General features: G+C 42.5%; 13 protein-coding genes and 1 long non-coding RNA gene across 24 annotated transcripts; 9 read left to right on the forward strand and 5 right to left on the reverse strand.

The window, feature by feature from the left end:
- The first annotated feature begins 7,636 nt into the window (after positions 1 to 7,636).
- LOC137340128 (free fatty acid receptor 4-like) lies at positions 7,637 to 15,457 on the forward strand. The gene is made up of 3 exons (XM_068002462.1): positions 7,637 to 8,176; positions 13,943 to 14,071; positions 14,973 to 15,457. Exons 1-3 carry the CDS (start codon positions 7,637 to 7,639, stop codon positions 15,393 to 15,395), a joined length of 1,092 nt encoding a protein of 363 aa, XP_067858563.1. The 3' UTR covers positions 15,396 to 15,457.
- Positions 15,458 to 15,884: 427 nt separating this feature from the next.
- On the reverse strand, positions 15,885 to 25,935 carry rbp4 (retinol binding protein 4, plasma). The gene is made up of 6 exons (XM_068002463.1): positions 25,830 to 25,935; positions 25,495 to 25,629; positions 25,284 to 25,417; positions 25,045 to 25,151; positions 20,730 to 20,942; positions 15,885 to 16,102 (listed from the first exon to the last, which is right to left on the reverse strand). Exons 2-6 carry the CDS (start codon positions 25,615 to 25,617, stop codon positions 16,089 to 16,091), a joined length of 591 nt encoding a protein of 196 aa, XP_067858564.1. The 5' UTR covers positions 25,618 to 25,629; positions 25,830 to 25,935; the 3' UTR covers positions 15,885 to 16,088.
- A 10,702-nt stretch (positions 25,936 to 36,637) lies between these two features.
- Positions 36,638 to 78,575, forward strand: pde6c (phosphodiesterase 6C, cGMP-specific, cone, alpha prime). Of its 2 annotated transcripts, none has more exons than XM_068002754.1 (22): positions 36,638 to 37,114; positions 46,095 to 46,247; positions 46,341 to 46,430; positions 51,071 to 51,211; positions 51,343 to 51,417; positions 51,520 to 51,584; positions 51,679 to 51,745; positions 57,363 to 57,410; positions 60,980 to 61,129; positions 64,961 to 65,104; positions 65,201 to 65,266; positions 67,403 to 67,549; positions 69,568 to 69,675; positions 69,796 to 69,905; positions 71,163 to 71,250; positions 71,383 to 71,483; positions 75,213 to 75,320; positions 75,412 to 75,475; positions 76,278 to 76,352; positions 77,327 to 77,410; positions 77,566 to 77,716; positions 78,266 to 78,575. In XM_068002754.1, exons 1-22 carry the CDS (start codon positions 36,638 to 36,640, stop codon positions 78,349 to 78,351), a joined length of 2,598 nt encoding a protein of 865 aa, XP_067858855.1. In that variant the 3' UTR covers positions 78,352 to 78,575. The 2 variants fall into 2 exon arrangements, with proteins under 2 accessions (XP_067858855.1, XP_067858856.1); XM_068002755.1 differs by having other exon boundaries at positions 78,299 to 78,575.
- Positions 78,576 to 90,060: 11,485 nt separating this feature from the next.
- fra10ac1 (FRA10A associated CGG repeat 1) lies at positions 90,061 to 120,779 on the reverse strand. Its single transcript, XM_068002464.1, has 14 exons — positions 120,700 to 120,779; positions 118,980 to 119,059; positions 117,812 to 117,907; positions 114,710 to 114,755; positions 110,464 to 110,540; positions 108,319 to 108,402; positions 106,376 to 106,460; positions 105,713 to 105,758; positions 104,617 to 104,730; positions 102,833 to 102,875; positions 99,835 to 99,944; positions 98,862 to 98,912; positions 93,524 to 93,608; positions 90,061 to 90,805 (listed from the first exon to the last, which is right to left on the reverse strand). The coding sequence occupies exons 1-14, from the start codon at positions 120,733 to 120,735 to the stop codon at positions 90,763 to 90,765; spliced, it is 996 nt and encodes a 331-aa protein (XP_067858565.1). The 5' UTR covers positions 120,736 to 120,779; the 3' UTR covers positions 90,061 to 90,762.
- Positions 120,780 to 120,783: 4 nt separating this feature from the next.
- On the forward strand, positions 120,784 to 149,744 carry lgi1b (leucine-rich, glioma inactivated 1b). Its single transcript, XM_068002465.1, has 8 exons — positions 120,784 to 124,319; positions 124,706 to 124,777; positions 125,577 to 125,648; positions 125,754 to 125,825; positions 133,555 to 133,626; positions 137,444 to 137,613; positions 139,811 to 139,975; positions 140,060 to 149,744. Exons 1-8 carry the CDS (start codon positions 124,126 to 124,128, stop codon positions 140,878 to 140,880), a joined length of 1,638 nt encoding a protein of 545 aa, XP_067858566.1. The 5' UTR covers positions 120,784 to 124,125; the 3' UTR covers positions 140,881 to 149,744.
- Positions 149,745 to 166,681: 16,937 nt separating this feature from the next.
- slc35g1 (solute carrier family 35 member G1) lies at positions 166,682 to 213,412 on the forward strand. 2 transcript variants are annotated; one of them, XM_068002757.1, is made up of 4 exons: positions 166,682 to 167,007; positions 194,373 to 194,553; positions 200,543 to 200,919; positions 213,051 to 213,412. In XM_068002757.1, the coding sequence occupies exons 1-4, from the start codon at positions 166,770 to 166,772 to the stop codon at positions 213,134 to 213,136; spliced, it is 882 nt and encodes a 293-aa protein (XP_067858858.1). In that variant the 5' UTR covers positions 166,682 to 166,769; the 3' UTR covers positions 213,137 to 213,412. The 2 variants fall into 2 exon arrangements, with proteins under 2 accessions (XP_067858858.1, XP_067858857.1); XM_068002756.1 differs by lacking the exon at positions 213,051 to 213,412 and having other exon boundaries at positions 200,543 to 201,507.
- Positions 213,413 to 232,580: 19,168 nt separating this feature from the next.
- On the forward strand, positions 232,581 to 604,507 carry plce1 (phospholipase C, epsilon 1). 2 transcript variants are annotated; one of them, XM_068002466.1, is made up of 34 exons: positions 232,581 to 232,755; positions 250,316 to 250,437; positions 290,740 to 292,402; positions 426,508 to 426,793; positions 483,640 to 483,956; positions 516,512 to 516,657; positions 521,397 to 521,655; positions 523,098 to 523,306; positions 528,914 to 529,595; positions 532,495 to 532,677; positions 532,783 to 532,900; positions 536,363 to 536,522; positions 539,276 to 539,398; positions 539,635 to 539,771; positions 549,540 to 549,772; positions 550,889 to 550,950; positions 551,499 to 551,664; positions 553,650 to 553,757; positions 553,870 to 553,986; positions 554,092 to 554,250; positions 557,175 to 557,298; positions 568,802 to 568,950; positions 570,576 to 570,693; positions 572,639 to 572,752; positions 573,706 to 574,002; positions 576,184 to 576,344; positions 578,215 to 578,476; positions 583,663 to 583,781; positions 583,911 to 584,039; positions 585,499 to 585,708; positions 587,422 to 587,592; positions 588,945 to 589,163; positions 592,310 to 592,433; positions 600,553 to 604,507. In XM_068002466.1, the coding sequence occupies exons 3-34, from the start codon at positions 291,134 to 291,136 to the stop codon at positions 600,714 to 600,716; spliced, it is 7,095 nt and encodes a 2,364-aa protein (XP_067858567.1). In that variant the 5' UTR covers positions 232,581 to 232,755; positions 250,316 to 250,437; positions 290,740 to 291,133; the 3' UTR covers positions 600,717 to 604,507. The 2 variants fall into 2 exon arrangements, with proteins under 2 accessions (XP_067858567.1, XP_067858568.1); XM_068002467.1 differs by having other exon boundaries at positions 592,310 to 592,520; positions 600,553 to 600,640.
- Positions 604,508 to 606,248: 1,741 nt separating this feature from the next.
- Positions 606,249 to 669,252, reverse strand: noc3l (NOC3-like DNA replication regulator). Its single transcript, XM_068002468.1, has 21 exons — positions 668,457 to 669,252; positions 656,598 to 656,805; positions 655,754 to 655,877; positions 654,868 to 655,025; positions 648,737 to 648,796; positions 644,124 to 644,254; positions 641,610 to 641,771; positions 631,073 to 631,166; positions 627,177 to 627,352; positions 620,712 to 620,840; positions 616,338 to 616,469; positions 616,108 to 616,188; positions 615,076 to 615,176; positions 614,803 to 614,875; positions 614,611 to 614,674; positions 614,352 to 614,423; positions 612,217 to 612,398; positions 610,831 to 610,959; positions 610,243 to 610,340; positions 609,502 to 609,586; positions 606,249 to 608,968 (listed from the first exon to the last, which is right to left on the reverse strand). The coding sequence occupies exons 1-21, from the start codon at positions 668,463 to 668,465 to the stop codon at positions 608,840 to 608,842; spliced, it is 2,397 nt and encodes a 798-aa protein (XP_067858569.1). The 5' UTR covers positions 668,466 to 669,252; the 3' UTR covers positions 606,249 to 608,839.
- Positions 669,253 to 677,823: 8,571 nt separating this feature from the next.
- tbc1d12b (TBC1 domain family, member 12b) lies at positions 677,824 to 767,742 on the reverse strand. 2 transcript variants are annotated; one of them, XM_068002469.1, is made up of 13 exons: positions 766,959 to 767,742; positions 729,911 to 730,034; positions 709,685 to 709,800; positions 695,529 to 695,611; positions 694,160 to 694,277; positions 693,939 to 694,045; positions 692,788 to 692,868; positions 689,554 to 689,648; positions 687,736 to 687,807; positions 685,346 to 685,474; positions 683,600 to 683,709; positions 683,049 to 683,307; positions 677,824 to 679,697 (listed from the first exon to the last, which is right to left on the reverse strand). In XM_068002469.1, the coding sequence occupies exons 1-13, from the start codon at positions 767,672 to 767,674 to the stop codon at positions 679,629 to 679,631; spliced, it is 2,079 nt and encodes a 692-aa protein (XP_067858570.1). In that variant the 5' UTR covers positions 767,675 to 767,742; the 3' UTR covers positions 677,824 to 679,628. The 2 variants fall into 2 exon arrangements, with proteins under 2 accessions (XP_067858570.1, XP_067858571.1); XM_068002470.1 differs by lacking the exon at positions 729,911 to 730,034 and having other exon boundaries at positions 766,959 to 767,118.
- A 43,720-nt stretch (positions 767,743 to 811,462) lies between these two features.
- drd6b (dopamine receptor D6b) lies at positions 811,463 to 818,742 on the forward strand. The gene is made up of 2 exons (XM_068002664.1): positions 811,463 to 812,721; positions 818,697 to 818,742. The coding sequence occupies exons 1-2, from the start codon at positions 811,637 to 811,639 to the stop codon at positions 818,740 to 818,742; spliced, it is 1,131 nt and encodes a 376-aa protein (XP_067858765.1). The 5' UTR covers positions 811,463 to 811,636.
- A 5,588-nt stretch (positions 818,743 to 824,330) lies between these two features.
- On the forward strand, positions 824,331 to 838,380 carry LOC137340137 (uncharacterized). Its single transcript, XR_010966717.1, has 3 exons — positions 824,331 to 824,417; positions 833,076 to 833,387; positions 838,087 to 838,380. It is a non-coding gene; the product is annotated as an uncharacterized lncRNA (long non-coding RNA).
- Positions 838,381 to 981,058: 142,678 nt separating this feature from the next.
- On the forward strand, positions 981,059 to 983,171 carry LOC137340331 (fibroblast growth factor-binding protein 2-like). Of its 2 annotated transcripts, XM_068002759.1 has the most exons (3): positions 981,059 to 981,211; positions 981,560 to 981,623; positions 982,029 to 983,171. In XM_068002759.1, exon 3 carries the CDS (start codon positions 982,136 to 982,138, stop codon positions 982,862 to 982,864), a length of 729 nt encoding a protein of 242 aa, XP_067858860.1. In that variant the 5' UTR covers positions 981,059 to 981,211; positions 981,560 to 981,623; positions 982,029 to 982,135; the 3' UTR covers positions 982,865 to 983,171. The 2 variants fall into 2 exon arrangements, with proteins under 2 accessions (XP_067858860.1, XP_067858859.1); XM_068002758.1 differs by lacking the exon at positions 981,560 to 981,623.
- A 23,995-nt stretch (positions 983,172 to 1,007,166) lies between these two features.
- Positions 1,007,167 to 1,081,242, reverse strand: LOC137340138 (poly [ADP-ribose] polymerase tankyrase-2). Of its 5 annotated transcripts, none has more exons than XM_068002473.1 (27): positions 1,081,100 to 1,081,242; positions 1,071,055 to 1,071,279; positions 1,061,942 to 1,062,037; positions 1,061,174 to 1,061,210; positions 1,058,930 to 1,059,005; positions 1,056,627 to 1,056,721; positions 1,054,924 to 1,054,990; positions 1,053,706 to 1,053,892; positions 1,045,758 to 1,045,879; positions 1,041,876 to 1,041,967; positions 1,041,687 to 1,041,765; positions 1,041,306 to 1,041,477; positions 1,039,116 to 1,039,195; positions 1,034,959 to 1,035,104; positions 1,034,194 to 1,034,359; positions 1,033,014 to 1,033,233; positions 1,029,557 to 1,029,666; positions 1,023,027 to 1,023,215; positions 1,022,028 to 1,022,286; positions 1,021,033 to 1,021,115; positions 1,020,304 to 1,020,424; positions 1,019,473 to 1,019,570; positions 1,019,295 to 1,019,369; positions 1,019,103 to 1,019,208; positions 1,014,286 to 1,014,472; positions 1,013,321 to 1,013,477; positions 1,007,167 to 1,008,231 (listed from the first exon to the last, which is right to left on the reverse strand). In XM_068002473.1, the coding sequence occupies exons 1-27, from the start codon at positions 1,081,209 to 1,081,211 to the stop codon at positions 1,008,172 to 1,008,174; spliced, it is 3,417 nt and encodes a 1,138-aa protein (XP_067858574.1). In that variant the 5' UTR covers positions 1,081,212 to 1,081,242; the 3' UTR covers positions 1,007,167 to 1,008,171. The 5 variants fall into 5 exon arrangements, with proteins under 5 accessions (XP_067858574.1, XP_067858575.1, XP_067858572.1 ...); XM_068002474.1 differs by lacking the exon at positions 1,081,100 to 1,081,242 and adding an exon at positions 1,080,362 to 1,080,793 and having other exon boundaries at positions 1,071,055 to 1,071,165; XM_068002471.1 differs by lacking the exon at positions 1,081,100 to 1,081,242 and adding an exon at positions 1,080,362 to 1,080,793.
- A 62,855-nt stretch (positions 1,081,243 to 1,144,097) lies between these two features.
- On the forward strand, positions 1,144,098 to 1,149,665 carry ppp1r3cb (protein phosphatase 1, regulatory subunit 3Cb). Of its 2 annotated transcripts, XM_068002478.1 has the most exons (3): positions 1,144,098 to 1,144,200; positions 1,145,008 to 1,145,955; positions 1,146,137 to 1,149,665. In XM_068002478.1, exons 1-2 carry the CDS (start codon positions 1,144,187 to 1,144,189, stop codon positions 1,145,948 to 1,145,950), a joined length of 957 nt encoding a protein of 318 aa, XP_067858579.1. In that variant the 5' UTR covers positions 1,144,098 to 1,144,186; the 3' UTR covers positions 1,145,951 to 1,145,955; positions 1,146,137 to 1,149,665. The 2 variants fall into 2 exon arrangements, with proteins under 2 accessions (XP_067858579.1, XP_067858578.1); XM_068002477.1 differs by having other exon boundaries at positions 1,145,008 to 1,149,665.
- Positions 1,149,666 to 1,153,433: the final 3,768 nt, after the last annotated feature.

A 1,153,433-nucleotide genomic window follows, 5' to 3' on the forward strand; every position in this document is an offset into this window, starting at 1 on the left:
CAGACAGAACATGTGAAGGCGAGGGAAGGGATGGAATTTGGAGCAAAGTTGATGAAATTTTCCAGTTCGAGGTGAGAACAGGAAATGGTACCAATACAGCCATTAATGTACCAGAAAAAGAGGTGAGGGAGGTGACCTGAGTAGAACTGAAACAAAGAATGTTCCATGTATACCACAAAAAGGAAGGCTTGGCTAGGACCCTTACGGGTTCCCATGACGACACCTTTTATTTGGAGGAAGTGAGTGGAGTCAAAGGAGAAATTATTCAACGTAAGAACAAGTTCGGCCAGGTGGAGGAGGGTGGTGATGGATGGGGACTGGTTAGGCCTCCGTTCAAGGAAGAAGCAGAGGGCCCTCAGGCCATCCTGGTGTGGGATAGAGGTGTAGAGGGATTGGATGTCCGTGGTGAAAAGGAGACAGTTAGGGCCAGGAAACTGGAAACTGTTAAAGTGATGCAGGGTGTCGGAAGAGTCGTGGATGTACGTTGGAAGAGACTGGACAAGGGGAGAAAAAATAGAGATAGAGATAGGAAGAAATGAGTTCCAACTGGGACTCAGTTCCATTCTCCCAGTTTCTCTGTCTCCGTCACATTTGTTCTGACGATGTCACCTTCCACATCAGTGCTGCTGACATGTCTTCCTTTATCGAGGATTCCCCCCTCCACACACTGTAGTTGAAAGGGCCCTCAACCGTGTCCGTCCTATTTCCTGCGCTTCTGCCTTCAACCCTTCCCCTCACTCCCAGAACCACGATAGGGTCCACCTTGTCCTCACCTTGCATTCGACGAGCGTCCACATTGAATCGACCATCTTCCACACCTCCAGCGCGAAGCCACCACCAAACACATCTTCCCCTCCCCTCCCCTTTCAACATTCCGTATGAACCGTTTCCTTCGCAACTCCCTGGTCCGCTCTTCCATCACCCCCAACAACCACTTGCCATTTTAATTCTCCGTCCCACTCCCACTCCGACCTCTCTGTCCTCGGCCTCTTACACTGTTCCAATGAAGCTCAACAGTAGCTCAAGGAACAGCACCTTATCTTTCAACTAGGCATTTTACAACCTTCCAGACTCAACTTCAGATCATATCCACTACTCCCATTTTTTTGGACAATAGGTGCCGGTAATGGTTCTGCTGTTGCCATTTACAGCTCCTCTGAACCATCTTTTGTTTTTTAACTTGTCCCATTACCATCTCCTTCCCTTGCACCATCATCCCTTTCGTCATTTAATCACTCCTACCCTCCACCCTATCACAGACCTTAGCTTTTGTTCTTTCCTCCCCTCCTCTTCCTCCCCCACCTTTCCCTGGCTCTGTACTTACTTAAAAAGTGTTAAATCTTTAACATCTTCCAGTTCTGATGAAAGGTCATCGACTTGAAACGTTAACTCTGTTTCTTTCTCCACAGATGCGGCCTGACTCGCTGAGTATTTCCAGCATTTTCTGTTTTTATTTCAGATTTCCAGCATTCGCAATATTTTGCTTTTGTTTTAATGTTTTCTGTCAATTGGGCTGCCCCATAATTCCTTATTTGACACGTATGTGAGGTGACATGAAGATGTGATTGCAACATTAGACAATTTTATTACGACCACAAACCCAACTAAATAACATGCAAGGGACAACCAGTCCAAATCACCTTTAGAAGGACGGTACATTATTATCTCAGTTACCCATTAGCCACACAATGTCAGCAGGTTTTTGTTGCATCTTTGCAAGATTGCTTGCTCCTATTATGGAAAATTCATCAAATGCCGATCAGCTATTGACAATTCTATTTGGGTGGTGGGGGGAGGGGTGAGGGAAGTAAGTGGGGCCTCTTTGGGGTCAAGCTGGCTCTATGATGATATGCCTGGTAATGAGAGATTAGAACCAAGTTCATTCTATGTGGCAGATTCTGTAATTTGAGGCCTCGGCCAGACAGACCCGTATTACTCTAGGACACTGTTGATGACTCACCAGCACGTCAAATTCAATAATGGTAGCTGAAGGCAGACCTGTCAACAGGAGCTGGAATGAGATTCCTCCCATTCAACTCCAGAAAACCCTGAAAGACAGTGAGGGTGTGCTGGCGGGAGAAGCACTGGGAAGCTTATCAATTATCTGTGCTGCTAAGCTTCAAAATTGTACCTGGTTAAACTCCAGCAGTGTCCCTGCCCATACTTGGGGACCCCTGAGCCATGCACTTTCAACCATTGCCTCCACTGTCTAGACTTAGGTATGATGTGGAGATGCCGGTGATGGACTGGGGTTGACAATTGTAAACAATTTTACAACACCAAGTTATAGTCCAGCAATTTTATTTTAAATTCACAAGCTTTCGGAGATTTTCTCCTTCCTCAGGCAAATGTTTGCCTGAGGAAGGAGAAAATCTCCGAAAGCTTGTGAATTTAAAATAAAATTGCTGGACTATAACTTGGTGTTGTAAAATTGTTTACAATAGACTTAGGTAAGTAGGTTGCATTCGTATGAGAAGTGGGTGCACTGCATAGTGGGAAAATTGAAACTCTAACTAGCTGGTTTGAAGACTCGTAAACAAAGTACTGGGTTTCTCGTGTGTCAGACACCCGGTTGACCAAAAAGTATATTTAATTTTTCATGGGCCGTTTGGATTCCAAGAACCTAGACAGACTGTGTGATAATCACGTTCTAACAGTGCATTACTTCTTACTTATCCTGGTGGACTCGGTGGAGTGTGTCAGTCTTTCCAGACCTCTAAATCTATCTCAGCATGTTATGTTTCACCTGTTTGCCAGTGCTCAGAATGATAAAACCAAGATGGCAGCATGACAGATCAAAGTCTGAACAACATCAAAGACCATGACAAAACTGGCACCGGCAAAAATTCACAATGGACTTGGGTACATGTTAAACACAAAATCTGCCCAGCCAACAGTTACAAATGGTTTGAAGCAGGTGAGAGAGCAGCAGGATGTGGAGAGCTGGAGCAGTGAATTATAGCTGCTCTGGAGTTAAATTTCACAACTTATTGGCATTCCCTTTAGTATTTTTCCTTGTGTTTATCTAATTCCCTCTTAAATATTGTGACTGATTTGGCTTCAGTGGCTAATGGTGGTAAATGAATTCTATATTCTAGTAATCCTTTGCATGACAAGATGTCTTGTAGGCTCCCCTTCATTCTTCCAGAGTTTTTATCCCCTTTTTCCGATTCACCAAACCACTCAAACCTTTTCAAAATTTCAAACACTTCTATTAGATCACTCCTTAACCTTCTCTGCTCCAATGAATAGGGTCCTAGTTTGTTCAAATCTCTCATCATCCCTGGTATGATCCTGGTGAATCAATGTTGCACCTTTCCCGTGGCTTAAATACCCTTTCTGAATTAGGTTGTCCAAAACTACACACACTATTCTAACTGTGGACTAACCATGTCTTGTTCAGATTCGTCATCACCTCCTCACTTTTATATTCAATGACTCTGAATATGAACCTAAAATCCATTTTGCCTTTTTATGACTCTTTCTACTTTTAGAGACCTGTGTATCTACACCCCGGATCTCTCTGTTCCTCCATTCCATAAAATAAAACAATAAAAATATTGAAAATGTATTATAAACTGAATATATATTATATACCATCTGTTATCTATTTTTGATTTATTATATTTTTTATTAAGTCTAGACATAACATGAAATTTGATGAAAACACATTTTAAAGAACAATGTGTTATTTATTTGTTGCTACTGTATTTTAAAATTAATACTATCACTGTTTCATTGGTTATGGTTCAGTGTTTTCCTCTTCTGTGCAAATAAAAATTTCACAACTTAATGGCATCCCACAGATCCTGAAAGTACTGAAGTAACTATCATATACTTCCAGGTTATAATATATTGGGACTGATAGCCCTCTTGTAGTCAGACTGATAACCCTAACAAATCCTGCCTGATAACCCTTTCTCACGAAATACCATATAACCTCTCCATATGCCTTCCCTGATAAACCCTACATGCAAGCTTCCCTGATAACACACATTGTTGATACTGATCACTGCTTCTCATGTACGCTGCAGACTTTGATAGAAAAGTTTTTATCTTCACAGCTGTGTGGTCTCTTCTCCAGAACCCAACGACTTACAGTATAATCAAAAATAGATGCAGCCTTGGTAGATTAACAATTTGCAGATTGCAACTAATTGAACCAATATTTATTAAGGTGTTTGATCTCTGGCAGATATTTCCAGGGTTGTCAAGGCTGGCCATGAAAGCACATCATGACTAGGCTACTGGCTTACTGCAACTGAAAACATAAAATTCCATTTTTAATGCAAGGGATTAGGAGATTTTTTACCAATGTTTTGGGCTAGCATTCGATGATTCCATCCAATTTCCATGAACAAGAAAAACCACTGGCCTTCATCGTCAGGTTTATTTTCACCCCTTCCCCCACACAGAGCTAATTGGTTAGCTTCCTGAAATCTGTTTAGTGGGAATTTTAAAAAGAATAGATTTTGCTGTTACTTTGGCTCAGAGCATGGAGTCAAGGTGTGGTTTTAGAATATTTCATAAAACGGCAATTGGTGATAGGGAAATATAAATCAAATGTGAGGAATGTGGGTAGACGAACATCAAATGAAGAACAACTAAGGGTTTATAAAAGGAACAAATCAAACATGAACAGTCAGCAAAATCTGCTAATAAAAGGAGAAAGGGAATGAATCAAATCATTCCAAATAATTTTGGAAAATCCTCTGGCCGACATCTTGGGATTTTCCACAATGTTGAGCAGTTATTAGCAAAAATGGGGTTTGTAACATAATAACGACATTAAAAAATACAAAATTAATAATATTACCTATGCAATAGCATTTCCCGTGTGTGAAATTATTCTAGCAATGTTTTTTGTGTGAGGCCTGTGCCTATGTGAGACGCCTGAGCCACAATTCTATGCATGGTCCAAGAGCAATCACACTTAGCTGAAGAGGCTCAAACTAGAGGCTACAGCTCCCATAATACTCCTATGCCTACGACCTCTAGAGATTGTTATGACTGGCAGACTGACCAGTCATAGAACATCCCAGAAATTACTGTTTGTAGGCCCTTCCCCCCTCCAATGGAAAATTATTGAGAACAAAAAACCCCAGATTTACTATATGCTGGCTAATGTCCTGCTGGCGGACAGCTAATGTTATTCCCATATTTAAAAAGGGAGATAGAACAAGCCCAGGCAACTATAGACCAATTAGTTTAATGTCGGTGGTAGGAAAGATAATGGAATCTTTACTAAAAGATGTAATAGAGAAACATCTAGAAAATGAAAATATAATAAAGAAGAGTCAACAGGGATTTCAAAAGGGAAGGTCATGCTTGACCAACCGTATCGAATTCTTTGAAGAAGTAACAGAAAAAGTAGACAAGGGTAATGTAGTAGATGTAATATATTTGTATTTTCAAAAGGCCTTCGATAAGGTCTCGTGACTAAGGTCAGAGCAAGTGGAGTCAAGGGACAAGTAGCAGAATGGATAGCAAGTTGGCTACAAAACAGAAAACAGAGAGTAGGGGTTAAGAGTAGCTACTCAGACTGGCAAAAGGTGGGAAGTGGTGTTCCAAAGGGATCAGTGCTGGGACCACTGTTGTTCACAATTTACATTAACGATTTGGATTTGGAAATCACAAGTACAATTTCAAAATTTGTGGACGACACCAACTTGGGAAGGTATAGTTAATACAAAGGAAGAATGCGTCAAAATGCAAGAGGACATTAATAAACTTGCATAATAGGCATGTAATTGGCAAATGAATTTCAATATAGATAAGTGTGAGGTGGTGCATTTTGGTAAGAAGAAAAAGGAGGCCACATACTGCTTGAATCTGAATGGGATGGAGGAGCAAAGGGATCTAGGGGTACAGATACACAAATCACTAAAAGTAGCAACGCAGGTTAATAAGACCATAAAAAAGGCAAGTCAAGCACTGGGATTCATTTCTAGAGGGGTAGAATTGAAAAGCCGAGAAGCTATGTTCAACTTGTATAAAACCTTGGTTAGACCACACTTGGAATATTGTGCACAGTTCTGGTCTCCATACTATGGAAAGGACTTAGAGGCATTGGAGAGGGTGCAAAAAAGATTCACAAGGATGATACCAGAACCGAGAGGATATACTTATCAGGAAAGGCTGAATAGGCTGGGGTTCTTTTCTCTAGGAAAGTGAAGGCTGAGGATGACCTGATAGAGGTCTTAAAGATAATGAAAAGGTTTTCTTAGGGTGGACGTAGAGAAAATGTTTCCACTTGTGAGGGAGTTCAAAATTGGAGGTCATAAATATAAAATAGATGCTAAGAAATCCAATAGAGAATTCAGGAGAACCTTCTTTCCCCAAAGAGTGGTAAGGATGTGGAATGCGCTACCACAAGGAGTAGTTGAGGCAAATAGCATAGATACATTTAAGGGGACGCTAGATAAGCACATGAGGAAGAAAAGAATGGAAGGGTATGCTGATAGGGTTAGACAAAGTAGGGAGGGAGGGAGGAGGCTTGTGTGGAGCGTAACACCGGCATAGACCAGTTGGGCCGAATGGCCTGTTTCTGTGATATAGTTTCGATGTAACTCGATGTAGTCATAAGTATAATAAGAGAACCAACACTGATACAACAGGTGGGGAAGGACTGAGAGCAAGTCTTTATATTTTGTAATAAATTCTAAGTGGTAAAACCGCTACATTTTTTAAAATGTTTTTATGAACAGTTTTTTTAAAGTTCTGTAGGGAATGTGTCATTATTCAAGTTTAGGGTAACAGCTAGGGAAAGACCATTTATGGTATGGGGATAGTAATCTTTAATCATAGAATCATTGAAAGGTTACAGCACGGAAGGAGGCCATTCGGCCCATCGAGTCCATGCCAGTACTATGCAAGAGCAATCCAGCTAGTCCCACTCCCTGCCCTATCCCCGTAGCCTTGCAAATTTCTTACTTTCAAATACTTATCCAATTCCCTTTTGAAGGTCATGATTGAACCTGCCTCCACCAACCCCTCGAGCAGTGCATTCCAAATCCTAACCACTCGCTACTTAAAAAGGTTTTTCCTCATGTTCTTTTGCCTTATTTATGACCTCCAGTTTTGCCAATCACCTTAAATCTATGTCCTCTGGTTCTTGACCCTTCCATCAATGGGAACAGTTTCTCTCTATCTACTCTGTCTAGACCCTTCATGACTTTGAATACCTCTATCAAATCTCCTCTCAACCTTCTTTGTTCCAAGGAGAACAACCCCAGCTTCTCCAGTCTATAATGATTATGATCAATGGGATTATGATCAATGGATTACCCACTGTTTGTCAAGTTAATTTACAATGGTTTCAGGTTTCAGTTCGTCATTGGGCACCAATATAAAAGTGGTATCCTAAGAAGTGACATATTAAATATTATCCATTAAAAAAACATAATGGGAGAGCGTGTTGATAACATTTTATGAGCTGCGTAACAGCCAGCCTTTGGTAAACTTTCTATGTGCTCGTAGACATCAGTTGAAAATGCCTGTATTTGGATGAAGGTTAAAACTTAACTCAGGACAGATCCGAAAAACATTGCCAATTTTGAGGCAATATTTGCTGGTTTCGCTTCTGTAACTGTTTGCAGGTACAACGTTGTATATTATACACTTTAGCAGTCTGAAGATGGAATTTAATTCATTTAACCCACCCAGAAGCTACGAGGTGAACAGATCCTTTTTCACATTTTTTTCTGAATTCAGGTCCTCCGACCAAATCCTCGCAGTCACCATTGAGACGGTCGTACTTGCGTTGGTTTTTCTGACCTCCTTGTTGGCCAATGCCTGCATGATTGTGCTAATTATAAAGGGCAAGAGACTCGCCAATTATCATTGTTTCGTGCTGAACCTCTTCCTGGCAGACACTGTGTTCGTGGCGGTCATTCCAGTCATCATCACCATCCGTTGGATTGAATCGTGGACCCTTGGAGCCTATGTGTGTCACAATCTTTTCTATGTCATGGCCATTAGTGGTGGTGTGACCATCATCACTTTAGCTGCTATTAGTATCGAGAGGTCCATCTCCATTCTCAATCTGCGCTTAAAAGCTCCACTGCATTTCAAGTCGGTGACTGCAGTTGTGCTGACCATTTGGTTGTTTTCAGCCCTCACGTCTCTGCCACTGTACATAAATTTTCAGGTGATGACCATTCATTTTAAAGACCAGGTAAGATCGATCTCTTGATTCTGTCAAACACAAAGCAATCTTGAAATGTAATCAAAAGTTAACAGTGGAGCATTTGGATTTGTGGCATTTTTTTCAGTCTGGTTTTCAGAAAGCTTTTACATCAACACAGAAACATTTTGTTACATGAAGGCTGTACCTGGGATTTAAGTGGATCAATCCTCAGCTGTCCACTGTCTGATTACTAGAAACTCTGCTTAATTTCCTGAAGTAAACCCCAAATTTTGATTATGCCTCTGCAAAGCGCTTTGAGATGTTTTTCTACATTAAAGGCAGTATATAAATATTGAATTCCCAAATCCCAAACAACTGAAAGGATTTATTTTATTATTTTTACTTGTCAGTGGCAGGAACTGATGCATTTTGGAGCAGAAATGCCCCTTTAACTTTGTCCCACCATTGGTGGCCATGCCTTCAGATCCTAAGTTCTGGAATTCCCTTCCTAAACCTTTCTGCCGCTCTATCTTTCTTTCCTCCTTTAAAATACCCATTAAAACCTATCTCTTTGACCAAGCTTTTGATCACCTGTCCCGATATCTCCTTATGTGGCTCGGTGTCAAATTTTGTCTGATAACGCTCCTGTGAAGCGCCTTGGGACGTTTTACTACATTAACGGCGCTGCATAAATGCAAGTTGTTGTTGTACTTGCCCGCGTCTGTGGCTCAGATCCAACCCTTTGGTTGTTACCAGGACAGCTGGTTTATGGTGACTGAATAAGTCAAATTCTAATTTTTTTTGTATTGGATTCCAGGTTTTTTTTTAACCATTGTTTTGAGGATCGCATTATGTCAATTTCCCCATGACAATGAAAAAGCAACTGCCTTGACTGTAGTGGAGATCAGGAAAAATCCATATGATGGAAATCTGTAACAAACACAGAGAATGCTAGAAATACACTGAGGCCTGTCCACGTCTAAAAAGAGAAAAGTCAAGTTAACATGAAGTATCCACCCAAAGCATTAGCCTGTTTTCTCTTCATATGCTAACAGAACTGAAATGTATTTCCAGCATTCTGTTTTTATTTCCTTGGGTATCATTGGCTCAATTTGTAAAAGAGAATGGAGGACATGCTTGAGGTACATTGCACACATCCAGTCATCTGGGCCATTTGCAAAGAACCATTCCAGCTGTTCTAAGTACAGACGGGAGTGGGGAAAGTGGAGCGGCCATTGTCTTTTGCCACCTCAGTGAAGTGATCTATTTTGTAACTACTCAATCCGTGAATTGTTTGGTATATTTGAATGAAATGCCTCATTAATTCAAAGGCATTCATTTCCATGCAAGTATTTTTGGCATGTGCATATTCCAAAAGGTCTTTTTAATCATACATGATTTCCTTATGTTGATCAAGGATTATATAATTCCTTCTAAAAAGTTCACAAAATCCCACATTTTATTATATATTAAATAAATCATACAAAATAAATCATGCCGATTATTTTGAAATATTTTCCTGTGTTGAAAGTACTAAAGTATTTATATTTAAATATATGCATACACAGAAATCAGATCCCAATTACTAAATTGCACCTTGTTGATAATTTAATTACAGGAAAATGTGTAAAGTCTAGTGTCTTGCCTCTGTAGCTTGCTGAGGGTTTGTTCTGTGCTGGGATGTGCAGATGATGGTACTGATCTACCAGTTTCTACATTGCCTGAGCTCAGGCCCTGAAGATATACACGGGTCTTTTTATTTGTTCTTGGAAGACTCATTCATTTGCAGCTTCATGGAGACAAGGGACCAGTCATAGTCCTTCAACACCTGGGTCACTTCTTCGCAGACACATGAAGCAGCTTTTTCATCATTCATGGGGAGGGGACATATATGTAGTTTGGGCAGAAAGGCTGCTCAAGCAAAGAGACTGGCTGAAGTTGGGACCTTGCTGTGCGGCTCTGATCCTAACTAAGCGTCTCACCTCTTGAAACAGTTTGCAGCAGTCATCATTGCCTTCCTTGAAAAAAAAGCTAATATAAAAACAAATGCAACCCTAAGCAAAGCGAAGGAATCCATGCCAATCAGCAATGACAGTCCAGCGCTGACTCCAGGGTTGCAAGGTTTTAATTTTGATTCCAAACATCACTGGACATTGCTTCTGAGACTCCTGACCTACCCATTCCAGGCACAAGGACTTGGGCTGATGTCCATGATGTGAAGGAATCAATCCAGGATTATTGGGGGAACAATGCTTTCCAAAATTTACACTGGAGGAATGGTTGCTCCCCCCAAGTCCGGACTTATGTTGACTATACTATCACGGTAATGCATTTGCTTTGTAAGATATACAACTAGCATTTATATAACCCCTTTAAGGTAGAAAAACATCTCAAGGTGCTTCACAGAAGTGTAAGGAACAAATCCCTGCAGTTTCTGCATTGATGTGACATGATTGAGAAACAGCAGTCTAACTTTTTTCAAGTTACTGATTTGAGGCTGCTTTGAATTTTGACTGTATAATTGCAACGTGTGTAAAGCCATCTTTTCATACTTTAAAAATGAAGCTTAACAAGATGCTAGGTGTTTAGCTGGGCTGTTTTTACACGTTTAATGTTGGTAAAGATCCAACAGGACAATACATTATCCAATACCTTTAAAAATGTCACTGGCATTCAGATGTTGATGAGTTAAGCTTTGGGCCTATGTTTAAATAAGCACAGATCTCCAATCTCTCAGAATACAGAATGGTGTGCAGTTGGCTGGCAGTATATAATGGATTACTGACGGCTAGCACTGCAGTAAACTAGGTACCAGTGTCAAACCAGTTCCGCAGCATTAAGGGGTTATTAGTAACATGCGTTTACGAACATCAGCCTGACTCAGCCATCAATTCAACTTTTCACCTTCAATACATAATGCTGTTCATGAATTTATATTTCTTTGCACTTTATATGAAATATCTACATAATTAAAAGTCTTGCATCTAGCACCTGCCCGTAGCATCACGCACTTTCCAAAGGTGTCACACTTCAAAGCGTCACACCTCAAAAGTGTCTGAAGGATAAAAATTCATGATTAGCTCAAATAATCATTATCTATTAAGTTAACTATATTAATTGGCTCAAATATCTCATTGGCTGAATGTGAAGAAATCAAAAATAAGTTCCATTCGCTAGACAGTTAAGAAAAGTCAACCAATATCAACACTGCAAAACCAACCAATTAATTAAATTGTTCATTTTATTTTCAAATGCTGCCATTCACAAGCTGGCAAGTACAACAAAACCTACCAACCAAATTACTCAAAACAATTTTGTTGAAGACCTTTAAGTGTCATTGTTGATTGACATTGGTTGACATGATGTGGAGATGCCGGTGATGGACTGGGGTTGACAATTGTAAACAATTTTACAACACCAAGTTATAGTCCAGCAATTTTATTTTAAATTCACAAGCTTTCGGAGATTTTCTCCTTCCTCAGGCAAATGTTTCAAGATCTCCTTGAAGCCTACGCATTTATACATATTGAACAATAATACATGGTGTTTACAGACTGCCCCTGCAACTGCCCGTTGCCAAGGCAATCACCGTGTTCAGACAGAGAGGTGTTACCTGCAGAACCTCCGAATACACATTCAACAAAAAAACAAACAGGGAAAAAAAACAGAGAAAAAAAAACACAGAGAGAGGCAGAAACATCCGGAAGGCAGAGAGAGCCAGCAAATGACCCATTATATTAAAAACAGATAACATTTGTTCGCTGGTGGGGTAACGTGTAGCGTGACATGAACCCAAGATCCCGGTTGAGGCCGTCCTCATGGGTGCGGAACTTGGCTATCAATTTCTGCTCGACGATTTTGCGTTGTCGTGTGTCTCGAAGGCCGCCTTGGAGTACGCTTACCCGAAGGTCGGTGGATGAATGTCCATGACTGCTGAAGTGTTCCCCGACTGGGAGGGAACCCTCCTGTTTGGCGATTGTTGCGCGGTGTCCGTTCATCCGTTGTCGCAGCGTCTGCATGGTCTCGCCAATGTACCATGCTCTGGGGCATCCTTTCCTGCAACGTATGAGGTAGACAACGTTGGCTGAGTCACAGGAGTATGAACCATGCACCTGGTGGGTGGTGTCATCTCGTGTGATGGTGGTATCTGTGTCGATGATCTGGCATGTCTTGCAGAGGTTACCGTGGCAGGGTTGTGTGGCGTCGTGGACGCTGTTCTCTTGAAAGCTAGGTAGTTTGCTGCGAACGATGGTCTGTTTGAGGTTGGGTGGCTGTTTAAAGGCGAGTAGTGGAGGTGTGGGGATGGCCATAGCGAGGTGTTTGTCCTCATTGATGACATGTTGAAGGCTGCGGAGAACATGGCGTAGTTTCTCCGCTCCGGGGAAGTACTGGACGACAAAGGGTACTCTGTTGGTTGCGTCCCGTGTTGGTCTCCTGAGGAGGTCTATGCGATTTTTTGCTGTGGCCCGTCGGAACTGTCGATCGATGAGTCGAGCGTCATATCCCGTTCTTACTAGGGCGTCTTTCAGCGTCTGTAGGTGTCCATCGCGTTCCTCCTCGTCTGAGCAGACCCTGTGTATTCGCAGGGCCTGTCCATAGGGGATGGCCTCTTTGACGTGGTTAGGGTGGAAGCTGGAAAAGTGGAGCATCGTGAGGTTGTCCGTGGGCTTGCGGTAGAGTGAGGTGCTGAGGTGCCCGTCTTTGATGGAGATTCGTGTGTCCAAGAAAGAAACTGATTCTGAGGAGTAGTCCATGGTGAGCTTGATGGTGGGATGGAACTTGTTGATGTTATCGTGTAGTCTCTTTAGTGATTCCTTGCCGTGGGTCCATAGAAAGAAAATGTCGTCGATGTATCTGGTGTATAGTGTTGGTTGGAGGTCTTGTGCAGTGAAGAAGTCCTGCTCGAACTTGTGCATGAAAATGTTGGCGTATTGGGGTGCGAATTTGGTCCCCATTGGTTGAGGTTTTTCGTCTCACTGAGTTGGACTGATATTTGCAGTAGGGACAGAGGGGGATGTTTATTTGGTGCTTTGATGCTGACCTCAGCCATTGTGGCTGCACTATTAGTGAACCTGGTAAAAGTACTGGTCATTGGAAAACCTCCCAGGTGTAGTGCTACACCAATGAGTTTCATCATGATCTGCAAATCCACCATGGGAAGGGGGAGAAACAATATCTTATAATCATGTAAATAATTGAGAGAAAGGTTTATGGGGAGTGAGGAGGAAATAATAAACAATTAAACAAAAGTATTTACTTTCTAAGCAAATACTGCAAATCCGCTGTTGGAGAAAAATATATTTTATAATGTAAGTAACAAAATAAGAAGATTTGGGAGGGAAGAACAAAAATAGTGACTTGCATTTTAAGTAAGTTTTGTAAAGTATTAGGTAAATAGAGCTACAAGTGTCATGTCGGTGATGCCTGTATAGCTCAGCATTGGCAATATATCGTACTTTTTCGTCAGTCGTGTGATATACTGCTTCAGTAAAATGACTGTATTACAGCAATGACAAACCATTGTCATGTTTAGGCTGTAGTAAACATCAGAAATTGCATTCCGGGTCTCGGATTACCCACAGGCAATGCCACAGGTGATCTACTAGTACTTAATGTATTGTTCTCATTTCTTAGCACCAAGTACCATCATTCTTATACAGGCAGAGGTAAGTTTGCCTTCTATACATGCACACAGTACCAAAAGTAGTCTTCATATTTTAATATATTTCTCCATTGTCTATGTTAAGGTTCAGCATTCAATTAGTGGAATAAATCTGTTTTGCAAGTAATGTATCATTTTTCACATTTAACCAGGAATATCAAATCTGCACACTGGTGTGGCCAAATACCGTGCAAGAGATCACCTGGGATATATCCTACGGCCTGTTGAATTTCTCCATTCCAGGATTAATCATTGTGATCAGTTACACAAAGATATTAAAGGTACCTGCTACTTATTCAACTGACCTAATAACTGTGATCTTTAAATGTGTTTAGAAATGTTAGGAATAAGATTTCTATCAAAATACTTGTTTATTTTAATGACTATTGATTCTTGTGTTTGTTTCTTTATGAGCACGGAAGTCAAGGAACATAGATATACTACATTTTAGAATCTTGTTGTGTGCTAGGGGTTTGGTACCATTGAAAGTCATTGCAATAAACCTTAGACTGTCAGCAGGTCCAAGGAAATAATAATTTTTCTGCTCCTCCCCTGCTTCCAGTTCAAACAGTGCAATTACTGTGGTAAAAAAATGTTGAAAGTCAGTAGCCTTTTTATCAATGTTTGCCATTGCTAGAAATGTGCTTGTGTATACGCTGGGTGAAGGCAGGATTAGGCTTGGCTGTGGTACACTTGCTGTTGAGTAAGGAATCAGGAGAGGTAAAAGGAAAGGGAGAAAATTGGCAGAAAAAAAACCTTCACAAAGTGATGCCCTGCCTGTGTATTTACACTGTATCAACTCTAGCAAAAGTCGACAACAGCCAAAATGAATTTCAGTCAATTTATTTCAGGCCAGTAGATTCTCATTGCTAAGTACAATGTGGCCTGATGAAGTTAGCATTACACATTCTACACTTTGGTTCCCTTGATTCTCAGAATACTCACTGTGCTTCAAAGGACACTGAATGTAACCGGTGAAGGTGAGTAAGGTGGCATTGTTCAATGTCAATTATTTGCAAGCACTGGTGCTGTGATATCAGTGTAAGTGTAATAGCAGTATTGGTGACAATAACACCATGCGAAGTAGAGAAGCACATGGATAGTGGTCGTTACCACACTTTGGATGTAAGATTTCACTTTAACCCTTTGACGGTGTAATTATATGATCTCTTGCACACACAGATTACCAAAGCCACCAGGAGGAGACTGCAAGCCAGCAGGCCGAGTTTAGTTCACCAACAGCAGATCCGAGTTTCCAAACAGGATTACTGGCTCTTCCGGACGCTCCTGGTACTCATGATCTCCTTCTTTATCATGTGGACACCTATTTTTCTAATCATCTTTTTGATTCTAGCACAGAACTTTAAAAGGGACTTGTTTCTTTCCTCCACTTGGTTTTTCTGGGTCTGTACATTTACATTTGCCAACTCGGCTGTGAATCCTATTTTATATGGTGCCACTCAATTCAAGGGCGAATGGCGACACGTGCTTTGTTTCTTCCATTCATCCCACTTTAAAAACCACGGCAGAACGGCCACAGAACATGCACTAAAGAAAGTCAGAACTCAAGCGTCACAGCCAGCGCCTTCTGTTATTTCTGGCTAAATTACCAGCGAGGAAAATAGATAAAGGAACTTTCTGGAGTGAACTGCATGATTGGAACTTGATCAAGGGGCTCCGATTATGTATTCAGCTGGGAAAACCAAATGGGTTATAAAAGTCATGTGAACTCCAATGCCACATATTGTTATGAGTACTGTTTTTGGTATTTTAAGTGAACATTTTCATCACTCTTGGTAAATCTGTATGACAGTATGGAAGGAGCCTGTTCTTTGTGACACCATTACTGCAGGATTAATACAAAATAATTAACGGTTGATCCGACAATTTCCTACACAATATATATAGGAATTACTAGACGAGAAAAGACCACGGTCCATGTTGTTCACCTTCTAGTAGTCGTATGATACAATGAACGATATTTGACTATGTAGAAATGATAGAGTTCTTTTACTAAACTTTGTTTCTCCCTTCTATAGTCAGCTTGACTTACAAAATGACATGTGGACTCTAACAATTAAAATTGTGGAAACATTTATACACGAATGTTTGTCGTAACTTTATTTGAAGAGCAATAATACCACGAAAGTAATGCATGACTGGAAATCCACTTGTATTTAAAATGTGAGTTTTAGAAAAATATATTCACAAGGTGACTGAAGCTGGTCCTGGTGCAGTGCTGCAGACCGACATTCACAGCCACACAATCTTTGCCAAAATGATGTTAATCCAGTGGATCTAAGGGCACGCACCTGCACATGAAGCAAAACGTACATTAATCAGAGACTGTAACCATAAAGTCAACAACGTCTAGGATGGACTTTAATGTATTGCTATAGTTAAGAGCAAATATTCCTTTCAATCAAAGATACAAACACTGAAAGTAAAGAAGAGTCAAAGAATCAACAGATAAATCAAAAAGCATTTAACAGTGTGACGGGCAGACATTTCCCTCTCACTCCGACAGACGTGCAATCAATTAAAACATCACCTTGCAGCGCATAACAAATAAAACAAAAACATATGGAGCCCTGCTACTGAAATAGTATTCTCACAAATCTGCCTCAATGGCAAACTTTTTACTTATTCACTAATTGTTGTTTGGTCAGGGAACTATGGAGGTTGGAGTGCGGTCATTTCATTTTGCAGTTGACAAGCAGATAGCATTTTAAGATTGTTTTGCATCCATAACAAAGTGTAATGTTTGGAGCATGACACCAAGAGTGTGATGCCTGTGTGCACTGATGTACTAGTTTTAATATATTACTAGTTGATCTCTGTGGAAGGGGAGTCAAGAGCAAGTATAGTCTTCAGGTAAAGTGGGGGTAGAGGGTTAGGGATAATTGGACCAGGACACACAGATATAATTCAGTCCCCATTTTAAAGTAATTTATTTTGTACTTATTTTTATGCAATATTTTGATTTTATATCATTATTTATAATTAAATAGCAAAACTTACAGCAATTTGGGAAGCAGAAAAGTAGAGGTGGTTGGAGCAGAGGAGTTTCTGTACAGTACAGGCTGAGTTACAGCACCACCACTGGATGTAATTAAAGCATTACAAGTTTCTATTGGCAGTTTCCACTATAAATGTGGACATAGGAATTTAGAATAGGAAAAATTGACAAGAGATATGGTTTTATAGATAGGAAGTGCATGCATTCATAAGATTTTTAATATATTATAGATAATATCTACATCTATATTATTTTAAAATGGCACATCAGCCCAGCCATCACACTCCAGGTATCGCAGTTTATTAAAGATGCAAAACAATCTCAGAAAAAAAGAGAAAGAAAACAGTTAATAACTTGGAGTCTGAAATTTACAAGTAGTCACAATTGTGCTCTGATTGACCTCAAGTTTTCAATCTGCTGGAATTGCCCATGTAGACCAATTTGTCAGAGGGAATACTTAAAACAATGGCCTTAAAGGCACAGGTAAGGTTTGCAGCTAAATATCACAATCATACTCCCCATTTTACAGGGAATCTGCCACATTCTAGCATGCATTTGTCACACTTCAAAATATCTCATGCCACACTTCAAAGCATCATATTTGTACCTGCTCTATTTAAATGTCGTTTTCATAAAATATCAATAAATCACAATTAAACAGGTGCAGAACATACCAATCAACAAATAGCTAGTTGGAGTGCAAACTAACAATCATAAGTTGGCAGTTAGGGAATAGTTGTTAATAAATAAAGTATAACCAATTCAAAAGTTCAATAACCAATTCATCAGTTAAAATATTTTTGGAAAATAGTTTAGACTACCATTTTGTTTAGCTATTAGCCTGAGCAATGTTGTATTAAATAAGATTTGCAATAAAACAAAACTTAAAAAATACATAATTCACAACAAAAATCACTAAACACACCCATAAAATTGTTCATGCGCTCTTGGAAGTCTGTCCAATATGTCTCTTCCTTCTCCCCCCTCTGCCAAGGTCTACCTTCTCTCAGCTATTAAAATTCTTCCTTCAAGTTGGTTTCAAATCATTTGGGAAAACAAGAAACACACATCTTTTTACAGCATAAGAAAGGATACAGTTCCAGTTGCACTGAGAGAATAACACTAATGCATGCTGACAAATATTCCACACAGTATGCACTTAGACTGTGGCATCTTGGGAATTTCAGGCATGGAATGATTGGTGACTCCTTTCAGCTGATAAGAGTGATAGCCCTGAGAAAAATATCAACCCCCACCCCAAGCTCAGGATCTTGAGGGAGCCTGAGGCCCCTGAGTAAAAACACTAATAAAGGCGTTCAAAGACACAAAAAAACTATTTTATGGGTAAATTTAATCACGTTATTGTGAAAAAAGTAATTTTTCATGTTTCTTATGATGTTATTTTGAGCCTTGGATATTTGAGTTCATGAAAATGGTAAATGAAAGGTTACTGAAAAGACGGTTTGAGTTGCTTGATTAGTTCAGCTTTGGTTTTTATCGGTAGATTTATTTTGGGGTTTGCTGCACCAGTAGCAAGTCTTGGTGTCTAACTGTCTAACTGTGCAGGGGTGGGGATGGAGAAGGAGGAATCCTTGTGTCTGGGAATACTAGAAGGAGAGTTCCTGAGTCTGGAAGCACTGGGGAGGGGGTTTCAGGATCTGGACTCTGCATCTAGAAGAATGTGATATTCATGGGACCTGGCAGCAATGGGGAAGACATGGGTCAGGAAGCACGGGGGAGTGTCCCATAGTATGAAAGCCTTGGGGAGAGAAGCACAGGATCTGGAAGTGTTGGGGAGGGCGAGGTTCCAGGAGTTTTGTAGTACTGAGAGGAAAGCCCGAGAGTTTGAGAGAATTTGAGGGGGCCCTAGAGTATACACCATAGCTGGAGGCTGGAGGACTGTGGGGAGCTGAAGTATGGCTAGTGGCAGGAGGGCCAAGGTGTTAAAGGCTGGTGGTGTGCAGGGGGCAAGTGGAGCATGGCTGGAGGCCAGAGGGCCAGGGGAGTGGTAGAGCAGTGTTAGAGGCCAAGGGGAGCAGGGGGTGGGAGTTGTGGAACATAATTGGAGGTTGGAGGGCTGGGGAGAAGTAGAGCAGTATTGGATGCTGGGGTGAGCAGGGGAGAGGTGGAGCATGATTAGAGGTTGGGGAGAGAGGGAATGAATGGCACAGCCAGAAGAAAGATGCAGTAGATCCAGAGGAAACAGGCCAGGGGCTACTGTGGGAGCTATTGCAAATGAACCGACTGGCTGAGGGGGAGGAGATGGGGAAGGGGAAGGAATGGTGGCAGTGATGAGTGTCATTTTCCTCTGATGAGGTTAAGTGGGCAATTAGAGACATCCGTGTTTCTGGCTGCGGGAGTCATTTTCTCGGGTGCAGGGAATTGGGTCCCCCATAAAGTGCCAAAAGAAAGAATATTGAAAAATTTAAATTCAAAATGATAAAACTTACATATCTCTGTAGAAAGAAAGATTGAATATCGATAAATGGAAGCCTACAGTGACTCCACACTAACAGACTCCAGGGGGTCATAGGCAGATTGGAGAAATGGGTGGACACATGGCAGATGAAATTTAATGTAGAGAAGTGTGAAGTGATACATTTTGGTAAGAAGAATGAGGAGAGGCAATATAAACTAAATGGTACAATTTTAAAGGGGGTGCAGGAACAGAGAGATCTGGGGGTGCACGTACACAAATCTTTGAAGGTGGCGGGAAAAGTTCAGAAGGCTGTTAAAAAAGCATATGGGATTCTGGACTTTATTAATAGAGGCATAGAGTACGAAAGCAAGGAAATTATGTTAAACCTTTATAAAACACTTATTTGGCCTTGGCTGGAGTATTGTGTTCAATTCTGGGTACCACACTTTAGGAAGGATGTCAAGGCCTTAGAGAGGGTGCAGAAGAGATTTACTAGAATGGTACCAGGGATAAGGGACTTCAGTTAAGTGGAGAGACTGGAGAAGTTGGGGTTGTTCTCCTTAGAACAGAAAAGGTTAAGAGGAGATTTGATAGAGGTGTTCAAAATCATGAACGATTTTGATAGAGTAAATAAGGAGAAACTGTTTCCAATGGCTGAAGGATCGGTATCCAGAGGACACAGATTTATGGTGGTCGGCAGAAGAGCCGGAGGCGACATGAGGAAACATTTTTTTACGCAGCGAGTCGTAATGATCTGGAATGCACCGCCTGAAAGGGTGGTGGAAGCAGATTCAATAGTATCTTTCAAAAGGGAAAAAAATTGCCGGCCTATGGGGAAAGAGCAGGGGAATGGGACTAATTGGATAGCTCTTTCAAAAAGCCGGCACAGGCACGATAGGCTGAATGGCCTCCTGTTATGCTCTACCTACTATGATACAGGGTAGATTTTTTGTCTTCACTGCATGGGCAGTATTCTGGTGAGGCAGAATGCTCAACCCTATATAGAACTCGTTTGATTTTTATTCCATTGTTTAATGAAAATTAGGTAGGTTGTGTAAAGGGTGTGAATCCGCCCCACCAGATCACAGCCCACGTCATGAAGGCAAAAATCGACACCTTTGGGTGGTGGAGCTCGGAGCTGAGACAGAGGATCTACAGCGCCATCACTGGTGGAAGACCTGCAACTGCATGCTGAAGACTAGAATGATTTCAAAATAATGTATGGTATTACAGGGAGCCAGTACAGGTCATTGAGCAGGGTAACATTGGAAATCCTGTAAGAGTACCTCCTAGCATCAGAGGGAAGCATTACAACCCCCTGTGGATATTTTAACAGGTGAATCCCCACAGGAATGTTTACATAGCATTTTTAAAACACACATTATATATCTATATATATATCTATAGATATATAAATCATTTTTATAGGATTACAATTCCATCAACCTTGTCCATAAAAGAATAATAATGTTTGATTTCTGATCATCTATGATGCATTTACCTGCTTGAAGGACACGTCTGTATTTGAATGCCAGGCAAAGATGCTCTTGCCATTTACGGACTATGCGTTGTGTTTCAAGGGTCAGTCCTTTAGGATCCCGCGAGAACACAAATGAATAGCTATCTGCACAAGTTCCATTATCATTCAGCTTTCGGCATGTATATGTGATGGCATAGGTATCATAATCTGTGTCAATAATCCAGTGATCGTCATCTGGAAGAAAAAAAACATGTTGCCATGTATTTTTTATCCTAACGAATAGCAATGCAACTTAGTCCCTGATTTTTAAAAAAATATTATGAAAAACCTAGATGAAGGACCAAGGCTTATAGTGCAGGACACCCCAAGGTGAAGAGAGTAAGACTGAGACAAGATAAATCAAGAAGTAGTGATTAGCTCGAGTTTTGAAAGTGTGTAGGTAACAGGAGGAAGGGAAGGCTGAGGGAATTAAGAAGTTCTACAGTCTTGAGGTTCCCATAGAGAATGAGTTAGAGCAGCAGACAGTATGGTAAGACATTATTTCACCCCAATACAGGGAGTGAGAAGAGTATGGTATATTTGGAGCTTAGAATGAACAAGAGGGGAAATTTCAAAGACCAATGTCCATAGTATTATCAACACGACAGGACAGGTTGTTACACTTACAACATTGGTTTCACACCATCTGTTTGATTCTATTTCACAAACGTGGAACTCCAAGGCCTTAGTTTATTAGATGAGAAGGTTTTATTGTACGGTAACGTAAATAGGGATTCCTTTAGCAGTTAAACTAATAACTGAACAAAGGAGTTTGTCTTGCATTAAATAAAAGCATCGTAAATAAACCCTACAGTGGAAATTATTCTGCCAGGCTAAAGTGGCTTACCCTAGCAACCAGAACATCATCATACCACTGGGACAGCATCTTCTATTTTGGAGGTGGCCTTATAGGTTGGGTATGGTGACCTGGGCATTGTAATTAATACATGCTTGTAAGTGGTTTTAATAAAGGAGAAGTGTAATGCCATTCCTAAATGCATTGCACAACAGAGTAAAAGAGACTTTGTTTCTTTAGCAAACATAAATATTCTTAACATAAGCCATTGAGAGTGGACCATATATGCAGGCAAATATACTGCAATAAAATAGGAATAAAAAGGAATAGTAAAATGACCAGGGAGAAACACAGAGGATCCTTGGGCGCACAAGTGTCATTAGTGGAAAAATCATTCCTTTAGTTTTAAGTTCAAATACTTTCTGAGAATGAAACCAGTTATACGCCCATTAACAACCATGTGCAATGCAATATGTAGCAGTGAACATGATTGGTGGGATTCAAACATTGCAACATCATGGCAATTCAAATTATTCCCATACACAGCATTAGGGGGAGGCACACAGAAAATAGTTAATAATTGTCCAATTTCTCATTAGCAATGGCCTTTACAATCTTTACATGCTATTAATGGATCTCCTGTGATACTGGTCACTGTGCAGGTCATTTTCAACATTGCCATGAAAATCGGGCAGATTCTACATCAGGTGGGCAATCCGCTCCGCTAGGTTCCTGCCCAGGCAAGTTGAAAATTCACCCTGGTGAGTGAGAGGATATACTGATTTATGATGACAGAAGTGTTTAACATGGAATAACACGAGTGGTTCTCTCATGGTTAGGAGGTTATGCTGTAGTTGACAGGGGAGGGGGGGAGTGTGGGTGTCGCTGAATGGAGTTGGATAAAAGTTTGTCAGAGATATGCACAGAAACGGTTAGATTAGTGTTTTTGATAGTGTAGTTGCTAGATATTAAATAAGTGCTAGTTTCTTCACCCATAAATAAACAAATCCAATCTCCTCATACCATGGTTACTAATTAAATAAATGTGCATGAAACATGGGAGTGAGGGGCAGCTCAGGATGGAACAGGTGGTTCGGGGGGAAGATGGGCAGCTCTTGTGCACCACATTGTTGCATAATTCCACCCCACCCCCTGGTGAATGGTGTAGAGAATGTGGGAATGTGAACGATCAGGTTAGAGAGAATGCAGGGGGCAAGACACCTAACCCTGGGTCTGCACATTGGGAGTAAAAACCAAACTGGAGTAAAATTCCAAAGAGTGATTGGGAGCGTGGGAGGGACCTGCCTCGCGAACATAACTAAACCTCTGGGCTGCTTTAAATATAAATTACATTGTTTTTCATGTCAAAGTTACCTCAGATTAAGTTTAAAAGTTTGTGCTTTACATTGCAGTGTTTTGATATTTTTATAGAAAAAAAACAATTATTGTTACCTTTACAGTCTTAGTGATGGCTTGTTGGCTTTGTTTGTCAGTCATTTTCCATTGATGGACAAAGTGGAGGGACAGAGCATCCAAACAACAAGTTTTGGCAGGTTCTATGACTGGCCAGTTTTGCTGTCAATTATAATTTTTAAAAACCCTGGTGCATTCTATAGCTGCAAAGCTCCAGAATGTGATGGTGTTCATTAGACTCAGAATGGAGCAAATCTTAAATTACATTCTGGGAGTTTTAGTGCAGAGGTTGACTGCTTATTGGGATACTAGTACATTCTGGGAGATTTGTCCACAGGGTTTAAACAAAGTGACAGTGGTATTTGGAAGCTACAGTATGCTCCCTAATGCAGCATCTTCGTTCAGCCATAACAATGGCAGCTTTGGGGAGCCTTGACCTTAAGTCTCTCGTGCTTCTCAGAGAAAGATAAATAGAATCATAGAATCATAGAAAGGTTACAGCACGGAAGGAGGCCATTCGGCCCATCGAGTCCGCGCCGGCTCTATGAAAGAGCAATCCAGCTAGCTCCACTATCCTGCCCTTTCCCCGTAGCCCTGCAATTTTTTTCCTTTCAAGTACTTATCCAGTTCCCTTTTGAAGGCCATGATTGAATCTGCCTCCACCACCCCCTCGGGCAGTGCATTCCAGATCCTAATCTGATCTCTGATGGAAAACACTGTTGGAGACATTTCAAACATGGATAAGGTTGTTGTATAGGTAAGTTAATCAATTTCTTGTGAATCTGGTAATTTTTAATGCTTTATTATGTAAGAAACTTTATTTCCAATACTGAATCATCAATTTAGGAAGAAGACAAAATGGCATGCTGAAAGGATTTTCAAAAAGTATTTGGAGACATTTCATTACTTCTTCTCCTTGCTAAATGCTTATTTTCAGTTGGTAATTTATGAACATTGTGAATGGGTAGCTTGCTATTTGTTTATTGATAGGTTTCCTACCTGTTCAGTTGTGATATGTTGCTGTGTTCTGAATATAGCATTTGAGCTAATCAGGTGCAAGTTTGACACATACTTTGCATATGTAACAAAGTGTGACACTGAGATGTGATGAATGTGGGCTAGACATTTTTATGGATAAAGTGACTTATAATCTGTACATATAACCCTCTAAGTCTGGAGAGTCCAGGCTGCAGCTCCCAAGCCCTGCCAATCTAACCCACCAAGCCCTGCCAATCACCCCCTCCCCCAGCCCTGTGAATCTAACCCACCAAGCCCTGCCAATCACCACCCCCCCCCCTCAGCCCTGTGAATCTGACCCACCAAGCCCTGCCAATCTGACCCACCAACCTCTGCCAATCTGACCCAAGCCCTGCCAATCTGACCCACCAACCTCTGCCAATCTGACCCAAGCCCTGCCAATCTGACCCACCAAACTCTGCCAATCTGACCCAAGTCCTGCCAATCTGACCCACCAAGCCCTGCCAATCTGACCCAAGTCCTGCCAATCTGACCCACCAAGCCCTGCCAATCTGACCCACCAAACTCTGCCAATCTGACCCAAGTCCTGCCAATCTGACCCACCAAACTCTGCCAATCTGACCCAAGTCCTGCCAATCTGACCCACCAAGCCCTGCCAATCTGACCCACCAAACTCTGCCAATCTGACCCAAGTCCTGCCAATCTGACCCACCAAGCTCTGCCAATCTGACCCACCAAGCTCTGCCCACCAAGCTCTGCCAATCTGACCCACCAAGCCCTGCCAATCTGACCCACCAAGCCCAAGCAACTCTGTTCTTTTTGCCCTTATTTCTTACTCATTGGTTTGTCCTGTTTGAATTTGTGGGGGTGAAAAGTTTGAAAATGGCTGTTCTTTGTGCTGTTACCCAGAACAGCGAGGTCTTTTTAACATCAACAACTTGAGACATATAAAAATGAATGAGAACATAGGTTGAAACTTTAAATGCGGCCCCTGGTCTATGGTATAACCTGTCCAGTATCACAGGTGAAGTGCGGGATGCCTGGTTTTAACTTTTACTTTGAAACAAAACTGCTGGTGACCTTCATCCCCTCTGCACACTGGTTACTCACCGCCTTTCTGGAGGTGCTCGGCCGCTCCCCAGTATTTCAGTTTGAACTTGGCGGGGTCCTCGGTATCGTTGAAAGTTCCCATCATTTCGGCGCACACAATCCACCCACTGCAATAATAAAAGAAAGACAACGTGCAGATGGTGGTTAGAACAGAGGAGGGAGAGAGAGAGAGGGGGGGAGACAGGGAGGGGTGTGTGGCGCGCAGTACAGTAAAAGCTGGGCTGGGGACAAGTGCTTACGGTAGCAGGGTCACCAGTCCTGTCGCTTTGGCAATCATCGTCTCGTTTTCAATCTTGAACTCGGCGTGAATGTTACTCTCCAGAAAAATGCCCACCGGATCCTTCTTGGCGAAAGCGTACCATTTTCCCGCATACTGTAAAGAGAAAGGGCAGACAGTTAGGCGAGACTCCTCTCCTGCTAACACCTGAGTCACCGAGACACCCAACTTACCTGGGTCTTGTTGAAACTTCCTTTCACTTGGAAATTGTTCACGACGCAGTCGGACTTTGCGAAGCAACTGGAAATGGAAAGCAGGGCAACCAGAAGCCCCAAGATCTTGCACTGTACCACCATCCTTCAGAATCTCTATAGTAAAACAAACATCCACACAGTCACACAATATTAAATGTAATGGGACAAACCCTCCTAGACTTTTCAGGCAGTCTAGTTGCAACTGCTAACACTGGCCTCTTACATACCGAAACTCATGTACTTAATCCGTCTAGAGTGTGTGGTACAAATCTCGATTCACTCGTATTTCGATATCAATCAAAATGGGGATTTACCTTTAATCCAGTTGTGAATAAAACGCTGTGAGCAACTCTTCCGTACAGTTAGTTGGCTCCCTACACCTATATATACATCGATCACCCCCACCCCCAGCCTGTGTCGTCTTTCTTTCGTAATCTATCCTTCCCTCCCCCACCCAAACAGGGAAAAGCTTTGGAATGTAAATCATTGACACAGACCCTATTCTCAAGAGTTACATAACTGCATGATTGATCGTCAACTCAGTCCCACTGCACCCTTCACAAACACACACTGCTGATTTTTCACATTCATTTAACTCCGTGAAATATTCTCAAGTGATGCGGGATTGCTGAGTGGAGCTATGTTTCTCCAGTTGGGTTGAAGCAGCACAACTTATGCTACTCACATCTGGCAGCCATCGACAAATAATGAGGTGGTGCCTGCTTCTTGACAGAACGCAGATGCTCTCCGACTGTTTAATATTCGCTTTCACAACAATTTTTCTTGTATAATCCTCTTTCCCTTGCACAATCCTCTATATTCCACAAATAACTGGCACCAAAGTTGACAGTTCTTGGCTGTGCAGATGTTTGTGAGACTTGCTGGAAACTGGGTCAGTGCCATGTACTGAAATGTTGCACTTTGTACGAGTGGAATATATTTGTTAAAACGATGTTATCTGCACGCTGACTTTAGTTTTTGCAAGTAAACTTATTCTGGAACAAAAGCTTTATCAAGTTCAATGTGCCTCTAAGTTTATTGGTAAACTTTTTTTAGTTGCATAATTCAATAGGGTCCACGTCACAAAATGATATAACTGGGCCTTTGTTGTATTTCATTACAGGTAGGGCAGAAATGCTTCACTGGAGTATATATTTATGATGTCTGTTACTGCATCTTTGTTGCTGGTATTGCATTGAGATTCTCAGCCCACCAATGCACCTTTAAGAGATGATTTTTGCTTTGTACCATAGCAGCAAAATGACTCCCAGTGCCTGCTTTTCTCTGTCCCCATTTTCTCCTCTTACCCCTCCTTCCCAAAAGGTGGTAACTTGTGCTGGACTACAGGTCCCATTACCTTGCCCAAATAACTGCTCTTCATATCATAGCTAGACAGTGAAGCATAGATTTTCCAATCAGGCATAAGTAATAATGTGTGAATTCATGTAGTGCCATCAAGTGCCACAAATGGGGAATTTACATTCCAACAAGGAGTCTGGCCTCCATATGAACTGGCTGCAAAATGGACCCCGGTATATAGTGCTTGTACAATATACTGACATCATGCCGTCACTGAACAACACTGACCTTCCACAACCTTGTCCCTCCCTACCTCTGTAATTTTCTCCAGCCCTACAAGCCTCTAAGAACTCTGCATTCCTCCAACTTTGGACTCTTGTGCATCCCCCACTCCCTTTACCCCATCATTGGTGGTTGTGCCTTCAACCGTCTAGGCCCTAAGCTCTGGAATTCCCTTCTTAAACATCTCCATTTCTCCACCTCCCTCTCCTCCTTTAAGTCCATCTTTGACCAAGCTTTTAGCCACCCATCCTAATATTCCCTTCTCTGGTTCAGTGTCAATTTTTGTCTGATTACGCTCCTGTGAAGCGCCTTGGGACATTTTCCTATATTAATGGCGCTATATAAATGCAAGTTGTTGTTGCTTACTGGGACTGCCAGTAGTTGGGAAGACTGAGTAAAAAAAAACTAGTCTACCTGGCTAAGCTGCCAGTCTTAAACAATCAGTTGAATTTAGCTTGTAGATGCTGCAGCAGCGTGAGACCCATTAACTGGAGCCTGTGGCTTGTAAAAGTAACGTATTTTTGTATCATGTTACACTGAAGCATGCTGCATACTACAAATTATGAAAGTATGAGTATGTGTTATAATCACAGTAATAAAAATCAATAAAATATAATGCATTTTAAATATTATATGTCATAACCTATTAAAGTTATAGTGCCTTCCTGAAAACCTATTTGGTGATAACCTTTCTCTATTTGGAAGAGTAGCAGAAGAGCAGTACATGATTTTCATAATACAGCTACTTTTCCAACTATGACCACCCTACCAGTTAGGGCACTGGCTTGTGGGGTTATCTGGAGCCATGTAAGAGGAACCATGGACCCCGGGGAAGCTGCATTTTAATACAAGTTACTGCACTGGTGTTCTTTTTGGTCAATCAAGCAGATGTAGGTTTTTGCTTAACCGATATGGATTACACACTTATTCCTTATACGAACACATTCCACTTGCTCAAGACTAGATAGCTTAGGCACAGGCTATTGGAACTAAAGCTTAGGGACTATAGTTAGGACCATCCTAACAGTTGGTGCATAAATTTGCAGGATTATCTGGATTGTCCTGAGGTTGTGAAAGGCGCTATATAAATGCAAGATCTTTCTTTCTTCTTTCTTTATCTGGAGCTCATTGAGATGAATTCTGGCCCCGAGTGACAGGCCTACCCCTCTGGGTTCCATTAGCGAGCTAGGTGGCTGGCCTATCATTAGCAATGCCCCGAAGAATCACAGACCTGCCTAGTACAGATGTTGGATTACGCAGTCTACCACAGAAAGTTGACATGGTTCTGAGGTTCCATCATCAGGTGTGTCATCTTTGAACCAAAAATACCCGACTTCCCTCACTTTCCCCCCTCCCTACCCCCCCCCACATGAGGAGGACAGCCACTAGCTGATCAGTGGGCAACTGATAAGTGTTGGTTTGACCATCGCAAGGTAGGAAGCAGGTAACAGGAGCTCTTCATGAGCAGCCTAATGAGCATACTCACAACTCACCATAAGACATGTGAATCTATTGCTACCATCCCCATAGCATGGACACGCACCCTACCCCATTGGATAAATGGCCTAGCTCTAATTTTAAGATTGTGCCCCCTTGTTCTGGATTACCCACCAGAGGAAATAGTTTCTCTGTATCCACCCTATCAAATCCCTTAATCATTTTAAATATCTTGATTAGATCACTGCTTAACCTTCTAAACTGAAGAAAATACAAGCTAAGTTTATTCAATCTGTCCTCATAATTGAACCCTTTAAGCCCAGTATCATTCTGATGAATTTGCCCTGTACCCCCTCCAAAGCCAATCATTGGCACTAGACCAGTTTTAACTGTGATTGAAGACAGATTTTAGCCAATAGAAAAATAATTTAGAATCATAAAATTTTATAGCATAAAAGAGGGCCATTCAGCCCATTACGCTTGTGCCCGTTCTCAGAAAGAGCTAGCCACCCAGTCCCATTCCCCAGCCCTTTCCCCCAATCTTTAAATTTTTATTTTTCAAATAATTATCCACTTCCCTTTTAAAAGATATTATGGATTCTGTTTCCACCACTATTTCTGGCAAGGCCTTCCATTTCCTAACAAACCTCTGTATATAAAAAACAAATTCTCTGAACCTCTCCCTTTGTTCTTTTGAGGATGATCTTAAATTTATGCCCTCTAATTACTGGCTTACTGACCAGTGGAAATAGTTCTTTCCGATTTACTTCATCAAAACCTCACACAACTTTATGATCATTCAGTGTAATTGTGCACCCTTCTGGATAAAAACAATCCACTGATCCTAATTCATCTCCCGAATGATCCTCCTGACCTCAGAACACACTGGATCACCTTTGCAGACACTCTTGATTGTTTTGAAGAGTCTTCAGGTAATGCATTAAACATAGAAAACATAGAAACATAGAAAATAGGAGCAGGAGTAGGCCATTCAGCCCTTTGATCCTGCTCTGCCATTCAATATGATCATAGCTGATCCTTTATCTCAATATCATATTCCCATTCTCTCCCCATACCCCCTTGATGTCTAGAAATCTATCTAGCTCCTTCTTAAATATATTCAGTGACTTGGCCTCCACAGCCTTCTGTGGTAGAGAATTCCACAGCTTCACCACCCTCTGAGTGAAGAAATTTCTCCTCATTTCAGTCCTAAATGTCCTACCCTGTTTCCAGAGACTGTGACCCCTGTGATCCCCAGCCAGGGGAAACATCCTCCCTGCATCCAGTCTGTTTGGCCCTGTCAGAATTTTATATGTTTCAATGAAATCCCCTCTCATTCTTCTAAACTCGAGTGAATACAGGCCTAGTCGACCCAATCTCTCCTCATATGACAGTCCTGCCATCCCAGGAATCAGTCTGGTGAACCTTCGCTGCACTCCCTCCATGGCAAGTATATCCTTTCTTAGGTAAGGAGACCAAAACTGCACACAATACTCCAGGTGTGGTCTCACCAAGGCCCTGTATAACTGTAGTAAGACATCCTTGCTCCTGTACTCAAATCCTCTTGAAATGAAGCCCAACATACCATTTGCCTTCCTAACTGTTTGCTGCACCTGCATATTTGCTTTCAGTGACTAGTGTACAAGGACACCCAGGTCCCTTTGTACATCAACATTTCCCAATCTATCACCATTTAAATAATACTCTGCCTTTCTGTTTTTCTTTCCGAAGCGGCTAACTTCACATTTATCCACATTATACTGCATCTGCCATGTATTTGCCCACTCACTCAACTTGTCTAAATCGCCTTGAAGCCTCTTTGCATCCTCCTCACAACTCATGATCTCACCTAGTTTTGTGTCGTCAGCAAACTTGGAAATATTACATTTGGTTCCCTCATCCAAATCATTGATATATATTGTGAATAGCTGGGGCCCAAGCACTGATCCCTGTGGTACCCCACTAGGCACTGCCTGCCACCCCAAAAAAGACCCATTTATTCCTACTCTCTGTTTCCTGTCTGTTAACCAATTTTTAATTCATGCCAGTATATTACCACCAATCCCATGTGCTTTAATTTTCTAACCTCTTATGTGGGACGTTATCAAAGGCCCTCTGAAAATCCAAATACACCACATCCACTGGTTCTCCCTTATCTATTCTACCAGTTACATCCTCAAAAAATTCCAGTGGGTTTGTCAAACACGATTTCCCTTTCATAAATCCATGCTGACTTTGTCTAATCCCGTTGATATTTTCTAAGTGTCCTGTTATCACATCCTTTATAATAGACTCTAGCATTTTCCCTACTACTAATGTTAGGCTAACCGGTCTGTAGTCCCCTGTTTTCTCTCTCCCTCCTTTTTTAAATGGTGTGGTTACATTTGCCACCCTCCAATCTGCAGGAACTATTCCATAATCTATAGAATTATGGAAGATGACAATGCATCCACTACTTCTATGGCTACCTCTTTTAGTACTCTGTGATGCAGATTATCAGGCCCTGGGGATTTATCGGCTTTCAGTCCCATTAATTTCTCCAGTACTATTTTTTTACTAATACTATTCTCCTTTATTTCCTCCTTCTCACTAGTCCCTTAGTTCCCTAGGATTTCTGGGAAGTTATTTGCTTCCTCTTCTGTGAAGGCAGAACCAAAGTATTTGTTTAATTGCTCTGCCATTTCCTTGTTCCCCATTATAAATTCTCTCGTTTCTGACTGTAAGGGACCTACATTTATCTTCACTAATCTTTTTCTTTTTACATACTTGTAGAAGCTTTTACAGTCCACTTTTATGTTCCTTGCAAGTTTACTCTCATACTCTATTTTTCCCCTCTTAATCAATCTCTTGGTCCTTTTTTGCTGAATTTTAAACTGATCCCAATCCTCAGGCTTGCTACTTTTTCTGGCAACTTTATATGACTCCTCTTTGAATCTAATACTATCCTTAATTTCTTTTGTTAGCCATGGTGGGGCCGCTTTTCCTTTTGTGTTTTTGCGCCAGAAAGGAATGTATAATTGTTGCAATTCATGCATTTGTTCCTTTAAATGTTAGCCATTGCCTATCCACCGTCATGCCTTTTAATGAAGCTCCCCAATCTATCATAGCCAACTCACTCTTCATAGCTTCGTAGTTTCCTTTGTTTAGATTTAGGACCTTAGTTTCAGATTGGACTGCTTCACTTTCCATCATAATAAAGAATTCTATCATGTTATGGTCACTCTTCCCTAAAAGACCCCGCACAACAAGATTATTAGTTAACCCCTCCTCATTGCACAAATCTAGGATAGCCTGTTCTCTGGTTGGCTTCTCAACATACTGGTCTAAAAAACCATCTCGTACACACTCTAGGAATTCATCCTCCACAGTATTATTGCTAATTTGGTTTGGCCAGTCTATATGTAGATTAAAGTCACCCATGATTACTGTTACGTGCTTCTCTAATTTCCTGGTTGATCCCATCCCCTACATTACCACTACTGTTTAGAGGTCTATAGACAACTCCCACCAGTGTTTTCTGCCCCTTGGTGCTTCTTAACTCCACCCAGACTGATTCTACATCTTGATTTTCTGAGCCAACACCCTCTCTCACTATTGCTCTGATTTCATCCTTTACTAACAACACCCACCTCATTTTCCTTTTTGCCTGTCCTTCCTAAATATCGAATACCCTCGGATATTCAGCTCCCAGCCTTGGTCACCCTGCAGCCATGTCTCCATAATTGCATTTATATCGTATCCGTTTACATCTATTTGTGCTGTTAATTCGTCTACCTTATTATGAATGCTTCGTGCATTCAGATACAGTGCCTTGAGATTTGTCTTTTTAACATTTTTAGACATCTTAACATTTTTTTGTACTATGGCCCTATTTGTCTTATTACCATTTTTTCTCACCCGGACCCTATTTGTTAGTGCATTCTTTTGTTTGTACGCTCTGTCCCTTCCTGACACAATCTGGTTATCCTTACCCAATCACTTTCCTGCATTGCTTCCTTGTCTTTTCTCTTTAGCATTCTAGATTTCTCTCCACCGGGACCCTCCCCCCTCCTTATTTAGTTTAAAGCCCCATCTACCTCCCTAGTTATTCGATTCGCTAGAATTCTGGTCCCAGCATGGTTCAGGTGTAGTCTGTCCCAACGGAACAGCTCTCTCTTTCCCCAGTACTGGTGCCAGTGCCCCACGAATCAAAATCCACTTCTCCCACACCAACCTTTGAGCCACGCATTCATCTCTCTGATCCTATTGACCCAATGCCAATTTGCTCGTGGCTCAAGTAATAATCCAAGGATTATCACCTTTGAGGTTGTGCTTTTTCATTTAGTCCCTAGCTGCTCAAACCACCTCAGCAGAACCTTTTTCTTAGTCCTACCTATGTCATTGGTACCTACATGGACCATGACAACTGTGTCCCTCCCCTCCCACTCCAAGTTCTTCTCCAGCCTGGAGGAGATGTCCTTAACCCTGGCACTGGGTAGGCACCATAGCCTTCGGGACTCATACTCCTGGCTGCAGAGAACAGTGTCTATCCCCCTAACTATACTGTCGCTTACTACAACCACCTTCCTTTTTACTCCCCCCACTTGAATGGCTTCCTGTATCACTGTGCTGTGGTCAATTTGCTTGTCCTCCCCACAGTCCCTGCACTTGTCCACAAGGTTGCAAGAACCTCGAATCTACTGGGCAAGTGCAGGGACTGAGGCTCCTGCAACACTACCACCTGGATCCCTGTACCTGCCTCACTCGCAGTCACACCCTCCTGTCCCTGACCACGTGTCAATTCTAAAGTATTTAATCTAAGGGGTTTGGCTGCCTCCTGGAGCAAAAGGTCCAGGTAGCTTTTTCCCTCCCTGATGTCTCGCAACGTCTGCAGCTCGGACTCTAGCTCCTCAACTTGGAGCCGAAGTTCATCGAGCCGCAGACACTTGCTGCAGATGTAGTCGCCCTGGACAAAAATGTCCACAAGCTCCCACATATTGCAGCAGCAACATATCTCCTGTTCTCCCATTATTTTATTTATTTAATTAATTAATGTAGTGTTAATCAAATTATTTACCTCATTTAATTTATTAGATTAATTAAATTGAGTTTAGTTTAAAAAATGTATCTATATGCTGTATGTTAACTTAAAACCTAGCCCACAGTCACTACCATTCACTTACCTGCCTCACCTGTGATGTCACACTGCAGTCTTCTCTTGTCGCAGGTCTGCTGCTGCTTTTATCCCCGTTCTCGGTCTGCTGCTGCTCAGGTCCGCCGCCGCTCTGCAAAACAAGTTAGGAAAAGCAAGGCAAAGCAGCACCTCCTTCTCCACTTCACTGAACTCCCAAACTTACCAAACTCTCAAGCTGCTCACTCTGTGCCCACTGCACTCAGTGCCGGTTGCACTCACAGGCCCCTGTATTTCTACTGTTTGTGACTCAGATGTGTCAGCCCTGCTCTGCTACTGTTTTGGGAACCAGTTTAATCTAGCTAACTAATTAACTAACTACAGCAGCTCTCCAGTAAAGGCCTTCTGCTTTTGTTTTAGTTACACACGTAATCTTAGTTTGTCTTGGACCAATTGTTTTAGTCGTGCCCTCCTCGTAGAAGGGAGCATTTGTCAGTAACTGGCAATGGGGGAAACTGATGCCTTTTCAATGGTTCCAGCAAAATAATCCTGACTGCTCTCCATCCCTTAACAGGAGCCTGTTTAGTGGATGGGTGACTGGCACGCTCTGCATGGTAACCTATGTTTGTAAGAAATGGAAAAAGCTTGCCAATCACCTTTTTCATGAGGAAGCTGCTCCTTTAATTCCAGATATAATTGTGGAAAATTTGTTTTAACTTAAATGACGCTATACAGAAAATGTGCACCAACACCTGCACCCTAATTTCTTACACTAACTGAACTTATGCCCGAAGCTGTTAAATTTAGTTGGAGCATTAATTCATTAGGGCAGGCACTGAGACCTCTAATATGATATAGCTGGACAATGAATATTTGTATAATTATTGTTCCTTTAAAGGTATTTACTGTGAAACAATTTTTGGGTGAACACCAGTAATAAATGTCGGTGAGTTGGAATGTGATCAGATCTTGTATTTTATGTGAAGATTTTCCTGGGAATTGTGACAAACCCTGGCTGTTAGATGACATACTGGATTAGATGAAATTCCTGAAAAAGGCTGGGAGGAGATAAATATCCTTTACAAAACCCTTCTGAAATAACATTACATATATAATATATTGGCATGAAATATTATCAGTAATATTCCAAAAGAAAGCTAAAAGAAAAACAATAGTTAGAAAACTATAATAAGCACAAATTAGCAGATGTTAGAAATCTGAAACAAAAACAGAAAATGCTCAGCCAGTCAGGCAACATCTGCGGGGAGAGAAGAGACCAGCTAACATTTCAAGTGTAGATCCTTCACCAGATTATACGATTGAAATAGTTCTGCCACAGAATACATTTTAATATATATTTTTATTCGTAAAGGTTACAGATCCAATGACCCTGTGTACCGGCATACGTCTAAATCTGCTGAATTCGACCCAACGCAGAAAGCTCTTATGTAATTTGGGTAAAAAAGGTTCTTGCCTCCTCTTGACAGCTCGTATACGTTTCCTGCACAAAATTCCCAGATTACTGCAACCAGTCTCTCCAGGGAAGTGATAGAAAACCGCATGAAACCAGGTAGAAAATACCTGGAGAAAAGTGCCAGTTATCATAAGGTGAAAACAACCGTGAGACAGAACACTATTCGCATTAATTTCTCAGGACCCTGTGGCTGGCTGTCAGTCCTCTGACTGGTACAATTCTCTTGCCTTCAACCGCTAGCATTTGTCCTGTTGGAGCCATTCTCAGTAGGTTTAACTGGGTGAAGCTCTCCTATTGATCAGCGCCGATCACTACCACCGATGTACCGAGTTAGTGTCATTGTTCAATATTTAAAACGCGAAAGATTTTTAGCTATTCTCGACTTCTGATAGATTCCCAACAATAGAACGGCGCCGAGCTAAATTTGAATATTTTTTCACTCTTTTTAGATTATTGTTTAAATTCGGAAAGTACATGATTAGCGGACACTCTAATCTCCAAGGTGTAAATAGACCTTTGATCGTATTATGGGGAATTACATGAAGCAAGAAGTTTTACCTCTTCCATAATGCGGCTTCTCCAGCCTCCCAACAGTGTGACAGTCACCAACCTTTCTTCTCAAAGCACCTGACTCTGCCCCAATGGATTTAGATCGAAAAATGTTATTTTATAGTGGGGTAGAAATCATTCGCAAACTTTACAGTAACAGTGTGTCTGTTGGGTGACCATACAAGTAAACAAACGTGTGTCCGATATGGAAAATTCAACTAATGCCAAATTTACACTTTTTGTATTTATTCTTGAAAACCGCACTTTGAATGTTCAGTGCACAGTTTAGTTTGTAAAGAAAACGCGAACACCCTTTTACTATTTATATTAAGGTTGTATAGCTGAACAATGAGACAAAATGAAGCCTAGATACTGCTGCATTGCCGGGCAGGCTGTGTCCGCACGGATAGAAAGATCCCACGCAGACTGTTACTATTTATCTTTGCATCGTTTCATCTGAAATGAAAACTTCTTGAAGCACAACACTTCTGAATATTTAAACTGTAATGGTTCCCAGTTACCGGTACAGCACACATTAAAGATCAGTCTTACACGCACACACATAAAGCTCAGTTGAACAGAGGTCTAAATTTACTGTGTGAATCTCACGTAGACCTGTGATCTTTGGAAATATTAATTGGGTGCATTAATGGAATTGGTCATTCTCAAATGATGAAGATTGGGATTCACGGTCTAATGAATGATCAGGGCTTAAAGTCCTGACGTCATCTTTAGGAGCAGTCTGGAAGATGTCCCAAATCACTAAAGCCACTGCCTGCTGTCAACCGTAGGAAGATATCAGCAGCTTAGGAAGCAGTTGGCCAGGATTTCATGGCAAATGGGATACTTGGTGCCTCGAAATAAGCGTGACCCGCAGTAGGCAAAGGGGCACTGCTGATTTTACCCTGTTCTCTCTCCCCTCTTCCCCCCACATCAGTGAAGCAAATCTAAAAAGGAAAACAGCAGCAAACATGGGGGAGGTTAGCAAGGAAGCAGTCAGGCAATATTTGGAGAATAACCCACAATTTGCCAAGGAATATTTTGACCGGAAGCTCAGGCCAGAGTCACTTGGTGCAATCTTCAACGGAGCAAAGGCAGAGTTAAAGGATGGGGCTTCCTTCAAAGATCTGTGCAAATTGGAGGAATCTGAGATTGTGTTTGAGCTGGTCAGAGAGATGCAGGATGTCTCCAATATCGAGAAGCAGATACATAAGATACTACAGAGGATTGTGACCCTGGTCAATGCAGATAGAGGCAGCATGTTCACATTCAGGTCGAGGAATGGTGTCGCCGAGCTAGCCACAAGACTCTTTAATGTGACTAGAGACTCCAATTTCGAGAATAATCTTGTGGCGCCACAGGGCGAGATAGTTTTCCCGTTGGATATGGGGGTAGTGGGATGGGCTGCACACACCAAGAAGGTGCAGAATATTGCTGATGTTAAAAAGGTAGGTTGCTATTAAACTATTGAAATGATGTGATGTAACGAAAAATATTTAGTAGCTACATTTTAATTCAATTCAAATCTGTATGCAGCTACAAGGTAGCTTTCTTGAAACAATTAACTGTAAAAATATTGTTTAAAATGTTTAAACTTTCCTACATTTACACCTACACATTAATGTTACAAGGTGTGTGATGGCGCGCAGTATACAAAAGATCCTCGTGAATCTCCTGTGACATTGCTCGAGAATTCAGAGTTCGCTTACTCCCTCACCTGTCTGTGTTGTCTTCATGTTGCGTGTCTCCCTCTCATCTTTTAATTCGCTGTGTCCACTTTTGTTATTTATTTCATCTTTGTGCTTCTTGCTTCTGTGTCTGTCTTCTTTTGTGCTTCTTTCTCTATTGTGCTGCTTTCCGTTTCTCCTTTCTTTTGTGCTTTGCCTCTCGCTATTTGGCTTCTCTGTCTCTTCTTTTGACGGCGGGGGTATAGGTTATGGTTAAGGAAGGGATTCAGATAGTTGCAGGGAGCTTTCAGGTCCTGGGCGGGGGGGATTTACCTTAGATGCAGGGTAGCAGTGGAATGCAATGTGAAAAGGGTTGTGGTATAACCACTTCATTTCACATCTGCTCCCCAGTGTCACACCTTGTTTGTCCCCCCCTCACCTTATCATATACTCTCCCACCCACCCCACACCCTCACCCTATGTGGTCCTGTCTTCCATCTTCCACCTCACTGTCATCATGCACTATAGCCTGACTCCATCTCATCCTTGCTCCTTTTCCCCTTACCCTGCTCTGCCTGCTTCACATTTCCCTCCTTTCCCCCTTATTCTTTTTTCCCCTTCACCTTATTCCACTCTCCATTTGCTCTCCTCCCCACCCCTGTCTTGCTCTGTCCTCTCTTTCGCTCAATTTCCCTCCCTTACCCTACCTTTTCCTTCTTACCTATCTTCCTCCCTTCTGCTTACCTCTTCCGTCCTCCCTCTATCCCGGCCCCTCTTTCCCCATTGCCTCTTTGCACCATCCCCTAAGCTTCCTCTCCCCTCCTCCTTGCCCTCCCATCATCCTCCCCCACCTTTCCTATTCACTTACCAATGTCACCCCCAACTATCTTGGAACTGTAACCTCTACCACCCTGCCCTCCAGACCTCCAGGTTATTTTTCACCAATTTCCTAGCACTGAGCTGGAAAATTGACAGTTTGGTTTTTAAAAGTGCTGATATAATGTATTTGTTGATTGGGAGCATGGCCACAAGGTTGAATCCTGCACCAGTGAGGATGGAGACATGGGGAGCAGTGAAAAAACAGGCAGCAGGTCCATGGATGGTGGAGGAGAAATGGGGGTGGGACGTTGACATAAAGAGGTGAGGCCTGTGGCCTGAGGCCCGTGGAGGTGACTGCAGCCTAAGGCCCATGGTGGCAGTGAGGAGGAGGAGGGGGGGGGGGGAGATGCCAAACAATAGGAAAGGAAGAAATAAAACTAGAAGAAAAAGTACTTAAAAAAAATAAAACTTACTAAAAACTTAGCTGAAATTTCAGCTGAAAGGAGCAGCAGTGCCACCTAGTGTCAGGAGGACTGGACCCAGGAGACAGAGATTAGAGGAGCAACAGCATCACCTAGCACTGGGAAATCTGAAAGCTAAGTGTAAGTATTTGTACCATTTGGCTAAAAACTAGCTTGCAGACATGATGGAAATCGCTTGATCTGATCTTCCTGTACACACTAGATGTAAAACTTTATTACATTATAGACAAATGATAATATAAGCCACAAATTGAACAAAATCTCATTCTCCAAGACAATAAATTACCATTACATTACATTTCTACCCAATGCCAATAAAGCAGTTCTACCTCAGGTGCATCTAAAGTTGCATGTGCAGAACCTTGCTCACTAGCTGGAATTTTTAATGTTGTGACAGTGCAAATGGGGATGCATCTGCTTCCTCATAACATTATACAGATTCTGTACTAAGTTTATCAAGTGCAGGAGCTCCAATGGACTGCCTGAGCACTTTTTAAACCCAGCTTGACACTGGATTGGAGCAGGAAGTGCTTTGCATTTACATTAAAGTGGTAAAAGAAATGCACCCTAAAGTATTATTCCATTAGATAACTGTTATCCAATAGAACTGAAAAGTGTTCCTAACAGTATTTTGGTTTTAATAATACTGTCTGTAGTGAGAAAAGTAAGGGCTCAAATCTGATTCATTAATAATATTGTTGGGACTGCCATTTGAAGTCCACCATTGATAGATAACTGTGTTTCAGAATGGATCACGCAGATGGGCTTTCTCAGTGCAAAGCACCTCCAGACACTGTCAGTGCTCAAATATAATTTAAAAAAATTACTGTTTCTATAACATGATATTTCTTTCTATTTTCTTTGAATTAAATTGTAGTTAGAATTACAAATTAGATTACAGACACATAAATAATATTAATTAATTCTGGATACTCATTGTTGCATTTTATGTGGTGGTAATGTGTAATGGTGAACAATTTTACTGTGTTTTAATACTGAGGAATAATATTATTTCCCAGGCTGTAGTACTCTCTTCATTAAATTAATGATTCAGATTTGAGCTATTCAATTCAGTTCTATTGGATAACAATTGCCTAATGGAATAATACTTAGGGTGCATTTCTATCACTAGTTTCATGTCAATGCACCTTCTATTGTGTGTAGAGTATAGCTCAAATCCTGTGTCAAGCTGGGTTTAAAAAGTGATCAGGCAGTCCATTGAAGCTACTGCACTTATAAAAATAGCATATGTTCATGGGTAGTGAGTATGCATGGGTAGTATATTTTCATGGATAGCTTATGTGCATTGGTAGTGTATGTGCAAATAGGTAGTGGAAGTACATGGGTAGTGTATGTACATGAATAGCATATATACGTGGGTAGTGTATGTTCATGAGTAGTGTATACACGGGTAGCATATGTGTATGGGTAGTGTATATACAAAAGGTAGTGTATCTACAGAGGTAGTGTATGTACATGAATAGCTTATGTTCACACTAATATATGCATAATTATATATGCATGGGAAGTGTAGGTACATGGGTAGTGTATGTGCATGGCTAGATAAATAATCATGCACAAAATAATTTCTGTAATAGTTGTATGCATGGACCAAACAGGTCTTTTTAACTTGTTAACATCACTAAGAGCCATTCCATATGTTACTAAGTCAAACACAACAGCGATTGACTTGCAACTACTTACTGCTAAATCAAAACAGTGGTGGATAATCTTTCTAAACTCCTAAGGCTGATTCAAGGATCACAAAGATATGCATTTCTCAGGACATGCCTCCCCCCTCGCAATTTGTGTTTCTCACATGGTTAGAATGTATAAAGTAACTTCTATGATAGGAACACACTGTCACCTGAAGCATTTGGTCTCTGATTCTGGTGTTTACTAATGCAATTGAAACTGCATTATCCATATTCCAATTATCCACCTTCCTGATTATCTGTCAGAATTTTTGTGGGACTGTGCCTTGCACAAGACATCAAAATTACATGTTTCTTTTGTTAATTGTTTTGTGCGTGTTCTTTATTCTCATGCCTAGTGAATCACTATACCTCATGGGAAAAGTGATCCATCCTTTGCTAACTAAAGAAGTTAAGGGTAGTATTAGATTAAAAGAAGAGGCTTATTAATGTTGTCGAGAAGAGCAGTAAGCCTGAGGATTGGGAGAGTTTTAGAATCCAGCAAAGGATGACCAGAAAATTGATAAAGAAGGAAAAAATAATATATGAGAGTAAACTAGCAAGAAATATAAAAACAGATTGTAAGAGCTTCTACAGTATGTAAAAAGGAAGAGAGTAGCGAAAGTAAACGTGGGTCCCTTAGAGGCTGAGACAGGAGAAATTATAATGGGGAATAAGGAAATGGCAGAGATATTAAACAAATATTTTGTATTTGTCTTCACAGTAGAAGACACAAAAAAATACCAGAAATAGTGGGGAACCAAAGGCCTAATGAGAGTGGGGAACTTGAAGTAATTAATAAAGAAAAAGTACTGGAGAAATTAATGGGACAAATCCCCTGGACCTGATGGCCTACATCTGAGGGTTCTAAAAGAGGTAGCTGCAGAAATAGTGGATGCATTGGTTGTGATCTTCCAAAAATCCCTAGATTCGAGAACGGTTCCACTGGATTGGAAGGTAGCAAATGTAAGACCGCTGTTCATGAAAGGAGAGAGAGAGAAAACTGGGAACTACAGGCCAGTTAGCCTGACATCAGCAGTTGGGAGAATGCTGGAATCTATTATTAAGGATGCGGTAACCGGGCACTTAGAAGATCATAATAAGATTAGGCGGAGTCAATATGGTTTTATGAAAGGGAAATTTAGTTTGACAAATCTATTAAGAGTTTTTTGAGGATGTAACTAGCAGGGTAGATAAAGGGGAGCAGGTGGATGTAGTATATTTGGATTTTCAGAAGGCATTCGACAAGGTTTCACAAGGTAAGGGCTCATGGGTTGGGAGCAATATATCAGCATGGATAGAGGATTGGTTAACAGACAGAAAACAGAGAGTAGGAATAAATCAGTCATTTTCAGGTTGGCCGGCTGTAACTAGCGGGGTACCACAAGGGTCAGTGCTTGGGCCTCGGCTATTTATAATCTATATTAATGACTTAGATGAAGGGACCAAATGTAATGTATCCAAATTTGCTGACGATACAAAGCTAGGTGGGAAAGTAAGCTGTGAAGAGGACACAAAGGGCTCTATTTTCACACCCGCGATCGGGTGCGTTCGTGGCGGGGGGGCTGCGAAAATTCGGGATTCCCGGGGCGGGTCCGAAGCCCGGCTCCAACCTGCCCCATCTCCGGGTTCCCCAGTGACATGCTGACATGCGCGCGCAGCCCCCGCATGAGTGACTCCTGCCGGCGGGGTGCCACTTAAAGTACTTGAACAGGTACTTCAGGTTGTTTACAGACCTGATTGACCTGATATTTTAGGAGGGATCGGATTTTGCAATTAACTGAGACTGTTTCCCGTACTGGGGGAAACACTCCCAGTTGAAATGGACGTGTTGCAGCCACCAGCCTGTGGCAGCTGCAAAGGTCCATTTGACAGGTGGGGGGGGTGGGGAAGAGACCCTCACTCATTGCAGGAGGCCCCTCTGTCACTTTGGACAAAGTTTGGCCTCCACCACCCTCCTCCTAACAATCAAATGCATAAACTTGCACACTTACCCCGGTGTCCAGACACATTTACCTACCTTGCGGACCCCCTCAAAGGTACACCTTCCAGATGGGGGCCGCCGTAGCTGCAGTCATGACCTCCTTGGAGGGCGAACAGCATCACCAGCCTCGCCAGCCACGCCGTCCACCTCTGACATGTGGAGCTCCACAACAGTGCTGTGACACATCCACCTGCACAGCAGGAGGGAGGGCAACAGCAGAGAGAGATGCTTCACAGAGGGCACTACCCTCACCACAGGGTCTACAGACCGAGGCTCAGCTTCCGTAGACATGTAGTTGTGGACATCTGCAGCCTCCTTCATGCCGAGCTGCTCCTGGCTGGCCCGAGCACCATCTTCTTACCTGTCGCTGTCAAAGTCACCACTGACCTCAACAACTTCTCCTCCGCATCCTTCCAGGGTGCCCCCGGGGACATTGCTGACGTCTCTCCGTCGTCTGCACAAAAGAGCCCTGCAAATACACCTACACCCACTCTGCAGTGACACAATGGGTGGCATCAGTTGTGGGTCTTCATAGTGATCCTCAGGAAAGGGCATTATTGCACAAATCAGATAAGATTCGCAAAGACGTGGCAGTAGTGGTGCCAATATAATATGTTATGTGAGTTGATCAGAAATCAAATATAGGTAAACACCATGACAAACCCTCAAACACCCTTCATGCTCATGACACATTTGCCTTACGCTTCCTACTGCATATATGTGATGCATGCCCTGTGGCTGCAGCACAAGTAGTGGCAGCTTGAGTGAGGCTGACCGTGAAAGAGATGCATGAGAGGGTGAGTATGAGATAGAGCCATGAGATTGTATGAGGATTGGGTTGAGTGGTAGTGGTGGAATGAGTTCTGGCAAGGTGAGTAAGTGCAGGTAAGATGAGGATGAGGTTTGAGTGGGTGTGAGGAGTGATGTGATAGAGTAGCGTTGGCAGTGCAGAAGGAGGTGTGGGGGGGAGGGGCGGTGATGTGGCAGATGGAGTGTAGGGGAATGAGTAAGTGTACTCACTTCGGCTGATCTACTTAGGTGATTGAAGCGCCTCCTGCACTGTATGCAGGTGCGCAATATGTTAGTGGTGCTGGTGACCTCCTCTGCCACCTCGAGGCAGGCCTTCTTGGTGGCAGAGGCAGGCCGCTTCCTTCCGCCCGCTGGGGGGAAGATCACTGTCCACCCCCTCCTCCTCACCCCATCCAATGGTACCTGGAGCGAGGCATCATTAAACCTGGGAGCAGCCTTCCCCCTGGGCTGCTCCATGCTGCATTTTTTCCTATTTTCTGCAGCATCAGTCAGTGGAGGACTGCCCCTTTAAATAGAGCTCCTCCAGCTGACAGACCTTACTGCGCATGCGCAGTCCGCCCGACGCGCAGCTTACCAGCAGGAAACCCGGAAGCACAGGTAAGTGGCTCCAATTATCCTGTAATTGCGTGCAGAGCACCCCGATTTCACCGGGCGCGTTGGCCACGCGCCCAGTCGACCCCCCACTGAGAACCTGCCGCCCTGCTAATATCGAGCCCAAAGAGTCTGCAAAGGGATACAGACAGGTGGCAGATGGAGTATAATGTAGAGAAATGTGAGGTTATTCACATTGGTAGGAAGAATAAAAAATCAAAATATTTTTTAAAGGGTGAGAAACTATTAAATGTTGGTGTTCAGAGAGATTTGGGTGTCCTTGTACACGAATCACAGAAAATTAACATGCAGGTGCAACAAGCAATTAGGAAGGCAAATGGCATGTTGGCCTTTATTGCAAGGGAGTTGGAGTATAAGAATAAGGAAATCGTGCTGCAATTGTACAGGGCTTTGGTGAGACCACACCTGGAGTACTGTGTGCAATTTTGGTCTTCTTACATAAGGAAGTTTTTAATATAACGGGTCAATTGCTGTCTTTTCCTTCCAGATGTTTCTATGTTTCTGCCTCTCTCGCTCTGTTTTTTTTAATTGGCATCTCCACATCATCTGTTTTTTTAGTTCTGGCCGTTTGTATATCTGGTGGCCCTGTAGGTAACACCTATCTGTCTGAACACTTTGGTTGCCTTGGCAACGGGCAGTTGAAAAGACTATCTGTAATCACCAGGCATTGTTCTGTGATTTATAAATGCGATAGGTTCGAGGATTTCATTTCCACATTCACCTGAGGAAGGAGGAAGCCTCCGAAAGCTTGTGGATTTTAAAATAAAATTGTTGGACTATAACTTGGTGTTGTAAAATTGTTTACAATTGTCAACCCCAGTCCATCACCGGCATCTCCACATCATACATAAGGAAGGATATACTTGCCTTAGAGGCGGTGGACCAAAGGTTCACTAGATTGATTCCTGGGATGAGAGGGTTGTCCCATGAGGACAGATTGAGTAGAATGGGCCTATACTCTGTAGAGCTTAGAGGAATGAGAGGTGATCTCATTGAAACATTTAAGATTCTAAGAGGGCTTGACGGGGTAGATGCTGAGAGGCTGTTTCCCCTGGCTGGAGAGTCTAGAACTAGGGGGCATAGTCTCAGGATAAGGGATCGGCCAATTAGGACTGAGATGAGGAGAAATTTCTTCACTCAGAGGGTTATGAATCTTTGGAATTCTCTACCCCAGAGGGCTGCGAATGCTCAGTCATTGAGTATATTCAAGACTGAGATCGATAGATTTTTGGACTCTAAGGGAATCATGGGATATGGGGATCGGGTAGGAAAGTTAAGTCGAGGTCGAAGATCAGCCATGATCTTATTGAATGGTGGAGCAGGCTCGAGGGGCCATATAGCCTACTCCTGCTCCTACTTCTTACGTTCTTATGTTCTTATACATATGAGAACAAAGTGGGTAATTTTAACTCTCATTGTACACCCTGCCCTGAATTTGTTTTGTATTGACTTCAAAGGAAAGGAAAATCGAGTGGGGAGTACAATGGACGGCCATCGAATATTGCCTGTTTTACACTATCGCCGAAAGTTAAAATTATGCAGGGCGACTCTCAATTATCTGCCAATTTCTGTTATGCATGTGGTGGGCTCTGTACTTTGGCAAAAGATTGAAGCTCCACTGTAACTCTAGCTATTGAAAAACAGTCACGCTAATGAGTACTGACTGGCCAGTGCATCCAAAACTTGTTACTTTAGCCCTCAATTTCCTCGGACTTTCTACCACTGCGCGATGTAATTTCGCTGGAAGTGCGTCAGAAACCTCATTGACGTGTGTAGACGGGGTTCCGGCAAAATTACAACAGCGCGGCGGCAGAAAGTCCAAGGAAATTCAGGGGGTTTATTTCCAATTGAGATGATACAGAGGACTTTCCAATCAACAGCAACTGTTTTCATGAAGTTTCATTACATCTCACGCAGGATGCAGGCGGGTGCAGCTTTACCAGCTTGTCTTAGTTAAATGAATTTGCCATTAACATCTCACCCCGCTCTCCACCTGCAAAGCACATCTCTTCCAGGCTTTGACAAACTAACTTTCTCTATTTTTAACTGGCAAGAGGATGCGTGCAAGCTTGTGGTAGAGATTTCATTGAATGAAGTTCAACTATTGAAGTTATCCTGGTACAAAAAATAAAGATTTCTGTTCGATTTATCATATTCCCCATTTCCCGAAAAATTACAAAAATAAAAGTAAATACACTGCTGCATTATCAAACATCAGGAACAGAGGGAGAATCCAGCATATAGAATTATAATTAAATTAAGTAATTAAATATCTAATTATAAGGATCCTGTTGTTATAAAGATGGCCCATAACATGTTTTGGAAAGAAACAGAAATGTGACTCTGTGGTTCTATCCTAGGATGCCCATTTTTCTGAATTTGTTGATAAACAGACGGGCTACACAACCTTGAACATGCTAGCTGCCCCAATGGTGCAGGGAAAGGAGGTACTAGCAGTCCTGATGGTGATCAACAAAATTGGTGAACCACAGTTCACAAAAGGAGACCAAGAGGTAAATAGAGATAACAGGTTGAGATTTTTGTGCACGTTTAGGAAAAAGCAAATCTATTGACTGATAACATATTTATACATTTTATATTCCTAGGTTTTTACAAAATATCTTAATTTTGCATCTTTGGCACTGAAATTCTCTCATATCAATTACCTCTACAATGTTGAATTGCGACGGTCCCAGGTAATATTTTATTCTTATTAAACTTGATTCTTTCTCTAATGCCCATACATTACATTTGAATGTTAATCTACATGATTGAGAGTGTGGTATTCTAGATTTTTAAAGATCAGTACCAAGGGAAGGGCTGCAGGAGAAAAATGTCACCTGGTTGGGGGGGGGGGTGGGAGGGGGGGTGGTGGTGGAGTTTGGTCCAGGTGAGAGTTATGACTCCTGAAGCTTCTCTCTTGCAGCTGTTAATGCAAACTGAAAATGAGATGACATAACCATGTAATCATTCCCAGCTATCCACTGTGCTCCATTCATACTGCTCAAGAATCACAAAAAAACCTCCTCACTTGATTTTCAATGCAAGTTTGCAACACTGTCCACTATCAAATCTAAACATACAAATACGTACAGTCACTTTCATTATTCAGTGCACGCCCTGCCCATTTGTACCAGTTGGTGAGTGATCAGCGGTCCTTAAAGAGACTGCTGGTGGCCGCTCTGCAAAAGGGCCCCAAACCTTTATTCATTTTATTTTTGTGGGGCCGGGAGCAGCAGGAGTGAACCAATTGTTCGGAGGGCTACGTATTATAGAAATTGCTCTGTTACATAGTATTTTATCATTTTTTGATCAAAAGTAAAACTCCTCACAAGCGCCTCTGCTCCTTCTGTACCACATGTACCTCCATGAAAACAGAAAATGGTAAGAGAGACTTGAGCTGTCTGGTGCATGGAAGAGTAGTGCTGAGAAGTGTGAACCTGACCCTCACTATCTCTACAAGGAACGGAATGTGAGAGAGCCAACTCGGAATCATACATTAAGCATCTCACATCTCAGTCCAGCTGCAAAAATTCCACCCTTCACTAACAGACAAGTGTTGGAGTGTTTTAGTCAGACATGGACAGCATTACACATTTACTGATCAAGCCCCTGGATTTGGCCTTTCTGGACGGAAGACTAAGGCAGCATTTACACTGCGCTGACGCAAAGCAGTTTCACATTGCTAAAGTTGTAGTGTAAATCCAGACTCTGGGCCTGACCTGACTCTGGAGCAAAGGAGAGTGATACTTCCTGGAAGAGTCAGGTTAGGTCCTGCCTCCACTTCACATTAATACTATTGTAGTGTAAACGCCGCCTTAGAAACTACAAAACTATTACTGGCCTCTAAATCCCTCAGATTAAGTGCCACAGCTGCTTAATCTAAAGCCTAGAAGCTGAAGACCTCTAAAATGTATGTATGTGTGTGCATAATTCTCCTTACTAGCAGGGACAGGAAGCATAACCTTACTATGGCACAATATTTGTCTGGTCAGAGAGTGTCTGGCACATGTGGAAATCCATCACCATTCATAAGAATCTCCAAATCAAGCTACACAGTTTATTACTTAATATGGAGTACACGCTATATCCCTGTAAGGATACATCTCATTTACTTAAGTCTAGAGCTTAATGCAGGTTGGCAAAGGCTTTAGGGACCATTAAATGTGCATAAAGGCACCAGTGGAATTCAACTAGCTGACCGTAGAGCACTGTTAAGCTTCCTGCTGATTGTTCAGCCAGGACCATACTACCCATTAGGGCACTGTCTTGCATGGTTGTTTAGTGTTGCGTGGCAGGTGTGCCAGCTCCCAGTGATAGCTCTACCCCTCTGGATCTCTTGTGATTACTGCCCAGGCATTGTTCTGTGATTTTCAAATGCGAAGGATTCGAAAATTTCATTTCCACACCACCTGAGGAAGGAGGAAGCCTCCGAAAGCTTGTGGAATTTAAAATAAATTTGTTGGACTATAACTTGGTGTTGTAAAATTGTTTACAATTGTCAACCCCAGTCCATCACTGGCATCTCCACCTCTGGATCTCATTAGTGAGCCAGACTGGCTGGTCAGTCATTCATAGTGCTCCGCCTTACTGCAGACCTTCCTGTTTGGGCATCGGATTACCAAATCTGCCACAGAGGGTTGATTCAGATCTGATCTTCTGTTGACAGGCATGTCAGCTCAGAACTATTCTCCACTCCCCACGGAGTGTAGTCACCACTTGGTCATTACACAACTGATAAGCCCTAGGGGGAGTAGTCAATTTTTGTCTGATTACGTTCCTGTGAAACACCTTGGAACTTTTCTATGTTAAAGGCGCTATATAAATTCAAGTTGTTGGAGGTACCAGGAGCTCCTCGTAAGTGACATGGTGAGCAGCATAACTCACCATAAGATGTGTTATTTATTGCCACCATCCATCTAACCACAGCAGGGATACACACCACACACCTTATTGAATGGTAGTTCCACCAGTTGGAGATGCAGAGCTTCAACAGCAACTGCTCGCCTCTGCAACCCAATCATTACACGCATGAAGGCTGGATAAATGAGAACATAGTCTCGTACCTAGTCTCCAGGTACATAGGAACATAGGAACAGGAGTAGGCCATTCAGCCCCTCGTGCCTGCTCCTCCATTTGATAAGATCATGGCGATCTTATTGAAACATATAAGATTGTGAAGGGGCTTGATCGGGTGGATGCAGTAAGGATGTTCCTAAAGATGGGTGAAACTAGAACTAGGGGGCATAATCTTAGAATAAGGGGCTGCTCTTTCAAGGCTGAGATGAGGAGAAACTTCTTCACTCAGAGGGTGGTAGGTCTGTGGAATTTGCTGCCCCAGGAAGCTGTGGAAGCTACATCATTAGATAAATTTAAAACAGAAATAGACAGTTTTTTAGAAGTAAAGGGAATTAGGGGTTATGGGGAGCGGGCAGGAAATTGGACATGAAGCTGAGTTCGGATCGGTCAATTCCCTGTGGGTGGCGGAGAGGGCCCAGGGACTGAGTGGCCGGGTCCTGCTCCTACTTCTTGTGTTCTTTAGATTTGTGGTTGGGATCAGATCAGCCATGATCTTATTGAATGGCGGAGCAGGCTCGAGGGGCCGATTGGCCTACTCCTGCTCCTATTTCTTATGTTCTTATGATCTGTGATCTAACTCCATATACCTGCCTTTGGCCCATATCCCTTAATACTTTTGGTTGCCAAAGAGCTATCTAACTCAGATTTAAATTTAGCAATTGAGCTAGTATCAATTGCCTTCTGTTCCTAAAATCCCCAACCAGCGGAAATAGTTTCTCTCTATCCACCCTATCTGTTCCCCTTAATATCTTAATGGTAATGCCTTCCAGCAACTTTCACTCCAAATCTCAGAATTTCCTCATCAGCTGTCTGACAAAAGTCTGCCTTTAGTGTAGTAGAACAGTATAATTACGCAGAACAGCTTGCGAAATGCTAGTCACCTTGATATTCCAGATGTCCAAGCCCCACGCTGCATATTAGATTTACTCATCATTGACTGGTTAATCACGTCATTTCAGAAGCTTTGGCACAGAGATGTGCTCGCCGTGAAATTGACCCTGTCTGCAGGGTGTTCAGTGACAGGTCGGGGTAGAAGGAGGCCCTTCCTCTGTACGATTGTTTCCCCTTTCTGCCATGATTTCGCCTCACAACTTGGTCTTGGATCTTGCATGTGACCTGAAGGAAGTCTTTCCATTGAACGGCAGGAGATCTGAACCTGTGAGAAAAACTTTTGGACACATATCTTATACACTACAATCTTAATCTGCATTAGGACTTTGTTGTCAATGAAGAAAGAAGAGAAAGACCAAGCTTCTCAGGCCCGTCCCAAAGGATTGTGTCCAGGCTAAAGTTGGCATCCAGAACTTCCAGGTACCACTATGAATCAAGATTTGGGATGGATGCTCCTTGTACTTTCCACTAAATAGATTCAAGATCGCCTTTTGAGCCAATGCAAAACCATAATATCACACTTGGGGTTCCCAACACCATATCCCACCAGTCAGCCCATTGTTCAAGATGGTGATGCATATATGACACAAGACAGATCAAATTTTGTTTGATAACGCTCCTGTGAAGCGCCTTGGGACGTTTTACTCCGTTAAAGGCACAATATAAATGCAAGTTGTTCTTGTTGCTGCTCCACAATAAACATGTAGATTAAATTCTTGATATATATCAATCTGAACAGCCTCCACACAGAACTGCAGATGATCTGAGTTCCCTTTCTGAGCCCATTCAATTAGAGCCCTCCTATCACCCCTAACCTCTGCATCCCTATATTCTTTCCTATGAATGGCGTAAAGGTTGACTAGTCGGGTATACAGAGAAGATGGCAAGAACATTCTAAACTTAACTCTAAATTCCATAGAGACCATAACAACCAGACCAGCACCACCACCTTTCAATGGAAGATAGATTCTTACTTCTATGTTGGGCCAATTGAAATTTTCAAGATTGAGATCGATAGATTTTTGTTGGGTAAGGAAATCATGAGATATGGATCAAAGGCAAATAAATAGAGTTTAGGTACAGATCAGCCATGATCTAATTGAATGGAGGAACAGGCTCGAGGGGCTGAATGGCCTACTCCTGATCCTATGTTCCCACATACTCCTGCTTCCTTATGTACCCGTATGACTATGCCTTACTCCCAACAGACAACTTCAATGCCTTTACTGTACAGAGCCATGTACAACTCCCTTAATCCTTCCGTCTGTAGGCACTGTATGAACCAAGATGCGATTGCCAGATTTGGTTTGATAAAATGCCTTTTTCCCTTGGCTTCTATTAATGTCTCTTTGCTCCCCATCAACAGATTCTCTTGTGGTCTGCCAACAAGGTGTTTGAAGAACTTACAGACATTGAGCGCCAGTTTCACAAAGCTTTGTACACAGTTCGAATTTATTTAAATGTCGAAAGATATTCAGTTGCTCTTCTGGATATGACCAAGCAAAAGGTAATTACACTATCAGTCATAATTACACATCTTTCTCTTGATTATTATTTAAAAATGTCTTCCACAATTAAAATATTTATGCTTTGTTTGATTGAATAAATAAGATCTAATGAAATGCTGTTTCTTTTTAGGAGTTCTTTGATGAATGGCCAATCTTGTTGGGTGAAGTCCCCCCTTACAAAGGCCCAAAGACCCTAGATGGCCGGGTAAGTTTATACACATATATCATCATAAGTTCATGTTCAATCCCTGAAATACATCATGTGATAGTGTACGATTAACAAACAACTGTCTCTCAAATTGTGTAGGAAATCAACTTTTACAAGATCATTGATTATTTGCTGGTTGGGAAAGAGGAAATTAAAGTCATCCCGTAAGTACTATCAGCTTTTTACAAACCAGTAAAGCATATTTTATTAGACAGGACACTAACAAGTTGTAACTATCCCTTCATTTTATACTTGAAGGTCACCTCCTGCAGATCATTGGTCTCTTGTGAGTGGGCTGCCAACCTATGTTGCTGAAAATGGTTTTGTAAGTAGATTTATAAAGGCAGTGATTAGCTTGGTTGGTATTAGTTGGTTTCCTTTCCTATTACCACCACATGTGTTAATATTCAATATAGCAGTCACTGGCTTTCGTAATCAATATTCAGCTCATAGTGTAAAAGAGGTATGCATTATTCCATTTGAAGAACTTCCATCTTAGTGTAGTATGAAAGAAACTGGAAGAGAGTTAAATGTCCTGTGCTGATAATATACCACTGTTAAACTAGCAATGATACAGCACTATGGCTGTGTAACAGTATTTGGAATATAAAAGAAAGTCTATTTTATAACCAAAATCATCTCCATATGTAAATATGGCTTAATTAGCATACCTAAAGAAAGAACTTGAATTTATATACATCATTTGTAGTAGCATCTTTTGCAAAACAGATATATACATAAAGTTTCAAAAAGGCCTTTCCACTCATTCCTGACACACCCCTTTTGCAGGTGTTCATTCCCTATATCATGCGCCATTCCACAGTGCAGACTATGTGTAGCCAATCTTGTCCTGGGTACTGGAGTGTGCTGCTCTCTCTTTTTAAATCAAAGGTTTAATTTTATTTATTGTCGATTTTCTCCCCCTCTTCTCTTCTCCTGTGGGTTGCTGAGGTACAATTCTAAGGGCATTACCCACCCCCGGGTACCTCTCCCGAGTAGCCATTTTCCGTGTGTGTACCCAGACAATGAATGTCAACAGCCTATTCTACTATAGCACATTACAAAAGAATCAGAGCCTGCTCACACATACCCACTTTCTAGCAGGGCTCACTGGATCCAGTCAGGAGTAGGAACCCTTGCTGATTTTTGCACTTCTTAGCCCGCAGGCACAGGGTACAAACCTAATTTGGCGCCTTGGAACTATCAACTCAAACCGTTGGCCTCTCAGCAGCGTAGGGCTCCAATGAAAACCCTGCTAGACACATTTTAAGTGCAGGAAATGCTATTGTATAGGTCAGTTCAATCATTTTCTTGAAAAGCCTGGAACTTTTTGTGATTTTTGTTATGTTACAAACCCCATCTCCAGTGCTAATTTTCTCAGTTTAGTGAGAATTCAAGATGGCAGTCAAAAGGATTTTCAAAACAGGATTGATCAATTTCATTGGTTTACCTTCTCCTTTTATCTGGTAGTTTTTGCCGACTGCTCATTGCAATTACGGTAATTTGACCCAAAAATGGCAAAGAAACAAGGTCAGAAAACAGATGCAAATAAGTCAAATGTCTCAGCTTTAGGTAAACCCAGAAGCCATTGCTCTTAACTGAGTGCCTGCAGAAAGATTCCTGTAGGTCTGTTAATATCTTTCACTAGTTGTATGCAAAATATAAGAGGGATAACAAGAGACCTCCCTGGGAAAAATACACACACACGGAATTGCCAGAAACGTACATGTTTGCTACCACCATGTCCCTTCATTGCATCCTACTACTACTGCCACCTCTTACCTCTTGTAGAAATTATCCTACAGCTATAAAAAGCCCTGGTTAGACCACTCCTGGAGTACAGTGTTCAGTTCTGAGCGCTGCACCTTAGGAAGGATATATTGGCCTCGGAGGGAGTACAGCGTAAATTTACTAGAATGATACCTGGGTTAAATTACGAGGAGAGATTACACAAACTAGGGTTGTATTCCATGGAATTTAGAAGATTAAGGGGTGATTTGATCAAAGTTTTCAAGATATTAAGGGGAACTAATAGGGTAGATAGAGAGAAACTATTTCCGCTGGTTGGGGAGTCTAGGAATAGGGGACGTAGCCTAAAAATTAGAGCCAGGTCTTCCAGGAGTGAAGTTAGGAAACACATCTACACACAAAGGGTGGTAGAAGTTTGGAACTCTCTTCCGCAAACGGCAGTTGATGCTAGCTCAATTGTTAATTTTAAATCTGAGATTGATAGATTTTTGTTAACCAAAGTTATTAAGGGATATGGGGCTAAGGTGGGCATATGGAGTTAGGTCACAGATCAGCCATGATCTCATTGAATAGCGGAACAGGCTTGATGGGCTAAATGGCTTACTCCTATTCCTATGTTCCTGTATTCCTTGTGCCTAAAACTCTTTCCACACGTGATTCTAATCTTGTACTATCTCAATGTCAGGAGATTGTGAGGTCCAAGTCCCAGAATTTTTCCTGCATATCAGCCCCCTTAAAATGTTGGACTAGCTACTGCAATTTCTTCTCCCCCCTCAGCCCATTCTCATTAACTGATACCATGGATATCATCACCCAAAGTCAAAGTTTAGCCAGTGAACTCATCTTCTCCATCATGTAGACTCTCCCTTCTCCAATCTATCCACCCTCCCTTCTCTCCCCTCGGGTTACTGCTGCCAATGACCTCCCACTGGCTCTTTTGCCTCAGATCTCTGTGCCCTCTGCAGTTTTACCGTCTTCCTGAAATTTAAAATAGGCGTTTTGGCTGCTCCTATTCCCCACTGCCCCTGACTGACTGCCTCCTCCCTTATCTGCTGCACGTTCCGTGCTAATTCCTGGTCCCTCACCGTGACCCCGCCTTCCTGGAACCTTGTTCCATTCCTTTCCACATCCGACCTGTGGCTGCCCTTCAACTCCCTTCTCCTCTCCCTCGGGCCCAGTGTCTGAGGACGGGCTGGCCTCCCTCCAATCAGCACTCTTGTCAGCAGCTCGCGAAACATTATCCTCCCGCCCCAGAGGCCACCTCTACCATTGGCCCACACTCTGCTCAGTCGTCGCCAATTCTCCTAGACTTCTCTCTTTCAGCTCGAGCCTCCATTGCTCTTGTATTTTTGGCACCACAACTGCCGCCAATTGCCATCCGGGCTCCTGTTTCCCCTCCTTCTGTCCTCCAACATTACTTATCATATTCTCCTTTCCAAACCTCTAAAAGTCCCGGTCCGACTACTTCGGCCTTTTCCTCCCTTTTTAATCCAATGTTATCCTCCCTGGTTGAACCCAATTCTGCGTTAGCCAACCTCAAAATGATTGAGGGAGGGTCACAACCCCCTGACCCCCCACCCCCACCCCCCTGGCTCTGCCACTGCGTCTATGAGATTAATAGGGTTGGATGGGTCAATTGGCACTTTCTCATTCCATGATTCCGTATGTTCTTAAATAAAAAGCAAAATATTAAAATATGATGCTAAATTCATGCACTGCAGTTTGTGAGTGTCCAGCAAACGCACTCATAAACTGACGGCGTTAGGGACTAATAGTTCCATTCGTGTGTCATCACACCACGTGATAAATGTCATGTCATCCCGCAATGTGTAATGTTTTGTTTTGTAAAGGCATTTTAATATTTTCTCCCATTTATTCTTTGTGATTTCCCTAGCTAAGATATTTCCCTTGATCCTGTTTATAGCTTGCTCTTGCCAGCTGTCAGGAGATGCACAAAAATAGTCCAGGAGATTAATTGTCTGATTTTCCCTAGTGCTCTGTCAGAAAAAGCCTACACGAGCTTGGCACCTCCTTACGATGACATGGCTCAAAATAAGAACTTAACTTCTGAGGAATTACAGACATTAATCCACATGCACCACTTTATGGCAGGGTACCCTAGGCCTACAATGTGTCATGCTAGCACACTGCATAACAACATCTTATCGAACAGGATTCATCAAAACAGCTGTGTATAAACTAATAAACATACATTAGCCCTCCTTTGATTAAACAGGATGGATGACTAATCAGATTGAATGCAGCTAACATCTGAGTCATGAGTGGATGCCATTACCATTTAAACACTAGTAAAATTATTAAACAAATCCATTCTGTGCTATTGTTTCCATTTGTAAGAAAAGGCTTACATGAAAGTGGGTTACATGCAAATAACTTAACAGCAGTGCTCAATGAATTAGAAAAAATGGCCACTTTCTTTCCCCTAATTAAAACCAGATTAAAACTATTAAGAAATGGACTTGTGGATTGCAGTGAGTCAGAACCTTTTCTTCCATATCTGTTACCTGGCTTTGAAAGTGGCTCAGGCTGATGAAAATGTCTTTCCTCTAGAGGATGTAAGAGTCCCGAGGGGATTGATTTTCAGTGGTCTCAGTCCATTTCCTCATGTGCACGGGCTCACTGCATAAAATTGCCCATAATTCCAAACTAAGTCCTGATCTTTCTCAAAGAGACTGTAAGTATAGCTGGTGGGAGAGCAAAAATGGCAATTAGATACAGTCGGATGTGCTCTTCTGAGGCATGTTGCTGGGTAGAGTAGAAGGAGCTCACTCGGCTTCTGGCCAATGCTATACCTGACATAATGTGGAGATGCCGGTGATGGACTGGGGTTGACAATTGTAAACAATTTTACAACACCAAGTTATAGTCCAACAAATTTATTTTTAATTCCACAAGCTTTCGGAGGCTTCCTCCTTCGTCAGGTGAACGGTATGGAAATGACATTTTCGAATCCTTTGCATTTTAAAATCACAGAACAATGCCTGGTGATTACTGCCCGTTGCCAAGGCAATCACAGTGAGCAGACAGAAAGGTGTCACCTAAAAAGGCCACCGAATATACAAACCCCCAAAAAAAAAGAGAGAGAGAGAAGGAAGACAGTCAATGACCCGTTATATTAAAAACAGATAACATTTGTTCGCTGGTGGGGTTACGTGTAGTGTGACATGAACCCAAGATCCCGGTTGAGGCCGTCCTCATGGGTGCGGAACTTGGCTATCAATTTCTGCTCGACGATTTTGCGTTGTCGTGTGTCTCGAAGGCCGCCTTGGAGTATGCTTACCCGAAGGTCGGTGGCTGAATGTCCATGACCTGACATAAGAACGCTTGGATGTTGATATTGGGGGCCCAAAGCAGAAAAGATTCAATTCTTTAATAAAAAATGTTCTTTTTTTAGTAGATACCCCTCACCTCCACACCTTAGGAGAGGATCAATCAGAGACTGTTCCCTCATTCTCTAAGTCCAGATCTTGGATGTATATGGTAAATAAGAGTGGCCTCTCTGTAACACCACCCACCACGTTTCCAGTCTAAAAAAACACCTTTTAGTCCTACCCTTTGTTTTCTGCCCTCCAATGTGCTCTCTAGTCATGTAGCTACATCCCCTTTAATTCATTATCTTTGTCACTCAGGTAGTACTTATCAATGCTTTTTCAAAATCCACATAAAGCACAATACTGCATTCCCTTTATCTATCCTCTCCATTATTTCTTCAGACAATTCTATGTGTTTGGCCAAGCACAACCTGCCTTTTAGAAACCTGTACCAACTGGCCCTGATTAACTTGTGTTTTTCCAGATGCTTAATTATTCATCCTGTATTAATGACTCTAGTAGTTTACCAATTACTGAAGTGAGACCAATTGGGCTATAATTTCCTGGCGTATCTCGGTCTCCTTTTTTGTAGCGGGGAGGGGTGGTGGTGGTGGGGAGGGGTGGTGGTGGTGGTGGGGAGGTTGTGGGGGTCACATTCACAACCCTCTTGTTCTCTGGTACAGTTTTCTTTTTCACAGAATTTTGGAAAACTCCTCCTGCTAAACTTACCAAATTGATTGTGATTTTACAAAATGCCGGTTCACAATCAAGGTACTAATTTTTCCATAAAAATGCAGTAGTCATCTTTACACGGCACCTTATGTGATGTCATCTAATTGTCATTCATCTGAATTTTGGCAGATCTGCAACATGATGAATGCCCCGGCCGATGAGTACTTTACGTTTCAAGTAAGAGCAGCGATATATTTGTTCAATTTACTTATACCAGATAGCTGTATGTCACTAAGATCAATGTGTTTTTGTCTCAAGAAATTGAACAAAAATAAGGAAAAAAGTTCGTATTTATATAGCACCTTGTCGTGTCTGGCAGTAATTTGTCCAACAGTTTCACATTCAGTAAATTACTTTGAAATGGAATGGAATTTGTTATGTAGATAAATGCAAATGGCCATTATGCACAAAAGATCCCAGAAATAACAATAAGATGAATGGACAACCTATTGATAAAAACATAAAACCTTGGAAACACTCAGCAGGTTTCAGTCAGCATCTGTAAGGAGAGAAGACAGGTTGAGGTTTGAGCTATAAGGCTCCTCTGTAGAACTGAATCTGTTGGTTGAGGGAGGAGTATCAGCCAGGACACTAGGAGAATTCCCTGTTGTTCCTTAAATAACACCATGGGATCTTTAATATCTATTTGAACGACCGGACCAGGCCTGAAGGATGGCACCTTTAACAGTGCAGTACTCATTCATTACTGCACTGAGGTCCAGCCGAGATTATGGATTCAAATTGGGGGTGGGCTTAAACCCTCAATCTTCAGAGTCAGAGGCAAGTGTGCTACCAACTGCGCCAAGCCAACATAACTAGTTTGGAACTGTCATAACTAATAGCTGCATGTTTTTTCACTGCAGAATTTGAAAATATTCCATTAAGGTTGATACTAGTTGGTTTTCAGCTTAAAATCTTGTCACAGACTCTTAGGCAGGAAAGAATGAAACATTCAAAACTACACCTTCATACAGATCAATCAAACTCTGGGGAAGGACTGAATTTTTATTAGAGAAAAGAAGACTGAAAGGAAATATAGTCTAGGTCTTCAAAATGATGAGAAGCAATGGGTAATGTAGATGTAATCAGTTAATTTAACTCAGACTGTGATTATAGAACTAAAAATCATGAGTACAAAATTAACAACATCAGCTTGCATTTATATAGAGCCTTTAATATAGCAAAACGTCCCAAGGCACTTCACAGTTACCACTGTTATCAAACAGAATTTGATACTGAGCCACAAAAGAAGCTATTCGGACATGTGACCAAAAGCTTGGTCAAAGAGGTAGGTTTTAAGGAGCGTCTTAAAGGAGGAGAGAGAGGCGGAGAGGTTAAGGGAGGGAATTCCAGAGCTTAGGGCCTAGGCAGCTGAAGGCACGGCTGCCAATGGTGGAGCGATGAAATTCGGGGACGCGCAAGAGGTCAGAATTGGAGGAGTGCAGAGATCTCGGAGGCTTGAGGAGGTTACAGGGATAGGGAGGGACAAGGCCTTGGAAGGATTTGAAAACATGGATGAGAATTTTAAAATGGAGTCATTGCCGGACCGGGAGCCAATGTAGGTCAGCGAGCACAGGGGTGATGGGTGAACAGGACTTGGTGCAATTTAGGATACGGGCAGCAGAGTTTTGGATGAGCTCAAGTTTATGGAGGGTACAAGGTGGGAGACCAGCCAAGAAAGCATTGGAGTCTAGAGGTAACAAAAGCATGGATGAGGGTTTCAGGAGCAGATGAGCTGAGGCAGGAGCGGAGATGGGCGATGTTATGGAGCTGGATATCTCAAATGAGACTAGAAATTAACTAAATTTCCCCTCACAATAGATTCCCATCATCAATGGTTACTGCTGTATCAATTATTAATTTAAAAAGGAGCTGGATGAATATTTAATTTAAGACATGATAGAGTATGGATCCAATCTTGTTAGGAATTTGGGGATATTATGTATTGAATACAATCACTCATGGTTGAATGTTGCAGGTTGTAATGTTAGGTTGATATCTCAGCATTTTTGCTTGATTATATTTTGGGAGTCTGGGAGAGATTTTACCTGTGGTTATTCGCCTCCTGAGGAGATCTGATTCCACCATGCACAATCTGTTGGAAGAAATAGGCTAAATGGCTCTGTCTCCTTCCATACTTTCTTCTGTTCTAATTATTTCTGACAAGTGCATTACGGCGAAGGGCTGTACATCATTTTAATTATGAAGTAATATACAGAGCTGAATACCAACCAGTATACAGTATCATCGTCGCTGGATCAAAATCCTGGAACTCCCTACCTAACAGTACTGTGGGAGAACCTTCACCACATGGACTGCAGCGGTTCAAGAAGGCGGCTCACCACCACCTTCTCAAGGGCAATTCGGGATGGACAATAAATGCTGGCCTTGCCAGCGACGCCCGCATCCCATGAACAAATAAAAAAAATTAAGTTATACACAGATATATAGTTTATATTGCAATAAATATGAAAAGTCACCATATACTCAAACAGATATATTAAACAGATGCATCCACATGTTGAACATATTAGGTATGATTCTATTTCAGCAGTGAACTTGTCATTGCCACAATAGAACTAGTGAAATTGAAATTGTACCAAACACTTCAACATTTATTGTTCTGTTTATACAAGTTATTAATTTTCACTGACAGCCAGTTGAATTTGCAGTAACCCCCGATGAAAATAATAGTGCATGTGATCATTTTTCTCATGATTTATCATATTAGAATCATAGAATGATACAGAAGGAGGCCATTCGGCTCATCGTGCCTGTGCCGGCTCTTTGAAAGAGCTATCCAATTAGTCCCACTCCCCTGCTCTTACCCCATAGCTCTGCAAATGTTTCCCCCTCAAGTATTTATCCAATTCCCTTTTGAAAGTTATTACTGAAACTGCTTCCACCGCCCTTTCAGGCAGTGCATTCCAGATTATCATAACTCGCTGCATAAATTTTTTTTCCCTCAATTCGCCTCTGGTTCTTTTGCCAATCACCTTAAATCTGTGTCCTCTGGTTGTCGACCCTTCTGCCACTGGAAACAGTTTCTCTTTATTTACTCTATCAAAACCCTTCATGATTTTGAAAACCTCTATCAAATCTCCCCTTAACCTTCTCTGCTCTAAGGACAACAAACCCAGATTCTCCAGTCTCTCCACATAACTGAAGTCTTTCATCCCTGAAACCATTCTAGTAAATCTCCTCTGCACCCTCTCCAAGGCCTTGACATCCTTCCTAAAGTATGGTGCCCAGAATTGGCCACAATCCTCCAGCTGTGGCCTAACCAGTATTTTATAAAGGTTTAGCATAACTTCCTTGATTTTGTACTCTATGCCTCTATTTATAAAGCCAAGGATGCTGTATGCCTTTTTAACAGCCTTCTCAACTTGTCCTGCCACCTTCAAAGACTTGTGTACGTACACCCCATTCTCTCTGTTCCTGCACCCCCTTTAAAATTGTACCATTTAGTTTATATTGCCTCACCTCATTCTTCCTACCAAAATGCATCACTTCACACTTCTCTGCGTTAAATTTCATCTGCCATCTGTCTGCCCATTTCACCAGTCTATGCCCTCCTGAAGTCTGTTACTATCTTCCTCACTGTTTGCTACTTTAGAGTCCTCTTGGCATTTATGGTATAAACTGGATTTATCATTTGGACTCTCACTATACTTATCTCATGGTTTATTTATCGTTTAGACTCATTACTGCACTCTCACTTGTCATATTTCTCACGGTTTTAATAGAAAGAACCGGTGGATGAAACAGGCTGGGTTATAAAAAATGTCTTGTCATTACCAATCGTGAACAAGAAAGAAGAGATAATGGGAATAGCTACATTTTACAACAGGAAGGATGGGAAACCCTTTGATGAGTCTGATGAACAGATCACTGAAGTAGGTACCACTGGAATACGTTGTCACAGGGCTTGTAAAAACTTGATATCATTTTCATTGGGATCAGAGCTCGGTGGGTACATTTTCCTGCCCCTCCCCCGCCAGCTGGGCAAGGGTCCAGGTAAGCGCCTGTCCAGGACAACAAATGTCGGGTTTTCTAATCCTGAGCCAGTAACATGGCCACGGGGGGCACCACCATCTATTGACAGATCTGTCAATGGAAGAGGAAGGCTATTGAAACACAGGCCTGCAGCTATGTGACAGCCCTCCGAGATCAGGACCTTCTGATGGAGATCAGCAATCATAAGGTTCCAATTAGACAAAGACGTTCTCGGGTGGGGGGAGGGAGAATGTGAAACTTAAAAAAGAAAATCTCTCATCTTGGAATCTTCAGCCTGTCTCTCTGGAACTCCCACAGACCTTTGGTCAGTGGGGGGCATGACACTGTCCCACATACTCTCGGCACTCTTTGCTCGGGCCCCCAATCCAACAGGAAAATTAGATGGGAGGCCAGGAACACCCACCTTATTTGCATGGGAGCATCGGGCCTGTATCTTTTTTTCAGGTGCAGGCCCAGCTTTGCCCCCTCGCAGAAAGCCCCGAAAATTCTGGGGCAATATTAAAAGGGCAGTGATCCATTTCACTGGGTCCCGGGCCCATTCTACCCTTTGGAAGTTATTTTATTGGAAAATACTTTTCAGTTGTTTTGTTAACTGACAGAGGAGATACTCTGAACCATTGCGTAACACCACTGAACTCAAAAGTAGACATTGTAATTTTTTATTTCAACTTGTTTTAGGGTTGATTGTAATCCAAGCTTGAATAAATGGAAATAATTTGATTACAGTTGAAAACAGCTTTATCCATAACAGCATTGGCCTCTGCTTAAAAATCCACCACGCAGGCCCCTGGCTGGATCAAATTAATTGCCTAATTAATACGTTGTCAGATATTGAATATTAAGGACCACTTCTGAATTAGATATCCAAACTGATATCAAACCTGACATTAAAGCAATGGACATCTATAAATGCTCATGTCATATCATCATAGATGTTATGATGGCAGATTTGAAGGGGAACACAGACTTGAACATTTATCGCGGACAACTGCTTTAGCCATTTATTGCCAGATTTGGCTGGACCACAGAAAGCACTATCGGGTCCTGCTCTCCTCTGCCAAAACTGCTCACTATTCCAGAATCATCCTGGAATGCAAAGATAATCCCCGGCTTCTCAACCCACTACAAATTGGCTTCTTAAACCCCTCTCCCCTGCCTCCTCCACCCTCACCTCCAACAATGTGCGAGGAGCTCATGGACTACTTTGTCACTAAGATTGAGATCCTCCGTTCAGCTGCCTCTCCTGCTTCCCACCCTTCCTCTAGCCCACCAAGCCAAACTTCCCCTATGGATCCCCCCTGCCCTAGCTCTGAATTCGCATCTTTCTCTAGTTTCTCTCCTACCTCCCCTTAAGCCCTCTCCGAGCTCATCTTGACCTTGAGACCCACCTCCTACTCCCTCGACCGTTTTCCCACCAAATTGCTGACCACCCAACTTCCCATCCTGGCCCCCATGTTAGCTGATATTGTTAACGGTTCTCTCTTCTCAGGTACTGACACTCTCCCCTTCAAATCACCCCCCTCCTCAAAAAACTTACCCTTGACCCCTCTGTCCTTGTAAACTACCACCCCATCTCCAACCTTCTTTTTCTCTCCAAAGTCCTTGAACATGTTGTTGCCTCCCAAATCCGTGCCCATCTTTCCTGCAGCTCCATGTTTGAATCTCTCCAATCAGGTTTCTGTCCCTGCCACATTACTGAAACGGCCCCTATCAAAGTCACAAATGACATCCTATGTGACTGTGACCGTGGTAAACTATCCCTCCTCATCCTTCTCGACCTGTCTGCAGCCTTTGACATGGTTAACCATACCATCCTCCTCCAATGCCTCTCCTCCGTCGTTCAGCTGGTGGGACTGCGCTGGTCTGGTTGTATTCTTATCTATCAAGCCATGGCCAGAGAATCACCTGCAATGGCTTCTCTTCCTACTCCCAGTCCTGCACCATTACCTCTGGAGTCCCCCAAGGATCTATCCACGGCCCCCTCCCATTTTTCATCTGCATGCTGCCTCTCGGAAACATCATCTGAAAACATCAGATTCCACATGTACGCTGACGACACCAGCTCTAACTCACCACCACCTCCCTCGACTCCTCCACTGTCTCTGATTTGTCACACTGCTTGTCAGACATCCAGTACTGGATGAGCAAAAATTACTGTCTGAGGCTGAACCAGACCGTTCGCAACCTTGGAGCCCTGTTGGATCCTGAGATTAGCTTCTGACCACATATCTGCTCCATCACAACGACCACCTACTTCCACCTCAGTAACATCGCCCATCCCCACTCCTGCCTCAGCTTATCTGCTCCTGAAACCCACATCCATGCTTTTGTTACCACTAGGCTCGACTATTCCAATGCTTTCTTGGCTGGCCTCCCATCTTGTACCCTGCATAAATGTGAGCTCATCCAAAACTCTGCTGCTCATATCCTAACTCGCACCAGGTCCCATTCTCCCATCACCCCTGTGTTCACTGACCTACACTGGCTCCCGATCCATGATCGCCTCGATTTTAAAATTCTCATCCTTGTTTTCAAATCCTTCCATGGCCTCGCCCCTCCCTACCTCTGTCATCTCCTCCAGCCCTACAACTCTCCGAGATCTCTGCGCTCCTCCAATTCTTGCCTCTTGTGCATCCCCGATTTTAATCGCTCCACCATTGGCGGCTGTGCCTTCAGCTGCCTAGGCCCTAAGCTCTGGAATTCCCTCCCCAAACCACTCCCTCTACCTCTGTCTCCTCGTTTAAGACGCTCCTTAAAACCTAACTCTTTTGCCAACCTTTTGATCATCTGTCATAATAACTCCTTATTGGGCCCGGTATCAAATTTTGTTTTAAAATCGCTCCTGTGAAGCACCTTGGGACGTTTTACTACGTTAAAGGTGCCATATAAATGCAAATTGATTTTATTGTTGTTGATATATTAACATCTATAAGCATAACAAAACATATTGGCCCGGAATTTCCTGTAACTCTGTGTCTAAAGAAATGTGCAATCACGGCGTAATGCGATTTTGGCACTGAAGATCGAGAAAATTCGGGTGTAAGTGACTTCCGCCTGTTCTCGTGCTACGCCCAAAATTCCTTGATCTTTTGCATCAGTTCTTCAAATCCTTCGCCCAGACCCTGCTCCGTTCATTATCATAGCTCCAACCCCATGTAAAACAATGGAAAATGGGAATTTCCTGCAAGTACACTAGTTCAGAATGGGTGTAAATTTAAGCCCAAAATGTTAAATGCAGCAGGACCTAAAGTCATATTTCTGGTGTTTTATGGTGATTTATCTTTTTCTTCTCCTCACTGAGACGAGCACTGTATTTTCTGTTTCTTTGAATATATCAGAATGAGTCACATTAAAAACGGAAAAGCTGTCACAATTACATTTGCTTAAACTTGCTTTGCTTGATGTGCATAAATGATGGTTAGATGGCTTCAAACTTTAATTTTCATACTTAAGTTCTGCACTTTCCTCGGGCCCCGATTATTTATGCTGATTTCTGCTTGTGTCCCCTGATTTTTACGTTCCAGCGTATGCTAATGAGATTGGCAGGAAATATTGCCGTAAATTGCTGACGGAAAAATGGGTGTGAATTCTACGTATAATGTTGGTGTAACTTGCTGATTACGTCTCCGCAGGAAATTCCGGGCCATTATCTATTGGTAATGCTTGAGTTGTTAATCAGTTTTACTAAATGAGTTGTTTCCTTGCTTCAGACCCTGACACAGTTCCTGGGATGGTCACTTCTGAACACAGATACTTACGATAAAATGAATAAACTCGAAAGCAGGAAAGATATTGCTTTAGAAATGCTAATGTGCCATACAAAGTGCACTGACGGAGAACTTCAGACCGTTTTGGTGAGTGCAGCAATGGAATCTTTGCATCGGTTAATACGAGGGAACAACATAAATCAAAATGTTTGCAACAATATTGTGCACCCTGCCTTTCCACAGAAAACAAAAGAGAAGTTGGACAAGGACATTGCAGAGTGTGAACAAAAGGATATGATTGAGATCTTGGTAAGTTACATTTGTAATCCCTTAGAATCATAGAAATTTATGACACAGAAGGAGGCCATTCAGCCCATCGTGTCCATGCCGGCCGAGAAACAGCTATCCAGCCTAATTTCCACTTTCCAGCTCTTGGTCCATAGCCTTGTAGGTTATGGCACTTCAAGTGCTTTTTAAATGAGGTGAGGGTTTCTGCCTCTACCACCCTTTCAGGCAGTGAGTTCCAGACCCCCACCACCCTCTGAGTGAAAAAAATTCTGCTCAGCTCCCCTCTAATCCTTCTACCAATTACTTTAAATCTATGCCCCCCTGGTTATTAACCTCACTGCCCAGGGAAATAGGTCCTTCCTATCCACTCTATCTAAGTCCCTCATAATTTTATATACCTCAATTAAATTTCCCCTCAGCCTCCTCTGTTCCAAAAAAAGCAACCCCAGCCTATCCAATCTTTTCTCGTAGCTAAAATTCTCCATTCCTAGCGACATCCTCGTAAATCTCCTCAGTACCCTCCCTAGTGCAATCACATCCTTCCTGTAATTAGTTGACCAGATCTGTACACAGTACTCTAGCTGTGGCCTAACCAGTGTTTTATACAGTTCTAGCATAACCTCCCTGCTCTTATATTCTATGCCTTGGCTAATAAAGGAAAGTATACTGTATGCCTTCTTAACCACCTTATCAATCTGTCCTGCTACATTCAGGGATCTGTGGACATGCACTCCAAGATCCCTCTGTTCCTCTACACTTCTCAGTATCCTACCATTTACTGTGTATTCCCTTGCCTTGTTTGCCGTCCCTAAATGAATTACCTCATATTTCTCCGGATTGAATTTCATTTGCCACTTTTCTGCCCACCTGATAGATATCTTCCTGCAGTCTACAGCTTTCTTCCTCACTATCAACCACACGGCCAATTTTTTCTGCAAACTTCTTAATCATGTCCCCTACATTTAAATCTAAATCATTGATATATACCACAACAAGCAAGGGACCTAGTACTGAGTCCTGCGGAACCCCACTGGAAACAGCCTTCCAGTCACAAAAACAGCTGTCGATCATTACCCTTTGCTTCCTGCCACTGAGCCAATTTTGGATCCAACTTGCCACTTTCCCTTGGATCCCTTGGGCTTTTACTTTTCTGACCAGTCTGTCATGTGGGACCTTGCTAAAATCCATGTAGACTACATCAAATGCGCTACCCTCATTCACCCTTCTTGTTACTGCCTCAAAAAATTCAATCAAGTTAGTCAGTCACGACCAACCTGTAACAAATCCGTACTGACTGTCCTTGATTAATCCGTGCCTTTCTAAATGACGATTAATACTGCCCCTCAGAATTTTTTCTAATAATTTGCCCACCACCGAGATTAGGCTGACTGGCCTGTAATTGCTCGGTCTATCCCTTTCTCCCTTTTTAAACAATGGTACAACGTTAGCAGTCCTCCAATACCACTCCTGCAGCCAGAGATGATTGGAAAATGATGATCAGAGCCTCCGCTATTTCCTCCCTTGCTTCTCTTAACAGCCTGGGATAAATTTCATCCGGGCTTGGCGATTTATCTACTTTCAAAGATGCTAAACCCTTTAATATTTCCTCTCTCACTATGTTTATCCTATCCAATATTTCACAGTCCTCCTCCTTAACTACAATGTCTGCATCGTCCCCCTCTTTTGTGAAGACAGATGCAAAGTATTCATTAAGAACCATACCCATGTCTTCCACCTCTACACACAGGTTACCCTTTTGGTCTCCAATAGGCCCTACTCTTTCCTTAGTTATCCTCTTGTTCCTTATGTATTTATAAAACATCTTTGGGTTTACCTTGATTCTACTTGCCAGTATTTTCTCATGCCCTCCCTTTGCTTTCCTAATTTCCTTTTTAATTTCACCCCTGCATTTTCTATACTCCTGTAGACTTTCTGCAGTATTGAACTCTCGGTATCTGACATAAGCTTCTCTTTTTTGCCTTATCCTACCCTGTATGCTCCTTGACATCCAGGGGGCTCTAGATTAGGGAGTCCCACCCTTTATCTTTGTGGGAACATATTTGCCCTTGTACAAAACCAGCTGTCAAATAAAATATAGGAACCGCAGGACATTTACCTTCTTCAAGCATCTTACCACAGCTTGAATTTTACTTGCAGAAAGAAGAACTACCCGATCCGAATAATGTCGAGCTCTATGAATTCCACTTCAGTGACTTACCGATTTCAGAGTTTGACCTAATCAAGTGTGGAATTCAGTGTTTCTTTGAAATAAATGCAGTTGAAAAGTTCAAAATACCAGCAGATGTGAGTTTTTTTAAGCCTAGTTTTTGTTATATCTGTTCTTGCAACCAGTTACTTTGGAAGAACACAGCTAAGCTGCTTTTTACCTTCATCTTTTAATTTGGATTCTGAGACCCTGGTGTCTGGGGTCAGAAGTCTTGCAGCCCGGCGGCAGACTCTTAGACCCAGGTAAAACTGGATTGATGAGTTTGTTACAGATAAACAGATTTAACACCAGGAGCTGGCTCAAAGGCACTAGGCTCCAAGAATCTGAATTAAAAGATCATCATGAAAGCAGCTTTGATGTATTCTCATTTGTTCGTTCAAATGTTATTGAGAAAGGGATGATTAGGATTGCCACTGGGACTTTGATTCTGCTTTTGTGCAGATTCCCCAAAGCAAATAAGAGAATAGTTACAGCCTGTTGCTCTCCGCAGCTCGCTGGCTCGATGGAAACGAGGCCCGAGGCCTAATATCGGGGACGCCTTGAGCCTCACCATTCAAGCATAGGGATTGATCCGTTCGCTGCCCAGCGTGGCCAAAGATGGGCGTGTCCGAATTTCTCGGCCAGTGTCTTTTTATATCACTTAACATCTTCAGTAGAAGTGCTGTGAGGGTGAAATTGGGCCATTTGGCACCCGTTTTTTAGGCGCTATGCGGCCAACTAAGCTTTGAAAATGGGGTCTGAGGTCTGAGCGCATACTTCCGACTGGAAGTGCACAGGACGCCATCTTGGAAAGGGGTTTGCGCGAGCGCACCTAACGACCGCCAGCAGCATGCAGAGTAGGGAGCTTATGATACCAATCAGTGGGCAACATTGATTTAAAGGAACCGCTGCTATTTTGGAACTCCTCGCTCCATCCAATGCACTGTCTTAACCTCACACAGCTGAACATGACTTTAAGGCGCAAGAAGATCCCCCCACCAGCGCTATTTAAAGGGATCTTCTAGAGTTACAGGTTAGTTGCTGGATTATTTCTTCTGGCTGCTGGTTAATTTGTATTTGTTTTTGGAGGTTTCCTGTACTTGGATAAAGTTTCAATACTCTACCGGGAGTGGGCTGGCAGGCTGGCTGACAGGCAACAGCAAGGGCACTGGTGAAGTGGCAGGGATGGGAGCAGGAATGCTGTCATACTGAGAGAGGGCAGTAGGTTCATGTTCCATGGAGCCACTGCCACTTGCTGCCTCCTGATATGCAACACCTTCTCCTGCAAGAAAGAGGAAAGTGTGTCAGTGAGTGTCCTGCCAGATGTTTGGGTCATGTGGCTGTCATGGTTAAATACCTACCAGTGTGTGAGACCTGTGAGTTGTGGGTGTGAGGCTTGCAACAGTGTGTGAGGGTGAGATAAAATGAATGATTTGAACGGTTGAGTACTGACTGAAAGAGATCGTTGATAGATGGGTGTGTAGTGAATTGAGCAGTGGATGAGACTAGTGGTGCAGTTGGTGGGATATAACACTTGAAATTTGAACTCACCTTGACAACTCGTTTTAAATCATTGAACTTCTTCCTACACTGCATTCATGTTCTTGGAGCTATGCTTCTGGCATTGATCTCCTCCCCTCCTTCCTCCTACTGCCTCTTGAGCATATGTCTGGAGGGCCTCTTGCCCCACTGTGGATATAGGCTGCCCCTCTTTTTCTCCACCTCTTGCACCAAGGCCTCCAGTGCATCATCAGAGAACCTTGGTGCATGCTCTGTCCCAGGAGCAGCCATTCTTCAAAGTATCACAGCACAGATTCAGTTCTGAAACGACTCCCACCACTTCTTGCAGCTACAATGCGCCTCCCTTTTAAGAGGTGCAGGCTTCCTTTAAGAAGCATGAGCTACTCGCGATGTCGGGGCCCTCTGCTGATGCGTGCAGCCAATCAATAGCGCAGGTAGCGCTGGCTGCACGCAGCAATTATTTAGAACAGCAGGCAGCACGAATGTAACGTGCTGCCTGCATCGCATCAACCGGGCACGGGTTAATTGTGGACCGCACTCCCTGTGCCCATTTTCAGGGTTTATCCAATTTAACCCCCTATATGTTTTGTATTAGGTATTGACTCGATGGATGTACACTGTCAGGAAAGGTTACCGAGATATTACCTACCACAACTGGCGTCATGGATTCAATGTGGGACAAACTATGTTTACACTCCTAATGGTAAGATACAATGATTCAAATGGATCGGGGTTGGTAATTTCAAAACATAACCGTTAAGAAAGGATATTGTTTTTATTCAGCTTTCATTGTGTTTTTAAAAGTTTCGAATTCACTCTGCAGACAGGTAAAATAAAGAAGTACTACACAGAACTAGAAGCTTTCGCCATGGTTACAGCAGCTTTTTGCCATGATATTGATCACCGAGGCACCAATAATTTGTACCAGATAAAGTAGGTAGAACTGATGTTAATTTTTAACGATTTTTAAAAATTCATTCTTGGGATGTGGGCGTAGCTGGTATTTATTGCCCATCCCCAAATGAGAAGGTGGTGGTGGGCCTCTTTCTTGAACTGCTGCAGTCCATATGGTGAAGGGACTCCCACTGTGCTGTTAGGTAGGCAGTTCCCGGATTTTGACCCAGCGACAATGAAGGAACAGCAGTATATATTCAAGTCAGGATGGTGTGTAACTTGGAGGGGAACTTGGAGGTAATGGTGTTCCCACGCACCTGCAGTCCTTGTCCTTCTAGGTCGTGGAGCTCACGGGTTTGGGAGATGCTGCCGAAGAAGCCTTGGTGATTTGCTGCAGTGCATCCTGTAGATAGTACACACTGCAGCCAAGGTATGCCAATGGTGGAGTGAGTGAATGTTTAACCCAGTGGATAGGGTGCCAATCAAGTGGACTGCTTTGTTCTGTATAGTGAGTGTTGTTGGAACTGCACCCATCCAGGCAAGTGGAGAGTACTCAATCACACTCTTAACTTATGCCTTGTAGGTGGTAGAGAAGCTTTGGGAAGTTAGAATGTGAGCCACAGAATACCCAGCCTCTGACCTGCTCTCGTAGCCACAGTATTTATGTGACTGGTCCAGTTTATTTCTGGTCAATGGTGATCCCCAGGATGTTGATGGTGGGGGATTCGGCGATGGTAATGCCATTGAATGTCAAGGGGAGGTGGTTATTCTCTCTCTTGTTGCAGTTGGTCATTGCCTGATGCTTGTGTGGCACAAATGTTACTTGGCACTTGACACAAGCCTGATGTTGTCCAGGTCTTGCTGCATGCGGGTATGGACTGCTTCATTATCTGAGGAATTGCGAATGGAGCTGAACACTGTGCAATCATCAGCGAACAGCCCCACTTCTGACCTTATGATGGAGGGAAAGTCATTGATGAAATAGTTGAAGATAGTTGGGCTTAGGACTGGCGTGTACTTGGGTGATTTAATGCCTACTCTAAATCTACACAGAATCTTTATTATTAGTACGACTAAATATGTGATGTATATTAAAAGGAAAACAATAACTATCCTTTATCAAACTTTTATTATCTATATGCATAATGGCTTCTAAATTCTTTTCCTATTCTCCAAAACACAAAAGATATTGATCTCTGCTGTGGATATTCTAATCAATTACTGATTGATAATACAGAGGTCTATGAAGCATATTATAAAGTCTGAATCATATATTAAAATGATGCTCAACCACAGATCACAAGCACCTCTTGCAAGGCTGCATGGGTCCTCTATTTTGGAAAGACATCACCTTGAATACAGTAAAATGCTGCTTCAGGACGAGGTCAGTATGCTACTCATTTCTGACTATATTAATGTGACATTTCACATAAAATTGCAGTTATTTATTTTAAACATTCACAAGTCATACATCTTGATTTTACTGTTTTCCTTTTACTTTCTCTTCGATGGGCAGAGCATAAATATTTTTCAGAACCTGAACCAATGTCAATATGAAACAGTCATCCATTTAATGGAAGTTGCTATCATCGCAACTGACTTGGCCTTGTATTTCAAGTAAGTGTTCATTTACGTTACCTCTTCTTGTTATTCACTAATAATTATTTAGCTGAAGAAGTATAAAGAGCACATTTTCAGATGACTGGGGATTGTAGGAGACAGAACATTTCTTTTAGTCATAAAAATATATTTTAATGAATGATCCTATAAGGAAAACAAAACTTTCTGGACATACATAGAGCAGTTCTCTGGCAAAGGGTCGACACCTAAATTACGAACCCATCACGAGCGTTAGAATAGTTGAATTTGGAGGTGTTGAAGGTAAGTATAAGGGTTTCAGTGTTGGAGGGGCCAAGGTAGGGGTGGAAACGGGCAATGTTTCAGAGGTGGAAATAAGCATTCTTGGTGATGGCTAGGGGGTGGGGTTTAAAGCATAGCTCACAAACTCTGGTAGAGCAAGGGAATGGATTTGCAAAAGGATTTTGATTGGTTAAATAAGTGGCAGACACAATTTAACACTGATAAATGTAAAGTATGATATATAAATTGAAAAATTGCATAAAATAAACTTAGAATGAGTGGAATTGAATTAGCACAAGGAAAACTAGAAAGCAACCTGAATGTGACAGTACACTCATCATTTTCAATGTCCAGACAATGTGGTGAAGTGATTGAAAAGCACAAATAGAATTCTGGGATTCTATCATTCAGAATATAAATATAAATTCGACAAAAGTTATACTAAGATCTTCCATTGCACTGGTCTTTCAAACTCAGAATACTGTTCTGATAAAGTCTCACACACCCAAGATGTCATAATCTGACTTTTCTCTTTACAGATGCTGACTAACCTGCTATTATTTCCAGCATTTCCCTTTTTACCTTAGAATATTGTGTTCAATTTTGTTCACCACCTCACACAAAATAAACAACTTGCATTCGGAAGGGTGTGGAAAGGAGCAACAAGACTGATCCTAAGTGTAGAGGGGGTGAGTTATGAGAAAAGATTGGAGAAGTTCAAACTTAGAAAGAAGGTGTCATGGAGATAGATCTCACAGGAGTATAAATAATAAAATATTAAATAGTGTAGATAAGTTAAACCCAATTATTACTTCAAAGTAAATCAACAAAATAGGACCAAAGCAGTTAATGGAAATAAATTTAGAAGATATCAAGAAAAACATCTTTTCTCAAAAGAGTGATAAATGTTTGGGAATACCAAACAATATACCCAGCAAAGCAATAGAGGCACAATATTGGGGCAATTCAAAATATATTAGGTAGCATGATGAAGGAAAAGTTAAATGTACTAGAAGAAGGAACCCTGGAAAGCTAAATGGCTTTTCTGATCCATGAGCTTATGTTACAAAGGAAAAACTGTTTTAGCCAATAAAATGGTTAGAATCTAGTGTCACAAAAGCCACCTGCAGTTTGGGATGGACCCTTGTCCTCAGCTGCATGAATTACATACATTTATTCATTTGTACTGAGCTGCTTTGCTTGAATATTCAGCAATGTTGATCATATTATATACCAGTCTCCAAAATATCGATATAATAAAGGGAAGTAAACTGAATAGTTGCTTGAAGGAATTGTGATTTCAAAGTTAGACCAACACATTTACTAATCCTGGTGCTTTAAAGAGGGGAGGATTATTCAGTGCATCGCTGGGTTTCTGGTCCTTCGGAGGAGGAAAAAAACTGGCACTGTGGAGGTGAAATTCGTCTTGGGCTGTAGCACAAAACGGGCGATAGCGAATCGGCCGCCCATTTAACACCCCCCCTGTGTTATACCCGCCCATTTAACACCCCCTGTGTTATACCCACCCACTTAACACCCCCCCTGTGTTATACCCGCCCATTTAACACCCCCCTGTGATATACACACCCACTTAACACCCCCCCTGTGTTATACCCGCCCATTTAACACCCCCCATGTATTATACCCGCCCATTTAACACCCTGCCCATGTTATACCAGCCCGTGTTATACCCGCCCATTTAACACCCTGCCCATGTTATACCAGCCCGTGTTATACCCGCCCATTTAACACCCCGCCCGTGTTATACCCGCCCATTTAACACCCCCCCTGTGTTATACCCGCCCATTTAACAACCCCCCACGTGTTATACCCGCCCATTTAACACCCCGCCCATGTTATACCAGTCCGTGTTATACCGGCCCATTTAACACCCACCCTGTGTTATACTCGCCCATTTAACAACCCCCCCGTGTTATACCCGCCCATTTAACACCCCGCCCATGTTATACCAGTCCGTGTTATACCGGCCCATTTAACACCCACCCTGTGTTATACCCGCCCATTTAACACCCCCCCTGTATTATACCCGCCCATGTTATACCAGCCCGTGTTATACCCGCCCATTTAATACCCCGCCCGTGTTATACCAGCCCGTGTTATACCCGCCCATTTAACACCCCGCCCGTGTTATACCAGCCCGTGTTATACCCGCCCATTTAACACCCCGCCCGTGTTATACCAGCCCGTGTTACATAAGAACATAAGAAATAGGAGCAGGAGTAGGCCAATTGGCCCCTCGAGCCTGCTCCGCCATTCAATAAGATCATGGCTGATCTGATCCTAACCTCAAATCTAAATTCATGTCCAATTTCCTGCCCGCTCCCCGTAACCCCTAATTCCCTTTACTTCTAGGAAACTGTCTATTTCTGTTTTAAATTTATTTATTTAATGATGTAGCTAGTGTTACACCCCGCCCGTGTTATACCAGCCCGTGTTACACCCCGCCCGAGTTACACCCTGCCTGTTTTACACCCCGCCCGAGTTATACCCTGCCTGTTTTACACCCCGCCCGTGTTATACCAGCCCGTGTTACACCCCGCCCGAGTTACACCCTGCCTGTTTTACACCCCGCCCGAGTTACACCCTGCCTCTTTTACACCCCGCCCGAGTTACACCCTGCCTCTTTTACACCCCGCCCGAGTTACACCCTACCTCTTTTACACCCCGCCCGAGTTACACCCTGCCTGTTTTACACCCCGCCCGAGTTACACCCTGCCCCTTTTACACCCCGCCCGAGTTACACCCTGCCCCTTTTACACCCCGCCCGAGTTACACCCTGTCTATTTTACACCCCGCCCGAGTTACACCCTGCCTCTTTTACACCCCGCCCGAGTTACACCCTGCCTCTTTTACACCCCGCCAGAGTTACACCCTACCTCTTTTACACCCCGCCCGAGTTACACCCTGCCTGTTTTACACCCCGCCCGAGTTACACCCTGCCCCTTTTACACCCCGCCCGAGTTACACCCTGCCCCTTTTACACCCCGCCCGAGTTACACCCTGTCTATTTTACACCCCGCCCGAGTTATACCCTGCCTGTTTTACACCCCGCCCGAGTTACACCCTGCCTGTTTTACACCCCGCCCAAGTTACACCCCGCCCGAGTTATACCCTGCCTGTTTTACACCCCGCCCGAGTTATACCCTATCTGTTTTACACCCCGCCGGAGTTATACCCTGCCTGTTTTACACCCCGCCAGAGTTATACCGCGCCTGTTTTACACCCGGCCCGATTTACACCACGCCGGATTTACACCTGGCCCGATTTACACCACGCCCGATTTACACCCCGCCCGATTTTTCTTTCCATCAACAGACACAACAGTAACAGACATAGTAATTAACCATGGTGCCATCAAGAAGTCTATAGTCTGCATTGTGTCATCTCTCAGTGGAAACATATTAAATGGAGTTGAATGGAAAAACACACTATTTTAATACAATATATTTTTGAAATGTTTTATAGGAAAAGGGCAATGTTTCAAAAAATTGTTGACTATGTTGAACAAACAGAGAATGAAGAAGAGGCCATAAAGTATATTTCTTCTGACCCAACCAAGAAAGAAATTATCATGTATGTATTTTCCTCTTTATATGTATATTTTATTGCTAAGACTTTGTATGCTTTTGAATTTATTGACCAAAATATTCTCGTATCTTTGCAGGGCAATGATGATGACAGGATGTGACTTATCTGCGATTACCAAGCCTTGGGAAGTGCAAAGCAAGGTATGCAAAAATGCCATTCTTAGCCTTACTGCAGTTGGTATTATGCACTGCTTTGAATTTCCAACCAACTACATTGGGAAAAGACAATGAGCACAAGAGGTTACGATTTAAATTATTGCTCTCTAACAATTGCTTAAATCAAGAAATGGATTGGTATTGGAAATTTCAACATGAAAAATAAAAGTGATTGCAGGGCATTTATATTTATTTTGTTTTAAAATTCCCCAACCATCTTAAAAGTTTTCTACTCTTCCAAGTGTTTTAGCATGGCTCGATGTCTGTCTTTGATTAGATGGATGCCAGTGTTTTTGAATGAAAATTGATGGTGAAAGAAAAGTAAAAGAAATTATAGTCTTGACCTTATTCCATGAAAACGTAACAATTTTCATAAACCAGGATTTCACAGAATTGTAGAGATTTGGACGGAGAGAAATGTATAAAGAGCAGTGTAATTTTTAGCATGATGATGTCATATGCAAATGACAGGATGATGCAGTTTGATGTAATTTACATTGCTGTGTTTATTAACAAATGAAACTATGGTTTGCTAAACTCTTTTTCACAAAATTGTGTCTCTTTCGGGTTTGAAAGGAAACTCATGCTTTCAGTTTTTGACACGTGGAAAAGTAGTCACAGAGAATTTTATGTTAAATTTTAGTGCTCAATGTGCCCTTTGTTTGCCATGAGAGACTTTAAGCCTGTTTAAAACCCCCTTGTACAAGACCACTGCTCGTGTTAAGCCAGTCAGGTTTGCAATTAAATATTTCCTTCAGGTGTCTATCATACTGTGTTTTCATTCCAGGTTGCATTTATGGTTGCTAATGAATTCTGGGAGCAGGGTGATCTGGAACGTACAATTTTACAGCAACAACCGATTGTAAGAACTCAATGCTTAAATTAATGCTGACATAACATTGTTTCAAATCCACGATTAGGTATCTTGGATAACCTGTTAAAGGATAATTAGTGATATTATATGATATATAATGTAGGGATTCATTAAGATCCTTTGCAACATAGAATTTTTCCAGACAGAATCCCATTTTTTCAGGTAAACCAAGTAAATGTTTGAATTAAGATTTCCTTCACTTGAATGTATTCTTAAAAATGTCAAGCTTAATACAAATTGATATTTAACAATCTGGTACAATTGACTTTGGTGCACAGAGTGATTAGAATTCAAAAACTTATCTAGTTCTGCACTGGAGAATCTGATCAACCACATTGCTAGCGGATTGAGGCTTTATACAAATAAAACGGATTTCATTGATAGGAGGAGATTTGACAGAGGTGTTCAAAATCATGAACGGTTTTGATAGAGTAAATAAGGAGAAACTGTTTCCTGTGGCAGAAGGGTCGGTAACCAGAGGACACAGATTTAAGGTGATCGGCAAAAGAACCAGAGGCAACATGAGGAAACATTTTTTTCTGGGTGGTGCAAGCAGATTCAATAAGAACTTTTGAAAGGGAATTGGATAAATACTTGAAGGGAAAAAATTACAGGGCTATGGGGAAAGAGCAGGGGAGTAGGACTAATTGGATAGCTCTTTCAAAGAGCTGGCCCAGGCATGATGGGCCAAATGGTCTCCTGTGCTGGAACATACCGTGATACCACTATGATAAAAACTATCAGCTGGGAGGGGAAAGCAACTAAGCACAGCTTATGTTGCATTACATTTCTGAATTAAACATTTGTAACACTACACTAACAAAGCAGCACAGTATATGTAATGTTCAGATTCGTGGTGCACAGTGTGGTATCATATTTCAGACCAATCAATAAAGCTTTGTTTAATGAAATAAACATATCAGTTTAAAAATCTCTGCTACTGATTCTTTTGTTTTAAACAGCCCATGATGGACAGAAACAAAGCAGATGAACTCCCTAAACTTCAAGTTGGTTTCATTGACTTTGTGTGTTCCTTTGTGTATAAAGTAGGTACAATGACAGTTTTATTGTCTATCTGGTCTGAATTCTGTTAGAATAAATTGATTGATGTTATATTTTAGTTATCAATTTAATACAGACTTATTCATTAAATGTTTAATTATCCCTAAATTGACACTTAATTGCAGGATGTCTTTTGCAGGAATTTTCAAGATTCCACAAAGAAATAACACCAATGTATCACGGGCTCCAAAACAACAGGACTGAATGGAAATCACGAGCTGATGAGTATGATGCAAAGATGAAGTTGATTGAAGAACAAAAGGAACAGGAAGAAATGGCAGCCAAAAAGGGTTAGGAGGCTCTTCAATTTATCATTTTTTTCTTATTGTTTTCTCCCGTTGAGTTCCAACAAGACTCACTTTAGTTAATACAGTTCACAACAGAGCAAAGGAGACCACTGCTGTAACAATGATGAAGTTGAGGACATAGTGTGGGATTTTTTAGTACATATGATACATCTCAATGCAGATAGAAAATCTTGATAAAAACGAGCAGTGTGGTTGCCTACAATTTTTCTACAATACAAACACAATGTCTTAAGAGTGAACAGCTTGAATTAAAATGTGTTTTCTCCTTTGTGGCAGACATACAAACGGTCTCAGTGCTGACAACAGCAGAACCCAAAAAAAAACAAATATGGGCTGGAGCAGGGTCAGAAAGTATTATATGAACACTAGGATTATTATTGTTTAGAAAGGTCTTATTAGCTCTTTCTAGTTATAGACTTTATTTCATAATCCTATTGCAGAATGAAGTTTTCACTTTGAGCTTTTTAGAACTAGTTTATGTAGAAAGTCAATAAAACGAAATTAAGATCTCACTCACTTTGCTTCCTGCAGCAGCAAATGGAGGAGTAGGAGGTGGAGGTGAAGGAAATGATGAAGGCAAATGTGGAGGAAAATCCAGAACATGTGAAATATTTTAAAAACTTTGTGAATGGACTCGCCTCTCAGGGATATTGCAAACTGTTTAACAATGACCCACTGATAGATTCATTGGATTACCAGCGCAAGTTCAAGAAACCTTCAAGCAATAAAAATAACGGCGATAGCCTGTCACTTCACTGTAACAAAAAGACAACTCATAAACAAGTCATATGATTAATAAACTTTCATTTGGTAATGTCACATTGTTTATATGTAGCGTAATTATCCACATCTGAAAATAAACCTATCCGATCAGCATCTCGGCCTTTGGAACCTGTTAATTTCAGTAAGTTGATGGGCATTGCATTTTATAGTTATGTCGTTTTAAACTAATTAATAGATGCACTTAAGCGTGGAAGGCACTTGATTATTAGCTATTGAATATGTATATATGACACCCTACAAAGCTTGGAAAAGCTGACACAACACTAAAAAAGCTGGAATCAAAAAATAATTTACAATTGAAAAACAACCAGAGTTTCCAACACAACTGCTTCAAGGTGACTGAATAAGTTCGATTCCTTTTTACTACATTGGATTTCAGGATTTTTATTAGTATTTTGGGATCACATTTCATAATTCAGATTGTTTTTCCCGTGAAAACTGAAACCCAGTGGCCTTACATGACATTTTTTTAAAAAGTAGTTACAATGGGAGTGCAGTGGGACATGAACTTGTTATGATTTAAGCTGATGAATTTTACAAATTGTGATTTAATTTGAAAAACTAAGAATTAAGCACGTTAAATTGACAGTGTCAGACTGGCCGTTAAGAATGGTGAAGTAGGAAATGGAAATGTCACGCTGAAGCAGCAGTTTATGAAATTAGAATTAAGGCATGTTGTTGGGGTAGAAAGCTTTATTCTGCACCTTGGCTTGGCATTCCATGCTTGACTAGAAAGTGCTCAATGTTCATTTCCGAATATATAAGGGAACCTAAAAATAAGTAATGAGGAGGAACTTATTGGATTTAATATGTTAAAAAGATAGTAATGGAGAAAATACTGGGACTTAAGATAAACAAATCTCCAGGACCCGATTCTTTTAATACCGTGGGGTAAAAACTAATAGGTGAAGAAATTGCAAGTGTGTTAGTCATAATTTTCCAAAGATTTGAGAATAGTGCCTTTGGATTGGAAAATTACAAATGTCACTCCATTATTTAAGATGGGAGAGAGGTAGAAACCAGAAAACTACAGACCTGTCAGTTTAACATCAGTTGTTGGAAAGTTACTGGAAACTATCATCAGGGACAGAGTGATTGAGCACTTGGACAAGTATGAGCTGATCAAAGAGAGTCAGCATGATTGTGAAGGATAGGTCATGTCTGACTAGTTGCATTTTTTGAGATCATTAACATAGTGGATAGCAGAGTGTCGATAGATGTTGTCTCCATGGACCTCCAGAAGTTATTTGTTAAAGTAGAGATTATCAGCAAAAATAAAAGTGTACACAATTGGAGGTAACCTTGTGACATGGGTTGGTAATTGGTTGAGAGGTAGAAGTCAGAGATTAGGAACAAAGGGAATGTTCTCTGATTGGCAGGATGTGATAAGTGGTGTTCCCCAGGGATCTGGGGCCTTAGCTTTTCGCCATATATATTAACGACTTGGATGATGGAAGAGTATATCCATGTTTGCAGATGACACTAAGTTAGGAGGAACAGGAAGTTACAAAGGGACATAAACAAATTAAGTGAGTGGGCAAAACAGTGGCAGATGGAGTTCAATGTGGAAAAATGTGAGGCCGTCCACTTTGAAGCCAGGAAAAGCAAATTGGAATATTTTCTTCATGGTGAGAGACTAGGAACTATGGTGGGGCAAAGGGATTTGGTGTCCATGGACACAAATTGCTAAAAGCTAGTATACAGATACAAAAAATAATCAAAAAGGCTATTGGAACGTTGGCCTTTATCTCAAGGGGGTTGGAATACAAAGTTGTATACAGCCTTGGCCAGACCGCATCTGGAGTACTGTGTTCAGTTTTGGGCACCACACCTCAAGTACATATTGGCCTTAGAGGGGCTACAGCGCAAATTCACTAGAATGATACCAGGGCTTAAAGGTTTAAATTATTAGGACAGCGATAGATTTTTGTTAGGTAAGGGCATCTAGGGATATGGATCAAAGGCAGATAAATAAGGTTCAGGCACAGATCAGCAATGATCTGATTGAATGGCGGAACAGGCTTGAGGGACTGAATGGTCTACTCTTGTTCCTATGTAAAACTGTTGCTGGGCAATAGAACAACAATCCCTCGCCTTCAGAAGCCTAACAAAGTTTAAAAATCATAAAGCAAGCATTTTGAACCCTACAAGTTACTGTTTGTCAGCAGTTTCTGAAAACTATGCATATAATATCCTCTACATTTCAAACACAATCCCAATAAATTTGTTGGGCACTGCCTTTCAAAAATCTAAGCTGGTTTTGGAGATATTTGCCATCACTTTTCTCTCTGATTGCGCCAGTTTTCCGCAGTTACTATGTTGGCAGCCATGTCGCCATCAACAGTCACAATCAGCATACTCCGTATTTAAAGCAATTCTGTGTGTTTTACTACTAGAATAGATGCATTTCTTTTTAAGAAAACATATAGTTTCCCAAGATGGCATTTATTGTGTGTATGCTCAGAAGCTCACCTGTTGAGTAAATAATGTGCTTTTACTTACAACAAACATTGAAGATGGGCAGCTGAGCTACAAAAATGGGCAGAAGATGCACTGCCCAATTTGCGACTGTATAGACATGTTTATATCAGCTAAGATGAAGATACATCTGTAGACATACAAGAACAGCTCTAAGATGTGAGTATAAATAAAAGTTTCATTTTAGAATGTGTTGCCAATATTAATGATTGCACAATATTGCTTTCTACCTACAAAAGAAACTGTATCGTGTGCAAATTTATTAAACTACTATCTTTGGGATCTGACTTGTGAGCTGTGGTAATGCAGAAATGATTGCCTAAAATAAACTTCATTTACATAGATGGCAGAAGCCAGCAGAACACCTCTGCAATAGACAAAAAATACAGAACAAGTTTTAACTTGGGCATAACGTATGTGTAATAAAAAATGCTGCATAGAAAGCCATGAAGCAGATTGAGGCAGGCGATAGGTTTACCTTACACGGAACTTGCAAGAAGTTGATTTCCCAGAGTACAGGGCAGGGAATTCTGCTCATTACAGATATGCTGCTTTTTCAACAAGTAAATATCAAATTATCAATAAAACATTGCATTTACTCAATAGAAAATAATTGTGTAGGAGCTGGTCACATGCTGATATTAGGGCAGTTTAATTTTCCCATATTGCACCACAGGTCCCTTTTTCTGCACATGTAGTCACATCATGCCTACACAGCAGAGGTGCCTGCAATACATTACGGGGAAATTTACTCTATCAAAACCATTCATAATTTTGAACACCTCTGTCAAATCTCCTCTTAACTTTTTCTGCTTTAAGGAGAATAACCCCAGCTTCTCCAGTCTCTCCACCTAACTGTAGTCCCTCATCTATGGTACCATTCTGGTAAATCTCTTCCAGCACCCCCTCTAAGATCTTGACATCCTTCCTAAAGTGTGGTGCCTAGAATTGAACACCATACTCCAGCTGAGGCCTAACCAGTGTTTTATAAAGGTTTAGCATAACTTCCTTGCTTTTGTACTCTATACCTTTATTAAAAAAGCCCAGGATCCCATTTTTTTTTTAACATCCTTCTCAACTTGTGGTGCCACTTCAAAGACTTGTGTATGTACACCTCCAGGTCTCTCTGTTCCTGCACCCCCTTTAAAATTGTACCACTTAGTTCATATTGCCTCTCCTCATTCTTTCTACCAAAATGTATCACTTCACACTTCTCTGCCTTAAATTTCATCTGTCATGTGTCTTCCCATTTTACCAGTCTGTCTGTCCTCCTGAAGTCTGTTACTATCCTCCACATTCTTTACTACATTTCTGACTTTCGTGTCATCTGAAAACTTTGAAATTATACCCTCTGTACCCAAGTCCAGGTCATTAATATGTATCAAAAAGAACAGTGGTCCCAATATTGACCCCTGGGAAACACCACTGTATACTTCCCTCCCGTCTGAAGAACAACCATTCACCACTGCTCTCTGCTTTCTGTCCCTTAGCCAATTTCGTATCCACGCTGCCAGGGTCCCTTTAATCCCATGGGCTTCAATTCTGCTAGCAAATCTATTATGTGGTACTTTATCAAATGCCTTTTGAAAGTTTGATATCCTCTGAACCTGAGAATCTAATGATCTGACTCCATGGTTTCTAATCTGTACATTTTATTTACTCACGGGAACTCAGACTATAATTCTTACACTTATCTTAGCCACAACTCTGAAAACTCATAAAATATGCTGTGGAATTAGTTGGGTAAACCAAAGCCACCATTTTCGTACCCTCGCTACTGCCTCCATCCCCCTTCACAGCCATTGTCTTGGACTGTTCACAACCACTACGATTTGTTCGACTCAGAGCTGAGCTTCCAATCCTATATCCTCTCCGTCACAAAGACTGCCTATTTCAATCTCTGTAACGTTATCCACCTCCACCCCTAACTCAGCCTATTTGCTGCTGAAACTCTCGTCCCTGCCTTTGTCACCTCCAGACTCAACTATTGCAATGCTATCCTGGCCGGCCTCCCTTCCTCCATAAACTTCAGCTTGTCCAAAATTCTGCTGCCAATACCCTGTCCCACAGCAAATCCCATTCACCCAACATCCCCGTACTCACTGACCTACATTAACTCCTTGTCTCCAAGGCCACAAAATTAAAATTCTCATCTTGTATTTAAATCCTTCCATGGATTCACCAATGCCCATCTCTGTAAACCTTCTCAATGCTACAACATACCACCCCAAATTCTCTGTTCCTCTTGTGTAACCCCCCTCCTTTAACCCCACCATTGATGGCTGCACTTTCAGCCCACCAGGACCCAGTCTCTGGCATTCTCTCCCTAAATCTCTCCATCTCCCTCTCTTCCTTTAAGACCCTTCTTGGTCACTTATGACCAAGCTTTTAGTCACCCCTCTCCTAATACATTGTCCATTTTTCTCCTTATACTTCTGTGAAGCATTTTGAGACATTTTTCTATGTTAAAGGTGCCAAATAAATGCAAATTGTTGAAGAAGGGGCCTTTTTGTCCACATTGCTCCTCCAGCAGTTATTCAGCAGCGCAAATGTTGCTTTTCAGAGGAAAAAGTGAGAAGGGTGAGAATCAAACCTTTAGACACTTCTGGCTAGCCAGGTTTTGTGACTGGCAGAAATTTAGTTTACAGGCCTGATTCCCTGTGGACACTTCCCTTGCAGGGAGCCGAGGCATATTAGGGCGCAAGCCTTAGATTGCAGAATTCATTGCCTTAGGTGGTGCAGCCCCAATTTTTACAGGAGCATAAAATCATGCCTCATATTTACGTGGCAAAGTTGGGAAAGTGTCTAACAATGAGTAATGGTCAATTGCGAAAGTAATGATGACAGAGTGTAGATTTGTTATTTAAAACAGCATTGACTTCACCTCTCTGATTTGATGACACTATTAGTTAGTGCCGCTTACATATTGTAATTCTGCAAGTGTGGAGAATACGGAGGAATATAATGTAGCAAAGCCACTGAGACACACGTGTAGGTATAAGCAGATTGCTTTGAACGGAATTGGGAATTTAACCAAGCTTTAAAGATGGACTTAGATTTAACCTTTAAATCCTCTTCTTACACTCATTTTATATATATATATATATATATATATATATAGATATACACACACACACCCCTAACCTTGCTGAAGAAGGTTGGTGATATTTATTCTTCAAGGGCATTTGCGAAAACATAATACACGATTCACTGCTGTCATAAATCATGAAATCCATGCACATATAACAAAGGCAGGATTAGAAAAGGTGGCTGCTTTTTTCCCATTTGAAAGGGGGTCAGTTGGTCTTAGATCGTGTGAAGGAGATGGGATTGCTAGTTTTAAAGTGACAATGGCAACCTTCCATGTAGATACCAACCCTGTGTTTTGAATGTGACAATGGCTTTGGGCTGAATTACTGCTTATACTGAAAAGAGCCTCAACTATCACCCATATTTAACATAACGGTGTCTCACTGAAGGTAAAGAATTGTCTTCAGTAGTGTGGAACTTGTATCCGATACAAATAGCAACCTACACGAGTGTCTACAGTTTTGTTTAATATCAGGTGGAATGTGATTTGTACTTGTTGGCACACACTAAAATGGCTAGCTGTTAATTTGACAAAAATGTCTCTGCATTGGATCATTAATGGCTGAGTGTCTACATCAATGAATTGTTTCTTCTTCAAAGGAGTTAAAGTGGATACTATGTTCTCTTAGTTCTTAATCAAATTTCTAACTAAGAGTTCAATGGCTGGCTTATTTATTTCATGCAACACTCCCTAATGAGGTATATGGTAAGAGATTAATTCCAAGAGATTTCTTTATTCTAAGAGACTGTTAGAAGAAACAGAGAGGAATGAGATCTGATAAATGTTCTATGATGCATGTAGTTTAAAATACTGTTTGTACTTTATCGTATATGCCTAGTCATTTTGCTGCTATATATTTTAAAAGTGTAAATAAATGTGATTCATGGTTTTAGCCTGAATGAATCTAGTGTGCTGTGCAGTATTTTCCACCATGTTATAAAGTAAAGACAATTTGGGAACCTTACATCAACTTGCATTTATATAGCACCTTTAACGTAGTAAAAAGCCCTAAGCACTTCACAGGAGCGTTAGCAAACAAAATTTGACACCAAACCACATAAGGAGCTATTAGGACAGGTGACCAAAAGCTTGGACAAAGAAGTAGGTTTTAAGACGCGTCTTGAAAGGAGAGAGAGGTAGAGAGGAAGGGAGGGAATTCCAGAGCTTAGGGCCTAGACAGCTCAAGGCACGGCCGCCAATAGTGGAGCGATTAAAATTGGGGCTGCGCAAGAGGCAAGAATTAGGGGAGCGCAGAGATCTCCGAGGTTACAGAGATAGGGAGGGGCGAGACCGTGGAGGGATTTGAAAACAAGGATGAAAATTTTAAAATCCTGGACTGGGAGCCAGTATAGGTTAGCGAGCACAGGGGTGATGGGAGAACGGAGTTAGGGTACAGGCAGTAGAGTTTTGGATGAGTTTATGGAGGGTGGAAGATGGGAGGCCGGCCAGAAGAGCATTAGAATAGTCAAGTCTGAGGTAACAAAAGATATGGATGAGGGTTGCAGTAGCAGATGAGCTGAGGCAGGGACAGAGACAGGCGATGTTACAGAGGTGGAAGTAGGCAGTCTTGGTGATGGAGCGGACATGTGGTCGGAAGCTCACCTCAGGGTCAAATAGGATGCCAAGGTTGCGATCGGTCTGGTTCAGCCTCAGACAGTGGCCAGGGAGAGGGATGGAGAGGGATGGAGTCGGTGGCTAGGGAACGGAGTTTGTAGATGAGAAACAGCAGGGGGCCTTGGAGGACTCCAGAGATAATGGTGTGGGAGAGGGAAGAGAAGCCATTGCAGGTGATTCTTTGGCTATGATTGGATAGATAAGAATGGAACCAGATGCACACAGTCCCACCCAGCTGGACGACGGAGGAGAGGTGTTGGAGGGGGATGGCGTGGTCAACCATGTCAAAGGCTGCAGACAGGTTGAGAAGGATGAGGATGGATTGTTTACCATCGTCACAGTCACATAGGATGTCATTCGTGACTTTGATAATAGCCGTTTCAGTACTGTGGCAGGGCGGAAACCTGATTGTAGAGATTCAAACATGGATTTGCAGGAAAGAAGGGCACAGATTTGGGAGGCGACGACACGTTCAAGGACTTTGAAGAGGAAAGAGAGGTTGAAGATAGGGCAGTAGTTTGCAAGGACAGAGGGGTCAAGGGTGTTTTTTTTGAGGGGGGTGATGACGGCAAATTTGAGAGGGAAGGAGGACAGTACTTGAGGAGAGGGATCCGTTAACAATATCAGCTAACATGGGGGCTAGGGAGGGAAGTTGGATGGTCAGCAGTTTGGTGGGAATATGGTCGCGGGAACAGTAGGTGGGTCTCATGGTCAAGCTGAGATTGAAGAGAGCATGAGGGGAGACAGGACAGAAACTAGAGAAAGATGTGAGTTCAGGGTTAGGGCAGGGTGCGTCCGTAGGTGAAGTCTGGCTTGGTGGGCAAGGGGAAGTGAGGGAAGCAGCAGAGGCAGCTGAACGGATGGTCTCAATCTTAGTGACAAAGATAACTCACATAAATTACAGTACTCAATTTACTGTCAGAGTTAATGACTAAACCTGGTCTACATTATTGTATGGAAGGGCAGAAATACAGAGTTATCAGATCATTAGGGGTACAACACTTTCAGAAATGGTCATTAGCATTTGAACAGGAAAAGTGTGTTAAGAATCTGATCCGTAACAACTGTATTCTTCTGTCGTTCTTGCATACGTTGGTAATGCACAACAAACTATTATTTCATAACTGTATTTGAAACCCATAGAGGTAATATTGATTTTGACGAGAAAGGCAGGGATAACTTCCTTTAAAAAAAATTGTGTTCTCAGTCTAAAACATGTATAAACAAAAAGATCAGCAGTGCAGCAGAACAATCACATGAACACTTGGGCCCTGAAGAATGTTTATGTAAAGGGATGAACTTGGTACCTATTGCAATAGCCAACACAATGGATTGCAGAGATTTCATAGTCTCACTGCTTTAAATTACAATATATTAATTTATGACTATTCTAAGTTCAAGGCATGCAGTCCAATATTTTATATGGGAGATGCAAAATTAAGGTGCAACTGTGGCAGGAAAGAGTAATTTCAGCACTACAAATTTATATTGGTAGTTTCCATTTTAAATGTAGATATAGGAATTTATAATGGAAGGAAGTTGTCAAAAGTGCGCACAGATGTAAGATTTTTAATATATTACTAGTCAATCTCCCGTAGAATATGGCCTCTCTCTTAACGGTCTTGTGTTGCTTGTTCTCTGTCTCAGCTCTTCTGCTTCTCTCCCCATAATTTTCATTTTTGCAAATATTTGTACATTTCTTATTCCTTCTTTTTGGTTGGGAAATGATGGATGGCATGGTGATTAAAAGAGCCACCAAAGGCTGCAGGTTGCAATTGGGGTGGGTGTTGCAGGGAAAATGTGACCTTGAGTAGCTCCCTTCCCATCTCATCCCAAACCCTTCATCTTACCACTACCGTCCCTCACTCCCATTAATTCCCCTACCCACAGCCCCTTCAATTACGTGCTCTATCCCTGTATCCTCTCCTCCCAATGCTCTGCTGTCATTCACCTCACCCTTAAACCTCCATCCACTCCCCCAATCAATCCCTTCCAAAGGCAGGTGACAAAAGGCTAGAGGTCCCCTCATCCTTAACCTGTTCCCCTTCCCTCCTTTTCTACATATTTCCCTCAAAGAGGCTTTGCTTGCTGTCGAAATTCAACTTGTGCTTTTAAAAATCCTCGAAGAAGGAAAGACTTGTCTGTGCCTCTTTCTATCTGCAGATTTCTCATACACAAGGCTTAAAAGTTAGAATCTGTGTCTCTCAGGTGTAAACAATTAACATTTACCTTTCCTAAGTATACACACAGGATTTTTAAGAAGATCTAGATAGATAATACTTTGATTTTATATTAGTACTTACAGTTAAACAGCAAAACTTGTGACAATTTGGGAAACAGAACTGGTTGGAACACAGATGTTTCTCTATGCAATACAGGTTCAGTAGCTGGGAGATGCAAAATTGAGACACTACCACCTCTACATTTGCGGGAGGGTGTAATTACAGTGTGACAAATTTACATAGGTTTCCATTCTAACGGGAACAGCAAAATTTGTCAGGGACAAAGTTGACACAAAAGTGTGACAGAAACAGCAGGAAGTAAGATTATGTACACGGGAAGTGTTCACAGTCTAAGATTTTTTATACATTAGATATATATTAAAAAAACAGTTGAATGAACCAATGCATTTTGCTGAAAAACATGAAAAGAATTATTACTTTTAATACAATTTGCTCTCCAGAAATATGTTTCAGTTACTCAGCACTTTTTGGGGTTACTGGATGATGGCATTTAATTAATTAATGTGTTCATTCTGATCGGTCAATCTTCTAGATAGGTTTATGACGAAAATCCTATTACGGAAACCAGTTCTCCAACTTTCTGTCATTTAATTACACAATTGATTCTTAACCTCATTCTTCACCCTAACAGACACAGAAATAAACTTAATCAAAGTAATTTTCTGAAAACATGTCTGTGATTGGTGGCAATTCTGCTCAATTTATACCAGTGAACATTAGGCCACACGCCAAGGAATTCCACAGAATTGCAGTTACTGCAGAAACATGGCAATACTGTACCAGAGTATGCTGTACTTTTATGCTGAATCTTCTACAATAGGATTACATTTTAAGAAGGGCCTAGTGAATTAGTTTTACCTTTCTGTACTAAGTGGATCAGAAATCTTACAGCTGAGTGTTAATCCACATGCATTTTCACAGAACTTGTGGTACAACAAGACGATAATATATTATTTAGAGAAGTCTATAGGTTAGGATCAATATCAAAAGCCACAGTTAACTATTATGTTGGCAATAAAAGGTTATGTAAGACAGCACACTGACAGTGAAGTTAAGACTAAGATTTGCTTCATTTAACTGAATGAACAAATGGCAGGTATTGACTTTAAAAAAAAATGCAATGATTAGATTTGTGTAATCATAAGTGGATTATAATTATCAAGTATTCTTAATTTTGAAAGTATATATATTTTAATCATGCACTGAAAAAATAATTTCTGTATCTTTCTAATCAGTAATATAAGCAGAACTAGGGAAATGTACAGAACTAAATTTCATCAAATTTTTGAACTGCAATATTTTTCTTCAAGTATTTATCTAATTCCCTTTTAAATGTTTTTGACAGTCATTTGTAGTAAAGCATTCCATGCACCAACAATCCTGTGAAAAAATTCTTCATAATCCTTTTATGCTTCTATACTAATACTGAATTTATGCCCCCTTGCTACTGATTCACCAACCAGTAGAAATGATCTTTTTCAGAATTTTGAACACTTCTATTAGATCGCCCTTACCCTACTCTACTCTAGTGAATACAGCACTTTTTAGAAAAAAATAGTTTCTCACGAAAACGATATAATTTCCTGCCTGGCATCATCCTAGTTGTAACATCCTATGTTGTACCTCTTCCACTGCCCCAACATCCCATCATTAATGAGGTGCCCAAACCGCACACAATAATTTAAAACTGCGACCTAACCAATATCTCATACAAATTCATTTTCACCTCCTTGTTATATAACCTCCAGAATTACAAGTGACCTTTTACACCTGTAATCCTGCTTTTAAAGATCTAATTCCACACCTCGATTACTGTGTTCCTCCACTACAATAACAGCTTTAGCATTTGCATTCTATGCTCTTCTTCCCCAAAGTCTACTGCTTCACATTTGACTATGTTTGAACTGCATTTGCCTCATATCTTGCCAAGTCACCCAATCTGTACGTATTTGGCTGAAATCTTCCGCATTTTGCCTTACCCTAATTTGGTACTGTCAGTAATTCCCTCTATGATGCCCAAATCACTCGTGTATATGGAGAACAAGAAAGTATTGCCTCATGAGCCTGTGGGCAACAAACAGATTAGCTATACACTAAAAAAACTCAATTAAAAAACTCAAATTTGTGGTTTATTTATGAGGAAAGTACGACAGCACAATAAATGACATGCTGTTAAAACAAAAAAAAGTTACAAAAAAACCAGAATTCTTGTATCTGTACAGTTGGTTCTTCATTTAAAAAGAAAACCTAATATAATGCTACCTTCATACAATAAGCTGATAAGTCATTGGTTACATTATAGGATTTCATTCATAAATAATTCCCTCACCCACACTCAGAACAACTGAAAACAGTAAACAAATTAAAGTTAATAATTAAAGCTTTGTGATCTTGTTTCCCTATTTAAGGAACAAGACTATCGAGTTATTAAAAGGTATTTTCTATTCACTTGGAGCATTCTTACCATTGCAACTTAACAATTCAAAGTGGAGTATTGAAAACTTAAAAATGCCAGTGATTTCCCCAAGGTGAGCCCAACATTTCAGTACTGAACGTAGCAACTCTTCTGTAAAAACTGTGTAGATAATATTTCTAGTTATGTTCACAACTCAGTGATTTGGATTCCTGGTATTCAAACTTTATCTTCAGGGTCTTTCGATGTTTAGATTTAAATGTGAAAAATAAAATTTGTTGCCTGTAAAAATTAAGTTTGAGTCCAGAAGGTAAATGAGATATTTTTGGAATAAGTAATGATTAAGCTTCTTCTGGAATAAATTGAATGATGTGATTAACCTTTCATATCCTCTTCAAAGCACAGGTTACAGAAACATGTCTTCAAAATATTCATCAAATTCATCCTCCCTGCAGATGAAGAACAGGTTTTAGTATAGTTTTCATTTCATTGCTTGACCTCCTGTGGCAAGAAAAAGTCCCTCCCTTCCTACAAGTGTCTCTACTCACCTCCACTCTCTGTTTCTTACTGCTTTCTTCTTGTCCTACTCTTTTTGACTCCCTTTTTCCATGCTTCCTCACATCGTCATCGCTGTACCTGTCTCCAACTCTTTCATGCTCTTTCTGAAGTCTCTCTTTCCCTTGGTCACCTTTCTGTTTCCAACTATCTCTGCATGTCTGCCAGATACTCTCTCTATATATCGCTCCTTTCCCATCTTCCACTTTTTCTCTCTATATATTTGCAGTCCCATCCATTCTTTGTTCTTTTTTGAAAAATATCTTGCACCTCCCAGTGTGATCTGGAACGAGATTCACGCTTTGACTCGAATAGGTGCAGAAATTATTTAATCCGTCCATAGGTAAGAGGAAGGGGAGCAAGAGGGCCAGGGAGAGAGCAGATGTGATGCATCACCTCAGATTGGATGATCTTCCTGTAGATGTCATGCTGGATCTGGAGTTTTGGACCTGACCAGTATTAGAGTGGTCAAAAAAATGGTATGAACACACAAATGAGAGAGAAACTGGTGGGCTGGAAAGGAAAGAGGAGCCCAGGGCCTGGGGCTGCCACTGGATGTGGGTGGGATACAGTGGAGAGATAGAAAGAACCCACTCATCCACACTAACAAGGTTAGGAGGGAGAGATCAGCATCTGGAACTGCTATGAACTCGAATGGAGCTTTTACCACCTTGCAGAACATGTGCCTTCATAGTGAGGCTACCACTGCACTAGCAGGGAGGTTGGCTCCATAGGATGGCTAGGACTGCGAAGAGACTGAGCTTGGGCAAGGGGGGGCAGTACATAAGACCAAAGCTATTTGCATGGGGAGAGGCTGACAGCAGAGGCTCTGACTGGAGAATTTGACTGAGTGGGAAATTCTGCCTAGTAACCGCACGACCAATAATACATTAACAGTTCCCATGGTCTAATGATGTCTAAATACAAGACACAATCTTTATTAAGATGGATACACACCAACTAAATAGTTTTCACCCAGTTTATTTTATTCATAATCTACTGTTCGTAGGGAGCAATGGGGCTGATGCCTGTGGTTGGGATGGAGGGGGAGTGGGACAGAAAATGTTTGAATTTGTTTTCGCCATTCGTTACAATTCACATACTTGGGTGGATCACCTACCAAACTGGGAGAAATTACAATTATGCGTGTCTTTTGAAGAGGCTTCTGAGGCAGAATCACATGATTCTTCCCTTTGTGCACTATGCATGTCCCTGGATGGTTATTCAGTTCTTTTATCTCACGCTGCTGTTACCAGTATAATGGGTGTTCTCTCCACCATGACATAAGCCTTTTTCAGCTAAAATAACAACTTTGATGTTTTTGGCACAAGTTATCTCTGGACTTTTTTTAAATAAAAGTTTTGCAGGAATAAAACAGATAGTAATTATTTAAAAAAAATTAGCAATCCACACAGAAAAAGTTAACAATTGGTAACAAACATTCTAAATGTCAAAGGTTAATAGAAATTTTGCTACAGAAGGAGGATATTCAGCCTGCCGTGCCTGTATTGATGGTAGCTATGTCACTAGAGTTATCTACTTCTGCTGGAAGCACAGACTCATTAAAATCAAGTGCAGAAACTTGTTCTCCTTGGAACAGAGACGGTTGCGAGGAGATTTGATAGAGGTATTAAAATTATGAAGGGTCTAGACAGGGAGAAACTGTTCCCATTGGCAGAAGGGTCAAGAACCAGAGGATACAGATTGAAGGTGATTGACAGAAGAACCAAAGGTGATATGAGGAAAAACTGTTTTACACAGCGAGTGTGTTAGTGATCTGGAATGCACTGCCCGAGGGGGTGGTGGAGGCAGATTCAATCACGGCCTTCAAAAGGGAACTGGATAAGTACTTGAAAGGAAAAAAAATGCAGGGCTACAGGGATAGGGCAGGGGAGTGGGACTAGCTGGATTGCTCTTGCATAGAGCTGGCACAGACTCGATGGTGGGCCGAATGGCCTCCTTCCATGCTGTAACCTTTCTATGATTCTAACAGTGAAGAAAACAAACAAGATCTCAGGGTGTATAGCTAGACAGATAGAACACATATCCCAGAGAGTTAATAGTGTGCTTGTATACAAGCATTATTTCAGCTGCATGTGAAGGATTGTGCAATTTTGGTCCCATAATACAGTGGGGACATCCTGGCTTGGGAGAGGACACAGAACAAAGTAGCTGAACTGATACCAGGGGTTGGGCATCTAGTTACAAGAGACTAAGGAAATTGAAAATGCTTACACTGGAGAAAAAGCAAGATCTTATTGAAGTTTAAGATTCAGAGATAGATATAAACTGAACACTAATAAATAATTTGGCATAACCAAAAACTCAGAAGAGGGAAGGTGAACAGAGTTTAGATTTAATCATTTCCTATACAGGGTGGTGAATAAGGGGAGTAGACTGCCAAGGGAGACAGTGGAGGCAGACCATTTTGGTAAATTCATGCTTATGTGATGATCCTGAATTGTTGTGCGGCTTACATCCTTTTTAATTATCATTGCCACTGGGCTTTTTAATACCAGCATTATTTTGCAGATACTCCATTGCAAAATCTAGAATACTATGCTAGCGTTAGTTCCTAGCTTTTCAAATATAATATAAATAGTAAAACATACCTGGTCTTATCTTCAACATCCTGAGCTGGCCCTTTCCAGTATTCAGCCTCTGACGGATCATCTGCATCCTGTTTATCTTCTGACTCTGATTTAACAATTATATTTCAGAAATAAGAGCCAAAACACACTGAATAGTTACATTTCAATAGTACATCATGACAGAAATACAATGAATAGAAAATAAGCAAATAATGACAGGATTTCACTAATATGGCAGATTATTTTGCGATTTTAAAAAGTTTAATATTTTGAAGTAGCTGAAGTAAGAGCATTTGACTACATCAATTTGCTCACCAGAGGTAGGGTGCTGAACTGTTGTATTTGAGGCATTGACTCACTTCTGGGTACAATCATAGAATGACAGCACAGAAGGAGGCCATTTGGCCCATTGTGTCTATGCTACCCTTTGAAAGAACTATCCAATTAGTCCCACTCCCCTGCTCTTTCCCCATAGCCCTGCACATTTTTCCACTTCAAGTATTTATGCAATTCTCTTTTGAATGTTATTATTGAATCTGCTTTCACTATCCTTCTCGGCTGTGTATTCCAGATCATCATAACTTGCTGCAAATTTTTTCTTTCCCTCATGTCACCTCTGGTTCTTTTGCCAATTATTTTAAATCTGTATCCTCTGGTTACTGACCCTTCTGCCACAGGAAACAGATGCTAACAAGTCTATTATCAAACGCCTTTTGAAAGTCTATATACACAACATCAATCGCACTACCCCCTTTCCATTATTTCATCAAAGAACTCAATGGGTAAACACGGCTGAAGATCCTATTCATTCTGGAAGCACTGAAAGCATAGCTCACACAAGTTGCTGACTGGACCAACTTACTTAAAGAAAAGCACAACTGGATTGAACAGACACGCAATCAAGTTAATTTCTCAAACCAAGGAACAGTGATTTCTCAATGAAGCTTGTTAGAAATGACATCTAGTCCATTCTAAAGAATTGTTCAAGTTTTTATTAACATGAGAATTTTACTCAGCGGTAATTGGCTTAAATGTAAACAGCCTATTTCTAACAGAATGTTTACTGTTCCAATCTTTGCTGAAAACTGCAGTGAGTCACAACATTCCATTTCAAAATGCACTGATAATTAGTATGGCAGGCTCTCTGGAAAGATTGTAAAAGTGGCAACCACTACCTGCAGGAGCAGTCCTGCCCGTAGATGGCACTGTAAATGGCAGATTTCCATTTTAAATCCATGACAGTAACATTAGTTAGAACAGCTGGTTTCAATATTGCAAACCAACTTTTGGAAAATGTCCTGCACTTCCACGCTGTAGTCACCTGGTGGTGCTGCAACAGTCTCTTCTAGCACCTTATCTCAGGAAAGCTGAATAGGAGCCAGCCTCCTCGTCCTGAACTCAGAAAGCCGAATGGAGAATCTCTGCAAAGTTAAAGAACCTTCAGCACCCCCTCTGGAAGAATCCCTAACCCCAGAAAAATGTAAAGTAGATGTTTTTATCTTAATTCCCAAAGCTTTGTCCTTCCTAACCCCAATGTTTCTGTCATTTCAACTTTTGTAATGTCTTCACCTAGCTGCCTCTCCCAATGCGACACATCGCAAGTAGTTGAAAGAAACTTCACTCGGTGATCAGAATAACTATCATCCATTGAATCTCGTGCTCAGCGCCAAGGGCCATTGCCATAAGCAAGCCTTGCTCAAAATGAACAAAGTGTGACTCCATACGCATAATATCCGGCAACAGAGAGTTGCCCATTGTCCAAATACAATTGTAAACAATTTTACAACACCAAGTTATAGTCCAGCAATTTTATTTTAAATTCACAAGCTTTCGGAGATTTTCTCCTTCCTCAGGTAAATGTTTCAAGATCTCCTTGAAGCCTACGCATTTATACATATTGAATAATGCATGATGTTTACAGACTGCCCCTGCAACTGCCCGTTGCCAAGGCAATCACCGTGTTCAGACAGAGAGGTGTCATCTGCAGAACCCCCGAATACACATTCAACAAAAAAACAAACAGGGAAAAAAAAACAGAGAAAAAAAAACACAGAGAGAGGCAGAAACATCCGGAAGGCAGAGAGAGCCAGCAAATGACCCATTATATTAAAAACAGATAACATTTGTTCGCTGGTGGGGTAACGTGTAGCGTGACATGAACCCAAGATCCCGGTTGAGGCCGTCCTCATGGGTGCGGAACTTGGCTATCAATTTCTGCTCGACGATTTTGCGTTGTCGTGTGTCTCGAAGGCCGCCTTGGAGTACGCTTACCCGAAGGTCGGTGGATGAATGTCCATGACTGCTGAAGTGTTCCCCGACTGGGAGGGAACCCTCCTGTTTGGCGATTGTTGCGCGGTGTCCGTTCATCCGTTGTCGCAGCGTCTGCATGGTCTCGCCAATGTACCATGCTCTGGGGCATCCTTTCCTGCAACGTATGAGGTAGACAACGTTGGCCGAGTCACAGGAGTATGAACCATGCACCTGGTGGGTGGTGTCATCTCGTGTGATGGTGGTATCTGTGTCGATGATCTGGCATGTCTTGCAGAGGTTACCGTGGCAGGGTTGTGTGGCGTCGTGGACGCTGTTCTCTTGAAAGCTGGGTAGTTTGCTGCGAACGATGGTCTGTTTGAGGTTGGGTGGCTGTTTAAAGGCTCGCCTTTAAACAGCCACCCAACCTCAAACAGACCATCGTTCGCAGCAAACTACCCAGCTTTCAAGAGAACAGCGTCCACGACGCCACACAACCCTGCCACGGTAACCTCTGCAAGACATGCCAGATCATCGACACAGATACCACCATCACACGAGATGACACCACCCACCAGGTGCATGGTTCATACTCCTGTGACTCGGCCAACGTTGTCTACCTCATACGTTGCAGGAAAGGATGCCCCAGAGCATGGTACATTGGCGAGACCATGCAGACGCTGCGACAACGGATGAACGGACACCGCGCAACAATCGCCAAACAGGAGGGTTCCCTCCCAGTCGGGGAACACTTCAGCAGTCATGGACATTCATCCACCGACCTTCGGGTAAGCGTACTCCAAGGCGGCCTTCGAGACACACGACAACGCAAAATCGTCGAGCAGAAATTGATAGCCAAGTTCCGCACCCATGAGGACGGCCTCAACCGGGATCTTGGGTTCATGTCACGCTACACGTTACCCCACCAGCGAACAAATGTTATCTGTTTTTAATATAATGGGTCATTTGCTGGCTCTCTCTGCCTTCCGGATGTTTCTGCCTCTCTCTGTGTTTTTTTTTCTCTGTTTTTTTTTCCCTGTTTGTTTTTTTGTTGAATGTGTATTCGGGGGTTCTGCAGATGACACCTCTCTGTCTGAACACGGTGATTGCCTTGGCAACGGGCAGTTGCAGGGGCAGTCTGTAAACATCATGTATTATTCAATATGTATAAATGCGTAGGCTTCAAGGAGATCTTGAAACATTTACCTGAGGAAGGAGAAAATCTCCGAAAGCTTGTGAATTTAAAATAAAATTGCTGGACTATAACTTGGTGTTGTAAAATTGTTTACAATTGTCAACCCCAGTCCATCACCGGCATCTCCACATCCAAATACAATGGTTACTGTAATTTGCTTATTGGAAATAGCATGGGGCCCCTCATGTTCTCCTAGTCATCAGATAGCAGATGAATAATTACTACCAGACCATGCAACTTAGGTTATAATCTATGGATCAACTTCATTCAGAAGTAAACAATAGCAAAAGAACAGAAGCGAATTTCACTTAATTTCAGAATGTTGATCCACTGAACTTGTTACAAAAGAAACAAACAATTTTAAACTCCAGCAGATTTAAGAAACAAAAACTGTAAATGCTGGACATCTGAAACAAAAATAGAAAATATTGCCAATATACAAAAGGCCAGTAGGCATCTGTAAAGATGAAAAACATTTCAGGTGTAAGACCCATTGTCAGAATTGAAATTAGATATTGAATCCCCGTTGTAGGGCGGAGGACGGGCGGAGGACAGAGGAGGCGGGGGGGGGGGCGGAGGACGGGCGGAGGACAGAGGAGGCGGGGGGGGGGGCGGAGGACGGGCGGAGGACAGAGGAGGCGGGGGGGGGGGGCGGAGGACGGGCGGAGGACAGAGGAGGCGGGGGGGGGGGCGGAGGACGGGCGGAGGACAGAGGAGGCGGGGGGGGGGCGGACCACGGGCGGACCCCGACAGAGGAGGCGGACCCCGACAGAGGAGGCGGACCCCGACAGAGGAGGCGGACCCCGACAGAGGAGGCGGACCCCGACAGAGGAGGAGGACCCCGACAGAGGAGGAGGACCCCGACAGAGGAGGAGGACCCCGACAGAGGAGGAGGACCCCGACAGAGGAGGAGGACCCCGACAGAGGAGGAGGACCCCGACAGAGGAGGAGGACCCCGACAGAGGAGGACGACCCCGACAGAGGAGGACGACCCCGACAGAGGAGGACGACCCCGACAGAGGAGGACGACCCCGACAGAGGAGGACGACCCCGACAGAGGAGGAGGACCCCGACAGAGGAGGAGGACCCCGACAGAGGAGGACGACCCCGACAGAGGAGGAGGACCCCGACAGAGGAGGAGGACCCCGACAGAGGAGGACGACCCCGACAGAGGAGGACGACCCCGACAGAGGAGGACGACCCCGACAGAGGAGGACGACCCCGACAGAGGAGGACGACCCCGACAGAGGAGGACGACCCCGACAGAGGAGGACGACCCCGACAGAGGAGGAGGACCCCGACAGAGGAGGAGGACCCCGACAGAGGAGGAGGACCCCGACAGAGGAGGAGGACCCCGACAGAGGAGGAGGACCCCGACAGAGGAGGACGACCCCGACAGAGGAGGAGGACCCCGACAGAGGAGGAGGACCCCGACAGAGGAGGACGACCCCGACAGAGGAGGACGACCCCGACAGAGGAGGACGACCCCGACAGAGGAGGACGACCCCGACAGAGGAGGACGACCCCGACAGAGGAGGACGACCCCGACAGAGGAGGACGACCCCGACAGAGGAGGACGACCCCGACAGAGGAGGACGACCCCGACAGAGGAGGACGACCCCGACAGAGGAGGACGACCCCGACAGAGGAGGACGACCCCGACAGAGGAGGACATCCGACTCAGAAGCGATAGCGCTGCCACTGAGCCAAAGCTGACATCATATCCACAAGTTACTTTATCAGATTAAACCTGTACAGGGTTTTGTTGAAACAAATTTAGTCTTATGTATGCACAAAAGAAATTGCAACTAAAATTACTGACTGCATAAAGTAAAAAACACAAAGATATGTAACACTAAAAGCAAAAAATCCACAGAAACTATTGCTGCATCGCAGGCGTTGTTTCTGAAAAACTACCTTGGTCAGAATCATCATCACAGTTTTCTGTTCTGTTGGTGGAAGGTTTATCTGCATCAATAGAAAAAAAAATCATTTGTACCAATTGGCAACCAGTTAAACATGAGACTCAGCTGAATAATTTAAAACAGATAAAAATAGATAGAGGGCAAAGCCTCTCCCTATATTCAGGGGTGGACCACCCCAGTCCATCACCGGCATCTCCACATCACATATATGAAGGGGGCACTTTGGGCTCTCAACCAAGAGACCAGAGCTTTAATACCAAACTGAACTGCTATTCATACTCAAGCTTCCCCTGAAGGAGATACTTCAATAGTCTTATGGTCTATAATAACCCTGTTAACTGCATGGACCTTGCTATATCTTCTGTCAGTGACTGCTGCAAGGGTATCATTAGCCAGAGGAGTAGAGGGTAGCCTTGATCTCCTTACAGTCTGCCTTCGCCTTCAAATAAGATGGGCACATTCATAAAATGAAAGTATCAAGGCTGCTGCCTGGGAACCGGGCATTGACCTGTATGATAGTGTTACTGGTCACTGCCAAGTTTCACATTGATGGAATGGACCCCCTGTTCTGCTCACGTAGGCCCAGGTGGCCATATGGGTGCCAATAACCCCTGGAAAATCCAAAAATGTGGTGAAATTAGCCAGCCCCATCATACTGCTGATGCTATTGTGTGAAAAGGAGATGAAAGTGCTGGCTCTGCTGAACAATGCATCAGTCACCTGTTTGATACATTTGTGGATAGCAAACTACCTAATATTGCAAATAGCTCCTAAGCATAGCCTGGAAGGATCCAAAGGCGAGAGCCATGACTGCCATTGGCAGTTCCGTGTCTACGGTGGAAATGGTCTGCAGATGGCACAACTCAGTAAATTGGAACTTCCAGGTTGGCCATAAAATTCCTACCACTCTGTGCTTTTGTACAAAACTACTTTTGCTGACAAACTATAATTTTCTTGTCACCTACCCTTGCTTTTAGAACTGTGCTTCTCTGTGGACTTGGTTCTTTTTTCTGCTGGGGTATCAGGGTGGCATTCCTCTCTGTGTTTCCTTTTTGTTGCTTTTACTTCTTTCCTCCTTCATCAATTTTTAGTAATATAATGTAAAAATAAATATTGACTTCTGCAAAAATTGCACTGTCTATATTTTACACATATAAATGGTACTATTATTACCTCAGAGGTGAGAGTGTTACCACTGAGCCAAGGTGGTAGCATTCTCACCTCTGAGTCAGAAGATAACGGGTTTAAGCCCCACTCCAGAGACTTGAGCACAAAATCTAGGCTGACACTTCAGTGCAGTACTGCGAGTAAAATATTACATGGCACTATTTGAAGAAGAGCAGGGGAGTTCTCCCGGTGTCCTGGCCAATATTTAACCCTCAACAAACATCACAAAAATAAATTATCTGAATCTTTATCTCTGATGTTTGTGGGACCTTGCTGTTTGCAAATTGGTCGACACATTTCCCTACATTAAAACAGTGACAACATTTCAAAAATAATCAGTTGGCTGTAAAGCATTTTGAGATAATGGTAGTGACTTTATAGCACTAAGGAAGGGTGGTCCTGAAGTTGAGCAGTAGATTGGTGGGGCTTCTGCTATCTTGAAGGGAAGATGCTGGGATTTAGTAACAGGGGGAGGGGTTATGTGCTTTGGCAGTATTGAGAGTGTAGTCCGGTGGTCTGGAAGTTTGGAGAGAATCTTGTGGTTTGGGACTACTCACTGGGCAGCGATGATTTTTTTTAAAAACTACTCTTAAGGGATGATCCAAAGTTTAGCAGAATTTGGGGTTGGAATGTGGGATTTAGCTGACTCAAGAGTTTGGAAGTACTGGGGCAGGGTTCAAGTGTGGTAGTACCTGGTAGGGTACCAGGGCGTGGTACCATTGTGCCATAAAGAAGGTTATTTAGGTTGTGACAGCATTGGGAGAGGAATTCATGTTCTGGTATCACTGGGGAGAGCCATAGGGGATGGCTGAATTGACGAGGGTGGTCTGAAGGCCTGGTGGTACCGGGAGAGGGGCCAGAGATTTCCTGGCACTGGAAAATTCCTAGGGTGTGATTAAATTGAGAGTGGGGTCTTGGAGGGAGGTCTCAGGATCTGGTAGTGCTGGGGCAGCATTCTTGAGATCCAGCAGCAATTCTTATACTTGTAATTAGTTCAGTATTGTGATAATGTATTTTAAGGATATTAGGAAAATAAATGATAAGTTGAGCATGTTTTTCTGGAACATATTTTACTTTACCCTTTCCAAAAATTATGATTTATAAAGTTACATATTGGGATTAAAATAAAAGGTCGGCAAGATACTGACTCTTTAAACATGCCAGCAACTGAAGATACAAATACTGGAAGACTATATGTAAGGAGTCGCACAACACCAGGTTATTGTCCAACAGCTTTATTTGAAATCACAAGCTTTAGGAGCTTTGCTCCTTCGTCAGGTGAACTTCACCTTTTGATGAGTATATCACTGCAAGGCACGGACTTGCATGTGCTAAGGTTAGGTTTACTACTGTAATTTATTAAGCTTGTGGCCACAAGGTTTTAGTTTTACATTGCACTCTACCTCACAATTACAGCAAGCCTTTATTTCGGATACTCTCTATAACGGCCATTTGTATGTTTAACATATGTGAAACCACCACCACTTCAAAATGCCACTTTTGCCCTCAATGGGGAGAATACACAACTGGGAGCAGGACAGGAGAGATTGGGCCCAGGGCTTGGTCGGGGGGAGGGTAGAACTGTAAGCGGACATTTCCATCCTTAACAGGGAGAATGACAACTGGGAGCACGGTAAGTGAATGGGCTAGGCACAGAGATACGGGTCCGGGTCGGTGTCGGAATGGGCTGGGAACAGAAAGGGTTGGGGTCTAGTTTGAGATTGAGGCTGGCATTGAAACTTCAAGAGAGCATTTTTAACCTTCAGTGGAGAGATCGCGCAGCTGGGAGTGCAGCAAGAGAGTGCGTTGGATGGGAAACAGGTGTGTGTCGGCACAGCGACTGGAACTTCAAAAGCGCACTTTCACCCTCAATAGGAAGAGAGCACTGCCGAGAGTAGAGTGGGCAATAGCAGGCCTTACAGGTTGCGGGAGAAAGAGGAACAGGACAGGAGACAGCAGGCCTGACAGGGAGCTCTTTAAACAATTTTAAAAGCAACTGAACAGAAACTGCTAGAAGCCAAAAAAGGGAAATTAGAAATATTGCACATATTCAAAGTTCATAATTTACATTCTGCGAACAGTCACAAGTCTGTGCAAAAAAAAAATCAGAATCAGGCCCAGGCTTAGGCATTAAGTAAAAACTTTAATGAAGATATTAAAAGCCAATTTAATGGATAAATTTAATTATGTTATTGTTTAATATGTAATTATTAAAAAACCCCATTTTAGATATTAGAAATTTGAGTTACTGAAAAAAACATGACAAATGAACAGTTTTCCTGAAAGCATTCTGAGTGATTTATGGTGAAAAAATAATGTAGCAAGTATTCTTGTAACAGGTAATTGTTACAGGTCACTGTTGTCATTTAACATTGGAATTCCCATTAAAGCGCAACCTAGTAGTGTGACAATAATAGTTATAGTTAAGTGTTACAGGTAAGTGTGTTGATATTTTAACACTAAAATTCCCATAGGAAATATTTACATCACTGGTTTCAATGAAGCACATGACCCATGTAACAATTTTAATATATTGTATAGAAAGATGGCATTTTAATTTTTTTTTTACTTCCACAGAACAGGAAGGATGTTGAAATAACCTTCTTCATTCATTTCAATTAAGGTTTCTTAAGCATAAGTGAGTTACATGATTGTTTAAAAATCAGCAATTCTGATAATTTGTAAGGATGCAGCAGATATAATATGATAACCATCATTAATATACAACGTGATATAAATATAGCCCATATATCTTTGCTTTTATTTTAAGCAATAATATAGAATAAGGTACGTTACCGGTGATGATAGTTCAACTTATAGGAGCATTCTGGGCACAATCCTATAAAGGAAATATAATTTTCAATTAAAACACAATTTCAGAAATAGACATAATTGACTAATAAATTAGAAAAATTAATACCAAAATTTAGTCTGCATGGCTTGACTACATTGTTTTATTGCATTTTTGCTGAATCACAATAGTCATACATTTATACATTGTTGCTGTAGTGTACAGAAAGTTTTGTTCAATGCACAGAGTGATAGGATTTGAACATTAATTCCTCAATCAACACCACCAAAACGAATGAATTAACTGGGCATTTATCTCACTGTTGTTTCTGCTGGATCGTGTTATGTGAAAATTGGCTGTTGTTTTTGTCCACATTTCAACAGTAACAAAGTAGTTCATTAGCTGTGAAGCACTTTGGGACATTGTGATGACTTGAAAGTCAATATATAAAAGTGCCTTTCAAAAGTGCCTGTATTATATGTGGGATGTTGTTCATGTGCTAAGCAGCCTGGGGCTATAAGCCAGAAATAGAGCCTGATGTTTAATGAATTTCTACTCTTTCAGCCTCAGGTGATTAATTTATTTTTTCCAGATGGGGCTATTTTCCATAGCCTTGACCAAAATTGACTAGATGAGGAGTCTGCCTGCCACCACCAGTTAGGCTGCAGATAAATTTGTCAAGTGTCGAGTTTTGTTTACACAACTGTAATAAGATATTCTCATTACGCCAGGCTAACGTTGAATTAAGTGTCTTGTTTCACTGTTGAATGTGTACAGCAGGAGAGCTCAATGCAGCACGGGCTTGATGGACTGGATGGCCTCCTTCAGTGCTGTAACCACTCTATTGTTGTGGGAAAATCACCACTCGGAGTCAGACTTAAAGATTCAACATGCAGTTTATTGGACAAAGTACTTTGGGAGAAGAACTGGACGCTCCGCAGCGCACGCAGCTACCTTCTCAACTTCAAAATGGTTGTCATGCTTTTTTATACCTTTCAAATACAGACTTTCAACAGCTATTACATTATTAGTCTTGATTAGTTTACACATTAGCCAATTAGGCCCCTACAGCAACAATTGATCTCTAATCACATTAAAACAACTGTTATCAACTTAAGACAGTATGGTCTTTGTCTATTCAGTCTGGTTCTGTAGTTTTTATCAGCTCGTTGTGAATGTCTTTTGTAATTCCAGACTGTAAGTCAGTTTTCTGAATACACAAACTCAGCATTTTTAAATGTCTTTTCCCACAGTCGCAGAATCCATTTTGTTTAGTAGTCATATGTTATGTTTAAGCTTTTAATTATGGTTAGTCTGATCTGCGCAAATCGCATTTCAGTGTGGTCTTGGGGCATTGATCGCAGCCATGCACACAATAGTCACTTCATCTTTGCCTTTAACCCAACAGCTTAAATTTTACTCTAACACTATGAATACATAATACTACATATTGTCCTATAATTCACATGAACATAGAAGCCGAGGAAGGCAATTTTGTTACCTTTTCCTGAAAATGGGAGTCGCAAGTTTCACAACTTAAGCATTTTTACATTTTAAATTTAAGTAAATAATCATATTAGCAAGCAACGGTATAGCAGCAAAGTATGATGGTTAACAGCACAAGATCAGCTGATCAGGCAAATAATAATACAAACTAGATATGACCGCCTGGCCCCGCAGATTAACTAAGTGCAAGGGCAGCAACAGATTTGTTTCCAGATCTCAAACTAGACTAATAAACTCTGCCACACCCAAATGTAGTAATAAGATGATAAAAGATGTGACTTACTCAGTTTCACAAGGGCATTCCTTTTCTCCCCATGTTCATTGTAACCAAAGTTAACCTCCCAACTTTTCAGTCCTTCTTTCACATCACAATATTTGTTTCCACAGCAAAACTGACCTGAAGTGGGAAAATTATATTAACAAACTTTAACTTATTTAAAAAAACATTGCTACTTGGTGGTATTTTCATTCTGTCAATTCTTCTTGATATCAGTATTTCGACTGTGTAGAGTTTTAGTACTGACATTACAATGGCAATATATAAGTTGGAAGAATAGTATAACTTTTCCGTAATTGTAAATTCTCAATTAATTTTAGGTCTTGTATGTAAAACAAATGCTAGAACAACAAATTATACTATTTCTCTTTATAAAACGCATGTAGCATTAATTTCTGTTCATATGCAAGTTGAGTAAGAGAGCTGTATTCTGCATCTAGTTGTGCTATACATTAGCAGGACAACAGGAGAACTCCCCTGCTCTTCTTCAAATAGTGGGATCTTTTATGTCAACCTGAGAGGGTGGACGGGGGCCTCTGTTTAATGTTTCATCTGAAAGACAGCACCTCTGACAGTGCAGCACTCCCCCAGCACCACATTAGAGCGTGAGCCTAGATTATATGCTCAAATCTCTGAAGTGGAGCTTGAACCCATGACCTTCTGACTCAGAGGCGAGAGTGCTACCACTGAGCCAAGGTTGACACCTTGTACAAAATTTGTACAATGCTGAAAGATCCAGAAATAAACACTGTACAAATGTAGATGGTTTTGTCTGAATTTTATGTTCAAGTTGATAAATGGTAGATATAGAAGAACACAGTAGTACTGGTGCAACATTTCTCCATTTCCCTCTCCCAGATTGTCAACTTAGTGTCATTTACTGGTAATTTTGTGCTGTAGACTCATACTCTACAAAGAACTGGATTAAGATTGTCCAAACTCATTTATGTAAGACTCTTGCAACCACCAAATAGAAGAGACTTTCATGGTCATCGTAGCAGCATGGGCTGGACTTGAATCAGATTTCAAAAATGAAAGGCAAGTGTCTAACCCATTGCACCAACCAGTCCCATTGTTTATTTAAACATTGGAAAAACATTACCTTTTCCTGAAATCACTTCTTTATCCACTCGCCATCGAAATCCAAACTGTCAGATGAGAAACTGATACTAGTAAAATGGAAGATACTATAGTCAAGATAATTAAAATATAATTAATATAAGGAACATACTGGTTAATTTAATTAAAGTAAAAAGTTACCATAGAACCATTTGATGACTGACATACATTTAAACAGTATTTACCTGCAATTAGTTTTTTTGAATTTCTATTTAAAGCATTACTTTTTTATTGTAATGTTACTACTTAGTGATTCAGCCCTAGGACTAGCTTTGCTGGGTTAAGAAACATTTCTCATTATAAAAGTATAAAGGCTTGTATCACTAATATCATTAGATATCGATCTTCTATAGTGGTAACAGTCTTGCGTTTAGCTCGCATCCAGAGGATGGAGGAAAATGCTTGTAAGTGTGGGTGTATTTCTCTGACCTCCCAGGGGCCATCTGTTCAGCTGATATAGCGTCAGCCATTTTGTTCCCTCCCAGATGCTTTCTGCCTTCAGTTTATCAAACAGTTCTATCATAACATTTTAGTGTGAAATTACTACTTTTGCTTCCTTGTATAAAATGATTATAATTGCCAAATTAACATTTTCAGCCTATGTATATTTATAAATAAAGTGTCATCACATTTTTCAGATACATACCTTATTGTGTTTGTATCTGCTCAAATCAGCAATACAATATTCTTTGAATAATTTATCATAGTATTTCTTTGCCAATGTTTTCTCCCTAAAAGATGAAAAAACCTTGTTCAGAATATTCTAAAGGGAAAGGAAACCATTTTTATTTATTTATGCTTCAATGCAAAATTAGAATTTCCTTCAAGTCAACATGCTTTCCCTCAGTTTCTTGGTCTAGAACAGGCAGCTATCCATCTATATAGTTAAAATTCAGGCCTCTTTCTCCAGCAGTACAGACCTCAATCCACTGCAAACCAAGTTCCACCAGGTCCCAGACCTTCTTTTGTCTCTATCCCCAAATGTTCCCAGACTGCAGAACCACTTCCAATGCTGCTAGTCACCAGCCCCCTTCAGTAGTGCTGGTTCTCAGCCCCTCCATCCCTGAATATTACCAGATCCCAGTGTGATGAAAATGGGGATCCATCCTGTTTCAAATGATAACATTTCTATGTTATATCTTTTTATTAAAATTTTAGCTGGGATAAAAATTGATAAATTTAACCTGCTTTCTGTTAAGTGTTTTCTAGAAGAGTGTGTGTGTGTGTAGCTTGACTGAATACACACAATTCTGTCTTACACATTAATGGCAACAGACATTCTCTCCTACTTGTGAAAAATGTTGATTGCCCCAATGGCTTTTGAATTATAGCTAATCAAATTGTGGTTCCTTTAAATGAAGTGGAGATGCCGGTGATGGACTAGGGTTGACAATCAGGTGACGAAGGAGGAAGCCTCCGAAAGCTTGTGGAATTTAAAATAAATTTGTTGGACTATAACTTGGTGTTGTAAAATTGTTTACCTTTAAATGAAAGGATTATTTTATTTTGTAGACAGCAAACAGGGGTTAGAGAATGTGAGTTTGGAGACGCAATCGTCATTTTAACGGCTGAGCCATCAAAAAATAATCTCTGCGGGTCACAGGCTTGGTGTTTGATTTGCAAAGAAGTTGGTGCAGAATTCTCTTCCCAGGAAATGTCAAGGCCTTTAATCAGGCATACAAGGCCTAAAAGAGATGTGGACCATTATTCAATCAGACGATACCATGTTCAAGCTACTCCAATGTGGCTTTGAAGCTGACTTGATTACCAACTCTATTCTTGGAGGCCTCTTTAGGATGTGGTAAATACAAGACGCCGCTGGCCAAGTCTACAGTTAATTCAGATCCATTATATTTCCAGGTCATTAAGGCAAGGCACAGTCATGGCATACATTTATGTAAAACCTCATCAAAAGACTTAGTTTAAAAATTGAGAATCTCAAAATAATGTTATGTTGAACTCAGAAAACAGTTTAAAAGGTACCAATGAAAGTTGGGTACCATGCTGCTCAATTTTAATTCCTGATTTATAAACCATTCATAGTTTAGCATGAAACATGTGGTCAATCAGTGCGGTGTTTTTCTACTACTGTCAAGTCTGCATTGTGTGCTAGGAGCTTGTTGAAGAAATCAGTAGACTACAATTCCAGTTACCGGCAGCAGAACTGCCCAACAGCTCTTGTAGTGATGCTAGAACTGATGGAACAGTATTTCAAGTCTTGTTAAACGATTAAAAATTCCATTATTTTGATTTAGATCTCTACATGACTTCATAATAAGATTTTTAAACACAATGGTAATTAATACTCCTTACAAGGGTCAACATCAAGGAACTAAACAGTATGCTATTAAATAGACACACCTGACAATTATTACTAACATCTTTTTAAGAGTTTCACGAAAAAGTTGAAAGATATTGAACAGAGATACAATTTAAGCAAAAATGGTACAAAGTATTATTTTTTCCCTTTACTCTTTACTAGCCCAAGCTTATGTTTTCTGCAGAGTGTAAGCTGTAACTAAAACAGTAAATGTAAAAGATTAAAGGACAAAAACTATCCTTAAGCATTTGGTAAAAAGCACTGATTACCAAGTCATATCAGCCTCATCGTCTTCTGTCCATAAGAACCTATGGTTTTCTTTTATCACATCCAGGTCTGTTTTATCATTTATCCTGCCAACAAAAATGTTCAGTGGACTCAGTAATCATGGAGACTTAAAATGCAAAAACAAAATAAAGCATGTTGCGGGGTTCAAAAATAGCACTGGTACATTAAATCAAGGCCAAGAATTGGAGCAGCAATGTAGCAGAGAAACTGGTTCTTTTGTTGAGCAACACAAGTCAAATGGAGCCCTGCACAATTTCTGGTACAATCACAAGTCTTTACAAGACAATGCCAGCTAAAGTTTTGTACATTTTACCTCACTGGTAATATTAACTAACTGTCAAGTGTTGAAGTTTGAAATTTACACTTCCATAGTGTTCTTCTTAGGCTGCAAATTTAAAGACAAGATTCAATTAGAATATTGTCCTTTAGTGATCCAATAATAGTAAACAGATGTTGAGCTGAAGCAGCACTACACCCAACAAACTGCTTTGGTGAGGTTTTTATTTTAATACTTTGGTTGCACAGACTGGTGTAATTGACATCAAGGTTTACATATAATAATGTCTTCGTTTTTCCTCAGTAATTTTCTTTCATCCAGGTCGAATACACAGTTTTATATTACTAATAAACAAACAGTCTACAGCATTATACATACATGACTTTTTTTAAAAAAACATTTTAATTTGCTGGTGATCTAGTTGTTTTTGCTGCAGACCAGTGGATATATTTACTATTCAGTAGATTTTAATTTCAAGCTCTGATAAAGGATTCTGAACATTCTTTTTATTTGTAATGTTCTGTATTTCTTTACAGATTGATTACTGAAAGGTATACAGTAACAATAATATCACTTAAATTTTTAATACATTTTTACAAAGTACCAATTTGCATTTTACTAAGCCAAATATTTAGCCAACTAGTGCTGGTAATGCTTGTAATTCAAACCTAAATAAGAGTTTTCTACAACTTTAGGTTATGCATAATAATATATTCCCTGTAACACAGTGAAATTATTCTTGATATGATGGCTGTTCAAATAACTCTTCTATGCAGTCTGCAATGACATCTCCAGCAGCAAAGAGCCAATAGTAAAACAGTGCTAAATAGTGGCCCAGAATTTGCTGTCAAAATAACGGTGAGGCTAATGGCGATCACCGTTATTTATGTGCAAATTGCACAGCAACTTCAGGTGAGGGCAGGTGCACGGTTAAACGCGGAAATCCAGAAGTTGCAGTCCAAGATGAGCCACTCCACCATTAGCTTTGAGAAAATGGCATGTCGCTGTCTGCCTCAGCATTCAAATGCATTCAAAGGCGTGAAGTTGCTGTATTTGCACAGTTGATATGAACTAAACTCATCACAAAAAGTTAAGTCTTGTCCATTTCAAGTGTAAGTACCTTTTTAATGATGTGACAAGTGTTAATTACTGCCAGCTTGGCCTACTCCTGCTTCTATTTCTTATGTTCTGTCAACCGCTCTGGCACTGAAAATTAACTATTACAATTGTGGAGTCTCAATCCTTCAGGTTTTAGTAGTTGTTATGGATTTAAAAAAAAAATTTTTTTTTAAATTCTTTGTCTCTTTTTTTCTCCCTCTTAATCTAATCTTTCTTTCCCTCTCTTTATTTTGCTTTCTGTACCTGATTTTACGTTGAACTCACCATTCTAACTTACACGTTCTTCTCAGTCCTTGCACTGTTAATTTCACAATTCTTCAATCTGATTGGTTATAAAGATACACAGTTGCTTGCCCTGTTCACTCAGGTCCCAGATGCCTTGTAGAGGGTGCCACGCCGTTTCCATCTCGCACTTCCAGCAACTTGCGACGCAAAATATCATGGAGGTTAAACAGGCAAGAGCAAGTCTAACTAAATGCGGGCGCCGGTCGTTGACCAGCTACAGCAAATTCTGGGCCAGAGTCAAGTTTGTACAAATATTTTTAAAAATGAAATGTATTCTAAGGTAGTAACACATTTAGGGAGTTGAAATGATGTTGATAAACAGCTTGAGCATTACTCTCACAGTTGATAATATTATCTCGGCCTGTCGATACCAAGGAACACATTGCAGATTGAGCATTATCCTGTATGAATTAATTACTGAGTTGCTTCATAGTTGATTACTTACGCTGATCTCTTTAAGTCTTCTTTCGAGCCACCATAATATAGCAAATAATCATTGATGTATTTCTTGTGTCTTGCATACTTGGAAAAAAGTTAAGGAAAATGCCACAATTCTGCAGATGGCACCAAAAGACACACAGTATTACTTCTGTAATTAGAATGCAACACACAGCAACAAGAATGGAGCACTGGATGTTGATCCCACAACCTTCTGACTCAGAGGTGAAAATGCTACCACTGAGCCAAGGCTGGCACCTTATCAAGAAGTATAATACCACCACACACAACCACTGGGTAATACATCTAGTACACAATAATTTTCAAATTTTAACAATCTATCATTAAAACCAGCAAATAGAAAGCAGGGTATCTACAGCTGTTTACTATGAAGCAGTATAAAAGCTCCTCAGATAACAGAGTTTCAAGTGTCTCATCGCCAAATCGAAAACAGCGTTTTATAGAAATTATTCTCGCTGCTGAAAATACTCATTTGATCTGTAGAATTGCCATTGTGTACAGGAGACAATTACACAATATTTGTAGCTAAGATCACCATGCCTGCCCAAACCTTGCGGCAAAAAGTTATATCTCTCACTCCACCAATGCCAGATTGTTATTGTCGTGCATGCAGAGGCAAGTGATTGTGAAACAGATGTCTGTATTGCCAGATTCACCTCCTGTGTCTGCGATTTCCATCAGACTCACCGACATTGGTTTTGTTGCAGCTGAAGTATCTGGAAGTGTTGTTGTCCCAGAGAGAGATTCAAAGTCACAAGGACAACAGTTTTCCATCAACTGTTCCAACAATTTTCCCATGCTAACAAGTGCAGGCATTAAGAAAAATATCTACATCTATGTCTGAAAAACTACCTCCGGGTTCTTGCAGTGTTTCACTTAAATTATTAAACCAGCGCTCCACTATCCTGTTTCTTATAACCAAAGCAAGGACTTTGACTATAGGCGTATTCAGGGCATCCAAGTAACTATCTATAACCTTCATGGCAGCATCAGCTGTGAGATGGTTGACATCTCTACACTGTAGAACTTTTACAGCCAATTTGATTAGTTGAGATGCAGCCACTATCTGATTAATTGCTTCAGAAATAAGGACCATGTTGAAATGACATTTCAGATCAATAACATTCTTTGAACTAATACGAGTTCCCGTTTATGTTTCTTCGTAGCATATCTCTGAAGCATGTCATTTTCCACAGGAAAGTTGACAACATTTCTCATCCTTTTAATGAGAATGAATATCATCACGTACCAAAATGGTTATGTCATAAAAGTTGCAACAAAAGTGTCGTTGAGGCCCTCTCAACTTCTTCAACACTGGTATACTGATCCTCATCGCATTTACAATGATTGCTGTCACCGCTGTCCCATTCGGCTTGATCATCTACAGCTTTGGAGTTGGACTCATCGAACAACTTAGGAATGAAATGGGGATGGGGGCTACCAGCTTTGTTGCTGTTGTACAATATGTCTAGCACTACAAGTTGCATTACATGCGCCTGAGTTGCTGTTTAACTTTGAGAAGTCTACCAACTTTTACCATCATACTGCAACTGTCAATTGTGATGCATACAATGCCATTTGACAGAGGCCAAATGATTTGAGCCTCACTTCAAGCAGCTGGATACTTTTTTGGTTGCACAGTACCATTAACATTCATATATCTTCTGTGTTTCATATATCTTCCAGTTTGTGTTGAGGTCCATTCTCCCTAATTCAGGATGAATGTGCCACCTTTTCCCGTGAGCCAGTATATCAATCATTACAAAAGATCCATTCGCAATTATCTTCATAATGCGCACTGACTTTTGCAAAATTAATCTTTCATTTGTAACACTGCTGGAAGGTCAGGTGAGGAACAAAACAACCGTAATGGCAAACCATCTCTTGCAATCACATGTCCAAGTGTTGCTTGAAAAATATTTTCATCAGTTATGCGCTTTATCGTTGCAACATATGATGCAGTCTTCAAAGTAGTTATCAACAAGATTAGTATGGATAACTGTTGTTCTTTTCCATAAGTAGAACCATCACTGATCTTCAAGATTTGTTGGCATATTTTCTCTTTACTCAATTATATAAGGATAGCAGTCAACTCTTTTTCCTTAAAGTGGCATATTCCTCCTGAATTGCATTCTTCAAAGAGAGCAGAGCCATCACCAATCTTTTAAATATCTGTATTCTATGTACTTTTATTATCTTCTTCACTTCAATTTTACACACCAAATCTGCACTAAATGTTGCTGTTGGGTGAAAAGATCGCCAACAGTAGCAATGTCACTTCATATAAGGAAATTCAAAGTGCAGTTGTTTCTCCTTTAATGAACTTTGTTCCGTACATTGCTTCACTTCTAGAATCTCAAAGTCTTGGCATCGGAAGCTGCAAATCCCAAGAGCTTGGGTCCATAAAATTGGCAGAGATCCCAGGATTGCAAATCCTAATCTTTTCCATGGTCTTCAATGGGGAAACGTAGCATTACTTATTTCAATTCTTCAAATATACAGGTTCTGCATATCTTACATAAGTCTAACCAACAGCTACCACCTCTTATCCTTGATGAGTCCACTCTTTGCCTTATTCATTTATTGACATTCTTAACCTCCGCTGACCTTAAATGGGACTCCTACATCTCTTCCATTGCTAAAGCTGCCTCCAACGTGCTCAGTTTCCTCCTTTATGTCAAGTGCCTCTTTTCACCCTCAGCAACTCTTGACTCTCTATACAGCCCAAGTACATCCAAGACTTGAATAATACTCTCTTAACTGTGACAATTATTCTGGCACCTCTCATGCATGCCTGGACATGACAAGAAAAAACTGGTCAACTGACAGGCAATTGCTCATCTCTACTCTCCCACCATCTTTCTTGTCTTATCAATACTACTATGGTCGTTCAATGAGTCTCTGAACATTCTTCTTTTGTTCCTTCTAAGATGAAAAGATGCTATCCTACATGCTGTTTATCTTCCCCACATCCCCACTATGTTGAAATCAAAGTTTCCTTCTTTAACGTATTCTTTTCCAGGACCTCAAAACTATGAAACTCCTTGGGCCAGAAATCACACAGAGTGGTGTGGCAACACTCACCACAGCTCCTGCAAATTAAATTAATGAAAATACTTACTGCGGGCTCTGTGGCGTTGAAATGCTTGATTTCGAACTTTTAAAAAATTGTGCGGTATCAACTCAGCCTCTGAGCAGCATAAGTTGATGCGCATGGATCCTAACCCTAATGCAGCGCATGGAACAGTCTATGAGAATAGAAGACACACCCACAAAATCTGTCAGGAAGAGAAGTCACGCCCACAGATTCAGGCTGCATTGCTCAAGCAGGCAAGCAGACTTCACTCATTTAAAGTTAGTATTCTGGATGTCATTGTAAATAAAAATATTAAATTTATTTAATAAAAAGCCAAATAAATAATTGAATTAAAGAGACAGAAGGGAAAAACTTAATTTTTTATTTTTTAATGACTAAAAACTATTTCAATAAGGAGCAATAGGAGACTCCACATTTTTAAAATTTAAGACTAACCACGTTTTAAAACTTAGTTTAGACCTGGTATTTTTAAGCGTACTTGTTTGGTGGCGTACTTGTTTGATTTCTCTGATTGCAGCGTGCGATGACCCTTTAATTCGAATATGTCAAATCGCCAGTGAACCAGTAGGAGCAAGTTCACGATTCCCACGTTTTACTGTGCACGTGCAAACGCAAGAACTTGCTCCTCCAATTAGTCACTAAAAACGGAGAGTGCTGTTGAGCTCCTCCATTATTTCGGGAGTAATTTCTGACCCCTTTATCTCTCATAGATGTTTCCTTCAACCCACAATCTTTGGGCTTTGAAAAACTCAAGCTTGACATCATCAAATTTCATTACTTCCTGATTTGCCTCATTATCTCTACTATTTTCAACTCTGTCAGTGTCCTGCAATAAGGCCTTGATCTTTTACTGTCGTTTCTCAAAATAAAATGCATTGAAGCAGTTGCATATCTATTTCACAAGCTGATTTTTGGCCAGGTCTTACTATTTTTATAGCACCAGTAGTCTAATTACAATTGCAATTGTATTTTTGAACAGATATATGTTCTAAGTAAATGTCTGTGTTTATAGAAATATATCTTAGATCAATATATTTTTGTTAAGTTTTCTGTCGAGGGTATGACTCCTACTTAAGCTGTTTCCCTTCATACTCCTCCTTGTATTCCAACAAATTACTTCTGATTTCAAGGATACAGCATCCATGGCAATAAGATGGAAACGCCGGTTTCTTGCTTCTTCCCTGTTAAACAAGTAAAATATTACAAATTACAGAAAGAAAACATGTGTTTATATAGCGCCTTTCATGTTCTCAGGACATCCCAAAGCTCTTCACAGTCAATAAATTACTTTTGAAGTGTAGTCACTGCTGTTTTGTAGCCAAATGTGGCAGCCAATTTGTGCTCAGCAAGGACTCACAACAGCATGAGTTCATTTGTTTTAGTGATGCTGGTTGAGGAATGAATATTGGGCAAGACACAGGAGGAACTCCCTGCTGAATCAGAAACAATAGTAAAAATGATAGTTTAAAGATAAAAAAGGATAAGAGCAGACTTCAGGTCACAAACAGTGATATAGATACTACAGGTGAAGGGAATACTTTCTCCACAGATGCCGCCTCACTTGCTGAGCTTCTCCAGCATTTTCTGTTTTAATTTGAGATTTCCAGCATCCACAGTATTTTGCTTTGAAAAAGTTTTTACTATTATATTAGAAGGAAAAGGGTAGTCAAGGGCAATGTGGGCCCTTTAAAATGAAAACAAGAAAATGGCAGACTTGTTGAATAATTACTTTGTGTCCAACCAAATATTGGGAAGACTGAAGCCATTGTCTTTGGTCTCCACCGCAAACTCGGTTCCCTAGCCACCGACTCCAACCCTCTCCCTGGCTACTGTCTTGAGGCTGAACCAGACCATTCGCAACCTTGGCCTCCTTTTGACTGAGATGAGCTTCCGACCACATAGCCGCTCCATCACCAAGACTGCCTACTTCCAGCTCCGCCCGTCTCAGCTTATCTGCTGCTGAAACCCTCATCCATGCCTTTGTTACCTCCAGACTGGACTATTCCAATGCTGTCCTGGCTGGCCTCCCATCTTCCACCCTCCATAAGCTTGAGCTCATCCAAAACTCTGTTGCCCGTATCATAACTCGCAGCAATTCCCGTTCTCCCATCACCTGTGCTCGCTGACCTACATTGGCTCCCAGTCCGGGAACGCCTCCATTTTAAAATTCGCATCCTTGTTTTCAAATCCCTCCATGGCCTCGCCTCTCCCTATCTCTGTAACCTCCTTCAGCCCTACAACCCTCTGAGATCTCTGCATTCCTCCAATTCTTGCCTCATGCACATCGTCGATTTTAATTGCTCCACCCTTGGCAGCTGTGCCTTCAGCTCTGGAATTCCCTCCCTAAACCTTTCTGCCTCTCTACTTCTCTCTCCTCCTTTAAGACGTTCCTTAAAATCTACCTCTTTGACCAAGCTTGTGGTCACCTGTCCTAATATCTCCTGATGTGGCTCGGTGTCAAATTTTGTTTGACAATGCTCCTGTGAAGCTCCTTGGGACGTTTCACGACGTCAAAGGCGCTATATAAATGTGAGTTGTTGTAGTAATCTTCCAAAGCTCTCTCGATTCAGGAATTGGCCCTTTAGATTGGAAAATTGCAAATGTAACTCCATTATTTAAGAAAGGTGAGTGCGAGAAACCAGAAAATTATAGACCTGTTAGTCTAATATCTGTTTTGAGGAAGTTATTGGAATCTATAATTAAGAACAGGGTGACTGAGCACTTGAGAAATTTGAGCTGATTAGAGACAGCCAACATAGATTTGTAAAGAGTAGGTCATGTCTAACGAACCTAATTGAATTTTGAGTAAGTAACTATAGTAGTAGACAGGGGAATGTCTATGGATGTAGTTTATGTGGACTTCCAGAAGGCATTCGATAAGGTTCCACACAAGAGATTGTTAACTGAAATTAAAGCTCATGGAACTGAAGGCAAATTATTGACCTGGTCAGGAGATTGGTTAGGCGGTAGAAGACAAAGAGTAGGGACATTGGGTATGTACTCGAATTGGAAGGAAGTGACTAGTGGTGTCGCACAAGGATCTGTGCCGGGGGCTCAACTATTCACTATATTTATTAATGACTTAGATAACATAATAGAGAGCAGCATATCCAAGTTTGCTGATGACCCAAAGATTGGTGGCATAGTAAGTAGTGTAGATGGGAGCATAAATTACAAAGAGACATTGATAGATTAAGTGAGCGGGCAAAACTGTGGCAGATGGATTTCAAAGCAGGTATGTGTGAGGTCATCTGTTTTGGACCAAAAAAAGGATAGAACCGAGCATTTTTTAAAATGGTGAAAAGCTAGGAACAATGGAGTTCCACAGAGATTTAGGAACCATGTACACAGATCACTAAATGGTCAGGTATAAAAAAAATAATCAAAAAGGCTGTTGGAATGTTAGCCTTTATATCTAGAGGGCTAGAATATAAAGGGGAGAAAGTTTTGCTACAGTTAAACAAAGCCCTTGTTAGACCACATCTGGAGTACTGTGTACAGTTCTGGGCACCACACTGTAGAAAGGATATACTGGCTTTGGAGAGAGTGCAGCACAGATTCACTAGAATATTACCAGGGCTCCTAGGATTAAATTATGAGGAGAGATTACAAAAACTAGGCTTGCATTCCCTGGAATATGAAAGGTTAAGGGGTGATTTGAATGAGGTTTTTAGGATTTTGAAAGGAATTGATAGGGTAGATAGAGAGAAACATTTTCCACTGGTGGGGAAGTCTAGGACAAGGGTACATAACCTTAAAATCAGAGCCAGGCCTTTCAGGAAAGAAGTTAGAAAACACTCCTTCATGCAAAGGGTGGTAGAAGTGTGGAATTCTCTCCCACAAAAAGCAGTAGTTGCTAGCTCAATTAATAATTTAAAATCTGAGATTGATAGGTTTTTGCTAGCCTGGGGTATTAAGGGATATGGAGCCAAGGCGGGTAAATGGAGTTAGGATACAGATCAGCCATGATCTCACTGAATGGCGGAACAGATTCAAGGGACTGAATGACCTACTCCTGTTCTTATGTTCATTGATAAAATGCCACAGGATCATACCTGAACAGGCAGAGAGAGACCAAAAGAGGTTACCTCCAACAATGCAGCACTGAAGTGTCAGCTAGATTATGTGTTCAAGTCCTAAAGTCTGTAAGTCCTAAACTTCAGAAATAAACTTTCAAAATGAAAGCATATATTAATCTATCTATATTTTTTTTTCAAAATTCCAAAAATATTTTTACCTGTCCCATTCATGAGCTGCAACTTGCTTGTGAGCCAACCGGGCATATTTTTCCTTTTGGAATGGTTTTGTAAGTAGTGCAGCATCTTTACTTGCCCTAGAATTCAAACAGCAAATATGTCAAACTTCTTAATATAGTACATTGAACGATGATAAAGCACAGATGGAATGAAACTCAACAAATTACAATCAACATTCTCAATAATAAACTTGGTTACTACAAATCTTCAGTAAGATTTGGAGAGAAACATACCTCAAGCACTACTTTGTTCATATCTGTAGCATTATAAAATGGCGCAACAGAGCTAAACGTGTAAAGCTTAAAATCACTCTTCCTCTAGATAATTAAGGCACAACAAATTTCAGGGTCTCAAATAGTATTCTGGCTGAGAAATCACTTATTTTACAGAACGAGGTGTCAAATTTTGTGTGATAACATTCCTGTGAAGCGCCTTGGGATGTTTAAATATGTTAAAGGCGCTATATACATGCACGATGCTGTTGTATAAATAAATATCAAATATTGACTGTAGCAATTCTAAAAGATGAATGCATTATGAGATATCCAGAGCTTGATGCATTGAAACCCTTGGTAAGATGTTGAAATCTTTGAGGTTACACTTATAAAAGTATGGGTACTTGACTAATTTCAACAAACATATATTGTATATGGTGCAACAAAATCAAAAACTTCCAAAAGGGAACCTCTTGAAAATTACACTTTTTACCATTATAGTAAAACTCTCAATTTTCAGGTGAAGATTTAAATTCTATAGAATAACTGTCATATCCCTCATGAACATGATACATCTCCCTCTTTTTTCCCCCAATCCCAGCCCTGTGCCAAAAAGGGATTTTCTCTCAGAAAAGATGTTATAAACTGCTATGGTTCTTTTGCATGTTATAATTCAGTTATGTTCAAGCCATCATTTTGGGATCAAGGGAACATCTTCAATATAAAACAGTCAAGTTAAATCTTGAGGGGGTATTTTATAATCAAAAGCTATGTTCTCAATTGAAAATAAAATCCTGAGGCTTACAACTGAAGTATTCAATCACTGATAATGAATTAACTTATTAAAACGAGTTTAAAAAAAACAAATAAACACTCTTGGAAAATCTCTTTCTTATGATTAGGTATTTTTGGTCAAAAAGCAATGGTAACAGACCTTTGACTTTTACAGTTAGATGTCTCTGCTTCATTTTCATCCTCACTGAATTCTGAATCATAGCCCCCAAGACCATGCTCCTGTTGACAAAAGAAAGCAATAACATTTGAACAAAGATGTGGTGTGGTGTGGTGTAATTTAACTTCACATCTTCCATCTGCTTTTAGGGCTCTGTTTATTATGTGCATTGAAGTTTCAAAGCTTTGCCCATTATTACTTGTGACTCATAACTCCCATCACCACAACCCATTAATACCAAATTAGATATATCCTCAAACTATCTGAAATAAAATTACAATAACAAAGTTAAAAACATGCATTAGCTGTTCAAAAAACACACAACTTCACAATGAATCAAATCTGAATAAGTTATAGCATTACAATGTTCCAGATATGAAAATTACTTATTTTGCATAATATCTTGTCTATAAATTAGAATCAAAGTTACTGTCACGATCGCGGGGGTGAGAGTGCTCAGTAGCAGCAGCAGCCGCCCAGATTATTTTTGTGGGGCCTTCAATTTCTCCTGGCCATACAAAAATAATTTGAAACTTGCCTTTTCAGGCCCAGCATCGCCAGTGAAACTCCTAAAATGGCAATAGAGATCCTATGTACACCATAGGACACCAATTTGCACATTAAAAAGGGCCTATTGTCTGCAACAGGCAAGTGCATCGGCGACCCAGCGGTGGGCCCCTGTAAAAGTGGCAGCAGGGAGAGCATCGATGTTAAGCAACTGGTAATTATAGCGACCCCATTTTGAAGCCATTGCCACCCAGTTAACACCGATTTCAGCGAGTCAAGATAGACCCCACTGTTTAAGTTTCTGGCGAGAGAATAGACGTATCATTTTCAACTCAATTACATTATTGCAATGCAATTTGACATGACTTTCCCATACACATAGTGTTTGCCAAACATTTTATAAAAACTGTTGCTGTTAATACAAACATATTTTTTCAGCTTTTTACCCTTTCTCAATCTTAATATTTTTGGATCTGCATTTCAGACTGCACTCCCAGGGTAATAAAAAGAACCCTTTTTAGATTATTTCAGTTATAGATTCTATCTCATAATCACCCATGGTCCTTCTGGTTTTCAAAGGGCAGCAGAGTAACACTACACTAGACTTTATTTTAGGCTTTAAATGTCAACCAAATGTATTGAATAGTAATAGTGCAAGTGAATTGTAGCAGTAATACAACATATATGTTTTTCCCAAGTTAAGCTTAGCTAGTACCTTGTACAATCCAATCCTGATAATTCAGTCTAAAAAAAATCTACTAATTGGAATTGAGCAACTTTCAATTAAAAATAAAAAACAAGAAACATACAATTTAAAAAAAATACACAAATGTCCTTTCTCACCAACTATGGAAGTATCTAATTTAGCTAACATACAAGAAATTTCAGAAACATTTTCACTTCCAAGACTACAGACAGCCTCTTTTCTCCTGGAAAGTCCCCACTGATTGGAAAGCATTTATCAGCCCGTCTGTTTCCAAACAGTGACCCGCACATTGAATTTAAGAGACTATCTGCTAAATTGGAAAAGCTGCCAATTGGACATTTATTTGAACGAGACACGCACTGGTAACCCAGCGCGGTTCTGCCCGTAAACCTTTAGATGTCACGCCCCCTATCATTTCACTAGCTGCAGAATTGTATTATTTCCCCTCCCCTCAATTCTCCATTCTGACGGTTTGTAAACCCACCCGACCTGAACAAAATCGAATTTCACTCCTCGGCCGCTCATCGCTCCCTTCGCTAAATGGCAGCCTAGCGCCTGGCGCAGCCGCTCGCGTCATCGAGCCGCGACAGGGAGCGCGCGGGCTGTCGTTGGTCGGTAAACGGCCGTTGGGGCCGTGCCGAGGAGGAGGAGGAGGAGGAGGGAGGAAGAGACGACGATCTTCGTTTAAAAGCAGACTTTTGGTGTCTTGCTATTTAGAAATCCCATCCCATTCACAAGCCGCACTTGGCTGCCATAGTACTGGGGAGATGGCGAACCTGGGCCGCACGGTTCACCTCCGTTCCAAATACAAAATTCTGGGAGTTTTGGAGGTCATTCCTTTGCTCTGATGTCTGTCCTGGTTACGGTGTCGGTGGTCAGTGACGGGATGTCCCAACTGCATCTCATGGGCCATTTCTGCCCTCTGAGTTCTGGCAAACAGGCTCATGAAGCTAATATGTCTCCTTTATTGGTTTGTCCAGTTTGAATTTCATGGGTCTGGAGGTTTGGAAAGGGTTGTACATAATGCTGTTGCCTGGTTAGTTGATAAGTCCTACATCAGAACATCAACATCTGTTGGTATCAACAGTTTTAATTCTAAGCAAATCAATGGGAACATTTATGTACAGTTAATAAGTAGTACACGAGGCTCCGTGGTACACATCTAAGGGGCACATGGAGACAAAAAGCTTGGACACTTATGCTGTATGAGATTGTAACTGAAAGTTCTTCCAGAAGAGACAAGTTGTTCCCTCTCATCTGAATCTCTTGTGAAAATAATTCAGACATCTATCCATTCATTATACTAGTGGCATTGTATGCTGTAAGTAAGAGAATGTGTTGTTCTATAAGGTCCATTATACCATTGTAAAATGCAATGTACAATTCTGCCAAGGTACAGCTTATGTGTAAGTTTATGAATCTCTGGGTGAATTAAGAAAAATGGATACTGTTGCTATGCCATACAGGAGATATTGTACCAGCCATCGCTAGCTGGGAATGATGGAAGAGATGTCTCTAAGGAAGATGAGGGTTAGCAGCATGAACTGTGCCATCTTCTTTAGGAAGACCTCCCAATCAACATCTAACATCTGTATGGCTCTGCCAGAGGTTATCAATGTCATCATATGCCTTGGTCTCCTTCCAGGCTAGCACTGGGGAGATTTGCAGTGTCATCCGTTTTGCTGTTCACAGATGTATCAAGGAGGTTACATATGCATTAATCAGCAAGACTAATGACTTTCATCCCTTTCGCCATTGACCAATGACAACAATGTGGGAAAATAATGCAGATCTGCTGGCCTTCCGATAGCCCAGGCGCTCATCAATAGTATCCATGTTGCCATTCGGGCTACTGCACAACGCTGTGCCCTTAAAGTATATCAAAAGAGATTTTATTGTCTCACTGCATAGATGGAATATGATCAGCAGAAAACAGTAATGGTGAATCCCACTTCACTTCACAAAACCTTCATTTGCTGGCAATCCTCTATGCCAAGCTTATTCTCAAGGGAAGAAACAGTGGAAGGATAGCTCCAGGAAGATCAAAACAAACCTCTGCAGCCATGGCTCATGGCACCATTACAATGACCACAGACAGATGCAGAGCACAGGTACAATGAGGATAATTCTATAACCAGAATAACTTGAGCATATCATTGGCATCTTGCAACAGTGCTTCAGATGCTTCAACTAATCGGGGGGTACCTTACAATACAATAATTGTCATCAGCTCATGCTCTATTCTTTTGCCATCGTGGAAATCGACCTGCATTTTGATTGCTGCTCTGCATTAGTTGGACATGTTGATACTAAGACTCTTTCAGCTTCATCTTTAGCTATTTCTACACCATTTGTGGAATATGCGTGTCATCTATTTTCCCTTCCTATGTGTAATGTAACACTTTAAACTTCATCTGCCATTGTTTTGCCCAAGTCAATATATAGTTTCTGAGCTGCCTCTTCTGACTTCAGTGTCCAGTGCTTCAGTTTATGAGAATTATTGATTCTTCTGTTTTCTTGGCTTGTCTGCTTTTCTGGCGTGTAGGCCCACTCTTTAGCTTACGTACTGAAAACAGGAAAGTTACAAGTTAAACAACTTTCTTTGCAACTTTCAAAAATCAAAAGTAACCCTCAGTACACCAGCAGCAATTTTCAGATTGTTTCTTTGGAGTATTAATGTATATTTTAACAAAGCAACCCTTTACCAGCATACAACCAGCATATCACTACCAAAATCATCTGTACATAGAGGGCTTACAGAAGATGCAAAATGTGTTTTTATTCTGTAAACTCTCAAATTTTGCTATTAATATTACAAGATTGCCAAGGGAATTAAGTGTAATTACATGGACAGAACTTTTTATATAAGTTAATAACATCTGTGAAAGGGAGTTTTCTCTATTTTGGGTGTAGTCCAGTCATGAGATTCCCATATGGGACTGTGAGGCATTAGCAGCTTAAAAATACTCTCTTCACCTCAGTCAAGTCCATGTTCCAGCAACTGAACTTTCCACATCATTGGAGGCAAAACAGTGACCTAACAACATTTATTATTTCCTTGTTTCTGCAAATGTTAAGGGAGTTTTTAGATCACAAAGCACTAGGCACATCATTGCTGATGAAGATGAACATTCGTTTAGTTACAGTGCTGTTTCAATGCATGTTTTTGTGATTTGAAAATGGTAACTGTGACTCGTATATGGTCAGTTGTGATGGAATAATTTCTAAAATAGATCACTGCTTCTATTATCAATTGGCTGCTGAGCTATAAATGGTGGTAGAAAATAGCAAATGTTCAAGATAATAGAGAAACATCATATACTTTGTGTGATAGTTTGTCAAAGATAGTTATAGCTTGTCATGCTCCCCATTTGACTTTAGTGTATATTCAATGTACTATGCTAAAATAAATTTATAGTAAATGACTACTTTTTTTAATAAACCTGTCAGTGTAGAAATAAGAAAAAAATGCTTTTATTTAAGATTATCCAAAAGAACACAACATATTCAGGCTTTGTATAATTTATTCTTCCATTTTATATTCCAAGTTTTGAAACTGACCTGAAGTTTTCAATTTCTACTGGGTGATCCATTCCAGATTTTTGGACTGACACAAAAGTTGGGGCTGGTTCTGGACACTTACATTGGCTAAGGGAAGGGCTATTTTTTTGCATGTGTACAGAACTGGTTTTATATGGAAGGAGTTGTGAAAGTAAAGTCCTCTGTGCTATAAGGAGAAGGAAATTTGAATTGCAATGGGGAGGGAGCTTTCATGAGCTTAATGTGTGCTTAGTGGATTGTGCAACTACTGCAGTTTAATCAAAACACTCAGTGGAAGAGTTGCTTTGCCAGAAAGCAAGAAACAGAGAAAACAGCAAGAATTGTTACAGTCATTGTGCTGCGAGTGGATTCATAATGGGAAATGCTATTAAATCTGCAGAAAGATTCATTCTCTTAGTTTGGATACTGAGTCTGCTTTTTTCAAAAATAAATGCAACAAGCCCTGGACTAGTAAAATGTCCTGAAAGGTGTCTATGTATTGAAGAAAATGCTCAGTGTGACAACAGAAGATCAGTTCCTCAGCGTTTTCCCCCAGAAGTAGTTCATTTGTAAGTATTACGTCTCCAGAACTGCATTAGTTTTATTATAATCAAGAGTGTAAGAAACTTCCCTGTATATATCATTTAGTAAGTAGAGAATCTCTGCCGTTGGTTTTTGTTTGTGTGTAGAGTAAACAGTAAATGTACTGTTCCTAGCTGTTATTTTTTCAGCCAATACCATTACTTTGGAAAAATTACATATCATAACAGTTAAGAGTTATTTTAAATCATTGTCAAAGAACAGACATTTTAGTGTAATTGACAAATTCTGCTTTATTTAATATTGTTTGCAATTTTGTTTTTTTCAAAATTTATGATGGGCCAGTACATAGAGATTTACCAGTTGCTGAGCATCCCAATTTCTTTTGATTCATGTCAGTTCATTTTGTTTTTAGGTCATTCATGAAGTCTGGTTTCAATAAAATTCCAGAAGGAAGCTTTGCGAATATAAAGTCCCTCCAGCTTCTGTGAGATTGATTCTTATTTCACATTTTTTGGTGTAGTTCAGAAATGGATCTCTGTGTTCTTTTGAGAATAAGAATGAATTATCTGGGTGACTGTTCAGTGCTGGGGCTAGATTTTCCATCCATTGGCCATGAATTGGGAGAAAATCTAGCCCCAAAATTCCAATACCTTGCCTTCTGTGAAGCAGACTAATGCCAAACTGCAAACTAGCGATTTAATGCTATTAAAAGGTGCATATTGGAAAATGTTTGCTGTGCAGACTTTAGAACAGTTATCGGATGCTCCATGTGCTATGGACTAGGTTACAGAAAGTCTGCTCGCTGCAATGAGCTGCAGAATCTTAAAAAGTTATAGAGGCTATAAAGTGAAATTGGACAGATTCCAATCTATTTACTCGGGGGCTGATAATGCTAACATAGCTTGTTCATTTCCGATACTATTTATACGGTTGTTTAGGAGTTTCTTAATATTTGTGGCTCTGATAATTACAGTCGCGATCAATTAATATCAGTTCTACTGTGATCAGATTACTGTTAATGTCAAATAGTTTGGATGCTCCAGTCTACTTTTAACATTTTGAGGAGAGGTGTAAGAAGTGAATATTTTGATGCTGTATAAGTTTTTTGATCAGGAAACACTAATACAGTTCCATGTTTCGTAAGATGCACTTTTTCTTTGTCAACTTTATTTTGATCTTGTGTAGCTTTGAAATAGGAATAGTAAAAAATGGTATAAATGATATTAAGCTTAAAATTGTGTATGATTTTCTAAACTTTAATCAATTGTCAATTTTTTTGACAGTTTGTTTACTTCAAACACATTTGATTTGATTGCCAATGATGCATTCAGGAGTCTTGATCATCTGGAATATCTGTAAGTAGATGTCAGATCTTCCTGCTGGAATGAAAATCAGACATCCTACATTACTGTGATTATTTGTAATAATCAGTGTGGCATAATACTCTAATATTTCTCCAGTTTTATAGAGAACAATAACATCCATTCCATTTCAAGGCACGCTTTCCGAGGCCTCGAGTCCCTTAGTCATTTGTAAGTACATTACTGTTATTTAATCAATAAATCTTTGTCCAAATAACTTTGGTTCCAGTATGTAAAATAAATATAAAATCATTGAAATAATTAGGGTTATTCTTACACCTTTACGTAATAAGATTAAATTATTTCATTATCCATACTAAGTGTTCTGAGCATTTGCTAAATAGCCCCCTGCCTTTTGCTGAATAACCTGCAGATATATAATCATGTTGAAATTGATTTCTTAAATGTATGGTAACAGCATGTAATTGATGATACTGCAGTTATTCAAGCTAAGTGGTGAAGTGCTTTGCCCAAATCAATCAATTTATTGCTTCTAATGCTGCTGAGTTCAGGAAAATGGAGCTTGGTTGTGGAATTAAGGAGCTCTATGTCCACTTTTATTATCTTTGAACAGGGTAGCCTTATTTACTGGAGAAAGTGCATTTACAACAGAGGACTGCTGGCATATGGTAAACAATAGCAAAACAAGAGCCATGAAATGGTACTTAGCACACAGGAGTAGCAACACAACAGGGAAAAATAAAATTACAAAAGCAACTATAAAATTCTCACCTTTCTAGCAGTGCCCACCCCTGGGTCATGGGAAGAAGGCCCTGAAATTGTGCAATAGGTTTGCTTTCACTCCAAATAAAGAGGTCCAACACAGTAATGAGTTTGGGTGAGATAATATGAAATAGCATGTGAAGGAAAAAGTAGTAAACCATGCCATAGCAGTGTGTCTGCCATTTTACAAGGACCAACCATCCAGGGTGAAATAAGGAAGGAGAAGCTCAAATCTTCAGGCACAGTACATTGTTGGAGAACAGATTTTACAAATTGCGGCATAAGTCGTCCGTATCTTTATGACATGGTGCTGTTTCCAATAAGTAAATGGCCTGAAAGTTTTACTTGCTTAATAGATTTCACCCCATGTATTATAATACTATATTTGGCAGAAGTTACATTTGAGTTGCTGTTGCTGCTGTATGAACTATAAAACAAGAATATTATTAGACACAATGGGGGTAATCTCGAACTTTGCCACCTGCGCGATAGTCTGGCAGAGTAAATGAAGGCCCGTAGTAGAACCCGCCCGATTTTCATTCCGTCCAAGGTGGCCGATCTGCTTCCGCCAGGTTACCAGATGGTCAACTTTTACCCTTTGTTTCCTGTTACTGAGCCAATTTTGGATCCAATTTGCCACATTTCCCTGTATCCTATGGGCTTTTACCTTTCTGACCAGTCTGCCATGTGGGACCTTGTCAAATGCCTTACTAAAATCCATGTAGAAAACATCCACTGCATTACCCTCATCAATCCTCCTTGTCACTTCCTCAAAGAACTTAATCAGATTTGTAAGGCATGACCTTCCCTGAACAAATCCATGCTGACTATCCCTGATTAAACCATGCCTTTCCAAGTGACAGTTTATCCTATCTCTCAGTATTGATTCTAATAGTTTGCCCACCACCGAGGAAAGACTGACCGGCCTATAATTGTTCGGCCTTTCCCTCGTACCCTTTTTAAACAATGGTACTACGTTTGCAGTCTTCCAGTCCTCCGGTACCTCCTCTGTATCTAGTCAGGATTGGAAAATGATCCCCAGAGCATCCGCTATTTCCTCCCTGGCTTCCTTCAATAGCCTAGGAAACAATCCATCCAGCCCTGGTGACTTGCCAACTTTCAAGGATTCCAGTCTCTCTAGTACTTCCTCTCTCGTAATGTTTTCCTTATCCAATATTTCACACCTCTCCTCTTTAATTACTATGTCCAGATTATCCCTTTCCTTTATGAATACGGAGACAAAATATTCATTTAAAACCCTACCCACATCCTCTGCTTCTACACACAAGTTACCCTTATCTTCCCTGATAGGTCCCACCTTTTCCTTAGCTATCCTCTTGTTCTTAATGTACTGATAAAACATCTTTGGGTTTTCTTTAATCTTACTAGCTAATATTTTTTTCATGCCCTCTCTTTACTTTTCTTCTTTCCTTTTTTATGTCATTCCTGTACTTTCTATACTCCTCTAGGCTTTCTGCAGTATTTCGTTTTCTGTGACCGTCATAAGCTTTCTTTTTCTGCTTTATCTTGCCCTGTATACTTCTAGACAACCAGGGGGCTCTAAATTTGGCGGTGCTACCCTTTTTCTTTGAGGGGACGTGTCTGCATTGTACCCATAGAATTTCACTTTTTAGTGCCTCCCACTGGCTTGCCACTGATTTCTCCTCAAGTAGTTGTGTCCAGTCCACTTCTGCCAAATCACCTCTTATTTCTGTAAAATTTGCCTTCCCCCAATTTAAAACGTTTACTCCTCATTTAACTCTGTCCTTTTCCATAATAATGCTAAAACTAACTGAACTGTGGTCACTATCCCAATATGGTCACCCACTGTCACTTCACCCACTTGCCCATCTTCATTTCCCAGGACTAAATCTAGAATTGCATCCCCTCTTGTTGGGCTTATCATGTACTAGCTTAAAAAAAAGTTCTGGACACCGATCAAGAATTTTGCAGCCTCTGTGCCCCTCACACTGTTTGAATCCCAGTTGATGTTAGGGTAGTTGAAGTCCCCTACTATTATCGTCCTCTTATTTTTGCACTCAGAAATTTGCCTACATATTTGTTCTTCTATCTCCCTTTCGCTATTCGGGGGTCTATAGTACACTCCTAGTAGTGTGACTGCCCCTTTTTTTATTTCTTAGCTCAACCCATATGGCCTCGAATGATGATCCATTTAGCATATCATCCCTTCTCACAACTGTAATTGATTCTTTAACCAATAATGCTACCCCCCTCCTTTTTTATCACCCACTCTATCCTGCATGAAAACTGTATATCCAGGAATATTGAGCTGCCATTTATCCCCCTCTTTAACCAGGTTTCCGTTATAGCAATGATATCATGCTGCCATGTGTCTATCTGTGCCCTTAGCTCATCTGCTTTGTTTGTAATACTCCTTAAAGTCTATACCCTTTAACCCCATCAAATTCCTGTGCTGAACACTATTTCACCTTTTGCCTTTCTGAGTCACTAACTGCGTCACTAACTGCTTTTCTACTTCCCGTTTCCTGATCTGAATTTGTCCTATCTGGATCTGCCCTTTGGTTCCCATCCCCCTGCCATACTATTTTAAACCCTCCCCAACAGAACTAGCAAATGCCCCCGTGAGGATATTGGTCCCAGTTCTGCTTGGGTGCAACCCGTCCAGCTTGTACAGGTCCCGCCTTTCCCAGAATCGGTCCCAATGCTTCAGGAATTTAAACCCCTCCCTCCTACACCATCTCTCAAGCCACGCATTCATCTGGTCTATTCTCCTATTTCTGCTCTCGCTAGCACGTGGCACTGGGAGTAGTCCTGAGATTACTACCTTAGAGGTCCTGCTTTTTAATTTATTTCCTAACTCCCTATATTCTGCTTGCAGGACCTCATCCCTTTTTTTACCGATGTCATTGGTACCGATATGGACCACGACCTCTGGCTGTTCACCCTCCCTCTTCAGAATGTCCTGCAGCCGCTCCGTGACATCCTTGACCCTAGCACCAGGGAGGCATCATACCATCCTGGAGTCACGTCTGCGGCCGCAGAAACGCCTGTCTGTTCCCCTTGCGATGGAATCCCCTATCACTATTGCTCTCCCATTCTTTTTCCTCCCCTCCTGTGCAGCTGAGTCACTCGTGGTGCCACAGTCTTGGCTCTTGCTGCATTCCCCTGATAAGCCATCTCCCCCAACAATATCCAAAGCGGAATATCTGTTTGAAAGGGAGATGGCCCCAGGGGACTCCTGCTCTACCTGCCTAGTCCTTTTATTCTGCCTGGCGGTCACCCATTTCCTTTCTGCCTGCGTAATCTTTACCTGCGGTGCGACCACCTCACTGAACGTGCTATCCATGATAATCTCAGCATTGCAGATGTTCCACAGTGAATCCACCCGCAGCTCCAGCTCCGAAATGCGGTTAGCCAGTAGCTGCAGCTGGACACACTTCCTGCACAAGTGGTCGCCAGGGACACCAGTAGTGTCCATGACTTCCCACATAGCACAGGAGGAGCATATCACGGGTGCGAGCTCTGCTGCCATGACTTGCCTTAGATTAAGTTTACTCCTTTAAATTACTCTTAATTTAGAGAATGTTAACTACACTAGGGACCTTGATTCACTAAAAAAAATGCTACTTGCTATAAGACCTGCAGACCTTACCTTTCCTTTTACTTTAGTTACTGCACTGTAGAATAGTAGAAATACTCACCTGAACCTACTTACCAATCTACTGCCTCCCCTGCGCCGTGTCACTTTTTCACTGGTGATGTCACCTCTGGAACTCCACCGCTGGTCTCAGTTTATCCCCCTCCAATCTCGCTTAGCGCAGCTCTCCCGCTCTCGGGCCCTCCTTTATCCGCCTCCGATCTCGCTTAGCGCAGCTCTCCCGCTCTCGGGCCCTCCTTTATTCGCCTCCAATCTCGCTTAGCGCAGCTCTCCCGCTCTCGGGCCCTACTTTATCCGCTTCCGATCTCGCTTAGCTCAGCTCTCCCGCTCTCGGGCCCTCCTTTATCCGCCTCCGATCTCGCTTAGCTCAGCTCTCCCACTCTCGGGCCCGCCTCTATGAATAAAGCCCTGAATCCCGTATGCTTTTTTAACCGCTTTCTCAATCTGTCCTGCCACCTTCAAAGATTTGTGCACAATGGTGCCAACTGATTCCTTTGCTGGCCTCTGAAAGAGACTAGTTACAAAGCACAGGGCCACTTGTGATTTTTTTTCATGAACAGGCAAAGTATGGCTTTCGGCAATGTTAGAATTATGCTTCCTCTTGATAGTTCCAACATTGTGCGCATGCTGAACCATTACCAATATCTCCTGTTAACTTAGCTGGTTCAGGACATTTGCCTTAGAATGGGTCTCTCTCTCTCTCTCTTTCCCCCTCCCCAGGTGTGGTAACAAATTCACTTACCTTGGTGCCATGTGAATTTTATGGAAACATAGAAGCCACTATGTTGTATTGTATCATTCTATTAGTCTGGATGTACCAAATGTGACCCCCTCCCTTTTTAAAAAAAAAGGGCACAAATGAATTCTTAAATTAAAGATCAGTGAGCCTTACTTTGATTGTAGGTTAAATATTTGAGACTTTGATGAGGAGTAGCAAAAGGGATCATTTTTTAAAGACAGAGTCTGATTAGGCAGTCAGGATGGCTGCAGAAGGAGCGGGTCATTTTACTGGATTTCTTAGAGGAGATTGGCCTAAAAAATGATAGGCCTTTGATCCCCAGTGTAAATACCAGGATCTGCCTGCTAGTCACCTCTGGTGCTGACCCTGACAAAGTTTACACAAACTGGATGGGGGCCTGCACCACTTTGGGCGCATTTTGGATGCCAGCCATAGGAGAGATGCCGCAAAATGTGGAGTGTGCCAGGTGACAGTCTGGCCCCTGCTATAAGGGGGCTGAGAAAAACGTAAAATCTTAAAGGGGGCCAGGCTGTGTCCCAGGCCTGGACACCTCCGAGAGAGCAGCACATTTTTAGTCATGGAGTAAGTTGCAGGTTAGTTGGGGTTAGAAGGATTTATGGGTTACTGTGGACTCCTGGAGCTTTGCTTGATTACCATAGGGAGTTGGAGAGGGATTTTCCATTTTTTTCCTAAATTGCCTCTCTCAAGGTGAGCTGTACATCTACTAATGTTCATCCAGTCAGAGATGATGAAACATCCGGACTGGGAGTTCCTTCCTCCAGCAACACCCACTCTGATATAATTTGATCTCGTTTGGGCAGGTAGAAGCTTCGGCCCTAAAAGGCCCCATCGAAACAGCTGGGTAGGCCAGGAACTGCCATATTTGGGTCCCAGCCTAATTCGTGGTCTTTCTGCCATACTCTTGTTGGACTTGCAGTGGACACTGGACTTTTGGCCCCAGTAGATAAGGGTGAGGTAGTGAATGTTATAAAGCTGGATTTCATGAAAGCATCTAACGCTGTCCCACATGACAGATGGATTTGCAAGGCGCATGCCCATGGGATAGATAGAAAAGTGTAAGGCTGGAACGATATGTGGCTAGAAGATAGACAACAAAGGGTGATGCGTACAATCAAACGAAAAGGAAAGGAACAGACCGTCTTGTTCATCAAGCCCACCCCTTCTAGACATGTTGCAGCCAAGTACACCATTGATCCAACCCTTAGCCACACAGTCTCCCAAGAGAGGCAATTTAGGAAAAAAATAGAAAATTCCTCACCAACTCCCTATGGCAATCAAGCAAAGCTCCAGGAGTCCACAGTAACCCATAAATCCTTCTAACCCCAACTAACCTGCAACTTACTCCATGACTAAAAATGTGCTGCTCTCTCAGGAGCCTTTTAAAGCAGAGCAGGAAATCTGCCCCAAGAGTGCAAAGACTCTCTGTAAAAAGAAGTATTTCATAACATCTAACTCTACCTGGGGATTTTTTGTGCAGGCCACTTATTCCACATCCATTTCAAATAACCTATCCAATTGTCAGAATCTAATGTTTTCATTGTTTTAAAGACTTCACTCAAATCCCTTCTAAGTCTGCATTTCTCTAATGAAAATCAGCCTATCCTGATAACTAAGAGCCCTAAGACAGGGTATAATTTTGGTCAGCATCTTCTCTACCTTCTCCAAGGCCTCTACATCCCCCACTATGTGTAAGGACCAAATCTGGACACAATACACCAAGTATGGTGTTTTTAGGTTGTTATTAGCCATACAACCCAAAATCGTATTTGCCAAGCCTAATGGTCTCATCACGCTGCTTGTACAGAAGGTATCTAATAAAGTCCTACATCAAAAACTGGAAATTTAAGTAGAAGTAGGTCTAACCATATAGCAGTTATAACTGCTAACATCGCCCATCTCCGCTCCTGCCTCAGCCCATCTGCTGCTGAAATCTTTATCCATGCCTTTGTTGCCTCTAGACTTGACTAGTCCAATGCTCTCCTGGCCGGCCTCCTATCTTCCACCCTCCATAAACTTGAGCTTATCCAAAACTCGCACCAAGTCCCGTTTGCCCATCACCCCTGCGCTTGCTGACCTACATTGGCTGCTGGTCCGGGAGCGCCTCCATCCTTGTTTTCAAATCCCTTCCTGTTCCTGTAACCTCCTCCAGCCCTACAACCCTCTGAGATTTCTGCGCTCCTCCAATTCTTGCCTCTTGCGCATCACCGATTTTAATCGCTCCACATTGGTGGCCGTGCCTTCAGCTGCCCTGGCCCTAAGCTCTGGAATTCCCCCCCTAAACCTCTCCGCCTCTCTACCTCCTTCTGCTCCTCTAAGACACTCCTTAAAACCTACCTCTTTGACCAAGCATTTGGTCACCTGTCCTAATGTCTCCTTATGTGGCTCGGTGTCAAATTTTGTTTGATAATCGCTCCTGTGAAGCGCCTTGGGATGTTTTACTACGTTAAGGGTGCTATATAAATGCAAGTTGTTGTTGTTGTTATAACAAAGTTTAACTAAGCAAGTTGAAGTAACAGTAAACATTTAAAATTTCAAGTTCAGGCTCATTTTTAGCTAAATTGAAGTCCTGGATTCCTGATATGCCTAGGATTGAATTTATGAGCAGGCCAAGTTAGAAGTGTCAACTGGTCTTAAAAATTATAAAGCATTAGAATGAGATACATGATACTGTCTTAATAGTCATTTTAATATATGTTGAAGAGAAAATTTCTGAGCTAACAGGTTAAGAATGATACATTACTAATATATTGTTTTTCACTTTTTTTTGCTTTTAACAGAAGTTTGGCGAATAATAATCTTCGAACCCTTCCTAAAGACTTATTCAAAGACCTGGATGTATTAACTAATGTGTAAGAGTTATTTGCACCCCTTAATACTTTGCACTTTATTTTAGTATGCTGTAAGATGCATATATATAGATGTGACATTTGGGAGTTTTCTTTGTATAGCAAGCATTCTCCTGTATATAGACATTTTATGTGTTACTAAAATGGGATTATTTCAGGATCTATTAATGTGCTAAAATGGATCATCATCAATTGTTGCTTAGTGTTACCGAGGGCAATCGTATTTTGGAAAGCGTAATCATGTGCATTAAGTGCTTACAGTATATTTATCAACAAGTGTGACCATACTTGCTCTGTGCCAGTTGTGCTAATGTGCATTGGGCACAGGTGATCCATATTATCAAGCATTGAGCCCTGCTGTCCTCCTGTCAATAAAGAACCTGTGGCACCAAGGGCCTGCACATCAGGCATGCACTAAATACATTAAGGGACCATAAAATAGGTTACTGAGGTGCTGGCCCTATAATGCCTGATGAGTGCTGCAGTCTCAGCACCCATATAAAACAGGTGCTGAATGGTAGGCCCCAAAGTCAGCCATGCCTGGGCCTTTTCTTAAATGGAAGTCTGCTTCCTAGTTGTGGGAAGTACCCGTATTTTGATCCAACATTTTGGTTGCTTTGCTGAATTTTTCTGTTGCTTTCACTACTGAAGGTATAGACAGTTTCTTAAAGCTGCAACCCATCTCCCATCTGCTGTGTTTGACAAGGGAAATGTAATTGTACCCAACCCATTGCACATCCCTCTCTATCTGGATCAGTGGAGGCATTCAGTGCAAGGATCTTTTCACCTTAGGCACCCAAAAAGAAGCCATCCATATGTTGCCGCCCATGGAAACAGGCCAAGTCACATGACTGAAGAGATCTGCTTGCAGAGATAATTTTTTACTAGAAGGAAACACTCGGTAGGTCAGGCAGCATCTGTGGAGAAAGGATGCTAGGGTTAACGTTTCAGGTCTATGACAGGGACTGCTGTCTTGAAATTTTATGCCTATGGATCATTTCAAGCAACAGCATGAGACACCTGACAAATCTCCCAATCTGTAGTGTGCATCTGCAACGTGGATCCATGGATGGCCCCTAGGGAACCAAGGATATCCTGGTTCATGATTCCTTTGACACACCCAGGGTCTAAACCTGAAGAAAGGTACAATGACATGACATTCTGAAGCATTGAGTTGAGGCTTACATTGTTGTAGGCTTGATACAGTTACCAGGATCTTGGTATGGAGAACACTGAGATGCTGAAACAAAGATTCAGATGCTTTATCCATCAGGGGAGTCATTGTATAGTCTGGTCAAGATATTCCAGATTTCTGCAGTCTGCTCCACCTTATACAATTTCTGCATGGCTCCTGGAGAAGAAAGCCTACCTCAACCTGTGGCAGAAGAGAACCCCAACCAGGAGCCAAAAAAGATATCTGCAGAATAAACCATTCACTCATAAAGAATTTAAGGCATCTATAATTCAGTGCCTGAAATATATCTGCACATGACCCACCTCTCTGGCAAAAAGCAAAATCCATGCCGCTGCCCTCAGCCTTACTTCAAAGCCAATGAATATCATGGTATTTCTCCACAACGACTTTTTTCTACAGATCCCAAATGAACGTAACATGTTCGAGTATCAATTTAACTCAGATTTAATTCTGCTATTTTGGTTATGTAATTTAGTATTCTGTCACTTTGTTGATTGCTGTTGTGCAGTGATTGGACATGTTAGTTCAATTAAAACCCCTCTTACAACTTCATCTTTAACTATTTCAACACCACCCGTACTTATGTTATCTATTCTTCCTACGTGCAACACTTTACACTTGGCCATATTAAATTTCATCCACAATGTTCCGCCCACTTCCATATTTTGTCCAACTTATTTTTTTTGGTTCCCGTACACTCAAAATCAAATGCCTCTTCTAGACTGGTATCGACTGTTTGCATTGAGCATCTGAATCAAACTCGTTCACGCAAATTGGAAACATTAGGGATATGAACACTAATCCCTGGGGCACCTCAGATCTTGACTCCCTCCCAACCTGACATAGCTCCTCTACTGCTTCTCAACCTTCCACTAATTTCTTATTCATTCACATTTTTTACCCTGAATCTTCACCACTTTAAGTTTCAATAAAACTCTGCCAAATGCCATTTGGAAGTCTCGGTACACTACGTCATAGGGCTTTATGCAGTCCATTTGAGACGTCACTTCCTCAAAAAAACGTTAAGACAATTGATCAGGCAGGGTCTTTGCTTTCTGAATAGTTTGGGTCAATGATGATTTCCTGTATTGCTTCACATGTGCCTGGATGCCCATTAGTGATGTGCTATGAAATGTACCATTGCTTTGACTCTTTACCTGGGTACTTTTCCTCAGATCAGAAAACTTCTTCCACAAATTATCCCAGGTGCAGTGGGCCTTGGAAGCAGAATTCACCTCCTCTCCTATGTTGTGCCATGCCTAGCTTCTTTGAGTTTCTCTTTGATTCAAAGAGCAGATTTCTGCACTGCTGTTGCTCATTAAATAATACCTGCAAGGCATATTCTTCAAAGTGATTTTTTCTGAACTGTTCCCTTTTTCAATGTTTTGGAAAGTTGAAGTATTGCTGTGCAGCTTTCTCACAGTATTTTATACTGCTTAAGTGAGGAACAAAAGAACTTGCATTTATACAGCGTCTTTCAAGTCCTCAGGACATCCAATTGTGCAGCAAACATTATTTTTGAAGTATGCTCACTGTTATTTTGCACATAGTAAAATCTCTCAAACAGCAATGACATGAATGACCAGTTAATCTATTTTGGCAGTGCTGATTGAAGGATAAATGTTGGCCAGGACACCTCTCATACTCTTTAAATAGTGCAGTGGGATCTTTACATCCACCTGCGTAGGCAGATAAGGCCTTGGTTTAATGTCACATCTGAAAGATGACCCCTCCGACAATGCAGTACTCCCTCAGTAGTGCACTGAAGTGAGGGCTAGATTATATGCTGAAATCATGGAGTGGGACATGAACATGATCTTCTGAAGCATCGAGTTGAGGCTTACATTGTTGTAGGCTTGTTAAACAGATTAAATGCCTATCAGCGGCTATTTGCTATTGTAATGAATGCTGGGTCCAAGACAGGAAAATCTGGGAATTCATGTATTATTGGCACTGATTTTCGTCATACCAAAAAGAAATAACTTTAAACAGGGTAAAATGAAAGAAAGACTTAGGAACATAGGATTTATATAGTGCCTTTCACGACATCGCAAAGCACTTTACAGCCAATAAAGTACTTTTTTTGAAGCGTAGTCACTGTTGAAATGTAGGAAACGTGGCAGCCAATTTGCACACAACAAGCTCCCACAAACAGCAATGATATAATGACCTGATAATCTGTTTTTTAGTGATGTTGGTTGAGGGATAAATATTGGCCAAGACACCGGGGAGAACTCCCCTGCTCTTCTTCGAAATAGTGTCATGGGATCTTTTATATCCACCTGAGAGGACAGAAGGAACCTTGATTTTAACCTCTCGTCCGAAAGACGGTACCTCCGACAGTGCCGTACTGAGGGAGTGCTGCACTGAAATGTCAGTCTAGATTTTGTGCTCAAGTCTCTGGAATGGGACTTGAACTCACAACCATCTGGCTCAGAGGCAAGAGTGGTATCACTGAGCTCCGGCTGATACGTACGTGAAACAAAATTTTGGAACACTGTTCTAATTAATGAAATAAAAGCAGTATTCTCATTGCTGTTTTGAAAAAATGTAAGATCATTATAGCAATATTTAACCATGCAATCTGTATAATAAGTTACCAATTAAAACTGCTTTTCTTCACAGAGATCTTAGAGGCAATTCTTTCCACTGTGATTGCAAATTGAAATGGCTGGTGGGATGGTTGACTAGCACCAATGCAACAGTTGATCAGATCTATTGTGCAAGTCCAGTGCAATATAAGGGACGAAAGATAAGTAGCCTCCCACTGAAAGAATTTGACTGCATCATTGCAGGTGATTCACTAGGACTCAAAGATATCTTTGTATAATGAGCAGTGCTAGTGTTACAATTTCCAAATTCGGTTTGCCCTAGGTCCAGAAATTTATGGATTTCAGACAAAGTTGGGTGAACAAAAATAGATTGAGATTTTTTATGATGCTTCCCCCCTACCTATTTATCTCTAGAGCTCTGCTGTTGGTTTCCGCCATCGGTCTTCCTTCTAGTGGGAGGCATGCTGATCCGGGCAGTAGTAATTATCAGTGCTCACATATGATTGATCAACAGAAGTACACTGTTGTGGACCTGATTCTCAGTATTTCTCCCTCCCGCACCTCCAGATGAAGCAGCTTTCCACTGTATTGATATTTTAGAGCAATTTGTTTTCTATTTCTTTTTTTGGTTGCTCCCCATATGTTTTCTAAAGTAGATTCAACACTTGTGGCCCTGGTAAAATTATTTTTAAGGAAAAGCAATTTGTTCACCTTAGTTTCCTCCTATTTTTTCACCGGTTACCTACTAACGTAAGAAAGTACAAGCCTTTTGGACCATTGAGACTTGAAATGTGTTGCTCTCAATCTGATTTTCCCTAATGAAAGCAAATTCAGTGCTGTAAATCTCTGCTTACAATTTAGATTTCATTAGTCCAGGAATCATCATTGTCATTCTCTGAACACTCTCCCATATTTCAATGAGGTATATTTTCCTATGTATGTAAGGTTAAAAGGATTTTTTTTTACCAAATTCATTATAAACTAATTACAATTTAGTGAACTTTTATTTAGAAGCAAATATCGAATGTCTTTCAATGGGAGTGTGAGCACACACACACTATCCCAAAAGTTATCTAATTTTTCATTGTTATAAGATTAGAATAAATTGTTTTGATACAGTTAAATACCCTTGAACCTCAACCTAGTATTTAATTAGTTCACTGGGAGCAGTTTTGTATTGACTGAAAACTCTTTCAATCATATGTATTCAAATCCAAATCTTTTCTCTTCTCCACCTTTGCTAATGGACATCACTTCAGCAGGTGTGGCAGATTGCGGGACAGGCCTCCTCTGTCTGTCTGCCTACCTTCCAAGCCATAGTTTGCACTGGGTGACCCTTGAACAGCAACATGTGCTGTCTACCGAATCACTGGACACCTTCCATGATGGGTGGACACCACATCAAATTTTTGTTTTTATTTCCCCTAATTTTATCATTTTGATTCAGTTCGATCATTTTAGTTAATTTTGTTTTAAACATCAGTTTGGGTGGAACAAAACCTCGCCAGAAAATTCTAGTAGTGTCTCCCCTTTGGGGAGGTATCCCCGTGGGACTAGGCTTGCTAGCCATACATTTAGACTGGCCTGCCTCAAAAAACGGCCTCTTCAGCATTCACATTTTCTGTTCTCATTCCAATATGCGTTATTGTATAAGTTTGTCTGTTGTGTTCTACCCTAGAGATGAGATTCTTGAACCACTTACTAGGGAAGAGTAGCTGAGGTGTTTTATCGTTGTGTTCCTCATGGTTTTTATCTTTGCAGTACCTTCTCCTAGGTGGGCTGCACCTAAGGCTAAAGAGCCCTACCTACTCTTTACAATGGGGGGAGGGAGGGAATCGGACCCATCCGGTATTCAATTGAATACCAGATGTCAATCTGGTATTCAGTGCCGGTACTCTGCTTGCCGGGACTGTCTGAACCCATGCCCTCCAGATTAGAGTAGATAACATCAGGCTTCTTATTCTTTTAATTTTTTTTCATTAATCATTTATTTTGCTTTTATTTATATGTTTATAAAATTCTTTATTACTTTTTTCTCACCATAGGACTGTATTGTGGGTTAGCTCTTGGTAGACGGTACGAAGCAGTGTAGAATTAGTTCGGAAGGGTGTTTATTGGGGCTTCTCCCCGGTGCCCGATGGTGCGTCCCCCGGTTCCCAGTGGTGCTTCCCCCCAGTGCCGAGTGGTCTTTTCCCTGGTGACTACTCGTCCTTCCTCTAGGGCCTTCAGGTGCTTGCCCCAATTTCTAGTGTTTGCAGCATTACAAAAACTCATCTCATTAAAATGAGGTAAACTTCAGTTCACCCCAAGTTTTTTAAACTAATTAAGGGAGAAGATCTAAGCAAAACTCGATTTTCCTGTCCTAGCTTTAGTAATGCATGAATGATTAAATTCTGACAAACAGTTAAAATTAATAAATGGTGCTTTTCCTTTTTCATAGATTTTGTTGTTTACCAAACTCTGAAATTTCAGTCTATGTCAATTGAAAGCTACAATTACGTGAATGGTATTTATGTAGCGATTGCTCAACCTGTTGCTGGGAACTGCACCATCTTAGAATGGGATCATGTAGAAATGGTCTTTAGGAATTTCGACAACATTACTGGTATGAATGCCTCTCATTTAAATTGGAAAATATCATTACTGTTTCTTTGTGCATTGTTTCTGATTTTTTTTGTTCTTTACACAGGCACTTCAACAGTATTTTGTAAACCATTGATCATTGAGGGCCAGCTGTTTGTCATTGTTGCCCAGCTCTTTGGTGGCTCTCACATATACAAAAGGGATATTTCTGCCAACAAGTTTATTAAAACCCAGGATATAGATGTTTTAAAAATCAGAAAACCAAATGACATTGAATCATTTCAAATAGAAGGAGCATGGTTCTTCATTATTGCAGATAGCTCAAAGGGTGGGACTACAACTGTATATAAATGGAATGGAAATGGATTTTACTCTCATCAGTCATTGCATCATTGGTACAGAGATATAGATGTGGAGTATCTTGAGATAGCTAACAAACCACATTTGATCCTGTTAAGTAGTTCCCAGCGACCTATTGTTTATCAGTGGAACAAAGGGAAGAATGAATTTGTTTGGCGCATTGACATTCCTGAGACAGAAGATGTATATGCAGTCAAACATTTTAAAATCAAAGACAATTTATATATTTGCTTAACAAGATTCCTTGGCGACTCCAAGATAATGAAATGGGAAGGTTCCATGTTTGTGGAAGTACAGATATTTCCATCCCGAGGATCCATGGTATTGCAGCCTCTTAAAACAAACAAATGGCAATATGCTATTTTGGGAAATGACTACTCATTTACTGAGATCTTTCAATGGGACACAGCCAAAGGAAAATTTGTGAAATATAAAGAAGTCATCATCCAGGCTCCAAGGGCATTCACTCGTGTATTAGCAAACAACCGTGAGTTTGTGTTTGCCTCAAGTTTTAAAGGAAGTACACAAATATATGAACATACTATAATTGACACAAGTGGGACATAAGAAGGAGAAGACTTCTTGAAACCACAGTGGATACACATGCATAAATGGACATGATCATGAAGTCCAGGCATGATTTTGCATTACTGTATTTTAAAATGAATGCTGTTGTAATCAACACTGCAAGAAAAGCAATAATTCCTGTTACTTTTCTCTAATTTTACAGTATAGTATCATGTATAGCATTTCAGCAAGCAGGTCCTCTCTCTGAATGAACTTACACTTACTCAACTGGCACCTTTATGCAGAATCCCACCATAAGAGAGTGGGACTTGTTAAGGACAGCTATCAAAACTGCTTGGATCATCCTGCTAAGGTATGACCAGTTGTTGTACAGTCACCTAAGGGTGCCTTAATTCATGCAAATTTGTCTTGTCCCCAGAGGTGAGGAGCATTTTGCTGGAGATCTATAAAATGGCCACTGACGCACCATGCATGTTTATGGTTAAGTACACAAAATCAGATGATGAATGTATATCGCTTTTTTTTATTGCACGTAGTAAGGCTGCAGAGGCAACAAGGTTATATTGCTCAGGTCACTGTGTGTAGTGAAATCATAAATATGTTCTTTTTGAATGAATTTACAGTGTCACTACACATAGACCAGAGTAATTCTTCTCCATTACGTAGTCCCCTTTCACCGTTCCCAGTCATTACCAGATGTAAGCCTAGAAATTACTGTTGATAATATCAGTGGATGAATGCTTAATGCGTTCATGTGACATTCCTCCGTTTACTACTTTAACAGAGACTTTAACCTATTTAAAATAATCAGGTTAATGCTGTGTTAAAATAGAAGATGGAGGAGTGCTATATGAATGCATTAATTGTTAGTCCACTGATATCACAGGTTTTTGGCTTTAAAGTTGTTACAGGAATCTATGTTCAAACATAATGGGGTGAATTTCTGATGTTTATGTTTTTCCGGGGTTTCTGTGGCTCTTTTGCCGAAGTTATGGTGGACAAGCAGGAAAACACCCGTGGAAATTCACCCGCTAGGTTTTTAATAATTTCTTCGTACTGCTATATATTTTATGATGTGAAATCTCAGCATTATTACAAAACATAGGTCAGTAGTAGGCCATTTAGCCCCTCGAGCCTGCTCTGCCATTCAGTGATATCATAGCTGATGTGCGATCTAACTCCATATACCCACCTTAGCCCCATATCCCTTAATATCTTTGGTTAACAAAAATCTATAAATCTCAGATTTAAAATTAACAATTGAGCTAACATCAACTGCCGTTTGCGGAAAAGAGTTCCAAACTTCTACCACTCCCTGCGTGTAGAAGTGTTTCCTAACTTCACTCCTGAAAGACCTCTAATTTTTAGGCTATGTCCCCTAGTCCTAGACTCCCCAACCAGCGGATGTAGTTTCTCTCTATCTACTCTATCAGTTCTTCTTAATACCTTGAAAACCTCGATCAAATCACGCCTTATTCTTCTGAATTCCAGGGAATACAACCCTAGTTTGTGAAATCTCTCCTCGGAATTTAACCCTTGGCGTCCAGGTATCATTCAAGTAAATCTACACTGCACTCCCTCCAAGGCCAATATATCCTTCCTAAGGTGCAGTGCCCAGAACTGAACACAGTACTCCAGGTGTGGACTAACCAGAGCTTTGTATAACTGTAGCATAACTTCCAACCCTTGTATTCTAGTCCTCTAGATATAAAAGCCAGTATTCCATTAACCTTTTTGATTATTTTCTGGACCTGTCCATGACATTTTAATGATCTATGTATATGGACCCTGAAGTCTCTTTGGGTCTCCACTGTTTTGAGCTTTTCACCATTTAGAAAGTACTCTGATCTATCCTTTTTAGGTCCAAAGTGGATGACCTCACACTTGCCTACATTGAAATCCATTTGCCACAGTTTTGCCCATTCACTTAATCTATTAATATCTTTCTGTAATTTTATGCTCCCATCTTACAATGCTGCATATCCTTGAGTCATCGGCAAACTTGCATATGTGGCTCTCCATCCAGTCATCTAAGTTGTTAATAAATACAGTGAATAGTTGAGGCCCCAACACAAATCCCTGTGGGACACTCTCTGTCTCCTGCCGTTCAGCCAATTTCCTAACCAGGTCAATAATTTCCCCTCAATTCCATGAGCTTCAACTTTAGCTAACAGTCTCCTGTGGAAGTCCATCTAAACAACTTCCCTAGACATTTCCTGTTCACTATTTTAGTCACCTCTTCAAAAAATTCAATCAGGTTCGTTAGGCATGACCTACCCTTTACAAATCCATGCTGGCTCTCTCTGATCAGCTGAAAATTTTCAAGGTTTTCAGTCACTCTATCCTTAAGTATAGATTCTAGTAATTTCTTGACAACAGATGTTAGGCTAATTGGTCTATAATTCCCTGGTTTCCCCCTCTCACCTTTCTTAAATAGTGGAGTGACATGTGCAATTTTCCAATCTAAAGGAATGGTTCCTGAATCGAAAGAAATTTGGAAGATAATAGTTGGGGCATCTGAAATGTTCTCACCCACTTCCTTTAAAACCCCAGGATGAAAACCATCTGCTCCTAGGGATTTATCACTCTTTAGTGCCATTATTTTCTTAATTACTGTTAATTTACTTACGTTAATTATGGTCAGTCCCCGTTCCTGATTCAAAATTAGTTTCCTTGGGGTGCTAACCTTCTTCTACTGTAAATACTGACTCAAAGTAATTATTTAACATGTCCGCCATTTCCTTATTTTCATTTACTATATCACCATTATCAGTTATTAAGACCACCTTTTTCCTGATATAATTGTAAAATTTTTTCGTGTTGATTTTGATATCTCTTCCAAGTTTCTTTTCATACTCCCTTTTTGTAGCTCTGATTATTTGTTTTGTCACCCTTTGCTGTTCTTTGTATCTCTCCCAGTCGCCAGGATCTGCGCTATTTTTTGCATTTTTGTATGCTTTTTCTTTTAATTTTATGTTGTCCATTACCTCTTTTGTCATCCACTGGTTTTTTTTGGCATCTAGAGCTTTTTCCCCTTAAGGGTATAAACTGGATCTATCACGTTAAATTCTCTTTTGAACACCTCCCACTGATAATCTGTCATTTTACCCATTATCAGATTTGTCCAATTTACTGTGGACAGTCTCTGTCTCGTCCTGTTGAAGTCGACCTTACCTAAATTTAGAATTTTAGTAGCTGGTACGGGTTTCTCCCTTTCAAACACAACGTTGAACTTGATCATATTATGATCACTATTAGATAAATGTTTGTGCACCGTTAGGCTGTTGACTAAATCTGGCTCATTACATCTAATTAAATCTAATATGGCCTGCCCCCTTGTAGGTTCTAGTTGTTGCAGAAATCTGTCCTGAACACACTCAAGGAATTCGCTACCTTTCTGACATGAGCTCGTCTGCTTATCCCAATCTATCTGAAAATTAAAATCTGCCATTAAAACCACTCTGCCTTTGCTACATGCTTGTCTAATCTCTGCATTTATACATTCTGCCACTTCACAGCTGCTACCAGGGGCCTATACACAACTCCCACTACAGCCTTAAATCCTTTTTTATTTATTAACTCTACCCATAAAGTCTCCACTGCCTGCTTACCTCTCATTATATCCTCTCATCATTGAAGTAAATGCTAAAATCTATTATTACAGAGGTAGTAACAAGGCACTGAGAAAATCATAGTATGATTAGGCAGAGTCAACACGGTTTTATGAAAGGGAAATCATGTCTGACAGACCTATTAGAATTTTTTGAGGGTGTAACTAGCAGGGTAGATAAAGGATGGTATTTGGATTTTCAAAAAGCATTCGATAAGTTGCCACACAAGAGATTGTTATACAAGATTAGGGCTCATGGGATTGAGGTAATATATTAGCATGGATTGAGGATTGGTTAACGGACAAAAAACAGAGAGTAGGAATAAACAGGTCATTTTCAGGTTGGCAGGTTGTAACTAGTGGGGTGCCGCAAGGATCAGTACTTGGGCCTCAGCTGTTTACAATCTATATCAATGACTTAGATGAGGGACCAAGTGTAATGTATCCAAGTTTGCTGATATAAAGCTGGGTGGGAAAGTAAGCTGTGAGGAGGACACAAAGAATCTGCAAAGGGATATAGACAGGGTAAGTGAGTGGGCGAGACGATGACAGATGGAGTATAATGTGGGGAAATGTTCCACTTTGGTAGGAAGAATAGAAAAGCAGAATATTTTTTAAAAGGTGAGAAACTTAGAAATGTTGGTAGTCAGAAGGATTTGGTTGTCCTTGTACATGAATCACAGAAAGTTAACATGCAGGTACAGCAAGCAGTTAGGAAGGTAAATGGTATGTTAGCCTTTATTGCAAGGGGGTTGGAGTATAAGAGTAAGGAAGTCTTGCTGCAATTATGTAGGGCTCTGGTGAGACCACACCTAGAGTAAAGTGTACAGTTTTGCCTCCTTACCTAAGGAAGGATCTACTTGCCTCAGAGGGGATGCAACAAAGGTTCACTAGATTGATTCCTGGGATGAGAGGGTTGTCCTGTGAGGAGAGATTGAGTAGAATGAGCCTATATTCTCTGGCGTTTAGAAGAATGAGAGGTGATCGCATTGAAATGTATAACATTCTTAGAGGGCTTGACAGGGTAGATGCTGAGCGGCTGTTTCCCCTGGCTGGAGAGTCTAGAACCGGAGGTCATAGTCTCAAGATAAGGAGTTGGCTATTTAGGACCGAGATGAAGAAAAATGTCCTCACTCAGAGGGTTGTGAATCTTTGGAATTCTCTACCCTGGAGGGCTGTGGATGCTGAGTCGTTGAGTGTATTCAAGGCTGAGATCGATGGATATTTGGACACTATGGGAATCAAGGAATATGGGGATAGGGCGGGAAAATGAGTTCAGGTCGAAGATCAGCCATGATCTTATTGATGCACTCTGTGCTCTGTACATTGTACCTGTTGGATAGGATCAGTTCTTGTAGACCCTTGTTCTCTATCCCACCTGGGTTCTACTTACTCTGTACACTATCGGTCACACCAACCCCATTCTGATCTTGTACCTCTCTGAGGTGTGACTGAGGTCTGGAGCAAACTGTCCAGATACTTCTCTCCCTCCCTTATATGTCGAAGTGTCTCCAACTTGCACTCCAGCTCAATGACTCTGGGCTGGAGAGATTCAAAGCGGAGACATCTACTGCAGATGTGTTTGATCGGGACATTCTCGATGTCCACAAACTCCTACATACTGCAGTCCAGACACACAACCTGCTCTGCCATATCTTAGTCTATATTTATTTATGGATAATTACTTTTTAGTCTGTTTTGGGTTTTTTATTCTTTTAAAAAAAAAATTAGCACCTCCTTCCCCCTCTACACCTAATTTCCACTCTCACCAAATTCTCAAGTTCCCACTCATTTCACGATCCACTCTCTTTGTGATGCACTATGTGCTTCAGCAAATTCTTCCCCATTGCTTCTTCTAAAGTTGTAAGCAGATCTCCAACTCCTAGTCTGAAAAATGTACTTTCCTCCAAAGAGAGGGGATTCTGAACATCTGCAGTATTTGCAGCTGTTTTCCTGTGAGTTTCAGATATCACTGCCAAATATTCTTATCATGCAAATGTGATATTTTGCATTTTTCAGAAGAGATGGCGATACATTCTGATCGACTAAAACACCTCTTGCACATGAGCCAAATGCTTGTGCTGGCTTTGAGTTGGAATTTGCATCATTTTGAAAGATGCATATGTGCCTCTACCTAGAACTTGACTTTACAAAGAATTACAATTAAAGCAGCACTTAAGAAACAACAGTGATCTTAGAGAACTAAGCCACTAACATCCACCCAATGATCAACTGCTTGCTAACTTGGCAAATACAGACTGTAAATATTTGTTTACTTATCTGTTATAGTGGTAAACATTAAAACGTTAACTCATTTTTAATTCTATTTGTAACTGTCACGTACAAAATCAAAATGATTGTTTCTGTGATGAATTAATTTACAAATGCATTTTATTAACAAATATTCAATAATAATTATAATCGTTCAATAAAGTAATCACATCTATATGAGACAGACTAATGGATTACCAAAGTTGCTTATGATCAAAAATATACTGAAGTAGCTTGAATGATATGTGACTAACAAGATTTCATAATCAAAATACTGGATTAAGGATTGTCTAAGCTCTTCGGGTGTGTTTATATTGCAACTTTAGTGTCTTTGCAAAGTGGTTGCCGTTTTTCAGCAACACTAAAGTAGCAATGAAACCACTGAGATGGGCCTGACCTAATTCCAGGGGGAAGCGGTCGGTGTAAGGCTCCTTGGATGAGGCAGTCTCGCACCCCTTCAGCTTGCCACTGCATGGAGTATAACTCCAATGCCATATCAAGCCAGGATTAAAATGTGCTCAGGTGGTGGGGATTTTGCAGCTCCTGAACACTTTTTATCTTTACTGAAAGCTGATTTAAATGTTCGGAGCTCCCAGCTGCTCATTCTAAACATTCACATTTTAACTGCCACCGGGAGAGCTCTACATCATATAAGCACAGGATCAAATTCCCTTTTCATAGTGCCTGGGGCATGTTCAATTCCCAGGTCCTAAGGAGAAGGAAAAAATTGGAAACCAAATATGTAATGGGTCGCTAGCTCCTCTACCTTGCCTGGGATTCTGGCGCTTCCTAAATAGACAGACCTAGACTGGGCCTGCACCTGCAATAAGTACAGGCCCAGTGTTATAAAAACACTGACGAAAGGTCTTCAACCTGAAATGTTAACTCTGTTTCTCTCTCCACAGATGCTGCCTGACCTGCTGATATTTTCCAGCATTTTCTGTTTTTATTTCAGCTTTCCAGCATCCGCAGTATTTTACTTTTGACAGGCCCAGTGTTGGTAGGGTAATAAGGGACATTCCCAGCCCTCCCATCGCTATTTCCACTAGATACATCCATGGGGTACCCAGGCACATGGATACCCTAAGAAGCTGACAGTGATCCATGCGCCAATCTCCCTGCTTGTACATCGTCTCCCTCCAAGTCACCTGTTTCCTCATTTACTTCCTGTGGGTATTTAGTCCTATGGACCTCTTTTTGTCCAGCTGCATGCTCACTCCTTGCATGGCAAAATTGTGCAGCATGCAGCAGATGTGATGATTCTGGTGAATTTGGCTGGACTAGAGTAGTCCAAACAATGGAATCATTACTTTACACAAGCATTCCCATGGTGTGCTTGACAATAACTGGGGCGGTGCATGGGTCCCACTGTATCTGTGCTCTGCTGCTTTAAGGCTGTGCACACACAAAAGGCAAAAAAATATTGAGAGATATTGCCAGCTGAACTATGCAAGCTTTAGGAGAACAAAACTCAACCTCCAGGCTTCTGAGAGAGATTAAACCTCTTGGAGCAAAATGTATTGGATGGAATACCAATAGGACTTGTACAATTTTATGCATTTAAGTTTTACAATGTCTGTTATGTCAGAAATTGTATATTTTTACCTGAATAGTCAAAGAACATGACAACTGATAGAATCAGAAAAAATTGTTTGAATGATTTGATTGGTTCATTTTCCAGTAGTTGCGGTTTCCTGATTGGTCGGTTTGAAATAGAAAGAGCAATTTGATTTCCTGGTTTTGTGCGGGTTGGTGGTTTGTAATTGGTAAGTTTTCCTTCCTGTCGACATGTAAGTATATCAACATGGTTAACATATCAGATATTATGTAATTGAACCAATAAGATACAAGTGCAGCTTTGCGTTGGTGAGATTTTGAACTGTGACAGATGTGTGACACTTGGAGGCAAGACTTTTAGTTCAAGAGATAGCTTATTAGCAACATTGTAATTATTCATTTAAAAATTGCCTCAGAGCTTTAACATCTATAAATTAAACACTATAGGGCCAATTTTACCAAACCATGATGTGGCAGGATACCCTGCCTGCCAGGAGCTCATATTGGAAAATCACGGAGGGAAAATTGTGGTGACTGTGTCTGCAATTTTCTGACATACTTCTGGCAGCTGAGGCTCCCTGCTGGGAGTATGCAATTATCAAATCAGCCCTCATGACTGTCTTTGTCACAGTTCAATACGCTGGTCACAGGATAAATTGTACATACTAGTAAATCTCCCGTGGCATTGCTCACAGTAAATCGAATGGCCTCCCAAGGCAGCATGCAAAGCACTCGGGCATCCTTTCAGCTTTTTTGCATATGTACGTACATTTTTGCTGCAGGGCAGACTTTGTTGTCGACACTGAAATGTGCTTATAATGTTGCACATAATTCTTGAAGGTTGTGCACACAAAGGCAGACTGGAGGGCACCTGCCAAATCCACCCATTGACACAGCAGCATAATACACGGTATCTTGCCATATGAGCTTTGTTTTGAAAAGATGTCTCACTGTTAACTATCTCACATATGCTGTTCTTCTGTACCTGTAGATGTGCATGAGGCGAAAGATGTAGAGGGCAATGTGCACAAGTCCTTGGCACCTCATAACACCCTGTGTCACTCACTTCATAAGCCCAAAAATTACCGTTGGTAATATTAACGGATGAATGCATAGTGTGCTTATATGGCATTCCATTGTCCATTCGTTTAGTGGAGGGAACAACTCATTTAAAATAGTGAACAGAGAATATCATGGCAATGTGTTAAATTTTCATCCATTAATATCATCAACAGTAATTTCTGGGCTATGGTTTTCATTATGATTACCCTCTGATGCTCCAACCAATGCCACTTCAGATCAACCCAAACAACCACCCCACGATGGAACTACAGGACTCTGACACTAGGAATGTGAGTTTTCACTGAAGGGGTTATAAAGTACAGGAGGCATCTCCCTACAAATAAATCACAGTGTATTTTGCTGCGTTTTTGTGGTATGGGAGAATAAATCCCCTTTTATTTTGCTTCTTTGTGCATTTTCAATAATCTAAGGATTAATAACTTGCTCATTATCTAGATGCTGCATTTTTATTAATGAATAATCACCAAGGTATATTTTCCTGAAAGCACAGAATAAATTGTTTATTTAAAGAGCATTGCTCATACTGCCTGTCCAAATTGAATATGTTTGCATTCCATGCTTCAGCACTGACACACCTCACCTAAATCAGCACAAAAATAATGATAGGAAGTTGGTGGGTATTTAAAAACTTTCTATAAAAGCTGATAAGGGATCCAAGTTAAGTTATAGATTGTAATATTAATTGGCTAGACAATAGGACATTGAGGAAAATTATTGATGATAATTATAATTGGGCAGCAGTCATCATTAGAGCTTCCCAGCGATCAGACTTGAAACTCCTGAAACGAGCATGATGAAACTTCCACACCTCCAGCCCACGTCTAACTTAAGGGCCGTTTTAATACTTTTCAACTGCATATCCAACCTGATGTATTCTCTGACTGACTCTCAATTTCCATTATCTCAGTGCTGACCATCCAAGGCTACATTCTTCAGCTCCTGCCGGCGCCAAAACGCCTCGCCTGCCAGCACCCACTGGTTTGTCTGTTTAACTTTTTGTGAACTGTCTCCGGTCTTCAGATTCAATATCTTACTGCTTCTGTGAAAACTCTATCCATGAATAAACCTGTTGATACTACCATATTATGGTACAGCACAGAAGGAGACCATTCCTTGCCGATGACACAAAGATTGGTGGCATTGTAAGCAGTGTAGATGAAAACATAAAATTACAAGGCGATATTGATAGATTAGGTGAATGGGCAAAACTGTGACAAATGGAATTCAATGTAGAATAATGTGAGGTCATCCACTTTGTATCAAAAAAGGATAGAACAGGGTACTTTCTAAATGGTAAAAAGTTAAAAACAGTGGATGTTCAAAGGGACCTAAGGGTACAGGTACATAGATCATTGAAGTGTCATGAACAGATGCAGAAAATCATCAATAAGGCTAATAGAATGCTGGCCTTTATATCTAGAGGAGTACAAGGAGGCAGAAGTTGTGCTGCAGCTATACAAAACCCTAGTTAGACTGCACCTGGAATACTGTGAGCAGTTCTGGGCACCGCACCCTCGGAAGGACATATTGGCCTTGGAGGGAGTGCAGCGTAGGTTTACTAGAATGATACCCGGACTTCAAGGGTTAAGTTACGAGGAGAGATGACACAAATTGGGGTTGTATTCTCTGGAGTTTCGAAGGTTATGGGGTGATCTGATCGAAGTTTATAAGATATTAAGGAGAACAGATAGTTTCTCTCTATCCATCCTATTTCTGCTGGTTGGGGATTCTAGGAGTAGGGGGCACAGTCTAAAAATTAGAGCCAGACCTTTCAGGAGCGAGATTAGAAAACATTTCTACACACAAAGGGTTGTAGAAGTTTGGAACTCTCTTCCGCAAACGGCAATTGATACTAGCTCAATTGCTAAATTTAAATCTGAGTTAGATAGCTTTTTGGCAACCAAAGGTATTAAGGGATTTGGGCCAAAGGCAGGTATATGGAGTTAGATCACAGATCAGCCATGATCTTATCAAATGGCGGAGCAGGCACGAGGGGCTGAACAGCCTACTCCTGTTCCTATTCGACTCATCATGCCTGTGCTGGTTCTTTGAAAGAGATTTCCAATTAATCCCACTCACCTGCTCTTTCCCCATAGCCCTTTGAATTTTTTCCCTTCAAGTATTTATCGAGTTCCCTATTGAAAGTTACTATTGAATCTGTTTTCACCACCCTTTCAGGCAGGGCATTCCAGATCATAACAACTCACTGCGTAAAAAAAATGTTTCCTCTTGTCGCTTCTGGTTCTTTTGCCAGTTGCCTTAAATCTGTGTCCTCTGGTTACCGACTTTTCTTTATTCGTTCATGGGATGTGGGCGTTGCTGGCAGGGCCAGCATTTAATGCCCATCCCTAATTGCCCTTGAGAAGGTGGTGGTGAGCCGTCTTCATGAACCGCTGCAGTCCATTTGGTGAAGGTTCTCCCACAGTACTATTAGGAAGGGAATTCCAGGATTTTGACCCAGCGACGATGAAGGAACGGTGGTATATTTCCAAGTCGAGATGGTATGTGCCTTGGAGGGGGACATGCAGGTGGTGGTGTTCCCACGTGCCTGCTGCTGCTGTCCTTCTAGGTGGTAGAGGTCACAGGTTTGGGAGGTGCTGTCAAAGAAGCCTTGACAAGTTGCTGCAATGCATCCTGTAGATGGTATACATTGCAGCCACGGTGTGCCGGTGGTGAATGGAGTGAATGTTTAGGGTGGTGGATGGGGTGCCAATCAAACGGGCTGCTTTGTCCTGGATGGTGTCGAGCTTCCTGAGTGTTGTTGGAGCTGCACTCATCCAGGCAAGTGGAGAGTATTCCATCACATTCCTGACTTGTGCCTTGTAGATGGTGGAAAGGCTTTGGGGAGTCAGGAGGTGAGTTACTTGCTGCAGAATATCCAGCCTCTGACTTGCTGTTGTAGCCACAGTATTTATGTGGTTGGTCCAGTTAAGTTTCTGGTGACCCCTAGGATGTTGATGGTGGGGGATTTGGTGATGGTAATGCCATTGAATGTCAAGAGGAGGTGGTTAGACTCTCTGCCATTGGAAACAGTTTTTCCTCATTCTATCTATCAAAACCATTCATGATTTTGAACACCTCTATCAAATCTCCTCTTAATCTTCTCTGCTCTAAGGAGAACAACCCCAGTTCCTCTAGCCTCTCCACATAACTGAAGTCCCTCATCTCTGGTACCATTCTAGTAAATCTCTTCTGCAAACTCTCTAAGGCCTTGACATCCTTTCTGAAGTGTGGTGCCCAGACTTGAACATACTACTCCAGCTGAGGCCTAACCAGTGTTTTATAAAGGTTTAGCATAACCTCCTTGCTTTGGTATACTATGCCTCTATTAATAAAGCCCAGGATTCCATATGCTTTTTTAGCAGCCTGTGTAACTTGTCCTGCCACCTTCAAAGATTTGTGTGCATACACCTCCAGGTCTCTGTGTTCCTGCACTCCCTTTAAAATTGTAACCTTTAGTTTATTTTGCCTCTCCTCATTCTTCCTACCAAAATGTATCATTTCACACTTCTCTGCATTAAATTTCATCTGCCATGTGTCTGCCCATTCCACCAGTCTGTCCATGTCCCCCTGAAGTCTGTTACTATCCTCCATATTGTTTACTACATTTCTGAGTTTTGTGTCATCTGCAAACTTTGAAATTATATCCTGTATACCCAAGTCCAGGTCATTAATATATATTAATATATATTATCAGGGCAGCTAGAGAATTGGCAATAAGTGCGTTCTGGCCTGTGTCACCCATATCCCAAGAACAGTTTTTTTTTACAAAGTCTGTTATGAAAAATGTTTGGCACAACTAATATCATTCATCTTCTGAAATAACTTGAGATGTAGCGGAACTCCTACATACTATCTGGTATCAGATAAAGGGTTCATTGTTTGCCTGGAACATGCTGTCCCAGATTACGTTGTGCATAAGGTCATGTTTCAGTTCATAGACAGTGAAGCTTTGCAAGTGGATTTTAATGCTTGGTACAAGAAGCAATATCTGGAATGAGCTTGAATTGTAACAGTCATATCAAGCTAAATCTAGTGTACAAACTTTGAACTTTTTCTCCCCCTTGATGCTCCTTCTCAAGGGCAATTAGGGATGGGCAATAAATGCCAGCCTCGCCAGCAACGACCACATCCCATGAACGAATAAGAAAAAGATTGGTCCATTACTAAGACTTTCACCTCTGAAACATTGCCCTTCACATCCATCACGCTTCCCAACTGCCGCTGAAACCCGTGTCAATGTCATCAGCTTGAGGGTTGACTTCTCCATTCCTTTCCTCGTTAGTCTAGCTGCCTCCACCCTTTATAAACGGCACCATTTCCAAAACTCCACAGCTTCTGCTTCCTCTTCCTCACTAAGTTCCTCATTTTTGCCAAGCTCCACTGGCTCCTAATGGTTCAGCAAATCCTCATCTTCAAATGCTTCCATGGCCTCACTCAACTGTATTTGAAAGATCCTCTCTGATGATATGTCCCTGCCCACATCTTTCCTATGCTTCTCTGACTCCAGACTATTATTTGTTGCCACGCATTCTGCTCCACCATCAAAGGCCAAGCATTCAACCACTACGCCCTTCCCCTCTGGAAAATTCTTTCCCTAAACTACTTTGCCTCGTTTCCTGCTTTCAAAAACCCTTCTTTGGTTTCCCATTCTAAATTTCCTCCATTTCTTGCTTTGTGACCACATTCCTTTCTTTTTGTTAAGCACTCTGAGGCATTTTTTAATATGAGCAGTGCTATATAAATGCAAGTACTTGTTAGTATTGTAAGTGGAATGGCTACATTTACAAATGATGTCAAGATATTCGGAAAATAAGGACTTGCATTTATATAGCGCCTTTCACAACCCCGACATCTCAAAGTGCTTTACAGCCAATGAAGTACTTTTGAAGTATAGTCATTGTTGTAATGTAGGAAACGCGGCAGCCAAATTGCACACAGCAAGCTCCCACAATGTGGTAATGACCAGATCATTTTTTTTGTGATGGTTGAGGGATAAATATTGGGCAGGACACCAGGGAGAACTCCCCTGCTCTTCTTTGAAATAGTGACGTGGGATCATTAACATTCACCTGAGAGGGCAGACAGGGCCTCAGTTTAACGTCTCATCCGAAAAGTGGCACCTCCAACAGTGCAGCACTCCCTCAGTACTGCACTGTAGTGTCAGCCTGGATTATGTGCTGAAGTCTTTGGAGTGGGACTTGAACCCACCTTCTGACTTAAAGGCAAGAGTGCTACCACTGAGCTACAGGTGACACATAGATGTCCTGAGCTAACATCTATTGTTCAATGAGATCTACAGACATTAAATAACTATGTAGGTAAACGTCAGATAATATCTAGCACTGCCCAATTTGAGGCAATGCCCTCAGTTCCAGCAGGCAGAGGACAAGGTTGGGCTCAGCTATGTTCATGCTGTGGCAAAAAGCCTCGTGATGCTACTGTCAAGGCTTACACATAAATAATTGGATGTTTTCTAGGTTAAAAGCACGATATAACTGCAAGTTGTTGTTGAACAGTCCATAATACATTTTGTGGTTTCCTGAACAACTGTAGTGATGTAAAACATTGAACAGTGCTCCTAGTCCAAATGAACCCTCCCTATTCTCATTGTATGAAAATAAAGAGCAAAATGAATGTTTTATTGTTTAAATAAGGCACCATAAATTCTCTGGCGGTACAGCGTCCTCTAGTGAGAGTTCAGCATTTCATTTTTCCCCCGTTCTTGATATTAACTATTTTAAGTCCAAATACCATTTCATGCCTATTTGTTATTTTCCATAATTATATCATTAAAATCTCTTTTATTCATGAGTTACATAAGCCAATTTTCATCTCGCTACCACCCCATTTTTCAGTGTAAACGGGGAGGTAGATGTGAATTAAAAACCCCAGAAAAAATAATATTACTGCCTACTTTCTGCTTGAGGCCTGCCTGTCCATCGCAAACTTGGAGCGGGCCTCAATTTAGGAGGCCAGCGCTTCTGCCGGAAATAGGCAGGATCCTCAATACTGCATGCACATTGTGGTCTTATGATGTAGTTAGGACTCCATTGTCATTTTGTTCGCTATTGGCGTGGTGCCCACTTAGGGTTAAACCTGCCCACTATACAGAGGGCGGGAAACAACCAGGACCAGCAATAGTTAAAGTGATCGCTGCAAACATATCTGGCAGCTTTATTAATTGATGGTTTGAAAAGTTTTGAGCCTTCAACGTCACTTTAATTGCTCTCCTTGTACCTTCTTCGAAGTCCTCAGCCCTTTTATTAATGCCCTCCATTACCCCTCCTCCTAACCTGCCCAGCTCACCCTTTAAAATGCTGCTGCAGGCCATTGCCATGTGGCTGCCCTGATGGATTTATGGTCCTCCAAAAATGGTAAGCTGCCTATCCGTGCTGAAAACGGGCGGGCAGCTCACCAATTCAATGTAAATGACTGTGAACCATCAAAATGGTTTGAGCCTCTCACTGACTACATTGGATGGGCATTGTGATCGCTCCACCCATTGCCTGCAGAATGTACACCAAAGACCAAAATTGGGACCCGAGTGTCAATGATATATCAATACTATTTACAACTTGTAAATGTATTGCTACACTTCCAGCAGATATCTACCTCAGACCCAGTCACAGTAGAGGAGTTCATAGAATCATGGAATTTTACAGCTCAGAAGGAGACCCCTGTGCTTTCCCCATAGCCCTATAAATTTTTCCTTTTCAAGTGTATATCCAATTCCCTTTTGAAAGTTACTGCAGTCGCCATCGCTTATTGTTCGTGCGAACATGATTTGCCCGCTATAAGCGATGGCCAGTATAACATGGTAGTGTTAATAAAATTAAAAATCATTTCAGTTGCAGTGCTATACGTGTGTTTTGGAAACTTCCCAATGGCACAGTAGGTTTTGTGTTCTAATACATTGAGCCATGGAGTGGATATCTTTGACAAAGGACTGTAACCCAGAGTATGCACACTGGCTTGCTGCATGTACAAGTGCACAGTAAATAATCAAACAACCTGCAGAGAACAGAGGGCAGGTAGATCCAGGAAAATGAGGGTCTATGAGTCAGGCCATGAGTCATCGGATTAAGTGTGTCTCGTCACCCAAGCTTAACTCGAGGGAGCAAGTTCGGCCTGTCTGTAACCAGGTATTACACAGTGGAACTCCACTGGTAAATAATCTCAAACAGCAGCCCGACACATGAAAATATTGCCACAAAAATAACCCAATAAATAGAGCCTGTTGGGAAGCAGAAATTGGTTCTTTCTTTTAAATTTAACATGAAAAAGTGAGTAAGCACAGCTGTTTCTGCCTGAAATAAATGGAGTACTTAAGTCACAATAACCAGCAACTTTGAAATTGAACTTAATGCAAATGGCTAATGGTTATCACTTTTTGGGCGATATAAGTCACTGCCCATTTTAAAAAGTTGAGGGGACTGTATTAAATCTGCTTCCACCACCCTTTCAGGCAGTGCATTCCAGATCAGAACGACTCCCTGCGTAAAAAAAAATTCTCTTCATCTCCCCTTTCTGCCAATTATCTTAAAACCATACGGTTACAAGCAACTTGGGATCTCTCAGGATTCAGGAGAAGATTCACTAGATCCCATTGATTTAAAATTCTCTGCAATCCCATTGTGATTTAATGAGCATGTACAGTATCTTATACTTTCAGTTTATCACAATAGGATGTCACTGTGACAAAAATAGGAATTTCTTTAGTATTATGCATAGTTTCAAGTACTTAGGAATTAAAGTAGAAGCCCTTTGCTAGTTATAAAGTGGTAGGGAGGAAACAGCTAGGCTATGAGAAAAGTGGAAATGCATTTTGATCAGGGATCAGTTAAGGTAAAGTTACTTTGATAACTGGGATGGCATGTTTAAAGTGTTAATGTATCTAGTTTTGCAATTTCCCATTATGGTCAAGTATCAAACAAGTAATGGGAGAAACAGGAAGTTACAGGCAGGTTATTGTGATTTGAGAAGCAGAAAGTCACAGGCAGATTATTGTGATGGAAGAAGCAAGAAATTACAGGCAGATTATTGTGATGGGAGAAGCAGGAAATTACAGGCAGATTATTGTGATGGGAGAAGCATCAAATTACAGGCAGATTATTGTGATGAGAGAAGCAGGAAATTACAAGCAGGTTATTGTGATGAGAGAAGCAGGAAATTACAAGCAGATTATTGTGATGAGAGAAGCAGGAAATTACAAGCAGATTATTGTGATGAGAGAAGCAGGAAATTACAAGCAGATTATTGTGATGAGAGAAGCAGGAAATTACAAGCAGATTATTGTGATGAGAGAAGCAGGAAATTACAAGCAGGTTATTGTGAAGCAGGAAGTTACAAACCATTATAAACACTGCTAACATTTTGTTTGCTTGTCTATTTCAAGATAATTGGCTTTACATCAAAGAAGGTCTATGGATTAAATGTTCCAGTGCTGTCTGCACATTCACATTCTGACAAAGACACCTCTGTTCTGTGGGCAGTTTGAGACTTATATATTCTACGTGTAACATCTCACCTCCCTGAAAGATTGTGAACTGTGTATCAAGAAAAAAGGAAGCTCAGTTAATTAATTCAAAGGAACTGTTACATTCCAAAAGGTTGTAAAAATGCCAATTTCTGAAATGAGCACTCTAACACCTTATTCTCTCATGAAGTTATTGTGCAGTGTGGTATTTTGACAGTGACTTTCTGCTTCTGTGTGCTATCTTGTCTGTAAACTAATCTAGAGCAATAGTTTAGCCTGTATAAAGCAGTCGGACAGTGTGATATTTTGTGTTATCTGAAACGACAGGAGAACGTGGTAGGTTTCCTGTTGTAAGCCATTTACCATGATTGGGGTTAATATTTAGGCTGGGCTTGCCTGCTCCAGCAGAGAGTAACGGTGCAGGCTTCAGTTCATATGGATGCGGTCTGCTTATGGAAACAGGTCAAACCATTTGCACGAGGGAAAGAGATGGGTGGGGGAAGTCCCAACTGAAACAGCAACATAAAGCTGTTGTGGTCAAACGGCTAAAGTAAGGAAGTTTCAGCTGTTGACAAAATGATACTGTACTTCCAAAATCATCTCAGGATTTGTTAAAACTTCAGTTTGTTTCTTACAGGTGAATTGCAAAAACAAGTTCCATGAACTTTACTCATGATGTACAGTTAACTCTGGAATTTGTCACACTAAAGGCTAACTTTGGAATACAGAATTCAGTTTTAATGAACTAATTATAAAATCTACTGACAGATCCAGCAATCTCATGGGGAGGACTGCTGTTTACATGAATGTTGCTCTTAACCGCACAAGGAGCATGAAACCATAAAAATATTTGCTAATTCTTGGAATGGACATTTAAATATTGAAAGTTTTCCTTAGCAGTTGAATGTTCCATTCCCCCTACTGATTTAACAATCTAGCTGATTTTGTAGTAAACTAAGCTTCACTAACAAAGCCACTCTCCTCACAACCAATGTCCATGAACTTCTGAAGAATTCGGACCATTGCTCTGTTCTCTATATTTTCATCCCACTCCATGAAAAGGATATCCAATGAACCATGTCCTGATAGCAAAAGGCCAAGTGGGATTGCGTAAAAGCAGATTTGGGAGATTGTGCTGGTTGTGAGTATTCGCTTCTTGTATAAATTCAGCGTGGAAGTTGGGGGTTTCCAGTATCGTGACAGCAGCTGTTTGGCACTTCCCTTTGATCATCCGTGGTACAACTATGTCCATATTGAATCAAGTGGCGAGAAGCCTGGAAGCTCTGTAGATTCTAGAATCAGAGAGAGGCATGTTTCCTTCAAGTATACAAGGGGTAACAGTACTAAACAAAAGAATATAGAAAGTGTCATGGAGAGGTGACAACAAAGATTAGAAGGGCAATAAGGGAATTTTTAAAAAGCAAACTGTTAGAGAAGGGGTTCTTATTTATAATTTACTCCTCAAATCAATAAGGTTCTAAACATTGAAAATGAGGTGTCGTAGATTTATTAAGTGTACAGCACATGCAATAGTACTTAAACATACACTTAAAAGATAATACTTATAACTACACCTGATGATGATTAACTGGGGTTTAAACATGTTACAGTTCTGAGCTCAGTATCTTAGGCCTTTACGAATCTAAATACTCATTACAAACTGCCAGTTTTTAAACATTTCGCTTACTCCCTCTACTTGACAATCCACACAATTCTGTATTATATAATTATATAAAGGTTAAAATACAACTCTATATAAGGAGAATTCAATTGACTTAGCCCTTATCAATAACTTTAATTTTCCTTACTTAACGAGCTCGTTTTTCCATAGATCAATAAAACTTTGTTACTTTGCTATCTTATTGATAGATTCACTCTTGTTATATATAATTGCTATTCTACCAAGTGAAACCTTTAATTATAAGTCTGCATTTGATTCAGTACCATTCCATACCAGTCAATCTCCTGCTTCTACAGAAACCCCAATTCAAAAGGATGATGTGTATCCAGATGTTTTCCTTTGCAGAACTAACTGTTTTCCCACAGTTACCAAACTATTCAATGGCAGTCTTTAATTAAGCCTCTTATTACTTCATCTTGAAGCTGACTATTGCTGCAGGGTCAGCCCTGGCTCAATAGCGCAGTGGTAATTTAAATTTATTCCTACATCTGATCACTTACTAAATTCAGAAGAACCCCAGCCTTGTTTCAAGCTTTAGCCTTTAACCTCTTAGTTGTTGGAATTATCACTTCCATTAGCTCTTTTGAAATCAGGTTTTTCAAACAAACTTAACCAAATTTTATATATTAAATATAAAATCTAAGGGAGACTAGAAGTCTGAAGTGCAACATTTCCTGACAGAACTTAATCCTTTTTGCATGCAGACACAGTACTGATGTAGTAATTTATACAATTGAACATGAATTACATGACAAAAACAATTCATACTTTGTGACACTGCTGACAATGTGGGAAGCAAAGAAGCTTCATAATTATCACTCTGAACATTAATCTGGTTTAAACCATCTGAACTAAGATCCAGCAAGTAGTTGTTTTTAGTATCTCATTGAAACTGGTGTCCCGCAGTAACATAGTTACAGTAGGCAGTCTGTATTCCATTGAGATTTACACAAACAGCATGTTTCAACAAGGAGCATGTTTAAGAGACTTACATGATTTCTGCATTAGTGAGGAAATCATGTGTGTTATATTGGATGATTATATTCCAAAAAATGTTATTGTTCACTGTTATTGTGAGCTGCCTCCTACATTTAACTGGATTACTATTGTTCCTGTTCATGTCTCCTGGCAAACATATACTAAAAATGAAGAATTGAACTATTTTTCATGCTGATCCATATTGTAGGTTTGAAGAAATTACCGTGAGTTTGGAGACTTTAGTAAATTGCTTTTCAATATCTATGCAGAAGAATGTAGGGAATTATAGTACAGGTGTATCCATATTGCTATTTAGGAGTGAGCTCTTGAGATCTTGATGCATTACATTGACATCAGGTGCATGTTTTTTCTCTTCATCCTCTGACACTTTGGCACTTCTTGTGCAACCTGTGTTACATTCCAAAGGAAAAGATTTTCAACTTTAGTTTTCCATAGCACTGATCTACCATATTTTGCTTTCTCTGACAGACCTAAAATGACCGGTGATGAATAGGATCAAAATGGGGGGAAAATTCCAAGAAATTAAAGTACAGAAATGTGTTGTTTAATATTTCATTTTGAGTTCATCTTGTCCCATGAGGATTACCAGTTTACAGTGGCAATATTCATGACTAAAACATTCAGGGACTTAATTTCTTTTTTTCCCCCAGTGACAACCATAAATTTAAACAATCCAAACCAGTTAGACAGACTTGAAGTTTTGTGACAAGTGGAATATGGAACATATAATTGTGAGTCACTTTACTTAGCTGGCTTCATAATCCAGTCAAGACTATCAGTCATACTGGCTGTGTAACGAGGAAATATCTTGGACAAATCTATGGGTTTCTGTTGATGCATTGCCATTCTTGACCACTTGCTCCAATTTAATTTCAGTTGTGCTGGACTGTCGACGTGCTGAGTGCACAAAGGCTGATGAGAGTTTGGGTTTATTAAGTTACAGATGCCACAGGCTAGTGGGAGTTGGTGATAAATAATGTTTTCCACAATTGCTTTTGAGCAGGACACACTACACACAATTGCTCTTTGATCTAAAGCACCACAATGCTATTTCTGATCTTTGTGAATATTCGAGATCTCAGAACATGACAATTATTTGAATTGTGCAAAAAAAGTTCACTTTGCTAGAGTAAAATAGTTATTTTAAATGTTTTCAGCCTTGAAATGACTACTAAATATGTTTGCATATCATAAAATTGATTATTCATTAATATGCCTATTACAGTGTTTACATCCTTGTTTACAAATCCCTCTATAGCCTCGCCCCTCCATATCTGTGTAACCTCCTCCAGCCCGACAACCCTCCGAGATCCCTGTGCTCCTCCAATTCTGGCCTCTTGCGCATCCCCGATTTTCATTGCTCCAACATTGGCAGCCAAGCCTTCAGCTGCCTAGGTCCTAAGCTCTGAAATTCCCTCCCTAAACCTCTCTGCCTTTCCACCCCTCTCTCCTCCTTGAAGATGCTCCTTAAAACCTACCTCTTTGACCAAGTCATCTGTCCTAATACCTCCTTATGAGGCACTGTGTCAAATTTTGTCTGATTATGCTCCTGTGAAGCACCTTGCGATGTTTTACTATATTAAAGGTGCTATATAATGCAAGTTGTTGTTATTACTTTTATGCCTCTCTCTCTTTGTCCATTCCATGTTCTCTTATCCTTTTTCTCTTCAATTTCTATTCACTATTACTTCCACTCTCTCCAGTTTAAAATTCAAATTATAAAATTGTTTTTAACAATTATTAATGAATTATCCCAGGATTTAACAGCATTTGAGTAAGTGTGAAAAGTAAAGGCATTTTGGTTTCTGCACATCAGAATATGACCCCATTTTCACAACAGTACTTTACACATAGAAATCCAGTTTCAGATGTTGCTGGTATTGGAACATATTTACACAGCTGGAAATGCTAATTAAGCTTATTAAACCAGTCAATCAAACTCAATACAAGCTCAATGTGAAGATATTTAAGATAAATATTGAGCATTATCTATTTTAAATAATAGAGGTTTCCTCAGGTCAGTGCTGGTGAAACACTTTTTTGCACTTCTGGGACAAAGGCAAATAATTCTCGTTCACTCCCTTCTCTGCTGTTCTTGCACTTGTGCCTTTCCTCCCTCTGCTTGCTGTGTTTTTCTTCAACCTCTTGCTGCTTCCATCCCCCTACCCTGATCACCCATACATTTCCCCTCTGCCCACTCTCTCTTCCTGTTCGGACCTTCCCCTTGTGCCAGGCACTCATGTCTTCTCCCCTGCTCTGCACTGCTGACCCGCCTCCAAGAAAACCCCTATTGTGCTTTTGTCAGTGGCATTGTGCAATGCCCCTCCCATTGTTCCCACCCCACAGTGATAAGTCCCAGTGTTCCTACATCCATCGAACCCCTCCTCAATGCTCCCACACCTGCCCCTGCCACTCACCACCACTATCATTCCAGTGTTGCCACACACCATCATTATTAGGTGCCAGCCATGGCTCAGCGGTAGGACCTCATTTACATTCGCCTACATACTCGCATTGCCACCGCTCCTGCATCCCAACTTTGCTAGCCCATATGCCACCCCACTCCTCAGTATTGCTACATACCATTGCTGCAACCTATATCTTATCTATCTGCAACCAGGGACATCTCTGCTACCACCTTTCTCTGTAAACTGGGCTTTAAAAAAGGTAAGAAATAAAATTAACTGGATAATTAACGTAACATTTTTCATTAAGCTGATTTAGAGTTTCCACACGAATGCACATAATTCAAGCCCAAAATTATCACTAACACTCTTGCAATACTGTGTAATAAAAACACTCTTTAATTTATTCAATCTCTGTAAGTTGGTGGCCCTGGTAATATATTGCATGTTATATGGAATAAACTGCTACCTCTGGGAATGATGTTCACTCGGAGCCGGGAACCCAGCTTGTCTTTAGATGTTCATATGGGGATTGACAGCCTGGCTGCCTGTCGGCAGTGGAAGGAACTGCAAATCAGAGAGGGGGCTGGGAGGGAGAGAGAGATCATCGGGGAAAAAAAATCAGAGGGGGTGTGGGGAGGTGGGGGGATGTGAATGTCATCGGGGGTCCAGCCAGCATCAGGGATCAGGGGGGCCAACCAGCATTGGGGATCAGGGGGGGTCAGCAAGCATTGGGTATCGAGGGGGGGGGGTGCCAGCATCAGGGATCATGGTGGGGGGGTGGGGGTCAGCCTGCGTTGGAGATCAGTGGGGTACAGCATCGGAGGACAGTCCACCATTGAGGGGGGTTCCTGTCGGCCAGGTGAGTTTGTTGGGCCTGGATGAAACACTCGTGCTCCTCCGGGCCCACAAGCAGTGCAATAAAGGTACTCGCCTCCTGCCTGCTTTCAGCTGACGTGAATTGGAAGCGATGGGAAACCCAAACAGATAAGGTTAAATTCATTTAAATGTACAAAATATTAAGTATCTCAAGTATTTCAATGAGGTACATTGCCACTTTAAGTATCGGTCAATGTTCTGTCTAATTTTTTTTGGCCATGTGCGGAATGAGTTTGCATTTGTGTACTGACATAAAGGCTGTATGTGCCAGCATAAAAAATATCACAACTTTGAATAGAACATCTTTTTAGAAAACATTATTCAGGGTAAATAACAAACAGAACAAATGTATAAAATAATGGATAATTGTAACAAGGCGAGCTGTCAAGGATTTTTAATTAAACAAAACTACTTATAGAAATTTCAGAAGGAATGGGGACATCCTGATTGAAACCCAGAGTCTGTAGATGACAGGCCAGACGATGGAGAAGAAGAGGGTGACTGTCTCTGGTTCGGATGTTTTTATCGTGTAGATAAAGCCAGTGTCTCTGTTAGAGTCATGTAGAGAAGCTATATGGTTTAATGGTTCAGCTCAGTCTAAATGGGGCAGAACTGGCAAATAAAACGTCTGGAAAATAATGAGGCAATGAGGTGCAAGTGCATCAGGGCTTTACCAAGCCAGGGGTTTTTCGAGGACAAGGTGAAATTGTCTGCTAAAACGGCTATTGGCTTGTTAACTACCCCGATACACATGTGCCTTGGAGTTCGTTATCTTCATGCGATCAGTAATTTTTTTGTGCCTGATTTTTTAAAAATATTTGTTCATGGGATGTGGGTGTCGCTGGCAAGGCCAGCATTTATTGCCCATCCCTAATTGCCCTTGAGAAGGTGGTGGTGAGCCGCCACCTTAAACCGCTGCAGTTCGTGTGATGAAAGTTCTCCCACAGTGCTGTTAGGTAGTTCCAGGATTTTGACACAGCGTCGATGAAGGAACGGCGATATATTTCCAAGTCGGGATGGTGTGTGACTTGGAGGGGAACGTGCAGGTAGTGTTGTTCCCATGTGCCTGCTGCCCTTGTCCTCCTGGGTGGTAAAGATCGCGTGTTTGGGAGGTGCTGTCGAAGAAGCCTTGGCGAGTTGCTGCAGTGCATCCTGTAGATGGTACACACTGCAGCCCAGGTGCGCTAGTGGTGAAGGGAGTGAATGTTTAGGGTGATGGATGGGGTGCCAATCAAGGGGGCTGCTTTGTCCTGGATGGTGTCGAGCTTCTTGAGTGTTGTTGGAGCTGCACTCATCCAGGCAAGTGGAGAGTATTCCATCACACTCCTGACTTGTGCCTTGTGGATGGTGGAAAGGCTTTGGGGAGTCAGGAGGTGAGTCATTTGCTGCAGAATACCCAGCCTCTGACCTGCTCTCGTAGCCACAGTATTTATGTGGCTGGTCCAGTTAAGTTTCTGGTCACTGGGGACCCCCAGGATGTTGATGGTGGGGGATTTGGCAATGGTGAATGTCAAGGGGAGGTGGTTAGACTCTCTCTTGTTGCAGATGGTTATTGCCTGGCAATTGTTTGGTGCGAATGTTACTTGCCACTTATCAGCCCAAGCCTGGATGTTGTCCAGGTCTTGCTGCATGTGGGCACGGACTGCTTTATTATCTGAGGAATGGAACTGAACACTGTGCAATTATCAGCGAACGTCCCCATTTTTGACCTTATGATGGAGGGAAGGTCATTGATGAAGCAGCTGAAGATGGTTGGACCTAGGACTCTGCCCTGAGGAACTCCTGCAGCAATGTCCTGGGGCTGAGATGATTGGCCTCCAACAACCACTACCATCTTCCTTTGTGCTAGGTATGACTCCAGCCACTAGAGAGTTTTCCCCCTGATTCCCATTGACTTCAATTTTACGAGGGCTCCTTAATGCCACACTCGGTCAAATGCTGCCTTGATGTCAAGGGCAGTCACTCTCACCTCACCTTTGGAATTCAGCTCTTTTATCCATGCTTGGACCAAGGCTGTAATGAGGTCTGGAGTGGAGTCGAGTGGTCCTGGCGGAACCCAAACTGAGCATCAGTGAGCAGGTTATTGGTGAGTGAGTGCCGCAGAAGTGGGCGCATTGGAGCTGGGATGCGGTCCCGGTCCAAACAGTTATTATTTTAATCTTCCACCCGCCCCCAACCCACTCGTTCTTGGGGGTTAAAATTATCTCCTCTGTCTTACCATTGGCAGCATCACAGGAGATCCATGTGTACCTATTAAAGTTTTGAGGTGTCTGCCACACTTCAGGTGTCACATGCAAATTTCTGTGTCACACTAAAGAAATAAAGCCAATCATTTCCATGGTGAAGAAAAACTTCCCCACCAACAGGAAATACCTTCTACTTGGCTTCATGACCTTATCTTAAAAACAGTACAATAAAAAGAGAGAGTTGCACCTCCAACTGACCAACCTAAGAACAATTACCCTCCAGCTGACCCAGGAAGGGGCCCTCTTCGCAGCTTGTGGCTTTAAAGGGGCAGACCCATCAGACACTTTAGTGCCAGAATAATTAATTGTTTATTACATGGTACAATATTCATGTACTTAAACTCCGAGTTACCCTGAACAGCACCATTACATTATTAAGATAAAGATAAAAGCGACTGGGCAAAGTGTATATCTTGGTTCAGTGACACAATAACAACAATTGTGGGCAGCCTGTTGTATGAATTTGAGGCTGTCAATGGGTCCGAAAGCCTTTTCTTGTTTAAATTGACGTTCCTTTCAATTACTGAGCTATGGATTTCCATTTATAGCCTTTGCTTCCTCCAACCCTCAGGGTCATGCAATGAGAAGCCATTTTGTTGCTAAGCACCGCCCCTGAACTCAACTCTTCATCTGAGCCCTCGGCAGTTGGGACAGTGTTTAAATATACTAGAGACACCTTACATCATTGTGCCGGGGATGACGGGGCGTAGTGTTTAAAATGAGCGCTTATTATGGCCCGGAGGAGGATGTTGCTGTTGTTTTCGGGACTGAGCCGCAAGTCATTGAAGTTCTGGTGGAAAAGCCGAGTGGAGGAGCGGCGAGTCCCGAGTGTAACGGGTCCCCGGGCACAGGGCAGCGGGCAGCACCGAGGAAACACTTCAACTTTGCTTCTTGCTGTCAGGCTCAGAGAGTCGGGGCGGAAGGGAGAGCTGATGAGAACTCAAGTGGTGCGCCAGGTACTGATTGCACTCCAGAACTTCTCTTTTCAACACTTTTCCCCTTTACAATCTCTTATTTGTGTTGTGTAGAGATAAAGACTTTTTTTCCCTCTAATGTTCAAATTAGTTATATGAGTGTAACTTTTACATCCCACAATGACTAGGCAAAATGTATAATATTTTGGCAATGAACCATAATGTTACAAGAGCCTTTGGGATTGGGTTATTTGCCAGCAGTGATTAGAACTGTTTGTGCTGCTGTAACATGATGCCACCAACATGATCATGTCTCAGTAGGGAGCTACATTTGAGAGTTTGCAGCCCCTGTTTGATTATTTGAGGGGGCTTCTTCTCAATTTCTGGCTACACTTCAGTATGAGGCGTCTGATCTTTGGCCACCTGGTATGTGGGAGGTGGGCAAGTAGGTTGGAGCACATCTATAGATCCAGGATGGGCTTGGCTTGGGGGCAGTCGCTCTGGCTGCCTCTCTTCCGTGGTCTTGTCCGCGTGCTGGGTGGCTCTGGAGAGGGAGCATGCGGTGTCCACCTGTACGCTTGAGGCCTTCCGTGACCGGTGGGTACCACGGACTGGAGTGTTTTGTGAACACCAGGAATAATATTACAATTTAGTCTTATAAGTTTCCCTTTGTTTTGTTCAAAGAAAAAAATGATCAAAGGGAGCAAAAGTCACATCAATCTCTTTGAGAGTGACTTCCCACTAGGAACACAAGATTGTTGAAATCACCCCATAGTTTACAACTGTGTTTTTGCACTTTTCTGGTGTGGGGGACTCTCTCCAAATTCTCCAGTTTCTAGGGATCTCTGTCTTAATTTTCAAAAGTCAGTGTCAACTACCTAAAGGAAAATAGTGTCATTATTATGGAAAGCATGTTTTACTAGTATACCACAATAACTTGTATTTATATAGTACCTTTGACATAGAAAAATGTTCTGTGTTACAGACGAGTCCACCAACTGTATGTACTTGTTGGAGGTAAGGGTAGGGGACAGGGGTTTAAGGAGTGGAGAAAAGAAGCCTGTGCTTAGATCCTGGAGCAGTGGGTGGTTTTAGCAGGAGAGAGTGAAGCCTGGTAGCACTTGATGTGGTCAAGTCAGATGTGATGGATGGTTAAATCAGTTGTGTGCCAGATACACTCAAATCTGCATCCCTTGAGAGCCATACAAGGGGGAATAAACAGGATGCAAGAGAGTAAAGGTTTTGTTGGGGACAAGGGCATCAAAGGTGGAGGAAAGGGAGTGGTTCAGTAAACTGATGGCTGCAGAAGAATCATGGCTAATGGGAGTATGAAAGTGCAGTAACTTGGGGGTGGGTCTTTTTCTCCAGGGTAGATGCAGAAGGAAGTGGGGTTGGACGAGGTAGGGGGATGTGGATGTTGAAGGGTACAAGGAAGTGGTCAGAGATGGCCTTGTCTGTGATTGAGACCATGGGAGTGGAGAGATTACCGGGAGATGGCAAGGTTGAGGGGTTGGCTGTGAATATGGGTAGGATAGTTTATATGGAGGGAGAGATTTAGGGAGAAGAGGAGCTGGTGAATTCAGAGGAAAGAGGGTAAGTTGTCCTGAGATGGAGTTTAACGTCACCGAGGATAAGCAGTCACTTAGTGCCGAGACTAGGAGAGGAAAGATATCTTGGGGAGAAACCTGGGATGGGGCTTAGGGAGGTGGTCGCCAAAGAGGAATTTAATGGAGAGGCAAGGGTGTAGAACAAGGTGAGATGCTTGGAGAAGATGCCAGAGGACTAAGGGGGGAGGCCAAAGTGCAACTTGGTGATAAGGGCAACACCATCCACAATAAGGTCATGGATAGCAAGGGCCTTGTTTCGGAGTGAACACACATTCTGGAGGGAAATGCAGAGAAGGGCGGCGATTGTTGATCTGATGGCAGAGTCCAAAGGGGTAGTAGTAGGTGGGATGAGCAGGATTGGAAGGAGGTTGGTGACATTGACCTCCAGCAGACGCGCTGAGATGGAAAGTCAGCAAGGGAGGAGGATGGGGCAGTTGGGGTTGCTGCTTGAAAGGAAGTGACAGTCGGTGCCTCGATTGGCCTTTTGGAGAATGCCAGGAGAGGCCCTGAGGGTAGTTGTGAGTTTAGTCAAGAAGGATTCAAGCCTGGGATGGGAGTAGGAAGGCAGAGGAGTAGTGATTGGATGAGGTAGGGATTTTTTAAAATTTATTCGTCCGTGGGATGTAGGCGTCGCTGGCGAGGCCGGCATTTATTGCTCATCCCTAATTGCCCTTGAGAAGGTGGTGGTGAGCTGCCTTCTTGAACCGCTGCAGTCCGTGTGGTGACGGTTCTCCCACAGTGCTGTTAGGTAGTTCCAGGATTTTGACCCAGCGACGATGAAGGAATGGCGATATATTTCCAAGTCGGGATGGTGTGTGACTTGGAGGGGAACGTGCAGGTGGTGTTATTCCCATGTGCCTGCTGTTCTTGTCCTTCTAGGTGGTAGAGGTTACGGGTTTGGGAGGTGCTGTCGAAGAAGCCTTGGCGAGTTGCTGCAGTGCATCCTGTGGATGGTACACACTGCAGTCACTGTGCGCCGGTGGTGAAGGGAGTGAATGTTTAGGGTGGTGGATGGGGTGCCAATCAAGCGGGCTGCTTGGATGGTGTCGAGGTTCTTGAGTGTTGTTGGAGCTGCACTCATCCAGGCAAGTGGAGAGTATTCCATCACACTCCTGACTTGTGCCTTGTAGATGGTGGAAAGGCTTTGGGGAGTCAGGAGGTGAGTCACTCGCCGCAGAATACCCAGCCTCTGACCTGCTCTCGTAGCCACAGTATTTATATGGCTGGTCCAGTTAAGTTTCTGGTCAATGGTGACCCCCAGGATGTTGATGGTGGGGGATTCGGCGATGGAAATGCCGTTGAATGTCAAGGGGAGGTGGTTAGACTCTCTCTTGTTGGAGATGGTCATTGCCTGGCACTTATCTGGCGCGAATGTTACTTGCCATTTATGAGCCCAAGCCTGGATGTTGTCCAGGTCTTGCTGCATGCGGGCTCGGACTGCTTCATTATTTGAGGGGTTGCGAATGGAACTGAACACTGTGCAATCATCAGCGAACATCCCCATTTCTGACCTTATGATGGAGGGAAGGTCATTGATGAAGCAGCTGAAGATGGTTGGGCCTAGGACACTGCCCTGAGGAACTCCTGCAGCAATGTTCTGGGTCTGAGATGATTGGCCTCCAACAACCACTACCATCTTCCTTTGTGCTAGGTATGACTCCAGCCACTAGAGAGTTTGCCCCCTGATTCCCATTAACTTCAATTTTACTAGGGCTCCTTGGTGCCACACTCGGTCAAATGCTGCCTTGATGTCAAGGGCAGTCACTCTCACCTCACCTCTGGAATTCAGCTCTTTTATCCATGTTTGGACCAAGGCTGTAATGAGGTCTGGAGCCAAGTGGTCCTGGCGGAACCCAAACTGAGCATCGGTGAGCAGGTTATTGGTGAGTGAGTGCCGCTTGATAGCACTGTCGACGACACCTTCCATCACTTTGCTGATGATTGAGAGTAGACTGAATGGGCGATAATTGGCCGGATTGGATTTGTCCTGCTTTTTGTGGACAGGACATACCTGGGCAATTTTCCACATTGTCGGGTAGATGCCAGTGTTGTAGCTGTACTGGAACAGCTTGGCTAGAGGCGCAGCTAGTTCTGGAGCACAAGTCTTCAGCACTACAGCCGGGATGTTGTCGGGGCCCATAGCCTTTGCTGTATCCAGTGCACTGAGCCGTTTCTTGACATCACGTGGAGTGAATCGAATTGGCTGAAGACTGGCTTCTGTGATGGTGGGGATATCGGGAGGAGGCTAAGATGGATCATCCACTCGGCACTTCTGGCTGAAGATGGTTGCAAATGCTTCAGCCTTGTCTTTTGCACTCAGGTGCTGGACTCCACCATCATTGAGGATGGGGATGTTTGCAGAGCCTCCTCCTCCCGTTAGTTGTTTAATTGTCCACCACCATTCACGACTGGATGTGGCAGGACTGCAGAGCTTTGATCTGATCTGTTGGTTGTGGAATCGCTTCGCTCTGTCTATAGCATGCTGCTTCCGCTGTTTAGCATGCATGTAGTCCTGAGTTGTAGTTTCACCAGGTTGGCACCTCATTTTTAGGTGCGCCTGGTGCTGCTCCTGGCATGCTCTTCTGCACTCCTCATTGAGCCAGGGTTGATCCCCTGGCTTGTTGGTAATGGTAGAGTGAGGAATATGCCGGGCCATGAGGTTACAGATTGTGCTAGAATACAATTCTGCTGCTGCTGACCCATAGTGCCTCATGGATGCCCAGTTTCGAGCTGCTAGATCTGTTCTGAATCTATCCCATTTAGCACGGTGGTAGTGCCACACAACACGTTGGATGGTGTCCTCAGTGTGAAGACGGGACTTCGACTCCATGAGGACTGTGCGGTGGTCACTCCTACCAATACGGTCAGGTAGATTGGTGAGGACGAGGTCAAGTAAGTTTTTCCCTCGTGTTGGTTCGCTCACCACCTGTCGCAGGCCCAGTCTGGCAGCTCGGATCAGTAGTGGTGCTACCGAGCCACTGCTCAACATAGAGGAGGACTGATTCATCAGCTGAGGGAGGACGGTAGGTGGTGATCAGCAGGAGGTTTCCTTGCCCATGTTTGACCTGATGCCACTCCCTCCTGACTGTATATCACTGTACTGCCACCTCTGGTGGGTCTGTCCTGCCCGTGGGACATTGGCTGAAAGGTATGATTCTGTGAGTATGGCTATGTCAGGCTGTTGCTTGACTAGTCTGTGGGACAGCTCTCCCAGTTTTGGCACAAGTCCCCTCACGATGCTCCACTTTTCCAGCTTCCACCCCAACCACGTCAAAGAGGCCATCCCCTATGGACAGGCCCTACGAATACACAGGATCTGCTCAGACGAGGAGGAACGCGATGGACACCTACAGACGCTGAAAGACGCCCTCGTAAGAACGGGATATGACGCTCGACTTGTCGATCGACAGTTCCGACGGGCCACAGCGAAGAATCGCATAGACCTCCTCAGAAGACAAACACGGGACGCAACCAACAGAGTACCCTTCGTCGTCCAGTACTTCCCTGGAGCGGAGAAACTACACCATGTTCTCCGCAGCCTTCAACATGTCATCGATGACGACGAACACCTCGCTAAGGCCATCCCCACGCCTCCACTGCTCGCCTTTAAACAGCCACCCAACCTCAAACAGACCATCGTTCGCAGCAAGTTACCCAGTTTTCAGGAGAACAGCGTCCACGACACCACACAACCCTGCCACGGCAACCTCTGCAAGACATGCCAGATCATCGACACGGATACCACCATCACACGAGAAGACACCACCCACCAGGTACATGGTTCATACTCCTGTGACTCGGCCAACGTTGTTTACCTCATACGTTGCAGGAAAGGATGCCCCCGGAGCATGGTACATTGGCGAGACCATGCAGACGCTGCGACAACGGATGAACGGACACCGCGCAACAATCGCCAAACAGGAGGGTTCCCTCCCAGTCGGGGAACACTTTAGCAGTCAAGGACATTCAGCCACCGATCTTCGGGTAAGCGTTCTCCAAGGCGGCCTTCGAGACACACGACAACGCAAAATCGTCGAGCAGAAGTTGATAGCCAAGTTCCGCACCCATGAGGACGGCCTCAACCGGGATCTTGGGTTCATGTCACGCTACACGTAACCCCACCAGCAAAAAGGGGGGAAAAAATTATATGTTTTTTAAAATTCTCTCTCTCTCTCTCTCTCTGCCATTTTGAGTTTCTTTCTGCCTGCCTGTGTAATAGACACAATGTATATCTAGTGTACTGGGACGTGCTGTTCTCCGTGACTGGCCTGTTTGAATAACAACGACACCTTTTGATTGGTGTGATGCTGTCCCAACATAGTATAAGATATGCGATTTGAGAACCTTTTCATTCATTCATCTGACGAAGGAGATAATCTCCGAAAGCTTGTGATTTTAAAATAAATTTGTTGGACTATAACCTGGTGTTGTAAGATTCCTTACATTTGTCCACCCCAGTCCATCACCGGCATCTCCACATCATTGTATTGAATAGATCAACAATTGTTACATATCGGTGCACTAAGTACCTCGATGTTACAATAAATGTTACAATATCTAATTAACCAACTGTCAGCCCATAGGTGCCAAACATCACTGGATCAGTAACTTCATCAAACACTAAAGCACTGCACAAAGCAAGGCTCACAAATTCAACAGAAGATGTTATTGTTTAGTAAGTTTCTGTCCGTCAGTATCAGGACGAACTACTGCCCTGGTTTGAGACGCCAAGGGCAGCAGAAACAAGGGATAATAAGGCAATAGAATAGCTCGCTTAAATGAATGCTTTTTGGAGGAGAGAGTTCCAGATTTCCACTACCCTTTGTGTGAAGAAGTATTTCTTGACATCATCCCTGAATGGCCCAGCTCTAATTTTAAGATTACCTCACCTTGTTCTGGATTCTCCCACCAGAGGAAATTGTCTTTCTCTACCCTAACTTCTTTAATCATTATAAGCACTGCAATTAGATCATCGCTTGTTCTTTACTCAAGGGAATACAAGCCTAGTCTATGCAACCTGTCCTCATAATTTAGCCCAGGTATCATTCTGGTGAATCTGCACTGCACCCCCTCCAAGAGTTCATCCTTCCTGAGGTCTGGTGCCCAGAACTGAACGCAGTACTCCAGATGGGGTCTCACCAGGGCTCTGCACGTTCACCAACAAGAACTTGCATTTACATAGCACCTCTAGTGCAGTAAAACATCCCAAGGTGTTTCACAGGTGTGTTATCAAACAGCATGTGACATAGAGCCACATAAGGAGATATTAGGACAAATGACCAAAAGTTTGGTCAAAGTGGTAAGTGTTAAGGAGCGTGGTAAGTTTTAAGGAGCGTCTTAAAGGAGGATAGAGACGGAGAGGTTTAGGAAAGAAATTTGCGAGCTTAGCGCCTAGACAGCTGATGATGCGGCCGCCAATGATGGAGTGATTAAAATCGGGGATGCGCAAGAGGCCAGAATTGGAGGAACGCTGAGTTCTCGGAGGGTTGTAGAGTTGGAGGAGGTTACAGAGATAGGGAGGGACGAGGCCATGGAAGGATTTGAACGCAAGGATGAGAGTTTTAAATTTGAGGCGTTACCGGACTGGGAGCCAATGTAGATCAACGAACGCAGGGATGATGGGTGAATGGGAATTGGTGCGAGTTGGGATCCAGGCGACCTGTTTTTCTTTGATTACTCTGAGCGTACATATAAATGTAGAAAACCAGTAAAAGCTGCCTAACACGTTCAAGATAGCTAACCTGCCCCAACAAGCTGATTACTCAAGAATGGCCCTGAAGTCTGAAAACAAGTGCTTAAAGATGCTTAGTAGCTTAAGTTGCAGATGTACAGGGCATTCCTTCACTTGTAAAAGGCAAAAAAAACGGAATGCAAAACCAGAAAACAACATATGTTCAAATTTATTAAAGAAAAGAAAGATCTGAGTACTTTGGGCAGCTCATTACTGTTGCTCAGTGTCAGGCAGCTGATTGTCCTTTTGTGGTTTAACCTTGTCTGATGCTGCATTCACCTTTTTCATAATGATGAAGATAAGTCTAAAAATATGAACACATTACAGGTCAGTCAGTAACTATGGTGGAAACAGATGGGTCAGTACTTCTTCAGAAATGAAATGTGAAAGATGAGCAAAGGATTTATTAGAATCAGAAAGAAAGGGATTGGTGGAGGGGAAAAAGCAAACAAAACAAGTAGATAGTGCAGAGAGGAAATGCTGGTTAAACAAGCTGTAACCTGTAATCCAATTAAAAGAAAGAAGATAAATGATGTAAAAGATGGTCGCAGTCAGAAAATGGAGAGATTAAAGGAAAATATTAATAGCTAAAGCAGTGAGAGGCACATCCAGTGAAAAAGACAGAGCAATCAGATAATTGAAACCATAGAAAGCTTGAAGAACATGTCGGAAATTAAAACAGAAAATGCTAGCAACATAAGTGGGTTCTGAAAACAACAGGCTAATGCCAAAGGCACGGATTTCCTTTTCTACCTTCAGGACTGTGTTTTGATGAAAGGTCTCCACCCTAAACATCTACCTGGCTACCCTTACCCACTCCGAACACCAGCAGACCCATCCTACCTCACCAGCACATCCTGCTGAAAAGAAAATGGAGGCTATAGTGACATTACTGAAGTCAGTGTTGAGGCCGGAGGACTGCAGAATGCCCAGAAGAGGAGAGACTGCTCCCAAAGCTTGCGTTGAGTTTCATTGCAACAGTGTAGGAGGCCAAAGATGAAGAGGCCAGAGTAGGAATGGGCGGGGTGATAGTAATGAGCCATAGGGAACCCACGACCACACTTGTGAACACAGCAGAAGTGTTCAGCAAAGTGGTTACCTAATCTGCTTTGGTTTTCCCCAGTGTAGAGAAGACTGCACTGTCAGCAGCAAATACAGTATGCTAGATTAGTGGAAGTAAAGATAATTGCTGTCTCACGTGGAAGGAGTGTTTGGGGCCCTGGATAGTGGTGTTGGTGGAACTGAAGAAACGAGTGTACACAGAGGCCTGAAGAGGGAGATCCAAATCTTAAAGCAGAAAATTAGTGTACATTTTTTAGGGGAGGGAAATTATTATGTTTTGCATTAAAAATGGTGCATTCTGTTTAATGTTAGGCATTTTTATACTTGCAATATTAATCTTGGAGAAAAAGGAAAAACAAAGTGATATTCGAATTCTCAACAGATCAACCAGACCAAAATTTACCTGAACAGTCACTCTCCCACGTCCAACCCCTCTACAGAGCTACTCTACCCTTCAAAATCCAGTTCATAAAGACATTGTACCTCATCCAACTCCCACTCATTTACAAAGATATTTTCTCCTCCTCCAACCCTCTCAGTTCAAACTGGCAGTGTTCTCTCCCCTCCAACCAAGTTCAAGCAGGCACCTTACTTTCCCTCCTGAGTTCAAGCTAGCACTCTTTTCTCCCTCCAATCCACTCAATTAAAGCTGTTTCCTCCCCCCGCCCCCCCACACCTCTCCATTCCTATGAGTACTCTTTTCCCCTGATTCAGTGTTCATACTGGCATTCCTTGTTCCCATTCATTCATTCATTCATGCTAGCACTCGTTTCCCTTCCCCTCAAGTTAATGCTGGTATTCCCCTTCTACCCACCTCAAAGCCCCATTTTCAGCTTCTGCCTCTTCCCTCCCTCCCTTCATTTCTCAATCCCTTTCCCCTTCATTGACATCTCTTTTCCCCCTTCCCACGCTCTCCTCACCCTCCTATCTTCCTCCTCCACTTCTCTTTCCATTCCCCCTTCCTTCCTTCTCTCAAGCCCTTCCTTTCCATGTCTACCGTATCTAACTCTGGTGCAAATCGACTGCATTGGGCTCCTCTCCAAGTCACTCCTAGTGCTAACATCAGTGATTCGGCTGCTGCATTCTATAGGTGGGAGCTCCTGTTCTCGCTAGAATTCCCACCTTCCGTACATGGAGATCAGAATCCTTTTCAATCGTGTTTGGAGTATCTGAGGGGAGAGCGACCTAGTCTGGTCCACAAGCAGCTGGACTCAGGGAGGACTGTCGGGAGAGGGGCCTGATCTTTGTCAGCAAATGCTGACATGCTTACTGGGTCCCTGAAATATTGATGCCTGGCAGGTATGTCTGAGGCCCTCCAAAATATCTGAAATGTGTGCCACGCCAATCTGAAGAACCACTTTAAGGGCCACTGATATCACTGGAACACTGAGGGTACATGTACCTATTCAGCTGCCTCTTCTGAGGCAATGAAAAGGTGAGTCTTGGTTCTCGGCACTATTCCCTGAGACCGTTGTCACTTCTCATTTTTCCCCCTCCCCCTTCATATAAGAACATAAGAAATAGGAGCAGGAGTAGGCCATATGGCCCCTCGAGCCTGCTCCGCCGTTCAATAAGATCATGGCTGATCTTCGACCTCAACTCCACTTTCCCGCCCGATTTTTTCCCCCCCCCATTTCCCTTGATTCCATTAGATTCTAAAAATCTATTGATCTCAGCGTTGAATATACTCAATGATCATTCACAGCCCCCTGGGGTACAGAATTCCAAAGATTGGCAATCCTCTGAGTGAAGAAATTCCTCCTCATCTTAGTCTTAAATGGCCGACCCCTTATCCTGAGACTATGCCCCCTAGTTCTAGACTCTCCAGCCAGGGGAAACAGCCTCTCAACATCTATCCTGTCAAGCCTTCTCAGAATCTTATGTTTCAATGAGATCACCTCTCATTCTTCTAAGCTCCAGAGAATATAGGTCCATTCTACTCAATCTCTCCTCATACGACAACCCTCTCATCCCAGGAATCAAGCTAGGACAGCAGTCAAATGCTGGCATGTATGTTATCACCTCCCTGATTATTGTACTCTCCCCAGCATATTTTACATTGCTCCCTGCTGTATATCTCTCCTTGATAAATTTTACATGAAAGAAAGACTTGCATTTATTTAGCGCCTTTCACAACCTCCGGACGTCCCAAATTACTTTACAGCCAATGAAGTACTTTTAAACACAGAAACATAGAAAATAGGAGCAGGAGTAGGCCATTCGGCCCTTCGAGTCTGCTCTGCCATTCAGTATGATCATGGCTGATCCTCTATCTCAATACCATATTCCCGTTCTCTTCCCATACCCCTTGATGCCTTTTGTGTCTTGAAGTACATTTCCTGCACTGTTGTAATTGCACACAGCAAGCTCCAACAAACAGCAATGTGATAATGACCAGATAATCTGTTTTAGTGATGTTGGTTTAGGGAGAAATATTGGCCAGGACACCAGGGAGAAACCCCTTGCTGTTCTTCAAAATGGTGCCATAGGATCTTTTACATTCACCTGAGAGGGCAGATGTCTCTTGATTTAGAGATGACTCCTCCAACAGTGCAGCACTCCCTCAGTACTGCACAGAGTGCCAGCCTGGATTATGTGCTTAAGTCTCTAGAGTGGGATTTGAACCCACAACCTTCTGATTCTGAGGTGAGTGCTACCCATTGAGCCACTCCAGGAGGTTGGAAGTAGGTATGTGCCACTAGGTGCCATTTCACCGTGACCTAATGCAGGAGTGAGCCGTTTGGGTGGCTGTGCATCAACACCTGTTCCCTGCAGTGCATTCTGAGGTGCCTGAGGGAAGTGGCCAGGCAGCACAGGAGGTTTAAATCCTACGCTGATTTTCATCAACAAATGCAACCCACAAAACGTTGTCAGTAAGAAATAGTGACGGTTGGTGTGCACGGTGTTAATAGTTCAGTCTGGATTCTTATAATTCTGGAGCAATTTCTGCCCTGCAAAGGATCTAAATCTTTCCTTTACAGCACAACTATAATTGTGGTTTAACAGACATCATTGAGGGTTAATCATCAAACTTTTAATGAGTTTGATTTGAGCTTTGACCAAAAATGTATTGTTCAATCATTCTGATAATGGAGAAAGTTTGTTTTATGTTTAGTGTTGACTAAAGCAGCAACTGAATTGAGATTAAAGGTGTTGTGATGTTTTTATCTGAACTTCAGGGTCACCTTGAAGAAATGAATCTTGAGATGTCAGCAGCGATGCACCTGCGTTTATAATCCTGACTTTATTTTGCCAATCACATCTTTATTTAAAGCCTCTCATTTGTATATTGATCATCACATAGCCTCTCTCTTCTTATCACAAATTAATGTTTCTTTTATGAGCATTTCCTCTTCGGATCTGACACTGCCTCAGGCTGTGTGGTGACCACCATTTCCCAACACTCTGCTCAGCCACACCCGGCTATAGTTAAAGATGTTGCTTCCTGTTCGAGCGAATCAGATTCACGTTAATGGAGGCAGTGATTTCTTAAAAGGCATTGCACCCAAGAAGAATCTGTACATTGCTTCTGGCAGTTTCATTTAGTTTGCAGCAATTTCACTTTCAATTGGGAAAGCAAATGGTATGTTGGACTTTATTGTAAGGGGGTTGGAGTACAAGAATAAGGAAGTCTTGCTGCAATTGCACAAGGCTTTGGTGAGACCACACCTGGAGTACTGTGTACAGTTTTGGTCTCCTTACCTAAGGAAGGATATACTTGCCTTAGAGGTGGTGCAATGAAGGTTCACTAGATTGATTCCTGGGATGAGAGGGTTGTCCTATGAGGAGAGAATGAGTAAAATAGACCTATACCCACTGGAGTTTAGAAGAATGAGAGGTGATTTCATGGAAACATACAAGATTCTGAGAGGGCTTGACAGGGTAGATGCTGCGAGGCTGTTTCCCCTGGCTGGAGAGTCTAGAACTAGGGGGCATAGTCTCAGGATAAGGGGTTGGCCATTTAGGACTGAGATAAGGAGGAATTTCTTCACTCAGACGGTTGTGAATCTTTGGAATTCTCTATCTGTGGCTGCTCGGTCATTGAGTATATTCAAGGCTGAGATTGATAGATTTTTGGACTCCAAGGGATATGGGGATCAGGTGGGAAAGTGGAGTTGAGGTCGAAGATCAGCCATGACCTTATTGAATGGCGGAGCAAGCTTGAAGGGCCTAGTCCTGCTCCTATTTCTTATGTTCACTTTACTCACCTGCCGCCTGCTTCCACCTCCGTAACATCGATTTCTTATGTTCACTTTACTCACCTGCCGCCTGCTTCCACCTCCGTAACATCGCCCATCTCTGTCCCTGCCTCAGCTTATCTGCTGCTGAAACCCTCATCATGCTTTTGTTACCTCCAGACTCGACTATTCCAATGCTTTCCTGGCCGGCCTCCCATCTTCCGCCCTCCGTAAACCTTAGCTCATCCAAAACTCTGTTGCCTGTATCCTAATTCGCACCAAATCCTGTTTACGCATCACCCCAGTGCTCGCTGATCTAAATTGGCACCTGGTTTGGCAAAGCCTCAATTTTAAAATTCTCATCCTTGTTTTCAAATCCCTCTGTGGCCTTGCCCCACCTTATCTCTGTAACCTCCTACAACCCTCCAAGATCTCTGCACTCCTCCAATTCTGACCTCTTGCACAGCTCCGATTTCCTTCGCCTCTCCATTGGTGACAGTGCCTTCAGCTGCCTAGGCCCTGAGGGGAGAAATGCAGGAAGTTTATTTCTTTTATTTGTTCTTGGGTTGTGGGAAGTACCAGTAAGGCAGCATTTATTGCCCATCCCTAGTTGCTCGGAAGACGTTAAGAATCAACCACATTGTGAAATCCTTGAATCACACTTAGGCCATGATGAGGAGCGGCAGGCTTCCTTCCCCCAAAGGACATTAATGAACCAATTGGGTTTTTAGCAGTAAGATGCCAGTCATTCCTAGGTCATTTTTTCCTGCGCTGAATTACTAGATTTATTGAATTCAATTCAGTGTCACATCTTGCCACGGTGGGATTTAAACTCTCAACCTACGGGTTGCTAGTCCTGTAACATAACCACGAGACAACTGAGCCAATATGAGGACGTTTATATCCCACAGGGATTTTAAATCAAAAATTGAGAAGTGGACAGAACTTGTGAAATGTTAAACGTATGTGACCATGTCATAGTCTGGCGTGTAACAACAGCAGAATTAAAACTTGAAGGTGAGACTCTCTCCCCAGAGACTCTGGCCCCGATATTTACAGGGAGGCAGGTACTGAGCTGAGGGGACTTTTAGCGGCCTGGAAATGCAGAGGTCCTGGCGAATTTAACGGCCGGACCTCATTCGAATTGTTTTTCTCCATTTCCCAGCCGGCAGCCAGCTGGATTGAGAGGCCGTCGGGCGGGAAGGCCTGCGGTAGAAGGCCGCAGCCATAGACCGGGGGAGAACGGCGGCATAGGATCGCAGTGAGGGTGCCGGGGGGAAGCACTCCTGCTCCTCCTGACGCACAAGCAGCGCTGGAAAGGCACTTACCTGCTGGGTCTGGCTATTCTCGCCTCCCTTCAGCTGCCGAGTTTCCCGAACCCTGGGAAATCTGGCCCGCAGCAGTTAAATGTAAAAGGCTGCTAAAATCTGAGGCACGTATTTAAATTACTGACCCGCCTCTCAAGAGCAGGTTACTCGCTCACCCCTTAACCCGCCGGAGTTAAACCCTGGGTTGTGGTCGGGTTTCAGATTTTTAAGAATTTAACCTGCCGCCCCGCCTGTCCTAGAGGGTTAAAATTCCCCCCTATATTACAGTACATAATACATACATAGCATCAAGCCCGAAGTTGCTCGTTTTTAAGGAGTATTAAATGCTCTCTTTTTCTCTTTCTTTCTCTTAACTCTTAAATGCCTAACATTATTTTCTTCTTTTTGCCTCCGCATCATGTCTTTGCTCCTACTCCTTAGCTTTCCCACGTAGTATGAATTATTGAGCAACATTTATTTGATTTGGAGTAGAATTCACCAGAACAAAGACTGGGAGTGAGTGTCTGACTATGCAATGGCACTCCGCTGATTCGAACCCGGCACTGATATTGCCACCATTTTAGTAAAGACAAAGGGGTTTATGCGTGTGTATGATCGACTAGTATCTTCCTGCTAAATCGGAGACACATAGGGAGTTGTGGAAATCGAGGCTTGGCAGGCCTGAATTACACTGCGCACAAATGCTTTCAAAATATTAACAAACATAATAGATTATTTACACAGGTTAAAATTGCTGCAATGAAATATTTTATTTAAGTGTCCCAACTTTGAAAGTCAGTTGCTGTTCTGTTACATTTGCTTGGGGAAGGAGTGTGAGGGACAGATGTTAGGTGAGCTCTTTGCAACCCTCTGGCAAATCTGCTCTTGAGTCAGCCATCAGTAACTCTAATTTGTCCCTCTCAGCTGGGAAATGTCCAGCTTTCACTTGCCTCCTCCCAACATGATCGAGATAAAGACAGGCTTGCAGTGAAATCAGCTGTTGGTCACTTCATAAGAACACAAGAAACTTGAGCAGGACTAGGCCATACGGCCCCTCGAGCCTGCTTCGCCATTCAATAAAGATCGTGGCTGATCTTCGACCTTAATTCTATTTTCCTGCCTGATCCCCATATCTCTTGATTCCCCTACAGTCCAAAAATCTATCGATCTCAGCCTTGAATATACTTAACGACTCAGCATCCACAGCTCTCTGGGGTAGAGAATTCCAAAGATTCACAACCCTTATGAGTGAAGAAATTTCTCCTCATCTCAGTCTTAAATGGCCGACCACTTATCCTGAGACTATGCCCTCTAGTTCTAGACTCTCCTGCCAGAATCATCTCTCGTTCTTCTAAACCCCAGAGAGTATAGGCCCATTCTACTCGATCTCTCCTCTTAGGACAACCCTCTCATCCCAGGAGTCAATCTAGTGAACCTTTGTTGCATCGCCTCTAAGGCAAGTATATCCTTCCTTAGATAAGGAGATCAAAACTGTACACTGTACTCCAGGTGTGGTCTCATCAAAGCCCTGTACAATTGTAGCAAGACTTCCTTACTCTTGTACTCCAATTCCCTTGCAATAAAGACCAGCATGCCATTTGCCTTCCTAATGGATTGCTATACTGCATGCTAACTTTTTGTGCTTCTTGTATGAGGACACCCAAATCTCTCTGGACACCAACATTTAATAGTTTCTCACCATTTAAAAAATATTCTTTTTTTTATTCTTCCTACCAAAGTGAATAACCACATTTCCCCACATTATACTCCATCTGCCACCTTCTTGCCCACTCACTTAACCTGTCTATATCCCTTTGCAGACTCTTTGTGTCCTCCTCACAGCTTACTTTCCCACCTAGCTTTGTATCGTCAGCAAACTTGGCTACATTACACTCCGTCCCTTCACCTAAGTCATTAATATAGATTGTAAATAGCTGAGGCCCAAGCACTGATCCTTGTAGCACTCCACTAGTTACAGCCTGCCAACCTGAAAATGACCCGTTTATCCCTACTCTCTGTTTTCTGTCCTCTAACCAACCCTCTATCCATGCTACTATATTATCTCCAACCCCATGAGCCATCTTGTGTAACAACGTTTTATGTGGCACCTTTATCGAATGCTTTTTGACAATCCAAATATACTACATCCACTGGTTCCCCTTTATCTACCCTGCTAATTACACCCTCAAAAAAAACTCTCATAAATTTGTCAAACACAATTTCCTTTTTCATAAAACCATGTTGACTCTGCCTAATCATATGATTTTCTAAGTGCCCTGTTACCACTTCCTTAATAATGGATTCTATCATTTTCCCAATGACTGATGTCAGGCTAACTGGCCTGTAGTTCCCTGTTTTTTCTCTCCCTCCTTTCTTGCATAGCATACTGGAGCTCTACATTGCATCATTCTTTCATGTGCCTAAATGCGGTGTATGTAGCGCTTCATAATATGGGAGCAGAGGGACATACTTTACCTAAACTGGATGCAGCGGTTCACAAAATGAACGTACATAACACAGGTGGCCGATATGCATCAACAAAGTCAGCACATCAGGTACTGCCTGCACCAGTACCCACAACCAGTCAACGAAAATGAATTTGTCCAATAAACAAACCTACCTTTGTTGATTTCCGACAGGTGTTCCTGGTCATTCACTGCACGAACATCAAATACTTTTGATTTATTTTGAATTAGTTGTGTGGGTTGTGCCCTAATCCTGAAGTTTGATAGACATGAAAGATCACTGGTGCATGGGTGAGTTGTTAGGCACACACTTCATTCATGATTGAAGGCTTGTACAAGAAAGTATGTGCGTTAAATTTAAGCAAAGTATATATCCCGTGACCTGTTTTGATTGCAGTTTACTAGCAGCTGTTGTCAGTTTTTAAAAAGTGGAGCGGTTTATTGAATTGAAGTCAGCAAAGCAGACAGCATTGAGACACTAGGACAGAAAGCAGGCACTGGGGTCATGGTTGAATTTGCACCCTATCATTTGCAAACTATTGATTTAAGTGGAAAGGTGTTCAATAGACATGCAGCCGAGTACAGTTTGTGTTACTGGGTTTGCTATGTGGCAGATTAGAAATCAGTCCAGTTTATTGTCAAAGGCCTCGGAGAAATATATTTGGTCGGAATTTGCTGGAGCAGGGCATCTCGTGGAATGCCCAGTTAGTTAGACTTTTTTCCTGCACCTTTCAGCTCAAAAATGTTTTTCCCTGTAAGTTGCTGGAAGTGCGAGCTGATAATGGTGCGGTGAAGGCAATGAGGCATCTGGGACCTTGGTGAACGACAGGACCAACAGGGATATCTCCTTAATCAATGAGATGTAAGGATTAAGAAATAAACAGAGGAAGGGCTGAGAAGGAGGGTGAATTAGAGCGGGTGAATTCAATGTCAAATCGGCTACAGAAAGAGAAATAAAGAGAGGGAAAGAAAGATTGGATTAAGAGAGAGAAAAAAGAAACAGAAAAAGGAAAGAAATAAATTAAAAATGTTTAAATTTGATATTTTTAAAATCTCCAACAACAATTCACAACCTGAGGAATGAGGCTCCATGCTTTTAATTGTTCACTTTCTGGACCAGAGAGGTTGGTTGGCAGTCATTAACAATTATCATGTCATTAAAAAAAGCACTTCCATGTTAACTACTAGACTCAACTTTCTGTGGCGAGTTTAATGCGCAGTTAATGTGAAAATGCAGCAACTTCATGAAACTCACGGGGAGGTTAAGGATGAGATGCCGTTTTTGCAAAGCTGATGGCGGAGCGGCGCAAATCGCCCAGCAACTTGTGGCGATTGCAATTCACAGGATAGCTCTTCCTCACCGCATGTTACTGGTCGATTCGCACATCAATAACGGTGTGCGTCATTCTCACACAGATTTTTGCAGCAAATTCTGGCCCATTGAGTTTCAGGACGCAGGTCATGTATTTACTGTAGGCTGAGTCCACATTTGATCCTGTCTAGGATGCAGCCCTTCCTATAGATTCTGTGGAGACAGGCTGCTGGCTTGGTTCTGAAATTAATCAAGTGAGATAATTGCTCAGCACAACACAAAAACAAAATACTGCGGATGCTGGATCTCTGAAATAAAAACAGAAGATGCTTTAAACACTCTGCCGATCAGACAACATCTGTGGAGAGAGAAACTGAGTTCTAATGAAAGGTTATCAACCTGAAACGTTAACTCTGTTTCTCTCTCCACAGATACTGCCTGAACTGTTGTGTTTCCATAATTATTCAGCAAATGAAGAAAATCCTGACCGTCTGCACAGGTATTAGAAAGAGTTAAACCTACTCAGGGAGGAGATGAGCTAATTAATTTTGACACATCAGTAGGTGCAGTTCCATGGCAGCAGATCATCTTTGTGTTTCAAATCCTACAGATTATTCTCAGCCTGATTTAATGATGAAAGCTACCTATTTGATGTCCTTTGTCTCAGTTTGAACTTCATAGGAATAGGGTATATTTGACACCAGCCCATAACTGCTTTTTAGTTCTTCCATGCAGAGGTGGACACCTAAACACTCTGGATGCAGACACACCCTCACATCAATGTTTGTGTCACGGCCACAGGTCCAGATTCAGTATTAATAGGAGAGTTGGTGAAATGTCATGTCTTATTGTTTTTGCATCCAAGGAAGTGTAAATTAAAGAATTTTACAGCACAGAAGGAGGTCATTTGGCCTATGGCATCTGCATTGACTCTCTGGTGGAGCTATTCACTTAGTCAAATTTCCCTTCCACTTTCCCCATAACCTCTTAAATTTTTATTTTTCAGATATTTATCCATTTCACTTTTTATTGTGGAGTCTGCTTCCACCAATGTTTCTGGTAGGGCATTTCATGTTCTGAAAACCCTCTGCAATTTAAAAAAAAAATCTCCTAGCTTCTCCTTTTGGACTTTTGGTAATAATCTTAAATTTATGAACTCTAGTTACCTTTATCAAAACCCTTCATAATTTTGAACACCTATCAGATCTCCTCTTAAACTCCTCTGCTCTAATGAAGAGTGCCGGCTCTATAATCATGTGAAATCTGCTGTATTGATCTTCTGCCACTGATGCGCGGTTAGTACCCTAAGTCGTACGGTCTGATGTTTATTATATGCTATCCACAGACTAGGAGAATTCAAGAGGGCTCAGGTCAATGCCAGTGGAGCTAATTACAGTAAGAAGGGTTTCTGTTCGTCCCCTGAGTAATGCTACATTTCCAGATATCGTACACAAAGTCACACTTGGGTTATAGGGAGAAACGCCTCTCAGTCAGAAGGTTGTGGGTTCAAGTCCCACTCCTGACACCTAAGCACATAATCCAGGGTGAGACTTAGGTGCAATACTGAGGGAATGTTGCACTGTCGGAGGTGCTGTTTTTCGGATGAGATGTTAAGCCAAGGCCCCGTCTGCCCTCAGGATGTAAAAGGCCTATGACACCATTCGAAGAAGAGCTGTGGAGTTCTCTCTGGTGTCCTGGCCAACATTTATCCATCAACCAACATCACTGAAATAGGTTATCTGGTCATTATCTCATTGCTGTTTGTGGGACCTTGCTGTGCACAAATTGTCTGCCGTGTTTCCTATATTACAACAGTGACTACACTTATGGGAGTGGTCTTTAGCACTGTGAGAGGGAAAAAGCTAGTGAAGTACTAAAATTGTTAGGGGGCATTCAGTGGAAATGCAGCTGAATATGGAAAATGAATTTCAGTGTAGAAGTGGCTCCATGTTTAAATGGTGACTACAATAAGATTGACTGTCATTTAGTGGAAAAAGATGATAGAAACACATTTTCATCCACCATGTTTATTGTAGGGCCCTAAAAGTTTCGCTGTTTTGCCACTTGCCCCCTGTAGAACTGAGACTCACTTTAACATGCTTGGAACTTTTACTGAATATCAGGCGTCTTACAGTGAAGATTGAAGAATTGTGTGCAGAAATATGAAGGGAGGACTTTTATTAACTGACTTTGGATTGTCCTCGATCAGATGTTTTACTGTAAGATATAGTTGTAATTTATGTGCTTCACACACGATAAATGATTATGGACAAATACATACAGCTTTCAAGAAATTGTTACATGTTATTCATTCATAATATAGAGGTAGGTATGAAAATTGCTAGAATATTTGAGTAGAGCTTTTTTTTAAAAGTGCATTATATTAAAAAATACAGCACTTACACACCTAAATATTGTCTATAAATACTAGGAATATGAGATGTAAGCAGCTAGTAAAAATATTGGCATCATTATAGCCAGTGGACGGAAGATGGGCATAAGATGGAATTAAGAGATGATGGATTGGTTTCCATGAATAGGTCTGTTAAGATGGGTGGAGAAGTGACCTTTAGTGAGGGAAGATCTAGCAGCTGTCAAAAGGCTAATTGGGCAGAAAGGAGACAGCAGGAGCAATAGGGATAATGGGGCAATGTAATCCTTTTCTAAATGCCAATGATTAGTGGTCACGTTGCAAGCTGCGTAGGTAAGTAATAGAGAATGGAGGACATTGTATTGTGATAATCGTGGGGGAGTCCATAGAGAGAGGATCAAGCTATGAGTAATTTAATTGAGTTAATTTGGGACTACTGCCTAGCACAATGTAAGGCGGGGTACTTACTGCAAATGGTGTATTGGGAGTCAACTGGAACTGATTTAGTAATCGGAAGTAGGTGAGCACTTGGATTAAGTATTAGATTTCATGTTCTATTAAAGGCTGTAGAGGGAATAAAATAATGTAGAGGTGCAAGATTTTAGAACAACAGACTTCAGGGTGATAAGAGTTCTAGAATTTTTTCAGGTTCATCACAGGGGGTTTGGAACGTAGGAATGTATGGGACTACAAAACACCATTTGGGTCCATCTGAGCCATTCCCTGAGCTCAAAGAGAAAACACAGTTCACTGCCAATATCCCTCAGTCGATTTTCTTTAGAGACTTGAACATTTCATAGCAGTGTTGCACTATTGGAGGTGCTGTATTTCAGATAAGACATTAAACTGAGTTCCCATCTGCCTTCTCGGGTAGATGCAAAAGATTCCATGGCACTATTCAAAGAAGAACAGGAGAGTTCTCCCAGTGACCTGGCCAACAATTATCTCTCATTCAACATCACTAAAACAAATTATCTGTCATTCATTTTATTGATTTTGTTGGAACTTGCTGTGCGCAAATTGTGCGCAGCATTTCCCAACGTTACAACAGTGACTACCCCATTGACTATAAAGTGTTTTGGGATGTCCTCAAGTCATGAAAAGTGCTTCACAACTGCAGATTGCTTCCCTTCTTTCATTCCCTTCCTCCCTTTCTTCCCTCCGTTCCTTCCTTCCTCCTTCTCTCCGTCCCATCTAAAATAACTGAAGTGATCACATTCTGTGATGTGCATTCTATTCCACTTACCATACAATCTAAGATCCTATTTGCCTTTTTTACCACTACCATGCACTGTGCAGACAATTTCAACAATACAACATCCCCAAATCTTTTGATTGTTGTATGCTGCAGACAAACACCAATTAGGTTAAAACTATTAAAAAAAGTTCAACAGACACACAATTGAGAAGAATCCTGAAACTCTCTTGGGATTTCTTTGTAAAATTACAATTGGGTTTAGGACCGTTCACCTGTATTTGTCAGACGATTTACTTTTAGTAACTGCGGTCACTGTCCTGTGTTTACTACTTGAAGTCAGTTTTGTAGCAGTTACTATGCAACAGGTTTTATTGTAGGGTATTAAATCAACTTGGTAGATATAGAGGATTATTGTGAAGTTAAAATGTGTATCTTTTTTAAATCTAAAATTCTTATATGGAGAAAAAATAGCAAGGAAGTTGTACCTGTCTCAACTTGATTTAACAAAGGGTGGATTTGTAATGCAACTACAATGCCACTATTAAGATTTTTTTAAAAATTCGTTCATGGGATGTGGTCGTCGCTGGCGAGGCCGGCATTTATTGCCCATCCCTAATTGCCCTTGAGAAGGTGGTGGTGAGCCGTCGCCTTGAACCGCTGCAGTCCGTGTGGTGACGGTTCTCCTCTCAGTGCTGTTAGGAAGGGAGTTCCAGGATTTTGACCCAGCGTCGATGAAGGAACGGCGATATATTTCCAAGTCGGGATGGTGTGTGACTTGGAGGGGACCGTGCAGGTGATGTTGTTCCCATATGCCTACTGCCCTTGTCCTTCTAGGTGGCAGAGGTCACGGGTTTGGGAGGTGCTGTCGAAGAAGCCTTGGCGAGTTGCTGCAGTGCATCCTGTAGATGGTACACACTGCAGCCACAGTGCGCCGGTGGTGAAGGGAATGAATGTTTAGGGTGGTGGATGGGGTGCCAATCAAGCGGGCTGCTTTGACCTGGATGGTGTCGAGCTTCTTGAGTGTTGTTGGAGCTGCACTCATCCAGGCAAGTGGAGAGTATTCCATCACAATCCTGACTTGTGCCTTTGTACATGGTGGAAAGGCTTTGGGGAGTCAGGACCCAGCCTCTGACCTGCTCTTGTAGCCACATTATTTATATGGCTGGTCCAGTTAAGTTTCTGGTCAATGGTGACCCTCAGGATGTTGATGGTGGGGGATTTGGCAATGGTAATGCCGTTGAATGTCAAGGGGAGGTGGTTAGACTCTCTCTATTTGGAGATGGTCATTGCCTGGCACTTGTCTGGCGCGAATGTTACTTGCCACTTATCAGCCCAAGCCTGGAAGTTGTCCAGGTCTTGCTGCATGCGGGCACGGACTGCTTCATTATCTGAGGGATTGCGAATGGAACTGAACATTGCAATCTCAGCGAACATCCCCATTTCTGATCTTATGATGGAGTGGTTTCAGTGTAGCTCAGAGACCAGAATGAAACCAGGGAGAAACCAAGACACCCACACACTGGGCTCAATGTTAAAAGGGTGGTGGGATGGCAGCGGTGGGGGGGGGGTCAATGGCCTTGCGGCAAATGAGAATAGTAAAAACTCACCTTTCCCCACGCAATCATGACTTAATTGTTGGCCATTAATCTTGTTCACGGGTTTGCTGTCCAAAAGCTGCGCAGTGAGCAGACTGCGCACCCGCATGACAGGCTGTTAGCTGGAGTGTCTAGATTTAAAGGGCCGTTGCTCCAATGGATTTTGCTGAAGCAAAGAGCAGGAAGACCCAATGGAGCAGCACAGGGGCAAGGCTGCTCCAAGATTCAGCGATGCCTCGCTTCAGGTGTTACTGGCCGGGGTGAGGAGGAGGGAACTATTTTATTCGGCTGACAGGAGGAAGTGTCCTGCCTCTGCCACCAAGAAGGCCTGGCTTGAGGTGGCAGAGGAAGTCACCAGCAGCAGCAACATATCCCGCACTTGGGCTCAATGTAGGAAGTGTTTCAATGACCTAACTAGGTCAGCAAAAGTGAGTACACTTACTGATTCTCCTGCATTCCGTGGTGCACATCAGCCCCCGCCACCACCCCCCCCGCCAACTCATTCTGCACTGCCAAGACTACCCCATCACATCACTCCTGACACCCACTTAAGGCTCATCCTCAACTTACCTGCACTTCCTCACCTCCCCATTTGTGACCCCATCATTATCACTCACCCCAATCCTGATCCAATGTGATGTGTCTGTCTGATACTCACCCTCTAATGCACCTCTTTCAAGGTCAGCCGCACCCAAAGCAATGCATTCACCGGTTGGCCACTTCACACTCACTCACTCACACGTCTGTACTTTCTTCCCTTCTAGGAGAGAACCCAAAATGCATGGGAGAGGGTGAGGACTGGAGGGAGGCCTCCACAAATAGTGGTCCTCACAGACACAGAGAAGGAGGCCCTGGAGATCAGTGCCTGTCCGTCGGGGAGCCCACAAACGACTGGTGACCCAACTTTAACATTCATCACACACAACATGAATTGATGTTAACAATGATTGGCATGTTGAACACCTCAGTATGCTCATCGCAACGTAACACATCTGTGATGATGCTTAATATTGCCTTCTGTTCTCTTACAGGCCCTTCAACGACTGCAGTGATGGCAGAGGACGATTCCTCAGAGGACCTGCCGGCCTCTAAGGGTGCACCGTCACAACTTAGTGAGCCATGCACCAGTGCAGATACTCACACCTCGGTGGGTCCTAGTAGTCAGTTAGTTCGGTTGGCACCTGGTGAATCACCATACACATGTGAGCACGAGCAGACACTGGTGGCAGGAGCAGCTGTGGCGAGTCCGCGTCGGTGGGAGCACTCCTCTCCAGGCTCTGCTCAGCTGGACACAGATGCTGAACCCGGGGGGCTGTCCTTTAAAAGGAGTAATGATTGAGGGGCAGCAGCACATTTGAGAGGTACTGAAACAGGTGCCACGCACACTCTCCACAATTGCCCAGAGGACGGAGGAGTCCAACTCCTGCATTAGTGGAATGGTGGCTCAGGTACGGGAGGGAATCTCTGAGATAGTGTCACAGGGACGTGAGCAACAGTCTGAGATAGTGTTGCGTGTAACTGCAGAAATGCCTAAGATAGTGTTGCAGGTAAGTGTGGGAATGTCTGCGATAGAGAGAAGGCTAGCCTCCGTTGAGCTTCAAGCAAGCCTCACAAATGAGTTCATTCAGGCCCTGACAACAGTCTTGCGGACTTGGTGAACAACATTCTCCGCCTTAAACAGGCTGACAGATACTTCAGAAGTGGCCTTACAAGACTTCACACATGTCCTCCAAACTGTTCTCCAGCTGGGTGGTAGAAGTGGTGTGGGCCTGGCCCAGGAGAGGGATGATGGTAAAAGGGGACATGGAAGTGGGGACGCCACTCAAAGCGCTCCCACTTCTCACCCGTTGCCCCCCTCTCAACCAGTACCTACAATGCTGCCTCCTTTCCAGCTGGCCGAGTCAGCCCCTGCACAGGTGCAGGTGGAGCAGTCATTGGAGGGGCCCTCAAGGGCACCGAAACCCAGAGTACGTAGGCCAAAAGCATCTAAGCAGTCCGAACAAGAGCAACCTGCCACTACCTCTGCTGCCACCACAGGGGATGTACCACGTGGAAGTGATAGGAAGAGAAAGGCTAAGGATTTGTGATCATGAAGGGTATGCACAAGCGTGTCTGACAGACTGTCATGTTTTTCATTTATATTTGGTTTATGTTAAAGTCACATTAAATGTTATCATTCTCACCACTACTGCCACATCTTGCCCATTCTTGACTGGCTTGTGTGATAGCGCCCTTTCATGTGCGTTACCATGAACAGCAACACTTGATGCCACCCAGTGGGTCACTTTACAGTGGGTGTATGTGTAGTTGCAGGACTGTTTTGTGCGGGGTGGGGGTGGGGGGGGTGCTGGTGTTGACGCTGGTCTTTCCAGGTGGTGTGTGGACTGGACTCTTCACCCTTTCTGATCTTACGAGAACCGTTCACATAGGAGTGACTACTTGGCCTCACGAGCAGCCTGGTGAGCCGCTGGCTCTGCCCATGAGTTTGTCCTCCTCCATGTGGATGATGGATGAGGGGATGGGGCTCCCTCAACCGGTACCCCCCACCCCCCCTCCTCTGTTGTGCAGGGCACAATACGATACTATAATGTGACCCACTCTTGCTGGGAGCGTATTGAAGTGCTCCCTCAGAACGATCAAGGCACTGAAATCGCATCTTCAGCAGTCCTATCGCACGTTCAGTTATAGATCTGGTGGCGATGTGGTTGTCGTTATATCGATGCTCGTTGTTCAGAGATGTCATACCCACTGTTTGCAGGAGGTATCCCTTGTCCCTGAGGAGCCAGCCCTTAAGGGTGTTCGGCGTGTGGAAGAGGCCCGGGGTGTTGGATTCCCTCAGAATGAATGAATCATGGCAGCTGCCAGGGAATCTGGCGCACGTGAAGAAACGTTTTGCGGTGGTCACAAACGAGCTGAGTGTTGATGGAGTGATACCCTTTTCTGTTGATGAACAGTCCTGGCTTGTGTGGAGGTGCTCGGATTGCTGTATGGGTGCAATCGATTGCACCCTGTACACGTGGGAAGCCAGCTACAGAGTGGAATCCCACTGCCCTCTCCGTTTGGCTGAGGTCGTCCATGGGGCAGTTGACATATTGCGAGGCTCTGCAAAACAAGCAGTCAGTGACCTGCCTTATGTACTTGTGTGCAGACAACTGAGAGACCCTGGCGATGTCCCCGGTGGCACCCTGGAATGATCCGGAGGCAAAGAAGTTGAGGGCAGTGGTGACTTTAACTGCGATGGGTAATGAGATGCCGCCAGGCCCAGCCGGGAGCAGCCCGGCTGACGGAGGCTGCAGATGTCCGCGACCACCTGGTGACTCGCTCTCACCCTCCGTATGCTCTTCAGAGAGGTCCAGGAAGCTGAGCCTCGGTCTGTAGACCCTCTGACGAGGGTAGTGCCTCCTGCGATGTCGCTCCCTCTGTTGTTGCCCTCTGTGCTCTTGTGCAGGTGCCTGTGGCGCAGCACTGTGTTGTGGAGCTCCAAGTGGCGGAAGTGCATGCCCTGTCTGGCGAGGATGGTGATGTTCCTCATCCTCTGATGTACTGGTGAATGCAGCCATGGCATCCCCCCCATCCTGATGGTGTTAGTTTGAGGAGGTCCGAAAAGTTGGTAAATATGTGTAAACAGAACAATTCTGAGTGGAAACCAAGAATTTTCAGTCTAAGCACCAAGATCTCCCAGCTAAAATTTTGTCTTGAGAGAACTGAGTGCCCTGCTGCAATAACTCACCTTTTATCCCCATCTGTCAAACAGGGATTTAAATGTCCAAATGGCTGCCGGCTGAAACACGACTCCTTCAACACGGCGTGTTTCACACAGCACGGGAAGCATGCTGAGGCAGTGTTGAAATCGCTTGCCAGCATAATTAATTACGTTCATGCACATTTCAAGTACTTGAATTGTTGGTTAAAATATCATCCCGCTGGCTTTAATTGCCGGTGGGACTCCTGGGTTCGGGAACAGTGCGTGCACCCAGATGACTCTGGGTCATGCGTGTTCTTCAGCGTGTTGGAGCCGGGATTCCTGCCCGCTCCAGAAGATCCCGATTTTCTTTATCCCTGCCCCCAAAGCACCCGGACTTTCATTTTAAAATTGAGCCCAGTGGGTTTGACTCCCCATGGAATATAACTCGGTGCAGATTGGGACTGGTCCCTTGTACTCCTTGCGCACTTTTTAAACTTAACTTGAAGTTGATTTAAATGCTTAAGAGTGTGGGTGTGCTTACCTGCGCTTTCTTAAACATTTAAACTTTACTGGCTGGGAGGGGAGCTCTGGGCAGGAGAACTGGAATTGGAGTCAGGCAGTATAAACATGGTACTGCCTGACTGGAACCCATCTCCATATAAATGCACTGTAAAGTTACTATTTACAATGCATATATTGATTATGTCGATAGGGTTAGATGAAGTGGAGTGGGAGGAGGCTCATGTGGAACATAAAAGCTGGCATAGACCATTTTGGGCCGAATGACCTGTTCCTGTGCTGTAAATTTGATGTAATTCTATAAAACTCCTACATTGTAGGTGTTATATATTTATTGCTAAAATATTTTTGTAAATTAGTTTTCTCATTCCTTTCAGTAACAGAGAAGAAGCCCGAATGTGTGGGCCTTGGTTTATGCTACGCATTGTTGTCCTGTTTATTCTTTTCAATCGTTTCACTATTGGTGAAGAAAATCGAAGGCATTCATGCTCTGGAAATCAGTGGGATCCGATGTTTGTTTCAGTGGTTGTTTACATGTCCCATCATTATATACAAGGAGTAAGTACAAAATAAGCATATTGTGGTTTGCTATATATTACATGTATTATGTTTGTTGTTACCATAGCATAAAGTAATACATATATCATGTGCAGAATCCCATATGTGTGTAATTTATGTAACAACTATTTTTGTTGTTAATTTTACAACCCTCAAGAATCCATAAATTGCCATGCTGTCCCTTTTTTAATTACCATTAATATAAAGTTTGTTACATTTGTTCACCTGCACTGTTTACCTGTGCATTTATCAAATTCAACCAATTTGACTGGTTAGCTGAGAACTAAAGACTTTAGCTGCTAAAGCATAAAATTGTTTTGGAATTGTTTGCACCTTTTATGTGATGTTCTTTTAGACCTTAATGTGATTAGGCTTTCAAAAAGGTAAAACATCAATTTTTAATCCTTTTTTTTAAAATGTATGTAATGCAAAGTTCTCCTGGTGCATTATTGAGGTAAATGTTCCTACTGGGTAATTGTACTTCAATCTGTGGTATTGAGCCATACAGAAAGGGAGGAATGCAGGTTGTGGTGAGAACAATACGTTGCCCTAAATGTCCCAGACAAACTCATGGACCAAGTACTTACTGCTGGATCTACAGTGGGAGAGTGGCAACTCACAGGCATATCATATTGAGTGATCACCCGTCATTGGTCTAAGATAACTCTGCCCATCTTTAAACATAATTATTCTCCTGTTAGTTCAATGCTCAAAATATCCAACCCCAGTAGTCCAAGAGTTGGGGCAGAACAGCATAATTCTAGTATTTGATTCAAGAATATCCTCTGTAAGTACCTTCTAATCATGCTGGTTATTTGAGACATTCAAAATTGAAGACCACAGCAAAGATAAATATACTCAAAGTTGCTCTTAGAGTTGCTTATTTTGTTACTTGAAAAGATAATAGCAAGACATATTGTCAGATCAAAGCTGGGCATCAGGGGAGCATTTCATAGAATCATAGAAATTTACGGCACAGAAGGAGGCCATTCGGCCCATCGTGTCTGTGCCGGCCTCAAAACTGCCATTCAGCCTAATCCCACTTTCCAGCTCTTGGTCCGTAGCCCTGGAGGTTACGGCACTTCAAGTGCATCTCCAAATACTTTTTAAATGAGTTGAGGGTTTCTGCCTCTACCACCCTTTCAGGCAGTGAGTTCCGGACCCCCACCACCCTCTGGGTGAAAAAATTTCTCCTCAACTCCCCTCTAATCCTTCTACCAATCACTTTAAATCTATGCCTCTTGGTTATTGACCTCTCTGTTAGGGGAAATAGGTCCTTCCTATCCACTCTATCTAGGCCCCTCATAATTTTATTCACCTCAAATAAATCACCCCTCAGCCTCCTCTGTTCCAAAGAAAACAACCCCAGCCTATCCAATCTTTCCTCATAGCTAAAATTCTCCAGTCCTGGCAATATCCTCGTAAATCTCCTCTGTACCCTCCTAGTGCAATCACACCTTTCCTGTTATGTGGTGACCAGAACTGTACGCAATACTCAAGCTGTGGCCTAACCAATGTTTTATACAGTTCTAGCATAACCTCCCTGCTCTTATATTCTATGCCTCAGCTAATAAAGGAAAGTATTCCGTATACCTTCTTAACCACCTTACCTACCTGTCCTGCTACCTTCAGGGATCTGTGGACATGCACTCCAAGGTCCCTCTGTTCCTCTACACCTCTCAGTATCCTACCATTTATTGTGTATTCCCTTGCCTCGTTTGCCCTCCCCAAATGCATTATCTCACATTTCTCCGGATTGAATTCCATTTACCACTTTTCTGCCCACCTGACCAGTCCATTGATATCTTCCTGCAGTCTACAGCTTTCTTCCTCACTATCAACCACACTGCCAACTTTTGTATCATCTGCAAACTTCTTAATCATGCCCCCTACATTTAAGTCTAAATCATTGATATATACCACAAACAATTTAGTTCTTAATATACTTAAATTGAAGTAACTTAATATAATGCAAAGGAATTTAATATCTTAATTAAACACACACACGACACAGCTGACCCCTCTCAGACCCCAACCTGCAGACAGCTCCTAGTGTTCCCAACCCTGGACTTTGGGCCAGATTTTGACTTTTTCAGTGGGCTGCACCTCTGACCTTCCCAAAAGACCTTGAATCTCTGACCTTAAGGCCAATCCTAGACTTTTTGAACTTCTCATCGGGCCCTGACCATGACTGCAGACTGGCTCAAATGAACCACTGCTTTGACCACTGCATCCCTCATCCAACAGTGAAAATGAAAGTCATTTAAAATGTATTTCCTATTAAGGCTGCTAGAGTTCTACTGAAACATTCTTGGATTGGCTTGTTTATGGAAATCTGAATACCTCAGGTGAAGTTCAGAAAGATTAGAACCCCCCCCCAGGAAGCTGACCCCTGAGCTCAAAAAAACCAAATACACTGTTCATTGCCGAATATCCTTCAATCGATTTTTCTCCAGAGACTTGAACATTTCAGTGCAGTGCTGAGGAAGTGCTGCACTGTCGGACGGCCGTCTTTCAGATGAGAGCTTAAACCGAGGCCCCGTCTGCCCTCCCAGGTGGTTGTAAAAGACCCCATGACACTACTTCAAAGAAGAGCAGAGGAGTTTTTCCTGGTGTTCTGGCCAATATTTATCCCTAAACCAACTTCACTAAAAGAAAACAGATTATCTGGTCGTTACCATATTACTGATTGTGGGACCTTGCTGTGTACAAATTGGCTGCCGCACTTCCTACATTACAACAGTGACTACACTTCAAAAGTACCTCATTGGCTGTAAAGCACAGTGGGATGTCCTGAAGTTGTGAAAGGCACTATATAAATGCAATTTTGTTCTGGAACAATTGAATCTGGAGTAACAAAATAACAGTTTCAGCTGCAGATGGGCTGAGGTAGAGGCAGAGACGGGCGGTGCTACAGAGCTGTAAGTAGGCATTCTTCGTGATGGATCAGACCTGGGGTTAAACAGAACACCGAGGTTGTGAACAGTCTGCTTAAGCTGGGGAGAGAAATAGAATCGGAGGTAAAGGTACTAGGGCCGATGACGATGGCTTTGGTCTTCCCATTATTTAACTGGAGGAAATTGTGGCTCATCCAAGACTGGATGTTGGACAACACCAAGGCAGTGGAGGGGATGAGAGAGGTGCTGCATGGTTAGAGCTGGGTGCTGTCAGCTTACATGTAGAAGCTGACTCTGATGTTTGCAAGGGGCAGCATGTAAATGAGGAATTGGAGGGGCCCAAGAACAGATCCTTGGGGGACTCCAAAGGTAATGGTGCAATTATTGCCATTCATAATCCTGCAATAAGCCCTCAAGAATCCCACGTTACTGCACCTTAGAGTTTGTGGAACGCTCTGGTGTTTGAAGCTTCTTTTGCTGCCTGCTTTGGTCTGTTATATTCTACTAAATCCTAATCCAATCTACTGTTGTGGGGCCAGGAGCAACAGAAGTGCTCCTCCAGGCTTCAAAAATATAATGTGGGCCGCTGCCGTCCCGGGCTCTCTTTTTATCCCCCACCCCCCAGCCATACCGCTGGCGGCCCAAAGCCCTGAGTCATGGCTGGGCACTTGTTTTCCGCCTACAAGCGGTGGGTGAAGGGGCCAGCGGGAGGACGAGTCCAATCAGGCGGGCAACTGGTGGACTGCCCCAATCGACCGCCTGGTAGTTAGAATCTCGGCCTGTTGTCTGCTGTTGTTATCCTGCAGTACTCTGCAACACCACACCGTGGCAGATTCCTTCCTGTGAAAGGGCAGGTTTTCGGAAATCTGCTCCAGGATGCCAGGACTCTGTGATATCTGTTCTGTGAGACATTCAGAAATAATTGTTAATTCATTCCAACAGTTGGCTGGGGCAAAGAATTAGTTGTTTTCAAGTGTTTAGAGGTTTCACTGATGCATGGTCCAGAGCCTGTAATATATAGGTCAGGATGAGCTGCTTTTAGGATTTTTATTTATTAACTGATTAATGAGAATTGTCCTGAGAAAATTGATGGTTTGGGGAGGAAAAATGTAGATAAATGCATTTTAAGTTGTGGTACTGAGCCACACAGACCAGGACCATCGTACTATAGTAATCCTCAATGTCTCTGGGTTAGGGAGGAGAAAACTCAGCCATGGATCCAGCTCCAGATCATTAATGGCACCTGCTGAAAGGTATGATGGGTGTGTGGATGTTGGGATGAGCCCAGAATTGGGTTTGGAACATAAGAACAGGGGGAGGCCATTCAGCCCCTCAAGCCTGTTCGGCCATTCAAATAGATCATGGCTGGTCTGTATCTTAACTCCATCTACCCACCTTGGTTTTGTATCCCATAATACCCGTGCCTAACAAAAATCTAACAATCTCAGTTTTGAAAGTTTCATTTGACCCCCAGCCTCAACAGCTTTTTGGGGGAGAGAGTTCCAGATTTCCACTACCTTTTTGTGAAGAAGTACTTCCTGACAACACCCCTGAACAGCCTAGCTCTAATTTTAAGATTATGCCCCCTTGTTCTGGACTCCCGAACTAGAGGAAATAGTTTCTATTTACCCTATCAACTCCTTTTAACCATCCTAAAAAATCTCAATTAGATCACCCTTTAATCTTCTCTACTCAAGGGAATACAAGCCCTGTCTGTGCAACCTGTCCTCATAATTGAACCCTTTTAGCCCCGGTATCATTCTGGTGAATCTGCGCTGCACCCCCTCCAAGACCATTTCCAGATGGGGTCAAACCAGAGATTTATATAACTGTAACATAACTTCCACCCGTTTGTATTCCAGCCCCCCTGAGATAAAGGCCAGTGTTTCGTTAACCATTTAAATTATTTTTTGTATCTGTCCACTAGCTTTTAGCAGTTTCTGTATATGTAGTGGGGGGGTGGGGTGGGGGGGAAGGCTCCTCCGTGGAGGGGGGGGGGGTGGGGGAGGCGAGGTACCTCCGTGGAGTGGGGGGTGGAGGGGAGGTACCTCCGTGGAGTGGGGGGTGGAGGGGAAGTACCTCCGTGGAGTGGGGGGGGGAGGGGAGGTACCTCCGTGGAGTGGGGGGGGAGGGGAGGTACCTCTGTGGAGTGGGGGGGGGGAGGAGGGGAGGTACCTCCGTGGAGTTGGGGGGGGAGGGGAGGTACCTCCGTGGAGTGGGGGGGGGGGGAGGGGAGGTACCTACGTGGAGTGGGGGGGGGAGGGGAGGTACCTCCGTGGAGTGGGGGGGGAGAGGGGAGGTACCTCCATGGAGTGGGGGGGGGAGGGAGGTACCTCCTTGGATTGGGGGAGGGGAGGGAGGTACCTCCGTGGATTGGGGGAGGGGAGGGAGGTACCTCCGTGGAGTGGGGGGGAAAAGGGGAGGTACCTCCGTGGAGTGGGGGGGGGAGGGAGGTACCTCCTTGGATTGGGGGAGGGGAGGGAGGTACCTCCGTGGATTGGGGGAGGGGAGGGAGGTACCTCCGTGGATTGGGGGAGGGAGGGAGGGGAGGGGAGGTACCTCCGTGGAGTGGGGGGGGGGGGGGGAGGTTCCTCCGTGGAGCGGGGGAGGTGGGGGGGAAGTTCCCCGATTCCCCCTCCCCCCCCCCACTCCACCTCCGCACACTTGAATGACATGCTAATGTTTACTGTGTAGGTTCAGGATGAAGAATGCTCACTTGGGCTGGCACCTCTGGGACCAAACCTAGAATGGGTCACCACCATTAGGAGTGAAGGAGAGAGCACTGAAAGAAACAGGAAAAAAGTGGGGGGGGGGATAATTAAGATTGTGAGGGGGGGAAAAGAAATGATTCCACGTCACCCACTGGGAGTGGCGCATGTGGGAAGCTGTGGGTGCACTCCTCACTGTCGTCTATCCATTCGTTTGAAAAATGGAAAAATCGGCCCTTAAAGTAAAGCTAAGCCAAAAAATGTTTCCAATTTCATCTCTTTTTAACTAAATCAAGAAAGCAAAAGTAGAAATATTTATTAAAGGTAAGAGAAACACTTGCACTTAATTTTAATAAGTTAAAAATCTTTCACATTGCTTTGCAGACTAGACTTTCTGGGACCAAAGGGCAAAAGATACTTGCTTTACATGCGAGGGATCCTTGGTGCTACAGCCATGATGCTGCTCTTCTATGCCATTAAACAGATGCCTTTGGCCGATGCCACTGTCATTTTATTTAGCAACCCGGTCTTCGTTACCATATTCGCATGGATTTTTCTGAAAGAAAGATGCACTGTGTTGGATCCCATCTTCACAGTCTTTACCTTAGCTGGGGTAATCCTTATCGCCAGACCACCATTTCTATTTGGCTCTCGCGTTTCTGGAATTGAAAACGAGTACAAGAATCACATCAAAGGGACCATTGCTGCTTTCGGAAGTGCTATCTGTGCAGCAATGACGTTGATCGTGATCCGAAAAATGGGTAAATCAGTAAATCATTTCCTTTCCATTTGGTACTACTCGATGATTGGATTGGTTCTGTGTGTGATTGTGGTCTCAATCATTCAAGAATGGCGCCTGCCCTTCTGTGGGATAGATAGAGTGTTTCTAATCCTGATCGGCATCTTAGGGATAGGAGGTCAGGCATTTCTCACAAAAGCTTTGCAGATAGAGAAGGCTGCGCCGGTGGCTCTCATGAAGACAATGGAAGTGGTCCTGGCCTTCATATTGCAATACTTATTCCTCAATCGTCCCCCTACCTGGTGGAGTTTGGGAGGAGCACTTTGTGTGACAGTTGGCACCACTGGAGTTGCTATCCGGAAATGGTACGCCAGCACCAGAAAGGCAAAGTCAAGTCAAAATTAACAGAGGCCTATTTTATTTTGAAATGATGTGGGGAATCTGCTCAGGAACATAACGGAAATTTGAATGTAGTTGCTGGTAGAACACTGAAACAACTCTTTAAAGGGCAAGGTTGATCGATGTCCTGCTTTCTGAATACACTGACTTAATACTCATACCTTACCTAAGTTTTTCTCAGGAAGATAGTTAATAATCAGAGCAATTATTTAAATTGTGCAAAAAAAAATATTATTTTTAAAGAATAGAATTTGAAATTTTTGTGATTTTTATACTTCTGATAGATGAAACACTTGTGACAAGGTTGTCTAAGTAAGTTCATATTAGATTTTGCACTATGTACTAACTTTGGAAAATGGCTTTCATGCTCTTTGAGTTCAGGAAACTGTCCTTGAATTTACTTGAGTTTCAGCTGTGGGTTGAATCCATGACCTTTGAGTCAGAAGGTCATGGATTCAACCCTCTCTCCAGAGACTTGAGTACATAATGCAGGCTAGCACTTCAGTGCAGTTCTCGAGGGAGTGCTACACTGTCTAAGGAGACGCTAAACCGTGGCCCCGTCTGCCTTCTTGGGTAGATGTAAAAGATCCCATCGGTAATATTTATCCTTCAATAAGCATCACCAAAAACAGATTATTTGGTCATTTATTTCATTGCTGTTTGTGAGACCTTACTGTGCACAATTTCGCCCCAACCAATGACTGCACTTATGGTCATGAAAGGTGCTCTATAAAAGTTTGTTCTTTCTTAGTATCCTGATGAGGGCTCGAGAACAATATTGATCACAAATACTGGTGGTGAACAATTCTTTCATAATGCTTTGTTTACTCAGTTTATAAAACTGCACTTTAGCCTTTTCTGTTTAGATGTGTGATATGCAATTAGAACTCACTACAGAATTATTTATTTTTAAAATGTTTGATAAAAGTAGATCCTTTTTGAATTTTCTCATTTTCAACATTTAAAAAAAAAACAAATAAAACTTCAGTGCAGCATGTGTGAGAAATTGAAATATGATTACAGTTTAATGTAGAGTAACAAGGGAGAACCTTCACCACACGGACTGCAGCGGTTCAAGAAGGCGGCTCACCACCACCTTCTCAAGGGCAATTAGGGATGGGCAATAAATGCTGGCCTTGCCAGCGACGCCTACATCCCATGAACAAATAAAAACAAACAATGTTCATTTAATTTACACAATACAGCCATTCTACACATGTCCAACAGTCATCCAGCAACTTATAAATGTACTGATTTTAAAACAAATGACTGAAGGTGCTAACCCACAAGCCTTCTGTAGCACTTCCCAAACAGTAACCAGAACTGCTGAGTGCACAGAGCTGTTAAGTTCCAGCTTTTCCCAAATAGAGCACAAATATACAGCATAAAGTGCATTCGAAATAATCAATCAGGACATTGTGGCCCACATAGAAAAGGACCGTTGAATTTACAAAAGAGTATTTCAATACTTTGGGCAATTCTGCACCTACCTTTCTGTAACAAACACCAAAATGTGTATGTGGAGCATCAATATATAATATTGAAGCCAATGACATTTATACTTGCACTAAATTGATGATTATTTATTTCTTCTAATGTTAAATAACCTGAGTTCAAAGAGCACAAGACAGAACAAGAGTTTTGTGTCAATTACCATATTATAAGATGGCTTCGGAGTGCTAAAGGACTCCAAAGCACTGTGTAATTTTTTTGGCCATTTTTCACCAATTTTTGAAGTGAACACTTCCTACCAGTGGGCTAGAAATGACTGAGTGATGTGTTAAGTGTCTGTACGATAACATTATATCAAATTCCTCTCTCCACTATTTTTAATGGAAGTGTTGACCCTTTAAAATAAACAAGTTAACACCTCCATTAAAATAGCAGTGAGAGGAATTTGATACAAGTTTGCTGAGTCGTTGTACGATAACATCGTTCACAGTAATTTCCAGGGCTCTGGTGTTTCTGTTTCTCCTGTCATAGTCTGCCACAAACTAATTAAACTATAGGCTCGGCTAGAAAACTGTTCCCATAGTTAGGAGATAGAGGAGAGGTACGTGATGAACTTGTTAAGAGCACGGTTCTAGGAGTCTGTATTCACCAAAGATTGTAGACGTGCTGTTAAATATCCAGCCATATAGATTAAATATGTGTTTTTACATTATCACAATCTGTGGGCTAAATATCTGGTTAGTTTGCAGTGGATTTTTTTTGAACCCACCTTTTGACTGTTGAACTATTTACAGGTGACAATACTTTGACTTTCCACAATTACATTTTAAAAAATCATCAGCAATCTCGAACCCCACCAAGAGAGAGTTTCGCATTGTTTCCCTTTCGCTCTCATTTATTTTTATCCTTGGCTCCTTTTTATTTTATGTTCCTCTTCTCCATTCTCTGCCCTGCAAACCACTGTTCGTTTTTCACAGTGGTTGTTTAATCACCTGTTTTTATTTGTTTCTGTCGTCCCTGTCTCCTGCTTGCCTCACTGCCTTTTCCGTTTCCTCTGCCACGTCGTTTCTGCAAAGTTTACTGTTGCACATGGCTTCAGCTCGCTGCGCTCCTCCAATTCTGGCCTCTTGCGCGTCCCCAATTTTAATCGCTCCACCGTTGGCGGCCGTGCCTTCAGCTGCCGAGGCCCTAAGCTTTGGAATTCCCTCCCTAAACCACTCTGCTTCGCCACCTCTCTCTCTCCTCCTTAAAACCTACCTTTTTGACCAAGCTTTTGGTCACCTGCCTTAATATGTCCTTATGTGGCTTGGTGTCAAATTCTGTTTGATGACGCTCCTGTGATGCACTTTGGGACGTTTTACTATGTTAAAGGCGCTATATAAATGCAAGTTATTGTTGCCCGTCTCTCTGTGGCGGTCTAGTCTGTGCCTGGCTGGCCTTGGAGAGGTAACATGCGGTGTCCACTGGTATTCTCGGGGCCTTCCACAACCAGTGGGCACTGCAGGGAGTAGGGTGTCTTATCGACATTATTAATAATATGATTTAAATTTAGTTTCTTTTAGTTTCATTAGATTTGATGTTTAATTATGAGTGGTGCCTCCTGACTTTGTGGGCCCACTTGTACCGCTGCCTTTCTGTTAGTGACCTTGGTTTATTTAAAATAGACAGCTGAAGCCCCTCTTTCTCTGCAAATTTCACATTTAAATCGTAACAAGCAGTCGCCATGTCTACTTCCCAACATCCATTAATGCACACGGAAAAAGTTTTTGTGGAGAAAAAGGAACAAAAAAAATGTCTTGCTGCAAACTTTTGAAATGAGCCACGTGATGGGTGGTATAAACAAAATATACTTAGAGACTCGGGCTCATGAGACGCACCACGTGTACCTAATGTCATTCAGTGGTTTATTCTGTGTATCTCTAGTCATGCAGCTTTCAACAGGCACAGCAAATATGTTGCCAACATTGTTCCTTAATGACACTTGTTCCCTTGCTAAATACCTGATAAGACTGCCCTCTATTAACCAGTCATTTGCCAATGATATTCTACCTAAGCAATCCATCTATAGGTAGGGGTAAAGATTCTGTTGTGCCAGCTGCTAGCGTGCACCAGGGATACGTATCAGGAAACTGCGCACTCCCAGCCTGTGATTCTGTATCCGTTAACTCCAATAGACAAGAAATCACGGAATGGGATTGTGCAATTTCCCGATTTTTGCGTTCCTGATGTGCGCCAGTAGCCGTCAGTGGAAATGGGAAATGTTACCCCCCCTGTATCTCTCTGCTTCAGTCTCTCCCTGCCCTGCAACAATGATTTAACTTGACGTAAGGCAGTTGTATTTTTACCCTTTTATTTAATCTTTTAATTGTGATATTTTCTATAAAGCCAGTGAATTGTGAGCAGGAGTGTTTCTGAGAGTTTCAGAGATACAAAATGCTTTGTTGAAGGAAAAAAAAGAAGGGATCCTGAAGTAATCACTGACTCACTGCTGGCTTTCTATTCTGTATATCATCAAATCCCATTTATGTCAGTGTAAAATCAATGTGAGATATAAACAAACTTAATTTAAATTATAACAACATAATGGCTTTTTTTCTGAAAGCAATCCTCTGGTAGAAGGTTGCTTGTGTGCCCTGTGATACCGATTTACTGCACTGGGATATCACATGGCAGTTGGGGAGTTCAATGTGCATGAAACTGGGCTGTCTGATATGCACAGTTTGGACTAGCTGACAATAGTGGGTGACATGTTCATGTTTTTATTATATAATAACAGTAATTATCAGGAAATAGCTGCAGCAAAGATTACATAACTGACATGAAATGATGGTTCGAGGAAGGAGAGTTTAAAAGGCTGTCACAATTGGTTCCGCCTGTGCGTGATTTCAGGAGCCATAATGTGCAGGTATCCACCACGAAAACACCGTCAATATTCAGTCCACACGCACCAAAGAAATAATTTTAACAGTCTTATTTTATTTAGAAGCTAATTGATCTCCCAGGGCATTGCTCCCGGGTCTGTGAGTTGAGTTCTTGCCTCCCCCCACTGCTTGGAGGGTAGTTCTCAGAAGCGAGTCTTTTCTCTCTCCCAACTTACTCTCCCTCTGTCTTGAAGTCTTCTCTCTTTATGAGCTTGCCGCCGGACACACGCTCTCTCCCTCTTCTGATATTGTTTTACTTAATAATTCCTCCTGTATGTTTCTCAGCTGTGTTGCGACTTGATTTGCTGTAAACCTGTTTTTTTTCCTCCTCTGGTTGCTGGCCAGCTCTGCTTTCTGTTTTTTTTTCCTCATCAAATTAAGTTGGGGATTCAGTGACGCACTCCCAACTTTAAATAAAATCAGTGCACTCCTGATTTTATTTGATTATTTGTCCCCACGGAATAATCTGACAAAATCCAACATGGCTACAGTTTTCATTTTCGGCAGTGGTGGAAAACTGACCGCCCGTCACACACACACTGATTTTCCTTTCCACTTAAGTCAATGGAGAGGAAATTCAGGCTAGATCTACAAATGGTGGCCGATCAGCATTGATTCTGTGATCTGATTCGTGCTAACCACATGATACTGTTTTCATGGCCAGCACTGACCAATCAGCAACGGAAAGAGATGCGACAGTCATATATTTGTAGGGGTCATCAATATAAGATAGTCACTAATAAATCCAATAAGGAATTCAGGAGAAACTTCTTTACCCAGAGAGTGGTTAGAATGTGGAACTTGCTACCACATGGAGTAGTTGAGGTGATTGGTATAGATGCATTGAAGAGGAAGCTAGATAGGTATATGAGGGAGAAAGGAATAGAAGGATATGCTGATAGGGTTAAATGAAGTAAAGTGGGAGGAGGCTTGTGTGGAGCATAAACACTGCCATTGACCAGTTGGGCCTAATGGCCTGTTTCTATGCTGTAAATTCTATGTAACATCTGCAATCATATAGTCAGACAATCATAGATACAAAACTTTTATTAATGTTAGCGCACCTAAGCTAGCATATCAAGGTGGATGCAAAGGAGTGAGCAAATGGATGGGCTTGAGGGAAAATGGGGGGGTGAGGCCGATCAGACGAGAGACCATGGAGACACATGGGCAACTGAGCAGAGAACAATATGGCTGCATGGTGTGATTTTTGTGGATATGATTGGTCTGTGCTGCCCATGTGACTGATATAATGGTAATCATACAATGCGGGAAGCAGTTTAACATCATACAATTTTATATTATTACAATCTTATAGATACAAAGCTTTTAATAATATAGACGCTTAACTTTCAGTCCTGATAATTAAAATTATTTTAAGGTATTTCCAACAGTTTTTTTAAAAATATATATTTTTGAGGAAAATGTGATGTATTTTCAATTAATACAGTTTGTTTGTAGACTTTACATTTTAATTAAACTTTTCAATATGAGAAGCCTATTTCTAATTACTGGGCATAAATACCTGCAATAAAATTTAGTGTTTGTATGTATTTTTCTCAATAAAAATGAAACATTTGTAGTGGAAATTGTGGTTGATTTTTGGTTGTTTTATTTGTGTGATGATAATCACATAGTTGGAAAGTTCCTTCTGATGTTCTGTATTTCCTTGCCATTTTGGCATTTGTATTCTGCTTCTCTGCGTCACTCCCTCTGCTTTAGCTTCGTGATCTTAGAAATAAGCACTCCTCTCTGGATGGTTCAGTATCAGCTGAACGGTAATAAGTGGCCTGCAGAAATAAGGGTGCGACCCATTTCTGCCCTCCTTCGCTTCAGAACACACTACGCGGGAGCCTGTTCCAACTTGTCATACTTTTACCTTATTTAACCTCGCTCAATTTAGTATTTCACTGATTTTTAAATCTCCGATCTACTTGACTGTGTCTTGACTTCACCAGATATTTAATTAACATTCTTTGATATACCCTCTGTGACCGAAACTCTGCGTCCCTTCTGGCTCACTCATACTGTAATCCCAGGCCGCAGATTAGGCGAGGTTACGCCAGGTCCTGGAGCCTCCTGTTTGGGGCCGGCCCAAGCAAAGCTGTTGACACAGGAGAGGGTGGGCCCAGGGCCGGGGACTCACAAGTTGGGAATTAACTACAACCCCAGCCCTCAGGGATCACCATGTGGCACTGGCAGTGATACCGCCCAGCCAAAAGGTTCAAGTGGGCCCCACTTCCCCATTATAGAAGGGGACTACTGGGAACACTTTAAACTTCTTTCCAGGGGAGGACCCAGTGCCCGCACTCACATCCCACCTGCAGCCAGGTTTTCCGGACTTTTAGATGTGTCCCAGTGATGCAGGCGCCTACCATTGACTTCCCTGACCCAGCGTAGTTTGATGGAAATCCCAGGGGGTACATTCCAATACTTACACCAGGATGTGTCATTCCCCCCCCCCACCCCCGCTCTGTTTGCCTGTCTGATTCCATCCAAACTGCTATCCTTCAGCCTCATGTCAGTTTGCTGTTCCTTGTCATTCTTCCTAGATTGTGCTCCAAACTAATGCTTCTTTTGCCTTAATTATAGTCGTGATGTAAATGTCAGTTTGGCTCAGTATGGTAGCACTCCTGCCTCTGAGTCAGAGGGTTATGGATTTCAGCCCCGCTCCAGGGTTTGTGCTCATAAATTAAGCTGTCACTTCAGTGACTTACTGGGGGAGTGCTGCATTGTAGGAAGCGCTGTTTTTTTGATGAGACTTTAAACCATGTCTGTCTGTTCAAGTGAATGTAAAAGATTCCATGGACATGGTAAGGTGCTGTATAAATGCAAGTTTGTTCTTTCTTTATTCTTTTTAAACTCTTCTGGAGCTGAAACTATTAAGTTTAAAAGGATTCAGCCTGTCGTACATTACCTGGCAAGATCCCAGTACATGAAGGTTAACACAAGCAGAAACAATTTATTTAAATACAAGTTGGTTTTAATTTAGTGCGGTGCATCAGATAGAATCTGGAGCTAACCATTCTATCCAGGTACATAAGTCTCGGTACTATCTTAACAATGCATGTTCTCTGGCTTGGTTGCATCAGGTTCCACATTGACAGTTTTGGTTTGGATATTACAAATCGTTTTACCCTTACTTATGTTCTGACTATTTGCAAATCTCCCATAGAGCCCATGATTGAAGCATGTTTTTATCAAACATATTTTGACTACATATGACCTAGCCATGATTGGCGTCATTAACTGTAAGCGTGAAGTCTGTTTCCACATGTATGTTAATGACACCTGGTACTACTTCATCACTTCTCCCAACTCAACTGCTTCAGCACTGGTTCCTGCTCTCGCCTGTATAAGACCAGTGCCCAGGGTTGCTACGGGCTAGAGAGAAGGTTAAAGAGCTTCAAAGTTTAAAACATTAGTTTTAAACTTACTTTGGACTCATTTTTGGAGGTTTTTTTTGTCTTTTTGATGTTCCGACCTCCTTTGACATTTGCTGTGGGATTGCCACTTTTTCCTTCACCTTTTCACACCAGGCAAGTTGCGTTTCCCATTGGGAATTTTGTATCCTTGCTCTTTAGAGGAAGACAGTCACGCCAGAGGTGCATGGCACCAGTCACCAGTACCCCACAACAGAATATATACAGGTAAAGGTACACGTAGCTACATTTGTCACAGCAGCTCTATCTGTGGGGACTTTGCTTTACCAGGGATGCCATTACTGCTTTTCCACCACATGCTAGCAGATCTAGAGCTCACCTCCACCACCTCTCCTGAAACTTTATGCTACAGGGTCGTTCCAGGCTGCCGATAAGGACATCCCCCATGGACAACTGGCGGCAGCAGGTGAGGCCACTTTGCTTTTACAGAGTGGCAGGTGTTGCAAAGGGTTGTAGGTTGCCTCTATATGCTCCCTTGCTCAACGTCATGACCTGTGGTGAGAGAAAAGGATTCCACCCTCAACGAGCAGTCTGTTTGTAACTACATTGTGACAAGTGAATGCTCAGTTCCTTGAGAATTGCCACCATGCCATCACTTTCCGGCCATCCCCTCTGCCAGCTCTCATTGATTCAGTAAGGCGAGTATCTGGGCTGTGAAATGAGGCTCGCCCTGGAACGTAAGGTGAAGTCATTACTTGGAATGCTGGATGGGTGTGATTCACACTTTACTTCCAGTTGGGATTGTTTCTGATTGGAAAATTTAGGTTTCAGTTTTATAGAAGCTGACTTTTTGCGGGCTGGGGAAGGTGCAGAGTAGGTGGATCGCCTGTCATGCTGGAAAGGGTGGAGGGGTATGGTGCATAACCCAAACCTTTCAGGATTCTGCCCTGTCTGAAGAATGGCCCAAATTCTGGTCAGTAGGGGGAGCTGAACAGTCTGCCTTGCGCCCCCCCCCCCACCCCATCTCGCAAGATAACTTTTTATGGGGTTATGTCTGGTGACGTTCCCAGGCCACCCTAGGAATTCTGACCAGCCCAGCCAAGCAGACGTGTCTTTAGCTCAGAACAGGAGTGACTTCTGCAATGGGTCTTCTAAAAGCTTCAAAAGGTTCCCAGAGCGAATTGATTACCTCAAATTTGAGATCTTCATTTTATTTCATGCATATTAATAAAATAATTTGCATATGCCTATTTGGCCCTTCCCGGGTGTCTCACTCCTCCATCAGTATGGCGTGACACTGTTCCAATGTTCCTCTTGACAGTTGTGGCGGATGCCGCTGTTACACCCATCCTGGTCTGGGCTGCCTGCCCCTATTGTGGCAATAACCCTTTCCCTGCTTTCGGACAGTACCTACGGCATTGGCTGCAGGTGGATGGGACTCCTGTTCTGCTGCACTTCTGGTGGCGGAATAGGAATCCCAGAAGTTCAGTCCCATTTTCTTCGACTCGTGGAATATATCAGAGAAACATACTTCAACATTTCTCTAGATGGCGCTGTTGGGCACCATGTGATCAAGTCTGCAGTTCATTCTCAAAACTGTTCAATCAGAGATGCTAACTGGTAGGAGTTAATGTGGAGACTTGAGCTTTTCAGTAAAATATGACTGCCCAAGTTTTCTTGCCACGTATCCTACATTACAACAGTGACTACACTTCAAAAGTACTTTATTGGCTGTAAAGCGGTTTGGGACATCCTGAGGCCGTGAAAGGTACTATATAAATACAATTTCTTTTTCTGAGTGTATGGGGAGAGGAGGTTGGAGTCAATGGCAAGGGAGCAGAGATTATGGCAGGGACTAAAAATAATGGCTGCGACCTTCCTGCTGTTCAGTTGGAGGAAATTTTGACTCATCCATGACGATACCAGTCAGACACTACGACAGTACAGAGCTGGTCATGGGGTTTGAGGAAAGTGTTGGAGAAGTGGAGCTGGCTGTTGTCAGCATAACAATTGAAGCTGACTCCCATGCCTGCAGATTACATCACTGTGGGGTAACATGTCGATGAGGATGGAGAGGGATCAAGGAAAGATCCTCGGAGGTCTTTGCAGGTGATGGTGTATGGGCGCAATGTAAAGCCATTGCTGGAGATGCGCTGGCTGTACTGGGACAGGTATGAGTGGAACCAAGCATGCCAGTCCCACAGGTCTGCACAGTAGAGGAGATATAATGGAGGAGGATGCCGTGGTCAACCATCAAATGTTGTGGAGCGATTAAGGAGGGATAATGCACATTTAAAGTCACAGAGGATGTTGTGAGTCACAGACGATGATGGTGCTAAAATTAGTGTGATTGCTGCCAAAGTGTATTGTGTCTCCCATTCTCTGTAATATTCAGCTTTGTAAATGTACAATAGGTGGTTCCCCCTGATGGCTGATCCATACAGACCAGGAAGGTCTTTGCTGAATTAGTTGATGTCAGCTGAGGATGGGAGAGTGCCACATTTGGCCTTAGCAACCTTGGATTAGAGTGGGGTAAATTGGCCAGAGTTCCAGCTTGTGATCTGGTGCCTGCTGGAAATACATGTGTACGCATTGGGTGGCAATAGCATTGGGCTTAGCTGTGATGCTTTTTGCAGCGCAATAGCTGCCAAAACTTACTGCCAAGGCCCAGACATGAATGAATGGCCTGTGGCCACATTACAGTTTTAGCATCATCATTGTAAAATTATAACATAAATAAATGTTTTAGTAATTGCTTCTTGAGAGGATGTGCATAATTCAATGCTATAAGGTTGAAGAAATTTGTGGTTTTATAATAAGTATTTTGTGAGGGCAAAATGGTTGCCCATGAGTCTTCAAGTGGAAATTCTCAATCTTGTGCTGTTAAAAGAGGGAAAGACAATGGAATGGTGAGTCACGTGTGGTTGAATTGCACATCTAACAGTACTATTGGAAGACGCCTGGGAGAAGGTTGTCTGCCTCTGCTTTCAGGTGGGGAATGATACATGGTGTCATGAGCTAAGGAGGTGGAGGAAAACAAATGTAATAATCAGAAAATAGCTGAAACATTGTGGAATAGCTGTAATGGATTTTGTGTGTGGATGTCAGTCTTCATGATAACATTTAAAAAGATTAAAGCAATGGTATGAAGCATATGAAAATGGTCATGGAATACCAACCCTCTTGAATAATCCTGAGTGCTGCCAGAAAAATACAACATTTGGATTTTTCTATGTACTTACACAGGGACTCACCGTGTGCATATATGTGATGGTGTCATCACTGGTACCATCACACTGCTGTTGTTCGGACAATGAAATTGCTGGACCCAAGATAACCGCTAACAGGCGGGAAGACCTAATAAAAAAAAATGGATCTTCCAGTCATTGGTCTTAAGAAATTCAACGTGTTTAGCTGGCTGATCAAGACCCACGCAATAGCGATATAAAAGCAGCCATTAATAGATTAAAATACAGTAAAGCAAGAGTAACTCATTCTATCAGCCACTTCCACTATTTTAATAATCTACAACAATTTCCTTCCACCTCCTAAATAGGAAAAAATTAATGAGTTTATGCAGCTGCTGTTTATAGATTTGGTTTTAAATGAGGCCCATTGTATGAATCAACAATAGATATCTGTGGAATTTTAGGCAGTTCTTACTTTGGTACTACAGTGTTACGATGGTTGTCTCCCTCCTGGGTTAAGTCTACCAGAAAATAAAGCTTGATGTCTAAGGCCTTCAAGTTACACTGTGCAAACTTCTGTCTTTATTTTATGTGATTTGAAATGGTCAGAGTGAACCCAAATTTTACAAATGGCCTCAGCAGCCGTGACTCTGGGGTGTCTCTGTGAAAACTTCCTTTGTTCTGTGGCAATGTTAGTCTGTAGGTGACCATTGCACATAGGTGGCTGTCAATGGGTTACTCAGCATTGCTAGTCTATGTCCATTCCTCCTGTTGGTTGCTTTCCCAAAATGTAATTTCCTCTTTTATTAGGTGTCAAAAACCAGGCTAAGTGGGAAGGTGTGAACACCACAGAGCAGAGAGAAACCTCCTGGACCATGAACTCCCCTTTACTATGATGGGTATTTTCTTGGATACAGTTTGTTAAGGAAAGTCTTCAAAGAGACTGCTTTTACTTCGAAAAAAAAGATTTCCTTATAATCCAGGGACCCACTTATGATCTCTAGTCTTTTATTTGCCCCTCACTAAATAGTGCCGTATAGGAACTCCATGAGCAACCATTTCATTTAAATCATCATCGGAGATTGTGTGAACAAGAACTTGCACAAGAAATCTGCATTCTGTCTTTTTGTTGTTTTAAACAGTCAAACCAGACAATGAAATGTGCAGGTTTGGTTATTGTAAGTACTAGTATACTGCTATTTTTTTTTGCTTTGATACATTCTTTTATCTGTTAATAAATCTGGATAAGTACTTTTAGCTCTACACATTAACCTGTTATTTTTTCAATTCCTAAGGTGACAGGAGATAGTGGTGGGAATCCCAAGTATTGTTCACTAAGCAATTTACTGCAGTTCAAGGTTAATAGTTAGACCTCTACTATGCTAACCCATATCCAGCAGAGAATAAAGACATAAGCTTTGGTTTGTAAGACACTTAATGGTAGATTCCATGTTCAGACACTCCCAACGTGAAATAGCATTCACAGGGAGTACTGGTTAGCAAAGTGCTGGCCTGCAGCATCTGGTTTTCTATCCATTCATTTCAACTGACAGAAAATCAGGGGCTGCAGACTGAAAAAAATAAGTCTTTTTATAAAGCGCCTTAGATTTCTGGCTCTTCAGTTTTTAAATTCGCCTCCCAGCATTGGTGTTCCTTGCACCCAGCATTGCTAAAGCAAGAAATATGGCACATGATATATTCCCATCATTTGCATCTAATTATAATGCACCCACACATATCTGGGCAGACTTATTATATGCCTGGCATCACTTATAGTGGAAAATTGCAGAGGTAGCAGGGGAAAAGCGGGGAACTGACAGAGCAGCCCCTGAAGAAATTTCCATGTGTAACTCCAGAGGAAAATTAGGTTATAGTTTCTGAAATGTGCACCAAGATTACTGCAGATTTACAACTGGAAGTTTTGCAATATTTACATCTTCCAAGTGCTTCACATATCAAACCATTGTAACTCAAATATGGCCACTTTCTGACACCCAGAATTGGCTTCAGCTTGGTCACATGGAGGTGATCAACGATCCCTGGGACTTTGGAAAATTGCATCAGTGCAGTTAGTGGGCAGCTGTGCCACACTCTTCAGAGGGAAAGGAGACTGCAGCACTGACTATGCTGACTGATGCATCAGTCGCCTGTTTGATTCAGGTCTGAGCAACACGTTAGCTGAGATTGTAGTGCCAGTCAGGAATGGTCCACAGACATAACAGCTGAGTGCAGTGTGACTTTGCCAACCAGTGGCAGTGGTGTTCCTGTTGACTGCAAATGGCAAAGGACTGCAACTGGCTCCCCGCTGACCCAGCCAAACTAAAGCGGTTATCTTCTGTCACTGACAAGAGCCAAGATCTGCAGATATGGTTCGATGTTTGCTGATCTTCCTTGCATGCCATTTTTTATCTTGCACGCCTCAATTGTGAAATACTGTATTTGAGACATTTTTAAAAAACAAATTTACCATAGGAACTAATAAAAATTGGTTCCCGAAAAATTATTCCGACAGTCCACATTGGAGCTGATACTCTGGTCCCCGCACACCAACGACAGGGCTGGCACTGTTCAGGGATTCCATGTGCCTGCATACCTCATCCCAAAATTTAAGGTTGGCCCGGCTGCATAGTTTGACAATGCTCCTAGCCTGATGCATTGGGAATGCTAGCTGCCCTTAAACCTGTTTTTCTTATTGAACTACCGAAAATGACTGGACACACTATGGCACCACTTTGCCACATTATCTGTTGCAGTATCTTCCGACAACAAAAGGTGGCCCTATTTGGAAAGGGCCATCCAGCTGTAGAGTTCAGCAGAGCAGCATGGATGGAGGTGACAGAGCACATCAATGCAGTTTCACCTGTGGCCAGAACCTAGGAGCAGGTAAGTGATACATTTTTTTTTGCCAGCACTTGGATGCCAGTGTAAGTAAGCATACATGTAGCAACATCTCAATGGGTTGCATTGCCAAACTCGTTTATTGCTCCTTGCTGTAAGCTTAGTACAGCACCAGAAAGGGAGAATGCTGGGCACTCAGCCAACTGCTGATCTTTGTGAATGCACAGCCATGCTCATTATCTTCTACTTCACTGGGCCATGTTGCCATGTCACAGTGCTGCCCGTGTTGGTTATTAAATGGGTCAAGTATCAAGCACCAAGTGGTGTGCCGGCACAACATTCCTTCCAGCTGCATGTTCCTGTATTCACACAAGGAGGCTGCTGTCATCGGCACTTCGATACGACTCATCTCACAATCCTCTTACATATAGCGTTTTTATATCTGGTTGCAGGAGATGGCCGCACATAAGAGGGCAGTGCTTGCAGACAGGAGGAGTGTCACCAAACTTATGAGGACAGAGCCATCGAGATTATGGGTGTGGAAGCAATAGAGGGGTTGAGGAGGTTGGATTCGGAGCCCCCCAAACTCATGGCTAGTATTCTTCATTTTTCTATTGCCTCGTCTCTTTATTTACTTATACATTAATTTCGGTCCATATTGCAGCACTGCACTCGCTTGCCGCGTACGTGTGTGTTTCAAAGGGTTTCTTCCTGCATGTACTGTAAAGTTTATTCTTATTCTGTTCCCCAAGGCAAAGATCGGGTCAAACCGCCTGAACAGGATTTTTGGAGCAGGCTCCGGTAAAGATTAGATCAGCTGAAGCATTCAAAGGGGAATTGGATCAATTCGTGGTTCAGCAAAGGTGGTGAGAAACGGATTTGGACTCAAAACAGGATTTGGTTGACGGCGAAAGCCTTTTCCCATTCATATATTCCTGTGCTGTATATTTCTACCTGTGCTCGTTGTTATACTGAACTACAGTTGAAAGAACACAAGAATCAAACGCCAGCATTAACAAGCTAAGAATCTCAGTTCCAGTGTTGCCCTGTGTATTTGCAACTTACAATTTTTGCCCTATTCTCAAACCATCTTTATTTTTACTTTCCGCCACTTTCAATGTTTTTTTTTAGACCCTTCCACTTTTCCCAGTTCTTTCTCCCGATTGCTCTTATCTAATTACATCTGCAGCGAAAACTCCCACAATTTGCTTAGGTTAGAGCTGCTGCCCCGCCCACTGGACTGGGGGAGGGGGGAGGGAGAGTGTCAGTGGGGTGGGGGTGGGGGGAGGGAGAGTGTCAGCGGACTGGGGGTGGGGGGAGGGAGAGTGTCAGCGGACTGGGGGAGGGAGAGTGTCAGCGGACTGGGGGTGGGGGGAGGGAGAGTGTCAGCGGACTGGGGGTGGGGGGAGGGAGAGTGTCAGCGGACTGGGGGAGGGGGGAGGGAGAGTGTCAGCGGACTGGGGGTGGGGGGAGGGAGAGTGTCGGCGGACTGGGGGTGGGGGAGGGAGAGTGTCGGCGGACTGGGGGTGGGGGGAGGGAGAGTGTCAGCGGACTGGGGGAGGGAGAGTGTCAGCGGACTGGGGGTGGGGGGAGGGAGAGTGTCGGCGGGGTGGGGGTGGGGGAGGGAGAGTGTCAGCGGACTGGGGGTGGGGGGAGGGAGAGTGTCGGCGGACTGGGGGAGGGGGGAGGGAGAGTGTCGGCGGACTGGGGGAGGGGGGAGGGAGAGTGTCGGCGGACTGGGGGAGGGGGGAGGGAGAGTGTCGGCGGACTGGGGGTGGGGGGAGGGAGAGTGTCGGCGGACTGGGGGAGGGGGGAGGGAGAGTGTCGGCGGACTGGGGGTGGGGGGAGGGAGAGTGTCAGCGGACTGGGGGAGGGAGAGTGTCAGCGGACTGGGGGTGGGGGGAGGGAGAGTGTCAGCGGACTGGGGGTGGGGGGAGGGAGAGTGTCAGCGGACTGGGGGTGGGGGGAGGGAGAGTGTCAGCGGACTGGGGGTGGGAGAGGGAGAGTGTCAGCGGACTGGGGGTGGGGGGAGGGAGAGTGTCAGCGGACTGGGGGTGGGGGGAGGGAGAGTGTCAGCGGACTGGGGGTGGGGAGAGGGAGAGCGTCAGCGGGGTGGGGGTGGGGAGAGAGAGAGCGTCAGCGGGGTGGGGGTGTGGGAGGGAGAGTGTCGGCGGACTGGGGGAGGGGGGAGGGAGAGTGTCAGCGGGGTGGGGGTGTGGGAGGGAGAGTGTCGGCGGACTGGGGGTGGGGGGAGGGAGAGTGTCGGCGGACTGGGGGTGGGGGGAGGGAGAGTGTCGGCGGACTGGGGGTGGGGGGAGGGAGAGTGTCGGCAGGGTGGGGGTGGGGAGAGGGAGAGTGTCGGCGGGGTGGGGGTGGGGAGAGGGAGAGTGTCGGCGGGGTGGGGGTGGGGGAGGGAGAGTGTCGGCGGACTGGGGGAGGGGGGAGGGAGAGTGTCGGCGGGGTGGGGGTGGGGGGAGGGAGAGTGTCGGCGGACTGGGGGAGGGGGGAGGGAGAGTGTCGGCGGGGTGGGGGTGGGGAGAGGGAGAGTGTCGACGGGGTGGGGGTGGGGGAGGGAGAGTGTCGGCGGACTGGGGGAGGGGGGAGGGAGAGTGTCAGCGGACTGGGGGTGGGGAGAGGGAGAGTGTCAGCGGGGTGGGGAGAGGGAGAGTGTCAGCGGGGTGGGGGTGGGGGGAGGGAGAGTGTCGGCGGGGTGGGGGTGGGGGAGGGAGAGTGTCAGCGGGGTGGGGGTGGGGGAGGGAGAGTGTCAGCGGGGTGGGGGTGGGGGAGGGAGAGTGTCGGCGGACTGGGGGTGGGGAGAGGGAGAGTGTCAGCGGACTGGGGGAGGGGGGAGGGAGAGTGTCAGCGGGGTGGGGGTGGGGGAGGGAGAGTGTCAGCGGGGTGGGGGTGGGGGGAGGGAGAGTGTCAGCGGGGTGGGGGTGGGGAGAGGGAGAGTGTCGGCGGGGTGGGGGTGGGGAGAGGGAGAGTGTCGGCGGACTGGGGGTGGGGAGAGGGAGAGCGTCAGCGGACTGGGGGAGGGGGGAGGGAGAGTGTCAGCGGGGTGGGGGTGGGGGAGGGAGAGTGTCGGCGGACTGGGGGTGGGGAGAGGGAGAGCGTCAGCGGGGTGGGGGTGGGGGGAGGGAGAGTGTCGGCGGACTGGGGGAGGGGGGAGGGAGAGTGTCAGCGGGGTGGGGAGAGGGAGAGTGTCAGCGGGGTGGGGGTGGGGAGAGGGAGAGTGTCAGCGGGGTGGGGGTGGGGAGAGGGAGAGTGTCAGCGGGGTGGGGGTGGGGAGAGGGAGAGTGTCAGCGGACTGGGGGTGGGGAGAGGGAGAGTGTCAGCGGGGTGGGGGTGGGGACAGGGAGAGTGTCAGCGGGGTGGGGGTGGGAAGAGAGAGAGTGTCAGCGGGGTGGGGGTGGGGAGAGGGAGAGTGTCAGCGGGGTGGGGGTGGGGAGAGGGAGAGCGTCAGCGGGGTGGGGAGAGGGAGAGTGTCAGCGGGGTCGGGGTGGGGGTGGGGAGAGAGAGAGTGTCAGCGGGGTGGGGGTGGGGGAGGGAGAGTGTCGGCGGACTGGGGGTGGGGAGAGGGAGAGTGTCAGCGGGGTGGGGGTGGGGGAGGGAGAGTGTCGGCGGACTGGGGGTGGGGGAGGGAGAGTGTCGGCGGACTGGGGGTGGGGAGAGGGAGAGTGTCAGCGGGGTGGGGGTGGGGAGAGAGAGAGTGTCAGCGGGGTGGGGGTGGGGAGAGGGAGAGTGTCAGCGGGGTGGGGGTGGGGAGAGGGAGAGTGTCAGCGGGGTGGGGGTGGGGGAGGGAGAGTGTCGGCGGACTGGGGGTGGGGAGAGGGAGAGCGTCAGCGGGGTGGGGGTGGGGGGAGGGAGAGTGTCAGCGGACTGGGGGTGGGGGGAGGGAGAGTGTCGGCGGACTGGGGGTGGGGGGAGGGAGAGTGTCGGCGGACTGGGGGTGGGGGGAGGGAGAGTGTCAGCGGACTGGGGGTGGGGGAGGGAGAGTGTCAGCGGACTGGGGGTGGGGGGAGAGAGAGTGTCGGCGGGGTGGGGGAGGGAGAGTGTCGGCGGACTGGGGGTGGGGGGAGGGAGAGTGTCAGCGGACTGGGGGTGGGGGAGGGAGAGTGTCGGCGGACTGGGGGTGGGGGGAGGGAGAGTGTCGGCGGACTGGGGGTGGGGGGAGGGAGAGTGTCGGCGGACTGGGGGAGGGGGGAGGGAGAGTGTCGGCGGACTGGGGGAGGGGGGAGGGAGAGTGTCGGCGGACTGGGGGTGGGGGGAGGGAGACAACCACCTGGAGCTTGAGTGGGTGGGGTGGGGTGTGGAGGCAGGGACTGAGGGTTGGGCGTGGAGAGGGGGGGATTGGGGCTCGGGTTGGGGGGGGGGATTGGGGATTGGGGCTCGGGTTGCGGGGCGGTTGGGGCCTGCGGCTCACGCAGGGTAGAGAAGGGGCTGGGAAATAGGGGTCGGAGACCGGGGCCTCAGGCCGGAGGGATGAGAGGGAGATTAGGGAATGGGGTGGGGGCGCGGGGACCAACATTTCCTGTGGAGCTGGGAGCAGTAACAGCAACCTGATGAGTGGAAGTGGTGTCGAGAGAGGAGCAGTCAGTAAAGGGGTGAGTGAAACCTGGGGACTTTACTGTGGGTAAACAATGAAAGATTGTTTCCACTGGTGGATGAATGGGGAACAAGGGGATGGAGACTGGGGGATTCTCACTGGAAGAACCTAGGGAGAAGGAAGGGCTTTGAACCGAGGCCTTGAATCATGGGGTGCTTTACCACAAGTGGCTATTGAGACTAGAATATCATTTAAAAGGGATTGGGATAAGTATTTGAAAAAGAGGAATATAAAATGTTCTGGGGAAAATGGGGGTTACAGGAGAGAGCACAGGCACTGGGGGCCGAATGGCCTTCTCCTTTGCTGTAATTTCTATCATTTTATGAAACTCTCCTTTTATTGAGTGGTTTAGAAATGTTGGTGCAGGGTTGAGTTTAGGACGATGTGCCCTGCGAAAAGACTCGCAAACACTCAGCCCACCTGATTTCGTCCTGCGAGTCCCTCCCCCGCCCCGGGGGACCCCCTCTTCCCCCGCCCCTGGGGTGTCCCCCTTTCTCCACCCTCGAGTGGCCTCCTGGTTCTCGGAACTTTTCGCATAACAGCTGCTGGCGTGAAACCATGAGCAAAGATATTCAACTACAGGAGACCCAACCGTTATGAGGTAAATGCAGTAACGTTTGCAGATGTCACGTGATCAGGCGTCTAGGAATACCCCCAACCAGAGTTGCCAACCCTTGCTACAAAATTCCATACCACTGAAAAGCCTCAGCTCACCTTATGTGAACTTTCAAACAGTGAATGGCTTATTTCTGAAAATAACTGTTTACTTTCACCAGCCTACGGGAAGGCATGTGGCTGTTGGAACTCATGAATCCATCTCCTATGATGTTGCAATATATGATATTCTCCATTCTTGTTCTTTGATATCAGATTGCTTGTTTTATCTTTTTTGTTCAAGTACTGATTGATGTGTGATTTCTCAACCTGCAGGAACCACATTCACTTTGGGTCAGGATGAACTGACCAGTCTTACAATTTCCCATCAGATTTTAACTGAAGTTTGACTTTACTCATTTTACACACAGAGAAGTGGGAAGTTACCTGCCTGATCTATCCATTGAATTCCAGATCCAGTCATTTCGCCTCATCAGTCTGCAACACAAGTAGACATGTTTTAAAGCACGTGACGTGAGAGAAGATAAAAGCTTTGGTGTTCCTGGCACATATTGGGAAATTACCTCCAGCCCCAGATTTTCTGTTCATTTAAAATTAAGTGAAAACTTCTTGGTGGAGCAGAAAATCCAGCCCTAATAATAGGTGGGGTGTGGGTGGGGAGTGGGAATGTAGGAACATTAGAAACAGGGGTAGGCCATTCAGCCCCTCGAGCCTGCTCCGCCATTCAATTAGATCATGGCCGATCCATATCCCGACTCAATTTATCCGCCTTAGCGCCAAATCCCTTGATACCCTTATGGGGAGATAAGACTCATGACTGGGGAGTGCAGAGTGAGATTGAGAGAAGTTCAGGAGCAGTAGAAAGTGCAAAAGAAACCTGAGGTTGGAGGTGGGGGGATGGGGGGAAGAGATTGAGAGCTTTTGGCAGTTAATTGAAGGATGTTTTTTGAAAAAACAATGTAAGTCTGCAGGCTCCCAACGTGATGAGAGCAGCCAAGGCGAAGTGGTCAGAAAGTGGAGAGATACGCTTAAGTTCTGATTTGAACCCAGCCCCGCGCGAATGGGGTGGGCGGGTAGTTAAAATGGTGGTCGGGGGTTTGCACCATGTTCCCACCCAATGCCATTTTAACTAGGGACATTTCAGGCACGGGAGGGCCGTCCACCCCAAGCAGGCTGGGGCCTACTTAACATGCTAAAGTTGTGGCCTGAGAGGCACCAAACCCGTCAGCGAAACATGGCGGGAGGCAGCAGAGTGGCCAGAAGAGGCTAAGATAAATAATTTTTTAAAATTTGATGCGGATTCCTTGTAGGCCAGAAGGAGCAGGACTGTTCCCCTGGGCCCAACAAGGAGTCCTTGGGCCTCCTCAACCCCAGCCATCCCTCTGCTTCCCACCACCAGAAGTTCCTTTCAGATCCACCCCCCCCCCCCCCCCTCCCAGCAGTAACCTTTCTGTTGGAGACTGTTCCCTTAGGTACTCGGTGACATTGGGCTCCTAGTAGAATTTCTGCTCTAGCCCATCGGCCCTGACGTCACTCCCACTGGTTTCGGGCGGGAGGCAGGCCCGGGAGTTAAAATGGCCCAGGCCTCACGTTCAACTCACTGCGCGAGTTTCCCAATAGCCCGCACCCCACCTGCCCGGAACATGCCCTGTGTTAAATCAGATTGGATTAAATTAATTAATCAATTTACATGTTGCTTCTTTGTGGTTGGAGCCCAATTGGGGAATCAGCCCTTATAACTCCAGCCACATTTTCAGTGTAAGGGCTATGACAGCTTCATAGAATTTCCTGTAATTAGAATATGTCAGCCATGGCTCAGTGGTAGCACTCTTGTCTCTGAAGGGAGTGGGTTCAAGTCCTACTCCAGGGACTTGAGCATATAATCTAGGTTGGTATTTCAGCGCTGCACCGAGAGAGCACTGCGATGTCACTGGCACCGTCATTTGGATGAGACATTAAACTGAAGCCCTGTCTGCTCAGGTGGACGTAAAAGATCCCATGACACTATTCAAAGAGTATGGGAGTTGTCCTGGGGAGGCGGGTATAGAAACAAAGAAAAGCTGTAACAAAAGAAGTGTTGCATCAGTTGTTACTGAGTGATATGTTGAACAAGACCTTGAACTCTGTACAAAAATGTAAGAGCATCTCACATATCCCATAGTCAACACATTCACTGACACAAGACTGGAGACCTTGGTTAAGCTATGTGTCTGTACAGAGTGTGGGTACTTTTAACCTAATCCTCAAATGCACCACATTTTTAAAAAAAATAATCTTGGGATGCAGGCAATGCTGGCAAGGCCACATTTATTACCCATCCCTAGTTGCTCTGAGAATGTGGTAGTGGGCCTCCTGAGATGCCTGCGGTCTTTGTACTGATGGTGTTCCCACAACGGTATTCGGTAGAGGATTCAAGGATATTGATCCAGTGACGATCAAGGAACGGCAATATATGTCCAAGTCAGAATGGTGTGTGACTTGGAGGGGAACTCGGTAATGGAGGTGCTACTGAAGGTCAGGGGAAGGTTTAGCTTTTTCTTCTTGTGGTGGTCTGCCAGTTGTCAACCCAAGACTGGATGTGTCCAGGTCCTACTATAGTCTGGAATGGGTTGCTTAATTGTTAGAGGAGTTGTGAATGGAACTGAGCACTGTGGAATCATCAACAAACAAACCCATTCTGAACTGATGATGGAGGTAAAGTCATTGATGAAGCAGCTGAAGGTGGTTGGGCTGAGGACACTTCCCTGAGGAAACTGGGGCTGTGATGACTGGAATCCGACAATTGGAACCATCTTTCTTGGTGTTAGGTACGATTCCAGCCACTGGAGAGTTTTCCCTTTGACCTCAGTTTTGCTAGACTTCATGGTACCACACTCAGTCGAATCTACCTTGATGTGATTTGAAAAAAGATATCCTTAATCTCTCTATCATTTTTGATTTAGTTTTATTCAAAATTAGACATTAAGTTGGAATCACAATAGTTACAAGGTATGTTATATGGTGGGAAAATTGATGTCCCTTAGGAACAAAACTCTTTTCATTGCAAGACTTCTCGGTCAAGTGATCAGTAAGCACTTCAGTTCGAGAAAGCCTTTGGAGCAGGATTTGAAAGAAATACTTACATAGCACCTTATCACATCTCTCAAAAGCTTCACACACAATAAATGTTGAAGTGCAGTGGCTGTTGTTACATCGGCAAACACAACAATGGGCCACAAATTACTCAGCAGAGGATGTTTAATTGCCATGGTGAATCCATGGAGTAAGTTTGCGAATGTGCATAAAACCAGGAAATCGCGAACTTGCTCCCATTGGTTCGCCGTCGGTTTGACTTTTCCGAATTAAACGCTGAAATCAATAGAAATCTGTAAACGTACCCAGCTGGAACAAAGATACGCCACCAAAAGGTACGCTAGAAAATACCAGCTCCACACTACATTTTGAAAGCGCGATGACTGTGAAACAACAAAAAATTAGATTTTAAAAATGTGGAATATCAAATTACTCTCATTTTAATATTTTTATGATCATTAAAAAAATCAAAAATGTTAATTTTTTTTACTTTTAACTTCTGTAAGTTTCATTACATTAAATCATTTCCTTGGCTTTTTATAAGATATGTTAAATTTTTATTTACACTTTCAGAGAAATTCACTTTAACTGAGTTTTACTTGCCTGCTTGTGGGCAGGACTTCCATCCTCACAGAGTCGATCGGGACGAAGGAAAGTGTGCTGAATTCACGGCGCTGAACTGAGAAAAAATTTAAAATGGAGCAAGTAGACGTTGGAGACCACGAGTTAAATACTTTCATAGTCTTTGTAGGATGTGCGGACAGCCTTGCCACGCCAGTCGGAGCAAGTTCTGGCCCATTAATTTTACAGACAATTCGATCTCTTGAACACCAGTTAATCTGGTGGTTTTTTTTGGTGGTGCTGGTTCAGAGAGGAATGTTGATTAGGGCACCTACCTGCTCTTCAAAATCGTGTCACTGGATCTTTAATGCCCACCTGAACCATTGAAATAAGCAGACAAGGCCGCAATTTAACAACTCATCCAAAGAGTGGTACCTCAGTGCTGCACTGAATCAGCCTAGATTATGTGCTAAAGTTTTGGAGTGGGGTTTGAACCCGTAACCTAGTGACTCAGAGCCAACTAGAATCATAGAATCGTAGAAAGGTTACAACACGGAAGGAGGCCATTCAGCCCTTCGAATCCGCACCAGCTCTATGCAAGAGCAATCCAGCTAGTCCCACTTCCCCGCCCTATCCCTATAACCCTGCAAATTTTTTCCTTTCACGTACTTATCCAGTTCCCTTTTGAAGGCCATGATTGAATCTGCCTCCACCACCCCCTCAGGCAGTGCATTCCAGATCCTAACCACTCGCTGTGTGAAAAAGTTCTTCCTCATGTCACCTTTGGTTCTTTTGCCAATCACTTTAAATCTATGTCCTCTGGTTCTTGACCCTTCCGCCAATGAGAACTGTTTCTATCTATCCTGTCTAGACACTTCATGATTTTGAATACCTCTGTCAAATCTCCTCTCAACCTTCTCTGTTCCAAGGAGAACAACCCCAGCTTCTCCAGTCTGTCCACGTAACTAAAGTCCCTCATCCCTGGAATCATTCTAGCAAATCTCTTCTGCACCCCCTCTAAGGCCTTCACATCTTTCCTAAAGTGCGGTGCCCAGAACTGGACACAATACTCCAGTTGTGGCCAAACCAATGTTTTATAAAGGTTGAACATAACTTCCTTGCTTTTGTATTCTTTGCCTTTATTTATAAAGCCCAGGATCCCTTATGTTTTTTTTAACTGCTTTCTCAACCTGCCCTACCACCTTCAATGATTTGTGTACATATACTCCCAGATCTCTCTGTTCCTGTACCCTTTTTAGAATTGTACCCTCTAGTTTATATTGCTTCTCCTCATCTTCCTACCGAAATGTATCACTTTGCATTTTTCTGCGTTAAATTTCATCTGCCATGTGTCCGTCCATGCCACCAACCTGTCTATATCCTCTTGAAGTCTATCACTATCCTCCTTAATTGATGAGAGTCATTTTATGAGTTTGTGATGCCAGTAGGAAGCCTCCCCTGTGGGCAACGAGTAATGGGAAACCATGGGCATACTGCACACTATTTCCCATCCATTCATTTTAATGGATGGAAAGTCCTGGGCAGGAGCTCATGATTTCCCAGTACGCATGGCCAGCGGGTGAAGTTTCCCGCTGCCAGGGCTTACACAGAAAATCACCTCCACTATAGAATCATAGAAAGGTTACAGCACGGAAGGAGGCCATTCGGCCCATCAAGTCCGCCTCGGCTGTAGCTCTATCATAGGAACATAGAAATTGCTGGATGAAGAAAGCCTAAGTTCAATCTAGTTCGCCTTCTACCATCTTGGTAATCGCATGATACAACAATAATGGATTTGTTGAATAATTATGGCAATCAATCTCTATCAATTAGTCTACAACAGACCCACGAACTCCGAAATCGTCAGTAGCGAAACTGTCCCGTCAAAAACAAACATTCCAGAAAGTCGGACTTTATTTGTTAATCCTTCAAGTTAGTATTAACTTTCTTCATTTCTTTCACTGATAATTTACTGGTTGGTTTTCAGAAAGGCTTCAATAAAATGGTTATTCATTCTTTTCTGTTCTCCAGAAGCAATGCCCACAGGTCTCCTAAGGGAGAAATGAAACACATTTCTGCTTTTTAACAAACACTGGCTATTTTGCCACGAGTAAAACGAAGAAAAGATCATTTTCTGGCACGGTTTTATACTGTAATGCAAAATAGAATATTTGTCGCTTGGGAACGGAGATGAAAAGCTTTTATCTGCATAAATGAATTACACAAGAATGTGTGTGTGTGGGTGTACAGAATAATGAGTTTCGCTGAAAATGCCAAAGTGAAAAAGCAATTTTCAGCACCCATGTTCTTTTATCCTGTCTCTCCAAAGCCAGTGTAAAATGCTGTACTAGTGCGACTACTACATACACTCTTTTTAGCAGACAACAATACATCAACCAGATTCTTTAAAGAATCCCTTAAAATCAAACCTTTGATTATTTTGGATGGAAATAACAGGAGAGCGCCAAAAACTTAAAGCTCTTTGTCAGCTGGATTCTCACTTGCAAGAGAATCGAGTCTGCTCTCTCCACGCTGAAAGACCTTTTCTTTATACCTTTTCTTTTCAAACGACGGTTACAAGCATGACTTTTTTTTTGTAAACGTCTAATTGAAGCTGGCTAAATCACAAATGGCTGTTTCATCAAGGATTATATTTGAATCAGAATTTCTAGAAAAAAAATGGATAGAAAGAGCCAATTTTCGCTCAGCAATTCAATCTAATCAAAAATAACGAGGACGCAGAGCCAAAACATACTTTGCCTTCTCTAGGTGACGTTCCACAGTGGATTCACTGCAGTTAGCCTGATGAGTAATAAAATTGGATAATGGGAACATTGCTTGGATCAGGATTTGATATTCAGGTACTTTGCTGCTTGGATGGAGGATTTTATGGAAAAAGAATGAATAGGAATGAGGTTCACTTGTTTAGAACTCGATATAATAGGAGTGAATGGGAAGTCCATTGGTCCCTTGGTATTCTACGCATGGACAAAATGACACTTGGATCGGTTATCTCAAGTTAACTGTTTAAAACAGAATGAGAGAAATGTAAATAAGTGCTGCTTTCCTCCCCAGTGTAGGCGCTTTTCTTCTGACATATTGATTTTCCACAAACAGAAGCTAGAAAAAATGATTCCTTGCATGTAGCACACAAAACAACGGACAGGTTTAAATTGCAGATGTACATGTCTCCCAAGTTAGACTATTGCCAACAATTGGATCATATTTGAAAAACAGTGACAAGGACAGCAGACCTATTGAGATGAATGCAGTGGTGCAAACAAAGCATCGGGGTTCATTTCTAGAGGGATAGAATTGGAAAGCAGAGAAATTATATTAAATTTGTATTGAATCTTGATTAGACCATATTTGGATTACTGTGAACAGTGCATATTAAAACAGAATGTAGAGGCATTGGAAAGGGTGCAAAAAAGATTCACAAGGATGATACCTGAACTGAAAGGATGTATACTTATCAGGAAACAGGCTGGGGCTCTTTTCTCTAGAAAAGAGAATGCTGAGGGGTGACCTAATAGAGGTCTTTAAAATTATGAAGGGGTTTGAAATGATGTTTCCACTTGTGGGGGAGACCAAAACCAGGAGCCATAAATATAAGATAGTCACCAATAAATCCAATAGGGAATTCAGGAGAAACTTCTTTACCAGTAGTGTGGTTAGAATGTGGAACTCACTACCATAAGGAGTAGTTGAGGCAAATAGCATAGACACATTTAAGGGGAAGCTAGATAAGCACATGAGGGAGAAAGAAATAGAAGGATATGCTGATAGGGTTAGATGAAGAGGGGTGGGAAGAGGCTTGTGCAGAGCATAAACGCTGGCATAGACCAGTTGGGCCGAATGGCCTGTTTTTGTGCTGTAGATTCTATGTAATTCTATGTGCTTATTTTTACAGTTTTGATGTCAGCTGTGGCTCAGTGTTAGCACTCTCACCTCTGAGCCAGACAGTTATGGGTTCAAGTCCCACTCCAGAGACTTGAGCACATAATGTAGGCCAGCATTTCAGTGCAGTACTGAGGGAGTGCTACACTGTCGGAGGTGCCATATTTCAGATGAGACATTAAACCGAAGCCCCGTCTGCCTTCTCAGGTGGATGTAAAAGACCCCATTTCGAAGAAAACCAGGGGAGTTTCCCTCAGTGTCCTGACCAATATTTATCCCTCAATCAACATCACTAAAACAGATGATCTGGTCATCCCCACATTACTGTTTGTGGGAGCTTGCGGTGCACAATTTGGCTGCCGTGTTTCCTACATTACAATAGTGACTACACTTCAAAAGTTATCTATTAGCTGTAAACGCTTTGGGACGTCCTGAGGTCATGAAAGACCCTATGTAAATGGAAGTCTTTCTTTTACAGTGAGATACATACTATCTGTGAGATTTGAATTTAAATGAGACTGGACTAATATTGTTCAGGCTTTTTCCGTGGATACTTTTGTCGTGTGATCATGACAAAGCAGACCAAATCCCCTGTGATCAGAAACCTGTGCCTTATATGTCCTGTGTCTGAGGTAGCATGTCTACGATTGTCAATCACCACCTATTTATGGTATGATCACTGGAGATCATGTAGCATGTCCAACACATTTCTCTGATTCTTTTGAAAGGTGGAAATAACATGCTGTCACACCAGCGTGTACAGGTTAAAACTACTGCTCAGATTTATTTACAGACTGAACACCACATAGAACTAGTAAGTCACAACAAAATGAGAGAATAATACTTACAAACAATAAAAAATTAGTCCAGTGGGGATTATATTACCATTTTCAGAATGTATTTCTTACACAGTTTGATAAATGATAGGATTTGTAGGTGAAACAGTCTTTTGTAAACCTTCAGAATGCAGTGATGTGTATGGATGCTGCAAATTTGCAATCCATCCATGAAGTCCATATTTCCGGCCTTGCACTAAAGCGTTGGCTGGAAATTTGGACTTCATGGATGGACATTATGGGTGAACTTCTTGGGTGGACTTCTTGGGTGGATATCATGGGTGAGCTTCATGGGTAGAGCATTTCCCAGATTTAAAGGGCAAAAACCTCTGAAATTAGACCTGTTGTTTATCTATGAATTACAACATTATGTTAGGGGATGTTACATATCGTGCTAATGAGCCTGTGATCATACATTCGTCCATGACTCTCTTACCTACTAATGTTTGACCATGTATAATTTAATTATCACATAGAACTAAATCCCTGTATCCTGATTAATTTCCAGACCAATCAAACTGGTCTGCTGCTATAGGCAGTTCATCTCCATGACTCCATTTTGAAGCTGGATTAGGAAAAACAGCTTCCATTTTAACTCTAGCCATATTAAGTAAAATAGAGAAATTCTCCTATGTCATCACACCATATATGAGACTGGACATCCTCTCTATTACAAAGACCGTCTACTTCTACCTCCGTAACATTGCTCGTCTCTACCCCTGCTGCAGCTTACCTGCTGCTAAAACCCTCATCTATGCTTTTGTTACCTCCAGTCTTGATTATTCCAATGCTCTCCTGGCTGGTCTCCCATCTTCCACCCTCCATAAACTTAAGCTCATCCGAAACTGTGCTGCCCGTATCCTTACTTACACCAAATCATGCTCACCCATCATCCCTGTGCTCGCTGACCTACATTGGCTCCCGTTCCACCAACGCCCTGATTTTAAAATTCTCATCCTCGTATTCAAATAACTCCATGGCCTTACCCCTCCCTATCTCTGTGACCTCCTGCAGCCCTACAACTCTCCAAAAACTCTGCGTTTCTCCAACTCTGGCCTATTGTGCTTCTCCCACTCCCCTCTCCCAACCATTGGCGGCCGTGCTTTCAGCTGTTTAGGCCCTAAGCTCTGGAAATCTGCCCCAAAACCTCTCCACCTCTCCTTCTTTAAGACTCTCTTTATAACCTACCTTTTTAATCAAGCTTTTAGTCCATCATCCTAATATTTCCTTCTGCGGTTCAGTGTCAATCTTTGTCTGATCACACCCCTGTGAAGCGCCTTGGGATGTTTTCCTACATTGAAGGTGCTATATAAATGTAAGTTGTTGTTGTTGGAGAGATCTGAGCATGTATAGGAGCTTACATGCATGAATGGTATCTAACTAAAGCCTCATACCTCTGTGATTCACCCATGTGGACAAAACATAGAAGTATTGGCTTGAAATGTAATATATAAGTTAAACATAGGATAATGTATAACAACTGGGTAACCCAAGTGACTGAAGGGAATATAATCAATTGAGTGGAGATGGAACTGGTAACACGAGAGTTAAGGAAATATAGCCCAACCAGCCATTTCCATTCATTCCTATTGGATAGAATTCCAGTGGACCAAGTTAATTCTCATTCATTTTTATTGTTGAACGCTCAAAGCTTTAAAAACTGTCACGAGCACTGACTAGCCCACAAATTAATCTTGCTAATCTATGTTTTACTCAGTCATTGTGAACTTCAGCTTTTTGATTACCCAGTGTTGATATCACTCAGTGAGTTCTGTTTCTCTACGTGGGTTGCTCAATTTTGATACTAACCGGTAGACTATATTCACTTCGATCAGATGGATTACCCAGTGATGATATGACTCGTGCATTACACTTCCTTCAGATTTGTGGGTTAGTCAGTGCTAGTGACAGTTTTTGAAGCTTTGAGCGTTCAACAATTCTGATCCCACTCCATACACTCTGTTCAACCTTGTGTATTACCCATTCCCATTCCCCCTCAGTCAATTATCAGTCCTAAATATACACTGTAGATTGTACACTGAGGATTGTGCATTACCCAGCACTCGGGTCATCATACACCCCTTAATCTCATGCGTTATCCAATCTCGATGCCAATTACCTGATTTCATTTTCTCATCTCTTGGGTTACCGAGTCCTAACGACGTCCAGGGTTTTATTTTCCAGCAATCTGCTGCTCTCTGCCATTTATCCTCTTTTCAGTTCTTTTAAGGTCAATTAACCTCTACGGTATTTGCTAATTGGACAGTTTTATTTCTGCACAAAACGGGTGCATTTGAAAGTTTCATCTTACTGAAGTAATTTGTTCTAATTTATTTTGAAGCTGAGATCAGACACAACACATTTTTCCGAAACAATTATCTTTGATGGATTCACAATGAAAACATAGTTGTGTGCAAAATTCCTGACAGAAAACAATGTCGGTATTGATACAACAGAGCTGCTAAACAGTCTGCACATAGAGAGGAGCTTCTCCCCACTTCAAATACAGGTGCAGAATTCCTGATATCTTTCTGTCGAGTACAGATTTACAGATTAGTTTTTCCAAAGTGACTGACAATAAACCTCTTATATTGGGCAAATAGATCTTATTCTCCAAACAGGCGCAGTAAAAATGCGCTTGATACTGTGCAATTGTGCAAACCTAACTGCAATAGCTAAGCTAATTTAAATTCTGTTTTTTTGCAAGTCCTAGTAAAAAAAGTGTGGAACTGAGCGACTTTTTTTCCCTCTTTTTTTTCTCTAAACTAAAAGCCTTTCTGTCAGGAGAGAATGGTTGGCAACCCTGAGTGGAGTAGAGGTTGCAGCATTGCACTTCTGAGGAAACTCTTGAATCGAGGCATTGTTTTCTTGAGATAGCGTACATTTTTCACTGGACAGGGGGAGCAGGGTTGAAAAAGGCACCTTGTGTGCGACTGCTGGCAGAGCATTGGCAGCGAATAAGATCTGAACAAGGTCTAGGCAGCCCAGCGCTGATCACTATTCAAAGCCCCTTGCTAGTGGAGTTAGCTCAGACATTCCAAAGTTCTGACACAGCCCAGGGAACTCTGCTTCACAGCTTATCTGAGGTTAGCCTGGTATTTCACATGCTGAATCTGCCACTGAACTTTCACTCACTGTAGTACAATGGCTGCAGCTCAGTCTGCACTGTACCGTCTGTAAAGAGCAGAGCAGTCACCCCTGGACAGAGGCACACAGCAGCGCTTTTTATGAAATGGGTTACAACTGGAAGGTAAGAGCTCAGGCACAATAAGACTGAAGGGATCATGGGTAAATAAGGTGGCTTAAGATGGATTTTAGTAGATTCTGGACCTGTTGCTTTATTGTTTTAATTGTATTGGTGGTGGCCAAGCAGTGTGCTAAAACGCAAGATATGTCAAACTAGACTGACGTGTATGATAAGGGTTTCCGGATTTTTTTTATTAAAGAGCAATTCATTAGGCTTCTGTTTAATCAATGTTAAATTGTCAAAGAAGAACTGCAAAATTACAATGTTGAACATCATAGCACCAAATACCAGTGCTCCAATTCCTCTGAATATTAATAGAGTTTAACATGCAATAATCCAGATACTTCACCACAGGCACTGTGCTTTTAACACCAATAATTGTTTAATTGGTGTGTACAGAGCAGCATTCTGCTGTTTCTCTCTGGAGCATCACTTATTACTTTAGCAACAATTAGTGCAACAGAGAGGTTACAGCATTTTGTAACTGTCAATAAGCCTTTTAACTACAAGCACAGATCTTCCGCTTGCTAGTCTTATCTAACCACTATATTACTTGGAATGACTTTGCAGTATTTACCAGGATGTGTGAAAAATATCTAGTATAATTATTGCCCCTCCTTCCTTCATTTTATCTGGTTAACTACAGAAGCAATAGAGAACAGAATATTTTTCTGCACGTGTAGGGTGGGGAGTTGAATGTGGAATATCATACTACAAAAGTGGAAAATGAATATAGAAATAGCACTGAGAGGAACAGTTGGAACTTTTACAGAATGTGTTGCACAGTGTATTCTCTGGATGGATTCACATTCCCCCTCGACTTTTATGTATCCGCAGAAGGTATGTCCAATCTCCAAACTAACGTTGTTTTCATATTGGCAGCATCGATAATGTTTACCAGTTGTGGGATAGTTACTGATTAGTTACTGTGTACTAAACCTCATTAATACTATGTACACATGTACTTGGGGCTCGCAATCTCAGTTCTTAAAGGGGCACTGCTTACATAAGCAAACTCTTCTTTGTCAACATCCAGCACAATGATGTAAAGCACATCACTGTGCCACTGGCGTGTGATGCCATTGTGGATAAATTGTAAACAATTTTACAACACCAAGTTATAGTCCAGCAATTTTATTTTAAATTCACAAGCTTTCGGAGGCTTCCTCCTTCGTCAGGTGAACGATGTGAAACGATTTTCACATCGTTCACCTGACGAAGGAGGAAGCCTCCGAAAGCTTGTGAATTTAAAATAAAATTGCTGGACTATAACTTGGTGTTGTAAAATTGTTTACAATTGTCAACCCCAGTCCATCACCGGCATCTCCACATTGTGGATAAACAAATTGATGCACCTCTCATCTGGTTGTTTACTCTCTTGAACAAAAATTAGTTAGTTAAACATTTTTAAAGAAGATGGTGCCCCTTTAAGTGTTAGACTTGTTCTACACTTAATTGATTTATCTTCTTGCACAATCAGATGTACTTTGGCTAGCATATGATTGTCGCTGATAGTTGTTGGAAGTGATTTCCCTGAGGCAGGAGGTGGGAATGATAGCATGTACCCCACAGGCAGGCTTTCCAGCCCTTGCTTTGCACTCCTTTGTCATTCTTGAGTGTCTGTCACATCTCATGGTGTGTACAGTGCTGGGAAGGCAGGTGGTGCATGGGAAACTTGGGGGATAGCAGGCTGGCCAACAGGGAGCGAACACTTTGGAGGTAGTCCCTAGTGTTCCAGTAAGGTAAGTTACTTCTGATTTGGTGTTATAAAGTGAGAACTTATAGTCGTAAGATTTATAGATTTAAGATAATTGCTAAAAGAACCAGAATGAAGATGAGGAGAATTTTTTTTACCCAGTGAGTTATGATCTGGAATGCACTGCCTGAAAGGGCGGTGGAAACAGCTTCAATAGTAACTTTTTTAAAAAGGGAATTGGATATATACTTGAAAAGGAAAAAATTGCAGGGCTACACTGCAAAAGCAGGGGAGTGGGGAACTAATTGGATAGTTCTTTCAAAGAGCTAGCAGAGGCACGATATGCCAAATGGCCTCATCCTGTGCTGTGCGAATCTATGTATAAAAATTTATAGGTTTCCTTGCCGAGCTTCCGAGTTTTTGGTCTTTGCTGTCAGTGTGTTTCTATTAGATTTTACTTGTCAATTTGAAGGGTTTTTGTCCTTCTACATATGCCCAGCTAGCTAGCTAATGTAGTTGCCATTTCAATACAAGGGGTTATGATAATGCAGCCTAATCAGTGTCTGGAATGTAAGGTTTGAGGCACCACTGTCGCTAACTCTTCCAAATTTGTCAAATGCTATTGTTTAAGCCCACACTCGGAAGCTGAGTATTTATTAGTCCCTGTTGCAGTAACAGCAGATTTCAAACTATTCCTCACCGCTATTCATTACTGGCATGCCACTGACATCACTCCATTGAGCTGTGGTTGCCAGGGATTGCGAAGAACGTTTTGCTGTGTTAGAATCTTAGAAAAAGTCTTTTAGTAGCTTTGTCCTGCTAGTGTTTACCTAAAAGGGATTTAAAATGGTTTAGTCCAAATAATATTCCCTCACCCCATGTGCCACACAATGGGAATATTTTAAAAAAATCTGAAATATGCCCCTTATTTTTGACACTGTGATGTGCTAAACTAAAGACATGGGGTATGGCTTGTGTGTGGGGGCTTTTATTTACAGTGATGCTATAAAAAGTATTTTCAATTTGCTGAAAGAAAATAATTACCACCTTCATTGCAAATATATGCCAGTCTTGGCAGTAATGGAACCTATTTAAATATTTTATTTTCTTGTCCACTATTTACAAGTGGTTTTATGGTCAAATTAAGGAATGCTTCCAGCTGGCAGGGAAGGAAGAGGCATCTAGCCCAGTAGTGAAGGATGGGCTGGGATTCTTGGTATCCCTTAGTGTTGTGAATTTTTGAGAGGAGAAGTTTGAGAAAGTAATACTGTTTGGCCCTTATCATTGATCACTTTTAAACTCAGGCGGTTATGAGCAAGTGTCATTTATCGCTGGCCTCCTTTTAACATAATATAGCCAAAAAACAGATAAGCTACTGCTGCTTGTGTGGGCCCCCACACGTGAAGGACCGATAAGGTCATTTAATAAATACTGTGGCACCAATGCTGCCCATCTGAAAATAGGTTCCGTGGTTTTCCAGAGTCTGAAACCTTTCTGCAACGATACCGTGTGGAATATGTGAAAACATTTTGGACGACAGGATTTTTGTGGCTCTTGGTGAAGAGGAGCCTCTGATAACGACTGACAGTGGGTGGCAGGAAAACAGATTTTTTTATTCGTTCATGGGATGTGGGCGTCGCTGGTGAGGCCAGCAGTTATTGCCCATCCCTAATTGCCCTTGAGAAGGTGGTGGTGAGCTGCCTTCTTGAACCACTGCAATTCGTGTGATGAAGGTTCTCCCACAGTGCTGTTAGGAAGGGAGTTCCAGGATTTTGACCCAGCGACAATGAAGGAACGGCGATATATTTCCAAGTCGGGATGGTGTGTGACTTGGAGGGGAACGTGCAAGTGGTGTTGTTCCCATGTGCCTGCTGCTCTTGTCCTTCTAGGTGGTAGAGGTCACGGGTTTGGGAGGTGCTGTCGAAGAAGCCTTGGCGAGTTGCTGCAGTGCATCCTGTGAATGGTACAAACTGCAGCCACGGTGTGCCTGTGGTGAAGGGAGTGAATGTTTAGGGTGGTGGATGGGGTGCCAATCAAGCGGGCTGCTTTGTCCTGGATGGTGTCGAGCTTCTTGAGTGTTGTTGGAGCTGCACTCATCCAGGTAAGTGGAGAGTATTCCATCACACTCCTGATTTGTGCCTTGTAGATGGTGGAAAGGCTTTGGGGAGTCAGGAGGTGAGTCACTCGCCACAGAATACCCAGCCTTTGACCTGCTCTTGTAGCCACAGTATTTATATGGCTGGTCCAGTTAAGTTTCTGGTCAATGGTGACCCCCAGGATGTTGATGGTGGGGGATTCGGCGATGGTAATGCTGTTGAATGTCAAGGGGAGGTGATTAGACTCTCTCTTGTTGGAGATCGTCATTGCCTGGCACTTGTCTGGCGCGAATGTTACTTGCCACTTATCAGCCCAAGCCTGGATGTTGTCCAGGTCTTGCTGCACGCGGGCTCGGACTGCTTCATTATTTGAGGGGTTACGAATGGAACTGAACACTGTGCAGTCATCAGCGAACATCCTCATTTCTGACCTTATGATGAAGGGAAGGTCATTGATGAAGCAGCTGAAGATGCCCTGAGGAACTCCTGCAGCAATGTCCTGGGTCTGAGATGATTGGCCTCCAACAACCACTACCATCTTTCTTTGTGCTAGGTATGACTCCAGCCACTGGAGAGTTTTCCCCCTGATTCCCATTAACTTCAATTTTACTAGGGCTCCTTGGTGTCACACTCGGTCAAATGCTGCCTTGATGTCAAGGGCAGTCACTCCCACCTCACCTCTGGAATTCAGCTCTTTTTTTGTCCATGTTTGGACCAAGGCTTTAATGAGGTCTGGAGCCGAGTGGTCACTTCCAAAGATGTACCGTGACGCACTACCCACTTTCAAATCTTTCTGGAAACATTGGCATTCATCTCCAATGTCGAAGAGTCAGACACACTCCAAGGGGTACTGACTAGAGCAGGACAGTTAAGATAAAGCCTTATTTCCACTTTTTCTCCCCCTACAACCAATTCAATTTTGGAGCAATGCTGTTTCACTTTCTCAGTATTAAAAAAGCCTTCCTGAACCACATTCTGGTCTTTTAGGTTATTCGAAGAATTTTATAGACTGAAAAACAGTGTCCAGTCTCCCCTACTTCTGCTCGATGCCTGTTCTGCTCCCCTTTACTTTTAAGGTGCTGTATAAATGCAAGTTAAGGTAGAAAATTGCAAAAAAATAACTCCTGGAGTTGTTATAGCCATAAAAATGCACAACTTTTGATGGTAGAGGACACTGAGAGTTTAAATCCTTTATTAAGCAAGACCCTAGCGCATACCTGTTAGAGAGCCCTGTTAAAGGAGCATTATGAAAAGGGAAAAATTGTTTAGGCACAGATCCATTCCAAATCAATTCTGTTGGCAAAAGAACTGTTGTATGGGAACTCTTTAGACTGTGGGTTTTGTGACATGTGCCTAATTCTTGTACTGTGGTTATAGTAAGGCTTGGCACTTAACCCCAGCTGAGTGCTGTGAATCCTCGAAGTTGGGTTGTATGCCACTATCTCTCTAAGCATTTTCAGTATAATTATGCAGCATAAAACACTTTTCAGGAGCTCTATTTTTACTGTGTACATATCCACATGAACAAATTATTTGTACATTTTATTGTTAAGCTAGTGGCCTAGAAATGTTGCCTTGTTTTTGGTGTCCTTTCAGCATAAAATCAGGGTAAGTAGCTTTGTTTTTTGCATCAAAATGGGTTGGATGCTGTTTGCACCAGTTTTCTGCCACAAGTTCGACCTTCCTGTATTCTCTCGTGCTTTTTGGCCCTTCCTGTGGTCTGTTCGCTAAGTCCCAGTGAGCTCATTTGAATAGATTATATTGCTGGCCAGTGGTGTTGCAGCTCCGAGTTTCCTGCTTTTCTGCTTACAATGTTGAGTTAAAATGAGAATTATAAGGTACAGCTGTTGCCAGGGTCAGTTAAGACGGGTGCAAGTGAGTAGTTTGTGAGTTTGAAGAGTGTGAAGAGTTTCATGAGTGATTTCTGCAGCTAAGAAGCACTTTTTGAAGCAACTTTTTGGCATTCTGTCCACTCAGACCTGGACTTTCTTCTGACCATGTGAGACTTTCATTTCCCTGCTCCCCCAAGCCTACCCATGGTGAGGGTTTCTCAGGAGCAGGCATGGCATTCCCTATGGGCATACCCTTGAATGCCATTAACATGGAGGAGGAGCAGCACAGGATGGAACAAAGGAGAGTCGGGCAGCATTTAAGGAGGATGGGCACCACCAGATAGAATATATGGGCAACACCGGTCACATGCGGACCTTTAGTAAAGAGATGTGTATAAGAAAAATGTGCTTCAACAATGGGGCAGCTCTGCCACCTATTGTGTGGGGATATGAAGCCATGGTCATCTACCCTCATTGTTCTCTATGTGGCTCTAAAGGTGATGACTACAGTCAACATTTACAGCACAGGCTCATGCAGGCAGACACAGATCTACATGATATCAGCCAGGAATGCAGTACATGCTTGTGTTTGTCAGGTGGTTGATGCACTTTACAGGAGAGCTGAGGAATTCATCACCTTTGGTATCACAACAAGGTAGCAGTGAAATAGGGCTGTCCAGTCATATGGTGTTACTGGCTTTCCCAAGGTCCACTGTGCAATAGATGGCACATGTGTTGCTTTACAAGCTTACAGAGAAAATCCTCTCAATTTCTTCAGGAAGGGCTTTCGCTCCCTGAATGGACAGATTGTGTGTGACAACATGCAAAGGATCCTACACATCAATGCAAGAAGTTGTCATGATGCATTTGAACTTTGAAATTCAACCCTCCCTGACCTCTTCAGGGAAGAAAATCATGTCAATGGATAGCTTGTTGGTGACATACTACCCCCTGTTTTCATGGATAATGGCCCCACCAGGAGAGGCAGCAGAGTTGCTTTGCGACAGGGCACATGCTCCTACAAGAGTTGTCATCGAAAGCACCATTGAGGTCTTACTTCCTCCACATATTCACTAGGAGAGATACTAACAATATACCCTTTTCTCAAAAAAAAGAGTACCGAGGCAAAATTCAGGACTTCAACATAAATGAGATGGAAGTTCTAGACAATCTAAAAGGGTCAGATGGTATTTGTGCCAGTGTTGAGAGAGACTAGCAAGGAGATTTGTGAGGCACTGACAGTCATTATGAGGGAGGTATCAGTACATTGGAAACAGGCTCATATTCAAAAAGAGTAACAGAAGTAACATGGGTGACTGCAGACTCATTAGTCCTTCTTCAATTCTGTGTAAAATAACAATCATTTGTCAGGTGTAAACTTGAAGATTATCTGTACAACAGCAACCTAGTCAACATAGCTTTACAAGAAGAAGATGATCTATGCTGTCTCTGAGGAAGTGACAATCCAAATCAACTGTGGTCGTCCCTATGTCATTATTTACCTAGACTTTAAAAACAAATTTGATGCTAAAGGTCCACACAAAAGGTTACTAATTAAGCTCAAAATCTGTGGGGATTCAGGACAAAGCCTGGGTATGGATAAGAAATTGTATAAGTGTCGAGAACAATGGGTACTGGTTATGGGGTAATGTCATGGTTGGGGGGAGCAGGGGGGAAGGGGGTAGTAAGGGAGTACTGAGTGAGGTGGCCCAGGCTTCCATTCTGGGGTCACTACTATTTCTAATTTACATCAGTGACTTGGATTCAGAAATTCAATGCAAATTGGTTAAATTTGCAGATGATACCAAACTAGGAGGGGCAGCTCAGAAATCACGTAATTAGTTGGACAAATTGTTAGTGGGCAGAACAGTGACAGATAGAATTTAATGCAGACAAGTGTAAAGTATTGCACATTAGAACAAAAAAATAGGTGACACATGAATGGTATTGAAATAACTAAGGATAAGGTTGAAAGAAATGCAGTGACTTTGACTCAACACTCAACATATCCAACCAATGCAGAGCAGCAACCAACAAAGCCAATAGAAAGTAAGTCTAAGGAAGTTATGATCAAACTGTACAGTGTTCTGGGCACCTTGAGTACTAGGTCAAGTTCTGGTTGCCAAGAAACGAGGGAGGCACTCAAGCACTGGAGGCAGTGCAGAGAAGAGCCACATGGTTGACCTTTGGTGTCAGAGGTCTAAGATCTGAGAAAGACTTCAATTTTCAACCTGGAAAAAAAGTTGTCTGATAGGTCATCTTGTTGAGGTATATAAGATACTAAGCGGCATAGAAATAATTAATCTGGAATACTACTTTAAAATAAACAGCAGGAGTAGGACAAGGGGACATGGGTTCAAACCAGTGAAAGGTAACTTTAGGACTGATATCTGCAGGTGGTTCTTCATGCAGAATGATCAGCCCTTGGATTGGACTTCAGGGCAGAGTGTTTGAGTCAAAAACCCAGGAATTATTTATGAAACAATTACATGCAGTAATGGGAGGAGTGTCTGGCTGTTCTGGATGAATTAATTAAGATGGGCTGAATGGCTGTCCTCATCTGTAAGTATCTTGTGATCTTGAGCAATGTAGCTGAGAGAAATTGTAGTCCAAATACAGTTACTTACACAAACATCTAAAAATCACACTGCACTCAATCAGCTCTCAAATATCATCACAAACTTCCTCTAGGCAAGGCACTTTACATTCAGGTTATGCATAAAGCCACAAAACTGTTGCCTAAAATGTACAGCATAAAACATTTATTCATTTGGCTGACTTTATTTATTTTATTTATTTATATCGTTACTGGAAACAACTGCCTTCAATAGAAGACACAGACTACAGACTTCACCCCTTTCAACGATATTATCATGGAAGTCTTCGGTGGGGAAGCTGTATATGGTGTGAGTGATGTACAAGCTGGAGGAGACTAATATGGTCCAGGCTTGTACAATTATCATCGCATACCCTTTTAGTGTAACTGTGTTTCAGCATTTGTAAAGCATTGACATCAAGCTTCCCCACTATACTCCGTACCTTCAAGACATGAACAAATCATCTCGAGAGTTTGTGATATTAGAAGACATGGCTCCAAATGTTGCAGGGACCATCTCATGGGTGTGGGAGGGGCCGTGGAACAGCTTAAGAAAGGTTGGGTGCTGCTAAACAGAAGTGTGGCTTCATCATGGGACCTATTGAGTTATTTTGCGATTTTTGACCTTGTGAAGTCAGATACAAAATGGAGGATGCTTCAGTAACCTGAATGGGTGCGTCCAGTACTTGCCTCTGCAGTGTATGATCTCAGTGGACAGATTTTGTGTTGAAAAAATTCTTTGCTCTGTAGATTGACAACTGATCTCATCAATTCTTCTGCCATTGCCTGCAAGGAGGCTGTAACAAAAAGGATACAACAACAACCCAGTAAACATCAGTCAACATGGTTTTACAATAACAACAACAACTTGCATTTATATAGCACCTCAGTTACAGGTCTGGTTCTAGGAGATGGTATTATTCATCTATGGCTTCCTTGGTGAGGTACAGCATCAGCACAACTTAGAGATGTGCGTAAATTAAACTTTAGAATATTACTAAAGGTGGATGTGCTTCTTATTACAGTCACCCCTTGATGAATTGTGACCTATATCCCATTAACTTGTGAATTTGTGCAATTCATAGGGTAAATTGTGGCTTCTAGCCAGGGCTGTGGAGGAGGCTTGGCTGCCAGCTGATTGATGAAAAGAAAAATTGAAACTGATTTTAGAACAGTGTAACTGTGTTATGAGGTGTTACGTTTTGCATTAAGTCTTGGCCTGGACTTGTTTGATTTTGCCATTTGAGTGTCAACCTGACCTTTAACGTTAAGCTTGGGCTTGTTGGTCATACTTGTTATTGAGTTTTCGTCTGGGCTTGCAGGTTCTTTTCAATCTTGGTCTGGGCTTGTGCGTGTGTAAATTGTGGACTTGGCAGAAACAATGGCCTAAAAATTAGTTGACGTCACACCTGTTTTATAGGTGTAAAACGGGCGCCAAAGCATCCAATGTGTGGACAGCATGTGTGCATGCATTTTGCTCGAAAGTGCGCCACCCGCTATACTAGGGCAGTGTCCTAGGCCCAACCATCTTCAGCTGCTTCATCAATGACCTTCCCTCCATCATAAGGTCAGAAATGGGGATGTTCGCTGATGACTGCACAGTGTTCAGTTCCATTCGCAACCCCTCAGATAATGAAGCAGTCCGAGCCCGCATGCAGCAAGACCTGGACAACATCCAGGCTTGGGCTCATAAGTGGCAAGTAACATTCGCGCCAGATAAGTGCCAGGCAATGACCATCTCCAACAAGAGAGAGTCTAACCACCTCCCCTTGACATTCAACGGCATTACCATCGCCGAATCCCCCACCATCAACATCCTGGGGGTCACCATTGACCAGAAACTGAACTGGACCAGCCATATAAATACTGTGGCTACGAGAGCAGGTCAGAGGCTGGGTATTCTGCGGCGAGTGACTCACCTCCTGACTCCCCAAAGCCTTTCCACCATCTACAAGGCACAAGGTAAAAGGCGGGAGGTTTAGAGGGGATTTGAGAGAGAACTTTTTCACCCAGAGGGTGGTTGGAGTCTGGAACTCACTGCCTGAGAGGGTTGTGGAGGCAGGAACCCTCACAACATTCAAGAAGCATTTGGATGAGCACTTGAAATGCCATAGCATACAAGGCTACGGACCAAATGCTGGAATATGGGATTAGATTAGACTGGGCTTGATGGCCAGCGCAGACACGATGGGCCGAAGGGCCTCTATCCGTGCTGTATAACTCTAAGTCAGGAGTGTGATGGAATACTCTCTACTTGCATGGATGAGTGCAGCTCCAACAACACTCGAGAAGCTCGACACCATCCAAGATAAAGCAGCCCGCTTGATTGGCACCCCATCCACCACACTAAAGATTCACTCCCTTCACCACCGGCGCACTGTGGCTGCAGTGTGCACCATCCACAGGATGCACTGCAGCAACTCGCCAAGGCTTCTTCGACAGCACCTCCCAAACCCGCGACCTCTACCACCTAGAAGGACAAGAGCAGCAGGCGCATCGGAACAACACCACCTGCACGTTCCCCTCCAAGTCACACACCATCCCGACTTGGAAATATATCGCCGTTCCTTCATTGTCGCTGGGTCAAAATCCTGGAACTCCCTTCCTAACAGCACTGTGGGAGAACCTTCACCACACAGACTGCAGCGGTTCAAGAAGGCGGCTCACCACCACCTTCTCGAGGGCAATTAGGGATGGGCAATAAATGCTGGCCTCGCCAGTGACGCCCACATCCTGTGAACGAATAAAAAAAAATACTGGTAAAGGCTGAAGTATAGGCATCTCAGGATCATGCCTGAAACAGACGTTGGGCCCTTTGCATCGGGAGCCTAAGGTCAGTTTCAGGACCCCTTCCTGAAATTGAACTGCCCTGAACGCAGATAGCACCATAACCGAGTCTACATGCAGCCTGGCCAACGGACCTTAAAGGGACTGCTGGGGGCCGCCACCAAAAAGGTAAGCTTTCAAAAAAAAACTTAGCTGAATTTGGAGCCAGGAGGAGCTGAAGTGCTGTCTCGAAGACCATTGCCAGACACCACTTGGTCCCAGGCTCTAACTGAGGGCTGCTGCTGAAAACGCAGTGGCCTGAAATTTACATCGGCTTCGCCCGTGAGCTGCCTAAGGAAGAGCAGCAGGTGCCCGCTGCTCGCCCGTCTGATTTAATTGTTGCCTGTGCCCAGTTCACAGGCCGGTGCTATCCAATTTCACCTCCCATATTTCTGCAAACAGCAGCGGGAATCCAGATTTTCCCTGACAATATACAATCATTATTTAATGTTATTTGCCTTTTACTGCCCGTTTTGTACACACTGCCTGTGCAGATACCCCAATTTTGCTGACGTAAGCCACTCCGTGAGGTCTAATGTGAATGGGTCACTCAATAGGCCGGATGCCTATTCTTGCATTCTTCTTGGCCTTTGAAGCCCAAAGGAATTTCATCAGTCTCCGCTATAACTGTGACAGGACATCAGAGGAATCCCCGTGAAAGCCGGGCAACATCCGAAACTCCCAGAAATGGTGGCAATCTGAAGAGCCTTGTAAGGTACGGAAATTCTGTCCATCCTTTTCAAGGCAAATAACGGGCTGGGTTGGAGCCAAGGGCCGAGACTGCCTTTGCCAGGAATTCCCAGACTTGGCCATGAAAGAGAACCTGGTTGGTACACCAATTGAGGTGAGACATACTGGCCTCCACATGTGCGCACGTAAGCTGCATCAGTCAGGTGAGATCCACGCCCGGCAAATGGCCTGGACACCTGAAGAGGACATTTTCTTTAAAATTTCTGGATTGGTCCCCTTGCTTAGGGGCCAATCAGGGTTTGGAAGGAGGCAGGCATCTGGGTTTCCAGGTGCATCGGACAGGCAGGTGGCAAAGCTGTGTCCAAAGTGGCACTTGCGCCCACCTGCCTCGTGCAAATCTGCTACCTTCCTAGTGACCCCACAATCTCCGGTGGGGAAGGGCATCAGTGGGCACAATTCTAGCGCAATGTCGGCCATGGAACCTCGGAGCCCTTTTATGTTGTTAATAGTCAAAGTGAAGTGAAAACTGAAGATGAGGCCTGTTAGATGGTGTAGACTTTTTCAAGAACATGTGGGAATCTATTTTGATGGCTAATGCAGCCTTTCTTAGCAAGAATCACCTGAGCTGGAAGCTGACCTGCAGGCCTGCTTTCTCTATATGGCAGCTTAGATCACATTGTGGCACATTAGCTTCTGAAAAGAGCTGCTGGAATGGTTACTCTTAAGTCTTGAATCTTGGAATGGAGCTGAGATTGTCTGAAGTAATGGGGCTGCTTTGTCTAGAACTAAGTAATGCCCAGTCCACACCACATGAAAAGAGTTCTGTTTTTGCAATCACAAAACTTAGGGGGAAAAGTTGGATAAGGGCTGTTTTTGGGCGCGGGTAGTGTAATGCGCTATTACCCCGCGCCCAATGACCCATGCGAAGGCAGGACCCGAGTTTCGGCCAGCCCGATTACTAACTTGCAATCAGCATTACGTTCCGGGCCTTGCACATGGCATCAATGCAATTCATACTTTCCACCAGCAGGGAGAGCACAATCTCTTAAAGGGAGGATGTTTCGTAGCTGGCATCTGTTATTTGCTAAAAATAACAGCCTGCTGTCTGCACGGAGTCTGAACGGAGATCAGAGTTGCACACGTAAAACACGGATGCAGGTCCCATCCCTATGTTTACACACTGATGAGTTATGTTAAAACATTGCATAAAGGTTGCGCAGTACTAAATCCCACATCCTCCAATCTGCACGCCAGACCTCACCAATCTACCGATCTGAGTTGGTACCAGGCCTGTGAGAGTGCGTGCACCAAGGTTCTCTGCTGATGCATTAGAGACCTTGTGCAAGAGGTGGACCGAAGGAGGGACGACATATATCTGCGGGGGGCGTAAGAGGCCCTCCAGACATATATCCAAGAGGCAGCGGGGGACAAAGTCAATGCCAGGCACACAGCTTCATGAACATGGATGCAGTGCAGGAAGAAGTTCAATGCTTTGACATGAGCGGTCAAGGTGAGTGAGGTCAACTGTCAAGTGGCGTCTCCTACCAACTACACCACTAGCCGCATCCACTGCTCCACGCTCTACACCCCCCATCACTCACCTACCAACAAACTCTTTCCATCAGTACTCAACTCTTCCAACCAGATGCTTCCTCTCACATTACCACTGTTGCAAGCCGCCCACCCACAACAGACAGGCCACACACACCGGCAGCTATTCAACCATGACGGGCACATCACCCAGACACCTCCCGCTTTCTTGCAGGAGAAGGTGGCCCATATCAGGAGGCAGCAAGTGGCGGTGGCATTTAGCCCCTCAAGCCTGTTCCGCCATTCAATGAGATCATGCTGGACCCGTGACCTAACTCCATATACCCGCCTTAGCCCCATAACCCTTAATACTCTTGGTTCACAGAAATCTATCAATCTCCGATTTAACATTCACAAGTGAGCTAGCATCAACTGTTGTCTGCAGAAGAACATTCTAGATGTCTCCCACCCTTTGCGTGTAGAAGCATTTCCTAACTTCACTCCTGCACGCCCTGGCTCTAAATGTTAGGATATATCCCCGTGTCCAAGTCTAGGAGACCTCCAAAAACAGTTACAAGTGTCTCGGCAGCCAGAAGCAATAATTCAGCCACTAACCTGTAAATCCTGCATGGTCCCTTTAAATAGCACTGCTGGGGGGTCCTCCAGACTCTCTAAGACACGTTCAGATGGTTGCGGTTAAGACTGTGCGTTGAGTTGAGCATTAGGGACTTTTGGGACTTATCACTTTAAATCAGCGTTGCACTCTGAAGCCATTTTCTCCCTACTTTACATGATTCCAGTGTTCATTATCTGCGCCTGCGCAAACTCCTATACCAAGATGGCGTTTGGCGCACGTCACTTTGGAAACGTGTGTGCGCATCCAAGACGCCATCTTGGATGTCAGAGAGGCTGTGTAGCGCCTGTTGTTTCGGCACTACATGGCCCAATTTAGCGCCCTTACTATTTAGGCAAAAAATGTTGCTAAATTTACTAAAAATGGTAAGCTATTGATTTAGAATCTTTACATACGTACCCAGGGTGCCTGGTAGCTCAATGGATATAAATGTATAATGTGATGTGACACTAAGTTATACAAACCAAGGTCCCAGGTTGAATCCCAGTTGTGTTCTGAACTGGTCAGTCTCAGCTACAATTGGCCTCAGTGTCTACAGGGAGGGAAAAAAAAAATCCAGGTTTTCACTGCTGTTTTGCTGCCCACTGATCGATGCTGGAAGTATGCGTTTGTAGATGTTGGGCAAGTTAGTGAATAGCGTTGGCACCCATGGAACTGCATCCCGGGACGAGTCATCCCCTTCAGAGGAGGAATAGTTAAGGATGGAAATTGAAGTGGAGAATCTAAAACAAAACAAAGAATGCCTGATCCATTCACACGTGCATTTTGGCTGCCTCTCAGGACCTGAACCAATTACTTATATCTCCCTTTCTCTTTTCTCTTAGCCCCTCTTGAGCCCTTCTCTTCTATATCCATTCCTTTTCTGTCACCCTCATTGCCACTTTTCATTTCTCCATTCTCAGTACTTTACCCTCCCTCCAATCTCTACCCCAACCCATCACTACTCCTCTGCCTTCTTACTCCTGCTGCCATCCCAGACTTGATCATCACCTGCCCTTCAACACGGCTACCTTCTGCCTCTCATGACATTCCCCAAAGAGCCTATCAAGACACTTGATGAACAAAGTCCTTGCCATCCATCACCTTATTGTGGATGACTGCATTGAACCTGCTGGCTTTGACTGAAACTTGGCTCAAGGGTGGCAACACCTTGCCCCTTGCTAAAGCTTCCCTGCCTGGCTATATGTTCACCACCTGACCTGCCCAAATCACACCTTGGTCACCGCCCTCCTCCTCCTCCTTTTGAACATCTTACTTCGTTCCACTCCTCTTGCCTCTCCTTTCAAAATCCCTGTTGTCTACTGTCCCCAAGCCCCAATCCAAGTTTCTCATTGCGATATCCTCCCTCCTTTCCTCCCTCAGAACTTCTGCACTGAGCAACTCCTCATCCCTGGTGATTTCAGTCTTCATATCAGTTTCCCTTGCCCTCTCTCCTCTGAATTCACTGCCCTTGTGTCTGCCCTAAGCCTCTCGCTCCGTATAAACCCACCTACCTGTATTTGCGGTCACCCCCTCAAACTTGCTATCTCCCATGTCCTCTCCTCCTATGGTCTCGATCACAGAAAAGGACATTTCTGACCGTGTCCTTATATATCTAATTTCTTTTAAACAACAAAGATTAGAATTTTAAAGCTGATGTATTCAAGTTAAATGATATTCACATTTTTAAAAAACTGGTAAGATTTTTTTTGTACTCCTGAGGATTGTCCATAATTTCAAAATAATTATTTTCTTCAGTAATCTTTGAGGCACGTAGCAACACAGAGTAAAATTCAGGCGGTGAGCTTGGTGTGGACTCACTCTGCAGCTGCATCACTGGGAGTTGTAAACTGATAGATGGAGATATTCATTTGTGATAAGAAAAAAAACTGTATCTGAAATTTAAAAAACCACAGGAAGTGTTGGAGAAGCACACAAGGTGAGTCAGCGTGTGAAAGAGAAAGATAGGTTGGCATTTCAGATGGGACCCTTCATTGTGCCAGTTCTAATCAGGCTGGAGAAACCCCTTGAAAGGATTTACTAAAATGAAGTGGGGTGGGAAGGGTGACATTAATGTATTTGACAGCTTTTTACAGCAAGAGGCGTATGATTCATTGTCACAAGCTTGGCTGCAGTACCATATTTTTCTTGCGGCTACTTTTGTTTTGAAGTGACTTTGATCATTGTTTCTGTGTGAGATTTGTCTCATTATGTTAATACACTTATTGTTGTATGTCTGGCTTTGTTGGAACCTTTGATCAATGATTTTTTTTTTGTTTTGTTTACTGTTTTATTCTTGAGGGATCTCAATGTTTCTGTGATCAAACACGCTCAGGTTAGTGTAGCTGCGGGTCACAGTGCCAGGGGAACTTGAGGGTGAACGTTCTGCTTCTGCACTCCTGCTGCACATAGCCAAATTGCAAACTCCCACCTCTGATTTTCCATTTAAAGAAAAAGTGTTTTTTGCAACCTCAGGATGTCACAAAGTGTTCTACAGCCAATGAAGTACCTTTTGAAGTGTGCTCACTGTTGTAATGTAGGAAACTTGGCCAATTTGCGCACAGCAAGATCCCACAAACAGAAATGACGACCAGATGTGCTGGTTGATGGATAAATATTGGCCAGGACACCGGGGAGAACTCCCCTGCTTTCTTCGAATAGTGCTATGGGATCTTTTACGTCCACCTAATAAGGCAGACAGGGCCTTTGTTTAACGTCTCGTCCAAAATTAATGGCCAGAAAATCACTTAGCCGCCAGTGATTGTCTTGAATATTTTCATACTGATTTCTCTTCTTCAGGAATATTTTGTCGTGTTATGTGCATTTCTTTGGTGCCAGTGACCATTCATTTGCTGCTCTGTGGTTTGTACATTGGAGTGGGTCCTGTATGAAATGGGTGTGGAGAGCTTACTTCATCTCTCCTGCCTTTCCTCTTTCCCAATTGAGCGTTTCTTTTACCTGTCTTTCTCGTTTTTCTACTCTCCACTGCATTCTGATCATATCTTCTGTCTAGTAAGGATGCTCATTTGAGAAACGTCCATCTAGACTGAGCTTTGAACGGCCTGAAATTAGAAGTCTCAACTGTTGGGTGGTGGTGCTCATGCTGAAAGTGTGGTAGTTCTTGCGCACGCTCCTTTGAGAAGGTGAAGCCCCAGCCTATGTGGTAATAGAATGGTTTTGCTGCCATAAGGGGAAAATTGAAAAGAGTGAGTTAATTCACTGTCAAATCTGATTATTTTGGTTCAGCATTAACCTAATGTACAAGCTGTCTTACAAGTCTGATGAATTGGGAGCTAATATCCCATGAGCCTTGGGTGTGGTAGATATTGAGCCAATAAGATACGGTAGTTTTTTTTCTTTGACCTATATACCCATCAGAATTCATATGTGGAATTTCAGAAAAGCAGTTATTGCTGTATCATGAGCTGAACTTCAAACTGCACACCCTAACCATCACCTCAAATGCCCTTTTCTACTTCTGCAACATTAACCAACTCTGACCCTCCCCTCAATTGGCACTGTAACCCTTATCCACTCCCTTGTCAATTCCAGCTTCCATTGCTCCAATGTCCTCCTGAGTTCCACCCTTCAAAAATTGCAACTTGTCCAAATCTCCACCAATCGATATCTTACCCCAAATTAATTCCTGCTCTCCTATCAACCCTGTCCTCACCAACTTTCACTCGCTTGCTATCTGCCAACCCATTGATTCCAAAATCTTTCCTTCTTCTCTCATTTTCTCCATGGCCTTGCTCCTCCTGGACTCTGTAACTTCCAGCTCTATGTTCCTGCATATGCCCTCCAGTCTTACAACTCTGGCCTTCTTTGCATTTTCCCCTCTGTCCACTGTACCTTTTTGGTGGCCGAGTTTTCAGCTGTCTCACTTCCACACTCTGAATGTGGTGAATATTTCATCTTTTGTATCTTTATTGTGATGCACAGATTTGTGGAGGTAAAATAAAAGACTGGTGTTGCAATGTTTTTGGAGGATTTAGTTTCATTGCATTTTTTTTATTGAGTAAAACATTTAGGCTTCCATTCACTGTCATAGGCTTCCACACAGAAGTCTATTACTTAAGTTCAAAGCTGTAAGGATTCGTGGTAAATCTTGGGAATGGATGAGAAACTGGCTGAGGGATAGAAAACAACGGGTACCAGTTACCGGAGTTTTGTCAGGGTGGAGGGGAAATTATTGAGCGGGGCGCTCCAGCACTCTGTGTTGGGGCCATTAGTGTTTTAAGAGTTAATGTAAGCATGGTCAATGTGGACTTCTGGACTGGTTTCGATCGGCTGAGGGGTTGGAGAGGAATTTTCCAGATTTTCTTCCCTCTTTGGCCCTGGGTTTCTTTCTGTTTTTTTTTTTTGCTTCTCCCAGGAGATTACAAGGCTGCGGGAGGGTGAGGGGGAGTGGGTATGAAGTGGCTAGTCATAATGCTCCAGGCATCTTGAGTGTGGGGCAGGCTTGATGTACCAGCTGGTCTTTTCCTGCTCGTCATTTTCGTTTGTATGTTTAATTTACAGCAGTGACTTGGATTCAGAAACGCAAAGCAAATTGGTCAAATGTGCAGATGATACCAAAAGTGGAGGAGAAATGGAACCAGAGGAGACAACTCAGAAATTAAAGAAGGAGTTGGATAAAATATGTAAGTGGGCAGAGCAATGGCAGATGAAATTCAATACAGAGAAATATAAAATATTGCACTTCAGCAGGAAAAATGATCTTCACACGTACTCAACAAATGCCAAAACAATAGAATATAAGTCAGAGGAAATCGAGGTGCATATTCGCACAGTATGGTTACTGCTTCAGCACCCTTGTTCAAGAGGTAATGGTTAACTGAGCTGAACATCTGTGCACGAGGGCATAGGTCCAGGTGACAACAATGTAGCCTAGATTTTCTGGTCAGTATTATTTTAATGCCGACGATGAACCATTGGGATGTCACTGGTGTTAAAATAACACCAACTGGAAAAATCTAGGCTTCACTATCGGCAGGCAGGAGAATCAGTGTGTGGGATTCTATGTTGACTTTTTTGGACAGATGCCAAATGCTGAGGTGCAGCAGCAACGTGATTTCCTGACTGTTAATAAGTCTAGAGAAGATAACCCTTCATTATCTTCCATTTAATCTGTGAACTGTGTCTTTAATATTCTTGAACTGCTAGAGATATTTGATTATTCTAGTGACGTCCTAGTTCTCCTTGATTTTTTCCATATTTTCTTCCATTGTTGGTTCAACGTGTTGCATGAAGTATCGGTAATCACATGGTAAGAGCCTATTTTTTTCTATATAGCTCACAGGCAACTCGCCCATTCAGCACATGAATTTCGGGCCACTTAGTTCGCCGGCCGGGGTAGGGGGAGGGGAGGGGGGTTGGTTGATCGCGGCCAGATGGCGATTGAGTCAGAGGTGCTGGAGAAGAGCGAACACGATTATAATGTGGCCACCACATCTCTTGAGGGGCCAGGAGCCAGCGATCAAGCAGGTGGGCGGCGGGAGGCATTTTGTCTAAATAATGCTATCTGTTTTATGATTGAGTAAATCAAGCAAAAGTGTGACAGAATTTAGATGGTGTGTGACATCTATATGAATTGTGGCAGGCAGAACGTGTGCATATAATTAAAGTTTGTATAACATTAGTAACACATATGTAAGTCAGAAATGACAGGAAAGTTCTACTTTGCAAAACACAAGGTATTATTCTTTTAAAGTGTAAGCATGTGTCTTTTTAAGGCTACAAAATCTAATTGTTTGTAAACATTGGATGACTCCATACAGAGATCCACTAAGAGGTTGCAGACATTCTGGATCTGGTATTTTGTGTTGAAGTATTTCTTTGTATACTTTTCAAAAGTAAAACAGAAAGTACGAGAGAAGTATGATGGACAAGAAATGCATGCTGCATGTACTGATTTAATAATAATATAGAAAAATATATGTTAATATTTTTTGATCGAAATGGCTCGATCATTATGCTGATAGCAGTTCTGCAGAAGGCACGGATTAGTAATAGATTTCTAAATGTGAATTAGCCTTGAATTTAATTTATAGAATTTGTGTACAACAGTATAGAAAACGCATTAGAAACTATTTTAATGCCCTCTGCCTGCCGGAAATGGGGTTGTAGCAGAGTTAAAATTGAGGTGGCTGATTTACTGCCCGTTCCTGCTCCACTGCCATTTTAAGTCATGCTTGAATCGGGTGGGAGCCTCATTAATCTATGCAAATCTGCACCCTATGATGTACATAGAACCCCAATGCAATTTAGAGGGCCCACTGGGTGCAGCGTGCACTTGTTTACCTCGCACCAGGTGCCATCTTATCAGGCACATTCTGGCCAGCTAACGAGGGCCTCATGGAAATACAAAAGTCAGGGTCTAATGACATCATTCAGGCCCCGATGTTATTTTAACGCTCAGTGCCCAGTGCCGGCCTTATCAAGACGGCCGTGAAAGAGGGCCGAGAAGGTAAGGAAGTGTTTTTTTTGTAAAGGGTGGCCTTGTTGCCAGGAGGAGCTCCTCTGGACCCCACAAGGAATCATAGGGCCCCGGGCTTCCCTCCCTCCGATCACCATTGCCAACCCCTCTCGGCATATACCTGACAGCCGGGGATCATTCCCTCTAGTCCTCTCCTGTGTACTCCCGTCTGCCGGCCTGGTGTTATTGACGCTGGGTTAGGCTGGGAGTTGGGCCTGGTATATTTAAATAATTGTAAACAATTTTACAACACCAAGTTATAGTCCAGCAATTTTATTTTAAATTCACAAGCTTTCGGAGAGTTTCTCCTTCCTCAGGCAAATGTTTTGTCTGAGGAAAAACATTTGCCTGAGGAAGGAGAAACTCTCCGAAAGCTTGTGAATTTAAAATAAAATTGCTGGACTATAACTTGGTGTTGTAAAATTGTTTACAATTGTCAACCCCAGTCCATCACCGGCATCTCCACATCATATTTAAATAAGGCCTGGGAGTCAAATGGCCCGGCCTCACTTCGGTGAGCTGGGGCGAGCCTGATGCACCACACTCTCCCCTCTCCCAATTAAAATCGGGCAATAATATGATTTTAAAATGGAGACTGCATGTCCTGGTCCAATTATCCCCTCCCTCTGACCCTGCTGCACTTTATTTGGCCTCGACTCGCCGGGGGATTGGCCTCTGTTGAAAAAATTGCAAGTGTGCATCACATAAATATGAGGCCGTTTTAAACGGTGTAAGTTCTCAGTTACTGACCTTTTTGTTTTTGTATTTATTTGTTTTCCAAGTGCTGTCAGACTAAAATATTGCACTGTACAAACATTTTTAAAATGCCAACTTATTCTGTATTTCTCGCAGTGAGTCGGTTACATATCGACAATCTAAAGAACCCCACTGGCGGGGCATTTAGCAGAGAGATTAACTCATTTTACAACAAGTGACTTAAGAAATGCTGAGTCATGTGGTCAGCGATGTGAATTTGTTGGTGTTTATCTCCTGATCTAGTGATGGGCTGTAAAATCTGTCAAACAGAGGTTATTGGCCACAATCCCGATTCTTGCAGTCTGCTAGAGTGGACGCTGGTGAATGGAGTGTTGTCACAGTAACATTCAACCAGTTAATGAGCTCCAGCAATTTGCTGTGACAAGTTATTATAGAACACAGCTGGACAAATCATGTGACTTGCGATTATTGCTGTGTGAACTGCAGCCCATTGTTGGATGCCCGAATGTGTTTTGAGCTGTTGCTATGGGAAACATTATTTACAGAACACAGTGCACCAGTGTTCCCACTCCAACAGAACCCCCCCCAAAAAACTTTAAAACAATAGGTCCAATATTCTATGGCTGTAATATTTCATAGTACAGCAATAAGTCTACAAAAAGTTAAAAAGCACCATTAAGAATAATGAATCGCATACAAAATTTATTGTAATGTGGTTTGATCCTTTGGAATCTAAATCTCTGAAACATAAAAATCAGTGAAATGCGAGGTCAAATTTATGAATAGTTGAACAGGTAACTCAATTTCTGCCTTGGAATGCCAATCCCTTTCCCTATCAGTAGCACAGTAAGTGCTTATATAGGTCAGTGAATAAGATCAGCTAAAAGATTTGTGAAGATCACAATATAATTATGGATGAGAAAGACCGTATCATCCATCCAGAAAGACCCTAAATCTGCCTCACCCCCACCTGCCCAATTTCAGCCTCCATTGTTTCTGATATGGTTGCAAGGTTTTTACCTTCACTATTCTATTTGGGAGTCCATTTCATTTTGCTGTTTCCATGTGTTGATCACTCTTTGTGTGATGAACAACTTCCTGATATTACTCCTAAATTTGCCTTTTACTAGTTTTAGACATGTGTCTCCTTGTCCTACTTTTGCAATTTAATTCAAAGTAATTTTAAAGATGAAGATTTTCCATATCATTTCCTGTTTTGTATACCCGTATAAGATCTTCTCTCAGATGTCTCCTTTCAAGGCTGAAAAGCCTAGATTTCTCCCAAGGTTGCCTCATAAATCAGACTTTTGACAGTAGGGACCTGATTTTAGCGTGGAGCCGAGAAGGGAGTGGGATGGGGGGGAAGATAATTGGAAACGAAATCCGGAAGTAAAGTTAGCGGGTCGCGATTGTAAATGTTACTTCTGGGTTTTGCGCCTGGCAGTGAACCTGATTGACAAGCTGGCTGGCTGTCGGGCAGGAATCAGAGTGGGGGGGTGGGGGAAAGAGATCATTGGCCTTGGAGGACATCGGGCGGGGGATGGCCGTGGAGGCCATCATGGAGGGAGGGAGTGGTGGAGTGGAGCAAATTGCGGGCCGGGAGGTGATCGGGTGGCCAGAAAATCAGAAGTTGGGAGGAGTTGGAGGTCGTCGGAAGATTGGAGTTCGGGAGGAGTCGGAAGTCGCCAGAAGATCGGAGGTAGGGAGGTAGTCTCAGCCATCGTGGGGGGAGGGGGGGAGGTTTCTCAACCATCGGGGGCGGAGTCCACCATCAGGGGCGGAGTCCACCATCAGGGGCAGGGACCACCATTGGCCGGGGGGGGGAGGAGATCAGCCAATTGCAGGGGTCCAATCGCGCCGGGTGAGCTTGTTGGGCCAGGAGAAGCAAGATCCACTCACCTCATGGATCCAGCCCTTCTTGCCTGCTTTCACCTGACTAGAATCAGAAGCAATGGGCAATCTGTGCAGGTAAGGTTAAATTCATCTTACCTTTCTAATACAATTAAGTGCCTCAACTATCACAGAGGTGCATTGCTCCTTTAACAAGCCGCCTTTTTTAAATTCATTCATGGGATGTGGGCCTTCTTGAACCGCTGCAGTCCGTGTGGTGAAGGTTCTCCCACTGTTAGGAAGGGAGTTCCAGGATTTTGACCCAGCGACGATGAAGGAACGGCGATATATTTCCAAGTCGGGATGGTGAGTGACTTGGAGGGGAACGTGCAGGTGGTGTTGTTCCCAAGTGCCTGCTGCCCTTGTTCTTCTAGGTGGTAGAGGTCACGGGTGTGGGAGGTGCTGTCGAAGAAGCCTTGGCAAGTTGCTGCAGTGCATCTTGATGGTATACACTGTAGCCATAGCGCGCCGGTGGTGAAGGGAGTGAATGTTTAGGGTGGTGGATGGGGTGCTAGTCAAGCTGGCTGCTTTATCCTGGATGCTGTTGAGCTTCTTGAGTGTTGTTGGAGCTGCACTCATCTAGGCAAGTGGAGAGTATTCCATCACACTCCTGACTTGTGCCTTGTAGATGGTGGAAAGGCTTTGTGGAGTCAGGAGGTGAGTCACTTGCTGCAGAATACCCAGCCTCTGGCCTGCTCTTGTCACCACAGTATTTATGTGGCTGGTCCAGTTAAGTTTCTGGTCAATGGTGACCCCCAGGATGTTGATTGTGGGGGATTCGGCGATGGTAATGCCGTTGAATGTCAAGGGGAGGTGGTTAGACTCTCTCTTGTTGGAGATGGTCATTGCCTGGCACATGTCTGGCGTGAATGTTACTTGCCACTTATGAGCCCAAGCCTGGATGTTGTCCAGGTCTTGCTGCATGCGGGCACGGACTGCTTCATTATCTGAGGGGTTGTGAATGGAACCGAACACTGTGCAGTCATCAACGTACATACCCATTTCTGACCTTATGATGGAGGGAAGGTCATTGATGAAGCAGCTGAAGATGGTTGGGCCTAGGACACTGCCCTGAGGAACTCCTGCAGCAATGTCATGGGGCTGAGATGATTGGCCTCCAACAACCACTACCATCTTTTTGTGCTAGGTATGATTCCAGCCACTGGAGAGTTTTCCCCGCGATTCCCATTGATTTCAATTTTACCAGGGCTCCTTGGTGCCACACTCGATCAAATGCTGCCTTAATGTCAACGGCAGTTACTCTCACCTCACCTTTGGAATTCAGCTCTTTTGTCCATGTTTGGACCAAGGCTGTAATGAGGTCTGGAGCCGAGTGGTCCTGGCGGAACCCAAACTGAGCATCGGTGAGCAAATTATTGGTGAGTGAGTGCCGCTTGATAGCACTGTCAACGACACCTTCCATCACTTTGCTGATGATTGAGAGTAGGCTGATGGCCTGCCAGCATTAAGTGGGGACGGGAGACTTCTGGGTTTTGGATGCGAGCTCACATCCAAAAACGCCTGGGTTAAACCCGCAAGTGGCGCGTTGGAGCTGGGTTGTAGTGCCACTTCAAAAAACTGTAATTTTTGACCTCCCACCTGCCCCGAACCCACTTGTTCTTTGGGGTTAAAATTACCCCCTAGGGATCAGCCTCCCGGCTCTTCTCTGCACTGCCTCCAGCATTGCAGTGATTAAAACTGCACACAGTCCTGAAAAATGTGGTCTGACCAAAGCATTATACGTTTGATTATGACTTCCTCAGACTTATATTCTACTGTTTTGGCTACATAGTTCAACATTCTATTTGCTTTGTTGGTTGCTGCTCCACATTGACTGCTGAGCTTACTGATATTCCTCGGTCTCTTTCAACTTCATCTGTAGCTATTTCAACACACCCCCTCGTTACTCCCACCTCCCCCGCACTGACATAACTCCTCTAACAAGTCCCCGTTGTTTTCTGCCCTTCAACAGTTTCTCAAGTATTGCTTGGTATCCCTGTAGCTTTGAGTTTAACTAATTCTTTAACTCAAACATTGTTCTTATAAACTTTGTTTTTAATCAGAGCAAAGGATGAAAGAAAATAGATTTTTTTCCCTGCCTTTTTATGCTCATCAGTTTGAAGCTCAGTATTAGAGGAGACTGGCTATCTGCACCTCAATCTTAACATCAGCCATGCACCCTATTGGCAGAATACAACATTCCTACTTCACATGGTTATTGTAATAGCATATGAGGGAGGTTTCTCAAATGATATCAAATTATTGATTGATCAGGTGACGCTGGCGACTTTTGATTGGTAGCTGGATTGAGTCTACATGAGCGGATTTGGTTTAGGAGGCTCGAAACTTTCGTAACTTTTACCTTCAGCTGGCTCCACGCCCATGTCTCTGAAATGGCCAATGTTCACACCTCTTGTGACACTCGACAAATGAGCTTACATTATATAAATACCTTCAAAACTCTGTGATCCTAGGCTCCGATCCACCTACCACAGCCGGATGAGTGTCTGGCTAAGGCACAAAATAGAAAATACAGCATGAAGATAGTCTCACGTTTTGTAGGCAGGATGAGCAAGGGAAGGGTGAGCAGAGAATTGGTCTTAATGACGTTCATTCTGACAAAAGACTTTTTTTTTTACTTGCCACAATATTGTTTAGAAATAAAACATTAGAGGAACTGAAGGAGTTGAGTATCTTGGTTTAAACAGGAATGTTTTATTGCCTTTATCATAACTTGTATTGTCCATGATGACTGATTTGATTAATGGAACCATGCAGTTGTTTAGGGGAGACATTTACTGATGCCAAGCCTGACCTAGTTCTGACCCAACACTCTCATGTCAATGGATTGTGATCAGGACCAGTACTCCTGGCCAACTTTCCTACTGTAACCTACTGAACCTAATGGTAGTGAGGCCAATTGTAGCAATTCTAACACCACCGTCTTTGAAAGCAGCTAACTCAGCACAGGCTGGGAATCAAACCTGGAAAACAATTACAGAAAAAAGCTGGAAATACTCAGCATGTCAGGCAGCAACTGTGGAAAAACAGAAGTCAGTTGACGTTTCAGGTCTTAAAAGTTTCAGGCGTTAAGACCCTTTCTCTGGATCGGAAGGGTCTTAAGACTTGAAATGTCAACTGACTTCTGTTTTTCCACAGATGCTGCCTGACCTGTTGAGTATTCCAACTTTTTCGGTATTTGTTTTCAGATTTCCAGCAACTGCAATATCATCTTTTCTGGTTCTGTCTGACTAGTAGGACTCAGCTACTCACTGCCATAACCAGCTGAGAAATTGGGAGAGCTTTAGAAATGACAGGCCAGCAAGGCTGTATTAATATATTGCACATAACCTGCTGCATTGAAGTGTAGTACAGCCAGTATTAAAGCTCAATTTGGTAGTTTAGATTGAAAGCACAGTTTAGCTGGTTAGTAGGCGTAAATCTGTTTTAATTGGGTTAACTCTTAGATTTAGCGCAGCAAACACGAAGAGCCAAAGAAATGTTGGTATTTAGAGGGATTTGGGTGTTCTTGTACACAAATCACAAAGTTAACATGCAGGTACAGCAAGCAATTAGGAAGGCAAATGGTATGTTAGCCTTTATTGCAAGGGGGTTGGAGTATAAGAGTAAGGAGCTCTTGCTGCAGTTATATAGGGCTCCGGTGAGACCACACCTGGAGTACTGTGTACAGTTTTGATTTCCTTACCTAAGGAAGGATATACTTGCCTTCGAGGGAGTGCAATGAAGGTTCACTAGATTGGACAACCCTCTCATCCCAGGAACCAATGAGGAGAGACTGAATAAAATGGGCCTATATTCTCCGGAGTTTAGAAGAATGAGAGGTGATCTCATTGAAACATATAAAATTCTTAGAGGGATTAACTTGGTAGATGCTGAGAGGCTGTTTCCCCTGGCTGGACAGTCTAGAACTAGGGGTCATAGTCTCAAGATAAGGGGTTGGCCATTTAGGACCAAGATGAGGAAAAATGTCTTCATTCAGAGGGTTGTGAATCTTTGGAATTCTCTATCCTAGAGGGCTGTGGATGCTCAGTCATTGAGTATATTCAGAATTGAGATCGATAGATGTTTGGACTCTAAGAGAATCAAGGGATATGGGGATAGAGTGGGAAAGTGGAGTTGAGGTCAAAGATCAGCCATGATCTTATTGAATGGCGGAGCAGGCTCGAGGGGCTGTATGGCCTACTCCCGCTCCTATTTCTTATGTTCTTATGTATGTAGTAGAATGGAGCCACTTCATCATTGCTTTTTGATTTATCCTGCTGTTTTTCAGCTTGATGGTGTCCTGCACTATAAGCTTTGGCTTTGCACCTAGGTGTCTTTATAAAGAATTGTTTTTACATTTGCAGGTTAAGGTGACTTTTGTAACCTGACCCTGAATGCACCCTAGCCTGCTGAAACAGAAACTCCACAAAATTAACAAAGTGTATCATTTTTGGGGGGTGAGGGAAATTATTCCACTTCACTTTCAAAACATTCTCCAATGCTGCCAGAAATTAAAAATACTGTAGGTTATTTGCTGTGTAGAGATTATTTGTGTATTAAACAATCGGTAGTTATTACCTGTTTCAGAGTATGTTCTGCTCCTCCCAGATTGAATGGGATCAATATGCCAATGAAATTAATTGACTTTGACCCTTCAATTCCAAAGAAGTTTCCATTATTTTTAGTACACTTTGGATCTGAGGGAAAAATAGGCCAGTCAGCTAGTGAAAGCAATACTCATTTAAACAATGACAAACTGAACATATTGTATTAGTGAATGTGATCTCATATTTATCTGTGCGTCTTGTACTGATATTCATAGGGATTTAGTGCTCGAAGCAGGTTCTAATACTGTGCTTTTGATTCATTTCTGTGGGTTATTTTTCACAAACAAATTTTCCTTTTGCAACATGCAGGAGATCACAATGGGAGTTAAAACAGGGAAATTTATTCTCTACCTTTTTTTAATGCAATTATTCCATTTTGAGGTGTGATTCTCAAAACCAAATGCAATATTCTAAGTGTGGTTTGTAAAGTGCATTGTAAAGCCTTAGCATAACTTTATAGAGTTGTATTTTAGTGTTGTGCCATAAATCCTCCTACTCTAATGTGTTTTAAATTCTTTGCCACATTGTCCTGACATACAAAGTGATGAGCCTAATATTACTATGAGGGTCTCTTTCTAAGTCTTTCTGTGCTACTTCTATTCTGTTGTTTGGAAACTTATTTCTCATGTTTTTTTTATTTATATGTGTAATACTTTACACTTATCAATGTTAAAATACACCTGCCATGAGCGAGGTGCTGGGGATGCTAATACCTGTAGGACTGTGTTCATTTGAGGTGTGCCCATATCTGTGGGACTGTACTGAGGGGGGGTGGGGTGTGTCGGTATCTGTGGTACTGTAGTCACTGGAAGGGTGCAGTACGAGTAGGAGTGCTAGTACTGTACTCGCTGGAGGGGCGTCAGTTCCCGTGGGACTGTACTCGCTGGAGGGGCGTCAGTTCCCGTGGGACTGTACTCGCTGGAGGGGCGTCAGTTCCCATGGGACTTTACCCCAGCAGCAGTCACCATGTTCAGCAGAGAAAGAAGGAAAATTAGGGGACCTTTTTTTAAGAAAAAACTCCCACCGCTTGCTATAGAAAACATCTGACAAGATGGGTTTTATAAAGACTGCTAACTAATGTGTGGCTTTTAAGTACCTTGCCTAGACTGTAGAAGGATTATGCTACATTCAGTATTCTTGTAGGATAAGGATGGATCAAACTTCGTCTTGGCCAACAGTCTGTCATTCCACCCCAGATATCTGTCATCTGTTTTGAGCCCTTCCAATGGCCCAGTGAGTAAATGCACTGTGTGGTACAGAGCAATTCAGACAAAAAAAACTACCAAGTTTATTCCCTAGGCTATGCTGCACTTGAGGGTGGCAATGGGAGCACTAAAATTGGTCTCTGTTTTCCTAGCCTATGCAGATAAGGAAAGAAAAATTGGCCAGGCTCCTTGCTCCTCATGGCTATCCAGTGTCCCTTGCTGGAAAGTGCATGCTTATGGACATCAGTTGAGGACAAGAGGGGGACAGTATAATGCTCCACAGTGCAACAGTGACGCTCACCGTCACAGGAAAAATGGATGATTTTCAACTGTTGGCCTTCCGTTTTTTTGCCTGAAAAACCATTGGCCAACAATTGAAAATCAGGGATGCATTATTCAGACAGACCTGTAAAAAGCCAAGCATTCTGCCTGCTTGAATCAGGTGGGAGGCTGCTTAAATATATAAATTGGGATCTTACACTGGTTGTAGAACATCGATTGAATTTTCAGATACAGATGTCGTGTATGTCCTGCCCACTTGTACAAGACATTGAGTAACCCAACTAGCGGTCTTTAAAGGGACTGTTGAAGTCTGGACAAAAAAAGCAGCCCAGGAAACTTTTTTCTTTTGTGATCTCCGGAGGAATCCCTTGGACTGACTCTCCCACTCCTGGCCCAACCTGCTGGCCAGCTCAATGTGGAAGCCAGCCATTTTCCCACCCTCCCAGAACTGGCGAGCTGCAGCAGGGCACCTACGAGGCACGTGCAGCTTGCTGGAGGCATGCTAACGAGGCCCGGGTCTCAAAATGGTTTGGGCCTCATTCTAGCATGAACGAGCGATTGGGCACGACTTGAAAATCGCCCCCATGGTCTCGAGCCAAGTGCTAGAGGGCTCCCTGTACCTATGGACTCATAGGCCAATATCGTCACCCCTCCAGGAGAGACCAGATAGGGACAAAAAGATTGGAGAAGAAAAGCACACTGTAATAATATCACGCCCATATGATTTTAGGATTCAGGCAACAGTTACAAAGTGCTTCAGGTTGACTCTCACTGTTTGCATTGCCATCTGAACTCTGATTTGAGTGTAATCACTCCTAGGTATCCATTAAACTTCATTTTTTTTAATTAAAAAGGAAAGATTTTGCTTCCGAGATGGATCTTAATGAATACATGTCCTGCCTATGTTATATTCACTGTTCTGATAAAACTGGTTTGAAGATCACATGTCACGGTCTAGTTTGTAAATTTTCCCAACAGCTGCAGATATTTTCTTGGAGTTACCGTGGCTAAAAGAATTTGGCACAATGTAATCAGTAAAATACTATGCGAAGCTACTGTGGGAATGTTGGCTGTGCAGCTTGTGCAGACAGTATGGTAGGGGGGGGAATGGCTGGATGCCATCAGCATTTCACAAGCCTGCGCCGAGAGGATTTGGAGGAACCCTGATCGGGTATTCAATTCCCACCTGGAGCCCCATGTCTGAATCTTACTGTCAACTGACATTGAACTGAAGGTCTAATTGGGTGAATTTTGTCAGTTCTTGGCCAGGTACGAAAACCTTGCAGTTGTGAAAAAGGAGAAAGCGAGAGGAAGCTAACTGACTAATCTTGTCTTGCGAAAACACACATCTCATCGCTCGGTTACAGTGCACTGACTCCGGACCTGGACCAGTCTGTAGCTAAGACAATCCCATTCTTTCACCTGTGGGAAGAAAAAGTGATGGAAAAGGAAAGAAAAGGCAGCCTTTCAAACATTTTAGAAAAGAGCTGATTTGAAGCATCAAATCCTTGCATTTGGCAGAGATTTATATCCCGGAGATGCACTTTCCAGGAGAAGTGTTGCACAGGTTTTTATTTTATTAGCATATTTAATAAAGTTAATCCTTGTAGCTCCTGAGGTAAAGTCAAAGTACATAATACATACAAATTCTGGACAAAACAATAATATAACTTGGTGTATTAAAATGATAAGGAGTATTATAAAAGATAGAACTAAGTTTTGACAAAGTTACGTGGATCATCCATCATTGAATTGGTAACCGCCAAAGCCTTTGAAGAGGATCTGGCACCATATTCTTTTATACCAAGATGGCATCATCTCACCAAAGCTGTGTTCATCGTTATAATTTCCTCTCCAGTAACTCACTGTGTACTGTGGTTTACATTTTTTCCATTAATTCCAGGTTCTCCGGGCATCTATCTCTGCCCCCACTCAGTTCCTTTTTCATATCAGTGACCTTGTTCACTCATCACCCAACCCTATCTACTTGTTCTCTGATGTTTCTACGCAACATTAATCAGCTTCCTTCAGAACACACACCCTCACTGTGTACCACTTCCAATCCATTTGAAATGAAATGGTTGCATTGCTACATCTTGATCTCTTCCATGCTCTTTCTGGCATTGAAAATGCTGCTTTTTTTCAATTCTTCAAAGGTATGTTATCTTTGTTGCTCGCCAGTCAAACCAATAGCTACCACCTTTTATGGTCCTACACTTAGTCCTTTTTCATCTATTCACATTCTTGGTTCAAGGAACACTGGGATTTTCGCTAGAATGCCTTAACATCTCCTAGCTTGCTATAAAGCTGGACCCAGAAATTGCATTCCATTTTGGACACGGAATCATTGTAATCTGTGTGAGGGAGGGATCTGGGATCTGGGGCAGGGTCTGTTTCCATTGGGTTTCCACCTTCTTCTATCCAGACTGATAAATTCGGATGGGTTGTCGGGGGGGGGGGGGGGCGGAGAATGCACTTCCGTACCACCCCATAGTCGTAACGTCCCTTTCGAAGATGAGACTGGCAGGATGATCCTCCAGAAATCCTGCTAGTTCTGCTCAGCATATGTCCTGTAAATAGGCCCCACAATACTGTATCCCAATGGCAATGACTTTCCATAAGGAGACACCAGCACAATCTCCGTGGAGAAACTTTCAGTTGCGACCTTTAGCTTTTGACATTTAGGCCAGATGGACGGAGCAGCAAGATGTTGCTCTGAAATTCGGATGCCCCCATTGGGCAGGTGCTCCAGTGGAACTGTGAATGGTGCGGGGGGCTGTCCTTATTAGGCAACTGACTCCATCCATGGGATTCGGGGCAAATAGGTGGGCACTTACACTGGGATGTCGCCCTGCAGATTCTTCAGGCAATACTGCCACCAAGGCAGCATCGAGGCGGGGTGGGATGTGGGTGGTAATTAAATCCGGAAGCACTTTATTTCAACCATTTCTTCTGATGGTGCAGGATAAGGTATTATAGATCAAAGGATGGGCATCCACGGTAGTTGAGATGGTTTGGAGGACAGTATTGTGTATGGTGTTTTGGCTCACTGTTAATGCATTGGGTGGATATAGTTCTTAGTTAAAGGATTTTTCTATGCGAGACTGGCATATCACTTTTGCTGCCTCCTGTGGTACCTCAGCAGGGACATCTAGCTCCTTGTCCATGGCTACAGTTACATCTCTGCTCCTTTTCCTCCCCCACCTATTTTTTTCACCCATTAATTGAAGCAGTTGGGGACTGAGTGGAGTAGGAAATTGGTCTTTGAATAAATTATGAAAGTACTATAAGATCATTGAATAATTAAAATGTACTCCAGTCTATAACCTTCCATGTGGAGATATAAACATATATGCAAATTTTGTAAGTATGTAGACTTGAATGCATGATTTCATTTAAAAATGGGGATAATTTGTTTGTCTCTTTGCCAATGTGGATTAGACTGTTTAGCGGCATCTATGGAACCACTTCAAAGGTAATATGGGGTGTTTGTTCATTGTGCTTATTTTGAGGTGTTTATTATCAATGACTCAGTGACAGTGGAAAGCTATACAGTATGAGCTCAGGGTGTGGACAACGTAAGTTGCTGTGTTAACAGTGGTCATATTTAGTGAACTGCACTGCTCATTTCTTATAAAAGATTTTTTTTTCTGCTCATGTGCTGAGAGTTTTCAGTGATCATGTTCAGTGGTAACAACGGTTGTGCAAATGGTACAGGCTCAGTGTTATTCAAATATTAGTTTAAGATAGTTAACCATTATAACAAGGCTAAACAAGCACTGATTGAGCCATAAGTTCCCCAGCTATCTTGTGGAAATATTTGCTTTGCTTAAAGGGTCCTTCTGCATGGTTGGTGATAAAACGCAGACCGGATGGCAGGTGATCATGTTCGAGCTCAGGAAATGGTCTGAATCGGCAGAGTCAAAGACCTTGTTTAATATTCTGAAGTATTACTGAGAACCATGGAAATGGAATGGAGGAGAGTCAACAATGTCATGAAGGCTGATGACTGGTCAAATGGATTACTCGCTTTTGCTGTGTGCAAGTACAGTAGCCAGTAAATGATACTGGCTCTTAATGGCATTTTAAAAGAAAACTTTCAGTAAGAATTTAGTGTGAGAACATGTTGTAACTTTGTTTAGTATATAACCATTTGTGCAACATGTCTAGAATAGAATCATAGGTTACAGCACGGAAAGAGGCCATTTGGCCCATTGAGCCCATGCCGGCTCTATGCAAGAGCAATCCAGCTAGTCCCACTCCCCTGCCCTATCCCCATAGCACTGAATTTTTTTCCTTTCAAGTACTCATCCAGTTCCCTTTTGAAAGCCATGCTTGAATCTGCCTCCACTATCCCATCGGCCAGTGCATTCCAGATCAACTCATTGTGTGAAAAAGTTTTCCTCCATATTACCTTTGTTGGTTCTTTTGCCAATCACCTTAAATCTATGTCCTCTGGTTTTTGACCCTTCCACCAATGGGAACAGTTTCTCTCTATCTACTCTGTCTAGAACCTTCATGATTTTGAATACCTCTATCAAATGTCCTCTCAACCTTCTCTGTTCCAAGAAGAACAATCCCAGCTTCTCCAGTCTATCCATGTAACTAAAGTCCCTCATCCCTGGAATCATTCTAGTAAATCTCTTCTGCACCCTCTCTAAGGCCTTCACATCTTTCCTAAAGTGCGGTGCCCAGAACTGGACACAATACTCCAGTTGTGGCCGAACCAGTGTTTTATAAAGGTTCATCATGACATCCTTGCTTTTGTACTCTATGCCTCTATTTATAAAGCCCAGGATCCTGTTTTAACCGCTTTCTCAACCTGCCCCGCCACCTTCAACCATTTGTGTATATATACCCCCGATCTCTGTTCCTGTACCCCTTTTAGAATTGCGCCCTCTAGTTTATATTACCTCTCCTTGTTCTTCCTACCAAAATGTATCACTTTGCATTTTTCTGTGTTAAATTTAATCTGCCAAGTATCCGCCCATGCCACCAGCCTGTCTATATCCTCTTGAAGTCTATTACTATCCTCCTCTCTGTTCACTACACTTCCAAGTTTTGTCATCTGCAAATTTGGAAATTGTGCCGTGTACATCCAAATCCAAGTCATTAATATATATCAAGAAAAGCAGTGGTCCTAGTACTGCCCCCTGGGGAACACCACTGTACACCTCCCTCCAGTCTGAAAAACAGCCGTTCACCATTACTCTCTGTTTCTTTTTACTTAGCCAATTCTGCATCCATGCTGCCACTGCCCCTTTTATTCCAGGGGATTCAATCTTGATGACAAGCCTATTATGCGGCTCTTTATCAAACGCCGTTTGAAAGTCCATATACACCACATCAACTGCATTGCCCTCATCTACCCTCTGTTACCTCATCAAAAAACTCTATCAGGTTAGTTAAACACGATTTGCCGATAACAAATCCGTGCTGGCTTTCCCTAATTACTCCACACTCGTCCAAGTGACTGTTAATTCTGTCCCGGATTATCATTTCTAAAAGTTTCCCCACCACTGAGGTGAAACTGGCTTACAGTTGATGGGTTTATCCTTACAACCTTTTTTTTGAACAAGGGTGTAACATTTGCAATTCTCCAATCCTCTAGCACCACCCCCGTATCTAAGGATATTTGCAAGATTATGGCTCGTACCTCCTCAATTCTCCACTTGCCTGGATGAGTGCAGCTCCAACAACACTCAAGAAGCTCGACACCGTCCAGGACAAAGCAGCCTGCTAGATTGGCACCCCATCCACCACCCTAAACATTCACTCCCTTCACCACCGGCGCACCGTGGCTGCAGTGTGTACCATCTACAGGATGCAGTGCAGCAACTTGCCAAGGATTCTTCGACAGCACCTCCCAAACCCGTGACCTCTACCACCTAGAAGGACAAGGGCAGCAGGCACATAGGAATAACACCATCTGCACGTTCCCCTCCAAGTCACACACCATCCCGACTTGGAAATATATCGCTGTTCCTTCATCGTCGCTGGGTCAAAATCCTGGAACTCCCTTCCTAACAGCACTGTGGGAGAACCTTCACCACATGGACTGCAGCGGTTCAAGAAGGTGGCTCACCACCACCTTCTCAAGGACAATTAGGGATGGGCAATAAATGCTAGCCTTGCCAGTGACGCCCACATCCCACGAACCTAGGATGCATCCCATCCGGACTGGGTGACTTATCTACTTTAAGTACAGCTAGCCTTTCAAATACTTCCCTCTGTCAATTTTTAGCCCATTCAGTATTCTCACCCACATCTTCCTTTAATGAGTCTCTGGCAGCATCTTCTTCCTTGGTAAAGACAGATGCAAAGTGCTCATTTAGTACCTCGGCTACGCCCTCTGGCTCTGTGAGGAGATCTTTTTGGTCGCTGATTGGCCCCACCCCTCCTTATTACCCGTTTACTTTTCACATACCTATAGAAGATTTTTGGATTCCCTTTTATGTTGGCTGCCAGTCTATTCTCATACACTCTCTTTGCCCTTCTTATTTCCTTTTTCACTTTCCCTCTGAACTTTCTATATTCAGCCTTGTTCTCACTTGTATTATCAACCTGACATCTCTGATATGCCCCTTTTTTCTGCTTCATCTTGCTCCCTATCTCTTTTGTCATCCAGGGAGCTCTGGCTTTAGTTGCCCTACCTTTCTCCGTCGTGGACTGTACCCGAACCATCTCCTTCTTAAAGGCTGCCCACTGTTCAATTACAGTTTTGCCTGCCAATCTTTGATTCCAATTTAACTGGGCTGGATCCGTTCTCATCCCACTGAAATTGGCCCTCCTCCAATTGAGTATTTTTACTTGAATGGTCCATGGCCTTTTCCATAGATATTCTAAACCTCATGCTACTATGATTGCTGTTCCCTAAATGTTCCCCCACTTGCTCCACTTGGCCCGCCTCATTCCCCAGAACCAATTCCAGCAATGCCTCCTACCTCGTTGGGCCAGAAACGTACTGGTCAAGAAAGTTCTCTTGAACACACTTCAAAAATTTCTTCCCCTCTTTGCCTCTAATATTATTACTATCCAAGTCTATATTAGGATAGTTGAAGTCTCCAATTGTCACTACTCTATGGCTCTTGCACCTCTCTGTAATTTCCCAGCAAATTTGCTCCTCTATATCCTTCCCACTAATTGGTGGCCTATAGAATGCACCCAGTAGTGTAATTAACTCTAACCAAATAGATTCTATCCTTGACCTCTCCAGGACATCCTTTCTCTCTAGCACTGCAATATTCTCTGTAATCACGACCGCCACTCTCCCCCCTCCTTTCTTTCCTTCCCTATCTTTCCTGGACACCTTGTATCCAGGAATATTTAGTACCCAATCCTGCCCTTTTTTTGAGCCTGGTCTCCGTTAATGCCACAACATCATATTCCCATGTGGCTAATTGCGCCTGCAGCTCACCAACCTTATTTAACACGCTTTGTGCGTTTACACACATGCACTGCAAACCAATCTTAGTCTTTCTTGTACTCTCTCTTAGTCTGATCCCACCAAATACTGTACTATTATTCTAGTGCTATTTTCCTCTCCCAATCCTCTGTACACCTTGTTTCTCCTTTCCAATGCTACATCCTGGTGCCCCCACCCCCAGCACTAAGAAACCTCCCCGCGAGGACATTGGTCCCAGCTCCGTTGACGTGCAACCCGTCCAGCCTGTACAGGTCCCACGTCTCTCAGAACTGGTCCCAATGCCCCAGGAATCTAAAGCCCTGCCTCCTGCATCATCTCTCCAGCCACGCATTCATTTGCTCTATCCTCCTATTTCTATACTCGCTAGCGCATGGCACCGGTAGCCTTTGAGGTCCTGCTTTATTAATCTTTCCTAACTCCTTAAGAAATGGCTGCAAGTCCTCACCCCTCTTTCTACCTATGTCGTTGGTACAGATATGGACCATGAACTCTGGCTGTTTACTCTACCCCTCCAGAATGTTCTGTAGCCGCGTAATGACATCCTTGATCCTGGCACTAGGGAGGCAACATACCATCCTGGAATCACGTTTGCGGCCGCAGATATGCCTGTCTGTCCCCTATCGCTATCCCTCTCCTGACCTTTCTCCTCCCCCCCCACTGTACAGCTGAGCCACCCATGGTCCTATGGTCTTGGCTCTGGCTGCACTCCCCACGGGAACCCTCTTCCCTCACCAGTATTCAGAACTGCATACTGATTAGAGAGCAAGATGCCCTCAGGGGACTCCTGCATTACCTGCCTGGTCCACCTTGTCTGTCTGGCGGTCACCCATTCCCTCTCTGCCTGCACTCTCTTAAGCTTAGGGTGACCAACTCTTGAAATGTGTTATCCATATAGCCCTCAGCCTCGCGGATACACTGTAGTGACGCCAGCTGTTGCTCAAGTTCCGAAATCCGGAGCTCCTCCAACTGACGACACTTCCTGCACATGTGGTTATCCAGGACATGGGAAGCATCCTGGAGTTCCCATATGGCACAGGATGTGTATTCGATGGGACTGAGGTACCCCGCCACGCCTCAAGTTTAGTTAATAATAAATAAACAAAAATAAACTTTAAAAAAAAACACTCACCAGAAAAAAAATATTCACCAAACAGCTCCTTCCCTTGTGCTGACCTTACTGTAGGTGTTTTCTCAGCTCTCTCCCTGCTCGCGGTCTCCTCTCTCACTCTAGAGGTAAGTGAGATACATAACGTGCTAGTTCCAATTTTTGTTAATATAGTATAAAGCCGAGACCTATGTTTGGGATTTACTTTAACTTTATAAATGTCACCATTGACCAGAAACTTGACTGTGGCTATAAGAGCAGGTCAGAGGCTGGGTATTCTGTGGCGAGTGACTCACCTCCTGACTCCACAAAGCCTTTCTACTATCTACAAGGCACAAGGCAGGAGTGTGATGGAATGCTCTCCTCTTGCCTGGATGAGTGTAGCTCCAACAACACTCGAAGCTCGACACCATCCAGGACAAAGCAGCCCGCTTGATTGGTACCCTATCCACCACCCTAAACGTTCACTCCCTTCACCATCAGCACACCATGGCTGCAGTGTGTACCATCCACAGGATGCACTGCAGCAACTCGCCAAGGCTTCTTCGACAGCACCTCCCAAACCCGTAACCTCTACCACCTAGAAGGACAAGGGTAGCAGGCACATGGGAACAACACCACCTGCACGTTCCCCTCCAAGTCACACACCATCCCGACTTAGAAATATATCGCCATTTCTTCATCGTCGCTGGGTCAAAATCCTGGAACTCCCTACCTAACAGCACTGTGGGAGAACCTTCACCACATGGACTGTAGCGGTTCAAGAAGGCAGCTCACCACCACCTTCTCAAGGGCAATTAGGGATGGGCAATAAATGCTGGCCTTGCCAGTGACGCCCACATCCCATGAACGAATAAAACAAAATGTGATAATTTTCTTTAGGGAATGTGTCTTATTTAACAAATTGCATTCATATTTCTAATGATGGGCCTCAAGGACTAATGTAAGTTCATTAACTATAGCATGCCGCTATGGATATGAGATTGCTCCTCATCAAGTAACATGCTTCCCATACATGTGCTTGTAAATACTATTCAAAGGCTTTGAGGAGAACTTTGTTGAGTAATGAACTCTGGGGGTGGGGGGGCGATATTCGCATCTTTCAGCAAAATGGGACAGGATCAGCAGCACTGAGTCTCAGCCGTGCTTCTTTCATGATTACTGAAGTGACCTAGCCAAATGAGGCATTTTAAGTCAAAGGAGCCACAGTTAATTCTGGCAAAGCATACTAGATAATTCAATGTGGTATTAGGATTCATTGATCCATTTAGGCCTCCCAGATTTACTGCAGTGATTTTGCAAAGTGCACCATAGACCAGATTACTCTCTTGGCCAAGGAACCAAGAGGCACAGTGCAATGGGCTATCAGTCCTTAGTCACAGATTGGCCAAACAACAAACTTTCAAAGTAAGTCTAATGATACATTACAGAAAAATTAGCATATCCATTTCAAAAATCAATCATATATGCTGCTTAAAGTCTCTGTTTCTGATAGGATACAGGTTATTTGGTTTCCAAACTGTGTCCTGGACACTATTTTGAAACACATGCAGCTTTTCAGAGCTTCAGAGCAAATTTGTACTTGTGTTGGGACAGAATGCAGTTGGAGTAATCTTAAGAACTGTTTCCATGTTTGCATTGGTACAGAACAGGTTTGAAAAGAAGTGAGTTTTTAATGTGTGTTCTGTTTTTTCTTTTGTTAGTCACATTAACACTGTAGCCTGGGTAGAAAAAGGAAATGAGTGAGAATAATCCATTCCTAAACCAGGATTACTGAGGAAAATTATAGCATCTTGTAGCTGGTTAATGCAAGTTAAGTGTATTAGTAAGGTAGGCTGAATAGCTCAGATATTCCACAGGCATAAGTGCCATAAGCAATTCAGCTCTTCCTTGCATTAAGGTAGCTTGATTCCACTGAATTCATTGCTGTACATTCTTTGCACTTAGATAGAAAAGCAAAGATAAAGAAGAAAGTCACTAAATAATACAAATGATTAGGCTTCCATCACATTCAGTACTGCTAGGAAGATCAAAGGACATGGGGATAAGGTGGGAAAATGGAATTGAGGTAGAAGATCAGCCATGATCTGATTGAATGGCGGAGCAGGCTCGTGGGGCCGTATGGCCTACTCCTGCTCCTATTTCTCATGTTCTTATGATTAAGTGCAAGCATTAGGTGCATCGATTGCAGCAAACATAGTCTATTGATTGATCATGTCTGGAAAGGTCTACCAATAATTTGATGCTGGGGTTGTAAAGCCCTCCTTAATGTAAATATTTCCTGCAGCTTCTTAAGACAGCTCTTAATTGTTTTTCTAAGAATAAGTGGTGGGAAATCCACAGTATTCATTCGATTAAACAAAAGTAGCATATTTGAAGGGCCAGAAACTTCAGCCTTTCACTATATATGACAAAACTCTATACAAGTCCATGTCCACAGTGTTGACTCAGGACAAAAACTACTTGACCAGCCTGTCACTCCCCCAGCTGAGTGGCATGGAGAGGAATGCATTGGACTGTCTGTCCTCCCTCTTCATCGCCCAAGAGGAGATAACGCAGGTGATTTAGGTCATGAAAAGAGGCAAAACCCAGATCTCCATTGGGTTCTCAGTAGAGTTTTGAATTCCCCCCACTGCCCAACACTTGCTGCATGAGTTCAGCACTTGCACATTCTTAAGCAAGTGGTGTGGTGCAAATGTTTCACTCATCCACAAATAGGACAAAGACAGGCTGATCTCCATGTTGAACTGTGACTCTAAAATGTTGATCAAAGCACAAGATCTGCCGGGGTGGCCACATCTAATTTTATTGGTGCAAAGTCCCGAAGCTATGGTGTAAAAACCATAGGTGCTTACTAGATCGGGACTCCAAAACTAGCTGTGCACTTAGAGCCTGATCCTCAACTTGGAATATAGAAAACAGATGGGCTTTATCTGTCAGAGCTGCTTTGCTTACCATGTTTAATGTCTCCTCAACATTCCCTGCCAATCTTGCTCATTGCAGGAGCCCACCCTTGTGCTGGATGCTGTATAGTATTTCATAGTGGACTGAGCCTTACTAAAGGGAGTGCAATAAAGACACGGCCAAACTAGAAAAGAGAAGGCTGAGACATGACCTAATAGACGTCTTTTAAAACTATGAAAGGGTTCGATAGGTCAGACATGGAGAAAATGTTTCCACTTGTGGGGGGAGTCCAAAACCAGGGGCCAAAAATATAAGATAGTCACCAATATATTCAATAAGGAATTCAGGAGAAACTTCTTTACCCAGAGAGTGGTTAGAATGTGGAATTTGTTAGCACATGGAGTAGTTGAGGTGAATAAAATAGATGCATTTAAGGGGAAGCTAGATAAGTACATGAGGGGGAAAGGAATAGAAGGATATGTTGATGGGATTAGATGAAGAAGGGTGGAGGAGATCTACTCTTGCTGATGAAATGTGCTGGGTGGAATCCAAAAAATCAAGCAGGTAATGAAGCCAGACCCAGTGACCTGCCTTCAGGGCCTTTCAGTAGTGGGGAGCCAGATGATATCCTTGCTGGAATATCATTGCAGGCTGCAAAAGTCATATGCTAGGCTCTCGTAGAAAAGCCCTTTAACTAAGTGCTATGTCCCACAAAGGTGATGGCAGGTGGGCCCTCCACCCGGTCATTGTGGACTGAGCACTATGGGAAATAACCCAGTCTGAACAAAATCATGTACTCTGCAACAAAGTGAATTGATGTACTTCAGCAGCTAAAACTTGATCTCATCCAAAACTCTGCTGCCTGTATCCTCACTTGCACCAAGTCCTGTTCACCCATCATCCCTGTGCTCGCTGACCTACATTGACTTCCAGTCCGGCAACGCCTCAATTTTAAAATTCTCATCCTTGTTTTCAAATCCTTCCACGGCCTCGCCCCTCTCCATCTCTGTAACCTCCTCCAGCTCTACAACCTTCTGAGATATCTGCGCTTCTCCAATTCTTGTCTCTTGTGCATCCCCCATTTTAATCCCTCTTCCATTGACAGCCGTGCCTTCAGCTGCCTAGGCCCTAAGCTCTGGAATTCCCTCCCTAAACCTCTCCGTCTCTCTACCTCCCTCTCTCCTTTTAAGATGCTCCTTAAAACCTACCTCTTTGACCAAGTTTTTGGTCACCTATCCTAATATGTCCTTATGTAGCTTGGTGTCAAATTTTGTTTGATAACGCTCCTGTGAAGCACCTTGGGGCATTTTACTACATTAAAAGGTGCTATATAAATGCAAGTTGTTGTTGTTGTTGTTGTTGTTGTTGTTGTGTATATACCTCCAGGCAAGTGCTATATACATGAAGGTACTACTCTTAACAGCTAGGAGCAGCGCCTGACACAGCAAGGAATGATGTTGTAAATAAAGTCTTGTTTTAATATACAACCTTTAACTTCTTGATATTAGAACCAGAACACAGTAAAACATACTCACTGAGGCTGAACCAGGAGGAATCCTCCAACAGCTAGTTTTCCTTCTTGGCCTACTGCCAGTGACAAGCTGGCACACCAGCTGCAGTCTCCAGATAAACCAGACACGAGAGAGAGAGAGAGAGGGAATGCGCTCGATCACCTGCCTATGCAAAGTCACCAAGTTATAGTGACACAGCAAAAAACATCCAGTGCACAATTGACGTTGCTGCAAAAGAAAGCTACACCAGTTAAAAACCAATACCACTCACCAGAACCAGTTTTAAGCCACTATGGATGCTTCCCTCTTTACCACCCTGTGTTTTATCCACTGAATCACATATACTGTACACTAAAATAGAATCATAGAAAATTTATGGCACAGAAGGAGGCCGTTCAGCCCATCGTGTTCCCGCCGGCTAAGAAACGAGCCACCCAGCCTAATCCCACTTTCACGCATTTGGTCCGTAGCCCTGCAGGTCACCGCTCTTCAGGTGCACATCCAGGTATTTTTAAAATGAGTTAAGGGTTTCTGCCTCTACCACCCTCTCAGGCAGTGAGCTCCAGACCCCCACCACCCTCTGGGTGAAAATTTTTTTCCTCATTTCCGCTCTAATCCTTCTACCAATCACTTTAAATCTATGCCCCTTGGTTATTGACCTCTCCGCTAAGGGAAATAGGTCCTTCCTATCCATTCTATCTAGGCCCCTCATAATTTTGTGCCCCTCATAATCACTCAAACAAATCACCCCTCAGCCTCCTCTGTTCCAAGGAAAACAACCCCAGCCTATCCAACCTGTCATCATAGCTAAAATTCTCCAGTCCTGGCAACATCCTCGTAAATCTCCTCTTCACCCTCTCTAGTGCAATTACATCCAACACTAAGTATGAATGTATGTCATATATTGTATACTAAGTGTGAATTTATGTCATCTACTATATACTAAGCATGAATGTATGACTTAAATTAGAATAATTAAAGCATTCATCTGGAATTCCCCCCTCCACTATTTTATTAAAGCATTTAACATAAATAGGTTAATGACTCTGTTTAAAATAATAGTCTGAAGTGCTCATATGCTAGGATTCCATGGTGTAATTTCAGGGCCTAATGTGTTGTAACTGAGAACAAGTGCAATATAAACAGTTTCATTTGTATGGGGTCCCTCACACGTGGGAACATTTCATGGCACGTATCAATGAGGAGAAAGAAAATAAAAAAGGAGCAAAACACATTCCTGTTAATTTAGTTTCCACTTCTGAAGTATCTGGGGGAGAAAAAGGAGGGGAAGGCCCGAACTGACTTTAATTTAGGTTATGAGTTCATGAGAGCCCCACACATCCAACTCCAGCACTAAAATATCAGAGAATTAAAAAAAGGTCTCGGAAACCATTTGTGTTATTACCCTAGAAGGTGAATAAAACGTTTTAGTTTCACACAATCACTATGAGAGGGTGGTTAACCTCATTAAGGCCAAAAGGAGTTTAAAAAGAGAATATGCTTAAACACTTGACCAGGTTAGTCTGTAAATGTGGATCTTTATTTACATTATTCACATTTTGATACTTCATCCATAATTGGCACATCTGAAGCTAACTGTGAAGCTGCTTCGGGTAAAAGGAAAAATAAAGATTAAAAAAGTTATTTATGTTGTTCCCCTCAAATTGCTACTAATGAACTCATAGAAGCAAATAAGCTCGAGCCAATAGTAATGAGTAACACTGGTTGTAGTACATTGGTTCTGTTAAATACAGTGAGAGCTTACTGTCAGTCCAGCATCAGGGTTCGAATTCTCCATAGTTTATACTAATAGCCCAGTGGTAAAGCTGTAACTATACCCAGCTATACTAATCACATATTAACAGGCAAAAGTCCATTAATACCAAAACACAGACTAAGAATGAGAAAACCAGGAACTTTTTGGGAAAAGCTCCATTTGCTCATTTGAATAAGTACAACACACACTTATTCAGTGCTTTTAATGTAGATCGAACCTCCCAAGGTGCTTCAAAGAGGAAGAAAGGAATACTGAGCCTTTGAGAGTTGCAAGGTGACCAAAGACTTGCTCACAAAGTTCTGCTTTCAGGAGGCTTTTGAAGGTGGAGAGAAAAGCAGAGAAGGGGAGGAGTTTAGGGAAGAAATCCCGAGATGACTGAAGGCCCGGCCATCATAAGCAGAGTGGAGAGTTGCGTGGTGGATGGGAAGGAGGCGGGAGGGACGCACAGAAGGCTGGTGACAGGATGAGTGGCACAGAGGATGTAAATTTGGAGGAATTTGTGGAGGCGGGCTCAAGTGAGACTATTTTGAGATGAGGATGAGGATTTTAAATTCAATGCATTGGAAGGCAAGCAGCCAGTGTAGATCAGTGAGGACTGGAGTGATGGGCAGGCTGCCAGTGTAGATCAGTGAGGACTGGTGCGACGGGCAGGTCGCCAATGTAGATCAGTGAGGACTGGAGTGATGGGCAGGCTGCCAGTGTAGATCAGTGAGGACTGGAGTGATGGGCAGGCCGCCAGTGTAGATCAGTGAGGACTGGAGTGATGGGCAGGCCGCCAGTGTAGATCAGTGAGGACTGGAGTGATGGGCAGGCCGCCAGTGTAGATCAGTGAGGACTGGAGTGATGGGCAGGCCGCCAGTGTAGATCAGTGAGGACTGGAGTGATGGGCAGGCCGCCAGTGTAGATCAGTGAGGACTGGAGTGATGGGCAGGCCGCCAGTGTAGATCAGTGAGGACTGGAGTGATGGGCAGGCTGCCAGTGTAGATCAGTGAGGACTGGAGTGATGGGCAGGCCGCCAGTGTAGATCAGTGAGGACTGGAATGATGGGCAGGCTGCCAGTGTAGATCAGTGAGGACTGGAGTGATGGGCAGGCTGCCAGTGTAGATCAGTGAGGACTGGTGCGACGGGCAGGTCGCCAATGTAGATCAGTGAGGACTGGAGTGATGGGCAGGCTGCCAGTGTAGATCAGTGAGGACTGGAGTGATGGGCAGGCTGCCAGTGTAGATCAGTGAGGATTGGAGTGATGGGCAGGCTGCCAGTGTAGATCAGTGAGGACTGGAGTGATGGGCAGGCTGCCAGTGTAGATCAGTGAGGACTGGAGTGATGGGCAGGCTGCCAGTGTAGATCAGTGAGCACTGGAGTGATGGGCAGGCCGCCAGTGTAGATCAGTGAGGACTGGAGTGATGGGCAGGCTGCCAGTGTAGATCAGTGAGGACTGGAGTGATGGGCAGGCTGCCAGTGTAGATCAGTGAGGACTGGAATGATGGGCAAGCAGGACAGGATGCAGGTGGCAGAACTTTGGACAAGTCAGTGTGTGTGGAGTTGGAGATCAAAAGGCCAGCGAGGAGCAATATTGGAGCAATTGAGTCTGGAAGTGATGGAAGTAGGGATAAGAGTTCTCGCGGTGGTAGGGGTGAGGTACGGGCAGCAGCAAAGGACGTTGTGAAGGTTGAAGTAGGTGGTCTTGGTGATAGACAGGATATAAGGTACAACAAAAGCAGCAGTGAAGAAAACCCACTTCTATTAGGATTTCAAACTACGACATTTCATTACCTCAGACTAGCTGAATGCACTTGCAAGAACGGTGAAATCAAAACGTTAGTGTTCCCATAGGAGCCTATTTCACACATCTTTAAATGATGTTAATTTTCTGCTGTTGTTTCTTCTAATGGAATCCCTGCCAGACAGCACTCCTACACAACAGTTTGAGTTACCTGGTATAGCTGCCATTCACAAGTGTATACAAGGCTCCTGCATTTCCAGTGCTATGAGTTTGGATCCCTGTACTTAGTCCTTTAGGAAAACTTGCATGCTCTCCCAAATTCTCAGTTGGTTAAAGCAGTGAATAACCTTGCTATACAGAGCGGCAGGTCCCAAGTTCAATTCCCAGTAGGAATGCCACAATTGGCCTGAGTCCCTGGGATGGGAAAAATCATCCAGGGTGCCTGTTCTTGATCACTTTCCAGCGAATCCAGCCAGAAGTGCACATGGATGGATGTCAAGTGAGGCTGGGGATGAGGCTCTGCTATGACATCCCTGGTAGTCCAAATGAGAAAAAAAAGTAATTGTGAATTATTTTTTAAAGTGCATCATGGAACTGTAGGGTATGCCTTATTTCCTGTGATTCTTAGAACTGGACGAATAGTCAAGCAAAGAAAATAACCCCCACTCACGGTAATCAAAAGTAATTATTTAATTATGTTATAATTCATATGAGCATTAATGAAGCAAAATTAAACCATACATATGACTTTCCTCCAGGCTTAGTGGTTCTACAGTAGAGGCAGAAGTGCTTGTAATTACTTTTAAAGGTAATCCCCATATTTTCCCCTCCTCGAGCACTCTGTCTCCGAAAAATAACAAATAATCCTGAATTGGTTAAAACTGACCCTTTGAGAGGCAAGGTCTCAGTCCAAATGTCATCATGCTGTGACATTTGATATCTGCCTGATATCTGCCGTGTCTGCTGATAAGGTCTTAAATTCTTAGCGCCACTGGATCGCTTCCTGCACCAACACCTCTGCGGTCCCGAAAACCATAGTTCCCTTTGTAAAAGAAAAGAAAAACAGGAAATCAATTTTGGCAGTTCTTGAGAGCCCAAGGGGTTAATTTGTCAATCCATGGTTTCCTTCTATCACAGTGGGGAAATACCCATTTAAATTAAGAAACTTAAAAATTTTATATGCTTGACTAAAGTACTGTGACAAAGCACTAAATGATCTAATTTAAAGAATGATCCCTTTAAAACAAAAGTACTTTAAAGAAGTTCAAATGATCTTTTTCCAAAAAGTCTTTGTGCTTTTATAACAGTGATAACTTGCACAAAGATCCTAATACAATTAAACTCTGGATAATACATTTCAGCTTCTCTTGACTTCCAATTTTCAAAACGTGAGCCATGAAGGCACAAAAGATTTACCAGTTAGTCATTGAAAATCTGTTAAAACAGTAGACATTAATAATATTTCCTTCCATTAACTTTAAACATTCTATGAAACAATTCTGCAGTACAATCTAACTACTCCAGATCGTTATCACAGAGACAAGGCAGAGAGCCTTTAGCTGTTCTTTTTTTATCCTTTTTCATGGCCACTTTGTTTTGACCACAATCAATCACAAGATCAAAGGGTCAGTTTGTTAACAGCTATCACATTCCATGCACCTTTAAAACATGATTAAACAAATAGAGCTTCAAAATGGCCCACTATTCTAACACATCAATTCACGCTCACCAATACTCAACACAACTTAAACTTCAAAGCACTTGACATTTACTTCAAATCATTAAGAAAACAAATCATTAAAGCATTTAAGAAATTCAAAATGCCAATTTGTTATATATATGATAATTTCATGTCCGGAATTAGAAATCATCACATAAATTATCATAACCAGAATTTCACCGTAGTCACACTAAAAGTCTGGTTTTCAGAATTTAATAGGTTAATTCACTTCGATAACTCCATTTTCACTTAGCAATATCTTAGACTTAAACACAAGATAGAGCCCATAAAACTATCAAAAGCAATAAATCACATCGTCTTTCTTTTTGTTCGTTCTTTGGGCGCCTTTCTAAAACAATGTAACATAGTGAATATCACTAAAGGAGAAGTTAGTTTTCATATTTAAACAAAATCATTGTAACATTTCTTTGTCTTGAAAAAGAAAGAAAGAGCAGCCACAGCCAATGGCCTCAAAGATTCACGCAATTTTTAAATGAGCTAGTAAAAGCCACACAGGCTTTTTAAAGAGACAGTGCAGCCACACATGCTTTTAAAGGGACAGTACACTGACAACAAAAGAACACATTTTGTATCTTATAAAACGGTAGAAAATGGATAGGATCTCCCCCTTTCTCTTCTGTAGTCCATCAGACTAATTTATCCTTGATACAGTTTTTCACGTCTGTCGAACTGGGATAGAACTTGGCTAGTTCTTCCCCTCCCCCAGGTGCTGCCTCCTTGTGGGGGTGCTCCAGAGTCTCTGGCAAAATGACCCTTTTTACCACAATTGTAACATTTCTTATCAGTGTAGGTGTTTACTCTATGGGTGTGGAACTGGGGGGGGGGGGTCCCTCTCTTTTGGGACCCTCATTTTTTGCATGGTTTATACTGGTTGTTTTATTTTACCCAATGTTCTATTCTCCCATTTAAGTACCATCCGCCTCATGAGTACAGCATCCACCTGAGCTGCATTATCTTGGCCAAAGTCACCCCATGCTGCTTGTAAATACAGTTGTGCATGACTAATCAATGTTACCAGGTGGTTGAAGACTTTATGACGAGCCCCCAGGTTACCTTGGTCTAATCCTGGTCCATAGACTCTATCATAGTATTGCCATAAGCGGTGGGCATATACATCGGATGTTCATTGGGTTCTTGTTTACAATTTGTTAACACCTCACTAGGATCGCCCCTAACAATTCCAATGACTGTCAGTACGGCCTCTTGCATTTGTGCCCGAGTTCCTTGTACAAATTTCCTATCCTGTGGGAGTCCGCCAATACCTCTGGACCTAACGTCCATAGTAATTATTTTTTCAGCCGTGTCCAATCCGCTTACTGTCGCAATTTGGTCAATTTGGGCAAAGTGTTTAAACACCACCTTTACCGTCAAATTTAGATATGGCTATCTTGCATTTGTTGGGGGAGGGGTATATGGAACAATAATTCTCTTTGCTATGGTTGTTCTTTCATGTGTGGCGGGACCCACATTATATTTAATCTGTACCATTCCTGCCATAGGGGGACCTGCATCCCATGTGGGTTGATCATCATTTTGTCCGTATTCAGTAGCTTTCCTGTTTAAATTATCCCACTCTTGTTCATCTAACTCACTATCACTATCATCTCCCTTCATGGTGTCGATAATTCCTGGTTTTAATTGCAGTGCTTTTTCTAATTCAGCTATCTTACGTTTACAATGGGAATGGGATATTTCTGGTCCTCAATGGCTTTCTTTGTTGGCACTCATCTGTACTCGCATGGCTGATTTTAGGTCGTCCCTCTGCAGCACTACTTTTCTTAATCACTCTAATAATTCATTTTGAGTTGCCTCATTTCGGGTCAAATCATTGTCTTTAACTACCACCTGAGTTTGAAAGTACTCTACGTGGCCCTCTAAAGTATGAATGCATTTTTCACTATTCTGTCCCTCCTGTTTCCAATTATCAAGTGTCTTTCCCAATTGTTTCTTTACCTCTTTCAGTTCCCACTTTAGATCAGATACTTCTGTTTCTAACCTTTGCTTTTCCTTCTCATCACTTTTTGTTTACTGAAGGCAAGTAGCCATACAGCTTTAGTCCGTCTTTTAAGTGTCGGCTGCTCTTTTATGATATAAGCCCACCTATCGTTGTACGCTTCAAAGGGGTCTGACTGATGGTCCTCCATCTGGAACCATTACTTATTCCTTGGTAATTTCTTTGCTATGTATCTCGAAAATTGCCGCTTCCATTTTTATATTTCACCCATCTATACCGGTTTCTTCTCAAACGTTGTCCTTTAACCTTCCTATTATACCCTCCACCCATCCCTGCCCAGAAAACTATGTTCCTGTCTAAACATTAGCTCCAGTATCTTTCTGCAATACTTTCCACTCACCTCTGCTCAGAAAACTATGATCCTGTGATGTTAGCTCCAGTATTTTAGTTAACTCGTTCTATTATACCTTCCACCCTCCCTGCCCAGAAAACTATGTTTCTGTCTAAATGTTAGCTCCAGTATAACCCTTTCTGCTAGGACACAATATTTTAACCCCTTCTGTTATACACTTTCACTTTCTTTGTCCAACTATGTCAGTGTCCCATCTGGGCTGCCAATTATGTAGGGTATGCCTTATTTCCTGTGATTCTTGGAACTGGACGAATAATCAAGCAAAGAAAGTAACCCTCACTCATGGTAGTTTTGTTAATCAAAAGTAATTATTTAATGTTATAATTCATACAAGCATTCATGAAACAAAATCAAACCATACATATGACTTTCCTCAAAAAATCCTGTTATACACTTAATAATTTGCAACATTATTATGTAATGACTTAACAATTTATACACACATCAGGCAAATCATTAATGTATGCAACCTTAAACCTAGGATTTTGCTCATTGGGCCTGAATGTTGATCAGCTCTTCAGTCCCTGAGGTCCTCTTCTTCATGCGTGATGTTCGACTGCAGTGTGCGTTACTTGTGGCTGCCGTGTGGTGAAGAGGTTGTTCTCCTCTCAAAGTCCTCCTTTTATATTGTTTTTACCAATAGGACGTAGGATTGGGGAGTGTCATTCTTTTTGTCCAATCGTTCCATGTTACTATGCCTCAATCATTAATATACCTCAATGATTGACAGGTTAGGTTTTGATCATGTGACTGGAGACACTTTGATGTAGAAAATGGTTAGGGTTAGGGTGTACTCGAACCAGGGAATGTAAAAGGCCCCTTTATTATCTATGTTTATGGCCTTTCATGTAGAGATACCCCTTTCATTTCTATGCACAGACATTCTTAATGGTCCTGACGTCTCCAATTTTGATTGCTTCAGTTGGTTTCAAATCCATTCCTTATACCATTTGATCATATGCTGGATGCAATACTATTTGATGTTTTACAAATCCCAATTCTTTGACCAGTCTACCAGATAGGAATGAGAGGCCCATGCCCTTTTCACACCTATCATTGCTTTCCCAATCCAAAGCCTTTGATGTATGCCCTTGTTGCCTTTTCTTACATTATCCCTTGCTGTGTTGAAAAGGTTGTGTTTCCAAAATCCTTTGTGTTTTGAAAGCCTGACAATGCTTTAAGGTCAATATTATCCATCTAGCTTATTTAATAATCTTGATATCTATCCGCAATACAATGTCTTCGATTCCGAAACTCATAATTCTCCAATGCTATCAGCATCATCGAGGGAAAACAAAATTTGCGAGAACACAGTTTACTATATTACTGTGTTTACAGGTTTTCAAATGCCTTTGTTTAACAGGGGTGCAGTTAACCCTTTCCGTCAAATATTAAAGGGGTTTTGAACCCCACAGAACCATATTCTAGCAAAGAGTGCGCTTAGACAGAGGAGGAGGAAAGGGAAAATTGGCATAAAAGGAGGAAGCAAATAAAATAAAAAATGACCTAAAATCTTTGGAAATGCTCAGTCCATAAAATTTACCCCGAGATCAGGACTACAGCTTCACTTCTTGTAAACATTTATCACATTTTATACAATTGATATATGCTACTTCTGTGACTAGAATAAGTGCACCTTTGTACAAGGTAATGCTGTCAGCTTGTGAAAATAACTTTCCATAAACAGGTGGTTTAAAAAGGCATTGATTCTTTGGCAAATTTCAAAATTACTGTTTAATCACGTACTGTATCCAGCTGGTGTACAAATACTCTCTGTTAAATATTAATTTGATGTTCCAACAAAAGAGAGGGATCAGATAGACTTGTAGAGTTCTTTGTGTACTTTTCATTTCAGAAATAATCCCACCTTGTCAAGATTTTTTTTTTATTCGTTCATGGGATGTGGGCATCGCTAGCAAGGCCAGCAGTTATTGCCCATCCGTAATTGCCCTTGAGAAGGTGGTGGTGAGCCGCCTTCTTGAACCGCTGCAGTCCATGTGGTGAAGGTTCTCCCACAGTGCTATTAGGTAGGAAGTTCCAGGAATTTGACCCAGCGACGATGAAGAAACGGCAAAATATTTCCAAGTTGGGATGGTGTATGATTTGGAGAGGAACGTGCAGGTGGTGTTATTCCCATGTGCCTGCTGCCCTTGACTTTCTAGGCAGTAGCGGTTGCGGTTTTGGGAGGTGCTGTCGAAGAAGCCTTGGCGAGTTGCTGCAGTGCATCCTGTAGACGGTACACACTGCAGCTACAGTGCACCGGTGGTGAAGGGAGTGAATGTTTAGGGTGGTGGATGGGGTGCCATTCAAGCGGGCTGCTTTGTCCTGGATGGTGTCGAGCTTCTTGAGTGTTGTTAGAGCTGCACTCATTCAGGCAAGTGGAGAGTATTCCATCACACCCCTGACTTGTGCCTTGTAGATGGTGGAAAGGCTTTGGGGAGTCAGGAGGTGAGTCACTCACCGCAGAATACCCAGCCTCTGACCTGCTCTCGTAGCCACAGTATTTATGTGGCTGGTCCAGTTAAGTTTCTGGTCAATGGTGACCTCCAGGATGTTGATGGTGGGGGATTTAGTGATGGTAATGCCGTTGAATGTCAAGGGGAGGTGGTTGGATTCTTTCTTGTTGGAGATGGTCATTGCCTGGCACTTGTCTGGTGGGAATGTTACTTGCCCAAGCCCAAGCCCAAGCCTGGATGTTGTCCAGGTCTTGCTGCATGTGGGCACGGACTGCTTCATTATCTGAGAGGTTGCGAATGGAACTGAACACTGTGCAATCATCAACGAACATCTCCATTTCTGAACTTATGATGGAGGGAAGGTCATTGATGAAGCAGCTGAAGATGGTTGGGCCTAGGACACTGCCCTAAGGAACTCCTGCAGCAATGTCCTGGGTCTGAGATGATTGGCCTCCAACAACCACTACCATCTTCCTTTGTGCTAGGTATGACTCCAGCCAGTGAAGAGTTTTCCCCCTGATCCCCATTAACTTCAATTTTACTAGGGCTCCTTGGTGCCACACTTGGTCAAATGCTGCCTTGATGTCAAGGGCAGTCACTCTCACCTCACCTCTGGAATGCAGCTCTTTTGTCCATGTTTGGGCCAAGGCTTTAATGAGGTCTGGAGCTGAGTGGTCCTGGCGGAACCCAAACTGAGCATTGGTGAGCAGGTTATTGGTGAGTAAGTGCCGCTTGATAGCACTGTCGACGATACCTTCCATCACTTTGCTGATGATTGAGTGTAGACTGATAGGGCGGTAATTAGCCGGATTGGATTTGTCCTGCTTTTTTTTTGTGGACAGGAGATACCTGGGCAATTTTCCACATTGTCGGGTAGATGCCAGTGTTGTAGCTGTACTGGAACAGCTTGGCTAGAGGCGCGGCTAGTTCTGGAGTACAAGTCTTCAGCACTACAGCCGGGATGTTGTCGGGGCCCATAGCCTTTGCTGTATCCAGTGCACTCCGCCGTTTCTTGGTATCATGTGGAGTGAATCGAATTGGCTGAAGACTGGCTTCTGTGAAGGTGGGGATATCGGGAGGAGGCTGAGATGGATCATCCACTCAGCAGTTCTGGCTGAAGATGGTTGCAAACGCTTTAGCCTTGTCTTTTGCACTCACGTCCTGGGCTCTGCCATCATTGAGGATGGGGATGTTCACAGAGCCTCCTCCTCCCGTTAGTTGTTTAATTGTCCACCACCATTCACGACTGGATGTGGCAGGACTGCAGAGCTTTGATCTGATCCGTTGGTTGTGGAATCGCTTAGCTGTGTCTATAGCATGTTGCTTCCACTGTTTAGCATGCATCTAGTCCTGTGTTGTAGCTTCACCAAGTTGGCGCCTCATTTTTAGATACGCCTGGTTCTGCTCCTGGCATGCTCTTCTACACTCCTTATTGAACCAGGGTTGATCTCCTGGCTTCTTGGTAATGGTAGAGTGAGGAATATGCCGGGCCATGAGGTTACAGATTGTGCTGGAATCTAATTCTGCTGCTGCTGATGGCCCACAGCGCGTCATGGATGCCCAGGAATGGGCATGATATGTACAGGGATTTAGAATCTAATGGCTGCTGCAGTCTTTTTGTTAAATCTCTGATTACAAAATGATTTGAAATATTACCACCTCCGTGTGCTCGTTGATATGTTGTGAAAAGTTTTGTCCCTCGGGTGATTAGCTGGCCATTAGACACTTTCACAATCTTTTATGTCCCAGGAGTGTTTACATTCCGAGGTTTTTATTACACGCACAGATAGTGTTTATGTATAACCTGAGATCATGTTTGCTGAAGTTTCTAATCCAACAGTTGATTTTCTGTTTATGGCCACATGCTTCAAAGATCTTTTTCAAGTTGGGCAAAAAAATCTTCAAGTTGTATTAAACACTCAGTCAAACAAACACTCAAGTCACTCAAACATCACAGTCCTTACCACAGGCATGTAGAACTACCTGTTTACTTCCGAACTCAGCTTTGCAGCGCAGTGTAAGATCGTTGTTAACAATGCTCTGACTCACTTCATGCAGCTACAGATTGTGATGGATGTACAAAGGTGAAATTCAAGTGAGTGCAGTCTTTTGAGTCTCTTTGGAAACAGGTAAATCACACGGTAAGATAGTTTTCATACATCGCACTGGGTTCTTCTGTTCTTCAAAGAATTCAGAGCTGTGCAGCTCTTAATTAAAAGTTGATATATTCCTAAAATTTGGATTTACGTTCATGGGAAGTTGTGGGGGGAAGGTTGGGCTTCACATAGATGTGTTTGGAAAACTGACTCTCCCTCGTTATACTGCCAGGCTATTTTTGTGTGATTGTACAACAAAATCCACATCACATCAATGTGAAAGTGGCAGTAAAACTGCCTGTTTGGGGAGGTACCTTTTCAGTGTGATGGAGACATGTTAAAAAGTAGACGAGTATGGAGTAAGGAGAGAGGTCAGGCAGAACCTTTTTTTTACACATAGGGTAATTGACTTGTGGAGTAAGTTACAGGGAAGGCCATTTGATTGGATATATAAATGGGTTCAAGAAGTAACTGGATGCTTTTCTTGCGAAAGGCAAATGGTGAGAAGATGGGTGGGTGGGTTTGAGATCGACCAAAAAAGGGACAGGCTTGTTTGGTGATATAGTTTCTATCTGTTTCTAGTCCTAGAAGTTGTTATGTTTTTCTGTGTAGGTGAGTATTACTCCACTAATGTGAATGAGGCGACCATGTTTAAATACGTAGTACAAGGAACTAAACTGAGATTTCAGTACCAGGAAGCAGAGACCTGGTGCTCAGCGACGAAGTCACTAATCAACCATAGTTACACTTAAATCCTCCTAGATAAGCATTCAAGTGTTGCTTTATATTTCTTTTATGAAATCACCAACATAAAGCTGAGTGTAAGAAGTATATAAATGCAAATGTGCTGTAACTATTTATTTCCTTAATATTTACTTCCAGGAATCAGTGACAGGAAATCTTATTCACTCTTTTTATTTTACAACATATAACAAGAACCAATTTATATATTTATATAATGCATTGTATGTAACCAAATGTACCACAGAGCCCAGTGAAGAGGAAACAGAAGAGATGCCAAGAGTTCCTGATTTCCACTATTCTTTATGTGAAAAAGTACTTCCTGATTTCAGTCCTATATGGCCTAATTTTAAGATTGTGCCCACTTGTTCTGGAGTTCCCCACCAGCGGGAATAGTTTCCCTGTATCTACCCAATCAAATCCCTTAATCATTTTAAACACTTTGATTAGATCGCCCCTCAACCTTCTGAACCTAAGGGAATACGAACAACAATAACAACTTGCATTTATATAGCACCTTTAACATAGTAAAACGCCCCAAGGCGCTTCACAGGAGCATCATCAAACAAAATTTGACACAGAGCCACATTATGAGGTATTAGGACAGGTGACCAAAAGCTTGGTCAAAGAGGTAGGTTTTAAGGAGCGTCTTAAAGGAGGAGCGAGAGGTAGAAAGATGGAGATGTTTACGAACATACAAACATACGAATTAAGAGCAGGAGTAGGCCACTCGGCCCTTCGAGCCTGCTCTGCCATTTGATAAGATCATGGCTGATCTGAATGTGACCTCAACCCTACTTTCCAGTCTACCTACTATAACCTTTGACTCCCTTGTTAATCAAGAATCTATCTAACTCAGTCTTAAAAATATTCAATGACCCTGCCTCCACCGCTCTCTGGGGAAGGGAGTTCCACAGACTCACGACCCTCTGAGAGAAAAAAATTCTCCTCATCTCCGTCTTAAATGGGAGACTCCTTATTTTTAAACTGTGGCCCCTAGTTCTAGTCTCTCCCACAAGGGGAAACATCCTCTCAGCATCTACCCCTTCTAGTCCCCTCAGGATCTTATATGTTTCAATAAAATCACCTCTCATTCTTCTAAACTCCAGCGTATACAGGCCCAACTTGTCCAACCTTTCCTCATAAGATAACCCCCTCATCCCAGGAGGGATTTTAGGGAGGGAATTCCAGAGCTTAGGACCTGGACAGCTGAAGGCATGGTCGCCAATGGTGGAGCCAAAAATCGGGTTGCGCAAGAGGCAAGAATTGGAGGAGCGCAGAGATCTCGGAGGGCTGGAGGAGGTTACAGAGATAGGGAGGGACAAGGCCATGGAGGGATGAGAATTTTAAAATCAAGGTGTTCCCAGCCTGGGAGCCAATGTAGGTCAGTGAGCACATGGGTGATGGGAGAACAGGACTTTGAGCAAGTTAGGAAATGGGCAGCAGAGTTTTGGATGAGCTCAAGTTTATGGAGGGTGGAAGATGAGAGGCCAACCCGGAGAGCATTGGAATAGTCCAGTCTAGAGGTAACAAAAGCATAGATGAGGGTTTCAGCAGTAGATGAGCTGAGGCAGGGGCAGTGACGGGCAATGTTACGGAGGTGGAAGTAGGCGGTCTTGGTGATGGAGCGGATATGTAGTCAGAAGCTCATCTCAGGGTCAAGTAGGATGCCATGGTTGCGAACGGTCTGGTTCAGCCTCAGACAGTAGCCAGGGAGAGGGAAGACAATGGCTTTGGTCTTCCGAATATTTAGGAAATTTTTGCTCTTCCAGTACTTGATGTTGGTCAAGCAGAGTGAGAAATGAGAGACAGTGGAGGGGTCGAGGGAGGTAATTGTGAGGTAGAGCTGGGTGTCGTCAGCGTACATGTGGAACCTGACGTTTTTTCAGATGATGTCACTGAGGGGCAGCATGTAGATGAGGGGGCCAAGGATAGATCCTTGGAGGACTCCAGAGGTAACAGATTGGGAGCGGGGAGAGAAGCCAATGCAGGTGATTCTTTGGCTATGATTGGATAGATAAGAATGGAACCAGGTGAGCGCAGTCCCAACCAGCTGGACGACGGAGGAGAGGTGTTGGAGGAGGATGGTATGGTCAACCATGTCAAAGGCTGCAGACAGGTCGAGAAGGATGAGGAGGGATAGTTTACTATCGTCACAGTCACAAAGGATGTCATTTGTGACTTTGGTAAGGGCCATTTCAGTACTGTGGCAGGGGCGGAAACCTGATTGGAGGGATTCAAACATGGAGTTGCGGGAAAGACTGGCATGGATTTGGGAGGTGACAACACATTCAAGGACTTTGGAGAGAAAAGGGTAGTTGAAGATGTGGCAGTAGTTTGCAAGGACACAGGGGTCAAGGGTGGATTTTTTGAAGAGTGGGGTGATGACCACAGATTTGAAGGGGAAGGGGACGGTACCTGAGGAGAGGGAACCGTTAACAATATCAGCTAACATGGGGCCAGGAAGGGCAGTTGGATGGTCAGCAGTTTGGTGGGAATAAGGTCGAGGGAGCAGGAGGTGGGTCTCATGGTCAAGATGAGCTCGGAGAGGGCATGAGGGGAGGTAGGAGAGAAACTAGAGAAAGGTACGAGTTCAGGGCTAGGGTGGGGGGGGGGGAACCTTAGGGGAAGTTTGGGTTGGTGGGCTAGGGAAAGGGAGGGAAGTGGCAGAGGCAGCTGAACGGATGGTCTCAATCTTAGTGACAAAGACGTCACTCTGTCTCTGATGATAGATTCCAGTAACTTCCTCACAACTGATGTTAAACTGATAGGTCTGTAGATACCTGGTTTCTCCTTCCCTCCCTTCTTAAATAACGGAATGACGTTTGCAATTTTCCAATCCATAGACACAATGTCTGAATCTGGTCCGTCCATGGTAAAGAAAATCAGGCGTAGCGTAAAATGGGCGGACGATTCGTTATCACCCATTCTACGCCACCTCCTAAACTTAATTCCTCTTTCTCTCAATATATTGGTAAAAACTTTTATGATTAGCTTTGATATCCCTTGCAATTTCTCTCATATTCTCTTTTTGCACCTCTTGTTACTTTCTTTGTATCCCTTTGTTGGCTCTTTGGGAATTTGTGCAGCATAAGTTATGCACCACAGAGTTTTGAATGAATTGGCTGTAGGGTGGAGGCTGGTGAGAGCATTGGAGAAATTGAGCCTTGGGGTAATGAAGGCACGGTTAAGAGTTTCTGCGGCAGATGGGATGGGGTATGGCGGCATATGCAGGTGATGTTTAGAGATGGAAGTAAGAGATCCTAGTGATGGACTGGATGTATGGATTGATACGCAGCTCTGGGTTGAACAGGACACCAAGTTGGCACACCAAAACAGTTGAGGGAGGTGGAATCGGTGTGAAGTTTCTGGCAGTAGTGAACGGGATGCCTTCCACCCTGCCAGTGTTGAGCTGGAGAAAGCTCTCGCTCAACCAAGACTTGACTCGGGAGAGGCAGTCAAACAGCGCGGTAGTAACCATGGCAAAAATGGTGGCGGTGGGAAGGTAGAGTTGGGTGTCATCTGCATACCCCATGTTTGTGGATATTGTTGACAGAAGGCAGACTATTGATGAGGAAAAGGAAGAGTCCAAGGATGGAGCCTTGGGGCACACCGAACGTGAATGTGCAGGCATTATTCAAATCTTAATGCCTGTTTTTATACTTTTTGATGGGAGGTAAGTGGGTAGAGAAGAGAGAAGAAATAAATCTCTGAGGGAATATAGTTTTGCATTCCGTCAAGTACACTCTTACAGTTGAATATATAATCATGCTAGCTCACCAACTTGCAAGGCGATTCCTTTATAAAGCACATACTGTACAATGCTCTTCTTTACCATTCTGTTTTGGAAGATGTAAACTTTCCAGGTAATGTCTGTAACGCTTCACATTAACCTTTTTTTCCCCCTTGTTTTACAGAGAAAAGTAATCTGAATTTGGAGACTGCTCTAGGATAAACCATTTTCTTGGGCCACAAAGGAACAAAATACTTTTTCACTGAATGATTTGTAACATCCGTCGTTAAGGAAGCAAAATTAATTGATAGAGCTGCAAAATGACTGATTTCTCACAGTAAAGGATCCCTAAAGTACTGAGCAGAACATTCCCTTATGTCATACAATACTTGTGAGTCCAGCTGCTCACGGTTTGCACCATCATTATTCTCTGTTGGGCTTTATCAGCTGGTAAAGTTTTTCTGCCTATAAGTAAGACATCTGTAAAGAGGAAAGATTCACTTAGAGTTCAGACTCACTACTTTTACAGAACTTCAGCAAGGACATTTCCAGACTGCTGTTACTGTTCAGGCCATGCTATGACAGTCAAAGAAAAGAATCAGAAGAATATTGAGTGTCACTGTTTCAAGATGACCTCTGAAGAAATAGCTGCTTCTGTGTTTGCGACCACGGGACCAGGAAAGATGATATCTGCCCAGTCAGCTATAGATGAAAATAGGCCGAGTAATTCAGGCTGTGATGTTAAAATTAGGCATGTTGCTGATGAAGGAACGTTGCCTGCAGATCCAGTGTCAACCCTGCGGGGTCCTCCAGAGGCTTCTCTAGAGTTGCAGGCCACAGTGTCTGTAGCACAACTGACTGCGAAACACAATGCTGAAAGTGCAGAAGAACTTGAGGATAGTGAAATGGGGACGTCAAGCTCAAAAGTGGGACATTATAATGTAAACAACTGCAAATCTATCCAGGGAAATTGTGACTCCAGTCTGTTTTCAGATCAATCGCCAGAGGAACTTAATAAATCATGTCATTCACAAACAGATGAAGACACACAATGGAAGCCCAAGATTCTCCCCTCTTTCTTGGGAGGAGGGAGCAAGGGAGATGAGAAAGACTCAACAGAAGAAAGGTCTTCTATGGAGCTGCCATCATTGTGCAGCCTAACAGTAATAGAAGACAGTAGTCCAAATGGTGGTTTGAAGATAAAGCACCATATCAGCAGTGAGAATAAAAAGTACCATGTGTTTTGTCCTGGGCAGTGTTCACAGGAAACTTCAGTTTGCCACATTGAACATGACTATGGATCCACAACCTTTAGTTGTGCATCAAAAGCGCTATTACAATTTCCAAAGGACTACGTTGGTGAAAGAGTACACAACAATAGTGATAGTTGCCCAGGCTTGCATGCCACGCAGGCAGGATTAGGTAGAGTCCAGAGAAAGCTAAAGGTGAAGGCCTCGACTGATAGGTCTGTTGCAGGCCATTCGATGAACCGTTTTTCCCTAAAGCCTTCCATTAGCTACCCTGAAGATTCTGGCTACGGTTGTGAGGAAGGGATGGGAGACGAGTTTGACAGAAACAAAAAGGAGCGCTCCACTTTGCTGTTTAGAAGATACAATAAGAATAACCGAGAGGTGAAGAAATCCGTTTATACTGGATCCAGGGCACGGACAAGGAAATTACCTTCGGGACACATAGGTGCAAAGGCCAGGAAGGCTGTCAACCAAAAGAGGAACATTAGTCTTGACGTCAAACTTCCCAGGATTCCCGATGAGAAACTGATGATATGTCAAGCTATGCTGATGAGAGATGACTGGGATTATTCCTGGACCAAATCCAGCAGGTGCGAGGTAAGATATCTGCAGACAGTGCTGCTCAAGTTTGCTGTGTTTAGTTCACCTTTTTTTCTTTTATTTGAAATGAGATGCCAGGAATTCAATTGCTGATTAGAGAATCTACATTAAGGAACGACTGCAAAAGGTTTAAGAAGTCAACACTTGATGGTAACATTGACTAGCTGGTTGACTTAAGATGTTTCTCCTTGTCTATGCAGATCAATTCTAGTGCAGAAGCAGAGAAATAGATGTCAGCTTGGTCTTCAAACATTCCCATGCCTGAATCTATAGTAAAGCACAATTCATGTACCTGAATCAACAGCTCAAATAAGAAACCTTGATCTGGGCATGCACCGTATTTAATAAACTAATATTAAATACAGTGCAGTTATCTTTTTGTTTTTAATCCAGGAATATTAAACCAGTAACAATTGTTTACTATGGGCTAGGGTTTCAAGGAATGTTGAATTGGTTTCATGTGTAATGAAAACATGTTTTGTGACTTTCCCAGTAATTTATTCCTTCAATTCCAATTCAATGAATTGTGTGCAATATGTAAAGAGGGAGTTTGGGTTTGTGGTTTGTGGCTGACTGAGTGAGTTATCAACATAGCTGAATTAAATAGTCGGGGGTGGGAGGGGGGACTGGGATATGAAGGAATCATTCGAACAAAATTTAAATGAAAACCATAACAATCACAGGTCACAGAATTCCATTATGGTACCATTTTCCTTCCAACAGGAATGTTCTTTCTGTAGTTGCATTTAAATCCTTTCTTCCATTGTATCCAAACTTGGTTACAGTTTAGCTTTTCACTCAAAATATTCTCAAAAGTCCAACACATGATATAGTTCCATTAATTTCTGGAATTGTCTGCATTGAAATTTTGTCTTCACGAAGGAAGTGTGTTGCCATTTTTTGAGCTTTGTTCCCAGTGCTCTTTCAGACTGTTCCTGACCTGAACTAGAATAGTAACTCTCCTGAGTGGGATGTGAGGTTATGTGGTTACAACAATGTGCACTGGTGTCACAATGTACATCCATGTTTACATACAGGACTTCTTGTCTTGGAAGATTGATCTGAAAGATTATATGCAGGTCCCTTCAGCTTATTTTAAAACTGACCATTCTGTAGCTTTTGACTTACTTTTATTTAGGAAGAACTGACTCAGAGATTTGTACAAACTACACAGAAAACTTTATGAAACTGCAGCAAACAGTGTTTGTGTCATTAAAGTCACATCAGTGACGGTTTAGGCTTCAAGTATCTGCAAGGGCTCAACTGATTCTGTTTGACAGGATGCTGAGGTGTCTCAGAACAGATTTAAACAGCTGCACATTTCAGTAGTTGTTAAAGTAAAAATGAAAAGTACATAAAACACATCTGAGATGACCCAACCAAAGTGCTAGGTCATTAGAGCAGTATTACACAGTGAGAAATAACACCCTATTCAAAGCTTTCCAGTCTGGTTTCCATTCCACTCTTAGCACCAAATCCTTCCTGGCCAAAGTCACCAGACGACTAACCTGGATTATATACTTATGTCCAGGCCTGGAGCTTGAATCACAAGTAACAAGAAAAATCAGGATAGGGATAGGACCACTAAGGGACACACATGATAAACTCACAGGTAATGACAACGAAATGGCAGAAATATTAATTACTTTGCCTCAGTGTTTGCCAGGGAGACTAACATGGTGCACATGATATTAGAAGAAGAAATCAAAGAAGATATAAAGATATTTAAGATAGAAAAGAGGGAGATAATTGATAAACTAATCAAACTTAGAGAGGATAAAACCCCTGGTCCAGATGGATTGCATCCGCGCATATTAAAAGAAGTTAGGGAAGAGATAGAGGCACTATTACGTAAATATAAAAATTCATTAGAAAAGGGAGTGGTGCCAGAGGACTGGCAGACAGCTAATATGATTCCTATATTTAAAAAGGGTGATAGACCAGTCCAGGGAACTATAGACCAATTAGTCTAACGTCAGTGGTAGGAAAGATAATGGAATCCATACTCAAAGATGTAATGGAGAAACATCTAGAAACCGAAAATATAATAAAGAATAGTCACCACAGATTTCAAAAGGGAAGGTCATGCTTGACCAACCTTATTGAATTCTTTGAAGAAGTAACAGAAAGAGTAGACAAGGATAATGCAGTTGTAATAATATATTTGGATTTTCAAATGGCCTTCACTAAGGTACTGCATAGTAGACTCATGACTAATGTCAAAGCATGTGGAGTCAGGAGACAAGCAGCAGAATGGATAGCAAGCTGTCCACAAAACAGAACAGAGAGTAGGGGTTAAAGGTAGTTACTCAGACTGGCAAAAGGTGGGAGGTGGTGTTCCACAAGGATTGGTGCTGGGACCACGATTGTTCACCATTTATATAAACGATTTAGACTCTGGAATCGGAAGTACAATTTCAAAATTTGTGGACGACACCAAATTGGGGGGTATAGTTAATACTGAGGAGGACTGTGACAAAATACTGGAAGACATTAATAAACTTGCAGAATGGGCGTGTAATTGGCAAATGAATTTCAGTGTAGGTAAGTGTGAGGTGGTACACTTTGGTAGAAAGAATAAGGAGGCCACATACTCCTCGGAAAATAGGAGTCTAAATGGAGTAGAGGTGCAGAGGAATCTGGGAGTACAGATACACAAATCACTAAAAGTAGTGACGCAGGTTAATAAGGCCATAAAAAAGCAAACAAAGCACTGGGGTTCATTTCTAGGGGGTAGAATTGAAAAGCAGGAAAGTTATGCTAAACATGTATAGAATCTTGGTTGGACCACATTTGGAGTACCGTGCACAGTTCTGGTCTCCATATTATAAAAAGGATATAGAGGCACTGAAGAAGGTGCAAAAAAGAATGACTAGGATAATACCAGAACTGAGAGGTTATACCTATCAGGAAAGATTGAGCAGGTTGGGGCTCTTTTTTCTAGAAAAGAGAAGACCGAGGGATGGCCTGACAGAGGTCTTTAAGATTATGAAAGGGTTTGAATGGGTAGACGTAGAGAAGATGTTTTCATTTGTGGGGGAGACCAGAACTAGGGGCCATAAACATAAGATAATCTTTAATAAATCCAATCGGGAATTCAGGAGAAACTTCTTTGCCCAGAGAGTGGTTAGAATGTGGAACTTGCTACCACAAGGAGCAGATGAGGCGACTAGCATCGATGCATTTAAGGGGAAGCTAGATAAACACATGAGGGAGAAAGGAATAGAAGGATATGTTGATGGGATTAGATGAAGAAGTGTGGGAGGAGGCTCGAGTGGAGCATAAACACTAAATGGATCTGTTGGGTCAAATAGCTTGTGTGCTGTACATTCTATACCATTCCATGTAACCTGTTGATCCAGAGGTAGAGGAGTTACCTATTGAACCGAGCGGACACATGACAAAACTGGTCAGTGCCACTCAAATAGACCATAACCAAGATAGGTGATGTACAAAATAGAAGTGTAAGGCTGCTCAGCAGTGGAAGCTCTAATATGTCAAGTGTTAACACACTCTTGGGATAGCTATAGATGAAACTCTAGCCACGCTGCATCACATCTGGAGCTTTTGATATTGTCAACAGGTGTAAAGGTGAAAAGTGTTATATTCCCCAGCACAGTTATACCACCTGAATAGAGAAACATCAAGTCGAATTATATGTAAATAGGTCAAAATTTGTTAATGTTAATTCTAGAGCGCTGCAGTCAGTGCATTAAACTATTATTGCCTGAAGGGGCAAAGGTCTTTAGGAAAGCTCGGCATTGTTTTCATTGGCTTTGCGGGATGTAGTAACGGCCCTGTGGGCCAACCCAACTCTATGATATACATACAGAGGCAGCTGTAGAATTCTACCAATAATGTGGCCTTACAAATAGCACCCTGTTACAGATTGAGGCTCTTCTCCTCCCTACACTCCTGATCTCACTGAACAACTCAAGTTTGTTTCTACTCTGAATCGGCCTGTTTAAGTTTGTCTCCTCTCTGTTCCATTTTCAGGACCTGTTTTTAATAAAGATAAGAGCGATATATTGTATAATGATTAATGGAGTGTAAACACACTGTTGTGCGAGTATTTCAGAGGTTTAAGAAATGATTGACTGTGGAAAGAAGTGACAGCTTTGTGATAGCTGCTTTTAAGATGGGCACAACAGGAACACAACAAACCTTTATCTCTTTTCCCTTCGCTTGCCTCTTTTTGCTGTTTCTATCTAATGTTTGTGAATATAGTTTTCTCCAGGGACCTCGGCTGTGCACACGGATTGTACAGTTACATGATGCAGCTGACACAAACTTGCTGTTCCTTGCCATGTTCCTGCCAAAGAAACTATTGAAAGGTTTTCTTTTTTAAAAAAAAGTAATCTTATTTCATTTTTTAAGTGGGAAAGTTTGCCATTTGACACAGCCTTTTAAAAACATTTGCCCACCACTTTCCTGTTTCAACTCCATGCCACGCAGCACTAAGATGCTAAGATCTTGAGGTTGAATCTAGCCCTGCCTTTCGGGAGCGGTGGTGGGTTTATGATCGGGTTTGGAAACTTCCCCCACCGTTTACGGCGGTCGCCATTTTAATTCGTGACTTTTTGGCTTCGGGAAAGGCACCCGCCCCATTCCAGCGGGGGCCTAATTTAAACAGCAAAGTCGCGTTCAGCTAATGTCAATCGGGCGCACATGCCATTTTAACTGCGAGCCGACCAAGGGCCGTATAGTCCCAGACTTGCCAGCAGAAGATAGCGGCAGATAGCATCCTGGTCAGAAAAGGCCCAGATAAGCTTTTCTTAAATTATTTCTTTAATGGTTCCTTGTGGGACACACGGAGCAGGAGAGCGATTTCCCTCTCTCGCCTGCCGCCCTTCATTCCCTTCGGCTTCGGGCGGGAGTCGATGTTGGGAGTTGCAATTGAGGCCTGGGAGTTAAAATCTCTGTGGCTTCATGCTCGTTTGCTTCGGCCCTCGCACCCCCGATTCCTGCCCCAAGTTAAAATCAACTCCCTCTTATTTCCCTCCGTGCAGATCATCACAGTCAAAGTGGTATTATTGCCTGGTAAAGGTCTTCAGGATATGCCTTAGCGAGTATGAAAACCAAAGGGTACACAGCAAAGTTACCAGTGAGAAGAGGATGTAATTGTGTGGCTGAATACGTGCTCTGAAAGATTCCGACTGCTCCAGAATTCAGTCTGGTCACCACCCCATCCCCCTGAATTTCTCCATATAGTGACCACAGTTCTTTTAAATTCTTTTTATTTGCATATTGCAGCAACAATAGTTCAGTGGCCATTTCTATTGAGACTCACTTTTATTATAGTTTTAAATGTAGCCTATCCTGATGTCCCTTACCCTTATATATAAAAAAATAAACTCAGCTCTATGGATTTAAATCCAGGCTGATACTCCAGTGCAGTACTGAGGGAGTGCTGGACTCTCGGAAGTGCTGTCTTTCGGATGAGACATTAAACCGAGAGTTTACCCTCTCAACGATGTAATAGAACGACATCTAGAGAACGTAAATATAATAAAGAATAGTCAGCATGGATTTCAGAAGGGAAAGTCACGCTTATTGAATTCTTTGAAGAAGTAACAGAAAGAGTAAACAAGGGTAATGTAGTAGATGTAAAATATTTGGATTTTCAAAAGGCCTTCGATAAGGTACTGCATTGTAGGTTCATAGCTAAGGTCAGAGCAAGTGGAGTTGGGACAGGTAGCAGAATGGATAGCAAGTTGGCTACAAAATAGAAAACAGAGAGTAGGGGTTACTTATAGCTACTCAGACTGGCAAAAGGTGGGAAGTGGTGTTCCACAGGGATTGTTGCTGGGACCACTGTTGTTCGCAATTTACATTAATGATTTGGATTCGGGAATCAGAAGTACAATTTCAAAATTTGGAGACGACACCAAATGGGGGGTGCAGTTAATACAAAGGAAGAATGTGTCAAAATGCAAGAGGACATTAATAAACTTGTAGAATGGGCATGTAATTGGCAAACTAATTTCAATATAGATAAGTGTGAGGTGGTGCATTTTGGTATGAGGAATAAGGAGGCCACATGTTGCTTGGATAATAAGAGTCTAAATGGGGTAGAAGAGCAAAGGGATCCAGGGGTACAGATACACAAATCACTAAAAGTAGTAACGGAGGTTATTAAGGCCATAAAAATGCAAATCAAGCACTAGGGTTCATTTCTAGAGGGATAGAACTGAAAAGCAAAGAAATTATGTTAAACTTTTACTCACACATGGAGTATTGTGCACAGTTCTGGTCTCCATATTATAGAAAGGATATAGAGGCATTGGAGAGGGTGCAAAAAAGATTCACAAGGATGATACCAGAACTGAGAGGATATCCTTATCAGGAAAGGCTGAACAGGCTGGGGCTTTTTTCTCTAGAAAAGAGAAGGCTGAGGGGTGACCTGATAGAGGTCTTTAAGATAATGGAAGGGTTTGATAGGGTAGACATAGAGAAAACGCTCTCTACATCTTGTGGGGGAGTCCAAAACTAAAAGTCATAAATAAATATAAAATAGATGCTAATAAATCCAATAGGGAATTCAGGAGAAACTTCTTTACCCAGAGAGTGATAAGAATGTGGAACACTTTACCACAAGGAGTATTTGAGCCAAATAGCATAGATGCATTTAAGGGGAAGCTAGATAAGCACATGAGGGAGAAAGGAATAGAAGGGTATCCCGATAGGGTTAGATGAAGTAGGGAGGGAGGAGGCTCGAGTGGAGCATAAATACCGACATGGACCAGTTGGGCTAAATGGTCTGTTTCTATGCTGTAGCTTTGATGTAACTCAGGTGGACATAAAAGATCCCACAGCACTATTTCGAAGAAGAGCAGGGGAGCTCTGCCCGGTGTCCTGGCCAATATTTATCCCTCAGCCAACATCACGAAAACATGATCTGGTCATTATCACATTGCTGTTTGCGGAATCTTGCTATGCACAAATTGGCTGCTGTGTTTCCTACATTACAACAGTGATGACACATCAAAAGTATATCATTGGCTATAAAGGACTTTAGGACATCCTGAGGTCTTGAAAGGTGCTATATAAATACAAGTCATTCTTTCTAAATGGTTTTGTAATCTTTCTCATTCATTTTGATTGTCAGTCTCAGTCCGGACACTTGCCTAGTGTTGACGGCCTGCTTTGTTCAATGAGACTTTGGAATTCGAACTAATTTAATGCTGCGACGAGCCAACAATTCACTGTGACCTGTACTTATTCTGCTACAGAAGTATTGTTTTCCTCCAGAAAATAAGTCCCTAATCATGTTTGAGAGGTAGTACGAAGCTCTTTGTTCGTTTAAACTAATTATTGAGCCTTTTAGCCCAAGCTATTTGTCATTGCTGTATCCCAGCTTTCCAGAAACAAAAGACCATTCATCTTGCATTATTGTTGATGTAAGTTATTATTATTAAAATAGAAGAATTTGAAATCTATGTAAGTGCTGCCATTTATCAACAAATAGACTGCTTATTGTAAGTTGCGCAAATAGGCTTTTGTCATTCTTCCATGTGACCTGCATTTTGAATTGTTCTCAATTAAAATCACAAGGAAAACGATATAAACTATTAAATATCACTGGTAATTTTGTGTGCGTGTGGGGGTGTGGAACAAAGATCAGCCAGATACAAGCCTGTTGTCTCCTTTTTGGTGACTAGTCCTCTCTTTATAAAGTAGATGCTTGTGTATAATGAGGATCATTTGGGACAAGCCATAGGGTGTCTACAGTTTGGTAATGCTAAGCCCACGTAAGGAAAATGACAAAAGTGTTGAGGAGGATTAAAGAGGTGGAATTTAATTCTTAAAACCCATCCCACGTCCCTGGATACCGCCTCTGTCAGTACGTACCCTCTGTGACCCAATTGTTTGGTAGACTGTGGAATTGACTGCAGTGTATAATAAAAGATAAACAAAAGTTTCTTCTTCCCAGCAGAGTCTGGGATGTGTACAGAGATCAGGAACTGGCTTTCAAACTTAATTTCCAGGGCCCTGAATTGAAGCTTAAAAGCACTGAAAAGTTGTAAATGGACCCAACTCCATATTGCCAAGAATGGACAGGATATAAAAGATCTAATGTTTAAAATTACTTGTACCTCATCCTATTTCAATAATTCATTGCGCAGTTCAATTTAAATTAAGCCACAAAGCATTGTCCTTTTATAAAAATGTGATGTTAATCTTCTTGATGTTCTTGACTTGATGCCTTCAGGTATAATTAATGTAGCATGTTTCATGTAGAAAAACATCCCAAGATGCTTTTCAGAGGGAAAATAAATAGACACGGACATGAGACATGAACATTTCCAGATGTAGAATCCCATGAGCGCACACAGCAGTTTTCTGTGAACAGATTAATTTGGTACATTTGAAATCTCCTTGGATTCAAGTGCTCTGTGAATATGATACATGCTTACCTGGGGTCAGCGTTATGGAAGCTATCTATACTTGTTTCCCCAAAACATCAGTAGCCCAATGATAGAGCACTGGGTCCACTAAACACTCAGCATCAACGTTTGTTAGAATTCTGAAAATCACATTAAATAAAAGCACTAAATAATTATTAACACATCACGGCCACTGCATTACTGGGGGCAGGGGCAGTGGACACCTTGAGAGAACGTCTTAGGTTGTGCTCAGTTGTTTGGTTTGGTGTTTGATTTGAAGGGGGGAGGGATTGAAATCTGTAGGACACTTTTCCCACACATAAATGGAAGTTCCCAACAAGACACGGCTTTGTTTCTTTCGTCCCCATTGATTATACGGAGTAGCCTATAGAGACTCATTTATTGGTAACTGGAGCCGATCTAGTGCAGTAATTACTTATAACTTCAGTAACTTTTTAAGCTCTCTGATGGTAATGCAACACGCACTGGGTCGCAATAAAATGAAACTGCAGAGTGTGAATGCATGCACACATAACGACAACAAATAGCAGCTTGCATTAATATGGCATGTTTCATGTAGAAAAACATCCCAAGGTGCTTTACAGAGGGAAAATAAATAGACACGGACACCGAGCCATGGAGGAAGAGTTATTGTGGAACTGAAAATGCATTTTAAGGTGGAGGGAGAAATGGAGAGACTGAATGGTTGAGCTCGAGAGTGACAGAGGTCTCTGCTGATGGCAATTGAGTGTGGGGGTGGGGGAACGGAGGGGGGGGCGCGGGGGGGGTGGGGGATGTTGTGGAATGCACGGATAGCCAGAGTTGCAAGACCAAAGGATGCGGGCAGGAATGCAAGTCTGGAAGGAGTTACAAAGATGAAGTGGAGAGAGACCATGAAGGGATTTGATGTTTCTAAATTCAATGTATTGGGGAACAAGGAGTCAGTGTAGGTTGGTGAGAACAGGAATGATGGGTAAGTGGGACTTAGTTTGGGACAGGATCCTGGCAGCTGAGTTTAAAATGAGATGATATTTATGGGGAGGAGAACGGTGAGGCCGGCAAGGAGGATGTTGGAGAATTTAAGCTCAGTTTGCGCACAGCAAGGTCCCACCAACAGCTATGGGATAAATAAGCAGAGAACTCCACTGCTCTTCTTGCTGCATGGGATCTTTTATGTCCACCTGTGAAGGCAGAAGGGGCCTCGGATTAAGTCTCATCTGAAGGACAGCACCTCCGACAGTACAGCACTTCCTCAATACTGCACTGGAGTATCAGTCCAGACATGTGCTCAAGTCTCAGGAGTGGGGCTAGAATCCACAACCTTTTGACTCAAAGTTAACCTACATTGTCCTCCTGGCATCTCTGTGAAGTCTCACATGGCCACAAGCTTCCACTGTCTTCTCTGTTTCCTTAATCCCAAGGGGGTGATGCTTACCCATTCTTTTACTCTCCTTTTCTTCAGATCCAGCACAGCAATGGGTGGCACATGAGAAGGAGAAGGAGGATGATGATGAGGACCAGGCCACCCAGGAGTTGCCATGGCATGATGCTGATGTCTCAGGACAGCAATGCAGGCCGGGCCCCTGCCCCTGCCCTTCTCCCTCAGCCCACCACACTATTGGAATGTAGGAGGTGGAATCAGGCTGTGCAGGAGCTCCCTCCAGAGATGCAGCCAGCAGCGGCTCCATGCCAGGAGCCAGCTGCCATAAGACGATGGCCACCTCAGTCCCATATCTATTGTAACCACCACCACCCGTCATCTGTGTCCTCAGGTGGCACTTAGAAGGAGCATTAGCCCATCCTCCCATTGCGCAAAGGCAGCAGACTGGCATGCAGATGAGGCCCAGGCATTTTGCTGGGGGTGGGGGGTGGGGGGGAGGAGTTTGGTGCTCACTTTGAGGTTTGTATTTCTCTAGTTTCTTTCCTTTCTCCCCTCATGTAAAAATTTGGCTGATAATTTTTCTAGGGAAGGAAACTTTCAATTGTCCAGGCCATCTGGGCTATACTGTAAATGGATTATGTCAAATGGGAAACAAGAATCTCAATCGTTTAAATAATGACTATTTTGGCTCAAAATGGTCAATGTCTGAGCTAAGGTGGGCTGTTGGAAGATAATCTGAATGGAGATAAATTGCTTAAAGCAGAGTGAGGAAAACTGAAGTTCCAGTTAAATTGTAGTGCTCTGTCACTTAGTGAGGAGCCTGAGAGCTCATGGAATGGTGTGTGGTGCAGTAGAGAGTGTCAGAAGCAGAGAATATAAAATTACAAAATTTGAGGGGTGGGACAGGAAGCAATAAAAAATTAAAATGTTTACGTAGTCAAGAGTGTACAAAGTTTCTTCTGAGACTAAAGCAATCCCCCTGTTTGAGACCTCCGCTCCATTCTGCATTGCAAGTCTGAGAGATCACAGTGGTTGCCTTGTCCTCTGTAATGGTGCTATATAACTTTCCACAGAATTTTGGCTCCTAAATTAAAAATAATATTTATTATTCTTTCCTGGGCCAAAACTCCGTGGAAAGTTATATTGCACAGCTGCAGGTCAATCGACTTGGATGATGTCACCCTACTTGGAGTGCACTAAATTGTAGGAAGAAGAAGCACAGATACGCCTGCTGGTGAAATGGATGAAATGTTCCCCTAAGGACAGTTAAGCATGGCTCTGACATACTTGGCAGAGGCGTTGTTGATGAGTACTCTATTTGTAGCAGCCTGCCTTACCCTTTACTCCAGTTCCAATTGCACTGTTGTTATTAATCACACACGCTTATGTTTCAACAAACACAAACAAAGCACTGATCAACAAGATAAATGGGAAAGGGTACTGTTTAACAAATCCAGCAACCACTGAGCTAAAGTGCAGTGGAATAGGTCCTAACTGGATAACTCTTTTGAAGAGCCTGCACAGGAGCGATGGGCCAGATGGCCTCTTCCTGTGCTGTACCTACTACAATGCTATGATACTATCCTCTAGAATGAGCTGCTCGTAGGGCGCAGATTCTCAAGAAAAAAGAAATGGTGCCCCGTCTTACTCTCCGACAAGCTCAGCCACTTTGCTGTTTGTGGAGCCATACTGTCGGTGGTTGTGAACTCTGCAGCACAGATTGTCTCCCCCTGCCCCAACCCAATAGAAAGCTGCGTGAGAACAGGCAGTACCTGCAGGAAGGCAATGGGAGAAAAGTCTAGGATTGAACAATAAATAAAATATCTCCAGTTGATTTGTCTATAGTTGTGTAATAGTTACTAGTAATGAAGTCGTTTTTTCCAGGAAAAAACTGAACACCATTCTGTGCTTCCATTTGGTTCTGGAAGAACGCCTACGTTGGCTGTGCTCTGAATCATAAATGGAGCCCCTCTCACAGAAGGGGATTTCTGGGTTAGGTTCATAATTTTTTCCAGCTGCCAACTGAGAAAACATTTTGTGTCCAGACACAGTGCAACACGGTCACTGAATGGTGTCTCCAGACAGTCTGCAGTCACTTGATTGGGAGGAATACTTAACTACAAAACTCTCCGTATGTTAAGATCACAATTTCATTATGTGCTGGGAAGCTGTAAGTTTGAAACTCTGATTCTTAGAATGGAGACATTTAAAAGCCACACAAAGACTCTTCCTGGAGCATTAGATTACTTGAATTGGACTAAAACAGTTGAACTACGCATGATACATAATGTAAAATCTTTGGGCTTTTTCAAGATTCGGGAGACTGGCAGAAGAAACCACACTGTCGTGTTGGTAAGTAATTAGCATCGTAAACCTGCAGCTTTTCACCTTGTTATTGAACAATTCTTTTGTGTTCTGTTTAAAAAGTTGTTGAACCAATCACATCATTCAGCAGTATCCTGGGCCTTCAATTGTTGCTCCTGTTTGACTGACAGATACCCTTGTGATGTTTCAGTACCCACAGATCCTCCACCAGCCCATCCACCATCGCTGTGTGTTTATTGCATAGCCTGTTTGTTTCTGTGGTGTGTAAGTTTTGTGCATGAAATTAATATACTTTATGTTATAAAGGGAGGGATGCTTATTAACTTGACCTGGAGCTAATTTAAATGTTTAAATGCTGCTGTCACGCCCACTGTTTAAACATTTAAATTGTAACTGTTGCATGCTTGTAATCATCCATATGCAAAGTGCTCTCCTCACCAGGAAAATCAGAGTTCCTGCCAGGCAGTGGAAACAGGGTAGTGGCTGGCTGGAACCCACACTCCATCTACTGGTCTCAGACCAGTAGCTGTCGTATAAATGCAGCAGGTACAATCTCGATGAGATACTCATCAATCTGCCTTTATTTCATGGCTAAAGTGCTTCAAGACATCCTCTTGCCTGAAACAGCAGCTTTCTGTCCCTCCTCATTGTTCTCCCCATTGTCTTGGATACTGTTCAAAATTCTAACAGGACTAGACAGACTAGATGCAGGGAGGATGTTCCCGATGGCTGGGGAATCCATAACCAGGGGTCACAGTCTCAGGATACGGGGTATGCCATTTAGAACCGAGATGAGGAGAAATTTCTTCACTCAGAGGGTGGTGAACCTGTGGAATTCTCTACCACAGAAGGCAGTGCAGGCCAAATCATTAAATATATTCAAGAAGGAGATAGATATATTTCTTAATGCTAAAGGGATCAAGGGATATGGGGAATAAGCGGGAACAGGGTACTGAGTTAGACGATCAGCCATGATCATTTTGAATGGTGGAGCAGGCCCGAATGGCCGAATGGCCTACTCTTGCTCCTTTTTTCTATGATTCTATGATTATTCTGTCCTCATTAAGCACCACTCTTCGGCATTCCACTGTTATCTCCTAGTTTGATTCATACCTGTCCCAAAGGTTTCCTCCAGTGGTTTTTCCTGCCATCTTCGGAGGGTCACTGCTCCATCCATGGGTCTCTCCTCTTCATTGGTTATATGCTACCCCTTAGTGAAGTCATCCGGCTGCATGGTTTCAGGTTCCATATGTTTGTTACTTACAACTTTAACCTTCGATCTCCTCTCTTCATTCTAAGGTGGCTGCTGACCCCTCCAGCTGCCTGTCCAATGTTAAATTTTAGATGAGTCAAAATTTTCTCTACCTTACTGTAAGCAAAAATGTTTGGCTCCCATCAGCTATTTCGTGCCTTCGCTCTTAACTCCATTAACTTCCCCGGCTGCCACCTGAGGCTAAGTCTAATGGTGTCGAGCCGGGACATTCTGCTTGATCCTCAGCTGAGATTCCTTTCCTACATCTCCTCCGTCACTAAAGCCACCTCTTCCACCTTTGCAATGTTACCTACCTCAACCCCTACTTGTCCCCCACTGCTACCAAGACTCTGATCCATGCCTTTATCGAAGATCAATTTCTCTAATACTTTTCTTGCTGACCCCCCCACTTCCACCCTCCACAAGCTGCAACCCATTCTGATTGCCTCAGCCTGGGTCCTTACCCACTAAAAGCCCTGCACTTCGATTACCCTGATACGTATCAAGCTGTACTGGCTCACTTACACTTATAAATCACCCTACTTCAAAGACCTCCTTCAGCGCTGTGTCCCTGCTCGCACTCTTCCCTATTCTGACAGTCTGTTCCTCATTCCCCATTTTCTTCACTTCATCAGAGGCAGCCACTCTTTCAGCCATGATGCTGCTGCCCCCGAGTCCTCCCCTCCCTAAATCCCTCTTCCCTCCCGCTGTGCATATTAAAGACTTTTCTTTTCAACAGCTCTTTCTTCCTGCCTCTTAACTCCATTCCACCTATTTTTCCCCCTGCTCAGTGTCCATTTCATTCTCCAGTCTGTAAATTATTTTGGGATCTTCTGATGCGGGGAGCATTAGGTAAATGCTAGTTGTTGTAGTTATAGTAGTAACTTTCTCTTGTCTTTCTTTACAATTCACTCCTTGGATGTAAAGGTTCAAACTTGTGTCTCTCATCACTTCCAGGGGCTTCAATGTCTTTTTGTGTCTGGTGACCAGAAATGGACACAAAACTCAGGTTGTGGTCTGCCCAGAGCACTGTACAGTTTAAACATAAGATCCTTTGACTTGTGCTCTACTCTTTCAGCTAAAAATTCAGCATTCTATTTACCCTGTTGATTGCTGCTCCACTGCAATTAAACATAAGTAAATGCTAAGTCCACTAAAAGCCTAGGATCTCTTTCAGCTATTTCAACACCCCACTCGTAGAATCCTAATGATGCAAATTTTTTTCTATCTATAATACTTTGCACTTATCCATATTTAATTTCGTGTACCACTGCTCTTTCCACTAACAGTGGGTAGAAATTTCCACAGGGATTCTTCCAATCTCCTGATGTACCTTTGGCAGGAGATCAGCAAAAACCCTGGAGAACCGGTGTAAACGGCCGTTTACTCCATTTCTTTGGGGTTTCTGCTGAAGTTACGGAAAGTGATTGGGAGGTCCCCCCCCCGCACCTGGGAGGTCCTCCCCTCCCGCACTCCCACCATGGTCATTCCAGGCAAGTTATTGTACTTCAAAAGTACTTCATTGGCTGCAAAATGCTTTGGGATGTCCTGAGGACATGAAAGACACTTTATAAATGCACATTTATCTTTCTTTCTTTGTATATTTTATCTAAATTCTGTTGCTTTCCTCTGTTTCAGTTGCCCCATCTAGTTTGGTATTGTCTGTGAATTTGACCAGATTGCATTGAGCTTGTGAACCCATGTCGTTAATTTAAGTTAGAAACAGCGGGAATCCAACACCAATACCTGGGGCACTCCACTCAGCATTCCCCCCTGACCGGCCATCCTGACATCCCTCCCTAAACAGGAACAGCTGCATCCTGTTCTTCAGCCAATTTCTTGTCCAGTCCCAAGTTTTACCTTGAATCTTTACTGTCTTTCTCAAAGGCTTTTATCGACGTTCCCCTCTGCCCTAGCTTGAACTCGCATCCTTCTCTAGTTTCTGTGTTATCTCTTCTCATGCCCTCTCTGAGCTCATCTTGTCCATGAGAACCATCTCCTATTCCCATTCTCATTAACCTGCTGACCACCCATATTCTCTTCCTGGTCTTATGCTAGCTGACATTGTAAATGGTTCCTTCTTCTCAGGTACTGTCCCTTTCCCTTCAAAACTGTCGTTATCACCCCTTGTTCAAAATAGTCCACCTTCAATCGCTGTCCTTGCAAATGACCATCATATTTTCAACCTCCTATTCCTCTCCAAAGTCCTTGAATGTGTCAACGTCTTTCCTTCAATTCATGTTTGAATCTCTCCAATCAATTTTCTGTTCCTACTACAGCACTGAAATGGGCTTACCCAAAGTCACAAATAACGTTCTCTGTGCCTGCGGCTGTGGTGCACTATCTCTCCTCCTCCTCTACATCCCTGCAGCTTTTGACAAAGTCGACCACACCAGCCTCCTCCAATGCCTCTCCTTTGTTGTCCAGCTCAGTGAGACTGGCCTCATTTAGTTTCACTGTGATTATATTTGATCATAGCCAGAGCATCTGCAGCAATGGCTTCTCTTCCAGCCCCAAGCTGTTACCTCTGGAGTTCCCCCATGGATCTCTCCTTGGACCCCTCCTCTTCCTCATCCACACGTTGCCCGTTGGCGACATCATTAGGAGACATGAGGTCAGCTTCCACATGTACGTTAATGAAGACCAGCTGTATCTCTCCACCACCCCTCTCAACACTTCCACTGCCTCTGTGTTGTCTGACAATTTGTCCGATATCAAGTCTTGGATGAGCCGCAATTTCATCCGGGTAAACATTGGGAAGACTGATGTAATCATCTTCGGCCCCCGCCATGAGCTTGCCACTGATTCCACCTCCCCTCTCCAGCTACTACCTTGGGCTGAACCAGACTCTTTGCATCCTTGGCATCCTATTTGACCCTGAGCTGAGCATCTGACCCTGTGTCCCTCACAAAGACTGCCTACTTCCACCTACATAACGTCGCCCACCTCCGCCCCCTACCTCAGCCCATCTGCTGCTCATCCATGCCTTTGTCATCTTCAGACTCCAGGCCTCCAATCCTCCACCCTCCATGAACATCAGCTCAGCCAAAACTCTGTTGCCCATATTTTATCTGGTACCAAGTTCCGCTCACGCATGACCCCTGTCCTTGGCTACATTGTCTCCTAGTCCCCCCAAACCTCCAATTTAAAATTCTCATCCTCTTTTTTAAATCCCTCCAAGACCTCACCCCTCCCTATCTTTGTAACCTCCTCCAGTCCTACAACCATCCCCTCCTGAACTCTCTGCTCTTCTGATTCTGGCCTTTTGTGCCTTCCTCCCTCCTTTTGCTCCAGCATTGCTGGCCATGCCATCAGCTGCCTAGGTCCCACGCTTTAAAATTACCAGTCTACACTCCTCCACCTCTGCCTTCCTCTCTTCCTTTAAGACCTTCCTTAAAACCCATCTCTTTGACCAAGCTTTTGGTCACACCTCCTAATATCTCCTCCTTTGGTTCTGATTACACCTCTTTTAAGCACATTATCTATGTTGAAGGCGCTAGATGAATGCAAGTTGTTGTTTGTTACATTCATTCCTATTACGAGATAGGTGAAATGGGTATTCGTTCTACATAAAATTATTAAAATTAATAATACGTAGCGAAGTGATGGCCTTGAAACTGGTGTAGCCCATTTACCACCTTGAAATAGTGGACAAAGAACTGTACCCAGTGGATGAGAGGTTCCCACTAACCATCCTGGAGCTTGTATGCCATGGCAATTGCACGGGTAGGAAAAAAAAATCATCTCTTTAACCCTCTTGCGATTTGAGGCTATTTTCTTCTGAATGCCCAAACGTACGGCAGTTCTGTGAACCAATCTGAAATGTGGCCGAAATGCAGTTTCAAATAATCCTGCAACTATTTAGTCACTAGTTCTAGAATCACAGTTTAGATTACCATGACACTGAGAAATAAAATTTAGCTCAAAAACTCCTGGCTGAATAACAACTACTAACTCATACATGAGAAGTGGAGGATCTAGATGAGTAATTCCCTGGCTCGGTCTTTTGTCTTTTGAAAAACTATTTGCCTAAAACAAATTTATTGGGAATCCGATTTTATAAATTGGGCTTCAATGGTATTCAATGCTGAAGAATTAAAAATTTCAATAACTGCGGTCTGTAGACTCTGAGGTTCTGTATAATATGTCTTCAGCTGAGTCATCTCCCAGGAATGCCTGAGATCTACAGTCTCTTCAAGCTGCATCCTCTACTGGGAGTAATAATGCAGCATTATTCTACAGTGGGTTTACCTGGTCTCCACATTATGCATCCATATTAGTAATCCTCACCATTCATGTGTCTGTATTTTAAGATTCTATGATTCTGTCCTGTATGTAAGGAATATATTATCTGAATTTCCAATATTTTATCTACATATACATGAAAGGATATCAGACCAATCTTTTCCCACTTTTTTTTTAAACATGTACGTATAGGAAAAACTGGACTGGGACTTACCATTCTAGGCTAACATTTGTAAGGAGTCTAAATTAGCTCATCTTTGGATCATCTCACACTACCCAGTTCAAATGATGTTAATTGTATGCAAAGCAATTCTATCACACCAGAATTCAGTACAACATTGAATGAAATGAGTTAACTTTGAAGGAGTTCAGCAGATCAGCGTTCAACAAACGAGAGCTGGACCTGTTTTTGGCTCAGGCGGTGATCACCTTGTATAAAATCATGGCCAGAGTGGTCTCCTGGACTAGTTTTGATTGCCTAAGGGGGTCAGAAAGGAATTTTCCAGATTTTTTCCTCCCTAATTGGCCTGGGTATTTGAATCTGGTTTTTTGCCTCTCCCAGGAGATCACATGGCTTTTGGTGGGGTGGGGTGTGTATATATTGTAATGCACACGGCATCACAGTAGTGTGGGACAGGCTGGATGGACCAGTCGGTCTTTTCCTGTCTGTCATTGTTCATGTGCACCTTCTTGCCAGAATCATCAGAGGTGAAATCAGACGCCGTGAAGCATTAACCAGTACTTTATTTAACAACATCTATGATAACCTTGTACTGGTATTAGTTATGTTAAGCTTGTACTTTGTCTTATATTTTAAATAGCCGAGACTAGATCATCATAGACACAATTGTGACATAAATGTATCGCAATATCTCAGCATTAGCTAGGTTCTGTTAATTCCAGTACAATGAAATTATGTTCAATTCCCAACATTACACAACAGTTTAGCAAGGGAACCCTAAAGTTTGTATTCATTGGTAAATTTCCAACTTTGAATATTCAGGCTAACCCTCTGTGATATGGGCACAGATATACATCCATGTCCTTCCAGTAGATTGGCTGTTGTAGCATTGGCTGTTCTGCCTTCCTCTGGGATGCTCAGCTTCACCTCTGGCGACACCTGTCTTGTTGTCTTTCTTCAGTCATTGTCTTCTCACCCTAGCTTAACTAAATTTGCATGTACATGTTTCTCTATTATGCTACTTTTTACTCTCACACTGAGCTCAAAGACTTGAGTTGTTAAATAGCATTTGTGACAAACTTTACTTCTGTCAGTTTTAAAGCTTAACCTTTCAACTTTCATTCTCAACACTTTCTCTGCTTAAGAGATTTACCTCCAAAGGCACTATGCGTTCATCTAATCTTTCCCGAACTTCTCAAAAACCTCCTGTTTCAAAAAGCTTCTAGTTTGAATGGGCCAAACATTCTTTTATCTTTTTATTTTCCCTAATCAAATCCCACTTAGTAGGGCATGACTATTAATGATCAATCAAGGTGACACGATCTGTCGCACGGATTTTTTCCAAGGTGTCATTCAAATGGACAGACACATGTTAGAAACTTACAATGGTCAAATTTCACGTATCTTGATGGTGACCAGTCCTTTCAGTCAGGTGCCATAAACTCGAACTCTTCCAGCACCTAAATTATGAGAAGAAAACCACCTTCTGACATTAATGTCCTCTTAAAATCGTCTCTGTTTATTACACAGTTGTTTACTCAGACACCATGACCCATCAATTAATCTATTAGGTTTGCAATCTTGACAGATTTAGCACAATGTGGCTCCTTGCTTAACTAGGAACATTTGGTGTCTGTCTGTGTGGCGGACGTTTCTTGGTCTTCCTCAACTTTATCACAGAGTTCCAAACCTTTTGAGTTTTCCCAGAGTTCAATATTATGGTTTAGCAAAGCAAAAGGTCTATCATTCCCCCTGAATATGAAGAATTATTGGCTGCTCCTGACTTTGTCTTGGTGCAACTTCAGGACCTTTTAAAATTGTTGTTGTCAATGACATGCTAGAGTCATATCCTCAGTGGGTCAGGATCTATTTTATGTCTCCCTCTTACAGAAACTGGAATATTTTAGGATTTTTCTTTAACATTTTATCACTGGAGAAAAGGGACAGAGGGTAAGATTAGATACTGTGTTGTTGCACCTAATGCCTGTTATAATAAACCCAAAGTGAAGGAGGACAGGAATAGATGCTGTGGTGTAACACAATGGTAGTCATAGTAAACATCTTGGAATGAAGGACACAAGAAGACTTGATGTGGAGATGCAGCATTGACTGGTGTTTTTATTAATTGTCATGGACTGCAATTGGAGTCTTTTAGAAATGTTAACACACCACACTGAGAAGTTATCCAATTGTTCCTGACTGAATCTGAGCTAGCAGCTGGGGAGGTTGGTAGAGTCAAACCGGAAGCACATAGGTGCTTGAGTTGGAGGAAATTTTGGTTCATACAGGTCTCGAGGTTGGAGGGGCAGTTCAAGTGTGTAGCAGCATTGGATTGATGGGGGAAGCAGAGATGTACAGCTGGGTGTCATCAACATGCATGTGGAAGATATCAACATGCTCCCTGATGATGTTGCAAAACGATAGCATATAGATGGTGAAGAGGAGTGAAGCTCTGAGTAGACCAGAAGTGACTGTGCATGCAGAGAAGGAGAAGCTGTGGGAGGCCTCTTGGGCAACAAGGTATGAGTGGAACCAGGAGGTGGACTGCAGAAGAAGATGGAACAACAAATGGTGTTGAAGGCAGTGGAGGAGTCGGGCAGGATGAAGAGAGATGGAAAGCCATGGTCACAGTCACACAAGATGTCATTTGTGACTTTGACGAATGTGGTTTTGGTGCTGTGTGTGGGCTGGAAACCAGATTAGATGATCTTGAATAAGGAGTGGCAAGAACTCGACCAGCACTTTGGAGAGAAAGGGAAGGATGGAGAGAAGGCAATAGTTGCAGAGTGTGAAGAGAGTAAGGGTAGGCTTCTTGGCAGGAATAATGATAACAGAATGTTGAAGGAAGTGGGGACAATGCTGGAGGATAGAGACAAATCTTAATATATAATAATTGCAAGAAAATACAAGGACAAAGCATGGTTTGAGAACATTATTGTGTCCAATGGGATTAAATTTACTGCCTTTGAAACTCTCTTTCCCCCAGATGTATTCTGTACTACAAAAAAACAAATTGTGACGTATTGCTGAAGGGTTACACCATCACATTCTACTTGCTACATTATACACAGAAGCCTAATTGGAAACATCGATTCAACTGATCCGCATCGGAGTTTTCGGGAACTTTGTCCTCACTACCTGTTCATGTATAGAATCAATTCCTTTGCTTACTTTAACTAATGTACCTTTCAGTACATATTAAAGCTTAAGTGATTTTCAAAAATCCCCAATCCTTCCCATAATACCCAAATGCACAAGCAACACCTGCTGTTACTATAGTAACCTAAAACACAAGTGATGATGAAGATTCTCCCTGTAATGTTTTCAAACTTTTGTAATTGAGAAGAGAACCTGATTTACGAAGTGAAAAACTGTCAGTCGAATTCTTTATCAATGCTGCTGCTCTCAGTGTGATCTTCACCTTCTATTGTATTTATTTCTTGCTATAAATTGCTTTTCCAAGGCCTCAAAAGTTGTGCAGTCTAAGCATTCAGTCTCCTCCCTATAAGGATGGGATTATATAATGCAACGACAATTCAGCTATTTCCTGATGAGTTGTGTGGGTCTTTTTCAATTTTTTCTTCTTCCAACTTTTCATGTTGAAACAACATGATGCCTCATTTATTCAGGGTCACTGTGAAGAGCAGGGTTAGCAGAATTCAAATTGATTCAGTAAATGTGTGGGTGTTGTAATAACTGAAGCTTGAGTCATTCATTCTTTTACTGAGACATTTAGATAGACCAGTGGCTTTTAGAAAAAGGCATTTAAACCAGCCCACTCATTGCCATTTATCCATGTATATGGTATTTTGGGCCTTATTTCTTTTTTGATTATTATATTCCCTTAATTATCCCAACAAAAAAACTGCATTATATGTATGCATTTGGTGTAAGATACTTTGGAGATGTTTCGTATTCCCATAAAGGCCACATTCAAAAGTACCCAGTCGTTGGTTGGACTTCTTTCCATCGATTCCAGAGGTGAGAGAGCCCTGTTGCTGCTCTGAGCTGACAGCCATCTTATTTCAGAGTAATGGGAGCAAAAGGTACTCTCCTAGATTTACAAGGCCTTTGTTCAATTTCGTTCACATACCAGGCATTATTAAAGACGCATTCCACTGTACACGTCAGAGCCCTCACTTAAAGGCACACTCCACAGCAAGCACTTCAGGTTGGTCATTTAAAGGAATAGTCATGAGAAGGCTGTACAATGCCCTTATCATGCAGCCCATTTTAATTTTAGTTAGTGTGTTTTTGTTTTTCTCGTGGAACGAAGAAAGAATAGAGCTGTCACTGATTCTGTGCTTGCCTCAGCTGGCTGTTTTGTGTGAAGCCTAATCTTCCCAGTCCTGAGAATTCAACATTACTCTCATACAAGGGGATCATTGACCACCTTTGAAAGTTTGACCAATCATAAGTTGCATTCTGCCAAGTCTGAATGAATTCTATTTGATAACCTTGATAGGAGGAGCTACGGAACCAGATCATGTAATGTGGCTGAAACAGTATTTCGTAAAAAAAAATTGTCTATTTTTAGGCTAATTAAGCCTAGCTCTCTGAGCTCCCTCAATGGTTTAGTGCAGTAAATGGCCCATGCAGTGTGATGCTAAGTGAAACCAATTAGAAGGTCCAGGTTCAATTCTTGCTCTGTGATCAATTTGCTGCTCTTAGACAGAAGGCAATAAGGATGTTACAATTTAACTCAGCGTCCTCGACGAGGAATGAGAGAAATCGGCCAAGACTTCTATCTTGATCACTATCCAATGACCGCTGTTGAAAGCGTGTGTGGAAATAGTGGGTGAGAACAGGATTGGGCTTGACTGTCATGCCCTCCACAGTTGAGTAGCCTGTTGGCAATCACTGACCACGCTCACATATCAAGGATGGCCATTTTAGTGAGGTTGGCAGGGGGGCAGCTGATACCCGTGGAACCTGACTGCATTTATTAGTCATCACCTTCAGGAGAGGAGGGCAGCAAATTGGGGGGGGAAATGTAATTATGTGGAAAAGGGATTAAGAAAAATTGTAAAGAAAGGTTCCTCACATTGCTGGGCTTAGTATTCCCTGATGAAGTGTTGAGGATTCCCTCTATATTAGCATAAAGGCATAAATAATAAAGGGATGATTGTAATTTGTATTTTTGTTAATGAAAATGATGGTGCTAGTAGCTTTTCCATTTTGAAATTCTTATCATTAAGTCATAATAGATTTCAGAACGAGTGGCTTCCTGTTTTAAATATTTAACTAAAACACTATAAACCTGCTGGAAGGGCAATTTTGAGATATAAGTGCACAGCACATGTGCTGTTCTGGGACATGAGAATGAGTTACTACAGCACTGCAAGCAGGATTGTGATATCAGCGCAATAAAGATCATTCAAATTAGAAGTATAGCAGCCTGCAGATTGCAGACAGGAGCACACACAGGACACCAAACGTGACCCCGACCGACACACGACCAATGAAAGCTGGAAGTGTCGGGTGTGTGAATTTTTAAAATTTGACATTATGTCAGGGCCTGTGCAGTCTAATTTATTAAGTTTTAATTTTTAATAATTGTTTAAAGAAAGAATTTGAAGGAACTAGAGGGAGCTACCTTAAATCACACACACTGTTGAGAAGGAAATAAAACCAGAACATTTTGGAAATACTCAGCAGGTCAGTCAGCATCTGTGGAGAGAACAGACAAGTTAATATTTCAGGTGTGGATCCTTCATCAGAATGAGTTCCGACAAAGGGTCTGCGCCCGAAACATTAACTTGTTTCATCATTTCAACATTAAGTATTTCCAGCTTTTTCTGATGTTGTTTCAGATTTCCACATCTGTGATATTTTTGTTAATATTGCTGAGAATGAATATTGTGAGTAAGCTGTTTGAGACTATGGTAATGGTTTGGGAATGAGGCTTGTGGGAGATAATTTTTGATAATTTTTCATCAAGTTATATCATTGTTGCAGCGATTTATTGAGTGCGATTATTGCTTTAATGCGCACAATTCACAGGGTTCAGAGAAACAATGAGGGTGAAATTTGTCCTGGGCAGGGGTGTAAAATGGGCGCGAATGAATCGGCCGCTTGTTTTACACACCCCCCCGATTGCCTTTCCCATTGACTTCAATCAGGCTGTCGATTTGCAAGTGCCCATTTTGCGCTAACGCCCGTTTTGCACTCCCGTCCGAGATGAATTCCATCCCCTATTTTACTTTCTCGGTAAGTTTTCATGCAATCACGAGTATTGACAATGCCGTTCTTGAATGAAGAGCGAGTGTTGCAGTATGATAACGCGTCAAGTACTGAAAACAGCCCTGAGGGAAACGATAAAATACTGGTGTTATCACACCGGTCCGCACCCATTGTACAAAGAGAACTGGTCTGCTGTACGGCGGTACAGTGGTATTGTGTTATTGCATAATTAACCCTTCAGTTTGAACGCCAGTTTTTGCCATTGATTTACTGTGTGTACAGGTTTGATTGAGCAAACTGCTGATTTGTTTTCCGACCTTTGACAGTCCAGCAGAAGTTACAGAACATTTGTGTCATGTTCTATGGAAATGTATTTGTCTTCAACCAATGTGTTCAGATGATTGAATCACTTTTGAACAGGTCATTGCTTATCTGCAAAGCATTATACATGCTGTTCTCTGGCAGAGCCAGACAAGAACAGCTGATCCCTGCTGGATTAGAATGTGTCACTAAATTAGGTCTGGATTCTTGACTAGCTCTGCATTCTATATTGTTCCTGTCTGGCACCTTTACAGCACTTCAGAAGGGCAAGAGTTATCATAATCTGCAAAGTTACCAACAATTTAGGGTGGATTAATGATGGCACAGCTGGTTGGAGCACCAATGCACAGACAGTATCATATATCTGATGTCCCTATATTGGTGAGCTCTCTTGGCTGTGGGAAGATGCAAGATGAACACCAGGGGAACCCTATAGGAGGAGAGAAACTGGAAAGGATACTGATTGCTTGCTGCTGTCACACACCTTCTAATGGCTAGCTGAACAGTGACTTTGACGGAAATGTGGGAGTAGGTTGCTTGTGGTTAGTATAGGGGGACGGCCTGGTGAGACCAAATGATATTTGGGATTTTACCGAGCCCCCTTAATGATCAAAAACAGGTTCATGTTGAGCTTGATAAAAGTTGTGGCCTAGTAATCATTTGATGTTTATTTAAATATTATGGGCTGCCTTTCTTTCATAAATCTGTTATAGAAAATCTGTGCAGTTCTTCACTATAGTTGCTTCTTCCTCAGTAGCAATTTTCACGTGGTTAGTGACTTGGTCTTGTTTAAAATTGCAGTACATGTGTTACATAAATGCTGTAAAAGTAGTTTTACACAAACCTTTAAAATTTTTTAATAAGCTGTTTATAGAAATGTTACAAAAATAAAACTGGAACAAATACAGATGGAAAAAAAGTCATTCATTACAAATAACATCCAAACCAAATGGGAAACAGTCAAACTGTTAATATTTAGCAACAGCAATCAAGGTAGATACATTTGGATATCTCTTGGATCCATAGGGAGAAGTCTGGGAGAATCAGGAATAGTGCAGAGTACAGCAGGCATAAAGAAAGTTCTGGGAAACTAAAAGAAGGATGTGAAAGAAAAATAGAACAGCTGCCAAATAAAATGGGGAGAAGAGTCTCAGCGTCACAATAAAGAGAGGGGACAACTGCTATTAAAAGAACCCTATTGGGTTGGTGGAGAGGAGCAACACAGTCTGACAGAGCAAATCAAGAAACACAGTGACTAGAAGGCCTGCAGCTGGGTGGCAACAAAACAAGGGCCACCCATAACTCCACCAAGGGTCAGCCAAAGTAGAACCATATTGACATTAAACTAGACGTTCTCCCCGGTCACCGCCCTCATGAGAAAATACAGGATTATTTCTGATTGGGCTATCCACCATAATCTCTCTGGATTGCAGAGGCATGGTGGTACTGGAACAAGAGGATTTCCATTGGTACTCCAGCACATAGTGAAGTAGGTTGGATTCAACTGTAAGTCTTGTGATCACTTTTACCATATTCAAAATCATATTCGTGGACCCCTGGATATGTCCATAAAATGTGCAAGAGGGTGTCGATCTGATCAAATGTAGACAGCGTGTTGGGAAGTTCGAATCATCAACAGTGCAGACAGTTTGGTATTTGGTAGATCCTGCAGATAGGAGAGTACAGGGCTAGAAACAACTCTGAGATCCACCTGGCTGATCCCGAAATCGAACACTCCTAATTTCCCTCAACTATCTACCCAATTCTCATTTAAATTTTTCCACGTTACCTGCCTGCACTGGCTCCTGGGGCAGTCCCCTCCACACATTTACCACCTTCTGCATAAAGTATTTAAATCTAAACTGCCTGTGCACAGCACTCTTCTGAGCTTGAGGCCGCATCCCCTGGTTTTAGAGTTTGCAATCTCAAACATATCCAAGTTTAATTTACTTATTCATAAGAACATAAGAACATAAGAAATAGGAGCAGGAGTAGGCCAATCGGCCCTTCGAGCCTGCTCCGCCATTTAATAAGATCATGGCAGATCTGATCCTAACCTCAAATCTAAATTCATGTCCACTTTCCTGCCCGCTCCCCGTAACCCCTAATTCCCTTCACTTCTAGGAAACTGTCTATTTCTGCTTTGAATTTATTTAATGATGTAGCTTCCACAGCTTCCTGGGGCAGCAAATTCCACAGACCTACCACCCTCTGAGTGAAGAAGTTTCCCCTCATCTCAGTTTTGAAGGAGCAGCCCCTTATTCTAAGATTATGCCCCTTAGTTCTAGTTTCATCCAACCTTGGGAACATCCTCACCGCATCCACCCAATCAAGCCTCTTCACAATCGCCTCTCATTCTTCTGAACTCCAATGAGTAGAGTCCCAATCTACTCAACCTCTCCTCATATGTCCGCCCCCTCATCCCCGGGATTAACCGAGTGAACCTTCTTTGTACTGCCTCGAGAGCAAGTATGTCTTTTCTTAAGTATGGAGACCAAAACTGTATGCAGTATTCCAGGTGCGGTCTCACCAATACCTTATATAACTGCAGCAATACATCCCTGTTTTTATATTCTATCCCCCTAGCAATAAAAGCCAACATTCCGTTGGCCTTCTTGATCACCTGCTGCACCTGCATACTAACTTCTTGATTTTCTTGCACCGGGACCCCCAGATCCCTTTGTACTGCAGTACTTTCCAGTTTCTTGCCATTAAGATAATAACTTGCTCTCTGATTTTGCCTGCCAAAGTGCATAACCTCACATTTTCCAATATTGTATTGCATCTGCCAAATCTCCGCCCACTCACCCAGCCTGTCTATATCCCCCTGCAGGTTTTTTATGTCCTCCTCACTCTCTACTTTCCCTCCCATCTTTGTATCATCTGCAAACTTCGATATGTTGCATTCGGTCCCCTCCTCCAAATCGTTAATATAGATCCCTTGAATACCTCCCCTGAATCTTCTCTACTTCAGAATAAACAATCCCAGACTTTTCCACCTCTCCTAATAACTCAGTTGCCTTTTGCTGGGTATCAATTTGGTTGTCCTTATCTTCACTGCCTTCAATGCCTGGGTATCCTTGCTGACAGCGATCAGAATTGTTCACCATACTCCAGGTGTGGCTGTACCAGTGCATTGTAGAGAATCATCATTATTTTCTTCTGTTTTTTGTGCCCCATCTCTCTGGTTATATATAACTAGATCCAGTTAGCTTTCCTTATTGCTGTTACAAACTGCACTGTTGGTTTCCATGAACTATCCATGAATATCCCTGATTCTCCTCCTGTGTTTTTAATTCATTCTAGGGATGTGGGTGTCGCTGGCAATGCCAGCATTTATTGCCTATTTCTAGTTGCCCTTGAGAAGGTGGTGGTACCTTCTTGAACCTCTGCAGCCCATGTAGTGAAGGTACTCGCTCAATGCTGTCAGATAGGGAGTTCCAGGATTTTTGTGTCTTTTAGCCTAAGCCATTTCGTTTACATTCCCACTGTTTATTTCCCATTTTTAGTCTCATCACTTTTTAATTATCCACATTAAATGCTACTTGTCACTCATCAGCCCCTCTTCCAGACCTATCCAGATCCCATTATGTCTGCACAGGATCCTGGACTTCCTCTTGGGTAGACGTTTTGGGAATGACCTCCAAATGCATGTCTGAAATGTCCATGTCAAAATCAGTCCCTCAATTTTCATAAAAATGAGAGAATCTCACAGGGCCCATAGAAAGCTGGAGCTGTAAAGAAGTGTACAATCGAACTACTTCTCTCTCCAAAAGAGGGGAGGGGGTGGGGTGCAAAAGATCCAAGTCGTGCCAATGACCAGAATCATCATGCCACGAAGGTAGAATTCTCAGAATTGACCCACATAAAGGAGCAATTGGATAGGACCCATGGAATGTGGAAGTGATGACAGATTACAGGTGTTCTCCAACAGAATGGGATCTCATGGATGTTGGAATAGTAGAGTTCACAACAAATGGCAAATAAGTGATCTGATTAGCCACAGATTTTATGCAGATTTACCTATTCCTTTGTCACCCAAAAATGCACTGAGGAAGTAGAGTGCCAATCCAGGGACGGTCCTACATTGTACAGTCCAGTAGTGAAAGAAAAACATGGGCGACCCGCTCCCCCACTCAATAGATTATTAATGGGGGCACCAGGTGTAAAACAATATCCAGTGATCAGGAACAGAACAGTAAATGTTGGTATATGGACCGGGACCATTTGAAATAGATAAGGTAAACTGGCTAAAATATTCAACTCTGTAACATCAAAGGAGATAGTGGGAGGTGAGTCCCATGATCCATGTCCTCACAAACTACCTTAAAATGGGAGAAAGGTTGGCACAGCAGAGATACAGAGGTCAGAAGTAATCTGCACCCCTCACTACTGAAACCCTGAACTGGTCATGTGAAGAGAAAAAGAAAGGATGAAACCATAGCTTCTGAATTGGTATATTTGATCTTACGCTTGACAGATAGTCAAACTACTGCACAGAATCCAAAACACAAGGTGGGGTGGGGAAGTGTGGGTGAGAGATAATACAAAGAATCTCCAGCAATGAGTGAGATTTTTATGTTCTTCATTTGCCACACAGTTCCCTCCAATGTCTTAGTCTGCTCAAATGCAAAAGCAACAAGCTGTTAAATTACCAAAGCGTATGTATTGTTTAAGGAACTTTCCATCTAATATTTATCATTTGATAAGATGTTCCATTTGGCAGTACGCCGGCCTTTGTGGGTTGTTCTGCTTAGTTTCAGTATTATTACAATGTGAATTATATAAGCTGACTCTGTTTCTCCTATGATTAAACACTGAAGTGCCAAGCACAGAGTTCAAGTTGAACTCCCATACATGACTTGACATTCAGATGCCACACTCCCTGTAGATGAATTGTGTCCATATATAACCCAGCTCGCAAACAGAACACCAAAGTAGTCCTTCAATGGGGATGGGGAGCTTGGAAGTCCAATCCCAGCTTAAGAACATAAAGCATGGAACAAAAAAAGGGCCATTTGTTCTGTAGAAGGAATGCTGTACCTATATAGAGACTTTATCCTGTCTATCTACATTATGGGGATGGTATCCATAGGGACTCCACCCCATCAAAGGACATTAGTGAACCAGTTGGGTTTGTAGAAATATCCAGCAGATTTCTTGGTCAATTCTGGTGCTAGCCCATAAATTACCAAATTTATTGAGTTGAGATTTTATCACATATATCAATGTCAACTGGAATAAATATATTAAAAAGAACATTGTGGGTACAGCAGCTGTAAGATTAATTTCAGTTTGTTGGAGTAAAATTTGTTCTTAGGATTTGTTCTTCGAAGAAATGTAAACATTGCATTAATAGTGTTCATACAGGATTGATATTCTTACGTTAGATTGCCTGGTAGCTTTACAAATACTTTAGAGCAAGGCATCTTCAGCCCTTTCCAAAGGCGAAGAGTGCTACTAAATTGATATTTCATGCAGTTTATCTCAATTCACCGAGAAAGAAAACCTCACAAAGCATTTTACATTATTTGGAATAAAACAGGCACAGCATTCACCTTGAATAATCCTAGATGAGAGCTAGTGTACACGTTTTATTGAAACAAAGATTTCATTGTGTGGGGGTAGGCTACGCAAAATAAATTACATTGCAGTGAATGGGGATGGCGAATTTATTTAAACAACATTCCATTTAATTGGAGCTTATCTGAAGTGGACTCCATCATGATAAGCCCACTAGGAGCTGGATTGGGACTGCCCACTGGGAGCTGGAATGGGACTGCTCACTGGGTGCTGGAATGGGACTGCTCACTGGGAGTTGGAATGGGACTGTCCACTGGGGGCTGAATTGGGACTGCCCACTGGGGGCTGAATTGGGACTGTCCACTGGGAGCTGGATTGGGACTGCTCACTGGGAGCAGGACTGGGACTGTCCACTGGGAGCAGGATTGGGACTGTCCACTGGGAGCAGGACTGGGACTGTCCACTGGGAGCTGGACTGGGACTGCTCACTGGGAGCAGGATTGGGACTGTCCACTGGGAGCTGGATTGGGACTTCCACTGGGAGCTGGAATGGGACTGTCCACTGGGAGCTGGAATGGGACTGTCCACTGGGAGCTAGATTGGGACTGTCCACAGGGAGCTGGATTGGGACTGTCCACTGGGAGCTGGATTGGGACTGTCCAGTGGGAGCTGGATTCGGACTGTCGTCAACATTGAGCAAATTGTTGTACAAGTCTCCGATTCTGCTACAACCAGAGCAAAGTTTGTGCATTAACCCATTGCAAACCCTATGTAAACAACCTCCTGGAACAAAGTAGCAAATATGGCAAAAAAATAGTCAAATATTCTATGCCTATGTAAAGAAAACAAAGGCTGATAGCATGAAAAATAGGAACTTTAATGTTTAAATGGATTAATATAACTGTTTTCTGATGAACCACTAGTTTTATTCACCTGGTATTCTGCTTTATTTTGGATTGATTTGAATCACAAGTAGCTTGTTTGCAGATTTGACTTCAATTGTTCACATATCTGTGACTGTAGACAGAGGCAGTTAGTAAACTCTTGGGAGAGCTTCACTGGAAATACTGTATTATTACAGAAGGGAGGCTACTATACATTGTTCTATTAGTGGCCAATTTGGAAACCCACAGCTCTCGGTTTGCGACCGTGTGATAGTCAGGATACCAGAGATTTATTAATTTATTACGCTCAACAACACTCTGGTATATTTCCCCACAAGAAATAGAACCTGTTTTTTTTCAGCAACATGATAGACTAGTGAAGGCTGCTTATTCTGTTTATCTAGGTTGGCTGGTGGTGTTATAGTGAAGCAAGTGGACTGTTAAAGGAATATATTAAATATGGAAATGGACAGAATTCCCAGAACATACAGGTGAGGGTTAGAGGGTAATAATCCACCTCCCCCCCCCCAAACCACAAATCCAGTGCCAAACTCTCTCTCTAACTCATATAGCAAGACATGCGTGGAGTGCAAAGGGCAAGTAAAGTTCAGCCTCATTTTGTGTGAATGGGGTAAGTACTACATTTTTCATTTATTGTGTTGTATTTTGACTTTCATTTTAGCTGTTCAATACTAGGAACTGTTTATTTGAGCCATTAATAGGTGCCTTCAGCGTCCTAGGCCTTAAGCTTTGGAATTCCCTCCCTAAACCTCTCCGACCTCTCTATCTCTCCCTCCTCCTTTAAGACGCTCCTTAAAACCTAACTCTTTGACTAAACCTGACTTCCTATCTCGTGTGTGACTTGGTGTCAAATTTTGTTTGATATCACTGCTGTGAAGCGCCTTGGGATGTTTCACTACGTTAAAGGTGCTACATAAATGCAAGTTGTTGTTGTAGTTAGTTGATTAATTAGGTAGGTATTGCAATTGGCTGTTCTCTGGCTTCTTTTCCTCTGATAGCTGAGCTATCGTGTAAATTAAGAGATATAATTTTGAGTTTACGACCAAGAGATTAATCTTGAGCAATGAGGGAGCAGTGGTGTGCAAAGGTCCAATGGAATTCAGCCTCAGAGGGAGCTCAGCCTTGAGATACAGTTGGCCTAAAATTATATTTGAGGGGTTTGTGTTTGATTTTGTTTTTTTCTTAAATGTTTAATGGTTTAGTTTTGGGAGAGGAGAGCTGATGTCCATGATGTGTGGTACCTGCAAAGTATGCTTTGTGTGTCAGTGATGATCACACAGCATCTTCACTACTTCTGCTCAAACTCATAATAATTTCTGAGCTTTGAGGAGACACTGGAGACACTCTGTCACATATGGGAGGCTTAAAGGTTCCTAGAATGCCAAAGTTAGTGAGGAATGGAAATAGGAGACCATCCATTGGGATAGGAAGAGGAGGCTGTTCAGGGTTCTTCTGAAAGTGTTAAATTGATAAACAAATATTCAGTACTGAGTACTCTAACAAAGACAACAACTATGAACCATGAGCAACTCCACAGCTGTATGGAGCAAATGGTTGCCAAGGGGGGAGGGGAGGAAGTGAATTGCATTAGTAATAGGGATTCCATAGATAGGGGAATAGATGGTTTTCTTTGTAACCACAGCTGAGGCACTTGAATGGTGTTTTGCCTCTTAGTGCCAGGGTAAGGGATATAGTGGAGTGAGTTCAAAAGATTTTGGATAGGGAAGGGGAAAAGCCAGATGTTGAGATTCATGTTGGAACCAATGACGTAGGAAGGAATGTATGTGAGGTCCTGCAAAGGGAGTTTCAGCAATTATGGATACGTAAAGAGCAAGGCAGCAAGGATGATAATTTCAGGATTATTCCCAGTGCCACGCACTAGTCAGTATAGGAATAGCAAGGAAAATGGGGGCTGGAGAGATGGTGTAGGATGGAAGGACTCAGATTCTTGGACATTGGAATTGGTTCTGGGTCAGGAGGCGCCTGTACAGTAGTGAAGGGCTTCACCTGAACAAAGCTGGGACCAGTGTCCTCGCTAGTGTTGTGGGGAGTGGTTTAAGCTAATATGGGAAGGGAATGGGAAAAAACAAGATGGGGAAGCAGAAAGGAAAACAAAAAGAGGCAATGGGTATAGGAAAGATAAAAGAGGAAAATAGGAAAGAACAGAAAATCATAAACATCAGAAAGCGGAGGGATTAAAAAGAGTAAGATTGCCAAACAGACAGTGGCTGGTTTGAATTGTATGTACGTATGTAAATACACAAAATATTTTGGTTAAAATTGGCGAGCTAGAGGTACAAATTGCTTTAGAGGTATGATATAATAGCATTACTGGAATGGTCGCTTAGCCTGGGGCAGGACTGGGAGCTAAACATTGCTGGTTAAAAAATATTCAGGAGGAATAGAGTAAGAGAAAAAGGCCATATTATTCAAAGTTTCTATTATAGTGCTACAACTAGTGGTGAAAAAGCTGAATCTAGTTGGTTAGAGTTAAGGAATGAAAAGGGAACTCTTACTTTGTTGTGAGTTTATTATGGACGACCAAACAATGGAAAAGAGGTAAAGGAAGAGGTATGTGGACAAATTAGAGGAAGATGCAGAAACAACAGGTGACTTTAATTGTGCAAAGACAGATTGGCATAAGAGTAGTGTAAGTGGCAAAGAGAAATGGCTGTGAACACCATAACAAGGCCAATATGGTTCCTGCAGCAGATTGACGATTGAGCATAAAGTGCTAGCAAGGAGACAAAGTTGCAGTGAACCCTTAAAATGTTGCCTGGTATTAAGCCACCAAACTTTCTCTTGCCTACTCTCTCAATGGCCTCCATGCTACTCCTCCTATTGGCTGAGTTGGCAGAAGTTATATGGGCCAACCCCTCTGGAGATTCTCTCTCAATGATTATAGACAGTCTTCTCCTACAAAAACAGAGAAAACAGATCATTTCAACATTAGAATGAAAGACTAGGTGTTGCCCTATGTCCAGCTTATATGCCACCCGAAGTGAAAGGAGGAATAGAGACTATGCACGTGGGGCGGAATTTCCTGTGCATTTACGTCCAGGGAAAAGTGTAATCAAGGCGTAAAGCAAATACCCTGCGTAAAAGATTGAGGAAACTTGGGCACAAGTGTGTTATACACGTAATTATGCAACGCCTGAATTTGCTTGCCCTTTTACGCATGTCTATCAATCCCTGCCCCCGTACTCATCTCATCTCGTTATAATAGCTCCACCTCTAGGCTAAAGAGCCAAACACATGTATGTCCTGCAGTTACGCTGGTTCAAAACAGTGTAAAATTGAACTCAAAATTGTAGGCGCAGCAGGAAACATAATCATTTTTCTGGTGTTTTATTGTGATTTTTTTGGGCAATTATATTTTATTTATCCTCGCTGAGACCTGCACTGTATTTTCTGTTTCTTTGAATGCATTTTTATGGCAACATTAAAAACTGAAAACCTTCCACAATTCCATGTTCTTAAACATGCTGGAATAGAAATTCGATGCTGAAAAATGGACTCCAAAGCATCCAAAATTGTGGATGCGGTGCACATGCTCATTACGTGCCAGAAGTGCGCCCCCCCCACCCCGCCATATTGGTGAAGGCAAAAAAGAGGCGTCCAGGGCCCACGCCCAAAACAGGCGTTAGGCCCTTAAATATATAAAATAAGAGGCCTCCCGTGCAAAATTGAGCTGCCCTGATCGCTTCCTCCCCTCTCCTAGTTGCCCCCTCCCTCCTGATCGCTTCCCCCTCCTCCAAAGGCCTACCGGAGGGCCACTGCTGATGATACAGCGGGTCGAAATTGAATTCGTCTTCGCTGGCGAGTTGCCTGAGGCTATCCAGCAGGTGTCTGCAGCTTGCCAGTCTCATGTAAATGAGTGTAAGGAGTCTTACAACACCAGGTTATAGTCCAACAGCTTTATTTAAAATCACAAGCTTTCGGAGGCTTCCTCCTTCGTCAGGTGAGTGTGAACCCGGTTGAGGCCGTCCTCATGGGTGCGGAACTTGGCTATCAACTTCTGCTCGACGATTTTGCGTTGCCGTGTGTCTCGAAGGCCGCCTTGGAGAACGCTTACCCAAAGATCGGTGGCTGAATGTCCTTGACTGCTGAAGTGTTCCCCGACTGGGAGGGAACCCTCCTGTCTGGCGATTGTTGCGCGGTGTCCGTTCATCCGTTGTCGCAGTGTCTGCATGGTCTCGCCAATGTACCATGCTCCGGGGCATCCTTTCCTGCAACGTATGAGGTAGACAACGTTGGCCGAGTCGCAGGAACATGAACCATGTACCTGGTGGGTGGTGTCCTCTCGTGTGATGGTGGTATCTGTGTCGATGTGTCATACTCCTGCGACTCGGCCAACGTTGTCTACCTCTGTCTGAACACTATTCAACTCCTTTGATTGCCTTGATAACGGGCAGTTGGAAAGATTATCTGTAATCACCAAGCATTGTTCTCTGACTACATATGTGGGACCTTTCATGGAATCCCACACTCACCTGACGAAGGATGAAGCCTCCGAAAGCTTGTGATTTTAAATAAAGCTGTTGGACTATAACCTGGTGTTGTAAGACTCCTTACATTTGTCCACCCCAGTCCATCACCAGCATCTCCACATCATGTAAATGAGGCCCGAGGCCCAATATTGGGTGTACCTTGGGCCTACCTGTTCCAGCACAGGGATTGTTCCCTATGCCCAATTTAGCCAATAGGCTGCCGTGAACCAATTTGTGGGTGAATAATAGTTAGGTGGCTTGAAAAAATAATTTTCATAATTAAAGAAGGAATATATGGTGTGAATTCTTTGTGTAAACTTTGTTTTCCATTCAATTTTCTCCTCCCCTCCTTACCCTACGGGCTCCTGCAAGTGGCTGTGCAACTGCATCATAATTCTGTAGGGCAATTTATCAATGGAATGAAAATTGATCCACCTTGGTAACAAATTGATTTAAATAAAAGTTTTTTTGTGAACAATGGGAAATGCTTTTTAAACATTTTTATTTCTAGAATTTTACATTCCTTTGCTTTTGCTGTTCATTCACCAAATAATATGGCTAACCTACCCCAAAAGAATGTCGACTATGTTTTCTGAACTACAGGGAAGCCATTGTTTGTTGGGCCACTCATGAGCTATAGTGATACTTAAGATCACAACAATCGAGAATCACATTGCCAGTCCAACCAGTCTTTCACTTATAGGTGGTTAAGATGGCAGCCCAAAAATAATGGGTATAATTTTCACCTTCATTGCCTGGGCGGTAATAGATCTCCTGGCCATTGTAGAACCAGCCTGACTTTCATCCTAATTGAAATCAATGGGATGAAGCCGGGTGGCTCCTAGAACAGGGGGTTGATCAGCTGCACCAGATTACTGCCCAGGGAGTGTAGGAGAAAATGCCCCCCAATGATTCCATACTGCATTTTCACCATTCACTTGTCTCTTTAGACTTTTCTGATGAGACCTTTCAAACAGCAGCCATGGCAGTTGTTCAAAAATCTTGAACACAAAGAACCACAAGGAACATTTAGGCAAATGTAAAACCTCCCTGCCTCTATGGACATCCAATCGATCTCTGTAACCTGCTTCCTCGGTGTTTAATGGAAGTCTACAGAAAACTGCTATTCCCATCACCCTCTGCAAACTATCCAAATAAATGAAAAGTGGTGATTTTTTGTAAAACGCAGCTGAAAAAATTACTATTCTTCAAATCAGTCAAGAATGTCAACCAAATGTTAGGAAAGCTTTGATTTTGCATGTAAACCAAATAAACCCATTTCCTATCACAGTAAATCATTTAGTTTTCAGGGAGAATTAATTACTGGAAACCAAACCTTGTGGGTCCTGTTGCCAGAAAAATAAATCTGGTAGTGAGGAAAATGTTAACTTGTCTTCAGTATCTTCTACCAGTCTCAGTCTCTCTTTCTCTCTCTCTCTCTCTCTTTGCTTGTCTCTTTCTCGGTCTCTTTTTTTCTCTCTCTTTTCATCTCCCTCTCTCTCTGTTTTGCCACCCTCCCCCCACTGTAGCAATGCCGTCTCAACCCTCTAAAATTACATTTTCAGCATCATGGCACTGCAAATTCAGCAGAGATTTACCTTTTAGAGGTTCTCTTCACTGCCGAGGGGTTTTCTTCGACAACATACATCAGCTTGTTGCCTGTATTTTAATATGTGTTTTGGTCATTTTTCTGCGAGTGTTGTTTCACTTATAAGTCTGCCCATTGTTAACTCATTTTCTACATTATTCCAGAAGTCTCTTGCATCTTAGAGATTATTTTCTCCTGTATTTTTTTTCTCCAGTTGCCACTGGTCCTGAACACACACGACCCACCCCAGGCCTCTACTAAAAGCACAATCTTTCTTCAGTACCATACAATATTAATAAATGTCATGGAATTAAATCATGCCATCTTTTAAATTATTGTTTCATGTTTTTGTCTAGTGCAAAACACATGAATTTGTTTTTGAAGTGACCAGTTCAAATATTTTGCATCATTCTATGTATATCTCCTGCCACTGTCTAACGCAGTGTGCATTCTTCCTGATCACATGTCACCCATCCCAGGCTGTGCACCTGCAGTGTTAATATTTATACAAATCCTACCCGGCACTGATTACTCAGACTGCAACGCAATCCTCAGCCCAAAGGTGCTTTCGGTCTGTGCTGGGAGAAGATGTCAGTAAGCATTATTGATTAACAGGTAGGAAGCTTTCTCTTGGTTAAAAAGTGCTTTTAAATCCTTTTAATTGAATTCCAAGGCTTTGTGCCAATCTAAATCAAGACTCCCCCAGTGAATAGTGACATTTAATTAGCAAACAGCAGCTGTTACGCTGATAAGCTGATATTTGCAAGTTGGACTGTTTGTTTGTGGAGTGCACTCATGGCGTGAGAGCGTTTAGGGAACGTGCTGGCTGAGCTTTGTCTAAAGGGCCATAATTGTTTGCAAAGGATGCATTTAATCATCGTAAAGTAAAGGGAACACCAATTTAGATGAAGGAAAGACATTTTAAGTATATCCTTTTTTAACTTAAATGCATTAAAAATAATACATTTGTTTGCTTGGTTCAATGAAGGAAATCTCAGCATTGATGTTGATCATACCTGTGACACATAAATCGTGTGCCTCTCGTTGCACTGTGATCACAAGAGGTTGATCGGCCAGATTTGGGGGATGGAGTGCCCTATTTTTGCTGGTGCTCTTTGCGTGTTTACAGACAAGTTATCACGGGCTGGTGGGATGGGGGAACTGACCTTCTAGTGTTCATGTTACTTTATGCCATAGTCATTGGCAATTGTTTGGTGTGTCAAATTTAAAATAAATCTCAAGCAGGACTTGATTTTAAGTGGACACCAGTAGACTGGTGATCTGATTTTCCACACAACACGATGCGTTTGGATATGGGCTAGTTATTGGCTGATTGATTCAACTTTTTCCCAGGCATATGTGGCCATAGTATCAGATACGGCACAAAATATTATCATTCTCTTCTAGGATTTAGACTATTCCAAAATACTGGTGGATGTGTGTCGTTGGACAAACTACAACCACCATCAGATCTCACACAGTTAGACTCCGGAAACCTGGGCAGTTGGATTCTGCAAAATTAGCTGCTGCCTTATAAAAATCTATGCTCGGAAAATAGAGCTGAATTGAATAATTCAAACAGAAATCAAATAACATGCACTCTTCCAGCTGCTGGTTTGAAATCAGTTAGGATCTGGTTTTAATTAACATTCTGTCCATATAAATGGCCCATTCATAGGGATATTGCTCTACATGGTCCATAATTCTTTGTCTGATGCCAAATGTGTGAACACGATACAGATGTACTGTATAAAGTAATGCATTACACACTCTACAACCAGCCAGCCAAATGCTTTTGAATTGTAATGGCTTTTGTAAGTGGCACGAAAAGAAGATTGTACATTAGATGGAGCTTTCCCCTTGACAAGCTCTGATTTTGCTTTGTTTTTATTCAATTGCATAAATTGTATAAATATTCAAGAGTGACTGTCACTATAAATTACCCCTTATCAAAATCAAAGGATTACAAAGAATTTTAATTAATTTTAATACTTGTTTTTTTTACCCATCTCTGTTGATTTTTAAAAAAGAATAGTTTTAACCAGTGACAGCACCATTTGTGGGTAATGGTCCGGTGAAAGAGCTTTGTTAATACACACAGCTGTATTTTCAAGTCTTTGGCTTCCTTCACGCTGTTGGGCTCCGTCATGATATCACCAGCGTTCACTGTAAACAATCATCATCAGAAAGAAAAGACAATGGTATATTAAAGTGAATGATAAACTCCGCCCGTGTCATCAGCTGATATAGCACGAAACCATACCGCCCAAAAGGTCCACACTCAATTCCTGGTCCTCTTAGTCTGTGCTGACTTCACCGACTTCAGCATAGGCAGCAATTCTGGTGCTGCAATGGGCCCAAGCACTCTAGAAAAATTGGTCCGAATTTCCACTCCTCGTCACCACCCAGTGACCCCTACAGAAAGTGCATGTGGTGAAGGACATGATGGGCCATGGTACCAGAGGACTGCTGGTGCCCATGGAACATATTCCAGCAAGGATAGGTGTCTTCAGGAGGTAAGGGCAGATTATAAATGGAGCAAAAATCATTATATTAGAATAACCAACTTAGTCGAACCAAGTTACTGCAGGGTTCTGTACGGTCTTGTTATTATGGTGAAAAGTACACTGATAACTGAAATGGGATATTAGTTGTCATTAAATAAAAGCAAGACCAATGAAAATGATAAAACTGATAACTCAGGAGAAGGATTTGAAGATGAATGACCATGCTTTTGAACATTGAAAGCTGGATCAGCTTTTTAATTATGTTTAATTGTGGAATGTTATGAAGTTACTGAGAGGTTATACCCATCAGGAAAGCTTGAGCAGGTTGGGGCTCTTTTCTCTAGAAAGGAGAAGATTGAGGGGTGACCTGAAAGAGGTCTTTAAGATTATGAAAGGGTTTGATAGGGTCGACGTAGGGAAGATGTTTCCACTTGCGGGAGAGATCGGAACTAAGGGCTATAAATATAAGATAGTCATTAATAAATCCAATTGGGAATTCAGGAGAAACCTTTTTGTCCAGAGACTGGTTAGAATGTGGAACTCGCTACCACAAGCAATGGTTGAGGCCAGTAGCATGGATGCATTTAAGGGGAAGTTGGATAAACACATGAGGGAGATGGACTAGAAGGATATGCTGATAAGGTTAGATGAAGTAGGGAGGGAGGAAGCTCATGTGGAGCACAAACACAGGCATGGACCAGTTAGGCCGAATGACCTGTTTCTGTGCTGTACATTTTATGTAATTCTAAGCAAGAATTGGAAAAATCTATAGAAACTTAGACCATTTATTAATTCATAGCATTTAGAGAATAAACCTGAGGAAGTAATGCCTTTTTATTCTCTACCTTTTTCCTCCTCTTTTTGAGGAGATGATTCATGCTAGAATACATAGTTTCACCAGTAGCAGCAATTCTACAATATCTGGGGGAAAATGGTCATTCTTTAATTGTGAGTCTGAATGGTGAGTATTGATTAGCAATCCAATTATGGGAGCTATTCCAGCCAATTCCAATCTTGTCCTCTCATGCCATCCACACACTTGCACTTTCACCATGTGTTATCAGATAATAATGAAGTGTAGGAACCTTAGCTCATTTTATTCACTTCCCTACCTTGAGGACAGTGAGGCCTGTAGCAGCATTTCTACTGTTGTCCAGTCAATGTGAATCAACGGCACACGGTGTGGTGCAAGCCACTGGAAAGGTAGGGACAGGCAGAAAACTTCGCACTGTTACCATAATAATGAGACATATTGAAGTGTAACACGGCAACATTATGTTCAGATTTAAAAATATGAACTCTGTACAGATGAAGGGACTCCTTTTGACTTGTCCAACATGACTTTACAACCATCTTTCATCCTCCATATCGTCCAGGCCCTTTTGAGATTCAGAATTTATTGATTGTCCCTGACACAGCATTATTAATGATTGACTTGACACATCCTTCAAATTTCTTGGATTGTAAACTAAAGGAGCTATAATAAAATAATTATACAGTCTTAACATGACACCCCTCTTCCTCCGCTATAAGTCGGGCTCAGCAATGGATTAAATTCACCAACTCAGTCACTCTTTAGGAGCTTAGCTTTGTAATTAAATAAAATATTCTACGATAGGGCACAATAGTAACTCAACTCTCTCATTCCTTACTGTCTGGAGTAATTTGAAATTGGCAAATAACCTGTAATATCATGAAAGAATTTTTTTTAAAAAACAGAATACAAAGAGCTCCATTATACCAATGGCTCGTGAAACCCAACTTAGTCCTTCTTTTGCTTATAGTGTAAGAATGATACTTTAGTCTCAAAGAATTAACGGTAGTGTAATTTTTCCCAAGGACATAAAGCAGTTAATGCACAGTAACTTGATTCAACGGAAAACAATGGTTTCTCTGTAAGCTGAATTCTGAATCCAAGAAAATTCACATATATTTGTGCCTAACACATGATTTTTTTGTTTTAATAAAAGGGGCGATGAATCTGACAGAGTGAGTTAGAGCTTGTGTAGAATAAAATGCTTGGAAATGACATGCATGTCTGTCTAGGAACAGTGTTGAAAATATTAGTGCAGTAAATCACCAATTGGTATGTGTGGATCAATGTGGCCATCAGTGAAACTCAATGTTACCAGAATGCAGTTTTCCTGTTCGCACTGTACTCATGAATTTATACAGTGATGTGTATATATACAGTGTATAAATAAATGCTGCATGCCCATGAAAAGCCAAAGTAAGCTATTAAGTCTCTTAATATACCCCAATACTGTTTGTATCCAATGGTCCAAACCGTCACTGCAATGCAGCTGCAGAAAGCTGTTGAATAATTCCGTCCACAGCCGCACGCAATGCTTGTAGTTAATATTAAATCTATCCGTCTTAAGAACACCATTGCTGCAGTCCTACTAAATGTTTACATTGTTTTCTAATACAAGTGGCAAGATTTGTGTTAAGATTTCCAGCTTGTATTGTTTGCAGGGAGTATACAAACACAGGGAATGAAAAACAAAATAGAATGTGAATTGGGGTGGCTAGCTATTTTTTAAATGTCATGATGCATGTCACCATGAAAGATTTTCAACATCGTAATTTTTTAAGGTGAAAATTGACAGCTTATTTGAAGGAATGAAGAAGAGTGGGACCCAGCAATGTGCAGCTCATACAATAGGAAAACTCAGGGTCACAGTTAACAGCACCATGAGGTGTACGATCAGGGACTGACTGATTCAGCCCAACGCTGTTGTCGATTTATTGGAGAACAAATGTTTATCTAATTCATCATCTACAATTAGCATTGAAAATTCTTGTAGTTTTGTTATTCTGTATCTCATTCTGCTCCATACATCCTACTGTGTAGAGAAATAATACATACATAGGAGTGGTTCTAAGTCAGTAATCTAATTGAAGCGTTGGTTGAGCTAATTCCCTGATCAGGCGCTCCCAGTGCGGAGCGGTCTTTGCAGGGACTGCTAGTTGGGTAATCACAGGCCTGCAGCCCCTAATTGATGTCTTGCCTGCTCCTGGACACTATAGGCATTAAATTCAATAACTCCCGAATCCAGGCATGGGGATCATGGTGCACGATTAACCTACGCCCGGTCGCTTGAGTTCCAGGCTGCCTGGTCATTTACCTGATATCTGTGAGCAGCCAGCCCTAGCTGCGCCTTGGCTCACCAGCTAAGGGAGTGTGGGGGGACGGGGGGGTGGGTGGGGGGAAGAGGGGTGGCCTGATAGCGTGCGAGTGGCTAGCACCTCTTAAAGGCAGCCTGCAGCTCTTAAAGGCAGCCTGTATCTCTTATTTGCAAAATATAAAATACGAGTCTGAACGGGGATCAGACATTGCAAACATAAAAGGCAGATGCAGCTCCCGTCACTATATTTACAAACTGTTGAGTTATGTTACAACATTGAATATAGGTTTAGTACTACTAAATCCCATATTCTCCAATCTGCACGCCAGACCCCACAAATCTGCCAATCTGAGTTTGTACCAGGCTTGTGAGAGTGTGTGCACCGAGGTTCTCCGCTGATGCACTAGAGACCTTGGTGCAAGAGGTGGACAGAAGGAGGGACATCCTTTTTCCGCGGGGGGGGTGGGCGATGCAAGAGACCTTCCTTACATGTGCTCAAGAGGCAGTGGGAGGCAGTAGGGGACGAAGTCAATGACAGGCACATAGCATCACAAACATGGATGCGGTGCAGGAAGAAGTTCAATGCTATGACACAAGTCGTTAAAGTGAGTGAGGTCAACTGTCAAGTGGCATCTCCTACCAACTGCACCACTAGCCGCATCCACTGCTCCACACACTACACCCCCCCATCACCCACCTACCAACAAACTCTTTCAATCAGTACTCAACTCTTCCAATCAGATGCTTCCTCTCACCCTTACACATTACCACTGTTGCAAGCTGCACACCCACAACTCACAGGTCACACAGACTGGCAGCTATTCAACCATGACTGGCACATCACCCAAACATCCTGCAGGACACTCACCGACATACGTCCCACTTTCTTACAGGAGAAGGTGGCACTTAACAGGAGGCAGCAAGTGGCAGTGGCTCCATGGAACATGAACCTGCTGTCCTCTCTCAATATGACAGTGTTCCTGTCCCACCCCTGCCACTCTGCCAGTGCCCTTGCTGTTGCCTGTCAGCTACCCAGCCCACTCCCTGTAGAGTATTGAAACTTTATGATAGGAACATAGGAAGATAGGAACAGGAGTAGGCCATTTAGCCCCTCAAGCCTGTTCCACCATTCAATGAGACAATGGTTGATCTGTGACCTAACTCCATATATCCGTCTTAGCCCCATATCCCTTCATACATTTGGTTAACAAAAATCTATCAATCTCAGATTTGAAATTAACAATTGAGCGAGCATCAACTGCCATTTGTAGAAGAGTGTTCTAAACTTCTACCACCCTTTGTGTGTAGAAGCATGTCCTAACTTCATTAGAATATAAGAAATAGGAGCAGAAGTAGGCCATACGGTCCCTCGAGCCTGCTCCACCATTCAATCAGATCATGGCTGATCTTCAACCTCAACTCCACTTTCCTCCCCAAACCGAAAAATCTATCAATCTCAGCCTTGAATATACTCAACAACTCAGCATTCACAGCCCTCTGGGGTAGAGAATTCCAAAGATTCACAAACCTCAGTGAAGAAATTCCTCTTCATCTCAGCCTTAAATGGCCGACCCCTTATCCTGAGACTATGCCCTCTAGCTCTAGAATCTCTAGCTAGAGGAAACATCCTCTCAGCATCTATCCTGTCAAGCCCCCTCAGAATCTTATATGTTTCAATGAGATCACCTCTCATTCTCCTAAACTCCAGAGAGTATAGGCCCATTCTACTCAACCTCTCCTCATAGAACAACCCTCTCATCCCAGGAATCAATCTAGTGAACCTTTGTTGCACCACCTCTAAGGCAAGTATATCCTTCCTTAGATAAGGAGACCAAAACTGTACACAGTACTTCAGATGAGGTCTCACCAAAGCCCTGTACAATTGTAGTAAGACTTCCTTACTTTTGTACTACAACCCCCATGCAATAAAGGCCAACATGCCATTTGCTTTTCTAATTGCTTGCTGTACCTGCATGCTAACTTTTTGTGTTTCTTGTACGAGGACACCAAGTCTGTCTGGATACCAACATTTAAAAAATATTCTATTTTTCTATTCTTCCTACCAAAGTGAATAATCTCACATTTTCCCACACTATACTCTACCTTCCACCTTCTTGCCCATTCACTCAACCTGTCTATATCCCTTTGAAGAACCTTTCCTCTGTCCTCCTCACAGCTTACTTTCCCACCTAGCTTTGTATCGTTAGCAAATTTGGATACATTACACTTGGTCCCTTCATCCAAGTCATTAATATAGATTGTAAATAGCTGAGGCCCAAGCACCGATCCTTGCAGTACCCCACTAGTTACAGTCTGCCAACCTGGAAATAACCCGTTTATCCCTACTCTCTTTTCTGTCCCTAACCAATCCTCTATCCATGCTAGTATGTTACCGCCAACCCCATGAGCCCTTGTATTGTGAAACAACCTTTTATGTGGCACCTTATCGAATGCCTTTTGAAAATAAGGCATTCTGCAAGTCCTGGCTCTATTTTTTAGGCTCTGTCCCCTAATCCCAGTATTCAAGTATAGGAGACCTCCAAAAACAGGTAAAAATGCATCAGTAGCCAGAAGCAATAACCCAGCAGCTAACCTGTAAATCATGCATGATCCATTTAAATAGTGCTGGTGGTGGAGTGGGGTGGGGGTGTCCTCCATGCTGTTTACGACCTGTTCAGCTGTGTGAGGTTAAAATAATGCATTGGTTGGAGCGTTGAGTTCCAAAATCCTATCTGTCCCTTTAAATCAGTGTTGTGCACTGATCTAACACATATTCTCTCTACTTTACATGCTGCTGGCGTCCGTTACATGCGTGTGCGCAAATGTCATTACCAAGATGGCGTCCGGCGCACATCACGCTGGAAGCGCGCATGCATTCCGGACGCCATTTTGGATCCTTAGGAGACTGCGTAGCGCCTACAAAACGGGCGCTACACGACCCAATTTATAGCCCTATGTTCAGATATTCTCTCACCACCTGCCATGACTGCTGCACCGAGCACTTCTGGAGGTGTGTGGTCACCATTCCCATAAAGTGCGTTTCCCCCCCCCTCCCCTTGCCTGGCCAGTAAGAGTAACACCTCATTCTTCTTCAACTTAGTTCAGTAAAACTCTGTCTTTGCTTCCCAGTGCTGTTTTAGCTGTTTAAATGCCTCTTAATTGCAGCTCCCATTTGAGAAACTGGGGTTGTTCTCCTTAGAGCAGAGAAGGTTAAGAGGAGAATTGATAGAGGTGTTCAAAATCATGAAGGATTTAGATAAAGTAAATAAAGAGAAACTGTTCCCATTGGCAAAAGGATTGAGAACCAGAGGACACAGATTTAAGGTGATTGGCAAAAGAACCAAAGGCAATGTGAGGATAAACTATTTTATGCAGAGAGTGGTTATGATCTGGAATGCACTGCCTGAAAGGGTGGTGGAAGCAAATTCAATCATGGCTTTCAAAAAGGAATTGGATGAATACTTGAAGGGAAAAAAATGTGCAGGGCTACAGGGAAAGAGCGGGGGAATGGGACTAACTGGATTGCACTTACAAAGAGCCGGCACAGGCTTGATGGGGTGAATGGCCTCCTTCTGTGCTGTAACCAGTCTATGATTCGATGATTATGATGATTATTGGCTCATCCTTTTCATTAGCTGGCCCGTTGAGTTAAAGTCCACTTTTTAGCTCCATCGCTGAAAAATGGCAGTCTTGTAACCCTCAAAAACCAAGATTAATCCCTCAATGGAGCACAAACAGCAAATTCCAGGTTTTTGTGGTAATTACTTGAAATTAAGAACTAATGTGCAGTTGACTATTAGATTATAAATCTGTGTGTTCTGTTATAAGAAGGTAAATTAATAACATGAAGTCTGGATAAATATGTTACTGCCCTGAAGTACTTTGATATGGGATATGAGACAGCAATATTTTTATTTATTCATTCATGGAATGTGGGCGTCACTGGCGAGGCCAGCATTTATTGCCCATCCCTAATTGCCCTTGAGAAGGTGGTGGTGATCTGCCTTCTTGAACTGCTGCAGTCCGTGTGATGAAGGTGCTCCCGCAGTGCTGTTAGATAGGGAGTTCCAGGATTTTGACCCAGCGACGATGAAGGAACGGCAATATATTTCCAAGTCGGGATGGTGTGTGACTTGGAGGGGAACGTGCAGGTGGTGTATTTCCCATGTGCCTGCTGCACTTGTCCTGTTAGGTGGTAGAGGTTGTGGATTTGGGAGGTGCTGTCGAAGAAGCCTTGGCCAGTTGCTGCAGTGCATCCTGTGGATGGTACACACTGCAGCCACAGTACGCCGGTGGTGGAGGGAGTGAACGTTTAGGGTGATGGATGGGGTGCCATTCAAGCGGGCTGCTTTGTCCTGAATGGTGTCGAGCTTCTTGAGTGTTGTTGGAGCTGCACTCATCCAGGCAAGTGGAGAGTATTCCATCACACTCCTGACTTGTGCCTTGTAGATGGTGGAAAGGCTTTGGGGAGTCAGGAGGTGAGTTACTCGCCACAGAATACCCAGCCTCTGACCTGCTCTTGTAGCCACAGTATTTATGTGGCTGGTCCAGTTAAGTCTCTGGTCAATGGTGACCCCCAGGATGTTGATGATGGGGGATTCGGCGATGGTAGTGCCGTTGAATGTCAAGCGGAGGTGGTTAGACTCTCTCTTGTTGGAGATGGTCATTGCCTAGCACTTGTCTGGCGCGAATGTTACTTGCCACTTATGACCCCAGGCCTGGATGTTGTCCAGGTCTTGCTGCATGCGGGCTCGGACTGCTTCATTATCTGAGGGGTTGCAAATGGAACTGAACACTGTGCAGTCATCAACGAACATTCCCATTTCTGACCCTATGATGGAGGGAAGGCCATTGATGAAGCAGCTGCCCATATAATGGTTGGGCCTAGGTCGCTGCCCATATAATAGGTAATCAATAATCTTCTTGGTGTCAAAACCTTTATATATAGAGTACTTGAGTCATTCCAGTAATCCCCAGTATCAGTGTTCTTGGGAGCTCATTAACTTAGGCATCAATAGCAAAATCTAGATTTCCTTTAATCAGCTCAACAACCATCTGATATGATGTTTGAAACACTGCTTCTGCAGTGTTGTCTCTGGGCAATGCGATAGGCAGGGATTCCCATAGTCTATATTTCACTCCAGTCAGCGTTTGGTTTGCATGTGTTGCACACCTGGGAATCCTAGTACTGAACCTCCATATGCAAGCATGCATTATCTATTACACAGGAAAGGAAGATCAGCACGTTGAACCTAAGATTTGTGCGTGATGTCCTACTTTTAATCCTGTGCCATGTTAAAATGGAAATCTTTTTAATGCTTAAATATGTCTATTGAGAGAGGGGGTATGATCATCATCCTCCATATCATCCAGGCCCTTTTGAGAGTGTTAAAATGGAAATCATCTTAATGCTTAAATATGTCTACTGAGCAGATGATATAGATGGAAAATTTTCCGTCTTGTCTTTAGCACAGCTCACCAATCAAATACTTTAAACTTCCTCAATGGGCAGTTCTGATGCTATCTGCTTAAGATACGGTCAGTGTTTTCAATTTACTGGCAAAGGTCTGCAACGCATCAATATTCCAGATGCAAGTTCTCTTTGTAGTTTGTGGAGATAGTTTTGAATGATGAATTTTAAATAATGCATGAAATATTGCGGTATTAAAAAAAAGTAAAACGCATATCAATCACCTGAAGATTGCACTGCCTTAAACTCCCAGTGATGTATAGTTAAATGTTAGTCACACCAGGTTCCATTAAGTGCATGTCAACAATTAGAAATCTAGACTGCAACGTGTGCACATTAATCATGATGTCCGTGTACAGTTGGCTGTGGTATAGATTCACGGAGTCTCAATTTGTTTATTCTCCATAGTTTGAGCTGCAGCGTACCCTTGGGTGGTTGCCATGTTAGACCATAGATGGTAAAGTGGCCATAATGTTCTGCTCATTATCACGCCTCTGCTCCTATAACAGAAAGAATCAGGTTGGGCTGGGGGATGGCAGAAGGAGAAAGGAGGCTATTGCATAAGATGACTTAAGCCTGACTTTAACGACAAACTTTTGAAAGCCCTAAGGTCGCAGGGGAAGGCTCTAAGCGGCTCTCAGCAAAGAAATAGACACATTGCTGTACAATATTATAGCATTTCTACTGTCATAGAGCCTCCAGTGTTTTGCCCTAAGATTAATGTTTAATTATGCCCTTATTCATTGTGACTAGTTATATGTGTGAACAGGCACCCTGTTCATACTTTCATACCCAAACGATCACATTCAGTTTGGGTCAGCATGGCCTGGACTGAATGTGTTCCCTTTCGGTTCATACTGACTCCTTCTTGAGAATTGGTCCCAAACTACAGGTTCCAAACAGCACAGAGTTAACAGGGTAGGGCTACATGTTCCATAGTTTAGTTATGTAATAACAGTGTAAATAGTAATAGGGTGCAGAGTTGTTAAGATGAATTAAAGATTATCGTGTTCCTACGTTGCAGATTTCAGGTGCTAATGTGGTGGTAACGGCCAAGAAATTTAGTGGAAATCAGTCCCGCCGGATTCCTGCTAGTTTAGAGCCCCAGTGCCTTTTCCGCTTGGACTTGGAGCAAGCTGGAGCTTCATTATCCCATGTAAAAGGGAGGGGGGGAGGGGCGCTACTTCATTTCCTGCTTCCCAGGTGTGCTGAATGCCAAGTCCACAGCACGCCCATAGAAACCTGGTGGGAAGGAGGTCTCGGCCTGACATGCAGGTCGGAGGTCGAAAATGGTAGTGAGCCTCTTACTGCCCCGTTGCTGCTTCCGATAGGGCCCCCCCCCGCCATTTCTGACCTAATCGTGGAACTGGGCAGCAAGAGCAGTCATCTTTTTCAGTGGGGAATCTACTTGTAGGATCCTGATTGGAAATATTACGTCAGTTGTAAGAGTCCGATGCATTGTCGCGGTATTAGCGGGCGAAGCATGCACCAGTGGTACTAGGCATTGATTAGTGTGACCAGTGGACCTTAAAGGGACCGCTCCAGAAACAGGTAGTTTCTTTATCATTTTTTTTCAGATTTCAGGATGAATGCTGCGCCAAGCCCCACAAAAAACCTTCTGGCCCACAGCCTCCCCCCCACCATGATTGCCCCCATTTAAGATTAAACTTTGGACTCGGCTCCATGGAGGAGCCACCAGATTTCTTGCTCCCCACTCGTTGGCAAGCAGCCTATAAGGTTTGTTCAAACTAAATTGTGAATAAAAAAACAATGCTATTTTGACTTGTGACAACTTTTTCACTCAGAGGGTAGGAGGTCTGTGGAATTTGCTGCCCCAGGAAGCTGTGGAAGCTACATCATTAAATAAATTTAAAACAGAAATAGACAGTTTCCTAGAAGTAAAGGGAATTAGGGGTTACGGGGAGCGGGCAGGAAATTGGACATGAATTTAGATTTGAGGTTAGGATCAGATCAGCCATGATCTTATTAAATGGCGGAGCAGGCTCGAAGGGCCGATTGGCCTACTCCTGCTCCTATTTCTTATGTTCTTATTAAGATCACAGATTGTCGTCATATCTTTCAAGGATTAGATCCCAATATTATGGAGGAGCTTCCATTGAACGCTAATAAAGAAGAAAAAACGCATTGTCTGGATTCAATAAAATCTTTGCAAACAGCATAATAGTTGCATTCAAGATGCATTTGTCTGATTGTTCAATCGGTTGAAGTTCACACAAACTCAGCCGCGGATGTTACTTAAAATACAACAATATGACCGATTCAATGATATGAACATTTTCAGAGTATAGAAAGAGGTAATCTTGATACCAGTGATATACTAGGCTGATTTGCAATACAAAAGAATGATGGAAAAACCAATGGCTGACATTGATCCCATTGTAAACTTCTTGTAAACAAAACTCCAGGTGCAGAAATGTATTGGCCAGTATAGGATATAAGGTTTCACCCTACTGAGGGCAATTTGTTTCTTTTGCAGAGAATTAACTAATTACTAATTAATTAGGATGAGGCCGTTGAGCCTCATTGAGGTATAGACCATAGGATGAAAGCCCAGAATAAAACACATTCCTATTTAACCTCCAGCTAGCCCCAGCTGGCATTTTATTTTGATATACTTAGAAGAATAAAACAGCACATATTTCACATTTTTTGACAGATATGGAATGATTAAAGGCAAACTGATGGATGTTACAGATTCCATGGTGTTAAATGTATCCATGTGATTTATATTAATTAGTGTTAATTGTATTCAGGTGTTGTGTATCAATTGGGAACGCTCTTGTATCCGTTTATAGAGAGTTGATCTAGGGTGTGGTGTGTATAATGTGGAGCTCAGTGAATAAAGGCTTGGAAGCAACTGAAGTCCAGGCTCCAGTATTCTATCCTTCACCACCAGGCTATCCAGCTTGTAACACATGGCACTACTTAAGGACAAATTGGGAGTTCTCCCAATATCATGACCAACATTCATCCCTTAACCAATACCGCCAAAAAAAAGCTTAGTTGTCCATTCATTTCATTGTTGCTGCCACGCTCATAATGACAATAACTGTAATTCAAAGCAAGTCATCGCATGCAAAACACCTTTGAATAATTTAGAGAGATGTGATATGGTGCTGTATAAATACAAGTTCTTTCTATGAAAGGACATTTTAAGTCTAATTTCAGGTAACTGTTGTAGATATGTGAGAACATGTTCACTGATATGGAAATGATTGTTCAAAGGAAATTGTCTTTAAATATTTTTATCCTTTTAAATGCCTGGAGGTAATTAAGGTGTAAAACAAATAAAGTTTGCATCACTTTTTCATGGTGTAGAAACATTGATGTGTAACCAGTAAGCTTTGTTTTTGTCATTTTATTTAACTCCATGCAGTTTGCCAATTTTTGAAAACTGACTGTCAACTGTGTTTGAATGTTAAAATTGATTGATTTTCAACTCCTGTGACTCTTATTGGGTGAGAGCTGCTTAGCTAGCTAGAGCATTTAGCAAATTCAAGTACCCCTAATGTCCGGCCAAATTGACAACAAAAAGCAAATTAAAATCAAAATGCTTCTCTTGTCTCAGTAATGTACCTCATATTGGTGCTTCAAAAGAGTCAAAGTCAAGCACATACATTAGGATAAAACTCACAGGATGAGATTTTTTTATAACTAGCATTCAATTCCTGATTTAGGAAAAAACACTTAAATCCACAGGCATTGTTATTGAGTGTTAGATTTTTAACATCACTAATGACTTTCTGTGGGGCCAGTCAATGTTATGATACAGTAACTCCATGAGATCACTAATGCTTGGTGATACTGACGTGATTGAAAGTGACATTACAATATTGGCGGTGGTTAGAAAAGCAGGTGTTGGATAAGGCTGGATCTGTGCCAGTGACACAGCGGGTGTGAGTCATGGTTTACTTTAATGCTAAAGCATTGCTACCAGCCCCCACGCTATTTCACACTCATATCATAGCCTCTCGCAGTCCAAATACCACTGCCAGCACCAATGAGCACTGAATAAACAGAACATGATAGGCCACATCTGAGCAGTAGGATAAGGTGTTGGTGGGATCTTTCATGAGTGTAAGAAGTGGATTGGATCCAGCCGAAAGTATGGAAATGATGGGTAGGGAACGACCAGCTGGTCCATCAAACCTGCTCCACAGTCACGATGGCTGGAGAATCACATCCTACGCACCCCCCACCCCCCGCACTCCTGTAATCTCCGGAGAGAGGCAAAAAGACAGAAAAAAAAACAGGGCCAATAAGGGCAATGAACACAGCCATTTTTTCCTGTGTCAAGTAACCTGAATTTTAATGACAAAATTGAGATGAATCGTTGTTGTGAATCCAAAGTTTGTTGACAAATTCTCTAATGTTGACTATAAGGTAGTAAATAATCAGGCCTTTTGATGTTCTTGGATTTAATTCACCACTTAACTGACATTGATTCTCTTTTGGATAAACTTCATCATAAAGACTCAATTATTCTCAGCTTGCTTTTTTAAAGCCACCAGTTTCTGTTTACATTAAAATAAATGTGGCTGTATTCAATTCAATGAGTTTGCAGTGATTCTCATTGTTCTAATGAAACCAACTGTTGACAACCGTCTGACCTTGATAGCTATGGAAGTGGAATGGGATAAAATAGTTGTATAAAAACATAAGGATACCGTAAGCCTCTAGATGGAGCCAGAGATTTCCATTGGAGAACTATGACTATGAATGTGTGCTTGCTGGAGGTTTGTTTTGTTCTGTGGCCATTGTTGGAGTTTCTCAGTTGCTGACTTGTGACCCGGAATTACTCTTAGCAAAGTGTGAGAGAGCCCAGGATGCCTGGCATGGTCTCTATCACTGCAGTTAACCTGAGATTCCACATCTAACTTCCACAAAGTTCCCACTGACCAGTTCCTCATTCACTGACCTCCTCCATATCAGCATTCATCAAATAATTAGTCTCCACTTAAATTCACTAACTCCTGGATGCATTTTATATTTAATAAAGGTACATAGGAAGATATTTGAAGGAGGACTAGGTGATGCAGTGAGTTTGAATGTTGTCCTTTGATCTCTGGGACTGGCAAAGTCCAGACTGATGGGATGAAAGGCTTCTGCATGAAATGAGCTTTGTTGCTACCTAGTTCCCAGCACAATACTTCTCAACAATACTGTCCCAACTGGCAGCAGTCTCACACAGTGAGGCCACATAGTGTGGCTGATGTGGAAAGTGGAATTGTCACAATTCTTCAGAACTTCTGAAGTTTAGTTTAAGGAATGCTGCTGTTGCATTATAGGAGCAGCTTTACCTTGCGTCTAATACCTGACATGGGAATTCTTGATGGTGACATGAGGAGCAAAAATTGGAAAAGATTTTCCATCCCCCAGCAGTGACATTCATCACCTCAATAAGTACAGAACCCTTCTCCCTCACCTGCGCCCCCACCCCCCCCCACAAAAAGAACTTTCAGGTTCAGGTGGCAATCACAAAATCACAAACCTTGAGCTCCACTCTTGTGGATTGTGGCCTCCTTAAAACCATATGATGTTATCTGTAACATATTCAGGCTGGAGTGTTCAAGGGCAGTAACATTTTGAGGGGCATAGTCTAGATGATGTCATTGACAACGATAACAAAACCCAAGCAGTTTATCTGTGCCATTTAAACCACCCTGCAGTTATCTTTAAAATACACACAGATGGAGTTAGAGTGTGGAGGGGGAGGGGGAGAGGAGGGAAGAATAGGGTTTGTGTTGTTTCTGCAAACTATTTTTTTCTAGCAGCAAAGTTCTGGCATATAGCAATAAAGGCACTCGTGCAATTCGATTGTCTAATTTGAACTGAAGAGATAATGACCCCAGTTTTGCTGTAAAAATAACGGTGAGGTTAACAGTGCTCACCGTTATTTTTGTGCAAATCGAACAGTAACTTCTGGTGACCACATATGCGCAGTCAAACACGGAAATCGGGAAGTTGCTGTACGAGATGTGATGCTCCTCCAAAAGCTGCATGGAAATGGCATCTCGCCGGCCGACTCACCGTTCAAATGAATTGAACAGCGTGAAGTTCCTCCACTGACCTTTTAACGGCATGGTAAGTCTTCATTACTGCCAAACAACCTCTCTAGCACTGAAAATTAACTTTCACAAATGTGGAGTTTCATTCCATTAGCTTTTAATTATTGTTGGACATTTTTAAAAAAATGAATTTTTTAAAAAACTTTTTCTTTCTGTCTCTTTTATCTCTGTCTCTTAATTCAAACTTTCTTACCCTCTCTTTATTTTGCTTTCTGTACCTGATTTGACACTGACTTCACTATTCTAACTTACACTTTCTGGATCAGACTCTGCACTATTATTAACGATTCTTCAATCTGATTGTTTAAGGAGACACACAGTTGCTTGCCCTGTTCACACAGGTCCCAGATGCCCTGTAGAGGGCGCCACGCTATTTGGCTGTCCCGTTGACAGTAACTTGGCGTGCAAAAGCTCATAGAAAGTCTATGGGTAAGAGCAAGTCTAACAAATGGCTAACGCCATTCCTTCGGCTTTCAAAGCAAAATCCAGCTCATTAGGTTTTAGTTCATTGCATGTTACAAAGGAGTAGATCAGTCTGCTATGTATAATTTACATTCTTGTAATACAATCTGAATTGTCTGTTTCATGTACAAAATAGCTCTTAAAAATCATACAACCTAGATTATTGAAATAATTTCTAGAAATAAGCATGTGTTTGTTGATGTGACAATGGTTGTTTGAAGATTTTGACCTCCAGCTCAGGCGTGTGTGAAGAATATTGTGCAGAAAATTTGATTTGTTATAATTGTAACCTACAGAGGGAGGCAACAAGCTGGTATTGATGTACATTGAATTTTGAGCTCATAATATACCGTTTGCTGCTGCTAAGAAAATTGTGTTTAGATGGCATTAAGGTTTAGGGTTTAGATAAATTCAGACTTTAGATCTGAATGTTTAAACCTGAAATGTAAACACTCAGGTCACAGCAGAAAACTGAACTATTTTTCTTCCTTGGCCCACCAGGGATCTAGACAATTGCTCGTTGCCAGATTGCTCCCCAATTATAAACTATCTGGGACTGATGCGGATATAGTTACAGGAACATAAAGGTTGGCCTAATCCCATTCCTCTATATTCAGCCAGATAACAGTATGATTGGAAAATGATATGATGGCACAATTTACAGCGAGGACAAAATGGACAAATGGGATTTTGCTGGATGAAAATGTTAGGAGGAATGTGGATTCTCCCCCTCCCTTCGCAAGATTAACACCACTTCTAATGTCTCTCATACTAAAATAATGGCACAATACATTTGTACAACTGTATTTTGAAACTCATGCCTCTCATCTTGATTTCTTGCTTGGCAAGTGATAAACAAGGTGTATTATTGTGGAGGTCACAGCATATCAGAGAGCGTGCGAGTGACAGAGCAACCCTTTCACATACAGAGTGCACCCGTCTCTTTAATTAGTCTGACTAATCCGCTCTGTCCTAAACCTCTTACCTACCATTTGCCAGATGGTAATATTTGAAGTTCATGCAATGACATCAGTATAGGCTGATGAATTACCCAGGTGAAAGCACGCCTTTCTTGTTGTGTAACATGCATGGGTATCCTTTATACTGTGGTGCTCAGGCTAACATGCATACTTTAAATGTTACTTGTTCTTAAAAATATTCATTCCACATTACAGTGTAATGCCTGATTTCACTGATAATTGTTTCACTGTGTAGATCAAAGTTGATATGCCAAACATTATCGAATTGCACTGTTTAATGTGGTCTATGAGCATCGTGACTGGGGTTATCTCCATATCTAAGCATAAACAAGTTACATAATCCTGAATCAAAGGCAGAGGGAAACAAATAGAAAACCAACAGCTCTAGATACCACCAATAACACTGCCGATATCACCAGTAACACTGCCGATACCACCAGTAACACTGCCAGTATCACCAGTAAGTGTCGATACCACCAGTAACACTGCCAGTATCACCAGTAACACTGCCGATACCACCAGTAACACTGCCTGCACCACCAGTAACACTGCCTGCACCACCAGTAACATTGGCAGTACCACCAGTAACGCTGGCAGTAGCACCCGTAACACTGCCGATACCACCAGTAACACTGCCGATACCACCAGTAACACTGCCAGTAGCACCAGTAACACTGCCGATACCACTAGTAACACTGCCAGTAGCACCAGTAACACTGCCAGTAGCACCAGTAACACTGCCGATACCACCAGTAACACTGCCTGCACCACCAGTAACACTGCCTGCACCACCAGTAACATTGGCAGTACCACCAGTAACGCTGCCAGTAGCACCAGTAACACTGCCGATACCACCAGTAACACTGCCGATACCACCAGTAACACTGCCAGTAGCACCAGTAACACTGCCGATACCACCAGTAACACTGCCGATACCACCAGTAACACTGCCGATACCACCAGTAACACTGCCGATACCACCAGTAACACTGATGGGTGCCACACATAACGCTTGGTACTTCCGAAACTTAGAAAGGAATCTTTTTAATCTATGAAACACTTCTGCCCACTCTCCAGCATTACATGGTAGCTGCAAATGCAAGTTGTTGTTGTTGCTCCAGCAGCTGAGCAAGCCTTAAGCTCATATGAGGAGCTCCTTTGTCATTGATACCCGTAGAGAGGTGCAGCCAGGAGTATAACTCTGGACTGCCAGCCAGGCATCATGCTATTCAGGTACTTATTTCAGACTTACTCTAACAGATTTCCCACTCCCCACCCAGCCAAGAACCTCAAAACTGTCACTCCTTCATTGCACAGTTTTCTCTCCTCTAGCTGTCTTCAGGCTTTTGCAGGGCAAGCTGGGTGCCACATGATCATTACTACCAGATTAATGTCATCCCTTTTTAACCTTGAGGTGTCTTGCACGATGAGTTTTGGCCCTTTGCCCTGGTTTCTAAATAAAACAATATTGCTGTATAATGTAATTGAAAAGCCAAAAGCACAGCAGTAAGGATGAGCAAGTTTACAGATATTTTATATCTTATAGTGTAAATGAGGAGAAACTGTTCCCACTGGCAGGAGGGTCGGTAACCAGAGGACACAGATTTATGATAATTGGTAAAAGAGCCAGAGGGGAGATGAGGAGAAATTTTTATACGCAGCCAGTTATGATGTGGAATGCACTGCCTGAATGGGTGGTGGAAGCAGATTCAGTAGCAGCTTTCAAAAGGCAATTGGATACATACTTGAAGGGCAAAAATTTGCAGGGCTATGGGAAAGAGCAGGGGAGTGGGACTACTTGAATAGCTATTTCAAAGATCCAGCAGAGGCACTGGTCCTTCTATGCTGTATGATTCTATGATTATAGAAAGAGCTGTGCATTGTCCTCTATTGCTATTAGTTAAAAAGTCACTGTTGGTATAATGTGAGGCAACCATTTTATCACAGGCTTCATTGAATGATGGAGGAAACTATAGCCAGTGGTGACCATTTAGTCCAGTCCACTTCCCTTTTAAGTATGAATTATGGAGGCTGGGAAATTTGAGGCACGCTTCATGTGATTTATTCTAAACTGCTGCTACATGTTAGCAACATGTCAGCACAATCTGGGATATGCACTGAGCTTGGGAATGATTTAAACACCAAGAGAACCGTTCTAGCTATGTGATAGGCATCTTATACATCACATCTCATGGTAATATAAAGTTAGACATTTTTCATTTTCTCTCGTGCATGATAAATAGCGATGTTCCATAGTGTGTTCCCATTGTGCAACATTCAGCATTCTGTTTTAGGAACGTACCATTTCAGAAAGGTTTGAGAGTGGATGCATTATTCTTATACAGGGATGGCTGTTTAACAGCACTTGCTTCCTGTCTAACAGTTTGTGGACCAAATCATTGTGTCAGTCATACTCTTCTTGATCACAAATCAGCTTTATAAGCAAGTTATGGTGCCGCTCTTTGTAGTATAATATTCGCTATGGGCTGTCCAGTTGGAATTTCTTTCACTTTGTCCTAATGATCAAATTCTGCTCCACCACATCACAGATCATCCCGCAGTCGAGAGTGTGGAGCAGTGATCTGTTCCATGATGTTTTAAATTGTAGCACCATGTCGGTTTCTAGGAGATGCTTGAGAGCAACTCCAGACAAATGTTCCTTTCTTTGGAAGAATCTTCCAGCTTTCAGTTAATTTCTCTTCTATCCAACCCTGCCCCCACCTCACCCAGCATAACACTCCTCCACCGAGACAGGGCACCCCCTACCCAAACTTGGCACCCCCTACGCATACATGGCACCACCACACCCAAACGTGACACCCCTCACTCAAACGTGATACCCCCTCACCCAATGACACCTCCTCACCCAAACATGACACTCCTCCACCCAAACATGACACTCCTCCACCCAAACATGACACTCCTCCACCCAAACATGACACTCCTCCACCCAAACATGACACTCCTCCACCCAAACATGACACTCCTCCACCCAAACATGACACTCCTCCACCCAAACATGACACTCCTCCACCCAAACATGACACTCCTCCACCCAAACATGACACTCCTCCACCCAAACATGACACTCCTCCACCCAAACATGACACTCTTCCACCCAAACATGACAGCCCTGTTACAATGAGCAATTTGCCAACATTGCTGCCACCCTGCTGTGTCTGTATTCTATTTTAAACCATAGTCGTATAAAAACTGGAATAAAGCTCATTGTGCATGCCGATCTGATGCCAATCTAATGCCTCCATTGAACTTATAATGCTTCTACAATACCGGTTCCACGCTCTGAATCTGTCAGCAAGCTCTTGGGATTAGGTTAATTCCACTCGTGTGGGTGCTGTGTCAACAGGACTCCATGCCTGGGACTTACTCCTCCATACACAGGCAGAAAAAGGTCTCCTCTCTGAATTGCATATATGTAACACCATTTTTAAAAAAGCAATGAACTCTTTTGCCATTCTTTAAACAAACCAGTGCACTTATTCTAAAGTACAAGCAGCTCATGTCACACTCTCTCCACTTTATAGCTCAGTTAATCCTGAAATTTTCACTCTTGACCTGAACTGTCGCTAAAAGCCTCTCCCTCTCCCTTGAAGCCAAGTTTGCAGTCGGACTGTAGCTGATATAAGGAGAAATAGCTGGGGAGGTGGCCTTGCTTTTGATAACACAAATGAGTTTGGGTTGGCACAAGCAGCTATACGCTGTAGACTGGGACCAAGTTTGTGAAAGTAACAACATAATAACAGGAAAAGCCTAATTCCTGTTGTATAACAGGAGTTCAAACCTCAGCAAATCATGTACCAGGATTTCGGGCAAACTATGTATCCAATCAGGTTGCAAGCAGCCCAGCTGTGATTTCCGGTGTCAACAGGCCCAGTTCTGTTCAATGCTCAAACAGGAGATTGCAGTCTGAAATCCAATCGGTAATGTCGTAATGCAAACAAGCCTTCTGTTAGCTAACACTGTAGAGACAGAAAGACTGCAATAATATGGGTGAAGGGAGAGACCATTCCGTCTTTTAAAGGAAAAGTGGATCAATATTTGAAGCAGGAAAACATACAGGGTTATATGGAGATCAGGGCAGGGGGATTTGTTTTGGATTGCTCTAGCAAAGAGTTGGACAAGATGGGCTGAATGGCCTCCTTCTGTGCTGTGAACCTCTCTGGCTCTTCATTAAATTCAATGCAGAGAAAAGCAAAAGATCCATTGAGATTAAAATCTACTTTGGGTCAACTTTCTTTCTCAGCAAATGAGAACTGAACTGATAAAGGGTTCCAGTGAAATTCTCACAGCAATTATTAAGAATGGTGCCCAGTAACAAGAATATTAGCTGAGGTGACCCAGCATCAGTTGGGAGTAGGGAGTTCCTATCCCAGGGGCTGACCCCTGACATCATTGACCTTGTAAGGGGCAGATGGAGCTTCCTCCCCATACAAGGCCGATTGGACAATCCTGTTTTCCAGTGGATTTGACTGGATTCCCAGCAGAGCTATGAGGAAATTTGGGACTTTTTTGGGAATAAAAACAAAATCGTGGAATATGATCACCAGAAAACTGGTGAAAATCTCATATATAATAATTACATGTAATAAAAACTGATATTTGATTTAATCAGTCACATATGAAACAGTGGGCCGAATTCTAAATGGATAGAATCACGGAAAATATTCCCCAAAAAACTAGTTAAAAATCCCCAACACCCATGTAATAAAGATAGAATTTGATTTATTCAGTCACCAAAGAACAGTGACCCTGACCATGACCAAGAAAATCTGTCTTGCAAGCCATAAATTCCTGACGGTAACAGACTGCCCAGACAGCAGTTTGCAACATACAGGTTGATACTGATCTCTTCAGCATCACTATTTTAAATGGCAAGTTTCATGTTGATGCTGCTCTCCAAAGGTTACGTCATTGTAAACTGCTTGGCTGAGATGATGTCAGTGGCCTTGGAGGCCTCCAGAATGCAAAGTAGTGATACTACTCTTGCTCATTATCAACTCCCTACTTAGATGCCAAAATTCCTTTTTAATTCTTCCTTTATGGAAGGTTAGATATTTTTTAATATATGTGTGCTTGCTGTTTAACTAGTAATTATCTCTTGATTCCCTTTTTACTCGCCTCTTTAGTCTTTAAAAGTGTGATGACAAGCTGATAAAGCGTTAGCATTCAAGATCCTAGATTTTATAAATATGGTTCTTGAATACAAAAGCAATAAGGTAAACCTCTACAAATTGTTGGTCAGGCCACATTTAGACTACTGTATCCAGTTTTGGGCAACCTTCTTTAGGGAGGATGTCAAGGCCATGGAGAGGGTACAGAAGAGATTCATTAAGATGATACCAGGGCTATAATCTTTGTCTCTTTTATATCCCATTTTTCAAGGTTAACAATTTTACAACACCAAGTTATAGTCACATCGTTCACCTGACGAAGGAGGAAGCCTCCGAAAGCTTGTGAATTTAAAATAAAATTGCTGGACTATAACTTGGTGTTGTAAAATTGTTTACAATTGTCAACCCCAGTCCATCACCGGCATCTCCACATCATTTTTCAAGGTGTTAGTGGGGAGAAAATAGCAAAAATAAGGTAGTGTCGACTTTTCGCCTGAGGCCCACCAATGTGGTTTTTGAGGGGACCTCGATTTAGGTGGCCGGTGATCCTGCCAGAAACAGGCAGTAGCCTCTACATATAGTTAAATCGGGGGGTATGACACTCTTCTTACTAGAACAGAGAAAGTTAAGAGGAGATCTGATGGACGTTTTCAAAATTATTAGGGGTTTGGATAAGATGAATAGGGGGAGAAAAATATTTCTTCTGGTCGGTGAGTCAGTAACTGGAGGATATAAATTTAATATCATCAGCAAAGGAATGAAGGGAGGGGTTAGGAGATTTTTTTGGGGGGGGATTGTTAGGACAGGCAATGCCCAACCAGAAACGGTGATGGAAGTAGAATCCATAATAGTTTTTTAAAAAGAAGTGGAAATTTAAAAATTCTACATGGTTTGGGGAAAGGGCGGGCAAATGGAAACCTTTATCGGAGAGCCAACACAGGTGCGATGGGCCGAAGGTCACCTACTGTGCTGTCAAATTCTCTGGGGGCGAAGTTCTTCGGAGCTTCTTCTGCTCCACCTCTAACTTCGGTGGAAACCCCGTCTACACCCACAAACGGTGATGGCCTTGGCTCAGTTGGTAGCACTCTGGCCCATAAGTCAGAAGGCCGTGGGTTCAAACCCCACACCAGAGACATGAGCACATGATCTAGGCTGACACTCCAATGCAGTACTGAGAGAGTGCTGCACCATCGGAGGTGCCACCTTTCAGATTTTTTTTTTATTCGTTCATGGGATGTGGGCGTCACTGGCAAGGCCGGCATTTATTGCCTATTCCTAATTGCCCTTGAGAAGGTGAGCCACCTTCTTAAACCACTGCAGTCCGTGCGGTAAAGGTTATTATGACTTTTCGTAGCAAGATTGTACAACTGAGTGGCTTGCTAGGCCATTAAGAATCAACCACATTGCTGTGGGTCTGGAGTCACATATAGGCCATTGAATGCAGGAGTTGGGATGTCTTGTTGAAGTTGTACAGGGCATTGGTGAGGCCACACTTGGAGTACTGTGTACAGTTCTGGTCACCCTATTATAGAAAGGATATTATTAAACTAGAAAGAGTGCAGAAAAGATTTACTAGGATGCTACCGGGACTTGATGGTTTGACTTACAGGGAGAGGTTAGACAGACTGGGACTTTATTCCCTGGAGAGTAGGAGGTTAAGGGGTGATCTTATAGAAGTCTATAAAATAATGAGGGGCATAGATAAGGTCGATAGTCAAAATCTTTTCCCAAAGGTAGGGGAGTCTATAATGAGGGGGCATAGATTTAAGGTGAGAGGGGAGAGATACAAAAGGATCCAGAGGGGCAATTTTTTCACTCAAAGGGTGGTGAGTGTCTGGAACGAGCTGCCAGAGGCAGTAGTAGAGGCGGGTACAATTTTGTCTTTTAAAAAGCATTTGGACAGTTACATGGGGAAGATGGGTATCGAGGGATATGGGCCAAGTGCAGGCAATTGGGACTAGCTTAGTGGTATAAACTGGGCGACATGGACATGTTGGGCCGAAGGGCCTGTTTCCATGTTGTAACTTCTATGATTCTAGGCCAGACCAGGTAAGGACATCAGGATTCCTTCCCTAAAGGACTTTAGTGAACTAGATGGATTTTTATGACAATCCGGTCGTTTCATGGCTACCATTACTGATACTAGTTTTTTTTATTCCAGATTTTATTTAATTAATTGAATTTAAATTCCCCAGCTGCTGTGGCAGGATTTGAACTCATGACTCCAAATTATTAGTCTGGGCCTCTGGATTACTAGTCCAGTAACATAACCACTATACTACCGTACTCTATGCTACTGTATAGGGTGTTAGATAGGGTGTTAAATGTTAAATTGAGACCCCATCTGGCCTCTCAGGTGGAAGTAAAAGATCCCATGGCACTATTTTGAAGAAGAGCAGGGGAGTTCTCCCAGTGTCCTGGCCATTATTTACCCCTTAACCAAAATCACTAAAACAGATTATCTCATTGCTATTTGTGGGATTTTGCTGTGTGCAAATTGGCTGCTGCATTTCCTGCATTACAACAGTGACTACACTTCAACAAAGTACTTCACATGCTGACGTTGTGACTGGCGCTATTTAAATGTAAGTTCTTTCTTCTGCCGATGGAGTGGGAGAACCTCCGAGGAAGTTCACCCCAGGATTCTATGATTCAACAAAAAACTCCGCACTTTAATGTAGGGGTAAGTACCAGGAATGGGAACCACTACCTCAAGATGATTCTGTGTAGAGTATTTTGTGGGAAGTTACTTGGATAAGTATTTGTATTTGCACAGTTTCTCTGTGAAACCCTCTCCATCCTCCGTTTCAGTCACTAATGAGTGGAGGAGGGTGGAATACATCCACTTTTGAATACTGCAGACTGTCTGATTGACCTCCTCAGAGACCTGTGTGTTTTCTTCATTCTCTGCCCAATGTTTGCTTTGTTTCAGTGTTTCAGTAAATACTTGGTGGCGACTGAAAAAGCAAACAAAAAAACAAAACAAATCAGCCCACACTGTCCAAAAATACTGATTTGAATATGCTGATGAGGGGCCTAGTGCCTGTTTAAGGACTCCACAGCAGCTCTGAGTGGGACAGAGCTGCTTCACTCTGGTTTTAATGGGATTGCTGCGGCTAAGAAGCGGCCACCACCAGAAAAGTTAGTATTTTCTTTCTTTTACTTACCTCCTTCTGGTCCGAGTGCTCCTCTTGGCTCCACAGCACTCCTGAGGGCCGCCGTTGGTCTGTGATAGACCCCGTCCTGTCCTTCTGCTCCACCCCCCACCCAGGACTTACCTGAGGGCCACTTCCGGTGAGGCAGCAGGCCCAAATTTAATTTCTGACATTGGGCGAACTGCTTCTGTGATGCCCGAGGCTCAATTACGGGTGAACCTTGGGCTCTCTGGAGTACGCTTGCAGCTTATTTGCTGTTAAAACCCTCATTCATGCTTTTGTTACTCCAGACTTTACAAATCCAGTGCTCTCCTGGCTGGCCTCCCATCTTCCACCCTCCATAAACTTCAGCTCATCCAAATCTCCGCTGCTCGTATCTTAACTCACACTAAGGCCCGCTCGTCCATCATCCCTATGCTCGCTGACCTACATTGGCTCCCGGTCCATCAATATCTCGATTTTAAAATTCTCATCCTCGTATTCGAATCTCTCCAGGCCCTCCTTCCTCCCTATCTCTGTAATCTCCTCCAGCCCTACAACCCTCAAAGATCTCTGCGCTCCTCCAATTCTTGCCTCTTGTGGCATCTCCGCTTTTCATCATTCCACCGCTGGCAGCCGTGCCTTCAGTCGTCTAGGCCCCAAGCTCTGGAATTCCCTCCCTAAACCTCTCCATCTCTCGCTCCTCCTTTAAGACACACCTTAAAACTTATCTCTTTGACCAAGCTTTTAGTCAACCTTACTAAGACCTTCTTCTTTGGTTCGGCGTCAGTTTTTTCTGATTGCGCACCTGTGAAGCATCTTGGGGATTTTCTTACACTAAAGGCGCTATGTAAATGCAAGTTATTGTTGCCTACTGTGAGCCTGAAAACGGCCTAAGACCAATTTCTACCTGACGGCGTAGAGCAGCAAAGTTATGATGACACATCTTAAACAAAGAGTTTCACTGAGATTTCCCATAGCTCCTGGAATCTGGAATGGCTGAGAGTCCAAACATGTGTTATGTTTTCTCATTTGGCTATATGCCAGAGGCTGCCCCCGCCCCCAGTGGCTTCAATCCTGGGAAATTTGGAACTCTACACTTCATGAGAACACACTGTCATGCTGCTGTGATTAGATGACTGGCCAGATTTGGATTCCTTTCAAAACACCAGCCGGAAGACATCCCATCATGCAATGCTCTGCCAACATGGCTACATTCTCAGAGAAATTGCTACTGGTCTTATTCTTTGTCATCTCACCCCGTAATGAATCTTCTTCCCACATCCTCACCCACAAAACGAGTTGCTATTTATTTATGCTGATTTTCCATATGGAAAAAATAGATCATTTGGGGGTGAAATGAACAGTGCACATGCAATAACTAGGCCACATTGTCAATTGTACGTATCATTTGAATTAACGTTAACTGGTTGGCAGGAGCTAAGTGCTATGAAGATAGGTGTCATTTTGTGTCCAAAGCACAAAGTCTAGCAACAGAACTGGATAAGAAAAAAAGCATTGCCAGGAGCTGCTCTCAGGTTTAATTGAATCTGTTTGTAAATTAACAGCGGAGAGTGAGGGGCAGTGGGTCAGCAAGACAGCTGCAGGCAACATTAAATGGAGTCAGCATCGAGGAAGCAGGGGAATAAAGCTTGCAGAAATCGGCGGTTAGAAGGCAGGAGAGATGGGCGGTGTGGGAAATGATGTCAAGATAGGGACAATAGAAATTTATCCCATTACAAAGTCACAGTGAGTGGGTTGCTGAGGTATTTAACTCATTTTCACTTAAAAAGTGCAATTTGAAAAATACTGGGAGATTTAGCATGCGATTGAGTTTGACGCTATTGTAAAACGCAGCCAAGTCACAATGGGTTGGTGGAATCCAGGGTGTAATGATGGGCGCTAAATTGGGCCCATCATTACACCTGGATTCCAAACTCAAACCACGTTTCCAGCGTGACATGCGCGGGACGCCATCTTGGTATAGGAGTTAGCGCATGCCCAAATACCGAACGCCGGAAGCATGTAAATTAAGGAGAAAATGCGTGCAATCAGTGTGCAACGTTGATTTAAAGTGATATACACCATTTTGGACATCAACACTCAACTCAAAGCACTGTCTTACCCACGCACACCTGAACGTGTCTTACAGTGCCTGGAGACCCCCCCCCCCACCAGTACTATTTAAAGGGACCATGCAGGGTTTGCAGGTTAATTGCTGGACTATTTCTCCTGGCTGCTGGTGGAATAAGAAGTGTTTTTTGAAGCTCCCTATACTTACTGAGAGTTCCTAGACTACATTTGAGAGTGGTTTGGCAGGTACTGCCTTACGGTTCGGAAAGTTACAACCATGGTTGAACAACATTCTTGGCAACCATGGGTGGTCTGCCAGGGCTCCCGCTGGGCATTGAGCACGACTGGGAGTATGCGGAGAGGCTGCGCACAGCAGATCAAGCTGCGAGGAGAGAGAGGACGAGGAGGCGGAGGGCACTGAGCAGGAGGCCATATCCAATGAGGGCCTTGCAGGACCAATTCTCTTACCTCAACATGACATAGGAAGATTGCATCCGATGCCTGAGGTTCACCAAGGAAGCCGTGACCCAGATCTGTCAACTGGTGCAGCCACAACTGCAGCCTCGGAGGAGGGTAAGGACAGCATTGCCTGTGGCTGTGAAGGTCATCATGGCGATGAATTTCTACGGCTCAGGATCATTTCAGGCCTCTGCTGGCGACATGTGCAACATCTCTCAGTATGCAGTGCACTACTGCATAAGGGAAGTCACAGACGCACTGTACCAGATGAGGAACAGGTTCATCACCTTCCCTCTTGACAGAGACAAGCAGAACGAACAAGCACGGGGGTTCACTCACATTGCTGGCTTCCCCATGGTGCAGGGTGCCATTGACAGTACAAATATTGCCCAGCGTGCCCCGCATATCAACTCGGCCGTCTTCGTCAATCGATAGGGCTTCGTCTCTCTCAATGTGCAGCTGGTGTGCGACCACTCGCATTGAATCATGGAGGTGGATACCAGCTGCCCTGGGAGCAGTCATGATGCCTTCGTCATGCGACTGTCCAACTTGCCAGCTATCTTTCACCCGCCTCGGCAGGTCAAAGGCTGGCTACTGGGCGACAAGGGCTATCCCCTCACGCCATGGCTCATGACACCGTACAGGAAGCCAAGCACATGTGCACACCAGGCCTATAATGAGAGCCATGCTGCTACATGCAACATCATGGAGCATACCATAGGCCACCTCAAACAACGCTTCCGCTGCCTGGCTCCTGGAGGAGCCCTGCAGTACTCCCCTGAGTGGGTGGGCAGACTCGTGATGGTATGCTGCATGCTGCACGACCTCACCACCATGAGGGACCAGCCTTTGCCACCAATGATCGGAGGAGACCCTGAGGCAGAGGTGGATGAGGAGGAGGCTGAGGAGGAAGAGGCTGAGGAGGAGGAGGAAGAGGAAGAGAGTGAGGAGGGGGTGGAGCTGGAAGAGGAAGTGGATGAAGTCGCAAGGGTGAAACAGGGACTACACGCCTTGTCTGCAAGGACTCTGCGTGCTCGCCTGATCCATGCCCGCTATCAATAATATCAACTACGTCCCCCAAATCACCAACAATCCTACACTCCCCACCTTTCCGTTCCCACAAGACAATCAAATCGTCCTCCATCTGATTGCACATTGGTTTCCCCCTCAACTCATCGCACAAATAAAACCCACCACCAAATGCAAATTCAAAGTCTCATTTATCAATGAATAAATAAAATTATGGAAACAGAACAGAACCATTTACCCTTGTGCATTGCCTTAGTGCTTGTTGTTCGTGTGCCTTTACCTATCCTAGTGCTCCTACGATGTGCTACCCCAGTGGCTGGAGCTTGCTGGCCTTCAACGGAGGAGTGTGCAGATGGCCTTGGAGGACATGCTTGAGCAGCTCTGGGCTGGGAGGGCCTGGATTGAGACTGCACCATCTCAATATGGGCTGCAGCAGTCTGGCCTGGCTGGCCGATAGTCAACAACAGGGGCACTGGCGGAGTGGCAGGGGTGGGAGCAGGAATGCTGTCATCCTGAAAGAGGATAGCAGGTCCGACAGCCATAGTGCCATTGCCAGTCACCCGGGGCGGCGCCTCAGCAACCCTGGTGATCCGCTGGAGAACGGATTGCTGGCGACCTGTAACGCCCTGGAAGCCCCGTTCTGCAGTGGTCTCCAGAGCCACGATAGCAGCAGTCTGAGCTTCCATTGCAGCAGTATGAGCAGCAACTGTAGCTTGCAGACCTTTGATGACATCAGTTTGTGCTGCCATGGAAGCTGTGACATCGGCCATCAGAAGTTGCATAATGGTGGGTTCCACAGATGTGCTGATGGAGGTGACCACCCGTTACATGTTGGAAAGGATGGGCTCCAAGCTCTGAGCAAAGCCCTGTGCCAAGTTGGAGCTGGACTCCTCCATGCTCCTTGTCGTTGTGCACAGGCTTTCCAGTGCCCCAAATATTTGTTGGTGTATACCCATCAGCCGTCTTCTGTAGCCTGGCCCATGGAAGTCCTCATCTGACTCCTCTGCAGCAGAGCTAGTGAGCAACCTCGCCCTCCAGCGAGCTGGCACCTGTGGTATCCGTTCCCCCCGCCCCGGCTCCTGCACACTTGTGCCCGGTACCTCACCACATACAGATCCCTCCTCCTACCTAGCTTCTAAGGGACGCAAGTTTCAGCCTCTGAGCTGGTGGAAGCAAGTGTCAGATCAAGTGTCGGTGTGGATTCAGTTCCACCTCCTCCTCCTCCTCCTTCTCCTCCTCCTCCTCGGACGGTGCCGTCACGTGTTCTCGGGTATCTGCAATGACAAAGTGAAACAGGTTGAGTTGTGGAGTGGGGAGAGGAGTAAGTAAGATATGCGTGCTGACAGCATCTGCAGCACATGGGTCAGTAAAGATTATGGGAGGAGGGAGATGTGGGAAAGGAAAAGGAGTATTAAATATGCAGACACCCCCTTCATTGGGATCTCCAGCATGTCACTTTGTCATGGCTGCAGTGACAGCCCGCCCAATGATCCGAAGCACTGTCTCCTCGAGGTGGGTGAGGACATGTAAGCGTCCCCATCCACTCTCCGTTCTCTCCTGCTGCCGGCTGTTATGCGCAATCTTCTCCTACAAGACAGAGGACAGTGTATCAGTGAGTATCCTGCAAGGTGTGTGGGTGATGTGCCCGAGTGATGTGCCTGTCCTGGTCAAATAGCTGCCAGTGTGTGTGACCTGTGAGTGGTGGTTGTGTGGCATGCAAGTGTGGTACTATGTGTGGGTGAGATGCAGCATGTCAAGTGCAGCATTGTGTATGGATGGGCAGTGTTTGTTGGTGGGTGGGTGACGGGGGTGTGATGTGTGGAGCAGTGGTGCAGTTGGTTGGATATGGCACTTGACACTTGCATTCACTCACCTTGACCACACGTGTCAAGTCATTGAACTTCTTTCGGCACTGCACCCACGTGCGTGGTGCCGTGCTCTTGGCGTTCACTTCCTGGGCCAGCCAATGCCTGTGGAGCTACAGACTGGAGGGTCTTCTGCCACACTGCGGGTACGTGTTGGCCCTTCTTTCGTCACCCCTTCCACCAGGGCCTCCAGCGCATCATCGGAGAAACGTGGGGCCCTCTCTCGCGCTAGTTCTGCCATCCTTGCAGCCATCTTTCCTTCCTCCTAGTGGACTGTGCATGTCCTATTTAAAATGTGCACCTTTACCTTTAAGAGATGCAGGCTGCTGATGAATGATGGTGCACTGAGCACGCTCCATTTCCGACTTCCTCATTCTCTGTGCAGCCTCTCAGCAGTGCAGGTAGCGCTGGCTGCATGGAGATATCATGGTAAGTGGCAGGCAGCTCGAAATTCATGTGTTGCCTGCGTGGGGGCCATCGGGCACGGGGTAATAGTAGATCACGGCACCCGCGCCCGAAAATGGGCCTTATCAAACTTTTCCCCCAATATCTCTTATTCACAGTACACCCGGGAGGTGCTTTAATGCTTGATGTTTATTTCTATACAAATATCTTTTTTATTCTTGGGATATGGGTGGTGCTGTCAAGGCTGGCATTTTATTGTCCATTGCTATTTGCCCTTGAGAAGATGGTGGCGAGCCTTCTTCTTGAACTGCTGCTGTCTGTATGGTGAAGGTGCTTCCACAATGTCGTTAGGGAAGGAATTCCAGGATTTTGATCCAGCGACGTTGAAGGAACTGTGATATATATCTAAGTCGGGATGGTGTGTGACTTGGAGGAGATTGTGGAGATGATGGTGTTCCCATACACCTGCACACACTGTGCGCCATAAATTCCCAGCGGACCTGGGTGAAACCTGGGCAGGTCGTCCCGCATGGGGCACAACCTGGTTCCAGCGGGATTCCACCCCATGTTTTTCATTCTGCCATGTTCTGGTGGAGGGGGCAGTAATGGGCAGATTTTCCTCCCGCCTCTCCTACATCAAGTGGATGCATCAGGGGCGAGTTCCTGGCCAAGCTTGGGAATTCTGCCCTTTACGCCCTTAAAAGGCCTCAGCAGGACTCTTGGTAGCTGAGAGCGGGCATGAATTCCAGAAAGGTCCCAGACTTTCCAGGACTAAGGTACTGGAGAGGTTTGATTACCTTAATTTAAACATTATTGGCTCCCATTGGAGCTGAAGTTTTTTTAGGTCTCTTCTCTCTCCGTCCTGGGAAGGGCATTGCAACCCTCCCAATGGAGCCACTGGCTGCCGTTCCGCTTTCTGTCAAGGGGATCAGGGCAAGCCTCTCTGACATACCTTTACAGGTGCAAAGCACCCACCCTATGTCATGCTAATGACTCAGTCCCCACTATTTACAGTGAGGTCAGTGGCCTTCACTTTGGGAAGCCATGGACTCTGTGCCGCCGCACACGTGCAAAGGTCAAACCAGTTTAGATATTTAACATAATTTTATGCCATGACTCCACCGGCTACAACAGATAATGATCCCCAGGCTGGCCGCGACTGTGCCCGTTGAAGTGGCCCTGACTGTGCCCGTCGAGGTGCCTGTGACTGTGCCCGTCGAGGTGCCTGTGACTGTGGCCATCGAGGTGGCCGTGACTGTGCCCATCGGTGGCCACGACTGTGCCTGTCAAGGTTACCGCGACTGTGCCCGTCGAGGTGGCCGCGACTGTGCCCATCGGTGGCCATGACTGTGCCCGTCGAGGTGCCTGTGACTGTGGCCATCGAGGTGGCCGTGACTGTGCCCATCGGTGGCCACGACTGAGCCCATCGAGGTTACCATGACTGTGCCCGTTGAGCTGGCCGTGACTGTGCCCGTTGAGCTGGCCGCGACTGTGCCCGTCGAGGTGGCCGTGACTGTGCCCGTCGAGGTGGCCATGACGTAGTATTCCAGTGTTACCTTGTACACCTCTGTGAGGTCCCTTCTTGGTTGCCTCCTTTCAAGGATGAAAAGCCTACAATTCTCTTTCCTTATAACTCAGTTCTCTGATACTAGGGTTCAGGTTCATTATTATACCGTGTAACGTCTTCAGGGCTTGACTATCTCTCTTGCGTCCAATTCTGGTCACGGAGACACATCAGTCTAACCAGATCACTGTTCAGTTTAAAGATGACTTCCTTCAACTCCACTACTTTAGTGATATATTCAGCATTCTATTTACTTTGTTGATTGCTGTTCCATTGTGCTTGGACATGTTTAGTGCCAAGTCCACCAGTACCTCTCAATCTCTTTCAACTTCACCCTGAGTGATTTAATTCATGGAATACGTATTTTCTCTTCCTACTGTCAATATTAAATGTCATCTGGCACTGTTGCACCTACTTAGATATTTTATTTAGTGTGTGCACTAACTCTAACACATTGAGTGTGTGCACCAGTTTTCACACACATTTAGTGTGCGCACATGCTCCAATTCACAGAGGAATTTAATTCTCTGGGTGTGTAAAATGTCTCTTGCTGATATCCCTTCCTCTCACTTATAAACGTGGCATCAGTCCAGTTGAACCTTCACAGCAGTCGAACGGCGTTCCCTGTAAAAAGGTTCTTTATCATGCTCGGAAGGTATGTGTGTGCTGGGCGGCCACCTATGTGACTGTACTACTGTCACAAATCAGGAACCCTTTAATGTTTTGCATTTTGCTTCCCCAATGAAACACTGTAAATGGTATTTGTGGCAGAATGAAAAGAACGACTGCAGCATTAGGTACACAAATGTCTAATTAATGTCTTTTAATACATTCCTGCTAAAATGGTTTGGCAGACGTATTCATTAGTCATTTATCACCCAAACTCATGCCATGTCTAAATTGCTCAGTGATTGCAGTGTGACTCTCATGCTGTGTTTTGAACAAAGCATATTTGCTAGCTGTTATATAGATTCTCAAGTGTAATGACTGATGAACTTTAACTCAGGAAATTACTTATAACAGGGCTTGACGATTTGAATACATTAGGCAGTAAAACAATGGGAATGGAGCCAGAAACTGTCCATTACTTTGATATTTTCCCAGACAACTGGTAACAGGCAGTTTAGAAACCAAATGAACTATTATATCATATGATGTCTTACTTAGGATTTAATAGAATTCTGTAATGGTAAATGGGAATCTTCATTAAAAGGTTACTGGCATCATTGAAAGCTCGAAGGGATAATTCTTATCACCAACAACAACTTGCATTTATTTAGCACCTTTAACATATAAAAAAGGTCCCAAGGCTCTTCACAGGAGCGATTATCAAACAGAATTTGACACCGAGCCACATAATGAGATATTAGGACTGGTGACCAAAAGCTTGGTCAAAGAGGTAGGTTTTAAGGAGCGTCTTAAAGGAGGCGAGGGAGGTAGAGAGGCGGAGAGGTTTAGGGAAGGAATTCCAGAGCTTAGGGCCTAGACAGCTGAAGGCACGGCCGCCAACGATGGAGCAATTAAAATCGGCGAAGCTCAAGAGGCGCATGTATCAAAATTACATTGAAATGCCATATTCTTCTATGCATGGATGTGAGATGTTGACCGGATCAGACTGGGGCTGTGGTGCTGGTCACAGACAAATAGTCAGCCAATGCTGAATTTCAAAGTTCATAAGTGAAGAATGGCCACTTGAGAAAGGGCTCCCAGCAACTGTAGATCCTGACCCCAGCATGACACAGTGGTTTTTGGAAGATGGAGGAGAGAAAAGAGAAGAGAATTGGGGAGGAGGTGGAGAAAGACCAGATTTTGAAATTGAACCTTGATTCTTGCCATTAACCCTGTCTTCATACATCCATAGCGTCACATGATTCAGTTGATAGAATCCCATAAACCAACATGAAAGTGTAGCGAGACCACTAACCTGTGTCTTTACCTGTGAACATGATGACGTGTTTCTTGTCAGTACATTCAGCTCGAGGACACTCAGCTCGAGTATATTCAGTTGTGCAGTCTGGCAAAAGAGCAAGATCTCTCGGCTGAAGCTATTTAATTTTGAGTGTTTGTTCTAAGTGCAGACATGTTGCTCTGTTGAACAGTGGAAACTGCCTCCAATTCAATCTCACTCTATCCCTCTATACTAAATTCTATTCAACACAGTGTGATTTCACTGATCTTCAGTCTAGCGGCTGATGTGAAATGGGAACAGTCAAAATAGCAGGGAATGGTAGAGGAACAATTGGAACCAGCACAGCAATGTACACACTGGAAAACTCAAGATGGAAATTCTAAAAATGGAATTTCAATGTGAGAGTTGTACTTTCCTTTTATAATTTAGATCTCGACATTGATCTATTCTCACACATATTTTCTCTTTTCAAGAACTGAAGAATATTTGCTTATTTCTAAGAACCAAAAAGCGTGGAATGAAAAAGCAAATTTTTGTAATTTGATATTCCTGTTTTTTTCCCACCAAATTTCTTTCTTTCTCTAGCTGATGTCTTGAAGATACTAACACTCCCCATAGCTACAATTGGTCCTGCTCCTCAGGCATTCCATGTTTTGTATGTGGGGGCTCCTGCAGATATTGACACACTCACAGTGACCCCTGCAAATACAGATGCATTCCAAGGGACCACTGTGAAGGTAGTATCAGATGCTCAAAGGAAAACAGTGGTATTATTAAAAAAGTGCTATAATTAAATAGGGCCATTATTAAACCATGCTATTATGAAAGAACACTATTAAACCGTGCTATTATTGAAAAGTGGTATTGTGAAACAGTGATTTAAACAGTGGTGGATATTGGACAGTTTTATTGTGAAACATTACTATTTTAAAAAATTCATTCTCAGGATATGGGCATAGTTTATTATACCATTTATTAAACAATTATATTATTAAAGGTGTACGCCGTGAGATGCCTCACACCTGCAAGTTCCGGCCCATTAAAATTGTAATGTATTCTGTAAATTTGCTTTCGAAGTGTAAAATCATTCTGTTATTCGTTTCCATAACTGACATAATATCCCCAGTCTGCATTGTGTTTAATGGCATTTCAGCACTGCTTTTAATTCATCATTAGTATAGCTTTCATTTTATTGGGAAAGTGGAATAATAGATTGTAGAAAGCAAGTAACGTAAGATATGGGTTCAGATAATATAATTTTGTATGAATTGGGAAAGCAAAAATACATAGTATTTTTAAAAATATTTTCATTGGTGAACTGATGATCAATCACAAGTCACTTAACTGGTGAGAACACTTTTCACAATTCATCTTCCTCTCTCCATACAGCTTTCTGTTTATCCCACATTAACTAATATCTTAACATAATAGATTTAGTTCATTTTCTTTTCTAAATTTTTAGATGGCCCAATAACGAAATGGTACCTTCTTCAAACACCTCATGATCCAGAGGCTCGTGGGTTTTGGTGTGTTTTACTATTAAAGTTTACAGGTGGGGAAAAAACACTGGGTTCCAAAGTCCTTCCATGGTGGTGCCATGGTGGTGCCATTGACCATTCTGAAGGGTTTGCATGCCTTTGCCATTCCTTGCTTCACCTGGGCTCCCAATATCCATCTAAGCATGTAGTATCACATTATCAAAAATCCAACAATAAGCAGGACTGTATGCTGGTGCAATATTGAGTGGTAGCACTTACTTTATGTTCTTGACTCCCAACCTGTCAGAGTCCTGTTGTTGGCTTTTGCATTGGTTGCGATCTATAGGAAAGAGGCCAGTCAAATTTTTTTTTCCATAGAGGAGGAAGCAAAATATGAATATTATTCAGCCCTTAATCTTTCTTCACCTTTCAATATTCTTGGCCTCATTATCTCCTCTGATCTCAAATGGAACTTTCATTTTTACACAATTCCTAAATCTGCCTTCCAAAAGCTTAGCTTCCTCTTTCACATCAAGCATTTCATTTCCTTTCAACGATTATTAACTCTGTATAAAGCCCAAGTCTTCCAGGATAACTTGGTTCTTCTAACACCTCTGTCACAAAAAAAAAGGTTGTCACTGGACAGGCAATCTCTCTCTCTCCATCACAATCTTTCTTGCCTTCCTCTCTTTTAGCAGTACTGCTCTGAACTGTCTTCTCTTGTTCCTTCCAAACTTCTAACACACCATCCTATGCTCTTCCCCTCCCTTCATCACCGAGTTGGAATCAAGACTCAATGTTCAGTCTCTCACTCTGACTCATTCTTCCCCAGAACCTCAAAAACGTGCAACCCCTTACCTTCCTAAGTCTTTAGCCAATTAAAACCCAAGCTTGATGTCATCTAATCACTACTTCTGATTTACTTAATCTCTTTTACTCTTCAACCTCAATGGTATCCTGCACTATGGGCTTTGGTGTTTCATCTTAACTTCTTAAGGAAGAAATATTTTAATAAGACCAGCTTATTTTGACTCAGGCAGCTCAGGGGTGGAATTGTCAGAAGCCTGGGAGCAGGTTGGCTGCACACTGGTGAGCATGGTCAAAAGTGGACCTGAAGGAAAGAGTAAAACATAAAATAATGTTATTGTTACTGGATGAAAATTAATAAAACAATGTTTTTTGTAACAATGGGGAGTGAGCACTAACCATTTTGTTTTTTTATTTGTTTCACATAAATGTTCTGAAGGTTAGGGTGTGGTTCCATGGGCACTGAGTGCCCTCCAGCACCTTGCCCAAGTGGCCATTATTCGTGTGTGACCATTGGCAGCGAGTGCCAACTGCTTGACGACTGCAGAGACATTGGAGTCAAGCCCAATTCTATCCTCACCCAATGCCCGCAAGCACCCACTTCAAGCAAGGGCTACTAGATAACGATTAGGAGCTGGAACAGTGGCTGACTTCCACTCCCTAATCCAGCAGTGCTGAGGTTAATTGTAGTGCACCCAACACCACCCCAGATAGATCAAATAGCTCAGCACAGACTGAGATTAAATCTGGGGTCTTAGAGGTCCACACGGCTCCGCTGCTGAATGGGATAAGTTCTCTGGACCATTAAAGGGGCCACATAAAATATTTCTTTCGAGCAATATTAAAACTACATCTGCAGTGATATTCTACCATGTGACTCAAACTGCTGTGATCTGAACTTTTACTTTGCCTATAACACAGAGAAATGAAGCCTCCTATATTTGGTCCATTCATTGGCAAAGAATGAATCGACTTGAAATTAAAATTGGCATGCGTACAGTGCAGAGAAAAATCATTTCATAAGGTTTTCAAAGCTGCTTCAAAGGACCATTCATTTGGCAGATAGAAGATGGATCCTCTAAATCAGTAAATACTGTATGAATCAGGGCCTCTGCAACACATCTAAATTTTTATCAGCTCTGTGGATGTCACCGAGTCTTTTACTCCCACAGATCTTCCAACTGGAGGAAATGTTTAGAAGGTGAAAGCCCAGCATTAAAGGTCTTAGGCCGCTGGAAGCTCTAAGATTATAGATGGCCTCCAGTATAGTCTGCAACATATCTCAGACTCCGAGATGCATTAAGTTGTAGTGAAGTTATATTTAGAACATAAATAATTTTTGTGGTCAAATATCTCACGAGCAATAAAGGACAAAATGACAATCCAAGATAATAGTATTCAACAACTGGGGGATCAGATGAGGAAACCTATGTACAAAATCTGTTTGGTTGCTTTTCAATTAAAACCACCTCAGCTTTCCTTGTTTGAGAGAAAAGCCAAATGATAAAATGAATTGTTCCAACTCTGAATCTATTCAATACAAACAATCACAACACACCAACAATATCTGACTCAATTTAGTCACAATGTAATAAATCCCACACAACACACTTAGCAGGCAGCGCTTTCTGCATCAAGAGATTGAAAGAGAATATACATATATAAAATATATATAAATCAAGGGTATAATATGTAACTAAGTCCCCCAGTCTCAATCCTACTGGACATTGGCTCACAGCATAAATTTATCCAGTACTGGCTGGTAATCTCACCCATAGAAGCAGTTGTGTGAAATGGAAACATGTGACACTGGTGCACATTATGAGGTTAACGCTCTTATAAGGTTAAGTTAGAAGCACGTTGTTGGTACAGAGTGGAGGGAGCATTATTCTGTATTTAACCATGCTAACCATACAAATGTCAGCCGTGACTCAGTGGTAGCACTCTTGCCTCTGATTCAGAACGTTGTGGGTTCAAGTCCCACTCCAGAGACTTGAGCACAAAATCTAGGCTGATACTTGAGTACTGAGGGAGTGCTGCATTACCTTCAAATGAGACATTAGACCCTCTCAGGTGGACGTAAAAGACCGCATGGCCGAAGAAGAGCAGGGGAGTTCTCCCTGCTGCTGTGGCCAAGATTTATCTCAACAGATGATTTGGTCATTTATTTAATTCCTATTTGTGGAATTTTGCTGTCACGTTTCTTCTATTACAACGGTGACTACCCTTTAAAAGAATTTCATTGGCTGTAAAGCGCTTTGGGACGTCCTGAGGTCATGAAAGGCACGATATAAATGCAGGTTCTTTCTTTCTATGCTATGCCTGAGAGTGCTTGATGTAGACATTTGGGGCTCAATTTTAACAGTGGAAAACGGGTGGGTTGGGGGCAGGGGGGGGGGGGCATTGAAAATTGCCACCATTTCAAACCGGTTTTCACCGGGACGGGAAGAGGGGCGGGCGACCAACCTGCTCCCAGGAAGCAGGTCGGGCCTTAATACTTTTCAAGGAGGCTTCATGCCTCCATTTTTCTGGATTTCCCAATTTCAACCCCAGGGGGCCGGGATTCCCGGGCTTTCTGTTTTACGCCTCGTGAAAGGAGGTGAGAAGGCCCGAGGCTAATAGGTAGGTGCCTAGAAAAGCACAGCTTGTGGGCCCAGAGGAGCAGGAGTGCTTCCCCCAGGCCCAACAAGCCTACCTGCACCGACCCCCCAATGATCGCGGACCCCCGATCCCCGACCCCGATCCTCCACCTCAATGATCGCGGACTCCCGCGATGACCCCCCGATCCCGACACCCACCCCGTGATTGACCCCCGACCCCTTCCCCCATGACTTGCGATTCCCGTGCCAACCCATGCCCCCACGGCCCCCACCCCCATCCATACAAACTAAGACTTACCTGAAGACTTACTTGAACACGTTCTCTCCCTGGCTGGTCTCCTGTCCGACTGAGACCAGCCTGTCACTCAGGCCAGTCAGTCGGATGGGAAACTGACAAAAAAAAATAAAAGATGTCCTTACGTCAAATCGTAAGAGCGTCCGGGAAACCCGTACTTCCGGCTCGGTTTTAAAATTGAGCCCTTGATCTCCCTGGTGCAAAGTGTTGTATTGTCCAACATTAAAATCCCTTACTTTGATGAGTGCAAATTCACACAAAGTAAACAATTCCCTCAATGTTTCTCGGATGAATCATATTATGCAATTAGGGGTAAATTGTGCCTTGGGAGCTTGGTGTTCAGGTCCCTCCCTGTAGGCACACTGCTTGCTGCTGGATACACAATGGCAACATTTCGAGTGTATTCGAGTCCCCGCTCTGCACCATGGCCTCCCTCTGCTCTAACACGTGCATCTTCCATCACCCTTACTGCAGCATGTGCTGCTGACTCTCTCCGAGAAGTTACCCAAACTGCTTCACTCCCCACTCCTGATGCTCGCACTGCCTGTCCCTGGGGATTAACTTCTCCCACCTCCTTTTCATCCCTCTGTTAGCCTCCTCCCCCAAACTACCTCCTTCTGACCCCCCTCTCCACAAAGGGTCTTTCCACACTCCCTCTGACATCTCCCATTAAAAGAAAGAAACAAAATATTGTCTGGATTAAAGAAAAACTTAATTTAAAACATCGAAACAGAACAGAGTCTACCTAGACACAAAGATTAGGTGATAAATGAATCCGTGAAACAAGGTTGTCTGAGAATGGACTTATTGCACCTCATATACATAAGTGATTAGAGGCGCTTTGTAAAAAGTCAGTGGAATAAAGTGTTTTATGCTTATAGCAGCAGGGCAGAGAATATGAATTAGCCTTGGAATCTATTGCTCTGTTGCTAATTCTACTGTTCTCTGTCAAGCAAACCAATGCTAATTTGAGCCATGGATAATCAGGTGCTCAGTGTAGCGCATAGTCTCTTGTGGAATGGCAATCCATAAATAAATGATGAGCCAGAATAATGAACACAACTTCACCCCGAAGAAATGGAAGTTAGAATTTTATTTTATTTTCTGGAAAAATTTTCTGATCTAATCCTATTCCTTGTTCTGCAGTGTACGTTGTGATAGGCACACGGTCTTGGTTTGTCATAGCCAGGTGCATCTGTCTTTGAGAAAGCTATTTATAGTGTGAGTTTTAGTCTTCACAAATCTTCCTGTTCCTTTTGCCGAACAGGCCTTGTGATCCCTTTTCCCCTGCTTCCAGTAGCCATGTAAGTGCCTTCCCTCTAGTTGTTTACAATGTTTGAGGTTCATCTGAACTCACTGTGATGATGAGTTTTTAAGGTACGAGTACATGCAGTTAATCCTTGCTGTTGCGTTGGCAATACTGATTTACATTTGTGAGAGTGCATTAAATTAGTGCAAACTAAAGAAATGGCGCAGTACACCTCTACTCAATTGATGGCTTCCAGATTTTCTGCTTCTCTGCAAATTTCCATTAAAGTGATACCGGTAACCAGTAAGAGAAGATTTCTTTTTCACAGAGACTTAAGAGGTGAGGCAGTACTGTGTGAAATTCAGCATGGGATTAAAAGTTGGCAAGAAGTTCACTTCCCTCCAGGCTGCTAACACTGCCTCTGCAGGGGGAGTAAGATCAGTGCCTTTGTGTAGTGGACTGCAGCTCAGTAATATCTGTGAGTCTTCTTAATAACCTTCAGAAGATTGTCTGTACAACGTAAATATCCAGTCGCTTCAGCGTAGACCGTGCAGGTAAGCGACAGGTGTCACCAACTGTTGTTTTTATACTAACTGTAAAGTGAGGCAGTCTTTTCCTTGTACAGTACTGTACAGTATCTCACCATATACATCAATGTACCAGTGTGAACTAAACAAAGCCTTTACCACAGCAAATGTATCATTTCTCTTTAGCCCAAAACACATTCCTGTTTTTAGTTTCATAACGTTATACGTTTGCAGTTTAAAAGAATAGCTGTTGAATTTTAAAAAACATTAAGCCTTTGTAATCCGGTTTGTTAAAAAACAAAATTATTAAAATGTCTGCAGTAAACATTGCTGGCTTTGGCTAACAGTGGGACATGCTTAACAAATCCAGTAGAAGGTAAAGTCTAACTTTCTGCCTGGAAATGAGCTGCTATTTGGGGGCAGACAATGTCAAATACTTTAAACAGTCAAGCCGATATTTCTCAAGCATCTTAATTTAACTGTATTTTTGTTGAGTTTGCGTGGTTACTGTTGAAATTCTGACTGTTTTAAACATTCTGGCTATAAGTACCTTTTTTGCATTGCTGTTGCATTTCCTAAGTTTGTTCAGTGCACTCAGACTTCAAAAGCAACAATTAATGTAAAATCAGCCTCTGACTTAGATGACTGTTTTGCTTCTGGATCAGATTAATGTTCTGATTTGAACATTCTGAGATGCAAGTTGTCAGATCATGCTGTGTGAAGCTGAAGAGTTCTGAGAACTTCAGTTCTGCAGCTGTCCAGACACAGGACTGGTGCTACACCTTCCTTTGCCTGAATATGCTGGAGTTGGTCAAAACAATAATTTTTACTCAATCAGAAATTTCACTGGACTTCCTATAGTTATAGCTAGGCAATAAAAACAATGCAAGGAGCATATATTAGAGATTACACGACACTGAAGGCTGGTCTACTTTGCTGCGAAATTTTCCTTTCAGGTGATTAAGAGTTATAATATTTGTTGTTCGATCTGATCTATAATTGAAATGAATCTTTAGTCCACATTATATGTTCAAAGGGATAAAAATGTATGCAGTGTTCTTAAAGGAGGCTGTCGTGTGGCTATTTTACAATGAGTGCTTTGTGGTTTTGTTCATAGCAGACAGTAGGAAGTTCTCAGGCAAAGAGAAAACATTGATTTGAATGGTGATATTCTGTTTATGGTTCTGTTCGCACAGCTGGATGAGTTTAGATAATGGCAGCTGTGGTCAATCAACTTGGTAATTCAATGATGATGTGGGAAAATTTGAAATCATCAGGTTTGTCCTGGGAGCAAACAATGAAATTCCACAGGGAAGAACTGGCTGAGTGACACTTTGGGCCAGATATTGTACAGTCACATTATTGAGGGGAGGGGAGGTTCTGGAGTTAATACCAACAACCACTGCAAACGCTAAAACTGATCTCAAACTGAATAAAACCACCCCAGGAAGTTAAAGCCGAAGAGATCCTAAAATACTGGGAAGGATTTAATGGCGGTAACTCGATCTTGAGGTTCAATTGAACCACTGGTGTTTATTGTGATTAAAGTCATCTGAACCCTTCAATCAGATTACTGCCCTGTAACCACTCACAGGTACCTATCAGTCTCTGTATAAATATACAAATGTGGCAGCATTTCCAATCTGTAACCAGACAAATCATGGAAAGACTTACACTTGTGTGCATGTATATTAGCTTCCCTCCCTTTCGGTGATAGTCACTTTTCTTTGATTTACAAAAAAGACACCCACAAATCTGTCATTTAAAAGATCCTCTCTCTGCCCCAGTATAATCACTGTCACTGTTTTTCTCAAACCACTTCCATTGTTTTCAAAGGTTGGGAATGCAGCATTGGTTCAGTTAATTCTGGCCATTGGTCAATCACCTTTGACCATGAGAACCCTACTTGACGTTCAATAAAAGGACAAAATAACATTTGACCAAGTTTTACTGTATTTTCTTGCCCTCTCTGGTACAGTACAGAAACAATATAAGGACAAACAAAATAAATTCTGTACATCAAAATATTGGACAGTGGATGCAGTGTTGATTTCAATATAGAGGAGAAAGTAACAACTTTGCAATTTATGAAGAACCAATAACCTGTCAGCATTTTATTTAGATTTATATTAAAAAGCAGTCCAAAGAAGTCCAACTAAGGTTTTCATCTAAGCTATATTTGCTTGTATCCATGCTTTGAATCCACTGGTTGTTTCCATCAGGTCGGTATTTCAGTGCTTTAGTGCTAAATGTGCCCCAAAACTAACAAAGGGTCATTGGCAAGTCAACAAAGATTGGACGGCTGTTTGTTAACAAATTCTTCTTTTTATGTGAGTGTTTCTGCAGTGGTCGGTCTCGGCGACGAGTAACTGCTTTAATTGTGCTGCAGTCGCATGCTTGACATTCCTTCAGATGCCAAACACGCAGCATTGTAGTACATGTAACATCTGAGCACCAAATCACTTTCACATCTCGCACGACCCCACTCATCTCTCCCGTGAGTAGCCTGTGTTTGGCTATATCACAATATCCTGGAAATATTGACTTTAAAGTGCTGCCCAGTTCCCGGGTGCTGTGATGTCATGTAGTGAAGGGGAGACTGTAACCAGCAGAGTTACCACGACTAACGGATTTGCAACAATCCCAGTGATTACTGCAGCAAACCAGCTCATGGTCTGATCTGGAAATGGTTTCAAGTGTCAGACTTTACAAGCTTGTTGTGGACATATTTTTCTCCTTATGCATAAATTGCTTTACTGTTGTACATTAGATCTACATATATACTCTCCCTCTTTTGCATGGCTCTCCATGAAAATGATAAATCATTGAGTAAATCCTCCTCCAATTCATGGCAAAACTTAAGCCTAATTAAACAGTCTGGTTGTAAACTTTTCCTTCAGCCAGTAGTTTACATGACATTTACTGTCATTCTTAGCCACTTCTCTATCCGCACAACAGCCTCAGTTTCATGAAGTAAAGAGTTTGGAATTCTATCCATATCTTAGCAAATTAATTAACCGCAGTAGTTTGAATGGAATCACTGCAAGCTTTAAATCTGGTTCACATTGGTTACTTAACTGTTAAAGCAACTTCACAAAAGTTACCTTTAAACGTCAGTTGTCTAACAGCTCAAATGCAAGATGGATCAGATAATAACAAGCACAGCATTTACTGATGGGAGGCAGTATTGTGCCACATGGAAGCCTGTGTAGTTTTCCCTTCCCCCTCTTTGTTACTTTCCCAGCCCCCTCTTAAGCTGAGTGCTGGTGTCCTATCACATTTTCCATACCCTATAGGTGTTGCTCTCCTTTTTATCATTACAGCCCAATTTGCTTCATCCTCACACCTCTTCCTACAGCTATTCTTATCTGAATGTTACCTGTTGCTGGACTGACCTTGGATTTTGGTGTGGAGAGGAGATTGACTGACTAACCCCTCTGAAAGGGAACATCGCCTAATTGACTTGATGGCTGATATCCCATTCGTTCTGGCAAATGGAAGTCACATTCATTAAGAAGTCCAGTGCCATTTGCCATTGTAAAGTGTTCCAAATCTGTACCAGAGTAAATCACAAAACTTGTGGCTGATGCTGCCCTGACTGCAGGGATTCAGTGTGAACAACGACTAATTAGTAACTAATAAGAACATGAGAAATGTTGAGGATGAGAAAAGGTCATTTCATCCATCGAATTTCTAAATGTCCCGTTACAGAATCTAACTGCATTTTGAACATGACTAAGGTTTTGTCTCCGCCACCCCACTAGCAGACTATTCCAAGCATTTCTTGCTCTTTGAATAAAGAAGTGCTTCCTGATATCTATTTTAAATTTACTTTTTACTAATTAAGAATTGTATCACTTGGCCCTACTTTCGTGACTTGTTTTGAAATAATTTGGGGGTTTACCTTAGCTATCCCATTTTAATATTTTATATGTCTGATGATGTCCCCACTTTAACTACCTTCACCCCAGATTATAAAGCTTGAGCTTCTCTCATTTTTCCACATAGCTCATCCCCTGTACGCTTGGATTCATTCTTGTGGCACGTTCTCTGTTATACCTCCCCCAATGCAGGTCTCCATTTTTTGGTGTGATAATCAGAGTTCAACACAGCAATGGCATCTGATAAATGAATTGTAAAGCCTTAGAATAATTTGTGAAGACTTATACTCTACAGTTTTGGCTATATATATCCCAGTATTCTACTAGTTTTTTAATTGATTGCCACATTTTCTAGACATTGAAAGTGATGAGTCTGTTTCTCTTAGAACCCTGTCTAAAGACCCCTGTAATAATTCAATTCTATTCATTATATATTAATGACAAACATTTTTCAAGGAATCTTTGTGATAATTCAATCCTATTGATTCTATATTTATGACAAACGTTTTTCAAAAAAATCCTGTGATCACTCAATACTATTTATTGTGTCCTTTTGATGCAACCAATATGTAATGCTTTACATTTATCAGTGTATAATTTCATTTGTCTATTTAATTGCTTAGCTAATCTAAATATGCCTGCAAATCTTTTGCTCAATCCTCTGTCTCTATTTCTCTCTGTACTTTAGTGTCAGTAAATTAAAATCCAGTTTATTGATGTAGTTTGTAAATAACAAAGGTATAAGGTCTGACACTTGTAGGTTTTATTTAACACTACCCCAGTCTGCCATTGCATCTCTCATAATTATACTTCTTATCCAATTTATGTTCTATCCTGGATCCCTGCAACTTTTAATCTGGTTAGAAGGCTTTCATGTGGAACTTTATCAAAACTTTCCAAAAGTCAACATAAACTGTATCAGGGAGAGTTCTTCAATCCATTATATCTGTAACATGTGAAAATAATTAGAAGAGGCTTCTCAGGCAAGATGTTTTCCTTCTACATTCATGCGGACTATTTCTTCTTATGTTATTGTTGTACAGCTATCCCTCCAGCCTACCCCGTTAAATAGTTTCTATTATGTTCCCTGTTATTGATGTCAGGGTAATAGGTTTTACTTACCTAGGTCAAATTTATTGCCCTTTTTAAACATAGGTGCTATGTTTGGTTATTTCCACTCCTGAGGAACTTCACTAGTGCCAATAATTCTTCTTGCTGATGGGCAATACCTGACATGTCCCTGTCCGCCCCACCCCATTCCCACACCCCCAGCCTCCTTCCGAACCCTGGCCCATGGGATTTTTTAGTCTAAGGTCCCTTTAACTTATCAAATATGTCTGCCATACTGACTCCAAAATCCTCTGGAATACATAGCTAGGTGGGAAAGTAAGCTGTGAGGAGGACACAAAAAGTCTGCAAAAGAAATAGACAGGTTAAGCGAGGAGCAAGAAGGTTGCAGATGGAGTAAAATGTGGGGAAATGTGAGGTTATTCACTTTGGTAGGAAGAATAGAAAAACAGAATATTTTTTAAATGGTGAGAAACTATTAAATGTTGATGTTCAGGGAGACTTGGGTGTCCTCATACAAGAAACACAAAAAGTTAACATGCAGGTACAGCAAGCAATTAGGAAAGCAAATGGCATGTTGGCCTTTATTACAAAGGGGTTGGAGTACAAGTGTAAGGAAGTCTTGCTACAATTGTACAGGGCTATGGTAAGACCTCACCTGGAGTACTGCATACAGTTTGGTCTCCTTATCTAAGGAAGGATATACTTGCCTTAGAGACGGTGCAACAAAGGTTCACTAGATTAATTCCTGGGATGGGAGGGTTGTCCTATGAGGAGAGGTTGAGTAGAATGGGCCTCTACTCTCTGGAGTTTAGAAGAATGAGAGGTGATCTTGTGGAAACATATAAGATTCTGAGGGGGCTTGACAGGGTAGATGCTGAGAGGTTCTTTCCCCTGGCTGGAGAGTCTAGAACTATGGGGCATAGTCGCAGGATAAGGGGTCGGCCATTTAAGATTGAGATGAGGAGGAATTTCTTCACTCAGAGAAGTTGTGAATCTTTGGAATTCTCTACCTCAGAGGGCTTTGGATGCTGAGTCGTTGAGTATATTCAAGGCTGAGATAGATAGATTTTTGAACTCTAGGGGAATCAAGGGATATGGGGATTGGGTAGGAAAGGGGAGTTGAGGTTGAAGATCAGCCATGATCTGATTGAATGGCGGAGCAGGCTCGAGGGGCCATATGGCTTGTCCTGCTCCTGTTTCTTATATCTTATGTCTTTTGTCTTATGGACACATTACAGAATTTGGGTAACAATGTATCTTCTTTGGTCAACACGTAAATAAATATTTATTTCATAATTTAATAGTTGTAACCCAGAGACTGTCAGCTGTCGACACCTGTCAACGGAAAGAAATGGTTCTTTTCAGCCTATGCAGGAAGTTTAAGATATATCAAGAAAATCGAACTGGAACACAATATTGTTTGCATATAGTTCATCTTTGCCAAACAGTCTACACTACTTTAGGAACATAGGAACATAGGAACAGGGGTAGGCCATTCAGCCCCTCGTGCCTGCTCCGCCATTTGATAAGATCATGGCTGATCTGTGATCTAACTCCATATACCTGCCTTTGGCCCATATCCCTTAATACCTTTGGTTGCCAAAAAGCTATCTATCTCAGATTTAAATTTAGCAATTGAGCTAGCTACTTTGAGCAAATCAAATCAATAAGCTATTCAGGAATGGTGCAGTGGGGTTTTTGAATCCAAAAATTAATTTTAAAGAGACCATATTTAGTTATTCCAATTTGTATGGATGCTTCCCACTTGCACTGTCAGTGAGAGTAACCGTCTCCTTAAGATCTCTATATTTTACCATTTGTATGGTTGTCACACTAAGCGTTTGCTGAAAATTTGGGCTGATTATTGTACCTAGCTAGTTTGAAACTATTGTTTATAGTGAAGCAGCATGATGAGGGCAAAGGGAATAGGGCATGGAGGAAAGACTTACTGATATATTGGGAGGGGCCAGTAAGCTTTGTCCACTCAGTCATTCGGCTGATATTCCCTTTGGTATTGTTGGTAATTTGTTGGTGTAGGTCTTGCTGTAGTGAGTGACAAAGCATTATAATTGAGTCGAATGATGGATCTGTATAATAGTCATTTCACACTTAAACTGAACAGGCTTGGGTAAAATATGTGCAGTTGTATTTTCAGGTTCCTGAATTCAAACTTCAGATTCTGATTCTTCTATGTTGCAGTTGTTTTTTCATTTGTTTTTAAAAGCCTAAAGCGTCATTTACAGATGAGACCTTGGTCTCATCTGCCTGTTCAGATACATGTAAAGGATCCCATGGCACTATACGAAGAAGAGCAGGAAGTTCTCCCGGGGTCCTGACCAACATTTCACCCCTAACCAATACCACCAAATCAGATATTTGGTCATTTATCTCACTTGCTGTTTCGGGGACCTTGCTATGTGCAAATTTGCTGCTGTGTTTCCCTACAAAACATCCGTGACTGCACTTCAAAGTAGTTAATTTGTTGTGAAGCACTTTGGGATGTCCTGAGGATGTGAAAGGCGCAATATAAATGTAAGTTCATTCTTTTTATTCTTTTTTCATTCTTTCCTCATACCAGTCAGTGTACACTATACAAAATTCTAATCTGGCTGCTTCTGGATGAGTTTTGATTCTGTACTGAGTTCAGAGTAACTTGCAAACTGTGGGTTAAAAAACAATTAGGCCTGTTAGAAGTCTAAAAGAATAGATAGGTGAAGAACAGAACAACATGCTCAAAAGTAAAGTTCACTCTTCATTTGAAGCCTTTAGAGTAGTAACATCATTTAGAGTAAAATCTGTAACAAAAAAGGAAATTTTCTCCCAAAACACAGTTGTTTTAACAGGGTTCTGTTGAGTAGTTGTGATTTCTGAATTTTCAGTTACTACCTAGGTGGGCTACGGAAAATGAATATCAGTGCTTTAACTCGAAAAATGTTAGTCATTTAATTAACTGCTTGAATATAAATAATCATTGCACTCCTGTGATTTTACTGCTGTGAAAAGAAAGTAATTGAGAAATGATCCAAACATACTGTTCCAATATTTTGTAATTTTCTCCCCTCCTCCTCCTCCGCCCCCCCACACCCCACCCCCGGAACAATTTATGTGTTTCATTTCTTCTGTCAGTGTGCCAGATGGAAGGAGTTCAGGCACGGACTGAGGCTCTGAGCTCACTCTCAGCTCAGATAGAAAAGCTGTTCTTACAGTGGACTTGAGGTTATCCATAATGCATCCCATCTAAATCAAAAAGATTAACTTTTTTCCCCTCTGTTTTCTCCCTGTTTCCATTCACCTAGTGGAGTGTGTACAGGGATTTTCATTGCTGATGCTCAATTATATTCCTGAACATCCCCCGTATAGATTAGATGTAGGGCCCTTTTTTTCAGTGTGTGTAAAAGGAACTTTTCACTACTTCATTTTGGGGTTGTTAGCTACCCTTTGGGCTTAACTTTAACGTGCGAAGAAATCGTTCATAATGTCCTCTAAGTTTATTTATTGCATGGTTTAATGAATATGCTATTCATGTAAAATCAAAAAGCAAACAGTTGAATTATTTGAGGGGATGGAGGAGGGGTGGGGGGGTTTTGGACAGCTGTGCTGTAGTTGATTGTTTGCAGATGTTTGCAACTGGAGAGATGTGCTGTGTTCGCTCCCTTTCCCTCAAGCCAGAAGCAAAGCTTGTACAGGAAGGTGCAGCATGTGAAGTAACTTTCAAAGTAGAGCATTCAGTCACTTTCCTAAAGGTAATCGTGGCTTTAAGAGTATTTGCTGATGTTGAAAATCAGATTTAACAATATTTTGTAGCTATAATAAAAGCATAATGTAGCACTGGGCATGCTTTTGAGTAGGGACTGAAGAGGTGTTTAAAATGGTTTCTATTAATTGATTCAGTGGGAATTAATAATGGTAATATGAAACCCTCCCCCCAAACCCTCTCTTATGGTATCCATCGTCAGCCTTTTATATTTGACAGGAATCTGGTCCTAATGGTTTGAAGGTTTTTATTTTGCTAGTGCATAAATCATTCAGGTTAAAGGTCAATTTCTGTTGTAATTAGTGTTTGTACTTGTCAGTCTGTGTCAGGCAGAGTTCAGCAAACTAACTTTTCACACAGCAGTCATGTTGGATGTAAGTAAGTGATTTCTTTCCAGTAATCCCTTTTGGGTAGCCCGATTGCCTGAAGGCTCTGTGGTTTGCACTGCCATCTCTCCATGGGGATGCTTCAATTTTGCTTAACCCCTTTTTGTGTAGTCTTAAAGCTCGCATCTTTTTAAAACTCGCACCTCCTCTTTTGCTGAAGATTCTTACAAAGGCAAATTGTAGACCCGTGAGACTAACCTTCTGAGATTGTTTCCTTTTAGTTTGGCGGTATCACTGTACTGAAAGGGTCAGTGGCATTAAAGCCTTGCTGGAAATAAGTTCAAACAGTAGTTTTTGCGACAGTTTGTGTCCTAGCACATTCTTAAAGGGGTGCTGTCTTGGAGGAAAAAAAGTGTCTGCAGACCTTTTTCTATTTGTTGGTAATCAATGGTACAGTGGGATATGTCACTGAAATTCATCACTAGTGTCCGATGTCATCTTGACAGCCATAATACATGACTTTTCCTGTCTCCTTTCCAAAAGTTTTGCCAAAGTTTTTATTTGATCTTGTTCGAAATTAAAGTAGTTGAACTTTTTTTTATAACTCTTTGAAATTAATCAACTGTTAAAGAATTGTAGTTTTACTATTGCAGCAAATAATACTTGGGTAGAATTCTCTTGAGTTTACTATAAAGAAAAACCAAATCAGTAACTATGATGGTGGAGAATTCAGTAGAGCAATCCCTGTAATCTAGTAAGTGAATTTGTCACTCAGCTAAGCCATTTTGGGAGGAAGGGAAGGTAAGGAAAATTACCCAGTGTGAGACTACTCTGCACCAATTTTGCACCAATTCTTTGACATTGGCTGTGGAGATTTTCGCAGTTGGACCAGTTCTGACTGAGGAGAGATATTGTGGATGTGAATTCAAAGCACTAGAGAGATAATTTTATGGAATCACCCTCAGGAATATGGGTACACGCTCCGAGCCATTTTCTTTCCAAACCTTCTCGGCTCATGGTAACTTCAATGAGGTTTTGGGGCTTACTTGGATTGATGAAACTATATCTGAGCATGCCAGTGTCTTGATGTGAGGAGATGGTAAAGGGGAATAAAGGGAACAAAATGATATCTGCAAACCTTTCTTGTGTGTTTCAGTGTGATGGTTCCCTAATCCCTTAGTGTGTTTCAGTCTAATGGTTCCCCAATCCTTTAGTGTGTTTCAGTGTGATGGTTCCCCAATCCCTTAGTGTGTTTCAGTGTGATGGTTCCCTAATTCCTTAGTGTGTTTCAGTCTAATGGTTCCCCAATCCCTTAGTGTGTTTCAGTGTGATGGTTCCCCAATCCCTTAGTGTGTTTCAGTCTAATGGTTCCCCAATCCCTTAGTGTGTTTCAGTGTGATGGTTCCCCAATCCCTTAGTGTGTTTCAGTCTAATGGTTCCCCAATCCTTTAGTGTGTTTCAGTGTAATGGTTCCCCAATCCCTTAGTGTGTTTCAGTCTAATGGTTCCCCAATCCTTTAGTGTGTTTCAGTCTAATGGTTCCTCAATCCCTTAGTGTGTTTCAATGTGATGGTTCCCCAATCCCTTAGTGTGTTTCAGTGTGATGGTTCCCCAATCCCTTAGTGTGTTTCAGTGTGATGGTTCCCCAATCCCTTAGTGTGTTTCAGTCTAATGATTCCCCAATCCCTTAGTGTGTTTCAGTCTAATGATTCCCCAATCCCTTAGTGTGTTTCAGTGTGATGATTCCCCAATCCCTTAGTGTGTTTCAGTGTGATGGTTCCCCAATCCCTTAGTGTGTTTCAGTCTAATGATTCCCCAATCCCTTAGTGTGTTTCAGTCTAATGATTCCCCAATCCCTTAGTGTGTTTCAGTGTGATGGTTCCCCAATCCCTTAGTGTGTTTCAATGTGATGGTTCCCCAATCCCTTAGTGTGTTTCAGTCTAATGATTCCCCAATCCCTTAGTGTGTTTCAGTGTGATGGTTCCCCAATCCTTTAGTGTGTTTCAGTCTAATGGTTCCCCAATCCCTTAGTGTATTTCAATGTGATGATTCCCCAATCCTTTAGTGTGTTTCAGTCTAATGGTTCCCCAATCCCTTAGTGTATTTCAATGTGATGATTCCCCAATCCTTTAGTGTGTTTCAGTCTAATGGTTCCCCAATCCCTTAGTGTATTTCAATGTGATGATTCCCCAATCCTTTAGTGTGTTTCAGTGTGATGATTCCCCAATCCCTTAGTGTGTTTCAGTGTGATGGTTCCCCAATCCTTTAGTGTGTTTCAGTGTGATGTTTCCCCAATCCCTTAGTGTGTTTCAGTGTGATGGTTCCCCAATCCCTTAGTGTGTTTCAGTGTGATGATTCCCCAATCCCTTAGTGTGTTTCAGTGTGATGGTTCCCCAATCCCTTAGTGTGTTTCAGTGTGATGGTTCCCCAATCCTTTAGTGTGTTTCAGTGTGATGATTCCCCAATCCTTTGGTGTGTTTCAGTGTGATGATTCCCCAATCCTTTAGTGTGTTTCAGTGTGATGATTCCCCAATCCTTTAGTGTGTTTCAGTGTGATGGTTCCCCAGTCCTTTAGTGTGTTTCAGTGTGATGGTTCCCCAATCCCTTAGTGTGTTTCAGTGTGATGATTCCCCAGTCCTTTAGTGTGTTTCAGTGTGATGGTTCCCCAATCCCTTAGTGTGTTTCAGTGTGATGGTTCCCCAATCCTTTAGTGTGTTTCAGTGTGATGATTTCCCAATCCCTTAGTGTGTTTCAGTGTGATGGTTCCCCAATCCCTTAGTGTGTTTCAGTGTGATGGTTCCCCAATCCCTTAGTGTGTTTCAGGTTGATGGTTCCCCAATCCCTTAGTGTGTTTCAGGTTGATGGTTCCCCAATCCTTTAGTGTGTTTCAGTGTGATGATTCCCCAATCCCTTAGTGTGTTTCAGTGTGATGATTCCCCAATCCCTTAGTGTGTTTCAGATTGATGGTTCCCCTTTTCTCTGGGTACACTTTGTACAGTGTACAAATTTGATAATCAATTGAGGATGAATGGTATACTTTCAAAGGCAAATGGAGGAGCCTGCAAGAAAAGTATTTACCGAAGATTAGCAAGTGTAGATGGGCTAACAGGACAAATAAATGGGAAAATTAAAATAAAAATGAGCGTTACAGAGCCTGAGGAGAGATGGGTGAGGTGATCCACTGGCAAAAATACTGAAAACGTCAGAAACATATCAAAAGGGTGATTAGAACGGCAAATGAGTAGCTGCTGAATGCAACAGCAAGAAAGTCTTGCATACCATAGGTGCAGTACTGAGGGAGTGCTGAATTGTCGGAGATGCCATCTTTCAGATGAGACATTAAACCGAGGCCCTGTCTGCCCCCTCAGGTGGACGTAAAAGATCCCGTGACACTATTTCGAAGAAGAGCAGGGGAGTTGTCCCTCAACCATCATCACTAAAAAAAACAGATTATCTGGTTGTTATCACATTGCTGTTTGTGGGACCTTCCTTTGTGCAAATTGGCTGCCGCGTTTCCTACATTACAACAGTGACTACACTTCAAAAATACTTCATTGGCTGTAAAGCACTTTGGGACATCCTGAGGCCATGAAAAGCACTATATAAATCCACGTCTTTCTTTCTTACTGTAAGATAGTCCTGGAAGGGTTGAGCAGAGAATAGTTAATACACTCAGTGATTACACCCTTGAAGTATTCACTAGAGGATACTATAATATTCCCTCCATTAATACAAATAATTCAAGCAGATTTCTAAACTTTGACATCGATATGACAGAGATTTTAGATTGGTTTAAAGGGCTTATTGCTTAGATATTCAGTGAAAGTGAACTCTGATATAATGAGGCGAATCTGGAATGAAAACGTGCCAGTGTCCCAATTCATGACATTCCTGTTGTAGTAAAATGACTACTGGCTAAATTCTCACCTGCAGTGCTCCCTGTGCAGAGCTTCGTGTTCACAGTGAAAATCTGAACAATTATTGTTCAGGCCTAAGAATGTACCTCACAGATCAACAGAAACTGAAACCTCAAGTCACAAGATAGTTATCTCTTCCTGTATGTTCACTAATTCTCTTAATTATGCTTTTAAAAGGGCACCTCCCTCAGGAGACGTGCCAAGAAAATCAGGTTTGCCAAGCACATGATGCCATGACATAAATTATATCAAAAACACATCATTGCGCCACTTGGTTTCGACAAAAATGTAGTACAACTGCTCTGGCCCCAAACAAAATAACAATGACAAACATTTTTTCACAAACACAAATAAAGCATTAATTCAAAGTCAGGTGCAGAAAATTGCTAGATTAAATACTTGCAGGGTTATCAGAAGCAGAAAGAGCAGAGAATCCTCTTTTAATTAAGTTTTGAATTATTCTTTGCAGCATTTTCACATTCAGATTATTGTATCTGAACTTGCCCTGGTTGCTTTCTCTCTTTTGTCAAACTAGGGTTTATCAATTAAAGAAAGGAAGATGCCTTTATATAGCACCTTTCACGACCTCAGGATGCCCCAAAGTGCTTTATAACCAATGAAATACTTTTGAAATGTAGTCACTGTTGTAATTATGCTCAATCAACTGGCTGCTGATATTTCGCAAAGAATTTTCTTATAGTGAACAATGTACTCCGTCAGTAATGTGCTGGTGCAATGCATGGTAACAATGAACTGTGCCATTAACTGGTAGCATGTGGATGATGGGTCAATTGCAATTTTCAAGACTGAGATCAATAGACTTTTGTTAGGTAAGGGTATCAAGGCATATGAGCATAGGCAGGTAAATAGAGTTAAGGTACAGATCAGCCATGATCTAATAGAATAGCCGAACATACTCGAGGGGCTGAATGGCCTACTCCTGTTCCTATTTGTGCCCAAAATTCACTATCCATGGCACTTAGTTCATGGATATGAGCTGAATGCCAGAGGAGAGGTGAAAGTAACTGTCCTCAATATCAAGACAGCATTTGACCATGTATTGCACTGAGGAACACTAGTAAAACTGAGATCAATAAGTGTCAAAGGAAAAACCCTTCAGTGGCTGGAGTCATACTTGAAACAAAAAAAGATGGTCTTGGCTATTGGGAGGCCAATCATTGCAGTCCCAGGACATCACTGCAGGAGTTCCTCAGGGCAAAATCCTCAGCCCCGTCATCTTCAACTGCTTCATCAATGGCTTTCCCTCCATCATAAAGTTAGGAGTGGGCCTGTTCATTGACAATTCTACAGTGTTTATCTCCATTCACAACTCATCCAATAATGAAGCAGTAAATGTCAGCCTTCAGCAGCACCTAGATAACAACCAGGCTCGGGCTGACAAGTGGCAGGTAACATTCATGTGACGTAAGTGCCAGGCAATAACCATCTCCAGCAAGAAAAGGCCCAACCACCTCCCTCTGACTTTCAGTGGCACCACCAACTTCCTGGGGGTCACCATTGACAAGAATCGGACCAGGACCAGCTATATCAGCAATATGGATATAAGATCAGGGCAGAGATTGGGAACTCTGATATAAGCAGCTCATCTCCTCACCTTTCAATGTCTTTCCACCATCTGCAAGGCTCAAATCAGGCGAGTGATGGCATAGTCACCACTTGCTTTGATGGATGCAGCTGCACCAGCAATCGAAGCCCTACATCGTTGATGCTCCTGCCACTGGTCTAAGTATCTGCTCCCTCGACCATTGGCCCAATGTGGCTGCTGTATGCACTGTCTACAGGGTGCACTGCAGAAATTTAGCAACTTACCACAACTGCATCTACTGGCCCCATGACCTCTACGACCGAGAGGAAGAGCAGTAAGATCATGTTAACACCATCACCTGCAAGTTCATATCCAAGTCACACACCATTCTAAGTTGGACATGTATCGTCGTTCCTTTAATGTCGCTGGATCAGCATCCTGGAATTCCCTACCTTACACCACTGTGGGAGCGCCATCAGTTCAAGGACTGCAGTGATTAAGGAGAAGGCCCACCACCAACTTCTCAGGGCAATTAGGCATGGAGAATCAATGCTAGCCTTTATAGTGTTGCTCACATCCCGAGAACAAATATGAACAACATAGAAACTTACCAATCTCAGCCAGGCTGTTAGGGGAGGAGCTAGAACTTTCTCCACAATTGAAGAGTAAAGAGCTAATTTTACAAAATCAAGGAGCACGCATTGCGAATTCAGTTACATTTTATAAAATGACCCCTTGTATCACCATGACCTGGTCTTGCACGCTCCTTGCAGCCAGGTTATCGAGGTGCAGGATCAGATCCCAGCCTCACCTCTCTGTTGGGTTTATGTGCATTGTATGGAGAAGTTGTAGTTAATGAGAGTGGGAGAACTACAAAATAATGTACTGGAACAGTTTTAAAAAGTCTTTCTGTAGTGACAAGGTAACGATAATGAGACAGGGTGTAGTATTGGTGACCAGTTATTTTCATGGGCATCTCACTTTATGGCACAATTTTTCTTTTATTCACCCTGTTCTGGTCCTGGTCACAATGTTTCATGTTTATTTTCTGCTCTGGGGCCTTCACTATTGCACACACCTTATTGTAATAAACAAAGACCCTGAAATTCCTCAAGGGTTCAGCCAGTCTCCTGCCATAACTCTGGTGGGAGACCAGCGGAATTCCAAGGACAAGGCCAGGTCTCCGCTGTTTCCAGGAATTTCCTGGTTGCCTAGTAACAGGGAGAGCTCCCACTCCTTAGGTTAGGCTGGGATCTAGCGTATTTGTGGAGGCCGGTATGCTTAGTGAATGGTGGGTACAGTACTGCAGGGCACTGGCAGGCGCAATCCCAGTGCAAATATCAGGATTACAACTCCTGGATTTTCAGCCCCAAAATGTTTGTTTCCCAAGGAAGTGTGGATGGAATGATTCTTTACCTTAATTGCTTCCCCTGAACTCTGAACTAACTCAATATTTAAGAATTAAATAACCATGAATCTGAGGAACACGCATTACACTGCAGTACATTTTACTTTTTGAATGTAAGTCAGTTGTTATTAAAGCAGGAGTGTATTTGAAGGATCTGTCCTGCATGTCAGTGTTTCTTATGTCATCTTTGTGGAATTGAAAACACAGAAGTTAATTGGATGTTTGGGAGAGTCGGTGGCTGTGCTGATTTGGTTCTACAAAGTAATGTCACATATTGCCTCATTAACTATGCATTATGGGAGCTATTTTCATGTGTCAAAAATAATGACCCATAGGCCCATGGACTTCTGCACAAATAAATAAACGTTTGCACTTTGGCATTAATAGTACACAGTGTTTTACTTATTTTATGATTTATATTTTAAACATGTTGTAGAGTGTAGCCTGGCATGTGACCTATGAAAGGATAACTAAGCAGCATTCAAGGCACCAGAATTAGTTCGTTGGCCCTCAGGACTCTGGCTCCTGATTGCTGTTCACTGAAAGAAAGACTTGTGAAAGAAAGAAGGATTTATGTAGCGCCTTTCATGACCCCAGGATGTTTTAAAGCGCTTTGCAGCCAATGAAATACTTTTGAAGTGTAGTCACTGTTGTAATGTAGGAAATGCAGCAGCCAATTTGCGCACAGCAAGATCCCACAAACAGCATTGAGATAATGATCAGATCATTTGTTTTAATGATGCTGGTTGAGGGATAAATATTGGCCAGGACACGGGGGAGCACTTCCCTGCTCTTACTGGAATAGTGCCATGGGATCTTTTACGTCCCCCTGAGAGGCCAGACAGGGCATCAGTTCACAGAGGTGAACAGAGGGTACAATTTAGATCAGCTAACACAACCTGGCCTTGTGATTGTGCTTGGCCGTAGCAGCACATGGGAGAGAGGGAAAGCTTGTACCTTGGCTGGTTCACAAGCCTCATTTCAATACAGAAAATAATGTTTAGTGAAGGACATTTTTCAGAGGTTGGAGTTATAATAAACAGACTGCATCTCTCAGGGGCACCGTGAGTGAGAAAGGAATAATTCTCACTGCCACCCTGTATCAGTGTGCCTGAAGAGGCTTTGTACAAGAGAAATAGGGGAACGGAAGTCCCACTAATACCAACGGCAGCAATCCTGAGCTGAACCCTCGGGCTTAACCAAAGACTACGGGGTAAAGATTTGTCTTCACCGCCTGGGCAGTTATCTGGCGAGATGATTTGCCCCCCTCCCCCCTTTGTATAACTGGGTTCCCTATGAGGTGAGCGATCTGCCTTGCCAGAAACTACCCGAGGCAGTGAAGATGAAAATCCACCTCCACATGTCACCTAGGAATTTCAGATCTCCCACAAGTGCCGTGCTGTGGGATCATTACACGGACACGCCGGTGTCCTTAATGATGTATAGGTGGCAGCAGCGGACATTGCTTTTCTGTGCTAGTTAAATGGATGCAGTGGTCAGTATTTACAGTTTGTTGCTATAAAAATACATAAGGATCAGTGATGCAGTTGACACCCAATCTGACTCTATTCCAGAACTGTGGTAATTGATTCCTTATCATCTCTTTCCCCTCCTCCCCTATCCTTTCTCCCACTGTTATCAAAACGTCTATAGGAATCTTCAGTCTGCATCTAACCCTAATGTTTCCAAGGCACACAGCTCTCTCTCTCTCTCAAGTTGCGTTCTGCCCTGTTCCCTGCTCTCCCAAGGTAGGCACTAAGTACGGGCTCTGCAAGCAACTAGGGAGTGTACAAGACTAGCCAGTGATTGCTGTTCCTTTTGATTTTTACTTCAATCTCCTGTGGGGAAAAAAAAACTTGACCCCAATGTGACAAAGCTGGAACACGGTGCTGTGGGAAAAATCCAGATACAAACCACTGTGTGATGTTCTAATGAACTTTAATCCTGTACATTTAACACACACACATGCACCTGGCATAAACTGTAGTCATGTCAACCACCTTATTTTTCCCAAGGGTTACTTCCCATTACAACCTCTTGGATAAGACTTCCTGCCCCAGACTTTCTTTAATGAGGGGTTCCTGTTGCAGGTTGTCTAATCTAACAACTTTGCACTGAACAAAGCTTCCCTTTTGCCAGCACTTCTATATTTCCTGCAGAATGGGCAGGCTTCATCAAGCAGGATTTCTCAGCAGCTTCTAGAGCAGAGGCTCTTAAGCACATAATCTAGACTGACACTCCAGTGCAGAACTGTGGGAGTATTATATTGTCTGTGGTACTGTCCGTCAGGTGTGACGTTAAACCAAGGTTTTGTCTGCTTGTTTAGGTAGTCATTAAAGATGTTTTGGCACTATTCAAAGAAAAGCAGGGAGTTTCCTGTTTTTTTGGTCAATATTCTTCCCCAGCTCATTCTTATTGCTGTTTGTGGGACCTTACTGTGCTAAAAAGCCTGCCACTTTTCTCTACATAATAACAGTAATGCACTTCAATGTAATTCATTATATGTGGAGTGCTTTGGGACATTTCTGAGCTGTGATAATGTGCTGTATAAATGCAAGCTCTTACTTTCTTCCTCTCTCAAAGACTCATTCTGGGCAATGGTGAACTTTCCTGAGATTTCCTCTGCTTTTCTTCTTCTGCTATTTATTTCTCTTTTGTTGTACTATTCACTGGTTTATGATTGAATGGATGACCTGTTTATAGGCTTCTACAAGTATTGCATTCTCATCATTTTCTTGGAGATTCAAGCACAGTTTGCCTTACCAATAGAATGCCCACTCTATTTCTGCGGGGCATTAGCTGGCACCCGGGACCTATCGGAAATTAGAAAGGAATTATGGGCATAGATTTACATTTTACTTCTTCAATTTTCTTCTTTTAAGAGCCAGTACTGATCTTATAAATGTAAAGCTTGATTCTGGGCCTAACCCTGTTTGGCCAAGTTCCAATCGGTTCTGTTATTTGACCTCAGTGTGCACTTATCCCCAGAAATTTATTCTCAAGCCTTTATTTTAACTTTTCAAAGTGCTGCGGTCTAAATATTTTGCAAAGCTCCTTGCAGATCAATGAATAGACAATGACATCATCATCAGATAGTCAAAATGACAAATTGCGTGTAAACCACCTACTCCATTTCTTATAAAATATTTTTGGTTTAAAAGAATCCTTCAATATGGATGTGGGATGAACACAAAGGTTACCAGCTGAGACCTACAAAGGTCTGATGTTTCCTTAAACAAATAACTGTCCATGACCTAAATTTGTCTCATTATCTAAGATCCAATAGTAGTGTCCTGCTATCTTGACATGCAGAAAATGTCCCTTTTCATGTGCACTCTAACAGCTGTTTATCATTCATCATCCTTTCGGCATTCCCTGCAGTCTTTAGTTTCATTCTGGAGACAGAGCTAGGCACCACATGTACTAAAATTGGAACGATACAGAGAAGGTTAGTACAATGTTGCTGTACCAATGAGTGCTTCAGATAACAGAACTTTTGACTAAGTACAAACTAATCTGAATTCAGAAATATAATTCTAATCATACATTAAGTTTTTCTAAAAAAAATAAATCCATACTAAAGGTTTATTTTTTTTTGTAACCTGGGGGAGCACCATCGCCTCAAAGACTACAGCAGTTTAAGGAGAAGGCCCACCACCTTCTCAGGGCAACTACGGATAGGCAATAAATGAGACCTTGCCAGTGTCGCCCACATCCTGAGAACAGGTTAAAAAAAGTTTGTAAAGAGAGGTGTGTGCAGTGATGAGATTAGTCGCTGTGTTTGCTCCGATAATTTATTTTCAACCTTTAATTATAAGGACAAAGAATCTGTGACCGATTTGGAAAGGTAGCAACAGTGTGAAGGGTTTCAAGCACATCTGGCCCACGACTGGTCTAATCATTTATCGCCAGATTTGGCTCAGCCATGTCGAGTGTTACTGTACCTCATTCCTTAGCCAAATTCTCCTATCACTCCAGCAACACCTCCAAATTCAAGAATAGCTCAGGGCTCCTTTTCTCCATAACTAAGTGCCTCCTGAAGCCCCTTTCCCACATTACTTCCACCCTTACCTCTGATACTAAGTGTGAAGAGCTCATGGATTTCTTCATCTCCAAGATGATTCATCTCACATTGTCCCTGTCACTACAATGATCAATGATAGGCCTATAATGACCAGTGACAAGTCTGTAACCACCATTACTTTACCCTAATGTAACAGAACTGAACTGGTCTTCCCAGAAACAAACTAACTTTGGAAGGATACAATATATAATGCAGAATCTATAATTGTACTGCGGTATTTTTTTAAAAATTCATTTTTGGGATGTGGGCATCACTGGCAAGGCTAGCATTTATTGCCCATCCCTAATTGCCCTTCAGAAGGTAGTGGTGAGCCACCTTCTTGAACCACTGCAGTCCATGTGGTGAAGGTTCTCCCGCAGCGCTGTTAGGTAGGGAGTTCCAGGATTTTGACCCAGCGGCGATAAAGGAACGGCGATATATTTCCAAGTCAGGATGGTGTGTGTCTTGAAGGGGAAGATGCGGTGGTGTTGTTCCCATGCGCCTGCTGCCCATGTCCTTCTAGATGGTAGAGGTCGTGGGTTTGGGAGGTGCTGTCGGAGAAGCCTTGGCGAGTTGCTGCAGTGCATCTTGTAGATGGTACACACTGCAGCCACTGTACGCCGGTGGTGGAGGGAGTGAATGTTTAAGGTGGTGAATGGGGTGCCAATCAAGCGAGCTGCTTTGGTTTCTGTATAGTGTACACAGTGTGAAAATTAATGCTTTATGGAAATCCCAGTGGACAAAAACACCCACGAAGCAGCTGAGTAAGTATTTCACATAACTACTGTTATGTTTTATTAAAATTTTCGTGACAACACTGGGTTGGGAGCTGAACTATTTATGTAGACAGTTCTTGGTTTATTAGAATATTTTAGAAACTAATGTGGAAGCTTTATATTAAAATTACCTTAACTTAGATTTTCCCTGCTTTGCTAACTTTGTGCTTGTGTGTGTAAGAGAGACTAGTAGGAAGTGAACAGCACTTAATGCAATGCCCTATAACACTTGGAAGCTCTGAGTTATGCTGTGGCTGAAAACTGACTTGGTAACGTCTGGAGAGAATCATGAGGGATAGAAAGTGAAGTTGGAGAAAACCACATTTTCTAGTATTGTGAGTGATGGTGGCAACAACAGAATGATTATATGAACATTGAAACTGGCTGACGTTCATCGACAGAACAGCAGTGACTACACTTTAAAAGCAATTCATTGGCTGAAAGAGCTTTTGGACATCCTGAGAACATGAAAGGCACTATATAAATACAAGTTCTTACTTTGTTCTTTCCTTTCTTTCTTCCTCCATCTCTCTTTCCTGCTTTCCTCCTTCTCTGCATTCCTGTCCTTCCATGAACCCCCTCCTTTCTCCCTTTTCCCTCATTTTCCTCCTCCCTCCTTGCCTTCTTTCTCTCTCACCCCTTCTTCCCTCACTCTTCCCTTCTTTCCTCCTTCCCTCCACTTCCTCTCTCCTTTCCCTACCTTCCTCGTTCCCTGTACCTCCATCTGTTTGTTGCACCTTTCTCTTCCCTTTGCTTCTTCTCTCCTTTTCCTTCACTTCTTCTCTCCCATCAGTTCTCCCTTCCTTCCTTTCCTAACTTTCCCCTGCCGTGACCATCTTGTCAGTCACCCATCACAGAATGTGGAATACTATAAGAAGTCAGGCAAACTCTGCAGATGTGAGAGGAAAAACATTATTGAATGACAATTAATTATTCTTCTCCCACTAACTCAGCAGAAAGAAAAACCTGATGATTTAATCTGCACAAGGCTGTCATGGATCACACTGTAATGATTCAGTTTTCCTCACAATACTTTTAATTTATGTCCATACCAGGAAGTCACTTTCCACAAGGAGACTGAGTCTCCTGTGAACCAAAACCTACAGCCCTATGTGCCTGAATGGGATAGCATAGCACACGACTTGACACTTAGCCTTTTTACTATGGTATAACACACCAGACATAATGTGGGTTGCCATATTCTTCTGTCTACTCTGACAGGCAGTAAATACTACACTGTCATCCGTTATGTTCAGGCCAAAACTAATAGTCACATTTATTTACAAGTAAGGTCATACACAGAAACAGACATACACAGAAATGTTCTGATGGGATAAATACTTAGAAAACAAGATTGAATCAATCCACAAAGGCGTAAAATATCTTCTTCAGAGCTGTTACTCACACAGTTGATAATCTCGAGACTTTTGGAGCAAACAGTCTTTTGTAGACATCCCAAGGTGATGATTATATGCGGGCGAGGCAATATTCTTGCCCATCGCATGGAATCCAAGTGATTCCACAGAATTAACCAAATTGAACTGAAAGCAAAATTTTGAACACATAACTAAAGAAATTGAGGAAGCTCTCTCTCTCTCTGCCCCTCTCTCTGCCTCTCTCTCTCTCTCTGCCCCTCTCTCTCTCTCTCTCTGCCTCTCTCTCTTTCTCTGCCTCTCTACCGCTCTCTGCATCTCTCTGCCTCTCTCACTTTATCTCTCTCCCTGCCTGTCTCTCTCTCTCCCTGCCTCCCTCCCTATCTTTCTCTGCCTCTCTCTCTTTCTCTGCCTCTCTATCTCTCTCTGCATCTCTCTGCCTCTCTCTCTCTGCCTCTCTCTCTATCTCTCTCTGCCTCTCTCTCTATGTTTACATTATTTCTCTAGGATTTCTGCCAATCTTCTGCCGAAGTTATGGCAGGGGTTTGGAAGAACCCTTGTGGAAATTCCAAGCAGTTAATCCTTAATTGAAAGGCAGTCTCTACATTCCATAATGTTAAATGGATTTTCACTGATAAAACATAGCTAAATAGATACTGATTGTCTCAAGTCTCCTCTTCATTTCACAATAGGTATAGTTTCAACGCTGTATGGACTGACAAGTACACCTAGGACTGATCAGAGAAGTGGGGAGCGACTGCCAGGCTGCCTCTCTTAGTCTGACTGCCACCAGAGGATAACACGTCTATACCATAAATATAAACCCCATTAAAACACTGTCTCCTGTTCTTTCAACTAGAGCTCATTTTTCATTTGCAAACCAGTATTACAGTTCCCCAATGATTGCAGTAGCAGTGTTCTAATTAAAAGACCTGCTTGCTTGTACATGTTTACTGCATTGTCATGTTAAGTGAAAGCTTTGTTGAGGTGAAATTTTCCCTTATCCTTTCATGTCCTTTTTAGTGAAAGTGCCACCACTTTGACTTTGAAATGACTTGTTATCACTCGGAATATATTTGAATTGATATGCTTCAGCAGTTGGGTACTGGAGTCAGAGGATGGGCTATGTGTGCACACCGAAAATTAATAAATACAGTAATGAAGACTGAAATGACTGGACCTTATAAATGCAATGAGTGTTTCAAGGACCCTGAAATGTGTCTCTTCAGAGTCTCTCTTGAGAAAACTACAGCAACACCCTGAATAAAATGCTATAGATTTAGAAAATTTCCATTTTCTTCAAAGAGCATTTTGAATGAAACCTATATTTATCTGCTTGCTTTCTTCTGAATATGTGTTGTAATAGTTAACGTTGTGGTATTACAGAATAGGCTTTAAAAAAAATGAAAACATTCCTTTGCTAAATGCTTTAGGACAAATAGCTGGTGTTGCCGATGAAGAATAGGCGAGCGGGGGTTGGGAAATCTGGCGGAAATCGGAATCGCCAAGATTGCCGCCCATTGTGTGCAGCACGCAGTCTTCCAGCCAGCATTTTAGCTGCTTAAAGTGCCATCATACCAAACGTACAAAAGCTTCATTTAAATATTAAAATACATGGTTTTTTAGTATAATGATCGCAAGTAGAAAATCGTCCCTTATCCCCAAATTTCAAAACTGAGACTGATAGATTTTTGTTAGGTAAGGGTATCAAGGGTTTTTGGACCAAGGCGCGTAAATGGAATTAAGATACAGATCAGCCATGATCTAATTGAATGGCAGAACAGGCTCGAGGGGCTAAATGGTCGAATCCTGTTTCTATGTTCCTATCTTACAATTGTAAACAATTTTACAACACCAAGTTATAGTCCAGCAATTTTATTTTAAATTCACAAGCTTTCGGAGGCTACCTCCTTCCTCAGGAAGGAGGTAGCCTCCGAAAGCTTGTGAATTTAAAATAAAATTGCTGGTCTATAACTTGGTGTTGTAAAATTGTTTACAATTGTCAACCCCAGTCCATCACCGGCATCGCCGCATCATGACTACCTATCTTACAAGACAGTTTGCTCAATGACAGAGGAAATTAAGGTTGTGAATGCTTTCAAGTTAAGGATACTTTTGGAGAATTCTTTCTAATTAAAATTTGGATGATTTCAGAGATGCTTTAAGGTTTTTGAGAATTAGCTGTGTGTGTAGTTTAAACAATAGCATGCCTGTTGTTAAAATGGTATTTCCTTTGAGTGTTTAATTTTTATTTTGCACATGGATGAATTATCTCATTCTGGTCAGGTTATGTACCTTCCAGAATATAATCACTAATTTTCGACTCTTGTTCCTATTGAGAACATAAAATCATACAGCACAGAAATAGACCATTCGGCCCATTGTGCCTGTACTGGCTCTCTAAAAGAGCAACCGATTAGTCCCGCTCCCCTGCTCTTTCCCCGTAGCCCTGCAAATCTTTTCTTTTTAAGTATATATCCAATTCCCTTTTGATTAAGTTCCATAATGGATCTGCCCCTTGTTCTCTCTATGGGATGACATGGTGTCCTAGTTACATTCTACAGCAGAGCTGATACAGACATTGGCGGAACTTGTGAGCTATGGCCTCAAGCTTGCTTGTGGGGTTTTCTTTTTCTTCACTTGTGGGTGTCACTTCTTAATGCCTTGCCATTTCTGCCTCAGCAAAGGCTGCTAACAGGTTGAGATGGCTCCTGAGTCCTTCTAAAGACGTTCAGAACTTTTGCCTCCCCGTTGTGACACTCTCCATCAAGTGTCCCCATACCCTTTGGGGGTGAAATTGGTCTTCAGCAGTTTTACATCCCACCCTGAAGTCAATGGAAAAGAAAATCAGGCAAGGTATAAAACGCGCTGCCGATTCGCTATCGCTCATTTTGCACTACTGCTGGAGACCAATTTCACCCTCTCTAAATTTCAGTTACACACTTGCACCACTAGCGTGCTCCCTACACTTACCTGGGTCTGTACCTAGAGCCGTGAATAATGAAGCAAATGAGCTGAGCCAGGAAAATTTGAATATTATTAGCACATTACCAATCAGGCAAAATTAACATCACCTTTTAGACCTGACTTCCAATAATAGAAGAAAGTTGGCCCCCATGGTTCCTGTGTTGCTGGTTAGGGACGAGGGGAGTGACCATTGTCTGTGGAGAACAGCAGGCCAGGGTTGAATAGTGGAGATCTGAAGATGGATTGCACATAATAAATCTTTAAGGATCAGGAAGTACTTATTCAGAGCTTTCCCTCAGGACATTAAATCAAATGGTGGAATCCAAGGCAGTGTAAATTGTAGAGGGTCAGTGAAAGGAGTGGGCTTGAAGGGCCAAATGGCCTTTTCTTGTTCTGTGCTTTCTTATATTCCTATAGGGGAAAGACTTGGTATTCACTGGTATTTTACTGAAAATAAAACCCTGCTACAAAGTCTAGAGTACTGAGGACTCAACGTTGGCCTCTTATTCACACTTTATCAGTTAGCTGCAGATCCATCTTTTGGATGAACTGAGACCTTCCCCTACTGTGATCTGTACTGTTGTGTTCTGGAGTTGCACATCTGCCTGGAGGGGTGCCGGCTTGAATATTTAGAGCAGCTCTACCGTCTGAGCCTGATCCAGAGAGTTAAGGCTACATGTGTAAATTGGAAATTGGTAGTGACACTCCCGATGGAAATCAGGAGCCTGAATCTGCTATTGTAATACCACCTCAGTTTAGCTGGATATGCAGTTCCAAACTCTTGTCCAGTTCTATTACGGTGTGATCTTGTATCAAAACATTGAAACAGATGTACTGGTAGCTCAAACAAAATAGAAGTGAAATGGTACGAATGTGACAGGGTTCCTAAACAATATTCTGTGCAGTAGAGGAGCCTTTGAGACTTTTTAGACAAAGTTCATTTTGATCAAATATTGTAAGTTGCGCCAAGTATTACACATGGTGTGATTCACAGCGGCACCGTTAGATTTCAGTGGCCCTGCCAAAACAGCAGAAGGGGGAAAGATTATTACACGACAAGAGTAGGAATAAAATTAGGCTTCTGGGTATTAACTTGTATAACAATTCTGATTTAAAACCCAGAAGGAAATCTGCAAAAAAAAATTCTAACATGTGCCAACAACCAATGAATCATCTCTCTGCGACTGTTGCACCATGTCTCCTTTTATTTCCAGGTGTCTGACACAATATTCTTTGCCTCGTGGAAATCTGTCAGAATCAACGACATTTAGGGTTTTTAGTAGCTTTCATGCGGGGCAGTCCTGAAGTAGATTTAATGTGGGAGGACTGAGTCTAGTTGGTGAGCAGGGAGGATGTTTAGACTTGTTTAGGGGGTTTCCTCTAATGTCAGACATTGAAGAGTGGATTCTGGAACGTACAAAATGTGTATAACAGTGTCCTGCACCTGAACTACCATCAGGGAGGGCATTTCATGTCTCCTTTTTTGCCAAGTAGGATAGAAACTTGCTGCTTGATATTAGGTTATTAGTTTTTCCACCCTTACTGAATTACCCACTATTTCACATTAAAAGACCTCAAAAGTTCACAGATTCCTGTCCACTTCCCCCTGTAAAGGCATCCCTCAGTGTCACACAAGGCTATATACTGACCAGAAGGTCCTAGATTCGATTGTTGATGTGTGGTGAATTAGCTGTTTTCAACTGAGCGGTAGATAGGGTGCTACAATTGGCCACAGCGCCCCTGGATTAGGGAGGGAAAAAATCAGCCAAGGTTCCCGCTCCTGATCACATTCAATAAACCAATTGGAAAGTGTGCACATGTGGACATCTGGTGCGAATCTGGAGCAGGCAGTGGACCTCAAATTGCCCCTGAGAGGGTCGGTATGTCTGGATAAGCTGTAATTGGCCTTAGTGTCCACCCTATATTTGGAAATGATCTTGATTCTAAGAAATGGGTGGTAGTTCTGACCCTCCAATGTTCTGACCCCATTCTGTCCCACAGGAATATCAGCCCCCGTGTGTTTAGTGGTTTTAATTAGCTCAGTAAAACATTTTTAAGCTACTACTGGTTGGGTTGATGCTTGAGAAATGCCTCTTAGTGCCTTGAGATACAGTCATAGCTTGGGCCTGTCCCTGAAACTGCATCAACTGAAACTCTGTTTGGTCCAGAATTAATTCCTCCTTGGGGAGAGGGTTGTTTATGGAACACTGAGAGGCCACGTGAGAGCAGTAAGTGAGCCATGTAGAGTACTGCAAAAGGCTGTGTGGTAGTGCTGAGAGACTGCATTGGAACAGGCTGTGTGGGGAATGGTACTAGAGGGTGCAGCAGGATCAATGAGGTAGGCTGCGTGGGAATCGCTGAGATAGATTATACGTGTGTGCGTGTGGCTGGGTGGTCCCGAGAAGAGAAACTCTGGGGATTGCCTGTAACGGTTAGCTACATAAGGGCAATACAAGGCTGTGGTTTGCCATTTCCTTTCTTCCTAGTCAGTACGTTCCACTCTGAGGATGTGGATTGTATCATTTTGTATCTGGATTGTATAATCTTTATTTCTTGGTGCTTTGCCATGCCAATTAGCCAGCCATGGGTAAGAGACTTTCAAGTATAACTGGGCTATTCTATATAAACATCTATTTTAGAGTTAAATTTGATCGTGCACTTCATATACTTCCAGTTGCTATGCATTTGTATTCGTTCTAGTAATTAATTGTGTTATCAGTAGATACAGGCTATTTGTGGAGCTGATTGCTGGGTGTACACAGAACTGAGGTCCATCGGTGAGGTTTATGGATTCAAGAGTAGGAATGAATCTGAACATTTGCCAATTGTCTTCTGTTGCCATTCTACAAGTTGTTCAAAAAAGGGTGTAAAGATAAACCCAGCAACTACAGGCCAATCAGTTTAACCTCAGTGATGGGGAAGCTTTTCAAAATGATAATCCAGGACAAAATTAACAGTCACTTGGACAAGTATGGATTAATTAAGGAAAGCCAGCACGGATTTGTTAAAGGCAAATCATGTTTAACTAACTTGATTGAGTTTTTTGATGAGGTAACAGAGAAGGTTGATGAGGGCAATGCGGTTGATGTGATGTATATGGACTTTCAAAAGGTGTTTGATGAAGTGCCACATAATAGGCATATCAGCAAAATTGAAGCCCATGGAATAAAAGGGGCAGTGGCAGCATGGATACGAAATTGGCTAAGTGACAGGAAACAGAGAGTAGTGGTGAATGGTTATTTTTCGGACTGAAGGAAGGTATACGGTGGTGTTCCCCAGGGCTCAGTACTAGGACCACTGCTTTTCTTGATATATATTAATAACTTGGATTTGGGTGTACAGGGCACAATTTCAAAATTTGCAGATGACACAAAATTTGGAAGTGTAATAAACAGTGAGGAGGATAGTGATAGACTTCAGGAAGACATGGACAGGCTGGTGGAATGGATGGACACATGACAGATGAAATTTAATGCAGAGAAATGCGAAGTGATACATTTTGGCAGGAAGATTGAGGAGAGGTAATATAAATTAAAGGGTACAATTCTAAAGGGGGTGCAGGAACAGAGTGACCTGGGGTTATATGTGCACAAATCTTTGAAGGTGGCAGGACAGGCTGAGAAAGAGGTTAAAAAAGCATACGGGATCCCGGGCTTTATAAATAGAGGCATAGAGTACAAAAGCAAGTAAGTTATGTAGAACCTTTATAAAACACTGGTTCGGTCACAACTGGAGTATTGTGTCCAATTCTGGGCACCGCACTTTAGGAAGGATGTAAAGGCCTTAGAGAAGGTGCAGAAAAGATTTACTAGAATGGTTCCAGGGATGAGGGACCTCAGTTATGTGGATAGACTGGAAAAGCTGGGATTGTTCTCCTTGGAACAGAGAAGGTTGAGAGGAGATTTGATAGAAGTGTTTAAAATCATGACTGGTTTAGATAAAGTAAATAAAGAGAAACTGCTCCCATTGGCAGAAGAGTCGAGAACCAGAGGACACAGATTTAAGGTGCTTGGCAAAAGAACCAAAGGCGACATGAGGAAAAGCTTTTTTACGCAGCGAGTAATTATGATCTGGAATGCACTGCCTGAAAGGGTGGTGGAAGCAGATTCTATCGTGGCTTTCAAAAAGGAATTGGATAAATATTTGAAGAGAAAAAATTTGCGGGGCTACGGGGAAAGAGTGGGGGAATGGGAATAACAGGATTGCTCTTACAAAGAGCTGGCACAGGCTTCATGGGCCGAATGACCTCCTTCTGTGCTGTAACGATTCTATGATTCATTCTATGAATGCCAGGACCAGAGAGAAATACTCCTGTCTGCAATTTTCTCTGCTGGTGCTTTTTCATAGCTTTGTGGATCACAGAGGCAACCTGAAGAACAGGTCTTCTAATTAATAACAAATCTGACTGGTAGAACAGATCCCACCTTTCTATCTGGAGGAGTGTGGACTGATATATAGATTAAAAAAATGAAATCTCAGAAATCTTCACAGGAAAACTCCAGGCTCTAATACAATTCCAGTTTATTAAAAGCTCTGCTCATTCCCAGCATTTATTTTCCTGAGTGTTTTTTCTCTTTTGTGCCCTGGGTTTCTTTTTCTGTTTTTTTGCCTCTCCCAGGAGATTACATGGCTTTGGGGGGTTAGGAAGTGTCTAGCCATGGTGATCATGAGTATGGGGCAGACTTGATGGACCAGCTGGTCTTTTCCTGCCCATTATTTTTGTATGATATAATAGTAGAATTTGAGTGCCCCCAGTTATGTTGTGTTCACAGTTGGGCAGTTCCTCATCTGGTGTCCTTTTTGCTGTATCAGAATGGTAGTTGGTTTGTGGGTGTGCAATGATGACAGGTGTTGCAGTCCATGCTGGTAACAGGACGCATTAGATCTATCTGATCCCTGCCCCCATCATGGACTCAAAGAAACTAAAACTCTGCAAGAGAGCGGTGCAGCACTCTCCACCCCTGCAGTAGGCCTTGCACCCCGTCCCAAATTGTGATGGGGGGGGGGGGGGTCATTTTCATGGGCGGGATGATGAGCCGCTTGGCTAATTCGGAGTTGCCTCCTCTGATTCGGCCTTGTATGGCAGAGCTGCCAGCAGCATTCCCCCCCCCCCACCCCCCCACGAGGTTCCCCCAGGCCTATATGGACTGAAGATAAAAAGAAACTTTGGTATCCGAAAAAAGCCATTTTGTTTCCAGGTAGAAAACAATTGATCCCCTCTTCCCTTTAAGGGAATAAAATGTGGTAGTCCAGGAATGCCCTACTGGCATGACACTGTAAAATTGCGGGGTGCGGGCGGAAGATACGGCCCTCCATCTCAAAATGATTGGAGTGAAAAAAAAGGCGGAATCTCAATGGAACCGGGTCCTCTTCCTCCCCTTAAAGGAAAATGTGCTATTGTAAATTTGAAGAGTGACGTTCTGGATAATCAGACTAAATATTTAGGGATTATTATTAATGCCTTAAGGCACATTCACCTTGCACTTCATCCAAGTTAATATACAAACTGTTTTCCAGAAAATGTCTATGAAAACTGCAGCTTTGTTTTATAAACTAATTCATCTACTGTTCGACAGCCCTAGTCTCCCTTTGGGTGAATCTAGGTCTGGTGAAGCCATTTTACACTGCATGATAGACAGTAATTCTTATTAAATGTAGTCTTGTTCTGTGAGATGTGTCTATCTTGTAGATATAACGGCCTTGAAATTCGTGGGGGGTTTCCTGCTGTTTATGTTATTTGTCTGGGATTCCGCTGATCTCCCACTGGAGTTAAGAGTGAAAGGTTGGGAAAAACCCTGCAGAATTTTGAGGCCATCATTTTAAAGTTGTGATAACCTTAAGGGTAAATGGGCAGTAGCGGATCGACTGCCCATTGTACACCCCACCCAATTTGCCTATCCACTGAGGCAGGAATGCTCCTCTGGGCCCCACAACGAAACCTTGGGCCTTCACTGTCCTGGGCTTCCCTCCCTCTCTCCCCACCGTGATTTCCTCTGGTCCCACCCCCTCCACACTACTTATGCCAGGGACCGTTCCCCTTGGGTGCCCAGCGGCGGCCTCCTGCCACATGAAATCCCGCTCCCGCCCGCCAGCCACCTCGCCATTCCCTCTGAGTTCGGGCAGGAGTCCTTCCTCCTACATGCCAATAAGTCCCTGGAGTTGAAATGGCCCGGATCTTATGCCAGCACCCTCATGGGCGCTTCCTGCCTTTTCCTGGCCCCCACAAGCTGCACTCATGCGCTGAGTTAAAATTGACACTTTGATTTGCACCTGGTTAAGCCATTTACCGACAATATCTGATAAAGTCTTCATTTACCATCACTGGCTTACTGAGTCAGGTATTTCCCTTCGATTATTTCTTAATAGTTCAGTGACATCTAATTACAAATGCTGTTATAATTTGGTGCCATCAGATTTATAGAGCTATCTTACCGAGTCTGCATTAAATTCAAGATCTCCTACTCAATTTATGTTCAACCTGAAATGTGGACAGCGTTTGATAAACGTACCTTTTTGTTTCTAGTGTTATTAATAACTACAGTGCTAACTCTTCAAATACTGAGTCATTAGATAATGGCAGTGGTTTTCCAGCAATCTCGAGGTCAGGTATTGTTCATAAGTACATACGAATGCAGCCACTCACTGAATTTTCTTTTGCTGTTGTCTCTGTATTCCTCTGTCAATGACTCATTTTCTTATTCCTTCTCTTTCTTTAAGAAAAATAGGTAGACATTCACTTTTAAATAAATCCAAATGATCTTTCCATGACCCATTCGAAGATGTCATGGCAACAGTTGTGCGCATTACTGCAAATGTCTTCCTTGGCAAAGGTGCACCCATACCTGTGAATGCCACTTTATCTGCTCCATCCTGGATATTTTCCCTACTGCTCACACTGTGAAGTTTGCTATCAACTGAGGTACACAGGGAGGTCACATTTTTGATTTGCCTTTCTGTGGGAAAGAAATGTCCTGAAGCATTGCCAGAAGATGTGTTCTATCTCATGTTACCAAGCAAGAAGAATTATTTGAACTGCTGCCATCTCCTCCAAATCTCGTCACCTGTCAGGGCTACTGTCCACTCTCCAGTGGCCCACAGCTTTTCTTCTCTGATTGTCTCTTCCACTTGCCATTTTATATCAAATGTTATTTCACGTGATTGCAGCCACTAATCACAATCTCTCTCGTCCTCTCACAAACGTACTCTCAGCTGGCCTCTGTCGTCTGGACACCACTTACCTGAGGTAATACCCTACCGTAATATCAGAATGGAACAGAGACATTGCACAGCGAGAGGGACATTGCTCCCGTCGAGTTATAACCAAAAATACAACTTTTAGAGATCTAGCAGCGGAGTGGAAATAGGATCTTTGTAGATTAAGAAAACTTAAGAAATGTGATAATATCACCCCTTTAATGCCCCATTATCTAACTTTGTACATGGAATTACTTAAAACATCTGCATGACAAATTATTAACAATAAGTGTGTCAACCTATTGCATTGCGCTATTAGTAATAACTGTGCAATCACTCCAAGGCTATAAACCTCTGGGGAACAGTGACATTTTATGAGCACTGAGAGTTTTCTACATTAATTTATAAAATGTAGACCTATATTCATGTTTAATAACGTCAACATGTAGAAATGTAACTTACTACATCTTAGCAAAAAAATAAACATTTCTTCCTTGTTGGAGGCAAATCTCTGGCTTGTGAAGAGACCCGTAGTATTTTAGTGAACTGTAATAATAGAATCTTGTCAAGAAGGTGCTTAGACAATGCAAACTATTCAGTTGGTTACGCTGAGTTCTTGTGAAGGTTTTCGGATATGACTGAAGTTCTACATTATTTGTATAGATCTGTAGCTGGTAAAATTAGCTCCTGTCCCACAGGTTTCATCCTCTAACCTATAGATATAGCTGAGCTGATCCTGCTGTGAGTCCCTTCTCTTGGTGAGGCTGTCTGTCAATGATAACCCTGGGCAAGGGCATCAGTAAAAAGGACATCAACAAAGAGAGTTCATAAAATGAAGTCCTTTTTTGGAGGAACCTATCATTTTTGCTAGTACTAGATTCTTTCGGCATGGTTTATTTTCGTTTATAGGTTTTGGTGAAGTTTAACATTCATCAAGAATGGAATACTTTTTCTACGTCAGTGTCAGAATTGTACACTCTGAGGTCAGGTGTATTACAACCAGACGCAGAGCAAAGTTTATTTTACTCTGCCCCAATAATGTGTCTTATCCCCAACCTCAGAAAAAGATCCCTAGGGATAGAAGTGGGATTTTTTTCCACTTTACATGGCAGCTATTTTTCCAGCTTCCCTGAATTACACTGGGGTAGATTTTTCGAACAGCAAGATCAATGCAACTGGTGGGTTTTGGGAGTGTAGAGGCCAGGAAATGGTACGGTGACACATTTTACCTGCTCCCCACTCTCTTTGCACATTGAGCAGTTTCCCTTTTACATGGAGTTCTTCATTGTTCAGAGATTTGAGTGTCCTCATACAAGAACACAGCAAGTTAGTATGCAGGTATAACAAACAATTAGGAAGGCAAATGGCATGTTGGCCTTTATTGCAAGGGGGTTGGAGTACAAGAGTAAGGAAGCCTTGCTACATTTGTACAGGGCTTTGGTGAGACCTCACCTGGAGTACTGCGTACAGTTTTGGTCACTTTATCTAAGGAAGGATAAGGAGGTGGTGCAAAGAAGGTTCACTAGATTAACTCCTGTGATGAGAGGGTTGTCCCATTAGGAGAGGTTGAGTAGAATGGGCCTCTTCTCTCAAGTTTAGAAGAATGAGAGGCGATCTCATTGAAACATATAAGATTCTGTGGGGGCTTAACAGGGTGGATGCTCAGAGGTTGTTTCCCCTGGCTGGTGAGTCTAGAACTGGAGGGCATAGTCGCAGGATAAGGTGTTGGCCATTCTGGACTGAGATGAGGAAGAATTTCTTCACTCAGAGGATTGTGAATCTTTGGAATTCCCTACTCCAGAGGGCTGTGGATGCTGAGTTGTTGAATATATTCAAGACTGAGATAGATAGATAGATAGATTTTTGGACTCTAGGGGAAATGAGGGGTTTGGGGATCTGGCGGGAAAGTGGAGTTGAGGCCATAGATCAACCATGATCTGATTGAATGGCGGAGCAGGCTTGAGGGGCCATATGGCTTGTTCTGCTCCTATTTAATATGTTCTTATGTTCTTATGTGTGGACAGTGCTCTCACACGAATGGCAATGAGCTGTTGTGCAATGCACTTATCCCAACTTATCGATGTTGGAAGCCAGTCGCACTCTTCCTTTTCAGGAAGTACTTTCTTAAAGGTGAACTGTTTGAATTTCGATTGCTGCCACCAAAATCTGGAAAATGGGTATAGTATTTCACGCTCCTCTATCCCTGAGTTCTTTATAGAGGATGAACAAAAGGATTCTAGAGAGGTTTGTCTGCACAAGATGTGGTTTGCGCAGCCCTGTAATTATCCATTGAGCTGTGTTTAAAGCCCAGGTGCTGCTACCTGGTATTGGTAGAGGTGAAATATCTTCACAAGCTACGTTTCACCAACATACAGGGCTGTAAACCGATCTGCAGACAGCCTGAACTTTGCAAAATGTTCTGCCTGCAAAGAAAAGACATTTTACTTTAAACTGCAACCCTTTAAATAGCTGCTGCAATGCCAGATATCCCACGCCCAAATCAGCCATTCCATTGCAACTAGTGAATTACAATGCCGGGAGCTCACTCCGACCGTGTAATTGGGGCAGATTCAGGAAGATTCATCAGAGTTGGCCATATTTTCACTCTGGTCGATGATAAGCCTGTACCACAATGTTCCAGCACCACTTGCAGCCAGTGCAGAAAATTTATCCCACCATTGTTTGATACTAATCCATACCTAAATAGATTGGACTCCTTATAGCTGACAGATTGAGGAGACTTTCATCTCATTATCCTGGATTGGATTCAAACCAATGCTTCAGATTCGAAAGAAGAATGTGTTAATCTTTTGCAAGATCCACTCTCCCTCCTATCAGTTTTTAATGTTCGATATTAGAAGGAAGGATTTGAGAATGGATTAGACTTTAAAAAAATCCATGAAATGCCACATTTTAAAAATTTGAGTGCAGTAATGATCAAGTCTATAGTTTAACGCCACTTCTAAACTGACTGGAATACCACATCACTTGGTAAATATTTTACCCAGCTGAAAGATAACTGAAAACATTAAATGATGTTGTGTTATGGGCAGATAGGTAGGTCGTGGGAAATTGTTTAAATTATCTGTTGAATACTAGCAGAAAAAATCAATAGATTTTAGATAATGAAACTCTCCAGAAAACAGAGACATTCAAACAACACGCAGGTTTCGATTGGAGATTAAAATGTAGAACTCTCAATTAGAGGCGACATGTTAATATGTGTGATTCGAAAGACCGACAGTAACTAATGGTTAGAAGTCTAGTCTGCTGGATTCCTAAGGAAATTGACTGTTCTGTTGTGTGCCAGGAAATAATTGTGCAGTGTGCACTGCGATTTTAGAAATAGGAAGAGACTCCTGTAATAAAAGGAAACGCTTGTAACAGCACAATGAGAGCCCCAGGCACTGGAAATGAAATGACTTTGAGGGTTTTTTATGTTGCTGAAACAGTAAAGTAGTTGAACACAATTCCTTATATTTTACTACTTGCATGTCACTGCAAGTTACTTTGTTTGTATAAAATTGATTTCGGGTGTCAGCCTTGACTCAATAGTAGCACTCTCACCTCTGAGTCAGAAGCTTGTGGGGTCAAACCTCACTCCAGAGACTTGAGAACATAATCTAGGCTGGCACTTCTGTGCACTACTGAGGGAGTGTCGGAGGTGCCGTCTTTCTGAGGAGATACTAAACCAGGGCCCCATCTGCCCTCTCACGTGGATGGCATGCAATTAGGAAGGCAAATGGTATGTTAGTCTTTATTGCATGGAGGTTGGAATATAAGAGTAAGGAGGTCCTGCTACAATTATATAGGGCTCTGGTGAGACCACGCCTGGAGTGCTGAGTCTAGAACTAACGGTCATAGTCTCAAGATAAGAGGTTGGCCATTTAGGACCAAGATGAGGAAACATTTTTTTACTCAGAGAGTTGAGAATCTTTGGAATTCTCTACCCCAGAGGGCTGTGGATGCTAGTCGTTGGAGTATATTCAAGACTGAGATAGCTAGATTTTTGGACTCTAGGAGAATCAAGGGATGTGGGAATCGGGCGGGAAAGTGGAGTGGAGGCCAAAGATCAGCCATGATCTTATTGAATGGCGGAGAAGGCTCGAGGGGCCATATGGCCTACTCCTGCTCCCATTTCTTATGTTCTTATGGTCTTATGGACGTGAAAGATCCCTTGGCATTATTCGAAGAAGAGCAGGGGAGTTCTCCCGGTGTCCTGCCCAACATTTATCCCTGAACCAACAACTAAAACAGATGATCTGGTCATTTATTTCATTGCTGTTTGCAGAGCATGCTCTGGGTAAATTGGCTGCCATGTTTCCTACATTACAACTGTGACGACACTTCAAAAGTACTTCATTGGCTGTAAAGCGCTTTGGAATGTCCTTAGGTCGTGAAAGGCGCTGTATAAATGCACGTCTTTCTTTTCTTTCTTTCGAATATTATATACATTTTGAGAGATCCCATTCTTATCAGTGTGGTTAATTTTCTGCGTGGCCACGAGCACCATTCCCTCATTCCGTTTTAGTCATTTTGTTCCCAAGCTCGATTGGGGCCTCAAGTATTCACTGTATTTATTAACAACTTAGAAGAAGGGATAGAGAGCCACATATCCAAGTTTGCCGATGTCACAAAGATGGGCAGCATTGTAAGCAGTGTTGATGGAAGCATAAAATTTCAGAGAGATGTTAATAGATTGAGTGAATGGGCAAAACTGTGGTGAATGGATTTCAGTATAGGCAAGTCTGAGGTCATCCACTTTGGACCTAAAAAGGATAGATCAGAGTACTTTCTAAATGGTGAATAGCTCGAAACAGTGGAGATTCAAAGAGACTTCGGGGTGCATGTATATAGATCATTAAAATGTCATGGACAGGTACAGAAAATAATCAAGAAGGCTAATGGAATTCTGGCCTTTATATCTAGAGGACTAGAATACAAAGGGGTAGAAGTTATGCTACAGCTGTACAAAGCCCTGGTTAGACCACACCTGGAGTACTCTGTACAGTTCTGGGCACTGCACCTTAGGAAGAATATATTGGCCTTGGAAGGTGTGCAGGGTAGATTTACTAGAGTGATACCTGGATTCCAAGGGTTAAATTACGAGGAGCGATTACATAAAGTAGGATTGTATGCCCTGGAATTTGGAAGTTTAAGGGGTGATTTGATCGAAGTTTTTGAGATATTAAGGGTAGATAGAGAGAAACTATTTCCACTGGTTGAGGAGTCTAGGACTAAGGGACATGGCCTAAAAATTAGAGCCAGGACCTTCAGGAGTGAAGTTAGGAAACACATCTACGTACAAATGGTGGTAGAAGTTTGGAACACTCTTCCGCAAACGGCAGTTGGTGCGAGCTCATTGTTAATTTTAAATCTGAGGGGCTAAATGGCCTATTCCTGTTCCTATATTCCTATGTTCCTATGATTGATGTATTTCATGAACTGGTTAAATCCCTTCCAAGGGGCAGTTTACTGAGAAATAGGCCAACTCATGCTGTTGAGAATCAAGCAACCCACTCATCCCTCTAAGTCAGATGTTGTGTACTTACTACTTCTCAATTATAATCCATCATTTACTTTCTGTAAACCACTGCTCACTCTTGTTTATCCTCTATATATGATCAATGTCAGTTTATATTTTAGAATGTCTGTAAGGAATAAGATAAAGCTCCATGCACTGCCCTGCTGATTTTACGCTTAGCACATGGTGCAAACCCACTACATTGTCCTTGTTTGTAATCACTGCCTCTAAAATACTGTGTTTAATTATTTTAAAAGCACCAAGTTTAGAAAAACAATAATTAATGTTTCAAAACTAATTAACTGATTAATCAAGGCAGCATTTGGCTGAGTGTGGCATCAAGGAGCCCTGGTAAAATTGAAGTCAATGGGAATCAGGGGGAAAACTCTCCAGTGGCTGGAGTCATACCTAGCACAAAGGAAGATGGTAGTGGTTGTTGGAGGCCAATCATCTCAGCCCCAGGACATCGCTGTAGGAGTTCCTCAGGGCAGTATCCTAGGCACAACCATCTTCAGCTGCTTCATCAATGACCTTCCCTCCATCATAAGGTCAGAAATGGGGATGTTCGCTGATGATTACACAGTGTTCAGTTCCATTCGTAACCCCTCAGATAATGAAGCAGTCCGAGCCCGCATGCAGCAAGACCTGGACATCATCTAGGCATGGGCAGATAAGTGGCAAGTAACAATCATGCCAGACAAGTGCCAGGCAATGACCATCTCCAACAAGAGAGAGTCTAATCACCTCCCCTTGACATTCAATGGCATTACCATCGATGAATCCCCCACCATCAACATCCTGGGAGTCACCATTGACCAGAAACTAAACTGGATCAGCCATATAAATACTGTGGCTACAAGAGCAGGTCAGAGGCTGGGTATTCTGCGGCGAGTGACTCACCTCCTGACTCCCCAAAGCCTTTCCACCATCTACAAGGCACAAGTCAGGAGTGTGATGGAATACTCTCCACTTGCCTGGATGAGTGCAGCTCCAACAACATTCAAGAAGCTCGATACCATCCAGGGCAAAGCAGCCCGCTTAATTAGCACCCCATCTACCACCTGAAACACTCACTCCCTCCACCACCGGCGCACAGTGGCTGCAGTGTGTACCATCTACAAGATGTACAGCGGAGGCTTCTTCGACAGCACCTCGCAAACCTGCGACCTCTACCACTTAAAAGGACAAGGGCAGCAGGCACGTGGGAACAACACCACCTGCACGTTCCCCTCCAAGTCACACACCATCCTGATTTGGAAACATATCGCTGTTCCTTCATTGTCACTGGGTCAAAATCCTGGAACTCCCTACCTAACAGCACTGTGAGAGAACCTTCACCACACGAGCTGTAGCGTTTTAAGAAGGCGGCTCACCACCACCTTCTCAAGGGCAATTAGGGATGGGCAATAAATGCTGGCCTTGCCAGCGACGCTGACATCCCATTAATTAATCAAAAGAAACTTAAAACCGGTCTGGCTCTAATAGATGTACAATGTTGACTCAAGAATTAGACATAGGGAGACCTTTGGCCTGTAGGAATCATTTAAAAAAAGTTTTAAAAAATGATTCTGGTTCCTATGGAAGCACTAAATTGGAATTGTAAGCTCCTTTTCCAAGAGATGATATGTGCTGATGAATCCTAATCAAGATAAATGTGAGCAAAGTGGATCAGTGGCCAGATGGAATTAGCCTTTGAGATAATGGAACTCTGATTCCCCAGCGACATGATTGGCACTTCACTGCCCAACGTGGAATTAAACCATACAGACCAGGGAAGGTTCCCATTTTGATCCCCTAGTTTGTCTGCCTAAGCAGTCATAGTGCCAGTGAGTTTCTCTGGACTAGGGAGGGGAAAACTCAGCCAGGTTTCATGCTCTCAGTCACTATCCAGTGGCGTCTGGTGGCAAATGTGTGGCTTAGTAATGGTACCCCACTGGGTACATATCGCATTAACGCTCAATGTTTTGTGCATGAAAAATTATCACTTCCGTGAAGTAGTAGACAGTGATTGGGGAACTGTATGCCAGCATTTTATCAGTCTCTTGACGACATATGGGAAGAACTTTGATTGGGGGGCGGGAACAAAAGTAAAGAATGGAACTATTGTGTAAATTTCTCCTATGACGCCGTTTTCGTGAAGCTAATGGCGGAGCGGTGCATCTCGGACATCAACTTTTGGATATCCGCATTTAGCTGCGAATCTGCCCCTCACCTGAAGTTGCTGTAGCATTTGCGCATAAATAGCGAGCGCCATTAGCCTCACTGTTATTTTGACAGCAAATTCTGGTCCATTATCTTGATGTTTACCTTCTCCTCAACCCCAAAGTGAGAGGTCCCACTTATTTAAGTGTGGCAGCCAAGGATCAATCTCTAAAAAACACAATCTGTGTTCAGATTGGATAGGTGTAATTGACTTCAACCTCCAGCACTTGCCTTGATGTTTCTTGGCTTAATTCTATGGTGAAAAAGAATGAAATGAGGAAAAAAAGGAACCATAACAATAGGAGGTAGCAAAGAAACAATGTGAGGTTCTTGTAAAGTTCACTTAAACACTGTTGCACTTACACTTGGGTTTTAAATTGAGACCACAAGCATGATTACACATAGAAGAGATTTTTTACTGTGGGAAATAAATATCCAATTAAATAACCTGCTCTCGTTTAGCTCTGGGCAGCTTCTGTCTCTCTCTCCCATTTGCTGCCTCTGCGTTAGTAATTTCCTGTTACAGTGATGCTTTTTTAAGTGTGCAACTATGGCGCATATATAGAACTGTGAAGCAGCAGTCCCACTTATTTTTGTTTTAGAAATCACAAAAAGGAACCTCTGCAAAATATATTACCATTTGTACAAAAATACTGTGGTGTAAATTCACCCAAATTTAATCCCTGCAAACCTTACAGTTCAGGCTTCCTCCCTCCATGCAATAATCACGCTTCATAGACAAGCCCTTATGAGTGAGATAATGTGTTATTACGGTAAACAATTTAACTGTATACTGCTGGGTTGTCAATTGACACGATGCCAGCATGAAGGTGTTCATCTCCCCATGAGATGCATGGGGAGACGAGGCTGGTATCCTCACAGTGTAATGGTACTGGTCTGATATCTGAATTGGCTTGTAACCTTTCACAGGTCTGTGGGTAATGAAATGATTCCGATTTCATTACTCTTTGTGCTCCAGTGCTTGTCCAATTAAAAGGGGCTGAATTCTCTAGCAGTGTAAACACTGGAGATCTCGGAATGTTTTAAAAACAAATGTAAAGGTTTCCTCTGTCTTTACCTGCTTTTTATGTGATGATTATCACGAGGCACTGCAGATTTAATGCACAGTAATGTTTGTATGCTTAAAGGATTACTGTCTTCAAGAAAAATGTTCAGCATACCGTTTTTTAAACAGAAGAATTGTGCACCAATTCTATAATGGTAACAAAGCAGGTGAGTGAATCAGAGGTGTCCCAATGCACTGTACACCAGTGAATTGTTTGCTAATAAATATTTTTTAAAAATGTGCCAATTTTTTAATGAAAATGGTGCCCCTTTAAGCATTTGAAAAGAATAGTTTTGTAACAAAGCCTTTTTTGTAACCTCAAAATTATTTTCTTCTGTCACAAAGCTATAATACTAATGCAGCAACATTGTTATGTGAAAGGGCTGCTATTTGAAAAGATTTGACGAGTGAAACATTTGGAAGTCCATTTTTATGCAGTAAATTTCAATGATTATACAACTTCTCGTATCTTGATGCATATCTGTTGATTACATTTCTGGCTAGAAGAAAAGGATTCCCACCTGGAAGTGCTTTACTTGAGTGTATTCATCAAAATGTTTCCTTTTATTTTAGATACGTTACACTGGTGGCAACTTTTTGACCTTTAGTCAATTCCCAACAGTACAGCTCACTTAGTTGCTATGCAACAAACAAAATGGCAAACCTCCATGTTTTTTTAAAGGCTTAAATTGTCTTTAAATGATTCAACGGGAATTCATAAAGCTTGGGAAACTGCAAGTTGATCTTGTTTAGGAAGTACTTTCCAATTTACATGGTAATAATAACTGTACTTGATGTATCTCTAAACTATAAGACCATAATAAATAGGAGAAGGAGTAGGCCATACGGCCCCTCTAGCCTGCTCTACCATTCAATAAGATCATGGCTGATCTTCAATCTCAACTCCACTTTCCCGCCCTATCCCCATATCCCTTGATTCCCTTAGTGTCCAAAAATCTATCGATCTCAGTCTTGAATATACTCAATGACTGAGCATTCGCAGCCCTCTGGGGTAGAGAATTCCAAAGATTCACAACACTCTGAGTGAAGAAATTTTTCCTCATCTTGGTCCTAAATGGCTGACCCCTTATCTTGAGACTGACCCCTAGTTCTAGACTCTCCAGCCAGGGGAAACAGCCTCTCAGCATCTACCCTGTCAAGCCCTCTAAGAATTTTATACGTTTTAAACTCCAGAGAATAAAGGCCCATTTTACTCAATCTCTCCTCATAGGACAACCCTCTCATCCCAGGAATCAATCTAGTGAACCTTTGTTTCACCCCACTCTAAGGCAAGTATATCCTTCCTTAGGTAAGGAGGCAAAACTGTACACAATACTCCAGGTGTGGTCTCACCAGAACTCTATATAATTGCAGCAAGACCTCCTTACTCTTATACTCCAACCCCCTTGCAATAAAGATAATAACATACAATTTACCATCCTAATTGCTTGCTGTAACTGCATGTTAACTTTCTGTGATTCGTGTGGAAGGACACCCAAATCTCTCTGAATACCAACATTTCTTAGTCTCTCACCTTTTACAAAATATTCTGTTTTTCTATTCTTCCTACTAAAGTGAATAACCTCACATTTCCCCACATTATACTCCATCTGCCACCTTCTCGCCCACTCACTTAACCTGTCCATATCCCTTTGCAGCCTCTTTGCGTCCTCCTTACAGCTTACTTCCCTACCTAGCTTTGTATCGTCGACAAACTTGGATACTTTACATTTGGTCCCTTCATCTAAGTCATTGAAATAGATTGTAAATAGCTGAGGCCCAAGCACTGATCCTTGCAGCACCCCATTGGTTACAACCTGCCAACCCGAAAATGACCCGTTTATTTCTCCTCTCTGTTTTCTGACCGTTAACCAATCCTCAATCCATGCTAATATATATTATCCCCAATCCCATGAGCTCTAATATTACATAACAACCTCTTGTGTGGCACCTTATCGAATGCCTTTTAAAAAGCCAAATATACTACATAAGAACATCCACTGGTTCCCCTGATCTACCCTGCTAGTTACACCCTCAAAAACCTCTTAATGGATTTGTCAAACACAATTTCCTTTTCATAAAACCATGTTGACTCTGCCTAATCATTTTATGATTTTCTAAGTGCCCTGTTACTATGCCCTTAATAATAGATTCTAGCGTTTTCCCTATTTCTGATGTCAGGCTAACTGGCCTGTTGTTCTCTGTTTTCTTTCTCTCTTCTTTCTTGAATAGCGGGGTTATATTTGCTACTTTCCAATCCCCAGGGATCACTCTAGAATCCAGGGAATTCTGGAAGATCAAAACCAATACATCCACTATCTCTGCAGCCACCTCTTTTAAAACCCTAAGATGTTGGCCATCAGGTCCAGGGGATTTGTCAGCTTTTAATCCCATTAATTTCACCAGTACTTTTTCTTTACTAATCTTAATTACTTTAAGTTCCTCACTCTCATTAGCCCCTTGGTTCCCCACTATTTCAAATATGTTTTTTGTGTCTTCTACTGTGAAGACAGATACAAAATATTTATTTAATGTCTCTGCCATTTCCTTATTCCCCATTATAAGTTCTCCTGTCTCTGCCTCTAAGGGGCCCACATTTACTTTCTCTAATCTTTTCCTTTTTACATACTTGTAGAATCTCTTACACTCTTTTTATATTTCTTGCCAGTTTACTCTCATATTCAATTTTCTCTCTCGTTATCAATTTCTTGGTGATCCTTTGCTGATTTCTAAAAACTCTCCCAATCCTCAGGCTTACTATACTTTTTGGCAACATTGTAAGCCTCTTCTTTTAATCTAATACTATTCTTAACTTCTCTAGTTAGCCACGGTTGGATCACTTTTCTTGTGGAGTTTTTATTCCTCAAGGGAATGTATCAATATTGTAAGCAATGTAAAGTAGGTAGGCTCGGACGAGTTCAAGGTATGCTAAAATGGCCCAAAATAACTGTAATGAAATGTTGCTTTATGCTATTATTCTGCAATGTGGCACCTCTGATTAACTTGTAGAAAGTACCATACAAGTGCCTTAGATGATTGCTTACCAGAATTTGGGGCTCAGTGTTAAACAGTAAGCTGCTTTGTGCGATACTCTCCTGATGGTAGGTGCCTATCATGCTGCACCGTGGAGCTGTGGGAAGTGCCACCTGCCACCTCATATCTGATTTCCTACATAATTAATTCCCAACCATACCTGGGTATTTTGGGCCAAGTGCTTCCTGAAAAGGGCGGAGAGGAAAACTTTTCTCCTCCTTCCTACAGCCACTAGTTCTTTCTGGGTTGTGTTTCCATGATCTTCAGCAGCCTTCCAATACCTTATTCAAGTGATCATTCTTCACGAGTAAACCTAGACAGTGAACATCTGCAGGTTATTTGAACGTGGGAGGATATCACAGGCAAGTCTGATCCCCTTTTCACCTGAAACAGGCGTCATTGGCTGGAGATCTCGAGTGGAAACCCTGGCTGATTTCTTCCCCTTGCTAACCCAGAAGCTAGGTTTGATCAGACCATTGTGGTGCCAAAAATGTTGCCCCAACTGAGATTAGCTAAATCAACACAGACTGGAATCAAACCTGAGACCTTCTTGTTTATGTGGCTTAGTACCACACTGTATAATGCCTTTACCCACCAGGCCATCGGAAGAGTTGGGTGAGAAAGATTTAAGGGAAAGTTGATCCTATACACGGCCTAGCAGATGGATCAAGAATGTCACTGGTATATTTACAAAGGCCATAGAGTAGATGAATAGTCCACACTTTCAGCTGGAAAGGACACATGGCACCCAGTGGGAGGACCAGTGAGGCAGGAGTAATGGGCCTTCCCATTTTTGTGTGTGATGTAAGTCAGGTCTAAAAGGTTAAGAACTGGTGTTAATCAGCTTGAATGGTAACATGCTAACAGCACTCAAATTTCATGGGTCAGCCCATCTGCCTCATTGGTCAAGATCCACGTGCAGGTTTGGGTGGGTGCAGACAACAGAATAGTGGCGGGAGCAGAAAATTGCATGAAAGTGAAATTTAAGGGGTTGGAACAATTAAAGGAAATTGTCTCAACAGGGTGACAACAATTCTGCCAGCCTTTGGAAAGACTCAAGACGTATTCAAACCCGTTAGCAATCATTTAAAGGGCAGGGGTTAAGGAGTCACAGCATAGAGGAAAGGAAAGGAAATCTCATGTGCAGGTTTGAGTCTGCAGGCAAATGAGAGAGTAGCCCACACCTAATTCTCTGTCTGATGGCTGCTGAAGGGGAGATGGTGCTGCGTGAGGTGGCTGTGAAGAGGGTTCTTCTCTGTGCCTCTCCAGGACACCATTCCCATAAGTGCATTACATCACATCTAGAAGAAGGTGGAACCAGGCTTGTAGGCACAGTTGCTCAGTCCTGTCACTGGCTGTGCCAGCCCTAATGTGCATGTTAACATCAGGTGACCTTGCTGCTGCAGGCACAGCTCTGCATCTGGCTTCCAGTTAACCTGGGCCCCGTGAAACCAATATGGTTGGTGGCATTGTGGCTGGTACGGCCTATCAGGTAACGCTAGCTGATGGTTATCCTTTATCACCTTTGTTCATACTGTATCATATAAGGCATTATGTGCGGTGATTGGAATGCTTCAGAAGAACCATCCAGCATTATGGTTAATCAGGCCTTCATGTAGTGTACCTGTGCCATCAGGCCTGCTGTCACAGGCTCCATTCAAACTTGGAGCCTCTGCATGCACTGATCAGCAGTCAAGTGAGATCCAGTCATCTTTGCCTGTCGGAAATATTTGTCATGCACAAAAGAGACAGAGACCCAGCATTATGGGTTTCACCCCCACCCTCCCTCCATTCTTTTCTGGTCCGTTATGACCTCTGGCCTGCCACATGTGGGACATTAAGGACAGGAAAATCTCACCCAACAAATTTCCTTTCTGTTGAAGAAATGTAATTTTTTTTATCACCACGTAGCAAAATGCAAAAGCAAAAACCCCAGCCAATTCCAGCAGAGCGGTGTGTTTATACTGTGCAGAATGTTTACCCAGATTTATTAGTGTGCAAACATTGCAAATCTGCAACATCAGTGCCTTTATGCAGCTGTCAGAAATAAGTTAAAACATCTTTCCTTCACAAAATTCATATGAGGCACCACTGAATACAACACTCAGCTCATGTGGATTTTTGAAAGTAAACTCTGTACTCTGATTTTCTGCTCCTAACAGCAAGCAGCAGCAAGTGATTTGTACCTATTTGTTTTCTTGATTTTGCACCGACAGTTTGGCAAACAGACTGATTCAAGCTGCTGCTGAATGCTTTGTTGTAGCAACATGGCAGTGTCAGGAATGGCAAGTTCTGAAAGTGAAATCTGAGAGTCTGGACTGGGCCAAGTCAAGGACATTCCTCCATATCCTCAACTACAATGGCATGTTTCTATAGCACTCGCATGTGCGCTTTACATTAGGAGGACAAACAGTCAACAGCAGGAGGCAAAACGGGAAAGGGGGCTGGTGGGGAGACGAAAGACACAATCAAACAGGAGGGTTTAAAGGAGATTTTAAAAAAGCAGGGCGGCAGGTGGTATGGAAGCGGGAACTGGGCAGAGAATTCCAGAGGGCAGGAGTGTAGTGGCTGAATCAACCAATGCCAGTGGTGGATTGCAGGGAGTGAAGGGACAAGACGCCCAGTGTTAGAAGAGTGAAGGGTCAGTGCAGGGATGTAAGGCAGGGAGGGTTCTTTAAGGGAGGGTGGAGTGGGGACATGGAGGGATTTGAAAGCAAGAACAAGAATTTAGAAGTCAATGCGGCGGGGACGGAGAACCAGTGGAACTCGGAGAGGACTGAGGTGATGGGAATATGAGATCTTGTGTGGGTGGGGATGTGGGTTACGGTGTTTTAAATGAGTAGAGGCCTGTACGGGGTGGGGGGGTGGTGGGGCACGGAGGCCAGCTAGAAGGGCATTAGAGAAATTGATCCTTGAGGTGATGAAGGCACGGACTAGGGATTTGGCAGGGGATGGGAATGGGTAGGGGCGGGGGCGGGGGCAGAGGCGGGCAGTGTTGCAGATGGGGACGAAATAGGTTTTGGTGATGGAATGCATGGGAGAATGGAAGGAGAACTCGGGGTCAGGCAGTTAATCAATGATCCATACCTCCTGATCCGGCCTGAGGTGGCAGCCAGGGAGGTTGATGGAGCCAAGGCCAGTGGCTATGCCAACTTTTGATCACCATGGCATTCCTTCTTTCATTTAGCACCTCTGAAAGAATGGCAACCTGTGACTGGGGTACTTCTGAAGAACCATCCAGCAGTACAGTCAGTCAGGCCTTCACATATAATATTTATGATTCTGTGATTCGAGTAGGTTATGATATTGCAGGGATTTCACCTTCATTGATGACCATCTGACCTGCCTCTCACGACATTGTGCGGAAGATTCTTACTGGAAATAGTTTGAACTATTAAATGTAGCACCGTCGGTAATGATCAGCAAGGACCTAACACTCAACCAGAATCAGGACCTTGTGTCATTAATGCAGGACCCACAACAGGAAAACACCACAGCGAAGCATGTCAGAATAGCTCACAGCTCAAAACCACAATGGCTTTGAACAAATGTAGAGAATCGTACAACACCAGGTTATAGTCCAACAATTTTATTTGAAAATCACAAGCTTTCGGAGGCTTTCTCCTTCGTCAGGTGAATGTGGGAATCCTTGAACGTTTCGCATTTATATTCAGAGAACAATACCTGGTGATTACAGATAATCTTTCCAACTGCCCGTTGTCAAGGCAATCAAAGTGTTCAGACAGAGAGGTGTTACCTACAGGACCACCAAATATACAAACGGCCAGAACACAAGACAGAGAGAGAGAGGGAGAAACATCCGAAAGGAAGAGAAAGACAGAGAATGACCCGTTGTATTAAAAACAGATAACTTTTATTCGCTGGTGGGGTTACGTGTAGCGTGACATGAACCCAAGATCCCGGTTGAGGCCGTCCTCATGGGTGCGGACACATTTACATATGTATCATCACAGAGGGTGAAATTGGTCACCACTTGGAAAGACAAAGGCTAGTCAGGGAGAGAGAGAGAAAGAGAGAGAGAGAGTCAGCATGAGAAAAGTCAGAGAGAGAGAGAGAGAGAGAGTCAGCACAGGAATAGTCAGAGAGAGAGAGAGAGAGAGAGAGACAGAGACAGAGAGTCAGCACGGGAATAGTCAGAGAGAGAGAATCAGCACGGGAATAGTCAGAGAGAGAGAGAGAATTACCACAGGAATAGTCAGAGAAGAGAGAGATTCAGCACGGGAATAGTCAGAGAGAGAGAGAGAGTCAGCACGGGAATAGTCAGAGAGAGAGAATCAGCACGGGAATAGTCAGAGAGAGAGAGAGAGAGAGAATCAGCACGGGAATAGTCAGAGAAGAGAGAGATTCAGCACGGGAATAGTCAGAGAGAGAGAGAGAGAGAATCAGCACGGGAATAGTCAGAGAAGAGAGAGATTCAGCACGGGAATAGTCAGAGAGAGAGAATCAGCACGGGAATAGTCAGAGAAGAGAGAGATTCAGCACGGGAATAGTCAGAGAGAGAGAGAGAGAGAGAATCAGCACGGGAATAGTCAGAGAGAGAGAGAGAGAGAGAATTACCATGGGAATAGTCAGAGAGAGAGAGAGAGAATTACCATGGGAATAGTCAGAGAGAGAGAGAGAGAGAGTCAGCACGGGAATAGTCAGAGAGAGAGAGAGAGAGAGAATCAGCACGGGAATAGTCAGAGAGAGAGAGAGAGAGAGAGAGAGAGTCAGCACGGGAATAGTCAGAGAGAGAGAGAGAGAGAGTCAGCACGGGGCTGTTTCCAGTGGGGTTCTGCAGGGCTCAGTACTAGGTCCCTTGCTTTTTGTGATATATATTAATGATTTAGAATTAAACGTAGGGGGCATGATTAAGGAGTTTGCAGATGATAGAAAAATTGGTCCTGTGGTTGATAGTGAGGAAGAAAGCTGTAGACTGCAGGAAGATATCAATGGACTGTTCAGGCGGACAGAAAAGTGGCAAATGGAATTCAATCCGGAGAAATGTGAGTTAATGCATTTGGGGAGGGCAAACAAAACAAGGGAGTACACAATAAATGGGAGGATACTGAGAGGTGTAGAGGAAGTGAGGGACCTTGGAGTGCATGGCCACAGATCCCTGAAGGTAGCAGGATAGTAGATAAGGTGGTTAAGAAGGCATACGGAATACTTTTCTTTGTTAGCCGAGGCTTAGATTATAATCCAGTGAGGTTATGCTAGATCTTTATAAAACACTGGTTAGGCCACAGCTTGAGTACTGCGTACAGTTCTGGTCACCACATTGCAGGAAGGATGTAATTGCACTCGAGAGGGTACAGAGGAGATTTACAATGGTGCTGCCAGGACAGGAGAATTTTAGCTATGAGGAAAGATTGGATAGGCTGGGGTTGTTCTCTTTGGAACAGAGGAGGCTGAGGGGTGATTTAATTGAGGTGAACAAAATTATGAGGGGCCTAGATAGAGTGGATAGGAAGGACCTATTTCCCTTAGCAGAGAGGTCAATAACCAGGGGGCATAGATTTAAAGTGATTGGTAGAGGGATTAGAGGGGAGCTGAGGAAAAAAAATTTCACCCAAGTGATGGTGGGGGTCTGGAACTCACAGCCTGAAAGGGTGGTAGAGACAGAAACCCTCAACTCATTTAAAAAGTACCTGGAAGTGCCATAACCTACAGGGCCACGGACCAAGTGCTGGAAAGTGGGATTAGGCTGGGTGGCTCATTTTGGCCGGCACGGACATGATGGGCCGAATGACCTCCTTCTGTGCCGTAAATTTTCTATGATTCTATGATTATGCCAACAGGACTGTTGTCTTTGAAATTGGAGCCTCAGCATGAACTAGTCCTCTGCCAAAAGGAGGTGCGTCAACTTTTGTAGATGTAGATGTGGATGTGAGGGTACTGGCGGCATGTATGGAACGTCACTGGTGCAACCTGACCTCCACTGCTCTTTCACATCTTTCTCCAGAAAGCTTAGATGGGGGATTCCCATTGGTGACAGCAGTGGATTTTCAAAAATTTCAAAATATACTTTATTCATAAAATTTGTAAAGGTACATATAATGCAATTCAAGTCATGCTTCAAACAATACAATACAGGTCATACAATTTGTAACAGTACATACAGTACCATTCAACGGTCCCGGTACAATCAACACAGTTACGCACCATACATTGTATGTACAGTTCATAGTGTACAATACAAGGTGGGGTGGCCTTACACGGCGGCCTTTCCCCATAGAGCCTTTGCATAGGTCGCACCTCGCCTCAGTGTGTCCTACAGCATGTACTCCTGGACCTTGGAGCATGCCAGCCGCCAACACTCGGTTGTGGACAGCTCCTTCAGCTGGAAGACCAGCATGTAGTGGAGCTGTGGAGAAAAATAAAGCAGCAGAGCAGTTACCATTAGGGTTCCTCAAATCCTAACTGGCAGCAGAAAAAAAAACTCCAGAAAGTCAGGGTGAACTAGCCTGAAAATATTTAAAACAATATGACTGTGCCCTTTAAATGAACTCCGTATGCTCCTAGAAAGATTGAGTGCCATTAAACCTGGGCATAACTATCATTGAAAGTTTCCCACACATGAATGTTGGGAAATTGTGTGCAGGATATTCCTCACCTAATTTAAATATTTTAATGAAGCTCTCATCCATTTCAGGTGTTTCTTGCCATTGTTTTCCCTGCCACCAGAAAGATGCGCAATGTACAGAGTTGGCAAGGATGTGACATATAGGATCTCCACCCATCTCTCTACTGACGTTCACCCAATTTATGTACATGTATTGGGTGAATCCATGTTCATGTGACCAAGAGGGTTCACATGCAGCCTGCTCGGCCCACCCACATGGTCACTCCAAAGCCAGACCTCCTGGTACTGGGAAATGGGAATCTTTTCCATTTCAGCTTCCCAGTATCCCTGGTCGGGCAAAGGGTGAATATAGTTCACTCTATTCGGCCCCAACAATGTACCACAGCCTCAAACTCAGAAGAGCACCCCTGATGCATGTATTGTAATATTTTCCATTTTCTCAATAGCCAAACTGTGACATCTCTGAATTAGTTTGCCAGTATAATGGCAGTTGATGCTAAAGTAGGAGCAATTTTCTACTTCGGGCCTGTAACCATTGGGAACTGGTTTGAGACAATCACGCACATGGGATCCTTACAGGAAACAGAGAGATGTTACATCCCATCAGTCTGGGCTGGATTTGAACCTAGAGGTGAAGAGCAGTGTCCTAAGTCTTATTTTTAGTTTATTGCAGTATTCAGTTCTCCTACTCTGGTTAATTATAAATTGAAATTAAATGTATATATGTAATTGGCAGTGGGTTGGTGGTATGATCTCAGTGTTAATGATTTTATTGACCTCAACTCAATTAAGGCAGCTTGCTAATTTAATACAATCTAATTGCTCTGTACATAAAGGAAATGTTGCTAGGATTTTCAGAATTGGCCTTTGGTTTTATGTTGGGTGAGTCATTGCTGGTCTCGTTATGGAATGCTGTTAGCTCAGTCTGGGATTCAGATGAGGGCAGATTTTGTGGGAGTGAATGGCATTTTCTTCCCCAACATGAGTGCAGCTCTAAATGAGAATGGACTGAGAGTCATTATTAGTTAACAGCTGTCAACAATACATCAGACAGGTGGTACCGAACACTTCCCTGGGTGCGATTGTTTGAGGTTTTTAATACTTGGAGCAAGTTAAAGACAGTCTGCCCAGTTCACGTGAAGCAATTTTTTTTGTTTAATTTTAGAGGTTTTTTTTGTACTGATCAAGATGTGAGTTGTGCGTGTTGGGAAATGGATCATCTTTCTAGTTTTGTGGCGAGTGTCAGCTTTAGGTGTAGCGCAGTTTGGATGCAGAGTGAATCTCGTTTTGCTCTGCCCTAATTGCAGCCGGTAAAGTGACGCTTCCTCCCAACTAGGATTTCCAATACATGAGATGGCTTGAAAGATATGGCTAATTTGCAAGTCGAAACTTCCTAAATTCATTCTATTTGGGATCTGCACATCTGGAACAGAGGAGACTTTTGTTCCATCAGTCCAGGCTAGATTCAAACCATTCCCAGAAGTGAAAGGACAGGGCTGTACTCTGTTCTGCCACCCCTCCTAGCATAGTGTGCTAACCCATTTTACCACCTAGTCACTCCGATTGAAATAATCTAATGATGAGTAGTTCATAAAAATAGGGATGTACAACATATGGACTATATGTGATGTGGTTTCATAATTGATCAAACTAGTCCAATCTGATTGTGATCATGTGGAATTTAGGTGCAATTGTTGTACAACATATGGAAAGGAAACCAAAGACTTGTGGACTCAATTTCCCAACAGCACAACTCAGATGTGCCTAAAACGGTTTATCATTTTCCTTCAGTAATGGGTCAAACCTGCTGATGACCATGTTATTTTGCACAGGAGTTGCTTCCAGATTTCCAAAAATTTTGAAATAGATAATTTTAACAATAAACCAAAAATTCTTTCAGAGCCCTCCACTCATTGTTACGTTGACGGCTAATTTATACATTCAAGTCACATGTACACTTGCTTTAGCAAGAGCTGTGCCCTATCTTAGCAATCCCTTTCCTTATCTGTTAGCCAGACGTCTAACTCAAATGGTTATAAATCACTTTATTTAGACCAAATGTATTATTTGGCACTTTTGAAAAAAAATATTTTGTATAAACAAATTACTAAGATTTTTGCTTTTAATCTTTGGACATGATACAAAAATGTTACCACACAGAGCTGCACAGAGAAAATAAAAAGACAAGGGTTTGGATTGTTCAATCTTGACCCAATTAATTAGGAATCTCATTGACAAATCCTAAGAGTCTGGGTCACTGCACTGGAGAGGGAGAGTAACCCTTCAGCACTTTGTGAAAACTGATAAATGGAGATCTACTTCGAAGCATATCTACTGTGGAGACTCTCCTGTATTCCAGTGTTAGTGACTGCAAATTTCTACTGTGGAGACTCTCCTGTATTCCAGTGTTAGTGTCAGTGCATTTCTACTGTGGAGACTCTCCTGTACTCCAGTGTTAGTGTCAGTGCATTTTTACTGTGGAGACTCTGCTGTACTCCATTGTTAGCATCAGTGCATTTCTACTGTGGAGACTCTCCTGTACTCTATTGTTGGTGTCAGTGCATTTCTACTGTGGAGACTCTCCTGTACTCCAGTGTTAGTGTCAGTGCATTTCTACTGTGGAGACTCTCCTGTACTCTATTGTTAGTGTCAGTGCATTTCTACTGTGGAGACTCTCCTGTACTCCAGCGTTAGCATCAGTGCATTTCTACTGTGGAGACTCTCCTGTATTCCAGTGTTAGCATCAGTGCATTTCTACTATGGAGACTCTCCTGTATTCCAGTGTTAGCATCAGTGCATTTCTACTGTGGAGACTCTCCTGTACTCCATTGTTAGTGTCAGTGCATTTCTACTGTGGAGACTCTCCTGTATTCCATTGTTAGTGTCAGTGCATTTCTACTGTGGAGACTCTCCTGTACTCCAGTGTTAGTGTCAGTGCATTTTTACTGTGGAGACTCTCCTGTATTCCAGTGTTCGTGTCAGTGCATTACTACTATGGAGACTCTCCTGTATTCCAGTGTTAGTGTCAGTGCATTTCTACTGTGGAGACTCTCCTGTACTCCAGTGTTAGTGACTGCACATTTCTACTGTGGAGTCTACCCTGTACTCCAGTGTTAGCGTCATTGCATTTTGCACCTAATGTTCCAAGACTCTAAAACCTGAGTTACAGGAAGCTCTGACTGAACCACAGACACAGCAAAGAGAGTGTTATATAGTTGAAAGGATAGTACATTATTGCTGACATGTAATTGTCAAGGAGTGTAACAGAAAAATATAGGCTACACTTCTCGTGAGGATCTATAAGCTGGTCACTTCTGGATCTCAGTCGGGTACTTTCATTCAGGGCGCTTTATACCTTTTATTTTTTGTAAGCTGTAGGTTATGGTGTTAGTTTTTCAGTGTCTTCAATTTGATTTAACAATCAATATTTTCATTAACATTCTGCAATGATCTGTTGATGCAATTTTTTGCAGATTCATAATGCACTGAGAGGAGTGGGAACAGCAGAATCACTCGATTACCTTCTGCATCGTTCGAGAAAGATCTTGGCTTCGGCAGTCATCTACAGAAGCTCTGGAGGTGGGACTTGCATTAAACTATGTGCCCATGATGCTGTGCCTGAGCTCCGTGCCACCCTGCACAGGACTGCTGTTTCTGACTACGTTGCTGGCGCTCTGCTAGAAGCAACCGTATCCTCTGGGGCAAGGAGTGCGCTTCCGAGTCCTTCAGGGGCACCCACTGGAAGAGTGATGCTTAAAGGTAAGTGTGCCAGAAAAGTGTGTCATTTCCCCAATGCTAAGTGTTAGCACTGGGGAGACACGGGTCTGTGAGAACATTGTCACATTGGGTCTAACTAACTCAGCTCAGGCAATGTATTTACCTTTTACCTCATTAAATAATTTTTAATTTCTACGTTTTAATTAAGCAGGAATTAAATAAACTCTTATTGCTAACAAACATTGGGATTTAAAAAAAAATCTTCACTTATACCTTTCTGCTAGAATGATCCTTTTGCATATTGAACCTCTCCTTTCTGGAGAATGAAATGCTCCCCCTCATGTTTTTTATTTCTTGTTTGCTGTTTAGATTTTCCTGCTTGCTCCCAACGGGTTGCTGCAGAATGCATTCGACTTGCAGATTTATCAAAATTGCTGACAATGTTTCTGGTGTTAATTAGGAATTCTGCTAAAAGTCCTGCACTAAACAGAGCAAAGAAGCCTTTAATTACATTAATGAAATGACAGATATAATCCATCCTGCTCCATTGCTGGTTTGTGTAGAAAATTTCTATTATCTAGTGCATCTTCTGAAAATGTTGAGACCAAAACACTAAAGGCTTCAAAAGAATCTCCACCACGAAGGGGTTAAGGATTGGTTGTTCTCTTAAGATACTAAATTGATCAATGAAATAGTGAGGTATTTAAGGGCTGCATGCTGTCTGAGGATGAAGAGATGAGGTTGACATTTGTCATTGCAGATAGAAACAAAATGAGATCTGAAAAGGAGCGTCACTGGGACAGTATACTAACTGCTACAAACCCCGTTTCTAATAGGTGGTATATACTGAACAGTTCCCTCTTTCCCAGCAGAAGCGATTCATGTGACCTTTGTGGGTTTATGCATAAAATACTAGCAAAAGCAGTTAGTTCATTAACAGGTGCTAATAATTCTTTCAGCACAGTTTTTCCTATCTGGGCCACACTGTGCAACAGAGCAAGGCACTACCAGCGGGGTTTAGCTTCTGTGGGGCTTAATAAAAAATTGTTGGCAGTGAACATGTTGAATAAATCCGCCAGCTGTACTTGGAAGTGCAAGGAAAGTGCTTGTCTTTCCTTCCCCTTAATGGGGCTTCATTTAATGAGGTAAAACCAAAGTTATTTCAGCCACCTGGCTTGAGATAAACACTCCCAATGTCTTTGAACCTAATCCTTTTTTCATTCCATCTGTTCCATTTTGACTTTCATTGCTGTTGTCAAACTTATCCTGCAAAATGTCATGGACTTGCTAGAAATTATCATATCCCTGATTCAGTAGAGTGTGCAGTCCAGCACAGTCTGATGTGTGTGGGTAATTGATGTGCCATGAGATGGTAAGATATGGGTAAGTTGCCTGCCCGCTTGGTAACTGGCACGGGTGGCTTAACGAGAGGAGAGCTGAAATTCCATGACCCAGGCAATGTTCTGGCAGCGATGTCTGGGTGGATGGAGACAGAATTTTGGTCAGCATCTGGTTACGCTGGATCTCCGGTACGTTTTTTTTGTTATTTTGCCAAATTCCACCAAAGTGGAAGTGGGCGATTCTTGAGTCTGCTCCTGCCACGTGGCCGTTACAGAAAGAGGCATAGACTGGCAAAATGATGCCACTGGAATTCCCATTGGTTGCCTCCAATGCCATGTGCGCCTGCCTGAAGGCGAATTAGTGTGCTAGGACGTGAGGCTGCTGGGAGTGTTGTCACTTCAAAGGTCAGGTTCTGTACGGCAATCGATCACAGGGCGACTGACTGCAACCGAGAAAGTGGCAAATTAGAAGCGGTAGCAGTTCAAAAAATGTTTTGCTGGCATAGCTGGCCCACTTATGCTGTGGCAAGTTGCCCTATCAATACCCCACCGCCAGGCTGAGGCGGACTCACCTGTTATGCCAGAAATGGCATGGTAACCCACCCAAAATACTGATTGCGGGACATGCAACAGTGTCCTGGGGGGCATCCAGGGTGGGAGTTCCTCTCTGCTCTAGTTCTGTCCCAAAGAGGCTGTCATGGGAATTTCTAGCCCAGAATCTTTTTCAATTTTGAATAGAAGAGAGTGGGAATTATATTTATAATGATTTGGTATAGATTTAATTCAAATATTTCAAAATATGTAATCAAGTATTTTATGTTATATCCTAAATTAAGCATGTTTGTGGTTAAATCCCCCCACACACAAAATTTTGTAACTATTCAACAACAGCTTGCATTTATATAGTGCCTTTAACATAGAAAAAAGTCCCAAAGCATTTAAATTCACGTGAAGGATGGGACCGTAAGTAATTTGAACTTTTCACACAGTTTAATGTCTGACTGGGATTTTGATGTATGACTTCTGAAGGCAGGATGTTGTGTGGAATTTTAATTCTTAAATGAAGAGTTTTTAAATGTTTTAGTTTTAAAATGCCAGGAGGAATTCATCACTCTTTACAAAAAGAGTTCTTGGAGAATTTCAATCTCTGCATAAAGGTCACATTTTAAACTCTCCAGAGTATCTGTATAACAAACATTGTGGCAGAGTCGTGAATGGGGAAATCCACCCATAATCCGCTGTCTATATTCATGGTGGGATGTTAGTGTCCCACGACGGGATTTCCATACTGAAGGGATGATTCCTTGGTCTCACGCTCCCAGATAGGGAAGTACACTCAAGGGGAGCATGGTTCAGAGAATCAGGTTGTAGCCTAAATCTGTAGCTCACATTCTCTGCCAGTGTGATTCCCTGCTGTGGACATGGAATTATCCCTTAAATGTCTGCTCCCAGGCTGACTCCACCTACCAGTCCTCATGAATAAAACTGTGCAATGAGTGGTAGCTGAAAGATGCCAATAAGTGTACAGATAACTCCTTTTATTACACGTAAGGCCAATTCAGTCGAATTTACAACCTTTTTTTTGAAGAGCTTTGATCTTGATAATAATGCAATTGTCACGCTGTTCAAATGTTGCAAAAATAATAGTGAAAAACCATTAGTAACCAGTTGAACTGTTCAGTGCTGTTATTAATGTACTACTTTACCCTCCCCAGTTCCTTTTTCCTGCACCTTGGAAATTACAGGTTAAAAATCCCAGCGTGCCACTCCTTGACGCACATGGGAGCACATATCATAAAATAGTGCATTCCCAGCCTGTGCTCTTCCGTCCATTAAAGGCAATGGCTTGTAAACTTTATGTCCCATTCAAAAGATTAAAATATCTTATTGATTCTCTTTTGCATCGGGTTAGAAGTCCAATGCTTTGTTTAAAGTTATAATTTAAAAAAATCTATCAACAGATGGTTTGAAGTCTCGTACAACAAGCCTCTTCCTTACCTTATTTGGCTGTGTGTACAGTGTTTAAGCAGCAGAAAAACTCAAAGCAGTGAGCAATCACAAATGTGTGCTGACAGGCTGTGGCCATTCCCTCCATTGTGCCAGCAAGGTTCATAAGGAGATTGATCATTTTAGTTTCCTGGTTGAATTTTATTGTGCTGTCGACTACACAGCAGTAAACCTCGGCCCCTGTTGTTTTGCAACCTCTTTCAAAGTTCTGTTAAAATTGGGCAAAATAAAATCCTCTTCGAAATCATGAGGTGCAGCACTGAGTGCTTGTCAGCACTGGCAATGAGGGCCCTGCTGTATTGCAGTGTTCTGCCATACCAGCATATTATACTGTGAAATCCCTGAAACCTACAATTCATGAACATCACAATATTTACATCTTAAGGACAGCGGCTACTAAACTGAACCTACAATTCCCACAAGATCCTGTTTTGTGGAGAGAGGATCCTGAGTCTTGGACCATGGTATTACCTAGGGGCAGGAAAGCGAGTGGGGTTGGGGAGCAGCCCGGAAGTAAGGGCTTCTCACAGGTCCTACTGAATTTAACAGTAGGACCTGTTTTAAAATTTTTGAAAAGGTTTCCCGCCTTTAGAAAGGCACAGATTAATCAAGGACAGTCAGCATGGATTTGTTAAGGGAAGGTCATGTCTGACTAACTTGATTGAATTTTTTGAGGAGATAACAAGGAGGATCGATGAGGGTAGTGCATTTGATGTAGTCTACATTGATTTTAGCAAGGCTTTTGACAAGGCCCTACATGGCAGACTGGTCAGAAAAGTAAAAGCCCATGGGATCCAAGGGAAAGTGGCAAGTTGAATCCAAAATTGGCTCAGTGGCAGGAAGCAAAGGGTAATGGTCGACGGATGTTTTTGTGACTGGAAAGCTGTTTCCAGTGGGGTTCCACAGGGTTCACTACTAGGTCCGTTGCTTTTTGTGGTATTTATAAATGATTTAGACCTAAATGTAAGGGGCATGATTAAGAAGTTTGCAGATGATACAAAAATTGGCCATGTAGTTGATAGTGAGGAGGAAAGCTGTAGACAGCAGGAAGATATCAATGGACTGTTGAGGTGGGCAGAAAAGTGGCAAATGGAGTTCAATCCGGAGAAGTGTGAGGTAATGCATTTAGGGAGGGCAAACAAGGCAAGGGAATACACGATAAATGGTAGGATACTGAGAGGTGTAGAGGAACAGAGGGACCTTGGAGTGCATGTCCACAGATCCTTGAAGGTAGCAGTTCAGGTAGATAAAGTGGTTAAAAAGGCATATGGGATTTTTTCGTTTATTAGCTGAGGTGTAGAATATAAGAGCAGGGAGGTTATGTTAGAGCTATATAAAACACTAGTTAGGCCACAGCTAGAGTGGAGTTCTGGTCACCACATTACAGGAAAGATGTCATTGCACTAGAGAGGGTACATAGGAGATTTACAAGGATGTTGCCAGGACTGGAGAATTTTATCTAAGAGGAAAGATTGGATAGGCTGGGGTTGTTTTCTTTGGAACAGAGGAGGCTGAACGGTGATTTAATTGAGGTGTATAAAATTATGAGGGGCCTAGATAGTTTGGATAGGAAGGACCTATTTCCCTTAGCAGAGGGGTCAGTGATCAGGGGGCATAGATTTAAAATAATTAGTGGAAGGATTAGAGGGGAGCTGACGAGAATTTTTTTCACCCAGAGGGTGGTGGGGGTCTGGAACTCACTGCCTGAAAGGGTGGTAGAGGCAGAAACCCTCAACTCATTTAAAAAGTTCATGGATGTGCACTTAAGGTGCCGTAACCTACAGGGCTACGGACCAAGTGCTGGAAATTGGGATTCAGATGGATAGCTCTTTTTTGGCCAGCACAGACATGATGGGCCGAATGGCCTCCTTCTGTGCCGTAACCTTGTATGATTCCATGATGGACAGCTTCATTGACAGGCGGGCTGCCTGTCTGGGGGGAAAGCAATCAAGGAGCGATCGGGGTTTGGATGGGGTGGGGGAAGTCGGATATCGTTGTGGGGGTGTGAGCAGCTGGAGATCGCGGCAGGGGGTGGGGGAAGTCGGATATCGTTAGTGGGTGAGTAGCCGGAGATTGTGGGGGGGGGTGGGGGAAGTCGGATATCGTTAGTGGGTGAGTAGCTGGAGATTGTGGGGGGGGGGTGGGGGAAGTTGGATATCGTTAGGGGGTGAGTAGCTGGAGATTGCGGAGGGGGGTGGGGGTCGGATAATGTTGGGGGGGGGTGAGCTGCTGAAGATCACCGGGGTGAGGGGGGGGAGGAGGAGTCAGACATCACGGGGTCCAATCGCGGGGTGTGTAAGGAGGTTAGCTTGGGAGGGCCGGGGAGAGCACTCCTGCTTCTCCTGGCCCACAAGCAGTGGTGTTACTGCACTCACCTCATGGATCCGGCCATTCCCTCCTCCTTTTACCTGCCAGAAATACTGCGGCCCAGGAAACCCGGACTCCAAGTGTTGAAAATAGAACTTTTGGTAAAATGGAGGCACGCAGCCTCCTTAAAAGATTTCACTGACCAACCCGCCTCCTGAGAGTGGGTTGGTAGCCCGCCCCATGACCTGCCTCCGACCCGCCTCCATGAAACCTGGAAGTTGGAGCCGGGTTGCAGTCGCGCTGCTAATTTCTATTATTTTAACTTCCCATCCGGCCCCCAACCCACTCATTCTTGGGGGTTAAATTCCCCCCCCCCCCACCCAGGTTCCTAGCCTGCTGCTCCCACCTGCTTACTGGAATGCGGTTGGCTGTCGAGCGGCACTTTCTCCCGGTGGTGATTTTGAAGGCGGGCCTGGTGATACTTTTGTTACTGGCTGAGCTTATTGATTAATGATTGCATCTATTCGTTATCAACTGTGCAGTGAGGGTGATTGATTGCTTCTGCAATCTGCTGCAGATCATTTATCAGACTTTATGTGGAGCTGCCCACAGCTAACCATGAAACAAGCTGCTGTTCGGCACTTTTTATGACCATTTATTACGCTTAAAATGTGCTTCAAGGGCAAAATATTCTGTTGTAGATTTACTTTAAAATAAAATCTAATTTGCTTCGTAAGCAATCCCAGATAAGACCAGATATTAAAAGAAAAATTTTCTGAGCAGGAATGAAACCATCTAAAGGTAGTAAATTAAATGTGTGAATATTCTCTGGTGGTGAATTCAAAATATATCTCATGCACCTTAAAGTTTTTATTGTGTATATAGTGACAGTATATATTTTAATTAAAATATTGTTTTGTTTTTAAAATGACTTAAATAGATATCATTTTGACATGAATACTCTGGCTACATCAAAGATGACAACTTTGGAACATTTTGCTGGCCAAAGTTCAGAGGACATAATTCATGGGTTTGTCGTTCCATTTAGGAGATTGACAAAACAACAGCTGACAGCGATGTAGGCTGGAGCATGGCGTATCCAGTGCTGTCAAGGATGGTACGGCTGCTGTGTGACAAGGACAGATAAATGAATATGTGCAATACCTCAGAGTAAAGGATTGTAGGAAAGTCCTTTCTGCAATAACATTACACTAAAGCTCATTTGAATTAAATCAATGGTTAGTACAATGGAATATACAGTTAATCCGACTTGTGCTCTGGATTGCATGGTGTAATGGACTCGTCTCACTGTATATTCGAGAATTGTGTGGTAGTGTCTCACAATATAAAATGCAAACATTGAAGGTGACCATGTTATAGCTGGAGCACGTCAATAATCAAAGTGATATTGGACTGTTGGATTCGCAGTCTTTCATTGAAGCTAGTGCTCTTATATTAGCTTTGAGAGGTTAATCCCTGTGTCAGTGAGGATAATTTTGACTTTGGGTGACAATGTAAAATGGGCAATATCAGATCGGCCGCCCGTTATAGGTCTTCAATGAAATGAAAATGGGGAGAGATGTATAACGAGCAGCTGATTTGATATTGCCCGTTTTACACTATCGTCCAAAGTCAAAATGACCCCACGTGAGTCTAACAAATGCAGAGATGTGGACACCTTACTCTTTTGTTGATCCACTTCTTCAATTATCACACAAAAAAAAGTTAGCATAAAAATTTCAATTGTGTGTCTGTGATGTCATCATGTAGAGTGTACTGGCCTCCTGGGTACCTCTGGTAGAGAACTTCTCTACAAACTTTACATAGAATGTACAGCACAGAAACAGGCCATTCAGCCCAACTGGTCCATGCCGGTGTTTATGCTCCACATGAGCCTCCTCCTAACCTTCTTCATCTAACCTCATCAAAAATCCTTGTGTTCCTTTCTCCCTCATGTGTTTATCTAGCTTCCCCTTAAATGCATATATGCTGGTCGCCTCAACTACTCCTTGTGGTAGCGAGTTCCACATTCTAACCACTCTCTGGGTAAAGAAGTTCCTCCTGAATTCCCTATTGAATTTATTAGTGACTATCTTATATTTATGGCCCCTATTTCTGGGGTCCTCCACAAGTGGAAGCATTGGGGGGAAAATTCGATAAGGGCCATTTTCGGGCGCGGGTCGCGTGATGCACTATTACCCTGCGGCGGATGGCCCCTACGCAAGCAACATGTGAATTTCGAGCTGCCTGCCACTTACCATGATATCTCCGTGCAGCCAACGCTACCTGCGCTGCTGAGAGGCTGCACGGAGAATGAGGAAGTCGGAAATGGAGCGTGCTCAGTGCACGTCATCAGTAGCCTGCACCTCTTAAAGGTAAAGGTGCACATTTTAAATGGGACATGCACAGTCCACTAGGAGGAGAGAAAGAGGGCTGCAAGGATGGCAGGACTGGCGTGAGAGAGGGCCCCACACTTCTCCGATGGTGCACTGGAGGCCCTGGTGGAAGGGGTGGACAAAAGGAGGGCCAACATATAGCTGCAGGGTGGTAGGAGACCCTCCAGACTGTAGCTCCACAGGCATTGATGGGCTGCGGCGCAGCAAGTGAACGCCAGGAGCATGGCACCATGCACGTGGGTGCAGTGCCAAAAGAAGTTCAATGATTTGACACGAGTGGTCAAGGTGAGTGAATGCAAGTGTCAAGTGGCACATCCTACCAACTACACCACTGCTGCACGCATCACACTCGCCGTCACCCACCCATCAATAAACACTGCCCATCCATACGCAATGCTGCACTCAGCATGTTGCATCTCACCCGCACATAGTACCACACTTGCATGCCACACAACCACCACTCACAGGTCACACACACTGGCAGCTAATCATCCACGACAGGCACACCACCCACACACCTTGCAAGAGACTCACTGACACACTGTCCTCTGTCTTGCAGGAGAAGGTGGTGCATAACAGCTGGCAGCAGGAGAGAACTGAGGGTGGATGGGGACGTCCTCACCCCCTAGAGGAGACGGTGCTTCGGATCATTGGGCAGGCCGTCACTGCAACCGTGACAACATGCCACGCTGGAGGTCCCGATGAAGGGGGTCTCTGCATATTTAATGCTCCTTCTCCCATAATCTTTACTGACCCACGTGCTGCAGATGCTGTCGGCACGCACATCTTACTTGCTCCTCTCCCCACTCATAACTCAACCTGTTTCACTTTGTCATTGCAGATACCCGAGAACACGTGGCGGCACCGTCCGAGGAGGAGGAGGAGGGGGTCACTGAAACCACACCGTCAGTCGATCTGACACTTGCTTCTATCAGCTCAGAGACTGACACTGTGCGTCCTTTAGAAGCTGGGTTAGAGGAGGGATCGGCACGTGGTGAGACACCGGGCACAAGTGTGCAGGAGCCAGGGTGGGGGGAACGGATACTGCAAGCGGCAGCTCGCCGGAGGGCGAGGTGTCTCACTAATTCTGCTGCAGAGGAGTCAGATGAGGATTTCGATGGGCCAGGCTGCAGAAGACAGCTGATGGGCGTCATTGCAGCACAAACCAATGTCATCAAAGGTCTACAAGCTACGGTTGCAGCTCAGACTGCTGCAATGGAAGCTCAGACTGCTACAGTGAAAGCTCAGACTGCTACAGTGAAAGCTCAGACTGCTGCTATCATGGCTCTGGAGACCACTGTGGAACGGGGCTTCCAGGGTGTCACAGTACTCCAGCAATCCATTCTCCAGCTGATCACCAGGATTGCTGAGGGGCCACCCCGGGAGAGTGGCAGTGGCGCCATAGCAGTCGGACCTGCTATCCTCTCTCAGGACGACAGCATTCCTGCTCCCACCCCTGCCACTCCGCCAGTGCCCCTGTTGTTGACTATCGGCCAGCCAGGCTAGACTGCTGCAGCCCATGCCGAAATGGTGCAGTCTGAAGCCAAGCCCCCCCGGCCCAGAGCTGCTCGAGGTCGTCCTCCAAGGTCATCTGCCCACTCCTCCATTGAAGGCCAGCAACCTCCCACCACCCATGCTCCAGCCACTGGGGAAACACCTGGTAGGAGCACTAGGATAGGTAAAGGTACACAAACAGCAGGCATAAGGACAATACACAAGGGTGAATAGTTCTGTTCTGTTTCCATAATTTAATTTATTCATTGATAAATATGACTTTGATTTTGCAATCAGATGGAGGGCGATTTGATTGTCTTGTGGGAAGCGGAAAAGTGGTGAGTGCAGGACTGTTGGTGAGTTGGGGGATGTAGTTAACATTATTGATAGCGGGCACGGATCAGGCGAGCACGCAGAGCCCTTGCAGACAAGGCGTGTGGCCCCTGTTGTATCCTTGCGTCTTCCTCCACTTCCTCTTCCGGCTCGGCCCCTTCCTCCTCCACCCCCTTCTCCTCCTCCTCCCCAGCCTCTTCTTTCTCAGCCTCCGCCTCGTCCACCTCTGGTTCAGGGCCTTTTCCAATCATTGGTGACAAAGGCTGCTCCCTCATGTTGGTGAGGTTGTGCAGCATGCAGCATAACACCACGAATCTGCCCACCCGCTCAGGGGAGTACTGCAGGGCTCCTCCAGACCGGTCCAGGCGGTGGAAGCGTTGTTTGAGGATGCCAATGGTGTGCTCCATGATGTTGCGTGTGGCAGCATGGCTCTCGTTATAGGCCTGCTGTGCATGTGTGTGTGGGTTCATGACCGGTGACTTGAGTCACGCCTTAAGGGGATAGCCCTTGTCGCCCAGTAGTCAGCTTTTGACTTGCCGAGTCGGGTAAAAGTTAGCTGGCACATGGACTGCCACATAACAAAGGCATCATGACTGCTCCCAGGGTAGCTGGCATCAACCTCCATGATTCGATGTGTGTGGTCGCACACCAGCTGCACGTTGAGGGAGTGGAAGCCCTTTTGGTTGACGAAGGTGGCCGAGTTGATACATGGAGCACGCAGGGCAATGTGCGTGCAGTCAATGGCTCCCTGCACCATGGGAAAGCCAGCAATGCGAGCGAACCCCCGTGCTCGCTCGTTCTGCTTGGAAGGTCATGAACCTGTTCCTCATCTGGTACAGTGTGTCTGTGACCTCTCTTATGCAGCAGTGCACTCCATACTGCGAGATGTTGCACATGTCTCCAACAAAGGCCTGAAATGATCCTGAGCCATATAAATTCAGCGCCACAGTGACCTTCACAGCCACAGGCAATGCTGTCCTCGCCCTGCTCCGAGGCTGCAATTGTGGCCGCACCAGTTGACAGATCTTGGTCACGGCTTCCTTGGTGAATCTCAGGCATCGGATGCAATCCTCCTCGGTCATGTTGAGGGAAGAGAATTAGTCCCGGAGGCCCTCATTGGATATGGCCTCCTGCTCAGTGCCCTGCGCCTCCTCGTCCTCTCTCTCCTCGCAGCTTTACCTGCTGTGCGTGGCCTCTCCGCATACTCCCAGTCATGCTCACTGCCCAGCGGGAGCCCTAGCAGACTGCCCATGGTTGTCAGGAATGTTGTTGAACCATGGTTGTAACTTTCCAAACCGTAAGGCAATACCTGCCAAACCACTCTCAAAAACTCAGTAAGTATAGAGAACTTCAAAAAACACTTCCTATTCCACCAGCAGCCAGAGGCAATAATCCAGCAACTAACCTGTAAATCCTGCATGGTCCCTTTGAATAGTGCTGGTGAGGGGTCCTCCAGGCATTCGAAGACACGTCCAGATGGTCGGGATTAAGACTGTGCATTGAGTTGAGCATTAAGGTCCAAAATGGTGTCTATCACTTTAAATCAGCGTTGCACACTGATTGCACACATTTTCTCCCTACTTTACATGCTTCCGGCGTTTGGTATTTGCGCTTGCACTAACTCCTATACCAAGATGGCATCCGGCACACGTCACGCTGAAAACGCTGGCCTAATTTAGGGCCCAAGTTCTCTACATCTACCCTATCAAACTCTTGCATAATCTTAAAGACCTCTGCCTTCTCTTTTCGAGAGAAAAGAGTTCCAGCCTGTTTAATCTTTCCTCATAGTTATAACCTCTCAGTTCTGGTATCTTCCTGGTAAATCTTTTTTGCACCTTCTCCAGTGCCTCTACAGCCTTTTTTTGATATGGAGACCAGAACTGTTCACAGGACTTCAAGTGTGGTCTAACCAAGGCTTTAAACAAGTTTCACATAACTTCCCTGCTTTTCAATTCTATCCCTCTAGAAATGAACCCCAGTGCTTAGTTTGCTTTTTTATGGCCTTATTAACCTGCATCACTACTTTTGGTGATTTGTGTATCTGTATCCCCAGATCCCTCTGCCCCTCTACCCCATTTAGACTCTTATTTTCGAAGGAGTATGTGGGGGGTTAAATTGGTTAACCCCCGAATCCAGGCGCGGGCTTCACAGTGTGCGATTAACCCGCACCCGGTGGTTCCAATGCAGACCTGGTCACTTAGCTCATTAAAGCTCAGCATGGAGGCTGAGCCATGATGTTTGCACCAGGTTTGCACTTCTCACCAGCAAAGGGGGGCCCAAATATTGTGTGATTTCCTCGCATCTCTTAAAGGCAGACTGCACCTCTTATTTGCAAAAAATTAGATACGAGTCCGCATGGAGACTGAACAGAGATCAGGCATTGCACACGTAAAACACAGATTTAGGTCCCGTCCCCATGTTTACAAACTGTTGAGTTATATTAAAACATTGAATAAAGGTTGCGCGCCACTAAATCCCACATCCTCCAATCTGCACGCCAGACCTCACCAATCTGCCAATCTGAATTTGTATCGGGCCTGCGAGAGAGTGTGCACCAAGGTTCTCTGCTGATGCACTAGAGACCTTGGTGCAAGAGGTGGACAGAAGGAGGGACATCCTATCGCCGCAGGGGGGCAAGAGGCCCTCCATACATGTGCTCAAGAGGCAGTGGGAGGCAGTAGAGGCCACAGTCAATGCCAGGCGTATAACATCACTAACATGGATGCAGTGCAGGAAGAAGTTCAATGCTTTGACACAAGTGGTCAAGGTGAGTGAGGTCAACTGTCAAGTGGCGTCTCCTACCAACTGCACCACTAGCCGCATCCACTGCTCCACACAATACACCCCCCATCACCCACATACCAACAAACTCTTTCAATCAGTACTCAACTCTTCCAATCAGATGCTTCCTCTCACCCTCACAAATTACAGCTGTTGCAAGCTGCACACCCACAACTCACAGGTCACACACACTGACAGCTATTCAACCATGACAGGCACATCACTCAGACATCCTGCAGGACACTCACCAACACACTTCTCGCTTTCTTGCGTGAGAAGGTGGCGCATAACAGGAGGCAGCAAGTGGCAGTGGCATTTAGCCCCTCCAGCCTGTTCCGCCATTCAATGAGATCATGGTTGATCTGTGACCTAACTCCATATACCCACCTTAGCCCCATATCCCTTAATACCCTTGGTTCACAGAAATCTATCAATCTCAGATTTAAAATTAACAATTGAGCTAGCATCAACTGCCGTTTGCAGAAGAGCGTTCCAAACTTCTCCCACCCTTTGCATTTCCCAACTTCACTCCTGCAAGTCCTGGCTCTAAATGTTAGGCTTTGTCACCTTGTCCGAGTATTCAAGTATAGGAGACCTCTAAAAACAGGTGCAAATGCATCAGCAGCCGAAAACAATAGTCCATCAACTAACCTGTAAACCCTGCATGGTCCCTTTAAATAGTGCTGGTGGGGGATCCTCCAGGCACTCTAAGATGTGTTCAGGTGTTCGTGGCTCAGACGGTGTGTTGAGTGGAGTGTTAAGTGCCAAAATGGTGCCTATACCTTTAAATCAGCATTGTACACTGATCTAACACATATTCTCCTTACTTTACATGCTGCCGGCGTTCATTATCTGCGCGTGCGTGAAACCCTTTACCAAGATGGCATCCGGCGCATGTCATGCTGGAAGCGTGCGCACACATTCCGCACGCCATTTTGGAACTTCGGGAGGCCACGTAGCACTGATACAACAGGTGCTACATGGCTGAATTTCTAGCCCGTGGTCTCCTTATTCTTCCTACCAACATGTATCACCCCACACTTATTTATTTTGAAATTTATTTGCCAATTATACGGGCATTCTTTTTTTTTTATTCGTTCACGGGATGTGGGCGTCGCTGGCGAGGCCAGCATTTATTGCCCATCCCTAATTGCCCTCGAGAAGGTGGTGGTGAGCCGCCTTCTTGAACCGCTGCAGTCCGTGTGGTGACTGTTCTCCCACAGTGCTGTTAGGAAGGGAGTTCCAGGATTTTGACCCAGCGACAATGAAGGAACAGCGATATATTTCCAAGTCGGGATGGTGTGTGACTTGGAGGGGAACGTGCAGGTGGTGTTGTTCCCATGTGCCTGCTGCTCTTGTCCTTCTAGGTGGTAGAGGTCGCGGGTTTGGGAGGTGCTGTCGGAGAAGCCTTGGCGAGTTGCTGCAGTGCATCCTGTGGATAGTGCACACTGCAGCCACGGTGCGCCGGTGGTGAAGGGAGTGAATGTTCAGGGTGGTGGATGGGGTGCCAATCAAGCGGGCTGCTTTATCTTGGATGGTGTCGAGCTTCTTGAGTGTTGTTGGAGCTGCACTCATCCAGGCAAGTGGGGAGTATTCCATCACACTCCTGACTTGTGCCTTGTAGATGGTGGAAAGGCTTTGGGGAGTCAGGAGGTGAGTCACTCGCCGCAGAATACCCAGCCTCTGACCTGCTCTAATAGCCACAGTATTTATATGGCTGGTCCAGTTAAGTTTCTGGTCAATGGTGACCCCCAGGATGTTGATGGTGGGGGATTCGGCGATGGTAATTATTAGTGTCTTCCTGTATTTTGTCACAGTCCTCCTCAGTATTAACTATACATCCCAATTTGGTGTCATCCACAAATTTTGAAATTGTACTTCCGAGTCCAGATCGTTTATGTAAATGGTGAACAACAGTGGTCCCAGCACCAATCCTTGTGGAGCACCACTTCCCATCTTTTGCCAGTCTGAGTAACTACCTCAGGCCACTTCACACCATAGCAAGGTTCAAACATCAAAACATCCAATATGGCTTGGGAATCTCCAACCTGTGCAAAACATGTGTCATGAAGAACTCAAATCATAACGTATTTTGAAAGCACCTGCACCAGATGGCGCACATGCTTGAATCCTGAAGTAAAAGAGCAAGGATTGAGAACTGGAAGATAGATGATACAATCTAGATTTTGAAAATTGAATGAGACAAATGTCAGAAAATCGTACAAAAGCAAAATACTCGATGCTGGAAATCTGAACTAATAACAGAAAATGCTGGAAACACTCAGCAGGTTAGAGAATCATAGAATCATAGAAATTTACGGCACAGAAGGAGGCTATTCGGCCCATCGTGTCTGTGCCGGCCGAGAAAGAGCTATCCAGCCTAATCCCACTTTCCAGCTCTTAGTCTGTAGCCTTGTAGGTTACAGCATCTCAAGTACACACCCAGGTACACTTTAAATGCGATGAGGGTTTCTGCCATTTCCACCCTTTCAGGCAGTGAGTTCCAGACCCCCACCACCCTCTGGGTGAAGAAATTTCTCCTCAACTCCCCTCTAATCCCTCTACCAATCACTTTAAATCTATGCCCCTGGTTATTGATCTCTCTGCTAAGGGAAATAGGTCCTTCCTATCCACTCTATCTAGGCCCCTCATAATTTTATACACCTCAATTAAATTACCCCTCAGCTTCCTCTGTTCCAAAGAAAACAGCCCCAGCCTATCCAATCTTTCCTCATAGCTAAAATTCTCCAGTCCTGGCAACATCCTTTTAAATCTCCTATGTACCCTCTCTAGTGCAATGACATCTTTCCTGTAATGTGGTGACCAGAACTCCACTCCCAGAACTCCACTCTAGCTGTGGCCTAACTAGTGTTTTATACTGTTCTAGCATAACTTCCCTGTTCTTATATTCTGTGCCTCGGCTAATGAAGGAAAGTATCCCGTATGCCTTCTTAACCACCTTATCTACCTGTCCTGCTACCTTCAGGGATCTGTAGACATGCACTCCAAGGTCCCTCTGTTCCTCTACACTTCTCAGTATCCTCCCATTTATTGTGTATTCCCTTGCCTTGTTTGCCCTCCCCAAATGCATTACCTCACATTTCTCCGGATTGACTTCCATTTGCCACCTTTCTGCCCACCTGACCAGTCCATTGATATCTTCCTGCAGATATCTTTCTCCAAAACTAGCCGCGCCTCTAGCCAAGCTGTTCCAGTACAGCTACAACACTGGCATCTACCCGACAATGTGGAAAATTGCCCAGGTATGTCCTGTCCACAAAAAGCAGGACAAATCCAATCTGGCCAATTACCGCCCCATCAGTCTACTCTCAATCATCAGCAAAGTGATGGAAAGTGTCGTCGACAGTGCTATCAAGTGGCACTTACTCACCAATAACCTGCTCACCGATGCTCAGTTTGGATTCCGCCAGGACCACTCGGCTCCAGACCTCATTACAGCCGTGGTCCAAACATGGACAAAAGATCTGAATTCCAGAGGTGAGGTGAGAGTAACTGCACTTGACAGCAAGGCAGTATTTGACCAAGTGTGGCACCAAGGAGCCCTAGTAAAATTGAAGTCAATGGGAATCAGGGGGAAAACTCTCCAGTGGCTGGAGTCATACTTTGCACAAAGAAAGATGGTAGTGGTTGTTGGAGGCCAATCATCTCAGCCCCAGGACATTGCTGCAGGAGTTCCTCAGGGCAGTGTCCTAGACCCAACCATCTTCAGCTGCTTCATCAATGACCTTCCCTCCATCAGAAAGTCAGAAATGGGAATGTTCGTTGATGATTGCACAGTGTTCAGTTGCATTCGCAACCCCTCAAATAATGAAGCAGTCCTTGCCCGCATGCAGCAAGTCCTGGACAACATCCAGGTTGGGCTTATAAGTAGCAAGTAACATTCGCGCCAGATAAGTGCCAGGCAATGACCATCTCCAACAAGAGAGAGTCTAACCACCTCCCCTTGACATTCAACGGCATTACCATCACCGAACCTCCCTCCATCAACATCCTGCGGAACCCCACTGGAAACAGCCTTCTATTCACAAAAACACCCCTGGACCATTACCCTTTGCTTCCTACGTCTGAGCCAATTTGGATTCAACTTGCCACTTTTCCTTGGATCCCATGGGCTTTTACTTTTTTGACCAGTCTGCCATGTGGGACCTTGTCAAAAGCCTTGCTAAAATCCATGTAGACTACATCAAATGCACTACCCTCATCGACCCTCCTTGTTACCGCCTCAAAAAATTCAATCAAGTTAGTCAGACATGCCCTTCCCTTTGCTTCCTGCCTCTGTCTGAGACTTTTGAAAGATACTAAAGCTTGTATAATTAATTGCAAGTTATCATGCTGACTGTCCTTGATTAATCCATGCCTTTCTAAATGTCCATGTCAGGCGACAGCTGGAGAGACAGTTTTCTCCACAGATGCTGTCTGACCTGCTGAGTGTTTCCAGCATTTTCTGTTTTTATATCAGAGAATTGTAGGACACTTTGCTTCATATTAATGGTGGCAGAAATGCTTAAGGGCATTTTACATGGTTTGGTCATAGGTCATCTAAAACAGGCAGAGGCTGTAAGAAGTATCTGCGTGGATTTAGAAGCAACACGTAATGACTCATGTCTGACAAATCTACTGGAATTCTTCAAAGAGGTGACTAAATTAGCAGATGAGGGCTATCAAATGGATATAATTTACATGCATTTTCCAGAAGTTATTTTTGAGAAAGTTTCACGTCTGAGACTTTTGAAAGATACTAAAGCTTGTATAATTAATTGCAAGTTATCTAGCTGGATGGCGAACTCCCTTGGTAATTAAAAAGGTAATAACTAATGAATGTGGCTTGGACCACAACAGCAGCAAATTAATCCCATTGTAGAAGTAAAAAGGTATTGATAAAAAATAAAACTTTTTGATGATTTGCTGATCATTGGTGAAAGAGTCCTAATAAGAGTAGCTTGTTGTTATTAAATGACTGGAATTGTATTTAGTGCACAAGGATTGGCGAGGCAGCATTATTTTGAAGTCTTGCAGACAGTAAGGTAAAATGGAAATACTGCACATTCCCTGTGTTAAAGGGCGCACATTAAGGTGAAGGAAAGGATATCAATGCCAGTGGATGGAATATTTTTTTCTCTTTTTGCTCTGACTGTATATGACCAGGGTTAACCAAAGGGTAAAAGTTCCTCTACATTGTCCCAACAATGTGCTATAACTCTAAACCTCAAAAGTGAACTCCCTACTGCATTAGCATGAACTGTGGGCCAATGGTAACTCGGAACTAGGTTGAGAATCCCCAAACTAATTTCATGCAGAATTCTTATAGCCACCGGAGAGAAGACATTTTTAGCCATCTTCCAGATGAAAGATATGTTTTAATCACTGTGCCCTGAAAATTATCCTTTTACTGTACGCTGACACGGTGAAACCAGTTCACTGTTCTGCCACCTTCTTGTATTTGAGGTAGGAGTGTTCATTTCCCACAAGAGTATATAAATTTAAATCCACTTTATAGGTTAGTCTCCTAAAGAGAGGGATAGAAGAAGAGCGAATTATACACTTAACACTTGTCAAGTGCATTGCACCATTTTAGTCAGTAACATTGGCAGATATGCATTGCATGAGCTGTCCTAACTCTATATGGGACTCCACTTACAACAAATAACTATTCCAACAGGGAAAGCCTGATAGGAAAGTATGGTAAATCAAAAGAGCAGCTTTTAAAATAAACTTTGTTCTATTCCAATAAGGCCTCTTACATCAAATTAACATCCTTGAGAGGGCTGAACAGCCTCAGATTTTGCCATGATCTCCATCAACCCACAGTTCTGTGTTCAGGTAGCAGGACCTGTACAGTACTTGAACTGGAAAAAAGACAAGACAAACAATGACACTGCAATTTCTTTGTCTTCTGGATTTGATTGTCCATCATTCCTTGCTAGTATGAGTTTGAAAGAAGTAGCCACTGCTTTGCTTTCCCTGGGACGGCGGACATTGTGGGTCTAGGTTATCCTGTTGTTGTCATCCCACTTCTTAGCGAAAGTGGTGGTGGTCCTCTCCCGATGGAGATGCACTCCAATTACACAAAGTCTGGGCTTAGTATTTATGATTTCAGTGGGGGTTCTCCCACTTGCCCGCCATAACTTTGGCAGAAGAGCAGCAGGAGCCTCAGGAAAATGGGCGTTTACAATGGACGATCAGGAGAACTCACACAGAAATTCCCCTGATATTTTTGCATTCAAAGAAATTAAGGCTATTTTAATACCCCAAAAGGAATATTAGATTTAATAGAGGTGTTCAAAATTATGAAGGGTTTTGGTGGAGTAGATAGGGAGAAACTGTTTCCACTGGCAGGAGGGTCAGTAACCAGAGGACACAGATTTAAGATAATTGGCACAAATGCCAGGGGGGAGATGAGGAGAATATGTTTTACACAGCGAGTTGCTCTGATCTGGAATGCACTGCCTGAAAGGGTGGTTGAAGCAGATTCAATAGTAACTTTCAAAAGGGAATTGGATATATACTTAAAAAGGAAAAAAATTGCAGAGTTATGGGGAAAGAATAGGGGAGTAAGACTAATTGGATAACTCTTTCAGAGAGGCAGCACAGGCACAATGGGCTGAATGGTCTCCTTCTGCACTGTATGATTCTATGATTATGAAATGCATGTGTATACTGACACACAAAGGATATATCGACTGTGTTGATTGTCCCCAGGCTGCAGGCCTTCAGCAGATCAGTGTATCAAATGGACTTTCTTCTGAATAGGTGTTCTCTTGATAAATCATTTTTTTCTTCCTCACCAGGTGAGGAATATTAGCGTTGGGGAAATACAGCACTTTTTCCACTTTCAGCATTCAGTATCAGAAGTGAGCACACTCTGGTCAAATATATCACAGGACAGATGCAAGCTAAAGCTTCTTCAACTCCAACTCAACAATGTACTCCAACCCCTGCCCTAAAGAACAACCACTACTGCACCAGAATTAATTTTTACATTTTTGGTTTCTCTGATTGAAACTACCAATTTGTGTGAGAGTAGAAATAAGGGCAGTTTTATGCCTTGGGCCTAGAAAATGGGTTGAGATTATCTGAAGTCCTTTCATGTGGGGCCCTTACAGCTAATGGAGAAAGAGGGGGAATTTTTCTCCTATCAGTCTGGGGTGGTTTGAAACCCAGGTCCCTGACATTAAAGAACAATGATCTGGCCCCACCGCGCTGCTGCTCATCCAAGAGATTTACTAACTGCTGTTTGAAAAATAGCACATAAAACTATTGCTGGGAGATGTACTTTTGGCTGTACAAATTGTGGCTGAATACTGTACAAGAGCTTTGCTTCATGCACTCTGAGGCAGATTGTCAAAGCTATCACTGCTAACGTGACTTGAGAGAACAATATTTGGGAATCTGCTAAAAATATATTTTTTTTCTTCTTTCTTGGCTTGTCTGCAAAACGAACAAGGCAAAATGACTGGGAGTGACTCCAAATAGGAAAGCATGCTGGTGGGGATTGGTGGCATGGCTTTTATTTATTTCAAGCTTGACTGCATGACGTCTTATGATGTCGCAAGGTTAAACAAGATCTCATTAAATATACTGCAATTAAAAGAACTTGGTATCCGAGGGCACGCCTGTCCTTTCCAAGTACTGTGGTGTTTATCTAAATGTGGAGATGCCGCTTAGTATGTTTGCAACTCTGGCAGAAATGAAACCCTTCTATTGATAAAATTACATCTGCTGCTTGCTTGGATTTATTGTAAAGCTCAAACTTCACAAACAAACCTTAAAAGGACTTTAACACCACCAGGCGTTAGTGTAGGTTTGGAAGAAGAAGCATTTGGGTTCTGAAGCGAATAACTGGCATTATCACCATTTCTTTTTAGACATTTGTATGAAAGAAAGAATGTGCATTTATACAGTGTCAGTCACAACTTCAGGACGTCCAAAAGTGCTTTACAGCCAATGAAGTACTTATGAAGTATTGTAGTCACTATTGTAATGTAGGAATGCGTTTCGACGAAGAAATAATTTGAGATATGCTTTTTCACAAAAAAAGTATTTAGTTAGAAAAATCAGGATTTGCATTCGCAGTAATAGGACCATCCAAAAAAACTTCAAGGTTCACACTGGTTATCCTACTAATTGGTTAGATTTGGTTAGCTCAAAGTGGAACCTGCCATCATGTTTTTATTAAGTCCCTTTGATGCTGGCCAACAAGTTAAGCGGGCTAATGTACATTGAAAGTAAACTCCACAAATAGCAACAGCAGTTTCCTTCAGGTGCCCCTGGAGTGCAGGGGACAGTCGGTCACCTCGAGGAATCAGTGCCCCATTCTTCTCTCTATTATATGATCAAAAGATACTGATGTAGTGGATCTGTCTGTCTGACCCACTCTGCCTCCTGTCCCTCTGACCCACTCTGCCTCCTGTCCCTCTGACCCACTCTGCCTCCTGTCCCTCTGACCCACTCTGCCTCCTGTCCCTCTGACCCACTCTGCTGCCTGTCCCTCTGACCCACTCTGCCGCCTGTCCCTCTGACCCACACTGCCGCCTGTCATAGAATGGTTGCAGGACGGAAGGAGGCCATTCGGCCCGTCAAGTCCGTGCCGGCTCTCTGCAAGAGCAATCCAGCTAGTCCCACTCCCTGCCCTCTCCCCGTAGCCCTGCAAATTTTTTCCCTTCAAGTACTTATCCAATTCCCTTTTGAAAGCCATGATTGAATCTGCCTCCACCACCCCCTCATGCAGTGCATTCCAGATCATAACCACTCACTGTGCAAAAAAGTTTTTTCTCATGTCTCTTTTGGTTCTTTTACCATGATGGGACAAGAAGGAATAGGATACTTCCCTCTGTGGCAATGTTCCTTTTTAAGTATATACACCCATGTTATAGATACCAGATTCTAATAGAAACTGTAGGGGTTTAAAATTTTTAAAAGGAAAAAAAATAATTTGCTGAATTTTGTGCTGTCTCCAGCCAGGAAGACCTGCTAGAAGATGCACAGGAGTGGTTCGGGGGACACCCTCCAACTTTCCTTTCCTGTGGGGATATAAAGCTTTCATTTAGCATCTACTTGACAATACTGTGCACAAGTAATATTGGGAAGCTGTAGTGTAGAGAAACACAGGGGTAAACCTCTATCACAATATGATTGAATTTCACATTCAGTTTGAGGGAGAGAAAAGTAAATCTAAGACTAATGTTTTAAAGTTAAATAAGGGCAATTATGAGGGCATGAAGACAGAGCTGGCTAAGTTGAACTGGGAAATTAGGTTAAGGGATATGTCAGTAGAGATGCAGCGGCAGACATTTAATGAGATATTTCATAACACTCAGCAAAGATACATTCCAGTGAGAAAGAAAGACTCTGGGGGAAGGACGTACCATCCGTGGCTAACTAAGGAAGTTAAAGATAGTATCAAATTGAAAGAAAAAGCATACAATTCCATGAAGATTAGTGGCAGGTCAGAAGATTGGTCAGAATATAAAAAACAGCAAAGAATGACTAAAAGAATAATGAGGGAGAAATTAGAGTACGAGAGAAAGCTAGCTAGAAATATAAAAACAGATAGTAAGAGTTTCTACAGGTACATAAAGAGGAAAAGAGTAAGTAAAGTGAGCGTTGGTCCTCTAGAGAGAGTGAGTCTGGGGAATTAATAATGGAGAATAAGGAAATGGCGGATGAATTGAACAGATATTTTGCGTCCATCTTCACTATAGAGGATATAAATAACATGCCAGAAATAATTGTGAATCAAGAGGTGAAAGGGAGGGAGGAACTTAAAATATTTACAATCACCAGGGAAAGGGTTCTGAAAAAATTATTAGAACTAAAAGCTGTCAAGTCCCCAGGTCCTGAAGGACTTCATCCTGGGGTCTTAAAATAAGTGGCTGCAAAAATAGTAGATGCATTGGTATTAATTTTCCAAAATTCCCCAGCTTCTGGAAGGGTCCCATCAGATTGGAAAATAACGAATGTAACTCCTCTATTCAAGAAAGGAGGGAGACAGAAAGCAGGAAACTACAGGCTTAACATCTGTCATAGGGATAATGCTAGAATATATTAAGGAGGTTATAGCAGGGCACTTAGAAAATCTCAATGCAATTTGGCAGAGTCAACACAGCTTTGTGAAAGGGAAATCGTGTTTGACTAATTTATTGGAGTTCTTTGAGGAAGTAACAAGCAACATGGATAAAGGGGATCCTGTGGATGTGGTGTACTTGGATTTCTAGAAGGCTTTTGACAAGGTGCCACATCAAAGGCTACTACACAAAATAAGAGCTCATGGTGTAGGGGTAACATATTAGCATGGATAAAGGATTGGTTAGCTAACAGGAAACAGAGAGTAGGCATAAATGAGTCATTTTCAGGTTGGCAAGATGTAATGAGTGGAGTGCCACAGGGATCAGTGCTTGGGCCTCAACTATTTACAATCTATATCAATGACTTGGATGAAGGGACCGAATGTACGGTTGCTAAATTTGCTGATGACACAAAGGTAGGTAGGAAAGTAAGTTGTGAAGAGGGCATAAGGAGTCTGCAAAGGGATATAGATAGGTTAAGTGAGTGGGCAAAAATTTGGCAGATGGAATATAATATGGGAAAATGTGAACTTGTCCACTTTGGCAGGAGGAATAGAAAAGCAGTATATTATTTAAATAAAGAGAGATTGCAGAACTCTGAGGTACAGAGGGATCTGAGTGTCCTAGTACATGAATCACAAAAAGTTAGTATGCAGGTAGAGCAAGTGATTAGGAAGGCAAATGGAATGTTGTCATTTATTGCAAGGGGAATGGAATAGTCTCTCTGACCCGCTCTGCGGCCCGTCTCTCTGACCCGCTCTGCGGCCCGTCTCTCTGACCCGCTTTGCGGCCCGTCTCTCTGACCCGCTCTGCCGCCCGTCTCTCTGACCCGTCTCTCTGGCCCTCTCTGCGGCCCGTCTCTCTGGCCCGCTCTGTGGCCCGTCTCTCTGGCCCGCTCTGCCGCCTGTCTCTCTGACCCACTCTGCCGCCTGTCTCTCTGACCCACTCTGCCGCCTGTCTCTCTGACCCACTCTGCCGCCTGCCTTTCTCTGATCTGCTCTGCCGCCTGTCTCTCTCTGACCCTCTCTGCTGCCTGTCTCTGACCCACCCTCCCTCCCCTCTCTCTCTGAGCCGCTCTGCGGCCCGTCTCTCTGGCCCGCTCTGCCGCCCGTCTCTCTGACCCACTCTGCCGCCCATCCCTTTGACCCGCTCTACCGCCCGTCCCCCTGACCCACTCTGCCGCCCGTCCCCCGGCCCACTCTGCCGCCCGTCCCCCGACCTGCCCTGCCGCCCGTCTCCCTGACCCACTCTGCCGCCCGTCTCCCGACCCACTCTGCCGCCCGTCTCCCTGACCCACTCTGCCGCCCGTCTCCCTGACCCACTCTGCCGCCCGTCACTCTGACCTACTCTGCCGCCCGTCTCTCTGAACCACTCTGCCGCCCGTCTCCCTGACCCACTCTGCCGCCCGTCTACCTGACCCACTCTGCCGCCCATTTCCCTGACCCACTCTGCCGTCCGTCTCCCTGACCCACTCTGCCGCCCGTCACTCTGACCCACTCTGCCACCCGTCTCTCTCTGACCCACTCTGCCGCCCGTCAATCTCTGATCCACTCTGCCGCCCGTCAATCTCTGACCCACTCTGTCGCCCGTCAATCTCTGACCCACACGGCCGCCCGTCTCTCTCTGACCCACTCTGCCGCCCGTCTCTCTCTGACCCACTCTGCTGCCCGTCTCTCTCTGACCCACTCTGCCGCCCGTCTCTCTCTGACCCACTCTGCTGCCCGTCTCTCTCTGACCCACTCTGCCGCCCGTCTCTCTCTGACCCACTCTGCCGCCCGTCTCTCTCTGACCCACACGGCCGCCCGTCTCTCTCTGACCCACACGGCCGCCCGTCTCTCTCTGACCCACACGGCCGCCCGTCTCTCTCTGACCCACACGGCCGCCCGTCTCTCTCTGATCCACTCTGCCGCCTGTCTCTCTCTGATCCACTCTGCCGCCTGTCTCTCTCTGACCCACTCCGCTGCCTGTCTCTCTGACCCACTCTGCCGCCCGTCTCTCTGACCCACTCTGCCGCCCATCTCTCTGACCCACTCTGCCGCCCGTCTCTCTGACCCACTCTGCCGCCTGCCTTTCTCTGATCTATTCTGCCGCCTGTCTCTCTCTGACCCTCTCTGCTGCCTGTCTCTAACCCACCCTCCCTCCCCTCTCTCTCTGGCCCGCTCTGCCGCCCGTCCCCCGGCCCGCTCTGCCGCTCGTCCCCCGGCCCGCTCTGCCGCCCGTCCCCCAGCCCGCTCTGCCGCCCGTCTCCCGGCCCGCCCTGCCGCCCGTCGCCCGACCCGCTCTGCCGCCCGTCGCCCTGACCCACTCTGCCGCCCGTCTCTCTCTGATCCACTCTGCCGCCCGTCGCCCTGACCCACTCTGCCACCTGTCTCTCTCTGACCCACTCGGCCGTCTGTCTATCTCTGACCCACTCTGCCGCCCGTCTCTCTCTGACCCACTCGGCCGTCTGTCTCTCTCTGACCCACTCTGCCACCTGTCTCTCTCTGACCCACTCTGCCGGCTGTCTCTCTCTGACCCACTCTGCCGCCTGTCTCTCTCTGACCCACTCTGCCGCCTGTCTCTCTCTGACCCACTCTGCCGCCTGTCTCTCTCTGACCCACTCTGCCTCCTGTCTCTCTGACCCACTCTGCCTCTCTGACCCGCTCTGCTGCCTTTCTTTCTCTGACCTGTTCCGTCGCCTGACTCTCTAAACCCACTCCGCTGCCTGTCTCTCTGACCCACTCTGCCGCCCGTCTCTCTGACCCACTCTGCCGCCTGCCTTTCTCTGATCTACTCTTCCGCCTGTCTCTCTCTGTCCATCTCTGCTGCCTGTCTCTGACCCACCCTTCTTCCCCTCTCTCTCTGACCCACCCTTCTTCCCCTCACTCTCTGACCCACTCTGCCGCCCGTCCCCCGGCCCCCTCTGCCGCCCGTACCACTGACCCACTCTGCCGCCCGTCTCCCTGACCCACTCTGCCGCCCGTCTCCCTGACCCACTCTGCCGCCCGTCTCCCTGACCCACTCTGCCGCCCGTCTCCCTGACCCACTGTGCCGCCCGTCTCCCTGACCCACTGTGCCGCCCGTCTCCCTGACCCACTGTGCCGCCCGTCTCCCTGACCCACTCTGCCGCCCGTCTCCCTGACCCACTCTGCCGCCCGTCTCCCTGACCCACTCTGCCGCCCGTCTCCCTGACCCACTCTGCCGCCCGTCTCCCTGACCCACTCTGCCGCCCGTCTCCCTGAGCCACTCTGCCGCCCGTCTCCCTGAGCCACTCTGCCGCCCGTCTCCCTGAGCCACTCTGCCGCCCGTCTCTCTCTGACCCTCTCTGCTGCTTGTCTCTGACCCATCCTGCCTCCCCCTCTCTCTGACCCGCTCTGCCGCCCGTCCCTCCGACCCGCTCTGCTGCCCGTCTCTCCGACCCATAGCAAATCATTAGTGACAAGCCTGGGAGGGACAGGAATTGAGGGCATGCGGTATTCCAATGGCATCACAACCAACAGATGGGGAATTTATTTCCTGCTGGTTTTAAACACAATCCTCATTTACTGCCAGCTTAATAACTGAAATAAAAAAAGAAGCAGGAAATACGCAGAAGGTCCTTCAACGACTATGTGTATTTTCTTAGGGCCTTAAATTCAAAAGGTATCTCAGTGCACTTCACAGAGTGGGGAGAAAAAATATATAAAAGGAATAAAGGAACAGATACGATGGTTAGGAGAGATCATCAAAAACTTGGTTCAAAAAATGACTTTTGAGAAGGTTTTTAAAAAGGATGGAGGGATAAGTGGAGGAGATTAGGGAGGGAATTCCAGGGAATCGGGCAAAGACATTTTAATGTTCTATCGCCAATGGTGGGATGAAGGGGATACACGAAAGGCCAGAGTCAGAGGACTGAAGTTTGTAGGTGGGGATGTATGGCTGGAGGAGATTGCAAAGATGGGTGGGGCAAGGCCATGGAGGGATTTAAAGACAAGAACTTTAAATTGAATGTATTGGAGGACAAGGTGCCAGTGCAGACCAGGGGGAATTGGGTGATGAGCGAGTGGAGCAGTGCGAGACAGGATGGGTTTTGAACAAATTGAAGTAGAGGATGAGACACTTTGAAACGTGTCAAACATGCATGCAATCAATCTTTGTATCTCTGGCACTTGATTGACTTAAAAATGGCCAATGGTGACATTTATTTTCAGGAAAGCGAAGGCCATTTTTTCCAAAGTGGATCATGGGAATAGTGAGGTACAGAAAATACAAGAGAAACTAATTGATGTTATTTTTAAATAACACACAACATAAATATTTTCCAATTGAAATTTTGCTCTTGCTTTTTGATCTCAGGGAGGAACTGGCCTCTGCATGTGTTGAGTGTCAGTGTGATGCTGTTTCCTCCAGTTTCTCTACAGGGTTCCAGCACACTTAAATGAAGGTGTTCATAAAGTAGCACTTAAGGAGGCCAGTCAGCCTAACCACGGTGCTGGGCAAATTGTTGGCAAAATTGTGAGGGACAGTATTAATTGTCATTTAGAAAGGCACGGATTAATCCAGGACAGTCAGCATGGATTTGTTAAAGGAAGGTCGTGTGTGACTAACTTGATTGAACTTTTTGAGGAGGTAACAAAGAGGGTCGATGAAGGTAGCATGTTTGATGTAGTCTACATGGATTTTAGCAAGGCTTTTGACAAGGTCCCACATGGCAGACTGGTCAGAAAAGTAGAAGCCCATGGGATCCAAGGGAAAGTGGCAAGTTGAATCCAAAATTGGCTCAGTGGCAGGAAGCAAAGGGAAATGGTCAACGGGTGTTTTTGTAACTGGAAGGCTGTTTCCAGTGGAGTTCTGCAAGGCTCAGTTCTAGGTCTCTTGCTTTTTGTGGTATATATCAATGATTTAGACTTAAACGTAGGGGGCATGATTAAGAAGTTTGCAGATGATACAAAAATTGGCTGTGTGGTTGAAAGTGAGGAGGAAAGCTGTAGACTGCAGGAAGATATCAATGGACTGTTGAGGTGGGCAGAAAAGTGACAAATGGAATTCAATCCGGAGAAGTGTGAGGTAATGCATTTAGGGAGGGCAAACAAGACAAGGGAATACACAATAAATGGGAGGATACTGAGAAGTGTAGAAGTACAGAGGGACTTTGACTGCATGTCAACAGATCCCTGAAGGTAGCAGGACAGGTAGATAAGGTGGTTAAAAAGGCATATGGAATACTTTCCTTCATTAGCCGAGGCATAGAATATAAGAACAGGGAGGTTATGCTAGAATTGTACAAAACACTAGTTAGGCCACAGCTAGAGTACTGTGCACAGTTCTGGTCATTACATTACAGGAAAAATGTGATTGCACTAGAGAGAGTACAGAGGAGATTTATGAGGATGTTGTCAGGACTGGAGAATTTTAGCTATGGATAGGCTGGGTTTGTTTTCTTTGGAACAGAGGAGGCTGAGGTGAGAATTAATTGAGGTGTTTAAATTATGAGGGGCCTAGATAGAGTGGATAGGAAGGACCTATTTATTCTTAACAGAGAGGTCAATAACCAGGGGCATAGATTTAAAGTGATTGGTAGAAGGATTAGAGGGGAGTTGAGGAGAATTTTTTTCACCCAGAGGGTGGTGGGGGTCTGGAACTCACTGCCTGAAAGGGTGGTAGAGGCAGAAACCCTCAACTCATTTAAAAAGTATTTGGATGTGCACTTGAAGTGCCGTAACCTACAGGGTTACAGACCAAGAGCTGGAAAGCAGGATTAGGCTGGATAGCTCTTTTTCAGCTGGCACAGACATGATGGGCCGAACAGCCTCCTACTGTGCCGTAAATTGCTATGATTCTATGAAAGGAGTTAATATTAATTTGGCAGAACAGAGTGGCACAGAATTCAGCGGCACTTAATAAAATAGTCGAAGCAGCACCCGGGGACGTTGAGGCAAATTCACTGGATTGGGTAGACACAGTAATCAGAAATAAAATTCAGCCCAACATCTTGTGATATAACAACTAAAAACGAGCATGTCAAGCTTCTAGCTCTTGGATACACTGATGTTTGTTCTACTGATTCCTCCGTGATCCTGCTTTCCTCCCTGGAGCAGCACGTTTGTGTTCTGTGTCTGATTGAACAATAAATAAAATTAGAATTAAGCAACGTTTGTTGTTGATGTGAAGGGAATAGTTTGGCACATTGGAGGTAATTATTAACTTCGACCCAAAAGGGGCACTGAGTTGGAGTCTGCCCAAAGCCACCATCGGTGGCCCATTTTCAGGTTCGTGCCTCATTTCCATTTAACCGCCGAGCTGCCCATCTGCAGCGTGCCGTTTTTGGAAGGATGCTGTAGTTTTGTGGGGCCCGGAGGAACACTCCTGCTCCTCTGGGCCCTACAATAATCACACCTACCATCACCCCCACCCCCCCACCGCCCAAAAACAAATCTCCCAGGTTGTTTTTAGAGTGGTCATTAGCAGCCCTAAAAGGACTGCAGGTAAGGCCGCTCAATGCCTGGTACGACTTAGCCTAAAGTACACGGCACACGCCCTGCGCATTTGTACATGAAGATTGCACTCAGGGCCCTATAACCATCATTGGACACTGATTTACATATTTAAACAACCTTCTGCCTGTTTTGGGTGGAAATGCTGGGCGTCCATGTAAAAGCCTGCCTGAAAATTCAATTAAGCGGGCGTTGGGCGTCAAAGGGGTGTCCAAGGTTCCCACCCGGTTTTGCTTTGCTAGTCGCCCATTTTTCAGGTGAGAAACGGGCAAGTGGCAGTTGAAAATCTCCCCATTGTCCCATTACCTCTGACTATCAGTCCAACAAGAGTGGTGAGATGGAAGTCTCCCCTCTTGGTGTCAGCCCATGGCTCAGTGGGTAGCACTCTCACCTTTGAGTCAGAAGGTCATAGGTTCAGGCCCCACTCCAGAGACTTGAGCACAAAATCTAGGCTGATACTCCAATACTGAGGGAGTGCTGCTCTGTCCGAGGTATCGTCTTTCGGATGAGACATTAAACTGATGCCCTGTCCGACCGCTTAGCTGGATGTAAAAGATCTCATGGCACTATTTCGAAGAGCAGGGGAGTTCTCCCCGATGTCTTGGCCATTATTTATCCCTCAGCCAACATCACTAAAACAGATTATCTGGTCTTTATCACATTGCCATTTGTGGGACCTTGTGCGCAAATTGGCTGCAGTATTTCCTACTTTAGAACAATGACTACACTTCAAAAATACTTCATTGGCTGTAAAGCTGTAAATACTTCATTGGATGTCCTGAGGTTGTGAAAGGCCCTATATAAATGCAAATGTTTCTTTCTCCCTTTCAGCTCTAACTTGATTGAATTTTTTGAGGAGGTAACAAAGAGGGTCGATGAGGGTAGTGTGTTGCATGAAAACTACCTGTAGTTCAGCACAACTTGGTACTAAACTAATAACCTCCCTCAGAGGAGCCACGCGCAATGGGAAACAGGCGCATCACTCCTGGTGCAGGAAGGGGTACATTTTTGAGGCAGGAGTTGAAGCATATTTTTGGGTCAGGATAGAGAGAGTTTTTCTTTGCATCTGGCCATGGTATACCTGACCTCACAATGTCTGGTGCTGACACTGGCTGCCCAAAATAGGCAGTAAAGCAGTTTGGATGTCCCACTGCCATGACTGCTTGAGGAGATTCAGCACAGTGAGGTAACCATCTAACCAACCCAATGCAGTGGACAAATGACTATCATTCTTCAGAACTTCAGTATCAATAGGAATTCATTTTTATTCAAGAGGGGGTTGGAACAGTACTTGCCTTCAATCTTACCTCCCCGTGTAAGGTCTTTCTAATACTGTCAGTAATATAATTATATAAAGAACATTTTTGAAAAAAAGAATAATGTACTTAATTTATTTTATATATATTTTTTATTCGTTCATGGGATGTGGGGCGTCGCTGGCGAGGCCGGCATTTATTGCCCATCCCTGATTGCCCTTGAGAAGGTGGTGGTGAGCTGCCTTCTTGAACCGCTGCAGTCCGTGTGGTGAAGGTTCTCCCACAGTGCTGTTAGGAAGGGAGTTCCAGGATTTTGACCCAGCGACGATGAAGGAACGGCGATATATTTCCAAGTCGGGATGGTGTGTGACTTGGAGGGGAACATGCAGGTGGTGTTGTTTCCATGTACCTGCTGCTCTTGTCCTTCTAGGTGGTAGAGGTCGGAGGTTTGGGAGGTGCTGTCGAAGAAGCCTTGGCGAGTTGCTGCAGTGCATCCTGTGGATGGTGCACACTGCAGCCACTGTGCGCCGGTGGTGAAGGGAGTGAATGTTTAGGGTGGTGGATGGGATGCCAATCAAGTGGGCTGCTTTGTCCTGGATGGTGTCGAGCTTCTTGAGTGTTGTTGGAGCTGCACTCATCCAGGCAAGTGGAGAGTATTCCATCACACTCCTAATTTGTGCCTTGTGGCTGGTGGAAAGGCTTTGGGGAGTCAGGAGGTGAGTCACTCGCCGCAGAATACCCAGCCTCTGACCTGCTCTTGTAGCCACAGTATTTATATAGCTGGTCCAGTTACATTTCTGGTCAATGGTGACCCCCAGCATGTTGATGGTGGGGGATTCGGCGATGGTAATGCCGTTGAATGTCAAGGGGAGGTGGTTAGACTCTCTCTTGTTGGAGATGGTCATTGCCTGGCACTTGTCTGGCACAAACGTTACTTGCCACTTATCAGCCCAAGCCTGGATGTTGTCCGGGTCTTGCTGCGTGCGGGCACGGACTGCTTCATTATTTGAGGGGTTGCGAATGGAACTGAACAATGTGCAATCATCAGCGAACATCCCCATTTCTGACCTTATGATGGAGGGAAGTTCATTGATGAAACAGCTGAAGATGGTTGGGCCGAGGACACTGCCCTGAGGAACTCCTGCAGCAATGCCCTGGGGCTGAGATGATTGGCCTCCAACAACCACTACCATCTTCCTTTGTGCTAGGTATGACTCCAGTCACTGGAGAGTTTTCCCCCTGATTCCCATTGACTTCAATTTTACTCAGGCTCCTTGGTGCCACACTCGGTCAAATGCTGCCTTGATGTCAAGGGCAGTCACTCTCACCTCACCTCTGGAATTCAGCTCTTTTGTCCATGTTTGTAATGAGGCTGTAATGAGGTCTGGAGCTGAGTGGTCCTGGTGGAACCCAAACTAAGCATCGGTGAGCAGGTTATTGGTGAGTAAGTGCTGCTTGATAGCACTGTCGATGACACCTTCCATCACTTTGCTGATGATTGAGAGTAAACTGATGGGGCGGTAATTGGCTGGATTGGATTTGTCCTGCTTTTTGTGGACAGGACATACCTGGGCAATTTTCCACATTGTTGGGTAGATACCAGTGTTGTAGCTGTACTGGAACAGCTTGGCTAGAGGCGCAGCTAGTTCTGGAGCACAAGTCTTCAGCACTACAGCCGGGATGTTGTCGGGGCCCATAGTCTTTGCTGTATCCAACGCACTCAGTCGTTTCTTGATACCACGTGGAGTGAATCGAATTGGCTGAAGACTGGCTTCTGTGATGGTGGGGATATCGGGAGGAGGCCGAGATGGATCATCCACTCGGCACTTCTGGCTGAAGATGGTTGCAAACGCTTCAGCCTTGTCTTTTGCACTCACCTGCTGGACTCCGCTATCATTGAGGATGGGGATGTTTGCAGAGCCTCCTCCTCCCGTTAGTTGTTTAATTGTCCACCACCATTCACAACTGGATGTGGCAGGACTGCAGAGCTTTGATCTGATCCGTTGGTTGTGGAATCGCTTAGCTCTGTCTATAGCATGTTGCTTGCGCTGTTTAGCATGCATGTAGCCCCGTGTTGTAGCTTCACCAGGTTGGCACCTCATTTTTAGGTACGCCTGGTGCTGCTCCTGGCATGCTCTTCTACACTCCTCATTGAACCAGGGTTGATCCCCTGGCTTGTTGGTAATGGTAGAGTGAGGAATATGCCGGGCCATGAGGTTACAGATTGTGCTGGAATACAATCTGTAACCTCATGATTCTATAATTCTGCTGCTGCTGATGGCCCACAGCGCCTCATGAATGCCCAGTTTTGAGCATATATGGCCGCCTGAAATATTTTTGCCTCATTGAAGCAAGAGAATTTAAATTATGAGGCATTGAAATCATTAACCAGTTTCATTCTGGAGCATGAAACATTCTTGACATAATCGCAGAGTAGTCTCCATTGCTTTACTACTGGGATTGGTGCTGCCAGTGCTATTGGGATTGGTGTTGACACGGTACAGAGATTAGTGTTGGCAGTGGTATTGGGATTGGTGTTGACACTGGTGCAGAGATTGGTGTTGGCAATGGGATTGGGATTGGTGTTGACACGGTACAGAGATTAGTGTTGGCAGTGGGATTGGGATTGGTGTTGACACGGTACAGAGATTAGTGTTGGCAGTGGAATTGGGATTGGTGTTGACACTGGTGCAGAGATTGGTGTTGGCAATGGGATTGGGATTGGTGTTGACACGGTACAGAGATTAGTGTTGGCAATGGGATTGGGATTGGTGTTGACACGGTACAGAGATTAGTGTTGGCAATGGGATTGGGATTGGTGTTGACACGGTACAGAGATTAGTGTTGGCAGTGGTATTGGGATTGTTGTTGACACTGGTACAGAAATTGGTTTTGGCAATGGGATTGGGATTGGTGTTGACACGGTACAGAGATTAGCGTTGGTAATGGGATTGGGATTGGTGTTGACACGGTACAGAGAGTGTTGGCAGTGGTATTGGGATTGGTGTTGACACGGTACAGAGATTAGCGTTGGTAATGGGATTGGGATTGGTGTTGACACGGTACAGAAATTGGTTTTGGCAATGGGATTGGGATTGGTGTTGACACGGTACAGAGATTAGTGTTGGCAGTGGTATTGGGATTGGTGTTGACACTGGTACAGAAATTGGTTTTGGCAATGGGATTGGGATTGGTGTTGACACGGTACAGAGATTAGTGTTGGCAGTGGGATTGGGATTGGTGTTGACACGGTACAGAGATTAGTGTTGGCAATGGGATTGGGATTGGTGTTGACACGGTACAGAGATTAGTGTTGGTAATGGGATAGGGATTGGTGTTGACACTGGTACAGAGATTAGTGTTGGCAGTGGGATTGGGATTGGTGTTGACACGGTACAGAGATTAGTGTTGGCAATGGGATTGGGATTGGTGTTGACACGGTACAGAGATTAGTGTTGGCAGTGGGATTGGGATTGGTGTTGACACTGGTACAGAGATTGGTTTTGGCAATGGGATTGGGATTGGTGTTGACACTAGTACAGAGATTGGTGTTGGCAATGGGATTGGGATTGGTGTTGACACTAGTACAGAGATTGGTGTTGGCAGTGGGATTGGGTTTGGTGTTGACACTGGTACAGAAATTGGTGTTGGCAGTGGTATTGGGATTGGTGCTGGCAATGGTGGGGCAGAAGGAATTCAGTGGATGCAGTTGTCAATCCAACTCTCTCTTTGCTGCCATCCTAAAGGTGAGTTACCTTGGTGCTGAATAGATTTAGGTGAGGTGTCTGAAGATGTGGTCCAAGAAGTAGATTTTAAGCAGGCTTCTGAATTCAGGGAGGGTTTAGGAGGAGAATTCCAGAGTGCAGGAGGTGTAGCGGCTGAAAGCTCTACAGCCAAAGGTGGAGTAAAAGGAGGGGGGACTACAATATAAACCAGAACTGGAAGAGCAGAGGGTGCATAGTAGGATGTGGCTGGAGGAGTTTGCAGAGGTAAGTTGAAGCAAGGACAAATAAGGATGAGGATTTTGAAATCAGTGCATGGCGGGGGTTGAATCGGTAAGGCGGGGTAATAGGTGAGTGGAATTTAGCACTGGAAAGGATATTTGCTGTATATTTCAAAAGAGTGCGTCCTAGTTTATAAATTTCCTACAGGTAATGTTATTAAACAAACACCCTGGAATGTCAGGAGGCATGGCTTTGTAGGATTTTTTGAATAAGTGAAATAGTGTTATCTTGTCAGAATCATTATTTTAGCACAAATTTGCATCTTTAGTCCTGAGAGAAATATTTGATTATATTTTGACGTAATCCAAAATATAAACTGATTATATCAGGCATGGGCCTTTCTAAAGGAGGGGATGGAAAGCAATTGAGTGAGTCAGCCCTCTCTGCTTCCTCACAGGGACTGGCTTAAAGCAGTAATGGCTGAGCTGGGGGTTTGAGTCATATATCCACCCTTTGGTCAGCGGATTTTTCAGTTTAGGAAACTTGGAGAGCTGAGAGAAAATTAATTTATAACTTTGAGGGGGGAGGGGGGGTAGTGATGATGAGGGAGAGGAGAAGGGAAGACAACAGCATGATGAAAATAAGTGGACGAGGCTTATTATGAATTAACCAGTCTGCAAATTAGTTGTAAACTGTGACGCATAACCTAAAGTATAGTGTGATGTATTATAAATCTTGCAATACCGAGTGCGGGCTTAAGTAGGACATGAGTCAGTGTTGCGATGTGTGATAGCCCTCTTTGGAGTCACCCAATCTGTGCTCTTATCTGTAAGTGCTGGTAACCTGATCTACTTTAGGGCATCTGAATGCCTGTCTCCTTCATAGCTTGTATGAAGCATGATAGATATGTGTTTTTGTCACAGTGTGATGCACTGATCTAAGCAGCTGCAGCCTGACAGCTAAACGTAGACCAAGTGTAGTGTGTTGTCATTCTGTGAGCTCGAAGTACCTGCCTCTCGGTGGCTTTACAGTGACTTGTGGTGATTTGCTATGTGAGCAGGATGGATGATTCCTTCATAAGTGAGTTGGTGCGTTTTTCATTAAAAATCTGATTTTGTTTTTTGTAATCTGTGGTGTTCAATTGATAAAACTTCAGCACTGCCCTTTGAAAGGAAAGTTGCATTTCACTGACTGACGAATTGTGATTTGGTTTTTCGTTCTGTTGAATGGGAGAAATCCCTGTCTGTATAAAGTACAATAAGGGTTGTGTCAAATGTGGGGCTTCTTTTCTAAAACCCTGTCTTTTATTGATGCTTTTCCATCACATTGACATGTTTAATCGGAGCAGAAAAGTAATCTTTTCAGTTGGAAATTCACAAAGGTGGACGTGAATATCTGGAATGCTTATCGCAGTGTGATGAATGGCACTGCCTGCGAGTGAACTCCATTCACCTTAGATTCCACCTGTTTTCTCATGTCTGTACAGTCCTATTGTGCAAAGCTGAACAAAGGGGTTTGTTGATTTCACAATGAATATTTAATTACTGTGAGAATATTACAATGTCGGTAATAATATCTCCTGCTGCTGTCTTTCAGTTTGTTCTTGGGATGTGGGCAATACATTTATATTACTCATCCTACGTTGCCCTGAGGATATTAATCACCTAGTGCAGGACTGAAATCAAATGTAACCAGCTAGGGGTTTCTGGTCCCTTCCCTGTCAGCACATGAACCAATGGATTTTTACACTGGCACTAATTTGTTGAATTCAATTTTGCAGCTTTTCAGAGTGAGATTTGAACCCATGACCTCTGGGTTGCTAGTAGAATAACTGCTACTATACCCAGCTAATGTAGCTCACTCTCTTTTTTCTGCTGCAGTGCTCCAGCAATACCTTCCTATTCTGAAAAGAAATATTTTGACAGCAGTATTACTGATACAGTGAAATGCGATTTGTCAAACTGTTCCTATCTCTTTTCCTTGACTATTATCTCATTGAAACATATAAAATTCTGACAAGGCTAGACAGACTGGATGCAGGGAGGATGTTTCCCCTGGCTGGGGCGGGGGGTCCAGAACGAGGGGTCACAGTCTCAGGATATGGGGTAGGACATTTAGGACTGAGATGAGAAGAAATTTCTTCACTCAGAGGGTGGTGAACCTGTGGAATTCTCTACTACAGAAGGCTGTGGAGGCCAAGTCACTCAATATTTTTAAGGAGGAGCTAGATAGATTTCTGGACACAAAAGGCATCAAGGGGTATGGGAAGAGAGCGGGAATATGGTATTGACATAGAGGATCAGCCATGATCATATTGAATGGCGGAGCAGGCTTGAAGGGCTGAATGGCCTACTCCTGCTCCTATTTTCTATGTTTCTATCCCTCCTAAGGAATGGTTTTGATGTTTTGTGTAACTCTTCTAATTATTGGGAGAGCTTTTTTTAAGTCTCCCCCATAATCTCTGCATAAATATTTCTGTGGTAAATTTCTAATGATTTATGTAACAAGACTGAGTTTGCGAATATACATTGAAAAGCACAAACTGATCACAACGCTCTGGGAATAAACTGTGTAGAAAGGGCAAAGTGCCACTACAGCAGGAAACATCTCCTCGATACGACATTAATATTGGAAAAAAAAGTCCAGCCCCAAAGTAACAGTTACTCAGTTAGTATATATAATGTGGGCTCACAGATGGATATACTAGTGCTGGTTATTGGGGCTGTCAAATGGGTGCAGCACTGTATCACCTTGTATTTTGTGTATGTGTTACATAGAATTTACAACACAACCAGGCCATTCTGCGCAACTGGTCTGTGCCAGTGTTTATTCTCCCACCCGAGCCTCCTCTCACCCACTTCATCTAACCCTATCTGCATGTCCTTCTGTTCCTTTTTATATTTTATATTTTGTAGGTGAATATGAGACAGATTCTGAATGAGATAATTAATGTCACCTGTAATGCACTGCTCTGTAATGGGAAAATTTTCCAAATGTTTTCTATTTTCAGTGAAGAATTGATGATGACCCTAAACAAGTGTTTTTGAAAAGACTGTGTCGCTTTACTTTGTTCTGATGCACAGCACAGCGCCATCTGGTGTATGCACAAGGGAGCATGTTTAGACTTTGGAGGGTACTGTCGGTGACAGGCTCTCACTTAAAAGTCATATAACTTCACCATCACAATCTGCAGACATAGGCCCAGATTTTTCTGGAGCGGGGCATCTCGCGGTGTGCCCTGTTAGTTAGACTTATTCATGCATGTTTAGGTTTTAACATTTTTTGTCCACAAAGTTGCTGGAGGTACAAGCTGATAACGGCGCAGTGAGGGAAACAGGGCATCTGGGACCTGAGTGAACGACGGGACAAACAGTGAATCTCCTTAACTGATGAGATTTAAGGATTAAGAAATAAACAGAGGAAGAAGGGTGAATTAGAGTGGGTGAATTCAATGTCAAATCAGGTACAGAAAGAAAAATAAAGAGAAGGAAAGATTGGATTTGATTTTTTAAAAATCTCCTAAAACAATTCACAATCTGAAGGAATGAGATTCCACACTTATAACTGATAACTTTCTGGGCAAGAGAGGTTGTTTGGCAGTCATTGACAATAATCATGTCATTAAAGGGTACTTGTGCTGTTAATTATTAGACTTGACTTTCTGTGGTGAGTTTATTGGGCAATTAATGTGCAAATGCAGCAATTTCATGAAAATCACAGGGAGGGTAAGGACGAGATGCCATTTTCACGAAGCAGCGGAGCAGCCCAAATCACCCAGCAACTTGTGGCAATTCGCAATTCACGATGTATTTCTTCCTCGCCACAAATTGCTGACCGATTTGCATATTAATAATGGCATGTGTCGTTCAGATGCCGTTACTTTTTCAGCAAAATCTGGACCATAAATTACTGAGTAGTGATTCTGTATGTATGAGCGGAAGCAGGGGCCTTGAGAAGGGTAATGGCAGATGGAGGAGAGAAGCAATAGTATGGAGGCCGGCTAAGATTTGCGGAAATCCAGCAGATGATGTTTCAGTCTGATCTAAATAGGACCAGCTATTTACCTATTTAACTCTCCGTCACCTGCTGTTGGTCAACCAAATGTCTAACACTTGCACCATTTCAGCCAATCGCCATTGGGTAAGAATGGTGAATATCAATTCCATTTTAAGACTAATTTTGTCTGAATGTAGCCATTTCAGATCTATTCATAAGGATTCCAATTTGGACACATTACTGTCTGGTGCGTATTCTTGTGAAAAAATATCTCATTCATTTGTAGCACTATTTTTGGTGCCCAGATCAGTTCCTACTTGCAAGACAGGGATGAGCTTCTGGTCTCTAAAGCTGTAAGCACAGCAATAAAGGCAGGTCTTGCAGAGGCTATGAATCTCATCCTATGGAAGGGGGATTCTATAATTAGAGGAGAATAATTCATGCAGTGCCCAGTAGCTCAGTGTTTATGGTATTGGGATATATATATATATATGTTTGTGTATGTTAATTGCTAATGGGGAGATGGTTGTGTCCAGTCTTTGGTACTTTTCTGGTGGTGTGGGAGGGATAGGGCTTTGTATGTAATCGCTAGTAGTCCAATGGGGAGAGGATTTGTAACACAGTCTCTCAGTCAAGCAGTAGTGGTGGTGAATAGGGATATGTATACAGTTCCTGGTAGTCCAATACTGGGGGAGATGATATATATTCAATCACTAGTGATGGGGATCTGTCTGTAATACCTGATAGCCTAATAGGGGGGAGAGAGGGTATGTATTCAGTCACTTATAGTCCAGTGAAACCAATGAAGTACTTTTGAAGTGTAGTCAATGGAATGTAGGAAACGTGGCAACAAATTTGCACAAAGTGAGGTCTCCCTAACTTCAATGAGATACATAATCAGATGATCTGTTTTAGTGGTATTAGTTGAGGGCTAAATGTTAGCCAGGACGTTGTAAGGTTGTGAAAGGTGCTATATAAATGCAAGTTCTATCCTTCTCATCCTGTAACTGAACTGGTGACCTGCCCCATGCTATTCATTATACCCTGAGCAAACTGGTGACCTGCCCTGTGCCAATCATTATACCCTGAGCAAACTGGTGACCTGCCCTGTGCCAATCATTATACCCTGAGCAAACTGGTGACCTGCCCTGTGCCATGTGTTATTCCCTGATCGAACTGCTGACCCGCCCCCAGGCCTTTGTCAACACCACTTTAACTGGCCACTTAAAAGAACATGAGAGAGGTTCGATCATACAGAAATAATGGAACATAAACAAATGTTTGCACACAGATGTAAAGAGATTTCTTTTGCACCTTTGTCTTGCCTTGTTTTCTCTCCAATGTAAATCTGAATCTAAAGTAGACTGAATTTGCCAAATTTGGATCTGTTCATGTAGAACCAAAATAATGGCCTATTTTGTATGACTTAACGTCTGGAATTCATATTGGTGCTCAGCCCTGTAACTGGGCATCAGACTTGTAATAATTGGACCACTTTGGGTTTTTATGTTTCGTGGTGACTGTTGTTCCTAGTAACAAAAGTAGAGGGTTTAAGATGATAAGTGGCAGGAGAGGCTGCAGTATTATGATCACTGTTCTCTCAATACATATTTTAACCTTCATTACACAGTCTACTCCACTGTGAATACCTATTACGTGCCCGCACTACCGGTGTGTAGCTCTTTACAAGCCGATGATTCCCAATGTGTTTCTCTGGAGCCCTGTTCTGTGACATGTAAAACAGTAAAGGCTGTGTGTAATACTGCAACACAAAGGTACACTCTGGCAACATGACAATCACCCTCTTATTTTTGCTAATACTAATTTGTTAGTTGTTCAACCAAGTGATTCATCTCACTTGAATCTAATCAGGATAAATATATTTTCACTGGCTCCAAACTGCCCTGTCATTGAACTGCAATGGATTTTAATGCATATCCTGGATATAAGAATGAAATTTATAGAAGGTTAAATTTATAGTATAAAATATTCTGTAAAATTCTAAAACAAAGATCAAGCCATGATACCTCTGTTGATTCATCACTTCCAATATAAAACAACTGTTGTCAGTCTACAGTTTTAATAAAAGCCTAGACCTGTATGTTTCTACAATATTAATTCCGGCATTAAATGAACCCATATTTAATTTGATCCCATTGGCCCAGGCTTCATGAATAAAAAAGGCATCAAGATCTCAAAGAGAATCTTATGTTTGAGATATGTTATGCCTTATATTAATTCTTCGAGCAGCACAATAACATATGTAAGTAGTTTTGACTAAAACGCTGTCTGTTGTTAAGCCAAGTATTTGACAAATTAGATAATAAATGAAGGGTAGAAGTCAAATTCCGAACTGTCCTGCATTCCTATATTTTTTAGTAACCTGCAGCAGTATTCGCTTTTCATGTGTGTCCTCTGGATATGTTAATTGCCAGATACGGAGCACAGCACTCAATTGTACCCTTGTCCATGTTGTTCCATTTAACCTTTCACTTTAAAAAAAAATTGTGACCACTTCATTTGTATGAATCTTAAAAACAAAAGTGTCTCGTGGATAACAGTGACAGCAGCTATGTGGACTATCAACAGTCTTCAGTTTAATTTAAATTAAGTGTCTTGCTTATTTCTTTAGGCTGATTTGAAAAAGCCTGTGAGGGAAACAAATCAATAAAAATAATCAATAAATACACAACACATTAAATTCACCTCCTTTCAGGGGATATGGTGGGAGTCTCCTGGTTATTAAAGAGCTCAGTGATCTTAATTCCTGTAAGCCACATATTAATGGCGACCAAATTATTTAACTTTTTTGTTTTGCTTACTTTGTTTTTAAGCATCTCTTTAGTCAATGCTCCTTTTTAGAAGAACAATTTTATTGAGCAACAAGTGACAAAACCAACTGTGTGCAGCAAGTACAACAAACATTTTACTAGAGAGAGATGCAGCTCTTAACAGTGGAATCCAACAGCTAAATACAATCATCATAACCAGCTCTATGTACAAATGAGAAGCAGTACCTGTGCTTGTTGACAGATATATCTCCCTGTTATCTAAATAAGAACAGAAAAAAATGGGGGGAGCTGAGTCAGCAAGAATTTAGGCACCATAAGTTGCGGCATGTCGGAAGAGGTGGTGAACAGCCCAAATACGGACCAACAGGGACACTGTCCTCAGCTTTCAATCAGAAAAGGCAGTTAATGAACCATTTCAGGACTGGATAGGCCAGGACTATACTGAGAGAAGACCATATTTTTCCAGATTTATCCTTGACCACATTCTTTGATATTTATCCTTGGCAAAAAGTGTCATTCTATCACATCTCAATTAGGACCAGTTTGGAAAAATGGCTTCCTGGTAATTAGGTCCAATAATATGCTGATGTTCTTAACACGCTTAAAGAAACTGTTTTTGTTTACTGATTGGCATTAACGTAATATCATTCCAAAGGTAAGCAATGGCTGGGGCCCTTCTTATCATCAACTCAGAACCACATCTGCACTTTTGCTATTGTATGTTACCACTACAGAGCATCATCCAGTAGTTAGGACTTAGTGCAATATTATGCAGTATTGTTGAAAAAAAATAGGCAAAATACGGTTTTAATCAAATCTACCATCCATGCTAACCCATGTGTAATTATATCTTGTCAGGATGTAGTAATACAATGCTGCAAAATGTTAAACATTTACTTGTACAATGGTGACTTTATCTGTGTGCTTTTATCTCACTTCCATGAACTTAATTGCATTTAATCATGCTTGTTCACAGAAAAGAATCCTTATATTTATGAGAATTCTGAATTGTGCTTTCTACCAACCAGTTGGAGTGCTGGGATCCAACTGTTCTTTCAAGGAGCTGTTTCAAGGTTAACCAGAACAATGCTCTTAAGGGCATTATTGTGGTGCTGCTCAGTATGAATAAAAAGGGGTTTGTAAGTGCATTGCTAAGCAGACCAGTTCCTGTAAATGTGTCCTGACGAGTCACTGTTTGAAGCTTGTTACCAATGTTATGTACAATTCCTGGATAAAATCAATGAACGAGCTCAGCGCATCACACCTGAGTGTATTGAGCCTGGTGATTCAAAACCCGACTGCAGTTGAAACTAGTCAGATGATAAATAAAACTCAGGTACCTGAAGGGAAGAGTTTACCCTAAAAATTGCACATTCTATTGCAATAATAAAAGTGCAGCGATCATATTAATAAATGTCACAGGTTATCCCATTATGGGATGTACATACTTCCTCTGCCTTACATACAACGTGACACAATGACTGATGTATTGGTCAGAAATGCCATCTCCATTGAGATGAGTAATCTGTCAGATAAAATCTGTCATGTACTTGAAACAACTGTGAACATTTATACCGAACAAGCAGAAACAAATAAATGTTTTGAGTTGGTCATGTTGCCTGTCAATAGAAGATGACAAATCTGCCACTCACCTGATTCCATTCCTTTACATAACTCTACTGGTCTGGAAGTTGCTTTGATAGTAATAAGGGGGTAGCTGTCCGTGCTAATGTCAGCTAGTTACAAAGTCCACATAGGTACTATAGACTCGGAAATGCAAGGCTCGGCCAATGGTGCAGGGCCTCGCCGTGGTTGAGCATGAGTTGAGATTTCGGGCATGCACAGTCATGCACCAGGATCATGTGCAGCGCCATTCGGGCAGGAAAAAGAGTAGGACACAGGAAGGCTACTTGTGGGGGGTGGGGAGGGTTAGTTATGTTAATGAGGTTCCACATCAAAATTTACATTGGACAAAGCTCCGCCCCTGACGTCCTCCCAGCCTGTATAAAATAGGTGGGTTAGTAACCCAGGGGCCTGCCCTACTGTAGGTGGATTATTAAAGCTATCTTTCCCTTCTGAACCTACATTGAAAAGTTGTGTTTGTTTGGTGGAAGCAGAGATATTGAGCTACATTTTGCTTCCTGCATTATTTTGATTTGGAGCCTGCCATATTTGCATCTTTCCTTAGTTTCTTTACCAACCTGTGAGTGTATTACAGTTAGTGGGAGGGGCTAGCCTCGCAATTCCCAGTGGCTCCAGCCCTCCCCACTGCCAGCACAGCTGCCCTCAAAGGTGCTCACTTGGTAATTTTGGAGCTAATGTCTATGCTGGAGCAGAACAGGATGTGCACGCCGTGCCAAGCTGGGGATTCCTCCCATCTGATCTGAGATGACCCTGATGCATTGTCATCTTCTAGAGAGACACGAGTTGGCCTGAAGCCAAAGTGAGGACACGTCACCAGCAAGTGTGAGCCTCATTTAAATTGAATACTTGTGGCAGCTCGGACCCTTGCCAGAATTCCACACAGCAGATAAGGGGACCATCACCGTGTGCTGCTCACCCAGTTGAAATCGGCTGGGAATCCTGGGACCTGTCCCCTTCAAGCAGGCCTCCTAATGGCAGATGGATGTCACGACCACCTGAAATATTTTATTTTTGAACTTTCTGGCCTGTGTTGCTGCATTTTGCTCCAGCTATTAGTTTTTTTTGTGCTGGAAAATGTGCATTTTTGTGTTTTTTTTGCTGTCAAAGCTTTCCTTCGTTATTCTTTTTATCGGCAACATTTCATTATCAAACCAAAAATGGTTCCTGCTGCTGTTGAATTCTCAGATTTCTGAGAAGTTGGAGAAAACTGAGAAAACACATTAGTCTGGCTACGATGACATAACCTGATTACAGTGCAGAAAAGCCAGGCAGTAATTACAATATTTCAGACTGTCTCCTCTTGTATCGCTGTTGTGATTTTCACATAACACAGATCAGGGTTATAAATTAATCATGGTTCTTGATGGAACAGCTTTATTAGCAGTGACGAGGATTGTCAGATCTGTTATTTTCTGAAATGTTCCCCATTACATTTAAGGGAGAATATTCCATTCCCATGTACTGTCCTGGGGTGGGGAGAGGCAGAATTACAGGCAAAGGACCAGTAATGTGCAAGGAATGCAATGCCTAGTATTTTCTGACCTGGCAGTTCTGGGGGAGCGGGGGCCCATGCTGCTGGAGAGTTCAAGGGGGCATTAAACCTTCAAATAGTTTGTAAATGAAGGTGATGACTTCCCTGCCCCCAACCCCCATTTTCCATTGGTTTGCTCCACTTGTGGGACCTCCTCCCTTCCCACCAGTAGCAACCATGAGAAGTGACTTCATGTGCTACTTAGAACAGTGTGGGGTAGATGTTAATACTCGTTGCGCTCAATTTTTGGGCACAAAGCACACAATGTAGCAGTGGGATAGCCTGTGACCAATCAGCGCAGGCCTTGCTGCCACTGCCAAATTCATGGGGCTCATTTTTTAGCAGGCATTAGGCCACTTGAATATATAATTTAGGGGCATAACACCTCTTAAAGGACCCCTTTGACAAATTAGTCAAGTGTCGAGCCTGCCCTGTTCGGGATTCCTCAGCGGCTGCTGCGGCCGCCAAGCGAAGGTAAGTATTTGAAATAAAAACAGAAAATGCTGGAAAACATTCCACAAGTCAGGCAGCATCTGTGGAGAGTGGACCATATGGTTAACGTTTCAGGTCAATGACCTTTCATCAAGAGATTTTTGGAAGATATTTCCAGCACCTTTAGCATTTTGCTTTTGCCTAAGTTTTTGAAATTATTTTTCAAAAGACACCTTCCCATAGAGCAGGAAGGGCAGGAGTGCTCCCCTGACTCCATAGGATTTGGGATCGGACCCCGTCATAGCCAGCTCCAGCCCTGCCCGGGACTTACCTGAGGCTCGCTGCCAGTGAGGCTTGTGGCCCGAAATTAGTTTGTCCCGTGGGGCGAGCTGTGTGTGAAGGAGCAACTCGTGCCGGCAGCTCGCCCCGAGTGTGCACATGAGGCTCAAGGAACAATTTGTATCGAAACTCGGGCCTCTTGCTTTGGGCTGCCTTCACAGTGCTGAGTCCAGGCCCAGGCTAATCTCTACCCCTGTGCCTTTTGTTCTGAATTTGCTTTTTTTTTGCCTTTTGTTGCATCCATTTAGGAGCATTTTACTTTTATGTTGCCATTTACTTGTTTCTGGTTTCCCCACCGACCAGTCAGAAGAGTTTCAAGAGCAGCACCCCCTTGCTTTCGGAATTCTTCTTGCCCTCACATAGCTAAAAGGACAAGGAGGAGTTGCAGAGGAATGGCCAGGGGGAAGTTTGCCTCTACCTCAAGCGGGTTGCACAGGACCACTGTTACCCCCTTGAGCATGTCAGAGATATGTCTTTGCCACTTGGCCTTTCTTCAGGTTGGAATTATGCCCTTGAGGTGCCATCTTGTATCTACAGAAAAATAGCCTTGAGGGGTTGGAAGTTGTATGAGCACCTGCACAGTGACAGACCTGTGATGCTGGCTAGCTTTGTTCCAGCAGTGGATGCAAAAAGTCTCAGTCGCGTTGGGGAAAATCTCCCCTTTAGTATTTCCTTAGTGCCTTTGCTCACTCCTGTACCTTCAAACCATTCAACCGAGTCGGCTGGGATTCCCACTGGGAACAGCCGGGACCTAATGAATATACGCAAAGTGGGGTCAAGAGCTCCGACGCCATTTTCATCTCTACCCGCACTGATACTGCCAGTTCCTTACTCCACCCACACACCGCGGGGTACAGGTTAGGAGGTGGCCATTTCTAGCAATATTTAAAGGGATCCTCCACTGCTCTCAGGAAAAACGCTGCAGAGTTTTGGGAAATGTTTTGCTTGTATTATATTGTAGTTTGTTGCTACTTAAACCATTTCAAAGTGGTTGTAGTGGCTATAGAACATTCTAACTCTTAAGGGGCTTCTGGCAATACACTTTTTTCTTCATGGGAGTCCTTCTGGTAATTCTACTATAGTAAGAGGAGACGGAGAGCCTCTTTCCTGCTGCTTTGGTCCATGAGTATCCCCATGGCTGCATCAGAAAATCTGGGGGCCCCGGTTAAAGCTGCTCCAGAATATCACTGTTCATGGTCCAGCACCAAAGAGTGCACCTCCCCTTTAAGGGACTGAAGGCTGCTGCAAGTAGCGACCACCCCACTGGTTTTCCCACCCTCCCAATCAGCGAGCGGCCTATATAATGCCCACGATCCGCGCGTTGACAGCTCACCAATTACATCTCCATTAAGCCCAGCCATGAAAAGGGCAGAGGCTGCCCCCCCCCCCCCACCCCCCCCGGCCCCCACCGAGCTATCTGCATCGGGCTGGCAGAACAGGCACCCCGCCTACCGCCCATCGCCCTCCATCCTCTGCCCTCCACCCTCCACCCTCCAACCTCCGCCCGCCACCCATCCCCCATTGCCCACCTGATTGACGCTGCACGTGAAAATCGCCCACCACGAGTTTGAATTTCACTCAGACCTGATGAACCACATCAGATAAATTCACAAGTTCACCGGATTTATTCAATTCATCTGAAGAAGGTGGAAGAGGAAGAAGAGAAGTTAACAGGAGCACCATTTGATATTTCAGACATGTTACTTTTCACAACCTAATTGTGGGACTCTTCTTAATTCCTTGAATCATTTTCCTTGTAAAATATTTCATTTATAACAAGGTCTTGACATTTATCACTTAATTCTGTTGTTTTTGAACCCAGGAGCCATAATCAACAAATTTTGACATTCACGAAGACTTATGTCATTCAGCTCTCACCAGTGTAACTCTTTGACTGTTTGCTGTCATAAATATAAAGCTACATTTTTCAAAATGATTTACTCTTACAGCATTTTACGTCTCCATTTATGGTGTAAATTTCATAAAACTGAATACAAAATTATAAAACACCTTTTGTAGACTTAACGTGTTCTGTTGATAGATGGAAACATAGTTGTACAGTGTTGTACAGGGCTTAAAGGGTTAAATTATGAGGACAGGTTGCATAACCTTTACTTGTATTCCGTTGAGTTTAAAGGGCAAGTGGTGAAATAATGGAGGTGTTTAAAATGATTAAGGGATTCGATAGGATAGATACAGAGAAACTATTTGCTCTGGTGGGGTGTTTCCAGAACAAGAGGGCATAATCTTAAAATTAGCAGTGAAATCATAGAATCATAGAATGATTACAGCACAGAAGGAGGCCATTCAGACCATCGATCCCATGCCGGCTCTTTGTAGGAGCAATCCAGTTAGTCGTGTTACCCTACTCTTTCCCCGTAACCCTGCAAATTGTTTCCATTCAAGTATTTATCCAATTCCTTTTTGAAAGCCACGATTGAATCTGCTTCCACCACCCTTTCAGGCAGCGCATTCCAGATCATAACTACTCGCTGCGTAAAAAAGTTTTTCCTCATGTCGCCTTTGGTTCTTCTGTCAATCTCCTTAAATCCATGTCCTCTGGTTCTCGACCCTTCCGCCAATGGGAACAGCTTCTCTTTATTTACTTTATCTAAGCCTCTTAACCTTCTCTGCTCTAAGGAGAACAACCCCAGCTTCTCCTGTCTATCCATGTAACTGAAGTCCCTCATCCCTGGAACTATTCTAGTAAATCTTTTCTGCACCCACTCTAAGGCCTTCAACATCCTTCCTAAAGTGCGGTGCCCAGAATTGGACACAATACTCCAGTTGTGGTCGAACCAGTGTCAGGATGTACTTTTTCACAGAGAGGTAGCGGAAATCTGGAACTCCCTCCCCCAAAGGCTGTTGAGGCTGGGGGTCAATTGAAATAGTCAAGACTGAGATTGATAGATTTTTGTTAGGTAAGGGTATCAAGGGATACGGAACAAAGACAGGTAAATGGAGTTGAAGTACAGATCATATTGAATGGCGGAACAGGCTTAAGGCGCTCAATGGTCTACTCTTGTTCCTATGTTTCATTGGTACAGATTGTGTAGGTTACAGATGCAAATATAAGGGTAAATCTTCTGAGTCTTCTCTTGTGGCAAGGTACCTCACACGCTGCCAGCACGCTTTGGTAAATCATGAGCCCACTGCTCGTTCTTTTACATCCACTGTCGTTCAAAAAAGAGGTAGAAAGGAAAAGTATGGAAAAAAAAATTACAAAATTTAAAATTTTTAATATTAAAAATCTCTAACAACAATTTACTACCTGTAGAAATGAGACTCCAGAGTTTCAGTTATTCCCTTTCTGGGCCGGAGAGGTTGAGTAGCATTGCAGGAACATAAATCTCATCATTAAAAAGGTACTTACACTGCTAAATACCAGCCCCAACTTTCTGCAGCAAGTTTAGTTGTGAATTAATGTGTAAATGCAGAAATTTCTTCAAACTCACTAAGAAGTTGAGGGCGAGCTACCGTTTTCACAAGGCTAACGACGGAGTGGTGCAAATCGTCCAGCAACTTGTGGCGATTCGCAATTCACGGAGTATTTCTTCCTCGCCACAAGTTGCAGGACGATTTACAAATGAATAACGACGAGCACCATTAAACTTGCTGTTATTTTGGCAGCAAATTGTGGCCCAATATGTCTGCATGTATTTCTTGTCAATGTTGCAGTACCACCACCACTGGTGGGAGTGTGTAATTACATGCATGACACGTTTACATGGGTGGTTTCCATTATAAATGTGGACATAGGCATTTATAACGGGACTAGAAAAAGAACAGAATATATGACTTTTAAATAGGGACTGTTGTCCTGCAGGTTGATTCAAGTGTCAGACAGCTTTGGGACTCAAACATACAATGATTTGGGCAGAAACTGTGTTGGAGGGGGACATTCTGTGTGCAATTAAATTACAAATACAATGTTTATCCCTTTGTCTTTTCCGCAGATTGAATCTGACATTGTGCATTACAAAGTAATTACACCTTAGTATCAATAGCTATAGATACATCATTCACTGTGCAACACAGTCGGATGTGTCTACTTAACTGTTTTAGCAGCAATATATTAGTCTGGTTTGGAATTTGTTTTGTATTCTAATCCCTATTCACTTTTCCAACCTCTCAGCTTGTTTTAACAATATAGACATGGGCTATTTCATTCTGTTATATAAAGTTGCCTGCTTATTTTGACAATATTCTCAAAAATAGAATAGATCTCTGCACTTCAAAACTAGTATATGTGTACTTAAGTTTTTACTTTTAATGAAAACAACTTTTATGCTAAACAACAGCGTAAAAGAAAATTGTCACTATTATCTATTGCACTTAAGGGGTTACCTGTTAAATGTATCCCTAATGTGAGTGTTTAGAGTCTAAAAACTAGAATCCAATAATTCCCCTCTTATTTCGATGGAATGTTGCAATACTAAGTATATAACAAGAGTCATTGTTCAGTATTCGTGTGCCTTTCTATGTACAAAATGAGCAATGACTCTTATACACACAATGCAGTTTTCGGCAGCAGATTAATATCCACTTCTTTTACATTTGCAAATGTTAATCTGTTCATTTTTCATCTATATAGGAGAGTTTAACACCTCATTATTCACTAACCAATATAAATGCATTTGGCCTATTGTCTTGGCACAGCACATAAGAATTGCATAAATAAATAGTTTTTTATACTGTGGGTAAGTACATCGGTTTTGTGTTATAGTGTTCTTTACGTATGCAGAAAAAGGTGGGATATTACCGCTGCACTTTTAAAGCATACACTCTAAATGCCACTGAGCCATTGTATTCTGCAATTGTTTTACAATATATTCTACAATATGCCTTGCAGTATGTACAGTATGGCGAATAAATGCTAATTCAGGTTCATTTTTTTTAGTTGAGCAACATTAAATTGTCCTCATTGGTGTTTTAAAAGACAATACCAAGTCAGGAAATGTGCAGTTTTTGCAACAGCAAAGATTCATTTGTCACCACCCGCCTCGTCAGGTGGAGTGGGATGGTCCAGGGTGCAGACTGTATTACCTGGCTAGAGTTGCTGCTGCTCCATACTGAGCCAGTTGGAAGTTCACTTACAGTGAGATAACATGGCTGTGCATGTTTTCAAACCAGGGCACTCTGCCATCCTGAGTCACTCTGAGTGGCAACAGTGCTGTTGAAAATGCTAAGATTCACAAGATGAGGAAGACTATGTAGCTTATTTTAAATCATCTGTTCAAAAAGAGAAACCTGGAGCTCACCACTCGCACCATCCATTGGGGTTTTCAAGGACTATAAGGTTTTTACTTTCTACTGCTCTTCTTGAATCCATTCTATTTATTACTCTATGTGAAGAAATTCTTCCTAACTTCAGTCATGATTTCACCTGAACTATTCTGAATAACTTAATATCTGATAGATTTCTATAAGGTCCCTCTTGGGTGCCGCCTTTCAAGACTGAAAATCTCTAATTTTTCCAAACTACCCTATTAACTCAATCCTTTAATGCTGGCGATCAGTTTCTTAGCTCGTCTCTGAACTTGAATGTTTTTCTTGTGTCTTCATGACCAAAACTGAACACAGTACCCAAGATGTGGTCTGACCACAGCACTAAACAGTTTCAGCCAAGTGTCTTCTGACTCATGCTCCACTGATTTGCCAATATAATTTAGTGTCCTAATTGCTGCACCACAGTGACTAGATGTGTCATGATCATCGTTGGTCGATTATCGTCAGAGCATGTTGCTCTTTTGTTGGCTTGTTCTGTACGGTAGCTGCGTCACGGCTTGCAGGCTGTGGACGCCATGGGCTAATTCAAGGATTAGCTTATCTGCCTTATGACGGCATTTCCTACGTCAAGGGTCCTACTCCCTCCTCCAGGTGTTCATCATCCAGCTGCTCACACGTTCTGGAGGTGGCCGGGTTACTTTACTGCCGCTCGGCACTCTATCTTGACCAATCACAGGTAGAATCATCTGCTGTTATTATTGTAGCAGGTTTTAACAGGTGACCTGACTGTAACTAGACGTGAGGTTGCCCTCACCGCCTGCCATTTGCACCCTTCACTTTAATGGTGGAAAATTGTGGGCTGGCGATTGCAGCAATGTAAAACCTAGGCCGTTAAGTGCTGAATACCTCTCCAAGAGTTCGACCTCACTTTCGTCATTTTTACACCATTCCTGGAGTATGTAGATTGATCTTTTTTAATTCCAATGTGCACTTGCTTGTACTGTTTTCATTTCATGTACCATTAGTCCCCACATTTACAGCTTTTATCTAACTCCCATTAAAAGGTTCCTGACTGCTTCCTGATTCAAGCCCTAGTCTTCCCTCCCCTGCCCCCATTCCAAGTTTGTTATCATCTGTGAACTTGACCACTTTGCATTGAATTGAGTCCAAATCAATTGATATAAATTAGAACAGAATGGAGATTCAAACAGATTCCTCAGGTATTCCACTCAGTACTTCACAAACATTTAATACCTTGATCTCATTTAAAGCATTTTAATTGCTAGAATGTATATTTTTCTCATAAAATCAGTTTTCATCTCTGATCACCATTTTATTGCCTAATTATTTACATTTTTCTGTCTAGTCTACCCTTTCTGCCCTATCTGTAGTACTTTTGTTCGTAGATGCAGCTTTGCATTTCAGTATTCATGCCACAGTGCACTCTTCACAATAGATAACAGGTTTGCTTTGCGACAAAGTGGATTCTCTGAGCATGATCGCAAACAAGCTCTCTGCTATTGAACTGACCTTTCTGTCAGTTGGTAAAGATGACAGGCCAGCTGACTGAGGGACTGCTGCCACACTGCTGTTGAACAGTAATTAGCACCGCGGACTGTACAGAAATATGCATCCAACCCTCTGTAGTGGAGTTTTCAATTGGTGGTAAACACATTAGGTGCACTCCACTATTATGAAAGAATGTTTCCGGTCCGATCTTTAAAATTCTTTACACTTGAAGAATGTAGAGACATTTGTCAAACTGACAAAAGAACCAAAAGTAAACGTTTCTACTTAATCACAATGGTCTTTATATTTCAGTTTGAGTACATTAGTAATGAACTTCAAAACAATATTCCTGTACATGAGATCTTATACATTGTTCTCACCATTATCTGTTAATTATTCTTCCTGGATTCATGAAAGCAACAGTGGCCATAAAGCTCTGATTGCTAAAACTCATTGACTAGGTGTAATATTGCAGATTATGCTAGGTTATTAGTGTTGATCGTGTTAGACGATTGTATGGCATGGATTGGGCCATCTAATTGTGCAGATTAGTGGTGTAGTGCAGATCAGGCTAGGTATGATGTAGATTGTGTAATATAAGTCCATTGGTACATTTACATGGAAAAAGATAGTTTAAAGTTATGCTGAGCCTACCTTTCATATTCATTTGAAAATGTGTTTATCACTGCTCTTGGCGCCCAATCAATAATTAAAGATATTTTTGGTAAATAGATTATTTAATTCTTTATTATGAAAGAGCTGCATAGAACTAATTCATTTCATCTAATAGTAATATTTGAGTAGGGCAGAAATAAAGTTAATCTAATAAAATGGTTATTTTTAAAGACTCAAGCATTGGGAGATCAAATTAGAAAAGCCAGGGATAATCCAGAACAGGCACCATAGATTTGTCTGAGGCAAGTTGTGTTTGACGAATTTAATAGTTATTTTGAGGAGTAAGCTGTAAATTTAAAGGGAATGCAATAGATGCAGTGTATATGGATTTTCAGAGGACGTTCAATAAGGTGTCTCTCAGGAGGCTTCTACAAAAAATCAGGTGTATGGTATAAGAGGAAATGTAGCAGCATGGATAGAAAATCAGTTGACAGACAGGAAATAGAGTTAGGATAAATGGTTGTTCTTCAAATTGGAGATGGGTTGGGAGTGGTGTACCCAGAATTAGTGGTCAGTACTGAGCTCACTTTTGTTCTCAAGATATACGGATGATCTAGACTTGGGCATGGGGAGCACAATATTGAAATTTGCTGGTGACATAAAAGTAGGGGGTTTACCAAATAGTGACATACATAAATTAGTGGAATGGATATAGACAGGTTCAATTTAATGTGGAGAAGCATGAGGTAATGTATTTTGAGAGGAACAACGAAGAACTGGAGTAGAAACCCAATGCAAAGACACAGAAAGGTGTGGAGGAACAGAAGGACCTAGGGATTCAAACACATAATTCCTTGAAAGTGTGAGTGCAAATAGATAAGGCCATACAAATGGCCAGTGGCATTTTAGGTTTTATAAATAGGGGCCTAGACTACAACAGCAAAAAGGTGATGATAAATTTGTATACGGCAATGGTGAGGCCCCAGTTAGAGTATTGTGTGCAGTTTTGGATGCCTCATTATAGAAAGGACATTAAAACCATAGAATGTGTACAGTGCAAATTCATCGGGATGATACCAGAGATGAGAACGTATGGTTAGGAGGAGACAGTTGAGATACTGGGATTATTTCCATTGGATCAGAGAAGGCTAAGAGGAGATTTAATTGAGGTTTTTAAAATTATGAAGGGTTTTCATAAAGTGACCAGAGAAAGACACTTTCTTCTAGGTGGGGAGTCAATGACGAGGGATTGTCAATTTAAATTTACCATGAGTGAGGACAGAGGTTTAGAGTAATTTCTTTTCACAAAGAGTTGTTAGAGCATGGAATGCTTTGGCACAAAGATTAGTTAAGGCAGAGACCAACGCACTTTTTAAGGGAAGAGCATTTAAACAGTTGAAGCAGAGGAAGATGCAGGGCTATGAGGAGAGAGTGGGGCAGCGGAATTTGTTTCAGATTGCTTTAGCAAAGAGTCAGCACAGATACGATGGGCTGAATGGCCTCCTTCAGTGCCGTAAACCTCGATGGTTCTATGGAGCTTTCCATGTCGTATGGTATTGATGTGATGATTTATTGAAATCAGATGTTTTACCACTTTGCAGTAATTAATCTATAATTGGCATTAATCAATGCGCTAGATGCTAAACCACATGTACAGTTTGATTTAATGAAGAAACTTCTGAGAAACCGAGCACATGTTAAATAAATTTGACAAGCTGATATTTCATTACCTCGAAAATAATTACAAATCCCACGAAAAAGAATCTGGCATCTCAGAACAGGTTGTTTCTGTAAATAACTTTGCAATAAGAACATAAGAACATAAGAAATAGGAGCAGGAGTGGGCCATATGGCCCCTCACGCCTGCTCCACCATTCAATGAGGTCATGGCTGATCTTCGACCTCAACTCCACTTTCCCATCCTATCCCCATATCCTTTGATTCTCTTAGAGTCCAAAAATCTATTGATCTCAGCCTTGAATATACTCAAGGGCTGAGCATTCACAACCTTCTGGGGTAGAGAATTCCAAAGATTCACAACCCTCTGAGTGAAGAAATTTCTCCTCATCTCAATCCTAAATGGCCGACCCTTATCCTGAGACTATGCCCCCTAGTTCTAGACTCTCCAGCCAGGGGAAACAGCCTCTCAGCACCTACCTTATCAAGCCCTCTCAGAATCTTTTATGTTTCAATGAGATCACCTCTCATTTTTCTAAACTCCAGAGAGTATAGGCCCATTTTACTCAATCTCTCCTCATAGGACAACCCTCTCATCCCAGGAATCAATCTAGTGAACCTTTGTTGCACCACCTCTAAGGCAAGTGTATCCTTATGTAGGAGACCAAAACTGTACACAGCACTCCAGGTGTGGTCTCACCAAAGCTCTGTACAATTGCAATAAGACTTCCTTACTCTTGTATTCCAACCGCCTTGCAATAAAGGCCAACATACCATTTGCCTACCCTATTGCTTGCTGTATCTGCCTGTTAACTTTCTGTGTTTCGTGTACAAGGACATCCAAATCGCTCTGAACACTAACATTTAATAGTTTCTCACATATTTTTTAAAATATTCTGGTTTTCCATTCTTCCTACCAATGTGAATAACCTCACATTTCTCCACATTACACTCTATCTGCCACCTTCTTGCCCACTCACTTAAACTGTCTATATCGCTTTGCAGGCTCTTTGTGTCCTCCTCACAGCTTACTTTCCCACCTAGCTTTGTATCGTCAACAAACTTGGATATATTACACTCGGTTCCTTCATCTAAGTCATTAATATCAATTGTAAATAGCTGAGGCCCAAGCACTGATCGTTGCGGCACCCCACTAGATACAGCCTGCCAACCTGAAAATGACTCGTTTATTCCTGCTCTCTGTTTTCTGTCCATTAACCAATCCTCTATCCATGCTAATATATTATCCCAAACCCCTTGAGTCCTTATCTTGCGTAACAACCTTTTATGTGGCACCTTATCGAATGCCTTTTGAAAATCCAAATATACTACATCCACTAGTTCCCCTTTATCTATCATGCTAGTTACATCCTCAAAAAACTCTAATAGATTTGTTAAACACGATTTCCCTTTCATAAAACCACATTGACTCTGCCTAATCATATTATGATGTTCTAAGTGCCCCGTTACCACATTCTTAATAATGGATTCCATCATTTTCCCAATGACTGATGTCAGGCTAACTGGCCTGTAGTTCCCTGTTTTCTCTCTCCCTTCTTTCTTGAATAGTGGTGTTACATTTGCTACCTTCCAATCCACTGGGACCATTCTGGAATCTAGAGAATTTTGGACGATCACAACCAATGCATTCACTATCTATACAGCCACCTCTTTTAGAACCCTAGGATGTAGGCCAGGGGATTTGTCGTCTTTTAGTCCCATTAATTTCACCAGTACTTTGTCATTACTAATATTAATTACTTTAAGTTCCTCACTCTCATTAATCCCTTGGTTCCCCACTATTTCTGGTATGTTTTTTGTGACTTCTACTGTGAAGACAGGTACAAAATATATGTTTAACGTCTCTGTCATTTCCTTATTCCCCATTATAATTCTAAGGGACCCACGTTTACTTTTGCTACTCTCTTCCTTTTTACATACTTGTAGAAGCTCTTACAATTTGTTTTTATATTTCTTGCTAGTTTGCTCTCATTCTATTTTCTCCCTCTATCAATTTTTTGCTCATCCTTTGCTGGTTTCTAAAACTCTCCCAATCCTCAGGCTTACTATTCTTCTTGGCAACATTATAAGCCTCTTCTTTTAATCTAATATTATCCTTAACTTCTTTAATTAGTTAGTTAGTTAGTGTGAAACTGTTCATATGATTTGGTTTGTCAATAGATAGGGTTTTTGCTCATTAATTGGGACTAACAGCAGAGTATAGTTGGAGATAACCACAACCAGGGCAGACACCTTGTCAATGTGTCCATGGTGGTTGCTGGGAGCACAGAAAGACTAAATTACACAAATTCAAAGAGGAAACTGTTCTCTCAAATATTGCTGAAGATAATTTGCTGTGAAATGTTTTACATTAATGTTCACGGGGAGGTAAAAAAAATGACTGATTTTACAAATATTTCCAGGTTTGAATTGTCCTGAAATATCTTGAAGGTTTGTTAGGTCCTTGTACATGGAATGGGAGGGGGGTTTGAATTATATCACTACTATATTGTGTGTGTGTGTGTGTTTACACTCTAGTCTGTTGCATAAAACCTTGTTAGATATAATGACACATAAGGTTATAAACTGTTACCCACTCTTGAGTTTCAGGCGATATTTAATAGTTTACGATTGAGATTAAAAGGCTTCTAACTCAATCTCAGGTATCTACTATCCTGTACATTACACCCAGGTGATGGAGCTCATGGCAAACTTTCTTTATTTTCTAGAGCGGCAACTCTGCATGACCATGGCTGGCTCAAGCACCCTGCCATCCAGTGTGGCTGGCATCAGCAAGGAGCTGGCAGACCTGCGGCACCTGATCCAATTCCCTGAAGAGATTGCTAGTATTCTGACCGAGCAAGAGCAGGAACTCTATCGCAAGGTCCTACCGATTGACTACCTCTGCTTTCTGACAAGGGATTTGGCTAATCCGAGTTGCCCCAACAGGCCATCCCCCCTCAAGACTTCCACATCGGCACCTGCGCTCAGCAACAAAAATGGGGAGCACAATGCAATTGAAGATCTGGTGGCAAGATTTAATGAGGTAAGATGATGCTTACCTTCTGCATCAATAGGGGTTCAGCTCTATTTAACTGGCTGAAGCTGATTTGATCCAACTTGACTTACTGCCGTTGAAAGTTTGAGCAGCTGAAGTCAGGGGCCCGGAATCTTCTCGCAACTTCTTCCGCTCCGCCTCTGCAACTTTGCCGTGAGTGCAGTGGAAACTCCATCTGCCGCGCTTCCAGCAAAGCTACGGTGGTGGGACGGGAGCAGTTCCAAGAAATTCCGGGCCGTGGTACATGTTGTGGTAATTATTTTCCCTCAAAAACCTTTAAACATCATTAGGGAGTAAAGAAACCAACATTGTTTTCATATCTGAAGCATATATAGAACGTAAGACCTTAGAAGCATAATAGTGGCTGGGTTTTATCATTTTTTTTCTTTCTCAGCATTTTTTTTTCCGTTGGCAACTCTCTCCCCCTTTCACCCAATCCCAACATCATTGATTCCTTACCTAGGTTATGTTTCCATCGGTGATGGTCATCTGTCGTATCTCGCCAAAGTGACTGTTATTCATGTGTGAGCCTTGGCAGAGGGTGTTGGCAGGTTCTTGGGGGTGAGGGGGAGGCTTAATCCTGTCCACACCTAATACCTGGACTTCCAGTGGATCACTGGCTAGTGAAGTGTTAACAATGACAGGAACAAGTGACAATATAGCACCAGTTTAAAAATGCTTGGGCTGTGAAATTGGTCTTCATTGGGAAAAGAAAATCAGGCGTGGTATAAAACAAGCTTGATTCGTTATCACGCATTTTGCGCTACCTCCGAGAACCAATTTCGCACCCTTGTTGTCCTTTAGCTGCAATCTTGCTACTATATTTTGTTCCTAGTAATTAATAAATGATGACGTCTGCTCGGATATTACCAGGGGATTGAGAGAATACTGTAATATAAAGGTATGCATTTGGCACCTTTCAGCTGTGCTCTGCTATGTGAAACACTATGTACTTTCATACTTCATTTACTGCTTTGCTAAGCCAATAGTGATGAACAGAGGTAAATGTCCACAACTTTGAATGCAAATCCTTTCCAAGTGAGGTCTCAAAATAAAAATAGGTCGGGATTTTTTTAATTAGCAAAACAATAGAGGAGAAAGAATGCTGAAGGGAGGTTTGAATAGAAAGAAAGAAGTGAAAGAAGGAATGCAGATAAACTAAAGGAGGAAAAGCCAGAGTCAAGAAAAGGTGTTTCTGGTTGTTTCACCTTTTCTTTAATTTGCTTAAACTTTTGCTTTGTAGTCTTTTTCATTCAATTTATTTTTCCAGTTTATCTACTTATCTTTCACACTCCTGATATTTACTGTTTCTGTTTCACTATAGTTCATGTTATATTTTTTCTTTCTTTTGGCTGCGATCTCTCTCATTTCTTTGTTCGAATCCCAAATCCCTCTTTCATTTTGGGTTACTTTCCTTCTGTACCAGTCCCAGAATAAGTTCGCATGTCAATGGAATTTTGTGCACTTGCCAGCAGCAAAGAGTAAGGCTTAACTTGTGACCTACTGGCAGAAGTGATGGAGGTCAAGTGGTTTGCCTTAATCTGTAATGAAAGTACTACTGACAGCCTGATGAGCTCTCATAAATATTTGTGTTGAATCAGAGATGTCCCTAAACATTGTAGGCTGTGTTTTACGATACTCTGTAGTAATTGAGCTTGGCAATAATCTTAGTTTAAGATTCTATTTCACAGTTAAGATTTGTTGGTCCATCAATGGTACCTTGCAGCTTACAGATGTAGGGATGAATTTACAACAGAGAGGGACTTCACATAAGGGGCAGTGGTATATTTGCTGTTGTTTGGTCTACTACTGTTTCATTTGGTAATGTAAAATATATTTCTAATTGCGAGATTCTTGGCAGTTGTCATGTTCCATAGTTACAATCGCCAAGGTACAGTGGATATTTTCTCTTTGAATGTTGAATCATTATTTTATCAAATACCATAATTGTAATACCTGTGCTACACATTCTCATTTGTTTGCAATCTGTAGCATAATTATAGTAATTGGAAAATGTAAACGCTGATAGATTACTTACTCCAATCGCATTTTAGAATCAAAATGCACATCGCTTGCCCTCAGTTTTGTTTGCGGTGATAAGGTTCGTATAAGGTGACTGACAATCTCCCGAGGAACTGAATTGGATAACATATCAGGCTACATATTGGTCAAATAATTTGGTTTAACTCTCAGACTATTATCAAGTCTCAGAAAATTCCTGTATCTCTTGTCAGTTGTGTATGTTTTCAGCACAGTTGCTATGACAACAAAAGACTAATATTACAGTAATAAAGCTACTCAAATGTCAGGCATAGCTTTATTGCTCTAATATGAGCACCTAAAACACAATTTTTATATAAATTTTAATCTCTAATTCTACTTACACTGTTTTGTCTTCTCTCCCAATTGTCTGTCCTCATTTTATTTTTTTTACTTTAATTTATACAGCCTTTTTCCCAGACCTTGTTTTTTTTAAAAAAAACCTAAGTCCTGATTTTAACCTCACCATCCCAGCAGGAACTGGGCGGATTCTAGTCCGAAGCCAGTTTTAGTCCCCATCGATTTTACTCTCTGTTGAAGTCAATGGAGCATTCTATTCAGCACAGTGTAAAATGGGTGTTCAACCCAAACCTGCTGCGCGGGCTGGGTTAAAATCGCGCTCCAATTTTAAAATATTTTTCTTATCTACCTTCCTTCTTTCTCCTGTTCTCACCATCCATTTTGGAGGGGATAGCAGCTTTTTAAAAAAAAATCTAGGTTTTTATTGGTTGAGAACTGGATTAAATTCCTAAATTTGGAGATGTGTCTTTGATGCCCATAACTGAATGTGGAAGGATCTTTGGCCTTTTGACAGAGCTTGGATAAGTAACTCCTCTGTTTTGCTGGAAGGGTTAAAATTTCCTGTCGTGTGACGTTAGGTTACTCTTGTTATAAACCCCGGAGGAGCGCATTCAGTTGGGGGTCACTGTGACGCAAACTCAATGTGATTTCATGGGTCAGTAAAGTTCAAATGTAATTAAGATTAATTTAATGTGAAGGGCAGGAATAGCCATATTGTCACATGCCCAGGGTTTCCATTACTTTTTTTATAATTTTATTAAGATATAATTTTTTTACATGGGAAAACAGTACAAAAATGGAAGAAAATATATATTAGCTATTGAAGCCTCACCTAATTGCATTGTAAATTTCTCTCACACCACCCTTCACCATGTAAACATTGACTTGTTTCTTAACTCTTCACTGTTCGTAAGAACATAGTGTTTGGAGTAAGAAAAGGTCCTGTTAACTCACCTTGCTTTCTACATCCACCGTCCATGTAGGATTAATCTATCGTGGTCTCTTCACCCCACCCCCCATTACCACTGCTTACGAATCCCCTATTTTAAGGAACACTAAGTTTGTTCTCATCTCTCTCAACCCGCCCCCAGTAAACAAAATCAAGCCTTAATATCTCTCTAATGCTCTATGTCCCCTTCCGGGCAGATATTGATCCAATTGAAACAGACCGGGATGTGTTTTGTTCTCGAGCTGGATTTTCTAAATACAATTATCTTATGCTGGCAGCTAAAAAACAAAACACAATAGATTTTTCAAGTGATCACTTTTATCATTCTCCCACTGTCAAAATCTGAGTCAAAACCGTTAAAACTTGAAATTAATCGGCAAGACCTCGAAGCTGCCAAGGAGTACACTCTGTTCTCTGAAGAAATGCACAGATAACATCAGTTTAGTCTCCACTTTATCCAAGATAATTACAGGCTGAAAGTTAATGTATATATGGTACTCTCCACTTACCATCTTTCCTTCATGGCCAGTTTCCAGGTCTTGTCAACTTTTTATGAATTCCAACCATTAAACAAAACTCAAAGAGAGAGGTGAAAAAGACCAACAGTTGCTAGTTTGAGCAGAGCCTGTCCAGTTAGAGTCCTGCTCTGGCTCTCCGAACCAAAACTAGAGCCAAGCCAAATTCAAGACTTAGAAGTCTCCTCTTATATAAATAAATTACTAGGAGGCAGAAATATTTCAGCAGCTGCACAATACATTTTGAACACCACAATTCACCTGGGTGGAAAATAATTTTGACATTGCTGTGACGTGTCTATGTCAAATATTAATTTGCTAATTTGAGATTGAACATGGAGCCATCAAGTGTTTAACTGCCAGTGGATTTCCAACGGCAGAACGAGCTCATGCCGATTTTAACTGCTGGGCCTCATTAATATGCTGCTGGCCGACTTCCCAACTTCAATGGGCAGGAAGTGGCTACCAGCCTGGAGAATGCCGGCCAGCCCTTAGCCTTGGTGTGTGGAGATGGGGGTTCCAAGGTGGGGTCTTGCATTAGGGAAGGGTGGGCAGTTCGGGTCAGGGGAGGCCTAAACGTTCCTTACGGGGCACCACAAAAGGAAGTAAAAAAATTTCCCCGCTCAGATCAAAGTTGAAGTAACAGTCGGAGCCTGATGACTCGGGCCCATTGGACTCCGATCTACATATTTAAAGAAGGACCCTGCTGGTTTTAGGCGGGTGCTTTTGCTGCCTTCTCAGAAGAGCAGGTTAAAATGGAAGACAGTGGGATTTAGGCGGGAAATTGGTGGCAAAGTCACTCAGTCGATTTTAACTGTCTACACACCTGGTTTCTGCCAGGCGGGTAGGGTCAAAATCGAGCCTCCCCCACATACCCAATTTAGATAGTAATTTGAGACTTCATTGTGTACATTTTAATGTTACCATGTGATGCCATAATAGTGCTTTAGAAATAATGGACCCGCTATTAATGGGGGTGCGGGGGAGCGCGGAGAAAACCCGGCAATGCCGGGGACGTGGAGGCCCTGCTGATCTTAACGGCAGGGCCTTTATAGAATCATAGAAATTTACAGCACAGAAGGAGGCCATTCAGCCCATTGTGTCTGTGCCGGCTGAAAAAGAACTATCCAGTCTAATTCCACTTTCTAGCTCTTGGTCCATGGCCTTGTAGGTTACAGCACTTCAAGTACACATCCAAGTACTTTTTAAATGAGTTGAGGGTTTCTGCCTCTACCACCTTTTCAGGCAGTGAGTTCCAGACCCCCACCATCCCTGGGTGAAAAAGATTCTCCTCAACTCCCCTCTAATCCTTCTACCAATTACTTTAAATCTATGCCCCCTGGTTATTGACCTCTCTGCTAAGGGAAATAAGTCCTTCCTATCCACTCTATCTAGGCCCCTCATAATTTTATACACCTCAATTAAATCACCCCTCAGCCGCCTCTGTTCCAAAGAAAACAACCCCAGCCTATCCAATCTTTCCTCATAGCTAAAATTCTCCAGTCCTAGCAACATCCTCGTAAATCTCCTCTGGAACCTTTCCAGTGCAATCACATCTTTCCTGTATAAGTGAATCTTCCTGCGCATGTACTGCTCACCTGCTCAAAAGAGCAGGTTAATATGTGGGCGTGTTTGATAGGAAGTGGGCTCGGAGGGAGTAACTAACTTGTGTTATTTTAACTGTCCTCCACCTGGTTTCCGCCAGGTGGGAGTTGTTATAGTCAGGGCCAATGTGTTACATAAAGTGTTTTACTTCAGCAATCAGTGATGTAAGTATGCAGTGGCGACAGGTGATTTTCATGTTTTGGGATTTTTAGCTGTTTGGCCCAGGAGGAATTTTGCATTATTTTAAATTAAGACGTTGCTATTCAGCTCACTACAGATTAAATCCACACAACATGCAAGCTTCTGGGAGTGTGGATTAGGATCAGATGAAACGCTGGTCCAGAATTATACATCCACCATACCATTTTAGTTTGAGACAATGGGGTTTGATGGAGTGGCATGCTTTATTATTTTCTATGTTACAAGGAGCATTATGAAATAGATTGAAATTCACTGAAAACTGCATTCTGTTCATTCATATATTACATGCAAAGTAAACTAGCTTGCTGGTTTACAGTTAGTCTTATCTCACTAAAGTGTGTTTTTTCTAATTAATTCTTGGGATATGGGCACCGCTGGCGAGGCCGGCATTTATTGCCCCTCTCTAGTTGCCCTTGAGAAGGTGGTGGTGAGCTGCCTTCTTGAACCGCTGCAGTCCGTGTAGTGAAGGAACTCCCACAGTGCTGTTAGATAGGGAGTTCCAGGATTTTGACCCAGTGACGATGAAGGAATGGCGATATATTTCCAAGTCAGGGTGGTGTGTGATTTGGAGGGGAACTTGGAGGTGATGGTGTTCCCATGCACCTACGGCCCTTCCTTATCCTTCTAGGGGTTAGAGGTTGCCGGTTTCGGAGGTGCTGTTGAAGGAAAAGGTTTATCATTCCACCTTTTGGAAGATAGGAGAAACGTGAGATTGCAGTATCTAGTACACACAAGGAGGGCTTCCATTGTTATGACTCCGAGGTCTCACTATTGTAAACTCCTAATCGTGGGGGCCATTTATGGGAGAGATCCAATGACACTGAACCCAAGGGAATATCTAGTCTAAACCCAAAATTTATAACCATTACAAGCATGTTTTGTTTTAATATTCAACACCTAATTTTCATGTATTTTTTCCCATAAATTCATGTTTTCCAGTATATTGAAATGCAGCTTAATACATATTCTCAGGCATCACTCTCATTCATAATCTCTGCCTTCCTCCCATCAGTAAAGCTCAGAATTCTGCTTCCATTTAATATAGAACAAATAGAGCACTGCCAGTGAACTTCAATGGATACATGCTCCAGAAGGACCCTTGACGTGGGAAGAGGAGAAAATATTTTTTAAAAGAAAATCTTATCCTTGACTTAAAGAAAAAGGCCACTAGTGCTTTGATGAAACTGTTCATTCTTCATTACATCCCTTTGCAGTTATCCCTGATCAATATCCGGAATATTGAAACTCTTGACATGAGCAATTTATTTTGCTATCTGCTCACCTTAATCCCATAATTAATAGCACTTGCAATTATTAATTTGTCATTACAATCAAAATATCAACCCAGATTACTTCTGTTTTTTTCCTTTAACAGCTTGGCTTGTGTTCCATTCGATTCCGTGCAATATGAATTTTGTTAGCCAGAATAGCCAGTTCAACGCACCTGAAATGATGCTTCTTTCACATTTCTCAAGCAGCTAATAAACTGCTGGATTAATCCAGTTGTGGAGCATGCAAGACATTAAAGAAATGGCACAACAAAACGATAGTAAATCCTGTTACATTGACTGGGCCTTTGAGGTCCTATTGGACAGTGTTTAAAGAACATGATGAGCTTTTTAGATTGAGGGGTGGAGAAGCCCACAGGTTGAGTTAACACCTGATCCATTAATTGTGCACCTGGGAGGAGGTCAAGAAGAAGTTTCATAACTTGAAAAAAGGCACCCTGTAGATATTACCCTGTCTTAATATGGAGATAAAGGACACGTATGGATTTTAGTCCATTACTCCATTCTTAATTAGTCAATGTCTTCAGATCTCAACTTCTCGTTGCCTACTGAAGGTGTCAATCAAACCAGAAACTCATTGACAGATACAGAACTTTTTCGGAATTTGTGACGGTACATAAATGGGTAAAAAGATTATGTTGAAACATTTTTTAAATAGAAGATTAATAATTTCATGAGGTAAAGTATTGATCAAGAAGTATAAATATTGCCCAGATGATCGAATGGGGGCTTTAACTCTTCCCGATTGGCGGGAAAGGAGCAGGGGAACAGTTAAAATGCAGCAACTCCACTTCCTGCTCAGTTCCCGGTAAGTCCCCATTTTAAAGCTGCTGGTTTTGGTGGCGGGTGAGGCTCCCTTCGGACTATGGCAGGAGTCTCATTAATAAATGCAAATCAGGATCCCTTGACATAGGTCAATAGCATTTTAAACCGCTCCTGAGGGGGGCGCCCACTGCGGTTGCCCCACCAGGTAAAGCTGTCAAGGAAGCCAGCTAGGCCTTCTGGAGTAGGAGTGATCCTCTGGGCCACACAATGAAAGTCCAGGCCTCTGCTGCCCGGCTTCTCCCACTCCCAGCCATGAGACTCTCACAACTCCTGCGCCCCCCCCCCCCCCGCCCCCCTGCCACCCCTTCCTGGACTTACTTTGCTGCCAGCAGCCTTCTCTTGGTGCTTTGTTCCCCCACCGACCAGCTGCCGCTTCCCGCCCAAAACAGTTGAGCAGCTGACGAGCAGCATTCGAATGAGGTCCAGCGGTTAAAATCTGCCGGGCCTCGGTGAAGATTCCCGCGCGAGGTTGCCGTTTGCTTCCGCCGGACTCCTGCCGCGACTTAAAGTCGGCCCTAGTTGCTGATTCTTGTACATACCCGGCCTCCGTGGGAGAACTTCCCAGCTTTTCTTCGAATAGTGCCATGGGATCTTTGACATTCGCCTGATGTTTGATGTTGCATCTAAAAGATGGCAGCTATGATAGTGCCGCACGCCCACAGTACCGAACCGAAGTGTCAGCCTAGGTTTTGTGCTCAAGTGCCCAGAGTGCACAACCTTCTGACTCAGAGGTGAGCGTGCTACCACTGAACCAAGGCTGCCAAAAGTACACAGAGTTTTCTTGCTCTCACCGAAAGGACATCCAGAATACATAGCGGGGAAATGGGGAAAACAATGAGTGGAATAAAAGATTAAAAGATTCAGTCTGATGTTGCCTCTCAGTTTGTTACTAGCATACATCAGAGTTGGCACTACACCTGAGTTCAGTTTGGCTCAAATTGGAAAAAATTTGATACACATAATTCACCTGATTTTGACTGTCAAATGTAAGTTAGATTTTGGAATAAAATGAGCCATAGGATTTGGAATCTTTTTAAGCTGTAATCGCACTTCCTCGGGCCTGCTAAGGCAAAATTAGGCAATAATAATTTGTTCATCCTTGCTTTTCAGCACGCTGCTGTTTGTTTTGACATTAGTGAAACCCCCAACAGGCGGTTAAAAGGCACAATAAGTATTCACTTCATTATTTTCTTTGCACAGTCATTTGTCATGACAGTGCCTTCTTTCACTCACTGCTAAAGGATTTGCTCCTTATCTCATTATACTGCAGCTCTTGTAATCCATCATTTGTCAACATGTCAGAGGAAACAAATCTCTCCTGCAGCATTGTTTGAAGTGCTGCCACCTTCACTATTCACCATTGAGCATGTCCCCTGCATTTTGTAACTGCACAATATGGTGCAATTGGAGGTACTTGCAATAATAAGGATAGATTTTAAGTAACAATGAGCCCAAGTCCCGCTGCGCTTTCAATATAGCTACAGACTGCAGGCTAATATTCAGGACTGTTTTTGAGTTGTGCATTTTTGAAGCTGTTGGTTAGCTTTTTGCTAGTGTTCTAGGTTGGCACCTGAGGTGAAATGCAATTGAAAGCTCCTCATTCCAACAGTGTTCCTGAATCCCAGCTTCAGAAAATCACACCATACCAAAACAGCATGTTATCCCCATTTCCCAACCTCTACATTTTTGACATCTCTGAATGAGATGGCTACCTAGTGCTTAAGAACATATGAAATAGGAGCAGGAGTAGGCCACGCGGCCCCTCGAGCCTGCTCCGCCATTCAATCAGATCATGGCTGATCTTCAACCTCAACTCCACTTTCCTGCCCGATCCCCATATCCCTTGATTCCCCTAGAGTCCAAAAATCTATCTATCTCAGCCTTGAATATATTCAACCACTCAGCATCCACAGCCCTCTGGGATAGAGAATTCCAAAGATTCACAACCCTCTGAGTGAAGAAATTCCTCCTCATCTCGGTCTTAAATGGCTGACCCCTTATCCTGCGACTGCGGCCCCTAGTACTAGACTCTCCAGCCAGGGAAACAGCCTCTCAGCATCTACCCTGTCAAGCCCCCTCATAATCTTATATATTTCAATGAGATCACATCTCATTCTTCTAAACTCCAGAGAATATAGGCCCATTCTACTCAACCTCTCTTCATAGGACAACCCTCTCATCCCAGGAATCAATCTAGTGAACCTTCGTTGCACCACCTCTAAGGCAAGTATATCCTTCCTTAGATAAGGAGACTAAAACTGTACACAGTACTCCAGGTGAGGTCTCACCAAAGCCCTGTATAATTGCAGCAAGACTTCCTTACTCTTGTACTCCAACCCTCTTGCAATAAATGCCAACATGCCATTTACTTTCCTAATTGCTTGATGTACCTGCATGCTAACATTTTGTGTTTCTTGTACGAGGCCACCCAAGTCTCTCTGAACACCAACATTTAATTGTAGTGCAAAATGTGAGGACTATTTTATCCCCTGATATTGCATTTACAGAGAACTAAAGTGAGAATGTGAAAGCTCATTTACCTGGGAAGCTTAGCCACCATCTGTCTGGTTATGGTAGATTTTCTTTGTTATTTGTTCTTGGGATTTGGGCGACACTGGCAAGGCCCATATTTTTACGACTCACCCCTAGTTTCCCTAAAGGCGTAAAGAATCAACCACATGGTGCGAGACTGGAGTCATGTGTAGGCTAGAGCGGGCACCTTTCTCTGAAGGACATTAGTTAGGCTTTTACAACAATCCCGCAGATTTTGTGGTTATTATCTGGTGCTAGCCCACAAATGACCAGATTCAATCAATTCTATTTCATAATCATCGTGGTGGGATTTGAACTCATGGGGCTCGATTTTCCCGGGAAATTGCGGGTGCGTTGAGGGTGGGGGGGGCTCCGAAAATGGGGGAAATCCCGTTCAGGTTTGGAGTCCGCTCCAACCCACCGACTTCCGAGTTCCCCACGGACGCACCTGTGTGTGCGCGGGCGTCCCGAATCCGGAAGTCCCGTCGGCAATTAAAACCGGCGGGATGATAGTTAAAGAGCCAAATGAGGTACTTAAGGCACTTTACTTGTGACATATTAAGTAGTTAGGACGATTTTTAACTTATTTGGGCGGCTTTCCCACGGTTTCTGAAACCAGGCGTGAAGGGCCGGATCAGGCAAAAAGAAACAAAATAAATTAAATAACAAACCATTGCGTGAAGTTAAAACACAAAATCAACCTACCTTTCCACCCTGCTCCGATGACCAATGTCTCCCTCTCCGATCTCCCCCTCTTCACCCCCCCACCGATGGCCCCCCGATCTTCTCCTTCTTCACCCCCTCGATCTTCCCTATCTTCACCGCCCCGATCTTCCCCTTCTTCACCCCCCCGATCCTCCCCTCTCCCCCCCCCCCGATCTTCCCCTTCCCCCCCCCCCACAATCTTTCATTTTCCTCCCCCCACCCCGATCTTCCGTTCCAGAGCCGGATGAAGTATCGCTCTCTTTCTCTCCCTCTCCCCCCCCTTGCGATGCAGCTCCTGCTGGCGGCCAGTCTGTCAATCAGGGCTGGCTGCCGGGCAGGAAACCCGGAGAGCACATCAATCACCATCAATTACGCTGTGATCGAGTCGGAAACGGTAAATTTTGTTTATTTGGGTTTGCCACGCGCACCTTCACCCCCCCCACCCCGCTGCCAATCTGCCACCATTTCAAAATTGAGCCCATGACCTCTGGCCTGTTAGTCCAGTCTCATAACCGATTACTGTCCCATACTTTAAACCAAATTTCAAGAGTGGGACAAGGGGACACAGATTCAAAAAATTAAAAGGTGAATTTGGAACTGATACCAGAAAGTGATTCTTTCCACAAGGAGTGATCAATACATGGGATAGATTTCTGATAGATTAGTGGAGGCAAAATCCTGAAATCATTTAAGAAATAATTCGATGTGCAACAGGTGGATCTTAAGGTCTTTTTGGGTGGATGAACTAAGATGGGTCAAATGGCCTTCTACATCTTGCGATCTGAGAAAAGAGACTTTTGTTCTATCTGTCTCAGCAGGATTCTAACCCAAGTCCCAAACCTTAAAGTCCTGTGTACATCTAATGTACTGCCGCACCACTTTCATTATTGGCATGAGGTTGCAGGGCTCTGCGTTCCAGCACAGCTGGCTATAATTCATATGGATCCTTTGATGATTTGTGTACTACATCTTTTTTGCAGAAGTGCAAACAAAAGAAAAAGGATATCAAACAACTCTGAAAAGTTCTACAGTTATGACATTTTATGTACCATTGCCATTTTTTGTGTACAATATAGTCGCAGGCTGCTGAACATTGCATTTGTTAAACTTGTACGCAGTCGCAACACTCTTGTCCTTATGATGTGCCACTGGTTGAATTAATGTACATATTTAGTGAATAGTATTCACATATCATGTATTTTTTATTAGCTCCAGCCTCTGTGGTTGAGGTACAGTGTGTATTGATTGTGACCTTTAACACAATTTTCAAATGATCCAAATCCTCCTTTAACAATATTCACAATCAATAATTTAAAGTGTACACTTCTCATCTAATGTGATTTAGTTACTACATACAGGCAACCTGTGGCTTGCTTTGAAATGCAATTAGACCTGAGGGCAGAGAGAGATGTTAAATTTCACATTGCGGAGGAGGAACTAGTTTAAGAGATTTTTAAGATACAACTGCAATCGGCACCCTACAAAGAGGTAAATAGAGAGGGGAAAAGAACTGCTGCTGGAGACAATCACACAAGCAAATACTGCCCTTCTCCTGTTACAACAAGCAAGAATCAGCAACCACAAATAAGTACCCTGCAACTGGGATCGTGTGCTCAACATTATAGATAGTTACCTTTTTTCTCAGCCCAAAAACCGGCCAAGCCAGCACTGTGTCTGTATGTACAGGTCTAATAGTGCATGCATGTAGGAATTGAAAATCGGGCTTTTTCTGTCTGGCTTTCGATTTTCAAACTGGACTATCCAGTTGAAAATTGGACTGGGTCTTTAAGATTATGAAAGGGTTCAATAGGTTAGATGTAGAGACGATGTTTCAACTTGCGGGGGAGACCAGAACTAGAGGCCACACTTGGAGTACTGTGAACAGTTCTGGTCTCCATATTATAAAAATGATATAGAAGCTCTGGAAAAGGTGCAAAAAAGATTTACTAGGATGATACCAGAACTGAGAGGTTATACCTATCGGAAAGATTGAGCAGGCTGGGGCTCTTTTCTCTAGAAAAGAGAAGACTGAGGGATGACCTGATAGAGGTCTTTAAGATAATGAAAGGGTTTGATAGGGTAGACGTAGAGAAGATGTTTCCACTTGTGGGGGAAACCAGAACTAGGGGCCATAAATATAAGATAATCATTAACAAATCCAATAGGGAATTCAGGAGTAACTTCTTTACCTCGAGAGTGGTTAGAATGTGGAACTCGCTACCTCAAGGAGTGGTTGAAGCAAATAGAATAGATACATTTAAGGGGAAGCTAAATAAACACATGAATAGAAGGATATGTTGATAGGGTTAGATGAAGTAGGGAGGGAGGAGGCTCGTGTGGAGCATAAACACCAGCAAGGACCTGTTGGGCTGAATGACCTGTTTCTGTGCTGTACATTCTATGTAATTCTATGCAATCTGGAGGGGATATTGTTGATGTAATTATTATGTTTTAATTTTAACAGGTGGAAACAGAGACGACTTGCCTGATACACTATCCTGGAATTAGGCATGAGCAGTTTTTCCAGAGTTCCAGTGTATAGAGACAGGCTATGATTTATGCCACTAGTGTTATGCATGAAAATCATTCACTTGTTATCCAGTTTATTAACACTCTTCCCTCATTCAACTGCAAGCATTTGCTTCTCCGTCTCAATAAACATTATCTTAAATTGTCAGCTTAACCCAGTTGGCGCACACTTGCCTCTGAGCCAGCTAGGGTGTGGGTTTAAGCCCAGGTCCAAGACGTGAGCATATGGTCTTAGGCTGACGCTTCAGTGCAGTACCGAGGGAGTGCCTCATTTGTCAGATGTACCTCCTTTTGGATGAGACATTAAACCCTGTCTGTCTGTTCAGGTGGATGTAAAAGATCCCATGGTACTATTCAAAGAAGAGCAGGGGGAGCTCTCCCAGTGTTCTAGTTAACTTTTATCCCTCAACCAAATGCACCAAAAACAAGATTTGCAGGTCATTTATCTCGTTGCTGGGCTATTGGCTTATGAATCAGTTCCAGAAGAAAATCTGAGCATCCCTACAGTAGGAACGCAAATCGATAATTGAGCACATGGCCCCTTTAAGAAATAAAACTGAACAGATTTGTTTTGCAGCAAAAGCAGTTTAGATCCTGTTTACGCCTTGGTCACTGTGAAATTTAAAGGCAAGCTTCCAAACTCTGATACAAAATCTGCATTAATGCAAAAACATAGAACGCAAAGACACAAAACATAACTTGTGTGTTCTCGCTGCCTTTATTTGGAAGGCAGCTGAAAATGTAGGGTGGAGAAAACAAAAAAGTAAAAATTAAATTGCACTGCTCAACCCTTTTCTCTGGGGAACTGAAAAGTAGTGTTTAAATAAACAGCACCATGTAGAAACCAGCCTAGACTCTGAACGCCTGTAGCTATAGATTGCATTGAGCAGTGTCACATTCCTAAATCCTATAAGAAACGGCAAAAATTGCCTGAGTGACCCTCCCAACAGCTCAGTGGGTAGCTACCCAGCTACTGTGCGGCAATACCGAGCCATGCAGACCAGAAAGTTCCCAACTTCTGTCCCTGGTATGTGCTGAGTTATGTGTAGCAGTTAAGGCCCTGTGATTGACTTCAGTATCCCTTGGCTAAAGATGGGAAAAAGTCAGTCAGGGGGTTCCTGCTCCTCATTGTGATTCAGTGAGCCCTACAATCATAGTTATCAGATGAGGACAAGATCAGACTCAGGTGTGATGCTCCTGTGGTAGAATAGTCTGCCAAGATTGATCGTTGTACCACATATAAGGACAACAGGCATCTGAATGAGGCACCTGGGGAGGGGAGCAGCCAGCATCTGTTGAACAGGATTAAAGCAGGAGTTACTGCCTTCAGGACATCAGCAGAAAGATTAACAGGGGCGGGGGGGGAGGGAGAAAATCGATAAAACAAAATTTGTTTGTAGAAACGCTGGTTGGAAAACAGTTTGAAGAAAGAATAGAATATGATGGATAGATGGCCAGAACTGCTAGCTGAGCATGTGACTTGTGTTCAGGGTCAGGTATGTGTGCGCTTGTGGAATTTAACAAACTTTGTGGTGGCATTGAATAGAGGAGCTGAAAACAACTGAGGTATCCCTTAGAAACTTGCTGTGATGGAACAAAACAGGAGCAATCCTGGTCAAACTGGGACATATGGTCATCTTAATGACATTTGGTCATCTTAATGACATTTGGTCATCTTCTAGATAATCCATGAGGCAGAAAGGAACACAAGGATATGTTGATGGGGTGAGATAAGGTGGGTGGAGGCTTGTGTGGAGCATAAACACCGGCTTAGACCTGTTGGGTCGAATGGCCTGTTTCAGTGCTGTAAATACTATGCAATTCTATGTAAGGTAAACTCAATCTAGTTGGGTGTGCAGTGCTAGCATCCGCCATCACTGAATGAGATGGTGTTGCCCTTCCCTATCTCTGTAATCTCATCCAGACCTGCAACCCCCTCCCCAAACTATCCACTCTTCCGACTCTGGCCTCTTGTGCATACCCTGCTCTTTGCCCCACCATTGGCGGCCGTGCCTTCAGCTGCTTAGGGCCCAGGCTCTGGAATTCGTAAACCTAAACCCCCTTTGCCTCTCTACCTCTCTCTCCTTCTTTAAGATCCTCTTTAAAACCCATCACCTTGACTAAACTTTTAGTCATCCCTCCTAATATCTCCTTCTTCATCTTGGTGTCTATTTTTAAAAAAATTATGCCTCTGTGAACCACCTTGGGACATTTTTCTACATCAAAGACGTTATATAAATGCAACTGAGATCAGAGCGGCTACTGTTGGTGTGGGCGTTAGTATATTTGGATCAAATTTATGGCATCCTGAGTGTTGTTATTTGACAGAAGGTATGAATATGGCAAAAATGGAATGAGAAAACCACGTGGTTCAAAGGTTGAATTCTGTAGGTTGTTTCATTGTACAAGCCTGCGTGTGACTGGGGTGGAAAATTTGCCTGAAGTAATCAAAGGCTATGCCCTGAGACTAAAATCTTTTCCAGGGTGAAGTGCCAAGCTGATTATCGGAGCAGCTGACTTATGTATCAGAGATTAAATAATTTCTGCATTTTTGGCACTTTAATCCTTAACTACAGAAGCCGTAAATGCCAAAATTGCAGGGAGCAGCAATTTATTTCAGCAATAATTGAAAACTGCCTCATCATTACCAGATGTAGCTTTAAGTCTGCAGGACCATTTTCAACACTTGGACAAGCTTACCTAAATATACAGCATCGACTTGGCTGCCTGAGCAAAGGGCTGGGGACAGTACTGGATTTCATAGTGTCAAGTTTACTGTAGACTATACAAGGCTGGATTGTAATTTTGGATCTCGTGCTTACAGAGTACATTGCTTGATTTTGATTTGTCTCTTTTCATCCATGCACTTTCTTTGGTTTACATAAACATTTAAAGTAAGCTTGTTGTTCTTTTTGCAATTAAGCTTATATCTATTTTGAAATGTGAGGTGGATTTATTGCCATGTGCCTTCATACTGCCACTCGTCCGTGGTTCTGTTCAGCTGCTGTATAAGTTACAGCCTGAACACCACAGTGATGTCTGTTTGTAAGAATGTAATTTGTGGCACTAGTGGTCACTCCAAGTAAGTGTTCTGGCTCAACATATAAAAAGGATGGATTACTTCCAGTATTGCAGAGAATGTAGCTGGTAGGCCATTAAACAATTGAACTCGGAAACATGTTTCTCACAGTATTAGGAGCTGTGTGTGAAAATAATGTAACAACCTTCAACAGTGAGAACATCAAAATAAAAGGGTGAAAGCAGATCCAGCCGCTTAGCTGATGAAACTTGTTCCTTTCCACAGGCCATATAGTTTTGCCGATTGTGGACTAGTTTACTCAATCCATTCAATCTCCCTATCGAGGACTAGTTTACTCAATCCATTCAATCTCCCTATCGAGGACTAGTTTACTCAATCCATTCAATCTCCCTATCGAGGACTAGTTTACTCAATCCATTCAATCTCCCTATCGAGGACTAGTTTACTCAATCCATTCAATCTCCCTATCGTGGACTAGTTCACTCAATCCATTCAATCTCCCTATCGTGGACTAGTTTACTCAATCCATTCAATCTCCCTATCGTGGACTAAGAACATAAGAACATAAGAAATAGGAGCAGGAGTAGGCCAATCGGCCCTTCGAGTCTGCTCCGCCATTCAATAAGATCATGGCTGATCTGATCCTAACCTCAAATCTAAATTCATGTCCAATTTCCTGCCCGCTCCCCGTAACCCCTAATTCCCTTTACTTCTAGGAAACTGTCTATTTCTGCTTTGAATTTATTCAATGATGTAGCTTCCTGGGGCAGCAAATTCCACAGACCTACCACCCTCTGAGTGAAGAAGTTTCCCCTCATCTCAGTTTTGAAAGAGCAGCCCTTTATTCTAAGATTATGCCCCCTAGTTCTAGTTTCACCCATCCTTGGGAACATCCTCACCGCATCCACCTGATCAAGCCCCTTCACAATCTTATATGTTTCAATAAGATCGCCTCTCATTCTTCTGAACTCCAATGAGTAGAGTCCCAATCTACTCAACCTCTCCTCATATGTCCGCCCCCTCATCCCCGGGATTAACCGAGTGAACCTTCTTTGTACTGCCTCGAGAGCAAGTATGTCTTTTCTTAAATATGGAGACCAAAACTGTATGCAGTATTCCAGGTGCGGTCTCACCAATACCCTATATAACTGCAGCAATACCCCCCTGTTTTTATATTCTATCCCCCTAGCAATAAACGCCAACATTCCGTTGGCCTTCTTGATCACCTGCTGTACCTGCATACTAACTTTTTGATTTTCTTGCACTAGGACCCCCAGATCCCTTTGTACTGCAGTACTTTTCAGTCTCTTGCCATCAAGATAATAACTTGCTCTCTGGTTTTTCCTGCCAAAGTGCATAACCTCACATTTTCCAATATTGTATTGCATCTGCCAAATCTCCGCCCACTCACCCAGCCTGTCTATATCCCCCTGCAGGTTTTTATGTCCTCCTCACTCTCTACTTTCCCCTCCCATCTTTGTATCATCTGCAAACTTTGATATGTTACACTCGGTCCCCTCCTCCAAATCGTTAATATAGATTGTAAAGAGTTGGGGACCCAGCACCGACCTCTGCAGAACACCACTGGCTACTGGTTGCCAGTCCGAGAATGAACCATTTATCCCAACTCTCTGCTTCCTGTTAGATAACCAATCCTCCACCCATGCCAGAATATTACCCCCAATCCAGTGATTCTTTATCTTGAGCAATAATCTTTTATGTGGCACCTTGTCGAATGCCTTCTGGAAGTCTAAATACACTACGTCCACTGGTTCCCCTTTATCCATCCTGTACGTTATGTCCTCAAAGAACTCAAGCAAATTTGTCAGACATGACTTCCCCTTCGTAAAGCCATGCTGACTTTGTCCTATTAAATTATGTTTATCCAAATGTTCTCCTTAATAATAGATTCCAAAATTTTACCCACCACAGATGTTAGGCTAACTGGTCTATAATTTCCAGCCTTCTGCCTACTACCCTTTTTAAATAAGGGTGTTACATTAGCAGTTTCCAATCTGCCGGGTCCTTTGGAAAATTATTACCAAAGCATCCACAATCCCTACTGCGACTTCCCTCAAGACCCTAGGATGTAAGCCATCAGGTCCAGGGGATTTATCCGCCTTGAGTCCCATTAATTTACTGAGTACCAATTCCTTAGTGATTTTAATCGTATTTAGCTCCTCCCCCCCTAGAGCCCCCTGTTTGTCCAGTGTTGGGATATTCTTAGTGTCCTCTACCGTAAAGACTGAAACAAAATATTTGTTCAGCATTTTTGCCATCTCCATGTTTCCCACCATTAATTTCCCACTCTCATCCTCTAAGGGACCTATGTTTGCCTTAGCCACCCTTTTTCTTTTTATATAACTGTAGAAACTCTTGCTATCTGTTTTTATATTTTTTGCTAATTTATTTTCATAATCTATCTTCCCTTTCTTAATCAATCCTTTAGTTACTTTTTGCTGTCTTTTGAAGACTTCCCAATCTTCTATCCTCTCACTAAGTTTGGCTACCATATATGTCCTTGTTTTTAGTCGGATACTATCCTTAATTTCTTTACTTAGCCACGGATGGCTGTCATTTCTTTTACACCCTTTTTTCCTCAGTGGAATATATTTGTTTTGAAAGTTGTAAAATAACTCCTTAAATGAACACCACTGCTCATGTACCGTCTTACCCTTTAATCTATTTTCCCAGTCCACTTTAATCAATTCCGCCCTCATACCATCATAGTCTCCTTTATTCAAGCTCAGTACACTTGTTTGAGAACCAACCTTCTCACCCTCTAATTGGATATGGAATGTAACCATGTTATGGTCACTCATTCCAAGGGGTTCCTTAACTAGGACATTATTAATTAATCCTGGCTCATTACACAGGACCAGGTCCAAGGTTGCTTGCCCCCTTGTAGGATCAGTTACATACTGCTCAAGAAATCCATCCCTAATACACTCAATAAACTCTTCCTCAAGGCTGCCCTGCCCAATTTGATTTGTCCAGCTAATATGATAGTTAAAATCCCCCATAATTATAGCTGTTCCCTTATTACATGCCCCAACTATTTCCTGATTAATACTTCTTCCAGCAGAGTTGCAACTATTAGGAGACCTATATACTACGCCCACTTGTGTTTTTTTCCCCTTATTATTCCTTATCTCTACCCAAACTGTTTCATTATCCTGATCCTTTGTCCCAATATCATTTCTCTGTATTACAGTGATTCCTTCTTTTATTAACATAGCCACCCCACCTCCCCTTCCTTCCTGCCTGTCCTTCCTGATTGTTAAATACTCTGGCATATTTAGTTCCCAGTCGTTGTCACCCTGCAGCCATGTTTCTGTAATGGCCACAAGATCATACCCATACGTAGTTATTTGTGCCGTTAACTCATCCATTTTGTTACGAATGCTACGTGCATTCAGATAAAGAACTTTCAAATATATTTTGTGACACTTAGTTCCTGCTTTTTCCTTTTTGTCCCGATGTTTGTCCTGGATCTCCTTCATCTCCTCGGCGTACTTGCTGAAGGTGCTGCCGAACTTGGACCAGGCTTTATAGGGGATGGTGATGGAGTTCCTGTAAGAGGGCTTCATCTCACTCACTCGCATGAACACGCCGTACTTGTTTACTCAATCCATTCAATCTCCCTATCGTGGACTAGTTTACTCAATCCATTCAATCTCCCTATCGTGGACTAGTTTACTCAATCCATTCAATCTCCCTATCGTGGACTAGTTTACTCAATCCATTCAGTATCCCTATCGAGGACTAGTTTACTCAATCCATTCAATCTCCCTATCGAGGACTAGTTTACTCAATCCATTCAATCTCCCTATCGTGGACTAGTTTACTCAATCCATTCAATCTCCCTATCGAGGACTAGTTTACTCAATCCATTCAATCTCCCTATTGTGGACTAGTTTACTCAATCCATACAATCTCCCTATCGTGGACTAGTTTACTCAATCCATTCAATCTCCCTATCGAGGACTAGTTTACTCAATCCATTCAATCTCCCTATCGTGGACTAGTTTACTCAATCCATTCAATCTCCCTATCGTGGACTAGTTTACTCAATCCATTCAATCTCCCTATCGAGGACTAGTTTACTCAATCCATTCAATCTCCCTATCGAGGACTAGTTTACTCAATCCATACAATCTCCCTATCGTGGACTAGTTTACTCAATCCATTCAATCTCCCTATCGAGGACTAGTTTACTCAATCCATTCAATCTCCCTATCGAGGACTAGTTTACTCAATCCATTCAATCTCCCTATCGAGGACTAGTTTACTCAATCCATTCAATCTCCCTATCGAGGACTAGTTTACTCAATCCATTCAATCTCCCTATCGTGGAAGCCCAATATCTGGAGAGCCATGGACCTCACCATTCAGGGGGGAGGTGCACGAACTACCCCCTATACCTTCTGTGCGCCCAATAATGGTCACTGCCCAACCTCGAGGCCATTATATTTTCTTTCCTAAAGTGAATGGGTAAACAGTGAGTTTCCAAAGGTGAAAAGGTACACAGTGAGTTTCCAAAGGTGAATGGGTACACAGTGAGTCTCCAAAGGTGAATGGGTACACAGTGAGTTTCCAAAGGTGAAAAGGTACACAGTGAGTTTCCAAAGGTGAAAAGGTACACAGTGAGTTTCCAAAGGTGAATGGGTACACAGTGAGTTTCCAAAGGTGAATGGGTACACAGTGAGTTTCCAAAGGTGAATGGGTACACAGTGAGTTTCCAAAGGTGAATGGGTACACAGTGAGTTTCCAAAGGTGAATGGGTACACAGTGAGTTTCCAAAGGTGAATGGGTACACAGTGAGTTTTTTTTTTATTCGTTCATGGGATTTGGGCGTCGCTGGCGAGGCCGGCATTTATTGCCCATCCCTAATTGCCCTTGAGAAGGTGGTGGTGAGCTGCCTTCTTGAACCGCTGCAGTCCATGTGGTGAAGGTTCTCCCACAGTGTGGTTAGGTGGGGAGTTCCAGGATTTTGACCCAGCGATGATGAAGGAACGGCGATATATTTCCAAGTCAGGATGGTGTGCGACTTGGAGGTGAACGTGCAGGTGGTGTTGTTCCCATGTGCCTGCTGCCCTTGTCCTTCTCGGTGGCAGAGGTCGTGGGTTTGGGAGATGCTGTCGAAGAAGTCTTGGTGAGTTGCTGCATTGCATCCTGTGGATGGTACACACTGCAGCCGCTGTGCGCCGGTGGTGAAGGGAGTGAATGTTTAGGGTGGTGGATGGGGTGCCAATCAAGCGGGCTGCTTTATCTTGGATGGTGTCGAGGTTCTTGAGTGTTGGAGCTGCACTCATCCAAGCAACTGGAGAGTATTCCATCACACTCCTGACTTGTGCCTTGTAGATGGTGGAAAGGCTTTGTGGAGTCAGGAGGTGAGTCACTCACCGCAGAATACCCAGCCTCTGACCTGCTCTCGTAGCCACAGTATTTATATGGCTGGTCCAGTTAAGTTTCTGGTCAATGGTGACCCCCAGGATGTTGATGGTGAGGGATTCGACAATGGTAATGCCGCTGAATGTCAAGGGGAGGTGGTTAGACTCTCTCTTGTTGGAGATGGTCATTGCCTGGCACTTGTCTGGCACGAATGTTACTTGCCACATATCAGCCCAAGCCTGGATGTTGTCCAAGTCTTGCTGCATGCGGGCACGGACTGCTTCATTATCTGAGGGGTTGTGAATGGAACTGAACGCTGTGCAATCATCAGCAAACATCCCCATTTCTGACCTTATGATGGAGGAAAGGTCATTGATGAAGCAGCTGAAGATGGTTGGGCCTAGGATACTGCTCTGAGGAACTCCTGCAGCAATGTCCTGGGGCAAGATGATTGGCCTCCAACAACCACTACCATCTTCCTTTGTGCTAGGTATGACTCCATCCACTGGAGAGTTTTCCCCCTGATTCCCATTGACTTCAATTTTACTAGGGCTCCTTGATGCCATATTTGGTCAAATGCTGCCTTGATGTCAAGGGCAGTCACTCTCACCTCATCTCTGAAATTCAGCTCTTTTGTCCATGTTTGTAATGAGGCTGTATTGAGGTCTGGAGCCGAGTGCTCCTGGCGGAACCCAAACTGAGCATCGGTGAGCAGGTTATTGGTGAGTCAGTGTCGCTTGATAGCACTGTTGACAACACCTTCCATCACTTTGCTGATGATTGAGAGTAGACTGATGGGGCGGTAATTGGCCGGATTGGATTTATCCTGCTTTTTGTGGAGAGGATATACCTGGGAAATTTTCCACATTGTCGGGTAGATGCCAGTGTTGTAGCTGTTCTGGAACAGTTTGGCTAGAGGCATGGCTAGTTCTGGAGCACAAGTCTTCAGCACTACAGTTGGTATTTTGTCGGGGCCCATAGCCTTTGCTGTATCCAGTGCACTCAGTCATTTCTTTATATCACGTGGTGTGAATCGAATTGGCTGAAGACTGACTTCTATGATGGTAGGGATATCGGGAGGTGGCCGAGATGGATCATCCACTTGGCACTTCTGGCTGAAGATGGTTGCAAACGCTTCAGCCTTGTCTTTTGCACTCACGTGCTGGACTCCGCCATCATTGAGGATGGGGATGTTTACAGAGCCTCCTCCTCCCGTTAGTTGTTTAATTGTCCCCCACCATTCACGACTGGATATGACAGCACTGCAGTGCTTTGATCTGATCCATTGGTTGTGGAATCGCTTAGTTGTATCTATAACATGTTGCTTCCGCTGTTTAGCATGCATGTAGCCCTGTGTTGGATACACAGTGAGCTTCTTTAGGTGAATGAGTACACTGTGAGTTTCCAACAGTGAATGGATACACTAAGAGTTTCCAAAGGTGAATGGATACACAGTGAGTTTGCTGAGTTTAATGGGTACACTGTGAGTTTCCAAAGGTGAATGGATACACTGTGAGTTTCTTTAGGTGAATGGATACACGGTAAGTTTCCTGAGGTGCATGGGTACACAGTGAGTTTGCAAAGGTGACTGGATACACAATGAGTTTCCAAAGATGAATGTGTACACAGTGAGTTTCCAAAATGGGTACAGAGTGAGTTTCCTGAGGTGAATGGGTACAGAGTGAGTTTCCTGAGGTGAATGGGTACAGAGTGAGTTTCCTGAGATGAATGGGTACAGAGTGAGTTTCCTGAGGTTAATGGGTACACAGTAAATTTCCTGAGGTTAATGGGTACAGAGTGAGTTTCCTGAGGTTAATGGGTACACAGTGAGTTTCCTGAGGTTAATGGGTACAGAGTGCGTTTCCTGAGGTTAATGGGTACACAGTAAATTTCCTGAGGTTAATGGGTACAGAGTGAGTTTCCTGAGGTTAATGGGTACACAGTGAGTTTCCTGAGGTTAATGGGTACACAGTGAGTTTCCTGAGGTTAATGGGTACACAGTGAGTTTCCTGAGGTTAATGGGTACAGAGTGAGTTTCCTGAGGTTAATGGGTACACTGTGAGTTTCCTGAGGTTAATGGGTACACTGTGAGTTTCCTGAGGTTAATGTGTACACTGTGAGTTTCCTGAGGTTAATGGGTACACTGTGAGTTTCCTGAGGTTAATGGGTACACAGTGAGTTTCCTGAGGTTAATGGGTACACAGTGAGTTTCCTGAGGTTAATGGGTACACAGTGAGTTTCCTGAGGTGAATGGGTACAGTGAGTTTCCTGAGGTTAATGGGTACAGAGTGAGTTTCCTGAGGTGAATGGGTACACAGTAAATTTCCTGAGGTTAATGGGTACAGAGTGAGTTTCCTGAGGTTAATGGGTACACTGTGAGTTTCCTGAGGTAAATGGGTACACAGTAAATTTCCTGAGGTTAATGGGTACAGAGTGAGTTTCCTGAGGTTAACGGGTACACAGTGAGGTTCCTGAGATTAATGGGTACACTGTGAGTTTCCTGAGGTTAATGGGTACACTGTGAGTTTCCTGAGGTTAATGGGTACACTGTGAGTTTCCTGAGGTTAATGGGTACACAGTGAGTTTCCTGAGGTGAATGGGTACAGTGAGTTTCCTGAGGTTAATGGGTACAGAGTGAGTTTCCTGAGGTTAATGGGTACACTGTGAGTTTCCTGAGGTTAATGGGTACACAGTGAGTTTCCTGAGGTGAATGGGTACAGTGAGTTTCCTGAGGTTAATGGGTACACAGTGAGTTTCCTGAGGTAAATGGGTACACAGTAAATTTCCTGAGGTTAATGGGTACAGAGTGAGTTTCCTGAGGTTAACGGGTACACTGTGAGGTTCCTGAGATTAATGGGTACACTGAGTTTCCTGAGGTTAATGGGTACACTGTGAGTTTCCTGAGGTTAATGGGTACACTGTGAGTTTCCTGAGGTTAATGGGTACACAGTGAGTTTCCTGAGGTGAATGGGTACAGTGAGTTTCCTGAGGTTAATGGGTACAGAGTGAGTTTCTTGAGGTTAATGGGTACACAGTGAGTTTCCTGAGGTTAATGGGTACAGAGTGAGTTTCCTGAGGTTAATGGGTACAGAATGAATTTCCTGAGGTTAATGGGTACACAGTGAGTTTCCTGAGGTTAATGGGCACGGAATGAATTTCCTGAGGTTAATGGGTACACAGTGAGTCTCCTGAGGTTAATGGGCATAGAATGAATTTCCTGAGGTTAATGGGTACACAGTGAGTTTCCTGAGGTGAATGGATACAGAGTGAGTTTCCTGAGGTGAATGGATACAGAGTGAGTTTCCTGAGGTGAATGGGTACATAGTGAGTTTCCTGAGGTGAATGGGTACACAGTGAGTTTCCTGAGGTTAATGGGTACTCAGTGAGTTTCCTGAGGTGAATGGGTACACAGTGAATTTCCTGAGGTTAATGGGTACAGAGTGAGTTTCCTGAGGTTAATGGGTACACAGTGAGGTTCCTGAGGTTAATGGGTACACTGTGAGTTTCCTGAGGTTAATGGGTACACTGTGAGTTTCCTGAGGTTAATGGGTACACTGTGAGTTTCCTGAGGTTAATGGGTACACAGTGAGTTTCCTGAGGTGAATGGTTACAGTGAGTTTCCTGAGGTTAATGGGTACAGAGTGAGTTTCCTGAGGTGAATGGGTACACAGTAAATTTCCTGAGGTTAATGGGTACAGAGTGAGTTTCCTGAGGTTAATGGGTACACAGTGAGTTTCCTGAGGTTAATGGGTACAGAGTGAGTTTCCTGAGGTTAATGGGTACAGAATGAATTTCCTGAGGTTAATGGGTACACAGTGAGTTTCCTGAGGTTAATGGGCACAGAATGAATTTCCTGAGGTTAATGGGTACACAGTGAGTCTCCTGAGGTTAATGGGCACAGAATGAATTTCCTGAGGTTAATGGGTACACAGTGAGTTTCTTGAGGTGAATGGATACAGAGTGTGTTTCCTGAGGTGAATGGGTACATAGTGAGTTTCCTGAGGTGAATGGGTACACAGTGAGTTTCCTGAGGTTTATGGGTACACAGTGAGTTTCCTGAGGTTAATGGGTACACAGTAAATTTCCTGAGGTTAATGGGTACAGTGTGAGTTTCCTGAGGTTAAAGGGTACACAGTGAGGTTCCTGAGGTTAATGGGTACACAGTGAGTTTCCTGAGGTGAATGGATACAGAGTGAGTTTCCTGAGGTTAATGGGTACACAGTGAGTTTCCTGAGGTTAATGGGTACAGAATGAGTTTCCTGAGGTTAATGGATACAGAGTGAGTTTCCTGAGGTTAGTGGGTACAGAATGAGTTTCCTGAGGTTAATGGGTACACAGTGAGTTTCCTGAGGTGAATGGATACAGAGTGAGTTTCCTGAGGTTAATGGGTACACAGTGAGTTTCCTGAGGTGAATGGGTACAGAGTGAGTTTCCTGAGGTTAATGGGTACACAGTGAGTTTCCTGAGGTTAATGGATACAGAGTGAGTTTCCTGAGGTGAATGGGTACACAGTGAGGTTCCTGAGGTTAATGGGCACGCAGTGATTTTCCTGATGTTAATGGGTACAGAATGAGTTTCCTGAGGTTAATGGGTACACAGTGAGTTTCCTGAGGTGAATGGGTACAGAGTGAGTTTCCTGAGGTTAATGGGTACACAGTGAGTTTCCTGAGGTTAATGGGTACACAGTGAGTTTCCTGCGGTTAATGGGTACACAGTGAGTTTCCTGAGGTGAATGGGTACACAGTGAGGTTCCTGAGGTTAATGGGCACGCAGTGATTTTCCTGAGGTTAATGGGTACAGAATGAATTTCCTGAGGTGAATGGGTACACTTTGAGTTTGTTGAGGTTAATGGGTACACAGTGAGTTTCCTGAGGTGAATGGTTACACAGTGAGTTTCCTGAGGTTAATGGGTACACTGTGAGTTTCCTGAGGTTAATAGGTACACTGTGAGTTTCCTGAGGTTAATGGGTACATAGTGAGTTTCCTGAGGTTAATGGGTACACAGTGAATTTCCTGTGGTTAATAGGTACACTGAGTTTCCTGAGGTTAATGGGTACACAGTGAGTTTCCTGAGGTTAATGGGCACACAGTGAGTTCAGCCACTATCCTTTTACTTTTATGACCCATATTGAAATCCAGCCGAGACCACCCATATGACAGTCTCCTCTCTCCAATGGTAGTTGAGCTGTCTGAAATGAAATGAGTTCAGGCCTTCTGAAGCCAGGTTGTAGTAAATTAGCTTCCACAATTGGCCTCCCAATTTCTAACTGACCCCAAACAAAAACCCACCAATAAATAAAATAAAAATCATAGCAAAAACTAGCTGTTCTTTTAAAAGCTGGTAAGCGTGTTCTGAGTTTCAGTATGTTTGGAAAGTGCTAATGAAGCATGTTTCTTTGTTTGATCAGTTACCCAATCCTGTAAGCTGAGAGTGCGGATAAATACTTTGAGGATGCCAGGGTGGAGTTGCATATCTGATCCTGCAGAGTAATATTAGTCTGTCTCGTTAAACTTTCTGAATGCCAGCTTGTTACATTTCATTGACATGAGGCATGGTGACTGCTGTCCTTCTTTATTTATTCAGCATTAGAAAGATGTTTGCAACTTTCTTAACTGCTTTTCCACTGTGGCCTTGGTCCCAGGACAGCGGCCGTCTGCATTTATTTTGCGATGTTCGGCCGGTCTCCAGTAAAATGGTCGCACTGTCCGTATATGTGCATGGGCTGGACATGACCTTTTGACCTGTGTGCCTACGTGGAGTGGTCACATTGCATCACAAGATCACCCCAGAGATGATGGGAAAGGTTTATGTAACTTGGTGTCCTGTCACACAAATTCATGACCTCACCCCTCGAAACAGGCTGCTGCCATCGCAGTAGTGAGTTTACTGGCTGCAGTAAGTATGATGGCAGCTATGGAGACCCAGTGAGAAACAGGTCTTCCTCGTCGATGATTTTTTAAAAATCCAACGGCTACAGGGACCCAGCAGCAAGAGCAAAATAAAAGCAGCTTTAATCTTTACAATGATGGGAAGTCACTCAGCAGAACACTCCTTGAATAAGTATGCCATTAACATGTCCTCTTCATAGCTCTGTGGTGGCAAGGTTGAGTCTGATGGCTGCCTGAGATTTGAGTTCAACAGACTGTATTTTATTCTACTTGTTCAGTATTATCTCATTTAAGCGCAGAGTTTCTCAAAAGCCAATGTTTCCCTCCGTTGTTACCATGGCAGCCTGTCCTATAATGTTTACAATAATGTGGGTAATCTTCATTTAACTTTGAGTTGTGCAGTCCTTATGCACTTAATGCCTCCTGTTCCACCTCTGTAAATGTTAATCTATTGTTCTTCAACTAATTGTTTAGCTAATGCCTCAATATTCGGTGTACACTGAAGTCCAGTCACAGCAAATGTCATGGAGATAATTAAAATAAACAAGTGTTTTTATGTGAACTTTGTTGATTAGAATTTCCAACCCCGTGTCTCAAATCTTCAAATTGATCTGTCTTGTCGTTGTAGCTGTGCAAAAAAACACAGCACTTTTGTAAATAAGTCAGCTCACTTTTGTTGTTTAAGTTCATTTAATTTCCATGAATGGATGTGAGAAAGTTGACACAAGGGCCCTGATTTTCCTCAGCCCTCCTCCCCAGCGTGAGTCAGGCAGTGTGCTATTTGTGTGCACCCAGCCATGGCCTGGGTGTGACTACCAACTGGCACCAAATCAGGGATGGAAGTTATGCATTGCTGCAGGCCTTAAAGGGTTGTAGCAGTGCAAATTCCCAGCTCTATTCTGGCCAGCAGGTTGCTCTCAGAAACAGCAGTTAGATGGAGCCCAGCTCCACACTGCAGGCCCTCGAATGGGGAGACAATACTTTCCTGAATTGCTAGAAAGTCACTGACTGCCGCTTTGAAGATCCTCCAATCTGAAGGGCAGCCCACGACCTCTAATGCCCAGTTTGTTTGGTGATTTTTGGAGCAGTGTCCACTCAGCAGAATCCCTAGAAAATGACACGGGAGACGTTATGAGTGACATACATAGAATTTAAGTGTTTCTGCCTGTTTTAGGTGAGAGCCTTCCTTCCACACCAGGAATATCTCAGGAAATGTGTGTCAAGCACAAAGTGGGTGTAGAACTGGCGTTATGGTTCTGCATTCCTATTTCCTCCATTTAATGCGTTGGGAACTGGCAAACGTAGATTGTTAGGCAGAGCAAAATGGGCCTGAGTCTTTTCCACATTGGATTTGGCTGACGGACCAGAGTGCTTATTTTACAACTTTCTTATGAAGATGTTGCACTCTTGCCTCTGAATCAGAAGGTTGTGGGTTCAAGTCCCACTACAGGCTTGAGCACATAATCTAGGCTGACACTTCAGTGCAGTATTGAGGGTATGCTGCATTGTTGGAGGTGCCATCTTTCAGAAGAGACGTTAAACCAAGTTTCCCTCTGGTAGCTCAAATGGATGTAAAAGATCCTATGACGCATTTATTTTAAGATAAGCAGGGAGTTCTCCCAGTCCTGATCAACATTTTCTCCCTCAATCAATACCACCAAAAACAGACTATCTGATCATTGATTTATTTGCTGTTTGTGGGAGTGGAGAGTATTCCATCGCGCTCCTGACTTGAGCCTCATAGATGTTGGAGAGGCTTTGAGAGATCAGGTGAGCCACTAATTACTCAGTACCCAGCCTTTGTCCTGCTCCTGTGGCCACAGTGTTAATATGGCTGGGCTAGTTAAACTTCTGGTCAACTCTTGAACCCCAGGATGTTGACGGTGGAGGCACAACGATGGTGGTGCCATTGAAGGTCAGGAGGAGGAAGGAAAACTCGCGTTTATATCGTGCCGTTCACATCTTCAGGACATCATGGAGTGACATCAATGCCGATTAATTATTTTGAAGTCTAATGACTGTTGCCTAAGCAAACACAGCAGCCAATTTCCACATATCAAGGACCACAGACAGCAGCGAGAAAAATCACCAGATAATCTATTTTGGTGGTATTGGTTGAGGGAGAAATATTGGCCATGACACTAGGAGAAGTCCCTGCACTACTTTGGAAAAGTGCCATGGGATCTTAACATCCACCTGAGCAGGGCCTCGGTTGAATGTCTCATCTACAAGATTGCACCTCTGACAACACAGCACTCCCTCGGTGCTGCACTTAAGTGTTTGCCTGTATTTTGTGCTTACATTCCTGGAGTGAAACTTGAACCATGAACTTCTAACTCTGAGGCGAGAGTGCTACCGCTGAACCAAGGTGACAGCTAATACACAGGAGTTTTGAACCTGAGTGCATAGAGTGCAGTGGCCATTGTTTGGTATCCTGCATTGGAGAGGGAGGAACAAGAGAGGGCAACCTGGGAGCAGAAAGGGCAAGAATGGCAGCAAGTTCTGCCCCATACAATGCATCTACTGTAACCAAGGCAGCTACCTAGGCATGATGAAAGAGCAGTGCATGAGGAGATTTAGTGTCAAGAGAGAAGACTGACCTGAGGTATGCCAAAAAAGTCTACCATCCACACTGCAGTACCAGAGCCCTGCAGTGCCCTGAGTGTTAATGTGACAAGGACCTTTCAAGCACCATCAGCCACATTGTGTTTTGTTCCATTAAGGAAGTTCTACATCATACACCTCACCACACACATTTAGCAATAAGCAGAGGCAGAAAGGTACCAGTAACTGTCTAAATAAGAAAGGTATCATTCCGTCATGTGCAAATGGTGTGCAACCAATCTAGAAAATAATTTACCTCAATGCATAGTTCTAAAGAATGTCATTCTGAGGCAATCAAATGTGACAGAGCTCTTTGAAGAAGGCACAATAGACAGCAGGCTTTTTGGTCATATGGGTGATGTGATGTAGCAATGGCTGATGATGGCTGAGCGCTCCTCGTAATACCCATACAATAATGTAGTGGTTATGTTACTGGACTAGTCATCCAGAGAACATGAGTTCAAATCCCACCCATGAAGTTGGTGAATTTGAATTCCATTTAATGAAATACAATCTGGAAATAAAAAGCTGGTATCAGTAAAAGTGACCATAAAGCTGTCAGATAGTCATAAAAACCCAATTGCTTCACTAATGTTCTTTAGGGAAGGAAACCTGCTGGCCTATATGTGCACACCAATGTAGTTGACTCTTAACTGCCTCTGAAGTTGTATCACCACCCTCTCAGGGCAACTGGGGATGGGCAATAAATGCGGGCCTTGCCAGCAACGCCCACATCCCAAAAATAAATTTTTAAAAATCCCAGCAGAGAATAGCCAGACCTCTGTGAACCAGGGTCCTTACTGAGTTGTTTTGAGTTGGGGAGGAAGATTACAATATGCCTGAGCGAAAATTACGCTGCACAATATTACCATTGGCAGAGATTTTGCTTTGGATATGGATGAGGAGGAACTGCCAGACATTAAGGCCCAGGAGGACAGTGGTGCACAGCAGCTACCAGAATCAGAACAGTCACTGGAGGCAGGGAGACTGGTACATGAGGAGCTCACTGCCCAATTCTTGTGATGAACTCTGCAACTGGGCACCAGCACTTTATGTTGGACATATTAACGATAACGGAAGTTCTGATTGCTTTACCTCAGGTTTTTGTAGAAAACTGCCTATATTCTGGTAGATTTATTCTTGGACTTCTCATGCTTCCTTTTCTAAACCACTCAGAATAATCCCCGATATGACCTGTTTTCGGCACTGCTTTACACAGGAATAATGTTTTGTATCTGAATACGTTTTTTAGATAGGTTGTCCCTCAATTACTTTTCCAGATTTTGAACATTTATTTTTGAACAGTTTCTATTTGTTTAAAAGTTGAAAATGCACAGAAAATACAGAACATTTGTTGCACAATCGACATTCACCCAGTTGCTTTAATTGCACTCCCCCAGATTAAATCACCACAGTACATGTTAATTGGACTCCTATTATTTTTTATACAGTAAATTTCTCAATCAATATTCATATTAACATTGATGTAGAAGTGCAATGGGTAGCATACTGGTTTGGACACTGGTCTTTCACCTGTGGGACATGAGTTCAAATTTGACCTAGACTGATGAGATGAAAGTTTCTTTGTCTGCTGCATGGCCTACATGAAGTGGACTGGAATCAACACAATTCCCAGCCAGCAAAAGTAATTCCCAGTGCAAAACTACCTCTGATATAGCACTAAATTGGCAATGTCATTTGGAAAGGTCACCGCATGGCTGGTGTGGGAAATGAAGGAGTGGGAGTTGACCTTGTGGGGTTATTGAGGACAGAGTAACGGCAGATTTAGTCTCCATTTGATATTGCTACACATGACCCAGTTGACAATGGGTGTCCTAAATGCAAAGTGTTCTATTGCCCAGCACCACCATCTCTCACTTTGATAAGTATTAAAACTCACAAAAAAAGAGAGAAAAAGATTCAGCAGGGAACAGAGTTTCCATCCATTGGGGATAGTTAGCATTGCCAATTGAATTCTGTGCTCTCACCAGAGTAATGTACAGATCAAATGTGTATGTTCATCTGAACGTTACTGTGGCACAAATGGTACAATTACTAGATTTGATAATGGACGGAACCAGTTAGGTATTTAGTGCCTCACTAAAAGCAAACCCGTCATGTTGCAGGTGAGCTCCTGGGTGACGTGGCTGATCCTGACTGCTGGCTCCATGGAGGAGAAGAGGGAAGTGTTCTCTTACTTGGTCCACGTGGCCAAGTGTTGCTGGAACATGGGTAATTACAACGCAGTGATGGAATTCCTGGCAGGCCTCAGGTATTGTTGATTCATTCCTCCACTGGAGAAGGTTCAAAGTAAGATCAGAATGCATTTTTCCGTATTAAATACAAGCCACTTTGATCATGAATTGGCCTTTGGCATTTGCTCAAACATCGCTTTAGATTAGTTAGGTCAAACGAGCTCCAGTTGGTTTGACAGGAATTGAAAGAAGAGTTTAGTAGAATTAATAGATTGCTCAATGCTTTTGTATTAAAAGAAGCAGTTTTGTGCGACAGTGGATTTTGCAGCCAAACAATTTTCCCATCATTATTTTCAGCCCAAGTATTACACATTTTGCAGGAAGGAACTTTTTCTGTGTTTCCGCTGTGCAGTTTCTACATCTTGAGCCCAGTAACTTTCCCCCTGTTTTAGGAACTGTATTGCCAACATCATGGCTTTTGTGTGGTTGTGTTCTCTTTCGAAGAGCCAATGTGAAGGGCCAAGGCTCATTGTGCAGGACACAACCAAGGTTGAAAAGATAAAGGATAATGGAGTAGAAACTGGTTTGTTCTTCGGGGGCAAAGCATACCAATTTAGCAGTGGATCGGCCTGCACCCAATCTCCATAGGGTTCATTTTCTTAGGCATCTCGGGCAGAAGCCTAAATCAGGGGTTAAGCCACTTGAATATGTTAATCAAAGAATCATAGCATGGTTACAGCACAGAAGGAAGCCATTCAGCCCATCGAGCCTGCACCGGCTCTCTGCAAGAGCATTCCAGCTAGATCCACTCCCCCGCTCTTTCCCCGTAACTCTGCAAATTTTTCCCCTTCAGGTACGTATCTAATTCCTTTTTAAAAGCCACAATTGACCCTGCTTCCACCATCCTATCAAGCAGTGCATTCCAGATCCTAACCACTCACTGCATAAAAAAGTTTTTTCTCATGTCGCCTTTGGTTCTTTTGCTAATCACCTTAAACCTGTGTCCTCTGGTTCACGACCCTTCCACCAGTGGGAACAGTTTTTCTTTATTTACTTTGTCTAGACCCCTCATGATTTTGAACACCTCTATCAAATCTCCTCTCTACCTTCTCTGCTCTAAGGAGAACAATCCCAGCTTCTCCAGTCTATCCATGTAACTGAGGTCCCTCATCCCTGGAACCATTCTAGTAAATCTTGATTGCTCTCCTCTCTAAGGCCTTCACGTCCTTCCTAAAGTTGGACACTTTATTAGAATTGGACACAATACTCCAATTGTGGCCGAACCAGTGTATTGTAAAGGTTCAACATAACTTCCTCGCTTTTGTACTCTATGCCTCTATTTATAAAGCCCAGGATCCCGTATGCTTTCTTAACCACTTTCCCCTCCTGTCCTGCCACCTTCAGTGACCTGTGTACATATACCCCCAGATCTCTCTGTTCCTGCAACCCCTTTAGAGTTGTACCCGTTAGTTTATACTGCCTCTTCTACCAAAATTAATGAGGGGCCTAATGTCTGCAGATCGACCGGAGTATGTTGATGAGGCAGGAGGACCAATTTTTTTTTTGATCTTCAGGCCTCTTGGTTTGGACGCAACCTGGTCGCATAGCCCCGAATCTAGGCCCAAATGAGTTTTTACCCTGATGGGGGTTAAATTACTCTTTGGCAGTAGAGCAAAACAGGCGATAACAAAACGGCAGCCAATTGACTTCAATCGAAAAGAAAATCTGGCGGGGTATAAAGTGAGTTGCTGATTGGCTGATCTCCATTTTGCGCTACTGCCAATGACCAATTTCACCCCTGATGAGGTAAGCAGCCATGGTGACTGGGATGTCACAATTCTGTCTTTGATAATTTTAGTAACAAGGAACATGTGGTGGTCTTTTTAATACAAGTACAGGCCCATCCCCCCCAATTCCAAATACAGGCCCATCCCCGCCCTTATCCAAGTACAGGTCCACCCATACCCTAGTCCAAGTATAAGCCCATCCCCAACCTTATCTAGTTACAGGCCCATCCCCGCCCTAGTCCAAGTACAGGCCCATCCCCGCCCTAGTCCAAGTACAGGCCCATCCCCGCCCTAGTCCAAGTACAGGCCCATCCCTGCCCTAGTCCAAGTACAGGCCCATCCCCGCCCTAGTCCAAGTACAGGCCCATCCCTGCCCTAGTCCAAGTACAGGCCCATCCCTGCCCTAGTCCAAGTACAGGCCATCCCTGCCCTAGTCCAAGTACAGGCCCATCCCTGCCCTCGTCCAAGTACAGGCCCATCCCTGCCCTAGTCCAAGTACAGGCCCATCCCTGCCCTAGTCCAAGTACAGGCCCATCCCCGCCCTAGTCCAAGTACAGGCCCATCCCTGCCCTAGTCCAAGTACAGGCCCATCCCCGCCCTAGTCCAAGTACAGGCCCATCCCCGCCCTAGTCCAAGTACAGGCCCATCCCTGCCCTAGTCCAAGTACAGGCCATCCCTGCCCTAGTCCAAGTACAGGCCCATCCCTGCCCTCGTCCAAGTACAGGCCCATCCCTGCCCTAGTCCAAGTACAGGCCCATCCCTGCCCTCGTCCAAGTACAGGCCCATCCCTGCCCTCATCCAAGTACAGGCCCATCCCTGCCCTAGTCCAAGTACAGGCCCATCCCTGCCCTAGTCCAAGTACAGGCCCATCCCTGCCCTCGTCCAAGTACAGGCCCATCCCTGCCCTAGTCCAAGTACAGGCCCATCCCTGCCCTAGTCCAAGTACAGGCCATCCCTGCCCTCGTCCAAGTACAGGCCCATCCCTGCCCTCGTCCAAGTACAGGCCCATCCCTGCCCTAGTCCAAGTACAGGCCATCCCTGCCCTCGTCCAAGTACAGGCCCATCCCTGCCCTAGTCCAAGTACAGGCCATCCCTGCCCTCGTCCAAGTACAGGCCCATCCCTGCCCTCGTCCAAGTACAGGCCCATCCCTGCCCTCGTCCAAGTACAGGCCCATCCCTGCCCTCGTCCAAGTACAGGCCCATCCCCGCCCTAGTCCAAGTACAGGCCCATCCCCGCCCTAGTCCAAGTACAGGCCCATCCCTGCCCTAGTCCAAGTACAGGCCCATCCCTGCCCTCATCCAAGTACAGGCCCATCCCCGCCCTAGTCCAAGTACAGGCCCATCCCTGCCCTCATCCAAGTACAGGCCCATCCCCGCCCTAGTCCAAGTACAGGCCCATCCCTGCCCTCATCCAAGTACAGGCCCATCCCCGCCCTAGTCCAAGTACAGGCCCATCCCTGCCCTAGTCCAAGTACAGGCCCATCCCTGCCCTCATCCAAGTACAGGCCCATCCCCACCCTAGTCCAAGTACAGGCCCATCCCCGCCCTAGTCCAAGTACAGGCCCATCCCTGCCCTCATCCAAGTACAGGCCCATCCCCGCCCTAGTCCATGTACAGGCCCATCCCTGCCCTCATCCAAGTACAGGCCCATCCCCGCCCTAGTCCAAGTACAGGCCCATCCCCGCCCTAGTCCAAGTACAGGCCCATCCCTGCCCTCATCCAAGTACAGGCCCATCCCTGCCCTAGTCCAAGTACAGGCCCATCCCTGCCCTCGTCCAAGTACAGGCCCATCCCTGCCCTAGTCCAAGTACAGGCCCATCCCTGCCCTCGTCCAAGTACAGGCCCATCCCTGCCCTAGTCCAAGTACAGGCCCATCCCCGCCCTAGTCCAAGTACAGGCCCATCCCCGCCCTAGTCCAAGTACAGGCCCATCCCCGCCCTAGTCCAAGTACAGGCCCATCCCCGCCCTAGTCCAAGTACAGGCCCATCCCTGCCCTAGTCCAAGTACAGGCCCATCCCTGCCCTCGTCCAAGTACAGGCCCATCCCTGCCCTCGTCCAAGTACAGGCCCATCCCTGCCCTAGTCCAAGTACAGGCCATCCCTGCCCTAGTCCAAGTACAGGCCCATCCCTGCCCTAGTCCAAGTACAGGCCCATCCCCGCCCTCGTCCAAGTACAGGCCCATCCCCGCCCTAGTCCAAGTACAGGCCCATCCCTGCCCTAGTCCAAGTACAGGCCCATCCCTGCCCTCGTCCAAGTACAGGCCCATCCCTGCCCTCGTCCAAGTACAGGCCCATCCCTGCCCTCGTCCAAGTACAGGCCCATCCCTGCCCTCGTCCAAGTACAGGCCCATCCCTGCCCTCGTCCAAGTACAGGCCCATCCCCGCCCTCGTCCAAGTACAGGCCCATCTCCACCCTAGTCCAAGTACAGGCCCATCCCTGCCCTCGTCCAAGTACAGGCCCATCCCTGCCCTAGTCCAAGTACAGGCCCATCCCCGCCCTCGTCCAAGTACAGGCCCATCTCCACCCTAGTCCAAGTACAGGCCCATCCCTGCCCTAGTCCAAGTACATGCCCATCCCTGCCCTAGTCCAAGTACATGCCCATCCCTGCCCTCGTCCAAGTACAGGCCCATCCCTGCCCTAGTCAAAATACAGGCCAATCCTCCCAGTTAAAGTATAGACCCATCCCCACCCTTGTCCGAGTACAAATCTTGTATGCAATATCATGACCTCCTTGTGGGTAACGTTCTATTGGGGAAAATGTATTGAGCCTATCAGAGGACTTCTGTAGTTTCCTCTTTCTCTGAAGTTGAACCAAACTTGAAAGTGCATAAGTTTGTTCATTGACTGTGGAGTTGACCTCATGGACGTACTGTGAACTATTACTTTCTCCCTCCAGCATTATCTCAGAGTTGTGACAAATAGAGGAATAAATGTTCTGGCCTTTATACTCACCAACATTTTGGGGCTCGCCATCAATGGAAGGTGCTTTTAATATCACTTGATAGAGTTTGATAGTTTTTCTGTTGCAGGTCTAGGAAGGTTCTGAAGATGTGGCAATTTATGGACCAGTCTGATATTGAAACTATGAGAAGCCTCAAAGATGCTATGGCACAGCACGAATCATCGTCTGAATACAGAAAAGTGGTAAACCGCGCTCTGAATATCCCTGGCTGCAAAGTGGTCCCCTTCTGCGGAGTGTTCTTGAAGGAGTTGTGTGATGTCCTGGACGGTGCAGCCACTTTGATAAAATTTCACTCACGCTGCGATTCTCAGGATGACACCATCGAGGTAAGAATTCTTTACACTGATAATGAAAACAAATGGTGCATGAACATCAATGTACTTCACCCAACTGCAGAATTTACCCTGACAGGTTCTGGAGGCAATTTAAACCAAGTTAGGAATTCCTTGCAAACTTTTCTGAGACATTTTACTTCTTTAATTGTTCTACCCAAAGCAGCCAAAAGTGGTGATAAATTCGGATTGAAAATAATGGATTTCTAAATTGATAACGAATAAAATATAAAAAAGGAATATGTTTTTTTGTCCTATTGTTTAATTTATGCTACTTTTGCATGAGAAATACTATTGACAAAATCAGCATTTCTCAGTTCATTTAATGGGGTGGGGAATATTCATGCATAAACACTTCCTGGAACGATTAGAATCTCTTGGAAAATTCAGCACCTTATTAATTACTAGAGACATTTGTGTGTTAGCAGACACAGGGTTTCTGGGAGGAAAGATAAGGGAGATATTATTGGGATGGTAGATCTAATTTTTGGTTACCTTATCTTTTTGTTCCTTACATGTGGTAATAAACAGTACAGCTGACCTGTTAAGTCTGTGCAAGAATGGTAACTTGCAACTTTCTTAAGCTTTGTGTAGACAATAGGATTCCACTGAACTTGCATAGTGAATTTTATATAGGGGACATTCAAAGCTTGGAATGTAAAGGGATTAACTGTTTACAAGCAGCAGCTCCATTTGCTGCCCTAAATACATGGAATTGTTCAACATTAACAATAATAACTTGGATTTATATAGCGCCTTTAATGTAGTTAAACATCCCAAGGCGCTTCACAGGAGCGTAATCAAACAAAATTTGACACCAAGCCCCATAAGGAGATATTAGGCCAGGTGACCAAAAGCTTGGTCAAAGAGGTAGGTTTTAAATAAAAACAGAAAATGCTGGAAATACTCAGCAAGTCAGGCAGCATCTGTGGAGAAAGAAACAGAGTTAACGTTTCAGGTCGGTGACCCTTCGTCAGAACTGGTTTTGAGAAGTGTCTTAAAGGAGGAGAGAGAGGTAGAGAGGCGGAGAGGTTTAGGCAGGGAATTCCAGAGCTTAAGGTCTAGGCAGCTAAAGGCACGGCCGCCAATGGTGGAGTGATTAAAATCAGGGATGCGCAAGAGGCAAGAATTGGAGGAGCGCAGAGATCTCGGAGGGTTGTAGGGCTGGAGGAGGTTACAGAGACTGGGAGGGGCGAGACCATGGAGGGATTTGAAAACAGGGTTGAGAATTTTAAAATCGAGGGGCTGCCAGACTGGGAGCCAATGTCAGCGAGCACAGGCAAGGGCATTAATCTGCACTGATAGGGAAATTGCTAACTGAATTTGATTTTTATCTGGTATTCAGTCCTTCTCAGATGTCTTTTCTAGGTTTACTGTGTACTTGTCACCTGAGTTATCAGCAACAGAGACTCACTAAGGGATCTGGGTGTTCACAGTTTGTTGCAGACTACAATGGCCAAGACCATTTTTTGCAGCGGATTGGAAAAGACGGACTAAACAACACAGAGAAAGAGTCCACTGTAAACAACATTCTCCAAACTATTCGAAGCTGTAACAGAAGCCTGGAGTGCGAGGAAGGAGAAGAAAGTAACAGTGATGGCTGCACTTCACGGAAGAACTCGTTCAAAGACAGAAGCAAATATCAGTAAGTATTGGAACAGTTTCCTAATGGCATTCATAATTTCAACCATTGCAGTGTATGAAATATTCCTGCAGAGACAGCTCACTGAGAGAACCAATCAAACAACACCCCCACCCAATAACAGACAGAGGTTTGATGTAACACATTATGCTACTTATCGTACTGGTGCTTCATTTTCTCATGACATTTTCATTGGCTGTTGGACCTCACAAGATTCCGAAAAGATTTCCTGGCTGAGCCATCTTGCCATTCTGCCGTTCCCTCTCACTTTGCCGTCACTCCTGGCAAACCTTTTGCCACTCCCTTCTGTTTTCCTGCTGCTCCTGGTAGCCTTATAATCTGCGGTCAGGACAAAACCTTCCTGGTTTATGGTTAGGGAACTTTTGGGCTTAGGGCCGTGCTGGTTAGGGTTAGTGTAGAGTTATGGTAAATTGATTTCAGGGGGCAGCTTTATTTCATTGAAGTGAGGTGTTTATTTTGAAGGGGGCTCTATCCCTTTCCCTGCTCCCACAACATTTTTGCCACCTAAGGAGTTGTGCCTGTCCTTTATTTTTGACATCCTGATTATTTGGGCAACCAGAAATAGTTCCCCTCCCCTACATTGGTGCTATTCCCTTTAAGTGGCTGCTGCAGCCCTTTACAGAGGTATAGTAGCACAGGAAACTTTGAGCTCTCCCCCGCTCCCCCATTCCCACTGAGCGAGCTTCCAGTGGTAGGGGTGCATGCCATGTAGGGGGCTTGCTCTGCATACTTCAGCAAGGAAACGCTGGAAATTTCTCAAATGGACTGTCCGAAGTGTGGGGGAGTGCATCCATCACTCAACCCAAGTGCCAGGACTGGAAAAGGTGCCTCTTTCTGTGCTAATGCAAGGGTATGGCAAGGTAACGCATGGATATCTTTCAGCTGTACGTTAATCTGTTTACTATCTGAGCCAGCATGCTGTACCACAGTTTGTTTTCGGGATAAATTGGCAGGGACATTTAAATTACTCACTCTTTGTAATTAGGTCCTTTGATCCTTTCATGTTTATCAGGGCAGATGAATAGGACCTGTTTAACTGAATGGCACCACTGAAGGTGCAGCAATCCCTCAGTACTGCACTGAAGTGTTAGCCGAGATTTTATGCTCAAGTCTTTGGAGTGGGGCTTGAACCCACAACCTTCAGAGGCAAGAGAGCAGTAGCTCTTTTTAAACCTGCACTGAGACAACTATGTTAGGTATGTACAAACCCTTAGGTTTGAGCCAGCAATATCCTGGTCCAAAATCATCAGTATTGCAACTCAAATTTTTTTTTTTAATAAGCATTCACACACAGTTGGATTTTCTCAATTGGCATTATTATCATGCTGATGGTAACTTGCTTAAAATAATAGGATTACTTCCAGGGTTAGAATAACAGGGTTACCACCAGTGTTAAAATAAGAGGGTTACCACTGACATTAGACTAATTGGATTACTGCCGGTGTTAAATTAAATGAGTTCCACTGATGTTAGAATAACTGGGTTACCACCAGTGTTAAAATGCGAGGGGTACCACTGACATTAGAATAACTGGGTCACTGCCAGTGTTAAAATGCGAGGGGTACCACTGACATTAGAATAACTGGGTCACTGCCAGTGTTAAAATGCGAGGGGTACCACTGACATTAGAATAACTGGGTCACTGCCAGTGTTAAAATGCGAGGGGTACCACTGACATTAGAATAACTGGGTCACTGCCAGTGTTAAACTAATGCCAATCGGGAAATCTAGGCTTGCCTGCATCTTTTTTTAAAATTTGGACATTTTTGTGATTTATTTTTGGAGGGGTGGAAGAGGGGTTGATGGCTGAATAAATTTTAGTTTGGGTTTATTGAGCCTGAAATGCCTCAAGTTTTGACATTAATGAATACGGTCCATTAAACTATTCCAACAGAGTCCTGAACACTTGGCAGTCAAGTGAAATTTGTACATAACCGTGACATTTTTAACTTCTTAAATCCCAAGTTTAATATTGTTGCTCTGCGAGATGTTTGTGTTGGATTTCCAGTGAGAAAAATCAGGCCATTTCTTTGCTGTGTGTAGATACAGAGCTACAGAGCAATGGAGAAGGTTTAAAAATGTCAGATCCTGTTTCCCATGTCAGCTGTGGCTCACTGGTAGCACTCTCACCTCTGAGGCAGAAGGTCGTGGGTTCAAGTCCCGTGCCAGGAACTTGAGCACAAAATCTAGGCTGATGCTCCGTTTCAATACTGAGGGAGTACTGCATTATCACAGGTGCCATTTTTTGCATGAGAAGTTAAACCAAGGACCCATCTCCCCTCTCAGGTTGGATGTAAATGATCCCATAGCACTATTTTGAAGAAGAGCAGGGGAGTTCTCCCTGGTGTCCTGGCCAATATTTATCCCAAAACCAACATTAAAAACAGATGATCTGGTCATTACCTCATTGCTGTTTGTGGGAGCTTGCTGTGTGCAATGTGGCTGCCACGTTTCCTACGTTACAACAGTGACTACGCTTCAAAAGTACTTCATTGGCTGTAAAGCGCCTTGGTACGTTCCGAGGTTGTGAAAGACGCAATATAAATGCAAGTCTTTCTTTCTTTACAGAGCAAGGGAGAAGATATAAAAATGTCAGATCTTGTCTCCTGACTGACACCATGGATTTATGCAATAAAGCAGAAATTAGTTTGGTCCAACATAATGGTCACAAATAAATGCTTTGAAAATGAAGGCAGTTAGCATTAAACTATTCTAAACGAGCATTATTTCATATCTCACATTACCTCTGGCCAACCTCTGGGAATCATGTGCAGCTGGACACAAATTGAATCCAGGCATCCAACAATGAGGCTAATGCAAAACATACTTGTCCAAAAGTTTGAGAATTTTTTTTACTACATTAGTTCCAAAGGTTTTTGGTCTGTTGGATTATTTTGCACCCCTTCACCTAGCACTTATTTACCTTCTCGGCTGACTAACTGACTTTTCTTTCATCACGATCCTAGTGGCCTTCTGTTTCTATACCTTATCTTCTCCTATACTTTTATTTCTGAAGCACCACAACTAGAGTGAAGAAAACTTCAGAATCAAATCGGGTGTTGTAAGTTGATCTTCTGCCTTTCTGCATTACCTGCAATCAAAAAAAAGAACTAACAAATTTGTGTGTAGTCGATGTTTTCAGGCTTGTTTAACCGTCTGCTATGACATTTGAATTTGTGGTGTTTCTACGCCCAAAGGCCAACTGTGACCAAACTGAAGCCCTGATTTTAAACCCCCGCGCCCGATGAGAATGAGCTGTGCGGTGGGTTAAAATAGGGTGGAATACTTACCTCCCCGTTCGCATCCTGCTCCCACCGCCGCCATTTTAACTCCTGGGTTTCAGGCGGCAAGATGGGGAGCCATGGGATCAGTCCCCGGCATTATGGTAAATGGTGATTGGGGGGAGGGGGATTGGAAGGGGGAAACCCAGCCCACAGTTTCATTTCCCCTCCCTCCCCTGACCTCAATGTCCCCCTAACCACCACCCCCCCCCACCACCCCACCACAACCACTTACTGAAGTGCCGGGGGCCATTCCCGCGGACCCCAGCAGCTGCCTCCTGCTGCCCGAAATCCCGCTCCCGCCCACCAGTCCGGTAGTGATTCCCACCATGTTTGGGTGGGAGACTCGCCTCCAAAGTTGAAATGAGACCCAGCAGTTGAAATCATTCCAGGCCTCACATGACGCTGGTCCGCGGGCTTCCCGTTTGCCCCAGACCCCGAATGCTGCACTCGTGCCCCAAGTGAAAATCGGGACTTGAATGTACTCACGATAGGATTTCAACTACATTCAGTTTTGAGGCTTCTTTCCACTTTGCGTTTAGAAGATATTCTTTTGGATTGACAATCATCGCAGAATACAAATTAGTGACACAGTAGAGGTGGGATTCCCATTTTGAAAAAAATTAGTGTAGTGCTAACAAAATTAGCAGTAAAATAAAATTTACTCAATGTACTGGCAATAATGATCCTTTAATGCTTCTCAAGCAGATGACAAATTGGTGTAACTGTTGATCCAGGTGTGGAGCGATCAACTGTAATAGGAAATAGCTGAATACCAGCGGAGAACATTTTGATTGACCCATCAAGCAAGGTGTGACCTGCATTGTTGGTCAAGGACACAGAAAGGTGTAGGTTTCTGACATTGGCAGCGGTTTCTGTGCTACTAAGCGTATTTTCACACAAATAGTAGTAGAAATCAGGAATTCTCTTCCCCTTAAAAGCTTGTGGGTGCTGGAATTGGAGCTTTCAAGACTGAGATCGATAGATCTTTGTTAGGTAAGGGTATCAAGGGATTTGGAGCTAAGGCAGGAAAATGGAGTTGAGGTACAGATCAGCTGTGATCTAATTGAATGGTGGAGCAGGTTCGAGGGGCTGAATGACCCCCTCCTGTTCCAATGTTTCTATCTTCCTAATATTTATTTTGGAGTGAAGTACAAGTATAAGATGAAACATCCATGTGCATTTTATGGGGAGAATCTTCACAGGGTTCTCCTGACCTCTCCCGCTGTTAACTTCAAAATAAGGTCAACAGAAACCTTGAGAGAAGGCAGAAAAGGCCGTATCTGCCGTTTCTCAGGACTTTCTGCCAATCTTCCTCCAGAGAATGCCGACAGAAATTCGGCAAAGTTACCTATTTGGTGCTGGTAACTTTGGGACACTATGGTAAAATTGTCGACCAAAAGGAAAATAGTGTTCAAAAGTATCCCAGGCCTGGACCCCCAAAAGGAGACACACAATCACTATTCCAGAGGCTGGTATGCCTCATTCTTCTGAATATTTCACCTGCTGTTCCCATCAGTGGCATTTTACAGGCTGGGGATGCAGAATCGCCTGGAAGTCCCCACCTCCCAGCCCACTCCTCCTGCAGGAACATCCAATGTTAGGCCGGGACCTAGCATATCTGTGTTCTGGCCTAATTTCAGACCCTTCTGGCGCACTCATGCCAGAGCTATGACAGGAGGGTGCGGGAAAGGCTGAGGATTTATGGACTATGTAAGTAAAACCTGGTCCACAATTGAATATTGAATTTAATATTATTTCATGTCATTGTGCTATTATTAAATGCTTCTAGTTTCAATATTTGTCAGATGGATTCAACAGCCTTAAGCAATAGATTTTGTTCAGTCCTGTAGGTGACATTTAATACAATTTAGAGTGTGTGGTGATGCACAACGTGGCTTCCTTTCACCTCCAGCACTTATGAGACAATAACCCCTCAAGTAACAAACCAAGCCAGAAAGTTCTCAAGTAAAAACTTAACACTGCTCCTTTATACTATTGCATTTTTACATTGCACTCGTACATGAACTAATTATGAAACTAGAAGTGCTATTTAATAAATAATAACCCGGTGTGTCCTCTGTGCCTTATGAAAAATGATTGCAGAACGATTCCTGTGCTGTACTTTTGGCTCCTGTGAGCTGAGCTTGGAGTGGTGCTGGTACCGAAAGCCATGGAGGAGACCACAGCTCATTGGCCCCACTCCCAGCCGAAGAAGCTGGTGTGAGCCTTGATCAGAGGCGGCAAAGGGAACTCGAGAAAAAACATCAGTGTACAGCTCTAAGTTTTCTTCTCCTTCATTGCACAGGTTCATTGTTGGAGATCTGTCTGACTCGGAAAGTGATTCCTTGGAGCAGTCCAGTGAGTGGGACCTGAGTGGGACCGAGGACCAGCAAAAGGCATTCAGTCATGAGACGGAACTTATTCCTTGGTATGTGCTGTCCATTAGAGCTGATGTCCATCAGTTTCTCCTACAAGGGGCAACTGTCATACATTATGACCAGGAGGCTCACCTTTCGGCGCGCTGTTTACTCAAACTGCAACCTGACAACTGTACCCTAACCTGGACAAAACCACCTACAGCCAGCCCAGCCAACACCAAGGTAAAAAGCATGGTGGTGGGAAATAGCGTGGACCTTTGTAACAGCAAGTTTCAGCTGTATGGGCACATAGCACTAAATGGACTTGTGGAAGGTTTCTTGGACATGTCTGTGGTGAAAGCTGTCTACATGGGACATACAGGAATTGATCTGAATACTGTATGCATTCAAAACAAGCTGTGCCATATGACCCTGGAGGATAATTGCGTGACGCTACTCTATGGGGTCCATACAACTGATAACCGATTGTTACACTTTGTGGCCCCTAAGTACACTGCTAAGATGGTGCATGACGGATTACAGGAGTTGATGACGGCTGTGAGAAAAATGAAGAGGTTTCCTGACCAGAGACTGCAGTGGCTGAGGAAGCAGTACGTCAGCTTATATCAGGTACATGGACAACAATCACATGCACTCAATCTTTCTAAACAACATCAAATAACGTAGGCTTAGAAATTCCTGTCGGTGAAATTAGTAGACAAACACTAAGTATATTTGCATAACATTCCATTATTTTAATTCTGGCATTAACCTGCTTACTTTATTTAACAGGTAAAGGAATATCAATCAAACACACTAGGCATTTGTTCATTAATATTGCCAAACACACTAGGCATTCATCCATTAAAATTCTAGACTTTAATATTAGGAGTTCAAAATATCTGCCTTTACTGACAAATTTTCACATTTATTTATGTTTATTGTGATGTTAAAGCATGAAATGTATTAAAAGAAGTAAAAGTAAATTCTAATTGCCAAACTTTAAGATCAACTCAATTTTGCAAGGGAAAGGGTTAGGTTTAAATGTATTCATGTTCAATCTCTCAATGAGGCATGGGGATTGATGTTACACATTATTCATGGTGATAGAAGTTAGAAGGTAAAGAAGTTCGTCTGAACAGAGTGAGATATCTGACTCTTCATAATATCCTTCACATTCCTTTACCGTTGACCCTCAGAAGTCTTCGTATTATGTCGTGAAGAGACAAAGTACTGATAAGAAAAGGGGGATTTGATCATATATAAAACTGATGAAAAGGGGCTGGTAATTCTTGCACTTAGTATTGGGCTCTCAACCCACAGTGGGACTAACTGAAAAGGCTTTTGATGAAGTATTGCATGAGAATCTCCTTTACAAACTAAAGTGAATGGGTAACAAAGATACTAGATATGAATTAGTAATTAGCTAAGAGGAAAGAATAAAGGGATAGGCAGCTAGGTTAAAATGAGGGGAGCTATTGAGTGGGATGGTCCAGAGATCCATTTTGGTACCCCTCCTGTATCTGGTATATGTAAATACCCTAGACTCATAATAAGTAGTTAAATTCACAGATGACCCTAAACAAGAGGAGGTCGATGAATTAAGAGGAGGCAGCCAAGATCTTACAAAGAGAGCACCACAGGGCTTGCACCTGAGTTGATCAGTAGCAAATTAAGTTCACAGTAGTCAAAGGCAAGATCCTGCATATTGGAAGCAAAATAGGAGCGACATGTTCTCAATGGGTGGGACAGAAGTTGCCAAGGGGAAGTTGAAAGAGATCTAGGCATGTGAGTATGCTGGGTTATATTGCCAAATCAGTTGCGTTCATATTCTCATTAGCTGAAATGTTCTGGTCAGACCACATTTGGAGAACCAGGTATTGTTCTGGTTGCTATGACATTGCACTAGAGCTGGTGCAGTGAGACTACTCCTTGGTGTTAGAGGAATGAGCTATTAGGAATGGATTATTTAAGTTATTTAAGGTGCTTAACAGGATAAATAAAATTTGTGTTAAGCCAATATTGACAGGATGTATGTGTAATTACAAATTTTGGTTTGGGGTTGTTCCTCCCTTTGTAACGATGTAATTAAATACAAGAGTTTACTGTTGAGAGGAGAGGATTTTCTCTTTTAAAGAAAAATGTGTTCATGTATCAATGTGAGAGATGTTAATACTGGGGAATGGAACTCTTCCCCTTTTGTTAGCATCAAACATTCCCTGGTGTAGAATAAAGCTCTCTCTACTCTGTCTCAACAAGTTGCTTCAGTGCCTTACAGCACCAGTGTAACACTTTGTCCATTCTCCGCACCAACCATCCACTGGTTTCTGAGAATCGCAATTCATGGCAGCTCGGTGCTGTCCACTAGGAACTGGATTGAGACTACCCAGACTAACTAGGCCAAGCTCTTGAGAAAGATGGTCTTTATAGTGCCAATATTTCACAAAAGAAAACATAGTCAGAGGAGACTTTCATCCCACAGTATGGGTTGGATTTGAACCCAAGTCCCAGAGGTGAAAGGCCAGTGTCTAACACACTTCCCCTGACAGGAGTTTCTGTGATGCTTCTTCCATAGTCTCAGCTGTTCACCTCTGTCATTTGATGTGTTTATAACGGGGACTAAGTGTTACAATTACGTTACCTCTTCTGAGGAGGAGCCCAATATGATGGCACTGTAATCTTCAAAGACTTGAGTAAATATCATAAATAATCTGAGCCCAGCTATACACACTATTGAAATTAACTATGTCTGTGGGCTTTTATTTTCCAGATCCAGTCATCATTTTAATTGTAAGCTCTTTTTCAAAAATAAGACTGGAGTCTCTTTTAATATATTTTAAGAAGAATATAACTATACCAGACTCAATCCCGAAAGGACAAAAGTATTATTATTATGGTTGTGTCTTCTAATCTAAATCCAACAGTTTAGCATTTACTTTTATGACAATCTTTCTGCAAATTCAGGATTGTAAATTCTACCCCTCACATCACATAGGAGCGATATCATGTGCAATTCACTTAAACATCTGTAAAATAGTAGAAGAGATAAAATTAGCTTTAACTGTTAAAAATTATACAAATGAATCCACTAAAAGATGTTGGAGATACTGTTTTGAAAATTGCTGTTCATTTGTTTCACTTAATGTGGAGTTTTACTTGAAATCAATTAAAATTTTACAATAACTGTTTCTGCCACTGGGGAAAGATGACCTGATCAGGAAAGTTAACTTTATCTCTGTGTAAGAGTGTCAGCAGAGAGTTTTAATTGAGAACAACGCCTCAACTTTCTTAGTTACTAGTGGTTAGCCTATACCTGTAGGAACCGCTAAATGTGTGAGTAACATGTTAAGATTGATAACGGGGAAGTACATGAGGGAGAAAGGAATAGAAGGATATGTTGATAGGGTGAGATAAAGTAAGTTGGGAGGAGGCTCGTGTGGACCATAAACAGCAGCATAGACCAGTTGGGCTGAATGGCCTGTAATGGTGCTGTAAGTTCTATGTAATTCTATGTAATTATTCCGTGTAGGAGGAAGGCAAGTTTGAAGGGCCAACACTGGCTCAGGTTATTGAGCTCTTCGGAGGCAGGCGATGGATCACAAGAAACACAACCACAGCGACTTTGAACAGAAACACTGAAAAATCGAGCCTACAGCGCAACAACACACTGGGAATGAGCACGGCCAAAAAGATAAAGAAATCGCTCATCAGGGTAAGAGACGCTGTCCAGAGCTTCCAATGTCTCCGCTCGGTGTGTTTCTGGCCAAGGACAGATCAAGTCTAACTGAAAAATTTACATTTTGTTCTGACTGCTCAGGGAGACAGTGGGGACATCACTGATGAGGAAATTTGCACTCGCAAGACCCGAAGCTGCAAAGAACCTCGAAGCCGGAGTGGATCTGATCCCGCAGACTTTGATGAACAAGAAGAATCAGGTAACAAATATCCACCCATAATATCTGCAGGCCTTACGGACCAGGAAATGTCCAGAGTTATTTAAAAGATCAGTGAGAAAGCAGTAGTTAATATTTTAAGAAACTCTGTAAAAATAGGGCTGTGTCTGTGATTGGAGGATAGCAAATGTTAACATAATATTCAACAAAGAAGTGGCTGCTTGTCTGGCTGTGGTAGGGTGCCTGTGATTGGCTGGCTGTGGTAGGGTGTCTGTGGTTGGCTGGCTGTGGTAGGGTGTCTGTGATTGGCTGGCTGGCTCTGGGTGAGCAGGTTGGCTAATTCAGGTCTCTCTTTCTCATTTTGCTGCTGTCTCTGCTTCAGCTGCTATTCTCTGTTTCCCCTCCTCCTCATCAGAGTCTGTATGCTCACAGATCAAGTGTCGTTCCCCTAAACCTGTGATTTTTTTTAAATTTAAAAATTGCTACTGTTACACTTTTCTCAAGACATGAATATACATAAACCACTGGGTGAAGTGCAGCAGAATCGAGAATCCCTTGCAGAATTTGAGGGGGCTTGGTGCAGAAATTGGCCCTGAAGAGGTGCAGAACTTAGGAACTCTAGAGTGTTATTGCAGAGCTGGCAGACCGAACAGCAAAATTAACTCTGTTGAATGCCTTCCTTTCCCAGGATCAGGAGAAGGCGTTCAACAGGATAGATCATGGATGTTTATGCAGGAAAAAACTTCAAAATGAACACGCTTCAAGCAAGTTTAGAAACATTTACTTTATCCCCCCATTGGGCAATAAACAAATTATCCTTCAATACAACATGCTCTTTTACAGTGCTATTTTGAATAGTAAAATTTAATTTTAGCTTTAAATTAAAATGGTTTTCGGTTTTAAACTGAAAAGATTGCGCATTGCTCCATGAGAGAACTTCTTATTAGGTGCCATTATTGATCAATTCAATGACTCGATTGATTAATTAAACTGAATTAATTAATTCTTGCAGATCTTCCAAATTAAAGTGAACAAAAAGTACAAAAGGCATTCTCTGCAATTCCTGAATGTCAAACACAAGGCCAGTTTTCTTCGAAATGTTCCTTTCATTGTGTCTTTTATTAAGAGAAAAGTAACAGTAATATTATCAAAGAGTCAATTTTGCATATTAACATATTAAACAGGGGAGGGATCAATGGTTACATTAACATATTAAACAGGGAAGAGATCAAGGTTGCATGTGAACCACATCAAATGGGGAGATTTCTTGATCTGCTCAGAGCTGAAGTGGATGCAGCTAACCATCACAGTTGTCAAGTAATTACTGTACTCGGCCTCTTACATGATACACCTGGCTATTTAATGCATTAAGCCACCATGGAATCCAGGCAGAAACCGTCTCACTGAACTGTGGCTACTGATTTGCCATGGGTTTGCTGCGTGTGGATTGCATGTCCATAGAATGGTCAAATGGCACTAATGGGAATTCAGGACTGAAGGCTCTCGCTATTATATGCATTAAGTCTAATTAGCAATCAATTACTTCCGCACAGTGCAAATTTTATTCTAATCCTTTAATCTATTTTCTGTCTCCTTAAGCTCAGACTTGGTTTTGTTCTGTTACAAATAGATCTAAGTCCATTTCCTGTGCAATATTCTGGTTATCTTGTACCTAACTCAGCTGCTCTGCTTGCCACCTCACAGTTTAAACTCTGTGCGCACTGCTCTGTTTTCCTTGTCTCCTGGGTATAGTGTTATATGGAGGGACAGATGAATGTGGAATTGGCCCCTATCAATAGGAATTAAAACTATTTTGATGAAGTCCTTTAAAAAGAAGCTGGACAAAAGACTGGCTAAATGTTGGATTAGCAGTTATGAATAATTTGTGGAACACATTGGTTCCTGTGCTGCAGCTGGTCAAGAGTGAGTAATATGGGGTTTAGTGTAGAATTGTGACGTTAGATTGTGACGTTAGATTGTGACATTTGATTGTGACATTAGATTGTGACGTTTGATTGTGACGTTAGATTGTGACGTTTGATTGCGACGTTAGATTGCGACGTTTGATTGTGACGTTAGATTGCGACGTTAGATTGTGACGTTAGATTGTGACGTTTGATTGTGACGTTTGATTGCGACGTTAGATTGTGACGTTTGATTGTGACATTTGATTGTGACATTTGATTGTGACATTAGATTGTGACGTTTGATTGTGATATTAGATTGTGATGTTAGATTGTGACATTAGATTGCGATGTTAGATTGTGACGTTTGATTGTGATATTAGATTGTGATGTTAGATTGTGACGTTAGATTGTGACGTTTGATTGTGACGTTAGATTGTGACGTTTGATTGTGATATTAGATTGTGATGTTAGATTGTGATGTTAGATTGTGACATTAGATTGTGACGTTTGATTGTGACGTTAGATTGTGATGTTAGATTGTGATGTTTGATTGCGACGTTAGATTGCGACGTTTGATTGTGACGTTAGATTGCGACGTTAGATTGTGACGTTAGATTGTGACGTTTGATTGTGACGTTTGATTGCGACGTTAGATTGTGACGTTTGATTGTGACATTTGATTGTGACATTTGATTGTGACATTAGATTGTGACGTTTGATTGTGATATTAGATTGTGATGTTAGATTGTGACATTAGATTGCGATGTTAGATGTGACGTTTGATTGTGATATTAGATTGTGATGTTAGATTGTGACGTTAGATTGTGACGTTTGATTGTGACGTTTGATTGTGACGTTTGATTGTGATATTAGATTGTGATGTTAGATTGTGATGTTAGATTGTGACATTAGATTGTGACGTTTGATTGTGACGTTAGATTGTGACGTTAGATTGTGATGTTTGATTGTGACGTTAGATTGTGACGTTTGATTGTGACGTTAGATTGTGACGTTTGATTGTGATGTTTGATTGTGACGTTTGATTGTGATGTTTGATTGTGACGTTAGATTGTGACGTTTGATTGTGACGTTAGATTGTGATGTTAGATTGTGATGTTAGATTGTGACATTAGATTGTGACGTTAGATTGTGACGTTAGATTGTGACGTTAGATTGTGACGTTTGATTGTGACGTTAGATTGTGACGTTAGATTGTGACGTTTGATTGCGACGTTAGATTGCGACGTTAGATTGTGACGTTAGATTGTGATGTTTGATTGTGACGTTAGATTGTGACGTTTGATTGTGACGTTAGATTGTGACGTTTGATTGTGACGTTTGATTGTGATGTTTGATTGTGATGTTTGATTGTGACATTAGATTGATGATCTTGGAGTCAATGTTCTTCTGTTTTCTGCTTTTAACAAAATTATTAATTTTTATTGGTTTAGAGAATTAAGAAATGCTCTCAGGTTCTCCACAATTTGTTGTTTTTTTTAATATATGACATTTGAACTTGAAGAAAATATATGATGTGAAATACAAAACAATGAATTAAGTACTACCTATTTCATTTATCCTTTCAATCCCTTTTTAGATTTGAGCATCACAATGAGTTCTCCTGGCTCCTGTACCCTCCCAATCAGAGCCCGTTCCCTCACCACCCCATGCTCCACCTCGTTAGGCCCTCCAACACCCACCCCAGCAAGGCCTGCCTCCTCTCCAGTCCTGTCAACAGTCAGCAAGGCCAAACCAGGGTAAGAGAAAATAAATGATCATTGATATTCTCACACTTTCTTGACTATTAATACAACACTTATTATAATAAGAAAGATGTGAAAAGCCAACTTTAAAAACTGCGGAGGCAGCCAAAGTAATTTAGAGCTAATGTGTCACAAAGCCTTTATTTACTTGCTAATACAATTCATTATTCACTGTGTAAGTGATACCAGGGATGAGAGGCTCTCATTATGAGGGGAGACTTGAGATATTAAGACAATTTACACTGGGGCAGCCTAGGCTAACAGAAGATTTAAACTGAGATTTTGACAATTATAAAAGGTTTTGATAGGGTGAATAGGAGAGTCAGTGATGAAACGGCAGCAATTATAGTCACTATGTGCGTCGAGAGGTTAGGAGAAATTTCTTTATGCAGAGGATGACTGAAGCATGGAATGTTTTGCCACAGGGACTAGTTAAGGCAAAGGCCATCACATCTCTTACTGGAAAAGTAAATAAACATTTGAAGCAGAAGGTGATACAGGGCTATGGGGAGAGATATGATTAATCGAATGGCTGCCTTCTGTGCTGTAATCTTCTATAGTTCAATGATTTTAGTGTCTGCCAATAGATAAGAGTTTCCATAAGATACTCATCAGCCATAAACAAAATACAAGATCATCTGTATTTAATTTTGTGCAGTTCAACAATGCTTCAGTATATTTAAGAAATAATATCTATTTGACATGTGGTAGCATGGTTATTAATAAATCCAATTTTGCTATTTTCTATTATGACATCCTTGTGTATTAGGGGTATATTATAGGTCACCATTATTATCTTAGTCAAGCTACTAGCCGCTTCAAAATAACTAAACAACTACAGTGGAACCTTCAAACAGAAGCAAAATACTGCAGATGCTGGAAAGCTGAAATAAAAAACGAAAATGCTGGAAATACTCAACAGCTCTGGAGAGAGAAACAGAGTTAATGTTTCAGGCCGATGATCTTTCATCAGATCTGGAAGAAGTCAGAGATTAAACAGTTTATAAGCAAGTTCAGTACCAGGGAAAAGTTGGGGGTGGGGGTCGGAGAGGAGTAGGAACGAAGGGAAACTGTGCTAGAGTGGGAGGGCAGGTGTGATTAAATGACAAAAAGGATGATGGTACAAGGCAAAAGGGGATGGTAATGGGACAATAAAGAAACAGAAAATGGGTCCAGTGGTGGTGTAAATGGTTACAGCAGAACCATTACCAGCACCTGCAGTCCAAGAAAATGGGAGTAGTGATTATGATCTAAAGTTGTTGAACTCAATGTTGAGGAAGGCTGTAAAGTGCCTAATCGAAAGATGAGGTGATGTTTCTTGAGCTTGCGTTGAACTTCATTGGAACAATGTGGGAGGCCGAGGACAGAGAGGTCAGAGTGGGATTGACAATTAAAATGGCAAGTGACCGGCACTGAATGGAGGTGTTCAGCAAAGCGATCACCCAATCTGCGTTTGGTCTCCCCAATGTAGAGGAGACCTCTCCCCTTTCAGCATTCTGAAGGGACTGCTCCCTCTGCAACACCCTGATCCACTCTTCCATCACCCCCAACACCCACTCCTCTCCTCCCGGCAACTTCCCATGCGAGCGCAGGAGATGCAAAACCTGCCCTTTCCCCTCCTCCTTTCCCACCGTCCAGGGCCCAAACATTTCTTCCAGGTGAAACAGTGATTTACTTGTACTTCTTCCAACTTAGTATACTGTATTCGCTGCTCACGATGCGGCCTCCTCTATAAAAGAGGTTCCTCTGCTCCACTGATCACTACAGCCCTTTTCCTGATCCTGAACCTCTTTCCCGCAGCAATCCATCCTAATTACTGCCACTGCTCTACAATCCCTTATGCCACATGGATCTCCTTACATTCTATATCTTTTATCAGCTTGAGAATAACCAAAGATTTGAAAAGAAACAGCTCGTAAGGAGAAGAGTATAAGGGAGACTCCTCTATTCCCCTCCCCGCCCCACCCCATCCAGCTGCTCAGTGCATTCCCCTCTCTTGCTACCTGGTAGCAACATAATGTGAGTGGCGAGCCACTGTCGGTTGGGTTCCCCAAGAATGCAGAGAGAGAAAAAAATCAATATTGTCCATGTGCTCACCTCCTGTTATCTGAATATAGACCAACGACCGAGAGGACTCCAGTCCCATCGTTCTGCTCTAGCAGCTTAAGAAAGGTGGGAAATGCCAAGAAGGAAACTCCTAATACAATAAGCTGTTCTAACACCAGTCTATAGTGAGGCCTGCGGGCCTTTCACTGTTGCAAAGGGAATGCTGCCATTATTTGGTTAATATCTGGTCTAAGACTTTTACAGAATAAAATTCTGTTCAGTAAATTTGTTCTGTATTGGTGGTATCACTATAGGAGAATAATGAACAGACCCGTGTGACAGATTTTTAAAATCTGTAGTTTCACAAGTGACCTTGCTGAAATGAACGTCAAAGTTTTAACAATTAGCACTTCACCAAATTCCATTCATGTACATGAAGTATTATAACGGTTATCAGTCGCAGATGAAACAGTACATTGTGAATGCGAGTTTGCAGTAGTGAATTCTTTCAGATTCTATTAAAAATGGCATTTCAGCAGTTAACTGAATGTATATTTTACACGGCCAACATGTGTTGAGGTTGACGTGCCTCATAGAGTTCAAGATAATAGGTATTTTATTCAGAGGCGGTCGCTATTCATTCCATGTTGTCCCGACTGTTTTATGTTCGTCATCTAACGCTGTTTTTGGTCTCCTTGTAGCACAAGAGGGAGTAACAGTTGGCACGGACGGGTGAAAGGAGGGCTGAAAGGATTCCAAGACTTCATGGTCTCTGACAGTAACATGAGCTTCGTTGAGTTTGTTGAACTTTTTAAATCATTCAGGTAAATATGATCACACTGTACAGCCATGACTAAAATATTCTTACCATTTCCATTTGATCACAAGGTGATTAATGCCAGTAAACATTCGCTGAAGCTGGGTAATGCTGCTTTGTGAAGAATGTCTGGTTTGAAACCAACTGTTTATAAAATGTTCTTACTTCAGTGGAGTGTTAATTCATGCTGAGTGAGTGTGTACGTAGAACCAGGACATTCACTCTTTTTGTTTGTGGAATTAGTGTACGAAGTCGGAAGGACCTGAAGGATCTTTTTGACGTTTACTCCGTGTCGTGTAACCGCTCTGGCTCCGAATCCACCCCACTGTACACGAACCTGACGATAGATGACAAGATCAGCGGGCTGCAGCCTGACCTAGGTCAGTGATCGCCAACAATGTGGCTTCCATCATTTACTTGGTGCACTTCAGGTCTGCACACTGTCCATTTTGGGATTTGTAATGTTATGAGGGGCACAACCTTCGTGGAAGAAATGTTCAGAAAATAGAGGGGTAATTTTAACCCCAAAGAACGGGTGGGTTGGGGGTGAGTGGGAGGTTAAAATAACAGCTAAACAACAAGCGGGAACACAACTCTGCTCCAACGCACCCACTTCCGGGTTTAAGGTGGGTGAGTTTGGATGTGTGCAGCTGAAACCCGGAAGTCGCGTCCCAAATTAATGCCGGCGGGCTGATCAATAATGGGGCAATATACCTGCTTGAAATACTTGAGGTGGGTAATTTTTTGTTGATTCTGAACCTGAAACAAATTTAACTTCACCTGCACAGGGTTTCCCATGGCTACTGAATCTCGCCATTAAAACGGAGGCGAGATGCAGCCGAAGTTGATTTGACCCTTTAAACCCATGATGTCTCTGCGCCACCCCCACCCACCCCCACCCCATCTCAGACTTACCTGGCATCCGCTCCCTGGCTGCTTTCCCTCCCAACAGGCAGCCAGCCTGTTAATCTGGCTGGCTGTCGTGCGGGAAACCCAGAAGCAATAACAATGAGTTAAATTCCACATCGTGGCATCACTTGCACCTGACATTGTTATTATAAAAATGATGCAGGTCTCTTCTGGCTCCTTCCCTTCTTAAACAATATATAAGATTTGCCAAATGCTATTTCTCCAAAGGGAATGGCTCTGCATTGTTTATACACTAGGATCCGGTTATAATGCTGTCATTGGGAATCAGAAAAAAAAAGTTTCACTGTTCAACTTCTGGGAGTTTGGCCCGACTATTTTATTCATTTCTAACTAATAAGTTAAGCTCTCTTCTTGGTGCAGTGGGTAAGTGCTGCATGCAGTACACTAGTGAGCTGAGGTCTGAGCCCTGGTCCGTGCTGCATTAGCTGATCTCACTAGGGGCAGCAGTTGGCGTCAGCACCTCTGGACTTGTGAGCGTGAAAATCAGTCAGCGTTCCCACTTTTCATAACTATCTAATGACCCCCAAATGAAAGGGGTGTGTGTGTGTGTGTGTGTAGACATTAGAATCAGTAACCCCGAAAATCTGCAGACATTGGAGGTTCGAGGCGGGGGGATCTCGGCCTTCACACAGAGACGTGCTGCCCCATTGATATTTGGGGTGATAGAATCATACAGCAGAGAATGAGGCCATTCAACCGATCGTGCCTGTTGCCTGAAAGAGATACCACTTAGTTCTTTTCCCCGTCCTTTCTCCATGCCCTTTTGTTTTTCCAAATATTTAACCTTTTTAAAAGCTGTTGTGGTTTCTGCTTCCACCATTGTTCCTGATAGGGTATTCTGATGTCTTAACAATCCTCTGCATAAAAGTGTTCCATTAACAGATCCCTTTATTATTTAGCAGGAGAGATACATACAGAGAGAGAGAGAGGAGAGATACATACAGAGAGAGAGAGGAGAGATACATACAGAGAGAGAGAGGAGAGATACATACAGAGAGAGAGAGGAGAGATACATACAGAGAGAGAGAGAGGAGAGATACATATAGAGAGAGAGAGAGGAGAGATACATATAGAGAGAGAGAGAGGAGAGATACATACAGAGAGAGAGAGAGGAGAGATACATACAGAGAGAGAGAGAGGAGAGATACATATAGAGAGAGAGAGAGGAGAGATACATATAGAGAGAGAGAGAGGAGAGATACATATAGAGAGAGAGAGAGGAGAGATACATACAGAGAGAGAGAGAGGAGAGATACATACAGAGAGAGAGAGGAGAGATACATACAGAGAGAGAGAGAGGAGAGATACATACAGAGAGAGAGAGGAGAGATACATACAGAGAGAGAGAGAGGAGAGATACATACAGAGCGAGAGAGGAGAGATACATATAGAGAGAGAGAGAGGAGAGATACAAAGAGAGAGAGAGGAGAGATACATACAGAGAGAGAGAGAGAGGAGAGATACATATAGAGAGAGAGAGGAGAGATACATACAGAGAGAGAGAGGAGAGATACATACAGAGAGAGAGAGAGGAGAGATACATACAGAGAGAGAGAGGAGAGATACATACAGAGAGAGAGAGGAGAGATACATACAGAGAGAGAGAGGAGAGATACATACAGAGAGAGAGAGAGGAGAGATACATATAGAGAGAGAGAGAGGAGAGATACATACAGAGAGAGAGAGAGGAGAGATACATATAGAGAGAGAGAGAGGAGAGATACATACAGAGAGAGAGAGAGGAGAGATACATACAGAGAGAGAGAGAGGAGAGATACATATAGAGAGAGAGAGAGGAGAGATACGTACAGAGAGAGAGAGAGGAGAGATACATATAGAGAGAGAGAGAGGAGAGATACATATAGAGAGAGAGAGAGGAGAGATACATACAGAGAGAGAGAGAGGAGAGATACATACAGAGAGAGAGAGGAGAGATACATACAGAGAGAGAGAGAGGAGAGATACATACAGAGAGAGAGAGGAGAGATACATACAGAGAGAGAGAGAGGAGAGATACATACAGAGCGAGAGAGGAGAGATACATATAGAGAGAGAGAGAGGAGAGATACAAAGAGAGAGAGAGGAGAGATACATACAGAGAGAGAGAGAGAGGAGAGATACATATAGAGAGAGAGAGGAGAGATACATACAGAGAGAGAGAGGAGAGATACATACAGAGAGAGAGAGAGGAGAGATACATACAGAGAGAGAGAGGAGAGATACATACAGAGAGAGAGAGAGGAGAGATACATATAGAGAGAGAGAGAGGAGAGATACATATAGAGAGAGAGAGAGGAGAGATACATACAGAGAGAGAGAGAGGAGAGATACATACAGAGAGAGAGAGAGGAGAGATACATGTAGAGAGAGAGAGAGGAGAGATACATATAGAGAGAGAGAGAGGAGAGATACATATAGAGAGAGAGAGAGGAGAGATACATACAGAGAGAGAGAGAGGAGAGATACATACAGAGAGAGAGAGGAGAGATACATACAGAGAGAGAGAGAGGAGAGATACATACAGAGAGAGAGAGGAGAGATACATACAGAGAGAGAGAGAGGAGAGATACATACAGAGCGAGAGAGGAGAGATACATATAGAGAGAGAGAGAGGAGAGATACAAAGAGAGAGAGAGGAGAGATACATACAGAGAGAGAGAGAGAGGAGAGATACATATAGAGAGAGAGAGGAGAGATACATACAGAGAGAGAGAGAGGAGAGATACATACAGAGAGAGAGAGAGGAGAGATACATACAGAGAGAGAGAGGAGAGATACATACAGAGAGAGAGAGGAGAGATACATACAGAGAGAGAGAGGAGAGATACATACAGAGAGAGAGAGAGGAGAGATACATATAGAGAGAGAGAGAGGAGAGATACATACAGAGAGAGAGAGAGGAGAGATACATATAGAGAGAGAGAGAGGAGAGATACATACAGAGAGAGAGAGAGGAGAGATACATATAGAGAGAGAGAGAGGAGAGATACATATAGAGAGAGAGAGAGGAGAGATACATACAGAGAGAGAGAGAGGAGAGATACATATAGAGAGAGAGAGAGGAGAGATACATATAGAGAGAGAGAGAGGAGAGATACATACAGAGAGAGAGAGAGGAGAGATACATACAGAGAGAGAGAGGAGAGATACATACAGAGAGAGAGAGAGGAGAGATACATACAGAGAGAGAGAGGAGAGATACATATAGAGAGAGAGAGAGGAGAGATACAAAGAGAGAGAGAGGAGAGATACATACAGAGAGAGAGAGAGAGGAGAGATACATATAGAGAGAGAGAGGAGAGATACATACAGAGAGAGAGAGGAGAGATACATACAGAGAGAGAGAGAGGAGAGATACATACAGAGAGAGAGAGGAGAGATACATACAGAGAGAGAGAGAGGAGAGATACATACAGAGAGAGAGAGGAGAGATACATACAGAGAGAGAGAGGAGAGATACATACAGAGAGAGAGAGGAGAGATACATACAGAGAGAGAGAGGAGAGATACATATAGAGAGAGGGAGAGGAGAGATACATACAGAGAGAGAGAGAGGAGAGATACATATAGAGAGAGAGAGAGGAGAGATACATACAGAGAGAGAGAGAGGAGAGATACATACAGAGAGAGAGGAGAGATACATACAGAGAGAGAGAGAGGAGAGATACATACAGAGAGAGAGAGAGGAGAGATACATACAGAGAGAGAGAGGAGAGATACATACAGAGCGAGAGAGGAGAGATACATATAGAGAGAGAGAGAGGAGAGATACAAAGAGAGAGAGAGGAGAGATACATACAGAGAGAGAGGAGAGATACATACAGAGAGAGAGAGAGAGGAGAGATACATATAGAGAGAGAGAGGAGAGATACATACAGAGAGAGAGAGGAGAGATACATACAGAGAGAGAGAGAGGAGAGATACATACAGAGAGAGAGAGGAGAGATACATACAGAGAGAGAGAGGAGAGATACATACAGAGAGAGAGAGGAGAGATACATACAGAGAGAGAGAGGAGAGATACATATAGAGAGAGGGAGAGGAGAGATACATACAGAGAGAGAGAGAGGAGAGATACATATAGAGAGAGAGAGAGGAGAGATACATACAGAGAGAGAGAGAGGAGAGATACATACAGAGAGAGAGAGGAGAGATACATACAGAGCGAGAGAGGAGAGATACATATAGAGAGAGAGAGAGGAGAGATACAAAGAGAGAGAGAGGAGAGATACATACAGAGAGAGAGGAGAGATACATACAGAGAGAGAGAGAGAGGAGAGATACATATAGAGAGAGAGAGGAGAGATACATACAGAGAGAGAGAGGAGAGATACATACAGAGAGAGAGAGAGGAGAGATACATACAGAGAGAGAGAGGAGAGATACATATAGAGAGAAAGAGGAGAGATACATACAGAGAGAGAGAGAGGAGAGATACATACAGAGAGAGAGAGGAGAGATACATACAGAGAGAGAGAGAGGAGAGATACATACAGAGAGAGAGAGGAGAGATACATATAGAGAGAGAGAGAGGAGAGATACATACAGAGAGAGAGAGAGGAGAGATACATACAGAGAGAGAGAGGAGAGATACATACAGAGAGAGAGAGGAGAGATACATACAGAGAGAGAGAGAGGAGAGATACATACAGAGAGAGAGAGAGGAGAGATACATACAGAGCGAGAGAGGAGAGATACATATAGAGAGAGAGAGGAGAGATACATACAGAGCGAGAGAGGAGAGATACATACAGAGAGAGAGAGAGGAGAGATACATATAGAGAGAGAGAGAGGAGAGATACATACAGAGAGAGAGAGGAGAGATACATACAGAGAGAGAGAGAGGAGAGATACATATAGAGAGAGAGAGGAGAGATACATACAGAGAGAGAGAGAGGAGAGATACATATAGAGAGAGAGAGGAGAGATACATACAGAGAGAGAGAGAGAGGAGAGATACATACAGAGAGAGAGAGGAGAGATACATACAGAGAGAGAGAGAGGAGAGATACATACAGAGAGAGAGAGGAGAGATACATACAGAGAGAGAGAGAGGAGAGATACATACAGAGAGAGAGAGGAGAGATACATACAGAGAGAGAGAGGAGAGATACATACAGAGAGAGAGAGAGGAGAGATACATACAGAGAGAGAGAGGAGAGATACATACAGAGCGAGAGAGGAGAGATACATATAGAGAGAGAGAGGAGAGATACATACAGAGCGAGAGAGGAGAGATACATACAGAGAGAGAGAGAGGAGAGATACATATAGAGAGAGAGAGAGGAGAGATACATACAGAGAGAGAGAGGAGAGATACATACAGAGAGAGAGAGAGGAGAGATACATATATATAGAGAGAGAGGAGAGATACATACAGAGAGAGAGAGGAGAGATACATACAGAGAGAGAGAGAGGAGAGATACATACAGAGAGACAGAGGAGAGATACATACAGAGAGAGAGAGAGGAGAGATACATACAGAGAGAGAGAGAGGAGAGATACATACAGAGAGAGAGAGAGGAGAGATACATACAGAGAGAGAGAGAGGAGAGATACATACAGAGAGAAAGAGGAGAGATACATACAGAGCGAGAGAGGAGAGATACATACAGAGCGAGAGAGGAGAGATACATATAGAGAGAGAGAGGAGAGATACATACAGAGCGAGAGAGGAGAGATACATATAGAGAGAGAGAGGAGAGATACATACAGAGAGAGAGAGAGGAGAGATACATACAGAGAGAGAGAGAGGAGAGATACATACAGAGAGAGAGAGAGGAGAGATACATACAGAGAGAGAGAGAGGAGAGATACATACAGAGAGAGAGAGAGGAGAGATACATACAGAGAGAGAGAGAGAGAGTAGAGATACATACAGAGAGAGAGAGAGGAGAGATACATACAGAGAGAGAGAGGAGAGATACATACAGAGAGAGAGAGAGGAGAGATACATACAGAGAGAGAGAGGAGAGATACATACAGAGAGAGAGAGGAGAGATACATATAGAGAGAGAGAGGAGAGATACATACAGAGAGAGAGAGGAGAGATACATACAGAGAGAGAGAGAGGAGAGATACATACAGAGAGAGAGAGAGGAGAGATACATACAGAGAGAGAGGAGAGATACATACAGAGAGAGAGAGGAGAGATACATACAGAGAGCGAAAGATACATACAGAGAGAGAGAGATACATACAGAGAGAGGAGAGATACAGAGAGAGAGGAGAGATATATACAGAGAGAGAGAGGAGAGATATATACAGAGAGAGAGAGGAGAGATATATACAGAGAGAGAGAGAGGAGAGATATATACAGAGAGAGAGAGAGGAGAGATATATACAGAGAGAGAGAGGAGAGATATATACTGAGAGAGAGAGGAGAGATACATACAAAAGAGGGCACTTTTGTTTGTTTTTGTTTGATGACACTGGGGCAACCTGGTGTCTCCTTGTGGTTTTATTAGAAAAAGCAGAGAGAGAGGAGGAGCAGGAGAGACAGATATAGAGAGAGGAGGAGCAGGAGAGACAGATAGATAGAGAGGGAGGGAGAGAGATGGGGAGCCGGAGAGACAGGTAGAGAGAGAGAGGGGAGGAGCAGGAGAGACAGATATAGAGAGAGAGGAGGAGCAGGAGAGACAGATAGAGAGAGAGAGGAGGAGCAGGAGACAGATATAGAGAGAGGAGGAGCAGGAGAGACAGAGAGAGCGAGGAGGAGCAGGAGAGACAGATAGAGAGAGAGGAGGAGCAGGAGAGACAGATAGAGAAGAGAGGAGGAGCAGGAGAGACAGATAGAGAAGAGAGGAGGAGCAGGAGAGACAGATAGGGAGAGAGAGGAGGAGCAGGAGAGAGAGAGAAAGGAGGAGGAGCAGGAGAGACAGATAGAGAGAGAGAGAGGAGGATCAGGAGAGACAGATAGAGAGAGAGAGGGGGAGCAGGAGAGACAGATAAAGAGAGAGGAGGAGCAGGAGGGACAGATATAGAGAGAGGAGGAGCAGGAGAGACAGATAGATAGAGAGGGAGGGAGAGAGATGGGGAGCCGGAGAGACAGGTAGAGAGAGAGAGGGGAGGAGCAGGAGAGACAGATATAGAGAGAGAGGAGGAGCAGGAGAGACAGATAGAGAGAGAGAGGGGGAGCAGGAGAGACAGATAAAGAGAGAGGAGGAGCAGGAGAGACAGATATAGAGAGAGGAGGAGCAGGAGAGACAGATATAGAGAGAGGAGGAGCAGGAGAGACGGATATAGAGAGAGGAGGAGCAGGAGAGACAGATATAGAGAGAGGAGGAGCAGGAGAGACAGATATAGAGAGAGGAGGAGCAGGAGAGACAGAAATGGAGAGAGGAGGAGCGAGAGACAGATATAGAGAGAGGAGGAGCAGGAGAGACAGATATATAGGGAGAGGTGGAGCAGGAGAGACAGATATAGAGAGAGAGGAGGAGCAGGAGAGACAGATATATAGGGAGAGGAGGAGCAGGAGAGACAGATATAGAGAGAGAGGAGGAGCAGGAGAGACAGATATAGCGAGAGGAGGAGCAGGAGAAACAGAAATGGAGAGAGGAGGAGCAGGAGAGACAGAAATGGAGAGAGGAGGAGCAGGAGATACAGATAGAGAGAGGAGGAGCAGGAGAGACAGAAAGATAGAGAGGAGGAGCAGAAGAGACAGAAATGGAGAGAGGAGGAGCAGGAGAGACAGAAATGGAGAGAGGAGGAGCAGGAGAGACAGATATATAGAGAGAGGAGGAGCAGGAGAGACAGATATAGAGAGAGGAGGAGCAGGAGAGACAGATATAGAGAGAGGAGGAGCAGGAGAGACAGAAATGGAGAGAGGAGGAGCGAGAGACAGATATAGAGAGAGGAGGAGCAGGAGAGACAGATATATAGGGAGAGGTGGAGCAGGAGAGACAGATATAGAGAGAGAGGAGGAGCAGGAGAGACAGATATAGAGAGAGGAGGAGCAGGAGAGACAGATATCGAGAGAGGAGGAGCAGGAGAGACAGATATAGAGAGAGGAGGAGCAGGAGAGACAGATATAGAGAGAGGAGGAGCAGGAGAGACAGATATATAGGGAGAGGAGGAGCAGGAGAGACAGATATAGAGAGAGAGGTGGAGCGGGAGAGACAGATATAGAGAGAGGAGGAGCAGGAGAGACAGATATAGAGAGAGAGGAGGAGCAGGAGAGACAGATATCGAGAGAGGAGGAGCAGGAGAGACAGATATAGAGAGAGGAGGAGCAGGAGAGACAGATATAGAGAGAGAGGAGGAGCAGGAGAGACAGATATCGAGAGAGGAGGAGCAGGAGAGACAGAAATGGAGAGAGGAGGAGCAGGAGAGACAGATAAAGAGAGAGGAGTAGCAGGAGAGACAGATAGAGAGAGAGAGGTGGAGCAGAAGAGACAGATAGAGAGGAGGAGCAGGAGAGACAGGTAGAGAGAGAGGAGGAGCAGGAGAGACAGAAATGGAGAGAGGAGGAGAGGAGAGACAGATATAGAGAGAGAGGAGGAGCAGGAGAGACAGATGTTGAGAGAGGAGGAGCAGGAGAGAGAGATGTGGAGAGAGGAGGAGCAGGAGAGACAGATATATAGAGAGAGGAGGAGGAGCAGGAGACAGATATAGAGAGAGGAGGAGCAGGAGAGACAGATATGTAGAGAGGGGGAGCAGGAGAGACAGATAGAGAGAAAGAGAAATGGACACACAAAAGACTCAATAATTGACACAGAAATAAATAAATATTGAGCTTCCGACTGATTTAAGAGTAGAAAGTACCACTGGTAATTTTTTAATATGAACACTTAACCAAGTTGTACCTAATATTTCTCTCTCTGGTATTTAACAGAGGTTTTCATCTATTTGTTTTAGAAGAGATAACACTTCTGTTAACATAACAGAAAGAGGAATTTGGTACGAGCAGGTTACGTGTTCATTTAATAACATTACTTCCAGTAATTATTCTTTTCTTCTTATTTTAAACCCACTTCATTTTCAACTAAGATCGATCTCCTTCTCAGTCACTGAAGGAACATTACAAATAATAATATTGATAAAATTAATTAATTAATGATATTTTGAAGCAGGTCACAAAACTCTTAACAAGAATTGATTAGTGTCGAGTTCCTTAACTAAAAACCAATTTATACAATATTTTTAGCAGTTGACATTGAAATATAACATTTGTGGTTATTAATAATAAGGAATAATAAACTTTACTCTTGTTTGTCCAGACCTTTTGACAAGGAATGTATCTGACCTTGGTTTGTTTATAAAGAGTCGACAGCAAATATCAGACAATCAGAGACAGATTTCAGATTACATCGCTGCTACCAGTATAGTGACCAATCGAGTGGAAATTGCCTCTCTGGGAGAATGTGGACTGGGAATTCAGCAATTGAATGACTTCCTGGTCAACTGTCAAGGAGAGAACCACACTTACGATGAAATCCTCAGCATCATCCAGGTTTGAGAGATTTATTGTTCTAAAGATAGCTCAGCACTGTATGTAAAATGGGAGTGCACAACTGAACTGGATATTCGCCCCATTTTAAGTAGTGTCGGATTGATACTGTATGGGTGTGATGTGTGTAATGTAAATGTAAACACACTAATTACTGCACTAACTATTGTTATCCTCCTGTCGAGGTTTAAATTACTCTATGTTAGTCTCCTGATGGGTGATGTGTACCTCTTTATGTACTTCCCCCCATTAAGAGGTCGGACAGTTACAGGACTAGTGAATGGAAATAATTCTTCACTTTGCATTCAGTGGCAGCACTGGATACTTGAAGTGTAATGGAACTCTCCAGAATTACCCTCACCGTGCAGTCAAGGTAACAGCAGAAGAGCATCTACTATTGCATCAGTGAATCTTTCCCATTTTTCATCCGGTCGATCGTTACAGCTGATCACATTGAGATCGCCAGGTTAACGTTAATTGTGCTGAATCTGGCGATAGTTTTGTTCTGTAGATTTATGCCTCAGGAAACTGGGTAAAATATGCTGACTTATTTTACATGGGACTCTCAATAGTAGACGGACAGACAGAGAAGATACTTTCACCCTGTCAGCCTGAGCCAGATCCCACAAGAAAGAGGGCAGTGTGCTGGGGTTGTCTAAACTGCCACCCGTGGCCTACTTGCTGCCCCTGAACCCTGACGATCAGGCCCTCGAAGCCCAGACAGCTCAATCTTGTTTTACGCATTTTTCTCATTCATTGGTGCGTCCTGTTTAGGATTTAGTAGGTCTGAAGATTTGAAAAGGGCTGCTTTTAGCACTGTTGCCTCATAAATCTTAAATCAGAACAACGAGATCTATTGGTGAGAAATATGGTAACTAACAAGAACATTTATATGTGGCCCTTAAAGCTCCATCAATGCAGCTCGCAGACAAAAAGCTTGGACAACCCATTGCAATACCCAGTGCCTATGGTAGTCATTTGTTTGAAATGATAAAATTAAACATTATTTTATGTGCATTTATGCTGAAAACTGCTATGTATTAACTTGATGTAATTCTTCATATCAAATAAACTGTATTTCGCATTTTGTTGAGAAATAATATATTCATTCCCTCCCAGAAATTTGAGCCATCAGTCAACATGCGTCAACAGGGACTGATGTCGTTTGAGGGCTTTGCAAGGTAATGCTTGGTTTTGTTAAACTGCTGATTTATTTGAATTGTGAAGCATCAAGCCCATAGACTCTTGGTCCCGTCCTTTAGCTGATTTCATCCATGTGCACCACCCAGTGTTTTATTGGTGTTTACCAGACATGTTTTCACCCATTGTCAATAAATGGATGGAACATCTAGCCCTGGTCAAAATGTACTAGAAAATTACCACATCGACTACCACCAAACACCTTCCCTTTCAGATTCCAGGACATCACCACCCCCCACCCTGTGACCGGCAGCATTTTGGCACAGGATGATGCCAACTAAAAATTCATGTGGAGGATTTGCCCAATGTTCATTGCTCTTTCTTTAGAACAGAGAATGATGCATGAAGTAGAAGGGGGCTGGGTGGAATGTAATGGAGAACGAGAAATATGGGGAATGGTAACACCTATACATACTTTATAACATTAGTGATAGCCGGAAACAATTTAGTTTGTTTATATAGAAGGTGCACTGTAATTTTTACATACTGGGTTTTATATATGTATCTTTTATAAAACACTATAATTCAGGTTTCTAATGGACAAGGAGAATGTTGCTTCAAAGAACGATGAATCCCAAGTTAATGTTGAAGATTTGCAGTATCCACTTTCATATTATTATATTGAATCCTCTCATAACACATACCTCACTGGGCACCAACTTAAAGGAGAGTCTTCAGTGGAACTTTACAGCCAGGTATCAGATTTTTAATATCTGGAACTTTATCTGTTTACCTTTTTTCAGTTTTTTTTCTGTGTCTCTCTGGCTGTCTGTCTCTATCTCTGTCTCGCGCTGTGTCTCTCTCTGTCTCTTTGTCTCTCTGTCTCTATCTGTCTCTCTCTGTGTTTCTTTCCTGTGTCTCTCTCTCTCTGTATCTCTTTCTCTATCTCTTTGTCACTTTCTCTGTCTCACTCTCTTTCTCGCCTTTTCTCTCTTGCTCTTTCTCGCCCTTTCTCTCTCTCTCGCCCTTTCTTTCTCTCACCCTTTCACTTTTACCCTATCTCTCTCTCGCCCTATCACTCTCTCTCTCTCGCCCTATCTCTCTCTCTCTCTCGCCCTATCTCTCTCTCTCTCTCGCCCTATCTCTCTCTCTCTCTCTCGCCCCATCTCTCTCCCTCTCGTGCTATCTCTCTCTCGTCCTATCTCTCTCTCGTCCTATCTCTCTCTCTTGCCCTATCTCTCTCTTTCACCCAATCCCTCGCTCCCTCTCTCGCCCGATCTCTCTCTCTCGCGTCCTATCTCTCTCTCTCGCCCTATCTCTCTCTCTCGCCCTATCTCTCTCTCTCTCGCCCTATCTCTCTCTCTCGCCCTATCTCTCTCTCTCTCGCCCTATCTCTCTCTCTCTCGCCCTCTCTCGCCCGATCTCTCCCTCTCTCGCCCGATCTCTCTCTCTCTCGCCCTATCTCTCTCCCTCTCGCCCTATGTCTCTCTCTCTCTCGCCCTATCTCTCTCTCTCTCTCTCGCCCTATCTCTTTCTCTCTCTCGCCCTATCTCTCTCTCTCTCTCTCTCGCCCTATCTCTCTCTCTCTCTCCCTATCTCTCTCTCTCTCGCCCTATCTCTCTCTCTCTCACCCTATCTCTCTCCCTCTCTCGCCCTATTTCTCTCTCTCTCGCCCTATTTCTCTCTCTCTCGCCCTATCTCTCTCTCTCTCTCTCTCTCGCCCTAATTCTCTCTCTCGCCCTATCTCTCTCTCGCCCTATCTCTCTCTCTTGCCCTATCTCTCTCTCTCTCGCCCTATCTCTCTCTCGCCCTATTTCTCTCTCTCTCGCCCTATCTCTCTCTCTCTCGCCCTATCTCTCTCTCTCTCTCGCCCTAATTCTCTCTCTCGCCCTAATTCTCTCTCTCGCCCTAACTCTCTCTCTCGCCCTATCTCTCTCTCTCGCCCTATCTCTCTCTCTCGCCCTATCTCTCTCTCTCGCCCTATCTCTCTCTCTCTCTCGCCCTATCTCTCTCCCGCCCTATCTCTCTCTCTCTCCCTATCTCTCTCTCTCGCCCTATCTCTCTCTCTCTCCTGCTCTTTCTCACCCTTTCTCACTCTCTCTCCCACCCTTTCTCACTCGTTCTTTCTCTCTCGCTCTTTCTCTCTCGCTGTTTTTCTCTTTCTTGCTTGCTCTCTCTCTTGCTCTACTTCTCTTTCTCGCCCTATCTCTCTCGCCCTATCTCTCTCGCCCTATCTCTCTCGCCCTATCTCTCTCTCTCTTGCTCTACTTCTCTTTCTCGCCCTATCTCTCTCGCCCTATCTCTCTCGCCCTATCTCTCTCTCTCTTGCTCTACTTCTCTCTCTCGCCCTATCTCTCTCGCCCGATCTCTCTCGCCCGATCTCTCTCGCCCGATCTCTCTCTCTTGCTGTACTTCTCTCTCTCGCCCTATCTCTCTCGCCCTATCTCTCTCGCCCTATCTCTCTCGCCCTATCTCTCTCTCTCTTGCTCTACTTCTCTTACCCTTTCTTGCTATCTTACCCTTTCTCTCTTTCTCTCTGTCTCCTGCCCTTTCTCTCTTTCTCTCTCTCTCGCCCATTCTCTCTCACCCTTTCTCTCTTTCTGTCTCTTGCCATTTCTCTCTCTCTCTTTCGCCCTTTCTCTCTCTCTTGCTCTCTCATCCTTTCTCTCTCAATTTCATATACTTCATGAAAACGCCATTCTTTCTCTGTTTACTTAGTATTCCTATTTCCCATTTTCAGGTGCTGTTGCAGGGGTGCCGGAGTGTGGAGCTGGACTGCTGGGATGGAGATGATGGGACGCCAATCATATATCACGGGCACACTCTCACCACAAAGATCCCATTTAAGGTGCAGTTAGATTCAGTTTCTTTTTAAATACATTGGCTTGTGCGTTATATGTGAATATATGCCAATAATTACTGGTATCATGGCTTTTCAAATATTGTACATTCCCTCACAGGATGTGGTTGAATCAATCAATCGCAGTGCCTTTGTAAACTCCGACATGCCGGTCATTTTGTCCATAGAGAATCACTGCTCGTTGCCTCAGCAGAGGAAGATGGCAGAAATTGTCAAGGTAAATATTACGACTCTGTAGCCCCTGTACTGGGGCAGGTGACCTATAGCATCTGCTGGCCGCACTCAAACCTGCATTCACTGGAGCTTTCTGGTTTTTTTTTAGACTGTATTTGGAGACAAACTGGTGACAAAATTTTTGTTTGAGAGCGACTTTGCGGATAATCCAATGCTCCCATCGGTATGGCAACTCAAAGGAAAAATCCTCCTCAAAAACAAGAAACTAAAGGCCCATCAGACTCCAGTGGATATACTTAAACAAAAGGTAAGCTTTGTTTAAGCTTTTCAGGTGGATCATAATGACAGTAGATATTATCTGTTAGCCTCGCAATTTCATCACGTTGTTGTATTTTATAACTGTTGTTATGAAATTCGGGGTGAAGCCATGCTAGGACTCACATCGCGGGGTGACCAGACTAGGATTGGGTGGGGTAGAAATCTGGCTTGGGCGGCAACAGAAAACAGGCTAAACTTCGGGCGGGGCGTATACCGGGCGGCCCGTGCGATACACTGGTTTTATGGAACCGCCCAAGATGGATTTCTACCCCGGTGAAGGTAACGGGACAGATTTTCCTGTTCCTGCACTTGGATGCATTGGATCACTTGGGTACAGTATACAGAGGAAAATCAAGCGGGAATGATCGCACGTCAGATTTTCCATCCATTCATTGAAATGGGCTGCAAATCTGGCGTTCGGCCCTCCCCCCACTGATTTGGATCCAAGCTCCATATCCAGGCATTCCGATGCAGTCTGACAAAGGAACAGGAAAATCTTTAAGGTCTTGTGTGAGGGAAGTAAAAAATTTTGCACTGTGGCAGTAGGGGCTGCTTCCCTGAGGTTAAGTTAAGGGGAACAGTAAAGATATCTTTACTCTGCGGCTGGTTTATATCTGACTTGGATAGACTCGATGACCAAACTGGAAAAGATGTTCCACTTTCCGGAGTTCACACCCTAATAAGCACCAACACTCACCCTAATTTTTAATATTGTTCAGGTTTGTGTGGCTTTTCCCTATTCATCAATGAACTTGAAATAAGTGCGGAATGGCTTATAAATAATCTCTTAAAGGTAAAGGTAAATTCAGTTTTTGTAGCCCTATCTCCGACCCGTACTCCCTTCCAGACCGGCTACCCTGCTGGGAATGCGGGATTGCAGATTTTACCTCCTATAGTTTGCAGGAACGGGACCATGTAGCATGATGATTTCTGGAGATTCTCTCAACCCACCAGAGCTCCGAAACAGATCATTTCAAGCCTTTTTAGGAACATAGGAACAGGAGTAGGCCATTCAGCCCCTTTAGCCTGCTCCGCCATGTGATCCTTTTTTTTTATTCGTTCATGGGATGTGGGCATCGCTGACGAGGCCAGCATTTATTGCCCATCCCTAATTGCCCTTGAGAAGGTGGTGGTGAGCCATCTTCTTGAACCGCTGCAGAGCGTGTGGTGAAAGTTCTCTCACAGAGCTGTTAGGAAGGGAGTTCCAGGATTTTGACCCAGCGACGATGAAGGAACAGCGATATATTTCCAAGTCGGGATGGTGTGTGACTTGGAGGGGAACGTGCAGGTGGTGTTGTTCCCATGTACCTGCTGCTCTTGTCCTTCTAGGTGGTAGAGGTCGCGGGTTTGGGAGGTGCTGTCGGAGAAGCCTTGGCGAGTTGCTGCAGTGCATCCTGTGGATGGTACACACTGCAGCCACAGTACGCCGGTGGTGAAGGGAGTGAATGTTTAGGGTGGTGGATGGGGTGCCAATCAAGTGGGCTGCTTTGTCCTGGATGGTGTCGAGCTTCTTAAGTGTTGTTGGAGCTGCACTCATCCAGGCAAGTGGAGAGTATTCCATCAAACTCCTGAATTGTGCCTTGTGGATGGTGGAAAGGCTTTGAGGATTCAGGAGGTGAGTCACTCGCCGCAGAATTCCCAGCCTCTGACCTGCTCTTGTAGCCACAGTATTTATATGGCTGGTCCAGTTAAGTTTCTGGTCAATGGTGACCCCCCAGGATGTTGATGGTGGGGGATTTGGTGATGGTAATGCCGTTGAATGTCAAGGGGAGGTGGTTAAACACTCTCTTGTTGGTGATAGTCATTGCCTGGCACTTGTCTGGCGCTAATGTTACTTGCCACTTATCAGCCCAAGCCTGGATGTTGTCCAGGTCTTGCTGCATGCAGGCTCGGACTGCTTCATTATCTGAGGGGTTGCGAATGGAACTGAACACTGTGCAATTATCAGTGAACATCCCCATTTCTGACCTTATGATGGAGGGAAGGTCATTGATGAAGCAGCTGAAGATGGTTGGGCCTAGGACACTGCTCTGAGGAACTCCTGCAGCAATGTCCTGGGGCTGAGATGATTGGCCTCCAACAACCACTACCACCTTCCTTTGTGCTAGGTATGACTCCAGCCATTGGAGAGTTTTCCCCCTGATTCCCATTGACTTCAGTTTTACTAGGGCTCCTTGGTGCCACACTCGGTCAAATGCTGCCTTGATGTCAAGGGCAGTCACTCTCACCTCACCTCTGGAATTCAGCTCTTTTGTCCATGTTTGGACCAAGGCTGTATTGAGGTCTGGAGCCGAGTGGTCCTGGCGGATCCCAAACTAAGCATTGGTGAGCAGGTTATTGATGAATAAGTGCCGCTTGTTAGCACTGTTGATGACACCTTCCATCACTTTGCTGATGATTGAGAGTAGACTGATGGTAATTGGGGTGGTAATTGGCCGGATTGGATTTGTCCTGCTTTTTGTGGACAGGACATACCTGGGCAATTTTCCACATTGTCGGGTGGATGCCAGTGTTGTAGCTGTACTGGAACAGTTTGGCTAGAGGCGCAGCTAGTTCTGGAGTACAAGTCTTCAGCACTACAGCCAGGATGTTGTCGGGGTCCATAGCCTTTGCTGTATCCAGTGCAGTCAGCCGTTTCTTGATCCAATTAGATCATGGCTGATCTGTACCTTAACTCCATCTACCAGCCTTGGTTCCATAACCCTTGATACCTTTACCTCACAAAACTCTATCAATCTCAGTCTTGAAATTTTCAATTGACCCCCAGGCTCAACAGCTTTTTGGGGAGAGAGTTCCAGATTTCCACTGCCCTTTGTGTGAAGAAGTGCTTCCTGACATTTTTATGCTTGACATCTTGTTTTGTAAGTCTACGTGCAGATGTTGCTTTACTGACAGATGTGTTATGTCCTGCAGGCGCATCAGCTCGCCAACCTGCAGGCGCAGGCCAGCAATGGTGGCCTGACAGGCACCCCCACCAATGACGAGGAAGAAGATGAAGATGATGAATACGACTACGACTATGAATCTCTCTCAGACGGTACAAAACATGTTGTGTTGGGTCCTTTTATTGTCGGGGCGGTTTGGGGGGTTCGAGCGAGTAACCTGCTCTCGAGAGGTGGTTGGGTAATTAGAATATGCTAATGAGGTTACACGCCTCAGATTTTTGCAGCCATTTGGATTTTATATAAGAAATAGGAGCAGGAGTAGGCCATACGGCCCCTCGAGCCTGCTCCGCCATTCAATCAGATCATGGCTGATCTTCTACCTCAGCTCCGCTTTCCTGCTCGATCCCCTGCTGCAGGCCGGGTTTCCCGAGACTCAGGCAGCTAAAGGGAGGTGAGAACTGCCGGATCCATCAGGTAAGTGCTTTTCCAGGAGGAGTAGGAAGGCTTCCCCCTGGCCCCCCAAGCTACTCTGCCTCCCTCCCCGCAATCTCCAGACCCTCCTCATGATCTCCAGACTTTTCTCACAATCTCCAGACCCTCCCCGCGATCTCCAGACCCCCTACCCGCAATCAGTCGACCCTCCCCCCATCTGATGCCAACCCCGCCCCGATACGATCTGATCTCCTCCCCCCCACCTGATCTCTTACTCCCAACGAGCTCTCCCTCCATCCCTCTGCTCCAGTCCCTGGCTGCGGCCTTTTACTGTAGGCCTTCCTGCCCAACAGCAACCAGTCTCTCAATGTGAATGGCTGCTGGGCGGGAAACTGAGAAAAAAAAATTCAAACAAGGTTAAAATCGGCAGGATATTCGCTTTTCCCATGTTTCCGGGTTTCCTGGCCACTGGCAGTCACCTCCACTCCCTCCCCACCTCCCCATAAATATCGGAGCCTATATCTTTGCTAAAAACAGAAGAGTTCTCTCATTTTCATATACGTGAGTGTACATTACTTGTTCGGATTGACATTCTTTGGAAGTATGTGTATATACTGGGTACGTTATTATAATAATCTCCTATTCCTTTCCCCTCTTGCGGTAGATAATGATAAAACTACCAACAAGACAAAACAAAGTGGGAGAACTACTGGTACTTTAGAAAGATCACACTGCGGAATGTATGTGAGTGTGACCTGAGTGAGGTAGAGTTTGATTTCCCGCCACAGATAGTGCACACTATGTAGTTCTAGGAAATGGATGCCTGCTCACCATTACACACACAGAAGTTCTCAATCTCAGCTGCACTATCTGAGACCAGCTGGGGCCATGGATGGGCAGATCATCCCTGCAGGAAGGGAGGTGAAATCAGAAGCGAGGGGTCCACAGGATCTTGTACCTTCCCTCCTCTGGTTACAGAGTGGGATTGGCAATGCCTGCTCCCGCCCCCCACCCCCCGCCCCCAGCCCGCCTCTGAGTCAGAGAAGGGAGAGAAAAGAAACTGGGGGAAAATCTGCTGCTTGAGTATTATTCAGTCTTCCTTCCTCCTATAATCTAATCTAAACAACAACAATGTGCATTTATATAGCGTCTTTAATGTAGGAAACCATCCCATGGCGTTTCACAGGAGCATTATCGGTACAACAATTGGCACCAAGGAGGTATTAGGAGGCTTGACTAAAAGCTTGGTCAAAGAGGTAGGTTTGGAGGGTGGTCTTAAAAGGGGAGAAATAGAGAGGCACGGAGGTTTAGAGAGGGAATTCCAGAATTTAGGGCCTAGATGGCTAAAAGTTCAGCCGCCAATGACGGGGTGAAGGGAGTGGGGGATGCGTACGAGGCAAGAGTTGGAGGAATGCAGGGTTCTCAGAGGGTTGTAGGGCTGGAGAAGGTCTGACAATATAATATCATTTTCAGACCATTTTGGACACTAAAGGAATAAAGGGATATGGGGATAGGGCGGGAAAGTGGAGTTGAGGTAGGAGATCAGCCATGACCTTATTGAATGGCGGAGCAGGCTCGAGGGGCCGTTTAGCCTACTCCTGCTCCTATTTCTCATGTTCTTATTTCATTATCACTGAAAAAGTTACAAGGATCTCGCCACCAAAAATGAAAGAAGTATGAAAACAAGTAAATGGAGCTGGCCAACAGAAGTACAGGAAGGGTGGGCAGTCTTAAGAAAAATGGAGAAAACCAAAATAATTGAATGGAAAGTAAGAAGCTCGAAGTAAAAGGGAGGGGGTGGGGGGATAGATTGGAACATTAGAAAGCAGATATCTCTCCTAACTCCTACTAATGCTCACAACTCACTTCATCCTTGGGATACTTTCTATATTAAAGTTGCTTAAAAAATGTAAATTGTTGCTATTAGACATGGAATGGTTTGGGGTCCATTACCCCTAAGAACAGAGTCCTCATAGGTTTACAGTCCTGTGGTGGGGGTGGAGGATTGGCATTTATATCCAGGAGGAGTGAAAAGGGGGAGGCAGTGAGCAGAAATCACTGGCACGCTCCAGGCCCACAGAATAGAGCAAAGGCTGACTGTAGGCTGCCTGCAAGTACAGTCTAAGTCATGGATTCTGCTAGTAAGGCAGTGATGCTGGTATGAGGTGCATAGGTGGGGTTTTGGACTTGTTACGTTGTGGAGTCTATAAGAAAAAATTTCTAGCAAAATTCTTGGGTATTATCATTCTGCAAAAAAAATTAACCACATGCACAGATTCAATTTGGATTAAAAGGAAAAGTGCAGCTCCCTCCCTGGCTCAGCAACTTTATGAAGTGGGTAGCTGAGTTATACAGACCTGAGCAGTCCCCATGTTTGTTCCTACTCTGTATTGAGTTAGCTGATCCCAGCTGCAGTAGCAACGCAAGTGTGACAATCAGCCTCAGCACCCCTGCCATAGAGATCCAGAATTCCAACTCCTGAACTATCTGGTGAGTGTGCAAACATTGGGTGAGGACATAATTGGGCAGGACTGTAGTGCATCCCATAGTTGAATATCCTGCTAGTACTCACTGTCAAGGCTCACACATAAATAACAACCACCTGGTTAACGTACAGAGGGGCATCTGGTACCGATGGTATTAAACCCTATGGAGAATTCAACACCTTCAGGAGAGGAGAGGTGAAAAAATACTGTGGTGGGGAAAAACCTCCCAAAAAGGGAAAAGTCCTTGAAATTAAAAGTGTGAGAAGATAGGCCATCAATTCAACCTAAAGTACATTGCCCCTTGGTTTACTTGCATGTTTCTACTTTTGTTTCATTTAACACATGGGACACATATAATGAAATGTTCCACTTCACTGAAACAGCTTCACTGGGTTTTCTGATGCCTTGTGGGTTCTGTTTGGATGTGGTTTTTCTTTCCTTTCTGTTGTACTTTTCCGCGCGCTTTGCTTACGCTTGACTTAACGAGATAGCTCCCAGTGTTTGTAAATGAAACGGCAGTGACAATGTGATTGGCGGTGAGGCAATGACATCTTTCAAGTCGGCCTTTATAAACCTTGACCAGAAGTTCTAAAAACAGGACAGTGACATGCTAACATGGTGTGCTGCAGCAAATGTGAACTTGTCCCAGTGGGCGACAGGATGACACTTAGTCAGAGATATTGGAGTAAATTGTTCCAGAGATTTAACCTGCCTAAAAATATCGGTGTGGCAATAACACCCTTTAAAAATCAATGTTCTGATTATCACGACCATCAAAAATAATTATCTAGTCTCTAAACCTCTGCCTGTTCAGATAATTGTAAACAATTTTACAACACCAAGTTATAGTCCAGCAATTTTATTTTAAATTCACAAGCTTTCGGAGGCTTCCTCCTTCCTCAGGTAAATGTTCAGGAGCTCCTCGAAGCCTACGCATTTATACATATAGAACAATACATGGTGTTTACAGAATGCCCCTGCAACTGCCCGTTGCCAAGGCAATCACCGTGTTCAGACAGAGAGGTGTCACCTGCAGAACCCCCGAATACACATTCAACAAAAAAACAAACAGGAAAAAAAACAGAGAGAGGCAGAAACATCCGGAAGGCAGAGAAAGCCAGCAAATGACCCATTATATTAAAAACAGATAACATTTGTTCGCTGGTGGGGTAACGTGTAGCGTGACATGAACCCAAGATCCCGGTTGAGGCCGTCCTCATGGGTGCGGAACTTGGCTATCAATTTCTGCTCTACGATTTTGCGTTGTCGTGTGTCTCGAAGGCCGCCTTGGAGTACGCTTACCCGAAGGTCGGTGGATGAATGTCCATGACTGCTGAAGTGTTCCCCGACTGGGAGGGAACCCTCCTGTTTGGCAATTGTTGCGCGGTGTCCGTTCATCCGTTGTCGCAGCGTCTGCATGGTCTCGCCAATGTACCATGCTCTGGGGCATCCTTTCCTGCAACGTATGAGGTAGACAACGTTGGCCGAGTCACAGGAGTATGAACCATGCACCTGGTGGGTGGTGTCCTCTCGTGTGATGGTGGTATCTGTGTCGATGATCTGGCATGTCTTGCAGAGGTTACCGTGGCAGGGTTGTGTGGTGTCGTGGACGCTGTTCTCTTGAAAGCTAGGTAATTTGCTGCGAACGATGGTCTGTTTGAGGTTGGGTGGCTGTTTAAAGGCGAGTAGTGGAGGTGTGGGGATGGCCATAGCGAGGTGTTTGTCCTCATTGATGACATGTTGAAGGCTGCGGAGAACATGGCGTAGTTTCTCCGCTCCGGGGAAGTACTGGACGACAAAGGGTACTCTGTTGGTTGCGTCCCGTGTTAGTCTCCTGAGGAGGTCTATGCGATTTTTTGCTGTGGCCCGTCGGAACTGTCGATCGATGAGTCGAGCGTCATATCCCGTTCTTACTAGGGCGTCTTTCAGCGTCTGTAGGTGTCCATCGCGTTCCTCCTCGTCTGAGCAGACCCTGTGTATTCGCAGGGCCTGTCCATAGGGGATGGCCTCTTTGACGTGGTTAGGGTGGAAGCTGGAAAAGTGGAGCATCGTGAGGTTGTCCGTGGGCTTGCGGTAGAGTGAGGTGCTGAGGTGCCCGTCTTTGATGGAGATTCGTGTGTCCAAGAAAGAAACTGATTCTGAGGAGTAGTCCATGGTGAGCTTGATGGTGGGATGGAACTTGTTGATGTTATCGTGTAGTCTCTTTAGTGATTCCTTGCCGTGGGTCCATAGAAAGAAAATGTCGTCGATGTATCTGGTGTATAGTGTTGGTTGGAGGTCTTGTGCAGTGAAGAAGTCCTGCTCGAACTTGTGCATGAAAATGTTGGCGTATTGGGGTGCGAATTTGGTCCCCATGGCTGTTCCGTGTGTTTGGGTAAAGAACTGGTTATCGAAGGTGAAGACATTGTGATCCAGGATGAAGCGGATGAGTTGTAGGATGGCTTCCGGAGATTGGCTGTTGTTGGTGTTGAGTATTGATGCTGTCGCAGCGATGCCGTCATCGTGGGGGATACTGGTGTATAGTGCCGAGACGTCCATCGTGGTGAGAAGTGTTCCTGGTTCAACTGGTCCGTGGGTACTGAGTTTTTGTAGGAAGTCTGTAGTGTCGCGACAGATGCTGGGGGTTCCCTGTACGATGGGTTTCAGGATGCCCTCGATGTATCCAGAGAGGTTCTCACACAGGGTTCCGTTGCCTGATACGATGGGACGTCCGGGTGTGTTGGCTTTGTGTATCTTTGGGAGGCAGTAGAAGTCTCCCACGCGGGGAGTACGTGGGATGAGAGTGCGTAGGATGCTTTGAAGGTCTGGATCGAAGGTCTTGATCAGTTTGTTGAGCTGGTGGGTGTGTTCTTTGGTCGGATCTGCGGGTAACCGTCTGTAGTGTTCCTGGTTGTCCAGTTGTCGGTATGCTTCTTTGCAATAGTCTGTTCTGTTCTGTATGACTATGGCTCCTCCTTTGTCCGCTGGTTTGATGACGATGTTGCGGTTGGTCTTAACCGGGATCTTGGGTTCATGTCACGCTACACGTTACCCCACCAGCGAACAAATGTTATCTGTTTTTAATATAATGGGTCATTTGCTGGCTTTCTCTGCCTTCCGGATGTTTCTGCCTCTCTCTGTTTTTTTTCCTGTTTGTTTTTTTGTTGAATGTGTATTCGGGGGTTCTGCAGGTGACACCTCTCTGTCTGAACACGGTGATTGCCTTGGCAACGGGCAGTTGCAGGGGCAGTCTGTAAACACCATGTATTGTTCTGTGATGTATAAATGCGTAGGCTTCGAGGAGCTCCTGAACATTTACCCGAGGAAGGAGGAAGCCTCCGAAAGCTTGTGAATTTAAAATAAAATTGCTGGACTATAACTTGGTGTTGTAAAATTGTTTACAATTGTCAACCCCAGTCCATCACCGGCATCTCCACATCATGTTCAGATAATGAAATTCAGGCCTCCCTGATCTAACACTGAGTCAGCAATTGAATCCATACCCATAATGCCCACGGCAACGGTCTAAACCATACTAGCTGTTTGCAGACGTCAGTACGTGTAACACTGTGACACACGATCGGCTCACAGCACAGATTCCCACATCGGAGCATCACTGTTGCTTCTGCTTTGAGAAAATGAACTGAAAATGAGAAGTTCGGGGAAATCAGCTTCAAGTAGCTTCAAAGACACAGTGTTAGTAATGACCGTGCTGTCATTTGTATACAGGTATTGTGGGACTGGCTTCTTTAGAACCTGAAATCATTGGGGAATGTCTCTAAAATCACTTAATGTGCTGCTGTTTCAATGACACTCCTGATGATTGCAGCTGTCAGTTAATTAAAACAACAGTTCTGGTGCTGTTGCAAGGGGTAGGTGTAGAATATACAGCAAGTTGCTGTTTTCCTTCTGTCCTTTACTTTTCTTTCCGACCTTTCTTTCTCCTGCTCAGTGTACTAGCCTTCAAAAAGCAAATATCTGGGATTGTAACTTTTTAGGACTTATTGACAGTTTTAACTGAATTGGAACCTTGTCTACATGTTCTAAACTTAGAGCATCTCGACTTAATTGTTAATGCTGCTACTCGGATGTGTGTCCCTTGTGTGTTCTATGATTAGAGCAGTTATTAATTTTGATACAGTTTGACTAATATTTAATCTTTCTTAAACTCGCTATGCCAACTAATTTCTGACTCTTTGCTCTTATTCCCTCTCTGTCTTACGGTCTTCTCCTGTAGCTGATGCCCTTATTGCTTCCTTCTCTCCTGCCACGAATGGCCAAGAAGGTAAAAGCCCCAGTTTCGACACTAACTAATGCCAAAGATACTCTGAGTGCTGCACTGTGGGGGTGGGAGGGGAAGGGGAGGGTCTGACATTAATATTAGTTTTAATACTTTTTTTTCTCTGTTATCAAATGTAAATTTAATGCAACTTCATCCAATATGGAGATACTTTACCTTTTTTAAGGTAGACAGAAATATATGATTTGTACAATTAGGGAATTGATTCTCCAATCCAGCCTGCCTTCAGGTTAGCTGGTTTGACGGATGTGATTAGTGAGCCTGTCGCTACGATTATTATTACCACGTAATGCTTGGGAAATAGAGGGAGGCTGCGTGTGAGCTGAGATGCACAGTGGCAGACCACACGGCCTGCCTGTACTTTAAGTGGTGCCCCCATGGGTACCAGAAGTGCTGATCAGCTTGAAGTTTTTGATAGACTGATATTACATTTATACAGGATAAGAATGGATGCTTGGGAGTAATTACAAGGCAGTAGTTTCATTGGGTTGCCTGCATTATGAGATGAAATTTCATCTGGGAAATCATTCCTCTTAATATTTTTATAATACAAATGTCAGTAGTTTATTTATTTATTGTTCTGTGTAGTTAATGTCTGGTAATGTCCACACCAAATGGTTAATGATTGTGGCAGAAGCACTGCTAGTTTATCCAGTGATAATTATCGGTTTGATATAATGCAAAGGGGATGAGACCTGAACAGTGAGAATGTCATGCAAGCAGCTTATTAATATCTTCCCTCCTATTATTACTGCCTTGATTTAATCTATATAATATATTATAAAAAGCCAACTGACATTTGTAATTTTCTTTACTTTTTTCTCTGTTCAGTTTACTGTTTTCTGCTTTTGTTTTTCACCCAACTAATGCCAGTGACAGATGTTCAGCTTCTCCTTGATCACCACATGATTGGGCCAGAAGTGATACTAAGATGGATGTTACTGGCTAACACATGGAATAATGTAGCCATTGTACATAAATATTTCAGTTGCCACATTGTTGGCAGAATATTCGCAACATTAATCATTCTGTCACCAACAGTGCCAGTTAAGGAACTTTTCCATTATAACTGTTTTCCAAATGCTCTTACCCGCAATGTTTGCAAAAAAAATATTAGCTAGAGTAGATCAAGCACATCCAAACGTCCCACTCTAGACTCCATACTTTGTTATAGATGCAGAATAATCTGAAAATGCTGGGTGCCTCTGACACTGAACAAACACATTCCAATCCACAAAATGCCCTGACGAAGCCATAATTAAACTCTGACTGACATCAGCCTGTGTTTACCTAACAACAATTAGACCGTGCGTACTTAAAGGGATGCAGCTGCACCTCAGTAGAAAAGCACATTGTGCCTTAGATGGTGTAACATTCCTGTCCTTGTAAATCAGTGTATCCTCTAATTTACCGTGGGTGATCCTAGTGTACAATCCGTCCTTCACACTTCAGGCATCTCATCCCATGCACATCTCAGGTGTCAAGTTTGATATACAAATCATGTGACACACAATGTGCCTGATTAACTCAAATTGCATATTATTAAAAGAGCAACAGATCATAGGAATCTACCAATCAGCAAGTGGCAAGCAGGAATGAAAACCACCAGTCATGAAATTCAAAAAACAAAGGGGCATAAATGCAACATCATCGTGCCTGTTTTACTGGTGTAGTACGGGCGCAGTGATGTCGAATTTGGCAGAGCGATGGCCATGGAAGTTTTTTTAACTTAAGTTAATGTGGAGCCCGGTGGAGCAGGAGTGCTCTGTCTGCCTTCACATTAATACTGTGGGCCGCTGCTAGTCCACGTTCACCCCCCTCCCATTTGCCTCCCCCCACCACCTCGGACTTACTAAATTTGAAGTGTCCAAATTGCAAGCTGCATCAGGGCTCCTGATTGGCACCCGCAGCTCGCTGGATTTATTCCAATGAGGCCCGAGAAAAATCTATGATGGCTCCCGGGCCTCTCTCTTGGCGTGCGAGTTCAGTGCACCGATCATTTCGCTGCTGTTATTTGGTGCTATTGAATTTAGGTCCCCAAGAACCATAAATGGACAGTCAGCAACTGCTACCAATAAAAAAAGGCAAATCACTCAAATTGTTCTATATATTCTTTGAAAATCCTTTTAGCTGCCATCTTACTTTCTCCAATAAGCTGAGCACTTACTACTGGAAATAGAAGTTTGTAATATGATAAAGATATTAAAAAATTACCACATTTACAATAAATTGATAATAATATTTTTAAATAATATTTTTCTGTCTTTGAAATGCCTGCAACTGTGTTTTCTATTAGAGGCCTGTGCCTATGTGAGAAGCCTGAGCCTTGAGTTCATGCAGGTCCTCACATTCGTCACTGTTGTGTCGGAAGATTCAAACTAGCAAGCTACAGCTCCCAGCATACACCTGCGCAAAGAACGTCTAGAGTTTTTTAGGTCTGACAACGAGCCTGGCTATTCACAGGATGCACCAAGATTTTTCCACCTCCTCCAATGGAAAACTATTTGTAGGAAAGTAACTAGAATTCTTTTTGTGTAGAATATTAAAGAAAGGGTAAGCATGAACTTTTGCAACTTTTCTGAGGTAATTTTCCTGAGGGGAAGTAAAAAGCTTTTTATTTTACCATATCACATCACGTTCCATGTGTTTACATCATGTTCCATGTGTGACAAATGAAACTTTAAATAGTGTCAAATTTCAATGGAGGAGGAGGGGGGGCTTTAGGTTTGTAACATATTCTAAATGGTTATAGCAGCTGCCTTATTTTCTTTAATTATACTGAGAACATGAAAACAACAATTACTCATATAAACAGTTTGGACTCAATTTTGGAGGGAAATTCTGAATAAATGTTTGTTTTAACAAAAGTGTCTTGTTGCAGAGATACTGAGTAAAGAAAGAAGCATATAGAGAAGAGATTAAATTAAAATTATATCTTTTTTTTAACCCTTTGCTATAAAGAGCCATATCCTAAACAGATGGAGCTGCTCCCCATATAACACTTAGAGATTTGTTTATGGAATGCTGTTCCATTCCTAAAAATGATTGACAATGTTATCTGATAGCAACTGGAAGAAATAATGTTCGGGAAAAATAATGTTTAACATTTCTGCTGTTGCAAAATCAACCATCACATTTCCATTGTCTCTCAAGTTGCTTTTTGTTGGTGCCGTTTGGATGATAGGCACTGCAATTTTTACTGCAGGTTCCAGTTTACAGCGTTGCAAAAAGGATTGGTCTTATGCAGTAAAGGAGATAATAGATGGCTGACAGTTACAAGACAGTGACTCAGTCAAGTAGGTCTGATGATGCCCTGTTATGGGAAAGCATGGATTGTGCTATGGAGGACCAGTAGGAACTCTACAGTTGGTCTCAGTGTACAGTTACTTCTCCTGGAGAGTGTGCATGTGTGGGCGTTAAGTGAGGCTGGATTGGGCTTGGCTGTGATACCCCCATAGTCAAATAGCCTGCCGACACTCACACACATGGGCAAGACACTGGAGGGCTACCGGCACCCTAGCCTGACTCAACATCTTCAGGGAAGGTGAGGGTGAAGTTGATGGGATAAAAAGCCTCACCATGAAACATTTGCAATTATTTCTGTTATATATATAGTACCATTTGTTTTGAAACAGAAAAATAACTTTATTGCCATTATGTGGCAGGCATGATATAAATGAATGGGGTAATAAAGATACTATTGCCTAACAACTTAAAAGTTCAATGCAACACATTGAGATTACCAGTAAATAATGTATGCCATAAAGGCAGCTGTTATGTCCTATTGGTTTTACTGTATTTCTTAACTGCTTGTGTATTACTTCACATTGCACCTAAACAGGAAACTAAAGATGAATTTTGTCTGGGAATGAAGTAAGGGATTGAACAAAACAATGCTAAAAAAGGAATGTGTCTATGCACTTGGTAAGCCAATCGCACCTTCTGCCAAAGCAGCTTGAGTGACAGATGTGACAGTGCGCTTATCGCTTCTGTCCCTGTACCATGTGCTGCCTGGAAAGGAGGTCAGCTGCAGGGGGCTGAGAATGTACAGCTGCAGTCTGCTCAGCCCACCCACACTTCAGACGCAAGATTGTTACTCCATTTGTTTTAAATTGAAATACATTTTTCTTATATTCTACTGGGTAGAATTACAATATTAGTAAATATAATATTGGTAACTAATGCAAATTTACTCTGTTAAATCTAGTTTTCACAAACCTTATGTTGGACACCTGTTGTCAAAGTACCTGCTCATCCACTGAATGACTGATGGCAGCTGTCCAATATAAGCTTTTGAAAACTATATTAGTTAAGGTAACTTCACATTAGTTGCCATATACTTGAAAATATCTTTGCATGTTTTATGATCAGGAGTAATCTTCTCAAATCACAATGTTGCATTGGTAACATTTTGAAAATAATGTGAAATCATCCCATAATCTGTTCTTTCCTTTCTAGACAATATCCTCGACGACAAGCCCGAAAACAAGCCATCAAGTGATAAATTCCACTTTGAGTACACGGAAGAAACTCCACGGAGAATTAAGAAAATATCGACTGATGCAATGTTGCAGAGCAAAGAAAAGGCAAAGCAAAAAAGATTTATTGTAAGAAGTGGCATATTTACATTACTACATCTAGAAATCACAATTAACAATGCTCTTTTCTCTCCTGCTGAGGAAAAAAGCTGCACAATAATGTAAGAATATAATGATAGCACTGGGCATCATTGTGTCGCAATCGCTTGCACTGCTGAGGTTCAATAGGACTGGAAGCAAATAAAACTAAGGGTAGAAATCACTGTTAGTAGACAGTGCATAATGGTTTCTTTGACATTGCTCCATCTGCTTTTTTAACTGAGTAAATAGCAGACAGAGGAATATCATACGAACATATTAATTGTCAGCCGTGGCTCAGTTGTTAGCACTCTTGGCTCTGAGTCAGAAAGTTGTGGGTTCACCCCCACTCCAGAGACTTGAGAACAAAATCTAGGCTGAAACTTCAGTGCAGTACTGAGAGAGTGCTGTACTGTCAGAGGTGCCGTCTTTTGGATGTAACATTTTGGATGTAAATTGCTCTGAGCGGCGAAACAGCAGTGGTCGCTGCTCATGAGATTTAAATTCGGCCACTAAGCTATCGAGCTCAAAAAACAGCAAAGTTTTTTACCGGACTGTGTGAGCGATGAAAGGATCTCTATGTCCCCTTAACCAATCAGCTTGAAGCAAGCATGCTGTGAGAACCAGGAAGTGAAACTCAATTGACAAACCACGCAGACTAAAAACCAGGAAGTGCCCGATAAGGTTAGTAAATGTACAATAAAATGAGATAGAGAAAGCGAAAAGAGAGCGTAAGATTTAAAGACTACGGAAGAGACAGAAAGAAAAAGTTTTAAAAAAACATTTTTTAATTTTCTAATTAAATTTTTTTTTAAATATCCAAAAATTATTAAAATCAGGAATAATGAGATCTGACATGTTTAAAAGTTAATTTTCAGTGCTGGAGAGGTTGTTTGGCTGTCATTAATACTTGCCATGCCATTACAAATTTGTATAGACCTAAAAAAAACTCAACGTACCTTTTTTGTGGCGATATTAGTTAGTTTCCAGCTGGGCAGGAGAGTAAGTTGGCGTGGGTCTTTTGATTGCAGCCGGCGAGGTCCCTTCAACGGCAAACTTTTCAAATCACTGGTGAATCAGGAAGAGCAAGTTCCGGATTTCCGAATTTGACTGTACATGTGCGGTCACTGGAACTTGCTCTTTGATTTGCCCATTAATAATAGTGAGTGCTGTTAAGCTCACCGTTATTTTACGAGCAATTTCTGGCCCATTAAACTGAGGCTCTGTCTGCCCTCTCAGGTGATCCCGTGGCACTATTCGAAGGGGAACGGGGGAGTTCTCCTGGTATCCTGGCCAATATTTATTCCTCAACATCACTAAAAAACAAATTGTCTGGTCATTATCTCATTGCTGTTTGTGGGATCTTGCTGTGCGCAAATTGGCTGCTGCATTTCCTACATTACAACAGTGATTACACTTCAAAAGTACTTCATTGGCTGTAAAGCGCCTTGGGGTGTCCTGAGGTTATGAAAGGTGCTATATAAATGCAAGTCTTTTTTACGTAAACTTGGTGAATGAATCCTACTAAATATTGAAATGAGGCACTGCTGACGTTCTTAGGGTAGCAGTGATGAGCTGTGTGTTATGGATTTACTTCATGTTTGCTTAATTCCCAGGTTTATGACATGGAATTGGGTGAAGAGTTCTACCTGCCTCAAAACAAAAAAGAGAGCAGACAGATAGCACCCGAACTCTCGGACCTGGTCATCTACTGTCAGGCCATCAAGTTCACAGGTCAGCACATCTCGCTGCGTCTCACTCAGGGGCTTCTTGTAGGCAGCAAGTTATACATTTCTGTCTATCCAATCTCCTTTGTAGATGATGGTTTTATTCAACAGTATCATCAGAAATTGCCAATCCACAGAATGATTAGGAGGCAAATATAGAAGTGTGACTCACCTGAATTCTGATAGGGAAATTCTACTGTAAAACACACAGATCAGCAGGAGAAAGTAAGCTGTGTATATGTGGGAGGCTGATATATTAGTCCTCAGCATATCCACCAATTGGCCCAAAATCAAGATGATTGCTAAAATTATTTCTGAAATATCTGATGAGTTCACGTAATACTCTGCATGAAAGGATATGAGATAAAAATAAATTAATTGAAACGTATATTAAAAATAGTTCCTAATCTCCCCAAGCTCTAGCGCATGAGACACAAGTATATCCTGTGCTTCCAGTGAACAAGAATCATGCACTTTCTGGGCCATCATTACTAGTAAATCCCGGGATCCCAGTACATGAGATACCAGTTCATCCCAGGATCCCAGTACATGAGATACCAGCTCATCCCAGGATCCCAGTACATGAGATACCAGCTCATCCCAGGATCCCAGTACATGAAATACCAGCTCATCCCAGAATCCCAGTACATGAGGTACCAGCACATCCCAGGATCCCAGTACATGAGGTACCAGCTCATCCCAGGATCCCAGTACATGAAATACCAGCTCATCCCAGAATCCCAGTACATGAGGTACCAGCACATCCCAGGATCCCAGTACATGAGGTACCAGCACATCCCAGGATCCCAGTACATGAGATACCAGCTCATCCCAGAATCCCAGTACATGAGATACCAGCTCATCCCAGAATCCCAGTACATGAGGTACCAGCACATCCCAGGATCCCAGTACATGAGGTACCAGCACATCCCAGGATCCCAGTACATGAGGTACCAGCTCATCCCAGGATCCCAGTACACGAGATACCAGCTCATCCCAGGATCCCAGTACGAGATACCAGCTCATCCCAGAATCCCAGTACATGAGGCACCAGCACATCCCAGGATCCCAGTACATGAGGTACCAGCACATCCCAGAATCCCAGTACATGAGGTACCAGCACATCCCAGGATCCCAGTACATGAGGTACCAGCACATCTGAGGGCCGCAGTACACTAGATACCATCATATCCCAGGGCCACAGTACACGAGATACCATCACATTCCGGGATCTTAGTACACAAAATATTAGTGCATCCAGGACTCCTAGTGCATAGGGTAGGTTATTCTGAGCTCCTGGTGCAGAAGACTGATGAACATCTTGGGCTCCTATGGGGAAGTTTTGTGAGGTGTTGCACCCGACGTGGAGCCTCAGTAAGTGGGCGGGAAGTCCTGAAAGACGATACCTTCGTGTACAAGGCACGAGCGAGGATTAAATTAGTGGAGCCGCACTACGGTTGCACTCACCAATTGGTTAACAATAGTACCAGTCCTACTTGTCTGAGGTATATGTGATAAACCTTCAAACTGCCATAACCAATGCTGTTTTCATGAGACCTACCCCCCCCCTATAGTGGCACATCACTGGGCCCCTGTTCCACTGTTTTGTAGTTGAAATACAGTGCTGGTGCTTAGTGTGAATCTTATCATTATGGCAAAACCAATTGGCTTTGAAGATAAGAGAAATAAAATGGAACTGTGCATGTACACTAGGATTAACACGAAAATTGATTCGGCGACTTTCTGTCATTTTCCTGTGCCACTTGTTGATGTAGGAAAGGAAATTGGTAAATGTAAACAATGTTACATAAAAAAACTCCGCAAGAAGCAACACTTTCACATAGGCTACAAGGGCAATGATGCAAATAGCTTAAAATATAAACCAAAAAAATATCTTTTGGAAAAATTTGAACCCTTTAGTTTTGACCCTTTCCTCTTTTTAATGGGAACAGGCCTTTCAACTTTAAATGCAACAGGATCAAGCAGAGGCAAAGTGAAACCCAACAGGAAGTCCAACAGAATGAGCCCTGGGGAGTCGATGACATCAATTAAGGCATCTGGAAGAGGTAAGTGGCACAGCTAGCTGTTTCCCACAACAAATGTGGATCTGGTCACAAAATTATTAATTCAAAATGATCTGATTTGATTTAAAGTATGTAAAAAAAACTGTTAATGATGAATTGGTATTCTTAAATTTGTTGCTATCATTTTAAGGCCCTGTTTCAGGCAAGCATAAAATTCCTGTTAAACTTTAAGGATCTATCTGCTAGCATGCAGATAGTAGACAGATCCTTGAGTAACAGCAGGGATGGTGGTCGGCAGATAAAGTCTGCTCGCATTCTGAACCATCTTAGCAGCAACTAATCTTTGCATCACCAAGTTTATGAGGGTCAGTAATTGAGACTATTCAGCAGCAGCCATTCCTGTGTAATCTTCTATGTTGCTCTGTCAGACCTGTATTACTTTATTGCTTACATCTGTATGGTGCCTTTGTCACGTAGAAACGTGGTCTTAGGGGCTTTACACAACCAAGTATGAAGTAGACCGGCAAAGATAAGATGTGAAATGTCCTTTTCACAGTAAACTAAACGTGTCGAATATTTTCCTTTTGCTTCTAGGGGGAGGTGATATAATAGGTGGCCTGACCATTGTCTATCTGAGCCAAAATAGTCAAAACAAATAGAAACTCCAGAATGATTTGGTAGATTGTCACCAGATGTTCTAGATGAGCCCCCTAGTGGAGATGATTCACTCTTTTCCAGATGGTGTTGGGTTTATAAAGTTGGACTTCAGCAAGGGGTTTAATACAGACATCTTGGTGTTTAGTGAAGTAGCAGTGTATTGTTTAGTTACAATATCAACCATAGGCACAAAATCAATTTGAATTGTGGCAGAGAAGCTCATTTTTAAATCTCCATTATTTTAAAAGATTTAGATATTGGGGATTTTTTTTTAGTTTTTGGAAAAATCTGTGGCATTCTTTGGTGACCTAAATAAAACAAGTTTTTTATTTGCACAGCAACCTCTTTTGAAGGTATAAGAAAGAACTGTGAAGAGCCATCTTCTCCTCCGTTTAATCCAACCACCTCCCTCAGTGCTATCATCAGGACGCCCAAGTGTTATCACATCTCGTCAGTGAATGAGAACACTGCCAAACGGCTGTGCAGACGTTATTCCCAGGAATTGATCCAACACACAGCCTGCCAGCTGCTCCGAACGTATCCTGCTGCCACTCGAATTGACTCCTCCAACCCATCGCCTCTCATGTTCTGGCTCCACGGGATACAGTTGGTTGCTCTCAATTATCAGACAGATGGTGAGTGACTAGGTTTATGAGCCTCTTTCGAAAAAGTAATTTGCTTGGAAGTGTTCACTGGAGGTTCCAACAAGCACATCTGCGACTGTTAAGGTGAAACATAATTTGATGGTTTCTGAAAAAAGTTCATTTTATTTACATCTCAGTTTGAACACTGGAATCCGATTTCCAGCTGTCCTTCAATTTCAACTTAAGAACCATTAAACTCAGTTGTGAAAACCAAACGATGTTATGTGACATCCTGGTGAATTCAAGCATAAGCATTGGGCGGGGAGAGTGCTTGTTACAAATTCAGGTCTGCCACAGTACTGGCTTGGGTTCAGTGGTGTCACTGCTCCCTTAAGTGGGTTAGTTGCCTGTTTTAATGGACTGTACACTGCCCTGTATCTGCTAGCACAGCGGTGGGAACTGGGAGTGTAACAATGAAACTCCCTCGTGATCTGGACTGGATTGCTTTCTTACGCACACGTACACCTTTAATCCCTCCAAAGACAGGCTGAGTTAACACTGGGTGAGGCTGAGTTTTGTTTGGTGAGGCGTTCTTTGGCTTGGTTCATAAGCTGTTTTATTCCACGGTAGACAAAACATGCAGAGCACGGAATATGATGAAAGTCACTTGGTATAATGAGTATAATTTCTGTTTGCATAATGTTATAAAAAATATAAAACTCTTGTTCTATGAACCCACCTCAGGGAATCTTGTCTTAACATCTATCTCTGCTACTTCTCCTAATAACCAGGGCATAGGTTGCTTCTCCCCTACAGCTTTTCTGCTGACTGGCCTGACTTTTTGGTGTCTGTGTTGATTGTTAAAAGGTGGCATATAGTGACACCACAAATCCCGGTCAGAATGGAGATGATTGGGTAATTCCCCCGCTGTAAGTAGCTGGGATTGATTTTACACACATAATTTGGATTATGTAACAATTTTCCACTCACTGGAGAAATAATCCTGCTGTACTCGGGAGACCCTGCTGTAGTTTCAGTCATGAGGTTAGAGACTCTCAAGTCCTGTCCCGCCTCCAACTTATTGGTTGCAATATTCACTCCGTTCTTAAAACGCCTCTCTTCAAAGACTAGCAAAGATCAAAGAAATTTGCCAACAACTAGGTGGTGGGATGTCACCTGAATGACCAGAAAGTGCCACGAATTGGGTCATTGTTTGTAGACTCTTTAAAACAACTGCCCATCCCACATTTAACATTCCTTTCGACCGCCACTGGATTGACAACGCGACATGGGACTGTCCAGGGCAGCTTACCACTTCAGGTGAGCTTCTGCTTGAAATACATTTTACGACAGCTCATGTCTTGAGTCTTATTTATGGGAAAAATGGCCATAGAATCCTGTATTGTGACCGTGCTATATGTAAAAGATTAGAATGTCAAGGACATGTGGTTGTATACAAAGTGTAACTGCAATTTGACTGAAAATTCAATCCTTCAGTCAAGCACCTATTTTCTATAGTTAACCAACTACTCCCATGTGACCATGAATGCTCATTTACTGCAAATCATAAAGTTCATTGCAGTTTTGCGATCGCTGGAAATATCTGCAATAAATATAATGATCCATTTTGAAGTAATTACCAGTGAAAGTGCTGACACCATCAGGTTGATTGGCTCATTAAGTCACACTTTCCCTAAGTTTATAACAGATATATAATGTCAGCCCAACAGACAGGCAACACAGCATTTTAGGAGTTGAAACATGAGGTGAAGGAGACAGCTTTAAGGGCCCAGTTTAATGGAGAGTTTTGTTGATGATCACTGTCTCTGGATGAAAGCATTGACTGTAGACTTCAACCATTTAAAAAGTATAAAATCCGATTATTAATGACACAAGCGGTTTCATTAAATAATCATAGGCTGAATTTTATTAACTAGTTTGTCAGAGTTCTTCATAATGCCTCAGTAATCAGTTTTATAACTGATTGGCATTAATATAAATATTAATGAACCAACTTGCCCCTATTTTCAGTGTGCTTCCCTGATGAGTTTCATTTGACCATCGGAGATGAAATCAGAAATTACCTCACCCAGCGCATCACAAGTGCAGAAATAAAAGGAAGGCACAGATTTTTAAGAAACAACAGCTTACCAGTGATTTACCTACTCCTGGGTCAGCCACAGTATACTGTATGTCATTGGGATTACAGTGTTCTCTCTCGTCTCTCCTCAGATCTCCCAATGCATCTAAACTCAGCCATGTTTGAAGCCAACGGTGGATGTGGCTACGTCTTAAAGTCACCAGTCCTGTGGGACAAAAACTGTCTAATGCACAATCAGTTCTCTCCTCTGGAACGAATAGAGACTATGAGTCCATCCCTACATTCTCTAACGGTAAGTGTTGAGAGATGCTCTCATTTCCCCACAGCAAGTACTGAGGCAGTTGAGCTGATTAACTGGGTTTGCGATGTAGCCAATTTATTGCTCTGTTGGCAGCGCGAGACAATCTGTCGTTTTGTTGCATCTGTTTTTTTGGTGTTGTTACAGAATGTATCGGATAACTTCGCATCTTGGAGCTTTTTTCCTTAATTCAAATAAACTCTCTTCAGCTTATTTAGTGTTATTAACCTCTCACAGTTTACATAGCTGCTTGGCTCTTTCCTCACTCACATTAATCAAATCTTGTGTCGAAACAGCTTGTGTCATTAAAACTTTTTAACGACCTTTGCTCATGGAGAATCATTAAGCGAATAATCTTTAGTTTTTTCTGTGCTTCTGTGTTCTTTTAGCAGCCATTTTATATTTCACTTAAAAAGAAAGAAACAAATTAACAATGTTAAGGGCTACAGGGGCAGTTAGGTTATCACTTAGTTGAATTATTTGAACAGATATAATAACTATCCTCCTGCCACATAATATCCATTGTAGGTCAGTTTAATTAATTGCTGCAACCCATTTCAAGCTGTGTGCTGACACACCTATCCTCTGAGAACACTGCATTCCTCCAACTCTTATGCATCCTCCACTTTCTTCGTCCCACCATTGGCGGCCGTGCCTTCAGCCATCTAGGCCCTAAGCTCTGGAATTCCCTCCCCAAATCTCTCTTCCCCTCTAACTCTCTCTCCTGCTTTAGGAGGCTGCTTTAAACCTACCTCTTTGACCAAACGTTTGGTTACCTGTCCTAAAGTCTCCTTATGTGGCTTGGTGCCAGTTTTTGTCTGAATATGCCCCTGTGAAGCGCCTTGTGACGTTTTACTATGTTAAAGGCGCTACATAGATGCAAGTTGTTTGTTGTGGATGATTGTAAGTGCCACTGTTTTCACTGGTCTTGTGCTGATTTGAGTCATCATGTAAGCGCGTCTGTCATTGAAGGAAAACTCCAATGAGGGAACTCAGGAAACAGATCCCAAAGGTTTACTGACAATCTCCGTACAGTAAAAACATGCCAGTGTTTTAAAACAGAATCCAGACCCAAAAGCAATTGCTGTTAGGCCATTCAGCAAGTTATAAACAGCCTGAAATTGGAATCTTCCTTCCCCCATTGCACAAATACACATCGAAAATAGCAGGGCAGCTGATTCACAAAATCAAACTCCTGAGCGTGCTGGTATACTTTCTTCAATGAGCAAAAAAATCTGCCCCTCTAGATCTTTGCCATTTATTTTTATTTTCTATTTGAGGATCACTGTAACAGGAGATTGTCATGTCAGCTAGTGAGTGACAATCAGATAAACTCTTTGGATAAAATTACCAGAGTTTTCTTGTGATATGTGGATGGCCTGTGGTGTATCGCGTAATTCTCATGGCAGCTGGGCCAAAGACATTTTTAAAACGACGTCAGCATCTCCTTGACCCAGAACTTTCCCCTAGTGCAGTGAGCCAGACTGTTTAGCTACACACTTTTGTTTCATTATAACAAATGATTTTTTTTTTTGTCTTGACTATTGGGTCAGATTGGACCTACCAAGAATGAAGACAACAGCACAAAAAACAACCGCAAGTTCTTTATGTTTTTACCAGTCAAATAATTTGCTCTTTTTACCTATCCACATCTTGTTAAATAGAAAACATATGGGGAATTTGGTAGATCCACCAAAAAGCATATAGATCTGTTGCATACAAAGCCTGTATTAGGACTAGCACTCAGTCAGAGCTCAAATTTTCACCCTTTGTGTTTTAACAGTAAACTGGAGTTAATTATCAAACATCTCTTTCCCATCTGATAGTGAAGCTCATGTTCTTTTCCTCTTTAATTTTTTCCCAGATCATTTCTGGGCAGTATGTGTGTCCCAGCAACACGTCAGGGAGTCCGTGCATTGAGATTGACGTGCTTGGTATGCCACAGGACAGCTGCCACTTTCGCACGAAGCCCATTTATCGCAACACCCTGAACCCCATGTGGAATGAGCAGTTCTTCTTCCACGTTTACTTTGAAGATCTTGTTTTCTTACGTTTTGCGGTGGTGGAGAATAACAGCTCCACTGTAACAGCTCAAAGAGTGATCCAGCTAAAAGCACTTAAAAGAGGTAAAAGCCCTTTTCACTGACCTCACTGCCCCTCTGCTTTCAGGTGTATGATCGAGCTGGGAACATGCTGACTGCTGGAAGATGAGTAAAATAAATGTCGAAGATCGAGGCATTTAAAACTTATATAAACCTGTCACAATGAAAATGAGTCTAAAAGAACAATCTCGAGAACCAAGTTTAACTTCATTGTGTTTTTTTGCTGCCACTCTGTTTTATAAAGGAACCAGACTATAACATATTTATACAGTCTTTAAAAATGACTTCAAAGGAATACAAAATGAGTTTTAAAAAGTTACAATAATGTTTGGGAGATCTACAGTAGAAGGTTGGAATTATTTAAGCAAATGTTGGCGAGGATACCATCCAAATTTGCTCCAGCCAAATCAGACCAGGTTCAGGGGCAATGAAGGCCAATGTAGTTAAGTAGGGTGTGAAGAATAATCTTAGGGATAAGCGCATAGGGGTTTCAAAATGGACAAAGGACTCTGGTAGAATTGGGTGAACTATAAAGACAAGCAAAAGGAAGCAAAAAGGTTCGAAGAGAAACACAATGTAAGATTGTTAAGAATCTCTTAAATAACAATACAATGGGGGTGAGCACAAAACAGGCGGTAGCGAATCAGCAGCCCATTTTAGACCCTGCCTGATTTTATTTACCTAAGTCAATGGGCGGAGTGTAAAGCAGGCCGCCGATTCACTATCGCCTGGTTTGTGCAATTGCCTAGGACCAATTGCACCCCCATTGTTTTTCAAATTATACATAATAAACAAAATATGAAAAAAGTATTCCTCCACTTAAAAGTGGGAAGACGGAACCCAGAGACAAAGAAATAGCCCAATTAATAACTAGTCATGCCATATATATCTTTACCCAGGAAGAGGAGGGAAGTTGCACAGGTTAGATGCCATGTTTTGGAAACAATAAAGGAGGCGCTGGAGAATGAAAATAAAAAGAATATTATTCTTAAAAGGTAGATGCTCTTAATATAGACAAAGTCTCTCATCTGGAGAACTTTGCACCCATGAGTCTTACAGGAGGTAGGGCCTGTAATTGCTGAAGCTGTCCATTACACTTTGGTAAGTTCAGTACATTCAGAAGAAATTACTGAGGATTGGAAAGTAGCTAACTTAACAATAACAACAACTTGCATTTATATGGCAGCTTTGAAGTAGTAAAACATCCTAAGATGCTTCATAGGAGCGTTATCAAACAAATTTTGACACTAAGCCACATATGGAGATATTAGGACAGGTGACCAAAAGCATCTTAAGGGAGGCAAGAGAGGTGGAGAGGTTGAGGGAGGGAATTCCAGAGCTTAGGGCCTAGGTAGCTGAAGGCACGGCCTAATGGTGGTGTGATTAAAATAGGGGATGCGCAAGAGACAAGATTGGATGAGCGCAGAGATCTCGGAGGGTTGTCGGGCTGGAGGAGGTTACAGAGATAGGGAGGGGCACAGAGATAACCTAAATTATTTTTTAAAATAAGGGTGAAGAGACACCCCTTTAAACAAAAGACCACTAAATATGACAACTGTTGTAGGAAACGTCTTTGAAACATTCTTGAGAGATCTGGCGAGTGAACACTTGGAAAAGCAGAACTTGTTAAAGGAGAGTTGGTGTGGATTCGAAGAAGGAGGTCATGTTTAATTAACCTACCGGAGTTTTTCAAAGACATTCTTGGTATGGTGTATAGGGGAACACAGCTGATGTTATAACTTGAGTATTCAGAAAACTTTTGACAAAGTTCTACATCAGCAATTAATGGGTAAATTAAGGAATGACGTAACAGAGGCTGGATAGAAAATTAGTTTAAAAACAGGAAACAGCGGCTAATCACGAATGAGAACTTTCAAGCTAGAAAGAGATTATGAGCAGGGTACTCCACGGATCAGTATTGGGAACATTTCTATTATTAATATGCATTAATAACATGGATGAGGGATTAATTATAAAGTAAGCACGATGTTCAAGTTTGCAGATGATACTTAAATGAGGTCAGGGCAAATAATGAGGGACAATGTAACCAGATTTAGAAGGATTTTGTACTTTTTCATAATTGAGCCAATTAGTGGCAGGTTATTCAATGTGGATAAGTATAAAATAATTAAACTGGGATCAAGGCATATAAAAAGGGAGTACGTGCTAAATGGAACAGTGGTATGGCATGCTGATCAGGAAAGGGATCTAGGGGTTATAATGCATAAATCTATGAAACCATTAGCTACAGCTGGAATGTCAAGAAGGCACAGTTGTCTTTAATTGTATTGGATGTGGCTATAATGGACAAAATCAGAAAGCAAAACTATTTATTGCCTTCTGTATTAATGCAAGAACCGTGGTTAAAATCAGACATTGGAATTGGTTTTAATGGGACAAAACTTCTCAAAGCCTAACTTTAAAACCACTGCAGCCTCTGTCCGTTCCACTCCTGATGCAGCCGGGACCAGACCAGTCGGTTTAAATATACTCTGACGCCAATGAGTGCAACATATGTTGATGGTAATGTTAGCTGGTTCTGGCCCCAGCTGGTGTACATTTGGAAAATGCTCTGCTCACCAGCACATCTTGGTTACATCAAGAGTGAAACAGGCAGACTCTGCAATGATTTTAAAGCTGCCTTCAGCGTTACAAATTTAAACTAGAGCACTGGGATCAGCTGTCTCGCGATGGTAGCATCAGCTGTAGTCATTCTATGGCTTGCACCGTATTACAGCTGTATTACGCGGGCAGTATGGACTGTAGTCATTCTGTGGCTTTGCGCTGTATTATGCAGGCAGCATGGGCTGTAGTTGTGTGGTGATGCCTCATGTTATAGCTGCAGTTCATATTACAGGAAATCCTAGTGTTCGAGTTTAAATATTCACAATGAATGTAACTGCGAGTGATAAATTGGATGATCATTTATGATATAACATGCATGGAAAAATCAGTCTGTTGGAAGTGACTGACATGTACTAAACTGCCTTAACAAAGGGATAGATCACAAATCTAAGGAAGATGTTTGGGGCCGGCTTGCTGGACCAGCTGGTCTTTCCTCCCCGTCATTTTCGTATATTTGTATGAAGGTGCATTGTGTTGAATAAATTGCTGATCAGATTCCACTTGGAGTACTCTGTACTGGTTATCTAATCAGTACAGAGTACAGAGAGAGTAACAAAGATAATTTAGGTATCAGGATTTATTTATTTATTTTCTCATTCCTCCCTCTTCTGAAGCCATTGACTTCTTGCTGGGCTATGGTCTCACAGGCCTCTCAGCATCTCATCCAATTGGCCATTATTAATGTATGAGCCTTAATGGTGAATGTCAGTCGGCTATTCAACTGCAAGGGGCCATAACAGCTGAGCCCAATCCTTTCCTCATCCAACATTTATGCAAAAGATTTGAAAATCCCAGGGATTTTTGGAAAGTGATCTAAAGTTGGAATCCAGCCCGGTTTTCCCCTCCTCAGCCTATGGGCGCTGAGGATGTTTGTAGCACAAACACAACATAGACTCAGATCTTCCTGGTTCGCACAGCTAAGCTATTCACCGGCTTAACTCATTGAGGCTTCAGGGGAATGTATCAGGATATCTGGAGTTTAAGTTATGAGGAAAGATTAAGGAAATTGGCTCATTTGAAAAAGAGGTTGATCTAATTGGAGTTTTGAAGATTGTGAATGAACTTGCCAGAAGTGAACCAGGGGGACACGTTAAAAATGAGGAAGTTTGGAGTAATGAAAGAAAATAGAGTTGTGGAGTAAGTTACCAGGAAAAGGCATTAAAGCAAACAGTAAAATTGGTTTTAAAGGCAATTGGATGCGTTTCTGGAGAGATGGAATTGAGGGATATGGTGAGAATGGTCGGTGGGGTTGATTTCTGAAAAATGGACTTGCTTATTTGGGCCTGTTTTTAAAAAAAAATTACACTTTAATGGAATGGCAGTTGTATGGTACGAGAAGTTTCCCTAATTAACAAAAGAAAAAGACAGAACTTGCAATTATCTTACCACAATCCTTAGAACATATCAAAGTGCTTCACGTCCAATGAATTATTTCTTGAAGTGCGGTCCCTGTAGACAAACGCAGCGATCAACTTGTGCAGAACAATTGAGATAAAGAAGCAATGGTATTGGTTGGCCAGAGCGCTTAAGAGAAGATTTTCTGCTTCAGTGATCATGATACACCCTCAGCCTGTGGTTGTCAGTCCATTAATTTTAATGGGTGACAAATCACAGGCTGAGGTAATTCTCCTCTGATGGGTATGAGTGCCCCATTTCCATTTTTCCACTACCTGCAGAGTTGTCAATCACCACATACACGTGGCTGGGATCTGGCAGCCAGCAGGCTGTGGCCTGAAGCCTAAAGCACAGCCACATGGTTGGTTCACAGATCTAAAGGCAAATAAACACAGCAAACTTTGTATTATTATTTCGGTATGGAAAGAAAATTGGAGGCTGTTTGTTTTTAAGTAAGAGTTATTTTTACAGTTCTATAAAATTAAATAATAGAGCGTGAGATTGTGCAGTTTTTAATTAGACGATAAAAGGGAGCATGTTTTAAAAACTCTATTATCTGTTGTCCTCCAAATTGTTAAGTATAAGGGGTTTGCACTACACCTGCCAGGAATTCAGCCATGGAAGCCAGCAGGCTGCACAGGATATTCCACCTGTTTGGTTTGATAGACGGAGGTTCCTATGGGGCCCGTGACCTCCTAAACTGACCGAAGCTCTCTTACAACAACAGAATAATGCTTTTATCTCCCTTACATGGTTAATTAGTTGACTATGCAATTGTTTAGCTGCATAAAAACGATCACAGTAACAGGAGTAACCATTCTGATCTCAATGGCTGATTTCTTCAGAATTCCTTTTGAGCTGTGTTAAGTGAAAGTGATTGAAGTGTTATTTAGTGCACTGAGATTTTCAGAGGCACCGATCGGAGGCCAGCGTCATACTGATCCGATTTTTTAATAGCCAGCTTCAGAGTGGCCTTAGCTTAGGCCTGTCAACAGGTCATGTGCCCAAGGATAGTGAGTATATCAAGGAAAAGCAAGAATGGAAAGAAAAGGCTCAGAACAAAAGTTATTTGACTTCTGTTTTCATGTCATAAAGGGACAGTCATAGATTATTTGATGAAAAGTAGTGATGACAAAGATAAAATCTGATGCCTGAAGTATTTAACTTTGTCACTGTTTTATTTTTGTTAGGGTACAGACATCTACAACTAAGAAACTCTCATAATGAACCTTTGGAGATATCCAGTCTCTTCATTTACAGCCGCAGAATGGAAGAAAACAGCACTGGAAACCTAATACCTGCATCAGTGGTAATTCAAGTGAACCTATTCCTCCACAATTATCACTTCATGAACCACAGACTTTAATTGGAATCCAATTGAACAGTTTGTTTATAAAATGTATCAAGGCAGAACTAACAGTATTTTTACTCGTAACAGCTGTTTAACACAGAGGACCACAGATCTGGAATCAGTTATCAAGTTACAGTTCATGGAGTTCCAGGTCCCGAACCATTCACCATTTTTGCTGTCAATGAGAAGACCACAGCCAGGCAGTTGATACACAAAGTGAGTCACTATATGGTCAGGTCATCCAAAAGGTCAAGGGAACCAATGGAAAGTTGTGCCTAATAACGGAAAATCAGCATGGAAACTTTGCTGGGCAGCCATTTATGTTTTCTTTAATTTGTTTAGGAATTTTTAAAAAAATAACAACTAGCCTGAAATGTAATCCAGATTTTGTGTTTTTGCTCCTTAAAAGGGTTGATTGAGATACATCAATGGAAGTGCATCAGATTGATTGAACGGATTTAACAATTCACCGATGTTGTTACATGAGTCTGCTTACTGCAGGAAGAGATGATGGTCACATCTTAAGTTTATATTTTTATGTTATTTTCTGCTCATCAAGGTGGGATGTAAATGCTGGAGAATAGGATTCTTGGGTCATCCAGTGCGTGAATCAACCACTCCTTAACCACATGTAGCGTGGTCAGATGAATGAAACTTTCTCTATTCTGACTCAACAGTGTGCTTTAGCTTAAATCTCAGAAGAGTGGCTCCCACTGCGCTTCCCACACCATCCCTCTGAGCTAATTGTGGGCATTTTGTGCTATGAAATATGCCCCAAGCTCATTTTATGAAAGTCCCTTAAAGCTGGCCAATGAAAATAGCTTCATCCCAGCAGCCTGTGCTGTGTTCGAACCCAGACGTGAAAGGGTAGTGTTGTAACGTACCGTTCCTTTCTAGTCCCACTTTGGTTACATCTTGAAAGTTCAAAGATGTTCAGATAAACTGAGAAGAATTTGCATATGTTGGTTAAATAAAAGATGCATAGCAGGATCACAATGGATCTGATTTATAAAGTGCCAAAACTGACAAAGTCACAAGGCGATTGTGATGTTGAATTCCCGAGATGTACAAAAATTGCATCTACTGGGACCCACAACATTTTCTGAGTACTGGACAAATCTAAGAACCAAATCTGAGGAAACATGTTGTTTTAGGTTTTTATTGTAAAGCACTAGCAGATGCAAATCTTTGTTAGAAATAATCCCATGGGAAAAAAAATCCAATGGAAATTATCCAACAGGTCCAGAGGCCAGAACCGTGGTGTGAGTAACAGAATACAACCAGGACTGTTTTCCCAAATGCCCTTAGAAACTGGAACAGTTATAGCAACATGGACGAACCATTTACTATGAACTCCTGAGCCATTTTTTGCTTCACATAAACTATCAGACTGTATACATTTGCACTGTTTAAACTCAGAGCTCTTGCCAATTGGGAACAAATTAGCAATTATACCTGGAACATCAATGGGGGTTAAAAGGCAGCCTAGCAAGATTTGAGCATAATGAATGATTTGCACCGTAAGGGGCATTTGAACCGGAAACTCGCTGAACTTAATATTGGTTTACAGCAGTGAGTTGTATTCACTTGAAAATCAAAACTGAATTAAGGTCTCCTTTTTTTAGTGACACCCATTCTTCTTTAGGAATTGAATTGTTCTAATTGATCCTTGCAGATTGTAGGTACGGTGGGTGGCTCGGAGGCAGACACTACCGATTACTTTCTTCTGGAAGAGAAAACTTCCCTTTCTAAAGAGAAGTATGAATGCAAGAAGCAGCCATTCCAGAGAATCATTAGTCCAGAGGAGGAGATCCTGAAAATTCCGCAATGCTGGTTCCTAGAGGAAGGATTTGTAGGGAAAATAGTCTTCAAAACCAAAGAGGAGGTATGTCAATTTTTCTTGTGCATCACCATTTTATGAATTGTGCTATTAATTATTCTGCAGCACATCTGATATTTTTCGGATACTCTGTAACACCTCAACCTGACAATGGCAGATCTCCCTTTTGGATTCATAAATGACCATTTGGGGTTTTGTGTCCTGACTATTTGATTGGATAATTTTGAATATCCAATCACTCACATGACCATCGCATACCAGGACCCCAGATAAACAGCACTTCGCATATACAGTGCTAGCTCCCATTTAGAAACCTTGAGGAAAATACATTGCAAGCTAACCAATCCATTTGGATGTTATTTCAGAACTAAGAAAGACTGAGATAACTTTTTCCTAAAACAAAATACCATTTTAAATTAATACGTAGGTTGTCTCTTGGGGCTGAAATTCCACTATGGGTGCACCAACAGTGCAGAGAGGCCTTCCCCGGGTTTTCCACTTGCCCCTTATTTACATTGTGCTAGTTCACCCTCAGCACAGTTTGTGCCCTGTGCTGGGAGAGCAAAGGTCGGCATTTCCTGGGCAGGAATGTAAGTGAAGCTTCCTGTTGGTGGGAAAGTTTGAAACTGGGCATTTCCTGCTGTGTTTTGTGCTGAGATGAGGCATGAAACTGTTTATGTGCAGGACGGTTAGAGAGGATAGCCAACATCAGGCAAGGAGCTTTAAATGGTGGGGTCCAGCAGAGCTGTTGAAACCGAACAGAAGAGATCAAATAAACATCCGATCCAAAGAAACAAGCAATGATACATTACCAAGAAACCAGAAATGTCAAAAAAAAAACAAGGACTAATCTCACCAAAAAGTCAGTCCTGACAGTTTTAAAGTGATTTGTGGTTTCTGTACACCTGCAGGAATGTGCTTTTCTGCAACTTTTAGGGGCACGTAGTGCTGGTCTGGTGCCAACAGTACAACACATCAGAATTCCTGGGGCAGCAAGGACAGGGCCTTATCAAACCCAAATGAATGCTGTACGGGCCCCTGTGCCATTGCAAGGCTCCTGTAAATCAGGTGCACTAACTCTGAAGCCAGTTTTCCCCTCCCTCTGATGGCTGCCTGCACTACTGGCACCAGGGAGGGAATTTCAGGCCCTTTGTTGCCACACCAGTAGGAGAGTTCATACCTTTAACTGGGGACATTGTTTCAGAATTAATGCACCTTCTGGTAGGGTGAGAAAACTACAATTTAAACACCACATACAGATCACTTCACTAAAACAGTACCACTGCCCTGAGGGCAGGTTTTATATTTTCTGAAAACCTGAACTGCTTTCTCGTGCTTCTCTTGTGACTAATTCAGAGTAGTATTGGCAGAGCCCAAGGAACAGGCTACTTGGCCACATTTGGTGCATGGGCTGCTTAGAGCAAGTAAAAAGGGAAAATAACTCAGTGTCAAAAGAGTTTGTGCTCTCATATGCACACATACGCATGCACAGCTACTTAGCTTGGAATTAATTAAACCTGAATGCCAGAGCCATTTTTTAAAAATTAGAACTTGGCTAACACACTGGAAACCAGTTCTGAACACTTTCTATGAACGTTGCTATGGAAACTGGCCTCTCTCTGGTTGTGAATGTGGATTGGAGGTATCTTTTCTTTGCATGCTGGAACTGAGAGGAGAAACAGCACTCGTGAATGATTAGTCGAATTTGTAAAGTAACAAAGTGTAACAGAAAGTCAACTGATGTTCAACATGTTACAGGAGTTGAATCAAAGGAACTCCATGAATGAAGAACGAGATGATGTGAGTTACAACAGCAGTCCAACAGAAGGCGATAGTTTCTTGGTTCAGGTACACGATGTCTCTCCAGAACAGCCACGTACGGTCATCAGGGCATCAAAGTTCAGCACAGCCCAAGACATTATTCTGCAGGTTGGTCAAAATATACAAGGAGTAATAACTGGTCAGGGTGAGTTATAGGTGTGTGCCTGAGTCAGCTGTGAGTCAATATGTGATGCAACATTAACTATGTAACCTAGATCTAAATCTGTATCTTTGTAATTTATCCTAGTAAGTCAGTATTTTATAGACCAAAGACCTGTTTTCACTCTTTTCATGGGGTTTTGTACCCATTCAAGTCAAGGACGTACAGCTGCTGTTTCTTTCCAATAATTTGAAGTTAATTTTTAAATAATTTTATGAGTGTAGTCCTAACCCATTGGGTCTTATTTCCTTCCAGCTGCCTCCAGTACCAGTATAGATTCACTTACTTTACAGGAGGTTGCAACAGACCCCAGGTGGGTGGAACACACAGCCTCAGTTTTGTCAGCCCTTTCACTTTGGAAACAGTCTCCCTGGTGCAGTAGCAGGGGGTCCACCCAGCTTTCAATAAAATAATTATGTTCAAGATAGACGAGGTGGCCTGCTCAGGAGTCAAGACCAAATGTCATTTTCAGTGAAACAGGGTCAGCAGGCCAGGGATAACTGAACAAGGCATTAAAGATTAATAGTAAGATATAGATATATAATATAAAATGTGCACTTCATTTTACCCCATTTTAAAGTCATACATTGTGTTCTTATTTTTTATTTATAATTAAATAGCAAAGTTATGGCAACTTGGGAAGCAGAGAAATAGAGTTGGTTGGAGCACAGATGATTCTTTGCAGTACAGGCCGAGCAGCTGGGAAGTGCAAAACCTATGTGCTGTAGCACCAGCACTGGTGAGAGGGTGTAACTACAGTGTGACAAGTTTACATAGGCAGTTTCCATTGTAAGTGTGGACTTTTAATGGAAAAATCTCACACAGAAGTGTAAAATAAGCGTGTAAACAGTAAGTGTGCACAGACATAAGAATTTTAATACTATGTATTTTTAACTAGTGGATTACCAGAGAATTCAATATTAGAAATGTTGAATGATAAATTGATGCACAGCACAGCTTTAAGAAGTGTACACGATTGTGATACTTGTTAAAAGTAAGGTGCAGGGAATGTCAGCTACAGTGTGTTGAAGGTACATTCCTTTAATTAACTTCTATTCATCTTCAATACATAATCTTTGAAGTAGCTTTAGCACTAACGTGTAGGATATAATAGGGATAGGATCATAGTGGGGTTTGCTAGGGGACTACATATACTGTGCTTGCACTAGATACAGGATTGAAAGGAGACTGGAAGTCTGCAGCAGAATCTGTTTAGATTTAAGCATTCCAACAACATGGAATATTTATTTAGTGTTAATTGCACTGCGAATTACAGAGTGCATTTTGATTTATTCGACAGGCATTAAGTAAAGCCAAATATTCCTACAGCATCCTGAGCAACCCAAATCCCAGTGATTATGTCCTTGTGGAGGAAGTCACCAAAGAGCCATTAAACAAGAAATCATCAATGGTGAAGCCTGTTCTTCGAATCCTTTCTGAGCATGAGAGTGTGTTCGTAGCTCAGAGCAGGTGGAAAGGAGCAGGAAAATTCATCCTCAAGCTGAAAGAGCAGGTGCAGGTGAGCAGTGATCAGTCATTGATACCCAAGGGGGTGGTGAGCAGTGATCAGTCCTTGACACCCAAGGGGGTGGTGAGCAGTGATCAGTCATTGATACCCAAGGGGGTGGTGAGCAGTGATCAGTCCTTGACACCCAAGGGGGTGGTGAGCAGTGATCAGTCCCTGACACCCAAGGGGGTGGTGAGCAGTGATCAGTCCCTGACACCCAAGGGGGTGGTGAGCAGTGATCAGTCCCTGACACCCAAGGGGGTTGTGAGCAGTGATCAGTCCCTGATACCCAAGGGGGTGGTGAGCAGTGATCAGTCATTGACACCCAAGGGGGTGGTGAGCAGTGATCAGTCCCTGATACCCAAGGGGGTGGTGAGCAGTGATCAGTCCCTGACACCCAAGGGGGTGGAGTTATTACTTTACAGCCATTGAAGTACTTTTGAAGTGTAGTCACTGTTGTAATGTAGGAAACACAGCAGCCAATGCGTGCACAGCAAGCTCCCAGAAACAGCAGCGAAATAAATGACCAGATCATCTGTTTTAGGTGTTGGTTGAGGGATAAATGTTGTCCAGGACACCAGAACTCCACTGCTCTTCGAATAGTGCTATGGGATCTTTTACACACAACTGAGAGGGCATATGGGGCCTCGGTTTAACGTCTCATGCGAAAGACAGCACCTCCAACCGTGCAGCACTCCCTCAGTACTGTACTGAAGTGCCAGCCTGGATTATCTGCTTAAGTCTTTGGAGTGGTGCTTGAACCCACAATCTTCTGACTAAGAGACGAGTGCTACCACTGAGCCAAGGCTGACACCTTGTATGTACATACAAATTCCAAAGCAATGAAGGATCTTATATATCAGCTAACCCATCATTTTGTACCATATATACAAGTTTATTTGGATAACATGATGCTTGACCTTCTCCAGATGTCAGTGCGTATTTATATTGCTAACTTCTTCCCTGTACTGTTATTAGTTGCTCAGTTTGATCAATATATCGCTGTTCCTTCTTCATTGCTCGATCAATATCTTGGAATTCCTACCTAACATCATTGTGGGAACACTATCAGTACAAGGACAACAGCGGTCGAAAGAGAAGGCCCATCAGCTACAACACTGGCATCTACCCGACAATGTGGAAAATTGCCCAGGTATGTCCTGTCCACAAAAAGCAGGACAAATCCAATCCGGCCAATTACCGCCCCATCAGTCTACTCTCAATCATCAGCAAAGTGATGGAAGGTGTCGTCGACAGTGCTATCAAGCGGCACTTACTCACCAATAACCTGCTCACCGATGCTCAGTTTGGGTTCCGCCAGGACCACTCGGCTCCAGACCTCATTACAGCCTTGGTCCAAACATGGACAAAAGAGCTGAATTCCAGAGGTGAGGTGAGAGTGACTGCCCTTGACATCAAGGCAGCATTTGACCGAGTGTGGCACCAAGGAGCCCTAGTAAAATTGAAGTCAATGGGAATCAGGGGGAAAACTCTCCAGTGGCTGGAGTCATACCTAGCACAAAGGAAGATGGTAGTGGTTGTTGGAGGCCAAGCATCTCAGCCCCAGGGCATTGCTGCAGGAGTTCCTCAGGGCAGTGTCCTAGGCACAACCATCATCAGCTGCTTCATCAATGACCTTCCCTCCATCATAAGGTCAGAAATGGGGATGTTCGCTGATGACTGCAGTGTTCAGTTCCATTCGCAACCCCTCAGATAATGAAGCAGTCCGAGCCTGCATGCAGCAAGACCTGGACAACATCCAGGCTTGGGCTGATAAGTGGCAAGTAACATTCGCGCCAGATAAGTGCCAGGCAATGACCATCTCCAACAAGAGAGAATCTAACCCCTTGACATTCAACGGCATTACCATCGCCGAATCCCCCACCATCAACATCCTGGGGGTCACCATTGACCAGAAACTTAACTGGACCAGCCATATAAATACTGTGGCTACGAGAGCAGGTCAGAGGCTGGGTATTCTGCGGTGAGTGACTCACCTCCTGACTCCCCAAAGCCGTTCCACCATCCACAAGGCACAAGTCAGGTGTGTGATGGAATACGCTCCACTTGCCTGGATGAGTGCAGCTCCAACAACACTCAAGAAGCTCGACACCATCCAAGATAAAGCAGCCCGCTTGATTGGCACCCCATCCACCACCCTAAACATTCACTGCCTTCACCACCGGCGCACTGTGGCTGCAGCGTGCACCATCCACAGGATGCACTGCAGCAACTCGCCAAGGCTTCTTCGACAGCACCTCCCAAACCCGCGACCTCTACCACCTAGAAGGACAAGAGCAGCAGGCGCATGGGAACAACACCACCTGCACGTTCCCCTCCAAGTCACACACCATCCCGACTTGGAAATATATCGCCGTTCCTTCATTGTCGCTGGGTCAAAATCCTGGAACTCCCTTCCTAACAGCACTGTGGGAGAACCGTCACCACACGGACTGCAGCGGTTCAAGAAGGCGGCTCACCACCACCTTCTCGAGGGCAATTAGGGATGGGCAATAAATGCCGGCCTTGCCAGCGACGCCCACATCCCGTGAACGAATAAAAAAAAAGCACTACCTTCTCAGGATAACTAGGGATGGGCAATAAATGTGGCCTTGCCAGCATCACCTAACTCCTGAGAACAAATTTAAAAATGTTTGATTTGCTCCTGAGCTTTAACATGGCAGTGATCACTTAATTAAGGGTCTGGGTAAGAAGGAAGTGCCACATCACCATATATTAATAATGGCAAAGGAAAAAAAGTACAGGAAAGAAAACCAGAACACCCAAGAAAGAGGATTTGCATTTCAGAATATACAGAGGGATTATGGTATCCTGTATATATTACAAAAATAGAGAGGACATTGCAGATGTTCAGTATTATGTGTATTATTTCCCCAATAAACTGCAATATGCTAAATCCCATCCTATAACTTTTAAAGATAGTTCAGAACTGGTAACATCTGCAAACGCAGCCTGGATAACTGTTGTTCCTTTGTTTTCATGCCAAAAACTGAAAAGAATTCTGCTTAACTTTTATTTAAATAACAGGATGGTTGACCTTCTCCAGATGTCGCAGTGTATATTTACATTACTAATTTCTTCCCTGTACTGTTCTCAATTGCTCAGTTTGATCAATAAATTCTGGAATGTGTTGGCAGGCTGCACAGGAGAAGAAAAAAGGCCTTTCTTTTGCTAACGAACTGAAGAGATTCACAAAATCGAGTAAACAGAGTCGGAGTTTTTCAATCCCACTTCAGGCGACCTCCCCCGAGAGCACCCAGAGTAAGGATGAAAAAGCTGCATGTAGTGTGTCGTTTGCTGAGATCACTGAGTAAAACCTCTTACGTGGTTGCACTATGTGACGCCCAGGTATGGCTCAGCACTTAACTCCTTGTTGACTTTGACCACGTCAGTTTTTCGGATGGATGGTAGTTTATAGAACACTCTCAGATGCTAAAATAGTGAGTAGAAAAGTGATCAGCCAACAGCACAAAAAGAGACACATTTATACTGGGGGAAAATCCTTCCCACTCCCCATGGTAGCAGAATGTACAGTGTTTGGCAGAAATTAACAAACTATTTCAAAATTGAGTGAGACAGATTCTTACTGCGGATCGAGAGTTCCTACCTCTGCTGCCGCTCATTGGCAAACGGTTCGTGTTAGGGCTTATGGGATTGGGGGTAATATATTAACATGGATTTGGAGCATTGGTTTACTGACAGAAAACTGAGTTTTTTTTATAAAAGTGTCCAGTGTTGAAAAGCAAAGTATTTTTAAATATAAAAAAAACACAAGCACACACAAGTAAAAGCCCACCTTGGTGGCCAGTTTTGCAGTCTTTGTCTGAATATATCTTTTCATTTTCTGGAAAGGAATAAATGGGTCATTTTTGGGTTAGCAGGTTGTAACTAGAGGGATGCCGCAAGGATCAGTGCTTGGGCCTCAGCTGTTTACAATATACATCAATGACTTAGATGAGGGAACCAAGTGTAACGTATCCAAGTTTGCTGATGATACAAAGTTACGTGGAAAGTAAGCTGTGAGGAGGACGCAAAGAGGCTGCAAAGGGATATAGAGAGGATAAGTGAGTGGGCGAGAAGGTGGCAGTTGGAGTATAATGTGGAGAAATGTGAAATTATCCACTTTGGTAGGAAGAATAGAAAAGCAGAATATTTTTTTAAAAGGTGAAAGACTAAGAAATGTTGGTAGTCAGAGGAATTTGGGTGTCCTTGTACACGAATCACAGAAAGTTAACAATCAGGTACAGCAAGCAATTTGGAAGGCAAATGATATGTTAGCCTTTTGTTGCAAGGGTGTTGGAGTATAAGAGTAAGGAGGTCTCGCTGCAATTATATAGGGCTCTGGTGAGAACACACCTGGAGTACTGTGTACAGTTTTGGTCTCCTTACCTAAGGAAGGATATACTTGACTTAGAGGGGGTGCAACGAAGGTTCTCTAGATTGATTCCTGGGATAAGAGGGTTGTCCTATGAGGAGAGATTGAGTAGAACGGGCCTATATTCTCTGGAGTTTAGAAGAATGAGAGGTGGTCTCATTGAAATGTATAAAATTCTTAGAGGGCTTGACAGGGTAGATGCTGAGAGGATGTTGCCCCTGGCTGGAGAGTCTAGAACTAGGAGTCATAATCTCAAGATAAGGGGTCGGCCATTTAGGACTGAGTTAAGGAAAAATTTCTTCACTCAGAGGGTTGTGAATCTTTGGAATTCTCTACCCCAGAGGGCTGTGGATGCTCAGATGTTGAGGGTACTGTCAAGACTGAGATCGATAATTTTTTTAGATACTAAGGGAATAAAGGGATATGGGGATAGGGTGGGAAAGTGGAGTTGAGGTAGAAGATCAGCCATGATCTTATTGAATGGCGGAGCAGGCTCGAGGGGCTGTCTAGCCTTCTCCTGCTCCTATTTCTTATGGGGTTAGACAGGCCTAATCACTGCAACCTGTGCTCCTGTCCAGTGAGTTCTGTGCTCAGGGAGTGAACCTTCACAGTGTTAATCCTGTAACGTTATACTCCAGACACATTTGTTGTAAGGCATTGCTAAACTGTTACAACAGGGGGAAAAAAGCATCAACGTTTATCAGGACTCCTGGGAATTATCAAGTTTAATAAACTCTGAGATAACAAAGATCACAAGATATCACTGAAATTAGATGAGTCAGGCATTTTTGCTAAATAAGGTTCTACAAGTTGAAATGTGCGTGCATTTTAATAAGTACAGATAACACGTTCTGGAGCGCATGCTGGCATGTAGCAACATGGTCCCTGACTTTAACCAGTGATATTGGTGACTGATCTCCCCTGCTGTGCACTACATGTTTGCTGTAATGCTGAGTTGTTGGTCCATTTACATTGCTGCTTCACTGCTGACAGGAACCCTGAAGTTGGTAACTAACCCCCAAAGTAAATAGTGCCAGTGGAGGCAGTGAGCAAGAGGCTTGGCGTGGGCATCTGGCGGTAGACCTGCCTCTGATAGCTCAGCAGTCCACCACTGGAGAACGAGGCAGCGACTTTATGGCTGCCAGCCACTGGGGAAGGTAGTGGCCCCTGGGAAACAATCACAAGTAATAGGATTAAATCAGCTGCACATGATTTAGTTAGCTGAAGAAACTGCTGTGCAATATAAACAAAGACAGTAACAGGAGCTGCAGCTGTATCGCAAAACCACTTCGGGTAGTGGATCTGCAATATAAATGCAGCAGTAACCACTGTAAGCAGTAATCAATGAAAGTAAGATGCTGACACTCTAGCGCCAATACTGGGAACTGCTTTTGGCCTGATGCAAAAACCATATGCAAATGATATACTATTGGATCTGCCATCTTAGTCCCAGTGGTGGGTGGAAATAGTCACTTTATCCATTGGATGACTAAAAGGGCTTTCCCCAATATTTTACATTTTTTTGTTCTACTTCACTGATGGGAAAGATGTTCTGTTAAAGTTTTTTTGAAATAAATCATTTGCAGTTAATAGTGATACAACTATATGATCTAAAATCCAGTCTAAGTAGCAACAAAAAATTAATTTAGCACCCTCATGAAGAATATAATTGATGACAGCGCGTGAATTGTTGATCTGCCCCAAGTTCCCTCAGCCTCTCAGATGTGATTACAGTCAGAACCATGGGCACAAAGTATGATTGTTCTAAAGAAATGGCATCTTGCTTTGTGCTTTTTTTTCCATGTGTTTTCTTTTTGTCTATGTTCCTGGCCCCAGATTGAGTCACTGTGCCATTTTATTTGCACTAAGAACAAAGCCCCTGCTTGGTTTCCATAGACAACCTATCTCACATCCTGTATTTTGCAACCTAGTGAGGAGAGCCCACTTCCATATTAATCCTAGCTATTTTGACACACTGTATGAAACAAAGACACAAATTGTCACATGGCTGTTTGGATTCCTGGTTGCTCTTGCTTTATCGAACTGTAAAATTTTATAGCACAGAAGGAGACAATTTGGCCCATTATACCAGTGCCAGCTTTTTGAGAGAGCAATCTAAAACAGTATCATCATCTGCTATCTGTTCTTTACTGATACTTTACTTACTGTTTAATGCCAATTGCCAATTGATTTTTATTTATCCTGCTATGCTGGTCCATAATAGTTATCCTTTTAAATATTTCAATGCCATTTGCAAACCTAAATCAAATTGTTACAACGTTTCAGTTTATTCTGAATCAATCAATTAGAACTTCCTTTCTCCCACTGCTTGGTTACAAATGAACTTGAGGCAGAAAAACATTTAATAAACTGATGGTTTCTGAGAGTTAAAGTTACGGTTGTGCTTTAATGTTTGTCGCAAAAGTAATTATATACAACACACAAGTTGCTAAAATATATTTTAAAAAACATATTTTTTCTGAGAAGATTTCTGGGCCTGCCTGGCTGTTGATTTATTTGAAGGCTAATTGTCTTCAAGACTGGTTGCAGCCACATTTTTGAGATAAGGATGGTGTCCTTGGTGTGAATACATTAACTGGATTTATTTGAGCCTTCCTGCCATTTCACCTGCAGAATTGCCCAATTGGAATGAAAATGTAAGTGGATTGGAATGATAATAAGCTTTACATATAATCAAAGGTTACACTGAAATTTACACATAAAATTACACTGTTGCCTGACCCTGCCCCAGAAAAATGAAATCTCACATCTTCATCTCTCCATGGTTCCTAATTTCTCCAATGCTGCAAGTTCCATTTTTGTGTACTGAAATCAAAGTCCTAGGGTACACTTGCAGCTTAGACTGAAAGATTTTTCATAATTTAACACCTTGTCTTCATGTGCCAGAAGACCTATATTGAGTGCTGTTTTTGAGCTGTAAACTTTTTTGGTAGATTGTATCAACTTTTTTAAAGTAGTTAGTTAGCCTTTGTTAGTATTCTAGGTTGCCATGTCTGGTTGCTAGGCATGTACAGGTACTCAACTATCTTTGAAGTGATATTTACATAATACAGCACTGTTAATACTCAACATTTCAGCATCTAGCAGAGCATTTGGTTGTCGTGCATCATGAACATTGAGGAATTAACTTTAAGTATAAATGAAAACAAGACACCATGGAGTTTTATTTTCTCTGCACTTTTTAACACATTGCTTAAAGTGTTAAAGTGACATAGACAAAAATCTCACAATAACAGTCATTAATCCATTGCCATACTTTGGGATTTTTTGACCATTTTCCCATAGAAAGGATTTGGAAAAAAGAGTTACCTTTAAATATTGGGTTTTTAAAGTAAAGTGTATTCATGTGAATGTTTTTTTTAAAAAATGCACTGAGAAGATAGTTGATTAAAATGTTAATGTTAAGTTTTGATGTTATTTCCCTTGGACTCTAAATATGCAATTTGTTAACTGTCTTGGTAATCGATAAACACCACACACATTGTATTGAAAAATCTCTAGTCCTTTAAGGCTGTGAACTTGGGGCGATCAAAAACAAAGACAGAGCTACAGGCAGTCAAGTCAGGTCCAGCAAAATGAAAAATATCAAGGACAAACTTTGGTCAGGCTCAGAATTATAGCATGTAGGTTGATAGTTAGGAGTCATTTTAAGTCAAGTAAGATGACCCACAGATATGGGGAAATATAATATGTTCATTATTTTGTTTTATAGTTCAAAAAGAACTGGTATTAACGGAATGAAATTAATTCTTGCTCTGTACATTCATGTGCTCTGAAATAAAGCAGCTTAGTGATTTGAGTTTGACACATGTACCCAAGTTCAGTTCACAAGGAGGTACTATTGTTACATCCCTAGGTAATATTATTCTATAGTCAGATATTAGGCAGTACACTGAAACCCCTAAATGTAAGATACTAAGAACACTTATGGGAGTAAGTGGTCTCTACCTGAAAGAATATCTAAAGTAAGACCCCAAACTTGTAACACCCACTTAAAATAACAGGTAAATAACAGCATTAAAATAGCACAGACAGGAATTTTATGCAATTGCGTTAAACAATGAACCAAAAATAGCAGAGGAACAGTAAACCCATGAGTTAAACTTTTGAATAGAAATGCTAAATTAAAATCAATCCCATTCACAGGCTGTAAAGTAAATTTCTGAAATTCACAGTCCTTTAGTATCATAGATTGGGAATTGGTGTGGTTGTGATCATGTAGTTTATTTTACACCACAGCACTGTTTTGTGAAGAGTAGATATTGTACAATCTTCCAATGTTTTGTGTTTATTTGAAAACCAAAATTGTATACATCAATTTAACAAAAAGTAGTTTGGACAGTACAGAAAAAGTAGTATGCACTCAACAGAGCAATCGTGCATTTTGGGCATTAACCCTTTGGATAGAAGTTCATGTTGGAGTCACATATAGATGGCGGTTCTGCCAGAAGCACAGAACAAGTGTAATCTAATGAAAAATAAGTACAATTTGCAGCAGTATTTGTATATGAGTAACCTACACAGATCCAGAAAGCTGTATATATTAATAGTTGCATTTTACAAGGGAAATACTGTATTGCACATAATAAAGAATTCCTTACATTTAGAAATTATAGAGCTTATTATAGAACGCAGTAGTGTGCAAAACTTTATTTACTTTAACACAAAAAGTCAAGAAGGAGAACGTAAGAGGACTAACTGAACATGGGCTTTCGTGTTGTGTAAGAACAGGAGCCATAGGAACCACTTTCCTCACTGAAGGAATGGCTGTCTCGATTCCTGCTTGCTCTTGGTCTATCTGTTCTTAACTCATACTTTATTAACCCTGCTTAATGTCAAATGCCATTTGATTTTTATTTAATCTGTCATGTTAGTCATTAATTTATTAATGCTTCAGTATTAGGATAACACTTTTAACCAAAATCAAATCTGAACTGTTACTAGGTTCAGTTTAGCTAGGGAGTATATTTCAAATATTTCTCATTGTTTGTGGAGTATTGAATGAAAAAAATCCATCCTTGCTTCCTTAGCTTTCCCTGATCAAAGTCCTTTTTTGTGATTTATGTAACACGAGATTGGTTTCAGATGTAAACTCGGGGCTGAACAGATCAGGTCATGTTAGGTAGAAACAAACCAACTGAGCAGGTTTATTATACAATGGTAATAAAAAATGTGTAAAAGTGACAGAATCTATGAAAAAATGTTTGGCAAACAATTTTGTCCATTTATGTACCTCTAACACATGCACGTGGCAAAAATTGGACTAAAATAATGCACAGCTGTTCTGGCTCTGGTCCCTCTACCAAAGTTTGTCAGACACTTTCTTAATGAAGGCGGGCCCCCTATAGTATGCACATAGCTTCTTTGATAGGTGTCTAATTAATTTTGAGTCATTGATCTAAGTATGTCTAATGTGCCTGCCCAATTCTTTCCCAGTATATTCCTATGATTAGTTTTTTAAATGGATTATGGAGGGGGAATTTTGTGATATTCGAAGTGAAGAATGATGCTAGGAATGTGCCATTTACCCATATTTTTAACCTGGTGTCAGCAGGACATTCCCAGGTCAGGTACAGCCCAAGTTAGATGTATGGTAATTGTTTTACCTTAAGTGCGACCAAGATGTTTGTGGTTACAGGAATCCCTGCTGAATAATTTTTAAAGCCTCAGTCAGAACCCAGTGTGTTGCTGTGCACGGACTCAAAACTATATTTAATTGGTTAAACTCCTTTCACTTGAGGCGAGCACAGTCTTACAGAAAGAGCAGACTTGCATTTAATCAGTCATGGCTCAGTTTGAATCTAGGTCAAGGGACCATGTTCCATTCATTCACACAGATTCAAGGTAGCGTTTCTCTGTCAACCTATGAGAAATGTAAGGAGTCTTACAACACCAGGTTATAGTCCAACAGCTTTATTTTTTTTAAATAAAGCTGTTGGACTATAACCTGGTGTTGTAAGACTCCTTACATTTGTCCACCCCAGTCCATCACCGGCACCTCCACATCAAACCTATGAGAAGGCATTCTACAATTGTTCTCTTTTCTCTCAAGTCTTTGAACGTTGTTTCACCTCTGATGCATGTCCAGCTGTCCTGTAACTCCCTGGTTGAATCATTCCAATTAGGTTTCCACCCCTCCCATATCACAAAAACAGCCCTAACTGTCATAAATAAACTCTGTGACTGTAATCTATCATCCCTCCTCAATGTTTTTAATCACTAGATAAATGTGCTGTCATAGTGGAGGAAAAGGCTCTTCACTGGCTCAACATTCAGTGAGGCAGGAAAGGAACTCACCCACTTTCCCACTCCCCATCCAACCCAGCCAAAACTGGTGCATTTTGCACTTTAGTGAAGTCCTTAGTCTTTTCAGTCAAATGTTCCTTTTTTTTTGTTTTGCCAATCGAAATTATGCAGCCTTCCAGCTATGAATAAAAGTGTAGTGACTTGGCACTAAGTGCTATTTTGGCTACAGCTGGCGTTAGTTAGTGTCCTTTTTAAAAAAAAAAGAAACTTGCAAGCCTGCCTTTGTAAACATACCCGCAATAATTCTGTTTTGTAAACAATATGTTTCTGTGGCTGCTATCTTTCCAAAATGAACAAGTGGTGCAATTAATGGATGAGACCAAAGATACAATCTGTCGGGCAGTCACACCTCAATTTGGCAAGAAGGTACACAGGAGTCATTTTCTGACTCCCATAGGCGATGGGAAGAATAGTTGTTATAAATTAGGACTTTTAAAAAAAAACAAATATTGATCTGAAATACCTTACTACTTAAACTTTGCTATAAATTGGTCAATTTCACAAATACATTAACACAAATTAGGGATGAAAAAAGAAAACCACATTATAGATTAGTTTCATTAATTGTATTTTGACATATTATGACAATTCTCAATGACTGAATTCTTTTATGCTTCTCACCCTTTCTTCCAGGTAATATTTACAGTCTAAAATTTTTAAAAATCCCTTTTCCCGCAGGCTGTTGTAAAATGGACCTCAATAATTCTTTAGTTGTACTGTGCCAAAATGAAGCACAGAAACTTTTAGTCAATGATGGAGAAAACCAGAAACAGTATAAACTCAGCCCTTCCTCTGTCTCCTGGTATTTTGCTCTTCTGAAAAACTGGAAATTGCACAAATAACTTAAAAAAACGAAATCCAGTCATTGGAATGAAACACATCACCTGGTATAGGTGACACACAGGAGAATGAGTCGGCAACAGGTTCCAAACAAGCGGGCTTGTTTCAATGTACTTTGCTTTAACAAGGAAGAGGGCATGTGAGCAAACAGCCACCAACTTTTGGACTTTTCAGAGACACAGGCGAGATGTTGACTTCGGTTATACTGGGTATGGAGACATGCAGGTGTACAACCCGGAGAACTTTTCAATTTGTGAGTTGTAAAACATTGTGCACTTTCCCAACCACTTATTTCCTTACAGTCATTTGAAGGTTTTGATGGTCCTATGTTCTTCTTGAATCGGGATCATGCTAGAAGCCAGCGTTGACAGTAACATTGATACTTAAGTTGAATTGTCCCACAAAGTTAGTTCATTTTAGTTGATGTTTACAAGATATTTAAATTTGAGATAGGGAATAATTCCTTATAGAATGTGTTGGAACCTTGCATAAAATCTGATGAAAAGCCTGTGTTCATACAGAAGCTGATGATGTAATTTTACTGCAGTAGAAAATCATGTAAATTTCTAGGTATATAAAACACACTGCTATGTTTGTATTAAAGTAATTATTAGATTGAATTATTTATTTAAGCAGAGATTTAACACTGTTTGCAGTTAAATTTACTATATTCTCATGTTTCAGTTCCATTTTGATACTGTATAAGACAACTTGTAATTATTTTTATTTACAATTGCCCCACTTTCGTCACATACATATCTAATAACTGTATGTGAATATATATATATGTATTTTAATTTTTCTTTTTTGAAAAATGAAATCAAGCAGGAAAAGAAATTCCCGTAAGTATTTGTGGGCATTTTTCCTTAATTGTTGACTATGTATTTTAATTTCTTTTTCTTTGCATCATTATGTGCTGTCATTCAGGAGACAATTCTTTTTAAAAGAAAACTTACAAAAAAAAGACCATTGAAATGTGCAAAAACTGCAAGAGTTTTGTCAGCGTCTGTAATGTAAGTTGCTGTAATGGGGTGACTAAACAGCTGTGGTGTCTGACTGCTTCACTAAATCACATTATGACTTTGAAACACAGAAGGCAATTAGCAACTGCTGGCTGAATACAGCTACAACATAGGGAAATTAGCCACAGGGTCCACTACAGTATATGTACCAAATAACTAACCTACCCAAACAGCAGCAGCAGGTGCTGATGGAAAGCAGTTCCTCTCCTTAAAGGCTCCCAAAGCTGCCATTGTCGGAGTTTATTTTTTCATGTGCCTGACTGGGCGATAACTAATTTATCAATCCTGCAGCTCCGACAACGAAAGGGCAACTCTAGAATCAAGGACATGACAAAGTGATCTATTAATTTGGTAACAAATATTAAATGTTATGCATTAAGTAAATTGTTTGAGATGCTGAAGAGTAAAATCTGGAAACAGCCACTAGCTATTGCAAATGATATAGTTTGTAAGTCACCTTTAAAAACAATCGTTACTTTTTCCGCATTTTCATCCATGGATTATGTTCAGGTTTTTCTTGTATTCTACATATAGTTTCCTTCTTGCATTTTCTAGTTAAAATAGCAGCAAGAAAGCACAAGGCATGAGCTGAAATTCTTGTCTTGCTGAATATTAAAAATAATATTTCTGCTCTAGATTAGCTCAGAAACTCTACTAAAAAACCCAGTTTAAAAACTGACTGGATCATTCTAATCTATAAACTAACTATTAATTAGACAAGAGAATTTTAGTTGAAACCTTAGGGTGCTGTCAGCACATCAACATAGCAGGCAGATGATACGTCATAATGGTAGCCACCTCATGATGTAGCTCTTTGTACACCATTTTAGTAGTAGAGGTGGAGGAGTAAGTGCTGTAACTTGCCCATCTACCTTCCTCCCTTAACCTGTACCAGGCAGGAAAATCTGTTGTTTGGAGAAGGACGTATTTTTTTTAATGTTTGAATGAAATTAAAATGTTAAGGAAAGTGAAGTCACCAGGTGGCATTCAATAGAAAATAGCACTACTTGCCAGTGAAAAAATATGGCCCAAGGTCAAAGGATTTGTCCCAACTAGTGCACAATTGGTCTGATTTTGCTTATCCTCACACAGATTGTGGCAGTTATTTCTTTACTTCCTTTTGAATTTCTTTACTAATGAGTTGAAATCTCACTGTGTGATATTAGTAACCAACAATTGTTACAATCATATAAAATTCCTGTTATTTTAATAATTTAATTGGTTGAATAGTGGATAGCGGAATTGAATGAATGTTCAGTACTGATATTGAACAGTGGGATTTCACTTTTTTTTGACCAACATAGGTTCCCTGTCTATAGGATTCTTTACTGAAGCTTTTTATGTTTTTTCCCCTTTCTCTCGAGGGCTGGAAGTTATATTACAGGGTGTACAGAGCTCTGGTTAGACCCCATCTGGAGTACTGCATTCAGTTCTGGGCATTGCACCCCAGGAAGGATATACTGGCCTTGGAGGGGGTGCAGCGCAGATTCACTAGAATGATACCGGGGCTAAAAGGGTTAAGTTATGAGGACAGGTTACATAAACTAGGCTTGTATTCCCTTGACCATAGAAGATTAAGGGGTGATCTAATTGAGGTGTTTAAGATGATTAAAGGATTTGATGGGGTAGACAGAGAGAAACTAGCTCCCTCCAGTGGGAGAGTCCAGAACACAGGGGCATAATAAAATTAGAGCCAGGCCATTCAGAGGTGATATCTGAAAGCACTTCTTCACGCAAAGGGTAGTGGAAATCTGGAACTCTCTCCTCCAAAAAGCTGTTGAGGCTGGGTCAATTGAAAATTTCAAAAACTGAGATTGAAAGGATTCTTGTTAGGCAAGGGTATTAAGAGTTTCAGAACCAAGGTGGATAGAAGGTGTTAAGATACAGACCAGCCATAATCTAATTGAATGGTGGATCAGGCTCGAGGGGCTGAATGGCCTACTCCTGTTCTTATGTTCCTAACTGATACCTGCCAATCAATGCTAGTGTTTTTTTTAAAAAGACTACTATCATTGCTCAGTCTGAAATGAAGCTTCATGCTCCTCTACATATCAGATTAAATAGTTTTTTCCACGTATTAATTATGTATTTTTACAGAAGTTTTGTTTTACATTAATTTTAACTTTTTTTTCTAAACACAGTCTGTTATTTTACATATACCTTTTCGTAAGGTCAACGAAAGCCAGTTAAAACAAATTTAAATGGTGCACTCTAGCTATTTCTAGCTATTTGTACCTATGCACATACATATAATGGAGACTGTGCATGTACCGCAAATATTGGTGCCATGAGTTGATTTCAGACTTGTTCCGGTTGATGTCAGAGTACATTCACTGGAGATTTGTAGTAGATGGCTGGTAAGTATCTGGTCTTAAGTTTTGTAAATACTACAGTTGAACTGTATAATGCATTTTTCCTTGCAGTGAATGTTTTATTTATCAGATTGAACTGTTGAAGGTAAAGACTAAAGTAAATTACTATTGTCAGCAATTGTGTGCGTGAAATCCATAACTCACCTATTAACTTTACTGTATTTAGTTCTGTCGATATATAAAGGACATTTCGTGATTACTGAAGGTGTTGATGTTTTGAGAATTTTAAGTGAAATGTTATCTTTTTAAGGGTTGAAACATTGTGCCAAAAGAAATGTCATTTTTTTATACAAATCATTTGTGTTTTCAGATTGTATATGAATTATGTTGTGAATTAATGTGATGTATTTATATCTATAACTGACTTTGAAAATTAGTGTATTAATGTTGAGTTGATCAGAATAAATATCAAATTGGTTCATGTTTAAGAAAAAGTCTGTAATTACAACTAGTTTACTTGATCAGCGCAGAGGTTGGACTTAAATGTTTCAGCACCAAGTCACAGTATGGCTTCACAAACAGATCAAAAAGTGGTTCCTTAGTTCCTTTTTCTATCCACCGTTCCTCATCAAATCACATTCAACAAACTGCCTGATAATCTAAAGGTAATCCAGAAAATAAAATGTTTCTTTGACTGACTGAAGAATCTGAAAATTGTGAGCTGCTAACATAGGCCCAGATGATCAATGTTGGTTGCTGAATTATGGGAAACAGGTTAGCGTCTGTGCCTCCAGGAAAGATATTGAGCAGAGAGCAATTACTTTCCTAAAGGGAAAAGGGGAAGTCAGAAGTGTCTCTTGCACTGCTCTCATGCACCATCTAGTGGCTGGCTGAACATCAACATTGGTAGAGAAGACTAGGAGTTAATTATCATTGTATGGGTTAGAGATTGTGCTGGCTTTTTCAGCGCAATCCGGATGAATCAGCGCAAACCATTGCTGAATTTTGATTTATACCGGGCGTAAATTACACCAGCGTAATTCGAGTTCATACGATCTTTTGCACTGGCTCAAAAATTATTGCGCTGAAGCCGGTCCTGCCCACAAAGCTGACCACGTCCCCAACTGAAATAACAAGGATTGCGAGTTTCCGCTGATTGCGCCCTTCTGCGGCTGTTTAGGGCTTAGGCACTAATAGACATGTTTTAATCGATTTTAAATATTAATATTTAATTTAGTAAGAAACTGACTACTGTACACCAATGAAAGTAGTAAATCATAGCAGGTACAGCACACGAAGAGGCGGCCATTTGGCCCATCATGCCTGTGTCGGCTCTTTGAAAGAGCTGTCCAAATAGTCACATTCCCCTGATCTTTCCCCATAGCCCTATACATTTTTTCCCCTTCAAGTATTTATCTAATTCCCTTTTGAAAGTATTCAATCTACTTCCACCACCCTTTCAGGCAGGGCATTCCAGATCAATAACTCACTGCAGAAAAAACTGTTTCCACATGTCGCCTCTGGCTCCTTTGCCGGTCACCTTAAATCTATGTCCTCTGGTTACTGACCTTTCTGCCACTGGAAACCGTTTCTCCTTATTTACTCTATCAAAACCGTTCATGATCTTGAACACCTCTGTCAAATCTCCCCATAACCTTCTCTGCTCTAAGGAGAACAACCACAGCTTCTCCAAATAACTGAAATCCCTCATCCTTGGTACCATTCTAGCAAATCTCTTCTGCACCCTCTCTCCGGCCTTAACATCATTCCTAAAGTGTGGCGCCCAGAATTGAACACAATACACCAACTGAGGCCTAGCCAGTGTTTTATAAACGTTTAGCATAACTTCCTTGCTTTTGTCCTCTATACCTCTATTAATAAAGCCCAGGATCCCATATGCTTTTTTAACAGCCTTCTCAACTTGTCCTGCCACCTTCGAAGATTTGTGTATGTGAAACCCCCAGGTCTCTCTGTTCCTGCAGCCCCTTTAAAATTGTAGTCTCTCCTCATTCTTCCTACCAAAATCTTCACACTTCTCTGCGTTAAATTTCATTTGCGAATTTTACCAGTCTGTCTATGTCCTCCTGAAGTCTGTTTCTATGCTCCACATTGTTAAAGAAGGAGCTTGCATTTGTACTGCGTCTTTCATGTCCTCAGGAAGTCTCAAAGCGCTTCACAGGCAATGAACATTAATAGAAAATTTGGTCAATAACTTTTATTATTCAAAAGTAATAAATCAACATTTTGAAGCATCACAAAGTTTACAGGCTGAAAGTTTTCTCCTCGCTATATATTTCCAGGATTTAAGCAGACAAGATACTCCTTGGGCTCGAATTTAGCAGGCCTGCGGGTTCCCAGCAGGTGGTCCTCCGGGAGCGTGGTCAACACGCTCGGCGAAATTAGTGGGTTGCCCGCGCGATCGTAGCAGGCAACACACTAATAGGAATCAATTACCTGCTCCTCCGGGGTCCACGGCGCTGGTCTGCGCGTCGGGCGGGCTGCGCATGCGCAGTACGATCTGTCAGCTGGAGGCTCTCTAGTTAAAGGGGCAGTCCTCCACTGACAGATGCTGCAACCAATGGGACAAATTGCAGCATGGAGCAGCCCAGGGGGAAGGCTGCTCCCAGTTTAATGATGCCTCACCCCAGGTATCATCAGATGGGGTGAGGAGGAGGGGGAGGACACAGATCTTCCCCCCGGCGGGCGGGAGGAAGCGGCCTGCCTCTGCCACCAAGAAGGCCTGGCTCGAGGTGGCAGAGGGGGTCACCTGCGCCACCAACATATCGCCCACCTGCATACAGTGCAGGAGGCGCTGCAATGACCGCAGTAGGTCAGCCACAGTGAGAACACGAAGTCTTTCCCCTACACTCCGTCTGCCACAACACTGCCCCCACCTCACATCTCCTTCGGCACCGCCAACACTACTCTGTCACATCACCCTTCATACCCACTCAAACCCCATCCTCATCTTACCTCCACCTACTCACCTCGCCAGTACTCATCCTGCCACTAACACGCGACCCAATCCTCATACAATCTCATTGCTCCATCCCATACTCAACCTCTCGTGCATCTCCCTCACGGCCAGCCTCACTCAACCTGCCACCACCTGTGCTGCAGCCACAGGGCATGCATCACATATGTGTAGTAGGCAGCGTAAGGCAAACGTGTCGTGAGCATGAAGGGGGTGCACAAGGGTGTCTGAGGGTTTGTCCCGGGTGTTACCTATATTGAATTTCAGAGCAACAAACAGCACACATTATATTGACACCACCACTGCCATGTCTCCGCGAATCCTGTCCGTTGTGTCCAATAATGCCCGCTCTTGGGTATCACTATGAGGATCCACCACTGATGCCACCCATCGTGTCACTGCAGAGTAGGTGCAGGTGTATTTGCAGGGCTCTTCCACGCAGACGACTGAGAGACATCGGCGGTGTAGCCGGCTGCACCCTGGAAGGATGCGGAGGAGAAGTTGTGGAGGGCAGTGGTGACTTTGACAGCGACAGGTAAGCAGTTGGTGCTGGGGCCAGCCAGGAGCAGCTCGGCATGAAAGAGGCTGCAGATCTCCACGACTACATGTCGAGCGAATCTGCGCCTCCCTGTGCACTGCTGCTCGGAGAGGTCCAGGGAGCTGCGCCTCGGTCTGTGGACCCTGCGGCGAGGGTAGTGCCCTCTGCGATGCATCTCTCCCTGCGGTAGCCCTCCCTCCTGCTGTGCAGGTGGGCGTGCAACAACACCGTGTTGGGGGGCTCCACGTCTCTGCGGCGGACGGCGTGGACTGCGAGGCTGCTGGGGCTGGTCATGCTGTTCGTCCTCCGAGGGTGTCCACGCACCACCCATCTGGCAGGTGTTGGTCTGAGGGGTTGTGCAGGGTAGGTGGGTGGTTCCTCGCACTAGGGCTGCGGTTTCGTGTCGGTCTGTCCTCTGGCTTGGCGGGGGGTGGTGAAGGGCAGGGGTTGCCCTATGTGACGCGGTGGCCTCCTGCGTGGGTGAGGGCTCTCCCCCGTGGAGTGCACCTTGGCACCTGCCACAGGCTGTTGGCTGCAACACGCCTGGTTGGAGAGAGACTGTTTCCCCCAGTGTGGGAAACTCACTGCCTTGAACCCAAAATCCCACACTTCCTCTTTTGACAGCTGCTTCAGCTCATTAACTGACCTCAACAAGCGAGGTAAGTACTCTCAAGTGGAACCCCGCTGGCTTTAATTGCCTGCGGGATTCCCACCAGCGGGGCTTGCGCGCGCAGCCCCGCACGTCAGCGCGGTACCCGGAAGTGGGCGGGATTTCGGCGCGATCCGGTCACGTGACCGGATATCGGGATTTTTGGGGCCCCCCCGCTGGAAACCCGCAGGTAACCCGACGCGAAAATCGAGCCCCTTGTGTTTTTTTTTGATTGTCACAGTTGTTAGACCAGTCCGTTGAAAATACTTGGTAACACCTGCTATTTTTACACTGGATGGCACTGTAACCTCTAAAAACCAATATTACAAGTCTTGCTTGCTCCAGAGGTAGCACTACCATGCTTAGCCTGTAACAACAAACATGGCTAATAGACATGTCATTTCCTCTAATTGTGAGCAAGGCCATAGGAGATTTATTAATGTTTTACATTTATACATTCACTATGGATACCATAGAACTGTAAAGTAAACCACTAATAATAATGACTTAATACAGGTAATCTGATTTTCAGTTATACATATTACTCTGTTTAGAATGTTTTTGTTTTGTTTGAGAACTCCCATTGTGCATCAGTGCACAATAAACACCCAACAACCTCCTACCCTTCAATCATATGTGTGATTTTGCTCGGAAATCTTCAGCAAATTTGAGATCAGCGGTGATGGAGGGATTCTCAAGGACCTGGCTTATCTGATTTTGTAGATCTGAATCAAGGAATGCACTCTGCATTGCAGACTTCTGAAATTAAAGCATCAATCACAAGCTTAATAGAGCCACAGACTATAAGAACTACCTCTCATTAAATTCTTTAGACTTAAACTTTAATAAATGCTTAACACCAATACAAAAAGCACTTTACATTTTCTTTGCCTATCAGTGGCTGATAACAACAGGCTGCAGTCAGAACCAAGTGGCAACAAGAAAAGATGTTTCATGAATTTGAACAACAGCTGTTGGAAGTACAGGCAAATTTGGCAGAAATTGTCTTAAGGTACTAACAGCACATTTGCCAAAGCCTAATATATGTCTGGTAACCATTTCAGCCAGCAATAGCTGATCCTACATTTACAATTCTACAGGTAAAGACCAGAGTTTCACAGGCAGGAGAAGCAGTGTGCAAAATCTTTCACCTCATTGCAAGATTTCTTATCACTTTAATGTTTGTTTATGTGTGCTTAACCTAGCTAAATACTACTATTATATCAACCAGTATAAATATACAGCTACAAACTGGATAAGGTAGTATAAATGACATTTCTAGTTTATTTTACCTTTTTGTTTGATGCAGAAGGTGTGATTGGAGGATTGAAGGTCATCTCATTCATGCTGAACTCCTCAAAAAGCTCTGTAGCGTGCCTGGATCAAGCACATAAATGCATTCAGTCTCCGAAGCAAATCAGTTTCTGCTCAAATTTTAAAATTTGGTACACAAAGATTCAAAATAACAAAGTAAAGAACAAATATACAGGCAATTTATATAGCACCTCATCATGTTGTCAGGGCAACCCACAGAGCTTTGCAGCCAATGGATTAATTTTGTAGTGTAGTTAATGTTATGTAGGCAAAAGCAGCCGCCAATTTGCACACAAATAACAAATGTCCTGCCTTTGGTTGAGGCAGGACACCAGGCAAACTTTCTGCTCTTTGAATAGTGTCATGCGATTTTTTATGTCCACCCGAGCGCAGACAGATGGGGCCCCAGTTTAATGTCTCATCCAAAAGTTAGCACCTATGACAATACAGTCCTTCCTCAGTACTGCATTGAAGTGTTAGTCTTCATTATGTGCACTGATGTTCATTGAATAGATAAATTTTTAGGAGATGCTGCATCACAAATTGTTACACTGTCCTAGAATCTTCAAGGATTCGTGAAGTAGGAAAAAGTGCTTAATTTAAGAGAAATTAACTGTTAAATAATTACAAAACACAATTTTCAAAGCTGAAGCTGTGTAAACCAGAATTTGTAACAATGACACTACACTTTGTCTATGTAAAACAATAAAACCCCTTACTTTCTGCTTAGTTCTGCTCTAAGGGCTCCGGAGCCCTCTGATGGAGCACCAACACTAAGATGCGTTGCAAACCTTCGCACCACAGGATGAAAATGTCTCTGCAATAAAAGAAAGTGGAGGGCAGTGAAGATCTTGTGGGGTGAGTCTGGATTCCCGTTCCATGGAAATGCTGGGACTAAGAGACTGATTACAGACAATTTATCTATAACAGTACATCTATCCCAGTACTAACCCGAAACATAACATCTGGCAATGACATGCTTAATTCAGCAATTTTATTGATAAACATTCCAAATATTGTCATGCAAACTTAAAAAAAAGCACCATAAATATTCAAGTAAAAGCTTCGTGAGATAAAGAGTACTGAATTATACTGTACTGTAAATTTAGAGTTAATGTACCATAGAAAACACTCCATTTTTTTTACTCAATGATATTGAAAAGGAGCTTCTATCTAATTCGTCCTTATGGCGCGTGTAGATTTTTACTTGTCTTCATATTTTTATAATGTTTCAAATTTACTGTGTACTTGTGCGGTACCAACAGGGCTAGATGTCTGATAAGAGATATAGCGCAGAATGAGTTTACCTGGAGATAATGTAATTCCCACAATGCAGTGTTCTGTGCATTGCAGTATTCAGGTTCATCAAACTCTGGCAGATAAAGTCCACTACCCTGGGACTCATTGTCGAGCAAAATATCTGTCTTAGGAAAAGTCTGGAGGAAATAAAAAGCTTTTTTAAAGAAAATAATTTTGCACATTGTATATGGCTTGGTTCAACATTAATCCCCCTGTAAGGAAACAGCCCTCAGACTATAAACAACATATATGCAACTGCAACAATTAAATACAACTAATAGTAACCATTAATAATATGTAATTGGGTTTCTCAATAACATAATAATTTGTTTTCACTTTCACAATTTGATTCTTTTAACTCCTACTTCTTGCAATCACATGCTTTTTTTGTTGTTGAGAATACTGCAGTCCCAGCAAAGTGCAATGGTTTTATAGGTAAATCCTGGCATTCACTTAATCTGCCACAAAGGTAACATTTCAACTGATAGAGGGCATATTGTGATAAACCTTCCACAATCAAGACTAAGTGTATAACTCATGAGTAACTACACAAGCCTTCACTAAGCAATGCCAGACATAAAAAAAGCATAAAAAATAAAATTAAAATATATTAATGCTGCTAAACTAAGGATTGCGTACTACCCTGTTCAAGAATTGATATCCTAATATCAGTAACAACAACAACATGCATTTATATAGTGCCTTTTACTTAAAAAAAAAACACCCTATGGCATTTCAGAGGCGAAAGGAAAAAATAAATGCCGAGCCAAAGAGGGAAATATTAGGAGGGGTGTCCAAAAGTGTAGTTGAAGTAGTAGGTTTTAAGAAGGGTCTTTAAGGAGGAGAGGGAGGTGAAGGGATTTAGGTAGGGAATTTCAGAGCTTGGGGACAGGCGCCTGAACACACGGCCACCAATGATGGCTTGAAAGGGGGGTGAGGAGATAAACAACAGACCAGTGTCAGATAGTCAACGTGTTCAGTAGTAGGGGGGGGGGGGAACAAGAGGGGTTGGAGGTTACAGATAGGAAGGGGATAGGCCATAAAAAGATTTAAACACAGAGATGAAAATTTTAAATTTAAAACGTTGGGGGACCAGAAGCCAATGAAGATCAGTGAGATCAGGGGTGATGGATGAGTGAAACTTGATAAGGGATAGGAAATGGGAAGCAGAGTTTTGGATGAGCTGAAGCCTACGGAAGGTGCAGGATGGGAGGCTGGCCAGGAGAGCATTGGAATAGTCGTCTGGTGGTGACATGGATGAGGTGAGCAGAATATGGGCTGAGGTGTTAAAGAGGTGGACGAAGGTGGTCTTTCTGATGGACAGGCTGTGGGGTCAGAAACTCAGGTTAGTTATAACTGGAAATAACCAGCTTCTCCAGTAAGGGAGCACTTACATTCATTAACACTCTGTTGGTTGCCAGGATACCAATAGTAGAATTGGGTAGAACATTAAGTGCAAGTGTAGTCAAACGTTTAATATAAGCAACAGCACGCTGCAAAGAAACTTGCTTTCTGCGTTTTGTCAGCATCACATCTAGACAATGCAGCACAATCAAAACTTCTTCATTTGTGTCTCCTGAAAAACAAAATCAATAATGTTCAAAAAGCTTTCAAAGCAACTTGTTTCAAGAACGGTTGTAGGACTGGTATTGAGGTATTCACACTATGAGCAGAGCAGGGCCAAACTGTTTCAATTTGCAGTTCCCAGGACCTTTGCACACACTGCACCAGAAATTACCTTGCTACTTATTGATCCCAAAGATGTTAGTGATCAGACGGGAGAAAGGAATTGCTGAATTACCAAACTGTCTTTTCATTTTTGCTGGTTGAAGGGTCTAACAAGAAATGAGTATCAGCATTCTCAATCTAGTTTATATTAGACATGACACATAGCACAAACCACTTGCAATTTGATAAATATAATTCAGATCATAAAGAAGGTTGGTGTGAAAATTGGAATCAAAGAAAGAACCAGCTATTTGTAAGTGAGTCAATTCCAACTGGTTTCAAACCATGAAATGATCCTTCAAACTGCTGTAATGGAAAAAAACAGAAGATTCTGAAAAATAAAAGGAAAGTCCAACAAAAATATGTATTGATATTTTCATTCTCCATAGTAGCACAGAAACAGAAGCAGGCCCTTCAGCCTGTTTCACCATTCAATTAGATAATGGCTGATCTGCATCTCAACTCCATTTATCCACCTTTGTTCCATACCCTTTGATACCCTTAACGAACAAAAATCTATTGATCTCAGTCTTGAAAATGTCAATTGACCCAGCATCCACAGTCTTTTGGGGAGCAAGTTCCAGATTTCCACTACCCTTTGTGTGAAAAAGTGCTTCCTGATTTCACTCCTAAATGACCCAGCTCTAATTTTAAGATTATACCCCAGATTTCCCCACTAGAGGAAATAGTTTTGCTGCATCTACCATATTGGATCACTTAATCATTTTAAATACCTCAATTAGATCATCCCTCAACCTTCTAAACTCAAAGGAATACAAGCCACGTTTATTAAACCTGTCCTAATAATTTAACCCTTTAAGTCATGGTATCATTCTGGTGAAGCCGTGCTCTACCCCTTCCAAAACCAATATTTTTCCTGAGGTTTGGTGCCGAAAACTGAATGCGGTATTCCAGATGGGGCCTGACCAAGACTGTGAACATCTGAAACATCACCATCACTTTTGAATTCCAATCTCCATGAGATATTTTTTGTACCTATGCACTTTTAGTGATGTGTGTACATGGACACCAAAATCCTTTTGCGCCCACCCACAGCCCCTATTCTCTCACCATTAAGAAAATATTCCGATTTGTTTTTCTCAGATCCAAAGCAGATGACCTCACACTTCCCCACATTATCTCTCATAGTTTTGTCCACTCACTTTGTCTGTCTATATCCATTTGTAAATTCCTGCTCCCATCCACACAACTTACAGTGCATCTTAACTTAGTGTCATCTGCATGGATGTATAACTCTATATTCCTTCAACCTAGTCATTAATATATATGGTGAAAAGCTGAGGCCCCGGTAGATGCCTGGGGAACACCATTTGTCATATCCTGCCAATCAGGGAACAAATCCTTTATCTCTACCCTGTCTCCTACCTCCCAACCAATTACCAACCCGTATGAAAAGGTTACCCACAACTCCATGTGCTCTCATTTTTGCGAATATCTTTTTGCTGCAAAACTAAACCAAATTAACATCGTAATAGGCTTAATACTAATAGTCATAGTACACTAATCAGCTTTCAAAGTTTTTATGTAAAAACCTTTCATTCGTCCACTGCACAGTCTCCGGGAACTTGCAAAGATGGCCTCCTTGCAAAGATGGCCTCCTTATTGATCAATGAGTTAAAATTCAAGAGGTGGGAGCTATCTTACACCGGGTCTCTCTCTCAGGAACTGGAGCTCACAAAATTCTGGTGGGGAGTCAAGTGTAGCACTTGACATGTTACAGCCTTGCTGTTTGTTAAACTGTTATTACTAAGAAAAATCAAAGAAGCCTCATTTAACTTACCAGCATGTAGCACAAACAACATTTTGTAAAGGTGAGTGTAGAATTTCATAGGGTCAATGTTCAGCACATCACCTGAAGAACAGAATAGAAAGTTAAACATTTGAATTGGCAGAGTCAGAATTGCTATTAAAAGTTTCAATTTGAATAGTTTTAAGAAAAAGAGAAGCATAATGATAAGATGTATTCTGAAACACAGGAACGATGACCATCTTTACAGTTTCATAATACATCTGAAAACCTGCTTGACAAAGGAGCCTACCTTGACCAGAAAGTACATGAAAGGCAGCCTGAATACAGTGAAGGCACTCTCTGTAATTAAGATTCTGTAACGAGAAAACCGGAGTTCAGACTAACGTACATATGAATCAATACAGGAAGAACAAAATACCTGACCCGCCAATACCTAATTTAAAATCTGTCTGCTTGAAGTAATGGAATAACTTGCACTCACCCCCGAGTCAATGAGAGAATACAGTACCATCAGGAGATCATCAAAGAATTCCACATTAATAAGGTGAGCAAATCTGTGAGAACATTTGTAAGGTTAGTTTCTACATTTGGATAGAACACTGAACATTCAGCTGAATTTTAGGCGGTTTTAAGTAATCAGAAATTGTAAGAGTCAATTCACAAAACTTAAAAATTGAAGTTGGAATTCTAGTTTTAAACAGACAAGCGCACTGTTTCCCTGCAGCATACAAATAAATTAAAGGTGCTCCCTTACTTGGCAAGGCCTTCCAGAACTCCAGGAAGAACAACAGATTTTTGAGCTTTCTTCAGGATTCTGAAGTACGTCAGAAACACAATGTTTAGGATTTCAGTGTGCTGTCAGCAAGAGAGAAAAATCCATTAGTAATATCTTACTTTGGACTAATTAAAAATAAATGGGAATTACTACAAAAAGCATAGAGGAAGTTATAACAACTTTTGTAGAGGTAATTCATGTACACAACTAACTATAAACAACATCATTTCTCAACTGAGCAACAAAGAAAGCAATAGAAACTGAATTCAGCAATTCACTAATCATTGTAGCATTCTGGTTACTTGTGGTCATAAACACACAAAAGACTTACAACAGGGGATGAGGTGCCTTCCCTCAGAGCAAGCAGTCCTATAAATTGATACTGGCTATCAGGTTTTGATTAGGAATTAGAGCTCACAAAGTAGCACTGTCCCTGTGCCACAGTTAAATTGCAATGCCAATAGCACACACTGAAATGGTTGTACAACATGAGGACCAACGAATCAGTGACTGCATACTACACAAACAATGCTTAATTCAGATGATGTGCATGTTGCCAACAAGCCAACTAGTACATTACCTTAGTGAAGTCTTCAGAGTAAATACAATTTTTGAAGTTCTAGAGATGTTGGATATTTATTCATATTTTCTGTCTTCCAAATACGCATACTCCCCTTCCACTTGTAACTCACCCACATCATCTTTCAGCAGCTCCACCACAAACACTAGCACTTTACTGTGGTATCATATATTTTATATTTCACTCGTTTACACCCGTTTAAAATCATCACCTCATCACCAATATCAGCAGCAGACGAGTGGTTTGTAGAATTCCAACTGTGACAGCTTCTTTTTAAAATTTCATTACCTTTTTGATCTATTGTACATCTCAGTTTCTGACTTGGTTGGATGAGAGATTTTGGTACAGTACTTTCAGAGATCACTTTTCAGGAGTAAGTCAGAGATACATAGGCATTTTGCACTAAGGACTGCAACACAGAAACCACATACCAGTTTTAGTTTTTTGTCTTTACTTTCTGAAGCTTCTGTTTCTAGAAGTTCTTTCTCCAGTTTCTCCTCTGCTTTTTTCCACTGAAAAATAGACATTTTAAAATCAAATTGATTAAAGAATTGGTTTACTTGTAGAAGCATTAGGAATCACCATTTTAATCCAGAGTGAAAGGATATTTTCTACACATTTGCCTGACGCTGCAACAAAAATTTGACAGTGGAAACATTACCTTTCTCTGCATCCTGGATAGATTTTTCCTCTTCTCTTTGCACGTCATAAATCTTTTTTTAGGGGCGATGTCTTCTGAATCTTTTTTAACCTCCACTTCCTTAATCCGCAAGGTAAGAAATGTCTTCAGCACCTGATTAGAGAAACAATTATATTTTAACAATGTACCCGATTGGGAATTCAGATGGAATATTGCATCGTAAGGGTAATAAAAGTGTGGAATAAGTTACCAGGGAAGACCATTAAAAGGGAACAGTACAAATGGGCTCAGCAAAATTAAATGGATTTCTGAAGAGAGTAGGATGAAAGGATATGCTGAAAAGACAGGTAGGTGGGTTGGTCTATAAAAAGGACATGAGGACAGGCTTGCTGGACCCAATAACATTTCTGTACATTTTAGAATCATGATGTTGCTCCCTAGTGAATCAATATACTTCACATCAGGAATGGTGTGATGCAATACAGTACCATACAAACTGAATCAATTAATCTCCAAATAATATTTCACTATACAGATATATCTTTTGAATCATTATTTCTCTCAATTTATTTTTTGTGTACCACCCATGACCATCAAGGCTGCAGAGATGGATATACAACTTGGTCCCAGACACTCAAAGCAAGCATGAGAGCAACCATGATAACTGAGCAATATTCCATCTTGACCTGAGGAGATGAAGCAAGACTACACTAAGCACTTTTAATGCTGACACAGAGATATCACTTGAACAAAGTACTGAATAAAAATGCTTACAACCATAATTTCATTATCAGCACTTTAAAAAAAGTTATGATAACCAAAATACTTTGGGATTTGGATGCTACCATTTTTATTCTTTAAACCTCAATTTGCCTAAAACAATTACATAATACCTTTTGTATAATGTATTCAGATTATCCCAGCATAAGGGAAGGCAATTCAGTTCTTATGGGTTTAGGATTATCTCTGTACAGCCTAACAATATGACATCTCTAACATTCTCAAAGAATTACACTGCATGCTTGAAGAATTAAGCCTTTAAAAGGGATGATTGAATTTTAAACATTTAAAATGCAATCTTTAAGTTACAGCACCATTCTGTAAATTAGCAGTACCCATAATATGGCTCAGGACTCTACTTGCAGCCCATCCTGCTGTCACATATGGACTAAACTTATTGTTCCATGCATCTATGGGCCTAAATTGAGAACCCACCAGCTTTTCGTGAGAAGAGAAAGATGTAAAAGTGTGAGAAGTAAATTAAGCACTCTATTGTAGATCTGCGAGCAAGTCACTGCTCATACTTCGGGCCCTTAACAAGTGCCTTGCAGTAATTTGCAAAATGTTTTTTGAATTTTGAATTCACAAATTTTAATTATGGTTGGATAAATCAACAATGGGGTAATGATGCATTTATGTCACTGGAATAGAACTGTGTTGTGACGTGAGGGGGAGTTTTACAAAAAATACCTGTCCTCAGGCTATCTCTAACACTAATTCTAAAGGATAAGTCAAGCTAAGTGGTGATGTTGAGACATTACTAAGTTTGCAGCAAACTCCCTTTGTAACATAAGAACGAGTCAATTCAATATATACTTCCCTTTTACAACCACCTCATTCTGTAAATTTGGCTAAACCAGAATTAGATGTGCACAAGTCAAAATAAGTTTGTTTTTATTTCTAAATTACAACCCGAAGGTTAAACCAGTTTATGTCTGCAAGTAAATACTCGACATGTGCATCAAAAATCTAAAAAAGTTTAAAAAAAAGGGTAAGAAAACTGATTTACGGACCCGAGTTGGAATATAGTTCCTTTAAATGCAATTTTTTGGCAATAACTTTTTTTCACTCTGATTTTTATGGGTCATCAGCTTTAAACTTGACATAATATTTCATTTTTTAAAAATAGTTCATGATTCTGTTGACGTCCTTTCTATTCAGACCACCACGAGGGACGCCTTCAAAGAGGAGATAGTTTGGGTACAGACTAGACACAATCCCAAGAGGGGGAAAGGAAGGGCATCCAAAGCTAGAGCTCCCTGGATGACTAAAGATATAGAAGTTAAAATGAAATGGAAAAAGGAGTATTATGATAAATGTTGATTTCATAATTCAGTAGAGAACCAAGCTGAATACAAAAAGGACAGAGGAGAACTGAAAAAGGAAATAAGAGGGGCAAAATGAGTATATGAGAATAGATAAGCAGGTAACATAAAAGGGAACCCAAAAGTTTTTTTAATAAGCATATAAATAGTAAGAGGGTAGTTAAAAGAAGGATGGGGCCGAGTAGGGACCAAAAATGAGATCTTCTTGTTGAGACAGAGGGCATGGCTGAAGTACTAAATGAGTACTTTGCATCTGTCTTTCACTGAAGAACAGGATGCAGCCAATGTCACAGTAAAGGAGAAGGTAGTAGAGAAATTGGATAGGAAAAAAATAGATAGAGGTACTAAAAAGGTTGGCAGCGCTCAAAGTAGAACAGCCACCGAATGGGTTGGATCCTAGGTTGCTGAGGGAAGTACGGGTGGAAATTGCGGAGGCTCTGGCCACAATCTTCCAATCCTCCTTAGATATGGAAGTGGTGCCGGAGAATTGAAGGATTGCGAATGTTACACCCCTGTTCAAAAAAGGGGAGAGGGATAAACCTGGCAATTACAGACCAGTCAGCCTAACATCAGTGGTAGAGAAACTTACAGAGACAATAATCCGGGACAAAATTAATTGGCATTTGGAAAAATATGGATTAATAACTTTATTAGCATATAAATAGTAAGATGGATTTGTTAAAGGCAAATTGTGTTTGACTAACTTGATTCAGTTCTTTGATGAAATAACTGAGAGGGTTGATGATGGTAGTGCGGTTGATGCTGTGTATATGAATTTTCAAAAGGCTTTTGATAAAGTACCACATAATAGATTTGTTAGAAAAATTGAAGTCCATGGGATTAAAGGGGTAGTTGCTGCATGGATATGAAATTGGCTAAGGGACAGAAAGCAGAGAGTTGTGGTGAACAGTTGTTTTTCAGACTGGAGGGAAGTGTGCAGTGGTGTCTCCTGGGGTCAGTGTTGGAACCACTGCTCTTTTTGATATACATTAATGACCTGGACTTGGGTATACAAGGCATAATTTCAAAGTTTGCAGATGACATGAAACTCGGAAATGTAGTAAACAGTGAGGAGAATAGTAACAGATTTCAGGAGAACATAGGCAAACTGATGACATGGGCAAACACATGACAGATGAAATTTGAAGCAGAGAAGTGTGAAGTGATTCTTTTTGGTAGGAAGAATGAGGAAAGGCAATATAAACTAAATGGTACAATTTTAAAGGTGATGCAGTAACAGAGATCTGGGGGCGTATGTACACAAGGTGGCAGGTCAAGTTGAGAAGGCTGTTAAAAAGACATACGGGATCCTTGGCTTTATAAATAGAGGTACAGAGTACAAAAGCCAGGAAGTTTTACTAAACCTTTATAAAACAGTGGTTGGGCCCCAGCTGGAGTATTATATCCAATTGGAGTATTATATCCAATTCTGGGCACCACACTTTGGGAAGGGTGTCAAGGCCTTAGAGAGGGTGCAGAGGAAATTTACTAGTATTGGTACCAGGAATAAAAGACTTCAGTTAAGTGGAGAGGCTAGAGAATCTGGGGTTGTTCTCCTTACAGCAGAGAAGGTGAAGGGGAGATTTGATAGAGGTGCTCAAAATTATGAAGGGTTTTGATAGGGTAAATAAGGAGAAACTGATTCCAGTGGCAGAAGGGTCGGTAACTAGAGGTCACAGAATTAAGGTAATTGGCAAAAGAACTAGAGGCAAAATGGAGACATTTTTTTGAACGCAGCAATTCGTTATGATCTGGAATGTACTGCCTGAAAGGGTGGTGAAAACAGATTCAAGAAACATGGAAAATAGGAGCAGGAGTAGGCCATTCGGCCCTTCGAGCCTGCTCTGCCATTCAATATGATCATGGCTGATCCTCTATCTCAATACCATATTCCCGCTCTCTCTCCATACCCCTTGATGCCTTTTGTGTCTAGAAATCTATCGAGCTCCTTCTTAAATATATTCAGTGTCTTGGCCTCCACAACTTTCTGCGGTAGAGTAATAATAACTAATAATTCAAAAGGGAATTAGATAAATACTTAAAGTGGAAAAATTTGCAGAGCTATGGGGAAAGAGCAGGGGAATGGGACTAATTGGACAGTTCTTTCAAAGAGTCAGCACAGGCACAATGGGCCGAATGGCCTCCTTCTGTGCTCTATCATTCTATGATTTTATGGTGGCTTCAAATGTAGTGCATGAAATAATGCCAATCTAAAGCTTTGGAGTGGCACGATTGCTAGGGTTTCATAAAACAACTCTCACTTGCAATTTCTGAACCTATTAGAACTTACCTCAGGTTTGACCTCATAGTTTCTGCTTTTAACAAGACCGGAAATGATTTTCACCACAGCAAGCGAGGACTGACCGATTTTGTCCTGCTTAAAAAGCTTTTCCACAGCTCCACAACACATTTCTGAAATCTGAAGAGGCATTACTGTCAAACATCACAAAGAAGCATAAAACAAATATCCCTACCCATTACAGAATAGAATCGCAGAATTTTATGACGCTGAAACAGGCCGTTGTCCCATTCCGTGCCTTTTCCCATACCCTTTATAAAAGTTTTCTTTTTCAAATATTTATCCACTTCCTTTTGAAAGCTAACATGGATTCTGCTTCTGCCACTGTTTCCAGTAGAGCACATTATTTTCCCAAAAAAATCTCTAACTTCTCTTTTTGTTCTTTTGGTTATGATCTTAAAAATATGCCTCTAGTTACCAACTCATTGACTAGTGGGAATAGTTTATCCCTATTTACCCAGGTGTCAGCCTTATTAAGCCAGTGGTAGCAATCTAGCCTCCGAGTCAGAAGGTTGTGGGTTCAAGCTCCATGTTAGGTATTTGAGCACGTAAGTACTTAATTCACTGTGAAGCTTTTAGGGACGCCTTGAGGTCACGAAAGGCATGATATAAATGCAAGCTATTTCTTTCTTATCTTATGAAAACACTTCATAATTTTGAACACCTCTGCCAGATCTCCCCTTAACCATCTCTATTTTAATGAAAAGAATACCAGTTTCTCTAGTCTCTCCTCATAATATAGTCTCTCAACCCTGATATCTTAGTGAATCTCTTCCGAAACCTCTCCATGACTTTGTCATTCTTCCGAATTGGTGCCCAAACCCGGATGTTTAAAAAAAATTTCATTCATATGATGTGGGCATCGCTGGCAAGGCTAGCATTTATTGCCCATCCCTAATTGCCCTTGAGAAGGTGGTGGTGAGCCACCTTCTTGAAGCGCTGCAGTCTGTGTGGTGAAGGTTCTCCCACAGTGCTGTTAGGTGGGGAGTTCCAGGATTTTGACCAAGCGTCGATGAAGGAATGGTGATATATTTCCAAGTCGGGATGGTGTGTGACTTGGAGAGGAACGTGCAAGTGGTGGTGTTCCCATGTGCCTGCTGCCTTTGTCCTTCTAGGTGGTAGGGGTCACGGGTTTGGGAGGTGCTGTCGAAGAAGCCTTGGCGAGTTGCTGCATTGCATCTTGAAGATGGTACACACTGCAGCCCGGTGTGCCTGTGGTGGAGGGAGTGAATGTTTAAGGTAGTGGATGGGGTGCCAATCAAGCAAGCTGCTTTGTCCTGGATGGTTTTGAGCTTCTTCAGTGTTGTAGGAGCTGCACACATCCAGGCAAGTGGAGAGTATTCCATCAAACTCCTGAATTGTGCCTTGTAGATGGTGGAAAGGCTTTGGGGAGTCAGGAAGTGAGTCACTCGCCGCAGAACAGCCAGCCTCTGACCTGCTCTTGTAGCCACAGTATTTATATGGCTGGACCAGTTAAAGTTTCTGGTCAATGGTGATCCCCAGGATGTTGTTGGTGGGGGATTCGGCGATGGTAATGCCGTTGAATGTGAAAGGGAGGTGGTTAGACACTCTCTCGTTGGAGATGGTCATTGCCTGGCACTTGTCTGGCACGAATGTTACTTGCCACTTATGAGCCCAAGCCTGGATGTTGTCCAGGTCTTGCTGCATGTGGGCTCAGATTGCTTCATTATCTGAGGGGTTGCGAATGGAACTGAACACTGTGCAACCATCAGCGAACATCCCCATTTCTGACCTTATGATGGAGGGAAGGTCATTGATGAAGCAGCTGAAGATGGTTGGGCCTAGGACACTGCCCTGAGGAACTCCTGCAGCAATGTCCTGGGGCTGAGATGACTGGCCTCCAATAACCACTACCATCTTCCTTTGTGCTAGGTATGACTCCAGCCACTGGAGAGTTTTCCCCTTGATTCCCATTGACTTCAATTTTACCAGGGCTCCTTGGTGCCACACTCGGTCAAATGCTGCCTTGATGTCAAGGGCAGTTACACTCACCTCACCTCTGGAATTCAGCTCTTTTGTCCATGTTTGGACCAAGGCTGTAAAGAGGTCTGGAGTCGAGTGGTCCTGGCGGAACCCAAACTGAGCATCGGTGAGCAGGTTATTGGTGAGTAAGTGCCGCTGGATAGCACTGTCGACGACACCTTCCATCACTTTGCTGATGATTGAGAGTAGACTGATGGGGCGATAATTGGCCGGATTGGATTTGTCCTGCTTTTTGTGGACAGGACATACCTGGGCAATTTTCCACATTGTCGGGTGGATGCCAGTGCTGTAGCTGTACTGGAACAGCTTGGCTAGAGGCGAAGCTAGTTCTGGAGTACAAGTCTTCAGCACTACAGCCGGGGTGGGGTGGGGGTGGAGGGGCTGGTGTGGCCGCTGCTCTATCCAGGTGGTGAGGACTGGACTCTTCACACTGTATGATGTTAGGAGAACCGTGCACGTATCAGTGACTCCCTGGCCTCACAAGCAGCCAGGTGAGCCGCTGTTCTTCTCGTGGGTTGCTCTTCCTCCTCCTCCTCAAGCGGCACCCCTCCCTGTTATGCCATGTTGTGCAGGGCACAACACATGACTATGATGCGTCCCACTCTGTCTGGTGCGTATTGAAGTGCTCCCCCAGAACGATAAAGGCACCTGAAGCATATCTTGAGCAGCCATATGGCATGCTCAATTATAGACCTGGTAGTGATATGGCTGTTGTTATATCGATGCTGTTGCTCGGTGGTGGGGTTCCTAAGTGGGGTCATGAGCCATGTGTGCAGGGGGTATCCCTAGTCCCTGAGGAGCCAGATCTTGCGGGTGTTCAATGCATGAAGGAGGGGTGGGATGTTGGACTCCCAGAGGAAGAAGGAATCGTGGCAGGTGCCAGGGTATCTGGCGCACACATGAAGGAATCTCTTGCGGTGGTCACAAACAAGCTGAGTGTTGATGGACAGTCCTGGCTTGTGTGGAGGTGCTCGTATTGCTATATGGGTGCAATCAATTACACCCTGCACCCGTGGAAAGTCAGCCACAGCGTGAAATCCCACTGCCCTCTCCGTCGGGCTAAGGTCATCCATAGGGAAGTTGACATAGTGTGAGGCCCTGCAAAACAAGCAGTCGGTGACCTGCCTTATGCACTTGTGTGCAGACGACTGAGAGACTCCAGCTATGTCCCTGGTGGCACCCTGGAATGATCCCGAGACGAAGAAGTTGAGCGCAGTGGTGACTTTGACAGCGACAAGTAAGGAGATGCTGCTCAGCCCAGCCGGGAGCAGCTCAGCATGAAGGAGGCTGCAGATGTCTGCATCTACCTGGCAACTGACTCTGAGTCTCCCTATGCACTGCTCCTCAGAGAGGTCCAGGAAGCAGAGCCTCGGTCTGTAGACTCTGTTGCGAGGATAGTGCCTCCTGCGACGTCACTCTCTCTGTTGTTGCTTTCCGTGCTCTTGTGCAGGTGCCTGTAGCGCAGCACTGTGTTGTGGAGCTCCATGTGGCGGAGGTAGAGGCTGGTGATGTTGCCTGTCCTCGGATGAAGTGGTGAATGCAGCCATGGCGCCTCCCCCCCCACCCCCATCCTGATGATGTGAGTTTGAGGGGGTCCGCAAAGTAGGTAAATATGTTTGCACAGCAGAGTTTTGGGTGGAAAGTAATAATTTTGAGTGAAAACACAAAGGTCTTGCAGCCAAAACTTTGTTTGAAGTGACAAGAGTGCCCTGCTGCAATAAATGAGGTTTCCCCCCACCTGTCAAATAATCATTTGCATCTCCCACTGGCTGCTGGCTGAAACACATCTGTTGCAACAGGGAGTGTTTCCCACAGCACGGGAAACATGCTGAGGATCCTTCAAAATTGCACCCCTAAGAAAATGTCTACTCAATCAAGCATTTCAACTACTTTAACTATCTGTCAAACTATGTAAATGATCATCCCGCCGGCTTTAATTGCCGGTGGGACTCCTGCATTCGGGTGGCACGCGTGCACCCGAACACGTCACTGGGGAACCCGGAAGTCAGCAGGTTGGAGCCGGGATCCGAACCAGCTCCGGATTTCAGCAATTTTCGGAGCCCCCGCCCCCAATACACCCGCTCCGTCATCCGAAAATCGGACCCTATGTATCTCTTTCTCCCTCTTCCTTTACTTTGTTTCTCTTATTTTCCCTTTCTTAGTCTTATGTTCTTACCTCTTGCTTCTGTTTGTCTCTGGAACTACAGCTGAAGAGAAGCACCAGCATTAAGCTCAACAGCGTTGTTTGACAATAGTTTTAGGTGAGAGCCAGTGGTTAGAAAGTGGGATGCTCCCAGCAAAGAAAAATATGAGTGACATTTCTTTTAAAAAATGAAATCCTTTCACCTCAAAAGAAACAACTGCTTTTCCAATGGCCATTATTCATATATGACCGTCGACAGTGAATGCAGGCAGGCTATTTAACCTTGGGGAGATCACAGCTGAGACTGATCCTCTTCTCATCCAATATCCCATGCATAAGCAATTTAGCATAAGTTGCTGAATAGTAATCAATCGTGGGAACCCTGCCTAATATTCCCCATCCTAATCCAAGGGTTCTAAGACCACTGTAGTACCTCCACTGCTGTCGTGGCTGAGATCAGCTAACTCAACATATTGAAGCTGAGATTCACTAGTCTTCACAGCCCAGCTACTCACTGGAATATCACACTAAGATGAGCAAATCTATCTTTAAACCAGCCCCAAAACTGTCGTATAACGGAGGATGCGTATCACATTGTTTAACGAGGCATTAGAAATACTTTATATTTTAAGAAAATACGGAACAACCAACCAAACAAAATAAGTGCCATGAGACTAAAAATAAATGACTGGCTTGTTATTCATATCCTTGGAGGTTCTGATTTATTTCCTGATTCTTTTTGGGTATCTTTAAATGATTGAGGAGTTACATGGACAGTCCATTGAAAGAACTTTCTGAGGTTATTATGATATAGCAACTTCAAAAAAAAATTTCCAAGTTTATCACAGGAGGTAATGAGAAAGCAGAGGTTCTGTAACATGAAGCCCAGGGCTACAAGTAGTCCCCCAAGTCCTAGCAACTCAGTCCTAGATTGGAAAAGACCATTTTAAGCACTATGATTTAAACTTTGTGGGTGCCTGGCTCCACGGTATGCACCTCTGTGACCCACGAAGGCAAAAGCTTGGACACCTCTGTGATAAAAGGGATTTTTACTGTTGTAGAGGAAAATTATAGTGGAACCAACAGTCTAATATGTTCAATCCTAAGCTTCTTTTAAACTATTTATATTTTAAATATAAAATTGTAATCATAACCCTTAAAGATTAGTACGATCTTTTCCAAACATTGTAGGCAAATAACGTGTTGTAAAAGAAAATCCCCTGCCGATAGTGATTCCACCCTAATTTTGAAATTTTCTACATCAGGTTACGAATAGAATTAAAACAGTTCTCAATTAAGATAAATACCGATTAATAAATGACTGGCAATGAGTTATAAGTAAATCAATCATGTGGCTTAGATATCATAAAGACAAAACCTATCCTGAGTAGTTTATGAAAATCGATTAATTTGCTACCAAATACACATTAGAATCTTTCGCTAAATACGTATGGGTGAATTTCCAGAGGTTCTCCTGTTCGCCCGCCATAACTTCGACGGAAGAGCTGCGAACACCCAGAAAAAAAGGTCCTTTTCACCATTTTTCCGTGGCTCTTCGGCTGAAGTTACAGCGGATGAGTGGAAGAACCCCAGTGGAAATTCACCCCCATAATATTAGACTGTAGTTTAAAAAACATTTTTAATCATTATGTTTTTTTTTATTCGTTCATGGGATGTGGGCGTCGCTGGCAAGGCCAGCATTTATAGCCCATCCCTAATTGCCCTGGAGAAGGTGGTGGTGAGCCGTCTTCTTGAACCGCTACAGTCTGTGTGGTGAAGGTTTTCCTACAGTGCTGTTAGGAAGGGAGTTCCAGGATTTTGACCCAGCGACGATGAAGGAACGGCGATATATTTCCAAGTCGGGATGGTGTGTGACTTGGAGGGGAATGTGCAGGCGGTGTTGTTCCCATATGCCTGCTGCCCATGTCCTTCTAGGTGGTAGAGGTTGCGGGTTTGCAGTGCATCCTGTGGATGGTACACACTGCAGCCACAGAGCGCCGGTGGTGAAGGGAGTGAATGTTTAGGGTGGTGGATGGGGTGCCAATCAAGCGGGCTGCTTTGTCCTGGACGGTGTTGAGTTTCTTGGGTGTTGTTGGAACTGCACTCATCCAGGCAAGTGGAGAGTATTCCATCACACTGCTGACTTGTGCCTTGTAGATGGTGGAAAGGCTTTGGGGAGTCATCCAGCCTCTGACCTGCTCTTGTAGCCACAGTATTTATGTGGCATATATGATGGTGTATGACTAATACTAAACCACAAGGTTTTTTTTCTATCCGAGTACAGGAATGTACATACAGAACTGATTTACCTTTCTTGATGCATCATTCATAAGTGGTACGATCATCACAGCAATGTTGTTATGGAAGTTAAAATGTGGCAAAGCCACTAGCAGTTCACATAGGCACTTTACAGCCACTTCCGCTAGGCCTTTGTATGCTTTTAACGAAACTACATCACTCTTCTTTTTCTTCATCTGCTTCCAGTCTGGGTGAATAAAAAGGAAAATATGTTTAAATTCAAGAATGGCAAAATGCCAATAAAGGCTAAATTCAGCATGCTTCCTTTATTCCTCTACTGTTCTAATTTCTATGGCAACAGCCAATATCATACAACACAAAGCCTGTTCTCAGATATGGTTTGAAAACATCATCTTTCATCAGCAGCAACTGAACATGTAACTCATTCACGAACTCACGGCATTAAAACAGAGGCCTTTTCTTTACTGAATTAAGCTCTGATTGCTAGAGGTCTGAATTATATAGATTTATGCACAACTCATCCACAAAATCCTTGGAACACTATATGGCAGCTGAAGCTTTGAATCAATGGCCATTAGGAGGCATTTGATTCTGATCAAAATACAGATCAGTATCTACAATTAACTATTCTTTGTCTCCACAAAAGTGCCAATTTGAATTTTCCATTTCCCAAACTCCCTATTCTTGTGGCTGCTCAGTTACATTTGAAGGTAATGTTCTTGGCCACTGGGAAAACAACTGATACTGGTCAATCTCATGACATACAGGGCCATTTAGACTCATCAGATGGGTAAGACTTTTATTTCACAAAAGGCGAAAGATCAGTGTAACTCATTCCACACCTAATCCCCAATCAGCAGGATTAATGTTGATACAAGATTCTTGGAGTGTGGTCACCTCCCAGTTATGTGCTCAACTCGCACAACTCCCTGTTCAAATTCCTTCAGTCCAGGTACCATCCTGCTCCAGAGCATCGAGACCACCCTGGTTAAAGTTACCAACAACTGCTGCTTTGTTAGAACGACTGTCCAACGCAGAGTCGTGGCACAGCCAGAATTTCTTTCAATTATTAGGAAGATTAAAGACCCCTTATTTGGTTCCTGCATAAAACTCCATACCTTTACTTCCAACTCTATCCCTCTTCCCAACTGCTCACTCAGACTCAACCAAACAGCGCATAACCTCAGAGTCTGGTTTAACCTAGAGCTAAGCTTCAAACCCCATAATGCTGTCCATCTCCAAATTCACTGGCTTCCACCTCTGAAAAATTGCCTGACTTCTCCAATGTCCTCTGCTGATCTCCCAAGCTTCGCCATACAGAAAATGCAACTTGTCCACATCCTGTCCTGCATTAAGTCACACTAGCCCATCACCCTGCTGCTCACTGGCCTCCTGTTCTGCAACACACTGAATTTAAAATAATCATCCTCATCTACAAATGGCCATGGCCATGTCCTGTAATTACTTACGGCCTAATGACCTTACCCTTTATTCCTCCGACTCTAGCCTCCACTGCATCCCTGCTACCTCCATTCCATCACTGGTGGTAAGCTGTCAGCCCTATTCTCAGGAACTCCCTCTCTAAACTTTGTTGCACTCTCCCTCTCCGCATATCAGTGCAGTCCTGAGAGTGCTGCATTTATTTAAGGTGCTGTCTTTCAGATCAGACATTAAACTGGGGACATGTCTGCCTGTTAAGGTGGATGTAAAAGATCCCAAGTCACTAATAAATCCAAGAGGGGATTCAGAAGGAACTTCTTTACCCAGAGAGTGGCTGGAATGTTGCACCTTGCTGCCAGAAGGAGCAGTTGAGGCAATTAGCATAGATACATTTAAGGGGAAGCTGGATAAACACATGAAGGAGAAAGGAATAGAAGGATCTGCTGATAGGTTTAGATGAAGTAGGGAGGGAGGAGGCTCATGTGCAGCATAAATAATGGCATGAACTTGTTGGGCCGAATGGCCTGTTTTTGTTTCAGCTGATCAGAGAGGGCCAGCATGGATTTGTAAAGGGTACGTCATGCCTGACGAACCTAATTGAATTTTTTGAAGAGGCGACTAAAGTAGTGGACAGGGGAATGTCTATGGATGTTGTTTATATGGACTTTCCAGAAGGCATTTGATAAAGTCCCTCATAAGAGACTGTTAGCTAAAGTTGAAGCTCAAGGAATTGAGGACAAATTATTGACCTGGTTAGGAAAGTGGGTGAGCGGCAGGAGACAGAGAGTAGGGATAATGGGCAGGTACTCAAATTGACAGGATGTGACTAGTGGTGTCCAACAGGGATCTGTATTGGGGCCTCAACTATTCACTATATTTATTAACTTAGAAGACGGGATAGAGAGCCACATATCCAAATTTGCCGATGACACAAAGATATGCAGCATTTTAAGCAGCGTAGATGGATGCATAAAATTACAGAGAGATATTAATAGATTAAGTGAATGGGCAAAACTGTGGCAAATGGATTTCAAAGTAGGCAAGTGTGAGGTCATCCACTTTGGACCTAAAAAGGATAGATCAGAGTACTTTCTAAATGGTGAAAAGCTCAAAACAGTGGAGGATCAAAGAGACTTAGGGGGTCCATGTACATAGATCATTAAAATGTCATGGACAGGTACAGAAAACAATCAAAAAGACTAATAGAATGCTGGCCTTTATATCTAGAGGACTAGAATACAAGGGGGCAGAAGTTATGCTACAGCGATACAAAGCCCTGGTTAGACCACATCTGGAGTACTGTGCTCAGTTCTGGACACTGCACCTTAAGAAGGATATACTGGCCTTGGAGTGAGTGCAGCGTAGATTTACTAGAATGATACCTGGATTCCGAGGGTTAAATACGAAGATCACACAAACTAGGGTTGTATTCCCTGGAATTTAGAAGATTAAGTGGTGATTTGATTGAAGTTTTCAACATATTAAGGGGAACTGATAGGGTAGATAGAGAGAAACTGTTTCTGCTGGTTGGGGAGCCTAGGACTTGGGGACATAGCCTAAAAATTAGAGCCAGGAATTTCAGGAGTGAAGTTAGGCAACACTTCTACATGCAAAGGGTAGTAGAAATTTGGAACTGTCTTCTGCAAACGGCAGTTGATGCTAGCTCAATTGTTAATTTTAAATCTGAGATAGATAGATTTTAGTTTACCAAAGGTATTAAGGGCTATGGAGCTAAGGCAGGTATATGGAGGTCACAGATCAGCCATGATCTCATTGAATAGTGGAACAGGCTTGAAGGGCTAAATGGCCTACTCCTGTTCCTATGTACATTCTATGTAATTCTATTTGAAGAGGAGCAGAGGAGTACTCCTGGTGTCCTGGCCAATATTTATCCCTCAATTAATACCACTAAAACAGAATAACTGGGCATTTATCAATTTTGTGGGATCTTGCTTCCATGTTTGCTTACAAAACAGTGACTACACTTCAAAAGACAATAAAACATATGATATTCTACAACTGGTTAAAATTATTTCCAAATCACTGATTGTTTATTGTGAAGAATATACATTGAACCTTTAGCTGCTTTAAAATAAGCATCCAGAATTATGATGACTAGAAAATGCAGCTTAATCTCTCTGACAATATATTATTGAGTTCTGCAAAGGGATTGGGTTCTATTCTCCTTGTCACCTAATGGACCAATTATATCACAGAAAAATAGCAAATGGACCAATTAGCACTAAATTAAGCTAACTCTAGGTGAATTAAACTCACTTAGTTTCTCTGTTTTGTCTAATTTGATGCACATTTCCTCTCTGCTCCAAGTGGCAAGGTCCTGGCCTGCTCAGTCTAAAAGCACTGTTGCATGTATAATGCTCTTGTATTGATGTACAAGTCTTTCCTGGGCAGGTATCTCTGCTCTAGTTTTAATTAATAATTTCCCCAAGAATGTTTCAAAAATATGTAAATATAGTTCATAGTGGTGTTGTAAGCATTCAGGTACCTTTAACAGTTTGTTCAAGATTTTCGAGGTAAAACTTATATTGACTCACTAATCCTTCTTCAAATTCTCTCAGATGTTGGGTTTCTTTTTTAACCTAAAAACAAAAGATCCATTACTTTTATAGCTTATAAATCTTTTTCCCCCACACTGCAGACTGGGGTCACAGCTCAATTACCTTACTGCAACAGTTAAAATTGAGTCGGAGTTGCAACTAAATGGAATATTGTAATACAACAGGATGATCTCCATTGACATTGTATAAGGAATTCATGTAAACAGGCACATCCTCAGGTTAATTAATTAGTGGTTAATTAATTAGTGGCTAATTGTTGAGGAAAATCTCAGTAGGATTTGCATTCAGAAAAAAACAGCAAGAACCGATTTGCTTTCTTTCCGTACAATTTTGACACTGGAGAGTGACGTCCAAAATTATATATAACAGGCCTCCTGTGGCATTGATCATAGCGAATTGAATGATCATGCTATCAATCCTTCCAAGCCATTCTTTCCTGCCACATCAGGTAGTCTCCAGTGCACACGTATATTAAACAAGTGATAGACTACTGTGTTTCCAAGAGCAACACCCTCATTACTTTCCCTGTGGAAATATATCCAAAGAAAAGGTTTGCAATCAATTAATGTTCAGTTGGTATCTGACCATAGAAATATCAATGATGGCGGAGTCCAGCACGTGAGTGCAAAAGACAAGGCTGAAGCGTTTGCAACCATCTTCAGCCAGAATTGCCGAGTGGATAATCCATCTCAGCCTCCTCCCGATATCCCCACCATCACGGAAGCCAGTCTTCGGCCAATTCGATTCACTCCACGTGATATCAAGAAACGGCTGAGTGCACTGGATACAGCAAAGGCTATGGGCCCGGACAACATCCCAGCTGTAGTGCTGAAGACTTGTGCTCCAGAACTTGCTGCGCCTCTAGCCAAGCTGTTCCAGTACAGCTACAACACTGGCATCCACCTTACAATGTGGAAAATTGCCCAGGTATGTCCTGTCCACAAAAAGCAGGACAAATCCAATCCGGCCAATTACCGCCCCATCAGTCTACTCTCAATCATCAGCAAAGTGATGGAAGGTGTCGTCGACAGTGCTATCAAGCGGCACTTACTCACCAATAACCTGCTCACCGATGCTCAGTTTGGGTTCCGCCAGGACCACTCGGCTCCAGACCTCATTACAGCCTTGGTCCAAACATGGACAAAAGAGCTGAATTCCAGAGGTGAGGTGAGAGTGACTGCCCTTGACATCAAGGCAGCATTTGACCGAGTGTGGCACCAAGGAGCCCTAGTAAAATTGAAGTCAATGGGAATCAGGGGGAAAACTCTCCAGTGGCTGGAGTCATACCTAGCACAAAGGAAGATGGTAGTGGTTGTTGGAGGCCAAGCATCTCAGCCCCAGGGCATTGCTGCAGGAGTTCCTCAGGGCAGTGTCCTAGGCCCAACCATCTTCAGCTGCTTCATCAATGACCTTCCCTCCATCATAAGGTCAGAAATGGGGATGTTCGCTGATGACTGCACAGTGTTCAGTTCCATTCGCAACCCCTCAGATAATGAAGCAGTCCGAGCCCGCATGCAGCAAGACCTGGACAACATCCAGGCTTGGGCTGATAAGTGGCAGGTAACATTCGCGCCAGATAAGTGCCAGGCAATGACCATCTCCAACAAGAGAGAGTCTAACCACCTCCCCTTGACATTCAACAGCATTACCATCGCCGAATCCCCCACCATCAACATCCTGGGGTCACCATTGACCACTTAACTTAACATTCCAGCCATATAAATACTGTGGCTACGAGAGCAGGTCAGAGGCTGGGTATTCTGCGGCGAGTGACTCACCTCCTGACTCCCCAAAGCCTTTCCACCATCTACAAGGCACAAGTCAGGAGTGTGATGGAATACTCTCCAGTTGCTTGGATGAGTGCAGCTCCAACAACACTCAAGAAGCTCGACACCATCCAAGATAAAGCAGCCCGCTTGATTGGCACCCCATCCACCACCTTAAACATTCACTCCCTTCACCACCGGCGCACTGTGGCTGCAGTGTGCACCATCCACAGGATGCACTGCAGCAACTCGCCAAGGCTTCTTCGACAGCACCTCCCAAACCCGCGACCTCTACCACCTAGAAGGACAAGGGCAGCAGGCGCATGGGAACAACACCACCTGCACGTTCCCCTCCAAGTCACACACCATCCCGACTTGGAAATATATTGCCGTTCCTTCATTGTCGCTGGGTCAAAATCCTGGAACTCCCTTCCTAACAGCACTGTGGGAGAACCGTCACCACACGGACTGCAGCGGTTCAAGAAGGCGGCTCACCACCACCTTCTCAAGGGCAATTAGGGATGGGCAATAAATGCCGGCCTTGCCAGCGACGCCCACATCCCGTGAACGAATTAAAAAAAATATATTAATGGTTGTGGGTGCCATCAGTAAGCAGCAATCCATGGTGACTGCATCTTTCGAAGAAGAAACACCCGCGGTGGGGGGGGGGGGGGGGGCTGGGGCGCGGGAAGAGGGCTCTTGGGAGACCAGGGCTAAAACAGAAAGTGCTAAATGGCAATCGATTTAGAATGTTTGAAATGATGCTTTCCATTTACCCAACTTAGATTGGAGTCATGCTTGATGGACCCCACAAGAAACGTGTAATAGTGAGCCTTCTTCCTGATACCAGCAAACTTCTTCCTCATTTGCAGTCACGTGCAAGAGACCTGGGCGAATGCATGAACCCGGCTGGCAATCTCCCTTGATGCAACATTATCTTTTACTGGAGGGTGGTTTTCAGCTTTACATACAACTACCCTTCTTTGGTGCATTCCCTGCAGCAGGACATCCAGCTCTTCAGCATCAAAGGGAACAATGTTACCTACGTCTTCACCATATCACTGCTCCATTTTTATGTCCCCAATACAAATTTCCCTGCTTTGGCTAGCTGCAGGCTTGTCAGATCTTCTGATCCTCAACCAAGTGTGATGCAGGCCAAGCTTCCTGGGTGAGCCTATCCTGTGCCTATAGCCTAATCGAATTAAGACTAAATTGGATCAGGCCAGCCCTATCTGCTGTAACAAGTGAGCTTGCACACCAGTCTAAACTTATTTTCCTAATTCTCCAAAAATTGGGGCTAGTGTGCGATGTCTGAAGTGTGACAGGCAGGAAGAATGCACTAGACGTACCATTTTTAGAATATACTAGTTGATCTTCTGTGGTACATGTGAAGGCAAGGTTAAGTGTTGTCTTCAGGTGAAGCTGAGTTAGAGGGTGGACCAGGGCACACAGATAGAAATCAGCCCATGTTTTAAAGTCACACATTCTGTATTTCTGTACAAATTTTTGTATTTCCCTCAAATTCCTACTCCCACATTTTTGATAGAAACAGTTTATGTAAACTTGTCACGCTATAACTACACCCTCCCACCAGTGATGACAATGCAGCAACGCTACTGTGGGGAAAGAGTAATTACATGATAAGTTTACAGTCAGTTCCATTATTATGTGGTCATAGAAATTGATAAATAGAAAATGTTGACAGGAAGTCAATGCAGATGCAAGATTTTTAAATTAAAAAGAACTTGCATTTATATCACACCTTTGACGACCTCAGGAAGTCCCAAAGTGCTTTACAGCCAATAAAGTACTTTTGAAGTGTAGTCATTGTTGTAATGTAGGGAAAGGTGGTAGCAAATTTACAAACATCAAGTTCCCACTAACAGCAATGAGATAATGACTGTATAATCTATTTCAGTGATGTTGGTTGAGGGATAAATACTTGCCAGGACACCGGGGAGAACTCCCTTTTCTTCTTCAAATAGTGCTATGGGATCTTTTACATCCACCGGAGAAGGCAGAAGGAGCCTCAGTTTAACGTCTTATCCGAAAGACCTGGTATTATTCTGGTGAATCTGCGCTGTACCCCTTCCAAGGCCAATAAATCTTTCCTGAGGTGCAGTGCCCAAAACTGAATGCAGTACTTCAGTTGGGATCTGATCAAGGCTCTGCACAACTTAAGCATCACTTCTTCACTTTTGAATTACAATCTCCTTGAGATAAAGGCCAACATTCCATTAGTCTTTTTGATTCGTTTTTGTATACGTGCACGAGCTTTTAGTGATTTGTAATCCCTTTCCTCCTCTACAGCTCCTAGTCTCTGACTAGTAAAAAATATTCTGGTTTGTTTTTCTCAGATCCAAAGCTGAAGACCTCACACTACTCTACATTGAACTGCATCTGTTATAGTTTTGCGCACTCACTTAGCCTGTCTGTGTCCCTTTGTAACCACCTCTTCCCATCCACACAACTTATTGTGCCTCTCATTTAGTAATCCTCATAGGAGGAGGGCAACGCAGAGACACCTACTGATGCAAGTTGGAAATTCTGTAGACTGCATGCTCAAATCTGCTGATGCTGTTAGTGACTTGCTTCAACTGTTCTGTGAAAATAACAGGCTCTGTAACCTCCTCCAGTCATACAACCGTCTGAGATCTATGCACTTCTCCAATTCTGGCCTTCATCGCTCCACCATTGGTAGCTGTGCCTTCAGCTGTGTAGGCCCTAAACTCTGGAATTCCCTCCCTAAACCCCTCCGCCTCTCTGGTCTCCTTTAAGACGCTCCTTAAAACCTCTCTCTTTGGCCAAGTGTCCTAATATCTCCTTATGTGGCTCGGTGTCAAATTTTGTCTGATAACGTTCCTGTGAATTGCCTTATTACGTTAAAGGCGCTATATAAATGCAAGTAGTTGTTGTCGAGACAGGCTGAGGTATTAAAAACACAAAAGCCAAGTCAATGGGTAAATCTAGACATTATTTTGAAATACGTAATTTTTTTGTTTAAAACCTCAATTGCTTAGACATTTCAGTTACTAAGAAAAAAAACAGATGACGACTCCCCCCCCACCCCCACTCCTAAAGGCATTTAAGTTACTTAACCTTTCCCTACATACAATGACTACACTTCAAAAAGTACTTCACTGGCTGTGAAGCGCTTTGGGATGTCCCAAGATTGTGAAAGGTGCTATATAAATGCACGGTCTTTCTTTTATTGGTACGTTTTTCAGACTGGTCATTCAGGATTGATTGTTTTCAGGAGGTGCTTAGTAGTTTGAGTGGCAGTTTTTGAACTGCTTTCCTCACTTTTGACTCATAGGTTTCTTACCTCTCGAGTTCTGATCTGCTGCTGTTTTGCTTCAAGCCAAAATATGACAAAGAAAGTGTGACAATGAGTAAGTAACACATAAAGGGAGCGTGCACTGTATGTAAGATTATATGAGGTAGGTAGATAGATGGATTGATAGAGATATAATTTTATACAACTTGTAAAATGTGATGCCGACTGTAGTTAATGGGTTGGGTTCAGGTTTCAGGATCATGCTAATTCAATCATGAGAGGAAAAAAATAATTGTAAATGCTGGAAATATACAGCACATCGGTCAGCATCTGAAATAAACAAGAAGAAATGACAGATGCTAATGATACTGCTGATATTTCTAGCATTTTCTGTTTTTATTCAATTATATGATCATGGCTGCCCAGAATATTACAAATTCAAACAACAAAGAAAGATTCAAAGACCTATCACAAACCCATGCTAACCTTTTCTTATTAAATGTTTCTGAACTTCCTGGAAGAAGCTTCACTGTAATTAGCAAACGAGCTAACAGCTCAGCGAGATGAACTCCAAACTTGTAATAATACTTGTACTGACTGTAATTAGATTTACAACAATTTCATTCACAGCTCACAACGCAGTTAATCAATCTTATATTGTAGAACTTTCCCCAGAGTAGTCTCCAAGCAAACCATATTCTAAACAACAAACTAAACGCTGGACAAGGTTCCAGTAATCCTTAGGGTTGTGTGTCTACAAGTGCTATGTAAATATTGCACCACTAGATGGAGACAAGAGCAAAGCAACAATTCTTTCATACACATTGTACAGTACATGCAAAAACTTGATTAATGAAACAAGTACTCAAATGAATTGGTAAGCAATCCCAAATCCCAATTAATTTTTTTCAGCCAACTTCCTTCTTTATCTGTTCTTTGAAAGCAGCTATTTTACTCAGAAAATAATATGTACATTTTCTGAACATCGACACCTTTTTAACTCCCCAATGCTGTGTCCAAAGTCAACACATAAACATGAATTGCAGTTTTGGCAGACTTGGATGAATGGCAGGCTGCCAGGGACATTTTCTGAGTGGGGCTTTTCCAGCTGAGGCTACTTTTCCACTTCTACACACCGAAATAACTCCGTCATACAGGAAATCATTAAAAAAAAAGTTTCATGGTGGGACAAGAAGGAATAGGATACTTCCCTCTGTGGCAATGTTCCTTTTTAAGTATATACACCCATGTTATAGATACCAGATTCTAATAGAAACTGTAGGGGTTTAAAATTTTTCAAAGGAAAAAAAATAATTTGCTGAATTTTGTGCTGTCTCCAGCCAGGAAGACCTGCTAGAAGATGCAAAGGACTGGTTCGGGGGACACCCTCCGACTTTCCTTTCCTGTGGGGATATAAAGCTTTCATTTAGCATCTACTTGACAACACTGTGCACAAGTAATATTGGGAAGCTGTAGTGTAGAGAAACACAGGGGTAAACCTCTATCACAATATGATTGAATTTCACGTTCAGTTTGAGGGAGAGAAAAGTAAATCTAAGACTAATGTTTTAAAGTTAAATAAGGGCAATTATGAGGGCATGAAGACAGAGCTGGCTAAGGTGAACTGGGAAATTAGGTTAAGGGATATGTCAGTAGAGATGCAGCGGCAGACATTTAATGAGATATTTCATAACACTCAGCAAAGATACATTCCAGTGAGAAAGACTCTCGGGGAAGGACGTACCATCCGTGGCTAACTAAGGAAATTGAAGATAGTATCAAATTGAAAGAAAAAGCATACAATTCCATGAAGATTAGTGGCAGGTCAGAAGATTGGTCAGAATATAAAAAACAGCAAAGAATAACTAAAAGAATAATGAGGGAGAAATTAGAGTATGAGAAAAAGCTAGCTAGAAATATAAAAACAGATAGAGTATTTAAAAAGGAAAAGAGTAAGTAAAGTGAGCGTTGGTCCTCTAGTGAGAGAGTGTTTGGGGAATGGAGAATAAGGAAATGGCGGATGAAATGAACAGATATTTTGCATCCGTCTTCGCTGTAGAGGATATAAATAACATGCCAGAAATAATTGTGAATCAAGAGATGAAAGGGAGGGAGGAACTTAAAATAGTTACAATCACCAGGGAAAGGGTTCTGAAACAAATATTAGAACTAAAATCTGTCAAGTCCCCAGGTCCAGACGGACAGCATCCTAGGGTCTTAAAAGAAATGGCTGTAGAGATAGTAGATGCATTGGGTATTAATTTTCCAAAATTCCGTAGATTCTGGAAGGGTCCCATCAGATTGGAAAATAGCCAATGTAACTCCTTTATTCAAGAAAGGAGGGAGACAGAAAGCAGGAAAATATAGGCCAGTTAGCTTAACATCTGTCAGAGGGAAAATACTAGAATCTATTATTAAGGAGGTTATAGCAGGGCACTTAGAAAATCTCAATGCAATCAGGCAGAGTCAACATAGCTTTGTGAAAGGGAAACAGTGTTTGATTAATTTATTACAGTTCTTTAGGGAAATAACAAGCAACATGGATAAGGGGGATCTTGTGGATGTGGTGTACTTAGATTTCCAGGGGGCTTTTGACAAGGTGCCACATCAGAGGCTACTACACAAGAGCTCATGGTGTAGGGGGGGTAACATATTAGCTAACCAATCCTTTATCCATGCTAACAGGAAACAGAGAGTAGGCATAAAAGGGTCATTTTCAGCTTGGCAAGATGTAACGAGTGGAGTGCCACAGGGATCAGTGCTTGGGCCTCAACTATTTACAATCTATATCAATGTCTTGGATGAAGGGACCGAATGTACGGTTGCTAAATTTACTGATGACACAAAGGTAGGTAGGAAAGTAAGTTGTGAAGAGGACACAAGGAGTCTGCAAAGGGATATAGATAGGTTAAATGAGTGGGCAAAAATTTGGCAGATGGTGTATAATGTGGGAAAATGTGAATTTGTCCACTTTCTTAAATAAAGTGTAAGGAATCTTACAACACCAGGTTATAGTCCAACAGTTTTATTTGAAAATCACAAGCTTTCGGAGGCTTTCTCCTTCATCAGGTGAGTAGACGAAGGAGAAAGCCTCCGAAAGCTTGTGATTTTCAAATAAAACTGTTAGACTATAACCTGGTGTTGTAAGATTCCTTGCATTTGTACACCCCAGTCCATCACCGGCATCTCCACATCTTAAATGAAGTGCCAAAGGACACAATTGCCTTGGCGGCGGTTCAGAGAAGGTTCACTAGACTGATTCCTGGGATGAGGGGTTATCTTATGAGGAAAGGTTGGACAAGTTGGGCCTTTATACATTGGAGTTTAGAATGAGAGGTAATCTTATTGAAACATATAAGATCCTGAGGGGACTAGAAGGGGTAGATGCTGAGAGGATGTTTCCCCTTGTGGAAGAGACTAGAACTAGGGGCCACAGTTTAAAAATAAGAGGTCTCCCATTTAAGATGGAGATGAGGAGAAATTTTTTCTCTGAGGGTCGTGAGTCTGTGGAACCCCCTTCCCCAGAGAGCGGTGGAGGCAGGGTCATTGAATATTTTTAAGGCTGAGTTAGATAGATTCCTGATTAACAAGGGAGTCAAAGGTTATAGTAGGTAAGACAGGAAAGTAGGGTTGAGGTCACAATCAGATCAGCCATGATCTTATCAAATGGCAGAGCAGGCTCGAGGGGCCGAATGGCCTACTCCTGCTCTTAATTCATATGTTCCTATGTAACCCATCTTCTACCATTCAGCTTTTGTCTGTGAGCTGTTAATATTTCATTAAATCCTCAAATTTAAAAAAATACATACAGTATTAAATCAATGTTACATTTATTATTTGATGCATTCTTCTAAATAACAAAGTATTGAATCAAAATGGTTTAAAACATTTTATAGTTTAACGTCTTGACATGAGAACAAAAATTTACCATTCAAATCCTGCACAGAATGAGATTTTTACACAAACAGTAAAATAAATAATTTGCATTTATATAGTGCCTTTAACGTGGTAAAACATCCCACAGCGCTTCACAGGAGTGTTATCAGACAAAGTAATAGTACAATACAAAATCTCCCTTGACATTATTCACAGATGCTGATCAGAAGCGGAGTTGGAGGAATTCAGTGGGGCTCCAGGAAACCAACTAAACATTTTCAATAATATGAGCTGGAACACCCAGCTGCAGGGTTGGCTCTTCGCCAGGCATTGAGGTTGTGCATATACAGAGGTCTAAAAGGTCATATAAGTGTCATGTTTCCTACTTCAAAACCACTGAAATTCCAAGAGCTGGAGCATGGGTGCCACTCCACTTACACCGGCGAAATGAGGCCCTCGGAATTTCCAGGCCCAGGTCTTTATGACACTGTATTTTGTGCCAGGCAGATTTTCTATTTTTTAAGTACATATCTCTCTCTCCAACACAGAAGTCACCTGGGTATGGTTCAAACAACTGTGTTAGTGAACCACAGGTAGTTTCATCAAGGCCAAGTCAACACTAGCAGAAGTATTATTTGGCAGACTGCCATATTCAGTCATTTTCTCAAATAAAAAATCAAAATAACAAATTTAAACTAGATCACACGAACCATTCTACGGCTCTTTATTTTAACCAAAAGTGTTTTTCAAACATAACTTTAGATAGTAATGTATTTCCTTTCAGCTCCTTCTATATTTCTTTCACTGCTAAAGATATAAAACATGTTTTGAACATAATAAACACACACATTATAAATAAGGGCAACACTTCAGCGTGTAAAATTTAATCTAAAACATTTGTGCAGAGGCCTGAAAAATATTGGAAGGGAAGGTCGAAGCTTAACGTGGCAAGCTCCAAAGAAAGGAGCAAAACTCAACACAGGCCACTAAGAGATGGTAGGCCTCTGTGGAGAAAAATATATTGGACAGGTTTTCAAGAAACATGGACAGCTTTTTGGGTATGTTTAAACGTTTGTAAGTTTTCATGTATGTTATGTTACAACTCTTATTTTTCAGTATTATATTTTCAGGTTAACAAATAACATGATTTCCAAAAAGTATTTTGAAAAATTTCATTGGTTTGCTTTCTCCTATTTTCCAGTTCTTTATTGACAGCTGTTTGCTAATTCTTCATTGGTAATTTTTCTATCTGCTTGTTACCTCTCCATTGGTAGATTTTCTACCTATTTAGTTATATTTTCAGCAGTCAGCTTTGTTCGGTTAACAGTGATTAGTTTTTTTTATGAACATGACATTTGAGCCAATCAGGTTCAAATGTCACATACATTTTGTACATGCGAGCTAGATGAGAGAATTCTAAATATATACAATAACCAGTAAATATAGATTTTCCTAAATTTAATATCAGCACAACCTTCACAACATGAAGTATTTTATCATATACTGTTGCACTGTTTTGAACTTTAATCCGAATTTATTCAGTACCTTTGTAGTTTTCTCAGTTTCAGTTAAAGGCCGAATCCTATAGAATGGTGTGATGTCTTTAAAGAGCTCCAACAAAGATACCATCACCAGTTTTCGCACTGTTACTGCAACATTTGGATCCTTTTCCATTAGCATGGAACGCAGTTCCTTCACCTTTTTAATCTGTGAACAGAGTAACAGCTTTAAATCAATTTTAAAGCATTTTCTCCCCCAAATTAAACATTTCTCCAAGCTATACTTATTTCCTTCATATTTCTGCTCTTGTACACTGACACGATTTTAAAGTTCATATTCAGTTAGCCATTATTAACCTCTCAGACTAGAGGCATGAAACTCAATTATTTTGCATACACAAAACTACATTTAACAGTCATCAATTATCCACGGAGTGCTTAAGTTTTCCTTCAGGAGCCATGGATTTACATAAAATCAAAACTCATACCAAGTATGTGCATGACAGACTGCTGGATATATATTTTTGTTATTTCAGTTTCTAACATACTAACTTATTTAGCTGTGAGAGCTTGAAGTACTTTATTAAATGCTGAGAGCGCTAAAAGGAGATACTTTTGAATAATTTGTCATGAGACACATTGTTTCTAACTTGTGACACACTGACAGTGCAATTAACACAAGAATGTAAATAGTAAACCACACCATTATGTTCCTTGTCCTAAAGGAAAGCAGGCAGTAAGAACCATTACAGGTTTTTAAACAATCCTCAATCTAGCACCATTACAATTTATTTATCTTGTTATGTATACATTATCAGTACATTCAAGTTACAGCCGTAGTGTTGGTATTAGGGGGCTATTCATCAACCCAGTGTTTGAAATGTAGGGTAAATGCAGCCTGAATCTAGTATCAAGACCAGGTCTGACAATGGAACAAAGCTGTACAAGTCTCTCTGGAAGATGGAGTCTCACACCTCTTTGGAGTCAATTCAGGCCTTCATACCCAATTTACAGTCCAACTTTAGCATCAGTGCATAATAGTTTTGGATTCATATCAATGCTAAACTTGTGCAGTGTAAACACACAGTTAGAAGGCCAATGTGTCACCAAAATATTAAATGTTAAAATACTGGATGAACTGCAATTTCTTTCAATTAAACACTGGAAAGCCGTTGTCTTCGGCCCCCAGCACAAACTCTGTTCCCTGCCTCTGATTTCACCCTCCCCAGCCACTGTCTCAGTCTGAATCAGACTGTTCTTAACCTTGGTGTCCTATTTGACCGAGCTGAGCTACCAACTCCATATCCTCTCCATCATAAAGTCCGCCTACTTCTATAACTTTCATAATATCACCTATGTCCGCCCCTGCCTCAGCCCATCTGCTGCTGAAACCCTCATGCATGCTTTTGTTACTTCCAGACCCAACTATTTCAATGCTCTCCTGGCCAGCCTCCTATCTTCAAACCCTCCAAAAACTTGAGCTCATCCAAAGCTGCCAGTATCCTAACCCGCACCAAGACCGACTCACCCCATCTACCCCTATGCTCGCTGACCTACATTGGCTCTCAGTCCACCAATGCCTCAAATTAAAAATTCCCATCCTCGTGTTCAAATTCCTCTAGGGTCTTGCCCCTCCCTGCCTCTGTAATCTCCTCCAGCCTTATAAGAACATTGCATTCCTCCAACTCTGGCCTCTTACACAGCCCCTCCACTCTTTGCCCCACAATTGGCAGCCGTGCCTTTAGCCGTCTAGGCCCCAAACTCTAAAATACCCTCCATAAACCTCTCCACCCTCCTTTAAGGTGCTCTTTCAAACCTACCATTTTGACCAAGCTTTTAGTCATCCCTCCTAAGAGTGCCTTCATTGGCTTGGTGTCAATTTTTGTCCGATTACATTTCTGTGAAGCACCATGGGATGCTTGCCTACATTAAAAGGTACTATGTAAATGCATGTTGTTGTTGAGACACAACAAGCAATTAAGTTATTTTTTGGAGGCTGTATCTGTTCTCCATGTCTAACTGTAACCCCTACTTATGAGGTCTTCAAGATAATGGGAAAAAATCATCTCTCTCTCCAGGACCTAAGAGGACTTGGAGAGTATTAAAACACATCTGACACTTAAAATATATCCAACTGATCTTATTTTGAATTAGATTTCAAATAATTTTATACCAGATGTGTCATATAAAAGGGTAATTTAATTAAATTTATTTCATGCATGAGCTACACAAGTCAGTTGTCTTGTGCATGAGATTAATTTTGCATTCAGTGGCTTGTTGTCAAGTGTTATGCATTGATATCATTCAAAGGTTACCTGCAACATTGTGATACCACTTCCATAGGTCCCACAATGTCCCAAGAGCAATACGAGATGCTAGCAGGTTCTTGCAGAGCACCTTGTTCCATGGGTCATTACACAGCAGCTCAAATACAATCTACTCTACAATGCCATCAAAAACACAAGTAAAAACTAGTCAGTCTCTCAGAAGCAGTTCTCACTTCACTTATTTGGTTAGTGAGATTATTTTCTATAAAACACAAAAGTGGGTCTCTGCTTACGTTCTTGTCTGGTTCAGTCAAGATGGACGATGCCAAAGTGGCTATGCGGATCTTTCTTTCTTGTAATGTCTTTCTTCGCAGAAGTAGTAACTCCTCTGTGGTCAACATTTGAAGAGGCTCCTTTGCAGCAACTAAATGAAAAGGAAAACAACAGAATGAACGAAAAGAGTCTTTGCTTAAAGAAAACTGTTGGAAGCATACTTTTGTACATACTTTATATGGAAATAGAAATGAATTGAACTTGCTGCTCATCACGTAGTGTATGCTGCAAGGGAGATACTTGCAATTGGCTATCAATAAGGCGGCTACTTCTTGAGGAAAAAAACAATCTTATTCCCAATGGAGACCTGGTGGATTAGACTACATCAAGGATAATTGTTTTGCAAAACACCTGTCCCCTCTTGCTAGTTTTGTCTTTCTTGTTAATTTTTGATGCTTCTTATTTTCTTTCCAGTACATTTTTAAAATTCTACTGTATTTTTCCCCTCAGGTAATCAGCATTTTATTCTTGTCTTATCATAAATTCATATATCCTAATCAATTTTAAGTTTAGTTCAGAATTTTCTTTGTAACTCTTTTATTTTGTTTTTTTACTTTTGCGGCAAGAAGTAATTTTTCTGCAGACAGACTAAGCAGAATTCAAACTCAAGTTCTGGAGGTGAAAGGAAAACACCACTCAGTCCCATAATCTCTGCAAATTATGGACAATCACAAACTCGGATTAAAAGGAGGGAGAAAATGCATATATACTTTTTCAAGTAGTAGTGTTTCAGTTACTTGATAAAATAAAACTACTTGAAAGTTAACTCAAAACTGTGCTGAATTACTACTGTGTTTGAGGCAGGCTGAATTACACTTGATTTGGACTAGCTTGCTTATTTAAAAAAAAAGTCTGGACCAAGTTTTATCTATAAGGAAAGACCTCCTCCACAAGTAAACAGATCTCTGCCATTCAATTATATGATGCAATGGCAATCATATTATTTATAGTATATATTTATTTTAATTCCTTTCTCCCCTTTTCTTTTTTGTATCTGTATATATCTTTCAATTTATGAAAGGCTGCCAATAGCAGTTGGACAAATAGGAAATTGGTGTGGGAGAAATGGGTTTCGATTCATGGGGCACTGGCACCAGTACTGGGCAAAGTGGGAGCTGTACCATTGGGAACGGCCTTCATCTGAACTGTGCTGGGGCTAGTGTTCTGGCGAATCGTATAACTAGGGCGGTAGAGAAAGCTGTAAACTAAATAATGGGGACAAGGGATCAAGTAAGGGAAAATGTGATAAATTAAAGGAAGAAAACAAGGCAAGAGAGCAAGGTAGCAATAAGGGAAATGATAATCATAGAGTGGCAGGAAGGGACAGAGCATGCAAACTTAAGAGGGTGCCAGCAGATAAGACTAGAGGTTGTAAAAAGACAGCACTAAAGGCTTTGTGCGTAGCATTCGTAACAAAATGGATGAATTGACAGCTCAAATAGAAATAAATATGTACGATCTGACAGCCATTACAGAGACATGGCTGCAAGATGACAAAGGCTGGAACCTGAATATTCAAGGGTACATGACATTTCGGAAGGACAAGAAACTAGGAAAAGGTGGAGGGGTAGCTCTGTTAATTAAGGATGATATGAATATAATAGAGAAATGACCTTAGCTCTAAAGATCAAGATGTAGAATTAGTTTTCTCTCAGAATCGTGAGTCTGTGGAACTCCCTTCCCAGAGAGCAGTGGAGGCAGGGTCATTGAATATTTTTAAGGCTGAGTTAGACAGATTCCTGATTAACAAAGGACTCAAAAGGTTATAGTAGGTAGTTGGGAAAGTAGGGTTGAGGTCACAATCAGATCAGCCATGATCTTATCAAATGGCAAAGCAGGCTCGAGGGGCCGAATGGCCTACTCCTGCTCTTAATTCGTATGTTCATAAATTTACCGTTCCAGTAATGGCAGGTTGGGACAGAACTTGAATTGTAAGACTGAAGCAGGACAGGAGTAGAGTGTTACTTAAAGAGGTATGTGTACTGCTTCCTTTCAGAGGCTCAGGGCGGATCACTGGCGACGTATCAAAAACAGGTGATTGAATCCCATTTGAGGAAAATCAGTCTGCCCTACCAAAGACAGTGTTCTGTCAGAATGGTAGAAGTGGGGAGGCTGGCAAGAAGAGCACTAGAAAAGTCCAGTCGTGACGAAAAGTCAACAAGGAGAGGGGAATTCATGTTTGACAAACCTACTGGAGTTTTTTTGAGGATGTAACTGGTAGAATAGATAAGGGAGAACCAGTGGATATGGTTTATTTGGATTTTCAGAAGGCCATTGATAAAGTCCCACATAAGAGGTTAGTGTACAAAATTAAAACACATGGGATTGGTGGTAGTATAGTGGCATGGATTGAAAACTGGTTAACAGACAAGAAACAGAGAGTAGGAATAAATGGGTCTTTTTCGGGGTGGTAGGCGGTGACTAGTGGGGTACCACAGGGATCAGTGCTTGGGCCCCAGCTATTCACAATATATATCAATGATTTGGATGAGGGAACCAAATGTAATATTTCCAAGTTTGCTGAGGACATAAAACTAGGTGGGATCGTGAGTTGTGAGGAGGATGCAAAGAGGCTTCAACGCGATTTAGACAAGTTGAGTGAGTGGGCAAATACATGGCAAATGCAGTATAATGTGGATAAATGTGAAGTAATCCACTTCGGAAGGAAAAACAGAAAGGCAGAGTATTATTTAAATAGTGATAGATTGGGGAATATTGATGTACAAAGGGACCTGGGTGTCCTTGTACACCAGTCACAAAGCAAATATGCAGGTGCAGCAAGCAGTTAGGAAGGCAAATGGTATGTTGGCCTTCATTGCAAGAGGATTTGAGTATAGGAGTAAGGATGTCTTACTGCAGTTATACAAGGCCTTGGTGAGACCACACTTGGAGTATTGTGTATAGTTTTGGTCTCCTTACCCAAGAAAGGAAAGACTTGCAATGGAGGGAGTGCAGCGAAGGTTCACCAGACTGATTCCTGGGATGACAGGACTGTCATTTGAGGAGAGATTGGGTCAACTCGCCCTGTATTCACTCGAGTTTAGAAGAATGAGAGGGGATCTCATTGAAACATATAAAATTCTGACAGGGCTAGACATACTGGATGCAAAGAGGATGTTTCCCCTGGCTGGGGGTCCAGAACGAGGGGGGTCACAGTCTCAGGATACGGGGTAGGACATTTAGGATTGAGATGAGAAATTTCTTCACTCAGAGGGTGGTGAACTTGTGGAATTCTATACCATAGAAGGCTGTGGAGGCCAAGTCACTGAATATATTTAAGATGGAGCTAGATAGATTTCTAGACACAAAAGGCATCAAAGGGTATGGGGAGAGAGCAGGAATATGGTATTGAGATAAAGGATCAGCCATGATCATATTGAATGGCGGAGCAGGCTCGAAGGGCCGAATGGCCTACTCCTGCTCCTATTTTCTATGTTTCTATGTAATAAAAGCATGGATTAGAGTTTAGGTGGAGGAGGGGGGAGATGAAAGAAAGTGATCTTGGTGACAGATCGAATGTGGGGGAGGAAGCTGAGCTTGCGGTTGAGCAGTATGACAAGGTTCTACACCTCTAAGCTAAGTTGAAGATGGTACCTGGGTAAGGAGATGGATGTGAGTCTGGAGGCTTGTAGATGTTTATGGGAGCTGAAAGATGGCCTTTCTTTTTTGTTGACATTAAGTTGGAGGAAGTTTTGGCTCATCCATGTCTTAATGTTGGATAGGCAGTTGGAGATAGAAGCAGTTGGTGAAGGAGTTGGCAAGGTGGGATAACCCACAACTTATAACTTTACATTATTAGGGATGGACTATCAACATATAAACACTCTTTATATTGATGATGGCACCTTATTACACCCGAGAAACTTTTCAAAGTCCACTTTTAGACTTTTTGTTGCAGGCAACGGACATGACCATTTTTACGTTGACATTTGGAAATCTGATGGACCTCAAGTTACAATGTTGAAGCAGGGGGTATAGATAAGTACATCTCTGCTTTTTGAGCTAGTTCTCCCTTGGCGTTGGTCAAGGTAAGTAGGAAGATATAGTATTTAACACACATCCTTCCAGATAAGATATGAAACAGAGGCCCTGTCTGCCTGAAATGTTGGTTCAGTTGGATGTCAAAGATCCCATAACATTATTGAAATAAGTACAGGGAGATCTCTTGACCAACATTCCTCAACTGATACTACCAAAAAACAGCTTAACTGTTCATTTGTCTCTTTGCTGTTTGTGCGTTCTAGCTGAGCGCACAAATGGCTGTGCAACTGCCTACCAAACAATTCACTACATTTCAAAAGTAATTCATTATATGTGAAACGCTTGGAATATAAGAGATGCATTCTTTTTTCTTTCAACATTATATATGTAATATAAATGAGCAGATGTTTGTCTTAATAGGCTTTTCCTGTGATTTGTTGCTGTTTTAGGAATATGATATTTAAGTTAATGAAGTGCCAGTGTGACACATGCTTCACATATGTGAAGTTCAAATGTGACACTTTGCACATACCAGATGCAAGCATTTTTTAAATATGTAATATAAGACAGATTTGTAAAATAATTTTCTTACCTGCTTCATGCTGTTGATTTACCTCAGTCATTTCTTCTTCTTCTCCTTCTTCCATTAGAACTAGAGAAAGCATGCTACAGTTAGTATCTGCAATGTAGTTAGTCACAACACAGTCGATTATATACAAAATTACATATTGGCAAGATTTCAATAAAACTACTGTGATCACGAGGTACTAGGGCACTTGGGAAATCAACATGTTTAGACTATAACACAAATATTATTTGACCCAGCAACATGCAAAAAGTAAAATTAGCAAACACTGAGTTTTCACTCCATTCCTACAAATCTCCTAATCACCCGATTTCTTTTCCTGACCCCCATACTAGTCAGACACTTCAAAAACCATTATCATCTCCTCTCTCAACCCCTCAGTCCATATTAACTATCACCCAAACTCTAACCTCCTTTTCCTTTCCAAGCTCTACTGCAACTATATGTTTGAATCCTTCCATTCAGGTTTCTGCCCATCCCACAGCATTGAAACGGTCCTAAGCAAGTCATGAACGACATTCTCAGTGACTATGACCATGGTGTATTATCGCCCCTTGACCTCGCTACAGCCTTCAACAGATTGAATGCACCATCCTCCTCCAATGCCTCTCCATTGTTGACTAGACCGTGGAACTGTTTGGATCCACTCTTTCTTATCCAAGGGCATCTCCAGCAATTGTTTCTCTTCCTAACCTAAGCATCATCACCTCAGGCGTCCCCTAAGAATTGAACCCTGACCCCTCTTTTTCACCATGCAGCCCCTTGGTGACATCAGCTACAGATAAGCCTCCATATGTATGCTGATGACACCCATCATGACCCGTCCACTGACTGTGCTGGGAAACCCTTTAATCTGACATCCAGCCTTGGACGATCTGTAACTTCCTTCGGGAAAACATTGGGAAGATCAATGTTTTCAACCCCCACTACAAACTCCACCCCCTGACCACTGACTCCATCCTCCTCGTTAGCTACTGTCTCAGGCTGAACCAGACTATAGCAACCTTGACGTTCTGTTTGACCCCAAGCTAAGCTTCGGATCCCATATCCTTTCCATCACAAAGACCGCTTACTTCCACCTCCACTCCTACATCAGCCCACCTGCTACTGAAACTTTTATACATGCTTCTGCTACCTTCAGACTTGATTACTCTAATGCTCTTCTGGTCGGCCTCCCATCTTCCACCCTCCATAAACTTCAACTCATTTTCTGTTGCCCATAAGCCCTGCTTAGACCACACCTGGAGACAGTGTTCCATTCTGGGCACAGCACCATAGGAAGGATATATTGGCCTTGGAGGGAGTGCAGCGTAGATTTACTAGAATGATACCTGGACTCCATGGGTTACATTACAAGAAGAGATAAGTCCATAAGAGATAGGAGGAGTAGGAGTAGGCCATTTAATGAGATCAAACAATGTGGCAAACATTTAAAAAGATATTTTATGACTCACAACAAAAAATATATCCCTGTGAGGAGGAAAGACTCCAAAAAAAAAGGGTGAACCAACCATGCCTAACTAAGGAAGTCAAGGATGGTATCATGTTAAAAGAAAAATCATACAACATGGCAAAGATTACTGGTAAGCCCGAAGATTGGGAAAACTTTAAAAACCAGCAAAGGATGACTAAAAGAATAATAGAGGGAGAAAATAAATTGAGAGAGTAAACTAGCAAGAAATACAAAAACTGACAGTAAAAGCTTCTACAAGTATATAAAAAGGAAGAGGGTAGATAAAGTAAACATTGGTCCCTTAGAGGATGAGACTGGGGAAATAATAATGGAAAACAAGGAAATGGCAGTGAAATTGAACAGATATTTTGAATCTGTCTTCACAGAAGACACTAATAATATACCAGTAATAGTAGAAAATCAAGGGGCAAAGGACAGGGAGGAACTAAAAACAATCACTATAGAAAAAGTACTAGGTAAACTAATGGGTCTAAAGGCTGACAAGTCCCCTGGACCTGATGTCTTGCATCCGAGGGTCTTAAAGGAAGTGGCTACAGAGATCGTGGATGCATTGGTTGTAATCTTCCAGAATTCACTAGATTCTGGAAAGGTCCCAGCGGATTGGAAAACCACAAACGTAACACCCCTATTCAAGAAGGGAGTGAGACAGAAAGCAGGTAACTATAGACCAGTTAGCCTAACATCTGTCATTGGGAAAATGCTAGAATCCATTATTAAGGAAGTAGTAGCAGGACATTTGGAGACTCATAATACAATCAAGGAGAGTCAACATGGCTTTATGAAGGGGAAATCATGTCTGACAAATTTATTAGAGTTCTTTGAGGAAGTAACGGGCAGGGTGGATAAAGGGGAACTAATGGATGCAGTATATTTGGATTTCCAAAAGGCATTCGATAAGGTGCCACATAAAAGATTACTGCACAAGATAAGTGCTCATGGTGTTGGGGGTAATATACTGGCATGGATAGAGGATTGGCTAACTAACAGAAAACCAAGAGTCAGGATAAAAGGGTTATTTCAAAATGGCAATCTGTAACTCGTGAGGTACCGTAGGGATCAGTGCTGGGGCCTCAACTATTTACAATATATATCAATGACTTGGATGAAGGAACAGAGTGTCTTGTGGCCAAATTTGCTGATGATACAAAGATAGGTGGAAAAGCAAGTTGCAATGAGGACACAAAGTGTCTGCAAAGAGATATTGACAGGTTAAGCGAATGGGCAAAAATTTGGCAGATGGAATATAATGTGGGAAAATGTGAAGTCATCCACTTTGGGAGGAAAAATAAAAAAGCAAAATATTATTTGAATGGAGAAATACTACAAAATGCTGCGGTGTCCTCGTACATGAAACACAAAAAGTCAACATACAGGTGCAGCAGGTAATCCGGAAGGCAAACGGAATATCGGCCTTTATTTCTAGGGGGATGAAGTATAAAAGCAGGGAGGTCATGCTACAACTGTACAGGGTGCTGGTGAGACCACACCTGGAGTACTGCGTACAGTTCTGGTGCCCTTATTTAAGGAAGGACATACAAATGCAAATTGGAGGCAGTTCAGAGAATGTTCACTGGGTTGATTCCGGGTATGGAAGGGTTGTCTTATGAGGAAAGATTGAACAGGTTGGGTCTATACTCATTGGAGTTTAGAAGAATGAGAGGAGATCTTATTCAAACATACAAGATTCCGAGGGGACCCGATGGGGTAGATGCTGAGAGGATGATACCCCTTATGGGGGAATATAAAACTAAGGGGCATAGTCTCAGAATAAGAGGTCGTCCATTTATGGCGGAAATGAGGATGAATTTCTTCTCCCAGAGGGTTGTGAATCCTTGGAATTCTTTACCCCAAAAGCTATGGAGGCAGAGTTGGACAAATTTTTGATCAGCAAGGGAGTCAAAGGATTTGGGGAAAAGGCAGGAAAGTGGAGTTGAGGTGAAAATCAGATCAGCCATGAACTCACTGAATGGCGGAGCAGGCTCTAGGGGCCGAATGGCCTACTCCTGCTCCTTTCTCTTATGGTCTTATGGTATCATGGCTGATCTGATTTTTACCTCAACTCCACTTTCCCGCCATTTCCCCATATCCTTTGACTCCCTCGCTGATCAAAAATTTGTCTAAGTCAGCCTTGAATGTATTCAATGACTCAGCCTCCACAGCTTTTTGGGGTAAAGAATTCCAAAGATTCACGACCCTCTGGGAGAAGAAATTCCTCCTCATTTACCTCTTAAACAGGTGACCCCTTATTCTGAGACTATGCCCCCTAGTTTTAGATTCCCCCATAAGGGGTAACATCCTCTCAGCATCTACCCTATCGAGTCCCTTCAGAGTCTTGTATGTTTCAATAAGATCTCCTCTCATTCTTCTAAACTCCAATGAGTATAGACCCAACCTGTTCAATCTTTCCTCATAAGACAACCCTTCCAAACCCGGAATCAACCTCGTGAACCTTCTCTGAACTGCCTCCAATGCAAGTATGTCCTTCCTTAAATAAGGGCACCAGAACTGTACGCAGTACTCCAGGTGGGGTCTCACCAGCACCCTATACAGTTGTAGCATGACTTCCCTGCTTTTATACTTCATCCCCCTAGAAATAAAGGCCAATATTCTGTTTGCCTTCCGGATTACCTGCTGCACCTGTTTGTTCACTTTTTGTGTTTCACGTACGAGGACACCCAGATCCCTCTGTACCGCAGCATTTTGTAGTATTTCTCCATTCAAATAATATTTTGCTTTTTTATTTTTCCTCCCAAAGTGGATGACTTCACATTTTCCAATATTATATTCCATCTGCCAAATTTTTGCCCATTTGCTTAACCTGTCAATATCTCTTTGCAGACACTTTGTGTCCTCATCGCAACTTGCTTTTCTACCTATCTTTGTATCATCAGCAAATGTGGCCACAAGACACTCTGTTCCTTCATCCAAGTCATTGATATATATTGTAAATAGTTGAGGCCCTAGCACTGATCCCTGCGGCACCCCACTAGTCACAGATTGCCATTTTGAAAATTACTCTTTTATCCTGACTCTTGGTTTTCTGTTAGTTAGCCAATCCTCTATCCATGCCAGTATATACCCCCAACACCATGAGCTCTTATCTTGTGCAGTAATCCTTTATGTGGCACCTTATCGAATGCCTTTTGGAAATCCAAATATACTGCATCCATTGGTTCCCCTTTATCCACCCTGCCCGTTACTTCCTCAAAGAACTCTAATAAATTTGTCAGACATGATTTCCCCTTCATAAAACCATGTTGACTCTCCTTGATTGTATTGAGTCTCCAAATGTCCTACTACTACTTCCTTAATAATGGATTCCAGCATTTTCCCAATGACATCACACATACTAGGGTTCTATTCTCTGGAATTTAGAAGATTAAGGGGCGATTTGAACGAAGTTTTAAGATATTAAGGGGAACTGATAAGGGAGATGGAGAGAAACTACTTCCGTTGGTTGGGGGTCTAGGACAAGGGTACATAGCATACAAATTAGAGCCAGGACTTTCAGGAGTGAAGTTAGGAAACACGTCTACATGCAAAGGGTGGCAGAAGTTTGGAACTGTCTTCCGCAAACAGCAGTTGATGGTAACTCAATTGTTAATTTTAAACCTGAGATTGATAGATTTTTGTTATCAAAAGGTATTAAGGGATATGGGGTTCAGGTGGGTATATGGAGTTAGGTCACAGATCAGCCATGATCTCATTGAATGGTGGAACACGTTCGAGGGGCTAAATGGCCTACTCCTGTTCCTATATCCCATCCCACACCAAGTCCTGCTCACCCATTATCCAAATCCTCGTTGACCTACATTGGAGGCATTGGGGGATCTGGAGCCAATTAAAATGATCATCCTCGTATTTAAATCCTATCATGGCGTCACTCCTCCCTATCGCCAAACCCCTCCAGTGCTACAACCCCCTCACTCCTGATCTCAATTCTTTGACTCCGGTCTCTTCTGTGTCCCCCACGTTCTCCGCCCCAGCATTGGTGGCCAGGCCTTCAACCACGTGGGCCCCGTGCTTTGGATTTTCCTCTCTAAATCCCTCCATCTATCCACCTGCCCCTCCTCCTTTAAGACCTTCCGTAAAGCCCACTGTTTTGACCAAGCTTTTGGTCACCCCTTCTTTGGTTCAGTGGCCATATTTTCCTCATGTCCCTTTTAAGTGTAGTGGCATTTTTTTTTAACGTTGAAAGTGCTATATTTATGCAAGTTGTTATTTCAAAATTTGTGCTTTTCACAATATTGATATAAACACAATTTAAAAATTGTAATATTTATATTACAATCAAAATACAAATCACTTTAAGAAAGCAATCTTTCAACTGCCAGTCCATCTAGTAGACCTAGATTTAAAAGACATTTTACAAGCTACTTCCATAATATTAATACAGTACACAATGCCCTGTTTAAAAATTAGAGGCTACTTTTCTCCATTAATTTGAAGACTACCATGTGTTAACTAAACTGTATCATACAATATTAATCTTAATTCTTCTGTGAAATTATTTAATGCCATTGCGTGATGGGGACCAACAGTTATTCAGGAGTTACATCCACCAGCAAAGATATTTTATTTAACCTGTACACTTATTAAAAATAATATATAACCGTATCAAGTTTATATTAAAAGGAGCACAAACAAAATAGTATTTTCCTACTTGGTCTCTCTATTGACTGAGGAATGATACCCCGCTTGTCTTTGATAGGCAACAGGTGGATAAGCTCCTTCTCAGGTTCAGTTTGCAAATCTCTTGGCACCTTCTCATACTGTTCCACCATATTTTCCTTCTTTCGTTTTTTGGCATGGATTGGTTCACTGGAATATAACAAATAATTACATCAGTTTAACTATGGACCAATATTTAGTGCAAAAGAACAGATTAGCAATTGTGGAGAAAACACAATATATTTGCAGCTTAGAATAAAAAGGCACATATTCTAAATATAGTAAACTAAAGTAATTCCACAGACATGCTTCACTACTACTTGAGGTTAACTTCCCAAACAGATCAAAGCAGTGTTTTATAGTTAGAAAAACTAAAATTAACTTGTTATACTTAATAATTCACTAGTAATAAATGTTTGCTAAGATATAGGAAATACTGTCCTGACCCAAAAGGACACCTCGCACACATATGATGCCACTGTAAGAAAAAAAGTTAACTCTGGGACTGGAGCGTGCAATCTGTGTTGGACTACAAAATAAAAACCAGAGTAAGAGTCGGACCTTCTAACCACATAATAACTAAGACAGCCTGGCAGTGATACTGCAGTAGGACTGTCAACTAGGGGATCCAAGCATGGATATCACAGTATTGACATTCACACAAAACTTGGAAAGTGCTTACCAGTCTCAGCCAGATTCTCTGAGAGAAAGAGAAAAATTAACTGAGCACAGGATACTTTTCTATATTACTCAAGTACACCTCATATCAGATCTTTAACTGCAAATTCATGATATAACTGGAGCTCATATAATCGCCTCTAAAATATAGTGAATCAGCACAATGAAGTTAGTGAAAAATGAAACTATAAAAATCTAACCTTGAATGAAGATCTCTGGTGAGAAACGATGCCCTTTGACCCATGCTTTGCATATATTCTAAGTCATCATCTTCCAGCATATCTAAAGGAAGAGCATCCTCTTCCATTTCTTCCTCCTCCTCATCTATTTATGTTCATGGACAATGCAACTGGTTAATAATCTGCAGTGCTACAAGATATTTTTTGGGGTAACTTAGCATAAAATACAATGAATAATTCAGCAACATCATGCCTAAGGGCACACAATCACCATTTGAAGTCTCTTCATTGACCCCATTGTTATATTATTTCGACTTTCAGAACTATATACTTGTTATATATTTAGTCAGTGTGCAGCATTTAAAAAAAATTAAACAAACTCGCTTTTTAAAAAAAATCATACATACAAATTTGCCTGGCTCAATTAGTAGTAAATAGATGTTCTGCACTTTTACTTCATGAAGAAGAAGAAATGCAAACATGACTATCACTACACCAAGGTATAATGTTGTTGCGCCTAATATTTAAATTAACAAATGGTAAGAAACTAGAACATAAACTGAACTGATTGGATTGAATCCTAAAATGAGTTAAATTAGCATTTTTAAATAAATGCACCTATTTGATGGACATGGTCAAAGATAAGGGTCATTCTATACTAAGATCATTGACTCATGGTTTTCTTCCATGGAAACATGGATGGAATCATGGCATACAATCACCAATTCAGTAGAAAAATCCTGTAATCTCAGAATAAAAATGGAATTTTAGATTTATTCAGCGATTATAATCAGACGGTCCTGCCTATACTATATGCTGCATTGAGGCCATAAATAATAAGTCAACATAAGACTATGGAACTTGCCTGGCCTTTTCCTTTTGGGCTGATCCAAAGGCGTTCCTGTTTTAGCTGAAACATCTCGAGCAGCTTGCCGAAGCTGTTTCTGTTCTTTCCTGTATTTCTTCGCCACACTTTGCTGCTTATACTGTTTATTCTTCAATTTATTTGCAAGCTTCACATTGCTAGTTTTCAGCAGCTTGCGAAAACTTGGAACTCTCTTTGTGTTTTTTCTCTGTAACAGAAGACAGATGTTAACTTTAAGATTAAAAAAATAAGATATACAGACTGATGTCTCAGCAAGTTTATTCAGTCAGTAATCATACAGACCAGGAAGGTTATTGCTTTGTGCAGTTTGTTGATCTCAGCTAGTGTAGTAATAGGGATACTACAACTGTTCACAGTGCCTTGGAGGTAGGGAGGGAAAATGGGAGAGATTTCATGTACCTGATCGCTATCCAGCAACTCTTGCTGGGTGTTGCTTGAGGACCAGATTATGTTTGGCTGTGATGCCCTCTATGGTCAAACAGCTTTCCAACAATGCATGTGAATAATGCTGTTTGGGAAGTGGTATGACAGTGACTGGAGCCTGTGGAACCCTACCCAAGCAAACATCCAACAACTTCAGGTGAGGAAAGGATGGAGGAACACGTGCAAAAATATAGACATTAGTTTATAATGATCACTGTAAAATAATGCTGGTAACAACCATTTGCACTATTCCAATTTTAGCCACCCATACTACAGTACTAGTTATTACATTTTCTTCTTAATGGTAAAACATAGATTTTCAAACTAAAATCTGCGAGAAAGAACAGTTTCTATCTGTCTGGGACCGGGCATACCGTGTGCTGTGAGCACTTGCTTGATAATTCTGTATTTTTTTTATTGTTGACTTACTAACACATCATTTCTACTGTTGTATAGCAATAAAAAAAGTTTTCTACAATGAAGGCACTGTTTTCCTTTGTGTAACTAGCACTGTCTTTCAATAGTTACAACACAGGGTCCCTGGGATGGCGTCAATAATTGTGGGGGTCCTTGGGAATGCATCAGTATTTACAAGGGGTCCCCCATATAGAAAAATTTTTAAAGTTTGTTACAGCAGTTAATTATGATAATGTTCACCATCCCACAAGATCATTTACGTAGGCTTCTGCTGTTCCTCTGCTTTGGCCCAACACCAACTTTTAATCAACATGAAACAGGAGGTCAGTATCAAGTGGGATGTAGGAAAGGTTAACAGAGGTATTACGAGGTCATGGATTGCTGGGGTCACTATATCAAATATCTTACAATAGGATAACTAATAAGTACATAAATACAGTAATTAAAATAGTTTGGAATGAGTTACACATTGAAGAAACACAGATTGTTGTGTATTATAATGCAATAATATGCAGAAGCCATAGTATTTCTCAGTAATATGCAGAAAATAAATTTCAATATCACTGCCATTCAAAACTTGTGGTATAATAACACTTCTGTTTATGTCATGAGCTAATATGGAGTGTGATCCAAGGCAGTAACATTGAATTTATCAATGCCATCTCAAACCCGACATGCATTCTATCTCTAAAATACACTTCCGGCTTACAATCCCCTATAATATAAACAGGCACATTTCATCAGGAAATTTATTCAGTTCCCAGTAAGTTTTCTTTTACATTTCCGCCTTTTCTTGGCCAGAACCAGGAGTTACAGCAATTGGCAAACTCCTGCAACTGAATCACATGACTTTAACTGGTCTTGTGCCACATGATCTGAAGTTCAATTATATCAGGGTATTTCACTGTATCTGTAAGGGATTAGAATTCTAAGAGTTTTGAGAGCATCCTATATATACAAAAAAAGGGCATGCTGTTTTTGTCCTGATTTGGAGGCAGAAATCTATAAGCACTGGGCAATCTGCAAACTTCCCTCACCAAACACAATTAAACTCTGACTGACCCCAGAAACTATTTAAATGACTATTTAGGTGCCATCTACTCACTAGCAAGTACTCAGATCTTTGGAATCTGCTTGGAGTCTTATAGCTTCACTTGAATATATGTTTCTGGTTTTCATAATCGCTGCATCTTTAAACTTACTTAAAAACCTTCAGGAAGCACTGGAGACAGCACAGGATTGGAGTCATTTTGGCCACCTCTTTCTGGCTGGAGGAAGAGAACAAGCAGCAAGTAGGGGAATGTTAAGGAGCTGCACAGGCCTGTAAGCAGTCCACCAAGGGGGTGGGGGAACTACTCAGAGGTATTCTTACCCTGCCAATGTGGCCTAGAATCATCTACCTCCACTTAAATTAGCAATGCATAAGAAGGTTTCTCAAGAGAGGCTATAGCAGAACTTTGCAACCTGTTAGTCGGGCCTGGAACCCACTGCCTCAAATAGCACTCCATGGCATGTGGCAGTGAAAGTCATGGCTGCACTCGATTTTTTTTCATCTCAGGCATTTTCCAGGTTTCAGTAGATGACCTATGTAACATTAATCAGTCTGCAGTCAATTCCTGCATCAAGCCGTTCATTGAGCCCTCTTCTCAAAGGCCAATGAATACATCAAGTTCCCCATGGACACCAGGAGCCAGCAGGAAACAGCTGTGGCTTTCCCCACCGTTGCAGGCTTTCCCCAAGTGCAGGGTGTGATAGACTGCACTCTTGTTGCCATCAGTACACCTGCCAACGAACCAGGACCCTTGATGAACTGTAAAGGATTTCACTCTCAATGGTCAGCTGGTCCGCGACCATTGCCAACAGTTAACGCCGCACCCATTGTGTCATTGCCACCACCATGGGGCTGCGGCTCAGCACTTCCACTGATCTGAGGGAGAGCAGAATGTAGGAGGCCTGAAACACAACTGAAGCTCTATCTATTCATTACCCCAGCCTTCTGATGGCGGAGGACATAATGGAGCCAAGAGCCTGAATGATGCCAGTTTGAGCAGCCCTGAGAGATGCCAGTACTGGTGCCACAGACTCCTGGGAAGAGGGCCCAACTGCAGCCTTCATGAAAGATCTTTCTTTTAAATGCTGAGCCCCTAAAGTCTGCATCTCTGTCCTCTTCAGCAGAGCAAGGACCTGAGGTTGACATCTGGCAGACCCTTTTCTGGTCCGACCTTTTCACTAGTACCAGCTTATGCTCACTTGTGCTGTGTGAATCACTGTGCAGACCCTCTAGCTCACTATCTACACCAGCCATGGTGCTGATTTCTGTGCAGATGCTTGGAAAGGTTGGAACGAATCTTTGCAAGGATGGTCCCCATCTGTCACTTTAGCTGCAGGGCCCAAGTCAACAGATGGACCTAGAAAAAGGGGAGAGGGACAAGGGTCAGCATGACATGGGGAGGGGGGCTAAGCATTAGCAGATGAGTGGCATTGCAATGCAGCACCAGGTTGCTATGCTGCCTGAACGTGTGATTGTTTGAGGAAAGAACCCTCCGAGAACTCTGCATTCCTCCAATTCGGACCTCTTGTGCGTCTCCGATTTCCATAACTACTCCATTGGCAGTTATGACTTCAGCTATCTAGTGCCTTAGCTCTGGAATTCCCTCCCTATACCTCCCCTCCTCTCTCTCCTCCTTTAAGATGCTCCTTAAAACCTACCTCGTTGCCTGACCTAATTATCTCCTTATGTGGCTCGGTGTCAAATTTTGTTTGATAACGCCCCTGTGAAGCACCTGGGGCTGTTCTACTATGTTAAAGGCGAGTTAGTGATGTTGTAAGAAAAAAGGTAAGGGCTATAACCAAACACTTTGCTATACTTGCTCTCCAGCCTAGTCATCTCCAATGTTTTGCATCGTCCCTGTGCCAATAACCTCCAAGGCATCTTACTCCATTTGACTGGTGGGTTGGGTGATGTCTGGAACTCCCCCAGTTCTGGTTCTCTTCCTTGTATTGCTCACCAGCTTGCCCTCCAAGAAGTTAGTGTGTGGTCCTTTGAAAGGCTGTGCACATGTGTGATGTAGTTTCATAGTGTGCATGCTTAGAGCAGGAAGCAGAAAATTGTGAGTAAGATGGGGTCGTGGTTATGTACAAGGAAATGGTTCAGTATAAATTGTGAAAGCAGTTAGAACATTGAAATGCATTCCAGTTATAATTATGTAAAAGCGGAATGTTGTTGGTGCATGTTCTGAGAGCAGCAGTGGTGCAGTGTCTGGTTGTGATTGGAGTATAAGCATGTGCAGTGGAGGAGGGAAGGGTTGGGTATGCTATGGGGAAGTGTGTAGTGGCAATGCACCATTCTGACAAAAGACACCGCATAAAATTCTCATCTTTGTTCTCCGGCTACGGTTACTGAACTTTTCTTGACATTGCAGCCAAGTCCTTGGCATTATGCTGCAGGCATTGACATCCTCTGGTCTGAAGCTTTGTCTGAACTGGGGTGTGGATGTGTCAGGTTCAGTGGATAGCAGCACTGGCATGTAAGTTTCTATGGAATTTTTGCAAATGTTAAATGACATCTTTCCAAGCCTGCTGGATCGTCTGCCATCTAAGGGGCAGAGAACCTCTGTCTGGCTCCACTAATACCACCACCCCCTCGGGCAGTGCATTTCAGATCCTGACCACGCGTTGTGTAAAAAAGTTATTCTTCATGTCACCTTTGGTTCTTTTGCCAATCATCTTAAATCTATGTCCTCTGGTTCTTGACCCTTCCACCAAAGGGAACAGTTTCTCTATATCTATTCTGTCTAGACCCTTCATGATTTTGAATACCTCTATAAAATCTCCTCACAACGTTCTCTGTTCCAAGGAGAATAAACCCAACTTCTCCAGTCTATCCACGTAACTAAAGTCCCTCATCCCTGGAATCATTCTAGTAAATCTCTTCTGCATCCTCTCTAAGGCCTTTACATCTTTCCTAAAGTGCAGTGCCCAGAACTGGACACAATACACCAGTTGTGGCCGAACCAGTGTTTTATAAAGGTTCATCATGACTTCCTTAATTTGTACTCTCATGCCTTTATTTATAAAGCCCAGGATCCCATATACTTTTTTAATTGCTTTCTCAACCTGCCCTGCTACCTTCAACGATTTGTGCACATATACCCCCAGATCTCTGTTCCTGTACCCCTTTTAGAATTGTGCCCTCCAGTTTACATTGCCTCTCCTCGTTCTTCCTACTAAAATGTTATCACTTCGCATTTTCAGCATTAAATTTCATGTGTCCGCCCATGCCACCAGCCTGTCTATGTCCTCTTGAAGTCTATCACTATCCTCCTCACTGTTTACTACCCTTCCAAGTTTTGTGTCATCTGCAAATTTTGAAATTGTGCCCTGCACACCCAAGTCCAAATCATTAATACATATCAAGAAAAGCAGTGATCCCAGCACTGATCCCTGGGAACACTACTGTACACCTCCCTCCAGTCCGAAAAACAAGCGTTCACCACTACTCTCTGTTTCCTGTCACTTAGCCAATTCTGTATTCATGTTGCTGCTGCCCCCTTTATTCCATGGGCTGCAATCTTGATGATAAGCCTACCATGCGGCACTTTATCAAACGCCTTTTGAAAGTCCATATACATGACATCAACTGCATTGCCCTCATCTACCCTCTGTTACCTCGTCAAAAAACTCTATCAGGTTAGTTAAACACTATTTGCCATTAACAAATACGTGCTGGCTTTCCCTAATCAATCCACACTTGTCCAAGTGATTGTTAATTCTGTCCTGGATTATCCTTTCCAAAATTTTCCCACCACTGAGGTTAAACTGACTGGCCTATAGTTGCTGGGTTTATCCTTACACCCTTTTTGAACAAGGGTGTAACATTTGCAATTCTCCAGTCCTCTGGCATCATCCGTGTATCTACGGATGTTTGGAAGATTATGGCCAGCACCTCCGCAGTTTCCACCCTTACTTCCCTCAGCAACCTAGGATGCACCCCATCCAGCCCAGGTGACTTATCTATTTTAAGTACAGCTAGCCTTTCTAATTCCTCCTTATCATCAATTTGTAGCCCATCCAGTATCTCAGCTACATCTTCCTTTACTGAGACTCTGGCAGCATCTTCTTCCTTGGTAGAGACAGATGCAAAGTACTCATTTAGTACCTCGGTCATCCCCTCTGCCTCCATGAGTAGATCTTCTTTATGGTCCCTAATCGACTCCACCCCCCCCCTCTTACTACCCGTTTACACGCTTGTAGAAGACTTTTGGATTCCCTTTAGTTTTGGCCGCCAGTCTATTCTCATACACTCTCTTTGCCCCTCTCATTTCCTTTTTCACTTCCCCTCTGAACTTTCTACATTCTGCCTGGTTCTCACTTATGTTATCAGCCTGACATCTGTCATATGCCCCTTTTTTCCATTTTATCTTACTATCTCTTTCGTCATCCAGGGAGCTCTGGCTTTAGTTGCCCTACTTTTCTGCCTCATGGGAATGTGCCTAGACTGTGCCCGAACCATCTCCTCTTTAAAGGCCGCCCACTGTTCAATTACAGTTTTGCCTGCCAATCTTTGATTCCAATTTACCCCGGCCAGATCCATTTCCATTTAAATTGGCCCTCTTCCAATTGAGTATTTATATTTTAGAGTGGTCCGTGTCCTTTTCCATAGCTATTCTAAACCTTATGATACTATGATCGCTGCTCCCTAAATGCTCCCCCACTGACAATTGCTCCACTTGGCCCGCCTCATTCCTTAGAACCAAATCCAGCAATGCCTCCTTCCTCGTTGGGTTGAAAGGTATTGTTAGAGATTGAATAAAAACGTGTCCACTAAATGCTACTGTTGCAGCCCAGGAAATTGTGCACATTGCATATGCTTAGACTGCAGGATCTACCTTCAGCTCTGGGCAAAATGTAAAGGCTGAGGCCTTCAAGTAAAAACTTTAATGGAGGTACTAAAAGACAAAATACAAGTCAATGAGTAAACTAAATCATGTTATTATGAAATATATATTTTAAAATATTTTTATTTTGTTTAAATCCTTAATTGGATATTGGAACTCTCAGTTGCATAAGAGACTTTTTTTGTTCATAAATAATTGTGGGATCTGATTGGTTTGGCTTTTAAAAAAAAATCAGTAGGTTCTCCCAACTGGTCATTTGGGATTGGTTATTTTCAAAAGTCCTTATTAGCTTCTCATCAGCAGTTTTCTAGCCAGTTCCCTTGCTTTTGATTTGTACATTCTTTACCTGTTCAGTTCTGATTGGCTCAAAGTAAAAGGCAATCAATCAACAAATAGTAACAGGAAATAAATGTGACAAAAGGAAAAGTGTGACAAACAGAAAAGCATGCTAGACTCAAAGTTTTTAATTTATTAGATACGAGTGGGTAGATAGATATTCCTTGCTTCTTTACACTTTGTGGCACAAAGTTGATAGTGAAACGAAATGTGACAGGACAGGAAATTTACATTTTAATTTTATCAAAAGATCTAAAGACAGATTTTCTTGAAGGGAAAGGTCAGGCCCTGGGTCTCACGTAACACTGTCCATGCTAAATTGAAGTAGACGTTTTATAAGGACAGAAGCATCCCACCATGTAACTGACATCTGTAAGAAACCTATGGCTTTCTTTATCTTTTATAATTTCTAAGACTGTTTTGCATCGGTATATCTTAAGTGTGATGGACTATATCACACTTAAGTCGTAGATAGGGCTTTAAACTAAAAAGGCGGGGGGGGGGGGAAAGGGTTCAGGTGAGGGGAAATTTATAAAACTAAAAAGGAAAGTCAAGGCCATAAAGCAGTGTAGCGATTTGGGTAAAGATAAGAGTGTGACAGGAAGAGACAGAGAATATAACGGTAATAGTGAATACAGTCAAATCAGAGAAAAATAGTAAAAAGTTAAAATTAAAGGCGCTTTATCTGAATGCACGAAGCATTCACAACAAGACAGATGATTTAATGGCACAAATAGAGATAAATGGGTTTGATCTAGTAGCCATTTCTGAGATGCGGTTGCAAGGTTGGGAACTAAATATTCCAGGGTACTTAACTTTTCAAAAAGACAAACAAAATGGAAAAGGAGGTGGGTTGCCCTGATAATAAAGGATGACATAAGGACAGTAGTAAGAAAGGATCTTGGCTCAGATCATCAGGAAGTAGAATCAGTATGGGTGGAGGTAAGAAATAACAAAGGGCAAAAAACACAGGTGGGAGTAGTTTATAGGCTCCGTAACAGTAGTTATACTGTTGGACAGAGTATTAATCAAGAAATAAGAGGAGCTTGTAACAAAGATAATGCAATAATCACGGGGGGACTTTAATCATCATATAGACTGGGCAAATCAAATTGGCAAAAGTAGTTTGGAGGACGAGTTCATAGAATGCATTCGAGACAGTTTCCTAGAACAATACGTGGTGGAACCAACCAGGGAACAGGCTATTTTAGATCTTGTCTTGTGTAATGAGACAGAGTTAATTAGTAATCTCATAGTAAGGGATCCTCTGGGGAAGAGTGATTATTATATGATAGAATTTCACATTGAGTTCGAGAGTGATGTACTTAAGTCTGAAACTAGAGTCTTATATTTAAACAAAGCCAATTACATTAGGTATGAGGGGCGAGTTGGCTAAAGTAGATTGGGAAATTAGATTAAAAGATATGACGGTAGATAAGCAATGGCGAACATTTAAAGAAATATTTCATAATTCTCAACAAATACATATTCCATTGAGAAATAAAAACCCCACGGGAAAAGTGATCCATCCGTGGCTAACTAAAGAAGTTAAGGATAGTATTAGATTAAAAGAAAATGTTGCGAAGAAGAGTAGTAAGCCTGAGGATTGGGAGAGTTTTAGAAACCAGCAAAGGGCGTCCAAAAAATTGATAAAGAGGGAGAAAATAAAAATCAGAGCAAACTAGCAAGAAATATAAAAACAGATTGTAAGAACTTCTACAAGTATGTAAAAAGGAAGAGAGTAGCGAAAGTAAATGTGGCTAAGGCTGAGACAGGAGAAATTATAATGGGGAAAAGGGAAATGACAGACGTTAAACAAATAATTTGTATCTGTCTTCACAGTAGAAGACACAAAAAACATACTGGAAATAATGGGGAATCAAAGGTCTAATGAGAGTAAGGAACCTAAAGTAATTAATATTAGTAAAGGAAAAGTACTGGTGAAATTAATTGGACTAAAAGCAGACAAATCCCCTGGACCCGATGGCCTACATCCTAGGGTTCTAAAAGAGGTGGCTGCAGAGATAGGGGATGCATTGGTTGTGATTTTCTAAAATTGCCTAGATTCTAGAAAAGACTCAATGGATTGGAAGGTAGCAAATGTAACACCGCTATTCAAGAAAGGAGGGAGAGAGAAAACAGGGAACAACAGGCCAGTAAGCCTGACATCAATCGTCGGGAAAATACTGCAATCCATTATTAAGGACGTGGCAACAGGACACTTAGAAAATTATAATATGATTAGGCAGAGTCAACATGGTTTTATGAAAGGGAAATCGTGTTCAACAAATCTATTTTGGGGATGTAACTATCAGGGTAGCTAAATGGGAACCAGTGGAGGTAATATATTTGGATTTTCAAAAGGCATTCGATAAAGTGCCACACGGAAGGTTGTTACACAAGGTAAGGGCTCATGGGGTTGGGGGTAATATATATCAGAATGGATAGAGGATTGGTTAAAGGACAGAAAACAGAGAGTAGGGATAAATGGGTCATTCTCAGGTTGGCAGTCTGTAACTAGTGGGGTGCTGCAAGGAGTGGTGCTTGGGCCTCAGCTATTTATAATCTATGTAGTTTAATGTATTCAAGTTTGCTGACGATACAAAGCTAGGTGGGAAAGTAAGCTGTGAGGAGGACACAAAGAGTCTGCAAATGGATATAGACAAAATAAGTGAGTGGGCAAGAAGGTGGCAGATGGAGTATAATGTGGGGAAATGTGAAGTTATTCACTTTGGTAGAAAGAATAGAAAATCAGAATATTCTTTTAAAGGGTTAGAAACTATCAAATGTTGGAGTTCAGAGGGATTTGGGTGTCCTTGTGCACGAAACACAGAATGTTAACATACAGATACAGCAAGCATTTAGGAAGGCAAATGGTATTTTAGCCTTTATTGCAAGGGGGTTGGAGTACAAGAGTAAGGAAGTCTTGCTGCAATTGTACAGGGCTTTGGCGAGACTACATCTGGAGTACTGTGTACAGTTTTGGTCTCCTTACCCAAGGAAGGACATACTTGCCTTAGAGGTGGTGCAATGAAGGTTCACTAGATTGATTCCTGGAATGAGAGGGTTGTTCTATGAGGAGAGGTTGAGTAGAATAGGCCAATACTCTCTGGAGTTTAGAAGAATGAGAGATGATTTCATTGAAACATATAATATTTTGAGAGGGCTTGACAGGGTAGATGCTGAGAGGCTGTTTCCTCTGGCTGGAGACTCTGGAACTAGGGGCCATAGTCTCAGGATAAGGGGTCGGCCATTTAGAACTGAGATGAGGAGAAATTTCTTCACTTAAGAGGTTGTGAATATTTGGAATTCTCTAACCCAGAGGGCTGTGGATGCTCAGTCGTTGAGTATATTAAAGGCTGAGATCGACAGATTTTTGGACTCTAAAGGAATCAAGGGATATGGGGATCGAGCGGGAAAATGGAGTTGAGGTCAAAGATCAGCCATAATCTTACTGAATGGCGGAGCAAGCTTGAGGGGCCGTAAAGCCAACTCTTGCTCCTATTTCTTGTGTGTGTGTGTGTGTGTGTGTGTGTGTATATACACACATACACTTAAAATTTAGCTGGGGTGCGATGGCCTCTGGGAGATGGGGGTTTCACACAGCTTGCCTTTAGTGTGTTTAGGAGTCAAGATTAGGATCTTATTTCAGAGTTAAACTTCCAGTTTGTGTGTTTATGCACCAGAAACTGCTTCACGTCAACACAAAAATTTGCACAACTACACTCCTTCAAATCACTGCAGATTTGAAATTCCAAAGTTTTCCATCGGTCTCCTGCTCTAACTCAGGAGCCCCCAGGGAAAGAGTAAGCAGCTGATACGGCTGATTACGCCGTCTTCCCTGGGGTTCTGCTAGTCTCCCGCTGAGACGTAGAATCTCCCATGGAATTTTAGGGCCATACAGGCACTGTACGTTTGATGTATAATGTCGTACAGCTCCTGGATGCATTTTCTTTTGTGCAGATAGAGGACATCGTGATCGGCATCGGCGACACACTGCAATTAATCTTACGATTGTGGTGCAAATACGGCAACGAATTCTCCATCATCCAGAAGAAGAGCTGCGGAAACCCCAGGAAAATGGTGTAAATGAACAGTATCAGCCTTGGCTCAGCGGTTGCAGTCATGCCTCTGAGTCAGCAGGTTGTGGGTTCAGGCCCCACTTAAGCACATAATCTAGGCTGATACTCCATTGCAATATTGAGGGAGTACTGCACTGTCGGTGGTACCATCTTTCTGATAAGACGTTGAACCGAGGCCCCCTCTGCCTCACGGGTGGGCATAAAAGATCCCACAGCACTATTTGAGTTCGCCCCAGTGTCCTGGCCAATATTTATCCCTCAACCAAGATCATTAAAAGAGATTATCTGGTCATTGTCACACTGCTGTTTGTGGGACCTTGCTGTGTGCAAATTGGCTACCGCGTTTCCTACATTACAACAGTGACTACACTTCAAAAGTACTTAATTGGGTGAAAGGCGCTACGTAAATTAAATGCCTTTGTCTGGGGTTTCCGTGGCTCTTTCGCCAACATTATTTCGGACAAGCAGGAGACCCACCCCCCCACACCACTGGAAATGTACCCCCGGCAGCTCACCCAGTGATGACCCGGGTGTTACACCCCAAACGTTAACCTGACTGACCTGCTCGGCATTTCCATAACTTTCTGTTTTGAGCCCGTGTGAGCGCAGCTTCACTCGGGGATCGCCGGCTGTCACAGGCCGCTGGAACCTTTACCATCACCGCCCGCCTGACACTCACTTACCGGCCCCATAATGCACCGACTCTCCTCGCTCGACGAGTCTCCAAAGAATTTCAACCTACACCGGAGCACGGAGCTCGGGGTCTGCGGCCTGTGGCGGGGGCCGCTCGGTCACCGCGGCCTGTGCCCGGGGCCGCTCGGTCACTGAAGCTCGGGCTCTGCGGCCTGTGCCCGGGGCCGCTCGGTCACTGAAGCTCGGGGTCTGCGGCCTGTGCCCGGGGCCGCTCGGTCACTGAAGCTCGGGGTCTGCGGCCTGTGCCCGGGGCCGCTCGGTCACTGAAGCTCGGGCTCTGCGGCCTGTGCCCGGGGCCGCTCGGTCACTGAAGCTCGGGATCTGCGGCCTGTGCCCGGGGCCGCTCGGTCACTGAAGCTCGGGGTCTGCGGCCTGTGCCCGGGGCCGCTCGGTCACCGAAGCTCGGGCTCTGCGGCCTGTGCCCGGGGCCGCTCGGTCACTGAAGCTCTGGGTCTGCGGCCTGTGCCCGGGGCCGCTCGGTCACTGAAGCTCGGGGTCTGCGGCCTGTGCCCGGGGCCGCTCGGTCACTGAAGCTCGGGGTCTGCGGCCTGTGCCCGGGGCCGCTCGGTCACTGAAGCTCGGGCTCTGCGGCCTGTGCCCGGGGCCGCTCGGTCACTGAAGCTCGGGGTCTGCGGCCTGTGCCCGGGGCCGCTCGGTCACTGAAGCTCGGGCTCTGCGGCCTGTGCCTCACGCTCACGAGCAGAACGTTCTCCTCTTTTTAAAAACCGAACGGTTTGAAATCAGAGCACGTGCCACTTGATCCATGGAGATACAAACAAGTACAAGCGCCACCAAGAGCGGCGCTATACCGTACACCGCCCCCAGCTCCTGGAGGACTGAATCCATCTCGTTGGAGGACTAACCTGCTCAGGAGCACTGATGGCGTTTCACTGCAAAGTTCAACATGTTAGAACGCTGGAATCTCTTTTAAACAAATCGAAAGAGAGGGAGCCACTATTCAGTCAAAACAGGCCGGATTTTGGAGCATCTAAAAACAAAATACCATCAACTCAGAACAACTTTAAAACTACCTAAAACAAAAAATGACCTCTATTGACTACTTGATCTTCCAGGCGGGCTCCTGGGAAGAGGGATGAAGAAAATCAGAGCTAGTGGTAGATGAGCCTAGAATTTTTAGAATGCGACCAAACGAATTTCAAGGTGATCGACAACAGCCTGTTGGGGTGTTCTGGCAGCAGGATATGGTCTCTGGGAAAAATTCACAAAGGAGGACAGCCTTTTATGCTACTGGATGTCTTAGTATCCAAGCGCCCAAGCACTGGTTTATTTTTGGGTATTCAAGATCTGCTCTCCTTTTACATTTGTAACTCAAAGCTATCACTTTAATTGGAAATGTATTCATACTAGATCATCTCCCATAGCATTACCCACAGAGTCTGGAGCAGTCATGATATTTCACTATTATGAGGATGCTCTGTTTAACTTAGCCTGTGCCTTTAAGGGCACTGTTTAAGTACTCCTTGTAGAGAAGTGGTCCAGGGAACCATAGCTTCTTGTCACTTATGATAGATTGCAGAATTGTCTTTTTTCATGACGAGACTCTATACTTAATAAAATAATTAAGAATCTATTACATGTCAATTCTGGATGAGTATAATGACTCCTGCAAGCGTCATTTTGAGGGGAAATTCTGTTGCCTTGATTTCTCTGTATTGGAGGAAATCCACAGTGCTGGCTGTTATGCAGATTGCCACTTCAAGGTGGATACATCAGACCTGTCCAGGTCAAGGGTGTCAAACTCAATGTAGATAGTGGGCCTGATGCAACATCCTGGCACTTGGCATAGGCAACATTCAGCAAAAGTCATTTGGACACTGGGATACAAGATCGGTATTAATTTCACCCATTTTTTGGACGCAAGGTCCTGCACCTAAACTGTGCCGCCACCATATTGGTCCTGACTTTTTTTTTTAAAAAGGTGTACCCAATGGCTGCCTGAAATCAGTGTTAGATCAGTTTTATTATACAAAGGGCCCTGTGTTTCACAGCCCCTTTGCAAAATGTTTGTACAGAACATGACCGGACAGATGGTCTGAGAAAGCAGGGCAAAGACCAAGGGAAGTCTAGATTAAACTGCATTTATTTCAATGCAAGAAGTCTGATGGGCAAGGCAGATGAACTCAGGGCATGGATGGGTACATGGGACTGGGATGTTATAGCTATTACTGAAACATGGCTAAGGGAGGGGCAGGACTGGCAGCTCAATGTTCCAGGGTACAGATGCTATAGGAAAGATAGAGCAGGAGGTAAGAGAGGAGGGGGAGTTGCGTTCTTGATTAGGGAGAACATCACGGCAGTAGTGAGAGGGGATATATCCGAGGGTTCGCCCACTGAGTCCATATGGGTAGAACTGAAAAATAAGAAGGGAGAGATCACTTTGATAGGATTGTACTACAGACCCCCAAATAGTCAACGGGAAATTGAGGAGCAAATATGTAAGGAGATTACAGACAGCTGCAAGAAAAATAGGGTGGTAATAGTAGGGGACTTTAACTTTCCCAACATTGACTGGGACAGCCATAGCATTAGGGGCTTGGATGGAGAGAAATTTGTTGAGTGTATTCAGGAGGAATTTCTCATTCAGTATGTGGATGGCCCGACTAGAGAGGGGGCAAAACTTGACCTCCTCTTGGGAAATAAGGAAGGGCAGGTGACAGAAGTGTTAGTGAGGGATCACTTTGGGACCAGTGATCATAATTCCATTAGTTTTAAGATAGCTATGGAGAAGGATAGGTCTGGCCCAAAAGTTAAAATTCTAAATTGGGGAAAGGCCAATTTTGATGGTATTAGACAGGAACTTTCAGAAGTTGATTGGGAGAGTCTGTTGGCAGGCAAAGGGACGTCTGGTAAGTGGGAGGCTTTCAAAAGTGTGTTAACCAGGGTTCAGGGTAAGCACATTCCTTATAAAGTGAAGGGCAAGGCTGGTAGAAGTAGGGAACCTTGGATGACTCGGGAGATTGAGGCACTAGTCAAAAATAAGAAGGAGGCATATGACATGCATAGGCAGCTGGGATCAAGTGGATCCCTTGAAGAGTATAGGAGATTGCCGGAGTAGAGTTAAGAGAGAAATCAGGAGGGCAAAAAGGGGATATGAGATTGCTTTGGCAGATAAGGCAAAGGAGAATCCAAAGAGCTTCTACAAATACATAAAGGGCAAAAGAGTAACCAGGCAGAGAGTACGGCCTCTTAAGGATCAACAAGGTCATCTATGTGCGGAACCACAAGAGATGGGTGAGATCCTGAATGAATATTTCACATCGGTATTTACGGTTGAGAAAGGCATGGATGTTAGGGAACTTGGGGAAATAAATAGTGATGTCTTGAGGAGTGTACATATTACAGAGAGGGAGGTGCTGGAAGTCTTAACGCGCATCAAGGTAGATAAATCTCCGGGACCTGATGAAATGTATCCCAGGACGTCATGGGAGGTTAGGGAGGAAATTGCGGGTCCTCTAGCAGAGATATTTGAATCATCCACCGCTACAGGTGAGGTGCCTGAAGATTGGAGGGTAGCAAATGTTGTGCCTTTGTTTAAGAAGGGCGGCAGGGAAAAGCCTGGGAACTACAGACCAGTGAGCCTGACATCTGTAGTGGGTAAGTTGTTAGAGGGTATTCTGAGGGACAGAATCTACAGGCATTTGGAGAGGCAGGGACTAATTAGGAACAGTCAGCATGGTTTTGTGAGAGGAAAATCATGTCTCACGAATTTGATTGAGTTTTTTTGAAGGGGTAACCAAGAAGATAGATGAGGGCTGTGCAGTAGACGTGGTCTACATGGACTTCAGCAAAGCATTTGACAAGGTACCGCATGGTAGGTTGTTACATAAGGTTAAATCTCATGGGATCCAAGGTGAGGTAGCCAATTGGATACAAAATTGGCTTGACGACAGAAGACAGAGGGTGGTTGTCGAGGGTTGTTTTTCAAACTGGATGCCTGTGTCCAGCGGTGTGCCTCAGGGATCGGTGCTGGGTCCGCTGTTATTTGTTATTTATATTAATGATTTGGATGAGAATTTAGGAGGCATGGTTAGTAAGTTTGCAGATGACACCAAGATTGGTGGCATTGTGGACAGTGAAAAAGGTTATCTAGGATTGCAACGGGATCTTGATAAATTGGGCCAGTGGGCCGATGAATGGCAGATGGAGTTTAATGGTAGATCGAATCGGGCCAGGACCTACTCCGTTAATGGTAGGGCGTTGGGGAGAGTTATAGAACAAAGAGATCTAGGAGTACAGATTCATAGCTCCTTGAAAGTGGAGTCACAGGTGGATAGGGTGGTGAAGAAGGCATTCAGCATGCTTGGTTTCATTGGTCAGAACATTGAATGCAGGAGTTGGGATGTCTTGTTGAAGTTGTACAGGGCATTGGTGAGGCCACACTTGGAGTACTGTGTACAGTTCTGGTCACCCTATTATAGAAAGGATATTATTAAACTAGAAAGAGTGCAGAAAAGATTTACTAGGATGCTACCGGGACTTGATGGTTTGACTTACAGGGAGAGGTTAGACAGACTGGGACTTTATTCCCTGGAGAGTAGGAGGTTAAGGGGTGATCTTATAGAAGTCTATAAAATAATGAGGGGCATAGATAAGGTCGATAGTCAAAATCTTTTCCCAAAGGTAGGGGAGTCTATAACGAGGGGGCACAGATTTAAGGTGAGAGGGGAGAGATACAAAAGGATCCAGAGGGGCAATTTTTTCACTCAAAGGGTGGTGAGTGTCTGGAACGAGCTGCCAGAGGCAGTAGTAGAGGCGGGTACAATTTTGTCTTTTAAAAAGCATTTGGACAGTTACATGGGGAAGATGGGTATCGAGGGATATGGGCCAAGTGCAGGCAATTGGGACTAGCTTAGTGGTATAAACTGGGCGACATGGACATGTTGGGCCGAAGGGCCTGTTTCCATGTTGTAACTTCTATGATTCTATGATTCTATAAGTGAAGCATGCGCTGTGCAAGCTCCAACTAGTTTTTCCTAGTTCTACAGCGGGTTAAACAGCGGTAAAAGGGACCGCTAGAAGCCACTGAAGAAATGGTAGGGAAAGTTTTTTTTAAAAAAACTTCCCTTTCTGTAGAACCGGGAGCTGCAGGAGTGCTCCTCCCAGCTTCACAGCACGACTATGTGCCATTGCCGGCCCGCATTTTCCTCCACCACCACCTTGCAGCAGTGCCGCAGGCCCAAATTTGATCTCCCAACATCGGTTGTTTCTGCTTCTGGAGGCCTGACCGACGCCGGCGGCTCACCACTATTATTAAAGCGAGGCCCAATTTCGGATGAGCCTCGGGCCCCGGCTTCTGGCGCACACTTAAGTTTCCACCCCCACTATTTCTGCAGCTCATAGCAAGCAGTTCTTCAAAAATTCTCCCTCAGAAAATGGTTTCGATGACAGCTATTTTATGGGCAATCACATAGCGTGTCTCAACAGCAGTATCACTTACATGGCAAGCATTAGCAAACAATGATCGCTGCTTTTTAAATGATGATGCTAACTCTGAAAATTTATCTTTACATAACTGTGTACAAATCATATTACTCACCCTGGTTTGCTTCATGGCATGTTCACAGGTTTAATTGTTTCACCACCACTACCTGTTGCTTACAAATCAAACACATGGCCTTTCCATTCATACCCACAAAATTACAAAATTAATTTCATAATTCATGTGAATGTTCTGGTAATTTACCTAATTGGTGCAGAGTATGTTCTGGGATACAAACTCCAGTTTAAGAGGGGGTGTACTAAAAGTTACAGCAAAGCCTATTGTTAGAGCTTAATAAACAATTGTTTTTGTTTTTGAAAAAAAGTCAGACTTTGTTTCGTAACAAAGGCACCGAAGCGGTTAGTAATTGTTTTTCTCAAGTGAATCGGTTGCACGGGTTCGGATGAGGAAAAATAACTTTAAATTAAAATATTGGATTGTTAGATTTATCATTAGTAAGGTAAATGGTGGAAATAAGCATATCATTGGATTTAGGCATGAACATACCTGCCTCTCCAAGATTTATGGATTTGCATCATTAAAATCCCAGCCACCGGGACAGTCTCTCCCTCCAATCCCATCTTTCAGTTGTTCCCCTTTGTCAGACCCTCCCATCAGTCATAAAGTCATAATTGTGTAATTATAACAAAATCACATAAGTGCATTTTTCTTTTGAACTACAGAATGCAACTCCAGCATTTTGTATATTCATTATTTGTTGAGTTTTCTGCTTTCATCTCTCTGGATTCTATTTCAAAGAGTAGGCTTATTGGGCTACTAGGCCCAAGTTACTTTAGCTTAGCCTGATCTGGACGGTCTTAACAAACTTACCTTTTCCTTATCTTACTGCTCCAAATCAAACAAAATGGGCAAGTGCCTAGGAGTGTAGTGTGTTGCTACTTTGATGTTCTGTACAATATGTACTGTAGAATCCAGACTTATCATCACCTATTCCAAAAATAACTTACACCTGGACCTAACAAGACAATATCCCAGAACCAAGGCTAATTTGACTTTCTAAGCAGGCTATGCAGGATTGACGCACACAAGAGATAAATAACCAAATTCATTCACATTACATTTTTGAAAGACATGCAATCCATCTTGCTATCATTCCAAACATTTGACAAAAGAATACATGGAGGAGTGAAATGCTCTTCAAAAGATGATTACAAATGTATTACTCAAAAATAATTTAGAAAAATAATTGCTGCTGCCTGAACAGCCAATCTCCCCCTCAAATCTCATTGTTCAGCTGTTCCCCTCGCTCCTGATTGAAGCTTGAGCTACAAACTCTGCAAAACCCTGGGCGAAGAGCCAACAGGTGAGACGGGGAGTCAGGCTCGGGGTTGTTTATGGGGTTTGTTGCAGAGAGAACAGGGCTGCGGCTGTAGTGATTGGCGCTTGCGATATAAATTTAGGGTGTGCAGCTCCCCGTGGGCAGTAAGCATCCCTCAGTCTCCGTCTCATTGTTCCCCATTCATCCACCAGTGGAAACAATCTTTCATTGTTTACCCACAGTGAAGTCCCCAGGTTTCACTCACCCCTTTACTGACTGCTCCTCTCTTGGCACCACTGCCACTCACCATGTTGCTGCTGCTGCTGCTCCTATCTCTGCAAGAAATGCTGGGCCCCATGCTCATCCTACCTCATTTCTCTCTTCCCCCCCACCCCCGAGTCCCAATCTCCTGACCCCTAGTCTCTGTTCACCCTTTACAAGTCAAGCCCAGCCCAACACCTCTCCCCTCCATCAGTCGGCTCTGTTTCCAGTCACCCTTAAGTGGGTGTTGGTCACTGCTGTGGTGCAAAATTTAAAAGGCGCAGTTCTCCCAGGCTGTTCGCAGTGCTCAGGAGATTGATGTCCCATTCCAGGATACTCAGCAACCCTAAGCACAGCCAGATGAAACTGTTCCACAGGCCATACATTTGACACCCCTGGTCTAGGTGGGCTGCTTAAATGATTGTTAGATTCAAGGTTCCCCCGATGTTGGAAACAGTTAATATCGATTACTGGGCTGCGAAAAATAGACAGGAGCTAACTGTTCAGCCCACCAAAGTTGCTTGGTTTACACACGTGAAACAACTCATGCAGACTGTGCCTAACAACACTATTTTAATTGATATAACTATTCTGAAGCTATCCCCTTTTGATCTATCTTGGTGCCAGTTTGGACTTCATAGCAATGAAGGGATATAAATGTCCAGTGTCTTTGCTGAATGACCATTTCACAAAGTGGTTGAATGAGCTAGGGTTAATGGGAACACAGGAAATATCTAAACTGACATTGAAATTTTCCCTCATAGATGTGTTCCAAGTTACTAGAATTCTTAGTTTTGAGTTGAGAATTGGATTAAAAATGCAGATGATAAATCAAGAATAATTCTACTGCATTTAGCGAAATCTGCTGTGTTTGCACTTGCTTTGGTTTAATTTTAATATGTAATAACTTGATTCGTAGTTTATAGCCTGAAATATATGATCCCTTAGTGTTATTTGTCCCTCAGATGGAGAGATTGAGAGTACAAAGCATTTCACACCATTTCCAATAAGCCTAACAGCAGCATAAGGGATTTATTGTTCATCCTGGCACATTACCTCCCAGATTACTGTGAGCACAAAATCATGTTTTGACTCAAAGGAAGTGTACATCCATGGAGATGGTCCTTTTTGCTGGGCACTAGATAAAGTTCTCTGTTGAGAGTCTGATTCACAATAATTATAACTGCCTGTAAATATCTGACTTTGGGTCAGAAGAATCCAGCATAAAATGCCTGCCTTTTTAAAAAAATCACTTTACACCTGTAATAGAGTATAACAGTTTGAAATGCATTCTCTGGAGTTTGACATACATGCTATATTCATCTATATTAAAGGGCAGATTTTCCTGCATTGCCATTGGACAGGAGGGCTGAGATTTCCTGACCCTGGCCATTTACATGATTCGGCGGCACCCCTGCAGCAAGGTCTTGCACCAGTAGAAGGGCCGGAAAAGTCAGGGGTAGCTGCAGGATGTTTAGGCCTCTGAGATCAGGACCTTATGGCTGTTACCTCCAATTTTGTAGGAGAGCCTTTTCATGTTTCAGCCTAGTGAACTGATGCCCCTCCCCAACAGGCTGTGCCAGAGTGTCAGAATGCAGATTTGTATCTCATTTGAGCTTTGCCATTAGGTGCATAAATGAAGATCTAGGGCTACCCCACAGGGAGAGGCATTCCCAAGACAAGTCATTCCAAGTCTGCCTGCTAGTGGCCAGCTGAACAGCCGGATTGCCATAGATCTGCCACCAGGTCACCTTCCAGCCACCTTGGCTGCCAAGCTGGAGTGGCCAGGGAGACCCAAACAGCATATAAAAAAAAATGGAAGTAAATAACTAAAATTCATGGAACCTCCTTTCATTAGACAAGAGTTATGTTAATATCCAAATCAATGGAAATTCAAAGCTAACAATGTGCTTAACACCAGCTGTTAGCTATTGAAGAAACGTTCAGAGTCTCAGGCTCTTAATATGACACTATTCAGTATGCTAGGAAGTTCTGCAGAAGGTGGAAAAAACAAGGGAGGAAGATACACTAAGGAAATATCATTTTACTTGCTTTTATTGGTGTTTGATGGCAACAACCTAATTTTGTGGAAAATATTAAAAATCAGCCCCACACAAAAAAAATGGACAGGGGGAGGAAGGTGGGCAAGAAATGCCAACGTTTTGTCTGTATGAGGGAATGACAACTGCATCTTGTCGCTTACTGCCTCACAGAACCAACTGTTGAACACTTATCCATGTGATGCTACAAGTCCTATTTGAAGAACACCAAATAGGATTACCCTACTGAAAGCCACGCAAATCAGAAAAAGCACACATTTGAAGGCACTTGACTTCATACTTTATTTACATGTGAAACTGGAGTCTAGTGGTATTAGCTGTGGACTGTTTCCCTTCTATTTACAATTAATTTGCATATACATTACACCTGTAGTCAGTACGAAATCTGTACAATAGAAAGCAAGATAAAGAATTTCATTCAACTAAATGAAAGGATACATAAATAAAAAAATCTTACAATTCAAACAAAGTATTTTGCACTCTCTAGTACACTATTGTTTATGTAACATGCCAATTCCTTTAATAGAGATTTCAAAACACACTAGTAGGTAAAAATTCCTACACTTCATATTTTTATACTCCAGTAAGATAATTTTCAATACAGGCAATACAGGAACTGGTTTTGCTAAGAATACAAGAAAATAAAGTACAAATCCTTGCAAATAAAAAAGAAACAGAAAAGTGTAAGAAAGTATACTTTGTAATTTGAACACGAGACAAATCTCAAATTTACACAAACATCCGTCACAACACTCACTGCAGAAATTACAAGTCAGGTTAGAAAAAAGCCTGATAATTAGTCCTCTGCCCTTTTGTGATTACTGCCAAATAATCTCACTATCTTTCCATTGTGAGCAGACAACAGCCCTGAGCAATGTAATGTAGTACTCATTGCTACAGCTTGTAGCTGTCATCAGTTTCCATCACCTGATTTGAAATAAAGGTTACTGAATGTTATCATGGTTACATTCCAAGACTTGTGCAAAGCACTGTGCCATTTTGGAGTTTTCTGTATTGCACATCATAAAACATACACAGTTACTAAAGTCAAGCCCACAGCACCTGTCTGAGGACGATCACAAAGGCTTCATCAGCTGAGACACACTGACTTTTAACTGTAGTAGTACAATATTTGGAAGTTTCTAAACTTGGACGTTTCACAGTTCTACCATTCTGTTTGCAGTTCACCCCTAGGCCTGGAAATGATACAACACCCCTATTTCTATTGTTGAAAGCACCAGAAAAGCAGCTAATTACTGAAATGAAGGTCAATAAAAATATTTGTAGTACAGTTCAGTAATTGAATAAAAAATGCCACAGTTCAGTAATTGAATAAAAAAGATCCTTCTCAGGTTTGCAAGGAACAGGAAATGCCTGGAAATATTAAAGAGGGTGTTGTGGAATATTTCAAAACCAAGCACATGTAGGTTGCTAACAGGAATGGTGGTTCTGTAAAGCAGAACAGTACTGGTTTTGATGCTCTCTCAGCCTTTGTCTTTTACTTCAGAACCTTAGAAAGCAAAATGACCGCATTAAAAAGTAAAAACCAGCTATTTCCCAAACAGGACTATCACTAAAAAGCTACACATAATGGAGGAAAGTAATTCAAAATCCATTTGGTCCACATCAGGTAGTTTCTGAGAATCAGCTGGCTTTGGAGGTATTCTGTGCACCTGAAACGTGGTACAGCAAGGTGGTTGGTCGATAAGTGCTCAGAAATTTTACATCAGTTTTCAATCAGCTAATAAATGCAGAATAAACTACTTTGCACAGGACTCTATTTTTCCTTTAATACTGACACTAGTGTAAACATTTCTTCATTTTGTTGGACGCAAGCCACAAAAGGATCAACTGCACTATAACTCTCTTCCCATCAACGGGATAACATACACAGATCTTTGGGTCATTCGCAGTCCAACAATTTTCAGTTCTTTTAACTCCAACAGACATCAATTTTAAATAGATGCACTGAAGAAATTTACATATAGTATTGCTACACCATTAATTCTAATAAACTCCTGCTCACTGACTGTCGCAAACATCAAAGGTCCTCAAAGGAATATTAACTTTTCAGGGCAGGGCTGTGATTTTTCTCAACTTCCTTGTTATCCTTCATCAGTGAAGCAAACACCTGCAGGTTATAAAAAGGAAAGAATGAGGCTTTTTGTACAAATGACCTAAAACTCAGTCCAATTTACAAATTAACTCGAGAATGGAGCTGCACTGCAGCATTAATAGTTACTGTAATTACATACTTATGGAGTCAAACAGCAGATAAAACCCCTCAGTCCTGAACCCAGCAGACTCCAAAATCCCTCGGTCCTGAACCCAGCAGACTCCAAAACAATAGTGAACTTAATGAGAATAGTTTACTCCATGCCAGAGTCTACCCTGGAGAGTATGGGAGAGATGTATCATGTAAAGGACAGAGTAGCATCACAAGAATTGCTAGTGCTTAAACCAGGCTACCAATGTTAATGGCAGGAACACAGCTGCACTTCAACATTCTGCATCAATCCAAAATCCAGATGGAGGGCCAGCAGCAAAGCTTCACACATTGCTCCTCTAATCTGTTAAACACTCTCATAACTACTGGAGGATGGGAGGAAGGGGGAAAGATACATCTCCCAGTGGTAGTATCCCTCTGGGTGCTGGAATGTCCATTCACCTGCATCATGAGCAGAGATCATTTCCAACTTGTCAGATAGTACTCCAGCACTAACTGATAAGTTTTTCTGCCCTCTTAGCAACCAGTGCCAATTTTGCAAAACCCTTTCCCTCATCATATTTGCCTTTGACTTTGAAGTGTTATAGTTCACAAAATAAAATAAATAATTCTGGTTTCTTCTGGCCAGCTGCTATCTAATTCCTGTGGCTGTTTCACACATTTTTAGAGATGATTAATTTTTTATAGTAGAACACTCTACACAAACATTAGCTTTCCATGATCAGTAACAGAATTTAAAAAACAGTTTTCTTTACAGGTTGAACTGTTGGTGCCAATAAATTTCTATTATAAACAACTTTAAATTAAAAAGCAAACTATATTAAATCACAACCAGTACACTACTTTCACATCAAAAGCAAAACATTGCAGATGCAGGAAATATGAAATAAAAACAGAAAATGCTGGAAACATTCAGCAGGTCAGGCAGCATCTGTGGATAGGGAAACAGTGTTAACATTTCAGGTCTATGACCTTTCATCAGAACTGGAAGATATTAGAGATGAACAGCTTTAAAGCAAGAGCGGTATTTTCGGACCATAAAAGTAATCAATTAACAGCGCAACCTCGCTGTCCTATTCCACCCCGAGGTGAGCTTCCAAGTCCATACCCTCTCCATCACGAAGACTGCCTACTTCTCCCTCCATAACATTGCCTGTCTCTGCCCCAGCCCATCTGCAGCTGAGATCCTCATCTTTGCTTTTGTTAGCTCCAGAGTCAATTATTCCAATGGTCTCCTGGCCAGCCTCCTATCTTCCACCCTCTGTAAACTTCAGCTCATCCAAAACTCTGCTACCCTTATCCTAACTTGCACGAAGTTCTGCTCATCCATCACCCATGCTCGCGAACCTACATTGGATCCCAGTCCACCAATGCCTCAATTTTAAAAGTCTCATCCTCGTGTTCAAATCCCTCCATGGTCTCGCCCCTCCCTAGCTCTGTAACCTCCTCCAGCCCTACAACCCTCCAAGAACTATGGGTTCCTCCAACTCTGGCTTCTTGTCTATCCCCCACCGTTGGCGGCCGTGCATTCCGCTGTCTCGGCCCCTCTCTCCTCCTTTAAAATGCTCCTTAAAAATACTCTTTGACCATACTTTTAATCACCTGCCTTAACATACTAATATCTCCTTCTTTGGCTTGATGTCAGTTTTTGTTTGATAACACTCCTGTGAACTGCTTTGGAACGTTTTGCTACATTAAAAGGCACTATATAAATGCAAGCTGTTGTAACTACATTGTTTAAACTGGAAGAACACCTTGGAGAGAGGTGCAAATTCACCTCAGGCTGGAAAGACAAAATCCCCTCAAACCTTTCACCCCCTATTTTGCTTTAAATAATCATAATTTTCATGATCTTGCTATTTCAATTAACTAGAGTCTCATAACATCACAAATTCTGAAACTTCCTACCACATTACATTTTTTCCCCATGGGATTAAAAATTCTGAGTAAATCCTCTGTAGCGCTCATCACTCATCCCACTTTTTTTCCCTTTATTCCACCCTGCCTTCTCTATTTCTTAGATTATCACCTTCTAATAATCCAATTATTGAAATTACTTAATCACTCTTGCTTCTCCTCCCAAATGTACAATTACAGTATCCTACTCTCTAATGCACCTCATCAAGCTTCTCTTTTCCCATAGGTTTTACCCAAAGGCCCCATAGCTGGAATGTCATTTCCATCTTTATTCAGCACACGCCCTATTACTGCTGCTATTACTCATGTCCAAATGATTAGTCTCAGATAGGACTGAAGATTAATCAAGTGACTAATGTACAGAAGGACTGCTCTTAACCCATAATGAACAATGGCGCCTGTAGTACACCATATGCATGAGACACCAAGAGTGAGCACGCACACACCTAGATACACACACTACAAAATGTCCTCTTAAATTAATAGAACAGATTTGATTATTAGGTCTATGGAGGAGTTAAAATGCCATAAGCTATAAACTGAAGAACATGGATAAGAACCATAAGAGAGCCTGAGTCTGTGGCAGCCTGAAAATTATAGCATGGGAAGAGATTGCCTGTCTCATTAACGTCAATCACAAATGAAGCAAGAACATATAATGTGACTCTCATTACTGCTCAAAACTTGAGTTTGATCCATAATCATTATGGGCCTTGAGTATAGTAATTATGTCCAATAATTTAGGGAAGGAAATCAGGGCTACATCATTCCATTCATTGTACTCAGTCTTGAAAACCTCCCAAGATTTTGTGAATACATCCATAAACATACAAGATTACAAGCAAGATGGTTGTGAGCTATGAAAGCAGAAAGCATAGACACAAGTTAGATGAAAATACAATGAGAAACGTTTCATTATTGAACTGCTGCATAGTATTTAAGGGGCTATTACTTCACAGGAAAAGTGATAAATGTTGCCAACATATAAAGGCTAAAAACATTTTTTTTAATCTTCACTTGCAAATTCAGAAGGCTTTAACACCTGTGCAAAACACCTGTTGTTGTCAGTTACAAAATCCTACACAAGCAGAAAGCAAGCTAAAAATCAGTTTTAAAAAAAAAATTCCCAAATCTCTCCATTTCAGAGAACACACTAGATTATATTTCAAAGCAGTAACAGATTTTGTGATTGAGAATATGATATGGTGACCGCTGATTGCTTTGAAACATATCAAAGCCAGTGTTGCTGAAATAAAGATCTTCACATATCAAGCATTTTCCACATTAATTATACATTCTTTAAACACTTAATACTCAGTTAAAGATGCATTTACTCACCTGTGTCCATTTTTTGTTACTGCCATGCATCTGAACAGTAGTGATGCATGCAAAAAGCTTTTCTGATGTTATGTCTTCAGGCAGTTTGGTAAGGAATTGAGCTATATGAATAAAGTCCATTTGCACTAAAATGTCCTCATACAACTTGAGGATGCCCAATGCTGTCCGAAAAAGGAACTCTTCTCCATCACGGCAAAAGACATCCCAGACTCGACAAGCCAGATCCAGGGGCAGTGACTTGCTATAGAGTGTGAATATCCTGCAATTTGAAGAATACAACAATCAAAAAGGACTGTGTAGTTCAGTGGCTGCTGTAGCCATGCACAATTCAAACAAGTACTACGATGCAGTCCGTACTCTTACCAATTATATATACTCGTGCAAGGAATGGGGTATAATCTGCCGATCAGTTTTAATGAACTATTTCAAAAGGTTAAACACATACTCTGGATATCAATCTAACAACAAGTATACTACACACTGACCCTAAACTGCAAAATTTTCATTCTTACTGAAAATTCAACATCCAAGCAAATGATTATTGCACTTACCAGTCTATAAGGTAGATATCTGGAGTCAAATTATTTTTCATGAAGTGTGCAAAAAGTTTTGGGAGATTTTCCTCAAAAAACACTTCAAATGATGCAAAATATTTCAGCATCTGAGGAGAAGAATATTTGTTCAATAGTTCTTTAAGATTTCAGTTGTTGAAGTTAAGAATATTTTAAAAACCTGACAACCAATTTTAACAGTTTCATGATTTAAAAAGTTATTGCTTTTTAATGATTTGTCTCAAAAGGAACACTCCAGCTGTGGCTCACAAAAATCAAATTTTGAACCTTTTTCTGTATTTGACTTAAATCCGATTAAAATTGGGGTGATTACGGCCAAACTACAGTACACAAAAACACACCGACATAATAATGCTGGATACCAGTTTCATTGTTAAGCTGAGTTGACCTGAGCAGTTACCATAATGACATATTGTACCTCCCAGTGGGCAGTCCATTTCATTAAAAGAAAAGACTGCTCCATTGGGAGAGTAGTGCACAATCATATGGTTCACATACACGATATTTATGAATGTTTCCTGGAGTATTCCTTTGATTTCTTTTCTTCAGTTTTCTCCCTCTGTCCCATGGTGTTCCCTCATTTATGAAGTACCGTTCCACAGGTCCCGTCAGACCTGCAGCCTTGCCCAATTTTCATTGGAACCTAGACCTTGAGTGTGTTGTCATGTTACTTGACTTCTAGGAGGGATTACATCCAAGTCCAATCTGACCTCACTTGAAGTTCACACACATACTTTCCAAGAGAGATCATGAATTAGCAAACAAGAGCAGTAAAACCTGATTTTGTTCCCCTCTCTAGCCCAAGGATGCAGAGGTCATTATAGCATCCCCATTTTTTTGCCATGACCAACATCTGCTAACTCGAGGATAGACCACGGAATGAACTGGGAACGTTCTGATCCATATGGTTCATTACTACACTGTCATATACTCAGATACTGAGTCTCAGAGTCCATGTTCCACTAATTTAAGGATTTTTTGCTCACCCATTTTTATCATTTGAGTTCTCCTGCATTCCAATTCCCCGCCCGCCCCCTCAGAAATCACCCTGCCTTCACAGAACACCTAGTACACAAATTAAGTTGTAAAATGGTGCGTTCATTAATATTTGGGTGCCATGTTCAATGCATGCTTTGCCATGGTACAGGAGGATGTGAGATTGTAGGTGGGATTTCCCCATGCTGTGCACCCCCTGATCAAGTCAGCAGGAGTAATGAGCCACAAGGGTTAACATCCATCCTTCCACAGAGGGGGAGCAAAAGCAGAAAAAGACAAGTACATGCACCATGTTGTGGCTCCACAGCAGAGAAGTGAGAGCAGGCTTTTCCAACCAATTATGTCATGAATGTCATATGTAATAAATTTTCAACCTTGGTGTTGTTTGACCTCTCTGCCGGACTCCAGTACTTGACCATTTATAAGACCTTCGCTGAAATGTGAGAATGGAAGAGGAATGGTGCAACTTTAACAAAAAGGGATGGGCACCAACGCTTAAAATGTCACTTTAAACTGACAACTGTGTACTTTACATTTGTTAAGATTCTATGGCTTAAACAGTCATTTTTTCTACAGCACATCTGAAACAAACCAAATGCCAGTGTTATGGACCAGATGTCAGTGATTCCACAGTTGGTTTGAGGTAGCACTAACCCTTCCATAGGCAACAAAAATAGCATCATGTAATATCATCCGTTTCAAAATATCTGTGCACTGCAATATCCTTACCATGCCATGATCCACACGGAAAAATGCCAGCTGACAGGGTTTGTTCAATAGGTTGGCAAAAGCTATGAAAGCATCTGCTTCTTCCAAATTAAGGATAAGCACTGCAGCAACAAAGGACATTCCTTGGACCTGCAGGAAACAGCATGTTTATGACAAATTGCTTTATTGAAATTTAATGATCAACTGATGATCTGGCTTCCACACTGCCGAGTCAGAACGTGTAGAATTTCATGCAGTCACTTTTCTTTCTTTTTACCAAAGATTTTAACACCTCCTGCATTTCCCTTTGCAGTTTTGCCAATTGCAAACTACAAAGTAGTTTAGAATCTGTTCCAGCAACAGGGAGCCAAGAAGCCAGTTTTCTCCAACCTTGAGGAACAAAATTGAAGTAACAGATTGGAGGGAGGTAATCATCACGCATGGTCACAGGGAATATCTCAGCTATAACTAGCAACAGCACTGGCTATTACAGAGCGTAGGCTTCCTAACGATCCTGTCAAAGGAACCACTCACCTGCCACTCATGACTCTTAGGTGCACCTGCATTCTAATCAACACTCCTTGCTAGTCCAAATGGGAAATCGGTGGCTGTGAAGTGGCAGCGTGGCTCTTTATCCTTCATGTTTGAGAGAAACGAGTAAGTTTCCCCAGTGTGGTTCTGTACCTGAGGGCTATTTAAACTAATAATGATTTCCATAACATCTAAAACCATCCAGTTTACTACATGCAACGTATGACTGAGTGTCTGAGGGATTAATTACACATTACTGCAGTTTGCTGTGTGTCTGACTGCTGGAATCTGATTTTGTTTCTGACCCTGCTTTGAGAGGTTGGCCACCACTTGCATAGCTTTTCTACACCTCCCAAAAACGATGGTATTGGGCAGAGTGGTGGAAGACCAAGTCCTTCAGATTCAAAATTTGCCTGTAGACTACCGTAATGTAAATAAGCCCTGACAGAATTAAATGTTGGGCCAGCAAATACTGAGTTATCTTGAGTGATGAATAAATCAAGTCAACAACTATGTAGAAATGGTAAATCTTTATGTTGTTAATCCACCTCTGCCTTCAGTTACAAAATGTTCATTTCTTTGGCTTGGTGTTGACCTGATCTCTCAGGGTAACAAGTGAAGACGACACTTTCTCCTGCTGATGAAACTCTCTTCCAAACAATGTTTGTCGTTGGAACTCTATCCCCACCCACAGAAGTTTAAATGCAGAACTAATCACCACTTTAATCAGAGCTGGAGATCAGAATTAATAAAAATGAGAAAAAGAAACATGCTCAGGTCTAATAAACGCTGCAAGATGGCAGGTCTTGCTCGAGCTGGGAATTAAAATGTAGCTGACCTGAAAGGAAATAAAATTAAAAACTGAATACTCTGTCCACTCTTCAGTATAGTGTACAGCGTTTTGTGTTGTCACAGGAAGTGTTGTTGGAGAAATACTACTTTTGTTTAGCCACGCGTACTCAGCAAAATTAACCAGTTTCTTGATTTATCATCGGCCTCAGCTTACCATAGTTTTCTTCAGGGTATGATAGTGTAATGGTTGTGGTAACAGACCAGCAACCCAGAGGTGGAGAGTTCAAATCCTACCATAGCAAATTGTCATATTAATTTTAATAAATCTGACAATTTGTGGGCTGGCATCAGAAAAATTGACCGTGAAAGCTGCCAGATTATTGTAATGTCCTTAAGGGAAGGGAACTTGCACCCCTACCTGGTCTGACCTACACTCTAGTCCCATATTACATGGTTGACTCTTAATGCCCTCATGGCAAAAAGGAATGGCAGTAACTGTCATCCATATTACAAAAACAAACATTTAAAAAAAGTTCTGCCTATCAAAAGATTCATCACACATGCGAGTTTACAATATCTACTTTGGACGTCAAGGGGGAAGTATTGTTACATCCCCTGGGTAATGCTATCATACGAGAAGATGCACGTTAACTCCAGACATAAGAAACATAGGTTCCTTTATAAGGAGCTGACCACAACCGCTTACTGGAGCAGGTGATGCCACTAAACTCGAGAAGGTAAACCATAAACTTGTAACAAGCGGTCTCACTGTTCTACTGGGAAGGTTCTAGCCTACATAAATAGCAGATATAAGGAAGCCTTAGTGGACCATAATAATCAGGCACAAAGGTTTATAATAGCCATGGACTAGAGAGCAGAAATATCAAAATCTTTACAGTTTTATTAGTCTGAATTTAGATATTACAAAACCTATTTTACAATTTTCGTGCCTGTGTTATGTCCTCGGAATATAAAACATATGTACATCAATATAACTGTAATTAGCAAATAGGAGAATGACTTACAAACAGTTACGGTCTACAAACCAAATTTTACAAATACGTTATTGTAAAATGACAAATACTTACATATCCAACATCAGGCCTGTAGCAGGTATATGCCCCAAGGATACTGTGCAAGAGATCATGATATGGTCCACCCTTAAAATATAAACACATGACTTTCAGATCTTAATATGAATTACAAAAAAACAATTAGAATTAACACGTTTCCTTTTTCACAGTAACATCGCCCCCCACCCCACCCACAAACTGGCTGATTCTGTCCTCCCTGATGGCTGGCTCATGCCTTAATCACCCTATCCCCACGGATTCGAATTCCCCTTCCTCAGCAACCTCCCCCCACCCCTGCAGCAATTAGCACCTCCCGATGTCATTGAGGATTTCTCAGCCAGAGACGCACACCCTCCTATACCTCTCTCTTGCATTCCTTCTCCTCTACCCTACCCTACCTGACCCCACCCCTTCCCTATCTCTGCTCCTCTATCTCCCCCCCCCCCCCTCCCTCCTCACTGCTTGACCTGAAAAATAATTCAAATTGGTCTTGACTATCAATGTGCAAAGCCACAGGAGATTGGCTAGTTATACAATACAGATGTTGAGAAATGCAGCTAACCTGCCAGTCAAATGGCAGCTGATAAAAGTTTGTAAGGCTTAACTTAAAACAATGATAAACCTAATATGAATATTAAAGGGTATGCGAAGCGAGGAGTGTGGGTTTTAACTAGGTGGCTTATGTGAGAAAAACACTGGCAAAGACTTGAAGGGCCAAATGGCCCGTTTTTGTGCTGCAACATCCCGATTGATACAGCGATTGTTCTTTTGCTGTGTGGACACATTTCATAAATTGGCACACTCAGTTGCCAATTCACCATCACAATAACGGCTCTCTCTTTGAATGTGGTTTAACTGTTCCATTGGCTTTTGCCATTTTGTGATGTCAGTTTAAGTGCACGTCTTTCAAATTCAAAAATATCACAACCAAAACCTTTTCGTAAAAAAACCCCAAAGAATTGCAATTAACATTGTTTGAATTTAAGGTGCCTAGAATTAACCCTTAATCAAAGGCTGGCAATGGAGAGAGTGCTCTTCTCTTTCATTTTCCCTAGGGCCAGGAATATGCAATTACAAGCCTTCGTCCACAGGATTATTATTCGCAGCTTAAACAGGAAAAAAAAGATGCTTAAATTACAGAATCAATGATTTTTTTTGATTTTATAAGCGAGATAACAATAGTTAACCTTGATCTAAAGAGGAATCACCGTTGTGAGCTATTTTGACCATTTTATAAAAATCATGTCTAAATGTACACAGAAAATGCTGGAGAAGCTCAGCAAGTCAGGCAGCATCTGTGGAGAAAGAAACTGAGTTAACGTTTCAGGTCAAAGACCTTTCGTCAGAACTGGAAGATGTTGAGAGTTAAAGTTTTTGAGCAAGTACAGAGCCAGGAGCAAGGTGTGTGGGGGGGGGGGGGGGGGGGAAGAGAAGGGAAGAACAAAAAGGTGATGGTTAGAGGGCACGAGTGATTAAATGACAAAAGGGATGATGGTGCATGGCAAGGAAGGTGGTAATGGGACAGGTTGAGAAACAAAAGATTGATCAGGAGTAGCTGTAAATGGCAGCAGCAGAACCATTACCAGCACTAGCTGACCAAAAAAAAGGGAGCAGTGGTTATGATCTGAAGTTATTGAAATCAATGTTGAGTATGGAAGGTTGTAAAGTGCCTAAACGAAAGATGAGGTGCTGTTCCTCGAGCTTACGTTGAGAGCTTCATTGGAACAGTGTAAGAGGCCGAGGACACAGGTCAGAGTAGGAGTGGGAAGGGGAATTAAAATGGCAAGCGACCGCAGGTCAGGGTCATGCAGAGCTCTAAGTAAAATTGCAAACCTTTTGGAAAATGAAGAGAGAAGGGAATGTACGGGAGATGTCCAGCTTTATCAGTTCAAGACTGGCCTCTCGGTCAGCCCCTGATGCTCCAGGTTCTAGAAAATCAATAACAGTAACAAATCATTACTGGAAAGTGCAACATGATCTTGAGTCTACATTGTGTCTGCACTGACAATAGAATGGATTTTTTGAGATGGAATTTTTCCAAACCAAGTTAGTCAAAAATGCGTCGGCTGCCTATTTTATTTACATAATCTTATACCGTGTGCGCAATTTACCTAGACTACTGTGAATTATTTTTGTATTTATGGTAATTATGCTACAAGGAAACATAAAAGCTATGATTTTCATTCAGCACTGTGAAAGGCAAGAATCACAAGCTCATACAAAACAATGTTTTCAATTGTAAAATTGCACAAATGCTCTACGTGCATCTCATATCAGAAAGCAAGATAAAGGATACAGATAGAAAAATGTACTTAGGTTACAACTTTATATTTCACTTCCAGGCATTTATTTGCTTTAGGTCATGTCTCCAGCATCTGCCACATGGAAACTTCACACCCACAGTAGATGGAACACTACTTCTGGTTTTTACCAGAACATGCATTTACTAAAACCAGCCTAAAATTTACCTAACAGCACACACAGAATTACAGATTATTCTGTGATTACCTTTCATTTTGCATTTGCTGCCATGCATCAGAGGAAGGTGCAAGAGTGTGACACTTCACAGAAGATGCCCTCTAAGACGCTCATAAAACTACAATCACCAGATTAGCCAGTATGACATTCACACACAATCAAGAACTGGGCAATAATGCTTCACCACCCACAGTTCCAATCATACATCAAAACAGTATCACTTGTCTTCAAAATTGAAGAAATCCTTTGTAATCATAGATTTTTTTTTAACTCAATAGCTTAGATCATTAAAAGACAGGCATAACAATGTTACATTATGGTACACAGAATACAGAAACCATTTAATGAGGAAGCTCGGCCAGCATTTGACTTTACCACACATGGGTGTTAAATATCACTCAATCACTACTTGGTTATAAAAAAAATGAGCATCAAGTGAGTTGGACCATGCAGGCAGAGCACGGGGGATGGTGGGGAAGGGAGGGGATCAGTACAAACAGTTTGAAGAGCTTTTGGTAAAATGCCGGATGTACTGATCATTGATCTTTTTTGGTTTGGTCTGATTTAATCTATTTTAACATTTAAAACGTGCTTCCAATATATTTCTTTTACATTGATCACAGGTGTTGAGGTGTAAAAACTGAAATAATAAATAAGATAGTGGAGAACAAAGTTTATCTATTGTATACATTGATGCACAGTACATTTGTAACAAAGTTTTGAAAACAAAAATTTTACTTCAAGCAACTTTCCAGCACTTGGCTACTTTGTTATCTAAATTTGAGTAAAAATATTCATAGATCTTAAACAGTGTAACATCAGGAAAGGTGGAAAAGGCTGCTAGGAAACACTGCATCAGTTCCCACATGCACAATGGTGCCTTGATGGATCAGCAGGAGTTATTAGCAGCTCTTCTACTTCTAATTAAGATGTGGAGATGCCGGTGATGGACTGGGGTTGACAATTGTAAACAATTTTACAACACCAAGTTATAGTCCTTGTGAATTTAAAATAAAATTGCTGGAGGCCTGAGGAAGGAGAAAATCTCCGAAAGCTTGTGAATTTAAAATAAAATTGCTGGACTATAACTTGGTGTTGTAAAATTGTTTACAACTTCTAATTAAAACATTATTTAGCATTTTTTGATGCTAAGATTGCAATAATAGCAATTCTCTCACCAACAGCTAAATAATGCACAAGCTCCAGCCAGTAAAAAGTTGATAAGAAGCTTCAACTATAAAAGCTCAATGTTGTACTTGTTTTGTTTTGCAGCTTGAAAACCAACATTAAATGTCGACACCCAAATTAGTCATCCGCTCTATGGCCTCTGGTCATGTGGTGCGAGTAGAAGCTATTCTTGCACGAAGGATCTTAGCCAACAATGGTTCCCAAGATGCTCTATGGTTTGGATAGCTTCTACACAGTCTCACCTCAGGCTATACTTCCTCTTCCCTTTATGTAGCAGGTGGTTGCAGTGACCATATGAAGTTCTCATGCGGTTCACGGTGACCCATATTTTACATGGTGTGGTGAAGCCAGCGGTTGAGCCACGGGGTCCACGATCAGGCCCTGATTCTTGATCCCACTGGTTTCCCACATCCTCCGCCACTTGTCTTTAGGTGAGAGTTCCATGGTTGTGTGTGTTTTGGCCGCTAACTAGAAGCAGTCCCTGAACTTAATCTCTGGAACTTCTGGAGATCTTCATTAATGGGCAGATCTGAGTTTGCTAGGGGCCGGTTGCATTCTCTGATCAGTGCTGCTTTTCTTCTGAGAGGTGGTGGTGGCAAGATGTGTGCAAGGACAGGAAGCCAGACAGTGTTGGTTTCAGCACTCCTGTGATAATTCTCAAAGCGGTGTTCAGTTGCATATCAACAAGATTTGTATGTGCACTTCCTGCCCATGCTGTACTGAAACATCATGATCCATAATTACTGGGGACATATTACTTGAAGAAAAAGTGTGCGCGCTTGGATGGATGGTGCACAGGTTTCAGCTGTTACCACAGAAGCACTCAAGGTTCATTTAGTTTCCAAAGATTATACAAGTTTTTCACCTTGAATAATTTAAATTTTTTCCCTGAATATTTTGAAAAGCAAAATATGAAACATGAATACCATCCACGTTTGTAGTTCAAGCTGAATGAAATGTTAAGCTTTAAAAGCCAAATTGTAATTTGCATAGCAGTTTTAACCACATTGGTGACTTTTTGAAAGCTCACACTTATTTTGCATTCAAAAATACTGCACAGTGAAAGCAGATGGCGTAAGGAGGCTTCCAACATCTGTAATAGAAGCATTTTCAATGGATAGCGAGTGGGGTAGTCTGATTGGATCACCAGCGCACAAATAAGAGAATGACAGTTGCAGATTTAAGCTATCAAAGGCCTAGTAAAGGAGAATAAAATGACCAGGGCACAGAAATAGTAAATCACAAGTGGTAGAGTAGAAGTGTCACCATTTCAGCATGGAGCACTGATAAAGACAGACCTGCAATATTTCAAGGAGGCAACAGTGAAGAGGACTGCTTTGTTTTTCTGCATTGATAATTTAGTGATTTTTTCCATGTGAGGTCATTAAAAGCCAAATTTACCTTCAGTTTCATTTTCTGATCCAATCTCACTGAAGCTTTTCCATCGCTCCTTAGCTCTAGACAGGAAGATTTCATAAAGCTCTATGAAATGGAAAAACACTATAAACAATTAAGGCAATTTTAAAACAAGTTTCTTTCTACCCCTTCCAACATGGAGTCAACTTGATTCTGGGCATCTAACAAAGCCACTCCATAACTTGTCACTACGAAGTGTGTGACTGGGAAGCCATGGCCCTCCATTCAGTGTCTCCCCAGTAGTACAGCTGAAATCAGGAACTAATCACATGAGGAATTGTGGGCACAAACTCAATTTTCTGTTCCTTTCTGCTTGCCATTTCAGTTAAAAGGTCTGTATATTGTGTTGAAGAAAATGGTAGATCACTTTCAGACCTAGTTTAGTGTAAAAGCTTAATTTCCTAATCGTCACTGGACCCAATGCTATTTATAAACAAGCTAAAATTAGATTTAGTTCAGTTGTAATCATTAGTGGATTATTATATTCCTACTGCCACCCCAACTGAGATCCACTGACATTAGTGGATTATATGCTGCACAACCATATCATGTAACACTGATATGACTGACAGCAAATTTACTCCTTTCTTGATTAACCTTACACACAAATACCTGCAGACATAGTAACATAGTCATTATCTTGTGCCAGTCAGTATTGGTTATCAAAAAACTGACAACACTTCAATCAATAATCTCAAACTATAATAGGTCAGTGGGTTAATGAGCTCCCCCATAGGGCACTGAGCCATACAATCTCAGGTTTGATCTTTATCTGCACTGACATAGTGGATCTCAGTTGGGGTGGCGGTAGGAATATTATAATTGGCTTCAGTTCCCTGGAATTATTGGGGATATCAATCAGCAAGAGTTCCTTTTCCTGGTCTAAATTCAGTGACATCTGCTGAAATAAACTAAGGCCATTCAGTTAGACCTGTGGTGTCACTCGCAGTTGAATAGCCTGTTGGCACTCACCAACTAGGCTCACCTAAGCAGAAAGGTCTCTTGGCAGGTACTGGAGGGCTGCTAGAATAGTGCATTTGTTAGAATGTTTCTGAAGCTGAACATTTTTCCTTCCTTTCCCCTAACAGTCATCTTAACAAAATCAAGTAATTTATGTAGATTCATAGTGTACATACCATGAGTAATATTCAGTTCATTACCAACAGCCAAGCTCCATACTTTCCCTCGAACACTTGGGGGAATACCCTGCCACCACAGTTCACGCACCTTCCGTGTATTTCGACTAAGTATGAGAAACAAAAAGGAAGGCAGTATCACAGATATGCACAACTATCTCAATTAAAAAGGTAGCTGCTTTTCACCAGTGATTCATTTACATGGAAGATGCTTCACTTACATGCTCTCCCAGTTGGGAAGAATATCCGTATTCCAAATAATCATAGCATGAGCAATACTTTCTTCCTGTCTGAATCGCTCCTTCATCATTTTTTTTCTTCGTTGTGCTTCTTTCATCTCTGAATAAAATCAAAGTTCCCCAAAACATTCACAAGTTAAAAATTATTAGTGTCCAAGTCTGCCTGGATTCATACCTTTGAGGGGGCAGACAATTAATCTATTTTCAGAGCTCTGACAATTCCATCTTTGGTCGCCTGAGAGGAGACATGAGCTACTACCCTGGAAAGACACCTCCCTCCAATTTTCCTTCTCGCTCTCCCCCTTGTTTCCCCCCCCATGGGGAAACAGCCATGTTATGCCTAGTGAAGACGACTAAGATCAAGAACTGAACTTGCATTTTATCCTTCCAAGTCACTGACCGTTGGTGCTCCATTGATATCCCTTTAATAGACAACAGCACCACCCAGGGACGAAGGGCACAAGATTACTGCAATTCTCAATTGGTAAATGTACCATACACAAAATCTATTTTGATCACATTCTGTATTGTCCCATTTAATTCGTTTTTTGCCCTAAAAACATTTCATGTAAATGAATCTTTGTATTGATCAGCAATTCCTTCATTAACATATAAATGTTTCCCCAAACCCTTTAATACTTTGCATATGGATTGCATTATTGTTCTCCACAATTTTTTTTGTACTCTAACCAACTATTTCTTCTTTCCCTGAAGGTGCTAACTCCCTTCTGGATTGTGGTTGCACAGATCACCCTTCAGTACCTTGCCCAAGTGGCCATTATTTATGCAAGCCTTAACAGTTGGTGCTGACAGCCTATTTTACCAGAGGGCACATTACAACTGAACCCAATCCTGTCCTCACTTCACATCCATGCACACGTCCTTCCAACAGGGATTGCTGGGTAGCAATCGGGGTGGAAGCCTTGGGTCAACCCATTCCCAAACCTAGGGAAATTGCAACCAGTCACCTTGGATGAGATGAGCTAACTCAGCACAGACCAAGGATCAAATCTGGAAACTTGAGTTTCATGGCTCAGCTTCAGGATATCAACCTGCCAACTACCCATTGATGTAATTGTGAGATAACTCAATTTAGGTATTCAGTCATTCTTCACAAGGACAACATTAACAAGGTCCAGCCATTTTTATTGGCAGCAAATGTTTGCTGATTAGAAATCCTAAAGGTGACAAAACAAAATGTGTAAAATAGGTTAATTTTGAACACCACACAATCATAAGAACACTGTTACATAGCATTTTGTTTGAAGTACTAGGGGATGAATCTCAGATTGTTTCACATAAGTCATTGCATTTTTCCTAGTAAAGTAAATGAAGTAACTAAATGGAGCACCTCGTTTCTTTGCCTCTGCCACCATCTCATCATATTCTTGTCTGTGCCTTTGAGCCTCCTCTGCAGACTTTGCAGGCAGGTGTCTGCAAAAAGACAATTTTCTGGTAAATACAGGAGTGAAAGCTTCAATGTCAAATGGCAACACCCACAAACATACACACACTGTACTTTCCTTCACTTCAAACCTGTCAAATCCCAGTATATTGTACTTAAGATTCTATACATAATTCACCTAATTTACAGTACAGAAACTCCTTCAAAATCATCTATGTACATTCGAGTTTCATCTTCCTGCTATTCAAAACCTATCTATAGGGGTGGTTTTAACAACTGGAGGAAGACGTGATCATAAGCAGACATGCCAATCGAGGTCTCAGAACCCAAACCCCCACCTGCTATAAGTGCAAGTTACACAAGCATTTAATGGGACAGCGCCTCGTCCAAACCCACAGAACGTTGTATGGGGCCAAGAAAGTAGTTTTTAAAAGTGCATATACAAAGCATGTACACTTTGTCACAAGCATGCTTTTGTTGCCATTATGTATAGTGGCTGGAAAATGGAGTCAAGCTGTTTTCCAAATAGTCAGTTAAATGGTGGCACAATGTGTTCAAACGCTATCTTTTCACACCTAGGCCATGGACCTGGATAGGGACTTCAATATAGGTATCCCTCCCTTGAATTTTATACTAAAAATGCAACATTCTGCTCATTTTTAACTGTTGATAGATTAGATTTTTAAATTAGCATTGAGAGTCAATTTCGGTCAGGTTAGAGACTAAAGTACTTTGAATCAGATAATGAGGCTTGTAATGGCAGGGAACATTTTTGTCAATTGGCTGAAAATAGGCAGAGATAACATTTTAGATAGTTAAATTAAAGGTGGATTAAATAGCAAACTATATGGTACCAATGTCTATTACTAAAATTTAATACTTTTCTACTTTATCACTAATCAGTAAAGAAATCAGGTTGTCCTCCTACAATTGAGCCTAGATTTTCTGATCAGTGTTAGTTTAATGTTGCCAGTTATCACCAGCATTAAGACAACACCAATTGGAAAATCTAGGCTTTAAACTCAAAATCCCATGCAGCAGTAAAATGCTGTCTGTCAGTTTCTTAAAATACCATTAAACCCTAGTGTTTAATTGATGAGAATTTAGTTTAATAACTGGTTATGAAACATAAATGCTTGGGTTATTTTCCGACTAGCACACTTGCTAATCCATCATTTATACTCATAGAAACTGACTACTTAAAAAAAACAGTACAAGTGACTTTCACCCAATTATTTCATTGCTACACTATGGGCATCTAATCCATAAACGTAGTTAAATATGGACAGCGTGATTCAGTAAGAATCAATTTGATTGTCAGGCCAACCAGCATCCATCAAATTTCAACCGTCAGATCAAAGGGGCGCGTGCTTTCCATTACATGTAGTTCTCACGACTGGGATGTAAATTTATTTTGATTTATTATTTCTGTCTTTCCGATTTGGATGAAGTTACCAGATCCAGTGAAATAGTCATGTACATTCATAAGCATTCAGATCCACTGCAGAATCAAAATACGTTCCTAGCATTTTAATTTTATCAACCATGTGATTCTTATCAACCATGTGATTCACTGAAGCAATAAAAGCTAATGTTGTAACAGTTTCTTGGTTTCTGCCTGAATGTCTGTTCCATACCCTTAGAGCTCAACGTCTTTGACATCATCAGGAGAGAGATTTCCAAAATCTCTTTCCGGCTCTGAAAGCGCCATCTTTCCTCTCACTCCATCTTGCCCTTGGGATCTGGATGTCTGTGTTTATGCCTAACTTTTTTCTCGCCTCTACTCCACACATTTTGTTCTCAGCATTCCTGTATGAGCCTGCAGTGCTTTCCCGTTGGTGCAGGCCCCGTTCAGTCATTTCACGATGCTCGATAATGCATGCCCTACACTGCCAAGTTCTTTACACTGGGTTGTTTGACCTGGTCTTTGAAAAGATGCACACAACCATTTGTGTGGTCTTGTGAGCACACATGCTGTGCACTGCACTCACTCAGATCCACCACCAGACACTACAAAAATGTTGCAAGATGGCATCGCAACCCAGAATTGACTAAATGTCAATTAGGAAATTGCAACTGTGCCAAAAGGAAAGAAATGTACACTTTTGCATATAGCGCATACACCTGCCTATGCTCTTGTCCCAAACAGAGATGAAAGTTTCCTCTCTGCCAACTGGCTAGCTACAATAGGGAAGAAGTTTCAGCAATCGTAACTCAGCATGAGGCCACAGCATAGAACTGCATTCATTTGGCAACCTCACTTAGGCAAGAATTCTATAAATTGGATAATGTTGCAAAAACATTATAATTTTACTTCCATATAACTTCACAATGGAGTTGGAAGACAAATCTTCATCCTGCCCAAACTGACAGCAATCTCCCAATCAGGCCACATCCTTGGTCGTGGCACCTGACAGGAGTGGTAGATTTGGGTTGTTTCTAGTAATTGATCCTTCCCACTCCTTTTACTTTTTCTATAGATTCCATTATCTGCCATTTGCACAGGGCTTCTAAGCTGCTCATCCCAATACGTGAAGTACACCGAAATTGTTCCCCCTGCCCCCCCACCCCAGCAAGTATGGTGTGAAATTAAAATAAACAGCAATTTATTGTGCTGAATTTTAAATGAATGCCTCAAATTCAAGCGCTTTTGGAAAAGGGCTAATTTCTCCAGGATTTCAAAGCTGCATGGCTGCACAATATTAATGGTATAAATATGTACTATGCACACATCAGGTTCTTTCTCTCCACCCCTAACAGGGTAAGCAATGACATGCTATATTTCATCAGTTAGCTGCACATGCTGTACAAGTGAACACATCATTGCTCTGTTGATTATTTAAATATTTGAACTGTTTCAGTTTCATTCACTTTTATCAGTTTCTTATGCTTTGTTAACTGTTTGACTAATTGTTGCTGTTTCTCTGAGATAAGCTCAATGACCTTCACAAAGGTGCCGTTGGGCTGCACATAGATAATGGGACCGGACCAGACTTGATAGTGATACTTTCCAGCTTCTTGGCCACTGAAGTCAACCATTGGGAGCTTTTTTAAAAATTAATTCTCGGGGTATGGGTGTCACTGACAAGGCGGGCATATATTGCCTGTCCCTCGTTGCCTTTGAGGTGGTGGTGGGCCATCATCTTAAACCACTGCAGTCCGTATGAACATGCTCCCACAGTGCTGTTAGGTAGTGAGTTCCAGGATTTTGATCCAGCGACAATGAAGGAATGGCGATATATGTCCAAGTCAGGATGGTGAGAGAGACTTGGAGGGGAACTTGGAGGTGATGGTGTTCCCATGCACCTGCTGCTCTTGTCCTTCTAGGTGGTAGAGGTTGCGGGCTTGGGATATGCCACTGAATCAACCTTGGCCTCCAATTAATTCATGATCTACTTGTCCCCATCATCAGGTAATACATCCACCATCTCAGTCACTCCTTCCTCACAGCAACCTGCACGTACATAAACAGGCACCACTTGTTTTCAAGTCACTCCATGGCTTCACCCCTCCCTATTTCTGCAACCTCCTCCAGCCCTACAACCAGTCGAGATCTTTTTGCTCCTCCAATTCTGGCCTCTTGTGCATCCCCAATTTTAATCGTTCCACCATTGGCGGCTGTGCCTCCAACTGCCTAGGCCCTGAGCTCTGGAATTCCCTCCCTAAACCTCTCCACCACCCTCTCCTCCTTTAAGGCATTCCTTAAAACTTACCTCATTAGGACAGGTGACTGGCCAAAATCTCCTTATGTGGCTCGGTGTCAAGTTTTGTTTGATAATCACTCCTGTGAAGCACCTTGAGACGTTTTACCACGTTAAAGGTGCTATATAAATGCAAGTTGCTGTTGGTGGTAGTGGTGGTGGTGGTGGACCACGAACTGCTTGGCAGCACACTGGCACAGGGCTCAAGCTTCTGCTGGCCAGATGTTTGGAGCCATGTTTCTCCTTGGTAACAACTCCTACAGTCAGCTTGGCATTAGCGTTTTTGGGAAGTCCAACATGAATTCCAAATTCCCTGCCAATTTTTCCTCCATGGTGAAGGTGGCACCTGGATTAAGATGCAAATTAACCCCTTAATTTCTGATTTAAAAAAAATCTAGAACGGGTGCAGTAAAGATTAATTGGCTTCTACAAAAAAGTTATATGGATGTCATAAGCTTCAAAACAAGATGGAAAATTCAGGAGCACGTGTGCCAAGGTTTAAAAATAATACATTGGGATTTGCTTTTGTTTGCTGCTTGAGTTAACTAAAAAAAGCAAGCAGTGCTCCAACTGCCTGCTTCACCCAAGATGGTGCCACTAATGCCACTTCCAGGTGGTCACGTAGCTAGGTGTCAGCTGTGGCTCAGTGGTAGCATTCTCACCTCTGAGTCAGGCGGTTATGGGTTGAAGTCCCACTCCTGAGATTTAAGTACAAAAATCTAGGCTAACACCAGTGTAGTACTGGGGGAGTGCTGCATTGTCGGAGGTGCCATTTTTCGGATGAGACGTTAAACCGAGGCCCCGTCTGTCCTCTCAGGTGGCAGTGAAAGATCCCATGGCACTATTTTGAAGAGGAGCAGAGGGGGGTTATCCTTGGTATGCTGGCCAATATTCATCCCTCAACCAACATCACTAAATACAGATTATCTGGTCGTTATCACATTGTTGTTTGTGGAACCTTACTGTGCGCAAATTGGCTGCCCGCTTCCTACATTGCAACAGTGACTACACTTCAGAAGTACTCATTGGCTGTAAAGCACTTTGGGACTTCCTGAGGTCGTCAAAGGCTATATAAATGCAAGTTCTTTCTTTTTTTCTAACTTTGTGACTAGATCGAAAACAACACTTAAATGTATATTTAAAACAGTTTCAAGAGAACCAGAAACAGACGATAGCTCATATTAAGAATTGAGCATGTTGGTTGGGGAAAGGAATGACATGGTAGTTGCACTGGTGTTTTGAAATGAAGAAGCTGTTCCTTTGCAAATATGTTGGATCAGTGTTGTGGTGGCTTCTGGCAACTGTAGCCTCATTAGGGACACAAATTGGAAACCAGTGTGCACGGGACCTGTGGATGAATGTATGGAGTCAGCTGGCCGGTTTGCGTATTAATTACAGGCCCAACGTGTTCTGAATTCAATCTTGTTGGGGGTTCACAATGGAACACAGGGATGTGTGTCAGCTGACACAGTGGGAATCATGAGGTTTAAGCACGGGGGCAGGGTATCTCGAGTCCAGGATGTTCAGTGGCGGAGTGCATTATACACTTTGCTGGGGGAGAAGGTGGAGAGGGGATTTCATAGGCACGTTTATGGGTAAGCTTGGGAATTTTTTTTGTCTTTGTTATGTGATAAATTTATTTGGCAGATATGTAGTAGGTGGGTGACGAATTGCCATGATGCCTGTATTCTTTATGCTTGCTTGTTAGGTGGATTTTTTTCTGGTGGAATGTAATTGGGGAGAAGGGTTTTGAATATATGATTGGTAGACAACATAAGCTGAAAAGTGCCAATTAGAAAGTTGTAAAAGATGTAAAAAAAATCAACCAATGAGGAAGAAGTAAATTGAGGACTTCAGGCAAATGACAGATTTATCAGACAAAAAAAAATGCAATCACAAGGTAATTTTTCCCTATTTCCAAATTCCGTAATACCCCCTACTCAAAATACATCTATACATGATCCTAACCTACGTGTAGTGTACAGGTGAAGTAGAAAGGATAACATTCAAAAGGATCTGGGTCAATTAAGTAGATTTATTAAATAATGGCAGATGGATTTTAATGATTAATGTGAGGTAATTCACATCAAAATAAAACACATAGCACATAAGCATGTGATGCCTATTAGCAAAGACATAAAATGGTTTGGGTATTATTGTTGATTTATGGCCTCAAAACATCCAGTCTGTGTAAACCAGTTAGCAAGGTTAACTAAGTACATTTATTTTGTTAATCTTGTAGAATACTGTGTGCAGTTTTGGGCTTCCTGTGAGAAAGATGATGATGCACTCAAGAGGGTTCATAGAAGAGGATGAATCCATGACTTTGCGACGGCTGCAAATGAGGAAAGATTTGCAATACACTAATGCTTTTCTTTGGAGGAAACATGATTGAGAGGGGACATAATACTTTAAAATGACAAGCATAGATAATAGATATAAGTGGGTTACCTGGCTTGTATTGCGGATACAAGAACGGTGGAGGCAGGTATTATTCAAAAAGCCTCAAGACTAGAGGCTAGATCATTTTTACCCCATAGACACATGGATATGTGGAACAAGTGCAAAGCAAATGGAAACAGAGTTAATGTTGCATTGATTAATTTATTAAAACAAGTTAATATTTTGTTAGGAATGGGATTGAAGGTTTATAGGGATAACTAGAAGCATAATGGTTACAGCACAGGAGGCCACCATTCCACCCGTCAAGCCCGTGCCAGCTCTCTGCAAGAGCAATCCAGCTAGTCCCGCTCCCCCACCCTTTCCCCCTAACCCTGCAATTTTTTTTCCTTCAAGTACTTATCCAATTCCCTTTTGAAAGCCACGAGTGAATCTGCCTCCACCATCCCCTCAGGCAGTGCATTCCAGATCATAACCACTCGCTGTGTAAAAAAGATTTTCCTCATGTCACCTTTGGATTTTTTGCCAATCACCTTAAATCTGTGTCCTCTGGTTCTCGAACCTCCCGCCAAAGAGGTACAGTTTCTCTCTATCTACTGTCGAGACCCCTCATGATTTTGAACCTCTATCAAATCTCCTCTCAACCTTCTCTGCTCTAAGGAGAACAATCCCAGCTTCTCCACTCTCTCCACATAACTGAAGTCCCTCATGTCTAGAACCATTCTAGTAAATCTTTTCTGCACCCTCTCTAAGGCCTTCACATCCTTCCTAAAGTACGGTGCCCAGAACTGGACACAATACTCTAATTGCGGCCGAACCAGTGTTTTATAAAGGTTCAACATAATTTCCTTGCTTTTGTACTCTATACCTCTATTTATAAAGCCCAGAATCCCATATGCTTTTTTTTTTAAAAAACAACTTTCTCAACCCACCCTGCCACCTTCAGCAATTTGTGCACATATACCCCCGGTGTCTGTTTCTGTACCCCCTTTAGAATTGTACCTTTTAGTTTATATTGCTTCTTTGTTCTTCCTACCAAAATCACTTGGCACTTCTCTGCGTTAAATTTCATAGTCACATGTCCACCCATTCCACCAGCCTATGTCCTCTTGAAGTCCATCACTATAGAATCATAGAAGTTTACAACATGGAAACAGGCCCTTCGGCCCAACATGTCCATGTCGCCCAGTTTATACCACTAAGCTAGCCCCAATTGCCTGCACTTGGCCCATATCCCTCTATACCCATCTTACCCATGTAACTGTCCAAATGCTTTTTAAGACAAAATTGTACCCGCCTCTACTACTGCCTCTGGCAGCTCGTTCCAGACACTCACCACCCTTTGAGTGAGAAAATTGCCCCTCTGGACCCTTTTGTGTATCTCCCCTCTCACCTTAAATCTATGCCTCCTTGTTATAGACTCCCCTACCTTTGGGAAAAGATTTTGACTATCTACCTTATCTATGCCCCTCATTATTTTATAGACTTCTATAAGATCACCCCTAAACCTCCTACTCTCCAGGGAAAAAAGTCTCAGTCTATCCAACCTCTCCCTATAAGTCAAACCATCAAGTCCCGGTAGCATCCTAGTAAATCTTTTCTGTACTCTTTCTAGTTTAATAATATCCTTTCTATAATAGGGTGACCAGAACTGTACACAGTATTCCAAGTGTGGCCTTACTAATGTCTTGTACAACGGGCAGTTGCAGGGGCAGTCTGTAAACACCATGTATTGTTCTGTGATGTATAAATGCGTAGACTTCAAGGAGCTCCTGAACATTTACCTGACGAAGGAGGAAGCCTCCGAAAGCTTGTGAATTTAAAATAAAATTGCTGGACTATAACTTGGTGTTGTAAAATTGTTTACAATTGTACAACTTCAACAAGACATCCCAACTCCTGTATTCAATGTTCTGACCAATGAAACCAAGCATGCTGAATGCCTTCTTCACCACCCTATCCACCTGTGACTCCACTTTCAAGGAGCTATGAACCTGTACTCCTAGATCTTTGTTCTATAACTCTCCCCAACGCCCTACCATTAACGGAGTAGGTCCTGGCCGGATTCGATCTACCAAAATGCATCACCTCACATTTATCTAAATTAAACTCCATCTGCCATTCATCGGCCCACTGGCCCAATTTATCAAGATCCCGTTGCAATCCTATATAACCTCCTTCACTGTCCACAATGCCACCAATCTTGGTGTCATCTGCAAACTTACTAACCATGCCTCCTAAATTCTCATCCAAATCATTAATATAAATAACAAATAACAGCGGACCCAGCACCGATCCCTGAAGCACACCGCTGGTCACAGGCCTCCAGTTTGAAAAACAACCCTCTACAACCACCCTCTGTCTTCTGTCGTCAATCCAATTTTGTATCCAATTGGCTACCTCACCTTGGATCCCGTGAGATCTAACCTTATGTAACAACCTACCATGCGGTACCTTGTCAAAGGCTTTGCTGAAGTCCATGTAGACCACGTCTACTGCACAGCCCTCATCTATCTTCTTGGTTACCCCTTCAAAAAACTCAATCAAATTCGTGAGACATGATTTTCCTCTCACAAAACCATGCTGACTGTTCCTAATCAGTCCCTGCCTCTCCAAATGCCCGTAGATCCTGTCTCTCAGAATACCCTCTAACAACTTACCCACTACAGATGTCAGGCTGTAGTTCCCAGGCTTTTCCCTGCCGCCCTTCTTCAACAAAGGCACAATATTTGCTACCCTCCAATCTTCAGGCACCTCACCTGTAGCTGTCGATGATTCAAATATCTCTGCTGGGGTACCCGCAATTTCCTCCCTAACCTCCCATAACGTCCTGGGATACATTTCATCAGGTCCCGGAGATTTATCTACCTTGATGCGCGTTAAGACTTCCAGCGCCTCCCTCTCTGTAATATGTACACTCAAGACATCACTATTTATTTCCCCAAGTTCCCCAACATCCATGCCTTTCTCAACCGTAAATACCGATGTGAAATATTCATTCAGGATCTCACCCATCTCTTGTGGTTCCGCACATAGATGACCTTGTTGATCCTTAAGAGGCCGTACTCTCTGCCTGGTTACTCTTTTGCCCTTTATGTATTTGTAGAAGCTCTTTGGATTCTCCTTTGCCTTATCTGCCAAAGCAATCTCATGTCCCCTTTTTGCCCTCCTGATTTCTCTCTTAACTCTACTCCGGCAATCTCTATACTCTTCAAGGGATCCACTTGATCCCAGCTGCCTATGCATGTCATATGCCTCCTCCTTCTTTTTGACGAGGGCCACAATCTCCTGAGTCATCCAAGGTTCCCTACTTCTACCAGCCTTGCCCTTCACTTTATAAGGAATGTGCTTACTCTGAACCCTGGTTAACACGCTTTTGAAAGCCTCCCACTTACCAGACGTCCCTTTGCCTGCCAACAGACTCTCCCAATCAACTTCTGAAAGTTCCTGTCTAATACCATCAAAATTGGCCTTTCCCCAATTGAGAATTTTAACTTTTGGGCCCCACCTATCATTTTCCATAGCTATCTTAAAACTAATGGAATTATGATCACTGGTCCCAAAGTGATCCCTCACCAACACTTCCGTCACCTGCCCTTCTTTATTTCCCAAGAGGAGGTCAAGTTTTGCCCCCTCTCTAGTCGGGCCATCCACATACTGAATGAGAAATTCCTCCTGAATACACAACAAATTTCTCTCCATCCAAGCCCCTAATGCTATGGCTGTTCCAGTCAATGTTGGGAAAGTTAAAGTCCCCTACTATTGCCACCCTATTTATCTTCCTCACCGTTCACTACACTTCCAAGTTTTGTCTCATCTGAAAATTTTGAAATTGTGCCCTGTACACCAGAGTCCAAGTCATCAATATGTATTAAGAAAAGCAGTGGTCCCAGTACCGACCCCTGGGGAACACTACTGTATACCTTCCTTCAGTCCGAAAAATAACTGTTTACCACTTCAGTTTCCTGTCACTTAGCCAATTTTGTATCCATGCTGCCACTGCCCCTTTTAATCCATAGGCTTCAACTTTGATGACAAGCCTATTATGTGCCACTATATCAAATGCCTTTCGGAAGTCCATAGACACATCAACTGCATTGTCCTCATCAACCCTGTTACCTCATTAAAAAACTCAATCAAGTTAGTTAAACACGATTTGCCTTCAACAAATCCATGCTGGCTTTCCTTAATTAATCCACACTTGTCCAAGTGACAGTTAATTATATCCCGGATTATCGTTTCTAAAAGTTTCCCCACCACCGAGGTTAAACTGACTGGCCTGTGGTTGCTGGGTTTATCCTCACACTCTTTTGAACATTTGTAACATTTGCAATTCTCCGGTCCTCAGTCACCACCCCCATATCTAAGGACAATTAGAAGATTATGGCCAGTACCTCCGCAGTTTCCACCTTTACTTCCCTCAGCAACCTAGAATGCATCCCATCCTGACCTGGTGACTTAACTATTTTAAGTACAGCTAGCCTTTCCAGTACCTCCTGTCAATTTTTAACCCATCCAGTATCTCAACTACCTCCTCCTTTACTGTGACTTTGGCAGCATCTTCTTCCTTGGCAAAGACAGATGCAACGTATTCATTTAGTACCTCAGCTATGCTCTCTGCCTCCATGTGTAGATCTCCATTTTGGTCCCTAATCGGCCCCACCCCTCCTCTTACTACCCGTTTACTATTTATATGCCTATAGAAGACTTTGATTCCGTTTTATGTTAGTTGCCAGTCTATTCTCATACACACTCTTTGCACCTCTTATTGCCTTTTTCACTTCCTCTCTGAACTTTCTATATTCAGCCTGGTTCTCATTTGTATTGTCAACCTGACCTGTCATATGCCCCTTTTCTCTGCTTCATCTTACACTCTATCTCTTTCATCATCCAGGGAGCTCTGGCTTTGGTTGCCCTACCATTCCCCCTCGTGGGAATGTACCTAGACTATACCCGAACCATTTCCTCTTTAAAGGTCGCCTATTGTTCGATTAGCTATAGGCTAATGATCAAATCGTCCATGGTTTCTCTGTTGCCAAGATCATGGAAAGGTCACCTGCAGAAAGCAAGCTAACAGGGTTGAATAATATAAATATGAATAGATATTCTGGAGTTTCAGTTGATTAGGGGGGAAAGTTTTGCTGAATTGTCCATCAGGGTCTGTGGAAGGAGCAGGTTTGATGAGCCAAATGGACTTTCTGCATTCCATGCTTAATGTTCATTCCACTAAGTTAAGACTATCTAGCCTATGGATGTCACTGTAGATAGTCAAAGGTGTTCAAACAGCCTGTGAGGAGCTACATTCAAGCTGTACAAGCAAAGCAGTTTTCCCTGACAAAGTACAAATATTAAATGAGCATCTAAGGTTCCATTACTGTAGCTATCAGACTACCTGATATTATGTAATTTACCTGGACCCCATTACATACAATAGGGCTTACTACTATAACTTCATTGCACAGCCGTAGTCAAACCAAGTCACAATCAATTTTGGGCTTGGGAAAGATTTACATGCAACCAGACGACCAGAGCTGGATGTATTTTGTAATAGAAGCAGATCTGAATTTTGTAAATTTCAAAAAGAAATTCAGTGGCTGAAGTAATAAATAAATTTATTGGTCACCATTGATGGGAGTGGTAATAAAAGCAAAACTGCACAACATCGATCCTTGGAAATGTGACTTAAGACAATTTTTAAACTTTCTTTTTATCCCTTTTGAAAGTCTCATGCCACAAAACAGGATGACTTAAGTGACAGACTGCTAATCCATGATTTGACATTCAAGCAACATTACATTTCCTCTATCTATCTGATGAATGCCGATGAAAATCCCCAGATCAATTCAACAAAGGAGCATTTTTCTCCTGTGGACCAAAAGACCTCGAGCTTTGATAAGGACAAGAAGCCAAGTCTTATTAGCTGATGGGATGGTGTATTAAGCCCTAGAGACAGAATTTTTAGTACAGCATGCCATTTTACTAATGTCCCCACGTAATGAATGCACGGGTACAAGCTTTTTTATGTAATAAAAGTTAAACTTGCCTGCACTATTACAGTCAGGACTTTTAAAAATTGTATTTAACAGTTGTATCAGAAGTGACCATGCCTTTTATGGTCCAGTAGTCTGCATCTTAGGTTGCATAGCTCAAGGCTAACAACGATACTTTTTAAACAGCAAAGTTGTGTTCTAGCATTTTTATAATGTTCTCAGCATTTCCTGTCACACCAGAAGGTGGAAAATATCAAACACTGGACCCACTTTATGTGGACCAAAATAATCCAAATTTGTTTACAATGAAGCAATTTGCAGAAGTGAAGCCATTGTGGAAGTACGATACAACACAATAACTATAGAAACAGTCCACAAGAGGTTAATGTACCCTTTCAAGCTTCAAATTTCCTTTATTTAAAGCATTCTACACCAGCAATGTCTTTCAGTTCTGTGAAGTCCCCCTTCATGAAAATAATTTAACACTGGTTTTTGTTATGGAGTTTCTTCTTTCTGACATGCTCAGAATGAAAAAGAACACGGACAAACTGAGGTCAAGGACATTTTTCTCTCTGAAGGCAGCATCAAGCTTGGTTAAGCAAATATAGTAACAAAGCTGTTTTGCCTTATTACATATGCATAACATTTCCAAGATTAAAATACATTATAGGAGCTGACCACTGGACATAGTTGAATACTTTTATAGTACAATGGTACAACTTAGAGTTGTCAAAGCATTGGTAGGCTATTGGCACCTTGCAGTCACTTGCATTTTAAACATGCTATCAAAAGGGAGCCTTTATCTTAATTAATTCTTGATCAAAGAGAAACTGCCTATCCATGCAGATATTAAAACAAACTACTTCCATTCTGTGGTTTAGAAATCCAGTACAGCATCCATTTTAAAAATATACAAAATTAAAACAGGACTAAATTTCCATATTAGTCAGTGGTACAATTTCCAAAACATGTTTGTATAGTGGAATTGTACTTGAGACAATGTATGCAAATAAATTTGTTTGTTATGATTGGTCAGACCATTTGACATGATGTTCACTGTAGATGAAAGTATTTAAGATTGAGCACTGTGCAAAGAAAGATAGAAAGTGAAAGAACATTAGAGGAAGGTCTTAGCAGCTGAGGGGAGAAAATTGCTAGTCTTCAAACTTCATTCATCTTGCTGTTTGTGAGATGCTGCTGGCACAGAATGCAGTCTGTCCCTTTTCCTTTCCCAGCTGTTATTGCATCTCATTCAAAAGTAATTCATTGTGAGAACCACTGGGAATGTTTAATAAAGTACTACAGTATATAAATATAAGTATCCTATCTTCAGGAAATGGCATTCAGTAATGTATTTATAAAGGATAAAAATTAAAATTTGAATTAAAGGGAAAGATTAATTTATAATTAACCCAACTTGCAACCAAATCAGGTCTGATGAGCATTATTTTATCTGCAGCATAAATCTCAAAGGTTCAAATATGAAGCAAAAAAAAGAGACGGAGTATAAAAACTAACATGCTAACCATGGAATTGTTGGCTTCATGCTGGCAGTGGAAACACTACCTGCTAAATTCTCAATTCTAGCCAGAGCCGTATAGCAAGGCTGCTAGGAACAAGGTTCTGCTTACTCTTTGGTCGAAGGTGAGTGCATTGAGAGAAAGAAATAGAAACCTAAAAGGGATAGATATTAAAATAAGGTGTGTTCCACAAACCAACTAGTTAATGAAGAGTACTTTTATACAGAACTATTGAACAGAAAGAATCTGGTTTAAATGCTACAAACAGCCAAATTTTCATGGTATTGATAAGTTTGAGAATTGCAAGAGTTGATGTCTTCTTCCAAAAATATATTCTTGTAAAAGTAGATTGAATGGTAACAGAATTAGATACTATTACTAGGTGCTATGCATGGTAATTAGTGCAGTGTGTGACAACATTCAAGGAATACAAAACGGTAACAGTGAATTGTACTATCATCTTTGTAGAATGTATAACAAACTTTACTTACGCTGGCCGATCCTCTAGGATTAGCGCCGTAGTAGACAGTGGCTCAAATTCAAGATTTCGTCGCCGCGCAGACTGGAGTGAGATTTTGGTCATTCGGCCAGTTCGGGCTTCATATTCCTATATTCAGCAGAAAAGAACAAATCAACACATTGCAAATATACATTTAACAATTTAATACAAATGGTTTAAAGAGTTTGCTCCCCTCTTTAAACCAAAGGAAAGAAATAGTACAGCCAATGGACTCTGAGCAGCTGACCAACAGTTCAAACAGTAATTTCTGAGTCACAGTCAAAGGAAGTAAACATTTCTGTAGTTCTGTTTTAAGACACCATGTTTTAAATAGCAGGACAGTTACTATTTCAGGATAAAACATGTCTTCCGAATTAGTGGTCAAGATACATTCATTAATGTAGATTTCATTGCAAAGTGCAATAACATCCATTTCACAGTAGCACAGCAATTATTTCTATGCTATTTCAGATTATAAACTAGGAGATGGAATTCTAATTCACCCACCCTCTCCCCACCCACCAAATTTTCAGCAGTAATTATAGCACATACTGTGTCCTTTGTTCAGGAAAACAACTGTAAGTCAGGCTTAATTCCATTGATTATAGTACAATTGTGTTTTGGATCGTCACTAGAGCATGCTAAGTATCATGATGATTTCTTTGGGACATTTTAATAGATAACTCATTTTTTGTCAGTGGTCTTGGGCTAGAATTGAAAAACAAAATATTCTGATCTATTCAACATGCTTTGTGAAATATTTTGGTGTTTCTCTTCTCTTGTCGTCCCCCGCCCCCCAGTTAGTGCGTTGTTGCAATATAAGGCTACTCCTGTTAATTCAAAGTTGCTTAGTTCTAATCTAAGTGCTTTTTAAGCACTTTCACTTTGCTGTGTTGTTTATGTTGCTTAATTAAAATTATTCCCTAATTCAATTTTTTTTCTCAGAAAAAATAACTCCAAATTATCAGTAGACTATAATTGGATATATGAGAATACCGCAGTTTTCACAGATTGGGGAATTCTGTCTCAAATTTAAGCTTAAAACTACATTTTTAAGCAAACTGCCTACAGAACAAAGTTATTTGGCTTTTGTTTTGCCATTTGCATATTTCTCGAACAGGCTACTTGTTTACTAATATTTGACTACCCAATACGAACATTTAGCAAAATAAATCAACAGGAAAAATAGGAAAAGTGGAAACACATAAGTATACTCAATGGGGGAAGACATGCAAGCATACTCTTAATGGAGGAAAAACACAAGCATACCCTTCCTGGGGAGAAGAGGAGGGAGCAGATGATTGGAGATTAGTAGATAAATACATTGAACAGACATTTTGTGGAGTCAAGGCAGTTTAACTTTTTTTAAAAAAACAAAATGAATACTTAAGGAAAGGCTTACAAAGGATATTTAAAACATAAAATAAATCTAAAATTACACTGCTGCATTTGTTTAAAATAATCCAATTTCATGCCACATCAGGACAGCTGTAACCATTACCCCATTCCTGTGCTCTTGACAGACAAGTGGGCCATTGGATGCCCTATCCATGAGATGAAAAAAAAGTTTTAAAATATGGTCTACTGGGAATGCAGACAACTCACAGCAAAACTGCATTGCAAGTCATGGCTAGGTTCATTACTGAAGTGGGAGAGAGCTAAGACTTTATGTTTAGTGCTTGCAAATTAGTGCAGGAACAAGGTAAGCGATGCAAAAAAAACTGATTTGACAAATTTTTAATTATTGAAACTACCTTTGCTGCGGCTTTCTAAGAATTTGTAACTGTTATCTGCACAGTCAGTTGGGGATTTTCTGCTGCCAGGATGCAGATACACTGCTTTTGAGGGTCTGCTTGATCTTGTCTGGACGTCTTCCTTGGTATCCAGGCCTTCTCTTCAATTCAGAGCAGTTTTATGGTTTTTTATTGGTTTGAGATTAGTGTTTCCCTTAGACAACATGGATGAGCTAGCCACTCCAAGAATACAATCCAGTTCAGTAAATCTTTTAAGCATGCTCACATGTAAAAGACAATAAATCCTGACATCAGATGAGTCTGGGGAACCTCATCACCCCACGTGAATTTCAGTAATTTCAATGCTTGCATGATTTGTGGTATCACTGTTAAACGACTGCCATTCCATGATGTTTGCTTAGAATTTTTGCTTACATGATGCATTGCTTTTGTTATACTGTTTAGATTGTGAGTGAACATTGATCTAATAGCGATCATATGATCGAGTTCAACATTGTGTTTGAAAGGGAGAAACTCGTAACAACTAAAATTAGGTAAGGTCAACTTCAACGGGATGAGACACAGGCTGTCCACAGTAAACTGGACAAATCTGGTTAACGGGTAGAATGACAGATGATCAGTGGGAGGTGATGCAGAGCCAGTTTATATCCCTAAGGGGCAAGAGCTCTCTTGCCAAAAAAAAGCAGCCATGGATGACAAGAGGTAAGGGACACACATAAAACAAAGAAAAAGCATGCAAAAATGCAAAGATCCTGGCAACTGGGAGAGATAAAGAACAGCAAAGGGTGACAAAACAGATAGTAAGAGCTACAAAAAGGGAGTATGAAAAGAAACTTGCAAGGGGTATGAAAATCAACACAAAAGAGTTTACAATTATATTAGGAAAATGAGGGTGGTCAAGAGCAATGTGGGCCCCTTAAAAACTGATAATGGTGATATTGTAAATGAAAATAAGGAAATACTGGACATGTTAAATAATTACTTTGCGTCAGTAGTTACAGTATAGTTTTCAGCTGATTAGAGAGAGCCAGCATGAATTTGTAAAGGGCAGGTCATGCCTGATGAACCTGGTTGAATTTTTTGAAGAGGTGACTAAAGTAGTGGACAAGGGAATGTCTATGGATGTTGTTTATATGCCTTCTGGAAGGCATTCGATAAAGTCCCTCATAAGAGACTGTTAGCTCAAGTTGAAACTCATGGAATTGAGGACAAATTATTGACCTGGTTAGGAAACTGGCTGAGCAGCAAGAAACAGTAGGGATAATGGGCAGGTTCTCAAATTGGCAGGATGTGACTAGTGGTGTCCCACAGGGATCTGTGTTGGGGCCTCAACTATTCATCAACAACTTAGATGACAGGATAGAGAGCCACATATCCAAGTTTGCCGATGATACAAAGATAGGTAGCATTGTAAGCATAAAGTTAGAGATATTAAGAGATTAAGTGAATGGGCAAAACTATGGTGAATGGATTTCAATGTTGGCAAGTGTGAGGTCATCCACTTTGGACCTAAAAAGGATAGATCAGAGTACTTTCTAAATGGTGAAAAGCTCAAAACAGTAGAGGCCCAAAGAGACTTTAGGGGTCCATGTACATAGATCATTAAAATGTCATGGACAGGTACAGAAAACAATCAAAAGGACTAACAGAATGCTGGCCTTTATATCTAGAGTACTTGAATATAAGGGGGTAGAAGTTATGCTCCAGCTATACAAAGCCCTGGTTAGACCACACCTGGAGTACTGTGTTCAGATCTGGGCACGGCACCTTAGGAAGGATATACTGGCCTTGGAGGGAGTGCAGCATAGATTTACTAGGGTGATACCTGGACTCCAAGGGTTAAATTACGAGGAGAGATTACAAAAAGTAGGGTTGTATTCCCCAGAATTTAGAAGATTAATGGGTGATATGATTGAAGTTTTCAAGATATTAAGGGGAACTGATAGGGTAGATAGAGGGAATGATTTCTGCTGGTTGGGGAGTCTAGTACTAGGGGACATAGCCTAAAAATTAGAGACAGGACTTTCAGAATTGAAGTTAGGAAACACTTCTGCACGCACAGGGTGGTAGAAGTTTGGAACACTTCCGCAAACGGTAGTTGATGCTAGCTCAATTGTTAATTTTAAATCTGAGATTGATAGATTTTTGTGAACCAAAGGTATTAAGGGATATGGGGCTAAGGCAAGGTATATGGAGTTAGGTCACAGATCAGCCATGAACTCAATGAATGGCAGAACAGGCTCAAGGGGCTAAATGGCCTACTCCTGTTCCTATGGTCACTTCCACCTCATTTATAAAACTTTAAAAGAAAGTGGCTGCAAATCCAAGTTTACATGTTTTATCCCGCTTATTATCTTACAGTTCCAGAAGGATGGCTCGCAAATGATTTTTGGAACCTTCGTTGGAGTATATTCCTTTAAAAAATGATTTTTTGCACATTTCTCAAACTCAAAATGGTCAGGTGAAATCTGCAGTCCTAAAAATATCATGGCAGTTGGAAAACACAGAACAACTTGTTGTAATTCAGCAACTCGAGTCTGGGAAACTGATAGACGTGGCTTGTTGTATGCCAACAAAAGAGATGCAGTATCTTTACTGTTCTTTATGTAATGGACAAAGGAAGAAATATTCATTGTAATATTCAGAATGAAAAGCATGTTGTTATTTTTGGGATCCTGCAATAAGAAGTTAATTTTTTTTTAAAAACATAATTTAAAACTGACTCTTCCCCTCTCTCCTTAACATAAGAACATAAGAAATAGGAGCAGGAGTAGGCCAATCGGCCCCTCGAGCCTGCTCCGCCATTCAATAAGATCATGGCTGATCTGATCCTAACCTCAAATCTAAATTCATGTCAAATTTCCTGCCCGCTCCCCGTAACCCCTAATTCCCTTTACTTCTAGAAACCTTGCCACCCACCCTCACAAATATACTTTAAAAAGTTAGGAATATTTTACAATATTTGTTCTGAGTGTAGACAATCAGGCACATCATGCTGGCCCCAGGACAGGTGCAATCAGAAGCCTACTCTGTTTATCCCTGTACTATGCATTGCCACAGTGACCTTAGTTTGTGCAGATTCTAAAATGACATGCCTGGTTGAGATACAGGAGCGGCTGCAGCAATTGTTATAGCAATGCTTTTTGTTTCATTGTTTTTTCCACTCTTCCCAATAGTGCTTTACTTTTGGAGGCACAGAAGCAATGTTAAGGTGTTAACACTCAATATCAGAAGTAATAATTCTGTTCAAAATACTTGATTGATATCAAAATATCGAACCACTTCCATGTAATAGTGATACTGCATTGGAATAAGTTGCACAACTTGAATTGACCAATGAAGCATTATGGGGTAGGTAGCATTTTCACCCAAGTACCACATACGAAAATGCTTTTCAGGTTAGTTTTTCCAGGTACACCAAAAATGTTACAATTTGACATACACTGATTAGAAATATAGATGAGTGTCAAACACTATCAAATGTTACAAACTTGGAAACCCATCAGAGACTTAACTGTCAAGTTGGCTGAAAGAAAAATGCAGGAATAGCACTGTCTGTATTCTGATACAACTCAATAAAATAGCTAGAAGTAATTCTAGGTGAATGATGCAATTACAGAACTATCAAAACCACAGAAACGTAAGTATGACTTTGATGTGAATATAACAGCATTCAGAACAAAGGCACAATAACGGAGTCACACATATTAGAGCACATAGTACATGGTGCCAGTCAGCTCATCAAACAGCTGGTGCCTATTATTCATTTCCATTCATTAGAAAATATCACAGCTTTTAAAACTACACCTTTTAAAAAAAAAATTCCTTGATCTGAAGCCAATTAAATATAGCTCAATAGACCATTCAGGGTAGGGAAACCACCAAGTGCAACAAGCTGGTATTGCAGTATTTCAAAGAACATATGTAGGCTATTACTCATTTGAAACATTTCACTTAATGCTAAAAAAAAATCTATAAAGAAATGACTGCACAGATAATTGAAATTAGGGTCACTTATTTGCATTTTGGAAAGATTTCAGGAGCAATGAGATGGCATGTCTGAACTCAAACGTTTAATTCTCCATTGGAATTTACTAGATAATGCAATCATCCTGCACAGAGGAAATGAGTATACACCAAGCAGCACAGCATCAATATCTAGGAAATCTACAGTCTTTGACTAAAAAGTGGACTTTTTTTGCCTGTGAAGTTCGGAAACAAATCATGACAGAACGTTGAAGGTTCTGCAATCTGTCTGCGAAGACTGCACAAAGCAACAACGTGCATTTATAGAACACCTTTAACAAATGCCCCACTGCACTTCACAAAAGCATAATTAGATAAAAATCGACACTAAGCGAAAGGAGGAGATATGATGAGGGGGGACTAAAAGCTTGGCCAAAGAGGCAGGACTAAGGATAGATTGTTGTGGGTGGGGGGGGGGTTCCCAGAGGTAACGGTGCGAGGGCAGGAAGAGAAGCCATTGCTGGAGATGCTCTGGCTGTGAATGGATAGGTAAGAGTGGAACCAAGCAAGGGCAGGCCCGCTGAGCTGGACAAAAGGGGAAAGGTATTGAAGGAGGAAAGAGTGGCCGACGTCAAAGGCTGCAGGTAGGATGAGAAGAGATAGCGCATCATCGTCACCGTCAAAAAAGATGGCATTTATGACTTGGATTACAGCGGTTTCAGTGCAATGGCAAGGACGAAAATCTGACTGGAGAGATTCAAACATGGAGTTGCAGGAAAGATGGGCATTGATTTGGGAGGTGACAAAACATTCAAGAGTTTGAAAAGGAAAGGGAGGTTGTTGATGGGGCAGTGGTTTGCAAGAACGGAGAGGTTGAGGGTCTTTTTTTTTTTTGAGAATGTGAATATAGCAGTTTTGAAAGGGATGGGGACAGTACCTGAGGAGGGGGAAGCATTTATAATGTCTGCTAGCAGGGGGCAAGGAAGGGAAGATGGGTGGTCAGAAGCTTAATGAGAATGGGGTCATCGTGGCAGTAAGTGGGTGTCGTGGACAGGATGACCTCAGAGAGGGGAGATAGGAGAAAAACAAGGAAGACTTGGATTCAGGACTAGGGCAGGGGAACCTTAGGTGACATCTGGCTTCCTGGGCAAGGGGAAGAGGCAGAGGCAGCTAAACAAAGTCCTTGAGCTCCTCACACTTGTTGGAAGTGAGGGTGGTGGGGGTCAGGGAAAGGGATTTAAAGAGACGCTTGGTAGTGGAGTAAAGAAGCTGGGGGAGTTGGGTTATCTTGGCTTTCCAGAACGATCCTGAAGTAGTGAGCAGTTTTGCCAGAGGAGTGCAAGGCACAACGGTGCTTGATGTGGTCCAGCCATTTCTGGCGATAGATGGTTAAACCAGTGCCGTAAATCTTTCCAATGGGATTTCAGCTCAAGAGTTGCAAGGCATTGTGCTTTTCTCTAATCTTATCTGAGAAATTCCAACAATATAGCCATAACAATGTAATATTTTACAATAAACACATCAGCCAAGATACACACTTGCAATAACAACTTGTACAGAGATGCTCCTGGAATGTTCTGTGCCTGTGTATTCTATTTTAAATTTGGACGTATAACTTAAAATACATTTAATATAAATCCATTTATAATATTCTGTGCTTCAACATTCTCAACCTGGAACAAGGCAAGGCAAAATAAAGATGACCTCTAATTAAAAGCTGTTAACGTGTTAATACTCAGTAGAATCAAACCTAAAATTGACTGGTAGGCTAAAGGTCATTAATCCCTGGCAAAGGGATTGGGACTGGAAAACAAATGTTATTAAAACACTAAGAACACATTTAAAATTTCTGCAAACAAAAAAGTATCCTTCCCTAAAGCAAATGTCAAAATGGCTTATCCTGAACCATGAGCACCGTTAATAGCTATAGTGAATGGTCTGCCATAAAATGTGCTGGAATAAGACATTCAACTCCTTTATTTTAATTAGCACTATTGCAGATTATTTTTGAGAATACCGTTTTTTTTGTACGATAAGCTTTAGATGTAGTACATTGACATAAAATGAGAATGGTTAAACAAGTAGTACTAATGGGAGCAGATTTTATTCTTTGAGGTAATGCAGTCAAGCTGAAACATTACATATTTTGTCCAGAAACAGCTTCTTCAACCTCTTGATAAATTTAACTTACAGGTTTGATTTTAAGCTAAGGAAGCAGGAGGGAAAGTGAACAGCTCCCTTCCCATCAGCAGGAACAAAGTTTATTTCTCGTCATGCAGTTTTAAGCAGTTACAATGACAGCAGCCTGTGAGGATTGGTAGACACTGGCCTTTCATTTCTGGAACCTAAGTTCAAATCCAGCACAAACTTCTGACTGGCTGAGAGGATCCTACAACAGTGTTGTCATGGGGATATTAGTAAATCAGAATGGTATATGAAGAAATTTTCATACTAAACTGAAAAAAATCTAACAGTACAATCAGCTTATTATTTCACCCTTCCAAACTTACTTGTTTCTGAATCAAAAGTATTGCACAAGCATACTGGAATATCTAAAGTTAGCTGATTAAGTGCAACATTTCCGATAGCATATTGGTACCAATACTCCAAACAAGACCAGTGACAACACTGAAAATGAGTTCGGGCTGTCTCAATTCCGTTCGCAATAAGCAAAGATCACAGTACAAAACTATCTCTAATTCAACGTGGTTACCTTCAAGGCATTGGCTAAGTTACAATAACCTACCTGAAAGCAAAGTATAACATTTCTTTTTTTAAAAAAATTTCCCAATATTAGAATATTTTATCTATATTGTGCTATCAATGTAAAGTGCATAAATGACTGGGTAAATGGTGTTTTAGTGATTAAAGACAATAGTGAGTTCAAATACATTTCCTATTGCATTCCAATGGGTGTTTCAATGTTCTAATGTCAGTACAGTAATATGAATTGTGCTCATCATGCTAAAATAAAGAGATGTGTAGGTGAAAGACAAACACATTTCAACAGTAGTGTCATGCATGGTTTCAAAATTGACTGGAAGGAAATGTAGTAATTTCATACCCCTGTATTGAACAGGTTAGGTGCAGACACTGACGCAAGACTGCAACCATAGCTGTCCTGATGAGAGAAACAGAGTCCAACTTTAGTCAGTGACAACAAAAATACAGATAAACACAATTACATTTTTAAAAAATATTTTAAAAGCACAAGTGTTCGTAGGTATAAAAACCTGCAAGAATGAAACAGTAATTTTACAACAGGGTGACTCATTACAAATCAATCTAAAATGTATGACCTAGGGTCCATTAAAAGACTTTATAAAATTAGCCATAAGTGTATTAAAATGTAGCTTTATTTATATTTGTTGTTTTTATTCCATCTTTAATCCCCCCCAAAATCAGCCCAAAGTAAACGACAATTTTGAAGTAAGACCCAAGGAGTCCTCCCTGACAGTATAATACAACCTGCTCATTACATCATTTGCATCACAATTCTATCTCAGAATGACAACACCAAACCAAATATTTCTACTTTCTGCATCATTTACCACATCTGAAATCATATTATAAATCAATCCTTTTCATTTGAAATGGTGTCAAACAGTGTCTGATGCTTACAGTTGTGTATTATTCTGTCAGTTGTGCTGATAGCCAGAATTGCTGATTACTTGTTTTTGTATATGCACTACCATGTCAGCAGGGCTTCTTGTCAATACTGTGAAGAAAGTAGCAGCCTATACGAGTCAAAGATGAGAGATAAGATCCATAATGGGGGCCATGGTGTCATACGGACTGCTAACTGCTTATAAGCCTGGCAACAATTATTGAGCTAATCCAATAATACTGAACAAATCAACTCAATTAGTGCTTATTCCTCATCCCTCTGCTCTACCATCTGAATGTGGAGATGCCGGTGATGGACTGGGGTTGACAATTGTAAACAATTTTACAACACCAAGTTATAGTCCAGCAATTTTATTTTAAATTCACAAGCTTTCGGAGATTTTCTCCTTCCTCAGGCAAATGTTTCAAGATCTCCTTGAAGCCTACGCATTTATACATATTGAACAATAATACATGGTGTTTACAGACTGCCCCTGCAACTGCCCGTTGCCAAGGCAATCACCGTGTTCAGACAGAGAGGTGTTACCTGCAGAACCTCCGAATACACATTCAACAAAAAAACAAACAGGGAAAAAAAAGAGAAAAAAAAACACAGAGAGGCAGAAACATCCGGAAGGCAGAGAGAGCCAGCAAATGACCCATTATATTAAAAACAGATAACATTTGTTCACTGGTGGGGTAACGTGTAGCGTGACATGAACCCAAGATCCCGGTTGAGGCTGTCCTCATGGGTGCGGAACTTGGCTATCAATTTCTGCTCGACGATTTTGCGTTGTCGTGTGTCTCGAAGGCCGCCTTGGAGTACGCTTACCCGAAGGTCGGTGGATGAATGTCCATGACTGCTGAAGTGTTCCCCGACTGGGAGGGAACCCTCCTGTTTGGCGATTGTTGCGCGGTGTCCGTTCATCCGTTGTCGCAGCGTCTGCATAGTCTACCATCTGAAGCCAATCTTTCAGTCATGACACACTTCACCTCTGGAATTTGTTTTCAAAACTACTCTGGCTTGCTACCATCCAGTCATTGCCCCATGAATCAGTGTGCAAGGTGAAGCAAGCACATCTCACCAATGACAGCACTAGCGTGCCTAATTGCACTAGCATATCTCGAGAATTCTATATTTTATTTTTGTTCTTTTCTGTCTTTGTTAAACATTGCTTCTGTTGCCAGTGCTAATTTTGAGCCTTTTTTTGCACTGGCAGCGTGGTTTACTTTTGGGCAGCTGACACTGTCTTCAGAATTAGGACAGAGGACTGTGTCAATATTTGCAGGGGTCACATACCTAAATGTTTGAAAACTACTGCTTTAGAATGGTTAGACATTTGGATATAAATGATGGGCAGTGATTTTCTAGCATCAAAAGAATGTAAGTACTGGGAGTAGAACACGTTTTGACTCTTGCCACCCAGTGTCCACATCAGGAATTCCCAGGTCAGTTATAGGACTGGTTAAACCCAGATTAAAGCTCTGCTGATCTACCCTCGTAGTGTGCTTTGAGGCTAGAATGGTACCATCTGCTGCAGCTGTAATTTCCATTTCCAGTATCACCAATCACCAGTTTAAAACATGAAGATTTCTAGTCAATTTTAAATTTATTTCTCTACTGTCAATTCTCAACATATCAAATTTCTAATTTTTGCATTACATTTTGGGGGGGGGGGGCAGGGGGAGAAGAGCTAGAAGGGCCATAAAGGACTTGAAAAAGGCCAATATTAAGCCCAAGGGCCTAGTTCTTTGCTCTCCGGAATTCAACACTGTTCTTGATGGTATCCCTCCCATCATCCTCAAGATGTATAATTTACATTCTCCTTATTCCTGAGGACAGTAATCCCTCTTACTCTTCAAACTTCACCCTACTGCCTGACATCAATACTTTCGAAAACTATGAAAGTTGCTAATTCTCAAATTATCCATCCTTGAAAGTTCTGACCAAGTTCAGTATGATTCTCAGTATGGCTGCTTCACCACTGATTTTGCTGCTTAGGTTAGAGGCACCCTCTGCTCTTGGGTATTTTGGTCAATTATCCATCAATGCAGTGGATGTCTCCAAAGCCTTTGCCAGATATGACAGTTCACTTCTGAACAAATTATTATATGGTCTGTCACCAGACTTATATTCATTGCTATCTAATCTCCTCTCAAATTGCTCTGTGCTGTCATTTAATGGCTTATCTGCCGGCTCTTGTTCAATTAACTCCACGAAACATTATCCTCTCCCCCACTCTCTTCCTTCATATGATCATCTCCACCTATCGTCCAAACCTATCCACTCTTTTGCTGATTATTTCACTCACTCATACACTATTTCCAGTTCCCTCTCAATGCAATGGTTGAATCACTTGGTCTGGATTTCCTCCATGCTCTGAGATTAAAAATCTAATTTCTTTCAATTCTTCAGTCTCTGGATATCTCTAGTCTAACCAACAACTACTACCCCTTACCTTTCATGACTTTTAGTCCTTCTTCACCTATTGACCTTCATGACCTCACTATCTCCTCCAACCTCAAATGGAATTCACATTTTTAATGCTGAAGCTACCTCTAAGAACCTCTCTTTCATCCTAAATTCTTCTCATCTGAACAACCCTTATCTCTGTCTAAAGCTCAGATTTGTCTAAGACTTGAATAATGCTTTCATATTGGAGAGGCTCTTACACACCTTCCACACATTCCTGGATAACAAAGGCTTGATGTTAGAGTTGACCCCCTCATGTCAAGCCTCCACCTTCTTCCTGTCACATTTCTTTTTGTAACTCTTAATTTTGTTGATATTATGGATTAATCCTTCACTGAACTTTTCTCTCGTTCCTTCCAAGCTCCGAATGCACTGTCCTACAAGCTTTTCTCATTGTGTTGAAATAATGATTAGCACATGGACTCTTGCTCCAACTAAATTCTTTCCCAGGACTACAAAACATAGAACTCTAACCTCCCTCAATGTTTGCTTCCTTCTAGGATCTTCAGGCTTTTAAATCCGGCCCTGCCATCTCTTATCCATTACAAATGTATTTTACTATTCATTTTATTTAATGCTTCATGGTTCTGTATTTTCACATGACCTTATAGGGAAGGGCCATGGTATGCATCTAACCAGCCAACAGACAAAAAGCTTAGACGTTCCTACTATTCTCCAGACCAAATGAGATGGTGTGGTTCAAAACATCTTACACACTTCAGAACCTCAGTATAAGATTAATTATACATTCTACTTGAATATTTCAGGCACACAGCTCAGGCATTTTAAGGGTCCTTAAAATAGACAAATAGTCTGTATTTTTGTTTCTCCAGCTTTTAACTTCAATACAACGTCCCCAACTTACAGCTGAATTTTAATACAGGTAACCAAAATACTGTATACACAAATACTTATGAAATATTATTTGTCTGCTTCTAATGAATTCAATTATCCTTGCCAAGGCAACCAGCAAGAATGCATTTACATCAAGGTGTCAGGTTATTACTCAGCCATATGACACGGTAAGGATCAGTCTAAAGCAACCTTACTGTAGAATGGTCATATTAAGTTGAGTGCTGGAGTACATTACACTAAGAATGGAGCAATAGGTAAACTTATCTTGCACAAAGTCAAAAGAATGCATGCAATAACTGCTGGCAACAAGTGTAGAGTTTTCCATCTTGCTGTTATCACAAGGAAAACAGTTACTGTAAACTACATTCTTCACACTCTGAAGATTAAAATAAAATTACTGCTGCCATGAAGCCACAGACAAAAATGATCTAATTATACAATGAATGCAATTGTCCAAACAATTGGGACCCAACTGAAACAATGATGTGTATATGTATATATTTTTTAAAAAGTATTGTACAATGATGTGTATTTTTGTATTATGGATTGAAAGCTGATCCAGAGGACTGGCTCATAAAGGCCTGCTCCAGGTCGCTAAGTCGTCCTGATATAAGCTGGCATTCCAAATGTGTAGTAATGTACCTTTAGCACAATTGCTAGAGTGGTTAATGTCTTTACTTGCAGATAATACATTTAAGTTCAATGGAGCCTGGAGCATCATAATACTTCTAAAACAGAAATAAAAGAGAAAAAAAAAGATATTTAGATTGAAGATGAGAGAAGGATCACCATCAGATGAAAAGCTTTTTCTTGTAAATGGTCCAAAGTGCAACAGAAGTGTACCAACGCCTCATCAGGTCGGGAACTCTTTTTCAAGTCTTGCTTTTTAATTGAGTTAAAAGCTGCAAAAAACATTTGGCCTCAGACCCTCTTAGAAAATGAATCTTGTGCCTTCAAACATGCATATTCCTTCAGGTGTTCATGTACTGGTAAAAAATAAATCAAATACATGTGAAGGAATTTTAGGTATACCTACAGCTTAAGTTGTATGTCCTGCTGTACTTTTAGTGCAATTACTTGTTTTCAAATGTCATAGGCTTATATGTGAAATTATTTTAGAGTTGTCAGCTTTTTTGAAGCTGGTGGTCAGCTTTTGCTTATTTTCTAAGCTGGCATGTACAATGGACCCATGAAAAGAGGTGGCAGCTGTTGGTGGGACTTGAGAGGCAAAGAAACTCAGAACAGTATGGCCATTCAAAAACTTATATGGTGACTGTCTAAACTATTTACGGGTTGAGAATGTTTTGTGGCCATAGAAATTCAGGATCTGGCAGTATTTGGAGATTTGGAACCAAAGATTAAAAGTGGAAATCTGCTCAGTATGGTACCAGTGCTTGTAGTCTTCGGCAACTCGGGAGAGCTTTCAGTAATCAGAGCGGTTGGGTACTTGCAGCAGGGGCAGCAGACATTATTCTAATTTTCTTCCATGACCAAGTAGCACGTCTGAACTTTTCATTACAGCTATTAGTCAATTGCAGACACACAATGTGTAAAGCTAATCTTAAAAATACAACCAAGACACTTGCTTTAAACTATTCTAACCTTAACCCTGCCACAAAAATGAACAAAAGGCTTCTGAAGAGCTGGTAGCAAATCTCCATTCGCTAAGTTTCTCAGACACATTCCAGATCTTTGCACCATTGAGACCAAAAGCAAAGGCTCAGTTTACACTAAGTATTAGAATTTTGACCACACCGATATCTAATTTTTAAAAATAAATCCACACTATACTGATTAGACTAAAATGAATCCATACCTATGCTGGACTTGGCTCATGACCAGTGTCATATTGATATTGCTGTAATCTAAATCCTAGAAGTCAAATCTTGGTTTATTTATTTCAACAGCATTCCAGTTCACCTTAACAAAATGAAAAACAAAATCAGGAAGATTTCTGCATGCTATGGTGGCAATATTGCATGGATACTACTTAACATCTAAGTCAAAGTAACTCTCTTCGAAGTTGGGTGAATTTTTATGCCCAGTGTACACAAGATGGTTTGGTGGGGGGGGGGGGGGGGGGGGGGAGAAGGGAAATAGAATCTTTCTAGACTACAAATAAAAGTTTTTTTGTTGACATCAAGATCTACTAGTTGTTTCATCAACATGTCAAACCTACTATAGGAATATAATTGCCTCTTATGATTCCTCAATTTAGATACTTTTTATAAACGTAGTGTGGAGTACCACAGGCAAGAATGGCAACAGCCCAGATGAGAAAGCACAGAAGAATTTCAACTTCATTTTGAAGGAATTGACAGAACTTTCTAGTGAGATTATGTGCACTGCACTGTGTTGATCAAACATGCTTCTCTTCAAAAGATACTACACTTATTTCAAATGATTCGCAACATACTTGCTATTAAAAAGTTCAGAATTTATTTTTCCTACTCTTACTTGTATTTAATTTTAATATAAAAGTTTGGTAACGGTGTACAGGCATCTCAATCTGGCTACCAACATGTATCAAGGACATAATTTCTCCCATCAACTTCTGAGCAGAATTATGTGGTATGCATGCAACTCAAAATAGAATAGTTGTCTTCTTACCATAAGTCTGATTCACTCAGGACTGCCTTCATATAAAAAAAACCTCCTTGCCAATCTGTATAATCACACGGTCACTGATACTATATTGAAATATGCAAATCAGTACAGCTGATTCTTCAGCTTCGCATAACCGAAAATTATATTTTAGTTTGATTTATAGATTACTAGAGCACACTCCTACAAGTTTTCTGTAATAAATCAGTGTTTCTTCTAGTGTTCCTTCATTAATTTCAATGAAAGGAACAAAGTTTTATTCTTTACAAGAGATACTGTATCTTGAGTGAAGATTGAATGTAACAGGAGAAAACAAAAATTAACCATGTTTAATTATTAGCAGGTGGGGCAGCACAGAAAATCATTTTCAGAATAGTTTTATCTATCAGCACTTTTTCACTCACTGGATGTTCAAGATTTCATCAGTAAAATGAGAAATTCTTTTGTTCAACCGATTTAATTGAATCACATGCTTGAATTGAGGAAATTAAAAACTTCAGCCCAAAGGCATGGCTTTGTTTTCTGAAGCACCCAGCCTTGAACTGCTATTATCTGCAGAAATATGCCACTTCATCCAAAATCAAAGTCAAAATAATATTGTTTAGCAAGAACTTGGTCTTTCTGCCTTTTACTCTAAGGCAAGCTTCCAGTCATGGAAACAACTGAAGTAGCACACATGGGAAAAGTCACTGAACAGTAACATAACAAAGAATGGTTACTAAAGGTCATTACATTTTGCACATCAACAACCCATCCAGAGTTAAGCCAGGTCATGTGATTTCCCCCCTCCTCCTCTCAAGCAGTGGGTGGATCTAATCACATTCAGGGATCTTTACAGCTGAAAATGAGAATTAAATCAGTTTGTTTTTACCCTGCTGGTGTTCAGTGCTTGCCTTCATCCTTCTCCCAAGATATTTTACACTCCAGGAGAATCTTCTCATTGGGTGATCACAAAACTGTTTCAAATAAGTTATCCTGAACACCTGTGGCAAAAACAACTTATAGGCAGCTACAAATTCCAACCTGGGTCTAGTCTATCCCCAAAAGTAATAGATTATGGTCTTCTCCATCCGCTAACCTAATGTCTTAGGAATATTAGGAACTTGCATTTATATAGTGCCTTTAACGTAATAAAACATCCCAAGGCTCTTCACAGGAACGTAATCAGACAAAAATTGATACTGAGCCAAAGAAGGAGACATTAGGACGAGTCATCGGGATAGTCCAGTCTGGAGGTAATAAAGCATGGATGAAGGTTTCAGCAGCAGATGGGCTGAGGCAGGGGCAGAGATGGGCAATGTTACGAAGGGAGAAGTAGACAGTCTTGGTGATAGAGAGGATATGGACTTGGAAGCTCAGCTCGGGGTGGAATAGTCTGGTTCAGCCTGAAATATCGGCTTGGGAGGGAGATGTAGTCGGTGGCGAGGGTATGAAATCAGCCTCAGGAATACAAGCAGCTTAGGATGAAGTGTCTTGTGCAGGGTTTGTTCACGTATGAAGAACGATCACTTGGGAAGTTATGTTACTCATGCAGAGGAATGCTGAGCTCAACGATCAACTGGCTACACTCCACACCATACATGGGGAGACAGTACAGGAATAGTCTGTGGATAAAATTGGCACCAAATGTCCTTTCATAGATGGGTCAATGGCAAATCGTACAGCATTTGGGGAGGGGGTAAGAATAAGAGGGTATATAAGGTGTCTGTGGTGTTGTACCCCAGCCGCGGTCAGCACCTTAAGGGGACGAAGGATTTTTGAAAAAGACTGTACACTCAACTGAATGGTGATCAGCCTATTGTTGAAAGTTAGAACGAAGGATAGTCTACATTTCAGTGCAGGAAAGAAAATTGAGAGATTTATAGTAACAAATCAATAAAAGTTTGATTTCTGTTTATTCTTTGATCTGTGGACAACAAAAATTTATTTCAGTAAATACATCAGTACTGGGACCTACTGTTTTCCGTGGCTAACCTGTCTGAACACCAATGACACCTTTGATTGGTGTGATGGTGTCCCAGCTTAATAAGATATGCGATTTGAGAACCTCTTATTCACTCACTCACCTGACGAAGGAGATAATCTCCGAAAGCATGTGATTTTCAAATAAAATTGTTGGACTATAACCTAATTTGATCCAGTCAGTGGCAGTCAGACTAGAGGCAGGTTGCAGCATTCATGCTCTGCTTGACAACACAGATAGTTACTATTGTATAGTGACACTGCAGGCATAACCCCTCAGAGTTCAGACAACGCACAGCGCTAACAATCGCCACAGTTCAGACAATACACAGTGTTAACACTCCCCACACTTCAGGCAATGCAGTGCTAACACTTCCGAGTTTAGATAACACAGTGGTAACATTACCAAGCGAGTTGCCACTGTCCCATCCCAGGAAACCTCCTCCATCCAGACTGTCCACTCATCCTCCAGGTTTGGAAGGGTTTTCTTAATGAGGAAAGATTGAGCAGGTTGGGCCTATACTCACTCGAGTTTAGAAGAATGAGAGATTTTATTGAAACATGTAAGATTCTGAGGTGACCTGATGGTGTGTAAATGCTGAGGGGATGTTTCCAATCAGAACTAGGGGGCATAGTCTCAGAATAAGGGGCCATCCATTCAAGATGGAGGTGAGGAGAAATTTCTTCTCTGATGGTTGTGAACCTTTGGAATTCTTTGCCCCAAAATGCGGTGGAGGCTGACTTATTGAATATATTCAAGGCTGAGTTAGACAAGTTTTTGATCAGCAAGGGAGTCAAAGGATATGGGGAACAAACGGGAAAGGGGAGTTGCGGCCAGAATCAGATCAGCCATGATCTCATTGAATGGCGGAGCAGGCTCGAAGGGCCAAATGGCCTATTCCTACTCCTACCTCTTATGTTCTTTACCTAGCACATAACTCCCTAGATGAAAAGGAGCCTTTAACTTCTGATCTTAATCTCTGCCAGAAATATCTCTTCCCAAAGTTCACATACAGCTAAAACTTTCTCTCTCATTCTCCCTTCTTGCTGACTCCATGTCAGGGCACAGATTTGGGTGTATCCTGCACACAACAGACACTGACATTAGAATAGCTGCCATCGGTAAGTTGTGTACTTGCAATTCATGGCACTACAATTTATTCATAAACTACTAGCTGTATGATTGTAGTGGTATCAGTAGTTAATCTCAGAAGTGATATTAATCTCAATAGTTTGTGCGTTCCTAGTAGTGCACAGCATCTCGTGCAGCTATGTGGTCTTGTGGTGCTACAATTGATTGTCTGATTAACTGCTTCAGTTGTATATAAATGCAGTGCTAGTAATCTCAGCAGTGACTTGTGGTAGTATCACCAACGACTAAAGCCCTGTGCCCTTTGTCTACTGAGTGCCTAGAGTTGTGCTCCATATGCCACTCCCCCCGTGCCAGACAAAGAGCACAGGGGGAGGACATGGAGGAAACCTCGGTGCGCAGCGGATAAAAGACATAATGGACCATACCAAATGTACTGCGGCTTTACACGCAGCGAAGGGCACAGGGGGAGTACATGGAGGAAAGCTTGGTATGCAGCAGGCAAAAGGACATATTCCAAACATGCTGCAGCTTTACGTTGCAGCAGACAAATGGCACAATTAGAAAATAACCTGTTTGTACTATAGGGCAATACATTTTAAAATGCTGCAAATTTAGATTGATAAAATAAAATTGAAAGCTAATAAACTGAATTCCACAGCTAGTATGTCACCCTCACCCGAACTGGGTACTTGCTATTCCGCGCCTCCCCCCCCCACTCCCAACACCCTGCCACCGCCAGCTCTTACTCAAATAAGACACCTCACTTCCACATGGCTAAGTGGGTAACTAAATTGTTCACAGAAAAAATAAAATGTTCCAAGTAACTTTAGCAGCAAAACATAAGCAACATATTTACCAAACCCAGAAAAGTGAACAAAGACCCATCATCAACTACTGGATTATACGACTATATGCATTGTCCTCTCTTACGGTTAGAGCTAAATTCACTGACAATTCAGCATCAGTCTGTCGCTGTACTGACCACAAGGACTTTAAAATGTAGACTTTGTAAAATTGGAACAGCACTCAACATGCTCAAAGCCTGGGACATGTGTTACTTCACTAATCTTGTTCTATAGAATTCAATGAAGTTCTCCAAAAATTAGAAAAAGGAAAACATTTGAGAGGAAGTGCCATTTCAGGTCCAATTAGGCTTAAGATAGCTTCTCCAATACATGGTCATCAAATAAAACGGAAGTACTGAGACAACACTAAAAACCTATTTCATCTCATTGAATGAAAGAAGATATACGATCTGGAACCAACTCGAGTACACCACACAGTATAGAAATTAAATCACTCAACACAAGACGATGTCTCATTTCATGAAGGGAGATCAGTTGCTGCCATCTTACACCACTTTGACTTCAGATAAGACATGGTAAGCCATGTGAAAGACCTCCACTACATAGTATAATACAAGGTTACTAATAAAAAGTGTTACAGCATATTAGAATTCAATTTCTGTAGTTTCTGGAGCAATAATTTTCAAGGTACATGTCAAATTGTGTAGTTAGTCTCCATTTACCAATCAATGTTTCTGCCCTCTATCCCAGTGATTTTTTTTGTAGAAAATTTGCAAATTTAATTTTTCCTGCTTCATGTCCCATTCTATTTATCTACAGCATAATTATACAGGTTTCTGTTAACATTCATACTTTTTAAAGTGATTGATGTCATTCACATAAAATATTTATCACTATGGCAAATCATGACCAGAGATTTTGCAATGAAAGCAAAGTGCAACCAACTGGTTAACATTAAATGACTGAAATCTACCTAATTGGATAGTGACATTCTATATTTACAGGCTATGCAGCAAACAGAAGCTCATTTTCAATCTAAACAGCTTGATGGACACTATGTAAGAGACATGATACATTTAGAATTCTTTTAAATGTATACCTGCTGTATTGTTTTGGAATCCTTCTGTGGATTTTCCCTTGGGGGGATTTTCCCAAATAACTTCCAACCAGGAGCACTAAAAACAGAAGGAATGGGTTCCTTTGTCTTCTTGGTAAAAAAGCTTCTAAGAAATAAGAACAAAGGAACATTGATCAGTGATTTCACTCACTTCAAAAATTATTGCAGAGAGAATTTCAGATTTGTTCTGTACAGTAATTAACATAAAAGGCAAAACAAAGTTGCTTCAACAGTTCTGCATGCCACAACTTTTGTATCCTACAAGAAACTTCTTTAAATAATGGAGTTATGTTGGTATGTCTTTGACCCCATGTGCACAACCTCCAAGTGGGAGAGATACCTGTAAATACACCTTCATTTTCTTAGAGCATTAATTAAAATAAATGAACAAAAAAGATCAGTTGCTGTACCTTTTAATGTAAAAAAAAGTCACAGGGCACATCAGAGGAATGCGGGGGGGGGGGGGGGTGGAGAACAGGGCCCGACACACAAGTTTAAACTGTCTTTTCTCTGTGCAGATGCTGACTGACCTCTGTATTCCAACAATTTCTGTTTTTATTTTATAACAGTTAATCTCCTGTAGCATTGAATATGGGGAGTCAAGATCAGTATGGTCTTCAGGTCAAGTATTTTTATTTTATATTATTTGTGGTTATAAATAGAGAAACTTTTGGCAATTTGGGTCGGAGAGAAGTAGAGCTGGTTGGAGCGTAAGAATTTCTCTTCACTGTGGCCAGAGGAGCTTGGAAATGCAAAAGTTATGTGCCATAGCACCATTACTGGTGGGAAGATGTAATTACAGGATGTTTACATGGGCAATTTACATTATAAATATGGACATACAAATTTATAACAAAAATTACAAAATGATGACAAAAACTTCACAAATATTGCAGCTTGGAAATACACGCAAGCAATTTTTTAAAAATCAGATATAAATGGAAGCAAGAACAGAAAATGCTGGGAACACTCAGGTCAGGCAGCATCTGTGGAGAGAGAAACAGTTAATGTTTCAGGTCGATAAACTTTCATCAGAACTGGAAGTAGTAAAGATTTAACAGTTTTTAAGCAAGTACAGAGCCAGGGAAAGGGGGATGGGGAGGAAAGAACAAAAGAGAAGGTCTGTGATATGGTGGAGGGCAGGAGTGATTAAATGACAAAAAGGGATGATGGTGGTAATGGAACATGTGAAAAAACAAAAGATGGGTCTAGAGGAGCTGTAAGTAGCAACCTTTACCAGCACCTGTGGTTATGATCCACCCCCTTTGTCTTGCATCATCCCTTTCGTTATTTAATCACAGACCTTCCCTTTTGCTCTCTTCTCCCCCCCCCCCCTTTTCTGGCTGTGTACTTATTTAACAGTTTTTAAGCCTTTACTTCTTCCAGTTCTGACGAAAGGTCATCAACCTGAAAAGTTAACTCTGCTTCTCTCTCCCCACAGATGCTGCCCGAGCTGCTGAGTATTTCCAACATTTTCTGTTTTTAAAATAAGATTTCCAGCAACCACAGTATTTTGCTTTTGTATAAATGGAAGCATTTCTTTCTATCCAAAACAATAACAATCTTGTCTCTTCAGATGTGGATGGGCCTGCTGTGCATTTCTGAAATTTTCTGTTTTTGTAGTAATTTTTGTGATTTCCAATTTTACAGTGCATGACACCTCCTTTTATAACATTTTACAACCTCTCAAAATAAATCAATTCAGTGCATTCACAATATAAGTTTCAGCTTCACATCAACAATAAACATGTACAATGTAAATCAGGTGCAAGGACTGCTCTTCAGTCTGGTACAGTTTCTACAACAGGAATACCAGCCAGTTTTGGAGAACTGCTTCCTGAAATGAGAAATGCACACACTGAACAATTGTCAATTTAAACCAAATTATTGGAAGGTTTTGTTCCTATTTATTTCATATACTACAGTTTTTAAAATCTGCATTTTCAGTTCATAATCTCACCAGGTCACATTTGTTCTACAAATTCTACTGCCACAGTACTTTGAACGCTCAGCTGTACCAATGATCTTCAAAAGCTACAATTATGAAAATGAGCTTTAAAATATCAGATCAAATCTCATGATTATTCTTAATAAACACAATTTCTAAATCAAGAATTTAGGATGCAGTAGAAATGTGGAGAATTCAGTAGATGAGAGTGGTTGAGCAGTTTACTTGTGCAACATAACTGTACAGACATTAGTCAGTACTTTTGAAATTAAATTTTAGCAGTGAATGGGCTGAAAGGCATTTTTACTTAAAAAAATAATCACAAAATTAAGTTCTACTATTTGGTTGCTCAAACATCATGTTAGTAAACTTTAAAACTGTTGTACAATGTGTCCCAGATAGGTACTGGGAAAGCCAGTCGATCTTCAGGTAGGACAACTAGTTTATTAGACGAGGAAACTTTTAGTTATGTGTTGGAGACAAAAGAATTGTGGACTACCAGTAACTTGCAAATCAGCAAGGATGCTTCTGGGCCAGACATATATAAACTTACATTTATATAGCACCTTTAGTTCCAAGGCACTTCACAGGAGAGTTAACGAACATAATTTGACACTGAGCCACATAAGATTAGGACAGGTGATCAAAAGCTTGGTCAAAGAGACAGGTTTTAAGTAGCATCTTAAAAGGAGGAGAGGGGTAGAGAGGCAGAGAGGTTTAGGGAGAGAATTCCAGAGCTTAGGGCCTAGGCACGGCCACCAATGGTGGGGTGAAGAAAATCAGGGATGCGCGCGAGGTCAGAATTGGAGGAACGGAGGGATCTCAGAAGGCAGAGGCCATGGAGGGATTTGAAAACAAGGATGAGAATTTTAAAAATAGAGGTGTTGCCGGACCAGGAGCCAATGCAGGTTAGCGATCACAAGGATAATGGGTAAACAGGACTTGGTGCGAGTTAGGATACAGGTAGAGTTTTGGATGAGTTGAAGTTCACGGAGGGTGCAAGGTGGAAGGCTGGCCATGATTTTTTTAAATATATATATGCACCATCCCTTCAAAACACAGGAACGTATCCATAAAGACTGATATTCTTGCTATTTCCCCTACACTAACAGCTACCAATACCCTAGTCAGTACGATATCACTACTACACTGATTACAGTGGTACTTGTACAGTGTACTACTTGCAATATAGTGACATGTCTGCAAAGATCACCATGTGGCAATAAGATCCAGAATTTCCTTTTGAAAGAAAGGGGTTTTTGATATAATACTTGAAGCCCCTCCAGGTTAGCCCACTGTAAACAGTACTCTTCAGTTTTTCAGAAACTGTATAATGGATGGTAAATGACAGCACAGAATGACTATTCTGAAAACTGCAAGTTCAGTTGGAATTATTGATAAACAATCACCATAGAGGAGAAAACATCCATAAATATTGTTGAGATATTATATTCTATATTGTTATATCAAGTATATAAAGAAACTGAATATCACTTGATGGCTTAAACTATATCGTTAAGGAAATCCAAATATAGTGAAACACATACAGCATTAGATCTTTGAAGAAAAAGCAAACCAAGAACTAAAGAGCAGTTCACGCTACTGAAAACAAAGCTCCACTTGGATATGAAATGGATTACTAACAAGTAAGAGTCTTGTCCAAAGAGCAGCATTTGCATCCTGCATCACTCTGGACAGCCAGCGTCAATGAACACAACCATCTGTCCACAAAGACAGCTTAAGAGAACGTCACTGTCTTCCTGATTCAGGACAGCGCTCTTAGTTAAGTAATTAAAGCAGAATAGGAGTAATTCTACATGACAAGGCAAATTTTATTTCAGCAAATGTAGGCCCTGCATGGCCAAACATACCTACAGATTTCACGACGAGTTGCAATATTGACAACATACTTACAGTAATACACAGGACATAATTTCTTCTGTGGTTAATTACATATAAAGCATAAAATAATTGGACTCTAACAATGTTAAAAATACAGTGCTGTAATTGTATTCAGTTATGACACCCAGTGCATTCCTATTGAGCATCAAAACATGCAAACACAAGGGGAAATCTACATGCTTACTTTTACAGTGCTAATGTTGATCACTTAAAAATATAAGATTTTGTTCTATGTACATGCATCAACAATTCATATTATATAGATTCTATCAAGCAATCTACTGGGCCTTCAGATACTGTACATCTACTGCAGTTTTCATATACAGGATTTGTTTCCTTAAACTATTTGTGTATACTACTGTAATGAAAAGAAAACCTATGAAGCATACACAGTAGCTTTAACAATGTCAATATTTCCTGCAACTGTAAAATAGCTTGGCACAGAAATTCTACCACAGCCCTCAGAGCTTAATCAGAGGATCGCCACAGTGATATTAAATTTCTTCAAATACTTGACATCCATTTCGATGGTTTAACAATAATACCTCTAAAAACAAGCCAGGTGAACATTTACAGAGAGGATATTTAAAGAGCTTGCCATGAATCAGATAATAATGCAGGTAAGATTCTTGAAAAACATAGGTAAGGGGAATTCGTCCAATGGCTCACTATACAAATCTATAGATCCATCTTGTGCTGTGCAACACAGAAAGGAAAGTTTCATTTTTGATCATTGGTCTGTACTGCATTGGCAGAGTTCAGCTGAGGCAACAATGCCAATGCCACAATTAAAGAATAAATGAACTTGCATTTATATAGTACCTTTCCTATCCTCAGGATGTCCCAAAGCATTTCACAGTCAATTAATTATTTTGAAGTGTAGTCACTATGATGTGGACAAACGCTGTAGCCAATTTGTGCACAGCAAGGTCCCAGAAACAACAATGAGATAAATGACCAGGTAATCTGTTTTTAGTGGTGGTTGAGGGATAAATGTTGGCTAGGTCACCAGCAGAATTCCCCAACTATTCGTTGAATAGTACAGTGGGATCTTTTATATTCAACTGGATAAGCAGATGGGGCCTCAGTTTAACACCTCATCCAAAAGACACCTCCCTCAATTCTGCGCTAAACAAAGTGTAAGCCTAAATTATGTGCTCAATCTTTGGAGTGGGGCTTGAACCAATGATCTTCTGCCTCAGAAGAGACTGCAACCATTGAGCATACATATCCCAGGCTTGTTTTTTTTTTGGGGGGGGGGGGGGGTGGAGTTTGCGGCGGGTGTAGAAATATCAGCTGGAGTTCCCACTCCTGATCATAATTAAATCTGTTGCTTGTTGAAAATATGCACGTGTGGATGCTGGCAAGATGATTTGGCTTGACCACGATAATGCAACGTGCATTTGCACCTACTCTCCATTGAATAATTCTATCAACATTCACTGTCCAGAGTCAAACACATAACTGCCATTTGGATAAGCTGACATCACCCACAAGTCAGTGTCTTCAGAATAGGAGAAAACTAAATAAAAAAGTGTACAAGGATAGCATTGCAACTAAACTCCAAAAACTATAGATATCAAGCCTAGTTAATTTTTTTTAGTTAAACTTGAGTGCCAATTCTACCAATTTTACAATGATGTTCTTAAAATGTAAAGCAGAGAGCTATGCTGAGGTTTAAAATGTCCCTCAGCCCACTGTAAAAAGGACTACTAGAAAGACACAGGTACATATAGTATAGTACTGTCTTTGCACCAAAAGGAAAATATCAGGAGGAACAAAGCAAGTCATGCTGCAAGATTACATCAGTAATGAAGAAACATCCATTAGAATCCACAAGAGGAGATTCACTTGGTAATGACACAGCCAAAACTGTGCACAGCCTGCCTTTCCAACCAGTAGTCAGAGCTTACAAACAAAAACTCCACCTCCAATATTAGCACCCTAGGAACAATCACTTGCATATCTCAAGATGCCACATCAAGATATCAGTGGAAATACAACTGTGCTGCAGTACACTATAAAGCTGTACAGTTTAGGAATCCATATGGCCCTTTATAAAATATAGTTAATAGTATCTAAATTCCTCTACAAGAAACTACTGCATGAATGATCAGACATCAAAATTGATTCAGTAGGACAAACACACAATGCAAAGTGTGCTTTGATATATTTGCAAATCAAAAAGGTATTAAGAACAGGTAAAGTTGTCCTGCAATTTAAATGAATTCTTATTTTAAATTATTTCTCTGCTCATGTTAGAATCTTTAGAAAATAGGAGGTACATTTTACTCCAAGTCAGTCACTTAATTCAATTACCTAATGACTCAATTTTTTTCGGCACTAAATTCATATGTTCCTATATTATTGCCATTGCTTAATCTGAATTACTGGATAATTCAAGCTTCTTAGCAAAAAAAAATACTTTTGATTAACGGCAGAGTGTACAATGGAAAGTACAGATGACTAACAAATGGAAAACACTCATGCTGGTACAATCAGGGATAAATCAGATTGTTAAGAGCCAAAGGAAGCTTCACTCTACATCTGACCATCTTTCCTATATCTAACCTGGAGTTGTACGAAGTGTGATTTATGTCACAGAACTAAAACATTCATGACCATCAAGTATAAACATTTACTAACAAGATACAACGTAAACATGTAAATATCATTTTGGAGCACATTTCTGAACTAATTCGAACTGTTGCACAACGATATTAAAAAAGCATTGTTTATATGGCCCAAAAATAAAAACACTTCAATCTAACCCATGAAAATCATTCCCCAAGAACAGAAAACGCAACAGACAAAAATGTGCAATAAAAAAGGTAATCTCTGACAATGGTTGGATACTAGATCTAACTCAGGAGTAAAAAAGGGAGACACTCATCAATCATATCTTTGGCACTCAGTTTCCCATTCAACTGATGCACACAGCAATACATGATGGGTATGGTTCCCTGTATTTATACAATGCAGTATGGTAACACTAATACCACTTTCCCAGGACCATTCTCAACCACTGTCAGGTGTGTAACCCGATCAGAAAATTCCACTTTCGCTTCACAATACTTTTCCATTCATTCTAGGATCAATCTGAAACAAAATCTCAAAGCAAACCATCGCAAACATAATTCACAGAGATAATGAGCCATAATTTGCTGTCAAAATAATGGTGCGCCTAATGCCGCTCGCTATTATTTATGGGCAAATGCAACAGCAACTTCAGTCAAGGGCAGATGCGAGGTTAAAGACAGAAATGCAAAAGCTGCTGTCTAAGATGCGCCGCTCTGCTGTAAGTTTCACGAAAACGACATCTCACTATCCGCTTCACCGTTGAAATGCATTAAACGACGTGAAGTTCCTGTATTTTCGTGACGGATACGAACTAAACTAGCCACAGAAAGTTAAGTCTTGTCCATTTCAGTCTAAGCACCCTTTTAACAGCATGATAAGTGTTAATTACTGCCAGTCAACCTCTCTGGCATTGAAAAGTGTGGAGTCTCATTCCTTCATGTTTTAATTGTGGTTGGAGATTTTAAAAATGTAAAATTTTAAGTTTAAAATGTTTTAACTTTTCCTTTGTCTCTTTTTTTCTCTCAATCCAATCTTTCTTTCCCTCTCTTTCTGTACCTGATTTGACATTGAATTTACCGACTTTAATTTACACTTCCTTCTCAGTCCCTGCACTGTTCATTTCACAATCCTTCAATCTGATTGGTTAAGGAGATACACAGTTGCTTGCCCTGTTCACTCAGGTCCCAGATGCCCTGTTTCCCTCACTGCCCCGTTATCAGCTCACACTTTCAGCAACTTACCATGCATAATATTTAAAAACCTAAACGTGCAAGGGTAAGTCTAATTAATGGCAGATGCCATTAAATGCCTTGCCACAGCAAATCATGGCCCAAAGTGTTGAACCTTCCATAACAAATATCGACATGCACTTTCAGGCATTTCCCAAATATTAGTAAGAGTAAAACAAGGCAGTGCTTTCCTCATTAGTGCTTCCCATCTTTACCCACCAGCCAATTTTACCAAATTCAGTTTAATTTTCTTTTTCATGAAACCAGTATTAAGACAATTTACCAAATTTAATTCATACCATGTCAGTTCTACTGTACAATCCCCAGAAACACAGGACTGTAGGCTCAAAGGTCCCAAATGTCAAGTCTTGGATCAATTTGTAAGTAGAAATATTGAACAATGATAACTCATCTATAAAGATTATATGTGCACTGTAACCAATAAATGAAAGCAGTCTCAGCATGTTACAAACAAAATTACACTAACATACATGCACAGAATCGAGGACTATACAATACTGTATTAGCGTTCATTTGCCATAGCAACTCCATTCTTCAGTTCCATCAGCATTACCCGATTAAAATTCTTCATATACCACTTCCTTAAGTAACAGTATCGCACATTACAGACAAACCACAAATTACTCTGCAGAAGTTCCAACCTCACCCAATATTTACAGTCACTCCCAAAATGGAACTTAAATACTTACCACAGACTGAACTCTCTCTAAGCATGCCACAACAGACCAACAAAATTTATACAACTTCCAGAACAAAGCCTTCAGCAATAAAAGCTTTAAATGGTTTAATTTTACGACTTTCACATATGGATCAGGTCCCATGTTTGATTCCCTGTCGGTGCTGAGTTTGCTGAAATTACGAATGCAATTGTTGGGGCCTCTGTGCCCCTAGGTTGGGGAGGAGGAAAAAAAATCAGCAAGGGTGCTTGCTCTCAATTACTACCCAGTATCCTTTACTGCAGAACTAATGTGTGGATGGTGGTGAGAACAAGGACAGGCTTGACTGACCACTTTCATGGTAAATAACCTGATATTCTCAGCGCAACCTTGGCTTAGTGGGTAGTGCACTTGCTTCACAGTCAGAAGTTTGAGAGTTCAAGCCCCAGTGCAGGACTTCAGCATTGATCTTAGGCTCAGACATGAGTGCAGCACTGAGGAAGTGCTGCATTGTCAGAGGTCATCTCTTTTGGACTAGATGTTAAACCAAAGCCTCATCTGCCTTCTCAGGTGGATTTAAAAGATCCCATGGCTCTTTTTAAGAGATCAGGGGAGTTCACCTAGTAACCTGGACATCATTTATCTCAACCAACACCACCAGAAACAGGTTTATCTAATATACAGTTTGTGGGATCTTGTGCACAAATTGACTTGTTTACCTACAAAATGACAGTGGCTACACTTCAAAACTAATTCATTTGCTGTGAAGTACGGTGTGACATCTGGAGGATATGGAAGGAACTATATCAATGCAAGTTCTTTCTTTGTATAGGCTCATTTAAACAATTATTTGGACGAGATACCTGGGAGCTATCTGTATCGACAGAATTGTACTACTGCAGGAATCAGCGGCTTCGAAAGAGAATGCAAGAAAAATGGGTAAAAAAAGTTTTGAATTCTTTTCAGACATTAACGATCAAAATAATTTTCAAAAAGGTGCAAACAGACCCATTTTGTGAAGCTGCTGTATTTCTGACTGCATAGGATTAACAGAATAGCATACAGAATTGCAATCTGAACCTGTAGGATCCTTTTCTACTAGTTTCTCCAACCAAAGAACACACTTCCTTTCCCCAGAGCAGTTTCAATTACATCATGCCCCTTATACAGTTGGGGTAATCAGCTGGGTGGCAGGCTTCTGTATAGAACTGAAGTTGTAAACCCAATTTAATTTCTATGCAGCAGTGAATCATACATTTAAATATAAATCTGAAAATTCACACTAGGTTCAGCAGGAAGTAAATGAAGCAAATAGTACTTGGTGCCAATATGAGCACATAATTGCAACTTACTTCTTCTGTAGAGAATTTTAATGGTAAGAAGCAAGAGAGTCTGGATGGAAGAGTTATCTACTACAGCACATTATCTTTTCACCTCAAATCTTGGTTTGGATCAGTTCAGACCACTGGGATCAAATTCCCTTTGCTGGAAATACATTGCAGGCCTATCAGAAGAGAACAGTGTATACACCCAGAATGTTAATCTATGTTTCTCTTTTTGGATAATGACAAATCAGCTGTGTGTTCGTATTTTAGATTTGCAACATTTGTAAGTTTTTTTAAAATTTCTTTACTGCTGTAAGAGTCACACGAGAAATGAAATCGGGCAGTTCAACAGCACAAAACTACCCACAATAAGACTGAACTGCCAATCTGAATCAGAGGCCACAATGATCGCTGGAAAAGGGGGAAATTCCTACTGGTGAAGTAAGCAAAAATGATTTTCTAAAGCCCATTTCTGCAGCCAAGTCAAACTACATCTCAACTGGAAATTGCTAATTTGATACACCAGCTAGTAAAGCTACTTACTGAAACTTGGGGCCAAAATGTAAAAGGTTTTCTTTCCTTCCTCATCACTAGAAAGACTCCCAAAAATAATAAAACTTGGATAATAGTTCTCAATGTAATGGGGGCAATCAAGAGTGTCCTTCACTTTTAATACTCCCATTTAGAAAGAAAAATAAATTCAATAAACATGTCAAAAATAACCATGCATATTTATGCCCTGATGAAATATTTCCACTTAAGAGGAGTGCATAAATCATTCATTTATGTCCCTTAGTACTTACTTCACTCATGGAAATATTTATCAGACAGCGATCATTCATTTGTTCCCACTAGTGATTTCACACATTGCTACTTAGAAATAAACAGTGCCTATGCCTCTCATTCAGTACCAGTGTCTCATTTGCTTTTAGTACCAGTTACAGTATAAGAAGCATTGCTGCCTCCTGCCCACAAACCAGAAGGGCCTCTTATAATGGTTTCTTTCTTCTTTCCCACACTCTGTCTTTGTCTGTGGGTTGCACTTTTTCTCATGGTCCCATACGAACATACAAAATTGACACGGAGGAAAAGACTGGCTGGTTCATTAAGCCTACCCCACACCATAATGGCTGGACCATCGTGACTAAACACTTCCTTCCCCCCCCCCCCCCACCCCCCACCACAGCTTTACAATCTAAGAGACTTTAATTATTCTTTCATTTGTGTCTTTCTGCAAGTTGCTCCTACCCACTCTTTTCTCCATTCCATATGTCTCCCAATCAATCTCTGACTATCACATGTCCCTTTACTGATGCACTCAAATCTCTCCAATTTTAAAAACCATAGAGCACAGCAAAATGGCAGCTAAACTATACTGAATGAAAAGCAAATATCGGCATTGGACAGATAAGAGTGCATGCTAGAACATGACCAAAAGAGAGAAAAATTGGGAGGGCTAGGTACGAGAAGGGAGTTGAGGAGCCAACTAGAAGGAAATGGGTAGTCTAGAGTTGGAGCTTGGGGAACATAGTGGGCTCAGCTTGCAAGTACTCAAGGGAGGGTCTGAAGGAACTACAGGAGTCTGCCAGCATGAGTCGAGGGGGAGCTTGCAACGGTCACTTTTTTTGGTTATAAGGCCCAACCAGTGAACCTGTTTGATCCAGAACCCAGACAATCATACTACCATACTAAAGGTACCTTGGGAGCTTCACCTAAAGGACTAATCATTGTTGGGATGTGACATTTCAACTACTTTAATAGTAGAGGTATATATTGTATTTAACCCTGGAGGTTATGTTCTGCATGCTAAAAAAAAAATCTATCCTTCACCTTTGAACACTAATAAAATTTAAGTTACCAAAGCATGTTACTGCAACCTGTACAAACATCTATTTACACAGGCCAAGAAATTTAAAACCACTTCTTTACCCAGAGAGCGGTTAGAATGTGGAACTCGCAAAAAGCTTAAATGCATTTAAAGGGAGGCTAGATAAATATGAGGGAGAAAGGAGAAGGGATTAGTTGAAAAGGGATGGGAGGTGGCTGGCTGTGTGCTGTACATTCACTGCTCGGAGCGATTTCTAGCCCATTATTTCTTTTGCTGCATAACAACATTTTCTGCAATTAAGGCACCATTTTCCTAACTGACACTGACTCTCAGAAGTTAGCATAAGGAATTCCCAAAGCGGTGGTTATATTTGCAGAGGGTCCTCCGTGCTAAACAGTTGAAAACTACTGGTGGATAACAAGTCCATTGTGGCTGATTATCTGGCAAAGTATGCATCCAAAGATCCAGTAACTATTTTTACCAAAGGATACCAACTCAGCTACTTGGACAAATTACAGTCCTTCTAAATAATGATCATATCTTTCCCCTTGACAGTAGCATCGAATTACCATGTGCTGGGGTACGTTTGCTTTAACAAAATACATCGAAGTTATTAAATGTGTTAATGGTCATAGAAAGGACTCATTTTTATCGTTTGCATTTGACAATATTGGCAGTTTTATGAACCAAGTAATTTCTTCCTTAGAACACAATACAAAAATGAATCCTTTTACACAACTGCAGGAATCACAGTTGCTTAAAATCAGTTAAAGCCAACTCATTTTGCTGAGCAAGCATCTACTTTAAAACTTGGTTCACAATGTACAGCTGGAAAAGCACTGGATATCAAAGGTGGCCATGTGTGGATTTGATTAAGTTACAAAAATAAAAGTATTGGAAAGGGTATGGGAAATATTCTGGGATGACATAACTCATAAGAGCTAAAGTAACAGATGGATAAGTTTGTATACAGATCATTATGACTTGTATTTCATAGTTAACCCCACTATCTATTACTATAAACAAAAAAGTGTTGCAATACAGATTACCTTAAAGATTTTAAATATTGTTTTCCATCAGGTATTTGCACCTGGGAGTGGGGGAGAGAGGAGAGAACAAAAAAAGGAAGCTGATATCAGACAGGCACAGTTTTTATGCCTTGCTGACTTGCTCCTAAGTCCACATGGAGATGAAAGGGGAAAAAACAAAAAGGAAATGCTAGAAATCAAATAAAACACAGCAGGTTCGTCGGCATTTGAAGAGTGAAAGACACGTTTCAAGTGTAGAACGAAAATCAGACCTAGTCCCCAGTTCTCACCAAAGATTATATTTGAAACATTAAACTCTTTTCAAATACTAACAGAACTGCTGTGTATTTCTAATGTTTTCTGGATGGCTTTAACATATGGTTTTCAACTGGTCATAGGAACTTTCAGAGCAGAAAGCAGAAAATTACTGTTTATAATAACAGCTGAACCATGTGATTTTGCACGTTAATTCCCCTGGCCCTCATCAGGCAGTCAGTGGAGGTGCTGACAAAAACAGAGCTAAGTCAACATGTTCTCTCATGTGCATCTTAAAGGTTATGTCCTAAATGCTCCAACTTATCTCCAAGCTGGTAAAATTTCAGCTTCAATTGAGAAGCCTATTTATTCATAATTTTATGCTGAAAATTTTTATTAGAGAAACTCAAATAATTTAATTGCGATTTGTTTTACATTAATAAAGTGCTATCATCTACAGGAGGTGATGGCACTACAATATAAATGACCTGGCCTGCAAAGACTCACATTTTTGCAGTTCACACAAGCAGATAAAATTAAAAGCACACAGTCAGATTCCCTCCCTTTTAACAATGGAAATCATGGACCTCGGAATTGAATTAAGAACACTACCAGGTAGAAAACGAGAGGTGCAATAACGGGTGGCCGATCAGATATCGGCCATTTTACCCTATTGCCCAAAGTTAAAATTACCCCCACTGCTGCTTTAAAATATCTCACTTTATTAACCCACTTCAGGTATTCATTCAGAACACATGCAACAATCTGATTACTAACTAAACAATCTACAAACCTATAGGGTAAAAAAGGAGAAAAATAATAGTGGTTATGGAGATTCCAGTACCAACTGAAGCTTTTAAAAAAAACTACTGAAGCTCTTACCAGACAGGAGATTGCAAGTTGCTAGCTTTACAATCAGCTCTCGTTAACAATTTAAAAGTGGGTATCCACTGGGATACTTGCATTGCAACTTCTGTAACAAAATGTCTTACAATATATATGTTAAATGTTGTGGAATACCCATGGCATTAATGGCATGATCTCAATGTAATCAGAAACTGATGTGGAAATCAGAAACTGTAACTGCAGTAACAGCAAGTGCAATGTTGACAGCAGAAATAAAAACTATTCTAACGAAAGGTTATCAACCTGAAACATAACCCTTCCTTCCTCTCTCCACAGGTGTCTGATTTGCTGAGGCAGCATCTGTTTTTATTTCAGATTTCCAGTATCTGCAGCATTTTATTTTTTTGGGTAATGTTAACAACTATCTCTGAAATTGCTTGCTGCTGTTTATATACCACCACCATTCCAAAAGCCAGGGCAATTTCCAGTGTGAAAGCCCTTTAAAAAGGTCACTGTCTTTGCAAAATGTTTACGAAACCATTTTGTTTGGAGTCTTGTACCCTTTTTTGTCATGACATCATATGCAACTTATAAAACACTACAGTGATACCTTTTAATCAAGTTGACGAAAACACGTTTGCCATATACTTCATGAATATGGTGGGTTTTAGTGTTGTAGAAAACCTGAACACTTCCCTTGCTGACTAACCACAAGTGTGGCTATGGCGACACCGTTTTAGCCACATGCACTAATTTTAGTTAAAAAAAACCTTACATACAACTTGGAAGATAAGAAACTAAATGGGGTAAAGGAGCAAAGACAATAGAGCAACATGAAGATACAGTTGTGAACCCTAGCTAATGTTTTGACCATTTTTCCACAGAAATGATTTGGGGGAAAAAGTTACATTACAGTTAAGAGTTGTGTTTTAAAGCCAAGTGCATTGAAACAAGTTTTAAAAACACTAAGACAATAAGTGGTTAAAATACTAATGAGTTAGGCTTTAAAATTATTTCTCTGAAGAGTGTAAACAATAAACAATGGCCTATCTCCGTATCAATAAATAGCTCACACCCACTGTGTTGGGAGGTCCCTGGTCCCAGGCACTCAGCACAGATTGTCTGGCATTATTCCTCCCCCTCAGGTTGTGAACACGGAGATTTTAAAAAGATACAGAGCCACACACAATCAGTCAGGTGTTGAACCAGAAAGCTGCAAGGGCAAGCTTTCACCAGGCACAGAAGGTTAGAATGTAGATTTGCTTGAATGTAGACTTGTATAATGACATAAGTTATTTTGTTTGAGTCAAGCAAGTCAACCCATTGACGTGCAGAACCACCGTGTTCAGTATGTTGTATTACACAAGTTGTACTGATTGATTTAAGTGAGTCCAATGATGACTGTTGCTCTGTATGTTAACTTATGAAATAAAGCAGCTTAATTTATATTCAGCCTTGTCTTAGCATATATTTTCACTGTCTGCATTCAAAAAGATTGGAGACACATGTGCGGGCATATGCAAAAGACACTGGTACCTAGTTAAAATAACGAGGTACTGTTACATGCATGGGTTACGTTGTTGCATAACAAGATATTAGACCATGTGAGTCAACTCTGGCACACAAGTGCCTTGGGATCCACTTACGGAACGAGTGATGCTACTGAAGGTATCTATAGCAAACCCAAATTTGTAACATATAGTAATACATATTTCTTATAAATTATCTTTAGACAATTGGTTGTCTTGCAGAGACCGACCAGCCTCAGGTGACATCACCAATGGAAATGGAATGAAGTCCCAGAGTGACTTTATTCACTTCAGTGCTGGCCATCATTTCGGACCAGCCTGCACACTGACCTGGTGCAGTCAATCCCCAAAAAGCTATCTACTGACTGTGTGCAGCAGCACTCTGCACAGAAAATTGTCTAAGCACTGTCTGTGGCTATTGGAGAATATCCAACTGCAACTTATCTGCATTAACTCTCAGTTCATGGAAATTTAAGACAAATCTGTGCATACACTATATTAGGAGTCTGTGAAGGCAACAGACAATGTCAAAAAGAATGGCATGCCTTTGTAAGTGCAATTGTGTAACTCACCCTTTAACAAAATGAGAACTGAAAAACCAAAAAGTATGCATGAAATCCAAAGCATTTATAGAAAACATTCTATTCCTCAAAATAGTAACAATCTCAATTCCCCTCTATTACATACACATGCAGGCGTTATATAGTGCAGCAGAAAGTAAGACAAAGCAGCACACTCGTTTTACTAACTTTCAAAATCAATACACAGTGAAGACTGGTAATTCAGATATTCAAAACAATAGATTTCCTGCCACTGATTGTTATCTTCCTTTGCAGCAGAATCCCACAGGATCCAACTGTATGCACCAGATCACAAAGACTCCAAAGTAGTCATACAGGTTTCAAAAGTTGTTGCCTAAAAATTTCTTTACTTATCACTTGACAGATGACACTTCATATATGCCTTGAGACTTTTATTTAAATTCAGCTTCTACAGTGAAAAGTGCAAATAGGCAAAATTGATGTTAAGGCCTTCAGAACTAGAAAATTATAGGTATTTTTGTTTCAGTTTTTACCTACAGCTGTATTGGATGGTATGCAACCCTAAACAAGAAAAAAAAATTGCTGGTGAGAAAAAAAGTGAGCAGTCACGTAAAGGAGTTGCACCCAATATTTGTGGCGGCCCTTTTCCCAGTCAAATTATAAAAGTTCAATGACATTTTCTGAACTACATTTTGTCAAATCAAGTTGAGTACAATTACAATAAAGGTACGCCTGTATTTATGGTATCAGCAGACAAATTTGTAGCATAAAGTTTAGCTTAAAAGTTTAAATTAGTCATAAAGTTCCCGTTTTAACCATCATAGAATTACATAGAATATATAGCACAGAAACAGGCCATTCGGCCCAACTGGTCCATGCCGGTTTTTATGCTCCACACGAGCCTCCTCCCTCCCTACTTCATCTAACCCCATCAATATAGCCTTCTATTCCTTTCTCCCTCATGTGTTTATCTAGCGTACCTCCTTGCGGTAGCGAGTTCCACATTCTAACCACTCTCTGGGTAAAGAAGTTTCTCCTGAATTCCCTATTGGATTTATTAATGACTATCTTATATTTATGGCCCCTATTTGTGGTCTCCCCTGCAAGTGGAATCATCATCTCTACGTCTACCCTATCAAACCCTTTCATAATCTTAAAGACCTCTATCAGGTCACCCCTCAGTCTTCTCTTTTCTAGAGAAGAGCGAGCACCAGTCTGTTGAATCTTTCCCAATAGATATAACCTCTCAGTTCTGGTATCATCCTAGTAAATCTTTTCTGTACCTTTTTCAACACCTCCACATCCTTTTTTATAATATGGAGACCAGAATTCTTCATAGTAATCCAAAGGTTCTATACAAGTTCAACATAACTTCCCTGCTTTTCAATTCTATCCCTCTAGAAATGAACCCCAGTGCTTTGTTTGCTTTTTTTATGGCCTTATTAACCTGCATCGCTACTTTGTGATTTGTGTATTTGTACTCAATTTTTTTTATTTCAAAATATACTTTATTTCATAAAATTTAAGGATACACACAGTTCAAAATAAATACACAATTACAATTCAAAACAGCCCAATACAGATCGTACACACTCTGAACCAGTCATTACGATTCAAAACACAGTACATATCTTCTAATACATTCCATACAATACAAAGTGGGATGGCCTTACATGGCGGCCTTTCCCCAAAGAGCCTTTGCGTAGGCCACTCATCGCTTCAGTGCGTCCTGCAGCACGTACTCCTGGACCTTGGAGTGTGCCAGTCGGCAATACTCAGTCGTGGACAGCTCCTTTGTACCCCAGATCCCACTGCTCCTCTACCCCATTTAGACTCATTTTCCAAGGAGTATGTGGCCTCCTTATTCTTCCTACCAAAGTGTACTAACTCACACTTGTCTATATTGAAATTCATTTGCCAATTACACGCCCATTCTGCAAGTTTATTGATATCTTCCTATATTTTGTCGCAGTCTTCAGTATTAACTACACTCCCCAATTTGGTGTTGTCCGCAAAGTTTGAAATTGTACTTCCAATTCCATTTATGTAACTGGTGAACAACAGTGGTCCCAGCACCTACAGTTCCAAAATTAGTCAGGGTAGTTATTGGTCATTATTTCTTTTATTTTGTCTTGAACAAAGTCAATCCATAGAATTGCTTGTTTTGCAGCATCAATGCATTTTATTGAGTTAGTCGGATAGGTTCCAATTTCAATGACTGTACTAAAAACCGATAAGTCATAAAACGATCAGAGCCGTATGCTGTAGGAATGGTGACCAACAATAACAAACGATCTACCTGTAGAATGTCTGGCATATGGTGCTCAACTATGACTTCAGCCAATTTTTTTGGTGATTTGGCTGAGCCTGCTACTTCAAAATCCGTAAGACAAAAAAAATTGACTTGCACCGCCCCCCGCAAACACACATCTCACTCACTACGCAGGTGTCTTGCCACAACTGGGAATTATGGTCACAAGCCGACTTCTCTTGACTTTGCAGCAACTTGTTATAGACCAGCAAGCAATTTCAACTTGCTTTTCCCAGGAACACACTACTTACCTGGTTTCATACTTTGGCAGGGGAAGGGGCGAATCCAGAGAGTACTCTCGAAAACTGAAAAATTGTATTTGCAGTCCATACTGTTTAGGAAGCATCTGCGCAATCATTATCTCTTGGGGTCAGCTCACATCAAGCAATTTAAATAAGCTCAGCTGGTGCAGTACAATAAAAAGAGATTAGTTCAGTTTATCTCTAATAAAGCTGCACAGTTCTTACGTTTGCAAATGATTTGTATTCACATTTTTAAAAGACCTCAAAAGTATAAGAGCATTTGCTGAACAATAAGTTAAAAATATCATTGTAAGTTTATAAAAAACATCCAATGTAATTAATACAGAAATACACTGCAAAGAGAAGACAGCATTTAAAGATTTTAAAATTACCAACTGCCTACATACAAAGAATGTGAATACTCTCCAAAAAGTGTTTCCATTTTTTTTCACATTTCTGTTAGGAAATAATGTTATTTGGAACACTAGATTGCAAACAAAATAACCAGGCACTTTTACATTGACGCTAGATACTGGCAGAGCTCTGCTTAAGCAATGGCAGGCGAGCTTGGAACATTGCTGCTCTTTATGATCCCATGGGAGGGCCAATAGGAACCAGATGAATTTGCCATGTTTTTAAACTGCTGTTCCTGGGGTCCATGAAAAACTGTGTCCAGGATGCGGAGGCATGGAGTTTGCCGCCTTTATATGATCATAGTTAGCACACTTGGCACAGATGTTGCATTACCAGTATAAAAGTGGCTTTAGGTAACTTTGGCACTAAAGTATCTGGGCTTTGAAGGGAAAGCTTTTAAACCAGTGTGTTCAGACAAAGGACCTACATCTGAAATGTTGATCTGTTTTTTCTCAAGTCATTCTGACGGATCTGTTGTGCATTTCCTGCATTTTCTTTTTAAAACCACTAATCTGAGCAACAAACTGTTACTCTGGCAATTAATTGCCAATGCTACAAAACAATGGCAAATTAGCTTTAAATGAGCTATTACTTCATCTGCTCGAGGCATTACTATTGGGACTTTTGCACTCAACATGGCACCATTGCTGCTGCTGACATCTTATCAGTGTAAAACAGATAAACTGCATGACACCAAGACTTCATTTTTTATGGGTCCTGCTATCAGGTAGTTCAAAACACTGACCGTTAACAGGTCTGAATGAGATCAACAGCGCACTACAAAAGGATTAAGAGCGGCGCTTTCAGCACTCCTCTTTCTTTGACACTGCCTGAATGCCTTTATTCTGGTGCCCCACCATCAACATAAAAGCAGCTTTAATCATGTAACCACTTTCAACAACTTGCAATTATATAGCGCCTTTTACGTGTAAAATGACCCAAGGCGCATCACAGCAGCATTATCAGACAAAATTTGATACCAAGCCACATAAGGAGACATTAGCAAAAAGCTTGGGCAAGAGGTAGGTTTTAAGGAGCGTCTTAAAGGAGAGGTGTAGAGAGGCAGAGAGGTATAAGGAGGTAATTGCAGAGCTTAGAGCCTAGACAGTTGAAGGCACAGCCAATGGTGGCACAAAGGATATCAGAAAAATTTAAAATGTTTCATGTCCTTATTCTTAAAGCAACATTTGTTGAGAGTTTTATTTATTTTGATGACCATTTGAAAAAGACACAAAATATAACTCCTGTATAAATTTACAATAACCACATGCTCTGATCATTTTGAACACTTCAGCTGCAGTGTAAAACCACAAAAACCAAATTCAACAGGTGGTTCTTGAAACGGATTAGTGAAATTTGAAACGGGTAAAGACCACACAGGAACACTGAACTGACATTTTCTGTAGCACCTGGATCACAAATCAAGATTGAAATCTAAGTTTGAGGCGATTCTCAGGAGGGAAATGCCTCACTACACCCGATGCTGCGGTAAATGCATAGTTTCCACCCCTCATACACATAGAAGTAGCCACTAAAAACAGGAAAACAAAAAAGCAGCAATTAGGCTTCACTGCTCAGAGCAACAGCTGAGATTGTATGAAGCAGCAACTGAGATCTGCTCTCTCCTACATGACAACCTAGGAAGCGGCAAAAGTTGACCCACTGCTTCAATAAAGCTGACATAGCTGCCAACTCGCTGACAGACTAAACCAGCTGTATGTATAGGTCTAATGACAGATGAAAACAAAGTTAGACAGAGTGCAGTGGAGCATAGGCTTGTCATAAGCTACAGGTATACCCAACATTACATCACTTTTATTGTAGGAGAAAAGGAATTTGAAGTAGAGTTTGCAGCAGTAATGGATTTAGAACTTATTGAAGAGAAGTGCTGAGAGAGAGAGATTTATTTTCTACAGGAAAATTATAATTTTAACACTTATTTGGTACTTTTTGATATTTGCAGCCTTCTGCCTTTCAAAAAAACTCTTCTGGAAGGGTTACAGCGATTTTAAATTTGAAAATAAAAGTACTTATTAGAACTTCAATACAAATTTACAGGGTCCAGTAAATTGGATCCCAGATACAGCATATTAATGTGAACTGAAATCTTTACAGTACATGCCTACAATATCCCCAAGCAGTAGCATGTTCTACATGCACAAAGAATACTGGCTCAGCATCACTATCCTCATGGCAGCCCAGAGGCTGGTGCAGCATTACATGCATTGAGGTCATGCTCATTTAATTATTTTAAATAAACAATTATTTTAATTAGCTTTAGAAAGGACCAGGATGAATCAATATTATAACATAACCTTAGAAGTGAGTTCTTATGAAGGATCACACACAACCATTCACCGACCTTTTCTTTGAGATGCTGATCAATATGCTACGCATTTCAAACATTTTCTAACATGGGGCTAGAAATTTCTGCTGGTGATAATAGATGAATGCTTAACGTGTGACATTCCTCTGACTATTTTAAAGAGGAGTTTACCTAAAATAAGTAATTTTAGTAAAGTAATTTTTAGCCTATGCTGCTCTTTTGACTGTCAAATGTTTATTTTCTTGCACAGGGAATAACAGCATTGTGCAATTATTAACAAAACTAAGATGCACAAAACATGCATTAGGGAGAGTGAATTTCATGCTTAGGTGGAAGAGAGAAAAAGGGTGATGGAGGTCGGGTGGGGGAGGGTAGAATATTTTTCTACTCATTATCTAATCTCACCAAAAAAGGGGTGGCTCAAGACCATGTAGTTGCATAATTCTTTTGTCCAGTGGAATTGTGTAGTGTATGATGGCAAAGTGCCAATGTGCTCGATTCAAATCAACTTGAGAGAGAACACAAGATGCCTAAAGAACTCCAGACACCTAAACCCAGGCCTGCATTTATTGGGAATAAAAATGCAACCAGGGTAGTATTCCTGAGAGGGTGAGGAGTGTGACTGGGAGTGCTTCAATAAACAAACAAACCTTTGTATGTAAGCCATTTTTCTACTCAAATATTACCTAATCACACCAAAAAGTTATGCTTTACATATGGATGTTTTTAAGCCAAAAAAATTCATATTTCTTCCAATCAATAAAATTCTGGGGACTGTAAACACAGATGCATGCTGGACCCTTTTAACTGACAGCAAAGGTCTGCAAAGCCCCATAAACTCAAACCTTAGGCTTCTCAAGAGAAGCACAAGCTTCTGATGGAAAACATTACAGGCACTTCATACACAAAATACTCTTTTGCATAGGCAGTTTCATAATTTAGGGTTTTGTAGTTTTCTACAAACCATATTTCTAGTTTAGTGATTTCCGAAAGTATCTGAGGTGATTTCATTAGCTTCACTTTTCTTCTCTTCAATGGTATACTTCCAACGATTGCTTATTCTTGATTTGTCGTTTAATGCCTTTAGCAGTATCTCACTGGTGATTTTTGTTCCCACTTTTCCCATTTTGATTGGTAAGTTGCTGGCCTGCAATTTACTGCTGTTTTATGAATATAAAATCTGAACCAATCAAGTGTGATAGACATTTGCAGAGAACCATGATACCTTAAGTTGACTCAATTAATGTATATACTCAGGAAGCAAGCTTGTTGCAAAGCTTTCTGAAAGTCCACGTTTTCTCTTCTTTTACATCCTTATTCGGCTCAGTGTTTATTTCTTCATGCGACCGTATTTAAGTACAGTATATCCATTAGTAAAATGTATTTGGAATTATTTTCATGTTACTTTACATTCAAAAAGTCTGGACATTCCCTTACACAGAATTTTTAACATGTGGATTTGTTCATCGTAGTTACAATTGGCTAGTCCCAAAATTTTATTTCCTGTTCAAAGAAAATTAAAAACAGACCTTAGACAAGCATACTTTAGCCAGTTTATATTACCCACAAGACCGAAGAAAATCTGCAAACAGTTCCACTATAAAGCAAGCCCATTATCTCTGCTTTTTCTGTCGCCAATAATCAGCAAGGGAAGCCAGTACAGTACAATACCATTACGCCAGAAGCGGAGATGCTTAACAGGGAATAGAGAAATAATGGAAAAGGTAAAGATAAATTCAACAAGGTACAAAATAAAAACATTAAAAAGCAATAGAAATAGCTTTTCTTAAAGGAAAATAGGTTATAATGCAAACAAAATCTAAATGAGACAGAATTCAAATTGAAGTGTGAAAAATACTAGAAAAAATGATAAGTTAAAACGTAAATCTGAAAGGATGAATAAAAAAAGATTTGAACATCTTGCTCTTGAATTAAAATTGTTTTATTTTTCTTCAAGGGCAACACCACAGGAGATCAACTAGTCTAAAAAAATTAGTGAACATTTAGAATTGCATGGATTAATCAAAGACAACCAGCATGACAAATTTAATAGGTGTTTTGAAGAGGACTGACTGGATAGTTAAAGTGAATGCAGCTGTGGTGTATGGATTTTCAGACGGCTGTTGATAGTGATTCAAAAAGAGGATTGCTCGAAAAACTCAGGCGTATGGTATAAGAGGGAATATTCCAGTGTAGAAAGAAGGTTGGTAGATGGACAGGAAACAAAGTTACAGCAAATGTGCATTGGTTAGAGTGGCGAAGGATTGGAAGTTGTGCACACCACAGGCTGGTGCTGGGTCCACTTTTGTATATATTTTTATCTGGACTTGGGCATAGGGAGCACAATCTCAAAATCTATACTGGTTGTCCTTGGTTAACATTTCTAAATGCTCACAAATTTCATACACTAGTTGATCTCCTGTGGTGTTGCTCATGTGTTTAGCAACATTGATGAGGGCTGCAAAAGACTTCCGGAAGACAGTCAGGTTAGCAGTGTGATCAAACAGGTGGTAGATGTAATTTAATGTGGATAAATGTGAAGCAGTACATTTTGGAAGGAAAAACAAGGAATGGCAGAAGGCGGTGCTTAATGGAAAGACGCTGAAGGGTGTGAATGAACAGAGACACCTATGGGTCCCTGCAACGTATATGCAAATCGATAAAGCCATAAAAAGGCATTTGAGGATTTATAATTAAGCGCATAGATAATAGTAAAGTACTAATGATAAATCTGCACAAAACCTAGAGTACTGCATACCCCAATATAAAAAGGATATTAAAGCCATAGAGATCATGCAACACTGGTTCATCAGGATGATGCCAGGGATGCGAATCAGACTTGAGATACTGGGATTATTTCCACTGAAGCAGAGGAGGGGGAGATTTACGAGATTTTTTAAATTACGACAGGATTTGATAAACTATTCCTTCTGGTTGGGGAGTCAGTGACAGTGTCTCAATTTAAAATGGTCACTAGGAGTGTGAGGGATGTTAGGAAAAATGTCTTTATGCAGGTGGTTGTTGGCACATGGAAAGCTTTGCCACTGGGATAGTTAAGGCAGAGACCCTCGCATATTTTAGAGAAAATTAAAATATTTAAAGCAAAGATACAGGACCGTGGGGAGAAAGCAGAGCAGTGGAAGTAGTTCTGCATTACTCTGCTAGCAAAGACCTGGCACAGACTTGATGGGCTAAATGACAGCCTCCTGTTCTGTAAACTAGTATAGTTCTATATAAATTACTGTGTTCAGTTTGTCAGTGAGTGAAGAGTGAAACACCACAAAAAGAGGAAGAGTGTTCAGTGTTAATGGAGGTAAATGCTCTATTTATATAAAGCACTAAACAAGCTGCAACTACACTGCTGCCTTTGTACAAGGCTGTAAAATAAACACACAGTTTTGACATTTGCGTACAAGCTGCAAAAGGAAATATGGCTTTGCACCAAAATGAAGTACAAGGCCCATAGCCCAATTTGCTTCATAAATAAAAAGTGGAAAGGAAACAAAATATTTAACTGTTTTCCCTTTCTATTTTAAATCACTGAAGAGTTAATATTAAAATTCCAATTCTGAGCTGTATCACTGCTCATCTAGAAACTATTTTCAAAAGGCGAGGGGGCTAATAATTCAACAGACGTGCAAGTTGGGCTCCAAGGATACTATATATCTTTATTCAAAAAGTCTAAATTGGATAGTCAACTGAAAATGAACAGTCGAATCTTTAAGCTCTCCTGGCATATTCAACTGTCTGTCATTTACTGCTCTCCTTCATCTCAATCCTATTCTCAGGAGCCATGGGTAACATTTCTATAGTGCTCAAGTACAGAAAAGTCCTGAAGCACTCTAAGAAAAAGGAATGTGAATGCCAAAAGCAAGAGGGAAGAAAGGGGAAATTGAAAATTGTGGGATGGTTAAAGGCACGGTCAGAGTGCTTTGAGGAACTTTTTGAAAATGGGGAGGGAGGAAGCATGCTAGAGGGCCTTGGGACAATTTTCTACATTTAAGGAAGGCACTATATAAATGCAAGTTAATGTTGTAAGATCTGGAGAGGAAGTTTCAGGGGGTGGATTGGTAGTGGATAAAAAAGTGGTCACTAGTGCCAAGAAAGCATGAAACAAGATGTAGTCAGAGTAGCATAGGACATGGTGCAGATGTATGGCTGGACAAGATCACTAAGGTAGGTTGGGACGAGAACATGGAGATATTTGAAAGTGAGGTGGATAATATTAGAAGTCAATTCACCAGGGCATAGGGAGCCAGTAGAACTCGGAAAGGGAAAGGGGGAGAAAGAGAGAAGAGATTGCAGAACTTGGTGCAGATGAGGAAATAGGCCAAAGTATTCTGAATGACTTGTACTCCGTGGAGGGTGGCAGGCTGAAGGATTTGCCTTTAGTTAGACATGAAGTCCATAAGGGCCACACAGTGAAGATAGAGGGTATAAAGGAGAGAGATCAGAGTTGGTGGTGATAAAGAGGACCATGGAGGTGCTTCTGTTCTCCAAGATGATCTTGGAGTAGTGGCAGATTTGGCCGCTGTGGAGGGTGGCAGGCTGCAAATAGAGAACATGCTTGTGAGGAGATCGCTTTAATTCCGCATGCGGAAAATTGAGTGCGGAGAGTCTGATATTGGTAATCGGATGTGTAGAATGGAGGGACTGCTTAGACAGAATCCTGCTGGTGATAGAGACTTTGAAAATATCAATCATGTGTAATGACAAGACGAGAGGTAGACATGTGTGAAGGTGGGTATCAATTGGGAGGGTACAGGGAAATAAGCAGGACAGGACAGTAGGAGATGGAAGTGGGTGCATTCAAGTAGAGGTTGTAGTCACCAATGCAAGTTTGCAGTACAAAGACTGAGGTTGGGCAGGAGGAAGGCAAAGGCACAAGGTGGGGCAGTAGATAAAGGGGATCTTGAAAGAGAAGTTGGAGGGGCAAGAGGGTGAGTTATTCAAATATGGAGAAGGAGCCAGAAGAATAAGGGAATAAGCCAAGGTGGGATCTGAAGACGAGTGCTCAACTGCTAATGCCGCACAATGGATGGGAGATGAGATGGAACATGAAGTCAGTTGGAGCAGCCTCAATGAGGCAGCACAGGTGCAGGAAAATGGGAAGAGGAGGAGATTTGAGAAAGCAGAATAAGGCAGAGAGAGTAACTGCTGAAATGCAATAAGTGACGTATGCATTGAAAAATGCCCAGGTTGAGGAACAGCAAAGCTGCATGACAGTCCAGGAGGGCAATAAGTTGCAGCATGGAGGAAATGCACTTCAGCTAGGGTGTAGCAACAGGTAGAATTGTGCATAGGGTTTGTTGGTTTGGGGGGGGGGGGGGGGGTGCAAGAAAGGTGACAATTATATTGAGAGGTGTTGCATATGTAACCCATCACAAAAACTGTACATAAGCTGCAGTTATCTCGTCAGCTTGCTAGCAAAACTCTGTTTGCACTACCCAACTGCAAATCTGACTCATCCAGCTTTGTGTTTAGACATATTGTATGGCTCTGCTACCTCCCAGAAAATTTTAAAATGTTTTGAGAATACTGGAACCACTCAGACTCAAAACATTGAAATCCATGCACAATTTAAAACCAGCCTCAACACTAACAGCAGTTTATGTCAAACCAGCAAATCAGTAACTCGAGAAAAAATAAAATCACTTGTGTTGCCTGGCTATTCAAACTCAACTCTACAAGGGTTGCCAACTTGCTTCAATCCCCAAAATTTCAGCTGCTTGACTTCATAATCAAATATACAAAACCCAATGTTATAACTAGGGTTTCAGCAAAACACAATAATGGTTGTATAACATTTTCATGCTACTGACACTTAAAATTGTTAAATAAAAAACATTCAGCTATATAATCATAGCCTCTGTCCTTTCAAACTTGGGTTTTCAGTAGGGAGCATTTTGAACTATACAATGCTAGGAAGTAATGGTGTTGCCATTTCTCATATGACTCAGTGAAGCAGTATCATGACAATTTTAAACACTTACGCCAGAACTCCATCTTTATACAAGTACAGTACACAAAAGCAGCTGCACCTGCACATCAACATTCTGCGTCAATCCAAAACCTCTTACTTTCTATAAAACTATTTCCCAAACAAGCTAGAACTCTGGCTTGTACACAAGTTTAAACGCAGAATTAGACATAACTTGGTTACCCAGTACTGATAATAAAGCACAGAGCTTTGGGAAATTTGTTGCCTACTGTTACCCCAGTACAGTTTGTCCAAGTCTTTGTCTTCTCAGCAACCACGAGCATTATCTTCGTCCCCATGTCATCACCAGCTTTTGTGCAAAAAAGCATTCCAGGAATGATTGAACTACAATAATAGAACTTTATTACACTATTAACATGAGAACAGAAAAGATGACCAAAACTGTCTCCGTCAAATATTGTACATTGGTGCTTATAGCCACATAATGTGCTGATACACAGGACAACAGAGAAAGAAATATTGCATCTTCAAAAGAATCTCATACTAGATGATTCTGCTGTAAATAGAGACAGAAATTAGAACTTATAAGGTCCCTACTGTGATTCCCTTTGAGCTGCATTAATGGTGAATTTCATGTGAAATGTCCCACAAGTAAAACAAGTTGCACTGATTTAGATTAAAACATATTAAAGAAAATCAACAGGGGCTTGTAAAAGGACCACATTCTTTGTTTGGTCAACTATAAACGGAAATAAATTTTAGAAACGGCAAACACTGGAAACACACACCTCGGACACAGGGTTTATACCCAAGACATTAACTATCCTTCTTCTCTTCACAGATGCTCCCAAAGCTACTGTGCAATTCCAACATTTTCTGTTTTTTATAAATTGAAACTGCATATTTATACTAGAAAGTTGTCTATCAAAATACCATGGGACACTCCATCAGGATAACAATATTAGAGTATCCATCTGCTAGCATCCAGTATATGTGGGCAAAACTCAGTCAAGCTATTAGTGGGAAGCAGATTGAGAACTGATCAAATAAAATAAAAAGAAATTAGTCAAGAACAGCTACTGTAATAGCAAATTTAAAAAGTGAGCCATCCATTAAAAAAAATTATTTGGACTACATGTTAACAAAATAATGTCCTTTTTTGCTCTTATGGTCCATTTAGTTCATTGTACTTAGCACTGCAATCAAAATTATGAATCACCTTGAAATGAATCACTTCCACTTCCTTTATCCTAATATAATTTATAAAGATATATTTTAAACTTAGCACTATTGAACATAATGCTGAGACAGGAAAAAATATAAATTTTCTTAAAATATGCAACATGTCACAACAACATTTTTTACTCAAAACACAGCTTAGAAAAATATGATTTCAAAACAGCAATCTGGGATATTTCTTTATGAAGGTTACTTATGCAAATATGTATTTGAGGGTACAAAGCTATATACTATGACCGCTTTGACTTTTCATTATCGATCATTGCATCCGTCCGATAGTTCCCACAAGGACTTTAAGGCCCAGTAGTTAAACCAAAATCTGGTATCAAATATAGCTTGAATTGTACTTTTTAAACAAAAGTGGAAGAGTACACAATGGAAGGGGCCACAAGTAAAATGCAATATCCAGAAAGACAAGGTTAACAGTTTTTTTCCCATAGCAATGATCCTGTGAAATCACAACAATTTTCCTAAAAATAATTGAACTTAAATCAATACACTCAAGCCCAAACAGTGGCACAGGCTGAAAAGTACAAATACAGGGATGCTGGCTGAGTAGACATTCAGTACAGTAGTAATTGATAATAAAGACTCTACAAAGGAAGAACTTAAGTCACTCATGCACACTAAACTCAATTTTAGAAACATTAAGTATTATTCTACCCAAATATTCAGTCATTTCATGACATTAGAACCAATAAGCCCCAACAACCAGCATTTCACATGTTTCATTAAGTTAGGCATTTTTAGAAAAGATGAAGTTATTAAACAGGCACGTCCCTTTGAGTGGAGGAAAAGAGAAGCAAGCCATCAGAAAAAGTGATAAATACTTCTCTGACCGAAATACTATTGCCGCATCTTGCGTGAAAGCAGTTTATGGAGACTCATGGCATCTGTTCTCCATAAAGAAACAGTCTTAGCATAATGTATCCAGTTAAGTCCCTCTATATACGGCTGCTACTGAGCAAAGCCAAGATCAGCATCCTTGCTCTAGGATGCTAAGGCCAGCAATGAAATACATGTCAATGAGTTGGCATTGGCAAGAGTAGGTGACTCCCCAGCTTGTACAGAGCTCTTCACATGCATTTCAAGATCAACATCCAGGAGTAAGAAGTATTAATAATGATCTCAGCAGCAGCCAGCTGGATAAGTCATCTCAGTGGGTCTTTTGTGGTCAGGAGATCTGACCTAATTTTGGAAATGTGGAAGTAAACATCTCTTCCCCAAAGCAGGCCTCTTCTGGGGGGCTGGAGAAGAGGCAGTTTCTCCTCTTAATGACAAACCCATCAGATTATAATCACTGAGCAGCCTCTGAAGGGAATATTCCAAACATTCTACACCCATACCACACAACTTAACAAGCACTTGCATAGCTTAAAACGCACTGGGTCAGCAATCAAAGGAACACGCTGCACCATTAATCATAATTAAATATACCTAATTTTGATGGATAGTATAACCAAAATACATTATGAAGACAGAAAGGATGATTTATAGGCACCAACCACAGGTTGCTTGAAACCATTAGGTTGGACTGTGGAACGGTATCACTGCATCAGGAGAAAAGTAACTTACTCTGTGCTTAAAAGTTTGGAGTCCATTGGACTGGTAACAGAGGGAGCAATTTGAGGTGATGAATTATTCCCAAACAATTCATCAGCACATGGATCTACTTGCCATTTCAATTGGATAGCACTGCTCTTTCAATATGGGATTTTGAAGCCATTTATAGCAGTGCTGCGTTTAGAGCAGAGACTCCCAAGAGTTCATTAAGCAAAGCTCCACTGAAATTACCGTTGTTTGCTAGTAACTGCTTTTCAATTAAACAAATGCCACCATTGCAATATTGGGCACATTAAAAGCAGATGTTGCTAACACTGGAGGTTTATTACAGAACAAATCTTTCTATTGAAGACTGTACCAAAGTCCAGATAGAATAGAACTACACTGCTTTTATACTTCCAATCTATTGAGATCAGAATGTAATAATTCACATTTACACAGCACTTTTAACATACAAGATGCCCCAAGACATATTACAAGAGAAATAAAGTAACACAAACCAAGCCATAGGAGGTGACTGAAGGCTAAGCCGAAGAAAGATTTTGATCCTGATAGTTGAAAAGACTCAAGTGTCTCAGGACAATCTCCTTCTGGTTAACAAATGTGTATTAGTCAACAGCAGAAAAAAAGCACTCAATTTGAGCATTAATTGGCATCAATTCATAAACTCCTCATATAAATTAGATTACGAAAAAACTCCTGCACTTGTCCAATCAGGATATTTTCTCAGATTGTACTAAGCTGTCAATGATATATGGTGACATTTGCACTCCATCTGGCCATAACCACACCTACAAGTGATAGATGGTGTTATTGGATGAGAGGCAGGAAAATATTCCACTTCATGACAGTAAAATCGTCCCTCACAGCAGGCACAAAGATATTTCTTCATTACAAGACAGTGTAACAAGGTGGATCTATTTCTTTTACTTCTCTACATGAGTTAATTCAAAACAACAAGATATCAAATGCCCCATAACCCATAATTAGTAGGACATCTGGATTTCTTGAAATAATAGAACTATTGTACAATAACACCATTGTTTAATTTACAGGTTTACAGTATGTTTTTTTAAAACTGGTTGAAGATCAAGGCATTTTAAGCATAATTTTAAAAATTAAACAGAAATAAGATGGCTTACCGTTACAGAAAATGGAGAGGTAGGAGGCAGCTACCGACCATTTTTAGTTTATCACAGTGTAATCATTAGGATTTCACTAAAAAATAACAGTGGGTGTGTGACATTTTCATACAATGCTCACCTAGACCGCACACTCTGTTGTAATAATATAATTTTGATTTTGCCCATCCAAACTTGGTCAGTGTCAGGAGAGCCTTTTCAGATGCATATTGAGTTGAAGTACCAGTGCTGGTTGTGGAGGGGACAATTTGAAGTGATGAATTAAAAGCATCACACAAATGGGAGAACATTAAAGGCTTCAGTGAAAATTTTCCAATCAGCTTGGTGACAGCAATGCAAGAAACAAACTTTAGGTCAGAAAAATCTGTTCTATTTAAAAAATTATGAAAATCTTGAGCTTTTGAGTATACATATTTCATCAGGTCAGGGGATGAAACAATTCTACTTTCTAGTATCCCACAGCAATGAACATTCCCAGGTGCACAAAAAAAAGTGTCTTCTACTTGTCCCAACATCAGCACAGTGAGCATTCTTACTGCACCAGTATAATATGTGCCATCTTTGTGGCCACTCAAGTAAGCTTATCAATTTAACATCAATCTGTGCAATGGACCCATGCCCATTAGATTACAGTTCAGACAGCCTAATTTAGTTAAACCTTTTTGGCTGTTAAGAGTATAAATTCATCCATTAACAAGTGGATTCAAACCCAGGTGGCAGGGATAAATGTGTACAAAACCACTTAGCCACCCAACTCCTTGTTCTATTTCAAATCTGTTAGAACACCTTTAGGCTACCGCGATCACTACAGATTATTTACCCTCAACCCAGATATTTTCACAGTACACCAGTGAAAACAAATATGCACATTTCAGTGCTGGAAATAAGGCAGTAGCTGAAATAAGACAGTCACTGCAGTAAAAAGCACTGGCCCACTATAAAGTAAAAAAATTGTAATTTCAGTACTTTATGGACAAATACCCACTATCGGTGTTTTCTATAAAGCAAGTACAAGAAACTTCCTGCAGAAAAATGCACAGAACAAACATTGGATTTTGTTCACTAATCCATCAGTGCATCATAAACATAGAAAATAGGAGCAAGAGTAGGCCATTCGGCCCTGCTCCGCCATTCAAAATGATCATGGCTGATTGTCTAACTCAGTACCCTGTTCCTGCTTTTTCCCCAAATCCCTTGATCCCTTTAGCACTAAAAAAAAATCTATCTCCTTCTTGAATACATCTAATGACTTGGCCTCCACAGCCTTCTGTGGTAGAGAATTCCACAGGTTCTCCACCCTCTGAGTGAAGAAATTTCTCCTCATCTCGGTTCTAAATGGCATACCCCGTATCCTGAGACTGTGACCCCTGGTTCTGGACTCCCCAGCCATCAGGAACATCCTCCCTACATCTAGTCTATCTAGTCCTGTTAGAATTTTATATGTTTCCATGAGATCACCGCTCATTCTTCTAAACTCTAGTGAATATAGGCCTAGTCGACCCAATCTCTCCTCATACATCAGTCCTGCCATCCCAGGAATCAGTCTGGTAAACCTTTGTTGCACTCCCTCCATGGCAAGGACATCCTCAGATAAGGAGACCAAAACTGCAAACAATACTCCAGATGTGGTCTCACCAAGGCCCTGTACAACTGCAGTAAGACATCCCTGTTCCTCTACTCAAATCCTCTTGCAATGAACGCCAACATACCATTCGCCTTCCTAACTCTTTGCTGCACCTGAATGCTCGCTTTCAGCGACTGGTGTACAAGGACACCCAGGTGTCTCTGCACCCCCCTTTTTCCCAATCTGTCACCATTCAGATAATAATGTCTCTGTTTTTACAACCAAAGTGGATAACTTCACATTTATCCACATTATACTGCATCTATGTTCTTGCCCACTCACCCAACTTGTCTAAATCACATTGGAGCCTCTTTGCATCCTCCTCACAGCTCACATTCCACCCCAGCTTTGTGTCATCTGCAAACTTGGAAATGTTTCATTCAGTTCCCTCATCCAAATCATTGATATATATTGTGAATAGCTGGGGACCAAGCACTGATCCCTGAGGTACCCAACTAGTGAAGAGGAGAGAGACTCCGCAGAGGGAGTAGTCTCTCACCACTCCCGTCTGATACCACATATAAGTGTGCATATATTTTAATAAATAATGACATTCAACACTCAAGAAACCAGTAGATAGAGTTGGGAATTGATTGTACTTGCCTTTCAAAAACTGTCATACCACAGTATTCTCATTGTTGCTATCAGTGATTTTCAATACCAAATTCATATCAAAAAATAAAAACTTGCAGAAACAGACTTGAATACAAAGTAACCCAGAGCACAGAATCGGTTTTCAAAGATATTATATGTATTTTAATTTTAACATCTCTGCTCAATAATTTTTTGCTTTTCAAATATTGGTTACTGTAATTTATAAATTATTTGGTGCTGCAGCTTTCAGCCTACTAAATGTTTGATTATGGATATAGGATTGCAAGATGTAACATCATGCCTTGCCTCTCTGTTCAAACAGATTGGGTAGCAAGACCAGTGTTCAATCCCCTGCTTCTACTGTTACACCACTGCCAAGCTCCAACACCAACAACAGATTGAAAGGATGACAATCCGTTAGCATTTAGTGGGAACTAGAAGCTTGATATAACACACTGCTCTTAGACAGCATTTTGCAAAGAACTCATTTGTAGCCATTTTTCCATATGTTTTTGAACTTCTGACGAGTGTCAGACATCTTTGATCAACAAATTCTTAAACTACAGACAAATGTTCTTCTTTTAGTTGGTGGTGGTTGGGGAGGGAAGGGCACAGATATTTGCACATTTAGTGGAAACAAACCCGATGTCCTATAATATTTTATTATAAATCAATTGCTTTACAAAAAGATATGGAACATAACTAATTATTTTCACATCATCTCAAAACTTTTAGTTTGGTAAAAACATGTTTTGACAACAGTAGGTGGCTCAAAATAAAAACAGCCAGCGGATGCTGGGATGTGTGGTCATAAAACTATAAACAAATAAAACTTCAAGATAAATATTTCTGCATGGCAGCTAAAATCAACTGAATTATTGCTCCAAAAAGTGCTCACTTGTTGTTCAATTGAAAAATGATGAAAAACAAAATGGACAGCAGCAAAAGCTGAACAGTTCTCAATATAAAAGGCATAAAAATTAGGTTTGGCTCATGTGCTCATTTTTCTGACACCTGCTTCTCTGACATAGGGATTACACTAAATAAAGAACATCTACCAGGGACTCATTTACTTAGAAAGAGATCAACTACAACAACTTGCATTTATATAGCACCTTTATCGTAGTAAAATGCCCAAAGGCGCTTCACAGAAACACTATCAAACAAAATTTGACACCAAGCCCATATGGAGATATTAGGACAGGTGACTAAAAGCTTGATCAAAAAGGTAGGTTTTAAGGAGCATCTTAAAAAGGAGAGAGAGGTAGAGGGATTTAGGGAGGGAATTCCAGAGCTTAGGGCAGAGGTAGCTGAAAGCACGGCCACCAATTGTGCAGCGATTAAAATAGGGGATGCCCAAGAGGTCAAGTGTAGGGTGTGCACTTAAAGTGACCAGTTATGTCTATACTAAACAGCAGTGTTTAACAAAGGATCTCACTGGTGAAAATAGGTACCTTTCCCACCTGTACGTGAAACAGAGCTCTGTAATGTACCTCTCTAACCCAGTGCTCTTCACAGAGTGAGCACACTACCCTTGTTGAATTTTACCAATAAATGTTTTCCCCCTTTTGTGTTTCTGAATATCTCACCTTGCCTAGCCAAAAAGATGGGCTGGCAACCCGCACTTAAGTACCTGCCCTTCAGGCCATGTACTAACAAGGTAATCCAGAGTGGACTTGAGTGACGAGCTCCAATTTTCTCCATTTCTTGTATGGATGCATCTGACAACTGTTTAACATCTCCCCAACAGCACAGCCAACAAGCCTGCTGCATAAGGAATTGCAGTTATTAACCCACATCCTGATACTTTGATACAAAAAACAGTGGCCCTCATGCACTGCACCACCTCACCTCCTTTTAACACCCTAGAATTTTATGAGAAAATACACATTTGAAAGACATTTGAGTTAATGAATAGTTTCTTATGCCACTAAAGGGATAGAGCAATCTAGGCTATGGGCACCTGCACAACTGAGTGTTCCATCGTCACCCAACATGTCTTGGGCCACGCAGATCGGATTCTCTGTTTTCCCAAGCATGAGATGGTCCCACAAAATGCTCCCATCTAGTGGCCCAACAGAGAACTGTCACACTTCACCCACTGATGTGAGATTGTTGAAGCTGGGGGAAAAAACTCAAACCCTCTGCAAAAGGTGTCAGGATGCCCATTATAAACAACTTTTAAATTTACAGATTAAAATGAACATGAAAATATTTCACAGAATCATTCAACCCACCGTGCAGGTGCCGGCTCAAAGAGCTACCGATAAGTCCCGCTCTCCTTTTCTTTCCCCATAGTGCTGCAAATTTTTCAATTTTAAGTAGATACACAATTCCCTTTTGAAAGTTACTATTGAATCTGCTTCCAATATCCTTTGAGGCAGTGCATTCCTGATCATCATAACTCACCAAATAAAAAAAATTTTTTCCCCTGGATTTTTTTGCCAATTATTTTAAATCTGTCTCCTCTGGTTACTGACCCTTCTGCCAGTGGAAACAGTTTCACCCCATCTACTCTATCAAAACCCCTGAGAATTTTTAACACCTCTATTAAATCTCCCCTTAACCTCCTGTGCTTTAAGGAGAACAACCCCAGCTTCTCTAGTCTCTCCAGATAACTCAAACCCCTCATCCCTGGTACCATTCTAGTAAATCTCCAATGCACCCTCTCCAAGGCCTTGACATCCTTCCTAAAGTGTGGTGCCCAGAATTGGTCACAATACTCCAGCTCAGGTCTAAACAGTGATTTATAAAGGTTTAGCATAACATCCTTGCTTTTGAACTCTATGCCTCTATTTATAAAGCCAAGGATCCCATGTGCTTTTTTTTAAAAAAACAACTTTATAAACTTGTCCTGCCACCTTCAAAGATTTGTGTATGTGAACCCCCAGGTATGTCTGTTCCTGCACCCTCTAAAATTGTGCCATTTAGTTTAAACTGCCTTATAGTCAATTTTCCTTCCAAAATGCATCACATTTAATTAAGTTCTAAAATTAAATATATGCCAAAGATAAGTAAATGTTCAAATGTTTTGGAGTTGGATTCACTAACATTTAAACAGCAGGCACCCAAATTCACTTTATAAACTGCACTAATTAGATTTGTAAAGTCGAGAACTGTATCTTTCTCCTTATTGTAGATGAAGGAATCTAGGAATATTTTCAACAAAATTGTTACATACCATCTATAAACCGTCTTTTATTAAACAAGAGCATATAGAAAGCACTGCTGGTGGAAGGAGTGATGCTTTATACATACTTGTAAATTAACATTTAACAATGTACTTTTGGAAAAGAGGTAACCAAAAAACATTTGGTTCACAGGGGAAAGAGAAGATACTGTTCCTTATACAACTTTGCTAAAATGCGAAAACTACATCTTGTTGGAAATCTGGGGTTCAAATACGGTGACTCCATAATAGAAGAATGAAGACGCAACGTTGAAAACAACGATCTTGTGATGAGAACTCCATTCACTCTAGCCGTGTAAACGAACATTTGTACCTACCACGCCTTGTATCTAGTTACAATTAGCCTAACACAGAAATACAACTTACGATTTACTGAGAAAAGACAAGAAAAATACTCACATTTGAAACAACCTAAAACAAATATCATTAGATTTTCCACAAGAAAAGCTCATTCTTAGCCCTGCCCAGGTTCAAGTTATTGTTTTTTCCCCCCCCCAGCAGATGTGCAATCAAAACAAACAGGGCACTGTTTTTTTTTCTGCTTTATTTTAAATATTCCTGATCACTAATTGTGGGAAAACTTTCCAGCGGTGTTTTAGTAACTCACTGCTACTGAAGTAACCAGAGGTCGTGTGGTTGCTAAGTTTTACCGGGCTTATGCCGGGTTGTTGATGCCAGTGAGAGCAGTGCTGGGTGCACGGTTCGCCCTTTGAAGGGTCTTCACCTGCAGTGACGGCCAAGCCTCGACAATTTACCTGCTGATGTAGTCGGCGATGCCGAGTTTCTTGGGCTTGGCCCCCTCGTCGCTCGGTAGTGTCGGTGCCGGGGAGTCGAGCCCGTCCGCCAGCTGCTCGGGTGCGCTCTGCCTCCGATTGAAGGAGTTCCTCGAATTCAGACTGACGTCCATGAACTCCAGCACGGTCGTGTCAGCGGGGCCGGGCTCGGCCTCGGCCTCGGGCCCGGGGCTGTCGGGATCCGGGCTGGCAGTATCCTCGCCGCTGGTATCGTCAGTCCTGAGCCCCGGGGAAGGAGCAAAGGGGGAGCCGCCCTCCCGGTTACTGAGTCCATCGGGCCCGGGCGTGGAGGTAGTGGTGGTGGGAGTGTTAGTGTTTGGTTCCCTCGGGGGGGAGGAGGAGGAGGAGGACGACACGGAGAGCGAAGAGGCCGAGGAGGAGGATCCGGAGCCCCCGCCGCCGCCCGGAGCCAGCGGGCTGGAGGCCGGGCTCTCGCTCCGCACAACCCCCGGGGAGCCGGGAGGAGCGGGCTGGAGCGCGGCGCTGTCACCGCCCGCGTCTCGCTGCTTCGCCGCCTCCCCCATGGAGCAGCAGCCGTTGAAGACGTCCCCTAAGGCGGGGTCGGTGCGGGTGTGGAAGCGGGCCGTGGCCGTGGCCGTGACCGCGGCCGCTCTTTGTGTGTCGGGGCCCCGCAGGCAGCTCTCATGGTTACTGTGGAGATAAATCATTCCCGACATGAAGCGCCCGCTGGACTGCACTGGGCTCGGCTACAGCCGGGTCCTGCCGCCCGTGCGCACCGGAACTGCTGCCGCGCTCTCAGGAACCGGAAATGGAGAGAGGGGGAGGTGGTGATGACGGTGCGGCAGGAGGAGGCGGGACTTGTCTGGCCGTCAGGTGACCAAGTGGAAGCTGCCGGGGCCCGGGGTCTCCATCACAAGCTGCAGGGCCCGGGGTCTCCATCACAAGCTGCAGGGCCCCGGGGTCTCCATCACAAGCTCCCCAGGGTCTCCATCACAAGCTGCAGGGCCCGGGGTCTCCATCACAAGCTCCCCAGGGTCTCCATCACAAGCTGCAGGGCCCGGGGTCTCCATCACAAGCTGCAGGGCCCCGGGGTCTCCATCACAAGCTGCAGGGCCCGGGGTCTCCATCACAAGCTGCAGGGCCCCGGCGTCTCCATCACAAGCTGCAGGGCCCGGGGTCTCCATCACAAGCTGCAGGGCCCGGGGTCTCCATCACAAGCTGCAGGGCCCGGGGTCTCCATCACAAGCTGCAGGGCCCCGGGGTCTCCATCACAAGCTGCAGGGCCCGGGGTCTCCATCACAAGCTGCAGGGCTCGGGGTCTCCATTACAAGCTGCCGGGCCCCGGGGTGTCCATCACAAGCTGCAGGGCCCGGGGTCTCCATCACAAGCTGCAGGGCCCCGGGGTGTCCATCACAAGCTGCAGGGCCCGGGGTCTCCATCACAAGCTGCAGGGCCCGGGGTCTCCATCACAAGCTGCCGGGGCCCGGGGTCTCCATCACAAGCTGCAGGGCCCCGGGGTGTCCATCACAAGCTGCAGGGCCCGGGGTCTCCATCACAAGCTGCAGGGCCCGGGGTCTCCATCACAAGCTGCCGGGGCCCGGGGTCTCCATCACAAGCTGCCGGGGCCCGGGGTCTCCATCACAAGCTCCCCGGGGTCTCTAACTCAAGCTGCCGGGCCCCAGGGTCTCCATCACAAGCTGCCGGGCCCCAGGGTCTCCATCACAAGCTGCCAGGCCCCGGGGTCTCCATCACAAGCTGCCGGGGCCCGGGGTCTCCAGCACAAGCTGCCGGGGCCCGGGGTCTCCAGCACAAGCTCCCCGGGGTCTCTAACTCAAGCTGCCGGGCCCCAGGGTCTCCATCACAAGCTGCCGGGCCCCAGGGTCTCCATCACCAGCTGCCGGGGCCCGGGGTCTCCAGCACAAGCTGCGGCGGCCCGGGGTGTCCATCACAAGCTGCCGGGGCCCGGGGTCTCCATCACAAGCTGCAGGGCCCGGGGTCTCTAGCACAAGCTGCAGGGCCCGGGGTCTCCAGCACAAGCTGCAGGGCCCGGGGTGTCCAGCACAAGCTGCCGGGGCCCGGGGTCTCCATCACAAGCTGCCGGGCCCCGGGGTCTCCAGCACAAGCTGCCGGGGCCCGGGGTGTCCAGCACAAGCTGCAGGGCCCGGGGTCTCCATCACAATCTGCAGGGCCCTGGGGTCTCCATCACAAGCTGCAGGGCCCGGGGTCTCCAGCACAAGCTGCCGGGGCCCGGGGTCTCCATCACAAGCTGCAGGGCCCGGGGTCTCCATCACAAGCTGCAGGGCCCGGGGTCTCCATCACAAGCTGCCGGGGCCCGGGGTCTCCATCACAAGCTGCAGGGCCCGGGGTCTCCATCACAAGCTGCCGGGGCCCGGGGTCTCCATCACAAGCTGCCGGGGCCCGGGGTCTCCATCACAAGCTGCCGGGGCCCGGGGTCTCCATCACAAGCTGCCGGGGCCCGGGGTCTCCATCACAAGCTGCAGGGCCCCGGGGTCTCCATCACAAGCTGCAGGGCCCCGGGGTCTCCATCACAAGCTGCAGGGCCCGGGGTCTCCATCACAAGCTGCCGGGGCCCGGGGTCTCCATCACAAGCTCCCCGGGGTCTCTAACTCAAGCTGCCGGGCCCCAGGGTCTCCATCACAAGCTGCCGGGGCCCGGGGTCTCCATCACAAGCTGCAGGGCCCGGGGTCTCCATCACAAGCTGCCGGGGCCCGGGGTCTCCATCACAAGCTGCCGGGGCCCGGGGTCTCCATCACAAGCTGCCGGGGCCCGGGGTCTCCATCACAAGCTGCCGGGGCCCGGGGTCTCCATCACAAGCTGCAGGGCCCCGGGGTCTCCATCACAAGCTGCAGGGCCCCGGGGTCTCCATCACAAGCTGCAGGGCCCGGGGTCTCCATCACAAGCTGCCGGGGCCCGGGGTCTCCATCACAAGCTCCCCGGGGTCTCTAACTCAAGCTGCCGGGCCCCGGGGTCTCCATCACAAGCTGCAGGGCCCGGGGTCTCCATCACAAGCTGCAGGGCCCGGGGTCTCCATCACAAGCTGCCGGGGCCCGGGGTCTCCATCACAAGCTGCAGGGCCCGGGGTCTCCATCACAAGCTGCCGGGGCCCGGGGTCTCCAGCACAAACTGCCGGGCCCGGGGTCTCCATCACAAGCTGCAGGGCCCGGGGTCTCCATCACAAGCTGCCGGGCCCCGGGGTCTCCATCACAAGCTGCCGGGGCCCGGGGTGTCCAGCACAAGCTGCCGGGCCCCGGGGTCTCCATCACAAGCTGCTGGGGCCCGGGGTGTCCATCACAAGCTGCAGGGCCCCGGGGTCTCCATCACAAGCTGCAGGGCCCGGGGTCTCCAGCACAAGCTGCCGGGGCCCGGGGTCTCCAGCACAAGCTGCCGGGGCCCGGGGTCTCCATCACAAGCTGCAGGGCGCGGGGTCTCCATCACAAGCTGCCGGGGCCCGGGGTGTCCAGCACAAGCTGCCGGGCCCGGGGTCTCCATCACAAGCTGCAGGGCCCGGGGTCTCCATCACAAGCTGCCGGGGCCCGGGGTCTCCATCACAAGCTGCCGGGGCCCGGGGTCTCCAGCACAAGCTGCAGGGCCCGGGGTCTCCATCACAAGCTGCTGGGGCCCGGGTTCTCCATCACAAGCTGCAGGGCCCCGGGGTCTCCAGCACAAGCTGCAGGGCCCGGGGTCTCCATCACAAGCTGCCGGGGCCCGGGGTCTCCAGCACAAGCTGCAGGGCCCCGGGGTCTCCAGCACAAGCTGCAGGGCCCGGGGTCTCCATCACAAGCTGCCGGGGCCCGGGGTCTCCATCACAAGCTCCCCGGGGTCTCCATCACAAGCTACCGGGGCCCGGGGTCTCCAGCACAAGCTGCCGGGCCCCGGGGTCTCCATCACAAGCTGCTGGGGGCCGGGGTCTCCAGCACAAGCTGCAGGGCCCCGGTGTCTCCAGCACAAGCTGCAGGGCCCGGGGTCTCCATCACACGCTGCAGGGCCCCGGGGTCTCCAGCACAAGCTGCAGGGCCCGGGGTCTCCATCACAAGCTGCAGGGCCCGGGGTCTCCAGCACAAGCTGCAGTGCCCGGGGTCTCCATCACAAGCTGCCGGGGCCCGGGGTCTCCATCACAAGCTGCAGGGCCCGGGGTCTCCATCACAAGCTGCAGGGCCCGGGGTCTCCAGCACAAGCTGCCGGGCCCCGGGGTCTCCATCACAAGCTGCCGGGGTCTCCAGCACAAGCTGCCAGGCCCCGGGGTCTCCATCACAAGCTGCCGGGGCCCGGGGTCTCCAGCACAAGCTGCCGGGGCCCGGGGTCTCCATCACAAGCTGCCGGGGCCCGGGGTCTCCAGCACAAGCTGCCAGGGCCCGGGGTCTCCATCACAAGCTGCCGGGGCCCGGGGTCTCCATCACAAGTTGCAGGGCCCGGGGTCTCCATCACAAGTTGCAGGGACCGGGGTCTCCATCACAAGCTGCAGGGCCCGGGGTCTCCATCACAAGCTGCCGGGGCCCGGGGTCTCCATCACAAGCTGCAGGGCCCGGGGTCTCCAGCACAAGCTGCAGGGCCCCGGGGTCTCCAGCACAAGCTGCAGGGCCCGGGGTCTCCATCACAAGCTGCAGGGCCCGGGGTCTCCATCACAAGCTGCAGGGCCCGGGGTCTCCAGCACAAGCTACAGGGCCCGGGGTCTCCATCACAAGCTGCCGGGGCCCGGGGTCTCCATCACAAGCTGCAGGGCCCGGGGTCTCCAGCACAAGCTGCCAGGCCCCGGGGTCTCCATCACAAGCTGCCGGGGCCCGGGGTCTCCAGCACAAGCTGCAGGGCCCAGGGTCTCCATCACAAGCTGCCCGGGGTCTCCATCACAAGCTGCCAGGCCCCGGGGTCTCCATCACAAGCTGCCGGGGCCCGGGGTCTCCAGCACAAGCTGCCGTGGCCCGGGGTCTCCAGCACAAGCTGCCGGGGCCCGGGGTCTCCATCACAAGCTGCCGGGGCCCGGGGTCTCCAGCACAAGCTGCCGGGGCCCGGGGTCTCCATCACAAGCTGCCGGGGCCCGGGGTCTCCATCACAAGTTGCAGGGCCCGGGGTCTCCATCACAAGTTGCAGGGCCCGGGGTCTCCATCACAAGCTGCAGGGCCCGGGGTCTCCATCACAAGCTGCCGGGGCCCGGGGTCTCCATCACAAGCTGCCGGGGCCCGGGGTCTCCATCACAACCTGCAGGGCCCGGGGTCTCCAGCACAAGCTGCAGGGCCCGGGGTCTCCAGCACAAGCTGCAGGGCCCGGGGTCTCCAGCACAAGCTGCAGGGCCCGGGGTCTCCATCACAAGCTGCCGGGGCCCGGGGTCTCCATCACAAGCTGCCGGGGCCCGGGGTCTCCTTCACAAGCTGCAGGTCCCGGGGTCTCCATCACAAGCTGCAGGGCCCGGGGTCTCCAGCACAAGCTGCAGGGCCCCGGGGTCTCCATCACAAGCTGCAGGGCCTGGGGTCGCCAGCACAAGCTGCAGGGCCCGGGGTCTCCAGCACAAGCTGCCGGGGCCCGGGGTCTCCAGAACAAGCTGCAGGGCCCCGGGGTCTCCAGCACAAGCTGCAGGGCCCCGGGGTCTCCAGCACAAGCTGCATGGCCCTGGGGTCTCCAGCACAAGCTGCAGGGCCCCGGGGTCTCTAGCACAAGCTGCAGGGCCCGGGGTCTCCAGAACAAGCTGCTGGGCCCCCAGGTCATGATCCAGAAGAGCCCTCCCACCCTCAGCCAGGAAAAATGGTGCCTATGGACGTTGCCTGTGCTGGGACTTTGGGCGAGTCACTGCCTTCAGTGGCATTAATTCATTGCCCTCGCCCCTGAACTGTGCGCCAATCTCAGTCCCAAGGAGTTTCCCACCTTCTGTGCTTGTAACCTGATTTTAAGCCGTTTGTTAGACTTGCCCGTTTAATCTCGACGACATTTTGCCTTGTAATTTTTTAAATTTCAAAATATACTTTATTTCATTGAATTTAAAGGTACACACAGTTCGAAGTAAATTTCACAATTCCAAACCAGTACATTACAAACCAAGAACACCACAGATCGTACACAAAACAATCTCATTATTACAATTCAAACATAGTATTTCTTATGACTCATGTTGTATAATACCCATAGAGCCTTTGCGTAGGTACGCCTCAGTGCGTCCTGCAGCACATACTCCTGGACCTTGGAGTGTGCCAGTTGGCAACACTCGGTCGTGGACAGCTCCTTCAGCTGGAAGACCAGCAGGTTTCGGGTGGACCCAAGCTGATAATTTCACAGCGAGGGAAACCAGGTATCTGGGAACTGATTGAACCGAGCAAGCAACTGTGGATCTCCTTAATCAATTAGTTTGAATGCTTGTGAAATGAACAGCACAAGGACTCAATGTCAAATTAAGTACAGAACAAGAAATAAAGAGAGGGAAAGAAAGATTGGATGAAGAGGGAGAGAAAAAGGAGACAGAAAGGAAAAGTTAAAAAAAAATTAAGTTAGCATTTTTAAAATCTCCTTTTACCAAAACCTAAAGGAACGAGACTCCACACTTGTAATAGTTAATTTTCAGTGCCAGAGAGGTTCATTGGCAGTAATTGACACTTAACACATCGTTAAAAGAACCTCTTGACAGCTAATCCAAGCTTAATTAAATATTCACGGACTCTAAATTGCTCCAAGACAGGCTCTTTGCATCACATCAGACCAGCTCTAACTTCCTGTGGCGAATTTAGTTTGTATCTACCGTGCAAATATAGCAACTTTAAGCTATTCATTGGTGAGTCAGTCAGCAAGATGCCTTTTTCGCGAAGCTAACTGCAGAGTGGCGCATCTCGGACAGTAGCTTTTGGATTTTCAGGCTTAACCGCGCATCTGCCCTCGCATGAAGTTGCTGTAGCATTTGCGTATAAATAACGGCGAGCACCATTAGCCTTGCCATTATTTTGAGAGCAAATTATGGGCCAATACTAGAACATAGATTCATTTTTGTGGAGTTTGTCAAACATGTACAGCCCTAAGAATTCTACATACGAACATTACAAATAGGAGCAGGAGTAGGCCATATGGCCCCTTGAGCCTGCTCCACCATTCAATCAGATCATGACTGATCTTCGACCTCAACTCCACTTTCCCGCCCTATCCCCATATCCCTTGATTCCCTTAGTGTCCAAAAATCTATCGATCTCAGTCTTGAATATACTCAATGACTGAGCATGCGCAGCCCTCTGGGGTAGAGAATTCCAAAGATTCACAACCCTCTGAGTGTAGAAATTTTTCCTCATCTCGGTCCTAAATGGCCGACCCCTTATCTTGAGATTAACCCCTAGTTCTAGACCCCCCCCAACCAGGGGAAACAGCCTCTCAGCGTCTACCCTGTCAAGCCCTCTAAAAATTTTATATGTTTCAATGAGACCATCTCTCATTCTTCTGAACTCCAGAGAATATCGGCCCATTCTACTCAATCTCTCCTCATAGGTCAACCCTCTGATCCCAGGTATCAATCTAGTGTACCTTTGTTGCAACCCCTCTAAGGCAAGTATATCCTTCCTTAGGAAAGGAGACCAAATCTGTACACAGTACTCCAGATGTGGTCTCACCAGAGCCCTATATAATTGCAGCAAGACCTCCTTACTCTTATACTCCAACCTCCTTACAATAAAGGCGAACATACCATTTGCCTTCCTAATTGCTTGCTTGCTGTGCCTGCATGTTAACTTTCTGTGATTCGTGTACAAGGACACCCAAATCCCACTGACTACCAACATTTCTTAGTCTCTCACCTTTTAAAAAAAATTCTGCTTTTTTAATCTTCCCAGCAAAGTGGAAAATTTCACATTTTCCCACATTATACTCCATCTGTCACCTTCTTGCCCTCTCACTTAACCTGTTTATATCTCTTTGCAGCCTCTTGACGTCCCTCACAGCTTACTTTCCTACCTAGCTTTGTATCGTCAGCAAACTTGGATACATTACACTCTGTCCCCTCATCTAAGTCATTGATATATATTGTAAACAGCTGAGGCCCAAGCACTGATCCTTGCAGCACCCCACTAGTTACAATCTGCCAACCCAAAAATGATCCATTTATCCCTACTCTCTGTTTTCTTTAACCAATCCTCAATCCATGCTAATATATTATCCCCAATCCCATGAGCCCTAATCATGTGTGGCACCTTATCGAACGCCTTTTGAAAATTCAAATATACTACATTCATTGGTTCCCGTTATCTACCCTGCTAGTTACACCCTCAAAAAACGCTAATAGATTTGTCAAACACGACTTCCCTTTCAAAAAAACAATGTTGTTTCTGCCTAATCATATTATGATTTTTTAAATGCCCTGTTACCACATCCTTGATTCTAGCATTTTCCCTACTACTGATGTCAGGCTAACTGGCCTATAGTTCTCTGTTTTCCTTCTCCCTCCTTTCTTGAATAGCGGGGTTACATTTGCTAACTTCCAATCTACAGGAACCATTTCGAAATCTCGGGAATTCTGGAAGGTCAAAACCAATACATCCACTATCTTTGCAGCCACCTCTTTTAAAACCCTAGGATGTCGGCCATCAGGTCCAGGGGATTTGTCGGCTTTTAGTCCCATTAATTTCTCCAGTACTTTTTCTTTACTAATCTTAATTGCTATAAGTTCCCCACTCTCATTAGACCCTTGGTTCCCCACTGTTTCCCGGATGTATTTTGTGTCCTATTCCCCATTATAATTTCTCCTGTCTCTGCCTCTAAGGGACCCATGTTTACTTTCGCTAATCTCTTCCTTTTTACATATTTGTAGAAGCTCTTACAATCTGTTTTTATATTTCTTGCTAATTTACCCTCATATTCAATTTTCTCCCTCTTTATCAATTTCTTGGTCATCCTTTGCTGATTTCTAAAACCCTCCCAATCCTCAGGCTTACTACTCTTTTTGGCAACATTGTAAGACTCTTCTTTTAGTCTAATACTACCCTTGACCCATTTAAAATAAACAGGTTAATGCCTGTGTTAAGTATCAGGCAGAGGTGTGAGTTAAACATTCATCTGCTAATATCACCAACAATAATTTCTAGGCTAGTTTCTTTAGAACCAATTTATGTTTTTTAGCTTCTGGGCAGAGCCATTGTTAAACAATTGTGTTGATACCTCACAACTTGGATGGTACAGAGATGCAAATGGCACAATGGACTTTGCTGCCGTAATGTATGAAAGACAACATTTGGTTCACTTCTTTGACTCCAAGCTTTGCATTGTGTTGTACTGTGGCACATACACTGTTGTTTATGTAAACAACCATTTAAATCATGAGGCAAGTCTCTGCTAAATTAATGAGAATCAATGCATTGGGTGGAATTTGTTACAACTTACTAGCAGAATAAAATCTTCCACTTGTGTCAAAAAGGTAACAGTGGGAATGAAGGTTAAATTGCAACATCGCCTTAAATGCAACAGTAATGTTTCATTATACTTTAAAATGAGCTATTTGCCATATTTTTGTTTCTAAAATGCTTTAACTGCTTTTTTGCAGTACAAAGCTAATATATTGTCAGTGCAAGACACCATAGTGCCATAAGATATCAGTGTAGGATAGTGTACCATGACAGGCACAAATGGCTTGGCATTGGCTTAGCATGATGGGATATGCACAAGTATGGGGAGGTGCTTTATCATGCCTCCTTGACAGACAACACACACCCCTCCATCCTATCCTTTTACATTTAGTAAATAAGCAACTTGTAGGAAACAACAATTAATTAAAAAAGGCAAAAATAGTAGAGATTTCTTAGTACAAAACCAAAGTAATGGCAAAGTTGTCATTACTGAACTTTTATCTGGACACTAAACAGTGGTCACCATACACCTAAGATTGCAGCTGTTCCTGATCCACACCTGTTGGGCAGCGTGAAGTTATCTTTGGTCACCAGACAGCTGAAACTGATAGCTAGCTATTTGTTTGTTGTAAACTAAAGTGGTGTTTGGCCACCATCTATTTGTATCAAAATCAGGTTTAATCAGCATAATACATATTAACAACCCAATACAGTCAACACAGGCATAAGAATTCTTGAAAAAACGTTTTAAATATTCCAGTAGAGTACGGCAGCTGGGGTTAAGGTGCAGATCAGCCGCAACTTAACTGAATGGCGGAACAGGCTCGATGGGGGGAATGGTCTACTCCTGTTCCTATGTTCCTAGTACTTTTTCAGAGATAACTACATAAAATTTCTATTGTTTTATTATTCCCACGACGGTAAACCTTTGTTATAAGTTACGAAATGGTATTTAGAAGCTAGCCAAACAACACATTATACAAGGAGGGATACAATGAGGAACCAATCCACTATTTAAAATGACAGTACCTGTAATATACACTGCTGTCTTGATGTTCAAAGTTAAATTTCCACTACTCCTGATAGTTTAAATTTAGCTCAGTGTCCATACTTTAATTTCTGATGTAACAAGCTGCTTGTCAAAATGATTTATGAATTTTATAGTTTCAATTTGTTACTTGCTGTCAAATTACAATACAGTACAATACAGCACTTAGCAAAGCCTGCCCACAGAATTGACAGTGGGAAGAAGCAAAAATAGGACTGGGACATGGAGCTGAGAGTAACAAAGGGAGAGGGGCTGAACGAAAGCTTAGAGCAGAGAGTAGGAAGGGGAAGGGCTGAACGGAGGCTTATGGTAGAGTAGGAAGGGGACAGGGGCTGAACGAAGGCTTATAGCAGACAGTTGGAAGGGCAGGGACTGAACAGTGGCTGAGAGCATAGAGTAGAAGGGCAGGGGCTGAACGGAGGCTGAGAGCAGAGACTAGGAAGGGGACTGGGGCTGAACGGAGGCTGAGAGCAGAGAGTAGGAAGGGGACTGGGGCTGAACGGAGGCTGAGAGCAGAGAGTAGAAGGGCAGGGGCTGAACGGAGGCTGAGAGCAGAGACTAGGAAGGGGACTGGGGCTGAATGGAGGCTGAGAGCAGAGAGTAGGAAGGGGATGGGCTGAACGGAGGCTGAGAGCAGAGAGTAGGAAGGGGACTGGGGCTGAACGGAGGCTGAGAGCAGAGAGTAGGAAGGGGATGGGCTGAACGGAGGCTGAGAGCAGAGAGTAGGAAGAGGACTGGGGCTGAACGGAGGCTGAGAGCAGAGAGTAGGAAGGGGATGGGCTGAACGGAGGCTGAGAGCAGAGAGTAGGAAGGGGATGGGCTGAACGGAGGCTGAGAGCAGAGAGTAGGAAGTGGATGGGCTGAACAGAGGCTTAGAGCAGAGAGTAGGAAGGGGACTGGGGCTGAACAGAGGCCTGGGGCAGAGACTAGGAAGGGGACAGGAGCTTAATGGTGGCTCAGAGCTGAAAGAAGAAAAGGGACTGGGGCTGAACAGAGGCTGAAAGCAGAGGGTAGGACGGGGAGTGGCTGAACGGAGGCTTGGAGCAGAGAGTAGAAAGGGGCGAAGAGTTAAACCCGGTCTTGAAGCTGAAAGGGCAAACAGAGACATGTAGATGAGAGTGGGAGAAGCAGCAACTGAACAAGAACAGAGCTGAGAATTAGAAAATAAGCACCAACAACTACAACTGAAAAGACAATCTGTTTTGAGAATTGAATTTGAAAAAAGTGGGAGCTAGTTAGAAACTATATTTTAAACAATATTATGATGTTGAGGTACTTTTAACAAGGGGTTAATGTACTCGTACTGTGCTGTTCTTCTATTAAGTTCTCTTTGAACATCTTCAACGAAGCATTACATATGTCATAGTGTTCACATTAATCATTAAAAAATCCAGTTCTCAAAATACAATTTGTTGCCTTTGCCCATTTTGTAAATTATTTTCTACTGCCTCTTTAGTTTTTTTATAAGTTGTTTCATCTTTGATTCTCCACCTCTATTGTTTATTTTAAAGTTATGGGTCAGCATTGATGAACTTTCATTTTAGAAGAGAGTTCTACGTACACCCATGTTGTAATTTGGACATCAGTGTTGTAAGAGAGAATCTGATACCTTAGAACAACTCATGGATTTCAACTTCTCTCCTTATAGCATGAAAAAGATAATGGGATAAATTTTAACTGTGAAGAATGGGTGGGTTGAGGGTGGGAGGGCAATGAAAATTCAGGAGCGGGACCGCATTCCGGCTCCAATCCGACAACTTCCGGGTTTGACCCAGATGCATCTGGGTGCGCGAGCTTCTGAAACCTGGAAGATCCACCGGCACTTAAAGCTGGTGGGCCGATATTTAAAAGGCCAGTTGAGATGCTCAAAGATGTTAAATTTTTGTGGTGTGAACTACACAAGCCATTTTAACTGCTTCTGAATATGTCTCCCATGACCTCTGAAACACGCCATGGAAATGGAGGTGAGTTGCAGCCAGCACCCATTTGGACCTTTAAACCATCGATTGACAAATGGGGATAAAAGGTGAGTTTTTGCTGCAGGGCAATCAATTCTCTCAGACAAAACTTTGGCTGGGAGTTCTTTGTGTTTGGTCTGAGATTTCTTGGGTTCACACTCAGAATTCTTGTGTTTGCACATATTTACCTACATTTTGGACACCCTCAAACTGACACCATTACAATGGGGGATGTGTAATGGATTTTTTTCAGCAGTACATCTGAGGAGGAGGCACATCACCAGGCACAGCATGCAATTCTGGGAGTTGCAGCTCCACAAGACAGAGGTGCGCCACAAGGACCTGCGGAAGAGCAGAGAGGGGATCAACGGAGGGGCCGACGTCGTAGGAGGCACTACCCGTGTGAGAGGGTCCACAAGCAGAGGCTGAGATTCCTGGACCTCCCTAAGCAGTATCTATGAAGGCTCAGATTGAGTCGCCAGGTGGTCGCAGACATCTGCAGGCCTGGCTGGCCCTGGTGGCCACACATTGCCCGTCGCAGTTAAACTGACCATTGCCCTCAATTTCTTCACCTCTGGATCCTTCCAGGGCACCACCAGTGAGATCACCAGGATCTCTCAGTCATCTGTCCATAAGTGTATATGACAGGGCATCCCACTATGTCAACTTCCCCATCGACGACATCGGCCAGACTGAGAGGGCAGTGGGTTTCCACTCTCTGGCTGGCTTCCCACGGGGTGCAGGGCGCAATTGATTGCACGCACATAGCAGCCCGAGGACCTTCACGTGAGCCAGGAATGTTCATCAACCAAAATCAATGCGCAGCTGGTTTGCGACCACCGGAAAAGGTTTCTGCAGGTGTGTGCCAAATTTCCTGGCAGCTACCATGATTCCTTCATTTTGCACGAATCCAACATCCCGGCCCTCTTCCACGCACAAGACAGATTTAAAGGATGGTTCCTTGATGTCAAGAGATACCCCCTGCAGATGTGGCTTATGACACCTCTGTGAAATCCTATCAGCGAGGCACAGCAGCGGCACGACTGTCACATCACCACCAGGTCTGTCATTGAACATGCCATAGGACTGCTGAAGATGCATTTCAGATGCCTGGATCGATCTGTACTCACTGGCAAGGGTGTGTTGAATAATACTCATGCGTTGCATCCTGCACAACAACGCTCAACAGAGAGGGTTATGGGTGGATGAGGTCCCATGTGCTCATGAAGCATCTGCACCTGCCATCAACATTGAAGATGAGGAGGAGGAGGACAATGGGCAACCCATCGGCAGAGCAGCGGCACACCTGGCTGCTCGTGATGCCAGGGAGTCACTCATATTTGATAGATTCTCATAAGGAGATCTGCGAAGTGAAAATAGTGAAGTAGTCAGACCACCTGGTTTGACCCCACCACCAACGCCAGCCCTCCACTCCTTCTCCGTTTGTACAAAACAGTCCTACAACCACACATACACCCATTGTAAATGTGCCCAATGGGTGACATTATAGAGTTAGAGAGTCATAGAGTTATACAGCACGGGTAGAGGCCCTTCGGCCCATCGTGTCCGCGCCGGCCATCAAGCCCTGTCTAATCTAATCCCATATTCCAGCATTTGGTCCGTAGCCTTGTATGCTATGGCATTTCAAGTGCTCATCCAAATGCTTCTTGAATGTTGTGAGGGTTCCTGCCTCCACAACCCTTTCAGGCAGTGAGTTCCAGACTCCAACCACCCTCTGGGTGAAAAAGTTCTTTCTCAAATCCCCTCTAAACCTCCCGCCTTTTACCTTGAATCTATGCCCCCTTGTTATAGAACCCTCAACGAAGGGAAAAAGCTCCTTAGTATCCATCCTATCTGTGCCTCTCATAATTTTGTACACCTCAATCATGTCCCCCCTCAGCCTCCTCTGCTCCAAGGAAAACAAACCCAATTTTCCCAGTCTCTCATCATAGCTGAAGTGCTCCAGCCCTGGTAACATCCTGGTGAATCTCCTCTGCACCCAAAGCGATCACATCCTTCCTGTAGTGTGGCGACCAGAACTGCACACAGTACTCCAGCTGTGGCCTAACCAGTGTTTTATACAGCTCCATCATAACCTCCTTGCTCTTATATTCTATGCCTCGGCTAATAAAGGCAAGTATCCCATATGCCTTCTTTACCACCTTATCTACCTGTTCCGCCGCCTTCAGGGATCTGTGAACTTGCACACCAAGATCCCTCTGACCCTCTGTCTTGCCTAGGGTCCTCCCATTCATTGTGTATTCCCTTGCCTTGTTAGTCCCTCCAAAGTGCATCACCTCGCACTTTTCCGGGTTAAATTCCATTTGCCACTGTTCCGCCCATCTGACCAACCCATCTATATCGTCCTGCAGACTGAGGCTATCCTCCTCGCTATTTACCACGCTACCAATTTTTGTATCATCAGCGAACTTACTGATCATACCTTTTACATTCATATCCAAGTCATTAATGTAGACCACAAACAGCAAGGGACCCAGCACCGATCCCTGTGGTACCCCACTGGCCACAGGCTTCCAGTCACAAAAACAACCTTCGACCATCACCCTCTGCCTTCTGCCACTAAGCCAGTTTTGTATCCAAAGTGCCAAGGCACCCTGGATTCCATGGGCTCGTACCTTCTTGACCAGTCTCCTGTGCGGGACTTTATCGAAGGCCTTACTGAAATCCATGTATACCACATCCACTGCGTTACCCTCATCCACACGCCTAGTCACCCCCTCAAAAAATTCAATCAAATTAGTCAGACATGATCTTCCCTTGACAAAGCCATGTTGACTATCCCTGATTAATCCTTGCTTCTCCAAGTGGAGACTAATTTTGTCCTTCAGAATTTTTTCCAATAATTTTCCCACCACTGATGTTAGGCTCACTGGCCTGTAGTTCCCCGGTTTTTCCCTACTCCCCTTCTTGAATAATGGTACTACATTAGCGGTTCTCCAGTCCTCTGGCACATCCCCTGTGGCCAGAGAGGTTCTGAATATATGTGTTAGAGCCCCCGCAATCTCCTCCTTTGCCTCACACAGTAGCCTGGGATACATTTCGTCCGGGCCTGGGGATTTATCCATTTTTAGGCCTGCTAAAACCGCCAATACCTCCTCCCGCTCGATGTTAATATGTTCGAGCATATCACAGTCCCCCTGCCGTATTTCTATGTCTACATCGTCCTTCTCCATAGTGAAAACAGATGCAAAAAATTCATTTAGAACCCCTCCTACATCTGCCGGCTCCACACACAGATTGCCATTTTTGTCCCTAATGGGCCCTATTTTTTCCCTAGTCATCCTCTTACCCTTAATATACTTATAAAACATCTTAGGATTTTCCTTTATTTTGCTCGCCAGTGTTATTTCATGGCCCCTCCTTGATCTCCTAATTTCTTTTTTAAGTATCCCCCTGCACTTTTTGTACTCCTCTAGGGCTTCCTCCGTCTTTAGCCTTTTGTATCTGCCAAAAGCCCTTCTTTTTTTCCTAATCCATTCTCGTATATCCCTTGACATCCAAGGTTCCCTGGAATTCTTGGAACCACCCTTGACCTTTACGGGAACATGTTGCCATTGTATGGTCTCAATCTCCCTTCTGAAAGACTCCCATTGCTCCGATGCGGATTTTCCTACAAGCAGCTGATCCCAGTCCATTTTGGCCAGATCCTGCCTTATCCTATTAAAATCGGCCTTCCCCCAATTTAGAACCTTTATTTCCGGCCCCTCCCTGTCCTTTTCCATGATCACCTTAAATCTCACCGAATTATGGTCGCTGTCACCAAAGTGCTCACCTACTAGCACTTCTTCCACTTGGCCGGCCACATTCCCTAGAATTAGGTCCAGTACCGCCCCCTCTCTTGTAGGACTTTCTACATGCTGGCTCAAAAAGCTCTCCTGGATGCACATTAAGAATTTTGTACCCTCTAAGCCTTTTACACTCTGAGTATCCCAGTTAATATTGGGGAAGTTGAAATCCCCCACTATTATTACCCTATTATTTGCACAATTTTCTGAGATTTGCCTACATATCTGTTCCTCTATCTCCCCCTGACTGTTTGGGGGCCTATAGTACACTCCCATCAAAGTGCTTGCCCCCTTTTTGTTTTTAAGCTCCACCCATATGGCCTCATTAGAGGAACCTGCTAATATATCATCCCTCCTTATGGCAGTAATTGATTCTTTAATTAATATTGCGACCCCCCCTCCTCTTATACCTCCCCCTCTGTCTCGCCTGAAGATTCTGTACCCCGGAATATTGAGCTGCCAGTCTTGCCCCTCCCTCAACCATGTCTCTGTGACAGCAACAATATCATACTCCCATGTGTTTATCAACACCTTCAGTTCATCCACCTTATTCGCAAGACTCCTTGCATTAAAATAGATGCCATCCAGCCTTGCCCTTACATATTTGCCCTGTCTTCCAAGCTGACTTGTTTTTTTCTCTATATTTGGCTGCACATCACCCCCTATTGTAGCTCCACTCTGTATCCCATCCCCCTGCCAAGTTAGTTTAAACCCCCCCCAACAGTGCTAGCAAACCTCCCCGCAAGGATATTTGTCCCGCTCTGGTTCAGGTGCAACCCGTCCGACTTGTACAAGTCCCACCTTCCCCAGAAGCAGGCCCAGTGATCCAGGAAACTGAAACCCTCCCTCTTGCACCAACTCTTTAGCCACGCATTCATCTGTTCTATCCTCCTATTTCTATACTCACTAGCCCGTGGCACTGGGAGTAATCCAGAGATTACAACCTTTGAGGTCCTGCTCTTTAATCTGCTACCTAGCTCCCTAAATTCTTGATGCAGGACCTCATCTCCCTTCCTACCTATGTCGTTGGTCCCAATGTGGACCACGACCTCTGCCTGCTCACCCTTCCCCTTGAGAATGCCCTGTAGCCGCTCAGTGACATCCATGACCCTGGCACCAGGGAGGCAACAAACCATCCTGGAGTCATGTTTACGGCCACAGAAACGCCTGTCTGTTCCCCTTACGATAGAATCCCCTACCACTATAGCTCTTCCACTCTTTTTCCTCCCAGCCTGTGCAGCAGAGCTACCCCTGGTGCCAGGAAGTTGGCTGCTGCTGCCTTCCCCTGATAAGTCATCCCCCTCAACAATATCCAAAGCGGTATATTTGTTTGAGAGGGGGACGGCCATAGGGGACCCCTGCACTGCCTGCCTGCTCCTCTTACTCTGCCTGGTGGTCACCCAATTACTTCCTGCCTGTACAACCTTTACCTGCGGTGTGACCATCTCACTAAACGTGCTATCCACGACGTTCTCAGCATCGCGAATGCTCCTTAATGAATCCATCCGCAGCTCCAGTGCCGCAATGCGGTTTGTCAGTAGCTGCAGCTGAATACATTTCCCGCACACATGGTCGTCAGGGACACCGGAAGGGTCCCTGATTTCCCACATAGAGCAGGAAGAGCATAACACGGGGCTGGGCTGTCCTGACATGACTTACCCTTTAACTAATTAATTCAAATTAAATGAATCCCACCAATTTCACTTCAATTAAAAAGGTATACTCAAGGGCCCTTGCTGAACAGCAGTCCCCCACTACACAACAGAGACCAGAGAATCCACAAACTCTAACCTTAGACAAATTCAGCAGGAAAATACTCACCAGCCAATCACTTACCTCTTCCTTGGTGACGTCCCACTTGGATTACTTTGTGCTTCTTATTTATCTTAGGTCCAGGAGTTAAGTCCCTCAGGCCTCCGCTGCTCCCTTTATCGACTCGCCACCGCTCCCGCCGCTCCAACCAGGTCCGCTCCTCCTTCCCCGCTGCCGACCGCTCTGTGGGAGAGAGAAAGAAAGGCTCCTCCTCCGCCGCTGTCGACGCTGGTCTGTGTACAGACCTGGAGTCAGTGACATTAAGTCTTGTCGTTCATGATGAGGTACATGCAAGGGCACTTTCATGAAAGGGACTCAAGAATGGTCAAGACGTAGCAGTGGTGGTGACAAATATGACATTTATTGTGAATATAAACAAAACAAAGAGAAATTAAAAACATGACATTTAGTCAGGCACCCTTGTGCATACCCTTGGTAATTATAAATCCTATCGGCCTACTACTTTTACGGGGAGCATCCCTTGTGGCTTCAGTAGAGGTAGTGACAAGTTGCTCAGGTCCCTGTCCTGACTGCTGAGGTGCTCTCGGCCGACGCCCTCTGGATTTTGGAGCCCGTGAGGATCCCGCCAAAGACTGCTTCACCTGCACCTGTGCAGGGGCAGAATCGGCCAATGGGAGAGGAAGCAGCATTGCGGGTACTGGCTGGGTGGGGGCGGGGTAACAGGTGAGACGTGGGAGCACTTTGATTGGAGTCCCCACTTCCATGTTCCCTGTTGCCATCATCAGTCTCCTGGGCCAGGGCCACATCACTTCTATCACTCTGCTGGACAATAGCTTGGAGGGCATCTGTGATGCCTTGTAATGCCACTGCTAATGTATCTGTCTGCCTATTTACGGCGGCAGAATGTTGGTCACCTTGAGTCCACACGGCCGTTGTCAAGGCCTCAATGGATTCATTTGAGAGCCATGCTTGAAGCTCAATAGAGGCTAGCCTTCTCTACATCGCAGACATTCCCCCACTTACCTGCACCACCAGTCCACTAATGCTGGAGGTAGACTCCTCCATCCTCTCCGCTCTTGTGGACAGTGAGCATGGCAAGTCTTCCAGTACATCACAAAGGTGCATCTGTACCTTGATCATTCTCCTTTTCAAGGATGGCCCCCAGGGTTCAGCATCTGTGTCCAGCTGAGCAGAGCCTGGAGAGGAGTGCGCCCACTGACGCGGACTCTCCCCAGCTGCCCCTGCCGCCAGTGTCTGCTCGTGCTCACTTGTGTGTGGTGAATTACCAGGTGACAACCCAACTAACTCTCTAATAGGACCCACCGAGGTGTGAGTATCTGCACTGGTGCATGGCTCACTATGACGTGACGGTGCGCCCTCAGAGGCATGGAGCTGCTCTGAGGAATCGCCCTCGTCCACTTCGTCAGCCTCTTCAGCACTCTTTGAAGGCCCTGGAGGAGAACAGACAGCAATATTAAGAATCATTGCAGAAGTGATGGTGCGATGAGCATCCTGAGGTGTGCAACAGGTCAATCATTGATAACATCAATTCATGTTGTGTGTGAGGGAAGTTAAATTTCTGTCACCAGATGTTTGCGGGGTAGCAGTCTCGGCATCTCCGACAGCCAGGCATTCCTGCGTCCAGCTGAGTTCCAAGACCTCCTCCTCTGCCTCTGTCAGGGCCACTATTTGTGGTGGCCCCCCTCCAGTCCTACTCCTTTCCCGTGCATTTTGAGCTCTCTTCTCCTACAAGGGGAGAAAGAGCAGAAGTGTGAGTGAGTGAGGGTGACGGGGACACACGATGGATGCATAGCTCTGGGTGAGGCTGCCCAGGAAAGAGATGCAACTAGTAATCCAAATACGCCACATGCACTGGTTCCCCCTTATCTATTCGACTAGTTACATCCTCAGACAGATTCATGACATTGCATCAGGATTGAGGTGAGTGGGAGTGGTGGGTTCACAAATGGGGAGATGAGGAAGTGCACAGGAAGTGAAGCTAAGTTAATAATGAGACTTATGTTCGTGTGAGGAGTGATGTGATGGAGTATACTTGGCAAGACAGAGTGGGGAGGGGGGGATGTTGTACACTACAGGATGTAGGTGAATCTGTAACTGTACTCACTTTTCCTGACCTGGCTAGGTCATTAAAGCACTTCCTGCACTGCAACTACGTCCTTGCCGCGGTGCTCCTGATACTCAGCTCCTCTGCCACCTCGAGCCAGGCCTTGGTGGCAGAGGCGCGGTGCTTCCTCCTATCACCCAGATAGAGTATGACCCTCCTGCTCCTCAGTAGCAACTGAAGTGAAGAGTCATTAAACCGGGGTGCCGGCTTTATCCTTTGTTGTTCCATGTTTTTAAATTCCTCCTTTCTCTCTCAAAATCCATGGTTGCAACGTCCATTTAAATACTCCAGCTCCCTGCATGTCATTTGGGTGCACAGTACGCCCGCTGCGCAGCTTGGAGACGCGAAAACCAGGAATCATATTAAGGGCCTTCAATTGAGTCGTGATCGCTCCAGATAATGCATGAAAATTTTTTCCTCATTTTCCACCTGCATATTAACACCCCCACCTCAGATCTCGCCGCTATGTTAAAATTTACCCCAATGTGTGTGGAAAGTTATGCTTTACAAATTGTTACATTTTGAGCTTCTTCCCAATACTTTTTACTCATGCTCAACACAAAAAGTCGGCTTCCACAGACAGGCTGCACTTTCTATGAACTGAAACTTGACGTATACGAGATAGAGTGCCACAGTGAGCAATTGAAACCTTAAATGATTGGGATAGGATCTGCCCACTGTGTCTCCAGATCTTTCGGAATTGGTGGAAAACATCACACTCAGCCTAATCTATTAATTTAAATTTATTGCAAGAAGTAAGATTATACAGAAACAAGAATAAATCTGCAGAAAAACAGAAGAAATAAACTACTTAACTTTACACCATCTTTCCCAACAAATAAACATTCTGAAACCTTAGCAAAGATCTTCAGTTAGGTTTGAACATGAGTCAATGATGAAAAGCTTTGTGACAAATAACCTCATGGAGCCCCTAACTACTCTCAACTCAGATATGGTATAGCAAAATAGAAAACTGAAGAACATCGGGCACCAGCCCAGTTATATGTCTCTTTCCTTTGATGTTCAAGATGATGCAATAGAAAATAAAAAGATATTCTTCGTAATTAATCAAAATGATTGCACCTCAAATTATTTGTGGCAGTGACAGACCAGAGACAAAGAACTATACATATAAACATAGTCTAGCCAAAGAGGATTTGACTTAATTAGGTTCAGATACACTGGTCAGGGGCGGATTAACGGGCCCATGGGGCTCGTGCTCAGGGGCTCCAGCCAATTTTGTGGCCCCTATTAGGGACACCATGCAAATATGTTTCATTTAAGTGTAGTATATTGTGATATGATTTGCTTTATTATTAATGCAAGATGTAAACATTCTACAGGCTTATTTCTTTATGCATTTTTTTACATGTTTGTGTGTTAATAGACCGGGGGTGAGGGCAGAATATTTGGAGTGGCCCCTAATGTTCTTGGTACCCAGTGCCTAAGAGTTTTTAATCTGGCTCTGATGCCAGTGGGACTCCCTATTATAGATAGTGTTTCTGACTCTTTCTTATGGTGACAAACTCACATACATTGTCCTAGGAAACAAACCATTTTGTCCTGACAGGGGAAAAGTAGTCAACACAAACAGCAGCAAGTCATCTCTCTCTGATGGTCAATGATGGGCTCAGTGGTAGCACTCTTGCCTATGAGTCAGAAGGTTATGATTTCAAGCCCCACTCTGGAGTACATAATCTAGGCTGATACATCAGAGCAGTACTGAGGGAGTGCTGCACTGTTGGAGGCAACATTTTTTTGCATGAGGCATCTGCCCTCTCAGGCGCTGCAGGACATCCCATGGCATTATTTGAAGAAGAGCAGGGGAGTTCGCCTGGTCAACATTTATCCCTCAACCGACACCACCAAACAGATTATCTGGTCGTTTATCACTGCTGTAAGTGGGACCTTGCGGTGGGCAAATTGGCTACCATGTTTGCCTACATTATAACAGTGACTACTTGATTTACTATAAAGTGTTTTGGGATGTCCTAAGGACATGAAAAGTCCTACGTAAATGCTAGTTCTTTCTTTCTTTGTAGCACCCGTCTACAGTCTTGCATGATTTTTTGGTATTGAAAGTTTGTGTAGTATCAAGATCATACCACTGGATGTCACTATTGTGCTTTGCAAAAAATATATCAAATCCATTTTGATTTAAAGTATGAGGCAATTAAAATGAATTGTGGTGGATAAATGAAGTAAACAACCTGAGGTAGTTATATATTAGTATGGAAGATTTGTACTCAAAATAGATTGGTTCATAATCTATGGGTCCATAGAATCCAGTATCAGTGATCATTGCTAATCCCCATGAGTATATAAATTATATCCCATGGATCATTGTTAATCCCCATGTGTATAAATCATATTCCTTGGATTATTTCAATCCCAAAAGTACATAAATCATATATGGATCATTGTTAATCCCATGAGTATGTAAATCACATGGAATCTCTCTAATCCAGAGATTATTACTCTTGGTCCTGCTCCCAAATCTGCTTCCTTATCTTCTAAACTCATTTTGCAGGACTTCAGGCCTTTCCGTTCTTATATCGTCGGCTCACATATCGGTCACAATGACTGGTTGCTCTCCGTCCTCTTTCATAATCTTTTTCAGTTTTTCTGAAATGTCCTTTTCCACAGCACCTGGGAGGTAAGAAAGCAGCTGGGACTCTCTGTCTGGACTGCAAAAGGTAGTCTATCTAGTTTCCTACAACTACTGCATTCCTAGATAAATTGATAATTCTCCCTAACCCCCACTCCCACCCCCAACCCGAACCATCTCATATTGTTTGGTGTCATTGTATTCCGTTTGATGGACCTACCCAGAGTCCTCATCCTCCCCACAGCAAGCCAGTGTTTCAAACTTATTGGAGAGGATAATTTGCTCTGGGCATGCCTGCTCCAGCCCGTCTCTCCTCACTTTCTCTGACGTGCGGATAGTCATTGCTTCTTCCTCCACCACTGTCAGCAATTTAAAGTTCAGTTAAAAAAGGAGAGAAAAATGATCTGAACTACTTACACCTACTCCTATTTACCACTAAATTCCCAGTCTAGCCAAATTCCTCTTGTAGAAGTACTGTTCTCACCCTGTTCCCACTTCACTCCAGGACCAGCTCACTCTGTGATGTACTCTCCGTATGAGCAGGTGTGCCCTTGCTACTGCCTCTCTTTATACTCCTACCAAAAACATAGGCTGCATGCCAGGAAATTCTGCAAACCAAATATGTTCAAAATGTACTCTCCGAACTGTTGAGGTAAAAATATCTAATCAAAGCCCAGGCGTTTGTGGCAGGCTGAGGCCTTAATGAAGATATTGAAAGACACAACAGACAATTCATTGGGTTAACTTAATCACGTCATTGTGAAATAAGTAATTTTCTTCAATTTTAAGATTTTTTTGTTTAAAACCTTATTTTTAAACATTGTACATTTCAATAAGAGAAAATATGACATCAATTTTTTTTTCAAAAAGCATTTTGAGTGATTCAGTTAGTTCATCAATAAAGTTATATGCAACTGTTCACATGGGGAAGTTCAATTGTAAATGGTATTGGTGGTCTTCACATGAAGTGTGGTTATAGGCCAGGGTATAATTGATCAGGGTGTGCAATTGTAATTCATTCCCATTTTAAAGTCAGACATGGTGTCCTTATTTTCATGCAATATTTTGATTTGATATTATTTATAGTTAAATAGAAAATTTAATGACAATTAGGGAAGCAGAGGTAGAGTTGGTTGGAGCATAGGAGTTTCTGTGCAACACAGGCCGAGGCACTGGGAGACACAAAATTGAGGAGCTACAATCCCATCACGAGTGGGAGGGCGTAATCGCAGTGTGACAAGCTTACTACAAGTTTCCATTCTAAATATGAAAATAGGAATTTATAATGGAAAAAGATGACAGACATTATGCACAGGCATAATATTTTTAACATATTACTAATCAATCTCCTGTGGTATTGCACTGTGGGGTTAATTTTCAACCTTGCTGCCTGGGCGGTAACCTGGCAGAGTGGATCACCCGCCCGTTGTAGAATTGGCCTGATTTTCATTCCGTGGGTGAGCAATCTGCTATTCCACATTATCACAAAGGCAGCGAAGTTGAAAATGACTAATTACAGGTAACTAAGAGACTATGGTTTCTATCTTACCCTGTCTCTGCTGCCTCTGTTTTTCTCTCTTTCCTCTTCTGCCTCTGTCATTTTCTCCTCAATTCTACATTTCGCTTTTCTCTGTCCCTCTTTTCTTTTTCTTCTTTCCTTTTGGGTGAGAGGTGGTGGGTGGCATGGTATGGTGTGGTGAGGATAGGAGCCACAAACAGCTGCATTTGGAGCTGGGGTGCTGGGAGAACGTGATCCTCAGCAGCTCCCTTTCCATCCCCTCCCCAATTGCTTGTGCCTTCCCCACCCCTTCATTTTCCACTACCCATTCCCCTTCCTCACTCCCATCACTACCCTTATCTCTTCCCTTTTAAAACTACCTGCTCAACCCCTGTATCCTCCTCTGCTATCATTCACCTCACCCTTCACATCCACTTACCCCATTCCCACTCACTCCACTCCAAGGATAGGTGGCAAGGAAGAATGAGGAGAGGCAATATAAACTAAATGGTACAATTCTAAAGGGGGTGCAGAAACAGAGAGTCCTGGGGATATATGTGCACAAATCTTTGAAGGTGGCAGGACAGGTTGAGAAAACAGTTAAAAAGCATATGGGATCCTGGGCTTTATAAATAGAGTACAAAAGCAAGGAAGTTATATTGAACCTTTATAAAACACTGGTTCGGCCACAGCTGGAGTATTGTGTCCAATTCTGGGCACCCCACTTTAGGAAGGATGTGACGTCCTTAGAGGGGGTGCAGAACAGATTTACTAGAATGGTTCCAGGGACGAGGGACTTCAGTTATGTGGATAAACTGGAGAAGCTGGGATTGTTCTCCTTAGAGCAGAGAAGGTTAAGAGGAGATTTGATAGAGGTGTTCAAAATCATGAAGGGTTTAGATAAAGTAAATAAAGAGAAACTGTTCCCAAGAGCGGAAGGGTCGAGAACCAGAGGACACAGATTTAAGGTGATTGGCAAAAGAACCAAAGGCGACATGAGGAAAAACTTTTTTACGCAGCGAGTAGTTATGATCTGGAATGCGCTGCCTGAAAGGGTGGTGGAAGCAGATTCAATTTTGGCTTTCAAAAAGGAATTGGATAAATACTTGAAGGGAAAAAAATTTGCAGGGCGATGGGGAAAGAGCGGGGGAATGGGACTGACTGGATTGCTCTTACAAAGAGCCGGCACGGGCTCGATGGGCCGAATGGCCACCTTCTGTGCTGTAACCATTCGATGATGCTATGAAATTAAGTTGTGCAGACAGAAAGTGTGTGTGCATACTTAAGATATTTTGATATATCATAGAAAGAAAGAAAGACTTGCATTTATATAATGCCTTTCACGATCTCAGGACGTCCCTAAGTGCTTTACAGCCAATGAAGTACTTTTGAAGTGTAGTCACTGTTGTAATATAGATTTTAAAAAATTCATTCATGGGATGTGGGCGTTGCTGGCTAGGCCAGCATTTATTGTCCATCCCTAATTGCCCTTGAGAAGGTGGTGGTGAGTCGCTTTCTTGAACTGCTGCAGTCCGTGTGGTGAAGGTTCTCCCACGTGCTGATAGGTAGGGAGTTCCAGAATTTTGACCCAGCAATGATGAAGGAACGGCGATATATTTCCAAGTCGGGATGGTGTGTGACTTGGAGGGGATCGTGCAGGTGGTGTTGTTCCCATGTGCCTGCTGCTCTTGTCCTTCTAGGTGGTAGAGGTCGCGGATTTGGGAGGTGCTGTTGAAGAAGCCTTGGCGAGTTGCTGCAGTGCATCCTGTGGATGGTACACATTGCAGCCACAGTGCGCCAGTGGTGAAGGGAGTGAATGTTTAGGGTGGTGGATGGGGTGCCAATCAAGCAGGCTGCTTTGTCCTGGATGGTGTTGAGCTTCTTGAGTGTTGTTGGAGCTGCACTCATTCAGGCAAGTGGAGAGTATTCCATCACACTCCTGACCTTGTGCCTTGTAGATGGTGGAAAGGCTTTGGGGAGTCAGGAGGTGAGTCACTCGCCACAGAATACCCAGCCTCTGACCTGCTCTTGTAGCCACAGTATTTATGTGGCTGGTCCAGTTTCTGGTCAATGGTGACCCCCAGGATGTTGATGGTGGGGGATTCGGTGATGGTAATGCTGTGGAAAGTCAAGGGGAGGTGGTTAGACTCTCTCTTGTTGGAGATGGTCATTGCCTGGCACTTGTCTGGCGCGAATGTTACTTGCCACTTATCAGCCCAAGCCTGGATGTTGTCCAGGTCTTGCTGCATGCGGGCACGGACTGCTTCATTATTTGAGGGGTTGCGAATGGAACTGAACACTCTGCAATCATCAGCGAACATCCCCATTTCTGATCTTACGATGGAGGGAAGGTCATTGATGAAGCAGCTGAAGATGGTTGGGCCACGGACACTGTCCTGAGGAACTCCTGCAGCAATGTTCTGGGGCTGAGATGATTGGCCTCCAACAACCACTACCATCTTCCTTTGTGCTAGGTATGACTCCAGCCACTGGAGAGTTTTCCCCCTGATTCCCATTGACTTCAATTTTACTAGGACTCCTTGGTGCCACACTCGGTCAAATGCTGCCTTGATGTCAAGGGCAGTTACTCTCACCTCACCTCTGGAATTCAGTTCTTTTTTCCATGTTTGGACCAAGGCTGTAATGAGGTCTGGAGCCGAGTGGTCCTGGCGGAACCCAAACTGAGCATCGGTGAGCAGGTTATTGGTAAGTGTCGCTTGATAGCACTGTCGACGATACCTTCCATCACTTTGCTGATGATTGAGAGTCGACTGATGGGGCGATAATTGGCCGGATTGGATTTGTCCTGCTTTTTGTGGACAGGACATACCTGGGCAATTTTCCACATTGTCGGGTAGATGCCAGTGTTGTAGCTGTACTGGAACAGTTTGGCTAGAGGCGAGGCTAGTTCTGGAGCACAAAACTTCAGCACTACAGCCGGGATGTTGTCGGGGCCCATAGCCTTTGCTGTATCCAGTGCACTCATATCATGTAGAGTGAATCGAATTGGCTGAAGACTGGCTTCTGTGATGGTGGGGATATCGGGAGGAGGCCGAGATGGAAGATCCACTCGACACTTCTGGCTGAAGATGGTTGCAAACGCTTCAGCCTTGTCTTTTGCACTCACGTGCTGGACTCCGCCATCATTAAGGATGGGGATGTTTATAGAGCCTCCTCCTCCCGTTAGTTGTTTAATTGTCCACCACCATTCATGACTGGATGTGGCAGGACTGCAGAGCTTTGATCTGATCCGTTGGTTGTGGAATCGTTTAGCTCTGTCTATAGCATGTTGTTTCCGCTGTTTAGCATGCATGTAGTCCTGAGTTGTAGCTTCACCAGTTTGGCACCTCATTTTTAGGTATGCCTGGTGCTGCTCCTGGCATGCACTTCTACACTCCTCATTGAACCAGGGTTGATCCCCTGGCTTGTTGGTAATGGTCGAGTGAGGAATATGCCGGGCCATGAGGTTACAGATTGTGCTGGAATACAATTCTGCTGCTGCTGATGGCCCACAGCGCCTCATGGATGCCCAGTTTTGAGCTGCTAGATCTGTTCTGAATCTATCCCATTTAGCACGGTGGTAGTGCCACGCAACATGTTGGATGGTGTCCTCAGTGCGAAGACGGGACTTTGTCTCCATGAGGACTGTGCAGTGGTCACTCCTACCAATGCTGTCATGGACAGATGCATCTGCAACAGGTAGATTGGTGAGGACGAGGTCAAGTAGGTTTTTCTTTCATGTTGGTTCGCTCACCACCTGCCGCTGGCCCAGGCTGGCTGCAATGTCCTTCAGGACTCGGCCAGCTCGGTCAGTAGTGGTGCTACCGAGCCACATGGACATTGAAGTCCCCCACCCAGAGTACATTCTGTGCCCTTGCTACCCTCAGTGCTTCCTCCAAGTGGTGCTAAACATGGAGGAGGACTGATTCATCAGCTGAAGGAGGGCGGTAGGTGGTAATCAGCAGAAGGTTTCCTTGCCCATGTTTGACCTGATGCCATGAGACTTCATGGGGTCCAGAGTCAATGTTGAGGACTCCCAGGGCCACTCCCTCCTGACTGTATATCACTGTACCACCACCTCTGGTGGGTCTGTCCTGCCGGTGGGACAGGACATACCCAGGGATGGTGATGGAAAAGTCTGGGACGTTGGCTGAAAGATATGATTCTGTGAGTATGGCTATGTCAGGCTGTTGCTTGACTAGTCTGTGGGACAGCTCTCCCAATTTTGGCACAAGTCCCCAGATGTTAGTGAGGAGGACCTTGCAGGGTCGACTGGGCTTGGTGTTTTGCCTTTGTTGTGTCCGGTGCCTAGTGGTCCGATGCCGGGTGGTCAGTCCGGTTTTATTCTTATCATGAATTTTTTTAGCGAGATTTTACAACTGAGTGGCTTGCTAGGCCATTTCACAGGGCAATTAAGAATCAACCACATTGCTGGGGCTGGAGTCACATATAGTGGAGTCACATATGAAGGCGCAACACCAGAAGGTCTACATAAGAACATAAGAATTAGGAGCAGGAGTAGGCCAATCGGCCCCTCGGGCCTGCTCCGCCATTCAATAAGTTCATGGCTGATCTGATCCTAACCTCAAATCTAAATTCATGTCCAATTTCCTGCCCGATCCCCGTAACCCCTAATTCCCTTTACTTCTGGGAAACTGTCTATTTCTGTTTTAAATTTATTTAATGATGTAGCTTCCACAGCTTCCTGGGGCAGCAAATTCCAGACCTACTACCCTCTGAGTGAAGAAGTTTCTCCTCATCTCAGTTTTGAAAGAGCAGCCCCTTATTCTAAGATTATGCCCCCTAGTTCTAGTCTCACCCATCCTTGGGAACATCCTTACTGCATCCACCCGATCAAGCCCCTTCACAATCTTATATGTTTCAATAAGATCGCCTCTCATTCTTCTGAACTCCAATGAGTAGAGTCCCAATCTACTCAACCTCTCCTCATATGTCCACCCCCTCATCCCCGGGATTAAATGAGTGAACCTTCTTTGTACTGCCTCGAGAGCAAGTATGTCTTTTCTTAAGTATGGAGACCAAAACTGTATGCAGTATTCCAGGTGCGGTCTCACCAATACCTTATATAACAGCAGCAATACCTCCCTGTTTTTATATTCTATCTCCCTAGCGATAAACGCCAACATTCCGTTGGCCTTCTTGATCACCTGCTGCACCTGCATACTAACTTTTTGATTTTCTTGCACTGGGACCCCCAGATCCCTTTGTACTGCAGTACTTTCCAGTTTCTCACCATTAAGATAATAACTTGCTCTCTGATTTTTCCTGCCAAAGTGCATAACCTCACATTTTCCAATATTGTATTGCATCTGCCAAATCTCCACCCACTCACCCAGCCTGTCTATATCCCCCTGCAGGTTTTTTATGTCCTCCTCACTCTCTACTTTCCCTCCCATCTTTGTATCATCTGCAAACTTTGATATGTTACACTCGGTCCCCTCCTCCAAATCGTTAATATAGATTGTAAAGAGTTGGGGACCCAGCACCGACCCCTGCGGAACACCACTGGCTACTGGTTGCCAGTCCGAGAATGAACCATTTATCCCAACTCTCTGCTTCCTGTTAGATAACCAATCCTCCACCCATGCCAGAATATTACCCCCAATCCAGTGATTCTTTATCTTGAGCAATAATCTTTTACGTGGTACCTTGTCGAATGCCTTCTAGAAGTCTAAATACACTACGTCCACTGGTTCCCCTTTATCCACCCTGTACGTTATGTCCTCAAAGAACTCAAGCAAATTTGTCAGACATGACTTCCCCTTCGTAAAGCCATGCTGACTTTGTCCTATTAAATTATGTTTATCCAAATGTTCTGCTACTGTCTCCTTAATAATAGACTCCAAAATTTTACCCACCACAGATGTTAGGCTAACTGGTCTATAATTTCCAGCCTTCTGCCTACTACCCTTTTTAAATAAGGGTGTTACATTAGCAGTTTTCCAATCTGCCGGGACCTTTGCCGAGTCCAGAGAATTTTGGAAAATTATTACCAAAGCATCCACAATCCCTACTGCCACTTCCCTCAAGACCCTGTGATATAAGCCATCGGGTCCAGGGGATTTATCCGCCTTGAGTCCCATTAATTTACTGAGTACCAATTCCTTAGTGATTTTAATCGTATTTAGCTCTTCCCCCCAAGAGCCCTCTATTTGTCCAGTGTTGGGATATTCTTAGTGTCCTCTACCGTAAAGACTGAAACAAAATATTTGTTCAGCATTTTTGCCATCTCCATGTTTCCCACCATTAATTTCCCGGTCTCATCCTCTAAGGGACCTACGTTTGCCTTAGCCACCCTTTTTCTTTTTATGTAACTGTAGAAACTCTTGCTATCTGTTTTTATATTTTTTGCTAATTTATTTTCATAATCTACCTTCCCTTTCTTAATCAATCCTTTACTTACTTTTTGCTGTCTTTTGAAGACTTCCCAATCTTCTATCCTCTCACTAAGTTTGGCTACTTTATATGTCCTTGTTTTTAGTCGGATACTATCCTTAATTTCGTTACTTAGCCACGGATGGCTGTCATTTCTTTTACACCCTTTTTTCCTCAGTGGAATATATATTTTTTGAAAGTTGTAAAATAACTCCTTGAATGAACACCACTGCTCATGTACCGTCTTACCCTTTAATCTATTTTCCCAGTCTACTTTAATCAATTCCACTCTCATACCATCATAGTCTCCTTTATTCAAGCTCAGTACACTTGTTTGAGAACCAACCTTCTCACCCTCTAATTGGATATGGAATGTAACCATGTTATGGTCACTCATTCCAAGGGGATCCTTAACTAGGACATTATTAATTAATCCTGGCTCATTGCACAGGACCAGGTCCTAGGTTGCTTGCCCCCTTGTAGGATCAGTTACATACTGCTCAAGAAATCCATCCCTAATACACTCAATAAACTCTTCCTCAAGGCTGCCCTGCCCAATTTGATTTGTCCAGTTAATATGATAGTTAAAATCCCCCATAATTATAGCTGTTCCCTTATTACATGCCCCGACTATTTCCTGATTAATACTTCTTCCAGCAGAGTTGCAACTATTAGGAGGCCTATATACTACGCCCACGAGTGTTTTTTTCCCCTTATTATTCCTTATCTCTACCCAAACTGTTTCATTATCCTGATCCTTTGTCCCAATATCATTTCTCTGTATTACAGTGATTCCTTCCTTTATTAACATAGCCACCCCACCTCCCCTTCCTTCCTGCCTGTCCTTCCTGATTGTTAAATACCCTGGCATATTTAATTCCCAGTCGTTGTCACCCTGCAGCCATGTTTCTGTAATGGCCACAAGATCATACCCATACGTAGTTTTTTGTGCCGTTAACTCGTCCATTTTGTTACGAATGCTAAGTGCATTCAGATAAAGAACTTTCAAATATGTTTTGTGACACTTAGTTCCTGCTTTTTCCTTTTTTAACACTTTACCTTTTACTCCATACCTTCTGTCCCTTCCTGACACGCTTTCCTCTGTCTCCCTGCTCAGGTTCCCAACTCCCTGCCACAGCTTTGATGCTGGGTTAATCGCTTTACGCCTTCTAGTTTTTATTTTATCTGTCGTGCCTAAAGTATACTTTCTTTCCGCTGCTCTACGCTTTTCCCTTTCACTATTTCTTGAACAACTGTTTGTACTATTTGTATTGTAGATTTCCCCTGGGTCTTCCCCTCTCTTGCTGCTCTCAACTTTATTCCCTTCTGATTCCCGCTCAGGTTCCCATCCCCCTGCCACTCTCGTTTAAACCTTCCCCAACAGCACTAGCAAACACCCCCGCGAGGACATTGGTCCCGATCCTGCTCGGGTTAACCCGTCCCACTTGTACAGGTCCCACCTTCCCCAGAACGGGTCCCAATGTCCCAGGAATCTAAATCCCTCCTTCCTACACCATCCCTGCAGCCACGCATTCATCCTGTCTGTTCTCCTGTTCCTATACTCACTAGCACGTGGCACTATTGCGACATTGTTCACAGTCAGCCAGTAAACAAAATATGGAATGTTTAAGTAACCATCTTTAAACTGGATTTGGGGAAGTTCTATGGAAAATCACCAAAAATTCTTATTGTATAAATATAATTTCTTCAGGCATGTCTTTGTTGAGGCACCTGAGCAATATTACATTTCTTAACCATCATATGTTTTAAAAGTTGTAACAAACGTGTTGGTGCAGAAGTCTCAAATCATGGCCATCTAGGGAGGTCTGAGCAAAGGGTAGGAAGTTCTCCTGAATGACAGGGCAAAATAGATCCAGTTAAACAGTGATTCCACTGTCAAGTACCCTGCCTGAACCACCTTTGGTGGTGGGGAAAATACGTTTGAGGTAAATGATCTAGCTGTGCTCTCAACAAAAGAGTGACATGAGGGACGTTAGGGAGCAGGGGGAAAGAAAACAGAAAAATGGCAATGATAGAAATAAATACTGTATGTAAAAAAACTTCTTAAATAAGGTAGATTATCTTGCATTTGTTTCAGTGATTAACATTTACCTAATGGAAATTTCACAAATTAGTTCCTGGGCATGTTTTGTGATATTACAATGCAATCGTAATCGCGTTAATAGTAAAATACCATATCATAATCATTTAATAATAAAATGCCATAAGAGCATTGGTTTTTTTACAAAATCATAACTTCTTCAGAAAGTGTATAGGCTTGGCATGGTTAAATGTGGTTAGATGAGTTTTACAAACTCATATACACAAGGAATATTAAAAACAAGCATTTTGATCATTATAAATTTCCAGTAATACCACTATACTTTACAGGTAGGAATATAGATCATCGATTAAAAATTATTTTTTCATTGAGTCACAAAAAGATTACACGTATAAAAATCCAATAACTGTGGAAAGCATATATTATATTATATATTACTACAATTTGCCTGTCTCAATTTATAAATTGTAACTGATAATTTGGATTACCAAGATATGCACATAGCATTGTATTCAAAGTACAGTTTTACATATATGCAATTCTGAAGCTAGCAATGTGTTCCAGTTTCCATTATTTTGTAAACATTTCTTTTACATACTAAGTGCAATGGTTTTGTTCAACTTCCAGTTAAGTGTGAGAGAATGGTTCAGTATGAATGGAACATAATAATGCAAAATATATTAAAACTGAGATGTGAGACATGTTTTCTTCGGATGTACCGTCAAGGAATTGTGAATTTGTATTACTTATGCATTAGTCTCATCTTCCAATTAGGAAGATATTAAAGAAATCCCAAATGTTTACTTGAGCAATTGTCTTAGTTCATTGGGTTTTTGTGAGACAATAATTGGCTCCTGTGTCAAAGGATATAAACAAAACCTGGTTGCAATTTATTGCCAAGGATCTTCCAGAAAAACTAAGGTCAGTGCTATTTTACATTTTAATAAGAATTGATCATTTAGATGTTCCAATTCAGATTTTCTTCCAACATGTTCAAATTACATTTATGATAAAAGACAGCTTCCATAAGCAAACAAATACCCATAATTTCCTGATCAGCCGCCATAACTTCGGCAGAAAACCTGTTTATAAGTCTATCAGGGGTTTCAGCCGATCTGCCACCGAAGTTATGGCAACTAATTGGGAGACCATCCCCCACAGGAAATTTCTAGTGGAAATCTCCTATTAACTGAAACCTGCATCCTTTGTACTTGTTGCGAGGGAGTTCATGGACCATGGGACTAATAATTATCCCTTAACCATGAAATATCACACTGGGGACCGTGGGACATGCCCACCACATTCTTCTGTCAACTGTAAAAGTGAGTTAAATATCATAATACACATCAATGCATAAGGCTAAAACCAGTAAAATTTATTTACAAGTGACACCATACATAAAGGCAGTAGGGTACAGTGAGAAACTAAAAAGTACAATACTGGACTTAAACTGTTTCAAAACAAGAGTCCGAAATCCTTGTAGTTCTTTTCAATCTGTGATGGATGTTATGTAGGAAGGTGACTCATATGGAGTTTCTCTTAGCCCCATAATGTGGCATTGGCAGAGCAAAGCAGGGAACTGAAAGCCAAGGATTGGACCATAAGTTACTGTGGGTATTTCTTCTTTGATGTAAAGGCAGGCTCTTTATTGTTCATTTGCCTTTGACACCTGCTTGTACGGTTCTCACATACCTGTCAACACTTAAACAATTCACAACCTGAAGCCTCTTGGACAAGAGCTTCCTTGATGGCTTAGCAACTTAAGATATAAGCAATCGTTTGTAAGCTTGCACATTTTGCCAGCAACTGATACCATTTCTATGTCTAACTGGCATGAGTTGGAGTGTGCATATAAAATATCCATTGTCCTTCAGAGCTAGAACCATGTTTCTGCAACCTGGCTCATCTACAGTCAAATACCCTACCTGCCTTCTTGCAGAGAGCTGAACATCAGTCTCCATTTTGAAATTTAGTAAGAAAAGACAACTTCCGCATTTACTCTAGTTATTTCAAAATAGTATATCACAAATTTTCTCTATCGGACATAAGATAAAAACTCTGCATTTATTACAATAGATTTAAAAAGCATAGTTCCATATAATTTTATCATGAGTAATGTAGAAAAGGGTATATTTTTACTACCTAAAACATCCGTCCCATATTTGTCATACTTCAGTGTATTAGTTAATGACAAAAACAGGTTATGTCCATTTTCAGCAAACTTCGGGTCCAATTTTATATTTACTGTGACAGATTCAACATAGTTTAACAGCATCAGAATTAAAGCAGCAGTTTTATAAATCAGTTTACTAAGACCCTAAAATGTAATGCTCAAGCACTTTGGAAGGGATTACTTTGGTGGGGGGGAATGAGGCCCCGTTGTATGTCGAACATTCTTGTGGATATTGTGTTGGTTTCCAATGCCACTGACATAACACTATTTTGGTGAGATAATTTGTACCATCACAGCTTTTTTGGTAGCACTCTTGCCTCTCAGTCATAAAGTAGTGTGTTTAACCTCCACTACGACTTCAGCACATAATCAAGGCTAATGCTCCAGTGTGTTAATTGTATCCTTATGATTTATATCAATTAGTGCTAATTATGCTCAGTGGTGCGTATCAATTGCGGACTCTCTTGTATTCATTTATATGAGAGCTTTTCTAGGGTGTGGAGTAGGTAATGTGGATCTCTGTGAATAAAGGCTTGGAAGCAACTGAAGATTGGGCTCTAGTATCTTGGCTAAAAGGGTTGGAAACTACGATTTTTTGGACATAACAAAAAACTTGAAAGCCTAGTAGCCATTGTGGAAAATGGCATAAAGCAAGTTTAAATTGTCGAGGTACAATTTCCCTCTGATGTTCTCAGAGTATGACCAGTAGAAGAATGAGGTTGATATGTGGATACCGGTTACTAGTCTGCCAAAGAGAAAACAAGGCATGACCTTGGCGTTGTCACTTCCTGAATGAAGTAAAATCAGAAGTAAGGTATTTTCTGAGATGGATGCAGATCTTTTGGATAATGATGAAGATTTTACCTTTCTAATAGAATTTCTGGATCAAATCTACAAGAAGAAAGATGACCTGTTAAGTGCCTACGAGGCCAGGTAAGCATTTGATAGATTTTGGAAAATGGACGGTCATTCAATGGAAGAATATATCATGGACTTCAATAAATTGTACAAAAGGTTGACAAAGTTCAAATTGGGAATTCCTGGATCGGTACTAGTATTTAAATTACTAGATTGTGCTAAGGTATCTCATATGGACAGGCAACTGGTCCTAACTGGCATCCAGTTATCGGAAAAGGAGACTCTGTTGAATCAAATGTCTGCTGCCTTAAGAAAATTCCTGGGGAAACAGTCATTCCCTTCGGCCTTCATGGAACAAATGAGACCTTCCGCTGTGACACAAAGAATAGAAGGTTCGATGGTTACCAAGTTTTGAAATGTTCCAGATACTAAACGCAGGCGCCAGACCAGGTTTCAAAATTTTCAAGAAACGGACGCATGGATTAACGGAAGGATTAAAGACAGCCAGATTGGTGATGAAAGCAGCTACAGCAAATCCAGTTATATCAACAGAAGTCAAAATTGGGACAGTAATAACGAGTGACTGGATTTCAGGAATGCCCAAGGAAAAATCAGTAGATGCTTTAGATGTGACTCTAAGTATCATTATGAGGTGAATTGCCCAGAGCAAAGACGCAGGGTCTTTGAAATGACGCGTAAAGAAAGTAGTTCTGAGGAAGGGAATGAAGATAATGATGAATATGAACAATTATACTGGCCACAAGGAGTTTTAATCCTGTGACGAATGTATTAGGCGCAGATTCCTTTAATTGTGCATGTACTTCAACTGTGTGTGGGGTAGATTGGTTAAAATGTTAACTTGATTCACTAAGTAGTGAGGATCGACACAGGGTTATGGAATATTAATGTTTTAGGTTTGGAGATGACAACACCTTGAGGTCACTGAAGAGAGTGGTAATTCCATATAAGATAGCTGGAGTAAGCCATTTTATAGGTACGGATGTAGTTTCTAGTGAGATACCGATGCTTTTGGGTAAACCTTCCATGAAAAAGGCAAAAATGAAACTTGACATGGAACACAATGAGGCATTCATTTTTGGGAAATCGGTTGATTTGCAGTTTACCCAGTCAGGATATTATTGTATCCCCTTAATAAAACCTGATGTTTCTCATCGGCATGTTAGACAAGTATTAATGGCATCAGGTGATAAGGATAAGAGAGGAAAAAAACAAATGATCTTAAAGTTACTTAGGCAATTTGCTCACCCTACTTGTCAACGTTAAAAAATCCTGCTAAAAGATGCAGGTGTAGTTGATGAGGAGTATGCGAGGCTAATAGAAGAGATTAGTGAGAACTGTGACATCTGTAAGAAGTATAGACGGATGCCCCATGTCCTATTGTAAGTGTTCCATTAGCACATAACTTTAACGAGGTAGTTGCCATGGACCTAAAGTTATGGGACAAAGACAGAAATGTTTCCCTCTTACATTTTATTGACCTGGCTATGAGATTTAGTATTTCTACACTAATATATAGTAAGGAGAAGAAGGTTATTCTGGATAAAATTATGGAAAAATGGATAGGGACTGGACTTGGGACACCAGTAAAGTTTTTGACCGATAATGCAAGTGAATTCGCTAATGCGGAGTTCAGAGATATGTGTGAGAATATGAATATAATTATCATGAATACAGCAGCTGAGAGCTCTTTTAGCAATGGTCTTCGTGAAAGGAATCATGCTGTGATTCATAGCATGGTGCATAACATTTTGGTTGATTGAACAGAGTGTAAATTGTCAACTGCCCTAGCATGGGCAGCTCATGCATAGAATTCTCTTCAGATGGTTGGAGGATATAGTCCTTATGAACTAGTCTATGGGCACAATCCCAAATTACTTCTGTTCTTTGTGATAATCCTTCTGCATGCAGGAAGACAGGCTTTTTATCAAGGCTGAGGTATCTAAGAAAATTCATAGAGCACTGAGGCATTGTATTAGACCATCTGAGACAGAGTTCAATTCAGGAGATTTGGTATACTATAAAAGAAAATGTCATAGGGAATGGAAAGGCCCTGGTAAGGTAATAGGTCATAATGGTTCGACAGTACTTGTCCAACATGGCAATCAAACCGTTAAGGTTCATTCCTCATGATTAATTGGAATTAATTATAGACTCTGAGCAGTTGATAGAAGTAAACGAGGCAGCTTGTGCCTCAGATGTTCATGATTTTTTTGATGAGGTTCCTGAGGTACAGACTGAGGTAGATCAGGGGCTGGACAGTGGTAATGTCAGTGATCAAGAAACACATGACAGAGCTACCACATCTTCAGAACAATTACCCAAAGTGGGTACACAGGTGACATATGTTCCAGAAGGGACTAATGAATGGAGGGATGTAACACTATTGGGACATGCAGGCAAAGCTACTGGTAGGTTTAAATTTTGGTTCAATGTTCAGGATGATTGCCATGAAGCGAGATCCATGGACTGGCAGAATGGGGTAAAAGAGTGGAGAGTACGAAAGTGGAGTACAAGTAGTGATAGGGAGTCCGGAAGTGAATCGCACCTCAGAAAAAGATCGCGAATTAGAGATGGAAGAAGGAGATCTCGCAGTAGTAGTCTCTACAGACATAGAAGTGGAAGTAGAAGACGTCGCTTGACTAGGTCAGACAATGAAACAAAGACCACAGAACAGTCATGTAACAGAACTAGAAGCAGAAGTCTTTATGATCGTGAAGTTTTGATGGCTGCTAATAAACTTGAGGATAAACGAGTAAGAGAGGCAAAACAAAGGGAGTTAGGTAGCTGGAAAGAATTTGGAATTTATCCTGAGGTAACAGATAAGGGTCAATCAGCTTTGTCGCATAGATGGGTTTGTACTGAAAAAGTCCTTGCAGATGGGACTTATAAGGCTAAAGCGAGGTTGGTAGCTACGGGTTTTGAAGAGAAACTGGGTGATACAGATGTTCGAGTGGATTCGCCCACTGCTGGAAAGGTAATCTTAAAAATCTTTTTGGCTCTTTTGGCAACGTATTCATGGGAGTGTAGATCGATTGACATAAAAGCCACATTTCTGCAGGGCGATACTTTTCAGAGAGAAGTGTTTCTGAAATCGCCTAAAAAGGTAGCAGATGCAGAAGGAAAACTATGGAAACTAAACAAATGCATCTATGGACTGAATGATGCTTCCAGGGTATGGTATTTTTCAGTGAGATCTGTTTTGCTGAAAATAGGTTGTGTTCAACTAAAATTAGATCCCACAATGTTTTATTGGTATCATAAAGGAAAACTTTCAGGCATCTGGGATGGATGTTGATGATTTTTTACAGGATGGTACTGCAGAATTTGAGAAATTCATCATTAATAAGATTAGAGTAGAATTTAGAATTGGGAGTCAGGCCTTTGGGGCTTTTAAATATATTGGTTTAGATATTAAGCAGAGTGGGTCTGGTATTACTTTAAATCGACAGTCCTGTTTAGAGAGTGTTACTCCCATCCTGGTGAATCGTACTAGGTCATCACAGAAAGGTGATGTTATATCTGAAGAAGCGACAGAGCAATTACAAAGTTTGATTGGTCAGTTGAACTGGATGTGCACTCAGACCAGACTAGATGCTAGTTTTGGTGTGTTGGAGTTAAGTACTTCAATGAAACATCCCATGGTAGAGAATGTTTTAAGGGCAAATAAAACATTACAAAAATTAAATATAGATAAATGTGTACTTAAGTTCCCATCCTTAGGTGACCCAAAGAAAATGAAGTTAGTTCTGATGGGTATTCTAGTGCAGCTGGTTTCATAGTCTTTCTTATGGGTGAGAATGTTGTCCTTTAGTTTGGGAAGCTAAGAAAATAAAACGGGTTGTTAAAAGTACTCTGGCTGCTCAAACACTGGCTCTCTTCGATGCAGTGGATATGGGATTCTATTTAGCAAATATTTTGAGTGACATCCTGTACAATGGGAGTACTGAAGCTAGTATATCCATTGAATGTTAGGTAGACAATCATTCATTGTGGGATAATGTACACTCTACGAAAAATGTGAGTGAGAAAAGATTACGGATTGATCTTGCTGGCCTGAAACAAATGCTGGAGAGAAAGGAACTCTTTAAAATTAAATGGGTGGATTCAAGCCATCAACTGTCGGATTGTTTTACTAAAATAAATACATGTACGAAGAAATTATTAGAGGTCCTAGAGAACAGTCACCTCACTTTGAATAGTATAAGTTGTACAGAGTATGGAAGTTTTTGATTTTTAAAATTTTTGTTTGTATTGTATATATAAAGTTTAATATTTTTATTTAAAAAGAGAGAAGGGAATATGTTAATTGTATTCATATGATTTATATAAATTAGTGTTAATTGTATTCAGGTGGTGTGTATCAATTGGGGACTCTCTTGTATCCATTTATATAAGCGCTTATCTAGGGTGTGGAGTGGGTAATGTGGATCTCTGTGAATAAAGGCTTGGAAGCAACTGAAGATCAGGCTCCAGTATTTGATACTTCACCATCGGGCTATCCAATTTATTACACAGTGCACTACTGGGGCACTACTGAGGCAGTCCTAATTTGAATGAGGGTTTCAGCAGCTGATGGGCTGAGGCAGGGACGGAGGCGGGCGATGTTACAGAGGTGGAAGAAGGTGGTTTATGTGATGGAGAGGATTGTACTGTATTGTACTGTCTTTTGAATGAGGCATTAAATGTAGGTCCTGTTTGTCAGCTCAGATAGATGTAAAAGATACCATGGTATTTATTCAAAGAGCAGCGAGTTCTCCAGATGCCCTGGCCAATATTCTTCCTTAAACCAATGCCACCAATAAAAAACTGGCAGGTCATTCATTAATTTGCAATAAATTGACTGACTTTTTTCTACACAACAGCAGTGATTTCACTTCAAAAGTAATCCATTGGCTGTAAAGTGGTTTGGGACATCCTGAGGACTTGCTTTAGGCGCTACATAAATACAAGATCTATAACCATACTAAACAGGTTTTTTCTAGGGGGGGGGGGTGAAATAAAATCTTGAACAGTGGTGGGTGGGGCACTTGGCTTTGATTACAGGTAGACATTCCTCCCCACTGTCATGGTGGCTTTAGTGTAGAAGCATGGGAAACCGCAGTTTGAATGTATTTATATATTTATTTGGCATTGAAAACCAGCATGCTGGAAAACACTATAAAAGGCAAATAAAATGTTTTTTTAATTCAATGAAAATACACTGGATGATCTCTATACCAGCATCAATATAAAATTCAGCCCTTTATCTTAAGGTAAACATTTTTTTAAAATGTAAAAGTTTCCAGCTCAATTTTCTGCTGTGGTAACAAGTAATTTAATTGATGAACCATGAATGTGATTGTCTGGTTTTACTGTGAAATATCAAATGATTTGGCAGCAATTTAATAAATCACATGCTTAAGATGATTTTGGCCTCACACTGATGCTAAACGTGTGGACCTAAGCGGTTTGTTTATTTTGTTTGCTTTGGGTTTTTTTGCTTTGAATCATGTTTTGACCTGAGAGAAGATTTTCTAATATTGAAAAATATTCTGTTGCTGATGTCACAGTGGAGGGGATGAGAAATGTTACATTTCAAATTAACCTTTGATTAAGTAATATAATTGTGTCTCCCTTACAACCCACTCCCTCCTGTGGACTTTGCTGAGACTGTATTGAGTTTCCAATCCTAAATCCTCTCCATCACATAAACCACCTACTTCCACCTCCGTAACATCGCCCGCCTCCGTCCCTGCCTCAGCCCATCAGCTGCTGAAACCCTCATCTATGTTTTTGTTGCCTCCAGAATCGACTATTCCAATGCTCTCCTCACTGGCCTCTCATCCTCCACACTGTAAACTTCAACTCAAACAAAATTCTACTGCCTGTATTTTATCCTGCACCAAGTACCCATCACTCACCCATCACTCCTGTTTTTGCTGACCTCAAATGCTTCAAATTCAAAATTCTCATCCTTGTGTTTAAATCCCTTCACGGATCCACCCTGTCTATCTCTAACCTCCTCCAGCCCTACACCACCCCCTCCCCAACTCTCTGTTCCTTTGTCTTTGGCCTTTTGTGCATCCCCTCCCTTCCTTTGCCCCACCATTGGTGTCATGCCTTCAGCCATTTAGACCTTCTCTCCCTAAACCCCTCTGCCTTTCTACCTTTAAAACCCTTCTTAAAACCGACCTCTTTGAACAAGCTTTTGACCACCCCATCTAACATCTCTTCCTTGGGCACAGCATTTATTTTTGCCTGATTACAGCTCTGTAGAGCACCATGACACATTTTTTCTATGTTAAAGGTGCTATATAAATGCAAGTTGATATTGTTGCCTTAACAGTGAGAAGTCATCAAAACTCAGAAGATGTTGGGGTGGGGGGCAACACGTGGATGTAGCACCAAACTCAGTGATTCGATAGCGCTGAGAAGCATTGCCCCCACAAATGTAACAATAGAAGAAACATTTGTGGCAAAGAAACTATAAGAAAATTGCCCCACACAAACACACGATAGCATGCTCATCAGCTCTTGGGCAGTAACATTTTTTAAGTGTTTCAGCTTCATTTTCTAAAATATTTCCCTGATAAGAGTAACAGATTATAATATACTCTGATATTCAAACATACATTAAACCCTCTTTAAACAATTGTTACCTCTGTTCTGTTTATAGAGTTGACGTACCTCGCTAATGGTTGGTTGAAATTGTATATTTTTTTGTCAATCAAAAATAGGACATTCGATTCGAGTATTGTGTAGCTAACACGTCCCTTCTCTCAGCGTCAGTTTAAGAAACCCTCCGGCAGTTCCCTTTCGGCTCCAGACACCAAATCAACTCAAGTGTCAGTTTGGGGGGCACCTCACGCCCCTTGTGCGGTATCGCATCGAACAGCAAGGGCCAAACAGGAGAAGGTTCACAATGTCATTTCATAATGAATATCCTCATGTGGACTGAGATCATAAAATCATCACCGTGTGTACTCCAGTTTAATGTTAACTGTGGCTGGGTTCGAACCATGCCGCTCCATCCCTTCCAGCTGGTGTGTGTACAACAAGCTCAGAGTGAACAGCTAAACTGTCCCTATTTTGATTTGTTTGGATCAATGCACTTGTAACGCAATATACTGCAAGCAGATTCCTGCGGATCTCCGCTTGTGTGTTTCTGCAGTCGTTCACCGGTTCCACGCGAAAGACGGCTCAATGTTTTCCAAGCTTCAAATAGGAGACCAGGTCAAAAGAGTCAAATTTAGTTTCTTGTAAAATTCGGGATTTTGAGCCTTATTCTGAACAAGCTGCCCTCATTCTTCGACCTGTATGTACAGAGTGAAGCCCAGCTTTAGCTCTCCACCGCAACTCCGGATTTCACGATCGTCCCCCTGATGTCCTAGCTGCCCATCTCACATCAAGCTGTGGACGGGCCAAAACTTCCTCCAGCTTAAGGTTGGCCAGACTGAAATCACCTTCAGCCGCCACCAATTCTGTTGGTTCAATTTCACATGGACCCGTCAGGGAGATACGAGTTAGTCGCACTTTCAGCTCACTATTGCTCATTCCAAGAATTTACAGAAATCCTGCTACTTATTCTTTCTACATATCTAACCAATGATAAACAAGGGAGTGTGCATGTATGAAGGAATGGTGCGCCCCGGGGGGAACCTGTGGTGTAAAAAGCGGAATTATTTGATATAATTATTTAATTGAACGATTCTCCGTTCAAAGTGTATCGCTTGTTATTTATTACAAAACAGCTATTGGTTTAACTGCCCTTCAACTGCAGGGTCAGCAGAGCTGCTGGTCTTGTTTTGGGGTTAGATTCTATTCAGGGGTAAAATGGGCACGGTCTATTACAGTGGTGGAAATGACAGTCCATGGTCCTGAAACGGTCGATTTATTCAGCTGCTTACTATTCCGCTGTAATCTTTAGTTCACACAATTGGCCATTGCAGCAAAGGGTATGGAGTTAATGTATAGTGTGTGTATAGTAAATGTATAATGTATGCACAGTATACAACATATTTAGCGTATATCGTAGTTAATGTATAATATTGCATAGTGCAGTTGATGTACAGCGTGTTTAAGATAGTGTGGTTAATGTATAAACTACATATACTCTAGTTAATGTATAGTGTGTATGTATAGACTATAGAGCAGTTAATATATAGTGTTAGTACATCTTGTATATATGGTGGAGCGGGTGTATAATGTAGTTAATTGATATTCTATGTGTAGTGCAGTTAATGTATATGTAGCTAGTGGATAGGGAAATTTATAGTGTAATGTTTAATTCCATTATAGTGCAGTGAATGTATAGTGTGGTTAATGAATGGTGTATTGTAATATTGTGTGCAGTGTAGTTCATGTATAATGTGGTTAATGTATGGTATTTAATATATTATAGTTAATGCATACTGTCCTTGCAACTAATGGTTGGGAAGTGTTTCTTTTAACTTAGATCTGTGAGATACAACTGTTTTTTTTAAATAACGCGAGCATCACCGGACTGAGAACGGCTCCGTTATCCATTACTGAATATATTTGCGTTACAAAAACATAACCCAATCGACAGGCTCGTAGTAAAACCCAATGCTCAAGGGGGCGGCAGTCAGATTGAACCTTCCTCTTGACTTTGCTCCATCATTGATGGGACAGGCGATACAGGGTCTCGGTCCCAGAAGCCGAGGTGCGTTGTCTCATGTTCAGGAAGAAGTAACGGTGCGAGAGAAAATGTGGAATGATTTTGAAGATCGGGGAGCTGTACAATCTCCTTTGCGCTAAAATAGAAGCGGTGGATTCTATAAAGAGAAAAAGGAAAAATCTCCATGGGAAACCTAACGAACCATACCACGACCTTTGGAGAAGGTGAAGTTGTGAGGACGGAGCTGAGCCTGCGGGCGGTCACCGGCTGCCTGCTTTTCCTTCTCATCCTCTCCACCCTCCTGGGCAACACTCTGGTCTGCTTGGCTGTGATTAAGTTCAGACACCTGAGGTCGAAAGTCACAAACTTTTTCGTCATCTCGCTGGCGGTGTCCGACCTTTTCGTGGCCGTGCTGGTGATGCCCTGGAAAGCCTTGAGCGAGGTGGCTGGATACTGGCTTTTCGGCTCCTTCTGTGACACCTGGATCGCGTTTGACATTATGTGCTCGACCGCCTCCATCCTCAACCTGTGCATCATCAGCCTGGACAGGTACTGGGCCATCGCAAGTCCCTTCAGATACGAGCGGAAGATGACCCAGAGGGTGGCTTTCGTGATGATCGGGGTGGCCTGGACACTGTCCATCCTGATATCCTTCATCCCCGTGCAACTGAACTGGCACAAGGCAGAGGCGGACTTGCTGCAAGAGTTGGAGGGCGAGGGCAGTAATAGGACGGGGAACTGTGACTCCAGCCTGAGCAGGACTTATGCAATCTCCTCCTCCCTCATTAGTTTCTATATCCCGGTGGCGATCATGATCGGCACCTACACGCGGATCTACCGCATCGCTCAGACCCAGATCCGGAGGATCTCCTCTTTGGAGAGGGCAGTGGAGCACGCCCAGAACTGCCAGGACCACACGGCCGATTGCCCGCACGAAGCGGCATTGAAAACCTCTTTCAAGAAAGAGACCAAGGTGCTCAAGACTCTCTCTATAATAATGGGGGTCTTTGTCTTTTGCTGGCTCCCCTTCTTCGTCCTGAACTGCATGGTGCCATTCTGCGACCTCCACCTGTACCAAGCCGGGGAGCCTCCCTGCGTCAGCGAAATCACCTTCAACATCTTCGTCTGGTTCGGCTGGGCCAACTCGTCCCTCAACCCGGTCATCTACGCCTTCAACGCGGATTTCAGGAAGGCTTTCACCACCATCCTGGGCTGCGCACGTTTCTGCCCCAGCAACGCGGTGCAGGCTGTCAACTTCAGCAACGAGCTGGCCTCCTACCATCACGACACCACCCTCCAGAAGGACGCCACGCCGGCTGTGGTCAATGCCAGCGGTCTCCCCAACCAGCTTCCCCACTCGGTCACCGAGCCCGAGGAACACGAGGTCACCTTCGACAAGGTCTCCAACATTTCATCAGCTCAGAGCCCCAGGGACCACAGGAACCTGCTGCTCCCGGCCGGGGTCCAGTACGAGTGCGAGGCAGAGATCAGCCTGGACACCATCACCGCCCTTTACCGCTGAGGCGATCCACAGACCCACCCGGCAGTGACAATCGCCACCTTTAATGAAACATTAAATCTGCAGATAATGACACCCACCAGGCACATAAATGATCCGTTTGAGTTTAATGGCGCTTTCGCACTACAAACTGAGTATGGATGTGAACCGTTGTAGCGTTCATGCAAAGCGTTTTCAGCTTTGCACCAATACCCTGCAGTTATTGGTGTGGATGGAGCTTGAATCCAATCAGGAGTGAGATTTCCTCCCCCTGGACAAGGGAGTCTCACTCCACTTTGGCTTTCACAGAGTACCACTACACAAAACCGTTGTTAACCAAGGATACTTCAATGGATCCTCTCACTTCAACTGTATGTGTAAATTCATTCACTGTCAAGTTCAGTAAATGTCCTCAGTAAATACCTCCAGTAATGTAGCCAACACTAGAGTTCAACCAGAGTCTATCTACTAAGTATATATGTAATAGTTTTTATCACCATATTGTACTTCATAACTGCATCCAACATCTTAGTGACTGTAATGTGGTTGTGAAATATCCATCAATTTTCTTCTTCCTCATTGGTTATGTATCTTTTTTCCTCATTGGCAAAGTTTCTGTTTTCTCCTTTCTAATTGGTGAATAGTGAAAACAGACAATAACCAATCATACTGCACAATACTTTTCTGCCTCTATAAAAAATATCTGCCTAATAACATTGCAACAAAAATCTTTTGAGGTTTAGTTACCATGCTTATTCTTCAGCTACCCCACTATAACTCAAAACTTTACCGCATACGAAAAAGTCAATAATTCACAAATAAATCTCAAACATACCTTCAAACTTCCTCACCCCATCTTTGAATCAATGTGACATCACTTCATTTATAATTGACAGTTTAGACTCTGATTATAAATGCTTGAAAAGGAGGAATTTGCAGGGCTATGGGGAAAGAGCAGGGGAGTGAGACTAAGTGGATAGCTCTTTCAAAGAGCCAGGACAGACAAGATGGGCCGAATGGCCTCCTTCTGTGCTGTGTGATTCTATGATTCTCTCTCATTAGCAGACGGCACAGCCCACATCCAAGTTCCTGTACTCCACAGCTTGGCCCAACTTATTCCCAATGTATTGAAGCTCAACATGGAGAATGCAAGTGCGTGTGCAGAAAATTAAAGGCATGATTTACAGATGACTCCATCCCTCCTGAGCCAATTCTGGCCACTCCATGTCCTCCCACTTGCTCCTTCCTGAGGCTTGCTGGTTTCAACCCCCTCCTGGCTTACTTCTTCCTATGGTTCTGATCCTGGCTCCCCATGCTTTGGCCCTGCCTCTTGCAGTTCTGGTCCCATTGTAAGAGACTATTGGAGGAAAAGAAAGCAATTGAAGATCACTGAAGGAAAAAGACACAATGGGCAGAAAACACTGGAGTAACAGACAAAACAACAGGGGTGATGAGTTACAGAGAGAAAACACAGAACACCTAAAACAGATTAACCAAGAGAAATGGGGACAGTAACAGAGGAAAGAAAAAACAAAAAAGGAGAGTAACAGGCACAGTAAGAGAGTAATGGAGAAATGAGAGGATGGCCGAAAGTAACAGAGAAAAAAAGGAGTAACATAGTCATGGGGAAAGCCCATGTTTCAAGGAGCCTCAAAACTTTGATGCAATTGTGCATAATGGCTATCTCCAAGATGAAGATAAGCAGTGGCTGTGAAGACTGAAGGCAGAATTAACTGCTAACCTTGTCTTTCCATTTAAGGCCACTGCTCAGGCACTCCCTGTGGCCATATGAACTGAATAGGTTCCTAGGTCAATTAGAGGGCAAATATTGTTGGAAGTTTATTTAGATTGGCAGCTGCTTGTCTCCGTCCCCTCCCCATTATTTCAAGGTCAGAAAAAACAGCTGGAAATAACTACTACTGTTTTTTTGCATATTTTTTGTGGTTTTTTAAGATTGTATAAAAGACCAACAAATCCCAAATGAACAATTGTGGCAACTGGAATGTGATGTCTGGAATGTGACAGATGCTCTCAAAACCTTTATATAAAATCAATACATTTAATATGTTTACTGGTTTTCACTTTTTTCCCCAATTGTCAGTATTTATTTTGGCCATATTTTTTTAGTTGTGATATTTTTGATTCTTTTCTGTGCTTTCCTTCAAAAAAAAGTAAAAAATGGGTCAAATGTTTTAATTTGAGTCACCTCACTAGGTTGGACATGTGTAAGGAATCTTACAACACCAGGTTATAGTCCAACTGTTTTATTTGAAAATCACAAGCTTTCGGAGGCTTTCTCCTTCGTCAGGTGAGCGAGTGTGGGATTCCATGGAAGGTTACCGCATTTGTATTCAGAGAACAATACCTGGTGATTACAGATAATCTTTCCAACTGCCCGTTGTCAAGGCAATCAAAATGTTCAGACAGAGTGATGTTACCTACAGGACCACCGAATACACAAACGGCCAGAACACAAAACAGAGAGAGAGAGGGAGAGAAACATCCGAAAGGAAGAGAAAGACAGAGAATGACCTGTTGTGTTAAAAACAGATAACTTTTTTTCGTTGGTGGGGTTACGTGTAGCGTGACATGAACCCAAGATCCCGGTTGAGGCCGTCCTCATGGGTGCGGAACTTGGCTATCAATTTCTGTTCGACGATTTTGCGTTGTCGTGTGTCTCGAAGGCTGCCTTGGAGAACGCTTACCTGAAGATCGGTGGCTGAATGTCCTTGACTGCTGAAGTGTTCCCCGACTGGGAGGGAACCCTCCTGTCTGGCGATTGTTGCGCGGTGTCCGTTCATCCGTTGTCGCAGTGTCTGCATGGTCTCGCCAATGTACCATGCTCCGGGGCATCCTTTCCTGCAACGTATGAGGTAGACAACGTTGGCCGAGTCACAGGAGTATGAACCATGTACCTGGTGGGTGGTGTCCTCTCGTGTGATGGTGGTGTCTGTGTCGATGATCTGGCATGTCTTGCAGAGGTTGCCGTGGCAGGGTTGTGTGGTGTCGTGGACGCTGTTCTCCTGAAAGCTGAGTAATTTGCTGCGAACGATGGTCTGTTTGAGGTTGGGTGGCTGTTTGAAGGCGAGTAGTGGAGGTGTGGGGATGGCCTTAGCGAGGTGTTCGTCGTCATCGATGACATGCTGAAGGCTGCGGAGAGCATGGCGTAGTTTCTCTGCTCCGGGGAAGTACTGGACGACGAAGGGTACTCTGTTGGTTGCGTCCCGTGTTAGTCTTCTGAGGAGGTCTCCACATCATAGGTTGGACATGTTCAGCCCAAACAAACGGATTGGCAACCATCAGTGCTGGTGCAAATAATGATCTTTTGTAGTCATTTTTTATTATTTTGGAGGAAGCTCAGAAACATAATCCAGATTATTAAAAGTAAAGTCATATAAATTATTACAAAATAATCAAATATAAAGAAAGAACATTAGGTTTCTTCAGTGTGAACACAAACACTGATGTCTAAATTTTTCAATTGTAGTGGTCGGGGAAGCAGAAAAATGGGGGTTATCAGTTCAACCTGAAAACTGGATAGCCTAAATGCCATACACTGCTGAGAAGACATGTGTGAATCTTCTGCTGTTACCTGGCCAAAATTAAAATTATGATCATCTGAAGAAGTTACAGGCTTGGATATTTCACTTTGCAGAATGGGGGGCTTATTTTTGACTCGGTGGGGTATCTGCCTGCCACGAAGATGGCCGTGACCCTCTCAGCACCCTCAGTCCTCCAGCTTCAGGTTCATGTACATTATTTTGGCAGGTTGGCCCCTCCAGGAAATCCACCTAACGGAGTGGGGGAGGGTCGTAGATTGGCTGCAGCAGGCTTGAGAAGCCCGTGCCAGCCTAGTATTACCTGCAGGTAAAAGTTCTGAAAAAAATGTTCACATTTTCGAATTTGGTGTCATAGCCTGTGCTTGATTACACAAGCTATCTGTGATTTTAAAATTCAATCCTTACACTGTCAATAGCAATGCTGGATGCCAGGGCATACTGCACGACCTCTGCCACTTCCAGCAGGAAATCTAGCATGGAGCTGGTGGAATGGCTCAGAAACAATTTCCCTCCCACATCTGCTGGAGTTACACTGGTTCCCTGGTATTAATATAGTGGAAAATCTACCTCACAGTGTTCAATTCCTGCCAACAATTTTGTAATATAATGGGATTCAGTGTTATAATGTTGAACCCTGTACTTCAGTGCTGATTTGAGCATTGAGTACAAATAAAGTACTACTGTAAATGTATAGTGCCCTTCCAGCAGGCAATGTTTTTATACTTCTCATTTCATGAAAAGACTGGCAAGACAATGACCTCATAAAATAACATTTTATTTGCACTCAGTGCTGAGTTCAGTGATGAAGTGAGGGAAGTGCTGGGTTCAATATTCCCACAGTAAAGGTGGTTCACTTTCAAGCATCGTAATGCCCTGATTAATGTGGAGATCCAGTGGTTGCTGCATTCAGGGAAAGCGATTAGAGGATTAAAGAATTCAATAATTCCTGTAGGTAAGTTTCAATTTAATTTTGGGCCTCAGGAGATGCCAACTATTGTGGAAAGCTCACAAGAACTGTTTTTGAAGTATTTCACATTTACATGGCCTGAGCTTTTGAGTGGAAGCGATTTTTAAAAAACATTATGATTGCATTGTGACAAAATTAGAATCAGTGAGAGCGATGATGTATGTAAAATAGCTGAGAAATGGTCAAATTTGCAAATAGAATATACATAATGCAATGCATATTCTACATTTTTTGTAAGGTGGAGCACTGAAAAGAGGAACAGTCATTATATTACCTTGTAAGGTGTCTGTATCCTAAATCCCAGTTTTGTTTCTCTGGAAGTCTGTTTGTCATTTGTATACAAATAAGGATCCCTTCAGTCTGTAGTGTTCGATTAAATTGTACACTATGAACACTTCAATGGCAGGTTAACAATTCTGACCCGTAAAAATGCAAATCTATTAAATAACTCAGTCTAACACATCATGTTCACAGAATAATAATCTGAACAGTCTAAATATGACACTCTCTTAATTCATTTTTCTGCCCATTCATTGCGAGTATCAGTAAATCTGCTGTTGCCTTGCTCATGGATGGCCCAGGACCTAGAGTCTAAATGCGATTTGGCCATCATTGTAATATAGCAAACACATCGAAGCAATACCTCACAAGGCAAAAATATTACACATCTTACAGATACTGAAAGATGCAGGTCTCATGGTAGAATATTTGTAATTCTATTCATTTACCATTTAAAAAACAAACTTGTTTAAGATGCAAATAACCTCTTATTCTCAGTTATTTATATCACACAATATATAGATTTTACTCCACATCCCACAGTGGATTTGCAGTATTTGCTGAAGATGAAAGTACTTTTATTTATTTGTTTATTCTTCCCTTCTCCCCTCCCGAAGCCTTTGTTCTCAATTATTTACGGGATTATAACATATACATTTTTTCTTCCACGGGGGAGTCTGTATTCCTTGTTGAAGCTGCCGTTTATGAAGCAGTGGATCAGAGAGATCTTCCCACTGTCAAGGGGTTCATTCCCCATGGTACAGACCTGATTCACTCACTCACTCTGTCTCCAAAATCCGAGCATAGTATCAAAGCATCACCCTTCTGGCAGAAGCATCTGTCTCTCTCACTAATAGAAAAAAAATTTCATCCCAAACACTCCATTTAGCTTAGAATATTCCGTGGTTTAAATGATTTAAAACCCAGGGTAAAATTATTTTTTTACTGTTGCTTGTAAATTTCCAAAAATGAAACCTTTTTATTTGTGATTTTTTTTTCTACTTCTTGTAACTCACCATTGTTGTCTGTAAATTTTCTGCAACGTTATCATTTGACATCAATTGTTGTGGGGAGCTCCTTATAAATTCCTGAGGAGCCAGACAGAACCTACAATTTCCCTAGTCAGTTTCTCTATTCACCAGTGTTTTAATTTAAACAACGACCTTTATATAGGGCCTTTCACAACCTCGGGTCGTCCCAAAGCACTTTACAGCCGATGAAGTACTTTTGAAGTGTAGTTACTGTTGTAATGTAGGAAATACCTGTGTTGTACTTCTCTCCACCTGCCCAACACTGAAGTAGATTTCCTGCTGCTTAGTGTACATCTGGCCTTACAGTCGGCAAATGCTCAGCTCCTGGCATGAAGTGCAAATAAGCGTGCGTTGAGTCTGTAAGAGCAGCTGGTTACCATTAAGTCAAACTATAGTTTGCAAGCATTCAGTTCAGCTCCACTCACTGGCAAACTCTAAATTTAAATAGTGTTGATAAGTTTGCCAATCTTAAGAGCAGGTTTACAATAACCATCTGGAAACTTATTTCAATGTTAGGTGGGCAGAGAGAGCACAACACTTGTACTTTAAAACAGGCTGATTTAGATTAAAATAAGGAGAGACTAAGAACAGAAACAGACTGGATCCACATCTGCAAAAAAAAGTGTATCCCCTGCAATTTTCACCATTTCCCCCACGACTGTTACATGATTCTTGGCGCTCTTACTGCATCAAATCACCTGCCTAACATATGCAAAATTGTATTGTATATTTGCATAGAATGTACAGCAAAGAAACAGGCCATTCAGCCCAACAGGTCCATATCGCTGTTTATGCTCCACACGAGCCTCCTCCCTCCCTACTTCATCTAATCCCCTCAACATATCCTTCTATTCCTTTCTCCCTCATGTGTTTATCCAGCTTACCCTTAAATGCACCTTTGCTAGTCGCCTCAATCACTCCTTGTGGTAGCAAGTTCCACATTCTAACCACTCTCTGGGTAAAGAGGTTTCTCCTGAATTTCCTATTGGATTTATTAGCGACTATCTTATACTTATAGCCCCTAGTTCTGGTCTCCCCCGCAAGTGGAAACGTCTTCTCCACGTCTACCCCAGCAAACCCTTTATAATCTTAAAGGCCTCTATCAGGTCACCCCTCAGTCTTCTCTTTTCTAGAGATAAGAGCCCCAGCCTGCACAATCTTTCTGATAGGTATAACTTCTCATTTCTGTTATCATCCTAGTAAATATTTTTTGCACCTTCTCCAGTGTCTCTATATCGTTTTTATAATATGCAGACTAGAACTGTTCACAGTACTCCAAGTGTGGTTTAACCAAGGTTCTATACAAGTTTAACATAACTTCTTTGCTTTTCAATTCTATCCCTCTAAAAATGAACCTCAGTGCTTGGTTTGCTTTTCTCACGGCCTTATTAACCTGCGTAGCTATTTTTAGTGATTTGTGTATCTGTACCCCCAGATCCCTCTGCTCCTCTATTCCATTTAGATGTATTATCCAAGCAGTATGTGGCCCCATTATTCTTCCTACAAAAATGTAGGGCGCAAAATTGGGCCATGTAGCGCCCGTTGTTTTGACGCCACACGGCCTCTCCCATATCCAAGATGGTGTCTTGGATGCGCATGCATGTTTCCTGCGTGACGTGCGCCAGACACCATCTTGGTGTAGGAGTTAGTGCTGGCACAGATAACGAACGCTGGAATCATGTAAAGTAGGGAGAAAATGGCTTCAATCAGTGTGCAACGCAGATTTAAAGTGATAGACACCATTTTTGGACTTAACGCTCAACTCAATGTGCAGCCTTAACCCCGACCATCTGAATGTGTCTTAGAGTGCCTGGAGGAGCCCCCCACTGGTGCTATTTAAAGGGACCATGCCGGATTTACAGGTTAGTGGCTGGATTATTGCTTCTGGCTGCCGAGACATTTGTAACTGTTTTTGGAGGTCTCCTAGGATGCAGGGACATTTAGAGCCAGGACGTGCAGGAGTGAAGTTAGGAAATGCTTCTACACGTAAAGGGTGGGAGACATTTGGAATGCTTTTCTTCAGACGGCAGTTGATGCTAGCTCACTTATGAATATTAAATCTGAGATTGTTAGATTTCTGTGAACCAAGGGTATTGGGGGATATGGGGCTAAGACGGGTATATGGAGTTAGGTCACAGGTCCACCATGATCTCATTGAATGGTGGAACAGGCTCGAGGGGCTAAATGCTACTGCCACTTGCTGCCTCTTGATGTGCACCACCTTCTCCTGCAAGAAAGCGGGACGTATGTCTGGGTGATGTGCCTGTCATGGTTGAATAGCTGCCAGTGTGTGTGGCCTGTGAGTTGTGGGTGGGTGGCTTGAAACAGTGGTAATGTGTAAGGGTGAGAGGAAGCAACTGATTGGAAGAGTTGAGTACTGAGAGAAAGAGTTTATTGATATGTGGGGGGTAGATGTATGTGGGGGATGGGGAGTGTAGTGTGTGGTGCAGTTGGTAGGAGACGCCACTTGACAGTTGACCTCACTCACCTTGACCACTCATGTCAAAGCATTGAACTTCTTCCTGCACTGCATCCATGTTCATGATGTTGTGTGCCTGGCATTGACTTCGTCCCCCGTTGCCTCCCACTCTCTTTTGAGTATATGTCTGGAGGGCCTCTTGCCCACCGCCCCCCCACCCCCCCCCCCCCCCCCCACCCCCGCGGATATAGGATGTCCCTCCTTTTGTCCACCTCTTGTACCCAAGGTCTCTTGTGCATCAGCAGAGAACCTTGGTGCACGCACTCTCGCAGGCCTGGTACCAACTCAGATTGGCAGATTGGTGAGGTCTGGTGTGCAGATTGGAGGATGTGGGATTTAGTAGTGCGCAACCTTTATTCAATGTTTTAATATAACTCATCAGTGTGTAAACATAGGGATGGGATCTGCAGATGTGTTTTACGTGTGCAATGTCTGATCTCTGTTCAGACTCCATGTAGGCAGTAGACTGTTATTTTCAGCAAATAAGAGGTACCAACTACCTTTAAGAGATTTCTAAGAAACATCCTCCCTTTAAGAGATTGAGCTCCCTCTGGTGGTGGAAAGTGCAAATTGCATTGATTCCATGTGCAAGGCCTGGTAAGTGCTCCCGTGGGTCCAAACTTGCGTCCTGCCTGCGCAGGGTCCATCAGGCGCAGGGTGGTAGCGCATCACGCTACCACCGCCCAAAACGGACCCTTATTGAATTTTTCCCCCATAATATCTCACACTTATCTATATTGAAATTCATTTGTCAATTACACGCCCATTCTTAAAGCTTATTAATACCTTCCTGTATTTTGTCACAGTCCTCCTCGGTATTAACTATATCCCCCAATTTGGTGCCGTTGGCAAATTTTGAAATTGTACTTCCAACTCCCGAGTCCAAATTGTTTATGTAAATGGTGAACAACAGTGGTCCCAGCAACGATCCTTGTGGAACACCACTTCCCACCTTTTTTCTAGTCTGAGTAATTACCTTTAACCCTTACTCTCTGTTTTCTGTTTTGTAGCCAGCTTGCTATCCATTCTACTACATGTCCCCTGACTCCACGTGCTCTGACCTTAGTCATGAGTCTACTATGCTGTACCTTATTGAAGGCCTTTTGAAAATCCAAATATATTACATCTACCACATTACCCTTGTCTACTCCATCTGTTACTTCTTCAAAGAATTCAATAAGGTTGGTCAAGCATGACCTTCCCTTTTGAAATCCAAACTGACTATTCTTTATTATATTTTCAGTTTCTAGATGTTTTTCTATTACATCTTTGAGTAAGGAATCCATTATCTTTCCTAACACCGACGTTAAGCTAATTGGTCTATAGTTCCCTGGACTGATTCTAGCTCCCTTTTTAAATATAGGAATCTCATTAGCTGTCCGCCAGTCCTCTGGCACTATTCCCTTTTCTAATGAATTTTTATATATATGGAATAGTGCCTCAGCTATATCTGAAGTCAGGTTAACTTGACTCTAGAGGGAAGTAGGTTGATAGTACCTCTTCCAAAGATTTTTCAACTGCTTTGCTCTGGAGTCAGGGCCTGAATGGACCGAGAAAAATAAATCCTGTTACTTAAAAGAAACGGCAAGGTAAAGTTCCAGGGTTCCTCAATGAGATGACTGTTGCTAACTCTGTTACTGTCACTTTGTGACTTGATGTGATCTTCATCTTGTCACTCTTCCTACATTTAAATGCAATAGTGACCTGGACTTTAACAAGTGAATACAAATCTATTCCTTTCTACAAATGTTAACTTGCAATTTACAAACAATGTGGAATATTTTATAAAATTAGCAATTCTGGCTTTATGGTATATTTAAGATCATAATTACGCTAAGACAGTTAAAAGGAAATGGCATCCAGTTCAGATTTTTCCTCTAATTTTTGGGTAAGCTCATCAGGATGAGAGGTTATCGTAAGCAATGGAACACTGTCCCAGTGTCAGCATCAAGCACTCCCAGGTAAGATATTTCATAGCCAGCTGCTCAGTAAATCTTCTGTAGTGCCTAGAAATATATTTATCTTCATCTACAAAAGAACAGCCACTACTGCACCAATATGATATTTCATTTTCTACACTAGCCATCCCAATGGCTCCTCTTTGTAAGATTTCCAGTTTAGGGTCAGATAGTGGCGAATTAGGGCAGCTTGGTGTTATGGGTCCACACCTACCAGGACTTGGTACAAACTGGCCAAATTCAACTAGCATAACAATTTCAGCCAGTAGAAGAAGGAAACTTTCACCCATTCGAACAATTCCTCACCACCTAGTCGTGTATCTTAATTCATATGTTGTGTGGAAGATGTGAAGAGTGGGGACGTGCGTGCTGAGAGTAGGAGGTGCAGAGTGCGTGAGTATGAGGAGAAGGAGGTGGAGTGAAATGTAGTGCAGTGATTGTACAAAAGTAAAGGGAAGCAGTGGAGCAGAATATTGAGAGTAGTGAGACTGCAGATGTTGCAGGTGTGAGGAGAGAATAGTTGAGCTGAGAGGTAAGATTCCTACCTTGACAACTCTGGTGAGATCGTCGAACTTCTTTTGACATTGCAGCCATGTCCTGGGAGCTAACCTCCTGCTATTAACCTCCCCAGCAACCTCTTCCCACTGGCAGTGGAGGTGTTGCCTGGAGGGCTTTATGCTCCCCGGGGGACATAGATCTCTCTCCTCCTGTCCACCACCTGGACTAGGGCCTCCAACACTGCATCAGAGAACCTGGATGCCCTATTGCAGCCATCTTTCAAATTGTGAAATTTCCCTGCTGTCTGCAGCCAGAGTGCACCTCCCCTTTGCTGGCTGTCTCTAAGTCATATCAGTCAAGGGTTCATCGGAGTCCTGCCCGAACCCGGTCAGATGCACTACCTGGCCAGAGATTGGGGGGGGGGGGGGGGGCGGAGAAGCTCGGGTAAGGGAGGTCCAAAGCTTCCTTGTGAGGCCTGGAGGAGCATCCTTGCTCCTCCTGGCCAACTAGGAAACCTAAACAAAAATTATAAACTTGCCTGCCTGGGCATTTTCTGGCCCACGATTCATGTCCGGACAGGTACTACCCTGCTTAGGCCTCAGACTTGAATTGCAGATCAGATCCCAATGGCCTCAAAAGAGCAGGTTAATATTCAGACCCGGCAGGAAGGCAGCGGGATCAGAGGGGGTAAATCGTTCCCCTTATTTTAACTGTCCCCCGCCCGGTTTCCGCCAGGAAGAGGGAGTTAAAATCGTGACCAATATTCGATTTTAACCCCCCTCCCCCCCGAGGGCCTACTTAACATAGTGAAGTCGAGGCTTGATGACATCATTGGTGCCGTGACTTAAATTTAACAGGAAGTGAGGGGGAGGCTCGAGCTGTGGGATTCCTGGCAGCTGAACCGAGGGAGGAACTGCCAGCTCCCTGAGGTAAGTGGCTGTTTCAGCACTCCTTGTGGGCCAGGAGGATCAGGACTGCTTCCCCCAGGCCTCTCAAGGAAGCCTTCAGCCTCCTTCAGCCTTGATCTCCAGCCTCTTCCCTCTAGCCTTCCTGAACGCGAGCCTCCTCCCCCCCCCACCCCTCCCGATGGCAGGCTTCCTCCTCCCACCCCTCCCAATCACGAGCCTCCTACCCCCACCCCTCCCGATCACGGGCCTCCCCCCCCCCCCCTCCCGATCGCGGGCCTCCTCCCACCACCCTTCCCAATTGCGGGCCTCTCCCCACCCCTACTGATGGCAGGCCTCCTTCCCCCAGCCCTCCTGAATTCTCATTTACCAAGTACATTTTCTGTTGGATTAATCTAAGTTGCATGATATAGTTCAGATTTTATGAACAAGAAGTTACTTTCTTATTCTGCAGTTTCCCTATGCTTCACAAAAACACAGATTCTTATAAAGTATTGGGGATTATGAGGCAATTGGGAAAAGCCATTCAAAGATTGAAAAGATTTCATATGTTGATTTTAAATACATTAATAAATTACACAGGACATTTCATGCTTCTAGCTAATACATTTTTCATGATGTTTCAAAAGACGGTGACAGTAATTGCAGCATTCACTTGACGCTACGATGTTGGACTAGAGTAATGTCAGGCAACAATTTGAGATGCTGCCGCTAGATTGTAACCACATATACATTAACCATCAGTTATCACCTACGTCTATTCAAGATTTATCAGTGGCCTGACATATTAACCAATATACAATCATACATACTCAATTATCTTTTTACTTTTGCAGACATTTAGAAATTTCTCTTCTTAGTAAGTTTTCAATGTAGCCATTCATTTAATTCAAAAGTAACATAAATGGTTAGGGGACAAACATGGTTAGAGCTCATAAGAACAGCACTGGCAGCTAAATATTGCAGGATATAACATATTTAGAAGGGATAGGGAAGGAAGAGGTGGTGGTGGGTGGGGAGGGGGTGGGGGGTGCTGGTGTAGCTGTACTAATTAGAGACAACATAATGGCAATAGAAAAAAGGGACATAAGCAATATTAAGCTAGAAAGAGAATCCATATGGATTAAGACAAATGATAAGAAGCGATCGATTACATTAATAGGCACATTCTCCAGACCATCTAATAGTGGAAGGGAAGTGGAGGAAGAAATATGTAGGCAAATCTATGAAATGAGTAAAAAACATCAAATAATAATCATGGGAGATTTCAACTACCCCCAAATAAACTGGCAAGAAGTGGTAGGGAAAGGGGAGTAGAGTTTATACAGTGTGTGCAGGTCTCCTTTCTTACCCAAAATAAGAGAGGAATCATTGCTGGATCCAATAATGGGAAATGAACCAGAGCAGATAAGAGAAGTAAGCTTGGGGAACATCTAGGCAATAGCGATCATAACCTAATAAGGTTTAAAATAATGATTAAGAAAGACATAAGTAAGACAAAGACCAAAATAATAGATTGGAAAAAACAAATTTTGAGGGGATGAGAATGGAACTAGGGAAGGTAAACTGGAAGTAAAAAAAATTGATAGACAAAGAGATAGAACAGCAGTGGGAATTAATCAAAACAGTGATCAATAGAGTTCAGGAGAATTGCTCTATAAAACAAGAACAAACTAACCAATAATGAAACACAATGGATGAATAAAGAGATAAGGGCAAAATTGAAACTAAAGAAAAAGGTAAATTCCAAGTATATAGACAATAAAGGAGAGGATGACAAAAGGGAATACGAAGAGGTTGGGAAAGAAGTCTAAAAGACAATTAGAAAAGCAAAGAGGAATTACGAAATTAAATTATCAAAGAATATAAAACAAAACAGTAAAGTATTCCACAGACATATAAATAACAAAAGAAAAATCAGGATAGTGATAGGACCACTAAAGAATGCAAGAGACAAACTCAGAGGTAATGACAGCGAAATGGCAGAAATATTGAATAGTTATTTTACCTCAGTATTTACCAGGGAGCCTAACAAGGTGGGCAGAACTTTGGAAAAAGATCAAAAAAGATATAAAGACATTTAAGATAGAAAGGGGGAATTAATTGATAAACTAATCAAACTTAGAGAGGATAAAACCTCTGGTCCAGAAGTATTACATCCACGCATATTAAAAGAAGTTAGGTAAGAGATAGCAGAGGCACTATTCCATATATATAAAAATTCATTAGAAAAGGGAATAGTGCCAGAGGATTGGCGGACAGCTAATGTTATTCCTATATTTAAAATGGGAGATAGAATCAGTCCAGGGAACTATAGACCAGTTAACTTAACCTCGGTGGTAGGAAAGATAATGAAATCTTTACTCAAAGATGTAATAGAAAAACATCTAGAAAATGAAAATATAATAACAAGTAGTCAGCACAGATTTCAAAAGGGAAGGTCATGCTTGACCAACTTTAATGAATTCTTTGAAGAAGTAACAGAAAGGGTAGACAAGGGTAATGTCGATGATGTAACATATTTCGATTTTCAAAAGGCCTTCAATAAGGTACCGCATAGTAGATTCATGATTAAGGTCAGAGCATGTGGAGTCAGGGAACAAGTAGCATAATGGATAGTAAGCTGGCTACAAAACAGAAAACAGAGAGTAGGGGTTAAGGAAAGCTACTCAGACTGGCAAAAGGTGGGAAATGGTGTTTCACAGGGATTGTTGCTGGGACCACTGTTGTTCACAATTTACATTAACGATTTAGACTCGGAAATTGGATGCACAATTTCAAAATTTGTGGATGACACGAAATTGGGGATGAAGTAAATACAAAGGAAGAACGCGTCAAAATGCAAGAAGACATTAATAAACTTGTAGAATGGGCGTGTAATTGGCAAATTAATTTCAATATAGATAAGTTAATTTCAATATAGATAAGCAATAACACATTGCTTGGATAATAAGAGTTTAAATGGGGGAGAAGAGCAGAGGGATCTCAAGGTACAGATACACAAATCACTAAAAATAGCGACGCAGGTTAATAAGGCCATAAAAAAGGCAAACCAAGCACTGGGGTTCATTTCTAAAGGAATAGAATTGAAAAGCAGTGAAGTAATGTTAAACTTGTATAAAACCTTGGTTAGACCACATAAAAACATAAGACTCAAGAACATAAGAAATAGGAGCAGGAGTAGGCCATACAGCCCCTCAAGCCTGCTCCACCATTCAACAAGATCATGGCTGATCTTCAACCTCAACTCCACTTTCCTGCCCGATCCCCATATCTCTTGATTTCCTTAGAATTCAAAAATCTATCTATCTCAACCTTGAATATACTCAAGGACTGAGCATCCACAGCCCTTTGGGGTAGAGAATTCCAAAGATTCACAACCCTCTGAGTGAAAAATTCCTCCTCACCTCAGTCTTAAATGGCCGACCCCTTATCCTGTGACTATGCCCTTTAGTTCTAGACTCTCCAGCCAGGGGAAACAGCCTCTCAGCATCAACCCTGTCAAGCCCCTCAGAATCTTATATGTTTCCATGAGATCACCTCTCATTATTCTAAACGCCAGAGAGTATAGGCCCATTCTACTCAACCTCTCGTCATAGGACAACCCTCTCATCCCAGGAATTAATCTAGTGAACCTTTGTTGCACCGCCTCTAAGGCAAGAATATCCTTCCTTAGATAAGGAGACCAAAACTGTACGCAGTACTCCAGGTGAGGTCTCACCAAAGCCCTGTACAATTGTAGTAAGACTTCCTTACTCTTGTACTCCAACCCCCTTGCAATAAAGGCCAACATGCCATTTGCTTTCCTAATTGCCTGCTGTACCTGCATGCTAACTTTTTGTGTTTCTTGTACCAGAACACCCAAGTCTCTCTGGACACCAATGTTTAATAGTTTCTCACCATTCACCACACTTAGGAGTACTGTGCACAGTTCTGGTCTCCATATTATAAAAAAGATATAGAGGCTTTGGCGAAGGTGCAAAAAAGATTCGCAAGGATGATACCAGAACTGAAAGGACTTACTTATCAGGAAAGACTAAACAGGCTGTGGCTCTTTTCTCTAGAAAAGAGAAGGTTGAGGGGGGACCTGATAGAGGTCTTTAAGATAATTAAAGGGTTTGATAGGGTAGTTGTAGAAAAAATGTTTCCATTTGTGGGGGTGTCGAAAACTAGAGGTCATCAGGGAATTCAGGAGAAACTTTACCCAAAGAGTGGTAAGAATGTTGAACAACCTACCACAAGGAGTAGTTGAGGCAAATAGCATAGATGCACTTAAGAGGAAGCTAGATAAGCACACAAGGGAGAAAGGAATAGAAGGGTATGCTGATAGGGTTACTTGCTAGAATCTATTATAAAGGATGTGATAACAGGACACTTAGAAAATAATAAAAGGATTTGGCAGAGTCAACATGGATTTATGAAAGGGAAATCATGTTTGATAAATCTATTGGAGTTCTTTGAGGATGTAACTCGTAAATTAAATAAGGGGGAGCCAATGGATGTGGTGTATTTGGATATTCAGAAGGCTTTAGATAAGGTCTCACACAGGAGGTTGGTGAACAAAGTTAGAGTGCATGGAATTGGGGGTAATATATTGGCATGGATTGAGAATTGGTTAACAGACAGAAAATAAAGAGTAGGAATAAACGGGTCTTTTTCAGGTTGGCAGACTGTGACTAGTGGGGTACCGCAGGGATCAATACTTGGGCCCCAACTATTCACAGTCTATATCAATGATTTGGATGAGGGGACCAAATGTAATATTTTCAAGTTTGCTGATGACACAAGACTGGGTGGGAATATGAGTTGTGAGGAGGATGCAAAGAGGCTTCAAGGGGATATAGACGGACTAAGTGAATGGGCAAGAACATGGCGGATGGAATATAATGTGTAAAAATGTGAAGTTATCCACTTTGGTAGGAGAAACAGAAATGCAGAGTGTTTCATAAATGGTGAAAGATTGGGAAATGTTGATGTTCAAAGGAACCTGGGTGTCCTTGTATATGAGTCACTGAAAGCTAACATGCAGGTGCAGCAAGCAATTAGGAAGGCAAATGGTATGTTGGCCTTTATTACAAGAGGATTTGAGTACAGGAGTAAAGATGTTTTACTGCAATTATATAGGGCCTTGGTGAGACTGCACCTGGAGTATTGTGTATAATTTTGGTCTCCTTACCTAAGAAAGGATATACTTGCCATAGAGGGAGTGCAACGAAGGTTCACCAGACTGACTCCTGGGATGGTGGGATTGTCGTTTGAGGAGAGATTGAGTAGACTAGGCCTGTATTTTCTAGAGTTTAGAAGAATGAGAGGTGATCTCATTGAAACATACAAAATTCTTACAGGGCTCAACAGGGTAGATGCAGGGAGGATGTTTCCCCTGGCTGGGGAGTCTAGAACCAGGGGTCACAGTCTCAGAATAAGGGGTAGGCCATTTAGGACTGAGATGAGGAGAAATTTCTTCACTCAGAGGGTGGTGAATCTTTGGAATTCTCTACCCCAGAGGGCTGTGGAGGCTCAGTCATTGAGTACATTCAAAACAGAGATCGATAGATTTCTAAATAGTAAAGGCATCAAAGGATATGGGGATAGTGCATGGCGTTGAGGTAGAAGATCAGCCATGATCTTGTTGAATGGTGGAGCAGGCTCGAGGGGCCGGATGGCCTACTCCTGCTCCTATTTCATTTGTTCTTGTGTTATGTTCCTATGAAGCAGTGAGGGAGGAGACTCGTGTGCAGCATAAACGCCGGCATAGTCCAGTTGGGCCGAATGGCCTGTTTCTGAGCTGTACACTCGATATAACTCAAGTAAAAGTGACATTTTTATTGCACAATTAGATAAAATTTGGTTTCTTTGAAAGCAGCTCCAATTTTTTCTTTTATTTATTAAATAGAACTAAGGGAACAAACAGAAACTAAAGGCTCTGGATTTAATTATACAACTTTAAGCTGTGTAATCAAGGGTTGGCTATCACTGTATTTTATGAAATTAAAATTATTTCATTGCAAACATTAAACCTCCAATGAAGAGGTTGTCATACATCAACAGCACAAAGGGCACTGGTAGTTGGCATCCATTGTGACAGCTGTTGTTAGCAAAATAAACCCAAAACTGAATAATGTTATTGCCAGGAGCTACAGAGTACTCAGGAATGGTTTCCAGGGTGTAATTTCAAGTCTTTCTGTGCTCTCAACAACCATCAGGGTCAAATTCACGAGACTTCCATTGTTATAGTTGTCTCTAGATGCCCCCTGTAGATATACCACTACTATGCAGAGATTAAATGGTTGATTTAAGCTCTGCCTTGGGAGTGGGGCCGGGAATGATGCGGGCATGATGTTAAGATGGTGGGCGTTGGATGCTGCCTCCACCACCATCTTAGATCAGGCACAAGAGGGCCGCCCGCCCCATGGAAGCTAAATATTCAGGGTTATTTAATATTTCAGAAGGATACGAAAAAAGGTGAAGGTGGTGGGGTAGCTCTGTTAATAAAGGATGAAATTGGTATAATAGTGAGAAATGATCTTGGCTCAGAAGATCAAGATGTCGAATCAATTTGGGTGGAGGTAAGAAATAGCAAGGGAAAGAAATCACTGGTGGGAGTAGTATATAGGCCCCCTAACAGTAGCTACACTGTAGGGCAAAATATAAATCAGGAAATAAGGGGGGCTTGTAAAAAAGGTAATGCAATAATCATGGGCGATTTTAACTTTTACATAGATTGGACAAATCAAATTGGCAAAAATAGCCCTGAAGAGGAGTTCATAGAGTGTATTAGGGACTGTTTCTTAGACCAATACGTCAGGGAATCAACCAGGGAACAGGCCATTTTGGATCTGGTAATGGGTAACAAACAGGGTTAATTAATGATCTCAAAGTAAAGGATCCCTTGGGAAGCAGTGATCATAACATGATAGAATTTCACATCCAGTTTGAGAGCAAGGATCTTGGGTCTGAAACTACTGTATTAAACTTAAACTAAAACATTTGCCTGAGGAAGGAGAAAATCTCCGAAAGCTTGTGAATTTAAAATAAAATTGCTGGACTATAACTTGGTGTTGTAAAATTGTTTACAAAACTTAAATAAGGGCAATTATAAAGGAATGAGGGCGGAAATGGCTAAAGTGGACTGGGTAAACAGATTACATGGTATGATGGTGGATAAGCTGTGGCAAACATTTAAAAAGATATTTTATGACTCACAACAAAAATATATCCCTGTGAGGAGGAAAGACTCCAAAAAAAGAGTGAACCAACCATGGCTAACTAAGGAAGTCAAGGATGGTATCAGGTTAAAGGAAAAAGCATACAACATGGCAAAGATTACTGGTAAGCCCGAAGATTGGGAAAACTTTAAAACCCAGTAAAGGATGACTAAAAGGATAATAAAGAGGGAGAAAATAAATTATTGGAGTAAACTAGCAAGAAATATAAAAACTAACAGTAAAAGCTTCTATAAGTATATAAAAAGGAAGAGGGTAGATAAAGTAAACATTGGTCCCTTAGAGGATGAGACTGGGGAAATAATAATGGAAAACAAGGAAATGGCAGAGGAATTGAACAGATATTTTGTATCTGTCTTCACAGTAGAAGACACTAATAATATACCAATAATAGTAGAAAATCAAGGGGCAAAGGGGAGGGAGGAACTAAAAACAATCACTATCACTAGAGAGAAAGTACTAGGTAAACTAATGGGTCTAAAGGCTGACAAGTCCCCTGGACCTGTAGGGGGTGGTGGTGTGTGTCAGCTTCAACTCTGAGCGGTCCGAATCGCTCCCACTCCCTGGGTTCTAGACCTTGGACTTATTTGGGGGTTGTGACAAAAAATGCAGCAGACAACTGGTTTTGGTACAAGAAAAGAAATTGGGTTTATTGAAGTCACAAATGAACTTATAATATTAGGATAATACTGAGATACAAAGTACACTTAGTTAAGAATGGGGAACACACGGCATAACGAGGGAAAATCACCCTACTAATCCCCTTACCCTTGTCCCACCCCCAAAACCTAACTAAATTGAACTAGGAGAGGTCAGGGATCATGCTCACCAAACCAGGGTTCCTTGACAGTTCGAAATCCAGCCAGGTAAGCCGGTTGCAGTTTTGGGGTACGCTCTTTGTGTCCTCTGGGCCCTGCCGTCCCCACGTGGTCCTGGTCTGTGGAATCTGCGAAGGTTCTTCAGTTGGATAGAGTCTGTTGGTACGGTAAGGCGCAGTTGTGGGTGGGCGATCTTCGTGCAGGGCTGCGGCTGCCTTCTTGCTGCTTCAAAACTGCTGTTTAAAGCTGAACTGCTTAGAACCTGCTCCAAAACCAATCTTTAAACCTGCTCCAAAACTGCTGCTTCCAAACTGCTGTTTAGAACCTGCTCCAAAACTCACCCCCTGCTTCGTAACTGGTCCCCAGTTATACTGATTTTCGAATTTCTTATCTGATTCCCAAAACAAGGTTAGTTCTTTGTCTGATTATGGTGGGCTTCTTCCGGTGATTGTTGGTTTCCTGTCCCCATAGCTGGGCTTGAACTGAAAGCCATTGTATTGATGGGTTTGCATAATTGCATTGATTGATATATGCAAGGTTTTGATGGGCTTTAGTTTCGTGTAAGCTGAAGTCTTTCTCTGGGTTGATTGTTTTAAAGGGAAGAATGCGTATTCTGTCTACTCTCATTGTCTGGTTTTCAGGAACAATCCGCTCTGTCCCAACAAGCCCGGGCATGTCTTGCAGGGATCCATGTTTAAACCTAGCAGTTGGTTCGTCTTCAAATAAAATTCCAAAAGTCATATCCTCGTTGATGATATGAAAAATGTGGGAATTTTGAGAACCCTTCAGACCCGATGGCTTGCATCCGAGGATCCTAAAGGAAGTGGCTACAGAGATAGTGGATGCATTGGTTGTAATCTTCCAGAATTCACTAGATTCTGGAAAGGTCCCAGCGGATTGGAAAACCGCAAACGTAACACCCCTATTCAAGAAGGGAGTGAGACAGAAAGCAGGTAACTATAGACCAGTTAGCCTGTCATTGGGAAAATGCTAGAATCCATTATTAAGGAAGTGGTAGTAGGACATTTGGAGACTCATAATACAATCAAGGAGAGTCAACATAGTTTTATGAAGGGGAAATCATGTCTGACAAATTTATTAGAGTTCTTTGAGGAAGTAACGGGCAGGGTGGATAAAGGGGAACCAATGGATGCAGTATATTTGGATTTCCAAAAGGCATTCGATAAGGTGCCACATAAAAGATTACTGCACAAGATAAGTGCTCATGGTGTTGGGGGTAATATACTGGCATGGATAGAGGATTGACTAACTAACAGAAAACAAAGAGTCGGGATAAAAGGGTCATTTTCAAAATGGCAATCTGTAACTAGTGGGGTGCCGCAGGGATCAGTGCTGGGGCCTCAACTATTTACAATATATATCAATGACTTGGATGAAGGAACAGAGTGTCTTGTGGCCACATTTGCTGATGATACAAAGATAGGTGGAAAATCAAGTTGCGATGAGGACACAAAGTGTCTGCAAAGAGATATTGACAGGTTAAGCGAATGAGCAAAAATTTGGCAGATGAAATATAATATTGGAAAATGTGAAGTCATCCACTTTGGGAGGAAAAATAAAAAAGCAAAATATTATTTGAATGGAGAAATACTACAAAATGCTGCGGTACGGAGGGATCTGGGTGTCGTCGTACATAAAACACAAAGTCAACATACAGGTGCAGCAGGTAATCCGGAAGGCAAACGGAATATTGGCCTTTATTTCTAGGGGGATGGAGTATAAAAGCAGGGAGGTCATGCTACAACTGTACAGGGTGCTGGTGAGACCACACCTGGAGTACTGCGTACAGTTCTGGTGCCCTTATTTAAAGAAGGACATACTTGCATTGGAGGCAGTTCAGAGAAGGTTCACTAGGTTGATTCCGGGTATGGAAGGGTTGTCTTATGAGGAAAGATTGAACAGGTTGGGTCTATACTCATTGGAGTTTAGAAGAATGAGAGGAGATCTTGTTGAAACATACAGGATTCTGAGGGGACTTGATAGGGTAGATGCTGAGAGGATTTTACCCCTCATGGGGGAATCTAAAACTAGGTGTATAGTCTCAGAATAAGGGGTCGCCCATTTAAGAGGGAAATTAGGAGGAATTTCTTCTCCCAGAGGGCCGTGAATCTTTGGAATTCTTTACCCCAAAAAAGCTGTGGAGGCTGAGTCATTGAATACATTCAAGGCTGAGTTAGACAAATTTTTGATCAGTGATGGAGTCAAAGGATATGGGGAAAGGGCGGGAAAGTGGAGTTGAGGTAAAAATCAGATCAGCCATGATTTCATTAAATGGCGGAGCAGTCTCGAGGGGCCGAATGGCCTACTCCTGCTCCTATCTCTTATGGTCTTATGGTTGGGCCACGGCCCGATGATGTCATCAGCATCGGATCCCCATTCCTGCCAGCTTCGGGTAGGAGATGGTGCAGCCTTATTTTAAAGAAGTTAAAATGGCCCAGGCCTCATGTCGAGGAGTCCATGAGGGCCTTGCGCCAGCCGCCCCACCCCAAGTTAAAATCGACCCTCAAGTTGGGAGGCTGATTGTTCCAAGGAGGAGGGAATTATTACATTTGACCCCTAGTGAGGCAGATGTGAGTGTAGGTACAGTGGGGGATTGTTTCCATATTTGCTGAGCAGGTGTTGAGTCTTGTGAACCAGCAGCTGGTTTGGGATCTGACCCTGAGATTCAACTTGATGTTCACCTGAAGCATTGATGTCAAATTCGATGCTGAGACTCGGTTTATGCTGAGCAAACATTTTTGATTTTCTTTTTGCAGATTGGCACATTTGGGATTTGTTAACATTTTTACACAAAGATTTTAGGAAAAAAGTTAACTTTAAGTGGTCTATTTTAAAGCACAGTGTATTCACACAAGATAAAACAAGGCACTGAGGTGATAGATTGATTGTTAAAATGCTAATAAGCTTTGATGTCGGTTACCCATAAGCTGCAAATAATAAGCAATTTGTTAGCCTGTCTCAGCATTCGATAAACACCTCACACCCTTCCTGTTGAGAAGTCTTTATTCCTTTTGGCAGTGAATAGAGGGAGATATTACTGCTTGATCAAAATAGGCACTGTCAGAAATGTTGCATCATAACACATGTACACAATATGTGGTGAATATACACCTCATGATACAAATAATGACTTACTAAGTTTTAAACATGCATAAATCTCAATTGATTGCAGTCATGTCAGAGGTATTCTACTGTAATATAAATTAAATACTTTAAAATGAGTCTGTCTGGTAGCTGGAACACCTCACTCCACTTAATAACGCTAAGCAATTCTCCACATCAGTAGCTGAGTTGAAGTTTTCATGTTCAGTATCAATAATAAACTTATTGCTGACTGAAGGGCTGATCATTCAAGTCACAATTATCTGCCATCCTCCGTTAGCAGGACTGTCTTTATATTTGCAAAATGTACTTTCTCACGTGGCAGAAGTTGTTACTCAGATGAGTCACTCTGTAGCTTTATGCAGTCACCACAGGGTACTTCACTGAATTCACTGCAGTAGTTAGATGAACCTCTAATCTAGATAGCTTGCTGTTTTAATGTGTTATTTTAATTCAAACTCCCAATTAAACAATATTAGACGGCAGGTTCTACCTTGCACCAAAAATGCCATGATAATGATAAAACCACTGAAAATGCACCTTTTGTAGTTCATCACTGCCGTTTTGTTCCTCCTAATTGCCAACACATTATCCTCACACTCATCCATGTCCCTCCCATACTCAATAGCCTAGATTTTCTTGATTTGGTGAAAATCCAAGCAGAGAAATGGCAGTCGTGCCCATCCATCAAGAAACAGGTTCCCACGGTCAGCCAAATTTGCATAACGATGGCAAGCTCTCGGTGTCAGGGACTCCAGTCATTGAGAACTCACCATTTGGGGGCAGAAACTTGCATATTAATGTAGGAATTTAAAGGTCTGCAGCAGCTTAAAGGGGCAGCACACACGAAATCATAAATTGCAGATATCTCGACAACAGAAAGGTGTCCAATAGATCATGAATGCTCCCAGTTTCATTTTGAAGTGGTGGAAATACTTCTCAATGCAATACGACAAAAGAGAGAGGCATTATTTAGAACATTTCAACATTATTCTGCAAGGAGACCTGGATACCTTTAGTGGCAGGAGGTGCCCAAATCAGTCAGTGGCAATTTGACAACGCCTTGCATGACAACTCAGTGTCAGACAAAGCTTAAGGACCTTACTAGGTCTGCCAAGATAAGAGGAGCCAACCACACCTTCCAAGAAGGGAATTGAGCTAAGCATGTTTGTAACTTACAATCACCTCACCATCATTGTGTTGAAGTGCTTCAATAACTCAATGTCAATGAGGTAGTGCAGGGTCCCTTCCACCCAGCCTTCCACTGCACGTACTTCTTCATTCACATCCTTACATGCTTCCATCGACTAAAAGCGTAGGGTGGAATTGTTTAGTTCAAAGGGAATCCAAAAGTCTTCTAAAGGCATGTAAACAGTAAACGGTTAGTAAGCGAAGGGGTGGGACCGATTAGGGACCAAAAAGGAGATCTACGCATGGAGGCAGAAGGCATGGCTGAGGTACTAAATGAGTACTTTGTATCTGTCTTTACCAAGGAAGAAGGTGTTGCCAAAGTCACAGTAAGTGAAGAGGTAGTTGAGATACTGGATGGGCTAAAAATTGATAAATTTGAGGTACCAGAAAGGCTAGCTGTACTTAAAGTAGGTAAGTCACCAGGTCCAGATGAGAGGCACCCTAGGTTGCTGAGGGAAGTAAGGGTGGAAATTGCAGAGGTACTGGCCATAATCTTCCAATTACCATACAGCCCATAACAACAGAGAGATTGTCCACAGATGGAGGACCCCCCTCCCCCTCCCCTCCCCCCTTCCAACTATCACTTTATCAGGCCTCTGAGGAGGAAGCATTGGAGCTTCTGGTGAGAGAGTGTCTAGCAGCAGTCAGACATAATGGAAGTAGAAAGGCAAGTCCCAGCTGCAGGTTTGTCAGGACATTCTGCATCTCTTCCACCTCCCTCTATTATACCCCACATTATACCGGTCAGCTAACTGGATCATGAAACTCTATCATTCCTTCTACTGAAAGTGACATGAACTCTGTTCCTCGGCAACCCATTGTAACCTTTCTTCCTTCTCTAGGTGTGCCTGGGGAAGTAGAAACGGGCCCCTTTGCATCCTGCTCTGCCAGCATTTCAGAGTACCCACCGTCACTCATTCTTTACTTCTCAAACACCAGCCCATCCAGACATCCATCTAGGGGGAATTAGAGAGGGGAGTAGACTAGATGCAATATGGATGACGAGTGAGCAGGAGCAGCTGAGCATGGAAGATGAGGAGCTGCTGACCAGAGGATTGGGTGATATCTCCCTTTGGCTGATAATATGAGAGGTCCTGATTTCAAAAGAAGGAAGCTTGTAGAGAATCAAATGTAAATACAGGCGCTGGGGGATGGTTTCCAAAGTGTGCAGCAGATGGCAGGTCAAATAGAGGAGTCCCCGTATCCGTGGTACCGTGAGGGATGCCTCTTAGAACTGTTCTGATGAAGGGTCTTAACATTAACTTGTATTTAATTTTTATAGCTGACCTGCTGTGTAATTTTAGTATTTTCTGTTTGTATTTTATTTGTCTTATACAGGAAAAATATTGAAAGAACTGAAAGCTCATCGGAGGAGGCTGCTGACATTTAAATTAAATATTCAAAATTAAGGCTCTGAGTGAATATGCCAGGGAATTTATACTATAATGATGGACATTCATAACATTGCCTTCACCAAGAATATAATGAAGCTTTTAAAAATAGCTCTTAATAAAATAAAAACTGTGAGAATTTTGATGACTTTGATTATTAAATTTAATAAATTCCTGGTGACATTGCACATAGCGAGCCAATGCCAAGTGAGGTCTTCAGAGGAAGTGAGGATCGAGGCTGGGGGATAATTGCATCAGGGTCTAGAGACATAATTCAGTACCCATTTTAAAGTCATATACCATTCTTACTTTTATGTGATACTATGATTTTATATTATTATTTATAGTTAAATAGCAAAACACACATCTATTTGAGAAACAGAGAAGCAGAGTTGGTTGGAGCATAGGAATTTCTCTGCATCACTGGCTGAGGAGCTGGGAGATGCAAAACTGATGTAATGCAACAACACCACTAGAGGGAGGGTACAATTACAGTGTGACAAGTTTACATTGGCAGTTCCCATTATAAATGTAAGCATTGGAATCCATAAAAGGATAGGTTACAAAATGCATGTTAATCTGGTGGAGCCACACAATATAGCTTAGCCAGAGTCTCAGGGATCCTTGTAGCATGATGTGTACTATATGGCATCGCCATGAAGAAAGGCTTGCTACTTCTGGAGGCTGAAGGCAACGATAATGAAGAGAGAGGCGAAGAACCTCCCATCCCCACAGACTGAGCAGAGTGCACAGGAAGGAGAAGATGTGGAACACAACAGCCAGCAGCCAGAGAAAGGAAGGCACAACTAATAGCCTAGTGCTTTCAATAAATAAAGGCTGAGTCACCAAATAAAGTCACTTCACACCTGCCTGTTTTCCCCCACACCCTCACAAAGTGTCTCACTATCAAGGACTTGTTCTTTCATAAGACAGAAGTGTCTTTATTTTCCTTGTCATGAATTCAAAACTCTCTGTGGTCCAGCTGTGAACAACATTCACCAAAAGGTGCCAACCATCTACTGACCTTATCTACAAGTACCTTCTTAACAGTGGTTCTACCATTAGTGCCACCTAACTTACTTGCTCAAATTCCTAATCTGCTACTCCTACAAGGTGCTCCCTGAGTGAGATGAGCAGTGAATGACCAATTTGAGTTCCCTGGAGCCTTAGAGGTCTCAGGTGACTCTTGTTCCAGTGAAGCTGATGTTCCAGAGGGACCAGTTTCTGGCAGTCTTTCTCTTGCAGGGACAAGGGGTGCATATCCCTTATGTCCAGGCATTGGAGCGGGCCTTAAGAAAGCAGGCAAATTGCCACTCTCTGGCATGACAGTGACATTTGTGACCACTCCTTGCAGCATTCAATCTACAAAAGCCATCAGGGAATCTCATCTGAAAAGTTTTGAAGAATACGAGACTCAAATTTCTCATTTCAATAAAACATGAGCATAATCATTATAGAAACATCAGAGAAAATGGTAATAGTCCTTATAATGCCTGAAAGCATTAAGGGAAGGTGACATTTAGACGCGATTCACTGTTCAGTCTGATTGAAAATTCTGGAAAGATGATTACTTTTGAAAAATAACTCCACACACTTCACAGACGTGTTGGAAGTGACGGCTGTTATTTTGTTTCATCACGTGCGTGCTGTTTGAGGGACATTGCACCGCCTGTATCTGGAGAGGAGATGTGGCACTCAATACAATTACAGCAAACAATCTTATTTCCTTAAGAAAAACTGATGAGCACGGCACATTAAAGTGGGTTTTTAAAAGGAGAAGAGAAAGCAGAACAATTCTCAAACAATTCTTCATGCTTCTTAGCCATTTCTAAACAATTGATCATTTAAAAGCATCCTAAATGGCATCATTATCTCCTGATGCTTGAGCTGCTAATAAGATTGAAGTGAAGTGGAAAACCCAATTCCTTTTATTTTTAAATTTTGTCACCAGTTTGGAAGAAATCAATATAATTTTCATCATTATCATATATTGAAATGATGAGAATAATGGCCTTGAAATTATACTGGACAAAATTAATGTTGGAATGGTTAATATGTTCAACTGCAATGTCTCTGCTATTTTAAGAGGTGTTAACCCATTTAGAAGAAACTAAATGCTAAATAAAAACTCTTTGTGATTTGATGTTTTTGGATTTCTGAGGGTATTTATTTTTTAAGTATCTACATATGCAGTTATTAAAAGTAAATATACGAGGCTCGAAATCTGCTTTTGCAATAAGAAAGCATTCACTAAGTGTGGCTTAAGTTGTCACAGTGTAATTAAGACTGCAATATTGCTACTTAACTTGCCTGAGATAAAATATGCACAATAGCAAACGTGCAACAGGATACCCAATAGAACATAATGATCAATTATTGTGGCCAGTGCCTTTGATCAGTATAAAGCTGCTTGAATTCTGGAAATAGCGCATGGGAGCCCAGTGCAACTGTTTACTGAACAAGTTTCCTGCAGAATAGAGCCTAGGCAGAAAAGGAAATCCTGTTCTGATGACTGGGTGCTGAAAGTACTGCTATGAAGAAGGAACAAAAGAATGGAGAGAATAAAATGGCAGGGATGGCTAGCTAATCTCCCCTGAAGCAAATGGTGACAGTGTGCATGGAAGCAAAGGGCTACTGCTGCCTCCCAAACCTGCAGGATCTGTCAGAATGTGAGAAAGAATATGACAGACCTCAAGAAATCTGCTAATGAATGCCAAAGTACTAATGCATGACAAGCACCTGTCACAAGTAGACATGCAAGAAAGTCAGCCCTGCAAAACTGCTGCCTTTTCCAGCCAAAACATCCAAACCAGTGAGAGGATGTTAACAAGTGCAATATTGGCATGGGAGAACCAGAACAATGAGTGCTCAGCATAAATAGGAATGATACAGTTAAAAAGTGCAAATGGCAACCTGTTCACACAGCAACAATACTATAATAGGTTCACATAAGGAATGCTTACACAAGTCAACCTGTAGGGTGATGGCTGTTCAATTTGAAGTATGCAGTATGCTACTGAAGCTGTATGATCGGTGCTCTATGTACTGTCAGTATCTCAATATCATTCTCCTTGCAGGGCACGATGGTATTTGCTTGGCGAGAGCAATAAACACTAAGGCCCTCACTCCATATAAGGAAGCCACCCTAGACAGTGCCGGGAGGGAGAGCATCAATGGAGTATGGAATGGCTAAGCCTGAGCCTTCCCCCCCACTCCCCAGCTCATGACTAGTACCATAATGCCCATCTCATGTAACATGGAGTGTCACAGAGGCACACACTGAATTTGAGTAACATCGCAGAGAGTATCAGGCAATGAAAGCAGTACTACAATGAGGTTAATTAAGGTGATATTTTGACATTTTGTCCTTTTTTTTCCAGAGCAATAAAGGAACAGAGGGAACACACAGCCAGGGTCAACAAGCCTATGCCTGAAAGCACTCTGTGTCACAATCACCACCTCTGGAGGAGAAAGCACAGCTTAAGTTATACTTAAATGAGGAGGAGCAAGTGGTATTGGCTGGTCAAGGTCAATCGCCTGCTGGCCAGAGGTCCAGCAAGGTTATTGACTCTGCTGCAACACTCAAGGATTCTGAACTCAGAGGGCTTGTTTACAGAGACTGTGTGAGCAAAGCACACTGCAAAGTGTTGGGAGAAGTGTGAAGGACTTCAAGACCCACATTCTCACAGTATTGCATGAGTGGTTGTCTGTTCTGTCTTTTAGATGAGACATTAAACTGAGGCTTGTCTGCCTTCTCAGGTAGTACAAGATCGTATGGCACTATTTGAAGAAGAGCGGGGGAGTCCTGGTCTCAATCAACACCACCAAATCACAATACCTGGTTATTTATTTCATTCCTGTTTGTGGGACCTTGCTGTGTGCAAATTGGCTGCTGAGTTTGTCTACATTATAACAATGACAACAAAAGCACTTCATTGGCTGTGAAGTGCTTTGAGATAATAACATAAGAATATAAGAAATAGGAGCAGGAGTAGGCCATACGGCCCCTCGAGCCCCTCCACCATTCAATCAGCTCATGGCTGATCTTCAACCTCAACTCCACTTTCCCGCCCGATCCCCATATCCCTTGATTCCCCTAGAGTCCAAAAATCTATCTATCTCAGCTTTGAATATACTCAACAACTCAACATCCATAGCCCTCTGGGGTAGAGAATTCCAAAGATTCATAACCCTCTGAGTGAAGAAATGCCTCCTCATCTCAGTCTTAAATGGGCGACCGCTTATCCTGCGACTATGTCCTCTAGTTCTAGACTCTCCAGCTGGGGAAACAACCTCTCAGCCTCAGCCCTGTCAAGCCTCCTCAGAATCTTATATGTTTCAATGAGATCCCCTCTCATTCTTCTAAAATCCAGAGAGTATGTGCCCATTCTACTAAACCTCTCCTCAGAGGACAACCCTCTCATCTCAGGAATTAATCTAGTGAACTTTCGTTGCACCGCCTCTAGGGCAAGTATATCCTACCTTAGATAAGGAGACCAAAACTGTACACAGTACTCCACGTGTGGTCTCACCAAAGCCCTGTACAATTGTAGAAGGATGTCCTGAGGTTGTGAAAGGTGCTGTATAAATGAAAGTTCTTTTTTCTTTCTTTACAGCAGGCTGCCTTAGCGTGTGTGGCAACTCCCGTGGCACTTGAGGCAGAGCCCTGAGAGAAGCAGGTAATAGGCACAGTGGGAGCATCTCCTATGAATGCTCACGCCACTGCTATAGAGGCCTCCTGCAGCTAGCTTCAACATGCTTGGATATCAGATACAGACACCTATAGGCCATGGATTCACAGATTTCTCAGCTGGTCAAAATACTGCACTCAGGTAGATCAGTGAACATGTTGAGGGACTGCCCAGCAGCAGGGGCATGCCTGTAGTAATCGGCTCTGAAGGTGATGGCACTATTACATTTCCCTCTGTCTTCATCCTTCTGCACTCTGTTTGGCTGCAGTGACACAAATTCCCACATAAGGGCTGAACAGCTGACTCAATGAGCAGTTTCACCAATAGGACATCTTGCAGCATCTGACTTCCCACCCGTGCAACGGTTTGTTAGTGCTTGCAAGTGCGTAAAATGATTGACATGATCAACTAGCTACTTGAGAGTCTTACCTTCCTGATCATCTGGAACCACTTCCAAAAATCAATCCCTCGACATTAGATGACAAAGATCTTATAATCTCTTACATTCTCACACTATAGTCAGATTTTCCAAATGTCCCCATATTCTATGGCTGATTCTTTGTATGTAGTAAATGGATTTTTCCTTAGCTTCTAATATTTTTGTCTATATACTTCAAGCATTAAATCATATGCATCAAGAATGGCACATTCTACAACTTCATAGATCATACCGTTAGACACAAGGATTTAGCTATGAGTGGTTCAGTGATCAGTATGAGATAACTTTCCCATATATCTTTGTTCCATTTATGAAGGCTCACCAATAATTTAGAAGCTCAAATAAAATTTTCAATGTCATCTCCTTCTTTGAAGTTTGAAATTAAATTAGTTGCAACAAAACTCTGGGCAAAATGTTCTGCACCCTCACTTATCAGATTCTCTGTCGCTATGTGTTCCTCCTCTAATTCAAGGACACAATGATGCTGTCTCTCTTTCTTGTTGGCTTAATGCTGGCACTGTTTCTCCTTTTCATTGCGCTCGAATTCATGTTGTTCTCTTTCTTCATCCTATGAACAATGCTCTTTCTCTTCTTCCTGTTTATAATGCTCTTTTTCCTGCCTACAATGGTTTTTTTCCTGCCTATGATTGGCTTTCTCCTGCCTACGATGAGCTTTCTCCTGCCTACGATGGACTTTCTCCTGCCTACGATGGGCTTTCTCCTGCCTACGATGGGCTTTCTCCTGCCTACAATGAGCTTTCTCCTGCCTACGATGGGCTTTCTCCTGCCTACGATGGGCTTTCTCCTGACTACGATGGGCTTTCTCTTGACTACGATGCTCTTGTACTTTCTCAGCCTCCAGTTTCAGCATTTCTGAATTGAACACCCGCTCTTTATCTTTTGCCTCTGCAGCCAATTGAGCTAACTCTGTCTCTTTATTTAAGTTTTTCCCAGCTCTTGTCATCATTTTTAAATACCACTGTTTATTACTGTTCAATACACTTTAAATTGTAAACATTTAAATCACCTTCAGTCCATGATTGCTATTCAGATCTCACAAAAGCTGCCACCACTGTCGTGTTTTTAGGGTTTTTTACACTAGATGTTTCCTCTGGTTCAGCATCACTGGGCAGTCCTGCAACCAGACCTCCCTTCCTTAATGATCCAAAGAATGCCGTTACCTTCCCAATATCTAGGGAAACAATAATAAAACCCAGGGATTGCAACTGAGAACCCTTACTCTGTACACTGACTAGTGGAATGTATCACATTCTGTCATGTGATTCCCCATTTTTCAAAAAACAACTACAGAGGAAACCAATGGCGAGATGGATCAAATACATACAAGATATTTTGCAAAGAGCAGTGAGGCTGTGTGAAGAGATGTTAGCGGATGAATTAACAATAGAGTCTGGCTGACATAAATTCAATAGAGGTTCCACAGTCTAAGGTGTAATTTTGACAGTAGTATGGTTTTATTGTCATGATGCGGTGAAAAAAGTTTTGATGTTTTGTAACCTCTCATAATTCGAATGATAAAATATAAAGCTGAAAAGATGGCATGTGGAATTATCATTGAGATGGTGGATTGTGGTAGGAAGAATAAGGAGGCCACATACTGCTTGGATAATAAGAGACTAAATGGGGTAGAGGAGCAGAGGGATCTGAGGTACAGATAAACAAATCACTAAAAGTAGCGACGTAGGTTAATAAGGCCATTAAAAAAGCAAACCAAGCACGGGGGTTCATTTCTAAAGGGATAGAATTGAAAAGCAGAGAGGTTATGTTAAACTTGTCCAGAATCTTGGTTAGACCACACTTGGAGCACTGTGAACAATTCTGGTCTCCATATTACAAAAAGGATATAGAGGCACTGGAGAAAGATTCACAAGGATGATACCAGAACTGAGAGGATATACTTATCAGGAAGGGCTGAGCAGGCTGGGGCTCTTTTCTCTAGAAAACAGAAGGCTGAGGGGTGACCTGATAGAGGTCTTTAAGATAATGAAAGGGTTTGATAGGATACACATAGAGAAAATGTTTCCACTTGTGGGGGAGTCCAAAACTAGAGGTCATAAATATAAGATGGTCACCAATAAATCCAATAGGGAATTCAGGAGAAACATCTTTACCCAAAGAGTGGTAAGAATGTGGAACGTGCCACCACAAGGAGTAGTTGAGGTGAATAGCAGCGATTCTAGAGAAGCACGAGGGAGAAAGGAATAGTAGGACGTGTTGATAGGGTTAGATGAAGAGTGGTGGGAGGAGGTTCGTGTGGAGCATAAATGCCAGCATGGACAAGTTGGGTTGAATGTCCTGTAGACTCTATGTAACTCTATATATCACATGATATTCTACAGCTAGCATGGCAATGTTAAAGAAGTGCATTTCATGGTTCAGACTTGTAGCACAGCTTAGGAGGTCCTATGGATTGTGCTATAAAGATGTAGGAAACAGTCTCCACAATTAGCAGTTTCAACTGTGTCATCATGGAGAAATATCGGGGGGGACGGAGGGAGATTTTAATAGAAACCAGGTTGGGGGGGGTGCAGTTAAATGGAGTGGGGGACTTACCCACTGGCATCCCGCCCCAATCAGGCTGACTGCAGTTTTAAATTACAAGCGGCGAGGACACCGCCTGAATCCTGTGGGGGTCCCTCTTTAAATATGACGTCATCAGAGCCCGACTGCAATGTTCTGCTGAGGCCTGAGTGGGGGAGCAGTAGTGGTTTCTCGGCCAGGTCAAAGCTGTTGGGAGGTGGAACGAGGGCCAAAGGAGGTTCAGAAAGATCAATTTCAATTTTTAATAAAAAGTTTCTTTGGATGGCCTGGAAGAGCAGGAGTGCTCTTCGGGAGTCCCACAAGGAAACTTTGGGCCTCCTCTATCCCATGCTTTCCTGTCCCTCCCCTCAGCGTGATCTGTGTCAGACCCCTCCCCTAAAGACTTACCTTAGTCCCTTTGGTCCAGTTTCCTGCTGCCTGATTTTAACTGCTGGGCAGCCCATTCCTCCCGACTTCCTGGCCATTTGGTTGGCATGCTAATGAGGCCCAGCTATTGAAATCGGCTGAGCATCCCTGCTGATGCTCTTGAATGGGACAGGCGCTTGCTAGGCTTCGTGGCCAGCCCGGGACTAAAGATCGACCCCATCAAGTTGAGACAAGATACCTCCACACATGCAGGAAGGGAAAAATGAGAGGGATCAATCATTCAGTTGATGGGTGAACCTTTCTTTAGATGCAGTCGTTGGCACACTTTGCCTTAATCCCCCTGCCAAGGAAAGGGGAGTACAGGGGTGCAACCTTCTATTTGTCCATGTCAAAACAATGGAAGTGAAATCTTTTAAGAATGGTTTAGTAACTGACATGAAATTGTATGAGTGAGACCTCTCAAGGGCCTGTTTCTTATTTCAGTACCAGATCCAATCAGACGGGCTTTCACACAAAAGTGGGGTAGAGGGCCATTGCTGCCTCCTTGGTATATCTCAAATGAGTTTATCTATGAAATGGATATAGCTTATCAGGTATATGCAATTTTTAAAGAATAGACATATCTTTACAGCAGAGGTACTCACTAACTCATTGGTGAAGGACAACAGTCCCAAACAATGGCTTGCTTAAGGGCTGCTCTGAGAGACCACCATATGGCTGGAAATTACAATTAGTCTTAGAATTAACACTTGTACTATTGGTGTGTTAGATAACTGCAATTTCAGGAGTGCATAACAGTGCATGTTTAACTCTTAGTACTTGTACACTGCTAAATTACCCGTGGGAAGGAGTAGTTTGTCGATGAAGATGTACATGAGACGTATTGACCTCATTAATGATGCATAAACAGTGTTTAAATCCTAACCAAACCATTTTCCAAGGCTTTTTGCATATGCAGTGCATTCCTAGCCATCATTTTGAAGTGTAGTTGCAGCAGAGGCAGAGGTGCAGCTTTGCAAATTTAGGGTTTAGGCCAGGCTGACATTGTTAATCCTAATATCCGTCATTTCTGCTCCTGCCTCACTTCATCTGCTGCTGAAACTCTCATCCACACCTTTGTTACCCCTAGACTTGACTATTCCAATCTCTCCTGGCCCACCTCCCACCCTGCATAAACTTGAGCTCATCCAAAGCTCTGCTGCCCGTATCCTAACTCGCACCAAGTCCCATTCATCCATCACCCCTGTGCTCGCTGACCTACATTGGCTCCCAGTCCAGCAATGTCTCAATTTTTAAATTCTCATCATTGTTTTCAAATTCCTCCATGGCCTCACATAGAATTACTTAAAATGTACAGCATAGAAACTGGCCATTCGGCCCAACAGGTCCATGCCTCTGTTTATGCTCCACATGAGCCTCCTCCCTCCCAACTTCATCTAACCCTATCAGCATATCCCTCCATTCCTTTCCCCCTCATATGTCCATCTAGCTTCCCCTTAAATATATCTCTGCTAGTCGCCTCAATTACTCCTGGTTTTCCACATACTAACCACTCTCTGGGTAAAGTAGTTTCTCCTGAAGTCCCTATTGGATTTATTAGTGACTATCTTATATTTATGACCCCTAGTTCTGGTCTCCCCCGCAAGTGGAATCATCTTCTCTACCTATCAAACCTTTTCATAATCTTAAAGACCTCTATCAGGTCACCCCTGAGCCTTCTCTTTTCAAGAGAAAAGAGCCCCAGCCTGCTCAACCTTTCCTGATAGGTATAACTTCTCAGTTCTGGTATCATCCTAGTAAATTCTTTATGCACCTTCTCGAGTTCCTGTATATCCTTTATATAATATGGTGACCAGAACTGTTCACAGTATTCCAAGTGTGGTCTAACCAGGGTTCTATACAAGTTTAACATACCTTCCCTGCTTTTCAATTCTATCCCTTTAGAAATGAACCCCAGTGCTTGGTTTGCTTTTTTAAAATGGCCTTATTGGCCTTGCCCTTTCCTATCTCCGTGACCTCCTCCAGCCCTACAACAGTCCGAGATCTCTGTGTTCCTCCAAATCTGGTCTCCTGCACATCCCTGATTTCAGCTGCCTAAGCATTGGAATTCCCTCCCTAAATCTCTTTGCCTCTTTACCTCTCTCTCCTCCTTTAAGACTCTCCTTAAAACCTATCACTTTCACCAAGCTTTTGGCCACCGGACCTAATATCACCTTATAAGGCTCGGTGTCAAATTTTGATTGATAATGCTCCTGTGAAGCATCTTGGGATGTTTTACTACATTACAGGTGCTGTATTAAAGCAAGTTGTTGTTGTTGTTGTTGTTGTTGTTGTTGTTGTTGGATCCACCAATCTAACATGAGAAACTATAAACAGTGGTAACTTTGAACAGTGGTTGAGGAAGGTTGATGTTGAAATCTGAAAGGTGAATTGCTGTGTATCATTGTTGGATTGGTGCTCAAAACTCTACTTTGGCTTTGTCTTCTGTTAAAATGTTTTTGCTCTTTATTTTTGAGGCTCCCAGCTTTATTTGGAAGTGCCCCTCAAGACTATTTCTTGTTTGGGAAATTTTCCTAAAATGAATGGGAAGGCGGCAAAAGCTTTTTCCCCATAGGAATTCCCCAAGAAGCCAGGCTCATAAGGCAGCACTGCAGGAGATCCAGACCTTCATGCAGCTATCCAGGCATCAGTGCGTGTAGCTCACACTCTTATCTGCCTGAAAGATATAATTGATTAAAACTTCTTTACCTACCTGTTCAGAAAAGATCTGTGGCTTCTTCAAAGAAACCTACTTGGTGAATAAAAGGCTCTTTTGATTTGTGGCGTGAGAAGCTGCCTGGAACATATATAATTACTGTAGGTTTCACCATGTCTCGATTTAAATGTATTTCAAGGCAATTGTGACTGGATAGACGTCTCTGAACACTGAGGCATGTACAATAAATCTGATTATAAGTGTTAGCCTGAACAATGTGGTCTGGCAGCATGATCTTTTTCCACCTATCAGAGAAGTCAGGAGCGTACGGTAGATTACCTCGAGGTACAATGATGGTCTGTTACCTCGGAGCGATGGGATGGCATTCCCAGTCACTGCACACAGAAACTTGAGTTTCAATTCAAAGGAGGTGCAGGCCTGCCTTTGGAAGCTGCTTTTTTGCAGTAAGCAAGAATACAGATTATGGAGGGACAGCCTGAATCATAATAGTTTAGCTGTCCTGCAATCTCTTTGGCAGGTTCCCTCATTCACATTCCACCCATTCCCTTCCATTTTGGAGCTCTCTTACTCACCTGGTGTCTCTTCACAGTCTGACTGAGATGCCTTTTGTATATCGTCTGGCACTTTTCACCTTTTTGTTTCCAGCTTTTTAAGATCTGCTCACAGGCAATTAAACTGTCTCTTTGTAAAAGCAGCCTGTGTTTCTGTACTCTAGGGTTTAAAGTGTTGTTCTTTCTTACTCTCTTTATTTTAGCCAGCTGAATGTCGGGGGGATTCGCCTGCTTCCTAGTTGAATGCTGATGAGGGGTCTTCACTTCGGGCATCGGTTCCCATCCCCCTGCCACTTTAGTTTAAACCCTCCCCAACAGCACTAGCAAACACTCCCCCTTGGACATTGGTTCCAGTCCTGCCCAGATACAGACCATCCAATTTGTACTGGTCCCACCTCCCCCAGAACCGGTTCCAATGTCCCAGGAATTTGAATCCCTCCCTCTTGCACCATCTCTCAAGCCACGTATTCATCCTAGCTATCCTGTCATTCCTACTCTGACTAGCCCGTGGCACTGGTAGCAATCCTGAGATTACTACCTTTGAGGTCCTACTTTTTAGTTTAACTCCTAACTCCCTAAATTCAGCTTGTAGGACCTCATCCCGTTTTTTATCTATATCGTTGGTACCTATATGCACCACGACAGCTGGCTGTTCACCCTCCCCCTCCAGTTCTAAAACAATGCGCACTACCTATTATGGCCTCTATGATCTTTACATAAAAATTGACAGCAACATGTAAAATGTTCTCAAGCAATATTCCCACAACTACACTGAATGGTTTATATGTCTCAAATTAATCTCTCACTCCTTTTTTTGTAGATTGTGATTGTATGAGCCATCATTTAGTTCTCAGGTGCTTAAAATATGCCTCATTAATCACAGTGTTACTTACTGCAACACTCATGTCCTTAAGGGTTCCAGAATGTATTCAATTTCACCCAGGTGCCCAGTGGACACATGATACATTGAATTACTTTGTAATAGAAGTTTCACTGATTGCCAAGAGATTCCTAAGCCCATTTGACTGGATCTGGAGTTAGTTCATATTCGAGTTTACAGCTAATAACCCAGCTGACAAACTCAAAAAGAAAAGAGATGTTTCGTTCAACGTGCGGAGAGAGACACTTATACCAAAACAAGAGGGAGATGAAAGATGCCTGAATGGTTCTTCAATGAGAATCTAAACAATGGGGAGAAGTATATGGCATAAATGGTCTTTCCTTGATCTTATATTCTTATGTTGCTATGCCTGAATCCTTATTATGAAATATTAGCAGATCTCCTGCAGCATTACTCACTGTGAGTCAGAAGTTACACTGCTGCAAAGGAATCCTAGATTGTGGAAGTGGGGGATGGGTGCACATCTCTACTGAAAGAATTTGTAAAGATCTCTTCAGACATTATGCAACAAGTGTTTTTTGATTGGTTCCTGAAAAATAAATGGAATTCTGTTTTCCCACTGCAGGTAGGTAAATAAATTGAGGTCTCCCGTCAGCGACCTGCCTGTGGAGGCTCGACCAGCACAGATGATGCGCCCAATTATTCAAAGGAGACCCAAGGACAAATTCCTATCGATCCTTGGGCCTCTTGCTTCTAGATAGACAATAAACATGTGGAAAAGCAATTACACTGGGAATTTACAACACGACAACTTGCAGTTATATTGTACCTTTAATGTAGAAAAACATCCTGAGGTGTTTCACAGAGAGGTAATTAGACAAAAAAGGATGCCAAGCCAGAGAAGGATATATTAGGAATGGTGACCAAAAGCTTGGCTAAAAAGTAGGTTTCAAAAAGGATCTTAAAAAAGGAGAGGTGTTTAGGCAGAGGGGTTTAGGGAGGAAATTCCAGAGCGGGGGGTTTGGATGGTTGAAGGCACGGCTGCCAAAGGTGGGGCAACGGGAGGGAGCGTTGAAGGCCAGAGGTGGAGGAACAGAGAGTTCTAAAGGGGTTGTGGTTGTAGGGCTAGCAGAGTTTAAAGAGATGGGGAGGGGTAAGGCCATGTGGGATTCAAATACGAGGATGAAAATTTTAGGATGGAGGCATGGGGGGCCAGAAGCCAATGAATGTCAGCAAGAACAGATGGGTGAGAGGGACTTGTTGTGGGATAGGTTAAGGGCAGCAGAATTTTGAATGAGCTAAAGTTTATTGGGGGTGGAGGATGGGACGCCTGCCAGGAATGCATTGGAATACTCAAGTTGAGGTCACAAAGGCATGGATGAGAGTTTCAGCAGCAGATGGGCTGAGGCAGGAATGGACAGGATATACCTCATATGGGGTTGGGAGCGCAGCTTCGGGCCAAATAAGATGCCAAGGTTGCAAACAGTCTGGTTTAACCTAAGAGAGTGGGAGGGAATAGAATCATTGGCAAGGGTACAGAGTTTGTGGTGGGGTCTTAACCAATGTTTAACTGGAGGAAAATATGACTCATCCAAGATTGGATGTTGGACAAGCAGTCTGACAGCACAGAAGCAGTGGAGGTGGTCAAGAGAGGTGGTGGAGAGGTAGAGCTGGGTGACATCAGTGTGCATGTGAAAGCTGACCCCTAAGCTGCAGATGATGTCACCAACAGGCAGCTTGTAGATGAGAAAGAAGAAGGAGCCAAGGATAGATTCTTGGGGAGTACAATGGTAACAGTGCTAGGGCAGGAAGGGATGCTCTGCCTATTATTGGATAGGTAACTGTAGAACCAAGCTAGGGCTGTCCTACTGAACTGGACAATGAAGGAATCTTACAACACCAGGTTATAGTCCAACAATTTTATTTTAAAATCACAAGCTTTCGGAGATTATCTCCTTCGTCAGGTGAGTGAGTGAAAGGTTCTCAAATCGCATATCTTATATTAGGCTGGGACACGCTCACGCTCACGAAGGAGATAATCTCCGAAAGCTTGTGATTTTAAAATGAAATTGTTGGACTATAACCTGGTGTTGTAAGATTCCTTACATTTGTCCACCCCAGTCCATCACCGGCATCTCCACATCATGGACAATGAAGGGCAGGTGGTAGGGGAAGTGTTATGGTCGACTGTGTCAAAGGCTGCAGAGAGGTTGGGGAGGACAAAGATGGATAATGCACCTTGGTCATAGTCACGGAGGATGTCATTTGTGACCTTGATAATGTATCTTTAGAGCTATTAACTTTTTTTAAAAACTGTATAATATTCTGCAACATTATCTGTGTAGAATTTACAGTCATTTTCTTATTTACTCTTGTCCGTATTTGCTGGATTTATAAAAAGATTTAATTTTTTTCATTGATAACTTTTTCAAATTTGATACACTTTGGGGGTAATTTTGACTTTGAGTGATTGTGTAAAATGAGCGACATCGGCTCGGTCACTCGTTAAACACCTCTCCTGATTTTTATTTCCATTGGATATCACACATTTTACTATCTAAAGTCAAAATTACCCACTATGTATTTTATGTAAGTATGTTTCTATGAATAGAACTTCTTTATGATTTAAAGCAAATAAACCTAAATTTCATTGAAATTATATAAAAATCCCAACAAAAGGCGGTTTCTAATGAATATATATTATAAAATTGCCAAATCTGGTTGTACTTACTGAGTTAGAAGAAACAAGTCTACAATCGATATCGAAGTTTAAGATACCACAGATTCCAGCACAGCATCAACATTATTTTTTATTTATGTCAAGCTCTGCATATGTGGCTCAGGTAAAATTGGAACTGATTACATTGGAACTGTCTTCACTACTGCACTGTTTTAACAATGATGTTTGCTGTACTATAGCAAAACTCAGCAGGAGCTGTCTTAGAAGAACAAAGATGGCTTTGATCAATCTGTAAAATCTTTTCATTATAGCAAAAAGTGGGAAACATAAAGCATAAAATAACAAAGCTATGAACATAGCCCCCAGTGTGTCAATATGTTAGATACTCACAACAGGGATAAATAGGTGAATAGGATAAATGCTGGTACGAGAATTATGGCTTAACAATAAATATCTTAATGTGCGATGTTTATTTTCACTGGCAGCTTCTATAAATCTCTTCTACCAGCACTGGATCTGAAACAGAACAGCTTGGACTGTTGTGGAATGGGGGATATTTACACAACTAATATTCAACTTAGGAAAGTGCAGCCACTATTTGCCTTTAGCACATTACAGTTGACCTAATAGTCTGCTTGTGCCAGGATATAAAAACTGGAACAATTGTAAGTTTAGGTCTGTTTACAGCAATCAAATGAGACTCATACAATACTGCTGGATTTTAAAAGTAAACACATTACTGCTGAGTTTTGTAGGACCAGTATAACCAGCAGATGTGGATTGTGTGGATCAATACACATCACATTTTCAGTAGGAGCATTGAAAAGACTTTGGCACAAAGCAGCAGACACACAGTATGACTGGTGGATTTAATGATTTATAGCTTTGGAGGTGATGATGTTAGATCTGCAATTCAAATGATTGGAAAACAGAATGAAGATTATGGTGTGCTGACATGATTGATGGAAGATCACTTGTTAGTGGTTTGAACACGTGTGTTGCACTGCCCTGGTGAGCTTTTCGGTACAACATGATAAAATACCCCAAAGGAAACACTGTACGTTAGTTTTATAGAAGGAAAAAAAAGAACGCTTTAATGTATAATCTGTTTAATTCTCAGCTTATAATAAAACTATCAACAAAAAATAACCACACAGTTACAGTGCAATGCGAACATCTCAAAACAAACGCACAGTGCAATATGTGAACATTATCTATAGACGTGCAATACCCGAGTATTACCCATCCACAGGACAAATAAGCGTTAACCATGCACAGTGCAATGCAACAACAATAACCATGCACGTATGATAAATGTCCGAAAGTGCTTCACAGACAGGTAGTCAAAAAAAGATGGAGGTCAAGCCAAAGAATGAGATATTAGGAGTAGTGACTAAAAGTTTGGTCAGTGAGGTGAGTTTCAGGAAGGGTCTTAAAGGAGGAGAGGAAACCACAGCTACCGATAGTGGGCAAAAGGGTGGACGGATGCACCGGAGGCCATGGATCAGAGGAACGGAGAGTTTGGGGGAGGTTGTAGGGCTGGTGGATGCTACAGAGATATGAAGGGGTGAGGCAATGAAAGGATTTAAACACGAGGATGAGAATTGTTCAGAATGAGGCATTGGGAGACCAGGTGCCAATGTATGTCAGCAAGGACAGGGGTGATGGGTGAGTGTGACGTGGAACACAATAGGATATGGGCTGCAGAATTTTGGATGAGCTGAAGTTTATGGAGGGTGGAGGATGGCAGGTCGGCCAGGAGAGCATGAGCGTAATTGAGTCAACAGGTGACAAAGGCATGGAATAGGGTTTCAGTAGCAGATGGGCTGAGGTAGGAGTGGAAGCTTGCGGTGTTACAGAGGTGGAAGTAGACAATAGCTTCGGTCTTCCCAATGCTCAAATGGAGGAAATTGTGGCACTTCCAGGACTGGATATTGGATAGAGAAGCAGTGGGGGGGTCGAGAGAGGCGGTGGAGGGGTCGAGAGAGGCGGTGGAGGGGTCGAGAGAGGTTGAGAGAGGCATTGGAGGGGTCGAGAGAGGCAGTGGAGAGGTAGAGCTAGATGTCATGAGTGTGCATGTGAAAGCTGATCCCTTGGATGTGGATGATGTCACCAATGGGCAGCCCATAGATGAGGAAGAGGAAGGAACCACAGATAGATACTTGGGGAACTCCAAAGGTAATGGTGCTAGGGCAGGAAGGGAAACCATTTCTGGATGTGCTCTGGCTACGACTGGTTGGCAAGAGTGAAAGCAAGCAAGGGCAGTCCCACCAAACTGGACAATGGAGGCGAGGCATTGGAGGAGGATGGTGTGACCAACAGTCTCAATGGCTGCAGAGAGGTCAAAGAGAGATAATGCATCATGGTCACTATGACAAAGAATGTAATTTGTGACTTTGGTTAGTCCTGTTTCGGTTCTGAGGGAGGGGAAGAACCTGATTGAAGAGATTCAAGCATGGAGTTATTGGAAAGATGGGCATGGACTTCGGACAGGAAAGGATGGTTGGAGATGGGTGGTACTTTACAAGGACAGAGGGGTCCTTGGGTTTTTTGAGGAGGTAGTGATGATGGCAGTTTTGAAAGGGAGGGCAATGGTGGCTGTTAAGGAAAAGAAGCATTGGTGAGCATTACCACGCACAGTACAAGTAAGCATTAACCATGCACAGTACAAGTGAGCATTAATGCTGTACAGTACAAGTGAGCATTACCATGCACAGTACAAGTGAACATTAACCATGCACAGTACAAGTGAGCATTAACCATGCACAGTACAAGTGAGCATTAACCATGCACAGTATGATTGAGCATTAACCATACACAGTACAAGTGAGCATTAACGCTGCACAGTACAAGAGAGCATTAACCATGCACAGTATGATTGAGCATTAACCATACACAGTACAAGTGAGCATTAATCATGCACAGTACAAGTGAGCATTAACCATGCACAGTACAAATGAGCATTAACGCTGCACAGTACAAGAGATCATTAACCATGCACAGTATGATTGAGCGTTAACCATACACAGTACAAGTGAGCATTAATCATGCACAGTACAAGTGAGCATTAACCATGCACAGTACAAATGAGCATTAACCATGCACAGTACAAATGAGCATTAACCATGCACAGTACAAGTGAGCATTAACCATGCACAGTACAAGTGAGCATTAACCATGCACAGTACAAATGAGCATTAACCATGCACAGTACAAGTGAGCATTAACCATGCACAGTACAAGTGAGCATTAATCATGCACAGTACAAGTGAGCATTAACCATACACAGTACAAGTGAGTATTAATCATGCACAGTACAAGTGAGCATTAACCATGCACAGTACAAATGAGCATTAATGCTGCACAGTACAAGTGAGCATTAACGCTGCACAGTACAAGTGAGCATTAACGCTGCACAGTACAAGCGAGCATTAACGCTGCACAGTACAAGCGAGCATTAACGCTGCACAGTACAAATGAGCATTAACCGTGCACAGTACAAGCGAGCATTAACGCTGCACAGTACAAGCGAGCATTAACCATGCACAGTACAAATGAGCATTAACCATGCACAGTACAAGTGAGCATTAACCATGCACAGTACAAGTGAGCATTAATACTGCACAGTACAAGTGAGCATTAACCATACTCAGTACAAGTGAGCATTAACGCTGCACAGTACAAATGAGCATTAACCGTGCACAGTACAAGTGAGCATTAACCGTGCACAGTACAAATGAGCATTAACCATGCACAGTACAAATGAGCATTAACCATGCACAGTATGATTGAGCATTAACCATGTATACTAAATGTGAGCATTAATCATGCACAGTGCACTACATGATCATTAACCAACAACAACTTGCATTTATATAGCGCCTTTAGCATTGGAAAACATCCCAAGGCGCTTCACAGGAGCGATTATCAAATAAAATTTGACATCGAGCCATGTAAGGAGATATTAGGACAGTTGACCAGAAGCTTGGTCAAAGAGGTAGGCTTCAAGGACCGTTTTAAAAGGAGGAGAGAGAGGTAGAGAGACGGAGAGGTTCAGGGAGGGAATTCCAGTGCTTAGGGCCTAGGCAGCTGAAGGCACGGCCGCCAAGGGTGGAGCAATTAAAATCAGGGATGCGCAAGAGGCAAGAATTGGAGAAGTGCAGAGATCACGGAGGGTTGTAGGGCTGGAGGAGGTTTCAGGGATAGGAAGGGGTGAGGCCATGGAGGGATTTGAAAACAAGGATGATGATTTTAAAATCAAGGTGTTGCCGGACCGGGAGCCAATGTAGGTCAGCGAGCACAGGGGTGTTGGGAGAAGGGGACTTGGTGCGAGTTAGGATACGGGCAGCAGAGTTTTGGATGAGCTCAAGTTTATGGATGATATTAGATGGGAGGCCGACCAAGAAAGCATTGGAATAGTCAAGTCTAAAAGTATCAACGACATGGATGAATGTTCCAGCAACAGATGAGCTGAGACGTAAGAACATAAGAAATAGGAGCAGCACCACTACTGACCGAGCTGGCCGAGTCCTGAAGGGCATAGCTGCCAGACTGGGCCTGCGGCAGGTGGTGAGCGAACCAACATGAGGGAAAAACCGACTTGAGCTCGTCCTCACCAATCTGTCACAGATGCATCTGTCCATGACAGTATTGGGAGGAGTGACCACCGCACAGTCCTCGTGGAAATGAAGTCCCGTCTTCGCACTGAGGACACCATCCAATGTGTTGTATGGCACTATCACCGTGCTAAATGGGATAGATTCAGAATAGATCTAGCAGCTCAAAACTGGGCATCTATGAGGCGCTATGGGCCATCAGCAGCAGCAGAATTGTATTCCAGCACAATCTGTAACCTCATGGCCAGGCATATTCCTCACTCTACCATTACCAATAAGCCAGGGGATCAACCCTGGTTCAATGAGGAGTGCAGATGAGCATGCCAGGAGCAGCATGAGGCGTACCTAAAAATGAGGTGCCAACCTGGTGAAGCTACAACTCAGGACTACATGCATGCTAAACAGCGGAAGCAACACACTATTGGCAGAGCTAAGCGATTCCACAACCAACGGATCAGATCAAAGCTCTGCAGTCCTGCCACATCCAGTCGTGAATGGTGGTGGACAATTAAACAACTAACGGGGAGGAGGAGGCTCTGTAAACATCCCTATCCTCAATGATGGCAAGTCCAACATATGAGTGCAAAAGACAAGGCTGAAGCGTTTGCAACTATCTTCAGCCAGAAGTGCTGAGTGGATGATCCATCTTGGCCTCCTCCCGATATCCCCACCATCACAGAAGCCAGTCTTCAGCCAATTCAATTCACTCTGCGTGATATCAAGAAACAGCTGAGTGCACTGGATACAGCAAAGGTTACAGGCCCCGACAACATCCTGTCTGTAGTGATGAAGACTTATGCTCCAGAACTAGCTGCACTTCTAGCCAAACTGTTCCAGTACAGCTACAACACTGGCATCTACCCAACAATGTGGAAAATTGCCCAGGTATGTCCTGTCCACAAAAAACAGGACAAATCCAATCCGGCCAATTACCGCCCCATCAGCCTACTCTCAATCATCAGCAAAGTGATGGAAGGTGTCGTTGACAGTGCTATCAAGTGGCACTTACTCACCAATAACCTGCTCACCGATGCTCAGTTTGGGTTCCGCCAGGACCACCCGGCTCCAGACCTCATTACAGCCTTGGTCCAAACATGGACAAAAGGGCTGAATTCCAGAGGTGAGGTGAGAGTGACTGCCCTTGACATCAAGGCAGCATTTGACCGAGTGTGGCACCAAGGAGCCCGAGTAAAATTGAAGTCAATGGGAATCAGGGGGAAAACTCTCATACCTAGCACGAAGGAAAGTGGTAGTGGTTGTTGGAGGCCAATCATCTCAGCCCCAGGACACTGCTGCAGGAGTTCCTCAGGGCAGTGTCCGTGGCCCAACCATCTTCAGCTGCTTCATCAATGACCTTCCCTCCATCATAAGGTCAGAAATGGGGATGTTCGCTGATGATTTCACAGTGTTCAGTTGCATTCGCAACCCCTCAGATAATGAAGCAGTCCGAGCCTGCATGCAGCAAGCCCTGGACAACATCCAGGCTTGGGCTGATAAGTGGCAAGTAATATTTGTGCCAGACAAATGCCAGGCAATGACCATCTCCAACAAGAGAGGGTCTAACCACCTCCCCTTGACATTCAACGGCATTACCATCGCCAAATACCCCACCATCAACATCCTGGGGGTCACCATTGACCAGAAACTTAACTGGACCAGCCATATAAATACTATGGCTACAACAGCAGGTCAGAGGTTGGGTATTCTGCAGCGAGTGACTCACCTCCTGACTCCCCAAGCCTTTCCACCATCTACAAGGCACAAATCAGGAATGTGATGAAATACTCTCCACTTGCCTGGATGAGTGCAGCTCCAACAACACTCAAGAAGCTCAACACCATCCAGGACAAAGCTGCCCGCTTGATTGGCACCCCATCCACCACCCTAAACATTCACTCCCTTCACCACCGGCGCACTGTGGCTGCAGTGTGTACCATCCACAGGATGCACTGAAGCAACTTGTCAAGGCTTCTTCGACAGCACCTCCCAAACCCGCGACCTCTACCACCTAGAAGGACAAGAGCAGCAGGTACATGGGAACAACACCACTTGCATGTTCCCCTCCAAGTCACACACCATCCTGACTTGGAAATATTTTGTCGTTCCTTCATCGTCGCTGGGTCAAAATCCTGGAACTCCCTTCCTAACAGCACTGTGGGAGAACCTTCACCACATGGACTGCAGCAGTTCAAGAAGGCGGCTCACCACCACCTTCTCATGGGCAATTAGGGATGGGCAATAAATGCTGGCCTCGCCAGCGATGCCCACATCCCACGAACGAATAAAAAAAAGTAGTCCACATGGCCCCTTGAGCCTGTTTTTTTTATTCATTCACGGGATGTGGGCGTCACCATTCAATAAGATCATGGCTGATCTTCGACCTCAACTCCACTTTCCCGCCCGATTCCCATATCCCTTGATTCCCTCGAGTCCAAAAATCTATCCATCTCAGCCTTGAAAATATTCAACGACTGAGCATCCACAGCGCTCTTGGGTAGAGAATTACAAAGATTCACAACCCTCTGAGTGAAGAAATGTCTCCTCATCTCAGTCTTAAATGGCTGACCCCTTGTCCTGCGACTATGGAGGTGGACGTAGGCAGTCTTGGTGACAGAGTGGATATGTGATTGGAAGCTCATCTCAGGGTCAAATAACACAGTATAAGCATTAACCATGTTCGGTCCAAGGGAACATTAACCATGTACAGTACAAGAGAGGATCATAGTAAGAGAGCATTAATCATACACAGTACAAGTGAGGATCATAGGACGAGAGCATTAATCATACACAGTACAAGGGAGGATCATAGGACGAGAGCATTAATCATACACAGTACAAGGGAGGATCATAGTACGAGAGCATTAACCATACACAGTACAAGGGAGGATCATAGAATGAGAGCATTAACCATACACAGTACAAGGGAGGATCATAGAATGAGAGCATTAACCATACGCAATACAAGGGAGGATCATAGTACGAGAGCATTAACCATACACAGTACAAGGGAGGATCATAGTGCGAGAGCATTAACCATGCACAGTACAAGGGTGGATCATAGTACGAGAGCATTAACCATGCATAGTACACGGGAGGATCATAGAATGAGAGCATTAACCATACACAGTACAAGGGAGGATCATAGTACAAGAGCATTAACCATGCATAGTACACGGGAGGATCATAGAATGAGAGCATTAACCATACACAGTACAAGGGAGGATCATAGTACAACAGCATTACCATACACAGTACAAATGAGCCTTTATAAAACACTGTCGTGCCCTTTTTGCAACCACACAGAGTGCAGTATGAGACCATCTGAAAGGAAAAGGTGCAGTATGAACATCTTCAAAACAAAATGTCTGTGAGCATTTAACAAGCCACGCTGAACACTCTTGCCCAAACTCTGCCATACTGTACATAGTTTTCTATCTCTGATCGCACCTGCTGCTTTTCAATTTGTCTTTCTAAATAAGGCTAAAGTAGGTGCCTGACCTGATTTGGTTAACAGTGTCAGCTGGGTTCTGTTGGTAGCATTCTTATTGCTGAATCAGGAGGTTGTGAGTTTAAGACACATAATCTAGGCTGACACTTCACAGGAGTGCTGCATTGTTGAAGACGCCACTTGTCAGATGAGATGTTAAACTGCGGCTCTGCAAGTGAGCTCAGGTGGATGTAGAAGATCGCTTGGCATTATTTTGAAGAAGGGTCCACACCCAAAACATTAATTTGTCTGCTCTCTTCACAGCTGCTCACTGGCCTACGTGTTCCTAGTATTTTCTGTTTTTTTTTACTATTTGCACATTGGCTACCATATTTGCCTAACTAACAACAGTGACTGCACTACAAAAGTAAATCATTTGTTGCAAAGTGCTTTGGCATGCCTTGAAGGCATGAAAAGGCTCGATATTATTGCAAGTTCGTTCTTTCTTTTTACAGCCATTTTTTTTTGGAGGAGGCAAAGACTTCTAGACCAGGGCCTTGACTGTGTGGCAGGGAGCCACATAAGGGAGGTAGGCCCAGCACTAGAAGGCATCAGTGAGTGTGGATTATAGAGTCATAGAGTTATACGGCACGGATAGAGGCCCTTCGGCCCATCGTGTCCGCGCCGGCCATCAAGCCCTGTCTACTCTAATCCCATATTCCAGCATTTGGTCCGTAGCCTTGTATGCTATGGCATTTCAAGTGCTCATCCAAATGCTTCTTGAATGTTGTGAGGGTTCCTGCCTCCACAACCCTTTCAGGCAGTGAGTTCCAGACTCCAACCACCCTCTGGGTGAAAAAGTTCTTTCTCAAATCCCCTCTAAACCTCCCGCCTTTTACCTTGAATCTATGTCCCCTTGTTATAGAACCCTCAATGAAGGGAAAAAGCTCCTTAGTATCCATCCTATCTGTGCCCCTCATAATTTTGTACACCTCAATCATGTCCCCCCTCAGCCTCCTCTGCTCCAAGGAAAACAAACCCAATCTTCCCAGTCTCTCTTCATAGCTGAAGCGCTCCAGCCCTGGTAACATCCTGGTGAATCTCCTCTGCACCCTCTCCAAAGCGATCACATCCTTCCTGTAGTGTGGCGACCAGAACTGCACACAGTACTCCAGCTGTGGCCTAACCAGTGTTTTATACAGCTCCATCATAACCTCCTTGCTCTTATATTCTATGCCTCGGCTAATAAAGGCAAGTATCCCATATGCCTTCTTTACCACCTTATCTACCTGTTCCGCCGCCTTCAGGGATCTGTGAACTTGCACACCAAGATCCCTCTGACCCTCTGTCTTGCCTAGGGTCCTCCCATTCATTGTGTATTCCCTTGCCTTGTTAGTCCCTCCAAAGTGCATCACCTCGCACTTTTCCGGGTTAAATTCCATTTGCCACTGTTCCGCCCATCTGACCAACCCATCTATATCGTCCTGCAGACTGAGGCTATCCTCCTCGCTATTTACCACCCTACCAATCTTTGTATCATCAGCGAACTTACTGATCATACCTTTTACATTCATATCCAAGTCATTAATGTAGACCACAAACAGCAAGGGACCCAGCACCGATCCCTGTGGTACCCCACTGGCCACAGGCTTCCAGTCACAAAAACAACCTTCGACCATCACCCTCTGCCTTCTGCCACTAAGCCAGTTTTGTATCCAAAGTGCCAAGGCACCCTGGATTCCATGGGCTCGTACCTTCTTGACCAGTCTCCTGTGGGGGACTTTATCGAAGGCCTTACTGAAATTCATGTATACCACATCCACTGCGTTACCCTCATCCACATGCCTAGTCACCCCCTCAAAAAATTCAATCAAATTAGTCAGACATGATCTTCCCTTGACAAAGCCATGTTGACTATCCCTGATTAATCCTTGCTTCTCCAAGTGGAGACTAATTTTGTCCTTCAGAATTTTTTCCAATAATTTTCCCACCACTGATGTTAGGCTCACTGGCCTGTAGTTCCCCGGTTTTTCCATACTCCCCTTCTTGAATAATGGTATTACATTAGCGGTTCTCCAGTCCTCTGGCACATCCCCTGTGGCCAGAGAGGTTCTGAATATATGTGTTAGAGCCCCCGCAATCTCCTCCTTTGCCTCACACAGTAGCCTGGGATACATTTCGTCCGGGCCTGGGGATTTATCCATTTTTAGGCCTGCTAAAACCGCCAATACCTCCTCCCGCTCGATGTTAATATGTTCGAGTATATCACAGTCCCCCTGCCGTATTTCTATGTCTACATCGTCCTTCTCCATAGTGAAAACAGATGCAAAAAATTCATTTAGAACCCCTCCTACATCTGCCGGCTCCACACACAGATTGCCATTTTTGTCCCTAATGGGCCCTATTTTTTCCCTAGTCATCCTCTTACCCTTAATATACTTATAAAACATCTTCGGATTTTCCTTTATTTTGCTCGCCAGTGTTATTTCATGGCCCCTCCTTGATCTCCTAATTTCTTTTTTAAGTATCCCCCTGCACTTTTTGTACTCCTCTAGGGCTTCCTCCGTCTTTAGCCTTTTGTATCTGCCAAAAGCCCTCCTTTTTTTCCTAATCCATTCTCGTATATCCCCTGACATCCAAGGTTCCCTGGAGTTCTTGGAACCACCCTTGACCTTTACGGGAACATATTGCCATTGTATGGTCTCAATCTCCCTTCTGAAAGACTCCCATTGCTCCGATGCGGATTTTCCTACAAGCAGCTGATCCCAGTCCATTTTGGCCAGATCCTGCCTTATCCTATTAAAATCGGCCTTCCCCCAATTTAGAACCTTTATTTCCGGCCCCTCCCTATCCTTTTCCATGACCACCTTAAATCTCACCGAATTATGGTCACTGTCACCAAAGTGCTCACCTACTAGCACTTCTTCCACTTGGCCGGCCACATTCCCTAGAATTAGGTCCAGTACCGCCCCCTCTCTTGTAGGACTTTCTACATGCTGGCTCAAAAAGCTCTCCTGGATGCACATTAAGAATTTTGTACCCTCTAAGCCTTTTACACTCTGAGTATCCCAGTTAATATTGGGGAAGTTGAAATCCCCCACTATTATTACCCTATTATTTGCACAATTTTCTGAGATTTGCCTACATATCTGTTCCTCTATCTCCCCCTGACTGTTTGGGGGCCTATAGTACACTCCCATCAAAGTGCTTGCCCCCTTTTTGTTTTTAAGCTCCACCCATATGGCCTCATTAGAGGAACCTGCTAATATATCATCCCTCCTTATGGCAGTAATTGATTCTTTAATTAATATTGCGACCCCCCCTCCTCTTATACCTCCCCCTCTGTCTCGCCTGAAGATTCTGTACCCCGGAATATTGAGCTGCCAGTCTTGCCCCTCCCTCAACCATGTCTCTGTGACAGCAACAATATCATACTCCCATGTGTTTATCAACACCTTCAGTTCATCCACCTTATTCGCAAGACTCCTTGCATTAAAATAGATGCCATCCAGCCTTGCCCTCACATATTTGCCCTGTCTTCCAAGCTGACTTGTTTTTTTCTCTATATTTGGCTGCACATCACCCCCTATTGTAGCTCCACTCTGTATCCCATCCCCCTGCCAAGTTAGTTTAAACCCCCCCCAACAGTGCTAGCAAACCTCCCCGCAAGGATATTTGTCCCGCTCTGGTTCAGGTGCAACCCGTCCGACTTGTACAAGTCCCACCTTCCCCAGAAGCAGGCCCAGTGATCCAGGAAACTGAAACCCTCCCTCCTGCACCAACTCTTTAGCCACGTATTCATCTGTTCTATCCTCCTATTTCTATACTCACTAGCCCGTGGCACTGGGAGTAATCCAGAGATTACAACCTTTGAGGTCCTGCTCTTTAATCTGCTACCTAGCTCCCTAAATTCTTGATGCAGGACCTCATCTCCCTTCCTACCTATGTCGTTGATCCCAATGTGGACCACGACCTCTGCCTGCTCACCCTCCCCCTTGAGCATGCCCTGTAGCCGCTCAGTGACATCCATGACCCTGGCACCAAGGAGGCAACAAACCATCCTGGAGTCACGTTTACGGCCACAGAAACGCCTGTCTGTTCCCCTTACGATAGAATCCCCTACCACTATAGCTCTTCCACTCTTTTTCCTCCCAGCCTGTGCAGCAGAGCTACCCCTGGTGCCAGGAAGTTGGCTGCTGCTGCCTTCCCCTGATAAGTCATCCCCCTCAACAATATCCAAAGCGGTATATTTGTTTGAGAGGGGGACGGCCACAGGGGACCCCTGCACTGCCTGCCTGCTCCTCTGGCTTATGACTGGAGACATTGATCATGGACCTTGGGATCCAGAATTCAAGGCATCAATGGCAAAGCAGGATTCAGGCAAGCTGCAGGCCCTTAGCACAGATAGATGATGGAAGGGCTATGAAGCCAGGAAGCTTTACAAAGTGGACAGCCCAGGCCTGCATACAGTTTTGGCCAACATGACATAATGGTCCATTCATTGCCCTAGAGGCAGAAGAGGGGAGAACAATGTGTCAGTAGGAAGAGCTGTGAGAAATGACTTGATAACATAGCGGTCTTAAGCTTCAAAAGAACAACACTGCAGAAATATATAAGATATTTAATGGGATAGAAAAGTACATCCAAAAGAATATTTTCAGATATCCCAAGGGAGCAGGACAAGACGAGACAAATTCAGAGTTGTGAAGAGACAAATTTAGGGCAGATATCAGGAAGTATTTCTTTACACAGCTGATCAACAGCTGGGACTGGAAGGTTGGGTGAGGCCAGGACACTGGACTCATTTACGAAACAGCTAGATGTTGTAATGTTGGGAAGATGGTAGGATTGGTATTCTGGAAGAAGAGGGATCAAGTAGTCTGAACAGCTTCCTCATTCAAAACTATTTTATGATGTTGTGGCTCAGGCATTAATAATGACGGCAGAGCAGGGGATCGTGAGATCTAAGATTTGAGTTGTCAATCCTGCTGCGGTGAGGTTGGGGACACAACAGACATTGATGACGGGGTGGGGGCTGAATTCAACAAGGTGGCGACATGATTCTGCAGCTAGTAAACAACAATTTCAAAACACACGTTGCCCACACCATTCATTAATTTGCAATAGCTTACCGGCCTGAATCTGATCAAGTAGCAGGGAGGAGCATGTGGGATACAAAGCAGAAAGATGTTGTCCAATAAAAGATTGTGCTCAGTGCATTGTGATCGGCAACATCTCACAATTTGCACCAAGCATCACTAAATCATGACCTGCTCAAGCTCCCCCTCCCCCCACCGTCTTTTTTGGTGCTCCTTACACCAAGATTGTTTATGCCTTAACTTGGCCCTGCAGACTGCTCCAAGGCTGCAGGAAACACACATTCATATTGTAATGTGCTCCTGTACCGTTCTGAGTGCATTTAAACTAACAAAGGAAGTCTGTTGATTAAATACACCTATTTTCGGCAAATACAACTCTACAATAATATTAACATGTATATATATTTCCTACCTTTATTTACTGTACATTTAAGAGACGATATTCCAACAAAGTTATCAATGTTGCCAATTTCAGTTAAAGTAATAACATCGTAACTGAAAATAAGAATTGGGCACTAAAAAAAAGCCATGGATATTCTGGCAGAATCCCATCATAAATTAGAATCATAGAAAGGTTGCAGCATTGTAGGAGGCCATTCGACCCATCGAGTCCACGAGCAAGAGCAATCCAGCTGGTCCCACTCCCCCGTCCTATCCCCGCAGCCCTGCAAATTTTTTCCTTTCAAGTACTTATCCAGTTCCCTTTTGAAAGCCACGATTGAATTTGCCTCCACCACCCCCTCAGGCAGTGCATTCCAGATCCTAACCACTCGCTGTGTAAAAAAGTTTTTCCTCATGTCACCTTTGGTTCTTTTGCCAATCACCTTAAATCTATGTCCTTGACCCTTCTGCCAAAGGGAACAGTTTCTCTCTATCTACTCTGTCTAGACCCTTTATGATTTTGAATACCTCTATCAAATCTCCTCGCGACCTTCTCTGTTCCAAGGAGAACAACCCCAGCTTCTCCAGTCTATCCACGTAACTAAAGTCCCTCATCCCTGGAATCATTCTAGTAAACTTCAACGGAAGTCTTTTGGATCATCTGGAAACTAGGCTAGGACTTGAATATGCCAGGTCTCAAACCAACGCCCAAGTTTCGGGGATGACTTTGGCAATGCCACTCTGATCCTGATGGTCACCTTTGTGTGTGGCTGCCTCAGGATGTGTGTAGAGCCCCAGTACGCAAACACGAAGTGTCACTACATGCTGAGTTTCTACCTGTCCAACACACTAAGAAGCCTGGGTCTGTCCCAGGTGGAGAATTCCTGAGCAGGAACCCTTTCAACCACAAGGTGGTCAGACAATGGTCGACACGAAACATCCTGAGGGTCCTGGAAGGAAAGGAGCGAGTGGATTCGATCGGGCTTTTCCCCGACCAGACGGGCGATGCCATTTGGCAGAACGCCTCGTCCCCAGAACTGACAAACAGGCACTAGGATGTAGCCTGGATGGTGGTGAGAAAGGCCCTCCCAGTGCGGTCCTTCCAACACGCACGGAACCTCAGCATCATCGCGAGCTGTCCTCGTGGCTGCGGCAGGAAGGAGACTGTCCTCTACCTCCTGATGGGCTGCCCCTTTGTGCAGAGGATGTAGAGAGATGCGTTGGTATCTGTCCCGGTTCATCCCAAACAGTTCAGTTACACAGGACGCTGTGCTCTACGGACTGTTCCCCGGGGGGACCAAGTCAGATATCACCTGCGGCTGGAAGACCATCAACTCGGTGAAGGAGGCCCTTTGGTCTGCCTGAAACCTGCTGGTCTTCCAGATGAAGGAGCTGCCCACAACTGAGTGTTGCCGACTGGCACAATCCGAAGTCCAGGAGTACGTGCTGCGGGACGCACTGAAGTGAGGTGCGACCTACATAAAGGCCCTAAAGGGAAAGGCCACCGTGTAAAGCCACCTCACCTTGTACAGAATGTAATTGAAAATATGTACTGTGTTTTTAAAATTGTAACAATGAGATCAGAGTTTGTACGATCTGCACTGTATTGCTTTGAACTGCTGTGGTGCATTTTGTGCCCTCTATTTGAACTGTGCGTAAACTGTGTATATCTTTAAATTTTATGGAATAAAGTATATTTTGAAATTTAAAAAAAGATTTTGTGCAGGCAAATACTCCACCTACCTCTTACAAAACCATCGATGTGAGTATTGGGGAGTGGGGTGGGACAGAGGACGGTGCTGGGGATGAGGGGGGGACTCCAGATATGCCCCAGGCCTTAATAGGGACTCATCATATGGTTGCCGCAGGTACGTCTGGTTAGACCAGGCAGACTGGCTGATCCACTGGCAATTGTGGGGACCACATCAGGGTCCAGGCCAGGATGGTGGCCTGACGGTTGAGCACAGAACTTTTTTTTTAAAAATGGGGTCACCTTTTTGGGATGGAGGTTGGGGGGAGGGGGTGGTAGCCACAGTACAATCTGCCCCCTGCCGTCCTGCCTCTACTAGACTTTCCAGCATTCAAACAATGGCAGGTGCCCCAAATATGTCTCCACTGATGATTGCCTGCAGATGCCAATCAAATGAAGGGACCTCCCCTGACCCACAAACTTTAGCGGGGTCAGTAGCAGAGGTCCAGGGTGGGCACATCTCAGCACTTGCTCCTAGATGCACCATCCCATGGATTTTTGGGGCTGTGGTATTTTTGTACAGAGGTATTGAATTAGATATATTTGTTTTGGTCTTGTGTGTAGTCGTTCATACAGACATGATTACTTTTTCCTTTAATACTGGATAAAGATTGTGACTAAATTAAGTGCAGGCCTCAGCTGGAGAAGATGTAAGAATTTCACTTGAGTGTTTCTCAGTCAATGAATCTTCGGTGAATTTTGTAATTGCAGCATCTGCTGCTGTTGCTTGTGTTTGGAGAAAAAGCTCCATGTCAATCTGGACAGTTGTGAGAAAGTATTATTTCTCACTGTACAATGACTCCTTTAATCTGTATCAATACAGTATCCACTTAAAGGGGTTACTTATATTTAGGTTTTTTTAAAACTCAACCCATATAAAAAGGTACAATACCTGCCTTGAGGAGAAGGTTATTTCTTGGATCAATGACAAGGCTCAGAATGTGAGGTAAAGAGGAAAGAATCGGACTGGTATAAGGACAGTTTGGGTTACAGTCAGTGTACTCTGAAGTGCCTGCATGTTTCACATTTGGGGCTCGTGTGCCTTTTGTCTTAAGGGATGTAATTCTGCAAAACTCTTAAGCCTTCCAATTTTCTTCTACAACTAGTGTCCTGATATAATTTCATTGCATGTCATTTGCATACCTTGCAGGTTGGTACACTGTCACTAGCAGCGTAATCAAGAAAGTCTTGACCTGAGTTCAATACTGTACAACCTGTTGCTGTAAGATGTGTGCAAAAACCTTCTGAAACCAACAGAAAATTTTAATTTAAATGCAATTATTGTGTCGTTGTCATATCTCTTCCTTAGTTTACAAGGGTATGAAAAGAGTTTTAACACTTCTGAGAAATTAGTGACAATCACTGATCCCTGAAGAAATTAAACCTGCACATTCAATTTACTAAACTTGTTTTAGTTCCAGCTGTGTTCTGATAATAGGTACAATGCCTAAAATCCATTATTGGTTAAGATAGTGATGGAGATTATAGTGTGAAAAATAATGGGACCCTCAGAATGCACGGTTTATACAAGTCACTGTATATATTATAGTTTCGCAGATGGTAAAATTTAGAAAAGTGGTCAGCATTTTGAGGTAACTGGCTGGCAGTGTAAGGCATCATTTAGGAACAAATGAATCGATCTTAGCAGCTGGTAGAAAATTATGTTTCAAATCATTTTGGACTAAGATTTTATGATAATTACAGTGTGATGGATGGGACTAATCATATGACACTCTTTTGATGACATTAACACACAAAAAAGTTTAATTTCCATCTGTTAGAAAACCCAAACTAAACTTTGTCTTAATTTGGTTGTACAATGCATAATAAGCCATTTAATTTCGGAATATCTTTACCAGGATCCCACAGGGCTACAATATTCAATGTAACAACATTTTTATTGCACATCAAAGTTTTGCTTGTTTTATGTATGATGTTAAAGAGGAGACAAAGTTAAACAAAATGATATAACTATAATGTACTTCCACTCTTCCACTTAAACAATGTCCAAAAACTGAGCACAGGCAGGTTGAGCACAGCATTAGACCACAGGTGTGTGTTGCTGTCCTCCATTCCTCATACAGTACACACGGGTCGATTATTCCTGTTCAGCCATAGGGTAATTTTATAAAACAGTCTTCTTGATACATGACCTCAGCCTCTGGCCTGCACCGACCCCCACCACAAACTTCATTCCCTCACCACCAATTCCATCCCCCTCCCTGCCACATCCTCCAGCCACCTCCATCCTCTCAAAAACTGGTCTCAGATGCTATCTCCCACCCATTGCTTCTAAGCTTCAGATTCCAAGTCTCCCAGACCCCATTCCCCATGAGCATTCCCAGATAACAATCTCCCACAATTCCTCAGGCCTCAGTCTTCTGTGCCTCTACATCCCAGGTGCCAATACAAGCCCACCCATCTCTATATTCGCCCAGCTCTCATCACCACATTCCTGAAGAAAGTGAGGGCCAGGAACAGAACTTTTAATTAAAATTGGAATAGATTGAGATCGAGACTGTGCAAGTTCATTGGAGCAGTAAGTCATGAAGGAAAGAGACTGGGGTGGGACACTTACCTAGTGGAGGCTCCTGATGGAGTCTGGACTCCTGATCCACAAAACAGAGCTAGGAACCACAATGGGGAGGATTAAGAACGAAAGATGATCACATGATGCAGTTGGCCAATCAAGGATAGGTAGTTGGGAGGATCATGCCAGAGTGTGAATCACATGTCAGGAATAAGCCAATCAGAAGTAGTGATTCTATTTGATTCAGGTAATAATAGCCTGCTGACAAAAGCAATAGAGAGAATAACAGAAGACTATGTATCATTCAATATGAAATTTACCATAATTGGGATTAATTATTGGCACTAGACAGTGTTATCTTTACAAGGACAGAATTATCAAGAAGCACACTTCCTTACACTGGAGGGCAAGCTTTGCCTAGGAGAACCACTGTGAAAATATTGGGATGAGAAAGGAGTGTTTCAAAAGTCTGTACCATAATGTATATATTTAGGTGAAGGAATAACAGACAGGATTTAGTAGTAATCCTGTAATGGACTTTTGTTGGCACTAAGCCTAATCAAAAATCCATTACAGAATTATATAGCCTCTCATTTAACATTTTTGCCCATCTAGCCAGTTTGTCTCTAATTCCATGTGCCCTGCTTTAAGAACTCAGACTGAGAGCCTTAGCAAATGTCCTCTGAAAGGCTAAGTGCATTGATATATAGATGTTTGTACAATCTTGCATTAAGGGAACAGTCAAACTGAGTTCAGCATCAATAGCTGCAGTGAACAGAGAGAAAAAAACACACATAATTCCATTAATCAAATGACCATTACAAATTAAGTGCTAATTTTGTTATCTTGTTATAGTGACTCTGCTAGAGTCTTAAAAATTTGGATGTGTGAGTTTTAATGGATCAGCCTCCTCAATTGCTATCATTTGTACTTTTAATGTACAGAATAGTCTCTGAAAGCCTACATAACAGTTATTCAAATTGAATTGAAACACTGTCCAAGAGAAGAATGATGCTAGAAAGTCATAAATTACTTTTTGAAAGATAAACAAAGTAAGTTAAGAATAGACAACACAAATGTTACAAGTACTGCCATGGTAAGACATGTAGAGGTGAGAGCTAACCTTCTAGGTTTTGGATGGAAGGGAATAATTGGTAGATATTCCATTGGTTTTCATTAAAAAAATCCCCATCACAATCTCTGCCAAGACATGCACCACAAGTATTTCTATCAAAGGAAAAATCTTCCTGCTGGCGATAAAATAAGAGATGTAGTCAGAATTCAGGAGCAATAACTGAGTTATCTCCTGAACTACAGGAAATAAGCCATTTGACCTCTGAAAACAACTTTTCCCGCACTCTTCACAGGTGATGAATAAAGAAACATGGTACTATATTTTCTTCCTCAAAAAAAAGGGTTTGGATGCTCCTTTTTATGTAGATTTTGATGATCCACCATCAAAATGATGGATGCATTTTTTTTGGGTGATTTTGTGCAACAAACTGTACACGCACATCAGAAATGATAGAAAATAGGCCAATCATGACAATCCTGTATTAATTATCCTTTACAATTTTTCAATCAGTTGATGAGTCACATAACTCTGGACTATGCTAGAATCTTGGAGAAATGGCAAATTACTAAAGCCCACTCCACTGACCAGGCCATGGATCTCCCTATAGATTGTGTCATGGAGAAACAGTAGGGCTGATCATGTCAACTCAGTGTTGACTTTCATGAAGATCCAGAGAGGTCTGGTAGAAGCAATTTAGGAAGGATATATTGGCCTTGGAGGGAGTGCGGCGTAGAATGACTAGAATGATACCTGGACTCCAAGGGCTAAATTACGAGGAGAGATTACATAAACTATTCCCTGGAATTTAAAAGATTAAGAGGTGATTGATTGAAGTTTTCAAGATATTAAGGGGAACTGATAGAGTAGATAGAGAGAAACTATTTCCACTGGTTGGGGTGTCTAGGACTACAGGACATAGCTTAAAAATTAGAGCCAGGACTTTCAGGAAACACTTCTACATGCAAAGGGTGGTAGAAGTTTGGAACTCTCTTCTGCAAAGGGCAGTTGATTCTAGTCAATTGTTAATTTTAACTCTGAGGTTTATAGATTTTTGAAAACCAAAGATATAGAAGGATATGGGGCTAAGGCGGGTATACGGAGTTAGGTCACAGATTAGCCATGATCTCATTGGAACAAACTCGAGGGGCTAAATGGCCTACTCCTGTTCCTATGTCCTATGTTCTTATAACTTAAAAAAGACCACACTGCAAGGTGGGAATATCACTGGAGATGATTTTTAAATGGTTGTTATAGATATTTGCAAAAAAGTACTGTACTCACAGAGAAAACCATATTGTAAGAAAGGTAGGACAAGTGAAAAGTGAAGACTAATGAAACTGAAATTACAAATGTAAATGCTAAATGCAAAACTCAACAAATATATTCGCGAGAAAGGTGATGGACTATCACAGGAGCATTCCTTAGCTGAATACGAAATAAGAATTGTGGAATTAGTAGTGTGGAAGTCTTTGTAAGGCATTGGGTCTGAAGAGATTAGATAGATATTCAGACCTGCTGGTATACACCATATTAATCATTATTCTATGATTAGCACCATATGTTCTATCAATGTGTCCATACACACTAGTTATGCACCAATGCTTAATAGTTCAAGTAATGAGAATGCATTACCCAATGTACTCTCAATGTCCCATCTGTTCTCTTCACAGTGATGCACTCCAAGAAGCAGTCCAGGCTGGCTGGCTTCAAATTGTTTGTAGAACATTTACAGCCAACCATGAGGGATGGATTCAGACACCCCATGTATGCTGTATGTTCTGTGCGCTGTTCAGTGAAACCCCCAGCCTCGAAATGTTCAATGTGCACAGCTGCGGAAGACCTAGACATTTCCATGGCTTGCTGCAGCTCGCTCAGGTTCATGAGGTTAGCTTGGAAACAGGCCACTGGCTCCTGGAAGTGGGTAAGTTTCCAATTCAATGGGAAACCCACAGGTGTGACTGTAATGAGGGTGGGGAATTAAAATACACGGGGTCTGTTTTCACCTGAAGAGGGTGAGTGAAAAACTGAAACCAAAACTCACCTGCCCAAAACTGACCTGGACTTAAAATTGGGCCCTCTGTATATGAATCCTGGTACCTGAATATACCCTGTTGCAGCTGCTCCACCTACACATGGTTTGGTGCTGGAGTAGCACTGTGTTGGTTCCAGTACAACATGATGCACATTGAAACCACCCTATCAGCATGGTGACCTCCCTGGGGATGCTAGACTCACACCAATGAGTAGATTTAAGTTGTGTGTGGCATAGTGAAATAGGCCACAAAGATTGGGTGGTCTAGTTTTGTTCAAAATTCAAAGAAGTACAACAACATGTGCAGGAGCAGATATACATTATACACAGTGCAGTGGTTCTACATATACACACTTACACCGACCGGTACTCTAATTAGCTTTAACATCATGTTGATTTTCAAAAATATTTTTTCTTTTCCGATTTACCCCATTTTTTCCTGAAGGTGGAGTGTGGTTGAATGGGGAGCAGCAGTCCTCCACTATATCACACAAGTGGCTACTCTTCATGTGTTACCTGGACACTTAGTATTGGTAGGTTATTGAAAAGTGGGGCATCACCAATGAGCTCATCCTGTCCTCATCTATACATACGTGGTTCCAGTATTGTCACAAGATAGCACAGAGGAATCGGAAGCCTGGCTATTTTTTTAGTCCTAGCAGGGAACGAGGAGGCCATAGCATGCCTCCACAGCTAAATTTGACTAATATCTATTTACTTACTACAGACCAGGGATCGGACCTGCAGCTCTCCTCGTTTATGTGGCTCAGTAGCACGGCACATTGTCCTCAGAAGCAGGGGCCATGGTTTTTTCAAATATCACTATTGAAACAGAGGGTTCTGGTATCATCATCAGGGATGCAGCATTGATGCAGTTTTAAATGAATACCAGTAGAAATATAACTATTAACCCATCTGTCCATGTTAATCAGCTCCATCTTACAGTCGGGCTTAGTAACAAGACACTTTAGTCTCTGTGGAAATAGAGAAATTGGTGGTATGCAGGTAATGGCACATGTACAGAGAAAACTGATTTTCATCTCTTATTGGTTTTTTGAGATACCCTGAACAATATATGCTTAAAAGATGCAGCTGTAATTTTCACCAGTTGTCTCCATACCTCAGAGAGATGTGACGTGAATCAAATAATAATAAGCAGGGTTGGAGCTTGTGTTAATTTGGTTCTGTTGTAGAACAAAAGATAGTTTAGCAGTACTGTCTCTGTTATTTATGTTAAAATCCCATCGGCTCTGCACGTTGTTTCCACAAGGATAAAACTGAACCTAGAAGACATGAATACAAGATTAGAGAGTCTCAAGCAAGATAAGATTGAAAGATAATTTTTCCCTGCTCATTACTAGATAGGTAGATTAGACTCCTACTTAATGTTGTGTTTATAAACACAGGAACAGGCTCGAGGGGCTATATGGCCTACTCCTGCTCCTATTTCTTATGTTTAAAGCACTTTATAAAGAAATTGAGTGAATAGGTTTGGTTATGAAACAGATTGAAGGACTAAGTTAAAAGGAGAAATAGTTTACAGAACACATATAAAATTTCCAATCTGTGGGGAAGGTCCCATGGGTGTTAATCTTGCACGCAAGAACTGGAAAGTTGTTCTGTTGTGAAGTCACTGGATCCCTGCTCCAAATGTGCACCATGCCATTTCACAGCCGACCTTTCCTTTTAATGGATGCAGCTCTCGCAAAGGATGTGAATGCTTAATGTAGCTAAATGAAAGCATTGGCATTTAAGCTTCCCTTCCCAGCCATTAACTCCACTTATTCAAAATGGGTGTTAAAGGCACCCACTTGCATGAGGGGAGGAGAGCTCTTAAAGGTAAAGTGCCATTTTCTCAAATTGTAATTTCCATTAAATATGAGGTTTGCTTTCAAAGCCTCCTACCACCATAGTCAATGTTTGAGGATGAAAGAAGGCATGCCAGGGATATCATTTAGGTAGCAGAAGCCTTCCCACACGCGCCAGTAAACCATCGGTTATAACTGAGGGCCCTGGCACACCCACTTGGCAGTGACTGAGGGGAACTGTCTCCACAGGTTCCAGGTTAGCACAGCTGCCACTGCAGAGCTATGCCATCTGCTGTATGGATGTCTGTAGGTAACTGCCACCACAGGCTGACACTGCTAGTGTCAGTCAAGGTCACCACCCCCTCAACTGCTATGTTTTTTCTTCTTTCCAGGCTAGCAAAGCATACATGCCAACCTAGAATACTAGAAAAAGTTGACTAACAGCTTCAAAAAAGTTAACACAGCCCCAGAAATCTGTTAATGTCCAAACTGTCTATGATTATTAGCCTATGACATGTGTAAAGAAGTAATTGCACTGAAAGTGCAATGGGATATGGGTTTGTATCTTGAGAAGTGAGTCAGTTTGCAAGTTAGCAGTGAGCTACTGCCCATTTTCCGCCATAATAAATTAAATTGTTTTTCCTTTTATTGCTCAATGGTGGAGTGTTAGAAATTCTAACGACAGTATGACGTAAGTAACACATGTAGGATGATTTCCTTTAGTAACTGTGGAGTGACGACGTGAACCTTAGGGGTTCTCCCAATCAGCTGCTGTAACTTCAACAGAAACCCCGTCTACGTGATTTATCCCGGGTTTTCGCTAATTGTCTGCTAAAGTTACAGCAGCTGATTGGGAAAACCCCCATGGGAAGCTATTGGAGCAAATGAAAAAAACAGTTAGAGGAAAGTATCGGGAAGATGCATATTTACAATAACTTTAACATTGAGAAAGGAGAGAATAAGGTTCTGCATGTGATAATAAATAGGTTTGTGAAATACTGCAATCCTAAACAAAAAGAAAACCTATGAATGATGCATATTTTTCACACTAATGGAGAAACCATTGATCAGTAACTATGTGAAGAACTCTCAGTAAATCCTGTAAATCTGGTGAACTGAGAGAATCATTAAGAATTTGCAGAGTATCAGATTGTTCTCTGACAGAAAGGCTACTGAGGGAGTAAGAGCTGACTTTAGAAAACATAGTACAGATAAGTAGGGCAACAGACCAATACAAAAGCAGGTAAAGAGTTGTGTAATGAGGAAAATGGAATCATTAAGGCAGTGGTTAGGAAAAAGATCCATCAAAGTTAAGGAGAAAGAGAAAAGAGAAAACTGTATGGATGACAGCATTGGCCTAAAAGTTGCCCAATCTATAAGAAAGCAATCATAAATTCTTGCAAAAATCCTCAAATGTTACAAATCACAGCACATAGAAAATCAAATGAACACTGTGGAAGAAAATGAATTTTACATTAATATAGCAACTGCAAATCAAGCAAATGAGAGAGACTTGATTCTGCCATGAGTAGTAAATATAAGGGTGATAACCATTTAACTTGTTAGCTACATCTTTAAGTTGATGCAAACTGAGACTGAATGAAACAAATTCTAAGTTATGTATGTTCAAAGCTGTTTATGGAAGATGCAGTTTCCCTTTGGCATTGATTCATCTTCAAAAGTATATCGCAGAACTGTCCATATGACACATCTGCACATTAAAAATGTTAACACATTAGGTGACACACTAATGTGGGAGGAACATGATGTCAGTATTTGGAAAGCACTTGAAGTTAATGGACAAGTCATGTTCACACTTACAAAAGATAAATGTGCTGCTGGAGTCAATGAACCAATTGATATTATTATTACTAGTGAAGGCATTAAGATAAACGAGATAAAAATCTTGTTGAGCACAGGCCACTCCCACAGTGCAAGACATGCACAGACTCTTCCATATTGTCAATCAACTGGCTAAATTCATATCAAGTCTCCCAGAAAAAGTATTTCTGGGCAAACAAGGTTTAACAGTGATTAAACTGAAAAATACATTCAGCTTCCACCAACACTCAACTAACAACAGTCTAAATTTTTTTTGTGCTTTAATATGTTTAATTTCTGCTACATGTTTAATATTCTGCCATTTCCAGAAAGAGTGGTATTGAAGCATGAGCTTACAGTTAATGCAATATGCAGATTAATGCAAATAGGATCATTATTAATTCTATGAGACACAATTCCACAAGTGAAGAGTACTGAAAAGGCACAGATTCTAGATCATAGGGGACAAGCTCCAGTTACAGAAACAGCTGTAAAACTGTTGAGTGGCTTGAGGCTGAGAATCTTTTGTTCCAGATTTTTTGTGATCAATAACAGCAAGTCATCTCAGCAGATGGAAGATGAATACATCCTATTAGCAATGCACACACAATCATCATATGCACAGCGAAAGATTTGGCTGGAATTTGAAAGATATTGAATCAAGACTTACTACAAATTAGTGCAAAGCACTAATACTAATGGGTGAGAGACAGGATAGAAGCATACTGAAATTCAGAAGTGGCATAAATAGGCCAGCGACTAGTCAATCAGGACAGATATAAAGAGTATTGATGTAGAATGAAAGTTAATGCCCTTACTAATCTCTTTGTTTTGAAACATATTTATCTGGTATGCTTTGGTGGAAATTTTGTCATCATTTAAATAATTAAGCTTGGACTGTTGTTATTTCTAATCTTTCATATGCTGTAGATGTTAGGAATGTCAATTTTGTTATAATATAGATAAAGGTTGCAGTCCTATGCTTACATGCCAAAGATGAATTCTTGGACAAGGAGTCCAACACTTGCCATTTATTAAAGATTAAATGTTACATATATACTCATGACCAACACCGAGATAACATAAAATGCTGTCGTGGAAGGTACATACATTACAGTCAGTTGAGCTCAACCCTCCAGGTGCCTCCCTTCTTCATCTCCCAATCTATGGCCATGATTGCACCCTGTTCATACTGTTGTTAGCTCCATTCTATAGGCTTCAGCATCCATATCCCTTCTCCCACTCTCAATCTCCATTCTGATGTCGTATATTCTTGAGTTGTATAGAAAAACATTGGTGTTTTGGGGTTAGCATAACACAAAAGCAGCCACGCTATAAAACAATGATACTTAGAGTGATAAAGTAAATCTAAATGTAAACACATGCAAGCCCAGCCCAGAAGCAGGTTATAGTTAACCTTTGTACAAACAGTGTACTGTTAGTTGCTTTTGCAGTCTTTAATTCTAAGATTTAACTACAGAACTTAATATAAATGAATTATTTACGTAAAATGATCTCCCTTACTATTTCTCAATCTTAATCTCTAATATAGACAAGCACAATCATATGGACATATCAGCAATAAGCACATCACCAAGTAAATTAACTGCATGGACCTTGGCAACCAGAGATCTCGGTATCCACTGTTCTAGAATTCAACAGAGAAATGAAGAAAGAATATCACAGGAACGGGTTCCCCACCAGAGGTAGCACAGAGTTAAATACTTTATAGGAAGATTGTCCCCAGATGGCTTCACCAACTGAAAGCTGGGAGACAGAATGTTGTAGTTGATATGCAAAAATATACAATGTATGGAATATAAATAGGTATTACATTATAAAAATAAAATATGGAATTTTTGTCATATAGGTCACATCCTCTTAACTCCCACACTAACTCCAATAAATTTTAAATAGCACAGGATTATAAATTCTTAGGGCAACTCTTGCTAAGTGAAGTTTATCATTAATCTTTTGATCTGTAACAGGAAATTCATCATTGCTAACATATTTGATCTAAACACAGAGTTTAATAGCATAAAACTATCCCTACCAGGCTACATAAACTATATTAATTGGTAGTGAAAATTTGAATTGCAGTAATGGACTAAGCACATGTGATAACTCGTGCAGCACTGTGTCTATCTCTCCTGCTGAGTAGCCTGAACAGCCACCCATGTCACCTGCCAAAGCAATCAGTCAAGAAATAAGTCCGATGAACCTCGGAGGCTGAGGGAAAGCAATATTGGTACTGCCTATTGGTTATGAGAAACTAAGTGTACCTGCTATTTATTTTTGGAGGCAAGAGTATACCCACTTTTTGGCAGCATATAATCAAGGTATAGAGAATATATACAGAGAAATGACTGTAGGAGACAGTGATGTGCCTGAAGCCACTATCCATTCTGTCTTCCAGTCTGTCTAAGGCGGAGGAGATGGTGGAGCCCAGAGCCTGCATGACTGCAGTATGAGCATCCCTGAGATCCCATTTACTGGTGTCACACACCTGCAAAGAGCCCAGCCAGTGGCTGGAGTCATACCTAGCACAAAGAAAGATGGTGGTGGTTGTTGAAGGCCAATCATCTCAGCCCCAGGACATTGTTGTAGGAGTTCCTAAGGGCAGTGTCCTGGGCCCAAACATCTTCAGTTGCTTCATCAATGACCTTTCCTCCATCATAAGGTCAGAAATGGGGATGTTCGCTGATGATTGCACAGTGTTCAGTTCCATTCGCAACCCCTCAGATAATGAAGCAGTGCGTGCCCGCATGCAGCAAGACCTGGACAACATCCAGGCTTGGGCTGATAAGTGGCAAGTAACATTCGTGTCAGACAAGTGCCAGGCAATGACCATCTCCAATAATGATGTGGAGATGCCGGTGATGGACTGGGGTTGACAATTGTAAACAATTTTACAACACCAAGTTATAGTCCAGCAATTTTATTTTAAATTCACAAGCTTTCGGAGGCTACCTCCTTCCTCAGGTGAACGATGTGGAAATGAACTTCATTTGTGGACTTCATTTCCAAATGTGGACTTCATTTCCACATCGTTCACCTGAGGAAGGAGGTAGCCTCCGAAAGCTTGTGAATTTAAAATAAAATTGCTGGACTATAACTTGGTGTTGTAAAATTGTTTACAAACATCTCCAATAAGAGAGAGTCTAACCACCTCCCCTTAACATTCAACGGCATTACCATCGCCGAATCCCCCACCATCAACATCCTGGGGGCATCATTGACCAGAAACTTAACTGGACCAGCCACATAAATACTGTGATCACAAGAGCAGGTCAGAGGCTGGGTAATCTGCAGTGAGTGACTCACCTCCTGACTCCCCAAAGCCTTTCCACCATCTACAAGGCACAAGTCAGGAGTGTGATGGAATACTCTCCACTTGCCTGGATGAGTGCAGCTCCAACACCACTCAAGAAGCTCAACACCATCCAGGACAAAGCAGCCTGCTTGACTGGCACTCCATCTACCACCCTAAACATTCACTCCCTTCACCACCGGCGCACCGTGGCTGCAGTGTGTACCATCTACAGGATGCACTGCAGCAACTCGCCAAGGCTTCTTCGACAGTACCTCCCAAACCCACAACTCCTACCACCTAGAAGGACAAGGGCAGCAGGCACATGGGAACAACACCACCTGCACGTTCCCCTCCAAGTCACACACCATCCCGACTTGGAAATATATCACCGCTCCTTCATCGTAGCTGGGTCAAAATCCTGGAACTCCCTGTGCAATCATCCTCACCACCGCCTTCTCAAGGGCAATTAGGGATGGCCAATAAATGCTGGCCTTGCCAGCGACGCCCACATCCCATGAACGAATTTTTAAAAAACTGCGGCAGCATCCATTGAGATGACCACACCCTCCGTGGTTGACTGCAGAACGCTGATACCATGCACCAGAACCCCACACTAGTTGATAACGTTCCACCATGTCTGACACAGGGCACTTGCTCCTTGGAAGGCTGTCCAATACATTGATCAATTGCTGGTGTGCAGAAAGCACATTTCTTTTAGAAGATTGGTCCCGTAAAGTCTGCATGTTTGTCCCCTTTCCAGAGCTAGATGCTAACTTGCCTTCCGGTGAGCCATTCCTTGGGCTGTCCTTTCCACTTGAACCTTCCCTGCTCACTTGTGTTGATCAAACCAACCTGCGCAGAACCCTCTAACTCACTAATCTATGCCACCTTGGTGCCTGTCTCTGTGTTGGTGCTTGGGAAGATATGAGTGAGTGACAGTTCCCAATCTCCATCTGCATGGTTCGAGTCGTCGGAAGGGCAGAGGGACAAGGGTTAGGACATAATGGCAAGGGTAAGCAGTAGCAGATGAGTGGCAGTGCAATGCAACCCCAGGGCACCATGTTGTGTGTGGGTGTGGGATTGAGAGTCCAGTGGAAAGAGTAGAGGTGGCGTAAAATGGCCAAACACTCTCCAGCCTCGCCACGTCCAATGCTGGGTGTCCTCCCTCTGCCAATGATGTAGATGGTGGCGTCTTCCATTTAAATGAGAGTTTGCAATGTGCCCGCACCTCCACCAGTTCTTGCAGTCTCCCTTCTGTTGTGTGCAAGCTTGTTCTGTGAGAAGGGTGGGAGTAGCAGAGTATGTTGAAAACTTGGCATAGTGTACACGCTCAGAGAAAGAAGCATCAAGTGTGTGCAAGAGGGGGAGGTCGTTGGATGAAAGAAAGTGTATAGAGTGTGACATTATCAAAGAGCTTAACAAAGATATGAGACGTAATCCAAGTCCAAACAAAATAAAAGACGAATGCTGTTTGGGCCAGTTTTGCGATGTAGCATGTGTTGTGTGTGTGTGAGAGCAGAAGAAGTTATAATGAAATCTTCCATTGTGATTGGAGGTAAAGCTCCTGCAGTGGGGGAGGGAAGGATTGGTAGTGCTGGGCGGTGGGCGGAGGGGGGTGGGAGTGTAGTGTTGCAGGACTGTGTTCAAAGTAAGAGAGATGTGAAAAGGAACCTTGGACGTCCTGGTAAAGTCATTAAATCTTTTGCAGCACTGCAGCCAGGTCTGGGGAGTGATGCTGCTGGCAATCACCAGCCCAGCCATCTTTCTCCAGGCCTGCTGATTTATTTTTCCTGGCACCTGTCTGCCATCTGAGGAAACAGAACTTCTTTCTGGTCCTGACTTCAATAAGCACCTCCACCGCAGTATCAGAACATCGGGGTGCCCTGACCATAGACAATGTGCTTTCCTCACACCACCAATTAAAACAACACCTCTCCTCCAAGAGGCGGAGGCTGGCTTTAAGAAGCGGCCGGATTTCCCAAGCTCCCAAACAGCGAGCTGCCTATAAGCAGCACGATTAGCCAATGTCATCAGGTGGGCGGAGTAGCCACCCTGCCTGATCTGCGTCAGAAACAGACCCATATTTAAATGAGGCCCGATCACAAAAATCGATTGGGCCTCCCGCCAACGTCATCAGGCGGGTGGAGGGGACACTCCGCCCACTGTCCACCCGATTTACACCAGGAATGAAAATCTACCCTTGGAACTCAACTGCTGCCTTTTTTTGGTCATTGCTTAATTATGTCTTTCCTATGACTTACCTTTGTGTCTTTGCATCTTTTCTATTGTTTTCCTTTTTAAGCCCTTTTTTTAAAAACTGCATTTTCTTTCGTCGACTAAGCTTTTGGTCACCTGTACCAGTATCTCCTTATGTGGCTCGATGTCAAATTTTGTTTGAGTACACTCCTGTGAAGCGCCTTGGGACGTTTTACTACGTTCGAGGTGCTATATAAATGCAGGTTGTTGTTGTTGTTGTTGTTGTTGTTGTTGTCGTCGTCGTCGTCGTCGTCGTCGTCGTCGTCGTCGTCGTCGTCTCTCTCGCTCTCTCTCTCTTTCTGTCTTTGTTATCTGACCCCTTGTGTATTCAGTATTCTTGGATGTAATGTTTCCCTGCCTAACCTGTCTGAACACCATCCACTCCTTTGATTGCTGTGATTATCTCTCTGCCGAGGTGTGATAACGGGCAGTTGGAAAGATTATCTGTAATCACCAGGCATTGTTCTCTGACTATATATGCGATGTCTTTATGGAACCCTTCACTCACCTGATGAAGGAGCAAAGCTCCGAAAGCTTGTGATTTCAAATAAAGCTGTTGGACTATAACCTGGTGTTGTACGACTCCGTACATTTGTCCACCCCAGTCCATCACCGGCATCTCCACATCATTCTATTAATTATGTTAGCATATCATTTGTATTAATTTCATTTTGAAATTTTTAACATGGAAAAAAAATCGAAGGATCGTACAACTTCTGAAAGCACGCATCAGGAAAAATAATTAAATATAAGTAAATCAATTTGTCAAATTAGATATTTATGTGTTCTCTGTAGCAGTTAATTGGACTCTCAGTAGCAATAGGAGTCAGTACGTAGAGGCAATATCATCTGATTCTCATTCACTGATCACAAGTTAGGTTGGTGACTTCATTAGTCCATAGACTAAATATACCCTAAATGAGAAAAAATGCCTCTTGAATTTATTATAGTCAAGAGATGTTTCCAGCTTCAATTTCTATGCAGAAAGATTGATCAGATTGATTGAATAAACCTACCTGGTTCTGTATATAACTGGGAAATAGCCAGAAATAAGTTAGGGCATCTGAATGTACATTTACACATCAGATTAAGCTTCATATTAAAAATCAAAAAAGTTGTTATAATGGAGAAACAAAGGATCCCTGATGGATCAGCAAATTTATCCAGTCAGTACCTGAGCCATATAGACCAGCAAGATCCCGACTATGACTCCTGGTCTGTGCCGTGTTAGCTGATTTCCTGAGTGGCAGTAAGGGCGCTACAATCATACATGGGTTAGGAAGAGGATTTTCAACCTGCAACCTGCTCCTGATTGCTGGACATAAACATGTGTGGATGTTGCACTTGTGAGGAGCGGCTCAGCTGTGATGCCTCCACAGTCGAACAAAATGTCAACACGTGAATAATGGCTGCTGGAGTGAGGCACTGGAGGGCGACAAGCACCAGTGAAATTATATCCCAGCAAGGAGTCAACATCTTCAAAAAATTAAAGAAATAAGCATGAAATAAACTGGACCCGCTCCAAAGGTCATTGTGGCTTCATGGACATCGACAATGAAAACGAATACATTTTCTGATAGACTGGGGAAACCCAGTTTCTGCATATGTCTGCTATTTCATGCATCCCCCTTCCCTTGATGGCAGCTTACTTGGCTGTCAGATAACGCTGATGTCGGTACTCCCTCACTCTCCAGAAATACAATGCTACTTGAAAGCGGGGCTGCCCTTGTATCCTTCCATGGTGCAACGAAATTGATAGAGCGCTTAATTAAAGATTAAGGCCGCTTACTCCGCACATAGGGTGTGCGAGCCCAGGGCGACGATGGTCTCTGATTTATATTTTTCTCTCTCTTTCAAGTACTTGGCCACCATTTAGCAGCTTCACAAACCAACACAGTTGAGGTGAGAGGCTGATGTAGGGAATGGAAATTGCAGGCACAGATTCGGTGGTGCAGCATTCCACAAACTTTCTGCTACTGTACACTTATTTATCTCTGTTTAATAAAAGCAGTGAGAAAAATATTTTAAAAACTTGAAATGTTTGTGCTACAAAAAATGTAATGCACACTCCAGTGCAAACTTTCCACCATTAGAGCCCCTCTAAGCCCCCTTACAACACAATGATTAAATACTAAATTAACAGCAAATATTTTTTCAAAACAATTAAGAACACGAAAAGCATGGAAGAGGAAATGCTAATTTGGGCCTATGTAGCCCAATTACAATATATCCCATGCTAGATATCCTACTCAATTAATCACTTGAGAGAAATTTCTGCTCAATCCTGCTTGATTTCCCAAAGTTAATTAATTTTCATCCATCCTCACACCTCCACTATTCAGCCATAAAACATAACTATTTCATCTTAGAATTCCCTATGAAATCTGATCCCTGCACAGGCCTACCCCTACCTTTGTGGCTTAGAGTTAGAGTGGTACCAGATTTCCACTGCTTTCCTGCTGATACTTCCTGGGCTGTGAATACGATCCACGTATTTTCAGTCTGTGTTCGCAGCCTATGATCACTAAGAAGCTGCTGTTCTCATGCCCGCCAAAATCTTCCACAATAAATAAAGTTGGAAGATTGTAAAATTCAATTCATTTTTGAAATCTCTGTAGACCAGCCAGCCTAAAAGCATTAGTGGTGAAGCTTTTAGAGGCCATAATACAGGATAAAATTAATACTCACTTAGAAAGGCTTGGGTTAATTGACGACAGGCGGCGTGGATTTGTAAAAGGCAAGTTATGAAAGGGTTCTTTGAAGAGGTAACAGCATGTATCGATAAAGGAAACGCAACAGATCTTGTGTGTATGGATTTTCAAAAGGACATTGGTACACATAGGAGGCTTGCTGATAAAATTAAGTCACATGGTATTAAAGGGAATGTAGCAGTAATGATAGTAAGTTAGTGACAGGACAGAAAGCTAAGATTAGTGGTAATAGATGTTTCTCAAACTGCAGGGATGTAAACAGTGCTGTTCCCCCCAGGGACCGTTGCTGTTCTGAATATATATAATTGATATGGACTTGGCTATAGGAGTCACCGTTTCAAAATTTGCAAATGGTACAAAATTAGGCAGCCTGGTTAACTGTAATGCGGACTGTAAGTGACTTCAAGAGAACACAGATAGGTTAGTAGTTTGGGCAGATTGATAGCAGCTGAAATTAAAGTGGAGAAATGTGAGATGAAACATTTTGGGAGGAAGAAAAGGAGAGAAGGATATACTAAACGGTAAAAGTTTAAAAGGAGTAGAAGAGCAGCAAAACTTAGGGGTTCAGATACACAAATCTTTAGAAGTGGGAGGACAAGTTGATAAAGCTATAAAAAAAAGAATAGGGAGTTATAGATTTTATAAGTGGAGCAATAGAGGTAATGCTAAATCTATACAAATCATTGTTTAGGTGGCAGTTCGAATATTGCGTCTAGTTTAGGGCACATCATTTTAGGGAAGATGTCAAGGCCATAGAGATTCACTAAAATGATGACAGGGATGAGAGGCTTTAGTGATGAGGAGACGATGGAGAAACCAGGGCTCTTTTCATTAGAACAGAGAAGGTCAAGAGGTTTTCAAAATTATGAAGGTAAATGGGGAAAACTATTTCTACTGGTCTGTGAGGTGATAACCAAAAGAATAAAGGATATGGTTAAGAGAACATTTTTTACACAGAGGGGTATTAGGACATGGAATGCTCTAGAAATAGAATGGATGCAGAATCCATAAGAGTTTTTAAAAGGCAAGTGGATAAATATTTGGAAAAAAAAAATCAGATATGGGGAAAGGGCTGGGGAATGAGACTAAGAGGCTACCTCTTTCAAAGAGTCAGATTAGTTTAAATGAGTCAAATGTTCTCCTTCTGTGTTGTAAAATTCTATGATTCTATGAAAAGTAGATGAAGATAAGGAGAGACTTACACAAAGTGAAAGAGTAAGAAAGAGAGTTGGAGAAACCCAGAGATACAGAAACAACAATTAACATGAGAGAGGAGAGAGGGTGAGTGAGAGACAGAGAGAGAAACAGAGACAGAAAGAGAGGGGGACAAACAAAAACAGAGAGGGGGGACATAACAACAACAACTTGTATTTATATAGCGCCTTTAACGTAGTTAAACGTCCCAAGGTGCTTCACAGGAGCGTTATCCAGCAAGATTTGACAGATCAGACACTGCAAGACAAGAGTGATAGTCACAAGAAGAGAGAGGCACAATTATTTTGTAATGTTGCCTGTGAGCCATGCCATAGAAGAACAAGTAATTAATTCTAATTTGTCACATGTTTTGGAATGGCTGAAGTTTGTACCAAGATATCTTCCCAACAAGTAACATTCCACAAAATGCTCAGAGATGATGGAACACAGACATGGAGCCGTTTACATTTCACAAGGACTCAGCTCCGAAGACAGGCATTGTGGCAGTGAATGTTTTCAGGGGTCACAGATCATGGGAAGATCTACATGGAGCTGAAAAGAAAGTTATAGGCTGTTACACAACAGGTGTGGAGAAATTAAAGAATTAACTGAGTGCTGAAAGGTATTCACATGCTGATATAATCATGGCGCTAAAAATAGTGTAACCTAAACCTGGGCTGCGTGTGAAAAATTTTAATTATCCTTATACATAAATTCAGATTACTGTTGCTACCTGAGAGTTGTTCTAATGAGTGAAAGTTTTAGTATAGATCCTGTGAATCTTAAGTACTTAGTCCTAGATGTGCCCAGTGTATTTTTCCTGTAATCTAATTTGAAATAATCCTACTTTAAAGCTACTCTGTGGAGCAACTGTCCCGTTTACTCAGTGCAACAATGAGCCAGCTGTACTTGAATGACATCAACCTAACACATCATCTTGAAGAGCATCTAAATCCAAGCTTTGTTATCACTGCCTTTGGCCTGCTTGTATGCCAATTAAAAGTTTTTTTTTCTTAATTCTGCTCTTGCAAAGGTTTGCTGTTGTCAGGTTTTGGGGTCTTTCCAAATCTTTTTATCCTACACTGTTTAGGCTCCCATGTTTTAGACCACTTTCGTGGGCAAGTCCCGAGTCATCAAGCCTTCGAGTGCCTATCTTTGGCTGGAACGTTTTCAGCAGTGTATCCAGGCTAAACAACAGCAGATGCTGTTCAATAATTGCTATCACGTACGGGTCTCTCTAATGCCATAATAACATTTCTATTCAGTCTTTGAAAATTAATAGAGGCACACAACGGGCCTTTCTTAAAGAATAAAACATAAAGCAAATTTATTAAATAAATGATAAACAAGCAAATGATCTATGTGATGCAATATGGTTATAAGTTTACTGTATGATTAACATAGAAACATAGGGGTCAATTTTCGGATGGCCGAGCGGGTGCGTTCGTGGCGGGGGTGGGGGGGCTCCTAAAATTGGGGATTCCCGGAGCGGGTCCGGAGCCCGGCTCCAACCTGCCCACTTCCGGGTTCCCCAATGACACGAATCAGTGAGCGTGCAGCCCCCGCATGCGGGACTCCCACCGGCAATCAAAGCCGGTGGGATCCCACTTAAGATCATTATCTGGGTACTTGAGGTCGTTTACAGACCTCATTAGTTGGAGATTTTAGGAGGATTCGGATTTTGGACTACCCAGAGCATGTTTCCCATGCTGGGGGAAATACTCCCTGTTTAAACAAACGTGTTGCAGCCGTCCATTTAACAGGTGCGGGGTAAACCCTCATTCATTGCAGCAGGGCACTCTGTCACCTCAGACAAAGTTTTGCCTGCCACACCATTGTCTCCAAACTCCAAATTATTAAATCATACCCTAAACTCTGCTGTCCAAACATATTCACCTACTTTGTGGATCCCCTCACATTCACACCGTCAGGATCGGGAGGGGGTCCATTGCTGCATTCATCACTCCATTAGAGGACGAGCAACATCACCAGCCTCACCAGGCATGCCGTCCACCTCTGCCACGTGGAGCTCCACAACACAATGCTGCGCAACAGGCATCTGCACAAAGTAGTCGTGCAACTACACATACACCCACTGTAGGGTGACCCAATGGGTGGCATCAAGGGTGTTCATGGAGAACCTCATGAAAGGGCATTATTGCACTAGCCAGTCAAGAATGGCCAAGATGTGGCAATAGTGGTGACAATATAATATGTAATGTGAATTGATCAGAAATCAAATATAAGTAAAAACCATGACAAACCCTCAAACACCCTTGTGCATCTCCTTCATGCTCACGACACGTTTGCCTTATGCTTCCTACTACACATATGTGGTGCATGCCCTGTGGCTGCAGCACAGGTAGTGGCAGGTGGGGTGAGTATGAGATAGAGCCATGAGATTGTATGAGGATTGGGTTGAGTGGTAGTGGTGGGATGAGTACTGGTGAGGTGAGTAAGTGCAGGTAAGATGAGGATGAGGTTTGAGTGGGTGTGAGGAGTGATGTGATAGAGTAGTGTTGGCAGTGCAGAAGGAGATGTGGGGTAGGGGCGGTGATGTGGCAGACGGAGTGTAGGGGAATGAGTAAGTTTACTCACTTCGGCTGACCTACTTAGGTCATTGAAGCGCCTCCTGCACTATATGCAGGTGCGCGATATGTTGGTGGTGCTGGTGACCTCATCTGCCACCTCAAGCCAGGCCTGCATGGTGGCAGAGGCAGGCCGCTTCCTCCCGTCTGCTGGGGAGGAAATCTCTGTCCTCCCCCTCCTCCTCACCCCATTCGGTAGGACCTGGAGTGAGGCATGATTAAACCAGTGGAGCAGCCTTCCCCCTGGGCTGCTCCATGGTGTAATTTTGGCTCCTTTCTGCAGCATCAGTCAGTGGAGGACTGCCCCTTTAAATAGGGCTCCTCCAGCTGACAGCCCATGATGTGGGTGCGCAGTCCGCCCGCTGTGCAGCTTTCCAGCGCGAAACCCGGAAGCCAAGGTAAGTGGCTTCAATTTACTTACGATCGTGAGGGGAACCCACCGATTTTACTGGGCGGGTTACCCACCCGCCCAGTCAACCCCCCCACTGGCAACCTGCCTCCCTCCTCATATCGGGCCCATAGAAACTAGGAGCAGGAGTAGGCCATTCGGCCCTTCGAGCCTGCTCCGCCATTCAATATGATCATGGCTGATCCTCTAACTCAATACCATATTCACAATCTCTCCCCATACCCCTGGATGCCTTTTGTGTCTAGAAATCTATCCATCTCCTTCTTAAATATGTTCAGTGACTTGGCCTCCACAGCCTTCTGTGGTACAGAATTCCACAGGTTCACCACCCTCTGAGTGAAGAAATTTCTGCTCATCTCAGTCCTAAATGTCCTACCCTGTATCCTGAGACTGTGACCCCTCGTTCTGGATCTCCCAGCCAGGGGAAACATCCTCCCTGCATCCAGTCTGTCTAGCCCTGTCAGAATTTTATATGTTTCAATGAGATCCCCTCTCATTCTTCTAAACTCTAGTGAATACAGGCCGAGTCGACCCAATCTCTCCTCATACAACAGTCCTGCCATCCCAGGGATCAGTCTGGTGAACCTTCGCTGCACTCCCTCTATGGCAAGTATCAACTATCATCTAAACTGCTCAAAAGATACAATAATAAACAGATCAAAACCCGAATAACTAATCTAAACACTTGTACTTGACAGAATTTATCTAGTCTACCTGAGGTTCTATGCTGTCACACACTCCTCCTCTTGAAATCTTTCAAACCTGAGAGAATTCTTTGACTGTTGTTATAACCCGCCCACCTCCAGCTGTGATTTCATGAGACTCAGCCAATCTGACTGTCTTTCCTTCAGAGAGAACCTCCAGCTGCTGCTTCTAGACAGCTTCCCTGTCTTTTTATACCCAGAAGTAAGTGGGCCAGAGACTTCCTGTGATTTGAATAGCCAGCTTCTAAGGTTTAATAAAAAAACTATTGAAATATAAACTGAATCAACTAAAAACCTGTGTATACTTGTAAACTGAGTCAGATATCCCTCCAAAACTCAGCACCCTTTGCAACATTGTATGAAAAGACTGAGGTTTTCTGGCAGCTTACAATTTTCTGTACAACTGAGATTTAAAGTGACAGCTACCAGAACAACTTCCTTTTAGTCATAGCCAGGTTTTAAAAAAAACTGTGCGGAAACCCGAGTGGAAATGTACTCAGCACGCAGCTCGTCATGGGTCTGAAAGCAGATGCCAGTATGCTATGAGGTGGACACTCCGAGGGCATCTTCTTGTCTAAAGTCATCAGTACACAACCATTTAATTCAAGAAATGTAGAACTAACAGTATCCATGAAGGATCCACTAAAGTGGAGGTAGATAAATAATTAGCTAAAAGAGAGGGAACAGTGGGTGATTAGTTACAGCAGCGATGTTGGGCTGGCAGATGTACTGACTGATATACCCCAGGTATTGGTATTGGGTCCCCTACTATTTCTAATCTACATAAATCATCTGTATTTAGAAATGCAATACTAGTTGGTCAAGTTTTCTGATGACACTAAACTAGGGGACAGTTGAGTCTGACGAAGAAGACATGGAATTACAGAAGGACCTAGACAAAATTTGCAAGTGGGCAGAACTATAACATGGGGACCATATTAATGAATGGCGTTGAACTAGCTGAAGGAGAAGCTGAAAGAGATATGGGACTGATAATAGACTTAATGTTTACCATGTCCTGTAGCAATCAACAAAGCATTTATCAAAGGAAACAAGTCATAACTTTCACAATTCAATTATTGCTTCAACATTTAGGCTCATGTTCCTATGAAAGCTGCATTACAGATTAAGGTCACCCAATGTATTTATTTTAAGGTTTAGATGTATTAGAAATTCATCTAACCTTTTAAGAGCTTACTGCAAGTTATTTGGCTGGTATTGCAAGACTTCTGTATTATATTTTTATATGACTTAAGATGTTCAAAATAAACATGTTTTAGGAACAGTTACTAATAAGTTGTAGGCAGTCTTTCCTTACTAAACTCCAGAATGGAGAACTGAGCCTATCCATCTGCAAGATGCAGGCAAGCTCTTTGATCTGTAGACTGCACATGGTGCAGAGCTTAGTTACAGTTGCTAATTACATTATCAGTCTGTTGAAGGACAATGGCTATTTTATTTGTAGATTCTAAACCCATGCCAGTCGGACAGAGGAATAGTTTCAACTGGTGGCAAGTGCCAACGTACGTGAGGTTACAGATGAATGAGTTACATCTAAAGTAGCTGAACCAACAAGAGAGTCAAAACTGTTTAGAGCACCAGCAAGACCTGAGTATCAGTCGATTGCTCATGAGTATGGAATGTAAACATCTTCTACCATTGTCTGAACTTGATTGATTAACAGCTGTTTTGGATCTGGAATATAAACTGTAGATTCTTCTCAATATCTAAGTGTCAGTTCAGTTTTTGACACTGGCACTTGTCCTCTGTGGGCCAACGTACAAAGCTTGTTGCTCATGGGTAGCGGCGTATTGTTGAAGATCATCTAAAAGCTTATTGCATAACTGTGTAAGAAATACATTTAGAAAAAGGCATTTAACCCACTATGGACTGATTCCGTCTTTATTATTCTCTATGTATTTGTACCATCAACATCTTGCTGTGCCTTTGTACCACTGTGTATTATCTTACCTGTAAATAAATTTAGCGTAAGATGTGGTATTTACTGCATTGCAGTGTAGACAGGAGAACATAGTAGGCATCCCACTTCATCTCTGGTGGGATATATCGTAGTTATGTGGTGACTGGTAGTCCAATGGGATGCTATCCCACTCATGGGATGTATAAATGATGCAGGTTTCAATTCACAGGATACTTGGTCTCCTTATGGAAACTGTGTTTTTGCTATAAGTAGAAGTGTTGGGAAAAAACCCAAACCATAACAGTTCATTGAGATGAAAATCACAGTAAAGTTTGTTGAGAAATATAAATTTAGCAGATTTAACTGGTGAACTGGGAAAATTGGCATCAAATATAATGTATTGCATTTTGTATCTGTATTTACTGAAGAAAGGTTGGCATTCATCTTGTGTAGCAAAGGAAGCCTCACTGGAATTGCGACTGAGTAGACTTATCTCCTGCCCTTTGGAGTTATGTACGTCCCCTTTCTATATTTTTTAGTATTTTAATGAGCTGTTGTTCACTGGAAGCAGTAAATATTGGAAGACCTATAATGGACTGATTAATGTGGGTTGTAACGTTAGATTGATATCCTGCAGCTATCTTGTAATGTTAGATTGATGTCTTGGAGTTTCATTAGTTTACCTTGGGATGAGAGGAAATTTTCACAGAGCTTTTCTTCTTGAACATTTTACCTGGAGTTTACTTGTAAATCTTTGTGAAAATTCTCCCTCCATCCCTAAGGTAATCTAATGAAACTCCAAGACTTGAATCTAACAGTCACCTGGAGATTATATAAATAGGATGGAATCATGCAAATTGTATATGGTCAGGGGAAGGAACTTGAGGGACTGATCATCCTTTTCTTGTTTCATATTCCCTTATGTTCGTATGATTAGCCTGGATGTTGTCCAGGTCTTGCTGCATGCGGGCTCCGACTGCTTCATTATTTGAGGGGTTGCGAATGGAACTGAACACTGTGCAATAATCAATGAAAATCTCCATTTCTGACCTTATGATGGAGGCAAGGTCACTGATGAAGCAGCTGAAGATCTTTGAGCCTAGGACACTGCTCTGAGGAACTCCTGCAGCAATGTCCTGGAGCTGAGATGATTGGCCTCCAACAACCACTACCATCTTCCTTTGTGCTAGGTATGACTCCAGCCACTGGAGAGTTTTCCCCCTGATTCCCATTGACTTCAATTTTACTAGGGCTCCTTGGTGCCACACTCGGTCAAATGCTGCCTTGATGTCAAGGGCAGTCACTCTCACCTCACCTCTGGAATTCAGCTCTTTTGTCCATGTTTGGACCAAGGCTGTAATGAGGTCTGGAGCAGAGTGGTCCTGGCGGAACCCAAACTGAGCATCGGTGAGCAGGTTATTGGTGAGTAAATGCCGCTTGATAGCACTGTCGATGACACCTTCCATCACTTTGCTGATGATTGAGAGTAGACTGATGGGGCGGTAATTGGCCGGATTGGATTTGTCCTGCTTTTTGTGGACAAAATACCTGGGCAATTTTCCACATTGTCGGGTAGATGCCAGTGTTGTAGCTGTACTGGAACAGTTTGGCTAGAGGCACAGCTAGTTCTCGAGCACAAGTCTTCAGCACTGCAGCCGGGATGTTGTCGGGGCCCATAGCCTTTGCTGTATCCAGTGCACTCAGCCGTTTCTTGATATCACGTGGAGTGAATTGAATTGGCTGAAGACTGGCTTCTGTGATGGTGGGGATATCGGGAGGAGGCTGAGATGGATCACCCACTCGGCACTTCTGGCTGAAGATGGTTGCAAACGCTTCAGCCTTGTCTTTTGCACTCACTGGACTCCGCCATCATTGAGGACAGGTATGTTTACAGAGCCTCCTCCTCCCGTTAGTTGTTTAATTGTCCACCACCTTCACGACTGGATGTGGCAGGACTGCAGAGCTTTGATCTGATCCGTTGGTTGTGGAATCGCTTAGCTCTATGTATAGCATGTTGCTTCCACTGTTTAGTATGCACGTAGTCCTGAGTTGTAGCTTCACCAGGTTAGCACCTCATTTTTAGGTACGTCTGGTGCTGCTCCTGGCATGCTCATCTACACTCCTCATTGAACCAGGGTTGATCCCCTGGCTTGTTGGTAATGGTAGAGTGAGGAATATGCCTGGCCATGAGGTTACAGATTGTGCTGGAATACCATTCTGCTGCTGCTGATGGCCCACAACACCTCATGGATGCCAAGTTTTGAGCTGCTAGATCTGTTCTGAATCTATCCCATTTAGCACGGTGGTAGTGCCACATAACACGTTGGATGGTGTCCTCAGTGTGAAGACGGGACTTTGTCTCCACGAGGACTGTGCGGTGGTCACTCCTACCAATACTGTCATGGACAGATGCATCTGCGACAGGTAGATTGGTGAGGACGAGGTCAAGTAAGTTTTTCCCTCGTGTTGGTTCGCTTACCACCTGCCGCAGGCTCAGTCTGGCAGCTATGTCCTTCAGGACTCGGCCAGCTTGGTCAGTAGTGGTGCTACTGAGCCACTCTTGGTGATGGACATTGAAGTCCCCCACCCAGAGTACATTCTATGCCCTTGCTACCCTCAGTGCTTCCTCCAAGTGGTGTTCAACATGGAGGAGGACTGATTCATCAGCTGAGGGAGGGCGGTAGGTGCTAATCAGGAGGAGGTTTCTTTGCCCATGTTTGACCTGATGCCATGAGACTTCATGGGGTCCAGAGTCAATGTTGAGGACTGCCAGGGCCACTCCCTCCTGACTGTATATCACTGTACTGCCACCTCTGGTCGGTCTGTCCTTCTGGTGGGACAGGACATACCCAGGGATGGTGATGGAAGAGTCTGGGATGTTGGCTGAAAGGTATGATTCTGTGAGTATGGCTATGTCAGGCTATTTTCTCTATAATATATACTATTTTCCTTCTGTAAATAGTATATATTATAGAGAAAAGAGAACACTTAAAAACCATTTGTACCAATACAGCCAAACTTGCCTCAGAATTCTGCACTGCCTTTAGATAACTTGCACCTGAATTATATTGATGGTCCTGTCACAATTGCACTCTTTCTCCAAACCTCCAGTAGCTTTCCTCACCTTTCCTTGCTTTGCTCTCGTTCTATTTAACCTTCTTGCTCATCCTGCCCACTCATGCAACCTCTTAGTCTTAACAACTTAGTCTTCAGATGAGCAAGAGTAAAAGTTATGATTTGGGAGTTGGGCTGTACCTCCTGAAGTAACTCTGTAACCTTATTAGACCCATTCACCAGTCTTACAGTCTTAGAGTAAGGCCCATTTACCATAGTGTAACTCTGACTCTCTTTTATCTAGAGAGAGGGAACAGAAGTGGAAAGCAGACAGGAAAACTGGCAGAGCAAACAAGAAGACAATGAATGAGAGAGAAGGTGGAACAGTGAATGAGAATTGAGGAAGGCAGGACTAAGTGGAAAGTCAGAACAAACCTGGGAAGACAGCAGAACACACTGTAGTTTGCATGTTGTTACACTGAACCAATAAACAAACCACAATTTATGAGGCAGGGTTGTGGTCAAGACCCATTTAAACACTACAGGAATTAAATTCCTATTATTAAAAAATTGAGTTTGCCTGTTTTTTCTGTAATTAATGACCCACTGAAGAAATGTCATTAGTTGGTCATTAATTATGAAGAACAAGCATTCTTACATGTTTCATTAAGGTGGTCAAAGTGAGAACTCACAATTATGAGGTGATTGATCACAAAATATTTTTTAAACTCCCAGTTCTTTGGTTATTTAATTGAATAATTACTTTGCAAAATCGGCTAAATGGGAAATTGTAGAATTCTGAAGGTAGATTGTACCCACAAATCATTGTACTTTCAAAAAATTCATTCTCGGGATATTGACATCGCTGGCAAGGCCAGTCCAAGCCTAAATGTTGTCTTGCTGCATGCGGGCATTGACTGCGTCATTATCTGAGGATTTGTAAATGGATCTGAACATTGTGCAATCATCAGCAAACAGCCCCACTTCTGATCTTATGATGGAGGGAAGGTCATTGATCAACCAGCTGAAGATCGTTGGGCCTAGGACCAAATAATTGGTCAACGTTATTTTTCATGACATCAATTCTGACTTCTGCTGCAATGTGATCAATTTATTTAAGGGGGAAGGAAAGCTTAAGTACTCCTGCATATTATTTTGAAAAAAAAGGTATACTTGTAAAAATTTTGGCCCAAAAATTACTCATGTGAATGCCGTTCCTCAATGGTGTCCTCTGTCTCCGCCGGCAAATCGAAGGAGCAAGTTCACGCATTTGCACATGCGCACTAACACCCGGAAATCGTGAACTTTCTCCTATCAGTTCACCGGCGATTTGACAGCTGCGAATTAAAGGGGAATCGCACGCTACAATCATGGAAATCACAGAAAAATCATAAACTTGCTCATCTGCCCAGCTGGAATGTAACTATGTACACCACCAAAAGGTACACTGAAAAATACCAACACTACACTACTTTTTAAAAGCGCGATGACTCATAATGACTGCCAAACAACTAAAATATAATTAAAAAAATTTGGAGTCTCATATTACTCCTTATTGTAATATTTTTTGGTCATTAAAAAAAATTTTAAAATTAAAGAAAGTAAGAATTTCTTTTTACTTTTCACTTCTGTTTCTTTAATTTAACTAAATTACTTCTTTGGCTTATAATGAAAAATTAAATTTTTTATTTACAATGACTTGCAGAATATTACTTTAAATGAACGAACTTTGCATGCCTACTTGTGGGCGTGACTTCTCTTCCTGACAGATTCTGTGGGCGTGTCTCCCATTCTCACAGACATTTCCCATGCAAATCAACCCACGCTGTTCACAGGTTGGGTTGATGTCGCGCATTTTTTAAAAACTTCCAAATTATCCAAGTGTACGCCATGGAGTCCGCAGTAAGTAAATTCGTACATTTAATTTGCAGGAGCTGCAGCGAACGTTGCCATGCCGCTCTGAGCAAGTTCCAGCTCAACGTTTGATAGTAATATCTCACCAACACGAAGATGTGTCAGGTTGCATCTCCTTGTTGCTAGGCTGCTCTGATAATATAATTGAGAGAAAGACATCCCAAAGCAGCTCCTTTGAAAGCAGGGGACTATCCTACGAACTGATCCAAAGTTACCCAACTCCTGGAAAACATGCTAATAGGTGGGTGTGCTCTGGATTAGCTCTCAGACTGGTCCATACTCTCTAGAGTATTGGATCATCTACACTCATACCTTACTGGGACCAGCCAGATGAGGATAAGGACAGGAGTAGACTAATCAGCCCCTCAAGCCTGTTCCGCCATTCAACTAGATCATGGCTGATCTGTACCTCAATTTGCCGTTGATCCATATCCCTTAATACCCTTACCAAATAAAAATCTGTCGCAGATTCACCAGAACGATACCAGGGCTTACAGGGTTAAGTTATGAGGCCAGGTTGCATAAACTTGGCTTGTATTCCCTTGAGTTTAGAAGATGGAGAGGTGATTTAATTGAGGTGTTTAAAATGATAAAAGGACTCGATTGGATAGATACAGTGAAGCTATTTCCTCTGGTGGAGGAATCCAGAACAAAGGGGCACAATCTTAAAATTAGAGCTAGGCCATTTATGTCATAGGGAGAAGACCTGACCTGGTGGGTCTTTGTGAAGATGAGAGTGCTGACATGTAAAAATTTAAAATTCAGAGGACGTAGTTAACTCTTTCATTTTTTTTCTTGCGATTAGCCTTTTTTAAAATTGAATTTTGTTTCATTTAAAAACTGAGAGGAATATGTCCACTTTATGTTAACACACAGAATTATTTTCAACTTTCTCAGAATGGTGCTTTTGAAATAATTTGTTCTATAAACAGAGACAATTCAGGTAAAACTGCACATGGAGTATGTTAGCAGTCAAAACATCTCTGAAAAATGTCTTGGAACCTACTTAAGTGCATTACAATAAAATAAATTTTATAATGCATAAAAGCCTATGTGGCAGATTACAACACAGCAGTCACTTTGTCTAGATATTGCATTAAAAAGTTTGCCAATGATAAAGCAATTTCAAGTATTAATTTCACACTGGTTAGCAATGCCTACATTCACAAAGAGGCATTTTGCTGCTTTTTGGCCAATCTTCTCTGCTTGCCTTCTCCTAAATGTGCTGAGGTATGTTTGCCCTTGGTAACTCACCCAAGTGGATAGTCTTCATATGTAAGTCTAGACAGTGAGCTATTCAGCTACTGGGGAATCACTTCTAAGCCTGATCCTATCCTCACCAAACATCAACATATTTATTTTTTTAAGCAGGGGGGGTCACTGCATAGAAATCAGGAGCAGGAACCCTGTCTGATTTTTGCTGTCCAGTTTTTTCCTGTATTAGTAACTATCTTGCTTTCCAGCGGGAAAAAAAAGAAAATCAACTGAAAAGATTTCTGTGTGATTGTAGCCAGCAACAAGCAGTGTGAGATTGTAGGTTTGGGGGTTTGGGACAAGACGCAATTAGCGACTTCTCCACAGCAATCACTGGCTGCTTTTATTAAGTGAAAGACATTCAATTTTAAACTTGCTTTTACTGTACAGAGAAAATGATAAGGGATGATTTCCTATACATTAAGCTTTTTTTTTCTTTAACTTCAAGGCCCGAAGTGGAGAATATGCTTCTTAAAATCAGTGCCACTTCACCAAAGTTTACATAGAAACATAGAAACTGGGAGCAGGAGTAGGCCATTCGGCCCTTCGAGCCTGCTCTGCCATTCAATATTATCATAGCTGATCCTCTATCTCAATACCATATTCCCGCTCTCTCCCCAAACCCCTTGATGCCTTTTGTGTCTAGAAATCTATCCATCTCCTTCTTAAATATATTCAGTGACTTGGCCTCCGCAGCCTTCTGTGGTAGAGAATTTCACAGGTTCACCACCCTCTGAGTGAAGAAATTTTTCCTCATCTCAGTCCTAAATGTCTTACCCCATATCCTGAGACTGTAACCCTTCGTTCTGGACCCCCCAGCCAGGGGAAACATCCTCCCTGCATCCAGTCTGTCTAGCCCTGTCAGAATTTTATATGTTTCAATGAAATCCCCTCTCATTCTTCTAAACTCGAGTGAATACAGGCCGAGTTGACCCAATCTCTCCTCATACGACAGTCCTGCCATCCCAGGAATCAGTCTGGTGAACCTTCGCTGCACTCCCTCTATGGCAAGTATATCCTTTCTTAGGTAAGGAGACCAAAACTGCACACAATGCTCCAGGTGAGGTCTCACCAAGGTCCTGTATAACTGCAGTAAGACATCCTTGTTCCTGTACTCAAGTCCTTTTGCAATGAAGGCCAACATACCATTTGCTTTCCTAACTGCTTGCTGCACCTGCATATTTGCTTTCAGTGACTGGTGTACAAGGACACCCAGGTCCCTTTGTACATCAACATTTCCCAATCTATCACCATTTAAATAATACTCTGCCTTTCTGTTTTTCCTTCCGAAGTGGATAACTTCACATTTATCCACGTTATACTGCAACTGCCATGTATTTGCCCACTCACTCAACTTGTCTAAATCGCCTTGAAGCCTCTTTGCATCCTCCTCACAACTCACAATCCCACCTAGTTTTGTGTTGCCAGCAAACTTGGAAATATTACATTTGGTTCCCTCATCCAAATCATTGATATATATTGCGAATAGCTGGGGCCCAAGCACTGACCCCTGTGGTACCCCACTAGTCACTGCCTGCCACCCTGAAAAAGACCCATTTATTCCTACTCTCTGTTTCCTGTCTGTTAACCAATTCTCAATCCATGCCAATATATCACCACCAATCCCATGTGCTTTAATTTTGCACACTAAACTCTTATGTGGGACTTTATCAAAGGCCTTCTGAAAATCCAAATACACCACATCCACTGGTTCTCCCTTATCTATTCTATCAGTTACATCATCAAAAAACTCCAGTAGGTTTGTCAAACATGATTTCTCTTTCATAAATCCATGTTGAATTTTTCTAATCCCGTTGATAATTTCTAAGTGTCCTGTTATCACATTACTGGCTCTGAAACTATATAAAGGTAACAAAAAAAACATTAACTTCTTTCCTCCCACAGTCTATGTACAAACTGCCTTATTTGCATTCTACCCAATTTATTTAACGTCCTAAAGTAAAACCGTCAACAAACAATTTGCAAAACACTGCTCTTAATCCTTAAATTTGTTTAGCAAAACATCAGGATATCAACATTGTAGCATAACTAAATGAACTCTTACCAGTTTGATTCTACAGAGGGCAATCATAGACACCAAAGGAACCATAATATTTTCTAGAGAATTAGACCATCCATACTCATACTTGTAACCTTCAATCCCTAGTACAGGGTTGCTAGGGGTGGACCATCAGGCAAGTGATCATTTAAAGGTCCCTGAATGTTACACACAAATACGTTTTGACCATTTCTGGGCTGTTTTAGTTTTTGTTATCTTCTGCTACATAGTCTTTCATAATCCTTTGTGCCAGTTATCCTTAACTTTTACTCTTTGCTCCCAGCACCTTTACTGGCAAAAATGGGATGGGCCAGTAGGAATCCTGTGAACTGACATGTTCCGAAAAGAAGGGAATATAGAGGGATGCCAGAAAGGTCACACTGCCTAAGAGGTGCTCAAACCCATATCTGCAGAGAGAAATGAAATGACCTCTCTTTGGTAGACATAATGCTGATAGAGGCTTCTCTTCCCAAAGGGGGCTGTACCCTTCGATGTGTCACCATAAGATGTGGCTACCTGACTAAGCATTACACTGGAAGATTCTTCAGAAGCAGCCCAATTATAGAGTGTTGTGCTTTGTATGGTACTCCATGAAAGAAGGGTGATCATGGGCCAGTGCTGTTTGATTGGCTGCACCTACCTGGATGCCACCAAACGTTTCTGCAGGTGTTGGCACATCTTTCTGGAAAATAACCATGGGGACCTGTCTTCTCTGGATCTGCCATGAAGCACAGGACTGGCACATGCCAGAAGCCTGAAAATTGGCTGCACTTCCTGGCAGGCATGTGGTAATGCTGACCTATGGGAATGGTACCACGAGCAGCACAGAGGGCAATTCTTCTTGCAAGCACTTCATGCAGCACCAGCTTGTCTTCAGCAGGGGGTCGGGTACTTGGCTGCTCTGTTATTTGTCTGCAGACTCATGCCCGCACCTGGGGTTTCATTTCCATTTTGTTTCATGTTGACCAGCCGCTTCTCACAAATAAACCTATACCAGATAACTGAGTGTTATTTGCAGTTAACCTTTCTGCACCAGTTCCAGAAGTACTTTAAAACTTAAGATAAAAATTAGCCCCTGTGTATTTACAATAGCTGCCATATCTCCACAGCAGACAATGCAAAATGCCTTTGCGCTACTGGGAGCAAACCTCGCCCACTGGAAGGCATGCTGGAAACACAGATGAATACTGTACATGATTTACTGATCATTTAAACTAATGGTTAGTAATTCGTGTGCAGTGGCACCCAGATTTCTGATAGGTGCTGCCAGTGGAAGAGGGTCCCCACCGGGAGCACAGAGTCAGAAAATTACCCCAAATATACCAATGAAAGGATAGCTAGAACCCTTGTGATGCCAATCCTACATCAATAGGCGTTAACCATTTGGTTTATGAATCTATCATGAAATCTATTAAAACAATATATCAAGGAGGTAAAGTAGCCTGTATCACAAATGGTTCACAATGCTCAGTGGTATTTCTCAAAAGATTCCAAAAATCTGCAAAACAGCTGTAATGATATCTTTGGACTGAGAAAAGAATTCATTACGTATTATGATGAACTGTAATTATTTTAAGTCGATGTAGCAAAATGTTTTAGTTGGGTGTTAATATACAATTTTAGAGTTAATAATTGGTTTGCTACAGGCAGTCAGCCAAACACCTGCCAAACAGGAGAGAATCCATTGTTGAGGAGACTTGAAGCAATCATATGTGAGGCTCAATGATCTGAAAGTAATGCACTAAATACTGCAGACAAAACAAATGCAGATTTCAAGGTTGTTATAAATGCATCGAGGTTGCTTAAATTATCAACAGAGCATTGAGAATTTCAAAAAGACAATGCAGACTGAGTGTAATGGTGACAAGATCATTTGGTACTTTCTTCATAGCAATTACCAAATCTGAGGTTCTCCTTATTCAAATAACCCTCTCAGGGGAGGTAGTGATGCAGCTGGTAATGTAGGAGAAGAGCACACTAAAGGTTAGTCATAGAGTCATAGAGTCATAGAGTTATACAGCACGGATAGAGGCCCTTCGGCCCATCGTGTCCGCGCCGGCCATCAGCCCTGTCTACTCTAATCCCATATTCCAGCATTTGGTCCGTAGCCCTGTATGCTATGGCATTTCAAGTGCTCATCCAAATGCTTCTTGAATGTTGTGAGGGTTCCTGCCTCCACAACCCTTTCAGGCAGTGAGTTCCAGACTCCAACCACCCTCTGGGTGAAAAAGTTCTTTCTCAAATCCCCTCTAAACCTCCCGCCTTTTACCTTGAATCTATGTCCCCTTGTTATAGAACCCTCAATGAAGGGAAAAAGCTCCTTAGTATCCATCCTATCTGTGCCCCTCATAATTTTGTACACCTCAATCATGTCCCCCCTCAGCCTCCTCTGCTCCAAGGAAAACAAACCCAATCTTCCCAGTCTCTCTTCATAGCTGAAGCGCTCCAGCCCTGGTAACATCCTGGTGAATCTCCTCTGCACCCTCTCCAAAGCGATCACATCCTTCCTGTAGTGTGGCGACCAGAACTGCACACAGTACTCCAGCTGTGGCCTAACCAGTGTTTTATACAGCTCCATCATAACCTCCTTGCTCTTATATTCTATGCCTCGGCTAATAAAGGCAAGTATCCCATATGCCTTCTTTACCACCTTATCTACCTGTTCCGCCGCCTTCAGGGATCTGTGAACTTGCACACCAAGATCCCTCTGACCCTCTGTCTTGCCTAGGGTCCTCCCATTCATTGTGTATTCCCTTGCCTTGTTAGTCCCTCCAAAGTGCATCACCTCGCACTTTTCCGGGTTAAATTCCATTTGCCACTGTTCCGCCCATCTGACCAACCCATCTATATCGTCCTGCAGACTGAGGCTATCCTCCTCGCTATTTACCACCCTACCAATCTTTGTATCATCAGCGAACTTACTGATCATACCTTTTACATTCATATCCAAGTCATTAATGTAGACCACAAACAGCAAGGGACCCAGCACCGATCCCTGTGGTACCCCACTGGCCACAGGCTTCCAGTCACAAAAACAACCTTCGACCATCACCCTCTGCCTTCTGCCACTAAGCCAGTTTTGTATCCAAAGTGCCAAGGCACCCTGGATTCCATGGGCTCGTACCTTCTTGACCAGTCTCCTGTGCGGGACTTTATCGAAGGCCTTACTGAAATCCATGTATACCACATCCACTGCGTTACCCTCATCCACATGCCTAGTCACCCCCTCAAAAAATTCAATCAAATTAGTCAGACATGATCTTCCCTTGACAAAGCCATGTTGACTATCCCTGATTAATCCTTGCTTCTCCAAGTGGAGACTAATTTTGTCCTTCAGAATTTTTTCCAATAATTTTCCTACCACTGATGTTAGGCTCACTGGCCTGTAGTTCCCCGGTTTTTCCCTACTCCCCTTCTTGAATAATGGTATTACATTAGCGGTTCTCCAGTCCTCTGGCACATCCCCTGTGGCCAGAGAGGTTCTGAATATATGTGTCAGAGCCCCTGCAATCTCCTCCTTTGCCTCACACAGTAGCCTGGGATACATTTCGTCCGGGCCTGGGGATTTATCCATTTTTAGGCCTGCTAAAACCGCCAATACCTCCTCCCGCTCGATGTTAATATGTTTGAGTATATCACAGTCCCCCTGCCGTATTTCTATGTCTACATCGTCCTTCTCCATAGTGAAAACAGATGCAAAAAATTCATTTAGAACCCCTCCTACATCTGCCGGCTCCACACACAGATTGCCATTTTTGTCCCTAATGGGCCCTATTTTTTCCCTAGTCATCCTCTTACCCTTAATATACTTATAAAACATCTTAGGATTTTCCTTTATTTTGCTCGCCAGTGTTATTTCATGGCCCCTCCTTGATCTCCTAATTTCTTTTTTAAGTATCCCCCTGCACTTTTTGTACTCCTCTAGGGCTTCCTCCGTCTTTAGCCTTTTGTATCTGCCAAAAGCCCTCCTTTTTTTCCTAATCCATTCTCGTATATCCCCTGACATCCAAGGTTCCCTGGAGTTCTTGGAACCACCCTTGACTTTTACGGGAACATGTTGCCATTGTATGGTCTCAATCTCCCTTCTGAAAGACTCCCATTGCTCCGATGCGGATTTTCCTACAAGCAGCTGATCCCAGTCCATTTTGGCCAGATCCTGCCTTATCCTATTAAAATCGGCCTTCCCCCAATTTATTTCCGGCCCCTCCCTGTCCTTTTCCATGACCACCTTAAATCTCACCGAATTATGGTCACTCTCACCAAAGTGCTCACCTACTAGCACTTCTTCCACTTGGCCGGCCACATTCCCTAGAATTAGGTCCAGTACCGCCCCCTCTCTTGTAGGACTTTCTACATGCTGGCTCAAAAAGCTCTCCTGGATGCACGTTAAGAATTTTGTACCCTCTAAGCCTTTTACACTCTGAGTATCCCAGTTAATATTGGGGAAGTTGAAATCCCCCACTATTATTACCCTATTATTTGCACAATTTTCTGAGATTTGCCTACATATCTGTTCCTCTATCTCCCCCTGACTGTTTGGGGGCCTATAGTACACTCCCATCAAAGTGCTTGCCCCCTTTTTGTTTTTAAGCTCCACCCATATGGCCTCATTAGAGGAACCTGCTAATATATCATCCCTCCTTATGGCAGTAATTGATTCTTTAATTAATATTGCGACCCCCCCTCCTCTTATACCTCCCCCTCTGTCTCGCCTGAAGATTCTGTACCCCGGAATATTGAGCTGCCAGTCTTGCCCCTCCCTCAACCATGTCTCTGTGACAGCAACAATATCATACTCCCATGTGTTTATCAACACCTTCAGTTCATCCACCTTATTCGCAAGACTCCTTGCATTAAAATAGATGCCATCCAGCCTTGCCCTCATATATTTGCCCTGTCTTCCAAGCTGACTTGTTTTTTTCTCTATATTTGGCTGCACATCACCCCCTATTGTAGCTCCACTCTGTATCCCATCCCCCTGCCAAGTTAGTTTAAACCCCCCCCAACAGTGCTAGCAAACCTCCCCGCAAGGATATTTGTCCCGCTCTGGTTCAGGTGCAACCCGTCCGACTTGTACAAGTCCCACCTTCCCCAGAAGCAGGCCCAGTGATCCAGGAAACTGAAACCCTCCCTCCTGCACCAACTCTTTAGCCACGCATTCATCTGTTCTATCCTCCTATTTCTATACTCACTAGCCCGTGGCACTGGGAGTAATCCAGAGATTACAACCTTTGAGGTCCTGCTCTTTAATCTGCTACCTAGCTCCCTAAATTCTTGATGCAGGACCTCATCTCCCTTCCTACCTATGTCGTTGGTCCCAGTGTGGACCACGACCTCTGCCTGCTCACCCTCCCCCTTGAGAATGCCCTGTAGCCGCTCAGTGACATCCATGACCCTGGCACCAGGGAGGCAACAAACCATCCTGGAGTCACGTTTACGGCCACAGAAACGCCTGTCTGTTCCCCTTACGATCGAATCCCCTACCACTATAGCTCTTCCACTCTTTTTCCTCCCAGCCTGTGCAGCAGAGCTACCCCTGGTTCCTGGGTAGTTGGCTGCTGCTGCCTTCCCCTGATAAGTCATCCCCCTCAACAATATCCAAAGCGGTATATTTGTTTGAGAGGGGGACGGCCACAGGGGACCCCTGCACTGCCTGCCTGCTCTTCTTACTCTGCCTGGTGGTCACCCAATTACTTCCTGCCTGTACAACCTTTACCTGCGGTGTGACCATCTCACTAAACGTGCTATCCACGACGTTCTCAGCATCGCGAATGCTGCTTAATGAATCCATCCGCAGCTCCAGTGCCGCAATGCGGTTTGTCAGTAGCTGCAGCTGGATGCATTTCCCGCACACATGGTCGTCAGGGACACCGGAAGGGTCCCTGATTTCCCACATAGAGCAGGAAGAGCATAACACGGGGCTGGGCTGTCCTGACATGACTTACCCTTTAACTAATTAATTCAAATTAAATGAATCCCACCAATTTCACTTCAATTAAAAAGGTATACTCAAGGGCCCTTGCTGAACAGCAGTCCCCCACTACACAACAGAGACCAGAGAATCCACAAACTCTAACCTTAGACAAATTCAGCAGGAAAATACTCACCAGCCAATCACTTACCTCTTCCTTGGTGACGTCCCACTTGGATTACTTTGTGCTTCTTATTTATCTCAGGTCCAGGAGTTAAGTCCCTGTGATGTCGCACAGTAGTTGTCTCTTGGTGCAGGTCTGCTGCTGCTTTTATTCCACAATCTCAGTCTTCTACTCTCAGGTCCACTACCGCTCTGCAGGAAAAGTTTGGAAAAGCAAGGCAAAGCAGCACCTCCTTCCCCCACTTCACCAAACTCCCACACTTACCGAACTCTCAGCACACTGTGTAATATCCGCACACCGTGCAGTCCGCACTGACAGACCCCTGTATTTCTACAGTTGAGACTCGAATTAGAATTAGATGGTTGAATTAGATGGTTAATTATTTCAAATCAATTCAATTCAATTCAATTAATATCAGCACGGAAGTCGTACTATCAAGAATAATAAATGAGCAACATAACTAAAAAAAAAGGTTTTGTTTTAATTAATCTTGTGATCAATGATTTAACACTATATGGGCAACTACGTAGATAAAGCGGACATAATGGGGGCTAAATTGGGCTACCTAGCACCCCAAGCACCGAAAATGGCGTCCGAGATGCGCGCGCACACTTCTGGAGTGACGTATGCAGGACGCCATCTTGGCAAGGGTGGTTTAACTGGAAGCATGTAGAGCAGGGAGATTATGATGTAAATCAACGTGCAATGCTGATTGGAAGCAGTCAGTGCCATTTTCAAACTCCCCACTCCGGCCAATGCACTGTCCTAACCACGCGCAGCTGGACAGGAATAAAAGGGCATGAAGAACCCCCCCACCAGTGCTATTTAAAGGGAGCATGCAGGAGTTACAGGTTAGTTGCTGGATTGGTTATTCTGGCTGCTGGTACGATTGTACATGTTTTTGGAAGTTTCCTATACTTGGAGAAAGTTGCAATATTATATAGAGAGTGGTCTGGGTGGTCTTGCAGTACTGTTAGTGGCATTTCAAAGAATCATAGAAAGGTTACAGCATGGAAGGAAGCCATTCGGCCCATCGAGTCTACGCTGGCTCTATGCAAGAGCAATCCAGCTAGTCCCACTCCCCCACTCTATCCCCGTAGCCCTGCAAATTTTTTCCTTTCAAGTACTTATCCAGTTCCCTTTTGAAGGCCACGATTGAATCTGCCTCCACCACCACCCTCCCCCCCCCCCCCACCCCGGGCAGTGCATTCCAGATCCTAACCACTCGCTGTGTAAAAAAGTTTTTCCTCATGTCACCTTTGGTTCTTTTGCCAATCACCTTAAATCTATGTCCTCTAGTCCTTGACCCTTCTGCCAATGGGAACAGTTTCTCTCTGACCAGACCCTATTTAAAATAGTGTGCTGAACAACATTGCTTCCAGACATGGGTGGCCTGCTAGGGCTTCCTCTGAGAATTGAACATGATTGGGAGAATGAAGAGAGCCCACACAGAGCAGGACAGGCTGCTAGAAGAGGGAGGAGGAGGAGGCGGCACAGGGCCCTCAGCAGGAGGCCATATCCAAGGAGGTCCTTCAAGGACCAATTCTCCTACCTCAACTTCAGCGACGACCAGTGCATCCGACGGCTTCGATTCTCGAAAGAGGTTGTGACTGAGATTTGTCAGCTGCTGGAGGCACAACCGCAGCCTCAGAGCAGGGCAAGGACAGCATTGCCTGTGGCTGTCAAGGTAACTGGGGCGCTTAATTTTTATGGCTCTGGCTCCTTTCAGGCTGCTGCTGGCGGTATAAGCAACATCTTGCAGTTTGAAGTGCACTGCTGTATAAGGATGGTCACTGAGGCTCTGTATGCACTCAGGAACAGGTTCATCACATTCCCTCTTGATCAAGACAAGCAACAGGAGCGAGCACGAGGGTTTGCTCGCATTACAGGCTTTCCCATGGTGCAGGGTGCCATTGGCTGCATGCATATTACCATGCGTGCTCCACACCAGAACTCGGTCATATTCATGAACAAAAAGGGATTTCACTCCCTCAATGTGCAGCTGGTGCGTGACCACAAGCAGCGCATCATACAAGTCAATGCCAGCTATCCTGGCAGCAGTCATGACTCCTTCATTCTGCAGCAGTCCAATGTTTCACCTGTATTTCAACCAGCACGGCAAGTCAAAGGCTGGCTACTGGGCGACAAGGGTTACCCCTCATGAAGTGGCTCATGACTCCGGTCAGGAGCGCATGCACACGTGCACTGCAGGAATACAATGAGAGCCATGCTGCCACACGGAACATCATCAAGCACACCATGGGCATCCTCAAGCAATGCTTCCGCTGCCTGGACCGCTCCGGAGGAGCCCTGCAGTGCTCAGCTGAGTGGGTATCAAGATTTGTCGTTGTATGCTGTATACTGCACAACCTTGCCATTATGAAGAAACAGGCCTTGCCATCACCTATCAGGCGAGAACCTGAGCAAGAGGCAGAGAAAGAGGCAGAAGAGGAGAAGGCAGAGGTGGAGGAAGAGACGGAGCAAGAGGAAGAGACGGAGCAGGAGGAAGAGACGGAGCAGGAGGAAGAGACGGAGCAGGAGGAAGAGACGGAGGAGGAGGAAGAGACGGAGGAGGAGGAAGAGATGGAGCAGGAGGAAGAGACGGAGCAGGAGGAAGAGACGGAGCAGGAGGAAGAGACGGAGCAGGAGGAAGAGACGGAGGAAGCAGTGGAGGAGGAGGAGGAAGTGCAGCAGGAAGTGGAGGAAGAGGCAGGGAAGCAACAAGGTAGACAGGCCCTGTCTGCCAGGGCTCTGCGTGAACAGATTATGAATGAGCAATACCAGTAACCTCAACGACACCTCCCCATTCACTAATACTCCCACACTCCTTACCTTTCCTCTCTCACATGACCATCAAATCGTTCTCCTTATGATTACACATCACTTCCTCCCTCAGCTCATCACAGAAATCTTAGTCAACACCAAATGCAAATCCAAATCTATTCAATTAACATATGTAATAAAGCAAACAAAGTGAGACTATTCACCCTTGTGCAGTCCCTTAGTGCATGTCGTCCATGTGCCTTTTCCTTTCCTAGTGCTCATACGAGGTCCATCCCCAATGGCTGGAGCTTGGCTGGTGGAAGGCTGCTGACCTTCAATGGAGGGGAGTGCAGATGGCCTAGGAGGACAACCTCAAGCAGCTCTGGACCGGGAGGGCCCGGCTACAGACTGCACCATTTCGGCCTGGGCTGCAACAGTCTGGCCTGGCTGGCTGACAGGCAACGGCAAGGGCACTGGTGGAGTGGCAGGGGTGGAATCAGGAATACTGTCATCCTGAGAGAGGACAGAAGGTTCGTCTCTCATGGTGCCACTGCCACTCTCCTGGGGTGGCGCCTCACCAATCCTGCTGATCTGTTGGAGAACAGATTGCTGAAGTGCTGTGACGCCCTGGAAGCCCTGTTCCACAGTGGTAGCCAGAACCACGATAGCAGTAGTCTGAGCCTGGAACGCAGCAGTCTGATCTTCCAAAGCAGCAGTCTGAGCTCCAAATGAAGCCTGCAGACCTTGGATGGCAGCTGTCGGTGCTGCAATGGAAATTGAGACATCGGTCATCAGACGCTGCATCATAGTGGGTCCTACAGGTGTGCTGATGAAGGTGACCACTCATTCCATGTGGGAAAGGATGGGCTCCAAGCTCTGCGCAAAGCCCTGTGCTAAGTTGGAGCTGGACTCCTCCATGCCCCTTGTCGTTGTGCACAGGCTTTCTGACAGGCTTTCCAGTGCCCCAAGCATTTGATGGTGTATGCCCATCAGCCGTCTTCTGCAGCCTGGCCCATCGAAGTCATCATCGAACTCCTTTGCAGCAGAACTAGTGGCTAGAGGAGTGGTGCAAGGAGGAGGGATTCAAATTCCTGGGGCATTGGAACCGATTCTGGGGGAGGTGGGACCAGTACAAACTGGACGGTCTGCACCTGGGCAGGGCCGGGACCGCTGTCCTAGGGGGAGTGTTTGCTAGTGCTGTTGGGGAGGGTTTAAACTAAAGTGGCAGGGGGTTGGGAACCTGAGCAGGGAGACAGAGGAAAGCGTGTCAGGAAGGGACAGAAGGTATGGAGTAAAAGGTAAAGTGTTAAAAAAGGAAAAAGCAGGAACTAAGTGTCACAAAAAAATATTTGAAAGTTCTTTATCTGAATGCACGAAGCATTCGTAACAAAATGGACGAGTTAACGGCACAAATAACTACATATGGGTATGATCTTGTGGCCATTACAGAAACATGGCTGCAGCGTGACAACGACTGGGAATTAAATATGCCAGGGTATTTAACAACCAGGAAGGACAGGCAGGAAGGAAGGGGAGGTGGGGTGGCTATGTTAATAAAGGAAGGAATCACTGTAATACAGAGAAATGATATTGGGACAAAGGATCAGGATAATGAAACAGTTTGGGTAGAGATAAGGAATAATAAGGGGAAAAAAACACTTGTGGGCGTAGTATATAGGGCTCCTAATAGTTGCAACTCTGCTGGAAGAAGTATTAATCAGGAAATAGTCGGGGCATGTAATAAGGGAACAGCTATAATTATGGGGGATTTTAACTATCATATTAACTGGACAAATCAAATTGGGCAGGGCAGCCTTGAGGAAAAGTTTATTGAGTGTATTAGGGATGGATTTCTTAAGCAGTATGTAACTGATCCTACAAGGGGGCAAGCAACCTTGGACCTGGTCCTGTGTAATGAGCCAGGATTAATTAATAATGTCCGAGTGAAGGATCCCCTTGGAATGAGTGACCATAACATGGTTACATTCCATATCCAATTAGAGGGTGAGAAGGTTGGTTCTCAAACAAGTGTACTGAGCTTGAATAAAGGAGACTATGATGGTATGAGAGCGGAATTGATTAAAGTGGACTGGGAAAATAGATTAAAGGGTAAGACGGTACATGAGCAGTGGTGTTCATTTAAGGAGTTATTTTACAACTTTCAAAAAATATATATTCCACTGAGGAAAAAAGGGTGTAAAAGAAATGACAGCCATCCGTGGCTAAGTAAAGAAATTAAGGATAGTATCCGACTAAAAACAAGGACATATAAGGTAGCCAAACTTAGTGGGAGGATAGAAGATTGGGAAGTCTTCAAAAGACAGCAAAAAGTAACTAAAGGATTGATTAAGAAAGGGAAGATAGATTATGAAAATAAATTAGCAAAAAATATAAAAACAGATAGCAAGAGTTTCCACAGTTAAATAAAAAGAAAAAGGGTGGCTAAGGCAAACGTAGGTCCCTTAGAGGATGAGACCAGGAAATTAATGGTGGGAAACATGGAGATGGCAAAAATGCTGAACAAATATTTTGTTTCAGTCTTTACGGTAGAGGACACTAAGAATATCCCAACACTGGACAAACAGGGGGCTCTGGGGGGGAGGAGCTAAATACGATTAAAATCACTAAGGAAATGGTACTCAGTAAATTAATGGGACTCAAGGCGGATAAATCCCCTGGACCTGATGGCTTACATCCTCGGGTCTTGAGGGAAGTGGCAGTAGGATTGTGGATGCTTTGGTGATAGTTTTCCAAAATTCTCTGGACTCAGCAAAGGTCCCGGCAGATTGGAAAACTGCTAATGTAACACCCTTATTTAAAAAGGGTAGTAGGCAGAAGGCTGGAAATTATAGACCAGTTAGCCTAACATCAGTGGTGGGTAAAATTTTGGAGTCTATTATTAAGGAGACAGTAACGGAACATTTAGATAAACATAATTTAATAGGACAAAGTCAGCATGGCTTTATGAAGGGGAAGTCATGTCTGACAAATTTGCTTGAGTTCTTTGAGGACATAACGTACAGGGTGGATAAAGGGGAACCAGTGGACATAGTGTATTTAGACTTCCAGAAGGCATTCGACAAGGTGCCACATAAAAGATTATCGCTCAAGATAAAGAATCACTGGATTGGGGGTAATATTCTGGCATGGGTGGAGGATTGGTTATCTAACAGGAAGCAGAGTTGGGATAAATGGTTCATTCTCGGACTGGCAACCAGTAGCCAGTGGTGTTCCGCAGGGGTCGGTGCTGGGTCCCCAACTCTTTACAATCTATATTAACGATTTGGAGGAGGGGACCGAGTGTAACATATCAAAGTTTGCAGATGATACAAAGATGGGAGGGAAAGTAGAGAGTGAGGAGGACATAAAAAACCTGCAGGGGGATATAGACAGGCTGGGTGAGTGGGCGGAGATTTGGCAGATGCAATACAATATTGGAAAATGTGAGGTTATGCACTTTGGCAGGCAAAATCAGAGAGCAAGTTATTATCTTAATGGCAAGAAACTGGAAAGTACTGCAGTACAAAGGGATCTGGGGGTCCCGGTGCAAGAAAATCAAGAAGTTAGTATGCAGGTGCAGCAGGTGATCAAGAAGGCCAACGGAATGTTGGCTTTTATTGCTAGGGGGATAGAATATAAAAACAGGGATGTATTGCTGCAGTTATATAAGGTATTGGTGAGACCGCACCTGGAATACTGCATACAGTTTTGGTCTCCATACTTAAGAAAAGACATACTTGCTCTCGAGGCAGTACAAAGAAGGTTCACTCGGTTAATCCCGGGGATGAGGGGGTGGACGTATGAGGAGAGGTTGAGTAGATTGGGACTCTACTCATTGGAGTTCAGAAGAATGAGAGGCGATCTTATTGAAACATATAAGATAGTGAAGGGCCTGATCGGGTGGATGCGGTAAGGATGTTCCCAAGGATGGGTGAAACTAGAACTATGGGGCATAATCTTAGAATAAGGGGCTGCTCTTTCAAAACTGAGATGAGGAGAAACTTCTTCACTCAGAGGGTAGTAGATCTGTGGAATTTGCTGCCCCAGGAAGCTGTGGAAGCTACATCATTAAATAAATTTAAAACAGAAATAGACAGTTTCCTAGAAGTAAAGGGAATTAGGGGTTACGGGGATCGGGCAGGAAATTGGACATGAAGCTGAGTTCGGATCGGTCAAGGCCCTGTGGGTGGCGGAGCGGGCCCAGGGGCTGAGTGGCCGGGTCCTGCTCCTACTTCTTGTGTTCTTTAGATTTGAGGTTAGGATCAGATCAGCCATAATCTTATTGAATGGCGGAGCAGGCTCGAGGGGCCGATTGGCCTACTCCTGCTCCTATTTCTTATGTTCTTATGTTCTTATGTACCTTGCCCTCCGGCGAGCTGGCACCCATGGTATCCATTCCCCCCGCCTGGGCTCCTGCACACTAGTGCCCGGTGCCTCACCACGTGCAGATCCCTCCTCTATCCTAGCCTCTAGAGTACCCACAGTTTCAATATCTGAGCTGGTGGCTGCGAGTGTAAGATCGAGTGACGGTGTGTCTGCATCATCACTAACATCGACCCCTACCTCCTCTGACTGTACCGGTTCCAGGTCTTGGGTATATGAAATGGCAAAGGGACACGGGTTGTGTTGTGGTGAGGGGAGAGGAGAAAGTAAGACGTGAGTGCTGACACCATCTGCAGCCCGTGAGTCAGAAAAGACAGTGGGATGAGGGAGAAGTGGGAAGTAAGAAGTGAGAAGGAGGATGAGGTATGCAGAGACCCGCAACATCGATACCTCCAGGACCAGCAGTAGCCACAGCAACGGACTGCCCAATGATCGCCAGCACGGTGTCCTCCATGAGGGTGAGGACGTGTAGGCGTGCCTGTCCTCCCCCAGGTCTTTCCTGCTGCCTGTTGTTATGCTCCATCTTCTTCTGGAAGAGGGAAGTGTGTCAGTGAGTGTCCTCAGTGATGTGGCTGTCATGGTTGAATAGCTGTATGTGACCTGTGAGTTGTGGGTATGCGGCTTGCAAGGGTGGTAATGTGTGAGGGTGAGATGCAGTATCTGATTCACAGGGTTACATAGTGATTGAAAGAGTTTGTTGGGGGGTGGGTGATGGGGGGTGCAGTGTATGGAGCAGTGGATGCGACTAGTGGTGCAGTTGGTAGGAGATGCTACGTGACAGATGAACGCACTCACCTTGACCACTCATGTCAAATCATTGAACTTCTTCCTGCACTGCATCCATGTGCGTAAAGTGATGCTTCTGGCATTGACCTCGTCTGCCATTGCCTCCCACTGCCTCTTGAGGATGTGTCTGGAGGGCCTCTTGCCCCCCTGCGGATATTGGATGGCTCTCCGTCTATCCACCTCTTCCAGTAAGGCCTCCAGTGCACCGTCCGAGAACCTTAGTGCACGGTCTCTCGCAGACGCAGCCGTTCCTCAATATCTTACAGCCCAGGAATTACTTCACATCACTTCCTGCAGACACAGTGCACCTCCCCTTTAAGCGGTGCAGGCTGCCTTTAAGTAGTGCTAGCCACTCCCAAGATCGGGGCCGCCTGCAGGTGCGTACATCCACTCAGCGCAGGTAGCACTGGCTGCACGCAGCAATCATGTAGATCAGCAGGCAGCATGAATGTTATGTGCTGCCTGCATCTCAACGACTGGGCACGGGAATTGTCTAACTCAACAAAAGACAAAGGGATTTATTCTCTTAGGTCATGTGCTGTGCCTGTAGCATTGATGTTTACATAGACACAAGTTGAAGTGATGTGTACAGTTTCTGGCACATTAGTCCGGATCAATAAGGGACAAGGAGGAGATTTATTCTCTCTTGTCTTGTGGTCAGCAATATTAAAATTTATATGGATAAAAATAAATGTGATAAATACAATTCCTGGTACACATGTCCAGTTCAATGAAAGACAAAATGAGATTTATGTCTCTAGGTCTTGAGGCTGATAAAACAGTGTAATTTAAATCCTTAAAACAAAACAAATTAAGCTGTAAAATTTATTTTATTATACTAATTATTTTGATGTTTACAATTTTGCAGAGACCTTTTCTACAACAACAACTTGCATTTATGTAGCACCTTTAAAGTAGTAAAACATCCCAAGGCGTCGGGCCTCACCTAAATAATCTGTGCAATATGCCGGCAACTGTTGAGCCTCCACAGGCAGGTGGCAATAATACATTAATGAATTCAGGTCGCCTGCCTCACTGGCAGCGGCCTCAGGTGTTCAGGTGATTTGGGACTGCGGGGTGGGGAGGGAGGGAGGGACTGTGGGGGGAGGGAGGAACATACATAGGAACATAAGAAATAGGAGCAGGAGTAGGCCATTCGGCCCCTCGAGCTTGCCCTGCCATTCAACAAAATAATTGCTGATCTTCTACCTCAACGCCATTTTCCTGCACCATCTCCATAACCCTTGATGCCTTTAATATTTAGAAATCTATCGATCTCTGTTTTGAATGTACTCAATGAATGAGCCTCCACAGCCCTCTGGGGGAGAGAGTTCCAAAGATTCACCACCCTCTGAGTGAAGAAATTTCTCCTCATCTCAATCCTAAATGGCCTACCCCCTATTCTGAGACTGTGACCCCTGTTTCTAGACTCCCCAGCCAGGGAAAACATCCTCCTTGCATCTACCCTGTCGAGCCCTGTAAGATCACCTCTCATTCTTCTAAACTCTAGAGAATACAGGCCTGGTCTACTTAATCTCTCCTCATACAACAATCCCGCCATTCCAGGAATCAGTCTGGTGAACCTTCGTTGCACTCCCTCTATGGCAAGTATATCCTTTCTTATGTAAGGACACCAAAATTGTACACAATACTCCAGGTACGGTCTCACCAAGGCCCTATATAATTGCAGTAAGACATCTTTACTCCTGTACTCAAATCCTCTTGTAATAAAAGGCCAACATACCATTTGTCTTCCTAATTGTTTGCTGCACCTGCATGTTACCTTTCAGTGACTCATGTACAAGGACACCCAGGTCCCTTTGGACATCAATATTTCCCATTCTCTCACCATTTAAAAAATACTCTATTTCTGTATCTCCTACCAAAGTGGATAACTTCACATTTTTCCACATTACATTCCATCTGCCATGTTCTTGCCCACTCATTTAGCCTGTTTATATCCCCTTGAAGCCTCTTTGCATCCTCCTCACAACTCACATTGCCACTTAGTTTTGTGTCATCAGCAAACTTGGAAATATTACATTTGGTCCTCTCATCCAAATCATTGATATAGACTGTCAATAGCTGGGGCCCAAGCACCGATCACTGCGGTACCCCACTAGTCACAGTCTGCCAACCTGAAAAAGACCCGTTTATTCCTACTCTCTGTTTTCTGTCTGTTAACCAATTCTCAATCTATGCCAGTATATTACCCCCAATTCCATGTGCTTTAACTTTGTTCACCAACCTCCTGTGTGGGACCTTATCAAAAGCCTTCTGAAAAACCACATCCACTGGTTCCCTCTTATCTAATTTACTAGTTACATCCTCAAAGAACTCCAATAGGTTTGTCAAACATGATTTCCCTTTCTTAAATCCATGTTGATTCTGCCAAATCCTGTTATTATTTTCTAAGTGTCCTGTTATCATATTCTTTGTAATAGATTCTAGCAGTTTCCCTACTACTGATGTCAGGCTAACAAGTCTGTAGTTCCCTGTTTTCTCTCTCCCTCCTTTCTTAAATAGTGGGGTTACATTTGCTACTCTCCAATCTGTAGGAATGGTTCCAGAATCTATAGAATTTTGGAAGATGATAATCAATGTATCCACTATCTCTATAGCCACCTCTTTCAAACCCTGGGATGTGGATCATCAGGTCCTTGAGATTTATCCACTTTCAGTCCCATTAATTTCTCGAGTACTATTTTTTTTTACTAATACTAATTTCTTTCAGTTCCTCATTCTCTCCAGACCCTTGGTTCTCCAGTATTTCTGGGAGGTTTTTTGTGTCTTCTTCCGTGAAGACAGACACAAAGGGCTCGATTTTCGCACCCCTGAGCGGATGCGTTCGTGGCGGGGGGGGGCTGTGAAAATCGGGGATTCCCGGGGCGGGTCTGGAGCCCGGCTCCAACCCGCCCACTTCGGGGTTCCCCAGTGATGTGCTGACATGCACGTGCAGCCCCCGCATGTGGGACTCCCGCCGGCAATTAAAGCCCGCGGGGTGCCACTTAAAGTAATCATTAAGGTATTTCAGGTCGATTAGAGACCTGATTAACATAACATTTTAGGAGGGGTGGGATTTTGCAAACAACTGGGACTGTTTCCCGTACTGGGGGAAACACTCCCAGTTCAAATGTGTTGCAGCTATCAGCCTGTGGCAGCTGCAAAGGTCCATTTGACAGGTGGAGCGGGGAGACCCTCACTCATTGCAGGAGGCCACTCTGTCACTTTGGACAAAGTTTGGCCTCCACCACCCTCCTCCTAACAATAAAATTCACAAACTTGCACTCCTACCCCGGGGTCCAGACACATGTACCTACCTTGTGAACCCTCTCAGATGTACATCTTCCGGATGGGGGCTGCCGTAGCTGCAGTCATGACCTCCTCGGAGGACGAACAGTATCACCAGCCTCGCTGGCCACGCCGTCCACCTCTCTCACGTGGAGCTCCACAACACAGTGCTGTGACACATCCACCTGCACAGCAGGAGGGAGGGCAACGGCAGAGAGAGATGCGTCACAGAAGGCACTACCCTCGCCACAGGGTCTACAGACCGAGGCTCAGCTTCCTGGACCTCTCTGAGCAGCAGTGCACACGGAGGCTCAGAGTCACTCGACATGTTGTCGTGGACATCTGCAACCTCCTTCATGCCGAGCTGCTCCCGGTTGGCACGAGCACCATCTTCTAACCTGTCGCTGTCAAAGTCACCACTGCCCTCAACAACTTCTCCTTTGCTTCCATCCAGGGTGCCACCGGGGACATCACCGACATCTCTCAGTCGTCTGCACAAAAGAGCCCTGCAAATACAGCTCCACCCACTCTGCAGTGACACAATGGGTGGCATCAGTTGTGGGTCTTCATTGTGATCCTCAGGATAGGGCATTATTGCACAAACCAGACAAGATTCGCAAAGATGTGGCAGTAGTGGTGACAATATAATATGTTATGTGACTTGATCAGAAATTAAATATAGGTAAACACCATGACAAACCCTCAAACACCCTTGTGCATCCCCTTCATGCTCAAGACATGTTTGCCTTACGCTTCCTACTGCACATATGTGATGCATGCCCTGTGGCTGCAGCACAGGTAGTGGCAGGTTGAGTCAGGCTGACCATGAAAGAGATGCATGAGAGGGTGAGTATGAGATAGAGCCATGAGATTGTATGAGGATTGGGTTGAGTGGTAGTGGCGGGATGAGTACTGGCGAGGTGAGTAAGTGCAGGTAAGATGAGGATGAGCTTTGAGTGGGTGTGAGGGGTGATGTGACAGAGTAGTGTTGGCTGTGCAGAAGGAGATATGGGGTGGGGGCAGTAATGTGGCAAACGGAATGTAGGGGAATGAGTAAGTGTACTCACTTTGGCTGACCTACTTAGGCCATTGAAGCGCCTCCTGCACTGTATGCAGGTGCACGATATGTCGGTGGTGCTGGTGACCTCCTCTGCCAGCTCGAGCTACGCCTTCTTGGTGGCAGAGGCAGGCCGCTTCCTCCCACCCACCGGGGGCAAGATCTCTGTCCTCCTCCTCACCCCATCCAATAATACCTGGAGTGAGGCATCATTAACCTGGGAGCAGCCTTCTCCCTGGGCTGCTCCATGCTGTAAATTTTCCTATTTCCTGCAGCATCAGTCAGTGGAGGATTGCCCCTTTAAATAAGGCTCCTCCAGCTGACAATCTATGCTGCGCAAGCGCAGTCCACCCGCTGCGCAGCTTACCAGCGGGAAACCGTGAAGCCAAGGTAAGTGGCTCCAATTAGCCTGTGATTCCGTGTGGAGCACACTGATTTCACTGGACGCATTACCCACGTGCCCAGTCGACTCCCTGCTGAGATCCTGCCGCCCTCCTAATTTCGGGCCCAAAGTATTTGTTTAATTTCCCTGCCATTTCCTTATTCCCCATTATAAATTCTCCCATCTCTGTCTGTAAGGGACACTCATTTGCCTTCGCCAGTCTTTTCCTTTTTACATACCTATAGAAGCTTTTACAGTCCATTTTTATGTTTCTCGCTTGTTTACTCTCATATTCTATTTTCCCTTTCTTTATCAATTTCTTGGTCCTCCTTTGCTGAATTCCAAAATGCTCCCAATCCTCAGGCTTACTGCTTTTTCTGGCAACTCTATATTCCTCTTTCTTTAATTTAATACTATCTTTAATTTCTCTTGTTAGCCATGGTTGGACTACTTTTCCTGTTGGGTTTTTGTGCCTTAAAAGAATATATATTTGTTGCAAATTATGTATTAATTCTTTAAATGCTATCATTGCCTGTTTACCATCATACCTTTTAATGTAGTTCCCCAATCAACCACAGCCAACTTCCGCCTCATACCTTCATAGTTTCCTTTGTTTAGATTTAAGATCCTAGTTTCGGATTGGACTACATCACTTCCAAAGTAACGAAGAATTCTATCATAGAATCATAGAATCATAGAAGTTACAACATGGAAACAGGCCCTTTGGCCCAACATGTCCATGTCGCCCAGTTTATACCACTAAGCTAGTTCCAATTTCCTGCACTTGGCCCATATCCCTCTATACCCATCTTACCCATGTAACTGTCCAAATGCTTTTTAAAAGACAAAATTGTACCCGCCTCTACTACTGCCTCTGGCAGCTCGTTCCAGACACTCACCACCCTTTGAGTGAAAAAATTGCCCCTCTGGATCCTTTTGTATCTCTCCCCTCTCACCTTAAATCTATGCCCCCTCGTTATAGACTCCCCTACCTTTGGGAAAAGATTTTGACTATCTACCTTATCTATGCCCCTCATTATTTTATAGACTTCTATAAGATCACTCCTTAACCTCCTACTCTCCAGGGAAAAAAGTCCCAGTCTGTCTAACCTCTCCCTATAAGTCAAACCATCAAGTCCCGGTAGCAGCCTAGTAAATCTTTTCTGCACTCTTTCTAGTTTAATAATATCCTTTCTATAATAGGGTGACCAGAACTGTACACAGTACTCCAAGTGTGGCCTCACCAATGCCCTGTACAACTTCAACAAGACATCCCAACTCCTGCATTCAATGTTCTGACCAATGAAACCAAGCATGCCGAATGCCTTCTTCACCACCCTATCCACCTGTGACTCCACTTTCAAGGAGCTATGAACCTGTACTCCTAGATCTCTTTGTTCTATAACTCTCCCCAACGCCCTACCATTAACGGAGTAGGTCCTGGCCCGATTCGATCTACCAAAATGCATCACCTCACATTTATTTAACCTTATGCAACAACCTACCATGCGGTACATTGTCAAAGGCTTTGCTGAAGTCCATGTAGACCACGTCCACTGCACAGCCCTCATCTATCTTCTTGGTTACCCCTTCAAAAAACTCAATCAAATTCGTGAGACATGATTTTCCTCTCACAAAACCATGCTGACTGTTCCTAATCAGTCCCTGCCTCTCCAAATGCCTGTAGATCCTGTCCCTCAGAATACCCTCTAACAACTTACCCACTACAGATGTCAGGCTCACCGGTCTGTAGTTCCCAGGCTTTTCCCTGCCGCCCTTCTTAAACAAAGGCACAACATTTGCTACCCTCCAATCTTCAGGCACCTCACCTGTAGCGGTGGATGATTCAAATATCTCTGCTAGAGGACCCGCAATTTCCTCCCTAACCTCCCATAACGTCCTGGGATACATTTCATCAGGTCCCGGAGATTTATCTACCTTGATGCGTGTTAAGACTTCCAGCACCTCCCTCTCTGTAATATGTACACTCCTCAAGACATCACTATTTATTTCCCCAAGTTCCCTAACATCCATGCCTTTCTCAACCGTAAATACCGATGTGAAATATTCATTCAGGATCTCACCCATCTCTTGTGGTTCCGCACATAGATGACCTTGTTGATCCTTAAGAGGCCCTACTCTCTCCCTAGTTACTCTTTTGACCATATTATGGTCACTCTTCCCTAAGGGTTCCTTTACAAGATTATTAATTAACCCTTTCTCATTGCACAATACTAGATCTAAAATAGTCTGCTCCCTAGTTGGTTTCTCAACATACTGATCTCGAATACCATCTCGTATACAGTCCAGGAATTCGTCCTCCACAGTATTAATGCTAATTTGGTTTGTCCAACCTATATGTAGATTAAGTCCCCCATGATTACTGTATTACCCTTGTTACATGCACTTCTAATTTCCTGCTTTATACCGTGCCCTACATTACCACTACTGTTTGATGGCCCATAAACAACTCCCACTAATGTTTTCTGCAACTTGCTGTTTCTTAGCTCCACCCAAACTGATTCTACATCTTGATCTTCTGAGCCAAGATCCTTTCTCACTATTTTACTGATCTCATCCTGAGGGAGGGACTGCCGGGGGTGGGGGGGTGGGGGGAGGAGGGAGAGACTGCCGGGGGTGGGGGGGAGGAGACTATGGAGGGGGGGAGGGACTGCCGGAGGAAGGGGGAAAGGGGGTGGGGGAAAGGGAAGGAGGGAGAGGGACTGCGGCTGTGGGGGGGGAAGGGAAATGGTTGGTGGGGGAAGGGAAGGAGGGGGAGGGACTGCAGGGGGGAAGGGGGAAAGGGAGGTGGGGAAGGGAAGGTGGGAGAGGGATTGTGGGTGGGAAGGGTGAAAGGGGATGGGAGAAGGGAAGGAGGTGGAGGGACTGCGGGGGGGAAGGGGGGAAAGGGAGGTGGGGAAGGGAAGGTGGGAGAGGGACTGTGGGTGGGAAGGGTGAAAGGGGTTGGGGGAAGGGAAGGAGGTGGAAGGACTGCGGTGGGGGGGGGGACTTCAGGGGGGAAAGGTGGTGGGGGAGGGGAAGGGGGTGATCACAGCTGTCAGAGGCTGTCAGGAGTGTTATGGAGCCCAAAGGAGCTCGCCTTTTCAGTGGATGCGGTTCCTAGGCATTATCCATTCCAGGTGAAGCTGAACGAATCAGGCCAAGCACCTGCTCCATTCCTCGGGACACCCAATTTCCCAAAGGTTCTGGAAACAGTAGTTAGGCCTCTCATTTACATACATAAGGGACCTAATGCCTGCTTCGGTTAGACGTCTTTCAGGTGTCCAAGGCTCACAAGATGTTGGTACCTGAAAATGGGCCTCTTTGCATCCGCTTTATGCCCGTAAAATGGGCGCAGCGAGGTCCAGTTTCTACCTCCCTATTTTCTGTCTCAATTAACACTGAAATACTTCCATATTTCCACTGGGACCAGTAGTTATCCACATTGGTGTTCAAGTTAATGCAGGAAATCTGGCCAATCCTAAGTAATTAATGATTAGTTTAAAATAGTGTGTAAAAGTTCTACAAGGAATGCTAAGTCACACTTATGAGGTCAATCCAACCTGGCTGTCATCGTAAGTGCAAATTTGTAAGGAAGCCATACGATGTATATGAAACATACAATGTTTCACATTGGTACACTGTATGTGCACCTGCTGTCACTCATATCCTGCATTTGAAAAGTTGTCTTCCGGTACAGTAGGACATAAATGGCAATGTTGTCCTGTGAGTCTAAATTACTAACCCTGACTCCCCCACGTATATAAATCAGCTGGAGCTATGTGCCTTTCTTTATCAATGGCAACTTATACAACTATAATGTTTTGCTTCTTTTCGGCCAAGTTATTGTTCAACGGCAGTGTCAGACATGGGACTTGTGGGAGAAGGGTGTGCTGCACAGCGAATCCTGTTTAGTAGAATTGATTAGACATGAGACCCTTCTGGGAGGAAGTAACCCTGAGAGGGGCGGTCAGCCAGCACAAGAAGTTAAGTGCCTTATACTATTTATAGTACACGTGTAGTAAGTGTCATGACACACTGCTATTATAGAGAGACATGCAGGAAGCATGGATTTCATTGACTGCACATTAATAACACCATGCCGTCCAGTCCTTGTGATGTCCCATGTGCTGTTTTCACAGGTGGCGTGTCCAGAGTTACAGCCCTCTGAACTTTCCACAACCATGGTGCCGATGACATGGAGGTGCTTTCTTTTCCATATTACAGTGATAGTACATGTATATAACTTGCTTCACAGGTTAGGGGTGTGAAATATGGTTCATTTGGCAAAGGGGGCAGCATGATTTGGTGAGACGGTGTCACTGGGGGATCCTTCCAGAGAGATTCAGAGATGCTAAGTGGAGGCCGAACCATTCAGAAGCCTCTCATGACATGCCTGAGGATGTAAAACTCACAGCAGAATTCTTCAATCAGAGAATGGTGGCCCATGGACTTGGTATGTCCATTTCATTTTTATCTGCAACAAGTAGCGTGATGCTCGAAGAGAGTCCATGTCCCAGCATGGGTAATGTGATGGTGAAGATATCTCTAGCCTGAGGTTTGAGGTACAGCGAATGATACAAACTATAGCACCCTCAGTGAGTGAGACCATGAGCACAGATCACATCTCATACACGTGCTCTTACTGCAGCTATGGAGGGCTTGTCGGACAAATGACAAGAAGCTGCGAGGGTGGCTTCAACTTTTTAGGAGCTACAACGCAGGTTTCCATCTCTCCCCCAATCTCCTCACTTCCTGCCGCCGCTTCAAATCAAGAACCATTAGAGGCCAGAGACTCATGTTCGAGGGGTAGAAGATAATGGAAATCTAGTTCTACGAATTTACATTCAAGTGAAGGTTCAATAGGAACTCCAGGAACATATGGAAATGTGGGTCTCAGATGCAATTGAGACAATGGAGGTGCCCTGTTGTATATTAGGATGTGCAGTGATCAGCATTCCTTCAACCTCAAAGTTGTTTCAGGCAGCATTGAAATGAGGTTTAAAAAATGATACTAGCTATCCCTCACTTAAAACACCCTGGGGGTCATTTCCTGACACTGTGCTATTAGCGGTGAACCTTACCCACAGGAGCACATATTGAAAATGTGGGTACACACTGTACATGAATTCCCAAACCATTTTAATTAATGGTTTGAAAATCACACAAAATTAGTCCAAATTTCTGATATGTGCTTCTAGTGGGCAAGGCCCCCAACTGGAAAATTACCTTTTCCATGTCAAAGAACTAGTGAAAAATTCAAACTTCAACAAATCCAAGAGAAAATGCAAGTGGTCCTGAAAAATCAACATTTCCAACATTGACAGGAAGTAATCTCATATAAAGAACCTGACCATGGTCATAAAGGGGGAAAAAAAACATTTGGATAGTGGCCGTTTTTGGGTGTAGGTAGCGTGATGTGCTATTACCCTGCCCCCAGTGACCCCTGTGCAGGCAGGTTGCAAGTTTCGGCCCACCCAAGGACTTGCCTGCAATCAGCGTTCAATTCCAGGCCTTGCATGTGGAATCAGTGCAATTCACACTTTCCACCACCAGGGGAGCTCAATCTCTTAGGAACATAGGAACAGGAGTAGGCCATTCAGCCCCTCGTGCCTGCACCACCATTTGATAAGATCATGGCTGATCTGTGATCTAATTCCATATACCTGCCTTTGGCCCATATACCTTAATAGCTTTAATTGCCAAAAAGCTATCTATCTCAGATTTAAATTTAGCAATTGAGCTAGTATCAATTGACGTTTGCGGAAGAGAGTTCCAAACTTCTACCACCCTTTGTGTAGAAATGTTTTCTAATCTCACTCCTGAAAGGTCTGGCTCTAATTTTTAGACTGTGCCCCCTACTCCTAGAATCCCCAACCAGCGGAAATAGTTTCTCTCTATCCATCCTATCCGTTCCCCTTAATATCTTATGAACTTCGATCAGATCACCCCTTAACCTTCGAAACTCCAGAGATTACAACCCCAATTTGTGTAATCTCTCCTCGTAACTTAACCCTTGAAGTCCGGGTATCATTCTAGTAAACCTACGCTGCACTCCCTCCAAGGCCAATATGTCCTTCCGAAGGTACGGTGCACAGAACTGCTCACAGTACTCCAGGTGCGGTCTAACCAGGGTTTTGTATAGATGCAGCATAACTTCTGCCCCCTTGTACTCTAGTCCTCTAGATATAAAGGCCAGCATTCCATTAGCCTTATTGATGATTTTCTGTACCTGTTCATGACACTTCAATGATCTATGTACCTGAACTCTTAAGTCCCTTTGGACATCCACTGTTTTTAACTTTTTATCATTTAGAAAGTACCCTGTTCTATCCTTTTTTGATCCAAAGTGGATGACCTCACATTTGTCTACATTGAATTCCATTTGCCACAGTTTTGCCCATTCACCTAATCTATCAATATCGCTTTGTAATTTTATGTTTTCATCTACACTGCTTACAATGCCACCAATCTTTGTGTCATCAGCAAACTTAGATATGAGACTTTCTATGCCTTCATCTAAGTCATTAATAAATATTGTGAATAATTGAGGCACCAAGACAGATCCCTGCGGGACTCCACTAGTCACATCCTGCCAATGTGAGTACCTACCTATTATCCCTACTCTCTGTCGCCTTTCGCTCAGCCAACTTCCTAACCAAGTCCGTACTTTTCCCTCGATTCCATGGGCTTCTATCTTAGCTAACAGTCTCTTATGTGGGACCTTATCAAATGCCTTCTGGAAGTCCATATAAATAACATCCATTGACATTGCCCTGTCCACTACTTCAGTCACCTCTTCAAAAAATTCAATCAGGTTTGTCAGGCACGACATACCTTTCACAAATCCATGCTGGCTCTCTCTGATTAACTGAAAATTCTCGAGGTGTTCAGTCACCCTATCCTTAATTATAGACTCCGGCAATTTCCCCACAACAGATGTTAGGCTAACTGGTCTATAATTCCCTGGTTTCCCTCTCTCTCCTTTCTTAAAAAGCAGAGTGACATGTGCAATTTTCCAATCCAGAGGGTCAGCTCCTGAATCTAGAGAACTTTGAAAGATTATAGATAGGGCATCTGCAATGTGCTCACCTACTTCCTTTAAAACTCTGGGATGGAAACCATCTGGTCCTGGGGATTTGTCACTCTTTAGTGCTATTATTTTCTTCATTTCTGTTGCTTTACTTATATTAATTTTATCGAGTCCCTATCCCCGATTCAATATTAGTTTCTTGGGATTTCCGGCATGCTATCCTCTTTTTCTACTGTAAATACTGACTCAAAGTAATTATTCAACATGTCCGCCATTTCCCCATTGTCAATGACAATATCCCCACTTTCAGTTTTTAAGGGGCCAACACTGCTCCTGACCAGCCTCTTTTCCCTAATATAACTATAAAAGTTCTTTGTATTGGTTTTGATATCCCTTGCAAGTTTCTTTTCATACTCTCTTTTTGTAGCTCTTACTATCTGTTTTGTGACCCTTTGTTGATCTATGTATCTTTCCCATTCGCCAGGATCTGTGCCATTTTTTGCCTTTTTGTATGCCCTTTCCTTATATCTTATACTGTCCCTTACCTCTTTAGTTGTCCATGGCTGTTTTTTTTGGCAAGTAGAGTTCTTGCCCCTCAGGGGTATAAACCGGTTCTGTATCTCGTTAAATGTTTCTTTAAACATTTCCCACTGATCATCAGTCGTTTTACCCATTAACAGATTTGCCCAGTTTACTGTGGACAGTCTCTGTCTCATCCCATTTAAGTCGGCCTCACCCAAGTCTAGAGATCTTAGCAGCTGACTCACTTTTTTCCCTTTCAAACACTACATTGAACTCGATCATGTTATGATCACTATTGGATAGATGTTCACGCACAGTTAAGCCGTTAACTAAATCTGGTTCATTACTCATTACTAAATCTAGTATGGCTTGCCCCCTTGTTGCCTCTAGGACATACTGCTCTAGAAAACTATCACGGACACACTCAAGAAATTCACTACCTTTCTGACAGTTGCTAGTCTGCTTTTCCCAATCTACGTGAAGGTTAAAGTCCCCCATTAAGACCACTATGCCTTTCTTACATGCTTGTCTAATCTCTGCATTTATACAATCTAGCACTTCAGAGCTGCTGCCAGGGGTCCTATACACAATTCCCACTATAGTCTTAGATCCTTTCCTATTTCTCAATTCAACCCATAAGGTCTCTTAAAGGGAGGATGTTTCTTAGAAATCTCTTAAAGGTAGCTGGTACCTGTTATTTGCTAAAAATAACAGTTTACTGTCTGCACGGAGTCTGAACGGAGATCAGACATTGAACACGTAAAACACAGATGCAGATCCCATCCCTGTCTTTACATACTGATGAGTTATGTTAAAACATTGAATAAAGGTTGCACACTACTAAATCCCACATCCTCCAATCTGCACGCCAGACCTCACCAATCTGCCGATCTGAGTTTGTACCAGGCCTGTGAGAGTGCTTGCACCAAGGTTCTCTGCTGATGCACTAGAGACTTGGTGCAAAGGGTGGACAGAAGGAGGGACATCCTATATCCAAGGTGTGGGGGGGTGGGGGTGGGCGGCAAGGCAGGATATCTGGCGCACACATGAAGGAATCTCTTGCGATGGTCACAGGTGAGCTGAGTGTTGATGGAGTGATAGCTCTTCCTGTTGATGAACAGTCCTGGCTCGTGTGGAGGTGCTCGTATTACTATATGGGTGCAATCGATTACACCCTGCACCCGTGGGAAGCCAGCCACAGCGTGGAATCCCACTGCCCTCTCTATCTGGCTGAGGTCATCCATGGGGAAGTTGATATAGTGTGAGGCCCTGCGAAACAAGCCGTCGGTGACCTGTCTTATGCCGTGGTGTGCAGACAACTGAGAGCCCCCAGCGATGTCCCCAGTGGCACCCTGGAACGATCCGGAGGCGAAGAAGTTGAGGGCAGTAGTGACTTTGACAGCGACAGGTAAGAAGATGCTGCTCGGGCCAGCCGGGAGCAGCTCGGCATGAAGGAGGCTGCAGATGTCTGCAACTACCTGGCGACTGACTCTGAGCCTCCGTATGCACTGCTCCTCAGAGAGGTCCAGGAAGCGGAGACTCGGTCTGTAGACCCTGTGGAGAGGGTAGTGCCTCCTGCGCGCCGCTCTCTCTGTTGTTGCCCTCCGTGCTGTTGTGCAGGTGCCTGTGGCGCAGCACTGTGTTGTGGAGCTCCACGTGGCGGAGGTGGACGGCGTGCCTGGCGAGGCTGGTGATGTTGCTCGTCCTCGGATGAAGTGATGAATGCAGCCATGGCGCTCCCCAACCTGACGGTGTGAGTTTGAGGGGGTCCGCAAAGTAGGTAAATGTGTTTGCACAGCAGAGTTTAGGGTATAAATTAATAATTTTGAATGGAAAGACAAAAGTGTTGCAGTCCAAATTGTCTGAAGTGACAGAGTTCCCTGCTGCAATAAATGAGGTATTTCCCCCAACTGTCAAAAAATCCTTTGCCTCTCCCACTGGCTGCTGACTGAAACACGTCTGCTCCAACAGGGAGTGTTTCCCACAGCAATGGAAACACACTGAGGATCCTTCAAAATTGCACCCCTGCCAAAATCTCCAGTCAGTGAGGTCTGTCAAGTACCTCAACTACCTAAATAAGTATCTAAATTATCATCCCGCCGGCTTTAATTGCTGGTGGGAGTCCCGCATGCGGGAGCTGCACACGCATCATTGGGGAACCCGGAAGTGAGCAGGTTGGAGCCGGGCTCCGAACGCGCTCCGGGTTTCCGCCATTTTCAGAGCCCCCCCGCCCCCAACGCATCCGCTCGGCCATCCGAAAATCGGCGTCAGTGTGTGACTGAATCACTGCAGGCAGTTACAAAATTGGAAAGTGGCTTAACAAATGGTTAGTTATCTTCACTGATGCGACCAAGTCTGTGAAAAATGTTCGACTATGAGGTTGCCAACCCTTCATTTTTCTAGAAGCATACCAAGTTCATTTCCATACCTCAGCTTGGGAATAGTATTTGGACTGTTCTGAAGCAGCAAGTGGAAAAGTTGGAAGAAGATTGAGAATTCTCAAGAATGCTTGGCTTTTCTTGTCATAGTCGGCAATATTGATGTTCTACAAATTTATTATATGCCTAATGTTTAAATATTGTTGACCTGTTTGGAAGTTTGCAGGAAAATCTATCCCTTGCCCCCACTGTTCAAAACGAATACGCCAATTGGATAGGATTGATGCCAACTTCATGCCAGTGTAGATCTTACATATATACTTACATACATTGTATTTACAGCACAGAAACAGGCCATTTGGCCCAACGGGCCTATGCTGGTGTTTATGCTCCACGCGAGCCTCCTCCCAGCTTATTTCATCCCACCCTATCATCGTACCTTTCTATTCCTTTCCCCCCCCAACCCGTGTACTTATCGAGATTCCCCTTAAATGTATCTGTGCTATTCATCTCAACTATTCTATGTGGTAGCAAGTTTCACATCCTCACCACTCTGAGTAAAGAAGTTTCTCCTGAATTCCTTATTGGATTTATTAGTGACCATCTTATATTTATGGCCCCTAGTTTTGGACTCCCCACTAGTGGAAACATCTTCTCTACATCTACCCTAACAAACCCCTTAATAATTTTAAAGACCTCTGTCAGGTCACCTCTCAGCCTTCTCTTTTCTAGAGAAAAGAGCCCCAGCCTGCTCAGTCTTTCCTGATAGTTATAACCTCTCAGTTATAAGAGATATCATCCTTGTGAATCTTATTTGCACCTTCTCCATATTCTATTTGTAATATGGAGACCAGAACTGAGCACAGTACTCCAAATGTGGACTAACCAAGGTTCTAGATAAGTTTAGCATAACTTCACTGCTTTTGAATTCTATTCCTCTAGAAATAAATCCCAGTGCTTTGTTTGCAATTTGTTATGGCTTTGTTAACCTGTGTTGCTACGTTTAATGATTTGTGAATCTGTACTCCTAGATCCCTTTGCTCCTCTACCCCATTTAAACTCATTTTCCAAGGAGTAGGTGGCTCCTTATTCTTCCTACCAAAATGTACCATCTTGCACTTATCTATCTTGAAATTTATTTGCCATTTACACGTCCATTCTGCAAGTTTGTTAACGTCTTGTATTTTGTCGCAGTCCTCCTCAGTATTAACTAAACCCCCCCAATTTGATGTTGTCCGCAAATTTTGATATTGTACTTCCGATTCCCGAGTCCAAATCATTTATGTAAATGTTGAACAACAATTGTCACAGCAGCAATCCCTATGGAACACCACTTCCCACCTTCCGCCTGAGTAACTACCTTTAACCCCAACTCTCTGTTTTCTGCTTTGTAGCCAGTTTGCTATTCATCCTGCTGCTTCTTAGAGTTTTTTGAGGATGTAGCTAGCAGCGTAGATAAAAGGGAACCAGTGGATGATGTATGCTTGCAATGTGCTTTACAACCATTTCTGAGACCACGGCTAGGAATTTCCTCGCGGCTTCTCCTGTGCCACTGCCAAAACGTTGGTGGAAATCCTGTAAATGGGGTTTTTACCGAACCCTGGCCAATGCTATGGCAGAGGAGTGGGAGACATACAAAACATAGATTGAGGGGTAAATTCTGTAGACTGCACCCAGCATCCAGCTTCCATTTAGACAAATGTGTTGAGTTTTTTTAGTCACTTGATGGTAATTTTTAATGTTGCTGTTTTTCTTTAAATCTGTATGTGATGATTTTTGATTAGATTCTATACACAGTTCTAACATTTATGGTGCAGAGATTCTCTCGATGGGAGCGCGAGTCGGAGGACCGGAGCAGAGGTCGGCACGCCCGATTCGCAGCCTTCACAACTTTTCAGTCATTAGAATTAATGGCTGAAGAATCAGGACTGCTACAAACCAAGGCGCCTGACCTCAGCACACAATTCTCGACTTTGCACTTCTGTCGAGTGAGACTCTGCACCAGGAGACAATTTACCCCTAAATTTAAAAAATGTGTTGTTTTTTGCGAATATAATTTCTGCATTTGGAACATCTTGATTAACACCAGAGTTTTGTTTATTTATAATTTTGCTCATTGTGCTAATTACTGATATAGATTAGATGTACATGAATTAATCTGTAGTGATCAGGACTATATACAGTGAACAATAATACTTTTTTTGAGAAACAATTAAATGGCATTTTTCTAGGATCATCTTAATTTGGGGAGAATAAGATTGTCAAAGATGTGCTGGCTGCTCTGCTGCTCATTATGGTGCAACGCCAAACAGACAAGGAAGATGCTGGGTCGAACTCTGCAGAGTGGTGGGATAGCTAATCCCAGATGGTATGGCCAGAGTTGGTCTGTGTGGTTGTTGGGGGGGGTGGGTGGGGAGTGGGAGCGGACAGAGAGAAAATAAATCAGCCAGTATTACAGCTCCTGGTCCAGTGACCCCTTGCTGGAAAGTTTGTTAATTCGGGCATCGGGTGAGTACAGGATTGGGCTTAACTGCGATGCCCGTCACAGTTGGATAGTCTACTGACACTCAGGGATGAATTCCCTCGCCATTTCAGCACATTAGCGACACACATATGGCGCAGGAATTATTCTCAGGCAGGAGAATTGAGCAGGAGCCATTCCTGCCAGATTTCCGCCGTTAAAATGCTTCCGGGTTCCCTCGTGCTTTTTGAACCTTCTCATGATCCGCAGTCTCGACTGGCCTCATTTGCATATGCCAAAATGAGGGCCAGTGGCACAGGAGCTCCGTGTTTCCTAGTTTCACACTCCTCATGTACTCAGAGTAATCTAGACTGGGGATTTATGAGGCACAGCATCTGTCGGGATCAACTGATCCAGGTGGAAGGGAGGAGTTTCTGAGCACGGAGAGTTTGAATAACAATTTCCGCAGCTGGGAAACAAATTTTTTTTGTGATTTTTTTTTTGCCATTCTGCCTAAAGACACCTGCATTTGCTTCTTGCCGCTTCTGACAAGGTCAACCCGCCGTCTCGGACGTCCGAAAATTGAGCCCCATGCCTTTGATATGATAATTGTAGCTTCAAGCTTTTATCAAGAGCAGTAGTAGGAGGAGTATAGAGACAGTATAAGAAAAACAACTTTGGTCTAAAAGCAGAAAATGGTGGAAATACACAGCCAAAAGATAGAGGGTGGGCAATCTGCTTCAAACTCTCTAACTCTCCGAAACTAACTGCTGAAAGAATCATAGAATCATAGAAGTTTACAACATGGAAACAGGCCCTTCGGCCCAACATGTCCATGTCGCCCAGTTTATACCACTAAGCTAGTCCCAATTGCCTGCACTTGGCCCATATCCCTTTATACCCATCTTACCCATGTAACTGTCCAAATGCTTTTTAAAAGACAAAATTGTACCCGCCTCTACTACTGCCTCTGGCAGCTCGTTCCAGATAGAATGAAAGGAGAACGGTATGGGGTGACTCTGCCTTCGATTTCCATCACTTTTGGGAGGTGCCTAGTTCATACTCAGTGTCTCCCCATGACAATCTTCCAGAGATCAAGACCTCAATGTGGAGAATCGACAAGTTTTATCCTGCACCTCCTTTGTTCAGGTTTTTCTATTTCGATTTCTATTAAACCAGCCCTTTTTTTTGTAGCCACTTTTCTCACTTGCTTATTCTCTTTGTTTTTTTCTCTTATATGCACTGAGTTTTCCTACTGAACAAAGTAATCCATCTATATGCTCCCAAACACCAGCATCTCACTCTGGACAAGCTGAGTATTGCCGTGACAAAGGTAGCCTGCCGATTCGAGTTACTCAGCACAGGCTTGTTAGCAGTGGGTTGCAAAATAAAATAGGATGAATAATACAGCTCACCCACTGACCTGAATGAACAAAATCACACCACTTCATACAGAGTAATGATATAAACAATTCATGAATATCTCATTTTGTATATCTGGCACTGTAGTTTGATAAAATCAGCAAGGCTGTTTTGCAATGCATGTGTGACTCAAATTGCAATAGCAACTCTTGCAAAACTCTCAATTTGTTGATGCCACAAGTAGGGAAACATATGCAAAATAAAAGTAAAATGAGATGATTAAAATGTTGCAAATATGGCAATGAATTGTTCATTAAAATATCTTCCAACTCAAATATTTGGAAACAAATTGTATGGATTTTAAACATGCTGCATACCATTTCCATCAAGGGAGTTCCTCGTCCATTTTTGACCCCTTAAGAAAGACACCTATGCTCATCCTATTCTTAATACACTAGCTGCTATTAAGGTTTGGCGGGATTCTGTCAGAGAGAAGTTTTTTTGTTGTAAGAGCCTCTAAAAAAAACTCTTTCAGCTTTGTTTTCTGAAAAATTCCAAATTGAACATTGAAGTATAAAAATGAATTTATTTTATTTAGGTCAAAACTGAATCTCTTCTGAAAATTAAAACATTCAAAAACTCTCAGAAAATCAAATAAAACTATCCAGAGAAATTAATTAAATAAGAAAAATAAATTCTGGTAAGTTAAGTAAATCACTGATTTAGTCCCAAAAATAAAAGATTCTCAGAAATTTAAATGGGGACATTTTGCTTTTAAAATGTGTGAGCTGTCTTCGGGGATATATTCGCCGTAACACATTTTACTTGGCCTTAGAAAGAAGGAACAGATAGTTCTACAACAATTAAATAAAGCCCTTGAGAACAGCAGTACTATTTTCATGGTATTGACACCATAAATTAACATGGGAGGAAAATCATGAACGTGGGCCTGAGTTCCCGATGTGCAGTCCCAGTCCATGAAGCTTTGCACCAGGACACTAAAGATCATAACTGTTTTTTGTTCCTTCTGAAAATCATACAAATTTACAAATTTCACATTTCTTCAGTTTTGCCAATGTTTCATAATAGCAAATGTATTCTAAGAGAGGAAAGGATTAATAATAATCGATGGGATTTTTTTGTAACAGGGCATGGGCACACGCACAGAACAGACAGAATATTTTTGTACCATTTTTTAAATCCCTTGAATCCATAATTACCATCACTGTTTCATTAAAACTCGGGTAAATGGGAATGAAATTAAGATATCCTGACATTTAAAAGCAATTATTTTTGCATTTTGTTTTAAAGAAACATTTACTGTAATTCATTGGATTTTTTTTTAGATCTTCTAAAGCTGAAACTTTTACCTTTACTCCGAGGAACATCAGCAGTAATTGGAAATCAGAACTTACGTCATTTTCAATTTTCGCAAGCTGGAGGGATTTGGTGATGCAGTGCATTACCACACTGCTTGTTTACCTCTGGGACTTGATTGAATCCATCCCAGACTGATGGGATGAAAATCTCTTTCTCTGGTGTAAGGGTGCGATGTAAAATAAGATTGGGCAATTTCAATCCATTTCCTTTTGGGTTGTGAATTCACAGCATCAAATGGGCCATTATTTTGAAATAAATTAGTTTTAAATTTGCAGTCTCGTAAAGAGAAATTGGTGCAGGAAAGGGTGGTTTTAGGAGGTTAAGGCACATTACTGGTGTACCTGCAGGCAATTTATGCTGACATTGGATATACAAAATGGGAAAGTATTCAATTTTCCAGCAACGACATCCCTCAACTTGATAACAAAAATTAACTCAGTATAGAAATTCATCAGTAGAAATTACATTGGACGGAACGTTGTGAGATCCTGTACTTTCAGTGGGGCCTTGCACGCAACAGCCAGATTATCAGGTGCATTGCTTGCAATTTTCTGATACATTGCCCGCTGCATGTGAGGCCCCACCAATGACGAGGGATCTTGGGAAAACATTGTCTATAGTCTACCCCACATGCTAAAGACAGCTGGGGGTTCCTTTCCCCTGACAGTGCACTAGTTTACCTTTTCATCTGGTGGGGGAGTCCAGAACAAGGGGGCATGACCTTAAAATTAGAGCTATGCTGTTCAGGGGTGAAGTCAGGAAGCAATTCTTCACACAAAGGGTAGTGGAAATCTGGAACTCTCTTCCCCCCAAAAAGCTGTTGAGGCTGGGAGTCAATTGAAAATTTCAGAACTGAGATTGATATGTTTTTGTCAGGCAAGATTATTAAGGGTTACAGAACCAAGGCGGGCAGATGGAGTTAAGATACATAACAACCACGATCTAACTGAATGGCGGAACAGGCTCGAGGGGGTGAATAGCCTACTCCTGTTCGGATGTTCTTAAGTTTGTGTAGAATTCCTTTTTAAAGAGAATTTTCAGGAATGTGTTAAAATAATGTGCAGCCAAAAGGAGTTCAACAACTTGGATGCTATCCATTGTCTAATTCTGCCCTTGAGAGTTATGTATGATTGGCAGGTGGAGGTGTTAGTTACGGTTGTTTCAGCCATTATCAAAGTTTCCCCTGCTGTCACTTTGATATCCCAGCCAGCATTAGACAGACTCATCAGAGTGACACCCAGAAACAATTCTACAAGCAGCACTGTTCCTATGGGAAGGAACCATGATTTCATGCATGTCACAGATAACATCTGTGTGCTCAGAACCAAAGTTGGAAAACCAGTTGTCGTCATGATTGAGGTGGTATATCATATAAGGGAGGAAATTTCACCATTTAACACATGATTTTGAGCACTAGAAGCTGCTGCTCTGCCCCTTTACAACGTTGCTAGAAATAGTGAACATGGGAAATTTTTCACCATGTTTTATAATGTCCCTGACACACCAAACAGAGGATATCATACTCCTATATTATTTATGAAGCTTCAAATTCCAGTCTTCAATATTGCAACATGATACAAGAAACCAAATTTCATTTTGTTGGCTGTCTCACCTAAGATGTAATTTCAGCTATCCATCTGTGGTATTTTAGAATGCTCACTGTGGATAATAAAAGTGGTTCTGAGAATACTAATGAACAATAGATTAGTCAAGCAGTTCCTTCAAATAGGTATTATTTTCCCTGCCCTGTGCAATCACTGTTCAATCCTCTGCCTTGGAAGTACAAGTGTAATCAATAACTGTTACCTAGGTGGCAAGCATACAACCTTACTTTTGCAGTATTAACTGCCGCTTTAAATAATTGCTCCATTTTATCCTCATAGAAAATTTACGGCACAGAAGGAGACCATTCGGCCCATCGTGTCTGCGCCGGCTGAGAAACGAGCCACCCAGCCTAATACCACTTTCCCGCATTTGGTCCGTAGCCCTACAGGTCACGGCTCTTCAGGTGCATATCCAGGTATTTTTTAATATGAGTTGAGGGTTTCTGCCTCTACCACCCTCTCAGGCAGTGAGTTCCAGACCCCCACCACCCTCTGGGTGAAAAAAATGTTCCTAATTTCCGCTCTAATCCTTCTACCAATCACTTTAAATCTATGCCTCCTGGTTATTGACCCCCTCTGCTAAGGGAAATAAGTCTTTCCTATCCACTCTATCTTGGCCTCTCATAATTTTGTACACCTCCCCTTGTTTTCTTTTTTAAATCCACTTTTTAATTATTCTTTAGTTCGTTCTTAGGTCTCTTTCATTTCTGTACCAGTGTTGGGCTGTAACCAGCCACTAGGAGGTATGAAAGAACAATCCAAGTAACTTTTCCCTCAGATTTTTCCTCCTTCTCTGTGGGAAAGAATGACCTGGTTGACATCAGGAACTTTATATTGGGAAGAATGGCCTGGTATAAGCCTGTCTCCTACCATATTGGACAGTCTGATGTCTTCTTCTACTTTCCATCCTCAAGTTCTCATGTAGGCTTTTTAAGGAAGTCTCATGGAATAAATAGCAAATGCATTTGCTGGATTGAAATCTGATGTAGCAATAGGAAGCAGAAGGTAGTGATAAGTGGAAAAGAAAGTTCTTTCCGGGAGGCAATAAGAACATAAGAAACAGGAGCAGGAGTAGGCCATACGGCCCCTCGAGCCTGCTCCACCATTCAATCAGATCATGGCTGATCTTCAACCTCAACTCCACTTTCCTGCCCAATCCCTCATATCCCTTGATTCCCTTAGAGTCCAAAAATCTATCTATGTCAGCCTTGAATATACTCAATGACACAACATCCACAGCCCTCTGGGGTAGAGAATTCCAAAGATTCACAACCCTCTGAGTGAAGAAATTCCTCCTCATCTCAATCTTAAATGGCTGACCCCTTATCCTGCGACAATGCCCTCTAGTTCTAGACTCTCCAGCCAGGGGAAACATCCTCTCAGCATCTACCCTGTCAAGCCTCCTCAGAATCTTATACATTTCAATGAGATCACCTCTCATTCTTCTAAACTCCAGAGAGTACAGGCCCATTCTACTCAACTTCTCCTCACAGGACAACCCTCTCATCCCAGGAATTAATCTAGTGAACCTTCGTTGCACCACCTCTAAGGCAAGTATATCCTTCCTTATAGAAGGAGGCCAAAACTGTACGCAATACTTCAGATGAAGTCTCATCAAAGCCCTATACAATTGTAGTAAGATTTCCTTACTCTTGTACTCCAACCCCTCGCAATAAAGGCCAACCTGCCATTTGCTTTCCTAATTGCCTACTAAACCTGCATGCTAGCTTTTTCTGTTTCTTGTACCAGGATGCCCAAGTCTCTCTGGACACCAACGTTTAATAGTTTCTCACTATTTAAAAAATATTCTGTTTTTCTATCCTTCCTAACAAAGTGAATAACCTCACATTTCCCCACATTATACTCCATCTGCCATCTTCTTGCTCACTCACTTAACCTGTCTATATCCCTTTGCAGATGCTTTGTGTCCTCCTCACAGCTTACTTTCCCACCTAGCTTTGTATCATCAGCAAACTTGGATACATTACACTCGGTCCCTTCATTCAAGTCATTAATATAGATTGTAAATAGCTGAGGCCCAAGCACCGATCCTTGCGGCACACCACTAGTTACAGCCTGCCAACCTGAAAATGACCCGTTTATCCCTACTCTCTGTTTTCTGTCCGTTAACCAATCCTCTATCCATGCTAATATGTAACCCCCAACCCCACGAGCCCTTATTTTGCGTAACAAGCTTTTATGTGGCACCTTATCGAATGCCTTTTGAAAATCCAAATATACTACATCCACTGGTTCCCCTTTATCTACCCTGCTAGTTACATCCTCAAAAAACTCTAATAAATTTGTCAAACATGATTTCCCTTTCATAAAACCACGTTGACTCTGCCTAATCATATTATGATTTTCTAAGTGCCCTGTTACCAATTCCTTAATAATGGATTCCAGCATTTTCCCGACGACTGATGTCAGGCTAACTGGCCTGTAGTTCCCTGTTTTCTCTCTCCCTCCTTTCTTGAATAGTGGGGTTACATTTGCTATCTTCCAATCTGCTGGGACCATTTTAGAATCTAGGGAATTTTGGAAGATCATAACCAATGCATCCACTATCTCTGCAGCCATCTTTTTTAGATCCCTCGGATGTAGGCCATCAGGTTCAGGGGATTTATCAGCTTTTAGTCCCATTAGTTTCTCAAGTACTTTTTCTCTGCTGATAATAATTACTTTAATGATTAGGAAGCCTACTAGTATAGACAGGGATATTAAGTGTTAGGGGCAAAGAGGGGGATGAATTTCTGAAGCGTGTTCAGGAGAACTTTCTTGATCAGTATGTTTCCGACCCAACGAGGAAGGAGACATTGCAGGATCTGGTTCTGGGGAATGAGGTGGACCAAGTGGAGCAAGTATCAATAAGGGAACATTTAGGAAACAATGACTATAGTATCATATGATTTAGATTAGCTATGGAAAAGGACAAGGAGCAATCAAGAGTAAAATTACTTAATTGGAGGAGGGCCAGTTTCAGTAGGATGAGAACAGATCTGGCCCGGGTAAATTGGAATCAAAGATTGTCAGGCAAAACTGTAATCAAACAATGGGCGGCCTTTAAAGAGGAGATGGTTCGGGTACAGTCTAGGTACATTCCCATGAGGGGGAAAGGTAGGGCAACTAAAGCCAGAGCTCCCTGGATGATGAAAGAGATAGAGAGTAAGATGAAGCAGAAAAAGGGGGCATTTGACAGATGTCAGGTTGATGATACAAGTGAGAACCAGGCAGAATATAAAAAGTTCAGAGCGGAAGTGAAAAAGGAAATAAGAGGGTCAAAGAGAGAGTATGAGAACAGACTGGCAACTAACATAAAAGGGAATCCAAAAGTCTTCTGTAGGCATATAAACAGTAAATGGGTAGTAAGAGGAGGGGTCGGACCGATTAGGGACCAAAAAGGAGACCTACACATGAAGGCAGAGGGCATGGCTGAGGTACTAAATGAGTACTTTGCATCTGTCTTTACCAAGGAAGAAGATGCTGCCAAAGTCACAGTAAAAGGGGAGGTAGTTGAGATACTGGATGGGGCTAAAAATTGATAAAGAGGAAGTACTAGAAAGGCTGGCTGTACTTAAAGTAGATAAATCACTAGGTTGCTGAGGGAAATAAGGGTGAAAATTGCGTAGGTACTGGCCATAATCTTCCAATCATCCTTAGATACTGGGGTGGTGCCAGAGGACTGGAGAATTGCAAATTCTGCTTTTCTTGATATGTATTAATGACTTGGACTCAGAGGGACAGGGCACAAAATGCAAATTTCAAAATATGCAGATGTCACAAAACTTGGATGTGTAGTGAACAGTGAGGAGGATAGTGATAGACTTCAAGAGGACACAGACAGGCTAGTGGAATGGGTGGACACTTGGCAGATGAAATTTAAAGCAGAGAAGTGCGAAGTGATAAATTTTGGTAGGAAGAATGAAGAGAGGCAATATAAACTAAAGGGTACAATTCTAAAGGGGGTGCAGGATCAGAGAGATCTGGGGGTATAAGTGCACAAATCGCTGAAGGTGGGAGGTTAGGTTGAAAAAGCATACAGGATCCTGGGCTTTATAAATAGAGGCATAGAGTACAAAAGCAAGGAAGTCATGATGAACCTTTATATAAAACACTGGTTTGGCCACAACTGGAGTATTGTGTCCAATTCTGAACACCGCACTTTAGGAAGGATGTGAAGGCATTCGAGAAGGTGCAGAAAAGATTTACTAGAATGGTTCCAGGGATGAGGGACTTCAGTTATGTGGATAGACTGGAGAAGCTGGGGTTGTTCTTCTTAGATTAGAGAAGGTTGAGAGGAGATAGAGATGGTCAAAATCGTGAAGGGTCTGGACAGAGTAGATAGAGAGAAACTGCTCCCTTTGGTGGAAGGGTTGAGAACCAAAAGACACAGATTTAAGGTGATTGGCAAAAGAACCAAAGACGACAGGAGGAAAAACTTTTTTTATGCAGCGAGTGGTTATGATCTGGAATGCACTGCCTAAAATTGGGATGGAGGCAGATTCAATCGTGGCTTACAAAAGGGAACTGGATAAGTACTTGAAGGAAAAGAATTTGCAGGGTTAAGGGAAAAGGATGGGGGAGTGGGACTAGCTGGATTGCTCTTGCAGAGAGCCAACATGGGCTTGATGTGCCTCCTTCTGTGCTGTAACCACTCTATGATTCTATGATAATAGGAATTTGTCTAATGTTATGAAGTTATGTGACAAGTATATAGGAAATAAATTGCATTCCAAAAAATCCAAACCAAGTTAAGTCATCAAGGCTGATGAGGTAATTCATCTTGTTGTAGTTCCCTCTATTTGGCACTTCAGAAACGTGTCAAAAGTTGACCTGGTTGTGCCTCTGACATCACCATGTCAATCTTAGCAGCCTTGAACTGCAATTGGTTGGTTTGCAACCAACCAGAGACAAATTCTGAACAGTGTGATTCCCACTTCCTGAATGAATGGTGAGACAGAAGAAAACAAGTATTAAAACTTGATAAGTTAAAAAAAATAAAAAGCATTAGAAAGTTAGAATAGCTTATATTAGGAAAAAGCAAGAAATGTAAACTAAAATAATAAAATTAGAGGAGATAAAGGGGGAGAAGAGAGAATGGGAGGAAAAGACAAGGCATGCAACAATAAAATGTTTAAAATATATTTGTATTTAGAATTGTTTAGAAGTGTATACTTTAGTAATAAAAGGTTAGAATAATAAAGCTACTTCTGACATCCAAGTAACTTTATTACTCCAGAATTGGTGTCCGTTTCAGTGTTAGAGTGTGAGCTGAAAAAGCTGTTGTCCCATGGAACTTGGAGTTGCCTAGATGTGCTGACCTTGTAAGGGTTAAGCTGATGAGCTAAATAATGGTTGGTAGATAGATTGGAAGCATGTGTGCACAGTGAAAGGGGGGGGTCCATTAGTAAAGGTGGAAACAGGAAGGATCTGGGTATAATTATTGATCAATGTAAAGTTGTTAACAAGGTTAACCAAGTACTATGATTCATCTCAAATCAATGTATTCTGACCTTCTTTGGCTGACTGGGAGGTCACATTTGGAACGTTCTATGCAATATTGGACATTCTACCATCAAAAATGGATGGAGGGGTTCAGGGAGCAGCAGCAAAGATGATATTGGGCATAGAGCTCTAAGTTATGAAGTGAGACTTAGAGTGCTGAAGTTCTTTTCAATGGAGAAAATAATGCTGCTGACCTGACACTTCTTCTAACCCCTAGTACCAGCGGTGGGAGGAGCAGATTCCAGCCTGGTGCAATTGCTATTTGTGTGTACACCAGTAAGTTTTACTAATTGCATATGAGGAGATAATTGAAGCCATTTGAAAGAAAAAAAATTGAGTTGGTAAAATGTATGAATAAACATCCAAATGCCACTAACTTACTGAAGACTGCAGCAGCAATTTTGCATCAGAATGACATGGAGAAAAAAACAAGGTCACAAATTGCAGCTTATTGAGAGAACTGTGTAAATATAGAAATGTCCTGTTACATAAATTGCTTTCTGATTTTCAGTATCATATTGTTTTACAGATAGCTGTATATGGGAATCTTATTTTGTGACCGACAAATAAAATATTATTTTGAAAAGAGTTTACCTGGAGCCTTTTCTCTTTCATAAAACAACAGCTTCAAAGTAATTTAAGAGAGAGTGATAGCTATACAAAGGTAGATTTTCTGATCAGGCAATGCACCTGTGACTGTTTGATACGTGCTTGCAGGCCAGGGGGTGGAGAGGAGAGGGAGAGTGAGGACTCAGAAAATCTACCTCCTAATGTAAAACTGCAAGTGTATTCCGTATCTTAGTGATGGTCCTCTAGATATCTCTGAAGCAGGGAAGAAGTAACAGCATTTAAAAATCAAGCTACTTCACATTGATTGATAAAAAGTCTCAGCTGAAAGTTGCAAACTGTAGCTATGGAAACCTTCTTGTGGCACCCCATTCTCATTGTTGTCATACAGAATCTCTTTCATTCTCCACAGCCTCTATCAATTCTGAGCTGTTATTATATATGAGTGCATGATGGAACCAGACCTTTACAGCTCAATCAGAGTCTCATCATTGTCAATGGGTGCTGATGAAACACCACAAGCTTGAGAGCATGACACAAGCGCCTTTGATTGAAACCCATCTCTTTGTGCTGCCCTCCTGAAAGGCCAAGCAAGTAGATAAAATGAACCATCATATCATCAAATTTTAATTGGACTATAGATATTCCATGGAGTTTGTCATCATCCACCCTCAAACCTTAACTCATCCATTTAAAAAAAATTAACATAGCACAAGTACAGAAATACAAGATACTCACACCCTAAAGGTGAAAAGAATGGATCAAACAGCTCTGTACATCGAGCAAGATGAAAGGCACCTTTCCTACCGACAGTAAGGGTGCTGGCAAAAATCAGGACTGATTGATCATGGCATCCCATATTCATTCAACAGAGCAAAACATCCTTTGGTTCAAAGAAGAGTGAAATCGTGATGTGAAAATAATAGATTGAAATGGTTTTTGAACAGCCTGCACCATTATGTATGTTTCTTACTCCTCCATCGATGCACAAATACTGTTGCTACACTCTCCAACTGGGTCCGTCCAACATGATAACCTGGACAGTTCCAAATTTCCTGCAGCTTAATGTCAGCAAAAGCAAGCCATGCTTTTTTAGTTCCTGCGAGGCTCTGTCTGCCACCTCCATCTGGGTCAGGAGGTGTGCAGCCCCAGTGTATTAGGAACATAGGAACAGGAGTAGGCCATTCAGCCCCTCGTGCCTGCTCCGCCATTTGATAAGATCATCGCTGATCTGTGATCTAACTCCATATACCCGCATTTGGCCCATATCCCTTAATACCTTTGGTTGCCAAAAAGCTACCTATCTCAGATTTAAATTTAGCAATTGAGCTAGTATCAATTGCCGTTTGCAGAAGAGAGTTCCAAACTTCTACCACCCTTTGTGTGTAGAAATGTTTTCTAGTCTCGCTCCTGAAAGGTCTGGCTCTAATTTTTAGACTGTGCCCCCTACTCCTAGAATCCCTAACCAGCGGAAATAGTTTCTCTCTATCCACCCTATCTGTTCCCCTTAATTACTTATAAACTTCGATCAGATCACCCCTTAACCTTCGAAACTCCAGAGAATACAACCCCAATTTGTGTAATCTCTCCTCGTAACTTAACCCTTGAAGTCCGGGTATCATTCTAGTAAACCTACGCTGCACTCCCTCCAAGGCCAATATGTTCTTCCGAAGGTGCGGTGCCCAGAACTGCTCACAGTACTCCAGGTGCGGTCTAACCAGGGTTTTGTATAGCTGCAGCATAACTTCTGCCCCCTTGTACTCTAGTCCTCTAGATATAAAGGCCAACATTCCATTAGCCTTATTGATTATTTTCTGCACCTGTTCATGACACTTCAATGATCTACTGCTTGACAAAATTCTCAGCTTCCTCCCCTGGGTCCACTCTATTACTAAGACTGCTTTCTTCCACCTGTACAACATTGCCTGGCTCCACCACCACCACTGAAACCCTTGTACTTGACTTAATCACCTTGAGATTTGGCTTCTCTAACACACTCCTAGCCAGCCACTCTACCTCAACCCTTTACACGTTGCAACTCATTCAGGATATCACAGCCCACATCCTCATTCACACAAAGTCCCACATTTCCATCGCTCAGCCCTCTCCAAACTCCATGAGCGAACTGACTTCAAAATTATTGTCATCACTTTCAAAACCCTCCATCACCTCACCCCACCCACCATAGAAATCTATTCCACTCTTACATCCCTCCATTCACTAAGGTAGACCTTGTTCCCCTCATTCCGTTCCACCTTTGGTGGCCACTCTTTCAGCCACAATGCCATATCCTCTGGAGCTCTCTGCCTACTTCTTTCTACCTTGGCATCTCCTTCACTGCCTTCAAAAACATTCTCAAAATAATTATCTTCAGCCGTCCCTTCGTCCCCCCCCCCTCCCCTATATTCTCAGTGTAATGGAATCAGAGTTCTGTCATAGGCAGTAAAATTTCTGTATTATGTCATCTTTATTATATCACATTGGACCAGCTATTGTCTTTAGATCAGTTTAAGCATTGTGTAAGTATAGTATCGTATTGCACAGCTACATTAAATGACTTTAGGTACAGTAATGAGTTTTAAAATCAACTTCCGTTAGCTAAGGCACATTGGTAAATTCACAGATGACGGGATCCCAACAGGGAGCCACATTTCAAGAGACTGCAGGTCAGTGAAACGACTACAACTCTGCAGCATCAACTCTTCGACCTGTGCTCACAGCGAGTACACTCCCCATCGGGAGTGTGGGATTGGTGAAATTACCCTGTAGAGATCTCTTGTGAAGGAGATAAGAGATACAGTGATGGAGGGGTTATGGAAAAGACTCCCAAAGGGTCAAGGAAGCTGAAGGATGTGTCACTGAAGGGGGACACGAAGGAGAGGGAATGCATACAAGGCCAGAGTCAGAGGACTGGAGGACATCGGAGAGCATGTAAGATTGGAGAAAGTTGCAGAGGGAGGGCGAGATGAAGCTGTGAGGATTTGTAGGTGAGTGTGAGGATATTAAATTCAAATTGTTGGTGGACATGGAGCCATTTTAGGTCAGCAAAGATGGTGAAGTGATGGTCAGGCAGAACTATTTTTTTTAAAATGGGACAGGATTCCGACATTGAGTTTTGGAATGATTTGGACTTTATGAAGATGGATTCAGGAGGCTGACGAGGAGGACATTGGACAAGTCGAGTATAGAGGTGATCAAGACATGAGTAAGGATTTCAGTGCAGTGGTGTCAAGGTAGGGGCAGACCCTGGCAATGTAAGCAATCAAAGTAGCAGATAAGATATGGGGTTTGAAGGGAGCTATGGGTCAAAGAGAATGTCGAGATGACATGCAATTTTATCCATCCCAGACAAGCGGTCAGGGAGGGAGTGGAGCTGATACCAAGGGTGAGGAGTTTATGGCAGATCCCAATGTTCACTTTGAGAAAGTTCTGCCTCATCCATGACTTTTAAAATGAGGCAGCACAGAGGTAGTCATGGGGTTGAGGGAAATGGTGGAGTGGTAGAGTTGAATGTCGTCAGTATACTGAAGCTGATCATCGGAAGCTGACTCTGTTTCTACAGATGATGAAACCAAGCGGCAGCATGTAAGTGAGGAAGGGCAGAGTGCTGAGGATGAATGATTAGGGAGCTCCAGAGGTGACCATGTGGGAGATGAAAGAGAAGCAATTGATGGAGATGGTCTGGCTGCGGGCTGAATGGCCTCGTTCTGTGCTGTAACCTTTCTATGACTCTATGATTCTAACCATTAAGAACAGGTCCTGTTGTAGACAGATGTTAAGAGCAAATGAACAATCATCCAAGAGACTGCTAATCATACCTTATCTACTTTAGTGGTAGAAATAATTAATATTCTGGTTGTCTGACTATTGGGAAGAACACCTTTGATCTTCAAATGTGCTTGCTGGACTTCGAAGAACTGACAAGAATATAATAGCGTCACAACCCTGTTCTAGCTAGTTTCCTGCTTTGCATTGTCTATTCCATGTGAAATAGTGAAGAGGAGCTCCGTAACGGTCATTGCTCACATAAATCAGAGACTCAGTTAAAACATTTTGAAATAACTACAAAGTTTTTGACCCTTTATTGATCTTAGAACAATTTAGGCATTGTGTAACTCTGGTATTGTACCGCACTGCGAGTTACTTGCGATGTGTCTTCAATTTCTGCTCGCTGCTCCATAGATTTATATTCACCCACTAACTTACCACGGTATTTACTGCGGGCACTTCCCCTAAGGAAGCTGAGGAGAGCCCAGTCCAGAAGGAAAAAGTTAACTCCAGCGAAGCTAGGACCCGTGGAAGAAGAGAGAGGATCGATCTCTCCCCTCAATCGGATTGCAGCATCCTTGAAAATCCGCGAAGAGTCAAAACCTTGAAGTACAAGCGGCAATGTAAAGACCAGGAAGTGAAAGCTACAACAAAAAAATCAATTGTAAAAACAGCTATAGGCAGCGAAAAAGAGAGGGTAAGAAATAATCAAATTAAATAAGAAACAGATGGAAAAAGTTTTTAAAAAAATTAAATTAAAAAAAAAATTATTGACCAAAAGCTATTAAAACATGGAGTAATGCGATGCCACGTTTTAAAAAGTTTTCATAGTTGTTTGGCAGTCATTAAGACTTACCACACTGTTAAAACTTAGTTTAGACCTGGCGTATTTAAGCGTACCTATTTTGTGGCGATATTAGTTTCCAGCTGAGCAGAAGAGCAAGTTGACGCTGGTCCGTTGATTGCAGCCTGCAATATCCCTTTAAAGTGAACCTGTCAGATCACCGGCAAACCAGGAAGAGCAAGTTCTGGATTTCCACCTTTGTCTGTGCATATACGAATGCTGGAACTTGCTCTTTCATTTGCCCACTAACACCGTTGTCCACTGTTAAGCTCACCGTTCAATTTAAAAGAATTTCCAGCCCAATGTAATGGTCAGGCACCATGATGTTTACCACATTTTGGAATGAACAGAAGAGTGTGGTGGGAATCCCATGTGATCTTCACTGTGTAATACTATGGTAAAAAGGTAATTGCCAATCCTGTGACACACTATTCCATTCATATCATGCATAAAAATGCAGGTTATAGTTCATAGCAGGTGCAGTATTAGGAGACAGAATGGTAATGCTCAGTGCTATGCTTTTCACTTCATTTTGACAGATAGTCATACAGTTTAAAAATGATATTGTGCAGGGCTGCCATTTTGGAATAGTTTTGTTTACTTGAGCGCAGTTAGGAATATACAAATTCCATCAAAATATGGAGCTTAGGAATTTTGCTCACTAATTTTTTTGGTATTTTGGATTTCAGTTAAAAACTCCTGAACTTCAAAGCACAGGAACAAAACTGAGTGATATGCCTGTGTTGAAAGAATTCAAAAGCAAAGCACAGACTGAATAAACATGGGTCATGGGGGTTGGTTACAAAAAAAACCTAGTATAATAGTTTTAAAAGTAGAACAGATTTACTAACTAAATAGATATTTTATCCTCTGTCTCTTCCAGCTGACACTCGGACTACAGTTTCAAAATGTTCCAAACACTAATACCAAAAACCTCTCAAATCTTACAATCTCTAGTGTTAACTTAAGAGAACAGTGAAGCATCAAAGCAACATAACACTAAACCTGACAGATGAACTAGACAAAGTTTTGTGCTGATGATAAACACGCATAACAAGCCTTACACAACAAATGGCCTTAAATGGATATATTCTTCAAAAGAAAAAAAAATTGCAGGGCTATTGGGAAAGAGCAAGAGAGTGGGACTAATTGGATAACTCTTTTAAAGAGCTGGCACAGGCATGATGGGCTGAATGGCCTCCTTCTGTGCTGTATGATTCTATGATTCCATTCTATGACACTTGGACTATTGGGAACTGAGCTCAGATTAGTTAAATATTTAGATTTGACTAACATATTGTGCATTCAGTAAGCACATTCTTAGGCTGAACTTGTCCACACATAGCACAACTATAACAACAACTTGCACTTATATAGCTATACAGAAAATTGGCACCTTTGTATAAAAGTTAATTCAGTGCATTTGATTCCATAATGCTGGCGGGCCTGTGATTTCCTCAACCAGTGGTCCTACAGCCTTATTTTCAAGTGTAATTCACTTACTTTCAGTCAGAGTGTAGTTTTCAGCAATGACTACCATTATGTAATCAATGAACCTGACAATGTACTGAAAAATTATGACAATCTGATTAAATATTTCAGTTTTGAAATATCCTTTTGGTTCTCATTTTGCCAATTTAGCAATTTAATAGTTTAATTTTGGTCAGTTGCTAGCCAGACTTTGGGTAGTTGACCAATGCTTATGAGATGGAGTGCCTTATCTTGTATTGCTGCTGTTTGGCTGGATCAGTGTGTGGCTTTAGTGTCTGGGCCATGGTGAAATCATAGACGGTGCACCTCATGAAGAGCCTGAAGCAGGAAATGCAGAAGCCAAAAGTAATGAAGAACTAAGAAAACCGTTTAGTCTGAAGCAGTGTAGCTTCCAATTGTATGCCTTCTAATTGTACCGTTGAATATTGATAAATGGAAACTGGTCTCCTGAGAAAGAGTTCTATAAACCATAGGCTATAGAATCTTTCACTGAAGTATCTTTATCTACTCAGCAATTCAATCTAAAGAAATGCTGCAAAACAAAAAAATATATTATTTTAATTAAAAGTAAGTCAATTTCAAAAATGTCCTGCTGGCTGTAGGAGAAAGTTGGTAACAGGTATTTAAACAAAATAAAATAAACATTTGGACTTGTATAGCATTATAAAATCCTCAAAAGGTCTCAAAGTGATTTGCACAATGAACCACTTTTAAGCACAGTGACTTTTAATTAGTCTAATCATTATAATATTAATAGTTTTATGATGGATAAGGATTGTAAACATTTCTATGGGACTGAGAGTCCATACAACAGAAATGAATAAGAAATTCTAATTTGGAAATGGTCTGTCTGAAGGGGGTGTAGTGGGAACATTCTATAGTTTAGGAAATGTAATGGTAAATTGTACTGTATGAGATCATCACCTTGAAGAACTGAAAACTTATCGATCAAAGGAAAAATTGGAGCACTGTATGATGTTATCTTAGGTGATTATAGCTGAAGACTCATATAATGGGACACTCAGTCAAACAGTGCAATGTGAAACCAATTCATATTTTGCTGTCATGGTTTCCTCACAAACCTATCGCCTATATCTGACTAAAGTCTGTCTTTATTTTCGCCATGACAAAAAGAATAGATCTTGCAAGAATCCTCATCATTATTCATAGGATTTAGCAAATTATTAATAACTGAAAGTCAATGCTACAAGATTCATTTTCTGACTACACACCCTACCAGGAGGCCTCACCCACCAGGAGTGGACTGTGCATAGTTTTCTAACCATTGATTTAAGTGGTTGGAAAATCATGTTGCAGCACATTCCTAAATTTCCAATATGCATTCCTAGTCGATGAGGCTCCCTGCTGGGAGCACAAAGTTAGAAGGGTATCCCTTATTTATTGAATGTTTATTGCCAATTTATTATGAATCTCTCGCCATGTCAGGGCATAACTTTTCACTAATTGGTCTATTTTTAAAGGAAGAGTAACCCTGAACTATTACTATGCCAAGTTGAACTATCATTGTGTTTTGTAAATTGCAAGGAAAATGCACACAAACCATCCAGGTCTTGGAAAGCTTATATATTATTGCCTCTAAATCTATCCATCTCCACCTGTATAATGAAAAGGCTTGCACCTATTGCACATCTCACCTTAAATCTGTATGCCACATCTTAATTCTGTATGTCAAATTTTCATAGTTGATTTAAACAATCAGTTAAACAATCAATCAATTAAAAGACTCATTCTGTTTCAAAGCTACCATTTGGAAGCAGCAACTATCAGAAAATGAATCAATAAAGTCACTCAAACAACTTTTTCAATGCTCACATTGGTTTCGCCACTCAGCCCACTCTATACTGCAAAAAGTATCACATAGAACATAATAAACACATTAAAAAAATTAAGAAATTCTGCAAAAAACCCAATACTTATCCATAAATACATCTCTTCTTCCAACAGCTAAAGAATATCTGCTGAGGCCTCCCCTCTCTGTTGGCTTTGGGCTTGCTGTCTGCTCCATTCCAGAGCTTTGATGCTTCACTGGAGCTTTAATCCTCCCTCAATAGCAGCGAAGGACTCAGGAAACGGCTGAGTGCACTGGATACAGCAAAGGCTATGGGCCCCGACAACATCCCGGCTGTAGTGCTGAAGACTTGTGCTCCAGAACTAGCTGCGCCTCTAGCCAAGCTGTTCCAGTACAGCTACAACACTGACATCTACCCGACAATGTGGAAAATTGCCCAGGTATGTCCTGTCCACAAAAAGCAGGACAAATCCAATCCGGCCAATTACCGCCCCATCAGTCTACTCCCAATCACCAGCAAAGTGATGGAAGGTGTCGTCGACAGTGCTATCAAGTGGCACTTACTCACCAATAACCTGCTCGCCGATGCTCAGTTTGGGTTCTGCCAGGGCCACTCGGCTCCAGACCTCATTGCAGCCTTGGTCCAAACATGGACAAAAGAGCTGAATTCCAGAGGTGAGGTGAGAGTGACTGCCCTTGACATCAAGGCAGCATTTGACCGAGTGTGGCACCAAGGAGCCCTAGTAAAATTGAAGTCAATGGGAATCAGGGGGAAAACTCTCCAGTGGCTGGAGTCATACCTAGCACAAAGGAAGATGGTAGTGGTTGTTGGAGGCCAATCATCTCAGCCCCAGGACATTGCTGCAGGAGTTCCTCAGGGCAGTGTCCGTGGCCCAACCATCTTCAGCTGCTTCATCAATGACCTTCCCTCCATCATAAGGTCAGAAATGGGGATGTTCGCTGATGATTGCACAGTGTTCAGTTCCATTCGCAACCCCTCAAATAATGAAGCAGTCCGAGCCCACATGCAGCAAGACCTGGACAACATCCAGGCTTGGGCTCATAAGTGGCAAGTAACATTCGCGCCAGATAAGTGCCAGGCAATGACCATCTCCAACAAGATAGAGTCTAACCACCTCCCCTTGACATTCAACGGCATTACCATCGCCGAATCCCCCACCATCAACATCCTGGGGGTCACCATTGACCAGAAACTTAACTGGACCAGCCATATAAATACTGTGGCTACGAGAGCAGGTCAGAGGCTGGGTATTCTGCGGCGAGTGACTCACCTCCTGACTCCCCAAAGCCTTTCCACCATCTACAAGGCACAAGTCAGGAGTGTGATGGAATACTCTCCACTTGCTTGGATGAGTGCAGCTCCAATAACACTCAAAAAGCTCAACACCATCCAAGATAAAGCAGCCCGCTTTATTGGCACCCCATCCACCACCCTAAACATTCACTGCCTTCACCACCGGCGCACTGTGGCTGCAGTGTGTACCATCCACAGGATGCACTGCAGCAACTCGCCAAGGCTTCTTCGACAGCACCTCCCAAACCCGTGACCTCTACCACCTAGAAGGACAAGGGCAGCAGGTACATGGGAACAACACCACCTGCACGTTCCCCTCCAAGTCACACACCATCCCGACTTGGAAATATATCGCTGTTCCTTCATCGTCGCTGGGTCAAAATCCTGGAACTCCCTTCCTAACAGCACTGTGGGAGAACCGTCACCACACGGACTGCAGCGGTTCAAGAAGGCGGCTCACCACCACCTTCTCAAGGGCAATTAGGGATGGGCAATAAATGCTGGCCTCGCCAGCGACGCCCACATCCCATGAACGAATATTTTAAAAAAATTACACTTCCCCAAATGCCCAAGCTTCCAATTACCAGCCCAGGGCTCTCATGCTCCCAACTCACTCCTGCCAGGTTCCACAACCCAGCTCTCCTTTATTACTGCCAAACCCCTCCCTTAGTGCTGCTTGTGTCATAGCTCTTCAGAGGATGGTCCTCCATTCCTAAAACACCACCCTTAACTCCAGCATACCCTACTGCATTTTGGAAGGATGCTGTACATTATCCAGGTCTTGCTGCAGCTCAATAGCAGGAAAGCTTTAAGACAAAGTCTTTTTACTTCCCCTCAGTCACTGGCAATGTATAACCTATTTTGGGCTGCCTCTCTTGAAATCAATCTCTTGAGCTTTAAATTTCTGCAGTGGTTGAGGTGGTTGACTACTCCATCATCCTCCTTCACCTCTCCTCCATGACCCACTTCTATAATTCCATTCCTAGCTGTCCCAACCTAGCCTTCAATGTCCTGTAATAGCTGTCCTCCTGTGCCACACTGTCACCTCAGGAATGGCTCAAGTTTTCATTCTTGGACTCCTGCTATTCCTCATCTATGTGTTAGCTCTCACTGACATTACTCGTAAACACTGGGATCAACTTCCACGTGGATGCTGATGATAATTAGCTTTATCTCTCCGCCACCATCCTCAACTCCACGACTCCTGCTGTACTGAATGATTGTCCAACATCAAGTCTTGGAGAGGCAGCGCTTTCTCCAACTTAACAATGGCAAAAGTGAAGCCATCTTGTCTCGTTCCTACCAGATACTCCACACTCCGGTCCCCTAATTCCATTCCCCTCTTTGCTTAGTCAGGCTGAATTCAATGGTGCAAAAACTCAGTGTCCTTTTTGATCCTGAGCTGAGTTCCAATCTCTGTATCCTATCTATACTAAGACCACTTTTTTCCACCTCCATAACATCGTCCACCTCCACCCTTACCTCAGCCCACTACTGAAGCCCTCATCAATGCCGACATCACCTCCAGGCTCAATTCTCTGATACTAAACTCAACTTCATTCTCTGACCTACATAAAATTTAACTCATTCAAAACCCAATTGCACCCTATCATGCATTAAATCCTACTCACTGCCATTGGGGTCCTCACCACCAATACATTGGGCTCAACTTTAAACATAAATTGCAGGTGCGTCGGGGGCGGGGCGGGGGGGGGGGCTGTGAAAATTTCAGAAATGCAGAGCGGGTTCAGAGGCCAGCTCCAACCCGCCGACTTCCGAGTTTCCCAAAGACGCACCTGTGTGCACACAGGCATCCTGAATCCGGAAGTCCCACCGGCAATTAAAGCCAGTGGGATGATAGTTAAAGAACCAAATATACCTCATTGAGGTACTTAAGGCACTTTACTTGTGACATATTAGGTAGTTGGGCGGCTTTCCCACGGCTTCTGATTCATGCCTGGTGAAACTAGGCGCGAAGGGCCAGATCAGGCAAAAAGAAACTAAATAAATTAAATAAAAAACCATTGCATAAAGTTAAAACACAAAATCAACCTACCTTTCTGCCCTGCTCTGATGACCGATGTCTCCCTCTCCGATCTCCCCCTTTTCCCCACCCCAATCTTCCCCTCTCCCCCAACAATCTTCCCCTCATCTTCCCCTCATCCCCCCACGATCTTCCCTTCTCCCCCCCATGTCCCCACAATCTTCCCCTCTCCCTCCCTAATCTTCCCCCCTCCCCCCACAATCTTCCCCTCTTCCCCCCATGTCCCCCGATCTTCCCCTCTCCCCCCCGATCTTCCCCTCTCCCCTGTCCCCAGGATCTTCCCCTCTTCCCCCCTCCACCCATGTCCCCATGATCTTCCCCTTTCCCCCCATGTTCCCCCGATCTTCCCCTCTTCTCCCCACCCCGATCTTCCCCTCTCCAACCCCCCACCCCGATCTTCCCCTCTCCACCCCCCCACCCCGATCTTCCCCTCTCCACCCCGCCACCCCGATCTTCCCCTCTCCACCCCCCACCCCGATCTTCCCCTCTCCACCCCCCACCCCGATCTTCCCCTCTCCAATCCCCCACCCCGATCGTCCCCTCTCCACCACCCCCACCCCGATCTTCCCCTCTCCACCCCCCCACCCCGATCTTCCCTCTCCACCCCCCCACCCAGATCTTCCCCTCTCCATCCCCCACCCCAATCTTCCCCTCTCCACCCCCAACCCGATCTTCCCCTCTTCACCCCCCCACCCCGATCTTCCCCTCTCCACCCCCTACCCCGATCTTCCCCTCTCCACCTCCCCACCCCGATCTTCCCCTCTCCACCCCCCCCACCCCGATCTTCACCTCTCCACCCCCCACCCCGATCTTCCCCTCTCCACCCCCCCACCCCGATCTTCCCCTCTCCAAACCCCCCACCCCGATCTTCCCCTCTCCGCCCCCCCCCACCCCGATCGTCCCCTCTCCACCCCCTCGATCGTCCCCTCTCCACCCCCTCGATCGTCCCCTCTCCACCCCCTCGATCGTCCCCTCTCCACCACCCCCTCCGATCTTCTGTTCCAACGCCGGATGACATCTTGCTCTCACTTTTTTTCTCTCCCCCTACCCCCCTCGTGTTGCAGCTCCTGTTGGAGCCAACCTGTCAATCAGGCTGGATACCGGGCGTGAAACCTGGAAAGAACTTTAATCACCATCAATTACATTGCGATCGCGTCGGAAACGGTAAGTTTTTTTAAAATTCGGGTTTGCCACGCGCACCTTCACCCCCCGCTGCCAACCCGCCACCATTTCAAAATTGAGCCCATTGAATTCAAATTGTTTATCTTCATTTACAAATCTTTTCATGCCTCATTCCATCATACCACTATCACCTCATCCAGCCCTACATCTCAAGTTGCACCCTCTGTTCATCCAACTCTGGCCTACTGTACATCTCACCCTCCCTCTGCTCCACAATTACTGACCGAGCCTTTAGCTATCATGCTTCTGAACTCAAACTCTCTTCCTATGCTCCTGCACCTTGCGGCATCTCTCCCCATCTTCAAAAGGCTCTTCTACTTCTCCAACTACACCTTCAGCCACTTTCTCCAACTCCTCCCCTATTTGGTGTCCCTATCCCTTCACCTTTTCATAGGACATCAATCATCAGAGCCTATTGATTCCCCTTAATTTCTGTGTTTCTATTCACCCTACTCTCAGCACTTCTTCCCTAAATTGCCTTGTTCATCTTAAGATAATTTATCGGCCATCAACTTTCATTAAGAATTCCTCGTGTTCACTAAAACATTAAGCAGCTAGGCTCACATTCTTATTAGCCCTATCAGATACACTCAGCATTTCAGACTTCCACCTTCTTAGGTTCTCAGTACCTGCTGCAGTTTCACTATCAGAGCATGACTTATTCCTGGAAAGGAGGTTTTACCTTTACCTCATTAGGGATTCTCCAAACCCTGGTTTTGTATTCTTTCCTGCCTGGATGTTTTCTTAGAGAGGTCGGCAGAATGTGGGCATAGATACACCTAACAGTAATTTGATTTTAAGGTTGAATATTAATGGCTATTGAATTAATGCCATGCTTGCAGCTGCAGTTACCTACACTTCCATGAGTGGTTTGTACTCAGTGATGCTTCAGTTAGTAAAGAAGATATACCGGATCTGAACTTAGCTATCACCATGGTGATAGCTATCATATATTTCTGTTCTCATACTTTCAACCAATTCTGTCAGAGAGCTTCCAAACTGGAGCAACAGTTTTACAAAAATGACTATTATGTTTGTACCACAGTATATCACACATTTAAGTCCATCGAGTAATGGAATTTTCGTTTACTGTGAATTTATAAATGAATAAAATATTTTCTCCTAAAGGCGGAAGTAATTCCAATTCCCATTTCACCATCTCCCCGGGGTCTGCCCGAGGTCCTTCAATCTTGACCTACCTTCCGTCTCTTGCAGTAGATTATGTCCATAGATTGCTGGTCCTTGCCGATCTTATAGCTTCTTTTCATCCTTCAAATATATTAATTGTTAATATATTATTTTAAATTCATATAATTTGAATAATATAATTAGTAACTTTATTTTAAACCTATTTCACATAGCGATACACTCACACCAATCTGTATTACATTGTGATGAATTGTGCGTTGTGGTACATTCACTCGTGATAAATTTAGTATTTGTTTTAGTTTAGTAACTGAAACTGGTTCAGTAAAATATTAGAATATTGCAGATGGTTCTGTGGGAATTGAAACGTGTCAAAAGTTCTAGGCACAATTAAGAAAATGACAGGTAATTATTGCACTGAATTTGAGTCGAATTATTCTATGCAACCTATCGGGTGACTCAAGGGAATGTAATTGTTTTGTGTGAATAATTTGTATGAGTGTAATTGTAGTTTGTCAGTCAGTACTGAGGGCCACCTTGCAGAGCCATTCTTCTATGTATTGTTGTTCTTTAAACCAGTATTGTTGCTAGTTGATCCATGCCTAATGACTTGACTTAATACTTGAGAATGAGGTACCACCATCCCTTAACATTGTTGTGTATATTAACTTGTAACTTGCTGGCTGTGCAGATTTGTCAACCACAACTGTTGCTAGGCAATGCAGCCCATAAAGTTATCGCTTATTAAAGATTGGCACTTTGATGTTTTCTTAGAATGAGATCTCACAGCTGTCATTCCCCCTTTTCAGCGTTTTTGTGGGATGATTGAATCCATTCAAGTAAGTGAATCGTAGGAATGATTGCCATGGACAATGTCTTTGACATGATCTGCGATGCATAATAGCCTTGAGAAACAGAAATCATTGACCAAGAACATTGATGCTGTTCACAGGACTTGTAAATGTTTCTGTAACTTTGGAAACCTCTGAACAGCTGAGGCAGTTCCATAAAACACTTAAAGTGCAAGAACACTGGCTAATGCAGGATGTGACAACAACTGGACACAACCTGGTTCATAATAGAGCAAGTTATCAAAGTTCTAAATTTTCAAACAGTTACTTTTAGCAGTCAGGAAAGCCAGACTGGATGAACAGAATGAAACGATTGTAACTTGAATTAAGACAGAGAGTAGCTATGGGTACAAAATCAGACTAAAACTGGAGGAGAAAAACAAACTGTTGCAGTTTCTCTTACCTTGACTCATGTTTATTTTCCACAACCATTTTCGATATAGAAAAGATCAGTCTTATCCATGAGATTCATACATTTGCTATAATGGGCCTGCATTGATTCCAATTAAAGCAAATATTCAAAATGAAACAAGTTCACTCATCCCCTGTACCAACTTTGAAAAGAAAGCCTATTAAAAGGTGTTTAAACCTTAAGCGAAAACAATCTTTTAGGACTTGTGTGTTACAAAAGCAATACCAACAAATCATCAAGTCTGGGCAAAATAAAAACGTACCTGCGGCAATCAGAAAAAAGTGAACATGTGGTTGGGGCAAGAAATTGAATAGGTTTAAAGTTGCAAGTATTTTCCTCATTTCGGCTAGCTTCATGGCCCTAGGGTACAGGCTTTTTGTGGATGGAAAAATACTTTTCTCAGATAAGGAGCTTCTTAGCCAGGAGCAAAAAATATTTGGTAATTAGTGAACTTTATTACTTCTCTTGAGGCAATTGATTTACTATGTTACAAAGGCTGTAATGGCTTGTGAAAGGCCACTGTTGAAAGGGAATGATTATAGGTCCTGACAACATGACTCAAAAAGTGTAGAAAATATAGGAGACCAAGACTAATTAACCTTTACTTTCAGCTGGATGTTATATGTCTTTAAACTCTGGATATGTTTTGCCCTTTAAAATATGGGAGATAGAACATTTTTGATTTTTTGCACCTTCTGATCTTTTTTATGTAGAAAATGGTTGTGGAAAATAAACATGAGTCAAGGTAAGAGAAACTGCAACAGTTTGTTTTTCTCCTCCAGTTTTAGTCTGATTTTGTACCCATAGCTAAATACAGCACAGGCGGATGAAGAGCAAGTTAGAAAGAAGGAACTTGCATTTATGTAGTGCCTTTCATGACTTCAGGACATCTTAAAGTGCTTCACAGTTAATGAAGTACTTTTGAAGCATAATCACTGTCGTAAGGAAACGCGACAGCCAGTTTATGCACAGCAAAGTCCCACAAATAGCAATGAGATAAATCACCAGATAATCTGTTTTAGTAATATTGGTTGAGAGGTAAATATTGTTCATGACACTAGGAGAACTTCCCTCTCTTCAAATAATGTCATGGGATCTTTTACATCCACCTGAGGGGGCAGATAGGTTTAACCTTTCATCTGAAAGATGGCACCTCTGACAGCGTAGTGCTCCCTCAGTACTGCACTGAAGTGTCAACCTAGATTATGTGCTCTGGAGTAGGTCTTGAAAGAGAGAGTGGTACCAAAAACTTCATTAAAACAATAATAAAGAGCTCTCGCCAACTCATCCTTTATTTATTATCTCCTTCGATGTTTCACAGGGCCAAGGCTGCAACTAAAGCTTCTACTCTGTCTAACAATGTACTTTAATCTAACTTCAGAAGTCACCCTTACTGTACCAGCAAGAATTTTCCATTTTGATCAGCTTAGCTACCACTAAAATGTTAATAAAATGTCTAAAATTTAAGAAACCCAAGATTGGAGAAAATGTATAGACAACATCAAAAAGGTACAAGGAATAAAGTTATGTTCAACACACATCAAAAATGTTGTGCACACCTAAAACACATTCATGTGGCTTGAATAAGGCAGGATTAGTGATAGCTGAACTGTTCAAGATATGCCACAAAGGATAAAGTACATCCTCTTGCTGGGCAAGTCAGCAATGTCCAAAGGTAAATAATTACTGCTTTGCACAAGAGGATGCATTGCCATATTAACTTCCTAACAGTCCTACAAGGAACCAAAGGCACTCTTTGCCATTGTTGACTTTACAATTATCTTTGGACGCATTGGCTCCAGTCACAACTCATCTCTGCCCTTTGGAAGAATACAAGAGCCTATGTTAGCAGGAATGTTTTCTGTGAATCTGTAGCTGATCTGCATTGCCAAGAACACCATAATAGATATGTTTGCCAACTGTGGCATCAACACACATAACTCATTCTCCTTGCCAGTTCAGAACTAGGTTGAAAATTCTGTCTAAGGTTTTGGCCAGACAAATTATATGTTTGTGATTGATAAAATAATAAAACAGCCTGAAGATATGAGCGATCTAATTGAAAAAACAGCCCTTTGTTTTACTTCACATAATGATGTACATCAGTAAACTAGAGGGGGGGATAGGTAGTAAGAAACACCCAATGGGTACCAATGGGTATTACTGTCAGCTTCTAAGACAAAAGTCCCACTGTCCAAAAAGGTTCTTTTCCCAATAAGATGTGCTTTTATAAACATCCTTAAATTCACAATCTCAGGTGCAGCTGATAAGGTTCTTGCATAACTTGTTCCTTGAAGACGTATAACATTTTCAGGCCATAACACTAATGTGGTAATGACCAACAACCATGTCATTTTAGGAGCGTAATTTTGACTTTGTGCGATAGTGAATCAGCAGCCCATTTTACAAAGTCAAGATCTACCCCATTGACTTCAATGGAAATAAAAATCAGGAGAAATCCAAAAGAGGCTGCCAATTCTCTATCACCCATTCTACACTATCACACTAAGTCAAAATGATCCCTACAGTATTTCACCAAATCCAGTGCATGACATGTTACTACTGCCAATGATCTTTCCACTTTACTGATTTGGCTGTTCACGATTCCGTTTTTAAAGAGCATTGTTACATGATACATTTCTTGCACGACACCATGCCAGTTTACAAATGCAAGTGTATGTATGACAAGAGTACTGATGAAATTATGTTATTACATTTGTTCTGACAATTTGTTTTAACGGCAACATCTTTTAAAAGAGCATAAGAAATAGGAGCAGGAGCAGGCCATACGGCCCCTCGAGCCTGCTCCGCCATTCAATAAGATCATGGCTGATCGTTGACCTCAATTCCACTTTCCTGCCCGATGCCCATATCCCTTGATTTCCCTAGAGTCCAAAAATCTATCAATCTCAGCCTTGAATATACTCATCGACTGAGCATCCTCAGCCCTCTGCAGTAGAGAATTCCAAAGATTCACAACCTGCTGAGTGAAGAAATTTCTCTTCATCTCAGTCCTAAATGGCCGACCCCTTATTTTGAGACTATGCCCCCCAGTTCTAGACTCTCCAACCAGGGAAAACAGCCTCTCAGCATCTACCCTGTCAAGCCCTCTCAGAATCTTATATGTTTCAATGAGCTCACTTTTCATTCTTCTAAACTCCATAGAGTATAGGCCCATTCTACTCAATCTCTCCTCATCGGTCAACCCTCTCATCCCAGGAATCAATTTAATGAACCTTAGTTGCAAAGTCACAAACCTTACCACTGTTTCAGCATAACAGGCTTCACCTGAGTCTTCAGACCAGGTTTCCTGGCTGCTTCAATCCTCTTTATAACAATACCCCTCTAAATTTAAGCATGATGCCAAGTACACATTAGTAAAAGCAAGCAAAGCTAGTTTTTTTGCAAGATTTTATTCATATTTGATTTGTTCATGCAAAATGAGCATATGGAATGTTGTAGTTATAGCCAAAGGCAGTTTTTGTTTGACATGTAGCTTAAAACCAGAATATGGGCAGTTTTACGGGTTATGATGTCAGCTCATTTCTTACTTGAGAAGACTACTTAGCAGTAAAAATCTTGCGAATAGAACTGATTGTCTTAAGTTTGAATTTAAAAATAGTAAAAAGTAATCAAGTGTGGGTTGGTTGCTATCAGCAACAACAAAAAAAATCAAGAATTAAGAAATCTGGGATGAGAAATGAGGCAAAAACAAATCACAAAGCAGAAAAAAGGGACAACGTTGTTACCAAATATTATTAGAAATGATGGAACAATCAGTTGACTATTAAATGGACATAAATTGGGGGCAAGAACATGAATACGTCAAAGAAAATATCATCCAACACCTTATACAAAATAGTTCCAGACCCTGTTTATAAAATGATAATGGTTCTCCCAGGCATTGCTCAAATCTTTATACGGATACAGCTGAGCTACATAACTTTGAAGCCAAATATATGGATGAAAGCAGAGATTTCTGAATATAGAAAACTTGCCATGTGGAACTGTGAGTGTAGCATAATAGCCTTTTGTGCCATTGGGCTGTCAGTTTATTTTTAAGTAAGCTTTGAGGTTATAAATAAGACAAACTTTGACTGGTTGTCCGTTGGCAAAGCCTGTTTATTCAATGAGTGGTTGAGCCATGCAGATTAGAGATGCTCCAGGCTCAATCATTGATCTGTGCTGACTTAGCAGAGATTAGCTGTGGTGCTGGTGGGACTGCTACAGTTGGCCTCAGTGCTATTGGGTTATAGAGGAAAGAAAAACAAGGAAAGTACTGCTCATGATTACTCTTCAGCAGACCCAGTTGAAAGTGCTTATGTGTGGATCTTGGTTGAGGACAGGTTTAGACTCAGCTGTGATGCCCCTGCAGTCAAATAGCCCACTGGCACTCACTGTAGAGGCTCAAACATGAACAATGGCCACTTAGGCAAAAAGGCGACCACCACCCATGAAACCATTTTCCAGCAAAGAGTCAACACTTCAGGGGATGAAGGAAGAGAGAAGTGGAGAGAGAAAAAATAAATTGTTGGTGAGGCTACAATTGGAATTTGTTCTAGGAACTGGTGAGAAAAGAGGATTAAAAAAAGACCTAAACATTGACCTAAATTTAGAGAATGTTATATTTTCCCCTTTTTACATTTTAGACCTACTTTTTAGTGCATCTTTAAAAGTCGCCTTATAATAAACTCTAGCGTTACTAATGGATTGGAACAGGAACTGTGAGCTCTAACCTGCCACAATATCAGGCACTGAGATTGCTCATTTTCAAATGTTGGTGGTCTTGGATGAGGGTGAAAGCATTTTGTTATAGAGTTTACTTCACGTGTTAAAGAGCACGGGTTGAAACATACACTATTTGGATTTGCGCACTATACTTTCCTTGGCATAGCTGAAATTGCTCCAAAATGGAACATATTCACCTATATTTTAGGATTATTGCAGTAGGCTGAGCAGAAGCCTAATGATGATGGGTATGAGACAGCACAGGGCACAAAAAGTTAAGATTGTACATCAAAGCAGCTCCAAACTTGATCTGTGTTGAGCTTTATTCCAAGCCACCATTTATAACGTTACTGTTGGCCTTGACTAGACTGGAACTCCGGTACATTCAGCAGAGGATCTCAGACTTTAAGATAAGCCCCTGGTAAGAACTTATTTCCTGCTCTGCACAATAATCCTTCCAACTTTTTTTTTATTCGTTCATGGGATGTCGGCGTCGCTGGCGAGGCCAGCATTTATTACTCATCCCTAATTGCCCTTGAGAAGGTGGTGGTGAGCTGCCTTCTTGAATTGCTGCAGTCTGTGTGGTGAAGGTTCTCCCACAGTGCTGTTAGGAAGGGAGTTCCAGGATTTTGACCCAGCGACAATGAAGGAACGGCGATATATTTCCAAGTCGGGATGGTGTGTGACTTGGAGGGGAACGTGCAGGTGGTGTTGTTCCCATGTGCCTGCTGCTCGTCCTTCTAGGTGGTAGAGGTCACGGGTTTGGGAGGTGCTGTCGAAGAAGCCTTGGCGAGCTGCTGCAGTGCATCCTGTGGATGGTACACACTGCAGCCACAGTGCGCCGGTGGTGAAGGGAGTGAATGTTTAAGGTGGTGGATGGGGTGCCAATCAAGCGGGCTGCTTTGTCCTGGATGGTGTTGAGCTTCTTGAGTGTTGTTGGAGCTGCACTTATCCAGGCAAGTGGGGAGTATTCCATCACACTCCTGACTTGTGTCTTGTAGATGGAAAGGCTTTGAGGAGTCAGGAGGTGAGTCACTCGCCGCAGAATATCAAGCCTCTGACCTGCTCTCGTAGCCACAGTATTTATATGGCTGGTCCAGTTAAGTTTCTGGTCAATGGTGACCCCCAGGATGTTGATGGTGGGGGATTCGGCGATGGTAATGCCGTTGAATGTCAAGGGGAGGTAGTTAGACTCTCTCTTGTTGGAGATGGTCATTGCCTGGCACTTGTCTGGTGCGAATGTTACTTGCCACTTATGAGCCCAAGCCTGGATATTGTCCAGGTTTTGCTGCATGTGGGCTCGGACTGCTTCATTATTTGAGGGGTTGCGAATGGAACTGAACACTGTGCAATCATCAGCGAACATCCCCATTTCTGACCTTATGATGGAGGGAAGGTCATTGATGAAGCAGCTGAAGATGGTTGGGCCTAGGACACTGCTCTGAGGAACTCCTGCAGCAATGTCCTGGGGCTGAGATGTTTGGCGTCCAACAACCACTACCATCTTCCTTTGTGCTAGGTACGACTCCAGCCACTGGAGAGTTTTCCCCCTGATTCCCATTGACTTCCATTTTACTAGGGCTCCTTGGTGCCACACTCGGTCAAATGCTGCCTTGATGTCAAGGGCAGTCACTCTCACCTCACCTCTGGAATTCAGCTCTTTTGTCCATGTTTGGACCAAGGCTGTAATGAGGTCTGGAGCCGAGTGGTCCTGGCCGGAACCCAAACTGAGCATCGGTGAGCAGGTCATTGGTGAGTAAGTGTCACTTGATCGCACTGTCGACGACACCTTCCATCACTTTGATGATGATTGAGAGTAGACTGATAGGGCGGTAATTGGCCGGATTGGATTTGTCCTGCTTTTTGTGGACAGGACATACCTGGGCAATTTTCCACATTGTCGGGTAGATGCCAGTGTTGTAGCTGTACTGGAACAGCTTGGCTAGAGGTGCAGCTAGTTCTGGAGCACAAGTCTTCAGCACTACAGCTGGGATGTTGTTGGGGCCCATAGCCTTTGCTGTATCCAGTGCACTCAGCCGTTTCTTGATATCACGTGGAGTGAATCAAAATGGCTGAAGTCTGGCTTCTGTGATGGTGGGGATATCGGGAGGAGGCCGAGATGGATCATCCACTCGGCACTTCTGGCTGAGGATGGTTGCAAACGCTTCAGCCTTGTCTTTTGCACTCACATGTTGGACTCCGCCATCATTGAGGATGGGGATGTTTGCAGAGCTGCCTCCTCCCGTTAGTTGTTTAATTGTCCACCACCATTCACGACTGGATGTGGCAGGACTGCAGAGCTTTGATCTGATCCGTTGGTTGTGGAATCGCTTAGCTCTGTCTATAGCATGTTGCTTCCGCTGTTTAGCATGCATGTAGTCCTGTGTTGTAGCTTCACCAGGTTGGCACCTCATTTTTAGGTATGTCTGGTGCTGCTCCTGGCATGCTCTTCTACACTTCTCATTGAACCAGAGTTGATCCCCTGGCTTGGTAATGGTAATGGTAGAGTGAGGAATATGCCGGGCCATGAGGTTACAGATTGTGCTGGAATACAATTCTGCTGCTGCTGATGGCACAAAGCACCTCATGGATGCCCAGTTTTGAGCTGCTAGATCTGTTCTGAATCTATCCCATTTAGCACGATGGTAGTGCCACACAACACATTGGATGGTACCCTCAGTGCGAAGACGGGACTTTGTCTCCACGAGGACTGTGCGGTGGTCACTCCTACCAATACTGTCATGGACAGATGCATTTGTGACAAGTAGATTGGTGAGGACGAGGTCAAGTAAGTTTTTCCCTCTTATTGGTTCGCTCACCGCCTGCTGCAGGCCCAGTCTGGCAGCTATGTCCTTCAGGACTCGGCCAGCTCGGTCAGTAGTGGTGCTACTGAGCCACTCTTGGTGATGGACATTGAAGTCCCCCACCCAGAGTACATTCTGTGCCCTTGCCATCTTACCTGAAGCCTACATCTTTTTTTGTGATCAGCTGTATGTCTATATGTTTTCATTCTACTGTGTGAATCATTCCAATGATCATAAAAATGAGCAAATTGTGGAAGTGATTTCCTGTGTCGTTTCTCTTCCTCTTAAATATCAATAGGCCAGATCTCAGCTGGCATCCCCAGTAAATGTTTTTGTTCCCATCAATACAAACATAGATGCTGAACGTTAGTAAACTTTTAAAAAGGGATACACTCTTCAAATAAAGTCACTTAAGAAATATGTATCCATTTATTTACTCATTCATACCTTTAATTATGATGGTGCCTGCAGCACGCCCTGTCACCGTTTACCCCAGAGCGACATCTGAGTGTAGTCGTGCTGTAGCTGTGACACTTTTTCTTTTTGAAACCTGGAATACAGAGTGTTTAATCCATAGAAAGCAAACAACTTGTTTCCATTTCTGAGTAACAAACTTCCTGTGTCTTTTTAAAAAATCTACATTTGTATTCTGAAAAACAATCACAGAAACAAGAGTCCAGTATAAGAGTCACTGACTGGGGTGTGCACTTATACTAAAACTTGTGTTGCTGCAAAACATTGCAAGATCTCAAAAAAAGATAGTCTCACACCCCTTGTGTTTAGCATCCTACAGATTATAACTCCAGTGCAGTGTCAAACCTGGTTTCAACAGTCCTCAGCAGACTATTGGTGTCATCTATTTATATAACAAAGCTTAGAATGGAATCTTCTTGGACATGATAAAACATTATTTTATCAGGAGCTGGTTGATTGAGCATTACTCACAGACAGTTTCAGAAGAACAAAAAAATAATAGTGCTCTGCAGCCTATAGTACTGACTAAATGTGAATGTATGGTTATTTTGAACTTCACCTTCCTATCAGGAAAGAGCATTTACACAGTCATAATTCCTTCATACTGTTTCAATACAGCTAATAATAATATGCATAAACATAAAAATTCCAAAACAAAGAGAAAATAATGTCATTAAGCTTTCCCAAAAAACAGTTATTTAATGTTGGAAATGCATTTAGGAAGTTTCTTCCACACAGACCAATCCTTCTATCTGGGAGTGGGGGCTTGAATTCTTGTTTGAAATTTCACCTGAGTTTTGGTTGCTGTGGATTTGCAGATCATGTGCCTTGGAGGGAGATGCATTATGGGAGTTGTAGTGGTCACCCTGTTTGTGAGGAACTACAATACCCATAGTGTATGTTGCGAACCTCTGTGCCTCATGACAACCAAACAAAATTTTTAAAACCTCAGCTGAGATATAAGCATTAGAAAGAACATCAAAAATAAAAGATTTGATTGTTTTCTGCATTTATACACCTTAAGTATTAAATAAAAATTCTGAGCTAACAGTATTGTTTAGGTGAGGATATTTTTGTGCTGCTGAGGGAGACTGAGGCGAGAAGAGGATGTTCACGAAGTGTTTGGTGCTGATCTTAGATATTATGGTTAGAGACAGTCAGCCAACCAGGCCTGGACCATAGTGAATAACCATCTGTTCGAAGTGCTGGTCATTGGAACCTCAACAGTCGGAGAAACCTCCTGGGACAGTGGTATATTGTTGACAGCTACAGCAAGAACTACAAATCCACCATGGGATGTAAATGAGACAAAATAAAATACATACTAGGAATAGTCCAGGCTCAATCCTCAGTCTGTGCTGACTTCGCTCAGCTGGAGTACTGGTGAGACTGGCATCTCAGGCAAGTTTTTTTAAGTGGTCAGTCAATTATCTAACATAGTACATAGAATTACACGAGTCTACAGCACAGAAAGATGTCATTCGTCTGTGCTGGCATTTATGTTCCACATGAGCCTTCTCCCACCCCTCTTCATCTAACCCTATCAGCATATCTTTCTCTTCCTTTCTCCCTCATGTGTTTATCTAGTGTCCCCTTAAATATATGCTATTTGTTTCAACCACTCCTTATGGATGCGAGTTCCACATTCTTGCTTTGGGTAATGATATATGTGTATATCTATATATATATATATATATATATATGTATCTTTGAGTGTCAGTAAGGTGTGTAATTTTTTCACTGATAGTCAAACCATGTCATATCTAAGCTGCAGCATGATAAACATCATAAACTACCTGGAGCAATGCCACCAGAGGTCTAATAGTAAGTATATCTTTATTCCTGTTTTCAAATCTGTGCTTGCAAGTTATGTGTCTTTACTTTTAGAGTATTAAAACACACAAGATTAGAAGGTTGTTTAATCAGTGTTTCAGCTCTAGCAATCATTACCAGCTAGACTTGTTTTACAGAATGTCGGCAGTATAACACGGGCTTTCAGGCTTCAACCTTCAGAGAAGACCTAAGAGGAGTGTTAATGGAGATTTGTAAAATGATGAAGGACTTAGACAGAATGAATAGGGAAAGACTATTTTCTCTGGTTGAGTAGTCAGTAATAGGCGTTCATCAGTTTAAAATCATCCCTAACAGGAAGGAGAGAAGTTATTAGAAATGTCTTTATGCAGAAGATTATTGCAGCATGGAATGCTTTGCCACAGAGAGGCTGAGGCAAAAACCATTGCATCTTTTAAGGGAAAATTGTATAAACATTTGAAGCAAAGAAAGATACAAGGCTATGAAGAAAGAGTAGGGCAGCGGGATTAGTTTAGGATTGCACTAGTAAAGAGCCTGGCTTCCTTCTGTGCAGTAAACATTTATGGTTCTAAGTTTCTTTTTAATATAAAGGCATTGTTTTTTCATTTTATACCAGACATTCGGGAGACACAATATAAAATGTAAATGAGATCTATTTTGTCTATTATGTGCAGAAAAAGAAGCAATCAAAATGTAAGTTTTATTTGTTCTATAATTTTCTCTTTAAACCTGCTTTTCTGTCATTAATGGGACAGGATTCCATTTTTACATTATTTTTAAGTCAGGAAAAAATAACACCAGAGTAGCCCACAGATAAGGCATTTGTTGAAAAATCAGGAGAGACTTATCCTTTCTACCTAGATGTGACACTAGCTTCTGATCAGCAGGGCAAGTGGTGAGAGGGAGGAATTTAAATTGCATTATTATTGCTATGTTTTTTGTATTTGCAATGAGCACTAATGACCATTGCCTCAGACAAAAATAATCGAGTCTGATTCTTTTATAGCTGCATAGGTGCAAAATGTTTTTCACTTCAATAGGTAATTTGTTGGACAACTTGATAGTACAGTATTATACGTCCTTGTGCATTGCACCACGGAATATGTGGATGTGGGTTTACCCCTTTTATTCCCCAGATGATGTGTTCCCCATTTCAGTCAAGCTGTCAGCACATTGAAGGCCTTTCCCATAGGGAGGGGAAATCAGAGGGAATGTTACCCTGCACCATTTACATGCAGATTCTAATGGTAGGTTGTGGCCTATGAATAGGTCACCTGCCCATACAGGTGGTTGGGCAGTAAAGGATCCTCTGGGAAGAGTGATCATAATATGATAGAATTTCACATTGAGTTTGAGAGTGACATACTTAAGACCAAAACTAGAGTCTTATACTTAAATAAAGCCAATTACATAGGTATGACGGGCGAGTTGGCTGAGGTAGATTGGGAAATTAGATTAAAAGGTATGACAGTGGATAAGCAATGGCAAACATTTAAAGAAATATTTCAAAATTCTCAATGAATATACATTCCATTGAGAAATAAAAACTCCACAGGAAAAGTGAATCATCCATGGCTGACTAAAGAGGTTAAGGATAGTATTAGATTAAAAGAAAAGGCCTATAATGTTGCGAAGAAGAGTAGTAAGCCTGAGGATTGGGAGGGTTTTAGAAACCAGCAAAGGATGACCAAAAAATTGGTAAAAGGGGAGAAAATAGAAAATAAACTAGCAAGAAATATAAAAATGGATTGTAAGAGCTTCTACAAGTATGTAAAAAGGAAGAGAGTAGCAAAAGTAAAATTTGGCCCCTTAGAGGCTGAGACAGGAGAAATTATAATGAGGAATCAGGAAATGGCAGATGCTTTAAACAAATATTTTGTATCTGTCTTCACAGTAGAAGACACAAAAAGCATACCAAAAATAGTGGGGAACCAAGGGGCAAATGAGAGTAAGGAACTTAAAACAATTAATATCACTAGAGAAAAAGTACTAGACGAACTAATGGGGCTAAAAGCCAACAAATCCCCTGGACCTGATGGCCTACATCCTAGGGTTCTAGAAGAGTTGGCTGCAGAGACAGTGGATGCGTTGGTTGTGATCTTCCAAAATTCTCTAGATTCTGGAATGGTCCCAGTGGACTAGAAGGTAGCAAATGTTACTCCACTATTCAAGAAGGAAGGGAGAGAGAAAACTGGGAAGTACAGGCCAGTTAACCTGACATCAGTCGTCGGGAAAATGCTGGAATCCATTATTAAGGAAGTGGTAACAGGGCACTTAGAAAATCATAACTTGATTAGGCAGAGTCAACATGGTTTTATGAAAGGGAAATCGTGTTTGACAAATCTATTAGAGTTTTTTGAGGATGTAACTAGCAGAGTAGATAAAAGGGAACCAGTGGATGTAGTATATTTGGATTTTCAAAAGGCATTCGATAAGGTGCCACATAAAATGTTCTTACACAAGATAAGGGCTCATGGGGCTGGGGGTAATATATTATCATGGATAGAGGATTGGTTAACGGACAGAAAACAGAGAGTAGGGATAAATGGGTCATTTTCAGATTGGCAGGCTGTAACAAGTGGGGTGCCGCAAGGATCGGTGCTTGGGCCTCAGCTATTTACAATTGATATTAATGACTTAGATGAAGGGACCAAGCGTAATGTATCCAAGTTTGCTGATGATACAAAGCTAGGTGGGAAAGTAAGCTGTGAGGAGGATACAAAGAGTCTGCAAAGGAATATGGACAGGTTAGGTGAGTGGGCGAGAAGATGGCAGATGGAGTGTAATGTGGGGAAATGTGAGGCTATTCACTTTGGTAGGAAGAGTAGAAAAACAGAATATTTTTAAAATGGTGATAAACTATTAAATGTTGGCGTGCAGAGGGATTTGGGTGTTGTCGTACTGGAAACACAAAAAATTAACATGCAGGTACAGCAAGCAATTAGGAAAGCAAATGGCATGTTGGCCTTTATTGCAAGGGGGTTGGAGTACAAAAGTAAGGAAGTCTCACTACAATTGTACAGAGCTTTGGTGAGACCACACCTGGAGTACTGTGTACAGTTTTGTTCTCCTTACCTAAGGAAGGATATACTTACCTTAGAGGCAGTGCAACGAAGGTTCACTAGATTGATTCCTGGGATGAGAGGGTTGTCCTATGAGGAGAGATTGAGTAGAATGGGCCTATACTCTCTGGAGCTGAGAAGAATGAGAGGTGATCTCATTGAAACATACAAGATTCTGAGGGGGCTTGACAGGGTAGATGCTGAGGGGTTGTTTCCCCTGGCAGGAGAGTCTAGAACTAGGGGGCATAGTCTCAGGATAAGAGGTCAGCCATTTATGACTGAGATGAGGAAGAATTTCTTCACGCAGAGGGTTGTGAATTTTTGGGATTTTCTCCCTCAGAGGGCTGTGGATGCTCAGTCATTGAATATATTCAAGGCTGAGATAGATAGATTTTTGGACTCTAGGGGAATCAAGGGATATGGGGATCGGGCGTGAAAGTGGAATGGAGGTTGAAGATCAGCCATAATCTTACTGAATGGTGGAGCAGGCTCGAGGGGCCGTATGGCCTACTCCTGCTCCTATTTCTTATGTTCTTATGTTCTTAACAGTAACACACAAAAAAGGTAGGAAAAGTACATTTCTTATGATCAATCTAATGCAGTTACATAACTGAGTTCACCAGAAGAAGGAATCATATTTTATATGGAGATAATGAATGCCTGGGAGTGAGCTACAAAGCGATAGCATACTTCGGTGGTTTGGAAGATATTTTTTAGGAACTTCATTCCAGTCACTTCAATATGTCACACCTTCAAAGCTCATTCAAAGATTGTTTTATATTCTTTATAATCAGTACCTACTCCTATGTTTTTTTAATTACCGAGTGGTTTTCCTGTTTGAGATTAACCATTGAAGATGATATCTTCTGCTGTCGTAACCCATGTTTCCCATATCACTGCTAACCAGCACCTTTATCAAAGCCAGAATTTCCTGCATAAAGTTGCATCATGTGATTAGAAGAGTTTGTTTCACTGAAAAATAATGCACCTTCTTCTAATGGGTTATGCAGTAATATTCTTATACTTATATATTGCATTTTTAAAAATAAATATTTCACCATGTCATAGTGCTGTATTTTGGTGCAGTTTTTAATACATTTGTTTACTGAGAAACCAAGGTCTGTAGTGCAGGATATCAGCAAGGCTTGAAACAATAAATGAGGAACAATTATTTACTGTAACACAAAACATAACCACTTGGTGGCCCTATCTTCCTGGACAAGCAAACGTCCCACAAAGGGAAAACAGCTCTATGGAATAAAATATTTTATGTCACAAATGGGTATCTAAAGTGTGAGATGCATTTACACTATTCCATACTTCCTCATTTACACATTTTAATCAGGTGGTGAAGCTGTTACTATTTGCATACTAAACACTGATTCCAAATCTAGCTATAAAAATGAATCTTAATTTGACCAAATCTCACTATAAACAACAACAACAACTTGCAATTATAAAGCGCCTTTAACATTGTAAAACGTCCCTAGGCACTTCACAGGAGCGTTATCAAACTAAATTTCACACTGAGCCACATAAGGAGGTATTAGGACAGATATCCAAAACATTGGTCAAACAGGTAGGTTTTAAGGAGCATCTTAAAGAAGAAGAGAGAGGTAGAGAGGCAGCGAGGTTTAGGGAGGGAATTCCAGAGCTTAGGGCTTAGGCAGCTGAAGGCACGGCCGCCAATGGTGGAGCGATTAAAATCGGGGATGTGCAAGAGGCCAGAATTGGAGGTGTGCAGAGATCTCAGAAGGTTGTAGGGCAGTAAGAAGTTACAGAGACAGGGAGGGGCGAGACCATGGAGAGATTTGAAAACAAGGATGAGAATTTTAAAATGAAGGCATTCCTGGACCGGGAGCCAATGTAAGTCAGCGAGCACGGGGGTGATGGGAGAACGGGACTTGGTGCGAGTTAGGATATGGGCAGCAGAGATTTGGATGAGCTCAAGTTTATGGAGGGTGAAAGATGGGAGGCCAACCAGAAGACCATTGGAATAGTCCAGTCTGGAGGTAACAAAGGCATGGATGAGGGTTTCAGCAGCAGATGAGCTGAGGCAGGGGCGGAGTCAGGCAATATTACGGAGGTGGAAGTAGGCGGTCTTGGTGATGATCGGAAGCTCATCTCAGGATTAAATAGGATGCCAAGCTTGCGAACAGTCTGGGTCAGCCTCAGACAGTGGCCAGGGAGAGGGATGTAGTCGGTGGCTAGGGAACGGAGTTTGCAGAGGGGACCAAAGACAATGGCTTCGATCTTCCCAATATTTAGTTGGAGGAATTTTTTGCTCATCCAGTACTGGATGTCAGAGAAGCAATATGACAAATGAGAGACAATGGAGGGGTCGAGGGAGGTAATTGTGGGGTAGAGCTGGGTGTCGTCAGTGTACATGTGGAATCTGATGCTGTGTTTTTGGATGATGTCGCCGAGGGGCAGCATGTAGATGAGAAATAGGAGGGGGCCAAGGATAGATCCTTGGGGGACTCCAGAGGTAATAGTGTGAGAGTGGGAAGAGAAGCCATTGCAGGTGATTCTCTGGCTACGTCTGGATGGAATGGAACCAGGCGAGTGCAGTCCCACCCAGCTGGACGACAGAGGAGAGGCGATGGAGGCGGATAGTGTGGTCAACCATGTCAAAGGCTGCAGACAGATCGAGAAGGATGAGGAGGGATAGTTTACCATCGTCACAGTCACATAGGATGTCATTTGTGACTCTGATAAGGGCAGTTTCAGTAATGTGGCAGGGGTGGAAACCTGATTGGAGGGATTCAAACATGGAGTTGCAAGAAAAATGGGCACAGATTTGGAAGCGACAACATGTTCAAGGACTTTGGAGAGGAAAAGGAGGTTGGAGATGGGGCGGTAGCTTGCAGAGGGGTCAAGGGTGGGTTTTTGAGGAGGGGTGTGATGATGGCAGATTAGAAAGGGAGGGTCACAGTATCTGAGGAGGGGGAGCCGTTAACAATATCAGCTAACATGGGAGCCAGGAAGGGAAGTTGGATGGTCGGCAGTTTGGTGGGAAAACGGTCGAGGGAGCAGGAGGTGGGTCTCATGGTCAAGATGAGCTCGGAGAGGGCATGAGGGGACATAGGAGAGAAACTAGAGAAAGATGTGAGTTCAAGGCTAAGGCAGGGGAAGCCCTAGGGGAAATTTGGCTTGGTGGGTTAGGGGAAGGGAGGGAAGCGGCAGAGGCAGCTGAACGGATGGTCTTAATCTTAGTGACAAAGAAGTCCATGAGCTCCTCACACTTTTTGTTGGAGGTAAGGGTGGAGGGGGCAGGGGAGAGGGGTTTAAGAAGACGGTTTGTAGTGGAGAAGAGAAGCCGGGAGTTATCTTTGCATTCCAGGATGATCCTGGAGTAGTGAGCAGTTTTGGCAGAGGAGAGCAATACCCAATAGTGTTTTATGTGGTCCGGCCAGATCTGGTGATGAATGGTTAAACCAGTTGTCCGCCATGAATGTTCAAGTCTGCGTCCCTCGGACTTAAGGGAGCGGAGATAAGGGCCATACCAGGGGAATGACCAGAGTGAGAGTGATTAATGGTTTTAATGGGGACAAGGGCATCAAATGTGGGAGTGAGAAAATGAAGAAAATAAAATCTATTATAAAATAAAAGAAAGTGTAAAAGTGCTTTCTGCACTTATACCATGGCCGTATTAGAATTGTATACCAAATCACCATAAAACTCTACATTAACTTTAAAATAATATTTGTAACATATTTGTGGTATAATCAGAATACTGCCTATCTGGACAGTCTATCCAGTATTTATCTCGCAAATGAATAAGACTAACTAGAGTTGCATACAATTACACAGAATCTACAGCACAGAAACAGGCCATTCAGCCCCACGAGTCTATGCCGGTGTTTATACTCCACACGAACCTCCTTCCTCTAATTACTTCTTCCCACCCTGTCCCCATATCCCTCTATTCCTTTCTCCCTCATATGTGTATCGAGCCTCCCCTTAAATGCATCAATGCTATCTGCTTCAACCACTCCATGTGGCAGCGAGTTCCACATTCTCAACACACTCTGTGTACAGTAATTCCTCCTAAAGAAATGTTTTGATCTGTTAGTCGCTATCTTATATTTATTCCCCTTTGTTTTGGACTCACGGACAAGTGGAAACCGTTTCTCCACATCCACTCTATTGAACCTCTTCATAATTTTAAAGATCTATATCAGGTCTTCTGTTAGTCATCTCTTTTGCAGAGAAAAGAACCCCAGCTTGTTCAATCTTTCCTAATAGTCGCATCCTCTCAATTCTGGTAACATCGTTGTAAATCTTTTCTGCATTTTCTCCAGTGCTTCAATATCCTTTTTGTAGCATGGAGACCAGAACAGCGCACAGTGCTCCAAGTGTGATCTAACGAAGGTTCTATATAAATTTAACATTACCTCCCTGCTTTTGTATTCGATTCCTTTAGAAATGAGCCCCAGTACTTTGTTTGCACTCTTTATGGTCTTATCAACTTGTGTTGCTACTTTTAATGATTTATGTATCTATATTCCCAGAACTCTTTGCTTCTCTACCCCATTTAGTTTCTTACCTCCAAGGAATAAGTGGCCTCCTTATTCCTCCGACCAAAATGAACCACCTCATTGAACCTATATTGAAATTCATTTGCCATTTATCTACCCTCTCTGCAGGCCTGTTTATGTCTTCCTGCAGTCGTCCATATTATTAGCTATAACCCCCAATTTGGTATCGCCTGTAAATTTTGACACCATACCTCCAATTTTTGAGTACAAATCATTTCTGTATATGGTAAATAACAGTGGTCTGAGCACTGATCTCAGCGAGACACCACTTCCCACCTTCTGCCAGTCCGAGAAGCTTCCCTTAACTCCTCCCCTCTGTTTTCTGTTTTGTAGCCACCTTTCAATCCATTCTGTTACCTAGCCCCTGACTCCACGTACCCTAACCTTTGTCATGAGTCTCTTATGTAGGACCTTATCAAAGGCCTTCTGGAAGTCAATGTATAACACATCCACTTGCCTACTCTTTATGTCATTTCTTCAGAGAATTCAATACGGTTGGTTGAACATGACCTTCCTTTTAGAAATCCATGTGGACTTTTTTTTATTATATTCTCTGTCTGTAGGTGTTTTGTTATCTGATCTTTTAACAAATATTTGAGCATCTTTCCTACCACGGATGTTGAGCTAACTGGTCTGTAGTTCCCTGGGTTAATTCTATTTCCCTTTTTGAAGATAGGAATTACATTTGCTGTTCACCATTCTTTTTTAAATGAATGTTTATATACCGATACTAGTGCCACTGCTATCTCCTCCCTAGTTTGTTTGAGTATCTGTGGGTGCAATCCATCTGGATCCTGTGTCTTGCCCTCCTTAAGTTTGTCTAGTATCTCCTTTCTATCTTAACAGTTGTACTATCCCTCTTGACTTCTACTGTTGTCATTTCCTCTTTGGTAACCTCTTCAGTGAACACTGAGGCAAAGTATTGAGTCTGTACCTGGCCCATTTCAGTATAATCTCCTGTGAGTTTATCTTGCTTAGTGGCCCTTTCCCAATCTTAATTCTCCTTTTGCTACTTATGTGCATATAGAATATTTTACTAATTATTTTTATATTTTTTGATATTTTTACTTCATATTTCCTCTTTGCCTTCCTAATTGTCTTTTCAACCTCTTTCCTAAGCTCATCATATTCCGTTTTGACATTCTCTCCTTTATTGGTTATATACTTTGCATATGCCTTTTTCTTTAGATTCAATTTTATCCTCATCTCTTTATTTATCCATGGCATCTCATTCTTGGCTAGTTTGTTCTTATTTTTTAGTGGAATATATTTATCTTGAAATCTATTCATCTCCCCTTTTTATTGACAACTGTTATAGAATCATAGAATCATAGAAGTTACAACATGGAAACAGGCCCTTCGGCCCAACATGTCCATGTCGCCCAGTTTATACCACTAAGCTAGTCCCAATTGCCTGCACTTGGCCCATATCCCTCAATACCCATCTTCCCCATGTAACTGTCCAAATGCTTTTTAAAAGACAGAATTGTACCCGCCTCTACTACTGCCTCTGGCAGCTCGTTCCAGACACTCACCACCCTTTGAGTGAAAAAATTGCCCCTCTGGATCCTTTTGTATCTCTCCCCTCTCACCTTAAATCTGTGCCCCCTCGTTATAGACTCCCCTACCTTTGGGAAAAGATTTTGACTATCGACCTTATCTATGCCCCTCATTATTTTATAGACTTCTATAAGATCACCCCTTAACCTCCTACTCTCCAGGGAATAAAGTCCCAGTCTGTCTAACCTCTCCCTGTAAGTCAAACCATCAAGTCCCGGTAGCATCCTAGTAAATCTTTTCTGCACTCTTTCTAGTTTAATAATATCCTTTCTATAATAGGGTGACCAGAACTGTACACAGTACTCCAAGTGTGGCCTCACCAATGCCCTGTACAACTTCAACAAGACATCCCAACTCCTGCATTCAATGTTCTGACCAATGAAACCAAGCATGCTGAATGCCTTCTTCACCACCCTATCCACCTGTGACTCCACTTTCAAGGAGCTATGAATCTGTACTCCTAGATCTCTTTGTTCTATAACTCTCCCCAACGCCCTACCATTAACGGAGTAGGTCCTGGCCCGATTCGATCTACCAAAATGCATCACCTCACATTTATCTAAATTAAACTCCATCTGCCATTCATCGGCCCACTGGCCCAATTTATCAAGATCCCGTTGCAATCCTAGATAACCTTCTTCACTGTCCACAATGCCACCAATCTTGGTGTCATCTGCAAACTTACTAACCATGCCTCCTAAATTCTCATCCAAATCATTAATATAAATAACAAATAACAGCGGACCCAGCACCGATCCCTGAGGCACACCGCTGGACACAGGCATCCAGTTTGAAAAACAACCCTCCACAACCACCCTCTGTCTTCTGTCGTCAAGCCAATTTTGTATCCAATTGGCTACCTCACCTTGGATCCCATGAGATTTAACCTTATGTAACAACCTACCATGCGGTACCTTGTCAAATGCTTTGCTGAAGTCCATGTAGACCACGTCTACTGCACAGCCCTCATCTATCTTCTTGGTTACCCCTTCAAAAAACTCAATCAAATTCGTGAGACATGATTTTCCTCTCACAAAACCATGCTGACTGTTCCTAATTAGTCCCTGCCTCTCCAAATGCCTGTAGATCCTGTCCCTCAGAATACCCTCTAACAACTTACCCACTACAGATGTCAGGCTCACTGGTCTGTAGTTCCCAGGCTTTTCCCTGCCGCCCTTCTTAAACAAAGGCACAACATTTGCTACCCTCCAATCTTCAGGCACCTCACCTGTAGCGGTGGATGATTCAAATATCTCTGCTAGGGGACCCGCAATTTCCTCCCTAACCTCCCATAACGTCCTGGGATACATTTCATCAGGTCCCGGAGATTTATCTACCTTGATGCGCGTTAAGACTTCCAGCACCTCCCTCTCTGTAATATGTACACTCCTCAAGACATCACTATTTATTTCCCCAAGTTCCCTAACATCCATGCCTTTCTCAACCGTAAATACCGATGTGAAATATTCATTCAGGATCTCACCCATCTCTTGTGGTTCCGCACATAGATGACCTTGTTGATCCTTAAGAGGCCCTACTCTCTCCCTAGTTACCCTTTTGCCCTTTATGTATTTGTAGAAGCTCTTTGGATTCACCTTTGCCTGATCTGCCAAAGCAATCTCATATCCCCTTTTTGCCCTCCTGATTTCTCTCTTAACTCTACTCCGGCAATCTCTATACTCTTCAAGGGATCCACTTGATCCCAGCTGCCTATGCATGTCATATGCCTCCTTCTTATTTTTGACTAGTGCCTCAATCTCCCGAGTCATCCAAGGTTCCCTACTTCTACCAGCCTTGCCCTTCACTTTATAAGGAATGTGCTTACACTGAACCCTGGTTAACACACTTTTGAAAGCCTCCCACTTACCAGACGTCCCTTTGCCTGCCAACAGACTCTCCCAATCAACTTCTGAAAGTTCCTGTCTAATACCATCAAAATTGGCCTTTCCCCAATTTAGAATTTTAACTTTTGGGCCAGACCTATCCTTCTCCATAGCTATCTTAAAACTAATGGAATTATGATCACTGGTCCCAAAGTGATCCCTCACTAACACTTGTTCTATTTCTCCATTTTTCTCCATTTACTTTCCTCAGCTCCATCCTCATTTCCTCATTGTTTGCTTTTTTCCGAACTATTACTTTAGTACTGGCTATATCTCTCTCAATCATTATCTTAAATGTTACTATATTGTGATCACTACTCTCTAGATGTTCTCCCACACTCACTTCTCTTATCTGCTCTGGTTCATTTCTCATTACTAACCATTTGTGTTGGTGCCACCTTGGAGATTTTGGTTCTTCATTCATTCTACCTAACACCAAAGCACTGAACATCCTCTACACGTTTCAGGAAGACTGGACCAGCACATTAAGAACTGTAAATTGTACATAATAGATTATCAAAATGTTACCGCTCATCCTTTAATGAAAACTGTTACATTTTAGAACTAAAATCATAGAACAGAATAAAAGAAATAGGAAAAAAAGGAGAAAGAAAATAGCTCCTTTGAAAGAGGATACAGAGCTGTCTGCAGTCATCACTTTCTGAGTTGTGAGATGTTTTTATGTTTATTTTGTTCCTTGACAAATTTATGAGTTGGGGAAGATGCGGGATTTTTATGTAACCATAGAATCTTTAAACAGACATAGTTGTGCTTTAGAAGATTTTTATAGAAGTCTCAGTTCCCCATAAAACCAGGAACCTGGCCCCAAAGCTCAACAATAATGTAGACATAGTATTATAATATGTAATGATTAAAGTCTCGGGGGAATACTTCTTGTTCTCTATTTTTGTAGAAGAAATCATATTCTCCCTGATATTTCTTTGATCTTTAAAAAAAACATTTTATTGTGACGCATTGAGTGGGCACCGTGGAGTCTACAAACAATCCTCGAACTTTGGATAAACACTGCAGCTTCTTGCCTTGTCCAAAAGCTAGTTTACACTGGTTGCGCCCTCTATCTGCCCTGAAGTTGTGTCCTGCTGTTTGCAATGGAGCCATTCCAAGAAACTGCTCCAAAATTACATCACTGCAGAGGGCTAACAGGAAATCAGCATTTTTATAAAAGTTTAATATTTGGTAAAACAATGATTTACTTCTATAGAAAGGGGTGTACTTCAAACAGAAAGTACCCCTCTTTACACTAATTAGCAGCACCTACGATGCGTCACATCTGTTGTATATATATGCAACCAGTATAAGCTAGCTTTTGGACAGTTTCTGAAGGGCAACGAAAGTGAAGTGTTTATCCAAAGTTCTGGGACTGTTTGTAGACTCAAAGTAGTATGAGACAAGTTTGCATTGTAACACGTTACCACTGTTCCAATGTGAATATTTCACAGCTTTGACATGTTTGTTAATTTTTGAATATGCTTTCAATAGAGTGCAAACATGATTACCAATACTTTCACTTCATTGCATACTCTTTTACAAACCAGTTTAAAATTACATATGCCCTAAAGCAATGGAAGGTGTGAGAAAAACGACCATATGGTAATATTCTAGAGGCAAAACGCTTTCCATAGGTTCCGAGAAAGAATTTGGCATAGAGCACTCCCATCGTTAAATATGAAGCAAGCTGTGTGGAGGGAGGCCACATTTAAGGAGAAATAGAGAGAACTTGTTCCTTACAGCTCCTTCCAAAACTTTGACTCTTATTTAATCTGTGCCATAAATTCTTGTTAGGATGTGGGTTAATGCACCTTTTATTGAGGAGTAGATATATGGGACAGGAATGGTACCCCGGGATTTATATCCAGCAAATTAACACCAACTCCTTTATACAGGAAATTTTCTCAGGCATCATTTTCTGAACAATTGTTTAGGTCAGTCCACATAGCGATTGATTGACTGGGACAATTTGATAACCCTAACCCTAATGCAAGGTAGCCTAGTAAGAGGTTTGAAGTGCACTTTTAGCAATACATGTATTCTACCTTGTCACGTACACGAAGTGTCAGCATGGACCTACACTGACCTTGGCAAAATCACTACACGATAACAGGTAATCTTGGTAACTGGCGGCGTTTAAGATCACAGGGGAGATTGGTTCTGTGTTATGTGCAATGAAATCATAATCTTTCTCTTTATAAACATACACACACATTAAAGAACTCCGAACTTTCATGTGCATGAATTACTTTGGTCTTTCTAAGCTGATTGCTGATTGTAGTTCTTTCATCGTTTTCTATACGGTCAGATAGTAGATAAATAATTGTTCTTCAAATTTGCCGACAACTTCTATTCTACCCGATCATATCTACATTCTAACTGGGATGCTTTCAATATACTATGAGTGCTGAAAAACACATACAACATAAGCCCTTACTGTGACTCCTTGGAAAACATGGTAAAATCGTGAGATTGTTCTTGTACATCGGGTGTGACCTTAATTTTAACCGCTAAGTTTAAACTTACACTCAATGTATTTACTTCCGTATTTAACAAACCTAAAAATCTTTTTGAACGCCTTTTACATTGAGAGTCATTCGCATTTACGGTGTACCGTATCATACAGAGAAAATCCGCACATATGCAAAGCTGAATTGCATAAAATTGTATCCTTGACTCACGATAATCTGATTAAATAAACATAGCTTTTCTATGTTTAACTTGAAAAATCGTCTACACACTCCGAAAACTTAGGGGAATAACCTTTCTGTATTATGCGGGGGTGGGGTGGAGTTTGACTTTTTCATTTAGAAGTGATCAGAGTGTGTGTGTAGAATTATGGAAAATGAGTTTCATGGGACTGGCAGGAGTGAGGAGGGAGTGGCTTCCTGGGAGCCCTGTCCAATGAGCAATGCATTCAATCGCTGCTCTTATACAGCCTGCACTCACTGATAGTGGGACCCCGGCTCTGAACCCCTCTCACGGGGTAATTTACTGGTTACACGGTAAGTAAACACACTTCGATGCACCCGAGAACGACCTAGTTAGTTTACAATGATGCCTTTTGAAATTGCTGATAAGATTTCACTATTTCCCACACATTAATATTAGTTGTTCAACTTTTCCAAACAACTTGTCAAAGGTTTCGATAAAAAATGAATGGGAAATAAACAGCGACTTACAGAAACTTACAACCCATTTATTTAAGTGCGGGGCTGTGAGATTGCGATAGTCAAGGTGAAAATTGTATTGCAAATCCTGATCAGTCACGATCTGGATTACTTGTGGGGTGAACGATTCTCTCTAGTTTATTTGTTTCTCCCTAAGTAGTGAGATGGTGGCTTGCTTTATAGATGCACCATTGGAGATCTGACCAGGTTCCATCTGGCTCAACTTTCCTGACTGGGCGACTGACAGGTAAATGCTGAGAATCACGTTTTTTAAAATGATGTTACAAAAATATTCCTTAATTGATCGATTCTGTTACGCTCCCACTTTTGATCGAAGTAGTCCCCAATGTTCCGTGTACACTGTCACGTAATCGGCCCAATGTTTTGCCGGGAAGGGGAGGGGGCAATTTCTACAGAATATGCCCCCTGCTCTCAATGCAAGTGTACCCCAGTTACCAAATCCTTTTACTCTCAAACAATTCTCCAAAATACAAGTGCAATTGGAAACAAATTGATGCATGGTTCTAACTTCAACAGACTCGAATTAAAAGGTCGGATTCATTATCCGATCATATAAATTCTATTAATAAATAATTGTTATTGTTAACATGTTTATATTTCAGATTAAAGTGGATTTTTTTTTCTCTCAAAGGATTATTTGAATAGAAAACGTCACATTCGTCTCCCGCGCTTGGACGGATCATTAAAAGTTCGGACGCTTCCTGGATCCCAGCTCCTAAATAACAAGGACCTGATGATATGAAGCTGTTTTGCGTGATACCGCTGCTTGTCTTCCTGCTGTGCCTTGTCTTATCTCCGGGAGAAGGGGCGAAGAGCGGAGATGGCAACGAGCAGGTAAATCGAGCGAGTAAAAAGCGAAAAGGCAAATCGTTGCCGACCAAAGGAGCACTGACCACAAAGGATAGTCATGCGTGTTCCTGGAATATCACGGGAGAGGAAGAGTTAACTCTTCAGGTCGGTTGCAATTACCAAGGCGGCAGCTACTGGTGTAAATACACCGGGAGGCCGCAGACCTGCCCCACTTACAACACCAAAGCTGGCCAGTACTGGAAACAGGTCATCGGCAAAGTGAAGAGAAAGAAACACGCCTGCGAGGGAGATAAAACCTTAAAGACAAGGATCTGCAAGAAGGGACCAACAGAATCGCAGTTGAAACTGAAGGAAAAGAGCCTGGACCCAAGCAAGCGGGGGGAGAAAGTTTATTTAAAGGGGACTGGACGCAAGAAAGGCTCTGTAAAAGTGCCGACCGAGAAGACCACCGCCTCGGACCAAGCTGACACCACCGAGAAACCCTTTAAAAACAAGAAAAATTCCAAAGCGCCCGAGTCTATGAAAAGCGAGGAGCCAACCACAATAACTGAAATGAATGATGACGACCCTGAGTTGCAGGAGGAGCTGTCCCGGGCTTATTGTGCTGAGAAGTGGCATTCACTCTGCTCATTCTTCGTCAACTTGTGGAATGGCTAGCTAAATACACGCGCTTTCTTTACATATAGCAACCCTAGTATTCAGCCTGAGGTGTATCCATACGAAATACCTAATTCCTCCAGAGCGATTAACATTAATTAACGAAGACCAGAAAAAAAAGGAACTTCGGATCCAATCTCCTAATACAACTGACTCTTCAAATACTAAACAGACTTACAGTATCAAGTTAAACCTCTTTAAATGGCGAGTTTTGAACATTATGGATTTAACCATTTAACATTTAAATAAAATGCCCTTTTGTATTTTTTACTTTACCCTGTAAGACATAACAATAAAGATCAGTGAAAGCTCATTTGAGTTTTTCTGCTTGGTTTACCTTAACATTGCCTGGAATCTGTGTTATGGAGCATTAATCATATGAGAATGAAGGTGTGGTGGTGAGATATGGAGCTGTGTTTACCTGCCGGGCTCATCAATAACTCAGGAGGGATGAGATGTGGAAATAATTTAATTTGTTAAATCATATTTCATCCCTGTCCATTACATGTCCTATTTTTGTGTTTAATTTTATATTTGATAGGATTAACTTCTTAATATTCTTTGGTGAGAATCTAATGCACGATTAATCACACAGCATGATGGATGGTCAGGGCAGTGCCGCGCTGGAGAGCTTTCAGTGTGTCAGTGTGGGACTGTCAGTGTGAAAAGGATGTGGGATCAGCAGCCAAGCGGAAGCAAGGAAAGGTTTAATCTCCCCCAGCGTGAGCGCTCGCCGTCTATAGCAGAGTTCCTACTTTCAACAGAAAGTTTTAGCTGCCGTTATATCACTACTTTTTGAGTCGATGCAAAATACCTTTGGCTGCGCATTGACGAAAAAATGCTGGTGTATCTCCGGAGTCGCACCCCCATCCAGCTTCCGAGAGCACTGAATCTGGTCTCACTGAAATCTCACACCATCTGGGTTTAGTACCGGAAGAAGTCAGGGTGTTCCTTTGGATATCCTGAAAACCTTTTCAACTTCATGTGGAATATTTAAAATAAAAGAATGAACTTGCATTTATATAGCGCCTTTCACGACCTCAGGACCTCCCAAAGCGCTTTACTAGCCAATGAACTCCTTTTGAAATGTAGTCACGGTTGTAACGTAGGAAACCAGGCATCCAATTTTCGCACAGCAAGGTCCCAAAAATAGCTGTGTGACAATGACCAGATAATCTGTTTTAGGGGATGGTTGAGGGATAAATATTGGCCAGGGCACAAGGGAGAACTCCCCTGCTCTTCTTCGCATAGCGCTGTGGGATCTTTTAGGTCCACCTGAGAGGGCAGAGGTTGCTTTAATGTCTCATCTGAAAGATGGCACATCCGGTGAGAGGCAAAATCACTGCACATACACCCAAGCATGCATGCTCACAGCTGCTTTGTCAGCGGGCTCAATAAAAGGTGCAGTCGGCAGTGTAACTCGGGTCTGACAGTGTTACTCGTCTCTCTCCAGTACAGGACAGCAGGTGAAGTGATGTATAAAAAACTGCTGTACTCTCTACAAATAACCTTCAAAGAAACTTTGTCAATGGCAAAGCAGCAACCAGCAAGCACTTTGAGGATGTTTTGGCAGTGACTCTATGATTTGTTTTGACACTAGGAATACTTGTGTTATAAATAGAGGGCAATAACCAGCAGCTTTATATCCCATGGGTTGGGCTGACTTTTCTAACTGTTACACATATTGTCATAGGTGGGATCTCTGGACTCCTCCTTTGGTATTCTGCTTATACCACACATCAGTTATGTAATTAACATTAGAATGATCGTAACTGATGTAACTTTTAATTTTAAATGGCAGTTAAGTGATTGTGCTGTTTGTGGAGTGCTCCTGGTGACATCATGGTGAAACTTTTTTTCCCAAGTGCCATCTGTTCTCAGTTGTGATGTCATCTCCAGGAAATATGAAAAATATTTCATAATATCTGATAGAAAACAGAAAATACCAGAAATGCACAGTGTGTCAGCATCTGAGGTCAACAATTCAGATAGAGACCATTCTTCAGCAGGGCTCCAACTGAAATGTGTGCCCTCTTTTCAGATTTTTTTTTAGATTTCTAACATTAGTAGATTCTCGATCCATCTCATGATACCTGACCGCTTTTATTAAGAGTAATTTTATTTTTTAATCAGAAGACTTTCTTAGTTTTATCACTACTACAGATACTTGGTATTAGACAGAAAATAACATGGCAGAGCATATTTTATAAGACTGCAATCTTCAATGGGTTTGGATGGCAATAAATACGGTTTTATAAACCAACTACTTTTTGGTCCTAGTAATGCATCTCATCTGCACCACACCAGTGCCAACACAATATAATTCTGCCAGCATCTCCCTAATTTCAAGAAATGGTGGATTGGTACTGCCAGCGCTGGACAGTCATTGCAGTATAACTGCAATCAATGTATTCTTAACCTCGCAATGTGCATGGGATTATCACAACATCAGTGTGCATCAATGCACGTGCTTGAGCATGATTATGTATCTGCATACTATGTAGTATGTAAAGGTACAGTCTGAGAATATATTTAATCAGAGCAGAGAAGTTTGGCTAATTGCTCAACCTAACAAATGTCCTGCTCCTAGATTCCTGACAGGGTAACGAGTATCTACATCAGCAAATACTCAGCTGTTGCTGGTTTGTTATTTCTCAGCAAAGATACAATAATGACCAATCCTGAGCTGATCTGTCTCTTTGAGAGGATTGATCTCGATAATATTGGGCCATAATTTTCTGTCAAAATAACAGTGAGGCTAATGGCGCTTGCTGTTATTTATGTGCAAATAGTACAGCAACTTCATGCGAGGGGCAAATGTGCCATTACACTCAAAAATCTAAAAGCTGCTGTCTAAGTTGCCACTCCGCCATTAGCTTCGTGAAAACGGCATCTTGTGCAGTAGATATGAACCAAACTCGCCACAGAAAGTTAAGTCTTGTCCATTTCAGTCTAAGTACCCTTTTAATGACATGATAACATAAGAACATAAGAAAAAGGAGCACGAGTAGGCCATATGGCCCCTCGAGCCTGCTCTGCCATTCAATAAGATCATGGCTGATCTTCAACCTCAACTCCACTTACCCACCCTATCCCCATAGCCCTTGTTTCCCTCAGTGTCCGAAACATGTTAATTACTGCCAGCCAACCTCTATGGCACTGAAAATTAACTATTACAAGTGTGGAATCTCATTCCTTCAGGTTTTAATTGTTATTGGAGATTTTAAAATTGTAAAATATAACTTTTTTTTTAACTCCTCCTTTCTGTCTCTTTTTTGTCTCTCTCTTATTCCAATCTTTCTTTCCCTCTCTTTATTTCTCTTTCTGTACCTGATTTGACATTGAATTCACCCACTCTAACTTACACTTCCTTCTCAGTCCTTGCACTGTTAATTTCACAATCCTACTATCTGATTGGTTGAGATGCACAGTTGCTTGCCCTGTTCACTCAGGTCCCAGATGCCCTGATTCCCTCACTGCGACATTATCAGCTCGCACTTTCAGCCACTTGCCATGCAAAATATTAAAAACCTAAATGTGCAAGGGCGAGTCTAACTAACGGCAGACACCATTAGATGCTCTGCTACAGCAAATTATGGCCCACTGTTCCAGAGTTCAGGCAGAGCTGTAGAACAAATACAATCTCTTACACATCAACAAGAATAAGCAAAAATAAAACTTACATCTCCCACCCCGTAAATGGTACACATAGACAGTATAATTTGCTGCTTACATCACTATCATCAAAGTACAATACTCACCAGTACCATCAATATATAAAGATAGTAGGAAGCTGTGAGTGAAATTGAAGCAGCTTATGAACATCACCAGAAACTTGTGTGCTTGGTCCTTAAATTTACTTTTAGCTATTTCTTATTTTGACAATATATGCTCTAAATCTTCTTCCTTTGATAATATTTTTCGATCAAGATTGGAGTTTACACCTTGTATATTTTCTGCTAATTGTCCCTTTCTGTCAGTTGGCTTCTATGATTTTTCATGTGGCATTATATCATATAACAGGAAGGGAGATTTTAGTGCAAAATACAATGTTTAGTCTTCTCATGTGATGAGGACAAAGCACTTCAGCTGAAAAATAACTCAATCTTTATTGGGTTATAACACTATGTAGATATTCTGTAAATGCAATGCATGACACCAGAATTGAGATTTCAATGAGTTATTGTTTTATTTTCTATACTTTTGTTAAAAAGTAGACTAGTCGTGTGACTTTGGCTTGCTCTCATCAGGCAGTGCAAGGTAGTGTTAACAATAATCGGGAGATGCCCTCAGCTCACAGAGGGCTAGGAGTTCTTGTTTTCACAGGTACATGAAGGCAGAATAGAAAGTAACATAACTTTACAAAGCCTCAATCCTGTTGTGCTTTTCATTTATTGATTTTTTTATTATGTACACTATACATAGTCATATTATTAACTGGGTTACAGTGGTAAATTATTAATCTGAAGCTTACAAAGAGTGTTCATGTCACCTAAAGTCAAAGACTGAAAGTATTGGTGCACATTGAAAGTCACTTATATAAACCGAAGAACAAAATTTTAACTCATACCATGAAAACTCCAGTCAGTTATTATATGCTCAGACTGATATTTGTTTCAGAAGTGGGAAGCCATGCGTTCATTTATCAGCATTGGCAGCAGTTGGTATGTGGTCTCAGAGGATCCCAGAGAAGGATGGTGGGCTAGATAGAGAAAGAGCTAATAACAATACTGCAGCTGCACAATTCAAGAGAGCAATTGAGAAACAATGTACGAGACAAAAGCCAGACTGGGGGAAAAAATCTGGCTTTATAAAATTCCCCAGGATAAGAAAAGCCTTTGTTGTGCTGTCCAGTATAATGTGCAGCATTTCTGTTTAAGAGTGTAATATTTATTATACCCAGGACTGAAACACTACATGCAATTGGTTGAAGTGCCATTATGTGTGAGACAACAGCTAAGGCAACTGCCTGTTAATGACATTCTGCAACAGGACCCAGTGAGTGACATTGATGGGCAATAAAACTGAGACTATTGCCCAATGATATCGACACACAGGTTTTGCGAGCACAAAGAGATAAACAGACTCCTATTAAAGGATAAACTTACATCAATGCTGACCAAAATGTTCATAATAGAAGGAAAACAATTATCTGAGAGAATCTGAGGTGACCTTGATATTGCTTCATTTTCAGGCACTATAACACATGCCGTTAATTCAGGAACCACTGATTCAGTAATTTATTGCTTTAGCTGGAAAGTGCACATAATATTTGTATTATGGATATCTCGGGCAAGAAAGTCTCTATATGATTGGGAAAATAATTCGAATGCAAGCTTTCAGAAGCTCATTGGCTGGTCCTGAGAAAAGATTTTGAAAACCAATTTAACTATTATTATAAACAAAGAACTTGGATTTATATAGTGACAATCACATCCTCAGGGTTTCACACCCAATACTAATGAATTGCTTTTGAAACGCCGTGAGATATTTTTCATCCTTGGTTTAATGTCTCATCTGAAAGGTAGCATCTCCAACAGTGCAGCTATCTCTCAATACTGCCCTTGAGCCTATATTATGTGCTCAAGTCTCTGAGGTGGGACTTGAACACACAACCTCTGACTCAGTGGAGAGTGCTACCCACTGAACCATGGCTGACACTCTTGTGTCAATAAGTGTGGTATAGTTTATCGTTATTAGGGCTTTTTTGGTATGGAACACTATTTTCTCCCTTCCAGGTCTTGAGCTCTTTTGCGCCATCTACCATCAGTAGTGAAGATAGTAGGGAGCCAACTTGCCATTGTTACTCCTTGTGCCAATGCTGTTAGAAGATGTATAAGAGATGACTATGCTGATCCACCCCTTTGCTTTTTCCTTCCTGTAGAAAAGCATCAGGGAAGCATTTGCTTAGTATTATGCACAAAGACAAAATTGAGATTAGGAACTCAATTGAGATGACAAGGCACCAGCCTCAGATAGACTTCATACAAGGGTACTTGAAGAAGGAGGTAGTGAAATCTGTCACATCCTTGCCATGGAAAATGTTCCTCTCCTCACTACTTAACTAATGTTTTGAGGTTTAATAAAACTGCACAAAACATAACTCGATTAGCCTTAATGGGACTAGTAGAATTCCTATTCTGTACAGCAGACCAATTGAAAGAGATTACTCTCCCAATGCATCCTCTCTACAAACTCTGCTCAAACTAGAACTCCACTAGAGACACATATAAATGAAAATTATTAAAGAATGTACATTGGGAAAGTGTCTGAAATGAGGGAGGATCCTTACTGGTAAATATCTATCGGAAATCATACTTGCCTGTAAAGTAATCTTGCCTCTTAAATGGCAAATAATCTGACCACAGGCTATTTTAATGATATACTGAAACACCAGGTATTAATCTATAATTAATCTATGAGGTAACAGAGAGGGTAGATGAGGGCAATGCAGTTGATGTGGTGTATATGGACTTTCAAAAGGCGTTTGATAAAGTGCCACATGGTAGGCTTATCATCAAGATTGTGGCCCATGGAATAAAGGGGGCAGTAGCAACATGGATACAAAATTGGCTAAGGGACAGTAAACAGAGAGTAGTGGTGAACAGTTGTTTTTCCGATTGGAGGGGGGTGTACGTGATGTTCCCCAGGGGTTGGTGCTGGGACCACTGCTTTTCTCGATATATATTAATGACTTGGACTTATGAATAGAGGGCACAATTTCAAAATTTGCAGATGACACAAAACTTGGAAGGGTAGTAAACAGTGAGGAGGATAGTGATAGACTTCAAGAGGATATGGACAGGCTGGTGGCATGGACGGACACATGGCAGATGAAATTTAATGTAGAAAAATGCAAAGTGATACATTTCGGTAGGAAGAATGAGGAGAGGCAATATAGACTAGAGGACACAACTCTAAAAGGGATACAGGCACAGAGAGATCTGGGGGTATATGTGCACAAATCGTTGAAGGCGGCAGGGCAGGTTGAGAAAGTGGTTAAAAAAGCACACAGGATCCTGGGCTTTATAAATAGAGGCATAGAGTACAAAAGCAAGGAAGTCATGATGAAGCTTAATAAAACACTGGTTCGACCAGGACTGGAGTATTGTGTCCAGTTCTGGGCACCACACTTTAGTAAAGATATAAAGGCCTTAGAGAGGGTGCAGAAGAGATTTACCAGAATGATGCCAGGGATGAGGGACTTTAGTTAGGTGGATAGACTGGAGAAGCTGGGGTTGTTCTCCTTGGAGCACAGATGGTTGTGAGGAAATTTGACAGAGGTATTCAAAATCATGAAGGGTCTGGATAGAGTAGATAGAGAGAAACTGTTCCCTTTGGTGGAAGGGTCAAGAACCAGAGGACATAGATTTAAGGTGATTGGCAAAAGAACCAAAGGTGACATGAGGAAGAACGTCTTTACACAGCGCGTGGTCAAGATCTGAAATGCACTGCCCGAGGGGGTGGTGGAGGAAGATCCAATCATGGCCTTCAAAAGGGAACTGGTTAAGTACTTGAAAGGAAAAAATTTGCAGGGCTACGGGGATAGGGCGGGAGAGTGGGACTAGCTGGATTGCTCTTGCATAGAGCCGGCACGGACTCGATAGGCCAAATGGCCTCCTTCCGTGCTGTAACCTTTCTATGTTTATATGATTCTATGATAATGTATCATGATGATAATGAGAATGTGATTTAGTTCCTATTCAAGTTTATTTTGTGCCAGAACATCATGGATTAGCTGGCTTCTTTACTCATCTGCCCAAATGATCAAAGAACTGGTATGCAGCTCCTTTGTGCTGCAGTAGGGTGTCTAATTTGTATGCGTATCCTGACTGTTCATGAATGTGCATACTTTTTTTTAATGTTAACCTACCATTCTGAATATTTGGAGATCACATACTTCTAAATAAAACTTGTAACAGAACTTGCAAAGTATTAAAACGTGCACACAAGTCCTTTCAGAGGGGCCCAAGACCTTGAACCACTGCATTCTTCCCACTCTGGCACCCCTGACTACATCTTCTATTTCTGTGCCCCCCCCTCCTGCCACACCCAAAATCGTGAAAAGCAGGGTATTATCCTGGCTGGGTAGCTAAGGAAACCATATTGGCTGAATGGACATAAACAAATACTTTATACAGTGTGCAAACCAACTTAATAAATATTCATTTCTAGGCAATTTGGCTAACGTGCAGATGTAGTCCCAGCTTCCCATATATTTGGCAGTGACTTTGAACTTGGTTTAATCTCTGAAGCTTTTCACATTTACTTTGCAATCCTCCCACTAAACTCATTTGGATTTTCCTTCTGTCTTTCATTGCAAGCTGGTTGAGTAGGGCCTCAGCATTCCTCAGTGAGGAGACTTACAATCCTCTTATTATTCCAGTGTTATTTATCCATATGTACACATCCCTTTACCTCTCAATTATCTGTTAGATCAGCACAGAGCTGTACAACTTCTGATCTTTTCCTTGTTAGATGAGTACAGGAGGTTTAGGATTTCATTTACATTATAAAATTGGTTTAGAACTTTAAAAAAAAATGTAAACTTTAAAATGTGATATAAATTTCTTTAGAGCTGTACAGCATCACAGTTTTTTTTCCAACATTACCAATTTTCTCCCTTTCCCTCCTCTGTTAATGGGACAGTTCCATGGACACTGACTGCTCTCTGGTCACTTGCTCAATATTCATTATTTATGAATACTGACTGCAGTAGAAGTGACAGCAATAAGATAAATCCACACTCACCAGCTGTTGGCCCTGCTCATTGCCGATAGTCCTGGTCCTCACCACCCTTTGCTGCTAATGTTTTTTGTTTGTTATTTGAAAGGCAGCTGGAGCGTAAATGTTGTAGTTTTATTCAGGTTTCAAACTAAGTGCTTAATTTTTACTTTAGAGAAGGAGCCTGTCTTCCAGCACCTTCTGTCTCACATCCCCTTGCAGTATAGTGAAAAAGCATGAGGGAATTTTTTTTAGTGTAATTACCTGATGACAATGTGAAGCACTCACTTTAGGACTCTTTTCTGAGATAAATGATTATCAGAGGAAAATTCTAGAAATTGTCACAATTGACAGCAAAACGGCCATTCTGAGCAGACCAGAAACAAACTGCGGGATTAATTTTAAAAGCCTTCTTAAGATCGAGTTTCAGACTTTAACAATCAAATCTTCAGAGACAAAGTTTAGCTCTGAGAGAAGGTGTCTTTTCTCACACTGCCAGTGAGTTCTTTTATTTTTCCAAAAAACAGATTAATTCAATTTTGAAAGATTTTCAGGTAATCACAAATCCTTTGTTTACCGTCACCTGTGTCTTTTGGTAGTTCAAAAATGTAAACATTCTAATTAATCTCAGCTAGACTGGAGAGACAGAGATTCAGACCAGGAGAGAGACAGGGAGACAGAGAGAGAGAGAGATAGACAGAGAGAGACAGAGAGCGAGACAGAGAGAGACAGAGACAGACAAAGAGAGAGAGAGAGAGACAGAGAGCGAGATAGACAAAGACAGACGGACAGAGACAGACAAACAGAGAGAGACAGAGAGACAGACAAACAGAGAGAGACAGAGAGACAGACAAACAGAGAGAGACAGAGAGACAGACAAAGAGACAGAGGAGACAGAGACAGAGACACAGAGAGAGACAGAGAGACAGGCAGACAGAAAGAGACAGAGAGAGATGGAGAGAGAAATGGAGAGAGACAGAGAGGGGAGTCGGAGAGAGAGTGAGAGAGAGAGAGAGGGAAAGAGAGACAGAGAGGTACTGCAACAGAGAGAGACAGACAGAGACACCGTGACAGAGAGGCAGAGAGAGACAGAAGGATACAGCAACAGAGAGAGAGAGATACAGCAACAGAGACAGAGACAGAGAGACAGACAGAGATACAGTGACAGAGATACAGTAACAGAGAGAGAGATACAGTGACTGAGACAGAGACAGAGAGACAGACAGAGATACAGTGACAGAGATACAGTAACAGAGAGAGAGATACAGTGACTGAGACAGAGAGAGACAGAGACAAAGAGAGAGAGAGAGAGAGAGAGACAGACAGAAAGAGGCAGAGAGAGAGACAGAGAGAGAGGGAGAGAGGCAAAGACAGAGATAGAGAGAGACAGAGACAGTCAAAGAGAGAGACAGACAGAGAGAGACAGAGAGAGACAGAGACAGAGAGAGGCAGAGAGAGACAGAGACACAGAGAGAGAGAGAGACAGAGAGAGAGAGAGAGAGAGATACAGAGACGCGATTTTAATCCCCATCGCCCAGCCAGAATGGGAGGGGTTATGATCAGGCCACATCCACATCAGAGAGAGAGACAGAGTCAGAGACAGAGAGAGTCAGAGTCAGAGAGACAGAGTCAGAAACAGAGACAGAGAGAGAGAGAGACAGAGAGAGAGAGAGAGCCAGACAGACAGAGAAAGAGTGAGAGAGAGCGAGACAAAGAGAGAGACAGAGAGAGAGTGAGACAGAGACAGAGACAGAGTCAGAGAGAGAGTCAGAGAGAGAGACAGAGTCAGAGACAGAAGTCAGAGAGAGAGAGACAGAGAGACAGAGACAGCGAGAGTGAGAGACAGAGACAGAGAGAGGCAGAAAGAGTCAGAGACAGAGAGAAGTACGGATTTCCCAGACATCCTCACAATTTTGACGTAAGAACGTCTTTCATCTTTTTTCTGTACGTTTCCCGCCCAACAGGCCAGCCAGATTGACAGGCTGGCTGTCAGTTGGACAGGAGAGCAGCCAGGGAGTGGATGCCAGCAGGTAAGTCTTAGATGGTTGGGGGGGGTCGGTGTTCGGTGGGGAGGCAGTCGTCAGGGAGTTAGGGGTCACGGGAGGGTCGGTCATCGTGGGGGTCAGTCATCGGGGGGGTCAGGGTTTACAGGGGAGTGGGTCATGGGGGTCGGGGGTCATTGGAGGGGTCGGGATCATTGGGGGGGTTGGTCATCAGGGGGTCCGGGTCGGGGATCATCAGGAGGGGTCGGTCATCGGGGAGTTGGTCAATGGGGGTCGGAGTTGGGGGTCATCGGGAGTGGTCGGGGGTCATTGGGGGTTTGGTCATCAGGGGGCGGGTTCGGGAGTCATCGGGGGTTGGGGTCATTGGGGGGTCAGTCATCGGGGAGTCATCGGGGTCGGCGGTCATTGGGGGAGTCGTTAGGGGCAAAGTCACGGGGGAGTCGGACATCAGGGGGGTCGTACATCGAGTGGGGTCGGCGATCGTGGGGGGGGTCGGAGGTCGTGGGGGTGGTCGGATCGTAGGGGAGAGGGCGGCCGATCGCACGTGTGGGATCACGGCAGATAGGCTCGTTGGGCCTGGTGGAAACACTCCTGCTCCTCCAGGCCCACAAACAGTGCAATAAAGGAACTTACCTGCTCAGCCGGGCCTTCTCACCTCCTCTTACATAGCGTGAAGTAGAGGGTCCAGGATTACCACCCCCCCCTTGAATTAAAGATAAAAAACCTGTCAAAATGGAGGCCCGCAGCTTCCTTAAAAGATTTTACTGACCAGCCCGCCTCCAGAGAGCGGATTGGTCACCCACAACGTGACCCACCTCCATTAAAACTGCAAGTGGGTGGGTTGGAGGCTTTTTTTTACGATTTTTACTTTCCCACCCCTCCCCAACCCACCCGTTCGTGGGGTTAAAATTTACCCCAGAGAGTCAGGGAGAGTGACAGAGACAATCCTAAATTTTCTGATTTGTTGTAAGTCCGGCCAGATGTTTGGCTGTATGCACACAGCACCTTCCTGCCATGCTCAGTGCTGACCCAAACTAATTTCCATGTTCAGCTAATTATAACGATGTGGGCAAGCTCAAGGTTTGGAGAAAACATCTCATCAGGAACTTGCCCATTAGTGAGCAGGAAATCACATGCTTTCACAGGATTTAAAAACCCGCAACAACTTAAAGGTGTAAGCATCCATTGCTTTTGAACAATTTCCAACTTCAGAGCTAAGAATAATGTCAACAAGAAGGGCAGGACACCGCAGAGTTGCTCAGTTCTCCAATGGTACCATTGAGATTCTTCTCAAGGAAGTGAGGCTGAGGATGGGAGCTCTCTTCAACATTGAATGCCAGTTGTTCTCAAGAACAGCAGCCCAGGGAGAATGGGAAGGGGTTAATTCCAGTGTCTGTGCCGCATTGATCAAATCATACACTTAGAAACAATGCAAAAAAAGTTCCATTACCTTATCAGGTGAGCTAAGTTATGAGAACCCACCATCACAAAACATTAACACAGTGAACTAAGTATGTGTGGCACTTAACATTTGCCTCCCGCTCAAATAATAGTAAAGTACTTGCAAACCTTTTCATAAATAGCTGTAAGGTAGTTGGGCGCACGAGACACCCCGAGTTTCCACCAAGAAGTGTCCCTCCACTCACATCCTTCCATGCATGCAGCCAAAAAGAGTCCTGCCATCTAATGTAGCATGTACAATTTGTCATACCCACTACTGACTGCAAGCCGAACCTCAGGTATTACCGAGTTTTGTCTTTTTCTTAACAGAAAAGAAATGCTTTGAATTTTGAAAGCTTTTTGGGTAAACACAAGATTTTGATTTCCATTGTGTGTGGTTCATTGATAGTTGGAAATGTATACATTTTAATCACAGCAGTGCGAGCTAGATATCTAGATAGCGTACAAGCAGAAATGCTCCCCGCACTATCCAGCGCACACAACCCCCAATGCCCACTTTACTTCCAATGCCTATTGCCCAGCTGCCAACTATTCACTTTCCCAAGTACCAACAGCTCAAGTTCCTATTGCTTACCCTCCACACTGCTCATTCACCCCCTCAATTGTCCACCACCCCACAATACCCGCTATCCATCCCCTAAACTACTCATAAAAGGAGCTGAACCCTTCAAATTATTCCAAACATTTTGTGAAGTTGGCTTGAGCTGCCATCTTGAACTGTCCCCGTCTGAAAATTTGGTGAAAATATTCGCAGCGTATTCCAGGACTGGTTGCTTGTTAGCCTCAGTTCTTTGCAATCCAGTGATGGAGAGGTACCAGAAATTTTCCGGTACAAAAATCTGACGGCAATGTAAACTATGAACCGCAGTATTCAATTTTCAGTTAAAAAGAAAGAACTTGCATTTATGTAGTGCCTTTCACTACCTCAGGACATCCCAAAGCGCTTTCCAGCCAATTAAGTACTCTTGAAGTGTAGTCACCGCTGTAATGTAGGAAATGCAGCAGCCAATTAACGCACAGCAAGCCCCCTCAAACAGCAGTTAGATAAACGACCAGATCATCTGTTTTAGATGTTGGATGAAGGATAAATGTTGGCCAGAACATGCGGGGAACTCCCCTGCTCTTCTTCGAAATAGTGCGTGGGAGCTTTTATGTCCACCAGAGAGGGCAGACGGGGCCTCGATTTAAAGCCTCATCCATTTATTATTTGATTAACTGAAAATTAATCAACTAATCTTGGTGTACTCCGACAAATTCAGTTATATAATTCAAGATAGACTGGATTATCTGATTGCTACATTTTAAATAAGTCACTGTGCACCATATACTGTTAATTCTGATTGGTTTTAACATTGTCTTACAGATCCAGGAGAAAGGATAAAGGGATTTAAATGAATCCTTTTCGGGGACACTAAAAGCAATGATACAGATTTAACTGAAAGAAGAATTACTCCTTAAAATGTCTCTGAAATGTTGCAAGTAACTGGTATCCAACTTTGAAGAGAGTTGCTGGGTGACCATGCTTTTTTTCCCGTGCGTTTGAGTGGCTTGTAATTTGATACTGTGACAGTTGCAAATATTGAGATTGGCAGTCACATGACGCTGACTGCTCTATAGAATCTCCCATCTTTGATCAATATGCTGTTTTGTTCTCGATTACAATAATCACAAAGGGTATTATTCGTCGCTGGGGCTAGCGGTGGCTACATTTCGGATTCAATTTATTCAGTCAGATACAAGAGAAGTGCAGGATGCAGTTAAGATTGTATTGTGTGTTTAACAGTGCAGAAAGCTTCTTGAGGGTGGCTACCATTGTTAGGTTTCTGTCACATATGTGCCTCTGTATTCAAAAGGGAAATTGGAATTTCAAGCAATCAATTAGGCTGGTGTCACAATCTGGAAATAGTTGGTCAGCAAACTGAATGAAGTCTATAAGGCAGAGGAAAATGTTTCCACTTTTGGTTTTGTTATTTTAAGTGAATATATTTAGTCTGTCTATGTAGGAATACTGGCTGTGGTTGAAGTTATTGCTGTATAATGTGATGGTCTTGCACAGCGTACTCTACAGTTGCACAGTTCATAACCATTATTTTCAGCATGTCTCAGTATGATAATAAAAATCAGCTGATACTTTAGAGTATTACCCACTTTCATTCATTAAGCAATAAAATAACGACATTGCTGTTATAATTTATTTACTGGGTAGCATGTAGTTGGGCAGTAACTTTTCTCACGTGCTATTTTTTTAAACAATATTTGAATTCATACTAAATTATAACCCGGGGTTTACGATTGTGTAGCCTAGCAGTGTAAGTGTTTCAATTTCAGTGCCAAAAACTCTTGATTTTGTTGACGCTTCTTCTTTGAGTTTCCTGTCTGATTTTATGATAAAGTTAAAAGACCCGTTTCCTGGGTACAATATTTTGAACAGAAATGTTTCTCAACTACAAGTTATCAAAATAACTCGAATATAGAATGTAAAAGTCTGGTAACATTCCCATATCAGCAATCACAAGAATGAATAAAAATTTTCATTACTTGGTCTTTTTAATGTCAGAGATTGCCGGTTCATTTTAAATATTATCTTTTTTTATGAGGTGTAAACAACTGAACGAAAATAATATTCCTAACCTCTAAAATTCCTGAATTTCTTATTTCAGCAAATTGCAAATGAGATTTCTGTTACTTTCGAATTTTGTGAAGCTGAAATGTTATTTTGAGAAGTATATAATGAGATGTGTGTTTGTGTATTTGTGGAATGAAGGCTGAAACCTGGAACCGCCCACAACAGAGTTACTGAATAGAGGAAATCGCCTGATAGTTGTGGTGTGATTTTACCCATTCAGCTCCTCCCTTCTCCCTCCTCCTCTTTGCAATCTGGCCATGAGCACTCTAATCACGTCAACCCAAGGATTGGCACACAATCTGCATTCTCCGTTAATCGGGACAATTCCATCCAAGGCATTATTCCTACTGCTTTAAACCTAATTAATGCTATATTTTCTATGTACCAAAGTGAACAGTCTATACATTATTTCTGGATTACAGCTCAATTCTATAAACTAGCTACATATTTTGTCGTGTGAATATTCACAATGTTGCAATGTAATGGTATTGTTTTGTTTACATGTAATGAGTTTAAAATGAATAGTGTACACATTCTTTAAAAATATGTAAGGTCCTTTTTGTTCTTTACAATGTGCATGTGAAGCAGTTACAGATTATAGATGAGAACTAGATGTGGATTAAGCACATATCAACACTCAGAAGAACAAATAAAAATTTTCATTACTTGGTCTTTTTAATGGTCTGAGGGAGATCAGCTCTTTTTTGTTGCTGAAATTATGTGCTCCACTATTCACTGTAAGGTGTATCTCAAATCTCGTGCTGGTTTTATGTTACTTGTTACAATGTCCAGCGTAACCAAGTCGTAATTCTGTTTTACGCTGTGTTTTCATATTTACAATTTTTAAAAATCTAGTCACGTCTAGATTCCTTTCTTGACTTACAGACCTGAGCATTTATTCCTACAAAGCCAGCAACATTGTGTAGAAATAAACCCAGTTTTGTATTGGTTTTCTCTTTGCAATCTTTTGTAGCAATGGTGGAATGAGTAAAATGGATGTGAGTTACTTAAGGCATTGTCTACATGATCGGGATAACCATAGCTCTTCCCAAGCCGCAAAGTCACCTTCAGACCACCACTACTGGAGGGGGAAGTAATATAAATGATTGAATTCTCAGGTTTGGTCAGGACTAACTGAAAAAGGACACCTAGACAGCAATCAAGACAACCCTGTGTTCCTTTTGTATACCTGGTATCTGATGGGAGAAGTCTAAGAAGGTGAGGAGAGTTTAGAGTTTTTTAAATCATGAAGGGTTTGTGATAGAGTCAATTGGGAGAGACTATTTCTGCTGGTTGATGAAAGGGTCATCAATTTAAAGTGCTGACTAAGAGGGGAGAGAGGTTAGGAGAAATTTCTTTACGCAGAGGTTGCCGGAGCATAGAATGCTTTGATGCGAGGTGTGGTTTTAAAATAAAATTGGATAACTATTTGAAGCAGAGGAAAATACAGGGCTATGGGGAGAGAGTGGGGCAGTGGGATTACTTTTGGATTGCTCCAGCAAAGAATTGACATAGACACCATGGGCTGAATGGCCTCCATCTGTGCTGTAAACCTCTATGCTTCTAAGATGGGGGCATTCCAAAGCCACTGCCTGTTTGTGTTAGTACCATAGCACAGCAAATTGGAGCACCTGCATACAGCACCATAGAATGATGGGCACAGGTTTAATGCCCCATTCTGCTGAATTCCTGCTGTCAGCCAAGCAGGGAGAGTTAAACCAGGTCACAATCATGTGCCTCATAGTGGCTAAATCAAGGTAGCGTTAGCAGAGGTAGGAGTCAGATTCCCATCTATCCCCTTGGGTGCAGTTTGTGGTCAGTCCAAGAAACCCAAAAATAAACATTAGGTAGACTAAGGAGGGCTGGGTGGTGCAATGGTTTAAACATTGGCTTTTTCACCATTAGGAACAGGGTTCAAATCCAACCCAGGCTAATGGAAAGAAAGTCTCTGCTGGCTGTATGAGTTCTATATGAAATGTGTTTGGATAGTCTCAATCCTGTTCCTAGTAAACATAAACCCACAGCACAAAACTACCTCTAATTCAGAAATCTTATTCAGAGAGTATACAGCAGGGCTTGTGTGGAAAGGAAGTGTCACATAGTGCAGTACTGGGTACTCTTCTGTGTTTTGGACCTGAGACATAAAGTAGAGAGAGCTGCATTGAATTCTGCTATACTTTTCCCAAGACTGCTTGATGCAGACATTGGATGTCTCAAATGGAAAGTGTTCAACTCCCCAGCACTGACATCCCTCTTTTGATGAGGACAAAATTCACACCAAGAAAAAAAAATAGGAATTGAACTTCTCAGGTTTGATAATTTGTTACGTGTGTACCAATGAAACAACTAATACTGGTCCTTTGTCATGAACTGTTCATTTGTATTAATTTCTCATCATTAATGCATTTTTGAAATTAGTTACTGCAGATTAAATATGGTTTTAGTTTTGCTGGTGCACTAAACCTGTTTGCCTGAAGTTTATGTTTGTACAAATTAACAAAATGGACCAGTGAATAAAATGAAGCAATCAGTATTACAGCCAGTGTTTTAGGACATGAGGAAAGCTGTTGTTGGAGGAAATGTGGTTGAAGTGTATTTAAAAGAAACATAAATACAATATTAGTAAAATTATATATGCAGTTAAAATCCAAACAGGTTATCTGCATAAAATTTTGTCTATGCTAAACTCTCTAAACTTTTTAAAGTCATTTGCAGGTCAAACTCTGTAGGAACGACAGTGGCCATGAAGTGATTTTGCTGTGCAATGTTTGCACAAGAGAGAGCCAAAGATGGGGGAAACAGATGTAAAAAATGTTTGATGATCACCAAATTGAAAGAAAGGATTATAACTTTGAAGAGGAGAGAAAGGAAACTCAAAGGGCCAGATAAATGTGAGTGGAATATTAACGGTGAGTGGGTAGTACTGGCCTCGTCAGATGAATCACCACAAGTATGTGAATTGGACGAGATAGTATTGTACCTTGAGGGTGAGTCATTAGGGACCAGTACAACCAGATACTGTTTAATTGGTTCCAAAGAAAAATTAAAAAATTAGGGATACTATTTTAGGAAGGAGTAGGAGAGGTAACCCAGCCAGAGAAGCTACTCAATAAGTTATAATAAACAAATAATAGCACTGGCCCATTATGCAGGAGACCAAATAATTGATGAAGAGGTAGTCAAAAAGCCAGAGAAGATAAGTTAGGATAAATGTATGGGTATATTGAAGTCATTGAGGGTTTATTGCACAAAAAGGTAGATAGCCATGTGTGGCATAAGGACAGTGTCTACAGGATGACACTGACAAGTTTACTTGGAGCTAGGATGACACACATTGACAAGAGAAGAGCTACTAAAGGGAGCAGGGAGCCGGTACTAGTAGTCCATGTAGAAATCAATGATATGATGAGAAATATTGCTTGTATTTTGGTTAAGAGAGAAACTTACCAAGCAAACGGAGGATATAAATAAGTGGATGGCATGCTTGTGTAAAAATAATTAACTTGCATAGGAGTACAGGGGGCAGAACAAAATGGATCCCAAATTAGCTGGATTAAAGAATGGATAATAGTAAAAAGACAAGCATTAATACAATAACTCAGATATTCTGCAACCAGTTACCAACAACAGGCAATGAGATGCAAATCTACAATAAGAGGCACATACATGAATGTTACAAGCATTGAATGGTTGAACTTGAGGCTGTTGTGACAGTGGGGATTGATGATATATAGGAATATCGGGAACATGGCTACGAATTATACGAAGGTTATGTGAAAAGAGGAAGGCTATTTTGATGGCGGACTTCAACCAACTGAATATAAATTGGGAACCCCAAGTGGTTTTGAGTCTGAGTTATTGGGGGTGAAATCGGTCTTGGGCTGTAGCGTAAAAGGTGTGATAACGAATCAGCTACCTGTTTTACACCCCGCCCGATTTCCACGCCTCCCGTTGAACGCCCCGCCCGATTTCCACGCCTCCCGTTGAACACCCCGCCCGTTTTACATGCCTCCTGTTGAACACCCCGCCCTATTTCCACCCACCCGTTTTACACGCTGCCCGATTTTCCTTTCCCCCATTGAATTTGAGCCAACTAACTGCTCATGTAATGGACAAAACGTGTGCTTGCACATAATGGCCTAGAAAATCCACGGAGACTCAATACCGACCAATGCTGGAACCATGCCGATAACCTCCTTTGACCCCAGAAACTTTGGTGAGGAGCCTCTGGAAGTAAGCCTTCAGCAATTTTGGGGGGGGGGGGGGGGGGGGGGGCGCTTTCCCAATATGCTGGAAATGCTAACCTGCATTTAAAAAAAAAATTCTGCTCCGCTGAGAACTTTCTCATATAAATTGACAGATATTGACAAACTATTTGCAATTTGGTGTTGTGGGGATATTATTCAATTGTTTAGGGGGCTATGGCTAAGCCAGTGATATCATCACAGCAGATTACTATAGATCAAGCAGCAGTGAACTTTCTTCTGCAGGATTTATTACATTACTTTAATACAACTGGTATTCTAATAAGAAACAACTTTCAGTGCAATGCAATCTTAAATACTGGGCCTACTACAGTATATATAGAAACAAAATTAACTTTTTTCAGTACTGAACAAATTTTCAGCCACAGCAGTGAAATATCCTGTTTCAGTTTAGTCACTTTCACATTTTTAACAAAGTGAGTTTTCATGCCATTTCTTCATTTGAGAAGTCTTTTTGATTACCAACAATTTTGATTATTCACAAGCCAAGAAAGGCATGCTAAACAGGCCACGTAGCACAGTATCATTGCACATTAGTTCAGACAAGATGTAAGGATTATAAGTTAGTCTTTTGTCAATGTGCACTGACAAACAGTAATAGATTAGTATGCATACTTTTGTCTTGCCAGCAAGGCTGTTCCTAAAGCTCCCTTATTCAGGGTTAATAGCTGCTGGAGATTCCACCATCCCATACAGTGCTAGCCTAGCACCTTGGCATGAAATGGTCACTTATCATTCATTACCTCTGTAGCTTCAAGCACCAAAGATACAGCACCATTGTAAAAAAAATTCTTTTTGCCCACTTCGGCAGCTTGTCTGCAGTTCTGCTCGGGACCACATAGTGTGAACAAGTTCTTTGCTGGGAATTCTTGACAATCTTTAACAGTCATTCAGACAAATTGAACAGCACATTCACAGCGGGGCCATGATGTCATACCACCCATACATCGTTGAAAGGAAGAAAGTAAGAGAGAAAAACTATGTTGCCCTTCACATTGTATCATGAGGCCTGAACACGTGAGAATATTGTTAAATAGAAGGTGGATAAACAAATGGACGTTTTAATGGACAACTCTCAGGGCTCGATATGGAAGTAAAAATAAATAGTGGTACTAAATAAAAACAGTAGCCTGTGCGCACACAAATTATAGACTCCACATTACATGCTCTATAATTGATATATAAAAGGGTAAAGTTTTGACTCTCCGCTACTGGCACAGAGCTTCGCGGGTGGTGGGCACGGGTCAGAAAATTGGGTCTCCTACCCTCATGGCCTGATTTGTAGTGTACTCAATTTTCCAAGACGGGATATTGGGCTGAGCAAGAAGGTGGCACTGCAGAGCCTTATTTAAGTCAAAAATTTCTGTAAATCAAGTCCCACCTAGTTTCATGACTTTGGGCGACGTTCCACCCACAGCATGCACCTTGCCCATAAAAACTGGAGCATGGCAGGAAAACAGGCCTGGTCTGCTTTGCAGCGTTTCTTGAAGAAAGGTTGCTGTTGTTTCAGTTACTATCGAAGTTTTTTTTTGGCCTGGGAGCATTTGTTTACTCGTGCATTGAACATCTTGCACTTTTATTTCCATCTATATTTCTGACTTCTTGCTGAAGCCTTCAGTTTGCTAAGCCATACTTTACTGTGGTCTTCCCAATTACTGCTGCACTACAAGTGGCACCTAAGTTCTCTGAAGGAAGCGAAGGCTTGTATACAAAGGTTGGTAAACTTACCTTGGCACGTCACCTGATTCCAGTAAACAACTTCTTGTTCCCAGGTATAACAGACCTGAGACTGTGTTCGCACTCACAGGTTGGACCTTTATTTTAACAGGTGAATGACCTTCAGCTCCAGAGAGGGTCACTGTCCTTTGTTGCACCTCTTGCAGTGGGATCGTCAAGGAATTGGGGCAAAATACTGGAGTCTTCCCCATTGCTTTCATTGCACACATTTTGGCTAGGAAACCATGCTCGATTTCCACCTAAATGCGACACTCAATTTAGATTTTAAAATTCTGGAATATCCAAACATTAATCCCAAGTGTAAAGCAAAACAGCCATTGTTACCCAATGGCCCAAACAGGAGACAGGTCAGCTGTTAACATTCCTTACATTAAAAACTAATGGGAAGTCAGTTTTCCCCCCACTGGTTCTCTCATGAGAAGGCTTGGAGGTAAAAATGTCATCTCTCCAAGGAAGGTTCATGTCAAAACTGCCCCTCCCTGAGGAAAACTAAAGAATTGTCCACCCAGTTTGTTTCTATTTTCAGGCAGTGTGTGTCACAGTGCCTGCTGCTTTGTACCAGTTAGGTTAACAAGTGAATGTCAGTAGATAGCAATCCCAGCCACGTGGAATTATTGGGTAACAGCACAAAATAGAAATCATCACCGCTAGCCCATTTGCAGTGAAATTTTAACTACAAATGGTTACTCAGCATTTTAAAAACACCTGGAAATAATTTAAATTCATGTGAAAGCTATACAAATGACATCCTAAATCCTGAAAGCAGGGCAGCATCTTATTATTGGAACCATGAAATTAGATTGCTGCCTGTTTTTTATATATATATATATATATATATATATATATGCAGATCTCTTGTGGCTTTGCTCAGCTTTAAAAAAAAATAAATAGGAGCGTTTATTACCACATCGGGGTAACATCAGGATCAATGATTCACAGTGCCTGAATAAGTCAAATTCCATTTTCATTAAATGGCAGAGATTTACTGATGCTTTAGGGTTTGCACTCCACGATTTTGTGAAAACCATAAATTTGTGCCCTTTATTTTAAATATATTCCTTTACCTAGGTATTTAATTTTTAAGCCTGAGATTTTAAAGCTGAGAATACACAGCAAGATAGAATGCAAGATGCACTCTGGTATTTAGCAATACCAGGGAAGGAGTGATAGACACTTCTACTACAAGAAGAGACTTCTTGCACTTGGTAGCAGTCCTGGGATTTGGTAGCACTGTGGAATGGTTCTAGGCTTTGGCAGAACTGTGGTAGGAGTCCTAGAGTTTAGCAACACTGAGGTGGGGCTGCTGGTTTGACAGCTGGGAGAATCCTGGGTATGACAAGACTGGTTTGTAAAACACAAATGTTGAATTTGGTGTTTTGTGATTGGTTCCTGGATATATAATGTGTGTCTGTCTGATTCTGTCTTTGTATCTGCTTTCTTTTTTGTGTCTATTGTTGGACTATCACCAGTGTATTTTTTCTTTGAGTCTTAAAATTTAAGTTTCAACTCATTTAAAGACTCATGCACATTAGGCACAGCATGTTTAAGAACCAACAACTGTGGAAACTTTTCAATTTTTAATGAGTTATACTTATGCCATAAAAATGCATTAAAGGAAACAGAAAATATAGATGGATAGACATAAAAGATCAAGAAGAGGTGGGCATATTGTAGTTACATGTCTAACTCACTTCTGCCCAACATTTTTTTTAAGCCACTTCATTTGCTTGTGGGTATATCTGGGTGCTAGGAGAAATTTTAAGTTCTTAGGAAATTTAAAAGAATATTAATTTTTTGAATGAGAAAAAAAACTCTGGGGAGTTCTTCCCCATTTTATGTTGGAAAAGGGTATGAGAACAAATATTGACCGTTTAAATTGACAAATTACCACTAGAGTCTCAGCAGTTTTTTTTTCTGCACTAAATGACAGGTAACATCCCAGCACAGTTCCATCAAAAACAGGAGCCACAGGTTTAGGCCTGGCTGAAGGTTGACCCTGAGCTTGCTGACCCCAGAAAATCATGTTGGGGCTGCAGAGATTTCGACCAGTAATATACTTTCTAGAATTGGCACGGTCTTAAAGGTTCTTCAGGCAGAGTTGAAGACATGCTACACCCTTTCCCCTAATTTCTTTTATTATAAAGAAGTTTGAAAAATATGGGAGATATTGAGTATGTTTATTGTAACATAAGAAACTTCTGCTCTGCCAAATTCCTTATTCTGCTGGAGCTGTCAGATTTTTTTCTTAACATTTTCTTACTTGAAATAAATACTCCCAAGACTTTCCATCCCTATAAAGGTGGTGCACATATGACTAAGTAAGTGCTCCCCCAATAATTTCCTTCCTCTAATAGCCTTTATTTTAAACCTGTGTTATGTGGTGGGTGCAGTAAAATCACATGACAGATGTTACAGGGTCAATGATATTAGCAAGCAGATTTTTTTTGGGGAATGGGGCTCAAGGCATCAAACAATGGGAATGAAGTTTAAGCTGTTTCTAACACTCATTTGAACATCACATCTTGAAAGTAATATTTGAGAACAGAAGATGTAGAGCTTTACAGTGTTTTTTGCAGGTCAAGGTACACCACATTGTATGGCTTTCAATAGCATATTGTGCCATAATTTCCGTAAAAATGTCAAGGGGTTTGGTCAAAGCTAGATTTTTTTTGCTGAATCTTTGCGAATAATTCTGCAAAAAAAAAATCATGCTCAGAACTGTATTCAGTGTAAGAACTCTCAATATGTCCTGAACATACTACACTTACTATTCAACTTCACTGGGCTGATTTTTTTTAAAAAAACATATTAAATGACATGACAGGGTGCAACTAGAGACAAATGAAACCAGGAGAGTTGCTAATTAATTCTGACCCTAAAGGACCCCCCCCCATTATTTAATGAGAAACCTAAGTGAAGGGTCATGGATTATAGCACGGAACACTAGGCTGAAAAGACTTAGTCAATCAATATTGATTAGATTAGATTAGGTGAAAGACCAAGGCTGTGAAGGGCAACCAGTATGGATGAAAACTTTGGCAAAGAAATGATAAATTGAGAAGTGCTGCTTAGGTGATGCCAAGCTTGGGTTTTAAAAAGTAAGACTGACAGAATCAAGGAGATCCACTATTTTGATACAGTAGGAGACTGCGATGAGTCTTAGTTTAAATATAGTAAGGATGTATGACAATACATTTGCAACAGAGATAAAAATTCAAAGAAGCACTGACTAGGAGCTGTGTAAATAAAGTAGAGACATAAAAGATTCCGAGGGTGTAAGAATGAGAGAGAAAATTAACTCTCATCAGTACATGTTCAATAAGATTTATATTGATTCCAGATATACATATTAGAAACAATTCAGATAGACCTGACATACAATGAACCTAACATTTGGGATTGTTTTTAATTCAAGCATCCTTCTTACTAAAAGTAGCCCATTATAAACAACTTTACGCTTTGCAACAATCATGTAACACAGAAGTATACAATGAAATAAAATTTAATGAATTATTATAAATGTGGAAGAACTTTTAGGTGCAAGACATTCTTAATGGATAGATTCCACTTACTACACAATGATCCTGTAAAACTGTATTAGAAATGTAACTTACAATGCATGTCATGTAATAAGTCGTTGTCAAAGCACTGGAGATTTGTCAATATACATGACCACGGGAGAGGATGCCTTCTTTCATGCAATTAAAACAGCAAGTCAAAACTATATATAATATATACACAATCAATCATGGGTCTTTATTTCACCATGCCATATTGAATATGAGTAGCCAACTTCATATACTATGATGTTCTGAATGGTATGACAACTCATTAATATAGCTACTTCATAGCAGCCCTTGCTACTTTTTGTTTTGTTTTTCAAAGGCTACTCATTAAAAACTGTTTTCTCTGGCATGGTGATTACTTCAGTAGACCAAGTCTTGATTATAGGTTACCCTAAATTTGTAATGCACCACTGCCCTTGCAAGTCTGCATTTTGAGAACAGTACATTCATATTACATAAGCAGTGTAAATAAGTTACTGAGCCAGTACAAAATCACTCTTATTTACAATTGTTTTACAACAAGAACATGGCATGGTGCTTTTAAGTGAAGCAGCATGTAACTTTTTGTAGATTGTGTGGAGATTGAGTGTCAAGATATGACATGATAAAGTACAAAAGAAATCAGTATTCAAATACATCAATACAATTATTTCAAGTAACCGCATAATTTTACCAAGAGCAAATGCCAGTTTCCTTTTGGAATGGTTTCTACTAAAGTGCTGAAATATGGGAAGGCAAATTCGTTAGAAAAGTTATTTTGAATAGTATTTAAAGCCATGTGGGTTACACGATTAAAATAATTTTAGTTTAAAAAAAATGTAATGCATTCTCCTCCAAAACTAATAGAAATGTAAAGTTGGAGTGTATTGGATCTATTTCTTGATATCCTGTATAAATACTATATCTTGTCATGTACACTTCGGTATCAATCAGTTGAGTTTTCTGGCTTCACAATCTGATAAGTTATCAAATATTCTGGATAAGCCTGACAGGAGGGGGAAAAAAAAGCTGCAATCAATTTTAAGGGTTATGTTCAAAAGGTTTTAACTTCATGATTAAAACAGTTCGAAGTATTTATCAACATTTTGAAACTCTTATTAAAAAGATACCACAAGATCAAACACATGCAGGCACAAAACCAAGGGATCCAGGAATTCTAAATATAAGCATACTTGAATTTAAAAAGCCTGCTAGGAGTGGGGAAAGCAAGATTACGAATTTATAATTAAAACAAAAGCCTGTACTATTTTTAAAAAGTACTTTTTAATACAATATATCTTCAGCAAGACTATAGATAAGCATTGATCTGGGAAAGAAAACCAAACACCTTAATTTACTGAACTCACTTGATTATATAGGCTCAGTTTCTCTTAGGGTACATTTAGTGTCACTGTGGCTTCACAGACAAACTTGTATTGGAAAGAAGCGTCAAAGACTGAAGTGTCAGCAAAGCAAAATGGAGTAAGACTCTTATTTCCTCCACCCCCACCCCAGAAATCTCAGTCCACTTTGCTCTGGTGTCAGGTTAGGCTGACTCCAGATGCAGACTGCATTCAAACTATAACTGCACATTGGTGCAAAAGGAAACTTCACACTAACACTACGGTTGTAAATACCGTAAAGAAAACTTTAGTGTGGGGCAGTGGCAGTATGGATATGAAATTGGCTAAGTGAAAGGAAACAGAGAATAGTGGTGAACAGTTATTTTTTGGACTGGAGGAAGGTATACAGTGGTGTTCCCCAGGGGTTGGTACTAGGACCACTGCTTTTTAAAAAAATATAATGACTTGGACTTGGGTGTATAGGGCACAATTTCAAAATTCGCAGATGACAAAACTTGGAACGATAGTGAACAGTGAGGAGGATAGTGATAGACTTCAAGGAGGATATAGACAGGCTGGTGGAATGGACGGACACGTGGCAGTTGAAATTTAATGCAGAAAAGTGTAAAGTGATACATTCTGGTGGGAAGAACGAGAGGCAATAGAAACGAAAGGGTACAATTCTAAAGGGGGTGCAGGAAAAGAAAGATCCGGGGGTATATGTGCACAGGTCGTTGGTGGCAGGGCAGGTTGAGAAAGCGGTTAAAAAAGCATACGAAGGGGATAATCTCCGAAAGCTTGTGATTTTAAAATAAAATTGTTGGACTATAACCTGGTGTTGTAAGATTCCTTACATTTATAAACAGAGGCATAGACTACAAAAGCAACAAGGTTTATGATGAACTTTTATAAAGCACTGGTTCGGCCACAATTAGAGTATTGAGATCAATTCTGGGCACCGCACTTTAGGAAGGATGTGAAGGCCATAGAGAGGCTGCAGAAAAGATTTATTAGAATGGTTCCAGGGATGAGGGATTTCAGTTACGTGGATAGACTGGAGAAGCTGGGGTTCACAGAATCATAGAAAGTTATGATACAGAAGGAGGCCATTCGGCCCATCGTGTCCGTGCCGGCTGAAAGAGCTATCGAGCTTAATCCCACTTTCCAGCACTTGGTCCATAGCCCTGTAGGTTACGGCACTTCAAGTGCACATCCAAGTAGTTTTTTTTTTATAAAGTGAGTTGAGGGTTTCTGCCTTTCCCACCCTTTCAGGCAGTGAATTCCAGACCCCCCACCACCCTCTGGGTGAAAAAATTTCTCTTCAGCTCCCCTCTAATTCTTCTACCACCACCACCTTCTCAGTGGCAATTAGGGATGGGCAATAAATGCTGGCCTTGCCAGCAACACCCACATCTCACGAACGAATAAAAAAATTACTTCAAATCAATGCCCCCTGGTCACTGACCCCACTCCAAAGGGAAATAGGTCCTCCCTATCCACTATCTAGTCCCATCGTAATTTTATATACCTCAATTAAATCTCCCCTCAGCCTTCTCTGTTGTAAAGAAAACTACCCCAACCTATCCAATCTTTTCTCACAGCTAAAGATCTCTAGCCCTGGCAACATCCTCGTAAATCTCCTCTGTACCTTCTCTAGTACAATCACATCTTTTCTGTAATGTGACGACCAGAACTGTACGCAGTACTTAAGCTGTGGCCTAACCAATGTTTTATATAGTTCTATCATAAACTCCCTGCTCTTGTATTCTATGCCTCAGCTAATAAAGGAAAGTATCCTGTATGCCTTAACCACCTACCTTGCTACCTACAGGGGTTTGTGGACATGTACTCCAAGGTCCCTTTGTTCCTCCACACCTCTCAATATCCTCCCATTTATTGTGTACTCCTGTGCCATGTTTGCCCTCCCCAAATGCATTATCTCACTTCCCTGGATTGAATTCCATTTGCCACTTTACCAGTCCATTGATAAATTCCTGCAGTCTATAGCTTCCCTCCTCACTATCAACCACAAGGCCAATTTTTGTATCATCTGCAAACTTTTTGATCAAACCCCCCACATTCAAGTCCAAAACATTAATATATACCACAAAAAGCAAGGGACCTAGTACTGAGCCTTGCGGAACCCCACTAGAAACAGCCTTCCAGTCACAAAAACACCTGTCAACCGTTACCTTTTGCTTCCTGCTACTGAGCCAATTTTGGATCCAACTAGATACTTTCCCTTGGATCCCATGGACTTTTACTTTTTTGACCAGTCTGCCATGTGGGACCATGCCAAAAGCCTTGCTAAAATCCATGTACACTACAAACATTACCCTCAGACCCTCCTTGTTACCTCCTCAAAAAAGTCAATCAAGTTAGTCAGACAAGGACCATCCCTTAAATCCATGCCGAGTGTCCTTGATTAACCCGTGCTTTTCTAATTGATGATTTATGCTGTCCCTCAGAATTGATTCCAATAATTTGCCCATCACCGAGGTTAGACTGACAGTCTATCCATTTCTCCCTTTTCAAACAACGATACAACATTAGCAGTCCTCCAATCCTCCAGCACCATGCCTGTAGCCAGGGAGGAACGGAAAATGATATTCAGAGCCTCCGCTATTATTCTCTTAATAGCCTGGGATACATTTCATTCGGCCCTGGCGATTTATCTACTTTCAAAGATGCTAAACCCCTTAATACTTCCTCTCTCGCTATGTTTCTCCCATCCAATATTTCTCACTCCTCTTCCTCCTCCTTAACTACAATCGCTACATCATTCAGAAATGGGGTTGTTCTCCTTAGAGCAGAGAAGGTTGAAAGCAGATTTCATAGAATCATAGAAGTTACAACATGGAAACAGGCCCTTCGGCCCAACATGTCCATGTCGCCCAGTTTATACCACTAAGCTAGTCCCAATTGCCTGCACTTGGCCCATATCCCTCTGTACCCATCTTACCCATGTAACTGTCCAAATGCTTTTTAAAAGACAAAATTGTACCCACCTCTACTACTGCCTCTGGCAGCTCGTTCCAGACACTCACCACCCTTTGAGTGAAAAAATTGCCCCTCTGGACCCTTTTGTATCTCTCCCCTCTCACCTTAAATCTATGCCCCCTCGTTATAGACTCCCCTACCTTTGGGAAAAGATTTTGACTATCTACCTTATCTATGCCCCTCATTATTTTATAGACTTCTATAAGATCACTCCTTAACCTCCTACTCTCCAGGGAAAAAAGTCCCAGTCTGTCTAACCTCTCCCTGTAAGTCAAACCATCAAGTCCCGGTAGCATCCTAGTAAATCTTTTCTGCACTCTTTCTAGTTTAATAATATCCTTTCTATAATAGGGTGACCAGAACTGTACACAGTACTCCAAGTGTGGCCTCACCAATGCCCTGTACAACTTCAACAAGACATCCCAACTCCTGCATTCAATGTTCTGACCAATGAAACCAAGCATGCTGAATGCCTTCTTCACCACCCTATCCACCTGTGACTCCACTTTCAAGGAGCTATGAATCTGTACTCCCAGATCTCTTTGTTCTATAACTCTCCCCAACGCCCTACCATTAACGAAGTAGGTCCTGGCCCGATTCGATCTACCAAAATGCATCACCTCACATTTATCTAAATTAAACTCCATCTGCCATTCATCGGCCCACTGGCCCAATTTATCAAGATCCCGTTGCAATCCTAGATAACCTTCTTCACTGTCCACAATGCCACCAATCTTGGTGTCATCTGCAAACTTACTAACCATGCCTCCTAAATTCTCATCCAAATCATTAATATAAATAACAAATAACAGCGGACCCAGCACCAATCCCTGAGGCACACCGCTGGTCACAGGCATCCAGTTTGAAAAACAACCCTCCACAACCACCCTCTGTCTTCTGTCGTCAAGCCAATTTTGTATCCAATTGGCTACCTCACCTTGGATCCCATGAGATTTAACCTTATGTAACAACCTACCATGCGGTACCTTGTCAAATGCTTTGCTGAAATTTGATAGAGGTGTACAAAATCATGAGGGGTCTAGGCAGTAGATAGAGAGAAACTGTTCCCATTGGCGGAAGGGTCGATAAGCAGAGGACACAGATTTAAGGTGATTGGCAAAAGAACCAAAGGCGACATGAGGATAAACTTTTTTTTACGCGCGAGTGGTTATGATCTGGAATGCACTGCCTGAAAGGGTGGTGGAGGCAGATTCAATTGTGGCTTTCAAAAGGGAATTGGATAAGTACTCGAAAGGAAAAGATTTGCAGGGCTACGGGGAAAGGACGAGGGAATGGGACTAACTGGATTGCTCTTGCAGAGAGTCGGCACGAACCTGACGGGCCGAATGGCCTCCTTCTGTGCTGTAACCGTTCTATGATTGTGTGTCTGGTTATAAGCTAATTATTTAGTTTACTTTGTTAAATGTTTTTGGATACATTGAAAAATTCCATTCTTTTAGGATCAGAGCTAGATCTACATAGTTGTGATGTTCTGTATTAAGAATTTTTTGATTTGCTTTTCTTTTCTGCTTGATTCATAAACTATTTATATGTTTGAATCAAACTTAGTTTCCTTTCCCTGCCCCACTCCCAAATGAAACTTCTAATTAAAATAAAGCTAACAATAGACCACCAGTTATGGTTGCCTCCCATTTAAAATTGTATGCCCATATTATAGGAAGTGAAAATCATTTCTATGGTTATCAGCCAGAGAAGTACACTTCAGAAAAATACAAAATATATTAAACACACCTGTTCACCTCTATAAATGACATACTCTGCCAATGCTAATCCATTCACGCTGGGCCGGCCAGTAACAGAATGATGACCAGGGGGAGCATGAGCCATTTTCATTGCACTGAACTGCAAAAATGATTTGCCTAGCGTAACACGGCAGAACACCATTTGCCTGTTAAATACAAGGGGATGGGAGGAGAATGAAACACAAAAGAAAAAAAAACACAATTATAAGTAGTCATAAGTAGATGCAATACTCAAATCATTGCTAGTGGACTTTGAGTTCATTTACTGCACAAATTATGAAATTCACTATAGCTGTCTATTTTACTACCACTGAATGTTTGTGCAATCAAGTTAAAACAGTAGATAATTTGGATATAGAGGACCAGAGTCATAGATCACGCTTCATACTCATGTCTATATAAAGTCATGAGTATTAAAAGTCAAGAGTTATTCACCCAATGGGATAACATTTCAAGTGCTGCACTTCAGAAAGTTTGACTTTGAAAATATGTATTGCAAAGTATCCCCAGCCAAGTTAGTTACCATTCCGTAGTTGAGAAGTTAAGTGGGCAACATGCTCCTCTTGTCCCCTTGATCAAAAAGTTGACCGATGGAGGAATCCTGAATGCAACTCCCATCCTAACATTTTATGCCATCGATTTGTCAGCACTTACCATACACTTACAGAACTGCTTGAAATTATACTAGTTACAAATCAAGTCTTGTTTCAATATGATCTATACTTAAAGGGCAAAAATGTTCAAATCACTAATGGAATCAGGATACTAAAATAAAGCAGTATTTTAAAACTGAATAAATCTGCATTGTCTCCCAACTCAACTCCCCTCAGTAACTGATAAAACATTTACTACACAAGCTTTATTGTGTAACACAAACTAAACTCAAATTCACACAAAATGAGAGAGAGCTTCTGTTATTTAAAAGAAAACAAACACACAGATAATGGATCTTACCTATGACAAATGTAACAGGACCTATCTTTATGTGTTGGGCAGCCTGTGCCACCACCTATTCCATAAACATACTGGTTACTTTTGGACGAATTTTCAGCAAAATATATGCCAGCTCCAAACATTCCTCCAATGTAAGCATGCCTTTCATCAAAACCCTTGTGAATTATGGCATTTACAAAGGGGGATCCTAGGAAGAGGGAAAAAGTTACATTTACAATACAAACCAGAAACTAATATTGTAAACTCCCGACTAATGAGACAATTATACTATGCACCTTCTCATGACCATCTTTCAGAGCCATATGAAATTTGTGGTACAGTAAATCAAATGCAGATTCTTTAATAGAAAAAGAACCAGAAGCAATGCAAATTGTATCAGCGACTGTAGTAACTCAAGCATTACACTGTAAGGTAATATATATGCATAGTTACAAAAGTACAAAAAGTTAACATGACAAAAAACATTTATTGCAAGTTACACCATATTACAATCGAGCCTAGAAATTATTGTTAGTGCACTGAACTATACTAGTCAGGGATTAACTATGGGTAACTAAAAGGTTTACATATTGGCCATAATTTGTGGTAGCAGGGCATCTGCCGTTAGTTAGACTTGCCTGTTTAGGTTTTTAAGATTTTTTACGTGGCAACTTGTTGAAAGTGCGAGCTGGTAACGTCGCAGCAAGGGAAACCGGGCATCTGGTAACTGAGTGAACAGGGCAAGCAACTGTGTATCGCTATAACCAGATTGTAGGATTATGAAATTAAGAGCGCAAGTACTGAGAAGGAAGTGTAAATTAAAGTCGGTGAATTCAATGTCAAATCAGGTACAGAAAGAGAAATAGAGAGGGAAAGAAAGATTGAATTGAGAGAAAAAGTTAAAAAAATTAAAATTTTGCATTTTTAAAATCACCAAATACCTGAAGGAATGAGAATCCACACTTGTAATAGTTAATTTTCAGTGCCAGAGAGGTTGATTGGCTGTAAATAACACTTATCACATCATTGAAATGACAAAACTTAAGTTTCTGTGGTGAGTTTAGTTCGTATCTACTGCCCAAATACAGCAACTTCACTACATTCGGTGCGTGTCAATGGTGAGGCAGACAGCGAGATGCCGTTTTCCCAAAGTTAACAGCGGAGCGGCGCAACTCGGACAGAAACTTTTGGATTTTTGAGTTTAACCGTGCATCTGCCCCCTCACTTGAAGTTGCTGTGCCTTATGCGCATATAACAGCGAGTGCCGTTATCCTCACCTTTATTTTGACAGGAAAATCTGGCCCATAATTTTGCTGGTTTCACCTTGTAGGCTATTTTAACTATACAGTCGGGTCCAGGCAATTGAAAGGGAGAAGCACTATTCTTCTTAAATCATCCGTGAGGCATTAAAACAGATCAATTAGTGGAGGAAAGGCAAGTGCAGATGTACACTGAGCAAAATTGTTATAGAATTGGATATTCGAATGAGGGAAGAAAAGGTTAATGGCTTGATGCTGGAGTCAGGGAGATAAGGAAGATATTTTGAGACTGGCCTTCCACCCACCTCCTCAGAAGTGCTTAGTGTACAAAGGCATGCAGCACCAGTCACCCACTATAGTCTCTGATATGGCTGACACATATGCAAGGCCCTTGCAGTGAAAGGCCCAAGGAGAGCTAGGATTACCAAAATCCCAAACAGGCCGTCAGTGAATCCAAGCAGCCAATCAGCACACTTAAATCCTTCCACAACAAAATTTCCTCGAAGTAGTAGGTTACATATCAATGTCTGAAACAAAAAAAACGTACATTTATAGCACTTCTCATGACCTTGTGGCGTCCAAAAGCGCTTTACAGCCAATTAAGTACTTTTGCGGCGTAGTCACTGTTGTAATATAGGAAACATGCAGCCAATTTTTACACAGCAGGGTCCCACAAACAGCAATTAAATAAATAGCCAGATCATCTGTTTTTTCAAGCATTGGTTGAGGGATAAATGTTGGCCAGGACACTGGGAGAACTCCCCAGCGCTTCTTTGAATGGTACCATGGAATTTTTACATTCACCTGAGGGGGCATCCAAACAGGCCATTTGACCCCACAGGTCCATGCTCCACGTATGCCTCCTCCCACCCTTCTTCATCTAACCCGATCAACATATCCTTCTATTCCCTTCTCCCTCCCCCCTTAAATGCATCTATGCTAGTCACCAACTACTCCTTGTGGTAGCAAGTTCCACATTCTTACCACTCTCTGGGTGAAGAAGTTTTTCCTGAATTCATAGGAACACAGGAACAGGAGTAGGCCATTCAGCCCCTCGTGCCTGCTCCGCCATTTGATAAGATCATCGCTGATCTGTGATCTAACTCCATATACCTGCCTTTGGCCCATATACCTTAATACCTTTGATTGCCAAAAAGCTATCTATCTCAGATTTAAATTTAGCAATTGAGCTAGTATTAATTGCTTTTTGCAGAAGAGAGTTCCAAATGTCTACCACCCTTTGTGTAGAAATGTTTTCTAATCTCACTCCTGAAAGGTCTGGCTCTAATTTTTAGACTGTGCCCCCTACTCCTAGAATCCCCAGCCAGCAGAAATAGTTTTTCCTCTATCCACCCTCTGTTCCCCTTAATATCTTATAAACTTCGATCAGATCACCCCTTAACCTTCGAAACTCCAGAGAATACAACCCCAATTTGTGTAATCTCTCCTCGTAACTTAACCCTTGAAGTCCGGGTATCATTCTAGTAAACCTACGCTGCACTCCCTCAAGGCCAATACGTCCTTCCGAAGGTGCGGTGCCCAGAACTGCTCAAAGTACTCCAGGTGCGGTCTAACCAGGGTATTAGATTTGTTAGTGACTATCTTATATTTATTGCTCCTAGTTCTGGTCTCCCCCACAAGTGGAAACATCATCTCTACGTCTACCCTTTCATAATCTTAAAGACCTCCATCGGGTCACCCCTCAGTCTTCTGTTTCTAGAGAAAAGAGCCCTAGCCTATTTAATCTTTCCCGACATAATCTCATTTCTGGTGTCCTAGTAAATCATTTTTGCACCTTCTCCAGAGCCTGTATATCCTTTTTATAATAGAGACCGGAACTGTTCTCAATACTCTGTGGATAAATGATATCTAATTAGCACAATATATTGATTATTCTTGTCAGAAAAGTAATGAATTGTGTGAAGTGTTTTGATAATGCAGTAAAGCCCTTTATAAATGCAAGTGTTTCTCTATTTTCCAGGATAAGGATTTGTCAGCCATGGCTCAGAGTTAAAAGGTTGAGGGTTCAAATCCCACTCGAGACTGAAGCACAAAATCTAGGCGGACTCTCCATTGCAGTACTGAGGGAGTGCTGCACTGTCGGAGGTGCTGACTTTCAGAAGAGATGTTAGGGCAGACGGGAGCCTCGGTTTATCAGGGGGATGTAAAAGATCCCATGGCACTATTTCAAAAAAGAGCAGGGGAGTTCTCCCTGGTGTCCTGGCCAACATTTACCCTTCAACCAACAGATTATGTAGTCATTTATCTTATTGCTGTTTACGGGACCTTGCTGTGAGCAAATTGGCTGCAACGTTTCCGACACTACAACAGTGACTACACTTCAAAAGTACTTTATTGGCTGTAAAGAGCTTTGGGATGTCCCGAAATCGTGAAAGGTGCTATATAAATGCAAGTTCTTTCTTTTCTTATGGTTCAGCTATCCATGCAACTGTGAAAAGTTACAAAGGCCTTTTCTTCCCATGTTACAGCTCACCTTATAAATAAAAGTAACAACTTGGAAAACTGTACTTTGCAGCACCAATTCAATAACTATAAATTCTGCCCCGTCTCCAACTCATTGGCTGATACAGTGGTGTGAATAGACACACTGCCATTTAAAGGCACCCTTACTGTCCCCAGTATGCTATTTTTTGTTTCCATTAGTGAGCATTTTCTTAAACTTTTACTAAACCATGGACCATCAGCTGTAGAGGGTCCCATGGCTTCTGCTGAATGTGAGTTGATGCAGGTTGTGATTCAGTGGGTGCTACAAGTGATCAGCTATCATTTTCTAGATTCAATTCTCTGTCAAACCTGCAATGTTTGTGTGTCAAATGTGAAAAGGGTTCTAAGGTAAGGTTTCATTTGTGGTAGGCCCAGGAAAATGCTCACTAATTCGAGGGAGATACTTTTCAGATTTTGAAGTACTGTTGGCAAACTATTCACCAATCACGTCGAACAATCCAAGTGCTGCAACAAATCATGATGGAAAAACTAAACATAATTTGATGTGAAGGCCATGTAGTAGAATGGGTAATTTCTAAATCCAGTTTTGGGCATCACAACACAGACTTTGGGTTGTAGCAAGCAGTAACACTTATTCAAAACATTCATCAACTGAAGAATGTGATTTAGGAAATAGAAAGTTTGAGTATAGATACTAATTTCTAAGGAGAGTGGAAAAAGTACATTAAAAATATTACAAGACCACACAAATAGGATATGCTTACTGACAATTTAGATGTTTTTGAACCGTTAATACCAAAAATTAGTTTCATTGTGCAGAATGACTGCAGAATGCTTTAATGTAGAAAGTGATATGTGAATTCAGAACAAGGCATGGGCTACTGGAGGTTGCATGACAATTGCAGAGTAAAAACGAGAAAGAGACTGTGTCCCGTAAATTTCCATATTTAAATGATGATCTATTGATTTTTATGTAGAGAACAAAGAGAGAAAAGAATGTGTTTGGGAAGGCAGAAATCATTTTTCTGGAGGAAAACGAGAGAGCAGGGAGAACACAAAAATTCTGATTCCAAGTTAAATATACTTCATGGGCTTTCGATGCTTGTTGCTTACCATGGAACAGCATTCTTTCATTTGAATGGTTGTGATTTTCTTCAGACACTTCTTTCCTTCGGTGTGTATATCTCTCCCAGAGTCTTTTATTACATACCCTTTGAATCTGAAATCATTTTCTGGTGAGTTACTGATTCCAATTTAATAGTTAAAAGCCAAAAGCAGAGAAAAAAACAATTAGTAATGCAGTACCTTCAAAAAATTGTATTTATTAAAGACTCCTCCAGCATGGCCACCATCTCTGTGCTCTCTCACTGTACTCTGCATCTGTAAAATGTTCATAAATGAATAAAAGTATAACCAGAGAAGGCATTGTAAATAAAAAAGTGTACTGAATATATTAAGTATCACATAAAAAATGCATGATCACCTCTTCCTCTACAGATTGGAATTCCTTATCCTCTGGTAACAAATCAATCAGAATTGTACCACTGCTGGAAGTATTTAAAGTTAGATATGGGTTGATGCCTAAATTTTAAAGAAAAGGAATCAATTACTTTTGATGTTTTGTGTGCTTGTTTTTTGTCTCCAAATTGCATTCCTTTTAACATTACAGTCTACTCCTCTTAATTCAATGTCACTTAACTCAAATAAACTTACCAGGGTTAGACTGTACTGTAGATTTAGTTCCAATCTTTAAACTTTTTCAATAGAACACAAATAGCTTGACCAGCAATGTGTATATTACATATTAAAAGACAACAGACAGGTTATGCAAGGGGTGGGGGGTGGAGGGAGGGAGATGAAGAAAGGAGGAGTTAACAGATGGCATCAAGTGTTTATAATTCTCTGTGCATATTTCATCTTTGCCCTATTTTTAAAATCAGATATAGATCAATGATAGAAAAGCAGTAAAACAGCAACAAAACATTGAACAGAACCAGTAAACATGAGGGATGGAGGTAAAGACTACGTTTTTAGTTTATTGGCACATAAACAATTTTTTTTTTGGAAATACATCAACCCAAAAACAATTGAATGCTCTGGGTATTAAAAATGTATTTAATTATAAAACTTAAGAAAATTAACAGCCTACGGTCATGCTCACTGGAGAGTTACAAGCATTTATGTATGCGCTAGTTTTTTTTTAAAAAAATGTTTTATTTGAGAACCTCAACTTGTTTGTGTTCTATTAATGACTGAAGCACTAGTAACAGTTTTTCCAAAATAAAATATACTGGTCTATAAACAAACGCTTTACCTTGCTGTCCAGCTATTAGTCGCTCAACCCCTTTGATGATTTTATGTCGATGGCCGTAAGCATTTATTCCAATTTCTTTTAGCTCTTTATGACCCATTTCAACCAATACATCTAATGTGATCTGCAAAAAAAAATCACAAACATCAATCAACAAGTAGTGCTAAAAGCTAAAGCTATCAATATGGCAGCAGTTCAAGACTAAACTGGACAAAAGAGCACAATCCTAAATTAACCAATTGCAAGAAAGATTATAAAACTGATTAGAATGCATAAAGGTCAGTTCGAAGGCAGTAATTAAACATACTTTTGGCAGTGGGACCTGGGTTCAAATCCAACACTGCAAACGAGATGAAGGTTTCATGTCCGATGGCTGGTAAAGTATCAAAATTAAAATATCTGTAGTTTAAGTCCAGTTGCCATTGTAAGTGTAAAATCAACATGCTCTTCAAGGTTAACACAATTTGCACCAACTCAGCAATCATACTCAGGTGTACCATACAATGAACATAGAAAATGAAAATGTCATGTTATTGGAGTGCGGTTGAGATATTGGCACATTGATCAGGTTACTGGAGACAGGATTTGTACTTCATTTGGCTTTGCCATATCTGACCCATTTATCATGCATAATAAAGTGGAAAAATACACCGTTCACATCTTTAACAAAAGTAAGTATTCACAAACGGATACAAGGAGAATTCGAGAAAATGCATAATGCTATAAATCTACCTGTTCTCTTTCAAAAATGTCACAGAGACGTTCCAGGCCCAAATTCCTCAAAAACTGATTAATAGTCATATCTATTCCTGGAACTGTAACAGAGAAAAAAAATCACCCAATAATAAATGTCAAAGTAACTACTGAAGGAGTACCTTCACACATGTTTACATTATATCCTCGATGTAGAAATTTGTTAGGAATATACATGTAATGTTTAATGTTGACAGCTTTCGAAAATCAGTTTGTATTAGGAGCATCCAACTTTTCCTACCATTTACATTAGAAAATATTTCCCCATTTTCAATGGTAATGATTTATAACACCTCTAACAATACAAAAAAATGCAGTTTTAAAATTAAATTTCCAGCTTCTTTAAAGAAGAAATGTTTGGTTGGGGTGAATGAAGTCCTTTTAATACCAATTATTAAAACAACTGCTTAGAGAAAATTGAAGTTGTATGCCCCAGATAACTGTTTTATTCAAATTAGTCACTTTCCTTTCCACAGAAGGCCATCATTTTGGATTTCAACTCAACTCTAGCCATTCCAAATACTTCTTTCTGTGAGAAGTGTTTTTTTAAAAAATATGGGTGGGTATATACTCTGTATTGAAAGAAAATATTTCAGACTTTCATTTGTTATAAAAATCAATTCCTGTAACAGAAATTAATTGCAAAAGGAATTAAAAATCTGCGAAAAAAATTAAGTTTAAAATGTGCATGCTTCAGTATGATATCGCATATTATAATTAACATGAAAGTATGTCACAACATAGGAAACCTAGATAATGGCAGTATAAAATTCTCAAGCAAGAAATCAAAGCAGTCCTTGCACTTTAAAAAGGTTAGTATATTATTCAAAACAGACCTGGATATTGTCTGTACACAAATGGCAGCATTAAGTAGTTTTAAAAATTCAAATATGACCCAGCTCCACAGAGGAAATGTCACATAAGGCTCTGTCCATTATTTAAAATGAAGTTAATTAACATTAAAATTCCTTTACCTTCTTTTTTCTCTAAGGTAGCAATTCCTTCTGCACCACACAAGCTGCCGCTGGAAGCTAGTTCAGAAAAATTAGTTGCAAGATTGTCTAGACTACTTGCAGCAGACAGATTTGCTGGACTGGATGGAACAGAGGGTAATGATGGGGCTGCAGGTCCTGCTGTTTGGGATGCATTGATAACAACAGCTTGAGGCTTGTAGCAAGATGGCAATGCAGAAGGAGGCATTGCAGCAATCAGCAAGGCACGGACATCATCTGCCTGTGTACAGATGGCAATTTAAAAAATATTACTTCAAACTATATTCAATTAAAATGACAAATTTTCCCAACATAAAGCTTAGACCTTAATAAAATTAGTGAATGAGAGGGCACAGTACATCTCAATGACCAGACTTTCATAAAACTGTAAAATTTTCTAACAAGAACATTGTAGAAAGCCATTTTGCGGTCAAGAAAAAAATTGTTCAGGAATCGGCCCTATTTCTATCTATATTTGGTTATGGCAAATCAGGTCATACTTTGTAAAAATTGGTATTAAAAAGGTTTCTTTCTGCTTTATAATGTTACAGCAGAAACTTTTTTTTAAATCTTTGGTCTAGAAAAAAGATAATGGCTATCATTAAATTGCTTAAATGAAACAGTAAACCATAATACTCAAATACAAAAATAATTTATTTAAAAATGTCTAGTCCTCATAGAAACCTATTGCAACATTATTCTAAGATTAGTAAGAAGATAAAGTATTAATACTACTGACACCTTGGAAACTAATCACGTGAATCACTTACATGCAGCTCCAGTTAGCCATGAAAAATAAAATGTAAAAATATGCTCGGCCCCATCCAATATACACAATGAAAACAATTACACAACTGCATATTATGTAATTATTTCATTTTTAGTCAATTTTTAATATAAATGACAATTTAAAAAGGTCATATCACAGGAATTCTAAAATATGTGTTATGGATAATAATTTTATTTTAATAGAATACCTACAGTGACTAGGTCTAACGGTGTTTGCCCTTCCTGGTTTTTCATAGTGGGGTCAGCTCCATGCGCTAGCAATAGCGCACACAGTTGTGTACGCCCTTTCTGGGCTGCTTCATGAAGGGGAGTAAAAGCCCATTTGTCTGTTGCATTTACGCAAGCATTATACTTTATCAACAATGCTGCTACATCCACATGCTGGAACCAAAAAAATAAAAATAATTTACATTTCAATTACTGTGGTGTTTAAAATTAAATAAAACAAATACAGTGCATGCCAGATAACGGGCGTTCACATTGTCTACAACAGACAACAGTATATAATCAGAACAGTCTGGAATTCAGTACACAAAGCCAAAAGACTAAACTATTACGCGTTTAGAGTCTAACTGGTTTTCATCTAGACATTCCCCTTCCTCTCAAGGTTACGTACTGTGATAAAAGGGGTACAATGTATTATTTTTCTTTCAATGAACAAATATTTTAAAAAGATCACAGCAACATTTGCATAAAAGAAAAAATCTGGATCACGCATGGCTTATTAACATGCTGAAGTTAGGCTTGTGGTGTTTTGAGAATAGAAATGTCCTATGACTCACTGAAGGTGTAGTGGTCATTGTACATAATGTGAATAATGATTTGGCCCATAATAGCCCATAGGAAACCTTGTCAGGGTGCCAGTCTCCAAGAGCATATGCATCTGATCATCAAACCTGTCTTTTCTCATGCCCATGAGCTATAAAGAAGCCCCATTCACTCATTCTACTTTCAACCAATGGATATTCCTATCACATTTACCAAAGAATAATCAAATGAACGATCTTAGATGAGCTATTTCTTAAGAGTGCTGGAATGAGATCCTAGGTGACCGAAATGATGGTTAATTTTACTCATCTAGCTTTAATCATCTACTGTGCCACTATTATTAAGCAACCTGATTGAGTCTTGGTGGAGTAACTAGAGATCTGCTTCCTTATCAAATTATACCTCTTATTGACAGCAAAGTATTAGATTGCCTCTTGGTTTCGGTCCAGGTCAGCTCCAGACAGTGGAAACATACAATTGATGATAGAACCTCAAACTGGAGTTATACTACCATTGCTTCTTATTTCTATTCAACATTTAATAGTTCAATGGTTGAAGGACATGTCCGATTGATTAACATAATACAAATGTCATCACAGTTCCAAATGCATATATGCCACGTCAACATCTCACATTGATAACCACAGTTTTTAGGCTGGTGCATAATTGCTAATGTTTGCTGACAAAAATCAGGATTGGATTTAAACTTTTGGGCTGCATGGCCTGTTGCCTGGAGTCACTGCAGAATGCTGTACAAATCTCTTCTGCGCTGCATGAAACTTAAGTGCATACTTGGCAGCGCAATCATGTGGCTCTCATGAAGGGTCGTGATGAAATGGCACCCGATGACATGGTAGTTCTTCCAATCTTCATGGGGCGACGGAAAGGATAGAAGGAGGAAGATATACAGCAGAGATTGATCATGTAAATTGTACTGGAGATTAAGTGACATAAAACTTTCCAAGCAGAGATGTGGAGCAGAGATTGATGCAGAATATTCTGAAGAGTGATATGAAATATATAAATTAGGGAGGTAATAAAAATGTCAATTATCAACGTTTGACTGCTGCTGTAGGCAAATGGGAATATGGGGGATGATAATGCAATAATGTAAATAGGCTGTAGGCTTGCTTATAAAATTATTGAAGGAGACACGTATATTTTCAGTCCAATTAAGATTGCTGTAAAGAGAACAGTGACGGGAACAATCCAATTGCCTTGCAGCTGTCTCTTCTGAAGCTGATGATGGATTCTATTTGAGGGTTGCATGTCCTTGGTGCTTGAATGCAGTTGCAGTTTCTAAGAGAATGGATCCTAGTGAGCTTAAAAACAACCAAAGAATCTTGCTGACACAGTGGGTCTGAAAACGATTCTTCAGATTTTTGTGGCACATATATCAAATACTTTGGAGCCCCTCTAAGCAATCAAAGAAATAGGCAGTATTTTACTTTAATGAGGAATCTGTAGGGCTTTATACAAGACTCTGGAGCATCAGATAGCTCAGAGAAACCTGCCTACAATGGTTTAATCAGTTTCTATAAGATTGAGTGCCTAATTTGGCTCCCATGAAGCAGCTGAAAATTATGAATGCGCATGATCAAATTTTGGATTTTTTTCTGGGATATATAGTTCAGCTCCAAAATCCATACAACAGTAAATGGGATATGCACTGAACCTCTCTCTCTCTCTTGAAAATGGAGTGAAACAAGATTAAATTTGATCGGTAACAGTGGTCAATGTCTTCAATGTAGTACTGAATGGCATCGGTAATTGTTATTTTGTTTTCTTTACATAAAATACTTGAATGGCCCTCATGCACCAGAGAACATAATAGGAATATAAGTTATATTCATAACAGCCATCTTAATTGGATTTAAAATACACCAGCATCAGCTTCAATAATTTTAGAAGTAAGCCTACAGCCTATTTACATTACTACATAATTTAGCTACGATACATGCATGAGTAGGCCTGCTGTGTGACACTATGGGTCAGAATTTGTCAAAATAACAAGGCTAATGGCGAGCACCATTATTTATGGGTAAACGGTACAGCAACTTCAGATGAGGCGTAGATGCGCGGTTAAATGTGAATATCCAGAAGTTGCTGCCCGGGTTGCGCTGCTCGGACATTAGCGTTCTGAAAATGGCATCTCGCCCTTAGCCTCCCCTTTTCTATTTTAGGAACTTGCTGTATTTGTCCATTAATTGCCCACTAAATCCACGAGAGAAAGTTAAGTCTCGTCATTTCAAGCGTTACGACCCTTTTAACGATGTGATGTGTTAATGACTGCCAATCAACCGTCCTGGCACGAAAATTAACGATTACAGGTGTGGAGTCTCATTCCTTCAGGTTTTTAAAATTTTCGGGGGGATTTAAAAAATGTTTAAATTCTCTTTTTTCTCTCTCAATTCAATTTTTCTTTCCCTCTCTATTTTTCTTTCTGTACCCGATTTGACATTGAATTCACCCCCTTTAATTCACCCTCCTTGTGTTTATTTGCCAATCCTTAAATCTGTTTGGTTAAGGAGACACCCTGTTTACTCAGATCCCAGATGCCCTTTTTCCCTCACTGTGCCATTATCAGCTTGCACTTTCAGCAACTTTGTGGGCAAACATTTTTTTGAGCTGAAGATTGTTGGAACAAGTTTAACTAACGGCAGACACCATTAGGTGCCCTGCTACAGCAAATTCTGGCCCTGTCTTTCATTGGCACAAAAATCAATTGTCACTTATGATAAATATTTGTACTCTTCCAGGATAAATAATTTTTGGCTTCAAAGTCAATACAGTGGATTTTCAAATGTTGGAAAATGCACCAAAAACTTCTAAAAACTCAATTTCCTGGACAGCATGTCCCCAGGGCTGCCTAGAAAATAAATATCACACCTACTGCACTCACATTAGCTTGAGAAATTTCTAACTCTACCCTGCAATAGAAGTGACAGAATACTGAGTATGACAGCTTAAATTACGAGAAGATCCTATCCTACTGCAAGCACCTGTTTTTAAATGTTAGATAAGGCCGATTAGATCTGTTTTTAACAAATTTAACATTCAGTCACCATAAAAGCATTGGCCTATATTCAAACATGTTTGAGTTGCTGGTTGTTTTCCTTTTTTTTCCCCCCCCCTTGAGTCGTTAGCTTTTTTGTAGATGCTTGTCACTTTTTGCTAGTGTTCCAGGTTGGCATGTTTGCGAATGGATTGCCAACTAAGGACATAAAAATTGACTTTCAGCCCACCTCTGACAAGTCCCACAAGTAAAATATATGAAGGTGAAGTCTACAGATGAGTGTTTGATCAATTCTTCCCTTTTCTCTATCCAGAGCAATTCAGCTGCTTAGCTGTAGCTCTACAGTCACAAGATAACTACAGATGAATGTGGCGATTTGGCCTCATCAATTCATCCATGCAGAAATACCCAGGGTCCATCATATCATTCAATTATCTTTTAAATCATTCCAAGATTTATGCCTACGCCACTCGGTTCGTTCTTCAGGATGTGAATTCACGTAGGAATGGAAGAAAATAGTGTGAAATCTATTAAACTTTGCAAGATTACTACACATGGCTGGGGGGGGGGGGCCCCCGAGAGCAAGAAAGAGCGAGAAACAAGTGTTAAATGTAAATGCTATTCTCCTGCATTACTGCTGTGCAGTAGAAAGTGAAAAACTGAAGGGCTAGCCACATTGCTCTCTATGCCAATTGAATTTGCCAGCAGTCTTTTTAGGAAGATCAGATTCCCTGCAATAAGTAATCTTCACATGTAAGCTCAAAGAGGATGGATCATAGCAAAAGGTTTGTATCTGCATTTTAGTGATCAAAGTACTCCACCTGTTAATTCAACCAACATTTGATCTCTCGAGTCAAGTTTTCTACCTTCCCTGAAACTTTTGGCAGAGCTCATACCATCAAAAGCTGAAGGTCAGTAACAGGATCTGAAGGGACCAGCAGTGATATAGTCAGGGAATTAAAATTCAAAATATTGTTGTTAATATTTGACAGAAATTAGAACATAGATGAAATAATCCATCCCCAAGGCCACAAATGTACAGGATACTGTAGTCTCTTCAGGTTTGTGGAAGCTGTTAAAGGAACTGAAGAAAATGACAAGGGTTGCTATATAGGATATTGGCATGGTGATCATCTGATGGGATGATGCATCCCTTTTAGGGAGATGGCCATGCTGTAAACTTTCCACATAGGTTCCAGTTTTTGGTTTATGCACAGTATGTGCAGAACTAATGAATAATACAATAGAAGCATATGCCGATAGGGTTCGATGAAGCAGGGAGGGAGGAGGCTTGTGTGGAGCATAAACACCGGCATGGACCTGTTGGGCTGAATGGCCTGTTTCTGTGCTGTACATTTTATGTAATTCTATGTAACAATCCAGTGATAATTGACAGTGCAATGTTAATTGCACCATTCAACACAATTTCTTCTTGTTCGTGGTACTCACCATGCAAAACTGTGGACATTCAAGTCCAATGCTTTTCTGCAGTTCTCAAAAGAATCACACCATTAAGTGCATACAGTAGGCACATAACAGAAAGATTTCCTTCAACCATCCACCGAGATCCAGGATCAAGCTAGGAGGTGGATTTGTGACAAAAAAATGGTGAACTGTTACAGGGAGGGAGACTTTAGCCTACACCAACCTGTTGCTAAGCCTCCTGGAGGGAAAGTCAAGCTGACATGTCTCTGCCAAAACCGGTTACATGAAGACTTGTATTAAGCAGCTGGTGACAATTAAAACTGGCACACAATTAGACGTGGACATCTAGGTGGCATATAGCAAGCTGCCCTGGGCAAGTACTTTTACTATACTGAAAACAAATATCCATCAAATTACTAATGAGGAAACTCTTGAGGTTTGGGACGAAAGATCTGGGAAGAGACAACCTGTGGGCTGGGTTTAGGAACATGTGCTCATATATCCAGGGTCTACTTTCATTGCATTGCAGAAAAGCAACTGCGGCTGAAGCATCATTGGATTATGGGGCATTTCCAGTACTATAGTCAGGAGGATGGTGACTGCACACACATTTTATGAGTTTTTCTCCTCACATTACTACTTGGAAGGAATTCCTCAAACCTCTGCCCACCTAGTGAAGGAGTGTCAGTTATCCAATAACCAACTGGTGACTATTCACCCAGAGGAGTTAAGTGAGGCTTTTTTAGTGCCAAGGTCGCTTCAAGGTGATGAGCCTGTCAAGGGGAGACTGGGACTGTGTAATCAGATACTTAAGCCAGGCAGATCCACAGTACTTTAACTGACCAACCATTATGGCTCACTAATGAGACCTAGAGGGGTAGACCTTTACTATGGGTTGGGATATTTCCCTTCCAGATATCAAACAAGCCAGTGGCCTAACAGGTAGGTTGGCACTAGCTGGATAAGCAGCAGTCCCCTATGTTTAGTAAGCTAGGTGATCTTAGCTGATTAAAAGCCTGCAGTATCACTACACACACTTGGGTTTCTTGCCAACTTGTGTGCTTCAGGCTTATGTAAATAAAGTCTCCCCCAATACTTTGTCAAGTATAAATTCTATGTAGCCTGATTTTACGATAAGTTCCCTTGCATGCCAAACATTTGTCTAACAAAAAAACAGGACAGTTTCAATATAAATACAGGACAGTTTCAATACATCATGACCTTGCGACATGATATGCATTGGAATGTTGACAGTTCCAACTGGAGCTAACATAACACAATTCGACTGCTTAGCCACCTATGGGGCGACTTGGTACAAGTAGAATAGCCAAAATCAAAGAGAGAGAACATTTGTGTTAAAAATGCGGTCAGCGCCGTCCTTAAATAACTTCACACCGACATTGAAGCATATATTCTACTCCTTCATAAGCAGGCACGATAACTTAATCAACCAGAACACCATTTACTACTGAGAGAGCAACTGGAGTTAGCACGGTGCTGCGTTTCATCTTACCCCATATGAAGCAGCATTATGTAAAGGAATCAGTCCACCTTTGTCTTGAGCATTCACATCAGCACCATGTTGCAGCAGATATTCTGCAACTTCTAGATTGTTGTATCCAGCTGTTAAACATAATACCATAGTGAATCACAACCAAAAAGTTATATTCATCACAATGTCCAATATATGGCTAATAAAATTAGTTTATCATTTGGAAATCCTTGAGTTAAATAGGCTAGATTTAATTTGCAGGTTGTTCATTCTCACTGCAGTTTCAAACAGGATTATGTATTTTTCTAGGTACAGTGCAGCAGTTTTAACTTGATAAATACACACCTACTATTCCTAGCTAAATTTAGATTATGACCAATCTAAAATTTTCAATATTCATGCCTTATGGGACTACAAACAGGACCCTCTCATTTACATCAATTATTCAGAAATGAAAGTAGACAGACAATTTATACTCATTTGCCCTGTTAATCAAATTGTATTTTAAAATCTTCATTAGGTAAAAGTCAAATTGGGAAATATGTCACTTTAATGGCAGTTGGCACTAAGGACATATCACCACTGATTACATATAAAGCTAAAAATTCAAACTTGCAAGGCTAACTCATTACAACATACAACAGTTTGAATTGTAATTTCTAACCTCCAAATGATAAGCAAAATCTTGGAGATGACATGACAACTGCTTTATATAAATGACACAATGTAGTGAAAACTACATTTATAATAGGCCAGACTAAATGCAACAGATACAAAATACAAGCACAAGAAAAAGTATCAGTTAATCTAAACTATTAGGTGATTTCACTAGGTGAAATCTATCACTGCTGCACTTGCGAACAAGGCCCACACAGTTCACAATTATTAATTTCAATTGATGGAAAATTGCAGGGAAGGGTCCTGCTGCCAGTACATACTCAGAAAATTGCCCAATAGCACAAATTCAGTTTTCAACAGTATCCCATTGAACGTGCTCTACTGTTAGAGAAAAGTGGATTCCTGGGAACGATTACAGAGCAATAATCTAAATTTAGATGGTTCAGATGTGAATATCTAACTGTTGTCTGAACTTCAAGATTAGACTACAGTTCTGAAATCACGAGCATAATTTATATTTGTAATACACAATATTGTGAACTTCATAGATTTTATTTATTGAGCTTTGGTCAGCTTTTGTGCTGGCTGTGGCGGTCAATGACTACATGAATTGTCATTGCGTGCCCAGTCACTGAAGCATGACAATATTCATATTCATGAAGACATTACGCAGGAAATTTTAATCAAGAAACAATTTAACAGGAAATTCTATGGTCAGTCTATATATTTAAAGATTACTGTTCTTAATAGATAACAATTGTACAGAACATAGGCAAGTTTATGAAAATTCTGTCAAGCATAAATTACCAAGATGAAAAGCTGGTTCCCAAGATATACTCTCCCAGTTTTCAGTTACATTATATAGAATTTACAGTACAGAAACAAGCCATTCAAGCCCAACTGGTCTCTGCCGGTGTTTTTGCGTCACACGAGCCTCATCCCACTATTTACTTCATCTCATCCTATCAAGATATCCTTCTATTCCTTTCTCCCTCCTGTACTTATCTAGCTACCCCTTAAATGCATCTGTGGTATTCGCCTCAACCACTCCCACCACTCTCTGGGTAAGGAAGTTTCTCCTGAATTCCTTATTGGATTTATTAGTGACTATCTTATATTTATGGCCCCTAGTTTTGGACACCCCACAAGAGGAAACATTTTTTTCTAAGTCTACCCTATCAAACCCTTTCATAATTTTAAAGACCTCTATCAGGTCACCTCTCTTTTTTCTAGAGAAAAGAGCCTCAGCCTGTTCAGTCTTTCTTTAGATGATGACCAATACACTGACCATTGCCAAAAATGTTAATTTTTAAAAGCAATCCAGACAAACCATTGTTCACTGCTCCAATCACATTCATTTTCAAAAGAAATCAACATGACAAGAGGAATCATTTAAATCCCTGACAGCTCCATATAATACCTTTAAAAATGATTAAAGTGTCACAGAATCATAGAAAGGTTACAGCATGGAAGGAGGCCATTCAGCCCATGGAGTCCACACCAGCTCTATGCAAGAGCAGTCATATTATTGGCTGAGGACATTGAGAGTTACAAAGATCCAAAAGTCCCTAGAACAGTTCCAGTGGATTGGAAGGTAGTAAATGTAACACCACTCTTCAAGAAAGGAGGGAGAGAGAAAACAAGGAACTACAGGCCAGTTAGCCGGACATCAGTAGTCAGGAATATGCAGGAATCCATTATTAAGGATATAGTAACAAGGCACTTAGAAAGTCATAATATGATTAGGTAGAGTCAACATGGTTTTATGAAGGGAAATAGTGTGTGACAAATCTAATGGACTTTTTTTTTGAGCACGTAACTAGCAGGGTAGATAAAGGGGAACCAGTGGATGTAGTATATTTGGATTTTCAAAAGGCATTTGATAAGGTGCCACATAAAAGGTTGTTACACAAGATAAGGGCTCACGGGATTGGGGCTAATATATTAGCATGGAGAGAGGATTGGTTAATGGACAGAAAACAGGTTGTAGGAATAATCTGGTCATTTTCAGGTTGGCAGGCTGTAACTAGTGGGGTGCCGCAAAGATCAGTGCTTGGGCCTCAGCTATTTACAATCTATATTAATGACTTAGATGAAGGGACCGGGTATAATTGTAATATATCCAAGTTTGCTGACGATACAAAGCTAGGTGGGAAATTAAGCTGTGAGGACACAGACTGCAAAGGGATATAGACAGGTTAAGTGAGTGGGCAAGAAGGTGGCAGATGGAGTATAGTGTGGGGAAGAACAGAAAAACAGAATATTTTTTAAATAGTGAGAAATTATTAAATGTTGGTGTTGTGAGCTTTGGATGTCCTTGTACACGAAAGACAAAAAGTTAACATGCAGGTACAGCAAGCAATTAGGAAGGCAAATGGTATATTGGCCTTTATTGCAAGGGGGTTGGAGTACAAGAGTAATGAAGTCTTGCTGCAATTGTACAGGGCTTTGATGAGACCACACTTGGAGTACTGTGTACACTTTTGGTCTCCTTACCTAAGGAAGGATATGGTTGCTTCAGAGGCAGTGCAACAAAGGTTCACTAGATTGATTCCTAGGATGAAGATGGTCATCCTACGAGGACAGATTGAGAAGAATGGGCCTATATTCTCTGGAGTTTAGAAGAATGAGAAGTGATCTCACCGAAACATAATATTTTGAGGGGGCTTGACAGGGTAGATGCTGAGAAGCTGGTTTTCCCTGGCTGGAGAGTCTAGACCAGATTCTGAGCCGTTGACTGCCAACGCGCAAACTTAATGTGAAATTTCTAATTTTGCTCCTAAGCCCTCAATTAGCAGCATTTCTGCAATATTTCACATGCACACACACGAAACACAATACTGAATTGATGAAAGCAGACCTGCTAAATGCAAAGGTGTTGAATGTCTGCCCTGTGTGTCTCTGCAGTTAACATTGTCTATTGTACACAGTTTTTTCACCCTGGCCAAGCAACCCTTCTTTGCAGCATCAAGTAAAGCAGCATCTCCACTCAGCAGGTCCTGAATGTCTGTGTCTCCATCCTTGATCAGATCCAGAGCAGTATTTCCATCCCGGTTTTTCTTGGTTGGATCAGCACCATGCTAGTAATTTAATCAAAATTAACACTAAGCACGTTGGATAACATTACTCCAAAGCCAAAAGAATCAATTAGCTTAAAGTCAACTGTGAAACTTTTTCTAAGTTATCTTGTGTCTCACATTTTCTGCCCCACATCTCACCGTGGCATTGATTACTTGATGGACTATGGTTCTAAAGGCGCTAAATGTTTTCTGGCACAGTGTCCAAATAGTCATTATTCATGCGTGAGTCTTGACAGTGACTGTTTGCAGGCTATTCAACTGCAGGGGACGTCACAGCCGAGCTCGATCCTATCCAAGTGTACTTACAGCTTGGGCCGCTGTTAGCGATCATGAGTCAGGACCCAGGCTGATTTTGTACCTCTGGCTCAGGAGAGCTGAGGGCAACGATAAAAGAGATTAGGTAACTTCAGCACAGATCAGGGAGTGAACTTGGGTGCCAGCTTGGCTTAGTTAGTCACACTCCTGCCTGAGTCAGAAGTTGTGGGTTGAAGCTCCAATACATACCTGACATACTCTGCCACTCCAGTGCAATACTGAATGAGCGTTGCATTGTCAGAGGTGTAACTTTTCAGGTGAGATATTAAAACAAGGCACCATCTGTTTGCTTAGATGGATGTAAAAGATCTCATGGATCTTTACTGGAAGAGTATTTTCAGTCCTGGCCAACATACCATCCTCCATCAAGTTATCTGGTCATTCATTTGTTTATGGGACCTTGCCATGTGCAAATTGACTGCCGCGTTTGCCTACATAACAGTGGCTGCAGTTCAAATCAAATTCATTGAAAGTTAAGTACTTTGGGTTATCCCAAGGATGTGCAAGTTCATTCTTTGTGATTTTCATGGCCTGTGTGTCATAGCTACCCACTGGACAAACTTGCTACGGCATTGGGGAATCTTGTAATACATTTTAAATTAATGTCAATATAATCAAATAATGTTATATCTCAGGCTCACTTACCAGTAACAAGAGTTTACAAATTTCATATTTTCCCTTGGCTGCAGCCTCATGCAAAGGAGTAAACTTCCACAAATCAGCTACATTTACCACTGCACCATGTTTAACAAGCAGCTCTGCTACTTCATAATGTCCATAGGAACACGCATTGTGCAATGGAACCAATCCCCTGAGAGAGATAAAAGGAACACCAAAATAATGATGAGAGAACTAAAAGTCTGAAAATCAGGATGGAGCAAATACTGCTCTCACCAGTGTCACAATATCATCTTGATTAACTACAAACAAGCACAATTTAACTAAAACCATATCGCTTGAGAATCCTGCATTCACTACATAGTTACAATACTGGCTTCTTAGAATCAGATATTGGAAATGATCCTGAATAGTGCCCCTTCAGTGTATAATCTCATTTTGATATGACCATGAAAATTTTTCCTTTTATCATGCTTCTCTTTCCCTCTCTAACAGTGCAATTAACCAACAGGGAAACTTCATCCTGAGCGATTGGTGGATATGGATGTATGTGTGCACACACGTGTGTGTAGGAAAGGAAACAGCAATATAACAATTAGTATTACAAAATCGCATTGCAGCTAGTCACTAGAACTATCACAATCACTACTGCATATTGTAATTGACAAGATCAAAACTCCTTCGCCCTTAAATGACAAACAAATTAAGTTTAAAGTCCAAATTGAGCATCACTAACAGCTTAGAAAGCTTTTTCTAAAAAGCAGAAAGCCTTAGAAAGTAACTAAATATTACCCTTTGTCCTTGGCATGAACATCAGCTCCATTTTGTAACAAATATTCCACCACTAACACTCTGTTGTAGCCAGCTGCAAAGTGGAGTGGTGTAGACTGGCGGCCTTCTATATCTCTGCAATTTACATTCTGAAGTGTGCAGAGTTTCTGAAATGGAAAGTACCATTAGACAATCCATTTAAATATACTCTCATGAACAAATAGTTGCAGTTTTCTCAGCATAAGTTTAAAAAAAAGCAAAAATTCTCAGGTTAGTAGGAAAATACCTGAAGAAACAGCAACATAAAAAGTTGTAAAATCCATCAGTGAAGAGACAAGACATTGCTGGTCCAAAAGAGTTTCCTGCACCTATGCAAAGCTATGCCACCATTAAGGACTAATCTAATAACCAGCTACCCCTGCTGCAATGTTACCGTCATACAAAGTTCAAGTATGCCTCCATTTCAGTTTCCAATATAAAGCATTAGGTAGGTTTGATATTGTACGTTTACAGAATCTGCATGATGTACCAGCCAGACTCTCCTATCCCAGTACCAATTCACTGCCATCTTTAAATAAAAATATGAAAAAAAGCTATCACCAACTCACTGAACATTATGGAGCAAGCAACTTAGTAGTAGCATTTCTGCCTATGAGTCTTGGTTCGGAGCGGTGAGTGGAGACTGGAGCTCCTGCTCCAAATTTTGGGTTCGCTCCAGTGGGATACTTGCGTCCGGTGGGTGTCCCCTCCACTCTCTAATTGTATGGATTGTGCAAGCCTATAAAACCTTCCGGCCATAGGACTAATCACCCTACCAGCTGGTATTAAGTATAAGAGGTAAGGGACAGTATAAGACATAAGGAAAGGGCATACAAAAAGGCAAAAAATGGCACAGATCCTGGCGAATGGGAAAAATAAAAAGATTCACAAAGGGTCACAAAACAGATAGTAAGAGCTACAAAAAGAGTATGAAAAGAAACTTGCAAGGGATATCAAAAACAATACAAAGAACTTTTGTAGTTATATTAGGAAAAAGAGGGTGGTCAGGAGCAGTGTTGGCCCCTTAAAAACTGAAAGTGGGGACATTGTCATTGACAATGGGGAAATGGCGGACATGTTGAACAATAACTTTGCGTCAGTATTTACAGTAGAAAAAAAGGATAGCATGCCGGAAATCCCAAGAAAACTAATATTGAGTCCCTGTCCCCGGTTCAATAAGATTAACATAAGTAAAGCAACAGTAATGAAGAAAATAATAGCACTAAAGGGTGACAAATCCCCAGGACCAGATGGTTTCCATCCCAGGGTTTTAAAGGAAGTGGGTGAGCACATTGCAGATGCCCTTACTATAATCTTTCAAAATTCTCTAGATTCAGGAACTGTCCCTCTAGATTGGAAAATTGCACCTCACTCCACTTTTTAAAAGGAAGGAGAGGGAAACCAGGGAATTATAGACCAGTTAGCCTAACATCTGTTGTGGGGAAAATGCTGGAGTCTATAATTAAGGATAGGGTGACTGAACACCGAGAATTTTCAGTTAATCAGAGAGAGCCAGCATGGATTTGTGAAAGGTAGGTTGTGCCTGATAAACCTGACTGAATTTTTTGAAGGAGGTGACTGAAGTAGTGGACAGGGGAATGTCAATGGATGTTATTTATATGGACTTCCAGAAGGCATTTGATAAAGTCCCACACAAGAGACTGTTAGCTAAGATAGAAGCCCATGGAATCGACTTGGTTAGGAAGTTGACTGAGCAAAAGGCGACAGTAGGGATAATGGGTAGGTACTCACATTGGCAGGATGTGACTAGTGGAGTCCTGCAGGAATCTGTCTTGGGGCCTCAATTATTCACAATATTTATTAACGACTTAGATGAAGGCATAGAAAGTCTCATATCTAAGTTTGCCGATGACACAAAGCTTGGTGGCATTGTAAGTAGTGTAGATGAAAACATAAAATTACAAAGCGATAGATTAGGTGAATGGGCAAAACTGTGGCAAACGGAATTCAATTTAGACAATTGTGAGGTCATCCACTTTGGATCAAAAAAGGATAGAACAGGGTACTTTCTAAATGGTAAAAAGTTAAAAACAGTGGATGTCCAAAGGGACTTAGGGGTTCAGGTACATAGATCATTGAAGTGTCATGAACAGGTGCAGAAAGTAATCAAGACTAATGGAATGCTGGCCTTTATATCTGGAGGACTAGAGTACAAGGGGGCAGAAGTTATGCTGCAGCTATACAAAACCCTGGTTAGACCGCACCTGGAGTACTGTGAGCAGTTATGGGCACCGCACCTTTGGAAGGGCATATTGGCCTTGGAGGGAGTGCAGCGTAGGTTTACTAGAATGATACCTGGACTTCAAGGGTTAAGTTACGAGGAGAGATTACATAAACTACATAAACACAACTCATTTGTGACCTCTTTATGCTTTGTTGAGTGGTCCAGTGATGCCATTGGTTAAGGCTTCTGTCCTTCTGGTCAGTATAATCTTGAACTGTATTCAGTCAGTTCCGCAATTAAAGCAAAGTGGTACAGTGAAGTAAAATTGGCAATTGGAGTTGTATTATGACCAGAATACAGTTTCACTGAATGATTAACACTCCATAGCTTTGCTTCCACCCCTTAATATGTTCTTCCAACAGAGTGAAGGGGCATTTAAATTTTGCTTTTCTCCCCCCTGCATTTTGATATTGGATTTACACATGAAAGTAGAATTGTGAAAGAGATCATATTACTTGCATTCAGTAAATTTGCCATGCATCTAGAATCTAGTCTGTAGCACTAGTTTTCCTATTTAAGGATATAATGTTTTGAAAGATGAAATATATTTACACAAATTGGGGTTGTATTCTCTAGAGTTTAGAAGGTTAAGGGGTGATTTGATTGAAGTTTATAAGATATTAAGGAGAACAGATAGGGTGGATAGAGAGAAACTATTTCCGCTGGTTGGGGATTCTAGGAGTAGGGGGCAGTCTAAAAATTAGAGCCAGACCGTTCAGGGGTGAGATTAGAAAACATTTCTACACACAAAGGGTGGTAGAAGTTTGGAACTCTCTTCCGCAAAAGGCAATTGATACTAGCTCAATTGCTAAATTTAAGTCTGAGATAGACAGCTTTTTGGCAACCAAAGGTATTAAGGGATATGGGCCAAAGGCAGGTATATGGAGTTAGATCACAGATCAGCTACAATCTTATCAAATGGCGGAGCAAGCATGAGGGGCTGAATGGCCTACTCCTGTTCCAATAAGGATGGTTACGGCCATGGAATGAGCATTCACTTTGCCACCTGTCAAACCGCTAATCAGCCTGTGAATCCCTCCACTACTTCACACAATTCTCCAAGGGAAGAGTGCAAAGAAATGAAAGCAACTCCACATTGCACTCTTTACAAATCAGTGCAACAGCTATGGGCATCCCAGGAAACCTAAAATGTGGAGATGACACTCCAACAGCAAGAACAATTTTTAAAAAATATATGCAAAGACATAGGACCCAACAAACCTATGCATCAATTGATCTCAATCCCACCACTCCACCTTTTTAAACAGATTGTTCAATCCCTGTTCTCTGGAAATGCATCCAGTTGTGCTCACTTTACATTATTTGCTTCAATGGCAACTTGTAAAACAAAAATCATCTATTCTTCTTACTCCTAGCCTCAACTTTTAATTTCTGTCCCCTGGTGTTTCAACCCTTCACCATAGTTAACTTGCCTGGATCAACTTTGTTAATCTACTTCATAATATTAAAAAATTCTGGAACAAGCTCCACTTTCTCTGTCACCTCTCAATAGTAACAGTATTCTTCGGATATGACCAGAATTGCATACACAATGGTTATTTTCTTATACAGCCATATGTCTTTTGATTTCTACTGTAATCCTCTAATGTAGCTTATTTGTCTTTTTAAAAAAAAACTGCATTGAAGAGTTGGAATTTGAGTATATTTATCCAGATTGAACTCCAGATCTCTTTCCCTAGCAACAAAGTGCAAGGTTATACTAAATGGAACATGTTCACCTTTATTTGGTTCTTTGCTCCTTTACTAATTTTACAGTTATCCAGACCTAATTACCAAGTTGCCAAGATCCAAATCTTTCTAATTCTTCTTGCTCTTCTATTGTAGGAGCAAAAAAAAGCTTGAATTTCTGTATACTATTCTGACAAACCATTACCTTGACAACATCCAAGTCCCCAGCTTTGGCTGCTTCTAATAACTGGCGATCAGTGTCGAAGTTCCCAACCACGATACCTTCTATTCGGAGTGGGTGTGGGAAGGAGGAAAAAAAATAGATTTTTAACCAAGACAACAAAAAGGTGCAATATAAAACTCATACTTCTAAAAATAACAGCAATATGTTCAGTATGAAGCAAAATACTGCCCGTTTGGTAATAGTTTTGCTTCAGCCATTAAAACACCAAATAATCCTTAAATGCAGTCAGCATTTGTATATTAACCAATACTTACTTACTGTTTCTTTTATTGCACTTGTACATCAATTATTTTTTTTTACAAAGTAAAATGTCCCAAGATGTTTCACAGAAAAGGTGGGTGGGGGAAAATCAGCACCAAGCAGCAGTAAAGGAAGAGCAGGGCATGGACATGTTAACTGAAGATTCTGCCACCAACGCTGGAGTAGGAGACAGGGAAAGGGGAGGAATGCACAGTAGGGCAGAGTGTATAATGCGAGTTGGGATATAGAAATTTAGAGACTACCAACCTTAAGTCCATGGAAAGATTTGTACACGAGCAAAAGGATTTTGAAGACAATGCATTGGACGACAGAGAGCCTGTGGAGGTCTGTGAGGACAGGGCAGCAAAGTTTTGGATGAGCTGGAATTTATTTGTGGCGCAATTTGGGAGGTTGGCAATGGGGGCTTGAGGTCTCAAGTCTGGAGGTGACAGGGATGGATAAGGGTTTCGGTGATTGTGAGGTAAAAGCAGAGGCAGGTCATAAAATTGAGGTTGCTACAGTTGTTTGTTGATGGTGGGGTTTGAAGCTCAGCTCAGGCTGAAAAAGGAAACAGGGTTCAGCATGAGCAAGCAACCGGGAGAGAGGGGGGGGGGTGGTGGATCAGAATCGGGATCTAGGCAGGTAAGGATTTGGTCTTGCCACCGCCCACCCACAGCTTGATGTCAGAGACAAGCAGATAGCATAGCAGCTGTCAAGGAGTTACAGTTGATAGAAAGAGGTAAAGCCTGGTATCATCTGACTCTGCATTTAAAGATAATGGCTTGGAGTTTCCGTTAGGGGCGCAATTGGTAAAATGTATCCAGAATGCGCAGGACACCGGTTCTGCCGAAGTGGAGTTATGGCCAAGTTTCTGCTCAAATTCATTAGCATAACCCCAAACGTAAAATCTCCCATGAATCAGCACAATCAAGCAGCATCATTGATTGTAATCGATTATTGACTAGAACGTGGCCAAAGGGGCCTCAAGATGACAAACAAATTTTCAGTTTAAATTAAGTATTTGCTGCAACTGAACAAACAGGCCAGTGGTTTCAATTGACTGCCAGTCAAAGGTTTTATGTACCATGGGCAGACCAACTGACTGAAATTGAACTGATTTAAACTGAACTTAAAGTAATTGTAGCATCAATATGAGAAACAGACCTGAGTGGGGCTTCAACTGATTGCTAGTCACTGCAGCTGCAGGTCATTAACGATGGATTAACGTGACCATGGGTCCCTGCGTGCTCGAATATCTCGGCGCAACGTGAAGAACACCTTCAAGCAGGTACAATTGGTGGAAACTCACCATTCCATCCTGGGGGCATGGCCAGTTTTGTGGGTGGGTATTGGTTCCGGGGGGGGGGGGGGGGGGGGGGGGGGGGAAAGAGAGAAATGGACCTTTGAAGCAGCGTAAAAGATCACGGAAACTCAAGCGTAAAGTGGTTAAGGGCATAACTCACTTACCCTTAAAATGCCGCAATCTTTTGCGCTATTTCATTTAACGCCACCCAGATTCTACTGTTACCTGGGCGGAAATACTGGGCCAGTAGCATGCAGAAAAGGAGGAAGGGCAGGAGGGGGTAAAAATGGAGCCCCAGGTCACACCTGAGCCTACAAAAAGAGAAGGTATAGCAGGATACACTGACATAGGTAGGAGGGGAGCCATGCGAGGGTAGCTTGAAGATGGAACATGGAGAAACTTTGCAAGATAATGGAGTCACCCGCCATGATGAAAAACAGAAAGATCAAGGAGAGATAACTTGTCAACTGCACAGCCACAGAGGATGCAGATAGTTGAGTTTAACCAAGCAGGTCTCATTGCTGTGGGCAGGATAGAATTCAGACTCAGTATTTGACAGGAAAACCATATACAATGTAGCATTCATATTATTAACTAGATCTCTCTACCTTGTAAAATCTGCTGCACACTTTCATTACCCATCTGTGATGCAGTGAAACCCTGCAGAGATACTATTGATGTGTCAGATCCAGAAGTCAGCAACAAGCGACATGTGTGAAGATGACCACAATGTGCAGCCCTGTGTAAAGGTGTCTGACCAAGACTGTCCAAGGCATTCACCTATTAATCATAATACATTATATGGTGATTTAAGAACTAACTTCCAGCAGTTTTTCTTAATTAGAGCAAACTACAGAACATTGCATTTTCAGTATTTCACAGGAATAGTAATGGAATAAACATTTAATAGGCACCTTCCAATATGACAGAAAAGTTATGCACTATATAATGTACTCATTATTGTTTTGCTAAGAAAAAACAATACATACCTTTGTTTCATTTTTTATAAGCACTTCAATTATATCATTATGGGCCTTTTCTGATGCCACATGGAGAGGTGTTAAGAGGCTAAGAGAAAGAGTCAGAAAGAGACAGGTGTTGAGGAACATCTAAATAAATACAACACGATTTTAAAACATGTAAAAAAGGTCAAATTGAAACTTTCCAAATCATCTTACTCTTTTGTCTTTTCATCGACATTAGCCCCTTTTCTTAATAATAACTCAACCACCTGTTTTCGTTTAGGGTATGGAGAAGCAGCAGCACAATGCTATAAAGTTAAAAAAATTTAGGTATTCTGTTACATACACAGATTTTATATATGTATTCTACAAGCCTAGTTAAAATATAGAACAGTAAATAGAAAGTGACATTTTTAAAATGTACAAACGTAAGAGTACAAATGACATTAAACATACGTGAATATTTCTCATGTAAAAATTATTTTAAGTTATACAATTTTCCAGCAATCAACTGCCGATTTATAACTTGACAGTCAATCAATACCAGTGTCAAAATTATGCATTTGGGATGTGCAGTATTTAACAGCATTAAAAAGAAATAAAACAACATGCTAATACCATAGAGGTCAAGCTTGGAGTGGAAAATTTTGATGTCAGAACAAATGGTACCAGAAATCACCTAGTGTTTCACTCAGGGTTATGTTAATAGTGCCATTATACAATTTCACATCAGTACGATGATGTGGAGATGCCGGTGATGGACTGGGGTTGACAATTGTAAACAATTTTACAACACCAAGTTATAGTCCAGCAATTTTATTTTAAATTCACAAGCTTTCGGAGGCTTCCTCCTTCCTCAGGTGAACGTTGTTGAAAACATCAGTACGATGCTGCACACAGGAGCTCAAGTGCTTTTTTCTTTGTCTTGCACAAAGCATGTTTTTAAAAAAAATTTTTAAAAGGCATTCTAAACTAATTGAATTGAACATAGCAAACAGAGTTGCTTCAACAAGAATTTGAAGTCCGACATCAACATGTTGTGGTGATGTTAGATACTACAAACACGATTCTTGAACTCAAATTCAGAACTGCCAATAACTTAAGTTTTTTTTGGCCAAACTTGATAAAATCCTCTGTCATATAGGTTTCATGGCTTTGCTAACCAATTATTATTTTTAGTCACCAAGATGCCACCAGTTTTTTCTTATTCATTCACGGGATGTGGGCGTCGCTGGCAAGGCCGGCATTTATTGCCCATCCCTAATTGCCCTCGAGAGGGTGGTGGTGAGCCGCCATCTTGAACCGCTGCAGTCCGTGTGGTGACGGTTCTCCCACAGTGCTGTTAGGAAGGGAGTTCCAGGATTTTGACCCAGCGACAATGAAGGAACGGCGATATATTTCCAAGTCGGGATGGTGTGTGACTTGGAGGGGAACGTGCAGGTGGTGTTATTCCCATGCGCCTGCTGCCCTTGTCCTTCTAGGTGGTAGAGGTCGCGGGTTTGGGAGGTGCTGTCGAAGAAGCCTTGGCGAGTTGCTGCAGTGCATCCTGTGGATGGTGCACACTGCAGCCAGTGCGCCGGTGGTGAAGGGAGTGAATGTTTAGGGTGGTGGATGGGGTGCCAATCAAGCGGGCTGCTTTATCTTGGATGGTGTCGAGCTTCTTGAGTGTTGTTGGAGCTGCACTCATCCAGGCAAGTGGAGAGTATTCCATCACACTCCTGACTTGTGCCTTGTAGATGGTGGAAAGGCTTTGGGGAGTCAGGAGGTGAGTCACTTGCCGCAGAATACCCAGCCTCTGACCTGCTCTCGTAGCCACAGTATTTATATGGCTGGTCCAGTTAAGTTTCTGGTCAATGGTGACCCCCAGGATGTTGATGGTGGGGGATTCAGCGATGGTAATGCCGTTGAATGTCAAGGGGAGGTGGTGAGACTCTCTCTTGTTGGAGATGGTCATTGCCTGGCACTTATCTGGCGCGAATGTTACTTGCCACTTATGAGCCCAAGCCTGGATGTTGTCCAGGTCTTGCTGCATGTGGGCTCGGACTGCTTCATTATCTGAGGGGTTGCGAATGGGACTGAACACTGTGCAGTCATCAGCGAACATCCCCATTTTTGACCTTATGATGGAGGGAAGGTCATTGATGAAGCAGCTGAAGATGGTTGGGCCTAGGACACTGCCCTGAGGAACTCCTGCAGCAATGCCCTGGGGCTGAGATGCTTGGCCTCCAACAACCACTACCATCTTCCTTTGTGCTAGGTATGACTCCAGCCACTGGAGAGTTTTCCCCCTGATTCCCATTGACTTCAATTTTACTAGGGCTCCTTGGTGCCACACTCGGTCAAATGCTGCCTTGATGTCAAGGGCAGTCACTCTCACCTCACCTCTGGAATTCAGCTCTTTTGTCCATGTTTGGACCAAGGCTGTAATGAGGTCTGGAGCCGAGTGGTCCTGGCGGAACCCAAACTGAGCATCGGTGAGCAGGTTATTGGTGAGTAAATGCCGCTTGATAGCACTGTCGACGACACCTTCCATCACTTTGCTGATGATTGAGAGTAGACTGATGGGGCGGTAATTGGCCGGATTGGATTTGTCCTGCTTTTTGTGGACAGGACATACCTGGGCAATTTTCCACATTGTCGGGTGGATGCCAGTGTTGTAGCTGTACTGGAACAGCTTGGCTAGAGGCGCAGCTAGTTCTGGAGCACAAGTCTTCAGCACTACAGCTGGGATGTTGTCGGGGCCCATAGCCTTTGCTGTATCCAGTGCACTCAGCCGTTTCTTGATATCACGTGGAGTGAATCGAATTGGCCGAAGACTGGCTTCCGTGATGGTGGGGCTATCGGGAGGAGGCTGAGATGGATTATCCACTCGGCACTTCTGGCTGAAGATGGTTGCAAACGCTTCAGCCTTGTCTTTTGCACTCACGTGCTGGACTCCGCCATCATTGAGAATGGGGATGTTTGCAGAGCCTCCTCCTCCCGTTAGTTGTTTAATTGTCCACCACCATTCACGACTGGATGTGGCAGGACTGCAGAGCTTTGATCTGATCCGTTGGTTGTGGAATCGCTTAGCTCTGTCTATAGCATGTTGCTTCCGCTGTTTAGCATGCATGTAGTCCCGAGTTGTAGCTTCACCAGGTTGGCACCTCATTTTTAGGTACGCCTGGTGCTGCTCCTGGCATGCTCTTCTGCACTCCTCATTGAACCAGGGTTGATCCCCTGGCTTGTTGGGAATGGTAGAGTGAGGAATATGCCGGGCCATGAGGTTACAGATTGTGCTGGAATACAATTCTGCTGCTGCTGATGGCCCACAGCGCCTCATGGATGCCCAGTTTTGAGCTGCTAGATCTGTTCTGAATCTATCCCATTTAGCACGGTGGTAGTGCCACACAACACGTTGGATGGTGTCCTCAGTGCGAAGACGGGATTTCATCTCCACGAGGACTGTGCGGTGGTCACTCCTACCAATACTGTCATGGACAGATGCATTTGCGACAGGTAGATTGGCGAGGACGAGGTCAAGTAAGTTTTTCCCTCGTGTTGGTTCGCTCACCACCTGCCGCAGGCCCAGTCCAGCAGCTATGTCCTTCAGGACTCGGCCAGCAGAGGTGCTACCGAGCCACTCTTGGTGATGGACATTGAAGTCCCCCACCCAGAGTACATTTTGTGCCCTTGCTCCCCTCAGTGCTTCCTCCAAGTGGTGTTCAACATGGAGGAGGACTGATTCATCAGCTGAGGGAGGACGGTAGGTGGTAATCAGCAGGAGGTTTCCTTGCCCATGTTTGACCTGATGCCATGAGATTTCATGGGGTCCAGAGTTCAAAGATATGAAGCCGTGGAAAAAATATTTGGTGCTTTGAGGTATATTTAATAACTTGCATGTTAACTTGTCAATGTACTCAACTTATTCAATTACCATATTTGAACCTATATCTAGTGCTCAGCCACAAATAGACAAGTTTGTAAATTAATTTCCATCAACAGAAAACTAGTTAGAAAACCCTTTCTTGATTCCTTTTAAAAACTGAACAAACAAATTAGGGGACAAGGAGGAGGAAAGAAGTAAACAATTACAGCAAAAACAAGCACAATTCTTACCAATGCAGTCTCATGAGTCTGAGGATGCTTGAAATTCACATTCTCGAAAGAAAGATGTTTTTTTACACGGGCAACATCTGCTTCTTTTGCAGCTTGTAGCAATGCATGTCCTTTGAACTCATCTAGAATGGTAATTTAAAACAAAACACCAACAATTTGCTTTGCAAAAAATTTAAACACTGTAAAAAGCTAAGCATATTACTGAATGTTTTAATTCCCTATGTTTCACAACAAGAGTCCAGGATTGTTTTAATTAACCTCATACTATTTGAATAAAGCTCACCTATTATGCCTAGTTAGCTAAGAGTCCATTACATACCCAGAAACTTACAAAACCATAGTATCAGAAAAGACTCTGCAGTGCATCTGGCTGGTCCCAGGAACTAATACCTCTCAACTGAAGAAATAATAGATTGATCTACGAAAGTGCAGTAGATGTTGCATAAATAGATTTTCAAAGATGTTTGATAAGATTCCTAAAGGTAGTGGCAAAGACATGAACAATTTCATTAGCCACTTCTTTAAGTACCAATGTATGAAGCCCTGCTAGGCTTGGTGTCTTGTTTTCTGATAATTTTCTCAACCTACCAGTGATTGCCTTTTCAACAAGTGCTGGGGAGACTGTCCACGGTCTCCTCCATTCGCAGAGGAAAAATCATTTAGTGTATATGTTATCCCTTGGTCACTTGATTTTTTCACCTTTGGTGTCTTTCAATGATCCTGCGGTTTCCTTTTTCACATTCTTGCTGCAAATATATTTGTTGAAATGCTATTTATTTTCTATTTTAGCTCTCCTGACCAGTTTCTTAACTTCCATTAACTTGTTTTTATATTTGATTCAGTCCACCTTGCCATCCATAGCTTTGTAACTTTGGACCAATCTTTTCTTTGCCCTTATTCCCCATGATACTTCTATTGTTACCCGGTAGCATAGTAATCCAGAGGCCTGGACTAAAATCCAGAGTCATGAGTTCAAATCCCGCCACGGCAGCTGGCGAATTTAAATTCAATTAATTAATTAAAAATTCAATTAATTAAATAAAAATCTGGAATTAAAATACTAGCATCAGTAATGATGGCCATGAAACTACCGGATTGTCGTAAAAACCCATCTGGTTCACTAATGTCCTTTAGGGAAGGAAGCCTGCGGCCTTACCCGGTCTGGCCTATATGTGACTCCAGACCCACAGCAATGTGGTTGATTCTTAATTGCCCTCTGAAATGGCCCAGCAAGCCACTCAGTTGTAAAATCTCGCTACGAAAAGTCATAATAAGAATAAAACCGGACGGACCACCCGGCATCGGACCACGAGGCACCGGACACGACAACGGCAAAACACCAAGCCCAGTCGACCCTGCAAGGTCCTCCTTACTAACATCTGGGGACTTGTGCCAAAATTGGGAGAGCTGTCCCACAGACTAGTCAAGCAACAGCCTGACATAGCCATACTCACAGAATCATATCTTTTAGCCAACGTCCCAGACTCTTCCATCACCATCCCTGGGTATGTCCTGTCCCACCGGCAGGACAGACCCACCAGAGGTGGCAGTACAGTGATATACAGTCAGGAGGGAGTGGCCCTGGGAGTCCTCAACATTGACTCTGGACCCCATGAAATCTCATGGCATCAGGTCAAACATGGGCAAGGAAACCTCCTGCTGATTACCACCTCCCGTCCTCCCTCAGCTGATGAATCAGTCCTCCTCCATGTTGAACACCACTTGGAGGAAGCACTGAGGGGAGCAAGGGCACAAAATGTACTCTGGGTGGGGGACTTCAATGTCCATCACCAAGAGTGGCTCGGTAGCACCTCTGCTGGCCGAGTCCTGAAGGACATAGCTGCTAGACTGGGCCTGCGGCAGGTGGTGAGCGAACCAACACGAGGGAAAAACTTACTTGACCTCGTCCTCGCCAATCTACCTGTCGCAAATGCATCTGTCCAAGACAGTATTGGTAGGAGTGACCACCGCACAGTCCTCGTGGAGATGAAATCCCGTCTTCGCACTGAGGACACCATCCAACGTGTTGTGTGGCACTACCACCGTGCTAAATGGGATAGATTCAGAACAGATCTAGCAGCTCAAAACTGGGCATCCATGAGGCGCTGTGGGCCATCAGCAGCAGCAGAATTGTATTCCAGCACAATCTGTAACCTCATGGCCCGGCATATTCCTCACTCTACCATTACCAACAAGCCAGGGAATCAACCCTGGTTCAATGAGGAGTGCAGAAGAGCATGCCAGGAGCAGCACCAGGCATACCTAAAAATGAGGTGCCAACCTGGTGAAGCTACAACTCAGGACTACATGCATGCTAAACAGCGGAAGCAACATGCTATAGACAGAGCTAAGCGATTCCACAACCAACGGATCAGATCAAAGCTCTGCAGTCCTGCCACATCCAGTCGTGAATGGTGGTGGACAATTAAACAACTAACGGGAGGAGGAGGCTCTGCAAACATCCCCATTCTCAATGATGGCGGAGTCCAGCACGTGAGTGCAAAAGACAAGGCTGAAGCGTTTGCAACCATCTTCAGCCAGAAGTGCCGAGTGGATAATCCATCTCAGCCTCCTCCCGATATCCCCATCATCAAGGAAGCCCGTCTTCGGCCAATTCGATTCACTCCACGTGATATCAAGAAACGGCTGAGTGCACTGGATACAGCAAAGGCTATGGGCCCCGACAACATCCCAGCTGTAGTGCTGAAGACTTGTGCTCCAGAACTAGCTGCGCCTCTAGCCAAGCTGTTCCAGTACAGCTACAACACTGGCATCCACCCGACAATGTGGAAAATTGCCCAGGTATGTCCTGTCCACAAAAAGCAGGACAAATCCAATCCGGCCAATTACCGCCCCATCAGTCTACTCTCAATCATCAGCAAAGTGATGGAAGGTGTCGTCGACAGTGCTATCAAGCGGCATTTACTCACCAATAACCTGCTCACCGATGCTCAGTTTGGGTTCCGCCAGGACCACTCGGCTCCAGACCTCATTACAGCCTTGGTCCAAACATGGACAAAAGAGCTGAATTCCAGAGGTGAGGCGAGAGTGACTGCCCTTGACATCAAGGCAGCATTTGACCGAGTGTGGCACCAAGGAGCCCTAGTAAGATTGAAGTCAATGGGAATCAGGGGGAAAACTCTCCAGTGGCTGGAGTCATACCTAGCACAAAGGAAGATGGTAGTGGTTGTTGGAGGCCAAGCATCTCAGCCCCAGGGCATTGCTGCAGGAGTTCCTCAGGGCAGTGTCCTAGGCCCAACCATCTTCAGCTGCTTCATCAATGACCTTCCCTCTATCATAAGGTCAGAAATGGGGATGTTCTCTGATGATTGCACAGTGTTCAGTTCCATTCACAACCCCTCAAATAATGAAGCAGTCCGAGCCCGCATGCAGCAAGACCTGGACAACATCCAGGCTTGGGCTGATAAGTGGCAAGTAACATTCGCGCCAGATAAGTGCCAGGCAATGACCATCTCCAACAAGAGAGAGTCTAACCACCTCCCCTTGACATTCAACGGCATTACCATCGCCAAATCCCCCACCATCAACATCCTGGGGGTCACCATTGACCAGAAACTTAACTGGACCAGCCATATAAATACTGTGGCTACGAGAGCAGGTCAGAGGCTGGGTATTCTGCGGCGAGTGACTTACCTCCTGACTCCCCAAAGCCTTTCCACCATCTACAAGGCACAAGTCAGCAGTGTGATGGAATACTCTCCACTTGCCTGGATGAGTGCAGCTCCAACAACACTCAAGAAGCTCGACACCATCCAAGATAAAGCAGCCCGCTTGATTGGCACCCCATCCACCACCCTAAACATTCACTCCCTTCACCACCGGCGCACTGTGGCTGCAGTGTGCACCAGCCACAGGATGCACTGCAGCAACTCGCCAAGGCTTCTTCGACAGCACCTCCCAAACCCGCGACCTCTACCACCTAGAAGGACAAGAGCAGCAGGCGAATGGGAACAACACCACCTGCACGTTCCCCTCCAAGTCACACACCATCCCGACTTGGAAATATATCGCCGTTCCTTCATTGTCGCTGGGTCAAAATCCTGGAACTCCCTTCCTAACAGCACTGTGGGAGAACCGTCACCACACGGACTGCAGCGGTTCAAGAAGGTGGCTCACCACCACCTTCTCAAGGGCAATTAGGGATGGGCAATAAATGCCGGCCTTGCCAGCGACGCCCACATCCCGTGAACGAATAAAAAAAGTCTTTTTCCTCTGTTACCCTTCTTCACTAATGATGATATGCACCTGTTCTGCACTCTGCGTTTACTACATTTCTAAACATGACCGACTTCTAGGCTTTTCCTCTCTAATAGTGCCCAGTCCCTGCAGCTCAGCCATCAAAATCTGTTTGTAAAGTTGGATATGCATCTGTACAGTGTGATACAATTTAAAAGGGAAAGAAAAATCTAGGAAAAGTACTTTTCAAAGTATTGCCCCACTGAAAGAACAATTTGAAAAATCTCAACCAAATTTAAAAACTTTTTTTTCGTCCATTAAGGAAATGCACATCTACTGAAACCAATGGGAGTACCCAAATTTGGATCAGCCCAAGAGCTGATCTGGAGCTGCCAGACCCTGAGAGTGCACACCAATTGCTCAATGCTGAGTATCCAACAGTTAAGGTATTTTCCACAAGTTCAGCAATTCGAGATGGGGTCTCAGGTTTGCTCCTGCTCGGTGGCATTGCTAGAAGGCCTAGTGGCGAGAAAACCCAACCTCACTGGTCTCTACTTGTCAAGATTTACTAAATTCTATTTCCAATATAAAATGGGCAACTGCTTCAAATGAAAAGCATTCCACCATAAACTTTCCTTCTCTTAAACGTTCATTATTCAACAATTACTCCACTGAAACATTTGTACAACAAAGGCTGCATATTACCAAACGCTAAATTAGGCATTTTATTACTTTCAATAATGGTTCCATTTTGTCTGAATGTTAGAATCTGCTTTGTATCACAAGATCTTGACGACATTGGCTAAATGAAGACATCAAAAACCACTTAGAGACAAAAAAGAAATATTTACAAAAAACAAGTAGGGCTGGGAAGCACACGAAAGTCAGTTGATATCAAATAACCCTGCAGTTATACTGCAGATGCCAGCATCTGTAAGGTAGAATGTTCAGCTGGCAGGCCATGAGTTGTATCACTAACTCCACTTCACAATGGATTTCCCAAGTAGCTCTGCACACGCATTCTTGGACACATGCAGAGAGTTCCACTTTCAGAGTGGCTAATTTTTAGTGCCAAGAGAGAATGCTGGAGTGCCAACTTTCTCCTAACGTCAACAAGAATCAAAAGTAAATTTATAAAGTTAACAAGTTGTTCAATAGACATGACTTCACACTATCCTTTAGTTATACTGCACTTAATCCTAACTAAAAGTGGACTAAGTCTGTCTACTCAAGGTGATCCCACTAGTGTGCTTGGGAGTCAGATTATTGACCTAACTCCAGAATCAATGAGCAAACCAAATCACTTTACAATGATGCCAAAGTGGCAGCATATATGCATCTTAAGAGTATTAGAATAGGTAAAAAGCTAAAAAGGCATATTGCTAAGCACATCGAGGGAGACTCAAAGCATTTTTTAAGCTATGTTTGTAGCAGACACAATATCGAAGATCAGATCTTTTATTGGATAAGCTTGGAAAATAAATCAGAGGATCAGGAAATGGCACAGGAGTTAAATAGATTCTTTACATTGGTTTGGAATATGACCTAATTTGTGAAAACTAGTCATTCTAACTTAGAAATGAATTACACAATCAGATATTACTGAAGCATACATCGAAGATGAGCAGGGAAGTTCTCCAGTGTCCTGGCCAACATTTATCCCTAACCAACATTAAAACAGATTATCTAGTCATTTACCTCATTGTTGTTAGTGGCATCTTGATGTAACAAATTGGCTGCTGAGTTCCCCCATGTTACAACAGTGACAGCAATTCAAAAGTACGTAATGGGCTGTTAAGTACTTTGGGACATCTTGGGGACGTGAAAGGTGCTTTATAAATGGAAATTCTTTCGCTCATTAACAAACTCAAATAAAATGTTTACAAGGTTTCTGGGCCAGATGGCATGCACCATGGAACTTAAGCAAATGAGAGAAAATAAGCAAGGCTCTGGTAAATATTCAAAGCTTCATAAACACTAGATTAAAGGATACTGAATGTTGCTGATATGCAAAAATTGAATGAGGCATAAACCTGGAAATTCGAGTTAGCCCAGTATCTGTAGTGGTGAAAATGACTGACAGCAAGAAACAGGATGCTAAAAGGGATAGCAAGCATAGCATTATGAGCAATAGGTAATGCCTTACTAACCTGTTAGAATTCATTCTCTGAGGCAAGTAAATTAATGAAAGGTATCTATTGAGTGCTAACAATTTACTTGGATTTTCAAAAGGCATTTGATAAACCTCCATGTGAAATTTTCAGATGATTAAGTAGCCTGGCATTAATGATAGACTAACTAATTGGATTGAAAAGTGGCCTGACAATGGAAAGCAGGTGGGGTACAAAAATAAGGAAAATGAACAGCACTTAAAACTAATTAAACAAATTAGCTGAGGAATGGCAGAGGAATTCTATTTGTGTGACTCAGCCTGTTGTGTTTTTTTCGGTTCCTTTGGACTCTCTTACCAACTCACTTTTCTGTACCCTCTCCCTCAGTTTTCTCACAATGGCTTTGGCAGAACAGTGATCAGTTTCCATTCTACATCTTTTTGTTTAGTGTATCGCTTGATTTATTTTACTGGTACGTTCTAAATCGTTTTTCTGTTTTATCTCCACAATCTTTTCAATGCTATTTGAATCTCAGTTTACATAATAAGAACATAAGAAATAGGAGCAGGCGTAGGCCATACAGCCCCTCAAGGCAGCTCCACCATTCAATAAGATCATGGCTGATCTTTGACCTCAACTCCACTGTCCCAACCTATCCCCATATCACTTGATTCCCTTAGTGGGTCCAAAAATCTATCAATTTCAGTTTTGAATATACTCAACGACTGAGCATCCACAGCCTTTTGGGGTAGAGAATTCCAAAGATTCACAACCCTCTAAGTGAAGAAATTTCTCCTCATCTCAGTCCTAAATGGTTGACCCCTTATCCTAAGAATATGATCCCTGGTTCTAGACTCTCCAGCCAGGGGAAACAGTCTCTCAGCATCTATCCTGTCAAGCCCTCTAAGAATTTTATACGTTCTAATGAGATCACTTCTCGTTCTGCTAAACTCCAGAGAATATAGGCCCATTCTACTCAATCTGTCCTCAGAGGACAACCCTCTCATCCCAGGAATCAATCTAGTGAACCTTCGTTGCACCGCCTCTAAGGCAAGTATATCCTTCCTTAGGTAAGGAGGCCAAAGCTGTACACTACTCCAGGTGTGATCTCACCAAAACCCTACAAAACTGCAGCAAGACCGCCATACTCTTATACTCTAACCCCTTTGCAATAAAGGCCAACATACCATTTGCTTTCCTAATTGCTTGCTGCACCTGCATGTTAACTTTGTGTTTCATGTACAAGGACACCCATATCCTGAACAACATTTACCATTCCATTTCTCCGTGCCTCTTCTGTATGTTCTTTTCAGTATCCCCAACCATACACTTTCTTGCTTAGTTCATTACTATGCAGCAAAAAGCTTTATTTAAAGCCCATGCATTTTCAAGTCAGCAACTGGGTGCAAAAATACATAAAAATGTATCAAAAGGAATATTGGGTCATGTAGACTAAGGCTAAGGTGATAAGTATGCTTTGAATGGGACTAAAACTTGAAAGCTAGAGGTGACCAAGTGAACCTTTGGGAAAATATGCTTGTTATAAACATCGTCATTGATTAATATTCCAACAGTTTCAGAACATTTATGTTTTATTTAAGGTAATACTACAAATGAGAAAAGGTTTCAGAAAAACTTACATGCCAACCGTTCTTTTAGTTGTGGTGTAGGGGCTAAATCAATGGCACTTTTAGAATGGCAGTTCAGCAATGTTGGATCAGCACCGTAGCTCAACAATAGGGAACATACTTCTACTCTGTTCTTGGAGGCAGCCTCATGCAAAGGAGTAAACTGCCAGAGGTCCATAGCATTCACACAGGCACCATGCTGTGAATAAAAGTTATAATATTCAAAAATAAGTCAAATTAAATTTAAGAAAATAAATATGATTTTAAATTTCTTCAGTATATTAGTGTACAAGCGTATAGTGTTAACTGTTCAGATGCCAACAAAATAACTTAGTCAGAGCTAACCAGGCACCAACTTGCAAAGATGTCGGTACCTTCTGGGAATGAAGGATCATCAACGGAGACAGGTGAAAACAGGTAACATTAGATGTTTAAAGTGAAATAAGAAATAAAGTTAGAGGTAAAATAGATAGGAAAATGATGAAATATACACAAGTTAAAATGGATGGGTGAAAACAGTAGAAGAGGTTTGTACTCCAGGCTGAGTATATTGAATAAAAATACAGTGCATATCCCTACATAATTTTTACTGCAGCATATTTCTAACACGAATTTTGTACCCATCAAGACAAGTGATATTACTTAACATAAGAAATAGGAGCAGGAGTAGGCCAATCGGCCCCTCGAGCCTGCTCCGCCATTCAATAAGATCATGGCTGATCTGATCCTAACCTCAAATCTAAATTCATGTCCAATTTCCTGCCCGCTCCCCGTAACCCCTACTTCAGGGAACGTGTTCTATTTTAAACACCTAATGGTGTCTAAGCACATGTCTATTGCACAGTTAAGTGCAAAGTAGAGCCTCCTCTGCTTTGCCCCAACCTCATCAATGCAACATTTTCCATTTTTCAGAAAAGCCATCCTGTGCCCTCTAAATGAGGTTGCCAAATTAGTGTTAAATTAGGGATGTTTTGAGCTAGGGGCCTATGACCACTAGATGCTTGATTGAAATTTCTAACATACAGCAGAGGAGATAGAGACTTTGATTCCATTAGTCAAAGATGAATTTGAACCCAGGTTCTAGAGACAGAATGCTAGTATCTAGCCCACAACATCATCCAGTTCCAGAGCATTATTTCTTTTAATATATTTAACTCCCTACATACCATCCTCACCAGTGTAACTAACATATAATTCTCAAATTCGGAGTGACAAGAATTAAATACTAACCTTAACTAAAAGCTCTGTAACTTCATAATGACCATAGGAACAGGCATTGTGAAGAGGTACTAAGTCTCTAAAATACAAAAACAAATTTTTTGCATTTATAGCCTATGAGAAATATTCAGAATAGTTCCAAACTAAATTTTAACATGATCTCCCGTGGCACTGTTCATTTGGAACTCGGTTTCTGATACTTGCCATGAAGCCCAATGCAGCATTTCTTCCATTGTTGTGATGCAGCAAATTCTCTAAAAGCTGTACATCACAACTGACACAAGGTAAAAATATTACACTCACCCGTATGGTACTAACAGGTCTCTGATATATTTGGAATACTATTTATGTACAATTTTACAAAACTTAAGATGCAGATATCTTTGCGTTACCCTCCTGAAAGCCTCTTAGTTATGTGTATTGAATGGTGGGTTTGCACGATTTCCTAATGGTGCAAGTACCTTGTTTATTCTTTCCTCCATCCTAATACCTTCCTTTTTCTCAGTTGTTTACATCGATGATTAAGATATTTTATTTCCTCTTTACTTCTATAGTGGATTTGTAGTTCTTCTTCGGCTATCTGACACAGAACAGCACCAAGGAAGTCTCTAATGGGTAACAACTTGAACAGTCATTTGTCATGGTGCAGGACTCTGGCCAGTGTCAAAGTTTAAAACACCTCAAGCATACCCTACTCCAGCCCTGGCACAAACATCACTCCCTTTCAGGGGTACAAAAAAAATCTTCAAAACTCATTCTAAATACCTTAAGCTCAAATTTTTTTTTTTATTTAACTATAGAAATTGCTAAAAAACGACATTTCTTTCTTCCACTTGTACCTCTATTCTTTGCATTTTCCACCAGACTGTAATGGTGCACTCAGGAAAGAGGCAAAAAACTACAGCTCCTATGATGCATTTCCCTCGCACATAATTTGTCATAAGGACTAGAGCTCTGTAAAATGCTGAATGACATTTTACTTTTGACATTTTTTTCCCCCATCACTTGTAGCTTGTGGTTAATTGTCTGGTTGTCATGGGTTTCATAGTATAATTTGGGTATTGTAATTCCACAAATTACAACTCCTTTGATGCATCACACACACCTACCACAATTTCTCAATAGATGTTGGTACTTTCCAGGACCCAAGGAGAAAATACAAGTTCTGGGAATGGAACATAAGACAAGGCCCACATTAGAGGGGGGGACGCGAGAAGGTTTATGGGGAAAACTGCTGCAGGTATTTCTAAAATTGCACTGCTAGCTTTACAGGTAAATTTTGTGATTTTGTTCATAATTGTTTAATTTTATATGTGCTTAAGTTTATTAATTTATTAAAGACACATAATAGGGTGGCTGGGGAAGTGATCAGTAGCTGAAAGTTTCAATTTTTTTTGCAGTAATTGTCCACTTGTGCTGCTGGTTATTGGTTTGCTGCGTTTTACTGAATGCAAAATTGTGAGTTACCGATTCCATCCTGTTCAGATAGTGATTTTTAACTTTTCTTTTTCTGAATAGAACATTCAGTTGTTAGACAACTTGTAGAAGTTTGGAGGGAGGTATATGAGGTCTAGCAGTCATGGGGAGGAGCTACTGTCAGGTTTAGCCCAACATTGACTGACACCTATCACAGCTGTTGCTCCTCCCCATCACATCCAAACCTTCCCATCCAATACTGTGCACGCCACGGGAGATCCACTAAAACAAGCAGTTACCCTTTATCCTTAGCGTGAACATCAGCACCATGCTGAAGCAACAGCTGTACGATCTTAACACGGTTATATCCTGCTGCTAGATGAAGTGGTGTAGACTGTGGAGAGATAAAAGCAAATCATATTTAATTCGGGAAATTATAATTTGCAAAGCTGTGGACTCAAATAGTTAAATATACGTCTTTCTTTCCACACAGGTGTAAAATGAGACACCACAGGATTCAAGCCTGTTACACTGTTCCACAGATCAAAATCCACTCTAAAGCACACCAATGATTTTCCATTCATTATTTGTAGTACTACTACAGTTCTCAATGTTGCTAACCAACCCCGTCCCAGCCAGAGTCACACCACTCCCCCAAGTCATTATCTTATATCCTTGGCTTCTACCTACCTATGCATAACATCAAAAAGGCACCCAAAAGCATTGCACCAATTCATGTGATATCACCAGCTTAATTCTCCTTAGAATAATTTGTATGGCTTCAATTTGAAAAATAAAATGGATTCTTAACAAAATTAAACTGATTTTCCATGTTATAGATAGAACATTGCACAAATTCCAGTGTGATCCCACTGACTGACAATTAGGCAAGGCACATTTGTAACAATATTGTCAATTTTGCTGGTGAATGTGGAATCAGATCGCCGTTTTGTTGTATTTCGTGTTCCAAAGGGCTACTTTTAAGACATACTGTAGCTGGAGTTCTTTAATACATTTATTCCTGACCGAGATACCGCATGACTCAAGCCCAAACCTAGAGTTTAATTCTGCTACCATCAGTGGGACGGCTCTTCTCATACAGCTTTTCTATTCCTGGACAGGATAGAAGGGAAGCTTGTCTGGTAGGAAATCTTTCTTTGACTACTGTAACCTTGTCTTTCTCTATTTTATCAATACTATACTCATTGTTCCTCAAACATTCTTCTCTTGCTCCTCCTCCTAAAGGTTAAATATTGTGTTTCACATACATTTCCCTCCTCCTCGTTTAATTACCGTGCTGTAATCAAGATGCACCACATCTTCTCCTACTCCAACGCATTCAACGACTTTGAAACCATGGAACTCTTTACTTTTCTCAATCTTCCATTCTTCCTACAATGTACAAGCTTTTAAAACCCAAGTTACGCATTGCCTAACCAATACTACTATATTTACCCTTTCTCCTACTCTTTTAAACATTGTTGTTATCCAACACTATCGGTCCCATCATCCATGTTGCTCAATTTTACAAAAAGCAACAATTTCACAATCAAGTTATACAGGCTTCCTTCACAGAATCATAGAAAGGTTATAGCATGAAAGGAGGCCATTCGGCCCATCGAGTCCTTGCCGGCTCTATGCAAGAGCAATCCAGCTAGTCCCGCTCCCCCGCCCTATCTCCGTAGCCCTAAAAATTTTTTCCTTGCAAGTACTTATTCACTTCCTTTTTGAAAGCTGTGATTGAAACCGCCTCCACCATCACCCCCCCACCCCGGCAGTGCATTCCAGATCATAACTACTCACTACGTAAAAAAGTTTTTCCTCATGTCACCTTTGGTTCTTTTGCCATGTCCTCTGGTTCTTGACCCTTCCACCAATGGGAACAGTTTCTCTCTATCTATTCTGTCTAGACCCTTCATGATTTTAAATACCTCTATCAAATCTCTTCTCAATCTTCTCCATTCCAAGGAGAACAATCCCAGCTTCTCCAGTCTATCCACGTAACTAAAGTCCCTCATCCCTGGAATCATTCTAGTAAATCTTTTCTGCACCCCCTCTGAGGCCTTCACATCTTTCGTAAAGTGCAGTGCCCAGAACTGGACACAATACTTCAGTTGTGGTCGAACCAGTGTTTTATTAAGCTTCATCATGACTTCCTTGCTTTTGTACTCTATGCCTCTATTTATAAAGCCCAGGATCCCGTATGCTTTTTTAACCGCTTTCTCAACCTGCCCTACCACCTTCAATGATTTGTGCACATATAACCCCAGATCTCTCTGTTCCTGTGCCCCTTTTAGAATTGTGTCCTCTAGTTTATATGGCCTCTCCTCGTGCTTCCTACCGAAATGTATCACTTTGCATTTTTCTGCGTTAAATTTCATCTGCCATGTGTTCACCCATTTCACCGGCCTGTCTATATCCTCCTGAAGTCTATCACTATCCTCCTCACTGTTCATTACACTTCCAAGTTTTGTGTCATCTGCAAATTTTGAAATTGTGCTCTGTACACCTAAGTCCAAGTCATTAATAGTGGAATAAAAATAACATTCAAGGACTTCACATACAGCATTATCTGGCTAATAGTAACAATTGCAATCCTTACCTTTCTACCATCACTTGCATGGCAGTTTACATTCAATAGGGTAAGTAGGGACATCAACTTATCTTCATTTCCACTCCTATAAACAAATTTGAAATACCACTCAAGTGAATATATTTTAACAAATACAAAAGATTGTATCAATTGTTTATAGGTTTGCTTTTCATACTTTCATTTGCAGAATTAGTTATTTTACTTATTAGTCTAACTAGTGTAAATATTGAATGCTTAAAATACTTTAGTGCTGAATTTTCTTTTAGTAGTAAAATTATTTGCCAAATAGTTTTTACATTACAGCATTCTGTACTTTTCATTAAGTACAAAGAAACTATGTAAACAAAAGATAGTCACTATACTTAACAGAAATGCACTGTACTAAAAATGCTGAAGCTCACTGCTAATGTAGTGTAGGGATCTGATGACACCATGTGGAGAAGAACAATACAGCACGATTTTTATGCAAGGACATGCTTGCGATAGAATGTTATTAGAACTCAGGCAGTTAACCTAGTTAAAACAACATATCTGATGTAAAACTAGATCGCTACATTGGTATAAATCAAATAGGATTAACCCAAAGTATACTAAATTCTGCATAGTTCTGAGTAATGAGATTGCATGTGAACCAGTTTGTTTTATGAGCATTTTTGTTAACATGGCAATTACTAGATTGCTGGGGTACCAGAACCAGTTTCACACCTTCAGATTGTTTGCAGAGGCAGACATGGATTGAAAACAATGTGAAACATAAGTTTCAAACAAATATAAAGAACAGTTACTTAAACAGTCATTAACCAATGTTTTATCAATAAAACAAACCCAGTAAGATTGGTTAGAGAGACCAGAGATGTAGAGAAACACTTAGATTATTTCAACATGCATTTTCTTTATAATGTCACAGTAAGTTACGCAACATCACAAAGCAGCTTAACCATCTCCCATATAACTTTATGATGGTGTTGGAGGTAGTGCCTTTGCAAAATTCTTGCACTTCAGAATTGATGGTCAGTGCAAAACCACTCATGAATGTTTCTTTTTAAAAACAATACCTACTGAGGAGTTGAGCTTGGTTTTGGATGTGTTTGGGTGGCTGATGGTCAGGGATGGTCCTTGCAGTTGATGTATAATTACTTCATTCACAAACGATCAGTAAGTGTGACAATCACTGGAAGTTTATGGAGTGATAATTTGCAGTTGATTGTTGCAATAATATTATTTTCTAATACTTAAAGATTTTTCTTAATCCACTTTTTAAGACATGTGATATAAATAAAATGTAACAGACTGTACTATGCCCTATTTATAATATGTATTGATTTATTTTCTGGTAATCAAATCACTTATTGACTTACAATCCTTCAACAAGGATGCTGTCACGCATCAATGACTGATTGCTCTGGCTGGTGTTCACAACAAATACCATCAGCCAAAATGGCAGCCCCTTCCCCCTAAAGTTTCATAATATATATTCTTAAAATAAATGATAAATTATGCTGCTCAGTTGTGAAGCTGCACTCTTGTAGCTCATAATGTCACTTAATCCCTCAACAAAATTAGTGCCTTATAATTACTCCCAGGTAAACATTTTTAAAATATATACTTCACCAAGGATCACCTATATAATTCACTGGGACCGCTGTTGCTCATGAAGGGAAAGAATCTTCACCAGCGAAATATACTAAGAATTACACTCTTCGATTTAAGTCACACAGCAAGGCTATCAAAATTCATGTATCTATGATTGCGTGTATGATGTCATGCTTTGTGATGCAGGATGTGACATTTAAACTGAGTTCTAATATTAAACAGATGTCAATTCTGGGAGACCATTGGACCACAGCAGTCTTTTCATGGACACTAAGACTTCTAATTTACCAGCAATACAGTTTCAAGTAAATTATGTATTTCTTTTGGAACATCCTTGTAAATCTTTTCTACACTTTCTCCAGTGCTTCAATATCCTTTTTGTAGTATAAACCAGAAATACACAGTGTTCCAAGTGGGATCTAACCAAGGTTCTATGTAAATTTAACATTACCTCCCTGCTTATGTATTCTATTTATTATGAGTATACAATATATGAATATAAGGACATGGGGCTGTGAGCCTCAAACACAAACTTTGTGAACACTGATTAACAAAAATTACACATTGTCAATTAGTACTGAATTAATTCCCTGCATCAGTTTGCTCACAATTATGTGAAATATAAATATTAAACTAGTTTTCATTTGATGTGCCCCATACCTTGCAGTCTCCAGTAGCTCATCTTTTTTGTATTCACCTGTAAAATGTAATTTAACCAGTTAAATGCTTTAACATAAAAATTAAAGCAACTTCATGTATTGAAAAACATCCATATTTAATACTTTTCAAATTTCACTTTTAGGTTTCAAATTAAGTGAATTGAGCAATATTCATTATAATGACTTTTGGATAGAGTTTCTATTGCTAGATATCCCAGATGTGGAGATGCCGGTGATGGAATGGGGTGGACAAATGTAAGGAATCTTACAACACCAGGTTATAGTCCAACAATTTTATTTTAAAATAAAATTGTTGGACTATAACCTGGTGTTGTAAAATTCCTTACATCGATATCCCAGAGTAGTTGTGTCTGAAAGCATTCCATTTCACAATTACTGTTCCACATAAAACAATTTTCCCTTCTTTCTGCTTTTGCAATTCTTTAATTTCTTTCCCATTCCAATACTATGCACGTTATGCAACCAGAACTATACGATGCACTTTTCCCATTTAGAACAACTTGCCCATAAGCTTCTGCTAATGCCACTCCAAGTGGCCACTAGGAGATATGCAAGAGCAGCTCAGCAAAACATTCACTGCCTCTGCACAGTTTCACCCAAAACAGGTCAGACTAGAAATTCAGGATGTGTGCAATTTGGGTACGAGCAATGATACAGCACACTGGAATTTCAACATGTATTGTTTCAGTTAATTTGCTCCAGCAAAAGCTTTAAATAGGGATATGAAATTAAGTAACTCAAAGCTCACCTGTCAATACTGTTTTAGCAGATGGGTCTGCCAAGTCTAATGCTGTTCTTCCATCTGTATTACAAATATGAGGGTCAGCTCCATGTTGGAGCAAAACTGTAGAACAAAAAGGATGAAAGTCAAGACACTAATGGAGAATGAGTCTTGCAAATCAAATAAAACAATTTGCATTATATAGCTACAGTAACAATAACCTATATTAAAAATGACAGGTGGGTCACAATATTAAATTTCAAAATGTATTGAAAACTCCCATGTCAATATAAAAGAGTATCCACCTTTACCCGTTAAGCCTGTGGGTGACACTTTGATAGGGGTTTTCAATGTTACAGACATTAGGAATGTTTAATACCATAACAACTTATCTCAGGAACAAACCTGGAGAAATTGGTACCTGTTCAGAAAGGAAAAAACCATGCCATACAGAAAAGCATCTCAAGTTTTTAAAAACATACTCAGGGCCTCTTCAAACTTCAAATATTGAAACCGCAGTCGTCGTCCTCCTCCTTTATTTTTTTTGGAAAATCGTGCATTCTTCCAGAGGTGGTTACCCCCCCCACCCCTTCCTTCCCCCCTCACTCCTTCCTCTTCTCCATGATCCTTTGCCCTCCACATTTGCCTCTTCCTCTGCCTTGGTACAATTATACTCATCCTCCCATTAACTGATCATTAATTTGGCATTATGAAAATAACATTTTACATATTAGAGCAATATTTTTTCCCTCCTTTTTCCAATGTTTTCTCTTCTCTCTTCCTAAAGGCAGCATATTCTTGCTGGGGTATGGGTCCACAGAGGCCAACATGTCCAGTATCCAATTCAAGTGGCTGCCTCAATGAAAGTCTCGACAGTGAATGCCAGCAGGCAATCGAGCAATTTTACAATCGAGGCTGAACCTGTACTCATCCAATGCTTACACACGAACAATTTCCAAGTTACTGTCATTGTACAGTAACCTGTAACAGCACCCTGGACAATGTTACCGTCCCCAACTCAAAAGCAGCCTTACCACCACTCTAGCTGAGATCAGCTAACTCAGTGCAGCCTGGAGATCAAACCTAGGATCCATCTTGTCTGCAAGCTGTGCTATTCACTTTAACTAGCGCACCAGATGGACCAAGTAGCATAATAAATTTATGCTACTTGCATGTCATTGATCGATAAAATTTATTAAAGTAGCTCATCGCTACTGAAATCTTCCAAAGCATTTTAAGATATCAATGTTATCAAAAGGACAGATGCAAATATAATTTACAATATAAATCCAATATCTTAAATATTAGTTTCAATAACAAGAGCTAGGAAGTCAATGATTCAAAAATTACACTAGTAGCTTAGAGACTGATGTATATTAATAACTTCTACAGAAAAATGTTTATAGACATACTACAGAACTTTTAACTTCCCCTCCCCCAATATTCCCAATACAGGGTTATTCCAGGGCATGAGTCTGCTATTTGTACCTACATCAGTTGTAACAAAATTTACAATTTTGGTTAGAAATCCAGTTACAAATTTACAGAACCCTTAAGCAAACTAGCACTCCTTCCAGCTTTGTTAATTAAATCAATATTTAATTGCAAGCTGGTATGGGTTCCGGATTGTGCGATGAGGTCCACGATTGAATAATGAAGCAATCCTTAACTGTGGGATGCACAAATGGAGCAGGACAAAAGTCAAAAGTTTTGCCAATCTGTGACTGCGTATTGGGAAATACATAGAGTTCTAAAGGCAACTGCGGAGCGAATAATTGACAAAAAAGTTAACATTAGTAGGAAAGTCTTAGCTGAAATACTTGAATAACCACCAGCTCCTCTCCACTAAATAGCAGCAGAGCAATGTTTTAACAACAACTTGCATTTATAAAGCACCTTTAACATAGTAAAAGCATCCCAAAGTGCTTCACAGGAACATTATCAAATAAAATTTGACACCAAGCCACGTAAGGAGATATCAGGACAGGTGACCAAAAGCTTGGTCAAAGAGGTAAGTTTTAAGGAGCGTCTTCAAGGAGAGGTGGAGAGGCGTAAGGGTTTAGGGAGGGAATTCCAGAGCTTTGGGCCTAGGCAGCTGAAGGCATGGCCACCAACGGTGGAGCGATTAAAATCAGGGATGTGCAAGAAGCCAGAATTAAGCAGCAGTTCACACTGTAACTGACAACAGCATTGCTTCACTTTCAACAGAGCTGCAGTGAAAATCCACTGGGACTTCTTTTTATCCTTGGGATGTGGGTGGCGCTGGAAAGGCAGTCATTTATTGCCCAAGCATAGTTTCCCTGAGAAGGTGGTGATACAACTGAATGGCTTGCTAGGCCACTTCAGAGGGCAGTTAAGAGTCAACCACATTGGTGTGGAACTGGAGTCCCATAAAGGCCAAGCTGGGTAAGGATGTCAGGTTTCCTTCCATAAACATTAGCGAATCAGTTGGGTTTTTACAGCAATCCGACAGTGTCATGGTCACTATTACTGATACCAGCTTTTAATCTGCAGATCTTTTAAAACTGAATTCAAATTCTCTAATCACCATGGTGGGATAGGGACTCATTCTCTGGATTATTGTTCCAGGCCTCTGGATTACTAGTCCAGTAACAACCACTATATTACCATACCCCACTTTAATAAATAGATCCTTCCAAACCATGTGTCAGTACCAATGCAAACTTCTGCTTAAATAACAAGCAATTAGGAGGATTCTTTTATGAAAAATCTCGAGATTTACATTGCAGCTGTCGGGAATGAAGTGCTGTCAATTACAATGCAAGTTCCTGCCTAAAGCACTGCGGTGGAGATAGTACCCATTCATTCTTCCTGCTCATGCAAATGTTTATCTCTCGCCACCAAAATGTATTCTTTGGTACTGTCTATGTAGATGGCAGACTGAGATAGCAGACCCAGATAGACAGGTAGGAGAAATAGGTGGCAGGGGAGTGGACACATAACAGGAACAGAGAACATTAAATATTCACAGATCAAAAAGCCTATCCCATAATGTTGGAAATAACACCAAATATGCATCAAAAATTTGAGAGGAAAGCCCCATAGAAAATATGTCTTGTGCCTCTAGCGCTTGCATCCTCCTTCAAACATCTAAACCTGCCATGGAGTGGGTCAAGGGGGACTGAGAAATTTTCAATGACACCCAGCACAAAAGTTTAGAACTACTGGCATAATGCATCCTGGCACAATCAGTACATGAGCTTTAAAGTATGTCAGCATTTTAAAGTGAGTAGGATAACTGACCCAAATTATGAAGCTTAACTGCAACTGGGACTGGATTAGATCAGTCTTGGACTCTGGCACCAGTAGCCAATATAACCAAGATACTGCAAAATATTGTTTCTTTTCCTGTTACACAGGTTGAAGTTACAGGTTAAATATTCTGTCATTTTAATGGCCTGTCTTGGTCAAGTGGTGAGAGATTAATCCTCGTAATTACAGTTGTACCACTGCACTGTCAGGTCTTCACAGTTGTCCCACTGTTGGGATTATTTTGTATCATACCTTTGTAGATTCTCCTTTTGTTTGAAACATACGTGCACATCTGAACTCGAACACCGTTCAGCTTGATTTGAAACTTAAAACGATGCAAATCACTTGTTTTGCTTTTGCTGCAATCTGTTTTATTCACTAATGTAATTATATACAAATAAGTTCCATAACAGCTGATATGGTCTAAAGCACTGATGTAAAGAGTCATAAAATAGTTATACTTCAGCAACACGAACTTAGATGAAGGGACAGAGTGTAATGTATCCCAGTTTGCTGACGATACAAAGCTAGGTGGGAAAGTAAGTTGTGAGGACACAAAGTCTGTAAAGGGATGGACAGGCTAAGTGAGCGGTGGCAGATGGAGTATAATGTGGGGAAATGTGAGGTTATTCACTTTGGTAGGAAGAATAAAAAAACACTTTTTTAAAAAAGGGTGAGAAACTATTAAATGTTGGTGTTCAGAGCAATTTGGGTGTTCTTGTGCACGAAACATGGAAAGTTATAATGCAGGTACAGCAAGCAATTAGGAAGGCAAATGGTATGTTGGCCTTTATTGCAAGGGGTTTGGAGTACAAGAGTAAGGAAGTCTTGCTGCAATTGTGCAAGGCTTTGGTGAGACTACACCTGGAGTACTGTCAACAGTTTTGGTCTCCTTACCTAAGGAAGGATATACTTGCCTTAGAGAGACAGCGCAACAAAGGCTCGCTAGATTGATTCCTGGGATGAGAGGGTTATCCTATGAGGAGACATTGAGTAGAATGAGCCTATACACTCGAGTTTAGAAGAATGAGAGGTGATCTAATTGAAACATTTAAGATTCTGAGAGGGCTTGACAGGATAGATGCTGAGAGGCTGTTTCCCCTGGCTGGAGAGTCTAGAACTAGGGGACATAGTCTCAGGATAAGGGGTCGGCCATTTAAGACTGAGATGAGGAAAAAATTCTTCACTCACCATCCCTGGGTATGTCCTGTCCCACCAGCAGGACAGACCCACCAGAGGTGGCGGTACAGTGATATACAGTCAGGAGGGAGAGGCCCTGGGAGTCCTCAACATTGACTCCAGACCCCATGAAGTCTCATGGCATCAGGTCAAACATGGGCAAGGAAACCTCCTGCTGATTACCACCTACCACCCTCCCTCAGCTGATGAATCAGTCCTCCTCCATGTTGAGCACCACTTGGAGGAAACACTGAGGGTAGCAAGGGCACAGAACATACTCTGGGTGGAGGACTTCAATGTCCATCACCAAGAGTGGCTCAGTAGCACCACTACTGACCAAGTTGGCCGAGTCCTGAAGGACATAGTTGCTAGACTGGGCCTGCGGCAGGTGGTGAGTGAACCAACACGAGGGAAAAACCTTCTTGACCTCGTCCTCACCAATCTACCCGTCGCAAGTGCATCTGTCCATGACAGTATTGGTAGGAGTGACCACCGCATAGTCCTTGTGGAGACAAAGTCCTGTCTTCACACTGAGGACACCATCCAATGTGCTAAATGGGATAGATTCAGAACAGATCTAGCAGCTCAAAATTGGGCATCCATGAGGTGCTGTGGGCCATCAGCACAATCTATTACCTCATGGCTCGGCATATTCCTCACTATCATTACCAACGAGCCGGGGATCAACCCTGGTTCAATGAGGAGTGTAGAAGAGCATGCCAGGAGCAGCACCAGGCGTACCTAAAAATGAGGTGCCAACCTGGTGAATCTACAATACAAGACTACATGTTGCTTCCGCTGTTTAGCATGCATGCTATAGACAGTGCTAAGCGATTCCACAACCAATGGATCAGATCAAAGCTCTGCTATCCTGCCACATCCAGTCCTGAATGGTGGTGGACAATTAAACAACTAACAGGAGGAGGAGGCTCTGCAAACATCCCCATCCTCAATGATGGCAGAGTCCAGCACGTGAGTGACAAAGACAAGGCTGAAGCGTTTGCAACCATCTTCAGCCAGAAGTGCCGAGTAGATGATCTATCTCGGCCTCCTCCCGATATCCCCACCATCACAGAAGCCAGTCTTCAGCCAATTTGATTCACTCCACGTGATATCAAGAAACGGCTGAGTGCAATGGATACAGCAAAGGCTATGGGCCCCAACAACATCCCAGCTGTAGTGCTGGTGACTTGTGCTCCAGAACTAGCTGTACCACTAGCCAAACTGTTCCAGTACATCTACAACACTGGCATCTACTCGACAATGTGGAAAATTGCCCAGGTATGCCCTGGCCACAAAAAGCAAGACAAATTCAATCCGGCCAATTACCGCCCCATCAGTCTACTCTCAATCATCAGCAAAGTGATGGAAGGTGTCGTCAACAGTGCTATCAAGCGGCACTTACTCACCAACAACCTGCTCACCAATGCTCAGTTTGGGTTCTGCCAGGACCGCTCGGCTCCGGACTTCATTACAGCTTTGGTCCAAACCTGGACAAAAGAGTTGACTTCCAGAGGTGAGGTGAGAGTAACAACACTCGACATCAAGGCAGCATTTGACCAAGTGTGACACTAAATTGAAGTCAATAGGAATCAGGGGGAAAACTGTCCAGTGGCTGGAGTCATACCTAGCACAAAAGGAAGATGGCAGTGGTTGTTGGAGGCTAATCATCTCAGCCCCAGGAGAGTGCTGCAGGAGTTCCTCAGGGCAGTGTCCTAGGCCCCACCATCTTCAGCTGCTTCATCAATGACCTTCCCTCCATCATAAGGTCAGAAATGGGGATGATTGCACAATGTTCAGTTCCATTCGCAACCCCTCAGATAATGAAGCAGTCTGAGCCCGCATGCAGCAAGACCTGGACAAAATCCAGGCTTGGGCTGATAAGTCGCAAGTAACATTCGCACCAGACATGTGCCAGGCAATGACCATCTCCAACAAGACAGTCTAACCACCTCCCCTTAACATTCAACGGCATTACCATCGCCATCCTGGGGGTCACCATTGACCAGCAACTTATCTGGACCAGCCACATAAATACTGTGGCTGCAAGAGTGGGTGAGAGGCTGGGTATTCTGCGGCGAGTGACTCACCTCCTGACTCCCCAGAGCCTTTCCACCTTCTACAAGGCACAAGTCAGGAGTGTGACGGAATACTCTCCACTTGCCTGGATGAGTGCAGCTCCAACAACACTTAAGAAGCTGGACACCATCCAGGACAAAGCAGCCCACTTGATTGGCACCCCATCCACCACCCTAAACATTCACTCCCTTTACCACCGGCGCACTGCGGCTGCAGTGTGTACCATCCACAGGATGCACTGCAGCAACTTGCCAAGGCTTCTTCGACAGCACCTCCCAAACCCGGGACGTCTACCACCTGGAAGGACAAGGGCAGCAGGCACATGGGAACAACACCACCTGCACGTTCCTGTCCAAGTCCCACCATCCCGACTTGGAAATATATCACCGTTCCTTCATCGTCACTGGGTCAAAATCCTGGTATTCCCTACCTAACAGCACTGTGGGAGAACCTTCACCTCACGGACTGCAGCGGTTCAAGGTGGCGGCTCACCACCGTTTCTCAAGGGCAATTAGGGATGGGCAATAAATGCTGGCCTTGCCAGAGACGCCCACATCCCATGAACGAATAAAAAAAAACTCAGGGTTGTGACTCTTGGAATTCTCTACCCCAGAGGGCTGTGGATGCTTAGTCGTTGAGTATATTCAAGGCTGAGATTGATAGATTTTTGGACACTAAGAGAATCAAGAGATATGGGCATCAGGCGGGAAAGTGGAGTTCAGGTCGAAGATCAGCCATGACCGTACTGAATGGTGGAGCAGGTTCGAGTGGCCGTACGGCCTACTCCTGCTCCATTTCTTATGTAGGGGTAAACTTCATTCATGAAGAAACTGCAGTCAAGAATCTCAATATACAAGGGAACTTGAGTATATAGCATTCATGTTATGTATATTGTGTTGATTTTACTTTTGTGGCTTGCAATCACATACGTTATCAGTTTTTTAACTTGTCCACGGGGATTGTATGAAAGGCTCAACGTGACCTTTGCTGCAAAGTTGAAAACCAATAACTGTCTCAACCAGGGATTAATGGATTGACTATTACTCACCTGTGCAGCCTGTAATTTTGAGCACAAAATGCTTAAATATTTTATATATATATATATATATATATATATATATATTTATTAAAAAACGAATGACCAGGGTCAACCCTTAGGTTAAAATCATGAAACAGAAAAGTTAATTAAAAATCAGTTTTGTTCCACTTAGTCTGTAGGAAAAAAAAATAATAGTTCAAAACAAAAAGCAGCAACATGATAATCCCAAAACAAAGGTCCAATTCTCAGACCATCTGTAATAATTAAGGCAGATTTTATTAGGGATAAATCAGTCACCTTGAAAAAATTACCAGGTCGTGGAGAAAGATACATTGCTACAAAAATGACCAAAAAAAATGTTCACTGAAATATAATAGAATTCCACAACTGATAATTTTGTATTTTTTTTCCTATACAGCTGAACTGGTTTCACATAAATTAACCTGTTCAAAGCCCTGAATTCTTTTGTTTAAAGCTGCACAGCTTCATAATTTGTTAGCCTGAAAAAATATAAAAATGCATAGCACAACTGACTTCAAAATGACATACGTTCCACCATTCGATACCTTCAATGTACCTTCTATTCAGTGCTTGAACATGAGCAGTTTTCCTGTTTAAGAGTTTTCAAATAGGCAATACATTCTCATCCAATCTTTTGCTGAAATCCACTACAAAAGTAACGCAGATGTTTTTAAATGTATCATTTTTTAAATTTCTGCATTACTTTTGTAGCGCACTTCAGTAAAGATTGAAAGCTTGTATTCACCCAGGTATGTGCTACCTCAATGTCAAATAATCATCAGTGTGGGGTAAAGTAGTTTTAAAGCAGCTACATAAAATTAGAATTTATCTTAGTCATGTGTAATTGCACCATCCACTGATTTTTTTTTGCAACATATATCTACAACCCTCTTTCTAGCATCATTACTTTACCTCCTTAAACTGTGTTTCTCATTTATTTTTTGTTCAGTTATATTGATTGATAAGCTGATTTTACATTGCATAGGCCACCAGCTCCTAGCAAGCAGGTCTTGCACAGCCTTAGTGGATCTTCCTAGCAACTGGCCTTAGCAAACCCAGCAAGTTTAGTTTGAGGTTGTTGCTGCTGTGTCAGGAGTTGGCACACCAAAAAACATTAACCAGCGTATCACAAATCTGACCATCTAATTGGAAAGGTTTTGTTGCATTTTACAGGTCATGAATTTAAAATCAGATTCTGAAATTAAAAATACATGCATGGTGACTACTGGACAAACAAAATACTGGAGAATGAATTTAATGCTAGATACTAGAAAATCCAGTTAATTTTTTTTAAGATTATTTGGTAAGAATATTACAGAATCATGCTTTATTAATGTAGCTGGCTAAAAATGATATTTGTCAAGAACAATCGTGAATTAAAAAAACTTTTTGCTGTCTTTTACTGATATCCAAAACTCCAATTACAACCATCTTCTCCTGTACCCGCAGATAAATTTAATTCAAGAACAGCCTTCATCAAAAGACTGAGAAGTAAAAAAAATACCTAATGAAATTCTCACTTATTGAAGAAAGTTACAGAAAAGCCTACCTATGCATACGTCAATTTTGCCTTTGATGGCGGCTTCATGGAGAGGCGTGTAGTTCCAATTATCTCGAGCATTAGAATCAGCGCCATGAAACAGCAGCAGATTGACAACTTCTGCATGACCAAATGAACAGGCATTATGAAGAGGAATAAGGCCTCCATCGTCTCTTGCATGGACATTAGCACCACTCTGAAGCAAAAATTCAACTACATCCTTCCGTCCAAATCCTAGAGGGATTGACGTATAGCCATAAGTTATCACAGTAATCACACTTACGACATCCAGAAATAATTGTCTAACAGTACCTTATTTAGTCTAATTATGTTTCTTTTAATTAATGCTCATTTGACTACAAGTCTCTATTTAACCATGCACCAAAAGAATACCTTTGGAAAAAAAAAATCAAATTTCTAGAAGTACATTTTGTTAAGACTAATAATTTCAGAGGCTAAAGCATTTGCCAAAACAAATTTGAACTGATATGCAATAATGTCACCATAATGGTAGGCACATCAAATTGAAGTTAAAGCTAAGTGTGAAACAGATCATTTATTTTCAAATTGCTGACTTTACAACACAATTTGCATTTATATAGCACCTATAAAGCAGTAAAATATCCAAAGGTGCTTCACAGGAGTATTATCAAACAGAATTTGACACACACAAACATATGGATATATTAGAACAGGTAACCAAAAGCTTGGGCAACGGGTAGGTTTTAAGAAGAGTCTTAAAAGGAGGAGAGGTAGAGAGGTGGAGGGGTTTAGGAGGGAATTCCAGAGTTTAGGGCCTAGGCAGCTGAAGGCACCCCGCCAATGATGGAGTGTTGAAAATTGGGGATGCGTAAGAGGCCAGAATTGGAGGAGCATGGAGATCTGAGGGCTGCAGGTTACAGAGATAGGAAGGGGCAATGATTGGAGGGATTTGAAAATAAAGGTGAGAATTTTAAAAATCGAGGTGTTGCCGGACCGGGAGCCAATGTAGGTCAGCAAGCACAGGGGTGCTAGGTGAACGGGACTTGGTGCGAGTTAGGATACAGGCAGCAGAGTTTTGGATGAGCTTAAGTTTATGGAGGGTGCAAGGCCAGGAGAGCACTGGAATAGTCAAGTCTAGAGGTAACAAAGGCATGGAGGAGGGTTTCAGCGGCAGATGTGCTGAGGCAGGAATGGAGACAGGCGATGTTACAGAGGTGCAAGTAGGCAGTCTTGGTGATGGAGAGGATATGGGGTCGGAAGCTCAGCTCAGGGTCAAATAGGACGCTAAGGTTGCGAATGGTCTGGGTTCAGTCTCAAACAGTGGTCAGGGAGAGGGGTGGCATATCATTATTAAAGCAAAAGGATAAAAACCCAGACTGTAAAACAAAAACCTTCCAAGATAAAATAAGTAGCAACGGATATTAGTTGCAGATAAAAGTGACCCTTCACAAGCCAAATTTTAGGAATCACTTCAGTAGGTATTAACTGTACCAATGCAATTACTGGGTTTAGATTAAAAATATATTTCCAAAGACATGCTAAACTCACATGTAGGATGTAGGAAAACTACAGAAATTGCCTGCAGAAGCAGTACATCTTAAATGGATAGCTACAGTATTTCTTACTAAACACAATGCTTAAATTCTTGTATAAATTGAAGTATTACCAAACTTCCTTCACTCCTCTCTTTATACGAACTATTCTAATTGTCTTACAACACACAAAAAACATGTCTGCAAATCAACCCACGTCAATAAAATGGTCTATTAAGAACGTGGGTGCAATACAAATTGAAAATAATTGAATTAGTTAGTAATTTATGTTAAGCATTCCAATATTTGCTGATCAATTCATTATTAATAGAAGCTCCAGTTTTACAAGGGATGCACAGGCATCCGTAGCAGACTTTCGTACAGATAAGCATGGAGTTGAGGTCGAAGATCACCCATGATCTGATTGAATGGCGGAGCAGGCTTGAGGCACCGTATGGCCTACTCCTGCTCCTATTTCTTATGTAGAAGTTGTTATTGTCTCTGTTGGTTCAGCCTTAATGTTTTCATCAATAATTTAGGCTTTGGATCTACTTCAAAGGAAACAAATTATACATATAATTGCTGATCCCTCATGCATGGCTCACGATGCGTCAAATAACATGCTGCTTTACAATTAAGCATTGAAGCAAGGCTCTTAAAGTATTTGAGTGTAACAATTCCAACGTTGCAATTTAAAAGCTCTCCAAAGAAGGCAGCTACAGTGATTTTTGTGTATTTTAATAAGGACATGAGAGAGTCATTCAACAGTGGTAATCAGATGAGGGACACTTATGATCGCTGCCCTTGCCAGCAGCACAATACCCTCAAGGTATTTGCCCAGGCTCCTGATCAGATCCCAACATGCTTTACATTCATATAATTTCCCTTTCCCTGTGTTGAGACAGCTTGAAGTATTTCAGCAGAGCACTTGCAAGCATCAATGCTAACAAATTTTTGAGGGAGGCTGAAGGTTTTTCTCTGGAGTTCCAAGAAAACCTCTAGGGAACTGGACCTGAACAATGGAACAGGAACTCTTGAATTGCTTGTCAGTAAGTCCTTAAAAAAATTATGAAGAGTGGAGTCTTCAACTGGTCACGAGCCATGCATTTTCCAGAATGTTGTCAATAATGGTGCAGGTTTGAACGAGAGCTTGACTGTTAAGCTGGTTTAACAACTCTGATGGTTTTCAGTTTCCCCACTCTATCTTTAAATTCCATAGAAAATGCTTTGAAGCATAACTGGATATAAAGTATGCACAAGCGTTCAATGGCTGTGTGCACACAAACACCATACATCCAGTAATAGCTCCAAGTTATGGGATGGAAGCTTAGTAAATGTCAATCTTTTTCAGGTAAAATATCAGCAGCTATAGAGTAATATCTGGTGCTTTTTCTTACTTGACATGAAACTTAGACATGTAGTAACTGTAGTGAATTGTATCCAAATCTCTGTTAAATATAGACTAAAGCCCATCATTTGACAAATCCACAAGTAGGAATTCCTTCAAAAGAATTTGCAGAGTGCATTGTCTCATTGTAAAGCATCTGTCTCAGCCATGTCCACACTTATATACTCAGTGGTACTACTGGCCTCCAAATGTGACAAGCTGAAAACACTTCAGGCTTTTTTAATCAATTCATTGTTATCAATTAATAGAAACTCCAGTTTTGTGAGGGATGCATAAGCATTCATAGCAGACTTTTAAACAGAAGTTGTTACTATCTCTGTTGGCTCAGCCTAAATGAGCTTCTGAATATATGTCAGCAACTTGGCCTTTCTAATGAATTTGTAGGTTGGCTGTTCTTCAATGGATTGTATAGCTCAGGCTAACAGGGTTACGGTTTTTAAAATAAAACTTAACTTCAGTATCAAGTCCTTGATGTCAGCCTTCATTCCCAAAATTTTTACACTGAAATGGTTGGTGCATTTTGCAGAATGTCAGCTTTATTCTGGGCAGAATGATGTCCTTAGGAGAATATGTCCATAGCACAAAATAAGTGTACTTTTAACTCTTATTATTTCAGTATCAGTCAGGTGCGTGATGAGGAGATTCTTAGTCATCATAAAGATATTGAACATTGCAAAACCCTGGAGTTTAGACAGGGTGGTATCTAAGTGGGTTACAGTACAGTAACCCATTCCAGTAGCAACTTTCTCTCTCTAAAGCTCTATTATGCTAACACTATATAACATCTCCTGAAGATTCTTCTTTACCCATTTCTTTGTGCTGGATCATACGTAGCACTATACCTAAACAATTATACAGAACGCCCTCCTCTTGCAAATATATGTGATAATTGTGAATGTGGTTAGTCATTTCTTCACTAAGCTGGACAAATCATGCCTCAGCTGCTATTGTGTCTGTGTTTGGGCCAAAACCTGTCATGGTTTCACTTCTTACTGGTTCTGGAGCATAGATTTCTCTGAATTATCCCAGAGAATCAACTAAAATTAGAAGTTTATTTTCAAATACTTTCACTGCTGCTGGGTGGATATTAATAAGGAGGACTTGCAGTTAGCACCTCTGCCTTTTCCCCAATAAAGACATATGTACTGCTGAAACAGCTGTTGACTGAGACTTAGGATGATTTAAAGCCCCTCAATTAAAAACAAATTCTACCACCCTAGCCTTCTGTTCATTCGTTCCAAGGTACACCAAGTAATTACAGATTACTGCTAAGGTGTTAGTGCACCATATTGCAAACAAACTCTACCGATTATGTTCTGTTGCCATTCCTTGTAGAATGGCAACTAGGAATTGTTGTAATCATCATTTTCATCAATATTTTCCAGTCTCCTTAAATTTTTGACCTTAACCAATCTGTAGTTACAACGTATAGCTCCTGTTTTCCTCAGCAGGCAAAGCACACTGACATGATAAATTCCACCATTTCCTTTCTTCCCTTTAGCTCTAGGTAACTAATGGTCAATAGTATGCATTACTTTGGCAAGTATTCTCTTAATTGTATTACTATTTGCTAGAAATAGCAGTAGCATGCCAATGAATCAAACACGACTGAATTTTCATGCGCAAAGGAACACTTTGATAGGATGCTTCAGCAAGACAAAATTAGCTGAGACAGAAAGCAGAGAGTAGTGGTGAACGGCTGTTTTTCAGACTGGAGGGAAGCGTGCAGTGGTGACCCCCAGGGGTTGGTTTTAGGGCCACTGTTCTTTGAAATATTTTAATGGCCTGGACTTGGGTATACAGGGCATAACTTCAAAGTTTGCAGATGACATGAAACTTGGAATTGTAGTAAACAGTGAGAGGGTAGTAACAGACTTCAGGACAGAGACAGACTAGTAAAATGGGTAGACACATGGCAGATGAAATTTAACGCAGAGAAGTCTGAAGTGATACATTTTGGTAGGATGAGGAGAGGCAACATAAATTAAAGGGTACAATTATAAAGGGGGTGCAGGAACAGAGGCACTTTGGTGTATACGTACACAAATCTTTAAAGGTGGCAGGATAAGTTGAGATGGATGTTAAGAAAGCATATGGGATCCTTGGCTTTATAAACAGAGGCAAAGAATACAAAAGGAAGTTATGCTAAATCTTTATAAATCACTGGTTAGGCCCAGCTGGAGTATTGTGTCCAATTCTGGGCACCACACTTCAGGAAAGATGTCAATGGCCTCCATCTGTGCTGTATCATTCTATGATTCTAAGACCATGTTCCCAGTCAAATTTGGTTATTGTTGATCGTCAGCAACAATCTGGTTTGTAAAGGTTGAAGTTAGAACTTTGAAGCAGCAATGGATTTAATTTTGATGCTTCTTAGAAAATGGGTTGATCTATTGCCACAGATCTCATTATGTAAATTGATAAACAGACTCTAGTTGTATCGCTAACCTTCAATATTTCTCTCCATGACACTGTGATTTATGTACCAGTGCTGCAAAAGTTTTTGTGGTACCTGACAGAATTGTTGTAATTAACATGGGTAACTGGTTTGTCATAGAGCAGCAGGTGGATTATCTGGCTTACAGTTTCTAATGCTGCTGTGCTCACCTTGGGCACTTTCATGGGCAGCCACAAATTGAAAAAGCTACAGAAAACTCAGGAAGAATAACAGTCAGAGGAGGGCCTGGGAGCTCCTTTTTATCTGCTAGGTAGGCAAGAATGCTCTTTCCAAAATGATCCAACGCAAAACAGAATTTAGACAATTTTCTCCTCGGTTAGGCTAGAAAATATAGGGAGCATAATTTTTAAGAAAGGATTTAACAATGGTACCAAGTAAAGAATATTTTCTGTACACAGGTTTGCCAGCATCAAAACCATGTAGAAATGTGGCAGAGAAACTCACATCAATAGAGAGGTCAATAAGTGAGGTTGTGGAACACTTTCCCCATTATTTTTTTTTAAACAAAATCCAATTCCAAGGTACTATCGATAGCTATATGTGTGCATTTGAATTGCTAGCTTATCACTAAAAGTGGGACAAAAATGTACAGGCCAGAAGTCTCATACCTTTACTAAGGGGTACAGCACGTGTCAATTTTTTCATGTCAATTCAGCTGACAATATGAACTATGATAGATAGTGCAAAATTTGCCATTCTTGACTTGCACAATTGAATACCTGAACCATACAGGCAAGTTCAAGCAATTAAGAAAATATCCAGTCAGTACATATAGGGAAATAGTTACTGAATTAGAATGTATGAAAGCTTTGGTTAGAGCACAAAAATGTAGCAGACTACAAAAGGTCTTTGTCATTTAATGTTAGGAAACTGATGTGGAAATAGCCAGAGATAATTTAAGAATATGGTTACTTCACCTGGAATGTAAAACTCACGCAGTTAAGCAAATAAGCCTATCATTTATGGCCTCATGAGCACAGGTGAACAAACATGGGATGGGAGATCAGATCCCACGTGCTGTCCAACAGACAAAGCACTCGGTAAAGCAGCTGGTGAGTGCATGGCGAGAAAGACCTGGCGGTTCGATCTGCTGCTCCCCACACTGTCAAGCATGCTGGAGAGAGAACGAACGAGATTAACAGAAAATCAATTTTATTGAAGAAAAGTGATGTTCTGGGATAACCTATTATAGAAAATTGATGCTGTGGTCACAACGTATTGGAAGGGTGAGAGAAGAACCCACAGCAAACTCAGCTGCTCTGCAATGGCCAAGCAGTACATTCACTTAACCATGATAAACAGAGCCTTCAGGACAAGGGAGGTTAAATCATTATCATTTCAAGAACTTTCCTTTCCTCCATCCCCTTGGCTTTGCACTGGCCAGGCTTACTGTGCTCACTGGTTCCTCCTATACGGCTGCTTCCTCTGTACTCCAGCGTCCTTTCATTCTCTTCTACAACCCCCCCCCCCCCATCCCCATCCCCCACAATCTCCTCTTGCCTCTTACACATATCTTCCCCCCCCACCATCTCATCTAGCTATACTCACTCTCTCCTCTTACTGTCCCCACAAGCTAACCCTCCCTTACACCCCCCCCCACCCAACTAACACTGCTCTGCCTTCCCCATCCCCGCTCTACCATTCCTCTGCTCTTCCAGCCTTCAGCATTGTCGTCATCCCTGAATCTGGTCCAGTTAACACCTGCCATCTAATCCTGCTTCACGTGAAGGCTTTTAGCCTTGACTCCACGGCCAGGAATTTCCTGCGTGGGCACAACACAGAGATTGGACCTGAAATTATGCCCATTCCGCCAAAATCAACCTGTGCTCAAATTTCCCACTAATCTCATTAGCATACGCTCGAACGGGCGTAAATCAGTGTGGTTTGAATGTAATTGGAACATAGCCAATGGGGCCTCAAGGTGTTAGGATACTTTAAAGCGGGAGTGTGCAAGGTGAGTAGCATACAGCTCGGAGTCAAAATTTTAAAATTAATTCATTTAAATTGCTCTGTACAGCGTCTCTTTCCCTTCTCACAGATGACTGATCTGGACATTGTTCAAGGACATTGAACATTGCAGAAGACGGCCAAGAGGCCCTTCAGAACACGATAAAAGAAAGGAGACTTCTCAGCTTCCCCCACATTCCAGCCCTCACGGCGGTCAGGAGGCGGGTGTGGACAGAGGTGGCAGAGGCACTGGGTGCCACATCCAGTCCTCAGGATGGTGGAGGAGTGCTGCATAAAATTTAATGAGCTGACCAGAGCAGGGAAGGTAAAACATTTACCATGCTCTCCCTTTCTTCCTCACCCACTGTGGGGCACCATGCCTGAGACCAAACTAGTTGATCAGTGACCGTGCAGCAAAACCCCAAGAGAGATGCAGTCCAGCAGCACCTTCAACTGCTCCACACATTTAAAACTGCAAGCCCAATTTTTCTCTTTGCAAGGCAAGAATGCACACAATGCCCAGGGGAGTGCAAAGAGCAGGGGGGACAATGCCCAAACCTCTGCTCAGGGACCCCCTCCAAACAAGGAGACGGCAGTGGAGCTGCTGCGCTGTAGTAGAGGCCGGAGAGGAGTGAAAGAAGTGTCTAGAGCCAGCTGAGTACCTGTCTGTTTGATATCTCCCGAGCCTTATTCTACCCAATGCACACATCAGCACTGGCAAAGGCAACCATTCTAACCCTGCTTTATCATCCCACTGAACATTCAAGATGCCGGAAGGCAGTTGCTGTGAACAGGCGGGCGGTGGAGAAATGGATAACAGCTTCCAGAGGAACTGGAGAATGCAGGCCCTGACTTTGTTGTGCACCTTGTCCACACTGAGCTGCCAGATAAGGGGGTTGATGAAAAGCCAGAGCTGCATACTTTCACACTTTCCTGGGAGAGCACTCCCAAACAAAGTCAGAGTCACCTGAATCTACCCAAGGGTAGAGCAAGCAAAAGAGCCATTTTAATTTCTCAAATAAACCACCTGCTACCTTACAACAAATTAATTCTAATAATTATGTCCAGATACTTAAAAAAAAAGCAACTTCTGTACTAGGTCAGGATCTTTGCAGTGCATTACACATTGCCATGGCGAGAAATATTGAAGGTTAGAAATCCCCATAATAATTTGCAACTTAGTAGAATTAGTAATTATGCAAGTGGAAGACTGTCAAAATATTACAATACTTAAACAACAGAAATGAGTCGTTATTGGCAGCAGAATCGCTAATAAGCAAACTGAATACAGTAAAAAGACATTAAATGATGAGATGAAGGCCAGGCTGAGCAGACTGGATATGCGAGTTCCCATCCACCTGCAATATCTCCCAGGCAACATGCAATACGCAATGAGCTGACCTGTATGGATGTGAGGCAAGCTGCACTGAAGAGTTTCCCTGGATATTTTAAATCTTAATATCTGCTATTCTTTTACACTCTGCTGACAAACTCCACCTAAATCACGATATTCATATTGCGAGACAGTGATGTAGCAGGTGCATTCCTACCAAAAAACCCCGCCCCTTGTTACAGTACTGCACACTGCAGTGTTTACATGTCTTCTGATCGAAATGCACGGATGTTTGCAAAAGCAAGCAGTTTGCAGCGTGTTTTTTTCTTCTTTTAAAATGTTAACAGTTGAAGAAACAAGAGCTCCAAATAAATGAAATTGACTTCAACACCAATTTTTGTTTAAAAACGTTTGCATTCGGTAGCTCGACCGTTACTCGAAGGTGTGCAAATGCGGTCCAAGTTGTGCTCGACACGCCCGTGCAATCAGAACTCGCTTTAAGACGAAATTAAAAAACAAAGAAAATGGCAACTTCACGTCTGAGGAAAGGAGCCTCAGCAGCAACCTGGGCCTCGGCCAACGCCGCCCGAGGGTAGGGGGCAAGAAAGAGGGGAGCGGGCAATGGGGGAAGGGGGCTCCCCACGGTTTTTTATTACCTGCAGCAAAATGTAACGGGGTGGATTTGCGTCCTGCCGTGTCCCTGGCGTTCACATTGTCCGCCCTCACCAGCCTCTTCACCCGGGCCACGTCGCCGTTCCTGCAGCCCTCGAACAGCTCCCTGGCGGGGTCGTGATGAGCAAACGTCGGCGTTGGCGAGTGCTCCCCCGAACTGGAGGCCGCCGCTCCCGGGCACCGACGGGACGCCATTAAGAGCAGCCAACAGACAGAGAGAGAGAGAGAAAGAGACAAGAGCCAGGCTTAGCTGACTCGCTCCAGCTGTCTGTCTGTCTGTCTGCCGCGCTACGCCGCAAAAAACCGCAACCCAGACATGGCGCCCCAACCGCCAACAGGCGCCGCTCGAGCACAGCGACGTCGCCGAATTCTTTGTCCCGAGACCAGACCTTCCGGCGCGCCGCACGCCCCAACTTCAGAACAAAGCCTGGCCAGGCTCCCGCGTCACATGACCACAGCGGCCAACGCGCGTGCGCGTCATTTGCTGTTGCAAACGTGAAGGGTATTCCAGTCTTACCGAATGTGGGTTCCAGGAAGATGCTGACACTTCCAAAGACAAGGATTTACTCTGGAAATTAGTTGAATTATGACTCCGTCCATTAGATAGGGTGTAGCCTTATTTATTGAGGGCCTCTGTCTTGATAGAAACGTTTGGCAACTCTTTATTTGTTTATTAAAATTCAATGTAATTATGTAAATCACATTGACATGCAATAACTTACTTCTATGTCGTCTCCTCCTCCCCGGGTCCACTTCGACCACTCCATGCAGACCACTTTCATGAACCACAGGAAACCTCCAAATACACTTGCACCAGCAGCCAGAAGAAATCATCCAGCAACCACAAAAGAAATGTTTTTTTCTCTTTCTACCACTGCTATTTTCTTTCTATTTAATTTTTACTGATAAGAGAATAATTGACTCTGTTTTGAAACTATTGTATACCAAGGGTCAAAGTACTTTATTGTGCTGTTTGAGCCAAGAAGAAACAATTCCTAATTGCAAATAGGGATGAGTACAGTTCTGAATTCCAAACTCAGACTGGGCCAAAACTAAAGCAAAATACTGCCGATGCTCATATTTCAGACTGGGCCAGTTCACATTATGTCAGCAAATCCTTGAATCTTGCCAACAGGACACTGTAAAACCTTTTACGTTTGAGGCCAGGTCTGAAGGTGTAGATCGATTTGATTTTTTGATTCTTTAAAATAACTTGAACAAGATCCTAATATTTGAAATGAATGCTTTCTGCAATGTTGAGTTAAAGGAAGAACATTGAACTCATCAATTGGCTTTTACCAGTTTGTGGATGAGTGTGATCCTCAGGGAGGGTCACCCTGGCTGCCTCTTTTGCCCACGTCCGGATGGCTTAACTTACAAGTGATGTCATCCTGATAACATTTCTAAATTGAAATAACTTGCTTTAATATAATACCTTGCACATCCTCAGGACATCCCAAAGAGTTTTACAGCCAATAACTTGTTTTGTAGGCAAATGTGGTGGCTAAATGATACACAGCATGATCCCACAAACAGCAAATGAGATTAATGACCAATTAATATGTTTTGGTGGTGTTGGTTCCTTACTGTTCCCACAAAAGGTTTGCTAAGCAATTTATTATAATGCCACTTATGTGACAGGAACTAAGCTCTGCCCTGTGTAAATTATAAAATTGTGGTATTACATGTTTTCTTTTATATCTTTAATAAGTTATGGGGAAATGTGAATGATCTTGAACGGACTATGGGCAAAATAGAAACTGCCTTTCCTCGTGAAATTACCCACTGAGAATGGGGTCAGGCTGTCAGTGAGAAAGCTGACAAGATTGTTTGATTTGGAAATAAAACAGTTAAGGTAACCACTGTTTTCAATAATGGCTGCCCCATCATGGGAGCATAGTTGTCTCCAAGTTAATATCCTGACACATGAAAGGTTTACTTTGATCAGGAGGCTGAGGTGTTCCTAAAAAAAGATGGCCTTCACTTCAAAAGGACATGAAGATTGTACCTGAGCAGCAGCCTTAGCTCCAAATAATCACAAGACACAGCTCCATGCCCATGCTACGGTTTGTAAGATAGTTATAAGGAAACTGAAAAGGCGGCTCTATAATAATTTTGAAACACTTTTGTCACTTTTGTCTCAACAAAAAAGTTTACAGCATTAAATGTATATCAAAGTATACTGCTTTTTATCTACTGTGTTTTTGCTTCTGTATAATTTTAAATATCATAATAAATGAGATTTGTAGTTTAAGCCCGAAACATCTGGTCTGTCAGTTGTTTTCCTCCTATTAGAGAGATCTGATGTGTATATTGGGAAACTCATACTATTTCTGGTATAATCCAACAGTAAAAATGTAGATTGTTATCGCTCAGTCAGAGAAAGAGCTGCTTTGATTGGGAGGCCTGAATAGTAACAACTTGTTTCAGTTAATCAGTCTAACTAACTTTTTTCTAACCTCTAACCTCTCTCTTCATGCCACAGCCTTTCTGTTTTATTGGTACTACTGTCGTTATTGCTGTTCTAAACTTTCACAAGATCTCAAAATAATTATGGTGAAGAAAGACCATTTGGCCCATCTTAATTCATCCACAAAGATCCTAAAATTCCCCCACTGCAACATCCAGCTGTTTCTTAAATGATTCCAAGGTTTTTTCCTCTGCTACTCTATCTGGTAGTCCATTCCATGTATTGACCACTCTTTGTGTGAAGAAGCATTTTCTGATATCAGTCCTAAATTGATCTTATACTGGTTTGAACTTGTGTCCCCTTGTCCTACTCTCACAATTTAAAGTAGTATTCCAGCTTTACCTTAACCATCTGATATATCTTTATAAGAGCACCTCTCCGGTGTCTCCTTTCCAGGTTGAAAAGCTGAGGAAGTAGTGGAGGAGATAAATGCCAGGAGCATAGCTCCAAGAACATGATTGCAGTGCAGGAAGAAGTTTAGTGATTTAAAACGAGTTGTCAAGGTGAGTGAGTTCAAGCTTCAAGTGGTATATCATACCAACTGCACCACTAGCCTCATCCACTGCTCAATTCACTACACCCCCATCACCCACCTATCAACAATCTCTTTCAGTCAGTACTCAACCGTTCAAATCATATGCTTTATCTCACCCTCCCACACTTAGCACTGTTGCAAGCCTCGCACCCACAACTCACGGGTCTCATACACTGGTAGCTATTCAACCATCACCCAAATATCTTGCAGAACACTTACTGACACACTTTCCTCTTTCTTGCAGGAGAAGGTGGTGCATATCAGGAGGCAGCAAGTGGCGGTGGCTCCATGGAACATGAACCTGCTGCCCTCTCTCAGTATGACAGCATTCCTGCTCCCACCCCTGCCACTCCACCAGTGCCCTTGCTGTTGCCTGTCAGCCAGCCTGCCAGCCCACTCCCGGTAGAGTATTGAAACTTTATCCAAGTACAGGAAACCTCCAAAAACAAATACAAATCAACCAGCAGCCGGAAGAAATAATCCAGCAACGAACCTGTAACTCTAGAAGATCCCTTTAAATAGCGTTGCTGGAGCGTCCTTCTTGCGTCTTAAAGTCATGTTCAGCTGTGCAAGGTTAAGACAGTGCATTGGATGGAGTGTGGAGTTCCAAAATAGCAGCGGTCCCTTTAAATCAATGTTGCCCACTGATTCGCGTCATAAGCTCCCTACTCTGCATGCTACCGGTGGTCGTTAGGCGCACTCGTGCAAACCACTTTACCAAGATGGTGTCCTGTGCACTTTCTGTCAGAAGTATGCGCGCGGATCTCAGATCCCATTTTTGAGGCTTAGTTGGCTGCGTAGTGCCTAAAAAACGGGCACTTAGCAGCCTAATTTCACCCCACTAGTCTCTTTCAGCTTTATCTGTAGTTCTTTCAAAACCATTCATGGAATATGCCGGTTGCCTATTTTTCCTTACTATCTGCAATACTTTACAGTTGTCTGCATTCATAAGAACTTAAGAACATAAGAAATAGGAGCAGGAGCCATACGGCCCCTCGAGCCTGCTCCGCCATTCAATCAGATCATGGCTGATCTTTTACCTCAACTCCACTTTCCCGCCCGATCCCCATGTCCCTTGATTCCCCTAGAGTCCAAAAATATATCTATCTCAGCCTTGAATATATTCAGTGACTCAGCATTCACAGCCCTCTGGGGTAGAGAATTCCAAAAACTCACAATCCTGTGCGTGAAGAAATTCCTCCTCATCTCAGTCTTGAATGGCTGACCTCTTATCCTGAGACTATGCCCTCTAGTTCTAGACTCTCTAGCCAGGGGAAACAATCTCTCAGCATCTACCCTGTCAAGCCTCCTCATAATCTTGTATGCTTCAATGAGATCACCTCTCATTCTTCTAAACTCCAGAGAGTATAGGCCTATTCTACTCAACCTCTCTTCATAGAACAACCCTCTCATCCCAGGAATTAATCTAGTGAAGCTTTGTTGCACCACCTCCAAGACAAGTATATCCTTCCTTACATAAGGAGACCAAAACTGTACACAGTACTCCAGATGAGGTCTCACTAAAGCCCTGTACAACTGTAGTAAGACTTCCTTACTCTTGTACTCCAACCCCCTTGCAATAAAGGCCAACATGCCATTTTCTTTCCTAATTGCCTGTTGTACCTGCATACTAACTTTATGTGTTTCTTGTACAAGTCTCCCTGAACACATTTAATAGTTTCTCACCATTTAAAAAATATTCTGTTTTTCTATTCCTCCTACCAAAGTGAATAACCTCACATTTACCCACATTATACTCCATCTGCCCACTCACTTAATCTGTCTATATCCCTTTGCAGACTCTTTGGCCTCAATTTTAACATTGAAAAACGGGTGGGTTGGTGGCAGGGGGCATTGAAAATTGCCACCATTTCAGACCTGCCCCCAACCTGCCTCCAACCGGCCCATTTCTGGTTTTCACCTGGGTGGGAAGAGGGGCGGGCGACCAACCCGCTCCCGGGAGGCGGACCAGGCCTTAAAACCTTTCAAGGAGGCTTCGGGCCTCCATTTTTCTGGACTTCCCGATTTCAACCCTGGGGGGCCAGGATTCCTGAGCCTTCTGTTTTACATCTCGTGAAAGAAGGCGAGAAGGCCCAAGGCTAAGAGGTAGGTGCCTAGAAAGGCACAGCTTGTGGATCCAGAGCAGCTGCAGTGCTTCCCCCAGGCCCAACAAGCCTACCTGCACCGACCCCGCAACGATCGCGGATCCCCACCGATCGGAGACCCCCGACCCCTGATTGCAGACCCCCCCAATCACGGACCCCCCTGATCGCAGACCCCCGACCCCTGATTGTGGACCCCACCCCGATCACAGACCCCCCACCGATCATGGACCCCTGACCATCGATTGCGGACACCCAACCTCCGATCGTGGACCTCCCCCGATCGCAGACCCCCCTGATCGCGGACCCCTGACCACCGACCCCCATCCTCCCCCCATTCCGATCCTCCAATCCCTGACCCCGCTCCTCCCCCCGACCCCTATCCTCCCCTCTAACCCGATCCTCCCCCCCACTCCGATCCTCCCCCCCACTCCGATCCTCCCACCCCTGACCTGTGATTCTCCCCCCACTCCGATCCTCCAACCGCTGACCCCCGATCCTCCCTCTCGATGATCGCGGACCCCTTGACTGACCTCGATTCCCATCCACCAAAACTCACGACCCCTGTGCCAACCTATGCCCCCATGTCAACCCATGTCCACCCATGACCTCATGCCCACCCATTCCCCCCGATATCCTCCCCCATCCATACAAACAAAGACTTACCTGCAGACTTACCTGAAGACGTCCTCTCCCTGGCTGGACTCCCGTCCGACTGAGACCAGCCTGTCAATCAGGCTGGTCAGTCAGACGGGAAATCAACAATAAAAAATAAAAGACATTCTTAATTAAAAATTGTAAGGACGTCCGGGAAACCCGTACTGTTGGGTTTTCCGACCTCAATTTGATTCCCCCCGCCCCCTTACCAGCTCGGTTTTAAAATTGAGCCCCTTGTGTCCTCCTCACAGCTTACTTTCCCCACTAGCTTTGTATCGTCAGCAAACTTGGATACATTACATTCGGCCCCTTTGTCTAAGTCATTAATATAGATTGTAAATAGCTGAGGCCCAAGCACCGATCCTTGCGGCACACCATTAGTTACAGCCGGCCAATCTGAGAATGACCCGTTTATCCCAATCTCTGTTTTCTGTCCGTTAACCAATCCTCTATCCATGATAATATATTACCCCCAACCCCATGAGCCCTTACCTTATGTAACAACCTTTTATGTGGCACCTTATCGAATGCCTTTTGAAAATCCAAATATATTACATCCACTGGTTCCCCTTTATCTACCCTGCTAGTTACATTCTCATAAAACCCTAATAAATTTGTCAAACACAATTTCCCTTTTATAAAACCATGTTTTCTCTGCCTAACCATATTTTGATTATCTAAGTGCCCTGTTACCACTTCCTTAATAATGAATTCCAGCATTTTCCCGACGACCGATGTCAGGTTAACTGCCTGTAGTTCCCAGTTTTCTCTCTCCCTTCCTTCTTGAATAGTGGGGTAACATTTGGTACCTTCTAGTCCACTGGGACCATTCCAGAATCTAGAGAATTTTGGAAGATCATAACCAATGCATCCACTGTCTCTGCAGCCACCTCTTTTAGAACCCTAGGATGTAGGCCATCAGGTCCAGGAGATTTGTTGGCTTTTAGTCTCATTAGTTTGTCTAGTACTTTTTCTCTAGTGATATTAATTGTCTTAAGTTCCTCACTCTCATTTACCCCTCGATTCCCCACTATTTTTGGTATGCTTTTTGTGTCTTCTACTGTGAAGAGAGATACAAAATATTAGTTTAATGCATCTGCCATTTCCTGATTCCCCATTATAATTTCTCCTGTCTCATCCTCTAAGGGACCAACGTTTACTTTTGCTACACTCTTCCTTTTTACATACTTGTAGAAGCTCTTACAATTTGTTTTTATATTTCTTGCTAGTTTACTTTCATATTCTATTTTCCATCTTTTTATCAATTTTTTGGTCATCCTTTGTTGGTTTCTAAAACTCTCCTAATCCCCAGGCTTATTATCTTCTTGACAACATTATAGGCCTCTTCTTTCAATCTAATACTCTCCTTAACTTTTTTAGTTAGCCACGGGTGGATCACTTTTCCCGTGGAGTTTTTATTTCTCAATGGAATGTATACTTGTTGAGAATATTGAAATATTTCTTTAAATGTTTGCCATTGCTTTTCAACTGTCAAACCCTTTAATTTATTTTCCCAATCTACCTTTGACAACTTGTCCCTTATACCTTTGTAATTGGCTTTATTTAAATTTAAGACTCTAGCTTCTGACTTAAGTATGTTACTTTCAAACTGAATGTGAAATTCTATCTTATTATGATCACTCTTCCCCAGAGATTCTTTTACTGTGAGATTACTAATTAACCCTATCTCATTACATAATACAATATCTAAAATAGCCTGTTCCCTGGTTGGTTCCATGACGTATTGCTCTAGGAAACCATCTCGAATGCATTCCATGAACTCGTCCTCCAAACTACCTTTGCCAATTTGATTTGCCCAGTCGATATGAAGATTAAAGTCCCCCACAATTACTGCATTACTTCTGTTAGAAGCTCCCATTATTTCATGATTAATACTCTGTCCAACAGCGTCGCTACTATTAGGGGGCCTATAAATTACTCCCACCAGTGTTTCTGCCCTTTGTTATTTCTAATTTCCACCCATATTGATTCTACTTCTTGTACTCCTGAGCCAAGATCCTTTCTCACCACTGTCCTTATGTCATCCTTTATTATTAGGGCTGTACCTCCTCCTTTTCCATTTTGCCTGTCTCTTCTAAATGTCATGTACCCTGGAATATTTAGTTCCCAACCTTGATCATTTTGCAACCAGGGGCTCGATTTTAGGATGTCCGAGCGGGTGCGTTCGTGGCGGGGGGGCTCTGAAAATTGGGGATTCCCAGGGCAGGTTCGGAGCCCGGCTCCAACCCGCCCACTTACGGGTTCCCCAATGATGCGCACGCAGCCCCCGCATGCAAGACTCCCACCAGCAATTAAAGCCGGCGGGATCCCATTTAAATCAATTAATTTGATACTCCAGGTCATTAGGAGACCTGATTTGGAGGATATTTTAGGAGGGGTGGGATTTTCATCCAAACTGAGCGTGTTTCCCGTACTGGGGGAAACACTCCCAGTTGAAATGGACATGTTGCAGTCACCAGCCTGTGGCAGCTGCAAAGGTCCATTTGACAGGTGGGAGGCGAGACCCTCACTCATTGCAAGAGGCCATTCTGTCACTTTGGACAAAGTTTGGCCTCCACCACCCTCCTCCTAACACAAAAATTCACCAACCTGCAACCTCAACCCTGGTGTGCAGACATATTTACCTACCTTGTGGACCCCCTCAAACATACATCTTCCAGATGGGGGCCGCCATAGCTGCAGTCATGACCTCCTCGGAGGATGAACAGCATCACCAGCCTCGCCGGCCATGCCGTCCACCTCTGACACGTGGAGCTCCACAACACAGTGCTGTGATACATCCACCTGCACAGCAGGAGGGAGGGCAACCGCAGAGAGAGATGCACCGCAGAAGGTACTACCCTCGCCACAGGGTCTACAGACCGAGGCTCAGCTTCCTGGACCTCTCTGAGGAGTAGTGCACACGGAGGCTCAGAGTCACTCGACACGTAATCGTGGACATCTGCAGCCTACTTGATGCCGAGCTGCTCCAGGCTGGCCCGAGCACCATCTTCTTACCTGTCGCTGTCAAAGTCACCACTGACCTCAACAACTTCTCCTCCGGATCCTTCCTGGGTGCCACCGGGGACATTGCCGGCGTCTCTCAGTTGTCTGCACAAAAGAGCCCTGCAAATACACCTACACCCACTCTGCAGTGACACAATGGGTGGCATCAGGTGTGGGTCTTCATGGTGATCCTCAGGAAAGGGCATTATTGCACAAACCAGTCAAGATTTGCAAAGACGTGGCAGTAGTGGTGATAACAAATTTTAATGTTTTTTTGCAAAACAAATAAAAGTAAATCAAAAACATGACATTTTGTCTTACACCCTTGTGCATCCCTTTTGTGCTCACAAAACCTTCGCCTTACGTTTACGGGAACACCTACGTGGTGCTACCCCTCTGGCTTCAGCGGAGGTAGTGGCAGGTTGCTCTTGTCCATGCCCTGACCGATGAGATGCTTTGTGCGGATGACCTCTGGGTTTCGGTGCCCGTGAGGGCCCCTCCAAAGACTGCTCCACCTGCACCTGTGCAGGGGCAGACTCGGCCACCTGGAGAGGGGGCAGCATTGCAGGTACTGGTTGAGAGGGGGGCAATGGGTGAGACGTAGGAGCGCTTTGAATGGCGTCCTCACTTCCATGTCCTCTTTCACCATCATTCCTCTCCTGGCCCAGGCCCACATCACTCCTTCCGCCCTGCTGGATGACAGTTTGAGGACTTGTGTGAAGCCTTGGAAGGCCAGTTGTAAGTTATCTGTCAGCCTGTTTAAGGGGGCAGAATGTTGCTCACCCTGAATCCGAATGACTGTTGTCAGGGCCTGAATGGACTCATTGTTGAGCCGTGCTTGAAGCTTGATGGAGGCTAGCCTTTCCTCCATCACAGACATTCCCGCACCTACCCACGACACTATCTCTGAGATGCCTTCATGTCTCGATGACAGTATTCCACTCATGCAGGAGTTGGACTCCTCCATCCTCTGCGCGATTGTGGAGAGTGCGCATGGCAACTGTTCCAGTACCTGGTCTTTGCCCTCTCCTGGGCATTCTGGCAACTCTTCTCCTATCAAGGCAAAACACAGAGAGGCGTGATTGAGTGATGGTTACATGGTGACCCGCTGCATGCATTGGTGTGGGTGGGGGTGACCGTGAGGGAGATGCACGGGTGCATGTGAGACATAGCCATGAGATTGTATGAGGATTGGGTTGCATGGTAGTGTTCGAATGGGAACTGGGGCAGTGAGTAATTGCAGGCAAGGTGAGGATGATGGTTGAGTGGATGTGAGGAGTGATGCAAGAGCGAAGTGGTGGCAGTGCAGAGTTGTGTGGTGGTGGAGGTGATGTGGAAGATGGAGTCTGGTTATGTCATTAAATCGCTTCCTGCACTGGACACAGGTTCTGGATACATTGCCGCTGCTGCTGACCTCCTCAGCCACCTTGGTGGCGGAGGGAGGCCATCTCCTCCCATCAGATGGGAACAGAATTTCTCTCCTCCTCCTCACCCCATCGAGCAGCACCTGGAGTGAGGAGTCAGAGAACCTTGGAGCAGCCTTGCCTCTGGCCTGCTCCGTGATCCAAAATTGTTTCTTTGCTGTAGGAGGAGCATTGGAGGACTGCCCCTTTAAATAGGACTCCTTCTGCTGACAGCTTGTGATGCGAGTGCGCAGTGCGCACGCTGCGCAGGTCTGGAACGGGAAACCTGGAAGCCAAGGCAAGTGCCTTCAATTAGGCTGCGATCGCATGCGGAGCATCCCGAATTCACTGGGCGCTTTACCCACCCGCCCAGTCGACCCCCCGCTGCCAACCAGCCTCCCTCCTGATATCGGACCCCATGTCTCTGCAAGGGCTATTAGGTCAAACCATTTATGGAATTAATTCAACTATCTTGTTATGAATGCTCCATGCAATCAGATAAAGAACCTTTAATTTTGACTTTTTACCATTTTTTCCTGCTTTGATCTTTCTTGTTGCACTATTATTGGTAAACTCTCTGTCCCTTCTTGCCACACTCTGCTTATCTTTACCCAAGTCACTACACTATTCTATTGTCTTAACTTTTCTCATTAGATTTCTAAATTTCCTCTCACCTGACCCCTCCCCCTTTTTTTAGTTTAAAGCCCTATCTACAGCCCTAGTTATTCGATTTGCCAGGATGCTGGTCCCAGCCTGGTTTAAGTGGAGCCCGTCCTGTCGGAACAGCTCCCTCTTTCCCCAGTACTGGTGCCAGTGCCTAATGAATCAAAACCCCTTCCTCCCACACCACACTATGAGCCACGCATTTAACTCTCTGACCTGTCCCTGTGCCAATTTGCACGTGGCTCAGGTAGTAATCCAAAGATTATTACCTTTGAGGTTCTGCTTATTAATTTAGACCCTAGCTCCTCAAACTGTCTTAGCAGAACCTCATTCTTAGTTCTACCTATGTTGTTCAATTTCAACTGTAATCATTCTGCCCACTTAGACATTTTGTCCAACTCATTTTGTAATTTCTGAGCCACCTCCTTTGATCCCACTGCTCCTCCTAGTTTGGTATCATCTGCAGATTTGATTACTTTGCATTGAGATTCTGAATACAGGTTCCTATATTTAAATTAGAAACAGTTGTATATATGAGCCCTATATATGATTGATATACAAAATATTGCATAAAAATTATGTCAAAAATTTCATGCACATCTACCTATAATGTATTAAAAGTTTTGTATAAAGTATACGCTTTCTGTCCTTTTCACACTTTACTTCCTGTATCAAGATTTTGTGTCATCTATGTGTCATGCTTGGGTGTCATTTCTGGGTATTGGTTTTAACCTGTATATAAAGACTGTAAGGTATGTATACTTTAGGGCTGTACAAAGTGTGATAAATGTCTGGGATAATCGTACAAACATGGTAATAGCTAGGCTGAGAGAGTTTGAGTACTAGAGGGGCAAGCTTCAGTGGAATGAATGACCTTTTTTTGTCTTTGACTGTTCTTATGTTCTAAGAAACTTCATAAAAAGTGCGATAAGTATCAGAGACAAACATAGAGATAGGGCGATGACAATGACAGAAAGTGTGTGAGAGCCATAGAGAAAGAAAGACAGTGAAAGCAACTGGAAAGACAGTGCCAGACAGAAAGAATTAGAATGAAACACAAATAGAAACAGTTACAGCAAGAGAGACTCAAGTTTTTTTTGAATCCATAAGTACCGCCATGTTAACTCGTTCATATAAATTTTACATACAGCTGGTTGGACTCCCATGCTGTTGCTCACTGACAAAAATTTTTTAAAATCCACTCTTTCTGTCTTCCTCTTTCTACATGGCTCTCACTCACTTTCATCGTCATCTTTATATGTGTCTGACAAAAATTTTTTAAAATCCACTCTTTCTGTCTTCCTCTTTCTACATGGCTCTCACTCACTTTCATCGTCATCTTTATATGTGTCTAACGGAGTCATTTTCCTACTTTTATGTTGGAAAGATGTCATGATTCATGACGTGATTGTTGTTTATCTCAGTACTCGTACTCTGTCTAACCTCACACTTGAGAGATAATTTTCTGAGCCTGCACTATCGGCGGGAGCCTCGTTTGCTGGTAACATGAAGTCTGAAAAAGTCTTAAATAAGTATCCCATTAGATGAGGTACTGAAGGGCTACCAACAGCCATGGAACCATTAGTTACTATCTTAAGAAGGGGAGGATCACAGAAGGAAGAAGAAAAACCCCCATCAGAATAGAAATCTACAATCACACCAGTTCCATGTTTTACTACTAACCTTGCTGACCCGATTGATCAGCATCAGGTGGAGGCAGTAAAAAGATTCCCAGTCATAAGGCCTGAAATCAAATCTCCCATAATTCTTACTTTCCTAGCCTGAGAATGCTCTTTATTTTTGTTATATTAATAACTTCCAACGGAGGTGGCTGCACCATTATAGAATGTATATTAAGAATTGCCACTTTTAAACAAATATACCATAGAAACTATAGTAAATTCAGGTCGCACTAACATTATGATGATATCAACTATGTAGTTTTAGGGGTACCTTTCTGACTTTGTGCTTCCAGGTAGGAGTCTCACCCATTGGGAGCACATATCAAAAAATTGTGCATTCACTGTGCAAGGTTTTCTGACCATTTAATATTCAGGAATGTGATTGCTTGCTTTTGCGGTGGTTGTTCATTGTTCATTGTTTGCTTTTTAATGAATGGAATTTTATTTTATAAAAAGACAGTAACTTTTTTTTTGAGAGATAATGGTTTTGTTTAGTTCTTAGTGACCGTCACACTTGAGTGTTTTTGATTGGTTGGTTGTTTTTTTCAACGATCCTTGCTCTACATGTACTTTTATCCAATCCAGAAGCCAAATAGGTAGATAGATAGGCTGCCTCTAGATTATGAACTAGAATAACTTGTAGTCTTCTTGTTGACCACTTGGGTACAGTTGTGCACTGTACATTTGTTTCACTCGAATTAAAAATAGTCTATTGTTAGTCAGTTTCCTATATGCGCTGTGCAAGGCCTTGCAAAATTTACCTTTAAAAATAATCTTTTAAAAATATCAGCCTGCTTTCTAAATCAACCATAATTCAGATAGTGAAGACAGAATGAAAGATTTTGCAGTTTCCTGTTGCCGTGGCTATTCACTTCTTCACTTATGTTGGTCTGTAACTCTGACTCTCTGGGGGTGATTTTAAACCCCAAGAACCTGCAACCGCAAAATTTTTGGACTTTGCATTTCCAATGGGAAGCCGGTACTTTTCCACGCCAACGTTAAACCCGGAAATAAAGCCGGGTTGCAGTCACAACCCAAAAAACAACTATTTTCAATTCCCACCTGCCCCCAACCCACCCTTTCTTGGGGTTTAAAATCATTCCCCTTGAGGTAGATTTTCACTTGCGGCAGGGGAGTGGAAAACTAGCCTGAATTAATGTATGATAAAGAAAGTAAGATAGAAATTAGAAAAAAAACTTTTACCTAAAACATGCCCAAACAACATATCAGTCATATTTAATAACATATTTAATGTGCACCATCCACAGGATGCACTGCAGCAACTTGCCAAGGCTTCTTCGACAGCACCTCCCAAACCCGCGACCTCTACCACCTAGAAGGACAAGGGCAGCAGGCACATGGGAACAACACCACCTGCAAGATCCCCTCCAAGTCACACACCATCCCGACTTGGAAATATATCGCCGTTCCTTCATCGTCACTGGGTCAAAATCCTGGAACTCCCTTCCTAACAACACTGTGGGAGAACAGTCACCACATGGACTGCAGCGGTTCAAGAAAGCGGCTCACCACCACCTTCTCAAGAGCAATTAGGGATGGGCAATAAATGCTGGCCTCGCCAGTGACGCCCACATCCCGTGAATGCATAATAAAAAAATAACAGTCTTAATAAGTTTGCTTAAGATATTCAAATTTACATTAGTGTTATTTTTTTACTGCAAGTGTTCAAAACTTTTCCCCTCGGAACACTTCCAGAGCATCAAATTGCCAAATTATCACATGTCCAAAGGGCAAAATATTGCAATTGGCTCAAATAATCTGTTACATTCCCAATCAAATATCTGATTGATTAAATGTCAACATTTAAATAAATAAACACCAAATTGGGAGGTATTGTTAATACTGAGGAAGACTGCGACAAAATACAAGAAGACATTAATAAACTTGCAGAACGGGAGTGTAAACAGCAAATGAATTTCAATATAGATATGTGTGAGATAGTACATTTTGGTAGGAAGAATAAGGAGGCCACATATTGCTTGGATAATATGAGTCTAAATGGGGTAGAGGAGCAAAGGGATCTGGGGGTACAGATACACAAAACACTAAAAGTAATGACACAGGTTAATAAGGCCATTAAAAAAGCAAACCAAGCACGGGGGTTCATTTCTAAAGGGATAGAATTCAAAAGCAGAGAGGTTATGTTCAACTTGTATACAATCTTGGTTAGACCACACTTGGAGTACTGTGTACAGTTCTGATCTCCATGTTATAAAAAGGATATAGATGCACTGGAGAAGGTGCAAAAAAGATTCACAAAGTTGATACCAGAACTGAGAGGGTATACTTATCAGGAAAGGCTGAACAGGCTGGGGCTCTTTTCTCTAGAAAAGAGACAGCTAAGGGGTGACCTGATAGAGGTCTTTAAGATAATGAAAGGGTTTGATAGGGTAGACGTAGAGAAAATGTTTCCACTTGTGGGGGAGTCCAAAACTAGAGGTCATAAATATAAAATAGTCAACAATAAATCCAATAGGGAATTCAGGAGAAACTTCTTTACCCAAAGAGTGGTGAGAATGTGGAACTCGCTACCATAAGGAATAGTTGAGGTGAATAGCAAAAATGCATTTAAAGGAGAGCTAGATAAACACATGAGGGAGAAAAGAATAGAAGTATATATTTTTTTATTCGTTCATGGGATGTGGGCGCTGGTGAGGCCGGCATTTATTGCCCATCCCTAATTGCCCTTGAGAAGGTGGTGGTGAGCCTCCTTCTTGAACCGCTGCAGTCCGTGTGGGAAGAGGCTCATGTGGAGCATAAACGCCGACGTGGACCATTTGGGCCGAATGACCTGTTTCTGTGCTGTACATTTTATGTAATTCTATGTAACAAAAAGTACCACTGAGGAATGAGTAACCAGCAGAAAACAGCAGTTGAATACCTCAACTTTTTTTTCCAAAGCGATCATTAGTGAATCAACAAATGCTACAAAATTGATCAAATGAATTGTTTAAATTATTTCTTCAGATTGTTTTCCTTCACTCAGATCAGTGTGTACAGACAAAAATAACATATTTAATCTTCAAAAAATTCTGGAAAAAAATCACAAATTTTACCTGTAAAATTGGTAATTTAATATTAGAAATGCCTGAAAAAGGGTTCCCGATTTGGGGTCGGGCTTGAATTGATTGGGGTCGGGCTTGAATTGAAAATTTTGCCTGGGCTTCATACGCTGGGGATATTCTGCTGCTTTTGGCAAATAATATGTATGTGTGAGAGAAATGCATCGTGGAAGACGTGGATTTCACCCTGCGAATGTGGAACTTTCGTATCCAGAGTACTATGGACAACTCTCAGGCACAAAATCCACAAATAACAACGGTGAGGCATGAACAGTGAAAATGAAAAATAGAAATATTTCAATTTTTCACCATTTTATAAAGGCTAAGCCATTTCATAAAAATTCCGAGCTAATACCGTTTGGGTTTTTTGGCCCCAATATTAGCGGGGAGGCAGGATGGCAGCAGGGGGGCGATTGGGCGCGTGGGTAACCCGCCCAATAAAACCTGCCCATTCCCCACACGATCGCGGGTCAATTGGAGCCACTTAACGTGGCTTCCGGGTTTGCCGTCCGAAAGCTGCGCAGCGGGCGGACTGCACACCCGCATCACAGGCTGTCAGCTGGAGGAGCTTTACTTAAAGGGGCAGTCCTCCAATGGCTGCTCCTGGAGGAAACACCCACACAGCACAATGGAGCAGCACAGGGGAAAAGCTGCTCCTAGATTTAGTGATGTCTCACTCCAGGTGCTACTGGAAGGGGTGAGGAGGGGGAGGGATGTGTTCTACCCGGTGGATGGGAGGAAGTGGCCTGCCTCTGCCACCAAGAAGGTCTGGCTCGAGGTGACAGAGGAGGTCACCAGCAGCAGCAACATCTCCCGCACCTGGATCCAGTGCAGGAAGCGCTTCAATGACCTAACTAGGTCAGACAAAGTGAGTGCACTTACTCATTCTCCTACATACCGTCTTCCACATCACCGACCCCACCCCACAACTCCTTCTGCACTGCCAACACTACTCTATCACATCACTCCTCACACCCACTGAAAGCTCATCCTCAACTTACCTGCACTTCCTCAGTACTTCCTCACCTCCCCATTACTCACCCCACCATTACCACTCAACCCAATCCTCATACAATGTCATGGCTCTGTCTCATACTCACCCTCCGATGCACCTCTTTCATGGTCAGCTGCACCCAAACCAAAGCATTCATCGGTTGGCCACGTCACCATCACTCACTCACCTGTCTGTACTTTCTCTCCTTATAGGAGAAGAGAGCCCAGAATGCATGGGAGAGGACGAGGACTGGAGGGGGGCCGCAGCAGATAGTTGTGCTCACAGACGCGGAGCAGGAGGCGCTGGAGCTGAGCCGCACCCTCGAGTGCCTGTCTGTCAGGGACGCCGAGACTGGCACCCGACAAATGTCTGGTGACAGAACTTCAACATTCAGCACACACAATATGAATTGATGTTAACATGCCTTGCCATCTTCAGTACCTCAGTATGCTCATCGCAACATGACATATCTGTGATCATGCTTAATATTGCCTTCTGTTCTCTTACAGGGCCTTCAGCGACCACTGTGACGGCAAAGGGTGATTCTTCAGAGGACCTGCCAGCCTCTGAGGGGGCACCGTCACATCTGAGCGAACCATCCACCAGCGCAGATACTCACACCTCGGTGGGTCCCAGTCCGCAGTTAGTTAGGGTTGCACATGGTGAGTTAGCACACACGCGAGCACAAGCAGACACTGGTGGCGGGGGCAGCTGTGGAGAGTCCACGTCGGTGGGAGCACTCCTCTCCAGGCTCTGCTCAGCTGGACACAGATGCTGAACCCTGGGGGCCATCCTTTATAAGGAGAATGATCGAGGGGCAGCAGCACATTTGCGAGGTGCTGGAACAGGTGCCACGCGCACTCTCCACAATAACGCAGAGGATGAAGGAGTCCAACTCCTGCATTAGTGGAATGGTGGCACAGGTACAGGAGGGAATCTCTGAGATACTGTCACAGGGACATGAGGGCATCTCTGAGATAGTGTCGCAGGTAAGTGCGGGAATATCTGCGAAGGAGGGAAGGCTAGCCTCCATGGAACTTCAAACACGGCTCAAAAATGAGCCAATTCAGGCCCTGACAACGGCTGTTCGGACTCAGGGTGAACAACATTCTGCCACCTTAAACAGGAAGGCAGATACTCCAGCACTGGCCTTACAAGACTTCACACATGTCCTCCAAACTGTCGTCCAGCAGAGTAGTAGGAGTGGTGTGGGCCTGGCCCAGGAGAGGGATGATGGTGAAAGGGGACATGGAAGTGGGGTCGCCACTCAAAGCACCCCCACATCTCACCCGTTGCCCCCCTCTCAGCTAGTACCCGCAATGCTGCCTCCTCTCCAGGTGGCCGAGTCTGCCCCAGCACAGGTGCAGTCTTTGGAGTGGCCCTCGGGGGCACCGAAACCCAGAGGGCATAGGCCCAAAGTATCTAATCAGTCAGGGCATGAACAAGAGCAACCTGCCACTACCTCTGCTGCAGCCACAGGGGATGCACCACGTAGGAGTAGTCGGAAGCGAAAGGCGAAGGTTTTGTAACCACGAAGGTGATGCACAAGGGTGTTTGATGGTTGGTCATGTTTTTTATTTATATTTGCTTTTTGTTAAACTCACATTAAATATTATTATTGTCACCCTACTGCCACGTCTTGGCCATTCTTGACTGGCTTCTGTAATAAGGCCCTTTCATGAGGTTCACCATGAACGCCCACACTTGATGCCACCCATTGGGTCAGCCTACAGTGGGCGTATGTGTAGTTGCAGGTCTGTTTTGTGCGGTGGGGTGGGGGGGAGGCAGCGTTGATGTGGCCACTGCTCTATCCTGGTGGTGGTGACTGGACTCTTCACACTGTCTGATGGTAGGAGAACCGTTCACATATCAGTGACTCTCTGGCCTCACGAGCAGCCAGGTGAGCCGCTGTTCTGCCCATGAGTTGCTCCTCCACCTCTTCCTCAGTATGGGTTGCAGATGTGGATGGGGCCTCCTCAAGCGGCACCCCTCTATGTTGTGCCATGTTTTGCAGGGCACAACAGACGACTATAATGCGTCCCACTCTGTCTGGTGCGTATTGAAGCGCTCCCCCAGAACGATCAAGGCACCTAAAGCGCATCTTGAGCAGCCCTATGGCATGCTCAATTGTAGACTTAGTAGCGATGTGGCTGTCGTTATATCGATGCTGTTGCTCGGTGGTGGGGTTCCTTAGAGGTGTCATAAGCCACGTGTGAAGGGGGTATTCCTAGTCCCCAAGGATCCAGCCCTTGCGGGTATTCGGTGCGTGGAAGAGGGGCAGGATGTTGGACTCAACCCCACGTGCAATCGATTACACCCTGCACCTGTGGGAAGCCAGCCACAGCGTGGAATCCCACTGCCCTCTCCGTCTGGCTGAGGTCGTCCGTGGGGAAGTTGACGTAGTGCGAGGCCCTGCAAAATAAGCCGTCGGTGACCTGCCTTATGCACTTGTGTGCAGACGACTGAGAGACCCCAGCTATGTCCCCGGTGGCACCCTGGAATGATCCGGAGGCGAAGAAGTTGAGGGCAGTGGTGACTTTGATAGCGACAGGTAAGGAGATGCTGCTCAACCCAGATGGGAGCAGCTCGGCATGAAGGAGGCTGCAGATGTCTGCGACTACCTGGCGACTGACTCTGAGCCTCCGTATGCACTGCTCCTCAGAGTGGTCCAGGAAGCAGAGCCTCGGTCTGTAGACCCTGTTGAGAGGGTAGTGCCTCCTGCGATGTTGCTCTCTCTGTTGTTGCCCTCCCTGCTCTAGTGCAGGTGCCTGTGGCGCAGCACTGTGTTGTGGAGCTCCACGTGGCGGAGGTGGACGCCGTGCCTGGTGAGGCTGGTGATGTTGCTCGTCCTCGGATGAAGCGGTGAATGCAGCCATGGCGCCCCCCCCATCCGGATGGTGTCAGTTTGAGGGGATCCGCAATGTAGGTAAATATGTTTGCACTGCACAGTTTTGGGTGGAAAGTAAGAATTTTGAGTGGAAACACAAAGACCTTGCAGCCAAAACTTTGTCTGAAGTGACAGAGTGCCCTGCTGCAATAAATGAGGTTTTCTCCCCACCTGTCAAATTAGTATTTGCATCTCCCACTGGCTGCTGACTGAAACACGTTGCAACAGGGAGTGTTTCCCACAGCACGGGAAACACACTGAGTATCCTTCAAAATTGCACCCCTGCCAAAATGTCTTGTCAATCAAGTAGTTCAAGTACCTCAACTATTGGATAAACTATGCAAATTATCATTCCGCCGGCTTTAATTGCCGGTGGGACTCCTGCATTCGGGAGACGCCTGCACCCGGACGCGTCACTGGAGAACCCGGAAGTCTGCAGGTTGGAGCTGGGCTCCGAACTCGCTCGGCATTTCAGCGATTTTCGGAGCCCCCCCGTCCCTAATGCACCCGCTCCGTCACCCAAAAAACGGCCCCAAATTGTGTCACTGAGGGGTGAGGGGTGAGGTGTGAGGGGGGAACTAATGTTTGACTCGGCCAGAGGACAGTGTTTATGAGGTGCTTTGATACTGACCTTGGACTTTAAACAGAGTCAGTCAGTCAGCCAGGCCTAGGTCACGGTGAATGATGATCTTTCCTGGTGCTGATCACTGCAGACTCTACAGTGGCAAGTTCCCTTGGTACAGTGCTATACTGATGGCAGCTTCAGCAGAACTAAAAATAAAATAAATATTTTACACAATAAAATAACAGGGAATAAGAGTTTGTTGGGTAGTGAAGAACAAAGAACGTTTTAAGCTTGTTTTGTAAAGTCCTTGGTAAATAGTATTATGAGTATTATATCTATGAAACGTTACATCTTTCAAGATCTCCAGGTCCCGGACATTCTGTGAACAATGCCATGGAAGATCTAATACATTTTCGTTGATTTTTCATGTCCCCTTCTGGAGAATTGCCAATCTTATACTGTGTCATTTCTCCCCTGCAGTGTCTCTCCAGTAATGTGTATTAGATTGAGAATTTACAACATCAGAACAAACCCACATCTCACAGTGTGTGTGTTAATGCACCAAATCCATGCTCCAGCAGGCTTCCTGAAAATATACCACTTCTTTATTTTGTGCAAAAACACACTTATTGATTGTGTTTTAAAGCAAAGTGTGGTGAAAGGTGGTTAAAATGCTAATGAGCTTTGATCTTGTTTCTCCAAAGAATGTAAATGATAATCAATTTGTTAGCCTATCTCAGAAATCCATAAACACTTCATATCCATTTGTATTGAGATGTTCCTGGTCCTGTGCACTTGGCAGGTATCGTCTGGTGAAGGTGTATGAACAGAAGAGATTTAAAAAATACAGATACAGACAAAGGCAGTCAGCCAGGTTTTAAACAGAAAGCTGCAAGAGCAAGCTTTTGCCAGGCTCAGGAGAATACAGATGAGTAGTTAGTAGTTATTTTGTTTGAATCAAGCCACACAACCCACCAATGTGGGGAAACATATAATATTTATTATTTTTTATTATTACATGTGGACAAGTTATACTGATTGAACTAAGTGAGTCCAATCATAATTATTCTCTTTTTGTTCACTTGCTATGAAATAAAGCAGCTTAATGATTCGTATCCCTGATCTCACCAAGTGTTTTCATGGTCCGCATTTGAAAAGATTGCAAAGGCACATATGGGGGATGTGCAAAAGGTACAAAAATCTAGTTCAGATACTAATGTTACACTTGTGGAATATGCTAGTCAGACCTTGGGCAATACAAGCACACCCCTAAATGTAAGACACTCAGACCACTTACAGGGCTGACTATCACCATTGTACTTGTAACAATTGGTGGAACTAAATTTTCCTTGGTCAGCACATTAGCATAATTCCATGTGCAGTTTTGGATTGGTGCAGGAAGCACACTACTGGTGGGAGCAGAAGATTACATGTAAGTAAAATTTAACAGAATGGGGACAATTAAATTGTGGATAGGGTCCAAGTAGGCCTGGATAGTTTAGAGGGAATGTTGTAGAAGAATGAACTTTATTTTTGTCTATTTAGTAAACTTTTATAAGGCTAAAAGTGTTGAAAAGATCTTGATATCTATTAATACATGTCAACCATCAGCAGTTCAGTGGGTGTATATTGTTCTTAAAAAATTTGATTATCATTAAAAAAAATGTGATTATCATGTTAGCAATGTTCTTTTTGGTCTTGAAAAGATTCAGTGTAAGATTGTGTGGGAGAATGGTAGTCCCTACAAGAATTTACCTTGATTTTATTTGATTCTGTTTTTGCAGCGTACTGAGTGGAGCTGCTGCCTGATGCGTTGTTAGTTTATTGACCAAATACTGCCAATTTATGGCGAAGAATGTATTTGAGCAAGCTTAAAGTAAATGGGCTACAACTCTATGGATTAAAAGTGATACTACAGTTATTCATTTTTTTAGAATAATTATTGAATTTTTCATGCTCATCATACGTCACTGCATCTGTGCTTATGAACTTTGACAATTTTTCATGAGATTAGGTCTGTCGTTCAAAAAGGAAACTGTTAATTTTATAAAGGAGAAAGTCCAATTAAAATAGATGTCAGGAAATTGAGAGGGAGAGGGGGAGAGACAGAGGGCTCGATTTTCGCGTCGGGTTCCCTGCGGGTTTCCAGCGGGGGGGGCCCGAAAATCCCGATAACCGGTCACGTGACCGGATCGCGCCGAAATCCCGCCCACTTCCGGGTACCGCGCTGACGTGCGGGGCTGCGCGCGCAAGCCCCGCTGGTGGGAATCCCGCAGGCAATTAAAGCCAGCGGGGTTCCACTTGAGAGTACTTACCTTGCTTGTTGAGGTCAATTAATGAGCTGAAGCAGCTGTCAAAAGAGGAAGTGTGGGATTTTGGGTTCAAGGCAGTGAGTTTCCCACACTGGGGGAAACAGTCTCTCTCCAACCAGGCGTGTTGCAGCCAGCAGCCTGTGGCAGGTGCCAAGGTGCACTCCACGGGGGAGAGCCCTCACCCACGCAGGAGGCCACCGCGTCACATAGGGCAACCCCTGCCCTCCACCACCCCCCGCCAAGCCAGAGGACAGACCGACACGAAACCGCAGCCCTAGTGCGAGGAACCACCCACCTACCCTGCACAACCCCTCAGACCAACACCTGCCAGATGGGTGGTGCGTGGACACCCTCGGAGGACGAACAGCATGACCAGCCCCAGCAGCCTCGCAGTCCACGCCGTCCGCCGCAGAGACGTGGAGCCCCCCAACACGGTGTTGTTGCACGCCCACCTGCACAGCAGGAGGGAGGGCTACCGCAGGGAGAGACGCATCGCAGAGGGCTCTACCCTCGCCGCAGGGTCCACAGACCGAGGCGCAGCTCCCCGGACCTCTCCGAGCAGCAGTGCACAGGGAGGCGCAGATTCGCTCGACATGTAGTCATGGAGATCTGCAGGCTCTTTCATGCCGAGCTGCTCCTGGCTGGCCCCAGCACCAACTGCTTACCTGTCGCTGTCAAAGTCACCACTGCCCTCCACAACTTCTCCTCCGCATCCTTCCAGGGTGCAGCCGGCTACACCGCCGATGTCTCTCAGTCGTCTGCGCGGAAGAGCCCTGCAAATACACCTGCACCTACTCTGCAGTAACACGATGGGTGGCATCAGTGGTGGGTCCTCATAGTGATACCCAGGAGCGGGCATTATTGGACACAACGGACAGGATTCGCGGAGACATGGCAGTGGTGGTGTCAATATAATGTGTGATGTTTGTTGCTCTGAAATTCAATATAGGTAACACCCAGGACAAACCCTCAGACACCCTTGTGCACCTCCTTCATGCTCACGACACGTTTGCCTTACGCTGCCTACTGCACATATGTGATGCATGCCCTGTGGCTGCAGCACAGGTGGTGGCAGGTTGAGTGAGGCTGGCCGTGAGGGAGATGCACGAGAGGTTGAGTATGGGATGGAGCAATGAGATTGTATGAGGATTGGGTCGCGTGTTAGTGGCAGGATGAGTACTGGCGAGGTGAGTAGGTGGAGGTAAGATGAGGATGGGGTTTGAGTGGGTATGAAGGATGATGTGACAGAGTAGTGTTGGCGGTGCCGAAGGAGATGTGGGGTGGGGGCAGTGTTGTGGCAGACGGAGTGTAGGGGAAAGACTTCGTGTTCTCACTGTGGCTGACCTACTGCGGTCATTGCAGCGCCTCCTGCACTGTATGCAGGTGGGCGATATGTTGGTGGCGCAGGTGACCCCCTCTGCCACCTCGAGCCAGGCCTTCTTGGTGGCAGAGGCAGGCCGCTTCCTCCCGCCCGCCGGGGGGAAGATCTGTGTCCTCCCCCTCCTCCTCACCCCGTCTGATGATACCTGGGGTGAGGCATCATTAAACTGGGAGCAGCCTTCCCCCTGGGCTGCTCCATGCTGCAATTTGTCCCATTGGTTGCAGCATCTGTCAGTGGAGGACTGCCCCTTTAACTAGAGAGCCTCCAGCTGACAGATTGTACTGCGCATGCGCAGCCCGCCCGACGCGCAGACCAACGCCGTGGACCCCGGAGGAGCAGGTAATTGATTCCTATTAGTGTGTTGCCTGCTACGATCACGCGGGCAACCCACTAATTTCGCTGAGCGTGTTGACCACGCTCCCGGAGGACCACCCGCTGGGAACCCGCAGGCCTGCTAAATTCGAGCCCAGAGAGACAGGCACAGAGGCAAAACATGGCTTGGAAGAATATACTGGAAGAACTATCAGCGTTTCGTGTTAAAGTCAGTGCTTCCCCAGTGCTGTCCGTAGATCACAGCTTCTGGCTTTCTTGCTGAGTTGCTCTAGTAATCCCCCAAATTTTCTCATGTGCTTATGTGGAGTTTTGCTGATATCAGTAGCTCTTAAGGTGGTTTTTTTTTTGGGTTGTCATGGCTGCATGTTGGGTTCCTTAGAAGCCCACAGGGTAATCACAAGGAAACAGGCTGCATTTTGCTCTCATGAGGAATGTGTAGGGCAAGTTATGGCTGTATACAAGATTATGAATCATTGCAAGGCTCAGGGGACACTGATTTACATTGCTTCCACATACAATGAAACTGAAGAGAAAGTTGGTGAATCATAAAATGAGAATATAAGCATTGAAAGGAAAATAACAAAGTTTTAAGCAAAGAGTATGTTGGGTCTCATCAACATTGGAAATGATATTATATTGTCTCTAAGTGTGCAGAGGAATGTAAAAAGCAAAAGTTTATGTAGAGCTTCATAGTTAATCTGCAATGAAGTACAAGTGTCATACGGACCTCATTGTTTCACTTTTAATTTAACCTTGCTCACAAAACAAAGTTTATAATGTAGAAGTTCTATTGTGTAAATATCGCTGCAGGTTTAAGCAGTCACTAAAGTTACTGTGGATCACTGAGTGTCCTTATATATGTCTTCTTTTTGTTTGAGGTGTGTCAAGTATTTATCAAAGGGAAACTGCATAGCTGGCCGTGGTCAAAATGAGAACTGTTCCAGCGTCAGTTGATCGACAAGCAGCTGAGTGAGATTGTCCATTCTGTCTCATAAGCTAAAGCATTTGCACTAAGCATACTTTCAATTCTACGTGTTTTGTAGATGTTATTAAATAAAATCATTCAAATTAACATGAAGGATGGAAAAGATATAGACGCCACACTAGAAAACTCGCAAAATTTGACACAGCCCCATGAAAGCTGACAACTCAAAAATCAGCCCTAAATATAGGTCTAAGACCAAGGCCTCTGCTTTGAGGTGACTGAATAAGTTCAATTCTGTTTTTATTATTCTTAATGATTAACTTAATTTATTTCACATACCTTGTGAGCATAAATCTGTCAGGCACAATCTCACTAGACTGAGAACACAGAATGTTCTTCGCTCCCACAATTATATCACTGGGGAAAATATTCAGTTCCACGTTGCCACACATCAGATGCAGACGTCTCTTTCCACTGTCACATGGACCAATCAATTATTTGTGCTTCCAAAGAATATTTGGTGCCCGAGAAATTTAATGTGCCCGCTATTAGGATTTCATCCTTTACAGGGATAAATGAAGTGAAAGGAAACTCAATAGGGGGGCATTAAACAGTTTCCGTGGGCAAGTGATGGAGCACCTGACCCTCTGGATGGCCAAATAGATGTGAGGTAGTGTGAGGAGAGTTGCTCTGTTTGGCATGTCAGAGCATCCTCCCCACAGGGCAGCAGTACCCCAGTAGTAACAAGGCTAAATACCTTCAAGATGCAAGGTACAATATAAAACATTGACACATTGACATCTCCAAGGCCATAACCCCTCAAATCTAGCTGCACAATGTAGTCACTTACTGACATCCAGGTTGGCATGTAGATTTTGCCTGTCACTCACAAGTGCCCCTTCAACTACCAGCATCTCATGATGACTTTTCTGATCGTACAACAAGATGACACCAAAAGGGCAAAAGCCCAACCTGGAGCGAGGACTCCCTGGTCAAGCTAGGTGGTGAAGGCATTATTTCTCTGACATGCCCAAATCGCTCTGGCAAGGTTTGGCGACACCTACTTGAGTAACGGTAGGTCTGTGCAGCCCACCTCAGGTACAAACAGGCCTCCCTCTGAATATTCCTCTTGAACTCCTGCTAGTCCTCTAGCTCCCTGAGAGCAATTGGAATTTCAAAACGAATGCCCTTCCTACCAGCGGGGACTATTGCAAATTACAGTGAAGTTCTCTTGAATTGTAGATGGTGAAAATAGGAAAAGGAAAAAGGAAAATTGATCTAAAATACACAATAAGCAATACACTTACAGAAATACAACAAAAGGAAACCACAGTGGCAAAAATACCTAGTTCTCAATCACTTGCAAAACCTATGGACACACAACTTTAAGAAGACCAAGAAGTCTCTTTTCTTGGCACTGTGCCTGTTTATACATAGTGAATTTGTAATGTTGGTGGAGCAAACTAGCGGAAAATGTGGGGCATGAGCCTCACCCCCTCCTCTATTAACGTACTTTTTAAAGGTCTAATATAACTGTGCAGTCCAGCAATATGAGCCTCCTGCTCCCTCAACACATCCCGGTTGGAAAACTTTGGAAAACATGTTCCTCGCATATTTCCGCCACACAGACACAATGCCACATTTGCTATGCATTTGCAGCACTGGTGTATGGAAGTGGAAAATCTCCTTTACATTTTGAAACAGCTTTGGCATGTTTTTCTGCTTTGTCCTTTTACACACACTGCTATTGCTACTATGTATTTAAGCCATATTTATATCTGACCCCCATTACAATATTGTAACAATAAAATAAAATTTTAACATTCTAATAAACTTTTTCTATTTAAAGTGATGTTCTCATCTATGTCTTTTCCATTCTCAGCATATTTTCACATATTTCTGAAACCTATCTATCAGAGGAAAATGCAGGGCAATGGACAGGAGGCAGTGAAATGGGATTAGTTTTGGATTGCTCTGGCAAAGAGCCAGCACAGCCACAATGGACAGTGTGACCTCTACAGAGCGCCTGGGTGCAGACCCAGGAAAATTTCCCTTAATGTCTTAAATGGTGTAAAAATGTACCATTATGCCACTTGTGCATGCAGTTCAAATCTCAAAAGTAAAGTACAGTTTCTTTGGTTCCTTCTCTTCCCCAAATGGAAATAAAATTGTAAAACTCTTTTTCATGAAGACAGTACCCCTTTAAAATGTATGACAAGACCCAGAGGGTGGAATGAAAGCCGTGCAATACGTGGGGAGACCATTTATCTGGCTTCAGTTCAAGAAAGCTTTGTCAGTTCGGGGAAGCAGAAGTATTTAATTACACTACAGTGGTTCAGAATTACAGCAATTACTTGAAATAACTGTCTGTGATTGCCTTGTCTGCATATTCTCAGAAAATATATTATTAGACCTTTAGCTCTTCAAATCGTTTCCCATACATAGAATGCATTGTGCAGACTAACATTTACTGATGATTAAATAATCCAGTATAAAAATATTGTCCTTTACAATGTTTTAAGAGTTATGTTTCAAAGAGATACAGCAAGTAAAATATAAACATAGGTCAAGCTGGTATATTATTAACCAATGGATATCCAAGATAGCCAAGGAAAATTCAAAATACTATTCCATTTCTAATTCAGTAATATTAGAAGCTGAGGTTTTTATGTTCGACTTTATCCTGCCTAACCCTCTGTCCATGTGACTACCTATACATTGACTCATTACTTATATAATTTTAAAATGCTTCATTTAATTATAATCAAAAATCCAGATTTCGAGTGACATCGGACAAAATGTGTTGACAATTCTATTTGCAAACATAAACGTAGATCCACCAACTCAACAACTTTGAAACACCTTATTAGAATTGCACCTTCATTTTTTGTATTTACATTATTCCTTGTTTTTGCAAATTATTTTCTCCTTCATTTTGGCCTCCCTGCAGCATACTCAATTCACCAACCACAAGGACTGGCAGACAACCTGCTCCCAGACTTCTGTCACTTTGCACCTGGCCGTTAGAATGAGCCCATGAGCAAGTGTTGGTCGACTTGTCTTCGATGTTGATCTTTCTTGTCGTGGAGATCATTTTAATTGAGTAACCCACAAAGGAAACAAGCCAAGACAAGGGCTTGGATTTTGTTCAAGGTGGATCATCGACAGACATTTTTTTTTACCTGACATAATTTATTCTGACAGGATTTATATTTTCCTTGGGCCTCTTCTGGATCCAATTTTATTTTTTTTTATAAACAGTAGCGAAGACAAAAACAGTGAGAGGTTGGCCTTATTTCTGCACTGATTTGAAAAAAAATAAAAAAGGCCCTGTTCCGAGTGGGCATGACTGAGTCCAGGCCTACATCTGGCCAGGGAGGGAGGAGAGGAGTTTTTAAAAAATTGTTCTTCGCCTGTGTGCTGTATTTATTGCCCATCTATAGTTAGCAATTGTTTTATAACTAAGTTGCTTACCTATGTAGTATGTGTAGGCCAGACCAGGGAAGGGTAGCAGGTTCCCTTCCCTGCAGGACATTATTGACCCACTTTGGTTTTTACCATGATCCAGTAGCTTTCACACTCTTTTCTTCAACCAGCCCACAAATGACCAGATTTATTGAATTGAATATCACAACTCACAACCTCTGGTTTACTAGGCCAGTACCGTAAACTATTAAAGTACTGTACCCGTACAATTAATTTAAGGCATATATTTAAAAACTGAATCTCAGCCTCTATATGCTGCTCAAAAATTTCCAAAACGATTGCGAAGGCTATGGAAAATGACCACAGGCCTCCAGACTTGGTTGGCATTGAACCATTGATGTATGGTAGCTACTGTCAGAAGAGCAAATGAACAAAAATGAGGAATGGATCTACTGCCAGTTGCAGTTTGCTTTGGCCCAGGCACAGCAAAATCTGTCCCAAGCTCAGCAAATTAATCTATTCAGTTAATGGATGTTTGCATATGTCAAAATACAGAAAGTGAGATTGATGTTTTGTCAACTGGGCTGCTGGCCAGCAGCACTGGAATCACAGATATAACTTTTCTACTGGTATAGCTACAATCTGCACATCTTACAGCACTATCTTATCTTTAATATCTTGTTGACGAAGTACTCCTTGGTATATAGTGCATAACAGTGCTTATTAATAATTGCAGAATCATCTGCAGCATTTTACTGTTTAATCAAACTTAAGGAAGTTAACATCAACAGGAACCACAGAGTAGATTTCCTGCAGTTCACTGTCTGCATAACCTAATGACATCTGATATTTACAGTTTGATCCATCACAGTATGTGTCTTTTGGCTGCAGCACTGCACTGAATGTGCACACACACACACACACTTACTCTCACTCACATTCACACTCACACTCACTCACAAAAAACCATCAACAACTTGCTGTTGAGAACAATAACCCTGTCTGCATTGTTGTTTAATTACATAGTTCAAAAACGTTAATAAAATAAATTAAAAATCTTACGTCTGCACGTAGTTCCTGTCTGTAAAACCTTAATTCCTGTTGTTATGTTTTTGATACACTGTAATGTTAACTTTTTTTCCACTATAATTTCCTACATCCACATTTATAATGAAAACTGCCAATGCAAATGTCTCACACTGTAATTACATCCTTCCACCAGTGGTGGCACTATAGCACCCCAGCTCCTCAGCCTGTGCTGCAGAGAAACTCTTTTGTTCCAATTAGCTTTACTGTTCTGCTTCCCAAATTTCCATAACTTTTTCCATGTATAACTACAAATAATAATATAAAATCAAAGTATTATATTACTGTAAGCACAGCATGTATGATTTTAAAATGGGGGCTGAATTATATCTGCACGCCCTGGTCCAATTATCCTCCGCCCTGTGACCCAGCTTCACTTGACAACAACTCTGGGGGAGGGGGATTGTAACCCTATCTGCTCGGCGTTAACTGGGTAGTTAAAATGCCCCCACCCCCCCATTTGCCAGAAAGCTGCCTGGATCCCACTGTTTCCAATTTTAATGGAAGCTTCTGGACAGGTGGCTAAAGTGACCAAAGCCGATGGGGTCCTAATTCATATATGCAAATTGGAGTTCGGTAATGTCAGCATGAAGAAGATCAGGAAGCTGACGAGGCCTCCAGGTAACTTTTTTTGCTTCTGTTTGTGGGGCCAGAAGGAGCAAGGATGCTTCTTGGGCCAGACACGGAAAGTTTAGACCTACCCTGCCCCGGACTTGCTGGCTCTCCACCCAGGCGTCCCCCCACAATCTTTGATTTAGGTTCACCTTTTACCATGGTGCTTGCGGCCTCTCCCACTCTATCACAGACCACAAGCCTTTGCCAACGTTTCTGTAGACTACGGACCTTATTGGACCTGCTCACAAATTCCAAACCTTCTCCAATCTCCTCGCGGAACCAGGGACCTTCTCTGAATTCCTAACAGACCTCAGAGCTCTGTTTTTGACTCTGGCCTTCTCCATCTTCGCTTTTTCAATCCGCAAAGATCCCTACTCTCACACCTCCAAACCCCCTGACTGTCTATCTGATCCTTATTGTTGTGACAACAAATTGTCTCGATCCCTGACTGCCATGCTGTCAACAGATTTTGTTCACCTTTCATTCACCTTTCTCTAGGCTTCTATTAAATGGCATTCCCCTTCCTCCTACACCTGAACTCCTGTTGCCAATAATGCTGTAACCTTTCTTTACTTCTGGCATCCTACCATCCAGCACCTGTTTTATATGGTCGCTGAGTGACCAAAGCACTGTTGAGGCATTAAGACCGCATTATGGGGCTGTCACTTCATTATTATATTTTTTGAGGCCTTAATGAGCTAGTTCCCACATGGTGCGCAGGCCGTCAGCCCACACGCACTTTCCCACCACATCCACAACAAGCGCATCTCGGGCCTCAGCACCTGATAATATGGGTCACTTGCACAATGGGCCCAATGTGCCTACAAACAAGACTGAGCTTGGTTCACCATCTTTAAAAGCTTTAAAAGCAAGACTTTTCATCCGGCAAAGCACTGATCGGAACAATCTGGAAAAGAGAAGTCACGCCCACACATTCAGGCTGCATTGCTCAAACAAGCAAGAAGATTTCATTCATTTAAAGTTAGTATTGTGGATGTCATTGTAAGTAAAAATGTTAATTTTTAAAATAAAAAGCCAAAGAAATAATTGAATTAAACTAAAGAGACAGAAGGGAAAAGTAAAAAAAAAATTTAATTTTTTAATTTAATTTTTTTTTTAATGACTAGAAACTATTTAAATAAGGAGTAATATGAGACTCCACATTTTTAAAAGTTAATTTTTAGTTGTTTTGCAGTCATTAAGTCTAACTGCGCTTTTAAAATTTAGTTTGGACCTGGTATTTTTAAGCGTACCTGTTTGGTGGCGTAATTAGTTACTTTCCAGCTGGGCAGATAAGCAAGTTGGCACTTTTTCAATGATTTCTCTAATTGCAGCGTGCGATGGCCCTTTAATTCGAAGCTGTCATATCGCCGGCAAACCACTAGGAGTAAGTTCACGATTTCTGCATTTTACTGCGCGTGTGAACGCGAGAACTTGCTCCTTCAATAAAAACTGAGAGCGCCGTGGAGCTCCTTCATTATTTCAGGAGTGATTTCTGGTCCATTATATCACACTGACTTCCCGCAATGCCTTAATCTTCATTAAACCTTTGCCGCTGCAGAGAATACAGATTGTTTTTGACAAAAATAGAAGTGCTGGCAATACAGTTCCCTGTTCCATATGTAAGTGGCAGAACTGAATCGTAACATCAGGCAAAAAGTCATTATGCACCCAAAATATCCTCCACTGTTGTTATTTGATTTCCTCTGCATTTTCAGATGGTTCTTTATCATTGTTGTATGATATATTTGTGAGTTGTATCAGCTCCTTAAGTCCGGAAATCTCATGGTTCTCTTGCATGAGGATAATCATTATATGCTGTGCCTTTATGAAACTCTTCACTCACCTGACGAAGGAGCAAAGCTCCGAAAGCTTGTGATTTCAAATAAAGCTGTTGGACTATAACCTGGTGTTGTGCGACTCCTTACAATTATTTATGTGGTTTGATCAGGGAATCAGCCCTCTAGTTCCAAGTAATGAGACAGAACTGAGAATACGTAACGGTCCTTTCTTCCAACTAATTAATGACATATAGACCATGAGGTAGAATTTCCGCAGGGATTCACCAATCTCCTGCTGTAACGTCCTATTTGCTGCTGCACAATTAAAATGGACGGAAAACAGTACCGAGCTAACAGGGTGTGCTAGCCTCCGTAGTGAGTTTCTGATACGTGCTAAAAGTGCTAAGTCATAACATTTACTGCATTGTTCCACACCAAGAGCTTCAGTTGAAGAGTAGCAAATTTCTGCACATAATTACTCTGATGGATCATTGGACAAATGGAGTGGACAGTGTGGAACTGAGGCTGAGGGAAGGCCACAGGTTCAAGCCCAGATCTATACTGAGTTAGCTGATCTCAGCTGGAGTGGCAACAGGGCTCTAAAATTGGCCTCAGGACTCTAGACTAAGGAAAAGTATTGAAAGGAATTACTTTCCCAAAACCCCTTCTGGAAAGTGGATATTGGTTGGGGACAGGGTCAAGCTTTATTGTGATGCCTTAAAAGCTGAATAGTGAGTCAACAATTACCGTATAGGCTCCCACATTAAGAAAATGATCACTTTTGTGAGATTGCTGGATACACTAAATTTTGAGTGCTTCACTTCCAGGGCTCAAAGCTTGATGAGAGCGTAGATCGCAGTATCACTGGAAAATCAGGAACACCACAAATCAGGAGCATTAACCTTCATGTCTAGTTCTCCAATATTTGCTCCAATCAAGGGAGGGTGCGAGAGAATGTCACAAAATTTACCCTCATATTCCAACTCCAATATTGCCAAGACTCATGATTTTATTAATGGTTTATTGAATTTACACTATTGTTTTAATGTGCACGACACATGGGGATGGACAGGAGAGAGGGAGAAAAAGCATCACTCCCCCTGTTCTATCCTGGTGAACCACATGCATTAAAATAATAGTACAAATGAATGAAATTACAAGTGTCGCAATAAAAGAAAGCAATAACTTGCATTTATATAGTGTCTTTCACAATCTCACGATGTCCCAAAGTACATTACAAGCAATGAAGTATTTTTGAAGCGTAGTCACTGTTATAATGTAGGGAAATGCAGCAGCCAAATTGCACACAGCAAGATCCCACAAACAGCAATGAGATAATAAGCAGATACTCTGTTGCAGTAGTGTTGGTTGAGGACTAAATATTGGCCAGGACACCAGGACAACTCCCCTGCTCTTCTTCAAAGAGTGCTATGGGATCTTTTACATCCACAGGAGAAGGCAGACGGAGCCTCAGTTTAATGTCTCATCCGAAAGACGGCACCTCCAACAGTGCCCAGGTTATACGCTCAAGCCATTGGAGTGGGACTTGAACCCACAACCTTCTGACTCAGAGGCAAGAGTGCTACCACTAAGCTAAGGATGACTGCTACAGGAGGAATCACTACCTCCGGCAGATGAGAAAAGTAAAAGGAGACAATCAGTAAAAAATGAAAAGTGCCATTGCTACATGACATCAATGTAGCGACTGAAAATTCTCACCTCCCCAATTAAATTACATTTGGTAGAATAGGCTTGACGGTGATTGTACAAACTGATGGAGTGAAGCACTAAATGTCCCCATTTCTTTTCATAATTCAAAAATGCTAGGTTAAAACTTCTGCAGATAAAGAGATTATCATTCACATCTGGGGGTTACAATTTACTAGAACCTAGAAGCTCTCCATCCTGTGTTGAAGAATTTACCAAGCTACAGTTTCTTGGCTTAGATTGAAAAGTCCCTATTTGTTATTAGATCGACAAATACAAGAGCCTCTAGAGTCCTAGTATTCATTATATGACTCACATCGCATGAGTGTTCCATGACACTCTCCCTGGAAGAGTGAAAGGATGAAAGAAACAAGTTAAATGAACACATATTAGCAGCTACGATGAGGACATGGATGCATATTGGGCATGAAAGAGGCCTTATTTGGAGTCTGAGACACATTTGGTAATGTGGAAAAGGAATCATAACCATTAGGGGTGAAACATGGGCAGCAGAGTAGAGATATGAGTGGCATGAAGCAATGTATGAAAGGATGCACAAGGATCAGGAGGTAAGGGAATTTAAGAAGACATCAGAAGCATAAAATGAAGAGGAGAAATGGAAGAAAATGGAGGAAGGAGAATGGGCTAAAGAAAAAAACATAACCAAGGATGAACAGAGATTTGCACTTGGTGAAAGGGGAAACTGATAATGAGAATTCCAAAGCCATATAAAAGTATAGCACCAGTAACAGGAGATCCCCTTCTGAACTATAATAGGGAAAACAAAAATAGGCAATGCTGGTCACTCAATATTGGTGCTTTTTAATGCTCATCAAGACAAGGACTGTCATTGTTGAAGAATGGAATCCACTTTTGGTACTCAGTACCATTATCTGAGGCACTCTCAGTTAGAGCGGCCAGATATTAGGAGTAATTTATTGACTTTGCATCCCCAGCAGGGGTTTCACCCATCGGGAATGCATTTTGCAAATTTGGGCTTGCAATGTGCACAATTTTTCAATCACAAATTTAAATGGTGGGAAAAATCATGCAACGGACGCATACCCAAATTTTCAATTTTTGATCCTGGTGGGTGAGACTCTCCACTGGTAGCATTAAGTCAAAAATTGCTCTTATGGAGTTAAGCTCTAAATGATTCATTATTGGCCCCATAATGTCTCTTAACATCTATCTAGAAGAGCATGACATACTTCATCAGTGTGATGTTTCTATTTCCCATACCAGCTATCCTTCTGGTCACTGTAAGTGAGTTTGAAAACTTGTGCTAAATGAAGGCAGTTTTTTTTTGCTGTGGACTCATGTTGACTTGGAGCTTGGTTTAATCTATACCAACAGCTAGTAAAGAGAGGACACTGTAATCCAGGGTTGAGTTAGAGGTCAGGTTCCAGATGTGAAAGACCAGCATGTCAACTTGTAAAGTGTAATTTTCCAAGTGCTGCCAGCGGGAGTCTTGCTCACTGGAACCACACATTATAAATTCTGGTTTGTGTTTCACGCAATTTTCCAACTGTTAAAAAATAATAGAAGTGCAGGAACCTGAATTTCCGATATGCGTTTCCGATGGCGAGGCTTCTCACTGGCAGCAGAAAGTCAGAAATTTACATCTATAATGCCGCTTACTTTCATTCTCCACTTACTTTTGCAAGTAAGGCAGGCATTTGGGGCTTTTAAAACTCACTGAACCCTAGGAATGGAGGAAGGGAAAACATGGAAAAAACGAGGATCCAAGGGAAAAGTTTTAAGAACCTTGGAAGAATTACTACATGATAATGAAGCCCTTGGTCAAAGCTAGTGAGTAGCCCTGATTTAGAGGACAAAACTATATCAGAGAAAAATAATGAACTGTGTATTGACAAGTATTGGCAATGTGTCAACACTTGAAACTCCCACAGAACCAAGTCTCCCTTTGTTTTTTCTGGCCTGGATTCAACTTGCTCATCTCATTGTACCTCGGTGAAAAGCAAGATTTTACATAGCCTCAGAATTCTGGTACTTTTTTTACATTGTTAGTAATAAACCAAACATACAAGAATGGAATACTGCCATATGATTAAATTTTATCGTTCTTCAATGATCCACCCATAGCATTAAACAGTTCTGTTACCAAGTTGATAATACATACTATAAAGTAACCAGAGTTTATAGTACATGATGGTTTTTGGCTCTGTGACCTCAAATAATTGTCAGTGGTTGGCAGTCTTGTTTCAGACACCAGACTTTGAAAGACTTCAGCTACGTTTGGTATTGCACGTTCTTCTACTTAGTTCTGCAGTTTCTGGCAGTATACAAGCTACAGTATTACTACTGTGAAATGTACTCTACTGACAGAACATTTAACCCATGCATCCTCTCCAAAAGCCATCAGTTTTGTAAATTCCTATTCCTCTCCCCTCCAACATTCATGTGAGCTGTTCTAGTTGTCATTTTTGAGTTACTTCAGTTGAGAAACTACCCTTAATTTCTTATGATCCATTTGAAGCCTTAAAGTATAAAACATAAAGAAGATTGAGGATTGTTCTGGGATAATAAACTACAATGGCCGTAGTTGTAAAATACAGCAATTTCTTAATTAGAAAAAAATATATATTTCTAAGTAAAAACAAATTCACAAACTCATTGCAAGGTAGCCACCATATTTCTGTAACATTTGTTTAGTGTCGACACCCAACATCCTCGCCTGCTCTTTTCTTTTCATAAGAAGGTATGCGAGCAGAGGCTAGGTAAAGTTATCATGTTTCTGTGCCTAGTCTGAGAATTGCAGCAAAAATGCTGGTCCTGATTGGGAAACCAGTCACACTTTAGTGAATTTTTCGACATAAATAATTCTTTGAAAAATTACCAGCACATCACCTGTGGCATTGCTCATGGGTAGTCTGGGCACTGGAGCACGATTGTTGGTATTTAGCTGCTAACCTGGCCTTTGACTTCCTGTTGCAAATTTACATTTTTGTGGAAAACTTTCCACTTCAAAATACACATTAGTGATATGATGAGGGCTCTTTAACAATAAGCAAATTGAATTTTATTTTATTCAAACTAGGGATATGGGCTTGGCTAGCAAGGCTGGCAGTTATTGCCTATCCCAAAATGTCCTGAGAAGCTGGTGGTGGTGGGCATTCTACATAAGAAAATAAGAAATTTGAGCAGGAGTAGGCTATATGGCCCCTCAAGCCTGCTCCGCCATTTAATAAGATCATGGCTGATCTTTGACCTCAATTCCACTTTCCCGCCCGATCCCCAAATCCCTTGATTCCCCTAGAGTCCAAAAATCTATCTATCTCAGTCTTGAATATACTCAACGACTGAGCATCCAAAGCCCTCTGGGGTAGAGAATTCCAAAGATTCACCGCCCTCTGAGTGAAGAAATTCCTCTTCATCTCAGCCCTAAATCACCCACCCCTTATCCTGAGACTATGCCCCCTAGTTATAGACTCTCTAGCTAGGGGAAACAGCCTTTCCGCATCTACCCTGTCAAGCCCTCTAAGAATTTTATACGTTTCAATGAGATCACCTCTCATTCTTCTAAATTCCAGAGAATATAGGCCCATTCTTCTCAATCTCTCCTCATAGGACAACTCTCTCATCCCAGGAATGAATCTAATGAACCTTTGTTTCACCCCCCTCTAAGGCAAGTGTATCCTTCCTTAGATAAGGAGACCAAAACTGTACACAGTACGCCAGGTGTGGTCTCACCAAAGCCCTGAACAATTGTAGCAAGACTTCCTTACTCTTGTACTCCAACTCCCTTGCAATAAAGGCCAATATACCATTTGCCTTCCTAAATTGCTTGCTGTACCTGCATGTTAATTTTCTGTCTTTTGTGGACAAGGACACCCAAATCTCTCTGAACACCAAAATTTAATAGCTTCTCACCATTTAAAAATATTCTGTTTTTCTATTCTTCCTACCAAAGTGAATAACCTCACATTTCCCCACATTATACTCCATCTGCCACCTTCTTGCCCACTCACTTAACCTGTCTATATCCCTTTGCAGACTCTTTGTATCCTCCTCACAGCTTACTTTCCCACCTAGCTTTGTATCATCAGCAAATTTGGATACATTACACTCGGTCCCTTCATCTAAGTCGTTAATGCAGATTGTAAATAGCTGAGGCCCAAGCACTGATCCTTGCGGCACCCCACTAGTTACATCCTGCCAACCTGAAAATGACCTGTTTATTCCTACTCTCGGCTTTCTGTCCGTTAACCAATCCTCTATCCATGCTAATATATTACCCCCAACCTCATGAGCCCTTATCTTGTGTAAAAACCTTTTGTGGGGCACCTTATCGAATGCCTTTTGAAAATCCATGTATACGACATCCACTGGTTCCCCTTTATCTACTCTGCTAGTTGCATCCTCAAAAAACTCTAATAATGGATTTATCAAACACGATTTCCCTTTCATGAAACCATGTTGACTCTGCCTAATCATATTATGATTTTCCAAGTGCCCAGTTACCACTTCCTTAATAATGGATTCCAGCATTTTCTCAACGACTGATTTGAGGCTAACTGGCCTGTAGGTCCCTGTTTTCTCTCTCCCTCCTTTCTTGAATAGGAAGGAGGGAGAGATCCAATCCACTGGGACTGTTCTAGAATCTAGGGAATTTTGGAAGATCACAACCAATGCATCCTATATCTCTGCAGCCACCTCTTTTAGAACCTTAAGATGTAGCCCATCAAGTCCAGGGGATTTGTTGGCTTTTAACCCACTTAATTTCTCCAGTACCTTTTCTTTACTAATATTAATTACTTTAAGTTCCTCACTTTCATTAGACCCTTGGTTCCCCACTATTCCTGGTATTTTTTTGTGACTTCTTCTGTGAAGACAGATACAAAATACTTGTTTAACGTCTCTGCCATTTCCTTATTCCCCATTATAATTCCTCCTGTCCAAGCTTCTAAGGGACCCATGTTTATTTTTGCTACTCTCTTCCTTTTTACATACTTGTAGAAGCTCTTACAATCTGTTTTTATATTTCTTGCTAGTTTACTCTCATTCTATTTTCTCCCTCTATGTCAATTTTTTGGTCATCCTTTGTTGGTTTCTAAAACTCTACCAATCCTCAGGCTTAGTATTCTTCTTGGCAACATTATAAGCCTCTTCTTTTAATCTAATATTATCCTTAACTTCTTTAGTTCTTTACTCTTTAACTTCTTTAGTCTTCTTGAACCGCTGCAGTTCCTGTGGTGAAGGTGCTCTCACAATTCTAACTTGTTACTCATTGTGGCTGTTTGATACAACTGAGTGGCTTTCTAGGCCACTTCAGTTAAGAGTCAACCACGTTGGTGTTGGACTGGTATCACATATAGACCAGACGAGGTAAGGACGACAGGTTTCCTTCCTTAAAGGACATTAGTGAACCCAGTTGGGTTTTTACGACAATCCGACAGCTTCATGGCCACTTTTATTGATGTGGAGATGCCGGTGATGGACTGGGGTTGACAATTGTAAACAATTTTACAACACCAAGTTATAGTCCAGCAATTTTATTTTAAAATCACAAGCTTTCGGAGGCTTCCTCCTTCCTCAGGTGAACGATGTGGACCCACATCGTTCACCTGAGGAAGGAGGAAGCCTCCGAAAGCTTGTGAATTTAAAATAAAATTGCTGGACTATAACTTGGTGTTGTAAAATTGTTTACAACTTTTATTGATAGCAGCTTTATTTCCCCCAGATTTTTTAAACTGGATTATGTTGATATGTGGCTGCCTGGGTTATTTCTGATTGGCTGCAGTCTGACTTGTCCTGTGCCTGGGAAAATCCAGGTAGTTGTAGCTATTTATAAACGGCTGTGCTAGGAATCTCCTCGTTGGGGTACAATTCTGGTGGGGCTGGACTTCTGCCCACCTTTCCAGATGTGCTCCAATCCCGATCCCTTCCCTCAGTTGGGGTTCATTCGATATGCTCAGTGGGGACACCGCTGCAGCAACAGAAGAGGCTGTGAGGGACCTTAAAGGGCCAGAGGTATCCCGAAGATCAGATCAGCTGTTCCAGTGAAGGCCTCGGCTAAAGTTGCTACAAGACCATCTCCCACCACATTTTCAGGCGGGTTTGTGGAGGAGAATTCCCCTCCACCATTCCCCGAGGTCAATCAGAGGCAGTGGTAAATGCTTGTAAATTCCAGGCTGCAGATCAGTGACTGGCTTTCTTTTTCTTTTTAAAAATTGCTTTGCATCTGTAACAAACTGTGACATCTGGTCTGTGACATCTTGAATGTTATGGATGGATGCTAGTCATAAGACTATTAAGGATAGCTGTATAATTGAGTATTTTATTAATGAGTACTCAAGAATATGTCCATTGTAAGGGCTCATCCTGGATTATTCCTTTAATGCATGGTGTTAACCACCATATAGTATTATTAGAATGATACATGTTGGTATTCTGCTAAAAAGTATCCAAGAACAGAATGCTTCAAATGAAATTGTGAAGCAAACATATCTAACTAAGGAATTAGATTTTCTGTCACTAGCCAGAGAGTACAGATCATGGAATCTATTTTGATAATTCAACAGCATCTTGTTTTTAATATTTATTATTCTGTTGTGCAACAAGAATCGATTTCCTATTCCACTCCTAACTACCTCAGTCAATGCCCTGATGATTGTATATTTTAATAATTTATCACTAGTCTATTATTTGTTTCTATCTTCATCACCCACTGACATAGTAAGTGCCAGTATTTTAAAATCGGCAGTTTAGGAAGGACAGGAGAAGAGGAATATGTCTTTGCTGTTGACATTTTGCAATAAGGTTATGTGCTATCTCTGCTAAAGTTTATTTATATACTTGTTAATATTTAACAGGTCAGTGAGTTAGAAATTTAAACTTGCTTCATGATTATTTATACAACCATGTAGGCTGAATTGTCTCATCTGCAAGCACAAAAGCTTTTTTTGGCAATAACTCCGTGGGGGTGGGGGGAAGAACGTGGGGATAGGGAAAGTATTCCTAATGCACCAAGAATGCTCCAAATGAGAGTTCATTTGTTCCCCCTTTTTTAATGCAACATTCAGAAACCACATTTTTATATTATGAACTTTCTGCAAGGTTAGGTGCGTTACAACAAATACATGTCTAAGTAGCAAATTGGTCAGGGTGTGACAAATAGCCATTTGACCAGTATAAATAATGTGGAGTGGGATAATCCAGCACTATTTTAAGTAGCTACACGGCAGAGCCACAAATTATGGAAAGCCTGGTTTACTGACAAGGTCCTGCAGATTATTATAGTTAGCCTGACTACAAGCTAGCCAAAGGGAAGAGTGGTCTATATTGAAGCTGAGAGCCGACTTGCAGTAAAGACAAATGTCACAGCAGTCTTAATAGAGGTGACAGAAAGAATCAATGCTATCTCACCTGTTCACCAGACCTGGGGTCAGGTGAGAAAGATATTAGCTAGTCTCGGGAAGATTACTAAGGTAAGTACTGCTCGCATTTTGCTAAATTTTAAGATGTTGCTTAACAATGTGTTTTAACAATTCTGCGTGGAGCATCACAGAGGGAGAATGCCCACCATGCATGACATTTCAACAACTAATATCTAAAAACTGTGTTTAACATAGAAAATATCCTAAAACACTTTACAGTGGGGAAGAAAAAATAAATAAGATTTGATAAGGGAACGGATACTGAGCCATGGAGTAAGTCAGTGGGGACTGGGGTTGTGCCAAAAACTTCGTCAAAAAGATGGGTTTGAGGTTTTTAAAAGTGGAGAGAGAAGAATAGAAGCGAAAGGGTTCAGGGAGGGAGCTCCTGAGAGTGGGACCGAAGTGGCTGAGGTCTCTGCTATCAGTGGTGGGGCAAAGGGAAGTGGGGATTTACAAAAGGCCAGAGTGGAAGGATCGAAGAATGATAAGGTTGGAGGAAGTTGCGGAGTGGGGTGGGACGAGGTCTTGGAAGGATTTGAAGATGAGGACGAGAATTTTCAATTTAATTTGTTGGAAATGACAATCAATGTAGGTCAGTGAGAAAAGGAGTAATGAGTAAGTGAAACTTAATGCAGGGCAGAATATGGGTGGTTACATTTTGGACCAGTTGTAGTTCATGGAGGATAGGAGGTTGAGAAGGAGGACATGAGAGAAATTGAGTCTAGAGCTGAGAAAAATGTGGATAAGGTTTTCAGCGGCAGAGTGGCTGAGGTAAGGGTAGATTGGGCCAGTGTTGCAGAGGTGGGATTAAGCAGTCTTGGTAATGAATAGGATGCAGGGTTTGAAGCTCGGCTCAGGGTTGAACAGGATTAACGGGTCTGATTCAGCCTGACTGAGTGGCTGAGAAGGAAGATGAAGTCAGTGTCAAGGTAGTGGAGTTTATGGTGGGGGTTGAAAATGATGGCTCCTGTCTTCCTGGTGTTCAGTTGGAGGAAGTTGTGACTCATCCATGACTTGATGTCAAATAGACAGGCTGACAGCAAGAAGGTGGTCATGGGCCAGAGAGAAATGGTGGAGAGGCAGAGTTAGGTGTTACCAGCATACAAATAAAAATGAATATTTGGACTGTTGAATTCAGCTTGGCTACAAGGTTCCATCACTTTGTAGACCAATTTCCACTTTTGCAACAGCTTTTTCAGCCATTTTTGCTTGTTTGACATATTTGGCTGCCGGTCCAGCAATGGCTCAATTTTAAAATTCTCACCCTTGTGTTCAAATCCTCCATGGTCCCACCCCTCCCTATCTCTGTAACCTCCTCCAACCCTACAGTCCTCCGAGAACTCTGTGTTCCTCCAATTCTGGCCTTTTGTGCATCTCCCACTCCCTTCGTCCCTCCATTGGCGGTCGTGCCTTCAGCTGTCTAGGCCCTAAACTCTGGAATTCCCTCGCTAAGTGTCTCCTTCTCTCTACCTCTCGCTCCTCCTTTAAGACGCAGCTTAAAATTTACCTCTTGACCAAGCTTTTGGTCACCTGTCCTAATATCTCCTTGTGGCTTAATATCAAATTTTGTTTGATAAAGCTCCTGTGAAGTGCCTTGGGATGTTTTAAGACGTTAAAGGCGCTATATAAATGCAAGTTGTTGTTGTTGTTTGTCTCAGCGTAATTTGGTTTTAATTAAAAATATGCTACCCTTGTAGAGTACATGTCGATGGCCAAACTCACGTTCAACATCAACTGTGTTCTGAAGATAAATATAAAGTAAAGAAATTATGGAGTTATCAATGTGGATGAATCGATTAGAATGATGTAATTCAACAGTGAAATTATTCAAGCAATTTGAATGAGCTAGTAATATAATGATATTTTAACATTTGTTGAAGTAATTTCTCTAAACGTACATACCAATATAGGAATGTCTTATTGCAGCACTGTATTTCAGTATATAAGGATTTAAAATTGAACACAGATACTCAAAGCATGCAGCAAATTAGTTCACGTTTCAGAGTTTAAATTATTCACAATACCTGATAAAAGTAAAGCAGTTAATGAGTAACTCCACACACTTGGACCATCTCACTGCTTACATTGTGTATAGGGCCAGGCATACTGGGACTCTGCACTTCATGAATTATTGAAATTGATTAATTCCCTTCAATACTCATCTTAAAACATTGATGCAAACATTATGTGCCTTTTGTTACAGAAGTGCAAGTGGAAAATGCACCATTCTATAGAAAACAAATCCTGGGGATAGGCACAAACATTGTGGTTTGTTTCATTTGAACACAATTTCCACCAATGAGCAAATAAGTGAAGATTTGAACCAATGTTTGTGCAATATAAAGGGAGAAAAATGTACACCAGTAACATAATCGCTATTTAGCAATTGGCACCCCTAAACAGTCAGCAATTCAAGCTTTGTAATCGTTTTACACACATTACTAATGGAAAAGACAAATTGTAGACTGGGACATAAATCACTCAGGTTGGTCTTTGCATTACAGCTGGTAACTCTTATGCACTGTAACAATGGATTGATGTATTTCAGGCCTGTTAGGAAGGAAATGTAAAAGGTCAAAGTAGAACTGTAATTTAATTTTTACATTTAATTACATATTCTTTTTTTATTTTTATTTTTTCAACCAATAAAGAAATCCTATTCCAAATGAATACATAAATAAGTTAAATGCAAGATTTTTAAGGCATTTTAATTCCTCCATTTCCTCCATCAGACTAACATTAATTAAGCATGTACATACATTGTTGTAATGAATCCTATATTCTTGTACACCAGTAGCTTAAAATTGGTGTTTTTTTCACCCAAAATGCGATTTATTTTTATTATAGATGTTTTCATTATTCTACAGTGAATACATTTTAAAAGTAATTACACAAAAGCATGGTGGCAAATAAAATTGGGATGTTGTGGGGATTGGGTGTAGGCAGTACTGAAAAAAAGCATAATTTGTTGAACCAAAAAGATCGTGCAGCTACTAATGCTGGAAAGTCCTGTCAGTGCTAATCCTAACACCTGCACTTTGGAGGGCTACAGAGCAGAAATTTTGGGAGTGCTCTGTAGCTCACACTTACTGTCCATTTCGCACATGCTGCCAAATCGCTGTTCAGAGAAGGTGGCTACTGTGAAGTACAACATAGAATTACATAGAATGTACAGCACAGAAACAGACCATTTGGCCCAATTGGTCTATGCCGAGTGTTTATGCTCCACACGAGCCTCCTCCCTCCACACTCCATCTAACCCTATCAGCATATCCTTTTATTCGTTTCTCCGTCATGTGTTTATCTAGTTTCCCCTTAAATGCATCTATGCTATTCGCCTCAACTACTCCATGTGTAGATGTGATTAACATTGTTACTGCCCCTATAATAGATATTTAAGTGGAAAGCACAAAATGGGGCCGATAACCAGGATATTTGTACGGGGAATCCCTTTTACCAGATCCCCACCTGGTTCATGCGGCATGCGATCTTCTGGATTGTGGGTCTAAAAGCTCTTTCGCAAAATGTTTGTGCACAATGTGGAGCAGCGACTTTAAAGGCACAAATCCAATGCAAGTGAAAGGCAGTTACTGTGCCTGAAAGCGAGATTTCCTGACTTCCTTGCCAGGAGTATGAACCATGTGCTGAGCTCACCCAATATAAACTGGATGATAAAAGGCAGGCACATTCTGGTATTTCAGGAAGTCAGTACTTAAAGCTGCATTGTTAGATTTTTCATTGCTGCAGCTGAAACTGGGTTTTGGGTTGTCTATCCCTCTCTATTTGAGTTTTGTCGAGGCAGGGGAAGTAAACCAAAGGATGTATACTTGCACCTTGGATCGACTGTCTATCCCTGCCCTTATCCATGCTGCTACGTGACAGACCCAGGCATACTTAGCTGGGAATGTCCAATGACAATTATGTTCACAGGCACCGCTTCACCAAGGAGATAGTACTGGCCCAGATTTTCCTAGAGACGTGCGTAATTGTAAAGACACATCTATGGTGTGGGGAAACTTGAACGTGCAATAGAGAGGAAATTTTGGAATAAGTGTCTGACACCATTAATTATGCCGTTCCGTATTTTCCTGGGACATCTGCGTCGCAGAATTAGAAGATAATTATCATAGCGACACCTCTGTTAAAATCAACGGCGATCACAATTTTCCTTCATTTAAGCTGGTTTTCACTCCACTGACGCTTAGACTGAAAAATAATGTCGCTGGTGGCCTGGCAGCGATGTGATTTATTGACTTTAAATGCATTCCCTGATTGCATCTAAATGACATGCTAATGTGGCTGTTGATCGGGACTAGTTTCTGTTAAGTATTTTTTAAACTATGTTTCTCTTTAAGCATTGCTTGTTGCTGATTGTTTTGCAACATTGGCAGAAACACTTGTACAAAACAAACTGGGCTGAAGGGTGCAGCAAAAGCTGTTACATAGAATATCAATTGCTAAAGCCAAGAAGTGGAAGGACTCTTAGACGATGCTGGCTTCAGCTCTTCCCTCTTTTACATTAACATATTCTGTATCTTTATAAAATGCGTTTTATCAACCTGTTAATGTAATAAAATTTGGTTCATTTCATTTCAGCATTAGAAAAGGCCTGGAATTAATTGGAGCCCCAAGCTGCTTCAGTCCATGGTTTTTTTTTCAATCATTAATTGTGAATGTGTAGATGCTCTGGGAGATTTTTGCCACTATTTCTAGCAGCTAATCCCTGCCCCACCCATAAAGGTGAAATACTTTGCATCGAATGTATTCATCAAATCGCTGGGAAAAAATGGCCGCATCGCTTCCGAATTCGATTCGCCTCCATGCTCGCTGCTGCGTATTTTAATTAGAAATGCAGGAAAATATGGAGTAAATTTTCAATGACAAGATTGAAGAGCTAGACGGCGAAATTTATGGTGTACGTCACCGATCTTGCCGATGCAGGAAAGTGCGGGCCAATGGCTTGAGTTGTGCCACCTCCTGGCATGTGACCTGCAGACAATGCCAACAACAGAGGCTTTGCACTGCCAGTGGCTGCGAAGCTGACTATCACACTGGACTTGTATGCCCCAGCTCCTTCCAAGTTATCTCATAAGTGTTTAGCAGGGCAAAGACCTTTGTCGCTTTTCCCTGGGAAACCAGTAGCAGAATGGGAGGACATTGCAATTCTTCCACCGGATCCTCCAAAGTCCAAGGCATTATCAATGATATTCATGTGGCCATCCTAGCACAATGCCATGGTCTTCGTGAACTGCAAGGAGTTCCACTCATCCAGCTGGTCAGTAACTAATAACGCAGGATAATGCAGGCGAATGCCGGCTCCCCAGTAATCAGGCTTCCTCCATACCTGGGTTATTTAAACAAGAAGTCAAACTGGAAGAAAGACTTCTTGGTGATGAAAGCTACCGTCCTTAGCCCTGGCTCCCCCGTCACAGCCAAGAACATCATCTGAACACAGATACATTGAGATCCGTGCAGCCACCAGGATAATTACTGAGCGTACTATAGTCCTCTTGAAGCAGGACTTCAGTTGCCAGGAAAGATCAGAGGTGTCATAAGCCACAAAGCAAGGGAGGCAAGAAGGAATAATGCACCACAGACACAGAGAGTGTCATTTATGGCTTTGCTTAGGGATCTTTTGGTGCTATGGGAGGAACAGAATACTGACTGGAGGGATTCAGATCTAAGAGGTGACAACACGTTCAAGGGCTTTGGAGAGGAAAGGGAGATTGGAAATGGGGCAGTAGTTGGCAAGGACAGAACGGTTGAGGGTGGGTTTGAGGAGAGGGGTGATGCTTTTGAAAAGAAGAGCGACAGTCCAAAGGAGAGGAAACTATTGACAGTGTTAGCCAGCATGGGGCTTTGAAGGGAAATTGAGTAGTCAGGAGTTTAGCGGGAATAGGATTGAGGGAGCAGGAGATGGGTTTCATGGGCGAGATGAGCTGGGAAATGGCATTTGGCGAGATGGGAGAGAATTAGAGAGAGACAAGGGTTCAGAGCTAAGGTAGGGTGAGGACTAGGGAGAAATTGGGCTTGGTGAGCAAAGGAAAGGAGAAGAAGCAGCCCAGGTAGCTGAATGGATGGACTATATCTTGTTGACTAAGAAATCCATGAGCTCCTCGCACTTGTTATAGGTGAGAGTGAAGGGAGCAAGGGAGGGGTTTAAGGAGGCAGTGGAGACAATGAGCCTGGCATTACCTTTTCCCTTTAGGATGACCCTAGAGTAATGGGTGGTTTTGGCAGAGATGATGCATGGTGGTGTGAGGTGCTGCCTCCTTCTGTGTGCCTGGGAGCTGTAACTTTTTCTTGAAGGACACATATAGAAATAGAAGAGCAATATACGTTAGAATGCTTTCTAGAAAATAACCCATCAAATGGTACTTATATGGCAATGTGCATCACTCTGCAGTGCTTGAGAGTATACCTGTGTGAGAGTGTGGGTGAGCGAGTGAGTAGGTAAGTGAATATGGGAGAAAGAATGGCAGGAAGAGGACTAGCCCTGAGCTGTTGGGGAGGCCTCTGGCTTCACCCTCCCCCATTATGTCCTTAATCCTCAGGATTATGACAATGTCTATGACGCATTAGCAGTATTGTAAACATAGCGGGAGGATATCCTATTTCAGAGATAGGAACGTAGGAACATAGATAATCATAAATGCAGTTGCTATCCTTTGTAAATTACGGGTAAACTTTACAATTAAGTCTTTCCAACTCGGAGCCCTGTTGGAATTCATCGGCAGAGGTCAGCGTGCCCATGTGATTTTCCATCCATTAATTTTAAAATTGGGCTGAGTTCTCCTTTGTGCCAATGTACAGGTGGCAAATATGAATGAACTATACATAGTTATAGCTGAACTGTAAGAATACGATGTTTCAAATTCTTACGTGGTAGTTTAACATTGACATAAAGTTAGGCTAGTCAGAAAACAGCTTGGTGGAATCTCACAAGGTAAAAACGTTAACAGCTTAGCAAGTGGAAAACTTTGTCCGATGTTAAGGAATGTGACTGGAGTTGACAAATTACTTTATAATTTGTGCGTTACAACATCATAATATGCATTGAGATTGTACTATACTTATTTACTGACATGAATTTAACCCCTTAGACGGAAAGATCATTTACCTCCCCTTTAAACTGCGGCAGTGTCCAATTTCTCACCACCTAATCATCGAGCTACTTATGGGATGCAAGTTTCAGACTGGCAGCTCATCTACCACATACAAATGAGGGGCAAGCATTAGATAGATATTGTGGCCTAGAATTTCTATGCTGTTTTGAAGTAATTTCATTATACAATCAAGTAACTTTTTTGGCAGCAAAATAGGACAGAGCCATTTACACCGATTTTCCCACCCCAAAATGGATTCCCCTCGAATTTCCTTGTGCTTTTTGGCCCTTCACTGCGAGTCACCTGGTGAATGCCAAGTGAGTTTATTTATATATATTATGATGAGGGCCAGTAGTGCTGCAGCTCTGAGTTTCCTGCTTTTACACTCGCAGTACACTGGGTAAGCTAGACTCAGAAATATAAAGCATAGCTGTTGCCAGGAGTTTCTGAGGTTGAAGAGTTTCAATAGTGATTACTGCAGCTGGGAATAACTTTTTGCAGTTAATTTGGTTTTGGCTTTCTGTCTACACAGACCTGGACTTGCTTCTCACTGCTTCTGACAGTATGGGGCCACTGGACGAATTTTCTACTATCTCAAAAAACACGGTGGTATATAAATGCAAGTCTTTCTTTCTTTTATCTGCTGTTCCTTCCCTTCCCCCCCCCCCCCCCACCCCTCCAGCCTGCTGCTGTAATCTTCAGCCTGAATTCTCACATAGTTGGCTGGCTTCCCTTTCAATCAGTTCTATAGTTTTCATGATCTGTTTTTCAGATAGGCTTTGTTTATCACAATTATCTAACAAACAGATCTATTCAAAAATATTCCAGCTGTATGTGTGGGAACCACTGCAAGAATTACATGAACGAGGGCTTCTCTGTTCACAATTCTCACTGGAATTGTCTGATTTATTCATGTACCATTCAAAATGCAATAATAAATCACATTTTCACTTCCTTCATGGGTTCAGGCAGTTTAAAGCAATAAAGTTAAGATAAACATGTTTCCATTATTTTAATGGTAATGCTGGGGTTTAAAAAATGCAGGCCAATCTTGAATCTCATGGTGCTGAGATGTGGCAAATAAGAATAACAGGCACTTATGGGATTTTGTTTACCAAGAGTTGCACAGCAATATAAGTTGACGTACTATAACAGAGTTATATACAAACGTTTAATTAGCCTCCCTTCTCAACCCTAGTAACATGTCTAAAATTCTGTTCGGTGCCAATATAGGGGAGATTTTCCACGAGTGTGCTCCTGGCAGATGCCTGGATCACACATCAGGAAATTGTGCACCTCCCAGCCTGTGATCTTCTGTCCATTAGAATTAACAGACAGAAAATCTTGGGTTGAGGGTGCTGACATGAACTCCAGGCTCGTGCCAAGAGTGTTGAAGTGGAAAATCTCCCATTATAACTCTGTTATAGTACGTCAACTTATATTGTAATAATAACTGATCTAATAACTTACTTCAGCATTTTTTCTCCAAGTTATTTTAAAGTTGTCAGACATTAAAAAGGCCAATGCTATTTGGTCTTAAAAGGGGAATTTTCCAATGGGTTGTTTTTTGGTAGACACTTGCACAAAATTCCTGCCAATGCTATTTTAAGGCAACAAAAGATAAGTTTCAAATTTCTTCCTTATGGAATATCACCTCCCATCTGTTTTATAAACAGCAGCAGAAGGTTTGCCCAATACACATTTGTGAAGACAAATACTTGAACGTTGGAAAAAGTTTCAATGATAATCACAAACTGAAAATTGTATCATAAAAAATGTTGAGTAAGTACGGAGTGTAACTTAATACCAAAGTTTCTTTGTAAAGACTGATCACTTTTACTGATAAGCAGTTCCGTGCATACTTTTACTGAAATGTATTACTCTCGTTCCACAAAACATAGGCCTGTTTTATCAGTCTCCCGATTGTTTATTATATTCAGTATCAGCAACTGTTTTGGAAGCTATCATGGGAAGTACAATGCATAATCTGTATAATCTTTGTGATTACAAAGATTGATTAACAGTTGACAACATCAGGATACTATAAAGTTATTTGGGAATGAGATCAAAAAATGACGACGAAAAATGTGATATATCCCCTGTGTTTTACTGCACTCTTGCATTTTTGTAACCTTACCTATGAGTAGGTAACTCAATGAAGGTCTAATATCTAAGGACTGCCATTTGTGATATTTAAAAACATTTTGATGGGGTTGTCCCTTTTAAAAGATGCACCCAGCAAAGATTGGCTTCCTCTAGTCAGTATTTTAATTTTTTTAAATCAAAGTATTAGATTAATAAGTAAATGAGGAAGGCCTTCTAATATCTACAAAATGCATGTATTATCTAAGTGTAGTATAATCACAATATTTATTGCTTCTACAGCTTCCTGTTGGAAAAAAAGGACAAGTGTGAAGAAATAATCAAAGAATCATAGATATTTCAGCACAGGATACGCGACCCGCAGTGTCTGTGACAGTGCAAACCTCCCCCATTAGAGCCATCTACCCAAATCCACCTTCCCTGTACCCTTTAGATTTTTTAAATTCTTCAAGTGCTTATCTAATTCCTTCTTGAATGCTGTGATCAACTCCAGGAGCCACTTGTGGTAATGCATTCCATATTTGAATAACCTGGAAACATTCCTTTTAACCTCCCACTTTGTGTTTCCAGCATTAACCCTGAGTTTATGTCTTCTTGTTGCTGAGAAACCAACTGGTGGAAATAATCTTTCACTATTTACCCTCTCGTACCCTTTCAGAATTTTGAACATTTCTATTAGATCTCCTTTAACCTTCTATGCTCCAGTGCATACAGCCCTGACTTTTAAAGTCTCTCATCAGAACTACATCCTCTCATCCTAGGTGTCATCCTAGTTTACATTCCACCTTTTTCATGGCTTCAATATCCTTTCCATAATGAGGTGTCAAAAACTGCGTGCGGTACTCCAGCAGCGACCTAACCAATGCCGTGTACAGATTTATCATCAGCTCCTTGCTTTTATATTCATGTTTTCAGAATCCCATCTGTAATCTTGCTTTTAAAGATCGGTCCAGCTGCATTCCTCCTCCCCCCCAGTCTCTTCCCTCCCCTCTCCCCCCACACTCTCTCCCCCACTCTCTGTCTATCTGCACTCCCCCCACACTCTCTCCCCCACTCTCTGTCTAGCTGCACTCCCCCCCCCCACCCTCTCTCCCCCACTCTCTGTCTAGCTGCACTCCCCCCACCCTCTCTCCCCCACTCTCTGTCTAGCCGCACTCCCCCCACACTCTCTCCACACTCTCTGTCTAGCTGCACTCCCCCCACACTCTCTCCCCCACTCTCTGTCTAGCCGCACTCCCCCCACACTCTCTCCACACTCTCTGTCTAGCTGCACTCCCCCCACACTCTCTCCCCCACTCTCTGTCTAGCTGCACTCCCTCCCCCCGCACTCTCTCCCCCACTCTCTGTCTAGCTGCACTCCCCCCACACTCTCTCCACACTCTCTGTCTAGCTGCACTCCCCCCACACTCTCTCCCCCACTCTCTGTCTAGCTGCACTCCCTCCCCCCCACTCTGTCCCCCACTCTCTGTCTAGCTGCACTCCCCCCACACTCTCTCCACACTCTCTGTCTAGCTGCACTCCCCCCACACTCTCTCCCCCACTCTCTGTCTAGCCGCACTCCCCCCACACTCTCTCCACACTCTCTGTCTAGCTGCACTCCCCCCACACTCTCTCCCCCACTCTCTGTCTAGCCGCACTCCCCCCGCACTCTCTCCCCCACTCTCTGTCTAGCTGCACTCCTGCCACACACTCTCCCCCACCCTCTGTCTGGCTGCACTCCCCCCACACTCTCTCCCCACTCTCTGTCTAGCTGCACCCCAACATCTTTCTGTTCTTCTATTCTATTGAGAATTTTACTGTTTAAGGTATATTTCACTCTGTTCTTTCTTTCCCCAGAATATATGACTTCACAAGGTTGAAACCTCAATCTGCCTTTACGTGGAGGCAGAATTCAAAAAGTAATTTAAGTTTACATTGACTATTGTTCACATAATCCTGTTCTTTTGTTCTGCAACAAATTGGTTTGGTGCCAATCCATTATCAATGTATCCTTGTGTTGATGTAATTTTTTGGTATATTTTGCAGTTGCCTATTAAAGGTGTTGTCTTGTGCTATTACAGCGCAGGCACAAATATAAATGGGCAGCCATTCTGATAATCTTTTGACTAATTTTGAAAATGAAGGTTATTTAGACCTATTGCCTGACTATGATTTTTAATTGTTAGCATCCAAAAGTTCAAAATGTTTGAGAATTCACAGATAAGCAAGTGATCAGAAGACTTGTAACTAAATTGACCAAACAACTAAGTTAAATGACCAAAATACCTATCTTAAAAGCAATGTTCTTGGGTAAAAAAGTGTTTAGGCCACATTGCAAGAACAATAAATGTGTGTTATTGATATGAATTAAAACCAAAAATTCCTGAGGGACAGCAATTTTTATTTGCATTTTTAACTGAGGAAAGAAAGTAAAAGACAGGTTATCTCCTTAACTTCTTATTTATGAACATTTTATACAGAAACATAAATTGTACCAAATCAACATATGGATATTACAGCCATGAATAGTACATAAGAACATAAGAAATAGGAGCAGGATTAGGCCAATCGGCCCCTCGAGCCTGCTCCGCCATTCAATAAGATCATGGCTGATCTGATCCTAACCTCAAATCTAAATTCATGTCCAATTTCCTGCCCGCTCCCCATAGCACCTAATTCCCTTTACTTCTAGGAAACTGTCTATTTCTGTTTTAAATTTATTTAATGATGTAGCTTCCACAGCTTCCTGGGGCAGCAAATTCCACAGACCTACTACCCTCTGAGTGAAGAAGTTTCTCCTCATCTCAGTTTTGAAAGAGCAGCCCCTTATTCTAAGATTATGCCCCCTAGTTCTAGTTTCACCCATCCTTGGGAACATCTTTACCGCATCCACCCGATCAAGCCCCTTCACAATCTTATATGTTTCAATAAGATCGCCTCTCATTCTTCTGAACTCCAATGAGTAGAGTCCCAATCTACTCAACCTCTCCTCATATGTCCGTCCCCTCATCCCCGGGATTAACCGAGTGAACCTTCTTTGTACTGCCTCGAGAGCAAGTATGTCTTTTCTTAAGTATGGAGACCAAAACTGTATGCAGTATTCCAGGTGCGGTCTCACCAATACCTTATATAACTGCAGCAATACCTCCCTGTTTTTATATTCTATCCCCCTAGCAATAAAAGCCAACATTCCGTTGGCCTTCTTGATCACCTGCTGCACCTGCATACTAACTTTTTGATTTTCTTGCACTGGGACCCCCAGATCCCTTTGTACTGCAGTACTTTCCAGTTTCTCGCCATTAAGATAATAACTTGCTCTCTGATTTTTCCTGCCAAAGTGCATAACCTCACATTTTCCAATATTGTATTGCATCTGCCAAATCTCCGCCCACTCACCCAGCCTGTCTATATCCCCTTGTAGGTTTTTTTATGTCCTCCTCACTCTCTACCTTCCCTCCCATCTTTGTATCATCTGCAAACTTTGATATGTTACACTCGGTCCCCTCCTCCAAATCGTTAATATAGATTGTAAAGAGTTGGGGACCCAGCACCGACCCCTGCGGAACACCACTGGCTACTGGTTGCCAGTCCGAGAATGAACCATTTATCCCAACTCTCTGCTTCCTGTTAGATAACCAATCCTCCACCCATGCCAGAATATTACCCCCAATCCAGTGATTCTTTATCTTGAGCAATAATCTTTTATGTGGCACCTTGTCGAATGCCTTCTGGAAGTCTAAATACACTACGTCCACTGGTTCCCCTTTATCCACCCTGTACGTAATGTCCTCAAAGAACTCAAGCAAATTTGTCAGACATGACTTCCCCTTCATAAAGCCATGCTGACTTTGTCCTATTAAATTATGTTTATCCAAATGTTCCGCTACTGCCTCCTTAATAATAGACTCCAAAATTTTACCCACCACGGATGTTAGGCTAACTGGTCTATAATTTCCAGCCTTCTGCCTACTACCCTTTTTAAATAAGGGTGTTACATTAGCAGCTTTCCAATCTGCCGGGACCTTTGCCGAGTCCAGAGAATTTTGGAAAATTATTACCAAAGCATCCACAATCCCTACTGCCACTTCCCTCAAGACCCTAGGATGTAAACCATCAGGTCCAGGGGATTTATCCACCTTGAGTCCCATTAATTTACTGAGTACCAATTCCTTAGTGATTTTAATCGTATTTAGCTCCTCCCCACCTAGAGCCCCCTGTTTGTCCAGTGTTGCGATATTCTTAGTGTCCTCTACCGTAAAGACTGAAACAAAATATTTGTTCAGCATTTTTGCCATCTCCGTGTTTCCCACCATTAATTTCCCAGTCTCATCCTCTAAGGGACCTATGCTTGCCTTAGCCACCCAGTAGTAATAATACCAGTTCTAACTTGAGAAAGCAATGAGATGATGTGCCCGGTTTTGGGCTCCTTACTTTAGAAAAGATGTCAGGGCCATAGAGAAGGTGCAATCGAGATTCACTAAGATGATCCCAGAGATGAGAGGCTTAGTCATAAAGAGAGACCAGAGAAACTTTGGCTCGTTTCATTAGAACAAATAAGAAGAGATCTGATAGAAATATTCAAAAATATGAAGGGTTTCGATAAGGTAAATCGGGAAGTACTTCAATACCTAAAGGGCATAAATTTAAGATCATCCCCAAAAGACAGATGGGAGAGGTTAGGACAATATTTTTACACAGAGGGTTGTTAGTACACGGAAGCTGCGATTCTTTTCTGTGATACCGCCTAAAGTCAGATGGGATTACAGCAGAGAATAATGAATAATGCAGGTGGTGAGGCCTACCATCACCTCACCGCCTCGACTGGCAATTCCCTCCCCCAGCCCCGTCAGCAGCCTCCCCTCCCTCTATTCCGGTTCTCACTTATCCTCTTGTGTAGGCTTCAGTAACTATCGAGGCCTAAAAGGCAGCTGATCCTTCCATCTTTGGGCTGCTTCTGCCCCTTTAACTGCCTGGCCATCTTATGATGTTACAATGGCAGTTCCGCTGCAGATCCAGGCCAGTCTTTAAAGCAATAAACTTTGCTGGTTGCAGCTGCTGTAGGTAGAGCATACACACTCTAAGAATACCACTTTACATCACTGAGATTTCGTAATCGGGCAATTCCCGGCTCCCTCTTGGCGGCAGGATCCCTGCTGGAAGCCTGCCATGCATATGGGATGAACCTCGAGCCAGGAAACTGGGTTGGGGTGCCGGAAGTGTTGGAGGGGTGGGCAGAAGTCGCACCTCACTGGAATCCCACTACTGGGGCAATCCCGGCTGGAATGACCGACTGGAAAAAGTGGTGGAAACAGAATCCATAATAGCTTTTAAAAGGGAAGTGGATAAATATTTGAAAAAGAAGACATTTAAAATGGTACGTGCAAAGGGCAGGAGAATGGGACGAAGGGGATAGCTCTTTCAGAGAATCAGCACAGGTGTAAATGGCCACATGCCCTCCTTATGCGCTGTATGATTCTATTATTCTATACATTTAAGGTATATAAAGGTATATTTTCTCATTGGTGAAGTTAACATGCTAGTACTACATTCTCTTGTGCCCTATTTTTTGGCAGGTGTTGACCCATTTAAACTAAACAATTAACACCTGCCTAGAAACACCACACAAATAAATATAGTAGGAGAGCATTCCTACGTGAAGTTCACTGATCATAAAATATACCCTGTAAAGTGCTATTCTTAGAGTGTATATACTCTACCTACAGCAGCTGCAACCAGCATAGCTTATTGCTTTAAAGACTGGCCTGGAAATTGCTGTTGGTGCTACTGACAGGGGTTACTTTGGAGGTTTGAAGGTTACAAAGAACACTGCTTGACATTTAATTTGACTCCCACCAACCAAAAAAATAGAAGAATCAATAATCCTCATAATCTGTCATGAACTTCAATTCAGAGGCATTTCAATTGTTGAAATAACACTGACGAGTCCAAGGCTGCAGAATTGCTGCAAAATGGAGTGTTGCACAGTGAAGAAACTCAAGTGTACTGTCCAGACACTGGAAGTCCTATGCAAAAAAAATCTAGCAGATTTGACATCAGTTACCTGCTTAGTATAAGCATGAACTGTAGACTGCCTGCAGTTATGATATCCCTGTGGCAACTTGGAAGGAGCTGGAGGTAAATACCTTGACTGCAACAGGTAATGCTGTGGCAGTCAGTTGTTCTTCTTCTTGTAGAAGGCTACACAACTCTGTCAGCTTCCCTAGAGAAATGCACCCTCCTTATATAAGGCTCCTCAGAGAAGTGCAGGTATGTTGTCCTTGGACTGTACAGTCTGTTGGGAGGGTAAGGATTCCTGCAAGCACACCTCTTATGTTTCTTCTCCTTGCAGCTGCAGCTCTCTTGGTTCCTTCCTCCTGTTGCTGCTCCTCTGCCTCTACCTCAACCTATAGCCAACGTGTGTTGACAGAAGTCCCTTAAGAGTTTAGAACTTTGTACAGCCACTACACGCACTTCAAAATAATCCAAGTAGTAAACACCACAATGTAATACAAGAAAAATGTCTCCCAAAATTCTCCAATGTTTAGCTGCGAGCTGGTGAGGATCCCTGTAAGTACCCCTGGAAATGGCTGGCTCCCAACTTGTACTGTCCATGGTTTGCGAGCGGTTTGAGGAACTGGCTGTAGAAATGGGAGGGAAGATGAAAATGGCATTGGGGTCTTCTTGCATATATTAATGAGCCCCCACCTGTTTTGGGCAGGAGTTCTGGCTGCCTAAATTGAGGTCCACCTGATAATTGGAATGGGCGTATAATCAATGGTAAGTCAGTGGGCCAATCCTCCATGTGATTTTTGTCCCACTACCGATGTAAATGGGACAGTAGTGAGATGAAAATCATCCCCTACTACTGACTTAACAGTGTCAATATTTATTGATGACACTGCTACACATTTACGTCTTCAAATCTTAACTTGCATTTCACCAAAGTAAGGCTCGGATAATACTGATATTTTGACCGCTACACATGAAAACCTTCTAATATAGTGGCATAAAAGATTATTGGGAATGATATACCATGGATTCTGTACTTTGGTTTAAACTGAATTTTCCCCATGTGTGAAGACAATGTAAAAGAAAATTGGGTGAGGTGTAAAACGGGCTGCCAGTTTGCTATCACTCATTTCGCCCTACTGCCGAAAACCAATTTCACCTGCCATATCTCTTAACTTTCAAATGTAAAGATGTGGGCTACAATTTCCATATCAGGGACGAATGGCCAAAATCAAAGACCTTTTACTTTACTATGTGCAGTACAATGAAGATTCAAATAACCTAAAATTTTCATTTTGGTACCATTGTTGATGCACTTTCAATAAGTTCAGTAATTTATTATGGTTTCTACAGATGCAAATTAAGGGACCTGTGGTCTGGAATGTGTTTAATTTACCATCCCCCACCCCCACCATTATTATCAATCAAACGGATTGATACTTTATTGTATTTTGGATGGTACTAAAGTCTTAAACTATGAGGTAAATTCATCAATCAACAGTGAACCATGCTTGAGGTAGCACAGAGTGGACATAGACTACTACACTGTTGCATCGACTCTCTGACCTGTGCTCCATTTGAGCATGGCTCTTCTGGGAGTACAGAATCAATGAAATTACCTTATGTATCATCCAAATACAATAAAGTGTTAATTAATCCCACTGACTGAGAAATGTGAAAAAGTAGGTTAAGCAAGTTGCCCCATCTGTTTTATTCCCCAACTCCTGTGACTTCAAAAATAATTGCTAAAAGTTGCAATTTTCCCAGGAACATTTTAAAATTCCAGATGTTGCTGTGAAATTAGGACACTTGAGAGATAGGTTGACTTTTCAATCTCAACTAGGAAGATCCCTGTCTAGGAAGGGGCCAAATGGGAGTTAAATGCTTTTTAATGAAGCAACAATATGCATGACGTACATCAAGGCCATAATTCATACAAATTGGCAGTACTTTGAGAAACTTCAGCTCCAAATCGTCCCTAGCAGTTCTATATAGATTGCAAAGACTCCATCCACTTCTTCTTTTACTTTTGCATATCAGAAAATGTCAGTCCTTGTTGAATCCATTCTGGCTCATTGTGTTCACTGAACATTTCCAGTACAGTACTCATTTTAATTAATGTGCAGTTCAGAAATGATCATTCAACTGAGTTTTGTTTTATATTTTAGGCTTATTTTTACTCAAAAAAATGCTAAGATCACCATAGTTTATCTTACTTGCTATAGTTACAGCCACATCCACACTTCAAAGTGCAGAGAAGACTATAAGGTGCCTTTTGTACCAGGACTAAACTGGGAGTGATGTCAAATGCCATCTTAAGTTGTTAATGAGCTATACAGTACTGATAAGGTCATTGCATCTATTACATTATCTCTTTATTCCTAGAATTCCACACAGGCACAGGGGACAAAATTAAAAATTACAAACAAAAATATTGAACTCATACCAAATATATCAACCTATAATATTTCTAAAAAGTTGTCATTTTGCTTATGGATTATAGAGGCACTGATACTTCATTGGAAAGTTTTTGGGTAAGCTCAGTTCCTGGCCTCAAAAATCACCAATCTGGTCATCAGGCATGGTTTCCTCTGTACAGGAGTTTGTACTAATATCTGCTCCAATCCAAGCCTTTGAAATTTGGTTTATTTTGATTTTGATTTAAGAATTTATTTAAAAATTGTTTCCAGATATTTTTTGGTGACCAATAAAGAATTTATAACTACTAGTTGAACTGTGAGAAATGCTAGTCTTGAGACACATTCCTAATGATTAGTAACTTTACCAGTTCTATAATAGATACTAAGATTTACCAGACCATATTTTATTTATTAACTTCTACTGCTAATACGTACACAAGGAAGGATAGGTTTTGAAGAAAGAGAAATGAAATTGCATGAACAATTTGGTACAAAAAGATTAATTAAGATATATATAGATGTAGACTGAAATGATCCAGCAATGAATTAAAAATAAGACAGCTGTGACTTTCATAACAGATAGTCTAGTTTGAAGTACAAAGGACACCATCAAGTCAGCTGCTATTATTTCACTAACTTCTGTAAGTACTTCCCTGGAAAGCTTGAACCTGTTTATGCATAGCTTCATCAGTAGGCTTTGATAGTGGGCCAGAAATTGCTCCCGAAATAACAGAGGAGCTCAACAGCGTTTTAAGAACATAAGAACATAAGAAATTGGAGCAGCAGTAGGCCAATCGGCCCCTCGAGCCTGCTCCGCCATTCAATAAGATCATGGCTGATCTGATCCCAACCACAAATCTAAAGAACACAAGAAGTCGGAGCAGGACCCGGCCACATAGCCCCTGGGCCCTCTCCGCCACCCACAGGGCATTGACCGATCCGAACTCAGCTTCATGTCCAATTTCCTGCCCGCTCCCCATAACCCCTAATTCCCTTTACTTCTAGGAAACTGTCTATTTCTGTTTTAAATTTATCTAATGATGTAGCTTCCACAGCTTCCTGGGGCAGCAAATTCCACAGACCTACCACCCTCTGAGTGAAGAAGTTTCTCCTCATCTCAGTTTTGAAAGAGCAGCCCCTTATTCTAAGATTATGCCCCCTAGTTCTAGTTTCACCCATCTTTGGGAACATCCTTACTGCATCCACCCGATCAAGACCCTTCACAATCTTATATGTTTCAATAAGATCGCCTCTCATTATTCTGAACTCCAATGAGTAGAGTCCCAATCTACTCAACCTCTCCTCATATGTCCGCCCCCTCATCCCCGGGATTAACCGAGTGAACCTTCTTTGTACTGCCTCGAGAGCAAGTATGTCTTTTCTTAAGTATGGAGACCAAAACTGTATGCAGTATTCCAGGTGCGGTCTCACCAATACCTTATATAACTGCAGCAATACCTCCTTGTTTTTATATTCTATCCCCCTAGCAATAAAAGCCAACATTCCGTTGGCTTTCTTGATCACCTGCTGCACCTGCATACCAACTTTTTGATTTTCTTGCACTAGGACCCCCAGATCCCTTTGTAGTGGTGAATCGAAGGAGCAAGTTCCCACATTTGCACATGTGCAGTAAGACGTGGAAATCGTGAACTTGTTCCTAGTGGTCTGCCGGTGATATGACTGCTTCGAAAGAAAGGGCCATCGCATGCCACAATCAGAGAAATCTTTGAAAAAGCACCAACTTGCTTATCTGCCCAGCTGGCAAGTAACTAATTACGCCACCAAACAGGTACGCTTCAAAATATCAAGTATAAACTAAATTTTAAAAGCGCAGTTAGTCTTAATGACTGCCAAACAACTAAAAATTAACTTTTAAAAATATGGAGTCTCATATTACTCCTTATTTTAATAGTTTTTGATCATTTAAAAAAAAAAAAAATTTTTTTACTTTTCCCTTTAGTCTCTTTAATTTAATTCAATTATTTCTTTGGCATTTTAATTTAAAAAATTAAATTTTTTATTTACAATGACATCCAGAATACTAACTTTAAATGAATGACGTCTATCTGTTTCCCTGTTAGGGCAATGCAGCCTGAATCTGTGAGTGTGACTTCTCTTCCTGACAGATTTTGTGGGCATGTCTTCTCCTCACAGACATTTCCAGCTGTGCGGCAACTCGTGCTGCTCAGAGGCTGGGTTGAAAGCGCACATTTTGTTTAAAGTTCAAATTCAAGCAATCTGACGCCATAGAGCCCACAGTAAATATTTTCGTTAATTTAGTTCGCAGGAGCTGCGATGAGCATTGCCTCACCGCTCTGCGAGATTTTTGGCCCTGAAAACCTTTTCTATTGGATATAGTCTCCCTATGATAGTCCTCCTTTCACTCATCCTATTCAATCCATTACTCTTCCACTGACCAGGACATAAAGGTAAATGTTTTTTACCTTATGTATCCAATTAGGTCCAATCTGAATATTTTAGACCTGCTGTGGGTTCCTCCAAAGGCTCAAAGAGTTTATATAGTGAGTAGTTGAAACAAACAGACCAGGAAAGGCTCCAGTTTCAATCTCTGGACTATGGTGAATTAGCTACTCTCAAGCAGAATAAGGTGCCACAATTGGCCTCAGCACCCTGGGTTAGAGAGGGGAAAGCTGGACATGATTCCTGCTCCTGATTACTATCTAGTGAGTACTGTTGTAACTGTACAAATGTAGATATCAGGTGAGAGCAGGATTGGGCTTGGGCCCCAATCAGTTGAATAGCTTGCCAACACACAATGTCAAAGCTAACACATAAAGAATAATCCCTTGAGAAAAGGACCAGAGTGTCCCTGGTGCCCATTGAACTGCACCCCAACAAGGACTTAATGCTTTTAGCATATGAGTAAACTAAATGATTATCCAAAAATGTGGCAATTAAATGGATATAATTAGCTGGATGTGACCCGTATCCATTTTTATTTTGTTCTGCTGAGTTGTCTGACCTATGTGGGAGCCCATTAGCATGCTTATGAGTCTCCAAACCAAACTACTTAGAAATCTACACAGGAAAGAAAGAATGTGCATTTATATAGCACCGTATCACATCATTTAGAAGTGCTTCAAATAGAATGAATTACATTGTGCAGTTTATGCTGTGTGGGTAATGTAGCAGCCAATTTGTGCACATAAAAGTCCCAGAAATAGCAATAAGATGAGTAATCAGTTAATTTATTTTTTGTTGGTATTGATTGAATGAGGAATGCTCGTCAGGGCACCTCCATGCCGTTCTTTAAATAAATCTTTAGCGCATATCTACCAGAACTGGCAAAACAGGCTGATGGAGCCTTGGTTAAATGGAGATAATTTTCTGAGTACACTTTGGCGGTGGGAAACTTCACCCAACAGCTAGGCACATTAGAAAATCACAAGTACACTGCTGCCATTTTATACTCAGAATAATATCCCTAATGCCTCATTCGCAGTATTTCTGACAGTACAAAACTCCTTGAGCACACCACTGAAAAGTCAGTTTAGAGTATATGCTAAATACCTGGAGTTGGGCTTAAATGCTCGGAAGCAAGAGTGGAACCAATTTAGCCAAGCTAACAGGTGGAGTTTCTGCTGGTGAATAAAGTCTCCCCATTTACCAGTAAAAAGGGACACACTCTATTTACCAATGCTTAGGTGCAAATGACAGGGCTTAGGTTCCCTCAAATGCACACAGGATATATAAGCTGCTGTTGCTTGCCCATCTAGGACTATGCAACTCATAGGGAGTTGAGTTGCAGCATTATCTTGAGTTGAATGGGAAGAGCCACCGACTCCAGTAATAGGACCTTGCAGGTCCCATTAATGAGCCAGGCTAACTGCTTAACAATGCTCTGGAGTTCTGCAGACCTGCTTGGCTCACACATTGGATTACTGAGTCTTTTACTGCAGGTGCCACGGGTCCCAATTTACCAACATAAAGCATACCAACAACAGTCCAAAAAGACCCTCCTTATAATCCACCCCAAGGAGAATAGTCACTAGTTGGCCATTAGACAACTGACAAGCACAGGTTTGAGCTCTCACCAAGTGGACAGTAGATACCAGGAGGTCCTGACAAGAAGCATAGTGGGCAGTACAACTTACTGTATCCAGTATCCTCCCGATCACAGCATGGTCACACACTATATCCTATGAAACGGTGGTCCCACCAGTTGGAGGTGCATAGCTTCAGCAGCATTTGCTTGTTTTCGGCAGTCCAATCATGGTAAGCACTGAACTGCCATTTATCATTGAAGGGTTAAAAACTATTGCCATGTGAAAATATGGGAGCCATTGTTGACACCACACTAAGACTTAGAGGAGCTGTATTCCGTCCTGAATGATGACACAATGCTTGGATGGTGTTCAACACCATGGCACCACGGAAGTAGGAAATTAATCTTAGTTTTAAAAAAATCGGGTATATTTTCCACTATTGACGAAGTTAAAGGAAAATCATCGCATTGAACTGTCATTATTCTCCACAGCTCAAAGAATTTCTCTTTAACTTTAAACAGGGACGAAAATACACCCCTGCTGCTCCTTTTACATTTCAGAACGTTTCTCTCTAAAGCAGCAGTGCGATCCAAAACGGGACCGGTCACATTCTTCTCATTCCTTAGGAGGACTTCAATGGAAATAAAAATCAGGAGGTGTGAAGGCTGCCGACTCGCTATCAGTATTGCATGAAAAAGTCAAGTTCTAACCTAACCAAAACTTCCTGTACCAACAGAAGTCAAAACTATCTTCGCCGTTATTGAAAGCTGCATGCTTTTGTTTCGTGTGAGCTTGGTGTTTTGTGTTTTTCCCCTTTTGCATTGTATATTGCAGCCTGTAAACACCCTGCCCCTTTCCCTCCATTAACTTCTAACTTTAAACCAACCTCAAGCCAACTTGTGGCGCCCCCTGGCGGTTCCCGAACGACGTCATAGAGCCGGGGCCACGCGACACTGTGATTGGTGAGGGCTGATCAAAGGGAGGTTGGCGATTGGTTGCGGGCTCTGTCACGTGATGTGATGGGGGGGGCGGGGCCGCGGTATAAGTGCCCGGGAGCGGCGCGTGCGGCGCTGAGCGACAGCTGAGGGGCACGTGCAGGAAAGGCTTGTACTTGAACCTCGCTGTAACTTCGCTATGATCTCTGTATTGGTGAACCTCTTTTAATCAGGTCGATGAACTGCACCAGGTATTTGTGTCGTCTGCAGTTTCTGGGGCTCTCTTGTCACTAGTTCAGAAGGGGTGGGGGGGGTTTCCTCGAGCAGAGTGAGGGTTAACTTTGGGGGGCAGTCGACGCGTCGCAGCCGACTTGAGAGGCTGCGTTTATTCCAAGTTTATCTCACAGTAACGGTGCAGAGCCTGTGAGTTTTAGACTCACCATCGCAAGTCTTTTAACACAGCTTAGGGTGACTTGTAATTGTGTGAGTTCTGTTTGCTGGTTCTGGCACTAGTTTGCCTTCCTTTAAGCGGTGGGAAAGTTTTTTTTTGGTGAAGCCGTTGAGTTGTACACTGCCACCGATTGTACTGTTAGAAAATTCAACACGAAATCACATTATTGGAAAAGTTTTTTTTCCTGTGTGCAATGTGTAGCTAAATCTCTATAAACTCCTTTGCGATTTCGCTACACATAACATACAGAGGACATCTTCCCTAGACTTTTAAAACAGCCGAGTCGATTGTTTCTTTTAAAGCGAACACTGAAAACGTTTTGACACTCCGCCAACCTTTGGAAACATTAGCAAACTATTGTAAGCAGTAAAATGTGATAGTCGCTAGTGGTTAAAATAGCCAGTATTAATATTAATGCGTTTAATTTTATATTTAATGTAATTTTATGTGTTTGGTGTGTTACGTCCTTGACACTAAAAGTTGTCGAACTATATCTGTCAACTATTAACTGTTGACTTCACCTGATCGGGTTCCAGATGTTGGGGCACATCATTGCATTTTGAGATTAGATCTGCGAAACGTGACCGTGTTGAACTTCGTGTTTCAGGGTCTACCATATTTTGGATACCAGATCGTTGCCAACTGTGTCTATTATGCCAGTTGATTTAGCCATGAGACTCTGTCTGGCACATTCTCCACCCATGAGGAATTTCCTTGGCCCCTACGACCCCTGCAGAGGGCTAAACATCGTCAACAGGCAAAAGCCCCTGAGGCCCTGCATCAACCTGAAGGGTGAGACTGACTCGTGTAACGAAGGATGGGCTCACACCAGAGGCAAAAGAAAGAAAACGGTGGTGTTTGCGGACGATAAAGGCTTTTCTCTCACGGCAGTTCACTTTTTCTCTGAATTTGAAGACTCGCTCACTGAACTACAGTTTGACCTGACAGACCTCGACAGTGCAAAATGTGGACTGAAAACAAATGAAAGAAAACCCTTGATCCTGGACTTCACTCAGCCGTCTGCTGACTACCTGGAATTCAGAAATCGCCTGAAGAAGAATTTCGTCTGTCTTGAAAATTGCACTCTGCAGGAGAAATTCATCGCAGGCACTGTCACAGTGAGGAATCTAAGTTACCACAAAGTCGTTCAAATCCGGATCACTTTCGACACTTGGAAGAGTTATAAGGATGTGGACTGTACATTTCTAAACAATATTTATGGCTGTTCTGACACAGACACATTTTCTTTCGCTATTGACCTGCCATCATCCGTACCGCCACAGGAGAGAATCGAGTTCTGCGTCTCTTTTAAGAGCGGAGACGAAACCTATTGGGACAACAACAACGGAGAGAATTACGGGATTGTTCACGCCGAATGGAAAGCTGACGGGATTCAGGCTCCGGCCACCTTCAGTGACGAGGTGGCCAGGGCCCCTGGGAAGGTGCAGACGATTGAATGCGACCAGTATGGGAGTCCCCGAGCGTCGAGCGGCCTATTTCCTGAATGGCGGAGCTGGGGCAAGATCGAGACGGCTCTGCCGTACTGGTGACAGATGTTAGTGTTGCTGTATTGTTTGGTGGAGAGTTGCCTCAATTTCCATATTAAACTTATGAAAACCATGGCCTGGATCTGTAGTCCCCTGCCTAACTAATCATCACCAGCTTTACTTTACTTTTAAAAGCTCCTCTTTGCAACTATTAATTTTTCTCTTTTTTGTTGTTCCCCTGTACTACAGGACCATTCTCAAAATATATTAGTGGCTGACTGCATCATGCACCTAACAATATAAGGCCAGTTACTAATATGGATAATTAGTATGCAAAAGATGAAAATTAGAATTGGAACCTTGAAGCTCTGTGGTGAGGATTCTGCATTCTGGAATTGTGATATTTTGAGCTATACTTACTATATTTTTGACCATGATGTTGATTGGTTGATTGATTTTGAAAACTGAACAAAACTGTTAAAGTGCAAAAATTGCATAGGATAAACTAGAGTACTTAATGCACTGTAAAGGAAGATGGACTGTAAATCTTTAATATGACTTCCAGTCCATGTTAGTGAGGTAGGCAAATTGCAAGCACTAACCCAGTTATCATATATGCTGTGATTGGCCGGGGCACATGGCAAATTAAACTAGACATTAGCCAGAAGCCCGTTGTACATTGTATGCCAGACAAATGCCTTTTTGTTGACTGAATAGCATCACTGGATGCTAAAATGTAAGTTACCAAATGTAGGTAAGCACCTACACTTGCCTGTTTAACATTTAAATGGCTGAAAGAGGTTTCATGGGGAGGATTCAGCTAATGCCAACTGCATTTAGCACTATACTCTGACGAAAGTTGGAAGTGTTCATTTACTTTTTTTTTCCGCAATGTTTTGCTGGTTAAACCTGAAGTTTTCCTCATTATGAACATTCTGTTCTATTTGCTGTTAGCTGATCTCACCCTATTTATTATTTTTGTATCCAAATTTGCGGGGGAGGGGAAACCTGACAGTTAGAAGGCCTGTTTCTAAATAACAATATGCTCTGATTAGCAATGCTTTTAAACAGCCAACATTATAATCTTTTTTGCACTGCTGTTTTTAAAACCTGACTGTGGCACTCTGTATTTTTTTATAATTATATGTACATGAATAGCTGTGAGGTGCTCTTGGAAGAAGCGACCCCTTCATATTGAAGGTTGGAAAGTTAACTTGTATTTGGGTAAAAATGGGTGCAGAACTACATAAGAATACATTTCTGGAGGCTGCAATAATATTTTGATTCAGCTGGTCCTTCAACACATTGGATACCTTTCTGCTTTTACGATTCTCCAATGTTCCAGCTACCAGTTGTTGGCACTGATATTTGCCAGTGTGCAGGAAGCATAATTTTACAACTGTAAGCAGTATATTCAAACTTTGCTACTGTATGTATTTTACGTTTGCAAATTGTTTATGCAGCCTTTTGATCAGTAATGCAACACAGGATCACAACATAAATTCTGCGAGGAAGACCATTTGGCTCATCCAGCTGGAAAAAAACTTGTTCTTCCCTCCACTCCCTTACCTGTCTCAGCATGCAACTCTCTTAAATGACCATGGTCTTTTGCTTCCACTAATCTACCTGGAAGTCCATTCCAAGTGGTAATAAATCTTTTCACAAAGAACTTCCTGATATCAGTCCTAAACTTCCCTTTTGTTTAGGACTGAACTTGGGCCCCCTTGCCCTACTTTTACATTACGTCCTGAAACAGTGCTACAGATTTACCTTTCTATGCTATTTGGTCAGTTCAGATCCTCTCTTGGTGTCCTCCTTTCAATACTGTAGTACCCAAGTTTCACCAGTCTTTCTTCATGAACCAGTCCTTTGACACTAGAATCAGTCTCATGGCTGTTCTCTGTACTGCCTCAAGGGCTTGAATGTTCAAGTCTTATGGTTCCTGCTCTGTTTAGGTGCAGTGCCATCCCTTATACTACCTCTTTTGACCCAAAAATGGTCATTGTCATATGATATTGACATTGTTTTTGCACCACCATGCCAGCCAGTTATTTACATCGTCTGTTTTCTTGGTAAGCTCATCTATTTTACTAAATCATGAAGTATGCCAGAGGATATAACTTTTCATTCCTATCTTTAAGGCAGTAGGTCCAATTCAAATTCCCAAACTGCCATGATGGGATTTGAACGTGCAGTGTTGGGTTATTAGTCCAGTAATATAACTACAGCACTACCATATTGCCTTAATCTGAAGATAGGAATGAAAAGCTATGCTCTCTGGCATACTGCATGCATTTGGTAAAGATGAGCTTACCAAGAAAACAGAGGCCATACATAAATGGCTGACAAATTGGTGTAAAAAGAAAACAGATTTCATATGTCTCTGACTTTGTTTTGTTTTTTGGGTGGTTGATTCTTAACTGCCCTCTGAAGTAGCCTAGCAAGCCACTCATTTGAATCAGGGCAACTAGGAATAGGCAAAAGATGCTCGTCTTGCTGGTGATGCCCACATCCCAAGAATGAATATAATATCATTAACCCATACTGGACTGTTGGCATCAGCTCTTCTGGTTTCTTTATTAATTCTTCTAACTTGTCAAGCTCTAAATAATCAACTCTTCATCTTCTTGATATTGTCTTTGATGCATGTGGCTATTCACTTTTCTGAGTAATGAATCTCCTGGGATACTTCCTCATAGTCTGTATCCTTGACCCAACTATCTTTGTTGACAACCTTGACTACCTCTTCCTCTGATTTTGAACTCCTCTTGCACAGCCTGGTACTTGTCATTAAAGTAACTTCCTGATTAATGTCTGATGTTATTACCTCTAGCTGCTTCCCACCTTGATCCATCCAATATCCCGATGTCCAAGTTGTTGGTGACACCATATTTGGTCATATTGATACCATCCTCAAACTTTGGATTTGCCTCTGAGTCCAGTACAAGCCTTTCCATTTCATTGACCTACAGTAATTCCCCTACATGTCCAGTACAAGCCTTTCACATTTATCTCTCACAGCGAGTTGCTGTACCTTCCTCTCTAAGACCATAGTCCTTTCCTTCAGAGTGCTGATCAATAAATCAATATCACAAAATACTATTACATTTATTATACCTGAGTTGAGTATGACAAAGAGCACCTCATTGCCTTTATTGTCTGCTTTAGCATTACTTTTCCTGTGAGCTCTTTGCAGTTTTTGTCTAGATTAAATTCCAATGTCAGTTCATGTAATATGATTGTGGTATAGTTTGAAATGTGAACGTGAACTCAGTTCCTACTGTATGCTTTAGATTTAAAGATTATTGCTGAAGTGAAATGTGAAAGGGTGTCCAGAGTGGTTAATGTGGACTCTGTATAATCACTGAAATATTTTTCTACTGAAGATTTGTTGGTGTAAAGTAGGATTCTTTAAGGGGGAGGAAAAGTCTAAGGGGAGTATCTTTTATTCAAAGTACTTTGCCATTTAATAAAAGAAAATATTAAGAAAATTCTAATTTAAAAAGAAACACCCATTTGCTCCTGCCCCCGAGTGGGCTCTTCCTTGTTGATGGGCCGCTCCAGTGACATTGCTGACTGACTGTGTCTGAGAGAGGCCTGTAGGAATCGAACCTATTCAATGGTTTCCATGGCAATAAGTTTTTTTAAGTTGATAAATTCTCCTGAGACTAATTCCATTCTGTAAAAATGGGAAATACTTTGAGTAAAAAGTGCCCCCTCCAGATTTTCCCTTTTAAGAAAATGTTGTAAAGAAAAATAAACGCTTTATATTGTACAACTTCTTTGTCCTGGCACTTTGTTTGGACTAAAATGCAAACATGCTGATAACATTCTAGCCATTGTCAAAATCCAAGATGTCATAATGAACAAAAACAGGTGTAAGATCCAGTGAATAAAAATTTCTACAGCAACTGATTAAAATGTACTGTACAAAAACATTTATGTAACCGATCAATTCCTGTGGGAATGGGCTCAATTTTTTCTTATTCATTCATGGGATGTGGGCGTTGTTGGCATAGCCAGCATTTATTGACCATCAATAATTGCCCTTGAGAAGGTGGTGGTGAGCCGCCTCCTGGAACTGTCTGCAGTCTGTGTGGTGAAGGTTCTCCCACAGGGCTGTTGGGAAGGGAGTTCCAGGATTTTGACCCAGCGATGATGAAGGAACGGCGATATATTTCCAAGTCAGGATGGTGTGTGACTTGTAGGGGAATGTGCAGGTGCTGGTGTTCCTATGCACCTGCTGCTCTTGTCCTAGGTGGTGGAGGCCGCAGGTTTGGGAGGTGCTGTCGAAGAAGCCTTGGCAAGTTGCTGCAGTGCACCTTGTAGATGGTGGAAAGGCTTTGGGGAGTCAGGAGGTGAGTCACTCACCGCAGAATACCCAACCTCTGATCTGTTGTAGCCACAGTATTTATGTGGCTGGTTCAGTTAAGTTTCTGGTCAAATTGGGATATAATAACAAATTACACCAACAGTGTGATCACTTGTATTAGAGAGATAGTGGCAAGATTTTTCACTGATCAAAGTAAACGGTTTTTCCCCCTCCATTCCTAAAAGTTGCTGACTAATGTTGAGGTATGGTTCATTCTGGAACATCATTCAAATTGGCAAGTATTCATGTATGAGGTTAGATAAGAGTATTGGCCTTTTTGATAGTACTACTAATTGTAGACTCACCCAATACAAATTTGCCTCTTAACAGATTTTGTTGCAGTACTTATGCTGCCACCTTTTATTTGTAAAATTTGACAGCATTTTATAGGATTCCTTGAACTCTAAATTGTTCCACCATTTGCAAATAAATCTGCTACCATAGGTCCACACTACTATTGGCTTCATATAGTTATCCAAAACATAGTTCTGCATTGCTTTATTATGTCTTCTAAGCAAGATGAGCACCTCTTTTGCATATGTTGACTAGAACGTCCCCTTTCAATACAGAAAGCTGTGTCTCACCATTTGGGCTTGACACTGGATGGAATACAACTCCAGGGCAGTATCCAGCCAGGTTTAAAAATGTACAGGTAGTCTGATAAAGCTCCTATGCTTTTTATAAATGGAAGTACAAGTTTCTTTATTTTAACATTCTGGGAAGGATGCTCCCTCAAACACTTTTTTAAAAAAAAACCTAACTGGCCAGAAGTGGAGTTCTGCGAATGCATCTGCAGAGCTTTTTCCTGGCAGCAGACTGATTTGCAGATGGGCAATATAATTAGAGTCTTGCTGGTTGGAATAGCACTCTGTGGTTACTGATCTCAGACCGGTAGTGCATCTACAGGGATAGGTACGTTCCTCAGAGTCCAGTGCTCTGTCCCACTACACATCACATTTCAATAAGTTTGCTATCTGCATCAGCACATCAAAAGCAATATCTGCATATCCAGGACGCCAACACTATCAGAGTGCAATAAATTCACTGTGTGCAGAGATGATGTAAGTGGCCTATCTAAGTGATGTGCACCTGTCTTAGACCAGTGCACATGGTATAGCTGGACCTTTGGCAGTTTGTAAAAATTTGTTTTCAAAAATCAGTCCTCATCTTATTTTCTGTTACTTGAACATGTCTGTACTCCAATCCAATGATGAACAATTGGCAATTGACCACCATAATCAGTTCTCAAATGAACTCAAACCTGGGAGGGTGGGGGGAGGAAAGAGGCTGAGGCTGGAGTTACAAAATAGGTCAACAGCACACAGTTAAATCCTTGAAGTGGAAATGTCTAAGAAGCAAATAAATTAGCATTTGTTTCCATTGTTGCATATTTGCACATTCTGTTTGTATTCCAGATAAGTATGTAACTGTTGGTCTTACACTTTGTTTTGGATAACTATGTGCTCTTGTATCAGCAGTCTCATTGCAAAACTGTTCAAAGCATGCTGCTTTAGTAAAGTTATTCAATGAGAGTTTTACATCTAACCCTCTCTATTTATGGGCAGTTCCTTCCCAAAAATTTGTTTTCCATGATTCTTAGAATATATAAAATAAATGTAGTTCAGCTCTGTACTATGGTATGATTTGTGGTTTAGGTTTTGACCAGGTAGCCAGTTTCACCACCAACTTGGAAACCTGGGTAGCTAAAGTAACTTGGCTGTTTTTTTAAACATTTATTATGTTTGACCAGGACCTACTCCGTTAATGGTAGGGCATTGGGGAGAGTTATGGAACAAAGAGATCTAGGAGTACAGGTTCATAGCTCCTTGAAAGTGGAGTCACAGGTGGATAGGGTGGTGAAGAAGGCATTCGGCATGCTTGGTTTCATTGGTCAGAGCATTGAATACAGGAGTTGGGATGTCTTGTTGAAGTTGTACAAGACATTAGTAAGGCCACACTTGGAATACAGTTCTGGTCACCCTATTATAGAAAGGATATTATTAAACTAGAAAGAGTGCAGAAAAGATTTACTAGGATGCTACCGGGACTTGATGGTTTGACTTATAGGGAGAGGTTAGATAGACTGGGACTTTTTTCCCTGGAGAGTAGGAGGTTAAGGGGTGACCTTATAGAAGTCTATAAAATAATGAGGGGCATAGATAAGGTAGATAGTCAAAATCTTTTCCCAAAGGTAGGGGAGTCTATAACAAGGGGGCATAGATTTAAGGTGAGAGGGGAGAGATACAAAAGGGTCCAGAGAGGTAATCTTTTCACTCAAAGGGTGGTGAGTGTCTGGAACGAGCTGCCAGAGGCAGTAGTAGAGGCGGGTACAATTTTGTTTTTTAAAAAGCATTTGGACAGTTACATGGGTAAGATGGGTATAGAGGGATATGGGCCAAGTGCAGGCAATTGGGACTAGCTTAGTGGTATAAACTGGGCGACATGGACATGTTGGGCCGAAGGGCCTGTTTCCATGTTGTAAACTTCTATGATTCTATGATTGATCTAATGCAGGATCCAATCTCAAACATGGTCAACTATGGCTACCAAAATGGTGTCAATGCACTTTCAAGCAAATAAAAAATTTCAGAGTGTTCATCAACCAGGATGATGATGAAATTCCTGAGCTGATTGTTTCAGAAGATGCAAATTCATGTTTGAAGGACAATATGGACTTAAATTGTGTTAATGCATTCTTTCAATAAGGTACAAGTATTACAAGTACATGAGAAACTTACTGGCTTATAAAGCTCCAAGGCAGTTGATTAACTTCAAAATATTCTACAATTTTTGCAGACCTAGTATTTTAATAATTCTACCATATTTCATGTTCAAAGTAACTATTACCAAAATTATTATTTCCACCCTCCTGCAAGTAATCTTTGGAGGATGAAGTTAAATAAATTTGTGAAGTAAACCTGAGGATTTGTGAACAGTGTTGCTTTACCAAAAAGTGGACAAAATATGGAATAGTAGCCTCTTTTCAGGGGGGAACAATAAACGGGGTCAGTCCCAGCATCCAGTTTTGAGGATGGAAGATTTTATAACTGGGTGATATCCTGGAGCTTTTTGGGTAATAATGCACTACGAACAAGTTGCATTCCACAGATTATATTGTCACGGTCTCAATATAGGATCATAAGACCTTGATCCTATATTGTCACGGTCTCAATA

The sequence above is a fragment of the Heptranchias perlo genome, chromosome 21, assembly GCF_035084215.1.
Source record: "Heptranchias perlo isolate sHepPer1 chromosome 21, sHepPer1.hap1, whole genome shotgun sequence".
NCBI classification, from domain to species: domain Eukaryota; kingdom Metazoa; phylum Chordata; class Chondrichthyes; order Hexanchiformes; family Hexanchidae; genus Heptranchias; species Heptranchias perlo.

What these genes read in the sequence shown, in the direction of transcription:
- LOC137340128 (XM_068002462.1), top strand. Translation starts at nt 7,637, where the DNA reads ATGGAATTTAATTCATTTAACCCACCCAGAAGCTACGAGGTGAACAGA. An exon ending in CCATTCATTTTAAAGACCAG is followed by an intron (nt 8,177 to 13,942) that starts GTAAGATCGATC and finishes ACATTTAACCAG; the next exon opens with GAATATCAAATCTGCACACT. An exon ending in GTTACACAAAGATATTAAAG is followed by an intron (nt 14,072 to 14,972) that starts GTACCTGCTACT and finishes TTGCACACACAG; the next exon opens with ATTACCAAAGCCACCAGGAG.
- rbp4 (XM_068002463.1), bottom strand. Translation starts at nt 25,617, where the DNA reads ATGGTGGTACAGTGCAAGATCTTGGGGCTTCTGGTTGCCCTGCTTTCC. An exon ending in GAAGTTTCAACAAGACCCAG is followed by an intron (nt 25,418 to 25,494) that starts GTAAGTTGGGTG and finishes TTCTCTTTACAG; the next exon opens with TATGCGGGAAAATGGTACGC. An exon ending in GGACTGGTGACCCTGCTACC is followed by an intron (nt 25,152 to 25,283) that starts GTAAGCACTTGT and finishes TTATTATTGCAG; the next exon opens with TGGGTGGATTGTGTGCGCCG.
- pde6c (XM_068002754.1), top strand. Translation starts at nt 36,638, where the DNA reads ATGGGGGAGGTTAGCAAGGAAGCAGTCAGGCAATATTTGGAGAATAAC. An exon ending in ATATTGCTGATGTTAAAAAG is followed by an intron (nt 37,115 to 46,094) that starts GTAGGTTGCTAT and finishes GTTCTATCCTAG; the next exon opens with GATGCCCATTTTTCTGAATT. An exon ending in TCACAAAAGGAGACCAAGAG is followed by an intron (nt 46,248 to 46,340) that starts GTAAATAGAGAT and finishes TTATATTCCTAG; the next exon opens with GTTTTTACAAAATATCTTAA.
- fra10ac1 (XM_068002464.1), bottom strand. Translation starts at nt 120,735, where the DNA reads ATGAGCGGCCGAGGAGTGAAATTCGATTTTGTTCAG. An exon ending in TGAAATTCGATTTTGTTCAG is followed by an intron (nt 119,060 to 120,699) that starts GTCGGGTGGGTT and finishes TTTTGTCAACAG; the next exon opens with GAGCATGGTCTTGGGGGCTA. An exon ending in TCTAACTGTAAAAGTCAAAG is followed by an intron (nt 117,908 to 118,979) that starts GTCTGTTACCAT and finishes TTTGAATTCTAG; the next exon opens with GGCAAGTAAAGATGCTGCAC.
- lgi1b (XM_068002465.1), top strand. Translation starts at nt 124,126, where the DNA reads ATGGGAAATGCTATTAAATCTGCAGAAAGATTCATTCTCTTAGTTTGG. An exon ending in CTTGATCATCTGGAATATCT is followed by an intron (nt 125,649 to 125,753) that starts GTAAGTAGATGT and finishes ATATTTCTCCAG; the next exon opens with TTTTATAGAGAACAATAACA. An exon ending in CTCGAGTCCCTTAGTCATTT is followed by an intron (nt 125,826 to 133,554) that starts GTAAGTACATTA and finishes TGCTTTTAACAG; the next exon opens with AAGTTTGGCGAATAATAATC.
- slc35g1 (XM_068002756.1), top strand. Translation starts at nt 166,770, where the DNA reads ATGAGCGCTTATTATGGCCCGGAGGAGGATGTTGCTGTTGTTTTCGGG. An exon ending in GAACTCAAGTGGTGCGCCAG is followed by an intron (nt 167,008 to 194,372) that starts GTACTGATTGCA and finishes CATTCCTTTCAG; the next exon opens with TAACAGAGAAGAAGCCCGAA. An exon ending in CCCATCATTATATACAAGGA is followed by an intron (nt 194,554 to 200,542) that starts GTAAGTACAAAA and finishes ATTGCTTTGCAG; the next exon opens with ACTAGACTTTCTGGGACCAA.
- plce1 (XM_068002466.1), top strand. Translation starts at nt 291,134, where the DNA reads ATGACAGTCAAAGAAAAGAATCAGAAGAATATTGAGTGTCACTGTTTC. An exon ending in TCTCAATTATCAGACAGATG is followed by an intron (nt 574,003 to 576,183) that starts GTGAGTGACTAG and finishes GTCTCTCCTCAG; the next exon opens with ATCTCCCAATGCATCTAAAC. An exon ending in ACCTAATACCTGCATCAGTG is followed by an intron (nt 583,782 to 583,910) that starts GTAATTCAAGTG and finishes TACTCGTAACAG; the next exon opens with CTGTTTAACACAGAGGACCA.
- noc3l (XM_068002468.1), bottom strand. An exon ending in ATTCTCTCATTGACTCGGGG is followed by an intron (nt 614,675 to 614,802) that starts GTGAGTGCAAGT and finishes TTCTCGTTACAG; the next exon opens with AATCTTAATTACAGAGAGTG. An exon ending in GTTGTTTGTGCTACATGCTG is followed by an intron (nt 612,399 to 614,351) that starts GTAAGTTAAATG and finishes TTTGTTTTTCAG; the next exon opens with GAGACACAAATGAAGAAGTT.
- tbc1d12b (XM_068002469.1), bottom strand. Translation starts at nt 767,674, where the DNA reads ATGTCGGGAATGATTTATCTCCACAGTAACCATGAGAGCTGCCTGCGG. An exon ending in ATCCTAGAGGATCGGCCAGC is followed by an intron (nt 695,612 to 709,684) that starts GTAAGTAAAGTT and finishes GTCTTTTTGCAG; the next exon opens with ACACCTGCCTGCAAAGTCTG. An exon ending in CTTCCCAACTGGGAGAGCAT is followed by an intron (nt 694,046 to 694,159) that starts GTAAGTGAAGCA and finishes TCTCATACTTAG; the next exon opens with TCGAAATACACGGAAGGTGC.
- drd6b (XM_068002664.1), top strand. Translation starts at nt 811,637, where the DNA reads ATGCCCTGGAAAGCCTTGAGCGAGGTGGCTGGATACTGGCTTTTCGGC. An exon ending in GAGATCAGCCTGGACACCAT is followed by an intron (nt 812,722 to 818,696) that starts CACCGCCCTTTA and finishes CCTTTATATAGG; the next exon opens with GCCTTTCACAACCTCGGGTC.
- LOC137340331 (XM_068002759.1), top strand. Translation starts at nt 982,136, where the DNA reads ATGAAGCTGTTTTGCGTGATACCGCTGCTTGTCTTCCTGCTGTGCCTT.
- LOC137340138 (XM_068002471.1), bottom strand. Translation starts at nt 1,080,572, where the DNA reads ATGGCGTCCCGTCGGTGCCCGGGAGCGGCGGCCTCCAGTTCGGGGGAG. An exon ending in ACTAAAAGAACGGTTGGCAT is followed by an intron (nt 1,045,880 to 1,053,705) that starts GTAAGTTTTTCT and finishes TTACCATTCTAG; the next exon opens with ATGAGTTCAAAGGACATGCA. An exon ending in ATAAATACAATTTTTTGAAG is followed by an intron (nt 1,019,209 to 1,019,294) that starts GTACTGCATTAC and finishes AAATGATTTCAG; the next exon opens with ATTCAAAGGGTATGTAATAA.